The 1,150,776-nt window shown below is 40.3% G+C and overlaps 17 protein-coding genes and 6 non-coding genes across 29 annotated transcripts; 11 read left to right on the plus strand and 12 right to left on the minus strand.

Moving 5' to 3' along the window:
* Nucleotides 1-3,910: 3,910 nt before the first annotated feature.
* Nucleotides 3,911-81,696, minus strand: plcb3 (phospholipase C, beta 3 (phosphatidylinositol-specific)). 2 transcript variants are annotated; one of them, XM_074699302.1, is made up of 34 exons: nt 81,003-81,695; nt 61,984-62,070; nt 34,409-34,477; nt 27,999-28,136; nt 27,596-27,675; nt 27,466-27,519; nt 27,124-27,196; nt 24,581-24,681; nt 24,249-24,415; nt 21,872-22,018; nt 21,629-21,786; nt 20,896-20,978; nt 20,665-20,749; nt 18,790-18,937; nt 18,587-18,688; nt 18,431-18,504; nt 18,249-18,345; nt 17,942-18,026; nt 17,652-17,776; nt 16,429-16,583; nt 16,178-16,339; nt 15,994-16,093; nt 15,704-15,808; nt 14,983-15,077; nt 14,443-14,584; nt 12,950-12,991; nt 12,676-12,785; nt 12,440-12,549; nt 12,006-12,165; nt 11,710-11,786; nt 11,449-11,538; nt 11,240-11,297; nt 10,741-10,827; nt 3,911-9,005 (listed from the first exon to the last, which is right to left on the minus strand). In XM_074699302.1, the coding sequence occupies exons 1-34, from the start codon at nt 81,099-81,101 to the stop codon at nt 8,688-8,690; spliced, it is 3,783 nt and encodes a 1,260-aa protein (XP_074555403.1). In that variant the 5' UTR covers nt 81,102-81,695; the 3' UTR covers nt 3,911-8,687. The 2 variants fall into 2 exon arrangements, with proteins under 2 accessions (XP_074555403.1, XP_074555404.1); XM_074699303.1 differs by lacking the exon at nt 12,950-12,991 and having other exon boundaries at nt 81,003-81,696.
* Nucleotides 81,697-92,072: 10,376 nt separating this feature from the next.
* Nucleotides 92,073-130,366, plus strand: ppp1r14bb (protein phosphatase 1, regulatory (inhibitor) subunit 14Bb). The gene is made up of 4 exons (XM_074661799.1): nt 92,073-92,732; nt 126,992-127,075; nt 127,163-127,195; nt 127,283-130,366. Exons 1-4 carry the CDS (start codon nt 92,532-92,534, stop codon nt 127,349-127,351), a joined length of 387 nt encoding a protein of 128 aa, XP_074517900.1. The 5' UTR covers nt 92,073-92,531; the 3' UTR covers nt 127,352-130,366.
* A 1,257-nt stretch (nt 130,367-131,623) lies between these two features.
* brms1 (BRMS1 transcriptional repressor and anoikis regulator) lies at nt 131,624-141,068 on the plus strand. Its single transcript, XM_074661798.1, has 10 exons — nt 131,624-131,763; nt 134,344-134,575; nt 134,680-134,770; nt 134,852-134,979; nt 138,253-138,332; nt 138,419-138,515; nt 138,896-138,985; nt 140,466-140,530; nt 140,668-140,707; nt 140,788-141,068. Exons 2-10 carry the CDS (start codon nt 134,350-134,352, stop codon nt 140,793-140,795), a joined length of 825 nt encoding a protein of 274 aa, XP_074517899.1. The 5' UTR covers nt 131,624-131,763; nt 134,344-134,349; the 3' UTR covers nt 140,796-141,068.
* Nucleotides 141,069-147,525: 6,457 nt separating this feature from the next.
* Nucleotides 147,526-152,020, minus strand: tmem179ba (transmembrane protein 179Ba). The gene is made up of 5 exons (XM_074662009.1): nt 151,918-152,020; nt 150,776-150,972; nt 149,861-149,998; nt 149,286-149,364; nt 147,526-149,137 (listed from the first exon to the last, which is right to left on the minus strand). Exons 1-5 carry the CDS (start codon nt 152,011-152,013, stop codon nt 148,946-148,948), a joined length of 702 nt encoding a protein of 233 aa, XP_074518110.1. The 5' UTR covers nt 152,014-152,020; the 3' UTR covers nt 147,526-148,945.
* trnas-gcu (transfer RNA serine (anticodon GCU)) lies at nt 148,696-148,777 on the plus strand. The gene has a single exon. It is a non-coding gene; the product is annotated as a tRNA-Ser (tRNA).
* A 3,919-nt stretch (nt 152,021-155,939) lies between the features above and the next one.
* On the plus strand, nt 155,940-156,013 carry trnai-aau (transfer RNA isoleucine (anticodon AAU)). Its single transcript has one exon. It is a non-coding gene; the product is annotated as a tRNA-Ile (tRNA).
* Nucleotides 156,014-158,433: 2,420 nt separating this feature from the next.
* On the minus strand, nt 158,434-175,277 carry prox3 (prospero homeobox 3). Its single transcript, XM_074662209.1, has 7 exons — nt 174,901-175,277; nt 171,608-171,701; nt 166,316-168,160; nt 166,119-166,225; nt 162,435-162,547; nt 162,120-162,225; nt 158,434-160,444 (listed from the first exon to the last, which is right to left on the minus strand). Exons 3-7 carry the CDS (start codon nt 168,156-168,158, stop codon nt 160,271-160,273), a joined length of 2,343 nt encoding a protein of 780 aa, XP_074518310.1. The 5' UTR covers nt 168,159-168,160; nt 171,608-171,701; nt 174,901-175,277; the 3' UTR covers nt 158,434-160,270.
* trnai-aau (transfer RNA isoleucine (anticodon AAU)) lies at nt 163,328-163,401 on the plus strand. The gene has a single exon. It is a non-coding gene; the product is annotated as a tRNA-Ile (tRNA).
* On the plus strand, nt 164,638-164,711 carry trnai-aau (transfer RNA isoleucine (anticodon AAU)). Its single transcript has one exon. It is a non-coding gene; the product is annotated as a tRNA-Ile (tRNA).
* Nucleotides 175,278-185,066: 9,789 nt separating the features above from the next.
* snx15 (sorting nexin 15) lies at nt 185,067-192,183 on the minus strand. The gene is made up of 7 exons (XM_074698902.1): nt 191,938-192,183; nt 191,132-191,288; nt 189,960-190,075; nt 189,591-189,870; nt 189,335-189,508; nt 188,896-189,093; nt 185,067-185,629 (listed from the first exon to the last, which is right to left on the minus strand). Exons 1-7 carry the CDS (start codon nt 192,034-192,036, stop codon nt 185,490-185,492), a joined length of 1,164 nt encoding a protein of 387 aa, XP_074555003.1. The 5' UTR covers nt 192,037-192,183; the 3' UTR covers nt 185,067-185,489.
* trnal-aag (transfer RNA leucine (anticodon AAG)) lies at nt 187,543-187,624 on the minus strand. Its single transcript has one exon. It is a non-coding gene; the product is annotated as a tRNA-Leu (tRNA).
* Nucleotides 188,315-188,396, minus strand: trnal-aag (transfer RNA leucine (anticodon AAG)). Its single transcript has one exon. It is a non-coding gene; the product is annotated as a tRNA-Leu (tRNA).
* A 9,664-nt stretch (nt 192,184-201,847) lies between the features above and the next one.
* LOC141784138 (amino acid transporter heavy chain SLC3A2-like) lies at nt 201,848-207,776 on the plus strand. Its single transcript, XM_074661863.1, has 11 exons — nt 201,848-201,995; nt 203,303-203,507; nt 203,618-203,802; nt 204,738-204,911; nt 205,006-205,103; nt 205,264-205,400; nt 205,958-206,064; nt 206,285-206,475; nt 206,576-206,650; nt 206,739-206,958; nt 207,043-207,776. The coding sequence occupies exons 2-11, from the start codon at nt 203,311-203,313 to the stop codon at nt 207,180-207,182; spliced, it is 1,524 nt and encodes a 507-aa protein (XP_074517964.1). The 5' UTR covers nt 201,848-201,995; nt 203,303-203,310; the 3' UTR covers nt 207,183-207,776.
* A 131-nt stretch (nt 207,777-207,907) lies between these two features.
* LOC141784139 (amino acid transporter heavy chain SLC3A2-like) lies at nt 207,908-214,886 on the plus strand. The gene is made up of 11 exons (XM_074661866.1): nt 207,908-208,104; nt 209,516-209,717; nt 209,823-210,007; nt 212,082-212,255; nt 212,352-212,449; nt 212,560-212,696; nt 213,508-213,614; nt 213,696-213,886; nt 213,972-214,055; nt 214,131-214,350; nt 214,435-214,886. The coding sequence occupies exons 2-11, from the start codon at nt 209,530-209,532 to the stop codon at nt 214,572-214,574; spliced, it is 1,524 nt and encodes a 507-aa protein (XP_074517967.1). The 5' UTR covers nt 207,908-208,104; nt 209,516-209,529; the 3' UTR covers nt 214,575-214,886.
* Nucleotides 214,887-239,992: 25,106 nt separating this feature from the next.
* Nucleotides 239,993-243,825, plus strand: LOC141784497 (transcriptional-regulating factor 1-like). The gene is made up of 7 exons (XM_074662334.1): nt 239,993-240,033; nt 240,212-240,290; nt 240,519-240,579; nt 241,038-241,126; nt 242,582-242,704; nt 243,100-243,200; nt 243,300-243,825. The coding sequence occupies exons 1-7, from the start codon at nt 239,993-239,995 to the stop codon at nt 243,823-243,825; spliced, it is 1,020 nt and encodes a 339-aa protein (XP_074518435.1).
* Nucleotides 243,826-252,251: 8,426 nt separating this feature from the next.
* pcxb (pyruvate carboxylase b) lies at nt 252,252-725,078 on the plus strand. Of its 2 annotated transcripts, none has more exons than XM_074699298.1 (27): nt 252,252-252,752; nt 275,063-275,199; nt 277,459-277,552; nt 279,351-279,441; nt 281,275-281,440; nt 283,612-283,757; nt 289,563-289,680; nt 290,824-290,891; nt 293,241-293,324; nt 349,339-349,457; nt 403,307-403,469; nt 483,600-483,782; nt 625,203-625,347; nt 628,511-628,600; nt 638,992-639,213; nt 653,427-653,583; nt 657,366-657,606; nt 661,253-661,420; nt 663,455-663,536; nt 674,712-674,869; nt 677,185-677,271; nt 692,133-692,312; nt 701,232-701,406; nt 703,914-703,987; nt 721,423-721,563; nt 722,156-722,257; nt 724,174-725,078. In XM_074699298.1, coding segments are annotated over exons 1-27 (3,543 nt in total). In that variant the 5' UTR covers nt 252,252-252,750; the 3' UTR covers nt 724,324-725,078. The 2 variants fall into 2 exon arrangements, with proteins under 2 accessions (XP_074555399.1, XP_074555400.1); XM_074699299.1 differs by lacking the exon at nt 252,252-252,752 and adding an exon at nt 269,636-269,729.
* LOC141784230 (leucine-rich repeat and fibronectin type-III domain-containing protein 4) lies at nt 540,434-593,903 on the minus strand. Its single transcript, XM_074661989.1, has 8 exons — nt 593,303-593,903; nt 591,400-592,243; nt 564,432-565,043; nt 564,153-564,315; nt 561,425-561,595; nt 559,668-559,829; nt 558,124-558,855; nt 540,434-543,125 (listed from the first exon to the last, which is right to left on the minus strand). Exons 3-8 carry the CDS (start codon nt 565,015-565,017, stop codon nt 541,826-541,828), a joined length of 3,114 nt encoding a protein of 1,037 aa, XP_074518090.1. The 5' UTR covers nt 565,018-565,043; nt 591,400-592,243; nt 593,303-593,903; the 3' UTR covers nt 540,434-541,825.
* An 86,951-nt stretch (nt 725,079-812,029) lies between the features above and the next one.
* On the minus strand, nt 812,030-830,854 carry LOC141811071 (transmembrane protein 151B). The gene is made up of 6 exons (XM_074698956.1): nt 830,025-830,854; nt 816,728-817,072; nt 815,804-815,938; nt 813,925-814,064; nt 813,792-813,831; nt 812,030-813,350 (listed from the first exon to the last, which is right to left on the minus strand). Exons 1-6 carry the CDS (start codon nt 830,091-830,093, stop codon nt 812,130-812,132), a joined length of 1,950 nt encoding a protein of 649 aa, XP_074555057.1. The 5' UTR covers nt 830,094-830,854; the 3' UTR covers nt 812,030-812,129.
* A 38-nt stretch (nt 830,855-830,892) lies between these two features.
* Nucleotides 830,893-850,266, minus strand: spag17 (sperm associated antigen 17). Its single transcript, XM_074698957.1, has 49 exons — nt 850,111-850,266; nt 849,348-849,488; nt 848,941-849,000; nt 848,654-848,782; nt 848,233-848,443; nt 847,813-848,013; nt 847,544-847,716; nt 847,194-847,340; nt 846,050-846,080; nt 845,837-845,955; nt 845,504-845,698; nt 844,463-844,567; nt 844,193-844,343; nt 843,786-843,998; nt 843,600-843,637; nt 843,400-843,513; nt 841,784-841,938; nt 841,493-841,602; nt 841,352-841,425; nt 840,922-841,182; nt 840,719-840,833; nt 840,462-840,596; nt 840,203-840,313; nt 840,041-840,111; nt 839,727-839,835; nt 839,459-839,622; nt 839,230-839,353; nt 838,953-839,104; nt 837,876-838,020; nt 837,315-837,739; nt 837,031-837,216; nt 836,718-836,842; nt 836,459-836,589; nt 836,123-836,256; nt 835,843-836,031; nt 834,941-835,054; nt 834,770-834,821; nt 834,397-834,484; nt 834,225-834,275; nt 833,964-834,081; nt 833,769-833,868; nt 833,486-833,525; nt 833,273-833,334; nt 832,703-832,839; nt 832,267-832,445; nt 831,958-832,018; nt 831,625-831,780; nt 831,076-831,205; nt 830,893-830,986 (listed from the first exon to the last, which is right to left on the minus strand). The coding sequence occupies exons 1-49, from the start codon at nt 850,210-850,212 to the stop codon at nt 830,976-830,978; spliced, it is 6,345 nt and encodes a 2,114-aa protein (XP_074555058.1). The 5' UTR covers nt 850,213-850,266; the 3' UTR covers nt 830,893-830,975.
* Nucleotides 850,267-857,779: 7,513 nt separating this feature from the next.
* On the minus strand, nt 857,780-859,777 carry LOC141784109 (DNA damage-inducible transcript 4-like protein). The gene is made up of 3 exons (XM_074661830.1): nt 859,639-859,777; nt 859,268-859,415; nt 857,780-858,714 (listed from the first exon to the last, which is right to left on the minus strand). The coding sequence occupies exons 2-3, from the start codon at nt 859,356-859,358 to the stop codon at nt 858,224-858,226; spliced, it is 582 nt and encodes a 193-aa protein (XP_074517931.1). The 5' UTR covers nt 859,359-859,415; nt 859,639-859,777; the 3' UTR covers nt 857,780-858,223.
* A 20,051-nt stretch (nt 859,778-879,828) lies between these two features.
* On the minus strand, nt 879,829-969,774 carry LOC141784416 (protein phosphatase 3 catalytic subunit alpha). 2 transcript variants are annotated; one of them, XM_074662250.1, is made up of 14 exons: nt 969,483-969,774; nt 931,670-931,870; nt 920,232-920,356; nt 919,521-919,632; nt 918,953-919,098; nt 917,997-918,136; nt 914,063-914,140; nt 912,947-913,041; nt 897,743-897,868; nt 896,342-896,413; nt 892,056-892,140; nt 890,313-890,410; nt 886,837-886,866; nt 879,829-881,695 (listed from the first exon to the last, which is right to left on the minus strand). In XM_074662250.1, the coding sequence occupies exons 1-14, from the start codon at nt 969,541-969,543 to the stop codon at nt 881,493-881,495; spliced, it is 1,572 nt and encodes a 523-aa protein (XP_074518351.1). In that variant the 5' UTR covers nt 969,544-969,774; the 3' UTR covers nt 879,829-881,492. The 2 variants fall into 2 exon arrangements, with proteins under 2 accessions (XP_074518351.1, XP_074518352.1); XM_074662251.1 differs by lacking the exon at nt 886,837-886,866.
* Nucleotides 968,801-1,002,706, plus strand: LOC141784418 (B-cell scaffold protein with ankyrin repeats-like). The gene is made up of 17 exons (XM_074662252.1): nt 968,801-968,817; nt 974,081-974,190; nt 974,448-974,842; nt 979,444-979,584; nt 979,684-979,822; nt 979,930-980,072; nt 981,458-981,572; nt 983,148-983,344; nt 992,694-992,757; nt 993,008-993,226; nt 995,093-995,155; nt 997,495-997,682; nt 1,000,030-1,000,090; nt 1,000,288-1,000,317; nt 1,000,560-1,000,639; nt 1,002,338-1,002,372; nt 1,002,471-1,002,706. The coding sequence occupies exons 2-16, from the start codon at nt 974,178-974,180 to the stop codon at nt 1,002,368-1,002,370; spliced, it is 1,881 nt and encodes a 626-aa protein (XP_074518353.1). The 5' UTR covers nt 968,801-968,817; nt 974,081-974,177; the 3' UTR covers nt 1,002,371-1,002,372; nt 1,002,471-1,002,706.
* Nucleotides 1,002,707-1,063,513: 60,807 nt separating this feature from the next.
* LOC141811268 (nuclear factor 1 B-type-like) lies at nt 1,063,514-1,136,364 on the minus strand. Of its 4 annotated transcripts, none has more exons than XM_074699258.1 (12): nt 1,136,027-1,136,364; nt 1,131,372-1,131,903; nt 1,094,712-1,094,768; nt 1,091,354-1,091,422; nt 1,088,375-1,088,495; nt 1,086,377-1,086,498; nt 1,082,679-1,082,810; nt 1,082,333-1,082,517; nt 1,080,028-1,080,166; nt 1,078,801-1,078,883; nt 1,074,144-1,074,232; nt 1,063,514-1,069,542 (listed from the first exon to the last, which is right to left on the minus strand). In XM_074699258.1, the coding sequence occupies exons 1-12, from the start codon at nt 1,136,042-1,136,044 to the stop codon at nt 1,069,410-1,069,412; spliced, it is 1,680 nt and encodes a 559-aa protein (XP_074555359.1). In that variant the 5' UTR covers nt 1,136,045-1,136,364; the 3' UTR covers nt 1,063,514-1,069,409. The 4 variants fall into 4 exon arrangements, with proteins under 4 accessions (XP_074555359.1, XP_074555358.1, XP_074555360.1 ...); XM_074699257.1 differs by lacking the exon at nt 1,136,027-1,136,364 and adding an exon at nt 1,134,481-1,135,007; XM_074699259.1 differs by lacking the exons at nt 1,094,712-1,094,768; nt 1,136,027-1,136,364 and adding an exon at nt 1,134,481-1,135,011.
* Nucleotides 1,136,365-1,150,776: the final 14,412 nt, after the last annotated feature.

Below are 1,150,776 nucleotides of genomic sequence, written 5' to 3' on the forward strand. Positions count from 1 at the left end.
TTTCACCGTTATATAACCTGAGAAAAAGAACAATGTCATATTTAGAAGTGGCCTGAGGGAAGTGATTGTTAAACCTGGTGCAAACAGTGAGAGGCACAGTCACAGCCAGACACACATGCACCAGGGAACTGATCAGCACCCTTTTTCTGCTTTGTTGGTCAATAAATAGCTCTTCTATTGCTCACTAATTTGATCTTTCGACAAAGCAGACAACAGAGGGTGACTCTGCCTGTTGAAATCCATTAACTTCAGAATAATTCCAAACTTTCACTCACAGGTTTAGAGCAGTTTTGCATGTTTTCACTCCTTTTTCTTTATTCGTTCTTCTTTGTCAGTTTCTGAACAACAACGAAGTGGCAGCTGTTATTCCCACAGCAACTTCACAGCAACCACGACGGCAAGACACGTCTCCATTCTCCGCTGGAGGAGAACGAGACAGAGAGATGAAGAGTAAACACGGCGGTCCTGAGGGAAGAGGAGAGAAGAAGAAGGTAGATACAGACAGACAGACACAAAAAGAAGATGGAGAGTCAAAAGTGTGTGAGGAGGGAGACAAAGAGGAAGGCAGGAGAAGAGCAAGGGTGTGAATTTGAACAAGATGCGAAACAAGCAGACACAGAGCAATAAACAGTATGAAGCATGAGAAAGGAGTGATAGAGTTGATGCTGATGTGGAGCTTTCCTGTGGGAAGAGGAAGAAGACAGGAAGTGACACGCTACATTGATCTCCTCCCTCTGGGGCCCCAGTGTTTGTCTCCATGCTTAAACTGCTTCTGACACTTTTTAGTTAGTTAATTAGCTTTGACTTTTTATAACAAACAACTTCTCATTAACACTTTGCAGACAAAATGTTTTATCCCAAAATAAACAATAGAGTGTCTGAAGTTAGAAACGAGTGCGCTTTTATTTATATTTCTACAGTTAGGGTTAGGGTTGGTAGGATTAGGGTTACAGTCTTCTAAGGGCAAGGGTAGGGGGTTGGCTATGGTTAGACATAGGGTAGGGGATGTGGGTTTGTAAGATTTAAACTCAGGGTTGGGTTAGGGTTGAGGTTCATAAGAGTTAGACTTAGGGTTAAGGTTGGTAAGGGTTAAACTTAGGGTTAAAGTAAGGGTTGGGGTTGGTTAGGGTTAGATTTAGGGTAAGGGGTTAGGGTTGGTGTTGGTAAGGATTAAACTTAGGGTTATGGTTGGGGTTGGCAAGGTAAAACTTTGGGTTAGTATTAGGGTTAGGGTTGGTAAGGTAAGACTTTGGGTTAGTTTTAGGGTTAGGGTTGGTAAGGTAAGACTTTGGGTTAGTGTTAGGGTTGGGGTTGGTAAGGTAAGACTTAGGGTTAGTGTTTGGGTTAGGGTTAGGGTTGGGTTAGGGTTAGGGTTAGGGTTAGGGTTGGGTTAGGGTTAGAGTTAGTGTTAGGGTTAGGGTTAGGGTTAGGGTTAGGGTTGGGTTAGGCTTTGCAGGGCTGACATCAGATTTAGAATCAATATTCCAGTTGCATTAAAAAATCACCTTCAAATTACAACCTTTATTTATCACTCCTTGCTAGGAAACTGAGAAAAAAGCTCTGAAGGTGAAATTGTTCTACCAGGGTCATTTAATAAAGTTGTGAATTTGGTGTTGGATTTAAGAGTTTATTCACACCCCTCTCATGACCAAGGAGAGAGAGGCCTTACATATGCTTAATTTAGGGTACATATAACATACACCTTATAGATAGATGGAGGCTAATAAACCCAAATGTGAAGGATTTTACTTTCTTCCCCCACTGCCATAAAACTGTACAAAGTCACTATCGTTACATGGTTAAAGTTGATTTATAACTAATAAAACCACCACCAAGCATTGTATGCGCGTGTATGCTATCTGCTAACTACTGGTCATGTTTTGTCACGTAGTGTTCAGGCTCAGTCTGCAGTGATCAGTACCCGTTGGCACAGCTTTTCCTTACAAACACTTCAAACAATATGTTGCGGGCTGTAAAGCTGATTATCATAAACACCACTGATGTGTGAAGAGCCAGCAGGCTGCCAGTCAAAGCCACACCCACACAGAGTGAGAGACAAAGTGTGTTCAAACAACAAACTGAGCTGGTTCATGGTTTTCTAAAAGTTGAGGATTCTTCACACTATGTTTTAAAAGTTTTTTGACAAGACTCTTTTAAACCAGATTCACATTTTCCTGACAATCAAAAACATTTATGATTAAGCTTTTGAACTGAAGCTTTTACATCACATTACCTGCAGTGTTTTCAAGCTTAGTTACACTGCTTAGTTTTTCTTAGCTTCCAGAAATCTCTGACAGTGGATCAAATATTTAATATTTATCCAATATTTATTGCCCTCATTAAAAGGGGGGAAAGGAAATTGGAGGAAAGGAAATTGGAGGAAACTCAGCAGCAGACTCAGTGAGAAGAGTGACTAATGCTGGAGAGAGAGATGGAGAATGTCCAGAGCAGTTCAGAGAATTGAGAGGATAAAAGAAAGACTGTGTCAGCGTGGATAGACTGAGAGGACTCAGAAAAATACAGGCTGAAGTGAGGGGATGAGAGGGATAAAACCGAGCAGGGAGAAAAAGACTATTGGAAAAGGGAATAGAGGAATATGTGAGGAAATAAGATTGACAGGCTGCAAGAGGGATGAGGAAAGAGGGGGGAAAGGACTCAGGGATGACAGTGAAATGATGTTTTTTTTTTCTTTGTGGAGCTAAAGCCTGTCATGAGCAAGAGGGAGTGAGAGTTTAGATTAGTAGAAGAAGAGGAAGTTTGTTGTATCTGAAAAAGACAGATGTGGAAAAAGAATGAAGAATAAGAAAAAAAATATGAGTGAGAAAAAGTTAGGGTTTTATGATAGAGAGGAAATCAAGTTGGAACAGATTTCCCAGGTGACACGCCACAATGTTTATGAGGATATAGATGCTTTGAAATGACGCAGGTGGTAATCAGAACACCTCACTGAGCCTGGATAAAATGTCCATAATCTCCCAAACCAATTGCCTCCTCTCAGGCTCTTTTGTGTTGCTGATTACTGAGGATTTGTGACAGGAAATCAGCGATCTGTGAAGGATTATATTCTCAAACTGACCTTCCTGACCCTGATGAGTAGCAGCAAGGGAAGTAGAAATAAAACTGAAAACAAACCATGCACAGCCGCCATGATTTTTTGTCCTTTTATAATTATTCAGGTCCACCTCTTTTGGTAAACTCTCGTTCCTCTTGTTCTTATATTATAATAAATGTTTCAATCCCTGTGAAGAAATGATCTTTTGTGTTCTCAGCAGAGAGGTCAGCTACATCTGCAGACGTTTCAGTGCTGAAAGTGGAAAGATATCACCCCAAAATATATTTTTAAATGCATTTTTTAATACTCTTCAAGCTATCTCTTTGTTTTACTGACGAAATCTTTTAGCTCGGTCTAAATTCTGTAAATATTAATGAAATCATCTCATGAATCCATGTAATAAATTCATACATGTTTGATTTTCAGCATCCAAGCTGCCTTTTCCCCTATACACACAGACTGCTGCACAGTAACAACAGTGTAAGGATGCTGACCTCAGTTCAGTCTCTCCTCTCTCAAAGTGCAGTCTGATTTAGAAAGTGTAGAAAGGGGAAAAGCTGTGCCTCAAAAATAAATCTGCCACCTCTCATAAACTCAAAACACATTACAGAGCAAAAAGTGTCGGATGATAGAAACTTCCTTATCACAGATGGATAGGAGGTAAGTGCCAAGGAAGCCTGAAATGTTGGGGGTAAAAAGTACTTAGCTCAGTCGCATCCATCATGAGGAAACCAGAAGTGAAAAATTTTCACTGATCTAAAGTTTTGAGGAGAAAAAAACTAGAATACATGAGCAGAAACTTCATTTTAACACAAAAATAGAACAAAACAGTGGAGTGTTAGCTTCTTTTAGGTTTATTACTGAATGCTCAATCATATACTTTATATCAATAATGAAGAAACAATAAAATATTACATCTTTCCCTTTATATCTGACAGTCATATACACTACAGTGTCACAACAGTGTCTCATCTAATGTGTACTGCATGCCGTCTGAACTATCACTGCTTAAGTGAACAAACATGGCTGCTGCCTTTAATTATTTAACGAGTCCAAAAATAAAGGATGGTCTCATTATCAGATAAACCAGAGGGAAGGAAATGGGACAGTGTGGTGGAGAGAGGGAGAAAAAGAGAGTAAGAGAAGAAATGACAGCCAGGGGCCTCAGGGTGGGCCTAAGGGAGACTACTCACACCAAATGTCTAATAAGAGTAAAGTCAAGCAGTGTTTCAGTGTGTAAAGATGAGAGGAGCATCCTGTGCTATAGCTTCTGTGTTTGAAGCAAGGTTTGAAACTGTGGGTTTGTTCAGGTACAGGTATTTTTTTAAACACAAACGGATGAAAAATAACAGGTTTAAACTCACCGCTAACAAGCAGCAGCCCCTAGCTGAATCCTGGTGGGGAGAAAACTAGCTAACAGTGCTAGCTTACTGATTGCTTTCTCTGTATTCTAAACGTAAGCATGCTCAAAAGAAAGAGAAAAAATGACAGCTTTTTTTTTTTAGTATTGATAGTCAATAAAGATCTTGATTAAAAAAAAAAAAAAAAAAGTTTTGTTTCTGAAACACTCAATATGCCACATTAAATTTCAACTCTACTGATGCTGATGGAAAGCTCTACATGTACACTGCACGTGCTACGAGCTAAGCTAGTAGTATGCTAAGGTATGTTCTGTTAAGACATGCTAACACTCTACAAAGAGACATGAGTGCTAACAAACCACAGACATCAGTCAGACACAGGAACTTAAGTGTCTCTTTAGAGCTAGCTTAGCTACAACATGTATTCAGTTTTTACTCTAGTTCAGTTAAACTTTATTTTCAGCTACAGCTTTTTCACCTGAGGTCCAGTTGGACCAAATCATTTTCAGTGCCTCAAGTCCTAACAAGTATTTTTCTAGAGCTAATGAATTTTGTCCAATTCTTAAACAAAACATACTACAGCTATCCCAGTGTTAGCCAAATGTGTTGCTAAACAACGCTCCATGCTTGCAGCACAGTTGTCTCTGAACTGTATGGTTACAAAATTTGATGCTGTTGTCATTGTTTCATTTTGTTTATTTTCAATGAACTGCCTCACATTTTAACACTGATCTGTCTGCACATGTGACAATCCATCTCTTGCTCAGCTAGCCCACATTCTGATAGAACTAGCATGTAATGTCAGGTAGACTCGATGTCACAGAGTTATATTGACCAAATGATATTTTAAGGCCTACCTGATTTTGTTGGAGGTTACTTCCTTACTAGGAGGTTTGATGATAATTGTCACCCTATTTCAGCCACTGAGCAGAAAACAATCTCACCTGTTCTGTCCACATGGCTAGCCTAGCTTGCAAGGAGTGTACTAGAAGCTTAGAAAAATATGGAATAAACGTAGAAATTTCAGGCATGGCATTTGTTTTTGATTCCAGGAGGATTTTTTTTTTTCATAACTAATGAAGGAACTCTTTTATCCACAGTTTATTTTTTACTTTACCAAACTTGTCATTTAAGGTTAATATCCCAGAATGCCTAAAATCTGTTGTTGTGAACCCCATATTAAAGTAACTAACAATGAAACTTTCTCTGAACCTTGAGTTTTTATTAATATTAACAGAGGATCATTTAGATTAAATTGATCTTTCTATTGAAGCCAGCACTTTTTGTTTCATGTTGTGATCAAGAGCTGTGTACTATAAGTTTTGAAGAGGAGGTTGCTTGAGGTCTGTGGTATATACAAGCTGTCAGACACAACTGTTGTTATTTTAATTTAAAGTATTTCTGGGTTTTTTTCTGTTTCTCTTCCAGTTGTTTTGTGGCAAATGTGATTGCATTTATACAATGAAAGATACAACTTTTATACTAGTCATTTATAGTTGAAGATGGTTTTTGATTGGTGCAAATTTTAAAGGTTTTCTAAGTTTTCTCTAATATGGTTTAAAGAAGCTATTTCTAATAAATATAGTCTTTAAAAAAGTTAGATTGCCATGTTATCCATGCTTTCTCTCCGTCAGCTACTCTGTGTTAAAATAAACTGCCAGAGATTTGAAAAAAAAAAAGCAAAAATCATTGAAAAGTGGTTGTATTGATGTTCATATCACAGGGACAAAAAGACAAGACATGCAACACAGAGGGTGACAAAAAGTGCATTCAAACATGAAAAGACTTTCAGCTGAAGGGCTCGTATTAATGGAACACTCCACCTCAAGTATGAGAATGTTAAAAACCTCTGAGTACTTGGTTTTTGTACAAATCTTACAAGTGTTACTCTTAAACAATGTTCTTGGACAGTAAGCCTGCAAGGAATGTAACAACACTTCTAGAGAGTAAAACGTTTGATTTGAGACGTGGTGGCACTTACATCTGTATCTCCTTTGAAAAGAAGCTTAAATCTTTAAACTGTTTGCACCAGAAGTGAAAATGACAAGCTGGACATCCAAGGGAAACAAATCAGCACTCTGAATGTTGTCATCATTTACGCTCTTAAATTACTGGGTGAATGGATACACACATAAAATGACCACAAAGGAAAAGGTGATGAAAATTTCATTTAAATAGAGTAACTTTACACAGACGGCATGAGGGGAGCTATCAGACAGACAGGCAGCCAGTGCATGGGAGGGAGGGAAATCCGAGCAGACAAGACAGGAGTCCCTGAATCTCACTCAAAAATATCTTTTCTCTGAGAAAAAGTCAAAAATAAATCACTCCTGTTTCTTCAGCCCTCCTTGCCTTCCCTCGATCCCCGTACCTCTTTAGCACTTTTGGTCAGTAGTAAGAATTCACATCAGCCCAAATACATGAAAAGAAAACAAATACACCGAGTGCTATTATTTACCCCTCAACAAAACAAGGCAGAAAAAACATAAAATCTGCTGAAAAAAATCTCCAGTAATGGATAAAAATAGAGTGAGGCAGCATCGATAGAATTTTACAGAAAATTTCAACTTTTAGTACCGTTCAGTGTGCGCACAACAACCCAAAGAAAAAACTCATAGGTTATTTTATCTCTAATATCAAACTCAAACAAGCTGTTTTTGTGTATTCCAACAATGACACATTTTAAGTATGACATGGGAGACAACTTTCTGAATTTAACTCTTTAAACTCCAATGCATTCAAGAAATGACTTCTAGAGACTTCTTCGGTGGTCACTGTGTCAAACTAAATGAATACTTAGTGTTACAATGAGCAAGGAAATGAACTCACTCCTGTATTGGCTTGACTTGTGGAATCAACTAAAATTTAAATGCAGTTTTACATTAAATGTCAAAGTGCAGCTTATCTGAAGTCCATCTCCTACAGAGGCCCTGATGTTTAAGGCAGACTGTACTATAAGGTGTTCTTCTCCAGGCAGTGAAAGTGGCAAACTACCTGCACCATGGACCCTCACACACTCTTAGCCTACTCATACTAACAGTTGAGTAATCTGCAATAGTGGTCAAATATTGTGGCTCTATCTTGATGTGTGCAGTGTGTGAGTTTAGTTTTCAAACAGGGCCAGAGGTTGAATGCAAAGAGGATTTTAGTCTTTAGCCTTCTAACCGATGAACTGTGACTCTGTGCAAGCGAGTGATTCTCTGTTTATATACAACTTTTAGAAAAGCCCCAGTAGAAAAGACACAGTTGAGAAAAGGAAATCATGAAAACCCTCCCTTCTTTTTCCTTTAACACACACACATACTCTATAAGTTTCTTTGTCATATGGATGTCAGGTTATCACCCCATGTGCACTATCATTGGATTCTGATTGGAGGTCAAAGGTCAGGGTCTTTTTCTTGACCAATGATGTAGCCTATCCTGCAGAAAAAGCTGCATGCTTGTAAAATAGTTAGGCTAGATAAAAAGCTTAAAACACTCATTCAAAAAGAACAGGTGAGGCTGCAGCTCCACCTGCTGGTCAGCTGCTGTCATTACAGTTACATTAGTTCTAAAATTCAGCCCTGCTTCCCTTTAAAATCCTTGTTAATAATCAATCCTGGGAAAACATTTTTTATCCTTGATCCTTTGTTAAAGATAAAGTGGTAAACATGTTGCTGTTGTTGGTTGTGAGCAGTACTCATAAGTACAATTTAGCTGTTAAATCTTTCATATCTGTTTGTAGGACATGAAGCCCTGCTGAAGCAATCTCATTGGTAAGATGTTGCTATAAAGAAAATGTCATCTTATAATCTTAACAAATGACTTAGGTTGCTTAGGTCAACTGTTTCTAAACTCAGGCAGTGGTTTCTTTACTCTGCCATTTCTACGCAAAGCTTTCACAAAGAGTTACGTTTAAAAGCTGAAGCATAAACAGTGTGAACATAAAGCCTGTGTTGTGGAAAAACACAGTAAAGCTTAAAAAAAATCATACAACACTGGAAAATTAGGGGACTGGGTAAAAAAGAATCTGACATTGAAAGCAAAACAAAAACAAAAAAGTAAAAAATAAAAAAAATAAAAAAACGTTTGGTTAGGATTGTTCCAATAAACGACATCTGACGAAAAACAGCAAAATTTAAAAAAAAACAATAAAGCTCTGTAGACAAGAACAAAACATCCGTAATAAAAAAAGGAATAAAATTAGTTAATAATTAATATCATGACTATCCCACAGTATTATCATTATAGACCCCTGTTTAAAGTAATTATATTCCTTTTTACAAGTAATTCCTTTAACTGAACGACATCTCCGCCTCTGACAGGACAGGAGTGGTAGATGAGGAAGTGGAATCAGCCAATGAGGTGATGCTATTGTCCATGCTCCTGTTCCAGGTGCAGCGGTTAGGTGTCGATGGGTAAGAAGGTGTAGAGCAGTTGGAGGGCGGACCTGAACCAGAGCTGGGGCTTGGGCTGCTGTTGTTGGACAGAGATGAGCACAAGGCGTCCTTTCTGAGACCTTTGTTCTGGAGCTCCAAGTTAAGGTGCTGACAGATCTCCTCTGGTAGTTGCTGATACTCCTCATCGAGCTCCCTCTCCAACTGGGACTGCAGCTGGGTGAGAAACAACAGAGAACTGTCAAAAGATGTTCAAGTAACAGGGGAAATGGAAGCAGGTAAAAAGAATCTCAAAGTTATATTCCTGAGTGTTGTTGCTAGCATGATGAGTTTTGAAACATTTGTGCTAACCATTGTAATGTCTGCTACTTCACTGAGCTGGGCTTCTGGCATCCTGACTCTGGAGTACATAACGGTGTAATCTAGCGCTGGGGGGATATATCGTGAAGCTGAATTCAATCAATATTTATTAATGCTTGAGATGGAAAGGGGAACATTGATTTTATACTACTTCAATTTTTTCACGCAAGATTTGGCTACTCCACAAGATTTTAAGACAAAGGGGCAAAGACTCTACCCCTGCCACTGTAGCAAGGGACCAACATGGAGGAGCAGAAAGGGGCTAATACGTCAGAAGAGCTCCAAAAAAGGGCATTACTGGGGAAAGTAGCTTTTACTGTAAATGAGTTCTTGTGTATTGGCAGGTGGATCCATGACCCAACTGTAAATTCTTAAAGGTCCCATATTATGCAAAAATCACTTTATTGAGTCTTTTAGTGAAATTTGTGTGTCTTTGTCTTTCCTCCCAGACCACAAAATGTGATATTTAATGACAAAACCTGTACTTAGTAGTGCTTGTGAATGTTAAATCCTGACCTAAAACGAGCTGTTTGGATTTTAGGGGTTTGCTGATGTCAGTGATTCCCTTTTTTTGACCAATCAGGAGCAAGTCTGACCGGATTGGTCCACCGGAACAGATACCCCCTCACCGCCCAGCCCCTAGAGCGAAATCTCTCCAGCAGCAGGGAGGAGAATATCGAAGTTGAAGAGCCATCACTGCTCTGTTTTAGGCTGTAAACAGCCACATAGTTCCATGCACAAGCTTCTCAACTAGGAAGATGACAAGACTAAGTGGCTAGAGTTTATTTATCAAGGAAATGTGCCAGCTACACTCAATAAAACTGTGCATGTGTGTACTAGTCACTTCACGGCTGACTGCTTTTCCAACTTTGGACAGTACAACAGAGGGCTAGCGAATAGACTGGTCCTGAATCCAGGCGCATTACCAACCATCCTCCAACAAACCTGGGACCCTGGAAATGTGAGTATTTTAAATGCTGTGTGCTGTGGAGCAGATGTAAGAGCTTTTCCTCAGTATCCCCCCTGTCTCTGTGTTAGCTTCAGGATGCTAACTTTAGCTGCGGTTAGCCTGTTGTTTTAGCCTGTAATATTACGGTAAACAAGCTTCGTTGTTTTCCAAACATTGTGCACTCGGAGCTTGTGGTGCCGCTTTCAGTGACGTGGAAGAGCGGGGCGGTATCAGCGGTGTCTCATTTACATATGAAGGCCACGCCCACTAAATCAGAGCGTTCTGAACAGAGGGGCTATGAGAGCCTGGAAACAATGCTGCTGTGCTTGATTTATTGGCTTTTTGGACCAAAACATGTTACTACCATTTCATGAAGACATCAATGATCCATATTAAACTGCAGAAAAGGAGCAAAATATGGTACTGAATCATAACAGATAGTGAGGAGCTGCACAGAGAAATCTGCTTATAGAGATAAATGAACTATGGTCTAATAACCATCAACACATACAACTAGCTGGCATGTGATTGGTCAGCACTAATGAGACTACAAACAAAAAATCAGGATCCCTGAGTAGATTTTTCTACACCTAATGTAGAACCTGAGCTGTAATGTGTGTCATTCAGTGTGCTTTTTCTCACCAGTGGAAATTCCTCGTCTATGTGCTGCAGCACCTCCCGTTGTCTCAGCATTAGTTTGTCCTGTCTCCTGGTCTGAGCCTCCTCCAGCTGTGGGGGCAGAAGAATAGGTCATGAAGATAGACAGGGCAGGGAAGGAAGACAGGAAGTAGAACAAGGGATGAAGAATTGAGAATCAGAAGAAAAGAGGAATGTATGGGGAGTGTGAACAGAAGTACGTAGAGGATACAGGGTGAAAGCAGCAGGTATGTAGAAAGAAATTATCAAGGACAGCAAAAAATGTGTCAAAAAGGATGAGGAGAGGTGAGGCAACATGGATTAGAAAGCAGAGATAAAAAAAGGGAGCAAAGGAAAAGAAGATAGCGTGTAAGAGGAGTGGAGCCAAGATGATGACAGTAGCAGAAAAATGTACAGTAAAGTAAGGCACTGGCACTTCTGAAGGACTGACTGTGATAAGAGAGTTCGAGTGTGTGTGCATGTGTGTGTTCAAGTGAGCACTTACTCCACGGATTAAGGCGACAGAATCTTGAATGTGCTTCCTGTTGATCTCGTTTAGTTCCCTATAGGAGAGTGAACGATGGAGAGCAGCAGCAAGGGAAGTAAGAGGAAAAAGACAAAACCAGAGTTAACCAAAATAAGATCTGACTGAACAAAGAATCATCATCATCATCATGGCTTTAATTAAAATCTGAACAGGTAGAAGTTTATTACGTCTCAGCCTTGTCTTTGTCACGGCTTTTGGCTTCACTGATGCTGTTTTGTCGCTTCCTGTCCAAGATCTTCTGGAGTTCCTTCTTCTCCCTGAAGACACACCAGTATTATTCCAATCAATGCTTTTAAATGAAGTCAGAAACAGCACTGACGTATTACTGTAAAATGACTACATCTAAAGCAGACCGCCAATTTATCAGTGACTTTGGGGTCAACTTATAACTTCACAACGTCAATACAAGGTGAAACAGTTACACTCACTTTTCACACAACTCTCTGAGCTTCTTCAGCTGAGCTGCTTGGCATTCATGAGCCGTCTCCTTTAACTTCTGGAAGGACTAAAAACACACAGCAGCAGACGATAACCTGTCAGAAAATCACTGGGCAGATGTACCAAAGCGCTGAAAGTTTCCCTGAGGTCAGACTATGATGATGTATATTTAATCACTTGGAGGCACAGTGTCCCCTTAAGAATGAGTATCTGAGCAAGTATTGAGAAAGTGGTTTAAAGCTTTTCAAATAGAGGCGCAGCTGTGTGTGTGTGTACATGTTCTTACCTCTTGCAGGTGTGTTTGTTGCTTCTCTCGCTCCGGTGCGTGAAGCTGCTGCCGGAGCTTCAGCAGCTCTTGCATCTGCCATTCCCTCAGCTGGACTGTCTGCTTCTCAATCTCCTGATCCAACGCCGTCAGCTCACGCTGCATCGGCTCCGGAGGCTCACTGAAAAATAAACAAACAAACCGTTACAAACACACCAAGACTAGATTTGGTTAAACTCAACCTCTGAGTTTAAGTTTGGCTGAAGCACAGACCCCTTGTTTCTTTCTTAATCCTTCACAGGGAGAGTGTTAACATGTTTCAATTAGTGTTTTGTTTTCCATTTTGAGATGGAAATGATGATACTGAGCCTTCTGTGTTGAAATCAAAAGATACTTTCTCCTCTGACTCCCACAAGCGACATTTACACTTCCTAAATGTATCCATCCGTTCTTACTTTCTCCTGATGCTGCGTTTGAGGTTTTTCTCCATCTGAGTGCGTTTCCTCTGAGTGTCAGACTGAATCTGACTACTCCGACTCTTCTGCTCTTTACTCAGATTCCACACCTGAATACACAAACAAACAAAAACAAGATCATTCACTGTAAACAAAGTGAATTTTTGTTAAAAATGAAGTTTAAACTGAATGGATTTGAGTGTTTCGTGTCTTCAGGGATCAGAGGTTGTGTTTACCTTTTTGAGGTGTTTCTTACGCAGCTCTTTCAGCTCTTTGCTCTGCTTCTTCAGCAGCTTCAGATAACTCTTCTGCTGCTTCAGCTCTTCTACAGACTGGGCCTGGACTTCTGATTAATGACAGAAAAATAAAACATTTTAGGGCTATCCAGTGGGTATGATTACAATGGACAAAAACGAGTTCACAATTTAAACATTTATGAAGCTCTATGTGAGACACAAATGTGAACTGACTAAAGTCTGAGTGAAAATGATTGTGCTGTAATGAGCTTACCTGTCAGGACATTGGCTATGAGGTCTTCCTTTGGGGATTGTACTACACTCAGAAAGAAAAATACAAGAAGAGGTACACAGACATGAGCGAAATGGATGATGGGAAAATGGGCCATGAACAGCGCAGTGTGCATGGCTATCGTAGACGTTGTGGAACATTCTCAGTGGATAATGCTGGGAGATGATGCAGTTAGCTCACATTTATTGACAAAGTTTAACTTGCAGCAGGCTCATACAAACTTTACTCAACTTTTTAAAGAGTTTTTCAATTTGAGTCTTGATATGTATGGCCTATAGATGAAAAATTGAATCTCTCAATTTAGTTCACAGACTTATTCAGAAACACCTTGAGAGACTGCCAAGCCAGGACATTTGAGTTTCAGGGGAGATTTTTAAGGAGTAGATTGAGGCTGTACATCAAAACTCTCCAAGCATAGATGTCTACAGGACAAGAGGAACAACTTTTAAGTCTAAATCATCATGGATTTCCCTTTAATTAAAAAATGAAGGTCCCAGAGATTGGAGGAGAAGCGAAGAGGCTCAGAATGCTAGATGTTTGAGCTCCAGTGTGAAGGATCTGCAGTCAGGGATAGTTCAGGATGCAGAGTCACCTGCTGTTGTTCATCCTTTGAGTTTGATCAAGTCTATTGTAAACATAACTGTTTACCAGGAGCTTTTACAGCACTTGCAATCTTCTATCTGCTAACACGCTTTATGACCATGCAGCTTTCCTGCTTTCTCAGCAGGACATAGCAACTGCTCACAGTGTCACATATAACCAAAAGGTTTGATCACCAGGATATGATACTGGCCTGTCAGCTCACTTCACCTGAACCCCACAAAGAATCTGTTGTCAAAAAGAAGATGAGATACCAAACCCCAAAACATAGACCAGCAGCTATAAAAACAACCATGACTTCTGCTGTGACACATGCTGGTCTCCCCCAAGCCACACTACACTGATGCTGCAATTCCTGGTTTAGGAGCCCCAACCAGGCACTGAGAGTACACATGGATATATTTTCCAGAAATTGGACATTCCTATATTTTCCAATTCTTTTGTTTTGGATAAACATTGTAATTATTTGAGATGTTGGATTTATGATTTTCTTTAACTACACGCCATAATCACCACAATTAAAATAAAAACTGAACTTGATGCATTTAACTTTACATGTAATCAATGAAAAAAAAAAAATTAAAATATTTTTTCCTTTTTTCTTTTTGTATAAAATTTTGTTTATTTTTTTTTTTTTACACAATATTGAGGTTTTTGTGATGCACCTGTAGAATGGTGGGATGATGTAACTACTGACATGCCACTAATGCATTTCCTGCTGTCATAGACAGTCCATAAGAGTTGGATGGAAATATCAAACAATGATTCACACTTAGCATCATCTGAGTATACCTTGACTGAAGTTCAACTAGTAAATGTTGAATGAGATCATAGAGATAAAAGGAGTATTTGTAAACGTTTGTGGATGTTTCTACCTGGTGCAGGTAACTTGATGATGTCAGGAGTGTCATCGATTGAGCATCCGTGTTGGATGTGGAAGGGGGAGGGGAGCTGACATCCTGGAATGACCTCACTCTCTCTTCTGGTCTCTCCCTCTTTGGGCTGGTTTGGGACGTGCTGACAAACATCAAACAGGCAGACATTCAAGGCTAAATGTCATCAGGCTACAGGTTAAAAACAGATACAGGAACACGTAAAAACACAACTAAAAAAAGGGGATCTTCTAATGAAAAAATGTTTTGATTCTCCTCTACAAAGTGCTGCGTCAGATTCTAATTTAAAACATGTGACTTACCAACCAACTCTATTTGTAAAGCACTTTTAAACAAGCACAGCTGTAAACAAAGTGCTATGCAGGTAGATAAAATAAAACCAGATAAAAACAGATAATAAAAACAGACACACATAAAAAAAAGTGTTAAAAAAAAAGGAAATGCAAATAAGATCAAACAAAGAAATTTGTCTTGCTGAGGTTGAAAGCCGAGAAATCAAAAAAAAAAAAAAAACAGGCTTACCTCACAGTTGTCCTCTATGAGCACCGCCAGCTGTGTCTCCCTCTTGTGCAACTCGCTGATGTGCTTGATGGGGTTTGTCAGAGCTTCTGCATACTCTGAGAATATACACAGAGACAAAGAGTGCCTCAGCATGGTGGATGTCAACAGGTGGCTGTGGCTGCTATTTATTTTCTCTAATGGCAAATCCATGTTTGTGATTTATAGACCTTTGCTGACTGTATTTGAACAAAGTGAACTGATTTGCTGCTACCCATGGAAAAACCATTGCACTTAAAGATTCTCATTGAAATTAAACAAAGCAGAGACCTGGATCTGATGGTAAACATAGTCACAGTGTTTAAAAGTTTAAATAGATTTTAAAAATTTCAATTTCCAAATGGAGAAATAGTTCTGCATGCTTAAAATGTTAATTTTCTCTCTTGCTAACTGTTAACTAATGAAAATCGCCACTAATGTCCAAACCTTGTAGAGAAAGCTAGCTTAAAGCTGTTAGCTTGGCAAAACAACCAACCATTCATGCCAATTTATTACCATGTTAACCAGTAAAAGATGGACTAGTCTATCACTTAGCTTAACCTATCATAAAATCAGTAAAAATAATAAAATAAAATTATGGCAATTAAGAGTTAAAATCGATTCTGAATGAAGCAGTCTCTCCTAAATTGTCGCTAGGTAAATAAACTAGCTCAGATGTCTTGGGTTGTTGATGCTGTGCTCCTACCCTGGTGCTCATTGGGGATGTAGTCCTGAGCCTCAGTATAAACCAGCAGAGAGGGCAGGAGAAGAGGTTGGTTCAGCTCAGTCTTCAGGTTGATGTAGTGATAGCCTGGAGAGTGAAGCACAGTAACACGTGGCAGTTTTTGATTGATAACAGAGAAAAGCTGCAGTAGAATGTCAGTGAATCATGTTTCCACAGAGGGCAGACATTCAGTACATCAGCAGAGAGCTTTGTTTAGGTCAGAGGTATCTCAGTGCTTCACATCTCAAGTGTGTTTGTGTGCATGGACTCACCAGGTCTGATAGCAGACACAGGAAGAATCCGGTGCCCAATAAATTTGCCGTTTTCTTCAAACACTGCTATCCTTAGAGAGGCCAGTGTAGGGAGGACTATCTACAAAGAGGGAGGAGGACTGTCATGGGAGGAGGGTTTTTAAGATGTACCATGTAAAATAAGAAAGTAAAACAAGAAAGTTACCTTATTAAAGACAAACATCTCATCATCCCACACAGGGTCCAGAGAGTTCCCGTTGGATGTTTTGGTTCTGTACTTTCTTTTTGTGTCAGCAGGAAGTCCAAAGATGTCCACCTCCACATACACACCCACTTTCTTATCCGTGAGGAACTGGCCTGAAATCACCTGGTGGAGGTTATAAGGAAACAGCTGTGTTACAGTAACTGTAAATAACCAAACCCCTTCATCTACATGTTAAAAACATTTGCTATTACCTTAATTTTGACGGTATTGGCGACTATACCGTCAACTATGTTTTCAGTGAAAGGGTCAAATTCTTTGTCTGTCCGTCGCATGAACTCAGGCTTCAGCTGGTAACCACTGCGGCCGTTGTACTCAAACACACCCATGTTTAGCTGCATAGGGAGGTCTGGATGAAAGATAAACACAAGGAAAAAAGGTAAGACAAGAGTGGTAAAAGGAGGAAAACAAAGAAGGGGTGGAGTGGGATAAAGACTGTGAGGTTTTAACGTGACCTCTTGCAGTTCTGAAATACTTAGAAGGCCAGCTGGTTAAAAAAGGCAATTTTAATTTTATTTATGTTGGATCAATATCACCATTTAAAAGCCATGAAGAACTAAGTCTCCATTATAAAACTTTTTACACTCTTAAAGGAAATATTGATAAGTTATTCCGTAAATGGAATTATTTTATTGTCATACTCTACAGACCAGGGATAGGCAACCTTTTCCATGACTTGTTATGACTTGCAATGCAGTGAGAAATGCTATGACTTTCTTCCATTGCCTGGTTTTTAACAGTACAGAAAGTTTTGTATGTGCTGCTTTGTTTTGCATACTTTACTAACACTGTTTTGCCCATAATCAAATGCGATTGCAAGCTAGCTGACAGACATCCCAAGAGATTTGTAGTGACGCACTTGGAAGACTTTCAAATTTATCATTTAAAGTTATTTGTTAGATTCTGACATTATACATTTATAGTATGCTCAATTTCTTGTTAAGTGTTAAATAGAAAACAACACAACAGTTTTATTATTTTTTTATTTTTTAAAAATGTATTAATTCCTTTATTTATTTATTTTGTCTTCTGTCTCATTGTAGTTATTCTTTGCGTGCCAACATAAATAGCCTTGCGTACCAGCTCTGACACCCGTGCCTTAGGTTGCCAACCCCTGCTATAGACCTTCAAGCTCTACCAGACAGGTAATTCCTTTTTTTTTCTTATCAGTTAATCATTTTATTTATTTGCTTATTTATTTATTTCTATTACTATTACTACTACTATATTATTTTTGGTCCTCTGTCTAACAGCAATTTAATTCTCCCAGTCTCATTTGTATTTTTTTTCTTTGCTTTTCTAAATTTACAGGGAAAAATGTTTTTAAATGTAATGATTGTCAATGGAAATTCTATTGAATTTTGTTTAAAAAAAAAACACACAACTGCACAAAAATAAATAAAGCATCAGATCTTACCAAGAGTCTGGAAGTTGAGCGCCACCATCTGGCAGCCCACATTCCAGAAGAGCTGAGGCATGTAGTTGGAGCTGTCCACTCTGGTTCCTTTGGGGTAGATTCGGCTCAGCTGATTCTTATTGTACCTGGAGGGGTGCTGTTAAGGACCAAACTACACCTGCTGCATGTTTGCAAAGTGATGGTTTTTAGGTGTTTGTTGCAGAGCAAATATATCAGTGGCATTTTAACTTGATTAAGACTGTAGCTAAAAGACACTTTAGACTCAAGAGATAAAAAGCATTGTGGGATACTTTAAGAAATCCGTGGGTGAACTCTTTAGGAGGTCCATGCCTTTTGTTTCCACAAATGATGACATTTCAAAGAACTTCCTCCTCTCTGGTGGACAAAGACATGAAAATTGATTGAGTATTTTAACAGTGATTAAAAAGGAGACAGAAAAGAATTAGACTGATGTAATAAAAAATCAAAAGCCTGTCTTTCTAATAGGCTACATAAAAAAATTAAGGGGGTTTGTTTGCTTTCTGTTTTTAATCACTTCATATCTTTCCTGAACTCCAGATAAAACGAGCTTTCTTCAGATCTCACACACAGACTTACTGTTTGCCACCTCAAAGCTCTTGAATTTGACAGGTTCGATGTAGTTGACGAGAGTAGACATCTCCTCAGTGGCGTTCACCTCACTGCTGGCTGTACCCTGCGGGAAACAGATACCAATGACCCGTCAGTCAAAGCATCAGACATGCAGACACAGTGTCAGTCATCGTTCCTGGTGGATTTACCTCGTCAGAGTTTGGCTTTTTCAACTCTGTCACAGGTTCATCCTCCTCCTCCTCCTCACTCTCTCCTTCTCCGCCTGCTCAGGTGGAAAAACAAGAAATAAATAACCAGAATGTGACTAATCCTTCAGTAAACATCAAATCAGTCTCTCAACCCACCTATGGATTTACGAGGCTCAGAGTCTTTGACCATCCTCTCAGCCATCTTCTCCTCCCCATTAGAAAGGAGCTGACCGGTCTCACCATCATTTAAAGGACAGTCTGCACAGAGAAAAGAAATAATACGATTTATAGATGTGCAAAACTGTAGATTTCAAATCCTCTGGCAGCTGATAGCAAAGTTTGTAAACATCTGTGCTCACCGTTGTTCAGTGATGACTGTTCCTCTGGCTCTCTGCGTCGTATACTTCCACCACTCGAGGGCCGGTGGTGGTGGTGCTTCTTCTTGTTTTTGATGAGGATCTTTCCCAGCATCTCCTGTGGTGAGGGGAGAAGCTGACCAGGTTCCAGCTAAAACACATGAAGCACAAGGAGTTTAGACAAAGCGGGTATTTAAGAAAAGATCTGATCAAGTGTGACTTATGCACACAATCAGAGTCTAAAACAATCTTCATTCGCGTTCTTATTGTCTATTTACAAGAAGAAAAAAGACCAGATGGCTGATGATCATTGGGCTAAATCCTTGGAAGATGAAAAGAGAAACTTATCAAAGTGAGCATCTGAAATCTGTCAATAAATGTTGGTTACTGAAGCGTCATGCACTTAAATGAAGGTTTGAATGCACTTTAGTCCTACTTTAATGTTATACTCCCTTTCAGCAGACTGTCTGCTACAATTTGGTGTTAGTTGCAGGTTTGTACAATAATTTGTTTCCTGACAGTGTTGAAAATTATGATGACCCAGTACATATTTTATATTCTGGATCTTAGATGTAAAAGTACGATCCAGATCCTGACAATATTCTGGATCTTAGTGTCCAGAATATTGTCAGGATCTGGATCGTACTTTTACATCTGTCAGAAATTATGGTGACCTTGTCTTGTATAGTTTTGCATAGCAATCCGACCATTTATCCTGGAGTTATATACACATGTGGTGAAAACAGCCCTATCATACAATGATAAAGAATTCTTTTTAAAAAATCCTGGATCCAGACGGTGATCAGGATCACCTCAAAAATTTAATCACTTCTTTCTAATCCCATTTTGAACATTTCCTGAAAATTTCATCAAGATCTGTTTGTTACTATTTGAGTTATGTTGTTTACAAACAGACGAACTCTCCCAAAAACATAACCTCCTTGTCGGAGAGAATAACAGCGAGCATTTTAACAGGATACAAATAGGTACAATTGTATCTAACAGAGAAGGGGCTGCCAGTGTCATTGCCACTTAACAAAAAAGTTCTCTGTTTTAAGATTTAAGGAAATGAATTAAAAGTAGAAGGACTTAAAATAGATAACTTTTGTTTACATTTCTTGTTGATGATCCGTATTAGCTGAGCTAGAAACTTGTTTGAAGATGTTAGACTTCACAGACAAGATACATGCACACCCCAAATAAAGGACTGGGTTGTCTTATTCCATTTTGATTGGACAGACAAGGCTGCAAATACCAAAGTATATGTTAAAAAAACTGAGTATGTGTTTTTCCGTTAAAAAAATCAAAAGTTCCAATAGTGGTTGAAGTCACTACCTGGACGCTCATCTTTGTGGCCCTCTAGTGTTACACTAGACACATAAACATGGACCCAGATATTCCGCTTGCATTCAGTTTATTTGCTCAAAGGGAAAGAATTTAACCTTTGTTTACACTTTATTCCGAAAGAAAAGTGCCAATCCGAATGGACATTCAATCGGTTTCACAGGGGTGGAATATTCCTTTCTTCAAACCGATTGAGGTTTCATGAATCCACTCAAATGGAAAGTTGTCAGGGTACATTCTTTCAGTGCATGCTCAGATATGACGTAAGACGCATCTTTGATAAATCACGTGATGTTTATGTATTTCTGCACATGCCTCGTTGACTATTCTGTTTGGTTACAGCGGCGCATGTAGACCAGAGATTGGAATATTCCTTTCCATGTATACTATTGTTTTCAGAAAAGTCATTCAGAAAGATTCCAACTGGAAAGATGAAAAACTCCTCATGTAACCGTGGTTACTGAGTCACCTCTGTGAACCACCTGTCAGCACATGTTTCTGATTCAACTTGAAGTTGTTTAAAATTGGTCTTACCGGGTATTTCTCCAGTGGATCAATGAGCAAGGCATCTCCAAAGATAGTCCTGCAGTATTCTGCCATTTTGGCCTGCTGCTTTGCTCTGACGAAGAAAAAAATTTTTTCAGTAAAATCAATGAATTTTCAACTGGCTGAAATATAGACAGTAAAAAAAATGTTGATCAGCAGACAAAGAAAAAGGGTGGCAAATTATAAAAATTATGATTCGAATCTGACTGTGTGACTCACGAGTCTACGTGGTTTTCAAAAGACAGGATGACAGGGTACGGTGACGTCTTAAAAGCACTCTCTGCTATCGCCTCAATCACCTCCTGCAGTCGTAAAAAGGATGAGAAGAAAACCACAGGTCATTAGACTTTTTCATGTTTCATCAGATTAGAAAACAAAACACAAAACTGAATCACACATTAACTGTGTCCACACAAGCACACAAGACAGGCTACATTTTAAGTTTCATAAAACTCACACAAACTAGTCTGTGAAATAAACTTGCAAAAGGAGTCTAAGTACACTACACAAAAATTTGCTGACGAAACTGTTCAGCAACAAGATTAAAGAGTTCACAAGTTCTCACCACCATTTTTCATCTTTGAACAGCCAGTAAAAGTGAAATACTTTCAGCTTGTCAGAGCTTTATTACGTTTACATAAAAGTCGATGAATCATAATTTACTGTGTGAGCCTCTTAACTTTCCATAATCACGAAGAAGGCAGTTTTTCTTGTGTGAAGCTGTTAAATCCTTCCTGATTTAGTGATTTTATTGAATCGTTTCCATATGACGCTGGCCATGTTCGGACGTTTATGTAAGAGAAAAAACTTACAGGAATGGAATCGTAAATTGTGGTACAGTAAATGCTGCACAAGAGCAATAATTCAACATCATGAATGTGTCTAAATTCAGCTAAAAAAAAATCTGGGAAATTTGTTGGTGATTTAATGGTGAAGAATTGATTGCTACCACCTTAAATGGGATCTCAGTGGTCATGGTGAACCCGTGGGTGATGTAGGGCTCCTCGTCCTGTGGCCGGCCCTTCCAGCAGTCCAGCTCTACGCAGCGACAACCGGTCAGCAGCACTTGTCTGTACATCTCTACCGACGACAGGCCAGTCAGCTGACCAACTGTAGAAAAGAGAGTTTCAGCTTCAAAGTATCAAGAATAGAGCTATACACGTGTCATTAGAGCTGTTCTGAAGGTGTGTCCCACCTGTGAGGTATGTGTTGTGCGAGGAGTTGATGAAGTAATGAGACAGCGGTTGGTTCATATCATCGATAACATCCAGCCTCTCTGGAGGAACGATGCTGTTTTCCTCTCCTCCAAGGTAGCGAGTGAACGCCAGCAAACTTATCTGGTCTGCAACAGAGAGAGTTTACCAACTTACTTCACGTGTTCAAGTTAACAGCATCAGTTTGCTCCTGGTAATCACAGAAATTAGATGAGGCAGCTTGAGGGCACTTAATATCATGTTTTTTAACAGTAAACTGAGCCACAACAGCAGAAACCTCCAGCTGTAGGACAAACAACAGACTTTAAAGCTGCAGGTTAGTCAGGAGCACAGTGGGTGTCACAGTGGATCACCTTTCAGATTCTGGCTCCAGTGTGTTCTCGCAGAGCGGTTTAGTCTCTGCTCTGTTTTTCCTCCCTATTTTGTACAGTTTATCCACAGATAACAACAGCAAAAGGTGAATTCATTCATGGATGACTCCTGCAGATTTATAACTAACTGAGCACAACTGCAGCAGGTAAAGCCTGCTTTAGGAAAAGATAAGATAAAGTCATCAGATGGTAAAATTTACAGAACTTTATGTTAAAAGAATTGAGACTGGAAAAATTATCTTCGGGCAACAAAACACCAAACAAGTTTTACTTCAATTTGGTGGCTTACAGGTTGTCCATAAAGTCTCTTTACAATTTACAAAATATATTACAAAGTCAATTGATGTGATACCTTAATCATATTTGTTTTATGTACTTTGTAGTTATCAAAGTTTTTAATCCTATCCATTATGTATATCATGTATTTTTATGATGGTGTTAAATGAACCAAAAAATGTGTTCTCCTCAAGAAAAGTCACCATGTGTATCGTGGTTTATCGAAACAAAATCAGATGCATAGGATCAGTGAGACTACAGAACTAAGTATGGAAGAGTTCCATGTGACGTCCGTCAGTTCATGCATGGCACAAGAAACTTATAGAGCAAAGGACGGTGTTAGATAAAGAGAGGAGGGGACAACTAAGAAGACAAGCCTTTCAGTTTAGTTAAATTAGTTCTCCTATTAAATTTACACAAAAAAACTTGAATATCTACTCCTTTATTTTGTAAAAAAAAAAATTCCATGTCTTTGCTTGTTTATTTCAGCACAGGCCCTTCTTGAAAACCCTTCAATATGATTGGCCATTTCTGTGTCAGAGGCGGGGCTTGTGTCATGTACATCTGTTTAGGCAAGGCAAGTCAAAGTGCTTTACAGCTAAAATAAAATCAAATCACAATAGGCAAAATAAAATCATTGCATAAAACCATACCATAAAACATTAAAAATGGTTGAATAACTAAAAGAGGAGAGTGCAGATAAAATACTTTCAGTTGTTGTATGTTGAGCGAAACAGAGCTGTTTTCAGCCGGGATTTGAACATTGTCAGAGTTGAGGCCTGTCTTGCATCTTGTGGAGGACTGTTCCAGATTTTGGGGGCATAAAACTGGAATGCTTAGGCTTTATTTGTTATGGCATTCTTTATGCTGAAGTGCAGCATGTTCGTTTTATTGTATGTTGTACTTTGACCTGTGGAGAAAAAAGCTTCACAGTTGTTTGATAAGACAGGTGTGAAGGACGGGGGTCAGTCCACTAAAACTAAAAGCATTCCTTAAAGGATAAGTTCAGTTTATATAGCTTTTACATTGTTTATAGAATGAAGTTGAACAAAATACTCACCCAAAATGTTTTCCTGATCCAAGCAGTGCTTCAGGAGATATTTAGATCCAAAATCGTGCAGCGGACGTCCGTATAATGGGATCCACCAGGGGCATAGACAGTGCCGCTCCTAAAACTGAATGAATCATCCAAAAACTCATGTTTTTGTTTACGATTGCCCCTCAAAGAAAGGAGTCAGCTCTCCAGAAAGGACTGCGCATGCCGAGTACTAAACAAAGTCTTAGTCAGTTCAGAGGTCAGTACAGCCACACAGCGCTGTCTGGAGTGACACAGACTGCAACAGAGGACTAACCCGGAGCGGACCATGATGGAATATTGGTGAAAAACACAAGTTTTTGGACGATTAATGCAGTTTTAGGAGCGGTGCTGTCTATGCCCTGATGGATCCCATTATACGGACGTCCGCTGCACGATTTGGATCTAAATATCTCCCGAAGCACTGCTTGGATCAGGAAAGCCTTCTGGGTGAGTATTTTGTTCTACTTCATTCTATAAACAATGTAAAAGCTGTATAAACCAAACTTATCCTTTAACAGAAAACAAGAAAACGACTCCAGGTGTTAAAGGCCAGGATAAGATGTTGTTCTCTGTGGCTTACTCTGAATAGGACAATATACACAGAGAAATGTATGCACAGAAAAGGCTCCTGACCTCTCTCCAGCTGGCTTGTGTTGGTCTCATATTTCTCCATGGTTTGTCGAACCTGTTCTCTTTTCAGCGGGGGGTACAGCACCTCGTTCAGTCGAGAGTCTCGCTGCTTGCGGTTCATGAAGTCCATCAGCTGGTCCAGAGAGATGAAAGGCTTCCCCTTAGAGCCACTGGAGCACATAAAAATAAAGTTTGCATGTGTTTGCACATCATCAGCATTTCAAGGGATCCTTAAAAGTATAATTTGAGCGTCATTTTTTTAAAGGTTTTGGAGTCAAAGTTTGAATTGTGTTCAGGAAAAACGTTATTCTTCATGGAAGTTATGTGCTGCATACCATTCTTCAAAGATGCTTTGTATCTCAGGGCGCAGACAGAGGGTGGCGAGAAACTTCTGGAAGGCCTCCCACGTGAAATCATCTGGCTTGAGCCCCTCTGACTGAAAGAGAACAGAGGGATTGTGCCATCAACACACTGAAATACACCACAGTCCCTGAGAACACTGGGAAATACATCATAAATCATGTGAATGCTGTAGGCTGAACAGAAACACCCTCGTTTTTCCCACTTTGTGTGCTTTTCCAGCAGGAGGCATCGGAGCACAAAAATTCACAGAGAAATGCTGACTATGCAGTTTGCACTATCTCGTCTCCTGTCGAAAAGAAACGTCTTGTGACTCAACCAGTCTGATTCTTTAAAGAGATTGCAGCAACTTTTCAAACGCAGGATACTTTTTACCACCCAAACCACAATCCTCTGGTACCTCAAAATGCATATTCAAGCAGAATTCTGACACTATCACCAGGAAACGCATGACTCCTGTTATCACTTGCCTTCAGCTCTAAAAGGGACAGCGACAAATAAGGGTTGGCATCAAAAATATGCTTCAAACATGTTATTTTAACATGTTGGATGTCTCAATGTGTAGTTTGCATTTCTGTTGTCAAATGGTGTAACCACAAAAGCACGACAAATATTAAACAATTCACCTTCCTAGAGGTGTACTGGTGAAATAATTTATGTATTATGAAATATTATTTCAAAGTTTATATAATACTTAATCTCTAAACTTGATGATGTGTTTTTTGTTTGTTTAAAATTTCATTTTACAGTGAAGTAGACTGCTAAAATCATATTCATAGTAACTTTTATTGCACAATATCAGATTTTTCAATGGGAAACATTGGTTGTATCAATTGATATTGCTCAGTTGTGAGTCTTTTATCTAAAAGTAGCCTTACTTTAGGTTTCCTGCTTTTGGAAGCCAAAACTTAAATCCTTTTTTTAGCTTATTTTTGATTCGGCTCTACAGAGTTTTGGGCGACTGCATTCAACTGTGCTGTATCAACAGGCCACAAGGTAGCTTGATCAGAGCATTCTGTAACTTTAGCCATGCTAATTCAACCGCTATCATTTCAGCTACTATCAAAATAAAATGTAAAAACATGTTTAGAAAAAAATTTGAATGACCCGATCAGGCTATTTGACTATTTGTAGGAGTTGTTTGAGTCACATTTAAGTCCACTGGATTCTGTGAGAACTCATGTGCAGGGTTCTTGCAACATTCAAATAGTCAAATTTAATGCCTTTTAAGACATTTTTAAGACCAAACAAAATGTAATTTAAGACCCAAAAATGTCATTCTGTCGATGAAAAAAGTAAATTTATTTGCTGTTAAAATAATCACAGTTGGCGTTTTCTCTTTTTTCCACCATTTTTTTTCGATTGTAATGCAGAAAAGAGCCAACATAACATACAAAAGTTGCACTATGGTAAACAACACACTGTATTGCACTTAACCCTTGTATTGTGTTAGAAAGCTGCTGACGTCTTTAGTGTTAGCGGGTCAAATTTGACCCGTGGTTAAACTTAAAAAACAACAGCTATTACCCAATATTGTTTTTCACCTCATAGCCAACTTATGTATTCAAATCCATGTAAACAATGTTTTTAATGTTATATTTTTGGCTCTATACTCTTTCTATCTTACAATATACCACTCGTTTTAAATTAAAAAAAACTGTTTTGAATCACTTTTTATTTCCTATAGTGAAGACCATGGTTAAGCACATTGTGCAAGTCTTAAAGACTGATATTAGAGCACACCTACCAAAAAGTTAGTTGAGTTCTTTGTTTTTAACCCAACATTATTAACAATAGAAAGATCTGTGGTTTTGCTGGTCAAAACTGACCAGTATGGATTTATGTTAGGGGGAAGGCAAAAAAAAAAAATCTTTTTCATTAAACCAACTCTTTTTACTCACAATAGCAAGTTGTATGTGTGTGTGTATATGTATGCGTGTGTGTGTGTGCGTGTGTGTTTGTGGGCAAGGACCATGAACTTAATATTGAAAAGCATCACTGCACCATCATTATTCACACTTCCAGCTAACTCTCCTACTTACTGCAATTTAATTAGTGAAACAAATCGCAACAAATACACACCATTAGAAGTTTTACAGCAGGTCATAGTGCTTTGTCATGGGCATTAAACGCACCGTGCGGAAATTAAATACCTACAGCAAATTTACGGTAAATTTAAGACAATTTAGGAGCTTGATTTCCTGGTTTTTAATTTAAGACATTTTAAGACTTTTTAAGGGCCCGCAGGAACCCTGGTGTATATGAAACAACGACTCCTTACAGAAGGATTGTTATGTATAAAAATGGTCTGAACTTTCAGTGTGTGTCATCTCCCACAACTTTAAATTCTGTGAAGACCTTAATGTCATCTAGTGAGCCCCTGGTCAATGCAAAGGCATTCAGAGAATTCTCCAACACCCCAGGGTGACGGACTGAGTCCTAATTACTATAAAGGACTACAACAGTAACAAGTATCTTAAGTGGATCTGTTGTCAGTGATCGTTGATCGGATGATTACCCTGTTATTTACGAGGCCACACTGCTCCAGCGCCGTCTCCACTCGCTTTTTATCTGAGAACATCTTGAGGATACTGAAAGACAAAGTTTGGAGAGAAAAAAATCTTTCAGAGTTAAAATGTTTTTGTTCTGTGAACAGAGTCTGAAAGGATCAGATTTACATTTGTGGTGTCTGCAACCAAAGAATGAGTCAAATGTCAACAGCCAGCAGAGATAAAGTAAAGTAGAACTGATAGTGAAAGTGGAAGAGAGCCAGAGCAGAGGAAAGGAAAGAAGAAGCAGGAGGCACTGCCTTGTTTTAAACTGTGTATAAAGTTAAACAAGTGGTTCATGTGATTCTCACTTCTTCACAGGAATCTTCCCGTCCTGATTCACCTGCAGCTTCAACTTGGTGTGCCTAAAAGAGAAAAACAGAGAGTTTACAAACCGTCTTCAGCCATCTCAAGTTTAGATGAGACACACTCAGTCCTTACGCTTTGAGGAGGAAGGTGTTCCGCGATGCATTCTGGGAAAGTATGTTAGTCGCCAAAGTGAACAGCTCATCCGTCCAAATCTGGAAATGCAAACACACTAACACGTGAGAGAGATGACAAACCAGGGATGTTTGTTTGTTTGCCTGATGTTTAACTACATGATGCAGTTTTTGTGCACACAAAACAAAACATGAGGAAAAAATCCTGCTGTTTATCTCCTAAACAAGCACACGCATTAGCCGCTATGTCAACATTGTAAAGAAAGTAGTCAGCTTATGGCCTGAGGGGAGAAGGCCAAAAGAAGAAGAGGGGAGGAAGGAGACTGAGGGAAGGAATGAAGGAAATAAGGATAAGTTGTGTTTTTGGCAGTGAGTTTTCAGATGAAGTGTGTAGTTTTAATTACCTTTGCTGTATCTTCCTGCATGGCCTGGAAGTTAAGGAAGGAGGTGTTGACCAGGTCATTGCCGTGAACGATGGTCACCAGCTTCCCTTCAACGTTGTCGCCCTTACCGAAGCCCAGCACCTCCCTCAGCTTTGGATCCTGACACACAAACACACATTTGACTTGATTTCCTTAAAACATCACATAAAACACAACTTTCTAGGACACATCACTGTTTTACGAGGCTGTAGACTGTCCAACCTTCTCACTCCTCATCAATCTCTGCCTCCAGAGAACAGTAAATGTGATGCATGTGGTGCACTCTGATCTAATTAAGCAAACGACTCTTTCCTTGTTTTCAGACCACTCTCTCCTCCAGCAGCTCTCTGCGTGTCTCTCTATCAATTATGCATTCTCTCCATTAGTCCCTCTCTGTCGGCTCTCTCTTTCATTTCAATTAAACAAATTAACTTAGAGGATTGTTTATTGAGAAAAGTTTGGCAAGAGCAGCGCAGAGGATGGAGCTGGAGTTTAAAGGATCCAGGCAGCTGAATTTCCTTTTTTTTCTTCTTCGTTTAAAAAAAAAGAAAAAAGAAAAAAAAGAAACTCCTCGTCTTAGATGATAATGAGCAGACCTTAGTGTCAACAGTTTTATTAGAACAACTGTCGACCAAATAAGTAGCCCTCATAAAACTGATGACACTCTGCTCTTTGGATTTTCCAGGGGAACTCAAACACTGCTCCTGGATATGAGTGATGAACTCCTTCAACCAGCATCAGCGTTAAAAGTCTGCACAGAGTGAATACAAGCGATAAGATTTAATTACAAAGACGGACACAAACAGACAAATTTCATCCTTTTGGAAAAGTCTATGAGAAGTCTCAGGAGGTGATCTCTCATCCAGCATGAGGCGCTGGTTGGCCTCATGTTTTTAGTCTATGCCTCGTATAGGGACTGAAGTCTTTGATGTGATAGTCACTGGTTCAGTTTTGCACAGCAATTTTTTGCTGCACGTCAAAGCCAAACTCTCCAGGCCTCAGATTTCCAGTCTCTGATAACAGAAAAATCACCCCATAGTTTGCACCATTGCTTGTGTTTCTGACACATTTAGTGACGTCTTCCCAGTACACACTAGGGATGCACCAATCCTGATCCTAGTATCATGTATTGGTCTATCTGTGCCCCTCAAAGCTGGATCAGTATCGGTGGGAAAAGGACCAAACGAAGGTGCCGATCCAGGCCTTTTTTTTAAGGGCGCTCTTTGCTACTTGATTTAAATGTTATCTTTGATTCACTTTCTTTTTTCTTTGCTGCATTACCAGCAGGGGCGTATTTAGTGGTTTGGGGGCCCAAGGCAAACCCAGTCAATGGGGCCCTCCATGTCCTTGTAACTCATCTTCCTCAGAGCTCGACTGGCCTTCCTTGGGTCCACTGTCTCTTAATGCAACTAAATGCATTTCCTCAAGTTCTGTACTTTAGTTTGATTTAGAAAAAAGTGAATACATAATTTAGTCCACTTTGTCCTGGATTTGAAATCTTTTATGGTCAACTGACAGTTTATTTGTCCCACAGTGGGGAATTTACAGAGTAACAGTAACAAACAAGAAAGTATGACGTAAAAAACATTACAATAGGTAAATATTGAAAAAAATAATAATTTAGTAAAGAAAAAATATGTAAATATCAAGCACAACATAAAACTGGAAAAAAAATCTACTGAAAGAGGTGATATTTACAGTTACCATACTTTTTGGTACTATTATTTTAAAGTTAATGTATTTTTATTTGACCCCCTGTCCAGTGAGTTATGTATCCAAAAAAGAGATTTTGTACAATAATGTTTATCACCAACTCAAAAAGTTTGATTTTGAGAAAATTATCCTGTTTCCTGGGCTAGATAAAGTCCTTAAAATCCTAAAAGTCTTACATGTTTATCTCAGATCTCAGAGCAACATTGTTTTTACTTCCGACTTGGTTGAAAATAAGAAAAAAATGGGGAAAAAAAGAGTTTTTTTTACCACTTTCTTCCTGAATCAAATTTTCAGATGTGTTGTAACGTGGAATAGCCCATTGAATAAGAATGGAGGAGGTACCCAAAACAATCATTAAAGAGTAAGCCTTTTGATGTATTTTGAAGCATGTGAAGTAAGATTTAGAAAAAAGAAATGCTTTCAATTGAAGAGAACTTCATAAATCAGTTTTTAAGAGATGCTTTGGGGGCCCCTGAGGATCTTGGGGCCCCAGGCAACTGTCTGTGTTTACCTAATTGTAGCTGTGCCCCTTATTACCAGTATACAGGGTATCAAAGTAGAATTTCTGTAAGTTCTAAAGCATTGTTTTTTTTTTTTTTATCAAAATGCTGCTTAATATTTAAACTAGTGCTGTCAGGCGATTAAAAAAATTAATCTAATTAATTACAGGATTTGTAATTAATTAATCTAATTAATCTAATTTTAATCTCATATCTGCTTAAGGTCCCAAAACAAAGAATTTGAATTTCAGGACATTAAAGGACGTGTGAATAAACGTGGACTGTATCACTCTAGCTTCCCCCCCGGTTTATAGCATGTTGCTGACTTCATGTGTGATACATTCAGGGACTGTCGGAAATTTGAAAATCCGACGAGAACACCACTTTTTCTAAGTAGGACAAACGGTTTGTAAATACCAGACATTTGAAAATAAGTGTGTCTTTGAACACCTCGGGGGTTTGGGATCCAGATTAATCTGCGTTAATTTTTATAACACGTTAATTTGCGGTGTAATTAATTTATCTAATTAACGCGTTAAAATGACAGCCCTAATTTAAACATTCAATATATACATTTAATACTAATATTTAATAAATAAATATAAACTTCAGTAATTTGGCCTACTCATGTTTTGTCTTTTACCCAAAACTTTACCAGTCTTATCTCACAGTAGGGAATGCAGGTTATTATTTAACACTGGTATTGGATTGAGATTGGTATCCGTATCAGTATTGGTATCGATCAATACCCAAAGCCGAGGTATCAGTAACGGAACCAGAAAAGTTGGATCGGTCTATCCCTGGTACAGGCCTAAATATTATATAATCATTATTTGTTTTTGTTTTTTCCAAATTGATGATATTATTTATTATTTGTCAGTGTTAACGGACTCATTTTACCTGAACTGCAGCAAGCCAACAGGGGGCCCATTGCAATATTTCCAGTTTTATATTTATGATGCTGTCAATCTATCCATCACTGTCAAATGCAGTGTCAGAGGTTGTGGAGAACATGGACAGGAGAAATGCCTTCTGAATAAGTTTAGAGCTCAGAAAATGTCCCTCTCATAGAGCCTGAGGAAGAAAGTTAATGAAGAAAATCTTTGAAGATGTTCACTGATAAGTATCATAACCAACTGGTGGTTTGTTGATGTCAGATAGTGGAGACGTGTTTCACTGTGAGATGAGTTACTGTGTGAACTGAGCTTAACAGACCACAAGTGAATGCATCACAGTTCAGCTGCCAATGTCTGAGAGTTCACTGATTGGATGGTATTAAGTTGTTGGGATCAAGAGGTGTGTTCATGTGTGTTTCCCACACCTAAGGTTTGGACACATTCAGCCAGGAGCAGTAGAGGGTGAAGTTTATTATTTCTGGCTTTGTTACAGCTGACAGTACCATGTGTACAGTTCTCAAAAAAACCTGCAAAACAGTCTCTGAGTTTAAGACCCAGAGTGTGTTTTGCAGGACGCTACAGTATGTGTTTACAGTGCTGCACCTGTGACACATATGAAACCAAACTGTCCCTGCTGGTAAAGAAGTTATCATTTATCCTCCTAGTGCGCACTGTTCCTCATCAAGCAACCTTTACCTAAATGAAACTTTTGTAAGAACTCATCCAAAGAAAGGAATTTGGTGCTGCATGTGACCTGTGCAAGAGAATACTGGATGCTCTGAATGTCCTGAAATTATCTATGGTTTGGTGTTGTGTTAGGCCAGGCACACTGTGTACAGATTTATCAGAGTAGATTTGTGTTTGCTCACACAGTATTTTCCTTCCCAGCTTGTCTGATAAATGAAACAGGCAGGTAAAAAAGCTGCAGGACGTAAAAGTAAAATGATGATAATGATAAATGATGCAGCACATATGCATCAGAAACCTCTCATGTAACTTGATGTGATTTCATACATCACTCATGGAGAAGTACTGATAAAGCAGCTTTAACAGGATAAGTTGTAGTGAGGTAAAGGTGGAGGCTTTAGATGCTGATGGTTTAGAGAGGTAGTTATGGAGAGAATTTTGTTTCTTTATTATTCAATCAAAAAGAATAGATTTGAAACCAAAAGAGAGATTTGTAATCAAAAGAGAATAAGAGAGAAATGGAAAAAAAAAAACGAGATCAAAATAGAAAAGGTTGCAATTGAAAAAAAAAATGGAGAACATATTTCTTTCCATTTTGCTTGTAAATCAGTCCTCTTTGCATTCAAGTTCTAAAGTTTAGCTTGGTGGCTATTGGTTGGTTTGACCTGGCTATACCGAGTGCGAGCGCCAGCTACCACTTCCCTCTTACACAACGCCTGGAGGTAAGTTGATAGCCTCTGACTACAGTCCGCTGTACATTCACAACAACAACAACAACAATACAATATAATGAATTATAATGCCCTACTGCTGCAAGCACGCTAATTAGCATGGTTGTCTCTGCTAGTTACAGCCTGAGCATAGTAACGTTAGCTAAGTTAGTGAGTAGGGATACCGACCGAATTCTGTCAAAAGTACCGGGTATCGATTCGTGTAGAGTCAAAAGGTACCATGTTTAGGTACCTAAATGCATCCTTGTGACTGTGAGGGAGTGGAAGAGTAGGCGTTTTTCCATGCTAGACATGAACACAGCATTTCAAGGTTATATTTTGAAGAATAAATATGTTAAATTGAAAAAATATATATATTTTATTGTTAAACAAATTAATATTTTTTACCACATAACCACAAAAAAGTGCCGAAAATTGGTACCGTTAAGTACCGGTACCAATTGCTAGGTACCGGGCATCGGTACCGTATCGTTTCAAATGTGTAAGGTACCCATCCCTATTAGTGAGTGATCAAAACATTTTGTTCCACGGTACACGCGGTGTCATGGTTCCTACACAACAGTACAGGGTTTCCCCCAGTGTGTTACAAGCCTGGCAACCATGCTAATTAGCGTGCTTGCAGCAGTAGGGCATTATAATTCATTATATTGTATTGTCGTTGTTGTTGTTGTTGTTGTTGTTGTTGTGAGGCAGACTGTAGTCAGAGGCTATCAACATACCTCCAGGCGTTGTGGAGGAGGGAAGTGGTAGCTGGCGCTCGCACTCAGTAAAGCCAGGTCAAACCAACCAATAGAAACTATTCTCTTATCCACTAGTGTAGGCCCCGCCCATTTAGTGCAGTAGAATTTGAAAGCAAAGAGGACTGATTTATAAGCAAAATGGAAAGAAATATGTTCGCTTTTTTTTCAATTGCAACCTGTTGTATTTTGATCTCAATTTTTTTTCTCATTTCTCTCTTATTCTCTTTGCTCACAAATCTCTTTTTTGGATTCAAATCTATTCTTTTTGATTTAATAATAAAGAAACAAATTATCTCCATAGGCAGTTCACTTATGAGCCTGTATCTTCACGAGGTTTCTGCTTGTCATGAATGATTCTTTGGCATAAAATACTGCCAAGTCATTCAGCAGTCAATTTAAGTAACACCTCTTTAAATAGAACAGCAAAGAATACATAAAGACCTGCTCTTTTTTGTCAAGTAGCCTGAGATAACCTGTGATTAAATCTGGTGCTTCAACAATAAAACTGGTGGCTTATGATTGTGGAATAGATGAGAGGGATTTGTGTAATTTTAATTTGAATCATTCTCACCACACTGCAGCTTTAAGATACAATTTTTGCGCAACTCTGGACTACTGTTACGGATGGCTTAATTTTTACTGCAAAAAGGAGACCTACTCTTTCAAATTGATCTAAAGCAGAATCAAATTGTTTTGTTTTATACTGTCCAACCACATCAAAAAAGACAAACCCCTGGCTCCTTCTATCCACCAGTCTGTCCTTTGATGACACATCTTCATGTTTGAACTGGACAACTAATGCCCTGCTTTTTATCAGCTGCTCTTACACACAGATCAACACGCTTACACAATGACTTCCTTTCCAACAGCCACTGGTTATATCACTTCCTGTCTGATGCCCCATCTTCAGCAGGCTCATTAGCACTCTGTCACATTTTTACCATCCGCTGAGAGGGGAAACACATACATATACACACACATATACACACACACATCTTTCTGTGACAGTTACACTTCAACATCACAAGGACAAAGTTATCAACAGCAGGAGGTGGCAGCTTCTCTGTCTCTAATTTACACACACACACATACACACACACACACACACACAAACCCATGACTAACCTTTGGTTGTTTGGCGTATTTTCCTGTTCTGGTGTCTCTGATAGTGGCCACGTCCAGAATTTCCACCTCCTGAAAAAGAAACCAGTTTGTCAGTTCACTGAAAATTGGCAACATTTCTTTCATAACATTTGGTGAAATATCGACAGCAACTGGAAGTTTGCTGCATCGTTTGGAAACATATTCATGGTTTTTCTGATTTCACTGAGCACTTAAAAGAAAACCATCTGGTTAATCAATCCAACACTGGTATTTGACCAGGCAGTGTTCAGCCATGTTTAAATTAATGTGCTAAATTATGAGTTTTTCTGAAGTGTTTTCCAGTTAGTGGTAATAAATCCGTTTGCATGACTGGAAAAATGACCCCCTTCAGGAGCAACATTGGCTTTTAAGGAAAAGATGCACCATCATATCTGTAAGAGCTCATGGTGCCCTGTTACCCCCTGGATCACTTCACTCTCTGCATCAGTTCTGCTTTTCATTCTTCTTTTTTTTTTTTTTTTTTTGATACACTAGACTTGGACTTAAAATTAGTGTTTGATATTCAGAGCTAGCTTGGACCAATTCTTCGTTAGACTGCTACTCAGAAACTGGCACATTAAAAATATTAGGCCTGCAATAATTATAGGAGAAAACATAATTCAAAAAATAACAAAGGAATCTTAATTAAATTTTCAGGAAATGTTCAAAATGGGGTAAGGAAGAAGTGATTACATTTTGGAGGTGATCTGGATCACTGTCTGGATCCAGGATTCCTTCTAAAGTTTTCTTTATCATTGTGAGATAGGGCTGTTTTCACCATATGTGTTTATAACTCCACCATAAATGGTCAGATTGCTTTGCAAAGCAACACAAGACAAGGTCACCATAATTTCTGACAGATGTAAAAGTACGATCCAGATTCTGGCAATATTCTGGATACTAAGATCTGGAATATGAAATATGTACTGGGTCATCATAATTTTCAACACTGTCAGGAAACAAATTGCTGCTACAACAAATTGTAGCAGACAGTCTGCTGAAAGGGTGTATAACATTAAAGTAGGACTAAAGTGTTTTGTCACAGTCACAATATGCATGGCGGAGGTCTGTGCTCTATGAGTGCTTTTCTCGTTGTTTTTGTTATTGGAAAAGTTAGATACTAGCCAGTAAAAACCATAGACTGTATTAAAAATGGATGTAGTCTCAGTGATAGCACCCATCTGTTCCTGAATAGAGTAATGAAGCTAATGCTGACTCTCGAGGTGGGCTTTGAGTCTCCTCACTAACAGCTACAGGGCACCAGACCTGTCAGTCACATAAGCTGCGTCTCTGATTGTCCAAACTTTTGATCTTAATATTGTGTATTTTTTTATTTTTTCATTTTTATTTAACCTTGATTTAACCAGATAAATACAACAGGAAAAAAAAAAAAACAGGATTTGTTTCGATAGAAAAATCCAAGTTTTGCCTTCAGTTTACGGACCAGGTTAGGATTATGAGCCTGAAATGAGATCTCTTGGTCAAGCAGAAACCCAAGATACTTATAGGTAGAGACCAGCTCTATCTGCTTGCCGTTTAGTGTCGTGATGGCATTTACGGGCTCAGTTGATTCATGTTTGTGAGGAAATACCATGACTTTAGTATTCTCTGCATTTAAAACCAGTTTCAAAGATTGAAGATGAGCCTGAACTGTATCAAAAGCAGTCTGTAAAAATTCTAAAGCCTGTGAAAGTGAGAAAGAGCAGGTATAAATGACTGTATCGTCAGCATAAAAATGATAAAGCGCATTTGACAGGTTGTTGCAAAGATTTTTTATATAAATAGTAAATAAAATTGGTGTAAACTCTCATTTGGTGTAAACCCTCATTCCCTTAGCTGGAAAAAAAATCACCCTGTACAGGCGGTAAATATGTTTTAAATGCTGTAAAAGTTTTTTTGGGGGATGATCTGCGTGTGTGTGGCTCTTGGTCTTTCTGCAGCCAGCCTCAAACAGTCCGTCAGCTCACTGCAACTTTTAGCATTTTTGCAAGGGCTTAAGCAGGCGAGGTACAACAGGGTTTCAAAAAAGAAGGCCATCATGTTTAATTGACCAATTGAAAAAATAAGCAAAAGATTATTCAACTTAAAATATAAGTGTTGAGGCCCTGACATAATTAAATTTCATTTCTACACCACCTGTTTAGCAAGATGTCACAGTTACCCACAGCATCTTTAAATTAGGGTGCGTTAGCAGGCTTCTCCTTCAGAAAGTCAAATTAAAAATGAAACGTTTACAAAAAAGAAAAAAAAATTTGTACATTCAGCTACATCAGTGCTTTTCTTTGTTTCTCTGTTTGCAGCTCATGTAAGGCGCAGCCAGCGGAAACACTGAAGTAACAAATGTGTGTAGGACGCATGGGAACACCGAAGAAATGCCGATGTCAAGATAAATTCCTTAGGCCAAGAGTTTATAGCCTGTCCCAGGTTTCTCCTTCCATTAAAGCCACTTTTATTTATTTTTCTTATCAGACACTCCTGCTTCTCAGGACATAAAACACAGCCAGAGATAAATGAACACTGTGTGAGTGTGTGTGTGTGTGTTTGGGTGAGACAATGGAAAACAGAGGGATGGAGAAAGAGATATTTGGAAGGAACTCTGCTCTCACACACTCATGGATATCTTGGACATATCTTTGGAGCAGATTTGCATGACTGATGCCGTGACACAAATACACACATGTATACATGCATGCACAAGTAAACAGGCAAAACACACACTGACAGGAGATAAGAAAAGAGGCAACAGCAAGGAAAGACAGTGTGGTCTGGAAGCGGAGACGAAGCAAGAGGCAAAAATGGGAGCAGAGCCCATGAGGCGGGGAGTGCAGTCATAAAATCAGCCATAAACAGAGAGGAAGACACACTGTAAATATTTGTTTAGTCCTGCACTCATCCCCCAGGCCGCCTCACTTCATTTCAGTGACTAACACTTTGCTTTTCTGCTCTTCTGTCTCAATCACTGCACGGCTTGTCTCTTAACATCGAGAACATTTTAGGACAGAATTTGCATTTTTCCTCCTCAGATGTTTCATTGATGAAAAACATTTAACACTGATGTCATTCTTTCTCTCTTTGCTGTCTGAATCTGGGACAGTTTGTCAGATCGTTAATTTCTTTCCTTTCATGTGTTCAATCCAGATTTTCTGTTTAAAAATAAAAAACAGAGAGAATCTCATGAAGTCACACTTCTAAACCAAAGTTTTGAAACTCATCTCTTCCACATTCCTCCTGTCATTACTTCACTCCAGCTGTGATGTCATCACCATGCTGTCTCAATGCTCCCCAGGGATTGGCTGCAAGTAAAAAAAGGTCAGAATGTTGAACCAATTGGATACAACTCTGTCTAAAACACTGTCCTCTGATTGGCCTGTGGAGAATAACTGACTTCCTGGGAGATTAAAGCGCTTCTGGGTCTGTGGGACACACACACACACACAGCACCTCTCCCACAGGCCGTGGTTTCATTCTACCATTGCTGTGATGACTCCTTGGAGATCACAGTAATGAGACTACAACTTTATCTGCTGTTTGTGTGTGTGTGTGTGTCTGATATTTTCTTACTTCTTGGTAGAAGTGAGTGCAGATGAATCATTTCACCAACATATTAGCTATGTGTGTGTTCACAATAGCCACATAATACGGTCATGCAGTGTGAAGAAAAAACATATGGTTTGAGCAGGAAAATATATATATTTTTTTAGCCTTTCAATTAAGAAATGTAGCCTATCTACACCAAATCAAATTACTAATACATCTAAATGAGCGATGGAGAGACAAGGAGCAGGAGCGGATTTTGACAATCTGACAGTGCGCGTATAGTTAATATCACATAAGGTGTCAAAATTTGTTTCAATTCGCCTTTTCTGTTTGACCATGCCATCCTCATTTCTGCTGTTTGATGTCTTTATGTAACTGTGTTCTCGTTTTTATGAAGCTATACTTTTGCTAGGTAAGGTGACCTTAAGTGTCATAACAGGCACCAAAAAATACATTTATCATTATTATTATTATTATTATTATTATTATTATTGTTACATTAAACACTTTAAGGGTTACTTGCAGAGGCTTCCATATCTGTGTGTTAATCTTTGTCCTAAATCAAAACAGGCTCTGGGTTTGTTTTTGAGATCTAAGGCTGTATTCAGACCAGAAAAGTCCTTTGGTCCACTTGTTTGGTCCAGACCAGAACGGACTTTATTTTTTTCGTTTGGTGCGGTTTGTATTCAGATTGTACTTTTTGCAAGTGGACTATATTTAGTAAACACATCCATGTGTGTGACAATCAGTGCTCTCATTGGACAGCACTGACTGGAAATGGAGGTAAACATAGAAGTCTTATATGCCACTCTCCTGGTCTGTGTGTTTGTGCTCTTATTAGAGCTGCAAAATCATTTTCAGTTTCAAGAGCAGCTCCTTCAAAGCAGGCTTAACAACGCTACGTTTCAAATTTTGGAACAGCGAAGACAAATGCGCACAGCAAGGAGACGCTATGCTCTGCGTGTCCTGACCCACAACATGCTAGCAACAGCATGGCTAAACAGAAGAGGGAGGATCAGGTATGAACCAAAGACGGTCAGGTTACAGTGGCTTTATAGGCCCAAAAGGCGCATGTATCCTGTAGTTAGTTCGGATGGACCTTGGTTTGTATTCAGACCTGCACTGGAGAACCACAAACCGCACCAGAGTTCATTTGGAAGTGGACCGAGACTACCTCAAAAAGTGGGTCTCGGTCCGGTTGTTTGGTCCGCACCAGGGTTCAATTGTGTCTATTCACACCTGCATGAGAAGTCCGCACCAGCGTGGGAAACGAACCCTGGTCCGTTTAAAGTGGACCAAACAGTCAAGGTCTGAATACCACCTAAGTTTCAATCTTCTGATAGCCCATTTAATTTGTTTTTCACCTCCTCTCCTCGTTAATAAAGAACAAAAACTTTGTGAGAGGGGTCCAGCTGCAGACCTCCACTCTCAGTGGACTCTCTTGGAGGCTCCACCACTTCACCGCCAGAGGGAAGAGACATCATGATGTGAAGTTTTTTTTTTTTTTTTTTAAAGCACTAAGAAAAAACAAAAAGAAGTCATTTTATTGTTGTTTACAATTCAATGTACAAAACTGTTCAGTGGACCTGGATAATTAAAAAAATCTGTCGTGGATGTATTGGTTTGTTTTTACATGGTATGATTGAAGTGGGCCACCTAGTATCTCAAAGTGGTTATAGCGTTTATTTGAGCCATAGCCTGTTTGGGAACATTTACCAGTTAGTTCTCTGACATTTAAAGTTTTAATTATTGTTTACAGAGAGTAACAGTAATATGTTTCTGTGATGAAAGTTTAAATTCTGATTTAAAACCAGAGGTATATCGATGATTGATGCATGCTAAACGTTGGCATTTAGATGCAATTTCTCTTATACATTAGCATCAAGCTAGCATTTTTTTTTTCCAATATGTGTTTTGGTCCATTAGGAGATATATAACATGTTGAATGTATTGAAAAGAAATCAGGAGTGAGAGTATTGTTCGATGCTTTAGGATTGAATGAGCTGCCATAAAACTTGGAACAGTCTTAGCTTAATGCTAAAGTGCTTTAATTTTGTTTTGCTTCCTGCAGAAATTAGCTCTTTTTCTCTTTCTAAGTTGGACCACTTACAAAACTTTACAAAATGCATTGTGCTTGCTCTAGAAATGTCTCTAAACATTACTTTTCATTGATTCACATCTCTGGCAAAAGATTATTATAATATCCCCATTATATAGTTTGGTTGCAGAGGAAAACTTAAATAGTGGGACCTCTGTGCAGGAGCGTATGTCAAAAAGTCTGACTTGATGTGAGAAGAATCACTTGGAGGAAATATTAAATGTCAATATCAATAATTAACACAGAGGAAGAGGGGGACAGAGGAAAATAGGTGAGAGTCTGTTATCATCAAGAATTCAGCTGAACTGAGTGACAAAAGTATCATGATATCATTTTTTCCCATTATAGTTCAGCCCTACTTCTGAGTAATAAAGACACACACTCAAACACACACACACACACACACATACTGGTGGGAGTACAGACAGGCATATCCTCAACATGCAGGTCCTGACTTGTGAAACATCCTGACCCGTTGAGCAAGACAGGGTGTATGCAGGAGTGAGTAGGTGTGTGTATGGAAAAGGCTTGTAAGTCAGAGCACATTGGATGCCTGTGACAGCAGCTGAGTTGATTCCTCAAGTACAAATCTGTCAGCGTGTGATCAGAAAAATGTGCGAGTTTGTCGTTAAAATGTGTGTTTTTTTTGCAAATGACTGTGTATCTGAGAGCACAACCTGGTGAGTGGGTAGGTGTGAAGGTCAGTCATCTCCGAGCACATTCCTAACATATTCTGGCCTTCTGCTCAGTTAGCGTGTGTGTATCTGTGTGTTTCAGTGTGTAATATTTAGCCAGTCATGGCAGCTGTAGCCCTCCATTCATCTGTCAGCGCTAAGCCCAAACACTGCTCGCTCCATTTATCACTCCAGACTCAGCTGCAGGCTCATTATGGTTCCAAATGAGTCTGCATGACAGTTTTCCAGGAGTCCTGTTGTGATGAAGTGCCACAGTTTGCTCTAATTTACTGTGTTTGGTGTGCTGGAGGATTTTCCCTGAGCCTTCCTTAAACTGCCTTAGATACAGATGTCCTACATTTCCCAGAATGCACTCCCTCAACACTTCTTACAAACATTTTGAACTTGTTGAACCCGTTACGAACACTGGATGGTAGCTAAAGGCAGACTTCCTAAAAAGAAGACTTGGGATTTCCTACTAAAACGCATCCTGATAATTAGACAAAAAAGAACAAACTTCTTTTTTGTGAAGATCTTGCGGACAAAGCCAAATTAGCCTCGACATTATCCTAAGCTAACTGGGCTTCCTGTTGCTTTGCATTTGCAAAAGAGATGATTATCTCAGTTTATGGGCTCTACTTAAAGAAACATTAAGATTTCCATTTGTAACCTAATGATCAGCAGGTTTTGGTGTATGTAAGAAATGCAGTCGGTACGGCGAGTAGAAGCAGGTGGAACAGAATACTTAATGTTGACATTAAAGAGTTGTCCAAATCTATACATGAATTGCTGCATGTGGTGCAGCTAACTAACAGTCATGAATACAAATGTTTCAAATTGAGTAGCAAAGTCAACAAATATCAAATTTTATGCATTAAAAAAAAGAAAAAAGATCTGAAACTTTTTTTTTCCTTCTCCTCTTTTGGACAAAGCAGGCGCAAACTGCATTTGTAGATTGTAGAAACATGCATCATGCTGCTGTTTGGAAACTGTTGAAGTAACTATTGCTAGTAAATCACATGTAGGTTGTTTTGTAGTTTAAAGATTTACCTAACATAATCTCTGTGAGGTCACCTATTCAGTTGTAATAAAAGGTTTTGGAGCTGAATGATGGAGGATGACATGTTGGAAATGTTAGATCTTCTTTTCTGTTAAAGGACGTCGACATGGTAAAAACGTGGAGCTGAGGTGGGCTTTATTTAATTCCTCCTGACAAACACCTTCAGACCTGTCCAGCAACTAAACTGGGCCCCTTAACAACACAAATCAGTCACTAATCTCTTAAATGTGTTGCTCAAGAATTACACTTAACTTATCTTTTCAGCCCAAAAACTTCATTTTAATTCACTGAAAAACAGGCTTTTTAGCATTCCTTAGCTATTGCAGCCAGACTTGAGTCGACACTTGAGGTGGTGCAGTTTTTTGCTCCTCTGCATTGACTTGTGGGTGAGATAGTGAAACTAAGGCCCTGTTTACATGATGCCGAAAACGGTCGATTCCGCAAACATTTCGTTTTCAGTGAAAACGCAAACTTTTGAAAACTTCCCAGAGTGGAAAGATCTGAATCCGCTCCTCCATCCAGCTTCGTGTAAACACAGAGCGGAGCGTCTCAGGGTGAAACGCTGACGTCACCGCATGCGCACTCGCAGTTTCAGGTGAAGGCTCCGCGCTCAGCCACATTTCCAGTTGAGCCAGTAGGTGGTGGTAATGCGCGTTATGGTTGGATTGCCGACCGTCTCACACAACAAAACGCCAGAAAAAGAAAGAACAGAAGAAGAGACTTGTCCTCCTGGAGTCGTATGAACGCGGATTGTTTTCACGCCGTCCTCATGTAAACGCGGGTGGCTTTTGAAAACGCAAAGGAAGAATCGTTGCGGGAGTCTCTGAGTAAACGGGGCCTAAAGCTGTGTTTCCACCAAGCAGTCCAGTTAGGTTCAGTACGGTTTGGCACGGTTTGGTGCAGTTAAGCCTGATCCCGTTTGCATTTCCACAGCAAAACTGTGCCCTCTCGTGGTAGGCAGCGTGTGAGCCGGATGCAGAAGCTGTTAAACAATAGCGTGAGGCTGTAGCAGCGTGACACAGTTTACCCACTAATAAATCCAACAAAGAAGAAAAACGCAACACAGTAAACAAAGAGCATAGATGGAGACTTCCACCATTTCATCCTTTCTGTGATTGGCATGTAGCTCTTCACAATCAAATTAGGGATGGGTACCGAATTAGGTACTTTTATAGGTACCAACCGAATTCTGTCAAAGTACCGGGTACCGATTCACGTAAAACCAAAAGGTACCACATTTAGGTACCTAAATGTATCTTTGTGACTGTGAGGGAGTGGAAGAGTAGGTGCTTTTCCATGCTGGACATGAACACAGCATTGCATGGTTATATATTGTAAAATAATTACATTAAATTGAAAATTGAAATATTTTATTATTATCAAACAATTTGATATTTTTTACCACATAAACACAAAAAAGTACCGAAAAGTGGTACCGTTGAGTACCGGGACCGATTGTCAGGTATCAGACATCTGTACCATATCGTTACAAATGAGAAAGGTTACCATCCCTAAATCAAATGCAATCAAGCTTTGCTTCAGAGAAGGCTGTGTGCTGCCAGGAGAAATGCAGCTGTTGATGCACGGTAAGTGACGGTTCTTTCAACCAATCAACGGTCTGCAGTGTGTTGCTCCACCTTCCGAGATCAGATCGGTTCAGTCTGGCACCCATACGAAAGGGTCCCAAAAAGTGGGACGACTCGTCTTGGTTATTTGGGGATCCGTCCTAGGATAGGTCAGTGGAAACGCCACAAAATGTGCGCCGTACCGAGACAAACCGAACCAGTCTGCTTGGTGGAAACGCGGCTTAAGACTCACCATAAATACATAACAGAATATTGCACTTTTGATCTGAACATAGTTGCTTAGGTTGGTCAATAAGTAATGAGTAACTCAGAGGAGGCAGTTTGTAATGTTGTCCAGATATAAGAAGACTTTATGTTTAATTTTAATTCTCCGCAGAAAGATAAATAACTTGATTTATCAAAACAAATATTTACAACAAAGAAAAGCATTTCATGCACCATGAACCAACATGCATCGTCCTCCACACTATGCTGCAGCCGATGCGTTGGTGGCTTTGATAGAACAATAATTATCAGGTCAGTCTATATTTAGAGACAAGCACAGTTAATGTGAATGTGATTTGATTAGGCCCACGTTCACTCACCCCTTTCCTTCCTGCATTTCTTTGATTGACTTTTCACTTCCCCTCCTCCCTCCTACTCAGCTACTGTCCCCCATTCATTTTCTTAAGATTAGAAAAACAAGAAAGGGCAACTCAACAATCAAAAGCCTGCCACTCCTTTCCTGTGACGCGCCCCAGTATGTGTTTGAAAGATCACTGCGGCTAAATATGTCTCGAATGACCAATCATAGCTGCTATCAAATGGCACATGATGACGCCACATAGGAAACTGATCCTCCTGGATACACACACACATACACTCCAACACGGCCTGTCCAGCGTACATCTCCACCCTTTGGTTCAGAGAGGTGAGGAGGGATTTTGAAAGACACTGGAACATCGGAGAGGTAGAACAAAGAGATCTTCAAACTGTTTTATAGCCACAGTGAGAGCTGGCAAGGTGTTTATAGAAAGAGAAGGAGACACTTAATATTCCTGTGAAGCCCAGGACAAGTCCATAACATTGTCTCTGTGTTAGCTTGCATATGTCTCCTGTATGTTGATTACATCACACTCCGTTTTCTGTCCCTCTTCTGCTCCCTCATTACACGTTTATCTCCCTTTGTGCCTTTCCTCTCAACTTTGTATCATGTTTCACCGCTCTGAGAGAGTGAAAATGAACAGAAAGCGAACATTTAGTCACTTAGCTGACAGAGGGATCTGGGGGGATTTGTAATCAGAGAAGTATTGGAAGAAAAAGAGGAAGCCATGGGGAAAAGTTGGACTGATAAAAAGCAGACAAACAAAGATGAAAGAGAAGAAGAAAAAAGCCTTACTTGTGAGAAGACAGTTAGACATCAATACAAAGAACACACACACACACAAACATAAACAGCATAGTCCTCTCAGGCGTTGAGAAAGAAGGGCAGAATTTGACCCAACACACACACACACACACACACACACACACACACACACACACACACACACACACACACACACACACACACACACACACACACACACACACACGCAAATGAAAATAGTTGTAATCACAACTATTCCCCAAATATACAAACACACATAGATCAATGGGACTAAATTTACAACATCCGCAGCCACCCACAGCCCACACACACACACACAAAAACACACACGGAGCATAAAACAAAACATACAAGAACTACATGGAAAGGTGGTGTGTGTCAGTGTTTGGAAGTTAAAGGAAAACTTTAAAACTTTGGAAGAATTACTGAGAAATTTCAAAACAGTTTGCAACAGAAATGAAGCAAGAGCAAGACAGATTAGCTTAGCTTTTCCACTTTAGCACAACTGTTTGTTAAGGGTTTATTTTGGTAGGGATTAAATTCTTCTCTGGAAACATGCTGACATTGTTGCAGCAAAGTCAAATGAAGCAAGAAATGAAAGAAGACAATCTATAAACATGCCGGCAGTTTATCTGGAGTAACAGAGGGAGTGAGTCCAAAAGAATAATGTTACTGATTCTTCAATGTGCAGGACGTCAAGGCTCAACCAGGAAGTTTTTCTGCGAGTATCAAACCTGTGAGGAACCAGCTGCTTTCACTTTTTACCACAGCTGACAAACACATTTCACTAGGAAATTGGCAAAGAACCCTCAAGTTAGAAAAGTGTGCATTTTACTGTCTGAAGTAACTCATTCAAACTACAATTCACATGAAAATGTTAACTTGGCACTGAATCAGAATACTGTTGACTAACAACATCATCATTCACTTTGTTTGCGATCTGCACATCAAGAAACTCCCGTTGAAAGGTTAAGTATCACAGAGGGATGTCGAAACATAACTGGGGAGTTCAAACAAGAGTTTCCTGGTGTGCAAATCTCAATGTTTTTCAATAACCTTGATTATTTCAATGTGTATCTGAACGAGATTTTTGATTCTACAGGTATGACCAATGTCCTGTCCACTAAGATGATTTTAGTCAGCCCACAGTGATCATGGAGACATGACCTAATCCAGGGCTTGTCATAATCAAATATTTGTCCAAATGATCCTTAAGGGTGTGGTGCTACAATACAACTTTTTTTACTGTTCCTTACTTTGCCAGAGACCCCTTGATCTGGTATTGTGAATATCAAACAGAACCCAGGTTCAAAAGGAAAACCGAAAAAGATGGTGCGCTCCATTTTTACTCAGAAATTAGACTTTACGACTTCTGGGTTAGAAATTTCAACTGGAACGCCCCCTGAAGTCGGAATTTCCTTTGGGAAGTCGGAGCATCCTTACCATCCCCGAGTTCCCAGTAGGAAATTCCGACTTCAGGGGTAAACAGCTATTAAGCTCCTGTTATATTCTGTTTATTTTTTATAATTTCTGACTAGTGATAGTCGCAATAAATCAGCCATATACAGTATATATAGTATTATTGAATTTTTATATACAGAAATACTGCTGTTATGGCAAGTTCTTCCAACTTGGCAACTGAAACGCTTATAACTCGGAAAGGATGTCATTTCCACTCTCCACTTCCTACTAAGAGTGCATGGATCACAATTTTCTGGCCGATCATCGATCTATAAAAAACCTGACCTGCCGATACTGATTTGGGCCAATACCAATTTTTATTTATATATATAAATAACAAATAAATAATATATATATATAACTGACAGGGTATACCTTCAATGTTCCAATCTTATTAACACCTGTGAAACAATAAAATCTTTATTTTTCCACTGAAACAACCAATAAAGTATCCTGAGTTTTAGGTCTCAGAGCAAAAAGCAACAATGGCTGGCTGTCAGACCTTCCCAGAGGAAGGATGGGCTGATCACCAATCACCAATTCCCCAAAATTAAGAAAATCGGCATGTCTACTTCTTAGTTCTGATGCAAATGAAATAGCAAGAGCTTGTGGCATTATTTACCCAGATACTTTTCTCATAAATGATCACTGCTGGGAGAAGTCACGTTTGATCATGTGAGCTTCTGTGAGTAGTCCAGTGATCTTATGGAATCACTGAGTCTGTGTGATCCAAAGGTTGTTGTATTAAATCAGTCAAAAGTATCTTTATTTGTGCTGTCCCCCTCAATTTTAAATCAGTCAAAACCTTCAAAGTGGTCTTGTATGTGCCTGGCCTAACATGCAAGAGGCTGGTTTTATGAAGTATTCTGCAACCAGACTGCAGGGGGCGTTCTAAATGTTACAGCTTCACGTTTTGGAAGCTTAGTTTGCTGTAATGGCTAAAACTATGAAAGATAATCAAAATTAACTTAAGCTATTGTTTTCTTCAAAGTTGAATCCCTCAGCCACTCATAAAAACACAAGTCAGTAGTTTCACCAGTGAGCCAGAAAAATGAGTAGGACATGAAGTAGTGTTTAAAGTTTCACACAGAAACACTAAGGAAGCATCTGCTAGGAGGACAGATGTGATACCACAGTTGTCTCAGTTCTTCTATCACTTCAGGACTCATTTTTTTCTCTTTGTGTGTGTGCATGTGTGTGTGTGAGGGTGGTCAGGATGGAAGCTTCTCTGACATGTGCACTAACCGATAATGTCAACAGAAAATAAAACATGTGACCGAGCACAGAGGGGAGGGAGGAAGCTGTCACACACATTTAAGTTGAGTGTGACTGACACGCTCGTTTTCCCTTGCTGCTGACCGCTCACCAAGTGTGTGTGTGTGTCTGTGTGTAATTGTGTGTGTGTGTGTGTGTGTATGTTATGTAAGCCCCTTGTTCCAAGTTAATTCCTAGGGGATATTTGACTTGAGCCATGGAGATAATCTCTATTAGATCTCCACTTATACCTGCCAACAACCGTTCTGCTAAAATTCATCTGGCCCTCACACACACACTCTGAACTACTACAAGCCTGGCATATACCCAGTAATGCCAGTTTAATTATATATGAATGAACAGCTATTAATCTCTTAAAGTTTTATTCCCTTTTTATGTAAACAAGAATTAATAGGCAATTGTAATAAATATGCAAGGATTTCAAGCAGCCAGCAGGAAAAAATGATTAACATTAGCTAACTTCAGCAAAGATTCAAGATGTTTTTTTTGTTTGATGAAATAAAGGATATAACCAGCAAAGATTATGTTACATCTATGATAGAAATACTTCTGCCACTAAAGTATTTGTTGATTGCACTCAGGTAGACCTGAAGATTAATATGACTCTCGTGTCTAAACAATTTATACAGTTAGCCTTAGCTGTTATTTAGACTAGCAGTCAGTGAGTTTGACTCTGACCATTGTTAAGAAATATAAGCACTGAAAATCATTTAGTTGACAGCACTGATAGTTTCTTATGCTAAGCTAACATCTTATATTACATTCAAGCTTACATGCAACTCACATAGTCACATCAAGTGTGGTATCTATCTTCTTAGCTAGCGCTCAGGAAGACAATCGACAGAAAATAAATTTCCACAAACATCATTATGGAGCAGTTAGAACTTACAGAACTTGGGGTTCTGGTGTTAGCCTAGTGGCTAGCCCTTTTCCATACATATTCCTCATGTCCTCATACTTTTATCCCTGTTTCCTGCAAAATTCACTGAAATGTTCTTTCTCAATAAAGACATAAGAAGCCCAACAGCTCCAGCTACTTGACCCAGCCCTGTGCTTGACACAGGTCCTTGGCCCTTTGCTTTACTCGCATCCATCACTCTCTCCTTTAAACAGTTCTCTCATCAGCTATCCTATTTTTGCTAAAGAGTAGCCAAAACAAACATCAGGCAAGAAGATATGTCCTATATGTTTAAAAATCAATCCGAATCTCAGAACAGAAGGGTTATCATCTAAAACAGACATACACCAAGAGAGTGCCAATTTTTGGATGATTTCCGGTATAGCTAACAGTTAGCAAAAAAAAAAAAAAACAATTTGCCATGCCTTTCCTTCGTGTTTCACACTTTGAAATGAGATTATCAGCTGCAATATTACAGATTATAGGTGGTACTGCTTTCTGATCAGGTCGGGCAGGACTGGATTGATTGACGGCACGTCTAAGTCTCTATGAAAACATCATACCAACTGACAAAGTTTAGAAGTGAGAGAATAGATCTGTGTGTTTCTCTGCTAAAAATGATTTCTGTGACTAATTTTGTAGTGATGGTGGATACAGGAGCCAAACTTTCAGACAGAAAAAGGACAGAAGAGAGGAAAAAAGTTAAAGGGGAGTGATACATCTGTTCAAACTTGAGAGTCTATCAATAAAGTGAAGAGTGAAGTTACCTTGGCTCTGCTTGGTAGATGACTGGCAGGTTATGGGGAACCAGGATTCACTAACGTTACACACTGCAGATAATGTTTTAGAGCACCGGACTGCCAGCTGTGCAAAATTTAAACGGCTACAGTGTTTACTGGTTGTCATGTTAGCCTACAGATACGTCAGAGCGCCAGGCTGCTGGTGTAGCTAACATATAGCCAGCTACTACAACAATGTTTGTTTGATGTCACGTTTCAAACCGTAGCGCTACGTAACTGTACTGATAAATACCTTACCTCTGTACGTTGTATCCGGTAAAAAGCTGTCTTGAAATAAGAAAATTCATTTCCATCTGACCTCTATTTTAAAACACAGTTTAAATCAGTCGGCAAATTAATTAATTTATCAAACTGAGGCCTCAAAACCTTTTATCTAAACTTAACACTTAACCTAAACACTATCATCAACAACACACACTTGTTTGAATATTGGACTGAGGAGGTTCAAACCATTCTCACTCCTCCAGTAAAAATGGGGTGACAGATAAATAGCCCCCTTGGGTATTTGTTAAACTCCAGTCACTGGTAATTCCTGACTCACTGGTAGTGTTTGTTTGTGTTTTCTGTGCTTGTCCCACCCCCAATCTAGTCAAGGTATGTGTAATCAATTCCACACAATTACAGGCTAAATTGGAGCTCTCTGAATACTCAATTACATCCCTGGGGGCGAAGGTCTGAAAGGCCAGGTGCTGTTGACGTGACATTTCCGCTTAAAGAAAAAAAGGACAGGAAAGACAGAAGCAAGAAGAGAGAAAGAGAGGAATTTAAGGGAAAATAGAATATGTGGAGGAGGAGAAGGATAGGGGTAAAGGGGGCAACAAAATTCTCCAGAACCCCCGTCTGAGCAACTTCCTGCCCATTTTCCCACGCATAGGGAGAGAATGGCGAAAGATTAGACGTGTTGTTGCAAGAAATTAAAGCGCAATAACTCTGGTAGGAAGGGACAACATGAGAAATGGTGTTGATGACAGGAAAAGGAAGTGAAAGAGGAGGAATTGGGGTAAGATCTAAGATGGAAAAAGGGAAGAAAAATGGATATAGTGAAGGAAGACAAATAGCAAGGAAGGAGGGGGAGCAGAGAGGGAGGAAGTGTCATCCTTCAGTTTACATTAGTGGAGCAGCTTTTGACTGGTCTCTCCGACAGCGACCAGCTGCCCAAGACAAGTTAGATAGATACTGAGGTAAAAGGAAGAAGAGAACGACAAGAGATGGATTAGTGGTGTAGGAGCAGGTTAGACTTCCCTGAACTAAAATCAGCTCTAAATCAGATGAGTGTTGGTCCATTTAAACCATGTTTTAGCTAACAACTCCCCTAGCTGACAAAAACACTGTAAAAAAAATAAATAAATAAATGGAGAAATGGTGAACAGGGAACTAAGGTGCTGTGAATGATATTTGGTATGCTTGGCCCTGCTAGGCTGTGGAGCGGAAACCAGTCTTTACATGAGGTTTAAATCAACACAAATCATCACACCACAATGTTACATCTGCTGTCTGTTCTCTGTAACCAACACATTTACTCCCCAATGAGTGGAAGAGGGAAACGGAAAATTGAATAATGGGGAAAAGCCTGATCCATCTTAAACACAGCTTAATATGCCATTAACTACATGTAAGGCCCAGCATGTGTACAACCCACTGAGTGTGTGGAACATGAATGTGGTCTCAGGGATGTGTCCCCATTGGTTTCTGAAGACGTTACATGATGGCTTAGTACGGTGGGCCAATCTTGGCAGGGCCTTCAGTGGAAATCTTTGACTCAAGCTAACTGAAGCTCAGCCAGACGCTGGCAGAGAGTTGAGCTAAGGCCACAGCCCTGCCGCCTGACAGATCAACATTTACACATAAAACGCATCTAAGTTGTGACAAAATGATTACCAGTTGAGTTGCGAAGAATGAAAGATTAGATGTGGGGAATAAATCTATGGTGGGGGGTTTTGTTATTTTTTTATAAGGCTGTAAAATATTGTAGAGATCAAGCCAATGCTTTGAGCCACTAGAAGCTGCACCTGGATAACAAAATGGTGAGCTGCAAATTACTGCGTCAGACAAAAAAGGACTGAGTCATACTGACCCGTTGAATGCTCAGTCCATTTATTTTTCACACAAAGCTCTGTCAGTGTCCAATGAACCATATATTTCATGACACAACACCAACACTAACTATGGCAGCACCATGTCACTTTAGAGGTCGTGATTGTTTTCCTCTAACAGATGGCAAATCTGACCTTACAAAAACATTCCCTCCTTCTGCAAATCTGACCACTAATCACCTCTTAACCTTAAATACAAAAACACACCACGTAAATCAGCCATAATCTACTCTTGTACACGTTTATTTCTTCAGGAGAAAAAAATAAATGTGGACTGTAACAGGATTTCAACAGGAACTACAGTTTTCCCTCCATTATTCGACTACATAGACAGCTGCTAGCTCCTCAGTTGGCAGCACATGTACAAGTCCATTGAAACAATATTCAGGTTTGTATTATTGGACACCCAAAAGTAATCATTGTTGTGCACAAGCTTAAGTGCATCTTCTTGCCACTAGCTGGGGCTGGAGTGACAGTTAATAGTCACCGCTGTAGTGCTTATATGCGTAACATATGATGGACGGGATTTCATAACACGTTGTGGTTTGGCCGTATTTTGATCTAGAAAAAAGAGCTTTAAGGGGCTGATCGAGAGGGCTGGGGGAGGGGGGGTGTCAAAACTTTTTTTGGAGCACTGGGGGGGGGCATAAGGTTTTTATTTTGGCTTGAGGGGGGGGTCATGCAACTTTAATTTGTTGAGTTTTGTATGCTTTTTTGCTTGTTTTCCATTCATATTTTACTCAAAGGTTTTGGTTTATACTCCCCTATATAAAGTTACCCTGCATGGTCCACAATGGTATTTCACCATAGACTGTATTTCTCACTTGTGCACACGTCACTTTCATATTGGCACGTTTATCCTCGTGTCACCAGGCTTGAATGAAAAACAGTGGCCAATGGACATGCTCTCCAGCACCCCTGGTTTAATGCAATGGTTTAATCCAGGGTGATTTGATTGGTCGTAAAGTACAGTGTGGGTCATACCTAGGTATGACAAGATGGCACGAGCCGGTAGAAACAAGTTTGGAGGAGCAGAACTGTATTTTGTTGCTCATATGACATTGCAGCTATTACCGGTATGTTAAATGCTGAATGGCTCTTTAAAGGACCGCTTTGGAATACTACAAGAGGACACAAAATGGATTTTAGCGGCTACTACGGGTCCATTTGGTTTAAAACACAACACTGTTCTACAGCTGGGAAGGTAGGAGAGAAAAAAACTCTCACCTGACAGTTGATAATGACAGCTTTTATACTCACAACTGTTTATTTTAAATACAAAAAATATAGCTCCCAGTCTTTTATTTTGCAGTGTCAGAATCAAATGGACGATGTTTCCAGATTTAGTTTCACAGTAGCTTTGTGAACTCAATACTGACCCCACCTGGCAGAGTAAGGTTTTGTATAGAAAGAATGGTGAAGTCAAATACGGTGCTATTTATTGATGGAAATCGTCATCATTATTGCCCTCTTTACTGCTGGTGTGATTATACAAAAATGTTGTTTATGGTTGGGGGGAGAGGTCATACATGTGTCTCCAATCCCTCAGGGGGGGGGGGCCACAACGTTTTTTTTGGACGCTAGGGGGTCGCTTTATCACGTCCCATCTATACCCCGGTCCTATTTATATAACGATCAGCCCCTAACTGTTTGAGGTGTGTTGAATTGCAAGTTTTGATTCCTTTTTTCACTTTTTCTACGGATGTTTTATAATGTTCTCCCCCTTTTCTGACCCTAATCCTAATCAAAATCTTGGCCTTTGATAAATTCTTTGCTCAAATCCCAAACCATGGGGACTAACTCGTAGATGTTCCAACCCCCACTTTCTGGAACCATCTTCCATAACCAATAAAACCAGCTGAGTCTTGGGACTACCTGGACTTTCGAGGCTTCCAAAAGCTCATCCCTTGAGACAAGCCTTCAAATAACTCCCCAATCCTGTCTTGTGTTTTGTTTATTTTAGGTTTTCTTAAAGTCGTAGTTTATTTCTCTTCTTTTAAATTTGTTTTGTTAGTGTTTGTGGTTCACTTGGGTTTATAAAACAGCTGGGCAGACCAAGCTTTATTTACTTGTGTACTGTACAGCTATTTTTATCTCTGATGTAGTTTTCTGGTATTTATATACCTCATCTTATTTATAATCTACTAAATTCTCAAGAGGGTTTTAGCAGGTATAGTTAGTTGCATATCTGTACTACTGCTCTGCTGCTGTCACGACATGGGACACTGAAACCACAAAGATCAAGCACTACTACTCTTAAATTGAAAGCTTGGGGATGAAGTAAATAACACAGATAAAGACGTGTTTCAAAGTTAGCAAAAAACAGGCACAGAAAGTGTCAATCCCTGCAAAGATGAGGATAATGTTGCAGAAGTGGTTTCACAAGTTTCTCTGGACATTTTTTGAGGACTCCTGCTCACCACTGGAATCCACATAGCTGCTGTGATTTCAGCTCACTTCAGCTGCTGTCTCCAGAGTGGAACAATCAACAAACTTTCAGTTATCGCATCGAGTCAACTTGTTGATGTGAGTAAGTCAACAGTTCCAGTCAAAAAAAAAAACACATTTTAAAACTTCACCACCATCTGTCAGGGTATGGCTGCCTCAGCCTAAAACATCTAATTTTGATGCTGGTTGCGAATGTAAAGAGGAGGTGCAGGCGGGTTTGGGCCAGAGGACATAAAAAGGACAGGCGCAGCAGGATAAGCAGGAGGGAGCAAGCATATGTTGTAACAGATGTGTGGATCTGGGATGTGCATGTGAATTTTGTGGTACTCTCAGCCACTGGCATGCAGTCTGCATTCAGCTGTTAGATTCAGAATGACTTAACCCTCCAACCTGCATCAATAATGAGAAAATGGTTTCAAATCTTTATACTCTGAGTCTGGGCCCTTAGAAGTCACAAAGGGTCACAACTTAAACTTTATATTAACACAGATGATGAATCTCCAGCTCTTTCTGTTGTATACTGCAGCTACTCAGAAGGAGGAGCTCCAATGTTTTTAGAAAACTGCCACGTAGTCCATCATTTTATACACTCTATTTATAAAGACTGCACAAATCACATGATGCTCACCCATTCACGCCATATTAATGCACTGAAAAGAGAAGTTGCTATCAAGTTATTCCACTTATACACTAACCCGGAAGCCAACAGGGAAGCCAGGGTTAAAATGTCACGCTCTGGACACTTTGGCACACTGACACCAGGATCTGGGCTTGAACCTCCAACCTTGAAATAACTGTGGAATAACTGGGCGTACTTCTGAGCCACAGCTGCCCCTTGAAAATAATACAGCTTGAGAATAATAAAGCGTTTATGTTATGCAAAAATCAGCATTTAGAAAGAACAGCTGTGACACAATGAGGAGACACTTAACCCCAGATCACCCCCTGTAGCAGCCAGCGTCAGGGCCCTTTACATCGCAGCCTCTGCCGTCAATAAATGAATGTGATGTGTTAAAGGGTGAATGTGACATGTTATGAAAAAGGGCTTTGAGTGCTCTTTAAATAGGAGAAAATGGTGTACAGTCCATTAGGACACTTTATATAATAACTTTAATAACATGGTACCCTCTTGCTATAGCTAAGTGTGTTTATTGGTATGAATGTGTTTTCTTATGTAATGTGTTACCTTGTGTTAAACAATGGCACATATTAGACATAACTTTTGCATGTGACAAGTAGCCAACAGGTGTTTTGTATTTTATATTTATTTAAGCAGCAACTTCCAATATAAGAATATGAAGATAGAAGTGTTAAAACTGCAGTTGACTGAAGGCCTGCTCGAGGCTGCAGAAGTGTCTGAAAGGAACCACAACAAATCAAAGAAGTTGATTTTTCCAGGCCGATACCGGTACTGATTATTTGTAGTCAAGGAGGCTGATAACAGATATTTGGAGCTGATATTTATATGCAGTCAAAGTGAAAATATTGGTGTCAAAATTTCAATGTAACCACGATAACTGTAATAACTGCAATGCTGATTGGCTGATACCCAAGCCATGGCTCTGCTTGTAACCAATCAGATGATACTATGGGTGGGACAGTGCTGGGGATTGAGTGGTGACTGCAGACAGTGGGGGGCTGCATCAGAGCTGCAATAACGCAGTTTCAAATTAGTTTCTTATCGGCCGTCAGATTAGAAATAAGGCTTGCACCAATATGCCTCAAAATGCCAAATATCGGCCCGGCTGATAATCAGTCTATCCCTAATTTTTACAGCAAAAACAAACATGTTTTATTTTTTATTTTTTTATTATTATTATTTTTATTTAATTTAATTTAATTTTTTCTTTATTTCATCTATTTTTTTATTTTTTTATTATTATTTATTTACTTTTTTTCTCTCTCTTTTTTTTCCCCTCTCCTTAGACTCTGATTTGGATATGTCATTTGCTGATGTATCGCAGTATTATTCTATCATGGGTTAAAAGGTTATATTCAGGGAGGTTTGAATCCATTCAAAGCTTCTAGAGTTGAATGTGAAACTTGCCCCGTATCACTGTCCTGATTAACCTACATAGATCCTCTTTTGTTATATTTCCTATGCTTTGTTTCTTCATAAAATGGAAAGGGAAAGCACTGTTGTACTTATGTGTAATTGTATTCCTGCCCTTTTCTAAAAATAAAATATAAAAAAACAATAATAACAATAATCATGTTAAAGCCTTATTCTACCAAACAGGCTAGGACTGAATCACCCATCACTCATTCTGCACACACTGACTGTGTGAGGTGACATTTTTCATTATTTATTATTTCTTCACTTATTTAACTTGTGAGTTTTCATGAGTAGAGCTCACTTGACTGACAGGTGGGCTTTGAAGAGGCTTAAGTCCCGCCTTTTTACCTCAGTCAAACCTTAAAGTTAGGCTGAGTTCAGCCTTTTTTAATGTGGCACCAGTAGATCATGGGCTTTAACACAACAATTGTGTAAAGACACAGAGACTACCTCTGTGTCTAAGACGGTCAAGTTTCCACTCTGTTTCTGTTGCAACTCCTTATGTGCTTCAGTCATCTGGAAGTCCAGCTGCACAGGAGAATTTCAAAGTTTGGAAACGGATGAAAAATGTAATGTTTAATTAGAGCTACCGCTTAAAATAACTTGGCGTTGTATAAATATATAAATCAGCAAAGTGGGAGTCCATTTCTCCAAGGTGCTACATCAAGCAGTATCATCTGAGCTACACTAACATTTAGCACAGCCAGTATGTTATCCTGTTGAGGCCTAGTGTCAATGCTTTTAAATATTTTCATAAAAGCCAACCCCTGAGCACCCCCCCCTGATTTATGCCTACAGAGCACCCAAGGAGGAACAGCTCATGTAAATCAGTGTAGCAGCGTCCCGTAATGATAAAGCTAACTTTTCCAGTAAAAATGTGTGACTGGTCATGCTACTGACTTTACTTCTCAATGCAAACACTGCGGTGGTTTGAACAGTCTAGACTTTAAAGACAAACTGACAAACAGTGAGAGAGGGAGAAAGAAAAACAGAGGGGATATGTGCATGGAGGGGTGTGTCTCCTTGTCTCACTGCCAAGCCACTGTGTAACTGTTTGTGTATAAGTGTGTGAGTCTGCCAGCGACAGTTGGTTGTTATCGTGACCAAGGACTGTAGCATTATGGGAAATTTTGGACTCAGGGTACACAAAAACACATCAGAAGTCCAACACGAGGAGCCTCTGCACATAATACAAAGATGGAGGGAGAAAGATAACGAGGAGGAGGAAGGAAGGAGAGGAAAAGAGAGATGTTTTAGATTATTAAGAGACATGGAGGAAGAAGGGTTCAGTCACAGCTGAGCATTCAGGCAGGAAGAGCGTTGTTAGGAAGGAGACAGAGACTAATGAAAGACTGGAAAGTATAGATTTATTTAAATATAATGTTAAACAAAAAGAGGCCTGAGGAGAAGGTGAGACAAAGCAGATGGTGAAGAGTGAAGGGACAGAAAATAGATGGAGGATCAGAGAAAAGGAAGGAACACCAGGAGAAGAGGTGAAAGGTTGCATACTCAGATGGTTGTACAGAAACAGAAACAAGATGGGATAAAGCAGATTTAAGAGGTAATAAAAAATTATATAGAAGTATCAGAAAGTCCTGCACCACAGGTTCAGATGACATGCAGTCGATTAAACCATTGTTTTCAATCACTCACAAACCGATTATAGCCCATTCTCCACTTATCTCCTTAAATCAGTGCTGGCCCCACTATGCTGCTGCAGATGACAAAGCTCTGCCTCCACCATCCCATCCACTTCCTTTCTAATCTAAAAGCCTTATTTTTACTTTTACACAGGATTTTGCGATGCCCTTCCTGGAAAGCCCTCACACACTGATTGGTTGAGCCAGAAAGCCTTTTAAAAAAGCCCAGAGCCCAATATCTCTATTTCCGTTTGGCAATAAATGTTTGAAAGGAGAGTTCCTGACTGAACTTATTTAGCTTTAAAGATGTTTGCAGAGTGTGGCTAGCATCAGGAGAGTTGGAGTCACCAGCTTCCGGTCCTCCCTGCGAATTGTGGATTGACTTACACATTTCTATGCTGTTGTTGAATGAACGTATGCTAAAGTACGAGAAACAGACATACCAATTAATTTCACTTTTAGATCAGGATGTCAGAGTGCCACAAACTCAGGCAATGCCTCCCTCGCCCCATCGTCTTATGTCCATAACCTCAGCATCATTTTTGACTCTCATCTCACTCTGGAACATCACATCAATCAACTCACAAAAAATGTCTTCTTCCATCTGAAAAATATCGCCCGTCTCCGTCTGTCCCTCTCCTTTTCCACCGCTGAAATTCTCATACATGCATTTATCACTTCCAGACTCGATTACCACAATAGCATTTTCTACAGCCTCCCTTCAAAACAACTCAACAAACTGCAATACAGAACTCTGCAAACCAAAACTCACGCACACCCGCTCCCGAGACCACATCACCTCTGTCCTCCAAAACCTTCACTGGCTCCCCATCAATTTTCGAATTCATTTCAAAATCCTCCTCCTCACCTACAAAAACCTCCATAACCAGGCCCCTTCCTATATTACCGACCTGCTCCACCACTACACGCCTCCCCCGTAACCTCCGATCCACTGTTGCCCATCTCCTCTCCCTACCGCCTGACACCGAGGAATGGTGGAATGCTTTACCCCCACACATCCGTAACTGTCCCGACCTCCCCACCTTCAAAACACTAACCAAAACCCACCTTTAAAAAAAGCTTTCAATGTATGATTGCCTTTTGAATGCACTTCATTGTTCTGCTCTGCTTCTTTTCATTCATGTTTTATTATAGTGTGTTGTTTTATACGCTGTTTTTATCCATTGCAAAGCGTCTTTGAGGGTCTAGTAAAGCGCTTTTATAAATAAAATGTATTATTATCATTATTATAAAATGTGCTTGTTTACATCCAGGTAGTCAGGCATTGAGGGAGAAGCCATTAATTGAAGCTTGTTGTTGCACTACACCTACTATGTCAAAGATATCAGTAACTCATTTAACCAGCTAGTACTAAACCCATGCAGATCAGTTGCAGATAAAAAGTTTATCTAGAGTAGCAGAGCTGGCTTCCCATGTAAAAGCAGTACTTAAATTCAACTCCTATTTATAAAGTGTCTTCTTTTTAGTTACTTCTTGTACCAGTGCTGATACTTTCATTAAGTATGTGTGTCAATCAAGACACTCTGTGTGAAACATTTACATAAATATTAATTTGTGATACATGTTTTTGTTACTGATGTTGGCAAGGCAAAAATATTTAAACCAACTTCATGGTCTTTCATCCCAATCCCAAATCTTAGCAAGTGGACCAGGTGCTAAAGATGGTCCTATTTAAACACTTAAGGCCACCATCAAACTGCTGTATTTGACATGTCTAAAATCACATGAAGTTGGAGAGTAGCTTAAAAATACTTTGATTCAAAAACCTAGAACTGACTTATCAGTAATTATTAAAAGTTCAAAGCAGGGGTGACCAACCTGTGGCTTGCAAGCCACATGTGGCTCATTGCCTTTCAGTGTGTGGCTCTGCAATCCATTCATAAAAGTATATATATATAGTTATGAGTAGTGGTGTGCTGTTCAATCGAAACTATATATATATATATATATATATATATATATAGATGCCAGCGTTGAGATCAGTTCAAATTGATACTTAAGTTTCAGTTTCTCTTCTCTAATACCAATTGAAACACACAAACACAGTAGATCTCACTTTGAAAATTGGAAATGTATTGATTTTATTTTATGTCATTTTGTTTATGTGTGAGAGAAAGTGAGTTTGTAATACCACATGTGTGATGTGGCTCTTCAGAGTACCATGGTAATTTTTGTGGCTCTTGGTCTCTGACTGGTTGGCCACCCCTGGTCCAAAGGGGCTTAGCTCCTATGCATTCCAGTATCAGGGGTCATTGAACGCTTTTCTTACACCTCAGCAGAGAAAGTGGTACTTGTCAGGTTTTGGGGCTGGTAGACTTTTGGATGTCATTACATGTACCCGCTGATATTCTAAAAATACATCCACGAAGCAAATTTCATTACCACACACCGATCATTTTCACAAAGAGATTACAATCCATCATCACAATGGAAAGAATCTCCTGATATAAGTCCCGATGCTTTTTGTTTAAAACCCTCTTTTGTTTGACGTATTAAAAGCAGAGCAGCCAAAATAAAAACTGCACCGGAGATCAAATATTTTGGGTACCTCTATTCAGAGAAATGGGTTCCATCCAGAATACCCTTGTCATCTGTGTAAAGGAGTATTAACTGTTCTCATTAATAATAGCTGGATATCTGTGTTGCAGTGTCCTCTTTCTTTGCAGCTCTGGCTGGAAATCTCCTGGGAGGCCACTACATTGAAATAAAGCTTCCCCACAGTCACTCTTCGTTCATGTTAAATAGGACTTCTGTGAAGCCTCAGTCTTTTCTTTAGACATTTGGCTGGATGTGTTTTCAATTTAAGATTGGTTAGAGTTTCACTTGGTTTGAAGGGTGGAAGAGGGTGTTTCTTGTTTTTTTTAGAAGCCTAAGAGTTAGACCTGCATGATTGTTGAAGATGAATACACAGAAAAGTTGAAGAAACAGACGTCATAACACTGACACTTAAACCGTAAAGCGCTCTGTGGGAAAGTATACTTTAAAGGTTCAACAGATATAACTGTAAAAACAGTACAAGAAAAAAACAGAGCTTTCATCACTGACCCTGAATCCTCGTTCATTTCCAAATATCCTCTATTCTGAATAGTCTGGCTGTTATGAGGCATGTTTCATTTTTTGTGACTGTGCCCGAAAGCAAGCAGCTTTCCCGCTACAGCCGTTAGAATAGCTGCCACAATGCAGGCCAGTTGTGCCAAGATTAACAAAGATGAAAAGCTCTGAGTAAGTAAGTAATGAAAGAAAAGACAAACACTGCGGCACATGAGAAAATTAGGTGGCTTTTTTTTTCTAGACTTTCCAGGGAGACTCTGACTTGGGAATTGTTTTAGTTCTCAGATAAAATCTGATGTGGTGTAATGAAAATGAACAATTTGCATGGCTGGATCCAAGAAAGCAAACATGTCAGAGCGAGTTTTTAGACTAATCCTCCCAATTTCAGCCGTCAGTTTTTTAGTTTCTCAAAAGCTTTCTGTCACCTCTGTCACCAAATGATGTAACAGTTAAAAAAAAAGCAACAACAACGTACTCCTGGTTTTTAGTTAGTCCACAAAGTTTGCAGTCATCCTACAGTAGAGCTTTATCATAATGATGAACAGATACAGTGAAAGACAGGGCTGACTCCTTGCTAAATAGTGTCACAGTTACACCTCAGGCGACAAATGGCCTATTATCGCCATACACACACACACACACACACACACACACACACATATTCCCCTTCATGTAACGGGCACAAGGCGTCAAGATAGAATGAGTATTTAAAGCCTCAATCTGTTATGTGAGTGCATTAACACACGCTGACACACGTGAAGGTGCAAAAGATGACATGTACTCTGACCAAGATATGCACACACACATACACACACTTGAAACAGGTCAGAGAGGCACAGCACAGTGATAATATTGGCTATCAACTGGTCATTCCTTACATGCCTTTGGATGAATAGATAGCCAAAAATAAAAACACTGTGTGTGTGTATTCATGTGTGAATGGAGTCATAAAGAAAACAGATGGCAGATTAAGAAAAGAGAGGTTGGGTGAGATAAATGAGCTGCTCTTGAATTTCATTTAATCCAAGACTGAGTGTTTACAGGATTTGTTTATGAAAATGTTGAAGAAAGTTCTGTCACAATTTGAAATTCAAATGCATGCGATATTACAACACATGTGTTAGCTCTGTTACCGTTGACAGCTGTCAGCTGACTGCCCAAAACCCTAAGTTCCACAAAAAGAAGTTTTAAAAACCAAAGAGTATGTGTGGGAATAAAAACCACAGTCAAAACAGGGAGGGAGCAAAACCAGAGCGGAGGCTAACAGGACCGAGACAAATGGATGAAACCCTTTTCAGCTGAACTAATGGACTGGATAAAACCACAATAACAGACAGAAAAATATGCGGAAGAGTTTAAAGTAATAAATTAGAAACATTTTATCCAAATTGGCGCTCATGCTGGTGCATCAAAACTCTATTGTGGTCTGCTTCTAAGTGCCCATTTGTGTCAGATTTTGTTACAAGCCAGCGCTGATGTTTGTGACTCACCAGGTTGGAGCCTCCAGTCCAGTAGAGAAAGAATCCATCTGGATCAACTTTTAGGGTTACCAGGGTGGGGTGTCCACTGTTGGGTTCCTAAATAGCAAAAAAGAGGGATGTTAAGGAGTGCACAACAATAAAGGGACATCAGTTCAGTCAGACAACTCACATTTTAAATAGGAAAGCACTGATTCAACTTTTCTGGTTCCAATACCGATACCTGGGCTTTGAGTATCAACCACAGACTGTATATAGAGTGGACAGCGTGGCTTCACCATTTACCATTGTATGGTTTTGAAGCCAAACTACCTCCTTCTCATGTGCAGCCATTGGTAGCAATTGCAGCCAGAGTCTGCGCAGTAGAGACTGTGAGGGATTCTGGGAGAATCTGAGTGGAGCCAGGTGACAAAAATGATATTTTTGTTTTCTTTCGAGAGTCTAATCATTTCTTGACTCTACCTCCCGACATATATTACGAAAAAAATGCACGAGAACGGCAGCTGTCAATCATCATTAAACGTCACATAAAGCCTTGTTTTTAACCTGAAAATGAAACTCTTCAGAAAAAAGAGGACCTGAATACAAGACATCCAGATGATATCTTCAAATCACCACAACAATCGGACGTGAGAAACATTTCTAAGAGGTGTATCCATTTTTTAAAGTTTAACCACAGCCCATCTGGAATGGCTGGAAAGACAGATTTTCTAACCTATGCTGCAGCCAGCCACCAGGGGGAGCAGTTTTTGTGGAGACCTCACTTCGAGCCGAGCAAGCGGACGTCCATTTTTTTTTACAGTCTATGGCATCGACCAATTCCAGTTTTTAATAGTAACATGCATGCCCTACTGTGAGATAAGACTGGTAATGTTTTAAGTGAAAGTAAAAGAAAATTAGTATGGAGTTACTGAAGTTAATATCTATTTATACTGTAAAATATTTCAATGTTTAACATCAGTTTGGTAAAAACCATGCTTCAGAATGTGCAGAAATTAATATTCAATTGTAATATTTTTACCCTGTAGACTGGCAATTCAGTGAAAAACAAAAAAAGTGCATCAGAGTTACTAGTCCAAATCAAGTATCCAAGAGCACAGGGAAAAAAAAAAAGGGAGAAAGCAGTTTGCCTGGATCAGCACCATGGATCGGCCTTCCCACAGATACCGATCCAGTTTTGAGGGGCACCGATACACTGATACCAGGATCGGTATCAGTGTATCCCTGGATTCAATTCTTATTTTAGCAGCAAATACATTTAATGCGTTTGGCACCAGGCTCCAGCCTCATCACTCCTTGCAGATAAGTTTACATAGAGACAATGACGAGTGATGAGCAAAACTGGACACAAACACAGGCCAAAACAGGAGTACTAAAGAGTAATACTTGAGCCAGTCAGCTTGAAAACTTCTGATTAAACTTCTATTGAGTAGTGAACTCCTCTCTGTTTCATCATCTGGTTAACCATTAGGCAGAAATTCAACCTTTTTCTTGTTCCATCCAACAGACTCCTTCACAGGTCTTAAACAGAGCAGGCCCTGTAATGAATGCTGCTCCAATGTTGCTCTGTCAAAACGTTGTATTTCCTCATGAAAAACACAACTTTTTGACAGCAATTTTATAGCAAAACATAAAGATAGTGTAAATTAAATGGGTCAGTTAAACTAGAAATGGCTGCTATATGGTCTTTTAGCCTCATGGGGTTGTAGACAAACAGGAAAACAGGCAGTCATATTGTTTGTTCTGTCCCGTGTAATTTAGCAGCTGTTTTGATGCTGAAATCCATAAAATTTTGCACAAGAATCCATTCATGTGCAGCGTAAAGACGCCAAAAGAGCCACCGTCAACATATCATTAGCCTCATCTTCAGGGTCAAATGCAAGATACTACGACCGCACACAAAAGCACACACAAAAGCACACACAAACAACAGCTAGTGGATCTGTAATTAGTGGGAAGCACTCGTACTTTGCTCCAGCTGACAAACATTTGGTTCAGAGATTCAGAGGATGATGTTTGTTTGTTTTTACAGTAACAGTGATTCATATATGAATCATCACATCAGCATCATCTTCACTCTCAACCAGGAGGAAGGAAAGATCTGCCAGGCAACCCACAAAAAAACAACTGAAGTTACAGCAGTATACTAATCTCACAAAGCATTATGTATATAGTTACAATTCAGTACATTCAACATTATGCAAACAGACTCAGTGGTTGAATGTTTCCACAGAAGGCTGAATGGATTCAAACCCTGGGTATCAGTGTCCTAAAGCAAGGATAAGTGAATGACACAGTTAATATTGTGTACTTAGCTTGTGCACATACTCACAGTTATCATGCTCGCCTATGGGATCATTGGGCAAATAAAAGAGAAAAATGGGTACAAAAAGAAATTATTTACCACTAAAAAAAATACATTCTGAGTGAATATTGGCTCTTATCATTGCAAGCTAATCAATAACAAAGAGTTACATATACTTAAATAAAAGTTTGATACCTGCTTAACATACCTAATTGTAAAAAAATATATTTTTTACTCAAAGTGATAACTTGCCAACTGCAGGTCAAATGAGCTTAGCTTAAAGGCTGAAATGGGCATAGCCTGGCTCTGTTTGAATACAATAGTACATGCTAACAACACTTAACATCACAACATACGACTGTATCTTGATTGTTGTAATCCTAGCTTAAAATAAGTGAAAGAAAATGTTTGAAAATCACAATAACAAGGGACGGCAGGCACAGAGTCCAAACAAATTAAAGTCCAATTTTTCTTATACCTTCAAAAAGAGCCAGGATAGCAGTTTCTTTTATCACTAGTCATTGTGCTAAAATAAGTTAGCATCATCTAACGGAACACATTAGGCTACACGTCTCTTATGTAAGAGAGAAAAATATGTTATATTTTAACATAAAATAGAACTTAACCTTTAAAAAGTCTTCACAAGCTATTCATCAAATTCCAAACTAAACATACCTTAAGTTTTGGCTCCAAAGTTGGCTAACGGGGAAGGAGTTAGCAAGAAGGGTGTGTGTTTGAATTGGAAAGGGACAGAAGAGGTGAGGTGAAGAAGAAAGGGTTTCAGAAAGGAACAGATGTAAGGAAGAAGAAAAGGAAGAGGATTGGACAAAAGGTTGAAAAGAAAAGAGAAAAGAAATATCAGGACCAAAAAGATAACCACAATAAGCAGTAGAAAACAGTCTCTTTACATCAGGTTGTGAGCCTATGATGATAGGTCAAGTCACTACACTCTATCAGTCAGTCAAACGTCAACATACTCTGAGGGTCTTTCTTCATGTAAATACCTTTTATTGACAGCTTAACTCGATGTTCCTTTAATATTATGAAACTCAGCACTATAAAACTCTTCTCTTGTGACATGCTTGTCCACTGGAACCAGTGACAAACTCCAATTCCACGCTTCGATTGCCATCATAAGGCCGTGACCGTCAAATTCTCTTTCAGCTGGAGATTTGTTGCCGTGAAATGTCAACACAGAAAAAATTCTGGAGCTTCTAGAAATGCCTGAGCCTGAAGCTTTTCTTTGTTTATCTTCTGAACATGAGTAATTGGCAACATTTCCTTCAGAAGAGCCAGATGTTCCCCAGAGACATAACTAAATTCTGGCAGCACAGACAAATGCAAACACGGCAACATATGCCACTTAAAATGTAGTAAAACAACACAAAGTTATAGAAAAAAAATCATTAAAGATAAATTTTCCTTAAATTAGGTTCAGAATGTCATCCTTAGTGGTCTGATTGATTCATTATATGAAAATGGAAAGCGGAATCAGCCCAGTTTGGTTGTAAAATCAGTCAAAATTGAAAGTTAAATGACCTGAAACAGACCTGAAACACTTCCTGTAGATTTTGTTTTTGGGATTTTAGGTCAGATGGATTTATTTCCTAAAGGCTTTCCTTTTCTTTCAGCTTTTTGTTTCCTTTACTGTCAACCGTACAGGTTAAATGTAGACTGGAGACATCCAGATTAAACTAACACCTCTCAGAGGATGGGGATTTCCACTGGGGACAGACACACAAACATGTATGAACGCACTAACCAGTACCCTGAGGAGTGTGATGTAAAGGCTCATATGACCAGTGATATAACAACATCTTCCATAACTTCAGCTGTCATACCACAGGCTGGACACACACAACACACACATACATACAGACAAGTGCAGTTGGATAAATTTGCATGTTATGCAAACTGAGTTTTGCATACCTAGCTGTAGTTCAGAAGCTTTCTAGTGCTGCCTTTCACCATGACACACAAGAATTCCCATACACACAGAATATACCCGTCTATCATTTGTTTGCTCTATCAGCATTGCCATATCTCTTTAGTTCTTTGAATAAATAATCTGGCTCCAGCCAAACAATCATAAAAGTTAAAGAATTTTCTGCTATTTTTGATCCTTGTACAAACTGCTTTCCAAAACATTTCATCTAAAAAGATACCTAAAAATTAAATCTGGTATACTTTCCTACTCCTTGGATATAGCAAATCACTGGCTATATTTACATGCAGTCAATATTTGGGTTAAGGTTGATATTCCAGTTTCTGACGCATTTGGAATAACCCGTTTACATGTGTGAGCAAACAGTAATTGCTGTTTACACGGTATTCTGAGCCAGTGTTTTTCCTAGGTAAACGCTTTTTTTTTTTATTATTTTGGGTGCAGAATAGGCGCTATGGGATGTTAAGATGTTCCTTGTGGTGGTTTTCCCAGCTCTCTGTCCGCTATATAGAATGTGTTTGTCTGTCTGTGTAAATGCTGGCAATTCAAATTGTGCACCACTTCCGCTCCTTTTTCCTGTATCCATAGCAACAGAGTAACAACAGCAGCAGAATAAGATTCTTTGAGAACACATGCGAAGAACACAAATTAATGTTCTTTTCAGTGGGGATATCCTGATATGTGTACACAAATATTTGGGTTAGAAAAGGAGTAACCCAGAGGTAATTTGGCGGTTTTCTAAAGACCAGAATATGAGCATATTCATTTTTTTTTTAAAAGCATCATTGGTGTTTACATGGCTCTGGGTAATCAGATTACTACTAATATTCTGAATATGAAAGGGTTACTGACTGCATGTACATGTAGCCAGTGATCATCATACTCAACTGACAACACAGAGAGATCATTGATCTCTTTCTTTAAAATGTTAAAAGTTAAATAATAAATGTTTTAAATGTCCAGACTAATTCAGGAAATCATTAGTTCATGCCCTCCAAACATATATAACCTGCTTACCATAAACGCGGATGTCTTCTCAGTGTAGGGGCCCAGTGTGTGTGTGTGTGTGGTATGTCTATAATTGGACCTCATCCCACTCCCTAATTAACCACCATATGTAGAGACCTTCTAAAGTCTTTCTTCACTTCCTTCATCAGTCTACTCTGTCTCTTTTTCTCTCCATCAATCATCCCTTCAGCTCAACCCCATCCTAGCACTTGAATCGTGTTTTTCCTTCCTTATTAATGACATCTCCCTGGGCAGACCCCCTCCAGATGCCTTGACCCTCTGACAAACACCTTCATTACCTGACCATAACGTCAAACACACTCAGAGTGGACGGACCACCCTCTGAGGCTGAGGTCTTATATGGACAGACGCCAGCTAATGAGCCCCTCTTCAAAAAAAGGAAAACGAATCCATAAACAGCGTACGCATGTAGAAAGACAAACACTAAGCTGGTCTGTCTCCCTGCCCACACAGTGTCCTCACCACAAATTAATGTGTGTGTACACTGCCAGTCAGGAGAGAGCCATTAGTGAGATACTGATAAAAGTAGCTGCTCCAAATGCACCTTTGCTCAGCCGTACTACATGTGGCTTTGACAAGCTTATGGGAGTGGCGTGAAAACGAGGGTCAGTGCACACAGAGTGAGCGTTTTGCTTTGGCAACATGGCAGAACTTGATGACAGGCGGTAACCTTTGGACTCAAGAGAGAGGAGAGGAAAGAGGAGGGAGTGGGGCCAATGAGAGTAAATGAGCCACAGATTACGGACAGTAAGAAAGAAACCAGCAGCTAGATTGTAGTGTGTTATCAAGACAGTATAAGTTTCCTTAGGTCGAAGATGAATCAGTATTTAAATGGCCTCTTTGGTTGAAATGTGCTTTTCAACATCATCCTTTTTCCCAAGCTGTAAGAAAAATAAAGCTTGGGTAGAGTCCCAGCTTGTAAAAATATGACACAGTAGGTTACGTTTAAGTGTAATTTCTGAATGAGTAACTGGCATGAGTGACCACTAGGTCAAGGATGCTGTGTCTGTATAAGGAGGAACCTGGAAAAGGCCCTAAGCTAAACTAGTGCCCTGTGGGTGCAGTCTGAACACACTGTTGAAGTAGCACTTAAGTATTGTTTCACATTTAGAGGTTAAATCGAGGACAATCTACAGCTGGAAAAACACAGGACTAGGTTTCTTTCTTGGGCATAAACTTACAAATTTCAACTTAAAAAAAAACTATAGCGTTTGAAATTATACTTTTTTTTTTCAGATTAAATTTTTCATACTAGTAAGAGTATTTATGTAACTAGAGTGTGTAAAACTCAAACGAGTGATCTTTTTCCTACACCTTCCCAAGTAGATTTGGTGCCTGTAATCCAACCAAACTTAAAAGATTTACAGTGATAAGCACATCAAAGTGTTCGTATTTATAAGATTTTGAGGCCATTTATTAAGAGGACACCTTAGGAAAGGCATTAAACATAAAGGGCAGACATGTGAAGATGACGGGGGTAAGAATCAAACTCAGGGATAATACAGCACAGTGTAGTCTCTATGTGAAAGATTTACAAATTAACCACAGAACAACATCCAAATCAAGGTGAGTCCAAATGAGCTTTACAAGCCCATGCCCAATCTGTGTTTGGATTGGTCCAGCCCCATGACGATGGTAATTAGTTCTCACCAGGAGAAGCGACTCATAGCACATCCTAGTAATCACACACGTATCGAATTAATCTGCTCTGGTGAGTGCATTACAACACTGACTGTGGTAGAAATGGTAGTTCCAGTTGCCGTTCTGATTTGGCAAACGTCTCAGGCTGGTCTTGAGAATTTGGAGACAGTAATACATTGCACAGTTGAGAGAGAAGCCAGTCAGCCCAAACCGTCTCTGATGGAGAGAAGTGGAGTGAGATCCTGACCTACACTGTTGGAATAACAGCAACAGTGTTCAAAGTTTAGACATTTACGTCACTAGTGTTCAAAGGTGTTTCAACTGCAAAAGTAAATGAGGACAAAAATGTTGTAACAATGTCCCAGCAGAAGTCTTATTCAGCTCATGAAACGTTAATTTCAATCAAAGTGTTAAAGAGTTTTTGTAGCTGTAGATGAAGAATTTCTAAATCAATAAACCCATCCCTAAATCAAATGTTGTTAGTCGAGTATTGAGCATGACAACATAAAGTGAATAGGTGGTTACACTCTTGCTCACCTTGTCAGAGTTTTTTATTGCATAACCACCAACTCTCTTTATGTTTCCCCTTATTTGTCTGCTGAACCTGTAAAATCAAGCAGTACTTGCATATTCATAAGAGACAACTTCCAAACACAAACTGATGCTAAGTGGTCCCTGAAATGTCCTTTTATGGAGCTTGGTGCAAAAAACTGAAGCCCAGTTCATTCTCCTGCATTAACTCTACGCCGGAGTGACTGATGGGGTCATGAGCACAACATGAATTTGTGATGAGCCCTCTGCAACGCTTTGCTAAACTTTGCCAAATGCTTGTGGGAAGTTTGATAGTGTTTCCCAAACCAACAGCATTTCTGTTTGCGTTTTCACAGCCACTCTGAACATATTATGGTAAATTGGAGCTGACACATATTGCAGCTGATTATGCAGCAATTACAAGAAAGAAAAGACTCCAATGTATTCAGGTTTTACTGTTATAGAAGAAATCATAGGCAATTGAAAGAAACACATTTCTCTTCCTCGAATTTGAAATATTTAGAGCATTACTGGGCAGCATGACACTGGCTGAAAGTTCTAGGTTATAATGCTAAGGGATGGAAATTTACAGTAATCCCTCTATTCGATTACTGAAGTACCCTCTATTCAAGTACTTGCAGAGTTTCTTTCTCTTCAACAGTAAACAAACAAAAAAGGGTCCGTTGGATACAAACCCCTCAGACCATGATTATAGACTTCAAATACATCTATTCCACTCGTGCAGCTGTTGTTGGCGGTGGCCTTTACCCCGGCTTAACAAACACCATCAGCTCTCTGAACCCAACATCTTCCACAAAACTCAAAGGGAGCATATCTTCAGTTACTGTTTTGGTTATTAGGCAGGCTAATCTCCTCCACTCTGGTTTTGTCACAACAGCGAGAGCTGTCAGGGCAAGCAAATGATGTGATGTGAGACCGCCTCTTTTTCTGACTCAGCTGTTTTGACTGACATTGTTGTAGGTGTAGCAGTCAGTTCTGTATATGTTGTGCTTTTGTTTTTGGCTTAATATGTTCCTACAGAGTTGCCATAGCTGCTTAAAACAGTTGTTCGTGCTCTGATCTGGCTCGGTGTGATGAAGCCGTACATTTGTATCCCTTGATAATGTTCCTGCTTAGTTTATTCATTTAGGTTAAACAAAAAGCTAGGTCACGCATGTAATACTGTATGAGTTCAAGTTAAGTAACCAAAAGCTGCGCTTTCACTGGTGCATAAGTAACAAAGTGTTACTCAAGTAATGGTGTCACGGTACTCAAGTACTTATCCCCAATAATGATTGAGCAGAATGTAATGATTTTGGTTCTCCAAGTCTGTCGTGGGCAGAGAAATACTTCCCTAGTTTTCCTTAATGAACAATTAAAAAAAGTAAAGAAAAACTTCGGCTTTGGGATCCTTTGCGTAATTATTCTTTATAAATTTATGCGTGTGTTGCTAGGCGCCGCCCTGTTGGCTATGGCTGCCTTTTGTAGCAGCTCTCTCTTCTTTGTCCGTTTCTTGTAATTTTTTCGTCTCTTTTTCATAATCTTTGTATTTAGAGTGGATCATTACTTTGTTTGGCTCATTTGTTGGTCATGGACACCAAACTTTTTGTGGTTTCAGTGATATTTTTACTCTTTTTGCTCCTGTGTTTGTCTGGAGATCCTACATGTAACCATGGCTGCATTGTTTACATGTGAACTCAGCTGTTAGCAGCCTGTAGCATGTCAATGCTAACTGGTGCAAGGCCTGATGTTTTCCCACAAGGTGAGGAGAAGAAGGTGAGGACGATGTGCTAGTTTTCAGGTGTGAGCTAAGAAGTGACGACATGGACCTGTCCTTCCATCCATCGTTATTGGGGACGTAAGATCTATCTCCAATAAGATGGACGAGCTAGTCGTGCTAACCCAGCAACAGAGGGAATACCAGAGGGCAGAGTAGCATCATGCTATTCACAGACATGGCTAACGGAGCTAACATCAGACACCAACGCCACGTTGGAGGAGTTTCACCTGCTGTGAGCAGACAGGATCCAGGAGACAGAGACTGAACAGACTGCTGAAGAAGCTCAGTCCTGGACCCTGTGGAGGTGGAGGCTGGCTGAACTGGAGAATGATGGACAAGCTGTCATCATCTATTTTCTTATGGAGCTTTTTGCACTTTCTATACACTTTCTTACTTTTGTTTTCTTGATTGCTGCTGTGACTTCAATTTCGTTTTACTTGTTACAATGACAATAAATTTCTATTCTATTCTATTCTATTCTAAGAACTGAAGGCCTTTCACTTGACATAAAGGAAGACAGAGGTTACAACAAAAGATGAGATAAAAAGAAAGACAGAGAGGAAACTAAAACAGAAGAGATGAGCGACAAACCAAGACTAATGGAAGGAGGAAGGGAGAGTGACAGAGAGATGACAAAGAATGAATGAGGAAGAGATCCCAGGCACAGATACAGAACCACAGAAATGATAGCTGAGTAATGAATGGAGTGAAATTATGAAGAGGGTGAAAGAGGAGGAGGAGGAAGGCTGGAGCTGTCCAGATGTCAGACCCACACTTCACATGTGGCTGTGGTTGACCCTTCACCTCTCCCCCCTCTCCTCCCCTCTATCTCTCCATCCCTTGTTTCTCACCACTCTGTCAGGATGTCAGCAGTGTTTCTCGGCATGGCGTCAGACCTTCACACAACCATGTGTTCTCTCCTCCTCTTACTCCCGCTCTCATATATTAAATCAAACTGATAATGAAAAACTGTGGCTTGGTTCTTCAATGTATCTGTCTAATGCTGGTCCAAGACAAGCAATCTGTCAAAACACAGGCACCGAGAACAACTGGAATGAAACTGGTTATAGGGTCACAGTGACACGACAGCTCTGCTTACAAAAGAGGTTTGTTTCCAAGGATAGAAACATTTCATTTGATGAATTGTCTGTCAAATCTTAGGTGCACTCTTCCAGCCATTATGCAATCATCTGAACCTATGTGTGGACTTTCAACACATCACATACCCAGCGTGGTGCAGGAAAGCAGCAGTTTGCATGTTCTAAAAACAGCAATCTTTTTTATCTTGTTTGAAGAGAGCAAGGATCATTTAGGGCTGCAAACAGAGGATGATTTTTATCAGTGCAGTGGAGTCATAAAAGCAGACCAGAGCAAAAGAAACATGGCTCTGCCCAACAAGTCCCAACATGCATCAGTGCATTTGAACACTGACTGATCACTGATTTGGACTCTTTGGGACTTTTGATTCGATTCTCTTACAGGTTTATGAGGGGAAAGCAGGATATGCAAGTAGGTAAAGCAGATTTTGCAGAAATGTTGACTGGGATGAATTTTTTCCCAAATCCCAAATCTTTTAGTTTTAATTTTTGGAAACAAGACAACAAAAATAGGTAGTAGAAACCATACAATGTATAATTCATGGATGTCATCTCCCATCTGTGTCTGAAGCAGAGCTGTGAAGTCGATCATCATTGAGTGCCATATGGGAAAAGCTGAACGCATCCTATCTTTGGTAAAGCTAGTGGGAGGTAAAGCGCTAAGCTGAAGCAGGCTTTAGGTCTCTAACAGCTCGACATACCCACCAGTCGGTCAGGTCAGCTGTGCCTCTGATTATGCAAAACTCTTAATCATCACTGAGTTATGATAAAATTCAATCTATATACAGTGTGCTATAAAAATCTGCTCTTTGAATGCTGTTTGTATGTTATGTACCAGCTTCAAGCGGACACTTGAGGAAGTGTAGTATTAGCCAGGGGGCATCATCCGGTTCGTAGAAATGAAGTCTATGCAGAAGTGCTAAAAGTTGCTGTTCATTGAGAATCTGCTTGAGACTGGCTGCAGAAAGACCAGAAGTCACATACACACCGAGCCATAAAAATGGACTTTTGCAGCATTAAAAAGTATATTTAAGCCGGGTAAAGGAAATTTAAAGCCGGGGTCGTATTAAATGTGGTTGCTTCCGCAGATTTGCTTCATTTCACAGTCTCAGGAACAGACGGGTGACGTTGCATAGGCTACGTCCATGTTTTATGCAGTCTATGGTTTTAGCACCTCTGCGCTGGCTTTGGGACAGCCGAAATCTAGACTTCCAGTGTAAAGAGTAAAACATGTCTATTGGCCAAGTCAACATGGCTTGGACTTGTTCTTTGGTTTGCCTCCTTTCTTGCCCGCTGGAAATACATTTTGCAGCATTGGCAGCTCTTTCTATAACTGTGCAGCTCATTGTGTCCACTTGTCTCCCTGGTACTTTGCAGACTGCACCACATGTTTGGTTGAGACCAAGAAATACTCATTCTCCTACTTCCCCTGAAACCCTCTGGGTTCGATATCAACCTCTCATTTGGCCTTTGACAGAGGATTCTTGATTAACAACGTTGAGGACGTTGGCAGTTTTTTTCTTTTGCTTGGTTTCATTTGTTGGTCATACTGAGTTCAGGGTCAATCTGATTTTTCCTCCCTGGTCCCGTCAGTGGACCAGGCTGTGAACACAGATTTCCTCATAAATTGATATTGAGTGGCGAGCCATGAGTTTGAGACCTCTGCACTGAAAGCCTGGTCAATACTTCTGTATTGAATCAATGGACTCTATACGGTGACTCAGGTTAAAGGATGTCAAGCAAGAGTGGCTGTAACCCTCGATTCACACATTCTCTGTGTGTGCCGTAGTTCATCAGTGCCACGGTTTCACTCTGTCAGATGTCAAGACCATTCCCACTGGATCGTCTCTGGAGTGAGGGCCCGACTGTTTCTGTGGGAATTGTAAAACCACACACAACTACATATAAAGAAGTAAAACTGCAGTAGAGTGGCAAGGACTCTTGTGTTGTACGTTGCTTTGGACAAAAGCGTCTGCTAAATGAAATTGTAGAACTGTAGAATTGTAGACTAAAGTGGCACGGAGAAGAGTGGCAGCGAAGTATGGCGTAGACAGATCAGACAGATCAGCCCTGCAGAGATTGACACATGCCTCTGGCAAAAACAGACTCACAGCATAGCAGCAGCAAGCAGAAATGTAGGGCCATGGGACTAGAGTAGGGGTGCACCGATCACAATTTTCTGGCCGATCATTCATCACCGATCTTTGACAAGCCTGACCTGCCGATGCCAATTTGGGCCAATACCATTTTTTTTTTTTTCTGGCAGCACATACCTTCATTGTTCTAATCTTATTTTATTGAAAATCATTGAATAATAACTTTAACAACCAATAAAGTATCCTGAGTTTTAGGTCTCAGAGCAAAAAGCAACAATATCTGGCTGTCAGACCTTCCCGAGGGTTCATAAGATCAGTTTCATATGTAAGGATGACCCGATCACCCATCACCCATCACTGATCACTGATCCCCCAAAATTAAGGAACTCGGCACCCACTGATGGGTGCATGTCTCGAATAGAATGGCAGCAAAGTACAGTGTAGTACATGCCACTCGTGGAGTGTGAAATGGGGGTAAGACGAAAAGTGGCCTTTCCTGTATTTTTTCTTATTTATGGCCCATGACCCCATACGGTCTTATAAAATAAGAAAAGGTAAAAATAAAAGTTATTGTGAAGCTAAATTCTTTTCTTATGTGAAAAAGAAAATGCCATGTGTTTTAATTTTTAATTCTTACCATATAAGATAATCTTGACATGGGTTTAGTATTTTTTAATGATTGTATATCTAGTATATTGTTATTGTTGGCATCTAGGACATTTGACAAGTTATGGGATTTACTTTTGACAAGTTTTCAGTGGCTTGTAAAGCAAATTAAGCTGTGGTTACATAAAAGTAATCAAGCCAACAGGTCATTTTGTATGCCCTTTAATTATCGTGTAATGAGAGTACAACTAGGGTTTAATTTGAAGGTGTCATTTTAGCAAGAGCTTTTATGCTATGTGATGCTTTAAATAGGATACAATAAGAGGAAATAAATCCAAAACTCAAAACTTTCCAAACACTGGTTACGGCTGCTTTAGCATTCAACCCTACACACAAAAAAATGTGGTTCTGCATCTGTTCATCTAAGCTATGAGAGCCATATGTCTGCCTGCTGTATCTGGTGAGAGCCTGCTGATCATCTCTGGTCGCTAACACACCAGTCATGACGCAATCCCAAAACAGGTCAGTCCTTTCAAATGTGGCTTCAGTCTCACTCATCCCTGCTCCACAAGTACTTCCACCCCACAGATTTCCCTCCCTCATCCCCAGTCTGCACTTTCCTGAGGGGGAGGTTGCTCTGAAAGACCTGCTCTCTGCATGGCATGCTGCTCATCTTGCATGGGGTGTATCTTCATAGCAGCCAGAGCTTTCAGCACCAAGTATAAGTCTGTTGGTTTAATCTGTAACGAGAGCTTTCCAGACAGGAATAGGTTTAAATCAAACTAAATTCAACAAAATACAAGCACCTACATGTGCAAAGTGAGCAATTAGACATCTAACATTCTCTTTGAAGCAGATAAGCTTGTGCAAAGAGCAGAATCTAAAGTCAGGATCTTTCAGAAAAGAAGAGCAAGAGTCTGCTCCCAGTTTGGTTTGATGACACGCAAACAGATAAACACAGAGGACAACAGCAGCTGAAAAGAGTCTACGGTGTCCTCAATTGTTCCCATGATTACAGCTCTGAGCTTCTCTAAGTCAACTGCTGTGCTTCCTGCAAGCTCTGAAAAAATAATCCCAACCTTACAACAATAATAAACTCTGAACACAACATTCTGTGGTGCTGCAGGCTTCAGTTGAGTTACAGAAAACTTAAACTGGATCCAACTTTCACAACTCATAACTTCACCTCATTAATGAGCCACAAGGTCCTCCATGAAACTTAACAAGCCCCAGTCTGTTTGTTGCTGTGTGACTCTACAAAAAATGGAGTTGTTGATGTCAAGTGTAAATATGACTTTTTTCACTTCCATGAGTTATATCGAGGCCCTGACAGGAAACCAAGCTGCTCAGTAGTCAAGCTGTCTGTCTCTGTTCTGTTAATTGGTTGTTTGGGAGGAATTTTAACTGAATTCCACTCGGGATTCTTCTAAATTGAATTGCGGCAGGGCTGCAGAGGGCGGAGCAGCAGGCGCTCGGGGAGAGGGAAGGAGGGAGGGTGTAGTAGGGAGGGGAGGAAAATGGTTTGGCTCTGGAGCCTCTCAACAAGCTCCAACAGGAAGTCATTCAACGTGTATCACACAAGTCCAGGACAAAACAACCGCACGCGCACATATGAGCGCACGCTGAAACACAGTGGGGAGACAATCCATGTGGGAAACACACACACACACACACACATGCTGGCCTACCCAGTACCACTCCTTTTTGAATGACACAAAATAAGAGTAAGTCATCTGATGGGCTTACAGCAGATGACAGCAGTGACAGATGAGGAAGGGATTAAGATGTAAAGGGGAAAAAGTTAAAAGAAAAGGAGGACAAAAGATAGAAATGAAGCGTGCAGAGATTAAAAATGGGGTGAGAAGAGAGGGAAGGGGTCAAAAGTGTTGTTTTCAAGCAAACTGCACTGCAGTGCCCCCAGGCATGTCCCATTTCTGCTTTCAGCTTTGTGAAGTCACCAAACGTATGCCCAAGTTTTCAGGGCAAAGCTGATTGGTCCAGGAACAAAGACAGGTTGTCTGTAAACCATGAACCATCACTTCTTAGCCTTGTGTAAATATATCTTTAGTGCGTTATTCCCATTTTTTTCCCAATATGTTCTTAAAAATGTTTTTGGAGCTGTTCAGTTACTCATGAAGAGTAGATTTCTGTTGAATGCTGTAAAAAAGAGCCAGACTGAGTCATGCTCAATTCCAAATGGATGACCACCAGTGTCCCCAGAGTCTGATCACAGCCTATGAGCATAGTCTCTTTACTCTATGCACTCTGGCTTCAGGGTAATTTACTAGAGCTGGGAAACGCTCTTTAAATCAGGCTTCCAAATGCCATATTAGGAAAAAAATTACTGCAGATTTTTAGTTTGACTGTGAGCTTTCTCCCCTGTGCTATTGTTACGTACATCATACAATTTAACTGAAACCATCAAAACAAATGACACCCCTAACATGAATATTGTATTGGTATAAGGAGTGCACCAATCACCAATCTTTAAAAAGCCTGACCTGCCGATACCGATTTTTATTTGTTATTTGTTATAACTGACAGCATATACCTTCAATGTTCCAATCTTATTTTATTGAAAATCATTGGACGATACCTGTAAAACAATAACATCTTTATGTTTTAACTTTGACTAGCAATAAAGTGTCCTGAGCTTTAGGTCTCAGAGCACAAAGCAACAATGGCTGGCTGTCAGACCTTCCCGGAAATATATAAGATCAGCAAAGCCTGTCTCTTAAGAGGGGGTGCATGTTCGTTGGATCCCAGCAATGAAGTTACACAGTGGTGCACAGACATTGGCAAATAACCATAAATAAGGTCAGATGACACAATTTGTAGACCTGACTTCAAAGCAGGGAGGTTTAACACAGAAGGAAACTTTGAAGGCTAACAACAACTATGATGCTTGAGCGTTCTTTAAATATGGTGGCCAAACTAAAGCTGACTGAATGTTTACTCTACAAAATGCCCATTTGTAAAGATAACCATGTTTGTCTAATCTAATCATCTAACTAATCATCCACTCCTTAGTTGGTTAACTAGCTTTTATCGTGCCTATTTCAACACTGGATTACTAGTCTTAAACACTGGGACTAAGTTTGGGTTCCTCCTTAAGGCAGAGGAAGGGGATGACTGTCCTGCAGCAGTCAGAGATTAACAACCTGAAGACAGCTGAAGGGGTGCACTGTTACAGAAGCGTATTGCATTCACTTGAAGAAAAAATAAACAACTCAGGTTTTTCAGAGTAATTTATTCTTTGGTTTGTTTTTGTTATAATTTTTTCTGTTTTTCTGATTAATATTTTTTTATTGGTTTGTTTTTTGTTAAAATAATTATATTGTTTTGGGTTTTTTTTATTTATAATTATTTCTGTTTTATGAGTAATTTTTTTGTGGTAATTAATTTTTTTTTCTGATTAATATTTTTTATTGGTTTGTTTTTTGTTATAATTCTTTCTGTTTTTTAAGGTAATTTTTTCCTCCTGTTTTTAGGAGTAATTTTTTTTCCTGAAGTATCGAGCTACTTCGAAATCCCGCGAGAACCTCCAACCTGCAGACACTCCCGTGGATGTGTGGTGGCTCCTATGTCCCGCACATAGGCTATATGCCTTATCCTTAATTTTCTACCGGTCTGTACCGGGTCAATAAAGGTAAGGTATTAGCCACACACAGGGTATGATACCCTTGTTATGTTTTCGACTTTATCCTTATATTTTATATTTTAAGCCTATCGTTCAATGAAATACTTAAGGAATAGACAAAGAAGTGGCATTAAAAAATGCTTTGCTTCTACACTGGAAAGCCGGTAGAAAGTTAAGGATAAGGCATATATGTGCCGAACAGGATCTCTAATCCGTGCGGGACACAGGAGCCACCACACATCCACAGGAGTCGTCTGCAGGTTGGAGGTTCTCGGGGCATTAGCTCGATACTTCAGGAAAAAATTACTCCTAAAAACAGGAGGAAAAAAATACTCATAAAAACAGAAAAAATATAACAAAAAACAAACCAATAAAAAAAATTTAATCAGAAAAACAAAATTAATTACCACAAAAAAACAAACCAAAGAATAAATTACTCTGAAAAACCTGAGTTGTTTTTTTTTTCTTCAAGTGAATGCAATACGCTTACGTACACTGTTGTTTAATTTGATGGACAATCCAATCAGTTTGTTTGCCTGGTGATGGTGGAAAGGACTCGTGTCGTAGGAAAGCTGGAACCAGTTGATGACTGTCACTGTGTTAAAACCTCAAAAGATGGGTTATATCTCAAAAACTGTTCAATCTCTGTATACTAAGTATGATATTTAGCACTAAGTTTAAGTGCATGACAGATACCACAATCCAAGTGTGTGACTTCATGGGGGGATCTGAGCTCATCCTGTAAACTTTACTGGAGGGATCTGGGCATTACTTTTTTCAGATAAACAGAAAACCTGGAAGTAGGCTCCTTTTCTGCATTAACTTTAAAATACACAGCTCAAAAACACACACAAAAAGAACAGTCTGAATATCATTTCAACAACTCTGTCTTTGGTAATCTGTCATTTTTCTCATCTCACCCACACCCTCTTCTTACTGAATTGAACTCTGCCCCTCTCTCTCCATTTATCCCTTACAGTTCCTTTGTTGATTTTCAGAGGGGAAAAAGCAAATAGAGGAGAAGAGGGGATGAAAGATAGGACAAAGCGTGCACATGTTTTCGAGTGTTCACACACTAAATCATATCCATGAGTATTTCCTGGGAATTCCCTTTGAGAGAAAAAGAGACAGATACAGAGACAGCTAGTGTGTGTGAGACAGAAAGGAAATCAAAGGGACATGGTTTTCTCTGTTTGCGTGACAAGAGCACACACACACACACACACACACACACACACACACACACACACAACAAGCATTCAACTTAAATATGTGTAGAGCTCTGTTGCGCATAATTTAAGTTACTTTAAAACATTCACACTGTGCGTTTTCTTTGCATGTGTTTCTGTGCATGTTGGAACAAGTGGAAACACCACCCCTGACCTGATGGCAGCCACAGTGGAACTATGAACCCGTGCTTGCAAGGTTTTAATGACACACACACGCACACACACACACACACTTGCATGCAATTACACTGTGAATCCGAGACAGTGGTTTTCAAATGAGAGACTCAGACTTGCAGATCAGCCAGCTACTGAGTTAATCATTGATGGCTGCTCAGACACATGGGTACATACACACATCTGGAGACACACGCACATACACACACTCACAAACACATTATTATTGTTGTTGTTAAGGTCAATGACACAGGCAGGCGCATGTCAGGGTTGCCAGACATGCGGCTGCAGAAATAGGCGGAAGGAAAAGTAGTTCGAGGGAAATATGTTTAACCTCAGTTTACCATTTTAAGTACAAACACTGCAAAAGCCCACAAAACAGATTTAGCTAAGAATTGATAAATCCTGTGTGCAATATTATATGTGCTGTAAAATGCACTTGTAATTCTTCAAGAAGAAGCACTCTGCATGTTTGCACCCAGACAGGTGCTTTGTCCTCTGATCCTCTGGGGGAAAGGAAAGAAAGTACAGGAAGAGAAATAAGCAAAATGAATAGAGAAAAGAGGGTGTTAAGACTGAACCTGAGCCCGAGGAAAACCGGCTTGACAAGAATTCAACACAACACACACATTCAAGTACTGCAGCCTGCTGGCAACTATTGAGGGATTGTCTACCCGAGTATCTGATTAACAATCACACACTAACATAGTGTGCTTCAGTGTGTGCCACAGGGTTTGAGGGCTACACACCTGTGGTCACACACATCGCTTCTCTATTTGTCACACACACACATCACTTTACAGCACTGGGCCTACTGTCAAAGCAGGCTGTCAGCTCTCATGTTGTCTCGTCTTACAGAGTTGGTCACATCAGGAGAACTTCATGACACAACAGCGTGATTAACAGCGACACATGTTTCAAAACTCCTGTCAACAAACTGCTAACATGAAATGCTCACCTCGTCCCATTTGATGAATTTACCACCCTTCTTCAAAGCTTCGTGGACGGACACGGGTTTGAGCTGCAGCGCGTGGACTCCCGGCTTGGCCCCGGCCATGGCGAGGGAGTCCCAGCCCGGGTGCCAACGCCTAAACCCCGGCTACGGCGAGCTGGACTCCTCGGAAGGAACAAAAACGCTCTTCCGTCCTTCCTCCACCTCCACCCCCGGAGCTTCTTCGACTTTTCCGGGGAGAGAGGGTTAATTCAAAGGGCACAGAGAGAGGAAGTTTCAGGACACCGACCTTAAAAGTTAGTGAACCTCAGCGAGAGTTTGAAGAACATGAGGAGTAAAATCCAGAGAGGACTGAAGTTCGCTGTTTCAGCGCGCACCGCTGTCTTGTCCGCGTCCACGCAGCAACGCGGTGACGCGCCTTCAACTCCCCTTTTAATTGTAGTCTCTTGATTCATATATTTGTTTATTCATGCAGGATCATTTCACTGAGCCCGCTAAGAGATCCTTTCCTTCCTTCCTCCCATCTACTCGACCCCTCTCCTCTTCTCTCCTCTGCTCCTTGCGCCCTCTCGCTCCTCTACTAACTTTCTCTGCTTCCTCTCTCTCCTGTCGCCTCCGACGCGTTTCTTCTTCTCTCCTCCTCCTCTCCTCCCCGCATGTTTTCTGTGGAAAAAAAGAGAAGATTCAGAGAGGAGTGAGAGGACAGTGTCAGATCGCTTTGGGTGAATGAGACATGAGAGGAGTGGGGAAGTCGGACTTCGTGAAAAAAAAGGGCTGTGTGTTAATCAGTTCTGCTTTCAACTTTCTGTGCATGTTGTTTAGATATCAAATTTTCAACTCAACTTTCTTTCTTTCATTTCTTTTGGGGAGGGATTATTATGATGTTGACATTTCTGTCACGCTTACTTCACCACTCCGCCTCCTCACATGGACTCCAAACTTCCCGCTAAAAATTTAAGAAGCACTTTAGTGATTTTGTTTTGCGCTTATTTGATGCTCAAAAAGTTGTGAGATGTGGCTTTAGAGAAAAGAAATGTCAACATCTCAGTGACTTATAGTGATATTGATTAATTTAGAGATTTTGAGAGTTAATCTATGATTCTGTTAAAGTCATCATGCACGTTTGGTTCTTTTCCAAACACATACTATTCAATTCTAGAAAAAGCTTCTTAAAATATCACTAGAGCTCTCTAATTTGAAGAGCAGCCGCTTGCGAACCAAGCATACAGGTGCACCTTAAACTGATGTTGGGGACTTAACAAAAAGCAGGTAGAGCACCACACACCTGTGGATGGCACCAAATCAAAGAAGTAAACAGTGCTCACCAAGGCCATTAGAGGTGGGCGGATCGATCCATTTTTAAATTTTAAATTTTAAATTTTACCCCTCCAAGTCTAGACTGAGATAACCTACTGATATCTTTCAGTGTATAGTTTTCTTAACTTGAAAAAGAAGGTTCTCTGGAGCCTGAAATGCAGCATACATTTTCACATGTAATCCTTCTTTCTCTTACAATGCAATATTTTGAAACCTATAAGGGGTATTTTGTTCAGCTGTTGAGAAAATATGTCTCAGTAGTGCCAACATAAAACCAGCATCACAAAGCAAGAATTGTATTGTCACATAATGCAACATCTATATCAAAATAGCTTTCTTCAATTATGTATCATCATCAGTGTGTGACAGTGTGCAGGTTGAGACTGTTCCCATGTGCAGGTTGATACCCTGAAAGTCAGCCTCTAACTGTACTGTAAGGGAGCGTGGGTAAAAAAGAATAAATGTGAGTGTTCAATGATGTTGCCTGAGGCTGATGAAGACTAGTGGTCATGTGGTGTTAGATACTCACATGCAGAAATGGCATGAAAAAAAGTGGAGGAAGAGAAAGTCATCTGAATAAGACAGCAGCAATGATTTGGGCAAACATCAAGAATGTGTTTCAGTGCCATTGGGCGATAAGAACAGCTGATAACTTCAGGAAATATGAATGAGCCTGCTGAATGAATGCATCCTTATGATGATAAATCAGCATGCAAAATAATCTTCCTGACAGGATGCTCATATGATCCATTAGTGTGAGGCACTTCAGGGACTTGTGAGGAGTGCTTGAATGGCTTTGCAGGAGTCTCACTTGTATACTAATGCCTTTTCATGACCGCGAGGCAAAATAAGATTAGCAGCAACATGATCGGTCATTTCTTTGAGCTAACACTAAGTTGCTTTATGTTAAGTTGTGTTACATCAAGTTGTGTAACATTACATCACAACATTACAAGTTGTGTTATACAGTTACATTTTTATTAAGGTACATTAAGTTTTACATCAAGATGTGTTAGGTTAAGTTGCGTTTCATTGAGTTGTTTCTTTATGTTACGGTAATTAACTTTGTGCATGAGATCATTGCCATATCACATTACATGACACATCACTTATGTTATGTTTATAATAAATCAAAGTTTACAAAGTTTAGTGTGGTTGTCTTAGATTAGCTTACTTTGTGTTTTTTAGCATTATATTAAAATACACCCATTGGCCACTCTATAAGGTACACCTGTCCAATTGCTCGTTAACGCAACTTTCTAATCAGCCAATCACATGGCGGCAAGTCAATGCATTTAGACATGTAGACGTGGTCAAGAATATGATGAGTCTGGATTTCTGCTCCACAATCGGATGGTAGGGTCAGAATTTAGCGTCAACAACATGAAATCATGGATCCATCCTGCCTTGTATCAATGGTTCAGGCTGCTGGTAGTGTAATGGTGTGGGGGATATTTTCTTGGCTCACTTTGGGCCCCTTAGTACCAACTGAGCATGGTTTAAAGTCCACAGCCTACCTGAGTATTGATGCTGACCATGTCCATCCCTTTATGAGCACAGTGTACCCATCTTCTGATGGCTACTTCCAGCAGGATAACGCTCCATGTCATAAAGCTGGAATCATCTCAGACTGGTTTCTTCAACATGACAATGAGTTCCCTGTACTCAAATGGCCTCCACAGTCACCAGATCTCAATCCAATAGAGCACCTTTGGGATGTGGTGGAACAGGAGATTCTCATCATGGATGTTCAGCCGACAAATCTGCAGCAACTGTGTGATGCTATCATGTCAATATGGACCAAACTCTCTGAGGAATGTTTCCAGTACCTTGTTGAATCTATGCCACCAAGGATAAAGGCAGTTCTGAAGGCAAAAGGGGTCCAACCTGGTACTAGCAAGGTGTACCTAATAAAGTGGCCAGTGAATGTATGTCATAGCATGTCATGTCACCTGCTATTTTTTATTAACTTTTGTTATCTTACATAATAGTAAACAATGATTACCTGCAAGAAGAACTATGTTGCTAGCTCTGCTAATGTTAGCCATGTCTATGCACGGACTTAATTCTCTTGTTAACTGTTTCACTTTTTCATGAAGTATAACACGTATACGTAACAAGTATAACAAAAAGCTTTGTGTGTTCAGTCCAAATTTGAATTCTTGTGTCGTCTCAAATTAAAAGTACAAGTTTTAACTCTAAAACGCAGTAAAGTGGAGGTACTGAATGCAATGAAGTGAAATTCCTCCAGGCACTGTAGAGTGCAGTGGTTGACAGAATCTACTTACTATAGTTATATTCCTCCACAGCTTACTGACTGCCATGCTGTGAGTTGGCTCCTGTTTACTGTTGTTTTCTACAGGGAGCAATGTTTAATTAAAGGGCTGATTTAATCCTCCAAATTACCTTTGCCTTTAATTGCTTTGAATTATTTTCCTCTGTGTTGACAATGACGGATCACTTGTGCAGTCTGTAACTTTATTAAAATCATGAAGGCTTTTATTACAGCCATCGGAAACACTCAGTAATTAGCTTAGAGGTAAGCAAGCTAAAGAAGATGGGTGGCCTGCAGTCAGATTAGGGTAAATGTGCTGATTATTATATACATATAAAAAAAAATTACATGAGCACAACATTAAGTGAAGGATTTGGTGGTGAGGTAATACAAGCCCCAGAAAGTCATCAGATAACTTTCCCCTGCCTCCCACCAGATCAGTTTCAGTGTATCATGTTTAAGACTGTTGGAGCAAAGGAGTCAAGTCCTGCTGCCAAGCAACATTACAACTTGGACTACTCATAAAAAAAACGTTACGGAGCAACAGATTTTTTTGGCAACCCCTGCCATTCTCCAACTCCCTAACTACACACGGCTGGAATGTCTGCTATGCTGCAGCCTGCTGACTTACTGACTAGCTGTGTGTTTTTCCTTGACCAAAACCATCGGGAGGAAGAGGAAATTTAAAGAAAACCTTCAAAAATGAATGAGAAATTCTCCATCATATGAACACAGCTCCATATTTATGTTGAGAAACTCATACTTTCCCTTACACATGATCTTCAGAAGGTGCATACAGGCTGCAGGAGATTCAGTGTTTAACAATTCAGCAGCCAGACAGACAGGCAGGCATTGGGGTGATTGTGTGTGTTTGTTGGTGTGTGAATCCAGGCTGTAACCAAGTCCAGGTAGTCCTGATAAATCTGATCTTGATGCACCACACACACAACCTCTCAAATGACGGCAAACAAAAAAACAAGATGGACACATGCATATCCATTCTTTAAACAGCACAGCACACATGCATAAACAGGGATATTGTGTTTCTCTTCGGCATAATAAATTGCACTCACATGCATGCTATCGCTTCTCTCTCACAGGCACACACACACACACAAGTGAGTATGCTTTTTTGCCAAACAATGAAATGTTGAATGCTGCTTTTGAAGTGCAAGCACCTGTGATGTCAATAGAGCGCCTCCCCCTCCTTTTGGCTCTTCCTCTCTCCTCTCTGTCACATAAAACATTTCCTCACTCCGCTGTGATTTTCCGTATCTCCTGCTCTCCCATTCCAACAAGTGTCCAGCTCCAACTGGCCAGTGAGTTATAGAGTTCATGCCAATCTTCTGAATCAATAGTAAATTTAATTAAAGAAAAAAAAACTTTGCTTTCTGTCAAACAAAAAAATGTAAAAAGGAATGCTGTTTTTCCACATTTCTCAGAATCGTTGATACAATTCTGCTAAGTTGCTCAGATTTCTGTTACTGCTACAGGAAGCAGTTTTTAAGACATGCCAAAAAATAACACCCACCTCTTGTAGGGTGGCTTTGGTTCTGCTCCCTGAAGAAAAATGTCTTCTAAAGTCTGAAGTTTATCACATCCACATGTGTGACTTTTTATGTATTTATGGATGGAGACTTTTTCTTAAAATTTTTGTCTTATTTTGAATTAAAAATGTCCCATAATACCTCATTTGAGCCACAGTCAATGTATCAGTCCAGAAAATTTCTCATATCAAGTTATTTAAAGACAAAAATTAGGTCAAAAAATCCGGCTCTCCAGTCATATCAGATGGGCTGTGGTCAAACTTTGAAAAAACTAATACACCTTGTAGAAATGTTTTTCACATCTGATTGTTGTGGTGATTTGAAGATATCATTTGGCTGTCTTGTATTCAAGTCCTTTTTTAAAAAAAAAAAAAAAAGTTTCATTTTCAGTAGCTGTAAGAGGTTAAAATTAGGTTTTACGTCACGTTTAACGATGATTGAGAGCTGCTGTTCTTGTGTATTTTTTTCGGGGACTGTAAAATATGTCGAGAGGTAGAGTCAAGAAGAGATTAGACTCTTAAAAGAAAAAAATATATATTATTTTTGTCACCCAGCTCCATTCAGATTCTCCCAGAATCCCTCACAGTCTCTACTTCACAGACTCTGGCTGCACAACTGCTACAATGGTGGCGTCTGTGACGGATGAATTTTGGCTTCAAAACCGTACAATGGTAAGTGTCCACTCTATATACAGTCTATGCTTGTAACAAGTAATTTTTTTTCTTGTTACAAGCAGACATTGTAACAAGAAATATTTATTTATTTATTTTGGTTCTGCGCTGAAATAATGCTATGGCCTACACTTTAGGTCCCAACATGTTTCCAATGCAGGACCCTACATAAGTAGCTGTATACACACATCTCCTCCTAAATGTAGCTAAGACAGACTATATGATATAAAGATGTAGTTAGTCTCTGTGATGTTACCCATTTGTTTCTGGTACAGGGTTTTAAGGGCTATCATTGACAGGAGCTTTGGATATAGAAATAAAGAGTTATGAAAACATTTCCCTGGGTACAGTGTGGTCAGAATGTGAATGTGGCTCTAAATATTTGTATTTTAAAAAATTAAAATTGCATTAGAAAAATGAATTGGTGTGTATGTGTTTTACAGTGTGTCTGCAGCCAGCCTCAAGTGGACACATGAAGAAGTACAGGTATTAGCACTTCCTCATAGGCTTCATATTTTGTGGACCAGAGGCGGCTGCTTGGTAACTGGCATTGAAACAACACAGACCACAGGCCTTGTGATTAGTCTGCTTGGCAGCATCAACACAATTCATCTCCTCTTGATGCTTTCTCATAATAATAGCTGTATGATAAACAGCAACATTTATCAGCTCTAATTTCATATAATACACCTGGGAGGGCTCTGAAAAAAGCAGATCTGGTTATCACATAGAAAAGCCTACATGTGTTTTTGTTAAGCATTGCAGAATGATGATGAAACATCCATATCAATAAGCGTTTATGAAGTTATGTGGGGTCATCTCATCTGGTCATTTAGTGAATTTAGATTGCATTCACCATGAGCTGTAATTTGTGTGTCTGTTTGCAAATTTTTGCATTCACAATGTTCAATTAAGATGTGGAGCCTGCCCAACATAACACCCACGAAACATTAGCAAGTGTAGCATACCAGAGCAGCATGTATAGCATTCCACTCACTTGTAGCGGTTTGCATTGTAATCTAAAACAGATCGGGTTTACCCTTAGGGATGAGTGTTTCATGAATTAACATTTCACAGTGTGGATGTTGTCCTCAGGAGTCCTCTTTGTGAGACAAAAAGTGGAAAATGCTGATAGACAGGAAATAATCAAAAGACACCTGAAAGAGAAAAATGAAGCATTGTTTAAAGAAAGGAAGAAAAAGAGTTTGATGTAAGGGTCAAGAAATGGAAACAAAGGGGCTTTTTAGGGAGGGGGAAAATGCGTAGGCTGTTTGGCAGAAAATAATTTTGGTCTGTTAATAAAAGAAGGGTTATGAAAAGGGACAAAAAAGACATCAGGGGTTGAAATGGAACAAAATGAGATTGAAATAGATGGAAAGGATATTTTGGAAAAAGAAAAGTCCTCCAGCCACTGTTCATCTCCCTCTCTTTCTCTTTCTCTCTGTAGTAACAGCCTGAATTTTCTCTCCAGCGCAAAGCCAAGGACTCACAAAGACACATTGTATGAAGACACACAGGCATATTCACTGTCCGTTCACTCACTGCCCCCTCCTTACACACACACACTCACACACACAAACTTTGCAAACATATACGCGTGCACGTTCACAATCACACACACACACTTGAGCATGTACTGTACAAACGCTTCTTTTAATAAGAAAGGCCTGACTCAGTCAACAGTGGCAATAAAAAGCTTGATCAGATTACGCTTCGTAGCCTTGCAGAGGTTCGGGACAAAAGTCACCTGACAGGAGCCTGGGCTCTCCGAAACATTGCAGTTATTGTTAGTGTGTTTTGGAAAATAAGGCTACCATGTGGGCTCTTCAGCAAGTGCTGATTACGGGTTTCCCCTGCAGACTTTTGGAGATAATAAAGATTAACAAAGGACACAAAGTGAAATTTTATTTGATAAAAGTTTGTTTTATTACATCCTCATTTTTCTAAATGTGGCTTAAACAACAGCCTCAAAATAATCCTCAAGAGACACAAAATTTTTAAGAATTGGAGTCTCTTTATAGCTTGAACAAAATCCTACACTGCTATCTAGTGGCTGCATGCGAACACTACCCTCCCTCTTGTACAGCACTGGCTGCATCGTTGTGCAACAGTTAGGAATGAGGATGTGTGAGTTCAGCTCTGCTTCAGTTCCCATCTGCTGGGGGTGTGGTGTCTCTGTTTATACGTACACCTGTCAGTGACAGAAATCTGTGATAGTTTGTTTGCATAGGTGAATCAGGGACAGCCACTGTGTGCATAGCTAAACATAACATTTGTGTAGAGCAGGCCAAAGCAAACTTGAAGAAAAAAATGATTTGGATTCTGTCATGTTGACAACCAGAAAATGGAATGAAACAGTGAAGCACATCCAAAAGTTTACCAAAGTTTAAATCTAATTTTTTAAATCAGAGTTCAATGCTGACCTTGTATGTGCACGTTGTAGTGGGATTTTGCATCTGTATCATGTTAGCACTTGTAAGATTGTTAAAAAAGTAGCCCGGTGAGTCAGGTGCAGTTGCATTGTTGTAGTTTCTTACAAGTTGTGGTGGCTGCAGTGCCCACTTCCATTGTTCCCTACACTTACGTCTGAAAACAGAGCAGAAACAACTCAACAGTTCCCCCTTGTGGACTGATGACTTTTCAAACTCCTAGCTGTATGCAGTCATTAAAGAAAATATCTTTTCACTGGAGCTCATCTTTGAAAGAAGCTCTGGGAGTCCAAGTGAATACAGAAGTAAACTGTAAATAAAAGCCCAGTTTACTATGTAAAGGACCATGAATGTGGTCGCACCAGAAGAGGAAGTAGAAACCAGTAGAGCATTTCAGAATGAGTGTCTTCCACTTGTGTTCTGACTGTAAATGTTCCAGTGGTAGAAACTAACCAAGAGCTTGCTACAGATGACTTTGTAAATTAAGAAGAATGACCATTAATTCCTTGTTAACCAACTAAAAGTGCTCTAAACATATGAATGCAACACTACTAATCATCTTAATGTGTGACACGGCAGATTGTAATAAATGCTCCCCAGTTCTTTGGTTGAACATCTCCAAAAGCTCACATGGGGAGGATCTATCTCTCATTTCAGCATTTATTCTGATCACAAAAAGAGATTTACAGCGCTGGTCCCAAAAGAATGAGCTCTAATATCCAGGAGCAATACAGTTTTATAGCAGTCAATGATAAACCTATACAGAGGTTGAGTTTACCTAAACACCCGAGGTCATCAAATGTGATTGACACCACTGTCTTAACCCACAGCTAGTGTCAGGTTTTAGTAATACATGATATGAGACAAGGCGAAAGCTTAGACAGGGTCAGAGATACCTCACCGTCACAAGCCGCAGACAGGAGCTATCTTTCTGATAAATATACACCAACCCTAAGTGCTTTACAAGGACACAACATTAGACTAAATCAATTGCTGAATTAATTCAATTATTACAAAAATGTAAATTGAGAAAGAGACCATTTTCCACTGATTGTGTTAAAATAGTTATTTAAAAATATATCATCCACCTTTTTGGCATTAAAGGTGACTCTTACATTGATTTTCATACTGAACCAAAATTATCAGAATTCAAACGGTCAAGGCTTGAAACAGTGGGGCTTTTTTCATTTAAATTCACTATTACTTAAAGTGACTGGATGAGTAATATCATTGCTTTTTAAGATGTTCTGGAACGTTCTTTTCAGCCCTACGTCTTGCTCTTGAATGTTAAAGAAATGATTTGAAAAGGAAGCTAAGTCTTAGTCAAGAGCTAATCTGAGTTACATATGGCCTCCCACGGAGCTTTAGCTCAAGGATATTCTCTATAGAATCTAATAACATCCGTTCCAGGGTATTTACAAGCTGGAGGTTCTTAGTGAGATTATTTGAGCTCATGACCCGACATTTTCTCACACGCTATACTGTGTGTACCAGCACTGCACCTTCTCAGTCTCCCCCAAGGCCAGCACTGTTTAATATTATGCAGGAACTTTACTCTAACCTTCCTCTGTGTCTAACATAAAGCAGTAAGACCCAAATATTAGTGACAGGCCGCTTGAGTGCACTAAGGTGGTGTAGTGAAGCAGATGCACTCAGCTAGTTTGCATACACATTTTTCCTTTCACCTGATGACATACTGACTTTGTACCTGCTGCTTTGTGTATTTCTGAGGCTGCTGGGGAATCTGTGTTGCATGGAAAAATCGTTTTATATGCAAGGACACATGAATGTTTAGGTTGCTGTGTGTGTATGTGTGTGCGTGTTGGTCTGTCTGTGCTTACTCAACTGTAAGTTTCAGACATGCCCACTGAATAATTCAGGTTTTTATGTCTTGTTGCTATGGTTGTCTTTGAAATGGCTGCTCGGACCAGCACACACACGCACTAATATGAGTATGCTGACAGATGTGAACACCCCACACACTCCAAAAGAGGGAGAGAGATAGACACTAAGAATCTACCTCTCTGTCCCTCCACCTCCCCCCTCACTTCACACTCCTATTATTATTAAGACTCTTATTAACCAGCCAAGCTGGAGTGTGGGGTTCCCTGCTGTTACAACACAATGGGGAGACTGTGAAAAATGTGACTGGTTTCCTGTTAATGGAACGACGCCAGTGGTCTTATCTCTGTTATAAAAATCAAAACAAATACCAAAGAAGTAACAAAAAGTTTAGAAATCTTTTTTTTTATTTTTCTTCATTAAACTGAGAAATCTAAGTGTAAAATGTTGCCTGCATTTCTCATATGACAGGGGAGACAGTTGGGGAAACAGTACGCCTAAATAGAAACAGTTTGAAAGCAGCGAGAGCCCTGAGCCAACATGAAAAGTGAGTAAATGATGTGTAAGGACAAAGAGCTGCAAAACTCACTATAAGGGTTGCAGTTATTCTTTGCTGTAATGGTTTATCACGAGCAAGGTAATAGGCCACATGAACAAAAAAGTAGACCTAGGCCAGTTTGTCATGTTTTAGTTTCACAAAGTATTCTATAAATATCTCAGTAGGTCACTTAAAAAAGTGGTGATTATTTTAAAAAGGACTGAACCAAGATATCAAAAAGGTATTTTCATCCCTTTGTTTAAAAGAAGTAATTGGCTATATCCTCTTGTAAACTGAGTCAGGCTGTAGTGGGTTTAGGGGGGCCACACGTGGAAGTTAAAGCTGAAAGAGGGTGGGGTTAATGAGGCTCAAAAGAAAGGGGGATGAACTTGTTTTAAAAGTTGAAAAGGAAAATCAACGTCTGTCTTTTTTCCTTTTTTTTCAGTCTCGCTACGTCTGATACGCTCGAGTCCAGTTAGCGCGCGCACGCAGCTCTCGTGGCGACAGGGAGAGAAGGAGAGAGACGTGTGATTTCTCTTTGTACTGAATGAAGAGTTGAGGCCGGCTCTGCTACTGCTGCCTGTCTTTTTTTATAGGCAGAGTGTGCATGCTGTAAATAGCTCAATAAGCCGGTTACACTTAACGTTTCATCGTACCGTCGGTTCCGTTGGTTTTGAGGAAGCGGTCATCAACTGCCAATGTCCCTTTGAGCGAAATTGGACAACAAAAGCATCAGGTCCAACGGTCCAACGTTGTTTCTTCGGGGGCTTTCAAGTCACACATTCATCAGCCGTGGTTTTCAGTGCGGAAAAGCGAACAGTCGCACTTCCAACAGACCGCTTCGCCTGTTTTCCGTCGCCCCTTCACACTTCCACACCTACGGGGGCGAATCTTTTTCTTCCCAAACGGAGCGACCATGGCTGCTGTAACAAGCCCGGAGACGAGCCCTCAACCCCGGGTATATTTTCAGACGCCGGCCGGCACCACAGAGGAGCCGGAGACACCCGTTCGGAAGCAGGGACGAGTAACCGTCAAATACGACCGTAAGGAGCTGAGGAAGAGACTGAACCTGGAGGAGTGGATTATCGACCAGCTAACGGACCTCTACGACTGTGAGGTAAAGACCCAAACAATAACTGGCCACAAAACCAATCGAACATATCGATTAGGCGGCTCGGCTAAGTAATTGGGCTCCACGGTACAGCCCATAAGTCAGTTTATCAAGTCTGCTGCATGTCGGTCTGTCTCGTCCTAAAGCAAACTGTTGATAAAGCAACATTAAAAGGCCCTTTGTCGCTGCTTTTGGCCTAGCCTCGCTTGTTCTATAGCGTATAGTATATGGGCCATATGCAAGTGGATGAGGTAATGTAGGGGGGATTTGGCAGGGATTGTGAACATTTAAAGAAACAAAGACATTTATATTTGGAGCATTTTATGCAATACTGATACAGCTAGATGAATGTGTGTTGTGGTTTCTCACACTCCCACTCACAGGTCGGCTAAATGTAGCTGAAGAAGCTTTATAGCCTCATCATGAAACAGGCAGCATGTGCTCTCTGCTCTGATTGGCTAAAGCAGTTTTAAAGCACACCTGTGAATTAATTGAATCCAATATTATTGGTCGACTAGAATGTACCACTTATGCCATACTAAAAGGGGGTAACCCATTGTAAAGCTGCCTTTGGAGGTCTCTTTGGATGGTTTTTGATAGTTTGACAAAACTTTTAAGACGCTATATAAACTATGAGGTTGGAAATTATTAAAACACCATATAACTAACAGAGTTGAGATGTTTTTGGTGGATCCTCGAAGGGATCCATGTCACATACCCCCCTCTCTTTTTTCATTTCCTTTCAAAGCAAACTTTCAAGGGGAGCTAAATGTTGTTCTGGTGGTGAAGGAGATAAGTCTGCTGTGGGACACAAGATAGATGAGGTGATACTGATGAGTCAAGGTGGGGGGTCTCTACAGCAGTAGTTTTCAGGAGGCCCACTCCCTCTAAACTCTTGTAGCAATGACCTCATACTGCGTAGTTAAACTCAGCAGCCCCTCTGCACCATCACACATCAAACCCTCAGCCATGGTGACACATGGAGATCCATGCAGTCATAATGTTTCCTGACGGCAGCTGTGGTGTAGCTGCTGGCGTCAGTAGTTGGTAAGCTCATGTCGACTCTACTGAGCTGGCATTGACCCACATTCTATTCCTAGCGAGAGGAATACGACGACTTAACAGGTTCAGGGGATTCCTGGTAGGCTAACTGCAAGAGAAAAGTCAGCAGTGCAAGAGGCTGGGGGAGATATCTCACACTTTCACACAGGGTTAGACTGGTCTTCAGAGGATGAAGAGTTTGAGTGCAACTTTATGATGCTGAGTAACACAAAAAAATGGGGTTGTGTTTATTGTCAAAGGCCTGCATTTCCCCAACTTTCCCAAAAGTTTCTGCATCTTTTGCCTGGATGTACCTGTGGCTGCCATGTGGTTACAGAGAGGGTCCAGTGGTCCCAACATTAACACCTTGACATCCAAAATCCATTTTTCATTTTATAAGTAATTACAACAACATGCATTTACCAGTAACAGTCAAACAAAAGTGTAAAAGCTCTCTGGAAAACCTGAAAACTGATACCTCTTGTTGTCTAGTCCAAGGTTGTAATAGTTAACTTAAACGAAACTAAAAAGGAAAACTAAAAGTTAAAATACATTGCAGTTAACTCAAACTTATAAAAACTAGAAAAGAAAACAAAAACTAAAAGTAAACTAAAACTGTATCTTGTGTTCACAAAACTAACTGAAACTAACTAAAATGATAGACAAAATTCCCTTAGTTAAAGTTTTTGACAATATTGATAGCCTTTAGGATTTAAATTAATCCGACACAATTTCTCAACCAATTTTACGACAGTTTTCGGCAGTTGTCAGTGCCGCACAGCACCATCATAGCAGCATATAGGGACGGGCTTGCGATGAAACGTAGTGGAGCAATGAATCAGAGCATCTGTAATAGTTTGAATGTTACAGAGTCCAAGTTTTTATTTATTGAAGCTCATATTATATTGGGGTTTTTTTTATAATTTATGTTTACGATATTTTTATGTAATTTATGTCAACATTATTTTATGTAATTTATGCTTATATTTTTTATACTAAGTTTGTATTATTTTCATGTGTTTAAGGCAGCATCCAACAGTTCAGTACCAGCATTGACTGAGCAGTGAGCACTATGTTGAACTTGAAAATAAACAGAATGACAAAATATTTACTCTGACCTTTTTGAATCCTGCACCTGGTTAATAAGGTATGAAAAAACTAAAACTAAACTGAAACTAAGCCTTGTTGCAAAAATCAAAACTAAATAAAACTTGAATGCCCACTCCAAAACTAATTAAAACTAAACTGTAATGGAAAATAAAATGTCAAAGCTAACTAAAACTAAACTATAATGACAAATCCAAAACTATTATAATCTTGGTCTAGTGAAACCAAACTGAGGAATTTTGATGTAAACTTCTCACTTTGAGATTTTTGTAGCAGGAAATGTAGATGATGCTGATTAAGTCACAGGGATACTCAGCAACAGCATGCCAGCAGAGGTGATTAAATGGCTGAGAGGGGATTTTAAAATCAATGTGCTTTGATTGTCTGCCAATAATTGATTAAATGCATTACTTTAGAGAGCAGTGCAGAGTCAGGAAGTATGAATAAATAAGCTCAGAGGGGCAAACCCTCTCCTGTGTTGTGCTTTGTTTAACCTTTTAGAATTCACATTAGGAAAATGAAAATTTTGGGTAGATCTTTCCAGATCTGTTTGTAATGTGAATACTTTTAAGGTGCAGGACCTGAGCTGTTGATAACAGTTAGCGCTCACCTTCCATGATAACATTTCTCTGTGATTACTCATTGGCTGATCCTGCCATCTAGGGCTGCAGCTATCGAATATTTTAGTATTCGAGTATTCTATCGAAAATCCCATCGATTAATCGAGTAATCGGATAAAATACATTTTTGTTTAGTTAAAGAGCAGTTATTTTTCAAATGAAAATTTTTCTCTTTAAGAAATAGAACTTTCTGATACAGCTTTGGTAGCTCCAAAATTTGTAAACACACTTTGACACATTTTTTGTGCCTTGTACATCTCATCAAATGTTGCGGACCCAAATGGCACCCGTTTCGTAGAATGACCCATTAGTCTCCAAACTCCAGAAAAGAAGCTAGATTTGTTGCTAGTTGCTATTTTTTATAAGAGGTAGTTTGAGGGGTCTAAAAGCTCTCTTAATATGGCCTCAGCTCTATTTGAAATACCACTCTTTGATCTTTTTTTAAAATTAAACGATTCCTCGAGGCAGAGAAAATTACTCGAGTAATTTTTGTAATCGAGTACCTCCAATCATTTGAGGAATCCTTTCAGCTCTACTGCCATCTTTCATTTATTAATCCACTCAGTTTTCTGTCATGCATGGTTGAAAGCACTGATGCTTGATTGTCAGTTCAAGCTGAGCAAACCAGGCCACATACTGTCTGAAAGGCTGTGCTAACAGGTGTCGGGGTTACAATGAGACCTGGATGTTATGATGTACTGTATACTTGTAGGAATGTGGGAAAGTCAGTTTTATCACAACAAGGTATGGAAATTATTAATGCCACATTTTCACCTCACATTTCTTATTAAATGGGAGCGAAAGTGCCTTTTTTGGCAACCATCCACAGTGGTTCCCCCCTTCTCATTGTCCTGATCTCGTCTCTGCCTAGACAACAAAGAGATTAATTTACAGTGGCTTCACTCACGGAGGCACATTGGGCTCATTTAGACGGTAAAATGTGGAGCATGTGCTGCTGTACAGTGTAGCTGTAGCGGCAGCTTTGGTCTGTCAGAGAGAGCAGACTGGGTCTTGGGAAAACCCTGTTTACTGACACAAGACATGAAGCACGTGGCCTTGGATTTAACTCCTGATTCCTCTCATTTTATTCTTCCTTAGCTTCATCGTGTTCTTCTTTCTTGCCATGTGACTCATTTAATAACCACATTTAATAACCTGGGGGGACAGAGCCTTCTCTGTTGCTGCCCCCTCCCTTTGGAACTCACTCCCACACCACCTCCGTGATACTGCTGACCTCACTGCCTTCAAAACAAAACTCAAAACTCACCTGTTTCGCATAGCTTTTAATTTAACAACCACCGGTCACTGAACTTGCTTTTACTCTACACCTTTGAATTGTTTTTGTCTCGTCTTCTTTTCTATACATGTCCTTCTTTTTTCTGTTATCTCATTTTGTTTTTGTATCTGTTTTTAACTTGTTTTTATACTGCTTTTACCTTGTAAAGCGACTTTGAGAACTTGAAAAGCGCTCTATAAATAAAATGCATTATTATTATTATTATTGTTCATAACTCACCCATCATCATTTGCTTTTTTATTTCTCATCAGTCTTGGATGCAATTTTGGACTATTAATAAAACCACATGGAGTTTGTTGAAGAGGGAATTCATAATGAGCTATTTCCCCATTCATATAATCCCTTTAAACATGCTGCAAGCAGTCAGCCAGTCCTTTTTTTTGCCAGCCAGCTTGTCAGATATTCATCCAGCCACTTAGTCAGCCTACCAGTCAGAGTTGCTATGGGTAATAGTAAGGAGCCGAGCCTTAACATGGTTCCATGGCAACAAGGCTTGTTAAATGTTTATGTTGGTTAACCATGCAGTGGAAAAAAAAGAGTGGGTCCATTTAGCAAAATAAAATGTCCATCATTTCCCAGAAGCTCCTGATTTTATTGTCTTTCTGAGACATTAGGATTGGACTGTTTCAGTTATAATAAGGCTTTGGGGAACACCTGCTGCTGATGTTAATGCGCCATTTTCCTCATGAAAGGAACAATCCTCTGTTGGTTTTGTGAAGATACCCAATGAGGCAAGGATTCCTGACTAGGGCACAGCTGCAGCTGATAGGGGAGTATAGGAAATGGAAATTAGGTTGAGTGCTGAAAACAGGAAGTACGGGTATTTTTTTCAAAATACATCTTTGATTTGGTTCAGTATGCAGATGACACTTAAACTGTGTCAGTCAACTGAGAGTGAGAGAAAACCTGTGGACTGTAAAGGAAGGACAACACGCCTACATCTCTGTCTGTTGTGGGATGTGAAACCAAAAGACCATGACCATTGATGCTGACATATTATGTATCTGCAGCCAAGGCATGTGCAGTTGATGTCACCACCAAACAAAGACTTGTATTGAACTTAGAGATATCATAAAGATCCCCTCAGGTGGGTACAGTCCACAGGACAACAGATTTAAAGTAGACACTCATGACTGTGGTTTGTCAACTGACTTTTGAAAGCGCTGAAGTTTACCTCACCGTTCCTCCTCTGGGGCAGAGTGCTGCAGAACTATAGTCGTCCACAGAGCTGTCCATCAATCAGCTTTGTCGTAAAATGATTTCCTGGACATAAATCAGGATAATAAGAGCTTATTCAGAAACCATTTTTGAAAATTGAATTTGATTTGTATTTCAGTTTGATAGTAATGAGGTCTGTGTCAGAACAAAACAGCTTAACATAAGCCAGAAAGTAACTAAAGTCGTAACAAGGCTCTCTGTGTTCTCGATTGTGCTGACTCTAATGAGACCAAGCTCCTTGTAAACAGACACTTCAAGATAATGTAGGCAGGCCATGCATGTACCTTAGGTCTGGTTCATGTTGGAGTTGTGTGACCTGGCTAGGGCTGTGCTTAAGCACGGCACAGTATGGATGACCAATGTGTCCGTGCCCTTATTTAAATTTCAGTCTTATACTGTCATCCTTCCATGTGTGCAACAATAAGTTTGACTGCTGAGGTTGAAAGTTCAGAGTGTCACCTTTACAGGGGAACCAAGCATAGCATGTACTCCACAGAGTTTAACAACAGCTTCTAATATGAGTTGGGGAAACAGTCCATGAACATTGAAAGTGATACTCTGGGATAGGCCTGCACAATATATCGTTTGAACATCGCCATCGCAATATGCTCGTGCGCAATAGTCACATCACGCATGTGATGTGACTATTGCATTTCCCCCATTTACTGGAGAAATGGAAAAAAAGAAACTGAATTTGAAACCTGTTCTATTTTGTACAGACATGGCCTCCTGGATCCCTTTCATATACAGCAATCTTCATCATTCACAGATAAACCCCCTTAGCCTGGATTAAACAGTATTATAGGAATACAATGGTGTCATAGTGAGTCAACCAAATTCTTCCCCAACAGAGCTGTTCAAGTCATCTGGTAAAAATTCTTCTATCTTTAATAATTCACTATATATATCGCAAACCCCCAAAAAATCGCAATATCAGTTTTTTCCAATATCCTGCAGCCCTACTCAGGGATGGAACAAGTTGGGTCCTATCACAAGGTTTAGGGCAGAAATTACCCCTACAGCAGTGTTTTTGTGCAGCAGAAGCCCAGAGCACTCACACCAAACACCCCCTCCCTGCTCCTCTGCTGGTTTCCTCTGCACTCAGACGGGGCCATATTTTACTTGACCAAAAACACAAATAAACGGACTCCCACCGAAAAAATCTGATATTGGTCTGCATTCACGCTTTTTTTAGAGAATTTTCAGCGCGTTACTTTCACACAAAAACACCACTAACTAAGGCTTTAGTTCTCATCGTATCATAAAACGGCGCTACCTCCGCTGCAGAGCCACAGCTGGCTACAAGGCGCTCGCCGCTTAGTGTATCAGTCTGTGCACGCATGGCGTGCCAGATATAAACAAACGCAGGTAGTCTGCCAGGACAAAGAGACACGATGAGAACTAGAGCCTTATTTAGCTGTGTTTCGTGTGAAAGTAACACGTTGAAAATTCTCTTAGTAAAGCGTGAATGCAGACCAATATCAGCTTTTTTCAGTGGGAGTCTGTTTATTTGTGTTTTTGGTCAAGTAAAATATGGCCCCGTCTGAGTGCAGAGGAAACCAGCAGAGGAGCAGGGAGGGGGTGTTTGGTGCGAGCGCTCTGGGCTTCTGCTGCACAAAATCACTGCTGTAGGGGTAATTTCTGCCCTAAACCTTGTGATAGGACCCAACTTGTTCCATCCTGGAGTATTACTTTAAGGCATCAGTTTTGATATACATTCTGAGAAAGCCAGTTAGATTACAAACAAGGACTGTAATAATACGGCGTATACTTTACCAATGGTTAGCTCCAAAAAATGTAAAAATGTCCATTAGTAAAATTTTATATTACTGTTTAAAAGTACCGCCAGTAGTTTGAATTAATTCCTTGAATTAATCCGGTTTCACATCCTACAAGCCCATATTATTCACTGTATGTTTTTATTTCCTCAGTTTTCTCCTTGAAGTCCAACTATCTCCACCTTTCTCATAAAATATATTTCTGTAAGAACAATTTCTCAACTGTTATGGTGTGTGTCTGTTAAGTTGTTCTCAACATCAAATGATCACACTGATCCATGATGTTAGCAAGGGCTTATATCTTTATGTCCACAACTACTTCTATTACAAGTGATACAATTTCTCACCGACCATGAAATCTCCATGGTAACAGTGCTGTTAAATTTTAATTTGTGAGACTTTAAGTGTTTTCACTTGGAACTCCGGCGCTTACCAGCAGCTACAGAGTTAACTGTGGAGCTAGTAGGCGGACCAATCCCCAAACTCCAGGGTCCTACGTGGCCACACACATACACACACCACACACATGTACACACACACAAACACAGTTGGGGATAGGAGCAGAACAGACACAGGATTGGTGAGCGAGAGTGCAATAAACGGGAAGAAAAGGAAAAAACCTACAGGGGATGGCAAGAAGAGAAGGAAAAAGTTGTGGGAGTAGGCAGGGATGTCAGAGTGGGAGAAAGTGTTTTTGTAACATGTGTCCTCTAATATTACTTGCTTTACTCACTTAACTGAGAGATAGCAAGTTATATAATGGGAGTGAAGTCCTTTCTTGTAAACTGCAGTTACACTTCATGAGTCGCTGACAACAATCCACTGACCTCTGACATTTCCTCTTACCTACACATTTATAAATGCATTTCTGTTTGCTCACACTTCATTTTATTGAGTCTACGGTCCTCTCAAATGATACGCTATCACCAAAGTGGTGCTCCATGACAGGTCAACATGCATCCTTGGAGCTTTATGTCTGAATAGTCACCTAGAGGAAAGTGTGTATGGGGAATCGCAGTTATAACAGCTGTACTTTTATTGCTTTGCCGCCTGTGGATAATGTTGGCTTCAATCACTAGCTTTACGTTTTAAAAGGCACAAACACATGTACATAAACACAGGCATAGAGTGTGAAACATGTGCTTCAACCTCCAACTGAAAGGTCTGAATACCAATCAGTATTACCCTGTTTCACTGTGTGTGCGTAAGGAGCTGACTACAAAGAGTGGTTGTTACACAGCGGGAGTGAAAGACTCCAGTGTGTCTTTGTAAACACCCCCATGCCAGCACACACTGAACGCACTTGCACATGGACGCACACACACACACACACACACACACACACACACACACACACACACACACACACACACACACACACACACACACACACACACACACACACACACACACACACACACACACACACTTGGTGTTAATAGGTTTCATGTGGTTGTACATGTTAGACACACAGTCTGTGTGCGCAGGGATGAGTCAGCGCACTGTACCCAGACCTACTGACTGACCATGTGAGGTTTTTTATTAAGTTGAGAATTAATCAGCCGAGTTTGAGATAAAGGCCAAGAATAATTTGAGCAAGTGAGACTGAGCATGTGTTTGGGTCAGTGTGTGAGTAAGAACGGAAGGAAGGAAAGATCACCAAGCACGAGGAGGCATGGATGAAGAAAGATAGGGATGAGAGGGGGGGAGAATGAGGGATGTGAGTCATTCAGGGGAATGTTTATGCGTGCCGCTACAGGAAGTTTATAAGAAACCCAAACAGAAGCAGAAAATGAGCAATATTAAAACACTGTTTTTCCCAAAAGCAAAACTTATGCTCTGCTTGTTGACTTTACAATGACAGGCAATGTGTAACCCTGCTGGTCCTAAAACCATTTTACTTTATTTGATCCATACAGTTAAAACTGGAACCTCCTGAAAGGGATAGTTAGCTCTTTTGAATGTTCAGTGCATCCCTGACAATAACCCTTGACAAATACAACCCCAGTTCAAGAAACGGTCCCTTTAATAACAAAAAATAGTAATCATTATTTTAATTAAAGTAACATTTATTTATGTAGAATTATTCAAATAAGTTTAAAAGGTGCTTCACAAATTAAAAATGAACAATGAAAAAAGAAAGAAAAGACAAGAGACAAGACAAGAATGAAGACCACAAAATTAACAGAAGAAAATACTAAACATAAAAGGCTTAAAAATGATAAATGAAATAAAAAATCAACATCCTCCCTGTGATACTGCCAGAGAGAAAAGTTTTAAGTAAAACAAAATAAAATCAGCATATTGAGGAGAGAAACATGCTCAGCTCAAATCTCCTCTACTCATTGATAACGTGTTTTTATAAGAGATTTAAAAACCTCAGACAGGTTGTTCCAGAGGTTGTCCAGCTGTGACAGAAAAGGCCAAAGGTCACCTTTGTGATGGCGGGCAGAGACTCGGCTGAGGAGCTCAGGATACACAGGCACGTATGGACTGAAGAGATCAGACGTACTTCATGACGCCAAAAGTCAACAATAAAACCTTAAAAGCCAGTGAAGAGAAGCTGAACAGGGGTAATATGCTCTCTCTTTAAAAAAGGGAATCCTCAGTCAGTGGCCAAATATATCAGCTGATATCAGCTAGATATGGAAAAGCAAAGAATAGATGTGAACCATGCCAGATCCCAAGAAGCGTGTTTGAAATGTTTTATATTAACTAATTTAAAAAATGAATGTCAAAAAAAAAAAAAAAGTAAGAAAAAGTTTTGATGTAAAGCCTCATCAGGACCTTTGGGCTCATGAGTGTGTGCATTAACAACTGTGTTGTTATGTGTCACTGTGTCACATGATCAACACCTCCCTACCTCGTCAACCTTTAAGTATTACGTTTCACTTCTAGCCAAGCCTGATGAGCTTGTCATTCCATCCTCTGCCTGACACACACAGTTAGGCTGTCAGTCAGCTTTAAAGGCTTTAAACAAACTCATTCCACCTCAGTGTGTCCATCACCAGTCATCAGGTGTGCAGTTAGTGTCTGATGAGGAAATGCGGATGCTTGCAGCAAACATAACAGCAGACAGTAACTGGTTTAGTGTTGTTAGACGGCTTAAAGAGATGTGTTATCCACTCATACCTGCCTGTTAAACAGGTGTTGGAAGAGGCACCTGGTCAATACTTGAACTCGTAGTATCATTCCTCAAAGTCTGTGATGTGTTTAGGCCTGTCACGATAATCAATAAATCAATTAACTGAACGATAAATAAAAACGTCCTTGGTAAGTTTGCCAGCCTCGATAAACTGACACGTGCATGCATGTTTGTTTTCCTCCTCTCTTTCAACCAAAGAGGCTGAATGAGAAGATGGCTCACTACGTCAATCTTTCCTAACATCGGGGTGCATAGGTTCTATAGCGGATTTAGCGGATTTATAGCGGAGTGAGCATCTGTCAAAAATGCGATCTTTGGGGTGAAGACGGGGCTGCTCACGCGTACACACGGAGAGAGCTGAAGCGAGCGTCCTGAGGGGTAAGGAGGAAACACACGCTAATATGAGGGATGGCACGAAAGATACGGTTCTTAAGCTGCCTGCCACAGTCCCAGTGTGGGAATATTTTGTTTTTTATCAGAATGAACAAAGTGTGAGCTCATGAACACCAACGAGCTGATATGTCGCATTTGTATGAAAATAGTGGCGACGAAAAAGAAGAAGAAGAAGGGGAGGTGCAGCGGAGCCTTGTTCTTTGACAATCCGCTCTTACTGAGGCTTTTGGTCAGCAAAGTAAATAGAAATAAAAGCACCAAATGGTGGGCGCTCAAAGACAGCTACATTGCCAAAGAAATGCAGCCCTTCAATACGGTTGAAAGCCAGAAATGTTAAAAATGTTTGACAGACAGTACCGATTGACTGGGAAAAAGTACATGTTACAAACAATTCAGGAACTGTATAAACTCCCTTTTATTTAGGCTATAGTTTTTATTGTTTTGGTTTATTTTTTTTTGAGTTTTGTTTTTTCTTTAGAGACAGGGTCTATGTTTTATTGTTTTTGATTAGTATTGATTATTTTCATTGACATGTATTTTTTCTAAAAGAAAGTCCATTTCATTTTCATTGTATTTTTTTTCTCTTTCTTGTTTGTTAAATTTATTATATTTTTTGTTTAATTTATTTTATTTAAAAGATCCTGACCTTTTAATTACAGTTAAATACTCTTAAGAAATTAAAGTTTCTTGTTTTTGATATGGTGTACTCACTTTATTATACCATTTATCATAATTACATTAATGAAAAAAAAATAATGATAATAATATTGACAATTATATCATTTATCGGCAATAATATTTTGGAAAATTATCGTCTAGCAAAACGTGTTATCGTGACAGGCCTAATAATAATTGTGTTTTAAATCTGTACATATGCTTTTAATGGCTGTTTTGCAAATGCTTGAGCACCCTGAGGAGGCATTAAAAACAGAATAACAGTTTGGGAATCTGGCCACTGTTATTTTACGTTACTCTTGGCTGTTTTAAAAGAGCATTACTATGGTTATGTGTTCTCCTCAATGCTGAAAACATATTTAAACAATGAAATGGACACAGCTACTGTCCAAAAGTTGCTGCTAGCATTGGCAGCGGCTTGAAGAGAGTGATTATGATCACAAAGTCTCTCTGCAAACCAAAGCCAGGCGCCTGAAGCCTGAGTGAGCTAGCACAGATCCACTCAGGGTATTTTAGTCTCAGGAGGTGCATTAGATGAGCTGTTAGTTAACTGCAGGGGAGAACGTGTGTTTACGGCCTCATTCTCTGGTTTTGTTGAGTGTTTGTGTGTGTGTGACATGTTGCTTGTCGTTTTGTTGGCAGACTGCACAGGCTGAAAAATGCTGTGTATTCAAAGATGTTGATAGATGATGTCAAAGTAGTGACCTTTAATATGAAATATCTGTAGCTTTCAGCAGGAGGTAATACAGTGTGTACAGGAGCAGACTGTTCAGAGCTGTGGCACTGTGTGAGAACTGGCAGTGACCTCATGTCGCTCTCAAGCAGGCAGACGGCCACAGATAAAGAGGTTAGACTACCTGTTGGCTTCACATGTCCTCCATGATGTCATCACTCTGTGACACCTAACTTAAGCTTCCATGGTGTCACAGTGTAGGAGAAGTCCCATGGCAAAGATTCCTGTGTTTCCAGGAGAAATACAATGAGTTAAATGTGTTGATGTTACAGGCCTTCAAATATTGTTCCTCTGGAGAGAAAGGCAGGTTTTCAGTCTTGTTTTATAAATACCTAAAGAAGATCTTCATAAGTGATCTTCAAGACAAAGTTTAATTTTACAGATCAATCCAGTCACTGAACAGGAAGGAACAACCAACCATATTTGGACTGAGGGCGAAGCTGAGTGACAGGAATTTGTGAAGTTACTGATTCATCAGGAAATAAGTCAGTCCCTTTCTCACTCATACTCCCACAATGTCTGAATTATTTTAAGCAATCATTTGAAGATTAAACATTCAAATCACAACTGAATGTTCAGTTTTTCATGTCATGTAAAATCTGGAGAGGATAACAAAGGCAGAGAAAGAAATCTTCATAAACTTCATCTTGGCCGACATTCAAGCCTTCAGACGATTGTTTTTTTTTATGTACAGAAAGATTTTGAATGGATTATGGCTTAATCTACTCAGAGTTGCCATGAAACTCTTTAGAAAGGATTAATCCTGCTTTTGAACAAACACTGGAAAATCAGTGTATGGCTTTAAGAAAGTACATCAATAAGTGACCGTGTGGATAAGTAACCAACTGTTATTTACTTTAGACAAATCTGACACATTAACTTTGACTAGTAGATTGTTATGCTGCGGCTACACCAAACGCGAACTCACGAATTTATTGGCCTGTCACGCACCCCGTGAACACCTGAGTCTCAACGCTGGACTATTTTGACAAGCTGAGGGGCGAACACGCGTTCCTGCGCATGCGGAGTAGAGAGCCTGTCCATTTAAAGACGGAAAGCCCAAAAGAGCAGCTGAAAACAATGAGCTGTGGTTTCAAAAGCATGACAGGAGAGTGTGTGAAAGCTTTGGAGATCACAATCAATGCCTGCTGCCTCTCCCTGGTAATTCACCAGCCCTGCCTGGCTGTTCCCTACGATCTCATCCTCGATCCCCCGAACCTCCAACCCATGCTCGCGCAGGTCTCCCTGGGGATAATAAAGGGGTGGAGGAAAGAGAGGACCGCAGAGAACTTCCACCTTTTTCCTGGCTCTGCCCCTGCCCCGCTCCTCCCTCCTCTCTATCAGGCTCAAAACTCCACTGAGGAAAACGCAGTCGGACTCAGTGATTACCCTAGCAGGCAAATCCAGCTGGAAACTAATGTTTACAGAACTTACCTTCAAAATTTGTCTCCTCAGTCTCTGTAGTATCCACACGTCCTATCATATAACTCTGGATGATGACACACCGCACAGATTATTTTCTCCTCCATCTTCCAGCAGAGTTGGAGCCGTAGGAGGCGGCGGTCCCCCCCCCAACGTCATCAAATCAATGACGTCATGGGGGAATGTCATCGCTGATTGGTGGCCACGGCAAGCCTTCACGCGAATTCGTGTCAAAAGTTCAATGAACTCGAGCTAATTTGCGTCTACCGCCTAAATGTGAGAACGCTCCAAATGCAAAAACGCCCCAAACGCGCCGCCTGAGGCGAATCTGCGTCTTAATGCGTCTTTGCATTGACTTTGTATGTAATCGCGCCGCAAATACGCATTTGGTGTGGCCAAACCATTAGAAAGCACCACCTTCGGGGCTCAAGTGTGTAAGGAAATAGAAACAAGGCAAACCAGTAAAAAAGGTGGATCAATAAACATGAGGTTTGCAACAAAAACAAAGTTTTCCACTATGATATGACTGAGAATGAAAAATAAAAGCTCATTCAGACTACTTTTTTTCATTCAGGATGTCCTGATCCTGAGCTCAAGTATCAAATTGGAACCTGTCTTGGCATTTTCTAATTGATCAATGATCACTGTTTTAGTCGATCTTCTCCTTCAAATATTAATGTTGGCCATCATTGGGCACAATTTGTCACTGAACACGAATGCGTCAGTATAATCAAGCACTCTGAGTTCATCCAACCTGGTAAAGTTGATGATAAAATAATAAAATAAGGTTTGTTCATTGATGATGAACAGTAGCCACATTTAGCTTTATTATAGAACACAAACACAACCAGACACTTTACAGCATTAACATCTGCTATACAGCATCCTATGGTAACTCTCCAGGGACCTACGATTCAAAAAGGCGACAGTCTTTTACCTTAGTCTTAGCAACTTCTTGGCTTTTTATGTCCACAGTGTGAGAAGAGAATAGTCCAACAGCTACTGCACTATGAGGGAGGTAGGTTTGCACCAAAGTCTGACTTTCTCACTCAGTTTTAATTTTGCCGTGATAATCTGCTGAAATCTGTCCCATTGTGTGGTTTTGATCCTAAATCTGACTGTTTGAATAATACCAATCATTTACATGATTAGCCAATATTTTCTGATTGTTTGAAGGCAGGGTTTAGGGGGATGATTGATCTCCATAAAAGACTTGTGATTTCCTCTAATCCCTTTTGAAACCCTCTCTAATTATGTCTCAATACCAGCTAAGTGAGTGAAACGGCGCCACAAATAAGCTTGGAATTCCCCTTCAGAGAGTGAATGGAAAAGTTATTGAGTCGTAACCTGACAGATTCTGAATGATTGCCAAACTCCACTGGTGTGATAGAAAATAGAAATAAACTTCCAGGAAAGTTGTAAGTTATTCAGTGAATGAGAAGAGGAGTGAATGAATGAACGGCTGGACCCTTTGGCTGTTTTAAGAGAACTCGCCAGGAGTGACATAATGCTGATCTGCTCTAATCCTTGTTTGTATGCATTCTGACTGTAATCTGTGCGTAATCTCATCTCTCAGACAAATTGTAGTGGAAGTGACTCTCCATGTGTGTGAGTGATTTAGTGAAAGTGTGAACTTTCTTACTCTTCTTTTTGGTTGAGTTTTTAACTTTTGATCGTTTGCTTTCATGATAATTAGCAATTGATGGGAAAGAGGGAAAAATCAATTGGTTACAACACCACTGGCTGCTAATCCCATGCGCACACACTTGTACATATATCGATATCAGCGTGAGAGTCTGATCCTCTGATCAGTCTTCTGTTCAGGACGCTGTGACGACAGGCTTCAGAAGAAGACATGGCGAGTGGAGGTGTGGGGTGAGAGTGGGCTCTTGAGATGATGTCTGGTTTGTATACTTCACATAGATACAAAGGGGATTTTATTGTTTTATTGATGTAATTAGAGTGGGCTGAGTGGAGGGATTGATATTTAATGTGTGTGAGAGGAGAGAGATATGTGGTGGATTAAGTATTTTTATGCAAATCATTCTAGCTGCATGGAAACGGAAAGCAAAGGTTAAAAGCGAGCAGTCATGTTCTTGTTTTCTTCACTCCCTCCAACCACACGTTTGGTTATCACACATAACGTGTTGGTTCAGACTAAGCCATCATTACACAGGAGACATGAAATGAGTGCTGATAAAAATACAGCTACACTTGGCCCACTGCCTACCCCGCTCCAGCTACTGAGAGGACTGTATATTATTGACTAAACAAAACATTAAGGTGCTGTTAACTCACTCTCTCACTGGTTTCCTGATGAATGGAAACATAACACAGAAGGTGGAAATGTAAAAAAAGGCAAAATACAAAGAATCTGCTCTGTAGTCGCCTGGTGCTGCGTATTGATCTGGATCCATTCCGTTAACTTCCCCTCCTCAGGGTCATTAACAGTGGCTGTATGCAGGAGTGTTTCTGGAGACGACTGGTCAGACCTGCTACTGATCAGAGCAATGCAGTCTGGGACACAAGAACTGGACTTTGACCAAATCTCTAATACCAGACTTTCATCTGGATTGTTTGAGAAGTGCATCATTATTCACATATCCTTAATCAACAGCATTGTGTGTGAACATGCTAAAGTAAAACACATTTATGCTTTGGTTGATAATGAACTGTATGGCTAAATCTTAAAAGTGATCCTCCGGGATGGAACAAGTTGGGTCCTATCACAAGGTTCAGGGGAGAAATTACCCCTACAGCAGTGATTTTGTGCAGCAGAAGCCCAAGGTGCACGCAGCAAACACCCCCTCCCTGCTCCTCTGCTGGTTTCCTCTGCACTTAGACGGGGCCATTTTTTACTTGACCAAAAACACAAATAAACGGACTCCCACCAAAAAAATCTGAAATCGGTCTGCATTCACGCTTTATTTAGAGAATTATCAGCGCGTTACTTTCACTCAAAAACACTGATAAATAAGGCTCTAGTTCGTCCTGGCAGACTACCTGCATTTGTTTATATCTGGCACGCTGCGTGAGCAGACTGATACACTAAGCGGCGAGCGCCTTGTAGCCAGCTGGGGCTCTGCAGCGGAGGTAGCGCCGTTTTACAACACGATGAGAACTAGAGCCTTATGTAGAGGTGTTTTTGTGTGAAAGTAACGCACTGAAAATTCTCTAAATAAAGCGTGAATGCAGACCGATATCAGATTTTTTGGGTGGGAGTCCGTTTATTTGTGTTTTTGGTCAAGTAAAATATGGCCCCATCTGAGTGCAGAGGAAACCAGCAGAGGAGCAGGGAGGGGGTGTTTGGTGCGAGCGCTCTGGGCTTCTGCTGCACAAAAACACAGCTGTAGGGGTAATTTCTGCCCTAAACCTTGTGATAGGACCCAACTTGTTCCATCCCGGAGTATCACTGTAAGGCATTTACTGAGTAACAAGCAATGGCAAAAGTAACTGATTACATGTACTTAACGTTAATTTTTTGTGCACTGTTTTACTCATTTTTAAAACTAGTACATTAACTTCCACTTGAGTTTTTTTTTGGAGGAAAGAATTTCACTTTACTAAGTTCTGTATTGCATCAGTTGCTGAATTAAAAAAGAAAATCTAAATGATTGGAGCTGCTCATTAACAGTGTGCCTGCAGCTGATTGGCTGACATCTCTGGTCCAGTGATCAGGTGAACTGACGTAGAGAGGAGAAGAACATGCTGCTCATGCTGAAATCACAACAAATACTTTCACAAGTTGCTCCTTCCAAGATCAATAATTGCTCAGTGAACCAGAGGTTTTATTCATCCAACACCTCTCTCAAAACACAGTCAGGTCAAATGTGATACAACCTGACATGTATCAGTACAGGACGTCCTGCAGACTCAGTGACTCATAGTGAACTCTTTGCACAGCAGGCTGTGACTCAATGTAGGGACGGTCTCCAAAGTGCAAAATAAAAACAAAGAGAAAAAAAACTTAAACCCAAATATTTTTAAAAAATGCTCTTCTTCTGTTGGTCTTTTGGATCATGGAGAATACTTAACTTTTTGCGTTTGTTTTTTCAGTGTTTCTTTATCCTCAGCCCCTTCACTTGAAGTATGTTTAAACCATCTCACCCACAAAGCAAAGCTCATACTGAGCCCTTTTGCAAAATCTGAGCCTTAAGCCAAACATTTAGACAGTAAATCATAGCAACAAGTGTGTTTCAATTTTGGGGGAGATTTTCTTGGGTTTCAGACTTGGTCTGTATATGAATCTATATTAAAATACAGTTTTCAGTCCAGTAGAAATCAAGAATGGGGGCTTGGAATTGCACATACATGGCTCTACTGAAAAATAATTAAACTGGAAGTGAAAGATGAACCATGAACATGATCTGAGTCTGTGTGAAATTATCTTTGAACTAGCTCACTGGCTAAAGCGCCCAAGCAAATAATTCTCGCAGCACAGAAACATTTTGTATCACTCCACTCCTCTCTGTCTGCACTGTAACAGGAGTGTGTTGTGATACTGCAAAATCCTTCATTAAGGTCCAGTAGAAGCCTCTCTTGATGTACAGGGATGAGTTAATACTATCAAATGCAAATCTAAGCATTTCTCTGTGATTTAATTTCTGGAGCAGTGCTGAGGAATGAAAAATGTAGCTTCTTAGACCAAAACCCTTTTTGTTGCCAGGCTGTAATAAATTTTACTAACACCTGAGAGTGCCACATAAGCATTATTGGTGATTTGACAGAAATCTTTTAAAATGGCTGCATTTTGGTGTCTAAAAATGACTTTTCTGTGTTTTTTTCACTTCCCATCCAGTTTTGTTGCTAATGCTGCTTCTGTCAGTCACAGCAGAACTGAAACGTTGTGTCACTGTTTAAAAAGTTTGTGGAGATGTCACTTCTTTCTTTTGGCTGCCCACGTCCAGCTATGGTAGCAGTTACAGGCTATTCTTCTCTGTCAGTCGATCCTTAGCATGCCTCTGTTTTTGTTTAAACAGGAGTGTTACTCCCAGTGTGTGTGGGGTGTTCTGGGGTATCTCATTGTAACAGATACACAGTACTGTTTGACTGCTCTGTGGAGTTAAAGGGGACATATCATGCTTGTTTCTCCTTTACACTATGCCAGACTAGGATGCCTGTAAAGCATTTCTGCCCTCAGTACAAGTCATTTAGTTCCTTCATTGCCCCACAATAGCGTTCTCAATATCCTCAGTTTAGGCCATTCTGAAGATTTCGTTGAAACGCTCCGTTTGGAGAATGACCTCCAGAAACCTTGCAACGTCACAGCCCTTTGTGCTCTGATTGGTCAGTTCTATCAGAGGGGCGGAGGGGGTAGAGCCAGGGGGCGGTTTTTGCAGCATGGCAGTATTTACAAAATCGCCACATTGAATGGAGCAGACCGAGCGAGTTTGCTGTTTGCCAAAACTTCACTGTAAGGCATTTATAGCACTAATAAAATGGCAGAGTGTAGGATACGTCCTTTTGTATTGGACCCCGAGTCAGACCCGGGTGGTTCTGCAGCTCAGGAGGAAGAAAATCCACCTCGACACAGATCATCTCAGGACGCTTCAGTGTGGTGAGTCAAACCGGTACTGTAACATGTACAGTTTATACATGGAAATATAGGCAGACTTCACCAATAAACTATTTCTATAACAGGGCTCCATCCTGCTCCTTCACTTTTCTCTGTCTGTTTTATCCATCATGCTGAAAGTGTAGTCTAAAGATCGCCTCTACCGTCAGTTCGTCACTATGTTATTACCGCAGCATTATTGTGGTCCAGGTTCACAGTGCATGTCAGAACAAGCATGCAAATATCACAGTCTCACAAGTGTTACGACGTCTGCTAAAACTACAGTGTTTTAACTGCTAATTCACCATGTAAAGCCGAGCTGCTAAGCAGAGCAGAGTCCCTGCATCCAGCATCTGAGGGGGGATACTCGGCTCTTGGTGGGTGTGTCCCTCGGTGGCAGTTGTGTGACTAACTGACATCACAGAGGAGGAGCTGCTTTATCAGATTACTCCAATAAAAAGAAAGGATCCTCGTGACGTCACGATGGTTGAAATCTCGCGGCCAACTGGCAATGACCTATTTTCAGAGGCATCAAATCTCGTTCTAGGATATCAGAAAAAATACAATATCTCATTTTTTGAAAATTCAGGGGGTGAAAGGTCTTGTTTTCAAATTTATTATATTATATGTAAGTATTAAATCAGGGATCAGCATGGTATGTCCCCTTTAAAGAACAGTTAATTTTCTTTCTGATGAACTTTGGTTGGATGTAAAAGGAAAGTGACAGCAGGGTGACATTGGGCAGCAGCTGGGGCTAACTGTTGCCTTCATGCAGCTCATATTAAGCACGAACAAGCGCCTGAGCCCGAGCCCCACCAGCTCCTTGTGGTTGCCAGTCCAAGTCTTCTCGGGGCTGGTTGTGACCCTGGGGAAGCACCGGAGTGTTCTCCCTGAGAGAGGCTGCAGCACAGACATGTCCACACACAGAAACCACCCAACCGTTCAGTCAGACCAAACAAGCCGATGTGTGAGTCACTCAGCCGTGGTCAGGGCTGCTGTGACTGTGGGCAGCTTTTTGGGGGTCAAGGTTGGCTGACCTTCGTTTTAACTTTCCAAATAGATTTTTCAGCTGCATGTTTTTTGGTGTGTGAGTCTCTGAACTGCGTGACCAATCCATATCTGCCAGTTCCTCCAAAAATTTGAATTTGAATTGAATTTATTTATTTAATAGGGACGATGCAGTTTAACATAGTTCCATCACTAAGTATGAATCTGATGTGCTGAACTGTGTTTATAGCAAATGGTAATTTCCAACTCTTGTCCCTAGTTGGGCCTTTAAAAGTCAGAAAATGTACAATATTTAAAAGCATAAAATAATAAAAAAAATTGTTGAAGGTGAACCTAGGCTCTAGTTTTGGGCATATCATTTACAAAAAGACTAAAAAGCAGAGGGCCAAGAATTGACCCTTGGGGGATTCCCATTGTGTTTTTTGAAAAGGATGATGTTTGTCCGTCAACTGTTACACATTGTTCTCTATTTAGAAGGTAAGACTTGAACCAATTAACTGAGTTTTTAGAAAAAATAAAAGATGAAAGCTTGGAAAGTAGAATGTTGTGGTTGACAGTGTCAAATGCCTTTTTTGGGTCAAGAAACACTGCCCCCGCAATATTACCACAGTCAAGAGACTGTTTTATGTTTTCAACAAAACAAGTATTTGCAGTTTCTGTTGAATACTTTTGTCTAAAACCAAACTGTTCAGCTCGTCATTCCAAGATATCACTTTATAAACAGTACTTCAGCTCTGGTAACAGATATGTTTTTGTCCCTTGATTGCAGTGTAAAGCACATCGTAATAACTGCTTGTGCCCTAATTACAGTGATAAATGTTCTCTGGCATCATATAAAGTTATATTCTGTGCACTCGGAGCCTGTTTGCGTTGGCTTCCTCCTGCAATAACTCTGAAACAGCCCACACAGCACTGGGACACAATAGCATGCCCACATCACTAGCAGCACACTCTAGAGGCTCTGCTTCCTTTTACTTTACATGACAGGGCCGTTTGCTTCTTATCTGCACCCAGATAACAGGGAGGTGAAACATATGGAGGCTGTGGAGGGGAATGTTGTTTTTAGGAGGACAGGTCGCCCTGTGACCACAGGGAAGCACACAGAGATGCATCATCTTTCATCATCTTTCTTCATTAGTTGAACGAAAGAAACCAGGAGAGCTTTGGACATTTTAATTGTAACTGAAGATCCAGAGCAGTAAAACAAACATAGCCGATAAAACAACAACAAGATGCGTTGTTTCCTGTCTGTAACCAGAGGACTTCAGTTCAGCAGCTCTGCCTGCAGCGCTTTCTCTCTGTTTTTCATGTTATCCAAAACAGGACATCATTTTCTTCCTGGGAGGAAGTACATCCAACTGATTAGACGTGTAATAGAGATGGAGATCAACCACATACACACATGCACACACACACACAGATTGTGCAGAATTAAATGCACAAGATGCTAAAAGCACATTCCAGACAGGATTAAGACGGTTTTATTAATTATGGATAGTTGTGGATTATGGTTTTGTGAGTGTGTGAGGCCTCATGGTCATACACACATACACATACACATTTATATTTCCCTCTACTGTTTCTGTGTACCTTCTCACAGATATCTTATTAAACTCAGAAACTATCTCCCAGGGTCACATGACCTCACAGGAAGTAGCAGGGTGTGCAGACAATTTAACCCTTTCAGTGTATGTGGGAGTAAACTCCTTTAAGAGGAATTAACCTCAGAGACAGAGGTATCAGAGAGGACGGCCAACAATCTGTGTTACTAAAGGAGCTGCAAATACCTGATAAACATCATGTGAGCCAGCTGGGGGTGAGAGGAGATGGAAAGCAGCAGGCCATGAGGGACACAATGCATCCCCAAACCCTGCACCCATATTGACCTCGTTGCCAGTTCCCAGCCCTCATAAGCGGTGTCATGCCTGCAGCAAGGTGGCCTGAAAGCTCGTAGTGCTCTGTTACAGACACACTGAGGGTGATTTATCAGAGAGCAGCAGAGAGGTAACTCCAACCAGAGAGGAAGGACATCACAGATTAAGAGACACAGAGGGAGAACATGACCGGATGCAGGTCCAAGCCCAGTGTTTTTCCACTCATCACTCTTTTTGTTTGTGTGTTTTGTGTGTTGCTGAGATGAGCGGAGACTTGTGTTGTTCAACCTTGGGGTCACGACTAAGTAGGGTCACCTGAAATGTTAACAACTTGGTTGAAGAACTACTGAAAGAAAAAAAAACACATTTATTATTCTTTTTAAGATTAAACATCCCACACAATCTTTAACAAATGTATTTCTTACTTAGCTTACTCAAATATAAATCTAGCTCATATAAAATGAAGCATATGAAAATATCTGAGCTGGAGCGTCTTGATTAACAGCTGCGATCACAGATAGTAAGGCTGGGATGATATGACATTCTTGCGATTGGATTCTGTTACAATTTTGGGGTAATTCAATTTAAATCGTGATTTTTTTTATATTTACTAGTTTTGAGATTTTTAGTTTGCTTTTTAACACCAGACCATGTCTACAGTCAAGAGCCCGACTGATATGGAATTTTTGGGGCTGATGCTGATACCGACACTGAGGGCAAAAAAAGGCCGATATCCAATATATCGGCCAATATCTGATAAATAGACCTATATCCGATATATTGGCTGATATATATAATAAAATCATTGATATACACAGGATATATACTGTAACACCAATTTGAACACCAATTATTATAATACCCATATGATTCAAGACAGACAGAACTCTATTAAATTAAAACAAGGGATTTCAATTACAAAACTGTTAACATAAGAACTGTAGTGTTAACCAATGATAAACAAGAACAAGCAGTAAACACAATAATAAATAAAGAAATCAAACTTTAAACACACAGTGAGCAACTTACATGACGTTAAAACGCCATATTACAGTCTTACATTACATAATGGTGGACGGAGGGGGCGGGCACTCGGGCAGTGTGCAGCCCAACACACAGACACAGGAACAGGAGTGACAGAATCTCCGCAGAGCAAAATTTTTTTGGCTATATTTTGGCCAATGTTGATTAATCGGTGACAGGCATAATCGGCCCCACCGATTAATCGGTCAGGCTCTACTACAGACTGTAACAGGAGCCACATTTTCCCCATAAAAATGCACATCACATGAGCCAGAGAGAAACATTTTATCCTCCGCTGGAGAAAAGTGGTGACTTTTTCTGATATAGTTTATAAACAAAAACTGAAATGAAGAATTTGAATTTGAAAAAAAAAAAAAAAACATGTATCACACTATTATGTTACTGATGCAGCTGTCGGCATCCAGTCTGAGTCCAACCAATCCCCTGTCTTCCTTGCTTCGCACCATCATGCCCATGGTCCCACCTCGTCCTTCCCCACTACCCCTCTCACGTCAGCTAGCTGCTCAGCTACCGAAGTGTCATAGAGCCAGAGAAGACCGAAACCAGGAAGCTGTTACTGTTACCCGCCACAGGGAAGGGAAGAAAACGAAAAAGTTTCAAGGAAAAGGCTGAAGCAAGGAAGAATTATAAGGGATATTTTCAGCCTTGTAAATAAAGCTTGTATCCTGATCAGGGGAATTGAAACTGTCACTTTGTGCACTAATCCTAAGCCACTCTGTATTTACAACTCAGCTACTAACTTGATCAAAAACTGATTCTGGGGAGGAAAAAAGAAAGAAATTTGTGATGTCAAAATGGGATCACAGACCAAAACAGTTGGGAACAACTTAAGTAGACCCAATGACAAAATCAGTCAGTTATTTTGATGTAGTGTAGAAGAAAAACTCAGAAACAGAATCTCCCAGTCTTTTGTTGGGTGTTGTAATCTGTCTGGCTCATTTAATCTGTTTACTTTTAGCTAACAGGCATGTACATGAAACTGGAGTGGGATTTCAGATCAGAGATAAACTTATCCCTTCGCTGCTGAGTCACTGGGAGCTGCTGTTACCTGTTCAGCTGCTTCTCTTCATCTTCAGTCAAATGTGATTGAGGGAAACTTGACAGGAGCCTGTTTTGTTCTGCCATAGTGAATTTGGGCAATGTGACTTTGTTGGTTGCGTAAGAGTGAACTGTTCATATTAGCTTCTGAGAAAGTATCACAAGAGTAACTGTCAGCTGTTGTGTTCTCTTCTCCTTCCTGTTTTTACCTCGATGTTATCAGACAGTCAACTTTCAACTTCCAGAAATGTAACTGACAAACTAGCTTTTTAACCAGTGTGCTCCTGTCTCCTTTTATTTTTCTTATCCTGTCTTTCAGCACACCTCAGTGAATGAGTCTGTCTTCTGTCTTTGATGCCATGATAAACCTTTAACTGGTCACCAAAGTTGAGCTTTACATGCAAAGTGTGAATGGTTTATAGCTCAGGCCTCTGATCTGATGAGACATTAACATTAAGACTTCTAACATAAGCTAAGACAACCAAAACACACACACACACTCACTGTCAAACCACGTCAGCTATGCGTGTACAGAGCAGTTATGTGAGTCTGCTTCTTTTCTTAGTCATTGCACATATTTTGTACTTGTGTCATTCTGCCAAGTCAACCAGCCTAGGGTAATAGTGTTAATGGAGCCCACTCATAAACACACACGCCACTCTAAAGCAAACTCACACACACACTCACTCATACAAAAACAGCAAATACACTTTCCTGGACTGACCTCAATGCAGAGAAAGGGAAAAGCAGTGAAGCAGTGTGAAATGTGTTTCACGTAACATGCAGATCACATGTCTCCACAACTATTCAGAGAGAAGCAGAGAAGGAGATAAAAGAAGCAGCAGCTGACGTACCAAGGAGAGGACTTTATTCAGTCAAAACAAGCACACAGACACGGAAATTGGAGTGAATGGAGACATTGTTGTGGCCACACGGCCCACTTTTCCTTCTTCTTCTTCCTCTTCCTGCTTCTTCCATCCAGCCTGCTTCAGCCATCACTTCCCTTTGTGTCCAACTTCCTTCTTCCTCCCTGCACACAACCAAGCCAAAACATTGTTTTTGTCTTTGTAGCAAACAGGCAGTGGGCCATCCTAACACTGGACTATTTTTGTCCTGGATCGTTTGTGAAGCAGCTAAAAAGCAAAAGTAGCTTTTTAATCCCCCATCATTCATCATTTGGTTCACATTTCTGTCTTTTTTTATATTTTATACTTTATTTCTCACAAGTTTACACTAACTCACACACACACACTCTTCACACAGATTCTAGCACAGGAGTCAGATGTGTTATGTGTTATCACTAGAGGACATGCTGTGTAGCCCATGTAGGTGGCCTCTGTGACCTACTTTAACATGAAGCATCACACAGCGATGAGGCGCTGGTTAAATCCACCTTATTACCTTCACTACAGACCTGTTATTTCATCAGCCATGTGTCTGAATATTTCATACCCTCATCTGTCTGCTAGCTCGTGGGGATTCCTCTGAGCTAATAGTCCCATCCCTTTTTCATTTTTTTTTACCAACATTATATTTATTGTTTTAACAAGCTTAATGCAAACACATCAATACACGCAACACAACTATGTGCATAAAAACCAAACATCACTCAGGTACACAAACAAGGGTCATAAAGCGTAGTAATAATAACGATATTTGTGTGTAAAATCAAACAAAATAATAAAATAAATAAATAAATAAAATAAAAATTAAAAAAATACTAAAAAAAAATAAATAAATATATAAAAAATGAATTTAAAAAATGTAAGAAGAAAAAGGAAGAAAAAAAAAAAAATATATATATATATAGATCCATGTGGATACACTTACACACTCATATATATTTACATAAATACCCACATACGCATATGCTCACATATATTAGTGAACAAACACATGTATCACATGTTAGTATATGATACAAAGTAGAGCTGAAACGATTCCTCGAATGATTTGAGGTACTCGATTACAAAAAAATACTTGAGTAATTTTCTCCGCCTCGAGGAATCATTTAATTTTAAAAAAGATCAAAGAGTGGTATTTCAAACAGAGCTGAGGCCATATTAAGAGAGTTTTCAGACCCCTCAAACTACCTCTTATACAAAATAGCAACTAGCAACAAATTTAGTTTCTTTTCTGGAGTTTGGAGACGAATGGATCATACTACGAAACGGGTGCCATTTGGGTCCGCAACATTTGATGAGATGTACAAAGCACAAAAAATGTGTCGAAGTGTGTTTACAAATTTTGGAGCTACCAAAGCAAGTGCTCTTATTGACATGCTGTATCAGAAAATTCTATTTCTTAAAGAGAAAAATTTTCATTTGAAAAATAACTGCTCCTTAACTAAACAAAAATGTGTTTTATCGGATTACTCGATTAATTCATGGGATTTTCAGTAGAATACTCGAATACTAAAATATACGATAGCTGCAGCCTTAATAGGAAGTTAAGTTAGACCTCAAATTGTCCTTAGTGTTCTAAATCAAGATAGAGACAGTAATTATAATGATAGTTATGCCTATATAAATACATGTATAAATACATATACATTCAGAAATCAAGCAAATATATGTAATAAAATTAATAAACTGATAAAATAGAAAAAAAAAATTAAACAAATAAATATGTATAGGATAAAAAGATAGTTCCTGTATTTATCAGGTGTTTAAGCAGGGGAGTGATCAAACTGATAGTAAACAAATATCTATTGTGGTAATCACAGAGGGCTAACTATTCTTCCTCAAATGCCTCCAACAGATGTGACATGTTTATGTTCTCTAGATAAATTATGAAGGGGCTCCAGATGTTATTAAAGAGTGACTCCTTCCCCCTCAAAGTCTACGTAATCTTTTCTAAGGCAGAGTTGTGGACAGTTCAGGAAGCCATTTTTTTCAAACTTGGTGTACCAACCTTCTTCCATGAAGTAGCAATCACTCTTTTTGCCAAAACTATAGCCAGTTCCAAAAAAATCTCCCTTTTTCTTTTTATATCTTCAGTCTATCTTCAGTCTATCTTCCACTGTGTGTAGCCTGCTAACTGTGTTATGTGTATCCCAGTAACCACAAGTGAATCACCGTCACAGTGTTGGAAGGTTTCATCAGATTTGAGGTCACTCAGTGTGGTGTGAAATCAAGTCGGCCTGGGATGAAAAGTGTTGAAAACATGCTGAAGTTTTTTTTTTTCTTTCCCTGGAGTTACCCTGACTTCATCACTTCCCTTTCCAAGAGTGTTTACAGTCGCTGTGTTAGCCTTTTTGTTGAGTGCAATGACCTACTTGAGTGTGTTTGTGTGAGAGTGTAGCTTATGATATTCCAGTGAGCGAGATGAGCCCGACATCTGATCGGTCCAAGCCTGCAGTCGCTACGTTTCCCCGCTGTGAGAGTAATAGTACGACGACCTCTGCAAACAAGTATGAGCTGTAATTCGCTCTCATACTGTCACATCTCATTCTGCTCCGCTCTGCAGCTAGCCTCCAGACAGACAGACCAACGCATGGACAGACAGTCGCTCTCTCCCGGTCTCTGTCTCTGAGTGGTGGCATGTGAATCATATTTGCAGGCTTGTCAGGGAGAGTGTAATTAAATTCAAAGCGAGGTCACAGTAAATGGGTTTATTTTCCAGTTTGTAGTTTCAGTCAGAGTTTGAGCTGATGCTGGTGGCTCTGAAAAATAGTCTGCTTTGTCACCAACAGATACTTGTGTAGTTTACTGAAGTGAAAGCTGTTAGAGGCTGAGCTGCCAAAGAGCTTCAGGAAACCCAGAGTTTAGAAAACACACTGTGAAGCTCTGTATCTCTGAAGAATCTCACTTTAAATTGACTTCAAAGAAACAGTTCATTGAAATGATAAGAAAACACTAATTGCATATCCAGCTGCTGATTTAATTATCTTTAATAACACTCTCCACCAGCACCTTCATGTTACATGACATTTTACTTGAAATTTATTGCATTCCTGTTTTACACTTCTCTGCAGTCTCCACTGTTTGGAGGAGAAGGAGGTCCACAGGGGTTTAAAGACTCAGTATTCAGTGCATTGCTCAGCTCTCTGCCTGATTCTTCATTTCAGGCAGTCTGAGAGGGATTTCTGATGCTTGTCTCAGTACACAAACATCTCTGTTTGTTACTTTGAAGCTTCTGATTTAGCTTTAAAGGAATCAGCTCTTCTCTTCCAGAGATCTGGTGAGTCAGTGGTTTGACTTTCACATGTTTTCATCTGATCCGGTTGAGTTAGAGCAACACGATTTGGTAAAATTGTACAATTGCAAACATATGGGACAATATTGTGATGGGAATGTAATTAGATAGTAGTTATGAAATATGTTTTTCCTTATCAAGAGCACACAAATTTCTAATTTAACAGTTTTGAATTTTTATAATATAACTTAAAAAGCTTGTGCAGTACTGATTTTGGCGCACTACAGTACAGTGCATCTTTTTTTTATTTTAAATGCTTCGGTTTAGTTTAGTTTAGTTTGTTCTTTTTCCTAAATGCTGTAGCTAGGGCTGCAGTAGTGCTGCACGATTTGGGGAAAAGGTGCGATTTGCGATTGGGTGGACAATATTGCGATTGCGATTGTGCTTGCGATTTAATAAAAAAAGTTGTGTCATGATGAGTCTACTGACTTGCTTGGTTATCATGGAGAAAAATCTGAATTGCATGTGCTGACATTGCGATTGCGATAACCTCTTTTGCGATTACGTAATTGCATGTGCTGACATTGCGATTGCGATTGCGATTGCGATTGCGATTGCGATAATCGTGCAGCCCTAGGCTGCAGCTATCGAATATTTTAGTATTCGAGTATTCTACTGAAAATCCCATCGATTAATCGAGTAATCGGATAAAATACATACTTGCTTTGGTAGCTCCAAAATTTGTAAACACACTTTGACACATTTTTTGTGCCTTGTACATCTCATCAAATGTTGCGGACCCAAATGGCACCCGTTTCGTAGAATGACCCATTAGTCTCCAAACTCCAGAAAAGAAGCTAGATTTGTTGCTAGTTGCTATTTTGTATAAGAGATAGCTTGAGGGGTCTGAAAACTCTCTTAATATGGCCTCAGCTCTATTTGAAATACCACTCTTTTGATCTTTTTTTTAAATTTAACGATTCCTCAAGGCGGAGAAAATTACTCGAGTATTTTTTGTCATCGAGTACCTCGAATCATTCAAGGAATCATTTCAGCTCTAGCTGTAGCCTATAGATCCTTATTTGTCGTATATAACTGAAACAGTAAATGCTGTTTTTGGAGTGCAGGTTTGAAAACTTCAACCCCCCCCTTGCATAAGTCAGTGGCATGGTTGGGGCACCCCAGTCTGAAATGCCTGGTCACGCCCCTGCTGGAGAGCGTGTACCTCTCCACAGGTATGTCAGGTTATTTGCTTATGAACAACTGAGAGTATAATTTCTGAAGAGCATCATGTAATTTACACTTCTATCACAATATTTCTTCCTGCAGATGAACATAAAGTTGTCTCAGCTTTCTGAATGTTTCAGGAAACAATCTAAAGGAAACTCTATAAAAGTGTCAGATAGAAACCAGAAACAACATTTTCATCCAGTCTAGTTTTGTTGATTTTTGTTCACTGTCATAGCAGCTCTGCACACAAACACACAGGGGGTCAGAGTAGCTGAAAGGCGTCAGAGAGGATGTAACTTACCTTAACACACAGGTCCACTTTTAAATTGAAAATTACATCCTTTTTTATGATTACATTAACGCATGTTCTCAAACTGCAATTGCAATTTGATTCATTGTGCAGCAAAACTTCAAACTCCAAAACCTCCAAAGTGTAAGTCAGAGATATTTTATGATTAATGACTCCATCAGTGGAGCATGTATGTTGTTAAAACTCCACATGCTGTGAGTTTTGACTTATTGATGCTTGTTCATACACCCCCACATAGGCTCTGAGGCTCTGATTGTTAACGCTCTTTGACTGGTTTAATACTTTCAATACATAATCTGCAGATGTTTCCAGGTGTCCAGGAATAAATCCAGGTTCAGCTCAGTGTACCTGCAGACTCCTTGTTATTGTTCCATACTGGCCTGCTTTGTCTAGAGCCCAGCAGTGTGTGCCAGCGTCTTGTATCCACCTCTTAGTCCTGAACACATCTGCAGCCAGCAGTAAACCCCCTCCAGACTCAGACTAGTTCACCAAGTCAGTCTGCTGGATTGTTTTGGAAATCCTCCCTCGTGATTCCCTGCTCTCTTTGTGTCTCTTCTCTGAAGCCTGTCTTCCGGCCTTTTTTTTTTTTTTTTTTTTTGACATCGCTCCCTCCCTCCCTCTGCTCTCCCTCTTTTTCTCTTCCCCTTCTCCCCCTCCCGGGCTTCTCCACTCAGCTGCACCCACTTTTCGATGTGCTCTTTAACCTCTTACCTTCCTTCCTCTTGGCGGTCCCTTCCCCCCTTCACAGATTTGAACAGTTTGTCAAATGGTTCTGGAGGAGGATGAAGAAGTCGATGTTACAGTGTCTTTGTTCAGGTTGATTAACCACAGTCAGTTTTAGACATTAAACATATAAATACAAGATTAAAAGCTGAACTTTGGTAAATAATATCTAATCTATGACTTGATCTAAATTCAGTTTTCTGAATCTCCAATTTTTAAATCTAAGCTGCTGCTGGGATTGAAACATAAAAAGATGTTTTTAAATTTACTCAGATGACTCAGAGTTCAGACCCTAGTTTCTGTTTCCACTCTTTCTTCGTCCTCTCGTCTTTTTCAGGGATTTTCTTTCCCAGCTTTTTTTTTTCCGCAGCATGTAGGAGCACATGGAGCCCACATGTTGTGCCGATCAGTCTTTGTGTCAGGCTGTGTGTGTGTGAATGTGTGTATGACTACTTCAATATGTCTGCAGTGTAAGCATGTGTGTGTTTCAGTGTGTGTGTGTGTGTGAGTCGTGGAGTCTTTGTGTCCCTCCTCTGCCTCATTGTCAGTCTTCAGGCTTTTGTGTGTGTTTCAGTGTTTTAACACTTTCTGTCTGTGCTGCTGCTTACAGCATGTCTGCATGTCAGCTCTTATGTGTGTCTGATGTGTGTGTGTGTGTGTGTGTGTGATTTTCTCTGCTGACAGTAAGTCTGTCTGTCACCTCTAGTCTCTATCTCAAACACACAGGCTGTCCTGCTCAGAATTAAATCCAACACACCCAGTGACACCCCAACATCCACACCACTTACACACACACAGGCTCACTCTTCATCCAGCGCAGACTTTTTAATACCCACATTTTTAAATTCTCTAATCCACATGTGTGTGAGGTGTGTGTGTTTCAAACGGGATGTGTGTGTGAGATTTTGAGGATTTAACACTGTAAAGAAAAACCACCGTTTGGTTAATGTGACACTTTAACATGCACACAGAGCATGCTGTGTGTGTGTGTGTGTGTGTGTGTGTGTGTGTGTGTGTATGTGTGTGTGTGTGTGTGTGTGTGTGTGTGTGTGTGTGTGTGTGTGTGTGTGTGTGTGTGTGTGTGTGTGTGTGTGTGTGTGTGATGGGGGCAGTTGGGCAGGTGCAGAGACAGCTGGTGTGGGCAACTCTGACTGAGGGGGAGGACGAGAGCGAGGGGGAGATTCCTGGAGAATGACATGAATATAGGGTTAGCAACTGAGCAGCAAAAGAGCGGAAACCAGTGTATGTAAGAGTGTGTGTGTGTGATGTTGCCAGTTGTGTGAATCAGTGTGCTTTATTGAAACGGATGGAGAAGCAGAGAAAGACAATGAGTGGATGAAACCACTTGCTATAAAGTGACAGTGAAAATGAAAAGCTGACGACGAGTGAAGGAGAAAGAACTCACAGTCAACTCAGTTTCCCTTCTTCATATTTTAATAAAGCTGAATAACCCACGCTGGAGGAAAACATAATCCTTAAATTCATACAAGGCATCACCCTGTCACTATCAGTGCCTGTGAACATCGGCATGTGCTGCAGCCATTTGTGTTTGAATTTGGTTTAACTTCAGCCATGACACTCGCTGTATTTCTCCAACTAGGCCAGTCACGATAACACATTTTGCTAGACGATAATTTTGCCGATAAACGATATTGTTGTCAATATTATTTTGATTTTTTTTTTCCATTTTTTCATTGATGTAATTTTGATAAATGGGATAAAGTCAGTACACCATATCAAAAGCAAGAAACTTTAATCTCTTAAGAGTATTTAACTGTAATTAAAAGGTCAGGATCTTTTAAATAAAATAAATTAAACAAAAAATATAATAAATTAAACAAACAAGAAAGAGAAAAAAAATACAATGAAAATGAAATGGACTCTCTTTTAGAAAAAATATATGTCAATGAAAATGATTAATACTAATCAAAAACAATAAAACATAGACCCTGTCTCTAAAGAATAATCGAAACTCCCAAAAAAACAACAACAATAAAAACTATAGCCTAAATAAAAGGGAGTTTATACAGTTCCTGAATTGTTTGTAACATGTACTTTTTCCCAGTCAATCCGTACTGTCTGTCAAACATTTTAGCATTTCTGGCTTTCAACCGTATTGAAGGGCTGCATTTCTTTGGCAATGTAGCTGTCTTTGAGCGCCCACCATTTGGTGCTTTTATTTCTATTTACTTTGCAGACCAAAAGCCTCAGTAAGAGCGGATTGTCAAAGAAAAAGGCTCCGCTGCACCTCCCCTTCTTCTTCTTCTTCTTCGTCGCCACTATTTTCAAACAAATGCGACATATCAGCTCGTTGGTGTTCATGAGCTCACACTTTGTTCATTCTGATAAACAACAAATATTCCCACACTGGGACTGTGGCAGGCAAGAACCGTATCTTTCGTGTCATCACTCACATTAGCGTGTGTTTCCTCCTTACCCCTCAGGACACTCGCTTCAGCTCTCTCTGTGTGTACGCGGGAGCAGCCCCGTCTTCACCCCAAAGATCGCATTTTTGACAGATGCTCACTCCGCTATAAATCCGCTATAGAAGCTGTGCACCCCGATGTTGGGAAAGATAGAAGTAGTGAGCCATCTTCTCATTCAGCCTCTTTGGTGGAAAGAGAGGAGGAAAACAAACATGCATGCAGTGTCAGTTTATCGAGGCTTACCGAGGGCGTTTTTATGTATCGTTCAGTTAATCGATTTATTGATTATTGTGACAGGCCTTGCTACAATGTCTCGAGACCAACCAATCAGAAAGTGGTATGGGTGGGACATTAGAAACAGTGGCTGAAAAAGATCCAGAGGGAAAGATGCTAAAGCAAAGAAGTCAGTAAACAGTTAATTTTTCATCCATCCCTGAAACAAATCCACTGATACTGATAATCAATCAAAAGCTGAATATCGTCCCTCAGTCAACCCCTGTTTTTGACATTTACTTCGAGTGAAGTTGGAGTTTGAAGGCAAGCTTTCAGAAACAAACCTGCTGCATGTCAGCGAGTGTCTAACCCAGTACACTGTTGTTTAGGTCTTTGTAAGTGTAATCCATATTTTGCTTTCTCATCTTGACCAATGGGAGGATGCCAACCTCCCATGCCTGTACTGGACTTTTTCAATAAAAACTAATGAAATAACAAAACTGAGAGGTCGGAAAAACATTTTTTAGTAACCTGAAACAAAAATAAGGCTCTACAAAAAGAAGATAACGAATGTATTTAGTTTTCATCCTTCATCCAAAAAGTCGAAATGTTAAAAAAAAAAAAAAAGAATTATGCAGATCCTTGGTGCAAACAGAGCTAAAAATTCTCATTGAGCAGGCCTACATTTGGCTTCAATAGTCAAACACTTCACTTTCTCACCTCTTTAAATACCATTAGTTATGTGAACACATGCCCCAAACATATAAACATGTTTTCACACTTCTAATCTCAAAACAAAAACTCCCACCTTCATTTCAAACCTTATTAGTGAGCCTTGATATGGTTATAACAGGTGGGTTTAGTTGAGCAGCTTTCTTTCTTTCTTTTTAAAAACCTGGTTTAATAAACTGGATCTCATTTTCAATCTTTCTCTTTTTAAAACATCCTCCTATCACCTGTTTCTTTGTCTCTCCTGTCTCTTTCCCGAACACGTGTGATGTAAAGGAGGGACACTGCCCTCTAGTGTTGAGTTGGGACCATTTGTCATGAAATGCACCACGTCATGGAGAGAGACTGATATGTCTCTGTTGGTCTATTTTCAGACAGCCACAAAATATGAGCTCAGGCAGTGACTAAGAATAGAAGAGATGATGAGGGTTTATTTCTATACGACCATGAAGCAGACTTAACACGGTGTGGTGGGATATTCTTCACTTGTAACAACACTTCTTTATTCCTCCTAACGTGCTTTTCTTTCTTCTCCTGTCATGTTCTGTAGGAGGAGGCCATCCCAGAGCTGGAGATAGACGTGGATGAGCTGCTGGATATGCCCAGTGACGTTGAACGGGCAGCCAGGGTGAAGGTAGGACATAAGCATAAACTTAAACTGTGCAGTGTTGGACAAGCTAAAGACAAAACTATGTTCTAACTGTCTGTTTGGTTGTTTCAGGACCTGCTGGTTGACTGTTTTAAACCTACTGAGGTACGAGTTTCCCCATCCTTATTTTCATCCCTTTTATCTTTTGAATGTTTTGGTCTCATGTATTTTGTTCCTCCTGTCTCCCTGTAGGACTTCATCTCAGAGCTGCTCGACAAGATCCGAGGGATGCAGAAGCTCTCCACGCCTCAAAAGAAATGATGACACCCCTTCTTTTTCACCTCCTCTTCTTCTGTCCCAGCATTCTCCCCTTCACCTCAGCCCTCGCGTCTCGTCTTCCTACTGCACTTTCTATTCTTTTCATTTTGAAATCTCTTTTCTTCTCGAGGAACTTCTTCTTATACCCTTTGTTACCAAACCATTTCTTCTTCCTCTCCTCTCCCTGCCTGGATCCAGCCCTATAAATTGTCTCTTTTAGTATCATGGTGAACTTCCTTGTTGTTGTTTTTCTTAACTTTTCTCGTGAAAACTATCAGCAAAGAAGAAAAAGTAAAGTTCAAAACGCTAGAACAACCACATAGCAAATTATTGGTCTCAATCCAGGCACACTCTCTCCTTCTTTGTTTCCCTTCTGTTCCTCCTTCACCCTTTGTTTGGCTTCACTCCTCTTCCTCACCCAGCCTCTCTTCCTCCCACTGCGCTGCGTGCCACTCTCCGTTCTTCTGAGGAGCAGATGAGATGAGCTCTGTAATTACGGAGAGCGGAGCGGCTGGGAGTAGGAAGAGGAACGAGAGAGTTTGCAACAGCAGAAAAAGAAAGAATGGAGGAGGAATCGGCCAATCAGATTGAAGCAGGGCCTAATCATGGCTGATGTCTCACCCAATGAGGCTCCTTTTTGTTGTTACCTGTATATGATCCTGTGACCAACCAGGATTCTTTTGATACTTTCTTATCAGTTTGAGGGCACAGGGACATTTACTTGACTGTAGGTTTTTTTTTTTTTTGTAACTTTTTTGGGGGTCCGTACAGATTTTTTCACATTCTTACCCCCGTAATCAAAGGCATTTGCTACAGTGGTGCATTTACAGACTCTTTCCTTATGTGTGTATCTTTTGAAAACCTGCACTATGTCATTTTGGGAAGAAAATTTGAAGCTCTGACCACAAAGAGTAATGTATGGTGTATCTTTAGTCCAACAAGAGGAAAAGTTGATCCCTTGAAATAGCTGTTGAACCTAGAAAAAGTCGCTGGCTGGCTGTGGTGGTCATAAGATCCTGCTAATTTTAGAGTTAAAAGATTCTCATTTAAGGCTAGAGTAGAAGTAGGTGCTCTTGGTGGGTTTGTTGGAATAGATTTTGAATTCTTGGGGGGAAAACTGTTTTTCTTTCTTCAAATGTGTGATGCAGTTATAAGAGAGGCTCTTGAAAAGCCACTGCTGTCCAGTCTGCACATACAAATGTACGTCTGTGTGTTGCTAAATGATACGTACGTGTGTTGCTACATAATGTACAGCAACATTCATATTAGGAGTGTTTTTCTGGCCTGTATATTCTGCTGTTCTGTACGAAGATTTAGACTTTAGTATAGGACTGGTTCCTGTTTGGTTTTGTCTTTTTTCTTTGTAACACACATCGACAGTCAGACAGGGGGACCCTAACAAAGCTGCCTTGTTTTTTTCTTTGTATCATCCCCCTTTCTCTGTCACTTTCTCACCTTCTCTTCTTGAACCTTCAACATCTATTAGTCCCACAGACCAGCTCAAAACACTCACACACATGGTAACACTGGAAATGTCTTCAGGGCTCCATGTTGGTGCTGTCCTCTCCCTGTCTGCAAACCCACCAGTAAGACGGGAGAAGAGCAAGAGGAAAGCAGCTATCCCACTCTGAAGCTGTCTGGAAGCATTCACCCTTCTTTTCTCCCTCTTGTGTCTCATTCACACACTCACTGGCAGCCCTTGGGGTGGATGAAACGGAAACACATTAGCAAATACAGCTGCCTCTTACACAAATTCGCACACACACACATACACACATTAGCCACTGAAGGAGAGCGACAGAGAGAGGTCTGGAGCTATCACATTTGTGTTTCCCGCTGCAGCTGCCAATCATCTCCAAGAATAAGCCATCTGTCTCTAATCCAGAACCAATCAGGATGGAGACAGAAGTCCACCAGCCAATCAGAGGAGCAGCAACATTTGCTGTGGTTCCTGTGGCACAGAGCGAACACCTGCGGTGACAGCAGACCTCCACCATCCGTCCCTTTCTTCCTCATAGCCATCACACACACACACACACACACACACACACACACACACACACACACACACACACACACACACACACACACACACACACACACACACACACACACACACATGCTCATACACACATTGGCCCTTTTCATTTTGCTGCTCTGTCATTTCTCCCTGACATCTCCCCTCTCTCCCCCTCTTCCTCCCCCTTCCACCCGCATCCATCCTTATCTCAGTCTTCTTCTATCTTTCTCTTCTCTCCTTTCCTTTCCTTTTTTTAAAGAAACAGATGTTGCCTTAGGTATTATTTATGTTACACAAACCAAATAAACGTGAGACATTCATTTTTAAAAGGTAACACAGACTGCGAAAATGTGTGTTACTGAGCAGAATTGCGGCATCCTTGGCCGCCTTTTTTTTCTTTTTGAAAAACAATGAGATTCTCTTGTTTTGTTTTTTTAGAAGTGAGTGTTTAATACTTAGGCCTTGATACAGTGATTTGTTTAGATAATACAATGTTCTTTACATTTACCATTTGAATACTGGTCTGTTTTTATTGTGATCATGACACTTCTTTGATGCTAGGCCTTGGATTCACTTGTAGTCGAGCAAAAATCCATTCAGATACATTTTGGTGCGATTGCTTTTGCCTTCTTGGTGTGGTTTCCAAATCAAGAAAGGTCCGCAGTTTGAGGGGGTGGCATTTTGGTCGTTTGGATTGTTGGCAAGCTCAATCAGTTGCTGCATTTGAGTGGATTTTGATTTCTAAATCCAGGTTTGGATTCTACCTTCTTAGACTGTTATTGAAAAGTCTGTTTTTTTACTGTTGGGGGAAATTGCAAAAATATATATATACACGGATTATCAACATTGAGGTTAATTACAAGAGCTAAACCACACAGATTGGAAGAATGTAGGTGATTTTTGGACAAGGATTAGATGAAACCAACAAACAAATGTAGCAATATCAACAACAGGTCTTGTTTTTGCCCAATTTTGTTACACTTTTATGCAACTTTAATAAAAACATGTAAAATGAATTTATTGTCTTAGTTAATTCTCATCCTCATGGAAAAAAATGGCACTGCATTTCAACTTAATGAGGGATAACTCAGGTGTGCAATATTTCTTACATTGATTTTACATTGTGAAGCTATTACAGAAAAGCTGTATATAAACAAAATGCTGACATAGTTAATATTAATAGCTTGACCTGTGATTATGCTGTCATTGGTGCCAAAATGTCTGCCCTGAGAAGAACCCATTGTCCAAAAGACATGACAGCCAACATCATCATTTGCATGGTTCTCTTTGGCATCACGCATTACTGTGGCGCCACCCTGTGGATTTTTGCAATAGAACCACAAGTGTGAAGAATGACTTGGGAATTCCCCTGCACTGCGTGCAATTACATTTTTCAGTTGTTCTGGTGAGGTTTTATTTATCCAAGATGTAATCCAACCTTGTTATTGCGCATTTTGTTATATGGCATAATGGCTGCACTGTTTGGTTTTATGAGTGAAAGAGCGATTCTCCCATTCAAAATTTCTAGAAGAATAGTGGGAGGAAAATTTGGTTTGTAAATTATCTATTCACAATTTCTTTTTCGTCTTAACAATTTTATACATACCAAAAGTTATACACAATCTTATAAAGTATGAACCTGTAACAGTAAATACAAAGGAACCATTTATTTTTTCATTTAAATCAAGCCTAGGGGCATTCATTTACAATTAACGGAAAACAACCGGCAGCAAAGACGAAACATTCAATAAGGGCCATAAATGATAATAATAATAATAATAATAATAATAATAATAATAATAATAATAATAATAATAAAGAAGTGTTGGGAAAAGTCAGGACTAATGTTTCTAACATTTTTTTTTTTTTTTTAAATATTTAAAATTGTTTATGAACCAGTCATAGGAGGGTTCGGGTTTTCTCCACTTATTGCAATTAATGTGACATTGACACATGGGTTAAAATAAGATTTACCACGTCAGAAATTGATGGGTTTCAATTAACCATATGTAGTAAAATAATGTATTCATCATAACACGGCATTTTACAGTACAACAACTTTAAAATGTGAATTATATCGTTATATTTTGTGTTTACATACATGCGCGGGATTTTAGCAATAGCCTATTGGCCAACTTTCGTGCTTTCCCACAGCAAACTGGATTGTGATTGGTTTGAAAGACCTGCAACAAAATTTTGATTGGATAAACCCGGTATGTTGCTCGTCCTTTCCATTGGTCAGTCTGACCGCAAAACTCGACGCTGATTGGCTCATTTTGCGGTTGTAGAGTCTGGCAAAGTGTCGAACTGAAGACTGAAGTGAAGAGGAAGTACTTTTCTAAATGGATATGTAGGAAGGTTTGATTCAATTTCAACTGGCGAGCCGAGGGAGAAGGTGAGCAGACTTTTTTGTTTTTTTTTCCGTATGAGGGAGTGTTTTATTTACCCACAGCATCGCCTGCCTGCTTGCCTGGACGGATAACGTTACTTGTTAATCCCTGTGCAGTACAAGACAGTAGGAGAGCTACCCCTCAACATGCTTCCTGATGATTCAACCTCTTGTTTTCTTTTCTGTAAAAAGCAAAGGACATTCAAAGAATACGTGCGTCATTTCACTGTCAAATTGTCTGGACGGTGTGATTAACAAAGCCATCACCTCGCTGTGTGGTCTCCAATGTTAGCTAACGTTAGTGTTGCACTTGACTACACAGTGGGATTTTTGCCGTGTATTTGGTATAAGAACAAGACAGCGTCCGTGAGACAATTCTTCTGGGTTGGTAACTAACTAAACTGCTAATATAACACTCTCTGTATGCAGTTGTGATCTTTGTTATACTCCTCATACCGCTACTGTACTCGCAATGTTACCCATCTTACTGTATGACATCACAGAAGCTACCAGTGGTCAAGTTAGCAAAATTACTCAAAAACGACCGGTAAGGAAATGAATCACTAATTTATCAATGAATAAACATTTTATCGTATTTTTTATTTGAAACTAATTTAATTATCTGTTTATACCTCGGGGAGTAAATGCTGCTTTTTATTTTTACTTTGGAATATCGTATTTTTTGCCGTTTAATAAAGTCAAACCATTTCCGGTCTCGTGCCGTGTGTTGCTGTGCTGGTTTGACAGTTGAACTACGCCATAAGGCAGCTTGATGTCCCGCGGGCGTTGCGGTGTTATTCAGCCTTGTTTCTTTTCTTTTAGCGCTGTAAGCTACAGTACACAATAACACCACTTATACCTCTCTGCTTTACCAACAGAACAGCGTACTCTCTCACGTTGTTTGTCTCCCGTACCCTCTTTATGTTGTATCATTACCGGTACCGCAGCTGCGGTGTTGTCGTTAACCATCAGCACCAAAGAGCAAAAAATAGAAACAGAAATTAGTGCAGTGTAACAGGCTGGTCCGTTGTATCTGCACGTAAAAACCTCAATTGCACAGAGTTGGGAGGCTTTGGACCCCTAATAAAACCCATATTTTATTCAGTTTTCGAGACCAGTCAATTAGTTCTGCAACATGTTCTGCAATCTTTGGTCCATTCATCACCATATGTAGCATTAAAAATAAAAACTAGGCCAGCTAAAATGAGAAGAAAACTATGTGCAGTAACAGCTTTAATATTGCCGAAAACAAGAGTCCAGTAAACCAGGAAAAATTATAAAAGCTGATTTGTTTTATCATTTTGACTGTCTCTCTCTGTGTTTACATCATGGACCCCCTGAATACAAATAAATGCATTTTATCTTTACATTTTACCACCAAACAATCTGAGGTCGGATCTGATAGCAGGTGGGTGTAAAAGCTGGGCCTCTGAACACCCAGACATCTTTGCAACAAGTAAAAAATATGCCTTCTGGCTGAGACATCATTCCTGAGTTTTACATCACACCATTTGTTTTGGTGCAATTAATTCTGACTTGTGATGATGTGATACAATTGGGTTTTGAACTCAGTCCTGATAATGACATTTTTATTGAACTATTCAAAACTAGAAAAGCACTCAGAGAGCGCAGACCTACGTCAAGTTTATTGTGATTGTCATGTAAGACTTTAGTCCTACTTTAATGTTATACTCTCTTACAGCAGACTGTCTGCTACAGTTTGGTGTTAGTTGCAGGTTCATATGATAATTTGATACCTTACAGTGTTGAAAATTATGATGACCCAGTACATATTTCATATTCTGGATCTCAGCATCCAGAATATTGCCAGGATCTGGAAAGTACTTTTACATGTGTCAGAGATTATTATTACCTTGTCTTGTATTGTTTTGCAAAGCAATCCGACCATTTACTATGGAGTTATATACACATATGGTGAAAACGGCTCTATCTCATAATGAGAAAGAATCCTTTAAAAAAAAAATCCTGGATCCAGACGGTGATCCGGATCACCTCCATAATGTAATCACTTCTTTCTTATCCCATTTTGAACGTTTCTTGGAAATTTCATCAAGATCCATTTATCAGTTTTTGAGTTATGTTGTTTACAGACAAACAAACAATCTCTCCCCAAACATAACCTCCTTGGTGGAGGTAAAAAAGTTACAGAGTGAGTGACAAACTTTTTAAACAACGTTAAAAGTTAAAATTAAATGTAGAATTAAAGTACAGCAAAAAAATATTTAATACATTTTCATACAAAAACTAAAGTCTCTAGAACTTTTTTAGATGAGATCTAGAGGCAGAGATGGATTTGTACATCAGATGTAAGCCATAAATAAAAAAAAAAGATTTTTGATTGACTGCACCTCTTAACTTCAAAGATCCAGACACATGATGGTTTTTGAAAGTCCTTAACAAACAAGAGTCACCACTATTTCACAAACCCAACACAGATGGAATCACTGTTTATGAAATGACTAATACTCATCAGTAAAACAGCACTGGTTTAATAAGTTTAATGAAGTTGACTTTAAACCTTCATCTTGTCCTGTTGTGATATGAGCTGTGTGTGTTGTTACACAGCCAGCCATGCCTGCGCAGCCTCCTGTCAGGGAGCCGGAGGAGGAGATGGAGGCAGAAGGAGAGTCACAGCTCCCTGAAGCCAACGGTGAGATGGAGCAAATAAGAGATGACGACAAAGGAGGTGGAGGTGGAGGTGGAGAGGAGACTATGGAGGAGAGCACAGAGGAGAGAGACAGTGACCTGGAAGAGACTGAGGAGGAGGAAGAGGAGGAGGAGGAAGAGGAGAGCTCAGGTAAACTCTATATGAACAGTTTTGAGTTGAGTGTGTGTCCATGCTATGGAGGAGGAGTTGCATCTTGGTTCATCTCTTTTTTTCACTGTTGCTTCTCTGTGAAGAAATGGACGATGAAGACTGTGAGCGGAGGAGAGGAGAATGCCTGGATGAGATGTCTGATCTGGAAAAACAGTTTCAGGAGCTGAAAGAGAAGTGAGTTCAAGAAAAGGGGTGATGAAAGTTAACGTTCTGCGTGTGTGTTCAGATCTCCTCAGGGTCACTTTTTGTTCGCAGGTTGTTCCGAGAGCGGCTGAACCAGGTGAAGGTGAAGCTGGACGAGGTGCTGACGGGGAAGGCTGGAGAATACAGAGAACCACTGGCTGCTCTGCAGAACAGCATGCAGATACGCACACAGGTGGCTGGTAAGTACAACACACAGCCCTCTCATGGCATAAAGAGCAAGTGAAGGGACTAGAGTCAGTGTGTGCTTTCATTCATTAAAGGGGACATATCATGCTTGTTTCTCCTTTTCACTATGCCAGACTAGGATGCCTGTAAAGCATTTCTGCCCTCAGTACAAGTCATTTAGTTCCTTCATTGCCCCACAATAGCATTCTCAATATCCTCAGTTTAGGCCATTCTGAAGATCTCGTTGAAACGCTCCGTTGGAGAATGACCTCCAGTAACCTCGCAACATCACAGCCCTTTGTGCTCTGATTGGTCAGTTCTATCAGAGGGGCGGAGGGGGTAGAGCCAGGGGGCGGTTTTTGCAGCATGGCAGTATTTACAAAATCGCCATATTGGATGGGGCAGACTGAGCGAGTTTGCTGTTTGCCAAAACGTCACTGTAAAGCATTGATAGCACTAATAAAATGGCAGAGTGTAGGATACGTCCTTTTGTATTGGACCCCGAGTCAGACCTGGACGGTTCTGCAGCTCAGGAGGAAGAAAATCCACCTCGACACAGATCATCTCAGGACGCTTCAGTGTGGTGAGTCAAACCGGTACTGTAACATGTGTAGTTTATACGTTTATACTCGGCTCTTGGTGGGTGTATCCCGCGGTGGTGGTTGTGTGACTAACTGACATCACAGAGGAGGAGCTGCTTTATCAGATTACTCCAATAAAAAGAAAGGATCCTCGTGTCGTCACGACGGTCGAAATCTCGCGGCCAAATGTCAATGACCTTTTTTCAGAAGCATCAAATCTTGTTCTAGGATATCAGAAAAAATACAATATCTCATTTTTTGAAAATTCAGGGGGTGAAAGGTCTTGTTTTCAAATTTATTATATTATATGTAAGAATTAAATCAGGGATCAGCATGATATGTCCCCTTTAAATCACATGTACTGTGTCTTGTGAAAAAGCTGAGGCTAAAACTGGGTTTTATTTCAGAAACAAGTTGTGATTTACTTTTAATTTAAACAATGGTCTTATTATGTCTTATTATTACTGTACATGCATGCCTCTGCACAGTGTCTCCACATGGTGGATACAGCCTACCATGCCTCCTTGATTTTCAACCTCTGACCCACTATTGTGAGTTTTACTCTCAGGTCGAATGGCCTGCTTTGGCAACCTGGAGGCTCACACATTGGTAGTTCTTGGCCTGCTTCCCCACTATTTATGTGTTTTGTTATGCAGAAAAGTATGTGGTAGTATCCCCTGCATTCTCGGGACCTCATTATGCTCTTTGTCCCAAACACTCGGACTGAAATTGGGGGAAGGGCCTTTGGATACTCTGCGCCCTCATCGTGGCACCAGTTGCAGAATGACTTGTAGCTTAAGGAGCTGGTGTCCTTCATTTATTAAGTCTAAAATGAAAGACATGTAAGCTGGTTATGTTAGATGTCAGGGTTATAGCTCAGTTGTTGGAACACTTTTTTCCTCGAACGTGATTTTAAGCCATTATCTTGTGTTTTATTGACTGTGCTTTGTCTCTTTTGTGCTTCCTGTTTGTAACTTGTAAGAGATTTTTAATCTCAATGGGACCAACCCGGTTAAATAAAGGTTAGATAAATAATTCAGAGACAGTGTGAAAGTGGACAGAGCAGGAAACCAGGAGGGGATGGTTTGACATAGCTCAGGTCGCTCATGCTGCCCGCCGGATGACGATAACCACTTGACATGGGATGTAGAACTTGACCTCTACATCAAACCAGCGCCTTGCTGTAATTATTTCCTGATGAGAGTGAGTCATCTAGCCTTTTTGTGTTGCTGCATAATTCTTAATGCTTGATTACTCAAGTGTCTTAGAGCTGGTTATCACTGTCCGGGTTGTTTAGAAAAAAAAATGTTGATTGTGAATTGCTGGCATCAACAGAAGCCCCTGAAACAGCCTGTTCAAAGTGCTTATTCTGCATCACCTTTCTGTGTCAATGGTTCAGAGGTGAACTCCTGTACTTGAATACCCTAATGCTGTGTGATTGCTCCTGTTGTAGTGGAACCATGTGTAACTTAACACTTTGACAACAACATGAGGGTGTTGTTTGTTAAGTGTAAAAGCCAAAGATAGCATAGCAGTGTTGTTCTGGTGTTGTGACACAATTTCTGTTATAACAAGGCTATGGATCTGTGTGCCACAGGAGGCTGGATTCATTTTATTTAAGACACAAAATATTTTCTTCACCTGTGAGTATCCTTGTAGGTCAGCTGTGACTGGACATTTGTGTTGGATCTTCCCAAGAGGCAACCAAGAGCTTCAGGGAGTTGGACTAAACATGTGAGGCAGTTTGGTCGTGCTTTAACCTGAGTGTTCGCTTGAGGCTGGCTCTGAAAATTCCAGAAACCATATATATATCAAGTTAAAAAGCAGAAATAAACATATTTACAGCCTGGCACTAAAGAGCCAATTTCTGTAACAGCACAGGTGCATTTTTCATTTAACTCTATAATTAGGAAGATATCAAGATGACGAGATCACCACATTAGAGGCGGTCACCCTACAGTCCTTAGGCCCCGTTTACACAACAACGTTTCATCTGAAAACGCTAAAACACAGTGAAAATGCAGAGTAACAAATCTGCGTTTACTCGGAAACGCTGATGGACTGAAAACGCTGTAGTAAGCATGCCAGGCCTGTAGGTGGTGCTCTAACTGTCTTGTCCAGAAGCCGCTTTTGGGAGATCTCCACTTAAGTAGAGTTGAGCCAGTCATCTGGTGTATTGGGGAATACTAAGTTAAAAAGTGGAGCAACAGATACACATTTTGTTGAAAGACAGTCAGCAGATACAGCAGATTGAGCAGCACAAGCACAACATGGTAGTTCGCGACGATCATAACAACGGTACTGTTGTATGCGCACGCGTGAGGCAGAGTGTGGGGTCAGTGTTTCCACTGCAGGCTTACTGTTTACACTGCAACGGTGTCGGGAGGGTTTCAGAAAAATCCCACTCTAAAGGCCGTTTTCAAAAGTTTGCGTTTTAGGTCAGCTGAAACGCCGTGTAAACGCGAGGTTGAAACGCAATAAAACTTTTGCTTTTCACCCTAAAACCGTTGTCGTGTAAACGGCCCTTTAGTGTGGATTTGGTGTGTTGATGGTTTCTGCAACCAGCCTCCAGTGGACACTTGGTGAACTACAGTTTTTCGCACTTCCCCATCTGCTTCATATTGAATGTCAGGATGTTCCCCCTTGATTAAAAACATTTGATCAAAAAGACTCAATCTGTAAACTCCTCTCTGTGTCTTATCACAGGTGTGTACAAAGAGCTGTGTCTGCAGGTGATCAAACACAAACACGAGTGTGAGCTGCAGGGAGCGAAGCAGCACCTGGAGGTAAACCAAAACAAGGATTTTTGTGCTGCAAAAGGATGCTCACACTTTGGATGATGTTCACGTGTGGTCGTGTGTCTTTGTCACAGAGCGAGCGCACGCTGCTGTTTGATGCCATGAAGACAGAGCTGCTGGAAAAGATCAGACGACTGGAGGAGGACAGGCAGAATATTGACCTCACCTCAGGTTTGAACTACAGTTACTGACATGATTGTGTCATGTTAATAGTCGCCTTTAATCAGGAAACAAAAGACCTAATGACCAACAACAACACAACAGAAGAAGCACAGCATGTTTGTGCCGACGGTTTCCTTGAGTATAAAATACGTTACTAGTCAGCAAAAGCAGCCACACACACTCTGAATTATACATGCAGAACAATGCATGGTTTGCAGACTTGAAAAACACACATGTAGGCACAAAATGTGTCACTTTTTGGTATCCTACACGCAACCTTTTTTCAGAGTCTGTAACTGACAGCTGACTTTGCAGCATAGCATTAAAGCTGACATTGTAAGTGAACTGCTAAAGTCTAATTCTGTGAGCTTCATCTTTCTCCTTTTCAGAGTGGAGTGATGAGATAAGAGGCAAGAAATGTAAAAGAAAGAACCAGCTGGGTCGGTCCGAGAGGAAGAAGAAAGTGGCCCTGGTTTCAGGTAAACGATCTCTCAGCTTATCACTCTTTTTTTAACCTTTTGTTAATATTTTAACCATTTAAATGTTTGTGAACTTTACACAAGGCCAGGAAATAAAATAAGAGCTATGTCATGATTTCAAATGGGGTTGATAACAGACAAAGAGACACCTTAAAATCAGATCACTGGCCATTATTTACCAGCTTGGTGTAGAAACTGGTGCAGATTTGGATGCAGAAACCAGCGTAAGACAGGGTTCATATGTGACCTATGAAACCAGTCACACTGACACATGATCAGGTGTTGACAAGTGTGGTAAGGGAAAACATTCCTTATTGAAATGAGACAACTCTAATTATTTACTTGCCAACTGGCCTCACCTACCAAATTTATGAAGGAAGAATGTTTTAGGGTAAAAAAAAAAAAAACCATCTCTGAGGGAAATGAAAATGTGTCCTTGGTATCCAAACTGACCTCCAGCTGAGTTATAAACATTTAGTTCATGAAACATTAATCTATTAGTCTCTCGCTGCGTTTCCATTACACCTAGATTTACGCAAAACCTAAATATCGCAATAAAGAAATGGTAATGGAAACACCACATTTTCGAAAAACCTCTCAAATTTCCATTAAAAGTTTTACGCTCTCATGAGGTGATTTTTTCAGGAATTTTGATACTGAATTGTGTCACAAAAGTGCAATGGAAACACCTTTTCTGCACATTGTCAAAACAACGCTCCCTTACCTCCTTGTACGTGTCCACTGCCAAAACAGTAATATTCATGAATCAGCATCATCATGAGTGCAGCGTCTGGACGGATGTTACGTTTTACTTGACTCAAGTCGTGCGCAATTCTAGTTGTAATCGAAACTTCAAAAATATCGCTTTTATTTTGCGAAAAAGTGTAATGGAAACGCAGCTAGTGACAGCTAAGGTCAGCTTTCATATAGTTATTTATTTTTCTTTAGTTAGTTGGGGGGGGGGGGGTCAAAACACATGCTGTATGTCCCTTTTTTCCCCCTTCTTTTTGCCCCTGTCCTTTGAAAAGTCTGTGCACACCACTGCTACAAGGTGATTTTTGTTTTGAGGGCTTTGAGAATTGATCTCATGGCACAGAACTAAATTGGACACGAGTATCTGAAAAAAAGCTGATCTTATTGGTGTTAGAGATCCCAGTTTTTTAATATGCTTTTTCAATAAAAAAAACATACTTTTACAAGTGTTTCTGAAATTATTCTGCCGATCCCTTGGCTATGGTTCATTAACCCCTGGAAACCCCACTTTGAGAAACACTGCAGTAAATAAGCGTTAGAATTATTGTTTATACCTCCAGACAAGCAGTGTTGTGAATGTTTTTTTTAATTATTTTAAAGTGTTGCATGCTTTAAAATTGTGTCTTTTTGATGACCTGAAGATTAAAACTACAGCCTTTGCTGAAGAAAACTTCAGGCCCCTCTGACATAGAGGTGGATGTTTTACTCTCCCTCCTGTCTCCCTCAGGACCTTTCATTGTCTACATGCTGAGAGACATCGATATCCTTGAAGACTGGACAGCCATCAAGAAGGTCAGAAGTTTGCTCATCTCCTACATTTTTCATTGCTGGTGTTTAAAAAACAACAGGCACTCCAACAAATAAAGACATTCAGAGTGTTATTGTTACTTTTAATTTCTGTGACATTTTCTTTGTTTGCTCTTTTTCAGGCAAAAGCAGCTCTCACACCACTAAAGAAGAAAGTTGAAAGTAAGTCAGTCTAACTTGTACCTGTCTGCACACAAACACACAGTTGTTATGTTTTCCTGAAAGCACTCTTTGTCTTTCAGAGCGGTGATATTAGGAGCGACTCGGTGAAGACCAGTGGCAAAGAAACCAAACCAAACACACACATTCCCAGCTCCTCGCACTAACGGTCCAGGTTTTGTCTCCCTGACTGAAACTCCGCCGACTGATGTGTTGTTTTTATCTGCGCCTTTTACCTCCTGTCACCCCCTGTCCCCTCACTGCTTGTTTGTTATCTATTTCTATTTAAAGAAGTTCTTAATGATATGACAGTCCTGTATTTATAGAATGATTTATAATGATAATTAAAATTTTACTCTTTTGTGACACAAGGTTTTTAAAAGTCTCTGGTTTTATGGGTTTGTTTGTGTGTTTCATTTCCACCAATCACCATGCAACAGTTCTATAAGCGCTAACATTTTATTTGTTGTATCTATTTTGTGTAATCTTTGTGTCAGCTGACTAGAAAAAGTGTGATATTAAGGAAGCTTTAATCAAAGGCATCATGGAAAATATACGCAGCAGGAGTGTAGATCTATCACATCTCAAACTGACCACATTTCTCATAAAAAAAGACACCAGTTGATGGTTTTGATGCACAGTTCATAGATACCTCCTGTGACGTATTATATAAAATAATTTCAGAATAGAAAAAGATTTTTCAAAAAAGAGGCTAGTGTGCTAAGCTGTAACAAAATTCCACCTGAGGTGGGGGAAAGTTTCTGAGGGCTTGAAGGTCCCATATTATGCAAAAATCTCTTTATTGAGTCTTTTAGTGAATTTGTGGGTCTTTGTTTTTCCTCCCAGCCCACAAAATGTGATATTTAATGACAAAACCTGTACTTAGTAGTGCTTGTGAATGTGAAATCCTGACCTAAAACAAGCTGTTTGGATTTTGGGGATTTGCCGAAGTCAGCGATTCCCTTTTTTGACCAATCAGGAGCAAGTCTGACCTGATTGGTCCACCGGAGCAGAAACCCCTGAATCCCCTCCCTTGCCCACTCCCCTCCCCACTGCTGTTACAACAGCCACTGCTTTGTTTTTGGCTGTAAACAGCCACATAGTTCTATGCACAAGCTTCCCATCTCAGAAGAAGACAGACTGAGTGGCTAGAGTTCATTTATCAAGGAAATGTTCCAGCTACACTCAGTAAAACTGTGCATGTGTGTGCTAGTCACTTCACGGCCGACTGCTTTTCCAACTTTGGACAGTCCAACAGAGGACTAGTGAATAGACTGGTCCTGAATCCAGGCGCATTACCAACCATCCACCAACAAACCTCTGACCCTGGAAATGTGAGTATTTTAAATGCTGTGTGCTGTGGAGCAGATGTAAGAGCTTTTCCTCAGTGTCCCCCCTGTCTCTGTGTTAGCTTCAGGATGCTAACTTTAGCTGCGTTAGCTTGTTGTTTTAGCCTGTAATGTTAGGGTAAACAAGCTTCGCTGTTTTCTAAACATTGTGCACTCGGAGCTTGTGGCGCTGCTCTCAGTGACGCGGAAGAGCGGGATGGTATCAGCGGTGGCTCATTTACATATGAAGGTCACGCCCACTAAATCGGAGCGTTCTGAACAGAGGGGATATGAGATCCTGGAAACAATGCTGCTGCTTGATTTACTGGCTTTTTGGACCAAAACATGTTACTACCATTTCATGAAGACATCAATGATCCATATTAAACTGCAGAAAAGGAGCAGAATATGGGACCTTTAAAAAACATAACCCAGACACAAACAGACCACAAGATTATGTCAATCCGATCAAAATTTCAGTGACAAAAAATGAAATTAAAAATACTAAAAACTGTGTGAATTAAACTGGTTGTTAAAGGTGCTGGAGGAAAAACAGGAGACAGGAGTGATTCTGGACAGCTTTTATTCACATAAGGAGGTGGGATCAGGAGAAAGATGCATTTTGTCCATATTTACTGTAGGGGGTAAATGTCAGGGGTCAGGGGCACTGACTCATGCAGGGATGGCATGAAGCCTGTGCACATGTATGTGACTAAGCAGCATTTAGTTATGGAAAAATAACATCTGACTTTTTCTGATGGAACTAATACCAACAATATGTGTGCAGCGTGTTTGAAATACATTGGTTTTCAAAAAACAGATGATTTTTAGATACTACAGGTCCTTCTCAAAAAATTAGCATATTGTGATAAAGTTCATTATTTTCTGTAATGTACTGATAAACATAAAACTTTCATATATTTTAGATTCATTACACACAACTGAAGTAGTTCAAGCCTTTTATAGTTTTCATATTGATGATTTTGACAAAAAAAGTAAAGAAAAACCAAAAATCCCTATCTCAAAATATTAGCATATCATGAAAAGGTACTCTAAATGACCTATTAACCTTATCACCTGAATCAATGAATTAACTCTAAACACCTGCAGCAAAAGATTCCTGAGGCTTTTAAAAACTCCCAGCCTGGTTCATTACTCAAAAACGCGATCATGGGTAAGACTGCTGACCTTACTGCTGTCCAGAAGGCCATCATTGACACCCTCGAGCAAGAGGGTAAGACACAGAAAGAAATTACTGAGCGAATAGGCTGTTCCCAGAGTGCTGTATCAAGGCACCTCAGTGGGAAGTCTGTGGGAAGGAAAAAGTGCAGCAGAAAACGCTGCACAACCAGAAGAGGTGACCTGACCCTGAGGAAGATTGTGGAGAAGGGCCAATTCCAGACCTTGGGGGACCTGCGGAAGCGGTGGACTGAGTCTGGAGTAGAAGCATCCAGAGCCACCGTGCACAGGCGTGTGCAGGAAGTGAGCTACAGGTGCCGCATTCCCCAGGTGAAGCCACTTTTGAACCAGAAACAGCGACAGAAGCGCCTGACCTGGGCTACAGAGAAGCAGCACTGGACTGTTGCTCAGTGGTCCAAAGTATTTTTTTCGGATGAAAGCAAATTTTGCATGTCATTCAGGAATCAAGGTGCCAGAGTCTGGAGGAAGACTGTGGAGAAGGAAATGCCAAAATGCCTGAAGTCCAGTGTCAAGTACCCACAGTCAGTAATGGTCTGGGTGCCATGTCAGCTGCTGGTGGTGGTCCACTGTGTTTTATCAAGGGCAGGGTCGATGCAGCTAGCTATCAGGAGATTTTGGAGCACTTCATGCTTCCATCTGCTGAAAAGCTTTATGGAGATGAAGATTTCATTTTTTAGCACAACCTGGCACCTGCTCACAGTGCCAAAACCACTGGTAAATGGTTTACTGACCATGGTATTACTGTGCTCAATTGGCCTGCCAACTCTCCTGACCTGAACCCCATAGAGAATCTGTGGGATATTGTGAAGAGGAAGTTGAGAGTCACCAGATCCAACACTGTGGATGAGCTTAAGGTCGCTATCGAAGCATCCTGGGCCTCCATAACATCTCAGCAGTGCCACGGGCTGATTGCCTCCATGCCACGCCTCATTGAAGAAGTCATTTCTGCAAAAGTATTCCCGACCAAGTACTGAGTGCATAACTGAACAGAGTTATCTGAAGGTTGACTTTTTTGTATTAAAAACACTTTTCTTTTATTGGTCGGATGTAATATGCTAATATTTTGAGATAGGGATTTTTGGTTTTTCTTTAATTTTTTGCCAAAATCATCAATATGAAAACAATAAAAGGCTTGAACTACTTCAGTTGTGTGTAATGAATCTAAAATATATGAAAGTTTTATGTTTATCAGTTCATTACAGAAAATAATGAACTTTATCACAATATGCTAATTTTTTTAGAAGCACCTGTATATCAAGTTGGTGTTTCATATAGAGTGGTTTTACTTTACTCCGCCCCTTTATCACAGTTCATCTCGTAACTTTTCCTCTTCCTCGTCTCCTCAGAGCTGTTTACTGAGTTTACGCGCCTGCCTCTCCCTGGCTTCGAAAGCGGCTTTGGTATCCATCAGCTCCTCCAGCTGCCGGCGTATCCGGGCCATGTCCAGCTGGGAGGCCTCGCACTGCTCCCTGAGGGCCGCCGACTCCACCCTGAGCTGTGCGGCAGCCATGGAGAGCTGATCGCTGCGGTCTCGGCACTGCATCTGCATCCTTTTGGCATCGTTCAGGAGAGACTCCACGCTCACCACCACCGATTCACACTGATCCTGTGACATCTCCTACAGCACAGACACAGGGGTCAAAGGTTCAAGCTGCACAAACATTAGTCAGAGAAGATGTGAGCAGGAAAACACTTTGGATATATTTTTAGTCTCTGTTTTGTAAGGGCTGTGCCTTGTCCTCTATAGCTCTGTACCACCTGACTGAATCAGAGGCTGTTCTGACAAAAAGGCAGGTAAAGGGAATCAACAGGACAGAGTGAGAAGTGGAGCACAGATCAACAGGTTTAAAAGAGAGCATTTGATCTGTGCAGTGTGAAGTAGCTTAAAGGACTTATCATAGCTTAGCTTGGTCCAGTGTCCACTGCTCTCCACCAGCTGCCTCTTCTGCACCTGTTCCACCACCCTGCTCCTTCTCATTTCACGTTTTCTACTGTGTAACAATTTGGATGTTAAAAATAAGTCTTACCATGGGTTGTAAGGTCAGATCAATCACAAGTCGCGTCTTCTGAGACTCAAGCTGCAGACAGTCCTTGAAGCCCTCCAGAGTGTTTTCTCCTCTTGGTTAACCTTTAAAGACTTCCTGTCTGTGTAAAATTGCAGAGAAAGTCTCCTGGTATCGATCCCACCTGAAGTGAAGAAAGTGGAAACAGCTGAACGTTGACTCACACACTGTTAAGTATTTACTGTTTTTTTTTTTTTGTTTTTTTTTCTTCTGTTTTCTCGGCGTCCCTGCCTTCTCTCTCCTGTTACCTTTAACCGTCTACCTCGGAGCTCAAAGAAGGTCAGGTAATCCACAGAGATTAAGCAGTTGGAGAAAAGGAAAGTGAGTTGTGCTGTAATCGCAGGAGTAAGCTCATTCTGTCTATTTTGATCTATGGTGGAAGTGCAGTTAACTCTTTCAGACATGCCATGCTCATTTTATTTTAATTTTGTTTTATTTTTTATTATTGTAATAATAATTATCTATTTAAATTTTATTTTATTTTATTATTTTTTTCTATTTTATTTTATTTAGAAAAGAATTAAAACAGAAAAAACTGAGGTGAATGGCTCAAAAAAGAAATTTCAAAAATAAAGACCAGGAACAGCAGAAAAAAACAAATAAATCAGTAAAAACAAATCAACACCCAAGGGACCCAAAGTTGCAGTACACAAACCTTGAGTTAGAAAGTGTAGAGTTAGGAGATACAGAGAGCTGGCGATAAACCTCCTGTAACAGCCATTTCCAAAATATTAACCAAAAAACACCTTTCCACATTAATAGCTATATTGAAAATCTGTTTGTCTCTTTTTTTGTTTTTGCACATCCTGGAAATACTGACACAGCTCTCCTTACAGATATCAAATTTACAGTAAGTTTCATGTTTGGTGCATGAACAACCCCTGGGTGGAGCATTTGACAGAGAGACATTCAGGGACTTCTGGTCTGGCAGGATTATAAAATGTATGAAGACATCTTTTCTGAAGAAGCAAGTTCTTGAAACATATAAGAATGATCAAATCAGTCCAAAAGAGGGAGTGAAGCAGGGTTTGAAGACGTGGGAAAATATGATCTGTTTTTTTTTTTTTTTTGGTTGAAGAGTCTGGCAGCAGCATCTTGGGAGGGCTGCCTTTCAGAAACCAAAACTACTTACATGAGGGAATTAAAGCCATTATTTTAAAAGTATTTAAAAAAAATAAGGGTAACTTTTGGTGATGATAAAAAGTGTATTTAGGATCTCTTTGAAATTAACAACATTAAAATCAGAATTTAGAACCACTTTTAGTCTTGTTTCAATTAGTTTGTTCAGACCCCAAGCACAGAATGTAACTTTTATTGCTGCAATGGCTTCCATCGTTTTTGTTTGTTTATTTATTTATTTTTTGTTTTCCTTATTTAACTTTCAAAAGTTTCCTCTAAGTTGTACAAAAACTTCAAAAAGATGTATCAATAGGAATTTAAGTGTATTAGGGTTGTGTGGTGAGACAGTCGTACAACAGAGTGTCATCAGCATAAAGTGATGACTGACATGGTGATGTGAGGTTATTTACATCCAAGAAGAGTAGACAATGAAAACAGAGCAAGTTTAAGGTCACGAGCTTCACCCACTCCCCCCATGTCCTTCCTCTCATCCCGTTTCCTGCTCTATCCACTGTCCTGTCCTCTCTAACTTAAGGCATAAAAAAACCCTTAAAAATGACTTTTAAAGTAAAATAATATAAAATTAAATAGAATAGGAAGACTACCTGCTTGGTTAATACCAGCATCACATCCAAGAATCTCTGAAACATAAGCACCCATGCTGCTGAAAATAATCTGTCTAAAAAAACAAAAGATGTGGTTTAAGAACAACTTTTTTATACTACTACTTTTACAGTGGTCACCATTAGATAACAGTTAACTGACTAGACTAGAGGTTTTTAACAGAGGGTCCTTGGAGGTACTGCAGAGGGTCTGTGACACTGTTGGTTGATAAGGCAATTCTTTATAAATTTGAAACAATCATTGCAAATATTTCAATTTTTACTCATGTTACTGTCTTTGAAAAAACCCCAATAAATAAACACAGGCCAAAGATTTTCTCTTTCAGTCAGAAATGAACACATTCAGCAAACTGCCACAATAATGAACCCTTCAGAAATGAGGCTGTACCCACTCAAGGCCAGCAGAGGGAGACACAGCTCCACATTTCCATCCTGCTGACTCAATAACCTGAAATACAGAAACACTACAGACATCAGCCTGTGTCTCAACTCTTTGGTTTATTGATGTAGAAAACGGCATCACTTGAAACATCCTGACCAAACCTCAAACAAAGGAGGAGATTTAAATGTTTGCTGGGCACCTGTGAGTGAGTGAAGCTGCTCCTGTGAGTGAAGGGTTGTGGTGAGGAGCCAATGATGTAATATCCTGTTGACTAAAGCTTTAACAGGTGTTTGCTAAAGCAGGGCTTTCGTTTATGTTGAAACCAAACCATCCAAAATCAAAACACAAACATTTCAGACAAAAAGAAACAAAATGTGAACAATGTTAAAAGGAAAAACAACATCATAAATACAAAATGAGAACAACTTAAAAAAAGACACAGAACAGCTGATAGCATGTACAAACTCATGATAAACCATTAAAGGGCAGGGAAGTTGAACACAGCAGTAGGATCATTTATCAGTGTCTGAACTTTTAGGAACAGTATAGTTAATCTTTTGGCCTGAAACTGATGGTCTCTGTTTTTTGTTTGTGCTGGGCTTTTTTTAAAAACTTATTTTGTGACTCTTTTTGGACAAACAAAAAGTTTTTCCTCACACTGTATGTAAATATAACAAATGTAAGTGCTCTTCTACTTTGCAGAGTGGGATCCAAATGCTTGGGCTTGGAAAATCTGCGCCTGAAAAGTATTCAAATTGATTCACAATGGGAGTCATTGGACAAAGCAAAACAAGCTTTTGAGAAAGTGGGCAACATGTAGGAAAAACACTGCTGGGAAATGAGATGAGGAACATTTTCAAGAACATGCTAACATTAATACACTGACTTCTGTCTGACGTTAGCTTTTTTGCAGGTTGACTAGTTGAAGTTTTCTTTGTATCTATATAAAAAAGTGACAGTCTGCAATAAGTGGAAAACATTTTACACAGAAAGACCTGCCACTCATATCAAAATGACACAAAAAATAAGTACTGCAATGAAATACAAAATGTGAATGCCAGCAAAAGACACTCTACTGTTTCATGGTTATGTAAACAAAATGTTAAAGGAGCAGAAAGCACATTTTTGAACGACCCAACAGACAGGCTGCAACGATAGCTTTGGTAAATAAATCAGAGAATGTGACAAAAACATAACGGTTGCTTTGGATTATGTGCAGTCTGTACATGTACAATTCAGACGATCTGATTGGCTGGTACAGAGAGTGATGTCATGAGACGAGGTGGCCGAGTGGTTAAGGCGATGGACTGCTAATCCATTGTGCTCTGCACGCGTGGGTTCGAATCCCATCCTCGTCGGCAAGGAGTATTTTGACTGTGTTCATGTGCTGGGTGTGGTTGATATCCTCAGATATAAACTTGACAACATGAAATGTGGTATTAAAAAACATCTGTGAACAGAGAATGCCTTGTCTACCCTTTCCAATGTCACCACGCTGTGTTATTGTGCTGTTGTAACACCCCCTCTCACTGTGGCCGTGCAGGGCGGTTGAAAAATGGCTCCGTCTCTGCAGCCGTCACTCCAGGGTCACCAAAAAGGCCTCCTGCCGGCCCACCAAACCCTCCAGCGATGACCTTTGACCCTAAGTTCTGACGCCTCTGGATGAACACCAGAACCCCGATGATGACCCAGAAGAAGAAGTTGACCCACACTGCCGTCTTAGAGGAAGACAACACGTTACACACAAGGATTTCTGTAGGTCTTTCATTCAGTTTGTCTCATACATGAACAAACACAATCACTTTATCTGTTATACCAAACAGATGATGTAAACGCTATAAGAGAAAAGAACGAAAGTCCACTGACCTCTGCTTTGTAGAGACTGTTGTAGAAGCGTGCCCCTTTGAGCGGACTGACCCACTGCCTGTTCTGGGCCTCCTCACATCTTGACAAACAGAAAAAGATTTCATGTAGGAGAGTTAGAAAAACAGGTGTTTAGTTTCCACCCAACAGCAGTTAGTGAAGTTGATAAACCAGATCGACTCTTCCTTAAAATCATCCAGAGAAATGACTCATGTGGTAACAAAATCACACAAGATTTTAGGAAGTATCACTGATGGATTCTGGATAACATCAAAGACTGTGTTGTTGGTGCTGTAAATAATTCTTGTTCTCCAACTGCAGGTTGCAGTTTAAGTATATTTTTCAGTAAATTTAGTCACACTGTGGTTAAAGCTTTTTCATTTGATACATAACATAAAAAATAAAAGGTAAGCATTCTAAAAGGTGTGACGGAGAAAGAGAAACATAACTATGTAGAGCAAATACTTTTCCTCGGTTGTTTTTAGTTTCGTTTTGGACTGTTGGTGGGTTGTGGGCATGTTTGGGCAAGCCGAGTGTAGAGGATCTCTGATTTGTGTTTGTGCTTTTGTGTGTCCTACCTGGTGATGTTGGGAACAGTGGTTATGACGGAATTGCAGAGCGAGTCGCGTCCGATCTTCAGCATGCACCCTGTGATCAGCAGGAAGAACAGGAAGGCGCCGCACACAATCACGATCATGTTCATCCACATGCGCTCCCTGTGGAGAGCAGAATCAACAGAGAGAGCGTGAGAACGGGAGGAAGGTTTTTATGAAGCAGTGGAAAAGAGAAATTAAAAGAGTACTTTGTTTCCACAACCTGAGGAAATGATGTCCATCTTTGTACGCTCTATTATGATATATTAAGTGGTTTCTGAACAATAAGTTCCACTAATACTGTCAAAATTAATACTGGAAAAGTTGTACTTTTCTGTTCAGGAGGGTTGCTTTACTGACAGTCATTAAATTCAAGTCTTGTGCCAGAAGTACAGTGTTCTCTCTGACTTAGACCTCCAATTCAAATATTCTTTAGGTCGCAAACTCTGAATTAAGATTTGGGTTTGGAAACCTGAAATTGCAGATGCTTCTAGTCCTACTTTAATGTTATACTCCCTTTCAGCATACTGTCTGCTACAATTTGGTTTTAATTGCAGGTTTGTACGATAATTTGTTACCTGACAGTGTTGAAAATTATGATGACCCAGTACATATTTCATATTCATATCCTAGTATCCAGAATATTGCCAGGATCTGGATCATACTTTTACATCTGTCAGAAATTATCATGACCTCGTCTTGTTTTGCAAAACAATCCAATCATATGGTGAAAACGGCCCTATCTCACAATAATGAAGAATCCTTGAAAAAACCTGGACCAAGAAGGTGATTCGGATCACCTCCAAAATTTAATCACTCCTTACTTATCTCATTTTGGACACTTCCTGAAAATTTCATCAAGATTCGTTTGTCACTTTTTGAGTTATGCTGTGTAGTTACCTTCTTATTTCCCCATCAATGCAGAAACTGTAGAGCCAGTACAGAGTTAGCGAGAAGCACACCACTGCCACCATGACTGAGATGGCAGAGACAAAGTAACACAGAGAGGAGGAGCTGGATGACTGGACATCAATGAGGCTCGCTGATCCATTGTAATAGACGAGTCCATAAAGCATACATCGGCCCCCAAAGTTCCCCTGACAGGTAGGAGAGAAGCAGGTTTTAATTTCACTCGGTCATTCTATTTTATGAACTTTTCTTGTCATAGCATCAGAATATAAAACATCAATGAAACTGTAAAGTACACAAATGACATGAAACATCTGACTTTTATAAAACAGAAGAGAGAATAATTGGGCACGAGGGCCATCTGGTCACATGATGGGAACAGTATCTGGACACATGACTCGGTTATTACTCGCACACAGGCGCTCACTTTGTAGCCACACATTATCACTGCTCACTTATTTCCATTTGACTTTAAAAACACACAAAATAACTTATTTTAAATTTAATACAACCTTCTTATTCTTTATATTTTTTATATTAAATTGTCTAAAGCTTAGAATGCCAAAAAAAAAAAAAACTTAGCATGTGGAGCAGAAATGAGTGACCTCTTTTAGGTGCAGATGCAATGGGTCTCGTAGTGAAGACGTTCCCTTTCTTAAAGGGGATACAGGTCTGTTTAATGTCAATAGAAATCGCATGTCACTGAACTGCAACAGCTTTCGAAGTTAAAAGAGAAACCAAAATAAAGTGGGTAAGGGTGTTTTAACGATCAGCGTTTCACAATTAGCCTTGACTCTAATAAGTAGAAAGATAATAAAGCCTTCCACCTGAATTTACAAAATAAGCTCCTATGAGTAGGCGTAACAGATGTTGAAACTAGGTTTGACAAACGGGAGGTTTGGACAATTATTTTAAGTTAGATAACAAATCGAAGGGGGAGTGCAACAGAAATAAAATCATAGAAAATGATTAAATAATTTAGCCCATTTTTTATATATAAAAAAAAAGCTTTAAGATGATGTTTAACTTTTGAGTCGATACACGCGCGCACTCAAAAAGTGAATCTACCCGGAAGAGGTTGTTGATAAAGGGACGAAAAACTCTGATATGTTAGTTATTTTTGATAAAGTCACCTGGACTATTGTGATGGAAGCGGCTGTTACAATCCCACAGACGAAGCAGCTGGCGTACAGACCCAACTCCAGCAACAGCAGTCCCGTAAACGCCATCGTCCAGCGTCCAAGCTCCCTTCTGAAAGAAACCGGCATAAAGACAGCCTCAACGGTTAGCAGAGTTTCCGGTCAAGATTTTCAAAATAAACCACTTTAACGGTTTGCATTATCGACTATATATATTTTTAATATATATAATTTGATATTAAATATATTTTATCAATGTATATATTTAGTTACATTTGGCTATATATACATTTTTACAGTCATGCATGATCAACTGGTAGCTATATTTGGTTCTTTTCGGAAAGATGAAGAAGATTATAACACAGGACAGAATAATGTTGACTAACATTGCAGACTATTCTTTTCTTAGTAACGCCTCTCAGAAAATAAGCTTTAGGACGAATTTGAAACGTAGAACCACTGGGGAAAATTATTTTTTGCGAAGTGCAAAGGTCATTATGTGTGATTTGAAACATGTCATTATTGTTGTTATTATTTTAAATCAACATGTTGATATCAAAAAGTTTGCAGGCAGCACGGGCATTGTAAGACCTGTGTTAGGAATGCTAACACACCTATGATTATATAAAAAAACACATGTATATCATTTCTTAGCATTCCCTGGTAACCTGAAAACAACGAATCCCATATTCTACTTTCTTCTATATTGTGTGTGGTGTGAAACACAAATTATTAGTGTAAATATAAAAATCATTGTGAGGTTTTCCATATGTTGTTACCAGGGCTTGACATTAACACCGGCCAACTGGCCAAATGCAGGTGGATTTCAGCAGTGGCTGGTAACACCGCCGCTCCCACTGGCCACTTTGGCGGGTTGAATTTTATCTCAAACATGGAGCAGAGAGACAAGCAAAAAGATGACTCTGATGATGAAAGCTCTGAGGAAATTAAATTTACCTCTCCTTCATTATCATTCTCATGAAAAAAGAAATGATTTTCTGATTACAATCGTTAATAAATATTTACGCAGACAGTGTCTCTTGCTGAGTTTTCATCAGTTCAATTAATCCCCTTTACCATTTTATTACAAGCAATAACAAACTACTATTTTAATTACTATGTCTTAATAGACTGCATATTTTCATATGAAAGGAGCACAATGTTACACACAACTTTATCAGAGCTGAATACCTGATTAAGGACCTGTGGATTTTAACATTGATGTAGTCTTGTTTTGAGTGTGCATAGGGGTCATTTACATTTAAAGAGGTTGTAAATCTTTTTGAAGTAAACTTTAGCATGTCATCATCGGCTTTAATCATATTGAACATAATTATCCAACAACAAATTGTGGCCAGTGAAAATACTGAGTGGCTAGTAACTCAGGGATACCACTAGCCACAGTGGCAGGTGAGCAAAAAAGTCAATGTCAAGCCCTGGTTGTTACTGTTGAGTGAATGAGGCGTTTGAGGATAAGTTCAAACACTTGCAAGAAACTCTCTTTATTGCTGTCTCTCTAGGGTCTAAGCAACCCTCAAAAGTCAGGCCAGAAAATGGCCCCAGCAAGGCAAACTAAAGAAAAATAAGACCAGAAAGTAAAGTGATGCTGGCCTTGATCTAACTGTGTGTTACAAAATGTACTGTATGTAGAAAGTTAAAAGAAAACAGCTTAAAATATCTACAATTCCAACAACTCACCTAGCTTGACTTTAACCAGGTCACAGGGGGCACGCTTTAATTTTGAAGATCAAAATGTGTGATTTCCGGTGTTATTTTGGCTGGTTTAGTCGATTTCTCTCAGGTTTCAATCATCATCAAGTTCCTCGCAGCAATAATCCTCTCTGTAAGACCTACTCCTGCTCACATAAAAAGATAGAACTTCTTTCAGGTTTCAACCACATATCCGCTTATAAATGTGTGAAAATCGCAGTATTTGTCACGCTGGTGGGTTCAGGAACTTCAACACTGGTTGCTATTCAGCAATTTTTCGCGGGTTTGGAGATGGTTTTGAATACGTAACACAGATAAAAAGCAGCAAGAAAGGACTAATGTGGAATCAGCTTTTTATTTAAAAAATGTTTGAGTAAAGGAACAACTGAATCACAATATTATATGTCATCAGTTATTCATCAGAGTGCATTCACTGACACAGAAAGGAGTTCTTGACATGCTGGATTCATATTCTTAAGTGAGACATCACATGCACAGCGGTGTGTAGCTCCTATTCAGTAGAATATCAGGTGGCAAGACTTAGTCAAAGGTTGAGCTACTTGAGGATTTAAAGGCATGTCATTCTAGTATTAGTGCTGGCTGGTGTGGTGGTGTGTGTAAGTGTGTGTTAGTGATGGCTGCAAGTGGACTCCATTCCCAGAGTTCTTAATCAAACCTTGTGACTTATGTCATATGACCAGGCTATTTTGACATATGTAACAGTTTCAAATCTGATCAACCCACTCTGAGGTAGAAACACTCGTTTGGGGGTGTGTTGCTTCATCCACTTACAAAATGAGTACGAAGACATAGCTTTCACAAACAAAGCATTTCAGCTCACAGGGAGTTTTATCAGTAGGCTAAAAAAAAAAAAAAAGGATAGAGATATGTGTATTTTGAACAGTTTAGTTAGAAACTGTCAAGCTTAAAAACAGGGGCGTAGCTACAACTAGGCAAACACAGGCAGTTGCCTGGGGCCCCAAGATTCCCAGGGGCCCCCAAAGCATCTCTTGAAAACTGATTTATGAAGTTCTCTTCAATTGAAAGCATTTCTTTTTTCTAAATATTACTCCACATGCTTCAAAATACATCAAAAGGCTTAATCTTTAATGATCGTTTTGGGTACTCCCCCTCCATTCTTATTCAATGGGCTATTCACAAACACATATGAAAATTTGATTCAGGAAGAAAGTGGTAAAAAAAACTTTTTTTCCCCATTTTTTTTCTTATTTTCAACCAAGTCAGAAATAAAAACAACTTTGCTCTGAGATCTGAGGTAAACATATAAGACTTTTAGGATTTTAAGGACTTTATCTAGCCCAGGAAACAGGATAATTTTCACAAAATCAAACTTTTTGAGTTGGTGATAAACATTATTGCACGAAATCTCTTTTTTGGAAACATAACTCACTGGACAGGGGGTCAAATAAAAATACATTAACTTTAAGATAATAGTACCAAAAAGTATGGTAACTGTAAATATCACCTCTTTCAGTAGAGTTTTTTCCAGTTTTATGTTGTGCTTGATATTTACATATTTTTTCCTTACTACATTTTTTTTTCAATATTTACCTATTTTAATGTTTTTCACTTCATACTTTCTTGTTTGTTACTGTTACTCTGTAAATTCCCCACTGTGGGACAAATAAGCTGTCAATAGACCATAAAAGATTTCAAATCCAGGACAAAGTGGACTAAATTATGTATTCACTTTTTTCAAAACCAAATTAAAGTACAGAACTTGAGGAAATGCATTTAGTTGCGTTAAGTTACCATGTACAAGTTTAGCACTGTCTCATGCCTTGATTCTGGGAAAGAGACAGTGGACCCAGGGAAGGCCAGTCCAGCTCTGAGGAAGATGAGTTACAAGGACATGGAGGGCCCCATTGATTGCCTTGGGCCCCCAAACCACTAAATACGCCCCTGCTTAAAAAGCACTCTTTGATGTGTGTTATCTACTTTTGTTTAATATGACAAAAAGAACAAAGTCAACCTGTAGACTAAAATTATTAAAAGTTGCACTCAGAGTTTTGGGGCGCATGTGTTAACGCTCGAATATGGAATCCTTGCTGAAAAATTCCGATGGAAATCTCAAAGGGTCTATCTCCTCGAACCCGTGCAAAGAAGATGTGGAGACACGTTTACAGGTTTGTATCACTGCGCATGCGTAGAGTCAATTCAGCGGTTAAGAGCTTCGAGCTTCGAAATCACTGTTCGATAAAACTATCTCTTTGAATATATAATACTTTTCAAAACGTATATCTTCCCAAATCGATCGCATTAAGCCTGTTAAAACCCCGTTTCATGGCCGGTTAGCTCAGTTGGTTAGAGCGTGGTGCTAATAACGCCAAGGTCGCGGGTTCGATCCCCGTACGGGCCACTGTGCTTTTCAGACCCAAGGTACGTCAGATAGAGATTCCACATTATGATCACAATGAAACGTGTATACTGTCACAGTCGATAAACTATATATCCTGTAAATCTCGTGCTTGAAATGCAAAATATCCCATTTACCTAATATAATTCATTTATTTTATTATTATCATTTTATTTGTTTATCTCAAACTTAAAAAACAGAAAACAAAAGGAAATAAAGAAATAACAAACAACAACCAAATCCAACAAGTAATATGAAAACCAAACTACTGCTACAGTACCTTAACAAATAAAGCATGTGAGTGCAAACACATGCACAGCAACCAGTTTGAGAAGGAACAGAAAGAAGCAAAAAAGCTTATCTAGTCCTGCCCCTTCAATACAAATCAGATGCAATACTAAATTATAACTCAGAACCCGCTGTCATTATTCATGGAAACAATGTAAATTCATGGGTAACAGTAACCCCCTTCTACATAACAATCACCACGACAACAAACAAAACATCCTCAATATAAGTTAGCACTTCTGAGAACTCATTATATACAATATATGTCCATATAATAGAAATGCACTTGTTGTTCATACAGTTTTTAAGCCCTTTTAAATGTCAACAATATTTATAAACATCCATCTCATAATACTATCAAATTCCCCATAATGTATCTGTTCAAAACGACATTTTAAGTTACTTACTATAATTACTTACATTTGTCAAGAGTTATCAGTGTTTATGTCCAAGGCCATGTTATTACTAAATTACCTGTATGAGTTTAGTAGTATGTTTTTATAGTGTAGTTTAAATATTTGCTTGTTACTGCACATTTTTAAAGTGACATCCAGTCGGTTCTAGAGTTTGACTCCACAAACAGAAATGCACAAACTTTCAAGAGTTGAGTGAATGACTGGAAAAATGAAATTATGTTCACTCCTTAGATTATAGCTCCCCTCTCTGGTTTTGATGCAGCAGGATACAATGCTGTCTGATACGAGATGGTACAATGCTTAATATAAAAGTGTACAATCTGTTACAGTGCAGTTCCAATGACATGATACAGCACAATGCGGTATGATATGAAGTGAGGAGATAAAAGGAAATTACAAAATTTTACACTTATTTCATACCCTTTGCAAATTTTTAAATCCCGTTGCTGGTTATTTCATTATGCACCATTTAAAAAACATTTGAAAAATGACAAATTGACTATTCTTTCAAAGTGTGAAGGCCGGGAAACTCTATAAACCAAACAACATTCAACTTATTTATTTATTTATTTATTTTACTTTTAATCTTCTTCTGTGCTTTTTTTTTTTTTAACTTTGGAAGGAAACTGACACTTTCGGTTGTCTCAAGCTTAAGCTCTTATTACAAAAGAATTGCCTTCAGTACTACATTAATGCATTCTTATTTCTTTATCATCATCTGTTTAATCCCACTGGAAACAATGGTTGATGCAGTTTTCAATTTTTAACTTCTGGAATATCTTGAAGTGTTTGTTTGACTTTTGGTAGCTAATTTATATTTAAAAATGAAAATTTATGAAAATAATTATGATAATATAAAAATAAAAAAGCATAAATATGATGTACTAGGGAGGTCTATCAAATGTTTTTTCAGGGAAAAATTAGGGCTTAAACTGTTTTTTATTTCACAGTTTGACTCATGATCCATCCGTTAACATGACACAAGCTGAGTTAATGACCAATGCAGCAAGGGAAGCTATAAGTTGCTTAAACTATTGCAACTATTTTAATATACAGTTATTAGCTATTACCCAATATATGTAACATTTGACCATTAACACCACATTCACACACTGATGACAAAGGCTGCCTCAAAAGTGCCTATTAGTTTTATCTAGTTCCACTCACTCACTACTTGTAATGACATCTGAAGTATCTTAGGGTTCAGTGCCTTGCCCAAGGGCACTCTCACATGTGACTGTAGCTGGGATGAGACCCTTGAGCTTCCAATTAAAAGACAACTGACTCAAAAAATGCCCCCAAGACCACAAACAAAGTCAAAAAGATTAGTTACTCAAGAAACTTTGCATTCATGCGTTGAGTGACCAAGAACAGCCTCCTATATCAAAGTGTCTTATTAGAAAGACTGAATATCAACAAGGTTTCAACAGGTTGGCTGTGACACTCTGTAGCTTGTTGGAGAAAGAATGGGAGCATCATCTGAGAGATGGTGTGTGTGTGGAGGGGGGTACTGTCTCAGGTGCCCAGACTTAGTCCTGGGCTGAGCCTCTTATGCAGCCATCATCCAAGTATTAGTGAGAATGTGTGTGGATGTAGCCGTGTTGTTAGATTAAAGGCTTAAAGCGCGATGGTATTAGTGATGGCTACCGGGATCTGAACACCAGGGAGCTTGAGTGTTTTATGTGTGTGTGTTTATTGTGTGTGTGTTAGTCCAGAGATCACATCACAAGCCTGGTATCACTTTAATTCACTGATAAGTTCAAACATCAAAATTCACCAAAGTTTGAATGAGGCACAGATATAAAGAACACAATATGTACAATATAAAAGAAATATAAGTCAAAGCAATGAGAGAATGAGAAGAGATTAGAAAACAGGATGTAAATATAGGAACCATGCACTGAGGAGCACATCACAAAGAGTTTTTACATGTGGGTTCAGACCGTCAGTCTAACCTGGAGCAGTCAACAGACGTTTAATGAACAGAAGCTTCTCTAGAATATTACGGTACAGTAAATATAGTGATTTTAGTTCATTGTGCAACCAGCCTTTGCAGTTTCACATCAGTTCAGAGAAACACAAAGACAGAATTTAATAGTAATCGTACATCAAGGAAAGAACAAAACATAATTCTTATATAGAGTTCTTCTTGGCAGAACTTTAATTACACTTTGAATACATTGTGCCATCGTGTACAAAAAGCTCAATAATAATTTAATATTGGACGGAGAGAATGATATACAAGCAAAATTAAATCCACTGAACTGCCAAATTAATCTACGTAACACAGGAAAGTCTGTCTCAACAGTTCCTTAAATGGTTCCGGTAAATTGTTTAACTTTTTTTTTTTTTTGTACAATTTCCTGTATTTTCTCTAAGATTTTCCACCCTGATCGGATACAAAAACATTCCCAGATAGATGCAAACGTGACAGATCTTTGTTATTGATGCATTTAGGGGAACAAAGCATCCTCGCTCGCTGCCATGTCAAAAGATTTGCCTCTGGAATTTAAAAGCTGCAGGGCACGATGAATGAAAAAGTCCTTCAGAAACTTTGAATACCCCCACAAAGAAGCAACAGTTAATTTCCAGATGACAGAAATCATGTTTGATGTTCTAAAAACCATTGAGTGCAAATCTGTCACAAGATGCTCCTGAGAAAGAAACATGGTGAGTTTTTTTTGGGTATGACTGTAAGAAGCTCTTTGTAAAACATTGATAATAATTAAACAGTAATATAACTGTTCTTTCTTTAAAATTTTTGACCCCAGAGCAGCCATATTTAGTGTGGGAATACTGCTTTCTGTACACAAGATACTCAGAGCAATCAAGTATCACTTGACACTCTCAAAGTTCTCTCACTGTTTTAATTCATTTCATTTTAATCTGTGTTATATATCATCTAAAAGCTTCCTCAGATAGTATTAAGTATTTAGTTCAGTTTGGCTACTGCCTGGTAAAGTGTATTTGATCACTGAGGGGGATGTCAAAATTATTTAATGTATGACTTGTGGGGAAAATGTTCACAGCACATTTCAGACTGCAGCTATCTCAAGACAACACAATACACACAAAGGTGTGTGTACTTCAGCCCAATTCAGCTCTATGTTCATAGCAACTTTTTTTTCATGACAGTTTTTTAAGTAGTCCTCACTGGTCAGCTCTGCGATTTCACAAGTCAACTGACTAGTGAAGAATTTCAGAGAGGAAATTCCACTTTAATTCGATGGTATGGTCACGTTCTTCAATAAGTGCAGTCACAAGACTCTTATCACTGCAAACAAAGTGTGTCAGTCTACTAAAGAGCCTGTGTGTGTGTGTGTCCGCACATTAAAGCAGGAATGTGCCTCTCCCTACACACCATGTCATAGAGAATCCTTCAGTTGCTGTATCCTCTTTTTTAACAGCTATATCATGAATGAAAATAATGCAGAAGTTCCCCACACCAGCATTCACTTAATGACAGCGTAAATAAAATCCCCACTTGCAGTATATTTTTGTTCCTCTGCATGCATTTGTGCATCAGCACATGAACCAGATAAAAATGGCTCCTTTATCAGCCGACGGGGCAGCCAGGCAGTCTAAAGGCATCTGGTACAGGGCTGTCGAGCTTGCAGATAATTTTATAGATCCCTTTCTTCCAGCAGGGGTCACTGTCTCGTCCAGTCCAAATGGCGGAGTAAAACTCCCTCAGAGCCACTTCTGATATCTCGATGAACCTCTCAGGAACCTGAGCACAAAAATCTGAATGTTAGAAAACCTGCAAAAGTTTAAATGTATGAAACTCTGCTTATATTTGGATTAACACTCAGATGTATGTTATGATATATATTTCAGGCTCAAAAGAGGTGTGATCTCTCCACACAGCCCTCTGTCTGCATGTGAGCTGGTCAGTGTGTCACAGCCTCAACCTTTTCATATAATACTTCTATTCTGTTCAATAACTCCTCAAATAGCATACCAGTTCTAAGTTTAACAGAACTTAGATCTGTTCCCCCATGGTGGAAAAGTGTCAGTGTAAATTAAATGGGCAGATTGGTTCTATCTGAAACGCAGTAGGCTTAGTAGTGATCCCCTTAACAGATGCCAAACAGGACAGGACAAGGCAGCAGCAGTAGAGCTGATCATTGATGAAACCAATTCCGCTTCAGAGTAGGGTTAGGACTGGGGATGGGTACCGAATTAGGTACTTTTATAGGTACCGACCGAAATCTGTCAAAAGTACCAGGTACCGATTCACAAAAAAAACAAAAGGTACCATGTTTAGGTACCTAAATGCATCTTTGTGACTATGAGGGAGTCGAAGAGTAGGCGATTTTCCATGCTGGACATGAACACAGCGTTACAAGGTTATATATTAAAGAATATATACGTCAAACTGAAAAACAAAAATAAAAAAATATAATACAAAAAGTATACTATTAAACTTTTTTTTTTTTTTTACCAAATTAGCACAAAAAAGTATCAAAAATTGGTACCGTTGAGTACCGGTACCGATTGCCAGGTACCGGGCATCGGTACCGTATCGTTTTTTTATGTGAAAGGTACCCATTCCTAGTTAGGACCCCCCACTTAATTTAAATAAACACTATTCCTCTGACAAAATTAACACATAAATTAATAACTAAATAGACGGATAAATAAATAAATAATTATAAAAAAGATATATTAATAAATATCAAAATACGGTTAAAAATTATTGATGTATTTTTTTGTGCATTTGTTTATTTGGTCAAGTATTTATTTAATTGTTTGGTCATATATTTCTGCATTTATTTTTCTTTCACTTATGTTTTTATTCCTGATATTGTCACTTTTGGTCCCCCAAAGTATAATGCCCATGGCAATATCATGCAGATTTTGGAAACTAGTGATAGGCTTTAAGTTAATGGCACTTAAGCTCTTTAGCCTGTTAAATATCAGTACATTGGGACTGACAGCCAACAAAGGCATAAAGAATTTTAATTCATTTTGACATTAATGTGATATAAGGCTGGGGCTTTGTGTACAGTAAATATGCAGCGCTACATCCCAAAAGTGGTTACACCTTGCACACAGCTTTTCAAACTGAGTCAGTCTCTCTGATGGAGCTCTATACATTGTCTTGTGGACCCATCAAAGCCTTTCTATAACGGCCACCATTAAATGAAAAGATAGAATATACTACTTTCACAATATTCTATGTGGTACACAAACATACGGCCTTGGAATGCTTTTCATTTCACTGTTCAGACAGGCTGCCATTATAAATATATTAGAGTTTATTAGACTCAAGGTCTCCTGCTGAAGGGAAATTCAAGAATTATGCTCCCCTCACACTATAGGTACACAATCATCCCACCAAGGACTGTATCAAGCTGAATGCTTAGCTGATAATAGGGATGCTCTATGGATAGTGTCCTTACCTGGTAGACATTACTCTTATTGTAGTGCATGTTCAGTATGCGGTAAAGCTCTGTGTCGCGGCCCACTCGCAGCTGATTCTCTCTGCCCAGCCGAGGTGCACCTTCCCTGGGTAATACAGACAGAGAAGCATGCTCCTTCATTTTATAGCTCAGAAAAGAGTTAGCTCTGTTAAACTCAGTTAATTATCTAATTTAACAAACATGTCAGCTTTGGTCAAAACTACTTTAAACATTCTCTTCTCCACAAACCCATTTAACATTTTTAAGTGTTGCAGCAAATGACTTAAACCTGAACCACTGCCAAGTTAAACCAACCGGGTGAGAGCCTCTCGGACAGCCTGTCGAGCAAAGCGCTCCATCTGGATGTAGAAGAACTCTCTGAAGTTGCTGAACCATTTAATCATCTGGGAGGTCACACAGCGGTTAAACTAGATGACAGACAGAAACAGCAGAACAGCAGGTGAGCAGGTGAGGACAGCAAGTGAGGAGCACTTATTAGATTATTTCTTATTGTTAGATTTTCAAAGAACTTGTCATCTAGCAGCTAAAAGAAAGAGAATTTGTTGTGAGCCCTACCCAGGGCTTTTATTGGTCAATAAGAACTCTTTAATATAACACCTACAGTTTCACAATTAAGGTTTAAGACTTTAATGAGATCATCCCTTCACACCTGTTTGATGTGTATTCCATTATGAAAAGATCTGTTTAGTGCTATTTTTTTAATTTACAAGTGGCAAATGATGACACTGTGTTTTTGTAGTTAAGTACTGTCATAAAGTACCATTATATCATCAATGCACAAGTAAACCTGACTATCAGTATTTTTTGAACACACAGTAAATGTCCTCTCTATGTATGTTTTTCTCTCTCCTTGCCTCTCTGGCTGTCTGAGAGAGACAGATGGAGAAGGAAAATAACCATTATTACTTATGGCCTATTAAATGGTATTGTAGTCAAATCAAATCTCATTAAACTGAGCAGGTCATGTGTTATGGAATAAATACTGAATTAAAATGTGCAACAAAAAAAACTTCCCATGAAGGTTAAAATGATAAATGAATAAATAAAAAAATAAATACTTCAAAAAATTTAAAAAAGCAAACTTTGCAGTGCACAGATCTACACGTCTAGGTGCCAGCTCGTTAGTCCTACGAGTCTCGTCGTAGGATCCAGTGGTGTCTTAGCAACACACAGTCTTTGTCAGACAGGGCCGGTTAGCTCAGTTGGTTAGAGCGTGGTGCTAATAACGCCAAGGTCGCGGGTTCGATCCCCGTACGGGCCACGTGCAGTTTTAGATTGACTTCCTGTGTCTGTTTCATGCAAAATTTGTTTCTGAAGGTCAGAAAATGAGTACTTCTAGAGCCGCCCAGTGTGGTGATGTTAGCATGGGATATAATCTGTATCGTACTGATCAATGCAGACACATAAGCATATACCACGAAAAGATCCAACAGTTGATGAATGATTGAAACATCATCCACTTGCTTACGCCTCACAGGGATCTGTTCCACCTTCCACGTTCATGTCCCTCCAGTGCATAGACCGTTTAGAGGGATTATTCATTTATCAACAACGCCGGATGCGCGCGCAACTTGGGTGCAGAAGCACTGCGGAGTATAATGGTTTGTCAACTGACTGGAGGAGTTAACCACCAAAAAATGCAATTTCAAACTAAATATCATCACTTATACTGATAGTAAACGGCTCCCAGGTTTGAGATAGCAGTGAGTGGACAGACGAGATCAGCAAGTGGACAGATATTAGGTGGACAGACAAGAAATCCGGCATGTACCCAGAGAAGAATTCAAACACAAAACTGTCACTCATGACTGCATTATCCGTGGACACTTTCCAGACTGTGAGATAAAAGGACATAAATGTGTGTCAATAAATCAGAAACCCTCCCAGACCAAAAAACCCACACAGACTGCTGTGTCTGAGACCCGGTTCACAATAAAAGAACCAGAAAACTACATCCAGATAACTGCTCCAGATCAGATAAAGATGGCACATTTATTCACCCACAGACATCGCTAGTGTTTCACTGTTAAGTGTGACCCTGTTAACTGGTGACTCTCTGCCGTCACTGAAACTGTCAGCTGAGAGTCACCAGTTAGCAGGGTCGCTATTAACTCCAAAACACCGGTTGCTCTATGACGGTCAATACTCAATAGACGTAGCCTCTCTTGTATAGTATCGTTTCTAAAAACTGACCACAGAACAACCGTACATTTTTATGCTAATAAAAGGCTGAATTTGGTGTTTAGAAACAGCTAACTCATCTGAATGAATGTACTTAAATGCTGTTTCAGCGGTCCAGATGCGTGCGCTTATGATGGCGTAGACTGATAATCCCTCTCTAAAACGTGTGGCCGGGTAACTACCCAAATTGTGACGTCAGTGTAAACACTATTGAAAAAGCAAAGTTCTGTCATGAAGACACAAACGACCTAATATATGTTCCAATGGTCCAATTACAGCTATTTGTTTTAATTCATGCACATAGTTACCTTTTCAAGGCCGGTTAGCTCAGTTGGTTAGAGCGTGGTGCTAATAACGCCAAGGTCGCGGGTTCGATCCCCGTACGGGCCATCAACTGTTTTGAGTTTAGTAGCCTATAAGCTCCTGTTTGATAATTCCAGGTTAACAGCCATTCTTAGTGTTCAGTGACAACAGCTTAATACCATTAGGTTTTTATCCTAATAACTATTGTACTTTTTACCCCCTAGATAAGCAGTGGCTGTGCTGTATCAAAATTGTTTCAAACTCCAAGTTGTCTTCTACACCTTTTCCATACTTGGTCATTAATTCGCCCTTTCTCTCTTCATATATATTTTAGGGCTGTCATTTTAACGCGTTAATTAGATTAATTAATTACACCGCAAATTAATGTGTTATAAAAATTAACGCAGATTACTCTGAATCCCAAACCTGCGGGGCGTTCAAAGAAGCACTTATTTTCAAATGTTTGGCATTTACAAACCGTTTGTCCTACTTGGAAAAAATGGTGTTCTCGTAAGATTTTCATATTTCCGACGGTCCCTGAATGTATCACACTTGACTTCAGCAACATGCTTTAAACGAGGGAGGGAAGCGAGAGTGATTTGTGACTGGCGTCCACATCTTGTTTATTCACGTCCTTTTTGAAAATCTGCAGAAAATCAACCGTTTGCTCTAGCTCAATTCTGTAAAAAACAGATAATTCTACACTCTTTACTGCTTAAAAAAACCCTGAATTATCGATATATGTCCTGTATTTAAATCTAAAGAATTCATTGAAAATTTCCTTCCATCTTCCTGGTGTCATGTTTCAGCTTGAGGCTGCTCTGCACCAATCAGCAACAGTTTGTGTGTTCAGAGCATGTAAAACTGAAAATACTTCACTTTCTTTGATCCAAGACTTGAATTAAGTGTTTTGTACATAGTTCCTCACAGTTTTTAGCCTTTAGCCCTGGTTCTCCTGACCTCATAGAAGTATAGAAGTTCATATTGCAGTGAAAATTGAGTCCACATCCAGTAAAAATGTGATAGAAGCAAAAACCGTCCTAAAAATCAAATCAGCTTATCTTAGGTGCAGGAATGTGTAGATTTTGTAAAGATAGAACCATAAAACTTTTTTCATTTGTTCCTTATGCCTCAGGGTACCTAAAAATGTGTCGTATATGTTCCCACCTTATTTTAAAATGTTTTTTAATGTCTTTTAATGTAATTTCAATGTCCTGGAATTCAAATTCTTTATTTTGGGACCTTAAGCAGATATGAGATTAAAATGCGATTAATTAGATTAATTAATTACAAATCCTGTAATAAATTAGATTAATTTTTTTAATCGCCTGACAGCACTAATATATTTATATAGATAGTTTGGAAAAAAACAAATGTAGTCAAAGAGAAAGTGCCAGATATACATGACTTTCCTTTTTAACAGTAAAATTCAGAATATGTCTTTGAATTATACATTGCTGATGGTGAGACAGCACTATGAAGGGATACACACACCTTGACATCAGGGAAGTAAGTCTTGAGTGTATTGGAGCTGGGATAGCGCGTGTAGAAGAACATGAGCTTGGCTTTTTTAAGGTGGCAGGGAGACAGGCCCTCCTGGGTGTATACATGAAACCAGTTAAGGTAAAAAATGCTACAAGTAAAAACACGCTGTGATCCTCTCTCCCTCTCACACTTTAGTCAAAAGGATATTCCTCCAGCAGTCAGGTACAGCTCTCCATCCATCCCTCCTCCTCCTCTTATCCCTCCGTCTCCCCTCATCCCTCGTTCCCTTTCTCTCCCACCGTGAGCATGACGTGCCAGGGAGGGGTCCAGGTGTCCGAGCAAGGGGAGCGGTGGGAAAGATGGGTGAGATGAAGGGTGAGACGAGAACTCTAAGAAGGGGTCAGCGCTCAAGTAGTCCTTCCGGGACGGGGGGAGGTGGGGGAGCTGAGGGTGGTGGAGGGAGCGGGAGAAGAGCTGCTGCATGGAGTAGTGCAGGAGGGGGAGAGGGAGAGGGTGTGGAGGCGGGGGTGGAGGTGGTGGAGGGAAGGAAGTTGAGGAGGAAGAAGAGGAGGATGAGGATGGGTGGAAAGAAGAGGAAGAACAGGGGTCCTTGGGTTGTGAGGCTGCAGGTAAGAGGGGAGGGTGTGAAAGAGGAGGAGGGCGAGGTAGAGAGGGGTGATGAAGGGAGAGGTTTGGGTGGGACGGGTTTAAATGAGTAGAAAGAGGTGGGCCGAGGAGTGGGTGGGCTTTTCGGATGTCAGGTGACCTCTGCACAGCCAATGGCATCCCCAGATCTGATGGTTCAGAGCAATGTGGAGGCAGAGTGCTCCCATTACTCGTTTTCTGGAGCTGTTTCTCTTTTTCCTCGTCTTGTTCTCCTCTTTTTTCGTCCTTCCCTCTCATTTTGTCCTCCTCTCTGGCTAAGAGTCCCATCCACATCCCCCTCTCCCTTTCTCCTTCATTCCCTGTATCAGACGGCAGGAAAGAAATGGCAGCAGGAGGAGAGGAAGGAGTGATATCTGTCATCTCAGTGTACAGGCGAAGAACTCGATCGATGACTCGAGCCACAGCGCTGCCCAGCTCCAGCTTCAGCGCCTGAGCAAACTTTTGCCCTCCCTCCTCACTCTCCTCTTCCAGTCCTCCTGACCAGTCTCCCCTCACCAGCCCCCCACAGTCCAACCATAACCCCGCTCCCTCCATCACACCCTCCAAGTGCAAACCCCCTCCTCTCCCTCTTTCAATCCTCCTCTCCCTGTCTTTTTGTCTCTCTTCTCTGCGTTTGTGAAAACTGTCAAAAGGTGAAACAGAAAGCAGGGAGAAAGTTTCCTTCTCTATGTCTCCAGTGTCAATATCCTCATCATCATATAACCCCTCTGTGATCTCCTCCTCCCCTAACAACCCCACATCTCCCTCCCTCCCTTCTCCCTCTTTGTACCTGCTCCTCTTTTTCTTCTCCTCCTCTGCCATGTTCTTTTCCCCAAAAGCCCTCCACACCTTCTCCTGCAGGGCCTGCAGTCTCTCTCTTGCTTCCTCAAGCTGTTCTTTCAGTTCTTCCCTCTCTCTCCTCTTCCCTTCCTTTCCTCCCTCACGCCTCCTGCCTCCCTCCTCTGCCTCTCCATCTCTCGGTCGACTCTCCAGCTTCATCCTCTTCATTTTTAAGACGTCTTGCCCCCACTCCGCTGCAAGGGCTACATCACTGTGCCTCTTTTTCACCAGCCTTTCTTCTCCATCTAATACTCCTGCATCTTCTCCTTCTATGTCTCGCCCCACCTGCCCGTCCCCATCTCCCCTGTCTTCCTCTAAGTTTGTGTCCTCCAGGTGTCTGTGTGAGCTCAGGTTAGGGTTTAGCAGCCCTCCGATTCGCCTCGGGGCTCCGCCTGGCTGGAGGAGGTGGTGGATGAGGGGGAAGCCAGGTTGCCTAAAGGCTGGAGGTGGACGACCTGCGCTGGGTTGAGGGTGAACTCCAGGGAGGTCTGTGGAGCTGTGAGTGGGAGCGAATGCACGGATCTGTGGAGTCGACTCGTTGAAAAGATCGGTAGGGGAATCCATCACTGGAGAGAGATACAGACGAAAAGAGATGAAACAGAATCCCTGATGGATGTTTTGCATATTCAACAGGTGGATAAGAGAGGACAGAGCAGGTTCCATGATTTACATTTCATTCCAAACTTCAAGCATTTCCATCTTTCTTAGCAAACATGACTACAAAATTTCTGCTTCCTCTTAAAGCAGCTATGGTAAGAAAACAATGCCACAGCGCTCAGAGCTCAAACTGACCATACATTCAAAAAATGAAAAGCAAAGTGTTCTGTTAAAAAAATAAAAACACCTTAGTTTTGAATAATTTACAGATGAGTGAAAGGCAAGGTCAGTCAGTTAAACTGATTAAAGTCAATCAAAGTAACCAATGTTTTTCATGAAAAATCTGATACTGCACAAAAAGCTCCTACAAATATGATTTCATCAGTCTACTACACTGGAAAGAAATGAATTTTGAAATGACTTTAGACAAACTGACCCAATAATATTTTAAACATACTTTGAGATTTTATTTCAAAATGAATAATTTATTTCACCAGTACACTCTCATAACTTCGGAGGAGGTGAATCATTAAACACTTATCATGCTTTAGTGGTCACACCATTTGACAATTAATTGGAACTAATTTTTTAATTGGTTAAAAATGGTAGAAATTTCACATAAAATACTATTACACCAACCAAAACAAAGACTACACATTTACACAAACATCTAAAATTTTGTTTTAACAAGTTTAAAGCATATTTTTGATACCAACCTTATTTGCCATGGTCCCAGATATTTTAAAATTTACATGAACCAATGAAATAGACCTTGCGAAAACTGATGTTGATGTCATCCTGAAACGATATATACCCCTGAATTGTTGCTGTTCTTTTGAATTAGAAATAAATGTTCTTTTGAACCAAAAATAAATAAATAAATAAATATATATATATATATATATATATATATATATATATATATATATATATATATATATATATATATATATATATATATATATATATGTGTATATATATATATATATATATATATATATATATATGTATTTATATATATTGGAAAATACAGTTTCTTTGATATTTAATTACAAATATAATACTAGGGCTGAACAATAAATCAAATTTAAACCAACATCACAATGTAATAGAATACAATTTTCAAATCGCAAAGGCTGCAATTTAAAACACAAAACAACATTTTTTTTATTATTATTTTATGTGAGATCCATAGACGAGAGGATTCATATTTATTTCTTAATTCATTGTTCATAGCAGGCCTGTTGTTCTGCAGTGCTTTGTTCATTTCTCTGATTTTATTTAAGGTAATTAATGATCATTTTATTACAGGTTTATAAGGCCTAAAGTTAAATCAATCGCTCAATATTCTGCTGTGATTGTAATAGTTAAATAAAGGTATATGTTATATGTAAACATGACATGTAGGTCTGGCAAACAGGAAAAAATTGTTTGAGTGTTACACTATCCTTTGTTGTGTTGGTCATACTATTATTGCTTGTGTTAAGTGAATAATGTAGAAGATTAACATAACCTCCAAAAAAATTGCATGCCAAATTGAAATCGCAATATTGGTAAAAAAAATTGCAATTAGATTATTTTTAACATCGTTCAGTCCTATATAATACGAAGAATTCTGTACATCTTTCTCTATATGTTGCATCACACATATAAAAGGTTATCTATGTACAAATAAACAGAGTTTTTAAAGGGAGTTTACATTTAGATTGCGTCTCCCAGAGATGGGAAAGCAGATGGACTGATTTTCTCTTCTCTTTTTGGGGTAATAAATTCAATCCACATATTCCAGGTGAGATAAAATTTGTTTTACTGAATCCTCAGAATGTAGATCACCTTTTCCATTTCAAGCCCTGGCCTCTTTTTGGTTTTCTGCTAGGAACACGACATACCTAATTAGATACAATAAAGGGAACACTTGTGAAATTTGTTCAGAGGTGTCAGCATTGGTATTTATGTCACTGGCTCAGAGTTATAACTCAAGTATTACTCAAGTGAACAGAAGATGTGGTTGAAGTTGACTTGATGGTTTTGAAGCTTTGTTTCTCCTGTTAAAACTGATGCGCAATACTTTATTCATGCATGATAAGTGCTTTGTTTTATGCTGAGTGACCTCAAAGTAGTAGGGTTTAAAGGGTTAAAGATTTCTGAGATTATTCTGAACCAGTGGTCCCTTGTACGTGGTAGCAGACTGAGCCACTTTTGAGCGATGGACTTCTAACTCCTCTCTTTTCTGGGAACAATGTAACTTAGTCTAAAGACCCTCAAAATTCAGAAGTATTTTCTGTATATTTTAAGTTTTTTTATGTATATCCCCCCCAGAACAAACTCAGTTAGGGGCAGCTCCAGAAGACATCTGCCTCATTTGAACCACACTGTGTCGAACATGTTGGACTTGGATTCTTGTATTTTTTCCTGATAAGTTGTTGTAAGGTATCTAATAATATTTTTTCTAGAATTGCATCCTCCAGTTCACAGAGGTTGTTGAAGAACCATCAGAAGAATTTTTTCCAGTTCAGAGATAGATTTTTTTTTGGCACTGAACTTTACAGGGCTCTCAATATTTTATAGAACTTATATTTTTCTGTTGAAAAACCTGAAAGTTTATACTTCTAATTGAAAAAGTGACGTTACTGTAGATACCTAAAAAAAAAATCCTGTTGTAGGCTATATTTGTTGTTCGGACTTTTAAATTTTTCTGTTTTTTTTTCTTTGCGTAAATAAAGGTAGGTTGTCAGTCCTTTCCCTACCCAGGATTCAAGTTTTTTATCTCTGTTATTCAAGGAAAAATCTGTTTCTTTAAATTTTCTGTCACTTTCAGCGATACGGGATGAGCAGGCGAAGCCTTATGAAGTTTTGGAGCTCTCTTTCAGCTGATGCCAAAAAAAGACTTGATGCTTTGAAGCTCCAGACTCAGCAAACACCTCAGTGACACCTGGCTGCCTGTTTAACTACCTCTGCAGAATGTACAGAGCTTTAGCTCTGTGCAAGTAGCCTATGCACAGTCCATATGTAGTCTGGTGGGATGTTACTGAATATTCTGTTTTGTTTGTGCACTTGACAGAAAATGTGAATGTACACATGATTCATTTCAGTGCCATAATAAATACACTGTGAGATGAAAGCTGGGCGCTGTATAAAGACGGCCCCTGGGCATGACTGGGTGAAGCATTGTCACCTGATGTCATCTTCTTCATAAAGGCTTTGCTTTCTTTTCCTGGAGCTGTGTGCTTCTCTGGAGTAACACAAGCTTTGGTAACATAGTATTCTCTATTGATAGGGGAATCAAATATTCAATTTGCCTTATTTTAATTGTGTTAAAGTGAAGAAAGATGTTTTGGGTTAACATTTGTGACTGCATCATGTTAGAGAATGAACAGATACACATCATGATGTCACCTATAACATGGTCTGCTTACCTGGACAGCAGAACAGTCGACAGATCTGTTACAGGAGCTGAGCCACTCGCACTTTTATAGTAACAAGAACGAACTGCAATGTTGTTGGAAAGAGCTGCAAAAAAGCACATACAGTGACAGAGCTGAAGACAATGAGTTAAGCTAAACCAGGGGTGGGCAAACTTTTTGATTCGTGGCCCACAATGGGTTCTAACATTTGACAAAGGGGCCGGACCAGGAGCAGATGGATGGAGTGCTTTGGTAACTATCAGGGTATCATTCGTTCATTCCATATCCGTTATAGAATCCCCATTCGGAAAACAGATAACGACTTGTTATTTGATTTTTTTGTTTTCAAATCAAAAATCAGAAAACAAGTAACGGTCTATTTTTCGCTGTTTTGATTTTGTTTTGAAATTAAAATAAGAATATGAGAGAATAGAATTATAATGGGATTTTTAACCCGTGTATGGTTCGTTCTTTCGTTATTCTGTTTCAAAACAAAATAATAATAAAAAAAAAAAACAACTAAAAATCGGACTTCTTTTTTTGTTATTCTGTTGTAAAACCAAAACGGAAAAACGGAATTACAGAAAAACATGTTTTTTCTGTCCTGGTTTTAAAAATGAAAAAAACAAAAAATAATAAAAGATTGTGTCAAAATTGTTTGTGTGATATTTTGATATTAAATGTGAACGTCTCTATATCAAAATTAGACAAATAACTCACATTGAAGATTTATAGCTACAGACATGTTCCTAAGCTTTTTTTTTTAATAAGTAACAGATCGCTGACGATCCACTCCATGTTATCCGCACGCATATGCGCACTTCCATGTGTTTCAATGAGTTTTGTTTTGTCCACTTTCCTTTTCTTTGGTCCGTTCATCTTTACAGGAGGGCTAATGGGTCATAGGGTAAAGTGCAAACGTGGAGTAATAGGCCTACGCTTCACCTCAACAAAGCCAATGTCTCTACAGTGCGCCATCTAGTGGGAAAACATCAGAATTGCAGGGAAAATAAAACATTAACAAGGTTTATTCATTTAATTTTTTCAAGTTCGGCGGGCCGGATTAAAACGTTTAATGGGGGCATGTGGCCCCCTGGGCCGTAGTTTGCCCATGCCTGAGCTAAACTATTAGTCTTACAGTGGTAATGAGAGAAAACAGAACACTGCACGGACCAGAACCACAGCAGAGATACAGAGAGACAGAGAGTGAGGGTGTTGATGCAGGCCAACAGATTGGGGACTAGGCTATGTGCTGGTCCTGCAGTAGGTTAACATCTGGCTCATGATCTTTGTCACATATTCGTTTTTCCTGTTCCTTTTAACTGTGTTTGCCGTCTAGGAAGGTGTAAATGCAACAGGAGATGAGTGCATCCTGGCATTGGTTTTGGCATGGAGTCAAATCATAAACCATGGACAGTTTTTCTGAGGAGTTATATGCGTATTAATGGACAGGAGGTCATTTTATTATCACTATCTGGGCAGTGTCTCTACAATACCTGGAAATGCCTGAAAACAAATGATAGCACATGTTTCAAATGCAAATTACAGATGATCTCTTGCTTTTATGAAGACCAAATCATACGTCCCCATGCTTTTTTGTCAGTATGTAATCTCCTCCTGCTCTCGACAACCCTTTCCCCTTTTCCTTCCTCTCTCCTCTTTCATCCTCTCTTCCTCCCCTCTCTCTGTTATCAGTTCAGGCAGCTTGTTAAGCACTGTTTGATCAGAGTGTTTACCGTCAAACACACTCACACACACATACACACACACTTACACAAAAGCGAAAGAGGCTTGAGAGAGGGCTAACAATGGTCAATGGTCCTTGGGGAGCGAAATGGAGTGAGAGTAGCATATACGTATGTGGCTATGTGTGTGTTTCTCTGTGTGTGCATATGCGAGAGTGTGTGAACAGTCGTCCTACTTAGCTTTGATAACACCCCTAATCCACTTCAGATGGATACACTGCCACTCGCTGAACAGAGAGATGGAGGGATGATAAATGGACAGATGAACTGGCAGACTAAAAGAGGTGTGTTAGGTAGACAAAAAGTGTGAGTGCACGTAGTGTTTTAGATTTTTTGTGCTGACAAACTACTTGACTGTCAGAGGAAAGAATGTGAAAAAATCAACAACATCAGATAGATAGATAGATAGATAGATAGATAGATAGATAGATAGATAGATAGATAGATAGATAGATAGATAGATAGATGATATTTAGACCAGTCCATAGGTCTCCTGTGCAACATGAAGAGAATAATCCTACTATAAATAGCTTAATATCAATTATTCAAATGCTCTCTCTTCTCCACTATAATACAGCGCAGATGGCAGGCCAGCCAATGCGCTTATACCAGGGACAGATTAGCTTTTCAAAGCCAGCAGAAAGCTGGACAAAATATGAACACTAAGCAATGAAAATGTAAGCTGTTAACCACTAGATTAGACTTAAGAATGGTACTCTCTGGCTGCTGTAGCTGTCACCGTGGATAAAATTAAAAGAGGGGGAAGTGTACGACTAATAAAGCCCACACGACTCATTGGTTTAACATCATGATTGCCAATGAAACTACAGAAGGTAACCTGGTGTAACCTGGGTGGATACAAAACGTGCATCCAAATAAAAAGAAAAAAATAGGAAAAAAATCAACAAGTTTGCTAGGTATGACATTTTGGCATGGAGCCCCTTTTTGTATTTATGAAATTGGCATCTGATGAAAAAAAAAATGCATTTCAAAATGATAAATCAGTAAATACAGGTGAATGGGGTCAGTGTTGGAAGCCTTTATATTTCTTTTAGCCCATTATTTATTTTTACTAATTATTATTCCAAAAAAAATTTAGAATTTGAGTCATACTAATTGTAATTTTTTTTTTTTTTTTTCACTATTTATAATTTTTCAATATAAAATCTATCTATCTATCTATCTATCTATCTATCTATCTATCTATCTATCTATCTATCTATCTATCTATGTTGAAATACTGTTCATCTAATATATAAATTCAGTCATTAGTAGCTTATGTATGAAGCCGCCGCGAGACAACATCTGCCGGTTCTGCCACGCGAGAGGAATCCGCTTTGCCCACTCTGACGCACGAGCCGTCAGTTTGTGTGTGAGCGCGCGTGCCCGCGGTGCGTCCTGTGACTAATTGGCAGCGGTAGACTAATGTCGCAGTATGAAAAGAAAATAAACACTTGGAGAGACCAGTGGGCTACGGCAGACACTGACCTTCGCTGGATATTTGACAGGAAAGGAAAATTCTGCGACACCGTGTGAGGAAGAAGTTTAAAATAAACTCACTCTCAGTCACAGAGGACAGCTCCAGCGGTGTCTGTTCACCGAAGCTTCCCACTCCAGTGTCCGTCCCTGTGTGCTCCGCCTCGGTCAACAGTGATAAGCTGGCATCGGGAGGGCCTCGGACATCAGTGCGGGTCTGGAGATACCAGCCACCGGCGGGTCTCCGGCTAGTTCCCGTTCACTCTCCTCTATTTTTGTCCTTTGTTCCGAAACTCTCAGTTTTTCTACTCACACTCATCAACCGCCTCCTCTTTACTCTAGTTGTGTCACTGTGCAGGTTTTTTCCCTCCCTCGCCAGTCCATCTATCTCTGGCTGGCATCATCCTCACGCACTGCTCCCGGTGTGGAGTGGCGCGCGGTGGGCGGGCGGGCTCGAGAGCTGGCCACTTGACGGCCCGGTCCCTCCCATGTTGGCATGACCCCCAGTACGTGTACTTAAACACACTCGTAGGCTACACTTGTGCACACAAACACACAAGCACACTCATAGACACACGAGTAAAAGATGCTGGTTTCCGTTTGAAGCACTGGTGAATTCTTTCGCATCAAAGCAATTTGCTGTTTGCCTGTTGATAGCAACAGTTTGTGGGGTGCTACATTATTTGGTACTCAGTGATTCACACAGATAAGCTATATGGGAAAGTGCATTGCCTATAAACAAATTAATTCCCATTTATCTAAAGATATTATTCTCTGTTTAGTGTAGTCAGGTGTTCAGTTTTATCTCACCACTGAAAGATTATCTAAGCTTAGAACAATAGAACTGACTCTTATCATCATGCAGTTTGTCAAAATCTTTTTTTGTATCATTGTTTTCTGTCAAAATGAAATGTAATTTTTGAACAAGGTGAACAGCAATTTACACCTGACATTGTTGCAGAAAATGGGCCATATTTTTCCACAGCAGGGGAAAAATACCTCTTATTTGACAGCATGCCTGGAGCATCAAAGCTTTTTTAGTGAAGTCTCATTGTAATGAACTGTCATGACTGACCTCAAGCCTTGTTATGCTAATCATTTGGAACATCAGTTTCCAGGAAAAGCTGACAGCTAGATGCCTGACCTTGAGCAGCACTTTGTTACCTGTTGCTGGGAATCTTGCCCAGAGTGTCTCACCATCAGACCAAGGCCAGTTTGCACTCCTCACTTTATTCTGGTGCTCTCCTCGTCTCTCTTTTTAAAGACAAATTATTTTCAACCATCCAAAGCATCACCTGTATAACCTCCTTCCCATCCCCTCTCTAACTCTGCCTCATCTCATCTCTGCCTGTCTCTACTTCTGATTAAAAATGGTTAGGCACTGACTGAAAGGTCGCAGTTGTTATGGAAACGAGGCTGGTAACAAAAGCTGGACACACGGGCACAGGGGGAGAGAATAGGGAGGAGAGACGGAGAGAAAAAGAGGGAGATGTGTCTGAATAAACATAAACATGCAGAGAGGAGCAGGGCAGGAAAGAGAAAGGGAGAGAGGTCTGAATAAATAAAAACATGCAGAGGGGGGATGGCGAGAGACATTGAGGTCACAAAATGACGGCTCCATCTGCAATAATAAATAACAAAAGATAATACTGGGTTTTTGTCATTCTAGGAAGGATGTTGAGCCTCAGAGGTGTATGCCTGTGTGTGTGTGTGTGTAAATGTGTGTGTGTATTTGGACCGAGTGGGAGAATGCAATTGATAGATAATACATGGATCTGCTTCACAAGCTGGAGAATACTGAAAAGCACAAATTGTTCACAGAAAAGCCTCCCAAAAAGCCTGAAATTGTGCACGAGTGTGTGTGTGAGTGCGGGAACGTCATCTCTCTGAGGGCTCATATTATGTTAACCACTTAGACCAACATCAAACACTCTCTCGCTCGCTCGCACACACACACACACACACACACACACTCACACTTCAGTACGTGCATGAAGGTGCCAGCCATATAAATAGGGAGTCCCAAAGCGATGGATATAAAGAGAAGGGGACCAATGGAGAGAGAGAGAAAAAGGGAATAGAGATTTAAAATTCAAAGGACAGAGGGAGTGGGGTGACTGAAAAAAAAAGATGAGGGAAAGAGCGGGGTGAAAAAGTGGGAGAGTGCAAGAACAGGAGGGAGTGTGGACAGCTGGATATGGAAGGATCAATAGATGGCGTAAAGTGTATGTTCATTGATTTACTTACAGCGAGAGAGTGATGGGGAGAAAAAATGAGAGGAGAGAAAAGGCAGGGAGAGGAAGAGAGGAAAAAAGGAAATAATAAAATAGAATTGGACAAAGTGAGGGGTTATAAACACAAAACTAATGCTTTATTTTTCAAAACTAGTAACAAAAAGTTAGATAAACCTACAAATAACTACTGGCAATAGCATTTTAGCCACTTTGAGCTGTTTTTATTTTCATTTGTCTGCCAACAAATCCAAAAGACAACTGGTTAATGGGAAAAAAAAAAGTTCTGACAAAGTTAACAAACAAAGCACCAACCAGACTCAATTTAACACTCAAAAAAGCCAATAAGCCGTGAAGCAGAGGCTGCAAGTCCTGCTTCCTTTTCCCAAAAAACTCACAGACCACCAAGCTAACTAGCCCTTTAACAACAGCCCAGACATGTTATGGCCAAAATACACCAGATGCGTCTCCGGTCCGGCTCCACTCCGTCACAGCACCGTGTCATAGTCATTTCTAGTCAATGTGTCAACTCACTAGATCACCCCATTGTGGTTGGCTGTGTTCCTGCTCCGACAGGTCGCAGCATATATATCATAATCCTATTGCTAGAGCTGTGACACGTCAGTTCACCATAGGGCAGATTGAGGAGGACAGAAAGACATGCACAGAAAATATATAATAGCACCCAGTGACTTTCAGTGTCAAAACCAGATCATATTTAGCTCGACTGCAGCAACAAACTGACATAATGAGAAGAGCCAGACCAGGAGTCAACAGGTTTGAGGTTTTACAGCCTAACGTGAATGGAAAGACGTGCATTGAGTGGGAAACATGGAGACTCCTCGGTCTCACGTCTGAACACACAGCAGGTGTGAGATGACGAATGCAGTCAATATCAAACAGAGCTGGGCTGAAGTGGGCACACGTCAGGTGTATTCTTTATGTTACAACTCACATCATACTTGTGACAATATTTTCAAATATTTCTTCACACCTCTCCTTCCCCCTTCATCTCTCTTTCTCTTTATACACATCAACAGTAACATAAATATTGCAGCAGTATTTGAATTAGCACTGCTTATTTAGGTACGCCTTCTTACTCATCATCCTCCAACCTAATGGGAAGAATGCATCTTTTTCTTCTTCTTTTTTTAAAATATTCCATTATAAAAACAATTTATTCCCAGTCATGACCTGCGACTAGTGGTCCACAAACCACAATTTGAGAAAATCTACCTTTAATGGTAGTGATTTGCTGATATTCACTGGCCAAAGTTTTGCAGTTACACAGCTTTTCTGTGGTCTGAAGTCCTTTGTGTTTTGTAGTTTGCATTGCATTGGATTTATGTTGGGTGTATACTTATACAATCACCTCAGGAACTTCAGCATATGGACAACAGGACCTGGGGCTAAACCCTTGAACCTTCCATAGAAAGATGGCTGACTCAACCACTGAGCCATAGACCCCCTAGGTTTTACACGAGGTATCAAATGTATCCATTCACATTCACATTATAACAAATGTTATCTTGAGATGCTGAAAAAGGTCAGGTCTTGATCATACTTTTTGTTTATAATTTTTTTACACAGGATCAATCCCATCTTATTAGGAGACTGTAGTGCACTTTGATTTCTCAGCTGGTGCATTCAAACAAAGTCAAAGACTTTCCAAAAACTGGACACTTCTCAACCCCAATGGTCGCCATCTTGGCTCTGTAGAGGAAGGGGCAGTAACGGATCAAACAATGATCATTGGTTGTAATCTATGAATAGCAGAACACCTGTGAATATGATGCAACAGTGTCAGGATTTTAATGAAATGGTGGGGGGGCAGGGGGGTCTAAGGGGCCATATACACAACAACGGTTTTAGGGTGAAACATACAAGTTCTGTTGCTTTTCAGCCTCGTGTTAACATGGAAACGGCCTTTCAGCCAACCTAAAATGCAAACTTTTGAAAACGGCCTCCAGAGTGGGATTTTTTCTGAAATGCTCCAGAGACTGTTGTAGTGTAGCCTTAACAGTAAGCTGGCGTTTTGAGTGGAAACGCTGGCGTCACACTCCGCTTCGCGTGAACGCATACAACAGGACATAATCAGCTCAACTCTACTTCGATGGAGATCTCCCAAAAGCGGCTTCTGGACAAGACAATTATTGCACCACCTAGAGGCCTGGCATGCTTACTACAGTGTTTTCAGTCCCTCAGTTTACATGTGAACGCAGAATTTTTTCATTGCGTTTAAGCGTTTTTGGATGAAACATTGTCATATAAACAGGGCCTTACTCAGCAGTTTTAAAGATATTAATATGATGAGTTTACCCAATCAGAGGTAGACCTCAGCTGTTGGTGAGGAGGCTCAAAGCTCACCCCATTTCCAGTTTAGTCCCTGTTGACAATTTGCTTCACAGCACTGTTTCAGAAACAGACAGGTGATGTCATGGAGACTACATCCATGTATTTTACGGTCTATGGAGGGAACACACTTGCGCACTCAAAAAGGTAAGTGTTTGTACAGAAGGACACGAATTGGGACTCAGCCTTTGTCTAGTCTTAACCAAGCGGCGACCTCTGGTCTGAGAATATGAGACAATACGGAAGACAATGCTAAAATCTGCTGTTTCTCGAGTGTTCGCTTGAGGCTGGCTCCGGAAGTAGCGGAAGTCACATACACAGCAAGCCAAAAAAAGCAGTTTTCAAAGCAGGAATTAACCTATTTACAGCCTGGTTCAAAAAACGTCTCCTGTCTGAGTCGCTAATTTTTCTACCAGCTCCCACTGTACAGGGGTGAATTTTTTTCTAACCCAGCCGTTTAGAGGATATTAAGATCGCGAGCTCCACCAATAACAGGCACAGCTGGGGGTCACGTGACATCCGGCGCCCTATGGCTGTAGGCAAAGCCCTTGCCACTACCAATATGGCCGCTATAGCCGATGTGCTTCATTTTCTGTTTCAGAAACAGACGGGTGACGTCGGCGAGACTACGTCCATGTTTTATACAGTCTATGGTTTTAACCCTTCGTTTGCAGAGGACTTAGTGAGTTACAGGGGCAAGGAAGGACAAAACTGCAACTGGGAGAAATCCAGAGCAGAACCAGGTTTTATGTTGAAAACCCACAAGCTCCAACGAGGTTAGGATTGTAATGTAGGACAGAGTGAAATGCAGTAAGTCATGGCTTTAACTGAACTCGCTAGAGAGGGTTGGGGTTGGGTCAATTTGTGTAGTGTGAAAGATGTGTGTTTGAAGCATAGACTTTGGATGTTTGCATGATGTAAAGCTGTTTTAAAAATATTAACTTATTGACACCCCTAACCCTCCTGCCTGGGTCGCAATAGATGTTAAAAAGTCACCCATGTACACATGTGGATAGGACAACGTATGAAACTGAACTATGTCAAACAAATTGTGTCTGTAGGTGAAATTAGTCACCATCCTGATAAATGTTCAGATACATTTTTCAGGGTTGGATTTTAGTTTTAATTGGTTAGTTTCTGTAACTTCTAACAAGCACAAGTGTCCATCTCAAACTCAGTTGAGAGGCTGCGATCTGGTTAGCAGAAGGGGGTGGGATGTCAAAGCAGGAGCCGCAAGAGCTGATAGCTACTGTGCAGAGTCTGGCATCAAGTGTGCAAGATGTCAGCTCTTGTTGCAGGGGATTGTGGCTTCATGTTGGTGCAGTGGGAGAAGGTCAAAGCAACAACTTTGTACGCAGCCAACTAATTTTTTTTACAAGCCAATCACAGCAAAACACAACTAGATTAGGCTACAAGGGAAATCACTCAAACAAAGGCCCCAAACCCTTCAGAAAGATCTCTCCAAAGCTGAATATGAAACTATACAGTTATGTTGTAGCATTCTTTATTTAACCTAATGAAAAAATTGTTGAATTGGCCCTTTAATGCTCCAACTGCAGTGGTTAATTAGGTTAAATTTAGTAGTTTTGGAGGCCTCGATGTCACAGTGATGGCAAGAAGAGACAAACCAAATGTGTCTGAGCAGGAAGTGAGGAGCAGGTTAGAACTGAGTGTGTGTGTGAGACAGGCCGACAGATAGAAAGAGGACTGTATTCATATATGTGTGTGTGAAAGTGTGTGTGTGTGTGTGTGTGAGAGAGAGATGGGAGTATGAAAGAGAGAGACAGAAGTGTGTTCAAATAGCTCAGGGCAAGGTGACAGAGAGAAACGAGCGGACAGAGAGGGATAACAAGCTCATGGGGGGGAAGAGTGTGTGTGTGTGTGTGTGTGTGTGTGTGTGTGTGTGTGTGTGTGTGTGTGTGTGTGTGTGTGTGTGTATGTGTTAGAGTGAGGGGAAAAAGGAAGAGACAGAGGGTGGAAGGGTAGAGGGATAGAGGAAGTTTAGAGAACAAAAACAAAAACTATGTGTGTGTGTGTGTGTGTGTGTGTGTGTGTGTGTGTGTGTGCGTGTGTGTGTGTGTGTGTGTGTGTGGACGGCCAAAGGTGTCAGAGTGTGCTGTTTGGCTTAATGATAACCCACTGGGCATGTAGGTCATAACGGTTTGTGTCTCAAAGCTATGACTGTATGCCTGTGTGCATCCATTAGCTGGAATGTGTGTGAGTGAGTGTGTGTGAGTGTGTGTGTGTAAATAGAAACTCAGCAGACACACATGCACATGTAAAGTGGGTCTCTCAGAGAGTGTTTAAGAGTGTGTTTGGTCAGAGGTTGAAGAAGCAGTTTTTCTAGCGTAGGGGACTCTCTTCCTCTCTTTTACACACACACATACACACACACACACACACACACACTGCAAATCCAGATTTTGGCACACACAAACGCACATACACACACCAACAGCTGCCCTTCATGTCATACATGCACATGTGATCCACCATGTATGGCACTAAATTATGCACAAACACACACACATCTCTTCCTTTTTGATCTCTCATGATAACACACACACATTGGCTCTCTCATACACACACACACACACACACACACTGGGGGAAGCTATTATGCTCTCAGGCTGGAGTGTTTTGATGGTATAATTGCAGTGACCAGTGAGGAGAAAGAGACAGAGGGAGGGATGGAGAGAGGGATGGGGATGGAGGCAGAGAAAAAGAGGAGAGTGCTGACACTCTCAGCATGCTAATGTTGTGAGGCTCTACCCCCCACTCCCTGATTTCATCCATCCATCCATCTCTCTCTTTGTCTCTCCATCTTTCCTCTCTGTCTCCCATCCTCTGCGTTTCACAGGTGCAGCACTAGAAAGAGGGAGAGGTGGGGGATGAGAGGAAAAGAGGGATATGTAACAGGACAGAGCAATGCTATCTCTCACTTTCTCTGCCATCCCTCCATCCTCTTCAAGCTCCCCACAATGCTCAAAACAAAGCATGAAAAAAAGAGGTAAGGGGGGATGAAAATAGAGGAAGAGGGAGGGTCAGTATTTCCATCCCTTTATAACAATGGAGGGATGATCTCTGCTTATCCTCTAATCACATTCCTCCTTCTTTCCTCTCCTCTATCCTCTCTGTTATCTCCCGCTCCCCGCAACCCCTCTATTTTCTCATCTGGAGAGAGAAAGGATAGCCTTTTCCTCTTGCCGGCCTCCCTTTTTTGTCAGCTCTCCATCTGTTTGTCCTTCCAGTCCTCCCTCTATCACTCTCTTCTCCCCAGAGAGGGGATTCTGCTGTTTGGAGCTGATTTCATTCCTCTTTTTTTTCTCTCTTTTGCTCCCCATTTCCTCCTCTTTTTTCTCTCTGAGCTGAATCTCTTCCTGTCAGTTGAAAATAAAAAGTTAATGTAGAAAAGAAGCTCTTTTATGTGCATTCAAAACACGCAGAGTGAAACTGCTGCTAAAGAAGACTAGCACAGTATTCGCTGCATCTAGGATTACTGTAAACATGTGTCAGTCAGAGCATTCAACACCAAACCATAATGCAACTTGTGATGAACGTTTAGCAGCCTACATTGGCGCAAGCAAATTTTCTCATTTTTACATATGTAGTTTGAAGGAGTGACTGGCTTCTACACAACATTCTGAATTGCATACAAGCAAAATCAGAGGTTAAAAAATCAGTGTTAGCTTCAGTTTACAAAGAATTCTATCAACATTACAACTTCCAGTTTCCTGGACAGATTCTGCTTTGCTTTGAGAACTGCTCAGCTGACAAAACCAAGCATGAAACTGAACTGATTATTAATTAGTGGTCAACACAGTGATTGACGATTGTCTGCACTTTTTTTAATAACCAACAGTGCCCCCTGGAGGTACTGCTTCGCTACTACAACTATTACTTCTGCACAATACAGAAGTAAAACACTGTAGTGTTTTACCAAAGTGTTAAAGATCCCATATTCTGCTCCTTTTCTGCTGTTTAATATGGATCATTGATGTCTTCATGAAATGGTAGTAACATGTTTTGGTCCAAAAAGCCAGTAAATCAAGCACAGCAGCATTGTTTCCAGGCTCTCATAGCCCCTCTGTTCAGAACACTCTGATTTAGTGGGCGTGGCCTTCATATGTAAATGAGCCACTGCTGATACCACCCCGCTCTTCAGCGTCACTGAGAGCAGCACCACGAGCTCCAAGTGCACAATGTTTAGAAAACGGCAAAGCTCGTTTACCGTAACATTACAAGCTAAAACAACAGGCTAACCGCAGCTAAAGTTAGCATCCTGAAGCTAACTCAGAGACAGGGAGGACACTGAGGAACAGCTCTTACATCTGCTCCACAACACACAGCATTTAAAATACTCACATTTCCAGGGTCTGAGGTTTGTCGGTGGATGGTTGGTAATGCGCCTGGATTCAGGACCAGTCTATTCGCTAGCCCTCTGTTGGACTGTCCAAAGTTGGAAAAGCACACTAGTGTACTAGCACACACATGAACAGTTTTACTGAGTGTAGCTGGCACATTTCCTTGATAAACGAACTCTAGTCACCCAGTCTTGTCTTCTTCCAAGATGGAAAGCTTGTGTATGGAACTATGTGGCTGTCTACAGCCAAAAACAGAGTGGAGCAGTGGGGAGGGGGTTCGGGGGTATCTGCTCCGGTGGACCAATCAGGTCAGACTTCCTCCCGATTGGTCAAAAAAGGGAATCCCTGGCGTCGACAAATGCCCAAACAGCTCGTTTTAGGTCAGGATTTTACATTCACAAGCACTACTAAGTACAGTTTTTATCATTAAATATCACATTTTGTGGGCTGGGAGGAAAGCCAAAGACCCACAAATTTCACTAAAAGACTTAATAAAGTGATTTTTACATAATACAAGACCTTAAAACAATACAAATATCATAATACTTCAGTGGTCCATACATGTAATGACTATTCATTTAATTTGAATAGATAGCATTTATCTTAACTTTATGACATGGTCTAATGAGTCACTACTTCTGGTTGGTGCATAGAAGATAACAAGATACACTTGCAAAGGACAATAAACACATCTTGGCGCGTAATATACAGTGCAGGTGAAGTTCTAGAGTCAAGGTGCCATAGAAGCAATAAATACAAGAGGTACACACTAGTTTCTAAGTCAGAGTCGTCAGTTGCATAGTCAGTAGCAGTTATTATACAGTTTTAATTAGTTGTATTTGTTAAAAGAAATTAAAGATTAACCACCATACCTGAGAGGAATTTTTGTGGAGGGGTTGAAGGTCACAGGCAGCTTCTGATTTACGTTGTTTTTTCATGGGGACCATCATTCAGTGCATGTGCTGCTGTTCTATGTTCTGTGCCAGATTATTTTCTGACTACCAAGTTGACAACCTCTGGATCTCGCCTCGTTAGATGGATTTATCACCTGAAAGCTTGAGCACAGTGGTTGGTGTTATCTGCACACCATAGAATAGAGATGGAGGTGTGACTGTGCCATGAGTGTTAAATGGGATATTCTATTAAACTCTCTGTTGATGCCATAGAAGTGATTGTTCCTATTAAGGCCAACTTATGTGCCCTGGTTGTGTTACTTACTCTACTAATGAATTCAGTTATCGCTTTTAACAAATACACATATCCCATTGTCTTAAATTAAAATCATTTATTACCAAAACATCGTTGTGCAAAATGCAAATTACAGATATACATACACATTACTGTATTGAACAATAAAACATTTAAAAGGAAGGCCAATACTTAATCAGGAGTAAGACATAAGTAAAGATAAAAAGAGGTAAATCATCCATCAATTAAAAAGCTTCAGGTTATTTTCACTTTCCAGTTATTTTAGCTTTGTAAATACTTCGTACCTCAGGAGTGTGTTCACCTCTGACTGTGTGTGTATATGTGCGTGTGTGTGCTTGTTTTGTACCTGAATTAGGATGTGTCTTCACTTTATAGAGCAGTGCCAAAAGACAGTACATGTGTACACATAGTGTGATGTGTAGTGTGGAAGTAAGAGATCCTGTTTCACAGTCCTGAGCGCCTTTGTTTTTGATCTGCTTTCATTTGTGTTAACAGTGAATATCATGACTTAGTGCATCTAAAGATCCTGGGTATGTGTGTGTGTAGGTGTGTGAGTGTGTGTGGGCGAGGAGTGGCTGTCGACCAACATCTCAGTGTGCTTCAGATACTGGGCGGTTCGTCTCATCACGGACTCCTTTCGTTTTGGATCTGGGTCTCCTAGACACAGAGATGGATGCAGGTAGGATAGAGAGCATCAGTGTTAGTTCTCCAAGTATGGTGCCTATATCATTCTTGAAAACTCACCAAACTTGTCACATGCATCAGTCCTGGCAAAAAAAAAGCATGATTCCAGTGCTTTTGTAATGATACATGCCCCACAGACCTAGGGACGGGTATCAAATTAGGTACTTTTATACGTACCGACCGAATTCTGTCAAAAGTACCGGGTACCAATTCATGTAAAACCAAAAGGTACCATGTTTAGGTACCTAAATGCATCCATGAGACTGTGAGGGAGTGGAAGAGTAGGCTGGACAACATAGGATTGCACGGTTATATAATTAAGAATCAATATGTTAAATAAAATGTTTATATTTTATTATTAAACCAATTTATATTTTTTACCACATTAACACAAACAAGTACCCAAAATTGGCAGCGTTGAGTACCGGTACCAATTGGCAGTTATAGGGGCATCGGTATTGTGTTGTGTGGAAAGGTACCCACCCCTACAGAGCGCCCCCTATGACTTAAAACTGCAGCCCCTTCAGCTACTTTCACCGTCATGAATGTTTTTGTGCATACCCATCATGCCAAGTCCTACAAAAATGTCTCTTATCATAATGGTCAGATCTAAACAGGAAGTTCGGACACTCAAGTTCAAAGTTAGATTACTTTGATTCGCAAAAACTTGTCTTCGATAGCAGTTTTTTTATCGGATCAACTCCAAATTGGGTTTGCGTGAACAAAAAACATTGACGATGAAAAGCTACTGAAATATTTTTCCTAACTCAATGAATGGGGCCAGGGAGGATGGCCTGGGTTGACATTTTGTTCAGACTTGCAATTTATTTGCGCATTTAACATGCAAAGACCTACAAAAAGTATAATACTGTCAAGGTGAAATAAGCACAGTAAGTTCGGAAATTTAAGTTGAATGTCAGATTTTGCCGACTCCCAGGAACTCATTCTCAGATTTTTTTGGATCAACTCCAAATTATTGTGTATACTAGACACAATAGGATTTTTTATAACTTAATGAGTGTGGCCTGAACAGGCGACTAAAGTTAACCATTTTTCTGCAGCATGCAAACCTTTGTTGCACAGTGTCAGTGTTGGCTCAGAAGCTAAATGCACACACGCTGAGTGTCGCAGTCCTGATAACAGGAAGTCATATGTCTTACAGTGTGTCGAATTACCCCTACCTTTTTGAACATATAGTTTTCAATTTAGCACAGCAATATTTTTCACACCTTGATGTGGTATCGTTTCTCCGGCCGTGTCCTCTTGTTTAAGAATGCATCTCTGGCACGGCATTAAAATGTAATGTACCGCCAATTGGTCGTTGTAAATCCTTCATGGAAGGTCCAAACTGCTTCCTATTTCATATGAACAATCAAGGTCCTCCTCCTAACACATCTCTAACTTCAGCCTAGCGCCACCCTCAGGAAAGACATAAAACTACCTTTCACGTACATCATCCAATCCTCTCCAAACTATACACATGGCCCAATTCTGTACAATTCTGCACATGTTGTGGTCACCATCTATTGGACACAGCCCCCCCCTCCCCAACATGTTCGTGGACATTTTAAACAGAGATCCTGCTGCACAGCAACTGCAACATGCAGCAACCACAACCCCGACGAGTGCATATATGTGTTTTCAAAAGGCCTTCACAGGTGAGGGCCCTTTATCACTGCTTGCAGCTTTACTAATAACTATATTATTTAATTATTTACTACACATTTTTTCCTCACTTGTTCCTGTTTTCTTCTTCTTTTTGTATTTTAAGACTCTGCCTTTAAATCACCCGTGCATATTCACAGGTTCGGGGCATTTTTCTACTGGTCTTGTATTTTATTCAAGGAGTGAATCAGAACGCATACACAGTGGAAAAAATTGCTCAATGGCAGCGGTGGGATTCGAACCCACGCCCCCGAAGAGACTGGAGCCTTAATCCAGCGCCTTAGACCGCTCGGCCACGCTACCACATAACATCACTGCTAGCACTGTTCAAAAATGACATATTTGTACAGTTTTGAATTACTGACTGATTTTTAAAGTTTTCTTTTGATCCAAAACTTGCTGTAATATTGTGTTAAATGGTTTATTCTTTTCAATCAAACAAAAAAAGTTGTCTAACTTTAATATTTTAATGGTATCACTGGTCTATATTTACTGTATATACAATCTAAATAACCAATTAAATTTTATTAGGTCACACTTCAGACCATTTATCAAAGTGTTACCATGAACTTTCTGAAGCTTTTTTGCTGACAAAGTTGTGCTCTGTCACTTACAAGACCACACAGTTGAGCCATAAATAGGGGACAGAGTTCAGTCTGACAGACAGGTGGATCAATACTGGGAAGGCGGAACTTGACACTAAACACTTGTAACGTATACTTTTTTTTTACAGACAGACTGAAACAAAAGACACACATAACTACACTCACCCTGCAGTCTACACAGTTTTTCCTATGCTTTTTTTCCTTTGCTTTTATTCAGGAAACACTGGCCTCAATAACAGTTTCATGAAAGTATTTTCAATCCATAGTTATATCCAGAGACAACATGATACATTACAGATACATTATTGAGAATCTCTGGCACCAGTTCAACTTTAAACAGAGCACAACAGAGTTGACTGTATTGTTCTTAGTGACCATGAAAACGTCCTGGCAGCGGTGGGATTCGAACCCACGCCCCCGAAGAGACTGGAGCCTTAATCCAGCGCCTTAGACCGCTCGGCCACGCTACCCCTACTCCACCTTCCGGTAATGCCAGAACAGGAAGTTGTTCTAATGAATCATCTATTGGTGACGAAGCAGATTTAAAGCAGTGTAACGCACACTTTATCTTTGCTAAGCAGAACAGTGAACACGGGGACGGCATCGCTGCATGGATTTTCCATGAGGTCACGGCTGACATGGCATGCATGCGCTATTTTGAAGTGTGCACCTCCCTGCATGTTTACATCAGCTGTGTGACATAGAATCAGTGTAGTGAAGTGTGAGCAGCACATTAGTATGCGGTGCAGAGATAACAAGTCAGTGCAGTTAAATGCACAATATAATTTGTGCTGTCACACTGTTTTGCACATGGAGTTTGTCTTTTGCAATGAGCTCATGGTCACTATAGCAACAAAGCTGGCTCTAGTTTGTAGAGTATTGGTCATGTCAGAGTTGATTCAGGTAAAATGCCCTCCCTCCCTCTTGTCCCGTGAACATTTTTCTGAATACCTCCACGTGTTATCTCACCTTGTACTCCAGTGATGAGTATATCCACTGCTGTCCTGTACCCTCGAATGGCAGCACTGAATTCTCCTTTCTTCTCCTGCTCCATGGCAGAGGTGAGCTCAGTGGCAGCTTGGTTCAAGTAGCCCACATCTCCTCCGCCCAGGCTGGATGGTGGCAGCGAGAACAACTCTGAGTAGTCACAGGAGGGATTGGATTCACCTGAAATAGAGAAGAGAAAGAGTAAGCCAGAAGGATTTTCAAGTGAGTGCACACAGCTTATTGGCAAAAACTTCACTTAGTGACGGTAGAAGTTAAACACAGCCTTTGCAGACTGGAGCCTTCAGGTTCACTGAGGAAAATCGTACAAACAGCTTGTGCTTTGAGAGTTTGGGGGAAGCGTCATGTCTTTATGTAATCTTTGTTTATTGTTTTACATGAGGCAGTGGACATTTATTTTCACCTTCTTTATAGCAGGGATCAAAGACAGCCAGGTCATTATCAGACAGTGGAGGTGGACCTTCCTCCTTAGGGGATGGAACCTGCTCCTCTGCCACAGAGTCAAACAGGGAATCAAATTCTTCCTGGGCCTCTTGTGATTGATGATTCCTCACCGGAGAGGAATATGGGGAAGGAACTGTGGGTGCGAACATGTGCCACATTGTAAAAATGATAAAGGTAAATTAAGTGAATTAGTTATGCTGCATCTTCTGTCATACTCATGTCATCCAGCTCTGCATCATCAAGCTCCTGTTGCTCATCTCCTTTAGGGGAGCCGCCCATCTCGCTGTAAGCTTCAGCTGCTACCTCAGGCTCTCCAACTTCTAATCCCACATTGCCACCTAGGTCTTGGGGTAAGGTTGGAGCCTCCCTCCCTTCCTCCTCTTCTGCAGGTTCACAGTCTGAGGCCCTTCGCTTGGGAAGGGGGATAAGAGGTGGAGGCAGAGGCCCCTCAGATGACATGGGGGTGGGATCTAGAGGTCTTGTGACTTCACCGCCCTGAAAGGAGGTAGCGAAACGAGATGAGGATGTAGAGAATTTTTTTAAGTATTCCAGTGATATGAGAATAAAAATGTGAGTTATCTCACTCTAAAGAATTCTTTAAGCTGTGGGCTGTTGTAGAGTGCAGGTATGCTGGTAGTAAACAGGAGCATGGCCTCTGTGGCCTTCCTCCTTTCCTCAATCACAGCTTCATCGAACCTTCCTGAAAAAAAACAGACAAGGAATTATCTACTAAAACGGAAAAAAAATTAAATCAATCAAAATAACTTTCAGGTCATAGTTTGCAGCATAACTGAGCAAATATTCCAGGACATTGTTACTGAGATTCTGATTCCCTAGTAACACAGAACGTAAAAGGAACATTAGCTTTTGGTTGTCTAAAGGTTAGTTAGAACCAAACCAAGATCTAATGCTAAGAGAACGTTTACCCTTGGTTACAGTGAAACCATACAAAGCCTTATGTTCTCTTAACGTTAAGAGAACCAAAACATTCTCCAGTGGTTGCAGTCCTACCTTCACACAACATTGGGTTGGTTGATGTTTGGTTGTTTTTTGGTTAACCGAGAACGATGAGTAACTGTGCTGACAAAAGGATCCTCTTCATTGATATTTTACTTTTAGGCTCCTAATTTGCATGTAGCCTACGTAAAGTGCCTGTTTACGTGACAATGACAGCCTGGGAGTGCTTTTCAAGTCTAGATGGGAAATTCCAGACATTTAAAGTGTTATAAGCCTAAAGTGTGAATGAAGAAACTGGAGGACAAACATTTTCTTTTTGCATCATTATCTATGTGGAAATGATAATTTACACATTGCCACATGAATGCTGTCAGAGTTTGGACCAATGTTTGTTGCTTTTAGGTTTTAATTTCATTTGTTTTTAGTGTTAATGTGCTGAAAATGCACTATATAAAAAAATTGCTTTAATATTTGTTGTAAGCAGGCACAGTGCTGTCAGTACAGCCACTACCTTGTTATAAAACATGACAGCCTGTCCTTAAAACCACTTAAAAACCCTGCAAGACACCAAGAGGAAATGTCATAAGAGTGATGCTGAAATGCTTAAAACAGATCCCCACTCAAAACAGACAGCAGACTAAGATGGGATGATTGCATAAAAAAAAGGTACTTATACATACATCGAGGGCTTTTTCAATCTGAAATTTTCAAACTGTCTGTATTATATTGTGAGGGTTTATTATTTCAGCATGTGTCATGCAAACTCATCTCTCAGCACTTTGTGATTGGCCCACTTTACCAAATACTTGTGCTCGGGGAAATGGCGGAAACTCCTCCTGTCTTCTGAACAGGTTCTTGTGTGTGTAGGCCAGCTCCCCATGGAGCTTCTTGAGCTCTGAGAACCTCCTCCACACAACCACCTCCTTTACATCTTCGGGGTGGCGCTTGGACACAAACTACAATCCAAATAGAAGAAAAAATGTCAATTAATCAAATAAATGCAGGTGGAAAAGTAAGTGTCTGATCAGCTTTAGGACTCATTTGCAAATATTAAAGGAAAGCATGATGATTTTGTGGGCAACATTAGAGTAACATGATAGGTGTAAAATTTAATGCAATGTTGAAAACAACTCTGACAGATCATGAGAAAGTTGTGTGTAAATAAGTTTTCTTAACATAGGAGAGTGTTATGAAAGACTCTGGACTATGAAGATATTATCCTCATGGATTTTGCATGCATGCCACTCTTGACCACGAGATAATCGTCCTGTCACGGGGTGCTGGAGCTCAAGAACTGCATCACAAGTTCTGTCTGCTTTGCTTGAGTTCTCATTTTGCACCACATCTCTACATAAAAGCCACATTGTGTGTTTTTCCATCCGTCAAACCCAGCTGTGGGGCGTTTGTGTCCACACAACCAAAAGTGTGTCCGATGAATGCCACTTATGCTGATAGTGTTCAAGGATACAACACTCTAAACAATATATCTTAACGTATTCTGAAACGTAGTTCAACGAAGGTGTGCTGTCTTAAGAGAGGGATATTAATCATAACAGTATCATAGTTTTATACGCTGCATTAGAAAGATAAATAAGGTATACCAACCCTTGCTGACACTTTGTACTCGGTATGTCCCTTCTCGTGGGTGCGTGGGTCGGTAACGGTGAAAAAGCGGTAGTATTCATCTTTGGCTTTTCGTGACATTTCTGTTTCAGGTAACAACAGAACAGCAGCGTGTTTCGGCGCCAGAGGCTGAGATGTCAACGCTTTATTAGCTCTGTTGTGATTCCTCCTCTTTACACACTTCCTGGTAGGTGACGTTGACAAATGCGTGATTGCGTATGCGGATGCACTTTGTTCGACGTTAAAAGCTGTAGTCAGTTTAACTTTATCAGATTTTTAATGGAAGCGGATGCATTGAATTGTATTCATCAGTTATGAATAATGGCTACTGAAACACTAACTTTTACACGAGAAGGCCATTTATCGTGCTTGTAACAGAAACGCTGTAATTTACACGTAGCAGGCCCCAGAATTGTCCAGTTATACACAGTTAACATCAAATTTTTATGTAAGCTGAAAAATGAGCAGGCACAAAAGTATGTGACACAGATATTCTAAATAAAAAAAAATGTAGGATGTTTCTTTTCTTTTTTTTTTCTTCTCTAAAAACAGTTATCTTTCTCGTATTTAATGTCCTTAAATTATTGCACAAATGCCAAAGCCCAGAAGACCAAAAATGTATGCACAGAATATGAACTGTGAAAAATATATATATTTTATTTTTGTACTTTTTTGTTCTGAACATGAAGTTTGAGCCTCGAGATTTTTTTTTTGTATGTATACATTGTTATATATTTTTTCAATTAAAAATAATAATAATAATATTAAAAACAACAACAACAAAAAACAGTTTTCTTCAAAGTAACATAATTGGATGAGTTATGTTTAATTGTTTTTTTTTATGTTGTTGCAAATTATTTTTATAAGTGTAAATTCCTTAAAAACATGGGATCATTTTGCAAATGACCCAAATGTGCAAGCATGAACTGTATAAACTAAGCCATTGACAAGAGTTTGACTAGCTGCGGTTAAAGTAGTAAAAGGTACAAAAGCTACATTTAAAATCTCCACACAGACATTATATGCATTTCAATGCAGAGAATTCAATTATCCATGCAATGTCTTTTAAATTAAACTAAAAACCACTTTACATAGAAACAGAAATGTAGGAACTAATCAAATACTGCAGAGGGCAGTAGAAGTTCATGTTAAGCACAGTCAGCTGACATGTAAAAAGGACCTGATAGTGAACATGCATTGTATATCTGTAACTTATTTTTCAAACTGTTTTTTTAAATTGAAAAATTATTGATGTTAACACTTATATCTGAATTCAATTTCCTAAAATATAAACAAACTTGTCTGTTTGTACAAAGTGCGACCGTCTGTCACAGAGGCTAAAATTAGAGAGGAACAATAAGGTTCAGGCTTGATCCTGTTTGAGACAATGCAACAAAGAGATCAGCAGCAAACATTCACTGTAATACTGAGAAAGTTCCAGCTGTGTGCCCATGTCATGTAACAATGCTTCATACCTTATTCTCAATATGCTATTTTCAGCTGTTCTTTATAATCACATAGCACTCAAAGAACCTCAAATACTAGGTATATATTTATGTGTTTATTTTTCACAAAACAATTTATTGTTTATAGGCTCACACTGAATTATGGGCATCAAAACAACAGGTTGCTGTAACAAAGTCAGTACTTTCATTGAGCCTTACTGTGTGTTGGAGACTTAAAGGTCACCATGTTAGCCTACACAGTTGCTGTTGACTTTTCTGGTCATTACCTGTTAAATTGAAGGGAAAACGTGTTGCTCACACAAATGAGATAAATGTTTAATTTCAGGTGAACAGTTTTCTTTACTTGTGAATAACTGACAGACCCAGAAACCAGCCAGACAGGCAGCAGTGAGAAACTGCTTAGTGTATTGCAGCTTATGTTGTCACAGAGCGGTGCTTTATCTGTTGGATGGCTCATGCAGCACATAGATCCATGTACCTCAATGAGATGTTTTAATGGTTAAAATAGCAGAGGATGGTTTCGATCCATCGACCTCTGGGTTATGGGCCCAGCACGCTTCCGCTGCGCCACTCTGCTCTCTGTCATTGTGCTGTAGTGGCAATGTATTGTGTGAGTGGAGCTGTTTGTAATTCTACTCACAGAAGTCTGTTACATAACAGCTATTGTGTCCTGCTTTAGAAAAAGGCGTGCTGGTAGGAGGAGCAAAGGGAGCTGAGAGAAGAAAACAGAAGAAAAGTGTTGAAACACATCTCAACTGGTTGAGTGAGCGATGTTTTTGCCAAGATACTCATATTACCATATACTACCAGAAAGATGTGCTGCTCGAATCTGTCTGCTATCTGCTGTCTTGTTTTTCATATATGTAAGTGGTTTGTGTGAGCTTATGTGCTAATGCGGGGTAGCAATTAGTGTTTGCTGTACATAGTGGCTCTCCATTCATGCAGGCAAGGACTAGAGAGGGTGGCTCTGCACACTGAACAGTCTGTCCTTTGTGTGTGAGGGAAAACCAGGCCACAAACAGGAACAAACACACACACACTAAAAAAACAACCCAATACATCACAGACAACAAAGGAAAATTAAGATTAGAATGGACTGAAAATGTAGAACGAGCATGGTGTGAAATGCTTAAGTTCAAATTCAGCCATCCCTACTGAAGCAACTGGTTACATGAACACCTACAGTAAACCAGAGATAACAATGAGAACATAAAGCTATAAAATTACACAATATGGCAAAGTTCATTTGAAGTATGCACACTTTTACTAACATGTTCTCAGACAACTTTCTCCCTGTGAATTATTGCCAAGATATCAGCAGAAAGTCATAAATGGATTAGTCCTTTTTTCTAACTTTTGCCCTTTTACAGGAAACATACTGGACACAACACTTTGACTTCCGTTTCAGGAAAAAACTGCTTCAAAGGCTCGTCAAATCAATGGAAGTACACATAAACAAAATGTTTTATAGATAAAATGAAAGCAGTGTTTCCCTGAACTACTTCGTCTGAAGTGTAGGCCAGCCCCTTTACACCGAGCCTGAAACAATGAGATAAAAGCACAAGACCTCAGCCAAACTGGTCTGAACTGGTCCAGGTCAGCCCTGCTTTTTCTTTTTGTTTTTTTCAAAGCTCACGCTGTCTGACAAAATAAACGCTCTGAGCGGGATCAGACAAGGATTTATAGGGAGGCCCTGTGTGTGTATTCATGTGTGTGTCGCCCTCCAGCCCTGCATACACTTAATGAAAACAATGCAGGGAGCAGGAGGTATCACTACAAGCTTTAGGGATTTCAGAGGAATAGTTTATTAGAGGAAATATTTCTGTTACAGCTGTGAAATTACATTGGTACAATGTTAAACACAGGGGTGTATAGGTGGTCCTTTTGAGATAGAAGCAGAGGCATGCTGGGAGAAAAAGACACCAGCAATGTGTAGCCTCACAGCTAGCAGGGTGGAGCAGCTTTGTGTACAAGTGTGTCTTCACCCTCTCATCACATAATGGAGCTCCCTCCTGTGTCCTCTGTTGTGGAAAGCACTTTTTAAAAACAGGTGTTTTGGCAGAATGCGTTAATCAACTTTACTGACTCCTTTCCCCCTCCAGCAGTTTGAGAAGTTACAAATAGTAATTTCAACATGATCAGTCTTGATGCTGAATGCTGAAGGTCTGGTTTGATTTTGTGTGTCATAAAAAGGTAGCAGTATCAATTTAGGTGTATTTGATGATCAGGTTAGAAAAAACTTCTCTCAAAATACAGAAGTTTGCCATGTTGAAAGTACAAACCTAATCTGAAGACTTCCCCCCTGTTCCTATCCATCAGATGAGTTGATTTTGCTTTTAAAGTCTTGATCTTTTTTTTTTTTACTGTTTTTAAGGTTTTCACAGTTTTTCTACTCTTGGTCCACATTCCCTTGATGTTACAATTGTTCCCCGTTTATTTTTTTTCTTGTTGCAACTCACAAACATTCTTGTTGGGTTTCATCAGACCATCTTTTTTTGTTTGTATCACCTCAGCGTCACTTCTGTGGGGGATTCTTTCACAAAGTGTTTTTTAAGAATGTAGATATGTGAATATCGATGATCACAGTGTTCACGTCACACATCTTGTTTCTTCTGTAGTGTCTTTGTTTTCCAAAAACTGCCACTGAACTACAAATGTCATGTGATATGCTCTAGAGCTCGTCTGTTCCACCTCCTCTGCCTGAGAGAAAAAAAGGCAAAACTATGTGTCAGCTTCAACTTTGCCCTCCTTTCCTCCCTCCCTCTCTCTCCCTCTCTCTGTCGCTCTCACACAGCTTATATATGAGTGTGTTTGTGCACACTTTGTAATAATGACCAATTATCTACAACCAAACATGGTACAGCACTGTTTATTTACAATACAACAGATCTTGGGATGATGTAAACTAGCTACTAGACCTCACATTGACTAGTCTTCCTCAGCTGTTTTAGCCTAGCAGTTAGATAACAGCTTCCCAAGAAAACACTGATTCAGGATTTTTTGTTATACTAAAGAACTGAACACACAAAGAAATATACATTAATCTCTCGCAAGAGATTCCTATTCAATACATTCAACATGGTATAAATCTCCTTGTTTACCAAAAACCGATATAAACAAATTAGTGCTAGCTTGATGTTAACGTATATGGGAAATCAATTGGTATGCTGGCAGTTAGCAGCATACATTGGCTATAACTTGGCTTCAGAACAGATTTTCAACTTTCACCAGAGAAACATATCACATTTAGTCTTTGTAAACAACACTGAGAACTCCAAATATCAAAATACAAACAGACAAATAACAGAAAAGTTACATGCAGGCTCATATCTGCGGCAAGTTTCCACACAACTGAAACATATGCTATAACCACTGTGAGACACTAGATGGCCTTCAGTCGATAGCATAACAAAATTGTGCATAAATGTCATGTGACGTGCGATTTCTATTACTTCTATTTATTCAGATATCCACATCCAGTGACCAATTTCACATTTGTTCACTTATAAATTCAATTAGATGTTGTTGACACAGAAAACCTGTAAAGCTACTTATTGTACAGAGAAAATTCACAGGAGGAATTGATCAAGAATCTGATCAATACACAGAATCGATAAGGGCATAAGTATCAATAAAATCTCATTATCCCTATTTTCTTATGGACCTTTTTGCACTACACACTTTCGTACTTTTGTTTTCTTGTATTGCTGCTGTGACACCTGAATTTCCCCTAGGGGAGAAATAAAGTATATTCTATTCTATTCTATTCTATTCTATTCTATTCTATTCTATTCTATTCTATTCTATGCTATTCTATTCTATTCTGGTAAAGTACACATTTTAATGTCAACTTTTAAAAAAAGGCAAAAAAAAAAAGAAAGAAAATAAATCAATAGATAAATAGAAAACAAATGCACCAATGTTATATGTTAGAAACAATGTAAAATTACTGAATGTGCATCATCATACATTTATACCTTTCTTTTCAATCTAAACTTCTTGTATGTTCTGTGATTTTTCAGTGGTTTTGAACGTGTTATTTTCTGAACATGGTAAATGTGCAAAACGTGAGTCTCACAGAGCTGTTACATAAAAGTTTGATTTGTTTTTCTGTGAGGGTTTGTAATTACAGATGAGGGACTTCGACTCGTGTGGGACAACATGTGGGGAAAGCTTCTGGGAGAGACACAGTTATGCCATGCCTGAGTGCAGTGTTTACATATATACCAAGGGCCGTGTACCATTCCAAATTTTGCAAACCCCCTCAACTCATAAACATGTTTACACACCCCTGCCCACTTCTATCTCTCATTTCCTCTCTCCTTTCGAGCTCCTCCTTTCTGAGCTGCTCCTCCCTACTGTACTCTGGTTTCCTGACTGAACCAGGTCTGTGGCTTTTTCAGTGTCTCTCCAAACACGTTCACTCATTGTCTACAGCCTGTGAAATCAGAAAAGTTGTGCAACATGGATATGAAGGATGAATAGCAGATATTTTCCTATTAGCAATGCTTCCTGGATCCACGGCACGCTGTGTTCGGATCAGTCTGCAGTCAACAGCTCTGTTACAGCCTGACCGTGCCAAACACTCCCATCATCAGCTGGCTGAGATAAAAACAGAAACAGATGGTGTGTGTTTTAGGTGGTCCAAGAGGGTGGCAGACACTATGTTCACACGTGATCGCAAGTTGCCTAGTTTTTATGCAACAGTATCCACAATACAATAGAGGTTTTTAAATGACATTTGATTGTTGTAAGAGGACAATTTAAAGTTTTTTGTTTGAAAAGAAGCTTCATGTTGCTTCACCTTATAAGACTTGGCCTAATTATTATATAGGTTAAATAACTGGGTTAAGGGCAGGTGATGATGTTACAGATCTACAAATAGAGGTGCAGAAGCCTAAATGAGCCTTCTGCACAAAAGGATTTTGACCCAGATCAAATAATATAAAGGCCTGTGTCTAGACATGTTATGATAAATGAATTGATACTTCATTGTCTGTGCTACATGGAGGTGAAAACTTCCTTGAAATTCAGATAAAATAGAACAAAAATATGATTTTTTAACAAGTATGAATCAATATGATTAATGATATGAACAATAATTTGAAGTCTCATTAACTACTTGGATAAAAAAAAACAGTTTTGTGCAACTTTTTTAAAAAGTACTCATGCTAAGAGTTCATTCTCTTAAAAGAATGAATACAAACATACCAGTAAACAAGCACACACATGCAAAGGTAGATTTACATTCAGCTAAGTGGAAGAGCCTGTTCCGTTTGTTAACGGTCCCTGCTTGAAGATGTTTACCTTCTCCTACATGGTATATAGTGACAGAGACAGAGAGAGAACATGTAAAGTAAAGGAAAAGGATGGTACATTACAGTCAAATTACCAGGGGCTTTGAGTTCCAGGTATGCCTCTATCATCCTTTTCCTCGATCTACTAAGCTGAGGTCTGTGTGTAAATGAAGCACCCACTCCTGTTGGCAACATGATAATTTCTTGAAAAGACCAACTTCTCAGACTATTTTAACACCCAAACACATCCCACAAGGAGGAAAAAGAAAACACGTAAAATGGAATCATTGTTTAAGTAGGTACATGGCTTTACTGATCTATCAGGATATATACCACTGTTACTCATAGAGTTCCTCTGAAGGTTTGTTTTTTCTGGAACAAAAGGTCCTCACTGTAGAAAAACAGACTGTGCAAATACTTGAGTGGGGGAGGACAAAGAAGTCCTCCCCAAGAAGAGTTAGCTAAGAAGAAACATAACAGATAAGATAAGAGTCACATGATCAAGGCATTCTACTTTCATCATCATTGTCATCAACATCAATCCCTGCTTTTTTCCCGTGCCAGCAAATTAATGTAAACATGTACTTAAACTGACTTAATAAATGAAGTTGTTGAAGTGTATTTCCACCAAGCCATTCATTTTGTGCAGTTCTGTAAAAGCCTAAACCTGGAACTTTTTTTGGTTGCTGGGCCAAATGTAGCCTTACCTGGTAAGTGGGGGGCTGGAGATAATAATAAAAAAAATGAAAAATGAAAAATAAAATAATAATAATAATAATGATGATGATGATGATGATGATGATGATGATGATGATGATGATGATAATAATAATAATAATAATAATAATAATGATAATGATGATGATGATGATGATGATGATGATGATAATAATAATAATAATAAAAATAATAATAATAATAATTATTATTATTATCATTATTGTCGTTATTATTATTATTATTATTATTATTATTATGAAAAAATAATAATAACAATAACAATAATAATAATATACAATATGTGTGTACAATATAAAAATCACTACTTAAAAGAAAACATTACACATAATTCAGACAAAACAACAGTACAATAACAAATTAAAAGCTAACTTAAGAAGGTGAGTCTGATATTGTTGATGTGTCAGAGCAGTTTTGAATTTGAGTGGGAGTGAGTTCCAGAGGGTGGGGACGGCTATGGAGAAGGCTCTGCCCCCCCCCCCCAAGTCTCATATGTAGCAACGTGACATCATAGTAGAAGACCACAGTGTAATGTGATAGTTAATTTAATGAACAGTGAGAACATGACATGGTTCACAAAAGGCAGTAAATACATCCAGTATTTTGTTTTCTTTCCAACTAGTATTACATTGTTTGCATAATATCATAACAATAAGTATGTTAGCTCAGTTTTGTGTCTGTTATTACTGATGTTGCACAGGAAGTGACAATTCTTTACCAATAAACAGGTTTTAGTGTGTTTACAGTATACCCCTTAGGGTCAGAAAGATATTCTATGCAGCCCAACAGACAAATGTGTAAATGCAACAATTACATGTCACACACCATGAGCTGAACCCAAAAGTTTGTCTTACTGAGATTTACAGCGACCAAATCTCCTGATCTTTACAAAAACATCTATTCTGGTACTTATCCGATCACGTTTGGACATGTCCTGAAAAGTCACCAAAGCACTTAATGTACATGTGATAGAGATTTTATGGGGGCTTTTCCTAGAAGCACTGTAACACTATAAAGGTCAACAACAGCTGAGGAAGGCTGCACCGGGAAACAGACAGAAGGGTACCGCAGCTGGGTTGGCTGATCGCGTGCCCCCTACATCAAGTTACACATCATTATGTAAGTTTTTTAATGTAAGTTTAACTCACGTTTATCCTTGTGCTTAAAAAAAAAAAAAAATATATATATATATATATATATATATATATATATATATATATATATATATATATATATATATATATATATATATATATATATATATATATATATATATATATATATAGAAATACAGAATAGCAACATTACATTTTTGAAGAGGAGTTGACAAGCTGTTGAAGCAACACAAATAGTTTTAAGGCTGTAGATTTTGGTGGGGGAAAAAAACAGCCTGATTGTAAGATTTCAGGGCAAAGCTGAATCTGGACCTGCTTAATGTGAGTGGTTATACTGTTTGTTTGCAAACTTGTATTCCAGTTCTTGCTAACTCAAACCATCAAATACATAAATGTTCTTTGCTAGGCACTGAAAAACCCTCAGTACACAATTAAAACAAGAAGTTTATTTTCATATATCTACCACAGCAACACTGAATATAGATATCTAATAAAAAGCAATGAGTTCAATGCTGCCAATACAGCATTTCTGAAGTCAAACTCTTTGTGTAAGAATGATCATATCAGACTGAATGGATTGCTTTGTGGATTTTACTTTGTTTTGTTTGCTTTCATGTGGAAAAAAAAGGATATAATGCAAATGAAATTCCTATGATAAACTCAAAAGGTTGAGTGCGGGGAGTAGGGGTTAACTAGATCAATGAAGAACAGAGAGACCATTTCTGCTAATCAAAAGATAAAAGGCCTGACCAGGAGCCCACATAGATAGGCAAACCATTCCTCTAATAGGTCATCTTCAGGGCTTAAACAACTGATTGTATTATCTGAAGGGAATGATTGCATAACCAAAACTAATTTGTGAATCGTTTCCAGTATTTTATTGAATAAATGTTTTTCTTAATATACTTTGTTTTCATTTTGCTGGTTGAGGATGGTGGGAAGACTTGTTAGGGTAGCTTTCTACACTCCCCATTTCAGTGGTTTTACCCCTAAATGAAAACACAGGCCCTTGAGTTATTTCATGTGTCTTGTACAAACTGGGGCAAAGGATAAAACCGTCTATAGCCAGACATGACAAACAGGACCTGTACTGGACCTTGCCTAATTGATTCTGAAATCGGTTTGTGGGTTTAAATAACATTTAATCGTTAAATAAGGCTCAAAATGAGCTAAACCCGTTGAATCAAAATTTTCATTTGGGGCATTGTACTAAAGTTAGTCTATTTCTGAGAGGGGGTGGAAAGAGTCAAACCGAGGGAAGGGAGCAGATGAGATTAATGGGTAGTCTCTGTGGGCGGGGTAACCGGGTAACTACAAATACAGACTCAGCCCGTAGCGTTGGTAGATTAGTGTTCACCAAGGGACAAGAGGGATACAAAGACCACGATAAACACGGCGACGGACTACATTTTGCTTTCTAACAGGTAAAACTCACCCTGCTTTGAAGCGTCAAGGGACTAAAACTTGTTACACTCGGCCGAACTGCGTAACAGGCTCGTGAGTGGAAAGTACAGTGCGGCTTACTGCCTCGTGCCCTGAGGATGATGTAGCAGATGGGTTGATTTCATCATCTACACGGAAGACTAATTTACTCAGTTTAAACAGAATTTTCAAAGCTGTAGGTCGTAAATTTTTTTTTTTTCATATACATGTGTTTACTCTCGAACAATTTGAGGAGATAGTTGTGTTGTTTTTGGGGTTGAACGGGTACAGAAGTGTTGACAAACCAGAAACCGGTGTCTGACAACGACCTGTCGCTTTGTCAAAAAGTGTAATGGTGGTGTTCGTCTAACAGGGGCAAAAGCCTCTGTTTAAAAGTTTCAATTGTACATAACTGGTTTTCAAGAAACCTCTAAAACAAGCGGTCAGAATTTTATGATAAAATGCTAAATTGACTTCTTTGTATTCGAATTTGAAGAAGCAACGTGTTTGGTCATCGATGCTTAGTGTTTGATGAGTAGTTAGCAGCCACGCGCATGCGCAGTTCTGCTATGAGTTTTCTGCTAGCATACACTGGTTGCGATATTCGACAATACACCGAAAACTAAATTTCCAGTCAGTTATTATGAAATTTTTTTATATTTGAAAGGCTTTTTAAAAACTGACAATGTAAGAATTTTTGAAGTCACACCAATCAACTACTTGTGCTAGTTTAACTTCATGAGTGGGCATTTCTTTAACGTTACCGTACGTTTCCCAACCGTTTTAAAAGAAAAGGGGGGAAGATATCGATGTACAATGCACATCAGCAATACAGAAAATATTCGCTTTAATTGAACTTCTCTCTTCAGTCAGTCTCTTGAGTGGGCTGTGCGTGAAACTAACAGCAGCAATTTCATCAGACGGCTGAGCACACTGTTCCAAACCAACTTTTACTAGAGGTTTTCGACCTCTTTTAGAGGTTTCTGAGGTGGTAGGGGCTGTAGGTGTTATCTAACCTGAGGGTAGAAAATCATAAAGTTAGGCTTGTCCTGGATTTTCCTCTTTCCTTCCAGATGTTTTCCCCAAAAGTTTCGCCAGAAAATGTTGATTAATATTGTTGGGTAAAATAAATTAAGAACATGAGTGAACTTATTCTGCCTTTGAAAGTAGAAAGCTTTGAAAAGCCTAGCCTTTGTATTGCAGCCCTAAAAGTAGGCATCATATGCAACAGGTGATGAAAACTCCTTGTCTTTTGGGCCCTTTGTTTTCTTGAGCCTACCTAATGTGACCTTCTGTTTCTTTCCCTCAGACTTAACCATGAGTAAGGACACAGAGATTGACATGAAGGAAGTGGAGCTCAATGAGCTGGACCCTGAGAAGCAGCCGATGACGGGCGATGGTCAGGCTGCTGCAGGAGAGAAAAATGGCAGCGTCAAACTGAAGGTTCCTGAGGATGAGGTTACATTTACTGGCCTGTCCAAAGATGAGCTGATGAGGGTTGCAGGCACTCCAGGGTAAGCGGTTCACACTGGATGAGAGTACATGTAGATAGCTTTTTTTTAATAAAATGTTTCAGGATATGACATGTGGTTATAGTGTTTTTTCTTTTGTCCTCTGTGTTTAGATGGGTGAGGACGCGTTGGGTGCTTCTTGTCCTGTTTTGGCTGGGTTGGGTGGGCATGTTGGCGGGAGCCATTGTGATCATCGTCCGGGCCCCTCGCTGCAAACCCATCCCTGACATGAGCTGGTGGAATGAAGGCCCTATGTACCAGATCTCTGATGTTGAGGCCTTCTCTGATGGACTTGACGGTAGGGTACATTGTTAATTTTGAGATAATTAACACCTTTGTATCTCCTTCCTCAGCTTATTATAGAAAAGGTGACACCTTTTCTTTTTGCTGACTGCCTTTCTATGTGGGTCACTTTTTTGTTAGCTAATGCTATTATTCCCAAAATAGGGCTGTGAGATTATCTAGATTAAGATTTGGTTTTATAACTCACCTTTATTCAGAAGGGATAAGTCATGTGACCAGGTCTTGGGTTTCCTCACTCCTGTAACAGCCCAATTCAACCGGCCAGATACCAAACTGCTGACTAGGTGTACTGTATGTGACTCAGGGTCTAAAGGACATGAAACAGCTACGAGTCATGTCTTTCATATCTCTTTTTCTCAGATCTGAGCTAAAGGTTAAACAGTCCAGCAGATTCTTGGAGTGTGCTGATTTGACAGTTCTTAAATCTCATTGTTAAAAAAAGAAACACACTTTGCTCATTTTAAGGCTTCCCCCTGTATGCCAAAAATATGTCAGCCTTTCATCTGTTTTTTTTTTTTTAATTTGTGCTACAGAAGTGTGAAAGTAAGAAGGAAGTGCTTATTGTGCTGTTTTTAAAGGGAGTAACTAGGGAGCACTCAGGTTTCAAGCAGGCCTTTGGCAGTGACAACACGTGAGCTGCACATGAAGGACTTCCTTATGCTCAGACTGCACATGGCCAACAGAGCGGGTGGAGGAGGTGCCTCACATGCTCCTGCTATGAGTCTATATGGAGACAAAGAAGCGGCTGCTTTTTGTTCTTCTCACTAAGCTACCCCCTTATGAAGTAGAAAACTATCTCTGGAGCGCTCAAAGTTTTCCTCCTTACCGTGTGCCCTTGCTACATTTCACACATCAGCTCCCTGTTGTCTGTTCACCCAGTGAGGAATTTGCACTGACATGGCATGTAACCCTCTCTCCTCGTCCCTATAGGCGTTGCAGCAAAGTTGGATGAAATCAATCAGTTGAAGGTGAAGGGCCTGGTTCTCGGCCCATTTCACACGGTCCAGAAAGACCAGCCAGCTACCCTGGATGTGAAAGTGATGAATCCACTCCAAGGGCAAAAGGAAGCCCTCACTGCTGTGCTGGAAAAGGCCCACAAGAAGGGTGAGTTGTTTGGATGTTCTCATTCTGCAAGTCTTATTTTTTTGTCCAGCCCAGAAGTTGAACACTAACTGGTTTCTATTATTTTTTCTTGAAGGTATTTCTGTGGTGCTGGATCTGACACCTAACTACTTGGGTGAGGCTCCCTGGTTCAGCCCTGCTGGTGTTGACAGTGAAGTAATGGAACGAGTCCAGGTGCGACACAAACTAGATTTATGACTCTTCATCTGTTAATTATAAAGCATGTCAAATTTAGGCATGCTGATCTGAATGTTGGCTGAATTTGAAGATTCAAGCCTTAGAGCTGTTTTTGTTGCTGCTGTTGCTAAGCCAAAGTGCTCATGTTGTCTTCCAGGCTGGAGCAGAGCACTGGCTAGATTTCGGTGTTGATGGCATCAAACTACCCGACCTTTCTTTGGCAGCCAAGTCTGCTGAGTGGTCGAAGCTGCAGGCTGCTGTCACGGGAAATCGCACGGCAGACACTAAGAAAAAGTAACTATAGCTGCCTTTTCTGACTCTGTTTGCTCTTAAAGAAAGCTTTTGGGTATCTGTGACTGTTACCTTCTGTAAAGAAACACCAATAATTGCACTGATGAGACATCTGGACTGTTTACTTAAGATTTGCAGGTAGGGGTATTTCAAACATTGAAGATTTGCAGGTCCAGTGTCTTGATACAGTAATCTTTAAAGCAGCAGTAGAATGTCAGCAGTCTGGTTGCCTGAGAAAAGGTTGAGATTAAAGCATTCCACTGCCGTAGGGGACTATGGGGAGGTTGACGGGGGGATAGATCAACAAGGACAGCACCCAGAGGCCTGCAGAATTTTACACACGCATGTGTAAAAGTGACATCTTGTGGACAGTCTGTGGAATGTCTCAGAATTTTAACCTGGACTCCAAAACTTGAAGTTTACTAGACTGAGTCATCTAACTAGAATTTGCAATCAATTTTAATGGTGTAAATCATGACTTTACATCAGGTAACTTTTCCCCCGTCAGCTTTTGCTGGAGAACATGTTTGATCTGACCACACTCTCCTTTTTCCTCTCAGGCTTCTGATGGGTGTGGTTAACAACATCACAGCTACAGAGGTGTCTGTGCTTGCCAACACCACTGGTGCCGATCTTGTACTGTCTGACCTGCTCAGCAAAAATGGAGGTAAGCTGGTGTTGTCTTTTAGTTTCAACATTAGCATATTCAACAAGTTTTTTTTTTTTTTTTTTTTTTACTTAAGAGCATCCCTTTGCTCCCCGCTTAAATTTATTTCTAGTTTACATCAGGGAATAACTGTTTCATTAACACTGATATTTATCATCATAACTACACCTGAATGTGCAAAACAGGAAGTTCTGAAAAAGTTTTCCTCCTCTGTTTGCAGGCAAGCAGCGCATCCAGGCCATGGACACCCTCAGCTCTCAGCAGATGAGTATGGGCTGGGGTCTCGGTGCCGCCCAAAAGACCCATCTGTCGAAATCTACAGATCATATCCGTCTCTACCAGCTCCTCCTGTTAACCATGCCTGGAACCCCAGTGTTTACCTACGGAGATGAGATTGGTCTGAATGCCCAGGTATGCTCATAAAACAAGAAAGGTGTAAAGTGTTTCTATGACCTGACAAGCATTTAAGAGCTTAACCTTTTTAATGTTCCTTCTTTTGTTTCCTAATTAGGGTGAAGGGTCTCCTAAAATGGTTTGGGACACACAGAAAGCCTCTCCTGAAGGAGCTGTCAACGAGACTGCTAAGGTGAGAGTATGTTTACTGTGGGGGTCAAAAGAACTACTAGTATCTGTCACTATTTAAGTGGGATTAACTCATTAATTGTCATAAACAGGCTGAACAAGAGAACCGTGCCGCTGTGAAGAAGTGGTTCAAATCCGTCAGCGAGCTGCGAGTCAAAGAGCGCTCTCTTCTCCACGGGGACTACTACTCGCTCTTCTCCTCCGAATCATCTCTCGCTTTCCTGCGTCTGTGGGACCAGAGCGAAAGATTCATCACAGCTGTCAACTGGGGGTCAACACCTGAGAAGCTCACATTAACTCTCAAACCTCAAGGTGGGTTTGTCTTCAAAGAAATGTCTGTTGAAATACATTTACCTAGTCTTCTTTTTCTAACAGTTTGGCTTTTTGTTCTTACAGAGGGAGTAGAGCTGCCAGAGAAAGCCAAGGTGAAGCTGTCGACTGATGAAAGCCTGAAGGAGGAGTCCAGTGTCAGTCTGAACAGCTTCACTCTAGCACCAGGACAAAGTGTCCTGCTGCAGTTCCCCTATACAGGCTAGAGAGGGCGCCAGACTGCAGGAGAGCTACTCAGAATGAAAGTTGTTAAAAAAGTAGTTTAAGACATGACAACAGTTATATGGTGGTTCTCTTTAATGTAAGGAGTAGGATTTTAAAATTAGGATATTTGTTTTCTGTCAGAACTGACCTGGGTCAAAAGAAATCTGTCATTCTAGAAAATGGCGGCAAGTACAAAATAAGTTTGTTTTGGTAAAGATTTCTCTCTTTTTAATTTACAATTATCATTTTTTTTGGATTTTGTAAAATGCAGCCACCCAGACATGCACTCATTGGCTGAACTTTTTATCCTCATTTTTGACCCTTTGTTTGTTGTGAAAAACGTGAACGACATTCCATTGTTTGTTTCCTGGGCATTCCTTTAGCAGTTTTCTTTTTTTAAATTAGATTTTAAGACCTCTCTCAAAGTGGTAGCTTTTTTTTCATTTGCCCTTTTTCTATAAGAAGACATTTGACACTAAGAAAAAAAAAGTCCTCTTTGGAAGTGTGGGGTGGCTTGGTTTGAGGCTCACAGTGCCCTTGGACAAAAGTTCAAGATGGCATCAATTCTGTCAAGTCAGCTGAATAAACTCAAAGTTCTGCGCCAACTTATGTCTATTTTTCATGTTTTCAGTGTGCAACAACATGTAACGGGCAGTTTGAGCTGCCACCTTTCTTTCGTTTTCAGTTCTGTAAACGTGTGACGCACATTTTAATTCGGACGGACTCTTCCTTCACACATCACATTTTGCATATGGGTCAAAGGAAAAGTGTTAGAAAAAGACATAGGCTACTGTATTCATTTTTAGACTGAAAAACCACATTCCTCTGACTCAGCTTCAGAGGAAAAGTTCAGTAGCTTTGACGTCGACTGAAATGAGGTGAGGACAAAGAGACACCGTCGGCGAAGTCTTTGCTGTCTGTCAGGTAATGAAACAATATTACACAAATTCAAACTGCATCTCTTAACTGGAAAGTACAGTGCTGCCATGCTAAACGTTTTACAAAACTTTAAAATTTGATATTTACTTTAAGGCATTTATAAACCCCGAGTTAGGCTTATATTTTAATTGGGCACATTTACAGAGGTTATTTGCCCGTTAGTGTTATTTGTATGGATATGCGCTGCAACGTAAGCGCGAATGTAATTATTTAATTGTAAAGAAAGCTGTAGGTCACTTTAAATGTAGTAACAACAGGTTGTGTTCAACGGTTATTTTTTCTGCCCCTCGCGTGAAGCTTTTACCGTAACGTCATAAACAGAAACTGATGTAGGTGACCGGAAGTGACTGAACCCTGTGTCGTTTTTTTGTCGTTTCTTGTAATTACAAAAACGTTTCACAGTATGAGAGAACAGGGTTGGTTATCACGTTTAATATACCTAGCCACCCGAGGGCGCTGTCTCCTAAATCATGGTATGGAAATTTATGGAATTAGGATACATCCACCTACGTAGTCTTCTCTGGAGTAAGACAGCTAAATTTGAGGTGAGGGGACTTTTGTGTTTTTCGTGTCAAATTATAAATATTTATCTCCTCAGTATTTTTCTTCTTAGCATTTACACAATAAGTTTATAATAAAACAACTGTTACCCTTAAAAAAGTGTGAAGGGAAAGCTAAAGGCTAGATTGTTATTGGCTAGCTTACTGGTTGTTACACGGTTGTTAGTTTTGATGCTAAAGAAATTCCATTTGGGGTTGGTTGTCACAAACATATACAGTAAGCTGGCTGAAAGATGTGATTCCTGTTCATGTTCCTCAATCATTTTGTGTTAAGATGCATTATCTTACATATTTGTCAACTTGTCAGTGCAATTAAACTTCCAAATTAAGTTCTACCTTACTGCTTTTTTTAATTAAAAAAAAAAATTCGTTCCTATTAAAAGCTCTTGTGAAAAACAACCCCATAATATGTGAAAACCATTTCTGGGATGATGTATCAGATTGTCTTTGATAGTTTATTACTTTATGATTATGATTGTTACAATGAGCTGGAAAACTGAATTAAATCACCTTTCTTTCCCATTCTGCCTAAATGCATTGAGTTGCTGCTATGTGATTGGCTGATTAAAAAATTTGCGTTGAAGAGCAGTTTGACAGGTGTGCCTAATAAAGTGGCCGGTGAGTGTATGTTACAAACAAGCTTCAGATTAATGTAGGAATAACTGTTGAAAGATGTTTTGACGATGAACAATCATGTAAAACGTGTAACAACCAATCCCATTCTCCCCTATTAAATCTTCAGTGCAACAGTATCGTTTTGCAAAGCGCTTGAGTTCTTCTGCCCCTTATTTATTGTCTAAATTATGTTTCTGTTCCTCTGTACCTTGACCTAAAAGACTCATATTGAACCATGAATGCAGACACAGATGAAATGAAGGCAGTGGAGCTCAATGAGCTGGACCCTGAGGAGCAGCCAATGACAGAGGATCATCAGGAAACAGAAGAAGAGAAAAATGGAAGCACCAAGCTGAAGGCTCCTGGAGCTAAATTCACTGGCCTGTCCAAAGAGGAGTTAATAAAGGTTGCTGGCACACCATGGTAGGAGCCACAGTCGGAAAGAGTTTCTTTTAAAATGCAGGTTTAATGGCAAAAAAAAGAAGAAAAATCAGGTAACATTTGTGAAATCTTGTTCCTTGTGATTAGTTGGGTGCGGACGCGTTGCGTGCTTCTCATCCTATTCTGGCTTGGCTGGGTGGGCATGTTGGCGGGAGCCATTGTGGCCTTGGTCCAGGCCCCTCTCTGCAAATCCATCCCTGACATGAGCTGGTGGAATGAAGGACCTCTGTACCAGATCTCTGATGTTGAAGCTTTCTCTGGGGGACTTTACGGTAGGGTGCATTGAAGAAAATATTTTATCTGAATATTGAAACTGTTATTCAAAAAAATTGGGCTGTGACGTTCTTCTGACTTTTTTACTTACACAGGGGATAACTCATGTGACAAGGTCTTGTTTGCTTTAGTTCCAGGTGGCCTTCTTGAGCAGCCAGATACCAAACTGCTGGCAGGGCTGACTGTCAAACATGTGACTTATTCTGAAATACTTCAATACATGGCCTTTGAGTCATGTCTTTCACTTTTACTTCTCTCATTCTGGTTTGAGCTGAAAAGTAGGCAGCCTCGACACTTTTCAGACATTGTGTTAGATCACAAAAGGAAGTGTAAAATTATTTGCTGACTTTAAAACAAATCAAAGGGAAATCTCTGGTCTAAATCAGGCCTTTGGCAGAATTTCTGCTCCTTGAGATATGACAATACTTTTGATTCAATGCAGACAGAGCATGCAAGTGTAAGTATGATGCTGGATTCTTTCACATCATTGGCCTCTGACCCACAGTATCTATGATTTTCTCTTTAAAGACCTTTTTTAAAGTGGGGTTGTATGAGATACTTGTTCATAGTAAATGTATTACCGACACGTGTTAACAGAACTTTACTCCATTATTCAAAAAACATCTGAAGAACCAAAGTGTTAGCTAGGCTATCAGTTCACAGATGGGATTAGCTTGATCTTACAATGCTCATTTTAAGGAACTGTGACCCTCATGCTAATGTTAGTGCGTGTTTATACCATATTTCAAAAGAATTAAGTAGTTAGCTGTGCTATCATTAAGCCCATATGTGTTGACCCTATACACAGACATGACACATACTGCTTGTGTTCCATTTATGATATATGATGTACCGCTCACTGGTATGTTGTGAGACGGCATCACAGTCTGACATAATTTAATTTTAATAGGGATGTCCCGATCCGATTATGTGATCGGAATCATGGCTGATCATATTATTTTTTAAGGATCGGAGATCGGGGGCAACCGGAAAAAGCCTGGGGCCTTAGTTCTTGTTTATAATTAAAATATGTATAATAGCACATCATCATTTTAGAATAGAACTTTATTTGTCATTATAACAACTACAATGAAATCGCAAACAACAAAGTTGCAACCTCTCTCACACATACAAGGTAATCTTGTGGTGCACCTCTGAGAAGCTTTATTTTTATTTTGTTGATCCAATGCTGCACTAAGTGGAGAAAAAAAGCTATACCCATGTTGGATAGAATAATACTTTCATTTAAATAAAATAAAAAAAAAACCTCAAAGGACACGAAAGATCGGATCAGGAAATATCGGGATCAGCAGATACTCAAAATTAAAAAAATGGGAATCAGATCAGGAGCAAAAAAACTTGATCAGGAAATCCCTAAATTTTAACAATCTTTACGACAGAGTCATGTCTATAAAGTTTACTGTATCATTTCTGTGTTCCCATTTAACAGGAAACAGTTTATTTTGATTTGGTTAACAGCATGCAGGTCATGGGTTATGTCACTGTGCAACAAAAAACAGAGCTGAAAACATACTAAAAAGTCACATTTACATTCAGACCTCTGGTTTTCTGGTTTTCTCACACACACCTGCAGAACCAGGTAGCATGGGATCTCAGTTTCTTATTCAATCACTTTTTTTTTCATGATGTATTAAATGTTTTTAACCGGTGACAAATCAGGACTGCAGGCAGGCCAGTTTAGCACCTGGACTCTTCCACTACAGTGTCACACTGTTTTATGGTAGCAAAATGTGGTTAGCATGCTCAAAAACCTACTGTTCAGTATTAGTAGTGCCTCATGTGTAAGTGACCACTGCTAGGGATGATAATCACATCACAATACAATCAGAGATACAGACTTTTGAAATGTGTGCTGATAACATGCTGGATCAAACCCAATCCTCTCCTGTCTCGAGTGTTAGATGCAGAATCCATAATTTCAAAAGAGAATGTAAAACATAAAAATAGATAAACCAAAGGAAGGGACATTGTTCCCATGATTTTGCCTTAAGTCTACACTAAGTAAGCAGATTGTCTTATTGTTATTTGTTCATATGTCAAAATGTGTCATAGGTGTTGCAGGAAGGTTGGATGAGATCAACCAGCTGAAGGTGAAAGGTCTGGTTCTTGGCCCTCTCCACGTTGTACAACAAGATGAGCCACTCACCCTGGACCTGAAGTATGTTCGCCCATTCCATGGCAGTGAGGACGCTGTGATAATTCTGCTGGAAAGAGCCCACAGGAAAGGTGAGAATCTGATATTAAGTGAACTCATTCTCATTCAGTATTACAGGTGTATGTGTTTAGGACTTCTCATGCCAGATGTTATACTCTATCCTGTAGGTATTTCTGTGATTCTGGATCTGACTCCAAACTACCTGGGAGAGCATCCCTGGTTCAGTTCAACTAGTGTAGATGGGGAACTGATGGAGCAAGCCAAGGTAGAGGCCAAATTATATACCGTGATCCTTTTTTTTTCAGCTAGTTAAGAACTGATATGAAACCTTTGAGCTGTATGTGTCTGAGCTGTGGTGCTTGTGTTGTCTTCCAGGCTGCAGCAGAGTTCTGGCTTGATTTGGGCTTTGATGGCATCATGTTACCTGAACCCTCTTTGCTGTCGTGGTCTGATGATTGGTGGAAGCTGAAGGCAGCTATCCAGGGAAACCGCACTGACTACATCAAGAAAAAGTAAAATGTAGCTTTTTTTATTTTAAAGGGAAAGAAATGGCAGAAAACTTGATGGGAAATACGGAGAAAAATAAGCTAAAGTTTTCAACAGGCTTTCTCAGGTTGGACAGTGATTTATTGTCGCTGAAATTTGTCAGTGGTGAACAAAGTGAACCTTAAAACAATGAGACATCAATAAAATTCAAATATGAGCTAAAGATACAGCCATGGGTGTACAGGTGGAGAACAAACCATACGCAAGACTGCAATTTACTGTGTCTGGCACTGGATAAAGTAAAAAGTCATCAGCTGACTTCAGAGCACAAGTAGAGACTGACCAGAACATGAATAAAAGCATGTCTTTCAAATAGAATAGAACAGAACAGAATAGAACTTTATTGTCTGACTGAGCTTCTTCAGGCATTCTCCATCTCTGTCTCCTGGATCCTGTCTGCTCACAGCAGGTGAAGCTCTTCCAATGTGGCGTTGGTGTCTGATGTTAGCTCCGTTAGCCATGTCAGTGGATAGTATGATGCTACTCTGCCCTCTGGTATTCCCTCTGTTGCTAGGTTAGCACAGCTAGCTCGTCTCCTCACCTTATGGGAAGACATCAGGCCTTGCACCAGTTAGCATTGACATGCTACAGGCTTGTAACAGCTGAGTTCACATGTAAACAATGCAGAAATTCTAAAATTGACAGTGGATATAACACCAAATTTGAAATTTCTTTTACTTTAAACGATTATATTTGACACCCCAAAGTATCACAGCACAAGTAAGGTTGACCTTAATTTTTTTCAACAGTTTACTGACCATATTCGCTGCTTTTTAGGGTTCTTATGGGTGTGGTTAACAATGTTTCAGCTGAAGAGGTGTTTCAGCTCATTAACACCACTGGTTTCGATCTTATCCTGTCAGATCTGCTCAGCCAAAATGAAGGTAAGTACAGCTTTATTTCATTTACCTGATAACCTATTAAAGGATATCACTGGTGATGCTCTTGCTTTCAACAATATGCAGGGAGGGAGCGCATCAAGGCTTTGGAAGTCCTCAGCTCTCAGCGGGACAGTGTGGCCTGGGGTCTCGGTGCCAGCCAGAAGAGACATTTGTCTGAATCCACAGATCATACCCGTCTCTACCAGCTCCTCCTGTTAACCATGCCTGGAACCCCAGTGTTTACCTATGGAGATGAGATTGGTTTATCTGCACAGGTGAGCTAGACAGGTTTTATAATGTTATCACAACCTGAAAAGTGTTTTAAAGTGAAGTACTCATCTACTTTTTTTTTATTATCAGGGTTCAGAGCCTCCTGAGATGATTTGGGACACAGAGGAGGAAGAGGTTAAAGGAGTGGCTTTCAATGAGACTGCAGAGAGAAGAGTATGTTCATAGTGAAGTTCTCCATATTATCATTTGAATAACAGTTGTCTTTAATATAGTTTATTGTTCTCACAGGCTGAACAAGAGGAGCGTGCCGCTGTAAAGAAGTGGTTCAAGTCCATCAGTGAGCTACGAGTCAAAGAGCGCTCTCTTCTCCACGGGAACTACTACTCTCTTTACTCCTCTGAATCGTCCCTCGCTTTCCTGCGCCAATGGGAAGAAAGCGCAAGATACATCACAGCTGTCAACTGGGGGTCAACACCTGAGAAGCTCACATTAACTCTCAAACCTCAAGGTGGGTTTGTCTTCAAAGAAATGTCTGATGAAATACATTTACCTAGTCTTCTTTTTCTAACAGTTTGGCTTTTTGTTCTTACAGAGGGAGTAGAGCTGCCAAAGAAAGCCAAGGTGAAGCTGTCGACTGATGAAAGCCTGAAGGAGGAGTCCAGCGTCAGTCTGAACAGCTTCACTCTAGCACCAGGACAAAGTGTCCTGCTGCAGTTCCCCTATACAGGCTAGAGGGGGCGCCAGACTGCAGGAGAGCTACCTGGAATGAAAGTTGTTAAAAAAGTAGTTTAAGACATGACAACAGTTATATATGGTGGTTCTCTTTACTGTAAGGTGTAGGATTTTTAATATTAAGGTTCAGAAAATGGTGGCAAGTGAGAAATCAGTTGAACTGTTTTTGTTTTTGCACAGTTATTACCATATTTATGGCAGAAGTGCACTCATTATCTTAACTTTTTATCCTCACTTTGACTCTGTGTATGTTGTGAAAAATTCAAAGGACATTTCGCTTTGTGTTTCTTCGACATTCCTTTAGCAGTTTTCTTTTAGCAGTTTTCTTTTAGACAACTGAATTCTAAGACCTCTGAGTGGTAGTTTTTGCCTCATTTTGTTAAAGACGTTGGCTCTGAAAGTGTTGGACGACTTGAATAGAAACTTCAGGAGAGCACTGTTCAACAAAATTACTCAGGTTTCATGTTTTCCTCTGCTCAGGTATGGTTCTTCTAAAAGTCTGTTTTTTTGTTTAAGTGAGCTGTTTGTTCTGAAGATGATATCAGATGAGTTGTTTTCTATTTTCAGTGTGAACAGGTGTGTGTAAGTGTGTCACAGATGTGGAGAGAGGAAGCACGTCTCTATATTTTATCACCATCCTCAGTTGGGTTTTATCGGCTTATTACACTTAACGCTGTGCACATACCCACACGTTACTAAATGGGTCAGACAGTGAAAGACTGAAAGTAAATACCCTCGCAGCGCCTGAAGATATTTTCTAAACTGTTGAGAATCTTTCTTTTTTAAATGACACATTTCATAGTAAGACTCTCTTTAGAAAATAAGGCTATCTAAACATTTCCTGATTTATAAACCTCTCAATAAGAGACTGAAAATTAAAATGAATAAATCTATTCTCCCTCTGTTCCCACTGGTGCTTTTTGTATGAAATATAAGCATTTAAAATTAAAAATGAGATGCTAAAAACTGATCATTTTTCTTGTTTCTTTGCTTGCCATAAGAAATGATGGACATCATAGACATCAGGCATCACTAACAACAAAAACAGACATTTTTATGGGCACAGTTTTTTTTTAAATCTGTTTTTGTTATTTATTTTTTGTTACATTTAAACTACACAAACGGAAATCTAGGCAAGGGTTTCTCTTATCATAAAAGACAGAAATGATGTCTGAGTTGCTGGTGAGGAGTGAATGAGAAACTCTGCCAACTCTGCCAGTGTGAAAAGTGGCATTTTTGTCACATAAAATCTTGAATTAAGACCTTTTCGTGGACTTTTCAGGTGAATGTGGCTCGTATTAGGTTTTATAAGACAATTTTTTACTTTGAAAAATAAATGAATAAATAAAAAGCCAAAGGATTTTTTGGGGGGACACAAATGATAGTGAAAGAAGTGATGGGAACTGCTGTCCTACGTCAAAGTGTCTGTTCTTGTTGTTTAAATTGGCCACTGGTCTTCTTAAAACCAAGTAAACCATTTTACTGACAACTTATATACAAAATGTAACTGTGCTTGTTTCCCATAAACCTCTTTTGAACTATAGACCGCTCTTTATGTCGTTCAAGCAACAGGCTTGATAGTAAACAGTTTTGCATTCACACCCCTGAGGAAAGAGCTCATTTTGTTATAAATGTACCATACTTTTAATTTCATGCTTTGCATCACCTGTAGTTTTCACACTGCTAAATCTTTTCAGAGTTTGGTTTAGAAATCCCCCCTCATCACCCTTTTTGACGCTTTCCCTCCATCGTGTGATCCTTTAAAAAGAGCAGATTCCTTGAGAACATCGAAAATGCAGATGAACTCAGAAACATTACTCCAGAAAAAATTTCGAAGACACCTTTAAGTGCCTCTATCAGCCTACATTAATTCATTTATGATGTGTTTTACCATGTTCGTATGTTTTTTTTCATTCCTCGAATAAGTATTACATCCTGAAAATATGCTCTTACCTCTTCAGGTTGAAAGCAAATTTCACTTTACACAACATAATGCGTTATGTAATCAACAAACAAAAAATAACTTTATTTCCTGTACTGAAAATTAAAGTTTGTAATTCCAGTGATGCCATGGAAAGTCGTCTTTTTTTCTCTTCTCAGCTTCAAAAATGTTCATTTCTGACCAGTTTCACTTTCTGCATACAAGATGATTATCAAACCTGCTCATTTTTTTTAATCAAATATCTTTTTGGTGAAATGTCAAACAGCCCCTGAACAGATGAAACTGAGTAAATTCTCAGAGTTGTTACAATTCAGTGCCGTCGTGTTGCTGTGGTATCACAGGGGAGGTTTGAAGTCGCTGATACCGGGAATCAGAGCTCGTCTCAGCACCTCTCTGCTCACCCCTACGCCGCTGTGAAACCCAACCACGGTCTCACCTACCGTCATGTACACTCATGACTGACTCTCAGTCTGACTGCATCATGCTCACACACACACACACACACACACACACACACACACACACACACACACACACACACACACACACACACACACACACACACACACACACACACACACTGTTAGATCATTTTTGCATGATACATGACCTTTAATCAACTTTCAAGGAGAACTGTAAGGAGTCTGATGTTAAACACTGACTTACTTCAGTTTATGCTGACCTGTCTTTTCACCCTTTAACCTTTGAGTAAAGGAAAAATTTATATATGAAAATATTAAAGCAGAGTAATCCATACTTACCATAACTCAAACCTTTAAAGTATAAAGTAAAGTTGGACGTAAAGATGAAGCTACTCAGAGCACTGGGTGCTTGTTTTTAAACTAGGGAGTGCAGGAAGGTTTAAGAGACGTCAGAAAGACGCAACCTCCATAAACTGTCAAAACACACCTTCCTGTGTTGATTGTTGAAGTCTAACCAACAGACGAGTCTCAATGAGAGAATATTTTTTTAGATTTAACACGTTTATGCTGAGGTTCCTGAATATCTATGTTTTTGTTTTGTTAAGAGTCCCCACATTAAGTCACAGCCTAATGTTTAAAGAGTTCCCTATGAAGTGTCCGGTTTGCAGGACGGCTTGTTCTGCTGAAAATCAGGTTGTAGCTGATCTGATTATCAGCCAATCAAGTGCAGGCATGCTGTCGATAGACAGTTTGTATCCTTTCTTCTTTTCATTTTTTATCACTAAATTCATTTCATGTAAAACTTAAGTGCTTCTACATCACATGCATCAATAATCCTCTGAATGACAGCAAATGTATAGTTCAATAAACAGCCTGAGAAAAAGTTAATCAAAAACCCTGTATTTTTTGTGTGTTTGTGCACTGCAAAAAACTGAAATCTTATCAAGTGTTTTTGTCTTTTTTTAAGTAAAAATTGTCTTATTATACTCAATATGAGCCACTTTCAACTTATCAATCCAGAAAAATGTCTTGTTTCAAGTTATCAGAGGACAAAAATTAGGTTTGAATCACTTGTAACCAGTAAAAAAATCTGCCAATGGAACAAGAAAAAATTGCTTGAAAATTTCCTTGAGACTAGAATAATGTCTTAATACAAGTAACTTTTCTCTTGTTCCATTGGCAGATTTTTTTACTGGTTACGAGCAATTCAGACCTCATTTTTGTCCTTAAATAACTTTTAACAAGACCTTTTTCTGGATTGGTCGTGTGAATTTGGCTCATATTGAGTCTAAAAAGGAATTTTTTACTGAAAATAAGACAAAAACACTTGATAAGATTTCAGTTTTTGCAGTGTGGGGGGACTGAGGAAAGCACAAGATGCCTGGTGCTAAGTGAAGACAACAAAGAAACACAAGAAAACACCAAAAACAAGAGACTTAACTGCATCGAGTAATGACTTGGGATACACTACAGTAATCTGTCTGTCCAAAAAGTGGTCTTTTTTTTTGGCCTTATTTGTTTTCTCAGCTTTTGTATCCCAAACCACTAAATCGCTCTCCATTTTCTTTCAGGAACAATCTTCACCTCTTCTGAAGCTGAAGAGATACAGGAAATGTGGGGAGCAGAGTGGGGACAGACATACAGCAAAGGGTCGTGTCTGAGAGTAAAGGTAGCGACACTGCAGTATCCGAGTATGAGGTGTGTTTCAAACCCGCCGATACCTCTTCTTCACGTTCTTTGTTGATTTTGTAACAGTCCCAAGATTTTAAATAACAGATCTTCAGTAAAATCAAACATAACCCCCCAGCTGCCTGTATTATAAATAATACAGAAATGATTAAAGAAGAAAATGGACCATTGCTAAAGAAAAAAATCACAACTGCTCCTCTCCTTTTGAATCTGTTTTCTTTTCTTTTTTCAATAACAATTTTATTGAAACTTTCAAACAATATAACAGTTAAAAGACATATACAGACATAACTAACAGGACTAAAATTAACCATTACAAATCAAAGAAAAAAGGCAAATAGAGTAAGACATAAAACATACAACACCCCATGTCCTCATCATCTGATTTGAATGTTTGTTAACCTGTTATAGTCCAGCACATTTAAATCCAATGGCCAATTCAGGTAAAGGAATCCTCTGGACAATAAGTCAAATCTTTCTGCTAGGATGTAGTCCATGAGTGGTTTCAAAGTGATCAAGAATAACTGTTGATTACTTTTCTGCACTGCGCTAATCCTCTCGTGGGGAAGTACAGAAAAATTATCTTTGTACCACATTGTAACAGTGGGAGGTTCGTCCTTGATCCTTGCCAAAAGTATCAACTTATCTTTGAATCTGTAACAAAACCAACCAGAACAAAATCTTGGGTTTGTTTTGTCTCTTCCTGTCTTCTGTTTTTCAACATCCTCTTAAATCAGACATCTTGATAGCCTGCCAACTCCTTCACTGTCAGCCAGCATTGGAGCCCAAACTTGGGGTACGTCAAGCCAAGAGTTGACATATGAACCACAAAAGGAAGAATTAATGCTAAACCATTCAACATTCTTTATGCAATGTCTTGACTTTTAAAAAAATATTCATTTATTTCTTTTCTTTTCTTTTCTTTTTTTTTCTTTTTTTTTTCTTTTTTTTTCTTTTTATTTATTTATTTATTTCATTTTAGTTTTTTATTTATTTATTTCATTTTAGTTATTTTTTTTTTCTTCAGACAATGCATTAGATTGCCTTCATACTAGGAAAAGTCTTCTTTGGAAATATTCTGTTTGGGTGTTTTCACCTATCTATCTTTGTAGGGTTACCTATGCTAAGCTGCTAGTGTTGTTACATGCTTACTGTACTTCCATGAAGAGGCATTATTCCTCAGAATCATACACCTATGAAGAGTTAAAGAGGCCAATCAAGAGATCAAGATACCTAAAATACATTGTAAATGAAAAAAGGGATCAGCACGAGAAATCCTGTGTGATGGCATCAACGTTTGCCCACAGGTTTAAGGTCAGAGCTCAGAAAAAGAACAATACACGTTTTAAACATGAATAAACCCTTGATAGGGTCTGTTTTGTCTTATATTTGGAGAAAAAATAAATCTGTATAAATGTAAGTTACCCAGGAAAGTATCATGTTCAATTCATCTAAGTACTGCAAAGTGAAATTAGTGACATTTTGGCCCCAAACTGATTATTTTTCCATCCAAAAATAGTGCATTCCTTTTTTTATTTGTAAATGAGGTCTATTAGTCATAAGTTCTTAAAGGAAAGAAATAAGTCATGATAATGGATCAGACCAGGGGTGTCACTCATTTTCACAGAGGGCCACATCAGCATACTGGTTGCCCTCAAAGGGACAGATGTAAGACAGTATAAAATGTAGCTAAATGTAACTAAATGTAAAGTAAATAAATGCAACTACTGCTTCTAAAATGCACCCTCTGAAAAAGACGTTGCTGCGCGGGTAATTTCTTCAGCCACAATAAAGCTAGCTTTTACTGCCGCTTTGTTTTTGGTTGTGGCTTTCTTGAACACATCCTGCTGTGACTGTAGTTTGCATTTAAAATCTGGCTCTATTTGTTGTTTTTCTTGAAGGCTCATTTTGTCGTACTTCGTTCTGTGTTTTGTGTCAAAATGCAGATGAAGCTTGTACCCTTTGACAAACCCCACGGCCTTATAACATAAAAGACAAACTAGTTTTTCTCCTTCAATCACAAACATACATTAGCCATCCCACTTTCTTAGCGCAGCCATCTGCGTCATCTCTTCTCTTCCTGGACTTTTCATGATCAGTGTTTTTTTTTTCTCAATTCCACTAATTTGGAAAATGACACTGGTGCAAAAACGCTGTGATCTAGTGGAAGGCAACTGACACTTCACAGGTAACACAATTGGTAGGTGTTATGGAAAACTTAGTTTATGGTCAATGCAGCCTTTTGACTTGTCCAATATAAGACAACCAGACCTTTTCAGCTCTTGTAGAGAACAAAAAATGGTGTTGTGGGCCACATGTGGGCTGGGGGCCTTGAGTTTGACTTATGTGGATTAGACAGGAGTAAGACTGAAGGTGTAACAAAGACTTCATGACCTTTTTTCACTGTCTGCTTAAAATATCAGTAAAACCAGGTGGGGTCATTTTGACCGCAGAAGACGGAAGGTGTAAGGCGCACGGGAGAACACTGCAAAGGTTAAAACATTTTTATAATTTCAGCTCCCAAAAACATCACAAACTTCAAAATAACATTGCGGAGCGAAAACTTAAGGGTCCCATATTATGCAAAAATCACTTTATTAAGTCTTTTAGTAAAATTTGTGGGTCTTTGGCTTTCCTCCCAGCCCACAAAATGTGATATTTAATGACAAACCTGTACTTAGTAGTGCTTGTAAATGTAAAATCCTCACCTAAAATGAGCTGTTTGGATTTTGGGGATTCTCCAACTTCAGTGATTCCGTTTCTTGACCAATCAGGAGAAAGTCTGATCTGATTGGTCCACTGGAGCAGATACCCTGAGCCTCCTCCCCAAGCCATCACTGCTCTGTTTTTGGCTGTAAACAGCCACATAGTTCCATGGACAAGCTTCACATCTCAGAGGGAGACTAGACTGAGTGGCTAGAGTTCATTTATCAAAGAAATGTGCCAGCTACACTCAGTAAAACTGTGCATGTGTGTGCTAGTCACTTCATGGCCGACTGCTTTTCCAACTTTGGACAGTACAACAGAGGGCTAGCGAATAGACTGGTCCTGAATCCAGGCGCATTACCAACCATCCACCAACAAACCTCAGATCCTGGAAACGTGAGTATTTTAAATGCTGTGTGCTGTGGAGCAGATGTAAGAGCTTTTCCTCAGTGTCCCCCTGTCTTTGTGTTAGCTTCAGGATGCTAACTTTAGCTGCAGTTAGCCTGTTGTTTTAGCCAGTAATGTTACTGTAAACGAGCTTCGCTGTTTTCTAAATATTGTGCACTCGGAGCTTGTGGCGCCGCTCTCTGTGACGCTGAAGAGCGGCGGTATCAGTGGTGGCTCATTTACATATGAAGGCCACGCCCACTAAATCAGAGCGTTCTGAACAGAGGGGCTATGAGAACCTGGAAACAATGCTGCTGTGTTTGATTTATTGGCTTTTTGGACCAAAACATGTAACTACCATTTCATGAAGACATCAATGATCCATATTAAACTGCAGAAAAGGAGCAGAATATGGGACCTTTAAAACTACAAATACCTTCTCTGTTCATGATGCATATTTTTAACATTCAAAAAAAGGTTTTCTGAAGAATTTGTAAGATTATCAGGATCAATTATTAAAAAAACTCCATTGCTTGTAGATTTTCAAATCTCTGAAATATGATTCATGAATTCATTTATTTGTGTATAATTATGCTTCATATCAAATTGTGTGTGTGTGTGTGTGTGTTCATACTGTCAGACAAATGACACTGACAGAAAATGTGGGATGAGGAGAGAAAAAAAAAACACACCCACTCAACTGAAAGTCTGTGTCTATGAGTTCACAAATGTACATGAGGTTGAAGCTGCTCCCTCGGGTATTTTTTTTCCCAAAATCACTATGACACAGCCTGTTACACACACACACACACACACACACACACACACACACACACACACACACACACACACACACACACACACACACACACACACACACACACACACACACTTTGAGTCAGCATGAAAAGGTGGATGAAAGGTTAAAAAGGACCATGAATGGCCAATCATCTTGATGAATTCGCTTTTCTGACACAGTTTCTGTCTCTGTCATCATCTGACTCCTCCCCTTTTTTCACACATGTCTACCTCCCAGGAGACCTTACACACATGCGTTTCACTGCCTCATCTTTGTTGTAATGACAGCTTCGTAACAGGTAAGAAAACCTTTTCTTGGCTTTCTCTTCATTGATAAAATCTTTGATTTAGAAGAATTCTAATGAGATGGCAAAGCTTAAACGTCACGTCTTATACTCCTTCAGAATCGTCCACATAGAGTTTTATGAGTGGCATTACTAAAAGAAAAAAAGACTTGAATCTGAGGTGGCAAGATTTGAGGATTGATTTGGACACAAGCATGTGAATGAAGTTGATTCCAGTACAAATTCAGGTGTGTACCTTGCTTAATTCACAAGTAGTGCTATATAGCTAAACTTTATATTTTCCAACATGTATTTGCTGTACAACAGGTGTAATGAAAAATAATAATAATCCTCATTCCTCTGCCATTTTAAATGACATCTGTCATTTACATAAGCATCTTTTTCTATCTGAGAAAAACGATTTTTATTCAGTTTCAGATTTTGCTGCATGTGCACAAGTCGCTGCAGAATCATGAGTTATGGTCACAGACGAACTCAGCCTTCACTTGTAGCATTCCAGTGTTGTTATCTGCAACATGGCGGTGTCTCCACCAAACACTTTCTCACAAGCAGAGGCACAAACCACAATCTTTGCTGTGTACATTGTGAATGCTTTGTATAGATATCAAGATGAGATAAACCTGAATTCCCCTCCTGACCCAGATTAAATAAGAGATGAGAAGTTTATTCTTTTACAAGTGTTAGTCAGCAGAAGGTCGACTGGGGTTAAATAAAAGACATTAACTGAATTTATGTAATTTTTCTATAAAGGTTCCTGTTTCTTTCCAAATAGAAGAGAGCAGTTCGTTTAGTTGGTGCCATTTTGGTCTTGTTTGATTTTGTGACCTCTTTTGACATCTGCAGACTGAACAGGGGCAACAACCGCTTTCATGTAGAACAGTGAAGACAAACATCAGCAACCGTGCCAACAAAACCAAATATAAAAGCCTAAAAGTTCTATGTTTATTTTCACAGCTCAGTATGAAACTGGAAGTCGTGGACCAAAAATAACGAGTAACTTGGTGTAAGAGTGTTTGAGATATAATGGTTGCACATTATCGGTGTATGTGTGACTTTGTTGATGGCTTCCACAGTCTGCCTGGAAGAAAGGATGAAATGAGGAAGTGAAAGAAGGTTAAGGATAGGAAATTTGTGTAGCTCATTAAAAAATCGTACCGTTTGGTATTATTTCCGTTATTAGGCCTCTGTTATACAACGCCTTAATGTACACCACCGATCTTTATCTCAGACAATCTGAATGTGTCAGAATACAAAGCAATTTCCATCCAAATTAGAAGAGACGGGGATGACAGGCTGAAGTCTTTGTAGATTTAGGTCTGACCCCGTCCTCTCGAGAATCAATAGGCCGGAAATGATCAGCATAGCAAGTTTCGCACTTGTATTGATCATCTGCGGTTCCTTATTCTGACTCAGCCCCTTCATGATACCAATTTTTTTTCTTTAAATCCCCTTAGATGTGACATATGTTTTACACTGTACCAATCCACAGCTTACTGGAACGCTGGGATTTAACAAACTGTGATGGCAACAAAGAGACATTTCAGTTCTATCTAGAGCTTATTTTCTTCTTGGCTTCCCACCAGCTTTTGACAGACTTGTGTTTACAGGTGAAGCACCCAGACGACAGTTGTTGTGTTGAGTGTCTCCCCTCACAAACATAGAAACCCGTTGCTCCCTCAGAGTCGCTGAAGGCCTCGTCTCTTCATCCCTCTCTTCTTCGTTTCTCAAAGACGAGACGGGTAGACATGTGGGAAATTCTCTTGGCCCCAAAATTTGCTAATGCTCGGTAACTTCTGTTCAGTGTGTTTTTAATGCTTCTTGTAAAGTAAGCTTATGCTACTCAAAATTGCATGCCAGGTCTTGCCGTTGACAGTGTCTTAAATTAGCATGCAGCGTCTTGGAAAACAACACAATTCTGATGGATTAGCTGCGTTAAAGAAAAGCAGATGAGACACTCATTCTTTCAATCACTTTGTAATGATTGCTTTGGTTTCTATCTGTGTGACATGACTCACTCAGCCAGGTTACATTAAACATCAAAGCACCAGGCACACGTGTTTGATAATGTTCTTTATTTCTGTAGATTCTGGAGTCACAGCTTGGGCTAATACTACAACAATATGAAAAGTAAGACTTGCACTGGGCAGTAATGCAATAAGAGCAGAGGTGGACAATCAGAGTGATTAAACAAACCGAAAGAAAAATCCTCCAATCTCAAAATATTTTATCTTGTTTAACGTTAAGTCAAATGTAAGGTTTTAGATGCTGTTTTTCAACACGAAATGCAATAAAACTCTGTTTAAATGGGACGATGTCGACCTATGGCCACCAAGATTTGCTCTCATTGTGATTTAAGTGTGGAATTAATACGGTATCTTGCTCTTAGATGCATTTTGGACAGTTGTGGCTCATCAGTAGTCAGGTGTCCCATTATTGGAAAGGTTGCGGTTTCATTTCCAGCTTCTGATATCAGCAGCATAAGTGTCCTTGTGCAAGGCACTGAGCCCTGAACGGCTTACAGAAATATTCTATTGCAAGTGGAACTGATTTTAACTCACATTTGCCTCCCCATAAATCTATTATTTATTTATTTATTTATTTATTTACTGAAGGAATTCTTAGAATCAAACAACATTCTAAACCCTCTTCAGTCAGGTTTTAGGAAACAGCATAGCACCGTTATACTGTACCCTTACAGTTTCTAATGACGTGTTTAAGGCCTTGGACTCAAAAAAGTTTTGTGTTGCATTGTTCCTTGACCTATCAAAAGCATTTGACACTGTGGATCACAGTCTTTTGTTACAAATTCTCTTTAAGATTGGAATTCCTAAACAAGCTGTTGCTTGTTTTGCCGACTATTGAGTAAAAAGGCTGCAATGTGTTCAGATAGCTGGCGTTAGTTCTTCTTTTCTTGAGGTCACAAAAGGCGTGCCACAAGGCTCAGTCTTAGGACCCATTTTGTTTACAATTCATGTAAATGATTTGTGTGCAAACTTGCCAAATGCCTCTTACCACCTTTATGCTGACGACTCTAATCTACTGCTGTTCACATTCAATTGTGCAAGCATTTGAATTCTTGCAATCTGCTTTTGATGTAGCACAGGCTCGTCTGGCAAACTTGAAAAATGGTTAGAAATGCTGATAAATCTAAACTAATGCTTTTTTCAAAGGCATCTGTTCCTCTGGAATAAATCCCCTCAATTAGAACTTTCCTAGGTTGAACTCTAGAGCTTGTCACCAGTTATAAGTTCCTTTGGATTAACTATTGATGGGGATCTTTCTTTCAAAGTGCATGTCAAAAAATTACTTTCTAAACTAAGGGCAAAGCTCAGTTTCCTCTTTAGGAACAGGTCGTGTTTCTCTCTCAGAGCTCAGAAGCTTTTGGTGTCGGCTACTTTTTTGCCTGTTCTTGATTATGGTGATGTTGTGTATTTAATGCAACTTGGAAATAAATGGCCAGCTAGCTATTTAGCTTTATCAGTTCTTCTTTGAAAACCCTTTTCTTAAATGAAAACCCTATTCTTAATTAAAACACACCATACAATTATATATATATATATATATATATATATATATATATATATATATATATATATATATATATATATATATATATATATATATATTTGACAATTTCACATATGGGGAACCGTACTTGTGTGGAAAGTACCCCCAAACAGTCTCAGTCTCTTACTCTCACTCACACATTTAGCAGATCATGAATGGAAAAAAAGAATTTGTGCCGATACAGTTGTTGTCTGCTAGCACTGAACCAACTGTTTTTAAAAATCTGACTCAAAACAAAAAACTGTGATCAGTGCTGCCAGTCAGCGCGCGCAGTTATAGAAAAGTTGTTTTTGTTTAGATGACCTCTGGACAAAGCCGTGACTGTATTCCTGGACCACCCAAGAAATTCACATCCAACCTTGAGTGTACTGACACGTAAAGGCAGGTCATTCAGTTTTCTGGGTAACCGTCAAGTTTAGGAATCCCTTGATGGCTGTAATTGAACCACGGCACTGAAAACAAAGTTTTGTCATACTTATGATCATCATGAACAAAATTCAGCACGGCATACTGAGACTTCATTGCATGGTTCAAAGGAGACTCTTGCTGTCTTAATAAGCGTGTAGCATTGCAGTGAAGTCTCTGAACATTTTGCCTTTGTTTCATGAACCCAAGCTCACAGCTATTTAAGGCTTGCTCGGCATCCTTGTTCTTATAAAGTCACATGTTAACAAAAGACACAGTTGTCAATCTATGGTTAAAAAACATCAAGTGTCTTTAAAGTCAACCATCAGGCGAATCTCTGGGGTTCATGTTTATATGTGGATACCAGCAACATTTAACTACATTTACTGCACCGTTCAAATTTAGGTGTAACCTGAAAACATATTTTTGTTGATTTTCCTGCTTCTGAAATGCTGTCAAGTGTGACCTGTAGTGTATAAAAGGTCAATCAGGGAAATAAAGTTATTCCATCTAACCACCTTAAACGATCTCTAAGGAGCTGGTCGTCGATAAGTTCAGCAGTTCTCATTCTTTGCCGGTGAAATGTGTCGGTTATTCATTCAGTTACTCTGTTCCTGCCGCACATCGGAAGGCGGGTCGGAGCAGAAACTTGAGAGAAAAAGTCCAGAAGCTCGTCTTTCTTTCCCCCTCCTCTGCTCCCGCAGCTCTTTTAGGTGAATTTGAGAGAAAACTAGAGAAACGTCTCCCCGTAAATACTCCTCCGCTCTCAATCGCCTCACATCCTTCCATTCACACAGTTTTCTGGTTCAGCTGTTGTGTGCTTGCACATAGCAGACACAAACCAGCAAGTTGTGTTAGAATTACTAAAAAAGTAGATAAAAAAACACTGAAAAGTGACTAAGCTGTGAAAATTACTACTTTGATTTTTTTCTTTGAGATTTAACTTTAAAAAATATACAGATTCATTCACAGGGTCTGTTTTTTTAAACCTTTCATTTTCTTTCTTTCCTTGCAAATGGTTGTCACAAATGGCACAAACAAGAAAAAACTTATCAGCATATTAAGTTAGCAATGAAATGATTTAAGGATTTGTGTGTATGAAACTGAGCACAGTGCAGCATACGCCTGATGTGCTAACACAAAAGTTAAAAAGTCACAACTTTTCTCTCCTGTGATGCATTTGCTGATACCACTTTTAAGAAACACAAACACGGCGAGTATTTTCTCAAAAAACGAAACTTCTTTTTTTCAAAAAAGTAGAAAATATTTATAGAAAATATTGAACTGTATTTTATGGATAGTTTACTCTTTATTAGTGTGTTGCTCTGAAAACAAAACGGGGGAATCAAACCTTTCTTCGACCAGACAATAACACTATGGATATCTAAAGAGCAGATTGGTGCAAGCACAACACTCTTCTTCTTAGTTCCACCATGAAGATTGTTTATGAATCAGCTTTAATAGTTTTATTTATATGTTTACATCATTGGTGTGAAGAAAGAGTTATGCATTAGCATTAGCTCAGGGCAGGATTTCACAAACTGTTATGGCCATGAACACCTGTCAGGTGATTAGCATCGTGGTCATGATGTGCTGCTATGCAGCTTTGTAGTACTTAGCATTAGGCAACACATACACTTTCCAAGTCATTTATTTAGGAGAAAATGTTGGTTTCAAGGTGTTTTTTGTTGCGAGTTTTTTTTTTCCTTTCATTGCGCACAATGAAGTGAACTAAATTGGGTGGGATTGTTGGAAAAAAGCTGACTTTATTAGTGCAAGAGATCCCAGTTTGTTGGTATACTTTTCAGTGTAATAGCACACTTTAACAATTGTTTTTTAATTATTATATAGACCTCCAAGCTATGGTTTGCGGACCCCTGGGAGTCCTGGGACCCCACTTTGAGAATCACTGGCTTAGGGACCAGTAGCAGTGGGCAATATTGGGAATTTTGGTATCAATCCGATCCAAGTAAATTTAGGGCCAGTATCACCGATACCAATACAGATATTTTAAATATTTAAGGTTGCTGTATCATCAAACCGCTGACCTCTAGGAGTTTTTGTGATGTTTTCTTTTGATTATGTTGTTAAAACCTAGCACAGAATTTGGGCAAAGTTTAAAGGTGACTACAAAATACTCCAGTGTCATGATAAACATTTACATTCAGAAACAATAGAACAGTATCAAAACAAATTTTCCCCAAAACATTGATTATGTGGAATTCTTTTCTCAAGAAAATAGAGTGCAAAAAATTATCTCTTTAAGGTAGAATTAAAACAAAATTGTTTTTGAGGTACAGTTGAAGACTACTACACAAAAAATATTTTCGTATTGTTCCAATCTTTTTAAATAATCAAGTATAAAGAATTATCACACCAAAACCAATGTTTTAAAAATGTCAAACAAACTTCTTTACATCAAAACGCAGTTATAAGTACCTTGGAGGGTGACACAGCGACGCAGACACTGTCAGGTCGCCACTTTTATAAAACCGCAGTGGTCATTGCATGCTGGAGAAAAAAATTAAACTAGAGTATCGATCTTTTTACACTGATATCATTCAATATCAATACCAATGTTTGTATTGATATTATCCATATTTGGATTGATCTGCCCTCCTCTAGGGACCAGCAGTGCTCGTGGTTTTACACACCGCTCCCAGCTGACCTCCAGAAACACCACTCAGGAATTAAACACTGCTAATGTTTTAATGTATGCTAATGTTGAGGTTGTGTATCAGCCAGGCAGTGAAGTCACCACATCATTATTAAAAGTCGATGTTAATGCTGAGGTTTCCAGCTTTGAGAAGATGTTACTGTACAGGTGACCTCAGTATTAACATGATTGCCCACACATGCACAAAATGCACTTTTGCACTTTTTGATGCAACTTCTAAAATGAGAAAACCTTTTAAAGACCATAACACGTCTGAAATAAAAAGTAACATGTTCATGGTGGATTATTTCCAAATGTATTTGAATTATGAGTATTTTGACACACTTTCAACAAACTAAATTAATCAGTGAGCATGCTGGGTCGACTCAGTCAAAGGAGATTGTGAGTGCATTGATCGCCAAAGATTGGTAGTGATACTATGTCAGTCCAAAAGACTCTGTTGCAAGAAGACGCTACAGTTTATTCAGACCACAGAATAAAGATTTCAGGACATGTCAGTGCAGGTTTTTTTTAAAAAATGAAACACTTTTTAAAAAAAAAGCAAGATATCAATGTAGGTCAGTGCTTTTTTAACAGGTCATCATAAGTTTCTAATATGATTTCTGGTTTGATGAGTTTGAGGTAAACTTCCCTTAAACTTAAAGCTGCTGTGAGGAATTTTAACCTAGACATAACACAGATTGAAATGCAGACTGATGACTCTTCATGACGTACACAGGCAAACCCAACAGTGAGACAGAGGACAGATTATTTCTTTACTGCTGTTATTCTCTTGTCACCCCTGACAGGGGGTGGGTGTTAGACAGGGTGATGAACGGCTGATCAAACCCCTTTTTTTGTTTCCTGCACCGAGGTTCATTGTTAGTTGCCTGTTTGACAAATAGAATAAGAAACAGATTGAGAAAAGAAAACAAATACTTTTATGAGAACAGGACAAGTCAGCAAAGAGATAAATTGTTTCATGGGGGCAAAAAAAAAATACTCCTGAAAGTTCTTTACTGGAGCTTTGAAATAATTTTCTTACTTTTCAATTTTTTGATAATTTTTTCATGTGCCTGAGTATTTTTAAAACACTTGTTCCCCTCTGACCACACATGAAAAGCCATATCTCTCATACCAGAATGCCCTCACATAAAGTTTGTGTTAGCTTTCATTGACGATCCTGAGAGTAGTTTTTTCTGTGCCCATTTTGGCATCCCTTGTTAGTGAATCATAACCTCTTATCGCTTTGCCTGAAACAGTACAGTGATTTGACAAAAAGCTCATTCTGCTTACCTAAAATAGCCAAATGTCTCACTTTGAAGAATCTTTGAAAATGTTTAATTGAAGTTTGCATTTCACCGCTGTATCACTGTCCTCTCGACTGTGAATGAAAACAGATTGTTTCCTCAGGTGCACCGGCAATTCTTTCATCTTCTCTTTTCTCGGTTGTTCTTGCAAGCTGTTGTATTTTTCAGGACACTGAGTCTCATAGCAATCAATCAATCAATCTTTATTTGTATAGCGCCAAATTATAACAAAGGTTATCTCAAGACACTTTACAAAAACATTTACAGGTCTAGACCCGTATTGCAGTGTTGAATATGATATTCGTTGAGCACCGAAATTTGCTGCATACACACAAAGCACACAGCTTTCCCATCCATCTCTGAATTAATTCTGCCAGCCAGATTAGACACCCTGGCAGGCCGGTTTCGGCCCACAGGCCTTATGTTTGACATCCCTGATATATAATGTAGACCATAATTTACTTGTTGACAAACTACAGAAATGAGTTAGTGTTACTGATATGGTCTTAAATTGGTTCAAGACTTTTTTGCTCTACAGATGTTTTTGCGTGTTAACAGCTAATTCTCTGTCTTCAATTCCTGTTGTCTTCCATATAATCCGCAAAAATAATGCCAATTTTTGCTTTTAAGCTAATGATCAGACTAACATGGCAACCCTTCACATGTGTCCTGCAGAAATAAAATCATGGCAGACAACTTCTTTTGACTCATGGCAAAATTATTATTATTATTTTTAATCACCGTGAAATGAGCCCTGATCATAAAGACTTGTGTTATGAGCTGTAGGTGAAGTAAGTTGCCTGGTCATTATTCTATCTATATTGCAAAGGTAAAGTCTAAAAGTTTAATAAAAGATATATTTCTTCTTGCCATGACCACTGTAATTCACTGCACACTTGTCTCAATCAGAAATCCCTCCTACACCTTCAGATGGTTCAAAATGCAGCAGCTCGGCTTTTGAGTAGAATCAAGAAATGTGCCCACTACTACCTACTTCTACTATTCAAGCATCTTCACACTGGCCCCCTGTCATGTAATTATACTCTAGGATTTTAAGGTCTGAGGTCAAAGAGTATGAAATACAGGGGGCCTTGCTGTTGTCACTACAAATGCCATTTGAAAACAGTTCATATTTGTTACCTCACCAAGGAGGTTATGTTTTTGGGAGAGTTTGTTTTTTTGTCTGTGAACAATAAACTCAAAAAGTAATGAATGGATCTTGATGAAATGTTCAGGAAATGTTCAAAATGGGATAAGGAAGAAGTGATTAAATTTTGGAGGTGATCTGGATCACCGTCTGGATCCAGGATTTTTTTTTACAGGATTCTTTATCATTGTGAGATAGGGCTGTTTTCACCATTTGTTTATAACTTCACCATAAATGGTCGGATTGCTTTGCAAAATAATACAAGACAAGGTCAACATAATTTCTGACAGATGTAAAAGTACGATCCAGATCCTGGCAGAATTCTGGATACTAAGGTCCAGAATATGAAATATATACATCATCATTTCAACACTGTCGGGTAACAAATTATCGTAAAAACCTGCAACTAACACCAAATTGTAGCAGACAGTCTGCTGAAAGGAAGTATAACATTAAAGTAGGACTAAAGTGTTGCGTGACAATCACAATATTCTTGGTGGATATCTGCGCTCTCTGAGTGCTTTTCTAGTTTAAATTATGTTGATAATCTGTGATAAAGCTCATGGTACATATGCGTGTGTGAGAGAGCGTCCGCATGAGAGGGAAGCACGAGTGTCCTATTTGGTTTCACAGCAGAGTTGTTCTGTGGTCCTGTAGCTGAGTGCAGCTGTGTTTAAAGTGCATACATACATTACTTGATGCTTGAATACTGCATGCTGTGTAAGACTCCAGCATGATACTAGAGCACTAGATGGGGTGGACCCCCAAATGCAGCCCAGTATTTTGCCCACTGGTCCTGGCTTTTGTTGTTAGAGCACCTCGACTCGGAAACGACAGACTTGCAGAATCAGTCTCTCTTTGTTTCTGCTTTCTTATTTCTTATTTTTTATTGTTATGTGAAGCTTATTGTCACCTGTTTAGAAAAGTGCCACACATTAAAGTTAAGACTGATCCTTGAGCAACATTTTCAAGACATCAAAAATTACTGTAAAAAAAAGATTAACCTTGATACTAATTATATATTTTTTGTAAAGTATACAAAGCACTAAAATCCTTTTATTTTCTGTCTGTTTCAAAATCAGCAGAAAAACTTCATAGGAGATTCAAATGCAATTGTGTTCATCTACAGAGAGTTTCACCTGTCTCATCTCTCTGTGTAAGTGTGCCTTTGTGTAACAGTATGTGGCCAGTTATATAAGCGGCTCATCAGTGGTCGTGTTGTGGTCACATATGTGTGTAGGTGCGTGGGTGTAGGTGTTTCTGGGTGGAAAGGGTAGAAAAATTTACATTTTAACCTCCAAAGTTCATACTCTTTATGTTTGCATGTGTGTATGTGTGTGTGTGTGTGTGTGTGGTGGGTGAGTGGGTGGGTGGGTGGGTAGGTGGGGCTGTAAGGTGTTAGGAGGGTTCCCTGAACCTCATGGTTTTGTTGCCGTCTGTCTTCCTGTTTCATTCTTTCTCGCTTCCTGTCAGCTGACTCAGCCAGAGAATCTCGATCCGCCTTTGTAGAGAAATGGTCTCTGTTTTTTACTCACACACACACTAGACACACATCAGACATACACACATACACACACCATGATGGGCAAAATGTACCTGCACACACATAGTTAAGCTCTGGAAAGTGCTTGTGTTTTCTCACCTACAGACACCTGTTAGACATCCCATGCAGTCAGGTGTGTTATTATTGTAACATTATATCCTAAAGGCGTATACAGTTTGAGGAGTAAGAAGAAAATTGATTTAGCTAGAAGTTGAAAGGTGTTCTTAGAGATGAATAGCCTAAGAAATATCTTTCAAATGTATAAAAGAGAGAACCACAAAAACGTCTTATTGCAGCAAAGAGGAGGAAGAAAGAGACAGACAAAACAAAGTTGGGTGTTTGGTGAGACAAAGACAGAGGGATAAAGACAGGCGAAGAGACGGAAAGACAGACAGACAGAGATGGAGGAGGGGGGCAGAGAGAAAGAGAGATAAAGATAGCTGAAAGGAGGGAGATCCGTCAGCGTTTGTTTCCTCAGGATGTGGTTACCACGACGACAAAAAGTCAGAGCGGCAACATCACTACCCGCTGGTCCCCTTATGACACCTGCGAGTGTGTGTATGAGAGTGCGAAAGACTGTGTGTGTGTGTGTGAGTGAGTGTACGTGTGCATCTGTGAGTAAGTGAAAGAATAACTTTGCGCAAAAGTGTGTGTGGGCAGGAAAAGACAGTTTATGTGGTCCGTATACTGTGGTAGTGTTTGTCCGATTTTGCCTTAGGTAGATGCGACAGCGGGACAGTGTGTGTGTGTGTGTGTGTGTGTGTGTGTGTGTGTGTGTGTGTGTGTGTGTGTGTGTGTGTGTGTGTGTGTGTGTGTGTGCGAAAGAGAGAGAGAGAGAGGTGTGTGTGTGTGTGTGTGTGTGTGTGACAGGCAGAAAATGATCGGGGAAATTATCAGATGAGCTCGACACAGTGATGAGAGAGGAGAGCTTTCAGGGAGCTTTTATACTGGAAAATGAAGAAAATGAGAAGAAGAGGAACCAGCACTGGAAAAAAATGAACACAGGATGGACTTACATGAATCCAGGCGCCAAACACTGGTAAAAAAAGAAAAAAAAAAAGAAATGAAAACTCGTCGTCTTTCGTGCTTTCTCTTTCTGACTCACACGTTGTCCTATTTAGATCTACATGTGGTTTCAAGTTAGAAAGACAGAAAAACCTACAAAGACTCAGGAACGTTTTACAGATGTCTACATGAAATGCAAATTTGCTATGAATGTTTTTTCGACGATATCAACTAAGTCTGTTTCTCAGGCTCCTGAACGTAAAAGCTACTATAGCATCGTGCTTCATGGCAAATTTAGTTTTACTGTGGTCCATGTCTTTTTAATATTTACTTCACAAACTCACTGCTGACTTTGGATGTAAAGTCAATATAGACTCTTTTTTCATTTTTATTTTTTATTCATTTATTTATTTTTAAGCTAAACACAAGACCTTTTGACTCGGAACGCTGCTAGCATGAATGCTAACAGACTCTTCCATGCTAATAACTGCCGCTAAAGTGTTCCAGTTAAGTTTTTAAAGATAAAGATAATTTTAAAAAAAATACTGTATTTATTTTTTTACTATTTGCTTGAAGGCATATGTGCTTAAACTTCTGAAGAGCCAAAATAATACCTACAAAAAAAAAAAAGAAAAAAGAAATGTTGATATCAGTGTCAGTGTATCCATTTGGTGTTCTTCCTACATTTTTTTTTCAATGAACAAGAACCATTGCCATAATTTATGACTCAAAAATGTTTATACTGCACTTTGCTGTTGGAACCACAGACTGTAAAGATAAAAAAAATAGACGTCGTTTTGCGTGGCTCAATGTGCTGCTGTACAGGTCAACACCTCTACCTCCTCTCTTCATTTGAAATGGACTGTGCTCAAACTGTAAAAAATAAACAGGCCTAAACCTCCTAGAGATGTTTCTCACATCTGGTGATATGGAGATAATATTGGGCTGCCTTGTGTTCAAGTCCTCTTTTTTTCTGAAAAATTACATTTTTATTTGTCAATTGACTTTAAAAACAGGGTTTTATGTCACGTTTTACTACAACTGACTGAAGCTTTTCATGTGTAGTTCTTTCGTTTCTATCTGCCATGTCTAAATGTTAATTTCTTCTTTTCTTTAAGACCAAAACTAGCACATTTAGCTAACATTTAGTCATCATATTAAGCCTATTTATCATAATACATTAATTAATTTTGACCCTAATAACCACCATCATTACAAATTGGGTGAACAGCAAATGTAGTCTCTGCATTTTGGCTTTGTACAACAGCAGTGGTGTCATACTGTACAAAGCCAAAACGCAGTAAGTGCTGTAACTTTGCTCTGGCTTTGTATCGAAACACTGTAGCTTTCCCGTTGTACAAATCCAGAGCACAGCAACAGCACTCAATGTGGTTTGGCTAGGTTATGTCTGAATTTTGTTCTTACTGCAGATTTGACGACAAAGTTTTTTTTTTTTTTTGTCTGAAATGGGACATAGTTCGGACAGGAACTTAGTCAGATGATAAAATGGATGTCACACAGTACATTTCTAGTCTATAACTAGTTTTGACTGAATGTGTAGATACTTCACTTTGCCTTTGAAGGACAGTATTATCTTTCTTACAGTATGCCCCTGTCTCTTTCTGTTTCCTGTAGGCACTCTAGCTGTATCCAGAAAACCAATATGGATGACCCCTCCTCAGCTCAGTCCTTCCTCCACCACCGCCACTTACCATCCTTTCACCTGGCCTTGCCCAGCCTCCAGAGTCCTGAAGTGGGATATCTGCCCTCTCAACACACCCTGGATCCCTTGGAGCAGTGTGGAGGAAGACACGAAGGATCCAAAACTTTGTTTTTGACTAACAACACCCCCGCTGGTGGAAAAAGGGGGAGCACAGGGGCTGAGAGAAGCTTGCTGAACGCAAGTAGTGGCATTTTGGATGGACAGCCTAACTTAGGAGGGCATTTTGATGATGAGAGCATAAGAGACAGCCCCTTTGCTGACACTTTGTATGAGGTTAGTAAAAAAGAGGAGGTGTGGGAGGAAGGGAAGAGTTGTGAGAGCACCTCAGACAATTTTTATGATAAAGAAGAGGGGTATAGTCACTCAAATGATGATTTTTACCCCTCAAACTGGGGTGAGGCTGACATAGAAAACTATGGAAGCAATGCTAGCTGTGGAACTCACAACAGAGATGCTAGCAATGGCCGATTTGTAAAGCAAACATCTTATGACAAAAGTGCAGCAGGGAGCTTAAGCGATCGGTGTGGGAACTACTGTAGGACTGATTCGATGCTGAATAATGATTATTTAGAAAGAGAGGACTATAGGTCCAGCTGTGGCTCAGGTGAAGATCAGCAACATCCAGCAGAGGTCGAGGGACCTTGGCCAAGTGCCTCTCCTGTAGAAGATCGATGGAGGGGATCGGCAGACACCATCACTTTGGCTGCAGGGTGTCAATCCCAAAAATCCCACATCGGTATCAGCAGCAGTGGGATGCACACTCAGAAACTGGACTCCTTCTCCGAGGCTTTCCTCTCCCAGCATAAGAGGAGATTTCCATTGATTGTCGGCGGAGATTCCTGTCAGCAGATCTGGGAATTCGGAGAAAGAAAAGGCGAAAGACACAGCTGTGCTTTTGATTCAGACTCTCATTTGCCCCCTTCTTCCTCCTCTTCTTCCTCCCCTGCTCACCCTTCTCTCCTATCTTTCCCCTCTCCTCCCACATCTTCTCACCTCATGCCGTCCGTTCTCAGCCCTCCTCCAACTCCTCTACCCCCTCCTTCGCTTTCCCCTTTAAAATTGGACTCTCCAGTTACATTTGGAAGTGCGGGACATTCATTGTCTCAGGTCGGAGAACCAGTCCAGATTTTCGCTCCCCACCTTCAGTCTTTCCCATCTGTCCATTCTTCTGGAATGATATGGAAGTTCCCACTGCTGCCACGCTGCTTCCCACAGTCATGTGTGGACCCAAGCAACAGGGAGGGAGCGCAGAGATCATCTCATGGCAGAGACTACAGCAACACCACAGGTTAGCCGTCATGTGTACATTTTTAATGAAAGAAAATAAATCAATTCAAAAAAGAAAGTGAGATTGCAGGTGTAAATTTGATGAAAGATAGCCAAATTTGTTCAAATTTCCCCTTGAAAACTGTCAAAGTATTTGAAATGAACTTTACTTTCGATGGGCACATGTAAATTTATTCCCCGTAACACGTGGGTTTTAGAAAGTGAGCTCTTGAAATCTGAAATTTCCCTTATACAATGAACCCTCTCTTTTTACTCAACATTTCTGAGATACTTTTCTTTTTGCTGCTTTACACAGTATAAAAACATGAACCGGCAGAACAGCAGAAAATCAAAGATGAATTTGAAATAATTACAGCCAAACAACTCTGTAACACTCTTCTTTTTCTCTATACCCTTTTTTCTTCAGGCTCAAACAACATCCCTCAGTCTCCTGATTCTACATTCCCAGCTTCTTCTTCTACTTCATCATCTGACCGGTCTCCTCATCATCCTGTCAGAACCCTCTGTCCCTCCACTGCTGCATCCCGTCATTCCTCCTTCCCTGTTGCCTCCAGTCCATCTCATCTCACCAGTCAGCTTAATGAGGGCGCAGAGGTGATAACCCTTCACATGACAGACCAGAAAGTGAAGAATGGACCGAGGGGTCTGAACCAATCGCTGGTACAGTACAATGCTTCCTTTATTTTTTACCACAGGAAACAATTTGAAGTGACATTATGAAATATGAGCTGCTTCCTTGTGAATTTCCTCTTTTTCAGTTTATGACTCAATCTATCAACACTCAGGAGGCTTTAACTAAATGCATAGTTCCCACTAGCTAGCTGATGTAATTAAAGACGTACCTGAGTAAAATATAATATTCAGTTTTACTGTCTGAGTGCAGAGGAAACCTGCAGAGGAGCAGGGAGGGGGTGTTTGGTGCGAGCACTCTGGGCTTCTGCTGCACAAAAACACTGCTGTAGGGGTAATTTCTGCCCTAAACCTTGTGATAGGACCCAACTTGATCCATCCCGGAGTATCACTTTAAGTTTTTAAGCATGATCATTTTGGGCATATTAGCATACAAAAGTTAGCATCAAAGTGCCTAATTATGGCCTCAAAGGGCTGTTAGCATGGCTGTCTCCTACCTCTCAATGCTTTATGCTCATTGTGATAGTTTTGCGCCCAAGCTAGCTAGTGACTAGCTCACAGGCAAATGCTAAAAGCTAAAAGTTGTCAAGAAAAAAAGATCTCTTCCTAAAATAAAATGATGTTGAGGGTTTTTGTTGTTGCTTGTTCTGTTTTTAGCTCAATCGTGTTTTGGTACTGTTCACTTCATTTTGAGGAATGTAGTTTTGACAGGAGACTTTTTAAGATTTTGTATGAAAAGACAAAAATTACTGAAACTTTATGTTTGAATCAAAGGTAATCTTTGAATTTAATTAAAAATCTAGTTGAAGCATAAAAAACAACCCACACCTCAAAGTGGCATCGCCAGATTAGCACATTGACGTCACGCTGCCATCAACAAAGCCCATGAAACTGGGGAGTGTGGGGGAAACACTCACTACAGTTGGGGAGGCGGAGGCAGTGGGCGAACACATATGTAGTTGTTTGTCATGAAATTACGTTTGCTCCAACTGCATTACTGCTTCTTTAACCACAGGTTGAGTCCAAGGTTTTATTTTTAGACATGTTGTGTAGGTTTCGGAGTGTAAATGACACAGATTTGGAGATAGGGCGACGTTTTTTTTTTTTTTAACCTTAGACAGACCCGGGGTAAACATGTCATGGACCAGTGTTCGCTATTAAAAAGAGAAAGAAAATAACAGGGAAATAGCTGAAATTTAGATCTCTGTACAGTAAGTTTCAACATAAAAATATTAGGTTTACATTGTTACTTGCATTACTTGTTTGTACGAATTTATTTTTTTATTCTGGTGATTGTTTTGATTGTGCTTTAATTCTAAGAGCACATTGTAATAACCTTATTTGTGCTTTTACAGCAACATGCCCTCCAGACCTACACTGGAACTCCATTTCCCAGTGTCCTTCACTCAAATAGGGGTCAAAAAAGGGCACAATACACTCCTCGGCCCCTGCTCAATCCTGTGCGCACGGGAAAGGGCTTGTTCTCCTGCATTTCGTCTCATCAGCACAGAGAAGAGAAAACAGCGTGTAAAGATGAAGACAAGGATTGTGGTGTGTTGCCGTGAGTAGAACGCTGAGGGGAAGTTTCCCTTTTTTTCTGATTGGTTTATTCATTAGCAGTAACTATTTTTTATAAAAGAGTAAGCTGATGGGCCCAACATGGATTTTTTTCTAACTACATTTTTCTTGTCTAAATGATGTCCCCTTTTGCAATTTATATATTTTCACAAATCTTTGCAAATATTAACTTTCTACGACTCTTTTTTTACTTTTCTGCAGGCATGTCAACATTGGTACAGATTTCCAGGCAGATATTCCTCGGTGTTTTGAAAGTGATGATTCACAGCCGTGGTTGTCAGATGATGAATCTCCAAAAGAAGAGCTGCTTTGGAAACCATGGGGCGAGCTGAAAGAGAACGCCGGCCTGCAAGACCAAGGTATATTTCATGCTGAGCTTTGGAGTCCAGGTAGTATCACCAGTATTATAATAATAACAATCTACAATAATCTGTTTGATTAGTATTTAAGAAATCATTCACCATGCTTACTGCTGGAAATATATTATGTTTTGTGTGTATTTTCATACACAGTGGAGAAGCTCCTTTCCATGTGTAGTTCTAGCTGCTTACCAGGAGGGGGCAGTAACAACGAGCTTGCGCTGCACTGTCTGCACTACTGTCAGGGTGACATAAAGGTAAGTAGTAAGGAGGAATAGCCATGATTTCTTTCTTTTTTCACTCACTCCATTCACCTCCCTTTCATCCACCAGGACTTGCGTGCACTCATCATGACTCAAACACCCTCTTTCTTTTTTCTCTTCCTCTCTTCTCCAGCTCAATCAATCATACCCAGTTTATTCTCTCCAGTGTCTTTGCATGCCTCATCCTCCCATTCTCTGCCTCTATCTCTCTCTTCTGTGCAGGCCACGCTGGAAATGCTGCTGTTCTCACAGCCAATACCACTGAGAGACTACCACTACTCTGGTAACCTTTGACCTCTGACTAGTGGAAACATGTGAATAATACATGTTACACTAAATTAAGTGTTGTGTTTCCCAACAACAGCTGAACGCAGGCTTGTGTATGAGTCAGCAAAGGAGTAACAATTCTCTGTTTGTACAATGGTAGCCTTTGTTGAAGCGTAAACCTCCAGCCCTTTTGATCACATGCCCCCCCTCCACACACCCTCAGCCTCTCTGTCTCTTTCATACATGCACACTCTGTCTCTTTCCTTTGTGAGATTGTGTAATTAAACCCTCATAGAACATGTGAAGTGCACAGTAGTCAGACCTTGAATGTCATGTCTCTTCTGCTCTGACCACCTCCTTCTGAGTTGCAGCCTGACTGTACACATTCCCCACAGGAGTTGCATGACTTGGCATTGCACCAAGTTCAAGTCACTCTTTAGACTCTTTAACCATTGTCCTCCTCTTCCTCTGTAGGCAGTGACATGTGGACAGACAGTGAGAAGAGTCTCTTCAGCGCAGGGCTGCAAACTCATGGAAAAGACTTTTCACGCATACACAAACTGGTAAAACTGTTATTCATGCATTGCTTGTTATTTGCACTGCATTCTTTGAATGATTAGCCTCTCAGTGTTCTCCTTTTCTAATCTGCCTTTGCCTTAAAGAGGAAACACAGCTGTTAACAAGAGATGCAGAAGTTTACCTGCACACATGTAGAAATAGAACTTTCTCTGCGACTATTTATGTTTTATTGAAGTCTCATCAGGTTCATAATCAGAATAACCTTTATTCACCAAGTATGTTCAAGAATACAAGAATTTGACTTTGGTTTAAACTGCACTCTGTCTGTACAATTATTATGAATAAACACTGAGTATAACAAAAATAGACTAAAGAGCTTAAGAAGTAAAAAATAAAATAACAATAATAATAATAATAATAATTATTATTATTATTATTATTATTATAAACAATAATAATATTTTTATTGTTTTAAAATTATTTTTCCTATTATTATTATAAATCATCATCATTATCATCATCATCATCATCATAAAATTTTTATAGCCTGTCCGTACAATTATTGTGAATAAACGTTAAGTACAACAAAAATAGAAAAAAACAGAGCTTAAGAAGTAAGAAATAAAATAAAATAAAATAATAATAATAATAGTTATTATTATTATTTTATTTTATTTTTATTATTATTATTATCATTATTATTATTATTAAAAATAATAAAAATAATATTTTTTATTATTTTTCCTATTATCATAAATAATCATCATCATCATGAAAATTTTATAGAGAAGACTAAAAATATATATATACACATATTTAAGTTAAAAATGCACTGAATAGCATAAAAGCTGCACTAAAGCTCTGCTCTGATAAAAAAATACCGATTTTCAGATGACAGTATCAACACATGCATTACTTAATCAGAATTCAAGCACTCAGATTCATGTCTTCACCAGCAGACTTTTGCCCATTTTGTACTCCTTACCAGTCCAGTATTTTATGATCACGTCACACAGAGGGAGTCGTGTTTCATGAGGTGCAGTGAGTGCTTTGTTTCCCTCCTCACATGCACCTTTGGCTTTTGTTGACTCTCCGTAGACTCAGTGGGAGTGTATTGACACATCTAACAGCACAGATATAAGTGCTGTTTTATCTCAGTAAATACATGCTCCAGCTACCTCTTTTATCCATGTTAGCTTGCATGAATGACCACCTTTCTCTGTCATTACAGTCCCCTGAAAGCAGCTCTTACACTTACTCACTTTTCTCTGTAGTATATAATCTGGGCTGATTTGTCAAAGTGTTATTAAACTCCTCCATCAGATGGCATGGTGAAGCTAATGATATAAAAGGGTAGAGAATACAGAGAAGCTTTTTCAAATATGGTGGTTAATGAATTCAGATTTCAATCAAAAGTCTTCTTATCACAACCACAGGCTGATTTCTAAATAAGAAGTGTTAATTTGTGCATCTGTGTGTTTAAATGTGCAACTGTGCAGGTGAAGACCAAGACCGTGAGCCAATGTGTTGAATTCTACTACCTGAGCAAGAGGCTCCAAGACAAGCAGAAGAAACAGAAAGAGGAAGAGAGCAGGGATGGGATGAATGAGCAGCTAAAAAATGTAAGAAACACCAGAAAAGTAGCTTTTAAAGTCGTGCTTGAATTTTATTCTCTTAGTTCCAGCTGAAGAGGGAACGCTCGCGTCACAGCAATGTGTTTGTGGTTTGCCATCAGCCATTCCCTCTCAGGTCTCATTCTCTTTTTATTTGTCTCTCTTCCTGTTGTTGTCGCTCTCCTGTAGGAAACTGTCTATTCCCTGTGCTCCATTGCGTCAGTAGATCATTGAATAGAGACAAATACGATGGAAACGTGTGCTTGTCGAGTTGAACGAAGAGTATTTGGAGTGTTTGTGTGTTTGTCTGTAATGAGTTAAATGCATTACACTTATCCAGTGTGGAATGCAGCTTAACAAGTCAATCACAGCAAAGCAGCTTACCATTGGTCCTGTGCTCACAGATAACTCCCCTCTGTCAGCCAGTGGCCCGACAGTTCGGGTTGGAGGAGGCGGTTCCTGTGCCCTCATTGGCCAGCTTCTTTCCCTGCAAGCTGTGTGGCAAGTGAGTACAACCAGTCTGGCAAAGTGAGTTAGGCTTCAGGGCAAACAAACAGATGGTTTGGATTTTAAAGTCTGCCTCCTTCCTGTCTCGTTGTTCCAGAATGTTCTATAAAATCAAATCCCGAAACGCTCACATGAAGATCCACCGTCAGCCTCAGGAGGACTGGACCGACAGGCAGCTGCAGCAACAGATCCTCACCCAGCGGCTGGCTCTGGGTCATACTAACAGCCTCATGCCCACCCTGAGCAGCGATCTGCTGCAGTCTCAGGCTCCAGCTCTGACCTTTGACCTATCTGGTCTTCCTGGAGCGTCCAACAACAGCAACAATGCGGAAAATGCCCTCCGCTCTTCAGTCAGCAGCAGCACTGTCACTCTGAGCCATGCTGGTGTCTTAAACCCCAGCACCATTGTAACATACAGCAACGTCAGTGCTTCCAACTCTCATGTTATAACAAACACAGATGAAAGTGACTCAAATCAAAGACAGCCTACCACTGTCTTACCTTTCCACCCATCATGGAGCGCGTATGGACATGGCAACAATCACGCTGCCTTTTACTACAGCTCAGAAGGGAGAGACAGTGCAGAGGCAGTGGAGGGGAAACAACCCGTTACCTGGCAGTAGTGTTTCATCCCCCACGAGCATTACTGCAGCTGAGACTTTCATCTGTCACTCAAACTAAGTTCTGGTTCAAACTTAAGCTTTTTACAAACTTATTTTTGTCAAACTTTTTATTTTTTGCTCTGTACTTTGACTGCTTTTTTGTAAATTGTATACTTTGTAGAATTGCATATTTAATTGCAAATGTATGTGATATCTGAATAAAAGTGGTTCTTTCTAGTGAAGTTTGTATCATTTTTGCCTGTGATGTATTATTTAATTTTTTGGCAAAGCCACACCAGACATTTCCTCCAGAATTAGGATTAACCTCAAGTAACCTCACTGACTCCCAGGCTGTAGATGTATTTTAAAAAGAAAGATATAAGGTGGTTGTCTTTTTCTGAGTGTTTTAAACATTGGAGCTTCCCAGAGGGGTGTGAGTGCTGTCACCTATTTTACTTTCAATCTACACAAATAATAAAACTAGCAACAATAGTCATGCCTCATTTTTTAAATATGCAGATGACAAAGACAGATGTTGCCCACCATATCAGGGAAAAACAACTCCCTGCCTGCATCCCACACACAGGTAAACAGCTCCATGTCCTGGGTTAAAGGGTGTTCTTTAACGGCCCCATATTGTGCTCCTTTTCTGCAGTTTAATATGGATCATTGATGTCTTCATGAAATGGTAGTAACATGTTTTGGTCCAAAAAGCCAATAAATCAAGCACGGCAGCATTGTTTCCAGGCTCTCATAGCCCCTCTGTTCAGAACGCTCTGATTTAGTGGGCGTGACCTTCATATGTAAATGAGCCACCACTGATACTACCCCGCTCTTCAGCGTCACTGAGAGCAGCGCCATGAGCTCCGAGTGCAAAATGTTTAGAAAGCACTACAGGCTAAAACAACAGGCTAACTGCTGCTAAAGTTAGCATCCTGAAGCTAACACAGAGACAGGGGGACACTGAGGAAAAGCTCTTACATCTGCTCCACAGCACACAGCATTTAAAATACTCACATTTCCAGGGTCTGAGGTTTGTTGGTGGATGGTTGGTAATGCGCCTGGATTCAGGACCAGTCTATTCTCTAGCCCTCTGTTGTACTGTCCAAAGTTGGAAAAGCAGTTGGCCGTGAAGTGACTAGCACACACATGCACAATTTTACTGAGTGTAGCTGGCACATTTCCCTCATAAATGAGCTCTAGCCACTTAGTCTTGTCTTCTTCTGAGATGGGAGGCTTTTGCATGGAACTATGTGGCTGTTTACAGCCAAAAACAGAGCAGTGATGACTCTACAATCTCTCCAGCAGCGGGGAGAGGAGTGGGCGGGAGGGGGTTCGGGGGTATCTGCGCTGGAGGACCAATCAGATCAGACTTGCTCCTGATTGGTCAAAAAAGGGAATCGCTGACATCAGCAAACCATGGAAATTCCAAATAGCTCGTTTTAGGTCCGGATTTAACATTCACAAGCACTACTAAGTACAGGTTTTGTCATTAAATATCACATTTTGTGGGCTGGGAGGAAAGCCAAAGACCCACAAATTTTACTAAAAGACTTAATAAAGTGATTTTTGCATAATGTGGGACCTTTAAGGCTGCAATTTACTAAAAGCACATCAGTGCCTCTAACAGCTGTTTACAACTCCCTTTTACTAATTTGCTAATTCAAATTAAAGTTTTCTGACTCTGATTCTTACCTTCAAATAGTTTATATTCAGAACATATGACAACGTTGTGGAAACCTCTAGAAATGGTGAGTATATTTAACTGCAGGAAGAAAGTTGAAGGGACATGTTACAGTATTGATACCACAAAATACAACACACAAGAAAAGGACCCTAATCCCAGGATGTAAGCATTAATGATGAGTTATAAAAACTAACAGGAGATCCAGTGTCACTGAACAGATATGCTTCATACTGGGCGTGTCCAGACTTTCAAAGCTAGAAAGACCCATGTCACGGTCTAGGGAGAGGCCTTATCTCTGTCTTGCTCCTCCTCCTCTCCGCTGCCTGTGTTTCTGTGGTGCAGGTAATGGGGGAGGAGTCTGCCAGACTCATCAGTGTGGCACACCTGAGCAGGCTGAGTACGGAGGGATTTAAGGGAGCTCTGCTCGCTGAGCTCTGTATTCTCCATGGCCGACTGACTCAGACCGCTCCTTTGTTTGTTGATTTGACCCAGTGACTGGCACACACACACTCACACACATCCAACACAGCATGCACACTGACAGCCGTAGTTTAATCATTTCTTGGTATATATCATTATTTGAAACAACATAAAAAATAAGTTTGTAAAGACAATTGTATCTTTGGCCTGAAGCAACACATCCCTCATTTCAAATATTGTTTTCTGCATTCATGACTAATGTTGGTTGCTCCACAAACTCAAAGGGCTCTATTTCAATCTTGTTTTTGAATGTTGTCTTATTTTCATTTTAGGCGACTTTGTGTTATTATTGTAAGAACTGAAGTTTATTTTACATCATGCACTTTTATGTATGTGTTAAATAATGTTATTCTCGCAGAATTTAAAGCTCTGAATAGTTCAATAATGTATCTGTCTGGGGTTGAGGTGCACCGTAAAGGCGGTATTCTTTGGTCTCATATCTCTAAGACTGTTACTACCACCATAACAGTGATAACAGTGATAGTATATAGAGTTAAGCATGTCTGGTTTGTATGTTTATATAATAAGTTATGTGTCCTTTGAGGTGTCCTATAGTTGAAAAATCTTGCAAGTCACAGAAATATAAATGCTAAAAAGGAGTTTAACTGCTCCTGTTTGCATCTCTTTGTATGAATTTTTTTTATAAATCATCAAAAGTGTGTAAAAGTTAGTGACTGTATTCAAAGTGGTCCCTCCCTGGGGCAAAAGTCCAACCTGCCCGGCACAAATAATCTACCCTACTTTGTCTGACTCACAACCGTTTTTCTTGTCTTCCCACTTATGTAATACAGAGTTCTGAGCTGCTTTTATCAAATAAATTTGTTGGAGTTTGGTCACATTGTCACTCATTTGTTTCTGTTGGATTCTTCTTCTCAAGCTCAAACAAACAAGAGCTTTGGTCAGACCATCTGCTGTATTCCAGTAAACAGTATTACATTAATTACATGGGCTTTAAAGTGTTGCAATTTTACCACACTCTGAGTAAGCTTTGAGCATGTTCCTGAACACTTTGTTCTTAAAGTTTGATGGGAAAGTTTCAATCCAGTGCCCAGTAGGGAGAAATCAGAGCAGCAGTCCTGAATGTCGGCCTTCAGAAGAGATAGACTGGGAAAGAAAGAGCACAGGCATGTCGTGTAGAAAAGGGGGGAGATGGAGACTAGACCAATAGGGTGAGGGTAGGGAGGGTTGTGTGGAGGATAACAGAGGACTTACTGAGCTGTGTCCACTCTCTTATTCATGTGGAGCAGCTATTTGCCTGTTGACTGAGCTCATGTGCCCAGCACAGTTCATACCCACTTTCACTTATTTGCCAAGACAGAGGGGTTAGAAGAGGGCAGCAATTTCATTCATGTGATTTGTTGACTATACGTGTAAACCAGATGAATGAAACCCAAAGATTAAGTCGTTAATATAGGCTTAAATGTTACTTTGTGAATCATATACCCAATGCTTTACTGAGTATGACACTCTTAAAATGTTTCACCTGTGATAAAACATAATCACAACAGAAAATCATGTAATAACTTTTTTAGAAAGAGAAAACCTGTACAAAAATGTGATTGATGACACAGGCAAAAAATGATGGATGACACAAAATTTCCCCAAAAGTGAAACTGAACTAGTCAGCATTCCTCTGACTTTGGAAGGTCTTTTACTACCACTCCCTAGTGTTTACAGATGGGACATGTTTCTGTCTTTGAAATAAAAGAAATCAAGGATGTGATTTGTAAATGCAGTTCTTTTTAGGTGTTGATCATCTGTCCTATCTAACAAAGAATAAAATGCCTCAGCTCAAACAAGCAGTTCTCATCATGCCATTGCTTCTTTTGAAGAGTTAGGTTTAGTTATTAGCTGATGCCAAAAATTGAGTTTTAAGCCACAATTGACAGTTCTTTGCTATTTTTTGTTTGTTTAGTTTAGTTTAGTTTAGTTTAGCTTATTGGTTTAAAATACAGAGACAATGCCTGTTAATAAACATTTCTGTAAATATGTTGGTTTAGCCAATTTTCCTAGTTTTCAACCATAGTCTCTGTGGCAGGTGGCATGGGCACTACAATAAATAAAATGTATTTAAAACATTACTTCAAATATATTACAAAATACATTGCAAAAATTATTTGCAAACATACATTTTTTCCTGCTTTCATGCCTTTATTTTTAGCAAAGGACGAGAAGGAACGAAATGGTATTCAGCCTGAGTACCACAGTTTCTGTGCATGAGGTGCAATCCAACACAAAACTCTAGATAGGTGCCTGCTGAATGGAAGCTCTGTTGACAAAAGAAAGCTCCAGGCATAGCTGTGGAAACTAGAGTTGTTGAGTGGTAGAGGAACTGTCACTAATACTGACAGAGAAGTGATGAATATGTCGTTTTAAGGGTGACTTGTGTTTTATTGGTTAGCTAAATGTATCTGTTATTGTAGGCCTATACTGAAGCACTTAGAGTCAATCCCTACTACACAAAGATGTCAGAGACCATCAGTGGAGTGTTGGCTCTCACTTTTGTTCAGCTGGGAGATGTATCGTCCATCTTTATGTACAGATGAAAGTACATGACTGGCAGCTAGCATAACTTTGGTATCTGTCGTTAGCATTATATATCCATTTGCTTTGGTTTGCTCTTACAAGATTTGCATTTTGTTTCCAAAATTGATGACTGGACTGAAAGGGTTAACCATTACACAAATGTACTAAAAGTGGTTGCAGTTGCATCGGCTGAACACAATGTACATTTCCCTGATAATTAACAAATTACAGTAGATGTTTTGACTTGTACAAACAGGAAACCACAGACATGACTCGTGAAATCATGCAGGCTTAGCTCCATTGAACCTGGATTAAAAAAGTTTTCGCCTTTGGAAGAAAGCTGCTAAATTGGCGCTGACTTAATAGATTGTCTCACACTTCGCAGAAATCACTAACTATGATCCTGCATGTGCAACAGTAAAAGTGTCTTCTTTTACTTACAAATCTTAATCTGTCTCTGATGCAACATTATGTAATGTGGGGTCAAAGTGCAAAAAATATACTATTGCTGACCTTGTGAGAAGTATTACATTGCTTTTAACACCTCATGCAATGATTCACTTTTTTGTGCTTTACAGCTCTTGTAAAGCAAACACATTTACCCGTTTACCTGTTTCCTAAAAAAGACAGCTAAAATGGCAGAACTTGTTTTGCAGAACTTGACATTTGATGATGAAATCTTGTTCGATAATGTATATAGGGGTTATGTGCTGTTATTCACACATTTAGAGGTTGGAATCTGTTGTGTAACAGTTGGCACAGTTGAATGTTCAGTTTCATTTTCTGTCCCTCCACTGCTCACATATGATATCATGTCATGGAGAAGGTGATACAACTTGAATCTTATAGCCTCGTAGCTGCTACCAGTGAAAGCATAAATAGCTGGTTAGCCCCTATAGAAGCTTTCAGGCTGACTCATCTACATTCCACCTACACTCAGCACTGATAAAGGTTTTTTTTTTCAACTGTTTTTTACTTTTACTAAGAGGTTTTCTTGTTTGACTCATAGAGAACATACAGGTTTTTTCTAACGAAACTTAATTTGAATGCTCAGAAACAGCTTCATCTGACTCTGCTTCTGCTCCCTGGGAAGGTGAAAGGTTACCTTGATAATAAATATTGGATCCTGCCAAACACACTCTGTAATATTTGTGCACCCTTTGTGTACACAAAGTGACAACAGGGCTAACATTTGGAGTCAGTAACACAGAGAAGGAGTCTCATAAAAATTCTTTAAGCCACTTCCAATGTGGCATAGCTACTCCAGCACTGATGATGTAACACTCTGGCACGCTGTCATTGGCCCACTTGGCATTTCTAAGAGGACCCGCTCTGCTGCAGAGTAGTCAAGTGAGAAACCATGAGAGCGTGATATTAATCACAACCTTTAAACGACTGCCTGAGGACTAACAGAAGGAAAGACAAGGGGTGTAAGACAGAAAGGGGAATAACAGTATGTTTAAAGCTCATTAGCAGAGAAAAAAGCAAAGAAACAACAACAAACAAACAAACAAAAAACAAGTAAACAAAACCTACTTGCAATTATTGGGATTTACAGGCCTTCTGCAAATAACATATCCTTCTAAGAACATCCCTGACACAGACTTTGTTATCTTGAATAGATATGAGAACACACAAAAGTTGAGAAACAATCATAAACACGCCTGTGTCTGATCACTGTGTGCTCTACAACATGTACTGGGTTTAGTCTTTGGGGCGAGGTGGCACACATTTCTCCTTTATTCCTTTAAAAGTCTATTTTTTTTTATCGATACACCACTACAATCGTGAAGGTTCAAGATGGTTTTCCGCCTAATTTAGGGCAGGATCAGGTGTCATGGACTTCAAAATGCATGTAAATTGCAAGGTTCTTGAGGTAAAACCACAGTAGTCTATTGTCCACTTCACAAAGCAGGACGACAAAGCACCATTCACAGACTGTAATCGAATCCTTCCCTTTCCAACTGTTTTCTACACTACACCAGCTTTCTTCCATTCTGTGCACTAAGACATAACTTTCCAGTGCTTTCTTTTTCTTCACATCATACCCCACAGTTTTCATGATGTCCCTATTTTTTTTAAACATTATGTGTATCATATTTGTGTAGTATATGTTTTGCAAATACATTATTGCTACTGAGAAGGTGAAAAAGCTACCCTGGGAAAAAATAAATGTTTGATTTTCAATGATCAAGAACCAGACTATTTGCTAACTTAAGCTTTGTTGTAACTTTGTAAGAGTTGTTAGAAATGAAAAATATTTAAAAGATATTGTCTAAATGTCCCGAATGAATTTTGTGTCCAGCTGATGTGAAATGTATTTGTTGTATTTTGATCTGAACTCTTTTGTACAGCTTTTTTCTCTTTTTGATTTGAATAAAATAACACACCATGCAGTGCTCATACAGGAAGACATGGTTACCCTATGTCATTGAAGTGTGAACTGAGCTCTTTTTCCGGCAGTAAGTAATTTATTACTACCAGAATTTTTTTTTTTCTTTACGGGAAGGCAAAAGGGGAAATACAATTTTGGCTCCATTCACTCAATTTAAGCCGAAGAGATTAAAGGAAGTTGTAACTACAACACAGACACACATTTCAAGTTGTAACAGGGAATCCCTGAACAAACAGTAAATATTTACACATCCAGCAAACATGGATTAATATTAGCATATAGCTAACTGGCAGTTGTGTTTCTCCAGGCAAGTCCAGTATTTACATTTCTTTAAACTGTTTAAGCGCAAGGTTGCAACGAACGGTCAGGGCTGCAGAAAAAAAATCATTAGAGCCCAGCCTGCCCTCCATCCAGGACTTGCACAGGTCCAGAACCAGCTGGTGAAATCTCTGCAGACCCCTCACACCCTGGACAACCACACTGGTTACACTTCAATAATACACAGGAACAGTTTCTTTCCATAGGTTTTCACACTGAAGGACAACTAATCCTGAAAAGCCTGACTCATCAAAAATTAGCCAGAAAAATTGTATTCTTTGGAACTGCAAAGCTTGTTACCCTTAAAAAATACAGAAACATTGCAAAAGTAAGTTTATGATACATTTTGTGTATTTTATTTGATAAATTGGGAACGTCTTAAGTAAAGTTTTTAATACATATGTATTCTGTCAATGCAGAAAATACTTTAAAAATGTTGTGACAAATTAGATGTTATTCTTACAGCAACTTCTTGAAAATAAGAAAAAAAAGACAATTTATCTTGTAAAAAAGAAAGTGTGTGATTGTATGAGAGCAGACATTTAGTAAAGGGACAGAATACAACTTCATATATATATAAATATATATAGCCTGTATATTTATATATTTTTGTACATACGTTTTTTGTACTTGTTTCATCTCTGTTGTAGTTGTGGTTTTTAGTGGTGTTTTTATATCATACAGATTAAAAACAGTAAAATTCCTGGCATTCTTTTGAATGTACTTGACTAACAATGATGATTCTGATTCATATATGTTAATAATGTACACCTTTTGCTTGTACCACGTATCACATTAACATTTGTACAGTTTTGGGTCAATGACGTCCTTACAATGTGAAATAATTCAAAGTTTTAACGGTCAGGGAACTGACTTCCGTAACTTTAACTCGTCACCCCCGTCACGTTCCATGGTTCTCTCCAGTCTCGAGCTCTTTAAATCGTGCCGCTTGCTGCGTGCTGGTATGTCCTCTTCTGTGATTGGTTGAAAGCTGAGGGGGAGCGTCGCGTTGCGTCATGTCAAAGATAGGGATGAAAGCTTATAGAGAGAGAGAAGGGGAGAGAGAGAGATTAACAGGGAGTAGAGGCAGGCGCAGTAGCAGATTCCTATATCCGCCAGACGGGGACGGACGGTGCCAGCTGCTAGCTAAGTTAGCAATAGTTGACAGTTAGCACCTAGCTTCAGAGTCCTAGCGCCTTTATCACATATGAGGGACTGAGCAAGAGTGTGTTTGTGTAAGCGTGCGTGCGTGCGTGAGTGACAGTGTGCGTGTCGACGCTTTGAGCGCCCGCTCGGCCGTCCCTAAGTCACTTCGTGTGTGTAGCCTACCTGTGTGTGCGCGAGAGTTTGTCTACATATAAACCTCCTATCTCCCTCCTCCATCGAGCTGCAGCGTGTCTGTGTGTTGTGTGTGAGGTTAGCAAGCAAAGAAGAAGACACACACGTATAAACACACTCTGATAGTCGACAGTTTACACTCGGTGTCCGGTTACTTGACAGCGGATTTCACTGCATTTACTGTCACCGACACAGCACCAGCATGTGAGTACTGATGGGCAACGTGTGTGCAAACGAGTGGTCTGGTCGTGTATGGGTGCATGTGGCTGTCATTGAGTGCATTTGACCTAAAAGTATTTCCTTTTCCCTGAGCTTTTTTTTTCCTACTAGCTACTTGTGTAACCTCACTTACATGTGTGCTTTCATCGTGGGGTGAACAGATGTTTGAAGTTTGGCGAGTCAGAGTGTCATAGCTGCACAGTTGCTCAAAGAAACTCAGTGGGAAAGTTGTGTAAAAAGTAAATACCGACTTATGCTAACTGTGAGGCTAACCTAACAGAGTTAGTTTTGTCGTGGCTAACTTGACTCTTGACTGAAATGTGCACATGGAAACCGCGACTCCACTCCGCGGTAGTTGTCAAAGTGGGGTCAGAGGGTTTGTCGACGTTGTTGCAAGAAGTCCCCCTCAAGATCGGTTGCTTCTTCAATGGATCCATGACAACACATGCTGCAAAGTCTGCTTTTTTTGTCACAGATTACTTCATGTGTTAGCTTCTCACCGGCGATGTAGATGGTGAGGTGCATTAAATGCCTCCTCTGGTGGATGTTGCTGTTTATTTGTGATCCTGGTGTTTATGCATGTAGTTCCCACTGCGCCTATAGAAGATAATACATGCCTGTTTACATGTTGGAGCATGTAGGTTGCATAAGAGGCATCTTTTTTTATGAGCTGCACATCAAAGGTGTGTGTAATGGCCCCTCATATTTGTCACAGTCTGAGCAGCAGAAGTTTGGTACCTGCCCTTTCACCTTTGAACGTGCATGTTGGATGTATTGTGTCAGATTAACTGGAGTGAACAGTTTGTTCATCCTGAGAGCAACCTTTACACTGCTTTGGCTTTGGACAGTGTCAGATTTGGAACAGCTGTCCCATTCAGGGACTGGAAGTCTTGATCAGAAATGCACTGGCAGAGATTGACACATTTTGGCTATTTTTCGTCTTTGGACTGTAAACTCACTGCAGTGACCTTGTGTGCTTCAGAGACACATACCGTTCTCAGATTCAGCACATCATTTACTGAATAGGCCAGAGACAATAGATAAAGTGTTAAAGACAGCACCTGTTTTAGTTTGATTATGCTAATAGTTATGTCAGGGCTCCTTCTCATGGATGTACACGGAAATCTGTTGATCAGTTAAGAGGATATTTTTAGATAATAATAATAATAATAATAATGATAATAATTAGGGCTGCAGCTATCGCATATTTTAGTATTCAAGTATTCTACTGAATATCCCATCGATTAATCGAGTAATCGGATAAAATACATTTTTGTTTGTTCTAAGATTAGTTTTTTTTTCCGAATGAAAATTTCTCTCTTTAAGAAATAGAATTTTCTGATACAGCATGTCAATAGGAGCACTTGCTTTGGTAGCTCCAAAATTTGTAAACACACTTTGACACTTTTTTTTTTTTTGCCTTGTACATCTCATCAAATGTTGCGGACCCAAATGGCACCCGTTTCGTAGAATGACCCATTAGTCTCCAAACTCCAGAAAAGAAGCTAGATTTGTTGCTAGTTGCTATTTTGTACAAGAGGTAGCTTGAGGGGTCTGAAAACTCTCTTAATATGGCTTCAGCTCTATTTGATTGATTCGATTCCTTGAGGCAGAGAAAATGACTCGAGTATTTTTTGTTTTTGAGTACCTCGACTCATTCGAGGAATCGTTTCAGCTCTAATAATAATAATATTAATAATAATGATAAATCATTGTTGTTGTAATAATAATAATGATACTAATAAATACATTTTAGGAGAGGTGCTCATAATTATCCACTGACGACTTCATGAGTCTGTTGACAGTCTCATCAATGTTCAGAAATGACTGACTGAACTGTGCCTCCAATTTAGCAGTGAGACAGAGGAAGCGTGATATAAAACTATGTAATCTAGTCTGGATTATTATTACACTTATAACAGTCAGTGAGACATGGTGCTTTATCTGTTGATGCTACTTCCAATTTAACCACAGTTGGTTGATTAAAACCGTTCCTGTGTTTTGAGTGTAGCTGCCTTGAAATGGAAAATTGTGAATAAAGTATAAAGATTTTTTGAAGCTGAGCTGCAGCTATGCAAATTTTGAAGTGTGCCTCGAGCAAGATTTTAATCTAGTTTCCCAAAAATCAAGTTTCTATTTACAGTTTTTATTTTACCGGGAGCCTGTCTCCTAGCATACACTCCTGGAAACTTTATAACTCAGGGACCTGGAGTTGTGAATGATATATCTTTCTTGTCTTCACATTATGACCAGGATTCTATTGCTGGATGCTGCAGTTTCTGCTACACACAACATCCACAACTCCAGACCAGCAAACACTTAAAGTGATACTCCGGGATGGAACAAGTTGGGTCCTATCACAAGGTTTAGGGCAGAAATTACCCCTACAGCAGTGTTTTTGTGCAGCAGAAGCCCAGAGCGCTCGCACCAAACACCCCCTCCCTGCTCCTCTGCCAGTTTCCTCTGCACTCAGACGGGGCCATATTTTACTTGACCAAAAACACAAATAAACGGACTCCTACCGAAAAACTCTGATATCAGTCTGCATTCACGCTTTATTTAGAGAATTTTCAGTGCGTTACTTTCAGACAAAAACACCGCTAAATAAGGTGCTAGTTCTCATTGTGTCGTAAAACGGCACTACCTCCACTGCAGTGCTATAGCTGGCTACGAGGTGCTCGCTGCGTAGTGTATCAGTCCGCGCACGTGGTGTGCCAGATATAAACAAACGCAGGTAGTCTGCCAGGACGAAGAGACACGATGAGAACTAGAGTCTTATTTGGCGGTGTTTTTGTGTGAAAGTAACGAGCTAGAAATTCTCTAAATAAAGCGTGAATGCAGACCGATATCAGATTTTTTCGGTGGGAGTCTGTTTATTTGTGTTTTTGGTCAAGTGAAAAATGGCCCCGTCTGAGTGCAGAGGAAACCAGCAGGGGAGCAGGGAGGGGGTGTTTGGTGCGAGCGCTCTGGGCTTCTGCTGCACAAAAACACTGCTGTAGGGGTAATATCTGTCCTAAACCTTGTGATAGGACCCAACTTGTTCAATCCCAGAGTATCACTTTCAGACAGTGGGTGATAGTGCTCTTGGGAAATGAAGTCCTTATCCTGGAAAACAACAAATTCCCTTTAGTCTCCAGAGAGCCTTTAACATTTGAGGAAACAATACCATAGACATGAGATCTCAGATGCCTGCGTGATCAAATGTTCCAGTAAAACAACAAACATGGTGTGTAATCAACATCAAATCTGGGTGAAAGATGCCACAAGTTGGTCTTTTTTTTTAAATAACTTTCCACTTGGCACGTGTCCTTCATGTGTTCATGGCAGTTGTATCTGGCCTCCCAGATGTTCAGCAAAATGATGATTCAATGCTTGGCTTTGATAGGGCCCATCATATGCCTAATACACACCCCATTCCTACTTTCTGAACGTCTCTGATTTTTGACTTTCTCCTTGTAATGTCCCACCCTGCTTTACACTTTGATAAGGAGTCTATCACACCAAGGAGGTGGTTTAAATTAAGGCTCAGAGCATTGAGACTGATGATGTGGTAGTTATGGAGTGATCCACAGCCTCTCTAATGAACGCATGAGAGTAATTAAACCCAGCATGAGCATCTGCAGTGTCAGGAGACTGCTTCTTCTCATGAGGTTAAGAGAGGTCAAAGAGAGTCCAGTACAGTGTGTGATACTCTTCAAGCTCTGACAAGGATGGAGAAGCCGTGCCTTTTGCTTTGATTAATAGATACTAGGGCTGGGGCGATATGCTACTTTTCTTGATTTGATTCTGTCACAATTTTTAGGGAGCTGATTCAATTTAACCTGTTTTTTTGCGATTTTTAGTTTGCTTTTTAACACCAAACAATGTGAAAAAGTTAAATGATGACGATAACGTCTACAGACTATATCAGGAGCCATATTTTCCCACAAAATGCACATCATGCGAGTCAGAGAGAAACATTTTACCCTCTACTGGAGAAAAGCAGTAATTTTCAGCTTATAAACAAAGACTGAAATGAAGAATTAAAAAAACCCTAGTCCTTGCATTTACCACCCTGTTGGCTAGGTGACTCATACTGTTTAACTGGAAGCTCCCTCAACCCCCATCTCACAACAGATGAGTGAAAGAGGTGTTTTTGTCCATTAAGCTTGAAAAGCTCAGGTTTTCCCTCAAGGGTTCCTCAGGACATTTTGAAAAAACTTGGAGACCGCTCCTAAATTATATTGAAGCTTTAACGTCTCTGCCTGATTGTGATGACTGAGCCCCCTCCCCCTTAATTTATTAACTTTTTATTTATTATATATATAGATATAATTTATATATATATATATATATATATATATATATATATATATATATATATATATATATATATATATATATATATATATATATATATATGTATATATATATATATATATACTTTATATATTTTTGTTATAATGGTATGTCAACATTCTTTATTTCACTTGTCTGTCGACCTTGGTTAATAATTATTATTATTTTTTTTTTTACTAATTATTTTTGGGGAAAATGAATCACTGGAAGCCCTCTTGTTTATTTTGTACTGCTTTTTAACTGTGAATTTTCTTCCAATAAAAAAAAAAAAAACTTATAAAAAAAACAAACTAATTTTTTGACAAAAAATCCCAAAATTGGTATTATAAAAAAAAAAATTTTGATATATGGATTTTTGATATTTTCCCCGATCCCTAATAGATACATCTTTGCTTACCTCTTGATTATAAAAACATGGACCCCCCCCCCAAAAAAAATAAAACAAAATAAAATAAAACAAAATAAATAAATAAATAAGTCAATGATAATAATAAAAAAGTAAAAATGTCCCATGTTTCCTTCTTACAAAGTGGAGCTAGCTTTAGAAAACTGAGAGTTTTAATGTGATGGTCCTCTCTCAGCCTCACAACTGTGGCTCTTTATAGCTGCACCTGTTACGAGCAGGTGAGATGATATGCTGCCTGCCTTTGTGAGGAGCAGCTTTTCTTATATCTCATGTCTGCGATGGACCATCACTGTGAGAACTGCTTAAATGATGTCCTGATTTCAATAAAAATGTTGTCCAGTGAGCATTTGATATAGGGCTTTGGACATTATTTAAGTGTTATGTAATGGATCTTGCACCATGCGGCCTGTGGCGGCAGGAGGCTGGAGCATGGTGTTGATGCAGCTGGTGAAGAAGCTAAGGGACAGTGAAAGTCAAGAGCAAAATGCAACAGTTTCATCTGGGAAGGAACAAAGCTCATCACATCATGTGACTCTTTAAGTGGTGATCAACTCATTGGCTACTGCAAATTTTGTTTGAGACTAGTGAAATGGGTTGTTAAAGCAAAGTGAAGTTTTTAGACTCAAAGGGAAGCTGATGTAGTTCGGTGATTTCTACAGGACCTTCTTTCAGATCTTGTGGATTTCTCTTTACATTATGTCTGGACTGCTTGGGAATTCGACCCCATGATCTAGCTTTCCACAGGCTCAGTAAACTGACCTCTAAGCTCCCAGCTCCTACGCCAGTCATTCTCAAGCATTTCTATATTCAGGGCTCAGAAACATTGTTCCTGTGCTCAGAACATGTACCTCCACGTTCCTCTAAGAAGAAGCTGAACCTTTAAGCTGTGACTCTGAATGTGAACCTGTGAGGACACAAGCTGTTTTTAACTTTCTAATTTTAATGCACAGGTTAGGAAACACTGTGTACTTCTGTGTCTTTTTTTCACACAGAGTCATTCATTCCACTGTCGAGTTAGGGACAGGTAAGGCAGAGAAGGACACCGCTGATGTGGAAGGAGGGAGGAAGGAAGGGAGTGTGGATGAATACACACTCTCTTTACATTTTCTGTTGTTGACAAACCACGTCTTCAGTGAACAGGGGGTGCTGAAAAGACCTCTCTCACTTTTCTTCTACGTGAGTCTTTTTCACAACTGCTACAGTTACATGTGTGTCAGTGTGCGGCAACCTTCCTGCTGAAACATGTCGAGGCCTGCAGGATCTCTGTGCTTTAGTGTTCCTCTTCAGACTAACCTTGCCTGACCCACCTCCTAGCCTAAATCACACTCTCTGAACTGCATGAATTTCTTTAACCCTTGGAATTCAATTTACAGTCTCTGGAAGTACAAAATAATCTCAGATAAGCATTTTATGAAATATGAAGAAGTGTTGCATAATTTTATGTGTGAGAACACTCAGATTTTCTTATCAGTGACATTCTAAAAAATAACAGCAATTTGCATTTGAGTGTGTCCGCACCAAACAGTGAAATAAGGGCCACAGTAAAAATGAAAAAAAAAAAAATAGAAAAAAAAACATCACAACAGTGCAGTCCCAGTTGTTAGATAAATAAATAAATAAATAAATGAATAAAAAAGGTAAATGTGTGAGAACAAACTCATTTTAAGACTTATCTCCTGAACTCACAAGATTTAATTTTTAAATTTCCAAGATGACAGCTTGTCCATCATTCTCCAGTTCAGCCAGCCTCCACCTCCACAGGGTCCAGGACTGAGCTTATTCAGTCATGCTCCATCTCTGTCTCCTGGATCCTGTCTGCTCACAGCAGGTGAAGCTCTTCCAATGTGATGTTGGTGTCTGATGTTAGCTCTGTTAGCCATGTCTGTGAATAGCATGATGCTACTCTGCCTTCTGGTATTCCCTCTGTTGCTGGGTTAGCACAGCTAGCTCGTCCATCTTATTGGAGATAGATCTTATGTTCCCAATAACGATGGATGGAAGGACAGGTCCATGTCGTCACTTCTTAGCTCACACCTGAGAACCAGCATGTCGTCCTCACCTCCTTCTCCTCACCTTGTGGGAAGACATCAGGCCTTACACCAGTTAGCATTGACATGCTACAGGCTGCTAACAGCTGATTTCACATGTAAACAATGCAGCCATGGTTACATGTAGGATCTCCACACAAACACAGTAGAAAAAGTAGTAAAAATATCACTGAAGACAAAACCAGTTTGGTGTCCATGACCAACAAATGAGCCATACAAAGTAATGATCCACTCCAAATACAAAGATTACGAAAAAGAGGCAAAAAAAATTACAAGAAACAGACAAAGAAGAGAGAGCTGTCGCAACAGGCAGCCATAGCCAACAGGGCGGCGCCTACTGTAATATGGGACTAATACTGTTGTTGCTGTTAGAGGCAACCTTTATTTTTCTTTCAAGCCTTTTGTTGGACAAGTTTCTGTGATTTCTGTTAAGAAATGCCAAAAATCCCTTAAAACCTCTGTGCGTGGACTTTCATACATTTCGCAGTCCTTTATTCAGGAAGTGTGTAATCTGTTAAGCTCCTCAATCACTTTGAGTGATAGTGTCACATCCAGAAAACCAGTGCTTCCTCCTGTTTGGAGGTCTCTTGAATGGTTTAATAATTATTGAAAAGAATGAAAGGATGGATTTTCTCTTATTGCTCAAGTGTGGTCAGATAGCAGTGTGTGCACATGTGAACTACAGCCGGCCAATTAGGGCAAAGTTAATGCTGGCTTTGTGTGTTTGTGTGTCACTATCTCAGGGTGAGTGCGTCAAAACAGAACTGAACCTTGATCTGGTCAAAGTTAATGTATGAACCAGAAATCTGCTCTTTTAAGTCAAACACATGCACATGTATACACACACATGCACAGTTGTTCCCAGTAGCCTTTGACCTTTGACCCTCTGCTGTGGAGTGTCTGATGTTTGTCGTGATGGAGCTGTCCCCAGACTGATACCCACTGACTGAGGACGCTTTAGGTTATTGATAAACTTTGCTGTTAGGGTTCTTGTGTGTGTGTGTGTGTGCTCGGCGTTTGGAGGGAAACGCCACCAGGCAACAGGAAGAAGGGGTCATAGAGTTCAATCGGCACATTCCATCTTGTTTTTTGATCAATCAATTTTTTATTATTTCTTTAGCATAATTTAGCAATTTTGCATCTGATATAAGCTTTTAAATGGTAAATGGATCAGTACTTGTTCAGCACTTTTATTGTCTCTCCTCTTTGTGGTTGTACTTTTCATAGTGCTTCATTGAGCAGGATCAGAGAAACTTCTCAAATACACCAGATACGTCTACAGTCTGTCTCTGTTCCTTGGCGTGTTGACTGCATTTGTCAACTCACACCAGCTGCGTGTTCAGTCAGACAATCTGCACGACTGACAGACAGCTGGGGTCACAGACTGAGGAGTCCCTGTGCTTCCCATAAGTCTGTCTTCATTCATGCTGGGCTGTAAAACCTCAAACCTGTTGATTCCTGGTCTGGCGCCGCTCATTACATCCATTAATTAATAATTAATAACACTTTTCTCGCAAAATAAAAGCGATATTTCTGAAGTTTTGATAAAGAAAAATTTCGCCTTGCCCATGTTTCCATTATAACCAGAATTGTGCACAACTTGAGTAAAGTAAAACACAATGTCCGTCTGGACGCTGCACTCATGATGATGCAGATTCTTGAACATAAGTGTTTTTATTCGCTGCCCAAACTGTCGGCTGTGATCACACTAACTCTCTGACCCGCTCACAGCCGTCCTGCCAGAGTCCATTTGTGTGGCAGTGGACACGTACAAGAGGTGAGGGAGGTGCGTTGTTATGACAACGTGACGTTTTTGCGTAAAAGGTGTTTCCATTGCACTTTTGCGAGAAACTTCAACATCGAAACTTCTGAAAAACCACCGAATGAGAGCGTTAAAAACAGTTTATCGAAATTTGAGAGGTTTTTCGAAAATGTGGCGTTTCCATTACCAATTTTTTATATTGTGATTTTTACGTTTTGCGCAATTCTAGGTGTAATGGAAACAGCTATAGTCAAGCTAAATAGGATCTGGTTTTGACACGGTTTGTTTTTGTTTTGGTGTTTTGGGGTATTTCCCAGTCACAACTTCCTGTCCCACTGAATCTTCCCTACGCTACATTTATGCATCACAGCTCCGCGTCCGGCAAAAATAGGATGGCTGCGTATTACCTGTGGCTGACGGATCGGACAGATACAGTGTAAGTTAACACACTGATTTGAATAGAAACCTGTCTGCTCCGTGACAGAGCAGAGATGGATCTGGTGTATTTCAGCCATAATGTGATCTGCCTGTAAAGGAGTGTGTAAAGGAGGGATCCAACTATTTGAGGCCAAATTTCAAAACTGATACTGAGACTTTGTGAGTATCTGTCAATGCTTAATAGAAACCTCATGCCAGTGTTGGATTTGCTCACTGGCTGACAGCTTTTTTAAAAGTGTTTTAATCGATCTTTCAAGACACCAAAACTACCGAAAGGGTTGACTTGACCCTCTTCTTTCATCTGAAAAAAAAGTTTCTTTTTATCTCTTTAGCAATCGTCAGTAGAATAGCCCTTGTCTCTGAAGCTCCTTCCTTTGATCCTCTCCTTTGATCTCCGACTGTGTCTCCAAACTATCGCGACATACACTCAGTTTGAGTGTCAGCTGTCTCAATTTATCCAACCTGCAACATGTCGCCATCGTCTTTCTGTTATCTCGCATCTTCTTTTAATATACCTACCACCTACAGTTGTTTACAGGCCTGATGTTGATAGACAAGCTCAGTCAGACCGTCGTCCAGTCTGTCATCAGTTGCCATGGTTATCACACTTTGCTGCGTAGAAGTGCAGTAAACCCTCTTTGACCATGAGCCTTTTGGCCTAATGTTGCTCATGCCTTTTTCTCATGTTGATGGAGGAGTCTGATCACGCGTTTCCTTGATGGCAAATCAAGCCACTGGTGTGTGAGGCATTAAAGTTTGTTGCTTGGAGCACTGCAGCGAAGCAACCTGTTGAACATGACAGCAGGTAAATGCCCGAGCTTCAGATATCTGTGGTAAAGCTGATAGAGGAGCTCACACTTGGTGAAATGAAGGTGTTCAGCTTTTTGATCCTGTGTTTATTATTGTTGAATAAAATGTGCTACTTTTGGCTGTTTGTGTGAAATCTCAGTTTTTATAACTGGGAATGGTTCCTTTAGTTTTTTTTTATTTATTTGTATTTATTTTAGCATAACATTATTTGTGAATCATGTCGCTAACTAATGTGGAATTCAGGTCTTATGCACTTTATTGATGGGTATAAAGTGTAAATTATCTGTCCAACTAGATACTGATGATGACGCACTTTTAAACCTGTCATATCTTGTTCAAACAGTGAGTTTGTCATCAGATGAAGTCTGCCGTCCTGATGACCTTGCTCATTTTAGAAGCTTTTAACATGCGTCAGGTTTCAGACTTAAAACAAACTGTTCAGTTTTACATGTTGTAACACTGCGATCACGTGAGTAAACAAACCTCTGACCTGTTGTTACACAGCCTGGACAAACCACTTGACAAAACTGATCCTGATGGGTGCCTGGTTATCCATCTGAAACGGATTTTTTATCAGAGGTTCTGAGTGAAAAGAAAAGATTATTTACGATGAAGTGTTTTTTTTATGGCACATTTGACGGAAGTACTATTATTATTATTATTATTGTGTGGTAGTGTTGTTCTATGTTGCTGATGTTTTTTGGTGAGTGTTTAGACATATTTCAAGTTACATTCAAATATGGTATTAAAAGAGGTGTCTGTGTTTTAGAAGAGGAGGGCATAGATTAATAAAGAGGCATGAAGGGGGGTGATGAAATCTGCTTAGTCATCAGTTGCATGAAACAGTACCATGAAACAGTTTCTAAGTGTACCTTAAAACTTAGCCTTAGTTGATGCTAGGAACCATCTGCAGTACAATTAAGAACAATGGAAACCAGCACAAGCTAAGTATCTTTCATGCTAACAGGGTAACTATGGTGCTGCACATGAAGGCTGTTTTCTAAGCTGCATACTACAGTGTAGTATGAAGTCAGTGCTACAGACTGCTTTTAAAGGTAGGAGGAGTATGACTATTCTGTTGGCTCTGTTTTGTAGTGTGCTTTGCTGTTTTTGGTTATTGGAAGCAGAGTTAAAGCTTATTAAAAAAATCCTCACTTCACTCATCAAACTGACCATCAAACATTTGAGTTGTGGTAGTATTGTAGTTGTAATGCCAACACATCCCAGTAGGTGGCAGTACTGCTCCTAAAAGTGAGTACGAGCCAAAACAAACAGTAAAACAAGACAAACACGTTAGCACCATATATTGTAGGATACAGTTTGCAAGGTAGAGAAGTCCTTTTCTGACTAAGAGATTTTACTGTGTCTGGATAGCTGGGAAGTTTTTGGCATTTTACAAAGTTTCAAATTCACTTGGCAGATGCTTTTGTCCAAAGCGATGCTTAAGGGCACCTCAAAAGTACTCAGGAAATTATGCTAACCCATTCTTGGTCCATGCTGGGACTTCAACCAGCAACTCTTAGGTTACAAAGCCAGGTCCCTATGGACTGAGCTCCTGCCACAGACTTTTATCTTTTCCACATACTGCTTTTTAAATTTTTGCCCTATCAGTGGGCGCTGCTGGAATGGAGGTTTTAAAAACAACCAACTAGGGGTGCGTCCCAAAGTTCCATCCTTCCTTCCTCCACTTGCATCTTTGTCCCTCCCACCAGAGATGATGGGAGAGACCCGAGGAAATGAAGAGAGGAGAGAGGATGGAGGAGATTTGTTTTTAGAGTAATAGGACATCTTCACCTCCAGAGCGTCACATGAAGCAACGTGTTTCATTGATGACAGCATCAGCTGATCACCTCTGGATCATCTGTCAGTCAGCTCTAACAGCCGTTTGTGCGTCTGGGCATGTGCGCTGTAATAACTCTGATCAAACAGAAACAGTAACAGAGATTTGTCTGTTCCTTTAACCAGTTTATCAAACACATTCACATGAAGAAAACCTGCTCTCTTTTTATTCTGTGTGCTGTTTAGAAGCTCATGGATCACTTTACCGGTAAAATGCGTATTTGTTAGATTATTTAAGAATTATTTAGCCTTTATCTAGAGCCCATCTGATAGTGAACTCTGAAACTTATTGATATAACCAAGTTTATTGTGTTTTGGGAAGACATTATTTATTAGATTTCAGTTTACAGTTTAATCCTCTGTTATATTGATTTGATGATGGTTGTGTTCAGTGTTTTGTGCTTTAAACTCACAACAAACACTTTATTACTCGCTTTATGACACATTTCTGAACGATCCTCTGTGCCTGTTTTCAGCTCGTTTTCTCTCTCATTAAACTCCCTTGTGTTTGTGAAGTTTTATGTAAAGTCTGAGCCGCTTGCAGCGTCCAATCAGAGAGTGATATTCCATATGGGGGCGTGTCTGTCAGTGAAAAGACTTCCGCAAAGCCGGCTCTTGTGTTTCCTCAATCATAGCTCCTCCAATCAGTCTCCTCCATCCTCTCTCCTCTCTCACAATTATCGCTTTGGGACAGTCTTCAAAATGGTGATTAATAAAGTACTCCCGGTGCCGCGGAGGAGGTAGAAAAGAGGAGGCACGAAATTAACGCTTTGAGACACACCCAGTGCCAGCTTGTCTTCTTCTTCTGCAGCGTCATTTTTGCTAACTGGCCTTTGTTGTTGTTGTTTCACTGCCCTATAGTGGAGAGGCATTTACTTTATTTTTTTTTCTCCATACACCACTGGCCTGATTTGCAATATGTACCAGGGTCGTCAGTCAGTGGTAAAACTGCAAGCAAACAATGGTCACAGGAACCTCAACAGGACATGTGTCAGACTGAAAAAAGGGCAATGACATCAGGGGCTTTACATGCAAACCTCTGCATGGTGATATGTTATTTTAACAGTTCCATGCAAAGTGTTGTTCAAGTATGCATTTGCATGCTTTCAGAAATGTATGTAACTGGATGTACCTTAAAGTCTGCATGCTCAGTGCTGTTAATGTCCTGTGGCTGTTGCAAGAAGTTTGTTGCCTTTAATTTTCAGTCAACGTATCTTAATCACATTACAAATGTACAAACATGTCAATGTTAAATAAAAAAATACATTCTGACACACATACACAAACATTACCATACGAATATGCATTACTATAGATACTAATCCTCAGGTTTTGCATCTATTTGTGTTTTTTCCTGCTCTTGTGTTTTACAGTTCTGGTGAAGCAGTACAGTTTATAGTAGAAAGAAACAAAGGCTTTATGATGAAGTATATTTTAATGTAAGTGCAATCTCAAAAATATGAACAATTCCCACAAGACGACCTGTAAAACCATTTTATATACATCCACCATGCTGTTACACGCAGCACATAAACATTTTATGTCACCAGGAGCTCTGTATGTTTTATGCATGATCATTATTTGTGGAATGATCGTAGAGATGAGGAATGGAGGTAGAGGCGAGACAGCATGGCAAGCAAAACTGCTCATGAAATACCCATACCTCAAACTGTCAGGAAGGAGCTGCATCATTTTTCCCTTTTTTCACTTAATTGTGCATCATGATTTAAGTTATTTGCAATGACAACTAGCAGCTGAGAAAGCATATGCATGGGACTCATTACTGTGTGAGCACCATTTCAGTCAGGAAGTGTCCTCTGCTGCAGGCCACAGATCCTGCTGAATTTAATGTTTGGAGATCAAAGAGCATTGCAGATTGCAGACCACGGCTTACATAATCCATTATCAGCTGCTGGATGGAAATATTTAACATCTTTTTCTGTTCATATCATATTTGTTCAAAAAGAATTGAGCCAGTCTTGTGTTTGTTTAGTAGATAATAGTTATCGCTGTTAGTATTTAGTTCTGTCAAACTGTCTGACCATCTACAAGTATCTACATTTCTACTGCAGATGACATGGTGAAGTGATTTCAAGTTGAGATTTTATGGGCTGAGATTTGTGCCACTAGAAGCTGTATTTCAGCCATTATAGTTAATTCAAAAAGCATGATTGTAATTGAGTTTAATGTTCTGAAATTTGATTTGCTCTGATATTTTATTGAACCGACTTAAAAAATCAACTCTCTATATTCACTGTGGCAAGACCAACGTGCCATCTGCGTCCATGAGGAGGAATAATCGAGCACAGATTCACAGAAATGATACTGTCACACATTGAATATTGTATTACATGTTGGTCATTGGCTGGTGTTAATATGTGAAAAATTATAGAATCACTCCACAAAAAATCACTTAAGATCCTTTATAGAAAACCAGCATCATTTCATGTTTGCAGAATTTTAAAAATGTATAACTTCATGAGCTTTGAGAACGTATACATTTCAAATTTACATTTTTATTGTCCAAGGTGCTCCATGGACTTGCTCCACCCCCTATGTCTGACTTTTTCAAAATAAGGGCTCACCGAGCTCATCGAGAGGGGACAGTGAGGTGCCTTACAGAAAAACAGCTTTTGGACAAAACTATATTTCTGTAAAGGACAGTAAGATCTGGAAAAGTCTCCCACTCGCCATAAGGGAGTGCCCCACATTTCAAACCTTTAAAATACATGTTAAGCAGTGGCTGAAAGCAAACCAGTCCTGTAACCGTGAACACCCAAGGTTTTAGAAATGAACTTTGTTGTATTGTGCTCTTATTATGATCTATTGTCCTTTTCTATGTCCTGCTTTTGTGTGTGTGGTGTCTTAGCCATAATGTTTAAGTGTTACCAGCCAAGGGACTACGGACGTTATTTAGCACTGATGCTATAATCTGGCATATTTACATCTATTGTTCTCTGAATAGATGTTTATTTATGTGCGCTGTCCCTATTAGATAAATAAATAAATAAATAAATCCTCTGCACATTGGCAAAGACTTAAGTTTCAAACAAACTGGACGATTCAGTTTCTGGTCTTCAGACATCAGGGAAATGGAGCTACCTCAGTTTGCACAGACTACACCGAAAAGGAGCTCTGTCCCCCTCACAAACCTCGATGATGTGACAATAATGCAACGCTAAACTTCTAAACTTCTAAAACTTCTAAAACTTCTAAAACTTCTAAAACTGAACCGTAATTGTTGAAACTGAAACTGAACTTTGTGCGTTTGGGTTTAAGGCATATGGAGAGTTAAGTTTTCAAGTAGGTTTTCGTACAATTTAATATCGTGCTTTTCAAATTCAATAAAATGATCAAATTTCTGCTTCTTGTGGCACAAATCTCAGCCTGTAAGATTTGCTCAGGATGTGAATAGGATTGGACCAGTTTTTCTTGTCTGCTGTTCCGTTTCTTTGGGTTCTGCTCTCGTCTCTGTTGTTTTCAGGCCTTGGGAAACTGGATCCATTTCATGGTGTGACTGCTGCTTTTGTGTCGCAACAGTGTACTGTTTCAACCTGTGCTAAAACTGCAGACAGGCCTCAGACAGTCTGAAGGCCTTTGGTTGGTTCTTGATTTGCACTTTCTTTCTCTCCTCCTATAAAGACAAAAGTAGCACTTGTTGTTAACGGTAAGAGACAGTTAAAGCCAGTCATTCCCAAAGTCTGGGTCCTGACCCAAAGGTGGGTCACCAGAGATTTTTTATGGGTCACCAAATTAGTTTTCAAAATTTTTACACAAAATTCATGCTTACCTTAACCAGAAGAAGTCTCCCCTCGCCGATGATTGGCTCCTCGTACTGTCATAGCTTGTTATGTTTTCATTTTGAAGGGTCATTGCCACAATGTTTACTGTAACTGAAAACATGTAACTGTTTTTCAAAAGTCTGAAGCTATGCTACTCAAAAGCTACTCAAACAACCAAAGCCAAACCACTGTGTGTTTCCAATGGTTTTATAGCACTCAGAGGAAAACGCTGTCACTGTGTCACCATCACACATATAAAAGAGCTGACCCACTGATTATTGGTTTTGTTAGTTTCCAAAAGAGAGACTTTAAGTCAGATTTAAAACCTCTTTGAGTTCGAAAGTCCAAAGTCACTGCTGGATCTTGGATAGGTACCAGCTGCAGAAGCTGGGCTGTTACAGTTTGTTACAGCTGTTCATACACGCTGACAAAGAGGCAGGGACGGATGCTGTTACCTTTATTTTGGATTAGCATCGCATCTTAATACCTTGTCCTGAATATCACATGACTGGAATACAATTCTGAAAAGCAAGCAGGCTAACCCGTAAAGTAAAAAGGCAAGTATTTTCAGAGTGTAAGCCTAACAAAGCTGTAATGCATTTGTCAAAAATGTTAGGCCTGTTAGCTGGTACAAAAAATATAAGATGATGCAGAAACATGATTAAAGAACCCTTTTCTATCTTTGCACAGTTATTTTGTCAATTGGTTTACAGATTTGACATATTTTGGATTGAGTCGCTGTGGCTTGTTCCCCCCCAAAATTTGAGAAACACTGGTTTAAGCAATGCTTTATGGTATGCTAGCATGCTATCTTGGTGATCTAGTTTCTCTGCAGTCTGTCCACATTTTTGCTGTATTAGGGAACCTTTAAGTAAGTTAACTTCTCAAATTTAAGCCCTTTTTGCAGGATTTATAGTTAATGTCTCAGAAAGTGATAGAAATTTAATAATACTCCTCCTTTCAATTAGTGCTTCATAAACAAAATCAACCAAAAGTAGAAACCTCCTTCACTTAAAGCTAAATTCAAAGGTTAATTTTAGGTGCCATCATCCATACTGTGATTTTATTGTTTACAGCAGTGCAGATTGTTGTCAGTACAGGACATACTGTTTGTGATGATTCATCTCTAGCTTAATGTAAGTGACAACAATATAAAGCTTTGTGAAGATACTTTCCCTCATGGCTACATTTTAAGATTCTGAATTTGCAGTTTAATAACTTTGTGAGTTTCTTGATGTAGCTGACCCCAAATTGTTAATATCTGACTTCAAGTCAGGTTTTTGGGGTGCTGTTCATTCTCACAAATTCTCTGGATTTCTATGAGACAGTTTTCTCCCAGATGTTGTCTCCCCTGACTGCAGTGCAGTTGTTTGACCACAGTGTGGCAGCAGAGCACTGCTACAGAGGTGTGAGCGTGCAGTCAGACCTGAAGAAGAAGCTCCCACCCCTGCAGTCTGAGGCTCACTGGGGAACCTGGCAACATCACTGGTGGGAGCAGTTTGTTCCAGTGAATGAGACACTTACCATCTAGTTTAGGAGGTAGTTGACGACTATTTGTCCCTTAATACATGTTTGTTCGTGCTTCTGTCAGATTGTTGGGAAGTTTGTCTTTGTCTGGTGTAAGGTTGCCTCACTTTTGAAACAATATGTGTTTGGGTCATAATTTTAAAGCAAGGTTGTGTGGATTTAAAGGTTTATAACTTCTTGTGTGTGGTTGAGGAAGTTTGCTGACACAGTGGTTTGTGTCTTTGTGGAAGAAAATCTGTGCTGGTAAAACATAAATACCAATTAGTTTGTTACCTTCCCACTTTAAAAAGCTGTAACTGGATAGTTTTCTGAGGCTTGTGTGTTTCTCAGACTAAAACTTGCTACAAACACACCAGAAGCTCGTTATCCTTAATTAGCCACACCTGTTGCTGATTCTCGGCCTCTAGGAAGAGAAGCAGCTGATTGGCTTTCAAACTCCCAGCTGTTTTTCCATTTACATTCACTTCATCATTTTCTAGTCTTCCCATCAACTTTCATAGTTGGGAGCAGAGGTATCCAATTATTCATACAAAATACAGATTTTGGAATAATCCCAAATTGCTGCTAAATATTAGTACAACACCAATTACAAATTCCTAAGAAAATATTCACAGAGTTGAAAGGCACACATAACCCCAGCAGCAACTTAATAGGCCCTGCCGCTTGAGTAGATTTAATCAATCTAAAAAGGAGTCCCATCTCTTGTTTAATCATTTTCAAACCATTATCATCCTCTTACCATTTTCCTTAGAGCATCTTTTTCATTAGAGAGCTTTAAATCAGAAGACACAGTACATAGCGGCATGGAAGCTTAGCTTTTAAGATCTGGATGACAGAGTTTTTTGGAATTCAAATTAAATGTAATTACTGTTCTGAAAATGATCAATGTACATTACTAAAAGGCTTTTTTTGTTGGTAAAAGTGTGAATTTCCCAAAGGAGAGATAATATGCTAGCTACAGACTCTGAGAGCATATTTTAAACTGTTTGTTAGTCATCGACAGGTGAAGTGAACAAAGGTTATCTCATTTCAGTGTCTCATTTCTCTGAGTTATGTCATTAGAAGGTGTTGTGAAAGCAGGAGAGAATGGGGATTTAATTGCTAAATGGCTATGCATTAGCATTTTTAAAACTGCACCTCCTGTTGGTTGTTCCCAGTCTGCAGTAGTAAGTACCTATCAAAAGATGCCCAAGGAAACCTGGTGAGCCTGTGACAGGCAGCCAAGGTTTATAGATGTGCATGAGGAGGGAAGGCCGGCTGGTGGTGTGGGCCGGTAGAAGAGCCACTGGAGGGCTGCTGCTCTATCATTTCATACTCTTTCTGATAAACAGTTGACAGGACTAATGCTGCATGATTAGTCAAATTACATTCGTGATTTGAGAATGTGCCTTTATGTAATCGCACAAAAGGCTGTGATTTAAATTGCTAGACATGCGCTGTGTGTTTACAAAAGTTTCACAGTCTCATCACCGATCAGCTGCTCAGTGTGCAGCGTGGTTGTGACAGCAACTGTAAACTAACTGTAAACAAAAATTGGAATGACATAAAAAAAATTTTTGTTTCTCTTTGATACTAAGTACTCTAACGGACACACATTCCTCATAGTCCATATCAACAGAGCAAAGAGTTTTATACAAAACGAGCAAATACCAGGGATGAGAATTGGCAAGAACCTCATGATAACATTCGCATCATGATACTTGGGACCGATATGATAATATCACAATATTGTGATATATTGTGATATTTTACACAGTTAACTATTTAATCGAAAACAACTTTCTTATTTTATTGAATTTGAAATAATGAAAGTCAGATGCCGTGTTTCATACGTGTGTCAATTTTTTTATTTAATCTACTGTGACATTAAACTAATGTTACAAACAAAAACGATTACAGTAACCGGTGTTACCCATAAAAATTCTAATATCGGGCAAAACATTATTGTGACAATTATCTTATAAGTCTACTACACTGTGAAAATTAAACTTGAAACGATTTTAAACTAACTGTCCCAAGAAAAGAGAGAAAACATTGATGTTTACGGCACCAAAACCCACATCATCAAGTTTAGGAATAAAATATTTTGAATATATTTTCAGATTATAGGCGACATACAGGGGAGTGGCTCTTCGGCGCCATCCGCCGCAGTGAAGGTGTGGAAGACATATTGTACTTCCAACTCACCTAAAATATGAATTTTTATTTTTGCAAAAAATATTGATATTAAGAGTTGAAAGGGATATTTTAACACATATCAGAGTATTGCAACATAATAATAATAATAATAATAATAATAATAATAATAATAATAATAATAATCGTTATTATTATTATTATTATTAATATTATTATTATTATCAATATTAAAATGACAATAATGATAATTATAATAATGATAATATTTACAATAGTAATTTATTATATATATATATATATATATATATATATATATATATATATATATATATATATATATATATATATATATATATATATATATATATATAAATAACACATATTATTAATAATAATAATAATTATTGTCCATTTTATTTGTGGCCGCCCTTCATGACACTTAAGGTCACCTTACATTACAAAGTAGAAAACGAAAATTACATAAAAACAACAAACAACAGAAGTGAGGATGGCGAGGTCAACCAGAAAAAGCTAGACAAAACAAATGAATTTTAGGCTGGGATTTGAAAGTCAATATATTACCGTATCAACATTTTTTTCTACACCTCTATTCAATTTTCTGTTTCTTGACTGGCCCTTTAAGGTGTTTGTGATCTTTTAAAACATTTATGAAGCGTGGACTCTTCTTGGTTCGCCTGTAGATTATTTACAGTGTGATTGACCCAGCATGTGTATGAAACACTGCTCTTCAATATAATACTCTGACCATTTTCAGATTTTCTCAGAAAAACTGATGTATACTCTGCTGAAGGAAATCCCCTCTTCATTGTGATATAGATGGATCATGCCTTTTGAATACACTCTGTCAAGAGGAAGACTGATTGCTTTAGAGAGCGGCACACTGCAAGGCCATAAATGCTTGAGTAGTTGTTTGATGTTTACCTGGGGAAAAGTTGAGTTGTGTCTTTCTCTGTGTTCCATCACCTGAACCCTCAGTTAAGTATAAATCCATCCGTTAGTAACAGAAAGTAACCTGATTTACCTCCAAATGTGACTCGCCACGCCATTTTCTGTGGCCCATGAGAGCTTAAAAGGTCTGATTGTCTCATAATAGATAAGTCAAATTGGTGCATTGACCATAAATTACGTTTCCCATAATAACTACCAATTATGTTACCTGTGAAGTGACGGCATCCCGCCACTAGATTGCAGCGCTTTCACATCAGTCCCATTTTCTGAACTAGTGGAATTAAGAAATGAAACAAAGATCCCAAAATGTTCAGGAAGAGAAAAGTTGATGCAGAGTGAAGGCTGTTTCAAGAAAGATGGGGAGGCCAATATATGTTTGTGCTTGAGAGAGAAAAAACAGAATTCCTTTTGTGTTATGAGGCTGTGGCGGTTGTCAAAGAGTACAATCTACTTTGGCATTTTGGCACCAAACACAGAGCCAAGTACGCCAAAGTAAGCCTTCAAAAAAACAACAACAAAGAGTGCAAGATTTTAAACACAAACTGCAGTCACAGCGGGATGTGTTCAAGAAAGCCACAACCAAAAACAACATGGCTGTGAAAGCTAGCTTTATTGTGGCAGAGGAAATTGCCCGTGCTGCAGTCTTTTTCAGAGGGTGCATTTTTGAAGCAGTAGTTGCATTTATTTTTCATAACATTTAGTTACAATGAGCTACATTTTATACTGTCTTACAGTTACATATGGCCCTTTAAGGGCAACCAGTATGCAGATGTGGCCCTCTGCGAAAATGAGTTTGACACCCCTGATTGAGAGGCTATGGCATTTAGGAGAAAAAACTGATGAATACTAAACTCAACCAAAGCATCTAATTGAGAAATTCATATTTCACAACTACACTCTTCATGTTATAGCAAAGCATGTTGAGTCATTACTATTCTGATAGTTGTCCCATGTAGTCCCAAATAGAATAGAACAGAATAGAACTTTACTGTCATTATAACAAGTACAATGAAAACAAAAGTAAGAAAGTGTATAGAAAGTGCAAAAAGCTCCATAAGAAAATAGATGATGACAGCTTGTCCATCATTCTCCAGTTCAGCCAGCCTCCACCTCCACAGGGTCCAGGACTGAGCTTCTTCAGTCACGCTCCATCTCTGTCTTCTGGATCCTGTCTGCTCACAGCAGGTGAAGCTCTTCCAATGTGGTAGTGTCTGATGTTAGTTCGGTTAGCCATGTCTGTGAATAGCATGATGCTACTCTGCTCTCTGGTATTCTCTCTGTTGCTGGGTTAGCACAGCTAGCTCGTCCATCTTATTGGAGATAGATCTTACGTTCCCAATAACGACGGATGGAAGAACAGGTCCATGTCGTCACTTCTTAGCTCACACCTGAGAACCAGCACGTCATCCTCACCTCCTTCTCCTCACCTTGTGGGAAGACATCAGGCCTTACACCAGTTAGCATTGACATGCTACAGGCTGCTAACAGCTGAGTTCACATGTAAACAATGCAGCCATGGTTACATGTAGGATCTCCAGACAAACACAGGAGAAAAAGTAGTAAAAATATAACTGACGCCACAAAAAGTTTGGTGTCCATGACCAACAAATGAGCCATACAAAGTAATGATCCACTCCAAATACAAAGATTATGAAAAACAGACTAAAAGATTACAAGAAACGGACAAAGAGGAGAGAGCTGCTGCAAAAGGCAGCCAAAGCACTCGTCAGATTTCACTGTGTATTGCGGTTTGTTGTATATGGAGGAAGGTAGCTGCTGAACCCTGTCTACCACCCAAAGCGCCTTTAATGAGCATGAGAGCAATAGAGCTGGACTACAGAGCAAACCAGGGAAGGTGGCCCTGGGGAACACAGCGAGTTCAGTGTGCTGACTAGGCCTCTGAATTCCCCAGATCTCAGCGCGGTGGAATATCAGCAGGATGAGTTGGCACTAAGTCAGATTCTTCACAGTTAAAAGGATCTGCCTGATGTTTACTGAAAGCTCATGTCTCATGAAGTCAGGGAGGTTGTGGCCTTGACTTGACTGACGGGGGGGTCTGCACAATGCTGGGTGTTTGGTTGTAATGTTATGGCTGATTAGTGATAAAGTGATGCATGACTGTAAAAAATCACCCCTTACAGGATCCATATGTTTGCATCTCCTGCTGATGCTTTAAGCTCTGTTGCCTCCTTCCTTACTTACATGCCTTAACAACATTTTCTGTCTCTTTCTCTCAGGATGTTGAGGTACTCTGTGGTCCGAGGAGGACTCGGCCTGTTGGCCCTGAGGAGATCATGTGTCGTCTCCCGCTTTGCCCACACATCCCCTCAGAGCGAGTATCGACCAATCAAGAAAGTCATGGTGGCCAACAGAGGTAAGATCACATCCAGCACCATTTCACCACAAGAGGAGAGTGAAAGAAATCCAGATAGCTCTCTTAAATTAAACAGTTCAAAGCTGTTTCATTCATTATGAAGGAAAAAGTTATGACACTCATAATCTCCCTCAGGCAAAGAACAGACTCTGAATATTTAATTGCCAACATTAAATTTGCCTTGGCACACACTTATATTCAAACACACATTGTATGTGGGTGATTTTACAAGCTAGCTTTGTTTACTTTGATGTGGGAGCATAAATAGAATTGGATGATTGGAAAAAATAAAAAAAATTATTTATATTTTTATCCAACAACAGGTGTTTACGTCAAGGCTGACATAAATTATCTAGAGTGAGGTAAACATCGCTGAGATTGGGGTCTGGATGTGCTGATAATTATAGAGAAGGCCATACATTCCTAAATAATGATAATTAACAGATATGGTTGTTTCACGCATCATAAACATCCCTGAAATGCTTTGCTAATGCCTCTAATCGCCAGACCCCTTCCTGTTAATGCTAAAGCTGCCCAGAGAGGCAGTCAATGTGCAATTAGAGCGACCCTGTCAGGTGACCTGCAGGATCTGAGTGACAAATAAATACATTCATGCACATTATCTTAATTGCTTTTTAGAGCCCCTCATTATTTTCAGTCCTGCAGACACATTTAATGCTCATCACCTGATTCAGTGTTTCATGATTTCAGGTCGATCGCTGCTTTTAAAATGCCACCGAACGCTGAGCTCATGCAAGTCTCCTCCTGGTGCACATAAGAAGTCTGCACGCATGCATACATTCATGGCCGATTCCTCAGAAAGGCTCTATTTAACCGACTTAATCCATCAAACTGATTCAGATAGATTGTTCTCTGCCGCACGTTCACACACACAGCAGGGCGCTCCGTCAATCTCCTCCCCTCACGTTGGCGTGACTTGATTTGAACACCACATTAGATCACATTCATCACATCAGAGCTCACTGGGCCATGCTTAGGTTCATGGTCTGTGTGTGTCTGTGTGTGTTCATGTGTGTGTGTGTGATGAAGAGAGACCTGGACTATCATATCATATCAGACCGGATTCCACTTGGCCAAGCACATCTCCTCTTTGCCAATGCTTTTCTGCTCTATCACTACTGTTCACCTCTCCTTTTCTTCCCTTTCTGCCCCACCTTCCTCCTCCTTCCTTCCTCTCCTCCCTCTCTGTCTTTTCCAGCACTTGTCAGATTAGATTTTCTGAGCCACTTGCTATCTATCTTCCTCCCCCACGTGTCTTTGCTCCTTTTTACTCTCCTCTTTTCATTCTTTCCTCTTTTCTGTTTCCTCCTCATGTCTCCTCTCACTCTATTTGTCATGTTGTTAAACTTGCCAAACTGAATTTCTTGTGGTACCTCACTTCCTAAACCTCTCTCTCAGCCCCTCTGTTTATGTCCTTTTCTGTTTTGCTCTGAACTCCTCTCTTTCTTAACCTTTTATTCTTCATATTTCTAACCTTAAATCCACAACATTTCATCTTTTTGTGTTATTTTTTTCAGTCCACTTTGCCCTCTCCCATCTGTCCTGTCTGATACTTTTACTTTTTATTCTCCTGCTGTTGTCCTTCAGAATTCACTTTCTTCCTTCCCTGCTATCTCTTTTTTGTAATGTTCTTCAAATATTTGACCGCTGTCCTCCCCTCAAACAAAAACAACACATCTCTCTAGTTTTTAGCTGAAGCACTTTTTTCCCCCTAAAATGTGTGTTGCTTGAAAAACAAGCATTTGGCTCCAGTGACAGCAAGATTAAAGGCAGGCAGTGTTTTAGTTGACTGAAGGCGAGAGTCTTGCGCTGTGAAAAAATGGCAAACTTGTTGCAGCGTCTGTGACTGTTTCGCACCAGTACGATGATGTAAACCAAATAAATTAATCTTGTTTTCATCTCATGTGTGGCACAGAAATGCTTTTTTTTCCTCCCAGTGGAGGCATTCAGTGCAAAATCAGGCCAATGCTACAGGATGTTGATATAATCACATCAAATGTGTGCTTATGAAAAATAGAACACTACAACATCCTACCACATAAAATCTGCACAACTGAGGAAAAATATGAATGTAAATAAGACATAGCCTTAAAGTGAAGGAGAGGAGAAGCATGATTTAACAAGTAAATAAAAAGAAAGAAGCTGCTGTAGAACACTAACAGTGTGGCTGATGAATAAGTGAAAAAGCCTCCTGTAAACAAACACTTCCTCATACACAATATGTCTATTTTTTTTCAGGTGAGATCGCTATTCGTGTGTTCAGAGCCTGCACAGAGCTGGGGATTCGAACCGTTGCTGTGTACTCTGAGCAAGACACTGGACAAATGCACAGGTACCAATTTCTGCTCTGCTCCCATTAAGAGGATCCATTCGTTTCCAAATAAGGGCTGACACAGAGATATCTCACTGCTAACCTCCACAATCAGCACAAACTGAAACTGAATACAACAGGACGTCAGGCGCTATATTTGCTATATTAACAAATCTGGTTGATTTTAAGAAAAAACTCTGCACCCCATGAGTGTCCAGGGTTTAATCCAACCTGTGGCACTTTTCACTTCCTCGTCAATCATCACTCAGCATGGTTGAGGTAGAAAACAGCTGATTCTGTGATTACCACGGGAAATCCTCAGTTTTCTACTGCCAGCTTCCTGAGGGTGATAATCTGTGCTGTGCTCTAACAACAGAGCGGATGTGCGCTCACAGAGCATGAGGCCAAACCCCAACAAAGCAGAGACAAACTGAACACAGATTTGGTGGAAGTGTTTTGTCGTATACAAGTATTTTTTTTATTTAGCATTGACAATTCTCAGCAGACAAATCCTGGCAGTTCGTTATAGCCAGTACACAGAAAAAAACTAAAATCTGATCAAGTGTTTGTGTCATTTCTATCAGAAACATGTGTGTAGACCTAATATGAGCCACATTAACCTGAGAAGTCCAGAGAAATGTTTAAATTAAAAGACAAAAATGATGTCATATTGAGTGAGTAAAAAAGAATCAGTTGCTGAGGTAAGAAAATGTGCTTAACTAGTTTCTTGAAACAAAAGTATATCTTATCAAGAAACTCAACTTAAGGATTGTTTTTGTCATTTAGGACGCAGTCACACTTTCCATCCCTACCATGCCATACTTAAGCACATTTGGCCTTTGACTATGCTGTTGCCCTGCTGGCAACAACACACATTACAACTTTAAACACCTTACCCTTTAATTAATGAAATGCTTCAGATGAATTTGAATCATCAGCTCCCTCCCTGCTGCTCCAATATAAACCAGACTCAAACATGATTGCCTCCTCTGCATACATCATCACCGTGTTATACGACACAAGAATGGCTCGTCTGCGTCATCATGAAGCGTCCAGTAAAAACAAGCGTGGCCTCATCAGACTCAGCACAATGAAGACCACAGAATGAACAGTGAAATCTGGCTCATATCGAGCCTGATAAGATGTCTTTTCTAGAAAAAAAAAAACAGATTTCAGTTTTTCAACCGTCAGTTAGCTCTAACAGCTGTTTGTGTGTCCGCACATGTGCATTTAGCCTTTATCCAGAGCGTGTCTGATCACCAAATTCTTTATTAACTTAATTGACCTAGTTGATAACCTTTGAGGAAGATATCTATTAGATTCCAGTTTTCAGTATTAATCCTCCATTATATTGATTTCACGAGGGTTGTATTTTGTCTTTTATGCTTTAAACTCACAACAAACACTTTCTAATCCCAGATTTACGACCCGTTTCCCAACGATTCTCTGTGCCTGTTTTCAGCTCGTCTTTTCTCTCTCATTAAACTCTGTTGTGTTTGTGAAATTCCATGTAGAGAAGTCAGAGCCACTGCAGCGTCCAATCAGAGAGTGATATTCCATATGGGGGTGTATCTCACTTCAGCAAAGCCAGCTCTGGTGTCTCCTGGATCATAGCTCCACCAATCAGTCTCCTCCATCCTCTCTCCTCTCTCCTCTGAGCACAATTATCGCTTTGGGGCGGTCTTCAAAATGGTGGCTCATAATGTACTCCTTATGCCGCAGAGGGAAGAGGAGAGAGGAGACTGCAGTTTATCGCTTTAAAGTGTGATATGTTTAATTTGTCGCTCTGGTTTTAAATCTTTCACTCTTCTCTCAACAGGCAGAAGGCAGATGAGGCCTACCTGATTGGAAAAGGTCTGCCACCTGTTGCAGCATACCTGCACATTCCTGACATCATCAAAGTAGCGAAGGTAAAGAGACGAGAGAGAAGGACTCTAGCACGAGAAGATGGCTTCTGATGATAAAAAGAGGAGATTTTACATTTCAAAGTTTCATGTACTCTTCGTGGTTAATACTACGGTACTCAGCCTGTGAAAGTGGTTTTAATGCTTAATGACTTCTGCAGCAGTGGAGGAGCTTTCTAAAGTCCCCAGTGATGTCATTAGAGGTTTTACAGCATGGGCGTGAAGATGGCAAATTTCTGTAGGACAGCCAGTGTTGCTGACTGGGGATTTGACATTTAAAGGCTGGAAGAAGAAGGGGAAACTGTACGCCTCACTCTGCTGAGAGGGATACACTGCATCTATCAGTAACTCTAAAGCTTACTTTTCATGATGATGCGCCTCTTTGACATAAAAATCAAGTCAGAATGAAAATTTAAAGGGGGATTCAGCTGCTTTCCTTTCCTTTTTGTTTAGTTTTGCTGGTGTCTGTGGTGTAGTGAGAAAATCAACTCTTTTGCTCCTTTCTGTTCACAACAGGTTTACATTTTAGTTATTTTGATGACAGAGAAAAGATTTCCTTCCTTCTGCCCTTTGCTATCGCACTTTCACTCTCTCCCCTCTGCCACTTATCACAGTGTTAGATCGGACCTGTTCTTGTTACCTCATTTCCCTTCCACACTCACTGCATCCCTCCAGGATGTGCTGCCAGTTGTTCATTATCATTTTTCTGATCAATCTCTCACAGTTTATAATTTTTCTGTGTGGGCCTGTGGTCAGCCAGCCAAGTCCTGGTGTATCCACCATCCAGCTCATTTCTCAGAATCCGTCTGCCTATCTGGGAGCCCAGCCACCCCATGCTAGCAAGGAAGTGTGTGTGTGTGTGTGAGATTTTTTTTTTTTAATGTGTCTCCTCTGCTCCTCGATTTTTAGGCACTTTCAAACGTCTTCCTCATACTGCGTGTCACTCTGTTACTTTGTGACTAAAATAACCAGCCGTCTCTGTCTCAGCACCGTCTGTGTCTGTCTTTCAGACTACTTTGAGTGCATGCTAACAACCCTGAAAACACGAGCGTGTGATCTTAGTTGTATGAGTGTGTGTTAGTCCTAGTGTGAATTATCTGTTCATGTCTTCCTGTTTTCGTGTGTGTGTGTGTGTGTATGAGAGGGAGAGTGGGTGTACCTGCTTGTGTGCATGCACTTGCTGCATTTTATGTGTGTGGCTTCATGCCTCCCTTGGTCTGCCAGAAACAGCTCCCTTAACAACGGGACAGCCCATAATTATAGTCCGCCTTGTATCCAAGAGCAGATGGCACATACTGATCCAGAGATGGCTCTATCTGTCAAGCTCGGCAGATACTGTATCTGTCTGCTACCCCGTGAGTGTGTGTGTGTGTGTTGTCAGCACACCCCCCTGACCCTCAAATTATGCGTGCCTGTCTGCTCACTCAGCCTCCTACTGGTGTCCATCTCGTAGATGATGATTAAAGCAATTGTAACTAAGATAGAATGAGAATAAAATATGCCATCAGCTCTCTGTCTTTTGCTGAAAACGGTACGAATGACGCCTTCCCCTGCCAGCAGACAGCGTGTGTGGTTAAGCGTGCAGGTTGGAGTGTGTGTGATGGCCCTTCATGTTCCTCACCAACAGTCAGCCAAGTGTTAACCGGGGCCCAGCAGTCGATCCCTATTTAACAGATCTCCTGCTGCTTAGCTGGGCTGCATTTCCTTTTTCTGGTTTTTCACAGGCAGGAACAGGAATAAAAATGTGAATAAACGGATCATGTAAAAGCTGTTATGGAAACGACACACAGAATTATGTCAACGGAAATAACCCGTATTCATCTTTCTCACTTTTTACAGGACAATAATGTGGACGCCATCCACCCAGGCTATGGTTTCCTGTCTGAGAGGTCAGACTTTGCACAGGCCTGTGCGGATGCAGGAGTCATGTTTATCGGACCAACCCCAGAAACTGTTCGCAAGATGGGAGACAAGGTGGAGGCTCGCTCTCTGGCCATCAGTGCAGGTATGGGAGAATGTGTCTTGCATAATTGTCAGGGATGGTACTGGATTAGGTACTTTTACAGGTACTGACCAAACTCTATCTGAAGCACCGATTCACGTAAAAACAAAAGATACTATGTTCAGGTTCCTTAACAAAACCTTGTGACTGTGAGAGAGTGGAAGAGTGGGTGATTTTCCATACCGGACATGAACACAGCATTGCAAGGTTATACGCTGAAGAATGAACATGTTAAATAAAAGAACTTTTAAATTTCATTATTAAACAAATTATTCTTTATTATCACATTAACACACAAAGGTACAGAAAATTGCTACTGATGAGTACTGATATGATTGCCAGGTACTGTATCATTTCAAGTTTGAAAGGTACCCATCCCTAACAAGTAGGAAGTGTATTGATTAATTGCATGTGAGTGATTCTTTAATTAAGAACAGAATAGAACTTTATTTGTCATTGCAACAAGTACAATGAAATTGCAAAGTACAACAAAATTGCTAAAGTTAGAGGTACTTTTCGAGTCCATGGGGTCATTCAACCAATTTATGTAGGGTCATTTGAGTGTATTACACTATTATTTAACAGGTTCCATTAATAACTTAGAAAAAATGCAAATGATGTATTTGATTTTGTAGTTTTTGTGCTATCTGATCTCTTAAATATCAAGTTTTAAAAAGTATTTGAATAATTAACATACATAGAATTATTCACTTTGTGTGTGTCAGAAAAATCTGCCTCAACTGTTACCCATCAAAATAAAAAGTCCTATAAATAAGCAAAGGTTTGTTCTTAAGTCTCATGACCCAAATCCCTTGAGGACACGCCCTTTTTGGCAGGAACCTTGAAAACAATGTGGTATGTTTCAACTCCCCCTCACCAGTATTTCATCTTGATGACTGTCTGTACCTGATTCGGGTTAATTGTTCATCAGCTGTCACCATTTCCTTTTTGTACTTACTTTAGATTACCAAAGTCTAAAGGAAATGCATGGAAATATGAAGTCATATGGGAACATGTTCAAGGTCTGAAGTTAGCAAAAGGGCCATTAAATCAGGAAATGTCAACTGTTACCTTTCACAAAAGTTGTTGTTTTAGAGATTAGTTCTTCCCTTTTTTCCTAATCTGTCCTGTCAACTGTCTTATAGTGTTGTCACCTGTGTTACATGTGATTTTTGTGAAATAATTCTTTTGAATTGTGTTTAAATAATGTTGATTAACTCTAATATGTTTGTTAAATAGTCATCTTTGATGGTAGTATCTCATTGAATATCCACAAACCAGCTAATAAATTTTATTTTCCAAGCAGTCAGACAGATAACCACAAAACCCTGGGTTAAAAGAGTGAAAAGCTTGCAAACAATGTTTTATCAAATGCTTCGTACTGCTTTCATGTCTTCCATGACACAACTTTTGTCCTTAACACAGTCACAAAATAACAAACCAGAAGTTTATTTGGATTTAGATATATAAGGGTTCATTAGAGCTTAAGCTCTTGTAGAATCACTTATGTTATCAAGACCAGAGATCAGGCACAAAGGATGCTGAATTGACTAGTTTTTGTCCCTGACAGATTTTGAAAATGGAAGAACCTGTTCCTAAGCAGTTTATAATGTGTCAAGGAGGGGCTGTCTCAAACCTCTCAGCTTATTGTTGGTTTAATTTTTGGTTGATTTTAAATCTTTGTGCGTCACATGCAGGTCAAGAACCTCACCCACAATGCTCTTTCTGTTTGCCTCTGGAAAACAGTGCTTGCGACTTGCGACTGAAGGAATGTCTCATTTATCAATACCTGGAGACGTAAACTAACAAAGCTGATCTTCACAAATGCATTCTTGATTTTTTTTTTCTGAATTGAAGCCATATTGTCAAATAATGTCTGATTCCAGGATTTTAGGTGAAACGTTAGAACTTAATGTGGGGAATAAACACTTTAGATCACTCTGTAGCTATGACACTGACACTCTGAGTGTTGTGTGCTGAGTGCTAACAGCACCAGTCTCATATTTTTAAAGCAGAAAGTACTTCCTGACCTTGAGAGACTCAAAAACTTTGACAAGTTAAAAGACTTCATCTTTTTCTAGTGGTGTGCTATGATGAATGAATCCATCTCGTTTTTAGAGCTCGCTTTTGCCTGTTTCAAGCAGTTATTTATTCAGTTTGGTATCTTTTTCTAGGTGTACCTGTAGTCCCAGGAACAGACGCCCCCATCTCCAGCCTTCAGGAGGCGCAGAAGTTTGCCCAAACATACGGCTTCCCCATCATCTTCAAAGCAGCTTACGGAGGAGGCGGTCGCGGCATGAGGGTGGTCAGAGAGTACGAGGTGAGCCCGTCAAGCAGCGGCTGTACACGAACCGCTTCAGTATGAGCTGTAATTGAACAGCTTGCTCCAACAACATAAATCTTGTCCTGACGTTTTCCCAGCCACGAGAAAACAAACTCGGTATGATGGCCGGCCGGCCTCATGACAGATTTTTGTTTTCATATTCATTAATTTTCTGTTTGTGTTGAATCAAGGTGAAATTTCTTGGAAATTACAACCTGGTCATTTATCTCTTCAGCCGCCAATCACTCTGTGTGTTTGGGTGTGTGTGCTCCAAAATTGCCTCTGTCACCCAGCGGAGCGTGACTGATTACAGAGTGTTTGGAGGCTTGTTCTCCTGCATCAGCAGAGGACATTAAGAAAATAATGACTTTCAATACTGTGGCTGTCCAGGGGTGGAATTTAAAACAAACATCTCAATATAAATATGATGATACAAAAGGCACAGAGTGTTACAACAGTACGGTTTCTTTTTAAAGAAATCGTTGAATTATCAAAGAGCCAAACACACAAAAAATACCTGAATGTATGACTTCATTCTTCTTAATTTTACTATCAACACAGATAAAAAAAACACACTCTCTTTAAAGTCAAAGAAATGGATCCAGCCAAATAAAATTAAAGTGTATTACTTAGTGCAAAGGAAGCCAACAGCTGCCTGCAAACTGTACGAACAGTAAGCAGTGTATTGGGAGATGCTTGTGAAAGAATTCAGAATGGTTAGAGAATTAAAACCACTTATAAAAACACTTTTTACTATAGATTGTTATCTGAAAATGAGGCCATCCAGGGGCAGTAATACCATCCCCTGGCCATGGTTCAGTGAAAGGGTAATAATGTTTTTTATCTGTTGTTTTAGTTATAAAATGGTGTACATTATTAATAGTTAAATAAAAGCAATAGAATTTGTAGGTTTCCCGAAAGACATAAATATCTAAAAGGTTTTTTCCTATCCTTTGAAAAAGATTACATGCAGAATATGTCTTTAAAAGAAAGAAAAAAACCTCTTTGAGGTCTGTCATGTTTTCATTGGGCAGCTGGTTATTGTCCAGTCACGAGGAGGCAGTGGTGAATCAGAGCTGCACAGAGTCATTCCCTCCTCATCCGTCGTGGCTTGTGGCATCAACTGTTGTGTCTGATTTGGCTTTAAAAAGGCAGAAATATGCCCTAAAATATGGTTTTGTAAATGCTTAAAACACACATTGATTTTTAATGTTAGGAAACAAGTTGAGTTTATGGAATATACCGAGTGCGCTCTCTCTTTGATGTTTTGTGAAGTGCAAATCAAGATGCCCTCGGTTAATAACTTCTTCCTCACCGTTTTATCTGTTGGTTGATTAAACAGCTGTCTGTGACCCTCGGTAAACCCTCCACCCAGATAATCACATCACATTAAACTGCACTCTGTGTGGGTCAGCTGCTAAGTTTATATATTGTGCTCTACTGTAGTCACTGAGCCTCACAAGTCTGCACTCCATTGAAAACTGTGACCTTTTTTGAAGTTGTATCCCGGTCTAATTAATTAGTTGTTGACCTTTCTAGTTATTCGGTGGAGTCACAGAGGCCTCAGCAACTCAAGCTGATATGATGTGAGGAAATTATAAAGAGGTTTCTCTTTTCTTCTGGGACCTTGAGCAACAATACGTAGGTTGACATCAAACAGCTCACGGGTCATTAGTATGCTGAATTAACTGAGTGAGTCGAGATATTCTTAACATATTGTTGGATGAGAGGTGTATGTTTACTGATAAGCAGAGGCAGAATTAAAGTGCCAGATTTCCTCTCTGACTTTGACGTGATGTGCTTTCCCAAAGAGTAAGAGAAAAGGAGAGCGGCACGTATCAAAGCTCCTGTGGCTGAAGCTGACAGGCGAACCGAACCTATGTGGAAGGAGTACAAATGGAATACTGCTGACTTTGAGTCTTTTAAAAGTCTTTTCTGTCATTTATGGAGAAGACATTTAAATATGTGGCTGTGTGTGCCACTTAAAGTGATACTCCGGGATGGAACAATTTGGGTCCTATCACAAGGTTTAGGGCAGAAATTACCCCTACAGCAGTGTTTTTGTGCAGCAGAAGCCCAGGGCGCTCACACCAAACACCCCCTCCCTGCTCCTCTGCTGGTTTCCTCTGCACTCAGACGGGGCCATATTTTACTTGACCAAAAACACAAATAAACGGACTCCCACCAAAAAAATCTGATATTGGTCTGCATTCACGCTTTATTTAGAGAATTTTCAGCGCGTTACTTTCACACAAAAACAACGCTAAATAAGGCTCTAGTTCTCATCGTGTCGTAAAACGGCGCTACCTCCGCTGCAGTGCCACAGCTGGCTACGAGGCGCTCGCCACTTAGTGTATCAGTCCGCGCGCGCAGCGTGCCAGATATAAACAAACGCAGGTAGTCTGCCAAGGACAAAGAGACACGATGAGAACTAGAGCCTTATTTAGCTGTGTTTTTGTGTGAAAGTAACGCGCTGAAAATTCTCTAAATAAAGCGTGAATGCAGACCGATATCAGAGTTTTTCGGTGGGAGTCCGTTTATTTGTGTTTTTGGTCAAGTAAAATAAGGCCCCGTCTGAGTGCAGAGGAAATCGGCAGAGGAGCAGGGAGGGGGTGTTTGGTGCGAGCGCTCTGGGCTTCTGCTGCACAAAATCACTGCTGTAGGGGTAATTTCTGCCCTAAACCTTATGATAGGACCCAACTTGTTCCATCCTGGAGTATCACTTTAAAGCTCTTAGATTCTGGTGTAGTTTGTAATTTTTAATAGCTTCCTGCTTCCAGTAATTATATGTTGTATTATTTCAGCTGGCCATTACATCTGAACCTCGGCTGTGTAACAATCACAATACTTAACACCCAGCTGTGTGATATTAGCATTTGTACATACAACATACAGAGGACATAAAGCAGCATGCTATATGCAGCTTGAAGCCTTCAGTTCAGGAATACCAAGAATAAAGAGGACATTTGTCTAACCTGAAGGCAAAAATAGTTACAGTCTCCTTCTTATCGGCGTCATCCATCTTGTCTGATCAGATGTAGGACCTGTGCCGGTATCAGGACCATCTTTCCTCAAGGCCACATGATGACAGTTGGAGATGAGCTAGAGATCCCTCTCTGGAGGCAAAGTGAAGAGGGCATCAGTCTTTCCCCGAGAGATGACACTGGATAGGCTGTCACAAACTGACAAACACAGATTGAGTCGAGACCTTCCGTGTGCTGGGTTTTGACCTCCCACAGCCTGGTCCCAGAGATGTTGAAGGATCTTGCTCCCTATGGGAATATAAACGTTTTATGCTCAAAACATGACAGACTCTGAATAATATAATGACAGCTTGACAAGGATGGAAATAAAAAAAGTCATGCTAAATGAAAAATAGACTACAGGGGCGTTCTAATTTGACTAATTTCCTGGCAAATAAACCATGTGTTTGAATTCTGACCAACTGGCAAGTCTAAATGAGACTTTAATGCATCACATAGCTGCTGATGAAGTCCCAGACTGACCAAAGAGAGTCGGCGCAAAACAAGAACATCCTATTCATGCTGCTGCTGCTATCAGCTGACATCAAACTTGGCAAGTTTACCTGATGACTGAGCCATGAGTAGTGCATTAGAGCAGTGTGGGTGCAGCTATTAACTGGAGCTTCAGATCCTTCATTGTTGGCGGTTGCACGAGTCTGACTCAACATATGTCCAGGTGTCAGGGCCTCCTGGAAAAAAAATGTATTCACCAGTTGAACCAACGAGTCTCTCTGCTGCTGGCTAGCAAGAGTGATAGAATAGATTATTCTTGACTGATTCCCCACTACAGCAGCAGTACAACAAGCCAATAATTGAAAAAGAAATAATGACAAGAAATTTGGAATTAAGAAAATTAGAAAAATGTGGGGCGCAGATGGCCTAGCAGTTTAGGTTGCGCCCCATGAGGTTTGCCTTCAAGCAGGTGGCCTGGGTTTGGGTCCAGCCTGTGGCCTGTTTCCTGCATGTCGCTCCCCACTCTCGCCTCATTTCCTACTCTATCCACTTTCCTCTTCTCTATCATCAGGCATGAAGAGCCCCAAAATAACTTAAAAAATAACTTGAGAGAAAAAATAGAAAAATGTCACCTTGTACACCAGATAAAGATAAGTACAAAAATGACATGCAGTGATGTGCAAATGAGTATTATTTGAGTGCAACTAAATGTGCACATTCTTGATGATATTTATCCAAAACCCTTACTTTAGCCTCTGTTTGAAACGCTTCTGTCCCTTTAAACCTCCCTGCTTCACAAACCCCCATCCCCCTGATTAGCCAGCTCTCTGGAGACAAGTAAGGGGGCAGACCTTGGTGTTTGAGGCCTGTCCCTGCAATGTGTCATGAAGCAGCACCTTATGCAATGATGCAATGACGTCGTCCTTTGAGCAAGTCTCATGAAGATCTTATGAAGATGTAGTTCTATTTTCTAAAACCAATTAATTAATCACTTTATAGCTATCATCATTTTTACTTTATATTCATGTTTAAAACACTGAAGGTGTAATATCCCCTATTTAAGAATAGAAGAGAATAAAATAAAACTTTATTGTCATTGTCACAAGTACAACGAAATTGAAGTCACAGCAGCAATCAAGAAAACTAAAGTAGGGAAGTGTATAGAAAGTGCAAAAAGGTCCATAAGAGAATAGATGCGGACAGCTTGTCCATCATTGTCCAGTTCAGCCAGCCTCCACCTCCACAGGGTCCAGGACTGAGCTTCTTCAGCAGTCTGTTCAGTCTCTGTCTCCTGGATCCTGTCTGCTCACAGCAGGTGAAGCTCTTCCAACATGGCGTTGGTGTCTGATGTTAGCTCCATTAGCCATGTCTGTGAATAGCATGATGCTATTCTGCCTTCTGGTATTCCCTCTGTTGCTGGGTTAGCACAGCTAGTTCGTCCATCTTATTGGAGATAGATCTTACGTTCCCAATAACGATGGATGGAAGAACAGGTCCATGTCGTCACTTCTTAGCTCACACCTGAGAACCAGCACGTCATCCTCACCTCCTTCTCCTCACCTTGTGGGAAGACATCAGGCCTTGCACCAGTTAGCATTGACATGCTACAGGCTGCTAACAGCTGAGTTCACATGTAAACAATGCAGCCATGGTTACATGTAGGATTTCAAGACAAACACAGGAGAAAAAGTAATAAAAATATCACTGTAGCCACAAAAAGTTTGGTGTCCATGACCAACAAATGAGCCATACAAAGTAATGATCCACTCCAAATACAAAGATTACGAAAAAGAGACGAAAAAATTACAAGAAATGGAAAAAGAAGAGAGAGCTGCTGCAAAAGGCAGCCATAGCTTATGGGGCGGCACCTAGCAACTAAATGTGTAGATTTTGACGACAGATTGGGAATGAAGGAATTTTTGTCCTTTTAAGATTCAAAATGTGATCATACCATTTGTCTTTGGTTTTACTCTAAAGATATGCTTGTGAACAAACAGTTGAGTAACACAACACAAAGAACAAGATTTAGTTTAACTCTTTTATCAGGCATGGATCAATGGCTGGGCAGCTGTTTATGGTGCGTTGTATGATCCATATGCAGCCCAGAATAACATCAGCAGTGAAAGCAAAAGAAGAAACAGAAAAATAGTTGGCAAGTTTAGTCAGAAGGTACAGTGTGTGTGTGGGAGGCCACTGGACTTGAAGTGAAGACTGTACAGCACCAAACTCTTTAATAACCGAACCAGTTCAATGCTGTGCTGTGATTCTCCTGCCTCTTGAATCATAGCGCTGACTCAGACTTATAGATTTCTCGTTTGTTTGTCAGGAACTGGAGGAGAATTACCAGCGGGCTTACTCCGAGGCCCTGACGGCTTTTGGGAATGGAGCCCTGTTTGTTGAGAAGTTTATTGAAAAGCCAAGACACATTGAAGTGCAGATCCTGGGTAAGTGCTTTCCACGACCTCCTCTTTGTTAGCTCCTAACTGTGCGGCGTATTTGGTTTATGTGCATTGATCAGAGTTCATTTAGAAAGCTTACAAGTCGTGTCAGAGTGATGGAGGAATGAACGACGAGTGGATGGGCCAGCAGAGGATTCCCAACCATCATTTCTTATTACTCTGAATGAAACTTTACCACCACTCCATATAATAGAAGTGAAATCCAACACTGACAAACCTTCTGCACTCTACACATATACTGTACACTTAATGTGACTGTGTGTGTATTCATACCATGTGCATTACTTTAAGTGCTCGTATGCCTCTGTCTCTGGTTTGACTCTAAATGTGTTTGTGAGTTTACGTCAGTGCATGTTTATCATTCAGCCAAGTGTTCACTGTGATTAATTACTATCTTCAGGGCGTGCTTTGTGAGAGTTTTGAATTACCTGTTAAAAGCCATGTCTTTGCCAGCCTTCTATTTTCCAGCTTTCTTTCTTCCTTACCTCCCTGCATCACTTCCAATTAAATGTTTTCCACTTTCTCTCCTTTCATTTTCTTCCATTCTCTTTGTCCTGCTTCTTCCTCTGCCATTCCTTTCCCTGTCTCCAAGCGTCTTGTTTTTATGTTCAATTTTCCTTTATTCTTGCTTTTTTTATGCCTCTAAACAACATGCAATCATACTTTATAAGATTGGTCCAGTAAAATTTGTGTTCCCAATCTGACTGGGGTTGGAGAATATCATTTCTGTGGCCTGTCAGTATGTGATTCTTATCTGTTGTCAAGTGCAGCAAAAACAACATGGAGGGAGAAGGAAAAACAGGCAGAAGCATGTCATCAAAAGGAATCATGTATCCTCCCCTGCTCTTAGACTCTTAGTCAAAGATGAGGCAAAACACAGTTGTTGGCTCTGAAAATGTTTTTGTATTTGCCAAAAAAGGACTCTCACTTTCCTCCACTTGCTCAGAGCACGCTATGATTCAATTCAAGGTTTTGCATCCACTGGTCCAAAATCCAATATCTAAAATGCTCCCCACTTTTGATCCCATATGTGACCAGTGCAGACAAGCACCAGGCACTGTCTAACACATGTTTTCTGTGTCCCACTGTGATTAATTCATAAATAACACTTTCTTTTTGTCTTTTTAGGTGATAAGTATGGAAATGTCATCCACCTGTACGAGAGAGACTGCTCCATTCAGCGGAGACACCAAAAGGTGAGGTCTCATGTTTAAACCATCCAACCCAAGGTAAAGGAGCTGTGAGGGGTTTGAAAGTGATCTTGAAAAAGTTTCCCTTCTAGATATATGCCTGATCATAATCCACACTTTAAATGAGATTATCAGCAACAATAATGCTGGTTACAGGCTTTTTTAAATTGCTACTTCTTAGCTTCCAATTCAGGTTGACCAGGACCGGATTGATGCAGGGGGCTAAACTGTTAGTGACAGCAGTTATTCTGCAGTGGTCTGTTCAAACTTGAGAGTATATCAATAAAATGAAGAGTGAGGTTACGTTAGCTCTGATTGGTAGATGACTGGCAGGACATAGCTAACCAGGATTTACTAATGTTACACATTATGAACATGTCTTAAAGCACCGGGCTGCCTGCCGCGCTAAATATGAACTGACAGTGTTTACTTGTTGTCACGTTAGCCTACAGAAACGTCAGAGCATCAATCTGACGATGGCACTACATATAGCCAGCTACTGCAACGTTTGCTTGATGTCACGTTTCAAACAACAGCGCTAAGTAACTCAACTGAACTGAACCACTGTGCGTTGTATCCAGTGAAAAGTTGTCACTCAAAGCAAGTTACGACAGTGTGTGGAGACTCCGGGCCACAAGGTGGCGAGGGAGTGCAATTAAAACAGATCCTCCTCATAGCATCTTTTATGTTTGGTTTTGTTCAGGGTTATCTTCATCTGCACGTCTGCTGGTCAACGTAGATCAGCAGAAAGTGGATGGTGAGCTCTTCACCTGGAAGCGCAGCTGTAAACTGGATACATAAAAAGCAACACATTAAGAAATGTGGTGTAACAGACCTGATTATTGCAATGATTATCATGGCACTAATGGCCCTTGGTATCAGAAATGTCCCGCTGCTACAGGGGGTAAGAGGATTATATGCCAATGAGAATTAGCCACTGCTAATGCTGGTTGAATGAGAGTCTTGGCATGAGTTACAGCAGCATCATTTTCTCCTCCATATCAATTTGGACAACAGAGAACAACAGAGCTTTAAGGATATATAGCTTTAAATTAATGCTCATACATTAGTCAGGGCTCGTTTTTCCTCTTTGTTTAAGCTGGGACTCAAAGAAACTGGGTATTTCAGGGTCACCTGATCCTTAGAAGGAAAAAAACGACTGATTGCTGCATTAATTAGAAAATGCCATCTAGTCATCATTCGGTGTAACAATGCTGCATTAGAGGAAACATCATATTTCACTACATGTTGTGGCCTCAAAGCAGTTTCAGTTGTGTGTTTTTATCACTTTCTTCTTTCTCTTTAATCAAATTATGAATTATAATCATATTAGCTGCTTTGTTCATGCTGGAGCTGCAGCTGCTTAATCTGCCTTTGCCCTTAATCTAAGATCTCTTGAATTTTAGAAACAAGAATCAGTGGTTGTTAAAATAGATTTGAGATGGTAGAGCACAGATATATTTTTAGCTCTTCCCTGTGTCTTAGAAATGCTACACACTGGGAGAGGATTTTTTTATGAGTGGAGGCAAGATTAGAAAAAAAAACCTAAAATGAGTTCTTCTGGCTTTTATTTATTCCAATCAGACACGCTTCATTTTGTTTTAAACCTGATTTAATTACCTCTTTTGGATGCGTCGACCTGTTTGACACAGTGCAGTGAAACAGATCATCCTCCAGCATGATGAACCCCAGCCACACAGCAGCTGTTGCGAAGACCAAATCAAAGGCTGAATGTGACTACAAATAATTCTCTCCATCTGTTTAGCTGGAGCCAAAGTGACACTTACTTTATCAGAGGGATGTCCACTGGAGGAGAAACTAGAACAAATGGTTGGAGATACCAAATGTTAAAGTTATTTAAGGTTGTGCTTTTTGGGTTGGTATGGGTCAGTACAGTTGAAGTAACTCAGACTTTGCTAAGCTTGTAGGTTCTTTTGTAGCGATCAGCCAACAGACACTTGGAAGCGTTAAGCATGTCCCTTCTGCTTCACTGGGCATTTGATGTCTTTCAGCTTATTGATGTAGTTTTTATGGTCTAAAACATCATTCTTTTAGCTCACTCTTGGTACTCTCATTAAAATGTACCTACAAAAATCAGTTTTGAATGACTCTCTATTCACTACCTCTGCAGCCCCTGACAGCAGTTGACTTTGTATTTATGCAGTGGAGAAGAAGATTTTGCCGATAAAAAATTGACGCATAAAGTTTGAGATCTATGTACCCAAAGATGTCGATTATTGAGTTGAAGCCAAACTTTCCCTTTGTTTCTTGACATTTCCAGCTTGGTAAATCTCACTCTGTCATTGTCGTAGTCACAGTGGAACTATTGATAATATCTTTTTTGTCCTTTCAAAGGTTGTGGAGATCGCACCGGCTTTCCAGCTGGACCCTCACCTGAGAGACAGGCTTCACTCTGATGCTGTCACCCTCGCCAAAACGGTACGTTCATGTCATGTCTGTTGTACCTGATGAGTAGGCCTGTCACGATAATCAATAAACCGATTAACCGAACAATAATTAAAAACGTCCTCGGTAAAGATACGGTTCCTAAGCTGCCTGCCACAGTCCCAGTGTGGGAATATTTTGTTTTTTATCAGAATGAGCAAAGTGAACGCCAACGAGCTGATATGTCGCATTTGCTTGAAAATAGTGGCGACGAAGAAGAAGAGGGAGGTGCAGTGGAGCCTTGTTCTTTGACAATCCGCTCTTACTGAGGCTTTTGGTCTGCAAAGTAAATAGAAATAAAACCAAAATTTGTTATCGTGACAGGCCTACTGATGAGTGTCGTCATGTTACCTGAAATTTACTTTCTTGCTGACAACAAGTTTAAGTTCATGATACTCAACACTAAACAATAGATGAATCTGAAGCATACTGGTTTGATGTCAGTACATCTTATAGATCAGAAGAAGGATAGCTACAAGGGCCACTCAGGCTTTGATTTTTTGACAATATTTAAACATTATTCACACAAGATGCACATGCACAGCTTTCTGTTAGCGTGCACTGTGCTGCACAGGAAGAGTGTTTAAGCAGCCAGGATCAGAATGAAAAGCAGCGCACTGACAAAGTTGTTGATTTAAGTTCTACTGTGGTCAGCTTGGTTCATGTTTTGTAGCTGTAAACAATTGGACCCATAATCAATGAGTATTTTTTGTCCATATGATTGGATAAACTGGAGTCTGTGTATGGTGTTTATTTTGAAATTGAGTAGATGTTACTTTTCTGGTGCTCGGTGAATCTTCTTGCTAAGGTTGATACAAACTGGGCGCTGGCTTTGTTGAAAACAGACATGGCGTATCTTTAGTACAGGGAGCCATGGAGACGCTCTGGAGCGGGAGCCGAGACATGCCACAACGCTCCCTGGAGCATTGGCTAAAATGGGAACCAGTACTGTGGTGAAAAATTGTGGCTTGTTTTGTCAAAAAAAAGAGCCCATTATCCCTCATCATATTTTAAAGAGGACAAACCAGTCACTGCAGTTTCGGTGGCACTACATAAACAACCCAATTGAATACACATTTTTATTGTGTTTATCCAGGAGCATAACATGGTAGTGTGGCCTGAGCACTGTTTGTGATGCCAGAGTCACCACAGCAGAATTAGCTAGTAACATTAGGAAGTTGCCCAATGCTAATTAGCTATTAACAGATACAATAAGCACAAATATGAGACCCTCAATGGTGGTGTTATATGTTTAGATTTATGGAACTCACATGTTTTGATCAGCTTATCACCGTATTGTAAATCCAGGATGGGTCTCGTTTCTCCAACCTTTATTTTACCAGGAATAATCCCTTAGACATAAAAAAGATAAATTTCTTGAGTTATAGGTGTAACATACATGATGTACCCATGAGACCTCAGATTACAGCCACTGACTGTCCTATGAGTCGGTAAAGAGAACAAATAGGAGAGTAATTACTGAAGAAAAGCCTCATAAAGAAAGATATAGCTGTTTTCCATGTGTCTGTTGTGTAAGGAAGACAGACCGACTCTTTCATACAAATCACAATGATGTATGCGGAAACTCAAGCTAGGGATAAATCTAAAGGCAGAATGAGAAACAGAGTCTGACATTTTCAAAGGAGGATAGAGGAGGTCACATTGCCTGTCTCTTATTTGTAACAAAAGAGAAACAGCGTCTCAATAGAAGAAACCCAACTTTACCCTCTATTTTTAGTGAGACATTCAACATGATGAGTAAAAGACAATTTTTTTTCCAGAGTAAAGCCTAGATATCACCTCATTGTTCACTGTAAAAATTATATAACCATCTTAAACTGACAAGTCTCAATCTACTAAGTCCTCTGAACATCAAAAGCAGCTTGCAGTTCCCCAGCTGCTCTGGCTAAGCATGACGAGAAGTACAAAACACGGTATCATCAGCATCAAAACAAAACTTTGCATTAGTGCTTTTTTCAGATTAATCATTGATATACATGTATGATAAAAAGAATGGACCCAGTATAGATCCCTGTGGGACACCATTTTGAATGTTTAAAAAAGTAGAAGATAAGCTTTCAACTTGGACGATCTGCTTTCAACCATAGACTGTATATAGAGTGGACAGCGTGGCTCTGCCATTTATCATTGTACGGTTTTGAAGCCAAATTACCACCGTCACAGGCGCCACCATTGGTAGCAATTGCAGCCAGAGTCTGTGCAGTAGAGATGATGAGGGATTCTGGGAGAATCTGAGTGGAGCTGGGTGACAAAAATAATATATATTTTTTTTCTTTCAAGAGTCTAATCACTTCTTGACTCTACCTCCCAACATGTTTTACAATCCACAAAAAAATACACGAGAACGGCAGCTGTCAATCATCGTTAAACCTTACACAAAGCCTCGTTTTTAACCTTGTATAATTAATGGAAACAAAACGTGCAAAGAGGACTTGAATACAAGACAGCCAAATTATATCTTCATATCACCACAACAATCGGGGGTGAGAAATATTTCTACGAGGAGTATTCATTTTTTAAAGTTTGATCACAGCCCATCTGAAATGGCTGGAAAGCCTGATTTTTTGACCTATACTGCAGCCAGCCACCAGGGGGAGCAATTTTTGTGGAGACCTCACTTTGAGCCGAGCAAGCCGATGTCCATTTTTTTACAGTTTATGCTTTCAACCATTTAAATGTTTTCAAACCATGTAACTGCTTTAGCAGAGAGCATAATGGAAGTTAACGTCTTAAGAAGAACTGAATGGTCAACTGTATCAGAGGCTTTGGGTAGATCCTTGTAGTACTTGGCTAAAACTGGGAGTTTGAGGTCTGTAATAACTTGGAATTGCTGGATCTTCACCTTCGAGCGCTGTGACTTAAGCTGCCTCCCAGACCTCTGGTATTTGGCCACTTTCTTGCACCGAGTTACAAATGGAAGTTAATAAAAATCATGATAACATGCTACTAATCTACTGATGCTTTGTGCCACTTTCAATGCAATTTAACAGCCCAACATTGTACTGATGGGCTAGCTCACTAGCTATAAGCTGACCTGTTGGGGTTTGTACTCCCTGGAGAGGACTGAGTGTCTGCCATTGAAGTGCTTGGTGGGGTTTGAAGTGTTTTCTCCCTTGGAAGGCCTCGTTTTGCTGCAGCTTTTGCTTCTGAGTTTTGATCAGCCAGTGGGTTTCACCATCGGAGTCGGCTTTGTAGTCAAAGTAGTCCCACAGGAGACTCCGGCAGCTGGTCCTGTTCACCTGCACAGAGTGTAGAGGTATTCTTTCGGAGGACGACTAGCTGTAGTGGACATGTTGAGGCAGAGGCTTTTTTCTCCTTTAATGGAAGCAGAGATTTAGGGAGTGTAAACACAAAGGTGTGCATCCCCCTGAGCAGTGACTGTCTCAGGTGTTGCCTTGTGGAGGCGTAGGTAATAATTAATCTCCTCAGTTTGAGAAATGCTGCTTTCTGTGTCACTTTTGTCAGAGTTGCATTGAATCATCTGACCTTCATGAAGTCCAGAATGCTGGGAAATCACAGTACTGTGGGGTTAAGAATAAAAAGTCTCAAAAAAGTACCAAAATGTTGGGGAAACATGCAACACTACACCTGAACAGCCTCAGAGCTTTTTTGATTTCTCTCTTCCTGGATTCAGGTTAACTAGATCATTTTATAACGTCAGGAAAATACACCTGAGGCAGTGTGTCTTAGCTGTCAGGTCAGGTTGGAGCACGCTGAATGGCCAGTGTTACAGAGTTTTGACCACTTGTGAAAAAGTTGGCAGACCTGCGGAGAAATGGCTCACAGACTGTAAAAAGCTTTGCTGGCAAAGACTCGCCAGCACTGGGTTGAATTTAGGAAGTCTGAGCAAATTCCCAAAGCTATTTATTTTTCAGTCTATAATTGAAACAACTGGATTCTCCCCAAGAATATTAATGTGCAATCTACCTGTTATTTGAATGAGCGGGACATTAGTGCAATGCCAAACAGTGAAAATGAAAGTGCAATTGGAAAATGGGAGGAAATGGATGTCAACAGTGCGGATAGCAAATGCAATTCTGGAAATTAATGTTTGAACAATTTTAGAGTGCATTTCCTGAGAATACTTGTGTGATTACCACAAATTAAATTGTGCTCTCTGATTTTAAAAATGCATTAACACTCACTGCAAACTGCAAACCTGCCTCACATCCAGGCTTTTTACACTCATTCATACCACAGTTGCTTCAGCGGCCTGGCTCTAGTGTTGCCAAAAAGCTGGCTCGTCTCTGACAGCATCGCTTAAAAGTCAAGCCTCATCTCTCAGAGGAGATTTCAAGTAATGGCCTTTCCTGGTAATGGCTCAGTTGAGGAATGGTTGGAAGTAAAAGGGAAGAGCAAGAGAGGTGGATGAAGAGAAGGTTAGTGATTTGCAAAAGCAATGACCTTGATGATGTTGATGGAGAAATGGTTTTATGGGGAGAGAGAAACTTCAAATGAGACTCATGATGTGACCTTGCAGCTCAGGTGAGTTTTTTTTTTCCTCTGTTCTAATGAAATCATAACACGGCCCAGCTTGTCAGCCTCAAGTGACGGCCCTGTAGAGCAGCAGTGTCGATCTCTCGGCCATGATCTTTCCCTGTTTACCATTATATAAAGCATCAGAGCAATGTTGCTTTTCAAAGCACAGCGCGCAGATGACAGGTACCAGCATGCAGCATGTGCAGCATGCATGAAAACTCACCTGCTTACTATTCTTTAGAGGACCTCAATCTACTCAGTACACACACACATCAGCTCCATCACAGGCACCAATGTGACGTGCTGTCTGTGTGGGAACACTCGCTGTCGTCGTTGTTGTTGTTGCTTCAGCTGGAAGATTTCCTCCTGTTCTCCAAACTATGAATTGAAGATTAAGTGAATTATTTGAGAGTCGGGCTCTATTTGCAGTCAGCTTTGAGTGTTTACTTCACTTGTTATATGCACAAACTAAGCCTTCTCCCCACTTGACACAAACCGTATTTTTGTTTAATCCTTATTAGGTGTAAACATGACAAGTTGTGTGTGTTAATAGCGGTTTAAATGCTGGATTTTCTTGTTGGCTTTGAGCGCAGGAACCTCCTCCTGTCTAACCTGGCTGCATCGTGCAAAGTAGCAGATGAGACCAGCTTACATCAGTGGAGTCCAGTACTAAAACAAATTATCCTCACTATCTGCATGGTGACTTCTTTTGACACTGGAGGTACACTGGGAAACACTGAAATCTTATCAAGTGTCTTTGTCTTATTTTTATTAGAAAATGCCTTTTTAGACTTATCATAAGCCACATTCACCTGACCATTCCAGAAAAATGTCTTATTTCAAGTCATATTTAGACAAAAATTAGGTCTGAATTGCTTGTAACAATTAAAAAAATCTGCCAATAGAACAAGAGACTTGTGTTAAAGGTCCCATATTACGCAAAAATCACTTTATTAAGTCTTTTAGTGAAATTTGTGTGTCTTTGTCTTTCCTCCCAGCCCACAAAATGTGATATTTAATGACAAAACCTGTATTTAGTAGTGCTTGTGAATGTAAAATCCTGACCTAAAACTAGCTGTTTGGAATTTCCTTGATTTGCCGACGTCAGCAATTCCCTTTTTTGACCAATCAGGAGCAAGTCTGACCTGATTGGTCCACCGGAGCAGATACCCTGAACCCTCTCCCTGCCCACTCCTCTCCCCTCTGCTGGAGAGAAATCTCTCCGGTAGCGGGGAGGAGAATGCCAAAGTTGAAGAGCCATCACTGCTCTGTTTTTGGCTGTAAACAGCCACATAGTTCCATGCACAAGCTTCCCATCTCTGAAGAAGACAAGACTAAGTGTCTAGAGTTCATTTATCACGGAAATGTGCCAGCTACACTCAGTAAAACTGTGCATGTGTGTGCTAGTCACTTCACGGCCGACTGCTTTTCCAACTTTGGACAGTACAACAGAGGGCTAGCAAATAGACTGGTCCTGAATCCAGGCGCATTACCAACCATCCACCAACAAACCTCTGACCCTGGAAATGTGAGTATTTTAAATGCTGTGTGCTGTGGAGCAGATGTAAGAGCTTTTCCTCAGAGTCCCCCCTATCTCTGTGTTAGCTTCAGGATGCTAACTTTAGCTGCAGATAGCCTGTTGTTTTAGCCTATAATGTTACGGTAAATGAGCTTCGCTGTTTTCTAAACATTGTGCACTCGGAGCTCGTGGCACCGCTCTCAGTGACGCAGAAGAGCGGGGCAGTATCAGTGGTGGCTCATTTACATATGAAGGTCACGCCCACTAAATCGGAGCGTTCTGAACAGAGGGGCTATGAGAGCCTGGAAACAATGCTGCTGTGCTTGATTTATTGGCTTTTTGGACCAAAACATGTTACTACCATTTCATGAAGACATCAATGATCCATATTAAACTGCAGAAAAGGAGCAGAATATGGGACCTTTAAAGACATTATTCTAGTTTTAAGCAAAATTTTCCTCTTTCTTTCTTTTTTTTGGACCGACCAGTTTAATGTGGCTCATACCAAGTATAACAAGACAATTTTTGCTTAAAAGACGTCAAAAACACTCAATAAGATTTCTGTTTTTTGCAATGTAGGGCCAGATCACAGAATTGTATGGTGAAAAACTGACTCATCTTTCAGCCTGTATTTGACCATAACATGTTTTGAACATGTTTGAAATAACAGTATCACACTCTGTGATGAAGACATAGACACATAGCATTGTACATGTTGAATCATAGAGAACAAGGAACATGTTGAACAAATTGAAAGTATAAGATTGGATCAGTTGTGTTCCTGGGCATGTCCTCACAAGTATAGCAACACAGTGTGAAGAAAACATTGTACCTCACACACATTCACTCTCACATGCGTTCACACACAGAGCTGCAGGATCAAACCTGCAGCATTCGCAGATTATCACCAGGGGTCTCACTCTCATTGCCTCATCTCCATATATTTATTGTTCCTCAACGCCCTCTCCTCTCCTCCCTCCTGTGGTTCTGTTTCTCAGCTGCATGTTGTGATTGTATTTCACATTGTGGCCGTCCCCACAGTGAATTCTTCCACTTCACAGCTGAGCACAGCTCCCGCTGCAGGTATTAAGACCTGCTTTCTGAGCAGCGCTGAGGCTGAAGTTTGCTATGTCGTCAGGTACTATAAATGTGGGTATATGTGTGAGGCTGAGGGCGATACATTTTTGAAATGCTGTGCATGCCCTTACAAAACACAGGCGATACATTTGTGCTTCACATTTGAACTGACACCAAACAGTTACTGTGTGTGCACATTACAGAAATGTCATGATTTCTCATGTGACCACTTTTTAAAGCTGTCCTAGTCTAATTTTTGTCCATGGCCTTTTTTAGTCTTACATTTAAAGGAAAAAAAAACATTCATACAGTAAAAACTCATAAGCCACAAGTGTCAATTTTTTTTAAAAAAATATGAAAGATGGATTCACATTGGCAGGTCCAGGAGATGTCTGTCAGAGAGGAAGATTCTTGCTGACATCAGTCCCACGTGGGGATCAAGATCTGCCTTATTCTTGCACCAGTCAAAATGCTCTAGTCCACTGCAGACAACATACAATTTTTAATTTAACTTCTGCTCACTATTTTGAGGAAACAAAGAACAGATTCTCCTAAATTTTCTTTGTCATAATCTCCTTCTGAGATTTGACCTAGATAGTCTGCTCAATTATTCATAAGTGTTTGTTGAGTCATGAGCTCATATTTTCTTTTTTATTTTATTTAACCTCTGTTTTAACAGGAATTTTCACATTGGGATGCAAAAGTCTCTTTTACAAGGGAGTCCCAGCCAAGACAGCAGTACAAAAATCACACAAAAGGGCAAAACAGGACAAAAGACAGAAGAAAATGAACAGTACATTGGTTTATGCATTATGAAATTTATGACACAAACTGTGTTTATACTTAATCCTAGTCTTGAAATTATCCAGTTCTAGATGGCCTTGTAGCTCAGACCTAGATGAAGGTCTGAGCTACAAGGCTTTCCTATGCCAAGGCCCCCCAAACTGCGTTTTCTCCTGGCCCGGGACCCCCTTTGGAAACCAACAGACGTTTCAAAATATGTAAAAAAAAAATGTTAACTTTAAGAATGTATTTTCTTACTTCTATTCACGTTTAAATAAATATTAGAATAGAAAATATTAACAAAAGCCAGTCTCACACAAGTAGGTTGTTACAAAAGGCACAAGGCATTTTACGGCTCTGTATGCCAAGGTGGGATACTCCTTTCTTACACGTAGCCAGTAGTCAGACATGGAAAGAGCCTGTAAGTTCAGTTTAGTTTTTTAGATAGCTTAATAGCAGGCGTAAACTGCCAGGTCAACACAGATCATAACATCGTCATGCTGATGTTGCAGCTATCACACAAAGTGGAGTAAGGTACAATTGTATACTTGAAAATCCAACGATTACTGCACTATACGTGTTAAAAGTTCAGGACAAATGGGTACAAAAACAAAAAATGAAATAAACCTAAAACTAAAAAAAAAAAATTAATTAGATCCTATTTTCCATTCCCTCCAATTTTCTTAGGCCCCCCTGGCGCCCCCCAGGGGGCCTTGGCCCCCACTTTGATAACCATTATGTTAAACAACTAACAAATTATACTTCTGGCTTGTTTTAATGCCAAGAAGCATTTTTCAAACAAAGATTTGATCTACCGCCCAAAGTTCACTTACTTTTGTGCCAAGTTGAGCTTATGACTGAAATTATCACAAGTGAGGGACAGAGATGGACAAGGAGGCTTTAAAATTTCACAGAAAATATTTCACATTGACATTATTCCATGTTTTGACCAGATGCCCTATATGTAATCGATGGAGCAATATCTTTGAGGAGGTTCAAAAAGTGACAGTTCAGTAAGTGAAAAGCTACGTCTGAATTGTGGCTATAACTTACATAAAGTCTAATTAGATCCTTTGTGTTTGAATCCACACTTCATTGGAAAAAAATTCTGATTGTTCCGGACATTTTCTGACCTGTTTGCTGAACAGGGTTCAGATCCTTACGCTTTGACTGGACCTTTACTCCAGACCACACAAGAGGCCCTCCTTTCTTCCAAACACACCTGGGATACAGAAAAAAAGAGTCTGCACAGATGACTAACACACTGTTCCCACACACACACAATCAGTCATATACCTTCCACCCACCCCCCAAACACACACCTGCTATTTCTCGGCTCTTATCTGGTTTTAATGGCGGCTCTATAGTGCCAGCGCCCATCACCCTTCATCCTGCCGTCTGTGCCCATATCCCATCTCCCATTATCTGCAGCCTCCATCTGAGTCTTTCAGAAACAGCGCAGTCTTTGAACTCACCGCAGGCCATAGCATTTCCTGATAGAATGTCCCAGAGAACAAAGTTGCCTGGCAACGCTGACAGCTGCAGGAAGTTACTCCAGCTCTGTGTTAGAAGGGTTTGAGCTCCGAGTGAATACCAAGACAGAGCTCACAGAAAAATCACAGATACTGTCAAATGGCCCGCTATGCTTTTATGTGCTCTCTGCTGCTCCAACAGATGATTTTGTATCCTTGTTTGTAAATGTTTTGTTTTCCTCTCTGCAGCCCTTTGATTGTCTGGCTGCCTTTTCTTTGCTGTGTTGTCTTATTTTATTTCAGAGAAAGGACCAAAGAAATTTCATTTCGAGCTGTTGGGTTATGAAACGGTTATAAAACAGATTGAAATGAACACAGACGGCTCTATGACCTACAAAACAAACCAGACCACAAGCAGAAGGTTTATTTCTGCTCGGTGTCAGTATTCTGAATGTCTCTTTGTGTCTACTCCACCTGCACTGCGGAGATGAGATGCTTCTTAAACAGGGCTAAATTTAATACGATATGCTTTTTATGATTCTCCTTTAAATAGAGAAGGACATACCAATAATAAATGGAAATAAAATCAAAGTTTATATTTTACACATATTTTCAGGGTGAGATTCACAGTGAGGGGTAATGTGTTGACTGATGTCCAGGGCTTGAGCAGGAAAGATGTGTCATGAAGTCCATATAAGGTCATGAAAATCAAAACTTCTCAAAGCAATGTGCAACATCTTAGCCAGTAGGAAAGAGTGCTTTTCACTGACCTCACCATTCATCCAAATGGATCAAAACAACCCAAAAGATGGCAAAAACCTGTATCCTCAAAGCACATCCTCCAAATTGATTATTTCAAACACCTTTTTTAATGATCTTTTTGGCCTTTTCACTCTCTCAAGGATAATTATTTTTCCTTTTGAGGTCCAGAGTTTGTTCCTTTGGTGCTGCAGCTTTTGTCTGATGCTCTGGTAATTGCTCCATCTTCTTTTTTTTATTTTTAGTTTTTAGAAATGATACTGGATTTGTGGAAAATCAGAGTGTCCAAGGCTTTATTTAATAAGAAGAAAGTAAACAGGACATTGCTGTGGAGCGTCAGCCATGGCTTCGACTGGATTGTGAGAGCACACACCACCTGAATCACAGCAGCAAGAAAGGCTTTTTGGCAGTGCAAGGTTGCTCTTCATGTACACTCAGTGATAGCTGATGTGACTGATCAGGGTGAGGTGATCTGTTCAGATGCAGATTCCTGATGAGTTAAAAAAGCTCAGATTGGCTCTGATCAGATAGTTGATGTTGAGGAATTGAAACTTTCGTGATTCATCCATACATTTGCTGCATGTTTTAGTCGTCTGAACCCGCTTCAGTGCTGTGCAGCAGCTCTGTTGAATGTTTTTATCTGCTGCAGGCGAAAAGAGCTTGGACACATCAGTCTGGAGCAGACAGAGCTGCAGGCAGCACTGACCCCCTCAGCTTTGTTTTGCTTTGTGAGCTTCAGTGCTTATGACAGGAAGAGCTGGAGTACCAGCATTTTGGCATTAAGCTCCATGTTGAGCCATCAACAAGTCAAACATGCTGTTTATGAGGCATGCAGCATCTGTGTTCAAATGTGCTGTGCTTAACCTCTCAACACATGCTGCACAATCCTATGATAGAGATCAAGTTCACAGATTTAGAAACCTTCAGATGCTTTGAATAGATTTGACAAATCTTTTTTTTCCATTGACTTCCTAAAGATGAGTCAGAGATGATGTTTCATGCTGACTGCCTGCAGGGTGACTGCATGTTTCATAAGGACGACCTGTTTACTGTGTTGGACAACAGATTAGTCACCACTTCTTTTTGCTTTCCTGCTGGATGACCAAAAAGTTATCCAAGCTCAGGAAGGCATTGGGTCAAAAGCTCCAGCTCATGGCACCGCTCCAACAAGCTCATGTGTGCGTGTCGTAAATAAAGGAAATCAGCAACTACCCACAATGCCCTGGAGCTCCTATCTGAGTGATTAAAGCAATAGCTCAGTGTCATTAAACTGCAGAAACGTGTTATTGGTTTTATCCACTCATGCCTCACATGTTTTCTGGATTCCTTTTTTTTTTTTTTTAGCAACAAGAAGTTGTGTAGCAAACGAGAAAAGACAGAAGTTTGTGACCGGACTAGACTCATAAGTTTTTAACTGTTTGATTTTTAGAGTTTGCTATCATAGCGTAGCCCAGGAGTGGCCAACCAGTCAGAGACCAAGAGCCACAAAAATGACCGTAGTACTACGGAGAGCCACGTCACGCATGTGGTCTTACAAACGCACTTCCTCTCACATATAAACAAAATGACATAAAATGAAAATCAATACATTTCCAATTTTCAAAACGAGATTTACTTTGTGAGTTTAAATTTGTACTAGAGAAGAGAAACTGAAACTTAAGTATCAATCTGTACACCCAAACATTGATCAATACTGATCCCAATGTTGGCATCAATATATCAATGTTTTAGGCTGATCGGCACACGGCTACTCTTAATTATATTTATTTTTTTATGAATGGATCAAAGAGCTGCACACTGAAAGGCAAAGAGCCACATGTGACTTGAAGCTGCAGGTTGGCCACCCCTGGCTTAGCCCCTCAACAGGTAACACAGAGTGTTTTAATAGGTTTACCAAACGATCCAGATCATGGGTTGTTTCATTATGCAATTAAACTATGCGGGAGCTTAAAAGGTGCCTTAAAGAAGCACAATCATTTCATTCCTCTATTCTCCTGGTATAACATCTAAAAGTTGAGAAAAATTGAAAAAAGTCCAGCTCATGATGGCACTACCTTTACACATTTCCTTCCATGTGTTGAGTCTCATCCTTCCTCTGCAAACCCATGTTCATAAAGATGTAGTCGTGTGTCTGCATTAAACAGAATATCATGATTGTTGTCAAAATAACTCTTTTGCATACAGAAGGATACAGATGTGTTGCATCCATGTTCAAGAAAAGGTGTTTTTAATCACAATATGTAGACTTACTGTGTGGAGTTGGTGTGTTCTTCCTGTGTATGGATGCTTCCACTCTTTGTAGTCCAGCTGCCTCCTGCAATGTCAGTGCAAGTGTGTGTGGGACTGGTTGTTTTTCTCTTCACACTAGCTCTGTGATGGACTGACAGCCTGTCGAGGGTGTACCCCCGCCTCTCGCACAATGATAAGTGGGACAGGCTCCAACCCCCCCCCAATTCCACGACCCCGAAGAGGGTAATGGATAGATGGATGTGGCGGTTGACCCTGTCTGCAGTTGATAGCCTAGCTCTGGTACCAGTCTCTCAGCTAGTTTTGCGACAAAGGGGTTGAGATGAGAAAAATTCCCTGTGACTAAAACCCCTGAGACATAAACCACTTCCCCTTTAACCCAGAGCTTTTTGTTATTTAAAGGCTAAGTTATAATGCAGCATTCTTGTCAACGACAGTAGATCACTTAAAGTTCCCATGTTATGCTCCTTTCCTGCAGTTTAACATGTATCACTGATGTCTTCATTAAATGGTAGTAACATGTTTTGGTCCAAAAAGCCAATAAATCAAGCACAGCAGCATTGTTTCCAGGCTCTCATAGCCCCTCTGTTCAGAACGCTCTGATTTAGTGGGCGTGACCTTCATATGTAAATGAGGCACCGCTGATACTGCCCTGCTCTTCCACGTCACTGAGAGCGGCACTGCGAGCTCTGAGTGCACAATGTTTATAAAACAGTGAAGCTCGTTTACCGTAACATTACAGGCTAAAACAACAGGCTAACCGCAGCTAAAGTTAGCATCCTGAAGCTAACACAGAGACAGGGGTACACTGAGGAAAAGCTCTCACACCTGCTCCACAGCACACAGCATTTAAAATACTCACATGTCCAGGGTCTGAGGTTTGTCGGTGGATGGTTGGTAATGTGCCTGGATTCAGGACCAGTCTATTCTCTAGCCCTCTGTTGTACTGTCCAAAGTTGGAAAAACAGTCGACCGTGAAGTGACTAGCACACACATGCACAGTTTTACTGAGTGTAGCTGGAACATTTCCTTGATAAATGAACTCTAGCCACTTAGTCTTGTCTTCTTCTGAGATGGGAAGCTTGAGCATGGAACTATGTGGCTGTTTACAGCCAAAAACAAAGCAGTGATGGCTCTTCAACTTTGGCATTCTCCTCCCCGCTGCTGGAGAGATTCCTCTCCAGCAGCGGGGAGGGGGTTCGGGGGTATCGGCTGCAGTGGACCAATCAGGTCAGACTTGCTCCTGATTGGTTAAAAAAGGGAATTGCTGAAGTCTGCAAATCCCCAAAATCCAAACAGCTCGTTTTAGGTCAGGATTTTACATTCACAAGCACTACTAAGAACAGGTTTTGTCATTAAATATCACATTTCATGGGCTGGGAGGAAAGACAAAGACACACAAATTTCACTAAAAGACTTAATAAAGTGATTTTTGCACAATATGGGACCTTGAAAGTACTGTAGTCATCCGACAAACTGTAAAAAGATGTCAGCTCATGCAGCTTTTAAACTGACAAATAGGTCTGAACACTGTCTGAACTGTTTCTGTGATCAAGATTTAGCCTGAAAGGCTCTTTTGCTGTCAAAAATAAGTTTTATTTCTTAACTGTCCAAACCCGGTCATGATACTCCCTGGCTGCCTTTGGCCATCTAAAAACTTTACATTCTGGTCTGCACTGTGCTGAAATCACTTCCAAACACTGTGGACTTTATCACGCTCTTCCAGCACGTCTTGGTGCTGCCTTTATTTCGCAGTTTGGCACCAACTTCCTGCTCTCTGTTCCAGCCTCTATATCATTACTGGGCTTGGCTGAGATAACTGCTCTGAGGGAGTTTTAGCAAAAAAAAAAAGGAACATGTGAGGCCATGATCCAAAACGGTGAAGCGTTTTGAGCTTAGTTCTTTAAATGTCAGCTGATACTACAGTTTGAACCTGCTTAAACCCACAGGGCACTGCAGAATTATGAAAGCCAAAACATTTTCACACTGGGTGTCAGATTGAAATGAGAGCAGCTCTTAACAGTCCTTGGAATAGTCTCCTGCTGCAGAACAATCCTCCATTGACTTCAGTGTTTGAGTGTGTGCAGAAGCTTACCTGGGATGTCTGTGGGCAAAGAACTATCAGTTTAATTAGCACAACGTTTGACTGTCTGTGTGTGTTTGTGTGAGAGGGAGGAAAAGCAGGTGTGTGTTTACAGGTGACTTTGATGTGGCTAAGGCCTTGCTGTCTACCGTCACAGCACATTGTGAGTTTAACCTAAAGTCAGCAGGAGGCAGAGTCACTGCCAGAGTCTTTGTACAGCTGTAATTAGCGATTTAATTAAAGTGCTGTGTGGGTGAAGAGTGTAGACATTTGGCTTTGTTGCATATTTAATTCTATATGACGTAATCTCACCCACTCAATGTTTTTAGGTAAGAGGTAAACTTTTAGAAGTTACCAAGCAGCATTGAGGCAGAGCCAGAAAATATCTTCAACCTTTTCTTCCTGTGCTCCCATAAAGCGAGAGGAGTCAAAGAGGATGAAAAGTTACGTTTTAAGTTTGAAATACGGATGAAAAATATGTAACAAAGACAGGAAAAATGTGCGAGATGAATCGAAGGGAAGCATCATTTGTGGCTGAGCGTTTCAGAGAACAAGGTAGAAATAATTTGTTGTTTATGTTCAGTGTTTTTCACCTGTCTGTCTTCCTGCTTGTTTTTTTCCCCCTCCACTTATCCCTGGGAGAGCTGATTCTCACAAGCACGTGTTGGCAACTCATCAGCACTCCCAGACAAACAATGGTGTGTATGTCTGTGTGCAGGGTGGATAGACAGTGTTAAAACTGCATAAACAAAGATGCACACATTTTGTAAACAGGCTGCAGCTACTAGTGGTTCTTGGGAGGGATGTTCCTCCGATTTCCCAGTAAATTTGATAGAAAAACATGTCGGCAAATAAGTCAATATCAGTCAGCACAAATTCTTAATGTGATTTTGAAGCCATCAGCAAAAGTACAAGTAATAGACTTAATGATAGCAGGAAAAAAACAGTTAGGTCTAGAAAACCCTCTCAGTATGCACTTTCCTCACGCAGGTTGCAACTTTCAAGCAGATGTTCCACTTCAAAAGGTGACCCTGTTGAAGGGTTGACTTTCAGTTAGTGCGTCTTTAGTTATCGTTATGAAAACAAAAGAACAAAGGAAGACTTGTCATTGATTTCTCTTTGATTAGCTCTGTTTTTTTCCATTATGCCGTAGCTGATGAGCAAATTCTGTATCAGGATTAAAGGGGGCTCTAGTAGAAGAAACCGCAGACTTTTAAGTTGCCAGTTAACAGGGTCACGCTTTCAACCAGAATAATGCATAATTACCTCCACTAAGGAGGTTATGTTTTTTAGAGTCTGTCTGTCTGCCTGCCTGCCTGTCTGTTTGTGAACAACATAACTCAAAAACTAACAACAGATCTTAAAGAAATGTTCAGGAAATGTTCAGAATGATATAAGGAAGAAATGATTAAATCTTGGAGGTGATCTTGATCACTGTCTGGATCCAGGATATTTTTAAAGGATTATTTATCATTGTGAAATAGGACCATTTCCACCATATGTGTATATAACTCAACAAAATATGGTTGTATTGCTTTGCAAAACAATACAAGACAAAGTCACCATAATTTCTGACAGATGTTAAAATACGATCCAGATCCTGGCAACATTCTGGATACTAAGGTCCACAATATGGAATATGTACTGGATCATCATAATTTTCAACACTGTCAGGAAACAAATTATTGTACAAACCTGCAACAAACACCAAATTGTAGCAGACAGTCTGCTGAAAGGAAGTATAACATTAAAGTAGGACTAAAGTGTTGGTGACAATCACAATATGCTTGGTGGAGGTCTGTGCTCTCTGAGTGCTTTTCTAGTTTTGACAAGTGCTGCAGCTTCCCCCTTCCAGCCTTTCTGCTGTTGGCGTTGGGGGACTATTATAATAAAGTAATGATTTGGAAACAAACTTGTAATTCTGGTCTCAATCGTTGAGTTGACTAAATACACTTGTCCCTAGTTCTTGGTGCTTTAACCACTTTTTACTTCTGTTTATGAAAAATACTCTATAGTAAAGATCCAAATGTGAAGTCAGTCTTTGGTGAATGCTGTGATCAATTATTAGTTACTTGCTAAGAAATAAACTTAGATTTTTTTCATATCAACAGAAAAACAGCAAATAGTATATTTTTACAGCAGTGTAGCTTAGCATCATAAAACAGCTCATAACTGACACTATTATACAGCTGCAGAACAAACAGAGGTGAATAAATGCTTTGACATGCTAAATATCATCCTTTGGAGTGGGCTCATGAAAATAATGTCTAAATTTAAAGCTCATACTGAATGGAGCTGTAACAAAGAAAACTTCACACTCTTAGTCCAGTTTCTGCCTCCTTGTTCTCACAGGGAAAACGAAGGCATCAGTTGGGAGCTTAAACAGGTCACTATCACTCCACTGTGGGGAAAAAAAGCTCTGAAGGCACTGGTATAACTTGCATTAAAAGACACTGGTGGCTTTCGTTTCCAAAGATAGGATAATGTCCCATAATCTAGCTAACCTCTCCACCAGGTAGAGCGCCTTTAGCTGGTTGGTTCACAGTGAGACATGCTTGAACGAGCCACTATAGTAGATGAATGTTATATGGACCAAAATTTGTTTTCTTTTACCTATACCTGACTGGAAATAAGAAATAAAAATTAGAAGAAGATGCCTGGGCAGGTTCTCAATTAATTCCATATTGGATTAATTAACATCCTTTTCAAAAAAAGAAAAAGTATTATTTCATGGTTGAGAGGAGTTTCAGGGACAAATAAAGGTGTTTGCTGGCTTTTTCAAGGCTGCGTGTGAAGGGTTGACAGAGTTTGAATAACTGCCCGTCTTCTTGGCAACAGGAAAATGTAAAGCAGTGAAGGGATGGGCTCAGTTGGTCATTTAAAGAGGGGGTATGGTGCTTTTCATAGGCTATACACTGTCCCTCAGATGCCCCCATAGAAGCTTTAAATGACTTACAGCTTAAATCAATCACCATTTTTCACATTGGTGTTTTAGAAAACCTTGCCACAACCTCTGTCTGAAACGCTTTTTTCTAGCTTCTGTCACTGCTCGAAAACCCCTTAGTCTGATTGGTCAGCTCTCTGGAGGCCTGTTAGGGGCAGAGAAATGAGTAGACCAAGACCCGCAACAGACCATTTTGGGCAGTTTACAGACAGATGCATATTTACCATGAACAGCCATCATTGTTACTTTTTATATTTGGAGAATGAGAGGCAGATGACCCCCTCTTTAAGTTTCAGTTAGCCAATAGCATGTGCTTAAGTTTAGAATGAGATAAAACTGAATGAGACAATTTCAAGGAAGAGACATTGACTTTGACTTTGATTTTGGATTTATGGACTGATAGGCTTTTTTTTCTAGACTTACTTGGCCTCCTATTCTTGAGCATGCTCTGTTCATGCGAACACACCATGCAGAAGAGAGGGGCGAGGATAGGTGGAGCTTCTTTGGATTTAAAGAGACATGCACCAAAACTGACTGTTAAGAAGAAGAACTGTTAAGAGCTGGTTTCAAAACCCCCTCTGGTGTTTGATTTATTGAATTTTTAGACAAAAAAATGGAGATGACAATCCAAGAAACCTGTTAATATAACTTTGACACCAAACACTGTCAAATTTAAAAAGTGTTTTAACAAAGTAAGTTAAAAGTTTGAGAACCTGTTTTCAGCATCTGATGGTTTGTTGACTGTCACTGTTCCTGGAAACCATTAGATAGATTTATGCAGCGTTTCAATTCAGACCGTGAACAGGTCTGGCATCATTTTTATTTCTTTATCTGTGTGAAAAGTATCGTTAAATTCAGTGCTTGAATTATAAATAATGTTATCATAGCGCCTTGCTTATATCTCAAAAAGTCCTCCCCTCTGTATTTGTGTGTTTTAGTGTGAAAATGTCTCAGCCTGACATCTCTCAGAATGAAGAATAGTACAGCTGTGTGTATATGTGTGTATGTGACATTACATGGTACTTTGGAGAGTGTATCTGTCCTTGCTGCAGTCTCATGTCACTTGCGCAGCGTTTCAGGCCTCTTGCTCGGTGTCCTCCAAGCTCTGTTTGTATGTACACACACGTCCGTCAACCCACCAAGGCTGTTAAACGTGGAATTAGTTCTGCTGTCAATCACCATGGTGACGATGAGTGAAGAGACGACACGCTCTCGCTCAGACAAGTCATGTCCCTGGCAGACACGCACACACACACACAGGGTGGAGGGTGGAGGGTGGGTGTGTGTGTTTGGGGTCTCATAAAGTCAGATTGACACTTGGTCCCTCGAGGTGGTCAGTGTACTGTAAACATTATTGCTACTTACAGACTCACAAACATGCCGCCTGTCTGTGCGCCTCTCTTTGTGTTCGCCTCCACCCTGACTGAATCTGGGCGTCACTTTTCACAGTGTTGGATTCAAACACTGCAGTAGACTGAGAAGAAATTAGGTACATGCAAAGTATTCCACACTAGCATATTTCCTCCTTGTCCTTTCTGGCTAATTTACTTTTTAATGTTCTGTCTTTTTTTTAAATCATCCTCCCTTTATCTTGACATCTTTTTAAGTATCTTCATCTGTAATCCCTCTTTTTCTCCAGTGGCTTTGTTCAACATCCGTCTGCTTCGTGTTCAATATTCTTACTTTCTAAATTCACAAATTGGCCTCTGTTCTCTTTGTTTTGAATTCTGCTTGAAATTTAGCCGCTTTTGTTTAATCCTTTATTTCTTCACCCCTGGTAATGATTAATAAAAGAAGGTCATCACTGAAAATGGAGAGTTTTTATTTGGCTCTCAAATAACAAAAATGGGAGCAAGTAGCCTTTTTTAAATAAGATTTTAATCTTGGTCGAGCTACAGTTAGACTAGAATAGAACTTTATTGTCATTGTCACAAGTACAACAGAATTGAAGTCACAGCAGCAATCAAGAAAACAAAAGTTAGAAAGTGTATAGTGTTAGCTCTGTTAACCATGTCTGTGAATAGGACAATGCAACTCTGCATCTCTGGTATTCCCTCTGTTGCTGGGTTAGCTAGCTCGTCCACCTTATTGGAGATAGATCTTACGTTCCTAATAACGATGGATGGAAGGACAGGTCAGTGTCGTCACTTCTTAGCTCACACCTGAGAACCAGCACGTCGTCCTCAGCTCCTTCTCCTCACCTCGTGGGAAGACATCAGGCCTTGCACCAGTTAGCATTGACATGCTACAGGCTGCAGACAGCTGAGTTCACATGTAAACAATGCAGCCATGGTTACATGTAGGATCTCCAGACAAACACAGGAGAAAAAGTAGTAAAAATATCACTGAAGCCACAAAAAGTTTGGTGTCCATGACCAACAAATGAGCCATACAAAGTAATGATCCACTCCAAATACAAAGATTACAAAAAAGAGATGAAAAAAAAATGATACAGTTGTATCAATACTAAGTTTAGCATCATGATAAGTTGTACTGAGATAAAACAACACTAGTTTGACGATCAGGATCTGTGACATTTAGATTAATAGCTTATCAACAATGTTTTAATTACTTTTCAAATCTGAATATTGTATTCTCAACAGCATAAACTCATAACAGCAGGGTCAATGGTAAGAAAAATAGCCTAATTAAACTGCCACACAGATTTTTAGATTGTAGGGGAACCGGACACAGGATCACCTTGGTGACCGATTTTTAACATGACACTTCCTGGATCACGCTCTCACACACTGCATGATTCCATGAGACAGCGAGACACTCACTTCATGTTTCGGGCAATGATTTCAGAGACATGAGATCTCACAGAAGCTTGGGTGAATAATCGTGTCAGAAATGTCACGGTGTGTGATCTGTCATACAGCAACAAAAAATAGGAAAAAAATCTGAGTAAATAATACACCAACAAGCTTGTACTCCTTTTTAATTGTATGCTTGTTTTGTTTACATTCACTGCCATGCTCGTGAGCTGTAACATCCGGTTGATGACACTTCCCAGTCTGCTATTCTCATTGGTTGTTGTCGGAATTGTAAATACTGAACAGGTTTCATATTTGTGATTTCAGATCATGGAGGCTCGGTCACAACCTGGAACATTAAAATACTTGTAGTGAGTTTTCACACTTGATTTACCAAACAGTTGGTTACAATGAGGCCCCCCCCACAAACATGTTGACACAAAAAACTGGTTCAAGACATTTTTTTCTTTTTGATTTAAAAATGTGCTACTCAATTCCAGGAAATAATGTCCCTCTGACTACAAGTTTGGTTAATACATGGCCACAGATTGTAATCCCAGCATGTACAACATCAAACTAAAATTGTAGCGTGCTAATTTAATTATCATTTGGCTGAACATAGTTGAGATGAAGAGGACTTCTGAAGGGATATTTCTACTTAATCTGTTATTATACAGATTGAGTCGAGCATTAGCGATTTAGTCAAGGGATTTTTGGCTGTCTGTCTTTGCAGATGATTCCTCTTTGAAAAATAAACAAGTCAAAGATCAACATTTAACTCTTCTGTTATCACTAACTTTAGTGTTTTTTCTTTGTAGTGATCACTAAGGGCCAGTTGTTCAAAGGGAGTCCAATCGGATTTTGGTTATTAGATTGGATTAAATTCTGAAAATGGGTTGTTCAAGAGGGAAAGAAGGATTTCAAAATCAGATTAGATCACGTAATCTAATCCTAATTTTAATCCGGATCAAACCTTCAGTTTGTGTCATTCAGAACTTTTCAGTAGGATCTGGATCACTTTGATCCAAAAATCAGAATTATTATAATATTATAATATAACATACAACATATTATATATTTACATTTGGGGCCTTTTTTTACTTAATTGTTTTAATGTATATTTATTATTCATTTGTTGTGGCTCAGATGAGGGGTCACAAAAGAAATTAAAAATGGAAATGGATGTTTGTTTTTTCTCAAAATAACAAAAACAGCTCCACTGACCCCATGTTGGCTCTTCTACTTGTTGTTCTTTACAGAGAAGGAAGCCCACTTTGTTCCATGTTATCCCATTTAGAGCGCTGGTAATCCAGATTTGGTAATCTTGAAAACTGTGTATCCGGATCAGGGTGATCCAATTCAATATTACTTTGAAAAACCGGCATAAAACTGAGACGGAATACCTGATCCTGGAAAGCAAGAAATGGGATTTCCAAATCCGGATAATTTTGATCATTTTGATCTGGATTAAATTCTCTGAACAACTAATGTTTTCACCTGAAGATCAATAAGCCCAAAGCCTCCCAGAGATTGATTTTGATGCTGTTTTTATACTCTAAGTTTTAAACAATCAGAATGAGGTGTTTAACACTGCTGTGATGAGTAAAAGAGAGGGATAATGAGCTGTAGAGAACAGTCAGCTTCACCCTTTTTTAGAGAAGTTGTCATGAATATTAACACAAAACTTAATGTTTGCATCTGTGAGAAACATGCATCCCAGGCTGTATCACATACTCCAACACTTTTTGTAGATATTTTTATTTCCACTGCTTCACCTTGATGTAAGACAGCCCTGCAGCTCTATTTTTTTGTACATCCGTCCTGTGTTCCTAACCGTGCCGTGCAACGTATTATTCCCCGTGTCAGCTATTTTGGTCTTTCAGTGCTGAGTGTACTCGGGCTGAAAACAAACCGACCATTTCTGAAGACTAAACTTTTTTGTCTTGTCCCTGTCTCAAACACTTCCTTCATGTTCATCATATTTTATTCATTATTTGTTGACTCTTTTATAACCAATGACCTAAAAAGGTTATTGTGTGCTGCATGCATCAGACTACAAAGCCTTGTAGTCACTGAGAGAAAGAGTTTTTGTGTGGATAAGTGGGGAATTTAGAAAGACACTAGACAGCTGTTTTACTTTATCTTTCAGTGGGAAAAGGGGATTATACAAAGTTGCCACGGTTAAGTGAGATGTGTTGGTTTGAAAATAATCAAATTGGGTTATTTGTCGAGTCTTGAATCAAACTGAGGTTACAGATATTGGCTGAGAAGACATTCCTGTTGTTTAAGCTTGAATAAATTTAAGTTTTATTTGTCTCTGCACTGCAGTTGTTCAGTCTATTACTGTCATTATGGAAGCTGCCATAAACACTGATTGCCTCACAAAATAGATTTCACACAGAGCTTGAAAAATACAATGTCCCTGCATTGCCCACTCGATTTGATTGACAAGTGAGTGGTCTGTAAGAAGCACGTCACAGAAACCTCACATCGACTGAATGTAAAGGCTGTCGTAACCGCACAAAGATACATATGAAAGACTGAAATATGAACGTAAACAAACAGTATATCACTATCCTGCTCTAATCATCTCTATTGCTGCACTGTCTGCAGAGTGCACAGACAGATTCTGCTGCGCCATGTGTAATGTGGGATGTATGAAGCAGGAGACTTGGATGTCGGGGTGACATTGGCACTTGTGATCGGTTGGGTGCTATTTTGAGCAGCTGTGGCTTGTGTCCTTGTGCCTGCAGATTCCTCGCGTGTGCCTGCGTGTGCTGCTTTTATTTGTAAATTTAAACCCAGGAATGAGCCTGATATTGAAATGGACAGTGCTTTTTTATTGCTTAATATAAAACAGTCTATGTATATGGAGATTGTGTGTGTGTGTGTGACAGAGAGAGGGTTTTGGAGATGAGCACATCAGGCTTTATGGGAATAGAAACCCTCAGACAGGAAAGGCAGTGAAGTGAGACTGTCTGGAAGGGAGGAAAAGGTGGTGGGAAGAAGGGAGGGTGGTTTCGATGGAAGGAGATTGGAGGAAGACAAAGTGTCAGACAGTAAAAGACAAAATAGAAGAAAATATACAGAGTGAGGAAAAGAGGGGAGAAGTCGCTGCTGTTAATGAAAAGAGGATGTTTTAGAGAAAGCTTGCAGAAACAGAGGGAGGTGGTCTGAGGATGCAGGGACGGAGACAAAAGGAAGCAAGGAAAGACAAAAGAAAGAATGTATTGATTCTCTCTGCCAGCTGGGGGGAAACTCAAGCCAACTGTGCTCTCTGAAATGAGAGCCAGGGGAAAGGTGGAAGGATGAAGTGGAGGACAGAGGAGAAATGTTGGATGCGAGCAGATAGTAAGCGTTGGCTATGTTTGCACAACACTGTGCAGCTTTAACTCTCAACAACAGTGAAAAGTGATTTCTTATGAATATAAATGGTCATGACTCGGTTGGTGCAGAAGCAGGATGGTTTTACTCAGACTGCAACATTAAACAGCTCTCTCTGTTATTTGTGCTCAGAAAATCTTATGATTCTGTGGTTAAGATTTGGAGCGGAGTGATTTCAAACCATGATGAAAGAAACAGCTGCAGGTAATTTATGCAAGTCACATCAGAATGTCTCAACACAAAAGCACACCCAATGCCAAACAAAGGCAGAAAGTATTTGAAAAACACAGTCTAAAAAAAAGAGAACTAACAAAATTTGAAGTGAAAATGGTCCCAAAGGCTCACTTGAATGAAATCATTGTGGTATTGATATAAATCTGCACACTTTTTGATGAAAAAGCTGTGGACTTTTATCCAGGGCTAATCGTGATATGGTTAAGGTTTGAAATGTTTTTTTTTTGTTTTTGTTTTTGCTTTATTCTTAAACTGTGTTGAATTGAATTGAATTTGAATTCATTTCGTCCCCTGTAGGAGAAACTTGTCTTGGAGGACAAGTCCTCCAGCTTGTCTGTCTGCGTCCCTCTAGATGCTTGTTAATTAAACCTATAGCATGTGGGATAAATGAGTTTTAGTAACTGTTTAGTGCACAGAAAGGGGTCCTATACCTCCTTCCTGACTTTAGGAGCTCAAATTGGGAGTGCAGCACATGGGAAGGATCATCTATGATGGTGGTGGCCTGTCGAATAATAGACTGGTCATATTCGTCCTGGAGGGCAGGGGGTGGGGCCCTCCAGGACAAATTGACTTGCTTTGCAAGGGGCGATCCCTTGCAAAGCAAGTCAATTGATTTCTGGGCAGAGAATGTCTGAGTGTATGGAAATGGCTATACACATTGTGATTGGCTGATCATGTTTGAGGGTGGGACTTAGGTAAATGTCAATTGCTTTGTAAATTGTGCAACATTAGAAGAGAATCAAAATGTCAATGAAGTACTTCAAAAATGGGCTACCATCTACCTAGCTTAGCATTCAGGCTCAGCTAATCAGACTGTTTTCAGGAGACAACCCCACCACAAAAGTCACAAATGCACTATTTAGGAGTGTAGGATCATCAAGAAAGTCAAATACATGTTTGTTCTTGAAATATGTAACACATTTTGTGCATGAACTCATACACATTTTTGATGTATAACCATATTATCTGTTAAAAGAAATACTTTCTATAATACCTTAAAGTGTAAGTCATAGAAAAAGCAGATGCCATCACCTACCCCTAACCCTAACTGCTAATTTGGAACAGGTCTGCGTTCAGCTTGTCTCTGCTCCGTCACAGCACCGGAGCTGATAGCTTTCAATTCTAGTCAATGCGTTTACTTCCACTGGATCTTCTTCTTGTTTTCTGGCTCCGCTTCACTTTTGGCAAACAGGAGCTGTCTCCACTAAATTCAGTTGGAGGATGTTGGCAGACAAGGGAGCACAGAGCCAAACCACAACAGATCCAACGATCAAGTTCAGACTGGTGTAACCATGCAGAATTCCTATTAATGATACATGTACAAGTTTAAGTCATGTAGCAGTCTTTTGATTCTCAATTGAGGACACAGATATTGTCATTGTTAATATGGACCTAAATGGTTTTGAAATACACAATAATGGACTGCTTAACCCTCAATTTAGGAAACAAAACCCCAGTTAAAGACCTGAAAGACATTTCATTTGACAGCCCTTTTTTAAACAAAAGCATAAAGTTTATTTTAAAGTTCTCTCTCATAGTCTTGTCTTCCAACACTTAGTTTGACATGACACCCAAAAAGCACAGGTGCAATTAAAAACTGTAATAACACACTCATCAAATGTGCCAGCACCAGGTCCTAAAAAGAAAATGCTGTTTTGCTTGTCAGCTCAAAGTCGTTGTTATTATGAGCTTTACCCGTGCCAACATGAGAACTTATGAGGCATTTTGGAAAAGAGCTACTGTTTACCTTTCATTCAGCAAACAAACGAAAAAGTGATTAATTCCTTTTTGAAAGGTTTTGAAACTGCATGACAGTGATGAAGTACAGACCAGCCCTGCAGACGGAGAAATATTTAGATTACTGTTGAACTCTGCTGGATGAAAAGTAGATGTAGCTTCTTTGAATCTGCAAGCTTCAAATTAGTGAGTGTGAGTTCATCCTGGTAACACCGTTGATGATAAATATACAGATAGTCATCTTGGCTTGTCTGCTTGGCTTTTATGGGTCACACAGAGGCAGCAGTGCTAAGCAGAGACCATTTCACCTCTAATGGACCGTATTCCCACAGCAGCCGTGTTCTTTTGACTACATGCTCAGGATGGGAAGCTTGAAAATTGTGATCATATATTACGAAGATGTTTCAAGGCGTACGCCATATAAATGTTGACAGTTAGATAAATTATACCCATATTATCACACAGATTAATAAGCAGCCACACAGAAAGGGATGGTGAAAATCTGGAGATGTGACAGAAAATATTAAACATCCTATTGGGAAACAACAGAACACAGACACTGTTAGCATGTAGCCACTTGGTAATGCTTATTCTGAAATCTTAAAAAGCAGAAACATTTTAACAAGTGAAACGTTTTATATTATTTTTTAAGTAGACAACAACTTTTATGTCGTCCATTTTTACCTCATGTTTGATTACCAACAATGCAATGTTTAACGCTCCTGTGAGGACTGTAAGGCCAGTTATAAAACAAACTGAAATTCATACTGATGTCTCTTTTTGACCTTTAAAATCAGAATAAAAACTCTCAATTTGAACAATGAACATTTCTAACCTGTCATATAAAAATTCAGATGTCAGACCTGGTGATAGGCTTGTCACGATATTCAATAAATTGATTAACCAAATGATAAATAAAAACATCCTCGGTAAGTTTGCCAACCTCGGTAAACTGACACGTGCATGCATGTTTGTTTTCCTCCTCTCTTTGGACCAAAGAGGCTGAATGAGAAGATGGCTCATTACGTCTATCTTTCGTAACATCAGGGTACATAGGTTTGAGAGCGGATTTAGCGGATTTATAGCAGAGTGAGCATCTGTCAAAAATGCAATCTTTGGCATCTTTTGCGACAGGGCTGCTCGCATGTACACAAGGAGAGAGCTGAAGTGAGTGTCCTGAGGGGTAAGGAGGAAACACACGCTAATATGAGTGATGGCACGAAAGATACGGTTCTTAAGCCGCCTGCCACAGTCCCAGTGTGGGAATATTTTGTTTTTTATTAGAATGAACAAAGTGTGAGCTCATGAACACCAACGAGCTGATATGTCGCATTTGTTTGAAAATAGTGGCGACGAAGAAGAAGAAGAAGAAGAAGGGGAGGTGCAGCGGAGCCTTGTTCTTTGACAATCCGCTCTTACTGAGGCTTTGGTCGGCAAAGTAAATAGAAATAAAAGCACCAAATGGTGGGCGCTCAAAGACAGCTACATTGCCAAAGAAATGCAGCCCTTCAATACGGTTGAAAGCCAGAAATGTTAAAAATGTTTGACAGACAGTACGGATTGACTGGGAAAAAGTACATGTTACAAACAATTCAGGAACTGTATAAACTCCCTTTTATTTAGGCTATAGTTTTATTGTTGCTTTTTTGGAGTTTCGTTTTTTCTTTAGAGACAGGGTCTATGTTTTATTGTTTTTGATTAGTATTAATTATTTTCATTGACATGTATTTTTTTCTAAAAGAGAGTCCATTTCATTTTCATTGTATTTTTTTTCTCTTTCTTGTTTGTTAAATTTATTATATTTTTTGTTTAATTTATTTTATTTAAAATACCCTGACCTTTAATTATAGTTAAATACTCTTAAGAGATTAAAGTTTCTTGCTTTTGATATGGTGTACTCACTTTATTATCCCATTCATCATAATCACATCAATGAAAAAATGGAAAAAAAAATCAAAATAATATTGACAATAATATTTTGGAAAATTATCGTCTAGCAAAATTTGTTATCATGACAGGCCTACCTGGTGATAAACTGTAGTAGCTGATTTTCACTGCTTTTCACATATACCAAAGCAAAGACTCCTGGTCGACATGTTTCACAGTAAAAGAAAACCAGAAAGAGATGTTTTGTTGAACACTGATGACACGTGTTATCAGTGTTCAACAAAACAAGACTCCTTGGTGCAAAGGGGGCGCCATAGTCAACACAAAATGGAAAATGCACAAAGGAGCTTTAAGTGCTGTAAGGGCATATTTCCTTCCATGTCTGAGATATTAGCCTCAATCCATGACTGTATCTTTTTCATTCCTTGTTTTTTTATATATATCTGAAGCAGACTGATGCAAGTAAGGTTTCTCATCTTGCTGCCAAATTTAATCTTCTATCCTTAATAATAGAAGTTACAGGTGTTTCTATTTCAGTCGCTTGTTACCAGAACAACCATAACACTGTGTTCTGCCCTTAAAGAATTTGAGTCGAGTGTGGTGTCACAAAAAGATGGCAGTTGTTGAAATTTGTTATATATTTATAACCATACAGTCACACCAAGAGCGTTTATATTTTTTATAACAGGTTGAGAGTGTGACATCTGCTGTGAGAAGAGGCTTTATTTGTTACTCAGGAATCCAATGGCACTAAACTTCATGCTGGAGGTAGCTTGGCTTGCACTTCTATTGAATCCTTGTTTTTCCTGCTCTTCCGCTGCTGTACTTCAGCCATTGAAGCGTTCATTAGCATTAATTATGTATGGTTGCTGTCCAGATTAACTCTCTTGAGCTAGCCATTCAGCTGCATACTTAGAGTGAATACTCAGTATTTTTCTGCTGCATGAACACATTCTGAGGTCTGTTATTCCAGCACTGTGACCCACAGTTTGACATTAAACTCTGCAGTCAGGAAGTCTCGTCCGTTTTGTTAATTACTAATTAGATTAACGAGTGACAGCGTCTGCCAAAAAGACATTAGTCCCTGAATACTGATGGGCGTGCTGGGCTACTTTTTGGCAGAAGCTTGTAAATTACACTTTAGCTTGTAATGAAATCATCAGCGTCACGTTGGGGTGTTGATTCCCCGTCAGGCCTCATTTTCCAGCACCAACAAGCTTGCACTACATTACTGCTTGTTTAGCATCCTAATGATGCACAATATATCTAAATGGGTTTACTGTAGTGCACAACTGTTCACTTCCTGCCAGCTCTGTCCTCTGAGGACTGGCAGAAGGAATGAGGGGCGAATTTTCTAAACAAATCTGTGGGGGCAGAAGAATTTTAGCCATAATGTGCTGCTGCATGCAGTAAATGTCTGCTGTGGAGAGAGGGAGGAGGAGAAGTTGCCTACGGGGAAATAAAATTGGAAAAAAGAAACACTAAGAATTTCAAATCTTTTGACTCCTCGTGCTTTAAAGACACACTTTCTCTCTGTTCTCTGACGCACAAAGCGAAGCCAGTCACGCAGTTTTTACTCAACCTTTTAAACATTTTGGTCACATGGATGCAGAATGAGGCAGGAAATTGCTGTTTATTTTGCTAAAGAAGAACTGAAGAAGACTTCCTTAACCCCCTATCTCCCTGTCTTCCCTCAGCACTCCTTTTAAGTTGTATCAGAGAGCAGGCATGCTTAATGAAACTGGAGTGGACACACAAACACACATAAGCATGCCCTAACACACTCTCTAGCATCAGCACTTTTTCCTTTTAGAGTAGCTTGCTGATTATGCACCAGGGATAATGTGCACCAGCTTCAGTCAGCTTACCTTCTCTTCTTCTCCCTCCACTTCCTCTCTTTCACCCTATGCTCCTCTACTCTACCTGTTTTTGTCTCCAGTTCACTCGTGCTCTTTCCCTTAAATCCCTCCTCAAGCTCTCTTTCATTATTTCTCCTGCTTGTTGTGTTTCCCACTCTTTACGGCTGATCTGTCTGATGTCACTGTCCTTGTTAAGTGACTGATGATATACACACTAAAATTATAGGCCATAAATAGTCAGTGATCAGAATATGTTATCAGCCTGTGCTCAGTGTCAATGTCAGCAAACTGGCACGTTTACCTTTTAGGTTTTACAGAAGTGGCATTGAAAAAACAAGGTCAGAGATCAGGGGTGTGGTTTACAATCTCCATCCTAAAAATCAGGTCCTGTGGACTTCATGGAAAAGAAAAACTCCCAAAAACCTGCTTGTCATTGTACTTGGAGGAAAAACAATCTTATAGAATAGAAAAGAATAGAAAACACTTTATTTATTCCCGAGGGGAAATTCAGTAGTCACATCAAAGTAAGAAAAAGGTCCATAAGAAAATAGATGATGACAGCTTGTCCATCAATGTGCAGTTCAGCCAGCCTCCACCTCCACAGGGTCCAGGACTGAGCTTCTTCAGTCATGCTCCATCTCTGTGTCCTGGATCCAGTCTGCTCACAGCAGGGGAAGCTCTTCCAATGTGGTGTTGGTGTCTGATGTTTGCTCTGTTAGCCATATCTGTGAAAAGCATGATGCCACTCTGCCCTCTGGTATTCCCTCTGTTGCTGGGTTAGCATGGCTAGCTCGTCCATCTTATTGGAGATAGATCTCATGTTCCCAATAACGATGGATGGAAGGACAGGTCCATGTCGTCACTTCTTAGCTCACACCTGAGAACCAGCACATCGTCCTCACCTCCTTCTCCTCACCTTGTGGGAAGACATCAGGCCATGCACCAGTTAGCAATGACATGCTACAGGCTGCTAACAGCTGATCTTACATGTAAATAATACAGCCACGGTTACACACAGGATCTCCAAACAAACACAGGAGAAAAAATAGTAAAAATATCACTGAAGACAAAACCAGTTTGAAAAAATGACGAGAAATGGACAAAGAAGAGAGAGCTGCTGTAACAGGTAGCCACAAAAGGGCGGAGCTGAGCAACAAATATTGTATACATATATCATTATAAGTATCATATAGATAATATTTTATATTATATCATCAAACATCATTTGGTTATATCATCTGAATGAACCCTGTGCTTTGATGCTAGCACAAAGAAGCTGCTCAGGCAAACCTAAATATGGAACACTTTGTGAAACCACGAGTAGTAAAATCTGTTATTGTGACACCCGGGGCCTGTTTTCTTGCTTAGCTCTACAACTGCTGTGTTAATTTGGCTTTCTCTATGATTCATGTAGAGTTGAGTCACAGGTAACAAAGCAGACAGGCTTGTATCGGGGTGTAACAGAAATATTTTTCAAATCACCATCATCAACTAAAACTTTTATATCAAGTGCAAGAGGCAATAACTTGAGTTGCCTGACTCCCGTGTGCAATTCAGATGAGACAATCGCAGACTTTATGAGAGGAGAGGAAACATTAAATTGTTTCCTTTTTCCCCGTCAAAATAAAACAGCAGCATGGCTCTTATCTAACATGACACAATAAGCTCTGTTTTAGAGGGTTTGTTTCCTTCTCCTGTCATTGTTTAGTTGGCTTTAATGTTGTGTGTTGAGGAAACAAAGGCTTTCAGTTTCAGCAAAGCTTTGCAAAGCCTCTGAAGGTAGATGTGTTGGGGAGCTTAAACTCCTGCATAACTTTAAAAAAAAAAAAAATCAAGATGCTAAGTGATACAGCATTTACTAAATGTGTTGTCCTCTACCCTACTGTGAATTGTAATGAGGCACCTGGGAAGGTCTGTGATAAATATCCTTCTAAAAAAAAATTTATTGTACAAAAAGTCTTTTTGAATCTTTTGAAAAATAAAAAACCAAAGGATGTTATGTTAAATTGACAGATTGTCTTTTATTTCTCTGAGTTTATTGAAGTTAACACAGGAGGCTTCATCAAACTGAATCGAACCATAATTGTTGTTTTGTTGTTGGCTCAAAATGAACTGTTTTACTCTGTTGTTCTGTTGCATTCAATAAGAAGTTTAGAGCACCAAGGTTAGGATTAGGAGTTAAATTTTATGTCTTTCATCTTCATCTCGTCTGGTTTTGATCACAAGTTAGCTTTGTGCAACGAAGAACAGTGAGCACATGCAACCAAAACAGGCACAGTTACAAGGCCTGGCTCTATAGTTTAATGAATGTGTTTATATACAGCATGTGCATGAATGAGAGAGAGTAAATAATGTGATATTGAATGGATGGTAATTGGATACTAAGGATTTATATTAGCTGTGATTAAACTATTTTCATACGCACATATGGTGAAAAAAAAATTAATTCACTGGGTTAAAACAGAAGACATTGTCTTAGAACATCCGTGAAACACGATCTAAATAATGTGTTAGCTCTAATTCAATTACAGTCATTTCTATTCGAAAATTTGAGTTCATCATATTGAACTAATTACTGCACATGTGCTGCTGGGTTTGCAGCTACTTCAATGTGTTCTCATGGAAGTGTAAACATTTTTCCTGGTTAATTGAGAGTCAAAAGCTTTTAACTTTGAGTACAGGTCAGGGAAAATGGACTGTGTGGGATTTTTTGTTTTAAGGGTGAAAAGCGTAGATTTTAAACTACTTGGAACTATTAGGGTTTTGTTTTGTTGTTAGATTTCTTAAGTGCTGATCTGAACCTAACCTTGGTTAAAGTAGTGTGAGAGTTGAGGTGGGCTTTTAGCCTCCTGCTGGACTCACAGAAGTGTTATGGTGGTTCCAGCTCCACTCTGCCTTTTATCTGCCAAATCACACCAGCTGCCTGCACATTGCAGGACCAAGGAGTTAACCCATGCTTCCTGACTCAAAGATGAGGCTCCCCTTGTTCATGTTGGGCTGTGACCTGGCTTAGCTCATTATGTTGGATTTTCCTGGAGTAAGGTTAAATACCATCAGAGTTGGCACACTGACTTTAATTGAAACCTATCAGATCTGGGGCTGTCACCGAGTGGAGATGGACCAGCAATGGATCTGGTATGATTTGGCTGTACAACCTCATCATCTTAAAGGGGCCTGTGAGGAGTTTGAAAGTGATCTTGAAAATTTTTTTCTTCTAGACATATGTCTTATTGTAATCCACACATTAAAAAAGAGATTATCAGCACCAATATTACTGGTTACAGATTATTTTAAATTTCTACCTCTTAGCATCCCGATCGGGTCGAGCAGGGTCTCTATGACAACACCATGCTGGCTGACAAAGTTTAGTAGTGAGAAGAGAGATCTGTGTTCTTCTTTGCTAAAAACGATTCCTATGATTTATTTTGTAGTGATGGTGGACACAGGAGCCTAACTGTCGGACATAAAAAGGACAGAAGAGCAGAGGAAAGCTAAATGGAGAGCGATACAGCCCATGCTAAAGGCTAATTAGCCTTTCAATAACACAGTGGCTAAGCTGTTTGTGCTAATGTCTATTCCAACCCACAGTCAGCAGTTATTCTGCAGTGGTCTGTTCAAACTTGAGTCTATCAATAAAATGAAGAGTGAAGTTACGTTAGCTCTGATTGGTAGATGACTGGCAGGACAAAGCTAACCAGAATTTACTAATGTTACACCTTACGGACATGTCTGTGCTAAATATCAAAGGCTACTAAACTACTTACAAACTGACAGTGTCTACTTGTTGTCACGTTAGCCTACAGATACGTCAGAGCACCGGGTCGCCAATGTCGCTAACACATAGCCGGCTACTAAAACGTTTGCTTGATGTCACGTTTCAGATCGTAGCACCACGTAACCGCAATCTATCCAGTAAAAAGTTGTCTTGAACAAAGAAAATTTGTTTTGATCCCATCTCCACTTAATTCCAAGAAATTTGCATTTGTTTCCAAGAAACAAATGCAAATAATAACATGTGCTCACATGAACAATGGGGGCATGTTTGAACATGTTCCCCTATAGGCAGACAACGACACACACTCAGTGGAGCATACGAATGCAAATGAACACATGGTTTTAGAGTTACACATAACATTAGAAAAACGATACTTGCATGGCTGTGGGTTTACACAAAGCATTCATGCACATTATACATGCATAATTAAGAAAACAGCAAAGCATCTTTCCTCCTTATGTTTTTGTGCCACTCTGTCATTTTTCATTCCCCTATGTCGCCTTCTTTCTCTCGCCTCCCTCTCTCCTGCTCCCTCTGGCTGTGTCAAATGCTGCAGTGTGGGTGTCGTCGCATAGACTACAACCAAATCTTAGTCTGACACACACACACTCACGCACCGAGCACTGTGTGGACACATGCACACAACTGCAGTCTTATGAAGTAGAAAACCCATTTCTGGTCTGACTATGTTTTCAGGGGGAGGAAAAGAGAGCGTGAGCAGGAGTGAGATGGAGGGAGGGAGGCATCAGTGTGAGAAGGCCACGCTGGGAGCATAGGTGGAGGAAAATGACATTTGGCTTTAATTTGGGTCACATGTCAAAATGATGATGTATCTCTGCTGAGAATATTGTAAAATGTGTGTGTTTGTAGGTGAGGATGAATCTTGGTTCTGTGGCTTTGCCTTCTGCTTCTCCTCTTTTGGCATTGATGTTCCCACCTTTGTCCAGCTGTGTATTTAGTGTGCAGCTTTTTGATCATTAAGCATCTGGTTTCACTCCTCATCCTCATCATTTCATAGAAAACAAGCTCATTATGCTTCCATTAACTGGTGACGGAGGGGCTGGTAAGAGAGAACAGACTAAAAGACAGTGGGGACTGAGAGGGGACTGAGAGGGGGGGTGGGTGGAGGAGATGAGGGAGGCATGACTGGCTGACTTACCCAAAAACGAGGAATAATGCCCTATATTAAGAAAGATTAGGGGAAAGGGATGAGCAGAGAATAGGACACATTGAATGAGTTGAAAAGACGGATATAAATATCAGAGAAAGATGAAGCCTTAATGTGTGGCAGGCTATAAGTGAGCTGTGAAGGGAGGGATTTGGAAAAAAAAGGGTGCAGTCAGATGGAGGAGTAATGGGAATTTTTCAAAATAAGACAGTCTTGACATTTTGACCGACAATGTGCATGATAATTTGAATTCGCCACACAGTAATTTTTTAATGGGCAGAAAGGGTCAGCTTTGCAGCGGGTGTCAAAGTCTTTCCATTTTTGTCTTCCTGCACAAAACATCGACTATGATTAGAGGATTTTAATTACTAATTAAAGAAATCACATTATTAATATTCACTGATAAAGATATGTAGAGCTCACTGTCAGAGTCACATGGCTGGCACATTTACTTTTTAGGTTTTTCAGGAGTGGCAATGAGAAAACAGCAAGTTCAGACATCAGGAATGTGATTTACAGTCTACACCACAAACATCAGGTCATGTTGGCGTAATGTGACAGAAAAATTTCCAAAGCCTGCCTGTCTTTGCACTTTGAGAAACAATCATCTGTTGCATCATTTGGTTACATAACTTGATAACTTTCCTTAAATGAAACCTGTGCTATGATGCTAGCTTGAAGAAGCCGTGCAGGCAAACCTGAATATGACACACTTTACGCAACCAGCCTTGTATCAGAGTGTGTTTCTCAAAGTAAGATCATCAGCGAAAACCTTTAATATCAAGTGCAAGAGGAAAAAACTTCTGCAGCCTGACTCCCAGTCATTCCCAATTCAGATGAGACAATAACAGACTTTATAAGAGGAGAGGAAACATTAACTTGTTTCCTTTTTCCCCGTCAAAATAAAACAACATCCTGGCTCTTATCTAACATGACACAATAAGCTCTGTTATACAGGGTCTGTTTCTTTCTCCTGTCATTGTTTGGTTGGCTTTCATGTTGTGTGTTGAGGGAATAAAGGCTTTCAGTGTCAGCAAAGCTTTGCAAAGTCTCTGAAGGTAGATGTGTTGAGGAGCTTAAACTCCTGCATAACTTTCAAGAAAGTTTAAAAAAAAATCAAGCTGCTAAGTGATACAGCATTTACTAAATATGTCCTCCACTCTTTTTCTTGTCATAACGAGACACTTTGGAAGGTTTGTGATAAAGAGCCTTATAAAGTTTATTGAAGTATATTGATGAATGCTGAATTTCATTTTCTAACAGTTTGTACTCCTTTATATATATTTTTTCATTTAACCTTTATTTAACTAGGAAGTCCCATTGAGATTAGAAATATCTTATACTAGATAGACCTAGCCAAGGTAGTAGCCATACAAAGTCTAAAGTGATAGGAAACTGGTACAGATGCATGATACATGGATGAACAATCAAACAGTGAAACATTAAAACAGAGGAACAGCTCTGTCAGGAAAGTAAATGCTTAAGAAAAACAGTGTGACGCCTTCTTTACTGCATTCTCTTAAAATTGTTAAAGGGTAAAAGTGTTTTTAATCTTAGAGATTTTCAGAGGATGTATGTTTGCACTTAAAATAAATCAGACCCCTACTGCAGATTAGGGTTAGTAGATTAATTTTAGGGATACCACTTTGTATGCAGACCGATACCAGTACAAGTACTCCTTCTTGAGTACTCACCAATACCAAGTAGCGATACTACTAGTACTTTTGATACATAAAATTTCAATTAATAGTGACATATCATTTTGATCAAAGACAGCACAGTCACTCTGCCATTAAGTCCAAATAAAACACAAACAACTCTGAGTTCAGAATTTTTTTGATAAATATTTTTAAAAATTTTAAAAGTACACAAAAAACTAGCTGTCAGAGTTTAAGTATTTTTTAAAGTAAACTAAAGCGCAAAATAAAACAGTTTAACTGTTACCTTTCAGTCGTTAACAATAACAAAAACGATCAAGTAAAATTTTAATTGCATGACACAACTTAGGTTTTCTCAGATTTCTATTTTAAAAGTCTCACTTTTGATGACATTTGCAGTTTCACTCAGTTATTCACACCATCATGTCAAGAGTCTTTAGTACTTAGTAAAGCTCACTTTTTGTGAACCTGCTGCAAACTTGATGCATAACAGGCCCCAGCTTCTGCCAGGATCCCTAAGAGACAGAGTCCAATCCTAATGAGGCTGATCCTCCAGTTCACTAAGCTTTCCAAGGATATTCAAATCCATCTTACCCTTCACATTTTGCATGGCAGCCCCAAAGCATTATCAGGCCACCGCCATGCTTCACTGTAAGCGTGTAATGTTTTTTTTTTATTATTCTTTATTCTCCTTCACACAAACCGCTGATCCACAGGTCTTTCAGTGCTCCACATTCATTGAGACCTTCAGGGTTTAGTCTGAGCCTTGTTTTGTAAACCAAACCCTTGGTGCTTGCTGCAACCAAGACCTGATGAAGGTCTTCTCAGTCACTTGAGGGTTTTTGACCACCTACTTAGGACTTATGTAGCAGCAGTTTCTGTTTCTTTCAGCCACAGCAGGTGGTGCAGCCACTCTCTTTTAGACTTAACTTAAATTATTTGTATCTTCAGAGATGGTGTTGTTTTATCTCTTTTCTTTCACTTTCTGAACAACTCTCTTGACCTTGCCATATTTCTAACATGCAGTCAAATGCCTCCTATAAACAGTTCTGTTCAGGGAGTTGACTAACTTTGAGACAATAGCCTTAAAAAGTAACATTAATATAAGAAAACACTTTCAAACCTTAGTTTTGTTGATTCATTTAAATTGTTCTAGTTTGATTTTTCTTTTGCAAATAAAAAAAAGAATCAAAATTTGCTCCAAAAAAAACAAATTTGCAACAGATTTTGAATAATTTGGAAACAACTTAACATAATTCAACCGGATAAAAAAAAATCACCCTTGCGCCATCAAAATACTTGCTCAAAGAGAGAGCACTGAGACGAAAGGGTAAATTGAGGGATAGAGACTGATGGGAGCAGACACAGGGAGAGAAAGCTTGAAAATTCTTTATGAAACATTATGGTTTCATCTAACCTTGAAGTAAGAGATGAAGAAGAAAGTGGAGCAAGGATAAAATGTAAAGAAAGCCGAACAAAGATAAGACTGTAAAAGGCAGTGCTTCAGTTTCTTTTTCAGTGTTGTTTGGTTTTGAATCTTGAAATTGTGTCCGCAGCTTTGACTCACTCAACCAAACCTGTTATTCAGTCGTTGTGCAAGCCAGGACTACAACCTCGAGCCAATTGCACTTCAAGAAAAGAAGGATTTTCACTTGAAACCAGTAAACCTTAGCCAACTTAAGCATGCTTTAGCTGATATGTTACCATATAACAAGCTAACAATGACTCAACATGAATTCAGGCCACTTGGCACAGCAACAAAACAGCTCAAGACCAAGAACTGCAATCACAGACTGTCTAAGAGGGTTTGAGAGTGTCTGCGTAGGCGGCACCATTAAAGGCTTGCTTCTTTGGACAGGTCGAGAGGCGAGAGTGAAAGTAAATTCACTTATAAAACCTGGAAAGATCTCTCCTCTACTCTGTGAACTGCTCCAGGTCAGAGATGAACCACCTCTGACTCTTAACCCTGACCCCCAGCAGCTGTCTGTTGGCAGGCCGTAGCTCACTTCCATCTGTCTTATCGTTCGAGGCTCAAGAAAATCCTGCAATTCATCCGTTTGCTCTGCTAGAGATGTTGCTCTTCTGAAACCATAAACTACGTGGTTTCAAGTCTTGTGGAAGACATGTGGTCAAGGAGCTTTTGTTCTTTTTAAGATGCTGGTGCTTTAGCTTTTGGACTAGTCATTCTGACTGACTTGCATTTCACCTTTAAATTCCTGAAGGAAGTAAAAAACAAACTTTGAGAAGCAATGGTGGAAAAAAGGTGGACGGGTAAAGGTTACAGGGCAAAGGAGGTAAAGTAAAAGTTGAGAAAATAAAACAATATGTGGCCTGAGATGTGAAAACCAACCCCTCTCTCTCAAACACACACACAGGCATACTGCTGCTGTGAAGCGCTTTATTTTTTTGGTGTCATAAAATGTGACAGTCGGGTTGGCTTGCTGACAGAGAATCAGCCCACAGAAACTGTATCTGAACTGTGCGGTGTTATTTCGGGGTGACTCTTCCTCTCTGTTTTTGTCGTTTCAGCACAGCTAAACTTATGGCTGCACTTTCCTCTTTGATGTCTTTTCTTATTTGATTGATAAAAAACATCAGATTTTTATGAAGCTATGACGCTGTGTGGCCACATGTGAACTATAAAGTTGTCCTCTGTGACTGTATTGATTTGAAATCTATTTTGCTTTTCTCTCTTTCGCTTCCTATGTGCCCTTTGTGGCTGTAATGCCCAGACTGTGTTTGACTCTGTTCAATCTGCAGGCTGATACCTTTACAGTACAGTTTCTATTCAGTCTGCAGAAAAAAAATCAACAGGTTGAAATGATAGATTTTTCAGTTTCCACAGATTTGTTGATGCGTCCTGGACGTGAAATTACATTGAAGCAGTGATAAACTTCTGCTTTGCTCGTCGCACAGATAGGGACTGAAAGCAAAGGGATAATGCAGATAGAAAACACAACATTGTGTCATCCCTTTCAGTGCATGAAAAATCCAATTTAGTGGCTATCTTGTGCTGTTTTACAGTGTTTGGTTTGATTAGCTTTGACTTCTACATCTAACACTTTGAACACAGCAACAATCTGATTTATCTGTGAAGGTAGGCGCTACAAATACACAAAATACACTACAAAGTGCCATTATTATTATATTTTTACCCTAGGTTTAATGTATCAAGAAATATTTTTTGTCATGTCAGATTAAAGAGAACAGTCCGCTTCTTATAATGATTTCTATCACAGTCTTTACTCCTATGTTTCCACTCAGTAAATAATACTAATAGCATTGTATTAGTAAATTATAACAGATATGACACTAAATAGATTAAAAGTGAGTAAATGATATAAACTGTTTGGTGGATTTTTTTTGGGTTAGAAAAAAACTCTTGCACTGTCAGGAAGCCTGTTAATTTCTCTTTTAACAGGTGCAAATTTGTAAGGAACATGTTTTTGGGGGATGTGTAGCAGAGCTGAACTCAAAAAGTAACAAACAGATCTTGATGAAATGATCAGGAAATCTTCAAAGTGGGATGAGGAAGAAGTGATTAAATTTTGGAGGTGATCCAGATCACTGTCTGGATCAAGGAACATTTAAAAGTTTTCTTTATCATTATGAGATAGGGTTGTTTAATCATATGTGTTTATAACTCCACAATAAATGGTCAGATTGCTTTGCAAAACAACACAAGACAAGGTCACCATAATTTCTGACAGATGTAAAAGTACGATCCAGATCCTGGCAATATTCTGGATACTAAGATCCAGAATATGAAATATGTAATGGGTCATCATCATTTTCAACACTGTCATGTAACAAATTATTGTACAAACCTGCAACTAACACCAAATTGTAGCAGACAGTCTGCTGAAAGGGAGTATAACATTAAAGTCGGACTAAAGTGTTGGTGACAATCACAATATGCTTGGTGGTCTGCTAAGATTATATGGATCTGTAAAAAATAAAAAAAATAGAGTATGACTTTAAAAAAGAGATTAGTGTTTAAATTAGATAAGTTAGCTTATAGATAGTTAAACTTTCGGCACAATCAAAAGACCATGACCTGGAGCATGAAGTGCTCTCACTGACTCATGATAGAAGCAAATCTGTAAAGTAAGTTTGATATTAGCTACTTTTTATTTAGTTGACAAAGCTGCTTTGGATGATCAGAGATGTTTGATTAATATGTTAATTCCTTTAATTTATTTTTTTCTTAAGTTAATTAAACTACAGGGATGTGATATTTCATACAGCTCTAGTGAAAAAAAAAAACATTAACATGTAGTTTTTTTGAGTGATGAACTGAAATACTTACTTTTCTGTAACAAGCTGCCAACATGTCTGCTCAGTTAAAATAGGCAACATAATAGAGACTCTTCTTTGGCTTTTTGAGTCAGTCTCAGCAGACACTTGAGGACCTGCAGTTTTTGGTACATCTGCTTTCTCTGTATCTAACAGCAGAGATTGTAGCTTGATAGTCCCAGACGCACTGCACTAAATATCTCCTAAGATCTGCGGCTCTATCCACAGAAGTCTTGTCTTCTCTCTTTAAACTTGTAAGAGAAAAACATTACCATAACAGTCAAACATCTTGCACATCTTTTGTCTGCAAAAAGACTTCTGATGCCCCATTCTGTCATCTTTGTGAGCAGTTTTGCGACACAAACGGCATATTCCTCGTACAGTCTTTACCCAGCTTTGAACCTTTCAACAATGCTGCTTCTGCATCTCTCTCATATCACTCTTACATCACTGCTCTCAGTCGTTACTCATCCCCACACCTGTTTCCCACACCCGCACTGACACCGTGTTGGAATCTTTTGCTGTAAATCCACAGGTGCTCTGATTTGCATATCGCGCTACAAGATTATTTGTTCGTTCATTGGTTATTCAGTCTCCCTCTAATTCGCCTTCATCTTGTGTTTGTTTTCCAGCCATCTGCTCCATATATAATCTACCTTCCTGTATTTCTTCCATCCTTTTGTCTGTCCGTGTACCCCATGCATCACTCCTCTGCCATCTGTCCATCTGTGCCTCTCAGCCCTTAGTCTCTCCTGACACCCTCTTTATTTTTTCACATTTTTTATGCATTTTGTAGTTGAAAAGACCCATTTTCCAAAGGCTTGTCAGACATAAAGGGAGAGAAGAGAGTGAAAGTGGAACAAAGAAAATCTGCCACACAGAGAAATGGAGATGGTGGGGAAAAAAGGAACTTTTTTGACTCGTAGCCATGTGGAGGAGGGGGAAAGATAAAGGGAGAAGAGTAGAGTCAAAGATCAGAGAGCAGTGAGCAGGGGGGGCTACAGAGGACATGAACGGCTGTTATTCTGAAAGAGGAGGCATATTTGTCAAATATCAATTTTACCTTTTAACAGTCTCGTAGGGAGTGCTATTTTTACACAGCTGCAGAAGCACTAAGGTTTACAGAAGCGGGTGGAAATGGCAGTCATATACTGAGTGATGGTCTGTCCTGTGATTGAAGGACACTCTTTTACTTGAAGGGTTGTTCTCCCACTATGGGACACTCACTTCCTATAAGCTGGCACCAAATGTTTAGGATCAGAATCAGAATCAGAACCAAGTTTTATTGCCAAGTACATTTGCACATAGAAGGAATTTATTATTGATGTGTTGGTGCAACAATTAGCAAGAAAATAAAACAGAATTAGTAGCTGTATATTCTGTAGAATAGAATATAGAGAAAGTTGAGATAGGTAATACACAAAAATAAAAAAGAACATAAAATTAAAATAAAATAAAAATACAAAATATTTTAGAAAAACATAATAATAATTATAATAATAATAATAATAATAATAATAATAATAATAATAATAATAATAATAATAATAATAATAACAATAATAATAATAATAATAATAATAATAATAATAATAATAATAATAATAATAATAATAATGGGAAAACAGAGGATACAAGGTGCAATGTGGATCTGTGCTTTTGATTTGGAAATGATTTTGATATTAAGGGTTCTGTACCCAGTGGGTCTTTGCTGCTGCTTTTACTCTGGTGGCTTTTTTTCTTAAACACACTTAATAGAGAGAAGAGGTGTGCTCTTCCTACCTTAGGCTTTGACATCCCACTAAGCTGCATAAAAAGGGCAGAGCTCCCAGAAAAGAGTCATACTGCTAATACAACTTTTGCACACAAGTTAACCAAAAACAGTGATACCCAGGGATGCACGATATATCGGTATTGGCCGATGTTGTTCCTTTTTTTTCCATCTGGAACGATCTTTCAAGACCCAAATAATATTGTTTTTATGACTATGTAAACATCAAAACTACCTTGGAAGAGTAGTCAAGGAAAACAAGTTTAAAAAGAATGGGAGATATTGAAAAATTCAGTTTGCATGATTTTCAGTATGTTCACAATTTGATCATCTCAGATAGTTTTTTTTTAACCAGTATTGTTATTGGAAAATATCGGTTACCGGCCATAACAGCAATATTAATATCGGATATTGGTTTCACTAAAATATTTGCATCCATACTTACAAGTGCTCCCACTGACAAGTTTTTTGAAATAAGAGTCGTCTCTCGGACGATTTGTTGCTTTGGATTAAGAGCTAAAATTTGTGTTAAGAGTCAGTGTCAGATAATAACAGTGTCAGTGCAGCGCTGCAACATCTGCTTAGAATCCCATGTATTACTTGTTCCCTTTATCCAATTAAGCATCCTGAAGGGAGGATGAAGCAGACTTCCTTGGACAGGTTTTTTATCAAAAACACCTGAAGATAAAAGTGAGGAAAGTGTGGAAAAAAGGGCAAAAATCAGAGAATAAGATTAGTTATTCAGTCAGCATCCTCAAGTTTATTGCAGTTCATTCAAATATGTTTTTGTTTTGTGCAATATTTTTTATATTAAAATATATTTTTCTTAGTTAAAAAAGTGTAACAAATACAACTGTGGTGTTTTTTGGGGCGGCTGGAATGGATTGATGGCGTTTTAGTTAATTTTGGGGACGGTGTTGATTTGACAATTGATTAATTTGAGTCACAGAGTCTGTCACAGAATTAATTTAACGGGTAAGTGAAGGCAACGCTGTAGTCTGTTATCAGCATGTAGCTTTAAGGTCATGTCAGATGTTACGTCAAGTGGCTCTGAAAGGGGTAAAGGAGGTAACTTAAAACCAATAGGATATGTATTTATTTATTTTTTTTACAAACAAAGGATTTCTCAAAGTGTCTGTAACAAACAATATAAAACAAAAATACTTCAAAGACGGTCTGTAACTGGATGCCCAGCACAGACAGGGTTTATCAGGCTCTCACTCTCAAGTGAAGCTCCAGCCAGCCTTATGTAGCCTGATGCCTCCTGATCACTGATCTTGATTGGTCGGTGGGTCTGAATTATAGGTGTCATGCATTTCATATTTAACATTGAGACAAGATTTTGACTTAAAAAAAAAATTCTGTTAGTCTTAAGTTGTTTAAAATAAAGACTTATTGTGTCAGTCATATTATTACTGTGCTCTGACTTTGTCATAGAGTCTTATATCTTCATTAGCACATGAGCTGGATTTGAGACACTGACAACCGAACCAGCGGGGAGGAAGGCTTAAAATTTAGATATCACACAGCACCTCAGCTGCAAAGCCTTCTTTAGAAAAGTTTGGGTGATCTGATCCAAAATTAGACCTGTTAGGTTTGCACTATGTAAAACCTGGGGGTAATTTTGTGTTGTCCTTACAGAACAGAACCCTACAGTTGTCTCTTCAGCACTAGACCTCTGCTTGTTTAGCCACTGCTTGAAAATCCTTTCCATTTGTCATCACTTATTTGTTAAGCTAAACATGTTGTCCTCTTCATTTTCTACAAATGATGTTGCCTTAAAATGCAGCTGCCAGAGTGGAAATTATGATATGGAGGCTGACCTGAATCTTAATCACAGAGTCGGAGCTGAGCACAGAGTATGTAAGGACATGATTGAAGGCAGAGAGGTGGACTTAAACCCTGCAGGAGAGCTGGAATGAAGGGATGAATACATAAATTGGTATATAGTTGGAGGGATTCCGGTCAAGCTCCTTTCCATTACAGCTGGGATGAATGTGAACGTGTGGGTGCATATGGTGACTGTGTGTATGTTTCTGTGTGTGGGTGTACACATGCTTGTGTTCATTATGATAGCGAGTTTGCTGTGCCTCTGGGCATGTATGTGTTGTGTGTGCAGGTCTTTGTATGTGTGTGCCGGTGTGTATTTTAGGGGTTGTGTACATTGTGTGCTTGGGTGGGTGAACACCCCTGCTTTGGCAGCTCCAGGCAGCGGAGGGATTAGAGAGGTGGCACTGCTGAAATGGAGCTGATCTATTTGCGAGTGAGAGTGTGTGTTTATGTTATTCTGTGGTCGTATCAGCGATGAATCGGGTGAGTCCTGTTTTTCGCGAGCCTGAAAAGAGAATTGGATCAGATTACAGAAAATTTTGGCAGCAGTTAAACTCCAATCCCTACTAGAGAGGAAAGATATGATGGAACGGAAGAAACAAGCTGTGGTTAAGACTAACACAGCGGTTTATGTCTAAGTAGGAGTGAGGAATACTGGCAAAATATATTTCCTGTTTTTTATTTTGAGAGGTTTGGGGGGGTCCTGAGGAGGAACACACAAACTAACACAGAAAATAAATAAAAGCATATTCATTATGTGACTCCATTTGCACTGTCCATTCATTGGAACTTTTGAAAAACTAGTTGTAAAAATTAAATGTAAAAAAGTTAAAATAGTTATTGAACTGGGTTTCAATTGCAATTCATTTAAAAGAAGTAAACATTTTATCCAAATATTGAACTACATTTGATAGATAAATCAGTAAATCAAATTGCAATTTCTACAGATTATTCGACCAATCACTCAAAAACAGAGATTCATTGATTAAACGAACTATTTGTAAATTTTTCGATTATTCTTGAACACTATGGATTCATTGAATTAGCACCATGGGTTTTTTTGATTAACCAATTAAATATCATAGATTCATCGATTAATCGTAAAAAAATATATATATTTATATATTTAACAATTTAGTACTATACAATTACCTTATTTACACCATAGATTAATCGATTAATTAAATATCAATAAGCAGAATAATCGATTAATTTAAAAAAAAAAATCCTAGAACACCACAGATTCATTGATTAAACTCTATAGATTTATTGACTGGATAGAGAAAATTTAAAGTCAGTTAATTTATAGAACTTCCCGCAGATGATTGAACAATCAATCAAAAAATAATAGTTTTAGTGTTAATGGAAGAGAGTTAGTCACTGCAGCAAATACTGAGATCAAACAGCACATTTCTACATAAATCATTTCTACAGGGAGATTAACCTTATAAAATGATGCTTGTTGTTTAATTGATTTGATTATTTTATTTTGTTGACATCAACCTGCCCAAGGAACGAGAGATGGAAATGAGCTGTTGGCTATAACCTTGCATGTTTACATGTATATGTTCACTGATATGTATTGTCCCTATTTTAAGAAAATAAACTTAACAGACCAACAGAAGCTATTTCAAGAGCATTTCAAATTGACATTCTGTCCTGGTGTAAAAATAACATAAACCCAAAGAGAGGAGACACTTAACATGACATGAACAATTACACATGAGCATTGGAATAAACAACTCATAAACACTAAACTCCTCAGCTGGGTTTGCTTTTGGCTGCTGGTTCTGTAGCTGGTCGATTGAGGTGGTGAATCAACTTAGTTATCAGCTGTTTTTAACTTCAATTAAGTGACAGAAGTGAAGAGATAAACATGCACTACAGTTCTTTAATAATGACAGGCTTTGAGTCCCTTAAGTTGTTTTTCTGCAGCATTTTTACACATCTTGTAATTTTATGTAGTGAATTCCTGCCTTCATGTTATCCTCAAAGGAAGAATCAGGCCATACGGAGGTTCTTTATTTCTTGGCAGTAGCACTGTGTCCTCAATGGAGGCCACATTTGATGTGAACCCTCAAACTTGTAATTCTTATTCCCTTCTTTCTCTGACCCTGTACTTTTCGTCTTTGCTTTCCCTTAAAATGAAGATGGGAATTCTGCTTCTAAGTATTTTTTCACTCATTCCAACCAAACTTTAAATCATGTACTAAGGCCTCTAAGTGTGTCAGAATCCAAATGTATGGAGCAGGGTTGATAACGGCCACAGCTTTGATTAAATGTAAGGTTCCAGTTTAATATAAACCCTTGGTGTGACAGTCCACTATTTGTGAATGTCACCCTGCAGTACGCTGACAAGCTGTGATGCACGACACATACACAAAGACACACTACAATACACACTAATGTGACCAGCCACAGCCATTTAACAGGTCAGTGCCATCGATTGTGCGATTGATTTGTTTTGTTCCCTCTGCTTCGTGATGCACACCACACATAAAGCTGAAGAGCATGCACCACATTCCCCTGACTGCCCCCCGGACATTTCATGACCCAGCATGCTCCCTCTGACTGCTAGATGTGGGGCATTGGGGGACATGGCATGGAAGCAGACTAATCGAAAGGCCGTGTGCGTTTGATGTGCAGTGACTCATCAATACTGCTGCTCCTCTCAGGATTTGTTAAGTGACAGTAGTCTGGCAGAAAAATGCCAACAGGAAATACATTCCTCTTTTTTACTGACGAACGGGGTTTGTGTGTGTGCATGGTGGTATTTGAGACAGATTATCATCATTTTGAAAGTAGCTTCACTGTAGACTAGCAAGGTTTGGGGTACTTTATTGCATCCTTTTTATACCACCCTCACTCATCAGCAAGGTTTGTACTGAAAATATGCCCAGCCATTAAAACTGTAAGCAATTTTGATTCAATAAAACAAATGGTGATGCAGAATGACAGGCTAATGTGTTCTAAAGAAGCTATCTCATAAAGCGCTTTCTTAGGTGTTTAGACCCTGTTTCTGGTCATTAAGGTTTTTATGTCTTTTTTTTTATGGTGTGCTTCTAGTTCAGTTAACCTATTGATTTCGTCTGGCTCCATTGATCGGTATAACTGAGTGTGTCTGTAAAAAAGTTGAGTTTTATGAAGTGTTTCCTTGCAAAACTACCCAGAGGGAGCACTTCATAAGACAAAAAGAAGTGGTCCTAGCACTGAACCTTGAGGAACTCCATACCTTTCCTGATTGAATTTCTGGCTCACTTGTTTTCATAGAAATGGGAAGTGCAAGTAAAGATGAGGCCCAATACAAAATGAATTCATTTCTGCAGTCATAGATTCATGCAGACTCCATCAGAGCATACAGGATCCAGTATTTTGCTGGCAAGAGCAGCACACTTGTCTTTCACACTTGGTAAAATATAGGAAACCTAGGAACTCCTTACTGGCTCACTGTCTTACTTGCTTACTTGCTAAACAGTGGCAGAAAGATGTTTCAAAGAAGTAAGAATTGAAAATTGCCAGTTAATACATGACGAGGCAGTCATCACAGCTGTAAATGTAAAAGTGCACGGTACTCAGTTACTGTCATGGACCCATGCAGAACAATCAGAATTTGCTGAATCAAACACACTTTAGCTCCAATAAGCAAAGGAGATCACAACAGTAATATTTCCAAGAAAATCCTGGGCATCACTTTGCTTGGGCTAAAGATTAGAGAATGTGGTGTGGCAGCAGGAAACGTGACTATGCACAATCAAAGTCCTCCTGCAAACAAAAGAATAGTAGAAAGCTGCCATCCTGAATCAGAAGAGAAATTTAAACCAAAGAAGCCTTCAGCTATGAACTTATTGCACAAACACTTGGAGACTCAGATGCCCTCTGTCCCTCTCATTCTTTTCACATTTACTGTGTAGAAGATGTGCTTCTGCTTTGACTGCCAACATTAGAATAACAGGAAGATAAGCAAAATGTTCAAAGATTAGATTTTGAACTTAGAATGTAAATACTACAGATGAGCATGTAAATTAACAAAGGGAGATGTGAAACAGCCGAAAGCAGAAATATTTTAAACTGACATATGCTTCAACATTTTTACTATCCCTGTTCCTTTGGAAACGCTGAACTTCCCGGACTGCCAAAGGTTTTCTCTTGCACTGTGTTATGACAGATCTTGGAACCCACTGGTTTCTGTCTGATGAAAACACACTCCTGGGTTTGATAGAAAACTTCTCTGAGTTTCCAGTGAAGTCAGTGAAAGAATAAAATAGAATAGAATACAAAATACTTTATTTATCCCCAAGGGGAAATTCAGGAGTTACAGCAGCAACCAAGAAAACAAAAGTAAGAAAGTGTATAGAAAGTAAAAAAAGGTCCATAAGAAAATAGATGATGACAGCTTGTCCATCATTGTCCAGTTCAGCCAGCCTCCACCTCCACAGGGTCCAGGACTGAGCTTCTTCAGTCATACTCCATCTCTGTCTCCTGGGTCCTGTCTGCTCACAGCAGGTGAAGCTCTTCCACTGTGGTGTTAGTGTCTGATGTTAGCTCTGTTGCCATGTCTATGAATAGCATGATGCTACTCTGCCTTCTGGTATTCCCTCTGTTGCTGGGTTAGCATTGCTAGCTTGTCCATCTTATTGGAGATAGATCTTACGTTCCCAATAGCAATGGATGGAAGGACAGGTCCATGTCATCACTTCTTAGCTCACACCTGAGAACCAGCACGTCATCCTCACCTCCTTCTCTTCACCTTGTGGGGAAACATCAGGCCTTGCACCAGTTAGCATTGACATGCTACAGGCTGCTAACACAGGAGCACAAATAGTAAAAATATCACTGAACACAAAACCAGTTTGGTATCCATGACCAGCAAATGAATCCCACATAGTGATGACCCACTCCAAATACAAAGATGACGAAAAAGAGACGGAAAAATTACAGGAAACGGACAAAGAGAGAGCTGCCGCAACAGAAAGCCACTTTGGCGGCACTTAGCAACAAGAGGATATATTATGAATAATGATATGTAATAAGTGACAACTTCCAGCCACAATCTCCTTTTTCCATGTGCTGCATTGTTTTCATGATTTTTTCATCAAAGTTAATGCCCCTCTTGGCTTATCACATCCCCCAGAAAAGTGTCCACTTGTTTCTCCGAAGTCTCAGTTTCACTGTAAATGGAAACAACAGATGACAGACTTTTCTTGTGACTTACTGGTTTTACTGATTCAGGTCATATTACTGTCATCATGATGCAGTTTTAACATCTCTAAAAATACATCATTGAATCGATGTGAGATATGACACAAATGGATATGTGACCTTGTTTCACAGCACAGAGATGCTGCACTAATGGCTACACTGAAACACCATCACAATCGCACATGACAACTTTAGAACAGAATGATATATTTCCTTTACTATATTTTATCCCACCCTCAGAGATGAACAAATCATTGTCAGATTACTGTGACGGGAGCTGGGATGTCATTGTGTCACCTGTCCTGTACAGACTGTTTATCCTTCTTACACCAAAACACCAAAAACTGCTGCTACTCCAACTTCAAACACACGACAAACTGACACCAAGCACTTCACACACCAAAGTCTTGTCCTGGCTGTACAGATTCTACATTTTTATGAAGGATCTGTCGACAGGGATTACTCACAGACTTAATGGAATTTTGTACATAAAAAGAAGGCCACAAATGCCACTCTGTGCCTCATATCAGGGACAGACAGTTGTACGATCCTCCTCAGAGGGGGCTCAGACTGTGTAGGCCACTGGGGTAAAGCAAAGCAGCTGAGTCATCCAGAGACTCTGCTTGCCTTGTGATAATTATTCTCCTGGAAATAATTATTTGACAAGTGCACGGCCATGAAGTATGCCGTGGTCAGCAGGAGCACGTCTGGTCTTAAAATATTCCAAGGAAATAACCAAACGTCGTCTTACTGCCAGCACAGTCCTCTTCTAAGAGGCCGTAAGGACACATTGATTTAAGGCGGGCTCAGGTCTGACCTTGCCATCGGCAACAACAGGGACTACAGAGGGATTTGTAAGATCAAGCAGTATTCTCTTGTCTTTGTTCCTGCAGAAGCTTCACCTTGTACGGACAGGAGTCTCCAGTGAAGTCTTCTCTGTTCTTCTGTGCACTTGCTGAGCATGACATTGAATTGTTTGTCCCAAGATGCTTGTACTTGATGTGGACTGCTGCTGTACTAACCTGTTCCTGCCACGCTTCCAAGTCTGCCTTTTAACATCAACACATTTTCGCCTCCTCTTCAGACAACAACAAGATGTCTCAGCCTCACATCAGTCTGGTACACAGCTGTGTAAGCCCAAGGAGGAAAACTGAAAAGAAAAAATCACTCTGAGCAATTTGGGTCTCCATGTCACCTCTACTCTGCCACTCCTTTGTGCGGATAAATGATTTCACTCAACATTTTCCATCCATGTGAACACTTATAGGAATTGTCTTGCACAGCCAGGTGCTGTGGAGCAAAAAATGGTATTGAATTTGAAACTTTGAAATGCTGTAATGATGCTGCATGCAACTCTCTTCTAGCTGAAGTGCTTTAAGAAAGAAAGGGAAAGACTAGAAGAGTGACAGCCTCTCTGTTGTTCATGGTTACCCAAAGAGATCCCTCTTCTCTTTCTCTTTGTCCTCGGCTGCACACTTTCATTCCATCCATCAAGCTTTCTTTTAACTCCCTCCCTTCCTTCAACCATACACTTACCCATTGTCCTCCTATTACTCAAGACTTCTTCTTAATGCATTTTGTTTCACTCTCTTGCGCTTTCTGTGCCGTACAGTACCAGCGATCTGTCTCTGTCACTTCCTATTCAAAGCGATACACCAGTGTACATTCATCAGTGCTCGGATCGTTTAAGCACTTGCACACTCACACCCACACAAACACACTGTTTGGCCTCACACATGTGAGTTTTTTAAAAATGAATTCATGCAAGAGTGTTAGTATGCATGTGTGCATGCCAACAACACCCCGAGTGACCTCTCCCTTTTGCTAGTACAGCCCATTGACTTTGCTGTCAGACCTTATAAAGCAGTGACCACTCAATCTGTTACACTGGCTGCTACTCCACTCACTGACTCACTGTGTGTGAGAGCAATATAGAGTGTGAAAGTATTGGTGTGTGTGTGTGTGTGAATGTGTGTGTGCGAACGTTTTGCACAAAAGTCTATAAAGTTGTGCGCGCGTTTGTGTCCTTGTGTGTGTGAAGGCTGGAGTGTGTCTTCCTCCACTTTATAAATGAGGCCTTGGGCTAGCTACGAGTATTCTTCATCACAGGCTACACACACACACACACACACACACACACACACACACACACACACACACATAGGAGTACAATGAAACACAAGACTGCACAGGAAGAAGGTTAAGAGAAAGGTGACTCAGCCTGATAATTAGCATTTTGTGTGATTGTGTGAGTAATTGTGTGTGTGTGTGTGTGTGTGTGTGTGAACAGAGGAGTAGTCCTGCTTTTAGCATACAATTACTGCAGGGTATATATGGGGGTTCACTTTGTGTTCTTGTGTTTTCCAATTCCTGACTAATTTCTCTTGGGGTCACAGAGTTCTGTATTAATCATCCCAACAGCTGGCTAATAAGACCTCCACACACACACACGCGCACACACACACACACACACACACACAAACTGAAAAATACTGAAAAGCTCTTCAGCTTGTGTTGATTTTGTCCTCTGCATTGTTGATTTTTTGTTTCCTTGGATGTAAATCAGCTCATACAGTTTTCTTTCTGAGTGCTGTACGTGTGTTCCAGTGTGTGTGATATGTGTGTTTATGTGTGATCACTTTAATGAGTCTCAACGGTGCAACCTGCGAGGAGCTATCGTTGTCATTAATGGGACTAATTTCTCTCTGCAGAATAAGCTCAGACTGGTGTGAATATCTTCACACGTCTGACGTCTACAGTTAAAGCTGATACATGTGCGGGTGTTGGTGTTTGCTCCTGATGTGGGTCTAGTTTTCTCTTGAGGTCAGTCTTCTTTACAGGAGATTTAATTATAGTAGTTATGGGCTTAATGAGACAGTGAAGAGCTCTGAGCAGGTGGAGTTATACTCAGGTGAGAAATGTGTTTTCATACCGTGGAATCATCCATGTCCATCAGATCAGCTGAAGCGGTTTTATCTGCCTTCTGTCTTACATTTTGCTTTCATGCGTCTCTTTTTTATGCTAATTGGTTTATTTGTGTGTATGATGCACTTTTGGTGTAAGCACTTTGCATTTTTAGCATTGCTTTATAAATTTAGCTTTACTTCCTTGTGTACTAACTTATGCATGATGGAGTCTTCTTTGTACATGCATCCTCAAAATAGCTTTGAGTTTTTTTTTTGTTTGTTTTGTCTGAGTCATCAGGTTCTAAAAGCTACAGTTTTGTCCTACGGCCATCTTTGTTTGTAAAATCCACTCCTCTCCTTCCTTCCCCTGCCTGTTTGTCAGACTTTTTTCTTGCCAAAATCAAACAATCCTGGGAAGCCACTGAAACTGTCACACAGTTAAAAACCAAACATGATTTTCTCAGTTGGAAGACTGAAGTGATGGGATTGATCTGGATCAGTCATTCATTTCCAATTTGTTCACCCAAGCTGCATAATGCAGAACACATGAGAAAGATAAAAAAGAATCCCATAACTGTAGTCATCAGTCAGCATAGATGTTTTCACAAGTAGGTGGCGCTGTTGCTCTGAGCTTTTTGGAGTGATTCGGTTTGCTCTGCAGCAGCTTGTTGTTTTGGACATCTGACTGCACACAGTCATCTTTTTTTTTTCAGTCTGATGTTCAGATTTTACTTTCCTGCAATATTTCCTTCCCTCAAAATGGGGTTTATAGCATAATGGTTTTGATTATAGGCATAATCAGTGATGTGGCTGACTGATCGGAACCCAAATAAGCTGTGATTGGTGAAAATGTTGGGAACACCAGTCAGACTGCTTTGCTTGAATCATCTGGGTAATTTGTGTAAACCTGCGTAGCCTCAAATTATAACGATTATAACAATAATAAACTTTTTATGTAACATTTATGTTGCAATTACACTCTGCTTGCAGCTCCCACAGGGGGAGATTAAAGTGGAGCTGTAACGACCCAAAGTGGAGGTTTGAAGGATCAGTATGGAAGGTGCTGGTGTTGCTATGCCAATATGCAAATTTCATATAAAATGAGCGCATTGTAGAGGTATGATCAACTTCTAGGAAAAAAACCCTGAGTACTCCAAGCTGTATAAAGAAAGTTTGAGAAAAACATTTTAATTAGTCCAGATGATTATATGTTGAAATATTCTGTACTCAGTTTAAAGTAATGACAGTTATACACTGCAGCTGCACGCTGCATCACATTTTTGTTTGAGGAAATTCATCCGTTCTTTCACTTTATAGAGAGAAGAAATGATGAAATATTAATGAAAAATCAACCACTGAAACAACCATAATTAAAAGTTAAAATGGGCATTTAAACCTAAATGGAAATGCCCAGTCATCAGTACATGATGAACATGTATAATTAAAAGTGAAAGCCATAAAGTGAGTTGCAAAAACGCCATGACTGGAGAGATGACCAGAGATTGGATTATGCTTTTTCATTGTCGAATAAATGGACGATTAAGCTAGCCTTTGGATTGTTTCAAAGAGTATAAAGAGCAGCACAGTGTGTCTTTAAACGCTCCATTTCCAAACCACAGCGCTGATTAACTATGGAAAATTTCTGCTCAAAGACAAGATGAACATCTTTTCATCAGACAAAAATGAAGTCTTTTATCAAAGATGAGTTTTATTCTCTTTTTGAAGCTTTGTGTTACAGACTCAGGCACGAGGCTCATTACTGCCAAGTCATGATATTTAGTCTAAAGATGACTCCAAGAGATAATAGGATCTTTCTTGTGTGTTCAAGAGCTTTTCAATCTCAGTGTGTTAACCTTTTTTTGATAACAGCAATACATCCACTGTTGCCTCAGTTAATCAGACGCATTAAGCAATTTAACAACTCTGATTCCTAAAGAGTTGAGATGCTTATACAGCCTAGTGTTTCAGGTTACGTACCCAATGAAGCTTGCTATTGAGCATGGGCCTTTGTCACTTCTTCTCTAGACCTGCTCCCTGCTCGATTTACCGTCCTGTCCTCTCTGAGCAAAGGCATAAAAAGCCCAAAAATAACAGAAATAAATCTATTTAAAATGGTTCAATCCATCAGCATCATTAGCCTTTTTCTTAACTTCTTCTTTAACAACATCACAAGAACCTCGGGCATTCCCACAGCCTCTCCCTCCCCTCAAGTGGCTGCACATGAGGATAAAAAACTAAAAGACAAACTGAAAGTATTGGGGAAAAAAGTTCAGCCCCTCATTTACACGTACAGTAAAAATAAGACACGACACATTGTTCTACAAATGTTGGCACACAATACAAGCCTCAAATCATGAGTTAAAAGAAGACTTTATATACCGTTTTAAAACCGCATAAATAGATGCACCACAGCAGGGTACTCTGTTCTACAATGGTTACTACCAGTGGTGATTGCTCAAAGACTGAAAGAGAAGCTCAGCTTCCCCTAAAATGTCCCCCAAAAAATGGTGTTATGTTCTGCTGTATATACATTTCATTTACAAAATATGAGCTAGAGTTCCTCCATCTTTTGTTCAGAATCAGCTACCTATCACAGGTAACTGGCTCGACCTCCTTCTCATTCATCTCTGCAGCGTCTCAGAGCTTCAACACAGTCAGACGCTCAGCGTCTTCTGACTTCATTGGGGAAGCGTAGAGTGGGTTGTTCCACTGTGGAAACTGGACAGTCATTGGATAAACACTGGGCTTTGTCCCGCCCATCGGACGCTCAGCGTCTCTGGGGTTCTATGAGGCAGTGGGCTGGCCTGGATGCTGGACTTCTGCATGATGATTGGTTGATCTGTCTGAAGCCGAATCCCTGTTTGATCGACAGTGAAATGAGCCAGTCAGGGATCTTGAAGTATAACCCTCCACTGGAGCATCTTCTGAGTTGTTCTGGACTGATCTGGAGGCTTTATCGATCCCCAGCGAGTTTACCTTTATTAAAAACAATGAGCGTGAGAAGAACACTGGTAAAATCCCTTGAAAAAAACACCTGGTTACGACAGGGTCACAGATCATTTTCTTGAAAAAGGAACGGAGGGTAGAATTTATGTTTAAATAAATAAAATTTATGATGTAGGCCAGAAAAAATGAGCTTCCCCTCCTTGACTGACCAGCAGCTGCCACTGGTTACTACACATTTTAAACAATGAATCAGAAGCTCTTGAGTCTTCAAACCATGTGGAAATGTCAGTGAAGGTTTTATAATCCAATAAAATCTTCTTTTTGGCGTTTTTGGTCGACTTGGCCTAGTGTCTCTGTTTACTTTCATCCGGCTGCTCCTCGCTCTGTGTGTATTCACAGACTTCTTTCAGCGCCGGGGTGAAATAACCATAACAACCACATACTGGCTGAAAGAGCAACATTTTAGCTTTCAAAAAGCGTTAGAATTTTTCCAATTGTGCAAATTTTTCTGAAATGATTACAGCTTTGATTCTTCTTATTATTTTTGTCATTTATTTAGTATTAAAGACAAATGTAACCATAACCCAGATTTACTTGGGTATTGGTTACGACTGCAACATGTGGAGCCCTGATATAAGATAGATCTGACAGGTAGCTGAGCAGCTAAGACACATTTTCTTCTTCTATCCATTAATGAAATATAAATCCTACAGCCTCATTTGTATGTAAATTAGTTGTGCGTCAATCTTACTTATAGGTGGCGGGTTCACTGTCCGTCATTGTCTTCCTTGTACCGTGTTTGAACTGTTACAGCATGGTTTAAAGGGACAAGCTAATGCCTCTAAAGCAATAACGCCAATTTAAATGTCAGTGTATTTGTTGTCTCTGCTAGTTGGGTTGTGGCTAAAAGGTAAGGTGAAACTATCTGTGTGGTGATGAGCCTTTAATAATCTCACTTTGATTAATGGTGTTGATATTGCATTACAGGGAAATTGTGAAAGATGCTTTCCTCTGTCTAAATAAAACATAAGCTTATTCTTTGCTCATTTTGTGTAGTCAAATTATAATAGAGAGAGGACAGGTGTTATTTGTTCTCTGGGTTTCATGCCTCATTAGCATGACTGAGTGCTTCTTTTTTGAGTGTTTACACAACCAAGATGATTACTACTTATGAAGTTCACAGCTACAAAATTGCCTTCTCTCTGTTCCCTGCTGCAGGTGGGCTACGAGAACGCCGGCACGGTGGAGTTCCTTGTGGACAAACACGGCAAGCACTACTTCATCGAAGTCAACTCCAGACTCCAAGTCGAGCACACAGTGACTGAAGAAATTACTGAGTGAGTACCAGATGTTTACACGTGAGCAGGGGTGAAGGCATGTGGGCATTTTGTGTGTTCCAGCTGTCCACAAACAAGGGTGCAGCTCGGAGGTAATGGTTTCCACTCTGTGTCTGAAGCTGCTGGAGTACACACAGCAGAATCAAAAGGAGTGAAGGCGGCTCAAAAGTTCTGTGAGACAAGGGGAAAAATAGACTTTAAAGAAGAAATGTGAAGAAAAATACAGCGTGGAGGAGAAGGGAAAAGAAAGGACTGACAGAGAGCTGACAAGTACAAAAAGAGGAGCGTAGAGGAAGAGAGGAGCCAGAACAGGTGGAGTCAGTGAAGAGAGAAACTGTGAGATGAGGTTAGAGAGAAGCAGCAGCAAAGAAGGAGAGAAAGAAAGAGAGGATAATAAAAGAAATAAATAGCATTCCGCTTCACTGATGACCTGTGAGATTTGCTCGTCTGCAACATCACAGATGGGTCTCAAAGTAACACACACCAGAGACAAACACTAACAACACACAGGTACAGGTGTAACTGCCTTTTCGTCACGCCCGACCCATGAATCTGTGCTCCACATGGGTGTGAACACGCACAGGAAAACTCCAATTACACTAATTCACATCAGATTTCCTGCATAATAAGCCCAATTAATAAATTAAGCTGACAGATGAGCAAAACAGTGAACACTTGCAGGAAGTTGTCGGCAGGAGGGAGATCCGCGGGAACTAAATGATTCCACCTGTTCCCATGGAAACCACACATGACTGACAAGGTTGTTAGTGGCATACTCTCGCTGTCGTGATCAGTCTCTCGTTTGGCTCCTCTGATCTCGTCTGTCTTTTAGTTTATTCCTCTTTTTTATGCGCTGCAGCTCTTTGTTCATCTTGCTTTGTTTGCATTGTGCTGAACTTACCCAGCTCTGGCTTAGTAGATAAAAAAGCTATCAGTAAACATTGAAGAGGAGGCAGTGATTTTGTCTAACCACCAGTTCTTACAAAAGAGTTGGTTTGTTTTCTCACACCTTTGATTAGTGTTATTGGAGTCGAGTTTGGAAAGTTGTGCGTATTCTTTCAGTGAAGGTCTTCACTATAAATTCTTGCAGTGAATAATCTCACCTAATATCAATCTGAAAAAACAAATGATACAGCTTGCTTCAATTTGTTTTTTGACATCAGTTCAGTTTTCTTCCTGGCTATAATTTCAAACTTAAACAAATAACGCCTCATTTTAAAAATGGGTGAACCCTCCGCCGTGCTTTGTGTGGACTCAGGGGAGCCTCAGTGTGCTCTGGGATGAACTCAGAAGGAGAAGTGGTTATTAACAAAATAAATGGTGGTTATGGCTCTTGGCACTCTTATGGCATCCACACAGGTACTTTTCATTTTGAAGATGAGCTAAGTGGTCATGTAGATTTTATATACCAATTTCATTAACTATTCAACTTCTTTTTTTCACCTGTTGGTAGATTTGTTTGGCTGTAAGGTCCAGTTATCCAGTTTTCACATCCAACTGATCTGTGGCTAAGCCATACACCCCCCCCCCCCCCCCCCCCCCCCCCCGCCTCCACCCACTCGGATAAACCATGAACATTCAGTGACAGGTGCTATTGCAGGTGTCAGTCTTACTCATAGGTGGCAGATTCACTGTTCGCCATTGTCTTCCTTGTACCGTGATTGAACTGTGACAACATGGTTTAGAGCAGGGATCTCCAACTCCTACCCTGGAGGGCTTAGAGCCTGCAGGTTTTCTGTCCAACCAAAAACTCCACCAGCTGATTTCACTGATTAGTCCCTGCTCTCTGCTTGGAGGTGAGGTAATCAGTGAAATCAGCTGGTGGAGTTTTTGGTTGGACAAAAAACCTGCAGCCTCTCGGCCCTCCAGAGCAGGAGTTGGAGATCCCTGGTTTAGAGGGATAAGCTAATGCCCCTAAAGCAATAATGCCAATTTAAATGTCAGTATATTTATTTGGTGGGGGCCATTGAAGATCACATATCATCTAGAAGTCACCAAAAGGGTCTGACTACACATTGGAGGGACATATGTAACGTTTGCCAACCTTCTTTATCTCGGCTATTACAGATAAGTTAATGAAGCTAAGCTCCAGAAGCTAACCTTAGTTTAACTAGAGCAGCAACAGTTAAAATGATGAACAATAAACAATAAACAAAGAACAAAAAGTAAAACAAATCAGGCAAATGAACTCCCAACAAAGTGACATGATGAACGATGTAGATAGGAGCTTACCTTAGGCTAACATAAGCGAACACTAGAGATTTTGAAGATAACTTTATATTTCTTTTCAAAGTGCAAACATGCTGCATTAAATATGATGTTGACTTACCTGAGAACAGACGGGGACATCCTTCTTAATTTTATTCAGGTTATTCAAATGATCTTGTGGTCAAAACTTAATCCAAAGAAGACACTTTTCTCTGTTGAGATGTAGCTTTGGAAAGGGTAAAACTTACACCCATAGACTGTAAAAAAAAAAAGAAAATGCACGTCATCTTGCTTGGCTTGAAGTGAGGTCTCCACAAAAACTGCTCCCCCTGGTGGCTGGCTGCAGTACAGGTCAGAAAAATCTGTCTCACCAGTCATTCCAGATGGGCTGTGGTCAAACTTTAAAAAATGAGTACACCTCATTGAAATGTTTCTCATGTCCGGTTGTTGTAGTGATTTGAAGATTATTTTGCCCACCTTGTATTCAGGTCCTCTTTTTTCTTAAAAGTTTTGTTTTCAGTAGTTTAACAATTATTGACAGCTGAAGTTCTTGTGTATTTTTTTCGGGGATTGTAAAACATGTCGGGAGGTAGAGTCAAGAAGTGATTAGACTCTTGAAAGAAAAAAAAAATATTATTTTTGTCACCCGGCCCCACTCAGATTCTCCCAGAATCCCTCACAGTCTCTACTGCACAGACTCTGGCTGCACAACTGCCACCAATGGCTGCGCCTGTGACGGGGGTATTTTGGCTTCAAAACCGCACAATGGTAAAAGGCGGAGCCACACTGTCCACTCTATATACAGTCTATGCTTACACCCTGTCCCCCAGCCTCTCTGGATACTTTATGTCAGTGTTCATGGAGTGTACCCCATTAACACTGTTTGACCATTTTTAAACCCCAAGTCTCTGAAAAACCTCATAAAACCAGACAAAAACTGACTTGCAATGATTTTCAATGGATGATATATGGGCAGAGAATTTCTAAGTGTATTGGAATAGCTGCACACACATTGGCATTAAAGTTGAATCTGGCTGTTAAAGTGTTTTTTATATGAAGTAAATGTAAACACATACTTACTCCTGTGCAAAAGCATCAGCTTCCATGTTAACTTTAGCATGAGAGTGGTCTGTTTTTTAACTAATAGTACTGAACACCTGTTGACATGCAGAGTGGCGTGACTGGAAAGATCATCTTTTTTCATTTATTTGTCACTTTGTCTAAATAAATAAAAATCTTTACATTGTATTGTGTGAAAAAAATGACAGTCCACTGTAATGTTTTTAAGGGAGTGTTATCTGGAGAGAAAATGGGATATTTATCTGCCCTAAATTCTCTATTTATTTTGCGCAGGGCTGATAAATCTTAATATACCCTTTCAAAATTGCTTTTCTTCTCCGTTAGTGTTGATAAATGCAGATTCAAATGCAGTATATGTAAAGATGAAAAGAGACTTAAAGGAATGATATGGAACATTTAAGAGCAAAAGTAGTGCTGTGCTGTTTCCAGCTAGTTTTTGCTTATTAAAAGTGTTTTAATACATTATTTGAGAAAGCAGGTGTTGTACACAAATCAATGTTTTTGTATCCTGCTATTGTGTCACCTTTACCTCAGCCAAGCCAAGTCTGCTTCTGTACTATATTACTGTGTATCTACTTCTCATGTCTTAATGCACAAGTCTTTCAGTCAAATGCACATTAATGTATCTGTAGGGACTTAAATACCTTCAGTGCTTCATCCCCTCAGTGTGAGTGTGAAACCTTCTTATGTATTACAGACAGTGAAGTCCTGATCTTCGTTTGGCCCCTCATCTTGATCCAATTTCTCTTTTTTGTGTTATCTGTCTCCTGATAGTCTGACAGTTTGTTTTCACTCAACTAACTAAACAGATTAACTAAAAGATCCCTCAGAATGGCGTAACTGCTTAGTTTAATCTAATAATACAGCACAGCTTCACTGCTGCAGTCTTACAAAGAAAAAAAAAACACAAAGAAAATATAATTCTTTGATCTACGGATATGGGACCCACCAAACTAGCAAGCATGCAACACTGAACACTAAACTTCAGAAGTGGAGCAATCAATCCAAGGTGCAGTGAGCTTCTGCAACAACATGGGACAAACGTCAGGGCTCCAAAGGTCTGTTCAAAAAACTCACAGCAGACATCATGTTGTACGTGGTCATGAACTCTGCTGTACGGCTTTTGTAAGGTGATACCTGAAATGTAGTGTGACTGGCAGGGAGTACCGTGGATGCAGAAACTCCACAGGGGGCTTCACGTTCCTCACTGAGAGATGGACTGCTTTCCCAAACCTGTCTCTCTGTTGCTGATAAGTTACTTGACTGTTTGCTTTCTGACACAAGCTGTGCCCAGTTTACAACAGCTGATGTAGATAATCAGGGTGAAGTGAGGTTTTGCTTTGATTCGGTGGTTGAGATCCTGTACCTAATTACATATTCTCTCCACTCCAGTCGTGCACCAGTTTGTCACATTGTCTTTGTCCTGCAGAGAGAACTTCATATCACAGAGGAAATTTGACGTTTGGGGGAATTGGGGTCATTAGAATTGGCAGGAGTGCAGTAATTACTTGAATCTGGGCAGAGCCCTGCATGAAATGGCACATGTGGAAAGTTTCAGCTGTCACAAGCAACACTTTTCATTTGCACAGCTTTCATTTCAGGCTGAGCTCGAGCTGCAAGTGGCCACAGCTGGAAATATGTGACGGCTGGAGAGAGAACAGGATTTCAATGTGAATTCATCTCAGTTGTCAGGGAAATGTACCCTTTTCAAGTACTGCTCTTTAGTGTGAATAACAAGTATTGTATCTGAGTGCCAGGGACTAAGGAACTGGGTTGTGGTTTAATCTGATCCAAACATTATGTCCATTAGTCTTTCAGCTTTCCCTGTTTCACTCTGCTGCTCTCCTGCTCTCCCTGAGGTGTGTGAGCTCATTCATTCTTGTTTTTGTGTGTTTGAAACCCACTGTGTTACTAATAGACTTGTCAGCAAGGTATTTTTCATACTGAGTTGTGAAACTCGCCTTTAAACTTACCGTTCATTCCTAAATCCCCCCCACTGCAACACCGTCTTTCATCACTTTCAACTCTGCTGCCTAATTCTTTTTTTTTCATCCATCATTTCCCTTATTCCCTATTCAGTTTGTTAACTTTCTCTATTTCCAACCTGGCTGCAGTTTAGCCGCGGCTCATCCGTCTTTTATCTTCATTCTCTCTGCATTTGTCATTTTTTACCTCCTCCTTTCTGTGCAGAACAAATTCCCAAATTCACAAAGGTTTTTCTTAAGTTGCTCCACTGGCTGAGTAGCTGAATTTTCAGGAAACCACTCAGCCTCTCAAAGTCTCAACTTCTCCCTTCATTTGCTTTAGAGCACTCATTAACTTTTTTTTCTCCTTGATTCTTGATTTCTGTATTGATATATAAAGTGTTTTCTTTCTTATAACAACATCAGTTGTCAAAAACATCTGCATCGCAGCCCAGGTATCACCTAAGGTGTCACCAGTGGCACCATAACACCACTGGGTTTCTCCTGACACTTCATGCTTTGTGACATGAATAAAAACACGTCAATCTAACAGGCTCTTCCTCTGATGGATAAGCTGTGAAAGAAGGTGAGACAGAGATGCAAAATAAAAAAAAGGTAGAAACTGAATTCCAAGACAGAATCACAATGGGAATTCGATTTAGGAGTTAAAATGACCTACGCAGATGGGGAAAACATTTGGCGTGATGACTGACTTCCAAATCAGTCAGAGGTAGAGTGATACAATTGAAAATCCTTCAGCGAGCTTATATTACTCCCTCTAGACTAAATAAAATAGACCCAAGCGTTTCAAACCTATGTTGGCATGAATGTGGACAAGTTGGGAACTTGATTCATATGTTGTGGTTCTGCCCGACAGTCAAGTTATTTTGGACTGAAGTCTGTAAAATAATTTCATTGATCATTAATGTAAATATCGCCCCATGTCCATCTGTGTGTCTGTTGGGTCACAGGCCTGAACAATTAAAAACAAGACAAGAAAGTAAGACAGTTGGTTTAGCCTTCTTGGCTGCCAAAAGAATGACTCTGTCAAACTGGAAAATTCAAAAACCAAAATGTTTCTCTATAGAAACATGGATATCTGAATTTTTCAATCTTTTAGATATGGAGCAAATAACAGATACTCTAAATAACACTAAGTTTAGGTCTGACACCATCTGGAAGCAGGTGTGGGGGCATATATCATCATCTCCTAAGATGATTTAACTGAATTTGATTGGATGGACTGTTAATGGATTGTTAAATCAAGTTAATAAAAAAAGTGCTGTTGTTTCTTGTTCATGAAACCAGAGGTATGGCAATGAAGTGAATGGCATATTTAAGTATGAGTATGCACTAATTTCCTTAATATGTTGTGTTTTTTGTAAAGCTGTGGGGTTTTTTTTTTGTCTGTGTCTGTTTGGGTCTTGACTTGTGGGTATTGTTATGTGTATACAATAAATACTAGAAAATATGAATTAAAAAAAAAAAAAGGTAGAAACTAAAGATAGACCAGTATGAATTTTTTGGAGGCAGATAACCGATATTTGAAGCCGATACTCATTTGTAGTCAAAAGTGAATATATTGGTGCAAAAACTGGACAGAATTGAGTTTGTTCTGCCTTTTACTGTCATGTAATGCAGGTGAATTAATTTTCTGTTTCGTTTTACATCACTGATTTCAACTGACCATCCAGGGCTTCCATAGTGTAGACAGGGAGAAATTCTGTGCAGAGAAGCATCAACAAGCAGCTCCTGAATGTCTGCAGTTTAAGACATTTCTTATCATTTTTTAAGAGGCAGGAAAGAAGTGAGTGCAGACAGTGGCATGGCTGCATCAGAGCCAAAACAACACAGTTTTGAACTGGTTTCATATCAGACGTCAGATTTTAAAAAAAGGCTAAGATATCCAAAATGCCAAAATATCAGCCTGATAATTGGCCAGGCTGATAATTTGTCTATCCCTAGTAGAAGCTAGTGTTTGTGTGTTGGTTGAACTACTTCACTTGTCAGTTAGTGTGAATTTTAAATGCTCGTTAAAAGGAACAGGTAATGAGGGACTTCAGAACATCACTAATAGAGCCAACAGATCCAATGTGAGGAAAATTAAGATGAGCATAAATGCAAAAGATTGTGGTCAGATATCCTGATAGAGTGATCACATGTTTGTAGCACCTGTAAATGGGCTCTAAGCCTTGTTTGACCCTCATTTAGCTGCTCTCGAGAACAGATTTCCTCACTTTGATATCTGTGAGTGAGTCTGCTGGGTGTGCAGTTTGATCTAAGTGTTACTAATGGGATGCCATCTGTAGTGAGGGTCAAGGTAACGCACACGCTCAGGTATCACATTGAAGTAGCCACTTCTCTTTCCTGCTCCTTCATCTATCCCCCCTTTCTGCCCCACCCATCCATCTGATCCTTCATTCCTCCCTCAGGCTCTCCCCTTCATCTGTCTGTCCTCCTGATTTCCATTCCCCCCTTCCCTTCTTTTCCTCTTCCCCTCTCACACCATTGCCTCCTGCTCTGTCTCCCTCTTTCCCTCCGTTGTCATTTTGGCCCTGTCAGTTTCTCCCTCTGCATGTCTCCCTCTCACTCCGTCACTCTCATCACTCCATTTCACCCCCTCGTCTGGCTCTCCCTTTCCTCCATCTCATCTTTGTCACTCTCTCCTCTCATTCACATTCATCCTATCTCCTCCCCTTTCCCCCTCCTTGACATCTGTCTGTACATTCATCTCTCCCCCTCTGCTGCTTCTGTCCTTAACCTCACCTTTGCCTCACCCACTCTGCAACAACCCCCATTCTTTTTTCTTTGTCCCGTCATAAACTTATCCTCCTCTACCTGCCCTCTCTTACTCTGCCGTTTTGTCCCTCTTTACCTCTGTCTTGTTTTCAGCCTTTTATGTATCCGACAGGCGGAAGACTAAAAGAAAACAGAAGAACTTTGAAGTAATTAAATCAGATTTGCAAAGGCAGCTACACAGGCAAGCCATTAAGTGAAATCCTTGGTGTATTTACTTTTAATTAACACTGGAGTCAAAAACAAGGAGGGCATTTTGCAAATATGATGACATATTCCAAATACAGCCTGACCAATATTGAATTACAGCACAGGGCTTCAAAAAGCCTGACAAACATCCAACCTTGCATTTTTGTTTCGTGGTGAAACATAAAATAAGCAGGTTCATTTCAGGCATGAAGGTATTTAAACCTTTAAGTCTTGTAATTGATTTTAGCTGGGACATATCCCCAGACTGGTGCTACCAACTGGCGTTATAGAGTTGTCAGTAAAATAAAAGCTGAATCCTCAGACAGGCCTTAATGCCTAATACCTAACTCACACCCTGCTTATATTCAACACAGATAAGTTATAAAATAATTTCAGACTCCAGAAAACTAAAGTGTGCAAAATTCAACTTCCAGGACCAAGCACGACACCGCTGGCCCCACCCTGTGGAGCACCCTCCCTCCATACATTTACTATTCAGGCTCACTCCCATCATTCAAAAGTCAACTCAAAGCCCACTTTTTCAAAACAGCCTCATCATAATCTCCCATTTCTGTTTTTGTTTCATGTCTCATGAAAAGCGTCCTTCACCACCTATAAAAACATTTTTTTTTAAGTAGGGTCTGCAGGAATTTTAGTTTCTTGCTAGCAAACATAACATTCAAACTGAGCTCCTCCTCCTTGGCTCAGTGCCAGCTGTAGCCCACACCCACAGCCTCCAACCGAAGCTACGTGAACACGCTCTCTAGCCCAGAAACCACCTCCAGAATCGTGTCTCTACATGGTAGAGCCTCGAGAGCTGTGCATGAGTCTTGGCATGCTAGCACAAGCTAAATACTGTTATTTCACACACACCTGGTTAGCAGAAAGCCAACTTTTGTCGCTCTGCATCCTGAGCTGCTCTCCAAGAGCTTGATATTAAGAGACGGTTGAGCCAAGCTTAATTCTCATTTAAGAAAAAGCCTGATCTGTTTGGTGTTTTGTTTCACTTCGGTTGTGTTTTTCTTCCTACTTGCTGCAATTGGCAGACATGACCAGCATCAACATACAGGCTGAGGAGGGGGTCGAGGCAGACACAGACACTGACACTCTTGTATCAAGGCCTATAAGAGATGATTGGGCAGGATTATTCCATAAGATGACATTCTGTTTTTAGAAAGATCCTGTAAATAATAAATCTGATTTATGGATTAAGTTTTATGCAGTGTCATGCAGTGTAGTATAGCAAAGATGGAAAGAATGCATTGCACAGTATTATCAGTCACTCAGCTCAAAATATAACAACTAGTGCTGTCAGGGAATTAAAAAAAAAATCTTATTAATTACAGGATTTGTAATTAATTAATCTAATTAATCACATTTTAATCTCATATCTGCTAAAGGTCCCAAAATAAAGAATTTGAATTCCAGGACATTAAAATAACATTAAATGACATTAAAAAATAATAATAATAAGGTGTGAATATATACAACACATTTTTAGGTACCCAGAGGCATAAAGAACACATGAAAAAAGTTTTATGGTTCTATCTTTACAAAATCTACACAGTCCTGCACCTAAGGTAAGCTGATTTGATTTTTAGGATGGTTTTTGCTTCAGTCACATTTTTACTTGATGTGGACTCAATTTTCACTGTAATATGAACTTCTATACTTCTATGAGGTCAGGAGAACCAGGGCTAAAGGTTAAAAACTGTGAGGAACTATGTACAAAACACTTTTTTCAAGTCTTGGATCAAAGAAAGTGAAGTATTTTCAGTTTTACATGCTCTGAACACACAAACTGTTGCTGATTGGTGCAGAGCAGTCCCAAGCTGAAACATGACACCAGGAAGATGAAAGCAAATTTTCAAAGAATTCTTTAGATTTAGATACAGGACAAATATCGATCATTTAGGGTTTGTTCAATGCAGTAAAGAGTGAAAAATTATCTGTTTTTTACAGAATTGAGCTAGAGCAAACAGTTGATTTTCTGTAGATTTTCAAAAAGGACGTGTGAATAAACGAGATGTGGACGGCAGTCCCCCAAAAATCACTCTTGCTTCCCCCCGATTTAAAGCATGTTGCTGACGTCAAGTGTGACACATTCAGGGACCGTCAGAAATTTGAGAATCAGACGAGAACACCTCTTTTTCCAAGCAGGACAAACGGTTTGTAAATACCAGATGTTTGAAAATAAGTGCGTCTTTGAACGCCCCACGGGTTTGGGATCCAGAATAATCTGCGCTAATTTTTATAACCCGTTAATTTGCGGTGTAATTAATTAATCTAATTAACGCGTTAAAATGACAGCCCTAATAACAACAGATTGGGTTCATCATTAGCTCATACATTGGCCTATGCTGAATATCCCAAAATGCCATTTATCGGACAATTAATTATCTGGTCAATCCCTAATATTAAAAGCTAACAACAAATTGTGAGCACAAACATTTGGATAACAGCCTTTATCAGGAAACAAGGTACATATAGTTTATTCACATTTCTCTCTAGTAGAGATTTAAGCACACCAGTTTTAGTGAGTTGAAACCTTTTTACTCTTTCCTATATCCTTCCACCTTTCCTCCTTTTCCTCTGCCACTCTTCCTTATATCCTTTATGATGACGCTGTTTCCTCCTCCTCTTCCTCCACCTTCTCACATTATCACTTTGATGCTGTGTCCCGTCCCTCCCTTGTTGGCTGCTCTAGCAGCTTGACAGGGTGGTATTCCTTTTGACTACCAAGACATCTTCTAACTTCTGTCTGCATCCTTTGCTTCTCTGTCTCAGCTGAGGTAATGGGTGCATACACTAGTGTCAGTGAGGAGGCGGAATACTTCTATCTATAATCAGAATAAAGGCACGCACACACTCACTCACTATCTCATTCACAGCTGCATCAAAAAGCAACCCTGTATTCACAAATGTTGCTCTCCAAAGGCATCGAGGAAGATACATACACATTGGCAGGAGGAGACAACATTGCAGAGGACCATTATATGAATATCTATTCATCTGTCTTCCAGCATTACTGAATTCCTGCACAAAAGAGGCTTTTCTGTCTGTTGCCTCTGAGTGTTTATGCAACACAAAAATGTAAGAAACATCTAAGATATATTTTGTCTGGGAGGCATAGACTGTGTGTAAGAGGGAGCTGCTTGTGTATGAGCCGCTTGTCTGTCTGAAAAGCGAAAGCGTGAGTGTTTTCTGAGACCGGGAGACTGCCTCTGCATTCGACTGCAGCTCTGCCTTTGAACTTCTCCTCTCTCAAGGTTCAATTTGTCCATAATTTAGCTGTAAACGATCTTTCCTTTGTGTGTGAAGTGTGTGCTTCTCGGTGGCAGTGTGCAATCTGCAGGTGTGTGTGTGCATGTGCTTGTAGCCAACAAGGGACATTGCACATTTAGTAAGATTGGTGGACAGGACTCCTTTAGATCCTAAATTGATGTAATTATACCCCCAGGCTCATTGTGTGTGTGTGTGTGTGTGTGTGTGTGTGTGTGTGTGTGTGTGTGTGTGTGTGTGTGTGTGTGTGTGTGTGTGTGTGTGTGTGTGCGCTAAAGTGACAGCGAGGGATTATGTGCCTATTTGGATGACACGGCACAAGGAGGAAGTGTTTGGCCTTTAATGTGGGACCATCTGTGAGTGTGCAAATGCGAGGGACAAATGTCGAGAGGGAAGGAGTTTGAAAAGTTGAAGTGTGTTCTCAGTCTCAACTTTTAGATGTGGTAACCCAGGAAAGTACAATGTCAGCCCCAAAATCCACCGTTCCCCAGATAATTTGCTGGGCTTACAAGATTTGAACACAATATTTTTCAAACTCACGGTACAAAGGACAACAAATAAGTTCTACATTATGTTCTGTTTTCCCTACAGGCTGTATTTTTCTTTCACACCGGGGGTTTTACTTTGGCCCATGAGCACTATCATTTCAAACACAGAAAACAAAGTCAAAACTTTCTGACCTGAACCTTTTCTATTCTCTTTGATGCAATCCTTTAGGAACTCAGGTAGCACCTGCAGTGGACAAAATGTCTCTTAACCATACCTGCCAACATCAGACTTTGATAGACCTGGAGCCACCCACATGCATTAACATGTATTTTCACCTCTGTATTTTACACTGTAATCTGCAGAGGGTTATAGATTCCAAATGGGCATACACTGTATTTATGAACAAGCCTTTAATTAGTTTTACAGCATCTGCAAAAGAGACCCTAAGACTTCATCCACATTTTGATGTTAACAGGTTCATTTGACTATTTAGTAGGGCTGAACAATTAATCAAATTTAAACTGACGTTGCAATGTAACCGAGTGCAACTTTCAAATCGCAGAGTCTGCAATTTATAAAAATCAAATGTAAGAAAAGTTTCATGTAACAAATTTGGAGGGGATATAGTAACTCGCGCTCCTTCTTCCTTAAAACCAGCAAAAGTCAAAATGCTGTTTTTCTTGCAAAAATATTACATGTCTACGGCTTGAAGTTAAATCAATCAGTCAATATTCTTCTGTGATTGTAATAGTTAAAGATATATCATTCGTATCAATTCATGCTTCAGTCTATTTCATTTCAGCATAACATGTAGGCCTGGCCTTCATACTAAAGAATGATATAGAATGATTTTATTAGTTGTTTTAGTAAATAGTGCAAAAGATACCCCCCCCCAAAAAAAATAAATGAATAAATAAATAAAGAATTACACAAATAAATAAATAAATAAATAAATGAATAAATAAATAAATAACTAAATAAATAAAATCGCAAGATTGGTCCAAAAAAATCGCAATTAAATTATTTTCCAAAATCATTCCGTCCTACTATTTAGTACCAGTTACTGTTGACCGTAACAACAAAAAAGCAGCACTTGGCCCTGTGAGATTTGATCCTCGAGTGCTTCCCACAACTCTCTCAGAAAACACACAACACAGAGACGTTCCCTGCTGAACTGCTTATGGCGAATGATGCATTCACTGAGCCTTGTAATTCTCATTTTTCACTATCCAGTCTGTTACAGTATCAACGTGAAAACTTTGAAAAAAATCCAAATTGGGAAGAAAGGGTTCAAAAATGGGAGACTCTTATACATGTCTTACTGCTGTACAGAAGCTGTACCCATCAGCTGCTCTTGGTGAATTGCATTATGCATTGCATGGCAGGTTTATTGTTCACAGCATTCACTGATGATTGCATTCTTGACAATGCAGTGAACAAAACAGATCCTACCTAAGCTCTTTTTTTCAAGGTCAAAACTGACCTCTTGGATTCCACATTGTGAGCTTATAGGTCTGTTAAATGGGTCCAACCCTCACAATGTTGTCTTTCACATGTTTTTTTTTTTCTTTAAGCATAACTTCTAGCAGACTTACCTTGAACCATAACAAGCTGTTTACAATCATTCTGCAGATAAGGAATTTCTGATTCAGAAAAGAAGTTGTTGAAATGACATCGACCGCATAAAAGAATGAAAATGGCTTAAAGTCTCAGAATAACACAGGTAACAGAATAACACTTTAGTGCTTGCTTCAATTAAAGTTTTTTACTATATTAGGTAACATTTCCAAAATAGAGAACTAACAGTGGCATGACAAGTCTTTATACAAAATATTTTTGTGCTCCTGGTCAGCATTACTACCAGATTTTTTACCTCATGAAGCCTGTCTCTTCAAATACATTAATTAGGACATAGCCCACTCTAGAAAATTAAGTTTTATCAAAATACAATATTTGTAATGAGAATTTCAGATGCAGTCAAAAATATTCAAATCCATGTAAAAATAGGTTTCTTTGCAAAATTTTCGAACTTCTAGCTTCAATAAACATTCAAACATGAACTAGTACATAGCTGGACAACTAATAATTTTGGATGATGATACAATAAAACAAAACATGAACTTGTTTGGCTGATCCATCAGCAGTGTTTTTGTTGGAAGATGTATGAACCATGTGTTAAAAATAACACTTGCATACTCCAAAGCATGATGACATGGTGATGCTCTTGTGCTGTTCTACTTCTTCTGCCACCAGAAACCTGCAACATGTCGTGTGAAAGATGGATTCAATAATGTTTTAGGAAATCCTTGGAGAAAATGTCATGCCATCTGTTGGGTAGCTGAAGATTGGGTGTTGTTAGACCTTCTGGCGTTAAGTGGGGTTTAAAGAATAGCCCAAAGATCTTAGTAAACAGGGGGTCATTGCCATTAAGAAATAGGCTAAGATTCTGACTTAAACTGCCTAACAATGGTATCTTGCTATGCATCATGTTTGCAGCATTGTCACAACAGCAAAAGTAGTCTTTCGTTTTGAGGCTGCAGTTGTCATTAATTAAGGCATATTGTGGGAAAACTGGAGAAACAATATCATGTAGTTTTTTTTTGAGCTATTTAAAAAGCTCTTGTTTCATTTTTTTATCATGATTGAAAATCTTTAACGACAAACCTTGCAACTTTCTACAACCAAGCTACTGTATATTGGCCTACTAGAAAAAAAACAGCAATAAGGTAAAAGAAAGCAGAAAATATAAGCTGGAAGCCAGGTCAAGCCTTCAGTAGAACATTGATCACAAGTCCCAAGGTTGCCTAATCTTAAAACAGAAATTCAAATGGAAACATTTATACAAAAAGCAGACATTGAAGGATATACTGTTTTCTTAAAAACAGACAGTAAAGAGCATATGGACCTGTAATTAAAAAGTCAGCAGTTCAACCCCTGGTTCTTTCAGTCTATGAGTCAAAGTATCTTTGGTCTAGACCAGGGGTGGCCAACAAGTCAGAGACCAAGAGACACAAAAACTACCGTTGGACCACAAAGAGCCACATCATGGAATGAAAATCAATACATTTCCAATTTTCAAAGCCAGATTTATTTATCTCAAACCCAACCGCATACCCAAAGATAGAGAAACACACACTCATCCTCTCTCATACTGGAATTTTATATGCTTTAACAGATTTGTAGTGTTGCCAGAGTATCTTGTTTGTTTTCTGAAAACATTGCAGCTTGTAGTAAAAAAAACAAATAAAGTTCCTCTCTGCCATCATGCAGCTGCACTGGTGAGTGATGTGACTGTGCAGCAACACTCTCAGTAGAGCAGGGTCGGTGGCGAAGTGCGCATGAGCGAAGTGAGTATGAGCACACAGAAAGAAACTGAAACTTAAGTATTGACCTCATCAAACAAGTATTGATCTTTACCAATACCAGCGTTGGTATTACTATATCAATATTTGAGATCAGTCTGTACGTCAGTACTCATAACAATGGAATGATTTTTTTTAGTGAATGGAATGCAAAGAGCCGCATGCGGCTCACGAGCCACGAGATCTACACTGATATGAGATGAGTAAAATTCTGTTGGGAAACCAGGACCTTTCAGCCTCTACTCCCACTGAATCTGTTTTACCCTCACTCATTCACATTCATACAGTGAATGAGAAAAACAAGTGTGAGCACGTTGCAAAGCTCAAATCTAGTTTTGATGCTTGGCTGAATGTTGAAATAATCAAAGAGAGGCTTTTCCAGAAAATTCCTCCAAAACATGACTTGCAAAAATAACCAACTCTGGGTCCACTTCTCAAATCCCAGCCTGCATCTGTGAACAGCCAAATACACAGGCAGTTCACAGGAGGAGTGTAACCTTGGCAGGCTAGCATGGGTTCGTGCTCCATGTAAAAAATTCCATTTAGAGAATCCATTGTTGTTAGACGACTTGTTTATTTCCAGGACATGCATGACCTTGGTGCCCGCATCAATGGTTATGGACATTCTGTTTGACTGTCTCACCAGCTTTACTCTCACAACAGCAGCAAAAATACTCTGCTGGTGAAAACTTCAAGCAGGGCTGCCTGCTGGAAAGGTAAGAGAGGGAAAGCAAGTCTATGTGGTTGATGGCACTTTAAAAAAAAAAGGTAGATGTTAGGCTTTCTAACACCACCCTGAATTTCAAAAATTTTTTGTCACAAATTTTAAAAGCAGCTCAGGCGGTCGGTCATTTGGCTGTACTGAGCTTCAAAGACTCCTCCAACTGTGTTGACAATCATTCGAATGTCCAGTCAAAGGCTCTGCCAGCTGTCTGCCCATTCCAATAATCTGACTTGACTTCTGGTGTTGATCAGAATCCATGTCTACCAGCTGGCCAAAAAAGTGTTCCTTTAATCAACCACACACACTTAACAGAGCTCAGTGTGGATGTGTTTGCAGTTTTATACAAGAAGTCGGACATGCCAATATGTTTTTAAGGCATCTTTAAGCTGATGTGATTGTTTTTGAACTGTTTTTTAAAGATTTACAAGTTTACAGTCACACATTTTTATTATCTTTGAGGTAAAACAGGGCCACTTTAACCAAGCTATGAGAGATAGAAAGCAGATTTTAAATGCCTTCAACCGGATTGAAAACTCCAGGAAACTTTCCATGGAAATTTTCAGAAATTTATATTTACTGTATTTGCCTGGTCATACACGTTTGAATATTGTACTTTTCATTTTTCTTTGTAAGCAGGCATACATGCAAACGTGGCTTATGCAATACTTTTAATGCCATTCTAAATTAAATTTCAGGGGATTTTCCCTAACAGTGTCAAACTCTCACAAATACAAGCATAAATATCTGTCATAAGCAAACATTTACAATTATGCCTTGTGCAAAATGTTTAATTGAAACTGATTAGTTTTTAGAAATGTGGAATTCTAATTGTGTCGTCTATCTCAACTCCCCAAACTATTTCATCCCATACCTTCTCCTTTCTGTTGGCGTCCTTATAAAAAGGATGTGTTATTGAATAAAATTCTGACGTTTTCCACCCCCAAGATCAACTTTTCCTTGCCCATGGTTTCTGATTACCTCTGGGTCTTTCTGACCTGCTGATAAATTCCTGTCCTGTGGCACTGATAGCTACACATTTTTGATATACAAGGATGTGATTCAGAAGTAGGAGCCAGAAGATCTTGCTTTATTTTGAAAAGACTGGATTCTCTATTGGTAGTGTGTGGCCTTGCTAAATCCCTGTGTGTATGGAGTATGTGTGTCTTGGAGGTACTGCAAAAATAGAGGATTAGCCAAACAAGCATTCCACTATCCACTATTTTATGGATAAATTAACAGAAGAGAAGATGAAAGCTGGTAGTCAGAAACCAAGCTAGCTAGCTTGTAGCATAGGCTTTGTATTTAACTAAATATCAGGAACTGACAATATTTTTTTTCCTAGCTAGTTAAGTTAGGGGAGCCAGCATAATTTATTGCAAGTTTCACAAAGTAAAGTTAGCCAGCTATCACTACAGTTCATTAATTAACCAATATTAGCTCATTACAATGAAATTACTGTCAGTTAGTGGTCTAATGTGGCTAAGCTAATAGTAAGCCATCTAGCCAACTTGCTAGCTAGCATCCAAAACTAATTCACATTTTGATAAGTATTTGTTAGTTTAACTGAAATGTGTCTTTTTCTTAAAGTTAAACCATACCATCAGATATATTTAGCTTAGCACTATCATCAAAACTTACTTTGACAGGACTTCTAGACTCCAAATCCAGAACTGCGGTCTCAGTGGAAAGGCTGTAGGCTAGGGAAGTAGTGATAGATGATCAGATTTGCTTGGAACTGTTAGCTTGTGTGATTAATGGTGCACAGTTAAATTGCATTGAACCATACTAGGAAAGGAAACAGGATAAGGCTTTTTTCCCCCTTTTACTGAAAAATACTTAAAGATGTTCAGGACAAGACCAGGATTGGAAGAAACCGAATTTTATCACAGGAGCATTCTATCATAGCTTATGATGTTTTGTGCTGAATCTGTAGTTTAGTGTTATGTTGCCTTTTTAGGGTCCTCGGCCTGAGCAAAGGGCACCTTCTAGCTCTGCTGCCGAATCCGAGGCCCTAGCAGCCACTCGAAATGTCCTACAGAGATCAAACCAACATCAAAATGTTCTTCTGATTGAGACGAAAAAATTATATGCTGACTACCCTCACCTATCACCAGCAGGAAGCTGGTAATTTGCCTTTCAGAATAAAATTTCAGTTTTCAGCTTGTCCCAGGCTGCCACATTTGGGCCTCTAGACTAAAAAGTAATAGTTGCACAGCTTTAAAAATTACATGGTTGGATTACTGAAAAATTTTTTACACAAATTATGGTATTTTTTACACAGAATAGGTCAAGATTCTGGCCTATATGTAGAGTAGTTTCTCTCTGCTGTAATGATGTCACACACTAATTAGGAGTTTTGTGCAGCTGGTCATGTGACTAAGCAGAGGAAATAATGACTCCCTCCTCCACTTTATCTCTTATTAGACCCCCTGAACATGCTCAAAAACGTACCCAAATTGACAGACAGATTAAGAGGGACAAAATCTTCCATATGATACCAAACAAACCCCCAACCAGCATCCCATAATATGCTCTCAAGTACCACCTAGACACACTAAAACGGCCATAGCGGCCAGTAGGAATGTCCTAGAGTGATGAAACCGACGCCAAAATGCTTGTCTCATTGAGATGCAAGGTATGACCGACTGGCAAAAAGGACCCATCTAACGCTGCTTGCAGCTTTAATTATTTTTATTCTTGGTTGGGAAAAGAAAAACCTTTTAGTGCAGCTTCAACTCACAGTAACACACTATATTACCTTTTCTTTAGCACCAGAATAATAAATGACATGTTCCCATGACAGTTAGTGTTGTATTGAAAACCAAATCTCTGAGGTCATTAACCAAAATGCATCAAATCCATCATGGAGATGCTACCCGTGACTGGTCGATGCTCAATTAGAAAAAAAATTCCAATAGATTTCAGTTAAATTATTGACAAACTGAAGACAGACAGTCAGCCCTTTAAAGGATGAGATATTAATGAACAGGCTCACGCTGGCCTGTGATTACATGTCACATTTGTATCATTTCCATTTATGACTGTGGCATAGACAGCCTGTATTGATCACTTTAACTGCGTGTTATTGATTGTCTGAAAAAGAATATTGTTAAATAAACAGCACAACATCCATCATGAAGTGAAAGGGCAATAACTCTATATGAGTCATATGAATGTTTTCCACAGTGAACATTTGTTTGGGCCTCATACATTGGGAGGACACATTGCTGCTGGTTGTTTTGAATAAAAATGAAAGTGATATCATCAGTCACATTAAAGTTTCTAAAGACGATGCACATCAAGCTAACTTTGTTTCATTCTTTATGTTCAGTACTTGAATTTTGATGATTGTGAGGAAATAGCTTTTGTTGCATGCGTCAATGTCAGCCTTTGAGAGACATCTTTAATGCATTTAGCTTTAACCACAGCAGCTAGAAAAGCAGCTGAAGAGGCTGTTATCAAGTATTCTGTTTTTTAGGAACAGCATTCAAGTTGTGATTGTGTGTAAAAGAGGAAACAAAAGAAACTGGAGTATTATTTTGCCTTTATTGCCTTTTTTTGTATAGATTTTTGCAGAAAAAGAGCGTGTGCGTCTGGAAATACATTTTGATTCACGTCAAAGAAACAGAATTAGCATTGTTCTGGGCTTTATTGCTTTCGATGTGTGCATCCATGTGTGCTTGAGAGGAGTGCAACACCCCTTCTTTTGCATCTTCAGTGTGTGAATGCTGGTCTGTGCGGATGTTTGTGTGCACAAATTAGTATAGCTGTGCTTGAGGGGAAATGTTTGTGCTGCACCTGGTTATTTGTCTGTTTAGGCTAGCTAATTAGTCTTAAATGACCACCCTCCATCTTCATCAAGCTGAGAGAGTGACAGAGAGGGAGCGGGAGGGAGAAAGACAGAAAGAAACAATGCCTCGCATTAATTGACAGAGGGTCTGACAAACGAGGGGTGCAAATGGAGAGAGGGAAGAGTCATGAGGAGAATTAAAAAGAGACTCGAGCGACCCTGAGCAGCTGAAAGAATACGCCACAGCAGCCCGCTGGACCAAAGTTCCAGGCCTGCGTTGCTTAGATAGGCTTCATTCTGCATTAATACATATCACTGTGGAACTATTTTACTTGGAGCATTGTAACAATGTTTCTCCAGCTTTCAGTTTGTCACAGAGCCTCCTTTTCTTCCCTTTCCTGCATGTCTTGCTGTTTCCATGTCCTTTTGTTCTCTGCTGTCTTTCTTTCTTTATCTTCACTCTCCCTTTTGTTCCTTCACGTCTGAATGTCGAACGTACGAGCCGGCATCTCCTCTCCAGCTCTCCAGCTCTCCAGCTCTCCTGCTCTCGCTTCTCTTGGCTTGAATTCCCTCATGAACGTGGGAGTTGGAGGAGTAGGTGCCACATCAGCAATTATCCCTCCTGCTCCCCCTTCTATGCTCCCAGCCCTCTCTGGCTCCTTCGGGCTTCTTTGCACAGTTTAACATAAAGATATATTCAAGAAAAGGTCAACTCTGTATCATTATGCACTTTTAACATGCTAAATCTAGTTACATGCTGGTTTAAATTACATCCATTTTCTCACATGTGAAACTCCTTCATTTTACTGCACCTGGAACCTCCTCCTTTATCACTTTCTCCTCGCGACCTCTGTCTCTCCTCTGTGCTCCTCCGGCATTTTTCCCACCTTATATTTTATTTATTTATTTCCTCATGGATGATTGAATCGGATATCCCACTTGCTCCTCTACCACCTCCTCTTTTTTGTGTGTGCTCCTGGCCACTTCTGTCATCCTCAACGCCACACACACACACACACACACAGAGCAGTCAACAGTCCATAAGTTCTCCTCTGGCCACGTAGAGAAGCTGTGTCTTTGTGTGCTCATGAAGAAACCATTCACAGGGAAATAGTGCTGAGATGCTTCTCTTACATGCCTGGACGCTTTGTAATAAGCTTATTAATTGTTATAATAACAGTCAGGGTGTGTGTTTGGGTAAATTGTGTATGGAATAGTGATTACCTGACTCAGCCTCTACATTTTAATATGCTTTCCTGTAAAACCTAAAAAAAAGTGCATCTTCTTCTTCTTCAAGCTCTGCAGCGAACTACTGAACCCAGCTTTTGCTCTCGAAGTTTGCGTGTTCCAGTGTACGCCCAAGCGTTCGTGTTTGTGTGCGTGCCTGCACCAAGGAGTTTTGTTTGGTTTTGTGAGCACGTCATAAAATAATTTTAAGGTGATTATAATTGTGCAGTGGAGCGTACAGTGAGTGATTGAGAAGCAAGCTGATGAATGAGAATGAGGGGTGTTGATGTGTGTGTGAGTGTGTGTGAGTCCTGACACTGTGGGGGAAGGTAATTTATGGCTGTTTGTGAGTAGGGGAGAGAGTATGGAGGCTATTTATGATAATACGAAGGATGCTTATCGTGATTGTAATCACAGTCGCTGTAGGTTTTGCTTGTATGAAATGTTTTGCCTGCTCACAGTGGAAGTTGACTCATATCTATTCTTGATGTTTAGAGGATGTTAACTGCACTCCACATGAAGACCCTGCAGACACAGATAAAGATAATTACTCACCATTTCTGAATGGTCAAAATAATTGTTGGCAGCAGTGTAAAGACATGCAAAGAGGAGCTAAATGAAGCTGGAAAACAATTTCACTGGTTTCTCTTCAGACACTGGGCTAGAGAGTAGTAGTAGAAGAGAGTAGAACTTTATTGTCATTGTAACAAGTCCAACGAAATTGAAGCCAGAGCAGCAATCAAGAAAACAAAAGCAAGAAAGTGTATAGAAAATGCAAAAAGGTCCATAAGAAAATAGATGATGACAGCTTGTCCATCATTGTCCAGTTCAGCCAGCCTCCACCTCCACAGGGTCCAGGACTGAGCTTCTTCAGTCATGCTCCATCTCTGTCTCCTGGATCCTGTCTGCTCACAGCAGGTGAAGCTCTTCCAATGTGGCGTTGGTGTCTGATGTTAGCACAGTTAGCCATGTCTGTGAATAGCATGATGCTACTCTGTCTTCTGGTATTCCCTCTGTTGCTGGGTTAGCACAGCTAGCTCGTCCATCTTATTGGAGATAGATCTTATGTTCCCAATAATGATGGATGGAAGTACAGGTCCATGTCGTCACTTCTGAGCTCACATCTGAGAACAAGCACGTCATCCTCACCTCCTTCTCCTCACCTTGTGGGAAGACATCGGGCCTTACGCCAGTTAGCATTGACATGCTACAGGCTGCTAACAGCTGAGTTCACATGTAAACATTGCAGCCATGGTTACATGTAGGATCTCCAGACAAACACAGGAGAAAAAGTAGTAAAAATATCACTGAAGCCACAAAAAGTTTGGTGTTCATGACCAACAAATGAGCCAAACAAAGTAATGATCCACTCCAAATACAAAGATGACGAAAAAGAGACAAAAAAATGACAAGAAACGGACAAAGAAGAGAGAGTTGCCGCAAAAGGCAGCTATAGCCAACAGGGTGGCACCTAGCAACAGTCTCTACATTCTGCTTCATTTTCTGTGAAAGAAACACAGTGTTTTAGTACTATGGTCACTCAGCTTCCAGTTTTCCATCCAATTTCGACGAAGGAGTATTGAGAAGCAGGAGTTACAGCTGTCCCTTCAGATTTCTGAGCAAAATGCCAACATCAGCAGGATAACGTGATCATACTGACGAGGCAAACGTGTGGAAGTTAAGCAGTTTCAATTTCTTATCGAGTTCCCAGCGCATAGGAAGAAGTAGAGCGGAGGCTGATTAGAATGCCATTAATTTTACAGATATGTTATCTCACATACTTAATAATATCATAACCCTATTACCCTTTGGGACTTAAGCTGTTTTATAGAAGCTTAAGTGTTTGATAGATAAAAAGTGTGACCTGATAGAAGCCCAAGATCAAAGGTTTACAGTTCACAAAGGTTATTGAAACTCATTTTAAGAGAAGTATCTGGAAAGTTCAGTCAAAGTCGTGTCTGTTTTATTTTTCTTTATTTAAAGAACAGCTGGCCAGTGGGTAGGGCTGACAATTTGCTATTCTCCTAACTCGATTCTATTACTATTTTTGGGGTGCCAATAAAATTTAAATTGCGATTCCTGGTGTTGTCGATTTTTGTGATTTTTAGTTTGCTTTTTTTAACACCAGACCACTTGAAAAGTTAAATGATGATGATAATGTCTACAGACTATATAAGGAGCCATATTTTCCCATTAAATGCACATCATGTGAGTCAGAGGGAAACATTTCACCCCCTTTTTTCCAAATTCAGTTTATGAACAAAGACTGAAATGAAGAATTTGAATTTGAGCCAGCTCCAACTATAAACTTTGACCAAATAGTAAAGTTTAAAGTCAACTCTTAAAAGCGGAGAGGATTTCTTCCTCTTTGATCTTGACTGGTCGATGAATCCAAAGAAGAGCAGTTTGATAACATGAAGTTCGACCTTCAGAGTTGTAATGTATTAAATGTAGACCTGTATGATGGGAGCATGCTGTAACCACTTGCAGGTTATTCTATTTATCAGATACTGAATAGCACAGCTACACAGCTGCAGTGACTGTAATCTCACCTTAGTTGACATAAAAGTTCTTAATTAAAACCATCACTTTGTTAAAGTTTAAAAAAAACCTGTCTCACCCCAAGGTTTGGGTTAACAAGTGTTATTGTCACTGAATTGATATGAAAAGAAATTGTTGCACTGTTAAGCAGCAGGAAAAAGAAAAAATGAGAAGATAGAAAGAAAAGATTAAGTGTTCCAGGGGAAATGTTTTCGAGGAAAATCAAACAGCTCGGCTGAAAATTGTGGCTAGCCGATTGAATGCCACAATTAAGGTTTAAAGGAGAGACATCACCAATCACCAATGTGCTCCCATGATAAACAAAAGCAGTCTTTGTCTTCACAGAATCATCTTCTGACTGTTGAAGTTTCAAGTTCCCTGCTTCCATTTCTCCTAGTTTTGTTTACCTGTCACTTCATGGCTGCTGTCTCAGAAGATATTGCAAAGATGCAAGGTGGTTCACCCCCCAGCAAGTCAGCTCAAGAAAACAATGTGATTCCAAGAAAAGCTTATACCATGACATAATTGACAGAGATTTTGGGGGCTGAGAGTGGGAATGACTGCACCGAATCATGCAAAGACCAGGAATTTATCCCAAGACAAGGGAGATGAGGACTGTAACCTCCATGCTGGAGTGGGTCTCTTTCTGTGGAGGCCGCCTTCTTGAACTTCTATATTTCTACTGTAGATCAGAATGGATAAACTATTTATGTATAGGTTATACAAGAGATTAGTTATATGAATAAAAACTTATATTAATTGATGTTTTTGGTTGTAAACACTTGATGAATTGGGGTTTAAATCTATCACACACCACTGTAGCTTCTTGTCCTTAAAGGCCACCGTCCCTTCACTGATGAAAGGGTGAGCAAGGGAGCATTCTGTCCCAGAATCTTTCTGCCAGTTATCACTTTATATTCCCATTCCTAAACACTGTGCCTTTAAATATTGTCATATCTGTGATGATGGATACCAGAGATAGTGGAATCCTTTGAGGTCTGCATGTTCAGATTTGAATGAGTTATGGCTTCACTTCTTTTTTATTAGTCTCAACTGAGGGTTGAATATTTTCAGTGTGAAGTTTTGTCACAGTAGCAGCTAGAGCTGAAACGATTCCTCGAATGATTCGAGGTACTCGATTACAAAAAATACTCGAGTAATTTTCTCTGCCTCGAGGAATCGTTTAATTTTAAAAAGATCAAAGAGTGGTATTTCAAATAGAGCTGAGGCCATATTAAGAGAGTTTTCAGACCCCTCAAGCTACCTTTTATACAAAATAGCAACTAGCAACAAATCTAGCTTCTTTTCTGGAGTTTGGAGACTAATGGGTCATTCTACCAAACGGGTGCCATTTGGGTCCGCAACATTTGATGAGATGTACAAGGCACAAAAAATGTGTCAAAGTGTGTTAACAAATTTTGGAGCTACCAAAGCAAGTGCTCTTATTGACATGCTGAATCAGAAAATTATATTTCTTAAAGAGAAAAATTTTCATTTGATAAATAACTGCTCTTTAACTAAACAAAAATGTACTTTATCCGATTACTTGATTAATCGATGGGATAGTCAGTAGAATACTCGAATACTAAAATATTCGATAGCTGCAGCCCTAGTAGCAGCAATACCTTTTAAACGTCAGCTTACATTCTGATTATGTTTTGTTTTATCCGTACCCAGCTTAAGGCGGTATTATGAATATTACAGAATGGAAGTGACCTTTTCTGTGGAGGTGTTATATGAACCCCTGCTTGTTGTGTCACTGCTCTGTCCTCCTGCATGACCACGACTAAGACAGTGCTCCCCTGGAAGAGCAACACCATTTAAACCCAAGGCTGGAATTAATGAAATCCTCATTTGCATGAATTACCATGACCCAAATGATAAATTAAACTGTAATTTCCATACGTTCCGTCCATTAATCCCCTTTGGATTTCTCCTAAGCCTTTTTCCTCAGGCTCAGGCTTCTGTGCCAAGATGTATCAAAGTCTTGTTGGAAACTGAAGGATTCAGCATCAAAAGGTGGAGGACCACAGGAAAGGCCCTGGGACAGAAAAGCTTTTGGGGATAGCAATGGAGGAGGGAGGGGGTCATTAGAAAATGGAAGAAGCTTCTCTGTGTGTTTTCTTCTTTGAATATTTGGCCTGTGTCTATTAAAAAAGAGAAGAAAAGCTGCCGGGTTGCAGCTGAAGACCCACTAATGAAGACGTCAGTTTCACTTCTGACTTGATTGTTGAGTCGTAAACCGAAAGGGATTTGTCAAGCACTGATCCACTTTACATGACATACAGTACATTCGACCCACTGAAGCCTTGGAAAACCTGCTCGAGCATTCCGTGTTCAAACCGACCAATCACACGTTGTTTGTCAATATTGTTAGGCTGTCACTCCCCACGCACCAACTAGCTGACTGGATACAGACGCTGCTGCTTGCATTCAAATGATTCAGCAGCCTGTTAGTCAGAGGGCTGTGAGTGGAATATAATGGGGTGAAATGACAGCTGAGATCCCTCCCAGCTAGACAAAAGATGCTTTGCAGCTTTTTTCCAGACTTTCTTGCACACAGTGAGCTTACCTTTCTGTGTATCACACTGAGATCCCTATTAAGAGGATCATTTCATTTAAAAAGCATGCACATAAATTGTCTAGCTCCCCTCTATCTGCCTGTTTAGGGAGGCTTTTCCACATGCCAGCACAAGTACGTATACATTCAGCCATCAAAGTGTGCTCAGAGCACAGGCTTTAATTAGCACAATATCCTGCTGGGCTTTGATATATGGAGAGGGAGACCCCGCGACTCCACCCCTGCTGCACTCTCATACAGTTATGTTCTATAGTTCACTCCTCCAGAACCTGCTAATGAAATTTCCAGCAGTGAGGAAAGCTGAAAGTACTGTGGCTGCATACTCAAATTCATTAGCTTCTGCTTTTGTACGGCAAGCAGGATGAATCTTTTCTGTTGCAGTGCAGTTCGAGGTCTCAGCTTTGGAAGTGGGGTCCATGGTTCTAACAGTGCATTCATTATTCTTTGGCTGTTGAATTAGACGAGCACTGCTGCAGAAAATGACTGTTTTCCTTCCATTTAAGGTCCAGGTTTAATGATTTTCATGTGCAATCAAAAAATCTATTATTGCCAAAATTACTTTGACTGAAAGCTCTGGAAAGGACTTTGACCCTTGCTTGACTCAAGTTGATATTTACTTAAAGGGGCTGTGAGGAGTCGAAAGTGATCTTGAAAGTCTTTCTTCTAGATATATGCCCGATTATACTCCACACTTTAAAATGACATTATCAGCGGCAAAATAAACTGTTTCAAAATGCTACTTAGTAGCTTCCAAAGCTGACAAAGATTAGAGGTGAGAAGAGAGATCTGTGTTTTTCTTTGCTGAAAATGATTTCTGTGATTAATTTTGTAGTGATGGTGGACACAGGAGCCTAACTGTCAGACAAAAAAAGGACAGAAGAGCAGGAGAAAGCTGAAGGGGAGAGTGATACAGCCTACGCTAAAGGCTAACATAGGGGCTGAGCTGTTTGTGATAATGTTCATTCCAACCCACATTCAGCAGTTATTCTGCAGTGGTCTGTTCAAACTTGAGAGTCTATCAATAAAATGAGAAGTGAGGTTACGTTAGCTCTGATTGGTAGATGACTGGCAGGACATAGCTACCAGGATTCACTAACGTTACACTGCACTGGGCTGTCAGTAGAACTACTTATGGGCAGCTACTAAACTACAGTACAAACTGACAGTTTGCTTGTTGTCACGTTAGCCTACAGATACAGTGTAGCACCAGGCTGCTAGTAGCACTATGTTTAGCCGGCCACTGATGTATGGTGCAAACTCACAACGTTTGCTTGTTGTCATGTTTCAAACGACAGCGCTACGTAACTGTACTGATAAATACCTTACCTTGTTGTATGTATCTGGAAAAAAGTTGAACAAAAAAAATCTATTCCAAAACAAACACGCCTGATTGAAAGTTACATCTTTACAACAGTGTGCGTGAGACTCAAAGGCCAGAAAGTGGCCTTTGAGAACTAATTCGGCATCTTTAACCATTGACCTACCGACGCAAAAACTAGCTTGAAGGAGATGGTACAAGAAACATGGAAAATGAAGCAAAGACATTCCTCTTCAGGACCTAGATCAGGGGTTTGATCCCAAGGTCCTCCTTTCTACGAGCCATAGTGTCGTTACGCAAGACACTTAACCCCAAACTGCCCCCACCTCTGTGCCAACGCTGCATGTATGGGATGTTGAAAGTGGTGTGAATGGGAGAATGCGACATGTGGTCTGGGTGTTCCAAAGACAAGAGAAAAAGCGCTAAACAGTCCATTTACCGTTTAACCATCAGTCCTTGAATTTGCACTCCAATCTCTTTGCTTTGATGTGACATCTTGCTTTAAATGTAATGGTATGCATTCTGTTTTCCCCGCTCTGTGAAGACAAAAATCTCAGAAAGGCTTGGACAAAATATGAGGAGCTTAAGCTAGAATACTCACCCAGACTCAAAGAAACGAATTAAGTTTGGTATTCAAAGGTCAAAGTTACAGTAATCCTTATCATATCATCATTTTTCGTTATGTCCAAATAATCTGAAAAGCTAAATTCGTGAAATATGACTCAACTTTACACTGCTATGAAGGAGGAAGTGATGATTGCATTCTTGATCCAAAAAGTCAAAGATTGATTTTTTTGTGAATTCATAATGTTCCAACAAGACACTTGTCTATCCATTTTTCCTGTACCTTTTTTTTCTTGTGAAAAGTGAACCTCAAAAATGTCTGTAAGGAACATCTTAAGACTTGACTTGGACTCTGGAATGAACAAACATAATTTTAGTGCTACCTGTTCAGGTCACTGTGACTTTCCATCCGTCTCCATGTCGTGAATGTAATAACTGGTTCAATTTTATTTCTTCAATCCATCTAAAAGATCAGGGTCCTCTGTGGTTGTTTGGAAGAGTGTCAAACTGTCGCATACTCTGCAATGAAACTCAGAATTGGGGAGAGGCTAGCTCGACCTCTGTGAAATGTGCATCTGAAATATGTTTGTGCCGTTGATCTGTTTTGAGGGGAGTCGTTTCCTCCATTTAGACAACACAATGTGATGCAGCACTGAGTCCCCACCAAGTCATCTGCAGCACATCACTGGGACTTGTTACAATATGTATTACTCCGCCTTAACCAGCCAATCAGAATACAGTAAATTAGCATCACAACAGTTAGTGTTTCTCATTCATATCTCTGATTCTGAGGCAGGCTCTTGTTTCACTACTTGAACGAGAAAATCAAACTGATAAATGGACACCAGACAAACAAAACAGTGGGACTAGTGTTTGGGTTGCTCTGCAACCGCCCAGTTTTAGCTAAGGCTGGCCAACCACCAGACGATATAAGGCCAGTTTTAGGACCCAAAATTCTTCCCCTAGTGATCATGAGGGCATGACCTGCTTTGGGGCTCATCACTACCAACTATTGTCCTAATAACCCTCAAGTGTGAAGTGTCACACAAGTATTTTACTGCTCCTGTCTGTATCTGTTGTAAATATTAAAATTTTTTAAAACTGACATTTCCTGGTCAGACTGCCTTGGATGGAATACATACAATGACCATTGAGAAAAAAAAATACAAAAATGAAAAAATGCAGCTTGGGAAATTATTTTCTCTTATTCCTTCATCTTTTTTATGTTGCTGCTTGATGGAACTAGGGATGGGTACTTTTCACATTTGAAACAATACGGTACTGATGCCCGGTACCTGGCAATCAGTATTGGTACTCAATGGCACCAATTTTCGGTAAGTTTTTGTTAAATGTGATGAAAAATATCTATTTTTTTAATAATATATATATTTTTTAATTTAGTATATTTGTTCTTCACTGTATAACGTTATAATGCTGTGTTCATGTCCACCATGGAAAATTGCCTACTCTTCCACTCTCCGACAGTCACAAGGATATATTTAGGTACCTTAACGTGGTACCTTTTGATTTTTTGTAATCGGTACCCATCCCAAGGTGGAACACACGCCAGGTCAGCTGGCTTACAAAGTCAATCCTCCTCTGTATTTGCTTATCTTCTGAAGTCATGTTTGATCATGCAAGCTTCTTTGAGATCTCGTGTCTGTCACCATCATTGTGAAATGTATGGTGTAGTGTAGGGTCACAATTTTCTGGCCGATCACGGTCTTTTAAAAGCCCGACCTACCGATACTGATTTGGGCCGAAACAGTTTTTTTTTTTTTTAATAACTGACAGCATATACCTTCAATGGTCCAATCTTATTTTATTGAAAATCATTGAACAATACCTGTGAAACAATAGTATCTTCATGTTTTAACTCACTCAACCAACAAAGTGTCCTGAGTTTTAGGTCTCAGAGAAAAAAGCAACAAGGGCTGGCTGTCAGACCTTCCTGGAAGAATATCAGATCAGTTTTATATCAAAAGATGGGCTGATCACCAATCACCAATCACCCAAAATTAAGGAAATGTCAAGTGTAGTAGTCTTGAAGATTTGTAGTGTGTTTGGCCCAAAGGGAAAAAAAATAACTTGGGGAAAAAGCTGCCTTTAATAAAGCATCTGTGGTGGATGTAATGCATTCTGCTTGCTTGAGGTGTAACTTTAAAATCAAATCATCTTTATTTATAGAGCACTTCTAACACTGCACAGTTGATCCAAACACTTTACAGCAGAGACAGGAAAACATTAATCACAAGAAAAAACAAAAACAAATAGAGGAAGAAAAAAAATCTGATGACAAAACAAAGAAATGGCAGTGAAACCAGCAACAATAATAAGAACAATAGTAACGACTACAATGATGATGATGAAGTCGTTGTACTACTCATACTTCTCATAAAATAAAGCCTCTGTGTTTTTGTAGAGAGCTAGTGTTTGTCTTCAGTATGGTGGGGGTGAGGATTTATCCTCTAGCTTCAGTCCTTCGTTGCTTGATCACATAAGATCACTGTACATCGTGGCTTTATGTTCAGTGATCCATGGGATCTCTTGAGCTCTCATGCTGTCAGAGGTAAGTGCGGCTGTGAATGCTTCCTTTAAGATCTGTTTACTTCACATTTTCTCATATTTCTCACATTCCCTTACTCGTAGTTTTTTGCAGTGTGGAGTCTGCGTATTGTTTTTTTTTTTCCTGTTTGAAATGCTTTGACACGTCAGACTTAAAAGCTGTGGGAGCTTCCACATTTCAAAACAGTCTCTATGTCCCTTGCCACTAACACCAGTGTGTGCCTTTTTAACTGTGGTACATCTGAGACAGTCAGCAAAGGAGGATGGTTGGAACAGAACAATTTAGAACAGAACTTTATTGTCATTGTAACAAGAACAACGAAATTGAAGTCACAGCAGCTATCAAGAAAAGAAAAGTAAGAAAGTGTCCATCATTGTCCAGTTCAGCCAGCCTCCACCTCCACAGGGTCCAGGACTGAGCTTCTTCAGCAGTCTGTTCAGTCTCTGTCTCCTGGATCCTGTCTGCTCACAGCAGGTGAAGCTCTTCCAATGTGGCGTTGGTGTCTGATGTTAGCTCTGTTAGCCATGTCTGTGAATAACATGATGCTACTCTGCCCTCTGGTATTCTCTCTGTTGCTGAGTTAGCACAGCTAGCTCGTCCATCTTATCTGAGATAGATCTTACGTTCTCAATAACGATGGATGGAAGGACAGGTCCATGTCGTCACTTCTTAGCTCACGCCTGAGAACCACGTCATCCTCACCTCCTTCTCCTCACCTTGTGGGAAGACATCAGGCCTTACACCAGTTAGCATTGACATGCTACAGTCTGCTAACAGCCGAGTTCACATGTAAACAATGCAGCCATGGTTACATGTAGTATCTCCAGACAAACACAGGAGAAAAAGTAGTAAAAATATCACTGAAGCCACAAAAAGTTTGGTGTCCATGACCAACAAATGAAAAAGTGACCAACTTGTTATATCCTACAGACTGTGCTGTTGGCCCCACTCAAGACGTGATATTGAGTATTTCTTAGTTAACGACCAGTCGCCTGTTGGATTTGACCCACAGTTTATTGGCTGATACAGCTACGAGCAGTGTTTTTATTTCCCTGACTTGAGTTCACTGTTTTGCTTTTATTTTTCAAGAGCTACCTTCTCGTCACTGACACTGCTCACACACTTAACAGAATCCTCTCTAGTCATTTACAGCAAGGCTGAGCTCAGTTGTTTTTGCGTCACACAGTTTCTGTCTGTGAGCTCATGTACAAAATCTCCCTTCAGCATTGCATGTTCTATTCATTTCAGGCAGTTCTTCTCTCTTCTTTTGTTACCTGCATTTTATCCTTCACAGCTCACATAAATTAACACCGTTGTACACTCAGCAGGATGTCTGACTCATGAGCTTGTTTCTCATAGATCTGAGTGTGCTGTGTGAATCTGACGACAGGAAATGTTTTTTTTTTATCATCTAACACGTGGATGTTTACCTTTCTGTGTGCTGCATGTACAGTATGCTACTCATGCAGTTTGACTACACATGTTCCAACATGTGTGTAAACACTGAAATTTGTGAGTGTGTGATCACTTATTTATCAAGATTCCCTTCCTCTCTCTATTTGTGACTTCCACTGTGCAATTTTCCGAGTGAGAGAACTTGAATTGCATTTTATCAAACCCATTCGGGCTTCTGCATTTTTTTCCCTGAGTGTCTGTGGATGTGTGTCTCCCTGTATTTGGGTTTGTGTGCTTATTGTACTGGTTGTATATTGACCTCCTGGCAGATTTGCGCTCCACAAAAAGGTTGCAGTCCTGAAATCAACATCTCCATTTCAGCTGTCAAATCTTGTGAGTGAGCTTTGGTGAACCTGATTTTTTGGGCCACTGAACAAATGCTCATTTAGAAGTGACATTCTTCTTGATTACTGCGGTTTATTTCATAACCTTTACTCAATGTGTCCCTGAATTTGAGGGAGCTGTGCAGCTTTTAATCTTCTTTTTAGAGAACTGCCAATCCCTCACTTCAATAGATTTTGTTTCCTTTTCCTGATCATTCATTGGAAACTTTCAGATTTCTCATTCACACTTTGATTATTGAGGATAAATACTGTGTAGGTAAAAACTTTTCTGCTTCTTAATGATGAATAGTAACTACAACTAGGATGTATTGTTTAAGCCTGCACATCAAACTATTGATCAAATGTCAAGGTTAAAGCAATAACAACAACACATGTGTGCAGCTGTATGGTTGTATTAGCACAAAGATAGAGGTAGCCCGCCTGGAAGATGTTGATAAGAGTGTTACATGTTCATATGTTGAGTAGGTGGGTTAGCTACTATTCATGCATCTTGTGGACTTGTGATTTAATGTTTAGCCTCGTGGTCTTGTTTTTTGAAGCAGTTCAAAGCCAGATCCCTGATCAGAGAAAACACTTGATAGTCTCATTGCCATGTTTTATCTCACAGCAGATTCAGGTCAGATTTCCACTTTTATTCACTCACCACTGTGTGTGTCCAGAAAGATACACAGAAATGCTGTTTTCGTCGGTGAAGGACTGTAATCAGTTGAGTTAAAGGGTGTGTGGTAGGGGTTGATTTTAAATCAGACTCTGATGCAGACATACCAAGACACTGGAGTCAGTATGGTGAGGCAGACATCAGGTCAATATCTAAGTTTAATCAACCAGTATGTCTCTGAACCCACCCCAGCACGTCAATATTTATACATCAATCCAAACTATATGAAGGAGAGCACTCTGATATTGTTGCTGAGGGAGGTTGGGACTAACAGGGGTGAAATGCAAAGACAGAAGTTGAAACTAGGAATGTATGTATATACTCACTTAAAAGTTTTATTTTTTGGCCATGTCATTAAATAGGATTAAATTTTGTTGTTAGCCAAAGTTAGAACCAGAGGGGCTAGCTCCCAAAACAAGTTCTCACTTTCCACTTTGTCACAGAATAGTTTTTTCTGGTGGAGCAACAAAACAAACCAGGAACTTGGGTCTGGGGGAGGACGAATGAAGCATTAAAAAGACCACATGTGCAGTGAAGCATGGTGGTGACATGGTGCTGCTCTGGGGCTGCCTTACTTTGCTTTGTTGGCACTGGATACCTGTGATGTGTGGAGAGCAAGATGAATTCTGATGAAAACTGAAGCTTGGATGTTGTGGATCTTCCAACAAGAAAGTGATCCAAAGCTTACCTTAAAGTCCACTAAGACTTGGCTTCAGAAGAAGTTTTGAATATTCTAGAGTGGTCATCACATACCCCTTTTCCACCAAGCTGGTTCAGGGCTGGTGCTAAAGCCAGCTCACATTTGGTTCAAGTGCAAACCAGTTAAGAACCGTTTGCTTTTCCACAAACAGGTGCTGGCCTAAACTTATCTTCTTCTTCTGTTGCTTTTTAAAAAAAATGGCGCTCTTCCGTGTTTTTACTCTGCTTTGGTTGGTCAATAATCCCGCCCCACCACCTGACATAAGCCCGTAGCCCCGACATAACATGGTTCTTTCTGCTGGCCCAAGCAGCAACCTCCGGACTAAGAATATGAGAAGAAGTGCAGAAGTGCTAAAATCTGCTGTTTCTTGAGTGTTCGCTTGAGGCTGGCTCTGAAAGTACCGGAAGTCACATACACACCAAGCCAAAAAAAGCCATTTTCAATGCAGATATCAACATATTTTCAGCCTGGTTCAAAAAACGTCTCCTGTCTGAGTCGCAAAATTTACTACCAGCACCCACTGTATGGGGGGTGAATTTTTTTGTAACTGGGCCGTTCAGAGAATATTAAGATTGCCAGCTCCCCCAATAAGAGGCACAGCTGAGGGTCACCTGACCGACAGGCGCCCTATGGCTGTCGGCTAAGCCCGTGCCACTACCAATATGGCCGCTATAGCTGATCTGCTTCATTTTCCGTTTCAGAAACAGACGGGTGACGTTGGGGAGACTACGTCCATGTTTTATACAGTCTATGTGCTGGCCCAGCAAAGAGTTGGTGCTTGCCAAGCATCGGTTTTGAGAGCCAGCAACTGGTGCTTAGTCTGTGGAAAACCAAAGAACTGGTGCCAAGTCTGGCTCTAGCTCTGAACCAGCCCTGGAACCATCTTGGTGGAAAAGGGGTAACAGTCACATGACTTAAACCCCCTTGTGGTTAGGGGCTTTCATTGTTAGTTTTATAATATGTAACGTTTATATCTTATTTAATTCTACTGATATTGAGCAAATTATTATACAAAATTAAAGTAATTGTCTGATTGTCCACCTCACCTCACCTCCCTTGAACCCACATAACATGAAATCTCATACTTGGGCTAATTGCTGAAGATAACCTTTGAATAACATTAGGAGTTACGATGCTTCGTTGAACCACAGAGAATCTTATCTATGAAATGATGTGCTCAAACTGCTGGAGTGGGTTCAAGCCTCTTAGCGATTCTTACATTTGTTGATGGTAATCATGTGCCACACATGACATCACACTGACTTCATGATATTTAAATGGCACATGTAACCATATGTTTTTATTTTCACAAAACTTGTTGGGACCTTCATTGTTTCCTTTTTATAGCTTGTAATTAACGTTTGTGTGACGCCTCACACCTACATATCATCAGAAACCCTTTTTTTCCCCACTGTGCCTTGCTGCGTATTCTTATTGAATTTCTCCTTCTATCCGTTCCCTTTTTCCCTCCTCTCTCTCCTCCCTCCTCCTCTTATCTGCATGCACTGTCTCCTTTCGGCCTCTCTCATCTCGTTCTTCGCTGCCTTCTGGACGCCAGTTATTTTGCATTCCTCTCCTCACTGTTCCATCTGCTTCATAACAAGGAGAGCAGGAATTAATTAATAGGCTGATAGAGAGGCCCGCGCAAATAGGGGAGAAAAGGAGCTGAAAGGGAGAGGAAATCTCATCAGATAGGATCCTGTTTTGTATGTGGGTGTCTGCAGGGGTTATGTGTGCGTGTGTCGTCCATATTTTTCATCCTCCACCTTCCCTTGTCCTCCTCTGCTTGTGTCTCCAACTTTTACTCCTTTAAACATTTCATCATCTTCTTCCTCTCCTCAACTTTTCATCTGTTCATCTCCTAAAAAAGAAACCTGATTAATATTTCTCCCCCTCTTCAAGCCCTCCTCCTCCCCCTCTTTCTGGCTCCAGCCATGTTCTGTTTGCATTTGCGTATCGAACACACTGCATAGTTTTGTGGCTTCCAGCTAAATTGATGTCAAAATGCCATCCTCATGCCACAATGATTCAAATTTCTTATTTCCAGCCTTCTCTCATGCAGACAGGCCATCTCTCTGTCTGTCTCTCTGTTTCTCACCGCCCCTCGCCCAGCTTTCTCTCCCTGCTCTCTTCTGTTTGCTGTCTAAAACCGTCTAATGAAATTCATACGAAACAAGATGGCAGACCCCATGCCTTTCTCTTCCTGTTTTCTGCTCCTTACATGTTTGTTTTTCCTTCACATTCTCTCCTGCTCCATTTACCCATCCTTATTGTCCTCTCCATCTGTCCTTCATACTTCCCTTCTTCTTCCTTTGTCCTCTTTATTTCTCTGTGGGCCTGTTTTTCTTCTGTTTTGTCTGTTTTATTAATTGCGTTTATCCTTCCTTCCTTTTCCCTCTCTATCCAGTGCTTCAGCTCCTTCTGTTGGAGTCAGAAATCTGTTGAAAGCCTTTGGAAATACTTTCTCATTTATCAGGGAAGAGATTGTTTGCGTGTGTGGCATGTGTGCGCACATTTTTGTCGACAAGAGCCTGCATTAGTTTTACCAAAATGAGAAACGCGTTTCTGTTTTGCTCTTTACCACTTTACCCTGAAGCCATCGTGAAAAATATATTTACCGGAGACGAGGTTCGAGCGAACATTAGCAAATCTGCACACAGAATGAAAACACACACTCATACACACACACACACACACACACACACACACACACACACACACACACACACACACACACACACACACACACACACACACGCAGACTAACACCCGTTGTAATAATGAAGTTATAATATTGAGCACTGACTTCAAAAGGAGTAAATGTTTTGCATTTTTGAGGCCTTGTGTGTGGGGAGGAGGAGCTGAAGACACAGGGAGATGAAAGGGCGAGTCGCAGGAGGAGACGAATGAATGAGGGAGAAATAAAAGAGGTTTGGAAAAGAGAGGAAGAGAGTGGATTCATATCATTCTTTTGAATTCACTGGTTCTCTGAGCCCTTCATTTCCTCTCTTTCTCTCTTCAATACTTCATTTTTGTTTTGCCCTTTCTTCTTTCCCTTCTTACTCCTTCTATATTAGGCTGTTTTGGTTTTCAGGCTAAACTTTGCCAGCCTGGGTTGCAATTTCTGTCCAACACTTCACCCGTTTGCTTTCAATTCCACTTTTTGTTGCATTCTCAAAGACAAACCAGAGTGCATGATCAACAACAAGGCATCAGATCGTAAATATGAAACAAGTTAAAGGCTGTGTGGGGACTTCATTAGTGGTCTTGGCATCGTCTCACTTTTATAGATTTGCTTGCTTATCATCATGATTCAGCTAAGCTAACTAACTGGTAAAGTTTAGCAGTGAGAAGTGAGTTGACCAAGGACATGCTGTCTAAGGCTGAACAATTAATCAAATTAAAACCAACTTTGCAATAAAATAGAATGCAATTTTTAAATCGCACAGGCTGCAATTTAAAAAGTGCAATCCACTCATGTTTCCATATTTCAGTGGCTGAGCCACAATGATTTTTTCATAGTTCTGCATTTTAGCTTGTGTTTGGTTACTGATGAGAGATCAGTGAGATTTTTATACATTTAATATTATTGTTAACCGTGTTTCTTTTTCATTTTAAAAAAAAGTACAAAAAAAAAAAAAAAATGCTGAAAAGTCTTTGCATCCAGCATATTTTGTTTTGTCTCTTGTTTTAAAGCATTGTGATGCATATCGGTTTAAAATGAATTGTTAGTTTCTCTTAAATTTGTGATGTATGGAGTAGCCATCTATATGTTTTAAAAACTGTGTAATTTGTGTTGGCGGCGGGTAAAATAAGCTTCAGCTTCAGCCTGCTCCTTTTCAGACTACCATGTTGTTTTGTTGCTATTTCTTGCTCAGTAAATAAGTTTGTCTGAATAAACTTAAACCTAAACCTAAACATATTTCAGTGGTTGAGCCAGAGATTTGGTCTTATTTACATTTCTGCTCTTTATCTAGTGTAAGAGTCATTTTTTTTCATATTATTGTTGACACCAGGCCTGTTCTGCAGTGCTTTATATCTTTCTCTGATTGTATTAAAGGTAATTAATGATAATATTATTACACGTCTATAAGGCTTGACGTTAAATCAATCAGTCCATATTCTAATTTGATTGTAACAGTTAAATAAAGACATGTTATTCGTTTCAATTCATGCATCAATTCATCTCATTTTATCATAACATGTAGACCTGGCCTACAGGAAAGAATTGTTTATATGTTACAGTATTCTTTGTCGTGTTGTTGATACTATAGAATGATTTATTGCTTGTGTTTTGTGAATAATGCAAAAGGCAAAAAACCTCGCATGCTAAATCACAATCGGAGTATTGGTCTAAAAAACACGCAATTAGATTATTTTCCAAAATTGTTCAGTACTAACGCGATCACACTGGCACAAGCACACGACATGAGGTATGATTCATGACATATGATTGCCGATCCACTCCTTTCAACAATCAATTTGAACAATAATAGAGGAGTTAGAGGGCCGTGTTGGACCAAAACAATTTAACACAACCAAAAGGTCTTTAAAGTTGTAGCAGTTGTTCTCTGTGTCTCATTAGCTGCGTTTCCACCAAGCAGACCGGTTCAGTTCGTCTCGGTACGGTGCGCATTTTGTGGCGTTTCCACTGACTTATCCTGGGACAGATCCCCAAATAGATGTTGTTCTTCTTCATTGGATTTATTAGCGGGGTAGACTGTGTCGCGCTACCAAACCATGCCAAACCGTACTGAACCGAACCGGACTGCTTGGTGGAAACGTGGCTATTACGCTGATTCTGATGAGATCATGCTACATGTAAACAGACGCTTCACGATTACGTAGGAGAGCCATACGTGTGCCTAAAGTCTGGTTCATAATGGAGTTGTGTGAACGCTGGCCTCTCTTTACCTGGGGAACAGCGCTGCGGGGTGGGACACGTGCTTGAGTACAGCATGGTTCGAATGGCTATTGTGACTGTACCCCAAGTGAGGTGCACATTTGGCTTTTTGTTTTTGCAAACCATAATTTTTAAGTTTATTTTGAAGTACTGTTGGACTGTGGAACTGCCCTGTCAAAAAGAAAAGGGACATAAGAGAAGAAGAAAGAAAAACAACTGTTTGTGATAATGTCCATTCCAACCCACAGTCAGCACTTATTCTGCAGTGGTCTGTTCAAACTTGAGAGTCTATCAATAAAATGAAGAGTGAGGTTATGTTTACGTTGAATTACAGAGAGCATGGTTTCTTAGTTCATCCCAGTTTTGGATGTATGATGCATCACTGAACAACATTTGGCTGTTTCTTCATATCCAGGGGACAAACATTATTAGTTGAAGCTGTCATTCAGGATCCAAATTCTAAAAGAAGAACCTTCCATTCTTCCTCACTCCTCTTCCTCATTATCTCCATCACCAATTTGACACCCCCCTCCTCAAGTTGACTCATTTCTGCTTCTTGTCTCCCACATCCACTCAGCACAGTCACCCTCAATCCATCCCTCTTCCATTCTTCTTCCTGTCTTTCTCCCAAACTCCTGCTTCCTCTCGACTGTGTTTTCCACCATATCTTCCACCCTCGCTTTGCCTCTGCCATCCTTCCTTTTGTCCTTAAAAGCAACACCAAATCCAATCTCTTCCACACTCCCACTTTTCCCACTAGCTTTTTCAGCTTTGGCATCCAGCTTCCTCTCTTCCTCTGTACTCCCACTCACTCTGCTTCCTCTCACATCACTATTTTGCGTTGAGCTGCAAATGTATGGCTGTCATCTCGTCTCTTTCTTATTTATCTCCTTCATCTGAGAGGATCTGGAGTCTGGAGTAGACCAGCTTCTTTACCTCCATGCCTGTTTGTCATATTTACTTCACTACTCCTTCATCTTTTATGGCAAAAACAAGCCCCATTCCTCTCCTTGTTTTAATTTTTCTTTCTCCTTCTTTCCATCTTTCTCTCCATTTTTGGTCCGGGCGCACAGCCACCCCCTTCTCCCTTGCTAACGAGCTCGGAGTGAAACAACTGAAAATGATATGCAATTAGCACTCAGCCTTCATGGTTTCTGTGTGTGTGTGTGTGTGTGTGTGCACATGTGTCAGATGAGCTGGAGCCTGTGTGTGCTCTCAGCTGTATGTGAAGGTATATGCAGTGCTGGACTTCCAGATCGCGTGCGTGTCTGGATTCTCATGAGTACCAGACTAATGTGCTTTTCATGTACTATGATAATGTGCAGACGTGTCCAGAGAGGATTGGCTCTTTTTGTCCGTACATGCACACCTTTGGAAGCCCCTGGTATCACGAGCGCTTTCTTCTGTATTTGTCTATTCATGTATGTTAATACTTTTTGAGCTTAAGAAAGATTAAATGGAATGGAAGAGAAAGTATAAGAGGGTGTGTGTGTAGGTGCTCACCTTTCTGTCACAGGTCAGCACATTATACATCCTCTGCTCTGATCTTCCCGACCCAGCAACCCAACCCCATGCATAACTCAAGGCAGACAAGATAATTCATTTTAATAGAATTATATTTTAATGAAACCTTCATTGCACTCTTGAACTTGCAGAGGACCTGCAGTAAAGTGATGATCGTCTGTTAAAGGCCAAAGTAAGTGTTTGCTTTGAAACACTTCCTTTTAATGTTTCCATAATGAAGCATACTGCCTGCCTTCTTTTGATCATTCCCTGCCCAAAAAATAAAAACTCAAAATGAGGCCAATTTTAGTGGGTTGAACAAGCTGGGCCAAAAGTAGTACAGTAGTAAACAACTGAGGTTAAACTGAAATCAAAGGCTCACTTAAGATAAACGACTCCATGTTTTATTCACTCCAGTGGTGGTAGTAGGTGAAGCAGTTTGTGTCTTAAGGGCAAGGCACGGGCACCCTAAAGTTGTTCTCAGTAATATTTATAATGTCAAACATTAGCCAAAAAATAAAATAAATGAAGCAAAGCAGGTACAGAAGTCCTCCAGTTTAAGCCAGAATAATAACTCAGCTGGTGTAAGGCTGGGTTCATACTCTTATAGAAAGGTCACAAGCCAGAGCATATTTTGTTGACCTCAAACACCTGTTAATGGAGCAGAAGAATTTGTTGAAAGCCAAAAGATATTTCCCCTTCAGAAGCACTGCTGCAAAACCTTTATACATATTTTACTGTTGAAACTGTAGTTATGGATGAGTCATGCCTTTAATTCATTTAAGTGGTAGCCAATGTATCAAAAAAAAGATATGCTCATGCCTCAATTGTCTTACTGCTGATTAATAACCAAAGAAGAAGAAAACAATAATGTAAGGTTCCAGGAAAACAATTTTGGATCTGTAAGATTAAAGGTCCCATATTCTGCTCCTTTTCTGCAGTTTAATATTTTAATATGAATCATTGATGTCTTCATGAAATGGTAGTAACATGTTTCGGTCCAAAAAGCCAATAAATCAAGCACAGCAGCATTGTTTCCAGGCTCTCATAGCCCCTCTGATTTAGTGGGCGTGACCTTCATATGTAAATGAGCCACCGCTGATACCGCCCCGCTCTTCCACGTCACTGAGAGCGGCGCCACGAGCTCCGAGTGCACAATGTTTAGAAAACAGCAAAGCTTGTTTACCGTAACATTACAGGCTGAAACAACAGGCTAACCGCAGCTAAAGTTAGCATCCTGAAGCTAACACAGAGACAGGGGAGACACTGAGGAAAAGCTCTTACATCTGCTCCACAGCACACAGCATTTAAAATACTCACATTTCAGGGTCCCAGGTTTGTTGGTGGATGGTTGGTAATGCGCCTGGATTCAGGACCAGTCTATTCGCTAGCCCTCTGTTGTACTGTCCGAAGATCTCTGTGAAGTGACTAGCACGCACATGCACAGTTTTACTGAGTGTAGCTGGCACATTTCCCTCATAAATGAACTCTAGCCACTTAGTCTTGTCTTCTTCTGCGATGGGAAGCTTGTGCATAGAACTATATGGCTGTTTACAGCCAAAAACAGAGCAGTGATGGCTCTTCAGCGTTCAGCATTGTCCTCCTCGCTGCTGGAGAGATTTCTCTCCGGCAGCAGGGAGGGGAGTGGGCAGGGGAGGGGGCTCGGGGGTATCTGCTCAGGTGGACCAATCAGGTCAGACTTGCTCCTGATTGGTCAAAGAAGGGAATCGTTGACGTTGGCAAAGCCCCAAAATCCAAACAGCTCGTTTTAGGTCAGGTTTTTACATTCAAGAGCACTACTAAGTACAGGTTTTGTCATTAAATATCACATTTTGTGGGCTGGGAGGAAAGCCAAAGACCCAAAAGTTTCACTAAAAGACTTAATAAAGTGAAATATAGAACACCTTGTTCTATATTGTCTTGTTGGCTGTTGTTATTACTGCAAAAATGTATAACCACGATGTAAACAAACCAGACACATACTGTGCTGGTATTCAAGCAAGGAATTCAGTTCCTTTATTTTATTCTCAACCAAATTAAAAAGGGAAGCAACTACTATGGTCGAAGCTAACTGTAAAACCTTTACTTGCTACTTTACAAGGAAACTTTAAGTTTGATGTTTCACCTGGCAAGTTACCTGCTCAGCTACCAAGATGAAGGTTAAGCAGCACAAGTTTTTCAAAAGCTTGTTTCAAATGTAGCCTCAATGAATGTAAAGGTTAAAATTAAAACTTCTTCATAGTTAGACAACATGAACTCCCATCCTACTCCTGATGATTCCAGTCCTGTAAAAGTTTGAAGAGAAACAGATTGTATCCATATAGACTCCTTCAGATCTACAAAGGCGGTATTCTCTGCTTAAGCTGTCTGTGATCTGTTTTACCATGTGATAGCTAAATTTGGATCCTTCTTCTTCAGGCAAACAACCTTAGCTTAATGCCCCCAGTGATGGGAATTTTGGCTCCTTTTAGTGATCCAGATTAATCGGCTCTGCAAGAACCTGAAATTACTCCACTCCCAAATGGCTCGTCATTGTGCCAGTTTGGCTCGTATGAGCTGGTTCTCAGAGCTGAATTCTTTATGACAATAAAACCAACCGAAGCACTGCAGTGAGGCAGTCTGGTTAAAATGGTGGTGTAAAAGAAAAATCCCTGATTGACTTTCATGTTAGAGCTGCAGCCTCACAGCAAGAAGGTCACCGGTTCAATTCCCAGCTTTGACCGGTGGGCCTTTCTGTGTGGAGTTTGTATGCTCTCCCGTGCATGGGTGGATTCTCTTCGGGTACCCCAGCTTCCTCCTTAAGTCCAAAAAATGCTCACCACACCCGCGACCTTGGACAGGATAAGTGGTTTAGAAAATGGATGGATGGATGGACTTTCATGTTAAAACTTGAAGTAAAAAGTATTGCCAAAAGTTTCCAAAAAACAAGATTACAGGCATTGTGCAGTCAGAGTCATCAGTGTTGCAGTCAAATTCATCTCTTGGGGCGGTCTTGAGTCTTTGGGTGCTTCCCAATGCGTTAATTTCGTGCCTCCTCTTTCCTATCTCTTCCGCGGCACCAGAAGTACTTTATTAGTCGCCATTTTGAAGACTGTCCCAAAGCGATAATTGTGCTCGGAGGAGAGAGGATGGAGGAGACTGATCGGAGGAGCTATGATCGAGGAAACACAAGAGCCGGCTTTGCGGAAGTCTTTTCACTGACAGACACACTCCAATATGGAACATCACTCTCTGATTGGACGCTGCAGTGGCTCAGACTTTACATGTAACTTCACAAACGTAACAGAGTTTAATGACAGAAAAGACAAGCTGAAAACAGGCACTGAGGATCGTACAGAAACTGATCATAAAGCTAGTAATAAAGTAAGTAATAAAGTAATAAATGGAAATCTAATAAACAATATCTTCCTGAAACACAAGAAACTAGGTTATATTAATAAGTTTCCGAGTTCACAATCAGATGAGCGTTAGATTAAAGCCAAATAATTCATAAATAATCGATTACGCATTTTACCGGTAAAGTGACAGTACACAGAAAAAACAGAGCAGGTTTTCTTCATGGTAACGTGTTTGTTAAACAGGTTAAAAGAACAGACAGAGCCCTGTCTATGTTTTATCAGAGTTATTACAGCGCACGTGCAGACACACAAACAGCTGTTACCATTGCTCTAAAAACAAATCTCCTCCATCCTCTCTTCATTTCCTCGCGTCTCTCCCATCATCTCTGGCGGAGAGGCAAGTGAACGATGCAAGTGGAGGAAGGAAGGATGGAATTTTGGAGCTTTGAGAGGCACACCTAGTCCTTGACTCAAGTAAAACAATGATATTATGAAAGTAGCAAAAATGAACAACGATTACTGTAAACCTGTTAATCTCCTAATTTAATTTCAGTGACACTCCATCCTCTAACAAACTTCAGGACATAAATCAAACCTAAATTATTCTTATTCTCCACTCAAATACTTGCAGGTTTTTCTGGTTTCATTTAGTGTTTCTTCCAGCTCCGCTCACAGCTGCTGTGTTAAAAGCCTGTTTAAAAAGAGAGAGCAGGTTCTGATGCCTTTGATGGTAATAATGTCTCACACTATCGAACATGGCATGTGTATAATTGGATGTTTAAGTTGACCCAGTTAATGTGATGTTCTAAAACGCTTTAACAAAATGCTCTGTCAGGTTTGAGTATGTTAGACCGCTCACACTCAGTTTGGCTCTGTTAAAACATTTGCATTGTAGAATAAACAATGTGTGCCTGGCGATGACCTGGGTTTAAGATGAAAGGCTTTTTCCTCGCCTTTGAAGTTTCTTGGAGGGGAACCTGTTAAATTCAATAAGAGTTTTGACTTGTGCCAAGACCAGGAGTCCTGATTTGACTTGTTGTTTTGAGATGATGCTTAAGGCCATAAATGATAAATGTGGAGACTTATACTGCAGTCTTATAGGGTGAATATCTTTTCAGGTTCCCACAGAATGTATTTATCTGTAAAAGCTGAAATAAAAGTGTTTTCAGCTCTCTGCAGTATCTATGGTGAGATGTTTTATGTCAAGTGTTTTACTTGAGCATGGATTGATGGATTCAAATAGACGTTTTGCTTGTTGTTACAAAATCAGGCTAAACAGAATCTGTGCTGAAGAAGTCCCCAAGAGCTCCTGCAGTAACACAAATATGACTTTTCCCATGTATTTTGATTTCATCTGAGAGAAAATGTAAGATATTTACAAGCATATTTTGAGCCCGAAGCAAGGTTGATGCATGGAAAAAGGGAGTAAACGTGAAAAAATGCATTTGGCTTTGAGGGGAAGGTACTGAAGGAGTTACACGGTGCAGATTCTGTGAGAAGACATGAGGCGTATGGCTCTTGTGGGGGTTTTAACTTTCCTTTTAGATTTTCTGAGATCAAATATAAACTTGGCAGCTCTAGAAGCCTGGCAGAGATGCCAAGAAGAAAAACCAACATGCAATATAAGGGTTGACATCTCAGAAGATGGATGTATTCTTTAGCAATGTCAGAGATAAAGAATAAGTTCACAGCATTAACATGAGAGAACTTTAAGAGGCAAGACAGTGCACTAGTGGATGTGAAAAGTTGAAGGCACAGAGTGTAAGACTATTATTTGTCTCTGTTCTGTGGATTGTGTTAATGTACGAGGCAGAAAACAAAAAGAAAGTCACAAAACATTATCCTAACTCAATGTTTTGTTGAAACACATCTGTATCTTGGGTTTATAAGCCATAAAAATCCAGTCACATCTTTACTGTGTTCCATTTGACTGGCTTTGATGTGATGTGCAGTTGATTTGTAAAACTGAACCAGTAAACCAAAGTCAACTTTACCAGTCAACTAAAATGACAAAATCCTGGAGGCAGGTCGGCATTTTTACCAAATGATTTTCCAAGTCTGTAGTTTGGCCTTGAGATGACATCTAGTTTTAAGTCCTCATTATTTAGTTGATATTGTGATTGCCTGCTGCATATTGCAAGAAACTTCCTCCTAATCAAATTATGCCAACTAATTGACACCAAGCCAACCTTGAACCAGGTAGTGTTGCAGCTCACAGTACCTCTTGGTTCCTGGAGCTCTGGGCACAATGTAATTAAACTGCCATGTTTTGTCTCTGTGTACAGTGCTTCAGTGGTTCCTACACGACAGGGTTCATACTCAGTATGGAGAGAGCTGCTGTTTCAAAATCCAATTTACCTGAAATGATTGTGTTTTTCAACATTTTGGTGCAAACAGAAAAAAAGTATTAGAGCATGCACAGTAACAGGCATTTTGTTACATTTGCAGATGATACAGTGATCGTGAGTCTCTTTGATAAGGATGAGTCTGAACACGGTCCTGTCATTCATGATTTTATTACTTGGTGCAAAGATTTTTGCCTGCAGATCAACATTTCAAAAACCAAAGACATGATTGTTGATTTTAGAAAGTCACAGCCCAGTGTCAGTTGAACTGTCATTAATGACATGGATGTTGAGATTATTTCTCATTACAAGAAGGGGGGGGGGGGGGGGGGGGGGGGGGGGGGGGGAGCCGTGTAAACCTGGATGAGGGACCCCAGGTAGGCAGGAGCCATTAAGGTGTGTAAGGTTCTCATGTCTCTTTTCTATCAGTGCTTTATAGAAAGTGCTCTCACATACTGCATGGTTGCTTGGTTCGGTTGTCTTGCTTTGTTTAGTAAAAACAGACTTCTGAATCTAGTCAAAATAACGAGCAAAGTGCAGTAGTGCAGTAATCTCAGCTGCAGGATATCTACAGCAGACGTATTCTTAGCAGAGCCCAAAAATACTGAACTGCCCTGATCACCCTCTGTTTGCTGAATTTGATCGTCTCCCTTCTGGACGACGTTACCAAATGCCCAGAACCAAAAGTAGGCGAGCCAGGACTTCTTTTATTCCAGTTGCCATTGAAACCTTAATTCATTGGCCTGACCAGTTTTTCTTTCTAGTGCTTAATGCTTCTTGCGGATAGAATTGATCGTTTAATTTCAGACTGTAATCCTATGTATTGACTTTTGTTGAATCTCTTTTATCTGCTTACAGCACAGCACTTTGATGACTGAACGTACTTTCTGAGTTATGCCTAAATCTAAATCTTTGGCATTTTGTGGTCTAAGTGCAGTCCTTTTTTTCACTTGAGTTCAGATTTTTCCTGATTTTGTAATACCCGTATGATTTATGTGTTATCGTGTAGTTGTGAACTGATGCCTGCTGCTGAAAAACAATTTTCCTACTGGACTAAAATAAAGTTGAAGTTAAAGTTGAAGTTGAAGTTAGTACAACAATGAGAAAGAGAGCCTGAAAAAGACGCACTCTTCAGGTTTCTTGTTCACCAAGTAGCCGTATAGCATGGCAACGTTCTGAATATTGTCCAGGCCACCTCTCATCAAGAACAGAACTGTATGACTTAATGAGACATGAGTTTCCACTAGACCTGGGAGGGTGTGCTGTCATATCTGGCTCAAAGACATCACCAGCAAATCTTTTGTGGATTCACTTCAACACCTTGAACTTGTTGCTGTGCTCACCATCTTCCATCTTCTTATAGTCCAGCTCTGTGGCATGCAGGCCTGAGCATACACAACCTTTTGGGTTTTCTTGAGCTCCAGTTGCTCCTCTGTTGAAATGCTCCCAACATACATTGCTGACCCTGTCACCAGTTCACCAATTTTCCTTTCACTTTTGTCTGGGTCTGTTTCACAAGAGCTGTAGTTTCAGAGATGCTCTGATTCAGTCATTTAGCCATCACTGTTTGGCCCCTGTTAGTGTCCCACTTGTACAGTTTCTCTGAACAAAATGTTCACTCCACTGCCTTAAATTTCCTTCTCACTGACAGGTGCCATTTCACTAAATGATTGGTGTTTTTCACTTCAACTGTCAGTGGTTATAATGGGTCTGCAACCTGTGGCTCTGGAGCCTCATGTGGCTCTTTGACTCATTTGCAGAGGCACCCTTGTAGCTTTAAAAATATTATAAATAGGTTTTTTTTGTAATATTTCCTAAAGAGGGTATTAATGAACGACACATACACTAAACATAATCACAGTTTAACACTTTTTTGTACTAAATATGTATAACGTCTTGCAAAAAAGCTTTTACCTACTTTTTTTAAATTTGGGAAATATTTTTAATTTCAATGTTTAACATTTTTTTTCTAATTTAGAAAAAGGGGAGATTTTGCAAATTTTTGAAGTTTTAATTTAAATCATATTTTGAAACTTATTTTGCAATTTTTTGATTTTTTTTTATTATTTATTTTAAAAATCAAGCAAAATTTTGAAATTGCATAATTTAGGTTCAGCAACATTTTTGAAATATCAAACATTTTTGCAAGTTTTGTTGCACATTTTTTAATTTATTTTATTTAAAGATTTTTTTTTCAAATCGTGTTTAGACAACTATTCACAAGAATTTTACTTTGTTAAGAATTTTAAACATTTTTTGTCTTTATTGCGAAGATGACGTATGTTTTGCGGCTCTTGAAAGTTTTTCATCCAGGTGAGCTGAGGCAAAATGACTCTTTTGATAGAGTTGCAGACCCCTCCTAAAGCAGATCAGTGTGAAGGTTTTTAAGACTTTCTTTAATTTGGTGGCACTAAATCTCATGGCTCGGTGAGCTTGATTAATTCTGTGGCTTCAAAGGTAGGGTCTGCAGGAATTTTCATTGCTTGTAAGTTTGTTTGTAAACACAGCATTCAAACTGGGCTCCTCCTCCTTGGCTCAGTGCTATCAGCCCTTGACCATGACACATGAGCACACTCACTAGCCCATCAACCACCAGGTTTCTCCATCGGAAAGACTCGAGAGCCGTGCACCTGACTTGGTATTCGTCCTCAGCTGCTCTCCAGGTGTTTGAAAGTGAGTGAAAGTTGAGCCAAGCACTACCATCGTTTAGTAAAAAGCTTTACCTGTTTGGCGTTTCGTTTCACTTTGGTTGTGTTTTTCTTTCTCCCCACTACGTGCACAGCCATAGCCACTCGAGATAGCCTCTTACACTTACGCTAATCAACACGCTGAGTCACGTTTTCACTAGGCGTGCTGTGATTGGCTGAGGTAATCATGCTTACTCTCCACCCAGAAATGTTAAGAAACAACCAAAACATCAACATACAGGCTGAGGAGGGGGCTCGAGGCAGACAGAGACACTGTATTGTAGCCCAGAGGTGACAATTCAGCAGGATTATTCCTTTAAATGTTGATATTTTATTTTTGAAGGAAAATCTCACACCCTTTACCTTAAAAAATCTTAAGCTTGTACCTCACATTTGGAGATACAACTCTGGAAAGAATTGAGAGTCGACTAAAAATGTTAAGTTTTTCTGAGCTTTCTTTTTGTAGGTTTGTGTTTGATTAAAATAAACATTTGTGTTTTATTCCATAAACTGTTCACTACATTTTTCCTAAATTCTAAATAAAATATTCTCATAAAGAGCCTTTATTTGGAGAAAATGAAAAATGGGAGATGAATACAAGGGAGTCCTAAAATATCCTAGAGTGACCATCATGGTCACCTTAATTGAACTACATCTTTGAGAAGGGATATGAAGAAGGTTGTTGAATCATACCAACCCAAAGTGCACTGAGGGCTATCTCCCATGAGGAATAATAGAGCAGATTCTGAAGTGTGCTGTCAGTTATGTATACCACTGAAGATAACACTTAGCAGCATATTGTCTCAGAGTCAAGCTGCCACCCTCACTTGTTGCATTACCACTTGTCTGTACCTCAGTGCAGATGTTTCCAGCCAGACACCCCCTCTCTCCGTTTGTCCTCTGTGTTCCCTTGCAGTTTTCCCGACCAGCAGTATTCATTGTCGTCACAGGCTTGATGAGGATTTGCATTTCCTGTGCTGTTTTTCTAACTCCCACTTCGCTGAAGGCGCATCACCCTCATCCTCATCCCCAATGAAGTTGGGCCTCATTGTGGGACTTGCTAATGATACAAGAGACTTTTATTCTGTAACTGGCTGTACTGAGGGACAGATGTTGCTTCAGGCTCTTTAATTTGTCAGAGTCAAATTAGTATACAATGAATTTCATAAACCCTGAGGGGACTCATTCAATCAGTGGAGCCTTATGTTTTCAAAAGAGAAGAATTATGTGAGGAAAAAGAACTAGGGCAAACATGATTTATATTTATAGTCTAAGCAGGGATGCCAAGTGTTTGACTCTCGACTCTGGAAATGTTCAAATGGGTTGCTTTCCACAAATGCGTGTATTTGCATAATAGTACAGGACTTATCATAAGTTGGTATTTTAATTCCTTTAAATGCTGTTTTTGGTTTGGCCAACTTTTCATAAATATGCAAATGCTCTGAGAAATGATCAGGTTAAGAAGTACACATCCGACACAGCAGAATAATGAGCAAATGGACACCTCTGCATCAATTCAGCTTTGATATTTTTTATTGTAGCTGTTGAGTTAATTAACAAATCAAAACTGGTGTCAAAGCATTAGAGCGAATGTATGAGGGAGTAACTAAGCTGAAATTTAACGCAGGGTGGTGTTATCCTTTAAAATTCAACTGTTATCAGTTAATTTTAGTATGTTTCTGTTCATTCAGCCCAGCAGAACCAACCCTACAAAGACTAGTAATCAAAGTCTGCAAACAGACCAGTATCCTAATTAAAGAATCAAGTGCAGGGAAACCAAGAGTCGTTTTCATTAATACTGTGTGGGGCGTTACTAAAAAGTGACCCTCTTAATCTTTTTCTTCCATTATGTGAAAACAGGAGCAGAAAAGTCTGATTTAAAAAAAAATAAAACCAACATATTCAAGAAAGCAAAACAAAAACACATCAGTGCCTGTCCAAGATATCAAGAGTGGATTTGCTTTTTACGCCAACACATTTCACACCAGACTTCTGAATAATTGTCCGTCTGTTTGGCCAGACTGTGGTTACTAGAATGTGGCTACCAGCTAATTGAGACGTTGAGGAAAGGAAGCCAAGGTAGAGTCCAAAAGCGGAGCTTATTTGCTAATGCCTGTGTGTATGTGTGTGTGTGTGTATGTGTGTTCCTCTCTCAGATTCACCCTTCAGGCGGAGAGGTTCCCCAGATGTCTGAGTGTGTTTTTGTTTGGCAGTGGGCTGAGCAGAAGGGACAGAGCTATTTAAAAGTAATGTGTCCTGACCCTTTGTGTCCATCCTCTGCTGCATTTACATTTGAGCCAAAAAAAAGAAACAAAGAAGTCAAAAGACCTTTATACATTTCCAATATGCATTTTCAGACTGTGGAAGGTCATAGAGCTTAACCCAGCAAGTCTCATTTGAGCTTTACATTTAAATAAATGAGTCCATGAAAACTTGTGTCCCTCTCGGATTTAAAATACGTTTTTTATGGAGCTACTCCTGAATAAAATTAGCATAATTTACTCTAGTTTCTGTGTGTGTGTGCCAGGGCTGCATGATACATATTTTTTAACCCTCCCCATTGCAATGTGGTCATATCACAGCGAGGTCTTTTATACTCAAGAATTTTATGAGTTTCTCTCATCTGTGCAAACCTGTGTAGGTCACGGGTTAATGCTGGGGTTATACACACAGTCATATACAGTGTGGATGTGCAGCCGAGTGTTTAATGTCAAAGCCTGCAGGGAACACACAGTGGCTGCTTCTCAAAGCTCTTAAACTGCATCCGAGCATGCTTTACTTGCATCCTTCACTAGGGTTTAAGTCCCTCCTAGTTGGGATGCATAGACAGATGCAGAAAATAGGGGAGAAGTGAGAATATATGTTTAAGGAAAATCATAAAGTAACACAGCTTCAGGGTGTTGCTTTTCACACAGCTTTGAAGTTATGGACCTTTGGTTGCTAGGCGCCGCCCTGTTGGCTATGACTGCCTTTTGCAGCAGCTCTCTCTTCTTTGTCCGTGTCTTGTAATTTTTTCGTCTCTTTTTCATAATCTTTGTATTTGGAGTGGATCGTTACTTCGTGTGGCTCATTTGTTGGTCATGGACACCAAACTTTTTGTGGCTTCAGTAATATTTTTACTACTTTTTCTCCTGTGTTTGTCTGGAGATCCTACATGTAACCAGAGCTGCATTGTTTACATGTGAACTCAGCTGTTAGCGGCCTGTAGCATGTCAATGCTAACTGGTGCAAGGCCTGATGTTTCCCCACAAGGTGAGGAGAAGGAGGTGAGGACGACGTGCTGGTTCTCAGGTGTGAGCTAAGAAGTGACGACATGGACCTGTCCTTCCATCCATCGTTATTGGGAACGTAAGATCTATCTCCAATAAGATGGACGAGCTAGCCGTGCTAACCCAGCAACAGAGGGAATACCAGAGAGCAGAGTAGCATCATGCTATTCACAGACATGGCTAACAGTGCTAACATCAGACACTAACGCCACATTGGAAGAGCTTCACCTGCTGTGAGCAGACAGGATCCAGGAGACAGAGACTGAACAGACTGCTGAAGAAGCTCAGTCCTGGACCCTGTGGAGGTGGAGGCTGGCTGAACTGGACAATGATGGACAAGCTGTCATCATCTATTTTTTAATGGACCTTTTTGCACTTTCTATGCACTTTATTACTTTTGTTTTCTTGATTGCTGCTGTGACTTCAATTTCGTTGTACTTGTTACAATGACAATAAAGTTCTATTCTATTCTATTCTACTCTATTCTATTCTATTCTATTCTATTCTATGCTATTCTATCCAGCCAGCCATTGTGACATTTTTTTTTACTGTTTTAATGTTACTCACGTGTTGTGGTTCAGAGCCTTCATGGAAAGTCTTTGTAGATGGAACAGCCCCAGGTTTCAGCATGGCAGCTAGCACAGACCTCTGCTTACGAATGAGTCATCAGTAAAGTGGTGAGCAGGAACCGGCTAGTTGTGACATTTATCTCAAAATAATTATTCCAGCGTTTTCTGGTGACCTCATCTTTTTGAAAGAGAAAATACCTGTGATTTTTATTTCACAATCCAAATAACACTTATGACTCCAGATGTACTGACTCAACAAAGTGCAGAGCAGAGGAAAAGCTGGATAGGGCTGTGAGCTTGTCTATTAAAAAGTGGGTAACATCAGGTTTATCTCTCATGACGTCCTCAAAACCAGCAGTTCAAAGTACCTGAAAAAAAACCTGAGGATTTATGATCATCTGGCTTCGTCAGATTTTTTATATCGAACTCCAACAGCGGAGTTGTAGGAGCAGTTATTATCACCACATTAGCTCCTACAGAAACTGCTTTCTGTAATCCAGGGGTTGTTGTGATACCTCACAGCATGATTTACCATCTGCATCAGTCAAAGGAGTCATCACACATTCACAAATAAAATTACAGCAATTTTCAGACTTCATACCTATTGCAAAAAAAAAATTGTAAAAGTGAACTGTGAATCACAGGCACTGATGAAAAAATTAGTGCAAAAAAATGTGTTAAGACCCTAATCTTGTGAGTGACACAGGTGACGACCAATGCCGTTCAGTAAACACAACATTTTTATCTAGTGGTAGCAGTCTTTGTGTCACTCTCTCTTACACTTTTCATGTATTATCGTACAGTATCCTCTCAGTTTTTCATCCGTCACAAACTCTGACTACAGTTTCGTTATGAGGCTGTGGCATTTATCCATGTCACCAGATATTCACTTTTTAACCATAATTGAACTGCACCTCTTTGAAATAAAACTGAATTAGCTTTCATCGAGATCATACCAAATGCAAAAACAAAAATCTTGAATAAGTAGTTGTTTTTTTTAGGTAAGAGCTGGAGCAAAAACTGGATATGCCATATTCTGCCTGTTTCCCTGGAGACACTGTTTTAAGTGTGATACATTCAACTTGAACATGTGCACAGTTTGTATCAGAAGGTGTTTTTTTTTAATGCAAAAATATTCACACACTGAGGCCAGGAATATCTTTGGATGTGTAAATTGAAAAAAAAAAATGCTTAAGATGTGTGAATAGTCAGAAGAATAGTCAGAGATGCTTCTTTTGTTTCTGTTAAACACTCTCCAGTCTTTTATCTTTTGTTTTGGCTCTAACAACATCCTCCATAGCAACACTGATGGAACTTTAGGGCTATTCAGACAATGTTCAGGGCTCCAATAAAATTTCTCACCTCATCACCTCTTTCTCTTTCTCTCTCTTTAACAGCGTGGACCTGGTGCATGCCCAGCTGCATGTGTGTGAGGGCCGCAGCCTGCCAGAGCTAAATCTCAAGCAAGACAAAATCAGGGTCAATGGCTGTGCCATCCAGTGCAGAGTGACCACTGAGGACCCGGCCAGAGGCTTCCAACCAGACACAGGAAGGATCGAGGTAGGCGTCTTCCTAAAGTAAACTTGAGGGCCTTTGCTGAACTGGTCGAAGATCATATGAAGTTAGAGAGGCTCTCCCTGCCCTTCAGTTTTTTAGGTTGGAGAAAGTCTGAAAGTTGGGATGATTTAATGACAGTTATAATATTTCTATTTTGAAGACAAATATGTATGTGAGGCACACAATTCACAGTGAAACAAGCCAGAGGTACACATTTATCATTTTAGATATTTGCACAGATGTTCGGCAGACTCACACATTTCATAATGAATGTAACACTAGTTAAGAACACAACAGGTAGCACATCCATTCATTCATCCATCCATTATTTTTCAATCCTTATGCTGTTAATTTACCGGGTTTATTATTTGAACAAACACATTTCAGTTCTGTTTTTTAAACTAAGCAGTACTTTAAGGATAATTATGTTTCGACCAGAATAGGGCATTGCCAAGAAACCCATTCGATTCGATTCAATTCGATTCAATTCGATTCAATTCGATTTGATTCGATTTGATTCAAATCAATTTAATTCAATTTGATTTGATACAATTCGATGTGAATTGATTTGAATCAATTTGATTTGATTTGATTCGATTCGATTCGATTCGATTCGATTCGATTCGATTCGATTCGATTTGATTTGATTTGATTTGATTTGATTCGATTCGATTCAATTCGATTCAGTTCGATTCAATTCGATATCACTTTGATCCGATTGGATTGATTGATTTGAATCCATTCCATTCCATTTAATTTGAATGGATCCGATTTGATTTAATTTCATTGGATTTGATTCGATATTGATTTAAATGCTTTGATTATTGATTTTTATGCCCAATGTGAACATTGTGGTGTGGTGGCATATGAACATGCCACCACACGTTTTGGAGCAATAAAACCCAAACGTCAGACTTCAAAGCTGAAGGATCTGGCTTTATGCTGCTGCTGCTGCTTTGGCTGCCATTGTTTTGTTGTTTGGTCTCTGGTGGCCCTTGTCCATACAACGCAAATAACACAGCCAGGGGTGAATAGATTCAGAGAATTTGCTGAATCGATATCGAATTGTGTACGCATGGTCTGAAGAGGCAGTATTTAATGCATCGACTCATCAATACATTTACCCACCCCTAGACCAAAACAAGTTACATATTAGTACAACACCGCAGAAAAAAAAGATGCCTCTTCAAATATTTCTTTAACTTAGCAGCCAGGAATCTTTTGTACAGGAGTGTCTGTTGAGTTTAAACACAGGCAAACCTCATGGCACTTTTTGAGACATCAAATAAGCTGAGTTGCTTTAATTTTGTGGCAAAATGTGCTCATGTGGTGATTTCCACTACAGAGTCATGTGGAGAACATGTTCTAATAATACAATGGTTGTCATTACAGTTTTGTAATAAGAAATGCAATAAAAATGTCACAAACATTGCATACGCACTTCATTCTCACCACATTGCAGATAACTATATGTAAATGGTTAAACTGCACCGTGTCTTCTCCCTCGCTGGATGCACTTTTAACCTGTCTTTACTTGACCACATTTATACGCTGATGTAAGAGGCTGCTGTGTGTGTACCTGACTGTATTCCTTGTATGCATAGCTTAGTTGAGATATAGGTTATGTATGGCTTCGAGCGTGAGAATCCAGCACATCATCAGCTGTTAAAAATCATGAGATTCAAACCAGCGAACAGGAGCATCAAAAGTCCAAGCTGCATGGAGCTGCAGGGTGTAGATCCTCTGTGGAATCTGCAGTTCAAGCATCTCCATCTGCATCACATACAGGATAGTTGATATATTCAGTGTTGATGTAAAAAAATGCTGCTTAGTGGAGCGCCATGGTAATGACGGATAATTAAAGTCACCATTCTATGTGTTTTTCATATGTGTGAACATGTGCACACAGTCAGCAGCTGCAGAGATTTTCCAGGGCTGGAATTATGGCTCTGTCACATTGATTCATACACTGTAGTAGCTTTAGCCTTACAATTATAAATGTATGTTGACATGTGTGGACTGTGAGTGGGATGACTTGATTTCCCTGTGTGCGTGTGTGTTTCTGCCTGACTGAACGTGACTTCCTCTCTTTGTCAGAGACGGATCGGTTCTACTTTCAGTTGTTGAGCGATCTTCTATATATTTACACATCTGTATCCCTGTGTGTTCAGTATTTTTGGTGAATCTTGGTGTGACAGGAATATTTAAAACGTGGGTTCATTTGCATTTTGTGTGTGAAGGCCAGCGATACATTTTGACAGTGTTCACACATGAGCAGACACAGAGGTCACCATGTGAGTGCTCTGTTTCCAGGCACACGCACATGTCCTGCTTTTCCACCAGATGCCATTTCTCATAGTGTCTCTATAAATCTCACCCCCACTGATGAGGTCTGATCCCCGGATGCTTTTTGCTGTCAGGTCCTTTTGCCCTTCAACCCGGACCAAACACCCACCAACTCTTTATCTTATCTCCGATTCCTCCCTAACATCCTCCATCCTCTGTCTTTCTTTCTCCAAAGCGCTCTTGTTTTTGCTGATTCTCTACCAGCTTTATAGGCCCTAACTGTGTCACAAAGTGTTTTACAAATAATTAAATGGTAATGAAAGCCACTTTGAATCAATAAAAATGGCCAGTTGGAATTAAAGCAAGGTTTAATAAGAATAAAAGAGCCGTTTATCAGAATAAAACAAATTGAAGCTCGTGTTAAAGATAATGACAAGAGATAACAGCGCTTTTGACCTCAGCACTGCCTTGTGCTTACAAAGCCTTGGGGGCTCTGTCGGCTATGGCATGGTTGCTTGGTTTGCAGCCTAGACTCTGCACAACATGGCAGGATTCTGTCTGAGGGGAGTAAGAGTTATATTAATTTTTAAACAGTGCAAAAACACTCAAAAACAAGCCAAATGATGTGGTAGAGACTGTTTTTCAGCATCACTCAGAAACCCTGCAATCTACTGCAACCAGCGCCCATAAGCAGACACATGATGCTGATCAATGCTGTGATATTATTGTGTGAATGTCAAATTTACTGCAGTAGGGAACTATAAATTCATAGGGACCCTCTGGACCCATAGAGTTTCCCCCCTCTGTCAGTATATCATCACTGCTGTGAATGAAATAAAGATATTGCTGCTTGGTGACTTAACACTGTGATTTTTTGACTCCTGGGATGTGATTGAATTCGATGTGCTCTGGTGGCTTTCCAATCAAACAAATCATCCCTCTCTCCTGGTTCTGAGGGAAGTGGAGACTGAATGGTTGTGTTGAGCACACAGATTTATTTCAATTGGATCTAAGGCCATTAATTTATCACCCAGGGGGCTGGCTGGATTACTTTATAAGCAGATTATGTTGCTCAATGATAGGGCTGTTTTATTTTTTTCAGAAATAAACCTGGATAAATCAGCACAATATATGTAACAATTACCAGCAAATGTTGCCTCTAAATAAATCTGAGTATCTTCTCAAATCTCATTCTCGTTTGAACTGTGTGTATCAATGTTTAAAGTACAAATTTTGGATAAATAGATAAAATATTTTTTGAATTTGTTCTTACACTGCGAACAAAAATAGAACATTTTCAGACCATGTGTACACAGACATGAAAAAGGCTTTTAATAGACTTCAATAATAAAAACTAATAAAAAACGACCTGTTTTCCCCCCTCACCTTACTTTGAATATTAAATCCTTTTTATGATGAGTTGAGAGCTCTTCTGATGAATGAAATGTACATTAAAAGTCCTAATTTATTTTGGGGTGCTGATGATGACAGATTTAAATGGTTCTTTAGTTATTATATTTACAAATTGGCCTCCTTTGAATCCAGAGCCTAGAAAAACCCTCAGGATAGTTTATTTTTGCGGGATTATAAATATATTTTTTTCTTTGTAAACATCTACAATGATCCCTGAACTTGACGACTGAATAATGGTATCTTGTAGGCCTGTTGGGCTGGGCATATTGTATATGCATGACACAATAATAAAAATCAAATCAAGCAATCAAAAAAAAAAAAAAACAATAAAAAATCTTAAATTAAAAAAACTAAGTTTATGGTTAAAAATATGTCAACATAGGGCTGGCTGTCCCAGGAGAGCCTGTCTTTTAAAACATGAATGATCGTCACAATAGACATTTACGTAACGGAAAAGATTACAGAATGTGTTAACTTGAAACTATTTATTCAAGCTGGGAAAACTGGGTGAACAAAACCCTTTCAAGCCAGACTGATTTTTTTCTAAATTTTTAAAATTTCTTAAAAAAAAACAAAAACATTTTTAACTTTTTTTTTAAATTATTATTGTTATTATTATTATTATTATTATTATTATTATTATTATTATTATTATTATTATTATTATTATTATTATTATTATTTACAAAACTAAGAAAGATAAATGAAAAATATCAAAAAGAGTACACAAGACAAACAAATACATATGTATATGTTCACTGAACCCAAATATATCCCACGTATTAAAATAAAATCTCAAACAAAAAGGAAGAAAAATAAATAAATACAGTACAGAGAAAATAGAAAAAATCCCGTCAAAGACCTCATCTTTCCCCACCTTTTGTTTCCTTTGTTCACTCTATTGTTCATGTGTCCTTTAAGTTTTTAAAAAAGAAAAAAATAATAATAATGTGCCATTTAAGACAAGTAAATAGGTGAAGTTTATAAGTGTTTCTCACAAGCTTCTATAAAAAAAATGTATCAAAAAATATGAAAACATGCAAATTAAAATGTCCCATTTTTGGTTTTGATTAACTTATCAACCACTCCCGACAACAGTGGCATGAATTAACACATCTGTTGCCCAAACCAGTTGATTGATTGGAGCCTTTTGAAAGGCATGCAGGAAACAAAGTTTTTTACAGTTTATGTCCAAGAAAGTAAAAATGGCAGATCTAGTGCTCTCATCTTGATGCATCATACAGGTTTCCCTATATATAGAAAGATGGTTTGGGGTGTGGTAGTATGCTGATTGCAGGTAGTGGACACATGCCTGTCAATTTAGAATTATTCTGATTCACTGATATATACAAGGTGGTCTGGACATTTTGCTGGTAATCACTTGTCATGAACTCAATGGTGATTTTGCCTGCACATTTATTTTATGCCCAGAGTAAGAGCATTTCTACACATTTATCAGTGAATGAGGCCACTCAGCTCTCTCAAAGTGACCACACACCTCCATTTTCAGGCTTCATACAGTTAAATAAGGAGAGTGCTACTAAAGTTGATGAAATAAAGAAGACAAAATGGAGAAAGAAGCTGCAGAGAATCAAACTGATTTTATTTCTTGCCAGGCTGTAATCATGTTTATTTATGCTGTAAAAATGGGCATTTTGCATGAGGCTGCATCAACTCCGTTTTTCCACACCAGAGGCTGCTGCTTTTCACTACAAACAGTGAAAATGTCTACTACCCCTGTACAGATAGTGCTCTCCTCAGCAAGTTATCAAAGTGGAACATGTGACCTTCTCACCTCAAGGACTTTCTTTTTTCCCTCTTTATTTTCTCTTTTCCTCCTACATCGCTCTATTCTTCCTTCCCTCCTAGTGTTCCTCTTAAAATAATGTGCAACTGCCCCCCCCCCCTGAACCACTCCTCCTCTTTTCTCAATCTCCTTTCCCAGATTTGCTTCTTGCTCTTTCCTCTGCTTTCCTGCAGCATTTAGCCACACAGAGGAGCCACGAAACACGTCAACAGCGCGTCAACCCCCCACCATTACCATGCAATATAAATGAAGCAAACACAATCAGCTCAGGACAGCCTGGATGCTGGAATGCTGCGTTTGAGGGACAGATGAATAAATTATTACTGAAGGCCTGTGACAGGGTCAGAGTCTGAGTGACGCAGTGAAAGGTGGAGAGCAGAAGGGTGAGATTATTGTCACGCTATGGGCTTTTGGTCTCCCGAGGTCCCCAAAAACTTGCATAATCATATTCGATGAGTTGTTTCTGCGACATTTTCCTTGAAGTTTTCAGACGAGATGGCCAAAGAAATGGTATTCAGCTTTGAGCTGTGGTTTGCTGATGAGGTGTAGTGGGTGAAGGTGTCTCCTTTTAAGAACAAAAACATCCTAACCTGTACATGGCACTGAAATACTCACTTCTTTCACTTTTTTTAAAGGCTTAAAGATGACAGCAGGAGAGAATGAGAGACATGAAGTGGAAGAAAGATTAAATAGAGAGAAATGGAGAGCTAAAAAAGACCATTTTACTCTGCATATGTTGAAAGACTGATGGATGTTTGTGAACAAAGCAGAAGCAAAGCACCACCAGGTCAAATCAGTAATGGATCCACCCGTTTTTTACATACCTTTGAGACCATTTTCCCCAGAGAGACATTAGATAAAGGAAGAGAGACATGTGAGTACTTTTGATGATGTTCTCTCATCTCCTTTTAGAGGAGCTTTTAGAGCAGGTGAAGGGAACAGGTGAGGAGATCAACAGAAGTAAAATAACAAAGAGGATTCATGAGGGCATTAGACGTGAACAAATGGGAAAGAGAAGTAGAATTTTCCAAAATCAAGCATTGCACAGTATTGGTTTAAAAATCTGACCCTCAACTTCCAGGATCGTAAAAATATCTGCTGCTACAATTTATACTGCAGGCAGTTCCCAGTGTATTTTAAACTTAACACTTTAAGTTTTATTCTTCCTAAAGTTGTAAATCAAAGTTCAACTGAGTGGGTGAGTGAATTCAGTTTGATGATCAGTTGACAGGATGACTCATTTTATAGTCAGCATATGTGTTGTTTTGCTTTTGTCCTCATCTGAAACTAGAGTTAAATACATTTTAACCAAATGTTAAAGATAAAGCACATGATGAATGGTGTTAAAGCTCAGGCCCTCCTTAGTCAGTCCCAACAGACCCCAAATCTGTCCCTGATTTACTGCAGAAATGTGCAGCCATGACATTATGACCACTGAGAGCTGAAGTGAATCACCTTAACCATGTCTTTACACTGGTTTTCGTCACTGAGGCTTGTAAGGTAGAGTTGAGTTCACAGTTGATCTACTGGGAGCAGGACGAATAGGCAGTTGTAGGAATGTTAGCCACCAAGGGCCAAGTTATGACGGTCAGACATCCAGTTCAGAGCATCTCCAAACTGTAGCTTTTTCTTGGGTTGTTCGCGGTTTGTAGTGGTCAGTAGAAGAGAGGAAATCAGGGGAACGTGCAATAAGCTCTCACAGCTCTGATTTTTCTAAGAAGTTGCTGCTGTTCTTGATACAAAGCTGCCAGTCTGTTGCATACAGAGCTCCATAACTGCAAACAAGTCAGGGGGTCTAAGCTGATGTTGACGGCCTCTGCACCCCATTGATCTCAACTAGGGATGCACCAAATATTCGGTAGCCGAATAAATTGGTCTGCATATTGCAAAAAAAGCCACATTCAGCCTTTGGTTGAGTGAGTTTAAAGCAAGGCTGAATAATAGTGTGTACCTAAATGGTGACCTCTCACCTTCAGAAAAATGTCGGCGGGATGGAGATATTATAAAGTGTTGGAGGGTTTAAACAAGAAGGTGGACTCCCGCACCCGCAACGTTTCGGTCTCAGACCTTCGTCAGGCAAACTGTTTGTTCAAAAGGGCCACACGTCTTAAACACAAAGTGGAGATTGCACCTGTGGCCAATCACCATCATGGCGTAACACCTACACCAGAAGAATAAACACACAGGAAAACAAACACACATTGACTTCCTAACTAAGATAGTCATCATGATGAAAATCTATTCAAAGCCTACAAATAAGGTTCAAAATAAGAGCATCAATCACAAAACGTGCAGTTTAGGGGACATTAAAGGTCTATAAGACAAGTAACATGAGAAACATTACATTAAACTTTACGTTGACACAGTCTATTGATGATTAAATTACCCATTCAATGGCAATAAAATGCAGAGTGGAGATGTCATGTTGTACATCATTGAAGTGCACAGCCACAGGATAGTCCAAGTCATTTCTGCGTAAATAACTTTTATGTTCACTGATTCTTTGTTTTAATTTCCTGCTTATTTTGCCAATGTGCCAAAGTGTTGGAGGGTAAAAAAAAGAAATGCAGTTTGCAAAGAGTGTTCAACAAAACTATCTAGAGCAGGGGTCTCAAACTCGTGCCATGGAGGGCCAAGAGGCTGCAGGTTTTCTTTCCAACCAGAAACTCCACCAGCTGATTTCACTGATTAGTCCCTGCTCTCTGCTTGAAGGTGAGGTAGTTCCTCTGTAAAGACTTTTAACACTAATGCTTAAATTTGCCATTTAAAAGCCAAATACCCTCAACAGAATGCTGAGTACAACAGAGAGAGACGGGTGCATTAGCTTCAAGGAGAGCGTCTTGTCTTAGCATACCCACTCTGTTCGTGGTCGATGTCTTTGAGGAGGAAAATTTTGCAAGAAAGTCACAGAGTTCATGGCTTTGGATGATCAACAGTTGAGTGTTGTGGAGGGAACTGGCTTATAGATGCTTGTGGAGCACATTGAGCCCCATTAAACTTAGCATCCCCATTCAACATTCGCTATTTGGCCAAACATTTATACTTCATTCGGCTTCGGCCACAAATTTTCATTTCTATGCAACCCTAATCTCAACCCAATCAGGCTTCTGTTTGGTGTACTGGTCAACCAAGCCCAATCCATTGAGATCTCATACAGGATTTCCCAAAGTTTTCATCCGGCGATGCCTAAAATAGCAACAACGACAACAAAGCCACTTCAACTCGAAGTATAAAAGGCCTGAGATACTTAACTAAGCTGATTGGTAGAAAATTAGCCTTCCTATGTGCAAGTATTGCTGTGTTTCCTAAAATAATCTGCTTCCACTAATACTGTCGTTGTCTAAGCCTAATTGAGTTTGTTTGCTTGGTTTTATATTAAAACACTACCGTTAAGGATGCATTGCAATTGCAAACAGTTTTTGATTTTAAAAGGCATTTTGCAACCCCTGGTTTGGCAACCTGGACTCCATGGTTTGTCAGGTTAGCCTGCTCTTGATCCTCCTGATGGAGAAGGGGGTCTAGAAAATGTGAGTCACAGTGTTGTGGCTGATGGAGGCACATGTTTACAGCCTGCAACAATGCGACAGGTTTGGTCTCACTTATCATGTCCTAATAGATGAGAATGTAAAGCGGTTGATGTCAAATAGCTCAGCTGTTTAAATTATATTTTACATCTCACATCACGTTGCCTGTTTGAGCCTTCAAATCACTCTTGTTGACTCCACAAAGGGGCTTCTTCTACCCCTCATATGCTGTACATTCTCCAGCGAATAGGATGGTAATGATAATGTGACTCAATTCTGCTTCCTGACAGTATTTCATCTCCACATCAGTACCTGAATGCATCCCTGCCTACGCAGTCGCTTTAACGTCTTTCTCTGAACTGAACCCCTGGTGAGCTGGTACCACATGCTGTTGACAGATCTGGTTGCTGATGAATTATGGATTGTGGGATTATGTTAGACTTTGCATGAAAATATGACCACCACAAGAATCATTTTTGCATTTTCACCCCAAAGGATGATTTGATCTTCCAGGCAACAGTAGATATAACTCTTTATTCTTTAATTTAGACCTTTCAGGGTTTGTTTTTCTACACTCTTCACTTTTGAAGAAACGCACAGGATTAAAAGATGAACATGAATCACAATAAGTCATTTCTGATTCTTCAAGTGTTTTTCTGAGTCTTGCAATGCTGAATACCAGAAAGAAAGACAAGTTTTTAATTGACAGCTCTGAGATTGAGGGAGTTCTGGGATAAAGAGTCAGGTGAAGCACTCAGGGAAAGACCTGCTTATACTTTAAATCAAATTGGAGATCTCATGGAAAAACTGACATGAAGCATTTCACTACAACAGGGAAAAAGCTGCATTACAAACTTAAAAACAGAACAAAAGAAAAAACAAAAAGAGAACAGTAAGTTGTGAGATAAGTGCGAGGGGATGAGAAATGATGGATGTCACAGCACGCAGGAAGCGGCAGCCCCGTCAGCTGACTGACAGGGAGGGATGGACTACATGCTTCAGGATCAAGCAACCAGGGAGGGAAGGAGGGTATTAAAGCACCACCTTGACATTTTGTATTTCAATCTATATTTTCTTGAGCAGACACTCTTCACAACCAATGTCCCAGCCAACCTTTTGACACATAAGCTCTGTGATCACTTCAGCTGTGCCAGATTCGAAGCTGTTTCTAAGAAGCATGATCAGAAAAGCCTTCACTTTATCGTCCGATAAGTGGATGATGAAGACAATTTTCAAAGCTGAGAATCACGTTACTCCTGAAAAGTAAAGAGTTGGAAAAAATAGATCTTCCTTGTACACTGCAGAGAAAAACAGAAAGTGTATGTTGGACAAAAGAAAAGTAGTGGTTGAGTGGGTTGTGTGTGAAATTCCTCCTCCTCCATCTGATTCAAACAAGGGAGCAGTGACAGTACCTCCCTTGCCTTCAAATCTACCTGCTGATCTGTCCATCAATCTCTTTTCCTAGATCCCCTTATTTATCTGTTGTGAACCACTCCACACACCCGACTGTTTTTCCCATCCTGTGTTCTCCTTTTCCCTTGTTCCTTCCCTGCTTCTTTCTGTCTCTGGTTGGTAATATTTCCCTCTCCTGTCATCCCTCACCTTATTGTAGCACTCCCACAGTATCTTCTTTTCTCTCCTGCCTTTATTTCCCCTCTCCCCCTCTAACCTGTGGCCCACCTTCTCTGTTGGTGCTAAAAAAACAAGCAGCACAGCTGAATCCTGCTGTTCCTCGCTCCTCCATGTTCCCATTATCCACTTCTTCCTGTAACTCAGCACCTCATTTCAGTTCTCCCATTCCCCCCCACTTCGCGCTTCTCTTTTCCACCCTGTGTCATGTGCGATTTAATGTGTGAAAGCAGTGGTTACATGTAGCTACGCAGGCAGAAAGGAGCTACCAGACTTTTTTTACCCCACCCTCTTCATTGTCCTTCTTTTCTTATCAGTCTGGACTTGAATGTCGGGGAGACATTTAAGCGCCATCCCATAATTTCTCCAATAAATCAGTTGTCGTCTATCCCCAATGCGTCATCCAGCATTACTCACATCTGCTTCCCTTCCCTTCCTACATGCAACCTTCTCCGGTTTGTTTCTTTTATTGGAATGCATTTGCATGTGTCACACCATGTGTTAATAATACGTTTTACAGCAAAGGTGTGTGCGTCTGTGTGCAAGTAAGCTTGATTGTCTCTGTGTGCATCATCTACAGAACACCTTAAAGTTAGGAAGAAAAGGGGATGAGCCCTGATTATACGTCACTGCAGATATTTTTGTTAGCGCAACAAAAACTTGGTGCTCCCCAAGTCTTCTGCCTCTGCCACTGTCATGATTTTTTTCCATTATCTTCACTTTTGTCAAGACTGTTTCTTATCCGACTTATATAATTGGTTGACAATGAGCTTGAATTGTTTTATGCTTGTTCGACAAAAAGTTACAGAATCTACGGCTAAATCTTTAATTTTCCTTGTCAATTTAACTTAAATGAAGCCAAAACAGTTCATTAACGCTCAGTTGCAGTGTTGTCAGTATATTTATTACATGTTTTTCAAGGATAGAACAACATTTAATTCTTCTTCAGACAGTGAAATGTTAATGCTGGGCTCTCTAACTGTTGGAGATTTAAGCCAGCATGTACAGTTGTACTTAAGATTATTCAGCTCCTACTGTATTAGAGATGAGGTTTGTTAGCCTTAAGAAAAGAGATCATTCAGCAAGGAAATGGATACAAAAGGATTTCAAAGGCCCTGGATGTTTCTAGCTATACAGTTAGAAGGTAAAAAGAACAGTGGCTACAGCACCTGGACACTGCAGAGACATGGATCATGACATTGTCATGTCGAAGTTGCAGCTGTCACATGAGGTGCAGCTGGGTACAACCGGAAACTTCAGAATCCAATGATTATGGCTTCGACGTGTTACATGTTCAGGACAAATTGTTATTAAAAAAAATCAGTTGCTGTTTTTTCCTTTCCCTCCTATTTTCTGACCCCCCCGCCCCACTTCCATGACATGAAAGTCGTCAGCTGGTGGTTTCTGAGATTTTAAGGGGATGAGGCTAATTCAGGGTTCCCAACCTTTTTTGGGCTGTTACCCCATTTTTACATCACAAGTTTCTGGCGACCCCAGACACCTAAAACAATTAATTAATTGCTGGAAATTCCAGGTGACCCCATTTGAATTCCAAGCGACCCCACGGTTGAAAAATACTGGGCTAATTATTCCTCCAAAGGACATGCATACAAGCCAAAAAAGAACTGCTGGCAACAAGATACCTTTCAAATTTCCTTTGCCATGACCGAGCAAACCAGGAAAAAGGTGTGACATCACACGATAGCCTGTGTCGCACACACATGCAGTGAAAGGACAAGGGCCACGCATGCCATTCACACACCACCTTGTTAACTCTGGTAACATCTTAGACCCCTGACCAGGTGTCCCAACCCTCGAAACACAAACCTGCTGGAGGACAAACCAGCAGCACCACAGGGACAGATCCACACACACAGCCACACAGGGTGTAATTTCCAAAGCAACCACCTTTGACTTTGAGAAGGTCATGCGTGGAGAGCCCCAACGTGAGCTGACTTTCTCCTGCGGTGTGTCCGTGTCTGTGTGTGTGTGTCACTGTGTGTGTGAGAGAGAAGGAATTCGTAGTTCATGTCTTTTTATCTGTGTGACCATCCTTTTGTTGTATTCACATTATCTCTGGTCAAAATCTTGTCTAATTTTGAGCAATACAACGTTCGCCCCTCCCTGCTCCATTTCTGCCACTCATCACCATGGTAATTATGGGCTCAAATTAGCCCACTATTTTATGGAGTGACATTTCTCCCTTTCCCTCCATTAGCTGCACCTCCACTCAATTCTCTGCTCATGCATTAGGTGGTTTTGTCAAATTGCTGTCTCCCATTCTTTTCCCTGCTCTGCCTCCCTCATGCCTCTCCATCCCTTCCATTTTCTCTCTACATTGTCCCATCATTTGTAATTTAATTTATCAAAATAGCCAGACAGAAATCATTACTAATAATATACAGCCTGCTCTGAAATCATTACTAATAATATGAAGTCTGAGACATTTTAATCACCAGCAATTCCAACAGTTGAAAAGGTTTGAGGAAAGCTTGGGGTTGGAAGTTTTGGCCCCTTATTTCATAGTCTTTTTTAATTGCATCGCACATGTGAGTGTGTATGTGGGTTTTTCTTGTTCCACCTGTTCCTGCAGCTCATCTAGAGGATTTTTAAGTGCTGCACACAAAAATCCATAGTCATCCAAAGACCAAGGCTTATTGAAAATTGGGGAAACATGCGTGGCTGCACTCTCTGACATGCTTGGTCACACTCTCAATTTTCAGTGTAACAGCTCCTGGTTCCACACATCGTAAAGGAAATCCTAACTATTACAAGCAATCAATGGAATTGACGTTTAGGGATCGTTGCTGTGACTCTGACTTCCTTTACTGATGTAGAAATCTTTCTGAGGAGGGGGGCTGATGAGTCCCGGTTTCAATTTGTGGAATATTTGAAGTCATGGAAGTGAAATAATCCACGGAGATGAATTGCTCTTTTGCTGCAGGATTCACAAAAAGATGCATTTCACTGAGGAGCAAATTACCCTCATGACACTGTTTTCAAGCAGGAATCCAAACATTTATACATCATTTAGAGGAAAAATAAATTAGAAAATGAAGCGCAAATTACTTAAAGTGATTACTTTTGGTGCAGAGAAGCAGGAGGGGATTGGCTGCCAGCTCTGGCCGTAAAGCAGAGATGCACACCCTGCTCAATCGGTGTGATGTTATTCTGTACTGGTTGGATATTAAAAATGTGAGGTCATTCAAGTAGTTTGGAGTCGAAGTGACTCTGACATGCAGTTTGATGATTGACTGACAGCTAACTGTGATCACAAAGATTTCCTCACCTTTCAGTTAAAAAAATACCAAAACACAAACAATAGGGGGAAAAAATGGTTTGGTTAATCTAAAAAAAGATTATTACTTCATATAGATAAGCATATCACTTTAGCAATAACTTGTCACTGTTGGTGGCCAGACGATATATAAAGCTCATGTTAGAAGATTTTAGCTCTTTATCAATGAAAGTAAAATGTAGACTGATTTGTCTTTCATGAGTTAACATGAAAGGTTGGAACATTGGGGGTTGGTGTCAGAATAATGCCAGTGTCTGGTCTTAACTTGTCCTCTAAGCTGTAATAAACAACAGAAATTAGGGATCATTATGTGTCATTCCAATCCAGAATCAAAAAATGAGATTGGATACCTGTGACTAAAGCCTGAGGCCTGGACCACACGCATTGGGATATTTTTTTGACCCGATATCTTTGTCCTTGTTTAAAATAAAAAAAAATCTCTGTCCACACCACAGAAACATCTCTGTTCATACAAAGAGGGAAAACTGAAAACGATCACCTCTGAAACCTGCAATGCCATGCCTGGGCGATAAGTGGCAGGTTACCAAAATGTGAAAACCATAGAAGAAGAATGTTATGAGCATGCGCAGTCAAAAACAGGAACATCAACAACATCATCATCATCAATAACATTACATTCATTTGTTGAGCTGTAATGAGGGCAAAAAGTGCAAAAAACACAGAAATAGCGCAGTTAATGTTGGTCATCGTTCTTGTTGTTGGAAACTGTTGCTACAGTGACTTGTTGCTGGACGCTTGATGTCATCGCATCAGCACCAGCTCCGTTTAACACAGCTACACGGATCCACTCAACCAGATATTTTTTCAATCTCTTCACTTTTTTATCCGTTTATGTGTGTAAAATCGCCATGTTCATGTGTATGAGAGGCCAAATTGGACAGGAAAATGTGCGTTTAAGAATATAACAATCTTTGTGTTGTCCAGGCCTGAGCTATTAGCACACAGTTTTATATAGAATAGAATAGAATAGAATAGAATAGAATAGAATAGAATAGAATAGAATAGAATATTTTTTTATTGTCCACCAAAGTGGAAAATTGGCTTTGGCTCACCAGCACAAGAGACAGCACTAAAAAACAAAAATGCTAGGCATGTTCTAGTCTTAGTCATGTTCAAAATGATGGTAGTGTTTGGTATAGAATATTTTTTTAAAAGACCTTTGGCCACAGGAACTCAGTAGACCTCAGCAGCTGAAACTGACAGGACAGAGGACCATTATTCATCTATTCAAAGTTTAGTCCATGTCATGATTGCATTGGTTCTGAGATTGCACCAGTAATGCAAACCAGTTGTTGCACATTTAGAAGATAGATGGTTTCAGCATCAAGAGGAGTAAAAGTGTCAATGATGATTATACAATCTGACCACAGCTGGGAATTTCCACTCAATAAGAAACCATTTTCAGTTATAGAATAATATCATGTTGCATATTTTGTCATGTAATCTTCCTCTCACTTTGCATCCAACCCCATGCTCCTTCTTCTGCTGTGGGCATACTAGGCACTTTTTAAAATCAAAATTACTTTGGATTTTGGATTTTTTACCTGGTAACACAACCAAGCCATTGTACCACCTGAATGCCTTTCCTGAAACACACTAGAAATTCATAACTCATGAAGGTATGTAATCCTGCTGTTCTTTTAAAAATAGGTTAGGAGATATATTCCAGTACGCCCTCTCATTCCCCATCTGCACTCTCAATCAATGGTTTGCAGTCTCAAGCGACTCACTTAGGGGTCAGATAAAGCTGATTAATACCTTAGTGGGGGAAAAAAAGCATTGTTCTGGTGGAAATACAGCTACTATGTGAATATTTGCTGTGGAAAAAAATGAAAAGATGGTCTTGTTTACTATTATTCAGATATTTCAAAGCCACTTGAAAACTCTTCACTAAGGTTTTCAATGATTTCCAACAAGGACTCTTTATATCAGGGGTGGCCAACCATATGGCTCTTTTCCTTTTGGTGTGCGACTCTTCGATCCATTCATAAAAGATATATATATGGTTATGAGTAGTGGTGTGCCGATCAATCCAAACTATATATATATAGATACCAACATTGGAATCAGTTGGGATTGATACTTAAGTTTCAGTTTCTCTTCTCTACGAATTGGAACATACAAACACAGTAAATCTTGCTTTGAAAATTGGAAATGTATTGATTTTTATTTTATGACATTTCATTTATGTGTGAGCGGAAGTGCATTTGTAAGACCATGTGTGTGACGTGGCTCTCTGTAGTACCACGGTAATTTTTGTGGCTCTTGGTCTCTGACTGGTTGGCCACCCCTGCTTTATATCTTGGTAAAATAAGAACGAAGGGGATCCTTTTACCCATTTTTGGGTCTTTTGACCTTCTCTGTGGATCTATTCTTATCACACATGGTTTCCTTCTGTGTGTGTTTCTCACGAGATACCAGCCACAAAGATGAATTTTGTTCCTGTGCGGTATCATGTTCTTATAGGAATAAATTGGACCCAACATCTCAGCCATGGCATGTCATTTTCATAAAGCACACCTGCACCGTATTTTATCTCCTAGTATAACTCCATATGCAGTAATGGTTGTCCTATTCTCTTCTATCTCCCTCCAACACACCCTATCTTTCCCCCTATTATCCCTCTCCACATTTTTTCTGGAGCTATTTCTATTTGCCCTCCTCACTTCCTGCTGTCACCATCAATTTCCTCCTGTTCTCTGTGAATGTGTTTATATATGTGGGCCATACATTATTTACAGGTGTCTGGATGCATACAGGTGTGCTTGTGTGCCTGTAATTGAATGTCCCCCACCGTCACAAGCCTTTTCCAGGACTCGTATACCTGTCGTTGATGTTGTTTTTCCAGCCCATCCGCTCTCCTTCCTCCCTTCTTGCTAACTCCTCTCATTTATCATTCCTCGTCTGTTTTCACTTTCTATCTGTTCATTCGCAGTACCCCTCCCACCTCTCCTCTTCTATTTCATATTTTCCTCTGCGCTAGTTTTCTTTCTAGTTATTATTCGCCTTTTCTCCCTCCGTCGTTTCTCATCTCTCCCCGGTGTACCTTTGTCTCGTTCCATCTCTCCCTCTGCTCTGTTAGTTGATTTGTTTTTGCAGCTTCATATTTCTCTCCGTGTTGTCTTTCACCCCATTTTCACATTGTTGTCTCCTGTCTTTTGTTGGCCCCATCTCTCTCTCTCTCCTCCTTTTTTCCACCTCATCTTTTCCCCCCTCTCCTCAGCCCTCCCTTCTGTCGCTGATTTGTTTTTGCAGGTCTCCCTTCGCTTTTGCTTTTGTTGTTCATTTTTATGCTTTGTTCCGTCATTTGCTTTCTCAATCTGTCTCACATCCTGTCCCGTTCTCTCACTCCCCTCCTTTGCACTCTGTGGAAATCTTCTCCTTATTTGTCACCTCTTAGTCCCTCATTCCTCCATCCTCCATGCCCCTCCCTCACTCGTTTATTCCTAAATCGGATTCCTTCTTTCTGTTCCTCCTCCTTTTTATACACACCTGATCCCCCTTTTTCTCTTTTCACAATATACCCTCCTATTTTTATGCCTAACACTGCCCTATTTGTCATTCTCTCCCATTTGCTGCTTTGCATACCTGGATGCCATTTCCTCTGATTTTGCACCCATCTGCCTCACTCTTTCTCTCTTTCTCTCCATCTTTTCCTCTCTCTTTTTATCTGCACCGTCCTCATATCTTCAGGGCCCATGTCTGCATTTTCAAGTTGTCTCACGGACACACTCACTTCTGCTCTGTAATTATTTTCCTCTCCAGTCTCTCAGTTGGTTGTTTACCAATCTCACATTTATTATGCCTGCATGTGTGTGTGCATGTGTGTGTTGGAGGAATACATGCGTCTCTATGCTCAGATAGCTATACTGTATGCTTAAACCAGTGACTTGTCACGTCTGCTCGGTGTCATCTTTAATCAGCTCGGTTTTTACATAAGTGAAGGCTTACCTCTTTGTGACTCAGCGTTTTCTTTGTGCGTCCGTGCACGACGATTTAATTTGGAACAATTCTCAGGTGTTTGTATTAGAGAGCGAGCTCGTGTACCCCATTAACTGTGTGTTTTATTCAGCAGGAGTGATATGAGGTAGCTGGCTGCAGGGAGACAGTTCTAAGAAATGCTTTTCTTTGAAAGTGTTTTCTTAGTTATCTGAATAACAAATTCAACAGCCCATCATTTTCCAGCCCCAGAGCATCCAGGACATGTTAGAGGAAAACTTCAGGTATTGAGGATTTTCATGGGGGAACTTACAGATCAGACAAAAACAAGAAAAAATTGTTGTTAAAACTAGGGATGGTTGCCGAATTCCATCTGTAGTATTGGTTCATGTTTAGGTACCTGAATGCATCCTTGAGACTTTGAGAGTGTTGAAGAGTTTTTCCATGCCGGACTTGAACGCAGCATTGCAGGGTTTTGTATTAAAGAAAAAATATGTTAAATTGAAAAACTGTGAGATTATATTATTAAACATATTAATATTTTTTTACCAGATAAACACACAAAAGTGCCAAAAATTGGTACCCTGGAGTACTGATACTGATTGCCAGGTACTGGGCATTGTTACCGTATCATTTCAGATGTGAGTTACCCATCACTAGTTAAAACTGATTCAGATTTGAAGAAATGTGATACCCACTCTACTAAAAAGGGTGTTACCATAGACTGTATAAAACATGGATGTAGTCTGGCTGACGTCACCCGTCTGTTTCTGAAACAGAAAACGAAGCACATCAGCTATAGCGGCCATATTGGTAGTGGCAAGGGCTTCGCCTACAGCCACAGGGCACCTGTCGGTCACGTGACCCTCAGCTGTGCCTCTTATCGGGGGAACTCGTGATCTTAACATCCTCTGAACGGCCAAGTTAGAAAAAAATTCACCCTCAGTACAGTGAGTGCCGATAGTAAAATTAGCGACTCAGACAGGAGACATTTTTTGAACCAGGCTGTAAATAGGTTAATTTCTGCTTTGAAAACAGCTTTTTTTTGGCTTGGTGTGTGTGTGACTTCTGGTACTTCTAGAGCCAGCCTCAAGCAAACACTTGAGAAACAGCAGATTTTAGCACTTCTGCATTGTCTCATATTCTTAGACCAGAGGTTGCCGCTTTACATTACTAATGTTACATTAATGTTTGAATATCAGATATTAATATGGATTTAAAGAAAGTCGGCTCTAGAAATTTGAAATCATAGGACGAAAATATTAATAAGGTTTTTGAATTTGATGAAGTCAACAGAGAAAATATGGCCAGTTATTATCAACAGAGTTTTTAAAGTGTCATTAAAAATAACAGTGTTATTAACACAGTTTTCTAGTGACAGGTAATCTAATTAGACACCATTCCAAACGTTACAAATCTGTTAATGTTCTAGAAAGTGAAATGTGGCGCTTTATTATGCACTGATGTCTAACAGCTACTATCAAACCTGTCTCCATCAGCCAGGCACAGAATAGCAGAGAGTTATTATGAAATGCAATGAAATGTTTTATTTTTTTTTTCTCCTGATTGTCCTTTTAAGGTGATAGGGGAGGGGTGACACCAGAGTCCTGCACTGGGTACTCGCAAAAACAGCTGATTTCCAGGTGGTTTTTAAAAACTTTTTTTTCCCGGGTTCGTATCTGGGTGGAAAAAATGACATGCGGATCGGGTTGCGGGTTTTAGTTTGACACATCAAAATTAATATAAAATAATAATAGATACAATAAAATAAAAATGTAAGTTGTAAGCTGGTTGTAAGGCTGTGACCGCATAGACTGTAAAAAAACATGGACCTCATGTGGCAGTACAGAGTGATCTGTTGAGTTAAAACTGGTGTTTTCAGGATGGACAGGCACTACGTCAGCATAGATGTAAGAGACAAGAAGAAAAATGAACATTATGCCCCTATGAGCAAAACTCGCTCAGAAATATGAATTATACTACATATTTGAAGGTTTTTCAAAAATGAATACTATACTTAATTTCCCTGGTAACTCATACGGTTGATGAAAGAGTTCGTTGGGTCTGAGCCAGTGTTCTCAGTATTCTTTTATATCAGCTCTAAATATGCATATAAGACATAAATATCCAGGTCATTCTTTAGAAAACCTTATGTTATTGTTCATTTTGTGAAGCTACATCATTTTGCAGTCCGCTACTTCAGCTTTAGCCACAGGTTGCAAAACCTCAGCATGGTGTTGGCTCAAATAGTTTCATTATATTGTTGCAGGTTTCAATTCAGAGAGCTAACGCACGACATGACTTCTCTCAACTCCTTTTCTTTCAGCTTTTATTATTGTAAGGCCTGACTTGCCTCGATTTGCCGCTATTATTGCCACTTCTTTTTTCTTGACACTAATTGTGTAGTCAAGAAGGGTCTGGATTCAACTTAAATCACAATACAGCGTCTCCCACAGAGCCCCCACAGAGCCCCCACAGGAACTAGGCTTTGGGACCAATCAATTCCTGGATACACTAAATTCATACTGGATTGGAAATCTGTATTTAACAATGCATTCATGAATTGTTTTGGATGTTGATTGAAATGAAATTATTTCCAGTTGGGAAGCAAACTGACCAAAGAAGGAGGCACAATAAATGCAGCAATGGTAACAACAGCAAATAGGAAGCATACACTAAAGATAGTCAGGATTAAGAAATGGTAGACCAAATCAGACTGAGATGAAAAGAAGAGTTGGGCAAGATTGGTATAGCAACGGACAGCAGTTGTTACTCTGATATGTGCTGTTAGTATTCCCATTACGCTTCACGCTAAGGGATTAAATTTGTCTTAAGTGTAACATCTGGGATTTAAGATGACTTCCATTATGGGCTAGAAATGACAGAGCTGAGAGGTAGAGAGGTAGAGCTCTAACTGGTCAACAGAAAAATTTAATTTTAAAAGAAATGAAGTATTCAATGACTAATTCTTACATTTAGAAATAGTTTTGTTTAAAAAAATGGGTTACAAATGCCAAAGGACAGCTTTAAATGAGATACAGCATATCCTGTCAAATCTGGCTCAATCTCACCAAGCCATCCAGCTCTCTTGGGGTCAGTTGTCAGACTCTATGACCCTCAGTTGCTGTGGCGGCACAGGGAAGAGCCAGGCTAATCACAACATGAATCTGACCTCATTTTCCCAGGCAAAGTCACAACTTTTAATTGGTATTAGCGACAGCAGCCACGCGTTTCCTCTGAGAGCGCGGCTACTCAGTCGGACTGGCAGACGAGTGATTCTCTGCATGTTAATGGAAAACAGGATGAGTGGAGGAGGCCTCCTGGATTACGTTCAGTGGCTGCTATTGTAAGAGACCCCTGTGTCCTCCAGCGGCCTTGCATTAGTATAACAGGAGCCACAGCAGAGGCCTTTGTTCCTCCATTTTGAAACGAGCGGAGTATAATAATGCAGAGATATTGAGCCTGTGTATGTGCTGGATTTCACTCCAGTCAGCGCTCTTTACTGGTCCTCAAAAGGAGAATTAGAGTGAACTCAATGAATCACTTTAACCAAGACTTCTTATGTTGGTCCAGTAAGACAGGAATATGGCTCAGTCTGGTCAACAAATCCCTAAGACACATGACAAGCTAACTCTACTGGGCTTAATTATGGAGATGAGTGTGTCATTAAGGGTTGGATGGGTGTAACGAGTCTCAGAGAAGGAGAGCCAAAGCAGGAACCCGCTCAGAATGGATGCCATTGTTGCATCAAGATTGTTGAAGTTCCATTTCCATTTTGGTTCTGAGACTTTTTGTCTCCAATAATTGTTTTTTCGCCAAAGCTCTGCGTCATGTTCCAACATGCTGACCAACCCTCAACTCACCCATTTCATCTCTTCCCCTCATCTCTGCATAATCTTTCCTCCAGGCTTTTTGTGTCAGTCCCTCCCTCCTTTCACTCCCTCCCTACGTCTTTATCACCCGCCCTTCTTCCCTCCTTCCATCTCTTCTACATCTTTTCACACCCCACTGTTCTTCAACATTTTCCCCACTCATCTTTATTCCAGCTCTCATCTAGTTAATTTGGCACTTTTTTGCATTCCCTTTCATCTCTCTTTTTTTTGGCCTTTGCTGTCTTTCCCTCCCTCTTAACATGTAGTATTTGTCTAAAGGCTGATTTATGCTTAACGCGTCTGCAGGGTCCGAGCGACTTGAAAATTTCTAACCTGCCGGACAGACCAGCACGTACAAGATGGCAGAAGAACGGGATCTTGTAGTGGTCTAAGTGCAGAAATACAGGCATCTGTATTAAACATGCACCGATCGATTGGTGCTGATTTCCATAAAGGGATAGTTCAGTTTTTTTGAGGTGGGGTTGTATGAGCTCTATGTGACCACTAAGGACATTAGATACAGTAGAAAGTTGTCTCCTCTCCCTCAGTAAGACACAGACTTTAATCGATGGTGATGAGGAAATATACGCTAACAGGGAGAGACGGTACCAAATTCAAAGGCTATTTTCTCTGCCTACAAGAACTAAAATCAAAAAGTAATACCACAGTTTAAGAGTACGCTACATAAAATATTTTTTAAGTGCATTAAGTCTTCGGAAATATAAACATTTATCCGGACCTAACTAACTGGTCATTTATTCTTCCGCGCAGCGCTAGTGTGCTCCGTACCCCCTCCTCCTTTCAGCTGTAGGGAATGTAAACAAGCTTTGCTTCGGCGCCGGTTGTAGCCTCGTGTAAGTTTGATCAAGTATCGTAATTCTTTTGTTTGTACTCTAAGGATTGTGAGGCAGCGTAGGAAATTCAAAATGAGTGACTATGACAGCGACGATGAAGTTCCATTCACTTTGGAACCAAAAGCATACCTGTATGAACCGGAGCACACAGAAGAAGAGCTGCTACAGATGGCGACTGAAAGGAATACAGAGGAAACATCCCCGGACACTGGACATCAAGATAGAGTCAGAAATACTCAGTGGTGTAAATGTCTGAGCTGTGACTCAATGCCCACGGATGCTGAGTGTTACTGCTGTCACGAGTGGAACTTGGTTACAGACACTCTTCAGGATTTGTCTGAGTTAGAGGACACTGCTGGCTGTCAAGCCGTCTGTATAACTCATCACACAAATTTCCCTGCTCTTCTAAATTCTGGAGTGTCCTGTAACAGCAACAACAACAACAGTCGTGGCAGCAGTAACACTCAGCATCTTGATGTCCAGTGTCCGCGGATGGAGACAACTTTCTACTGTATCTAATGTCCTTAGTGGTCACATAGAGCTCATACAACCCCACTTCAAAATAACTGAACTATCCCTTTAATTTTGAGGGATTGATGATATGAAACTAATCCCCCTGGAAGATCTGACAGTCAGCCTTTTATTGCTTTTTGCTCTGCGACCTAAAACTCAGAGCACTTTCTTGTCTGTTTAAGTTAAAACATAAAGACTTTATTGTTTCACAGGTATTGTTCAATGATTTTCAATTTAAAAAAGACCAGAAAATTGAAGGTACATGCTGTTAGTTATAAAAAATGAAAAATAAAAATTGGTATCGGCAGGTCAGGATTTTTAAAGATCAGTGATCGTTGCACCCCTATTCTGTATGGCTCTTCGCACAGAGATTACCGTGTTAACTGAGTCGTAAATAATTCATGGCGTGAAATTGCGGCCACTCTCGGTAGGGAAGAGAAATTGGATAAATGAACCTGAAAAAATCTCTGGGACAGATTTGTCATGTTGTAAACAAAGGCAAACTTCTTCGACCCTTGTTCAGTACTCTGGTAGACCTACGTTTGTGATACACCGCCCCCTGCAGTTTAGAAACAGACATCATAGACTGTACATAGAGTGGACAGTGTGGCTTCGCCATTTACCATTGTACGGTTTTGAGGCCAAAATATCCCGTCACAGGCACCGCCTTTGGCAGACATTGGCAGCCATTGTGCAGCCAGAGTCTGCGTAGTAGAGGCTATGATGGGCTCCAAGAGAATCTGAGTGGAGCCAAGCGACAAAAATATATATGTATTTTTTTTTTACGAGAGTCTCTCTTCTTGACTCTCCCTCCTAACATATTTTACCATCCCCCAAAAAATGTACAATATCGGCAGCTGTGAATTGTCGTCAAACGGGACGTAAAACGGGACGTAAAACCTAGTTTCTAACCTCTTGTAACTACTGAAAACGAATCTTTCCAGAAAAAAAGGACTTTAGTACAAGGCAGCCAAATGATATCTTCAAATCACCACAACAACCGGACGTGAGGAACATTTCTACGAGGTGTATTAATTTTTCAAAGTTTGACCACAGCCCATCTGGAATGACTGGGGAGACAGATTTTTTTTAACCTATTTTGCAGCTAGCCACCAGGGGGAGCAGTTTTTGTGGTGACCTTACTTCAAGCCGAGTAAGATGATGTCCATTTTTGTTACAGTCTGTGATGGACACCAACGGACACCGTGGGGTGTTAAAAAAGCATAAAAGCCTCACGCGTTCTCTTGTGCGTCTCATTTCTGCGCATCACGTTCACGTGGAAAGCATAACACAGCCTTTAGATGTTTCAGCGCATGTGTCCCACATAACCATGTCTTGCTACAGATGGAGGTGTGTGTCTTTATGCGCCTAATGCTGTCTTCACACTTTTTTTTCCCACTGAGTGTTCAGCGGAGTGTGTCCACGGTGCTTGGATTGTGCGTGCGTTTACAGGTTTAGTGACGCATCCACATCTCTGTATGCATTTGTCAGCTTGTTTCTGCATCTGTATGTATGTTGGTGTCTGGAAGCCTCTGTGTGTGTGAGTGTGTTTGTTTGCGTGTGTGTAAGAGAGGGTGGTTTTATCAGCTCTTGCAGATGGCCCCAGCCTCTCATCCATCGTTCCAGTGAAATGAAGAGCCCTCTGAAGAGTGAAGGCAGAGAAGAAAGGAATGGACAGACTGACATGGGAAAAAAGAGAGGAAGAGAGGGTGAGAGAAAGGAAAAAAAGAGAGGGAGTGAGTGAGGGGGCGATGAAGCAGAGAGGAAGGGAGGAGGTGAAAGGGAGAGGAAGAAAGATGGAGGCATGGGGAGAGACAGCGAGAGGTGGAAAAGAGAAGAGGCCATCATGAAAGGAGTGATGGGTAGAGGGAGACCACCGGAAGGGTCTGTTTACATGAAACACAGTGGGGTGGTTGAAGTGTTTATCTGAGAGTGTGTATTGGTGTGTGTGGGGGGGCTGGTTACATGAGTGCTTCAGACCTTTCAGCTTACATGTTTTTAACTCAGTGTTTGATTCTTGCACCAATAAATGTATCAGTGATGTCAGCTTTAAGCAACAAACTGTGTGTGTGTGTTTGTAAGTATATATGTTCCTCAGCAAGTGGGCATTTCTGCCCCTGTACAGTTTGCTGTAAAGATTTGGTCACATAGCTTGAGGTGTGTGTATGTGTGTGACGGTTGGCTTGCATTAAAAAGAGGCTTTGTAAAATTGCCGTGGGTTAGGCAGTCTTTATGATGCAGCGGCGGCGGCAGGAGGAAAAAACAAACAGAAGAAAAGAAATGGAGAGCAAGGAATAAACAGAGCGCAAGCATTCAAAATGCACTCAGGGAGGAGGTGAAGGAAAGGGGCGTGCGCCACATCGGAAAGAAGTGCAGGACACGGTCAGAAAGGTGAAAGAGAGGCAAAAGTGTTACCCTGAAATCAAACTTTAAACAGCCAGAAAGGAGCGATAGCACACTCAGAAGGCAAGAGGAGGGGAAATGCAGCACAGAGGGAAAGGAAAAGAGAGGAGGGGTGCTGACAGGTCGAGCAAAGAAAAAGTAGAAGGAGAGAAAGGTGACCCCAGGAGGGGAGAGGGTTTCACAGAGTGCTTAAAGATGCAGCAGAGAAAACAGGGAGGTGGAAAAAAAAAGAGCTCTGTGTTAGCATTTTGTCCTTTTTGATTATTTCTCTCTTTTGGGCTGGGAAATGTCACTTCCTGCAGGCTTCCTTTTGAACTAGGAATAAAGACAGCAGCATGCAGGAATGGAAGAAAAGATAAATCAGGGGAGAACACAGAAAATTACCACACAGGCTCTCTCACCTGTTTGTTTTTAACACTCTTAATTTTAAGCGGCCATTTTTCAAACTTCTGTTATTGTGAAAATCATCACAGTAGGAACAATACAATAGGCTGACAATCACACAGCAGCTTTCAGCAGCATTCATCTCTTTTTTCAGGGTTTGCTAAAGGCAGGCGTTAAATAAATGCTAATGGATGTTGTTAGATGGAAACAATTAGTATTTTTTCACAGTTGAAATGAAACTCTTTGCTCACTTATTTGACAGAAAATGATAGTTTGGTCTGTGGATTCATGGACTACAGTGGATATGATCTCTGCCATTTTCAGCTCATCTAAAAACTAGTGCTGCCAGGCAATTAAAAAAATAATCAATTACAGGAATTTTAATTAGTTAATCTAATTAATTGCATTTCAATATCTTATCTGCTCAAGGTCCCTAACCAAAGCATCTGAATTTTAGGACATTACAAAAATGTGGTGCATGACTAATCAAATGAATACACGAAGACGAGCAGATTTGTAAATCCACATTTTTTTTCAATTTGATTGCAAACGTTAACTGCGTTTACAGAAGTGTCAATCAAAATCATGCTCGTAAACTGCTGTGGGTGAGAGCGGTGTGCTCTTTGGATGAGAGCTCAGCATGGATATGAGGAGAAGATGTAGGATGATAGAGACATAGCGAGACGTTGGAGATCATAAAGAGTATCAAAGGATGGGGCACCCGAGACTAAAGTGATCAGAAAAAATATATGTTTTGTCTGTTTTTTGGATCAAAAACAGAAAGAGACATGAAATTGGAGAGTTCACTCTTTTTAAGGTAGTTTTTGTGATTACATAGTCATAGAACACAACATTATTTGGATTTTGACAGATTGTTCAAGATGCTGGCAGCCAATGAGTTTGTCGCTTTAATTTAATAAAGCGATAATTTGCGGTGTAATCAATTAATCTAATTAACACGTTAAAGTGACAGCCCTACTAAAAATGTTTCACAGACATTTGTAGTTTAAACTGGGTTAGGTTTTTGATAGAAGACGCTGCACTAACTTTGATTGTGGCCTCATTGACAGCAGCTAGTACACATTCTCTCTCTTAGTCAGCAAATGGCCACTTTGTCTTTTTCAACGACACGACCATAGACTTTAAAAAAAATGGACGTCCGCTTGCTCGGCTCGAAGTGAGGTCTCCACAAAAACTGCTCCCCCTGGTGGCTGGCTGCAATATAGGTCAAAAAACTCAAGCTCTCCAGTCATTCCAGATGGGCTGTGGTCAAACTTTAAAAAATTAACACACCTCGTAGAAATGTTTCTCACGTCCGATTGTTGTGGTGATTTGAAGATATTATTTGGCTGTCTTGTATTCAAGTCCTCTCTTTTTCTGAAAAATTTTGTTTTCATTAGTTATACGAGGTTAAAATCGAGGTTTTACATAACGTTTAATGATGATTGACAGCTGCCGTTCTCGTGCATTTTTTGCGGGGATTGTAAAATATGTTGGGAGGTAGAGTCAGGAAGAGATTAGACTCTCGAAAGAAAATAATAATTATTTTTGACACCCAGCTCCACTCAGATTCTCCCAGAATCCCTCGTTGTCTACTGCGCAGACTCTGGCTGCAAACTGCTACCAATGGCTGTGCCTGTGACAGGGGTATTTTGGCTTCAAAACCGTACAATTATAAATGGCGGTGCCACGCTGTCCACTCTATATACAGTCTATGGTCATGACACACACAGATGGTAACTGCCATGGCCCTCTGTTGGCTGTGCAGGACTGCACCAGGGTTACGTCTGCTTTTGTAAGCCGTGCGTTTCTGTGTGCCAAGTTGTCAGTACATCAATAAATACTCAGATAAAAATAAGATAGGAAAGAAGTCGGACGACTTCATTCCAAGCTACTTCCTGCACACTGTACGTGCTGTTCAATTATTTTTACAGGTTTTATGATTCATGTATGCAGGCCGGTTTGGGGCCACTCAGAGGTTGCCTGCAGGCAAGACCAAGCCGCCGGGGATGCCAATTAAATAACCCAGCTTTATATGATTTGTCCACGAGGAATAGGTGAGGGTGATCCGTTGGAAGAAGTACACCAGGATAATGGTTTTCATGACTCTGCCCATAAAACACAAACATAAAAAATGTTTTTCACTGAATGAAAAATAAAGTTAACTGGTATAAATCTAAATGGTTTACTTAAAGTTAATAGGAAAACTAGGAACGTAGAAACTAACAGGCTTAAGAAGAGACCGAAAAGGCTCAGATGGAAAAGTTTGTCTTATCCTTTAAGCAAAGAAGGCAAGTTATTAATGTAGTGTAACATTCTGAGTCTGAACAGCAAGGTGACTTTTGGTGCCTTTTATAAAAGATCAAAAGTCGTCGGTGCATCATAAATTTAGTTGAGTGGTGTTAATAAACTGCCAGCATTGACTCAGAGCAACCTTTAGGATTTTCGATTGTGCATTGACTTTTGCTGCTCTGTTGAAACACCGTCTGTCTTCTCTCATCACCAAACCTTCTATGCATGCATACATAATACAAATCTTACTGCTCTATTTAACTTGCAAACAGAGGTTTTAATGTAAGTCTTTAAAAAAAGCCTTTGTATATAGAAGGAATCAAGCACTGTTAAATGTCTTAAAAAAGGATAGGAGCAGACTTGGATGTTTCCTTGAAGCTCTCCTGGCAGGAGATGCAAAGACTCAGACTGCTGCCATGTGAGGGCTGCTTTTTCATGTTAAGTTTTAACCCTGCAGGGGAACAGTCAGTTAAGTGGTGTCTTGGCAAAGACCTGTACAACATGTAAAAGCAGCAGCCTAGGACTTCAGGAAGGCAAGTGGTACATAAAGATTCTTCAAGGTCAGTGGAAGTGTGAGTTTAGCCATGCTGTGCCTTGAAAAACTTCTGGAGTTCTTAAAAACAAAGAAAGCAACAGGTCATTGCACTGCAGAAACTTTGATTTTGAATGAACCTACTTTGAATAACCTTTAACACATGCTGATAGTTGTCTAGGTTCACTAGTTAGTGACCTCGCTGTGGTGTGGTGATCTGTCAATCACAGCAAGGACGCAGTGACAAGAGATGAGAAATGGAGCGACAGAGTAATTGTCCAGAGCAAAGTGGACCAAAGGTTTGGCAAGTTAACGCACAACTGAGGCAGAGTTATGTGCTGATTTCAAGATAATGATGGTCAACACAGCAGTGACATTAAACAACTAACTGGCAGCCAAAACTGTTCTGGAGTGTAATGTTGAAAATTGTGCATCTATAAAGACCGCCAGTAAAATGCAAACTGTAAAAGAAAAGCTTGTCGTGGTCCTCAAAGCTGCCGTTAAAGAGATAGATGGGAGTGTGTTTGAGTTTGTTACTGAGAAACAAAACTAAGGCGTGCCCATTACCAGAGCTGTCATCAGGATTACATTGAAAATACAGATCATACTGATTTATTTAAAGCCAACAATGAAAGCAGTATCTAACTATTATTTCAATGAGTGTCTTAGAATTTCAATGAAAAATGGTTACAAAGTACATTTTGGTTGTCAGTCTTTTTCCAAAAATTGGTCTAGAAGAGAGGGTCATCCTATAATTAGGGTCGTCCTATATTCAGGTCAATATGATAAGTACCAAAAAGGTCCTGAACTGATAGACTCAAATTGTCAGACTCAGATTATTTTCAGATTGGTCCCAGTGTAACAAACCCCAGTTCCTAAAAAAGAAGAAAATGGGAGTTGATTTGACTTTATCCATTTGCACTTCTGAAATGTTTTATCTAGTTTACTGTTGTGATTTTTCTCTCTTTGCCCAGGTTAGTTTGAACCTTGACAAACAGTCATCACCACTATAACAACATGTATTTATTAACATGCGATAAGTTGTTTGACAGTCTGACCAGGAGCTCCATGCATTTTCATATGAAAAGGCCTGAGGTGGGGAGAGCACATCCCCATTCTATTTCATGTGCATGCAAGAAAAAGCCAAGGCAGGGAGAGCAGCAGCAAAGACCACCAGAGGTACAGGACAGAGTGGGAATCTTTGACAATGTGGCTGATTTCTATAGTAAGTTTAAAGATAGTTTAAATAAAATGCACATTGTGATGTGTACTTACAACCATTTCAGCTGTCAGCTACCATCATGCTGAATTTCTGGATGCAGAGATAAACTGCTCACACACAATGGTTTTTGAAAATTGGCCCATTATCTGTTTTTAACGCAGTGCTGCTTGGGAGAAATTTCGTATAGGTCTGAAAAGAAATGCTAACCATCAGAAATGTATTTTTGACTTCACACTAGTGTGTCCCAAATAGAGGTGGGGGATATATTTGATATACTTGATATATTGCAGATTATTGGACATGAGATATATGAAATTACGATATCACGACCACAGAGTTCAAATTGTTACGTTAATTTTTTTCAAAACCTCAGTATGTAATTCTCTTTCAAGTGCTTCTCTCACACTCCTCCACCCTCTGGAAAACTCTCCTAAAGAATGCGTGTTTTTGTATTAAAAGAGGAAGGAAAAAAGTTCTTTGCACATCTCATTAGTCGCAAGTGTGGGATCTGCAAATGTAAATTTTGAAAATCCCACTGCAGTGTCTGCTTGAATCGTTGAACTGGTGTCATTTTATGCATCAAAGGGTTAAATTTAAGATTTATACCGTGATTTAGAGGAGAAATCAGATGCTCAAGTAAGGCTGCGTGCGCGCCCCTCTGTGGCTGAGCAGTGACATTTGTTCAAGTCTTCGAGTTTTTGTCTTTTGTTATGATGCTTATATGCTGAGGTGTTTTTTTTCTTGATCTCAAACTACGCCCCCTGCTGGGGAATAGTCTGGAATTGACATATTTTTCCCCTCTCTTCTCCAAATGTTGTTATTTCATACCTACCGCAAAGGGGCACCGGTAGCTGGCTGCTCCTAAATCAGTACTGTTTTCCCATGTCTGAGTTTGTCTTCTCATATGTCTTGGAAGGGATGTAACTGAAATGAAATTTCCCTTCAGGGATCAATAAAGTAAGTATTCCTTATTCTATTCTATTCTTATGTTGTGTATTGCGATAAATCTTAAAAATGTCGAGATGTTGGTTCAAGCCCTAGTCCCAATTTGTCTGGAATTCCAATTGTGAATCTGAATCAATGGTCCAGTTATTAAGAGACATACATATAATCAATTTGATTTGCCAGGAGATGTGGACAGAGCCAGAGCAAAGAGAAGATAAAGGAAAATGAGGAGTGAGTAAAGTACTACATGTTGTTAGGGAAAGGGGGAATAGAAGCTGATGAAACTTCCCTCAAATAAATCATGTCTTATCTTCTTCACGAGTGATTGTCTGAAACAGTCAGGCCAAATGACCACGCTGGGGTGAATACAGTCACTTCACTCATATCTCTGCATTAAAGCTGGTAAAGATCCAGTCAATTAAAACAAAATTAGGAGGAACATTAGCAACATGAGGAAGAATTAGATTTTGACAGGGCCACTTATCTAGTCCATATGTTGAGTATGAAGCCAGCCGTGTTGGTGTGTTGTGTATTTCAGTAAGAGAACCAGCAGAGCAGGCTATAGCCAGAGTCCATCACTTTCTTCTCTGCCTTGAGCAGCTTTTAAATGCGCACTCATCAATCATGTGACATCCCTGCTCTCAGAGCGACCTTATGTTTTTGTTTACGCCCTGTGTTAACGGTGGAATCCCTCCTTCACATTAAGAATCACTTCTCTTCCCTCTGGTCTCTAGCAAACAAGCGTTTTAAATGTCAGAGAGATAATGAACTCTACCTGTTGACAACAGATGGAAAACAATTAGCTCTTCTGTCAACTGTTGGTGGACAAAATAATGTTCTCACCAAACACAGGTTTAGATAGCTACTACTACTACACACACACACACACACTCACACACTCACACATACATAATTTATCAGTGTTTTGGTGTTTTTTTTTCGTGGAGTTTTCAAAGCCGGGGAATGTCATGATCAATTCAAAAGTCTTAAAGTTACAAGTCCCCCTGCTGAGACAGGAATCCAACCACCTACAGCAAATCCATAGCGAAGAGATAGCTGGAGGATTTGGCTCCAGCCCTGCAGCAGCACCATTTGTTTTCAATCTCCATATTATCCCCATTAGCTCCTATTCACATTCTTGTCTCTTCCTCCTCCTGTCTGCCTGGCCTGTATAATGTTCTCGCTTCAGGCCCACAGGTTGCTGAGTATCTTTTCCCTGTCACACAAATCTTTTACCACAGACTCACTGGCATGCTATGGAGACATTCTGACTCCACATTTTGTTTTCTCGGTTGAAATATGTGCCTTTTTCTGATGTAATGTGTGAGCTGGAAGAGAATTCATGACCCATGGATTCCAACTCCCCAAAAACAGCTTAACAATGTCTTCCTGAATTCCTGAAAAGCTGTTTGAGTTATATTGTTTTCCCGGAGCAGAAACTGAATATTAAGGCCGGCCAGTGTCTGCTGCCCTGCTGTAAGGTCATGTTGAAGTCAGCCGAGGCCTGTGCAGCTGAGCGTTATGGACCATGTATAATAATAGCTCAGCTGTATTGAGATGTGTGGGAGTAATGTGGCCGACGCTGTCTGAGATGAAGTCATTAAACTGACAATATCTTAACATTCCACACATGACGGATTATCGACTGTTGAGCCAAGAAATGTCACACTAAGCCTAGTGTCCTCATTTAATAACTTATTTTCCACTTTGCCAAATCCAATTGGGAAAAAAAAATGCGGCAGGCTAAATGTCAAACAGCTTTTTGAGGTTAGGGTAAGCGTGTTTCCAGTACAATGTGCTTCAATCTCTATGGATTATTGTGTTATGTAACTCAAATAGATTAATTAATCTAAACCTACGTACGTTCTGGAAGGCAATAAACAACTGAAAACATCACAGAGAAAGAAAGAAAGAAAGAAAGAAAGAAAGAAAGAAAGAAAGAAAGAAAGAAAGAAAGAAAGAAAGAAAAAGAAAGAAAGAGGAAAGTTACAGCTCAAATGTTTGCAGCTCAAAGCTGGAGTAGGTAGATGATAGAAAATGACGGCACTGAAAGCTGGATTTGAACACCGAGGCCAGTGCACCACCTCTGCCAGTGCTTCAAGGGGGGCTGAAGAATAAGCAACCACAGGAAGGAGTTCAGAAATCAGTGTGCACTCACCACCCTGAAGCCAAGTTCCTGTCAGGAGTATGAAGTCCAAATCCGCCAAGTGAAGAATTCATTCAGTATTTAGTAAAGCCATGCAAAGATTGAGCTCCTCAGTAGCTGTTGACACTACGATGGCTCGAAAATACAATTTCGAAAAAATTAAACTTTTCGAGATAAAAACTAGAAATTTTAGAGTTTGTAAAGTCACGTGTGTACGACTTATTGAACTCAAAAACCTATAAATATATAAAGTCGCAATTTTACAACTGTTCAGACCAGTAAATTCCGATTCCTCAAAGATTTATATGTGGCTTCGAATGTGTAGGTTGTTCTGTACTTCACTGCAAGATGGACTGAATTGACAGCCTCATCAGATTGTACTTTGAGTTGGTCTCAGCAATAAGGAGATACTACTGGTTTTAGCCCAGAGTCATCACATTCTTATAAGCAGTCTGACTCTGAAAAGACGTTGTTGTGCCATGGGGCTGTTCAGAAGAAAGCAGCACACTGAACTTGAGGAGGTGTTTGCATTTATCCAACTAGAAGTTCAACGCAGCGGGCAGATGCAGGGATATAGATGGTTACATCTCCGAGCTATACCGATGAGGTTTGTGGTTCAACAGGACACCAACGAAAGAGCGAGTTGTGGAACTTTCCTCCTCAGGAGAATTTAAAAGAAGGAATGAAAAAAAGTAAACGGGGGATCTTGCACTTCTGGAGACCAGAGCAATCGATTACAGTTTACAGTCCACTCAGACTTCTTAGTAGATCACAGATGAACAAATAGATTGTAGAAAAACACATGAAAACATCTGATATCTCCCATATCTGTCACAAAACAACCTTCAAATTTACTTTATTTTTTTTTCACTTAAGCTTTTGTCAGCTTATCACATCTGCATCTCTCAAGCGTGGCATCCCATGAGCATGAACTAACATCCGGGACTTGTGACTTCATAAACCAGCAAATTTACTAGTTTATTAAGTCGTAAATTTTCCACTTTATGAACTTGCAAATCTTTGAGTTTCTTAAGTCGTAAATTCGACTTTAGAAACTCAAAGATTTTGATTTTTTTGTCTCGAAAATGTATTTATTTAATTTCTTGAGTGGCCCTAATACGCAGTCGTAGTGGCACAGTGTGTTTCAATAAGAGGTGGAAAGTTGTGTGTTTGTTGTTGCCAGATGCCAACCCAGCAGGACTCCTCTTTTTTCTAATCTTAAAATACTCTAAAAAAGTTTAAGCATCTTCAGTCCTGGTATTCGAATGTGTACACATCCACATTGGTGGATTGCACGAGTTATCTCCACATCAAGATCAGCTGGCTCGAGATATGACTCGAGCCAGCTGTCACTCACAACTACTCTGTGAAGAGGGATGAAAGATGGAGAGACACATGCTAATCTGGTAGATAATGACTCAAAAGTAGACCCAGTAATTCAGCTACTGTTAAGATTTAAGGTTGAGTTTAAGATAATGGTGACATGGAGCCACAAAACACTGTATCACAAAGGCGGCAAATCCAATAACCGTCATTGAAATAGCATCAGTCGTAGGTATGTTACTGGAAATTTTATAGATTGTGCTCATTGCCAGAGCCATCACCCAGCTGAAAGCCTTGGAGATGACGTTGGAGGCCCTGTATGGTTGTTGTTTGACTGAAACAGATGGCACAGTTACTAAAATCCACAAAATGTGTTGATAATGTTAAATATTGGTACCATTATATGTTGATAGGCGTGTTATTACATTTTAATTTGATTTATTTTGTACAAAAATCTATCAATCTGTCCGTCCTTCCTTCCTTGCTTCCTTCTTACCTCCTCTCCCTCCTCATAATTCAAACAGGGTGGCAGTAGGGCTTCATCCTTCCAATGCCTTTGGGCAAAAGGCCAGGTACATATTGGACAGGTTATCAGGGGACCATGTAGAGACATACCTCTGCTCACTATCAAAGTACAACTCCCTCATGCACAGGGATAACATACAAACCCCACACAGAAACACCTCTAAGGATTATAATAACCACTCACAATGGGTCTGTGACACACACAAGACCACATAGCAGAACCTAAAATCCCATGTGAGAGGCAGGAATCAAAACATATCGTGAATCATAACAAAGGTTTCACCCCAGGATATGTATTTCCAACCTCAGGGCATGCTCTAGCATCCAGGGAGCATCGCAGTAACAAGAGGGGTTTCCATATCACAGTCACTCGTGTACCTCCCCCCTGCTCCTCTCCCCTCTCTATTGCATCTCTGAAAGTAGCTCAGCGGGGTGGGAGCACCTCAGCAGTGGCATTATACTTCAATGAAATTTCTCTGACCTTTCATTTTTATAATAAAGCAAAATTTCAACACACCTCGGTTCACCCAGTGCCATGTTAGCCTGCAGCCAAAGTGAAGTCAGCTGGGTGTCTCTGTACTGCGCCGTGACACACAATCACTGGCTTTAGCCGGCCTGAATGCTGGTGAAACATCTGACCGTGGAGGAAAGGATTTGGCCTTTCTTTTCACAAAGCTAAGACAAATCTCCAGTGTCCACTTCAATAGGGAATGAGGTTTTGCTTGAATGTGCTGCATTTTCTATTCTAACCCATAGGATGCTTTTAGTCTTGTTTAAACCAAAGGTACCTGAACTGCACTCTTTTCCAAATCCTGCAGTGCAGCGTGGCTCCTCTCTGGTTTTACATCTAAATGGCAACATTTTGTCTTATTTTATGTCTAACTGACAGAGTGCAGTTGAGGGTGACTCAGGCCTAATACAATTCATTGTTCCCTTGGGTTCTATTACCATCATTATCCCGCTCAGCTTGGACACTTCATAGGTGCAGAGAGAGCAGCAGGGTTGTGAGTGTAAAAGAGAGAAATAAGTAGAGTGTATGTTTGAAAAATGGTAAATAGCACACATTTAATCTCTGCATGTTTTGAAGTTCCCATATTCTGCTCCTTTTCTGCAGTTTAATATGGATCATTGATGTCTTCATGAAATGGTGGTAACATGTTTTGGTCCAAAAAGCCAATAAATCAAGCACAGCAGCATTGTTTCCAGGCTCTCATAGCCCCTCTGTTCAGAACGCTCTGATTTAGTGGGCGTGACCTTCATATGTAAATGAGCCACTGCTGATACCGTCCCGCTCTTCCGCGTCACTGAGAACAGCGCCACAAGCTCCAAGTGCACAATGTTTAGAAAACAGCGAAGCTTGTTTACCGTAACATTACAGGCTGAAACGACAGGCTAACCGCAGCTAAAGTTAGCATCCTGAAGCTAAAGCTCTTACATCTGCTTCATAGCACACAGCATTTAAAATACTCACATTTCCAGCGTCCGAGGTTTGTTGGCGGATGGTTGGTAATGCACCTGGATTCAGGACCAGTCTATTCGCTAGCCCTCTGTTGTACTGTCAAAATTTGGAAAAGCAGTCGGCCGTGAAGTGACTAGCACACACATGCACAGTTTTACTGAGTGTAGCTGGCACATTTCCTTGATAAATGAACTCTAGCCACTTAGACTTGTCTTCTTCTGAGATGGGAAGCTTGTGCATGGAACTATGTGGCTGTTTACAGCCAAAAACAGAGCAGTGATGGCAGTGATGGCTGCTGGAGCAGCAGCCGGGAGGGGAGTGGGCGGGGAGGGGGTTTAGGGGTTTCTGCTCCGGTGGACCAATCAGGTCAGACTTGCTCCTGATTTGTCAAAAAAGGGAATCGCTGACGTCGGCATATCTCCGAAATCCAAACAGCTCGTTTTAGGTCAGGATTTTACATTCACAAGCACTACTGAGTACAAGTTTTGTCCTTAAACATCACATTTTGTGGGCTGGGAGGAAAGCCAAAGACCCACAAGTTTCACTAAAAGACTTAATAAAGTGATTTTTGCACAATATGGGACCTTCAATGTTTTGTACATGTTAGTGTTGTGTGGGTCGACCCAATTGGAAAGTACATAATTGCTTGTAAGCACCGGTTTGTTGAATGATTCCATGAAAGACGTTTAAAAAAGACTGAATGACATTAATGCGGGTCTTGTAGACATCTTGCCTGGACAGTAAGTCTCTAAAAGCCACTCGTAAATCTGGCATACTACAGAGGGAGAGAGCAGTAAGGGTCAGCAGAGACCAGTGGGGAGAAAGGGGATGAAAGAGAATGTGAAAGAGAGGGAAAAGGCTCGACGGATGCTGAGAGACGGAGAGGACAGCTTTCCTCTTCTCCCCGTCTCTCCCCAGCGTGGCCATCTGCACAGAGTGCGATTAATCATCCTGTATCCCCAGACAAGCCAATGCTGTGACACTCAAAGCCTGTGCGTGCTTGTGTGAAAATCGCACTTGTGAATGTGTTTGTGTGCCTTTGTTTGGGTGTGCATTTTAATCCTCCAGCCAAGTATTTGCCTGTGTGCATGTTCGTGTGTGTGTGTGTCTGCTGTTTCTTCAACCATGTGTTAGCTTGTGCTTCTGTGCTTGTGTGTGTGTGTGTGTTGGAGGAGGACACAGACAACATGTGTGCACAAGTGTTGGCATTTATGACACATTCTATTTGTTTACCGTTGTGCCGCCGGTGGTTATGGCCAGTCCCCGTGGCAACAAGGCATTGTTGATGGTGTTAATTAGCGACATGTCCCAAACGGTCTGCTTGACTGGAGAGTACAGAGGGAGGGAGATAAATCTGCTCGAGGTGTGCATGGGAGAGCATTTGGAAAGAGAGAAATGGAGGAAAGGAGACACAACCTTCTACCCTTGAAACTGTGCGCATACACAAATAATTTGCATATGCAATTAAGTTTTGCAGGTAATGTTACACTGCAATAACAGTTCTTATGAAGATAGGGAAACACTTATTTTAAAGGTATTGGAAAACATTCTCTCTCATGGATTTCATTAGTTTTTTTGCAGACTTCCTCCTCCTGGCAGCTACAGCCTGAATATTGTGCTGGTGTATTAAGGCGGCTTGTGTTTAACTCTTGGTGAAGATTAGAAAAAGATTGTGGTCTTAATTAAATATTGAAAAAACAAATAGTACTTCAAGCATGAGATAGGAAGCATTGACTTCTCCAGTATTTACAGACACCATAATCCCTCTTTTCTCAACACTAAACAAGTGTTTTAGTAGCCTCAGTGCAACAACATTTAAGTTCCACTTCAGCCTGTGCTTCTAATGGATATCAGTTGCAGGCTCTTTGTAACAGAGAGGGGGATTGCTTAATAGTCTGACATAATCAATTACAAAGGCAACAGATTGCTAATCGGGCATACAGGCCCTCTAACATAAATTAGGTGGAGAAATTACGGCAAGATTTCGCTCCTGGAACCCTTGGGCCTGCAATGCTTGCTATTCAGCAACACTGGAGTCTGACTTTAAGGAACTGCAGCAAACCACCTCAGTACTGTATTCCCCGTTGTGACTCTGGCCTACATCTGTCCTAGTCAGACTGTTAAAGTGGGAAGTTCCTGTGACTCCATTTTTGCCTGCGCAGCTCTTTGCTATCTCTGAAGCTGCCCCCTACCAGCTTTCCTCACAGGGTCCCCCTTGCCCCAGGCTAGAAACCTCCTTTCGGTACTCCCAAAGCTCCTGTGCAGCATTATTAACACTAACACTCCCTCAGTGCTCCGAGCTTCCAGTCTGGGCTGTAGCAGAGATTACAAGCTAAGAGCAAGATGTAAACAATCTGTCCACCAGGAAATCACTAAGCAGCTGAACCTCAGACAGTCTGAGGGGAATCTGTTTGATGCACTAAATATGACCTCAGTTACACTATCAGTGGAAAAAGTAAGTGTTGAGTGCCTGTAAGCCTAAACCAAAGAACGACTGTGTTTGGATTTAGGGACTTTGATCCAGGACATGACAGTTTAAAAGCTCATAACCAGGGGATGACTTACAGATATGTGCAGGTTTAGGGCACAATCTCACTGGCCAAGCAAGCTTCAACCTTTAAGTCCAGCACATTTGGCCAGTATGACCGCAAGTGTACCATGCACAAGCACCTATATGCAGCGAGGACATGATGCATAATCACCACAACTGCCCCTCTTAAAAGCATTTTAGACAATGGTAGGTCTGGTTCATATAGGAGTTGTGTGACCACAGGCTGGACAGGCCAGCTGGGGGACGGCACTGTGGTCGATGACTCTGGTTTTCAGTTTTGGAAAATAGAGCTACAACACAACACACAACACTACAACAACACAAACTTTGGTAAGATCTCGCCATTTTAGTTATTTTGTTTACCATATCATAGCAGATTTACCATATTTGATTTTTAAGCTTACGCCAAAAGTTATACCCTTTACCGAAAATGAATCTGGAAGGGATTTTTACTTTTACAGCTGATGGGAAAAATCTCTTCCATACAATCTACATATGGTTTAAAAAACTGAATTAGGGATTTTTGGCTCACGAGCCACATGTGGTTCTTTGCCTTTCATTGTGTGACTCTTCGACCTATTTATAAAAATATATTTAAAGCTATCAGTAGCGGTGTCCCGATCAATCTAAAATATTGATAGACTGATGCCAATGTTGGGTTCAGTATTGATCAATGTTTGGGTGTACAGGTTGATACTTAAGTTTCAGTTTCTCTTCTCTAGTACGAAATTTAAACACACCAAAAACACAGTAAATCTAGTTTTGAAAAATTGGAAATGTTTTGATTTTCATTTTATTTCATTTGGTTTATGCGCGAGAGGAAGTGTGTTTGTAAGACTACGGGTGTGATGTGGCTCTCTGTAGTACCACTGTCATTTTTGAGGCTCTTGGTCTCTAACTGGTTGGCCACCCCTGGTCTAACGTTAGTGTTGTTGTGTTGTGGTTATAATACCAGTAGATGGTGGTGAATTACTAAAACCTGCCACCCGCATGAACAAACAGTGTCAGTGCCATGCATTGTGGGAAACAGTATGCCAGGTAGACTGGTCTGTTGCATACTGAGAAATTTCCGACATCTGGTGATTTTTGCTATACTGCAGATTTTGCAAGTTTTCGCATACTTCTTAGTACATACTGAATTTCAACCAAAATAGTTGGCACTGCTAGTGTAGAAGGCGGTTTGGAAAAGAGGGAATGTTTCTAAGCTTTAGCATAGATGCTAGCTCCAGTTAATGATGGCTACCATTAAGACAGCTGTAAACAATACAGGTAACATGATGGCGTCTAGTCCACGAATCGTCAATGATAGGTTGGCATTGCTTGGAGTAGCGACGCTTTGCAAACTTTTTAGCATCATTTACCTGCAGACTGTGATACTGTGTCTAACAGTTAAAAATGTAACTAAGGTTTAACATTTTAGATATTTTTAGCAGCAGTTTGACTTCCATGAATTATGGAATTATGAATTATTCCCCAAATTGTTGGAATGAGTCGCATTGTGAACACAGATAGATGAAATTTCCACCATCTGACTTTTTCATACAAGGCCCGTTGCTAAGTTTTTGCATGGGGTCAGTGAAGGCCAGCGTGAGAGCTGGCAGGCAGGAGTGATGATGTTTATATCATGTGATTGGTGTGAGGCTTGAAAGCCACACAGTAAAGGAGATGAATAAAACATCTGAGGTTTAGAGAAAGAGGATGATTTTCAGGGCTGGATCAGTAGAGATGTTGCATTGATATAAATGAGGACTGTCTTTGTAATGGATCTGCTGCTTTTTCTGCCATCATGCTGTAATCATTACAGTGTGACTTTGGCAGCATATTTTTAATATCATCCCCTGCCTCCCAAGACTCACCCCAAACCTGTCACCCAAAATCTAAGATTTTATGTTGATGGGACATGTGCAAACAAGCAACTCTAAAAACCTTTAGAAGCCAAGCGCCTGAAAATATGTAAACAGTTTCAGGACTGCGAGAGGCCATTGGGGTTTTTCACTGCTCACCGTTCCCTCGTCTCTGCAAGTCTCTGCAAAATATGATAAGCCTGGAAATGCCAAAATTCACTACAGTGTGACTTCAAGACATCGGTCCTAACACATTCTTCAAACTTGTATGCATGCCAGAATGTTCCTCTGACCTTTTCCCTGTAACTTGTGGGCAGAACAAAGATGGTCTTCCCTTCCAGCCCAGCAAAATAAGAGTTTATAAATGTATATTACTGGAGACAGGGGAAAGGGTGAAAAGAGAGAGGGTAGAAAATATAGTTTGAGCTTTATTGGAAGATTTTGCAAATGTCTGATTAGTATGCAGGATGGGAATTTAGGCTAGACACAGGAAGACATTGGAGATAGTTCTCCAAAGGTAAATGACCAATGAGTTCAAAAAGGGGTAGGATAGAATAGAATAGAACTTTATTGTCATTGTAACAAGTACAACAAAATTGAAGTCACAGCAGCAATCAAGAAAAGAAAAGTAAGAAAGTGTATAGAAAGTGCAAAAAGGTCCATAAGAAAATAGATGCTGACAGCTTGTCCATCATTGTCCAGTTCAGCCAGCCTCCACCTCCACAGGGTCCAGGACTGAGCTTCTTCAGCAGTCTGTTCAGTCTCTGTGTCCTGGATCCTGTCTGCTCACAGCAGGTGAAGCTCTTCCAATGTGGCGTTGGTGTCTGATGTTAGCTTCGTTAGCCATGTCTGTGAATAGCATGATGCTACTCTGCCCTCTGGTATTCCCTCTGTTGCTGGATTAGCACAGCTAGCTCGTCCATCTTATTGGATATAGATCTTACGTTTCTAATAATGATAGACGGAAGGACAGGTCCATGTCGTCACTTCTTAGCTCACACCTGAGAACCAGCACGTCGTCCTCACCTTCTTCTCCTCACCTTGTGGGGAAACATCAGGCCTTGCACCAGTTAGCATTGACATGCTACAGGCTGCTAACAGCTGAGTTCACATGTAAACAATGCAGCCATGGTTACATGTAGGATCTCCAGACAAACACGGAAAAAAGTAGTAAAAATATCACTGAAGCCACAAAAAGTTTGGTGTCCATGACCAACAAATGATCCATACAAAGTAATGATCCACTCCAAATACAAAGACTACGAAAAAAGAGATGAAAAATTACAAAAAACGGACCAAGAAGAGAGAGCTGCTGCAAAAGGCAGCCATAGCCGACAGGGCGGCGCCTAGCAATGACAAATAGACACATGTTTTTCTGATAGAGAAATTATAAGCACAGTGGGAGACGATTCAGGGATTCAAAATCTTTCTGATGTTTCAGCCTTTCAATTTGAGGCACGTCTCATCTCATTAACGTTAACAAAACAAACTTCATAGTTTTAATGTTTTTTGTCTCGTCCTCACCTTGTCTTCTTTTTTTCGTTATATTTTCAAAACTCATTATTTATGCTCATGGAATTAACATAGCACGGGAATGAGAGCCCACATTAATTGGACAGAACAAGTGTAAGGAAGGTACTGCTGAATCTGAGGTGACTAGAGGTCAAATGAGAGTTTAATGAAAGCTAAAACTAATCTCCCTCATTTGGGAACTTCAAAGAGGTTGTTTTCTCTCTAAAGAAGTTTGAAACCTCCCAAATAATCCTAATCAAACAGCATGAAATGAATAAAAGAAGGAAATGATCACACTTTGCGCTCAAAAACCACCCAGCAATGTCTGTCATTTATTTCCTGCGTCTGTCCTTCTATCAAAGTTGACTTTGATTTCTCACTCTCTATTTTCTCATACCGTTAGAGGAGAAGTGACAGACTGCAGATTGGAAAGGAAAAAGCAGTGAGAGGTCAAGTGAACATCAAGTGTTCAATTTTAGGTTCTGAAGCCAAATTCTTTCACTGGCCGATCACTGCAGACTACAGAGTCAGCTACAAAAGTAATTTAGCTGTTCTAAAGACAGTTATTTGGGTCTTTGGTCAGTGATGATCGTGACATAACGCTTTCTCTTCATGAGACATCAAGGTTCTTATTGGGCAGTTCAGACCATATTTGTAGATGTAACACTTGGACAGAAGATTAAGAGAATGGTTTGATGCTGATAATTTCATGCATTAGTTTAATGATCAGCCAAAATATCAAAGTGCGGCAACATTAAAAGAGAAAATATAAGTGTTTGATGTTCACACTAGTCCACAAGCATAAGTAATGTATTGTAATTGTATAAGCAGGACTGGCCAAGGACGCTGTGTCCAAATGGTTCAATTTATTCTTATCTTCCTGAAGAGGATGAAATTAGTGTTGCCAGTGAAACTTTCTCATTAAGTGAAACTAAGATGCAAAGGATTTCTGTTAGGGATTGTAATCAAAGGAAAAGGTGAAAAGGGTAGAAGGATTAGCAGATTAAAAATGATAAGAACACAGAAAAAAGGCAGCTATCAGAAGCCAAGAAAAGTATCAAGAGAAACTAGGAAGAAAGGAGCTGCGTTGAGGTAAAGAGGAAACCAAACCCTTCTGTGGATGCTTGTAACAGCAAAGCGCTTGCGATGAAGCAGAGGTGGATGTAAGACGAACACCAGAGGGGCGATGAAAACTGAGGAGATATTTTAGGGGAGAGCAGGGAATAGAAAGACAAAGACAAGGGCGGGTGAAAAGTTTGTCCAAATGTCACAATAACACCATCGGGAGAAGGAAAAAAAGGACAAGAGATTGAAAAAAAGTATTGGAAAAGTGGAAGAGAGAAAAATAAAAACAGGGATGATCACCAGTATTAAAACTGATCAGGTCAGTGGAGTTTGGAGGAGAAGAGAGGAGCCTCAACGTGGATTGAACAGCTTCTATTTGTGATGGACTGGAATATAAAATTAAAAAAGCAAGGAGGGAGCAAGTTGAAGGAAGATGAGAGAAATGAGGATGGAGTGAGCAGGGAAAGCTTAAATCGAGGACAGCTGAGCTGATGTCAGAATTGCTACCCAGAGTAGTATGAACCAGACTTGAGAATAAGGACAGGGTTTGGTGCTTCCTGGCAAAGCTGTCGTCGTCTTCGAGGAAGTTAATTATAATCAGTGTAGAGCAAGCTGCTTGGAAAAGTTTGGGCTGGGATACTAGTTACTCTGCATCACATTAGGCTTCACTACACTGCAGCTACCCTCCAGAGACGCACAGCCAGCTGAGCTACAGCAACGCAGAGAAAGTAGGTTGATGCATCAAAGCAGTTTCTTTCCATTGAACCAGTTAGAGGGAAGTCAGTGTGGTTTCTGTAGGTCTAACTGGAATCTTTTGAACACAGTTGTGATAAATTTACAGAGATTTCAGGCTTAACAGACAAAAATCTGAATATATAAGAGATCATTCCAGTTGGAATGATTATAAAGGGTGCAGAGGGTTTTTATCTGCATCTGATTCTACCTCTTCATCGTTGTGTCGTTTCATTTCTGGTCATGAAAAGAAATGTGTAAACACAACAGTAGTAAACCCACTGAGGCAGACTTTTGAACTATTTTTTTTTCATGTCAAGGGTGACTTTACCTCCCCAGATATTTTTTCAGAAGACAACTACGGTTACATGCTCAGTATTTCTTACATGATACCTCGCAATAATTACCTTCACTCTGTTTGTAATGTCACAACAGCAAATATTAACTGGTGGTTAAAAGCTGGCTGGTGTTTGCAGTCTGACCAAGTGATGGTTAATTGAGGAATAAGCTTGGTTGTCTTTCTGTGAGAAAAACTCATACGTACCCTTGTACTGTGGTGTGTTATTTTTAGTGTTGGGCAAATTACTTTTAAAAAGTTATTAGTTATATTTACTCGTTACTTTCCCAAATAAGTAGTTGAATTAGTAACAGAAGTAGTCCTTCATAAATGTAATCAGTTACTAGAGATAGACTGATATGGATTTTTTGAGGCCGATAACTGATATTTGAAGCCGATATTCATTTGCAGTGAAAGTGAAACATTGGCGTAAAAAATTTGAACAATACAAACTCCAACACTTAACTGAATTCACATACCTTTAAGCATGAGTTTATTAAGCGGCTGCCAGGCTCAGCAGCATGTTTTATGAAGCTAAATGAAAACTTAAAATAATAAATAGCTAAAGTTTTATACAGTAAATAAAGTTTCCCAAAATTTCTATGTAACTGCGATAAAACTGGACAGAATTGAGTTTGTGCTGCCTTTTACAGGTATGTAATGCAGTTGAATTAATTTCCTGTTTGGTTTTACATGACTGATTTTAAATGACCATCCAGGGCTTCCATAGTGTAGACAGGGAGAAATTCTGTACAGAGAAGCATCAGAGTCAAAGCAACACAGTTTTGTTGGTTTCAGAATGGGTTTCATATTGGCCGTCGGATTAAAGAATAATGGGCCCGGCCGTTAATCAGTATATCCCTATTAGTTACTAAGAAAAGTATTTCTTGAGTTACTTTTTTTTGAAAAACCTTCAATTTTGCAAAAGAATTCAGTTTTTAAACAGGTTTTTCTTTGGGGTACAATGTAAACATGTATGTTGTTGTCTTTTACATCTGTGACGTTAGAGTAGCATCTGAATATTTTCATCCTGAAAAGGATGTTAATGTAATGCCAGTCCTGAAAACGTTTGTTTTAACCCCACAGACCGCTCCAGACTCACGCATATTAAATCTGCAGCTCCGGTCCTGTGTCTGGCGTGACAGACCTGCCAACACTCCTGGTTTAGGAGGGGTTCTCCCGCTTTTCATCTCTGTCTCGCACTCCACTCCCGACTTGTAATTTCTCCTGATTACCCCCTTATTTTAGGTATGGTCCTTTCATCTCTAATGTTGTTTTAAGTCAAAACAAGTTGGCTACTTGATCCTCACATTCAAATCTCAAAAAGCGTCCACCCCTCTCCCCCTACTTGGTTTGAGCCAGAGATGCTGTTGGTGCAGAAGGTTCTCTCACACAGGTTGCTGCGTGATTGCTCATGAGTTGACTTTAGCATCAACTCTTTGTTAAAAAACGTGGCAACATGCACAAATCATTACTCATAAGTCTGCCACTTTTTATTTGCAGTTCATCTCTTGTGCCTGGCTGAGCGAACCAGGTCATATAAACAGTGACACAACACATTTCGCTGCCGTTAACGGTAACATCGTAATGAATTTACCCGTTAATTGAAAAAGTAACAGCATTAGGAACAGCATTAGTCTTAACCACTACACTACTAAAGCAGCTAAGCTACTGAAACAACCAACTCTGATATTTGTAGCATTGTTACCTCCCAACACTCATTACAAGATGGAGTCATCAAGTGTTAACTTAAAGGCAGCTGAACACTTAATAATAGCAACAGAAGTGTCACCATGGGTGTCATGTTTTGTCTAATGACTTGAACAGTCACAGAGTGAGACAGAGCTTTGGACAGTGATTGAGATAGGAGGAAACGGATGATAGGAATAGATGGATTAGAAATTGCTTGGCAGTTAGAAGGATGCTGTTTAGGACGCGTGGGTGATGACGTGATGAGAGATGGAAGCGTTTACAATGTCAGGACAGACACGTAGAAGAGCTGTGGCACCATCTTCCCCCCCTCTGGCTGAGAGAGACAAGAAAAAGAGGGGGAGAGGATGGTAATGAGGATGATCTGGAAGCCAGAGAGAATGTTTGTCATAATGTCTGGCTTATTCACGTGTCAACAGGCAAACACTTTGGATGCTGGGCTGAGGATGAGGAGAAGGGAACTGCAGGCAGACGTTTTAAAAGGATCTAGGGCCTGTTTATGCTGGTGCCCCACATAATAATACTAATATGTTTTAATCAGTCTGAGCCCTGGGGTGAAAGAGAATACATTTGCTCAGTTTGGGTCCCAATATAAGAGCACTACTAATATATTTTAAAGATCAAAAGCCTCAGGGTGGCGAGACTGGGTTGACTCAATTTGGGTGCTAACTTAATACCCATTTATTCCAAAGGAGACTCCAGACTTTAACTAAATTAAAGAGTGACTTAAACGTTGCAACACGCTGACATCATACATTTTAAATAATGCATCCTGAGCAGGCACACACTCCATCACCACGATTACTGTTTCACAGAGCAACTAAACACAGTTAGATACCAGCTGGGAGTAGCAGGGGTCATATTTTTATAACTCAAGTATTTCCAAGCTCAGTTGCATGTGCTCAGTACTTCATGGTTTTTGCATCTACAGTGCTCAATAGTTGGTGTTGCCTGAAATTGTTGGGGCAGAGTGTCATGGTCATGTTGATTTTTCACAGCACTATAAACCCACATGATGTATTGCAGCAAACACAAAAAGATGGTTTATGTGGAGCAACATTTTATGTGTTTATTTATGAGTTTTTGTCGTCGTTGTCCTGGTATAACTGCTCTCACACTACAGGACTCTTAGATAACAAAGGAATATTTCAGTAGTATTTCAAGGGGCTCCCCTCCTTCAGGTCATTTTGAATTGCTACTTTACTTTCTGTGATTAATTTTGTAGTGATGGTGGACACTGGAGCCTAACTGTCAGACAGAAAAAGGACAGAAGAGCAGAAGAAAGATAAATGGAAGAGAGATACAGCCCAAGCTAAAGGCTAACACAGGGGCTAAACCAGGGGTGGCCAACCTGCGTCTCCCGAGCCAAATGCGGCTTTTTGCCTTTTGGTGTGCGGCTCTTTGATCCATTCATTATTGTTATGAGTAGTGGTGTACCAATCAATCTAAATTATTGATATATTGATGTTGTGATCTGTATTGATCAATACTTGGGTGATGAGAATGATACTTAAGTTTCAGTTTCTTTTCTCGACTTGCTCATGTGCTCATAGCTATCTAGATAGATAGATTGATGGAACTTTGTCTCCTTTGCAGTAAACACAGAAACTTGTCTTAGACAAGGAATTGTATTGATTTTCATCTTATGTCCTTTCGTTAATGTGCAAGAGGAAGTGTGTTTTTGATGTGGCTCTTTGCAGTACCACGGTAATTTTGTGGCTCTTGGTCTATGACTGGTAGGCCACCCCTGAGCTAAACTGTTTGTGATAATGTTCATTCCAACCCACATACGGAAGTTATTCAGCAGTGGTCTGTTCAAACTTGAGTCTATCAATAAAATGAAGAGTGAGGTTACGTTAGCTCTGCTACGTAGATGACTAGCAGGACATAGCTAACCAAGATTTACTAACATTACAAATAGCAGACTTGTCTTAGAGCACCAGGTCACCAGCTGCGCCAAATATAAACTGCTACTAAGCTACATACAAACTGACGGTGTTTACTTGTTGTTACGATAGCCTGATACGCCAGAGCACCAGGCTGCTGAGATTGCTAAAATATAGCCGGCTGCTGCAACGTTTGCTTGATGTCGCGTTTCAAACCAAAGCGCTATGTAACTGTACTGATAAATACCTTACCTCAGTGCGTTGTATCTAGTAAAAAGTTGTCTTGAAATAAGAAAATTTGTTTTGATCCAATCTCCATTTAATTCCAAAACAAACACACACCTTGCTAAAAGTAATTTATGACAGTGTGTGGAGACTGCGGGCCACAAGGTGGCGAAGCAGTGCAATTAAAACAGATCCTCCTCATAGCATCTTTAAGTGGGCTTTTATGAATGAAGTGTCACTCGTAATTGTATTAGCCACAACAATTACCGGTCAATTTAGCCTTGAAGTGGTCCCCCATTTAAAGTTGGTCGTCTGGAGTGTGGCTGGCCTCAGCAGGAGGAGTTCATCACCTACTCCAGTGGCTTCACAAACCAAACTGTTTCTGTGCATACTTTGGCTTCACTACCCTAATATTTCAGCACCCATTAAGGCAGTATTTTGGCTCACATCTTCTAAACTTTAGTAAAATATCATACCTTGCATTAAAAATCTGTAGAGCCAAGTGCTTAAATGGAGAGAAACCCCACAGCCAGTTTATTAGTCAAACAAGTGGAAGTGTCAGACTCTTCTGCCTTGGCAAATGTTTCCAACTTGTTCCCTCCATTCGATTTGTTCCATTTAAGTTGTGCCAGAAGCTGTCACAAACTATAAAGACTCAGTCTGAGTTTGAATAAGATGCAGACATTGATATTTTTAACAACATAAATGACTAATGACTACTAACTTCAGGCATTCAGACATGTACCCACCTTAGATCCCCACATGACGAAGATTTGTGTGTTTTAAGAGTCAGCCCCTGGTTGAGAGTTAAAATTCACTCTCATAGGGTGTTCATGTAGGAGCTGTAGCGTAAAAGCAGCTGGCTCTCGGGGTTCCAGCGGCTTGCCGTGTTTAGTTTGGGTCCCCGTGTAACATGGGTATTATGCTTTAATGAGCCTGGGCTCCAGGGTGAGACAGATTCTATTTACTCTGTTTGGCCAGTCAGCTGATTTAAAACATGCTTTCAGAATAGAAGCACTTGCAGGGATTTTAAGCTAAAAACAACAGATTTTGAAATTCAAAGCAACACTTGTGGCAACAACAACCACCAGAGTCGCTGGCAGTAGATGGGGGAGAGACACGAGAGAGACAGATGAATAATGGATGGCATTCAGGGAGGTAGGGGTAATGAGGACAACTGTGTGGTAGGGTTTAAAATCCACACATGATTCTGGATTAACAGTAATACTCCTGGCAGTAAAAATCTCATCTCAGATAAAGTAATGCAGGGTGTAATGGACTAGGACAAAGATTAAGTAAAAAGTCTAGAAGAAGTTAAGGGGAGCTAATGGTGTCAGGGCTCTGCATGAGGCACATAAAGCTTCACTGCTAACAAGAGGGACACGAAAAGAAGATGGAGAAATGTGAAGATAATGAGGGCACTCGTGTGTGGAGTGAATTGGAGCCAAATTGTTAAAAAAGAAGTCAAATTTGAAATATGCACACACCAACAATCACCACCTTTGTTTCTGATCTTCTTTCTGCTGGTGTCCAGTGGTTAAGTAATGGTCTGATGCCTTCCTGAAAGACCAAATCAAATTGTTGGCTACACAGCCGATGTTAAATTACATACAATTTCCCCTGAAAACTAACATGTCATTATCAACAGTCCTGTCCATCCTGACCGCAAACGCCTGTGAAACATTTTTAAACCAAACTTAGCCGTACTTGACTTACAGGGTCTTTTTTAAAGTACTGGCAACTCTGAGCTCAGACCTCTGACCATGCACAGTAAAGCTTATTTTTTGATCAGGATAAGGCAGTCAGGCTGCTCTTTGATGTGGAAGTGCTCCGCAGACAGACCTGCACCTGTCTGAGTTTACCTGGAGGCGAGGGAACAGAGAGATAGATTGCTCTTACATTTTTGATTTTCACTGCAAACACTTTGGTGTGTTGTCAGTACAGAAATAATATATATTTTTTGTTTTTTTAATTAATGATTTGACTAAAATAATATTTTTTTTGTTTTATATTTATAATATATATTAATATAATAATAATAATAATATTATATAAAAATCTATATATATACACGCACATATATATGTATAGTTTAATTGTCAAGGATGGATATATATATATATATATATATATATATATATATATATATATATATATATATATATATATATATATATATATATATATATATATATATATGTATATATATATATATATATGTATATATATATATATATATATATATATATTTAATTGTGAAGGATGAATTCCCGAAAATTACTTACTGAGTTGCAACTTGCATGGCATATACAGCATAATCACATGGTTTATCGTGCTTTCCATTCCACATATCCTTTTAATTGATTTTTTTTCAAGCATATTTCAAATGCTGGGAGATAAAGAATATAAAGCCTTACATCACTGACAACAAACAACAAAAGAAAATGTCTGACAGTAACTAAAACCTACTGTTGGGCATTTTTTGTCAACAAAATTTGTGCCTGAAAAGGAAGCAATCTAAGTACTTGATGTTATTACAAATATTCTTTAAGTAAAAAGAAGTTCACAAAATGATCCAGTTCCACCCTTCTCCTAGCAGGAGGCTGACGTATTTTGATATCCTCCTTTATATTTCAGCAGTCATTTTGAATAGCCTGTAATAATGCCATTTTTTCCTAGAAATTGCACCTTATTCCTCTTAGTATTACAACTTTGATCTTTTTTTTTTTTATTAAAAAAAAAATACTTCCTGTATTCCTGTTCTGTGGCTCTACACTGGAGCACTTTTTGGTTTCTGTACCTCATGATAAAAAGGGGAGGCAAAACATGAGTGACATAAAGACATAGATTCAACACACATAAGAAAATGGCATGAATGAAGAGAAGAAGGAGAAGATGGTACGAGAGATGTCTGTGATGCATGATACATTACAGCAGTGGTAGATCAAGGCCTCAGCGCAATGATCAAAGATCTTTTGTCCTTGTTAGAAAATAAAGAGACATGCACACACACCACTCATGCACAAGGACATCCCCGCACAGGCGGATACATTTACATAGCTGCAGACGCACAGAGAGCCAAGCCTTTGCTCACACACTCACACACGCACACAAACACACTTATCCATCGCATCATCCATATCCACTTTCCTATTATCCCTCACAGGCTAATTCATTAGTTTCGCTGATAAAAATGTAGCTCATTAATTTCATGTCTTTGTAGTGTGTGTGAGCGTATTTGTGAGATCAGGGGAGAGGGACAGAGGGGTCATGAGTAAAATCAGACAGTTTGGAAATTAATTTTGGAGAGTGCCCATGCATGCATATGATGGTGTGCCCAATGTGTATATTTGAAAGAGGAGAGAAAAAGGTTGAGATGCTTCAAGAACAGGGGTAGAGAAAAACTCTGAAGGATGCTGGATGTAGTGAAGGGAAACGGTATTTATAGTGATGGTAGACATAAAGAAGGTACATCATACATACTGTTTGTGTTTGAGTCAGGGAAAGTGGAAAAACAGAGTGAAATGTCATTCAAGAGCTCCAAGAAAGAGACAGAATAAAAACTGTAAAGAATGTCAAAGTTATGGAGACATAGGAAGGGCAAGTTGGAAGTAAAATCAAGGAAAATATCAAAGAGAAAGCGAGAACTCATCTGAAGGTGCTGAGTGAGATATATTGTGAGAAAAAGCTTTAGATGAGAAAGGATCAAGAGGGATGAGGGTACTACCTGAGGAGATTGGAGCAAAGTCAAGAAATGTAGTGCAAAATGGCAGAAAAAGGAAAGCTTGGAGGCTGCTGAAGATTAAAACCTTATACACAAAATGTTCAGCCCTAACTTTGACACTGCGAGATTGTATACTAAAACATGTTCACAGTGCAGGTTTAAATACCTGTTAATCAACATATCAGAAATTACTGCTTACTTGAATTTTTGTATCACAGCAACGTGGTTTAAACAGTGAGATCAAAGAATGAATATGTTAAATCCTGATCGCGCAACTGTCAAAAGAGATATCATAGATTGGTGAAAGTGATTGGTGATACCCTAAAAAGGATTTTTGAAGATTTTAATATTGTTTACAACACACAAGAGAACAAATATGTTTGCTTTGTGCTTCCCCTGATACCCAAGAAGCCTTGGCATTTGTATTTGGATGCATTTTAAGCTAATTTGAGTGTTAGGAAGTTAAAGATGCTCTGAGGACAAACTGTGTTTGGAATTCAATGGTGATTGGATTGAAAGTAATTTTTAGTGTATACAAGGCGTATTTATCAGTACAGATATGTGGTGCTAGGGTTTGAAATGCGACATCAACAAACGTTGTAGCAGCTGGCTATATGTAGTGCTATCGGCAGCCCAGTACTCTGACGTTTCTGTAGGCTAACGTGACAACAAGTTAACTCTGTCAGGTTGTAAGTAGTTAAGTAGTTGTTTATATTTAGCTCAGCTGGCAGCCCGGTGCTCTAAGACATGTCTGTAATGTGCAACATTAGTGAATCCTGGTTAGCTATGTCCTGCCAGTCATCTACCAATCAGAGCTAACGTAACCTCACTCTTCATTTTATTGATTGAACAGACCACTGCTGAATAACTGCTGCATGTGGGTTGGAATGGACATTAGCACAAACAGCTTAGCCACTGTGTTAGCCTTTAGCTCTTCTGTCCTTTTTCTGTCTGACAGTTTGGCTCCTGTGTTCACCATCACTACAAAATTAATCACAGAAATTGTTTTCAGCAGAGAAAAACACAGATATATCTTCTTCTACTTCTAAACTTTGTAAGATTTGACTTGACTTGTAAATCAATCCTGTCCACCTCGACCCAACCTGAAAGCTGAGAATTAGCAATTTAAAACAACATGTAACCAGCAATATTGGGGCTGATAATCTCATTTTAAAGTGTGGATTACGATCAGGCGTATATCTACAAAGGGGACTCTTTCAAGATCACTGAGAAACTCCTCACAGCTCCTTTAAATAGATCCCAATCCAGTGTATAAAATCTATTTTACTGTAAAACAAACATCTCTTTCTCACCAAAATGTGAACGTAACATGATTTAAACACACGGCAATGGCTTTGCCTTTGCCTCATTTTCAGCCTGACCCTGAACACATCCTTATTGGGATAGATGGCCTCGTGCATCCCACTTTCTCAGTCCAGCTAAGAATGGAGTGAGCTCTGCTCAAGGTTTCTACATTTCAAAGCAAGATTTTCCTCGCCACTGTTGACAAGTGCTAGCTTGTGAATTATGATGGGTTTGTGGACTTAACATTTCAAAGATTAAACTCCAGGCTGACCTTAGATGTGCATACAAAAGTTTTCACGAGATATCTTCTGGTGATAATCATTTGACATAGATTTTTGTTACGCTGCATCCATGGGAACAGATAAAAAGAAATCCATCTCACTGTGGTGACACAGTAAGGGAACAACCAACCACGTAATGATTTTTGAATGATCGCTGCAGAATAACAAACAAACCAAAGACACTGTGACGTACATTTCAGGCCCCTTGTTTAAGGTGATAAGCTTAAAGCCTGAACAACAAACAAAGCTTCCTCTCCATTTATCCCCATCTCACCTGTAATTGCTGGCACTACAGCACATACTCAGCATTTCACATGGGTATCACATGCATGCTTTGAAGAGTTTTGCACATTTGCTCTTCTCTGCTGGAGAACACCTTATTTTTATCCAGCCTCCTCTAGTCATTTCTGTCAGCTGTCACAATCTGCCTGCCTCATTTCTATGGTTCTTTCTGAATTCCACGACACACCCTAGATCGAAACTCAAACGTGTGTGAGAAAGCAGTCTTGATAAAAATAGATTGTGTGGCTTATATTTTATCTGAAAGCCCCAGATAACTCTTAGTTGAGGCAGGGTAGGAGCAGTTTCCTGCCTCTGAACTTTGCTCTGTCTCTCTGCTTTTCCCACTTGCTTCGTCCCATTGGGTGCTCTGATTTAATGAAGGGGAGGGAAAGCTTTTACACCGCTTGTAAGAACATTTCCCCAAAATATTACACGAATGTGCACCACACTGCACCAGCCGAGCCCATTCCTCACCACTCCCAGCTACCGTTTTCCTGTCAGGTTTAGTTTATTTCACATCTTTAAGTTCTTTTTTCCTGACCTTTACTTTTCCTACCTGACTTTACTTTTTGTAATTTGCATTTTCTGTGCTTACATTCTCCTCAGTCTCTGCTCCTCCCTTCTTTTTGTCTCAGTCTCACTCCATTTTCATCAACTAGCGCAACTTCAGCTCCTGCTACTTGTGTTTGATGCTGCAACAGTGCTCTCTGTATCTGTCTCCTCTGTCAGTCCCCCTCACACCAATACCCCCCACCCCCCTAGCTTACCTCTATTGTTTTGTCTGTCTGTTGTGTGTTTTAATGCCTTTGAGACATGCGAGACTCTGCTGGTGCAGCTCGCTTTGACAGTGGAACAATTGAACTTGGCATGTTTGGTGAGGGAGTGAAGAGGAGGCAAACGATGAGGGCAAAATGATAAGGTGACTTTTGGGGGAATAAGAGGCCTTATTTCAGATGGGATGTGTTTGAGGAGCATGTCTGAAACAAACGAGAGAGATAGAGAAAAGGGGAAACTCAAACAGGACATGGAAACATCACAGTTGGGGGGAAATCTGGCTGTTGACTTCAGTCCAAACTGAAACTGATGAGCTTTCAGGGCCATGGGTGAAGCAGCAACACAAAACCTTTCCACACTTCTTTATCATAGACTGTAAAAAAAAAAAAAAAAAAAAAAAGGTGCTCATATTGCTCAGTTCAAAGTGAGGTTGCCTTTGTTCACGTGTACATAGTTATTGAATTATAAGAGTGATGTTAAATATGTGGATGTCATATGGAGATTTACATTTAAAATGTAAACAGGAACAACGATTGTGTACAATGGTTTATATTTGAAAAGCAACAAAAGAAGATGCACAAAATTCTACAAACTGTGTTTTTCGCCCTATAAGGTGCACCTAAAAGCCTTCAGTTTTCTCAAAAGCCGACAGTGCGCCTTATAATCCATCTGATGGCCTTATTTATATACCCCTACCATAGTCAGGGGGCGTCGCTGGAGTAACCACGGGAAAGCAGTAAGAACCAGTCAAGAGGAATTCTGCTAAGTGCTAACATTAGCTCACAGGCTGGCCCGGGCTTCTTCTCTTGTTCATTGTTAGAGCCATACAGCGCCCCCCCCAAAGGTCTGGCATGTGAACTGATCTCTGGAAACTGCTTTTGTGGATGGCAGAAACGGCTTCATCTTTACAGCGCACTTTTTTTGAAAACGGCACAGAAAATAGTAGGATAGGAAAATGTGCGGCTTCATGTGGATGTAGCCTGAGTTTGATTGACTTATCTGACTGTTTTGTTGACATTCCCTAAAGCCCAGCTCCAACGCAACACCAGCCACTACTGTAGCTTCTACTCTATGTGCCTTATAATGCGGTGCGCCCTTTGTATGAAAACAGTTTTCAAATAGGCCAGTCATTGAAGGTGCGCCCTATACTCTGAAGCACCTTGTAGTGCGGAAAATACGGTATGTGTAAATGTAAAAGAATGAAAAAGGACTTTGCATAAGAAATGCTTGATTATATGTTTATGAAAAGTCTTTACCAACAAAAAACAAAGAATTATTTAAAAAAAAAAAAAAGACACTTTAATTTCAAAGTTGTCCTGCACTTAATTGCACAGATTCAGAGCGGCTGATGAGTTGTAGAGGTTGTAATGTTTGTAAACACACAGGCACACATTTAGCCATTTAAGTTGCAGCCCAGATAATTGCATGTCCTTGAATTGGGATTGCCATTCAATTACTTGTGCAGCACTATTCTAGACCAGAGGTGTCTAAACTTTTCAGCCTGCAACCTAAAAAATACTGGGACTGGAGATCAACAACCCCCTGCTGTGGGAAAACATGAACAGGTCAATCCAAAAACAGATGAACACACAACAGAAATAGACCAAGATACTCTCTTTACCTTAGAGGAAGGGAATTAGACGACTATATGAACACATTTCTGTGTTTCCTGATTTGATCCACAGTGATTTGGTTACCTCATCGGTCTTGTGGCAACAAATCAAATGTTCTCTCTCTACCTTCATTTTGAAATGTATTTTAGACCATAAGCTTTTTGCCACTTACCCAGAGACTCATATCCAACCCACCATGAGCAGTAGAAACCTTCAATAGAAAGACAAAACTAAGCGTTTGTGAACAGACAGGCTGCTTTGAAGGTGGCATAGAGGGAGGAGAGACAGATTGAGAGACAAACAGAGCGACACAAACAACAGATGATGCAGACTGTTGGCTGCAATCCTAGTTACAATAAAAGTAATTCAAATATGTCTGACATTAACAATGACAACAACAGTAATGATAAATTAAGTACAGCTTTACAGCCGTTTAGCATATAGCAATCGCTACAAGAGCCATGTAAGAGGAGAGAAATTAGTCCTTGCAGTTGGAGCGTCTTACCCTCAGCTGCACACTCGATACCTCCAACAATCATAACAGCTGAGAAGTCTGTTCTTTTCCATCCAGGGTCGTTTTAAATGTTAAAGAGACTCTTGTGTGCACACAGTAAGAGCAGCACAGCACTGGCAATCAAGAGCACAGATTTGTCCTTACAGGGTTCAAGCTTTTATAACATAGATTGTTTTTATGCAAAATTAAATATACATAATGCAAGAACAATATCCTAACACAGTGTTTATTCAGGTCGTAAAGGTTAGAAACTCAAAAAAGCTTTACTCATTTTTGTTTCCTTCGTGAAAGCACCGTGTTTTCTCAGCTGGTTTGTTGCTTCATAAAATGTGAATAATGGTAATGATAATGGAATGTGTAATGAGCAAAAGTGGAGGGAGAAGAGGCTGGCAGTGATATGAAATGAGAATAAAGATGGTGCAAAGAAAGAAGGGAAGACAGACTGGGAGAGGAGGAGTGGTGGAGGTGTGGTGACCTACTTAGCGAGAGACGGATGCTGTGCTTCGTATATACGGTACAGAAGGAGGGGAAGATGCATGGTGAGTGAAAGCAAGATGGTGAGTGGCAAGAGGAGGGACGCAAAGAGCCAGAAAGAGAGAAATGTTTGGCAGTCGGCCACTTTGGATTGCTTAGAGGAGACATTTGATAGTGTTGTGTTGATATTTGCACACACGTGAGCAGAAACATGAAAACCCTGGCTGCTCATAAGCAAAATCAAGCATCCTCTCAGATCTCTGACTCTTTTTCTGCATGTCATTTCCACGGCTTGCCTTCAGAGAGTATTTTTGGTCTTCATCTCCATTCCTCGCTGTCGCTCTGTCTGCTTCGTTAGCTTCTCACTAACCCTCCCCTGTCACCTCTTTCTCTAATTGTATCACACTGACATTACTTCCGCCTGCTTGGGCTAACGGCAACATGAGTGTAGTCCCTGAGGCCAAGACTGACAGGTGTGCACTTCCCTGACCACATGTCACCTCAGCTCTCTGAGTGTTATTGTTGCTTAGCACTCCTGTGTGAGTGAAAGAGAGAATATGGCAGCAGGTAATCTCAGGTGAAACACTTCCATATGTCTCGTAAAAGTTGACTTTAAAATGATTAATGTGCAGGGTTCTCAAACAACCCTGAGTTCAACAGATCATGCAGCAGCGTTCAGTTGTCACTGCCACTTTATTCTGGACCGTGTTGATTACTTTTTCAACGTAACTCTTCCCCAACACATCTGAGAAAGAGATTGTCCTCTTCTCTTATCTGCAGAAACACTGACTTTTGGAAAAAAAAAGTACACAAGCTGCACACTGTTTCTTTCTTCTCTCTGCACTTCTGAAAAGTTTTTAAACTCAGCGTCTACCCGAACTTTTTGTTCAAGCAGTATATAATTTATTGTAGTTTAGTTTAAGAGTGATTTGCAGTCCATCACTCTATAATCAAAGAAAAAGTGACAAGCCGCTTATGTCTCCTGCTGTCGCTAGTGCTGAAATATTGGAACTCTACTTGCAGAAACATTTTTCAAGCTGCTAGTTTTTTTATTTTCACAGAACACATAACAAATGTAGATGAGAAATAGTTTTGTGATGAAATTCATTAAGAATACACTTCTTACAACCAGTATTTCTGCACCCATAGTCTATATTGTACTCAATTATTGTCCTGATGAACATTTTATCCAGTTGACAGTTGATTGACACCATCATGATTAAGATATGTGATGCCTTTTAGCATTAAATGGTGTATTCAGATGATTTTTTTAGTGTTTAAACAAGGAGTAATGTAATGCTAAGTTTAAGTTGTCAAAATTTAATCACAATTTAGTCTTACATCAAAATTAAACATAGACCAGTGGCGGCAGCTGGTCAGTCATTTCTTTCCGGCCTACATCATAAATTAGTTTATTCATTTAAACGTAAATTCTACCCTCTGTTCCTTTTCAAGATAATGATCTGTGACCCTCTCGTACCAATCAGGTGTTTTTTTCCTGGGATTTTACCAGTGTTCTCTCAATGGCCAGCAGAGCTAGACTGCTTAAACAGCCTTGGCCCATTGTGTTGCGGGCGTAAGAGTTGAGCCGCTCTCAACAGGAGAAGCTCCTCTCTACAGAAGATGCTCCAGTGGAGGGTTATACTTCAATATCGCTGACTGGCTCATTTCACTGTCAATCAAAAAGGGATTCAGCCTCAGACAGATCATCCAATCATCATGCAGAAGCCCAGCGTCCAGGCCAGCCCACTGCCTCATAGACCCCCAGAGACGCTGAGCGTCAGATGAGCGGGACAAAGCCCAGCGTTTATCCAATGACCGTCCAGTTTCCACAGTGGAACAACCCACTCTACGCTTCCCCGCTGAAGTCAGAAGACGCTCAGCGTCCGACTGTGTTAAAGCGCAGAGACGCTGTGGGGATGAATGAGAAGGAGGTGGAGCCAGTTACCTGTGATAGGAGCTGATTCTGAACAAAGATGAAGGAAGTCAAGCGCATATTTTGTTAATGAAATGTACACACAGCAGAACATATCACCACTTTTTGGGGACATTTTAGGAGAAGCTGAGCTTCCCTTGCAGTCTTAGAGCAATCGCCACTGACATAGATGTTGTGTAAGTGTAAGCTATTATTTAACCCAGGTCCACTGCAGCTTTACTCATAGTGTCTTCTATATGTTATCGAATTATGCAGGACATGAAGGAGACGCTGTTCTCCAGAGCAGCTTGTTGTGTTTGAATTATCAAGATGTGGACGCAACATTTTGTTCCAACAACAGAGAGAAAACGTTCATTTTAAATCTGAATGAAATAAAAAGCACTTCATGGATGCACAGAAGAGTTGGTGTTACTTCAAGAAATGTTTTGCCGATGAAAGCAAGGAAGATTCGGAGTAACTTGGCAGGACTGATGAAAGTTGAAAGATGGTTTGAACTTTCAGGTCAGCCAGAAGGGAGAAAGGGGAGTTGAGAGGAGCCGGAGCAGTGGCCAAGACTTTTGCTGCAGGGCAGGACATGCCAGATGCAGAAAAAAACAGTTTGTCAAATTTGCCTTCCCTTAATACTACACTGGCAGCAAAAAGTGAGGCAGGCTGCAAGAAAATTCATGAGACACTGTCGCTGTCTACTGATGAAGATGATCGAAATAAAATGACTCATTCATTCATTCATTTCCTATAAAGTGCTTTCAGAAAATCTTGAGGGTGAGTGAGGCTTAAATTAAAGGGGAACGTAGGAACACAAGACCTAATTTTGAAAATGTCCTAGAAATTTTTTGAACATAGGGCTTACCCCTTTGGAACTTCAGGCCTCAGTAGATGCTGTTTTGTGCTGTTTATTCCTGCAGTTTCTGATTGAAAAGGATAAACTGCATCCACTGTGGTTAATACAATAATTAGTGCCATGTGACTCATACAACTGAAAGAAAAAAAAGTCCAAGGCAGTGAAAAACCAGATTAGCACAGATATTATCAATCGTAAAAGTCAGACACACACAAGATCTTTTTTTTTTCCTTAAATACCTACAGAGTAGTTTTCATCTTTTTTATCTGTTAAATGGTAAATCTGTGAGTCAAATCTGAGTTTGAAAGCAGATGCAGAATCTGTAAAACACACAATAAAAGCAAAGTTACAAAGGCTATGCTAATCAGACATGAAATAACAGTCGGGGTATTTTTTTCTCCATGAGAAGACAAACAATCATACTTTGTTTAAATATTAAAACCTAAAACTCAACAGTTTCCCAAAGATCATGAAAGTTTTATTCCAAATCTTCCTGGATGAGGTGTTGGCATGGTCGAGTATATTCTCTCATGATTCAAGCAATGCTGATTGTAGACTGTAGAGACTTCGCTGGTTATGTTCTGAGCCCTGTAGGCGAGTAGGTTCAGAACATGAGCACGTTTTCATGCTGTCACGAATGCAGACCTTTGTCTTTAACTTTCTCAGCACGAAATGTGTATGAACTGAGATAACTCTCAAAGTAGTGTATTATTTATAAAATGACTCTTTCATTAAGCTCTAAAAGTCAGAAAAAAGAAAGTGAAACTACTTTAAAATACATTAACCAATTAAGGCTTTGTTATCCAATTTGAAAATTAAACTTCCCTCTAAATATATAATCCAACTTGAAAGACAACAGCTTCAAGAATTCCTGAACTTCAGATTTAAAAATGGCAACTGAATGTGTGACAGCTTAGTGACAGCTGGTAGAGGAGGTGCTGTTCATATGAACAATTCCTGTTCCTGACATGATGTGTTGCGTGTCATCATTACCCCCTCAACACATTTCTAGTCTCTTTCTAGTCTAGGATAGCCACACTTGCTGGCGTCCTGGAAAACCACTTTTTCTTGCCTTTGGCTGTATTTTGGGACTTTCTTAGCATGTTGCTCTTTCTTGGTACATTTCTGTTTGTCTGTTTTTGTGTGATGCAGTTGGCCCAACTGACAGTCCACAGAGTGGGACTCAAATAATTTGGACTGCAACGATTTGTCAACAAATCAATTAGAATTTCTGCATTTGGTTATTAACTACTTTGTATTTTAGATAAGTGACAATAATTGATAAAATGATCATGTTGGTGCTGTTGGACCACCTTGATTGATTCTTAATACAACACTATTTTCAGTCATTATTTAGGATATAACTTACTGAGTCATCTGGTTAGGGATTTGACATAGAAAATAAGGAGAAATGATGGATTGAGTTACACAGGTTGAATTTTACAGGTGCGTACTCTTTAGCTGCTGAGGTCGTCAACATCAAAAATAATTGATGGATAATACGGCTGGGTACTGCCAGGAACCTCACGATTCAATTCGATTCTTTAGGTTGAAATTTGATTTGATATTGATTACATTCGATATTGATTTAAATGCTTCGATTTTTGATTTTCATGCCCCATGTGAACTTTTGTTGTATGTCACCTCACCTTTTGGAGCAATAAAACCTAAACGTCAGACTTAAAGGCTGAAGGATCTGGCTTTATGCTTCTGCTGCTGCTTTGGCTGCCATTTTTTTGTTGTTTGGTCTCTGGTGGCCCTCGTCCTCACAATGGGAATAACACACACACCACCCCCATTTGCCAGGAGATGAATTGGTTCAGAACCAATTTGAATTGGGCGAGGCAATATTTCGATGCGTTGATTAATTATTTTTACCCACCCCTAATGGATAAGTCAACTCAATTAATAATGTTTAGTTGCAGCCCCCAGAACTATACACAACGATGAGGTGACATCACATTCTCTCCTGTACTCCCTGACCGACACAAACGTAATGTGTGTATACAGTGATGAAAGCATGAAAATCTGAAAATAACAGTTTAAGTTAGTTGTTGTGCATTTTTTCATCAATGGTGCAAGCTTAGTTACCCCTCTGTCTTTAGATCACTGCTGCTGTCTTTCTCTTTCTCACCCAAGGAACTTGGTAAGGTCAAACCATAGTGGTCCAAGCATTGAACTTTGTGGAACTCCTTAGATTTTAAGGGCAGCTAATGACAGTTGTCTGTGTCAGCTTGAAACTGTCATGTTTGATAAATTAGTTAAGAGCCAATTGAGAGGAAAACATGGGGGAAAAATATTGTTTCCACATTTAACTCAGAAACAGTGATCACAGTTGCTGTCCATCCAAATCTGGACAGCTCTTGTATCAGATGTGTGAGTTCATGTGTGCGTGTGGCCACCCACCCCACCTCCAGAGCCCCAAACAGCTTGTAGCGTAGTCATGGACATCTGGTTGCCACTGGCTCTGATGGTTGCACTGATGTTTGATACTGCAAGAGAGACAAGTGGTGACTTTGTGTGTGTGTGTGTATAGGTGGCAGGCATCTGTGCTTGTGTATTTGTTCCCCAGGTGTGTGGTGTTACTCTGCGTATGCGTCTGAGTCTCTACTCCGTGTGTGTAAAACTAAACACAGACATTTTGAGGCTGACTTCTTGTAGCAGCTGGGCACTTACAGCTGTGTTTTTTACCCTCTTTTAAATTATGAAGATCAGGGAGGGGAGGCAAGAGGAGTGACATGTAAGGAGGAAATTAGAAGGGAATGTATAATGAGAGCATATGGAATGGGAGGGGGAGAAAACAAGGGAAGAAAAGGGAAAGAAAAGAGGACTCAAGCTGAGGAGGTAGCAGGTGAAGAAATAGGAGATGAGGGGATGAGAGAAAGAGAGGAGAAATGAAAGGAGAAGAGAGGCGAGGAAAATTTGAACACTGAGAGAAATTAGAGTGTTCTGAGGAGAAGTGGAGGCACGACAGAATGTGCAATAATTGATGGAAAATCCAGACAGCGAGAAACAGGGAGAAAATGAAAAGGAGGAAAAACGGAGAGCAGCGGAGATACTCTACTGCTCATTAGGGTCATTATGCTTCTGTCTGGAGCACACACACACACACACACACACACACACACACACACTTTACACGAGCTGAGAGCACTGAAAGGAGGAATAAATTCAGTCTTGGTCTCAAGAAATCTTCCTTTTCATGAAGAATGATGCTCTTATAGTGCGTCCAATTAGAAAGTGCCTGGTTACAAATATGGTTTAGGTATGAAGGATTTACTCATATACAAACGTGGATCTTTGCTTGTAATTTTTCTTCTGGCAGTCAGAGTGCTGAAACATGATAATAAGGTCGATGCAAACAGAACGAGAGAGAAACACTAACTCAGAGGACAGCTAGAAGAAGAAGAAGAAGAAGGCGTTTTAAACGTAAGAACCAAAGGATAAATAAAGCCAGGCATGCCCCAGGGATTCAGCCACATAGCGGGAGGAAGAAAGGAGGGAGAGGAGGATAATGGTTTTGTGGGATGGAAAAAAAAAATAGGGCCAGTATAGAGACAGGAAATGAAGGTGAAATTGAAAGGATGGAAGGAAAATTGAAATAGAAGGAGAGGGATGAAGCGGTCGTATTGTGGGATGAAGCATGCGAGAGACATTGTGGTCTGCCAATCAAGCTTCAAACAAGCACATGTCAAGTACAGCGACGGGTAACAAAAAGTGAGCCAAACCTGGAAGTTGGTGGATATAGGGGCCAATTGTGAAGTCACATTTTCTAGAAATATACTGTTTTATATCTTAAAGTCAGTGTTTTTGAAGCTGTTTTTCTTTTTCATGGTAAAACAAAAGAGAAGAAAAAGAATGAGTGAATGTAATTTAGTTTAAAGTGCAGGTGTCCTCACATGCATCTCAAAGGCTTAAATCCCCACTAATGAAGCAGGATTGATCACTCTCCACTTGTTTTTAGCTTGGGGAATGACATGCTGAAGGTTGGAGAGGGTAGCGAATGACTATTAATTAAAGCTGGACCAATCAGCCTCACTGTCATTATAATGGTCACCGGTCAGAACGGCTGCAGATATTTGCCTCTAGGTTTCTGCAGCTGCCTATTCACAGGGGAGGTCTCAGTAATGATCCAAAACAAAGAGGAACTGCTCAGTGTCTTTTCTTTTGTATGTAAAAGTGACCGTGGGAGGAGTCTCTGAAATGACCCACATGAGACATCCATTTTACCATCAATAGAATTTGTGTTCGATATGAAACAGATCGATGTAAGACTCCCCTTGATAACCGTGAGTAGAATCAACTGGGTGACCTTTGGATGTCTTTAAAGATCCAATTGAAACGAACTGATGAAGCATGCATGCCTAAATAACTGACGTCCATTCAGTTTATCATGGCTCCTGAAGGTGATCAATCCTCCAAATGAAAGAGCTTGAGCAGACGTGTTAAATGCTCTAACACTATTCCACCAACATTAGGTAATTCTTTTTCACTGTTTACCTTCTAAAGATAGACAGACACAAGCAGATGCAATCAGATGTTTTCTTTAGGAAGAGTGAGATAGTCCTTAAGAGTTGGAAATAAACCTGATGTGAACTGACTCCTATCATGAGATCCCTTTAGAGATGAACTGACACAAAAAGTGACATTTTAAAAATGGAAAAAACACCAAGAGACTACTCAAGAGCTGGTGATATAATGCTAAGATTCCTTACATCTGTGAAAGAGTCAATTTTCCCTCTTACAAAATAAAACCAGAAAGCCAAGAAGGGAACAAAGGCACACCAAATAACATCTGATTCAATTCTTAAAAGCTTTGACATAAACTTTTCTCTAGACTATAATAGTTTTTTCAGGGTTTTTCATGTTTTTGATAAAAAAGGACTATTGATCGGACCTACAGTATACTTAAAATCAGCTGATTTTCTTTGAGTGGCAACATTTGTCGGATGACAATGTATCTCCTGCTGACTATGGAAAGAGAAGGCAGCAATGGTCATTTTGTGATTCTGTGACCAATGGAAGTTTCTTGTAGCAGTACCACAAAACTACAAGTTGATATATGTGTGTTTCAGTTGTACTTATTTAATTATGTATAAAAATGCGAAGAGTTTTTGGATAAAAAAACAGTCATTGTACTGACAATTGCACTCTGAAGACTGGTCTACACTTCTACATTGAACCAATGCTTTTATTACAGTCTCCCAAATGTGATATTCGCTGCACATTGGAATGACGGCGACCACAAGGCCTTTGATTGGGTTGCTGCGTGGTGTTGTATCCGCCAGGATTTTAGGCTTGGGTGGGCCAAACAAATTTTGGCTGGGCCTTAAACTACAGTAGTTAGTGGATCACTTATTGAATGAATAAAATGACTGATCGATATACTACTGTTACTATTTGTGGTTTTCAAACAAATTTGGTTGCTTTTCGCACCTTTAATGTTTGATAGTTGGTATTTTTATTTGTGAAAGAGCAGGGACTTTTTTTCAGTCTTTCCCAAAACAATTCTCTAGTTTTGTCTATTTAATGTGTCATTACTTTTTTTTACAATTTTATTTAATTATATATATATATATATATATATATATATATATATATATATATATATATATAGATAGATAGATAGATAGATAGATAGATAGATAGATAGATATAGATATATATAGATATATATAGATATATTTATATATATATATAGATATATATATAGATATAGATATATAATATTTTTTTCTTTTTTTTTTTCTCAAATGTGCCATTACTATGTTTTTTCCATTTTTCTTGCAGGCTAAAATGATTGCCAAACCTTCCACAATTTACAAAGACAGGTCATCTAACACTAACAGAGAAATGTAACGTACGATACATTTAAAAAAAAAATCAACAGTGCTTCTTTGAATCAGTTTAAAGAAAGAAAGAAAGAAAGAAAGAAAGAAAGAAAGAAAGAAAGAAAGAAAGAAAGAAAGAAAGAAAGAAAGAAAAAGAAAGGTAACACTTTACTTTAGAGGTCTGCAAATTTTTATCACACTTAGGTAATAATTAGACAAAGTTTTTACTTATTTCTTTGAAATTAGCACATAACTTCTTCAAAATAATGTCCAAATTTATTGTCGCATGTCACAATTGGTAGGTTACTGTTTTTCCCAATAAGCAGTTGGTAGTTAGCTATTCGTTATTTAATGTCACCAAGTTCTTTAGTACCCAGTTTGTTGATATGCATAATTGCGATCACATGCAAAACGATCTACCTCTATGATTGGGCCTATAATTTTTTACATGATACAACTGGAGGCTTCAGATGTGATTGTGGGGGTCATTTCAAGGAAATAAGAAAAAACTTTGTCTAGTTATTACCTGAGTGCAGTGGAATTTGTGGACCTCTAAAGTAAAGTGTTACCAAAAGAAGTTCAAAGAAAAGTTTTGGGTAGGCCTGTTATAAAGTGGCTGGGCCTGCGATCTCTGGGCCCACCCATAACGTCGCCTCTGCTTGGAAGAGAATGAAATAAAGCTTGAGAAATACACACAGAGAGTTCCTCTGCATGTGGAATATTGTAACGGAGTTTCTTGGCTGGAACATAGTTTGCACCAAGAAGTGGTGGAGCCAAATTGGAGAGTGAAAAAGCAAAGAACTGATCTTTTTCTCGTACCTTATCTTCTTTGTATATGCCAGTTGTTATCTGGATTCCACTGTTATTTCAGTTGTTAAGTTAAAATAAAAAAAAGACAGATTCGGGCACAGGAATTTAGAGCTTGTGTTGTTTTCTGGTGGTTTTCTCCCCATGCATTTGGGAAGGCTTTCATCTGCACAGTGTGTATTCATTTCACACAAAGTTCTGCTAAAAAATTATTCCATTGTTGGCAAGGATCAAGGTTTTACTTTCAGTTATATTCTTGAAAATTTGAAAATGGTGCCTGTTTTCACTAACTGTGAGGAACTGTGTGAAGAATGTTGTTCTTCTGAGACATCATCAATTAGTCATTTCCACGGCTGGCTCAGATTTATGTACTCCCAGTACTGCATTCAGAAATCCTTTCCTTTTTTCTCTGCACACTTTGAAAAAATAAAAAAATCCCTCTGACCCTCGGTACTATTAGATTTCTATCCCACTGACAGGAAGAATGTCTCAGTTTGCCAGAAAAAACTGCAATTAAAAACTTTGGAGAGGTTTTCAGACCTAAGGAAAGAAATTCATATGGCAAGATGATATTAAATGATATGAAATATGGGGCTCTAATAAATTAAAAGATAATGAATGTCAGTCCTATTAAGCTCAGAGTATCTGCACGGTGTCAAAATGACCTTTTGAATTCAAGCTAATGCAAAGTAGAAAATCTGTTTCCTAATTACATTTGCGATGAACTTTCTGGCTCAAACAGCCTGCGACATTACACGGAAAACCAGATCTTAATTCAGCACGTTGTGAACACATGACACAGACATGTATCAACTGAGACAGCAAAGCGCCCAGTTTTGGAGGGCACGAGTAGAGTGCATGTGATTTTTCCATGGCTTCACATAAACTGTGACAAAATTCCTTGGGAGTCAACCCACTTCCCTATTTAGACATCGAACGAAAAGTAGGAAGATGCTTCTGAGACTGGGCTCTGGATAACTACTGACCAGAGTTGTGAAGTTTGCAGAAGTTTCTGTGTCAAATCATCGGAAGTGGGTTTTTATTTCTGTTTGTCTTTGAGGTCTCCCTGCTGGTGATACTTGGAGCCCCTGTGAAAAGAAAGTTTTCATGCTCGAGCAATTCTTCAGCACTATTTCTGAAGCATCAGATTCTGCTTTTCTGAAAACATTTACCAGTAAACAAACTGTTTTTTTTCCTCCTTCTCTTCCATCCTCCCTGACTGGCTTCTCGTCCCTCACCTCTCTCCTCACCTACAACCCCTCCTCCAGCCTCCATTCACACAGCTCGACTTCAAACATCACCGTGGCACTTATATTCCCTTCTTTTCTCATCTCTGTGTGTTATCCTGTCTCTCACTTTATTACGCTCTTTACCTCTCTGTGCCGCTGCCTCTCTGTCTGCTGCTCTCCCTCTCTAATTGGTACGCTATCAGTTGGAGCTCAGATACCGCTGTCACTTACTGTCTTTGTGCTTTCTACAGGCAGCGCTTGTTTTCTCACTGTTTTTCCTCCTTATATTGGCTTCGAATGCACGTTACAATCTGTCAGCTCCATACATAAACACATCCTTTCACAGGATACTTAACCAGGCAGCAGCAACAGCACTGAGACTCAGGTGAAAGTCACAAAGAGGTGAAAAGGTAAAGAAGGTTAGAGTGGAAGTAAATGAGCTTCGTTGGAGGACTTTTAACATGGGGATAATGAGCAGAGCGGAAAGGAGAAATTAACAAGGTGGGAAAAAGCTCAGAGGGTCCTGGAAGATTTTCAGTGTAATACAAAGGCAAGCAATTGTGAAATCTAGTCTTGGGCCCACTTAAGGTGCCTGAGGATTTGAGCCATTACCGTGTTAGAGCTCCTAAATGGGATTAGTGAGTAACAAGAAACTTGTTCAGTCATTGGTGGAACCCACCTAAGACCTATGATACAGGTTGTTTTCCCCTTCATTACTCCATGTCACATTGTCGGCCCTCTTAATAAGTAAGCAGCAATATTCCATTTAAGATCAGCAAAAAATCAAAACAAACACCCCTCCCAAAAAAGATGAATAAATAAATAAATGAAATAAAACAAAATAAAAGAGAGACAGAAAATACTAACAAGAAAAATGAATTGATCTTCCCACATGAACTGAAACAAATCAGAACAAATCATCAAATCAGGTCAGAGTCAGTGTTAGCTCTGTTAGCCATGTCTGTGAATAGCATGATGCTACTCTGCCCTCTGGTATTCCCTCTGTTGCTGGGTTAGCATGGCTAGCTCGTCCATCTTATTGGAGATAGATTTTACATTCCCAATAACGATGGATGGAAGTACAGGTCCATGTCGTCACTTCTTAGCTCACACCTGAGAACCAGCACGTCATCCTCACCTCCTTCTCCTCACCTTGTGGGAAGACATCAGGCCTTACACCAGTTAGCATCGACATGCTACAGGCTGCTAACAGCTGAGTTCACATGTAAACAATGCAGCCATGGTTACATGTAGGATCTCCAGACAAACATAGGAGAAAAAGTAGTAAAAATATCACTGAAGACACAAAAAGTTTGGTCTCCACGACCAACAAATGAGCCATACAAAGTAATGACCCACTCCAAATACAAAGATCACGAAAAAGAGATGAAAACATTACAAGAAACAAAAGGCAGCCATAGCCTACAGGGCTGACCTACTCATGCCTTCAGGGCCACTGGCTTTAGTACTGACTGTTTCTATATGGTTTTCCATAGTTTGATTCTCAATTACTGTTATTTTTCTTTTTATTGATGGGAAAGCTGAAGAGAGACACGAAATGTGCAGTAAGGACAGGGATAAGACTAACAGCAAATAGTCCCAGCTGGGAATTCAACCCCCAAGATGAGTTGCATTTGACTTTATGTGAAACCGTGGTTTCACACATACATGAAGTATGTGAAGAAGAGAAAAACAAACTGGAGCTCCTACAAATTGAAATGATGTTACCCCGAATGTCACTGAGAGATGAATATCAAGTATTATCCTTGAAAAATAAACATGAAATAATCAATCATCAGTCAATCATTATTAGGTAGTCCTTGAAACTCACCACTTGCATGTGCATAAAAACAATGAGAGGATTTGTCCACAGGGAGAAACCTAAAACTGACACAATCAAAACACTCCTCCCAAGAGCTTTAAGAGAGATATTTCCCTCAGGACAGGTGGGGACAAGAAAAAAAAAAAAAGCAGAGCTGGAATAAAAGCAAACATGAAACTGATTAAGTATGTCAGAAAACATCACATGGTTTATACCTCGGGGAGTGAAGGACCACTTTTTGGTCTTGTGATGTTTCCTGCCTCTGTTTGTGGCTGAAACTGTGATAACTACATGCTGCACATGGTTTACAACCAGATAAGTAAAGAGATAAAATAACAGGTCAGCTGAAGATGATAAGAAGATGATATGTCAAACCCTAATTTAAAAAAAACAAAAAAAAAAACAAAAAAAACTGTCATTAAAAAGATAGTCAATAACCTTTAAGGCTATGGAAAGTGTGTCAACCCTCTTTTTTTCTAAAGCATGAAACAGTCCATAGGTTTTATTTGCTCTGTTTACACACTGAATCTGTAAACAGACTTAAGGTATTTCCAGTTTCACTGAAGTTGCATAGAGGACACTGTTTGAAGTATCCTGAGCTGTGAACATCAAAAGTGAAAGTCAAAAGACGTTATGAGTGATACCAGGCCAATTTCTTGAGTTGAGCTTTTAGAATGAAATAAAAAAAAAAATCCAGTTCTTCTGTTTTTGCTGAAGAGAGGCATTTCTCCTTATCATAAAAACTCCACATTGTTGGCTGTGATATTTATCTGTGTGATGAATAGCACGGCACTGTGACAAATCCCCTTTGAAGAATGCACACACATTTTTCCTCACTGCGGTTCACAGGTCGAATTATCTTTCCTGTCGTTGGGCAAAACCCATTTAGTCAGACCCCTGACGGCAAAGTGTCCAAAATGTGTGAACATCAAAACAACAACAGGTTCTCTAACCTAAAATAAATGTTTAAAGACATCTGCGGGGCACCATCACTTTTTAAACAAATGCTCTCTTGCTTTATTACCATTGTAGGGCAACTTATCAGCATGCTCAGGTGAAACTTACAACTGTTTTCAGTGCCCGTGGCTTTTCTGTTTTTGTTTCAGTTTTTTTCACATCCAAACTTAGTAACTTAAATGATTCAAGCTACTGGAACCCATCCAAACAGCCATTTCCAAATCCTTAAATTTGCATGGGCATCGCTTGGGAGATCTGCTGGAGAAGTCAGTTTTCTTTTCACAAATTTGAGGTATTGTCATCGAACAGTGAGTGTTTGTAATGTGCCTATTTAAGACCAGTATCCTGCTAGATAATGTCAGTTTGGTATTGCTCAGAGGAAAAGAGGTGGTGACAATGAATCAGCAAACTTGGCAACCTTGCAGAATGAATGCATGACAGAAAATTAACCCAACATGCCATATCTACACAAACAATGAGGTCCTTCTCATACTGAGTTTGGAAATAAAAAAGAGCCTTTTGAATCAGCTGGTCAACAGAGGTGTAAATCATTTCTTATAATATGCTATGTAGATAAATTCATGGCTTGTGTCCTAAGGTTTGAACACTTTCACAATCTGTAGAGAGTGAGACAATGAAAGGTAACAGAAACAGAGAAGATGACACAGATGAGGTGAAAAGTAAGGTTTTCTTGTTGTACAGTGCCCCAGGCTTAGAGAAGCTCTCACCTCACCTTTAATTATTAACTCAACCCTTTGCTTTTCATTCGCTTCTACCTTTACAGAATCTCTTTGTCTCTTCGTTCTCTGTAGCTACAAGTCTACACTCTATGGGTTTAAGTCCTTGTTGGGTGTAAGATAAGGTCCTCTCTCATCTCTGTGGGGTGCAGCTGTCGCGCTATTCATCTCTTATCTATATGGCCTGAAGCCTAAATTAATGTACTTAAAATTCAAAAGGGGGCCAACAAAAATCCAAAGCATGAAAGTGCATTATCACTCATTAGCACTTAGTAGCGATCAAATAGTAGGCAATAATTAGTATGGGAATGCTTCCACACATGGATAATGAGCAAACTGTTTTGTTTATTAGGAATATACTATATGAAAATCTTTCTCCACTTTCATACCAGTTACAGCCCTGAAGCCATGCAACGCACTGAAAGCCCTCTGGAAATATATTTCATTTTCATTTCTGATTTATTCTGCCCTCCAAAACAGCCCCCACTCGAGTCTCAATAACTGCTGGTTTACTGCTGGTTCCAGTCCAACTACATATCCCAGATATATATTTGTGCAGTAAAGTGTAACGGCAAACATCTGTCTTGCTCCACGTTTGATTAGTCTCCTGACACCTAGGAGACACAATCTTATCCAGTTAGGGATTCAATTTAGGATCATATTAGTCTCAGAATGTTTTCTGTCTGGGTGTCTGTATGTGAACATGTATTTACGCTTACCCACTGCTCCCCTATTTACTGTTCTTTCAAACATTTTTTTTCTTGCTCTGGGTCTTATTTACTGAACAATCATCCACAAAGATGTCAGAAAGGACATTTAGGAACGCTCATCCTGGGCCTTTTTACACCTAATTTTTAAGATCTTTATGAGGTCTGTTTTACACCTAAGATATTGAAGCAGCTCTTTTTTATTTTATTTTTTCTTTTTCTTTTGCTTGAAATGAAATATACTGGATACAAAACACTTATTGAAAAGAAGCAACTTTTTTTTTTTTTTTATCTTTTTGTTTTGAATCGTTTTAAATATAGAGGCAGGACTTTGTATCTTATTGCACACAATGCTAGGAGATCTTCTTCATTTTATAACACTACCTTCCATGAAACATATATTTTTTTGTGAAATAGAGGTATCTAAAAATTTTGACTGTATGGAAAGCAACAACCTTTGTGCATGAGTGATAAAGCAATTACAGTAATTTATTTATTTTTATTTTATTTATTTTATTTGTATGGCACTTTTCATGCTTGTGCAACACAAAGTGCCTCACAGAGGATAAAAACAAAAGGCAAGACCAAACAAACAAAAAAACAAAAACAAAGGAATACCATTAAAACCCCAAACCTCCCACCCCCACAAATATACCCATTGCAACACAGTAACACCCACGCACATACATAGACATGCATACCGGCACACACAAACATACACGCACGCACGCACACACAACACACACACACATACACACACACACACACACACACACACACACACACACACACACACACACACACACACACACACACACACACACACACACACACACACACACACACACACACACACAGTAATACTAGAAAAACGCCATTCCTTGAGTGTCTGTTTGAGGCTGGCTCTTGAAGAAACAGAAACCACACCCATTCAAAAAAGCAAAAATGAAACCTATCAAAAACCTGGTACTTCATGGTTTCAGTCTGAAGAGGTCATTTTTATTGGCACACACTGTACATGAACTCCAATGGAAATGACTTCTGACAACAACTAGCTTCAAAACTCTGCTTGAGAAACAGATGAGTGACATCACAGAGACTACGCCCATGTATTGTACTTTCTCTGTTTAAGCAATATGGCAACCATAGAGGATGAGAAGTTTCCAGAATTCTTCACTCAACTTTTTGTCTGCTTTGAGTGCACCAGCTGACAAATCAAAGAGCTCTACATTTTTTTTCCCATACTGTTAATGTAGATGCACTTAATTAACTGAATTAAAAAACTTTATTTATCTCCAAGGGACAGTTAACAGCACATAGAGCAGTCAGTAAAATGAGAACAGACAGACTGTATTGCACATTAAATTTTAAAGTCTACTGGTTAAAAAGCTAAAAAGAGCCAAAAGATGCTCAGATAATAAAATACTATAAAATGAGATTTTAAATTATTCAAGTGCTAATTAAATACTAACAAAAAAAACCCTGAGTATCGGAGGACAACAATCGTGTGTAAAGTAGCGTGACATAAAGGAGTATTAAATGCCACAGAGGTTGGTATATGACAAGCGCTAATGGCATTCATACGTGAGGAAGGGGACAGTGAGGAGTGGATTATGGATGTTTTGAATTGAGGAGCAACACAGCTCTGGGCACAAAGGTGGTCGTTCTCCTTTGAGTTTTGCAGGATGGGCAGCAAATCCAGCAGCCCTGATCATTTGTGTGCTTGAAATAGCGAGTGTGAGTGCAGCGGTACGCAATTTGGGCCACAGCCATAGTCAATTCCCGATGATAGCTAAGTAACAACAGAATAAAGAATTTATTGCAATGTTTTGGTCGTTGACCTTTTTCTAATAAATGTTTGTGCTGACAAAAGGTGCCATCTTCAATAGGAGTGGTCACGTGGCTACAAGAAATCACTTTTCCACATATCTCACACAAAAGTATAAATATCAAAACATTATCAGGACAGCATCAGAACTCATGGATAAAATCCAAAGGTTCAAAAAAGTGTCCCAAACCTCTAGGATACTTGAAAGCCCTTCTCTTCTGCATGTTTTCATAGTTATCACTGAGCAGCCTCAGCTCTCTGATTTGATAACACGTCTCGCACTCACACCTGGTCAAAATGCCAACAAGGAAATAACAGCAATTACCCACTTCACAAACCATCTGGCCTTACCACAGGAAGACAAACATGCAATTGTCAAACTAAAAGCCCTCTGTCATGTCTTTGTTGCAGTTAAAGCGGTACATGAGAAGCAGTGTGAAATTCAGCTGTTTTAAATCTAATCCTGACACCCTGAGCTCTCGGTGGATTTACACAATTCTGACATGCCCATTAAATAGTCCCCATGTTGCCTTTTATTTGTAGACTGCTAGTTTGTAGCATGTAATCACACAACATACTGACAGCATCCCACGCCCAACCACCCTGTTGGGTTTCACAGAAATCGTCCAAGGACCCCCTGTCAGGTCAGTTTTAATGAGTTTGAGCCATTACACATCAGCAGCCAATCACTGGACATTTCTTGTTGGTATTCCCACACGTGAATCTCTACAAGAGGCTGTTTCAAGAAATTCAACTCCAGGTTAACAGCTATAGGAGGGGATATCAGGGAGCAGACATGCCTTTGAGATAGTTACTGATACTTCTTTGTCCCCTTTTATCACTTCAAGTGGTTTTGTGTTAGCCAAAGGCAAGGACTGTAAGATTTGAAGCAGGATGCTGTTGAAAATAGCCTCGATGCTCAGTCAGCTGCAGTGAATGTATAGGCTGAGTACGTCAAAGCTAAGAGATGCAGAGGTTTCACAGTGAGCAATATTTGTTCTGTTTATTGTATGCTCACAACAGGAAAAGGAGCCCAAGGCAGCCCTTTGACAGCCAGTAAGTTAGTTGAACACAGCAGGCTGCTTTTACAGCTGCATCACTCTTGTGTTGTATGCTTGGCCTGCTATGTTAAGGGTTGAAATGGAACAATCTGGAAATATGGTTTCTTCACGGTAAGGAAATATTAATGAACAGTGGGAAAAGTAAACAGTGTAGTTTTTCCCAGGGGTATTTGCTCAGAGGAAGGTTGGCAACTGCCTCAAGACTACTGAGAAAACAAAGTGCCCCACAGCCTGCAAAATGTGGCTCAGCCAAAGCACTTGTAAATGTTCCTTTCATGGAGTCCTAGTTTACAAAACACTTATGAGCAACAAAGAAAAACCCAGGAAGGAGAAATGGAACGGTTCTCTGTGACTGTACGTTGGCAAAAATGTTTCGTCATAGTTGTTTTTTTAATATGGCAGGATCATGATCACAACTTTATTACTCGTCTTTTCCAACTCTGGGATTCCAAACTAAATACTGGTTTGGTGAAGTGTTGAAGACTTTTGATGTCGCATTTCTTGATTAATCAAAAAGTGAACATTGGTTTGGAGCTTTACAACACTCTGGTAAAGTGTAATTCTGCTACATTGCTGCCTTTTTATCAAACCTTCTCTTTGGTTGTGTTTTCTTTCTGCCTGTCACGTCCACTATCGTAGCTGATCAGGGTAGCATCTTCCACTTGCTATTAACAGCACACAAAGTCATTTGCGCACTGGGTGCTCTGTGATTGGCTGAAGTAACCATGTCAACTCTGCCCAGAAACATCTTGATTTAAGGAAAAAATCAACATTCAGGCTGAGAAGGGGGTTGAGGCAGACACAAACACACATGTCAAGAGTCCCATAGTTGACATTTTATTTTTCCAACTTATTTTAAATTGCCACAATTTAAAAACTAGAATTTTAAATTGTTCTCTTTTCTGTATTTCTGAGTTTGCACTTGGTACATTACCATTTGTTTCAATCATAAATATCAGGTTATTCTTTCATGAACTTTACTTTCTGGTAATATGAAAAGTCACATGACACACATGAAAATCTCATGATATGTGTTTACTTTTGGTAAGTGATGCCAGGCTTGAGCAAGTCCCACTATTTTTGTTTAAATAACCCAGAAAACTACGTACTTGTCCATTAATATCAATATATAAAGCACATTTTTAAACAGGTCAACTTGGAGGCTCAATGTTCTCCAGGTTACTTTAAGCCTCAGTTTGGTGTTATTAAGGTTGGACTTATTTACCCTTAAATAAAAGAGGACTATCCAGAGTTTAACAAAAGGAAGGCTTGTGCAGCAGCTACTAATTTTAAAAAAGTAGAAGGTAGCCTGACTCAAACTTAAAAGACAAAGACAAAAATAAAACAATTTGCCAAACCTAATCTCAAACTTCTATATCATACAGTACCCATGCAGGATGAAACTGTTGTAGTATGAGATCATTATTTTATAAGCAAAATTCCTTTCCTGAAAAAAAGAATTAAAAATACAATTTTTGTTACAAGCAACAAACAGGAGTTGGTAAGATTTCAGCATGTGAACATTTTCAACAATACTTTGGTCAGATACACGCTCCATCCAAAACCCTGAGATCTCACAGGAAAACTTCAAATTCAGCTTGTGCAGTTTTATAATGCAGTGGATTCATTTATGTGGTGGAAAGCCTTAGTTTAACCTGCAGTCTGCATCAGTGCATTTGGTCTCAACAACAACAAGAAAGAGTTTCCATGTATGTTCATCATCCCTCTGGCTACATATACCATACCTCAGTTAGGTATTACATTTAATCAACACTACATCATCTCTTCTAGGAAATGTTTTCTTATCCACATCCTGTCTCTGTTTTAATTTGACTATTATAGTCTATTCACAACTCTGTCAATTTTCCATTATTCTGAAAGTTATGGGTCGCTCATTCAGAAGAAATCTAGTTTTTATTCCATCTTCAACTCTTCTATTTTTGTCCCCACCTCAACTGTATCACTCAGTTTTACTCAAACATCTTTCTGTCCTCATTAAATCTAGCAAGCAAATGAAGCTTATAAAATGCAATATAAACCATCATTTTTACATCTGCATCTCGCCTAAAATTTCCAGAGGGAATCTGTTTTTATCATGTCCTGTGAGTTAAAACCTTTCCCTTGAATTTCAGAACTCATGTATTCCATGCAGAGTAGCTTTCAGAGTCATTCACATGCACATCATTAAGGCTGAGATCTACTTCAGTGACACTTGAAGTGTTGATGACCAGCCTTGAGCCTTTGAAATCAACGAGGAGTGCTGGGCTTCGTGAAAATCTCAACCTGGAAATTGAGGCGTTGAGCCTTGAAATCCCTGCTGCCCAGGTGTTGAGAATGTGTGTGTGTGTGTGTGGGCAGCAGTACTCATGATGATTTCCTTTTGCTTTAATATATTTTACATTTAAAAGCTTTATGGAGGGCTGTCACTTTCAACTTTGTCTCCATTTAATGTAAAAAAAAACAAAGCACACATTCTTGGTGGTGGGCTAAATCTGTGAACCTGAACCAAACTTTGAAATATTAAACCTCAGTTAAAAACACTTTGATGTCCAATCATGTAGTATTCCGCTTGATACAGGTTCAACAGCACTCTGTTATGTTCTCACTCACAGTGGCATTTTTTGTCTTCTGTTTAAAGGCTGCATCTGCAGGAATTTCCGTTACTTGTAATTGAACACAAATTCAAACTGGGCTCCTCCTCCTTGGCTCAGTGCCAGCAGCAGCACACACCCACAGCCTCATGAACACACTCGCTAGCCCAGCAACCACCTGCAGCATCGCATTTCTCGAGGAGCCATGCACCTAACTTGGTACATTAGCACGAGCTAATCATGGTTATTTGACACATACCTGCACAGTAGAAAGTCAACTCGCGTTGTTCTTTGTCCCATGCTGCGCCTTAAATGCTGTTAGCGAGTGAAAGTCGAGCCAAGCTCCCCCTTGTTTAGGAAAAAGCATTATCTTTTTTTGCGTTTGATTTCTTTTTGGTTGTGTTTTCTTTCTGCCTGTCACGTCCACTATCGTAGCCGCTCAGGGTAGCGTCTTCCACTTGCTATTAACAGCACACAAAGTCATTTGCGCACTGGGTGCTCTCTGATTGGCTGAAGTAACCATGTCAACTCTGCCCAGAATAGGAATGGGTAACAAGTTAGGTACTTCTATAGGTACCGACCGAATTCTGACAAAAGTACTGGGTACCGATTCATGTAAAGTCAAAAGGTACCTTGTTTAGGTACCTAAATGCATCCTTGTGACTTTGAAGGAGTGGAGGAGTAGGCAATTTTCCATGCTGGACGTGAACACAGAATTGCAAGTTTATATATTAAAGAATAAATATGTTAAATTGAAAAAATATATATATTTCATTATTAAACAAATTTATATTTTTTTGCCACATTAACACACAAAAGTACCGAAAATTGGTACCGTTGAGTACCGGTATTGATTGCCAGGTACCCGGCATCGGTACCGTATCGTTTCAAATGTGAAAGGTACCCATTCCTAGCCCAGAAACATCTTGATTTAATGAAAAAAATCAACATTCAGGCTGAAAAAAGGGGTTGAGGCAGACTCAGACACCCATGTAAAGAGTCCCATGGTTGACATTTTATTTTTATGAAAATCCAGCAGATCCTACCTTTCTCTCATCTTGTCTACTGCTCACTTGTCTGGTTGGGGGTAAACTTCAAATAGCACAAAATATGGCTGCAAGACTTGCTTACTGCAATAAATAGATACTGATACTTTTTAAATTAAATTATGTATATCTTGATGTGTTTATTGTTTTATGTATTTTGTGTATATTCTATGTTGTATGTTTTCTGTATGGGGACCTAAGGAAGAGTAGATGCTGCACTGGTAGCCGCTAATGGGGATCTGATGAAAAAAAATAAATAAAGCGTAGTTTACTTAAAAACATGTGCTGTTCACTTACATATCCTCTGGTTTTATACTAGCCTGGTTATGGATGGCCCACTTTTTGACTGCTTTACTGTTAACAGTTTCTCTCACCACAGTACCATCATAGCACATTATGCTAATAAGCTTTATGGTGGAAATGAAACAATACTTTGATCATTTCCTGTGACTGGAGATGAATGGCTCTAAAGAATGGGGTAAAATGACTCCAGATACAACGGTTGGAGCTGTAAAGAGCAAAAGCATAATGGAAAAAATACTGTTGGTCATAAATGTTGGCAGCTCTGTAGATCTACATTGTCTGGAAATATTACCAGCGTATCATCAGAGCAGCACAACATTGTTATAATTATAATTTCTGCTCGTCCTTTCCTCCCAGCCCTCGAGGGTCTCCATATGTTGCAGGGTTGGACTGTCCTCTCCCTCTCTCCCTCTTCATATCTCTCCTCCCTCTCTGCTCTCCTGCCAAGTTGTTCGCAGCAGTCCAGGCTGACTATTTCTAACTCATCTCATGCTTCTTTTCCCCCTCTCATCTCCAAATTATACTCTTCCAGTTTATCCATATGCAATCACCCTTTAAGTGCAGGTTAATTTACTGTACAGGAGCCTTACAGTTATGATGCTTTGCATTTCTGCCTCTTTATAATTGAATCTCACGAGCAAGCCTTAAACACATGCTGTGAGTGTTGCTAAGATATAAGGACTGTGAAACCCTGCAGCTCTGCTCTAAATTCACTATTTTGCTGTGTAAACTACCTACTACTACTACTAACTCTCAAGACGAAAGCAAAGCCAGAATTTGAATGATCTTCATTGACAGTTGGAAAAAACCCAATGCATTCCTAAAGAAATATCTGGAAGATAACTCACATCCACTCAGATTAGCAGCCCGCATCATCTGTGATATCAATACGCCTAAATAACAACACAAAATGTCTGATCAAAACTTACGTAAATGTTTTTTAATTTGCCACCAGTATCAAATTTCACCTTCATAAATCCTCAGGAACGCTGCCTACATGCTTTATTTTTCCCCTGCTCTGCCTCCAAATTACATTCACTTGGTGTTAATGGACAATTATTCATTGCAATTTGCAGACTCTCCCTTCAGAATGTTAAGTAAGACAAAGTAAACTCCAAATTTGTTTGTCCGTTGCAGTCATCTAATGTTTGAAGTTTAATGTATCGACAGTGAATCGGTTGCAGTCCTTCATCCTCTCCTCTCATGTTCTCCTCCTGCCAGGTGTTCCGCAGTGGTGAAGGCATGGGCATCCGTCTGGACAGTGCCTCGGCCTTCCAGGGTGCTGTCATCTCACCACACTATGACTCCCTCCTGGTGAAAGTCATCGCCAGCGGGAAGGATCTGCCAACAGCCGCCTCCAAGATGAGCCGAGCGCTGGCCGAGTTCAGAGTGCGCGGTGTCAAGGTAGGAAACCCCCGGCCTCTTGTCCCTGACTGGGACGCTGCTTTGTGTTTAGATCCTCTGCTCGGACCTGCTTTGACTCCTATCATCCACTCATATGGATGAGGAAGTTATGTCTAACATTGAAGGAGATTGATGAGGGGCATTTTCTGTCATTGAACAGAAGGCGATTGCGATGCTGAGTGTTTGATGGAGAAACATTCCTTATTGCTGAGCTGTAATGTAATCGTCTTCTTTGAATTGGCCTGATGTAAATGGCTTGGTAAGATGGGAATCCTTTTCAAGCAGTTAATTCAAGCCAGTCCTGCATGGCTGAATTAACTGAAAGAGAGAGAAACAGCTTTAAAGGTCTTTGTTCAGTTAATCAGATGCAGAGGTAAAACAAGTCATTATGATTTTAAGTGCTTTGCTGTTTTCAGATCTCTTCATGGCCCGTCTTGCTCATCACATGCTTTCTCTTGCTCTGAAGTTCTTTTTTTCCTCCGCATTAAATCATTACCTGCCTGTGTCTTAAGCTGATGGATGTATCCCCACTGAAACACCAAGGCCTTTAGTAGCAGAGAGGTTGTGCTAAACACTGTCAGCAGGTGCACGCGGTGTTGACAGACAGCAGCAGGTAATTAAAAATAATGAGCTGCCTCTGTTGTTCAGGTTGCAGTCATATAACTGAATGATGTCATTAGCATCATCAGAAACCTTCAACACCTTTAACAGAGATTATTTATATTGTTTTCTTTCCAGATTGGCTCGTTCATCAAACTCAGGTGTGAATTTATAGCTGCAGTATTTACGCCAACAATCCTGATTTTTTTTTTTTTTTTTTTTAATTATTTTGTACTGTCTTCAGTAAGTGGTTAAACAGCCTAGACTAGAGAAATTTGAAGATGTATACAGTTTTTTTTTTCATGATGTGGACTTGTTGAAATATATCTGTAATAAACCCAGCAGTGCAGAAGGAGAGTTTTAAAGTTGTGCTCAGACAGATGGCTGACATTTTGTTAAAGCCAGTCATTCGTTGAGGTATGAGATACAGGGGCATGCGGTACGGTAATTAATTTCCTGCTTTAATTACTTCGCACACCTAGTTTTCACATGTGTAGCTTCAGTTTTCAACCTGTTATTAACTCATTGGCTGCCAGATGTTTTAAGAGCATAGAGCCCTATACCACCAGCTGCTGTGGAGCATCTTTACTGATCTTTCAAGCACTACAGAATACTGTTTGCTATGACTATGTAAAAACCAAACTACAAAAAGAAAGAGTAGTGTCTCCCTTGTTGTCAGGAAAAAAACGTTTCTGTGTACATTTTTCCGTTTTTTAGTAACTGTCAGCAGGGCGTGGGCTGTTTTTTCTGAAAAACAATAAAATGAAATAAATTTTTAAAAAATAGCCAAAAACAGAAAAAAAAAACTTTGATTCGTTTTTAGCGGTCATCTCCAACGCGCCATCCTTTACTTCTAATCTCAACTGAGAAGTAATTGCATTTATGAAAAAAAAAAAATTGTTACTTATTCAATGAAATGTAACAATAACATTTTTTTCAAATAGTTTGCCCAACACTACTGATTAACAAAGATCTTTTTTAACACTTAACTAATTATTTACTTGATAAATACAATAACTAGACCATATAAATATTCAATTAATGCCCACAATTATTATAAGATCAGAATCAAGTTTTATTGCCAAGTACATTTGCGCATACAAGGAATTTGACTTGGTGTGTTGGTGCATTAACAAGAAAAGAATGAAAATGCAGATAGAATATAGAAAATGTTTAGATATAAGATATACAAATATGCAAAAATATATAGAGAAAATAATAAAGTATAATTAAAAAGTAAAAATAAAAAAATATATATAGAGATGATTATAGAATTAATAATATATATATATATGTATATATATATATATATATATATATATATATATATATATATATATATATATATGTATATATATATATATATATATATATATATATATATATATATATATATATATATATATATATATATATATATATATATATATATATATATATATATATATATATATATATATATATATATATATATATATATATATATATATATATATGTGTATATATATATATATATATATATATATATATATATATATATATATATATATATATATATATATATATATATATATATATATATATATATATATATATATATATATATATATATATAAATTAATAGTTAAATATTTTTGCTAGTTGTATCAAGGAAAAATTTAAATCAAAACAAATCACTTGGATGGTACAAATAAACAGTTCAAGTTTGAAACTACAAATACCAGTTTTTAAGGAAACAATACCCTTCTTTAATGTTCATCAAGAAAGAAGCAGGATGGGGTCTTCTATAGCTCTGAGTAATCCCAGTAAATACACTCTTAAGCAATGAGTGGGGTAGAAAGTGTGTGTGGGGGGACTTAGTTCAAATCAAAGGTTTCATCCAGTCTGGATTCCTCAGGTAGCTCACCATATAAGCTTGAGCAAAGTAAACTGATGCACCAGAATGGAAGAGCACCAAAAGTTCCTGACAGCAGCTTTAAGTTCATTCTTTAGGTTCATTCAAAAGAGAGTTTAGTCGGTGTGACTGAAGTGATGAATTCTAGGAATCAAGAGCGGGTTATGCTGATGAAAGAGTTGTCGTTTTCAAAGGTTGTTTTTTGTAAATCAGGAGGCAGAGTGTAAGAAAATGAGCACTTACTCTTAATGTTCGCACAGCCACAATTAATTAAAGCGCTTCATTTGTTGTTGTGCTTCAACAGACTGAATGTCAGGGGTGGTTAGTGTAAATTAATTGAATGGGTGACCTTGCATCCAGCAGAAACCGTAACAATTTAGACACTTGATCGTTTGTTTTGTGCTCTCAGTGGCTATAGTCCAGTTAATGAAGAGATCTGGTGTGTGCCCTCACGTACAGTTTGGATGATTTGATTAAAACTGTGAGTATTTGCTTTGAAGTATATCACACAGGCTGTTGTACATGCAGTGGGATACAGCCAGAGCCATGGAAATAAAGGGATTACTGCGGTGGGTGGAACTCTAAATTCTATCAGCCCAATCACAGTAATTCCTCGCTCTGTTTTGAATTAGTCATGATGAGGTGAAATTGCAAGTCAGATTGGTCTTCTCAACTCTAATTTCTCATTTAACTTTGAGTGCACTTTACAAACTGTCAGCAGATTTAATAGATCAATTTTCCCCTCTGATTGAGTCAAAGTGTTTGCGGTTGGCTGAGACTTGATGGGCTCATGGACACTTCCTTTAGTCCCCATAGCTGTGGATTGTGTAAACAGGCACTCCGGAAAGTCAACCTGACATGGCTTTGGTCGAGTCGTTGCAACTGAAGTTACTGTGCAGGACAGCAGCTATTTACCAGTTGAAAAATAGGATTTATTTATTAATTTCAAGGACAAGTAGCTATATAAAAATCGTCTACAGATTTTACATAATTAAGTATCTATTCTTTGAAACTAAACAAGTACTAATGCCGAGTACTGATGCCAGGAACACCTTATAACTTTGACAAGGTCTTGAATTAAACAAAACTCTCTTAGAAAGCCAGTGACAGCTCTTTTAGACAATTCTTTAAAGAAACTAAAGCAAAACAAGCCTCAGAAATCCAAGTCTGCTAGTTGTTCAGAGTGGGCTGTATGGATTTAACGTCCCAGAGTTGAATAAATCCAAGTACCTGTGTCCTTGCCAACAAATTCTCTCACAGACACAGCCGTTCTCATCAGATAGCTGCTTTGTTTTCGCTGCATTGATGTAGATTCTCTGCTTTACTTTGCTTGTGTCACTGATTAATGCACAGCTGATCCCATCGTTTTTTTTATGTTTAGAAGCTGAATAGCCTGAGGTATTGGACTTCAAAGAATCCTTTAGATCACTCCCTGAGGATGCACAAATCACCAGCATCCTCAGCTGGTAAATAAACTCTTCAACCATCCTCTGTCCTTCTTTTTTCATGATTTATGATATATCATCCTCTTTAAAAAAAACCAAACAAATAAAAATAGATGTTCAGTATGTTGCTTATATTAGGTGCTCTGGTTTTTGTGCTTTGTATACCTTAAAACTGTCATGTGTGTTCATGATTTACAATGTTAATCCTTTCAACTGTCAAACATGCAGTCATAATACAAGGTTTTTAGCTTTGTGCAAAGTGTTGTTTGCTTTTGTAGCTTGTCTGAAGTCTGAGCAGTATTGACCAGTAGTTTGTCATAAGTCTTTGATGTGTGCAGGAAACACAATGTGTGTGGAGAGCAAAAGCAGGCGTAACATACATTGTTGTAATGACATCCCAACTCTCATTAGTGGTGAGCTGATGATAATTTATTCAACTCTGCTCAGATGTAAGAAAAATGGAAAACTTGTCTGCCTTATACTGTGCTGTTGAAGCCAACAAGCATTTATATCTCCCAACATCTCGACTGCATCAGAAGTTATCGATGATCAGAATTCTCAGGTAATTTTTCATGAATCTACATCATGTGTTTCTTAATACAGTAAACTTGAGACCCATAAAACCTGAGTTGAATCACAAGAAAACCATTAAGTTATTTCCCCATGTCAGGCTATGTGTTACGGAGAACCATTTTCAGTTTGCAGCCTTTGCACCTTTTTATCATAGTGCTTTAGAAATGCTGTTCATATATTGCATTTCAGCTACAGTGAAGTCCATAGTCAGTGGACATGGAAGTGGATATGACAGTAACCTTAAAGGCTCTCCCACCTGGATATAAATGAGGGATAGTAGATCACTTTGTGAAGCGTAGCTCTGGAAAATTCCTACTTGATAAGTAAGAAGTAAGGCTGAGTGCAGCCTCTGTGTAATTTACTGTCTATTGCTAATTTGAGACACTACTTGAAATAAATGGGACTTTAGAGGGCTAACATACTAAGAGATGACTAGCAGTGGAAATCCTGCAAGGAACGGGAAGTTTCTTCACTATGAATTATCAAAATAATGGCGTCCGTTCCAAAAGTCCTCTCAGGCACATTATTGTTCGCTGATGATCGACGATAACTGCTAATGGGTTGTGGCAGCAGTAACACTCAGCATCTTGATGTCTAGTGTCTGTGGATGTTTCCTCTGTATTTCTTTCAGTCGCCATCTGTAGCAGCTCTTCTTCTGTGTGCTCCGGTTCATACAGGTATCCTTTTGGTTCCAAAGTGAATGGAACTTCACTGTCGCTGTCATAGTCACTCATTTTGAATCTCCTACGCTGCCTCACAATCCTTAGAGTACAAACAAAAGAATAACGATACTTGATCAAACTTACACGAGGCTACAACCGGCGCTGAAGCATAGCTTGTTTACATTCCCTACAGCTGAAAGGAGGAGGGGGGACGGAGCGCACTAGCGCTGTGCGGAAGGATACATGACCAGTTAGTTAGGTCCGGATAAATGTTTATATTTCCGAAGACTTAATGCACTTAAAAAATATTTTATGTAGCGTACTCTTAAACTGTGGTATTACTTTTTGATTTGAGTTCTTGTAGGCAGAGAAAATAGCCTTTGAATTTGGTACCGTCTCTCCCTGTTGGCGCCTATTTCCTCATCACCATCGATTACAGTCTGTGTCTTACTGAGGGAGAGGAGACAACTTTCTACTGTATCTAATGTCCTTAGTGGTCACATAGAGCTCATAGAACCCCACTTCAAAAAAACTGAACTATCCCTTTAAGTAAAAGTCAACACATAGCCAGCTACATTAAATCTTAAAGACCGGGGGCATGAGAGATCTTTTGACCTATAAGATTGTGCACATGTAACAAATGTGTCAAGAAAATGTTGCCCCGAAGAAGAATTGTCGTTCAGTGTGTCCTTGTTTGTGAGCAGTAGCCTCAGGGTCTGTTGTTACTGCTGTGTTGGAACGTCACCAGAAGGAAGCCAGAGTGTTGGCAACAACTCCAAGTCCTGTTAATGCTTTAGCCTGCTCCCAGAGATATGACACTGCAGGCTGACATCCTCGTAACTCCAAGTTTCTTCTGTTTGTTTTCCTCCTGATGAAGAAAGTGTTGCTACAGTAAATCTAAGGAATACAACACTGCCGTCTGAGGTCAGGCTGTGGCTTTGGTGCCCTCTTTGGTTGTTGTAGCGCCCCAGCGTGTTAAGTGTAGTGTAACCTTTAAATTCAGGTAAAACAGGAATTTGTCAACCAAAGTCTGAGTCGCTCAGTTGACACTTGACGACATGCTGCTCTCCTTTGTTGTGTGGAATTATGTTTGGCATTTCAGAAGGCCGTCTTCATCTCTTCCTTCTGTGTATGTGTGCATATGTGTGTGTGTTGCATACCACGGTTTTTGTGCATGTGCGGACATTTGGGAGTGTGTTAGGAAGTAAAATGTCAATGCTTCCAGCAGCCAAAGTAGAAAAAAAGGGGAAAGTGATGGACAGGCAGGCGGATATAGATAAAAAAAAGGAGCATGGGTTTTGAGGGGGCAGCAAAAGGGCAATCAAGATGTGGCAAGTGTAACAAAAAATGACAAGAAAGACAGTATGTCCTTGGAGGCAGCTACACCTGTGGCTATCGTGTTTTGACTGCAATGCAAGTGGCTGGATAAACCTTTAAAGTTTAAGGACTGAATGATGTTTCCTGTCTTCAAGGAATAGTCTTTAGAGTCAAAACCCATATTTTTTTTTCATCAAAATAGGTTCTTAAGGTCTGTGACTACCCAGGCTCTGCTTACATTAGCTGACTTTTGGCTTAATTTATCTCCTAAACAGTCAGCAACTGTGGCAGGGTATGTTGTGAAGGAATAGCATATTGTGATTGTCGAGCAACACTTTAGTCCTACTTTAATGTTATACTTCCTTTCAGCAGACTGTCTGCTACAATTTGGTGTTAGTCGCAGGTTTGCACAATAATTTGTTTCCTGACAGTGTTGAAAACTATGATGACCCGGTACATATTTCATATTCCAGATCTTAGTATCCAGAATATTGCCAGGATTTGGATCGTACCTTTACATCTGTCAGAAATTATGGTGACGTTCTCTTGTTTTCTCTTGTATATCTCTTGTCATCGTGGAGTTAAAATAGAATAGAATAGAATAGAATAGAATTGAACTTTATTGTCATTGTAACAAGTACAACGAAATTGAAGACACAGCAGCAATCAAGAAAACAAAAGTAAGAAAGTTTAAAGAAAGTGCAAAAAGGTCCATAAGAAAATAGATGATGACAGCTTGTCCATCATTGTCCAGTTCAGCCAGCCTCCACCTCCACAGGGTCCAGGACTGAGCTTCTTCAGTCATGCTCCATCTCTGTCTCCTGGATCCTGTCTGCTCACAGCAGATGAAGCTCTTCCAATGTGGCGTTGGTGTCTGGTGTTAGCTCTGTTAGCCATGTCTGTGAATAGCATGATGCTACTCTGCCCTCTGGTATTCCTTCTGTTGCTGGGTTAGCACAGCTAGCTCGTCCATCTTATTGGAGATAGATCTTACGTTCCCAATAACGATGGATGGAAGAACAGGTCCATGTCGTCACTTCTTAGCTCACACCTGAGAACCAGCACATCGTCTTTACCTCCTTCTCCTCACCTTGTGGGAAGATATCAGGCCTTGCACCAGTTAGCATTGACATGCTACAGGTTGCTAACAGCTGAGTTTACATGTAAACAATGAAGCCATGGCTATATGTAGGATCTCCAGACAAACACAGGAGAAAAAGTAGTAAAAATATCGCTGAACCCACAAAAAAGTTGGTGTCAATGACCAACAAATGAACCACACAAGGTAATGATCCACTCCAAATACAAAGATCACGAAAAAGAGACTAAAAAATTACAAGAAACAGACAAAGAAGAGAGAGCTACTGCAAAAGGCAGCCATAGCCAACAGGGTGGCGCCTAGCAACTTAAGTTATATACACATATGGTGAAAATGGCCCTATCTCACAATGATAAGAATCCTCACCTCCAAAATTTAACCACGTCTTCCTTCTCATTTTGAACATTTTTTGAGTTATGTTGTTTACGGAAAAACAGACAAACTCTTCCAAAAGCATAACCTCCTTGGCGGAGGTAACCAGTTTGTTGGGTCCTTCCAAACTGTAACTGTAAGCATGTCCTGGTAGCTTTTCTGCTTGTGTTTTGGTACTATATCGACTCTGCAGCCCCATAGGACCATGTCTATCATTATTATGTTTCAAACTACCAAAGCTTCAGAAAACCAACAGATTTACCATCACATTTTCAACCCAAAGTTGTCTCAAGCAGAAGAAAGGGAGTAGCTGTGATACTGATGAATACAAAGGAGAGAAATGGAATGTTACAAATTGATTTTTTTCACAGCATTTTAACCCAGAAGTAGTGATTAACACGTCCTCACCTCTGCACAAAGATGCCGGAAGAAGCTGGGTTTTGTTTGTTATCCTGTGCATCAGATTTCACATTCCTCTTCTCACCATCACACCTGTCAGTGTATATAAACATCCTGTAAAGTTGTCATAGCATCTCTTACAGGTGCACGAGTTCACAAGTTTTATGTTTGAGGTTGTGGCAGACTGGCAGAGTGCAGAAGGGAGAGCGATGCCATCAGATCAATGTGTTTTCTCTAAGTCCTGACCTGCAGAATGCTGGCTGTTAGCTCCACAGTACAGTGATCAAAAACACAGTAACTTGATGAAAATCGAAGACAGAGTTGAGAGTATCTGCAGATAAATGCCCTACCAAACACTTGAAGCCACTGTGATGAGGAAACTGAAAGTGATGTCTCCTTCACCTGCAAAAAGAAACAACATTGTAAATGGTGAGATTGATTAGTTCTATTTGCTGTTATGTATCATGCCTGTAACCACTGTCAGGGGGTAGGCTACAGCTGAGGAAAGAGCTTTTTTTGTGTTTCTACGCCAAACAAGCTCCCAAGTGATAATACCGTTAATATAAGGGGTGTGAAAATAACCCCAGACAGGAGGTTTCTTACAGGAGCTTTAAACTGGACAAAATGTTATCATTGAATTTAGATTTTAACATATTTTAAACTTGTGACACTACTTCACCACACACTTAACGTTTGGGGCAATGATTCCATACACATGAGAACTCACAGAAGCTCAGTAGATCAAACGTGACTTAAGAAGATAGAACGGAGGGCAAATAACCAGGGCCCTTTAAACAAACGGGAACATTAGTCCTTAAGTGATGTTATGGAACGGCCTGTTTGGCTGCAGCGTTAGCCGGACTTGGAAATCAGTGTGACTAACAGTAGATCAAGAAAAAACATTTTTCAGAGGAAGAAATTGACATTTTATTACAAGAATTCACAAACAGCTGCTATCAGCCAGTCAATCAGGTTAACAAAGAGAAAGAGAAAGTTTGGTCGATCTTCATCAGAGTAAATGTGTGTGGTGTTTCCAAACACACAGTAGAAAAGCTCAGCAAGCTGCTTTGCTGAACAAGCGCTGAAGCAATGCCCCAGTCCCTCAATGAATAACTCTTATGAATGCCAACATTTCACCACACGCATCTTAAAGGACCAAGACACATAAAAGCGAAGAGTGAATACTTACTTACATACTTGTAAAACTGACCGCAGTGAGCCTATCAAGTTTGAGACTTTGATTGCCTTCCTTATCTCATCTGTAACTGAAAAATGTTGTGTCTCCTGAATCTAGATTTGCTGTATGGCTACACATCACCAACTTTCCATAGGATTGCCCACCGTCTTTGCATATTTTTGCGTCAAACACATTGCGCAATGTCCGCCTTTAAACAGCCAAACAGGCACTGTAATGCTGCTGTTAGCTCCTGTAATGGTGGGAATTTAACACCCTTTTCGCCTGTTAACCTAGCTCATGCATACCGCTAATCAGTTGTTTTTTGGCAGTTTGTAAAATTGGTCAGTTTTCCGCGAATTGCTAGACATGCATACAGGCCAACGGTCATTTTAGTTTTGTAATCCAGCAACAACAAACAAGGAAAAGAATATGGGTAAATAATGGCACAAGTTGCTTTTCTTTTTCAGTTTTCCACTTGGCTGTGGGTAAAGTTATGTTTCTGTGTGCTCCCATGCTCATGACTAGTATCCACGATTCCAAAGCGGAGAGGCTCTGATGCAGTTGAGAGCAGTAAAGAAGTCGTAATAACACCGCACACTTAAGGATCATGTGGAAAAGTGATCCTTCAAGATCATGATCGAGAGTGTGGCTTGAATTGGTTGGCCTATTTTTTGGATCAAAGCAGTGTGCACATTGCAAATTGAAACCCTGAGAATAACCAAACTGCAGGTGTCAGGAGTTATTTTTCTGTTGCTGTGATATTAAAACAGGTGCTGATAGTGTTTGATTTTCTCAAGCATTGTATCAAAGTTCAAATACTATTAATTTGTCTATGAACAAAAACATTGTGCTCATTTACAAAAGCTTTGTTATTCTGGCACATTAAGACGTCAATGAGAGAATTTATTTTTATCTGCACATGGGGTTTATCAACGAGGTAGCGAGAGTTGACGAAATGGTGAGAAACAGTTTTGGATGAATGACTGTTGCAGGCCAGAAATGAATTACCAAAACACAAAAACACAAGAAGCTGTCATCAAAGCAGAATCCAAGTGTTTCAAGTGGTTAATCCACCCCAGGAGGAAAGTGTCACTTCTCAATTAGACATATTAGGCCCCTTTGTCTGTTTTGTACAAAAGCAACTCACGGAATGGTGAGGTGCATTGTTGCAACTTCAGAAACATCTGTGCAAGACAAATTGCTCTTCACACAGGCTGATGGTTTGTCATGTACAACCAATTAATGACTGAATAACTAACAAGCTCAGGAAAAACACCAACTCCCTGAAGAATGTCAAAACACACCCAAACACATGGTCACAGCAGCAAGCCGATTGGGCTCTTGAGACACATAGTGTGGAGAAAAAAAGGGAAAATCTCCAAATCAGAGACCTGGGTTGACAAAATAAAAGATACAGGAAACATGTGGAAGTTAGGAAATCACAGGATTTCCCCAAGGTAAATTCTTCTCTCTCCCTTTGGGAGGAGACATCTGCTGGTGTAAGACTACACATATCAAGAGCGCCATAGCCTGAACAGAAGAGGTAGAGTTTCACAACCTAGTGTGGAAAATAGCGCATTTATTCTATGTATTGAGTTAAAGTAAATGATGGCTAAATCACACTCACCTCATTAATACCTACAGAGCTGCATTTTTAATGGCCACAATATGTATCTTTAACTTAAAGGGATAGTTCAGTTTTTTTGAAGTGGGGTTGTATGAGCTCTATGTGACCACTAAGGACATTAGATACAGTAGAAAGTTGTCTCCTCTCACTTAGTATGACACAAACTGTAATCGATGGTGACGAGGAAAAGGGTGCTAACAGGGAGAGACCGTACCAAATTCAAAGGCTATTTTCTCTGCCTACAATGTTTGGATGTTTGGATGTTTCCTCTATATTCCTTTCAGTCGCCATCTGTAGCAGCTCCTCTTCTGTGTACTCCGGTTCATACAGGTATCCTTTTGGTTCCAAAGTGAATGGAACTTCTTCGTCGCTGTCATAGTCACTCATTTTGAATTTCCTACGCTGCCTCACAATCCTTAGAGTACAAACAAAAGAATTACGATACTTGATCAAACTTACATGAGGCTACAACCGGCGCCCGAAGCATAGCTTGTTTACATTCCCTACAGCTGAAAGGAGGAGGGGGGACGGAGCGCACTAGCGCTGTGTGGAAGGACACATGACCAGTTAGTTAGGTCCGGATAAATGTTTATAATTCTGAAGACTTAATGCACTTAAAAAATATTTTATGTAGTGTACTCTTAAACTGTGGTATTACTTTTTGATTGTAGTTCTTGTAGGCAGAGAAAATAGCCTTTGAATCCGGTACTGTCTGTCCCTGTTAGTGTCTATTTCCTCGTCACCATCAATTACAGTCTGTGTCTTACTGAGGGAGAGGAGACAACTTTCTACTGTATCTAATGTCCTTAGTGGTCACATAGAGCTCATACAACCCCACTTCAAAAAAACTGAACTATCCCTTTAAGTTATCTTTCTTTATTTGCGGGCTTTTCTGAACAGAAGACAGACAAATAAACACATATGCTGCTTTGGATTTGATTGTGCGTCTTCTTTGTAGTGTTCATCTTGCCCAGTCACTGTCCTCTGAATAGGGATGGGTACCTTTCACATTTGAAACGATACGGTACAGATGCCAAGTACCTGGCAATTGGTACCGGTACTCAACAGTACCAATTTTCTGAACTTTTTCTGTGTTTATGTGGTAAAAAATATCAGTTTGTTTATTCTTCTTTTTTTTTTTTTTCAATTTAACATATGTATTTTTCAGTATATAGCCTTGCAATGCTGTGTTCATGTCCAGCATGAAAAATCACTGCTACCTATAAAAGTACCTAATGTAGTACCCATCCCTACCTCTGATGTCACCACATTGGTTGTGATGCTTTGTGAGGTACCACCATCTACTCTGTCATGTCTGTCAGTAAAGTCATGACTCACATCTCTGGCTCTGTGATTGCCCAGTCTGACCGTGTCCATCGCAACAGACAAAAAGTCATGTAGTCTGACCTCAGCATCAAACAAATTACAACATTTGGATGTGTGAGGGTGTGCAGGTGTGTGTGTGAGAGAGTCTTTGAGTGCACGTTTCTTTAGAAGTCATTTTTGTAACACTAGGGGCTTTGCTGTAGGCACTGTGGTATCATCTCTTCTCACTTTTACATCATCTGTGTGAGTCAGAAAATCTGGAGGTTACCTGAGGTTGTTGCACCCACCTGTGTGTGTGTCTGTGTGTGTGTGCATGTTTTTGGGTCTGTGTGATGATTCTCATCAGAAGAGTCTCTTTGAAGAATGGTGGTGATGTTGAGCCTTATCGGAGCTGACCAGATCACAGGCCAGGTCCCATTTCAAGATCATGTCACACTTGTCCATCTGCTTCTTATCTTAATTCACTGGTGGAAAAAAAACATAATATCTCAATCTTTGTTTTTTGATCACTGTGTGGTAGGGATAACTCACAGGGCACACAGGTCTTGGTCCATGTTATAAAGCAGATAGCCATCTCTCTGACCCTGAGGAGTTAAGTTGAACAGAGAAACTAGTTTTACTGTACTGTCTTTGCTTCCTGCAAAAAGATAAAATCTTTATTCAAAAAGTTCTTTAATTAATTTTTTAAAGGTGTTTTGAACTATAACTGAGTAACTGACACAGCTGGGATTCATCATTAAGAATCTCTTCTTTAAAATGCAGGAATCCTTTGTTAGGTATTCTTTTCTCTCTCATTGTGTGACAGTTAGTGGACCTCAAGCCCACCTTGAGGTGAAAGTGTAACTTCCAGGTTAGGGCTACCTGAGAATGAAAGTGTGGAAAATAATTTTCAGTTTTAGTTTGATGAAATGTTTTAATAAATACACTACGGTGACTTCTGGAGTCATCTTTGCAAGTTGTATCTTCCGTGTTCACAGATGACATCCAGATATGCGTCAGGGACTATCGAAAATTTTCCAGTCGAAAAAAAAGAATTGGAACTGGATGAGATTAGCAAAAGTTGAGGAGCAATGGGACCCAGCAGAATTGGTGCAGATATCTTGGTGAGTGACCAGTTTAAGCTAACCATATCTTGAACAGACTTTTCCTGTCGCAGGTTGTTGGTTTGTAATAATTCAGTCTAGGTACAGATGATTCATAGAGGGGTCAAATAGATGAAACAGGTCGTTTGTCTTTGTAGCTGTCTGTCATGCTTTGTATCCTCCTTGCCATCTGTCCTGTATGTCTTAACTTTCTTGGAATCTACTTTTGGAAAAACTTGTGTCAGTGTTTTAAAAAGTAAAACTTGCAAGTTGCACTTAGTGTTTTGTCGCTGCAGAAACTTTTGTTTACCTTGTCTCCTGTGTGTCTGTTTGCGCCTGTGCTTCCTTGGTGTTGTGAATATGTCTTGTCTGGCAGAGAGCCTCATTTCCCATCGCCTGCACTGTCATGTCTAATTCTCTTATCATACACAAGCCTTTTCATTTCTATCTCCACCTGTCAAGTAAACAAGTCTCCCACTCTTTTTATCTCCTGTCATGCTCCTCCAACTCTCCATCAGTTTGACCTCTGTCTCCCTCTATGAGGAAAGTTGTCCTCTGATTGTCTCCTGTGTATCTCTTTTTTTCACCTCCTTGATCCTGCTGTTAATGGTTCGATGATTTCATTACATGTGATTCTTAAGGTCTATTTTTCTGTAACTGCAGTTCTTATTTATTTTTTAACAGTCACAAAGTCAAGTTTTATGATTCAGAATTTGTTTACCCATCCATTATCCAGTCACTGTATATACCTTGTTTCCATATCTAGGTCAAGGGTAACTGTCATTTGGCAAGAGGAAGGTAAACCCTTGAAAAATTGTCACCCTTTCACAGCCAAGACTATTACTCCACTTGTCAGCCCATCAGTTTTCAAAACACATACACTCAAAATTACATCCTGCACTAAAGAGAAGAGGGACCTCCTGGCTTGTCGTCAGCCCACAATTAAAAAGCCAGCATATGTGATTGTTTATGGATGTGCCCTTGTTGTAATTAGGCACCATTATTGTTGATAATTTATGTACAGGCTTTGAAGCAACTCCTGCTTTAGTCCAGACAATGCCCTTTCCAAGCAAACCACGAAACAAAATATATGACAAAGGATACACCCAAGTGTTGGGCAACTTTACTCTTTCAGATCTACACATACTGATCCTTTTGGTTCCCAAATGTTGAGAGTGTTGCTTTTTAAAGCCAATTGAAAGCATGTTTATGTAATGAATTAACTTGATGTAAACCCTACGACCAACAGAAGAGTTGGTCGTAGGGTTACTGCTGCATTATTAAAGCAAAACACCATCAATGCATCACCTCTTCTAACTAGGGCTGCAACTACCGAGTATTTTAGTAATCGATTACTCTGACGATTATATTTACGATTAATGGATGAATCGGAAAAAAAGGATGAGAATATGCATGATAGTAAAATTTGCAAAACCAACTTTGCGTTGTTCTTTTAGTTGATTACTATTGTTTCCTCAATGATATAAACAAAGAAACAACAAATTTGAACATAGTTAAACTGACCAGATGCTTTGTGTATAAAGTATAAAAGTGATATAAATGTTTTGCCACTTAAAGAATCAACAGTATGGGCAAAATAACAGAAAATATATCATGTCATCAGATTAAGACTTAGTGGGCCAAAAAGGCAAATAAATAAAAATGTGTTCAAGAGAACACCCCTCTGCCCTACCACTATCTGTAGCAGCTAACGCTAATGCTAATGCTAATGCTATTGCTGGTTTTAGTGAACTCCTTGTGATTTTTTAATCGGGTTGACGATTTCATAAAAAGACAATACAAGACCTAAAACACATACCATGCATTTCACCACATATAAAAGGAATGTATGTGGGATTTTGTAGCTACTCAGCTCGCTGTTGGGCTCCCCAGCTCGTCATGGATGAGCCCAACATGTTTACATTTTAAGTGCTAGATCATTGCAGACGTACTGCCGCACCATGCAAGGTCATTTTTGTCAATTACACACTGTGTACTTTACTCAGCGTGAAATACGCCCAAACTCTGGATTTTTTGGACTAACGTCTTTCTCCAGCTCTGCTATTATTGGCGTGTTCACCAGTGTCCCTCACCTGCCAGCTTCCCCTCCAGCACGCTGATCTGTTTACATGTGATGCATACAGCCCTGCAGCCCAGGTAATCTACACTCCAGTCAAGTAGGTGGCAGAAATACACCTTCACCTAGTTGCCAACCACTAAATAGTCCAACAAAAAGGAAGAAGACAAATAAACTTAAGAGAAACTAATACAGTGATGACGCAGCACAGTGCATCGATAATGGAAAACGTTGTTGACGCTTTACTAATAGATTTTTATCGATTCATTGTTGCAGCCCTACTCTTGATCATCACTCATGTTGAGACTAACCTCAGTTTGGAGAAAGTCCACTCATAAGGACACGGTACGACTATTTACAACACAGGTACATGATACAAGAAATGCATAGCACATCAGATAGAAAGTTAAGCTGGCTGTGGTGCCAAGTGTAAATAGTGTAATTCGTCATTACTTCAGCCAAAGAATGCTTTGGTTTTATCCAAATGTGGCTTAAATTGTCAATGACTTGATTGATCACAAGAGAAGTAAATCAATGGCTTGGTTAATATTTAATGATTCAAAGTTTCCTCACCGACTCTGTTGTAAAAAAGAGGTTTTTTGTGCTGTGGTCAATTTATCTAAAAGCAAAACTTCCCTTCACCTCACTACAAATCTCGTCAAGGATTTTCCAAGCTACAGTCATAGCTTTGCCTCTATTTCAGATCCTGTACTATTGATTGGCTTTATATTATCTGAAACAGCAACCCACAAAATAGAAAACTAAAAAGCCCTGATTGGACCAGAATCTGGCTCTCACTGGAAATCATGATAGTGCCTGATGAGGATAGTCACCTCATTTGTTAACAGAGCAGTTTGTGGACTCAGAGCAGCACAGGGATTGATAAACAGAAGGGGTACAAAAAAGTGCAGGCTGCCACCACAGGAGCAATCCACAAACATGGCAGAGACTAAAGAGCTATCCGTGTCTATTTCGTGGTTTGCCTCACTTTGTTTTTGTCTTCTCACCAGTCCCTTCACTCTCCTCTCAGCATGGTAAGAGCTCACCGCGTAACAGGATGAACTCTTCTCCCTTCTGATCTGAAGTTAGCCTCGTATGACCCTCTGCATCATTTTCCACAGCGGATGTCTGCAGAATGCTGATCCTAGATCATTATCTCATAATTTGCAAATAAAAACGGAAAGACAGAAAATCTATCTCATCTTTTACTTATCTGTAAGAGGAAAAAGAGGTTCTTACACATTCTTATATTCCACACATACACAATAACAGACACTGCTTTTGTCTCATAAAACCATCTACACACACTGTCGAAAAAAAAAGACACTTAACACCAACTGTGTCTCTGGAGGCTGGATTATCAATCTGTCTCTTCCTCATTTCACACCTCCAAAACCACTCCCACAGCACTTAATCACACAAACTGTCTGCTGATAATCTATGTGTGCGGAAAGATGCATGCAATACTCTGATTGCCATTATGTGCACATGCATGCTGAAGTAGAAGCCCTAGAATGAGTAGAAGACCAGAGACCCAGAGTATGCTAAATTAATGAGCAGAGGAGCGAGTGAAGAGGCAGTGTTGTTGAGACAAGTTTGATGTGAGGTTAAAAAGGGAGAATCCAGAGAATGAGACGTACACAAAGTAATGTGAGACAGGGAAAAGCTGACGCTGTTGTACAGTAGAGAGAAAAACAAAGCAGTGACAGGCTCACACGTTTACCATTTTTAATGGTGTGGAAAGTGACTCAGGCCAACTCTCTAAAACACTCAGGACAACTTTACGTGACATAAATCACCCAAATTTAAGGCCTTAAGGGCTTCAAGTCACTTATTTTGTGCTGACAAGTTTATGTCCTGGACAGCTGCTCTCATCTCAACGAAGAAAAGATGCGCTGAAGTTGAAACTGTGAAAAGTGTTTTATAAATTTTAACGAGCTATTTTCTGTCCCTGCACATTAAACAACCAGTAGTCCTTCTCTTCACTGCTTTGAGCAGCCTAAAAGTGTATCTTATCTCCTGTGTGTCTGGAAAAGTGTTAATGCCGTGTATGGTTAGAGATAAAGGATGTTCCAAAGCATCTAATTTTGTAGTTGTTTCCCAGAAGTGTAATTTGTAATTATTTGACTTTTCTAAAGAAAAACACAAAACAAAACAAAACAAAACAAAACAGAAAACAGACAAAATTGATTTATTAGATTTGGAACCACAGTGTCTGATTAGGTTGGGGCAAAAGCAATTTAACAAGTAAAAACCATCAACTTTTTAAAACATGGACACAATCTCTGTGATGTCATCCATTGGTTTCTGAAGCAGAGTTCTGAATCCTATTGATGATGGTTGCCACATTGGAAACACTGACTCAACCGAACTTTTGGTGAACCTAATGCAATGCAGAGAGGTAGAAATGAGCCCCAAGTGGATACTTGAGGAACTGCGTTTGTTTTTGTCTGTCTGCATCAGCTTAATTTATCAGGGGGTCAGAGGTTGAAGGTGTCTGTCCTTTTGTTTCCATATCAAAAGTGTATTAGAAATCTTATTTTCTGAATGGATAAAAAAGGACAAAACTTTTACTGACACTACACATTTATGATTTTCCGCCTGTTGGTGGATGTTGTCATCGGCAGAATTGTGAGAGCTAGCTTGTTAACAGACACACAGACAACTTCACTGTGACAAGAAAGTTATGACTCTTATATACTCAGTCTGTTTTTTTTTTTCATCTGAAATTGATACACATTAAGAAATTCAATCCTATATGCCAGTGATGTTTGCACACTGATGCTAATGCTAAACCTTTTTTTTCAGAGCAGGTTTGTTTATCTGCATTTTTGTTCAAGTTCAAGTAGTAGAAAAACCACAGAATCATTATCACTGCTTGATTAATCCATCATTCATATATGGTGAGACTAGAAATGTATACATTGGTAAATAAATCAAAATATTTAAAAGTTGAGCTGGAGAGTTTGCATTTTGTTGTGGTTGAAGGATAACATAGCTTTATGACTGTAGCACAGATCCCCTCAAGACTTAAATTCATACAGCAAAAAGAGATAAAATACAAAAAAAAAAAAAATAGATGTACAAAATTGAAGAAAACAGCCTTTTCATCCATGTTTCAACTGAGCAACTGCAAAACGATGGAGTTCACCAAAGAGTGGCTTTTATATCCACGGGATGAAAGGTTGTGGCAGGTGAAAGGAGGAGAAAGAGGCCAGAGGAGATAACTCTGAAAGGGGTTGAGCCGCTGAGTCGTTACGATGACAAAGAGCAGAGAGCGTGCTACCTCACAGCCACCGAGCTGTTTATTTCAACACACAGACACTAAATGCTCAAACAATCACTCAGGAGCAACAGCTGCTTTATGGGGGAAACAGCATCACATATGTTAGAGCTTCTACACAAACATGACTTACCGACTCAAACTGCCACTCCAGCTTAAGACTGTGCTATCACACAGCGCACATGCACACTTCCTAAAACAAGGTGCTGACTCAAACACACTGTCTGCAGGCTAATCAAAGGACTCGCACAAGGCAGATGTGTTTGTAGTCACACCTACTATCACGCTGCAAAGCGCACACATACACACCATTTGTAAGTTCCAGCTGGATTGTGTCAACTGGGATGTTGAAGGAATAATCAGGATTAAAGGGCTCAATTTCAGCTGTGACAAAGGAGAGGGGAGGGGAGGAGGGAGGCAGAGCGGTAAGGGGGAAAGAGGAAGAGAGAAATGGAGGAGAGAAGTTCAATGAGTGATGCTGGAAGAGAATTTGCCACATAATGAAGAGTGTTTACTCTGAGTTTACTTGGGTGGTACTCAAAAGAGTGAGAAAATGTTGCTGGAATTTGGACATACAGTCTAAGTTTGATCTTCCTCTTCTGATAGAAAAAATAGCTTCTATTCCAAAAAGTATCTTAGCACAGATTCTTTCGCCATCAGTCTCAGAGATAAAACACCCACATGGAGCCTCGATGGCTCTCACAGCTGAAAGACGGCCCTGGTAATGGCCCTGGCATACCTTTGATATGTTCTTCAGTGACATACACACTCCACTGCCCATCCTTTGGAAGGGTAACTCTAAGGACCACAGTAATATTACCTCTGACTGCTTGGGTTTTTGGAACGGTCTTTTTTGGGCTCACCATCTTAAGAGATTAAACTCTGTGAAACCACATTTCTTGGCTTCTTGGGAGAGCACTGACCCATATCCATTTCTTAAAATCTGCACCATTAGCTTGATGGCTTGAATAACTTGGTGCTAATTATTAGGCACTTTTTTGTAATATTGAGATAATTAAGATGTAATTTAATGCAAACAAATGTTTAAGGTCCATATAACAACCTGCTGTTGCCCAGACTTAAATTGGGATTTTGGAGCATCTTGTGAAGTTATACTTTAATGTGAATTACATTTAAAACATGGATGCTTTATTTAAATCAGAACCAAGGTGTCATAAGTATCAGGACTGTGAATCAATTGTGCTGCAAACTGAGCCTGTAATAAAGACAGGCAGGCTGTGCTCACTTCTACAGTTAATCCTCTGCTGTTAAATTTAATCTGACAAGACGATCCATGTTTTGGAGCAGGAGGCTGGTTAATGTTTCGATATCCTCTTTTGTGATACTTTAAGCATTCATGTAGACTAGCCATAGCCTGCAATTTAGATACCTTTTTGATAAAATTAAAATCAAAGTTATTTGATTTTGGCCTTAGTTTTGTAACTTTGAGTTTTTAACTTTGATCTCAAACATTACAGAATTTTTCAACTTTTCTCTTGTAAATTACAATTAAAATGTGACGTTAAGACAGGACAAGAACTTTATTTGGCATTTATTTTTTTTAACTTAATTTAGAACAGGGGTGGCCAACCTGCGGCTCGTGAGCTGCACGTGGCTCTTTGCCTTAAGGTGTGTGGCTCTTTGATCCATACATAAAAAAATATATAGATGTGTATACTATTATAAGTAGTGGTGTACTAATCAATATAAACAATTGATATATTGATGTCAATGTTGGGATCAGTATTGATCAATACTTGGGTGATTAGATTGATACTTAAGTTTCAGTTTCTCTTCACTATATGCGCTTCTCTCAGTCACTCACTTAGATAGATAGATAGATAGATAGATAGATAGATAGATAGATAGATAGATAGATAGATAGATAGATAGATAGATAGATAGATAGATAGATAGAACTTTGCCTCTTCTGCAGTAGAAACAGAAATCTGTCTTTGACACGGCTTCAAGTACAAATTCAAACACACAAACACAATAAATCTCACTTTGAAAATGGGAAATGTATTGATTTTCATTTTGTTATTTCGCTTATGTGTGACAGGAAGTGTGTTTGTAGACCTCGTGATATTTTAGTGGGATGAGGGGGCTCTATTATCCTTTGTCGAAACAAGCTTTTTTTGTTGATATATAATTCAGGGTAACAAATTTTCTAATGTTCAGGTAAAAACAATACTCAAAATATTTAAAAACATCATCGTTTTTTAAAATCCCCTTATGGACTGCTTTGTGTGCTTTGTGTGCTCTGAGCCATGAGCAAACTTTAAAGCCCTCTCCTTATACACACTGATTCCACTCCATCCTCTTTAGGGATGGGTATTGATAAGATTTTATTAATACCAATGCTCTCATCAATTCTGCTTATGGTTTCAATTCGTTATCAATTCCTCTTGTGAATGTTCTCTGTAAAAAAAAAAAAGTAGCTTTACAGGTTTTCTAGGTCAACAACAGTAAATTGAGTTAATTTGAAGTCGGCCATCTAGTATCTCGAAGTGGTTAATACACTATTTTAAGTTGTTTGGAACCTTGCCGTAGTTATGAAGCCAGCCATGAGCCTGCACACAACTTTTCTTTTGTTTTCCTTTGAGTATTTTGACCTTTGGTGTTTTCAGTATTTCTTACAAAGAGTAACTGTGATATGTCTGTGCTGAAAGTTGAAATTCTATTCTGAAGCCAAAGTTATGCCAATGTATGCTAACCGCTAGCATATCAGTGCAGTTTTCTATATATGCTAGCATCAAGCTAGCGCCATTTTGTTTACTGGAGATTTATAACATGTTGACTGTAGTGAATAGGAATCTCCTGTGAGAGAGAAATGTATATTTCTTTGTGAGTTCAGTTCTTTAGTAAAACTTCAAAATTAAAATCCTGAATCAGAGTTTTATTGGTAAAGTATTATCATCTGCTGAGCTAAGATAGCCGCGGCAGACTAGACTGCTCTGCATAGTGTAAAGAATTGATAAGGGAATCTTTAAGCACAAAGGCTAATTATATCAATGGACTGAACCACTTCTCATCGATTCTTAACAGGAATTGATTTTCGATTCCCATTCCTAATCCTCTTATGGTTTAAATTTGTCAAAACTTTCTCAAACCTTCCTGCCTCCATTCATCTTGCTTGTCTCTCTTCCACACTTTTTATTTTCTGCCTCATTCTTCACTTCCTATCTGTCATCTTGTCTTCCGCATCACCACAGCTAAAGTTCACCCATTTGCCCGTACAAAAACAAAAGCATCCAGGCCCCGAGCCTCCCCGGTAGCAATCTGGACGTCTGTTTTTATGTTTATTTGTGATCGGAGTGTGCTCTTGAAGCACAGAAGGTGGAGGTGTAGCTGTTGAGGAGAAGGCGATGACCCTTAAAGGTGTGAAATCTGATTAGCTGGGTGAGTAATGTATCTTCCTGGGGGACCTGCTATCCGTCGCAGCGTCTGCGGTGTGGGTCAGCCACAGTTCACTTCCTCTCACTTCACAGCAGAAGGGGATTTGCTGGCATAAGTGCTCGGTTTATTCAAATGATAAAACAGAGAAACACTTATGAATTTGTGCTTAGCTGTAGGCGGGGAATGAATATTAGTGTGCAGGCTGCTGCTGAATAGTTTTGAAATATATCACACCTTGAGTGGCTTTGAAAGAAGTCGTGTCTGAGTAAAATGAGAAATTACATCGTGTTAGTGTGGGCAGTGAGTACACATGAAAACCAAAGAGAGCAATAAAAGGCTTTGATTGAGAGAAGAGAGATATTACTGGTTATGTTTTTATTCGTAAGCTTCAACCCTGAACTTACTGAGACATTACTGAGAGGGACTTTGCAGTATGTGAGAACATAAGTAACCTTATATTGGAGTTATACATACACTACCTTTTCATTTCCCTGGTGCAAAGTCTCTTCAGTGTCCACGGCCTGTATGTCAGCAGAGCAGAGAGCTTTTTATCTGCTAATGATTCAGGATTTTATATCTGCTGTGGTACCAGAAAAGATCAGTGCAGCCTTTTCTCATGCCAGATTTTTCTTACATATATGTAAATAAATATAATATTGGGAAGCCAAGTCTGGGCCTAAAATTAGAGGAGGATTATGAAAACATGCTACATTTTTATTTCTCATGTCATGTACCTCTCATTTAGTGGTCTCGCTTCTTAAGTTTTCTAAAAGGATTTCAAATGCAACTGACTGAAATAAAACTGACTGGCAGTCGTAATGTTCAGTGATGATCCAAAGTGACAGGTGAAGAGAAACTTTAAGCCGCCCCTTCGATGCATGAGGTGTATCTCCTGAGTCTCTAACTGTGCATTGCTTTTCTCTGTTTCCCTCAAGATCAGTCCTAAGACACGACGCTTTGATGAAAACAAAAACATGTTATTGCAAATCATCCACATACGTCATCAGAGGTTTTTAAAGTGGTTCATGAGGGAGTTATGAAAGTGCTGAAATGTGTATGAATGCTGACCTTGAAAGTCTGACTCTTGAAATGTTTCTGCCTTTATGCTAAATGGGCTAATTGTTTGCAGATGGTAAAATGTCTCACTTTAAACATCTATCAGTGTCCTGTTGTGAATGAAATAGGAGTCGCATTCTGTTTTTATTTACATTTCACACAATGTCCCAACTTTTGCTTCCTTGGGGTCGAACATCTAAGACATGTTTTCATCAGTGCTTTCAAACAACTTTTGATTGTTTAATTTGATAACATTTTTGTAAACAGCTAGCTAATGATTAATCAAAATAAATCATGTTTTCTATCTCTTATTTTGTTTACCCAAAAGCAGGGGTCATCAGCTCCGTTTGTCCAAAGTATTTTTCAGCAGACTCTATGAGGGCCGGATGCTTTCGTGGAAAAATAAAATCGATAGGAAATATATTATTAGTTACTTTATCAATTTTCATTCAAAATTGATGGCATTGTTTAGTATTTGTGAGTGTTAACAGACTCATATTATCTTGACTGCAGCAAGCCACCAGGGGGCGAGTGCAATATTTCAGGTTTCATATTTGTGAAGCTGCTGTGCTGTCCATCACTGTCAGATGCAGTGTCATAGGTTGTGGAGAACAGCAGCAGGGAGGGATTCTGGGAGAATCTGGGTGGAGCCGGGTGACAAAAATAGAAATTATTTTTTTTCTTTCCAGAGTCTAATCACTTCTTAACTCTGCCTCCCGACATATTTTACAATCCCTGAAAAAAATACACAAGAACATCAGCTGTCAATCATCGTTAAACGTTGCGTAAAGCCTTGTTTTTTACCTCGTAAAACTAATGAAAACAAACTTTTTAGAAAAAAAAGAGGACTTGAATACAAGACAGCCAAATTATATCTTCAATTCACCACAACAATCAGACGTGAGAAACATTTCTACGAGGTGAATTAATTTTTTAAAGTTTGACCACAGCCCATCTGGAATGACTGGAGAGACAGATTTTTTGACCTATACTGCAGCCAGCCACCAGGGGGAGTAGTTTTTGTGGCGACCTCACTTTGAATTGAGCAAGATGACATCAAATTTCTTCCACAGTCTATGGCCTGAAGCAGGAAGTTGATGCAGAAGCACTGTATTGTTAAATATCATAACAGACTGGCTGGATTGTGTCTTCTTCTGTGTGATGAGTTACTGTGAGCTTAAGTGAAGGCATTACAATTCAGCAGGCAATGTCTTAAGTTTTGTGGGGATGGGTTTTGCTGACTGGATGGGAGTAAGTTGTGTTCATGTTGGGAAATAGGATCGAGAGGTTGGTTTGTGTGTGTATATAGAGGTCAGTGGGACACATTCATCTGGAAGCTTTTGGGACTTAAATTTCTTATTTTTGGCACTGGTTTCGGCCCACGGTTCCGTGTGTACAGTTCTCAATGAACTTGATGTCAGACTGTGACACAAGCTACTTTTCAGAGGGTTGATTTAAAAAATCAGTGAATCGTCACTGAATTTGTTCTCCTCACTAGGGTATTTTTCAGTAACATTCTGGAGGCTGGATGGAAAGCTCTGGCAGGCTACCAGCTGACGTTCACTGCATTCAGTGGATATTTTAAGTTTTTAATACTCTTCTTGCTTTTTTATTTAATTCATCATCAAATTATATCTCAGTATTTCTCGAGGACTGCAGATGAGTGAGGCCCATTGTTGTTGGTCAAAGCATCCACTGCTAACTCTACCAAGGCAACTTTACTTTGATGGAATATTTTCAAAAGTAGAATACATGTCTGATAAAAACAATCGCCTCTTTGCTTGACAAATGAATAGGTGACTAAAAAGATAAAACAGCCTTGGCAGTCTGCTCTGGTGTGTTGCTTTGAAACACAATTTGATTGAACATCTGCACCTTTATGAATTAAGAAACCTTCATAACCAGTCAAACTTTCATGCGAGACGTTAACTGCAGGCTCACCAAGGTGAAGGATTTCTTTGGATTTTATAACACAAAGAGCAGGCTGTATTAATTTAGCTATACCTTCAGCTTGCTGTCACATCCTGATGCAGAGAAGCTCCAAAGATAGCAGCTGAAACTGTTTATTACCCTGTTTTTTTTCTTCAAATCACAGCAGGATGTGTGGGTAAAAAGTGAAAATAAAAGTTAAAAGTGGCTTTGAGCATGAGATGTGAAGATGCCATGCGTAGTCATGAATATTGAGACGCAGCTGCAGCGCTGTCATGAATACAAATGCACTCGTCCCTCCACACAAACATTCACCCAGGAGTATGGTCCAAGGGGTGATGGGAGTTTTAATTAAGGTGGGTATACACACTGATTAATTGATATGTTCTAATAACCTCTCTCTCTCACACACACACAAACTCTCAAAGGTCTTAGAGCTTCATCATCTATTACACACCCACACATGCACACACACGCATAAAAACATTTAACCTAAAGAACTCAAGCTCAAACATGCTATTTCTCTTTGATGAGGTTAAAGGTCCCACATTATGCAAAAATCACTTTATTAAGTCTTTTAGAGAAATTTGTGGGTCTTTGGTTTTCCTCCCAGCCCACAAAATGTGATATTTAATGACAAAACCTGTACTTAGTGGTGCTTGTGAATGTAAAATCCTGACCTAAAACAAGCTGTTTGGATGTTCGGGATTTGTCGACATCAGCATTTCCCTTTTTTGACCAATCAGGAGCAAGTCTGACCTGATTGGTCCACCGGGGCAGCACAAGGCACCCCCTCCCCGCCCACTCCCCATCACTGCTTTGTTTTAGGCTGTAAACAGCCACATAGTTCCATGCACAAGCTCCCCATCTTGGAAGAAGACAAGACTGAGCGGCTAGAGTTCATTTATCAAGGAAATGTGCCAGCTACACTCAGTAAAACTGTGCATGTGTGTGCTGGTCCGACTGCTTTTTCAACTTTGGACGGTACAACAGAGGGCTAGCAAATAGACTGGTCCTGAATCCAGGCGCATTACCAACCATCCGCCAACAAACCTCAGACCCTGGAAATGTGAGTATTTTAAATGCTGTGTGCTGTGGAGCAGATGTAAGAGCTTTTCCTCAGTGTCCCCCCTGTCTCTGTGTTAGCTTCAGGATGCTAACTTTATCTGCAGTTAGCCTTTTGTTTTAGCCTGTAATGTTACGGTAAACGAGCTTCGCTGTTTTCTCTAAATATTGTGCACTCGGAGCTCGTGGCGCCGCTCTCAGTGACGCTGAAGAGCGGGGCGGTATCAGCGGTGTCTCATTTACATATGAAGGCCACGCCCACTAAATCAGAGTGTTCTGAACAGAGGGGCTATGAGAGCCTGGAAACAATGCTGCTGTGCTTGATTTATTGGCTTTTTAGACCAAAACATGTTACTACCATTTCATTAAGACATCAATGATCCATATTAAACTGCAGAAAAGAAACATAACATGGGATCTTTAAACAACAAACAGAATATTGAGTTACTGCACCATGAAGGGGGAAAAGTCAACATATTTTTTAGGATTTAACTGCTGTTAATTTCATTTTATTTTCATAAATTGAAATAGGTTTGGCACTTATAATGGATGAATCTGTTTTCTTAAGTCAAAGAATCTAGATGATTCTTAAATAAAAGTTTTTATTTAGAACAGTGGAGCTCTGACTTGACCTTATATTTAAGGAGAAACATGGCACTCAGACCTAACTCACCAACCAGTTTCCCCAGATGCTCCAGGTAGCATTTTAATTGTGTAGCTCACCGTCTGAACACGAGCTCAGACTTCTTAGTAGCAGAAGCACCTGTGTTGCACAATAAGAACTGTCGTGGCCATGCATCTGTCTTCCAATCCTTCTCCCAGGGGCCTCTGTTCCTTCCCCCAGAGATATCCAAGTCTAATTGAAGCGGCGTAATGGAACACAGAACTCGATTTCCCTCAACTTCCTGCTCGCCAGATAATTCAAGCAGGAAGAGAGAAAAGCTTCCCAAACAGTTCATCTTCAGGGCAGTGTTAAATGCAGCTCTTCTTTATTGTAACGTGCCATAAAATGTGATGACCACACCTGGGAATGCATATGCTTTTTTTAACGTCGTAAACTGTGTGAAAGCCTTGGAGGTGGTTCAAATCTGTCAGAGCTGCCAATCCAGCTCATTAAAGCAAAGTGTTGTTTTTTTCCCCTAGCAGGAACACTGAAGCTATCTGTCTTTTATTTTTAACACTAAAAGCCATCATGCATCCTTATGAGTTTTGTTAGTTTTCTGACAGCTGGCTTTGCTTGTTTCAGTTGCAACATCTGGCAACCCAGTAGCACTGACAGTTTTACTGTTATTTTTTTTTTCCTCGCCAGACTGAGCCTGAGGTATACCTGCTCTCACTGTGCTCTCCCTAATAAAAAATTCTATTACAAGGCTGCACACTCCTGCGTCTGAAAGTGTGTGTTTAGCTCGTGAGGCTAAATGATGTATGCTTTGCTAACTTCTGAGCACAGTTCATCAGTGCGTTCTCTAAAATCTCTCACTTTCCTCTCCAAACACACGCTTCTCTCTTTAACTCCTCTCCTGACAGTGCTGCGGCACTACTACCCTCCCTCCTAACTGCTGCATAGATAAGCGTGTAAGCACACACTGTTAGAATTACAGGGTTGTCCAGCCAAACTCTACAATGACAAACAAGCTGGATAGAAAAAGAGCAAAGTGAAGCTGAGGTACACCTGATTGTAATTTTTGAGCCAAAGTAGCGTGTAATGTTCTTGTTGGCTGTAAAACCAGCCCTGCCCTTAACAGCCCTCCAGTTGAGACATTTACAAAGGCCTTGTTGAGGCCGTGCACAGCCAGGAGGCTGGCAGAGGTGACATGTTTACAGCTGTTTTGGACAAAGCCTTTCAGAGTGGCATTTCATCACCGAGTCTAGACTGCCTGCAGATCGATATGGAGGAAGATGGAAAGAAAAAAACAAATCTGAAAAGGCAAAAACACCTTGTTACAGTTGCTCCAGGCTGCATTGATAACAGATCTTACAGTGGAGAGTTGTTGTTGAACACACACTACAGGTAAAGTGTGGGAAAGTAATGTGTGGCACACATTGTCTGGTTCTAATCTGGTGTACAGATTTTTTTTGCACTTTTTTTGCACAAATTTCTTGACCCAGTTTTTCCTGTTGCAGGAAATGAAAGCTTGACTTAAAACACGAGTAACCCTCCACAAGAAAAAATCAATACCTACAGTGTTTTCTGCTGAGGTCCTGATTTGATCTTATCAGACTCTGTGACAAAAGGAAAATACCGTTTCATTTTACAGAGAGTTTAGAATATCTGTTTCTTCTTGAAGACAAATGTTGACAGAGCGGTATCATGAGTTCTATTTTCAAACAGCACACATCATATGCTTTTTTTTTTTCACAGCACTGAGCAGCAATGTAGCAATGTACAGATAACCTTCACAAATGAGCTTTTTTTCTCTTGCCTATCACCCCTGTTTCTCTGCGATTTTATCAACAAGCCCCCCTCCCCCGTTAGTCTAAATATGAGCCACATTTACTTGACCAGTCCAGAAAAGTATCTTATTTCAAGTTATTTAAAGACAAAAATGAGGTCTGAATTGCTTGAAACAAGTTTAAAAAAATCTGCCAACAGGGGTAAGAGAAATGTGCTTGTCAAGACTAGAATAATCTCTTAAAGGTCCCATATTATGCTCCATTTCTGCAGTTTAATGTTTTGGTAATGTTACATTTACCGTAACATTGCAGGATAAAACAACAGGCCAACTGCAGCTAAAGTTAGCATCCTGAAGCTAACACAGAGACGGGGGGGACACTGAGGAAAAGCTCTTACATCTGCTCCACAGCACACAGCATTTAAAATACTCACATTTCCAGGGTCAGAGGTTTGTTGGAGGATGGTTGGTAATGCGCCTGGATTCAGGACCAGTATATTAGCTAGCCCTCTGTTGTACTGTCCAAAGTTGGAAAAGCAGTCGGCCGTGGAGTGACTAGCACACACATGCACAGTTTTACTGAGTGTAGCTGGCACATTTCCCTCATAAATGAACTCTAGCCACTTAGTCTTGTCTTCTTCTGAGATGGGAAGCTTGTGTATGGAACTATGGGGCTGTTTACAGCCAAAAACAGAGCAGTGATGGCTCTTCAACTTTGGCATTCTCTCTCCGGCAGCGGGGAGGGGGGTGGGCGGGGAGTGGGTTCGGGGGTATCTGTCCCATTGGACCAATCAGGTCAGACTTGCTCCTGATTGGTCAAAAAAGGGAATTGCTGACGTCGGCAAATCCCCAAAATCCAAACAACTCGTTTTAGGTCAGGATTTTACATTCACAAGCACTACTGTACAGTACAGGTTTTGTCATTAAATATCACATTTTGTGGGCTGGGAGGAAAGCCAAAGACCCACAAATTTCACTAAAAGACTTAATAGAGTGATTTTTGCACAACATGGGACCTTTAATACAAATACTTTTTTCTTACCCTAATTGCAGTTTTTTTTTTTACTCATTGCCAGCAATTATTTTTTTTGTCTTTAAACATCTTGAGATAACTCACTTTTATGGACTGGTAAAGAAAATGTGGTTCATATTTAGTTTTAAAAGACATTCTTACTGAAAAAAAGACACACTTGAGATGTCAGTGATGAATGTGATCTTCTGGATTGACACATGATTTTTTTCTCCACTTTAATAACTCCCTGGAACAAGCACAGCTGATTTACTTATTTATAAACAAACTAAGCCTTCATCATGTTAGTTAATACAACAATTAGCATCCTGTCAGAATGCTGTAAAAAGTTCATGGTTAGTATCTTTCACATATTCTGACTACAGACTACACAACAGCCATGCTTAAAGCTGCTCTGCCACTTCTGTTGCCAATATGCACACATGTGGTTTTCTTTCCTAGCAACAAAAAAGAGGTGTTTTTTTTCTTTTTTTTCCGCTATCCTGTTAAAAAACATTATTTGTGACATTATTTTTCACTGCCCTGAGTACAGTTTTTTCTCTGTAATTTCGTGCTGCCTGCTGAGTGAACTTGCTGTTCTAAGTTGGAGGAATGAAACAGTCTGCTCTCAACTCAGCAGCTCCTTGATCAAAGAATTTATCTGCTGGGGTGTAATTCCTTACACGCAGCTAATGTTAAAGGAAATGAGACTTTGTAATACAGATTTTGGGATGGGAGTTTTTGGAGAGATGGATTTCAAGATGATTACTTTTCTTGTACACACTGGCTGCTTTTGGGCCACGTGAGTCAGCAGGAAGAAGTGGACTGATTTTCTCCTGGTTACAGAGGTAGTGCTATTCCCCATTTGCACTTATAAGCTTCAAACTCATTCCCTCAAAAAGTGCCTTCATCACAATCTCTCCTTGAAACATTTTCTCTGTCCTCATCTTCTACCTCAGCTCACTGTAAATGCTTTTAACGTGAAAAAAAAAGATCTCCCTCCCTCCTCCATTTTTCATTTTATGGTAGTAATGTTGGTGATTTAGAAACTAAAGCTTATTCTACCATTGCCTCCCCACCAAAGTAGCTCAGGATAAGAGCATCTTTCTCCTTTTTTTATTTATTTAAGAAGCTGTCATGTCTGTCAAAGCACTCAAATCATCCTTGAAGAGATAATTGGGTAAGTTTTTGGCTCTAATGTCGGCACACTGGAAGAAATATCATTTAAATGAAGTGATATGATCTAATTAAATCACAGTGAATCTGCTCATAATGCTGGACTTCGTATCTGAAACGGCTGTGTGTTCATTTTGCCGAGCAGCAGTTTGGGGAAATATAGAGTGTACCTTGTGCTTTCATCAGAGATCAGTCTTCCTGCGTGACAGATTTCTCTGACAGACACTTCAGAAAATCCCAGTGTCGCATATGGGTAGTTCAATAATTTCATATTAACCTGATGCATGCTACAGAAGTCAGCTTTGGGGGGAGGGAAATAAAATGAAGGATTTGATAAGACAGTGGTGGAGATAAAGGCTAACAAAGACAGAGAGCTATTAAAAGGGTTGGCTCATGGTTTGAAAGTGCCAGTGGGATGGAGTGGGAGAGAAAAAGAGGAATTACTCTGGGAGATTGCCTCATGTTTTGGCTGCTTGAATGACTGATTGAGAACAAAAGTCTCTTTTCTAATTCTAATGAGTTTAATTATGGCTCGCTCTTAGCCAGGTGTTTGGATCAGCTAATGTGCAGATTCATTAATTGTCAATTAAAGCAGAATCAGGTGCAGCCTCCTAATCTCATCGCCCTCTCACCACTAACATTAAAAAGTGGAATAACTGTTTGTTGTGTTTGTTCCTTTTAACGACAGCCCCCCAAAGCACGATGAGTCCTGGAGGTAAACTTCTGATAGGGCATAAAGATGGATTAAGGATATGCCTCTCTTAAGGCAAAATGCCATTTTCTTATCTGTGTTTTTCTGCAGTGAGATAGGATTTGCACTTTGGATTTCCATCCCCTTATTTTGCTTCAGCCATTCAAGAAAATGGAGCGGAGGAGGGGCTGTGAAAGAAAGCCGGAGTGAAAGAGAGGATGCATAAATATTTCCCGATCGATAGAGGAGTCAGGGAGGATTGTTTAGAGAATCCAGACTTTTTATTCTCCGAGATTTAAGTAATAAGGTGTGTGTTTCCAGCCCTTTGTTCCCGCATGTGTGTGAGAAAGTGTGTGTTCTGGTAAGAGAATAAAGGGATTTGTCTCATTTTAAGTAGACGATGAATTTGGGCTTAATGCTCAGAGCTGCTGCTGAGAAAACAAACGCTTTCAACTCCGGAGAGCAGTGAGGGAGACGGTGGGGAGGTGACAGTGAGGACGAGAACGAGAGATGAGTGTTAACTATAACCTTTACTTTGTTTCAGCTGTTTTTCCTAACTTACCTTCCTTCCCTGTCTCCTATTTCCCTCTCCTCTGTTGCTACCCGTTCCATTTTTACCCAGACTGTATGGGTGCTATCATTGTGTCGGCATAATTCTTACATAATTTTAGTGGATGATGAAATGATGCCACAAACATATGAATAATATTCAATCATTGCAGAAGGTTCTAATGTCCCAATCCAGAAAATCAATTCAAACTGAACCACCCCTGCTTCGTCACCAAACACACGCCACCCATTGTTAAATATGAAAGGCATTTATTCCCTCAGGTCTGCGATCTTATTCTAACACTAGAGGAAATAGTTTATTCTCTTCTTAATATTTTTCTCTGCGTGCTGGATATTTACATGATTTCACTGTGAAGCAGACAGCTGAATTGTTCCAGTAAGGCCCCAGTGTGATTGTTACTCTTTAATGAGCAATCTGATGACAGCCTTGAACTGCAGCGTCTCAGTGGAAACCATATAAAGTTAATTCATCAGTCCTACTCAATGTGATTTCGTTAGCGGTGCATGATCACAATTTTCTGGTCGATCACCGATCACAGATCTTTAAAAAGCCTGACTTACTGTTACCGATTTGGGCTGATTTTTATTTTTTATAACTGACAGCATACACCTTCAATGTTGCAATCTTATTTTATTGAAAATCATTAAACAATACCTGTGATACTTAAAATCTTCATGTTTTAACCTAAACAACCAATAAAGTGTCCTGAGTTTTAGGTCTCACAGCAAAAAGCAACAAAGGCTGGCTGTCAGACCTTCCGGAAGGTATAAAAGATCAGTTTCATATGTAAGGATGGGCCAATCATCGATCAAAATTAAGGACATCAGCACCAATCGGTGACTGTTAGCAAACCACTCGGCTACTTCCTGCTTGTGCCTTGTGTTGAGTGTACTGACCAATAAGGCTGGGACGATAAGCTATTCTTGCAATTCCATTCTACTAAGATTTTTTGGGTGCCTATACGATTTCAATTGCAATACTTTTGTTCTATTCTTCTATTTACAGTTTTTGCAATTTTTAGTGTGTTTTTTTGATACAAGACTACGTCAAGATTTAAAATGATGATGATTATGTCTACAGTCCACATAAGGAGCCATTTTTCCCATAAAATGCAGATCACGTGAGTCAGAGAGAAACATTTTCACCCCCTGCAGGAGAAAAGCGGTAACTTTTTTCCAGTCCAGTTTATAAACAAAAATTGAAATGAAGATCATGAATTAGAAAAAAAAAAAAAAAGTTTTATTTTTTTTTGACAAAGAATCCTGATTTTGATATTACCAAACAAAAAATCCTGATATATTGTATAAGGATTTTTTTTTTCCTCCACCCCTACTGACCAATCAGAGGCAAGGTTCCAAACTGTCCACCTACCAGGTGGATATGAAATACAAATATGAGTCACTGCTAATATTAAAGAGTGTAAGCACAGTTGGATCCCAGATCGTAACATGTAAAGTTCACTTTACAAACTTAGGTTTGAATCGACTTTTACACACTTATGCATCTTCACACTGAGCTTAATGTGAGGTAATGTCAGAAGACAACCAGTTACCCATCATATGGTGGCTTTCACTAGAACATTTGTCCAGAGACTGAAAAGAGCCCCAACATAGTCCCAAACCCTGTTGACATGTATTTGGGTTTGTTTTTTGTTTTGTTTTTTACATATGTTTTTTCTCTTTTTGGCATTGTGCTGACATGTATGTGTACATACAAAGTTGAGCTACACTTCATTGCACATTAAGGTTGATTATGCTAATCAAGGCATTGCTAATTTGCTGTTACACAAATAGGGAGATCCAGGTGACATACAGTTTCTCACAACTTTTCAGATCATTTGACACACACGCTGTAGGGAAGCCAGGGAGTGTTCACGCAATTTGCACCCAACAGGAATTTGCATCTGCTTGCATCTTTAGGTTGACTGTACATGCAGTTCACTAGCACAACTGATTTTGTTTGCTTTTGGGGTGAAGATTGGTTCATTCTCCTGTACATTGTGTGCAAATACAGAAACAAGCAGATCAGAGTGAGTCAGCATGTGTTACAGGCTCTGATCATGTTTCATTTGTTTTGAAAGTAGGCATTTTAACGGAGATGTTCATGGGATTATTTGGCTTCCAGAGCCAGCTTTAGGCTCTAAAATTGCATTTATCAGGTTATGCTGCAGTGTTACTTTGGTGACCCTGTACTCTCCCTTTGTACAGAACATAACATACAACATAATACAATAATAAAACCAAACATAGCTAAAAACCTGGCTTTACTTTAAGACACGTTACAATATGCAGGTCTTAGATCTGAAAGTTAATAACAGCATTGATTTAACACCTAGTTCTGAAGTAGGAGAGACTAACCTGACAAAAATGGTTTCTGTTCTTTTCGTTTTTGGCCCACGCTCCATAGTTAGTGCATTACAATCTTATGTTCCCCCACTCACAGACCATTAGTTCCCAGCGTCTGTGTATAAGTTGTGAGTTAATGGGCAGTAAATTATTAGTCCGAATCGACCACACGGCCAGAGCAGCCGTGTGGCCTGTGAAGTTTGAGAGGAGGCGAGATATTGTAGACACGGTTAAATGTTCTCAGTACAAATGTTCTCTTTTTGTTCGCTCCTTTGAGACTCTTTAAGGGGAAAATTATGTTCAGCCAGGACTTCTCAGGCTACAATGGGCGCCCCAGCATAGTGCTGGGCTGTGTAATGAAATTGGTCAAGCGGTGATATTTGGGTGGTTTGCAGAGCTCTGTAGGAGATACTGTTGGGGGTTTATTCTATTTAAAATACACTTCAACCACCATAATGGTGACTGTGTGTGTCAGAGATAAAAGGAATCTTTCACAATGCTGTTCATCTTTGCTCCTACGGTTTTATTGTTCTGTCGGTTAAGGTTTTTTTTTCACCAGATTTCTCTAAGTATTGTTTTGTTCCTTTGTGTGTCTTTCTTCCCATTCTTATTCTCAGTATGATACTATTCCTTTTTTGTGATGTCTCTCCTGTAGCCGCCAAGGTTTGCTTGTTATATTAATGTCTGTCCACCTCCAACTGTGTGTGAGCGTGGGTGTGCAACGGAGATGTGGGGGAGTCGAGCAGGACTGACCTTTGACCTGTTTGACATGAAAGTGACATGAAAATCTGTCGTATCCACATGCTGCACCTTTTTATTTGCATGCAAGGTTTTTACATGCGTCTATTTGTGTGAGGCTGTACTTCTCTGAATGATTGATTCCTTATGCAGCACATCTGCCTCTGAGCCTTTGTGTGGTTGGAGGGTTCAATTATATTCAGTATGCCTCAGTAAAGCCGGTGTTTGAATCCGGCAGGAGCAAACCCCGCGTACACAGAAGGGACAGGGTCAGCGCTTCTGTGGGCGTACAGCATCCCTTGTGAGGTCACAAAGGTGAAGTGTGTGTGTGGACGTTTGTTTCTGTCCTTTTGCAGAACAGAACACCCTGCAGATGTGTGATGACCTGAAGTTTGATGCAGTCTGTACTTTTCACCATTAACTATGAGATTACTCGCAGTAAACCCACAAGGTAGTGACATCTTAGAGCTGAATCCTGCTGTTTTACTTTCAAACAAAGTCTCATCTTTCACTGACAGACTTGACTGGAGTGTGTGTAGGTGGGAAAGGCAGTGTGGTTGTCTCTTTAATGACAATGCACAGCATTGGAGGTGGGATTAAGTGAAGTTTTTGTTTGTTGTTCCTTCTGCAGCACAAATACTGCTTTGTTTAAGAGTTTTATTCCGTCTGGGGCCACCCATTCAAAATCTCTGAGTCTCTAAGATGTTTCGTGTAAATATCCACCAACTGTCTTTGCTTAAGTTGGAAATACAGAAGCCTTCGCTCTCCTTAAAGGGCGAGCGTCTCAGTCTGAAGGGGAAGGCATTGTTAAGTCGATAGAGCCTTGTCGCCCAGTCTGAAGCAAACTGTGACACCTGTTTCCAGTTGGAGAACAAACATTTTATTGTTCATACCTTGCATAAGCAATGACAGACAATAGGGCACTGATTAAACCTCACCTTTCATTGAACCGTGCACACATTCAGAGAGGGCGATCAATTTGAGTCAATGTAGATGGCTGACCTTAACTCTGGGTGGCAAAAACGATGTTCATCAAATGCACATCAGACTGTTGGAAATAACCAAGTGCACATAAGGTCACTGCAAATTGACTTTATGATTCATTACTTCTTTGCTTGATAACCGGAGCCAAGTCACTGCTGACAAATCGTTGTCTAAGGCTGGTGCCATTTTCTCCAAAATAAAACCAGTGATCTGAGAATGTTTTTAATGATTTAAGAGCACAGTCAAGAAGTGATAGATGATTTTTTTAAATGCCAACTTTTTTTAAAAAAAACAGCAGCTCTCCATAGAGAAAGTGTTTGGTTAAGGAAGTTGTTTTGCATTTTTTAATTCAGAGCAGTGCTATGAATACTGATCTCTGTGTCTTTGTTGTGATAACTAGTGGTGTGTCAAGGAACTTTCTAACAGCTCAAATAAACCATATGCATCTCTGATCAGACCCCATTCTGTACTGTGTTGACTGCAGACGTGGACTTGTATCATTTTTTAAGGGACAATCCAAGAAGCTCTTATAGCAGTCAGCAGGCTAAAAACTTAGGAACGTCTATCAGTTTAAACTTAGCTGCCAGTTGTCCCTCCAGCCCTCAGCTTTGGGGTAGGAGTAAACAGAATCATGAATAACAGAACAACAAATGACAGACATTGCTTTCACTGTCTTCAAGAGTACAGGGGATAAAGCTGGACACTGCCCAATGGATGAGCTTGCTGGATGTTGTAATGTTGCTGTTTACATCAATAAGACCTTAAAGGATCTCTGGATTCTCAGTAACATTCTTACATTTTAAAATCTCCTCTTTCTGACAAATGACGACATGATCACGTCCCGCCAGCCCCCCTCCTGAAGTGTCAGCTGACATTCAGGTCCAAGGCCAGCTATGACAGAAATAACACAGAAACATCTGAGGACACTGAACCTGAACCTACCCCAATTCAAGGTGCAACAGGAGTTTTTATTATGAACTCCAAACTGACTACCGATGCACCTCTTCCAAATGTGGACACAAGAAGGACAGCTTCTGTTGCTCAGAGAATAACAGCCAATCAACATGTCGCACTGAGTAAAGGAATGTCTTGCAGATTATCTGGAAAGCCCAACACCAGGATATAAAGGAAGCTGCTCCTGTCTCTCAAGAGGTCCTTAGGGGGGTTTTTTTAGGGTCTGTCAAGGGTCTGTAATGTTTTTTTGAAGACCTAGGGACCTCGCTTTGTTCAAGACGGCTTGTTTTGAATAAAGTTTTTTGGATACAAGCTGACTGAACTCCTTGGCTGATTGGACTCCACGTCTTCTTCCTCGATAGTCTAATATCAAGGTATTAGAAAATTTAGGCAGAGGAATTCGGGGCCCATCCCGACAAGGCCATCAGGAGGCCCGAAGCACCAGAAAAAGTTACTTCAGACTCATTCTGGCTCTGTGTAAAGTCCACGAAGCCCCATGACCCCATTACTGTCAGACTCTCAAGAAAGAGGAGTTCCTGCGCTTCCCACGTTGGACTGTAAAACCTCCAACCTCTTGCCTCCTGGCCTGGCTCCACTCGTTATGTTGGTTTGTTGATATAGTCAAGCTAAATATGTTTTTTCGGTTTGTTGTATTTTGAAAGTCTAAGTCCAACCTGCAGTGATTAATGTGTCATAACTCAAGCAAATGGCAAAAACAGGATGCTGCTTTGACCTGATGCTGCTGGACAGATCCAGTGTAAGTTGACACATTGACAACAGCACACATCAACTGCCAATGACTGCATCAATCAAAAGACTCAGCAGTTGAGGTTATGTCCATCTCAGCCCAGGAGCGTCGGTAGCAGAAGAGCTACATTCAGTTAAAATTTTATACAACTACTCAAAATTGAAGGTTTGATGGAAACCATCAAAGCTATGGCTGTAAGGATGCTGTGTCGAAACAACCAACTTTGAACTCAAAAAGGAAAATAAATATTTTAGACAGAGAAACAGACAAAAAAATTTAGGAGCATGTAGCTAAATCCATGGCTAGAAAATGGCACGGAGAATACTGATTTTTGAGGACTTTTCTATCCAGGTGTGTCCCAGACCCTTAAGTAGAGCTTGTCATACTCATTGTTGGACTGATTTCAGGAGATCTTCATTCTTCTTGTGTAACTGGTTCCAAGTTGTGATATTCTTCCGTAAAGTATCAGAAAAGAAAAAAAAAAGTAACAAGCAGTGTACTTTTTAAAGAAAGTGCCACGAGCGCTGCTGAGCAATGTGCCCAAGTTTGACATCTCTGAATGCAGCTACACTCTGAATTTTTCATGGAAATGAAACATTTTCTTCAGTGTCTTTGTGCTGCTGCTGGCAAGCAATGGGACATTGTTAAGGCTTCTGTGTCCCCCTTGTAGTGTCAGTGCTCCGGATGTATGACAGCACTTTGATCTTAAACAACCACAAGCTAAGCTGCGGCTTAAGATGCAGCAGCTGACAATATGCAGCCCACATAGCTGCAGATACTGTGTACACAGCCCTCACCTCCAGAGATGGGAATGACAGCGCATTGTGTCAACAGATAGGACCTTAAAACGCGTCTTCATTGGTTTCCCTCTGAAGCATGGGGGTGAAAAACATTGAATTTGCTCTTTATGACAAGTTTTTCCTCCAAACATCTGTAAAGTTGCTCTGCTGTAGAATTTCTAGATGGATGCTTTTGGTTTGTTTTCAGAGATACTGAACTCTGTGAATTTTAGATGACTCAATTCCACCCTGTGTTTGCAGATGAGAGTTTAGTTCAAATCTACTTTCTGCCAGCTTTCTAAGACATTATCTTTTCACTACGCACTTTTAGTGTATCGTCATCCATTTGTCAGAGTAGTCGTATACTTTTTACATTCTCAATTCCACCAGAAATGTTTCTCACATTATCTTTTACAATACTGACACTATAGGCAGAAAAGGAAGGGTTTGGGTTCATATATTGATGTTTAAATGGGTGAAAAGGAAAGCTGAAATTGCACTGTGCATTTCTCCAGTTGGAATTATCATACATTTCATTAGTGATTTCTCTCTTGGGGAGGGCCATGACCCCTAAGGGCACCCAGAGTTATTGGGAGGGGCCGAAGCCAAATGAAACCAATGAAAACATAAATTAGTTTTATTGGTTCATCAACGTTTAGAGTGCTGTTTAATATCCAGATTTTAGATTAACTTCCTTTGCTGTTTTCTGCAGTTCACACCCTCCCTACTCAGCAGCATGGCTGCCAGCATTGATAAAAAGTTGGTCTTAAAAAATGCAAAGGTTTGCAGCCTTGTTAGTTGTTCTGAACAGGTTTAGTTTTGTGGTATCTGACCCTGGACCACTTGCGGGTCCACAGCAAAGTTTGCAGCACCCCAAACAGATGCATGCAGCTGATTGGGAAAAATGTGTCTCACTACGAGATGTTCTAACCCAAGGGTCTGCAACCTGCAGCTCTGGAGCCTCACGTGGATCTTTGACTCCTTTGCAGTGGCTCCTTGTAGGGTGAGAAAAATATTTTTGAAATAAAGATTTTTTATTTTTCTTATAGAGGATGTTGATTATGTAAGATTTTGATGCTGAATAAAACCATGCTTTAAAACATTTTTAGTGTACTTAATATGCACCTCTTGCAAAAAGGCTTTCAAATTCTTTTGAGATTTTTGCACATTTTTCACATTTTTTCAAATTTAGAAAAAAGGTAGCCTATTTTTGACATTTTTGAAATATTACAATTTTTTTAATTTCTGCATATTTTTTTTCTGATTATTTAATTTCAAACAAAATGGCATTTTTTTAACATTAAGTATATTTTTGAAAAATACGATTTTAATTCTTTGCAAATTTATCAAATTTTGAGATTTCAAACTTTTTGCATTTTTACAAATTGCGCACATTTTTAAAAAATTTCTTTCTTTCTGTTTTTCAAATTTTTGATTATTTTTAATTTGCAACTTATGTTAATTTCATGCATTTTGAAAATTTATGAAATTTATGACATTACACGTTTTTCTTTTTTTTTTTACCTTTGCAAATTCATCAAAGATAAAAATTAAGACATCATATGCACAATTTAACAAAAAAAAATCTTGTTTGGATAATTATTTAATAGGCTTTTTCTATGTAAAGAATTTCATATATTTTTGTATTTATTGTGAAGATAGAGTAGATTTTGTGGCTCTGGAATGACTTTAATCCAGGTGAGCTGAGGTAAATTGGCTCCTATGGAAGTAAAGGTTGCAGACCCCAGCTCTAACCCCTTACAGCCCTCAAACTCCCACTGAAGGAAGCCAACATTAGCCTGGTCATTTTCCCATAGATTCAAGTATGACAAGAAAGGAACGTAGTGGAAAGCTATTACTGACGCAGTCACACTAAGTACGGCTAAATATAGAAAGAAGAAATGCCTTCGAAGAAAATAACACCAGTCGTGAGTGTTTTCCTAGAGCTGCCCTGCTCCGTCTGTGTAATTGTTGTAGCAATGTTTGAAGCTGGAAGTCTAGCTGTCAGGGTTTCTCTCAGTGGTTAGTTCTGCCATCTTGTTTTCAGGCACATTTCTGGTGCTTGTGCCTCAGGAGCCCGAGAGATTATATTGTTTTGATTAATGATGATGGAAGAATTCTACGTTAATGTTTTGTTAAATCCCTCAGTGTCGATAAAAATGACTCCCCCTCTCATGAGGTTACTTAGGGCACTTTAAAGTTTACAGCTGGCACTTAAACCCCAGGGGAGTAGTTGAGTAGTTTTTATGTCGTTAGAGAAAAAAGGTTAACTCAAAAATGGTGCAAGTTCAGATTGAACATTATTTTTGCAGCTTTGTGATTGCATTGTAGAGATACAGAACTTTTCTTTTTTTTATCAAAGCACATCTTGCTCATTTTGCATGTATGCTAGTGTACACAGGTGTAAGTGTCTGTGTGTGGTGAGGTCTGGGAGTTTGAAAATAATTCTTTGGTATTTTTTCAAGTTTTCTGATCGCTTGGAATAATTTTACATTACACAACATCCAAACATTGACACCTCAGTCATACACTGTTGGCAGAGGCTGCTGTGTATCATTAGCACACCGCTGGCACAGCCACTTGGGGCAATTTGGCGCTAAGTGCCTTGCCCAGGGACACTCCAAGACTTGGGATTTACTGACTCTGAGCCACAACTTCCTCCTTAACGGATAATTAACACATACTCTCTTGTCTATTAAACAAACACTATGACACAATTTCTCTGTTTCTCTGTGTGACTCTGTCTGCTACATTCGTCCCAGTTAAACCAAACTTTCAATCGAGTCAGTTCAGCAGCACCGCAGCACAGAGGTCCAAAATATCCACCAGCAGCAAAACACACTGAATATTTCATGGTAATAATGTCCCCCAGTATTTGGCCTTTAGGCATGGCTTGATAAGGAGCAAGGTTAAATTGCTTACTGGCAGTTGCCGACAACTGAAAAGCTAAAGGACCTTTTCCCAGCAGTCAGTCCCAATTATAGCACAGCTGAGATTCCCGGTGGCTGAAAAGCTGGATGTGTTTGTGAAGCCAAGCGCTGGAATCCAAGTTGCAGTGTCTTGAGGAACATGTTACTGCAGCTGGGAAATAGCAGGATTATGACTGCTGTTAAATGCGGTTTGACAACAGTTTTTCTCTTCCACATGGAGCCAACTGATGGTAGCATTGAGAGAATTGTTGAAACATTAGTGTGGGCGTCCGTAAAGCTAATTGGGCGTAGGTACTAGGAAATTTGCATACAACTCTCCGAGGCTTTGAGTGATTGTTTATAGTGTTGGTTCAGAGAAAGCAGTGGATTTGCAGGGTTATCTGCTCTAATTGAGCAGACACACAAGGCAAACGTGATCCAGTTGGTTGAAACTCTGTTTATTAGCATGGTTCATAGTCAGCAGGTATGTGATCAGGGTTCCTGCGGATCCTTGAAAAGTCTTAAAAGGCATTGAATTCATAATTCTAAAAATAATACCTGAATTGGCATTAAAAATTCTTAAATCCAAATTTCAAAAGTCTTAAAAATTTGAACACATTGGTAAGATTTATGTTAGTTTGAAGTAAAAGAAATATTGAGTAACGTTTCTCTTTTTTTCTAAATAATTTCCTGATTTACTCTTGTGGCAACATCACGTAATCACAATAGCGGAACTAACAAAACGGTGATCTGGTTGCACCAGAAGCTTTTAAAACAGACGCATGTCTTGGTTCCACCTAGGGTGCCTGAAGAGAGGAAAAAATGAGGAAAAATTGGCAAAAAAAATCCAAAAGTGGCTTAGGGAAATTGATTATGGCAGCAAAATTGAGAATTAAATTTGAAATTAAATTTCAAAAACCATGTAAAATTTTCAAAAGTGGTTGTGTCAGTGGCCAAAAGAGATGAATTGGGGCAAAATAGGCATAAAGTTGTAAAAATGGGGTTAAAAAAAAAAGGAAAAAAGTGATATTGTATGTAAAATAAACATTGGGTCAAAGTTGCCTCTGACCAAGGTAATTCATGTGGTGTTTTTGTTTGTTAGTTTTGTTTGTTTCAATTGTGGTTCGTTGTCAACTTGTTTTTAAATTTGATTTCCAACATCATTAAAAAAGTCTTAAAAAGTCTCAAATTTAACTTGCCTTGAGCTGTAGGAACTCTGGTGATGCTGTAATTTAGCCAGTAGCAGTAAATATAACAGAAAATTGTTTATTTAGGAAAGCAGAAGGGTTTAAATTCTCATACTTCATCAAAGTTGGCCACATTAAGCTCGACATGAAATATAGATGATTGAAGCACTCTGTCATTGCTGGTTTCTCAACATCCTCTGCTTTCTGACTCCATATTATTTCTTTTCCTCGTGCTTGCTCTTAAAAATAAAACAACCAGAAAGCCAGAAAGTAGACTTCCCACTGCTGCACCTCTCCGTCTCTCTTTACTGTGACTTCCTCACATCTACAAGCGCAAACCAAAACCTCACAACCCTTCAGAGACAAACCCGGCAAGATCACAAGAAGAGAAGAGCTACGAAATTTGCCTCCTTCCTTCTGATCAGGAGTCTGAAGGGAGCCTGCTGGGGTTGATGTGTCGAAGGAGTGGGTGGTTCGCATCGCCACACGGAGGACAAAAAGAGACTGAAGAGTGGAAAATGATGAAAAGAGGGCAGGAAGTGCTTGTGTCATCCCTCGTTCCAGGGGAAAAGAGCAGAGGAGAAGAAGAGATGGGCAGTGGGCGGGATGTTGAGAGCGGTAATGATGAAGCCCTGCGGTGAAGAAAGAGAAGGACAGAAAAGACAAAATCACATCTGGAGCAAAATGTGAGAGCCGAGGAAATGTAGGTAACAAAATGTGCGAGGGGAAACAAAATGGGAAGTACCACAGCAGGGGAGGACTGAGAGTTCGAGGGGTGAACGGAGAAGACTTCAGGGAGAGGCAGGGAATAAAAGTTGCCCGGGTCTTTTAAGGGAACCTGTCAGTGAGGCGAGGTGCTCCCCAGACTGCAGCACAAGACACGAGTTAAACGAGCCAAGTTGTCAGAGGGAGGAAAGATCGAGGAGCAGAGTGAGAGGAAAGTAGTGCAAACAATCATGGGAACCACAGAGAGTGAGTGCTGAGAGAGCAAAACTGGGGACAGAAATTGGAGAAACGTTGAGATGGACAGAGGTTAATATTCGAGGAGAGTGACCGAGAGAGGCCAGCCAATCATAGAATGAGCATGTGAGTGCCTCTTTAGTGCTGCTCAGATTTCAACTTTGCGCTAATCACAGAGAAAAGATTGACCTGCTGTACACTTTGTGAAGGAAATGGTTTCTGAGACGGTGATTTAATTGGCTCAAATGAATGCTTAATTCTTTCATTCTTCTCTCAATTCAACTTGATTATGAATAGAATTTCCTTTGATTGGATAAGTCATTATCAACAAACTGAGACAAACTTGACATCTTTCATCTGTATGTGTGTGCCTGTGTGTGTTTGTGTGTGTGCAAATTAATGTGTGATTGTTACTTGCATGAAAATATGGATTTTCCGTCTTTGTCTATAATATGGATATAGACACATTCAATGAACGAAAAATGACTTAATGTTCCCCTGAAATTTTTGTAAGCATCGATACTTGCCCCTATACATGTTTGTTTTTTTGTTTTTTGTTTTTTTTAAATAATATGCCGGCAGGGGCAGTTTTAATATTTTTATTTATTAACTAATTTATTTATTTATATAGTAACTTTTTATTCAATTTTATTTTCATATTTATTTATATATTTGTATTTATGTATATATTCATATTTATTTATTTATAGTTATTTATTTTTATTTAACTTTGTTTATAGGTATATTTATTTATAAATATTTATTTTTATTTATTTATTTATTTATTTTGCATATCATAAAAAAAAAGAAAAAAACAGGCCAAATTCTTTTTTTTTTTTAAGTTCAAAGTAGGCGTTATTGCATTACATTTTGAATAGTTGAACATTCATCTTAACTGAAAAATATAAGGCCATGAAACATTTAATTTTCTGTGATAGCCACAAGGAATTGATACTGAATAAGGTACCTTCAGAGGTACTGACCAAATTTTGTTTGTATTACTAAGTACTGATTCACATAAAATCAAAAGGTACCATTTTCAGGTACTCAAGTGCATCCTTGTGACTGTGAGGGTGTGGAAGAGAGGGTGACTTTCCATGCTTGACATGAACACAGCATTGCAAGTTTAAATATTAAGAAATAAATATGTTAAATTGAAAAACTTTGAGATTTACTATTAAACAAATTTATAATTATTACCACATAAAAACACAGAAGTACCAAAAATCCGGGTAGTTGAGTACTGATACCAATTGCCATGCCATGCAATCGCTACTTGTTAAAGGTATCCGTCTCAAATGGCCACACCTGAGATGTTGGAGATGGCGTCATTAAGTTTCAGGACCATGGATAAAGGCCGATACAGCAAACATCGCAGAGGATTTAAGCTGAGCGGATAACTCAGTCAGACTGTGCTGAACACAAAACCTAAGATTAAGATTTCACATCATGTCAAAGTAATTCAGTAAATTACACTGAGTGAACAGTTTGCTCTGATGTCAGGCTTTATGTGCCCTTTTCCTGTTTACGCACCATCTGCAGCATTTCACCCTGCTTTTATCCACATCTCTGCAAACTTCTGAGCAGGGACCGAACGCACGTCTGGCCCATTAACAGCGAAGAGGAGGAGGCTGTTCAATGTTGACATGTTCAGTCTGTTGCGCTCATCAGTGGGGCTGTGATTTATGGCACTAAATCCACGTTTGCACTCTGCTATAGACACAGGGAGTGTGGAGACAGCCAACAGTTTGGCACAGGTGAATGTTAGTGCTAGCAATGTGAGCTATAGGTGTAAGAAAACACTGTCACAATCTGCGTTATTTCAACTGGCTTTCTCTTAACCATTGATGGGGTAAAAAGTATATATACAGGAGTGATATTTGCATCTGTGGCAGACTGACTGACTGACTGACTGAAAGCAGATGAGAGAGAACACTGTCATCTAGTCCCTTAGTTTTCTTTTAATCTCCATCCAGGCTCCTAACTTCACACCACCGTGCAACGACATGGCAACTGTCCAGATCACATGGGGTAGCCTGCAGACACAACACCACACAAGCCCAATGGATCATAGATGCTAAGTGAGGTTTAATGGTTGAAAAATGCTTTATACTCTGTTCTTGGGAAAACTCTCCTCATTAAGCTCTTTGTTCTGCTAAAAGTATTTCAAATGAGCTGCTCAGGTATTTTCCCTGCATCAGCACAGTGTATAGGCGGCTAATTAGGCCAAGAGAGCTTACAATTTGTTACCCAGGATTTGCATTTTTTTGTTGCTCCTGTATCAAAAGAGGCATCTATTATACAAAATATGAATCAAATAGTTTTGGCAAAGAGCATGTGTATCATGAAATTCATTGTCTGCCTGTGCATAATGTTGGGTTTCATATTGCGAGGCAAAAACCAAACACTCCTGAATTTCATGGTGTTGCAATGCATGCAAATTGCAGTTTTTCCTGCTGTTGTCTTGATAGAAAAGCTCATGAAGGCGAAGGATTTCTTTAAATCCCATAAAGGATGTCAGTTTTTAATTTGTGAGACAGTGATTCACTTTGCTGCAGTCAGGAAAGTGAAGATAGAAGTGGTTTTGAGCCCATGCAGTGCTTTCCACTACAGAGTCAAGTTGCAGTGCTGCCTGAGAGCCTGTAAGATCACAACCAATTAGCAATGTTTTTGTCTCGCAGGTGAGAAAGTCTCCAATTTCTTGGGCAATTTTACTCAACAGAAAAAATACTCAGAGATTCTTCAACTTGATTTCCACATGAAGTCTCTCAGAGATTTGTGAGCCTCTCTGCATCTTAACTTCCATTCCCTCTGTAATGCTTTATTAATACCCAATCATGTCACTAGCCTGATGCAAGTTAACTGAAGTATTTGAGACAAGCATCTTTTTTTGTATTTTACAAATTTAGAATGAAAGTTTTTAGGTTAGTTTTTTTTTCCTCGTTTTTTCTCAGTTCAGTGAGACTGTACCAGGGGTGGCCAACCTGTGGCTCACAAGCCTCATGTGGCTCTTTGCCTTTGATCCATTCCTCCAACGTTGGGATCAGTATTGATTAATATTTGGGTGATGAGATTGATACTTAAGTTTCAGTTTCATTTCTCTACATGTGATCCTCTTGATCGCTCTTTTGCTCATAACTATCTAGCTATCCAGATAGATAGATAGATAGATAGATAGATAGATAGATAGATAGATAGATAGATAGATAGATAGATAGATAGATAGATAGATACATAGATACATAGATAGATAGATAGATACATAGATACATAGATACATAGATGACCAGACAATACATCTTGGTTTGAAAATTGGAAATGCATTGATTTTCATTTTATGACATTTCAAGACCACATGCTTGATGTGGCTCTTTGAAGTACTACGGTAATTTTTGTGGCTCTCGGTCTCTGACTGGTTGGCCACCCTGGGACTATACTATTTTTTTCTTTTTTTTTTTTTAATAATAATCAAACTGTGGAACTTTGTTGAACCTACATTATACATAACCATCATCTTTCAAATGATTGCGTAAACTGAGTTTTAAAATCAGTCACAGGTAGAGAAAGAATGTTAAACTGATTATAAAAGGGGGGATGTTGCTGAGGTAATTGAAATTCAAAATACTTAAATATTCATCTTCGAGTCAAATGCTTTCTTTACAGTTGGATAAAGAACAGGATATAGAGGGAAAATGGAGAGAAACACACGTAAGTAGTGAGGACAGCAGTGAAGGAGAGAAGTGCTGAAAGGAAGAGATCTTATTTTTATTCTGCATGATAACAAAACGTATTTTACCTAGGTCCACTCCTCTCCATTCTGATTTGTTTTGGAGTTGAGCTTAAATTAAAGCATTGTCATAAACTAACTATGTCTCCCTGAACTCCTTTATAAATACAGTAAAGCCAAATCATCACGAACACATCCCAGAAAGGTGTTGATCTGGCCTCTTTTAATGCAGCTGCCAAGAAGAGAAATGTAAGTGTAAGATTCAGTAAGTCGATGCAAATGTGGGAGGAACAGAATAAAATGCATTGGGACAAGGACAAAAAGGCAAAGATGAAATGTCAGAATTCATCTCTGTGAAATAACATAGAACCAGAGGGGAATATTGAAATAAAGCGTGGAGTCAGAAGGAAAGGCGGGTACTCGTACTGTAACTAAAAGTGGGAGTGGCAGTATTGATAGAGGAAAAGTAGCTGAACGGAGGCGAAGAGGGAAGATTAATAGTTGTCTATTCAGAAGACACTTTCCTGCAGTCAGGAGAGCAAAATCACTGACAAAGAGCTACAAACAATGAGAAACGTGAGCAAATGAGCAGGAGAGTGCAGGCAGGTCAGAAAGAAGTGGAGATTAGGAGCGAAAGCAGTGAACAAAGGATTGAATGAGGAGTCAGCAGAGGTGAAGGAGAGAGCGAATGAGATAGGAGGCTAAATTAAAGATAGTGGAGAGAGGCAGAGAAAAGAAAAGGCGAGGAAATGATGCATGAAGGGTAAAAGCTGTGTAGGACTTCGTATATTCTCTAGTTTGAACAGTTTCTCCTCCCTCCTGTGTTTCTTTCTATCATCCTTTCAGATATTTTCTTTCAGAGTGCTCAGTGTGGCATGTCATTATCCAGTAAATGCTCCTATCTTGGCATTATTAAAAACACTACCCCTAAAGCTGTTGAGGATACCACTTTTGCAAAGTTGCTTCCTGTTCTTGGAGCCACTAGAAGTAGATTAAGCAAAGCAGCAGTTTGTCTGTATCATGTATTTAGATAAGGCCAATGATCTCCTTCCTTTCCTGCTACTGCGGTACTCGACTTCTCTTCCTCGCTTCCTCCATCGATCTCCCCCTCTGCAGCTACTCCCATCTCGCTCCTCTGTGCTCTTCTATATCCAATCAATCTTTTTATCTCTCTTCTGCTATCTCTCGACTGCTATCTCCTCATCTTTCAATCCTCTTTCCTGACTCATCCTTTCGGTGCTATGCTGAGTTGCTGTGGATCGACACGTTGAATTCAGGAGTAACTGACAGCGTATGATGGAGCGGTGTGTAGTTTGTCTTTACTTCCAGCTCGATGCATACATGCGACATCTTCTCAGTGCTTTGAATTATCAAACAAATGTCCTTATCTCCCTCCAGATTTGACATCAGGTAATATCTCATTGTAATGCATATCAGATAAACGCATTCTGTAGCCATCAACCTTCATCAGTAGCTCTTCTGACAATCGACAGTCATCATTCAAGCCTCATTTCCCCCGGGTCTTGTTAGCCATGATTGCAAACAGAAAAATATTATTAAACAAGCGACACAAACAGTGATTAGTGCCTACGTGGTAATGGATTTTTTCTATGTTTAATGTTCAAAATATGCATCTAATTTGAAACATCCTGTCAAAATGGAAATGCATTACCTTCATTACTTTGAACATCAAACAATAGAAGTGAATGATGGGTCATTAGTTAAAATCGGAGCTGTCAGCTCTAAAGAGCAGCACTGTTGGAAATGGTTGAGACATTTTGCAGCAGGGGAAATTGAAAAGGAACCTCTGAGTTTACTGTTAAGCTTTCTGCCCTGTTCCTGAATTTAAAGTGACAGTTTAAGTAGCATAATCACAACGCACTCATAACCAGATGACATAAAATGACATTTTTAAAAACCACCATGTACTGTTACGTTTTTCTCCACTTGGATATGTTTTATAAAACTGAGATATTTTTAGCCCTTACAATAAAATGATAAGCCATTTCTGTTTGGGTGTTTTTTGCTATAAACATAGCCATGCTTATCTCACTCTGATGCTCCGTCACTTTAACTTAATATTGTTGACAATTTCAGTTCAAGTGACTAATTAGATGTGAAGCACGTTGTGATTTCTGCTGCCATGTCAGCCTCTGACGGGCTGTAATCATTTCTAATTGTGTTACATGTTTTGAGTGAGTGCTTTAGTAAAATGATGATTCAAGACATTTCTTGATAATTAGACCCTGTCTCAATTAGATAACCCATCTTTATAAAGTTAAAAGAACATGATCAAGTCAGACTTTACTTCTTAACAGATACACTAAGTAGATAGAGAGGTCGTAGGATTACATCATAGCCACCACTTGATGTATGACATGAAAGGTCCTCAAAAGTGAAAGGAATACATTAGGGCTTCCTGTGGTGATTTGTTGCTGCAAAGGTCATGAAGCCTCCCTCCTCAGAAAAAGGACAGAGGAGCAGAAGCAGCTAAGTAGGAGAGTGATAGAGCACAGGTTAAAGGCTAAACGTTGTTAGTGATAATGTTCATTCCAACCCACAGTCAGCAGTTTTTCTGCAGTGGTCTGTTCAAACTAGAGAGTCTATCAATAAAATGAAGAGTGAGGTTACGTTAGCTCTGTTTGGTGAGGTTATAGTTTGTGTATATATAGTTGGTTGTCACAGTTCAGATTTTATTAAAAGAGGTTGAGACTTAAAGCTGTGGTCTACGATCTGAAACCCAGTTTGGCTGATGAGACACATTTGAAAAACGCAGCCTCACTCACCCTCCCCTCTGTGTTCCAAGATCCCGCCCCCTCATATCGCCCTTCTTCGCCTCCTAACAACACGCCCCCTCCCCCTCCAACAGAGCAAGAAGCCGGCCGGCAGAAAATGTAACAAACACACAGTCGTAGCTTTTTCAATTGGACCGGCGCAATCAAAACCATGAATTAGCCGGCGAAGCAGGTCTGGCGTTGCCACTGCCAGCTGATCAGAGCAGAGCCGACTGTGGGCGAGGCTTTACCTTTCTCAGCGTGTCTTCACCAGCTCAGTTTACAATGCTAAAGATGTGTGGCTAACTTATGCTTAGCTGTCTTGGCGTCAGTCTTTAGTCCCAAATTCCTCTGCAGCTTTTTCCACCAGTCGTACATTTCTCCAATATCCAGTCTCTGTTGGCACCTGTATCGCTCATAATTCTTCCTTGCTTCAGCCTTTTCCTTGAAACTTTTTCGTTTTCTTCCCTTTGCTGTGGAGGGTAACAGTAACAGCTTCCTGGTTTCGGTCTTCTCTGGCTCCATGACGCTTCGGTACCTGAGCAGCTAGCTGACGTGAGAGGGGTAGGGGGGAAGGACGAGGTGGGACCATGGGCATGACGGTGCAGAGCAGGGGAGACAGGGGATTGGATGGACTAACGCACGAATCCGAAATGAGGGAAAGGGCGGTTCACATTGGTCAATTATTAAGCTGTTTTGCAGCTGCTGTACTGAATGGATTTTTTTCATTCATTTTGGTTTTTATATTCCGTAGATCAGACCATAACAGCCTCAAAACGGTGTCAATAATAATTACCTAGCTTCAAATTGTAGACCATAGCTTTAACGGAAAAACAAAGGGGTTTCACACCAGTAATCCAAAAAAAGGGTGTCCTCTGAGTCTGCTTTGTCTTGGCGTCGTAGTCCAGTCCAGTGCATCAAATCCTTTTTCACAGCTGGAGCCACTTCTCTAGATGACCTTGACGTCTTAAAGGGAACTGAGCCCCCGCTCCAGGAATGATGCATTTGAAGACTTAGAGCAACACAGTGACTCTTCATTACTTATCCAAACACCTTATTTCTGTTATGAAACCAGTCCTAAAAGATTCACTACATAGAAACGAAATAGAAAAATGAAAAAGGAGAAACACTTGGATAACTATTGTCTTCTATCAGCATCCTGAAAGAGTCGTCTTGAACAAAAAAGGAATTGTCAAAAAGACAATCAGATCTCCATCCATTAGCTCCCAAAACAAATGTACGTCTTGGCAGGAGTCACATCGCTACTGCAGTGAGTGAAAGTATTCATGGGAAATGGAGTCATTGTCCTGGAGAAAAAAAAAAAACTTGTTAATCCTAATAGTGCCTTTAAATGTCAATATTTATTACATTGGATAGCACCTCTGTGAAGTGAGTGTATCATTCGTGACTGACACCAGTCATCACTCACTGCTACGTAACCAGACATAACCATTCACGTAGCTGCCATATTTTGGCTCCTTTGTTTTTTAAATGATAATGGAAGGTGAATGAAACCTCTTTATTAAGATTACCTCAGTGATTTTTTGGTAGAAGTTTGTCCCAGCAAGTTATGATGCTTTCACTTAGATAAGATTTGTTCCCCAGTCTGGTTTCATAAGGTTGACTTGTGTGTTGAGGTGACCCTGGGCTGATCTCTCAGAGCTGAAGTCTGTTCTGCTGCTTTTGCATTTCTCATCCAGTGCATTGCTTCAAGGATTTTCTTTGACAAATAAAAAAACCAACCAATCATTGGACAATTTGCAGTTGCCATGGAGCTGGTTGTGCAGATTTCTTCTCTGTTACTATCGCAGCAGAGTTTAGCATCAGGCAAAACTGGTTCAACTGGTTTCTGGGGCAGGAGGTGCTGAGTGCTGATGCATTCTGAGTCAGCAGTTAATCAGCACACTGCAGGGAAATGCATCAAACCTTGATCATAACTGCAAATGTCAGGAGAAGTTTGGCTATAGGCATGCACGGCCTTTCAAGACACTTGGATTTAAATCATGAGCATGCACAAAATACTAAACACAACTTCCAGAATGTTGCCTTGTAGTGCTTGTATATGCACGTGTTGGAAGGTGGTTTTATGAGTTTGCATATTACTCAGCATCTTTTTAATTAGTCAAAATGGGCCAGGATTCTGCCTTTGGCAAAGGAAGCAGAGGGAGGGCTGGTGTTCTGAGCCGTGTTGTTCTGGCACGTTGCACATAAACGATCACGCACATAGACAGATAAACACTCACAAACACACCTACTGACTGTATTTCTCATACAGGACTGCAGAAAAAGACTCATTCCTGTGATTAATGTGTCCACTTAACGGTTTCAAGTCAAAATGCCCTCTAACCCACTCTGCACAGACACACACACACACACACACACATACATGGACATGTTTTTCCCCTCTCCCTCTTTGCTGTCTCTCCTTTCTCCCCTGATGATGGTTTCAAATTTAGACACAGTCTACCACTCAGGAGGTGTCTGGTGTCTAGAGCTCAAGAGGCAAAGAGAACATATTAACCCTTTTCACACATACACTAAACACACACACACACACAAACCCACAAAACAGTTACTCCAATGCTACCTGATCCTTTTTGTGGTTGGAGGATCTTTCACCTTCCTGTTTAATTTAATGTGACAAATGACTTGTGTGAAGAAAAAAAGACCCTCACACTCTAAAACCACACGTCAGAAAATGAGCAGATTCCGGTGTGAATGAATGCAGAGGCATTTACAGACATTTACACGCACTGACGCTCAGATCTGAAGCACAACACATGACCTTACCCTTTACTCCCTTCTCCCCTTTCCTCCTTTGCTCATCATCATTTATTTCTGTGTGTGTGTGTGTGTGTGTGTGTGTGTCAGCAGTTTCACATTCCCCTTCCTCCACATCTTTCACGTGGCATTCTGTAGGCATTCAGCTCTAAGCGGTGCATGTAAAGGTCCATGTGTCTGTGATGTACAGCTTCCTGCCAAAGGACCGCAGAGACAATTACACTCACCGGCCACTTTATTAGGTTCATCTTGCCCTTTTGCCTTCAGAGCTGCCTTAATCCTTGGTGGCATAGATTCAACAATGTTCTGGAAACATTCCTCAGAGAGTTTGGTCCATATTAACATGATAGCATCACACAGTTGCTGCAGATTTGTCGACTGAACATCCATGATGAGAATCTCCTGTTCCACCACATCCCAAAGGTGCTCTATTGGATTGAGATCTGGGGACTGTGGAGGCCATTTGAGTGCAGGGAACTCATTGTTTAAGAAACCAGTCTGAGATGATTCCAGCTTTATGACATGGAGCGTTATCCTGCTGGAAGTAGCCATCAGAAGATGGGTACACTGTGTTCATAAAGGGATGGACATGGTCAGCAACAATACTCAGGTAGGCTGTGGACTTTAAACCATGCTCAGTTGGTACTAAGGGGCCCAAAGTGAGCCAAGAAAATATCCCCCTCACCATTACACCACCAGCAGCCTGAACCGTTGATACAAGGCAGGATGGATCCACGCTTTCATGTTGTTGACGCCAAATTCTGACCCTACCATCTGAATGTGGAGCAGAAATCCAGACTCATCAGACCAGGCAACGTTTTTCCAATCTTCTATTGTCCAGTTTTGGTGTTGCTGTGTGAATTGTAGCCTCAGTTTCCTGTTCTTAGCTGACAGGAGGGTCACCCGGTGTGGTCTTCTGCTGCTGTAGCCCATCTGCCTCAAGGTTGGACGTGCTGTGTGTTCAGAGATGCTCTTCTGCAGACCTCGGTTGTAACCAGTGGTTACTTGAGTTACTGTTGCCTTTCTATCAGCTCCAACCAGTCCGTCCATTCTCCTCTGACCTCTGGCATCAACAAGGCATTTAGTACCACAGACCTGCCGCTCACTGGATATTTTCTCTTTTTGGGACCATTCTCTGTAAACCCTAGAGATGGTTGTGCGTGAAAATCCCAGTAGATCAGCAGTTTCTGAAATACTCAGACCAACAACCATGGCACATTCAAAGTCACTTAAATCACCTTTCTTCCCCATTCTGATGCTCGGTTTGAACTGCAGCAGATTGTCTTGACCATGTCTACATGCCTAAATGCATTGAGTTGCTGTCATGTGATTGGCTGATATGAAATTTGCATCATCAAGCAGTTGGACAGGTGTGCCTAACAAAGTGGCCAGTGAGTGTATATCCTCCACTTTCTTTTTGTATTGTTGTGAGGTTGCTATAACTGCAGGTCTAACTGAGAACTTTTTGCTCTATTTTTCACTTCCTCACTCAAAGAGCCTTCCCGATGTGTTATTTTGGATGCATCCAATGGGATTAGAGCCAGATGAACACAGAGCACGATGGTCGGATTACATTTCCCATCTAGCCTTGGAAAGCCTTGGATCCCCAACGGAGATAGATGTTGTGGTTTGGGAGATAAGTTGAGCTTCCCCTTTTTAACCAGACGCCATCAGGAGCCAGATAAAGAAAATGGAAGTTTGATTTGTAATTTTCTGCTGAGATTGCCACCAGCTTTTGTTTTTGCAAATCTGCTGAAATGTGTCCCCAGCTGCAGGTGGCTGTGAAATGGTTTTGTAATGGTTGCTCCTCTGAAACCAGCAGATATTGTTGATAACAACAAGGCGTCAGAATAATGATCTGTTTGTTTGACAGTTTCAAGTCCTTCTGCTTTCACTTTCTGTTTGTTTTCACTTCAGCTTGTTTTCTTCTTTTGGCTGTCAGATAAAATCTGCTCTGTTCAGTCTTTTGATTAGTCACATCCCTCTGTCTTTCTACATTTCACATTGGACTATTGATCTCCCTCTTTATCAGCCTGCTTCTTTTTCATTCTTCATCCCACATTTACTCTAGTATAGTGTTTGTAATTACCTCAAGAAGGGTTACTTTAGTCTAACCTTTAACTCTAGTAAGTGATTAGTAAACAGCTCAATTTCTTCTCCAAATAAATGCATGCACTGAATGTTTTCAAAAGAACATCATCTTTTTTTCAAATTCAAAGTGAACTGAATAGCCTTCTTCATCTTATGCATCCATTTCTTTCGGACTTCCAACAGATCTATGAACCAGTTTGTGTCTGCTTGACTGCAGTATGCTCCCTCTTCCATAAACACCCACAGGCTGCATTTTCTGAGCGCAGCACGGGGCAGCGATACCAGACAGCTGCAGTCCCAAAACCAAGGGCTTCCTCAGGCAATTATTAAATCAGAGGTTAACCAATTCCATGATGATCTCCTCTGAAATGCAGTCATCAGTGGCCTCTACAAACCTCTGGCCTACTGACCAGCTGACTCCAGGCCTAGTTTTTCTTATTATGAAAGTTTTTTTCTTTTATTTAAGTGAAACACAATTTGACATTCAGACCAACTGGATGCTTTAAATTGTTCCGACTTCCACTTGATCTACCCTGTGCCAACTGATGTGCCTTGCTCCAACATCAAAAAAAAATAAAATAGGAGCCTTACATATCTGCTGTTGAAGCACACTGCATAATGAGCATGCAAATAACATTAGTAGAAACACACACCTCACTCCGCTCTGTGAATGAACCCACCTCTTTTCCATACATGTAATTTTTATTATTTATATCAAGTCCAGAGAACAATATTGACTTTGGCAAATGAAATCAAAACAGAAAGGAAACAACAGTAATGGTAAAAGTCATTATCCATGTCGTTGGCTCTGTTTTATAGGCATCTGTTTGTGTGTTTTGGATTCTGTGCTTGCCAGTTTGTGTGTTTGTGCTGTATGTGCTTCTTTTTTCTGCCTACTTGTTGTTGTTGGCATTTTTCTGTTCTAATCATGACGATCTTTTGTCTAAAACAAAAAATCACACATTTTTTAATATTTTGTCTTTGATCCTAACATCATTCCCCAGAAAACTTTGAAAAACAGTAACACATGGTGCAACAAGTAACATCATTTTATATTTATATATATATATACTATATATATATGTACTTTCAAGTTTTCTCTTTTCATTTTTTTCTCTTTGACAGAAGTTTTTAAGAGTCTCTGGTCACTGCCAGTGGGACATTAGTCCCATCTTTAGTTGTACAAAGTCATCGAAGAGTTAATGTCAGTTGCCTCCTTAATGGAACTGTCATTTTTTTTAACTGCTTCCTTCCTGAAAACATTCACTGTTTGGATTTAAAGTGAATCCATGTGGCACAAAAGAGTCTGAAGTCACAAAAAGTAAAAGTGGAATAATGAGTTTCCTTTAAAGGCTGCTGCTGCTTTCTGACCATGGAAATAGCTGAAAGAGTGGTTTACTCTTGTTCTGTTTTGTGTTGATGTTTCCAATCAAATCCCTTATTTAACCTCCAGTGGACCCGCGACCACCACTTTGCGTACATTTTGAGATTTTTTTTTTTCTTCATTTTCAGCATGTCCAGAAAGCGCCAAAACACAAATGGGGTCATGTTGACAGGATTGCTTCTCACAGACATTCATATACATGTGAACACACATAAACACACACACACACACACACACACACACACAAACTTTCACACATCCTGTTCCTGATCCATCAATGCATGCACACTTGTGCAGCCATTAGCGTTGTTCACTTGTTAAGTCCATTATCATTCGACATCCAATATGATCTCGTCCTTCAGAAATGCACAAGCGTACATGTTCACGGCTGTCTCCTCCATTCTGTAATCCATATCGACTCCTTTGTAATCCCAGTGTCTTTCTTTTAATAATGTCTATGCTCCACTCGCTCTTTCCAGCCCGTATCGATTGATCATGTCCAATGCACCCGGCTCTGTATTTATGCTCCCATAATCCGCAGGCAGGCCGAGCCAAAATCATTGTCCTGCCGCAGAGGACACATAAAAGTCACATTCATTGTGTTTTGGAAAAAGAGTTTCAAAATGGTCATCGCTATTGGAGTCAAGAAACAGGATAACAAAGCGGGATTTTGTCATCCAAATCTATTTCTCATTGCATTCCTGTCAGTGGAGAGTGTCTCTCCAGTCTTACGGGCTGTGTTGTTATTTTTGATCCAGTGTAAACCCCTCTGTTGTTGTGGGGGCTGAGGCCCTGGAGACTTGAAGTGTTAGCAAGAGTCTGGTTCCATTAATGTAAAGGCTTTACTGAGATCCACACTGAGCTCACACCATCTCTGTATCCTTTGTTCTGCTCCTTGATGTTTTCTCACTTTGATTATGTCTTTCCCTCTATGACTATAAATATCACTCATGTTGTCTCTTGTTACAACTGTCACTCTGTTTTTTTTTCCGAGTTTTGTTTTTGTGTTGCTACTTTGTTTTCTACCTTCCTTCACCCATTTTTGACTGATATCGCCCCAGCGCAGCCTTGAGTATTTAATGGCCATTTTAAAACTGTCACCAGTTATGTTTCTCCCTCTCTGTCCCTCCCCTCTTATATTACGCCTATCACTCTTCAGGTCAGCTATAAAGAGCCTCTTAAAAATCTTCACCTCGCTTTTAGGTTCACTTCCCTCCCTCCTCTCCATTTTTCTTGACTTCTCCCGTGGCATATCAAGGAGCTGCACAAGAGAGACTCAAGTCAGTTTTACCTTCCTCCCATTCTCTGAACTCACAACCTTCTCCTCCTCCTCAGCAATCACTTCATCTTCTGTCCCCTGCGCCCTACGTGTCCTCCCAGTCCACCTCTTCACCCTTCTCAATTCAAGACCCCGTTCTTTCCATCCACTCACACAACCCGTCATTCCATCCCCCCGTCCTCTACACAACACTTTCCTCCAGTTCCTCAGCACCCCTCCCATCCTTCCCCTTTTCCCTTCCCTTCTCTTTCACACTGCTGGCTTTCCCAGTGATCCCAGTGTTAGAGTTAGAGTTGGTGGTGTTATAAGCATGGATGTATCCCCGTTGGAACCCAAAGCCCCCAATACTCTCCGCCTCGTCGCTGGTTGTTGAAGACGCCGTGCTCGTCGTCGAAGCGCACTGCACTAGCATTCCGTGAAGTGACTGGCTCCGCCTTGTCCAAATCACACTCAGCCGCTTGGCGTAATTGACAGCGCCGTAGCGCTTGGCAACAGAGGCTGCCGCATCAGTTGCTAGGGCCACAGAGGAGCCCATATCCAGCGAGTGCCGCCTTTTGCTAACAGTCCCACACGCGGGGCTTAGAGGGGATACAGGGCTCAGATAAGCCTGTGAGGATTTCCATTTGTCCCTGCCACGAGACGAGATCCTCCAGTCCAGCATGTCCGAGTCTCTCAGAGGGGCAGCCAGAGAGAAACTGGCCCGATTGGTCAGTTCTCGCTCCAGTCGGGGGTTAGGGCGGGAGTGTGACTGACGGGGCAGGGTGGAAGGAGGGGAAGGGGAGTAGTAAAGGGGAGTTCTGTCACTTTCTAGAGAGTATGGCGGCACCTTGTCGAGCTTCCTTTGCCTCACCACCAATGCCATCTCACTTCCTGCCCCTGTCGTCGTAGAAACCACGCCCCCAGCTGACAGGAACTGCTCCAGGTTAACTTTAGGCTTGGGACGGGGTTTGGGAGGGAGTTTCGGAGGCAGTGAGGATGCTGAATCAGTCGCCTCTTTCTCCTTCTCCTTGTCCTTCTCTGCTCCTCTTTTAGAAGGCACACCATTGGGCAGGACCACCATCATCATGTCCCCTGATCCGTTAGATTGGTAGCACCCAGTGCCATTCCCCCCTTTGTCCCCTCCTACACCTCCACCCTGACAGCAGGCCCCGCCCCCTGCCTCAGTGTTGCCGCTGTGACATATCATATGGTCCCCATGGTTGCAGACACGGTGGCGCACCATGAGCGCCACCGTGAACACGAGAAGAGTGACAACAACAACACCTCCAACCAATATGGTGAGAGTGCCTCCCAGAAAATGGGCTTGGAGAGAGCGGCATGCTGGGTAAACATCCTTGGTGGAGAAGGTGGTGCAGCCCAGAACTTTTGTAGCTGCTAGAGATGTGATTGTGTCATCAAAGATGGCCAAGACACACAGATTATAGTCCACACCGGCGACCAAGTTCTTCAGCAGGAAGCGGTCGCTGGTTGATGGGAGGATTCTAAATGTGAAAAGAAGAAAAAGTAGACGTTAGATGAATAAACAACCATGCTGTGCACTGGGGGTGTGCGGAGCAATATGAAATATCATGCTTGGATATTCTGCTTTTGCAGAGCTGTGAAGAAATGAGTGAATATTGGAAAAGAGGCAAAGAAAAGGGGGTAAAAGGGAGGCTAGAAACAGTGTTAGAGAGGATACTGCAGTGTGGGGAGTGAGGGAAAATGAGGCTATTGATGGAGAGCGCGCCCAGGGAACATGAAAAGAGAACTCTGTCTGCTCATTTGGAGTGCAGGGGCGTGTGTGTGTGTGTGTGTGCATGAGCTCGTACTTGAATCCCCGGGAGAAGCAAATGCCAAGCCATTTTGTGGGACCTCGCATTTAAAAAGAGGCCATGTTAGGTGCAGCAGTCAGGGCCGGGGTGACGGTGGAGCCGATGCGTCTGATTTGTTTTGATTAGAGATGATAGGAAACGAATGCGTCCATGTTTTGTCGTGATGAGTAAAGGTGTGTTTTGTTGTATTTTGATTGGGAATGTGTTCCTGCATGTGTCTGCAAGGGATGAGTGCCTGCGTGGGATAATAATGAGAGAAGTGCTTTGAATGTGTCCTCGTTTAAAGTGTTCGAGCAGCTGTTAGAGCCAACAAACGGGGGAGAGGTGAAAAAACAGAGACGGTGAGAGGGGAGAAACAATGAAACGAGGTGATGAAAAGAATAGAGGGGCGCAGGCTTTACATAAGTTTGGAGATTGCCTCTGTGTGCTTGTGTTCATGGCTGTTTCTCTGACATGCTGGAATAAAAATCAGTGTGTGTTTCTCATGGCAGTGGGTTTGTGTATGTGACACACCAGGGTAGAGTTTGCATGTGTTTGTGTGTGTGTGTGTGGGAGATGTAGCACAACTCAAGTGTCTGTCGCTGATGGGTATGACTTTGCCCTCTGCCGTCCAACCCTGCTGTGTGGGCAGTGTTCATGTATTTTTGTGTTGATACCATGCATATTTTGCCAGTGATTTCTTTTTTTTTTCTTCCTCTCTTGCATTCAGTATCTCTAACTCCCTCTTTTTGCCCCCTCCCTTTCCTCACTGCGTCAAAGGGCTTATTTGTATCGTCTGTTGCTAACCATTCCAGCTCCCTTCAGACATGAGCCACATCCTATAAATGCCATCTAGTGTGACTCAGACTCCAGGGGAGCATCTGCAGAAGGCCCCTAACATTAGCCTGTTTCACATGGATCCAAAATAAAGAGAGCAAGGGCTGCAACAACCTGATATGCTGCACTTGTTTGTTTTAGCATTGAATTGTGGGTAATTTTGAAAGTGTTTCAAAAAAAAAGAAAAGAAAAAATAAATAAAAAGCACTGTTCAGTGTCAAAAGCATGCTTAACTAGTAAACTGAAGACGTAAAGTTTTAATCATTGTACTTTTTTAATTTTGTTGACTCAGGTTCTGTTGATCAATTCCAGTTCTTATTGATTCATGATTCTGAGTCTTGTAGTTCCGGGGAGCAAAAGCTAATAGGTGTAAAAGAAAAAAAGTGGACCTGCCTTTGCTGTTCTCTTTTTTTCTCAAGTTAATATCACACTGTTTCATTGGTACTGAGCATGTAAAATTACAAAGATTATTTGAATTTAAATTTTAAAAAAAGTCTCCTCAAATCCCAGCAGTGATGGAGTTTGTGTAAAAATTGGAAGTGAGGCTAATTCTAGCTAACCATTGTTTGCCACAGTCTTTCCTGATTGACTTTGTTGAAAGGCTGCGTCACATGTAAAGAAATCTCTTTCATTCTAAAAGATTTACATCATGTTACTTTCAGAAACCCTGTTGTTAATCTCTCTTCACTGGCTTCCAGTGGCAGCTTCAAAGCTCTTCTTCTGGCGTACGAAACATTGACAAGAATGGCTCCTTCCTACCTGGGATTCCTCTTCCAGGTCTACACTCCTTCTCACGCTGTGCTTGTGAAAGACACCTGGTGCTCTCAGCCCAGCGCGGCTCCAAATCACTAGCCAGACTCTTCTCCTCTGTTGTGTCCATATGGTGGAATGAGTTACCTAATTCTATACGATCCACAGAGTCACTTTCTACTTTTAAGACATGTCTGAAAACTTATCTGTTCAGGGAACACTGAGATACTCAATCTGACCCTGCTCCTCTTTGTCCTCTAGGGGTAGAATGAGTCAGAAGGTCTCAGACCCAGCTCTCAGTGAATTTTCAACACTAATTACTGAATCTTGTTGAAGGTTAAAGTATATTGTTGCAGCAATCAATTGTAGATAGTTGGCTAGATTATTCTACATTATTCAGCGGTTCCAGGAACATATTTAAGAAAAAGAAAAAAAAATGTCAAAATGACCTTTAACGGATATGAAAATGAGAATAGCCAAGTGTGTATCATCCAAAATTGTCAAGACTGAAGAATGCTGAAACGTAAATATGTGGGTTTGTTTGGTCTGTGAGACAGCAGAAAGGACAAAATGTTCCAAAACAATGACTGTGAATGAAGTGATGTTGTAAGACAAGTGATGGACATTAACAATCAAATATGGACACTAAAAGACAATCAAGAATTATATCATACATCTGTAAATGGAATCAAAATTCATAATAATCTGATGATATGTGAAAAAAAGGAGACTAAATATTGAGGAAATGGGGACGGGACTAGATAAGCTCTGCTTCTCCCGTCTTCCCTTTCGGACATGTACAATATGATCTATTGAAAATGTGTGATATTGTTTAAGTGTGCTGACATGACCGAAATAAATCAAATCATCATCATCATCATCATCATTCCAAAAAAAGATGAAAAAATATCCCGTACTTAATGGCAGCACCTGCAGCCAAATAACTTGTAGCACTTTGTCGCACTAACTTGGTTTTTCCTTCTATCTAAATTCTTGCTTGTGTTGTACGTTGCTTTGGATAAAAGCGAAATGAAAATGTAGAACTGTAGAAAAAGCAAAACTGCCTTGACGAATCCACATCTCTTAGTGCCCAAGTCTCCTGATAGTCATCGCCTGTTAAGGTTTCCAAAGTGAACCAATACCCAGCACTTCGCCTTTTGCACAGTTATAACTCAGGGTGAAAACTTTCTGCAGACTCTGTGAGAGTGCCTTAGCACATCTCCTCCAGCGATTTGAATAGAAAGCACCTCCACAAAAATACCTCCATCCAGCAGAGGCTGTACAGTGAATTGATTCCACCTCATCTACCACTACAATCTATGGACACCTGGGGCATTATCATTAAAACTCACTCTCATGCAGTGGTCATTATGTCCCCATAGATTGCTTTCTGACTTTGTCACAGATTCACCAATTAACTCATTCTGTGCACTGGAGTGACTTTGGAACCAGGTGTGTTACCATGGCAAAGACTCATTATTTGGCTCATGAGTGCAGTTCTTCTTGTGAAAGCGTCTCTTCATGCCCACATTAAACACTTTATTTTCGTGACCAGCCAACTTCCCTGGCTCCATTTACCTCCACACGAGTTATCTCTTTGTTCTGAAGAGGCACACACTGACACAAATTTGGCTCGTTTGATCACAACAGATTTCAAACAAGATTACAAATTTTAAAAAAAACTGCAAACAGCTAACAGACTTAAAAGGTGTCAAGCCTTTTTTTGGAAGCATTGTACTACAACAGAAAACGCTGGTTCTTAGGTTAGTTGAGTTAAATGATGCACAAAATATCAGAGTTTTAATCAAGATCACGAACAAAAGCAAGAAAATAAAAGTACATTTGTATCCAGTGAAGACATGTGACTCTAAGAAGAGCAGTCAAGCCAGAATATTGGAACTAAACATGATGAAAACCCAAAATGAAAGCAAAAGTGGAGGCCCATGAATCACCTCTGTGAAGTCCATGAGTAAAGACAGCAGGTTCTCCATCACATTTCCCACATGAAATATGCAAGAAGCAGCTCTCATAACACTGCTGCTGCCTCTGTTTCTAAAAGAAAAAAGCCTTGGTCATAAAACAGACTTATAAAACACTCTCAGAAATACTAGAACGTTGTCAGTTCCTCCATCCAACATTGACGCGTCTCTGTATAATTGATAGATGCCTCTGGGCAGAGATTTGACCGTCACTGTGGGGAGTCGTGTACTCTGCTCAGGGGGCTGGGTCTTTGTAACAAAGGTTATATTTTAATGAGCTTTCTCTGAACTTTGATAAACTGGGTCCTCCTCCTTCTTTTCCCACGTCTCTTAATGTCTCTCTGATTAATACTGCTGTTGAACAGTCGCATGCTTCATTGGATTCATGCAGAGTAAGAATCTGTATCACCAAAGGCTCCTTATGAGCACCTTTCTTCCTTTACTGCATGTAGTTGCATTATGAATTATACTGCACCAGATTAATTTTTAATATGTGGGTTATAACAATGCCACCAGTGTATTCTAAAGCGCAGTATGTATAACAGACCGGGACACAGCATCAAGCTGTCAAGGCTGTGTGACCATGACACACATCCTGCACGCATAGCTTGACTGAATCCTTGAATCATCTTTTCCAATCCTGCCATTCAATGTCCCTGCCTTTATTCCTCTATCCTTCTTTATCAGTCCTCCCTTCAGTCTCTTCTTTTTTCCGTCATCTTTTAAGAACAGATTTCCTTCTTTCACTTGATCAGTCCCTGTCTCTTTTCACTCCATATCATCTGCCCTTTCCCCCTTTTTGAAATCACCCCTCCTTTCTTTCCATTTCCCTTAATCTGCAGCGGTGCGTTCTTTTTTCCCCCGTGTCTGACCTCTTTCTACCATTTGACTTACATTTTCAGTTCTGCTGATTCCCTCTGCACATCTCCTTTTTTTGCCTCTCTCTGTCTTTATTCCGCCTCCCTATTTCGACAGCCAATCAGCTGTGATCGCTGCAAATCCCTCTGCAATCCTCACCGGGTTCCTCCTGACCTCTCCCTCTATCTTTCCTTCCACTCTCACTGTACTATGTCTCTATTAGCCACAGCTATGACCATGTACCATTATTTAGCATCCAAGGTCACTTTCTTTCTCCTCCTCTTCCTTCTATAAGCTTCTGCTCCTCTCTTTTTTTTCAGCACTCTTCTCTGCCTTTGCTCTGCTGCTTTTTCCATTTGCCCTCATCTTATATTTCTCCGGCCCTCCCCAACCCCTCATCCCCCACTATATCACTGCTCTTCTCCTCCATCCATCCATCGCTTCCTCCTTTTATGAGATCGTGCATCACCTCTCTAGTTGTTTTTGCTACATTGACTGGGAAGAAATGGGCAAGCAGAACCACTGAAATATACATGCACGACCCGAACGCAATGGCATGCATCTTTGAAACGCTGATGTGCTGCAAATCACTGCATTATGTATGTTTAACCATATTTCCCTGTCTATTGTTAGATGAACATGCGACTGAGCAGCTCTGCATTGTGTGTAAACATCATGAACACATTGAATTATATTCTATGAATCCTTGGTGCTTGAGACAATGTATGTCCATGAATATAAAGTGGACCTCTTATGACTGGGACTGCTGCTCTGGTATAAAATGAACTGATTGATAGAACCGGTTATGTCCCAGAGCTCCTGGTGGTGTTCTCATTAACTGAACCTGTGTTTGCAGAAATTTGCATTGTGTAAAAAAAAAAAGGGGAAAAAAAACGTACACGTCTGTATCTGTGCTACTAATTATGGTTAAACCCTGCAAAGTCACACGCACACACACGCAGATGCAGGGAGAAAGTGAAAGAGACAAGGGAGCGCTTTGTTCAAGCTGGTGACACAGAAACGAGTAATTATTAGAACCCGGGAGGAGGCAAGAGAGGGAACGAAAAGAGTGATAGAAAGAGGATAAACGAGTGGTGCAGTCTTGTCCCCCTCTTTCTCCTCCTTCTCAACCTCACCCTTCCTCCTCTTTTCTTGTTTCTCTCACTGCTCTAGCACTTCTCCCTTCTCCGTCCATCTGCATTACCATGTTCGGTGGTCTGACACCCGACAAGATTGGGCACAGAGATCAGGAGAGACGGAGAAAAGAGAAGGAAAGCAAGACAGGAAGGAACAACAAAGCAATTATCTCCTCCTCCAGCTGACATCTATACTGCCCTCGTTTCCTTTTTTTCAGCTATGTCATGTCCTTTGTTCCTTTATTCTTTCCCCCATTTTTTTCAAAGTCTTGATTCGTTGGAGTGTTTACTGTCTTGTTGTCTGTCTCCTTCAGTTTCGTTTGATCTCTTTCGCTGTTTTCCTTGATCTGTCTCTCTGTCATTCTCCATTTACACCCTCCCTTTTGGATTTCACTGCAGCTCTCCTCCTTAATCCATCCTTCTCACTCAGCTTTCCTTCAATTAGCCTCATTTTCCCACACAGTTGCTTTTACTCTCACTGCTTCTAAAACGACTCTCAGATCCACTCATATTTATTTATCATCATTTTTTCTTCATGAAGAGCAGCATGCAGCTCCTTCCTTCTTTCCCCTCTTCTCTCATTTGCCCTCTTCCTTCCTTTGACCCTGCTGAATAATACGTGCTGACATATGTATTGAATGCTGACCCTTTTCTTTATCCTTCCTTCCTCTGCCTCTGATGTGAGCTGACACGTGTATTGACACAGCCGTTTAACACTTAATCACATCTGCCCCTGGGGTAAAACTCTCCTCATCTCTCTCTTTTCCCTCCATCCAAGCACTTTCTCTTCTCCTCATTCTCTCTTTATCTCCATCTTTGTTTTCATTCCTCTCTCCTGACAACATTTAGATTCCTCCTTAAACCCTATCACTCACTGTCTCTGCAGAAGCCATTATCCTGTTTCTTGTAAGATGTCTTGTACGAGGTTCCAGACTCATGCTGGCGCACTGGTCTATTTTTAGCTGGTTTTAAATCAGCTCAGTACTCTCTGTCAAATATTAGTCAAATGTGCAGCATAGTTAGCGGCAGCAAGTGAGTGGTCCTGTCATGCATTTAATTTTCAGGTTCCATTTGTTCAGTCCTTTCATCTTCTTCTCTTTTTGTGACTCATTACCCATGGTCTCGTCTGTCTGTCTCAGCCTGTCTCAGCCTTCCTATGGCTGTCATGCGTCACCCCCTCCCATTTCAGCAGTGCCTCCTTGCCTTGACACTCTTAATTCCATTTTTACCATGATTCCCTAAACTATGCATGGTCCTTCCTCCAGCTTCCTCCTCACTTTGTTGCTATGATCGTTTCCTTTAAACTGTGTGTCAAACTGAGCCCTTATAGTGCCCAGCAGGAAGGATGATACTGTTGAGACTTGGGAGAAAGTCAGTCCTTACACTTTCACTAAGACTTCTTCCAAGCTGAATAAAATTACTCTGACAGATACAAGTATCATGCAGATTCCCCAGCTGACATACGGTGAGTAGCTGATTCCCTCATCATTCATTAAGTATTAAAAAATCTCCATCCCGAAAAGATAGTCTTTAAAAAGACAAAGCTACATCCAACTTTTTAAATAACTCCAGCTGCACAAGAGAAAGTTACAAACTGCCTCGTGTATAATTCAGAGATATTGAATAATGTATTGCAGTCTGAGTGTACACACAGAGGTTGGGCTCAATGACACCTGTACTGTTCAATTTAATGCAATTCCTGTGAAGTGGTCCTGTGGTTTTTAATGGTGTTATTTGCTGTTTGCCTCAGCTCAGCTCTGCTGCAATTCCACGGCTGTATTTCATCTTGTTGTCTACCATCTGCTTGTACATGGGGTGGAGACACAGACAGGAACACTTTTCTGGATATTTCAATAGCAAACTTTAACAGATTCAAAATGTTTCTGACACAGCCTCCACAGAAAACCCCTCACACTAACAGCTCCTGGATGATGCAATGGTTTGTAAGGTGCACGGGCTTTTAGACTGTGTCCACCCATGTTTACAATTGAAGTTTTTCTCTCAGCCGTAATGCATGGCCTTGTCATGAGAAAAAATGTCGAACATTTTTTCTTTTTTTTTCCAAATCCCAACTCATTGTCATTGGGGGCACTCTTTCAGCTAGTCTCAGTCCTTCAGGTGGGATGCGATAAAGAAAGTCATGTCAGATCTGATTCAACCTGGAACCTCGTGGTTTTTCTTGATCTGACACTTTCCTATCATCTCATGCACTTTACTTTTTCTGTGATCAAATTAGCGCTGATGGCATTACAGTTAAACTATGAGAGGGTTCAAGTCAGAAATTAACGCATTATTGTTCTTTTCCCTTTTGGGAAACAGTACTAAAGCTGTAGCTTAGCTAACGTTTCCTCAGCTTTTGAATGTAGTTTTTTAACCCCAAGACAGTTCACCTGTCAAGCCTTTGTGGTAATGTATTGGTTAAAGTTTCAAGTCAATATGTAAGAATTTTAAAATATTTCTTCAATCATGAATGCTACTGGTTATCAATATTTTATTGAACATTTTTCATGTTGTACTTCGGAATGGGTACCTTCCACATTTGGAACTATATGGTACCAATGCTGGTACCTGGCAATTGGTACCGGTACCAAGTTTTGGCACTTTTTTGTTTTTATGTGGTAAAAAGTATCAAATTTTTTTGTCATTTCAATAATGAAATATATATATATTTTTAAATTAAAAAAATTATTCTTCAATATATAACCTTACAATGCTGAGTTCATGTCCAGCATGGAAAATCAGCCACTCTTCAGCTCCCTCACAGTCACAAGGATGCAATTAGATACCAAAACATGGTACCTTTTGGTTTTACGTGAATGGATACCCGGTACTTTTGACAGAATTTGGTCGGTACCCACTAAAGTACCTAATTCAGTACCCATCCTTAGTTGTACTAATGAAATGTCTGTTTTTTGATGGATTGATAAGAAATAACCAATGTGAAAAAATATATTAATTCTGTTCAATTTTTAGTAAGATTAACTTTTCCAAATTTATCATTTTTTTTTAGCAAGATACCTGTATCTGGAGATGCTTCAGGTATGAGGAACTGTGAGACTGACATTTGTTTGTCCTCATGTTGCAGTTTTGTTGCTCTCTAGCAGCATGTTGTTATATGTCTGACAGGCAATGATGTAGCACATCTGATTTCCTGTGACTTTCTCTCACCCAATCAATGATGAGCACTTATTCCACGCTTAAAATCAACCAACCAACTGCTTGTTTCCAGTGGGCGGACGCTAACGCATTTGGAATTCAGGCAGTAGTGCTGTGTTCAAGGCAAACTGGAAATACGGGACAAATTGCGTCCTGTATTGATTTAAAACGGGACACAATGTTTAAGTGCGAAATACGGGACAATTACGTATCATACAGGACAGGTGGGAACCTTAATCACAGGACACATCAGAGCTATCATGGAATAATAGCTCATTACAATTACCCTAATTGGAAATTGTTGTCCCAAATTGAAGTACTTTGTGAAAATGACTTTACATTGTTATTACAGACAGAAAACTGTATTTTAATGCAGAAAAGTCCAATTTCAAAGATGTGATTAAAAGGGCAGTTAATAGGGGTTATTTGGAGTGAAATTCTTTTTTTAAAAAAGTATGGCTTCTTGGCCTCAGATCGAATTTAAGTGGGAAACTCTATGATGCAAGAGGTTGGAGGCTCAGGAGGCGATCTCAGGGGAACTAAGGTAGACAAGGTGAACGGTCCTCAGCTGACGTCAAGTCCACCTGGCACCCTCACAGACACCATCAGAACAAGACATGCCTCTGCAAAGTCGAGGCAGGTGTCGTCAAGCATTCAACTGACCTCCAAAGAAGGTTACATCTGCAGCTTTTCTCTGCACTATACCTTCATTTGTGGTTTATGTGTCTGTCAGACTACGTCTCACTTTTTTTTTAAATTCAGAGACAATAATTTATTTTTTTCTGCCTTTCGTTCCAAAGTCGCTCTTCCCCTTTCCTTTTCTGTCCGTCTTCCCTTCCTCTTGCTCAGCCACGCGGCTGTTTGCCAAAAGCACACGAACCACAACAGCAGAATACAAACACAAATCCCGGATAGAAAGCATGAAATCTCTCTCGTCCATTCTTTCTTTCTGAATCCATGAGCCAGACTCCCTTTGGCTGACTCCTCTCTTCACAGGCTTGTCTTGCTGGTGTGATATCGCACCTGGCACTCGCATATTGATAGCATGATAAAAATCCATACCGGAAATCCCTTCTGCATTGTAGGTATGCTTCTTTTCAGATTCTGCCCCCTTCCATTTCCTCTTTATCTCTCCTCCGAGACCGATTTCCCTGCATCCTACCTTGGAGCCCTCAGACTCTGTGTCTCCTCTTTCAACTTCCCTCTTCTCTTTTTCCAATCCAGTGGAGCTTCTATCTCAATTTCACCTTCAAGATAGCCACTATATCCCTATCCACCCTTAGAGACAGTTATCCCCTCCCCTGTTTTGTTGGCAGGGATATTTGTTTGGAGTTTACTCAAACTTTAGATCGCTTACTGCCTCCTTGCTGAGTTTCATCATCTCTCCTGTGAGTCGTTCCAGCTTATCTCTCCTCTGTTTTGCTTGTGTGAGAGTTTCTTTGAGTCTATCGGCGTTTTCTTGTCTCAAGCTGCACAGCTGAGGCTTCACCTGTGCTGATACTGCTGCTCCATTATTTCTTTGTGTTTGCTCCCTCCGAGAAGGACATTCTACCTGTATCGCTCTTTGTTCAGCCAGGGCAGCAGGGGATTGAAGCAAGACCGACACAATACTAAAAACCTTCAACATAAACTATCAATATCGAGCTGAATGTTCAGTTTAGTTGCAGACTCTCATATTCCTTTAATGCCTGTTCATTCTCTGAATTCCTTTGCTTGTGTTTCCTGGGACAGTCTGCTAAAACTCAATAACATTAGACCAGCTCCACTGCTGTTAGAGTATTTTACCGTAGAGGTATTAACAGAAGATCTCATTCACTTCATTCAATTCGATCAGATAATTAGTTCTCTGTGTGTAATTCCACAGATGTGTCATGAGACTGTGTGCAGACTATGCTCATCTGTTTTGATGTGGCATTTAAGCAAGACACCTCCAGCACAGACAGAGTTTCGATGCAAAAGTTTTGCTGCTTTTCGACACAGCCTCATCTCTATTTTTCTGACTTCGGCATATTGATTGGTTTTATTACCACTCCCATAAAAAAGGAGTCTATGAGCGTCTTCTCCTCTGACTTTCTTGTCTCTAAGTCAGTCTTCCAATCCAGGTGAATTCCTGTTTCCTCTCCACAGTAGCCACGGTTACGAGGGGTTTTTCCGAATGGAATCTTTTGAATGACTTTTCTGAAAACAATAGTATACATGAAAAGGAATATTCCAGTCTCTGGTCTACACTGTATTTTATCATCGCCACTTATTTTTTTATTATTTTGTAATTTTATCATCATTGTTCATGTCATCTTTGTATATTTTCTGACCTGATTTCTTATTTCTTCCTTTTTTTTTTCTTTTTTTTTGATTGTGTTTCCTATTCTTGCTGATTTTATGCTTTTCATGTTTGGTCCTCATGGTCTCTTTTAAGGCTGCATGGTTCTTGTATTGTCTGGGTTCCTATAAAGTACTATAAATTATAGAAAGGACCTTTTCACCTCATGTCTTTTTACATTCTCTCTCTGTTAGTCTTGATTTAAGCAGTGCTTTTTGTTTTTTTCTTTATTGTGCTCATTGTTTGTTTGTGTTTTATTTTGTGCTGAATGTTTGCCAAAGCACTTTGTAAACTATGTTTTTAAAAGTGCTTTACAAATAATTAAATAAATAATAATAATAAAACGGGGGCATGCGCAGAAAAACGTAAACATCACCTGATTTATCAAAGTTGCATCTTACGTCATATCTGAGCATGCGCTGAAAGAACGCACCCTGACAACTTTCCATCTGAGTGGATACATGATACCTGGATCGGTTTAGGAAAAGGAATATTCCACTCTGTGAAACCAATTAAATGTCCATTCAGATTGGCACTTTTCTTTCAGAATGAGGTGTATACAAAGGTTAAATTCTTTCTGTTTGAGCAAATAAACCGAATGCAAGCGGAATATTTGGGTCCATATATACGTAGATGCCACTCCTTACCTCCACCCGTGTGTCTTTGGGCTCTCCTCCTCCTCGTATAGCCTGTCATTCTCTCCCTTTTCACCATCCTTCTTTCATCTCAATCTCTCCCAGGGTGATTTGGGTAAAGCCCATCTCCTATCTTCTCCTTTTTTTCACCTCTTCCTGAAGTCTCTAAGGCACCATCCCTATCTTAGAATTCACTCGTTCCCTTCCGGCTCTATCTATCACTCAAATTCCCCCTTTTTTTTTTTTTTCTTCTGTCCATCTTTTTTTACTCACTCCCCGTTGGCTTCCATCGTCTCTACTTTCCCTAAACCCATGTGATTATACATATCAACAATTTTTCATATTTCCAATCATCTCTGGATCAGTTTTTCTCCCTGTTTGCTTACTTACATGAGATAAGCTTCCTTAAACCTTGTCTCTGTGCCACTCACAGCTCAGAACCATCTCATCTATCCAGGACTTATCCAACTCCAACATGAAAAGCAAACAACAATAATAATATGAACAATACCATGATGAAAGTCCTGTGTCCTTGCTCTTCTCTTTAACTCTTATATGGTCTGTAAAAGCCTCCGTGTTGCTGCGGCAACAAGCACACAACATAAAATGTTTCATTACGTTATGGTTGTAAATATAATGGCAGTAAACCTAGAGTAAATGTCAGCATAATTTATGAGCAGCGAAACAGTTGGAGAAACACAATTAAGCCGAGGAACGCTGTCATCTCAAAGACAAGACCATGAATGCATCCATTCATCTATTTGTGTAGCTTTTCACATATAATATGAAAATATAGAATAACAAAGGAGCTTTACAGTCCACGCAGCACACGACTTTGACGTCCAGCTCAGATAAATACAAGAAAAGGGTTTGTTTCATATTCACTCCTCCCTTTGATTCATTCCTCCTTCATATCTGTTGGCTTTTCTCTCACGTTGCAAGTGTCTGCAGTGGTACTCCTCCTCCTTTGTTTTTTGCAAGGCCCACAGGTACTGTATACAAATTGGTTCACAGCAGCATATGAAAACAGTTACCAAGGATTGGCAGCTTTGCAAAGCATAATTTTGGGCTTGCACAAATTCTCTTTCACCTCATCTGTTTCCTTTCCCCTCTGAAACTGTCCTTACACCCTCAAAGGAAGGATGTTGCTGTGATTTCTTTAAAAAATGATCACAGGGAAACATCACGGTCTACACCCTCAAACTGGTAGTTATAAATGTTTGATCATCTTTCTATGTCTTTCTTTGGGTTATCTCGCTAGATTTCCCTGTACTGTGAGGTACGCCAAGAGTGATTAATTTAAAACCTAAACATCAAACATGTTCAGAGTTTACAACCAGAAATATACGGTGGCTGATAGGTGTCAGGCGGAATGCAAAAGCCACAACACAACAGAAGTACAGCCACAATGGAAGTTAAGAGGACAGTTATCCTGATGGACACAGAAAAATGTGAAAGACAGTTAATGATTGTTTTCTTTTATAACTTCAGCTATGATAAATATAGCTCTAATGCTAACGTAAATAAAGAAATACAAATACTATGAAGGATATCACAAAGTGACATCCCTACAGCTACATTTATCATTCACTTACTTTTACAACTTTTATGCGTGTTTGGAAAAGTTAACTCTTTCAACTTCCGTTGTGGCTGTACTTCCGTTGGGTTGTGGTTTTTGCATTTGAGTTGTGACATTTGTGGCTTTTGCATTTGTCTTGTAGCTTTTGCAAAACGATTGACACCCACTGGCCACCGTAGATATAGATGCAGAGCGAGGTGTGCAGCTCAAACACTCTGTAGTTTGAAAAGTTCTTTGCACACCAGATGTGTATTTTTTGCGTAAATATTTTGCACATAATTTTTTTTCAAACCTTCTGTTTTTTCAATGCAAGCTTTCACACTGGCAACGTTCTTTTGCAGAGCAAAATTTTGGCTTTTAATTTTTTCTGACCAAGGTTTATTTTCCCAAAGTATTGTTTGTGACGAGTACACATCCGACCAATCAAAACTCTCAAGTCACATACCAGAATATTCAACACTGACTGTGTTTGTATCACAGCACCCGGTTCTATGCGACAAAAGATGTACCAAAACTACAAAGGCGTTGATTACAAAGACATTGTTTGGAGGACAATAGCTGCAAAGACTGATTATGACAATTCCGTATGTTTCACAGTCAATAAATAACCTAATAAAGTGATTTTAGCTTGACTGGGGAAGGGAGCACAGGAAACGCAGCCATGGCGAAAGCATGTACTTGAACGGATGTCAAAAATAGAGGACTAGCTTGTTGACAACACCACAAGTGTTTACACAATGAGTACTTTACAACATAACCTACCAACAAGGAAAGGAGTTAGGAGAACACTTGCTCTAAAGAGGATGCACCAAGTGGTAAAACAGCTACAGATATTAACAACCATGGAGTCACCCAACATGTTTGTTGAACCCCATGTCAAAGCACAAATCACCTCACTTAGGTTTGAATGTAACTGCATTTCTCCACAAGAGCCTGTTTTCTTCATTTTTACTGGGACTAGCCCTTTACATAACTTTCTGTGACCAGTCAGACAACATACATGTCTATGGATGTCCTCATGTTGCACTCACAATTTTCTTGAAAGCACCCATCCCTTGAGCTCCCCTTTATTCCTTTCACATTCACCCACTAATCTTCCCACTGGACTCTCATCTTCATGCACCGACTGTCTACCTGTGGGTTTTAGTGTCATACAGTGATGGAGATGAATTATTAACTGCCTTCGCCCCTCTATCCCCTTCATCTGTCTCCCCATTCATCCTTCCCTTGAGCTAGCCAACCATCCATGTACAAGGTGAACTGTTGCACTACTAAGGTGTCGTGCTGTAATGGATAAATATTTAAGGAGTTTGCATGAAAACAGGATATCAGTGTTTTGTGGGGGAAAGGTGCAGACGATCAAGTTGTGGTAGCAGAGAGAGGAGAATCAAAGCATTTAATTTTACATGCTGTGAAATTCAAAGTAGACTTGAACTGACCTGTAGATGAGGGTTTCATCGGCGGTGCAGTTGTATTGTATCTGATACATCCAGACAACATAAGCTGCAGACAAACGCCCCAAATCCCATCGGACTTGTGCAGATGTTGAAGTAACTCCTTGTACCCCAACCATCCTCCCTTGCTCCTCCTCTGCCTCCTCATCATCCTCCATACTCCCTCCATCGGCCCCCTCTGGGACCCTGCTACCGTCGCCCTCCGTGTCCTCGCCTCCACCTCTTCTACCATCCTCCACCTCTCCTCCTCGTCCTGCTCCGTTGTTAATCCCTCCATTTTTACCCGTGGTGATATCCGAAGAGCCTGGATCTGTCCGTAAAATCCCATTTGTCACGTTCCTGTTGTTTTTGGTGTTCACGTTGTTATTCCCTGTGTTTCCACCTGTTCCGCCCCGGTGTGGCAAGGGGATTATTTTCAGATCTACGGTGGCAGTTGCTTCACCCGCTGCATTTATTGCAATACATGTGTAAGCTCCATCATCCCGAGCGACTGTAACTAACATATCCAAGGTCCCGTTGCTGAAGGAGCTTATCCGGGATGAATTTGCAATGATTCGGTCATCTGGTGAAACCCAGTGGACCACTGGCTCAGGGTCCCCGATGGCACGGCATTTAAGCGTCGCTCGCTGGCCCTCCAGCACCCACAGCTTGTGAGTGTGGCGGGTGATGAGAGGAGGTTCACAAGTGAACTCCTCCTCAGGGATTGACCAGAAATACCTGAGAGAGAGGTGAAGAAAAATGAAGCTCATTCAAGAATCAAACAGAAGCATCTTTTTGGCAAAGTGCAGGAGTTTGTCTTGCTGTATTCTGTCGAACGTGTGGAGATTAATGTAGAACATTAAGCTAAAGATCTAAGTGCTTATGTCGATCAATGTGAGGGTAAAGTTCAGAAAAGCAGCACTTCTATTGCTACTCTGCAGAAAATTGGACAAAGCAGAGAGTAATTAACGGTGACAGCAGTGACAACAGATGCTCATTTTCCTCCTCAATCCTTTGTTTTTCCTTTTGACTCAGGCCCAAAGTGGAGATTCTTGCAGGGAATTGCGAGGTGTAGAAAAGCGGAGTCATCGAAATGAGTCCAACTGTATCCCCTCGGCCTGCCTTAAGGCTTTCACTTGCTGTGAAGTTTTGCCCTACTTCTACTCTAAGACATGAGGATCCATTTAAGTCTTTGTGAGTGTGAGACGTGTCATTAGATATCTGCTTAAACAGGTCGAGAGTAGAAACTCTGTGACATTGACCTTTAAGAAGACCAGGAGAAGCAGCATATCCAAATACACTCCAAACATAATACAACCTTGAAAAAATAAGTTATAAATTAGAGTTGGGAGGACACATGACTCATTTATTAAGCTAACGACCAGTTGAAGAAGTTGTTTTTCAATGATAAGAGAGCAAAACAGTCGGTGGCTGACGTATGATGCTAAAATCAAGTTGTTTCCTCTGATGAAACGCAAGAGATTAACAATAATATCTGATATTCCATAGTTTGGTTTTTGGAGCATGCATCATTTTTCTCCATGGTTTACCTTCCAGCTAGGTGAGCAGGTGTGGCACAAGTTTCCATGTCATCTCCGCGAATTAGCCGTCGCAACCAGAGCAGCTCACAGTTGCAGTGAAGTGGATTCCCTCCAAAATTCAAGCTTATGACAGCGTTGTAAGGGGTGGGACTTATTGCACCTGTTTGGGACCTGAAATGGAAAAATAAATGATTCACCCATTAGTTGCTCATACTGGTAATCCTGAAAGAGCACAACATGCGAAATCTTCTAGGTGTCCTTTTGTAGTTTAAATAAAACTGTAAAATAATTATCCTATTAAATAAGCCTTCGCAGCATTACTTGTAATGCCTCAAATACACCCGATATGTCTGCAAAAAGGGTGGACTGGCCTACGGGGATACCGGGGATTTCCCCGGTGGGCCGATGGGCTGGTGGGACAGCAACAACATGAGAGAGAGGGAGCGGGGCGGATCAGGCTGTGGCAGAGTCTTCTGTCAATCACGCTGCTCAAACGGGGGACAGTGCCAGACAGCGCTGTTGGAGGATTTGAAGAATTTGTAATCTGCCGGGGCAGGTCTTTTCCAGACCCTAACCGGCCAGTGGTCGGAGTGTTTTTTTTTTTTTTTAATCAATGACGTCAAGGGTGGACTGATCATCTTGATGTTCTGGGGAATACCAGAACGGCCGGTACTGTTGGGGGCGGGGGGCTGCCGGTATACCAATGTCCCGTTGTTGTGGGCCGGGCCGAGTCAAAGTCCCGGGCTGTTTTTCAGTCCCAGTCCGCCATTGGTCCGCAGTCTGAGTTGGGTGTTGACTGTGTTTGTTAACTCACTCTAACTAAGTGTTCAACAAGCTGCATGACTGACGGACAGCTGGAGTCACAGATCGATTGGTCTTGATAAGTCTCTCTTCATTCATGTTGGGATGTAAAACCTCAAACCTGTAGACTCCTGGTCTGGCTCTACTCATCATGTCCATTCATCATTGTAGTCAAGCTAAATATGAACTAATTTTGACACGGTTTGTTTTATTTTGAAAGGCACTGGGTGGTACTTTTCGGTCATGACTTCCTGTACTGCTTGATTTTCCTTCCACTGAATCTATGCGTCACAGCTCGGGCACAAATTGGATGGCTGTGTATTACCTGCAACATGACAAACCAGCCACGCAGAGTGACTGTAACATAACAGATCCAGTTAATGGAAATCTATCTGATCTGTTGCTGTGACAGAGCTGAGACGGACTCAAGACACATCTGGTGTATTTCAGCCATAAGTTCTTGCTGCATTAAGTGAGTTCATTTTGACAGAGATTCAAAACAGCCAGTTTCACTAATATGTCGGAATAAATAAAAAGGCTCTGATCTGAGCACCTTACACCCAGCCTGAGTGAAAAACACAACTGGGATGTTCTGCATACATCAAGCAATTTAGTAGGACTCAAAATCCTAAGTCCAGTTTAGAGATGGTTCCTGGAGGATAAGGCTTTAATACCACTTTCTGTATATGAACTGGGTCACAGCAGAAATATAATACAGCAAACACCCACACAGCATTCTCTGTGAATGCTAATATTCTGGAGAAAAAAAATAAACCTCTCTCTTTGTAACACGTGATGATAAGATCGCAAAATAGATAGTGAACAGGATGACACTAACAATGTCTCCCTGCATTTCAAAGGCCTCCTGTTTTAAAAAGAAACACTTTAGTGTCTCTGTGTTGCTGCAGAACATTTCCACTGAGCCGCTTCTTAGAGTAACATAAAAGACAAGGCTTAAGTGCTACCTTGCAAAGAGGGGATCAGGAGGCAGGGTTCTCAGTCTGTTGGAGGTCATATCCAGCCTTGCAAGCTTATACAGCTCCCCGAAGACTCCTTCTGCTATATGGTCTATCAAGTTATGGTCCAGGTTTAGTGTGTGCAGACTGGCCATGTTCTGTATGGACTCCCATGGTACCCTGTAGCAAAAAAGTAGAAACATTTTGAAAGATTACTGTGAAGTTTGAAAAATTTATGACTCCTCAGGATAAATCTTTTTGTGCCTGGTTTAAAAGAAAAGGAAGCAGTGAAGAGGATTTAACTTTTTGATCATTTGTGTCCCTCAAGACACTGAACAAGAAATTAAGCTGTGAGTACTCAACGCTGCTCAATGACAGTCAAAGTTTGCTCCTAATGTTCTGAGCATTTTCTTCTTACGCTGCAGAAAAACATGAATAAGCAAAGACTAATTATTTGTGACGGCAATGACAGACAACAACAACAGATGCTCATTTTCCTTCTCAATCCGTCTCCTTCTCTGGGTTTCATCAGTCCCATCTGCGACCCATTGGTGTTGTCATTTAGTATTCATTATGTGCTGACGTTCTTTTAAGAAATCTTTTGGAGTCACAAGTGAGCCAAAACAGCTGACAGAGAACTAGAAGACAGAATAAATGCGAGTAGAATCAAGTGAAACATATACATAAATAATACGATTCAATGCTTTTTCACAGCAGGGCAGTGACAGAGATGAAGGATTCATGATTCAATGAGTCATGTGTTTGTTTTACAGTAGATCACTGCAGCATCAGGAGGCCTCTTTCAAGAGACTTGGTTTATTTCTCAGAAATTCAGTTAATCTCACTGACAATCATCGCAGTAATGAAATGTAGATACAGGACGAGCAGGAAGTCATCTAGTGCGTCCCAAATCGCATACTTCCATACTCAAATACTCAAAATTTTGAGTATACTGCGTCAAATGAAAAACAGCATGCATAGTATGCGAAAAATTAGTATGCAAAAGTACCAGGATGATGTACACAAATCCTCCCGGATTTTGAGTATGCAGCTGTGGACACTCGACGCACTCATTTCCTCCTCTGGCAGCAATGTATAAATGTATGTTATTGATGTTGTTTTTTACACGTGTTGTTTCCACCAAGCACCATCAGCTGTTGACGTTGTGTATGTGGAGTAACTTGTTTTTGTTTGTTTTGTTCCGCGAATGATAGGCTATGCCACTGGGCTATGCTAATGCTAGTTGAGCTAACAGCTATCCGGAATGCTAAAGCTCGTTGGGCTAACAGTTACCGGGGCCCTAGCATTACCCGGTGAACCAGGCAAATATAATAACAAGCGGGTTAGACCATGCACAGTGAGTACATGACCAGATGCACCACTCAGACATTTAATTTGTGGATGTATTTTAACTGCCGCAGCGCCCCGCGTAGCTCTCTCGGTGGCTTCAGTCAGCTGCACCGACCCCCATTAATAAACTCTACACCGCTGATCGTGTTACTAGCTATGATAATATACTACTGAAAAGGCTTTGGCGGAAACGCGATGGAAGCCAGTCACAATTAGATGTAGAAGAAGAAGAGGTCGACATCATGTCGTCATTCCCGGTAGTATGCGATTTGAGACAGCACTACACCCTCAAAATTCACACACTAAGCCAGTGAGTATGTAGTATGCTTAGTACACTCAATTAAAAAATTTTGAGTACACAGTATGGAAGTATGCGATTTGGGACACACTAATCATGTGTGTTTTCTTTTTAAAGAGGTAAGACCGTAGTCATGATTTCCCTTCCTGCTGCATTGCTTAACGCTAGCGTCCCTGAAGATTCGCCATGTGAGATGAGTTCAGCTTCCAGGGCTGCTCTGCAAAACTCTGCTAAAAGCTGCATTGGAACAAATCAAAGCTGCGGGAGGCACCAGGTGTTCTCAGTTTCCTCCCTAATTAAATTACACAGGTGGGCCTCCCCACCTGGATAATCTCCTCCTCTGCCTCGACCAGGAAAAAGTTCCTCTATGGTATGATCTGTTCCACTTTTTCATATTTTATACTTAAATAAGAAAGAATCAGTGATGCAAGCTCACTCTGACTCTCATTTCCAAAGACTCCTATCCATAACCCAGATAAAGTGTGAACAGCAGCTGCTAATGTAGGCATTGTTAAAACTCTGAGCACTATGCCTATGAGAGGCCATGAGCTCGTGGAGAGGAGACAAATGAAACACCTTTATCAGAACTGACAGGCGGTAGCTGCCGGATTCATCAACCCAGTGGGACGCTTAAAGGAGTACTAAAAGAGACAAAGAATATCATCAGTGTTCTGACTTATTTACTCATAAAGTGTAAGGTTTGATTTCAAAAGAGTCTAGAGAGCTGCCACTATAGAAAAGCTTTAGCGATGCAGTTATTCACAGTGGACAGGTTTAGGAGCATACTCATCAGATCTTTACGAAATCAAAGTCAAAAAAAATTTAGGACATCATCAAAACTGATTCACTCTCAATGTCCTGAGCTTTTTACTCCTCTCTCTTTTCAATTTAAGCAGTTTGAGCTGGTTTCTCTACATTGTGTTTGCTGACGCTTGCACTCTGCCTTCAAATTTAAGGAAGCTGAGCAGCGGCACTCACAAGAGACAGAGTCGTGAGCACATCGCACTCCAGAGTATTACAGTGTTTCTACTTAACAAAGCAGAACAGATGCTTATCGCAAAGTGTTTTCAAAGGAGACGGGAGTGTTACCTCCTGAGGTTATTGTAGGACATGTCCAGGTCTTCCAGTGTGAGCAAGAAGTCATCGAAGGCCTGGACAGAGACTTTGACCAGCTGGTTGTTGTTCACAATCAGATGTTGCAGATTGACCAAACCTGCAAGGTCCCTGGGTCCAAGTGTTGTGAGGCGATTACCTGAAATCAAAACATATCTATACAGTCTTTCCAAGAATCTGGATTATGAGTTAAAGTTTCAAGCCTGTTAGCAGTATTGCAGTATTCCTAGGAGTAGGGATATTCCTTTGGCTTACCATCAAGATGAAGTGATCGCAAACTCTCCAGATCAGCAAAGGCCATCGGTTTGATCAGGTGGATGGTATTCCTGGACAAAGTCAAATCAACCAACCCCGTCATGTTGACAAAGTCAATCCCACTGACTTCCGTGATGAAGTTGTCCGCCAGCCGAAGCTCCACAGTGCGTCGGTCAACGTGCGGGGGGACAAACAGGAGGCCCTTGTCGGCGCAGAGCGTACTGAGCGACTCCGAGAGATTCCGACACACGCAGTGGAAGGGACAGGCCGAGACCACGCCCCACGTCTCCCCTGCGCAGATCAGAGACGGCAGCAGGCAGCATGTGACCAGAGTCAGCCAGTGAAACGCTGGGAAAGCACCAGAGTCGGGGAGGGTCCTTTTGGTAGCTCTGGGGCAGGCGCAGTGGAAAAGATGGGATGAGGAGGAGAGAGATGAGATGAGAGAAGGGGGGAGAAGAGAGAGAAAGAGGATGGATGGAGGGGAGAGGGAGGGGGTGGTGGAACTTTCTGCCCGTTGTTCAGTATGGAGGTGTGCGTGGGGCAGGTGTTTTTGTCTGCGGGGATTGAGGGGTGGGGGGACAGGCATGGTAGAAGGCCTGGCGATCCACAGACCTGGAGGAAGAAGAAGAAGAAGAAAGGGCTTTAGACTTGATCCCTGCTCAGACAAAGTTTAATGGAGTTCTGTGGAGTGTGTGTGTTTGTGTCTGGTTTCCTGTCTTCCTCCTACTCTGACTAGACAGAGCTGAAACAAGAGCCTGCTCTACACACATGCTCTCTTGTGTGGGCTACGGCCTTCTCTTAAATGATTACCTGTCTGCACTTATGCCCACTTGGTGTTTCAAAGCATAAAAAATCTATATTAAAATTGGTTGACGGCTTTGCTACATTTACTTTCCTGTTGCACCTCAAACATGTACAAGCACACAGATCTGTGTAACTCTTCACCAGTACGGCTTATTGCCTAGCAACAACATCCCAGAGGACCGAGCACAGCCAGTCACCATAGAAACAGTTACCTCGAAACCTATAACAACAGATTAGTGAAGTGTTAAATCATCAGACTTATTCTCCCGACTGTGGGTCGGGGAATCAAACTGGGTCACAAACTTATCAGTCTGGATTACGCAGCAAGAACACAATATTATACTACAGAGGACACCTACAAGAAGTGCGCCTGTCAGCGTGGACATGCAGAGCATCTCTCAAACACAGCACTGAAGGTATAGAGATGAGTCACTGCCGCTGATTGGCATGCACAATAGTTTGCAAAGCAACTGCAACCAAGATACAGAGAGAGTGACAGTGAGTGTTGATAACAGTTACAGCTACAGTAGCCAGAGAGGAGACAAGAGGATGAGGTGGTGACTCAGACACACACTCACAGAAGCCAACACCACAGAAGAAGAGATGTATTTTCATGCAGAGCAATCTGGGAGCTTGTTCGCTGGAGTAGAGCGTGGTGATAACGGTGATATATAATGTCTGCAACCTTATCCTTTGAGTAACGAGCAGACATAACTGTTCATCATGCTGACTACACAGGCTGACGCAAATTGTCAGCTCAATATTTTCCATTAGGCGCTAACTTTGCTCTTTTAGGGTGAAAGTAGAAGAGGCTGAACCATTTAGCTCGATATCAAAGCACACGGGGGGGGGGGTGTTCCAACTGCATTTTTCATTCTCCTCCCTACTACTTGCTTTGCTTTGGTCTGCTTCCAAAGTGTGAGCTCTATTAGCTCCATTAGACAGGCTCCAGTGTCCTATTTTGGAAACCTTCAGTCTACATCAAAAAGATGAAGAAAGCTTGTGCTTAAAATAATGATACGTTTTATCCCACGCTCCTAAAGCAAACCAGAGGGGAAGGGAAGAAGCAGTACACCTCTTAGATGATGGGGATAGATCACATATGGATTACCTCAGGCTCCTCTGAATGGTATCATTACTACCTTAATGTCATGCATTTCCTTTTCAAACAGGATGTTAGGGCGGTACATTATACTGATGGGCAATTAGTTAAGGAGAGAAATGCAGTTTAATTTGAAAGGACGTGCACAAAGACAGGTTTGCTCCCATTCATGCGACCTCTAATGGGCTGCAAATCCAGTAGTGTTAAAAACACAGCTTCTATTGTCGGCTTTTGCTTTTAAGTTCTTAACGTTAAATACCAAAGTGGCTCTTGGCAGCGCTAAAGGGCTGTAATGACTACCAGGACCTCTACCCCCTTTCTCAAGCCAAATCTAAAAATAAAACCTCCACACACACTCAGGCTTCTCAGTGGCACCACAGATAGTTATTTCCTTATGTCTGGTGTCATCAGTTTCAAGATGGGAAAAAAGGGACTCGCAGAGACAGTGTGTGTATGTGTGGGGGGGACAAAGTCACGAATGCCTGCAGTGACAGCCAGTCCCCAGGGGCTGTCGGTGTGGGGAGCCGACTGCTCCTGAGCTCCTGCAGAGGCTTGCATAGTAAAATGTGAGACTGCTACTGAAAACTGCCGCTTCAACACTGTGCGAGCTCTGCAGCCGCCCGTGAGAAGCCCAAACGTCAGGAGGTGTTGTGGAGCGAGCAGGGTTCTTCTGTCCCAGCTGGACCAGCTTTTGCTAATGCTGGATCCAAAGATAGCTTACTTTCCCAGATGCTCGCTGAATATCAATTTAATCACGCTCTCCCCTGTTGTGCGGTCCGTCTCTCAACTCCTGAGTTTGACCTTTATCTTTCCTTCACCCCCTTGTTTCCCTCGTCTCAGCTCTACAGTGCACTCTGTTTGCACTCGAGTAATAACTTACTCCTACTTTTTCTTCTGCTTTCTCCTGCTCTCTTTCAATTCTCACCTCTTCTCACTCTTTATGAAAGCCTTCACATCTTTCCTTGTGTCATGCCTCTTTTACCAACCTCTCGTCTCTTTCCCTCCGACTCACAGGGATCCTTCTTTGTTTCCTTGCCATCTATCATCCAACATTTATCTCTCTACATTGTCTTCTTCCATCCCGTCTCTCCATCCTTGCTCACCTCCCATCTTATGAGTGTCTCCGCCTCTGGCTGCTCTGTAAATTTCCACATTTTCTTTCTTTATGTCTCATTCCCACTCTTTCTTTCTCTCCGTCTTGTCTGCCCTTGAGGCAACCTGAGTACGACAATGTTATCAGTCACAGCTTTACCTCGCCACCTTCGCCCCTCTTACCCCCCTCCTCCTCTGCTGTAGTCTTTTTCTCTTGTCTCCATCGCATGCTGATTCTACTGCCCTCCATGTCTCCTTGCCTCTTCTGCTCATACTTCCAGTTAAAACCTATTCACACACACACACACACACACACACACACCTTTCGTGCCACACATGCACATCATAGTGCACTCCTTGCATAGAAACACAATCTTTCCCCACTCGCCTTCTTCTCTGACATCTCTCTTCTTCCACCTCTTCCCTATTAGGGAGCAGATCTCATTTGCAACTGGAGCAGTGCAGTCGTGAAGCTTTCTGACACACACACACACACACACAGAAGTTGGGTGTAACCGATCCATCCACTCAGTGATCGATCTGACCCAGTGAGATGGATAGCACCTTGTCCCGTTCGTTTACATTCCTCCACCTGCTCTCTACATCTCTCTCAGTCCTTTCTTCTCCACTCTCTGTCCTCGTTGTCCTTTATCTCTCCCTCTTAAAGATCTACTCATGTGAATAATTGATTTTAAGCAGGTTTGTAGAGTGTTGTTAGAGGCCTCACTTTGAAGAGTGATGCTCTGTGTCTGTATTTACTTTTTGAGAAATAGTGCACAGCTACTTGAAAGGTTTCTCATAAACTTGAAGTGGGAAATGAAAGAAACACAACATAAAATATTAAGTGAAAATCCATCTCTATCAGGCTTTATTAATTTTCTTCGATATAGCAATTTCCACCCCAGTAAAGCCAATCTACTTGTCAATATATCGTGTTTTTTTAAACTTCTATGCTGTTTTCATGAGCAAATAGAAAATGTACACACAGATTAAAATGGAAGGGTGGCTTTTCAAACAGAGAATTATTTCTTCATTTACATAGATTATAAAATAATGTATTATAAATTTAGTTCAATGACCTTCTTTATTTTTTGCTGTTTTTGATTAGAAAAAATAAATTGTACAGAGGCCCCAATTTCACATAATATGTTAACATTCATCTCGTGCTTACAAGTTATTAACCTTTGTGAATTCAGTAATGGCAACATTTCCAGTAGCCATCAATTACCATTATTTGCCTTTTAATGCCTTTATTCCCTGGTAATGTGCTTTCCATTTGAATAATGTATTTTTCACAAGAGGTCAATTAGGATTGGTATTTTGTGTGTAGGATGTGATTTAAAATAAGCTTAGCTAAAATACTTCATGTCTATTATTTGGGGTGAAGGGGCAAATCATTCACGTGGTGTTGGCATTTGAGGCACACCATGTTTTCTTTTGCCATTGTATTGCTGGTAAATGGACATTTCATGATCTGGTTACTCAACTTCTCAGTTGGGAGAAGAGTTGAAAACGAGCAACTGCTATAAGATTGTCTGCAGCAAATCAGATTCATGCTTTGTTATGAAACTATGTAAAACTGCATCGTCCCTATCAAATGAATAAATGCATGTTATTATTTCTCAAAGATAACTAAATCTCTGACAGTTGTTAAACTTATTTTGCACTTTTGCTAATTCATGTAAAACAAACCATAAACCCAAAGAGAGTTGTTTGAACTTTATTTTGAACTTAATGGCAGAGTGCTGCCTTTGCTCACGATAATCTGTCCCTGATAATTAAAACTGTATATACCAAAATTTTGAGTGATGTTGGTAAGGGATAGACAGACTATCGGCTGGGCCAATTATCGAGGCCAATATTTGGCATTTTGGGGCATATCGGCCAATGTAAAACCCATTCAAAACTGTGTTGTTTTGACTCTGATGCTTCTCTGCACAGAATTTCTCTCTGTCTACACTATGGAAGCCCTGGATGGTCATTTAAAACCAGTCATGCAAAACCAAACAGGAAATTAATTCAACTGCATTATATGCCTGTAAAAAGCAGCACAAACTCAAATCTGTCAAAACATTTGCTTGAAGGCATTTGAATGCAGTTAAGTGTTGGAATTTGTATGGTTCAAGATTTTTTACGCCGATATTTTCAGCTTGACTGCAAATGAATATCGGCTTCAAATATCGGTTATCAGCCACCATGCCAACTAATAATCAGTATCAGCCCCAAAAAATCCATATCAGTCTATCGCTAATATTGGTACTCATACAGGTATCAGTCTGAAAAAAAGTGGGATTAAAAAATCCATTGAAAAAAGACAACTCAGAAGGAAAACACAAGTTATCTCTCCTGGATAAGGTTATTATCTTGTGAAATCAAACGATTTACAGTCATGGATTGTTTCTCATATGAACAAGAAAAGAACCTGTGTGCACAGCATGGTTTAAAGTCCTAATGATATGAGATTAAAAAAAAACATAATTTTATGACACTAAAGTCACAATGTTACTGGGTTTTAAGCCATTATGTTACAAGACTGATGCCACAATGATGCAAAAAAAAACATAATGTTAAAAAAAAAAAAAAGTGTTATGAGAAAAGAGTCTTAATGCTAAAGAAAAAAGCCTGATGTCACCAAAAAAACAGCCTTTAGGTTATGAGTTTAAACAGTTGAATCTATGTTCACATTGCCCAAAGCTTTATAACTGTGAATATATTTATAACAGTACTTCACCCATTATCTTTAACCCTCTGGTCTGTTTCGTTCTCTCCTGCAGTCCTTGAATTTCCTCTTGAGATCAATAAAAGCTGAGCTCACACATTGTGTTTGAATTTCAGTACTGGTCTAAGTGAAAAGTCACAACTGTTGGCTGAAATCCTTGCTTCATGTGTATTCTCATAGATGTTGACGCCACCTGGCCACTCCTGTGATTGTGTGTCGCTATGTGCAACTCAACGTGAAATTTCTTTGCACTTAGCAAGCTTTCACTGGCTCTTTAGGGGTTGCTGCTGAACTTGCAGTAAGAAAGGAACACACAGATGTGAGCGTGCACTCACACACATAGCCTGTCACGTATTTACTCACACACACTTACACACAGGAAGCAGCAGGCGGAAAAACCTTTTACATTAACCCTGTTTGGTACTTCTAAGGGAAGAAAGAATGAAGGGAGTCAGTCAATAAAAGACGGAGGGTATTGAGATGAAAGGATTCGTGGAAGAAAATAGCTGAAAATGGATCAAACAACAATTCAAAGAAACTTAAACAATATCCTTTGTGAGGAGGGTGGCTTTACATGAAATCACATGTGCACTTGGCAGGGTGTGAGTGTTTTGGAGAGGGTGTGTGTGCTCATAGGCAATTGTACAACATGTGCATCCTAAGCTCTTTTGTTTTTTTGCTTTTTTTTCTATTTTGGGAAATATCTCTGGCAACACTACCCTGCGTGAACCCTCCACCCTCCAGAGAGCAAGAAAACAGTCGAGGTGGAGAGAGCAGGAAAGGCTGCGCGAACGGTCAGGAACACTAGCTAAAAGCGTCAGTGGAAGGAACCACTTGGCACCCCCACTGCTGGAGCACGACTCAGAACTGTGAGGCTGAGCCTGAGCTCACCCGAACTTTCAAAAAGTTTCTGTTTAAACACCCACCGCAGCCCTGGGAGGATGCAGCCAAACCCACATGAATATGAAGCCGCTAATAGCTTTATAACCATAAATTTCCATTAAGAGTGTATTTCAGTGATACTTCTGAACCCCGACCTAAACCCCTGCAATTAAAAGAGGCTGGAGGCTTGATTTAAAGCTCTTAATGTTTCTTTTTGGGAGTATCTCTGTTGTTTCACATTTAAGACCTATTGCACTAAGAGGCCTTATTACATTTCTGCTCCCCGTCTTTAACTCTCTGTGGACTTTTATAAATGTCAGGCCTTCGTACATGCACACCATACTTAAAAATGCTGATACACTCTCTTGTGGTTGTGTGTATTTGCATGCAGATTACCAAATTTTCCTTATGCTCTATGTGTTTGTGCATCCTCCCTGGCAGGCACAAATGCCATTAGCCTGTAATCGACTTAGGGAATGTTGCAGTGTTTACAAACAAGGGGATTTGTATTAGCTCTCAAAAGCCACTTATCACAAGCACAGTAATCCACAGATCTGATTGGAGTGTGAACAGGATGGTTTCAGTCAGAATCAGTGACAACCAGCCACCACGGCACGTTAGAAGGTGAATGTTTGACGACTGAAAGCCGACGATGGGAGTAACTGCAACAACAGTGGCATCTTTTAGCTGAATGCTTAGCGCTAACAAGCTGTGTCAGATGGTTAGAGAAGAAAAAAATACACACTAGCTCTACCGGCACGCATCCAACAATGGAAAGCAGCAGCCCTTCACACAGAAACCATTTTAATCACACTAAGACTTCCAAGCATGCACTCTTACTCATAATCCAGGCCCCTGATATTAGGTGAGTGCTAGCATGGAGAAACAACCGTGAGCATACCAAAACAGTCTTCCCACACAGTCATAATTATAGGGAGGCTGACACACACACACACACTCTCTCTCTCTTTCTCTAAGCAGGGAACAAAAGAACGCCCACAGAGCCTCTTCGTGCGGCAGTCGTGTGTACTGCAAGCCCACTCATCCTTTTGATACTATCACTCCTCTGTCGTTCCCCTGTCGTATTCTGTCCTCTTTAGCTGTCCAGAAATGTGTAGAAAGCACAGGGAGACGGTGTCAATATTGTATCTGGAAATGAAAAAAAAAACAAAAAAAAAAAAAACAGTGGGACGCAGAGAGAGGCTAACCGCTCTGATCCAGCATGGGGTGAGATACAGAAAGAGGAGGAAATGAGAGAGGAGCGCACAAGATCGTGGGAGCGCGGAGGAGAATGAAACCCACTAGCATGAAGATGCTAGAATGGAGTAGGAGCTTGAAGAAGATGAGGATGAAGAGTCAGCGTGTATGAATATGTGTCGTTAAGCGGTTGGGCAGAGAAATATGTAAAGGCGATAAACGGGTGAAGGCCGCCATCCGTCTCTGTCACAGAGAGGGATGAGGGAGGGGAGAGTGGATTTGATTAGGGAAAGGGAGAGATGTGGGGAAAATGAGTTTGTGAGGCAACACTGTCATCATGGTGGTGGGAGAAGGAAAACAGAGGGAGGAAGAGGGAGGCTAGGCTTAAGGATGGAGCAGGATGTGATGAAGCTTTCAAAGAAGAAAAGTATAGAGGTTGGTGGTCAAGAGGTCAAGCTTTAAAAGCATGACAAGAAACTGTGTTATAATGGAAGCTGTGGGTGCTATTGCATAGAAACAAATGTGTATAATTATATGCTAATTTTTCCCTTTCTACACAACATAGTTAAGCTGTCACAGTGTCTTCCTGCTTTTCTGTAGTACCATGATGGGAAATTACTCCACTCACATGGCCTCAGAGCCCAGTCTATAACAAAGTTCTGAATTGTTATTTAAAAAGAAACAAACAACAAAAAAAAAATGAAAATATAAAAACTAGTCTATTATGTAATGTTACATTGGGGAAAGTAGTTTTAACTCAAGTTTTTTAAGTTTTTGTCTCAGCACCGTGTTACAAATTGTATCAGTTATTACATTTTGTTTTTTTTTTACATTTTTTAACACATTTTGGATTCAGTATTGTGTTACATTATTGATCAGTTTTTACGTTTTTGGTTTTAATTGATCTTTTTTGTTAGTTTTTTTGTTTGTTTTTGTTTCTTTTTTTAATTTTATCTTATTACATTTCAAGTCATTGTTACAAATCAGGCTCTAATATGGCTGAGTGAACAAGTCAATAGTAATATGATTAAAAAAAAAAAAAGAAGATAAATAAACAAAACTGAACTATCACTGAAGTTTTTTTGAGTTTGAGCTGCCAACTCCAAATTCAGCGTCCAGGACCTCATCGAGAATTTTTTTCATTATTTGGGCCAAAGCTTCTTTAACATTTTGAATATTTGGTTAAAATTGTAATTGACCGCAACTAAAATTCAGCCATTATTTGTGATACATACAAATATCAAAGTAGTCTGCTCATTGTTGTGTACTACCAACTATCTCAACAAATAAAGGCTGGACTGAAAGTAGTTCTTAAGTTTTTGGCTAAGCACCTTGTTACAAATTTCGGGTTTTGTTACGTTTTTTTAATCACATTTTGGGTTCAGTACTGTGTTGTATTATTGACAAGTTTTACGTTTTTGGTTTTAATTCACCTTTTTTGTTCTTTTTTTTGTTTCTTTTGTTTGTTTTTGTTTCTTTTTTTTTGATTTAATTACATTTTGGGTCATTATTACATATCAGGCTCTAATATGGCTCAGTAAACAAGTCAATAGTAATATGATTTTAAAAAAAAAAAAAGATAAATAAATGGAACTCAACTATCTCTGAAGTTTTTTTGAGTTTGAGCTGCCAACTTTAAATTCAGTGTACAGGACCTCATGGAGAATTTTTTTCATTATTTGGATCAAAGCTTCTTTAACATTTTAATGGTTAAAATTTTAATTAACCACAATTAAAATTCAGCCATTATTTGTGATACATACAAATATCAAATAAGTCTGTTCATTGTTGCGTTCTACCAACTATCTCAACAAATGAAGGCTGGACTGTATAACACCTTACATGTGTAGTATTTTGAATCTTTTTTGAACTAGATTGAGACCTTTTTGCATCCTCTGTTTCAAAAACTAGAAAAAAAAGAGACTAAGAATCCTGTAGATTTGAAATGCAGTCCACAAAACTTTTATTTGTTTTGACTCTGATAAACAGTGAGTGGTGAATAAATGTAGCTCTGTTCAGGTCAGTACCTGTCTGAGAGCCCATCAGCTATCACCCAGTGACCATATATGACTCCCAGAGCAGTGAATTGCCTTCCCGCTGGGACTGTCTTTCACTACTGGCAACATGAGTAGCTAGAGTTTGTTTGGAGAGGCATGCTTGAGAGCGTATTGGCAGAGACTTGAACTTAAGCTGCATCCTTTCTCCATGTTTGCTGTGGATTGTATCACAGCAGGTTGTCCTGCCCTTTTTCATTCTTCACCGGTTTTTCTGTGTCCAGCCAAAGCTAGCTGAAGCACTACTGAATGATTCCACTTTCATAATATGTTGTAGGATATTCAGACTTATAACATCTGTTACCTATTTTGATTTAACATGCAACACCAAGCTATCAGATCAGCAGATCTGTATTATGTTCCAAAACAGGCTTAACTCCAGCACTACAGGATGACATAAAGTGAACAGAAACAGAAGCTCTAAGCCTTTGGTCTGTTTTGAGTCTGTGGGTGTAGTTGAGTCTTAAGAAGCTTTTTGGTCTATGGTAGCACCAAAAGATGTCAGTCATTAAATGCTTCATGTGCAGTTCCTTTTGAATCTTGTAGAGTCATCTTTTTTCAGCTGCATTGAGCGGGGGTACCGTAGAAAAAAAAAGCTCACAGAACCCCAGAGCTATAAAAGCAGGATTGAGAGAGAAGAATGGAGAATCGGTGAAAAGAACTGAAGTGTATTCACTTTAAAATAAAAAGACTGCAGTCTCCTCACAGTGGGGCTTCAAAATAATACAGTTCTTCTGAAATAACCCACTCAACTAATTCCTCCCAAACCGCTGTGTTGTTTTCGAGTGAGAGAAGAAAAAACAGAAATGGCTTGTGTGTGTTGTGTGTGTGTGAAGACAGCAAGTGTCTGTATCGGAGTGTGTACACATCTGCACGCACGACCCTCTCCGTCTTAATCCTTTTGGAATCCATCCTATTTGGGAGATTTTGATAATTGTTTCTATTCCTGGAACACTGAACAGTCAGGTTTTAAAAATGTTTTGTTTTGCTTGTTTTCACACTTAAAAAAAACTCTCCTTCTGCATCAGTTTAGGAATTTAAACGCTTATTGAAAAAACTCATTTGCATCTGACTTATGCACATTTCACTGCTCTTGCCTGAAAGTGATTAAACCTCATGTTTCTGTTGCTGTTACAGCAGCCTGAAAATCAAACTTCTCACTCCTTATGTCCGGGAAAAACTGACTTCTAGAGCCATGATCATCACAGGAGCTGAGTGAAACTACAGCTGTGGGCTTTTGCCTCCTGCAAATCGTCTTGAGCTGCTCTTTAAAGTATCTATAATCATTTGACATGGCAACACTTCAGAGAAATTAGGCCACTAAACAGTCTGGAGTAAACATAATGAAGTTGGTGAAGGCTTTGAAGTTGGCTTTGTAAAGGCTGTCACACTTAGCATCTAATTCACCGAGATAAGCAAGCCCGTCTGAAATAAACTAAGAAAGCTTTCCAAAAAAAAAAGAGTTTAAAAAGTCAAAAAGAGTTGAGTAACCAGTGTCAGCTCAGGTTTTTAAGAACCACTGCAAATGTGAAAGCTTAAGAAGTGGATGCTGTGGTTGAAAACTAGGAGGCAGAGTTAACCCAGCGCTCCAATTTACCACAGGCTGTGAAGTGGTCAACTGTGAAGACTTGTGCAATGAATCTGAGTCAGTGAACAATAGCATTGACTGGCCCTTGCTTTCTTTTGGCTCGTGAGTGTGCTACACTTGCACTTGGTGTCAGCCCCTCCTCATCTTTGCCCTCTTGTTTGAAATTTTGCCGCCTGGTTGCCACCTCTGTCAGTATCCTGCATGGGGGCTTTTTCGGTCACTTGTGCTGAAGCTTAATCCTATTAAAAGAAGTTGTGCTGAGAAGTTAGTTTCTCTTTCTGAAACAGTCGTATTTATCAAATCTCAAATCAAAAAGTTGATGGGTTTTCTTGTTTTTGAACAGTCATGACGTGATGTAACAGGATGGTTATCCTCAGGAAACTGACGTTCTAACAAAACGCTATGACTCTTCTGTGACCGGATGTACAAAACCTTAAAACTTAGTGAGGAAATGAACCTTTTTATGCAGTTTGGAAGCACATTTCACTAGAGCTGAAACGATTCCTCGAATGATTCGAGGTACTCGATTACAAAAATTACTCGAGTAATTTTCCCTGCCTCGAGGAATTGTTTAATTTTAAAAAAGATCAAAGAGTGGTATTTCAAATAGATCTGAGGCCATATTGAGAGAGTTTTCAGACCCCTCGAGCCACCTCTTACACAAAATAGCAACTAGCAACAAATCTAGCTTCTTTTCTGGAGTTTGGAGACTAATGGGTCATTCTACAAAACGGGTGCCATTTGGGTCCGCAACATTTGATGAGATGTACAAGGCACAAAAAAATGTGTCAAAGTGTCTTAACAAATTTTGGCGCTACCAAAGCAAGTGCTCTTATTGACATGCTGTATCAGAAAATTCTATTTCTTAAAGAGAAAAATTTTCATTAGAAAAATAACTGCTCTTTAACTAAACAGAAATGTATTTTATCGGATTACTCGATTAATCGATGGGATTTTCAGTAGAATACTCGAATACTAAATACGATAGCTGCAGCCCTACATTCCACTAGTAATCTGACCAAACAGCTCTGAAAGTTTTCCCTGCAATTCAGTAACAGAATTGGGTTATATCTGTGGCATCCAATCTCCTGCTCCTTGCTGAGCTTTTGTAATTTTGTTTCCTCACATTGGAAAGCCCACACGGCTGCACAGCTTGGGGATTATATTTTCTGGGAGGTAAATTGAATTGGCAAACAACAGGGGGGTGAGGATGATTTTCTTTGGCACTTCATTGGCACAGCTCGTGCCAAGAGGCAATCTCTACATGCTCTGTTATGAGGCACTCATTTTAAATTTTAAGTGTTATCCCCTATCTAGTGCCTCGACATCAGTATGTGTCCGCTTTTATGGCAAAGAAGGGGAACAGGCTTTTGTGTATGTGCTTTTTCATTCACCAGGTTGGTTTGTGTGTGCCGATATTGCTACAGTCTCACTCTGAGTCTGGAGAGGGATCTCTGTGTTATCAGTTTGGAAGTTCCTCTGTAAACTGTAGCTGCAGGTTTCATTCCATACATCCATAACTGTCATCCAGGCCAATCCAGTTGAGCAGCCAAAATGACAGGAACAGCTGAGCAAATGAGAGACATAAAGTGCTGAAAACAGCTCTGGCAGCTCCGTTCCACTGCTATACCAGGGTGCCTTTTTACTTGGAGAGGAATCATTTTTCATTGGTGGATAGCTGTCATACTGGTGCCAGAGAGGCGGCTCGATGCTGCTCTGTTTTGATGCTCTCCTACTCCAGATGGCAATAGCACAGTTGCATGTGATTACATTGCAGTGCAACATTGTTTAAGAGGAGGGCCAATAAAGGCCTGTAATTAATAGCTGACAGTCTTGGTTTATGCCACACATTCATCTTTCCCTGCAGATTACATGATTGAGAGTGTGATGGAATAAATCTTTACATGGCTTTAGTAGTTTTCAAAGATGCTGGAGGTATAAAGATCTTTCTCAAATTGGAAGAACTTGTGAGTTCACTGTTTTGATTTCTTACACTGCTGATTGTGGAGAAAAAAAAGTGCATTTTCCTCCTGGTGCGAACATTGTGTGGCCAGAAGGGATGGAACCATTCACAAAATCTACGGCTCAGTTCATATTACAGTTTTGGTTCGGTTTGGTGTACATTGTTGTTGTTTTTAACACCCCTGATTACCATACACCCTAATAACCCACTATTAGCAGATTATTTGTAATCAATTCTGTCATGTTTAGTCATGAAAAACCTGAAAGAATGAGGCTGTTTCCCATTTCAAACATCTTTAAAGCTGAGTAAAACATTGCTAGTTTCAACAAGCCAGCTCCTCAGTAAGGAAAGTCACTATTGGCCATCTAAAAGTCACTAAATGGCACTGCTGTCTAATTTGCAAAATAATCCATTTGCATGTAATTGTCATGGACTCCGTAGGAGAGAAATAATGTGGGAGACACAAAGCAGGTGAAACACAACATCATAAATATGTTTGGAACTAAAATTAACTTTCCCCTGTCCTTTTTTTAAATTTTTTATGTCAAAATATGATGATCTGATCTGCTGCGAGTGAGGATTGTCTCTGTTTTGGATAGGGGAGGGGCTGACGATAGCACACACTGCCTATTGAGGAGATCAAAACACGCTTCAACCTCAGACTCTCCAAACTCCAGAAAAGTCGAAAGAGTTGTGTATAAAAAACTCACCAGAGGGGTCTAAAAAGTCATTACATGTAGCAAGAAAGTCTCTAAGTTGGCAACACTCAGTTGTGGTTTTTAACCTACACTTTCTTACCGCCGTCATCAGCGCTCATACTGTATGACAAATGCTACGGGACAGCAGAACGACTCAACGCCACAGGTACACCCTCAAACAGCACACGCGCCTCCCTAAACAACTGTTCCGCGCGCGGTGCTCTTTCGCCTCGGTTTGCGCATGCGTATAATTAGAACTACACACTAGCTTCAAACTGAGCTGTTAAACGAACAAAAAAAAGACAAACATCAACCGAACGAAGCACACGCGCCCCGAACCGAGTGAGTAAAACCAAACGATTTGGACTTTTTCATAAACCATCTAGCGCCCTGTATCTGTGAATCATAAGTATTTCATTCTTTAATGCTGATAAAGATACTAGAGGGTTTTACTCACTCTCCACAGCGTACATTTATTGTAAAACTGACTTCAGTATGTCAAACAGAAAACCTTTGTATCATCCAGGGCTTGAAGACCTCCGGCATAGTGCCGGAAATCCGGCGTAGACAAACCTGCCAGATTGTGAAATCCTGCAGGTCGGTCTGGCTGCCCTCCGTTGATTTCGCTCGATCGAGTTCCGACTGAACCAGTCAGGAAAGAGAGGCGGGAGCTGCAGAGAGCAGCTCCCGCCTCTCTTTCACAAACAAGCAGCAGCGGCCCAAATCCGCTACGTCATACCGTGGCTTGATGCGTATTGGTCTATGATGAGTGTGACTGGCAGAACGATCGTCCAATATGGCACTGTCCGTCTAATTTGTCAGAAAAATGTGCTTCGTGAAGAAAGTAATTAATGACGGAGGCGGAGAGCAGAAGCGGAGTAGCAACCCCTTATAATGAAGCAGTGATATTGAGAGATGTTTTTGGACAACAAAGAAGCTTGGCTTCAGAGAGCAAGTTTACCACGTAATCGGGATACCCGCTCGAAAACTGCGCCGCCAGCGAGTCTGTAATCACGCAATCGGGCGCGCATGGATGTATTTTTCATCCATGCGAATTTCAGTAAAACCGTCACTCCTACTAGCGACTTCGGCGGGTTGAATTATTTAATTGTAGTTTTCTGAAACGGCATCTGAAATACTAAACCCATTGCAGTATGAGACTACGACACCACAACTCCCACGAGCACTGCCTGCACACAGTGTTTGCTCATTGGTCCCTTCGCAAAGTCTTCTACTGACAGGCGCCCCAGACGCGCTGGTCTTCAGCCTTCGTCTCGGACACTGTGACAGCTCCCGGTGTTTAGCGCCTGATAACGTGTTTTAAAACTTCCTCGCGTCTTGTTTGCTCTCTATGGTAAACGGATTCCGGGATTTAAGTCACAATCTAGCGCCACATATTCCGTAACTTGTTAAAAGTGAGGACATTTATCAGATGGAGCTCATTTAAGCTCACAGTGCACCGTTCTCACCAGCAACACTCACCTTGAGCAGGGGAGGAGGAGAAGACAGGAGGACACGTAGAGAAGTGAAACTGATCATAGATATGAGAAGCCGTAGGAACAGTATTTAAACCTCCTAATAAACAAACATTTTAAAAGTTATATGTAAAAAGTCCACTCTGGAAATAGTGTAAACAAACCAAATCATTCTAAATAAATGAAACTTATGGTCCAGTGTGACTTATGTAGGCCTACGTTATTTTCGTCTTCATGACGCATTTTTTTGACTGATACGACCTCAAAAAATGTATGATAGTACTACGAAGTGACTTGTAGTCCAGAAAGTATGGTACTAGTTTATTAGTGAAAAATTGCTGTTGTAAATACATATTAAAGTTGACAGTGTTTCTAGAAAGCTTTTTCAGTTTAGTTTTTATTTTTTCAATTAATCTTCAACCTTCACAACTTTCATTGAATGCAATATTATGCTCCTCCTTTAATTACTTTGTTTCAATAGTCTGCATATTTTCATATTTCGTACTTCCATGACCACGACCCCCCCTCCATCATCAGTTAGCCCAGAACTGCTTGTCAACCACTTCAACAGTGCTCTCTCCACCTGCCTCAATAACCTAGCCCCCTTAAAAACCAGAACAGTTACTTTTACTCACTCAGCCCCTTGGTTTACCCCTGACCTTCACCCCCTTAAAGCGAAAAAACGTAGGCTTGAAAGACTCTACAAGAAAACCAGACTCACAGTACATGTTCAAGCATACACGGAACATCTACAACTGTACAAATCTGCCCTTATCCATGCCCGCTCCACCTACTATTCAAACCTAATCCGCACCAGTTCTGATAACCAAAAGGCTCTCTTTTCCACCTTTAGCAAACTCATCAACCCCATTGATAACACTTCTCACTCCTTTACCTCAGAAAAATGCAACTCATTCCTCTCATTCTTCCAGTCAAAAATTGACTCCATCTACCACTCCTTATCAACACCACCCCCTGCTTATGTCTCCTCCATTCCCTCCTTTCCTCTTGTCACCTCACCTCTCTCCAAATTCTCATCCATCTCCCAAACAGAGCTGTCAAAAATGGTCTCTTCCATGAAATCATCCACCTGCATCTTAGACCCTATCCCATCGTCCCTCATTAAACAATGCCTCCCTACAATCTCCCCCTTCATCACTTCAATTGTCAACGCCTCACTTACCTCCTCCACTGTCCCTCCGTCTCTTAAACTTGCTGCCATCACTCCGATCCTCAAGAAACCTGGTCTGAATCCTGACGATCCCAATAACTTTCGCCCCATATCTAACCTGCCCTTTCTCACCAAGATCCTTGAACGTACCGTTGCTGCACAAATCAAGACCCACCTTACCAACAACATCCTCTACGAACAGTTTCAATCTGGATTCCGCACTCACCACAGCACTGAAACTGCCCTCCTTAAAGTCACAAATGACCTCCTCCTCTCCTCTGACTCTGGCCTTCTATCCATCCTCATTCTCCTGGACCTCACCGCCGCTTTTGACACAATCAACCATTCCATCCTGCTTTCCCGCCTTAAATCTCTCCTCCACATCACAGACGACGCCCTCTCTTGGCTAACTTCGTACCTCAGTGACCGGAAACAATTCATATTCATCAACAACTGCTCCTCTTCTACTGCCCCCCTATCCCAAGGTGTCCCTCAGGGTTCGGTGCTCGGTCCCCTCCTTTTCATCCTTTACCTCCTTCCCCTTGGTCAGATTATCCAACGTCATGGTCTCCGCTTTCATTGTTATGCCGACGACATTCAACTTTACATATCCGCCGAATCAATAACCTCTCTGACCCAGTCCGCCCTCTCCACCTGCCTCTCCGACATCAGCTCCTGGCTACAAAGTAATTTTCTCAAACTCAACCTCTCAAAATCTAATATTCTTTTAATTGGTCCAAAATCCCTTACTTCTACAGCCAATAACTTCCACCTCACCGTTCAAAACTCCATCCTCTTACCTTCTTCCCATTGCCGTAACCTCGGAGTCATATTCGACAACAACCTCACCTTCTCTCATCACATCAAAGCAATTACAAAAACAGCCTTCTTCCATCTTAAGAACATCGCCCGCCTTCGCCCCTCTCTTTCCTTCTCTGCTGCTGAAACCTTCATCCACGCCTTCATCACATCACGAATCGATTACTGCAATAGCATTCCTTTTGGCACAACCAACAACCACCTCAACAAACTCCAGTATATCCAAAACTCTGCCGCCCGCCTCCTCACCCGTACCCGTTCCCGTGAACACATAACTCCCATTCTTCAAGATCTCCACTGGCTTCCCGTCCGTTACCGTATCCAGTTTAAAATCCTCCTTCTCACTCACAAAGCACTCCATAACCAGGCCCCTCCATACCTTACTGACATGCTCCACCCCTACACCCCTTCCTGCACCCTCCGTTCTTCAGTAGCAAACCTCCTCACCGTCCCTAGGACCAAGCACCGAACCTGGGGGGACAGAGCCTTCTCTGTTGCTGCCCCCTCCCTTTGGAACTCACTCCCACACCACCTCCGTGATACTGCTGACCTCACTGCCTTCAAAACAAAACTCAAAACTCACCTGTTTCGCATAGCTTTTAATTTAACAACCACCGGTAACTGAACTTGCTTTTACTCTACACCTTTGAATTGTTTTTGTCTCGTCTTCTTTTCTATACATGTCCTTCTTTTTTCTGTTATCTCATTTTGTTTTTGTATCTGTTTTTAACTTGTTTTTACTGCTTTTACCTTGTAAAGCGACTTTGAGAACTTGAAAAGCGCTCTATAAATAAAATGCATTATTATTATTATTATTATTTAAGGAGCACAACCATTTCAGAGCTGAATACCTGATTTAGGTAGTCTTTATTTGAGTGTGCACAGGGGTCATTTATATTTAAAAAGGTTTTAAATCTATTTCAGGTAAACTTTAGCATTTCATCATCCGCCATGATCATTTCAAACATAATTATCCAACAACAAAATTGTGGACCCTACCAGAAGCGATGGCCACAGGTACTTATGCTGTATCGCTGACTGACCGTTTGTGTGAACAAAAAATTAGTGTTACTGTGTTAAATGTTGTTTTTATTATTATTATTATTATTATTATTATTATTATTATTAATAAAAACAATATTAAACGCAGTAACCCCCCCCCCTGCTTTCAGGCACAGGATTTTTTCCTGCTTCAAGCCCTGATCATCTTTCACACGTCTCCTTTGTGCCCTTTCTGTAGTCTTCTTTGTACTCAGACTGTCCTTTTCTTCTAACACTATGGAGACGTGTGAGGTCTGATTAACCTTAATGTGTACTGCCTGCTTAAAGCTCTGCTTGGGATGGTATTTTCTACTGATGTTGGTGACCTTTTGCAGCAAAAATAGGTTCCTAAAAACACTGCAAATCCCAGGTATTGAACAAATTATTCCCTAGTTAGTGTGGATTGGTTGCCTTACTAGGTAGTGAAGGATAAAATTGAACTGTTAAAATTCAAACTATTAATCAGAGTCTGAAATGAAAGATCAAGTTGATGCATCACTGACCTAAGCTAGTCTCTGTGAACTGAGTGCTTGTTCAACCAAAAAGGTGAAAATACGTTGATGTGTCTAAAACTTGTTTTTACTGACTTCCAGTGGCCAAAAAATATTTTTTTGAATACAGCTGAATATATGCCATGAAATGTTGGCCCAGAGTAATTAATCAAGTTGTTTAGTAGCCTTGGATGACCGTACAACTTGTTTACAGAGTTGGGGGTATTAGTTATAAGGAGGGGACTTGGTACTTTGTGTAACATCATGGAACGACTTGAAAATGTCTGACATACATTCTAGCTTCAGGCTCTGTTTTCATGTTTTCGTTGAACCTTCATTTTACTGTTTTAGCCTTCAGCTTTTTAGAGTTGCTGTTACCACTCCAGCCAGACTTAAGAAGGGAACTTCTGTGGACCTGTTCCCATTTTTGACAGTCCCACCTGAAAGAGTTTGGAGTCTGTCCCACTGCCTGCACCGGCCTGCTTCAGACCGAGTCTGATTAGAAAATGAATGCTCTTTAAAATGAGTAATTATGTCCCTGTCCTGCTACATTAGATAGTGCAGTAGCCTGCAGTCTGGGACCTTTTCCAAACCTTTGGAGGATGAAACTTCTTTATACATTTGAGTCCACTTTCACTAAACACTGTTCTGGAGTTTGAAGCTTAAGGATGTGTGTGAGTCTTGTATTCTTTGTAGGTGGTTGTGTGCGTGTGTGTGTGTGTGTTGGTGCTGGCTGGCAGTCATTGACGGGTCAGCCAAGAGAAGCTCTTCACTTTCTAATCCACATTTTCTGCACATGAAAAATGCACATTCTCACCCTCACATACCTACAGATGTACAAAAGCTTAAATGCAGTTTGCTTACACCCACAAATGTGCCTGCGCAGTGACACAAAGTATCACGAGTGTTGCAAAATAACTGACCTGCCACTCACCCTGAACATAATGCGCTTGCAGTTTTCAGTCCCTCTCCTCCTCCTCCTCCTCCTCGGTTTATCCCTTCTGTTTCTCGCATCCCTTCATTATCATACTCCCTCTGTCTCATGAGCTTAGCCGTTTTGTCCCCATGCATACATAGTCTTTGTTATTCCTCTCACCAGATCATCTACCTCCACTTAGGTCCTCTCAACTCCCTCTCATCAGCATCTACAACCCTGCAGTTTTCTCTGTGGGTAAATGTGTGTAATGTATATGCTTACAAGATACTGGGCTAATCAGCAAAATACTGCAGAACCACCACAAACAAGCAAGCCTGAGCAACATCTCCCACCCAATCAGACACCCTGCAGCTGCAGTAAGACAGCCTCTGATTGGCTGACATGACAGAAAAGTGTCTGCATGTGTATGTTTGTGTTGTATAAGGTAATTTCATGAACCAGCAGGGTCCTAGCTGTCTGTTGAGGCATCTCGGGTAAGAGAACAATTACCCAATCAGCTCCCTGCACACATCTCTGTAGGTCAAGGAAAAGCCAACAAGGCCACTGTGTTACAGAGATGGATGTATCGATTAGTTGTACACACATGAACCAAGCCGGCTCTATATGTTTCTTCCATCTTCTGCTTCCTTGGTTTTCCCCCTCATGTTGTTTCTTCTGAGTGAATGAAAGTACAGATGTGTGAATGGCTCAAAAAGCCTGGAGATACATGTGGCACGGGGATCAAAACAATATCAATGATTACTTGTTTGAGGCCTGTTTGATCACAGAGGCGGCTCTGAGCTGTAATGAATCCCTCTCTGCACTGTAACTCACCACAAAGAGCTTTTCTCCCCTGATATGAGACACTAATAAAGGAGAAACAAGGCAGCGCTGCAATGAGCCTGCAGGGGAAACTGGTCTCCCTTGAGTTTGTTGATTACATCGTCTCATATTCTAATGCACAACATTGTTGATACTGGCTGAAACCCTCTGCGACTCGCAGTCGGACTACGACTGTACGTGTTGTTGACTGAGAAGAAGCCAGTTTTCTTCTGAGAGCCGTTACCCTCGCTTGACTCTGCACCATGATTCACTTGAGCATCCACTGTCGATTGCATCTGCTGAGCATAGAAAAGCAGGATAACACCTGAGAGTTTGCAGATTAGTAGTAGTGTTTGTTTGCATGCTGCTTTACAGCTGTCAAGCGGTGATTCTCAGACACTCCCAGCTGAGGGATTTAGATCACGTCAGGGTCAAACAGAACACTGGTATCTGAAGTTTTCACTACTTTAAGGTAGGGATGCACGATATTGGATTTTTGCCAATATCCGATATGCCGATATATCGAAACCCCTTTTGGCTAATAGCCCTTAATAGCGATAAACACAAGTTTGTTTGTTTTTTTTCACTTTAAAGAAAGCTATGTCTATCCTGTACTGGAATTTATATGTTACTCTTATTGTGACGGTCTTATTTGTTTAAGAAACACACATAAAACAAGACAAAAACCATTTGATTTTACCATAAATAAGAAATGTATCATTTTTTCAAACTCAAGACATTCAGTATTGAAATACAGAAAAATAATTTCTTTAGATCACATGAACTTTAAATGTACAATGCATTTTTAAACATAACCAAGTTGCATTTGATTATTTTAGAGCTACTGTAACAACCTGGTAACAGACACAGAGCTCTGCAGTGCAAATAAATGAAGTGCTACATTTTATTTAAGGAGCTTATTCTTCAGATGGAAAATAATAATAATCCTAACTGAATAGCACCTTATCGGCTGTGCTTATCGGCAGAAATTTTCATATCTGCGGATACCGATAAACGTGTTTTTAAGCTTTTATCAGCCCATACCGATATTGTGCCGATAATATCGTGCATCCCTACTTTAAGGGTTGTTATATTGCTCAGTCATAAAGGCATAGATCTGACACAATATCAATGAAAGGATTTTTTTCTTGATCTACCATTGTAAAATCAGGGCAGCGAAAAAGTGTATTAAACTGCAATTCCTCAATTGTCCACTTGAGGCTGGCTCAAAAGGAGAGGAATTGTGATTAACCTCCATGTTAAAGAATCCAGTTTAACAACAAGGGCGTAGCTAAGGTCTCAGTATTGGAGATCATAATTATTTGGCTTAAGAGCCCCCTTTTCAAAGCAACAAGGATGCTTACAAACTATATCTTCGTTAGTCAACTGTATAGCTTAAACATAGACACTGATACAGTTACTCATATATTTAATTGATGCTTCTTAAAGTTAATAAATAATCTACATTTCTTGGGTGAAAAATTGTTGTTTAAGGTGTTGTCTTGGTCATATTTTATGACGTTGACCTTTAGGTGATTAGACATTTAGTTACTTTATCAGAAGAAAAAATAATCAACATAAAAATGACTAATCAGTTGTTGCATCCCTAGTTTGATGAATGTCAGCCAACTTCTACTCTTTGAAGTTTTAGATTTGGCAGATACAAGCTTTAGTTTTAGCTTGAATGGGACATGAGACACTTCCCTGATGGCACTGGACACATCAAAGTTTTGTAGAAGTGTGCTCTCCGTCCTTCCAGAGGGGGAAGGATTAGCAAAGTTAGCCAGATAACTTCTAAAAGCTGCTTTGGTTTCTCAGTCTGCAGGGCTGAATCTTATTACTTAAACCTTTATTTAAATGGAGTCTGCTCCGTTTCATTGATTCATATCGCTCCTATGAAGGCTTTGGATTCATCTCTTTGTTTGTAGTTTCCTCATCCTCACGAGTTGAGGTGTATCAGTCTCCGGTATTTGTCAAATCTGCAGATTCTTTGATACACCTCTTGTGTCCATCTCCTTTACTCTAATTCTCCAGCCACTTCACACACTTCCAAATTTGCCATACTTTCTCACACTCCTCCCAAAATATCTCCCCCCTGTCTGTCTGCCTGTCTGTCTGCCTGTAGCGGTTGCTCTGGTTACCGTTTGCTCTGCTCATCAGGCACCTGCCGTGCCTAAACAGACTGTCAACAGTTTAATTACTCATCCTCTCATCCCTCCATCCCTCCTTAGTTCTGAACTGCTCTTTTACTTGTTGCCTCCACCTCTGACTGCTGAGCCTCTTAGTCACTCCTCCACTCTAACGTAACTTTTTGTTTTGCATCCTTTCATCATTTTTCTACTCTACTTTGCTGCTTCCCTCTTTGTTCACTCATCATTCCTCCCTTTTTCTTGTCATCCCTTTTTTTTCTACCCTGACTGACTGCAAACAATCTAATCACTCATCTTTTGACTTTCAATCATATCAGTTCTGTGTCATTAGTTCATCCCCCTCTCCATCTCTCCATCCTCCCATCTCAACCCTTGTGCTTTATTAGTGTAGTTTTTCTATCCTGACATTGTTATTCCTCTATTCCCTTATCCCCTCTCCCTCTTATCATCCACCTCTCAAGTGTCATCACCCGCCTTTTCCTTCTTCATTACTCTCTCTTTCTATCCTGCGAGTGTTCCTCCCTATCTTAAACAGTCAGTCTGGTAATTACTGCTCTTCGTCATGCTATCGTTCTATACCTCTTCGTCCATCATCTACTGCTCGATGCTGAAGCTGTTGACAGCAGCCTGATGTCTGCTCCTTTTGATCCTCCATTCTCTTCTTTAACAACCCTTACTCTTCTCCCACCATTAGTCATTCATTCATCCATCCTGTAATACATCAAGTGCCACCGTCTTGACATGGGCGGCATCTTTCTTGTTCTAGGGTTTCAAATCGAACACCTTTCTCCTTGATTGAGAGCTGGTTGTATCAGAAAGGTGTGGGACATCTTTCATCTATCACGCCTCATCATTGTTAATGTCTTTTTATGTGTCTGTCTTCATCTGTTTCATGTGTTTATCCTCAATTGGCGAACACATGAGCCAGAGAATTTGATTGGTTACAAATTTTTTAACTCTTCATTGAACCAAATTGACTATCTTCCAAGGTTATAATAGTTTTGGATTTTAGTTAGTTTTGACATTTTTTTCCCATTATAGTTTAGTTTTAATTAGTTTTGGAGTGGGCATTCTAGTTTTTATTTAATTTTAATTTTTGCAACAAGGCTTAGTGTTAGTTTAGTTTTAGTTAAGTTTTAGTTTTTTCATACCTTATTAACCAGGTGCAGGATTCAAAAAGGTCAGAGTAAATATTTTGTCATACTGTTTATTTTCCAGTTCAACATAGTGCTCACTGCTCAGTCAATGCTGATACTGAACTGTTGGCTGCTGCCTTAAACACATGAAAATAATATAAACTCAGTATAAAAATATAAACATAAATTATATAAAATAATAGTTAACATGAATTAAATAAAAATAATAAAAACATAAATTATATAAAACAATATAATATGAGCTTTAATAATTAGAAACTTGGACTCTGTAACAATAAAGTCAGACTCACATGAAATTAAACTATTACAGATGCTCTGATTCATTGCTCCACTACGTTTCATCACAGCACAGCGCACAGCCAATCAGTGAAGGAAACAAGCACGTCCCAGTACGTCACTATGATGGTGCTGGCAACTGTAGAAAACTGTCGGAAAATTGGTTGGGAAAATGTGTTGGATTAATTCAAATCCTAAAAGCTATTAATATTGTCAAAAACTATAACTAAGGACATTTTGTCTTTAATTTTAGTTAGTTTCAGTTAGTTTTGTGAACACAAGATACAGTTTTAGTTCACTTATCGTTTTTGTTTTCTTTTCTAGTTTTTATTAGTTTGAGTTAACTGCAATGTATTTTAAATTTTAGTTTTCCTTTTTAGTTTTGTTTTAGTTAACTATTATAACCTTGCTATCTTCATCCCCATGCTCTGTATTCTTTGAGTGATACCTTACATTTATACTTTAGCCCCTCCCTCTCATCCCCCAGCTACCAGCCAATCAAAGCTCAGCAGTTGTAACCAGGCAAGGTAGGTCCAGGAAGATTTCCCCTAGTACGTGTGATGTTTAGTCTTTTTTAACCCCTCAAATGCTAAAACTGGCAGATGCTAAATGGGGAACTGATTGATCTGCATTTTTTAACTCTTTCTCACTGGGTGGTCCATTCCCTGCCCTCTTTCTTCATTTCTCCTTCATCCACTTGCCAATCTGTTCTCTTTGGCAAGGCCTCTTCTCTTAAACAGTGAGTGTCCCATCTGTTCATGTGCCTCTCTTGAACGCAGCCTCAGAATGACACACACCCTCTGGAACAAAGAGTCGCACGAAGCACTAACGAGATAATTCTGAACGTCTTCTTTTGTTTTTGCTTTTTTGTCCGGTTTGAACCACAGGACGCTTTTCTGCTCTGCATTCTTCTGCACTGACATTAGCAGGAGAGCGAAACCAATGATAGAATGAAGATTTGGTCTTTTTGTTTCACTTTAAAACAACTCAATCATTAGTTTTTCTTCAGAATTGATGCTGCCCTGTTCAAAGTGGAGTCAAAACAGCTGTTAATGATCAACGGAGCAAATAATGAGCCCTCCCTTGTTCATGAAAATAGTTCCACACGTGGTGCATTGTTTTCAACCAGGATCTCTTAAAGGCAGAGTCTCATTTTTCCCTCAAGTTTGTGCCTCCAAACTATCAACTCTTTCCTTTTTGAAGTGGTAAAGCCCTATGGTGCAACACACTCCCCTTGTAGCTCTTTTTCTCTAAATAGCTCATTACTGGTGTTATCGGTCTTTCCTAGACTTATTGGGGTCATTTCAGACTAATTGTAGCCAATGGTAGAAAGTAGAAAGCTACACAATGACGACCATCTGTCATTCCTAATTATCACTTCCTCATCTTTCTTCCTATTTTAACCCTCCTTAATCCGTCATTGTTGCTCAAATGTGCCTCTCTCATGAATCTTTTTTCTGTTTTAACCCTTTTATCCCATCCCATCTCTATATCTCTACCCTTATACCTTCCTCTGCTGCTGTAAACCCTTGATATTTCACTCTTCTTTGCTAATCTATCATTCTGTTTCCCTATCCTCTGTCACCAAAGAGTCGTTCACTGCTTTTCCCTCCCCTGCTATAATCCTCCATCTGACCTCTTACTCTTCAATGCCCATCACTTTGTTCAGTCTCACCCCTCCCTCCTCCTTTTCCCCCCTCATGCACTTCTCCCTCTCCTACCGTCTCCATTTCTTTCCCATCACCCTCCAATCCTCCCATATACCCACTCAGTCGCTCTGATCTCCTGTGTCAGTGTGCCAAATCTGTCCGTGTGTGTGCGTGCTCTGACACAGCTTACGTAAAAAAAAAAAAAGAGAAAAAAAAAAAGAGGATGGAAGTGTTGTGTGCCGCTGCTGCCACCACACACACGCTCACAGCGTTGCATCCACACTCTCATAATGACACACAAACACACACACACACACACACACACGCCAGGTGAGATTACATAAAAGCGAGGTGATGAAAGCCAAGCTCAGACGCACCTATGAGTAATCTGATACAGGACAGCTGGCTGACACACACACACACGCACACAGAGAGAGAGAGAGAAAGCAGGACTCTCTGTGTGGCTATGTAGAGCGATGAAAAAACAGAGGAGGTGTGGAAGAGCGCGACTAGAAGGAAAAGAAAAGAAAAGCAAACACTTCTCTGCGCCATGTGGGGGATTGGTGTGTGTTATTCTTCTGTGTGTACTCTGACATTTGCCTCTTGTGTTTTGGTTGTTATGAACGCACATCTGTTCATTATTTATAAGCCTGGGTGAAGATATGTGTGTGCGTTTGAGAGAACACAGAGTTCCCAGTCCAGCATTGATGCACTCAGTGATTCAGCAGGAGAGAGCTAACCATGCAAACGTGGATCCACCTTTTACTCGCCACTTTATGACAAGAGTGTGTGTGTGTGTGTGTGTGTGTGTGTGTGTGTGTGTGTGTGTGTGTGTGTGTGTGTGTGTGTGTGTGTGTGTGTGTGTGTGTGTGTGTGTGTGTTTGAAGCTGCATGGACGTTACCTTTTCCGTCTGTGCGGCTCTATAATCCGAATCAGCTCCACATGTTATCCAGGTTTGTGTGTGTTTGTGTGTGTGTGTGTGTTTAGCACTGATCTCGCCCCAGGTGTGTCTCCTTGTGTTGGGGCCAGCAGGGTTAGGTGTGTGTGAGAGTATGTGTAAAAGGAAGGGGGTTGTTGTGTGTATGTGTCAAAACCTGTCCTACTCCCCTTCACACACTCTGGCCCCCCACACACATCAGAAGCGAGAGGATGTAGGTCAGAGTCAGAGAATAAAAAAAAAAGCAGAGTCACAGAAAAACTCCAATCCCACAATATCCTCTTAGAGCTCTATAGATGAAGAAAACCTGGAAAATCCAGAATTACTCGCTCAATCCTGGTGAGGTATTCCAAAATAGAGACCTAAGTTTGAGGAGAAATCCACGGATCCACTCTGCTTGAAATCCTATTTATGGCGTCATGATATGATTTCCTCATGGCAGCATTCAACTTCTCTGTGCAGCTGAATTGATAAAAAACACAAATCCTGGAGATGGTGAGGGGTCTTCACCTCTCCTCCCACCTTTCCCTCGTCTTTTCTCTCCTTTCTTCCCTCCTCCCTCGCTCATACAGCCCAGTCTCTTGTCTTCTTAATTATTCATCCAGCTCTGTGACTTCTTCTCCTTCAGCTTTGCTCCTTCACACCCTCAGTTTTCCTTCCTCATCCTTCACTTTCTGTAGTGACTTCCAGGGTGTCCTCCTTGGGTTCCTTTTCACGTCTCCCACACTGAATTGGTTGCTCATTTATGACCTTGGAGGGAGGTGCAGGAGAGGAGGTTTGGGAGTAAGATGAAGGGATGGCTTGAAGCCTGCGAAAGAGGAGAAACATGAAGAGTGAGTGTACATGTGGTCCATTATTGCTCACACATAAATCAAGTAAACAAAGAAGTGAGTGCATTATCACTTTTTGTCTCATCCTCCTTTCCCCCAGGATATCTCCATCCATCCATCCCTCCTTTTACTTGTCCATCAATCACTCCTCCCTTATGGCCCCTTACAGCCCCCCTCCCCATCTTGGCACCCCTCATTTTTTTGTCCTCCCTCCCTCCCTCCCTCTCACCTGTCTGTCAGAGAGAATCGATAGCTCTGAGACCCTCTTAACGCCTCTCAGCAGGTAGCTTTTGCTCACTCACAAACACACACACACGCACAATTAGGAGCCTCCACGCACACACCCAGTCGTGCAGCACATTCAGGCATGCTTCCCCACACACACACACACATACACACACTCCTCCAACATCGTCGCCACCACGCACAAACACACACGCATCCGCCAAGTAGTCATGCAGTGATACTCTCCAGCAAGCACACACAGCCTCTGCATCCCTCACTCTCCTCCAGTCACACACACACACACACACACACACACACACACACACAGCCTAATGAAACAACACAGCTATTGATCAGTGCCATGAATGTCAGACAGTTCAGAAGTCAACCCCCTCCTCCTGCCCGCCTCACCGCTCCACGGCCTGTCAATCAAACTCCAAAAGCCGACACCTTTAAGGAGACAATCTCATTATCTGGCTCTAAAGCTGTGGACTCACTCTGCGTTTGTGTGTGTGTGTTTTTCTAGAGTGTGTGTGTGTACATTAGTGCAGCAGTTTCATATGTGCAGCCTCTCTCTACCTGATTTTCTGCCTTCCTGAGTTCAGCTGAAAAAGCCCTGATTCATTTCTTTTCACTCCTGTTTATCTGCTTCTCTTGCTCCGGTATTCACTTTGCCACTTCAAAAGCACAATACAGCCACTCTCCTCTTTTTATCCCTTTTTCAAGTCCCCCTCTGCTCCTTTCATCCTTATCTCACACGTCTTTTCCTCTTTTTTTTGCTCTCCCCTGGATAAAAAGGTGGAATTACTAACCTGGTTTTCCGGATCATTCCACCACGACCCGTGGAAGCCGTCACATCTCCACCGTCTCCGCAGCTCGCTCTCTGTCTCAGCTCCGTGGAAAAACACCCATCCCTCTCTCTCCCTCTCTATCTCTCGCTGTCTATCCCCACCTCTCTCTTTCTCTCCTCCTGCTGGTCGTCCCCTCGCTCGGTCTCGACAGCTGCAGCGCTCTGTCTGCCTCCTCTGTCGCTCTCCCGTCAGGCTGAGGGCTGATTGAATTTTAAGTCATGTTAATCCCACGGTACAGGTGCAGAATGAAGGAGTGGACGCAGCAGAAGAGAAGCACAAGAAAGACAGAGAGAGGAAGTCGTAGAAAGAGCCGGCTTGTATTTTTATTTTTAAATCTCTTCTTTCCTTCAGGGAGGTTTCAAATCTTTGCTTCTTCTCTTGCCCCTTCTTTACTCAGTCACTTCTCCTCTCCTCATTTATCCATTCATCTGCATCTCTCTCCTCTGGCTCTTCCTTGATCTTTTTTTGGCTTACTTTGTCCTCGTCTCTCGTGGTGGAGGAGAGGGAGTGTGTGATTCCTGGCGAGGAGCAGAGGAGAGGACTGTGATCTGTCTCCGGCAGAATCCAGCATCGGTGTGAGAGAGAGGGAGGGAGTGCATGAGAGGGAGGAATGAGGATGAAGAGCGGGAGATACTGAGGGTGAGTGAGTGGATAGGTGTAAGGAAAGAGGATGGAAATTAATGAGAGTAGGTGAAGAAATAAAGGAAGGGAAAGAGGGACAATGAACAAAGGGCTTTAAAATAATCTAGTTTCCTGGGTATTTCTGTATTAATACCCCTACATCCACATATGTGGACTTTAAATTTCTGCCTCTCAGACCCATGATACTTCATTTTTTAAAACTTTGACCCTTTACCCACATTTAGAGACACTGGCCACATCATTATTGGTGAAATTACAAAATACACCCATTTTAGTGAAAAACAAAACAAAACAATGTATTGAGGTATAATAACACTAACAACAAACAACTAATAGAAAACTCATAACATAAATAATCAAACTTCCTGTACAAAGACCAATTTTGATAATTATACTTATTAGGTCTGACTTTCATTATTATCATTATTAATATTATTATTATTATTATTATTTAATTATTATTATTATTATTATTATTATTATTTAATTATTATTATTATTATTATTATTATTGTTATTATTATTATTATTATTATTGATGATGATAATAATAATAATAATAAGAAGAAGAAGTTATTCTTTTTCTGATTATTTATTATGATTATTATGATTATTTTTATTATTGATAATAATAATAATTATTATTATTATAAAAATAATCATAAAAGTAAATCAATTAATAAAAACAATAAAATAAATTAAAACTGCAAAAGATAAGAATTATTTAAGATCCTGGCCATGTACTGTGAAAGAAAAAAGTTAAAATGTAACAAGGTGAATTAATTATTGCACACCAGACAAAAGCTCTGGTCTAGATTAAATCTGACTATGTCTTAAATTCGACATCTGAAGTAAGTCGTTAGCTGTCAGATTAAGAATTTGCAAACACAATTCAGCCATTAAGATTTTTCTATACATTTATATTTCACAACTATGACCAGGAAATTTAAAGGAATACTTAAGTTTTTAAAGTGATGTATGAGTCACATTTCACTGGCAACTGAAGTACCCACAACAGATGCTGGTCAGTTCAACCACATTAAAGCGAAACTGCCAGGAGAAATAAGATCCAGGAACACACCTCAGTGTAAGTGTATGCCTTACTAAGATTATTTTCAACACCATACTTCACCACCAGAAAGCCTTTTTCCTTTTTCATTATTTGCAAATGCAACATAGACATACTGCGTGTAACACATTTATCTTGATCACACTTGGGGCATTGAGTTTCTTTTACTTCTGTAAACTTTATCTCAAAGTCCAAGCATGCCCACTGCATTCTGCATTTCATGGGTGCTATAAAGTGCTGCAAACATTCTTAGGGCACACATAAATCTAGCCAGATGCTTTGGTCATAATATGTTGAATTACCTAGCAGACATGGCTTCAGTTTTGGCTAATTAAAACTCAGAGTGACAAGTAGCCATATATAACAACATATCTTTTAAGTAAGATGTTTTTGAATGTCAAAATTGGTAAAAACAGACCAATACCCACAATAAACTCTTCTCTCTTAACATGTACTGCCCTTGTTGGCAAATCCTGGCACATAATATTATATTCCTATGAACTACTGACCTCCAAGACTGGTTGCTAATTGATAAAGTAGCTCAAGCATTTTCTTGTGTTACTTGTTCTTTAATTACACACAACCTTGGGTCTTAGATTTGTTTTACATTTTTCCCCAAAAAGATTTTTCTGGGCTGTTAGTATTCACCAGTGTGGTGAATTATAGAGCAGATGTTGTGCCTGAATGTCTTATATCAGAATGTGTGGTCAACCATTATTATCTTCAATTTTCTTACAACAGTGAAATGCAGTATGTGGCTGTCACTGAATCAATCTCAAACAATAAAATCCCCTGTTTGTGTTGGAATTCAACTGGAACAGTTTAAAAAACCACCTTGAAAAAACACAAGAAGTTGACTTGCTGGAAAAGAAAAAAATATATAAAAGCCATTCATGTGCTGAGGTTATCAGCTGGCACCAAGGACTTGCTTCTCATATATACACACTAGGAGCGACAGAAAGAGCAAGGTTGATCACAGTATACATAGCTGGCTGTTCTTTTCACAGCCATGAAAATGCATTTCTTGCATATCATTTGGAGGCCTGTATACACACTTTTAAATTTGTGCAAGATTTTCTTGCGTTATTAGTGGCAGCCTTGTGGGAATTGCTGTGTGAGGATGATGAAACGGTAGCCGTTAGCGTTCTTATCTGTCTAAATGATGGACAGCCTTCTGAATTTTCTCATTGCTCCAAAATATTCCATCAGACTTGAAATATTTGGTTAGCATCACCCGCTGGGGAGGTTATACATTGCTGAAAACTAATGACAGGAAGATTGATTGATGTTATTTTTTCGGGACTCAAAATTTTCAACCCCCATCAGAAAAATGTAAAAATTGAACTAAAACAATTTCAATAGCTTGACAAAACTAAAATTGCACTTGGTTTTTCAGATTTTAACTTATTCTTATGACTATTGCAGTCTCAATATTATTTAAACCCGTGTTTAGTACCTTTTGCTGTTTTGACCTGCTGCAAACATGATCCATTTCCAGACACCAGCTTCTGGCAGCTTCCCTGAGGAATCTTAGCCCATTCCTCATGGACAATGGTCTCCAGTTCACCAATATTCTTGGGTTTATATTTTGTGACACGTACTTCAACCTATACTCATATTTTCGAAGCATTTCAAGGCAATTGGGATGGAAGTGGAAACATGTTGCGGGTTTCCAGTGTTAGAGGAAGCAAAGCTGCCCCAGAGCATTAACCTGCCACCGCCATGCTTCACTGTGCGCAGGGTGTTTTTTTTCAGGGTAATGGCTGAAACGCAAAACCTCCTATCTGCAAAATTCACTTTTTTGAGAAAACTAAAAAAAAAACATGTTTTCTTGCAGACTTTTATTCGTTAAGGATACTTAATGCATGACACACTGATTTTAGACTATGTTATGATATTAATGGCAGACTTAACGTGAGCAGCATTCCTTCTTCTCATCATCCAGAGTGAAATCGGCAAATCTTCATTCTTCCTCCTTCAGACGTATCGCTGATCCAGGGGACCAGAAAGTTCCAGTTTTGTTTTTATCATTCCAAAAAGCTCCTGTGGCAAGTGCAAGTCTTTTGCATTCACTAGAGTGTTTTTGACCACCTGCCTCCTCAAAAATCCAGTGGCCGGAGTTGATAACTTCCTCTTCTTGTTCTTGTTTGATTTATTCCCTGCAGCAGAAAGTTTGTAAAATTTGCCAATAAACCTAACTTGTAATGAGGGTGAGTAATTTTGTCAAATAAATCCCTGATGCTCGTAGTGCTTTTACATTTATGAAGGGATATTTATGTAAGAAATTGTTGTAAAAAAAAAAAAAAAAGCAGAAGAAAGTCTTTTCATTCTTTCTTAGTCTGCACAATAATCCAGTCAACTATTCTGCTTCTTCAAGTCACGACCATCCCGACAAGGTCAGACGTGCTTTGAATAAGCTCATATTCTTTAACATGAGCAATAAGTGATTACACTCTGATGAACAGTATTTTAAAACAGAAGCTTTACTTCTTTGTCTTACACCAATGATCTGAGGACCTCTCCCACCACTGATAGAGTGACAGAGGGGATAGAAAAAGTAGGTCTGAGATAAAAGTTGTCCTGCATGATGAGTGGAAGTGAAGCTCTGAGCGCCTGGAGCTGCTCTGGGTTAGACTGGGATGACAGGGGGGAGCAAAGGAGGATGATTAAGAAGGGGTGAGCACAGGATGGGCTGTATTGAGGGAAGAGAGGAAAGGCTGAGGATCTCTGGGGGCATCAGGGAGATAAGTGAGGAAGAGAGGGGGTTAGTGAAGGATAGACGAGAGGAGAGGAAGGAGTGATAACACGGTGATAGGAACAAGTGTAGCTGATACGACTTCAAACGGGGGTCGAGTGCTTGATTTCCCCACCAAGCCGATAGCTGCTGGAAGTAGCTGTTTAATGGAAATGGTCTGTGAGTTTGAGGGTGTGGAGGTGTATGTCCCTCTGTTCAGGCAGAACATATAGTACCAGAGGTTAGGACAGGATATTGGAAATAAATTATTCCCAAACATTTACAACTCTGTCAACAGAGTTACACACAGGAGATGAAACACAGAAAGATGGGAATGACAGATAATAAAAAAGAATGTGAGGAGATTTGGTTGTGCTCTCGGGAAATTGGTTTTTCATGTCCTCTAATTTCCACCAAAGAGTCCATTTTGTCCTTCATTCACTTCCCCATCTTCTAAAGCTTTCTATTTCTGCCCTCCTACTTATTTATCCCATCTCAATTTCTCTTTCTTGAAGTTATTTTCAACCCTCTTAACTGTCATTCCATATTCCCCCTCCCATCACATGGTGTATTTTTAACCCAGCAATGCCAGGACTCCCTTGTAGCAAGGTCCAGCAAGGAGACATTTGATATATATCATTTCACCAAATCGTACCACGTTTACAGCGCTCGGCCCCATGGCTCGTTGATTCACAATTAATCAAACCTCGAGTGGTTTGGCACCCGCTCTCCTCGCCAGGGAGAGTGACCTTGCTGAATGAAATAAACTAGCACGACCTACTGCTGAGTGATGGATGAAGCGGGTTCACCAGTCAGAAGAAAATCTCGTTACTGATTGACTTTCGGTTAAAATACAGCGACTGTATCCAACTCTTCAAGTCAAGAGACTCGTGATCTGTTTACCTATGGATAGAATTAATTTATCAACCCAGTACACTAAATCTATAGGTCAAAGGTCAAAGTCTTTGTGTTCTACAACATTTGCTGCGATCACAGATCAATTGACCTTATTTATGTGGGGGTTGTTTCCTACTGGCCTCAAGGTCAAAGTGGGGAAGTTGGATGCTTCTTATAAGTTGAACCATTCTTCCAGGTTGTACATCTCTTAGATTTAGGGTAAGAAGTATAGCCCATTACTTTTTCACTTACTTTTACATTTACTTTCAAGAAAGTACATTATCAAGTCGAAAAAAGGAGCAAGGAAGGTGAAGGAAAGCAACCTGTCATCCCTTTGTCTGGCATCTAAGACTATTGGGAACTGCAGTAGCTTCTGGCCCGGTGAATCAATGGCGATTGCTCTAAGACTGCAAGGGAAGCTCAGCTTCCCCTAAAATGTCCCCAAAAAAAGTGGTGATATGTTCTGCTGTGTGTACATATCATTGACAAAGTATGCGCTAGAATTCCTTCATCTTGTGTTCAGAATCAGCTCCTATCACAGGCAACTGGCTCCACCTCCTCCTCATTAATCCCCGCAGCGTCTCAGCGCTTTAACATAGTCGGACGCTGAGTGTCTTCTGACTTCAGCGGGGAAGCGTAGAGTGGGTTGTTCCACTGTGGAAACTGGACGGTCATTGGATAAACGCTGGGCTTTGTCCCGCCCATCGGACGCTGAGCGTCTCTGGAGGTCTATGAGGCAGTGGGCTGGCCTGGACACTGGGCTTCTGCATGATGATTGGATGATCTGTCTGAGGCCGAATCAGTGAAATGAGCCAATCAGCGATCTTGAGTATAACCCTCCACCGGAGCATCTTCTGAGTTCTACATTTACTTGTTCTGGACTGATCTGGAGGCTCTATCGATCCCCAGCGAGTTTACCTTTCTTAAAAATGACAAGCGTTGAGAGAACACTGGTAAAATCCCTGGAAAAAAACACCTAGTTGGTACAACAGGGTCACAGATCATTTTCTTGAAAAGGAACAGAGGGTAGAATTTATGTTTCAATAAACATATAAATTTATGATGTGGGTCGGAAAAAAATGAGCTTCCCCCTCTTGACTGACCAACAGCCGCCACTACTTTCTATCTATCTATCTATCTATCTATCTATCTATCTATCTATCTATCTATCTATCTATCTATCTATGGTGCATATTGTAAATACAATCTTCATACACTGCTTGAATATGGGAACCGTTTTAGTCAGATGTTTGCTAACAGTAGCATTTTTCTGCTAACTGGTTAGCATTGCTGGCTTGAAAGTGACACAGTGTTACAAAATACAGGAGGAGAGGTGTAATTTGATAATACACAGTAAGTTATTCTACTTGATGTAAAGCTTCAGCTAAAAATCAGTTGAAAGAAAGTTTAAGCTGTTCTCAGATGTTAGCTAAGTGGCTATCAATTTTTGCTTTTATTTTGAAACATGTCCAAATGTGCCTACAGAGTTTCACGTCAATCATTTTTTCATCAACCACTCAGTTTTTAATGATAATATGGCCAGGTGCTCTTTATATAAATATTCCACTCATAACCTTGAAGAGAAGAGACATCAGAACATTTTAGCCTCCCACCCTGAGTGGGATGCCACAGGAAAATGGTTGCTTTGTGAATGTTGTGAATTGCGAAGAATGAATCACTCTTTTGAGAGTCTTTTTCTCTCTAGGACTTTGAGTGAAGCAGTGAGATTGGCAGGATCCTCTTTAGTTCTTTCTAAGTGATGCTGCAGTTAATCAGAGAGGGGGCACACCAGCCCTGCTGCGGTCAGGCCAAATTAGCCCTCAAAGTGAAGACAGTCGCAAGGAAGTCAGCCCACTGACCCCAGGCTGAATTAGACTTAAGACGTTTTTTTCTCTATCAACTTACAAGTGTTGTCACCACATGGGAAACAAATCAAAGTGAAGTGTTACAGTTTTTCTCAGTTGCATTGGTACATTTCTTGAATTGTCCTCGCCATTTTCAAAACAGTAAGTGCATTTCTCAAAATAGCTCATACAAATAGCAAAACACCATGGATTACCTGCAAAAGCTAGTCTCCTGCTCAAAACCCTTAGTTCATTCCTTAAAAATAAATTTCTGTGTCAGTGAGCATGTCAGTGCATCAGAATGACGAGTCCTTAGTCATGTTTTCAGTATATTAGTTTACTCTGGGTGAACATAGATCAGTCTCTTTAGTGAAAACTGTTCATGCAGTACTGTGGGAATTACATAGCAGTGCAGTCTTCCTACACCTCCTTAAGTTCCTGTATACTGGGCCACAAATTCTCATCCACACCGCAACAAAGATCTTCTCTGAAAACAAAAAACCTGAATGATTGAGGACACAGTTGTTTTCCCAACTTTTGGCTGCATCCTTCAACCAACTTCGGCCACTGTAAGCTTATGATTGAGAACATGGTCTGTATGTGTAATAGATCTTTATTGTCCTTTACGGAAATTTGTTGCCACTGTCTGTACAGAGGAAAGTACACATACATATCTACCAGTTGATGCACCTTTGAACTGTTTCAGAAAACTGGTTGATCTGATGCTTCACACATTTCCATTTTTTAGAGAAAGTCAGGACTGACCAGGAAGCAATTTACCAATCCAGCAGATTAAGAGAAAAAAGACATATTATGATAACTTGTTCAACCTTTTTGCATGTAAAGACTTAGGCAATGGACTAATAACTAATTGTCGTTGTAGGTGAGACTATTCAACAGAGACCCATGATAATCCATTTTGATCAACATGACATAAGCAGCTCATGATGTAGGAAACAGCAGAGAATTGCACATAACCATTTGCATGTACAGACCAAAGCATTTACAACTTGTTCAAAAAAATTTAAAACTCCTTTTTTGAGATTGAACAAGTAGTTTTGAGAATTTCATTTCTGATCTGAGAATTGAACCAAAGCAATTGAGAAAAACTGTAATACAAACACCTCAGCTGCTGACACATGCTTCAAATAACTGAATGTTTTTGAAGATGAAGTGAAATGAATTCTCTGAAGTTTTTATAATCATTTAGTCAGACTTTTGTCCTAGATGGTCTATTTTTTCTCTGCAGGCTACTGGATTCATGATAAAACAATAGCAGTAAGATTTTGACCGAGTAGGTGGGAAATAAGCTGAAGACCATGAGACCTTGAAAATCTCTTTTCCAGCTCAAGTCTTCAAATTTAATAAAAACCTAAGTTGTTTTGACTCAGTGATGAAATGAACATGTGCTTCAGCCCTTTTTTTTTTTTTTTACTTTTTGGTATGATGCATTTGCACTAGCTCAAGCTTGAGCTGCATAGTGAATTGCAAATTCATCATTATTGTAACATAAGTATCCATGAGAACACACATCTTAGAAGTTTGTGTTAATGTCACTTAATAAGAAAGACACTATTTTTCCCACAGTATCTGTACATTATGTTTTCTCAATCAGGTGTTTGAGTAAAATTGGATTGTCAGGAAACACCTGAGTGCACCATCAGCTATCATCTTAACAATTTCAGACACATTGGTGGCAGGGAAAAAAGAGCTTTATTTTGGATTTAGAAAAGGCCTGTTTCAGAGCTCTGTTGCCCTCATGGTTAAGGTGTGAGCCCTATCTACAGAGGCTGTGGCTCTCGGTGCAGTGGTCAGCTGTTTGCCACTCAGCCTCGACCCTTTAATGCATGTCTCTCTCCGCTTTCTGCTCCTCATTCTCTGTCTCTCTGTGCTACAGTTGAGGCATGTTGCAAGCAAAAGGTGTTTTTGTAAAACATTAGAAAAATGAGCCATATACCTCAGGTTACACTCTCTTTTTATCTCGTTTTATGCAATGTTGGACAACATAATCACACACTGCAGATTTTTCTCACTTGTCTGCTGATTACAGAATACAGAGAGCCAATAGTTCGACAGAATTCCCCTGATCCACAGCTGGTATAGCTGTGCAAGCAAAGAAAAAAGGGCTGCTTGCCAGTGTGCATGAGTGTTGAAAAAAATGCAGTTTATAAAGTTCTTTAGTAGAATTAAGCTTATATCCTTCTGAGGAGGGAAAGTTCAACTCATTTTTAGACTTTAAGGATCTAATGGAAAAGTTTCACTGAGTAAAACTCAACTCCATTTTTGTTCAGAAACAATGCCACAGGGCACCTTTAACCTCAGTCTTTGCTTCATTATCATCCAACGCAGTAAAATATACAGAAACAGCTGTGTTGTTTCAGATATAAATGTTATTTTCTTCCCTTACGGTGGTATTGCAGAGCAGACAACTTGGCTATGTTAAAAAAGACTGGATGAAAGAAGTAAAAGCATTATTTTTTTTAAAATGCTTGTTTCACAGTCTGTTTGTTACCAAGCATTGGAAAACAGAAGGCTAATAGAAAGTGCTGCTTAAACAGAAGTTGGAACAGTGTGTCCATTCTAACAACAATGTAATCTAATTTGTACTTTTGTCATAAACAGGAAGAAAAGAGCAGCTAAATGAACAAAGTCTACACCTCTCTTCCACTTATGTTTATCTGTCATTTGGCCAGTTTGTCACCAAGTGAGAACAAATTTGTTGTGTGTGTGTATGTGTGTGTGTAAATGAGTCACAGTGCATTGGAGAGACACAGCAGCTAAATATAGGCAACACTGGAACACAACAACAAATGCACTGAGTGAACGCCTATGCACACAAACATGTCACACATAATCACCAGTGTGTCAAATGCTTCCATTCACACACACACCTACATACACACTTCAACTTCACACATGGAGCATGCGTTTTACACAGTCTATCAGCTGCTAACACACAACACACACACACACATGGAGAGGGAGCATGAGAGCACACACACTCAATACTCAGTGATTGGCATGATCGGATGATTGCACACACAAACGCGCAATGATGTCACACAAATCAGGACATGACCAGCACACCCTGCAGTGAGACACACACATTTTAAAGAGCTAAATGAACCATGCACACACACACACATACGCACATGCTCGTTCAAACACATGCTGGGTTGTGATGTCAGGGGTAAATGGTGTGGAGGTTTAGATCGAAGGGCAGATCCCCCTCTATTTGTCTCAATCCAGGGATAATGAGAGACAAGGGCAGACTCACACAATCACACACACACACACACACACAACAGCGTCACACGACTTCACTTTGTGGTTTTTTGCTCTCTGAGCCCTTTACATGTCATTGGGCTTTTATTTATTTCCTCTGCATTAGTAATAGTGTTTCCAAATGATTTCCCAACTACTGCTGCCAGACTGTTTTACCAGCCATGGGCATCAGTCAATGAAGTACGAGGAAAACATGCTGGGCCCCATTTGTCTGTGTTGCTTTAAGTGTAAAACCTTGACAAATACACCCTGACTTAAAGGCACAGGGCAGAAATTACTTCAGGGCTGTGTTGTTTCTAGGAAAAGAATTTAATATGCAGGCAAAATGTTTCAAAGAGCGAGTTGCTTTAGTGCATTACGGGCTGCTGGAATATCGTGAGGAAACAACATTAATGAATAAGAGCCGACTAATGAAACGCTCTGTGTGTGGCCTTATAAATAAACAAAATCTTTAAGGAACCAAGCAAGCTGTCAGAAAAGGCTGTTTAACACTGAAATATAGAGTTAGGAAGTGCAGATTGGAGGTTTTTAAGTTGATTGTTTTTTTTCAAAATAGGCCGTAATTTCTTGGTGTTCATTGTAGAAATGAATGGTTGTGGCCTGAGTGCATTACACAAGAGAGTAGCACTACTAACATTATGGTCTCATATATTTTTTGCATTAATACCGTTTCAGCTGAATATCTAAACTGCCTGTGTCTTTCTCCTTTCATAATAAAACAAGGACACCTCTCAGTCTATGAAAAGCTCAAACTCTGACCATATCCTGGTACCAACAACGTTAGCTCCGGGGCAGCTCTGGCTAAGTGCTAGATTTGACTGTCTTTTAAAGGTCCCTGATACTGCTCCTTTTCCACAGTTTGCTATGGATCATTGATGTCTTCATGAAATGGTAGTAACATGTTTTGGTCTAAAAAGCCAATAAATCAAACACAGCAGCATTGTTTCCAGGCTCTCATAGCCCCTCTGTTCAGAACGGTCTGATTTAGTGGGCGTGGCCTTCATATGTAAATGAGCCACTGCTGATACCGCCCCGCTCTTCCGCGTCACTGAGAGCGGCGCCACGAGCTCCGAGTGCAAAATGTTTAGAAAACAGCGAAGCTCGTTTACCATAATATTACAGGCTAAAACAACAGGCTAACAGCAGCTAAAGTTAGCATCCTGAAGCTAACACAGAGACAGGGGGACACTGAGGTAAAGCTCTTACATCTGCTCCACAGCACACAGCATTTAAAATACTCACATTTCCAGGGTCTGAGGTTTGTTGGTGGATGGTTGGTAATGCACCTGGATTCAGGACCGGTCTATTCGCTAGCCCTCTGTTGTACTGTCCAAAGTTGGGACCCCAAGCCCCCAAATTTGGGGATCTTAAGATTCAAAGGGTTAATAGTGACTATTCTTTTATAATATGCCTAAAATGTAACATTTTTATCCATTTCCTCTGCTCTAATGCACAGCTTTTTTTTCTGTCACCATACCACTACAGTTTGCCCTTGTGGCAGGCTCGCTGTGCCTGAACAGTGCAATAAAACTCTGCTTTTAGTATTGTCGAGCATGTTCAGAGATGTTGTCCCCAAAGAAAAGAGTGCCACTTTCTAAATTGCACTTAAAGCACAGAAAGTTTGTTTGGTAGCCTAGAGAGCGCTCGTCAACACAATGAAGACCGGCGTGTCTCTGTGTTTGACATCTTTGGCATGTGTCATCGAACGGTTTGAGTGAATGTGCTGCAAAATGCTGTTAAGACCCCAGTAGAGAGTCATAGCTGGATTAAGGTGTTTACGAGTCTGAAATGCTTTTTAATAATGTCAGAAAAATTACACGTCTTACTGGGATTAGGTTTTTTCTGGTTATGAGAATAGCTGCAATAACAGGGACAGTTTATTTACTTTTACCTGCGTTAATCGCATTATAATTGGATTATGTGGAGCTAAACACCTTTCTCACTGTGAGACATTTTGACTTGTTAAATGCAGGTGTAACTCTAGCATTAACAAACAGCTGTCCCACTCTAAAAGTGCCAGAGCCCTGGTGCTGCTCACGCTGACTCACCGGCTGGACTTATTGGCACGACTAAATGAAAGGTTGCCATGTTTCACCTATGTTGTTAAGGTCTGTAACTTGTCTGAGTTTCCTTTGCCAGACAGCTATTTCAGCACCACGGACAGCGCTCATGAAACGAGCCGAAACACAGAGAGGCAGCAGCAGGAGGGGGATCAGGGGCTTTAATCAAACAGCGTCAATGTGAAAACCTATAAATACAAACTGGAAAATCTCAAGCTACCAAAATTAAGCTGTAAAAACATTGACATAAATAATGCATGATGTTCTGTGCTGAGAAAATCCAGACAGTTATAGCACATTTGGTAAATAAGAGGCAGCTATTAGTCATGTGGTGTCCTGGGCTCCCCTACTCCCTGAAAATAGAGACCACGGTTGTTCTGGGATTAAAGACATCCTGCTGAGCCATAGATGGAAAAAAAGGATTAAACATGGTCGTGTTGGTTGAGTCAACATTTCTATTTTGGTTGGCTTTTTAAACAGAGGTCCAGCTATCTTTGCTCAATATTTATTACTGCAGATGCATGGATGAATCATCTCTTTACCGCTGACAGTGCTCATTGATACAGAGAGCCTACTGGTTGAGACTGAGGCCATTATCTAGATGGTAAATTGAAATTGTTTGAACAGAATTTTTCAAAGACATCTTTTAAAGAATGATAAGGAAGACGCTGTTTACTTTGATCTATCTGAAGCAGCAGCAGACTGTGAATAACTTTCTCTCCTGCCCTTGTTTTCCCTCACCCAAACTAACCTTAAAGTGTTAAAGCTTATATAACACACTTTTGATGTGTTTTGATATTAGAATTAACCATGTACACTCACCAGCCACTTTATTAGGCACACCTGTCCAACTGATTAACGCAATTTTCGAATCAGCCAATCACATAATAGCAACTCAATGCATTTAGGCATGTAGACATGGTCAAGAGATTTTTGATCTACTGGGATCTTAACCAACAACCATCTCCAGGGTTTACAGTGAATGGTCCCAAAAAGAGAAAATATTCAGTGAGCGGCAGTTCTGTGGGACAAAATGTCTTGTTGATGCCAGAGGTCAGAGGAGAATGGACAGACTGGTTGGAGCTGATAGAAAGACAACAGTAACTCAAATAACCACTGGTTACAACCGAGGTCTGCAGAAGAGCATCTCTGAACACACAACACGTCCAACCTTGAGGCAGATGGGCTACAGCAGCAGAAGACCACACCGGGTGACCTTCCTGTCAGCTAAGAACAGGAAACTGAGGCTACAATTCACACAGCAACACCAAAACTGGACAATAGAAGATTGGAAAAACGTTGCCTGGTCTGATGAGTCTGGATTTCTGCTCCACATTCAGATGGTAGGGTCAGAATTTGGTGTCAACAACATGAAAGCATGGATCCATCCTGCCTTGTATCAACGGTTCAGGCTGCTGCTGCTGCTGGTGTAATGGTGTGGGGGATATTTTCTTGGCTCACTTTGGGCCCCTTAGTACCAACTGAGCATGGTTTAAAGTCCACAGCCTACCTGAGTATTGTTGCTGACCATGTCCATCCCTTTATGAGCACAGTGTACCCATCTTCGGATGGCTACTTCCAGCAGGATAACGCTCCATGTCATAAAGCTGGAATCATCTCAGACTGGTTTTTCAACATGACAATGAGTTCCCTGTACTCAAATGGCCTCCACAGTCCCCAGATCTCAATCCAATAGAGAACCTTTGGGATGTGGTGGAACGGGAGATTCTCATCATGGATGTTCAGCCGACAAATCTGCAGCAACTGTGTGATGCTATCATGTCAATATGGAGAAAACTCTCTGAGGAATGTTTCCAGTACCTTGTTGAATCTATGCCACCAAGGATTAAGGCAGCTCTGAAGGCAAAAGGGGATCCAACCCAGTACTAGCAAGGTGTACCTGATAAAGTGGCCCGTGAGTGTATATGGCTTCGTAAAACAATGATTTTACCTTCTCATAAAGAATTCAAGGGGGTACTTTTGAATTGTATCCTACTTAAGTTGTCTCTAATTATAATAACAAGCCAAGTCTTTGACTTCTTGCTCTTGTGATAGAAAACCTTTAACATCTCAAGAACATTTTGTAATTTACAAACTAAAGTTGTCACAATACCAGAATTTCCCCTTCTAATAATTGTGGCCAAAAAAAATCTTCACCCTCAGTGTTTATGTTTTCTTTGGAAAAATACTTAGTTACAATAATTGTTTTAAAATTGGATGAAAAAGAACAAGCACGCTGATAACAAAAAAGAAGAGGCAACCAAATAAACTGGAAATAAAACTTCTACAAAGCACAACATCTGACAGCTAAATCTAAATCGCAGAGTGGTGCATAATATGAAGCCAAAGATATGTAACTACCCTGATATCTTTGGCTTCATGTCCACCACTCTCATCTTTCACGTTCTTTCTCTCCCTGACTGCTGTTTTACATTTCCTGAGTGAGGCTCTTAACAGAGATATCTCCTCATCCCTTCTAACTAGCTCAGAATCCCATAATGGACAATACTAAGTGTAATTTTGATTTGGCAGTGCATGCAATGGATTAAAATGGTTTAACAAAGACTCTCAGTATGACAATATTCTTCAAGAGTAGCGTGGATATGGAGCTTCTGTTTATGGATCTTGGTTTGCTGTAAGTGAGAAGTGATGGTAATTCTCCCCAACCTTGTAGCTCAAGTAATAATCACCCTGAGCTGCAGCAGCGATTCCCGTACATACATAAAAATGCATGACACCATTCTCATCACCGGCAATGTAGAGGCATCATAAAGCATCTATTATTGCTGAAGCATTAATATTCACTTCACCTAAAGCAGCTGTTAGGAGCTTTGGTGTTGTGTGTAGTCCTGCAGCCCCAGGTGCACAGACTGCTGCTTCTCATCCCTTGAGGAGCTCTACTTGTACACGCATGTGCAGTAATTTCCACCAAGGAAAATTTCTACCTTGTCTAACATCCCAGCAGAGCTTAAACACTAAAAATAGAAACAAAGGCTCCATGTGTCAAAGTTTGCAAATCACTTAGTTTCTCCGCACAGTGACAGCGCTGACAAGTGTTTCAAAATCGTAATAATGAAAGAGTAAATCTTCCGTCAGGTTCCTTTTTTTTTCCTCTGTCAATAAAGTCTTTTTCATAACCAGGCATGAATTTAACACTGTCACATGACATGACGCATTGACTATAAAAACATACCAGTAACCATGTTTGTGATCAAGGGCATGAAGAAGACACCATTTGACTATTATCCATTAGAAACCAAAACTGAGATTGAGGCCATGTCCACACGTAGCCGGGCATTTGGGAAACAGCATATATTCTAATACATTTACGGCTGTTGTCCACACGAAGCCGCAGTTTTACATCACTCATTTCTGAGAACTCTGGCCACTCTGGTTTCATGGTTTCATGCAGAAAAGTAAACAGTTTTCGGTTCTTAAACCTCACATCTGAATGACGAGGGATCATTCTGATTGGCTGGCACAGGTTTTAGTATAGAATTGAACAGAACTTTATTGTCATTGTAACAAGTACAACGAATTTGAAGTCACAGTAGCAATCAAGAAAACAAAAGTAAAAAATTGTAAAGAAAGCGCAAAAAGCTCCATAAGAAAATAGATGATGACAGCTTGTCCATCATTGTCCAGTTCAGCCAGCCTCCACCTCCACAGGGTCCAGGACTGAGCTTCTTCAGTCATGCTCCATCTCTGTCTCCTGGATCCTGTCTGCTCACAGCAGGTGAAGCTCTTCCAATGTGGTGTTGGTGTCTGATGTTAGCTCCGTTAGCCATGTCTGTGAATAGCATGATGCTACTCCGCCCTCTGGTATTCCCTCTGTTGCTGGGTTAGCACAGTTAGCTCGTCCATCTTATTAGAGATAGATCTTACGTTACCAATAACGATGGATGGAAGGACAGGTCTATGTCGTCAGTTTTTAGCTCACACCTGAGAACCAGCACGTCATCCTCACCTCCTTCTATTCACCTTGTGGGAAGACATTGGGCTTTACACCAGTTAGCATTGACATGCTACAGACTGCTAACAGCTGAGTTCACATATGTCAAAGAACACTGCCAAATATGGGTTTGAAATGCCTGGAGTCACACTTATCGGTGGATGTACCCACTGCATTGGTGTGCTTATTAAAAAAAAACGTGGAGGGGATATTTATTTTTAAAAATACCCAGCTATGTGTGTAAAAGGCCTAAATGTACCCAGGACCCAATATAATGAATAGTTATAACAAAAAGTGTTAGTACTTAATACAAGTTGACACTTTATGAATTAACTTGTTTATTTTACAACTTTGCAATTTTTTGACTATTTGACTAAAATTAAATGATAAAGTTTCAGTTTAAAGCTACTGTATAAAAACTTTTGAACATAGAACTGACTGAAACTGATTTGCATGCCTCCATATGACCTAGATAAGCAACAAGGCCAACTGTATAGAGACTGACTACATGATAGCTGATGGAGTTTTTTGTTTGTTTTTTCTTGTCCAAAAAGCTATTGAAGGGTAACTGTCACATAAATTTCCCACATCAAACTGTCTAAATAAGTGTTTCAATGAATTTCAGAGGCAGGAGGGGATTTTTTTTACTTCTAATTTACAGAAAAAGTCAGCATAAAGAAGAGTAGGTACTGTTTTATCCACAAAGGAGCTTTATTTGGCATTTGTTTTAACATCTGCTTCAGTTCAGTCAACTGTTTCTGGTAATTAGGGAAAATGAAGCCTTTTTATTGATAGCCAACCATCACTCTGCACACACTTCATGGTGTCTGAGCAATGTGATGATTTACATCTTTCATTTCATAGTCAAAAACATTTTCCAAACCTTTAATCTCTTCAGCGGTCTCTGGGTTCTCTCATCGCAGAAACACTGGAGAAGCTTGTAGGTGAATTAGGATTCACAGCACACCGATAAAACCTGCTGTGGAGCTGCTTGAGGAAGAGATATTAAGCTATACATCAACCCTTTAACTGAAATTATCTCTCACGTTTGACAGGTCAACAAGTATTCATTGACATGAGCAAGAGTCCACCAAAAGAACCGCTATTACAACTTTCTTTCATCAAACTCTCCGCCTGAAGCTGATCTACTGACAGCAACCTTAAAAAAGTGGAGGAAAATGATCCAGCGTACATACACAAATTAAATTTATCATACTGCCAAAAGCTGGAGAGGACTGTTCTTGCTCTTCAAATACTAAACTGTATAACAGGCCCTGTTTTTGTGAAGATCACTTTATCCTTTGATTTAAGCTCAAATAGTTTTCATTTCTGCCTCTCTCGTGTATCCTTGTGATTGGGGCAGTAATAGGGTTTATTGAGCTGATATCCTAGAGTGAAGCCATGAATTCCTAATGTGCTCCCTAGGTCTTAAAAGGTTGGAGACCTCCTGCTGTCTCAAAGCCGTCTGAGGTGGCCCAAGTTCAGTGGAAAGGGGATAGAGGCTGATTCTCACCAAAATAAACTTAACAGTGAAAGCTCTGTTTTTTTATTGGGACAATTAAGCATGAGAATTCAGAAAATCTGAAACCTGAGAAGGAAAATTCATCGAATTCATTCATTCATTACAAGACCTCATACGATCTTATCATGGATAGTGATTTGTTTTTACTTTTTGCAACAAACTCAGAGATGATCTTTCACAAGTTCAAGTTAATTTAGCACAGAAGACCAAATAGCTTCTAACAGAGACTGAGGCAGTACACTCTGGATTTAAAGCACATCACAAACCTGTTTTATGCGTCACAGGCCCACTGCTTAAGGATTCCCAAAATACCACTAAGTAGCTATCTGTTTTAATAAGCCTGCATCCCAGTGTCCCAGAGAGAGTCTGAGAAGGCCTCCCTTTTGCTAGTTCAACGCCCCATTTGTTGATTGCACATAAGTCTGAGTCACAGTGTTTCAGAGAACACATCTCAGGTTGGTTGTCTGTCCTGGTGCTATAATCCCCCAGGATGTAAAGGGTTGAGAGTATTTTAAAAAACACAGGATTATTTTGTCTCTGCTGTGAGAAGCTGCCTCATCATCTCATCCCCTACTTCAGCTTTTAATTTCTGATAAATCCAGGAATTCCCTTTTGCAGACTCAAGGGAGCAGTATGAACTTCAGCAACCCTTGTAAATAGTCTGGCATTGACATGAAAGTGGTTTCAACTATAGCAGTTGAAGAAAACTGTCAGTCTCTTTAACCGAGAACACAATATATTTTGTTGCAACAAAGCATTTGCTTGAAACTGACAACCTTCTGTTACAGCTTCACTAAATAGGTTTTCTGTGACTTGTTGAACACATTGGGTTTCATGAAAGGGATTCTCACTTGGGTGCCAGAAGTTTCTTGTGTTATTTCTTTTTCAATCTCAAACATGTTGTTTTATATTTGACACTGAGTGATGGAGATAACTGGGTGATGTTGCAGTTAGGGATTGGTACTGAATTAGGTACTTTTATATAGGGATGTCCCGATCACGTTTTTTTGCTCCTGATCTGATTCCAATTTTTTTATTTTGAGTATCTGCTGATCCCGATATTTCCAGATCCGATCTTTCAGCAATGCATTAAGAAAAAAGAAAAGAAAAAAAACTCCTACAAGTTGTCCTTTGAGTTTTTTTTTATTTATTTAAATGAAGGTATCATTATATCCAACATGGATATAGCTTTTTTTCCCTCCACTTAGTGCAGCATTGGATCAACAAAATAAAAATTAAGCTTCTCAGTGGTGCACCACAAGATTACCTTGTATGTGTGTGACAATAAATTGGAATTTCTTGTTTGCGATTTTGTTGTACTTGTTATAATGACAAATAAAGTTCTATTCTAAAATGAATGATGATGTGCTGTAATACACATTTTAATTAAAAACAAGAACTAATACCCCAGGCTTTTTCTGATTCCCCTTCCCCCGATCTCCAATCGTTAAAAAATGAAGTGATCAGCTCCAATCCCGATCACGAGATCGAATCGGGACATCCCTACTTTTATAGGTACCGACTGAATTCAGTCAAAAGTACAGGGTACCATGTTTAGGAACCTAAATGCATCCTTGTGACTGTGAAAGAGAGGAAGAGTAGGTGATTTTCCATGCTGGACATGAACACAGCATTGCAAGTCATATGTTGAAGAATAAATATGTTAATTCGAATGATTTTTATATTTTATTATGAAACAAATTGATATTTTTTAACCACATAAACAGATGATTGGTACCCTTGAGTACCGGTACCAATCAAATGTGAGAGGTACCCACCCCACTTTGCAGTGGCTGTTGCTTTCCTGCAGTGACATCCTTCATCTTAGTGGGCTGTGGAGTTCAGCACCAAGGACAGTGTCCTAAACCACTCATGCATCACACAAATGCATCTGAAACAAGTTTGGGAAGTCCTCTCAGTCACTCTTTGCTGTAAAGTCTTTGACTTTTTTCTTCTCCATTCACATTTCAGTACTTTTTCAAAGCCCTTCAGAGAAACTGTGCCACCAAAGCTGGATTTAAAATGGGCTGTGACTCATAAAACCTGACGTACACAGAGGTATGAAGAGACATGCGCATAAAACTTGTTGTTAATGTATTTATTCATATTTTTGCTTTTTTTTCCCCTCACATTGTGAGCCCATTTATGGTGAAAATATTCCTGAACCCTGCTCCCCTGATGAACTGTAAGGTGAGAATTGCTTTACCGCACAGCAGTGATAGGAGTCATTACTGGAAAGATCACCGAACACATTTTTTATGTCAGTGGGGGAAAAGGCCCTGTGGCAAATGTCAAACACTGAATTCAAATGTAATTTTTAGGCACAGCCATGAAATAGTCATGCACAGATCTGTTATCTCTGTAATGGGCCTGGTCATAAGACAGGGATGAGGAATATATCCACATCCACTCTTGCTTTTCCTTTTGGCACTAGAAACGTTAACCAGTATATTCCAAGGCTGATGATAAATAGTTATCTGTGTTTTAAAGCAAAAAGAAAAAACGTAAGAAACCATAAGAAAACTGGAAAACAAGTGGAGAATCAGGGCCAGGACCTTAGTATGGATGAAGAAGCCCAAAGGATGAGGTGGTCACTGTTATCTGCCACGTCAAAACAGAAGATGATCATCAGCGCTGTGGCCTTGACCTCCTCATTCTTTCTCTGGACTCATGAAGGGACGCCATTAGGGTCATAAAAGACACAAAAGACAAACTAGCCCTCTGACTGAAATGAATCACTGGACTTCAGCTAAAAGCCAACTGAGACCCACTTGTGGGTTCGTTTTTTCTTTTGGCTGCTGTGTATTTCTGTCCACGTATACGTTTTATTTCAAGCCTCAGGTTCCTGAGACTCTCCATCATAAATATTTGCTTAAGTTTGTTGGTTGGCTGCTGCTTTTTGTTCGCTCTAAAAGAAAAAGAATGTGTGTTTATTTTTGGTATTTCTTGCCTGCTTGAGTAAATTTGCAGCAGATATGAGTGTGAGGTGTCCACCACGTCTGTGTGTGTGTGTGTGTGTGTGTGTATATGCTCAGTCCCAGGGCTGTGCATGTGCTTGTGTGTGTGATGATCTTGTTTACGTGTCCACGCCAGTGGTTAAGGCGTGACGGATGGGGATAGGGGAGACGGAGGAGGAGAGGAGAGAAAAGACGAATGACCTGACAGCTCCCCTATTCAACTCCTAATCACTGAGGGAGCGTGGAGGCTGTGTGTGACAGAGAGAGCCAGTGTTTGTGTTGGGGGGAAGACGGTGTGTGATGTGCATTTGTGCGTCACACTGTGCGCTGTGTGAAAGGTTTAAAATCCAGACTCAAAATCTCCTCCTGCTCTGTCTCTGATACTGTTTGTGAACCCAGTGTTGTGTACAGTAACTCAATATTTAAGTATCAGACAGACTTTTGCAGTTCACAGCTGCACGCGAGCACATTCTCCTGTGTTTTAACCACACTGTAGTTGTTTCTGTGATTTCTGACTGTGATCAGTTTGGTGGTGCTTTGTATGCAGGTGATCAACCTTACAAGAAAGCCAAAAGCTAGAGGAAATCAGGGAGGCACTCCTGCTGCAGTGGGAACAGCAGATCTCCTTGTTGTTCCAATTAGCCACACTTGTTCTTTCCCCACCTGTTGGTAATGTGACCTGTGAGATCCTCACTTCGATCTTTGGCCTTCTCCTTTTGAGGTATCTGCTTGTTCAGTTAATAGATTTGAGGTATGTTTTTGATGTCTTTCTAACAAGTGGTCAGTCAGCCTGAATCAGCTTTAGTATAACCCTATAATGTCAAACATATCATATTTGATACATGGGTTTCAAAGACTTCTATCTAATCGACATGACACATTGTCAGAGTTGTATTTTGGCCCTTTTCTAAATGGCTGCTCTCGCGACATCATTCCCACACTTTTGACATGATATCATCTGGAGTGGGAGAAAAAAATCAATATATTGGTTTTTATTTTTATTTTTTGGCAATATCAGAATTGGGATTTTTTGATTTAAAAAAAAAAAAAAAGATTTTTTTTTCAAAATCTTCATTTCAGTCTTTGTTTATAAACTGGATTAGAAAAAAAAGTTACCACTTTTCTCCAGCAGAGGGTGAAATGTTCCTCTCTGACTCGTATTTTATGGGAAATTATGGCTCCTGGTGTCGTCTGTGGCAGCATTGTCATCATCAATTAGTGTTTTTTTTTTACATGGGCTGGTGTTAAAAAACAAACTAAAAATCGAAAATGTAGAAGATTTTCGATTTAAATTGGGGACAACATTCGTCATCGTTTGCCGATTTTATCATGACAGCATCAGAGGTCGGAGAAAAAATCAATATATTGGGATTTTTTGTTTGGCAATATTAGAATTGTGAATTATTTTGTCAAGGAAATAGATTTTTTTTTTCAAATTCAAATTATTTATTTCCGTCTTTGTTTATAAACTGAATAGGAAAAAAGTTACCACTTTTCTCCAGCAGAGGGTGAAATGTTTCTCTCTGACTCACATGATGTGCATTTTATGGGAAATAATGGCTCCTGATATAGTCTGTAACAGCACCATCATCATCATCATTTAACTTTATCACTTGGTCTGGTGTTAAAAAAACAAACTAAAAATTGTGAATATTGAAGAATTGTGATTCAAATCAAATCGGCACCCCAAAAATCATCATAGAATCTAACTGCGAGAATATTATATTGTCCCAGCTCTAAAAATCATTGCTAATTTTCAAGAAGTAGCAATCTGAATTGTTGTTAATTTTTTAAAACAAGTCCAAAACTTTACAACAGTTGCCAGAGCTGCCCACTTTATTAAATTTATAGAAAATATAAACAAAAGGATTTGGCTATATTTTGTGTATGTGGATTTTATTTAAAAGGGTAATAAACATCTCAGTTCTAAAAACTGGATTTTTATTTTCTTTTATTGCTCTGGCTCTGGGTCGTTAACAATTGGGGTTAAGTAGTTAAAGCCTCTTAAAATAATCTCTAAAAAACCAAACAACTTCTCAGACAGATTTTTTTTCTCTGTCTTCTGATGTCCTGTTTTTCCCGTCTGTCCTACTGTTGTGTTGTGTTTACACCAACCCACAATACTCGCATACACAAATGCCAGAATGCTTTGTAGTGATTTACTTAATGTGCATGATTAACTCATTTCATTCAAAAGTGTCTCTTCAAATGTCACTCCAGTCCCTCTATCCGTTATCCTTACCACCTTTTTATTTTGGGTCGCTGGGGACAGGAGCCTATCCCAGCTGTCATTAGGCGAGAGTCAGGGTAAACCATCAGCCCGTCACAGGGCTAACATGTAGAGACAGACAACCACTCACACACTGTAGGAGAGAGCCCACACATGCATGAGGAGCATGCCAACTCCACACAGAGTTGCTGTCCAGCAAGTTATTTGAGATTCTGTCTCCATAACAAACAGGTTGTGTAACGGAGATTGGGGAAGCCACACAATGATACCATAATTTGTCTAATTTTCCAGAAAAACTAACCTCTGCTGATCAGTTCAGTCATATGTCATGAGGAATCCCCATACTTAGTGGTTATCAGAGCGCAATGATTGGATAATTTGCATCCACTCGCATCTTTGCATTTACTTTATGTGAAATTCACTCATGCAAACAATTTTATTAAGGTTTGGTGTGAACACATTACTGTTCTATTGTGCTGTCTATTTTGTTATGCTACATTTTCTGTAAGGCATTGTGTAAATTTGTTCAGAAAAAGGCTGTGTCAAGGTATTTATTAACTCCGCCAAAGAGGTTATGTTCTTGGGAGAGTTTGTCTATCTGTGAGCATCATAACTCAAAAACTAACAAACAGATCTTGATGAAATTTTCAGGAAATGTTCAAAATCGGGTAAGGAAGAAGTGATTAAATTTTGGTGGTGATCTGGATCGCAGTCTGGATCCAGGATTTTTTTAAAGGATTCTTTATCATTGTGAGACAGGGCCGTTTTCACCATATGTTTATATTACTCCACCATAAATGGTTGGATTGCTTTGCAAAACAATACAAGACAAGGTCAGCATAATTTCTGACACATGTAAAAGTGTGATCCAGATCCTGGTAATATTCTGGACACTAAGACCCAGAATATGAAATATGTACTGGGTCATCATAATTTTCAAACACTACACCAAATTGTAGCAGACAGTCTGCTGAAAGGGAGTATAACATTAAAGTAGGACTGAAGTGTTGGTGACAATCACAATATACAGAAATAAGACTGTTGCTATGTTGTAATTGACCAATCAGAATCAAGCACAATAAACAGATTGGTAGTTATTATTTATCAACACCAGGATTCTTTTAGCTGTGAACTTCACTACACAGGATCCTCAAAATATAAGCCCTCTAACTTTTCCTCTGCCCTTTTCGAGTTCAGTACTGAGTGCCTGATTGTACCTTTGACACAATGATGCTTTCCACTTGACCCTTTCCTTGACCCTGTCCCTGACCCTGACTTCATTTTAACTTTGACATCCAGGGTAAGCGCAAAGAATCCTGAGGCAACTCTTCTGCGTGGAAAAAAAAGGACAATGTAAAATTGCGGATGTGTGGGAGGATGATGAGTTGCAATTTGTGTTGTCCCTAATGTTTTCCTCCTGTACCTCAGGTTGTTGTTCTTACAATAATTTGGTGCACATCATTGCAGCAGAAAAGAGGATTACACAACAGAAAGTGTTGGGGTCCAGATTAGTGTCAGTGCAGGAAATGACTTTAACTCAGGCATGATTTTGAAGCAGAACTTTGTTTTTTTTAGAGGTGTTCTCAAAGCAAGAGGGAAATAAGATGATTTGTGAGATACTTTACATCTATCAGTAAAAAAACATAACCCATGAGAATGCATGTATTTCATTCTGATCGGTGAAACACTTTACATTGAATTTCAAGTTCAGCCTGGTGGAAACATCCTCTTGGTCCTAACACTGAGTAAGCATGCAGCGCAGAGCATGACTCAGCTTTTGTTCCCCCTCTACTTTAGAGTTATAAAGTTGTGTATACATAGGAAAACTGGGACAAGTCTGGATGTTAGCACCTGTCTGTTTTTTGTCTGTCTGCCTACTCGCCTGATTTGTTGAGTGAAAAATGACTTCTAACCTCAGCGCTGACAGATTGTAGACAACGAGAATACATAAAATAGCAGGTGATGTTCTGCCCAACAGCCTGTCCAAAGAGATATCCAGACTGCATTTTACTGTCAGGTGTAAATTCTGTGTATATCACACACACACTGAGGCAAAACATATGCTCTAAAATATCAATTTTATTCCTCACATAGATTGGTTTCTCTTTAACTTAAACTAACTCCTCTCTTAATCATAAGGTTGAGCTGTGTTGTGCTACCTTGTGTTAGCAGTCAAGCCACCAGCTGGAACATCAATACTCGCCTCAACATGTTGCACTGGCAATCACCAGTAAAGCTGATTGAGGCAAGAGTGATAACAACCAGCTGTGAGCAGAGTAGTAATAAGCTGACTGTCTAGGTGATGGACCAAAACGCAGTGAGAATAAAAGTGGTGGAAGTCAGAATCCAACAAAAACTGTAAAATGTGATTTCTGCAGTGACAAAACGTGGCACTGACTTCTGATACGAAGCCCCGTGCGAGTAGGTAAAATTGTGTGTGGGTGTGTGTAAACGAGAGCCTGTTCAAGCACTAATTCAAATTCAGACATGTTTACTTTCCTGCTAAACTAATACATCTCACAGGGGTGTGTGTGTGTGTGTGCGTGTATATGTGTTGTTTGCTAACTCAGAAGCATTTGGAAGCAGGAGACAAGATCATTGCTGGCGAGAAAGTATCTAAGCATGTGTGTGTTTTGCATGCTGCGTGCATAGCTGCAAGAGCTGTAGCCAAGCGCTTGTTACAGGGCATTCAAATCAGGGAAGGGCCTCTGCTGAATATTTGTCTGTGTGTGTGTGTGTGAGACAGAGACATCAGCAGCTGCATGATGCATGATTAAAAATGCAGGAAAGATTGTGAGCAGTGCAAAAGGATGGACCAAAGTGTGTGTTCATGTCATTAGGGTAAATGAGGAGGAAGAGTAAAGAGACTTGGTGTTAGTCTGTTTGTGTGAATGTGTGTGTGTGTTGTAGCCACAGGCACGCAGATAATGAACACACTGATCGGATACAGCAGAGATGAAAGAGACAAACCTCCACGTATGAAAGCTGTCTGTCATTCCTCTGTGTTTATCTCCTTTAGCATTATTTGTCTCATCTTCACTGTGTCTGCATTTAATCACATCTTTATTACTCACCAGCTGTTTTTGCTTTTCTTTACAGTTACTTGTTTACACATGTAAATCACATATAAAGATGATGATCAGAAGTGAGCGTGAGGCTTTAAAAACATACAAGAAAGGACTGTCGTCACTCTTTTCTGGGCTCACACCGGAAGTGTGTTGGTTTTTTACAGCACAGATGAGCCCCTCCTCTCCCATGTTGTCTTCATTGGCTTCTAAAAACCCTCATATGTTGACTCCAGGCCTGACTCCCCTCAATATAACAATTTGTTGATGTAGTTAAGAAAAATACGATCTGGCTTCACCACAGAGAGGTTTATTCTGGATATCTACCGGATGTTTGGATGCTGTTTCGGTGCCTGATTTCCTCTCCCACTCATTCAGCTCTGTGTAAATTTGTGTGTCATGCTCCTGCATCCAGCAAAAATAGAAGTCTCATCTCCAGAGAGCTCAGAAACCAGAACACAACAGAGTGGAGCCAGTGGATGGCCAAATTTGAAACCTGTCAGATCCAGTGCTGTGATGGAGCAGAGACGAACAAGACAGGAATCTGGTAGAATTATTGCTTTAAGTTTTATCTGAGACGGTTATTTATTTTTTTTTTATTTAGTCAGATAGCATAAATCATGTTTGATTCAGGTAAGCTGTTTTATTACATAAACTAGAAAAGCAACACTTCAGTCCTACTTTAATGTTATACTTCCTTTCAGCAGACTGTCTGCTACAATTTGGTGTTAGTTGCAGGTTTTTACAATAATTTGTTTCCTGACAGTGTTGAAAATTATGATGACCCAGTACATATTTGATATTTCCAGATCTTAGTGTCCAGAATATTCTCAGGATCTGGATCATACTTTTACATCTGTCAGAAATTATGGTGACCTTGTCTTGTATTGTTTTGCAAAGCAATCTGACCACTTATGGTGGAGTTATATACACATATGATGAAAACAGCCCTATCTCATAATGATAAAGAATCCTTTAAAAGATCCTGGGTCCAGACGGTGATCCAGATCACCTCCAAAATTAAATCACTTCTTCCTTATCCCATTCTGAACATTTTCTGAAAATTTTATTGAGATCCAATTTTTACTTTTTGATTTATGTTGTTCACAGACAAACAAACTCTCCCAAATACAAAACCTCCTTGGCGGAGGTAATTAGTCACAGGAAGTAACACCTGTCCTGGGGTCTTGGTGTACAAATTAAAAAAAAACAAAAAACAACAACTTCCGCTATAGTAAATGTTTTACAATTTTGACCTGGAACCAGTGTCACTTGATATGAAGTGGTGTTTGTAAAATGATTATCATTTTACTGGTCAGATCCTATTAATGATCTTCCAGTGCCTTCTCCTCTTCTCTCCACCTGCCTCCCTGTGTGCACACAGTGCCTGAGTGTAAATCAAAGAACTGTTTTACATGTTAATCTGATCATTTTCCAAAAGCCTAACCCTTGAAGCACTCCTGTATAGGTATGACAAACAGCATTTTACGTGAAGGGTGATTAGCATAAATGATTCATTTACGCGGTTACATTATAGTTTATGGTAGCTCATAGGTGTCTTCCTTTTCTTGCAAGAAATCTATTATCTTCAAACGATAAAAGTCACCAGAATGGATAGTTTTAGTCACAGATATCTTATGGTCTCATTTTGGCTTATGAGATTAGACAGGAGCCAACATAAAGTCAACACACAAGTGCTGTCTGTACAGTTCAATAGCTGAGCCTAGGTTAACCTAGTGAAGTATGGACACAGAAGAACTACAGGCCTACAATGTGACAAGATTTCCCCATAGCACTTCACTCTTGGTATTTAAACAAATTAAACAACACATTAATACATAATGCGTTAATTAGAAAGCTGATTTTGTTGCCTTTGGACATGAAGACTAGCTAACAAATCATGTTCCCAGCTTTTGCTGCTGGCTGTAGCATCACATTACATGTACAGGCATGAGTCATTAATGGATAGTCACTAATGTTCAGAAAAAAAAATAATAAGAGCAAAAACGTTAAGTAATGAGCTTTAGAAGTGCCGGGAGACGGGCACCATTTGTCTTTGTCTATAAGCAATCACCACAGCAACAGTGACTGCAGCCTTGTTGCTGGGTCTGCTGTGACTCCTGGCCTCAATCATTTGCTGCATGCCCCCCTCTCTTCTGCCTACATTTTGGTACATTGGTGGGGCCTTGAGCAAGACACAGAACCCCAAATTGCTCCCACTGTTGTTTCAATGGTGTGTGGATGGGTATGAATGTGTTAGCTAAAAAACTGATGGCTCCCTACAATAGAAGTCTCTGCTATCAGTGTGTGAATGAGGTGTGGATGGGTGAAAGAGACTAGAAGTGTAAGAGTGTGGTCACACTGGTCATCTGTACGGTGCCCATGCATGCTTCAACCCTGAATGCCAGTTTGTTTGACAAGTATGACTGAAAGTGTACTGTTCTCTGCGACTGCTCCTCTTCACAAACATTGTAAACCACGATGGGGGTGTTAGAGGGCTGTATCAGACCTAAATTACTTTTCATAAGCCAAAAAGTAACGAAAGATTAGGGATAGACCTGATTGGTTATCGGCAGGGCCAATATTTTGCATTTTGAAGCATATCAGCTTCCGCCTTTTTTTAAAAATCTGACGGACGCTAAGAAACAAATTTAAAATTGCCTTGTTGTGGCTCTGATGCAGCTGCTCCGCTGTCTGCAGTCACCTCTCAGTCCCCAGCACTGTCCCAACCACAGCACTATCTGATTGGTTACAAGCAGAGCCATGGCTTGGGAAACGGCCAATCAGCAGTGCAGTTATTACAGTTATTGCACTTACATTGAAATTTTGGAAAACTTTATTCACTGTAGAAAACTTTAGCTTTTTATTTTTTAAGTTTTCATTTAACTCTATAAAACATGCTGGTGATGAGCCTGGGAGCTGTTTAATAAACTCATGCTTGAAGGCATTTGAATGAAGTTAAGTGTTAGAGTTTGTATTGCTCAAAATTTTGGCACCAATATTTGCACTTATGGGCTTCAAATATCGGTCATCGGCCTCTTTGTCTACAAATAATCGGTATCGGTATCGGCCCTGAAAAATCCATATCGGTCTATCTATACTAAAGATGTAGCCATGTTCTCTGTGTTCCCCATTGTTCTGACTCTGATGAGACCATGCTACTTGTAATGTGATGATGTAGACGGGCCATGCATGTGTCATAAGCCTGGTTCATATAGGAGTAGTCTGACCACGCGCCTTACTGGCTTGTACTACAGTGCTACAGTGGCCAGTTGTACTTGGTCGCAATACAATATGAATGACTGGTGTGACCGCACCCTAAAAGCGCTTTGAGTACTGGTCCATTTACCATTTTCTGTCTCCTCAAAACTGTCCTATTCCAAAAAATAATGAAACAAGAAGTGTTATGGGGCAGGTTTTGCTTGGCTAGTTTTGTTTGTGCTAAGCTATTAAACAGTTGCAAATACATTCATGTCAAAAGCTTGCTCTCTTCTGTTAGTTCTCATTATTGCTGTAGTTGCTTTTATAGACAGTAAGGTTGTACATAAAATGGGAAGTCAACAATGATTGTGTTGTTAAAATAGCTAGTATTCATGAAGTGGTATTTTATTTATTTGATAGTACAGGATGTTTAGTAGGACTATATCTAATCTTATATGTCTGGCTGTATTTTAAAACCTTTACATTTGCAGATACTCTAAAAGGAAGAAATAAGATGTCCACAGGTTTTCGTAGTCATACTGCAGTTACAGCGCTGGGCAGGAATGCCTCTCTGTTTTTCTCCACAGCCTGTAGCCCAGGGCTTGGCAGTGCAGTGCAGCACAGCTACGTGAATCCCTTCAGCTCTCCTCTTTCTCCTCTTCAGCTCTCCTCTCTGTGGCAGGAGGCTGAGAATATAGTGTCATTTTTTTCCCGCGTTTGCCTCCCCAGAAGATGAAATCCTCTATACTTGCTGGGAATGCAAATGCCTGGAAAGAAGTACATAGTTTTGCCTCTCAATTTCAATCTCACACTGTGCATCGCACTTTATTGCTTCTATACATTGACAAACAGGCTCAACTTGAAGATTTATTGTCATATGAATTATACATACCGGGCTTGGCTGCTGCCTCTTTCCCTCTCCGTATTCCTCCCTTCTCTGTGTTCTGTATAAAATAATACAAATATACAGACGTCCCTCCCCCTACCCTGTTTCATTATTACTACATCTCACTCTGCCTCTATTAACATGACCAATATGTCCTTTATTTGAATGATCACATTGATATTTCTTCTGTATCTCTTTCTCATTCACTGCTGGTAATGAGGTGTGTGTCTGAGTGGTTTGTTTATTGCTGAACTCCTTCATCTCAGAGACAGGCTTCCTCAGTGATTGTGCTCAACAATTATTTGAAGATGCTCTCGGTTCAACTGTCAGCTAAATGCTCAAATTATGGTAGTAAATTCTGACCGTCTGCGAGGGTTAAACTTGCATGTGTGTGGACTGAAAACAGTATCCTTACTCCACCTTTCAACAGAGAGATCTATTTCAGGTCTTCCTCACAGATAGTGACGGTGATGGTACATTTCTGGGCTTAGCGAGAGCTCTTTTATATCCCATACCCATGAGGTCTCCTGGGGTTTTGTTTCTGTTTTAGCACCGAGCTCCCGTTGTGTGCGTCTGTGCATATTTATGAATAAAAGGGATACTTGGATGCTTGGTCATGAGTGGCAGAGGTTTTCTTCTTTTTAAATGCCACTTAAGACTCTTTCCCTGACATTTAGGGTCTTACGCAAAGACAGACTTTGAGAAATAATCTTTTCACGCTGTTTACATTCATTCACTTTCTGTCTTCCCTTTGGGACATTAAGCGGTGATAAATACATCCAGAGCTCCTCTAAGAATACATTAAATGTCCTACTTTCTCTCATTTCTCCTGCCTTCCATTCTTATAATCTCTCTTCCTTCTCCTGTCAGTCTTTTCGCTCTTTATTTCACTCTCACTGCCTCTTGTGGTAATACAAAGCTGTCTTCGGCATTGTTAAGAACGGCTTACAAGAGTGAAAAAAATCAGCAACAAATCAAGTATTGAAATTAACTCCAGCAATTACATCTTTCCTCTGTGTTCTTCCTCTCTCCCTGTCTTTGTTAATTTACTGAGCTTAATTGGCGTGATAATACTTCTGAGTCAAACAAACAACAAAATAGAAAAAGAAAGTAATTACTTTTAACTGTTGACATTCTCCTTCTCGCCTCCATGTGTGTGTTTGCCGACTGAAGCTAAGATTATGCAGTGTTTAGAATACTCAGTTATTTGCATTTGTGATACCATCATTTGTGTGTTTGGCGACGAGTTGGTAAGCTTTGTGTGCACTTCCACAGAATACTATTTAACACCAAGCTTAAGTGAAATGTTTTCTGCACAAGAGATGCCTCCTTGTCTTTCAAGTGATTCACTCGCGGCAGAGTGATTACTGTGCTCATCTTTTCTTCTCTTCACTTTGCATTTCCCCTTGCTTGCCTCGTTGTGCAAACAGGTATTATGAGGTTCAAAAGATGTCGCATCTTTAATTTTTTTGTTAAAGGGGTGACTTAAAAGTTTCTTTTCTGTTTTCCTTCTCCAGACCAACATCCCATTCCTCCAGAATGTGTTCTCCAACCACCAATTCCTCCACTCCACCGTGGACACGCAGTTCATCGACGAGAACCCAGATCTGTTCAACCTCAAACCAACTCAAAACCGAGCACAGAAACTCCTACATTACCTGGGTCAGTGTACAAATAGCACACACACACACACACACACACACACACACACACACACACACACACACACAATCACTCAGATAACAGGGGTAAAACTAAGTGGAGTAGTTTTGTATGAATTCACGCTCATTCCACTATCCACTATTCCAGGGGTGGCCAACCAGTCAGAAACAAAGAGCCACAAAAATGACTGTGGTACTCTGAAGAGCCACATCACACATGTGGTCTTACAAACACACTTCCTCTCACACATAAATGAAATGTCATAAAATGAAAATCAATACATTTCCAATTTTCAAAGCGAGGTTTATTGTGTTTGTGTTTCAATCCGTACTAGAGAAGAGAAATTGAAACTTAAGTATCAATCCCAACTTATCCCAACATTGGCATCCGTATATAGTTTAGATTGATCAGCATACCACTACTTATAACTATATATATGTTTTTATGAATAGATTGAAGAGCCACACACCAAAAGGCATAGAGCCACATGCTGCTCGCGAGCCACAGGTTGGCCACCCCTGCACTATTCTCTGAACAGTCAGTTGAAAGCAGTGGACTGTAAAGTGAGCTACCTGCTGTCTCAAATGTGATGATTTGCTAGCGTACCTATAAAAGAGTAGCTAAAAAGAGCATGAATCTAAATGATGAAGTTGGTGTTTTTTTAATGTACCAAAAAAGAGAACATAAAAGTTTTATGTATTCAGACTTTGGTGGCCTTACATCATCTTGAGCCATTTATCTTCAAACCACAATGCATGATGGGCTAAATTGCTTGGGTACTGACTATTGGATTCACATAAATTTCCCAGTGCATTGTGGGGAACAATGAATCCACTCCATGGGGTATAATAGTTCTCACATATAATACAGTCAGCTCTGGGAAACGTCACATTCCCTGAGTGTTGTGCACTGTACAGTGAGCAGATGTGATTTTAGACACAGCCAATGATCTTTATAGTCTGGGTCAGATGGGATTAAAGGATCAATAGTCAAACAAACACTCATCTACCATTGATTCATAATTGTTTTCTGCTTTCCCTGAACGGTTGAACAGAAAAGAACATACTTAATGAAACAAATGTATTAAACTCAACAATTTCATAGAGTGTAGGTCAGATTTCACATGAAAGATTTGTGAGGTAAAGCTATGAAATAACATCTTTAAAGGGACTGTTAGTGCTGACCTAAAGAAGATCATTTAAGCAGAAAAATGTCACAATTTGCACTTAAGTTTAAACTTTGGCCGTCAAAAAACAAGAAGAAACTTGCAAGAATGAAGGAGTTTGAGCCCTAAGCATTCATCAGTGTTTATTGCAGATGCTGAATTTTTTTCTCTTTAAATTTTAAGAAAGGTCTGATGTGACCTCTAAAGCATTTATGTATCTTGGGGCACCCCTCGCAGCGCTGTTCCCCAGCTGGAGAGTAAGGCCAGCGGTCACACTACTCCAATATGAACCAGACTTTAACGGGTAGCATACACGCGCATGATCTGTCTACATCATCGTGAAGCGTCTGTTTACATGGAGCGCGATCTCATCAGAGTCAAAACAATGAGACACAGAGAGAACTGCTACAACTCAAGAGACTTTTGGACTTATGGTAAGTCGTTTTAGCCCGACACATCCCTCTAACACCCTGCTTTATTTAAATATTTCTCGAGGGATGTGCTCGCGGTGATCATACGTCACGGATCACACGCGCTGTCCGCGTGCTTGTGCTCGTGCACGAAGTAAACGGTGCCGAAGCCCACCTCTCCGAAGCGTGCCGATGCACGGAGGTGAATCGTTGCGGTCATTCAAAACATGCTTTAGGGCTGAAGCACAGGCAAGTGCCAGTGATACTTAAAAGTGTAGTTTGCATATTGTTATGAGAATAGCATGAGGTCTAAATAATGGACCAGAGTCCTTCCCTAGTATATACCTTTCTAAAAACTGAGATATGTGGGGCACAAGTATGGACTAGCTGGTAAGCTACATTAGCACGCAAGCTCAAATGCCCCATGAGACTCAACTCAGATGACCCAGGTTTGAACATAGTTATAAAATATAAATTAAGCATTTAAGGTTCAGGTTCCTTCATTGTAGATGGATTGAGAGACAACCTTCCTTACCATTGAACCACATACATCCAATCTGCCTGAAAAAGTGGTTTAGGTCTAATAAAAAACAAATCATACATGTTCATCATCCAGACTGAAAGATCTTTGTGGAATTAGAGAGAAATCTAATAACATTTTAGATATGATAATTTGATAAATATGTATGGGCTTGTGGTAAATCTTTTGTCACTGACTGTGAGTGATGGAGATCACACCCTAAAGGGTAGGTAGGTTATGAAGTAGCAGCAGAATGAAAGTCCAAACCGGGGTTTCAAATGTGAAATTCACAAAATAATACAAGAAACAAAACAAAACAAACAAAAAAAGTCAGTCATTAAATCAGCCTACCTTCTGGAGTTCTTCTGGTTATTGACTTCAGCCTTCAAAATTTCCCAACTGAAAACACTTTTAGACACTTAAGACTAATATAGCTCCTGCAAATCTATACTCCTTTAATGCAGCAACTTTGAGGTTACTTGGGGCACAGGTGGCCTGGCAGTGCAGGTCTTACCCCATGAGGTTTGCCCCCGAGTTGGTGGCCCAGGTACACATCCAGCCTGTGGCCTGTGTCCTTCATGTCATTCCCTACTCTCACCCTGTTTCCTGCTCTATTCACTGTCCTGTCCTCAGTAATTAAAGGCATTAAAGCCCCCAAAATAACTTTAGAAAAACAAAACAAACAAAAAAGACAACTTTAAGGTTACCTATAAGATTTGATTTGTCAAAACCTTAGGACTCCTGATCAAATGCTTTGAGAATTTTACTGAGGATGTAAAACCAGGGTCATCTCTGTCCTTCACAGTGGAAAAGCAAAGTGAGCTTTTCACTTGATATGAAAAGGAATTTTCAAACTGAAAATAAGAAGCACAACATTTATGATTGTAGCTTCTTTCTGTCAGTTTGACTTGGTAAAAAAACTTCAAATTCACCAATTCACGACTCAGAGAGAAAAAATACTTTGCTTCAGCTATGTGTTTCTGATCCTGATTAGCCTCAGGGATGTTTTCTTTTTTTTTTTTACCATCATTGACTGCATCTGACTTTTCTTCTCTATTTTTACACCAGGTCATGTGATGGTGAATGGACCAACCACCCCCATCCCAGTAAAGGCTAAACCCTCCTCCACTGACCCCGTCATTCCTTCTGTCACCATGGGTAAGTCGATCAAACAGACCAGCGTAGTTCACACACATTCAAACACGTCTTTTACTCAGTTATGACTTGGAACAACTGCTTTATTAAAAAATCAGGGCAATTAAGGCTGATCTTCAGTGGGTGAGGTCACTGCCTGTAGGGTAAAGTTTCATAATAACCACCTGATAATAATCCTTAATAATACCTTAAAAAAGGGTTGTACCCCCACTAAATCTGACAGACTTTTGTCTGTATAATTATGTAATACATCATTCCTCCTGTGGTTATTACATTTGGACTAATTTAGCAAGATGCTTCCACTACAAGGGTTAGCAGTTCCATATCCCTGAGGCACCCATGCTAAAAATGTAAACACTTGTGGATCCTGAGGGCACTTTGGATAAAAGCAGCGGCGAATGACAAATGGGCTGTCGAACAGTCTGATAGCTGTAGGCGGAGAGGCCTTCCTAAATGGCTCAGTTTGGCTCTCGGGGAGGAGAGGGGTTTTGGGCCAGAGTGCTCTGCTGAGCTGTGAGTACAGTGAAGAGAGGGTGCAGTTCATTGTTTGTGAAGGCAGATGCTCTGTGCTGCTCTGCACCAGCACCCCTGGAGTCTTGCAGGAAAGGCCAACGGCCAAACCAGGCTCTTTGATGAGCTTGTTGAGCCAGTTAGAGTCTCTAGAGTGGAGCTGTCTGGGATTTTGTTGTTCTACACACTAACTAGAGGGTTTCAGTGAATTCTGAATGATTCGACTGAGGATTAAATATTGAAGACATGCTCACTTGTAAAATTAATTAGCTATGTTCAGTTAAAAAATGTAATACGTTGTTGAAAGTATAAAAGTGTCCAGGAAATGGTTTGGTTTCACATCCTGTCCCTTGCAGCTTTACAAGAGTGAATTTTTCACCTTTTTCAACTCCTTCACAGATTTTTTTTTCTTTGTAGCATGAATTTATTCAACTGCTCTTTTTGACAACAGCAAAAAAAGTCAGAGCTGTTTCAAACTGAGAGGTTTTTCAGCCCTGTGCACTGTAAGTTTAGATCTATAGTGAATAATTTTAATTCAACAGGCACAGCTAATCAAATCTGACATCTTAAAGCCATGCACTGTGTCAGAGCCGAACAGAACGGTAAATATTCATCTGCACTGTTTGTGTTGCTGGTATTACCCACCACTTCACTTCTTATGCAAATCCTGCATTGAAAGCTATCAAGCTGCCTCTCCTGTTTCAAAAAAGCAAACACACGTGCTTTCACACCTGAGTCACACACTTCTGCACAACCTGGTTGGATTCTGAGCAGGCACCATCTCTGTGTACAGACCCCAACGCACGTAGTGTATGCAGCGGGTGAGGTAGTTGTATGCAGCACGGGCACGCACAGAAGCATACCTAAAGCCTAGTAATGAGATTTGTAATGTGCTTATATCCGTTCTCTCATTCAGCGGAGGGATTGAGAGAAGAGAGGGATTAGGCCTGTATTATCACACTCTGTGGAGGGAGGGACCGGAGCGTAGAAGGAGAAAGGGGTCATGAAAGAGGCAGAGAGAGAGTTTGGGAGGTGTATAATCCCTAAATGTAGATAAAAGAGTCAGAGCGACAAAAAGATAGGAGAAGACAAATTGATAGAGATATATGTGAGGGAAGAGAGGGGGTTAGAAAGAGCAGGAGGAGTATTATCTTGTTACACCCACAGGAAGATCAAAATGACATTGTAATGTATGAAAATCTCAAATGTGTAGATAAGGATTAAAGAATATATTCCTCGATAGCAAGTGTTCCTAAAAGCTTGGCTGCAGACGTCCTGACAGAACCTGTTAGCTACTCAAAGACTATTATTTTCTAATTAGAGTTCGTAGTCTGAAACATTCACTTATGAAGCTGATTGCAGCAGGTTCATTGATGTGTAGAAGTACACCTTGTTCCAATTATTATCTGGATTTACTTAATGGAGGACATCTGGAGGTTAATCACCAGATGCCTGTGAGCTATCTTAAGGAGGAATGCCTCATAAAAATGACAGACTGTTCTCCCTCCCTACACCCATGTAAGCCGTCTTCCTATTTTCAGCATTAGAATAGAAAAATATGAAGGTTTCTGGCACAATATGCAAAGCCTGTGCACAAATGTACTTTATTCTCTACTCTATATGCTTTTCTCCCCTGCCTGCTTCTAGTTTTGATGATTTCATTAACCATCCTCAAACAGAAAGGACCACTTTGTTTTGTTTTATACCTTTGTTTTGGGCCATAGCTTTAAAGAAAGTCGTAAAGAGTAGTACATTTGGCTTTCTGAAACCTGGAGATACTTTGGATTTCCCCTGGTGTGTGCACTGCAAAGTTATTTTTTCTGTCCTTACTTGGTCTTCCTTTGCTCTACAAACATTTTCTTTCACACCTCCCATACAACCATGGAGGAAAAACAAATCCTGCTCTTAAACAGCTCTGCCAGTCAAATGTTGGCAGGCTGAATTTTAGCAGTTATTTTTAAAAGAGACATTATGAAATGCAAATATAACTTAAATTTCTCTGTATGTATATATTTTTTTTAGAATAACTCAGCTTTAACTGTATGACTGTACGACCAGTGCCAGAGCTTGGTCCGCATTGCTGGCAGTAAGTCGGACTCGTTTCCAGTGAGGGTTGGACTCCACCAGGGCTGCTCTTTGTCACCGATTCTGTTCATAACTTTGATTTTTTTGGAACTTAATTTTTATTTGACACCTATATTCACATACACAAATATCATTTAGGAGATGCTTTCACACTTAACAGCAATAATACAGACAATACACAAAATCATTTCTACATTTTCCATATTATTCCTTAGTTTTTTTTTCCAGAAGTTCATCTTACAGTTCATAACTTTGATGGACAGAATTTCTAGGCGCAGCCAGGGTGTCGAGGGGGTCCGGTTTGGTGACCTCAGGATTGGATCACTGCTTTTTGCAGACGATGTGGTCCTGTTGGCTTCATCAAGCCGTGACCTTCAACTCTCTCTTGATCGGTTTGCAGCCCAGTGTGAAGCAGCTGGGATGAGAATCAGCACCTCCAAATCTGAGTCCATGGTCCTCAGCCGGAAAAGGGTGGAGTGCCCCCTCTAAGTCGAGGATGAGATCCTGCCCCAAGTGGAGGAGTTTAAGTATCTTGGGGCGAGAGATCGACAGGCGTATCAGTGCAACGTCTGCAGTAATGCGGACTCTGCACAGGTCTGTCGTGGTGAAGAGGGAGCTGAGCCGGAAGGCAAAGCTCTCTGTTTACCAGTCAACCTTCGTTCCCACCCTCACCTATGGTCATGAGCTTTGGGTAGTGACCGAATGAACAAGATTGTGGGTACAAGCGGCTGAAATGAGCTTCTTCCGTAGGGTGGCCGGGCTCTCCCTTAGAGATAGAGTGAGAAGCTCGGCTATCCGGCAGAAGCTCGGAGTAGAGCTGCTGCTCCTCCGGGTTGAGAGGAGCCAGATGAGGTGGCTTGGGCATCTGATACGGATGCCTCCCAGAGGCCTCCCTGGTGAGGTGTTCAGGGCATGTCCCACCGGTAGGAGACCCAGGACACGTCTCTTGGCTGGCCTGGGAACATCTGGGGACCCCCCAGGGAAGAGCTGGACCAAGTAGCTAGGGAGAGGGAAGTCTGGGCTTCCCTGCTTAGGCTACCCTCCCCCCCCCGACGCAACCCGCACCCAAATAAGCGGTAGAAATGGATGGACTCAGCTTTAAGAGAGGAGTTGGCACCTGAAGGAGCTTACACACTTAATTGATTAACAGTTACAGCACACCTGACTTTAATGAAATACTAATTAGCAGTCCCACCAGGATCTGCCAATTAAACGGCTCCTAAACAGGGAGATACAGAGCTGCTAAGAGTCGTCTGTGGAAGGAGGCGTCAGCTCAGGACAGAGACAAGGAAAGCAGTCATTACTCTGAGATTATCGCCTACACAAATTACAAATAAAGGAAATTCCTCTGAGCAGTGCAGCTCACCCTGTTAAGTCATACAGTATCTGCTGAAGAGTGGGGGCACACAGGTGAGGAATGTCAAGGAAGGAGGTATGAAGTGATACCAGCCTGGGAGAAGGAGGAGTGAAGTGAGTGAAAGAAGCCGGGGAGTGGGACAGAGGTGCTTTCAAAGCAAAGGAAAGAGTGTGTTTGCATGTAAGTGGGTCAATTGTCAAGCACAGCAACTGCTTACCGCTAGGGACTTGTATCTCTTTACTACTTATAGTGTCTTCTCGGCACGATACGATGGCGCACAATCTACTCGAACACTGACTGCCCTACTCGAGGAAACAGTCACACATGGGCTATTGTATAGTCAGTGAAGTCTCAGCTGGGGTGCTCTCATTCCCTCTTTACTGTGCCAAAAACAGGGCAACTGGTAAAGTACAGAAAGCTTGTACAACACCTGCACGGGAATAAGAAAGAGTATAAAGAATGATTTTCTGTTTGTTTTTCCTGTGTGTGTATGACATGCTCCTCAGTATTATCTCACAGATCTTAATAAGTTCAACATGTCTGTATCTATTTGCTGCCACAGTGTGATGTGACACAGCTCATTTAGCCTATGTGAGCTCACTTTGCGGTCTCACACATGTGGACCTATATATCTACATCAGTGTGTGTGTGTGTGTGTGTGTGTGTGTGTGTGGAGTTAATTTTCCTCCTGCCTTGAAGACAATTAAGGCAGAGATCGTTTGTTTTCGGGGATGTGGCACAACAATAAAAGGTTAAGAGCGAATACTCAACTACACAGAGTGAGGAAGGGGTTGAGTGTGATCGGGGCAGGCAAGCAGGGAGATAGTAGCTTGTTAACTAGTCTAATTGATTGATGATTGTGCTCAGTTTCTGCAAAAAAAATAAATCCCAAATCCGCTTCCAATATTTTGATGCCTCTGGTTGTTCTGGTATTTAATTACCAGGCTTGCAGAGGAAAGAGAGCAGAGCTATGGGAGGAAGACAACAATGCAAGGCAGAGTGAGGTCTCTGTAGGGCTAACTTGTATGTTTTGAGGACTGTTTAGCTGTTGTCAACTGGAAATGTCAGTGTTTCTCTTGGGAGTTCCTCAGGGAATGTTTGGATCCATCCCAGTGAGGACTCGTAATAGGGGCAGTATGTTTTGAGAGTGTGTATGCCATTACAGTTTTGTAAGCCAACCAGAGACATCCGTGTAATGCCAGCATGTCCTCAGTCTTCATCCCTGCTTCCTTGGGGAGTGTAGCCGGCCAGGTTTGAACACATTTACTGGATGTTACTCATCTGATTTACCTGATTGTACTACATCTGTTAGGCCTCATTCATCTGTTTTTTAGTGCAACTAATGGCGTGGATCCAAGGGTGCATTGGTTTTCTCCCAACTTTGTAATGAAATACCCCACACCAATTATGTCTATGGTACCATGAACTAATTAACTGAAGATTTTCATATCATCAAGAAAAAGAATCTTATTGATCTTGGTGATCTCCTGAGATTGACTGTGGTGCCAGCAGCAGGTCAAAAACTCTAGGCTCCCATGGGATTTTTAGCTGGCTGTGAAACTAAGTAAAATGAATAATGGTGCCTCTCAGTGACCTACAAAAGCAAACAAAACCACCAGTGGAAGAGAGAAGATTATGTAAGAGATAATAAAGAATAGGGTGGTGATATTATATGAATTGAGATCCTGACGTGGTAAAGACAAGCCTCAAAGTGGATTGTTTTTGGTATTACCATCGGCTAACAACAAATGTCTAACTCCAGAGTTAAGTTATGCTTTGTTTTACACTTCACTTCTTCTTTCTGGTGGCTGGTTAGCCTTTAACTAACAATCTAAAGTTTTGTGCTCTCAGAATAACTTAGAGCAGTGCCCAAAGTCTCATCCATTTTGACAGATTTTCAAAGGAAAGTTGAAATCATGATTAGTACACTATATGTGCTGTAAGGCCTGTGTATAGATAGATTTGATTTATGTTTTCAGGCTTTACTTTGCATCAGCTTTATTAACCAATCTTGAGTTGTTTTCACTGATCGGAACCAAGTATTTAATACCACTCAGTGGTAAGTTAGAAAGCTAACGAATAACCTTTTGTGTTATTTTTAAAGTCCTGGTTCTCTGTAGGTATCAGAGGATGTGTTTATGAGGCAACTGCTAAAACAGCCTTTGTTTATAAGTTTCCCTGGGAAAATTCTTCATTGGGGAAACATGTTAAAAACATGTTAAGATTTTTTATTTAAAATGACTTCTGTCAAATGTACACATTGATATCATCAGACTGTTAAATTATCTTGGGAACTGAAGCATATCCCTTAATATATGGCAGACTCTGATCAGTACTGATGGCTGCTAATGTCTCCTACCATCAAACATCAACGTCAAATAACAAGGGGTATGATTTTTTGAATTTTATCATAAAATTGAATGAACTCTTAATTATATCCTTGTTGCACTTTTTGGCAGTATTATTATTATTATTATAATTATTATTATTATTATAAGTTGAATTTTGTTTCTTTTTTTTAACTACAAAATGAAGACAGGCCCTTACTGAGGCACAGTCGTACTCCAAGAACCACTAACATGGCTTAGGACTCAAGATTTTTGGGTCAACCCATACCTGGTCTTTCCTTCCCACCTGTCCGAGGAGAGTTCTGGTTTTGGACAGTTACACACCCCTCCTTTGTTGAGGTCAGAGCATGTGAGCAGAGTGGAGCGGCGAGACTTTGCACTCCCCACTACCCGAGGTGCCCGCCTTCGCCGCTCCCCACTCCAAGTCCCACCATGCTGCTCCTCCCATTACTGCTCAGCGCTCAACGGAGATTGCATTTCCATTTCACACTTACTCTGAGCTCACTCCAAAAAATGTGGATGCATATTTTACTTATCTGTAATTAAAGCCTTACACCCCAGGTGGGAGATAATGAATTAGTTGTATTCAGATACTGTACTTTGATAGATTTTGGCACAGATTTGGGCATGCATCAGACTCTTGTTGTGAGCAGAAAATGAGTGAAAATTGTGCAGGACAGCACCCTGCTCCACACCCCTATTCAGAGAAAAATCCTGCTTTGTGCTCCTTTCAAAATTTGGCCACCCCGCTCCCTGCTTGCTCACGCTCTGCTCCACTTACATGCTCTGGTTGAGGTACAGTCTGAAAACTGGATCTTTGGAAATCAACTTCATTTGACCTGTAGTACCTGAGCAGAAGGCATTAATAACCACAACATTTACAATTTACAAACTACTCAGAAGCATTTCCCAGCAGATTCATCAAGAACCAGGCACTCCTCTAGCTGCTATTCAGCACAACATGCTCTTTCTGAAGGTGTTGGATCAAACCAGATACTCTACCTCCAGCAGAGGCAGAAGATGCTCTCTATTCTCTGTGCTTGTCTTCAACCATAAGACTGCAGAGCATGTTTTTAAACCCCAGGGACTATTGATGGATGGAAGGAGTTCATGGTTATAAGCTGGGTCTAACTCTTGATTTCATGGCTCTTGAGGTTCACTAGCAGTAATTGGAATGAAGATTGCAGAATACTGCAGCAACCAGCGGTGCAGCTGCAAGAGGAACAGTGTCTATTCTATCTCGACATGGGGAAGCTGTCAGAACAATGTAAAGACCGGTATTTGTGATGAAGTGGAGTCTGGAGAAGACTGAAATAAGAGGAGTGGTTTCGGTTCAAAACATGCTTGAAAGTAATGCAGAATCCTGGGATCCTTGTGTTTGCCCCCCTTACGAGCTTTTTAAAGCAAGAGGTACACATTTTCACATTACAAGACACCTCTATGAACACATTGGTGAGAAAATCTTTTGGTAAGGAGTTTATCCCCAGATCTTGGCGATAATCCCTGACTTTTTGTTGAGCACCAAAGTTAGGCCCAGATCAAGCACTGAGAGGGCTTTGGAAATGTGCTCTTAAATCCTTCTGAGTGGTTGCAGACTCTTAGGAACAGCACCAACAATTCACAACCTGTCTCAGTGTTAAGATTTAAATCTGAATCTTAATGTCAACCAAGCATAAGCACAACAGGCCTTGAGCCTGAGGGAAGCTATCATACTTCTCTTCACATGTATTAAAATTGGAAGTTAAAATGTTATTTTGACATCTTACTTTAGAAAAACGGACCTTTTGACTGCCTCTTGCCAACTATTTTCACATCTAGACTGCATTTTAGCCCCCTGGTCTTGTTTTGGCTCTCTACCAAGCTAGCAATCTGTTGCACTAAACCACTTGGGGTTTTTTTAACAAATCTGCTTTCTCAAGAGATTTCCACTTTCCATCTAGGTATCAAGTGTATTTCTCTCTCTGGAAAATTTATTTATTTATTTATTTGAATGGCACAGTGCACATTGATGAACATGCTAAAACATGTAAAAATGCCGGATTGTAGCTTGACGCTAATTTCCATCCATAGTCCCATTTTCAGAGGGAAATATTCTCAATGTTTTTTTTTTGTTTTTTTTTAGGAGTGATTGAAAATCTTCTCAGTATTTTGTATTCCTTAGCTTAGTTTTGGTTTTGGATTTTTTTTGGTTAGGGTCTTTCATGCCACTGGGCAATCACATGTCTGTCTCAGGATTCTGATTCAGGACTGAAATTAAAAATGGATGCATATACATCTAACAAGGATTAAAAAAGCTTATTGAGTTAACTAGGGGCGCGGTCACTCTGGCTATCACAATCGTTCAATACTCAAGCATGATTGCCCCTGGCAGCACCCCTCTTGAGGTTACAGCCAGCAGTCACACTTCTCCAGTATGAGCCAAACTTTAGCAAGTATCACACTCATATGACCCGCCTACGTCATCATAAAGCAGCTGTTTACACAAAGTGCAACCTCCCTAAAGTCGGCACAGTGAGACACAGAAAGCACTTCTAGAGACTTTTTTTGGCTTATGTTACGTTGATTCACTCCGACACAGCCTTCTGACACCCCTGCTTTTCTTCAAAATGTTTGCCAAGAGAAACTGGGCTTTATGGTTGAGCATGCTACTGTTTGCTAGTGTGACCCATAGACTGTAAAAAAAAAATGGGCTGTAAATAAAGTTGCCACAAAAACTGCCCCCCCCCCCCCCCCCAGTGGCTGGCTGCAGTATAGGTAAAAAAAAAAATCTGGCTCTCCAGTCATTCCAGATGGGCTGTGGTCAAACTTTAAGATGAACACACCTCGTAGAAATGTTTCTAACATCTGATTGTTGTGGCGATTTGAAGATTACTATCAGGCTGTCTTGTATTCAAGTCCTCTTTTTCTGAAAAGTTTGGTTTTCATTAGTTATACAAGGTTAAAAATGAGTTTTTTGTCACGTTTGACGACAATTGACAGCTGCCATTCTTGTGTATTTTTTGGGGGATTGCAAAATATGTTTGACGGTAGAGTCAAAAAGAGATTAGACTCTTGAAAGAAAAAAAATGATCCTTTTTGTCAGCTGGCTCCACTCAGAGTCTCCCTGAATCCCTCACTGTCTTTGCTGGCTACACAACTGCTATCAGTGGCGGGGGTATTTTGGTTTGAAACCGTACAATGATAAATGGCGGAGCCAGGCTGTCCACTCTATGTACAGTGTATGGTGTGACCATGTCCCTAGTTTGTATGGAGATGTTCGCACCTTTTTGACAACATACTATCGGTGCCATGTGTCTTTTCAGAACAGCATTAAACTCCTTTCACTGCTATCTTTTAAAACTTCCGGACCTTAACCCAGAATCTGATCGTCCTCAGAAAATAGTTGCACTATCAGCCATTTTGTAACCAATTCCCCCTCAGGTGGAAGCCATTCAGAACCAAGCTCCATCACTTGGTTTTCTTGTTTCAGCGAACTCTGGCTGCTTACTTTATATAGAAATCATGGCCATATGAGTCACTGTCAGCAGAAGAAATCCATTTTCACAAATCGGTGGGTGGTGTGTCTAATAAGCCAGCTGCTGCAGAGCTTATTCCTTTTACAGCAGATCGAGCTGAGCTGAAGGCGATCGGAGCAGCAATGAGAAGAGATGGCGACCACCTCATTAGCAGAAGTTATGACATGCCCTGGACTTGTTAACAGCACAACTTGAAAGTGGACGCTGTGTAAATAACATCACTTCACTTTCTTGCTTGGCATGTTGTTATGCTGCTGGAATAAATTTCTTGCCAGACACTTGAGTCTAAAGTCAATAAACCACTTATGATTGGATAAATGAAGAGCTTCTCACATTTCATATCCACTTACTCCAACTAATTGGTACAACTTCATTAGAGCCCATTTAAAGGTTATTAACTTACTATCAGTGAGTGCAGGTTTGGTAGAACATTTTTAAACTTTCCTCCAGCATCTAATATTGATTTTCCTCAAATTGCCTAAATCTATGAATAACAACAAACCTGTTTCTCTTTCATTACCCATGTGCATCTTTCTCCACATTAACTTCTTCCTTCCTCCTCTTTTCTTTACTCCGTAGGCGATCCTCCTGTTGGTTTCCGTGATGTTCTGCTGCGTGACGGTCCTGAGGGGTTTGCTAAGGCTGTCCGGGCCCACCAAGGCCTGTTGCTGATGGATACCACCTTCAGAGACGCCCACCAGTCCCTCCTGGCCACAAGGGTTCGCACTCATGACCTGAAGAAGATCTCACCATTCGTTAGCCACAACTTCAGTAACCTTTTCAGCCTGGAGAACTGGGGAGGTGAGTGTCACGAATAAGACTTGATTTTTTTTAACACCATGAAATATTTTAACTAGGGCAGTGACTTTAACGCGTTAATTACATTAATTAATTACACCGCACATCAACGCGTTATCAAAATCAACGCAAGATTAACTCATCGGCTGCCAGCCATTTTCAGAGCATCTTGAATGATCTTTTAAGACCCAAATAATAATGTTTTCTATGACTATGTAAACACCAAAGTTACTTAAGAAGAGTGGACTCTCTTCTTTTATGTCTCTGTTCCTGTTTTTGGTCCAAAAAAAAGACAAATTAAACTTTTTTGATCGCATTCATCTCAGGCGCTCCATCCTTTGATCCTCTCCATGATCTCCATCATATTTTCTCACGATGGCGCCGCTCTTTCTATCTGAACTACCACAGCACATCCTCAGTTGGAGTGTGAGCTGCTTGAACTTTTCTGACTCGCAGCATCTCGCTATGCCTCTGTTATCTCACATTTCTCCTCATATCCATGCTGAGCTCTCATCCAAAGAGCGCACCGCTTTCACCCACAGTAGTTTACGAGCAGGATTTTGATTGACAAGCTCCACCAGACCCCGCCTCCCTCCGCTGAAAAATATAATTTACTTCTATAGACGCAGTAAACAGTAATCGAATGGCAGGGAACATGGACATTTTAATTAGTTTTGTCCAGTGAAAAAAAAAAAGGATTTACAAATCTTCTCTTTTTCGTGTATTCATTCGATTAGTCATGCACTATAATTTTGTAATGTCCTAGAATTCAAATTCTATATGTGGGGACATTAAGCAGATATAAGATTAAAATGTGATTAATATGTTCAATTAATTACAAATCCTGTTATTAATTAGATTATTTTTTAAATCTCCTGACAGCACTATTTACCACATAACGGCTGATGAATGTACTTGAAAGTAGTGTCCACATAAAAAAACATCTTCTGAACAAAATAAACAGGATTTTGTTGTTTAAACTTGTGTATGTACTTGTGTGTGTATGAAAATATTCAATGATTTAGTCTTGTACCTAAAATCTGTTTGAATTGAAAAGTGTTGCTTCTGATGTTGAATATTGATGTAATTAAAATGCGATTAATTACGATTAATTAATTACAAATGGCATAATTAATTTGATTTTTTTTTTTTAATCAAGTCCCACCACTAATTTGAACATGGAACTCCTTTTAAAATCACATCAATTATTGTAACCAATGAACAATAGATACACATTAGAGAGGGCTCGCCTTAGCTATCTCCTTGCAGTAGCATTTTTCATGCTATTATTGTTAGAAATAAATCTGCTGCTGCACTCTAACATCCAAAGAATCGTTATTATAGGTGACTTCATGAAAGCACTCGTGTAAAAAACAGAATGAATCCCCCTTTCTGATGGCTATCACTTTAATTAAATCCTTTGTGTTTGTGCCTCTCTGTTTTAATTCGTCTGAACAACCATGCCTGTACTTTCTATTCTCTTACCTCTCTCAGGATTGATCTGTTTCATGTTTGGTTGATGACAGTGATTGTGCATCTTTGTATTTCTCGTTCGAGCCGTGAAAATCAGGTGCCATTGAGCACATATCTCATGCCTCTATCTCTTCTCCCAGAAGTCAGCCGGCAGCAAGTTCCCTCAGTAGACAAAGGCAGTACCTTTCTCCTGCTCCTCAGTGAATAGAGAAAATTATGCATTATTGAAACTTCTTGGTGCATGAACAGCCAAATAGTGTCCCTGCATAATTTGTAATTACTCTGAAATTGTCCAGAGAATGAAAATATGCGCGTCATGTTTGAACAGTTGAAGACAAGACCAATTATCAACATTTCTTGATAAAGGTCCTATGTGAAGTGCAATTGTTATGGACTGCTTTCAAAGAGAAAATTCATTGTTCCCATTTAAACAATCAAACACTCAAGACACATTTGTGGAAGGGACGTGTCCAGTGAACCTCTGTGGCTTGAAACATTTAATTTAACGCTCAATTATAGCAAACGTCCCAGAGCTTTAGCTGCAAGTTCCAGTGCTTTGAGTAGTTAACGAGAACTAAGAAACAGGCTTTGTGTTTCAGACAGTGCTGTCATGCTTGAACAAAGTGAGGGAAAAATAAAACACAAGAGGCTGTCCAGTGAAGCCTCTCCGGTGCTGTAAACTCTTTCTGAGATTAAATCTCTTGTAGTAGCTGATCACAGTGCACCAGTTAGGGAGAGCAATATATTTCATTACTCTGGGAGAGAACTCAGATCAGGTCTCACATTAAGCAACTGTCTACTCATCTCATGTTTGAACAGATAAAGAAGGGTTATGGCAGAAGTAAATCAGTGAGGAGGGATTTCAATAGAAAAGATTTAAACACTGTCAGGCCTCTGCTCGGAGTATATCAAGATTTTATTATGAGGCTGACCAGAGGAACATGATTTGATTTCAGCTTATTCATGTATGAGCAGTTGCAGTAAAATCTTATTTTAACCCAGTTTTTGCTTTGGAAGAAGTTGCTGAGTAAGCACTTACAGTAGGGAAAATAAGTTGAACATGTCAACTTTTTTCTCATCACATTTGTTTCCAAAGATGCAATCAAACAAAATTTCTACCAGACATTCTTTAAAGGGATAGTTCAGGTTTTTTGACATGAACCTATATGGCATCCTCACCAGTAGTTACGTATATCAGCGCTGACTTACCCCTGACAGTGTCCTGTGACCCGAGATCTGGTGCGGTTTTGGTCCAGACGAAAGTAGTCCGGCAACATAGCTGGGGTCACGAAAATAAAGCGTTTTTCCTCTCAAAACAAATTGTGTTCAAGAGAGTGATAAATTTGCATCACAAAACTGCAAACTGGAAAAAAAGTCAGACTCCGTTATCACTTGGCACTACTTTCTGGTGCGTATCACTGCGCCGCACGGTGCATCCGATGCTGTATGACTTCACACCCTCTCTTTCATGGCTCCAGCTGTGGCTCCAGGAGCGACATGACTCTCTCTCTCTACCCGTTCTAACTCCACCTGACGAATTTCAGCATCACTATATTTTGGTTCATAAAGATATCCCCTTGGTTCTGTGCTAAATGTAATGTCATCTTCATCAGGGTCGTAATCAGACATGTTATCGTTAACTTTTTAAGTTGAAATGACGGTGACAACGTTCGCCGGTCAGCTGGATGCTCCGCCCGGCGCAGTGATACACACTAGAAAGTAGTGCCAAGCGATAACGAGTTTGGCTTTTTTCCGGTTTGCAGTTTTGTGATGCAAAGTTATCACTCTCTTGAACACAAATTGTTTTGAGAGGAAAAACGCTTTATTTTCATGACCCCAGCCATGTTGCCGGACTACTTTCGTCCGGACCAAAACCGCACCAGATCTCGGGTCACAGGATGCTGACAGGGGTAAGTCAGCGCTGATGCACGTAACTACAGATGAGGATGCCATACAGGTTCATGTCAAAAAACCCAAACCATCCCTTTAATTCAAATAATCCACACATGAAAAGAAATCACAATGAGGTAGATGAGGTCTGTAGCAGTAGATGAGTTAGCGTGTTTAATACTTTTTCCCTGTGTTATGGTACTTCATTCCACACGATCATTATTTATGGACTTGAATGTCATGATTTCTTTTCATGTGTGGATTATTTGAGTTAATACCAATGTCTGGTAGAAATTTTGTTTGAATTGCAGCTTTGGAAATAAATGTAATGAGAAAAAAGTTGACACGTTCAATACTTATTTTCCCCACTGTAAGTAGTGGTATACTGTTTAAACTATCTCTAAAAGGAGAAAGAGCTTGAATAAAAGGAACAAAAGCTTCTTGCCATTTTGGAACAAGTTCAAATATAATCCTGTTCACCATCATGTATAATGATGCATAACACAACCCCAGGGATGGCTGTCTTTCTGAGAATCCCACCCCTCTGCATCTGCGTCTCGCTGGGTTTATACCAAACTGCAGCCTCCAGTGTTGACACATGAAGCTAATGTGCTGGTGTTGAAACCTGTTGTTCCTTGACAACGAGAGTTCACTTGAGGCTGGTTTTGAAAGTTTTGAAAGTTGCATTAATAACCCTCCTTCAATTCCTTTTTTAATAGTAAAATCAAACATTTTTGATATGAATAGCTCAGTAATGCTGCACAAAAGATGATTTAGTTTGAGAAAAGAGATATGCATTGATTTGCATAGTAAGAGAGACGGTTGAGGGCATGATGTTTGCCAGGTGGTTTGATTCGCCTCAACTCCACCGCTGTGACTGTGCCAGGATGAGCCAGTAATACCAATGTGTCAAACGTTTGGCTTCAATGAATACTGAAACTGAGAGTATATCTATGTTTCATACAGCCAGTGGTTCATACACCATCTATTATGACAGTGTGTTAACACAAACCATTCAAGATGTGAATAATAGCCTTATCAAGTTAAAAATGCTACAAATTGTGGCAGCTAAGCACAATCACAGCCGTCAATTTTTTCCAGGTCAATTTAACAAATTATTGCAATGAAAGCTTTTCAAAATGAAATCAATTCGTGTGACGAAAAAGGCTTTTGATTTGGACAAACATTTGGTCTTCTATTAAGTTCTACTAATTTATTTGGCCTTAACTACAGAATTGTCTGAAAGATAGCCCAATAAAATCACACATGGGAAACTTAAGTGATTCATAATTAACTGTATTAATTTACTTAGAGTTTGTCTTAATCACAGGGATTACACATGGAATTTGAAAGTTTTAACATGGCCACATTTAAGCGAAGAAGAAGAAGAAGAAGAAGACTTTAATTAGTCTTAGTACCATCGATTCAGACTGCTTATCATAAAGATTAGGCTGAAAGGTAAAATTAGCACTTTCTTTCTACATCCTCTACCAGAAAAAATTTCAGTACAGTATAATTGCTCCAAAACTTAAGACACTTAAATTGGGCGCTTGCTGCAGCAGAAATCTCTGAGTAAACACAGTAAATTAAACTGGTCTCTGAGCTGAATGCATGATAAAACAGCAATAGAAAAGCAGATACATCTTCCTTTGTGTCTTCCCGCTAAACTCTCTCATAAAGCGCTAATGTTTGAACTGCAGCAGGAACCAGCTCTGAAATCATCTGTCAATGGAAGCGCCTGGAGTTGGACCCATTCTCTGTCTTCATAATGTCAGAGGAAGTGAATATATGCTTGTCTGGCTGCCGTTTAAATAATCACAGCAAGGGTATATCACTGAAATCAAATGTAAAGCAGGAGTCAGAGAAGTTTCAGTGTCTACTGAAATAAGGATTGAGAGCTGAGAAACGTGAGATTATCAGTCTGAGTTCCAGGAAGTTGTGGAGGGCGTACGAATCATCAAAAAGAAATGGAATAAGTTTGGGGATCCTCTTGTGGCGTTGGTAGTTCTTGTACAATTTGATTATGAATAACAAAACAGAATAGTACTTTCTCATAATTACTGAAACACCTTAAGGCAGAATGAGTTCTTAAAAGTGATAAGCTCTCAAAATAGTGTTTTACTGTTTGATAATCTTCTTGCTTTGCATATTAACATTTTGATTTTCTTTTGGCTGATTAAAAGCAGAAACAAAGGATTTTAAAACAGTGTTGAAACTGCCATCCAGCGTTTTGACGCAGCATGAATGTTTCCCTTATTTAGCCATTTAAACTTTTCTTGCACGTAGAAAGGGTCAGTCTTTAGTCTTGTGCACTATATTACCAAAATGATTTGCTCACCCATCCAAATGATCAGAATCAGGTGTCCTAATCACTTGGCCTGACCACAGGTGTATAAAATCAAGCACCTAGGCATGCAGACTGTTTTTACAAACATTTGGGAAAGAATGGACCGCTCCCTGGAGCTCAGTGAATTCCAGCGTGGAACTGTCATTAGACGCCACCTGTACAACAAATCCAGCAGTGAAATTTCCACACTCCTAAATATTCCACAGTCAACTGTCAGCTTTATTATAAGAAAATGGAAGAGTTTGGGAACAACAGCAGCTCAGCCATGAAGTGGTAGGCCATGTAAACTGACTGTGAGGGGTCAGCGGATGAGGCGCATAGTGCAAAGAGGTTACCGACTTTCTGCACAATCAATTGCTACAGAGCTACAGACTTCATGTGGCCTTTAGATTAGCCCTAGTACAGTACACAAAGAGCTTCATGAAATGGGTTTCCATCAATGGCGATTGCTCTAAGACTGCAAGAGAAGCTCAGCTTCCCCTAAAATCTCCCCCAAAAAAGTGGTGATATGTTCTGCTGTGTTTACATTTCATTGACAAAATCTGAGCTAGAATTCCTTCATCTTTTGTTCAGAATCAGCTTCCTATCACAGGTAACTGGCTCCACCTCCTTCTCATCGCAGCGTCTCATTGGATAAACGCTGGGCTTTGTCCCGCCCATCGGATGCTCAGTGTCTCTGGGGGTCTATGAGGCAGTGGGCTGGCCTGGACGCTGGGCTTCTGCATGATGATTGGATGATCTGTCTGAGGCTGAATCCCTTTTTGTTTGACAGTGAAATGAGCCAGTCAGCGATATTGAAGTATAACCCTCCACCGGAGCATCTTTAACTTGAACATTAAGTTGTTCCGAACTGATCCGGAGGCTTTATCGATCCCCAGCGAGTTTACCTTTCTTAAAAACGACGAGCGTTGTGTTCGAAGATTTTCTCTCTTTTCACCAATAAGCAGCTACAGCTACAGCTGCAGAGCTTCTCCCCCTGTCACTCACACTTACAGCCTGTCGTAGTCTCATGTAGCAGCTCCAGCTGCCAACAAGCTGACATGGAGGGTAGAATTTACGTTTAGATAAATAAACAAATTTATGATGTAGGCCGCAAAAAAATGAGCTCCCCCTCCTTGACTGACCAGCAGCCGCCACTGGATTCCATGGCTGAGCAGCTGCATCCAAACCGTACATTACCAAGTGCAAAGCAAAGCATCGGATGCAGTGGTGTAAAGCATGCCGCCACTGGACTCTGGAGCAGTGGAGACGCGTTCTCTGAAGTGATGAATCATGCTTTTCCATCTGGCAATCTGATGGACGAGTGGGTTTGGACGTTGCCAGGAGAACAGTACATTTTGGACTGCAATGTGCCAAGTGTGAAATTTGTTGGAGGAGGAATTATGGTGTGGGGTTGTTTCTCAGGAGCTTGGCTTGACCCCTCAGTTCCAGTTAAAGGATCCTTGAATGCTTCAGGATGCCAAAACATTTTGGACAATTCCATACTCCCAACCTTGTGGGAACAGTTTGGAGCGGGCCCCTTCCTCTTCCAACATGGCTGTGCACCAGTGCACAAAGCGAGGTCCATAAAGACATGGATGACAGAGTCTAGTGTGGATGAACTTGACTGGCCTGCACAGAGTCCTGACCTGAACCTGACAGAACACCTTTGGGATGAATTAGAGCAGAGACTGAGAGCCAGGCCTTCTGGACCAACATCAGCGTGTGACCTCACCAATGCACTTTTGGAAGAATGGTCAAAAATTCCTACAAACACACTCCTCAACCGTGTGGACAGCCTCCCCAGAAGAGTTGAAGCTGTAATAGCTGCAAAAGGTGGACCGTCATCATATTAAACCCTATAGGTTAGGAATGGGATGGCTCTTAAGTTCATATGTGAGTCAAGGCAGGTGAGCCAATACTTTTGGTAATTTAGTGTATATACAGTATGTGCATGAGGCAACAGCAAACGTAGCTTAAAATCCCCATGGTGATGCATTTGCTTAACTTCTGCGACTGACCTGTACTCTTTTTTTGAATATGATTAAAATATTCACTTTTGTTAAACAGAGGAAAAAGCCAAACCAGTGTAAATCTTAAAAACAGAAAGTTTTTCTTGGCTTGATTTTCAAAAAAAATAAAAAAGGACTTTGAACAGACCTCACATTGAGCAACTGCCCACTCATCTTATGGTGAAACACACCAAAAGTTGTCAACAGAAGTGAGCCACTGAGGAGGTATCTGGTTTTAAATGACCCTCCCAGCCTCCATCTCTGTGATCATATCATGATGGTGTTATGAAGCTAATCATAGAGCGATAACCTGAATTAGATCCGTTGTGTTTGAGCCGTCACACTGAAAATGAATTCTCAAAGTGTGAAAACTGGCAATGAACTGGATCTGTCACTTCAGGGGAAAGGGTTGAAAAGGTGCTGGAGAAGTCTCTTGTCCCTGGAAGTCTCATTAACAGTTTGAACCAGGACTCAAAGAGGACAGTTTTTTAATTAACAGACATAAACGCCCTTTTAACATTTAATTGTCTTTTTTGAAGGCAACCTCACTGATAGTTCCTCTTTTTTTTTCCTGCAGCCTCGCTGGGTTTATACCTGTAAAGGGCCAATTGACTCACAAACATTGATAAATTCTCTTTCAGGGCTGTACACACAAAAAATGCTTTCTTTTTTCTGAAAACTATTTCCTCTTTCTCTGCCAGCTCCCTTATTGCCTTCTAAAATGTGCGAGGAGCCCTCTGTGACCTCGGTTTTGCAAAGAGCAGTGTGATCAAAGTTTCTTTGCTGAAGGAGAAAAAATGCTCAATGCCAAAGGCTAATATCAACACTTTAGTTTATTTGTGTGTGAGTTTACCTTAATTTTCTAATCTCACAACTCAGTAAACTGCTTCTGATGTCCAGAGGGGTTCACAACTAAGCCAGCTCAACATGCAAAGGCTTTCTTTGGGCAGGATGGTTCAACAAAAGCTGTGGATTAACAGGTTTATTTATTCTTCTGCGTTGACTTTACGTCTTAGTAGCAGACTTGGTCAGCCAGTCAGATTGTGTCCCATTGAATTTTCTGCTAGCTTTTTCAGAGCACTCTGAGCACATTGTGTTACGTCGCAGCTGGCACGTTGCATTCGGTCATACAGTGATAATTACAATGAAACATAGAGATGGGGTGGTAGAGGAGACAGAATATTTGGCCAATGAACAGTGATTTCAAAAATGTAGTAAATATAGGAAGCACAAGGCTTCCTGTCCATGTTTTGTTCTCATGTAGATTTATTTGTGAAGTTGTTCACATCAGGTTAAGCGTTTAGGCTTCTGTATTGATTTGACGCAGACATGTAAAGCAGACTTCTCAGAAACTGGCTGTATCAGTGTATCATTTGTTCATTCCATATCCGTTTCAGAATCCAAAACCAGAAAATGGATAACGACTTTATATTTCATTTCTCGTTTTCAAATCAAAAATCGGAAAACAAAAAACGGCCTTTTTTTGCTGTTTTGATTTCGTTTTGAAATTTAAAATAGAATATGAGATAATGGAATTATCATGGGAATTTTTGATGTATTCGTTTTTGTTTTGTGACCCAGAAGTTGTTGACTTTTTTCTCAAGGAGGCCAGTCTTTAACCCCGCAGATCTTGAAACCTGTTCACAGAGATAGAGAAGGTGATATATAGTGAGTGACATATAAATAGACCGCTATGGCCGAACTAGAACGGTATGCTGATGTTATTAAGCAGTTGTTCGAAGCTGGTAAGACCCACACAGACATTTCAGAGGCGTTGTAGGAGATGGGTGTCCGGAGATGCTCTGCAATGAGTGTCAGACGTTTCTGCATCCAACACAACCTCAGGCGGACACGTCATGTTACTGATGCGGAACTGAAGAGGGCTGTGGTCAAACCAAAAACGAATAGAACAAAAAATCCCGTGATAATTCCATTCTCTCATGTTCTATTTTTACTTTCAAAACAAAATCAAAACAGTGAAAAGTAGGCCGTTATTTGTTTTCTGATTTTTGATTTGAAAACGAGAAATGAACTAACGAGTAGTTTTCCATTTTCCAATTTTGGATTCTAAAACAGATATGAAATAAACAAATGATACACTAATATGGCTTAAACTCCTCTTTTAGTTGATGTTTGTGCTGTAATGCAGTAATGTGTTACTACCTGTATGAAAGCAAGCACAGTTTGGCCTTAATTTGGCAGTTTGTCCCTATTTTTATCCCCAAAACAGAGGTTAAAGTTGTGTGTTATCTGTGTCCAGTTAAACTGCTGAATAACCATACCTCTGTAGAGCAATGCAAAACAAGCGCAAGCATAAGGATATAAGGGTGGTGGTTTGATTTTTGCTTTGGCACACTACTCTCAGCAAACCAGTTTGAGCCAAAATGTTGAGGATGTGGCTTTTGATCAAGTGAACTCACTTTTAAGTTAACTCGCGGTTTCTCAACTCTGAACTAGATGATTGGTAGGGATATAAATTTGTGTCGAGGTAATTAGTTGTTAGAGATCCTGAGTTTTCAGTCCATATAGGCCTCTCTTTAGAATTATTAATGTATTTTTACTGCAGATTAAAGTGATCTTGGCAGGAAAAAAGCTGTACAGAACAAAGAACTAACAGTGGACTGGGAGAAGTCAACACTAACTGAAGGCATGTAGCCTTTAGTGACCTGATGTATGCAATATGAAACTGTACATGCAAGACTTCACTGTTTCTTTTACAACATAAACTGTATGTCTAGTCTGTGTGTTTTCACTGGTTCAGCCGTAGATGGCTGAATATTTTGTCAGGTGAAAGATTTCATTTTCTCCTACACTAAAATTTTTAGATTACACTGCTAAACCAGTATGGAACGGAACGGGACCATTTGTTTGTCAACAGAGTTCATGATAAATCATCTCTTTGAATTCAGATCACTTATTTAAATTAGATATGTTTTTCATTTTTTCTTTTCATTTAGTCATGTCAACACCAAATATTGCACACAATATTGACATTTCACAAAAAATAGCAGAATCAAGAGTCATGTGTTGAATAATGACTGAAAGGGATAGGCAGAAGCAGACTGCTTATAAAGGCCTATCCTGTGTTATCAACTTTGTAGACTACCAACCTCCAGAAAAGCAAAGAAACAACAACACATACAATTAGACAAACTTATAAGCTTCAAAAATAGCTTTACAAACCATTTTCTTAAAAAAAAAAAAAAAAAAAAAAAAAAGCCTTTGTATTGAGTCAGGGAGCATTTTTAAATTTGCTCTGAACATAAATTGCATTATTTTAAAATAAAACAGATCAGAAAATTTCATATCATGAGAATTTAGAAACAATGGCTCTGTGTGAGCATAATTGTCAGCCTTATTGTATGTTATAAGTTAGAAAAATGAATATTTTAAAAAATAATATAATTTTATTATGTAATTTAAAATTATATTATTCGATTAAAAAAAATAATTTTTTTTTTAATATTTTAAAAGCATGAAAAAGATCGACTGATGGCAGAAACCATATTTAGGAAAAAAAAATTGGTTGTATAGTTCATTTTATATTTTAACTAGTATAACAAAGGCAGGGTTTACGGCTTGTACTGATGCCAGTCAGTAGAGGGAGCTCTATATATTTTGGCCTCACTGCTAGTAAACACCCATGGCCTCCGTTTAAATGCGCAGTCTATGGCAGGGTTCTCCAACTCCTACCCTGGAGGGCCGAGAGGCTGCAGGTTTTCTTTCCAACCAAAAACTCCACCAGCAGATTTCACTGATTACCTCACCTTTAAGCAGAGAGCAGGGGCTAATCAGTGAAATCATGATCTATGGTCTGGCTTTGTGGCTTTATCAACAGTAGTTTGCTTCATGAAGTCACAGACAAACGCAACTCTTCTTCAAATTTTTCTCACTGTTTTTATGGTTGTCCTACCTCCCTCACAGGAGATAAGGTTTTGTTAGTGATATCAGATCTCAAAATGAGTGATACCCTGAGGTGATGATAGCATCGTCAAAACCAGATGCACATGTAAGACCATCAAGAACCACCAGCATGATTCCTGTGTTTTAAGTCAAAACAGAGATTTTTCAAAATGAAAAAGATTTAAAGCCAAACAAACACAACAGCAAGATTAAATTGCTGAGCCTGTTTCTGTTTCTACCACAGTTGACATCATACAACTGCCTTAACAGGGCCGCTACTTGTCTTAAAGAGGATACTTAAAGTGAAAATCATTGAAGTGCCTCTTTAATGAACGCATATTAGAGTGTTTTTCAATCTCATGATGATGTGTGGTATCATATGGTTTGTTCTTATCCCCACAATTACAATCCTTCTGTCACTCAGCGTCCAATACCCAAAGTTCCTTGATTCACTACATGCCAGCTATGCTCTCGCCTCATATTGATTTAAGCTGCAAAACACAAATTAGACCAGCATGCTGCAGTAAAAAGTTCAGCTGCGGCACACACTGCCCCAGTGTGTGCTCATAACTATACCTTTAAACAGTTCCTCATAAATCACTTCATGACCAGAGCAGGAATAACCACTGTGCCTTTTTTGATAGGTCCCCATACAATGCTTTTACTGCAATGTGATCAGAGACGGAGAATTTTACACTCTGCTGAGCTTAAATCACTCAGCACCAAATAAATCACTGAAGGGAGATGACCGCTTGAGTATTGAACGGTGTTACGCGAACACATTGTCCCTATGCGGGGATTCTTTTTTTACACAGCCGGATCTAAGATAGGGAATATTGCTTTCACATGTTTCAGCTGCTTAGAGGCAGAATGAATCATGAAGAGATTAAGCCTGTGAAGGCCTTTGAGGATTAAGTCCCTTCCTGATATAGCGTTCCCCCTTACACCATGGGAGATACAGTGATTTGAAATGGGTCGCATAAAGTATCTATATGGTTCCTTCTATCTGTTACACAAGGAGAACATTATCAGATGGTAAAGCAGCAGATTGTTAATTGCAGTACACGCTCGTTCTGGTGTAAGCGCTTTGTTCTGCCTGGCAGTTCTGTAATCATTGTTTCAGAGAACTTCTCGCATGTTTTAAAGAGCTGTGCTGTTTGTCAGTGCAGGCAGCACACACAACACTCACACACACAAAAGCATCAAAGTCTGGCCAGCAGACGCAAATCAACCAGCCGTGAGCGGCAGAGTGCACCGCAGATGACATAAAAATTGATCGCGCAGGATAAACTGTCTGATGCATCAGAGCCATAATTGCACACTTAAGCAAAAAACGCTGATAACTGCTGAAATATGCGTGTGTTTCTGTAACTCGATGATTCAAATTATAGATATGAATCATTTTTATTCATCATGGGCTTTCCTTTATTGGCTCTAAAGCATGAGATAGAAATTTATTTTATGAAACTTTATTTAAGCACCAGGGGAAAAGTGGATGGAGTAAAGAGTTTGCCGATATGAGACCGTACAAACTGCTTTATTATTGAGTTTTGGATAAAAGCTACTTTTACATAACATATTTACAGAAAATATTACAGTCCTATATTTTCCCACAACACCTATTTCAGGAGACAGTTTCCCCCACAATAAGTCTTTTTTTCTCTCTGTCTTTAAACATTACACGGTGTGTTGAATACATTGCCGGCAATTCGTGGGCGTTGCGTAAAAGGCTTGTTTCCATCTTTCCTTCTGATTTAATTTAGCTCAGCTTCATGACAGATTGGAGCCTGCCTTTCTTCCCAAACAGAGGCAGTGAATACTGCAGTGTCTATTTCAAATGTTCAGATATTTGGGGCCAGCTGTCAGCCTTCATCCCGGTCATCAAATTGTTAAAGAAAATTTTGCCAGATCAGATGAGTTCCTCCCTTTGCATCCCCGTCTTCCATCTCCGGCTATAAATCATTAATACTAATATGTTAAACACCAGATAGGATTGCTTGAAGTCTTCTCCACTCTCACCAGCAAGAAAAGCTGACAGCGGCAAAAATTGAAACCAGTGGGGAATAAAATATTGATAAAAGGCAGTGTTTTTCCGGGGCTTTCCTACTCCTCCAAGAGCAGGGAACAAGCAGCTGTGCTTTGTATTCTCCCCGTGTCCAAATGTACGAGTGCTCCGAGAATGAGATTTAATGATGGCACTGTTGGATCAGCAGAAAACCACTGGAGGCTTCAATATTTCTGGCTGATATGATAAACGGGTATGAGATCCGCTAATCTACTCCCCCCAGAAAGGGAAATGAGAGATTGCCATCTCTTTTTTTACCTCCTCCACCAAAACATTTCTTAGATTTTAAAGTGACTTTAGAATGAGACGATGAAAGTGTTCGACGAACAATGAATGTGCAAGTATCGTAAGATTCTATTTGAGCGTCCATTAGTGTGTTTTATACTGTGTGTGTGTGTGTAACCCGTGTCGGTTGTGTAATGGGATAAGTTTGAAATATATGAGTCTGTGTCTAAAATTGAGATCAAAGTCTGGATGACGGATGACTCTTGAGATGACAGCAGAAATAAACCACCATCCTTCTTTCTGTGTGTGTGTGTGTGTGTAGGTGCTACCTTTGATGTGGCCATGCGCTTCCTGTCAGAGTGTCCATGGAAGAGGCTCCAGGAGCTCAGAGCTTTGATCCCAAACGTCCCCTTCCAGATGCTGCTGAGAGGGGCAAACGCTGTGGGCTACACAAACTACCCTGACAACGCCGTCTTTAAGTGAGTCACTCACTGCAAACACACTTTACACAACATCATCCTCACATTTTTCATCATTTATTTCAGTGCCAATGTCCTATAAGATTAAAAATTATGTCAAATGTTTATCAGTATTTTCCTCTAAAAAAAAAAACCTACACTGGAATAAAAATATCACGACCAATCAAAGCTACAAACTGCAGTTATATCTCGAGCTTGAAATGCTTGATTGATTGCTGTTGAATCTTGCAAATAATGGTGTAAGATACAGTCAGTGCTTCTTTTTTTTAACCGAACTCATCAGTTCGAATCAGATTTCCTTGAAGCCGGCTGCTGCTGCCCCCACTTCATCAATCATATCAACTGTCTTTTGAAATGGTTGTTTCCATAGGAACATGTGTGACCATCACACACAGGTTTTTTATTTCAATACGCTAATCATAGTTAGGCCTTCAGCTTAATTTGAATTTAAAATGAAAGAGAGAATGATTGCCATCTGTGGATAACAACATGCAAAATCTCAGCAAGGTAATAAAAATTGGACTACACACCTCCATCTCCTCCCATTAGCCAAAATAAAATTTTTTAGAGAAATTACTGCTCCAGTGGTTGCAGATATTTTGGCATTCACAGAAGCAATCTAATTGATAGAGCTGCAGAATTTGTGCTATGCCTCCTACACTAACCTAAATGCACATTTGACTCACAGATGAAAAGTCAAAGATCTCAAGGTCAACACAACACAAAACAAAACAGAGTCTTGTTGCAAGTTTAGTGACTTAAATTCAGGAAGGATTGCTGAGAGAGTAGCATTTGTCCATCAAGCTGTCAGTCAATACATCACAACACCTGTCTTGCATCAAATGACTTCTTTTTTTTTAAATAAAGATGAAAAACCAAAATTTGCACATAAATAAGCAACATCAGGACTAATTTTGATGACAGAAACCAAGTTTGAGAAAATCAGTTTGTTCAAATTTGGATTTTCTGGTCGAACCTTTGTCCCATGTGATACAACGTAGAGGGCAGTTTCATGACCTAACAAGCAACCAGTCAGTAGGTAATCTTAATGCTTTTGCTCCACTTTTACCATTTTGATACAGACCATAATAACAGAACAGAAAGAAGGTTGCCTTATAATTATTCAATTAAATGTTTTAATAATGGTTTAGAGTCATTTATTAGTTTACGGAGCATTTGAATAAGGACATTTTTCCTATGTCAAAAAGAAACATGGCTTTTCTGATAGCATCCAGTGTGCGCCTGGATTCAGGACCAGTCTATTCGCTAGCCCTCTGTTGTACTGTCCAAAGTTGGAAAAGCAGTGAGCCATGAAGTGACTAGCACACACATGCACAGTTTTACTGAGCGTAGCTGGCACATTTCCTTGATAAATGAACTCTAGACACTTAGTCCGTCTTCTCCCGAGATGGGAAGCTTGTGCATGGAGCTATGTGGCTGTTTACAGCCAAAAACAGAGCAGTGATGGCTCTTCGACTTCGGCATTCTCCTCCCCGCTGCTGGAGAGAAATTTCTTTAGTTGTGGGGAGGGCAGTGGGCGGGGAAGGTTTTTTACCAAAAATAAACAATTTATATTAATTAGCCCTGGTCTGTATCATAGAATAAATGCCATTAACTTCATGTTATTAAACTCTGGCTCTCATTCAAGTGCAGGAGTTGATTCAGGCTCTACCCTTTTGCCACACAGATATATATTTTTGGTATTGCTTTATATTAAGATCCTGTAATAAGCATTAATAAGACCTTTGTAAGCACTTATAAGACACTTATTCACATTATTATTTGTTTATAAAACTATATAACTGCTTAATAAGTGTTTAATAAGGTCGTTGTAGGGGTTAAGCCCCACAGGTTAGGTTTAGGCAGGGGGCCCTGAATGGTTAGGTTTAGGGGAAGGGCTGGGGTAGGGCTCATGAGAGACAAAAGCAGAAGACAAAAAACAAAGAGGGTTAGGGTTATGTTCCATATAGCTTATAGATTAAGTTTTCTTGTAGTAACTATTACAATGACCTTATTAAACACTTATTAAGCAGTTATATAGTCTTATAAACAAATAATGTTAATAACTATCTTATAAGTACTTACAAAGGTCTTATTAATGCTTATCACAGGACCTTAATATAAAGCGTTACCATATTTTTAACAGGATGCTGAGAACAGGGAAACATTGCACACTCTGTTTTTACTATCATTTTATAATTTGTTCCATTTTGAAATGTAGCTAATGTGTCCACAAACAGCCGCTTCCTCTCTAAATATATCTAAATGATTCACTGTACAGTCGCTAGCTGTGACCCCACACCTGACACGCACATTAAATCAGGTCGATTTGGTGGACGCTCAGCCAGCTACACACGATTGACACGCAGCGCAGAGACGGATTCAACCAGTAATGTATTTCAGGTCATAAACACACCTGTGCCTCCACACATGCATACACACGCCTCAAACACTTTTCCAAACGGCCTCACAAGTTACAGCGATGTGCGTGACTCATGCGTTCAAAAACATAGGCATACACACACACACACACACACTCATGCAGAGTATAATTCCTCTCACCTCAGATGAATTAGTTGTGGCTTTATGACTAATGCAGCTGTCCCCTCCTCCCAACCTCTTTTGAATAACACACACACACACACACACACAAATACACACACACAGACCTCCACTACCCTTCCTGTTCCTGTGCTCCCCCTCTCCTATCATAGTATCATTATTTATCCCCACCCTTATGACTCCACTTTTCACACCTCCATTCATCTCTCTCCATTACACACTCCTCCTCCCCTCTTTTTAACTCCCTTTCTCCAGCCCGAGTGCTCTTCATCTCCCTCTCCTCCCTCTCGCTCTTAGAGCCCCGCAGGGACAACGCCATCGAACTCAATCATGATTAATGGCTTTGATCTGTTTTCCAGGGTCTCTCGGTTCCTTTCCCCCATCACTCTTTCATCTGTGATATTTTCGTAGCCACACCCAAAGTTCAAGTAACCTGAGCGTCTTGATTAACAAATTCAAATCAAAGCTGAATTAAATTTAAAAATTGCAGTGACTGGGATCTAAATGTGATGACTTCTCTAACGCCCGGCAGATTTAAACAGGTTTGATTTCTGGATCTTGTGGAAAAATATTGGACAGTCCAGTGTTTTCAGATTTGGTGCCCGACTGCGTCTACCAGACAGCCCTTGCAGCGCTAAATAAATAGTGGACACAGTTGTTTGACTAGTAATCCTCTCATGGCACAAACATTAAGTGTGTCTGTTTATTTCCCAAACAAAAGCTGTGTATGTGTAAATATCACATCCACAGTAACACAACAACAGTAAGCACTCACCCCAGTTCTGCAAAACCTGATTAAGAAACGGAGGCCAAGGCAATAATAGGAGGGATTTACCACTAGCAGCTTGGATAATGAGGCGGGTATACATTCCTCTGTGGTTATTGTAGGCTCCTGCGGGCTGTGTAAGCTCACTTATCACGGAAATACTGAGAATATTGTATTTGCTCAGGTATGATGATATTTATGACTGGCGATAGCGAGATGGATATAAACAGCTTATCCCAACCTGGATGTGCTCTATTATCCGGGATACACTGTGCATGAAGACGAACTCATTATATTTGTGCAAGTGATTGTGTGATCATCCTGCGGTGCCCGGTGCTGCAGCGTAAGCCATGACAGCCTCTAACCTATTTCTGTCTCTGATTTGAATGTGGATTTAAAAAATGTATGCAGAGGAGGGTACACGCTGCCGGCTAAAAACATCTTCCTCCCCCAGGTTCTGCGAGGTGGCAAAGGAGAATGGCATGGACATCTTCCGTGTGTTTGACTCCCTGAACTACGTGCCCAACATGCTGCTGGGCATGGAGGCTGCAGGAGCAGCAGGTGGAGTAGTGGAGGCCGCCATCTCGTACACCGGCGACGTCTCAGACCCTATGAGGCAGAAGTACTCGTTGGACTACTATCTGAAACTGGCAGATGAGCTCGTCAAAGCCGGGACGCACATCCTGTGTATTAAGGTGATTAAATATGAACTGGATCAAATGTTTTGAAGTGTTTGCTGCTCAGAGTTTTGGAAGAGGCCAACGTTTTCTTTCCCTGAGATAATCTAAAGATTCTGGCGCTCACTGTTTGCTTCTGTGCGCAAATCCCTGCCCATCTGCCATAGGAATAACATAAAGCCAGTGAAAGAATCCGTGAAAGCACTTTTTGCTCCCTGGTTTGTTTGCACACTTGAGTACACACACCATCACTTGTCTGCATGCATGTCATCATAATAAGGGTCTGCTCTAACCAGGAGCTAATTGTTTTGGCTGTAGAGCTTTCAGATATCATTTATTTTGTATTGATTTGATTTTACCTGAGCTAAGTATCATTGGCAGGTGAGGTCTGGCTCAGATCACAGCAGTTATGAGCCTATTTACATCCCACTTCACAACACAGAGAAGAATCTGGTTTATGACGATGTGAAAGACTTACAGACTATTTATTTAGCCTGCTCATAGTTATGTCCTTATAGTAAAATATAATCTTTAAAGGGAAATAAAAATATGACAGAGTTTCTGGCTGTTTTCCAGTTGCAGGAAATATTTTGTAGGAAGGTGGTTGTGCAAATTAAAATCCAAACTGATATCTTACCAAGTGTTTTTGTCTTATTTCAGTGAAAAATGTCTTTTTAGACTTAATATCAGCCACATTCACTTGACCAGTCCAGAAAAGTGTCTTATTTTAAGTTATTTAAAGACAAAAAGGAGGTGTGAATTGCTTGAAACAAGTAAAAAAGAATCTGCCAGAGGGGTATGATAAATCTCTCTCTTAATACAAGTACATTTCTCTTACCCCACTGGCAAGTTTTTGTTTTACTCATTACAAGCATTTCAGACCTCATTTTTGTCTTTAAATAACTTGAAATAAGATTTTTTTCTAGACTGGTCAAGTAGATGTGGCTCATATTTAGTCTAAAAAGACATTTTTCACTGAAAGTAAGACAGGACCTCAAGGGAAAAGTCTTTTCTCACCCTGAAGAGAATCTAATCTGCCCACTATACATTATCCTGCTCATTGACCTAGCCATAAACTGAAGTTACAAAACAGAAAACTCATTCTAAATGTTTCTACCTAAACTGTTGGAAGAGAGGAACAGTGTTTTGATTTTCCTAGTGCAAAGAGAAAATTGATCTCTGAATCTTGAAATCACCTGGGACTGGATTTTCCCTCATTGTTTTTATCCAATCAGAGTTGGCTGGGTCCCAATGGCTCCTCAGGCAGCTCCCACATGTGTGCTGCTGCTCTGTACCTGTCGTTATATCCCCACTCTCAAGAACAGACTGAGACAGAAACTCATGCTTTTGCCAGTGTTAATTTGCAGTGGGGAAATGTGCCTGAAACTTATGTCGAGGCCACACCAAACGCAAATTCACCTGAGTCTCGACGCTTATGACAGGAGAGTGTGTGAAAGCCTTGGAGATCACAATCAAGGCCTGCAGCCTCTCCCTGGTAATCCACCGCTGTTCCCTGTGACCTCATCCTCGACCCCCTGACCCATGTTCCTGGAGGTCTCCCTGGGGATAATGAAGGAGTCAAGGAAAGAGAGGAGCACAGAGAACTTCCATCTTTTCCCTGGCTCTGACTCTGCCCCTGCCCCGCTCCTTCCTCCTCTCTATCAGGCTCAAAACTCCACTGAGGAAAACACAGTCGGGCTCAGTGATGACCCGTGCAGGCTGGGAACGAATGTTTTCAGAACTTACATTCAAAACCTGTCTCCTCAGAGACTTTAACCCAAGCCTGCTGCTTTTTTTCCGGTCTCTGTAGAGTACACACGTCGTATCGTATAACTCTGGATAATGACACAGCCCACAGATTATTCTCTCCTCCATCCTCCAGCGGGGTTGGAGTCAGAGCAGGTGGCGGTTCCCCCCCAACGTCTTCAAATCAGTGACGTCATGGGGGAATGTCATCACTGATTGGCTGCCGCGACACAGCCTCACTCGAATTAGCTTCGAAATTTCAATATTTTCAACTTGAGCGTAGAGGCGTCTGATGCCCAAACGCGCTGACGCTCCTATTCATTGACTTTGTATGTAATCTTGACGCAAATTCGCTTTGGGTGTGGCCGTACCATTGGACTGGTATGATAAATGTGTGTGAGATCAGGTTGTCAAATGTTGTTGTATTTTCTTTTGAGATTGACACAGCTGATCTGGGGGGTTGAGTCTCTGTTTATCTCACAAAGCTGGAGTTAGTGTCTTTGAGATCGCCACTGCTCATTTTAGATTAGATGAGCTGATAGGCTGCTCTCACTGCCTGTAAATAATGATTACTCTCTTGTACTGAGGTGTGAATTTTCTCATTGAGCTTGTTTCCTACTCTTGTTGAAAAATTGATGAGTGCATCAAAAACTCTGCGGCTTAAGTTGAGTCAAGGAGTTCAGATCACACAGGAGTCTTAATGTGTTTGACATTTTTATTATTTACTGCTTTAAGTATGCAGCTTCTACCACTGCTCCATCTGCCTCTAAACACTAGCTGCCAGTTAGATGCCGGCATGTAAAGTGATGTTCATGTGAGAAAAAGATGATGAGTCTTTTTCTTTGCCCATAAAGCAGAAAACCTGTCCTCTAATCAGCATTTAAATTAATTAAAAAGGAGCTACGACATGTGAACTGTTGAACACAGCAGAAGTTTTTCCACTTGCTCTCATTGAAACAGCTTGTATACTCAGGCGTCTTATCTAAATGAATGGGCTGATAGGCTCACATTGAATTAATATCTTTATTCAAGCGTGACAGAGTATTTTCAAACGTGGATTGATAAATTCCTGCTCGACCCCAGTGTGAAGCAGCACATGCTGCAATTTCATAAAAGGCTTGCTCAGCTAATGAGGTTAACTTTAAGAGAGGAAATGAGCATCCTTATAACTTCCTGCTGTGCAGTCATCACCAAGGAGAACTTAACTTCACATCTCAGACCCATCTGTGAAAACCTGTTAATATGTGATTTATTCACAATAATCACAGCAATCCTCAAACCTCAAACGCATGGGTCTGTGTGAGGTCTAAAATTAAATTTCATCCTGTTATATTTTTAAAATTCTGACCTTGAATTAACTTTCAGAAACACTTGAATCATTCCAAATTTGACTTTGCTCAAATCAAATATCAATATGGCAGTTTGAACTTCAGTTAATTGCTCTTTTCTCAAAGAAAAAAACATTAAATTCTAAAAGAATCCTGGTGTAGTTTTTGTGACCATACTCTTTTGGCTGTTTTCAACTCATCCAGTTCCACCAAAGAATCAGCACATAGTGTTCTTTTCAGCATTCATGAGCCGCCTGGGGCCAGTGCTGTGTTCACAGTCTCACTAATGAAAACTAAGACAGGTGGTTGGAATCAATCTTATTTAACTTGGTCCAGGACTCTGTACCTAACTTTTAATGTGTTGGAAAAACCCACTTAAATCAGGATTAGGACAGGAAGAGTAAGGTCTACCTCTGCGTTAAATAAACTCAGCTAAGATCCGGGGCCAGAGAGTTTCAGGACAATTTAAATAATGTAGACGCAGCAGTACTTTCCAATGTTTATGTTACATCTTGGAATAAAAAGTTCAGTAAAACAAGAATTCACTAAAGCTTCCAATTTTCATTAACTCAATCACTTTTCATTACCAGGATATGGCTGGGCTGCTGAAACCAGAGGCCAGCAAGCTTCTCATTGGCGCCCTGAGAGACCGTTTCCCAGATGTACCCATCCATGTGCACACACACGACACAGCTGGAGCCGGTGTGGCAGCCATGCTGGCCTGCGCAGAGGCTGGAGCCGACGTTGTGGATGTGGCTGTGAGTATCGATCATTTTCAAACTGAAGATTTCCCACAAAGCCAACCGAGAAGATGTGTTAGGAATTCTTCAAAGGCCAAACACTGACTGAAATTACCTTTGAATTTTTCCAAACTACATCAGAGTCTAAAAAAACCTGCAATGGACACTTGGAGTTATTCAACAATCGTTGAAAATTATGTTTAGTAGCAAACTTTACAAACCTTCTGCTGGTTGCCACAAACCAGACAAAGGAGAACAAATTAATAGCTCAACACTACAGATATTCCCATAACCCCAGGCCACTACTAGTGACTACTGCAACCAAGGTTATAATAGTTTTGGATTTGTCATTATAGTTTAGTATTAGTTTTTTCCCTTACAGTTTAGTTTTAATTAGTTTTAGTGCAGGCATTCTAGTTTTTATTTAGTTTTGATTTTTGCAACAAGGCTTAGTTTTAGTTTAGTTTTAGTTTAGTTTTAGTTTAGTTTTAGTTTAGTTTTAGTTTAGTTTTGGTTTAGTATTGGTTTTTTCATACCTTATTAACCAGGTGCAGGATTCAAAAAGGTCAGAGTAAATATTTTGTCATACTGTTTATTTTCAAGTTCAACATAGTGCTCACTGCTCAGTCAATGCTGATACTGAAATGTTGGCTGCTGCCTTAAACACATGAAAATAATATTAACTTAATATAAAAAATATAAACATAAATTAAATTTAAAAAAAATAACAAATTACATAAAAATAATATAAACATAAATTATATAAAACAATGTAATATGAGCTTCAATAATTAGAAACTTGGACTCTGTAACAAAAAAGGCAGACTTAAATACATTGAAACTATTACAGATGCTCTGGTTCATTGCTCCACTATGATGGTGCTGTACGGCACTGACAACTGCTGAAAACTGTCCTAAAATTGGTTGGGAAAATGTGTCAGATTAATTTAAATCCTAAAGGCTATTAATATTGTCAAAAACGACAACTAAGGAAATTTTGTCTTTAATTTTGGTTAGTTTCAGTTAGTTTTGTGAACAAAAGATACAGTTTTAGTTCACTTATCGTATTTGTTTTCTTTTCTAGTTTGTATTAGCTTGAGTTAACTGCAATGTATTTTAGATTTTAGTTTTCCTTTTTGGTTTCGTTTTAGATAACTATTATAACCTTGACAGCAACACCCAAATTTATTTACAAGTTTATTTAACAGTATGTCAGGAAGATAATGAATCACATTTTGGGAAGACACCCTGCCTATGCATGGCAGTGGCTCTATGATGCTCTGGGGCTGTTTTGCTTTTTCTTGGCATTGGAAACCAGCAAAGTGTGGGGTGCAAGATGGACTTAATTAAGAATCAGTACCTCACAGAAAATCTGTGATAAGATTTAAAGAAGCACAAAAATTTAATAATGTTGGTGAACTGGAGAATCATTACCCAAGAGGACATAACAACCAAAGGGAATTTACAAAATGCAAAATATGCTAGACAATAAGGAGTTGAATAATTTTGAGACAAAATAGTCATTAAATGTGACATTTTTTTTAAATTGAAAAAAAAAATGCTCGCGAGTATTGGTGTCAAGCTATTGAAGTTGTTCTAACTTGATCTTTTGGTAGCAAACAGCTGAAAGTTTGTTCATTTTGCTGCTATTCTAATTTGCAGTGGAGCTTGAAGTGGTCTTAACACTCAGTTTTTCTGCCAGTTGCTGCAGTATATTGAATTCTCACTGGCACTTGTGTTAAGCCAGGAGTTTTTCCCCCTTACCGTGTTCACTGATGCATGCTGCCAGTACGGGCACTTTCATTAGAGCAGTTGGCTGCAAGTGTGCAGTTCTGGCTTGATCAGCTGAGCAGGTCGTCCTACACTTGGGGGAAAAAGAAGCTGATTATCCACGAGGAATAGAAAACCCCTGGTAAAAAAAAAAAAAAAAAAATGGTCAGATTGGTGTAAATGTATGATTTGGCCAGACTCAGACAAAGACATACAGTCATTGCAACAGAGCTGCACTTTGATTAATAAAATAACCACAGCTTCTGTGTTTTGTTCCTCTAGGTGGACTCCATGGCAGGTATGACCTCTCAGCCCAGCATGGGAGCCATCGTGGCCTGCGCTAAAGGGACCAAGCTCGACACCGGTAAGTGACAGTGGAAAATCACTGAGATATATAACATTTTATTACATTATTATCCTTTCAAGTGAAATCAAACTCTGGGAACTAGTTAGAAAGAAAATGAAAGAACAAACACGTTCCATTATCCACTTAAATATTTTATTGCAGTTTGAGTTTTTAATGAGACAGAAAATCTCTTAGATCACCAATCCTTCTCTGAGATTATTACCATCTTTCTCTCCAAGCCTCCCGATTCTCTTGAGGCGGAGAGATCAATTAAGAGATCAATAAATGACAAAGTGCATCACTAATTACTGCCGTAAGTCAGAAAGGCCGGTGCATCCTGCTCAGATCACAGCCGATAGTCAAGAGGACGGAGATTCACAGACTGGCTGGAAGAAAATGATGGAGGGGGAATCTGTGCTTGAGTTTTTCTTCAGAGAAACATAATTTATCAAAATGAAAGTCAAGAAAAATGAATAATGAATGCGTGCAATGTCGGTGATTCAACACATAGATGGATGTGCAGGATATTTGCAGTGCAAAGATTTATTATGTGCTCTGCATTCATGTGGTTTAGAAATGTTTAGTAAAAATGTGTTTCTAAACGAGCTGTTTTATGCGAAATACACTGATAATGTTGGTAACACTTTACTTAAGAGGTCCACAAATTTCATCGCACATGAGTAATAATTAGACAAAGTTTTTCTTATTTCTTTGAAACTACCCCCGAAATTTTATTAGAATTTGGTGAGAATTAGCACATAACTTCTGGCTAGATTCTGTTTTGCAGTGCGCCTGTACTCACAGTGTCTATCACAATCAGGTAAGGCCAATTTACAACCCCACCCTTGGTGAACATTATAGGTTGTATCATAAAGGTTTATCATTTTGCATGTAATCTCAATTATGCATATCAACAAACTGGGTACATAAGAACTTGGTGAAATTAAATAACGAATAGCTAACTATCAACTGCTTATTGGGAAATGTAATTATTCACTGAACATTTCAAAGGTAATTATCAGAGGAAACAATGAACCTAACCTTTGTGTTCAAGAATTAAGCAGCTATTTATCACCTGCTTCTCTGGAAATAGCAGAAATGTTGGGGTACCTCTAAAACATTTTGTGGTGGGTTGTGATTTAATTTCAAATAAATTATTTGCTAATCGTTACCTTCTTACCTTGAAATTTGGAGTAAATTTCAAAGAAACTGGAAAAAAACAGTTAACTAACAATTGTGACTTGCAAAAATAAATTCTGGCATTACTCTAAAGAAGTTATGTGCTAATTTTAAAAAAGTTATGTGCAAGTTTCAAAGAAATAAGAAAAAACTTCGTCTAATCATTACCTAAGTGTGATGATATTTGCTGACCTCTAAAGTAAAGTATTATCAAAATATGATTAATGGAGTTAACAAACTTAATGTTCAAACGTAGGGTCTGTAGGAATTTTAGTCACTTGTTAGTAAACACTACACTTCAACAGTGCTCCTCCTCCTTGGCTCAGTGCCAGCTGCAGCACACACCCACAGCCTCCGACCAAAGCTACATAAACACACTCACTAGCCCAGCAGCAGCCTGGTCGTTGTAATTCTACGTGGGAGAGAATGAGAAGCTGTGCACTAAACTTAGCATGTTAGCACAAGCTAATCATGGGTATTTGACACATACCTGTTCGGCAAAAAGCTAACTTGTGTCACTCTTTGCCCTGTGCTGCTCTCCAAGTGCCTGAAAGTGAGTGAAATTTGAGTCAAGCTACACCAAGCTTTGTCTGTTTGTCATTTTCACTCAGTAGTTTTGGTTTGATAGGCAGGACAGGAGGACGGCATTAAGAAAAGAATAGGATGATGATATGAGGACAGGAAGATAAGATAAGACGGTATAGAAAGTGGCGTATGGCTGGGAAAAAGTGGCACTGCCAGCTCAGTTTGCACTGCCAGCTTTCCCTTCATGCCTTCAGCAGCAAATAAGCAGCGTCCAGTACACAATGAATAGGAACCATTTTTCTTGTGCAAGTTCGATCTCTGTGAGTTCTTCCCATGGGCTGCATTGACATTTTTTGGTTAATCTTTCCTTTCTCAGCCCTGGTCTACCTCCTGGAGGACTTCCTCTGCTGTTTTCTGTCTTCACAGGAGGTTAGCCCATGAGCAGAGGGATGGATTTATAAGACGTACCTCCCTTATGGGGTTTGCTGTCGTCCCTTGTGTAATGCTTAATATAATTTTCATTGCCTGTAAATAAAAACCTCAAGCTCCCCCTTCCTTGGTATCGGAGCAGACCCAGTGACCCCTGCCTCCCACAGCGATGGATACAGAGTGTAAAATAAATTAAAGCAGTCAGCTGAAAAGTGCTGTTTAAAAATTGAAAGTACATGAGACAGACTTAAGGAATTAGAACTGATGTGAAGTTTGCTGCTTAGTTATGTAGAGAAATGCTGCTGGGAAAACCAGCTCGACTCTACTAACTGGATGTGAAAGCTCATTTCCATAACTCAGAACCAGCAAACGGCTGCTAATTTTGTTTACACTATATTCAAAGTACACAGCTAATATAGCAGCTACTGCCTTAACAGGATAACTTTAACATCAAAAGATGCTTTTAGCTTTAGTAAAATGTACTGCAAATGATTTTTTTAATATATAATTACGTTTTTGATTGTTTTCTGCTCTTATGTAGATACAGATAGTATTTTTTAAATCATTGTTGTAGATTCAGCTCCTTATTAATGCCTTTGTGCCCTACGGTTAGATGAAAAAAGTTATGTGTTGACATTTTTTATGTTGTAGTTTTTTTTTATTTTACACCCTATTCCTCTAATTGCTCTGCTCTGTATTATGCTGCGCAGACTCACAACAGTTTTCTATAGGTGTCAGATGCAAGCTATAAAACAAAGTTAGTGTTCCAGTCAGTGTATAGATTTACTGTCATTCATGTCATCGTTACACAGCTGTGGATTTCTGCACTGGATTGAAATGTAAACACAGTACAAGCAGCACTGAGAGCTCTTTGTATGCAGAGATAACTTTCCAAGATTTTGTAAAAACCGTCACCCAGTAAGCCATTTAAAGAGCAATGCTGCACCTATCAGGACAGACAGCACTGAATAAAGAATGAAACAACTTCCCAAACCGCCAAAGAAGTTTCACCCTCCCTCTCTCTGTCAGCCTGTCTCCAACTGCAGAAGTTAGTCTTCAGTGTGTGCTGCTCCGATACATCCTCTCTTCTTCAGCTTGAACAGTGTTGTGTAAAAGCTGTCAAGAGACCATCTACAGAATGGACAGTGTGGCTCTGCCTTTTACCATTGTAATATTTTGATGCCAAAATTTGTTTGAGGATCCACTGTGGAGTATCTGTGTTTAGCCAGGGTGACAAAAAAGTCTAATTTATTTCTTTCAAAAGTCTAATCTCGTCTTGGCTCTCCCTCGGACTCCACTTAATATCCCCAAGAGAACTACACAAAAAGAAAATAAGAAAAAAAACTTTTCAGAAAAAAGAGGACTTGAACACAATGCAGCCCAATAATAATTTAACATCACCACAGCATACAAATGTGAGAATACAGATGTATATTTATTTTTTAAAGTTTGACTACAGCCCCATTCAAATGAATGTGGGTGACAGATTTTTTTTACGTGTACTGCAGCCAGCCACTAGGGGGAGCAGTTTTTTTTTCTTTGACAACCTCACTCTGAGCCAGGCCAGATGACACATTTTTTATTTTATTTTATTTTATTTTTTGTTACCGCTGTCAAGGAGGTTATGTTTTTGGGAGAGTTTGTCTGTGAACAACATAACTCAAAACTAACCAATGGATCTTGATGAAATGTTGTGGAAATGTTCAAAATAGGATAAGGAAGAATTGATTTAATTTTAGAGGTGATCTGGATCACCGTCTGGATCCAGGATTGTTTTAAAGGATTCTTTAATATTGTGAGATAGGGCTGTTTTCACCATATGGATAAATAGTCGGATTGCTTTGTAATACAATACAAGACAAGGTCACCATAATTCCTGACAGATGTAAAAGTATGATCCAGATCCTGGAAATATTCTGGATACTAAGATCTGGAATATGAAATATGTACTGGGTCCTCATAATTTTCTACACTGACCAAATTGTAGCAGACAGTCTGCTGAAAGGAAGTATAACATTAAAGTAAGACTAAAGTGTTGCTTGACAATCACAATATGCTTGATGGAGGTCTGCGCTCTCTGAGTGTTTTTCTGGTTTGTTTTGTTTTGTTTTGTTTTTTCAGTCTATGTAGTTGTCATGGATATAAAGAAACCCCAAACAGTTGATCTGCAGCGTGTCACAGTGTGAAACATGCAGAGGCTGAGCTTTAGAAAAAACAGGCTTTCAAACAGCAAGGGTGCTGTCATATGTGTGACATTGGGAGAGTTGGCTTGATCATCAGGCCTTAGTAGTAGATGAGAAACTAGCATCAGAGTGGCTCAAAGGCTAATGTTGGCCTTCTTCTTCATCTATTTTTTTTCTTCAGAGATTCTGGGATCAACTTAAACATGAACAGAGTCAGCAACTGGTTTAGTTATAGTTTGAGTATGAGTATGCCCTTCTCATCACTTTTTCCAAGCAGGTCCTATACCTTAATGTAGTGGTCCCCAACCCCCAGGCCGCAGACCAGTGCCAGTCCATGGGTCAATTGGTACCAGGCCGCGCGTAAAAAATACTCAACTTACATTATTTCAGTTTGATTTATTGTCTGATTCTGAACAATGTTTTATTTTAAAAAATGACTGGATTCTCTCTCTTTTATATCTGTCTATAACTCATTCTTGATGCCAAACCCCCCAAGCTAGCAAAATGGACAAAAAAACGAACATCTTCGGAAAGTTTCTTTAGGCAGAGTAAAAGAGCCAGTGTGGAGACAGGAGAATAGCCGTAACATTACAAGCTAAAACAACAGGCCAACCGCAGCTACAGTTAGCATCCTGAAGCTAACACAGAGACAGGGGGGACACTGAGGAAAAGCTCTTACATCTGCTCCACAGCACACAACATTTAGAATAATTACATTTCCAGGGTCCGAGAATATTGTCTGACATTAAACTGGTACGTGGTGCAAAAAAGGTTGGGGACCGCTGCCTTAATGTTGCACTGTCAGCTTTCTTGACTTATTAGAGACACTGTGCAACAGAGCAGTGGAAGCCTCTGTAATTTATGTGCTGACTCACAACATCACAAACTGCTTTATTTTTGTCGGCAGTGTCCAACATTTGACAAATATGCTCATCTGCCCAAATGCTAATAAGACATTTGACCTCCTCGCTACGCCAAGACATCCCCAACTGCTTTAGTTGGCAGGTTAACGCTTCACCATTCTATGTTCAGTGCATCAGTAGCCAAACAGACACCACAGTGTCTCATTAATATTCTGAGTGAAGCTACAGTACCTGTAAAGTTGAGGATGACAGTAAACATTAGGTATTGTGGCTGTTGGTCCCTCTGGGCATCCTTCAGAGTGAATGTGTTTCTTTTCTGAGCACGCTGATCCTGCAGCAACTGCTAACAACAACTCAGAGGAGAAATGTGTCATGGAAAAGGAAGCAAATTCTCTAATAACCCATTTAGCAACACAGCAACAGAGCCATCAAGACATGCTGTGTCTCAAGTGTAATGAGTGAGTCGTACTTTGGAAGGAAAAGCTCCAGCTAAATGAATCTGCAGAGGCATGCAACAAGTCCACATCTGCTCTGTGGAGCTGAAGGGTACAAAAAACATGACACATCAAAGTATCCCAGGGCGGGAGGCTCATTTAGACACTGTCCAGTTCAGTGACACTATCGATTAATGAGCATACAGTACCCTGAAAAAAAGTAGAAAGGAAGACAAAGACAAGGTTGTAACTCGACAGCGAGAGGTTCAACGTGTCAGCTTATTCGCTGAATTACAATTTTTCACCTGAGACAGCGATTTAGATGCGAGATGTGTCCCCCACACATGAGCATGCTTATCCTGGTGTGACCCTTCTGCATGCATTTTGCACGCACATGCTGACGAACCCCTTCTCACGTCTTGATTTTTTTACATCTGTCACCTTACTCATCATTTCTTTTCATCTCTGCCTCTCTTTGTGATTCCCCTGTTTCCATCTCCATTTGCCTATCGCACCTCTTTGTAATCAAGCTCCCCTACTCCCGTACCTTCCTGACCTCACTCTGTTTACTGCTTCACTCCCTCTCCTCTGTCTCCCATCTGTGTTACAAAGCAGTAATCAGCGCTGTGCAGTGTGCTCTGCCTCCGTTATCTCCCTCCCTCTCTCTGCTTTCATGCTTTCCCTATCACCCCTGCTTCTTTTACGTCGTCTCAGTCCTCCCCCTCTTCTTCCCTCCCTCTCACACACCGACAAAGCAATTAAAAGCACTTTACATGCTTATTTCACTCCCTCAAAGCCCCCCCTTCTCGTCTCACTCTCCCTTACCCTCCCTCGGCATCTCCCACATTATCTCTTCGTCCTGGAGAAAGAGCGAAAGCAGCACTTCTTTGGTTAACTCATTCATTTTGAAGCTGTCGGTTTACTCCCTCAGTCAGCTGCCATGTGCAAACCTATGCATCTTAATGTCAGACATATTTCACACACTCACACATTTGAATAATGGCATCCTTTAAAGTGGGCCTTGTGTTTATTTGACACAGCATTTACCCCTCATCCATCATGACGCGTGGGAATTTATTACTAAGAAGGCGTAACAAAGCAGCTGTGTGAGGTTAGGTCATCGTCAAAGGTAACGGCACACATACCACATACATATTACACAAAAAGTCACAGTTGCAAAACCCAGAGAAGGAGCCAGGTGAGCTAACACGTTTAGCTTCTTGTTAACCTCCCTTGGCTCTGCCTTTCTTCATCCATCTCCGTTCAATTTTCCCTCCTTTCTCCTGAATCTTCTCGAGTCTCATTTGTCTTCATCTGTGCTTTTTTGCTTAGCTCTCATTGTCTCATCAGCCACAAACTGTACGTGAGTGTGTGTGTGTGCGTGAGCGGCTGTCTATTCATTGCGGTTTTCATCTGTGCCGCAATAAAGAATGTGTATTTATAGATGCAAATATGCGTGTTTGTTTCCTGGTTCCTGAGTGAGTTTGAGCTCGTAATGAGTTGCGTATTGATGGTACTTTGTCACTGCCAAGAAGCTATCTAAGTGACTGATATATGTACGTGCATGTGCTTCACAGCCTGCGTTTGTGTGATAGACACACACACATGGTAAAGCGGTACAGAGATTGATGATGTTGTGGAGTTTAACCAGCCATCCAGAATAAACAAAGCTGTATTTATCTCCAGACGACTGAATCACAACACATGTGGCTCTCCTCTGTATTCAAAGATGACAGGGTTAGGTCAGCCTGTGAGTCCTGCACAGCATCACAGGAGCAGAATGTAATGCAGAAACAACTCAATATATTTACATTCACAGCGTAATTGCGACAGAGGTTCTGGTCATTAGTTCCATCAAAGTTAAAATCTTGTAAGTGTTTTGCCAATTAGCTTCCTCTTTAGTAAACTGTCAGCCTGAGGAAAGGGGACTTTCTTTGTTGGCAGATGTTGTTACTTAACTGCATCCTTACCATAATGTGTCTTTCACAAACTTTCCTTCTGAGTAAGGGTGTGTGATTTGTTCTTATTGTTTGGTGAAACTATTTAGAACTTGGGTTGCGAAATTCTGGAAGTTTTCAAAGTTGGAGACTTTTCATGGGAATTTTTACAGAATTAACAGAAATTTTCTTGAATTTATATTTACCATATTTACCTGGTCATATACATAAAGAAATATTTAAAGGTCCCATATTATGTTTCTTTTCTGCAGTTTAATATGGATCATTGATGTCTTCATGAAATGGTAGTAACATGTTTTGGTCAAAAAGCCAATAAATCAAGCACAGCAGCATTGTTTCCAGGCTCTCATAGCCCCTCTGTTCAGAACGCTCTGATTTAGTGGGCGTGGCCTTCATATGTAAATGAGCCACCGCTGATACCGCCCCGCTCTTCAGCGTCACTGATAGCGTCACTGATAGCGCCACTGACAGCGGCGCCATCTAACCATGACTACTGAGCTCAGAGTGCACAATGTTAAGAACAATGTCCTAAGTTGGAAAAGCAGTTGGCTGTGAAGTGACTAGCACACACAAGCACAGTTTTACTGAGTGTAGCTGGAACATTACATCGATAAATGAACTCTAGCCACTTAGTCTTGTCTTCTTCAGAGATGGGAAGCTTGTGCATGGAACTATGTGGCTGTTTTACAAAGAGTTGATGTGATATGTTTCTGTGATGAAAGTTGAAATTCTATTCTGAAGCTGAAGTTTTGCTATTGTATGCTAACTGCTAGCAAATCAACGCAGTTTCCCATAAACATTAGCATCAAGCTTGCACTATTTTGTTATTTTGGTAAATAAGGTGATTTATACCATTTTGAATGTACTGAATATGAATCTACTGAGAGAGAGTGATGGACATTTCTTTATGAAGTCAGTTCTTCAGTAAAACTTCAAGCTGAAAATCCTGAATCAGAGTTTTCTTGGGAAACGTTATCTAACTGCTAAGCTAAGATAGCTGCAGCAGACTAGTCGACGTAAGGCCTGGTGGCTCTGGCACAATGTAAAGAATTGATAAGGGAATTGTTAAGCGCAAAGGCTAAAGATATCGATGGACTGAAACATTTCTTATCGATTCTACCGGTTTTCGTTTCCCATCCCTATCAGTTACAGTTGGCCACTTCTTCAAATTGATGCTGGTGTATGATGTGAGCTTGGGGCCTTGAAGTGTTTGGGGATTAATGGAGATGGGATTGCCTGAATTTGTTTTGTGTTTGCCTCAAGAAAGATCAGTTGTGGAAAAAATACTCAGGGCCTTGACCTCGATAATGTAAAAAATGTTGAGTATACAGTGAATCAAGCTCAGAGTCTGAGTGACGTGAGAGTGGAGATGTTTTATACCAAAGATGTTAGGCTCTTGAAAGTAGAAATAAACTTTCTGCATTAAAAAAAACAACTTTTGATGATTCATGTGGTTAGTTTTAAGGGCTTTATATACAGTACGAGTTTAATGGTGTGCATTTTAAACAGAGTGCTTAACAAAATTCAAGCAACAAAAATAAGCACTTTTTATGTCCTTGGGCTTCAAACAGTTTTATACACAAACTCTGTCAGAGAAGTTTGAAAAGGGAATCTTGCTGAAAACTATTTGAAGTATGATATGGAGCCTCACCTTGCTCCACTTGCTCCCATATGAATCAATCTCACGCATTACAGTCACCAAAATTAGAGGCCTCTCATCCCAAAACTCTCAGCCCTCAACATCAGAGCCATTACACTGAGAGAGCATACATCTGACCCCAGACATCCCATCATCCCACACTGCTTCCATCTGGTCAAAGATGAAGATACTCGGGCTGGAAGCAGCTCTTTAAAGCAAGAGTTCTCTCCCCTCTGCAGTCACTTAAAAACTGTCAGTTACAGTATGTTGATAGGTGTGTGTGCAAAAACAGACACTGTTTCTATGTTTTATGACTTGGTTTTTATGTGGTAAATAATTTGTTCTAAAAATTACATTTTTTTAATGTTAGGCAAGAACTTTGGAGGGAGATTTTTCACAAAAGACAATGAAAACTCCTTTTTGTCTTCCTAATGAAAAGTCTTCCTAACCTAAAAGTTTCATGAGCAGGTTTATTTTGAAATGATGTCATATAAACTTAAACTTCTTTTATTTAATTTTGTTTTTTTTAAGTAACAAAACACATCAGAAATAAACTTAAATAAACATATTTAGAAAAATAAGTATACAAAGTTTGGGAAAGTTTTGATAACTTTCTTGTCAAGAGTTTAAAGAGAAGACTCACACCAGTCTGCATCTTCAAGTGCAATACAAAGCCAGCACTCAATTAGCTGTGATTTGCAGATTTGCTTGCAATTAAAGTAAAATTCATCAAAAAACATGCCCTCTTGCCTCTCTGTGCCAATCTGATGCGTTTTTCTGTTCACTGCTGCACATCCAGCAACACTTGATGTTAAATTGAGACATTTCCAGCACAGCTGCAGTGAAGTAAAATGGTTTGTTGTGAATTTCTTTTACACCTGCAGCAGCTTTGGTGCTAGAAAAGATTGTGATGCTGTCATAGTTATATAAAAAGGAAGGACACTTTGTTTCTTCAGCGTGGAGGCCTCAGTCAGTACCACCTCATTTGTCACAAATCTGGAGACATTCCTTTACCACTTCCTCAAGTACGGGGTGTGAAGCTTGTACTAAATCTGATCAACAGTGTCTGTCCTGGTGCTAAACATGCTGTCACTCCTTCCTTTAGACTAAGACTGTGATTTTACAATGGCAACACCAAATTAAAGCTACGCTAATGATGCTCTCAAACAGACAAGGAAATGGACCTAATTACCGAGTTGCTTGGCAGGCAGCTGAATTTGAAGAGCATCCACATGCACATTAATTTCACATTAATTTCACAGTAGCTCACTTTCCCCGCCAAGATCACAGTGGAGGCACACAAACACTTTTTGGATTTGCGTTTGAATCTTAAAAATATCCAAGCTTGTCCCTGAGTATTTGAGATATTACGGGCTAAGTTTGTCTCATTAAAATGGCTGTTTTTTTTGACATCATTAGCTGGAAAATCAGTCTTCTGCTATTTCTGTGGAGCATGAAAACAGATCTTTCTCTTTCGTTATCTGCCTAAACACACCTTTGCTGGCTGCAGCAGAATATCACGAACAGGAGGAACAAATGTCTTTTTTTAAGGATCACAAAATATCACAGATTTAATGAAGACTCTGGTGCAGGGAATGCAGAGTGGATTATGAGCGCACGAGTACTCTGCCTATACTGCATCAAGCCTCTCTGGCCTGTGACCCATTTAAAGTCCCAAATTTGAATGACTTAATGTGATTTGTTAGAGTTTTTGGAAAAAGAGCTTGAGGCAGATGATATAGCTGAAAATGTTTCTGCTGACACCCAGAATTCTCCTGCTGTCTGTTTAAAGATGAAGACCCCAATAAAGACTTGATGCCTCACCTATCCTCTATACTCTCTAGGCTGTAGATTCACACCCTGGAAATAAAGTATTTCTAATATGACTTTGCTTTTATGTTGAGCCTTAATGCTTTTTTGGACAGACAGATACCCTGCATGTCGACCATTTATTTTATACTAAATTGATCTGCTGTGTTGCAGGCATCGCTCTGGAGAAGGTGTTTGACTACAGTGAATACTGGGAGGTAGCCAGAGGCCTGTACGCTCCATTCGACTGCACGGCCACCATGAAATCTGGCAATGCTGATGTCTATGAGAACGAGATACCCGGAGGACAGTACACCAACCTTCACTTCCAGGTACACTGAGTTATTCTGGTCTCTGTTTACTGTGTTCTGTCTAACTGATCGATTTCAAAGCTAAACAGGTGAAATGCACTCGAGAAAGTGCTTCACCAGAGGGGGTCAGTGCATGTGGAAAGACGTACATCTTGAGAAGATTATCACAGAAACAGCTCAGTGGAAAACTGCTTTTGTATCCAAGGTTGTTGCGTGAAAATTGTTCTCTATGCATCTATAAAGGGTTTGTGTACTTATTCTTACAGATGTACTAAGGGACTCTTGACTCAGACAGTATATTTTATTTCACTTTTTACATTTTCTGTAGTGAAATATTTTTGTGACAGGTTCGTGTGGGTCTTCAAATCTACTGTAAAGGCACTGATTCAAATTACAGTGGGGAAAATAAGTATTAAACGCATCAACTTTTTTCTCATTACATTTATTTCCAAAGCTGCAATTCAAACAAAATTTCTACCAGACATTGGTATTAACTCAAATAATCCACACATGAAAAGAAATCATGACATTCAAGTCCATAAATAATGATTATGTGGAATTAAGTACGATAACGCAGGAAAAAAGTATTGAACACACCATGGAAAGGCTGTATACTTTGGCAAGGAAATGCACCATTACACCTGAAATCTGTCAGTAATTATTACTTGAACTCCCAATTAGTGCAAACAAACATCAGCTGGGCTAGAGCAAATTGATGGTCCTATAAGAAAGGTTGTTTTTTCACCAAGCAGTTAAATACCACACACCTCATGATGGGTAAAGGCAAAGAGGTCTCTGAAGACATTCACAACCTGATTGTTGCTCAGCATCAGAATGGAACTGGTTACAGACTTATATCAACGCACCTGAATATTCCAGTCATCACGGTTGGGGCCATTATTCGCAAGTGGAAGAAGCACCACCTTATCATCAACAGGCCACGCACAAGAGCTCCTTGCAAGATTTCTGACCAGGGAGTCAGAAAGATAGTCAGAAGAGTACTCAACAAGCCGAGGACCACCCTGAAAGTGCTCCAGACAGACTTGGAGGCAGCAGGTACAATTGTTACAGAGAAAACAATAGGCAATGCACTCCAGTGCCATGGCCTCTATGGACGCTCAGTCCGCAAGACTCCATTCCTCAAGAAAAGGCATGTTAAAGCTTTTTTAAAGTTTGCTTGAACAGCATCTTGACAAGCCTGTAGAATACTGGGAGAATGTTGTCTGGTCAGGTGAGACCAAAATGGAACTTGGCTGTCACACTATATACCATGTTTGGAGGAGAAATGGCTCTGCACATCACCCAAAAAACACCATACCAACAGTGAAGTTTGGAGGTGGAAGCATCATGGCATGGGGTTGTTTCTCATCTCATGGTATTGGCAAACTTCATATAATTGACGGAGCAATGAATGGAGCCATGTATGGGGAAATTCTTGATATGAATCTGCTGCCATCCACCAGGATGATGAAGATGAGACATGGCTGGACCTTCCAGCAGGACAACGATCCAAAGCACATGGCAAAGTTGACTCAAATAGTTTCAAAAAAAGAAAATCAATCTGTTAGAATGGCCTAGTCAATCACCTGACTTAAATCCAACTGAACATTTGTGGAAAGAACTAAAGAAAAGGGCCATTAGTTCAAACATACAAGAAGCGTCTGGAAGCTGTCATTGCAAACAAAGGCTTCTCCACTAAGTGTTAGATGAGTCTCAGTTAGCGTGTTCAATACTTTTTTCCTGTGTTATCGCACTTAATTCCACATAATCATTATTTATGGACCTGAACGTTGTGATTTCTTTTCATGCGTGAATCATTTGAGTTAATACCAATGTCTGGTAGAAATTTTGTTTGAATTGCATCTTTGAAAAGAAAAAAGTTGACGTGTTCAATACTGATTTTCCCCACTGTAGAAGCAAATATGTAGTTGGACAAGCTCACTTTACCATCAGCTAATGCTATGTTACATGAAGTGCAACCACAGGTCTATGGAGTGCAGAGAAACTCTCTGATAAAGCTCACAGACGATTTGAAAGTGACTGAGTTTTCATCTTGGACCCAGTTGTGGCCCATTTTCACAAACTGGTGCAAAACAAATGCACTTCATATAAAACTTCAGCTCACAGACGGGATTCACAGTGGCCCAGCTGGCCTTTACTAGACAAGCTCCTTTGCTATAAATTTAAAAGCTCTGGATGTCACAACACAAATTATAGTCTTAAATCACTTGATGACACTGAATTACCCAGAATTTTTTGACTAAAGAAGTAATCAAGAGATTAATTCCACACTCCTCGTTTCATGCTGTTATTTGTTTCACTGTGGTTCGTTGCAGGCTCACAGCATGGGTCTGGGAAATAAGTTCAAGGAGGTGAAGAAGGCCTACACTGAAGCCAACAAACTGCTGGGAGACCTCATTAAGGTGAGCGTGTGCATTCTCAGGAGTCTACCCCTGCTGCCTGCATAAGAAAGCTTTTCGTTAGGTGTACAGCAGGAACCACAGAGCGTACTGAATCTGGCATGTGTTGGTGTATTCCTCCATTAGCTGCCTGTTCCTGTCAGGCTGCCTCTCTTTCTGTGCTTGACTGGGCCAAACAATCCCAGATTAAGCTCGGTGAATCCACTGTTCTGTGCAGTCTGGATTCACTTTCAGCCTCACAGTCTGGTTGACCTTCCCTGGCCTCTTTCGGCCTCTGTGGAGAGATTCTTCTTCTTTCACTCTACCCAACATTTTATAGATGTGCCCTTTTATTAACATGAGAGTTTTGCTGTAACCTGGCAGATTCTATCTTCTCTTAACAAGCTGATACTCTAAACTTGCCACTAAGGAAGTCTTAACCCATTTCAGTCTTTAACTTCAGCAGGAAAGTTGAAGTTAGTTAGTTTTATGGAGCGTTTTCTGCTGTTTGTGTGAATTTGGGTAAAAACTCCAGTGAGCTAGTTTTGGGTTGATTTCCTGCGGGGCACATTATTTCCAGGCACAAAGAGGGAGCCCTGTTGCCAGCTCTGCAGTCAACACTTTCAATCTGGAAGTTCACCTCCATCCTGCCTTTTTCTTTTTTTCATTATCTTTCATTAATTCCTTTGTTTTCTCCCTTCATTATTTACCATCACAGCTCAGTAATAGATTCATCCCTCTTTCACCGTCTTCACTCTGGCCCTGTAATTATTTTGTTCTCTGTTTTGCATTCCTTTATCAAGCCGCCATGTCGCTTTTCTTTTTTTCCCCTTCTCTCCTCTCACTCCATCGCTGCGTTCCTCACATTTATTCTCCAGACATCTCTCTTATTTAGTCCTCTCTGTCATGGCAGGCATGCGCCTATGGATTCCCCATCACTCTATCTATTCCTTCTCTCTTTTTTTGTCCCCTTCCTCCCCCCCCACCCTGATTTCTTTTCTGTCTCTGTTTTCTTCATCAATTCCTCTCCCTCTCTCCTCTCCCCAAACTCTCTATCAATTCAATTAAGACTTGGTGGGCTTCAGTGAACAAGCCAATGTTAGTTTAATGTGCCTGCAGGTTCTGCTATGCCCTCCGTTGTATCCTGTTAGCTCGACAATGGCTGTGTCTCTCACACCACTGGCGCGTCGATAAGGCAGAGGGGGAGTGCTAGTCAGATATAGACATAAAGTCCACACACCACACACTGCGCTGACAGTAAGCAGGGAAAGCAGGGTCTATACAATGAGCATGTCTCTCCCACACACAGCAGCATAAAGACCACATCTCCACAGCTCAGAGCAGTGGGTGAAGGATTGTGCTTTTTAGGGTTCTTAATTTACAAGCACTTAAAGCCAATGCTTTCAAAAATTAATGATATTAACTGAATTGTTTTTTATAAGTTAATGCAGCTTACCACCCACAAAAAGACAATCACTTCTAATTGTGACTTAAAGGAAAAAAAACGTCTTTAATAATCATCCGAACAGAGAACTATGCATTCAAGACATGAGCTCAGGAGTCTCAGGACTCAGAGCTAAATCGTAAATTAAGAAATCAAGATGTTTGTACGAGATGTCTCCAAAATGACAGAACTGCGTGATGTGAAATGAAAGAAAACCCCAGACTAACAGCCTCATTAACTTCCATTTAATTCCAGCTGACATCAAAAGCGACTCAGGAGACTTATTAAAATTTATTCCATAAAATGTTCATAAGCTTCACTGTTTTAGAGCTTCATATTAATGTCTCATGTGCAGCTGAGTAAAATCATTACACTGCCTGTTGAGCAACCAGGACAAATTCAACAAATCTGCTGGAATCAGCAGACTTCATTCACAATTAGAAGATCCCCTTTGAAGTGCTTTTAACTGATTATGAAACTCACAGAGATTTATATTAATACCTATGTTTGACTTATGAAAGAAATGAAATCATCACATTAAGATTGATCACTCCCATACAGCTGTGCCTGGCTCTGCCACAGGGTCACCTTCAAACCAGATAACCGACAACAAACTGAGGAAAACAGCCTTTTGTTTGTTTTTAGAGTAAGTAATAATGGGATAAGTGACTGCTAAAAGAAAACAAATGAAGACTTTTTTTGTCAGAATCACTACTTGTGCATGTTGAGGACAAGATGTGGAAGAAGATGTGGCGTACCGCTTTGATAAAAGACCAGAAAACTGTCTTTTATGCCTCTCATCCCTCCTACTGACACATCCTGGCTTTCGTTGTCTTTCTTTTTATTGTCTGGTGAAGTTGTTTGTTGCCTGTAATGAATTGCTCTACAATTACAGTGTTATTGTAACTCTTTAAAACAGGACCAATATTCAGTTTGCAACCAGACTTCTTATTATCACCAGGATTACATCTTTTAGAAGAGTAAAAAAACAGCTGTTTATCATTGGCTGGGGCTGTTTACTTTCATTTTGGTCTGGATGCTCCAGTATGCACCTGACAATGCTTGTTTCTTTCTCTGTGTATGATGACCTGGTTGAAAGGGGCTGTCTTTGTTAATTTAATGTGAAGTTGGTTGAGGACAGATCAGCTTTCTTCCTGCAAGAAACTGCACATTTAAAGTTTTAGAAGAAGAAAATAACATGTCATGTTGCTGGGCTTGAAGTGAGGTCCCCATGAAAACTGCTCCCCCTGGTGACTGGCTGCAGTATGGGTCAAAAAATCCAGCTCTCCAGTCATTCCAGATGGGCTGTAGTCAAACTTAAAAAAATTAATACACCTCGTAGAAATGTTTCTCACATATGATTGTTGTGGTGATTTGAAGATATCATTTGGCTGTCTTGTATTCAAGAAGTCCTCTGTTTTCTGAAAATTTTTGTTTTCATTAGTTATTCAAGGTTAAAAATGAGGTTTTACCTCGTGTTTAATGATGATTGACAGCTGGCGTTTTCATGTATTTTTTTCAGTGATTGAAAAATACGTCGGGAGGTAGAGTCAAGAAGTGATTAGACTCTCGAAAGAAAAAATAGTTATCATTTTTGTCATGCGGCTCCACTCAGATTCTCCCAGAATCCCTCATCGCTTCTACTGCGCAGAATCTGGCTGCACAACTGCTTCAATGGCTGCGCCTGTGACGGGGTATTTTGGCTTCAAAATCGTATAATGGTAACTGGTGGAGCCACACTGTTCACTCTGGGACTGAGGTTAAATCATTAACTGATATAAAGTCGTATCTTTTGGTCATACAGAGATACAACTGTTATAACAGTCTCTGGAAATGTTTGAGAGCGACAACATTTACAAATACTCCAACACACTGGCTCATTAGCATAGAAAGGAGTATGCTTTGCTCAGAAGGAATCAACAGTGGGTCATTTAAATAAATGCAAACAACAGTAGCACACACAGGCTCTAATTGCTCTGCAGTGCAGTTTGTGGAGCATTTTACTCTTTGCACAATTTCTTTTTGGCTGGTTTAGTGGAACCAAGAGCAGGGCATTCCTTTTATGAACTAGGCCAACAATCTGTACTACAATCAAAATATAGAATAAATACTGACCTGCTTTTAATAGAAGCCTGGTTCATATAAAGGCCTGATACTTTCTGCACTAAAAGCTAATCAATGCCAGGTTTATATGTGGGGAGCTATTAGATAAAAGGCCAATGGGGCAAATTAAATTAGAGTAAATATTTCATCAGTAAAGAAGCTGAGAAAAGGTGATGTGAACTCTACAGAACGTGGCTCATATAATGTATGCATTGACATATATATATAAGGCTATTTATCTTCTCGGGTATATTCCAAAGGAAACGTATCATTTATTGGTCTGAGAGCTTATAGATTAAGTTAAGCAAAAGTTTAGGATTGTCCACATGTGGACAGATCTGTGAGCATCTCTGTGAAATCCAAACAGGATTCAAATCAGTGTATCATCCTCTGTTGTTTTGCGTTTGGAGCTTTTATTGAATGGCTAACATATTGAAGATGACTTAATTTCTCAGCTAACTCATGAAGCTAAATTGAAAACGGCTTCTTTATTTTGTGAGGTGTTTTAAATTTTAAATTGAAGCTTCTTTTTCGAAAGAGGCAGTAGCTACACCTGCCAATTTGATTTTCAGTGCTTTTAAAGATTGAATATTAGCTCCCTTATTCTCATCCTGAATATTTTATTGTGTTATTAGGCTTACAGCGTACTTTTTCCATCAGAGATGTCTATTTAAAATGAATGAGTGTGGTGAAATAGGGTTCTGCTTGTCCTTTTGCCTAATCATTCCCCTGTTCACGTAGTGCAGCTCCATCACAAACCACAGCCGAGTATTATCACTTGAAAAGAAGCCAAAGCTGATAACTCCAGTCAGTTGTTATTCATATACAGTAGTGCCAAATCATAGCATGGGTTGGCTGAGGACACTCACAGCAGGTTGGACTAATACTCTTAAGAGAGACTCAAGAATCCCATCAGCAGGCAAAATCCTCTTTGCAGGGAGTTAATAATGATACATAATGTCTTCTAGTTCTGAAGCTAATTCTAATTGTTGTTGCTGGAGGGCGTATTTGCTGAAGCAACAGAAAAATCAGACAAAATATACATGAGCAGACACCTCGAGGCACTGATTTAATCATGTAATCTCTGAAAATCCTAAACCACAGCCTATAGGTGACTTGTCTGCTGTTTATGTCTGTATGTATGTGTTGCATTTTATATCAAAAACTATCAATTTCACCAAAGGAGAGTATGAAAGCTTGACAAACGTTTCAGTTTGGCAAGGAAAAATATCCTGCAAGTTTTGCTCTTAAAGGTCCCATATTCTGCTCCTTTTCTGCAGTTTGATATGGATCATTGATGTCTTCATGAACAGCTAAAACAACAGGCTAACCGCAGCTAAAGTTAGCATCCTGAAGCTAACACAGAGACAGGGGGGACACTGAGGAAAAGCTCTTACATCTGCTCCACAGCACACAGCATTTAAAATACACACATTTCCAGCGTCCCAGGTTTGTTGGCGGATGGTTGGTAATGTGCCTGGATTCAGGACCAGTCTATCACTAGCCCTCTGTTGTACTGTCCAAAGTTGGAAAAGCAGTCGGCCGTGAAGTGACTAGCATACACATGCACAGTTTTAATGAGTCTAGCTGGCACATTTCCTTGATAAATGAACTCTAGCTGTCTTCTTCCGAGATGGGAAGCTTGTGCATGGAACTATGTGGCTGTTTACAGCCAAAAACAGAGCAGTGATGGCTCTTCAACTTTGGCATTCTCCCCCCCGCTGCTGGAGAGATTTCCCTCCCTCTTTCTTTCTTTCTTTCTTTCTTGCTTTCTTTTTTTGTCTTTCTTTTTTCTCTTTCTTTCTTTTTTCTTTCTTTCTTTTTTCAGTCTTTCTTTCTTTATCTTTTACATTATATTATGTTTTAAATATATATTTTTACTTTATTTACATAAGCTAATTTTCAGTATCGTCATTTTATTATAATTATTATTGTCATTATTTTTATTATTATTATTATTATTATTATTATTATTATTATTATTATTATTGTTATTATTATTGTTATTATTATTATTGGTAAATTATTTATACGCTATTTTTCATTTTTTTTAGCCTTTTACTCATATTTTTCATTTATTTATTTTTAAATGTCTTTTTTTTTTTATTTCCACTATATATACATATGTATGCCTTTAAATTTAAAGCAAAAATTTAAATAAAAAAATGTTGGGAAAAAAAATCCCATAAACACTCTCTTAAACCTTGTGGAAAGCTTTCCCAGAAGAGTTAAAGCTGTCATAGCTGCAAAAGGTGGGCCAACTCTGTATAAAGCCTACAGATTTGGGATGTCGTTAAAGTTTATGTGCGTGTAAAGGCAGATGCCGTGATACTTTTGGAAATTTAGTGCATCTCTCCTGTTCTTTCTTTCTGCCTCTGCATTCAAACCCTCCTTTTTCTTCCTGCTAAGCTACACCTGTGGTAACATGAGTCTGACAGTTTAAGGAGTTGTGTCTGTATTTCTGTTAGATGTCTTTCCCCTGTAGCCAACTAACTCAGTTACTTTTCTTTTGCAATTACAGGCACGTATTTACTCACCCCTACACCCTAAATCACACACACACACACACAGATACGGACGCACACAGACTTAGGAGAAGCACCTCCTTGTATTGCCTGTGGGGCTGCAGATGTCTATTGCACTTGTCTGTTTGCCTCTGTCTCCCCTCCCCTCGCTTCATTTGTCCATCTCTTCCTTTCTCCCTCCCCGACTCCTCCTGTCACTCTCTTCATCTTCCTCGCTGCAGCTTTTTTTCTTCCTCTCCACTTTCATTTCATCACATCTCTTCCTTCATTGCTTCCTCCCACCTCACATTTCGATTAGACTTCCTTCATGTATCCCTAATCTTTCTGTTGCGTCTCAGTCCACCCCATACCCCCCCTCCTCTCCCAGTCTCTCGTTATCGCTCCTCACTCCTGTCTCTTCCTCTTCTGACAGGTACCATTCTTCATTCTGCTCTTGGCTCTGTTGGCCAGTGTTATATTGTGTGTACGGTGTTGTGTGTCTGACACACACACAAATGTTCGCAAATGTTCCTGATGTTATGATCCTTTGCCTATTAGGGGAGTTTAGATTTGGATAGAGTAGCATATAAATAAAAAATGTTTAAAATACAATGGCACATTACACACACAGGCACGCTTAAATAACTACCATGCTTCTCTCTCTTACACAAACACACACACTCACACACACTCCATTGTACCAGATTGCTGCCGCCTGTAGTGTGAAGACTCACGCATGACCACTTAGAGGAGTACATTAGTGAAGAGGAGAAAGATGGACAGAAGGCATTAGAGGAGGAGGGGGAGAAGGGGGAGTAGCTGAAATAGAGTCAGTGAGGATGGAGAGCTGGAGGTGGTCCAGGATGGAACAGGTCTTGTGTGTCAGTTCAAGTCTAAAAGAGCGCCCACATTGGGTGACAGACAGGTTGAAGAGTGCTGAGTGCCTGGGCACGCTCACTGAATGCTGAGAGAGGGATTGGGATGTTTCTGCCCACTTATTCATGTATGAATTAGTGTCACATTAGATTAGTAAAGCTGAGCTCAACAGAGGATCTGCACAGAATCTGGAATGTAGTCTTTCTCAAACATGATGTATGCATTAATTTGTGCTAAAATGCATTTATGAGACAGATGATTACACCGGATAGTTCGGTTTATTCATCAAAGTCAAAGGCGCCTTCCCTTTTTCTACAGGGTTGCTTAAATGCCCATCTGGCAGATTTGAGTGTGATTATTTACAGCTGTACCTTCACCGTGCTTGCTGTGCTGATAGCTGGGGACATACAGAATGCTGTCAGTGGGATTCGTTTGGTATCCTTGAGATGGCAGTGTTGGCTGGTCAGTCTGCCACTTTGGTCTATACTAAAAACTCTCTACAAAAGAAAGATTATCACTCAGGACTTATACTTCAAATGCTTTCGAGGCTCATCGGATCACATCTTGTGCCAGATAAAATTTTCTCTGTTAGAGACTGGATCATAGCTGCTCATTGATCTATTAAGTGCGTTAAGAAACAGTTTTCTTATTCAGCTTTTCTCACATAAGACAGGCGTCCTTTGTTCCTGCCACACATCCTTGAATTTTTCTTTAACTTACACACAAAAGAGACACTTCAGATTCCTCACAAACTGAAGTACAAGGGATCACAGTTAATCTGTGTTCTGCATGAATCAACCCTCCTGGTTCAGTGAATCTGATCTGCAGATTGATAGAAATATACAGTATTATGGTGTAAAAATAAATGTACTGCTCACCAAATTCTGAGAGGAGTCAGAGTGAGCAGAGCTAAGATCATGTTTTGTCACTCTGCAGGTTGATTACAGGTATTAACACAATGAGAGTGGAGGCACAAAGAAACATTCAATAAAATGGATCTTACAACTCTGTGAAAGCAGCTTTTAGATTTTTCTACCAGAAAAATGTTGTGATTTTGCAATCTATTTTTGGAAAACTTTAGGAGTTAATATTTAAATCTGTGTGGCTACCTTTCATTAAAAAAAATACTTTGACTGTTCTCCTCATATTCACAATGACTACATCTTTCTTACTTGTATCACTGTAAAACTAGAAAAGCATTCAGAGTGCAGACCTCCACCAAGCATATTGTGATTGTCACCAACACTTTAGTCCTACTTTAATGTTACACCCCCTTTCAGCAGACTGTCTGCTACAATTTGGTGTTAGTTGCAGGTTTGTACAATAATTTTTTTCCTGACAGTGTTGAAAATGATGATGACCCAGTACATATTTCATATTCCAGATCTTAGTATCTAGAATATTGTCAGGATCTGGATCATACTTTTACATCTGTCAGAAACTATGGTGATCTTGTCTTGCATTGTTTTGCAAAGCTATCCGATCATTTATGGTGGAGTTACATACACATATGGGAAAACGTCCCTATCTCACAATGATAAAGAATCCTTTAAAAAACAGTCCTAGATCCAGACGGCGATCCGAATCACCACCAAAATTTAATCACATCTTCCTTATCCCATTTTGAAGATTTCCTGATAATTTCATCAAGATCTGCTCTTTACTTCTTGTGTTATGTTGTTCACAGACATAAAAACAGACAGACTCTCCCAAACACATAACAACTTGGTGGAGGTAAAAATTGAAATAGTCTCTAGATGTAAATTTTGCCACTTGCGAAAAATTGTGTTAACTTGGCAATAACTTCTAAGCATACACCACCTGTTTGTAGTTTTTCTAACTTTACTCATAAGCAGTCAAAAAACTATTCTGATTTATGTGCGTCATGTAGATCAGTGTTTCAAAAGTCATGCAAGAAAACTTGATCTTATGTCCGAGGATAGACTTTTAATTTACTGCAAAAGGCAGTAGGGAGTCAATACTTGACAACATCAGGGGAGGTCTAAACAGCCTTGTTAGAGCCTGAAATAAAAGACATTTCTGAGCCTGTTTTTATTGTTATCTCATATTAAAATTTGTTTGGTAATCTGAAACATTTAAGTGTGAAAAACGAGTAAAAATTGTGAACTCTGTAAAAGGGCAAACACTTTTTCACATCACTGTAGTTGAAGCACAAACAAAGGACAAGCTTGGCCTATTTTACACTATGTGTGTAAGAAAAAACTCCAGACACCAAACATCATGAGCAAAAAAAGAAAATAGTAAAATGGTGCCACGTTATGTCCTCTTTTAGGGTTAAACTGCAGAGAGATCTCAGGAAGACGCTGTGCTGATCTGGAATCATGTTTGTGCTATCTGTCTGAAAACTAAACAAACCTTTTCCAACTAAATGTTTTAATAACTTCACAAGCTGTCACCTAAAGTAGTAAAATGTCGTCACACATGAATAAAAACCGTTTCTGACAGGTTGCTGACACCATCCTCTGGCAAATTCTCACAGTCAGTTGAGCATGACAGCTGAGGATCAAAAACAGACCTTTCACACTGTTGTATGTGTGAGAGGCTAATTAAAGCCTGACAGAGATTTTAAAACATTTCCCAATGTTTGCTGACTTCAGATGAAACAACTCTTTGCCTTTTCTGTGGTCTGTGTTCTGTTCAGAAATTCAAGCTGCCATCAGTCAAACTGATGGCAGCAGAGCAAAGCGAGGCTTTAATTGTGCTGCTCCAGAAATTACAAACATGGTTGGTAATGGAAAAGCAAACACAAGTGTGATTTAAAAACACAGATTTCTTCTGAAATGTGCTCACATCAAGCTGTTGAGCTGGTTCTGTACTTAAAATAAAAAAGTACACACTTAACTCCAGGATCTTATCAGAGAGACTGAGAGGGGTCAGCAGTGAAGAGTGCTGAGCTGCACTTCACACAGGAGCACAGGAAATCAGATATTTTCCAACTCTGCACAACCAGGATGAGATTTACTTCACTCCTCGTCTAAAAATATAGAAAAGCTCACACATCATGTGTGGCTCACACACAGTGGGAATAAGATTTACTTCCCCTCTGTCTTTGGCAGCTAGCGCGTTGGAGCTGGGTGATTCATCGACGGAGATTGATAATGAGAGTAACACTTTTGATGTTCCTGAGGATCAAGAAAAAAGAAATATTTGGCAGAAGTGATGGGGGGGAAAGAGGGATGAGACTCAGAGGTGATTCATGAGGGAGACTTTAAATTTTGGCTTTTAGTTTGAAGATAGAGGATGGTACTTAAGTGTCTTGGGGGGAGGGATGGAGTGCGAAAGAGGGTTCATGAACACAGATAATAAAGAGACCAGAAGCAATTCTGAACTAGGAGCAGAAGAAAAACAACAAATGGACCCCAGAAAAGATAATAAACTAGAGGAAACAATAAAGAAAGAGAGACAGGCTGAAGGCAGACGAGGGATGCTCAGCCATGAAGCTGTCTTGAGTTGAAGATGGATGTGGAGTTACCCAGCAGTGAGCTTTTGTTCTACAGCTATACTGACTCGATGGCCTCTCTGGGGGTTTCAGCAGCTCATTCAAATCCCTCTAGCTTCCCTGTAAACAGTCATTCTGTCACAGCAATGTATCATTATCACCTCTATTCACAAACACAATCAAACTGAGTCTAAGGTGGTGCGGTGGCAGGGAAGCGTCAAAGAGAAAAGTGCACTTGTTTCAATCAGCAGGAAGCGTTTCTTTCTTGCGCCTTGCTGGGGAAGCTCTGATTTGCTTGCAAAGTTCCTCTGAAAATGTGCCGAGTGATAGGGGACTTTTACACGCATCCTTTTAAAAGATGTAGCTCATCGCTGGGAAATTAATTGCAGTGACACAGTTTTTGAATTAACTAATGCTGTAACAGTCAGAGCATCAGGCCCCTGCGTATCAGGAGGAGCAGAGTCAGGTACCTCGAGTTTCAGGAGTATAACTTCCAAGCTACAGAGATGGACAGCTGAAACCAGTGTGCTCTGAATCTGGGTCAAGTTTGGAATAAGTGCATTAAATTATTTTCTTCATACTGCTGTCACCCTGTGAAGGGCTCCTTCTCACAGCAGTTCCACGAAGGCAGTGGTGAAAAAGAAAATGTTGACCCATGAAAACACTTCAGGAACCTGGGAGGGATACTTAATTCATTTTAACATGCAACAATTTCTCATGACAAAACACACATACAATGTCCTTTTGGGTTCAGGTTGGAGTGCTTGAATCTCTGAAAAATATAATCTGTGTATTGTACAATGCAAGCAAGAATTTAGACAGAAGGAAAAACACCTAGTTAGTGCAACAGAAGTGCTACAAGTTATTTGGCTGCAGGTCCTGCCTTTAAGTAGAGGATTTTTTATAATGTAGAATATTTAGCCAACTAACCACAATTATTTGCTGCAACAATATACTTCAAGCTTCAACAACAATCAGTACTTAGTGCTGAAAATACCCCAAGGGCTGGGTCTGAGACCTTCTGACTCATTCTACCCCTGAGGACAAAGAAGATAAGGGTCAGCTTAAGTGCCTAAGTCAGGGGTGGCCAACGAGTCATTCACCAAGAGCCACAAAAATTACCATGGTACTACAAAGAGCCACAAAAAAAAACTTGGTCTTACAAACGCACTTCCTCTTCCACAAAAACAAAATGTCATAAAATGAAAACCAATACATTTCCAATTTTCAAACCGAGATTTATTGTGAGTAAGTGCATTTAAATTTGTACTCAAAGCCCTGTCAAAGATAAATTTCTGTTTCTACTGCAGAAGAGACAAAGTTCCATCTATCTATCTATCTATCTATCTATCTATCTATCTATCTATCTATCTATCTATCTATCTATCTATCTATCTATCTATCTATCTATCTATCTATCTATCTATCTATCTATCTTTCTATCTATGAGTCTATGAGCACATGAACGATTGAGAGGAGCACATGTAGAGAAAAGAAACTGAAACTTAAGTATCAGCTCATCACCCAAGTATTGGTCAGTACTGATCCCAACATTGGCATCAATTTATCAGTTTTATGAATGGATCGAAGAGTCGCACACCGAAAGGCAAAGAGCCATATGCGGCTCACGAGCCACAGGTTGGCCACCCCTGGCCTAAGTGCTTAAGTGTTCCATGAACAGATGAGTTTGTAGACATCTCTTAAAAGTAGAGAGGGACACTGTGGATCATATAGAGTTGGGTAAATCATTCCACCATTTGGGCACAACAGAGGAGAAGAATCTGGCTAGAGATTTAGAGCCACGCTGGGCTGGGAGCACCAGATGTCATACACAAGCAGAGCGTAGTGGGCCAGAAGGAGAAAAGACCTGGATGAGGTCTCTTTTTATTAATTTTTTTTAATGGTCAAGGTCAAAACTCTGTCTCTTGTGAGTTTGAGGTCAATCATTGGTAGAAACCAGCACCCTTAACCACCTTGTACAGGTGTTCAACATGAAATCAGATCGACAACCACAAAGTCATCCAACCTATCAGTTGGATCAGTAGTTAATTAAGATCTTGACTCATGGCCGCACACGTCCATGAATAAACAAAGGTTTTACTATTGTGGCATTTAGAAAACTCGATGCAGCAGCTTTCGAGTAGGAAAATAATAAAGTCAGATTGAGAGAGCACCAGGCAAGTTATTGAGCAATCGAATATCACTTTTGTTAAATGTTGGATTCAAAAAGCTACAGTTGTCAGAGTAAGAAAATATGTCTACCTTATAAACCAAAAGGTTTTTGCACCTGAACTATTAAAATATGCAAATATAAGTAAGTCTTTTCTTATCCCTCTGAACACTGGCTTTGAACGGATTAAAAAAATGTTATTGAGATTAAGATAAGAGTCTCAATTGATTTTCGAAATCTGGACCCATTAGTTGTAAATTTTTAGTAATGATGTTTATATTGCATATTTAACATTCCAATTTTGGGTGTTTTGGAGAAGCTTTCAAATCCATGTTATCAGTTTAAAACAATTCTTATCAGTGTCCTGATTTGGGATTCAAATGAATGCTTTAAGCGTTTTGATTTTGACTTTTAGAATCAGGACAGTGGCGGACTGGGACTGAAAATCAGCCCTGGACTTTAACTCGGTCCAGCCCATAACAACGGGACGCGTAACACCCAGTCATTCATAGATCCACAGCAACCCACCCCCCCACCCCCCCGTCGTCGTCGTCGTTGGACAGAACGTGTGCTGTCGGGGGGGGGGGGGGGGGGGGGGGGGGGGGGGGGGGGGGGGGGGGTTGGTGCTGTTGATCTATGAACGACTGAACGATCGGTTCAGCCCGACGACAGCAGGTGCTGCAGGTCTGTATGTCAACGGATGTTTCTGCCCGACGACGGCCGCCGCTGTCGGGGGGGGGGGGGGGCACCGGTCGTACCGGCCCACTGAGGCAGCGGCCCACCGGGAAACCTCCCGGTGCTCCCGATGGCCAGTCCGCCCTTGAATCAGGATTCTAATAAAGCTTTCATGATTCACCAATGTGGTGTGAAACAACAACTTAGAGGTAGGACACTGATTCAGAGTTTTTATTCTGCAAAACATAATGTGTATTTTGAAATTTTTTTAAAAGACAACACTGTTACATGATAAAAAATTTTGCACTGGAGTGTTTAGTACATAGTGTACAGTCAGTGTCTTGATTACTCATCGATATCCAGGGATCCCTGGGGGTTGTGGTAATCCCAGAGCAGCATTTGCGCATGGGTGCATACATATGTGCTTCATGTCTTACTCCAGATAATTTGGCATCACAACTCTTTGAAATGGGTGTCAAGTTCTTTCTCGTGGAATTCATTTGGGAACATCAGTTTGATCTAGACTTCACCCTTGTTGCCTTTCCCCCTCTGTCATGGTATCCACTGAGCACACTAATTGCCACAAAAATAGGCTTCTCGTACAGACGCGACCCTCTCTTTGTTCTTTCTACTCCTTCAGCTGTCGATGTTTGAGTGTAACGCTGCTTCAAACCAGAAGCAGGGCTGAAGAGGAACGAGGCTGTGGTCTTGTTTTAATTTTGAATGAGCCTTTGGCTGAAACTCAACTTTTCTGTCTCTACTGACACCTTAAACCTCCTTTGTCTCATAAACCTCCAGCAGAAAGTACAAATATGAGGTGGAAAGTAACCCGAGGCTGTTTTTCCAGAGATTATTTTTCTGTTTGTGGGTCAGATTAATTGCCCTCTTTTTCTCCATAATGGTCCAAACTCTCCAGGAAGCCTTGAATCTGTGTCTCCTTTAATGGTGACTGCTAAGTGATGTGTGCGGTCGATATTTGCATCAGTGTCCTGTGCACATTAAAAAAGACGCCACTTATCACCATTATGCTAACAAGGCTTGTTATTAGCATAGAGCATGCTATTATAAATAATGAAAGAATGAATATATGTGACCTTAATGATGATTTTTTTTCATGCCCCCTCCTCCTTTCTCTTGGTTTTCAGGTCAGTTCTGTTTTTAAAGACCTGTGTGTGTAGTTTAGATCATGGCTGTTGCATCAGATGATTAGAGGGACCCTATAGATGTTAACATCTTTTCATTTCTCATTCCATTTCCTGGCTTGCTCTCCTCTCTGGGTCACTCAGTGTTTAATCTTGACAGACAGCGTCTTCATTAGAGCAAAGACTGTTGCTTGTTTTCTTTTTGGTGGAATCGTTGTGGGTGTGTTTCTGCTGCACACCGCTAACAGCAAACAAAAAACACAGCCAGACTTCACAGAGCAGAACTGCAAATTCCAAAACTAAATGTGAGATAAGACGTTGGAAAACTGTATTATCCTGATTGATTTACTGTAAGTTCTCTGATGTTTGTCAGATGAACAGTCCAGTAGAGAAGAAAAAGCACCACACACTGTCTGTGGTGAAAAAGAAATACCCAAGTGAGGGCTAAGCCGAGCTAATATTAGCTCTTCTTCAACAATGGTTTTAACACTTCTTTCTTTGTCTGTCCCAGGTGACCCCCTCCTCTAAGATCGTGGGTGACTTGGCCCAGTTCATGGTGCAGAACGATCTGACCAGAGCCGAAGTGGAGGAGAGAGCAGATGAGCTGTCTTTCCCCCTGTCTGTGGTCGAGTTCCTGCAGGGATACATCGGGATACCACATGGAGGTTTCCCAGAGCCCTTCAGATCTAAGGTACACACGCTTGTCCCAATTGCATTCTTTACATAACACAAACCTCTCTTATTTGATACAGTAATTTATAGGAATGAAACAGCTCACAAAACAACAGATCAGATCTAATCACATTTTTGTGGTCATTGTTTTTCATTAGGTCACATTGTTTTTATTTTTAACACCCTGGAATACAATATATCCCAATAATCCAACGTTGAAAAAATATTTTTTAATCAACCATCTAAAGCCATTCCAAACCTGAAAATGAAGCATTTTGCCATTTGAAACATCATTAAAGCTATGTGAACCATTGTTAGTTTCAACATGCCTCAGTAAGGAAAGTCGCCATTGGATGCCCCAGAGGTCGCTAAGAGTCTGTAAATGACGCCATCGCCTAGTTTGCATAATAATCCATTTGGACCCTGTAGGAGAGAGGAATAACGTGGGAGAGACAGAAAGTGTGTTTAAAAAAAACACCACAAACATGTTTTGAAATACAAATGGACTTTCTTTTGTTGATTTTTGCTTTTTTTCATAAGTTATTTTTTAGGGCTTTTATGCCTTTATTGGATAGTAAAGAGGACAGTGGTTAGATCAGGAAACAGGGCACGAGTGAGAAGTAACATGCAGGAAAGAGGCCACAGGCTGGATTCGAACCTGGGCCACATGTGCAAGGGCGAACCTCATGGAGCACAACCTAAACTAACGCCCCGTTTACACAGAGACTCCCGCAAAGAACCATGATGCGCATTACTGCCACCTACTGGACCGGAATGGCTCAACTGGAAATGTGGCTGAGCGCGGAGCCTTCACCTGAAACTGCGAGTGCGCATGCGGTGACGTCAGCATTTCACCCTGAAACGCTCTGCTCTGTGTTTACACGAGGCTGGATGGAGGAGCGGATTCAAATCTTTCCACTCTGGGGAGCGTTTTCAAAAGATTGCGTTTTCACTGAAAACGGAACGTGGTTTCATCTAAACGGAAGGCCAAAACGCAACGAAATGTTTGCGGAATTGACCTTTTTTGGCGTCATGTTAACGGGGCCTAAAACGATCAACCTTCCTCCTGTATCCGGGGTTGGGACTCGCAAAAGTGACCCGAAAGAGACAAGCACATTATAGCAGGTTTTCTTCATGGTAACGTGTTTGTTAAACAGGTTAAAGAAACAGACAAAGCTCTGTTACTGCTCATGTTTTATTAAAGTTATTACAGCGCACATGTGCAGACACACAAACAGCTGTTAGAGCTGACTGACAGATGATCCAGAGGTGATCAGCTGATGCCGTCATCACTGAAACACGTCGCTTCATGTGACGCTCTGAAAGGAGAGGATGTCCTATTGCTCTAAAAACGAATCTCCTCCATCCTCTCTCCTCTCTTCATTTCCTTGCGTCTCTCCCATCATCTCTGGTGGGAGGGACTAAGACGCAAGTGAACAACGCAAGTGGAGGAGGGAAGGATGGAACTTTTAGACACACTCCATGTCCACAACACACACGCCTCCCTCCACATCTGTCTTGCTCTTTACCCTCATGCATGCACATCATTGAGACCACACACACACACACTCACACTCCAAACTCGGAAGTAAAACAAAGTAAAAACATGCAAATGTCACATTCCGAACCGAGTTGGGCAAACCAAATGGTTGGGATATACTTCATAAACTATTCCATCCCTGGTCATTTCTTTTTAGGTTTCTTTATCCAATTCTTGGCCAGCATTGACCTTCTAGGATCCCTTTTCTTCCCCTCCACTCGCACACTCTCAAACAGCAGGTTTTTTAAGGACACGTGTATGTACAAGTGTTCTCACACACAAGTTCTGTCACATGCTTGGTTACATCTGACAGCTGCAAAAGGTGAAGAAAAGCGTGGTATTGCCCCGTCCTCTCATCTCCTCGCTGCTTCTTTACCTCTGTCTACCTTTCTTGTCTCTTCTCCTCACCCCTGCAAACAGAGACTTTCATGCGCATCAGAGGCCAACAGCCTGAAGTCTCCGTGGGAGGGCCTCACGAACGCACACGCATGAATAAAGGCACATTTGTCATCTTCTCCCAAAGACCTGCTGACATATTGGCATAGTTGACATTTCTCCAAAAAGCCAGACTGTATTTTTTGTTCTCTGAGGAAGACAAAATAGTGGATGTTTTATTCTCCAGTTCCATCCACAGTCGACGAGTCTTTCATAACGTATTATCAGCGAGCTGGCTGGGGCCCAGAATGTGAAATATTTGGTTTGAGACATCGTCTGGCTTTTTCCACAGGACGCTCATTGTGCCTTCATGTGTTGCTGAGATTTCTGCAGAGCATTATTAAACTTTCTGACCAGCTCTGAGCGATATGTGGAAGAAAACTCATCCAAGCACGTCTTTACTTTAAGCCTAGCACTAATTCCATACAACCATACGTTTCTACGAGCTCTGATTTCTGTTCTTGTTTCCACGTAACCTTTCTCTTCCTCACATCCTTCCTTGTGGTTGTTCACCTCTCTACATAACTAACACCTGTCCTCGTCTTACCCTCACCTCAAAATTGTCCCAGTCTACTCTGTCCCACCACACTGCTGTTCTTTTTTCTGAGGCTGAATGATCAGATATTTGTCATTTAGCTTCCTGGACAGTCCCGCCCTGCACAATCACAGTGATTTTTCAGTTTTGACACCCACCATGCAGCCCTGTGTCTGCTACCTCTCTATTAGTGTCTCTCACAGTCTGGTGTTTGGGTGCAGACAGATGAAACTGGTGGACAGTTTCATACTCCTGACAGAGGTTGTCGTGCATCTTTTCTCTCGTCTTTGCGCTGCATCCCTTTGAACATTACAAAAAGCAGTATTTGCATTCCAGCTCTTTGGTGTCGTGTGATGTTTTTTCAATGAGGTCCAGCCAGCTCAGCCGTTCATTAAGCATGATAACAACGTGCCGAGGCTGTAGCCTGTCTTACAGTTTCTGAACACATGTTGATCTGCTGCCAGAGAAGTCCAAATCTCCCCCACAGACACATTCAAGAGAGACCCTGGTTTTTTGAAGGCACAAACACCAGGAGGCTTTTTTGCACACAGCTGTCCGAAGGACTCGTCTCTCCATGCCCCTGATTCAGTTTGATTCAGAATTCAGCTTTAGTACAAATCAAGTCTTTCTTTTCTGTGCACAGTCTGTGGGCGTTGTTTTACAGTGTTTTCGTTTGGTTGTCCAGAACATAGACTGTTTGATATATGGATGTAGACTCCTTGATGTCACCCATATGTTCCTGAATAGAGAAAAGTAAAGAAAGTTGGAAAAAACAATTGTAATTGTCCCATGACTTAGTCCCGCCCTCGAACGTGATGAGCCAATCACAGTGTGCACAGCCTTCCCATACACTCAGACATCGGGCCTCATTCACAAACAGTTCATACGCCCAAATTTGTGCCTAAATCATGGGTACGAACATTCTGTGATTCATTGATATTTTCTTACTTGACTTTGTTCTTACTCTGCAAACAGATGTAGAACCTCCTCAGACCATGTGTTCGCACAAGTGATGATGCCCAGCTCTCTCAGAAAATGTAAACACAAACACTTCTAACTAATTGCATGACATGTTTAAACTACTTTCAGTAAAAGAAAAAAGACTTCGATAGAATTAAGAAAAAAAACAAACTGTGAACAAAGTGGATTAAATAGCTATGAAATTGACGCAACCCTTGTTATACAAATAGTATTGAATCCAGTGGCAGCTGCTGGTCAGTCAAGGAGGGGAAGCTCATTTTTTTCCGGCCTACATCATAAATTTATTTATTTAAACGTAAATTCTACCCTCCGTGTCAGCTTGCTAGCAGCTGGAGCTGCTACATGAGACTACGACAGGCTGTAAGTGTGAGTGACAGGGGGAGAAGCTCCACAGCTGCAGCTGAAACTGCTTATTGGTGAAAAGAGAGAGAATCTTAAAACACAACGCTCCCCGTTTTTAAGAAAAATAAACTCGCTGGGATCGATAAAGCCTCAGCATCAGTTCAGAACAGGCATGGGCAAACTACGGCCCGGGGGCCACATGCAGCCAGTTAAACGTTGTAATCTGGCCCGCCGAACTTGAAAAAATTAAATGAATAAACCTTGTTAATGTTTTATTTTCCCTGCAATTCTGATATTTTCCCACTAGATGGCGTACTGTAGAGACATTGGCTTTGTTGAGGTGAAGCGTAGGCCTATTATTCCATGTTTGCACTTTACCCTCTGACCCATCAACCCTTCTGTAAAGATGAACGGACCTAAGAAAAGAGATGGAGTGGATCGTCAGCGATCTGTTAATTATAAAACAAGAAAGCTCAGGAACATGTCTGTAGTTATAAACGTTCAATGTGAGTTATTTGTCTAATTTTGATATGGAGACGTTCACATTTAATATCAAAATATCACACAAACAATTTTGACACAATCTTTTATTATTTTTTGTTTTTTCATTTTTTAAAACCAGGACAGAAAAACCACGTTTTTCTGTTTTTCTGTAATTCTGTTTTTCCGTGGTTTCAAAAACAGAAAAACAAAAAAAGAAGTCAATTTTTTTTTTTTTTTTTTTTTTTTTTTTTTTTTTTTTTAAACAGAATAACGTAAGAACGAACCATACACGGATTAAAAATTATAATTCCATTCTGTCATATTCTTATTTCAATTTCAAAACAAAATCAAAACAGCTAAAAATAGACTGTTATTTGTTTCTGATTTTTGATTTGAAAACGAAAAATTGAATAACAAGTCATTATCCGTTTTCCGATTTGTGATTCTATAACGGATATGGAATGAATGAACGAATGATACCCTGATAGTTACCAAAGCACTCCATCCATCTGCTCCTGGTCCGGCCCCTTTGTCAAATGTTAGAACCCATTGTGGCCCACCAATCAAAAAGTTTGCTCACCCCTGGTTCAGAACAACTGACTATACAGCTCAGAAGATGCTCCGGTGGAGGTTTATACTTCAAGATCTCTGACTGGCTCATTTCACTGTCGATCAAAAAGGGATTCAGCCTCGGATTCGGACAGATTATCCAATCATCATGCAGAAGCCCAGCGTCCAGGCCAGCCCACTGCCTCATAGACCCCCCTGAGACGCTGAGCGTCTGATGGGCGGGACAAAGCCCAGCGTTTATCCAATGACCATCTAGTTTCCACAATGGAACAACCCACTCTACGCTTCCCCGCTGAAGTCAGAAGACGCTCAGCGTCCGACTGTGTTACAGCGCTGAGACGCTGCGGGGATGAATGAGAAGGAGGTGGAGCCAGTTACCTGTGATAGGTAGCTGATTCTGAACAAAAGATGAAGGAATTCTAGCTCATATTTTGTCAATGATGTATCATATTTCCATGTAAAATCTTTGAATCTAGATGAGTCCTGTTGAAGTGTGAGGGTGATCATGGCTTGTAATCCAAGTCGTTGTCTGATTAGCTTATCAGTTAGCAAACATGAATTATGTTGTTTGAGTTTGCATGTAAGCAGAGACATTACCAGCTCATTAAAGAGTCGCATGCTACAGAGGCAGATATCTGCATCCCTGTGTGCTGTAGCTGAAGGTTATTTTTATGCTGGCAGCATAGAAGAAGTGATGTTTCTTTAATGGAGCTTTGGTGGCATTAATTAGTCAGCAAGCAGTCATTCCAGCACTATATCACAGAGAGTCCCTCATGCACACAAGTTGTTTGCATGCACGAGGAAAACTTTTGACGACACAAAGTGGTAATTGAGGCATTTCCTGCCTTAGCTGTGTCACGCACGGCTCATTTGCAGCGTGGGCGGAAGGAGAAAATGGACGAGGGGGAAACGAGAAAGACGGGAGGGCAAAAGGGAGAGGACGGAGGGAGACAGTGGGAGGATTGATGCAAATATGGGAAGATAGAGGGAATAAATATGGAGGCTGTGAGGAAGAAAATGAATTCAAGAAATGAGATTGAAATACATCACATCCCTCAGAGCAAAGCACCGGAGAATACAGAACGAGAGAGAAACAGTGACAGTAAAAAGGAGGAATAGGAGTGGGTTGAGTGGATTTAAGAGAAATGAGGAGAAAAAGAAAATAACCTTGAATGGAGGGTTTATGTTTTTTCCCATTGCTCATGCAGAAGCTTTTTTTTTTCAGTACAAAAACTCACACGCAGTCGCTATCTGTCCGTGTCTCACACTTAAACAATCAAACAGTCTAGGTGTGAGACATCCTCAGAGGACACAATGTTAATGAGCAGGGACTCCAATGAGGCTGCCATCTTTGAAGTGTCTCTCACACACACTCACACACACACACACAAATGAGCCTGCTATCTTTGAACTGTTAGCTCTGTGACTAATAGCGTTGCACTGGGCCCTTTTGTCGGGAGATTTCCGGAAGGCAGGCAAAAACGCTCCCGTAAATGCACCGATATGTTACGCACACACAAAGAGGAGAGGAGATGTGGAAATCACAGAGTGGAGCTCAGGACTGCGCACATACATATGTAACAACACAACCCTTCTCGAGTCGGTGCTAAAACACTCAAGGAAGGGGGACTTTAAGGAAACTGAGAAATTCTGAGAAGGCCCTTAAAAAGTATTAAAAAATCTTAATTGTGGTTTTATGAGGTATTAAGTGTCATAGGTATTCAAGCTTTGACCCAAAAAATATCCATGAATATTTATTTTCCTCCTTGCAACTGTCCCCTGATTGGGACGTTAAACATTCAGCCGATAAAGTTCTAAAATAGAATAAAATAGAAAAGAATAGAGTTACTTTATTGATCCCAAACTGGAAAATTGTTGTGTTAACAGCAGAAATCAATGGAGTCAGTAGAAAAATACAAAAAGAAAAAAGAATAAGATTAAAAAAAATACATAAAGACTCTAGTTACAATAAAAAACAACAATAAGGATTGTGAGCGGTGTAAACACCAGCTATAAATTAACGTCATTTCTAGTTTCATAAAGAGAAATTAAATACAACATTAAAGCAAATCACACAATCTCCAGCACATGTCCTCAATTTAAAAAATGATTAAATAATTTCTCATTTTCTTCAGCAAGTTGGCCTTGAATAACTGCTGTTTCTTGTTGTGAGAGTGTCAACAAACCTGCCTTTAGTTTCATTTGTTCTTTCAAGCTTTATTCCTCCTTAGCTTACATCATCTCTGTAAAAATGTAAACTACAACTGTTAAAAAGTGGATGCCAACAACAACTGAAAGTTGCGATAAAGTCTTAAAACTTTTTTAAAGGTTTTTGAAAAAGTCTTAAAAAGGTATTGAAATCAACCTCAGGATTTTAGCATATACCCTGTGTAAAATTCCCCGCTTGTCCTTTTAAATTGTCTTTCCCGCAGTTTTTAGTCCACTTGCCCACAACGAAAGCAGCAGTAAGCAGCAACTCTCTAAGCCCTGAAAGTTAATCCACACAGGAACAAAAAACCCCAAACCCAAAAAACGTTATCGATCAACCAAAAAACACTGGTATACCAGGGAAAGTGCAAAATAAAAACGATCTCACTGCACTTGGAACAACTTAAATCCATAGAAACGTCTTTCCTTTCCTAGCGCTTTCTTGGTCCCAGGAAGTGATAATCCAAGGGGTTCTGTAGGGATGTTGGATCAGCACCAGTAACTACCCTCCAGGTCGTTTATTTTTAGTTTATTGCAACTTAGTCCGGACAGCTTATTACTTTTTCTTGTTTCCCAGACCCTTTCCACAGGCACGCCTGTTCCATTGTCTTTTTCCCTCGCGATCTCCTCTCCTCCTCCACGTCCTCCTTTTATAATTTCATCCTTTATTTTCTTTTCTTCTTAACCATAACCAACTCAGGAAACATTGTAGCAGGTACCCCATCCTATCTTACATTTTTCTAACAGGGATTTATTTTCATCATACTGAAAACCTCTCATTAATTTAATTAATCGCACTTTGAATCATTTCATTCCCCATAATACTTCCCTCTTTTAATCGAATTTCCGTTTTTGGTGACACTGTCTCAAATACACAAACATTACATGGATGTCTGCACACAGATGTGTCAGACGGTGTACACCTCACAAATACAGAGTTAGCATGCTAGCATAGGTGATTATTAATTTAACATCACGTGCAGGTTGGGAACACATAAAGCCTTTGAAGTAGCTTTCTCTGATTTCTTGAAACTCAGGGTCTTAAATCAAACTAAAGAGGTGTTTTAATCGAGAGTTTTGCAGCTGTCTCTTCATTCCCCTGAACGCACTAAACTGTATCATCAAGAGCTAAAGAAATCAAAACACAAAAAACAAAAACAGCTGTCATTAGGCACAGTTCCCGTGTCCCGACATAATCTCTTCACTGGGTGTTATTAGCAGCCTCACATCGATTGTCTCTACAACTTGTGTCAGATATCAGCAACTGTGGGGGAAGATAACGTGTCCGATCATTAGTCTCAGAGCAGCCTCCACTTTCCACAATTATCCCCCTCCTTTCTGTCTTTCATCCATCTGTTTTGTCCCTCTTTCAAAGGAGGGGAGAGGATGATGTGTCACACACGACAACAAATGCTGTGGTTTGTAATAGGATGATGGTACTTGAGTGGAGAGAGGGATGAATTGAAAGAAAGGGAGAGATGGTGGCGACTATCAGTGCAGATCCGCCGCTTTATGCAAATAAAGAATAAGTTGTATCAAGTGTTATATTTGCTTCAATTCAAGTGTTCCTCTCCATCTCTTCTTCCATCCTTCAAAACAGCCCCCCCAACGTCTCCCCATCTTCCTCCGCCTCTTATCCCAAGTGTCTCTGTCACTTCACTGTTTTTTGTCAGGGCGCAGCTTTGATGTCGACGTGTTGTTGTGAAGTTCACTGCGAAGGATTTACCGGGGCTTTGTTCATCCCACATGCTTCACAGTCTTGTGGGGATATCATGAGCGAGTAAACACTCAGAAAACAATGCATGTATGACTCACTTATATCCACTTTTTACCTCTCGTTCCAGGTGCTGAAGTCCCTCGCACGTATTGAGGGTCGTCCTGGTGCCTCTCTGCCGCCGATGGATTTCAAGGCCCTGGAGGAGGGGCTAAGAGCTGCTCACGGGGAGGACATCACCCCTGAGGACGTGATGTCAGCGGCTATGTATCCCAAAGTTTTCCAGGAGTTCAAGGACTTCACTTGTAAGTCGCAGACTTGATAATACATCTTTGTATTCAGATAACTATTCTGGATAATTGTTTTAATTTAGGGTTTAATTACTGAAATGTGCTGTTAATAGAATTGGGTCTGTCGGTTCATGGGATTTTGACTTATTTTAAAGTCACTCTCATTCTCATTTGTGTTATTACTGGGGCTTGAAATTAGCAGACAACCCTAAGTCAGACACCGTCATTAAGAAGTTCAGATTATTTTGTTGTAATGTGTTTGATTGTTGTTTTTGGTTGTTCACGAGTCTTACACAGGGTCTTAAAAAGTATTAAAAGTTGATAAATCAGTTGTGGGAAAATTAAGGCCCTTAAAAAGTATTAAAAAGTCTTAATTTTGATGTAATGAGATATTATATTTTGTTGGTATTCTTACTTTGACTCCAAACATACCCATGAATATTCAGTTTCCTTCTTGCGACTGTTACAAACTAACCTGGCACGCCAGACAGACAGCTCCATATATCCGCCACGGAAAAAGTACATCTGGTTCGAAAATGTTTTCAGGGTCTGAACCTTCAAAAAAAAACACATCTGGTGATTGGACAATCATTCAGCCCGTCAAAATCATCACAGTCCATTGTATGTTTGTTTTGGAACAAATTTTCTGTGTTCAAATCAGCTCTTTACTGGATACAATGCAACAAAATAAGTTATTTGTTAATACAGTTACGTAGCGCTGTAGTTTGAAACATGACAACAAGCAAAGTTGTGATTTTGTGAGGCGTGGGCTATACGTAGCGCTAGCAGCCCAACATATCCATAGGCTAATGTGACGACAAACTCAGTTCGTGCAGTAGTTTAGTTGCCGTCCATATGTAGCGCTGATAGAAAGGAAATCACACAATCTCAAGCGCATGTCCTAAATTTTGATAATGATGAAATAAATTCTTGTTTTTTTTCTGCAAGTTGGCCTTGAATAACCACTGTTACTTTTTGTGAGAATGTTAATGTCAGTTAACCTGCCTTTAGTTTTATTTATCCTATCAAGCTTTATTCCTTCTCAGTTTACCTAATTTACGTTAAAATGCAAACTACAACTGTCAAAGATCAGTTGCTAACAACAGCTTAAAATCGCAATAAGGTCTTAAGACCTTTTGAAAGGTTTTATAAAAAAGTCTTAAAAAGGTATTGAATTTAACCTCAGGATTTCAGCATAAACTCTGTAACATCCTAGAGGACAATCCAAGGCTTTGAAATCAGGAAGAGAGCAGCTGAAACACAAAAGATGAGCAACACATAATCACCGCATGTCACTCTAGAGTAGGAAATGTCTGCAGTGAGGAGCGGGCAAGAGGGGACTGATGTTGGGAAGCTAGTATGATATTTTCTTGAGGAGTCAGTTGACTTGGAGTTGTTTAAAGCAGAAACAGAGCTAACTGGATTAACACAATCTTAATTGCTGCTTTGAGGACTGCAGAAGTGTTTGCATGAAACTGGAGGGGCTTTAATAAGCTGTCGTCTCTTCACTAATTTAGCTAAAGGCTGAACATCCTCCCAAACACAAACTTAACCCTTGGTCTCATCTAATTATATTCATGATTTCAAATTCCTACAAAGGAAAGTAGCTCTGTATCCACTAGTTTTCTCCATTTATTCAGATGTTAAGGTCCTGTTGGTTGTAATTAGCAGCATTTAGCAGAATAGACCTGGTGGAAAGGAAATATACATTTGTTAGTAGGTTTACACTTGCATATTATGACTTAATGTAAAAAACTTCTCAGCATTTGCCTTTTTTTTTCTTCACTGCCGGTCAAAAGCTTGGAACACCACAATTTTTTTAATCAAAATTTGAGTCCAAAAAAAGCTTGAAATGATACAAAGTTAAGTTGTGAACTACTAGAGGTCGAGGAAAAAGAGTAAGTTTTACCAAAACTGAAAAATAATGGACATTTCATAATTAGAAGGCTCTTTTCCGGGGAACAAGGAATGAGGTGATAGCTTAAAGCTAATTCCTTCAGGTGTCCCAAATCGTTTCACTTACTTACAACCTCCTATGTAAAAGTAATGCTGGAACACACGGTGGTACCATACCCTTGTGAGTATTCTTGAACAGTATTGTACTGCAGATGTGTGTTGCTGTAAAGATGATGGGGAAAAGGCACTTATTAAAAAAGACAAGGACCATCATAATACGCAAAGATTTAGGTCTTTCTTGCAGAGAAATTGCAAAGGCTCTGAGGAACTGGGGTAAACTGATATGAAGAGGCCTGGTGGAACTAAATCCACAACTGAATCTGAAAACAGGTTTCTAAGAGTCAAGCTTCAAGCACAGATTAAAAGAGGTTTAGCTGTTTTAAACAGCTATATCTCAACAGCCACTTCTTCTGAATTTGTGCCTTTTGTGGTTGAATAACATACTGTCTAAAAATCAATGATCGACTTATTCTACAGCCATTATCAGCAGATGTTAAGTGTTAATTTACAAAGAAATTTAATCTGCAATACACCCTTTAACCTCATGTCTGTTTCTCTCTACCCAGCTAACTTCGGTCCAGTGGATTGTCTCAGCACCAGACTGTTCCTGGATGGACCCAAGATCGCAGAGGAGTTTGAGGTACACAATTTACACCAGATCAGAAGAGAGAACATAATTGATGATTTATGATGTACTGAAAGTCTAAGTTTGGAAAAAACCTAGATTGAAAGAAAAGGAAGTTTTCTCTAAAAAGTGATGTGTTCTGGGAAGTGTGGGATCTAGTGTTTGGGTTCTCTGCCTGGAATTTATTGGCTTCAAGCCAAAATATTCCAATAAAAGGTAAAAGGTTAGGAGGTTCCAATACAATGTTGAATTTAGGGATGTCCCAATCAGCATTTTTTGCCCCCGATCCAGATTATTCAGTAGTGAGTAATGGCCGATACCAAGTCCCGATCCTATTTTGGGGTTTGGAGATAAACTTTGCTGAAGAAGTTTGAAAGTGAAGCAGCACGTTTTTTTGTGTTAACAATACTGAATAGTACAAAAATATAGTTAAAGCTTATGAAGTCCATTCAACTTAGTCCAGATGGTTTTGAAGGTAAAATCCTCTGGATCCCAAACACTTTTTTTTAATGACTGGCATTTACAAGCCATTTGCCCAATCCAAAAACAAAAAACACTGGGGTAATTGTCAGGTTCTCAAGTTTACGATGGTACATGAATGTATCACATAAGAATCTGGAAACATGTCTTAACATGATGCAAAAATAAGGGACAATTTCATCAACATCGCTTTGAATTTCATTTGCAGATAATGACCGGTTTGCTTGCTAAATTTAGTCAAAAAAAAATCTACGCTTCCCACGGCTTTCAGCAAACCCTGAATGGTGGAAAACTTGTATGCATGTAATACAATCTATGCTACCAAAGTTTGCCAGCGTAGATTTGAACCTTTTCTAATTTCTGTTTGAATTAGGTGTCCAAATGACCCCTACATAAAAGCCCTCGATAAAATCACTGAAAGCTTTCCCTAAAGTTTACTTATCCTAGCCTAAAAGTTGAAAGCTGATTTAAAGCTTGAAATGCTTTTAAAACGACTTAAATCCTGCTACAATAGGCAGTTGTTTCATTTGTAGACACCGTGTGATAAAAGCTGTGTTATCATTCAATTATCCTCACTAATTCTACGATAACACATTTAATTTTCATTTAAGTTGTGAACCACTTTGCTTCTTAATTAATTTCAGTGTAATAGCAGTTCCATGTAGACAAGACTTTATCAGCAGGAAGTGATTTTTCCATCAGTGCAGACAGCGAGGTGTGATACAGTGTGCCGCAGAGTCACAGTGAATTGCTGATAACACAGCAGGGAGGACGGAGATATTAACACTTTATCAGGGGAGCAACAAACTGCATTTCTGATCCCACCGGCCATCACATTGGCCTTCCAGCACTGAAATAACAGATTAATTTTGTTCTATGGTGTTTGGGAGCAGCCGGGTGAAAGACGCTGAGGGCCAATATCTCAGACCAAAATATATCAGTTAGAGTTCTGAGGCTTGTTTTGTCCGTTTATTCTCCATCAGGGAGGCAGACGAAGAAGCAGCAAAGTAACAAAACAAACGTGTTGGATTATTTTCCATGCAAATTTATAAGTGGGCCTGGGAATTTATCACTCTTTTGGATATAATAACTGGCTGTCACTTATGACTGCAAAGACACAGAATCTGAGACTGAAATGTTCCCGGGGAATATTCTTCTAAGTCATAATTTCCTGTCGGCTCCAAAATGCTACAAAGCAGAATCAGCAGGCTGCCAATTGGTTTTAACGCTGGTGAATAAACAGTCAGGAGAAATATTTCAGGATGCCCGAGGAGCTGATTGAAAGATAGTCTCAGAACAGGAGACAGCAGGTTTGAAGACGCCGGTTTTATCTCGAAAGTTCGGCACAAACAGAGAAGATTTGAGGCGAATGACAGCAGTTACCGCTTTGATGAGCAAAACTCAAGCGCAAGTGATTGTTCAAGTCCAGATTTGAAGAGTGAATTCCAAAGAGAGTGTAGAGACATCCTACCGTAACCTTGGCGACAGATGTCAGAATCAGACGTCAGTTCAAAGACAAAGTTTGCTCTTACTTCTGAGGGAGCTGTCACTCAGGATGTCATCAGGTAAAGAAAACTGTTTCTCGGTTGGAGATTTCAAAACTTGAGAGTTTTTTTTTCTCAAAGCTGTGGAAAAATCTACTTCTTCCTGACTTTTAAATCAGCTTAGAGAGGATCAATTTTCAGACCAAAAAACACAGAATTAAGGGAAGGATCTTTTTCTTCAACACTCATTAGACAATAAAGAATGATGAAGACTTATTAGTGATTCCCACCAGGCTCATAGCGTTTGCTTTGAGAGCAGAGCAGCAGTTCTGTGTAATGTAATGTTGGGTGGTGAAGCCGTTTGGGGAACACCGTTGAGACAATGAACAATCGAGCAGATGGCGCCGGTATGAAACAGGTGACACAGGTCAGAGATGATGGTTGTGACATGTTATGACTGCAGCTCTGCTGTGACCTTGTCTGGGTTTTAGTCTGTGTGTTTCTGAAAGATGGAAGGTCATGACTTTGGGGAAATGTTCCTCTGAACAGCAATATGTGAGGGCTACAGTGATGCAAGGAGACGAGACACGCTGTGAAAGTGATCTTCTAAAAGCGTGTTCAGGAGAATTCTAATTTTCTGATATTCTTAAAGAAAGAAAGAAAAAACAATTGTTGCTATGGAAAATTAGATCTACAGTCTTATTTTTAACCCTGAGCTGCCGCAAATATAAAAAAGAAAGCATGGATGTGAGTCACATGAAGTGGAGATGAAGATAGTAAGACAAAGCTGTGAAAGAGATTCATGAGATGTTATTCCTTGATTGTTTCACAGCTGTTGTGCTGTGTAATGAACTTACACCACATCTTCACACAGCCCTGAAGGTAGAGGCTGGATTTAACAAAGTGACATTTCACCTTCTTCAATTCTGGAAATGCATACGCCTCTATTATACTCAACCTTAACCCATGGTTGAGTATGTGAAATATGAGTTTTATGCAGGTTTGGAAAAGAGAACTGTTGAGTCAGACATATACTTCATTTTCCTGCATGGACAAGGCTCTGTTCTGTAAATTTAGTTTAAAGAAAATATGTCTGTTCTTCTTTTTATACAAATCATCTCTGTTTGTATTCATGCACTCCACGCTATCCAAAGGACAGGCTATATACATTTTCATTTGCCCAGTCTTTAAACACACAAGCACCGCGCTGGATTTTAACCAATTAAGGGAAAAAATAAAATTGTCCACTGTGCCAAAGAGTCGTTTTTTAGCTGTCTATCTACACTTTTTAATAAACGACTTTATCCACAAAATTAAATCTTTGTTTATCTTTACAGTGGCCATATTTATTTTGTCGTGGATATGGTATTTCACAGCTGCTATCTTAAAGATGATTGCACTCCCTCGCCCCCTTGTGGTCCAGAGTCTCCACACACTGTCGTAAATTACTTTTAGCGAGGCGTGTGTTTGTTTTGTAATTAAATGGAGATCTGATGGAAACAAATTTTCTTTGTTTGAGACTAATTTTTACTGAATGAAACGTGCTGAGGTAAGGTATTTATCAGTACAGTTACGTAGCGCCATGGTTTGAAACGTGACATCAAGCAAACGTTGTTGTAGCAGCCAGCTATATGTTAGCGTCATCAGCAGCCTGGTGCTCCGAGGTATCTATAGGCTAACGTGACAACAAGTAAACACTGTCAGTTTGTAAGTACTTTAGTAGCTGTTTATAGACATGTCCGTAATGTGTAACGTTTGTAAATCCTGGTTAGCCATGTCCTGTCAGTCATCTACCAATCAGAGCTAACATAACCTCATTCTTCATTTTATTGATAGACTCTCAAGTTTGAACAGACCACTGCAGAATAAGTGCTGACTGTGGGTTGGAATGAACATTATCACTAACAGTTTAGCCCCTGTGTTATAGAGTGATACAGCTCAAGCTAAAGGCTAATTAGGCTTTATCACTGTATTACTCTCCTGAACTGGAAGCTAAGAAGTAGCAATTCGAAATAAGCTGTAACCAGCACTATTGGTGCTGATAGTCTCATTTTAAAGTGTGGATTACAATCAGGCATGTATCAAGAAAGGAAACTTTTTCAAGATAACTTTCAAACTCCTCACAGCCCCTTTAAAGCTGCACTGAGCAAAATTTTATTATATCATATCAATTCTAATTGCAGGATATTATGTATTGTTAGGTTTAATCACAATCTCCCAAAGGTTGTAATCATAACGACTAGTTTCACTGTTGATCGTGTTGGTGAGTTATATGAGTAATGAAGCTGCAGCTGCAATGAGCTGCAATCAAAAAGTCATGTGACTGAAACCCATGAATAGTTAGAAAAGGCAACCAGTACATCCATATCAAAGTGAAATCCAGAGCTCATGTTATTGATTTATACATCTTTTAAAGTTTTTTGTTTCTGTAAGTTTTTCAGCAAAAAGTGAGGATGAAGGTCAGAATCAAAGTCTTTCTGACTTAAAGCGATGAGTCAGAGTTTCCTTGACTTGGCTAAATCTTTGATCAGAATAAGGTTGAAGGATAGATTTAGAAAACTTCTGTAGAAGTCAACCAAATTATGTCACATAAAATGTGAAAATGCAGGCCGGATTTTTTATGGGGATTATTGCTGGTTAAAATAGCTGATTTTTAGCCAGCTTTTTTCAGAAATGCAAAATTTTTATATGTGTTGTTGCAATTAAATGTTAGTGATGAGCAAAGTTGCTGTTAACGCTGTAGGCAGTGTTTCAAACACAGGGTCCAGGACTGAGCTTCTCCAGCAGTCTGTTCAGTCTCTGTCTCCTGGATCCTGTCTGCTCACAGCAGGTGAAGCTCTTCCAATGTGGTGTTGGTGTCTGATGTTATCTCCGTTAGCCATGTCTGTGAATAGCATGATGCTACTCTGCCCTCTGGTATTCCCTCTGTTGCTGGGTTAGCACAGCTAGCTTGTCCATCTTATTGGAGATAGATCTTACGTTCCCAATAACGATGGATGGAAGGACAGGTCCATGTCGTCACTTCATAGTTCACACCTGAGAACCAGCACGTCGTCCTCACCTCCTTCTCCTCACCTTATGGGAAGACATCAGGCCTTGCACCACTTAGCATTGACATGCTACAGGCTGCTAACAGCTGAGTTCACATGTAAACAATGCAGCCATGGTTACATGTAGGATCTCCAGACAAACACAGGAGAAAAAGTAGTAAAAATATCCCTGAAGCCACAAAAAGTTTGGTGTCCATGACCAACAAATGAACCGTACAAAGTAATGATCCACTCCAAATACAAAGATTACGAAAAAGAGATGAAACAACAAAGCAACTTCTTGGAAGGACTGAAAATAAATATTTATGTTGCACTTTGACAATGATTCAAACTCTTTTTAAAGGATATTTATATTTTATGAAATGGAATTTTGGAAAAAATGACATGCAGCTACATAAGCCACAGGTGACTCATTAAATCTTGTCTTTAATGTTGTGTTGAGTGGTTGATGACAAAGGATCTCTCCAGGAACACATTTTTGTATGAATGACATAAAAAATTATCACAACATTCAAGGGGAGAGGCTTAAGCTAACTTTAAGCTTTCATCATTTTATCAAGGTTCCATAGCAACACACTGCATCATTCTCCCCCTCTATTAGACTCCATTCTAATGCTGGTAAAGCCCTGACACACACCATTCACAAGACTTTATTCTTTTTCATGTCTGTCTTTTCACTTTTTCCTTTTGATTCTCTTATTATCAGTTACACACACACATTGAACTGACAGAGATTCAGAGCGGCCAAAGGCAGCCATGTTTAATTACTGCTTCATTTCACTGCAACAAAATGCTTTCAGGCAGCTCTTAATTGATTTTTTTTTAATCCAAGGGACATGGGGAGCCTTGCTGCTCTACTGTGGTACTATCAAAGAATCAGGAGCTGCATTGAATCAGCTGACTAAAAAGATGTGCCGACCCCCCACCCTTCCTCTCTTGTTAATCACCCCGGGGTGTGCATGCTTCAGTGCTATCGCTAGAAATCTGGCAAGAAACCCACAGTCCGACCTCCAACCACTCAGTAGACTAAATCCTTACAATATTTTCATTAAGACTCTTGGCAGCTTCTTTGTTTTTTGTATCTTTATCTCTTTTTTTCCAAATTTATCCAAATTCATACAAAACACTGAGTGGCTGGCTTAAATTTCCATACAAGATAAATGGATTTGTAACTAGCAAACACTCTGAAAGCTGCAGCTGTGGAGCAGGATTTATGGAGCGGTGCCTTTTATGCTAAATCAAATCTAAAAGCTCCTTTATTTGGAATGAGAAACCTTGAGTTTAACCTGTTTTAGCTTTCATTTACTCTGTTTATTCACCACAAGTGGAAAACTTGTCATTCAAACATTTCCCAGAAGCGCTGTGTTCTTTTTTTTTTTTTTTTTTTTTGTGTCTACCTAGAGTTCACCTCCCCCTGCTGCTGTTTCTTTAATCTCTGGTCCGTCACAGCTGTTGTATTTTTAGAACTTTCACACACTCTGTGCTCTGCATCATCCATCACCAAAAAAAAAACTTCTCCTCCCGTTGTCTTGACAATGGGTATTCCCACTAGATCAGGTCCGATTAGCAGCTCCACGTCAGACATGGAATGAAAACATGTCAAAAAAGTGACCTGTCACATGCATCGAATGGTGTCTGTCGGTTGTTTTCTCTCTTTGACTGAGCAGAATTACTCAAGGGAGGGAAAAAGCTTCTGTAACAGATCTCACTGTTGTCAGTTTCAATCAAAGTCATTCTCACTGGTCACATTTGTAAATAAACATTTGCCTTAAACTTTGTTCTTGTTAAGGAGATGCGTCATTGTGCAGGAACAGGGGGCAGAAAAATGTGTTAGCGGCTCTGTTTCTGTCCTGATGCATGTTTGTTTCTTATGTGCCATAAGCTCAGCTTTTTGACCATCTAGAAATAATTAATCGAATAAAAAAAAAATGCACTGATGTGATAGAATATTGGAAAAAGATGGTGATCATCATCACTCAAGGAAACTAAGTTGATCCAATCGCTGACATGTTAGGTCCTCAGTGACGGGAGCTTTGTAAATGTTTGACACATTCACACTCTTGTTTGAGAAATGTCAGACATGAGTTGACTCCAGGCCAAGTGAAAGGCAGCTGCTTCAATCTTTAACATCAAACCATAAGAAAACAGCTGATGTCAAATGCACAGACAGGAAGTGTGGGCGCTCTGTGAGTGGACAGAAACGGAAGCTTAGTGCTTCAAAGAAACACTCTTATGGTGCATGCTCATGCACGACAGCGTTTATGTTGCTGATTCGGTTGAAAAAAATGACAGTTGTGATTTTTAATGCAAAGCAGAGGCCTTAGGCGAGTGAATAGCACAGTGATTAGCATTTCAGAGTCAGAGTAGGCTTAGTGGTGGAGTTAGACTTCTTTCAGTTTGTATGCTGCTGGTTATGATAACTGGTCTCGTAGTCCACATGCCAAAGTGTCCTTGGGTAAAACATCAAACCCTGATTGTCTTCGGTGGCTGTGCAAGCAGTGTGTGGAAAGAAGACTATGCATCCAACTCTGAAAACATAAAGCTCATGTATTAACAGTTAAATTCCAAGCAGCTAAAACTGAAGCACAGTTCTTTTGTTCTCACAGTTTTCCAAGTTGCATCCTTTATTTACCAAAGAGTCAAGGCTTGAAATGCAACACCCTGATTGCTAATGAGTGTGACTTCTTTTGCACCTGAGCAAACTCAGTTGGAAGCACACTTCAGTCAGGTGTCAGAGTGTATAAGAGGCCCTGGAGTGTCTCACACAGACGTTTGGCAAGAAGATGGAGCAGAAACACCCCAGATGATGTTGGAGACCAGGTTTAGAGGTGTGATCAGAGTGGCAGCAGTGTGCACACACTCTCTGAAGAGAAAAGAAATAAAAGGCACATATGTTCCTCCCCGACACCACTGCTGAGCGATCAGTTGTATTGCAACCATCACTTTTTTGTCAGCTGAGCATTTTGTATTGGAGTATGAGTACACAATACATTTTAATGTCACTTTTTTATAGGTCCCGTATTCTGCTCCTTTTCTACAGTTTGATATTGATCATTGATGTCTTCATGAAATGGTAGTAACATGTTTTGGTCCCAAAAGCCAATAAATCAAGCACAGCAGCATTGTGTCCAGGCTCTCATAGCCCCTCTGTTCAGAACGCTCTGATTTAGTGGGCGTGACCTTCATATGTAAATGAGCCACCGCTGATACCGCCCCGCTCTTCTGCGTCACTGAGAGCGGCACCACAAGCTCCACGTGCACAATGTTTAGAAAACAGCGAAGCTTGTTTACTATAACATTACAGGCTAAAACAACATGCTAACCACAGCTAAAGTTAGCATCCTGAAGCTAACAGGGGGACAGAGGGGACACTGAGGAAAAGCTCTTACATCTGCTCCACAGCACACAGCATTTAAAATACTCACATTTCCAGGGTCTGAGGTTTGTTAGCGGATGGTTGGTAATGCGCCTGGATTCAGGACTAGTCTATTCGCTAGCCCTCTGTTGTACTGTCCAAAGTTGGAAAAGCAGTCAGCCGTGACGTGACTAGCACACACATGCACAGTTTTACTGAGTGTAGCTGGCACATTTCCTTGATAAATGAACTCTAGACACTTAGTCTTGTCTTCTTCCAAGATGGGAAGCTTGTGCAAGGAACTATGTGGCTGTTTACAGCCAAAAACAGAGCACTGATGGCTCTTCAACTTTGGCATTCTCCTACCCGCTACTGGAGAGAAATCTCTCCAGTAGCAAGGAGAGGAGTGGGAGGGGAGGGGGTTCGAAGGTATCTGCTCCGGTGGACCAATCAGGTCAGACTTGCTCCTGATTGGTCAAATAGGGAATCGCTGACGTCAGCAAAGCCCCAAAATCCAAACAGCTCGTTTTAGGTCAGGATTTTACATTCACAAGCACTACTAAATACAGGTTTTGTCATTAAATATCACATTTTGTGGGCTGGGAGGAAAGACAAATACCCGTACGTTTCACTTAAAGACTTAATAAAGTGATTTTTGCATATGGGACTTTAAAAAAAAAAGAAAGCATTATAATGTTTTCCCTTGTACTTAAACAGGTGAAACTGCTAAGTTTTATTTTATTATTATTATTATTATTATTATTATTATTATTATTATTATTATATTTTATTCATCTATTTTATTTATTTATTTATTTATCTAGAATTGGAGTCACAGTTTCTGGACTGTAATACTGATGAGGGCTTTACATAGAAGCCAGTGCCATCTGTGTATGAATGCAGTGTGAATGAGATGTGATGTGAAAGAGCTTTAAGGGTTTCACACAATCCATTTATATTTATTACCCCAGCATGCCAACCCAGCCTTTGGTTTGCAGCACAAAGTTTTGATTAAACTTTTATTGTTAGTTTGTAATAGTATGTGTCTGCAGCTCTCCTGTAAAAGCCACTGCATAAAAAAAGCAAACCTCTAAATAACATAAAGAAAAAACAACTGCTTACATGTTTTAACAAAAGATTAATGTGAGAGATTCAAACACAAAGAGCAGTTGTAAAATATTTCACCTAAAAGGTGAGCTCCTTTTTCTGCTTAATGATGTGTCTTCTAAAATAGATGATCTTTGGATGATAAGTGAGAAGAAAAAAGCCTTTGAGCTTTGCGAGTCTTTGTGGGAGTTTGTGATAAATCCACAGTGACAGCAGCAAATGCAGTAACTGTCCTTTACTGATGACCTTTGCAGCTCAACCACACTATTACCTGTATATTTTTAACAAAAGCTGTGTGTGAGCTCAGCGAATGTGCAAGGCACACAGCATGAATCCTGATCAAAACACATTCAAGCATCAAATCTTACGGAGCGCTGAGCCTGACCTCAAGCCCCGAGTTGCTGCTGCTGCTGTGGGAAGTCGACAAAGGTTTTCGCAGTAATCAGCTGGTATTGTTTAGCACTTCATTTTGAAGCGGGTTGGTAATCTGGTTTGAGAGTGCTATCAGCTGAAGAGTGAGAAGGGAGCCCAGAAGATTTCCCTTTGTGTTGTGAATGCAGTGGGAGGACTCGACCACTTTATTTTTTCCCCTTATGTTAGTTTTTGTCCTCATTATTCTGTCAAGATTCAGATTTGTGTCAACATTCCCGTTTTGAGCCTTTTTCAGACTAACTTGAGTCCTGTTAAGTTGGTCAGAGCACGCTTAGATCTGTGTCACTGAAGTTGTTTTGTTCAGGGCTGTAGCCAGTTCATTAAAAACCACATTACAAGCCCATTAAGAGCGCATTACTGAACACAAACACACACCTACACATGGGTGACAGCTCTGGCCAACGCTGTCATTCACCCACACATTCACGCTGCAGACCTATCTGGCTGAGGCTGATGACTCAAATTGGTATTAATCATGTTTGATGGAAATATAAGCACGGATTTTCACAAACATGGACCCAGTCATACACACTCTGTCATAGCAAATGTTCACCGGGACAAACACATGGAGCTCTGGTTACCGCGGTGATCTCATTACTCTCTTGCAGGCTACACAAGTCATTCACAAAGTTGTATCAAAGCCGTGATGTGAGGCAGACAGTTTGAGTCAGAGGTACTGTAGCAGCAGCAGGGGGAGTATTTAAAATTGGACAGAAAGGGTTTTGTGCTTTATGATAGTCCCTGTAAACATGCAGGCAGCCTGTGAGGGTCTTGTTGTGGAAAAGGCACAACATTGCACTATTCTGGTAACAGGAACCAGAACAGCAGTGAATGGGCGGTCATTTTTGTATGAAAAAAATTACTTTACTTTCAACATATTTTAGTCATGTGTGTGTCTGTGTTTAATAATACTGAGTTAATTCAATTCATCGCCTCATCTAGTGATAAACTGATAGCACAAGCAAGTGGAAGCAGCCCCCCACCCTTCATTTTCAAAACTCGTTTCTCTACTCTGACTTGATGTTTTTGTGGATAAATGTTTATCCAAGCAGCCTGCAGTCCCTTACTTCACTGAGAGTAGTTTGCCACAAACTCTGCTGTCAGATCTGTTGACTTGAGGGATGTACACACTCTCAGTGGAATATTCAAACACTGCCATGTTCAGTCAGCATCGTAAACAACTGCAGCTTAGTCCAGACCTCTGCCACAAACCAATTCCAAGCAGGCTTTCAGAAAGTAGTGTGCATGCATCTGAAGAGTATTCAACTGTAATGAATTTAAAACACCTTTATACTTGTGATGTTTCATATTCTCTGCAGTACATAAGGGAACAGAGGTGTTTTGAATCCGCTTTCCTGTTTGTTGTTGATGAGAAGTTTAAATTTAGACCAACCAGCAAGTCTAAAGGCAGAAAAACATTTGGACAAACCAACAAAAAAAAGCTAAATCAATTTCGTGTGGTTGAATGTGGTGTAAGCAACGTGAAATTGGTTGGCTAGGTATGGCTAGCATTACCAGAGCTAACACCCCCAGTTACACTTGCGCTGGTTGAGTGCCAGCTCAACCTGGCACAGCTTCATACAACTGTATCTCAGTCTTCTGATTTAACATACTGACATGCCAGATGTGATCTGTGATTATTCACTTTCAGATAGCGTTAATCACAATTCATTCTCCCTTTCCGGACGAAAATGTATCCGTTTGCTCACATAGCTCTGCGCGTGGCATTGTTGCTAACCACCAAAAAAAAAGGGAAAAAGAAAGAAAAAAGGAAAAAAATGGGGAAAAAAAGAAAAAAAAAACAATACGTCCACCAAAAAAGGGGAAAAAGAAAGAAAAAAGAAGAAGAAAAAAACAATACGTCCACCAGGGGGCAGCCAGGAGTCTAAAGATTATGACAACAACAAACTTAAAAACAAACTTTGCAACTGTTGAAGAGGTTTGCTTATGTGTCGCTTGCATAAAAGACAAAAACGGAGGCAGAGTCGTATGAGGCAGTTAGGTACAATGCGAAAGTTCTGCCTTTTGGTATTTCCCTTTTGCATCTTGCTAAAGCTTCGTATTGGGGAAGAACTGCTACACTGCCCGTACGGTTTAGTGTTCCAGTTGTACTGTTACATTTCGTCCCTATCCTTGAGCTTTGTGGTAACTTGCAGAAATACAAACGAAATGAACACAGAGCAGGGACAGAGACCTCCGTCCGTATCCGGATCCGTATATAGCGTCAGGCATGAATTAGCCTTTATGGCACCAGTAGTAGGATTCCTCAGGAGATATGTCAGAGACTTGTTACAAGCTACAACAAACAACTGCATGCTGTTATCCAGCAAAGAGGATGCACTAGGGACTATTAGCATCAGGGGGGCTAATGAGTTTGATCCTGTTAGTGGTTTGTTTGTTTTGTTGTGTTTTTTTGTTTAGTTTTGTTTCTGTGTGCAAAGTTAAACAATGTAATCATCAGGATAAATCCATGATGTTTGGAAAAGCTGTGATAAAAAATTAATCAATCCCTCCACCGGCACTTAGGATTTTTTTATTTTTTTTAAAGAACACATAACATTTTATATAACGGTGATATTACCATTATATAATAGTTTGACCTTAACTGTATGTTGTGCTGTATAGGTTGGAACAAAGATGTGATAATATGAAACGGGGAAAAGGCTTTGCTCTCCTTCTGTAGCAGTTTTTAAAGCTGTATTTTCTTTTAATCTTGATGTCCTTACATCCTCATACAAACTTCTTTAGCTGAATAACTGCTGTAATGCTTTAGAACCAGGAGCTTAATGAGCCCTCATTCTTAACCTGGAAGTAGATCAAATGTAAGCGATAAACTGAAGAGAACCAAAAGGAAGATGAGAGGATTGGTGCTTTAGGTAACAGAAGGTTCCAGTAAGAGCTAAATTTATGAACCTGTCAGAACAAATGAGCAGCACCATGCTGTGATATTTAAGATATGAAAACTGAAGTTGTCTTTGTAGCGCTTAATAAAACTTGCATGCTTACACGAGATGACAAAGAGACTAACGCTGTATTTTTTATGGGAACAGTTGTGAGTAGATGTATTGAAGCCACATGGTTGCAAAAAGGAGATACTGTTGTGTTTGTATTTTTTCAAAGAGCTGCAGGAAGTTGATAAAACAGCACAAGCTGAAGAGAGGTTCAGTGTAAAGCTGGGGGGAGGAGAAGGAGCTGTGAGATACAAATTGAGTACCACAGAGAAAAAAAAGGATGCAAAGAAAGGTTTTGTTACCAGAGAGAGGGAAAAAGACGAAGAGCCGGAGCACCCCCAGATAGACAGAGAGTGAAATTGAGATCAATACATACCTGCTGCAGCGTGTATTTTCGTCTTTGTTCTGAGACTAAGTTTAGAATATCAATGGAGACACAGCAGCCGAGGTGGTGATGTTAGAAACAAAAAGGATGAGTGTGAAGGGTTGGGGAAAAGAGGTGGAGAGACTTGACAGAGGAAAAACGGAGAAGCAAAGAAGCAGATGAGTGAAATTAACAACTGTGTAGGAGACAAAGGGGGGTCAGGAATAGGTGACAAAATAACAACTCGAAATGGAAGAGTGTGGCACATGGGAGGACTTGACAGAGAGATCGAAAACCTGACACAGGAAGTTGGACAAATGGAAAGATGGCAAAAACTAGTTTCCGAACAGCGAGATGAGAGATTGCAGAAGAGGCGCGAGACAAATGGAGAAGTACAGTGGCTAGTGTCAGGGGAGAGGGTAGCTAGACCGAGCACAGAAATGACCAGAATTGAGATGAGACAGCAACGTCTGCCTGGTGGTGGTGCACAGAGAGAGAAATGTCTTTGTCTCCAAACAACACTTTTACAGGTGTCAGGTAAAGTCAAACTGTTTACAGCCCTGCTAAAGGCTGGAAATGTTTTTATATCATCTAGTCTGCCATCTTATCACTTTTTTCGCCAGGTCTGTCTCCGTCTTTATCTCTCAGGTTGTCATTCTGTCTTTAGCACTTCTCTCTTTGGTGTCAGAGTTGATGTGTCTGCTGGAAAGCTTGTACAGTCAGTGTTTATCCAAACTCTCTACACAGACTCCCGTTTAACCTCTGTTTTCATCGTTTCCCTTTAAAACATTTTCAGTCAATAACTCGTCCAAATCGAGTTCAAACAACCACTTAGGCGACCCAAACCGAACCCCAGCCGTGTCTTGAAAAATTTGAAGCTGTTGTTTGTTAAAATCTGTCGATTGCTCTCACCTCTAAGCTGCTTGGTGTGGTTCGAAACACTCTGGTGTATGTGTTAGTCTGTGAAGCTGGGTTTGTGTGGAAGCTGTCACAGGAAGTTTGGTGCAGACTAGACCTGATGAGACGTCTATGGTTTCTGTTTGTTAATGGTTTTTAGATAAAAACAGACAATTCAAAGACTCAATTAAAAGTAGAAGCATGCCTCTGTACCAGTGTTTTAATATTAATACTCATTAAGTATTTCATTATCAGTATTAAATGTGGTCCTTTGATTATATGCCCTTCAAGCTTTCCGTTATCAATGTTTTAGTGTTGGTACTTGTGGTATTTTTGTCTTTGTTAGATTGTGTGCTGTTCAATGTTTGTATGTTATCTTGTTGAATATAAAAGAGAAAGAAAACATGGGGAGTGTATGAAGGTATTTTGGGCGCAAAATGTTTGAGCACCTGTAACATTAAATTTGTATGTGTATCAGTAAATCTGGTTTCCCACACTCTTTGAGTTGTGTACTTGTAAAATAATTTCTAGTATGTGTCATTTTTTTTTTCTTCCCACAAATAAAACAAAAAAATACACATTTACAAAATCGTAATTCCAGGTGCACACATCTCATTTACAGGTGCACAAACCCTTTTCTACAAGTCACATATTTCAACACTGGCACGCTCATATTTTCCTCCTTTTGTTGCAGCGCACTAGGTGCACAACATACTTGTGCCCCCTTCCACAAAGGGCTACTGTCCAGTCCTACCTTAGCAACTGTACCTTAGCAACATGCCGAAACGGTAATGTGGTGAATGTAGTTCTCAAAAAGCATATTAAAGACCCTTCTGTCTGCTTCTCTCTGATATTGCTGTATAATATGTCCAGAAATTTGCACATATCTCCTGAGAAGTATCACTCAAAGATACTGCTAAATACTCCATATTTCATTCTAAGAGGGAAAGCTTGCCAGGCGTAGCCACAGTAACCAAGGTGGGCGGGGCTTAGCTTTAGTCAATTGGCTGTGGGACGAAAACAACAGACCTCGGATTGAATAAAAACCTCTGATTGGCTCTGCGGTTTCTCGGTTTCTCTCTGACTGGCCAAAAAGTCTGTCAATCTCAGAGCAGGACGGATTGTTTTGTAGTTTTGCACCAAATATCTCAGCGGAACCGGAAGTACAATTTCTGATTTGCACTTGTAGAAAACAGAGACTGGTGACTGGTGGGGAGGATTCGAGTGGTTGTAATTCGCAATTTGTGTTTGTGTTTTTGAGGACACAGCTATTTTCGTGATTAATTATTTCACATACTTATTGCACAAGTTCACATTCAGATTTGCACATATTCAAATTCTCACTGCAACTTCACTTCATAAGATACAAAATGTGAGCTTGTCAGTGTTGAAATGTGACTTGTAGAAAATGATTTGTGCACCTCTAAATATGATTTGTGCACCTGGAATTACAATTTTGCGAATGTGTATTTTTTGTTGTATTTGTGGGAAGAAAAAAAATCAACAAATACATGAAATTATTTTACAAGTTTCCAACTCATAGAGTGTGGGAAATCAGATTTACTGATTCACATACAAATTCAATGTACACAACTACAAATTCAATGTTACATGTGCTCAAACATTTTGTACCTGAAATACCTTCATAGGAGTAGGATGACCTGCAGTAAAGGGTCAGGGTAGGACCAGCAACCCCTGCTTCGAGGGCCAAGGAAGACACTTGTACTGCTGGGCAAAAATGGTGCCCCCTTCAGGCTTTTTATATTGTGGGCAATTTGTCTTGTTAGAGCAGATAATGTTCAAATTTAGTCAGTTAAATAAAGGTCAGCTGTTTTGTGATGGTTTTGTATCTATGTCATGTCTCTTATTTTCAAAAAAAAAAAAAATCGGATCAGTTTGTTTTTAATAATGTGCAATATTTTATTTATTTATTGACTTATCTATTTAATTTTTTTATGCAAACTAAAACCCACAGATCTAGTCTCATGTTCTCACTTACAGTATTTTTATTACCCCTGAACAAACTCATTGCTCAGTCTTCTGTTAATGATATGGGCTCATGTGCACATCCAGCCATTAGGGATGAAAATGGACCGTTTGTACTAATGATGAAAAAAATCATTTAGCATTATGAATGAGCCAGGTTAACGCCCCAACAGAGCATTACATTTAATGGCAGTTGACCCTATCATTACAGGGGCACCTGTTTGGCTGTTTAAAGGCAGACACATGTGACGAGAGTAGATAGTAGAGTATCGATCGAGTCATTCGGTAAAGTGCGACGAAGTGGAGGGATACAGCAAATTTAGATTTAAGAGAAGCTACATTTTCAGTGACCAGATGAGATAATGGAGGCAAGGCTCACTACGGTCAGTTTTGCAAGTTTGTTTTTCGCTTTTATGCGTCTGGGTCCTTCCAAGATGTGAGAGGTAAAATGTTGGAGTTCATCAAACGATTGCTTCTAGAGACAATGTCCATTTCTTCCACTGAAAAGTTTCTTCTTGATCTCAGTCACACCATCACTGCTCACTGTGTTTATTGCTGTTTATGTGTAGTATGCATACACAATTTGAAAATGTAGGATAGGGGTTTTCCAGGAGGTTCCCTGGAGGCAGACGCTTGTGCCTTCATGATGCACTGAGTTAACTGGCCACTTCCGTAACATCGCATTAAGACTAATGGTCCCATTTGTGTAATGACTGGATGTGCTGGTTATGTACAGCTTGCTTGAATGTATGTCTTTCCTTTGTGTGTTATCTGTACAGTAACATGTGAAACCATGTCACCTCTAATGTTGTTTTCTGATCTGGTCAGAAGAGATCTTCTGTGAATGGGCCCATAAAGGAGCTCCACCTTCCCCGTATAGAGCATTAAAGTCCCATACGATAAACTTGATTTACAGTTAAACACAAACCCGCAGACAGTCGCTGAGTTAATACAGCGCAATAAAAGGACACAAGATGCTGCATTATTTGATTTATTTAATAAGCAGCTGAATTGCAGTGAGGCCAAATGAGCATGTTCCTCTGCTCTCCACCAAATGCATGCAGGGAAGTGTTCCAGCTGAGCCTGAGGGCAGAAAAAATTAGAAGGGGAAGGAAACATTGTGTTTGTCTCACTCCAATACCTTTCCGTTTTTAATTTCACTCAGCTCTGCAGTCTCTTTTTATTGCTTTAGCTGGACTTGTGAGCTAGGCACCCATGTATTAATTTCAATTTTCTAACTAAATCTAATTCCTGTCTCTACCTCCTTCACACTCTCATTCCTCTTCCAATTTCTCTCTCCTGCCCTCCTCACTTGCTCTGTTCCTCTCTTTTATTTCATGTCAGGTGGAGCTGGAGAGAGGGAAGACGCTGCACATCAAGGCGCTGGCCCTGGGTGACCTGAACAAGGCCGGCCAGAGAGAGGTCTTCTTTGAGCTCAATGGACAGCTGAGATCTGTGCTGGTTAAAGACACAGTGGCTATGAAGGTAAAAAGAAGGCGGTTGACTTCCTTTGTGTTGCACATTTTATATAATGTAGCAGAAAAGGCAGGTCAACAATATGTCTATAATATATTAAAGATTTTAATTCACGGCAGAACAATACAGAAAGATAAATGTTTCCGTGAAACTCTGAGGTAAAAAGATTCTGAGGTTTGATATAGTAGATTTAGATTCAGCACGACAGAGACTGTGGAGCTGCTGTTTATGGTATTTGTGGGGTATAAGCTAAGGCTGTCTCTCTGCTTTGTCTAAATCTGACTTAAAGAAAAATCATGAGCTTCAGTCTCAGAGGATCAAAAAGATATTTCAGGTAAATACTGTGCATCTGCCAGGAAATAGTGGATGGACTATGAAAGAAGACAGAAAGAAACTAGTTTTGTACATAAGTAAAAGAACTTTAGTGACATTACACTTTGTAACAAATGGTTGTGAGATGATCCCAGCTATGACGAATGATACACACGGATGGATCGTTGGTGAGGTGAGAGGAGACCTGGAGGCAGGTGTGTGGATGCATGACTTGGATGGATGAGTGGCAGCACAGATTAAAGTGAATCTGTTTGTCCCACCCCTCCAGGAAATGAAGTTCCATCCCAAGGCTCAGAAGTCCATCAAGGGACAGGTGGGAGCACCCATGCCTGGAAAAGTCCTGGAAGTCAAAGTGGAAGTGGGATCTAAGGTGAGTCTTTTGATATCCTGCTTTTTTTTTTGACTCTAGATTTTAGAATTTGTCAGATTGGTTTGTATATTTTAAAGGTCCTGTTCACTTTTTTTTTTTAACAGATTGAACTTAAATGTCCTACCCTTAATACTCACATACTGCTTGTGAATTTTCATTTGGAGTGAATGAACATAAAACATTAAACTGCATTACTGATATTGTATTACAAAACGGATGAGCCTGCCTGATATTTGCTGTGGTTTAAGGTCCCATATTCTGCTCCTTTCCTGCAGTTTAACATGGATCATTGATGTCTTCATGAAATGGTAGTAACATGTTTTGGTCCAAAAAGCCAATAAATCAAGCACAGCAGCATTGTTTCCAGGCTCTCATAGCCCCTCTGTTCAGAACGCTCTGATTTAGTGGGCGTGGCCTTCATATGTAAATGAGCCACCGCTGATAACGCCCCGCTTTTCAGCGTCACTGAGAGCGGCGCCACAAGCTCCAAGTGCACAATGTTTAGAAAACAGCGAAGCTTGTTTACTATAACATTACAGGCTAAAACAACAGGCTAACTGCAGCTAAAGTTAGCATCCTGAAGCTAACACAGAGACAGGGGGGACACTGAGGAAAAGCTCTTGCATCTGCTCCACAGCACACAGCATTTAAAATACTCACATTTCCAGGGTCCGAGGTTTGTTGGTTGGTAATGCGCCTGGATTCAGGACCAGTCTATTTGCTAGCCCTCTGTTGTACTGTCCAAAGCTGGAAAAGCAGTTGGCCGTGGAGTGACTAGCACACACATGCACAGTTTTACTGAGTGTAGCTGGCACATTTTCTTTATAAATGAACTCTAGACACTTAGTCTTGTCTTCTTCCGAGATGGGAAGCTTGTGCATGCCGAAATCCAAACAGCTCGTTTTGGTCAGGATTTTAAATCCACAAGCACTACTAAGTACAGGTTTTGTAATTAAATATCACATTTTGTGGGCTGGGAGGAAAGCCAAAGACCCACAAATTTCACTAAAAGACTTAATAAAGTGAATTTTGCACAATATGGGACCTTTAAGAGATATGAATTGAAACCCGGCGCTTTAAGTGTTGAGTTGTATTCAGATTTCCAGCGTTAGCTCCATTATGTGTTATGAAACACCTTGCATCAAATTAATTTTACAAAATAAAACAACAATGATATTTAACAAGGCAGACTTGGACATTTGATGATACAGTAAGTTTTCTTTTTAAATGATGCTGTCTGCACTAGTTTTCTGAATACATGGAAAAACTGTTTGTGTGTTACCAATGGAGACAGTTTTATTAAGTCGGACCAACAGTTTGTTTTTACAGTGCAGTGTAGTTAAAGTCCAATACTTTGAGCATTGAAGTTGAACCTACTTAAATCTTTTATTTTTTAATGATGACTTAGATCATTTAAGTGAAATTGCTCGCCTCAATTTCCAAACAGTACAGTTCTTGGCAAAAACCTCGGTTTCATTTTGATTGAATTAAAAGTTATGAACAGCCTTCTCTTAGTTTTCAATTAAACTCTACTGAGAAAGTTTGCCTACACTTCTGTGTTAACAGTGCAGATGAAAGGACAGTTAAATGTAAAACACTCAATTATCGTAACCATGAGTGAGGAGTGTTTAAAGTAACACTGCGAGGTGTTAAATTCTATCAACACTGCAAAGTAACTCCCACAGTAGCATAGAGTTCGATGCTACAGAAGAACACCACCTATTTAACACTTTACTCTGAAGAGGCTTGACACTGGAATTTCTGTGAGTTAACACCTTGTAATAGTTGGTGCAAGAAAATGAGTCTTATTGCATGCTTCCTGTTGATTTATGTTGTTAACCTTTGACTGTTCAGTGATCTATGCAGTCGGCTTGTGTTTTAAATGCTCCATGAACTGTGCTCCATGATCATGACAGGTGGAGAAGGGTCAGCCCCTGTGTGTCCTCTCAGCCATGAAGATGGAGACGGTGGTCAACTCTCCTTTGTCTGGAACCGTTAAGGCAGTCCATGTGGCGACTGACGCCTCCCTGGAGGGAGACGACCTGATCCTGGAAATCGAGGAGTAGAGCCAGAGGGGGCAGAGGGAGGGCGGGTAATGAGGAGTAGTAGTGACAATCTGATTCTGGACACGTTGCGGTGGAGGAACAGGGGGGTTGAAAATCAGGAATCTCTTTCTTAAAGGTGAATCTCAGCTGTGGCAGTGCTGTGTGGAAATTTTGCTCTGGTTTGTACTCAGTGTTTGATTACACTGAGGACACAAAATGAAGAGCAGATGATATCAAAATCCAGAGTAAATGATTAATCTGATAGGAATTATAGAAGTGTTCGACTAATGAAGCTCCATTTAACCATCTTGTGAACATTATAAACTGTAGGTGTGACAATGAGGTTAAAGCTGGTTCATTCAGTGCGTCTTTAAATGTCCTGAAGATAGTTAGAAAAACATTATTTCTGATCTGTGGTTCATTCCATTTTCAGCCACTTAGTCTTAATGTGATGTACTAGAAAATGAGCTAATCCTGTACAACACTAACAGGGCTCTAACATTTACTCGCAATATAACGCCACAATTTCTATTTCTATGCTGTTGATGTTGCCTAATATATTCAAATGAGTAGTTGAAACTTTATATTGTCTTTGTAAACATGGAGGTTAGACAGGAGAATTCATTTACAGGTGTTTCACTGAATGTGTTGGGTTCTTTCTTGCAGAAACTTCTTTTCATTTCTTTGCCTGCCTTAGCAATACATGATCAGTCTGACAGAAGTCACAGAGGGCTCTCAGAAGGCGTCACTGGTTTGACTAGGGATCACTTTTTTTTTCTTTAAATCACAGTGATCAGATCAGGATGGAAAAAATAAATTCACAACATACCCACCCGGATTATATTTGTTTTATTAAGATATTTCCACAAAAAGATGAAGCACAACAAAGCAAGTAGCACCATTTTGGGTTGATTGGGACGCCTGCCAGAAATGTCCGGGTTGCACCAAAATGAAAATGTTTTCTCTTACTGTATCAGTAACAAGAGATGGTTTATTTTTTGAAAGGTCTGTTCTGGTGTTCAAATGTTTTTCATTCACACCTGCCTTTATAATCCCAAAGCTTACGCTCCCTGAAGAGAAATTGTTGAAATGAAGCTGTAGGCCATGTTGGAAACGCCCAGAGAAGGGGATTAAAGATGTGTTTTTAAAGAGTATCTCTGTTACACTTAGTTTAAATGCAGCTCTCTTAATCCAAAGCTTGCTGTAGGGCGGCCCACTTTTATCTGATGTACCAGTTGCAAATTATAAAATGCTTTTTTAATGTCACCTTTCAAAGTGCGGTGTTGGAAAGTTGTCAGGAGAGCAGCGCTAGTCTGTCTTTTCAGCACCAGGCACAGATCTGGGTGCTTGGTCCTCTGTCTGCACGGGGATTTTAGTGCTAGGTGTAAATGGGATTACATGGTGGTGTAATGGGGGCATGTGGTGTTATTTTCTGAGGCTCAGCTGATTAATTTATGAATTAATTCTCTGTCAAATGATGTGAAATTAGCCGGACTAATAAGAGACTCTGGAGACTCCCGGTAGCAGCACTCGGCTTTATATTTCAAATGTGTGTGCGTGATTTTGCATAAATGAGCCTAAACGACTGGGAGTGTGTGTGTGCAAGCAAATTCTGAGACAGTTAGCCAGGCGCTATAATGTTGCACCTCTAAAGCCCAAAAAAAAAAAGTAAAAAAAATTGAATTATTCATACACACATGCAGCCATGCAAACTGTTCATGCAAACACTCCCAGCCTTCGAGTGCAGCATGGATCAAAACCAACCACACACGCCACGCATGTCTCCATGCTAACACTGTCTAAAAAAATCTGAAACAGCCAGGCAATGTGGCTAAATACTGAAAAAGCTTCAAGATCTGCTTTTGTTTTAACTCAGCTGAGCTTTACTGTCAGCAGCTGCCTTACTGAATGTTCAACACCCTGACCAGTGAAAGTAGACAGCAGAGCAAAGTCTGATGGGAAGGTGTCACAGTCTGCTGGTACGACAGTAAAGCATGCAAAGGGACATTGATCCAAAACTGACTTTACACTAGTTTACAACATGTTTGAAGCATCAGCTTACACTTGACCAAATTCCTTCCTGCAGTTTTTGTCTCATGACCTTTTGAGCTCTGCACTGATGTAAGAATTCTTCCATGTAAATCTCAAACCCCCTCTCCTGGATTATCTTCTTCCCCTGCTCCATCTATCCATCCATCCATCCAACCACCTTTTTTTTTTATTATTATGTTTTCCTCTCCAGTCCCCTCTCCTTTCTCCTAAAGGTGCAAATTTGCACATGATGGCATCAAACCATGCATATTATAAAGTGATGCAGTATTTCTCCATGTCTTCGCCAGCGGTGATTCTAACAGCAGTGCTTTGGAAAAATGTATAACTGTTCAGTGTCTGTGGAAAAATAAATTGGATAAAAAAACAGCTGAAAAATGTTATTTGTCCCAGAAAGGGGGATGTATTACTTTGACCTTATTCTGCAGCTCATGCTATCAAACAATAGACTGGTTTTTTTTTTCGGAGTATGAAAATAGTCGCTGACATTTTCTGTTTTCTTCCTCTTGCATATCATTGACTGAGCCTGTCATGCCACTCTTTCTTTGTCTTATTTCACCACCAGAATTGAGGGATTTACATTGCAAAGTCTGGCTGACTTTTCTTCTGTCTAGATAACTCTTTGTTAAGTCTACATTTACATGTCAACTCTGCTAATCTACTGAAATAGTTTACATTTACTCAAGGCTCTAATCATGCTTTAGTGCTAGGATCAACTGTGAGCTGGAGCGCACAAAAAGGGAAGCAAATAGTATCAAGCAATGCGATTAATTGTTCCTGCTCTGTCTGTGCTTATAAATAAAGTTGACTAACTGAATCTGTCATGTGTTGGTGTGGGTGCATATTTTACACCAGACCCCTGACACCGCAGGGTGAAGGAGCAATATAAAATCAATAAAGGCCAGACTTTTGTTAAACGATCTTAAGAACTGTTCCTGTTATCTGATGCTTTCATTATCCTCTCTGAAGAGGACTCACTATGAAGACTGATCAGTTGGACGCTGGCTGCGGTGTGATAAATATGTATAACATCTGTGGAGCTTGAGTGCTGTGTTTTATTATAAACTATCAAATCAGCTCCCTCAAAATAAACTGTGGTTTGAGTAATAAAAGCTGAAGTGGAAGACTTGAATGAGTCAAGACTTTCCCTGATCAATAACTCTACATTATGTATAACCATGGATTGTTAAAGCTACACAATCTTTGTGTTATTTTTCATAAGCACGGTTATTTAGTCGTCTCTAAAGCAAAATGCGCTTCTTCTTCTTCTTGGTGTTTAACGGCGGTTGGCCACTTTTAAACAGGCTGCCACCTTCTGGCCCGGGTGTGGGCCAGGCTCCAATAACCCTACCTGTCAATTCCTTGACCTCAGTAAATAAATTAAAAAAAAAATATATATATATATATATATATATATATATATATATATATATATATATATATATATATATATATATATATATATATATATATATATACATACATATATATATATATATATATACATACATATATATATATATATATATATATATATATATATATATATATAGCTGTAGCTGTAGCTGCTTATTGGTGAAAAGAGAGAAGATCTTTAAACACAACGCTCGTTGTTTTTAAGAAAAGTAAACTTGCTGGGGATCGATAAAGCCTCCAGAACAAGTGTAGAACTCAGAAGATGCTCCTGTGGAGGGTTATACTTCAAGATCACTGACTGGCTCATTTCACTGTCGATCAAAAAGGGATTCAGCCTCAGACAGATCATCCAATCATCATGCAGAAGCTCAGCGTCCAGGCCAGCCTACTGCCTCATAGACCCCCAGAGACGCTGAGAGTCCAATGGGCGGGACAAAGCCCAGCGCTTATCCAATGACCGTCCAGTTTCCACAATGGAACAACCCACTCTACGCTGCCCCGCTGAAGTCAGAAGACGCTCAGCGTCCGACTGTGTTAAAGCGTTGAGACACTGCGAGGATGAATAAGAAGGAGGTTGAGCCAGTTACCTGTGATAGGAGCGGATTCTGAACAAAAGACGAAGGAATTCTAGCTCATATTTTGTCAATGAAATGTTCACACAGCAGAACATATCAACACTTTTTTGGGGGACATTTTAGGGGAAGCTGAGCTTCCCTAGCAGTCTTAGAGAAATCGCCACTGATAATACATATATATATATATATATATATATATATATATATATATATATATATATATATATATATATATATATATATATATATATATATATATATATATATATGTGTGTATGTATACATTTTCAAAATAAATAGATGAATAAACAACTAAATAACCAAAATAATCTAAATAGATAAACAACTAAATAATAATAATAATTAAATGAAACAAACAGTGAAATTTCTTATAATCTGCCATATATCCCAATGCTCTTTAGGAACTCCACCACTATCTTTATTGTAGCTCCACCATCTTCACCAAGTATATCCTTCAGTTCAAATCCTAGAATCCCCACACTTCTCATCTTGTCCTTTAACTTTCTCCTATGTTCTTCATACTCCCTGTACCAAAAGCAGCATATTGTCTGTCTTTAGATGCAAAGAAGGATTCTCTCTGTTTGGAGCTTTCCCAAACAACTAATCCCCGTGTGGCTGGATGTGGATCTACCCTGACACCACGCTGTCTGCAAACCAGCTCTAAAGATCTGATTAAGTACTGATTAACCACACTGAATCAATCAAGCCCGTCACGCTGCTGGCGTTATCGATCAGCAGCCGCTTCCACCGCGGGCTGCATGATGGGCTGGTTGGATTGATCACGCAGACAGCAGGCAGGTGTTGACATTTTCTGGCTCATATGGATTGAGTGAAGTAGCACTAACCTATGCGTTTTTCAGCTTGTCTCCACTTTGGAAACTGGGTTGACTGAGTGTGTTTGGGAAAGGGAGATGTTGCTATGGAGGAGATGAAAGAAAAGCTTGATACCTAATTGTCATCAGATGAAATCACAGGGGCAAACGTGGAGCACGGAGGATGTTCTGACCCACTTGTTGGCTGACTTGAGTGACAGGTTTGATTAATAACAACATAATCAAATTTGCATATGTGAATAGAGAAGTGGAAGATAACAACGTGCCTGCTATGACCTTGATTAGTTTGTTTCTTTAATTGTAAAGAAATCTATCTCACTGAATTTACTTGAGAGTGAATTTTATTCAAGTAAAACCTGAATTTAAAATAACTTTCTCAAGGAGGCTTTCAAGGGCATTTCCACAAATCACTCCCTCCTGTTTTCTCGACTGCAGAATCCTTGAATGTTAAACTTTCAATGAAGACAGCAAATGTCACAGAGCACCTTGTCGCGACAAAGCTGAAACTTTCCAAGAGCTGAACCAGAAAATGTTCAAGATAAATCTTTACACACCCGTCACATTAATTCTTTTCATACAAAAATAACTGATTCTTTTTTGTCTTTGCGCACAGAACACCAGTCAAGTGAAGTATTACCTTCAAGCACACGTCTCTTAAAGGCTTCCTGTGGCTTTCACATGCTGTCACGCTGTGTGCAGGATGCAGGCCATCAATGATTGGTGTGCATTTAACACGCGGTTACAACAACAAAAGAGTCCAAATTTAGTCTTAATGAGGCCCCTGGTGGCGTCATGTGGTCAAATAATTTGTCTCTCAGATGAAAATGTATGCAGCAATAATGATCCTTTTAAAAGAAGGCCTGATCTACAAAAACAGAATATTCTGTTCCCACGTGGAAAAGACAAAATTGGATCATTGTGAACAAGTGGGATGAAACTTCAAAGTCAATGACAATAAATAACAAACACAAATTAAGACTGGCTTTGAAAAATAAGGCTTGGCTGTTTGGTTTGGTATCTGGGTGTCAGTAATCAGTTTTTGTTACACATTACAGGCTGCTGAGCGGCCTAATGACAGAGCCTGCTCCTGTTAAAGACACCGTGTGGAGCCCTTACCCTGAACAAACTGCTTCTATTTCAACATGTGCAACACTTTGTGTATCCTGAAGGACTAACAAGAGCAAGAACACCTTTTCAATCCCCAAATTAATGACTGTTTTAATTATTGTTATTGTGACAACTTATACAATGTGTCTGAAAGTAAAAATAGCTGCGACAGTTTCATGCAGGCAAAAGTTGCATTCGTTTTTTCTGCTACTTTTCTCAGTTGACATGGAGTTAGATCAGTCTCAGTATTCACAAATGGATTCATTTATGTCCTTCTATAACCAAGATACACAAACTCATTTCTCATTTAAATACAAATAATTGCCCTCAACATTGTAAACATCTAAATTCTTATTAAATGAGCTTTATAACATGATTGCCAGAGTGAAAAAAAAATCAAATTAAATAAATAAGTTAAAAATGAAAATGTAGATTTTATATATATATATATATATATATATATATATATATATATATATATATATATATATATATATATATATATATATATATATATATAAAGGTATTAAAAATAGTAAATAATAAAATTGTGTTTTTTTCGTTATGAAAACTTTGAAAAATGACAGAGAAAAATGGTGTTAGGCTTATTATCTGTGGAGTTTTGAGACTTCTTTGACGTGGCTGGATTAAAAAAAAACTTTTTTATTCAGCAGGTAAATGTCTGTAGCCAACCCGCTGTCTTTTTTCTATTTAGCTAACCACAATACCATTGATATGAGGGTATGTTTTAATTGGATCACTTGAGTGTTGCATCTGTACAACATTTTTGTCATTCAGGGTTCAAAAGGGCAGTTCAAAAAATAAATAAATACTAGAAACTAGAAAGATACATATTTGTGTGTGGAATGAATGAAGTACATTTGTGAATCTTTCTGTGTGCTTTGAATTAATTTGGTAACTCAAGCAAACTCATGGCAGCTCAACTGAAGCTTGTGTGAAAGATGAATCAACTTCTCTCAGCATTTCTTTTGCATCACTTCAGCGTTAAACGTAATGTGTTTTTGCTTCCATGAAGGATGTTTGTGCCGTGTTACCTTCTATTCTACACTATCTTCTACAGTAACTTTTTATGTTGTGGTTCAAGTTTAACCTTGACTTTGAAATGAAAAGTAGAGATTATTTATCAGAATTTCCTTCCAAGTGAGGAAAAAATAAAGGATGTTTAACAAACTCATAGGTACAACGGCGTATTAGGGCCACTCAAAGTAGTTAAAAACAAATTTTCAAAAATAGTAAACTCAAAATTTTTAAGATAAAAACTAAAAATTTTCGAGTTTGTGAAGTCACAAGTTTACGACTTATTGAACTCAAAAACTTACTAGTATATATTGTTGCAATTTTACAACTTAAAAGACCAGTTGAATCAAAGATTTATATGTGGCTTTGAATGTGTAGGTTGTTATGTACTTCACTGCAAGATGGACAGCCTCGTCAGATTGTACTTTGAGTTGGTCTCAGCAATAAGGAGATACTACTGGTTTGAGCCCAGAGTCATCGGATTCTTATAAGCAGTCAGTCTCTGAAAAGACGTTGTCGTGCCATGGGGCTGTTCAGAAGAAAGCAGCACACTGAACTTGAGGAGGTGTTTGCATTTATCCAACGGGAAGTTTGACACAGCGGGCAGATGCAGGGATATAGATGGTGACGTCCCCAAGCTATGCAGATGAAGTATGTAGTTCAACGGGACATGAAAGAAAGAGCGAGTCGTTGAACTTCCCTCCTCAGGAGAATTTAATAGAAGGAATGAAAAAAAGGAAACAGGGGATCTTGCGCTTCTGCAGCAGAGACCAGAGCAATCGATTAGTTTACAGTCCACTCAGACTTCTTAGTAGATCACAGATGAACAAATAGATCATAGAAAGACACATGAAAACATCTGATATCTCCCATATCTGCCACAAAACAAGCTTCAATTTTACATTTTTTTTTCTTTATTCAACTTTAGCTTTTTTCAGCTTATCACATCTGCATCTCTAAATTAACTAGTTTATTAAGTCATAAATTTTCCACTTTATGAACTTGCACATTTTTGAGTTTCTAGTCGTATTCAACCACATCTTTACATCTTTAAATTCAACTTGAGAGGCTCAAAAATTTGGAGATTTTTTTTTCTCAAAAATGTATTTATTTATTTAATTTCTTTAGTGGCCCTAATACGCCATCGTACATGGGCATGTTCACAAAACTAATAAACTAAAAAAAAACAGCAGATGTCATCCAAGAAAATGAGCAAACATCTGGAAACTTTCCAACTTTGGGAGTGAATGAGAATTTCTATTACCTGCATTTCTCTGGTTACATGTATAACTATTATACAGACATGCAAACATGCTAAACCCACTATTTAAAACACAACTATAAATTAATTTTGAGTGAAATTTCAGGATTTTTTTTGAGTCTAACAGCGATGAACACAGTCAATTATACGCATTTTGATGAGCATTTGTTGGTTTAACTTAAATATGTCAATTACTTTAAGGTAAAACTACAACATCAAATATATTTAGCTCAGCACTTGCATCAAAACCCACCTTAACAGGACTCCTAGACTCCAAATCCATGAATGTGGTCTCAATGGGCTCGTGTGTGATGATGAAGGCTGGTGAAGCAGTGACTGGAAACCTCCACAGCGCTTTGGCAGGACACAGTATCTGGAATATGGTAATTTTTAACATGAATACTTCCTGTCATATTAAAGTCATGTTGAGATCACAGTAAAAAAAAAAAAAAACAGCGAGCCGTTATCTGTCCTCTACAACATCTAACTCCAACTCCTCTGTAGCTCCAGCCTCTTTCAAATGATGCTGTGCTTCAAAGTGTGTCAGGGCCTGCGCTGATGGGGTCTCCACATCACTGGGAAGCAAACATTTTCATTTCCCTGGGTCACGAGGCCACAAACTAAGTTTCTCATTGTGAGCCCGGACTGGAACTGTTTGATAAGTCCCACGTCTAATCTTTAAATGAGTACCAAAGTTCACACCCCCACTGTGTCTTGTTCTTCCTTTATCCCTTTGTCTGCTTTGCTACTGTACAAATGAGCAGCAAATACACATTTGGGGGAGTTATGAAGTCTGGGCGGCTCTGAGAAAACTGTGGCTGAGCTGTGCTGCAGCTGGCCGAGGAGCACACTCCCTAACCCGAACATGAGTCTCTTACATGGGCCACAGGGGTCCGCTGCTCTGTTGAGGTGCAACTTTCCCCTTCTAATCCCTTTGCTGCTTCTCGCTAATCCCTTCAGTGCTTGCTTTGCTGCTTTCTTTTCTGTAATCCTCCTCCCTGAATAAAGAGAGAATAGTGTGGAGGACGGGGCTGCACAGTGTCTCAGACGGACGGGATGGACGGATCTGTCAGCTTTTTAAGCCGCCTGTCAATCAACCCAACCAGGATCTGATCCAGTCAGACACAGACGCTGCCCATTTGCTGCCTTTCCTGGGCTCGCTGTGAAGAGTCCTTTAGATATCAAACTGATAGATTTTAATCACTAAAAAGAAGCCAGGGAGTGGATGCTAAAAAGCACCCATGCTGCAATCAGATGTGTAAAAAGCAGAGATAAAAAGTGATAATCATGGCAGGAAAGGAAGGTCAAACCGCAGCATCAAACACTTTCATTACAGGATTTTGAGCACTCCTCTGGCAGGTGTGGTCCGCTGCAGTCTCCATCCCTTTTCCATTACTTCCTGATCAAAGATTGCTCGTGGGGACAATTTTCCACCTGTCTGAGAACCAGCAGCCAGGGGCTTGCAGAGCCGTGAAGCCTCCCACCCTTCATGTCTGCGCACAAACTTTCCTGACGGCGTGCTGTGTAACACCTACATTTGGCTCTGCTCAATTTCCTGATGTGATGATCTCATAATTCGTTAGGGCAGGTGCCTCAAGAGTTTGAGGAGAAGCAGCAGAACCAAGTTAAGTGGCAAGAGGCAGGAAACAGCAAGCCGAGTGAGCTCAGAGACTCAGCTACACAAGCCATGAGCCATGGGCAACCTTACGAGTGATGACTTAACTATCACACATCAATAAAGCCGACAGATCAATGCTGCGTGAGATCATACTGACAATGCCATTTACAATGAATGCATCAAATGAGGGCCAGCAGCAGCAGAAAAGGACATGGATCATTTCCCATCAACCCTCTCGTGTCAATCTCTGTCAAGCCCTTTTGATGCTCCAGCTCCTGACAGGAGAGAAACACAGTTAATGTTTGGTGTTTGTATACGTGCGATGAGACTCCTCATTAAGTATTAACACGGCTCCGCAGCGCTGCTTTAGCCTCAGGTGTCAGAGAGGGCACAAACACACATGTACACACGCAGCCGCTGCAATTTGCTGTTTCTTTTAACAGGAGTATATGTGTGTGTGTGTGTGTGTGTTCCTGTGTGTGTGTGTGTGTGTCTGAAAGGGTGACCTCTCGTTGCCACTGAGAGCTTAAAGCGTTCCGGCTGGAATCAAAGCACTGCAGCAAATATAAGAGCGGAAGCTGAAGAGCAGAAACAGAGACACACACACACGCGCGCGCAGAGTCAGACGGGGTGGATTCAATGCGACAAGAGGCAGAGCGAGCTCGTAGAGAAGAGAGGGAAGCGGCTCAGACTGCGACACACAGCCCAGACAGGAATTAAGGAATTAGAAAGCAAAGAGGAGCGAGAGGATCAAAGAGAGAAAGCCGAAGCGCTCATTTTTTTATTCACCTTACGTCACACACACTGTGCCAATCATCATCATCTCTTTGTTGGCTACATCCTTCAACCTTGGCTTCAGAATATGGCTGTGTTACCTTGGCAACAGGCGTGTTCAGGGCTAAAAAAAAAAAACATTGTTCCAAAAGAACAAACAGTCCAAAAGAAGCCACTTTATCTGTCATCTTCTCTAATCCACTCAAACACCCTGTGTCTGAGAGGGAAGCAGGTCTGTGTGCGGGGCTCATTGTGTTCATGACTGCTGAAGTTGTCAGAGCACAGATTTTGTCTTTAAATGTGTCAGAAAAAAAGTGATGCATGGCAGCTTCCAGTCACACCTAGTTATCCAGGCCGAGCGAGTGAGAAATCACATGCTGACAGGCTGAGAACTCAACCTGAGGCAGGGATCAGCTCCTACAATCACAGGATCCCCAAGATCACGCTGAAGGCCAAGAAGCTGCACCTGAAAACACTGCTCCACTGTGCCCACTGAGCCGGTTTGACACACACACTGAAGTATCTCTGCTGGGCAAAAAGACCTGTACAAGCCCACCTCCTCTCTCTTGCTTCTTCTGTATACGTTGTTCCTTCCTCTGCCTCCTAGAGTCATTATTCAAAAACAGCATTCCCTCATTTTACGCTCTTGACAGTGACAGCCTGCTCTTCACGGTCATATGATACTGAATGACTTTTGGACAACACAAGCAACAAGCAGAAACTTCCAGTCCTTTCTTCTATTTAGTCAAGGTTTTGCAGGGTAAACAAAACGTCCAGTAAACAGAACTTTCCTTTAGAAAACATGCGTTAAATATTAGCCACAACTTTTGGCTAGGTTCACACAGCAAAGACTAAATGACTGAAATACACCAGATATGTCTGCAGACTGTATTATTTTGAAAGGGGGAGTTTTTTTTTTTTTTTTAGCTATTTTTGGATAGTAGAGAGGACAGTGAATAAAGCAGGAAACAGGGCAAGCGTGGGAGGTGACATGAAGGAAAGAGACCACAGGCTGGATTTGAACCTGGGCCACCTGCACAAGGACAAACCTCATGGAGCACAACCCAAAGCACGAGGCCATCTACGCTGGGTGGTTTTTTTTTTTTTTTTTTTTTCTTTTTTTAAGGAGTTAAGTAGTATATATATATATATATATATATATATATATATATATATATATATATATATATATATATATATATATACATACATATATATACTTATACATATACATATATATACATATAATACATATATATACATATACATACATATATATACATATACATATATATACATACATATATATACATATACATATACATATATATACATATATATATACATATACATATACACACGTTGGAGTCTAAAAATGGTATAATAGAGGTCTAAAAATGAAAGATTTTTAGATATCTAAATTTAGACCACACCTCTTATAGACATCTAATGAACGTCTAAGTCCATACCTGGGTTTATATTTGGTATAAACATGAACGTAAGATAAATATCTAAAATTTAAGCATCTAAATTTAGACGTCTATTGTATGTGGCGTAAACATCTGAGAGTCTAAATGAAGACATTCATTAGATGTCTAATAGACATCTAGTCTACATTTAGACCTCTAAAAAACTTTCACTTTTAGACTTCTGGTAGACCAATTTTAGACTTGACGTCTAAGGAACATTTAGACCTCTTTTAGATGCCTTTTAGACCAAAAAATGCTCAGTGGGTAGTTTATTACTGAAAATTACTATTGTAAATAAAAATCTAAGCAGACAGTGTTTCTAGTTAGATTTTTTCAGTTTAGTTTTTTATCCTTTCAATTAATCTCTCAATTAAACTTTCATTAAATGCAATAATAAACTCCTCCTTTTATAACTTTGTCTCAACAGTTTGCATATTTTCATATTAAAGGAGCACAACCTGATCAGAGCTGAATACCTGATTATGACCTGTGGCCTTAAACATGTATGTAGTCTTGAGTTGAGCGTACACAGGGGTCATTACATTAAAAAAGGTTGTAAATCTAGTTCAAGTAAACTTTAGCATGTCATCATCAGCTTTAATCATATTAAACATAATTATCCAACAACAAAATTTTGGTTACTGTTAATGCGATAGATAGATAGATAGATAGATAGATAGATAGATAGATAGATAGATAGATCCCAGATTGCTTTATAAGTTTTAGTTAAAACCACTTTCAGTTAATTATTTTTTTTCCTTGGTGTAAAAATGGCACCACCCATTTAGATATCTCTATGTAGAGACTTATAATCCCTATTCTTTAGTAAAGTTTACCCTAAGTTTTAAGTCTGAGACTCACCTTTGCTGGTTTACTAATGCTTGCTGCAATGTGATATGTGATGACAGCAGTTGTGTTTCTAAATATTACCCTTGAAAAATATCACCAAAAGTCTGTTTTGAAAGCACAGTGTGATGGAGAAATCTATGCAAATACATTCTGACACTTTTACAATACAATAAAACTCCTGTGGTCAACCTTGTATTTTTCTTTTCCATTTTTCTTGCTGGTATGGATGTCTCCTTCTACTGCATAACTCTCCTTCTATTGACAGCACACTACGTCCACATAACCAGCTCAGGATGTGTTTGTCATACCAGCTGAGGAAGACATCAGCTGTAAATGTCAGTGCCTCACAATAACAGCCCAAGGTGTGCTTTTCAACATTTCTCTTATTATATAGACACTCAATAACAGAGGCCTTGAATGCACAGGGATGTAAAGCAGCCATGCCATGCTGTGTGGTAAGTGCTGCAACATTTTTTTTTTTGGCTCTGCTATCACTGTGCTATTCATACACAGCTGGATATTACACCACTGCCTTCCCTCTGAGAGCAGATCAGAAGTCATCTCAAGAAATCAACAGCCTAAGTAGAAGCAGGTGAGGCTGAAGTGGGTTTAAAAATAATTTTAAAAAAACAAACTTGAAATTACAAAACTGATACAAGCGCCAAGGTGGTAATATTATTACACACAGTTCTTGTTATAGATTTGAACCATCTATTGCCAAATGTTAGCCAAGCAGCCTGCTCAAGCTTTCCAGGGAGGGCATAGCAAAACCCCAATACGTGCATACAGATTACATAGGATACACACAGATCGATAGGAAACATACGTTGAGTCTCAATAGGAGGAGGCTGGGCTGGAGGAGGAATTATCAAGACAGCAGCAGCAGGTAGCAAAGAGGTAGCAGGGATAAGAGAGTGAAGACATGAATTAATACATCACCTTATGGTTGGACGCACTCTACATAAAGAAAAGTTATACATTTACATGTTTATTGTAATTATATTAATCATGCCCTAAAGGTGTGAACTTATAATCTTTAATATCCACAGCAGGAAGAAAACAGTAACCAAACACATAAAGCCCCTTTGAGTATTTTTTTTTGGTTGTGATGCCGCTTGAAATCAATTCTCTCTTTGACCTACAAAAGTTGACGGATCATCAGCTACAAGACTGAATTTCTCTACTGCCGTTAGACCAGAAAACCAACAACATTCTGACAAAACAGCTTTTTCCAAACTTCAGTTCCAAATATTCACAATACCTGACACATCTGACTGTTGTCAGAACACAGAATGGGTATTTTGTGAAAAACATCCCACATTGACTTTTACAGTACAAAACAAACAAAGTGATAATAAGATGCATGAGTAAGCAATAAGCCCAAAGCAAAAAGTTTCCCACAGTAGTTAAACTGTGTATTTGATTGTTAGGAAGCCGGCATATCTGTTAATATTTAAGGAGGGAGTTCAATTGACCTATGGCTAAGCCACTCAAACTTCAGTTAAAGCCAAAATGTACAGGTCCCAGGGCAAACATGAAAAACCACATCTTGTTCCCATCACTTTCATAACTAAAGTAGGGCTGCAACTAACTTTTATTTTACTAATCGATTACTCTGACGATTATATTCACGAATAATCAATGAATCTGAGAAAAAAAAGGATGAGAATACATAATCTGCAAAACCAAACATGTTGTTATTTCAGTTGATGACTATTGTTTTCTTAATGATATAAACAAAGAAACAAAATATTTGAAAGTTATTAAATTGACCAGATGGGTAAATTTATGAAGTATAAAAAGTGATTTGAATGTATTACCACTTAAGGTATCAACAGTATGGGCAAAATAACAGAAAACATATTATTATGTCATCAGATTAAGAACTTGGTGGGCCAAAAAGGCAAATAAATAAAAATGTGTCCTCAATCTTTTCACCTGTAGGTCAAACAGTTCACCTGTGCCCTACCACTATCTGTAGTAGCTAACGCTAATGCTAATATTGGTTTAATGAACTCCTCGAGGTTTTCAAACCAAGTGATGATTTAATAAAAGAGACTAACAAGTCCTAAAAGACATACCATGCATGTCACAACATATGAAAGGAGTGTATGTGGGATTTTGTAGCTCCTCACCTCACTATTGAGCTCCCTGGATCGCCATCAATGAGCCCAACATGTTTGCATTTTAAGTGGATCATTGCAGTCATCCTGCCGTGCCATCGGAGGTCATTTTTGTCAATTAACATGCTGTGTGCTTTTACTCAGCGTAAAATACTCCCAAACTCTAGATTTTTTGGATGAACAGCTTCTTCAACTCTGCTTTTATTCGCATGTTTACTTGTTTCCCTCACCTGCTGGCTCAGCTTCTCCTCCAGCACGCTGATCTGTTTACATGTGACACATACAGCTCCGCAGCACAGGTAATCTACAGTCCAGTCAATTGGGTGGCGATATTGCACCTTCAGCTAGATGCTAACTACTAAATAATCCAAGAAAAAGGAAGGAGACTAATAAACTGAAGAGAAACGAATACAGTAATGATGCAGCACAGTGCATCGATTATGGAAAAACGCTTTTACTAATCAATTTTTGAGATTCATCATTGCAGATTGAAGTTAAGGTTTTTGGCTCAGAATATAAGAAAAAAACAAAAAGGCCTTACAACAATCTTTATCAAGACTGTTTCTTTGTTAGTTTGGTGCGATGGTATTTACATTGAATCAATCAGCACAACCAACAAACAAAGCAACATAGTGACCAGCGCAGCTGATATCCAACAGCTGTCGTCCAACCTGGCATGGGACAGTAGCTGTGGAATCTTTTTTTAGTTTTATTTAATATATTTATTTTAAATTTATTTTAAAGGCCCTAAAGAAGCAGGTGAGTTTGGACTATTTATCTCCAGTTTATTGTGACAGAGCCATGAGAAGCTAGATTTTCAGTCAGTTATTTTTTATTTTTATTTTTTGCCCTCCCATGCTCTGACCTAGCCTTGTTACGTAATGCATATTCTTCCTCGTAAAGGCAGATTTCTCAGATGTTTATTGGAATAACATAATGTTGAACGCTGAGGAATGTGGTTTTATGATCAATTTCAATCTCAATCTGTGTCATCATGTCATGTTCTTCCTTCACTCTAATTTTACAGAGAACAGATTCACAGTGATCTCTGAGTTTTCAGCCTCTCTAAGGAGAAAATGACTGTTCAGTGACTGCTTAAATGTAAATTTGCTCTTTTAATGTTTTTTATCAGATGTGTGTAAAGGGACAGTATGGCCCTCTTGTTTGTGGTTAGAATACATGTGCTCAAACCATCTGGATTTCTGATAATGAAAACATGAACATAAGGAGGATGTATCCAAAATAACAACCCCTTCATGTAATATGCTTGAGCTTTAAAATAAATGCATGTCTCCAAAGGATCTAATCTTTCACTCTTCAGAACTAAATTCAGCACATTTCTGAGTGAATAAAAGCTGTGTGCGTAGCTTGTAGTGATATGAATACTTTAATTTATCTTCAGCCTCTTCAGAACGACTGTCAAATTATTCTTCTCAGGTTGGATCATCGTCTAAGCTCTTGGATTTGCCTCTCTGTTGTACGTCCAAACAAAAATGTATTCAAGAAAATTTTCCGTTGCTAACTCAAAGGGATTCACTGAACTTTATAAAACAGCTTGAGGTGGTGGAGAACAAGATTTTGATCAAGTTTCCCTCACAGTGGTTCTCTTTACAATTATTACAACAGCTTGTGTCAATAAATGTGATAAAGAGCATATGAAAAAGGGCGCAAATGGCCTAATGGTTTAGTTTGAGCCCATCAAGGTTCAAGTCCAGCCTATGGCCTGCATCTCACTCTCACCCCATTCCTACTCTTTCCACTGTCCTCTCCTCTATCATTAAAGGCATGAAAAGCTCAAAAAAGGAGGTACAAAAAAGCATCCGAGATGAAGTCCAAAAGGTTCAACAAATTTTAAAGAAAGCCATCGTTGATAGGTTGTCCAGGATGCCTGAAGGGGAAAGGTTGCTGCTAAAAATATGAAAGGAATAAGTGTGTGATTGGACCAGCTTCCTGATTCTCCAGACATCAAGAGTAAAAACACTTAACTTCTTTTTATCAGACACTGCTGGTGTCAAACAGTTATCACCTAGAGGTGGGTCACAGCATGGTGTAAGATCTGAGGAAACATAATGAACTACAGGGTGGGCCAGAAAGATTCACCCATCGTATACCTCTATTTTGTTTGCTTAGCTTTTGTCTTAAAAACTTAAAAATTTAGATAGTTTCTCTTAAAAAGCAGAGCTTTTGATGGACCTGAGTTCATTTGTTTACTCCTGATGATTGTCAAGTATGGCATCGAAGGGTAAGCGCGACCAGATTGTGGCCTTGAAGGAGGCTGGTTACAACAATGCAAATCATGAAAAAGGTGAATGTTTGTCGTAAGACTGTCTACAATGTCATAAAACGATACAAGGAGACTGGTAATACCACCAAAAAGCCAATCCCTGGAAGAAAACATTCAGTCCGGACCAAAAGGGTTGTTGAGATGGTGAGGAAGAGGGTCCAAAGGAATCCTCAAAGGAGCATGAGGGCAACAGCAAAGGAAGTGAACATCTCAAGAACTTCACTGAGAAGAATCGTCAAAACACTTAAAATGCAACACAGACAACCGATTTCAGCCACTTCTAAGAAAAAACTGCCTGACAAGGGGAAAATGATGCTGCAGGAGATCCAGAGTGCCACAGACAAAGTCCTGGTTTGGTCTGATGAGAAGATCTTCACCGTTCAGGCAGTGGTCAGTTCCCAAAATGACAGGGTTTATACACATAGTGCACAGAAGCCAGCTGGAGTCATGGTGTGGGCTGCTGCTGTATCTGATGGCTCAAAGTCTCCTTTGGTCTTCATTCAGGAGGGTGTGAAAGTGAACAGCCAGGTGTACCTTCAAATGCTTGAAGAAAAAGTGTTGCCTTGGTGTACCAACAAGTTTGGAAACCAGTTTGTCTTCACACAAGATGGTGACCAGCTCACACATCCAATGTCACACAGGCCTGGTGCAAGCAGCACTTTCCTGGCTTCTGGGACAAGAACATGTGGCCTCCGTCAAGTCCGGACATCAATCCAATGGACTTTGTGATCTGGTCTATCGTAAAGAGGGAGGTCTCAAGAGTATCTCACAGTAGTGTTACCACTTTGCAGACAGCTCTGATGAAGTCATGGTCAAAACTTGATGCAGAGACAGTGCGGTGCTCATGCTAGGCAGTGCCAGGTCGTCTCCAGGGTATGATAAAGGCAAAGGGCGGCCATATTGAGATGTAAGTCTTTTAGGTGACAGAGAATAAAGTACAGAAACTGTGTTCAATGTTTGTTATGTTTGTCTACAAGCATTTTTGGATAGTGCGGAAAAAAATGATGGGTAGATCTTTCTGGCGCACCCTGTAGATAAAGACACACTCCTGGCTCACCTGTAAAGCTTTCAACAGTTGTTTTGAGGTGTAAAATTATCATATCTCAGTTAAATCCTGTTTAATAAACATTCAGTATGAAAGCTTTGAACTGCAAACCAGTCAAGTTAAAATGAGACAAGCCTCAGAGTCTGATCGATTTTTGTGATTTCTGTCAGAGAATAAAAAAAATGAATACCTCAAACAAGATCAAAGTGGTGAAATATCCGTGTATCAGCAGACTAATGATGCAACTTATGAAGCAGAAAGGATAAAAAAAAAAAATGTTTTTATCTGTTTCATGGGCGCAGGATTTACAGGAGAGTCAGAAAGCCTGGGCTGCTTGGACATCTTGTTCCTTTCACAGCACCATTGACTCAAATGGTCTCCTCTAGTTCTCAGTCTGGATCAGAAATAAGTTCTCTGCTCAAAGACCTCAGGGTGCAGTCTGACTCAGAGAGAGTTACAAGGAAACTAGACCATGGGCCGAGCTGGAAAGTACTCAAAGATATTCTAAATTTTTCTATCACTGACAACTTACGGGGAGTGAGTGTGAGAAGATCAGACACCAAACAACCTGAGCTGCTGCACTACCATCAAGGACGGGTTATAGCTACTGGGTAAAACCTGAGCATACAAATGATTTGATTTTCTAGACAGCAGTACTGTACACACCTTGAGCTCAAAAACTTCAAAAAACTTGGAACAACAGAAAAAAAGCTTCAGGCCATAGTGTAGGAAACCTTCAAAGAGAGTTAAGCTGCCAATGTCAAAGTACCTCTGTGACATCTGTCGGGAATTTTCAATGTATTTAACCTGTTTCTTTATTCCTGCTCTTCCTTGACAAGCTAGAATAAATTCAGAGCTGCTGCTGCTGAAGAGCACCGCAGAAAAGACCCAAGTCAGTCTCCACTGAGACACCAGAATCTGCAGAAATATAAATACAAATGTTACCTGTTCAGACCTCATTCAGTGCATACAAATCAACATAAACTAAGTAGTAGACTATGTTTTGTGTAAGCTGGGGCTCCCTAGAGAGTCGTGTAGGAGGAGGTGGGAGCTCTAGAGGACAGAGCTGTGGGCAGGACCAAACCTTTCGGATCAAGTTGCCCAGGATTTTGCTCTCACCTGGAGCAGTGCTGGTGGTAGGAGAGATCAAAGTTGATATTTCAAACTTTTGAAGTTCATGCCTTTGCTGCTCAATTCTTTGATCTGTCGGGTGACCTTAATCCATGTAACGAGAGAAAGCCTTCCACCCAGTCCACCCTCCTGCACAACCAACCTAAACATAAAGGTAAAGTGTATAGTTGGGGTGCTTTCATCTAATTGTTCATACTTACTCTACCATGTTGCTTTTATGGAAAAGTCAGAGGTCATTAATACCACCACAACAGTTGCATGCTGCATTCTTAACTTTTGAAAATCTAAAACCTTTCAGAAAATAAACGTGGCAGAAATAAAAAAATAAGAAATATTCTTTCATCTGCTCCTGTAAACTATTCCTTCACCACCATCCACCACCATCAGATCTGCCTTCTGTGTACAGCACATAGCTGTCTACATTAGATAGTTTTCATGTAAACTCTTTGATAGCATTTTTTTCACACACAAAGTTGATTCATCCAGACATTCTGACCCATGTTATTAGTCTCCTTTTTAAATATTTTCACACTGTCATTCTTGCTAAATGCTTTTGAGTGTTAAATGTTGAAATGTTTGACCACTAGTCAGGAATCTAAAAAGATGAATTTGTCTTCAGTTTGAGACCTTGGCAGATTGCAGGTACATTAGTCTCTCAGGAGTTGGCTTTGGGTCTGGTGTGTGTTGAAATTTGGAGAGCAGGACTGGAACATTTCTCTAACCTGCTGAATGTGAAGAAACCATCTGATCAGGTTCCCCCAGAGGAAATTTGATCATCAGTCCCTGCTCTCCTCATGAGCCCAAGATGGGTTTGAATGCCAATAATCTCCAAGCGTCTCTACTCTGCTCAGCTACACACAAAACACACACAGCACTACATACACATGGCACAGGCTTCTGTGTTCAATTACTGGAAACAGCCCATAATACCCGTGAAAGGCTGTAGGCTAGTATCGACAGGTAAATTAACGACCCTCATTAGGATATCCTGAGCCTGTGTGTAGAGAGCTGGTTATTAGGTCATGTTATGCACGTGCAAGTGTGTGTGTTTGTGTGTGAACCATGTTGTGCAGTCCATGTACAGTCTTGTGAAAGCAAAACAAACTCAAATGGTTATCAATCTCCAAAAAGTAATGATTTTGAGATTTAAAAATAAATGACATATTTTTGCTCAATGTAAAGAGACCTTTTGGAGTCAACCCAGTGAGGAGTAACATTCGAAGAGTCTCTTGATTAACAGTAAACAATCTGTGGTATTTATCCACAGCAAAGAGCCCGTCTACAAATCGATTTCTTGAATTATTCATCAGGATGTGGCAGAAACTTCAGAGTAAGAAGTAAATTATGAAAACTTAAGTCATACACAAAGAACTTAATTTAAGGACTGCTTCTCTTTGAGGTTTGAGTCTTTTCGCCACCCACACATTCAAACGTTACTTAACACAGCTCCAAGCAAAGTATTTAGAACGCAGTGACAGCCCTCTTTCTGTGTCAAACACTTATAGTGTTCCCTGTTTTTAAGGAAAGGAAGGCAGCCGAGGGGGACAAAGGTTCTCAACATTTAATGAAGAGTTGGTAGACGAATGCTGTTAATGGGAAAGTACTGTGTTTAGTTCTTGTTCATGTCTTTTAAACCTCCAGTGAGGATGTACAATATCAAAATAACTGATAATGTCAAGAGCTGTTTTCACAACTATTCATTGAACATGTCGAAAAGATATGTCTGCTGAATTAGATTTATTCAGGATTAACATTATGACCACCTGCTTGCCCTAATATTGGGATGTCCCCCTTTTGCTGCCAATACAGCCCTGACCCATCGAGGCATGGACTCGCAAAGAATAATTACAATGAGACAAAAGACAAAATAAATAAATATATAAATAAAATAGATAATAAAACTTTTGTGTTGTATTATATTTAACACTTAACTAGAAATTGAGCACACTATAAATGTACTATGTCAAAATTTAACAAATAACTTTAAATAATAAATCTTAAAGTCTTCCAAGTGCGTCACTGCATATCTCTTGGGACATCTGTCTGCTAGCTTGCAATCACATGTATTTAGCGGCAAAACAGTGTTAGCAAAGTATGCAAAACAAAGCAGCACATACAAAACTTTGTACTGTTAAAAACCGGGCAACAGAAGAAAGTCGTAGCCTTTCTCACTGCAAAGCTAAGCATGGAAAACCCTTTAAGAAGACTTTCTAATCAACTGTCCATGATTTTATGAAAGAAGTAAGTCTTGGCACATTGGGCATGAGTGTATTTTTTAGTGGAACAGAAAAGGTCACCTATCTCTGATCTAGCACATTCCACAGATTCTCAGTTGGATTGAGATCTGGGGAATCTGGGGGTGAAATCACCACCTTACAGACCCCTTTTTGCTTTGTGGCAGGGCACATCATCCTGCTGAAAGATACTGCAGCCATCAGGGAATACCGTTTCCATGACAGGATGTACGCGGTTGGCAACAATGCTTTGGTAGGTGGTATGCATGAAAGTAACATCCGCACTGATGGCAGGACCTAATGTGTCCCACCAGAATTTTTCCGGCTTGCCTTCTTCTAGTCGTGAATCCTGGTGCCATGTGTTCCCCGGGAAGCAACGCACATGCACCTGACCATCCATGTGATGTAAATTCATCAGACCAAGCAACCTTCTTCCATGGTCCAGTTCTGACACTGACATGTCCATTGTTGGGGCTTTTGGTGGTGGATAAGGGCGCCCATGCTGGTGAGGTCACCAGCATGGGCGCCTTGACTGGTCAGCAGCAATGTAGCCTCATACACAGAAAGCTGTGTGTTCTGACTTCTTTCTATCAGAACCAGTTTTAACTTCTTTGGAAATTTGAGCTCCAGTAGCCAGTCTGTTGCATTGGAGCACACTCTCCATGTGCACCAATGAGATTTGACCACCCATGACCCTGTCACCTGTGCACTACTGGTCCTTCCTTGGACCACTTCTGATCAACACTGACAACTGCAGACTGGAAACACCAAATAAGAGCTAGAGTTTTAGAAAAGTTAGAGAAGTTAGTCTAGCCATCACATTTTGGCCCTTTTTCAAACCCCCTAAAATCCCGCCACTTCCCCATTACCCATTCCTGCTTCTAACACATTAATTTTGAGTACAAGATATTCCGTTGCTGCTGAATATATCCCACCTACTTACAATGATGAAACGATAATCAGTTTTACAGTTCATGTCAGTGGTCATGATGTTTTCGCCTGACTTGACATTACTGTACATTTAGTTAAGTTCCTTTCAAGTCCCCTTTCTTATTAAAAATGAGCACCTTTAATTTTATTACTTATATTTTAACACTATTATTAATCCATTAACTCATTTACATTAAACATAGTTCATTCCTTTAAGCACACACATTAAAATTACCTGCTGGAAAATAATCCTCAAGATGACAATATGGATCGATGGTACATCCGAGCATTAATGGTGAATCAATGTATAAATCAATAACAATTTATGTTTACAACCCTCCTATAACCTGCCTGTGGTGTACAGTCCACATCATTTGTGAAAGAAGCAGCAGTGTGTGAATGTTTGCAGGCAGCTGATACAAAAGCTCTGCATGGAGAGTTCTTTTTGTGCTCAGGTAAAAAGAAAACCAGGACAATGCTTCAGGAAAACTGTGTCCTGGTTGTCAGACGGTAAAATAAAAAAAGCATCATTGTTCAGTTATTGTGTTTGACATGAAGTCCTGAGCACATAGCTTCTCGTTGTGATAGAATATGTGGCCCTGCTGACCTCTCTGTTGGTTACAAAATAACCCATGACCTGGTATGAATTTGATAAATGCACACATTTGAGTGGATTAGCTTCATTTTTGATTATTCTTGTGTATTTGGAGAATTCTTTAAAACCAGTTTCGTTATACTTGAGATTCAGACTTCTATCATTGGGACAAAAAAGACTTTGGCACTCACACAGCTGGTTGCGCATTTGCAGAGAATAAGAAAGATTGAAAACTCTGGTTCAAATGAAACTTTCTCGATTGTTTGGGGGGTTTAGTGCAGTTTTAAGCCCTTTTAGTTGTTTAACAGAGCAAATCTACAGCATGAAAGTTATGCCCAAAGCTTTCTGGTCTAATTTTGTGAGCTGTAACCCAACAGTAGACTTTCGTTGTCATGTACTATAAATTCTGCAAGAACCCTCCATTTCTCTGTCCCTGTGATCAAGAGAATCACATGTCACGCAAATTGAGACGATGTCTCGCATTTGATCGGCTCTTGCTCTCCAAAGAGCGGCAGTCTCCTTTCTGAAAGTATGACTTTCATCCAACAGCTGAAAGAGGACGATCACCATTACCTGTGTCTGCTGTCATTTAAGATAAATATACACGTGGCGTCAGGAGTTCATCAACCCATCACCTGCGTCCTCTTTTACCTCTGCCCACTGACACGATAAAAACAGGTTAAAACCTCAGACCCCAAAATGCAGATTTTGGTTAAAAAAAACATGAAGCTCCTAAAAAATGAGGGAGCTAGGAATGTGTTTCTTTTGCAGGGTGATTCACAGCGAGTGTTTTGGGAACTTGATCCAGTATTTCTTCACTGTGCATGGAGGTGAGTATGATGAAAGTGAAACACGGCCTGATGTAAAACCTTCAAGAAATGTCTTGCGCATAAAGTTAAAATGTTGTCACTCATGCCTTCTGTTTTATTGCGCACATATTAGTTGACCTTTTAAAGCTGAAAACACACACACTGAACCTATAACGTAGCAACGTGTCCAACATTGTTCCTCACAAATACACTCCTTGTCCCACATGTGGCTTGTAAGCACCTAGTCACCCAAGGATCACACTGTGTGCTGTCCTCACGACACGTGACTATGTGAAGCTAGACAGCCAGCGAACTGATAAAGAAACCCCGTACACACGGCGTTTTTTTCTTGCTTTTATGGAGGTCTCTTGTAGTAGATAAATTAATGTAACTGAAAGATACAGAAAAAATATACATTACCCTGTGCACTATGCGCCATTGTACAAAATACAGGTAGCTAGCTTATTTATGCTTAACACAACATAGGTAGCTGTATCAACAATCACCCGTTTACATTGAGCTTTCAAATAAAATATAATTGTGACCTCAAACTAATTTCTCTGAACATACAAATACTTACAAGACGAAAGTTTCCCAAGGTTCAAACGTTTAGACCACATTCAGCGTGCTTATGAGTCATCCTCAGACCTAAAGTTTACAGTTCTCCTAGCTTAACGTTTTACCAGAGATACATCAAAGATCCTCTATATACGTACAGAGCACTCACTCTGCATGGAAACCGAACGATCCTCACAGGTGAAGAGGTGTCACTCTGACAGTTTTACTCAAAACATTTTAACACATTACACCATGAAATAAACATATTTCTAACCTTTTAACTAACTTATTAATCTTATGAAATATACAAATATTTTAACCCAAAGACATGACACACTGTAATGTGTGTGTGTGGTTTTTTTCACAAAAACTATTTTTTGCTTGTCAAAGTATTTTTTTTTACAATTCAGTTATAACGACTGTGAAAGCAAATTTATCCAGGGCTAAAAATGTATTTCAATGTTTGTATTATACTGTGTGAACCATTTAGCTAAAGATAAGCCTTAATTGCTAAGGTAGGTCATATATTTTTTCTGAAATCTCTCAGAAACAACACAGGGTTTATGGCTAGCGTATAGGGGTGCACCAATCACAATTTTCTGGCTGAGCACCAATCACGGATCTTTAAAAAGCCTGACCTGCGGATGCTGAATTGGGCCGATACTTTTTTTTTTACATATATATATATATATATCACTGACAGCATATACCTTCAATGTTCCAATCTTATTATTTTTTTTTTTTTTTTTGGGGGGGGGGGGGGGGGGGGGGGGATCATTGAACAACACCTGTGAAACAACAAAATCCTTATGTTTTAACTTAAACAATCAATAAAGTGTCCAGAGTTTTAGGTCTCAGAGAAAAAAGCAACAATGGCCGGCTGTCAGACATTACCGGAGGTATTTAGGATCAGTTTCATATGCAAGGATGGGCTGATCACAGATCACCCAACACTGATCACCATTCATCGATCTCCCAAAATTAAGGAAATCATCATGTCTACTTGCGTATGAGACATAAGAGCATAAGACAAAGTCAAAATGAGTGGGACTAATCAGACTGGTGGATCCTGTAAAGACTCAGCACACACCTTTTAAAGCCAGAACCTTTTAAAGTCAGCACCTTCTCAAAGAACGATGTAAGCTGCACCAATCAAGCTTCACAAGTAACACTATTAAAAAGGCACACAGTTTGGTAAATACGCTTTTAATGCGTTATACAAAAGCATTTATAGAACTAGTCTGACCTCCATCATTTGAAAGCTTTACAAGTATTTACTATCTAATAGATGTAGCCATGAGAGCACTAACTTAGCCATTGCCCTCGAACCAAAGGCTTTTCTCAAAAGCTCATGAGATAAACAGCAAATTTCTCAGTTCAATGCAGGATGTGTCAGAACAAGATGATTGCATTGCAAGAGGCCACAAACTTTACAAAACCAAGTGAGTCATATAAATCTGTCAGGAATATCTTATTCAAGGCCTATGTTTGGAAATCTAAAATTTAAATGCAAGTGCACACGGATGTGCTCAGTCAAACAACCCAAGGAAAAGACTGAAAATAAATAGTTGATAAAAAGGAAATCAGACACAACCATAACTAGCCACATGATGTTAGACCTGTCCATTAACAGCAGTTATTTTGAAACAAACAGAAATAACTTTAATGTTACTTTCCAACTTCTGCTTTTTGATTTTTTAGCTCATTGTATGCTCTTTTTTCTTTTCTTTTTTTTTTTAAACCTTAGTCTATCCTTCCACTTTGTTCACCTTTGTCAGACCCGTCTTTAAACAACAGCTCATGTTTCTGTGTTAGACACCAGACAAGAGGAGACAAAGAAACTGTGAGTGCTAGCGGCTTCACAGAAAAGGACGAGCAACCCAAGGCTCAGGGGGTGCGATGGACAGAAAGGTGAGAGTGAGAATACAACAAGAAAAGTGGGAAGTGAAGGATGGAGTGTGTGATTGATGAGAGGCATGAAGAGGAGAGTTGATGAGGGCAGCTTGTGTGTCTGGGTGCTGAAATACAGGGGATTGAAAAACAAAAGGAGAGGCAGAGATCTCAGATCTCCCTCGTCCAGCAGGTTTTGCCTTTTTTTCTGTCGTAAAAACACAGACAAACACACCATCACTAACGTTAAACTGCAGTCATAAATGTTGTCTGTATCCTTAAAACACACAGACAAAAAAACAGAGATGCACACATATTTCTCACTGTTTGCTTTTCATATCCAGTTGTTCCTTGGCAACTAGCAAGGCCACACAAGTACACTGGGTCTACATCTCTAACAAACACCTGGACACACAAACACGTGGACCAACACACACACACACACACACACACACACACACACACACACACACACACACACACACACACACACACACACACACACACACACAGCCTTCTTATAGCCAGATGTCCATTCCCATAAGAAATGCAGAAATGTGTGTGTAAGCTCTGAGTGGGAGTGTGTTTGAGAGCGGAAGCATCGTGAAAATAATTTAAGGAAATGGGTTGTTACAAGATAATAAATATTATTCATGAATATCATAAAGCAAGGAGCTCTGTGCTTTATGCTCCCAGCATAATCCTGCTCTGACAATAATTTATTTTCATTTTCATTCATGGCTAACATGGATTTTTTCCTCACCTGCCTCATATTATTAACAATAAAGCAGTGCAGCTGTAAATGTCAGCAGAAAACAGTCTACAAATAAGACAGCACTGTACTGTGGGATTTGTGGTTTTCAATATAAAGTCTTGGGACAGTCGTAAGATTTTTAGCTAGCAGAAGTGAATCATCCAGCTGTTGAGGTTTAACCAAGAAGAACTCAACTGAAAAACTTGCTCTCTACCTAAACTAGCTGTCCTTTATTATGCAGCATATTGTTCTCCTGTGACTTTATTATGTTGAAATGCTGACTCAGCATTTCAACATATTGTTCTTCTACTTTTTTAATCTTCTTCATCAATATTCTTCCGTACGTTGTTTGGCTCTTTTCACAGCCTTTAGATTTTCACCGATTTTCACCGTTCAACGTTTTAACTATTCAGCTTGTTTAGGAATAGTGTGCTAAATCTTTTCACTTTTCTAACTATTAAACTTTTTGATTTATTCAGCTTTTTCTGAAAAAAATTCTCCGTCTAAAATGCATTGGAAACTTCAGCTCCTCTCTCTAAAGTCTACTTCAACGTTAACAAGCTCTAACTTCAGCTTACTTCTACTTACAGACTTAATTTTTGCTTTTAAATGTTCACTTATCTTTCCACTAGTGATATCTGTGATAACTTTTTTAATATCTTCAACTACTTTTGAGATTTTACTGTTTCAGCGACACCAACTTTTCACTCTTTTCACTTCTTCAGCTCTCATGGTGCGGCCACACCAAACGCGAATTTGCGGCGCGATTACATACAAAGTCAATGCACAGACACATTTAGCCGCTGATTTGCCTCAGGCGGCGCGTTTGGGGCGTTTGGGTGGTAGATGCGAATTCGCTCGAGTTCAAAATATTGAACTCTTGACGCGAATTCGCGTGAAGGCTTGCCGTGGCCGCCAATCAGCGATGACATTCCCCCACGACGTCATTGATTTGATGACGTTGGGGGGCAACCGCCGCCTGCTACAGCTCCAACTCCACTGGAGGATGGAGGAGAAAACAATCTGTGCGGTGTGTCATCATCCAGAGTTATACGATACGACGTGTGTACTAGGGCTGCAACGATTAGTCGACATAATCGACTACGTCGACGAAAAAAATTCATCGACGCAAATTTTAATAGTCGACGCGTCGTATTATTGTTTTTATTGTTGTTGTCACATGGTGAAATCAAATACCAGGGGGTAATACTCATTTGTAACTTCAGTTCACACCATGAGGTGCTGTGTTATTGGATACTTTTATGGGAAAAGATCACTAAGTTCATACGTGAGGAATATTGATGAGGAAAAATCTCCACTTCCAGAGAGCGCTGTGCGCTGACGGAGGCTCTGACGGAGCCTGACAGCTCCTGGAGTTTAGCGTCTGATAACGTGATCTAGAGAGTCTCCTTCACTCTCTGTTACAGACAATTTTTCAGGATCTAAGCGACAAACTAGTGTCAAAACTCCCCTAACTTTAGAAAAGAGAGGACATTTATCACTCTCAAGCTCACACTGCAGCGGTAACACTCAGCGGGGAGGAGGAGGGGCGGAGTGTGCATGAGCGAAGTGGAAGTAGCGCATGTAGAGAAACGAAACTTAACGCGCTGTTATGGAGAGTTGGGGGAGAGTCAGACGGGATCATACAGAGAGCAAAGCAAGCCCCAATGAGCAAATAAACATTAGAAAACGCGCCCAAAGTCACTAATAAGCGGTCTGTCCAACACTGCGTACAACAACTTAATTTCCCTGTTACCTGCTTTATTCAGTTTGAGATTTAGCCTATTTATTTTTTGTATAGCCTTGTACTTATATTTTTTCACGTCATCATGAATGAAATAAAGACAAACAAACAAACAAACGTGACACAGGGCTGACCAATCAGAGGTGAGAACCTAACTCTGGGTAAATGCAGTAAAAATGCAAAACACAGGTTGAATTATAAAGGTCTGCACCTTTTAAAGGCCAAATTAGGTTGAAACTCAAAATAATCGTGATTAATCGACTAATCGAAAAAATGATTGATAGATTAGTCGACACTAAAAATAATCGTTAGTTGCAGCCCTAGTGTGTACTCTACAGAGAACGGGAAAAAAAGGAGCAGGCTTGGTTGGAAGTCTCTGAAGAGACAGGTTTTGAATGTAAGTTCTGTAAACGTTCCCAGCTGGATCTGCCTGCACGGGCTATCGCCGAGTCCGACTGTGTTTTCCTCAGTGGAGTTTTGAGCCTGATAGAGAGGAGGAAAGAGCGGGGCAGGGGCAGAGCCAGGGAAAAGATGAAAGTTCTCTGCGGTCCTCTCTTTCCTCCACCCCTTCATTATCCCCAGGGAGACCTCCGGGAACATGGGTCGGGGGTTTGGGGGGTCGAGGATGAGATCGCAGGGAACAGCCAGGCAGGGCTGGTGGAGATGGATTACCAGGGAGAGGCAGCAGGCATTGATTGTGATCTCCAAAGCTTTCACACACTCTCCTGTCATGCTTTTGAAACCACAGCTCATTGTTTTTCAGATGCTCTTTTGGGCTTTCGGTCTTCAAATGAACGGGCTCTCTACTCCGCATGCGCAGTACCGCGCTAACGCGCGTTCGCCCCTCAGCTTGTCAAAAAAGTCCAGCGGTGAGACCCGGGCGTTCACGCGGTGCGTTACAGGCAATCCACGCGAATAAATTCGCGTGTTCGCGTTTGGTGTGGCCGCGGCATCAGAGTGTGGAACATCTTCACTTAGGCCTGAATCACACAGATGGAAATTTTTTTTGATTGGATATGGTTGTCCTCGTTTGAAAAAAAATCTCCGTCCACACCACAGAAATATCTCTGTCCATACTAAGAGGCCAAACTGAAAACGATTGCCTCTAAAGCCTACAATGCCTGTTTTTGCTCCTATGTAATCTAATGGAACTTTGGTCGAACATTTCTGGTCAGAACCATGTTGAGGCCCTTTTGGAAATCGCCCCCCTGCTCTCACTTTTAGGTCTACCTGTACAAAAACCAAATTGACATATTCCTCAAAGCTTTGGCTTTCACAGGGTGTTCTCACTTTTTACAAATCTCACTCTGTTACTAAACTGTGACTGCAGATTCAGAGGGTGTCTCAGCAGAAATCCCAAAGCTGCTGAAGCAGGGTTCCAACAGCAGTTACTCTGTAATGATTTAAATAATGATAACCTGATCTCAGCTGGGTGTCACGGAACATGGAGATACAGTCTAACACACACACACACACACACACACACACACACACACACACACACACACAGGACACACACATGTTCACACTGTTTGGGCATTTTAAAGACTTTGGCACCATTTCCAAAGTCCTCCATCAATCTTCTCACCCCTGTATGGATCCAGAGCTCCTTTTTACTACACTTCTCAAAAAATAACACTAAATCAACACATCCTAGATCTGAATAAATGAAATATTCTTATGAAATTCTTTGTTCTTTACATTATTGAATGTGCTGACAACAGAATCACATAAAAATTATCAGTGGAAATCAAATTTTTTAACCCAAAATGAAAGTGGAAAAACACACTACAGGCTGATCCACCTTTGATGTACTGTCCTTCAAACAAGTCAAAATGAGGCTCAGTAATGTGTGTGGCCTCCACGTGCCTGTATGACCTCCCTACAACGCCTGGGTGTGCTCCTGAAGAGGTGGCGGATGGTCCCCTGAGGGATCTCCTCCCAGACCTGGACTAAAGCATCTGCCAACTCCTGGACAGTCTGTGGTGCAGTCTGTGGTGGATGGAGCGAGACATGATTTCCCAGATGTGCTCAGTTGGATTCAGGTCTGGGGAATGGGCAGGCTGGTCCATAGCAATACGTTGCACGCTACATTATTTAGACTAAGTGACTTTTAATAATTGCGTTTCTGTTCAAAAACTGTTCAAAAATTTGCACCAGTGATCGGGTGGTAAAGAAATGCCTTACAAAAACTTTTGCACCCAAACTCAGACAAAGACAGATATATATGGTTTGATTTTTTTTTATTTGATATTTTAAATTTGTAACAGATTCATTATTTTGCTATTCAAAATACACATACACTTCAAGAGGCAAACACAAACAGATATGGGGGTGAATTATATATATATATTTTTGTTTAGTTGTCTTTTTTTGTTTTAGTGTCTTTTTTTTGTTTTTAGATTGTGGGGAAGCCGGATCATCCGGAGAGAACCCACACATGCACAGGGAGAACATGCACACTCCGCACAGGAAGATCCACCAACCAAGTTGGGAATTGGACCGGTGACCTTCTTACTGTGAGGCTGCACTTACCGTCATCCCATCTTGCAGCTGTTGTTGTTTTTCCTTCTCTTCTTGTCCTTTGAGAGCTATCAGTTCTCTCTTTTTTGCTTTGAGGTGTCTTCTGAGTGTCTGTTCCTCCTCCGTCTCTCTTTTGAAAATCTTACACCACAAGCTTCTCTTGTTTTTGGTGATAATCTGAACCAGCTCGGTCTTCTCCTCCTCCAGCTTTTGGATTTGGGCATCGAGGGTCATTTCTTTCTCGATCATCTCCTTTTGTTCCTCCTCAGCTTCTGCGGCTTTGGTGGTTAAAGTGGTCACAAGCTCAGATGCACTGGTGTATTGCATCTCTAGCTCCTGGAGTCTGCTGTTTGTGGATTTGCTGACATCTTCCATTTCTTTGACTTCGTTGACCAGACTCTGGTTCCTTCCCTCCAGGTCTATGATAGTCTCTTCCAGCTCTCTAGTTTTGGCCATCAGGGTCTCATTTTTCTCAACAATTTCCTCTTTTTCCACCTTTGCTACTTGGGCTTTGATGGTTAAAGAGTTCGATAAATCACACAGTCTGAGGTTTTGCTTCTTTAGCTCCTGGATTCTGGTCTCCATAGAGCTGATCTTCTCCTCAGACTGAGTGACCTTGTTGGTCAAAATCTTAATATTCTCCTTCAGGACTCTCTTCTGCTCCATCTTTTTTACCCGAGAAGTAAACTTTTTTTGCTTCTCCTCCATCTCTTGAGAGAGCTGTTCTATGGTCTGGGAGAGATCCTGAGAAAGACCATCTTTCTCACTTTTGAGGTTTTGGCTGTCCCTCTGGTGAAGTTGTTGTTCTACCTTCTCTTTTTCCACCTTGGCTACTTGAGCTTCAGTGGTTAAATCGGTCACTAAATCACACAGTCTGAGGTTTTGCTTCCTCAGCACCTGGATCTTGATTTCCATTGAGCTGACCTTCTCCTCAGACTGAGTGACTTTGTTGGCCAAAGTCTCAATATTTCCCTCCAGACTCCTCTTCTCCTGCTCCATCTTGTTTACCTCAGAGGTAAACTTTTCTTGCTTCTCCTCCATCTCTTGAGAGAGCTGTGCTATGGCCATTTCCACGTTTTTATGCTGAGAAGCAGTTCTCTGGCTCTCTAGAGACGCCTTGAACATCTCATCTCTGAGCTCAGAGACTTTCTGCTTCTCAGCCTGTAGCTGAGCAGAAATCCTGTCCATCTGCTCTTTGTTGCGGCGCTGGGCAGCCTCCATTTGCTCCTCCTTGAGCTTGAGGTAATTTTTTAGGAGGGTGATCTCAGCCTCCTGTTGCGAGATGATTTCGATGTGTTGCTGGAGTTCATCTGTGAACCCATTTTCTCTTGGGTCCACGAGTCCCTCCAGCGGGTTCACCTCGTAATTGTGGATCCGGTAGGTCATCCTCAGCTTCTCGCTTTGCTGTCCTTGAGCTCCCTTGCTCTGCCACCCTTCGGCCCCCTCTGCCTGCTCTGGCTGAGGGCTTCGGGTTGTACTTGTGGCTCCATTCATGGGTTGAGTTGGCTCTTCAGTGTGGGCTGATGCAGCACCACATCTAGCACAACTTCTCTGTGTGTTTGAGCTCATTTTTCTTTATATCCTCGATTGTTATTGTGCGAGGGGTCCTCTGAATTAGATCTGAGTGGAATGAAGTGATGAGTGTAAGGTTAGGGTAGGTATATAGACTTCAGAACCACCGTGACATCACAGGGATTCCATGACCATCATCAAGATCAGTGGACAACAGCAGATTCCGGAACTCCCTCCAACTTGTTTACTTTTAAAATCTGACTTTCAAAATGGCAGAGAAGTAGACAGGAACAAGACAGATAAGTGTGGCAAGTGTGGAAAACAGGAAGATGGAGGTAAAAAAGAGACAAGAAAGGCCGGTAGAGAGGAGGACAGAAGCACCTCTTCAAAGTAAAAGCTTCTCTTTAAACTTGAAAGTGCGCCTCCTGGAACACCAGACGTAGCAGTTCAACAAAGCTATCTCCAAGTCCTATCAGAAGGAAGTGATCACTGATGCTTGAGATGACATCCTTGAAATGATATGGATAGAGACCTAACCATGGCTGTTCTCTTTCAAACCTCCCTCTGGCCTGACCGACATTTCAGAGGGAGGTGGAAAAAAGTGTGACGTTCACATAAAGCACTTCACTTGGTTTTTCAGTAAAAAAACACGCTGTTGCCAGGTTCATTCATAAAGCCGAGGGTACAGCGAACACAAAACAAAAAGGAAAATCAAGAAGTGCAGGGTAGTCTGCGTCCCCCAGAGGGCGCAGCTGGTCCAATGTTAGGCTTAAGGCCCCCAGGTCGTCTCGCTCTCTACACAGAGAAGCGCCGCGCATGCTCAGTCAACCCCTGGCTGTTAACAACAGTTACCAGGGGTTACAGGCTGCAGTTTGCAATGAAGCTGTGTTAATGTCAGAAGCTATGGGGGAAGCCGCAGAGGCTTTAAAGAGCAAAATATCTTCTCTATCAAGCCTAGGGGCAAGTCGCATTGTACCAGTGAGAGAGAGTGAAATCAGGGTTTTTATTCCCGGTATTTCCTCATTCCAAAGAAAGGAGGTTCTTTATGTCCGATCCTAGATCTACATTGCCTCAACCTACTCCTCTGAAAGTATAAATTCAAAATGCTCACACACAATGTTCTACTCCGATCCATTCGACCAGGCGACTGGTTCACTTCAGTGGATCTCCAGGATGCTTATTTTCATGTAAACATTTAGCATCAGGCTTCAGAGTGTTCCTGTATCTCGACGATATTCTCCTGTGTGCTCCCAGCAGAGAGGACGCAGAGATAGCTACGCAGAGACTGATGGACAGGCCATACAGCTTGGGCTTCAGTTTGAACCTCTCAAAGAGCTTTTTGTCTCCTACTCAGAGGAACGAGTATTTGGGCCCCGAAATAAACTCTGCTTCATTTCGGGGTTTCTGTCTCAGGCAAATGTGAGTATTGTCAATGCTGTGTGTTGTGGAGCAGATGTAAGAGCTTTTCCTCAGTGTCCCCCCTGTCTCTGCGTTAGCTTTAGGATGCTAACTTTAGCTGCAGTTAGCCTGTTGTTTTAGCCTGTAATGTTACGGTAAATGAGCTTCGCTGTTTTCTAAACATTGTACACTTGGAGCTTGTGGTGCCGTTCTCAGTGACGCTGAAGAGCGGGGCGGTATCAGCGGTGGCTCATTTACATATGAAGGCCATGCCCACTAAATCAGAGCGTTCTGAACAGAGGGGCTATGAGAGCCTGGAAACAATGCTGCTGTGCTTGATTTATTGGCTTTTTGGACCAAAACATGTTACTACCATTTCATGAAGACATCAATGATTCATATTAAACTGCAGAAAAGGAGCAGAATATGGGACCTTTATGATTTAGGACTGTTGTTCCTAAACCACTTCTCTCTGGTCTGCTCTCAAACCTCAGCCACAGACACAGTTTAGGATTTTCCTGCCAGAAGTGCCACACGAGAGAAGTTATCCTGTTTCCCAGTGCCAGGGAAGCTCAGTGGAGCACAGATAAGTGGTATCAATGCTGAATTACACCCAGGTGGAAAACAAACACAACATGAGCCTCTTGTCAACCACAAAGAGAAGACAAGAATAGCAGAGAGGATGAGAGATAAACCTAAGCAAATCCTACAGAAACCATGCTGGTTGTATCAATGAGTGCGGCCCACTGATGCAGAATATATCAGGTAAGAATGGAAGTGTGCATTAGACCCTGATCTGCCACTGGAGTGGAAGTGATTCCAAAGCTACAATTAAAGAGTCAGTGTGAGATTGTTCCTTGGTATGGATACCTAAATGTTTGATGACCCAGATTCTTAAACCAGTGACCTGAAGTGTTCACAGATTCAGTAGACCACACTGCTGCTGTAGGCCTGTTTTCTTCTCCTTAGTTTCTACTAATGGCAGCTTAAAAAGCACAAACTGTTGCGTGAGAAGATTTATTCTTGCCGACAGTTTCTGTCAATCGGTGTCAGAATTGATTACAATCAAGTTTGGAACGAGAAGTGTCTGATCTACAATCTCAAATACCATGCTTTGGCTCAAGGTCTCAGTATGGATTGGGTGACTGATTATGCCAAAGAAACATTTATTTCTGCCTGTCAGTCTCGTTGAAAAGGAATGAGAGAACCTTTTCCCCACATGCTGCTATCCTTTGTATCAGGGCCTGTTTGAACAGCTTTTCCCTGATGTGCAGGTCTTTTGGCAGCCATGTGCAGCAAAAAGAGATGAATACATAAAACTGAACAGCAGAATGACAACAGGATTAGCCTGTGTACTGTCGGAATGAAAATTAAGCCTTACACTCAACGTGCAAAACATTGAGGTAACTTACTTTTTCAGAGGCAGAAATCATCTGCTATAGGCACCTTTTGTCTTGATAGATGTGTGAGGAGACAAGGATTAGAGAAAGCAGGAGAGTGAAGGGAGATTTTTTTTCTCACTAGAACAAAAAGGAGAAAGGCAATTCAGAAGATACACACCTGATCAAAATTTTAAGGCGAGTTGAAAAATTGCAAGACTTTACGTTTTTGCACTGTTGGATCTTGATTAAATTTGAAGTAGAGTTTCAAAATAAAAAAGAAGAAATTAGAGTGAGGGGAAAAATATTGAGGTAGCAGTTTATTGCAAACAAGTAAACTAAAAAAGGCTGTTCATCATCAAAAGTTTAAGACAACAGTGCGAAGAAACCAGAAAAATCCCTAAAACAGAAATAAAAAGTTTAAAGACTCAGTAATGAGAAGCTCCACAGTGTTTTTTTTTATCGCTTCAAAATTTGTTTCACCACACTTGATGAAAGTTTTATCTGTTTGATTTTATCTTCTTTTTTACTTCACCGCTTCTATCAGCTTTTTAATTCTGTATCTTAAAATTTTAGTTTTACGTCATTTTCATTTCTACTGCTTTAGTCTTTAATATTTCATTATCTAAATTCTTTCTTTTAATTTTTTTTTTTTAATTTTAATTTCTTATCTTGAGTTTAACATCTTGCTTAACCTTCTGTGTTTCCTCATTAGGGTCTCCATATAGCATCTCCACAGTTCCTTGGTTCATCTGTACAGATTTTAGTTATGTTGTGTTAGGGTGTGGGTTGTTGTGTTGAGGTGGAGGATGGAGGGTTGTATGTTGATGTGTGCATTTTTGGGGTTGTTGTTGGGTCACTGGTTTTTTTTTTTTTTTGTGTGTGTGGTTTTTTTTTGCCATTATTATTATTATTATTATTATTATTATTATTATTATTATTATTAATCAATTAATTAATTTTATTTTATTTTTAAATTCTTATTTTTAATTTGTCAAGCACTTTGTGTTACCACGCCTGTGTATCAACAGTGCTTTATAAATACAGTCTGATTAATTGATTGATTCATTGAGTGACTGGTTGATTCAGTGACTGACCGACATGTTTTCAGGAGGCTAGCAGGAACATTGCTCCAAGTGGTAAAGAGGACTTCATGGAGGGTATCCACTGTCTGGAACTGATGTCCCATTTGTTCCCTTTCCATCCAACCCCTAGATGTTCATAATGTGATTTAGATCAGGAAAACACACAGAATAGTCCCAAAGAGTGAGGCTAACCCTTAGTGTGAACTGCAGAATTGTTGAAAAACCCTGTCAGTACCACACAGACCAGGGCCCTCAGTCATGAAGGAGGCCCCCTGCAATATCTTACCTGACCAATCTGTGGCTCCATAGAGCCAAAGAAGAAAAATGCTCCCCAGTTCATGATGGCGCTCCTCCACTGTGCTGGATAGAAAACATCTCCAGTGGGATCTCTTTGTCATGTCAGTAACACTGGAAGCCATCAGGACCATCAAAGTTACATTTTTTCTCATCAGAGAGTAACTTTCTTCCACCTTTCAATGTCCTGTGTTTGGTGCTCTCTGAAAAAGTCCTAACAGGCAGATTTGTGGCATCAAAAGAGACAAGAGTTGCAGTCTGATGGTTATTGGGCTGGATTTGGCACCAGCAAACAGCCTTCATTTGGGTCGAGGATCGTACCAACAGCCAACTGGCTCAGCACTGGTGAAATTTTTTGGGGTCTTTACTTTTTTGTTCCATAACTCTCTGGAACTTAAAGAAATTCAAGATGACTGTTTTACTGTGTCCAAACTCAGAAGTGATGGCCCAATGTGAGCTCTTTTTCACCTTTGCCGTCAGGAGGTTTTGACAAAAAATGACTTTGAATCACCATTTTTGTGCAGATTTGGGCTTTTAAGGGCTGTGGTCTTACATTTGTGATCAGCTGAAGTTTTCAGCTTAATTTTTAAATTACATATTCTTTTTTTTCTTGTCTTTCTTCCATTTATTTTTTTTGCATTTTGAAACTCTACTCAAAACCTTCTTAAGATCCAACAGAGCACAATGTAAATTCTTGCAGTTGTTAAACTAATCCCAAAATTTTCATCAGGTGTATATTTGAAAGCATTGTCTTGGTTATAATAGTCAAGAGCATTGACAAATTTTATACTTTGAATTATGCTGAATGGGTTTGAGACCAATGATCATTTGTTATAATCTGTCATCCATTTTTTTATTTTTGTTTGGGGTGTAAATTGATCACTTGTCTGTGTTTTCACATTCAGTCCAGCCTCCTCTCTGTGTGTACCCTTCTTTTGGATCTGGCTATTAAAAGAGAGACCCCTCAGCCCATCATAAATGAGATGCAGCTAGGTGATTTAAGGCAGCCATAACTCTCCTGACAGCCTGCTTGTTATAGTTGTCAGCTAGCTGAGGTAGTTTGACACCTGTAATCTCAGTTGCTACAGTTTTGCAGCCAATTTCCGCTGGCAGGGCTCATACTGCCCAGCCAAGCAAGAAGGAAAAAAAGTGACAACTGACTTGACCGCTGAGTTGTGTAAAAGTGGTATCATCAACCTAATACACACCCTGAAGGAGTTTTAACGCCTGGAAATAACACATCCGTCTGTCAGCTGAAGACAACATTATCAGCTCAGTTATTAGCAGCTTTTTAGACAATTTTTGGTTTTGTTAGTTTGATTTCACTAAGTCTCCAGGACGGATGCTGTTAAAAACCTGTCGGGTCTACTTTGAGAAATTAATGTGAGAGACTTTTACAAATGCAATAAGAGGTGACAGCTCGAAAAATTAATGCTAACTCAAAATGACCACTCTCTGTGTCACTGATTGACATTTTCACATACTGCCTTTCCACAACAGATGTAATGGAATTAGTTTTTTAACAGGAGAGGCTCAAATGGAGAAAAAGCAAACATCCAATGCCCTCGTAGTGTGTCTGGTCTGCTGTGTTATGGCTGCTTGTTATGGCTGCTTGTGGTTGGCCGGCAGATTGTGCCTCGAGTTTGGACTCAGCGGTGCATGTAGTGTGTTTCATTTGTTGAGGCCTTTGCCGGGCAGTGGAGTGCACTTAATGTAGTTAAGTTAAAGCCAGCGGTGCTTGTCCTGCTTTATACTGGATGTCAGAAAAACTGAGGGAGGAGCTACCCATCTAATTTGAGCGGGCAATAATACGGGGAATTAATATTCAAACAGAAGAGTCTCAGCATCACTCTTATGTCCGTGTTCATTTCTGTCTATTTGTGTGTTTGCACAGCCAATGATAAATAAATAAATCTCCCTCCTCTGCAAATAATCCAGAAATATTGTGGACATGCCTTAGTACACATTTTGTTCCACCCATTTGAGCTCTGAGCCTGTGTGTGTGTGCGCTCATATGTACGTGTAGCATTAATAAGCGCTGTAATGAAAGGGGACTGTTCTCTGTTGCTGTGGTAATGAAGCAGTGGAGCGATGCTTTGCACGCCAACAATGATAGAACATAACTGTATTAGCGTACCGTCTTGGAAACACAAACAGCAGACAGGGAGGTAGACACAGACGGATGGATGGAGTGATGGGTAGAAATAAATAAAAAGAGAGGAACAAGATGTAAAAGACAGCTACATAAGACAGGTGGAGGGATGTAGCAGAGAACACCTTTGCATGTCTTAACTGAAGTGAGTGAGTGTGTGTGTGCTGGAGAGAGTGATAGAATGTCATGTCTGTGCAGCCAGAGGTGTACAAGGAGGACAGGGGGGAGAAAGCTGTATGTTTCAGGGAGGGGGACATGGATGGCTTGATGTGATCGATTTGACTGCACACATGTCCCCTGAAGAGAGAGGGACTCAGATGGATGGATAGACAGAGGGATGCAGCAGAGGAAGGGTCGACTTGACAGACAGATAGATCAAGGGAGAGAGTGAGGCGCTAAAGAGCGGCAGAAGGACGGTGGGACAGCAAGATAAATACAGAGGTAGATTGTCAAATAATATGAGTGAAGAGAGGTCAAAGTGGTTCGATGAAGAACGATGCAGAAGCTTGGAGGTTCAATGTTGATGTTTCTGTGGGAAAAAAAGGGAGAAGGGCACTGATTTCTTTTTTTTATTTTATTTTTATTTTATTTTTAATGAACTGAGTCTCTCCTAAAAGCCAGAAACAGTTCAGCTGTCTGTTCTTGACCATGTGCTGTTGTTCTGAACTGTCAGTCACTGTGGGTAGAAAAGACAGAGGGTCACATTTCAGAGTTCAGATGTGTTTGCACTTCAGAGGAGGAGAAATCTTTTGGTGTAAACACTCAAAGGGCAAAGAACAGCAGAGCAGAGTTATAGCTACATCTTCTTTATCACAAGTCTTCCTAAGGGAAAGATCACAACGTTTCACAACTGTGATGTTCATTTCAAGACTTTCCCCTTTTATTCATTACAAAATAAACCCCTGTTGTGCTTTTGATAATGTAGTGGTAATGTAATCAGATATTAAATTGTTAACTCAGAGTAAATTTTATAAATGAATCAAAGATTAGTGAAAGATAAACAGAAAAATAATAATTCTGATTATCAAGTATCCAAAGCAGTTTTTCAGCAAGTTGAAACTGTAATTGGCCTAATTTTCTTTCTTCTTAGCGCCATTAATCCAAACAAAAGACTGGCAGTCTCATTTCCTTAATATTCAACCTCTGAAAAGGATAAACTGCCTGTATTCACACAAATTGTGAGAAATGAAAGAAAAATAACCAGTAACCAGAGGTGCTACATGCCAACAGGCAGGGCAGGCAAGTGCTTGGAGTCCCAGACCAGGAGGGGCCCCTAGTGAGCTCACAGACTTGGAAAAAACAAAGCAGTAATGATTAAGAGCAGGGATGCAAACAATTAATTGATTCTCAATTAATTGTTGATAAGAAATTACTTGATTAGAATAAATTAATATGAATTTATCATTTTACCCGTAATTCCCCTCCAGCCTGCATGAGGGCGCACTTTGTGGCAGACATCCTTGACGCAAAGTGCGGGAACGCAAGAGAAGCAGACCTCTGACAACAACAATAACAAATGAAAGCATTTCTGACTCCCCTGAGTGAGTGTGTTTTCTGCAGCTGGCCTAACTGTGATCAGGCTGCGCACAAGGATCACTCCTGACCAGAGTTTCCCTTACCACTGTATAAGGGGCAGCCTGTCCTCCCAACAGAGGCACCTGCTCCACCTGAAAGCTGAGTTAATTTTACCTTCTATAAAGCAGCAGATCACAGCAGAAGTGATTCAGTGATTCATAAATAAGGTCTTGCTTTTTTTTAATTTGACAGACTAAATGGCCATATCCATGATGATGATGTAATTTGTACTTCATCGTGTTCACATTTCTCATCGCGCTGTCTCGCGCACAGCAAAGCTCTGCCCCCAACGCGTTGACAGACATACAAACACGTACGTACATTTACACACACAGACAGGATCGTTCCAGGTAGTAAAACCAACACAAGAGACATCTGCCAGCACCTCCTCTGTGAAGATCTTAGACTGTTTAAAACATGGACGTAGACTCGCCGACATCACCCGTCTGTTTCTGAAACGGAAAATGGAGCACATCGGCTATAGCGGCCATATTTGTAGTGGCAATGGCCTACAGCCATTGGGCGCTGGCCCTCACGTGACCCTCAGCTGTGCCTCTGAACGGCCGTGTTGGAAAAGGATTCACCCCCCCTACAGTGGGTGCTGATTAGTAAAATTAGCGACTCAGACAGGAGACGTTTTTTGAACCAGGCTGTAAATAGGTTAATTTCTGCTTTGAAAATGGCTTTTTTTGGCTTGGTGTGTATGTGACTTCTGCTACTTTTGGAGCCAGCCAAGTGCTGAACACTCCAGAAACAGCAGAGTTCCACATTGTCTCATATTCTCAGACCGGAGGTTGCCGCTTGGTGAAGATGCAACACCTGCCCCCAGCTGTTGACGATGTCTTCCTCCCATGGCTGTACATTGCCACATTCACATTTCTCCTCACACTATTTGCGCATGGCAAAGTTCTGCCCAATCCTGTTCACAGACACACTAACACGTGTGCGCATTTACACACACAGACATGTAAAGTTGCAACACTTGCTCTCCTGACAGTGCACTTATTTATTTTCATGTTTCAAGTAGCCTTAAAGAAGCCTTGTTGTTGCATTGTTCTATTTGTGAATGTGCTGTTCCATGCTTTTAAGAATAGTTATTCTATTAATGAATATGATTTGCATTTTCTCTTTCAAAAGAAAAATAGCATTTTTGTAGAAAGGAATCTATTGATACAGAGGGAAATTTAGCTCCTCATTAAAATATACAATTAATCAATCAATCAGATCGATAAGATGAAACAATTATCAATTAATAAATTACTCGATAATTTGCATCCTAATTAGGAGACATAACAATGGCGCCTTCAGTAATGCACACGACTCCCTTGAGGGAAATTTTACCCTCACCTCTAATTCTGCAGCACGTACCGTCTTACCAAAACAAGGGAGGTGGTCATTCATATGAAGAGAACTTATCCATCTGGCAGTGAGAAATGAAAGAAAAACAAACAGGAAGAGCAAAAAAACATCAAGAAAGTGGTAAGCAGGATAGATAAAAGGCTACAGAGGCTAATTTAGTTTGGAACAGCTCAGTCAGTCCTGCTCCTGTTGAGGCTTGCATTTAAGGACACCTGCAATTAACTTGTTTACAGAGCTAGCAGGCTGAAAATAAAAAACAGCTCACTTGGACAACACGTTTTCTTTAGCTATCAAATGAAAGCTCTGTCTAGCTAAAATTACTGTCAAGATAAGAATGTTAAGTTACACAATTCTTCTATTAACTCTTTGCTTAGGGCCCCAAAGAACTCCAGAACCAGCTCTGCCAGTAACCCTTGATGATGGCCAAGCTAAGCTATAAATGCTGCTCGCAAAAGTAGCCATATCAAAAGGTTGCACACTGATTAAGTTTAGAAAACAATGGATTTTTATGCTTATTATTAAAATTAAGCACTGACTCCATTTTAAAATGATTACTTGACAGCCTTAAAACTGATGGTCTTGCCCACAGATCAAATACAACCCAAGTTATACTTTATTGCACTGTTATTTATTTCATAGCCATTTGGAACATTTTGTAATGTACTTGTAAAAAGAAAATTTGAATGGTAATTAATGCAGCAGAAGGCTACGGAAAGCTGATTTTAGGGGCAGCAGATGATGAATTGTTGTTGCTTTAATTCAAATAACACGATGATGCTTCAAACAAAATATTAAATAAGAGCTTAAACATTTCTTTCCATTTACATATCTGAAATGATTTGTGGAGTAGTTTTTTTTATTATTATTTGTTGAGTCATGCCTGCAATTTAGCTTGTGGGCATGAATCATCTTCATTTCCTGCATGATGGCAGGTTGTTGTAAAAGTCACACTCAGCAGCCAACAGAGGATTAGATGTGAGATGCATTGAGCCTGGTGAAGTGTCTTCCAAGAGATTAGCAGAAGGCTGTCATCCCCTTCTTTGTCTCGACCGGCATGTTGTAAGACAAATCTGCGTTTGGGACAGAAGGGAGAAAGGGTCTTCTCCTCTGTGGACTCTGGGTTGTGGTTCTGGGAGCCAGAAGGTATAGTAGTTAATAGTAGACATTGTGGGATCTTCCCTTCATCATCCTCAGAGGCCAACCCATCAGTTTCCACACAAGATCAGTCATTTAATTTTTTGTTTAACCTTTATTTAACCAGAAACAGAGCCCATTGAGATCAGGTTCTCTTTTTGGTGGGTGACCTGGCCGAGAGGTCGGCACTACATCCCATAAGAACAGTCATAGGCGTGGTAGTTGGGGGAAAAGTGGACCTGACTACCCAGGGCCCGAGTAGGGAGAGGGGCCCATGAAAATCCTGATTGTTTTTTTTTTTTTCCCCCGAATGAATTGGGCCCTCCAATTAATTGGTGTCATGCTTTGTTTCATATATTGATAACATCAGCTGAGAGAATGAACTTCATGTCACAGTCCTCCTCTTGGAGGCACAAAATGGTTTAGTAACAAGTAACAAGTAACAAGTGTAACGTCAGTGAACCCACATTGAATTGGCATCATGCTGCCCAAAAAGCAGAAATCGGGCAATTGCAAGAAGAAAGAGAGAGAAGAAAAACAAAGAAGGCAGAATGAGGGGAGGCAGCTGTTGACTACTTTCTTTCCCAAAGGTGAAGCAAGTTTGCTTGTTATGCAAAGTCCAACTAAAGTTAACGTAGTCCACTCCAGACAGCTGCTGCTGATGTCTGTATGCTCACATCAAGTCTTTAGCTTAGCTAGTTGGCAACCAGGCTGCTTGCGGCTGTAGTATAAAGACAGTTATGGGCCAGCTAACGTTAGCTAAGATGAGGCTGAGATAATAGATGAGCAAAGACAAGGCAAGATCGTTGTTCAAGTTTTCAAGGGCGAGTTCCCCCGACTACCCCTTACGGTGGTATGATGGTTTGCGCGCACGAGAGAGGGAGAGAGAGAGAGAGAGCTGCTGACTGGTAGATCGCTGCCTAAATGCGAGTTATTTACCTTAAGTTTAAAGTCATCCTTGTAGTACTTTTTTAGTACACAAACCAGTAGCCTAACATGTAGCCTAACGTTTTAGCACAAGTAGGCCAAATGCATCAATTCAGGTAGTGAATGAAAAGACTACTCATCAATATAGTCTTATCTGATTGTAGCTTAAAACCGTATTTATGCTTTTCTATTTTAAATAAATACCCCTTTTTTTTTACCCTTTTTCTTTTTTTTTTCTTTTTTTTTTTTTTTTTTTGCTCGTGCGCATCATGCACTGGCATGGATAGGGGCCCACTGACATTGAGAGTGTACAGAGCCCAGGATTTGGTGCTACGCCCCTGAGAACAGTTAACAGGAACCAACAGTATAGACAAACAGTGTGTCAAATAAGAAAGTAAGGGAGCTGTGACCCAACAATCAAACATCATATTAAGATTTTAAGATTTTAAAACCACAGGCACTGTTCAATGGTCTCACACTGTCTCTCCCTCAGGATAAAACCTCTGAGTGAGATGAGTTCAGGGAGTTTGGGTTCAGTCTGTAGACTATTTCATGCTGGGGGCAGCAAAGCTAAAAGCTCTTTTTCTTAATTCAGTCCTTACCTGAGGGTCAGAAGAAGTGTAAAACAAGCACACAAGACAAAGTGACTGCTTGTTCTCTAGAATACATAACACAAATATAGATGAATCCTTCCCAAAAGAACCTTGTAAAACAGGATCAGCCAATGTACGACTCTGCATATTCTCAAAGAAGGCAAGTTGGATTTTTATAAACAATTCACAGTACAGGGTCAGTGCCAGATGAAAAACAGTGACTAAGAACTGGAGACATTTGGAGGACACACTCCCTGTCCTTCAGAAGCATATCCCCATATCCCAGACTGGGCAAGAAGGTCACTGTCACTGATTTCTTTCTGACCCTGAGAGAGAAGCAAGCTCAGAAAAAGTGAAGTGAGCAGGGCCCGTAAGCACGTCCAGCCATTAAACAAACTGGACCACTAGTCCTGATGTTCTGTTATGGAGCGGCCTGTTTGGCTGCAGCGTTAGCCGCATGCACAACTGCAAATAATCGGCCAGTTGACTAATAACATCATGAAAGAGACGCAGGTAAAGATTGTGTCATAATTCAGGGGAACCTCTTGGAAAAACCCCATCAAACAAACTCGAACTGCATGTCTACCACTCATAAATAGTAAAAAACCTGGAGAGCAGTAATGGTGTGACTGAGAGAAGATCAAGAAAACATTTTTTATTTCTAGAAATGGAGATTTTATTACAAGTATACACAAACAGCTGTTACCAGTGAGTCGATCAGGTGAACAAAGAGAAAGAGAAAGTTTGGAGCGAATCAAACTTGTAACTGCTGGCAGTGAGCCTCGATGGTTTAAGACTTCCTTTGTCTCACTTATCTCACCTGTTGACTGAAAATTTTAGTGTCTCCTAAATCTAAATTCACTGTATGGCTACACATCATCACCTTTCCAAAGGATTGTCCATTGTCTTTGTATATTTCATCTAGAATTATAACACATTGAGCGATGTCCTACAGCGCCTGCAATGGTGGGTTTACCTAACCTGGCTTTTGCATATATAATTTCTTTTTTTCGCCGTTTGTACCAACAGTCTGTTTTCCTTGCAAATGGCTTGTCATGCGTACAGGCCCAGATTATCAACATGAGCTTTAAATGAAAGCGCTTGGTCCAGGATAAAACCTTAGTACTTCTCATTTAAAAGATGCTCTACAGGTTTTCTTTTAGATGTTACGATATTTGTGATGTCCTGCAGTAGCACCATATAAACAAAATAAAAAACAGATTTCTGTAATTCTAATGATGATAATGTTCCCATCTGTAAAACGCACTTTCTGTAGATAAAACCTTTCATTTGACACAAAATAAGACTTAAAGAGAGATTTTATAGCATAAAATGTAATGTAGAGCAGTCACTGGGTTAGTTCATATGCCATTTACTTAAACTGTTGAATAACTATTATTTTATTTTACCCATTAGTCATTGAGTGTGGAGCATATCTGAAATGTCACCTCGTATTTCACCACTCAGGATATCACTGTCATTTTGATGATTTTAACACAACTACTTTTCTTCATCCTGTACGCAAGAGACCAAGGAGGCTGCATGCAGAGTAAGTTTATCATAGAGATGTAAGGCAGACACCTGGACAGCTTCTCATATCAGCATCACCAAAAGAAGTAAAACTGTCACTGAGGTGTCACGACTTTCCGGTGGCTGCAGACACTTTGAGATGTATTCGATGACACTTCATTTTAATGAACACGCTAAAGAAACCTTTGAGAACAGCCACGTGAAATATGCTCAGCTCTAACATGAATAGATTGGTTTCTAACCTAAGATAGACCATCATTTCTTTTATTCCCAGAACAGCAGGCCTGAGTTCTTTTTCCTCACAAACTCTTTAACTCTTACATTTAACGTGAGTGACAAATGCAGATTTTTGTTACGTGAATTAGGAAAAATGTAAGGGTCGCAAATTAACACTGTTCACTAATTTTATCAGGGTCTATGGTTGAGTTAAATATGATTATTTGTTCCTCGTAAAACTCAAAATCCCCTTATCTTTGGATGCCTGCCTTCCTGCCTGTGGAGGGACCGAAGGAGAATACACAGCCATACTACACAATATTCATCATTCATCTTCATAAGCTCTGTAACACAAGCTAAGACAGCACTGATCAGTCAGCATCAAGGCATCCTTCAGAGAAAAGAAAGTTTCAAGATGAAATTTCAACATGTTTACCAATATATTCTCACTGTGTTTCAGCCGCCTGGTCCTACCAAAGAGAGCCAGTGAGCCAAAGTCCAACATATGAAACATGTAAGGACCAAGGCTTTCGACTCATTGGCATGTGCAGTACTGCACTGAATGCTACAGGGCATGTACTGATGTGTGTGTGCAAAACATATTAGCTATGAATGTCTGTGTGAGAATATTAAAGTGAGAGATAGCTGTGCTTGTACTGTAAATGTGTTTACACAACTGAAGAACTCTGTGCTGAGGCTTGTGTTTGTGTGTGTAGCATCACTTATCTTTTAGATGTGTTAGCTGTATGCCCTGTGTTTAGCTTCAATCTTCAATCTTTAATGAAAGTAGCTGACTGCATCTTTGTCTTTGAGTTTTAGTTTACATTTGGCTAAGTACAGGATGGTTTTGTTCATTTCCACCAGCTGTGCAACTACAAAAGGTAGAGCCACAGGACTGATGTTATTGCTTTTATGCTAACCAAACTCAACTTTAACCAACAAAACATCAAAAACTATCACGTAGAAACAACCACAGCAAAACAGATTCTTTTGTTGATCTGAAGCAAACACACAGTGGTTGGTTGTTGTGGTTTGGGATGCTTTGAACCAAAATTACAACATTGAAGAAGAATCTCTTGTTTTCAGAAATGCAAGGATGAAGATATTGTACTTTTTCTTAAAGAAGGTTCATTATATAAGTTACAAACTGACAGCGTTGATGTGATGTGCAGCATATATACATTTTAAAAGATAATCTTTAAGAGCAGCTAAGGGTGCCGGTAAAGCTAAGGGTGACAGCAGGTTGGACAGGATCAAAATTTTGCTAGCTTAATCTCAACCTTAAAAATAAAATATTAAAATAAGTTTTGTCCCAGGCCTCTTTACGGCCAGAATAGTGGGATAAGCTATCTTGTGCGACCCGCACATTGTTGTTATGCTATTTGTAAATGTGTGAAGAATTGTGTGTCTGACCCAAAGACTTTATAAGTTCTGGTCTGAACCAATGAACAATTCTTGCCTAAACGGTAAACACAACAATAGCTGGAGCAAACCAGATAGCTTAGGAACCAGCAGGGCAATAACAATGGCTGCTATCTTAGCAACACAGTTGTGTTAGCTTCTTCCACTTAAGCCCCGTTTTCACCAAGCGGTTGACCACTGACAAAGCCTTGGACAGATCCTCAAAGAACCGAGATGGTCAATCCCACTTTTTGGCACCCCTCCATATGGGGTGCCAGACTAAACTGATCTGATCCCAGAATGTGGAGCTACAACACTGAAAGAAAGAATTGTCACTTACCGTGTGACAGTGGCTGCTGTGTTTCTCCTGGTGGCAAACAGTCTTCTTGGATACAAAGCTTGACCGCACCTTGTAACAAAGAGCCACATGGTAATCACAAAGCTGACACAGCTATCGGCATCAGGCTTGTACGCAGTCTGTGCCACAAAGGTGCACAGTTGGCTGTGGCAACGCAAACAGGACCAGGCTTAACCAATCCAACCTGTACCAAACTTTTTACTGATCAAGACTGGACTGCTCGGTGGAAACAGGATTTTACTATCATCCAAGTCACATGGGCACACTGGGATTGTCTGGGGTAACCAAACCTACTCTTCTTTCAGAAATGTCCAGAGACAACCAATACATTGATATTAGGGTAGAGCAGGGGGTTGAGGCTGACAGAGACACCGACACACATAACTACAGGCCTGTAGGATTATTCCTGTAAAAATTAATGTTTTTACTTTTAGGGCAACTTCTACAAACCCTACGTTTGAGATGGATTTCTACAGAATCATTTTACAAAGAAACTTCCTTCTAACCTGACTATTGGTCACTTTATGGAGCGTTTAAAAATATTTGGGATCTGTTCTTTGGAAACATCGAAATGTAGCGATCGCCCATATGGCTTCACACTTGTCTGCTCCTCTGGCACTATAAAAACAGCTTTTTTTTACATGCACACTTTCAGGTGCCAGACATCTCCCACTCTGTCCCTTTTCACCCTGCTCAGCCTTCTGGGACAGACAAGCCAACGATAACACCAATCGACAGAAAAAATCTTTCAAAGTCCACTCTTTGCTGACATAGTAAAGCTGAGTGCCTGACTCTACTCCTCAACTTACCAAAAATATCTCGTGCTCCAGACAGATTCTGACTGAATCAGGAATTGTTGACAGGAAGTGGACAAACAGACAGTAGAGATAAAATAAAAAGAATTGCTCTGCATTGTGTCCACGCTCAACAGGCCTCCTGACAAATTGCTGTTTGTTTTGGTCTGTTTGGTTTCTTCCTGCAGCACTTGCTCTCAGCTCGGTCTTTCACATGCTGGTTTGAAATAAAAATATAGCCTAACAATGTACTCACCCACACATCCAGCAACTTGGTCAAAGTCAAGTTTTTAGAAAAACCTTTCCTGTTTTGAACTGTGCCGCTGAGGCTTTGCTTTCTTTCATACAGGTGATCACCGCCTAAGAAGAAAGGATTTATTTGAAACCTGAGAGGAGGTGCTGCCTTAAGGTGCCAGCTCAAGGTACCAGGTTGTAAATCTTTTGATCAAGCTTGCTGTGAGGTTGACCAGAGCATCTTGAAAGCACAGGTAGGTTTAGTGAAATACTTTGAATTAAATCCTTCACTAAGGTTTGGGTAACATTTGGTTGTTTTTCATGTTTTCCAAAAAATATTTCTGTAGCTCTTTTGTTTACTGCATATTAAAAAGAATAAATGAGTTCAGTCCTTATTAAACTAATATTATCTTTATCATCGCAATGTTAAGAAGACAGAAGTGTGACTAAACTTTGATTTATAATATAAAATCATTCAACTTTTGGATTACATTAAAAGTGGTCCATTTGTATCACTAACTATATAATTAAACAGATGGAAACTGTTTTGCAGAACATGCTTCTATGAAGCTTGTTCAGGACTATTAGTCTGTCTAATGGCAAATATAACAGTAATGACTTTTTCAACAAGCTGAAGAGGATGCAACAAATCCCTGCTTCGCAATTCAAAACATTTTTCACTTTTCCAAACACCCCGGTATAATATAAGAATTTACAAAAATGTCTGCCAGTGCAGTGCCTCCCAGACAGAGACACAGACATGTGGGGGAGCGGTGTACTCTCACAGGAGAGAACAGGTGGTTGTAATTGTCTGAATCATGAACCCGTTACCCACACTCTGGCACACATTGTCCCAGGCTGGCACACATTAGGGGAGCATTTGCAAACGGTTTCCTACACTGAAGACACACGTATATAGGAAGTTGATTTTCTTTGACCTGAAATAAATGTTGGTTTATTTCTTGCTGGTTTGGTGCAGCAGTGAAAATAATGAAACATCTATTCTCAACAGCTGCTTTCAAGCTTGTCTTACAGCTGCTATCTGCTCCACTCTTTGCAAAGCACTGCTCGAGTGGCTGCTCGTTGCAAAAGCTCTCTTTTAGTTGCTACTTTTTCCCCCTTTTCTTTTTATATTTTTAGTCCTCTCCATACTTTGAGCTTCACATTAGCCATGGTTACATGAGGAGTTTTTCATCTTTCCAAATGGAATCTTTCTGAATGACTTTTCCGAAAACAGAAAGTATACATTGATAGGAATATTCTAATCTGTGGTCTACATGCACCACTGTAATCAAACAGAATAGTCAATGGGGCATGTGCAGAAAAACGTAAACATCACGTGATTTATCAAAGATGGAGGACGACAGTTTTTTTTTTTTTTTTGCTAGTTTCTCATCCGTCCAGTCTTGAAATTATGTTCAGTTCTTTTAAAGTTTGTATCAAAAACAAACTTTCCGCAGCAGTCCAAGTGCTGACGGCTTGCCGCCATTTTTAAAATTGAGGAACATCTCTAGTTGCATCTTATGTCATATCTGAGCATGTGCTGAAAGAACGCACCCTGACAACTTTCCATTTGAGTGGATACATGATACCTTAATCGGTTTGGGGTAAAGAGTATTCCACCCCTGTGAAACCGATTAAATGTCCATTTAGATTGGCACTTTTCTTTTAGAACAAGGTGTATACAAAGGTTAAATTCTTTCTGTTTGAGCAAATAAAGCGAATGCAAGCGGAATATTTGGGTCCATGTGCACGTGGCTAATGATAGTTATAGCTGATTTGTTGGCCTGCAGTTGTGTTTTTACTTTTTGTTCCTGTGTGTCCGGTGATCTTATCTGTAACCTTGGTTGCTTTGTTCACACCTGAGATCAGCTATTAGCAGCCTGTAGCATGTTGATGTTAACCGGTGTTAGGCCTGATGTTCCCCGAGCTGAAGAGAAGAAGGTGACAACAATGTGCTGGTGCCGCGGTGAGCGCTAAGAAGAGACAATATCAACCTGTCCTTCCAGCCATCGATATGGGGAATGTAAGCTTTAGTTCCAATAAGAGGGTTAAGCTAGCGGGGCTAGCCCAGCAGCAGGAATGCAGATAGAGTAGCATCATGCTAACGGAGCTAACACCCAGCATGAAAGCCTGTTGAGAGCGGACTGGATACAGTAGAGCAAGACTGAACAAATGGTATGAAGAAGCCCATTCAGTCCTGGACCTTGTGGTGGTGGTGGCTGACAGGAGAGTCACGGCCAAGCGGGCGTCACTGATGGACATTACATGTATCTTATTCCATTTATATATCCTACAACTTTAACTTTTTAAATTTCCCCATCGGGGAATGAATAAATGGTCCCTTATCTTATCTAAAAGATAAAGAAAAAGTTGTACTTTGATTGTACGGAGCAACATTACTCCTACAATGGAAAAAGTCTATCAGAGAAATCTAAATTCACTCACTCTACTGTTACTGATCTTACATCCACAAGCATGTTATTTTAGCTACTAAGGTTGTTTTTGTAGCTTTTTCAGTGCAAAAAGATGTTTCTGTACAACAGACTAAATCAAAAGGAACTAGGACAATTGACACAGTTAAATTGGAAATCACTCACGATTTCTCGAGTAATCTTGTTTGTAATTTTATTGTTACGTCTTCATTTGATAGAAGGTGTAGTTTCCGCTGATTTTAAAGAACTAAGAACTCCCTCTTTGAAAAATATCCTTCTCATGGCCACACCATCATAAAGAGAAGGGGGTCACCAACCTTTCTGAGACCGAGGGCTACCTCACGGGAAATGAGTGGCATGAAGGGCTACTTGTTTGATATAAACTTCCAAAACAAAATTGCAAAGATCATTTTTTTGATAACTTTGATCATGGTAGAAGTGATAATACTAAGTGAAGAGACCGCTCACTGGTTAATGTTAATTATTTCACTATTATTACTGATGATTTACAGAACAATGATGGTAGTAAGGAGCTCCATTGTGACCAGTGCTGTGTTTTGGAACAGGCACCATGTTGGTGACCCCGATCTAGAGAATTTCAGCAAATTCCACCCTGCTTTAACAATTTAGGAAAACTGTTTGAAGGAGAAAGTAATGAAATAAGCGGGACAGAGCGTGGGAGTTTCTGTCTCCTACTTTTACTGAGAGAAATACAGAGTGATTCCTGGGTTACATTAGCATTGTTTGAGTCTTCATTAATCAGCTTCACTAGCCCTCGCTGCCTCTAAAGGGGTTATACTGATGAAATCAGAGGAAAAAGAGAAAGATAATGTCTTGCTCCAATAATTACCCTTAATATAGTCAGTCTATTTTCTAAAATCCCAAAGTGTCAGTATCTAAGTCATATCAGAGTGGATAAAGACAGCCATGACATAAAGACCCACAGAAGCTTAGAGAGAATATAAGTGGCCATGTACCAGAACATGTCTGTACTAGAGACTGTGCTGGCACTCTTCAAGCATCTATTAACACTACACCGCCTGTGCAGTAAGAGTCTATCAGCAAGGTGAGGTAATCTCCTCCACTTCAATGTTACATCATGTTGCACCATCTTGATTAAATATTGCTGCAAGGTCAATTATTCATTAAGGGCTTTTGTTGTTTTTCCTCTCTTGCTGCACCTCATTTTCACAAAGCATGCTTAATCTCTAATGTATCAGCTACAAAGATAACTAGAAGTTAAATAAAAGCCACAGGAGCTCGGAATTGTGCAGAGGCATACTGTATATAAGAGCAGACACAATACAGAGAAGTTCTTCATTCTGTGTGTTTTATTTTGTCAGATCATTTTCAGAGGCTGATAGTTTTTGATAGATATTTTTTTAAAGGAGCAAGTTCCTTATTATGAAGAGAGAAAAAACTTCAAAACTTTAAATGATTATATATATAGGATAAAAAGGGATCTAATCTCAACTGTATCAGCAGTGCAGCTCATCAAAAGGAAGGAAAGTGCTGAACTTTCAACACTAGCCTTTGAAGCAGCATGGTGTAACCTGAATGCAGAGGGGTGCCTGTCTGCTGGATTTAGCGTGAAAAAGAAACACGTGTGGCACTCCGGTGCTGATGTCTCTACTTGAATTTATGGACTGCAGTATCAGAAAATGAAGGAATTAAAGCACAGACGAAGAAGTTTTTCTTCTTGGCGAGGTTTTCTAGGTCACTTAAGGCAGTTATACTTTAAGCTCTCCTAAATCACTAAGACAGAGGGTCTGTGATCAGGTCTAGAACAGCTCTGTTGGCAGCAGGACTCCCTTTTGTTAGAGAGCCTGAGGCTGGGGCGGACAGAAGGAGAGACATGCTTCTTCTTACTGATGAATTTATTTTTACTGTTTTAAATGTTTGGAGCATTTGGTTTTATCCCTGCTCCTCCTGTCTCATTTTGTGTGTCTCTTCACCTCTTAGAGCCATCCTTGAAAACCCAGCCTCCTCCCGAGCTCCTCTTTCTGCTCATCCTCTCACTTCTTTTCAGCAGAAGCAGCGTCAAATTTCATATATTTCTTTCGCTTTCCCTCTACCCCTCAGGTGCAGATGTAGCTCGTTTAGTTAATTACTGTCATTTCCGCTTGGTTAGTGCTCACAGAGCTCAAGCAAACACACACACACCTCACACAAACACACAGTAATGGATGCAGCAGCTACACATACTTCATAATAACATATACTGCTCACATTTATACACAAAAACACATAATCTGATATTTATGCTCACGAAAAATGAAATGCCTATTTAAAGCCATAAAATGAGAACATAAATGTTACATGGTCCCACCATGCTCAGTGAAAATACATAAAACAAACACACACACCTTTCCAGAAAGTACCTAATATATTATAAATCATGAAGAAATGTCTAATAAGCCAATCACATGGCAGCAACTCAATGCATTTAGGCATGTAGACATGGTCAAGACAATCTGCTGCAGTTCAAACGGAGCATCAGAATGAGGAAAAAAGGTGATTTAAGTGACTTTGAATGTGCCATGGTTGTTGGTCTGAGTATTTCAGAAACTGCTGATCTACTGGGATTTTAACCCACAACCATCTCTAGGGTTTACAGAGAATGGTCCCAAAAAGAGAAAATATCCAGTGAGCAGCAGTTCTGTGGGACAAAATGCCTTGTTGATGCCAGAGGTCAGAGGAGAATGGACAGACTGGTTGGAGCTGATAGAAAGGCAACAGTAACTCAAATAACCACTGGTTACAACCGAGGTCTGCAGAAGAGCATCTCTGAACACACAACACGTCCAACCTTGAGGCAGATGGGCTACAGCAGCAGAAGACCACACCGGGTGACCCTCCTGTCAGCTAAGAACAGGAAACTGAGGCTACAATTCACACAGCAACACCAAAACTGGACAATAGAAGATTGGTTTCCTGGTCTGATGAGTCTGGATTTCTGCTCCACATTCAGATGGTAGGGTCAGAATTTGGCGTCAACAACATGAAAGCATGGATCCATCCTGCCTTGTATCAACGGTTTAGGCTGATGCTGGTGGTGTAATGGTGTGGGGGATATTTTCTTGGCTCACTTTGGGCCCCTTAGTACCAACAGAGCATGGTTTAAAGTCCACAGCCTACCTGAGTATTGTTGCTGACCATGTCCATCCCTTTATGAGCACAGTGTACCCATCTTCTGATGGCTACTTCCAGCAGGATAACGCTCCATGTCATAAAGCTGGAATCATCTCAGACTGGTTTCTTCAACATGACAATGAGTTCCCTGTACTCAAATGTCCTCCACAGTCCCCAGATCTCAATCCAATAGAGCTCCTTTGGGATGTGGTGGAACGGGAGATTCTCATCGTGGCTGTTCAGCCGACAAATCTGCAGCAACTGTGTGATGCTATCATGTCAATATGGACCAAACTCTCTGAGGAATGTTTCCAGTACCTTGTTGAATCTACCTAATAAAGTGACTGGTCAGTGTATATATTTGTGTGCGTGTGTGTATTTTTGTTAAACTATTTCCAATGCTTACTAACACGCCATTATGAACTGTTTTTTAAAGTGATTCATGTTAAAGACTTCTTGTATGATACTAACAGAAAACAAAATGCATACAATCTCCTTGTTCATATCAAATACAGAAAATAAACTTGCATGTTCGTTTTGTCTTCCGTAAAGTGAGTGAAGTTCTCCACAGGGCATAAGTCAGGTATTTCAAATGCAAATCCAGTCTGTGTGGGAGGGTCGGTGCTGTTATGGAATAAAAATGGGGAGAAACAGAGGAGGAGAAGCCTCTGCAGACACACGGCAGGGCAGGAAAGAAGATAAACATGGGCATGAGAAGCAGGACTGAAACAAGACTAAAAATGCAAGTGCAGTCAGGGTCATGTATCATTTTAACACATACCAAGCTTTAAAATCAAAATCACCTACAACCGACTTCTTTTTCACCCATTTTACCCCATTAATGCACTCATTACTCCCCACGATAACAAGTACACAGTGAGCCAAGAGGACTAAATGTGCTGTGTAATCTAATAAATGCTCAGAGTGACACATGGACCATGTTACTCTCACAAGTTCTGCTTTTTTTGTAATCTTGTCCTCTTTCCTATCATCTTACTCTCTTTCTGCCTTTTGTCACACCTTTGGAGCATTTCATTCATCTTTTTCTGCTTTACTCTTCGTTGTAGCTGGGTGAGATTCAAAAGACGAGTTAGGTTTGTTCAGGATGTATTAGGTTATATCTTAAAGGGATAATCCATTAGGATACATTCATAAAGGATTCTAAACAAAGCTTAAAAAAGGAACATTTCACATTAAGGAGCAAGAAAGGAGCTGTATTTTGTTGCATCATTCTCTTTGATAAAGTTTCCCCCATCCCTGGATCAACATTAGAGGATCTTTTGAATTCAACACAGCACAATCATTTGCATTTGTGTAATCTTAGAACTTGAACATTTACATTAGCACAAATCAAATATATAAACATGCACCAGATAGCATCTATCACTTGATTGGCTACATCAGCAAATGTAAATATGATACATTTGCACACTTACTGCAGCTGCATCAATGCAAATGCCTTTCCAGACCCCTTTCAATTACTCTCACCCCGAAACAATGTCAATATTTTCTCCCGACATCTTCTGTAGGCATCGAAGTGAATGATGCAACTGTTTTGAGCAAGAAAGGCAGAATTTTCAACCATTACTCTTCTCTGAAAAGTGAGATAAACAGACAGGAAATAAACAGATGAAAACTCTGAGGATGTGTAGTAAATGTTTTGTACTGTTCTTTGTTTTCGTGTTTGTTCTTCTATTCCTATGAGGATGAAGCAAGTCAGGGAATGATATTCATCTGCTGCTACAGAGGATTTCTAAATCTCCCAAAAGCATCAGAGGATTGAGACAGACTGGATCAAATACTCTCCCTGGCTTCGACTTAAATTTTATTATGATTAAATTAATCATCACCATCAGGCACCTGGATGTATAATCCAGATGACTAATATGAGCAGCTGTCACACTATAAAAGGCTAGGTAACACCAATAAAAAAATAACATGTGTTATTTAGGCTTGTTTTGATTGCCAAAGAGCTATTAAATAACTTATCTATGAGTCTTTAAAAAGCAATGTGTTGACTAAATTCTGAACACTTGTAAGCAAGTTCAGTTGAATGATACCAAACAGTGAGAAATGAGGTTTAATCACTCAGTCATATTTTCAAAAAAAAAAAAAAAATTGTGTGTACTGGTCACATGATGCAGTTTTTTTTAGTTGCTTTTGACTTTAAAGAATTAATTTAACTCCAATCAAGCAATATAAGCCAATCAAGATGATAGCTGACTCAGCTGACTGACCGAAGAGGAAGTAATGAATCTATCTGTAATACTTGTAATGACTTGACTCATCATCAACTCGCACTGTTATGCATACTAGCCATACCTTGCTATTGCCGCAACTTTTTCCATAATTGTTTTTCATTTTTGGGATTTTTCTTTTCTGAAATTTAAGAGGCTGAAAACAACAATCCTAATATTGTTGTTTGTATTGTTGAATACTGTTAAACTTAGCGAAAAATAAAACATCAGCTGAAGTCTAAATGATCTTGACTCTGTTTTTTAAAACTAGAGTCAATCAGAGAGCAAGGGCCATGCTTGTTGCTAGGCGCTGTCCTGTTGGCTATGGCTGCCTTTTGCAGCAGCGCTCTCTTCTTTGTCCATTTCTTGTAATTTTTTTTCGTCTCTTTTTCGTAATCTTTGTATTTGGAGTGGATCATTACCTTGGCTCATTTGTTGGTCATGGACACCAAATTTTTTGTGGCTTCAGTGATATTTTCTACTTTTTCTCCTGTGTTTGTCCGGAGATCCTACATGTGAAATCAGCTGTTAGCAGCCTGCAGCATGTCAATGCTAACTGGTGCAAGGCCTGATGTCTTCCCACAAGGTGAGGAGAAGGAGGTGAGGATGACGTGCTGGTTCTCAGGTGTGAGCTAAGAAGTGACGACATGGACCTGTCCTTCCATCCATCGTTATTGGGAACGTAAGATCTATCTCCAATAAGAGGGATGAGCTAGCTGTGCTAACCCAGCAACAGAGGGAATACCAGAGGGCAGAGTAGCATCATGCTATTCACAGACATGGCTAACGGAGCTAACATCAGACACCAACGCCACATTGGAAGAGCTTCACCTGCTGGGAGCAGACAGGATCCAGGAGACAGAGGTGGAGCATGACTGAAGGAGCTCAGTCCTGGACCCTGTGGAGTTGGAGGCTGGCTGAACTGGACAATGATGGACAAGCTGTCAGCACCTATTTTCTTATGGACCTTTTTGCACTTTCTATACACTTTCTTACTTTTGTTTTCTTGATTGTTGCTGTGACTTCAATTTAGTTGTACAATAATAGTTCTATTCTATTCTATTCTATTCATTCTGTAACACCTCCTCCATCCTCTACACTCTGAGTTCCAGCTTCTCCCATCTAGGAGAAGGTTTACTTTTATCTGCAAGGCCAAATCAAATAGATACCTGAAATCATTCGTCCCTGTGGCCTTCAGTTTTTTAAACAGGTTGCTGGTGAGCTAGATTAAAATTGACGCACCATTGAGACGTGGTGACTTTGTATTTATTTGTTTATTGTACAACACTTGTTTCCTCTTTTAATTCTTTTAATGCTTTTTTATTATGTTTGAGTTGTATGAATGTATGTTTTTAACTCCTGTTGCAAATCAAATTGCTCTTATGCAACATTAAAGATTTTTCAATTTTTTAATTGGATATGCCTTCTTTCCTTAGACTGTCATGTTTGTCACGTTTTACTACACCAGATTTGGAATATTAAGCATAGAGAAGCTGATACTCTGCTGAAGAATTGATGAGTGTGTTGTGTCCTCCAGAGTGCACACCACACACTTTAAGATCATAAGAGAGAGATCTGTGTGATCTGTTTTTGTTATTAAGTGTGTGGTCTCTAAATGTGTGAAAGTTTGAAGAATCCTGTAATGTGTCCCAGCCTTTACACATGCCTGGACCACACTGTGTATTATCTACTTTACAGAGTCTAACAATGTTGTCAAATTAGCAAACACTTGTGTTATGCTGTGTTACTTTCAAATGACAGTTTCAGTGACAGTGTGGTGTTTTTTATAGCATCATTGCTTGATTAAACCTGACAAGTCCTTCATATTTGTTAAGCATGAACACTGGTGCATTCAGAGCAGATAAACAAGTGTCAAACTCTTCAAACAGCAGAAAAATTGTGGTGATTACTCTGAAAATCAGTTCGTGGGTAAAAAAAAAACCTCTGCAAAAACCCAACTAATCATTCCAAAGTAAATGATTGCCTGTCTTTATTTCAGTTTTTCGTTTACTGACTTACCCTAAAGGCCCAGGAATAGCTATATTCTATTACAATATGCTGAACTTAATCCAAATATTCATCCACATTAAGAGTAGGTATAGTTTTCATATTCAGATCTGAGGTAAAGTGTAATAAACCTACATCCTCAGCAGCCTTCTAGCTCAAACATAAAAGCTGATAAAATACTAATGGATGTGTCATTTTCTCTCTATCTGTCATAAAGCCCAACGCTTTCTTCAAGGATTCAAAAACTATTATTTTTTCCTACTCACCTTCATAATTAAAGTGTCAACCCGTCCGAACAAACCCAGGTAGATAATCAGTAATCCTGCATAGAAATGGAGTTTTATGACTAAAGACATTTTAAAAAAGTCTCAGTATTTCCTGAGGCTATACTTTTATTCTTCAATCTTTCACGGTTGAGTGCCTGTAGTGTTTAAACATCTCTTTAACTTTAATAATATTCTTTCCTTTAACTGGATTTTTTACATGACCAAACTCCAGCTGGCCCAAGAGCTGTTGAGTTCTGACATCTGACTCACAACAACAACAACACTCTATATTGTGCAAAACATAAACATTACCAACCCATTTACTTTCCATGTCATAATCATTAAGAGCTAACTGTTGTATAGCAGTCGCAATATATCCCAAAATCCAGACATTAAGGCCTGGTTTCACAGACAAAGCTTACATTAAGCCAGGAGTAGGCCTAAGTCAGACTAGTAGAGCTGGGTCGTTTAAGTAGCTTGCATGAGCACAGCTTACATTTGTTTTAGTTAGTTCCAGACTATGAAGTCCTGGAGTAATCTTCAGTGACAACACCTGCATCAACTCTCATTAGCCTAAGTGTTAGCACAGCCCATTAGCGTAACAGTGGTTATAAAAACCTGGAATGGAATTTGAGGGCAGCTTTGCTGGAGGGTATTTTAGCCGCGTTTCCACCAAGCAGACAGGTTCGGTTTGTCTCGGTATGGCGCGCAATTTGTGGCATTTCCACTGACTTATCCTGGGACACATCCCCAAAAACTGAGACGAGCTTTTTTGGGACTAGGGATGCACGATATTGGATTTTTGCCGATATCCGATATGCCGATATATCGAAACCCCTTTTGGCCGATACCGATACCGATAATCACAAGTTTGTTTGTTTTTTTCACTGTAAAGAAAGCTAAGTCTATCCTGTACTGGAGCACCTTATCGGCTGTGCATATCGGCAGAAATTTTCATATCTGCCGATACAGATAAACGTGTTTTTAAGCTTTTATCAGCCAATACCGATATTGTGCCGATAATATCGTGCATCCCTATTTGGGACCCTTCCATATGGGTGCTAGACTGAACCGATGCGCTCTTGAAAGGTGGAGCAACACACTGCAGACCGTTGATTGGTCAAAAGAATCATCACTTAGCCCGACAGTGGCTGCATTTCTCCTGGCGGCACACAGACTTCTCTGAAACAAAGCTTGATTGCACTTTGTATCAAAGAGCTACATGCCAATCACAGAGAGGACAAAATGCTGCATGTCTTCCATCTGTGTTCTTTGTTTACTGTGTCGGGTTTTTCTTCTTCATTGGATTTATTAGCGGGGTACACTGTGTCACGCTGCTACGGCGTCACACTTTTGTTTACGAGCTGGGACTTGCAGCATTCAGCTTGCACGCCGCCTACCACGAGAGGGCACAGTTTGGTGTGGAAACGCAAACGGGATCAGGCTTAACTGTACCAAACTAAGCCAAACCGTTCTGAACCGACCTGGACTGCTAGGTGGAAACGTAGCTTTTGACACCAAACATGAGTGAAGCCAGAAGAATGCGTTAAAAGAACTTCACTTGACTTTGAAAAAACTACTTCAAAAAAATGTGGGAAATCATGCTGTCATTGAAAGTAAAGGCCATACAGCTTCCATTGAACACAAGAAGAGGAGCGCTTAGGATACCAAGAACCTCAAAGTGATCCGAACTTAAAAAGAACTGGGTACAGGCCTTCCTCTTTGAGACTTGGAGGAAACAAAGTGATTATCTCCAATACGTCTTCTTTGGGCATACAAAAGTGATCTCGGAAAGTCATTTCATCAAACCGATTCAATGGATTACTCCAATCCACAAGTTTTGTCTGGCTGGCCTCTGCAGTGAATATTGGTCTTCATTTAGATATTCCAAATACTCCTTGCTCCCAAACCATTTGTGTGCTCCCTTTCACAAACTAAAGGAACTAAGGGCACTAAGATGAAGTTAACCTGCCTCTTTGCAGGATTAATATAAACTTCTAATCTACCCTCTTGCAATTGGCTTTGCTTAATCCAGAACAGACAAAATCTATGACTATTTTAAGATTAATCTGTGCAAGTGACTTAAAGTTAAGCTAGCTTAAACTGCATTTTAGTCTTGGATTGGGCTTAAGTCTTGTCTGTGAAACCGGGCCAAAAAGTTTGTTTAAAAAAATAAACCTCTACACAGTTTGAAATGCATATCATGCAGCTCTGGAACAACAGAGCAGATTTTCATCCATGCATTGACCTGAAATGGTGAAAAAAAAAAAAATCACTCACAGAGAAGGTGTAGAAGACCCTTGGCGAGACTCCAGACATACAAAAAGTAGTTCGCTGAAGTTCCTTTTAGCCCTCACTTTTCTCCCAGCAGTGTCTGATCTGGGCGTCTTTTATTTCGGGCCTTTACAGCATCCCACTTTGTCATCTCGCTTCTTCCAGCTTGAAAAAACATTTTGAGGGTAAACTGGCCGTGTCCTTTGGAAAATGAAAAGTCTGTTTGACAGGTGAAAGGCACCAGGCCTTTTACCTAAAAGAAAAAAATAAACAGCTTTTATGAAAATCATGACCACTCCTCAGTACTTTTATGGACTTATTTTCATGGCTGTAATCTCCTATGAGAAAGCTAAAGAACTGGGGATAATTAAATATCAAACAGGACTGCAAACACTACAAAGACAAAGGATTGTTTAATCTGTCTCCGTTCCAATTAGGCATTCACTCTCAGGCCAATCAATATTTCGCAGTGCCTCATGCTGCCTAGCTTAGATGTCTTATTTGTCAGACTGTGAAGAGAGATACAAGCCTCATGCTTTCTGACTTTTCTTCATACTATCTTTCCACGCTCAGACACAAACTATTCAAATGCTTTGGTCTCTCTTCTGACAAAATTTACGTTTCTGGAGAAAAAAAAAAAACATGGATATAAAGCGTATGCTTTCAAAGAAAGACAGACAGTCATATAAAGTCTAGACTTGGGTTGTATTAAACCAGCAATAACCAGAGATGGACCGTCATTGTCTGTGCAGATGAAGAAATTGAAAAAGCCTTGCATGCATCTGTGAAGACTCAACAGCTCTAACTTACTAATTCAGCTCATAAGAAGGAATATGTAAGAGTTAAGAGATTTGTTTATATAATGGTAGGTTAGGCCTTCACAGCTGCGTAAGTGGACAACTGGTACCAACCCACATCTCTGCGTTTGAGCAGAAGCATTTTTCTGAAAAAAAAACAAAACAAAAAAACAACTGTCTGAGCATAAATGCATTATTTTAAGAAAATCAGTTAGAGCATCCATGTTTTTGGTTGCATCATTAAAAGTTATCCATAAAAAAACTTTACCTCTGACAAAATGAGTCTTACTAACTACCTTTAAGTGACCAGTGAGCAGGAAATTATCACCTTCGCACTGTTCAGAATCAGGATCGAGTTTTATTGCCAAGTAGATTTGCACATACAAGGAATTTTACTGTTGGTGTAACAATTAACAAGAAAATAATACAGAATTACTAGCTGTACATTCTGTACAATTGAATATGGAGAAAGTTAAGATATAGAATATACAAATATACAACAAAATATGTAGAAAAATAAAATACAAATAAAGAATAGAAAAATGAAATAATAATAATGAGAAAACAGAGGATACAAGGTGCAATGTGGAGCTGTGCAGTTTGAAGTTCAGTGGGCGTTAAAGGGGACGTATCATGCTTGTTTCTCCTTTTCACTATGCCAGACCAGGATGCCTGTAAAGCATTTCTGCCCTCAGTACAAGTCATTTAGTTCCTTCATTGCCCCACAATAGCGTTCTCAATATCCTCATTTTAGGCCATTCTGAAGATCTCGTTGAAACGCTCCGTTTCCAGAATGACCTCCAGTAACCTCGCAACGTCACAGCCCTTTGTGCTCTGATTGGTCAGTTCTATCAGAGGGGTGGAGGGGGTAGAGCCAGGGGGCGGTTTTTGCAGCATGGCAGTATTTTCAAAATTGCCATATTGGATGGGGCAGACCGAGCGAGTTTGCTGTTTGCCAAAACTTTTCCGTAAGGCATTGATAGCACTAATAAAATGGCAGAGTGTAGGATACGTCCTTTTGTATTGGACCCCGAGTCAGACCCAGACGGTTCTGCAGGAAGAAAATCCACTTCGACACAGACCATCTCAGGACGCTTCAGTGTGGTGAGTCAAACTGGTACTGTAACATGTATAGTTTATACGTTTATACTCGGCTCTTGGTGGGTGTATCCCTCGGTGGCGGTTGTGTGACTAACTGACATCACAGAGGAGGAGCTGCTTTATCAGTATATATCTCATATATATATAAATCTCAATTTTTGAAAATTCAGGGGGTGAAAGGTCTTGTTTTCAAATTTATAGGTAATGAACATGTTTAATATTTGCGACTAAAAATCCTGAAGTGTTTGGGGCCGAAAACAAACACCTTTGCTTTTTCTCATACATCAGTCATGTTTGTTTACACTGAAGTCACGTTTTCACTATGCAAGATTTGGAATATTGAGCGTCAAGAAGCTGAAGCTCTGCTGAAGAATCTGTTAGTGTGTGGTGTCCTCGGAGTGCAGACCACACATTGTAAGATCAGGAGAGAGAAATCTTGTGCGATCTGTCTTTTGTTATCATCAAGTGTGTGCTCTCTAAATGTGTGAAGTTTTGGAGAATCCTGTGATGTGTACCAGCCTTTAGTTGTATCCACTGTGATACAGACTGAGCCTAAAGGATTGAAAACAACGTCTGACATATCATAGTATATCTGTCTGTATCCATAAAGGACTCAACCACTCACCCTTTCAAAAACATATTCATACACGCAGAGGCTAAAAAATGCCAGGCTCATGGTTAGTACAAGCTAAACCACATTCACACTGAGGTCTATGCCTTTGAAAGGGATGAGGGCTCAGCGCCAAAGGACACATGGACAAGTGGGCATATGGAGCTGGGACCACCAACCTACTAATTGGTGCCAAATTGCTCCACCACTAAGCCACAGCTACATCTTCAACATAATTTGGAGAACCAAAGAGGGAGCATGTAACACACGTTTTAAAAGTGTTGGGTGTCCTTGGTGAGTTTTTCTCATGAATTGAATAAAATGTGAACATAGTTTTAATGACATCACCAATTAGTTTCTAAAGCAAGACAATGGCAGTCACTGTATTAGAAATGCTGGTTCAACCTAACTCTCATTCAGCTGAAGAAGTAGACAGAGGTGGTGTGAGCCTCAAGCCTCCTGACAGAGAGCCAAAATGTGCACACCTGTCAATCTGCAGCTGTGCCCCTGATTATGCAAAACCCCGGTGTCCACAGACTTTTTGAAGAGCAGGGGCGAAAAGAACAAAAGGAACACAGTGCGTTCTTGCTACTTTGAAGGGCACTTTAAAGTTTATTTGATCCCTAGGAGGGCAGTTGTATTCTGCACTTTATCATGTTTTAACCAGCCAAGGGAGCCATTTAGTGTGTTTTACCAACTAGGTGGGCACTTTATCTTGCATTTAGGCTCCCAAGACTGCGCTTTAGTGTGTGTTTGGGGTCCAAAGACGGCACTTTGAGCCCTTCTTTAGCTCATTCACTACTTGTGCAGAGGTCACAGATGAAGACAAGTCTAAACCTTTTTTTACTGATACTCTGATCTTTGTGGGTTTGATAACACTTGCAGAAAAAAAATATAAGGACCCTTTGAAATTACCTGGATTTCTGCATAAACTGACTGAAAAACATTTTCAGATCTTCATCCAAGTCACAACAAAGGATAAACACTAGGGCTGCAGCTATCAAATATTTTAGTATTCGAGTATTCTACTGAAAATCCCATCGATTAATCGAGTAATCGGATAAAACACATTTTTGTTTAGTTAAAGAGCAGTTATTTTTCTAATGAAATTTTTTCTCTTTAAGAAATAGAATTTTCTGATACAGCATGTCAATAAGAGCACTTGCTTTGGTAGCTCCAAAATTTGTAAACACACTTTGACACATTTTTTGTGCCTTGTACATCTCATCAAATGTTGCGGACCCAAATGGCACCCGTTTCGTAGAATGAGCCATTAGTCTCCAAACTCCAGAAAAGAAGCTAGATTTGTTGCTAGTTGCTATTTTGTATCAGAGGTAGCTTGAGGGGTCTGAAAACTCTCTGAATATGGCTTCAGCTCTATTTGAAATACCACTCTTTGATCTTTTTTGAAATTAAACGATTCCTCGAGGCGGAGAAAATTACTTGAGTATTTTTTGTAATCGAGTACCCCGAATCATTCGAGGAATCGTTTCAGCTCTAATAAGCACTATCTGCTAAAACCAATACCCCACAGTTACATATATGTTTTCATGCTTTTATAGAACACACTGGGGCCTGGACCACATGCTCTTCTTGCGATACAATTCTATTACAATTTTTGGGATGCTGATTCGATTTAAATTGCCATTCTTCAATGTTTATGATTTTTGCAATTTTTAGTTTGCTTCTTTAACACCAGACCATGTGAAAAGTTGAATGATGATGATAATTTTTACAGACTATATCAGGAGCCATCTTTTCCAATAAAACGCTCATTATGTGAATCAGAGAAAAACATTTCTCCCTCTGCTGGAGAAAAGTGGTAACTTTTTTCCAATCCAGTTTATAAACAAAATTTGAAAAAAAAAAACAATATTTTGACAGACTCCCAATTTTGATACTTTTTGATATAATTTTTTTTTCTTCCATCTCTAGAACATTCCATGTAAACATTCATAGTGCAGAGTGGAAAAACATTGTGACCTCTTGGATTCAATAACTGTTTGACCCTCCTTCGGAAGCAATAACCTCAACCTTAATGTTTACTGTAGTTGTATGGAAGAGTATTTAAGACATAATTTAAATGAAAATGCAAATATAAAAATGAAAATGCAATAAAGGGGAAAACATTTTCAAATTACATTTCAAACATCAAATTATCTCTTTCATTATCATCTTAAAGACTGGTGAACATGTGACATTATTCAAACTCAGATCATACCTCTGATTTCGATATCCATGACTGAGTGACATTAATCATTGAAAAATTGGCAGGATACTCTGCAGTCACTGATTCTGATGTCAACTTGGTTGTGTTAGGGAAACTGTTTGCTGTTGTTATAGGTTTGCATACTTTTTCTTGCAACTGTACACTGAACAAATCGGAATTTTAACATTGTTTACTGAAGTGTTTTCATGACTTTTTGGGCCAGCTACATCTGTACACCAGTGGAGCTGCAGCTGATCTGTGTTTAAATTAATCTCAACACAGACTTTTTAACTGGTTGCTAAACAAGTTCAACAGGCAAATGCATTTATTTCCCCCACACCTCAATTCCCATGGTAACTCTGTATTCCAATGCAAACAGTGATCAGAAGCTAATCCATCACTAATTAACTCTGAAAAGGGTACACAGCACAATAAATTACTATTAACTAACTTGACCATATTATCTGACGCAAATACAGCCTCCATGCAGAAGAATACACCAATCAACTGATTAATGACAACCAATTAGAAGCAAGGGGGTTATACAAAACAAGTGGAAGTCAACACAGCTATCATAACTACACACTGCATTGCTGGCATTGTTCAATAAACACTTAATACCCTTTGGACAAAGACAAAGAGTTGTAAAGTTTGAGACATGGTTCTTGTGCTGCCCTCATCACTCCCTGCAAGAACACACAGCAGAGCACAGAACTGAAAATAATACCCTCTACCCTCCAGGAAGCTTGACTTTATCCTGCAGGAGGATGCACAGAGCCTACAGGTGTGTGGTGAGGTGAAATTTCATAAGCCTACTAAGGTTTAAAGTGAGCAGTGAAGCAGTGGAGCACTTGCCTTAGGGGTCTGCATGTTACTTTTGGCACATGTTGTCTGTATGAACAAGGTCAAAGCGTGTCAAGCAGAAAATTCCCTGATAGTATAACTGACTCAGCCACTTAAGCTTGTCTGTCTCCGCGAGGACACATCAGAAGATGACAATCTCATCTCTGAAGCACCTGATATGTGAACAGAGGTTGTATCAAAACAAAGCAAGACCTGAACTGAATTCATAATAAATATAAATGCAGTTTTGTGTTAGTCAACAAATTGCTTTAACGTGAGAGATAAAGTAGACTAATTTCAATTAAAACGAAAGATGAATGTTAAGACACAAAGATGTCTTTAAGTCCAACCATGTTGGTGAAACTCTGCCTTCAAAGTCCAGAAACGTGGTCTTGAAATGATATATGAACACAGACAAAAGCTTTCTTCACAAGAAAAAATGTAAAAAATAAATACTTTTCAACTATTAAAAGTCAAATTACATCTTGCATCTTCAAATTTTCCATGTTACATCAACTTCTCTTTTGGAATACATTGAGCTGCATGCTAAGGAGCAGTAATTGGTCTTACATACCTGGTACAAGCGCAGTCAATTCACGGCGACCACTTAATGAAAAGGCATCGTTACTGGATGTGAGTCCATGGTTAGTACAGAGTGTGTGTGTGTGTGTGTGTGTGTGTGTGTGTGTGTGTGTGTGTGTGTGTGTGTGTGTGTGTGTGCGTGTGTGTGTGCGTGCTGATCATAGAAAGTGTATCTGCCTGTATGTTGCTCATTATGAGAGGTTATGAAAACCAAATAGCCTGTTCCATGTTCAAGATTAGAGTTAATGATCACCTCCATACATGTATTTTATAGCTCATGTTCTCATGTTCAGGGACAGCATGGGATAGAGTGTACTTGTTCATGAAATGAAGCTATTCAAGTTTGATCTAATGAATAAAACCTTGCAAAAAATATTCTGGTTTCCTAAATCAGGGTCAGCACCACTGTGCATATCCATATGAAGCATAAATTTTTAACACTGGGTTGTTGGCAGCATCAGGACTGAATTAAAGATTAACTTGGCATCTCCTCATTCTGTTAATTTCAAAGGTTATATTGAGTTCAGTCTGTGTTGGTTAATTCATGCATGTCTGCTATTTCACTGTTTAACCTGCATTAAATTGTCTTTGACATCATAGAAATAGAATTTCAAGAATAATAAAAAGGGAGCCACCAAAATAAATCTTTAACAATAGTTACCAGACAATCGCAGAGTTTTAACAAACTGTGACAAAGGTCCTTCATATTGGGTCACTGTGTTTGGTTCCAGGATCACAAGCTATGACTGACATCTACCAATATATTTGTAGAGACAACAGAGGACTAAAAGATTAAAACACAGGAGATTTATGTGGTGCAGTCTGTGGATTTCCTTTTTTAACAAATAAATATATAGGGAAACAAACAGGAGTACAACATGTATGAGACACCTTATGAATAACAGCTGCTGTGAATACTTGATTGTGATTGGCTGTTACACTGCAGCATTATATAGTGACTGCGTGCTATCCCTTGAAAGCATACCACGTGAATGAATAATACACAGCTGTTCAAAATTTTAAGACCAGCTGAAAAGTTGCTCACATTTGCATTTTGCATTGTTGAATCGTAAAAATAAAGAGACTAGAGTTACAAAATGCTGGAAAAAGAAATGGAAGTAAAACAAACAAAAAAAAAGGATGAGAATTTTGGAAAGCAGAAATAGCCTGTTTATCAGCTGTCGGGTATTTATACTGTCATGACCTTAAAGTGATACTCCTGGATGGAACAAGTTGGGTGCTATCACAAGGTTTAGGGCAGAAATTACCCCTACAGCAGTGTTTTTGTGCAGCAGAAGCCCAGGGCGCATGCACCAAACACCCCCTCCCTGCTCCTCTGCAGGTTTCCTCTGCACTCAGACAGGGCCAGTTTTTACTTGACCAAAAACACAAATAAACGGACTCCCACTGAAAAAATCTGATATCAGTCTGCATTCACGCTTTATTTAGATAATTTTCAGCGCGTTACTTTCACACAAAAACACCGCTAAATAAGGCTCTAGTTCTCATCGTGTCGTAAAACGGCGCTACCTCCACTGCAGAGCCACAGCTGGCTACGAGGCGCTCGCCGCTTAGTGTATCAGTCCGCGCACAACGTGCCAGATATAAACAAACACACGTAGTCTGCCAGGACGAAGAGACACGATGAGAACTAGAGCCTTATTTAGCGGTGTTTTAGTGTGAAAGTAACGCACTGGAAATTCTCTAAATAAAGCGTGAATGCAGACTGATATCAGACTTTTTCGGTGGGAGTCTGTTTATTTGTGTTTCTGGTCAAGTAAAAATTGGCCCCGTCTGAGTGCAGAGGAAACCGGCAGAGGAGCAGGGAGGGGGTGTTTAGTGCGAGCGCTCTGGGCTTCTGCTGCACAAAAACACTGCTGTAGGGGTAATTTCTGCCCTAAACCTTGTGATAGGACCCAACTTGTTCCATCCCGGAGTATCACTTTAAGGACCCGAGCAGTGTTGTGTGTAAACAAGTAACATGGACGGTGAACTGAACCGCTCAGTTTATCACTCATGAACGGAAACATGAGCGAAGTTCACTCCTGGGGCAGCGAGCAGTCGCTCCCTATCCAAGAGGCACCGAAAGGTGTCGAAAGGTGACAGGAGGTGCAGAGTACTGTGATACGCAGCATTAGAACTCAGATATACCACAGCATTCTGTGCATTTAGCGTTACTCATCCTGCAGACAGTTCACACAATACAGTTACATTTTTTCTGTCTATGATGCTATAATATCAAACAGGGATTCATATATTTGGAGAATTAGCTTGAGGGGTATGGATTTAGCATTGATGGCATTACTAAAAAAGAGAACTCATTTATTAGTTGGTGTGTTTTTGCAAATTCGCTTATTAGGGTTCAAATGCAGTGTAACAGCCCACTCAACATGCGTTATTCCTGACTTAATATTTGAATTACACGTATTTAAGACAGAATTGATAAGACATAGCGATTTATATAAATATTGACAGTGAATGACTTGATTCCTACATACAGGCCACCCCTGTTAAAGGAGACTAGGCACACTCCTGTCTGCCTGATGTTATTACGCTGCGTCTCACTTTTGTCACAGTGCATCTGTGCCTTTGTAGGGGCTCATCTGTCTACTCTGGGTCTAATTGTGTGAAAAGTGTGACATCCAGCCTCTCCCTCTGATCCTGCTCTGTTCTTTCATATTCTACTTGTGTGCAATAATGAGGTTCACACGGTAACATTGACAATTTAACCAGAAAGTGTCTCTGCTTTCATCTGTGTCTCTTCCTGTGTGTGTGTGTGTGTGTCTGTGTGTGTGTGTACAGGAGGCGGTGGAAGTTGGGAGAAACTGGTCACAGGTAAGAAGAACAAAGAGACATTTGTGCCCTAGGCTCTTACACTTAGTCATACCAACTTGTGCGTATCTATGTGTGCATTTGTGTGTATTAATGTGTGTGTATTTTTTATTTTCAGGGTTGTGTGATACAAGCGAGGGTTGCAATGTAAAGATGACATTTCACAAACAAACAACTAGAGATGGGAGTTAAGGTGAATGTGCATTCATGCTCTGCACACACACACACACACACACACACACACACACACACACACACACACACACACACACACACACACAATGCAGAATGCACACATCAGCAGATACATGCATGGACAGAAATACAGCTCATACAAAAATATAATGAGACAGGCTTGCACAGTTTGAGAGGGAAAAAGAGAGACAGCAAAATAACAGGGAGAAAGGAGGAGAAAGGAGACCGGCTGCACTGTACACACTCCTGCGGGAGAAAGGGATGGGGGGCTCTCACACAGGGTGGAGGTGTGTGTGCATCAACAGGAAGGAAAAGTGAGAGAGAGGAATCAGTCTGGAGTTGGGGACTCCGTACTTGCACGTCTTTGTAAAACAGGAGAGGGAACAGAGGAGAGAGGGAGTGGATGAAGGAGCGAAAGAGGGAAAGGAGGAGTGTGAGAGCTGAAGAAGACAACCACATGCTCACGCTGAGAAAACTGAGGAGAGGAGAATACGGACATGACTGAAAATGAAGAGACAGGTGGGACAGCTGAGACAAAGATCATATGGAGAGACAACAGGGAAGGAGGGATGTGAGGGAGGGAGGTGAGAAAGACAGCACAGTAACTGCAGGAGTGAAAGGGGGAGAGGCAGGAGGGAGAGGGGAGTGCAGAGCTGCTGTGAGTGAGACAGACTGCATACTCATAACACATTATGGCTATTATTAGACAGGGAGGAGAGCTAGACCAGGGGGGGCTGCAGGAGGAGCAGAGAGATGGAGGGAGGGAGGGGGAGAGAAGGAGGAGAGGAGGGGGGTGGTACCTCAACCAAACGAGGAGGAGAACAAACATCTGCTTTGATATACCCTATGTGAAAAAAACAACAGGATAGATAGATAGATAGATAGATAGATAGATAGATAGATAGATAGATAGATAGATAGATAGATAGATAGATAGATAGATAGATAGATAGATAGATAGATAGATTGGTAAGATGGATAGATAAATAGATAGAAAAATAGTGAGGGGAGTCAATGAAAAGAAAGGGGAATGAATGGGACAAACAAGTGAGAAGGTAAGGAAAGAAAAGGAAAGGCAAAGCAAGAAAAGGAAAGAAAGGAAAGGAAAGGAAAGGAAAGGAAACGAAAGGAAAGGAAAGGAAAGGAAAGGAAACGAAACGAAACGAAAGGAAAGGAAAGGAAAGGAAAGGAAAGGGAGGGAAAGGAAAGGAAAGGAAAGGCAAGAAAAGGAAAGGAAAGGAAAGGAAAGGAAAGGAAAGGAAAGGAAAGGAAAGGAAAGGAAAGGAAAGGAAAGGAAAGAGAAAAGGCAAAGCAAGGAAAGGAAAGGAAAGGAAAGGAAAGAAAAGGAAAGGAAAGGCAAGGTAAGGAAATAAAATGAAAGGAAAGGAAAGGCAAGGAAAGGAAAGAAAAGGAAATGCAAGGGAAGGTAAGGTAAGGAAATAAAATGAAAGGAAAGGAAAGGAAAGGAAAGGATAGAAAGGAAAGGAAGGTGCCATCAAAAGAAGGCAGAGGTCAGTGTCTTACTGTGGACTGAGACAAAGAATGGTCAGTTTTGTCATCTCAGATTTGTTATTTGTAATCCTCTTTGTTTACACCCTTACTCCTTCTGTTCCCGTCTTTTCTTCATTCCTTCCCTCCTTTATTCCCTTCTACCTCCTGATCCTTTGCTCCACTGACTTCAGCCCCACTCAGCAAGAGACTCTACAGCAGGCTGCTGCTGCCAGTGTGTGTGTGTGTGTGTGTGTGTGTGTGTATGTGTGTGTGTGTGTGTATGTGTGTGTGTGTGTCCCTCCTCTCTGCCTCTTTCCTCAGCTGGACAGTTGAAAAAATTATGTGTCAGACAGCAGGTTTACAGTCACTGTAAACACTGAATCAAATGATAAAACTCATCTACTGTTTTTACTGGAGTTTAAGTGCCCCCTCTAAAACTAGAAGTCCACTCTTAAAACCTTTAGTGTTCTGCTTAACATTAACATTCTCCATAGGAAGATTATACACAATTAAATCCTATTTGGATCTCAGACCTCCTCCCACATGCTGCGGTAGAAATACTTCACATATTCGACTCCCTGCTTCTAAATTCAGTAATTTACTTTATTCACAGAGGAAACAGCAGGTGAGATTAACATATACATATTCAACCACTCGAGTTTCCCCTCCTCGCTGAGTACTGTTACGGATCCAGGCCGGTTTAAACCAAGCTTAATTTTTACCAATTAGAAGCACTCTTTTTTCTTCAAATGTCTGTTAATCCAGTCTGTCTTTTGGGTATTTCTCAGAAATCGAGAGCTGCAGTCTTAATGTTCAGCTTTTCTTCTTTTTGTTTTAGGTTTTAATCGAGTAAAGAAGCTTTTGTTTTAAGCTGTGTAACAGCTGCGCCACCAAGTGGTTAGGTGAAGAAGGCCATCATGCAAAAATCCTACTCAGTCACTTGTGAATATTGGAAATGTGTTACTGTATGAGTGCTAATTATAGAGTTAATGCACAGCCATTACTTATGAGTAACAATTTGAGAGAAGCTACAAATGTTGGTGATTTAATAAGTTTTAGATTCTGCCGTGAAACTGATGCTTCTCTTCTCATGTTTACTCTTTTTTTTTTCACGTCCAGAAGTCTTTACCTCCACCTGCCACCAACAGTCAACATGTTTCTCCATCTCCTCCTACCCCAACCCACCCACAGTCCCCCAGTCCAGGAAAAGATTGCTGGGCAAACAGCCGCAGGTGCAGCAGAGAGCCCTGCGATGCTCAGACAACAAAGGCAGATCTGTGGAGGAACATCAAGCATCAGGACGACTGTCAACACTGGCAGCCGGTAGGAGGGGGGGGCGAAGCAGACGTCTGCAAACAGACACAGATATCAGAGCCAGCACAGAGAGGGACGAGTGGCGGCACATGAGCCTGTTTGTAAGGCTGCCATAGTGGATGGCAGGAAGACGCTGCTGCTGCTGTTAACCAATCAGGAAGCCTGCTGTGGGGTAATCAGCACAAATGAACTAATTAATACTAATCTAACAGCTGACACCAGGAATAACACAGACAGCAGCCTTAATTCAAACACTTATATGTAAGATCCATGTGGAGAAACCGAGTTTAATTATGGGAAAATGGACTTGTACTTCTACACACCTAATCAAAATTTAAAGACCAGTTGAAAAATTGCACAAATTTACATTTTGCACAGTTGGATCAGAGGAAGGTGGTAAGAAAAGCTTCAAAATGTAAAAAGAAGACAGACATCCACACCATCAGAGAGCATCAGCGAGAGAAGATTTTTAAGAACAAAAAATGTCCTCAAAGGCCTCGTCTCCTTCAGCACAACAAAACTACCTGTTTTTCAGGGAGCACCAAACATGGGACATTGAAAAGTAGAAGACAGTTTTACTCTCAGATGAGAATAATTTGAACCTGATGGTCCTGATGGCTTCCAGTGTTACTGTCATCAAGAGCCCTGTTTCCACCAAGCGGTTCAGTTTGGTTCGTCTCGCATGAGCTACAACACTGCAGACCGTTTATTGGTCAAAAGAATCGTCACCTACCCCGACAGCGGCTGAATTTCTCCTGGCGACACACAGACTTCTCTGAAACAAAGCTTGATAGCACTTTGTATCAAAGAGCTACATGTTAATCACAGAGAGGACGAAATGCTGCATGTCTTCCAACGTGCTCTTTGTTTACTGTGTCGCGTTTTTCTTCTTCGTTGGATTTATTACCGGGGTACACTGTGTCGCACTATTATGTTACTGATGTGGCTGTCGGCGTCCAGCTTACACGCTGCTAACCACGAGGAGGCACAGTTGGCTAAGGAAACACCCGTACCAAACCGTACTGATCTAAACCAGACTGCTTGGCGTAAACGGGGCTAAGGAGACCCCACTGAAGATTTTTTCTATGCCTCACAGAGGAGGGGGCGCCATCATGATCTGGGGGCTTTTTCCTTCAATAATATAACAATGGAGCTACAGGTTGGTGAGGGGTGCCAAACAGCGGCCAAACAGCTTCATGACTGAGAGCCCTGGTCTGTGTGGTACTGACTGGGTTTTTCAACAACTCTGCAGTTCACACTGAGGGTTAACCTCACTCTTTGGGACTGTTCTGTGTGTTTCCCTGATCCAAGGCCCTCCTCACACGTATCGTCTTGGCGTCAGCATCAAAACGTATCGCTGTTTACACATCGTATTGTACAACACTACAGTTCACACACCTGACAGAGGAATAAGCGCACTCTTTGAAACCATCCTGTGTGTCCCATAGACTGTGAAAAAAATGGACGTCCGCTTGCTCGGCTCGAAGTGAGGTCTCCACAAAAACTGCTCCTCCTGGTGGCTGGCTGCAGTATAGGTTAAAAAATCCGGCTTTACAGCCATTCCAGATGGGCTGTGGTCAAACTTTAAAAAATTAATTAGGGATGTCCCGATATTACATTTTCACTTCCGATACTATACTGATACTGCAGCAGTGAGTATTGGCCGATACCGATATTAATCCGATACGATATCAGCATTAAACATGCACACTTTCATTACTTATTTTGTAGTATGTCTGTCATGTTAGAAAAGGCTTGATTAAGTGATATTATTCAAACAAAGAACAGTAGTCAGCAACAGTAGGTATGAGGAAAAACTGACCCATTTATTATTAACCAATGGGTAACAGAAATGTTAACGTTAAACAAAAGAATATACTAGTAATTGAATAAAATAAAGAATAAATTAATAGACCCAGAAAATAACCTAAATAAATCAAATAAAAACAGCAGAAGCGGGGTCTGGAATGGACTGCTTATATCAGAGATTTTAGATACATTCCGATAAGATACCGATATTTGTTTTTTTGCTGATATCGGACCGATATCCGATATCAATATCGGACTGGGACACCTCTAAAATTAATACTCGTCGTAGAAATGTTTCTCACGTCCGATTGTTGTGATGATTTAAAGATATCATTTGGCTGCCTTGTATTCAAGTTCTCTTTTTCGGAAAAGTTTGATGATATATGATGATTGATAGCTGCCGTTTTCGTGAATTTTTTTCAGGGATTGATGTCAGGAGGTAGAGTCAAGAAGTGATTAGACTCTCGAAAGAAAAGAAATAATATTTATTTTTGTCACCCAGCTCCACTCTGATTTTCCCAAAATCCCTCATCGTTTCTACTGCGCAGACTCTGGCTGCACAACTGTAGAACGGCTGCACCTGTGACGGGGGAATTTTGGCTTCAAAACCGTACAATGGTAAATGGCGGGGCCACACTGTCCACTCTATTAACAGTCTATGGTGTGTACCCCTGATCTAATCACATTGAAACATCTGGGCATGGATGGCAAGGGAAGTTTACAAAATTGGACATCAATTCCAGACCGTGGATACCCTCCATGAAGCCATCTTCACCAGTAACGTTTTCCCTTTTTTGTCTCACTCCCATTTCTTCTCCATGCATTTTGAAACTCTTCTTAGATACTTTTTTGGTATCAAACAGTGGGAAATGTAAAATCTTGCAATTTTTCAACTTGTCCTAAAATCGTGATCATTCAAAGCACTTCACACTGCTGGTCTCAATCACATCACATTCACACACTGATTGCAGAGGCTGCTATAACACGGGACCATCAGTTTTAGCTAATCGTATTCATGCACATGAACACACCACTGGAGTAGTTTGTGACTCGGTGTGGGCATGAGGCTGCAGGATCGAACAAACCGTCAACCCTCTGTTTGAGAGGCCACCCGTTCTACCACTGAGCCCCAGCTGCCTGTGCTATAACCTTCAAATACTTTGATCCAACAAAAGGTTTAAAACTACATCAAAGTTCCCCTCCAGACACTTTTTAAAGCCTAAATTTACTACTCTGTGAATCCTAAACAGTCTCATATTTAGCACCAAATTGAAGCTTTACTGATACTTAGACATCTTTAAAGCACATCATCTTTTTCTTCTTATTTTAGTGTCCATATTATGCAAATGGGCTTCAATTCAAGTATTGAAATGCTAAATGTTTCCGACTGGAGTGAAAAGCTTATCCTCGGCTTTTTTTGACGAGGGAGTTTCAGGTTTCCACATCATGATTGTGTTAAGTTGCAATTTCAAACCAGCTTTAGAATAACAAAATTATTTCCAGCCTACGCCTGCTGAATGCTCAAACAGAGAAACTTTTGCTCCTTTGTGGAATTCTGAAAACTTCCGCTCATGCACATGAATTATTCAGCACAACTCTGGGAGAAATATTCTATTAAAGTAACAAAGGTGAATCTTTAAATGGAGGTTAGACTTTAAAGTTCTGCTGGTACTCTGAACATCCAGGTAAGTGTTGTGATTCCCTGCTGTCCCCTAGTGTCCAACATACTAACCTGCATCATGATGCCGGCGTTTATCATAGTAACCATCCGACAGCAGAATCTCCTGACGATAGCAAACATGAAAGAGACTAAACGAATCTAAACGAAAAAGCAGATGAAAAGAGACGAGTGTAGATTGTAGTCAGTCCCACGGGATGAGCTGAATCTACCTCCTGACTTCCCACAGAACAGAGTGACACATACTTCCATAGAAGCTATTCTGTTGTCACTATCTATATATATAATACAAGTCATATCAAATGCATGAGGAAAAGTGAGATGTACAGTACAGATAAACAGATACTTTAAATGCATCAGAAAGCCGCCATGAACTCCTCACCCTCCTCAGCGAAGGTTCCCTGAAGTGTGAGTGTTTCCACGCGAATGATAAAGGGCACAAAACAAATACAGAGAAGCCTGTGAGCGTGTGACGATACACTCCGTGTCAAACCAGTTTAACGTGATAGAAGAGCTCCCAAAACACACATATACACGACAAAGCTCATCCAGAGAAACTCACACAGACATGCTGCTTCATAAACATGAAGAGCGTAGATAGTATATCTCATAGCCTGCCACAGTCAGGCAGTGAGTAATGAAGAAGACGTAATAACCCTTTATGAATAATGGATGTGCAGGCGCACCAAGACTGATGCGTGAAAATAAAAGAATGAATTCATGGATAAACTACACCTCCCATGATGCACTTCTTAATAAATGTCTATTGTTGTTATGTGAAATGACCAATAATCAAAACAAGTGGATCATCATTATCCTGTTTCCAGTTTTTCTGATCATCTTAATAATTTCTAAACATCTCAAATTTATCATAATTAAATAAGAATATTGTTTGTGCTTTTTGCATATGAAGCACTTGAGTTTCAGGGGTTGATATTTTCAAAATGACACCGGTGGTGACAGCAGGGGGCAGGAGAGGAAGTGTTGCATCTTCTTTCTACAGAGAAGGCCCCGAGAGTTGACCCTTGTGGTGGTTTTCTCAGCTCTCTGTCCACTACACAGAGTACGCTTGTCCATGTGTGAATGCGCGTAGGGATGGGTAGTAATTTAGGTTTTTTTATAGGTAATGACCAAATTCCATCTGCAAAACCGAGGACCGAGTACCAATTTACATAAAATCAAACGTTACCATGTTTCAGTACCTAAACACATCCTTGTGACTGTGAGGGAGTGGTAGAGTAAGCGATTTTTCATGCTTAACATAAACGCAGCATTGCAAGTTTATATATTGAAGAATGGATATGTTACCTTGAAAAACTTTGAGATGAAAAAATCAATATTGATTACTACATAAACACGTATAAGTCCTGAAAAGTGGTACGATTGATTAACAATACTGACTTTGATTGCAAGATACTGGGCATCAGTACTGCATCATTTCAAATATATATGCGTGCACGTGTTTGTGTAATTGTGAACACACTAGGGTGGTATTTCGCTGTGCGCGAGAAAGCACGAAGAGAAATGTGAACGTGACAATGTCCCATCATAACAAGTTATGGATCTGATTTACGAAAGAGGCAACTCTAAATTACTTCTGTTGTGATCTGGCATCATATGGAAAATAAAATTAACTTGACTTCCAGGGGGCCTGGGTGCCGTTGTTGGGGGGGGCAGGCAGCATCCCCTTTATAATTGTAGGGGAAACACTGATTAATTTGAAAAGGTATTTTATAAAATGCTTTAATGGCTTTGGTGGAAACTTAACAAACAGGGAACCATTGACCAAGTGGGACAAGTGTGTCCTGTGTTAGGGGGCTTAAGCTGGAGGTTGCCAGCTTTGCCCCAGCTTAGACCATTTCCTTTACGTCTTATTTGATTCTCTACTCAAGTCCACTACGGTCAATCGAGATCCTTTTTCATTTAGATTCTGCAAAAATACATCCACACATTGTAAAATGGTAGGCCTTGCCCAAGGCTTTGCTGATGGGTATTATTGCCTTTAGACCGGACAGCTAAGGACAGACAGGAAACGTGAGGAGTAGATATTAGGGGAAGACGTGTAATGAAGGGTTGAACCGACAAAAACAACTCTACCCTCAGTCTACACAACATCCCTTTAACTGCTGAGCCAACCACCAGCGCGCCAATTTTGCCTCATCATCCACAGAGACACACATGAATCCACCATAGATCCACCATGAATAACCGAAAGAGAGAAAGACAGGAAATGTGGGGAACAGACACCAACTCTTTTTGCACATGTTGATGGGCATTCCTCGCAGCTGCTTGGCGTGTGGATAGTTATAACTTGTTGTACATGACCTTTTCATTAATTTAGGACCTAAAGTGCTTGTCACTGGCAAACGAAAACCTCCAGCTGCAAAATATGAGGACAATGCAAAAATGCCAAAATTTGCGGTTTGTCTGGGTTAGGCTTCAGCCACCTGCGACTAGGGATGGGTACTGAATTAGGTACTTTAATTGGTACCGACCGAGTTCTGTCAAAAGTACCTAGTACCGATTCATGTAAAATCAAAAGGTACCATGTTTAGGTACCTGAATGCATCCTTATGACTGTGAGGGAGTGGAAGAGCAGGTGATTTTCTGTGCTGGACATGAACACAACAATAAAAGGTTATATACTGAAGAATAAATATGTTAAATGGAAAAGAATTTACATTTTATTATTTAACATACTGATATCAGAAAAATGGTCTCCAAATTTATCTTTGAAAACTATAAGTGTTGATCATGTAATGATGTCGTTAATGTTGATTCTTTATCTTTGGTTATTTATTTATTTATTTATTTTTTGGTAGCTTATCTTTGTTTAAATATATGGGCTAGGCTCAGATAAGCATTTTGCTTCTGCCTATGCCTTTTCAGTCACTAATTATTATAAGAATTTTGGTTTGGTTAAAATGTCTATTTTGTGACAAATGTTGTAAAATGTATGTTGACTGAATAAGAAATCCTACTAAAAAATCCTACCACTAAATATTTTTTACCACATCAACACACAAAAGTACAGAAAATTGGTACCGTCGGGTACCGATACTGATTGCCAGGTACCGGGAATCGGTACTGTATCATTTCAAATGTTTAAGGTACCCATCCCTACCTGCGACCCTGAACAGGAAAACGAATGAAACAAACCCCAAACAAAAATTTCCTGTTCAGGGTCGCAGGCTAAAAACCATCTATCAACAAGTTAGCTAACTAATAAGACTCTAAATTACAGCTTTCCCTCCACACCTTTAAAGGATTACAATTATTTTGTCATGAAACTCATTGTGTAAAAGCCAAGAAGAAAAACAGAGGAGCTGTATGTTGATAATTCAATATGAAAAACTGTCTAACTCAAGAGAAAACAATGTAGGTGAACTTTTCTCCTTATTCCATACCACAATATAAGAGACAGGTGGTGCACCTGACTTAGCATGTTAGCACGAGCTAATTATGGGTATTTGTCACATACCTGATTAGCAGAAAGCTAACTTCCGTCGCTCTTCGTCCCCAGCTGCTCTCAAAGCGCCTGGAAGCAGTAACAGTCGAGCCAAGATTCACTCTCGTTTAGTAAAAGCTTTATCTGCCTGGCTATTCGTTTTACTTTGGTTGTGTTTTTCTTTTTACGTACTCACTACTTTCAACTTTCGCGCGCTGTGATTGGCAGAGGTAGCCACGTGCCTACTCTCCGCCCAGAAACGTCCAGAAACAACCATAACATACAGTCATAGGAGCGGTTTAAGGCACACAATCATGTATAGAGGCCCATAGGAGAGGATTGAACTGGATTATTCCTGTAAATCTGACGTTTTATTTAAAAAAAAAAAAATCATGCAGACGCTACCTATAAGTTTTTCACAACTACTTTTGTGTGTACAACAAGAGGAATGTTCCTTTAATACAATCCAAAAAGCATTTTAAAAAATTAATAACTCCAATCAAGTGAAACTGATTATTCTGTCAAAAGGAAACCACTAATGAATGTTTACATCATATTCTGAAGTCGATTTTCATTTTTTAAGCCTATTATCCATCTTGTTTCCCAAAATGTGTACAAACATAATTTACTGCTTCAGTGAACAATAGATATCACAAATTAAATGGTTAACCACAATTACACAATTGCTGCAGAGGAAAAAGCATCTGTTGTAAGAATTATTAATGTGTCAACGTGAAAAAAAATATCCCACAGACCAACCCTGGTTTACCAAGCAGATTGACTTTATTCGTATCTTCCACAATAATTAATTGTCATCATCATCATTGCCAGGATGGCATCAGTTAACAGTGTTATTGCCACCAGCTCCATTACCTTCCCCGTCACCCTCCATTCAAATGAAATAATTACATTATCTTTAACAGGCCAGTGACAACAGCTAGAATCTGGTGTGATATTGACAGTCTGGTTATCAGTTACATATTAATTAGCTTAAATACTGAGGACATTTTGCTTGACGGTGCTTGAACAGAAAGCCCATTCCCGGCTTTACACATCACTGTGTAAGACAATAATGCATTGTACGTGACATTATTGTTTGAGCTCCATAGAGGCTGCATGTACATAACAACTACATTGCGGTAACAACTCAATTTGCTTGACAGATCACAGGTAATCCAGCAGCAGAAAAGAAGAATCTGAACATGACTTTGTCTTCTGAGGTTTAAGGTGAGAGTGTGAGGTCTCCTGTTGCATTGATGTGTTTGGATTATAGCTTTGTTTTCTCATGTTGATACCCGCCAAACAATCAAGTAGCACAGTGCATAATGAAGACAGGGTTCACCCCTGTCTCCAGATTACTTACCATCATCATTTGGAAGTTATTTTCTTTTGTGTGGTGTGTGTAAAAAAAAGGTAACATGTTGCATTAAGATCATGCAACAACGTGTCAGAGCTGCCTGTTGTTCAGTGCTAAAACAAATTACTGCTGCACAGAAATATAAGAATTGGTACAGGTAGAAAAACAGTAATATCTGATTAAAGCTAGTATTGAATTGCAGCTGCTTTTTGCACCTAGTGAGAAAAATTCATGCTAACAAATTCATATTTACCCATGTGTAACTACATCTGATTATAGTACATTTTTTTGCTAGCTAAGTATTAGTCCTGGAACTCAGTTTGTCTTTATTTTAACTGTAGTGTTAATATGGGACAAAATCTATGTCTAAAAGTATTGCTATTTCTATTACTAAGAGTGCTTTTGAGCATCAACATTTATAAGAAACTTGTGTTTGTGGGACAAATGACATTTTTAAATGCAGCTGGACTTCCTGGTGTTTCGTGTCAAACCAAATGTCGACATGTTTTTTTACAGTGTTGGACAAACTCGTTATGACGACTCAACTCCTCCCATGACCACAAGAGAAACAGCAACAGTATTGACAACAATACATCGGTCATAATCACTAGAGCATTTTATAAGATAGTCAAGTGATGATGTCGATAAAAATGTGGAAAGAAGAGCAAGATTTCTGTGCTCACGCAAAACAAAGAAACTGGTCATTGGCTACCTTTGGGCACGAGAAGAACACATGAAGTTGAGGGTTTTTTCAAAATAAGTTGATCAAAATCAAACCACCTTCCTGATATTTTATTCATAGTCTGTGTCATTGAACGTTTCATAGGCAGACAATGACTCCAGCAGTGGGAATGCAGGCTCAGTGCAGTCATCCCTATGAGTGAAGCTCCCGTTGCTTGTGGTTATGAGTTCAGAAAGCTGCAAAGCAATGTATACAAGTCAACAATGCAGGATGATGAGCAACGCTGCTCCGCATCACATTCAGTCGTGTTGAAAGGAAAATAATAACAGCTGTGAGGAGATAATGCACAATCACATGGTGCTGCTCTGCTCTAAGCAGGTTCGTTGTCGCACATCTGCTTAGTTTTCTCAAAATATTGTCACGGCAGGCGTGAAATCACTGGTTCAAGTGGGTGCAGTTGTAATCTAAATCTGAGTTTTATCCAGAAGAGAGCAGCACAGCTATTTTCTACCCTGTCAGATACACTGTTGGTTTACAAACTATGGTACAATACATCTCTGTATAAGGCTTTGCTGCCACCTAGTGGACAAAAAAACATTGTTCCCAATTTTAACTTCCAATTTTTGTCACATTCTGACTGGATTAACACAAGATCCACCTTGCAATGCCAATGCACTAAATAAATAAATAAATTTGTCACCCACAAAATTGTGCATTTACCTACTATTTTTGCTTCAGAGTAAACACACCCTTTTGTCACCTCAGGTTAATTTCAGTGCATCTGTTGTGCAGCCACATACCCCCTGCTAATATCTATGTGCATGTGTGTAAGCACGGCAATCCACCTGTGATCCTATCTTCATCTTTTTCTATTTTTTTGCTTTGGCATGTTAATGGGACCCTATGAAAGGGAGCTTGTGTTGACACAGGAGTGCAGTATTAACTGAAATCTGAAATCCTGAGCGTTAAGAGTTGGCAACGTAGGACACAAAGGCAACATAGCAGGACGGCTCCATGCTTGCAGTGTGTGAGTGTGCACGTTTGTGTTAAGACTCTGCATGTGCGGGGCTGTTATGGGTATGGGAATAATGTGGCTATAGTCTAAAATAAGCTGTTACAATGACTGCTTTACTTTACTGCTGTGGCTCAACATGCAAGCGAGCATGAATGTGTGTGTAAGACATCATGGGCACAAAGTTCTCTTGGCACACCTGAAGTGACTCACTTCTGACACACTCTGAGTTAACAATACACCATATAAATATCCAGCCACAAACACATATGAGTGAAATACACTTATCTGTTAGAAATAAATAAAAACAGACATGAAAAAATAGCAAAACTTGCAAACAGATATAAATAAGTTCAGGCACATTTCTAAAGTCTGAACCAGAGGTTTTCAAACCCAGAGCAATGTCTGTTTTACAAAAATAAAAAAAGAAATAACAAACAGCTTAAGCGTACAAAGGCAATTGGATTTTAGACATCACTTAAATAATCTGAAACAATGTCCACTCAAGTATGCAAAGGATATAAAAGTAGCAAATTACAGACTGAATTAAATTTTCCTGTTTTGGTGGCAAATGTAAAAGCTGTCAGGTGTTAAACTGGAGCTCACACCTTGTAACTTCCAGTTTAAGCTGCCGACTCTCTCCACGGTGGCTAATGCACACAAACAGAAGCTTTAAAGCCATTTTAGTACAACTGAACAAATAAACTGAGTGCTCTTACGCGACTGAAAGCCACATTTTGAAATTAATTCAAACCAATACAGAAGTGTGGTCAGTGCTTTTTTAGTGCTTCTTTTGGGACATTTAATGAAGACATTTTTATCCACAAGTCCACAAGAGACTGAGATAATGATAAATAGCTGTAAAAATAATTGTCTTTTAATCTCACATTTTCACTCATCTCCTTCCAAATCAAGTCCACCTCTCCAGTCATGTAGAAACACTCGTCCGTCCCCGCTGTTTGTTTTCAGTTTTTTCCTCCATGAGTTACTTTGTCCATTAGCTTCTGTGTGCCCAGTTCAGCTGGATGTCCCCCAGAGCTACAGAAATTCTTGAGCTGGAATCTGTGTGAGTGTGTGTGTGTGGGTGTGTGTGTCGTGTGTGTGCAGTTCTTCCTCACATCAAACCAGGTCACCGCTCGTGCTCTACTTTATCTTCCAGAAAGTTTCATTGAAAAAAGGTTCCCTGCTGTCTCTGCTGAATCCAAGCTCTTGTTCAAGTGTCTGTATTTGTGTGCATATGTCCTCTTACATGTCCATTATCTCTATTTATGAAATCTAACAAGCTTCTGAATTTTTCTGTTTTCAGGAAAACACCCTTTAGTAAGAGATGCCTCTTCTTTTTTCATGTGCTTTTCAGTGTCGTGTCCGAGTAAGCTGATAGAGGGAAGGGGAGGCTTCCACCATCACATAGTGGCTGAAGTGAGCGTTACAGGACGCTATATAGAGAAGGGTTAAGAAATGTTATCTACTCCAACTGTAGCAGGTTTAGTGTGCTTTGTTTTTTGCATCAAAGCACTAATGGTTGTGTTTTCTGTGCCAGTTGGCTCTCCTTGGACTGATTTCCTGCAGAAACACACTCAGGAAGTAGGACAAATTAATCCCTGTGGATCTCAGTCCCTGCTCGTCTACATAAGTGTGAAATATCTGTTTATGTTTAGATCACCGTGTTGTTTTGGCACTGCGTTTTTGCAACGGCAGACATATTCGCTGCAAAGCTATTAGTAGCTCCTGCACACTAGCTGTTATTTAGTGACATGCATCTCTATGTCGGCGATTGTTTTTACACAGTGAGGAGTTGTTTTGGAGAGTATTGTTTAACTTGTAGCTTTTTTCAAGAGGAGGAGGAAGCAGCATGGCAGATTCTGGCCAAAAGTCCCACAAAACAGGGCGTTTTTAATCAAGTGTAAATTGTTATCAGGAAATGTTGTCTGCACTTTAAAATACGCAGCAAATGTCTGATGTTTCTTTTATTTTGCTGGCTGAGAATGGCAGATTGAGTTTATCTTCTCATGCAGGCCAATATTACAGACACAAGTGAGATACAGAGGAGGTCTTCATGCCTTAACACATATAGTAGATTAATATATGTATACTGTAAGAAGGTTTACTGTAAATTCTTCTTTTTTGGGGGTACAAATGTTAAAGTTAGAGCAGATCATACTAAGTGGAGAACTGGTGTAATAATTTCCCTTAATGTGAAGGAATATCACACACCGCTATCTTTAAAGGCCAATTATTTCAATTTCTTCCTCCCTCGATACAATATTTGTTCAAATCTCACTTTACACCTGAAAATGTGCAGACACTAGCTCAGATGGGGAGTGTCTGGTTTATAGAATCTGATCCTAGACGAAAAATCTCTGCCTTGAGGAGAGGTGATATGTGGAGTTAGCCGGGATGAAATCTGATCCAAGCATTTCCAGGAGAGGTGTATCGCACAGCCAACCACTTAAAAAATGAGGAGAGGGAGGAGCAGTGAAGATGGCAGAGGCAAAGAGGAGGGGAAGTTAACAATGGATGCTGTGGAACTATTTTAGAGCAGCATCACTAACAACGTGTGCTTATTGCACTAAAAAAAACAGATGCACCCGAAAAAGAGAGATCTGTTGCTCAGGATTACATCTCTGCTCCTCTAACGTACCCAGTGTAAAAAAAGGCTGACAAAATAAAGACAGAAGAAGGAGGTGAAACATCAAAGGGAGTAGAGGAGAGGAGCAGGGTGAAGATGGGAGGTAGAGGAAGCAATCACTCAATCTGTTTATGGAGCTTTTTTTCTGTCAGCTGCATACCAGTAATGGACAGAGAGTGGTGGGGAAGCTAATGGGAAGGTGAGGAGTAAGACAGGATGAGGAGACAGGGAGGAAATCAATGGTTCTCCTCTTTGATCTACTGTTACATTTCCAGCTAGACGCTGCTAGAAGTTGGATTGTAAACCTTTCAAGACTCGAAAAAGATTTCATTAACGGCAAGAATCTGTTTCACAAAGTCACTTTAGGGATTATTTAAGATTTCCTGGTTAGATTCCTCTGCCTCATGCTGCTCTCTGTGTGTTCGCTCCTCCTCCTGAGCTGATCTTTTAAATTATTTGTGTTTTTCTCAGTGCATGAATTATGAATTCTAATTTTCTATCTATTGTTTCTACGCTGCAGTTTAATCCTTCCAGATCGTCCAAAAACCCTGTTACTGTTTCTCCTTATTGACTTCTCTGCAGTGCATTGTCATCTCGTGTTTAGGGACTTCATCTTTTTCCTGCTTCCTTCTTTAATTGAGACGTGTTTTCATTTCCCTCTTTGTATCATCAATGTAGCACAACTGAAGCTTCAGGCCTTTTGCAACTCCTCCACTTCTGTCTTTTCTAAAAAACATACCCACCATCACTCAGCTGGTTTGGAGTCTCTCCGCTGCTCTCCAACCTGCTATTTTTAGACGTGGTACTCCTCCCACTCCTGCTCTTGCATAGATATATCTGGAAATAGACATTCCTAAGTTTTCATCCTTGCAGAGTACCCAATCGCTCTCCCTCACTTCGTCCCTGTCTACAGTTTCCTTGCCCTTGCTTTGACTCCAGGCTCCATTTTATCTTCCGATCAGCTTTCCTGATTCAGTGAGTGCGCTGCTTTTTACAGCATACACTGCGTCTGTTCATATCCAACACTTCGCTGGCTCCTCCTTCCTTACAGTGTTGGTGTTTTCCCCTTTTCCTTTATATTTCTTTCACTCTGCTTTTTTTTACCTCTTTGCTTTGATGGGACTTTTTCTGTGATTATTTTGCAGACATCACACTCATTTCTCTCAACCTCGTTTTCGTCTTTCATCTCATTCCCCCTCGTGTCTTCTGCTCAGTGCTTTCTTTCTTTCTTTCTTTCTTTCTTTCTTTCTTTCTTTCTTTCTTTCTTTCTCTCCCCCGGACTCTCTTGCTCTCCCCGCGTGTCATTTTTCTGACCGTCACATGTCGTCTCTGGCGTGGCAGCTCTCCTCTCCGTGAATAATGAGGACAGGGAAGAAAAAAGCATCCTGGTAGGACGGAGGACGTTCTCTCCCTCCCCCGTTGCCCTCCCTCTCCTCGCCTCCCCCTCCGCTGTCTTGCTCTGCGTCTGCTTCCCTCTCTCTCCCCCTGTCTTCCCTCATCCTCACCTCCTCCTCCTGCTCCTCTTCCTCGTCCTCATCTGCTTCGCCCTCGAGCACTCCTCTTGTCTCCTCATTGTCCTGCCTCGAACCTAGCCCGAGGAATCCTCCACCTCCGCCTCCACCTACTCCTCCTCCTCCTCCTCCACCTCCTCCCCCTCCATCTTCTCTGCTTCCTCCCAGGCCTCCTCCCATGCTTCGTGAGTGAAACAAGCTGTTGTGGCGACCGCCTCCGAGTCTCCCGAGAGAGAATCCGCTTCGACTGAGCACCAACCTGCCTCCTATACCTGCACCTCCTGCATTCCTGATTCCTGCCACTGTAGCATTGAGGAGGGCTGTGGTTCCCATGGGGGCCCGCAGCCTGGAGGGAAGACTGGAACTTGACGTGGTCCTCCTGCACCGGGGGCAGCTCTGGAGCAGGTAAGCAGAGTTGAACACCACAGGCAGAGCAAGAGGAGGTGGGTTGTTCCCCTGGTTTGGGGTGGTGCAGGGGGGCCCAGATATGGGCGTAGAGGCGGTATTGTTTGTCCCACCACTTGTGTCTAAGTCCATAAGGAGAGCCTCAGAGTAGCTGGGGACCATCTGTTGGTTACAGCGAATGTGCCACTCCAACTCTGTCATGTCCACCGTGTTAACCCGAGAGATGGCTCTGTAACTTGTCCCGTTCAGACCGATTCCAATCCCGATCCCTCCTGGGTGGATCCCATTCTCAGTCACCCCTGGAAGGCCATCCCCTCTTCCACCTGGCCCTCCTCCACCACCCAATCCCCCTCCTCCGCCACCGTCCTCATCCTCCCCGAACAGCTTTTCCACATGGTAGTGGACATATGCTGTGCGATACTCTGACACGACCCGCAGTGGCCATGACAGGAGGAACGCTGAAGCCAGCCAGAAGACCCTGTGGCGAGAAAACCACGGCTGATGAGCAGGGTCTGGGAAGGCCAGGATGTGCTCTCGGAAATCCACGTTCTTCAGATGCATTCCCTCCCTGGCCTCCATGTAGTCATCCAGCCCCTCGTTCTCTCCAAAGAAGCGTGCTCGCTTTGGGTAAAGAAAAAACAGAGAACTTCAGAGAAATCTGCACAGAAACAGATGACAGAGTAATCTGATGATCTACATAACTGGGACTGGACGGCAAGAGCTGTTTCTGGAAGTCAACCGCTCAAAGTCAGTAATTCCAGCTTGATTAGGAACTTTCAGAAATCTCTTTCCAAAACCAAGGACAATTTGTTAAAATAAATGAGAAATTTGAGTGGTGAGTCTGCTTTTTTATCAGTGTAACTTCACATATTTTGTCTTGCCAGGATGCTTTGTAGCAGCTGTCAGCATGGGTGGTGAGTGTGAGCAAAAGATGAATTGAAAAATGTGTCTTTGCACTTCTGATTTAACATTCATCTGTTTTCAAATTGAATCAGTAAATAAAGAGGTTGATCTGGTGGGTTTAACATCAAATTACAAATCAGGTTTTTAAACACGTCTTACTTGGGTGAGGTAGGCAGCTTCAGCACGTGCACTTGAAAAGCTAAAGAGCAGAAAAAACAATGTTTACAACATTTCTTCACCTCTAAATTTTGTATCACCTTTCCTGTCAGGTCTTTAGAGTTTGGTGTCTGACCTGAAACACTTGGTGAAACGCAGGCGAACAGCAGGGTGCAGCTGCAGGTCCAGCAGCTCCTTTGACACATCTTTGACTCCATAGCGGGCGTAGTCAAACTCAGAGCTGGAGGCGTGAGTGTTGACCCTCTCATGGTAGACCTGAGGAAGGACAGGGCAGGGGACATATGATGAAGGAAAATACTCAATTTCTTCTTATACCGCTAAAAACAACATCAACCTGATTCAAATTTTAAGAGCAGTTCTTAATCAAGACTCGAGAAGGTTCTGACTAGAGTTTCAAAACGCAAAAAGACAAAATGAGGCCGCCTGCATCATCCTCACATAGCCAGCCGTCGATGCCCCTACACAACCTGAAGCTCCATTGTTACATAAAAGGAAAAAGCCCCCCAGTTCATGATGGTGCCCCCTCCACTGTGCCGTGTGGAAAACATCTCCAGTGGGGTCTCCTTGTCATGCCATCAGAGAATCAAACCTTCTACCACCTTTTAATGTCCCATGTTTGATGTTCCCTTGCAAAGTCTAAACGGACAAATTTGAAGCCCTAGAAGACGTTTTTTGTTCTTAAAGTGACACTCCGGGATGGAACAAGTTGGGTCCTATCACAAGGTTTAGGGCAGAAATTACCCCTACAGCAGTGATTTTGTGCAGCAGAAGCCCAGAGCGCTCGCACCAAACACCCCCTCCCTGCTCCTCTGCCAGTTTCCTCTGCACTCAGACGGGGCCATATCTAACTTGACCTAAAACACAAATAAACAGACTCCCACAGAAAAAATCTGATATCGGTCTGCACTGCATGCAGGGCATGCACGCTTTATTTAGAGAATTTTCAGCGCGCTTTCACACAAAAACAACGCTAAATAAGGCTCTAGTTCTCATCGTGTCGTAAAACGGCGCTACCTCCGCTGCAGAGCCACAGCTGGCTACGAGGCGCTCGCCGCTTAGTGTAACAGTCCACGCGCGGCGTGCTAGATATAAACAAACGCAGGCAGTCTGCCAGGACGAAATATGCAATAACAACGTAAAGAGTGAAGAAGACCTGCCATTCACTTTGAATGAAGCGTGAATGCAGACCGATATCACACTTTTTCGGTGGGAGTTCATTTATTTGTGTTTTAGGTCAAGTAAAATATGGCCCCGTCTGAGTGCAGAGGAAACCGGCAGAGGAGCAGGGAGGGGGTGTTTGGTGCGAGCGCTCTGGGCTTCTGCTGCACAAAAACACTGCTGTAGGGGTAATTTCTGCCCTAAACCTTGTGATAGGACCCAACTTGTTCCATCCCGGAGTATCACTTTAAGCACCAGTAATGGCCTTGGTTTGGGTTGAGGATCATCCTGCGTCTTGACAAACAGCCGATTGGATCCTCCTGCTCAGCACCAGTGAATTTTTTGGGGTCTACCACTTAGCTTTTTTTCCATACCCCTCAGGATCTTTGAAAAAATACTAAATGATTGTCTTACTGTGTAGCAGTGTCGAGTCATTGTGAGAGGCCTTGCTTATGCAACTCAACAATCCGACCACATTCAGAGATTGACAACTTTTTAGCTTTTGTCTCCAGGTCATTACAGAGTGAATACCTGACAGAAAAATGACATTGAACCTGCATTTCTGTCCAGATTTTAGCTTTTAAATGCTGTGGTCTGTATGTTTTGATCTGATGATGAAAAAGCAAATTTTGGGTTAATTGTTCTTACTGATTTTTTATATCACTTTCATTCCTCCCTTTTGCATTTTGGAGCTCTACTTCAAACCTGCCCAAGATCCAACGGTGCAAAATGTACACTGTGCATTCTTCAACTGGTCTTTAAATGTTGATCAGGTGTGTATACAGAAAGATGTAATCATTATGGAAGTTTTTGTGTTTTGGAACAGCTCCCCTCACCTGTGTAGTTGTGTACGCATCTCCGTTGCGGTATCTCGTCACCTGTCTGGTCCTCCTTACATAGTGATAGCTAATGGCCTTCCACCAAATACAGGGAGTTGCTTGTTGAAGTCTTTGCACACGCTCAAACACCTCCTGTGTCAAGGTATCAAGAAATGTTCAAATCAGTAAATTAAAGTCACATTTAAACGTGACTCCCTTCAAAACAACCAGTGGAACAAGCAGAAACAAATAAATAAGTTATTTTTTTTTACGTATGAATTAGTAAAGCTGTGCAATCTGCTGCAACTCAGGCTCGGCCATGTTTTGTTTATGACAATATTTGTTTTCTTTTTTTAAAATTCTCTATTTAAAGCCATTTTAATCACTGAATATGTCTCCTGAGGCTTTTTACGAACGTAAAACATATTCTGTTTTTGGCAGCAGCAGATGGTTAAAATGATCAGTGGGCAATGTGCTTCTGGAACGCCTGATAATAGACAGAACAGACCAGAATAGACAAAAGACAGACTGATGCCCCCAGGTCAGCTCATCTCCATGTGAGTGGGTAAGTATTCATCTTCCCTACATTCAAGTAGGAAAATGGGAGTGAAATAGAGTTCTCTGCTCCTAAAATTTCAGACTACATGGCATCATTTATGGACTGTTGAGGCTTGTGATTGTCCTGTAGTTCTCCAGAGCAGTAACTGTCATGCACACGTTTACTACAGCATTATTTAAAGCATTTCATTTTGCTGACACCAGCTGGAAGAGCAGGATTCAGTGAGTAAACAGATTTAGCTTTGTAGCTCAAGGTCACAGACTAAGTGCTTGACTCCCACTGCAGCATCAGACTCCACAGGCAGAAAGGTTTAGGTGATTTTTCTACCTCATAATACCTCGGTCAAAACTTAAAGTGGTATTAAAACAAGATTTTGCACATACCTGGAACTCAGCATGTGCCAGCATTGCTGTCTTAGAGAAGCAGTGCCAACACTCCACCAGGTAGACTACATACAGCATAGCCAGGAAGGCCAGGGGGATGTACACATAGCCACTGGAGCATGGACTCTCCAAGTGCGGGATGTCATGATAGTACGCTGCAGCCGGCGATGTGGCCTTGTCGTCACCACCGATAGGTATGGAGGAGGAGCCGAGAACGGGCACACGACAGACAGCGCACCAGGCTAGCGTGGCGAAGCAGCCGTACATGAGGAGGGTCAGGAGGAGGCACTTCCAGTGGGACTCCCTACACAGGGAGGAGGCCAGAGACTGCTGGACTGGCCTTTGCTGTTGAGGACACAAGGAAAAAGAAGAAGGAATGCAATTAATGAAAATATTAGCCATTAGGCCTCAAGATGCACCTATCATTGTTTGAGCACATATGCCAAACAACTGTATTGTAGGATCAGTTATTTGCCTGCTGATTTAAATGCCTGGACAAATTCACCATTTTTACCTTACACATTGTGGTTTGACTCGGTGGGTCAATACACCTTTAGGTCAGGACACCACTGTCTCTACAACCATTAGATGGATTGGCATTGATTTTTTCTACCTACATTCATTGCCCAAATGGCTTTAGTGAGACCATGACTTTCCTTTTGTGTTTTGACCTTTTTGTGCAATAATTGTTTCCATCAGATGGTTTGCCATGAATTTAGGCAAAATCCCAAACCCCACAGAGTAGATCTGTTTGATATCAGACACACACCCCTAAAGCTATTCACACACCATCTTTTTCCCATCTCCCATAAATGTCAGTGCAAATGTTAGTATAAATGCTAGCATGCTAACAAGCCAAATGAAAATGTTATAACTTTGATCTCAACCCTTTACCCAAGTTGCATGTAAGTGTTGTAAATCTGAAATGCTAATGCAATGGTAAATATCTCCTTCAGTCAAATTTTGAGAAAAATGTATCCGTTGTAAGAGCTAGCGTATCCTGTAGTAGAACCCATAAGTAGACTCAAATGCAAAAATAAGACAGCATAATTAACAGAGCTGTGATTTATATCTAAATTAGATCAGATGAAAAATGAAAATCAAATATTTTCCCAAGTATTACACAACCTGTGTAGCACCAGAGCTTGTACCTAGAGTAAAGAACTGGACCAAACCTAGTTTGATAACATATGCTAACCTTAGCATGGCTGACTGCTTGAAACAATTTTACCCCATCTGTTTACTTTAGTTGGTTATATTATTAAAACTGAAGAAAAAAATTTGAAAAAAGAAATTTGATTCTACTTGATTCTATGTGAAATGCTAGTTGCTTTTATTTTGCTAGCTCTCACTGCACTCCCTCTGCTAACACAAGTAGTGAATATGATTGGTAGGGATGGGTCCCGAATTAGGTATTTTTATTGGTACCGACCGAATTCCGTCACAAGTACCGGGTACCAATTCACGTAAAATCAAAAGGTACCATGTGAAGGCACCTAACTGCATCCTTGTGACTGTGAGTGAGTAGAAGAGTGGGCAGTTTTCCATGCTGGACATGAACTCAGAACTACAAGGTTATATATTAAAGAATAAATTTGATTTTTTGTTCTTCATTCCCCCCTCCCAAAAAATATATTTTTTTACCATATCAACAAAAAAAAGTACACACAATTGGTTCCGTTGAGTACCGGTACCGATTGCCAGGTACGAGTCATAGGTACTGTATTGTTTCAAATGTGAAAGGTACCCATCCCTAGTGATTGGTCAAAAAAACAACAAAACATCACCCTCACTGGTCAGCACTGGAGAAACTTTTCTTTCAAAGTAATCATTCATGTTTTTTTCTCATTTTTCATCTAGGATATGGCAAAGTGGATTAAGGTGGTCTCACATAAAACTGGTATTCAGTAGTTAGTATAGTAGAGGCTATGATGGACTCTTCTTGGCCCCCCCCTCCCGACATATTTTACAATCCTCGGAAAAATACACAAGAACGGCAGCTGTCAATCATTGATAAACATGACGATAAGCCTAGTTTTAATCTGTTATAACTAATGGAAATGAAAATTCTCAGAAATAGGAAGGCCTGAGTACAAGGCAGCCAAACGATATCTTCAAACCACCACAACAATCAGACGTGAGAAACATTTCTACCAGTTGTATTAATTTTTTAAAATTTGACCACAGCCCATCTTGAATGACTGGAAAGACAGATTTTTTGACCCATACTGCAGGCAGCCACCAGGGGGAGCAGTTTTGTGGCGACCTCACTTCGAGCCGAACGAGATGACATCCACTTTATTTACAGTCTATGGTTACCTGTCAGTAACATGTCACAGAGAGACAGACAACCTTTTCAGTGCACACTTACAACTACAGGTGGTATTTGACTGGGGACCTTCTTGCCGTGAGGTAACAGGGCTAACTACTGCGCTCTTTGACAGACCATCTATGGCTATTTACAAAAGTGTGACTGGTGAAAAACAGCGGCTTTGGTGAAAACGGTCAACATTGAAAACAAGTTCATGTACTTGATTACCTCAAGTCATGATCATCCTGTTTGGTAAACAGTATTGTATTTCAGAGTGACTGTGTAAGTCGAGGTCTTGACCAAAGAGGACCATTACACCAACCCTTACCCATCGTAGGGTAAGTGCTGCATATTAGGCTACACACACACACACACACACACACACACACACACACACACACACACACACACACACACACACACACACACTGTCTTTTCCTCTCTAAGTGCTCACTTTGACACGGCCTTACTTGCACTGTGGAGACATCATATTACAGTGCACTCAAACACACACATATACATCAGATACACAGACATAGACGGTCTAATGTGTTTCTCTTCTCTCTCCACATCTCTCTATCTCTGCCATGCACGTTCTCAGCCTTGTAATGCAGCCAACGGAGGGAATGTGAATAATTTAGATGAGAACGAAGCTTCTAGACTATTCTCTAGCTAGCTGACTCTACTCTGAGAGGGTGAATGAGGGAAGGGGTTTGTGCCAGAAAGAATAAAGCCAAGTGTTTCAGGTATGTTTTTACGTTAGGGGAACATAAAAAAGAGAGGAAAGCACGGTTAACACACACCTGAGCTGTGTCGTGTGTTTTTACTGTAACATGGGGCCTCTCCATGTTGTTATCCCTGCCTCGTGCTGCATGTGACAATGCAAAAAAAGCAACAAAGCAGATAACAAAAAAAATGGAATGACACCAACGTCCTCTCCGTCTCTCGGCCAAGTCCCCCTGTCCTGTCAGCACACACCCCCACCCTTATCTCTCACTCCCTCAGCAGCTACAATTTGCTATCCACTAGCATATTTGGCTTGCTGCAACACACACTCACTCGAACACACAGTCGTGCTCTCGTTTTTTACGACTGTACGTCAAGGGCAAGCAGTGAAAGGCAGAGCGGAGGGCACCTACACTCCACCATCCATCATCTCACTGCAGAACTCCCCGAAAACATCCGACGGCACATTTAGGGAAAAAGAAATGAGCAACACTTTTAAAAAGACATGAGTGTGAATTTAATATCATGTTGTTTGCTTTCTGTCTGCTTTTTCTCCACATCCTCCTTCTTTTTTCACCACCAGCCCTTTCTGAATCAGCCCTTCCATCTCCTATGCATATACTCACTCTCCCCTCCTCTTCATCCCCCCTCATGTCTCCTCTTTACATCCTCTCTGGAAGTCTGTCTCTAAGCACATTGATTGAGCTGAATGTGTTGGGTAAAGACTAAAGAGAGAGGGTATGAGGAGTGTGAGAGACATGCAAGCGGTCATGAACTTTTAATGAAAGCAAGTATGAACAGTTTCAAAGACGAAACAAGGGAGGGGGAGGGGCTGGAAAAGATGGCAGCGGTGTTTGTGACAGACTGCACCACTCTCCAGGGAACTCCGCTGCCAAAATCCATCTCTCTCTTTCTCTCCCTGCCCTCCCCCTCCATCTACTTCATTTTGTCAATTCTCTCCTGTCCTGTTCCTCTCACCTCCAGATGAATGTTTCCCAATAAAAAAAAAAAATACCCAAGAAATTCAAGCAAATAAAAAAAGGAAAGGCTGAATGGGTCTTGACAGTTTCATCAAGTTTTTGCAGCTGGTGTAAGCTCAGTGAGAGGAAAATATCCCCAAGACAGGAGTCAAATTATTCCTGTATGCACTTGTGCCAATCACTATTAGTCAGCATAAGCATGTCTATTTCCAACTGAGCCCGGAGATACTCTGACATCTAACAGGGATCTAGTGGTATGAGGTCATTCAATCTGATATCAATGTCAATACACTCAGCTATGTTTCTCTACTATCATTCTGCAGACATTGCTGGGTGTGTTTTAAACGGTGGACTTATCCACCAGACGAACACGTGATGATAGTGTTTTAAAATAAGCTAAAATGTAGTTTTCTGTATCATAAGATCAGACACTGGAAACATTGGGAAAACATACGCTGTTCAGCCATGACACTATGATCACCTGAACTAGTAAGACTAAGACCCAGTGAGACCTCAAGGTGTGCTGAGGTGTCTGGCAACCAAGACATTTGCAGCCTTTGAGTCCTAACAACAAGGTGGAGCCTCCATGTTTTTGTAGTACATCCAACAGATGCTCAATGATGGATTAACATCTGGGGAATTTGGAGACTAAAGTCATTACTTTGAATGTGTCTTTGTGTTCCCTTCATACCACCTTCTTCCATTGCTCAGCGGCCAAGTTATGACCTTTTGGTGGTGAGCAGGAGTTAGCATGGGCACCACAGCTCTGAGGCTACCCAGTCCCAAACAACAAGCAGAAATGCACTCTGAACTCTTACATCCTTTAATCGGAGCCAGCATGAACATTTTCAAGCTCTAGAAGCTCTTTTGTTGAATCACAACACAAGGGGCAGCTTTTGCCTCCCATGTGCATCAATCCACCAAAGCCACCAATAATAGTTTTTCTTCCTAAAATCACTTATGGCGACACATGTTTACTTTCTGCCCATGTCCTTCTAATAACAGTTCCAATTGCCAATAAGTATTGATTCAAAGACTTCCGTCATCTAACTCACCAACCAACGCCAAACAACAGTCAACGATAGAATAAGCTGTTTGGCATTGGCAAATATTTCATGAGCACAACCCACATACTTGGCTCCGCTGCTCATCCCACAGAAACATGTTTCTTAAAAATATGATAATGTTTAAAGAGAAATACACAAGATTTCCAGTGGTAAAATTCATTGCCCGAAAGTATTGTTACAACAAAGCACAAAAACACTAATTTTCTTACTCTTTGTATTAAGTTTAAATTAGCTTGGTTTATAACTTGACAGATTAAAAGATGGATAAAAAAAAAAGTTTTACACCGCTTCTTTGGAACTTCACTCAAACCTCATATTAAGTACAGTTTTAAATGGCTGTTTACATCACTATTGTGTTAAAAAAGGGGGCAATTTTAAAAACTAAATAGTAGTCAACAGAATGTCCCATTCCATTTTCATGAACAAATTACCCAAATCAAATATGTCAATCAAATGATTTCATAGAGAGGGGTACTGAATTAGGTACTTTTATAGGTGTCGACTGAACTCTGTCTGCACTACCAAGCGCTGATTCATGTAAAGTCCAGGTACCATGCACAGTACCATGTTAAGGTACCTACTCGCATCTTTGTGACTGTGAGAAGGTGGAATAGAAACTGATTTTCCATGATGGACATGAACACACATTGCAAGTTTAAATACTGGGAAATAAATATGTTAAACTGAAAAACTTTGAGATTTTATGACTGAAAAAAATAATATTATTACCACATAAACAAATACAAAAGTACAGAAAACTGGCTGAGTTCCAATACTGAATGCCAGGTACCAGGTATTGGTACCATATCATTTCAAATGTGTAAGGTACCCATCCCTACAGTTTAGTACAGTATGAAACTGATTCTCCATACTCAAGCAGAAGCCCCTAGGAACAAAAAACAAGCTCCCACTAATTTGCAATTTTTTACAAAAGTATTGGTAGAACTTTTTCCTTCACAGTTTCAATTCTACATTGTAAACTCAGGTTGTCCTCCAGTACCAAGCAGAGATCTGATTAACATGAAGGTCTTTCAACAAATTTCAAACACACGTCTTACTGTGTAAATTATAGAGCTGAGGATAAGTTACCTCAGTTTTACATTTGGCAGCAGTGGAAATGCACTTTAGAACCAAAAAGGTTTAAGGTGGACAGAATGCCTCCTGGTGCTGAACTCTGCAGCTTTTTGGTTATGTCATGATCCTTTTTCTATCCGAGCTGCCTCTGGTGAGTCTTGGCTCTTGTGTCAGCCTGGAACAGATCAAAGCCAGAGCTCACTCTCCTTGAAATCACTCTGAAAAGGATATAGCCTAGACTGAAAGAGTGTCAGCTTTCATTTTTTTCATGATGAAAGCTCGGACCACCCTTCTCGAAAACTCTTTTAATGAAAGCTGATGCAGAGGGGTAAGAGCCATGACAAATTTTCCATAAATGTTTAATCCATGACGTAAATTCAGGGCTTTGATTTGCATCAAACAAATGTCACAATTTTACAAAAATTGCTGGACAGTGTCAGTGTCACATTTTAGAGGTCATGATATTATTTTGGTCATCACTATCATGCTCCTGGAGTTTGGAGGCACATTTAGGGTAAGTCAGTTTGCAAGCAGAGAGTCTGTACCTCAAAGCCTTTAAAGCTACCATCGGATAAGCCCATACTATGTTGGGCTGCAAAACCCACATGGTGAAAACCGACAGTACTAGAAAGAGCTACACAGCTGCACAGAAACTGTACAGTATGGACTTGTCTGAAAGCATTTCAGACTTTGTTTCCCTCTGAGGTACCTCAAAGTACAGTAGCTTATCTACCATTTCTATCTGTATTCTGAATTTGTTGTGAGGACTATCCAGAAAAGCAGGTGTTTTTTCACAGGATGAGCAATGTGACTCTTACCAAGGTCTGCATTTTATTGGAAGCAAATGAATGGAGAGCAGATCCTTACAACACATACTTCTTTGTTCAAGACAACTTTTTGCAGTATACAAAATGACAAAGCAATGAATTTATTTTTAATAACACAGCACTTCTTTTATAACATTACGGAACCTTGGTTATGTCCTTCTGTTCATTATATACCAATGTCAATATTCACAACACAAAAACTCAACAGAGGAGGATTTAATTCTACAATGAGTTATAAATAGGTCATATAAAGCTCAGAGACCTCTCATGTTGCACTATCATAGGATGCCACCCTTGCTACTAGTCAGTTTCATGAATTGCTGCCCTACTGGATCAGGCCCAGTCAACTGTACTTGATATTATTGTGAAGTGAAATCCCAAGGGGCTTACAAAACATGAGACATGAAGTGGTAGACGAAACAAGCGCACAGAGCAGGTTTTACTGTAGAAAACTTTAGCTGTTTATTTTTTTATGTTTTCATTTAACTTTATAAAACATGCTGGTGATGAGCCTGGGAGCTGTTTAATAAACTCATGCTTTAAGGTATTTGAATGAAGTTAAGTGTTGGAGTTTGTATTTTTCAAAACTTTGACACCAATATTTGCACTCTGACAGCAAATTAATATCGGCTTCAAATATCGGTTATCAACCTCCTTGACTACAAATTGTCGGTATCGGCCCGGAAAAATCCATATCAGTCTATCTCTAGTAAATACATTTTGGAAAATGGTCCTGCCTGCTTCTATCTTTATGGACTGCCCTCTGCTGTTTCAGAATGACTGTGCTCCACAAAACTAGGTCCATACAGACACAGTTAGAGGAATTGGATTGGTCTACACAGAGCACTGACCTCAACCCCACTGACACCTTTGGGAGGATTCAGAGTGCCTAGTGGGAGCGAGGCCTTCTCGCTTAACATCAGTGCCTGACCTCACAAATGCTCTCTCAGCTGCTCGGGCACAAACTGCCACACACACTCTCCAAAATCTCACAGAAAGCCCTCCCAGAAGGGTGGTGACTGTTCTTGTAAAATGAGAGCTCAGCGTTATAATAATAACAATGGTTTAAGAATGGAGTGTACAACAATGTCATAAAGGTGTGATGTTTGAGAGCCCACGGACTTTAAGACAGAGTGTATTTATACTTTTCAGCATCCACAGTCACTGGAGACAGCTGTCTGAAGACAAGCCCAGATCCCTGACAAAAAAAACCTAGACCTCAAGCTGTTTGTGTGGTTTTTGGACACCTTTAACAGACTTTTCTTTGCAAAGAAACACTTCAGGGCATTCGGTTCTGAAAATCTTGTACATACTGTACTGTGGCTGTTTCTTGCCTAAACTGAAACTACATTCGACAGAGCTTTTTCATTAATACGATTTGCCTGAGCCAGTAAATGACTCTAAATTCAATCGTTCTGTAATCTGGGCTCGTAAAATGGTGCAGTAACTGCATTTCTGTCACATATTTAGTTACTGTCTCACTGCTCTTTGGTGTGCACAGGTCAAACTTAAACCTCAGACCTATTAGACGCTTACATCACTCAACTGAGGATCACAACATTGTGCTTCAAGAGGTAGGGCTTGGTAAGGCTATGCTTTTTGACACCTCTACCCAATTAAAGCAACATTTTGTTGAACAAGTGTCATCTTTAACATTCAAGGTCTTGCACTACACTGCAAAAGACTAAATAAATGAGATGCATTTCTTTCTTATCTATACTAATTGGCATGAGAGATATGTTATGTACAGACTTCCCAAAAAGGCACGCTGATGACTCTTGATGATGACTCTGATGATGGCTTCTATCGTCAGCATATCAGGGTCATCTTACAGCTCTGAGCGCTCACTACATTACATCAAAAACACATGTTATTAAAATTCTACAGTGGAGCACATGACACTTTTTATTATTCCTCTTTGTGTTAAGGTGTTTAGTAGCAAACCTGTGTTGCTCTCCCTCCCTCCCGTCTTTGCTCAGACTGATTCAGCTGGTTAGGTGTGACTGGAGCAGCTATAATTAGCAATCCTAGCAAGTGGGTGGCAAACGAAGTGAGGAAGTGAGAGAGTGAGGACAGGAAAAAGTGCTGTTGATGCCTGCAGTACACTGATAAAAACAGCAATGGAAGGCGCTCTTTGAGATGTTTTGGTCTTTATTTTACTGCAAACTCAAACAATTTCCATCAATATTCGGTGTGATGAAAAATAATTGTGTCATCATATGCTCATCATATTGAAACATTATTCTCCTATTGCAAATCCTTTTAACTGGGTGTGTGTAGAGGAGATGAATTATCCATAACAACAATCAGCAGGTAAGATGTAGGTCACCTATTTTTAAACGATATATCAATAAGCAGCAGTCATTAGCCTACACATCAGCTTTTAATAATAGAATAAAAATATATATTATAGAAGCAGTCATTTTATTGGCTTTGACTGACAAAAAAAAAGAATATCAAGTCGTTAGGAGTATTTCTGAAGCTAGCATTGCTGTGCTGAATTGTAAATGTTAAAACTAATGAAACTGTGGTTTTATTGTTTGTTTTACTGTCGTATATTTATGCATTTAAAAACAGTAGAAAACTGCTAACTTAAGTCTTATGAGTGAAATCAAATGTAATTAACCCAGAACATATTTTCAGTAGAGTGATATTCACGAGGTGTTACCACACTAGTTTGTATCAACACATGTGAAACATCCTCAGTTACAGGATAAGTTTGGTTCATACAGCTTTTACATTGTTTGTAAGGACGTCCGTATAATGGGATCCATCAGCGCCGCTCCTAAATTCATGTTTTTCACCAATGTTCCATCATGGTCCGCTCCAGGTTAGTCCTCTGCTGCAGTCTGTGTCACTCCAGACAGCGCTGTGTGGCTGTCCTGACCTCTGAACTGACGAAGACTTAGTTTACAATTGCCCCTCCATGCGCAGTGCGGCTCATTGTTTCAGGGGAAGACGGCAGGCTATATGACGACGCTCGGAGGGGCAAACGTAAACTAAGTCTTCGTCAGTTCAGAGGTCAGTACAGCCACACAGCGCTGTCTGGAGTGACACAGACTGCAGCAGAGGACTAACCCGGAGCGGACCATGATGGAATATTGGTGAAAAACACGAGTTTTGGACGATTAATGCAGTTTTAGGAGCAGCGCGATCCCATTATACGGACGTCCGCTGCACAATTTTGGATCTAAATATCTCCCGAAGCACTGCTTGGATCAGGAAAGCCTTCTGGGTGAGTATTTTGTTCTACTTTATTCTATAAACAACGTAAAAGCTGTATAAACCAAACTTATCCTTTAAGGAATGTGCACACAGAGAAACAGTGAACTTTAATTTTAGACTTGTCTTTTTAATATAAAATGAACTTTTTTGGCATATTCTCCTCAGGAAACCTGTGGTTTGTGTAACACACCTTTTTCTCCTTCTGCGCCTTATTCAAGCTTTTTCTCTTCCGAGACTGCACCCTATTCAATCTCATGGAGCATAAACTCTGAGCATCCTGTTTCCCATATTTTAGGCCAACTTCAAGACATCAGATGACCTTCTGTTGTTTACAGCTCTCTTTCTATGGTTTCTTGCTGATGCTGCTATGATGATCCAAACTGAGTGTTCACACTTCTGTGGATGCCAGTTTGTTGTTACTGTTGGTGTGTTGTGCTGTACTATCAAACACAGAGTCTGACTTTATTTTATTCTTGATCTTTATGAAACACTAAATTTGTTTTATGCATCCAAGAAACACGTGACTGCTCCCAAAAAATGCTTTTGTTAGAGATAGACTGATTTGGATTTTTCCAGGCCAATACCGATACCGATTATTTGTAGTCAAGGAGGCCTATAACTGATATTTGGAGCTGATATTTATATGCAGTCAAAGTGCATATATTGGTGTCACAATTTTGAACAATACAAACTCCAACACTTAACTTCATTCAAATACCTTAAAGCACGAGTTTATTAAAAAGCTCCCAGGCTTAGCAGCATGTTTTATAAAGTTAAATGAAAACATTAAAAAATAAACAGCTTAAGTTTTCTACAGTAAATAAAGTTTTCCAAAATTTCAATGCAACTGCAATAACTATAATAACTGCCCTGCTGATTGGCTGTTTCCCAAGCCATGGCTCTGCTTGTAACCAATCAGATGGTACTGTGGGTGGGACAGTGCTGCAGACTGAGTAGTGACTGCAGACAGCAGAGCAGCTGCATCAGAGCTGCAACAACGCAGTTTTAAATTTGTTTCTTATCGGCTGTCAGATTAAAAACAAGGCAGATGCCGATATGCTTCAAAATGCCAAATATCGGCCCAGCCGATAATCGGTCTACCCTTTGTTTTTGTGCAATCTGGCAATTTTAACTTCTAATTCAGCGGGACTTCCTCCTCTGTGACACTTTATTTTGATCACTTTACTCATGGCTTAAGACATGTTGAATCTGCGTTCCTTCCCCTTTGGAGCTTGTCACATATTGACAATAGGGGATCATTTGCTAAAAGACATGTACCCTATTGGAATCTGATAACTAGACAAAAAACAAGTAGAAACTGAAACGAAAATTTTCCAAAATGTGGTTGTCTCTTAAACATTGAGGCACATCTTACTCTGTGCTCATGTTGAAGTGGGTGTGCGTGCATACCCATGTTCACCAGAGAGTGAATGGAGCTAAGTGAGGTAATGTTTGAGTGAAGGGGGGTAGAGGGATGTGGCTGCTTTGTACTTTATAACAGGCATGTCTACAGGAAGGAGACAGAGAGGGGAAGATGACAGGGAGAGCGTAATGGAGGCAGAGAGCAGATGATTTGTTACTTAACATCTTTGCATGCCTGCAGATAGAGATAAGGAGAGGTGGGATGAAACGCAGACTTAACAGACATGGTTATGCTGCATATAATTAGCTTCCGGCTGTAATTAACATTAAACATTTCAAAATGCTTCATTTTATCTAGGTGCTTTTTGACCGGCTCATTAGCTATTCCTTGAAATAAGTTAAAGAGGGAAACTGTGTTTCGTAACGCTTAAACTCAGTCAGGCTCAAACGAAAAATTAATTAATCAACAGTTTGATCTGTGAGGATGAAATGTGAAGATTTGCTGCTTTTACAGATCATTTTTTGACACTTTGACAGTCAGAAAGTCATATAATACTTTAAAAATGCTGGTTTGGAGCAACCATTTGTGCCAAAAAACATTAATTTTTGAAATCTTATAGTGAAACAATGAAAGTACACTGATTAAAACCATAAACTCAGTCATTTCCTCCTCAGCCTAGTATAGCTTACCATTACACTAAATGCATACACAGCTCTGCTCATCCTCTGCTGGCCATCATCATGTTAAGTAGCTGCTCCTGGGAATGGTGGTGAGAATAAAGCCTGGCCACATCCTTATTTATCCACAGGTATTTGTTCCTGGCAGCTGCTGTGTTAATGTTTTGTTATGATCATATGAAGCTGTTTTCCGAGTATTGGAAAAAGTTGCTAGCTGCTTCAAAAAAGGGGGGCACAGATTCATGGCTTCATATCAGATCAGTTAACGAGAACTTTAAGCAGATGCCATTCCTTTAACAGTGTGAGATCTACATGAGCGAAATGCAGGGGGTGTGACAGTCAAGAGGGAAGGAAACTTGTGCTATACTGTGAAGTAGTTTAAGAAATATCAACAAGAACAATACAGTGATGGCACATTTTACCTGTGAAAGTCTTAAAAAATGAATATGAATTGTTTGGATGTGTTATTGGCCTCTACACCGTGTCACATTATTTTGGCAGACAGATGGGTGTGTGGCTAAACTGTGATGTCACCCTCTAGTGTATTTCAGAGGTGTCAGCTGCTCGATGGATACTCACTACTATACTGAAAAAGACTAACCCATCCTTCAGGAACACAACACAAACAACGCTGTCAGACATGTCACATTGAGAGTGGCTTTCTTTTTAGACAGGCATTTAGATTCCCCTGCCCTTTCTATGTTCCATAGTCCCATTCATATTAAAGCCAAGGTCCTGCACTGTGTCCTTGCTCTTTTACGAGCCATGAAGGACTCTAAAGCGAAACGTGACTTTTTTGCACTAAACAGTAAAGACATTCGGTGAATGAGAGTCCCCCAGTCCACATACCACACACTGTACATTACATGATGGATATGTGCCTGGTTGTCAAGAACAACCAGCAATGACATACAAACACAAGGTGTTTTCTTTTGGAGGTAAAATGCGGAACTTTACACTAAAATTATCTTCTGTTGCAGCACAAACAACAGCGTGCTCATAGAGAAATGTTCGAGAAATAAAGATATGAAGAATGTCCTTCCCCACCTGCTCTCGTCCTGACCCTTCCTCCAAAATGGGCTCTTCAGCGGTTGCCGTCTCCTCCTCCGTCTGCATTTTCCCTCTTGCCACTCCTTCCTCCTTAGAACCGGGAACAGGCAGCTCCCACCCCGGTGCCGTCCGAAGGAAGGGACCTCCCCGGCGGAGCAGCGAGCTCGGTCACCCCATCCGCCGCAAGTCGGTATCCAATTTCACGATGGAGGGGCCTGCGGCAAACAAGCATCGTCTGCTCCGGATGTCAGTAACCCCCTGCTTTCCTCCAGTATCTCCTCCTTCTACCGTCGCCTCAATGTTTTTCCTCCACCTGCTCCATGCATTGCCCTTGGGTCAAAGCAAATTGTGACTAAGCATCCAAAGTCAAAGCCTGCCGCCCCCCCGCGCGCCTGTCAGACCGTTTTCGCTGCCGCTGCTTCTCTCTCGTGATGCTCATCAGCTGCGAATGTGCGTTTGTGCACGTGTGCGCGCGTGACCGACAGCGCAGGAACAACCAACCGGAGCCAAGAAGCTCACGAGCTGCAGATGCTCAACTGAAGAACGAGTCTCAGAAGCAGCTCACACATCAAGAGTGAGCGATAAAGTACGAGGCGATGAAACTGAAGACTGACAGCATGGTTGTCATTTCTTTTAACTTTATTTAGTCAAGGATGCATCTTGCTTTGGGTCCCCGCTGACGTCATATCCCCACCCCCATCTTTTCACCTGAGCGCGCGAGGCTCTCCTGTGAACGGTTGCAAAGACTAGAAGACACACTCCTACTTAAACCATAATGGACTTTAAAATTTAATTTAAAGGAATGTATCGAGGTATCCTATCATTGTCGTAAAACACATTCAAAATTCTTGTTTATTTAAAAGAACAGATAGATTTTATTCAAAAGAGAAAATGCAGTAATAATGAAAATATAGAATATGACTTGCAGTTTTTCATTTTTTCTTCATACTAGTGGTGTCCTGAAATGAAAAAAAAATAAAAATTAAGGATTGACACTTCATCTTGCTGTGTTACATCTATGTTTTCTCATTTAAAACAATCTACTTACCCTTGCTCACTGGAGGCTTGGTTAGGACAGAACTGGACCCACGTCCAGCTGATTTGCTTGAGGATTCCTGAAGGCCCTTGAAGCCTTTCTTGTTGTGGTCTTTGAGCCAAGCATTGTATAACCTCCCAGGAAGGATATGTGAAATTTTATAAGGACTAGCATCACCGTGGGATTCCTGAATTCACATCTTGCTGAGCAACTCTGGCTAGTTGTATTTGTGGAAATATGACAAACTGCATTTACCTCAGACATCAATCCATTAGCTGTCTCCTTCCTCTGAGAAGATTTAATTATCTCTATTAATTTGATCAGATTTTAGCCTGTAAGAGGTTTTAATCTGTACCATTTGTCAATTCTGTGCAAGCTGATATAAATAATAAGTGGTGTCTAAATGAGTAACACTGATTTGTTTTCATCAAGTACATACATGGACCTTATGGCTAAATGCCAGCTGATTTGACCCTTACCCTTGAAAATGGATATCAGAGACACAATACTTACAGAGAGAAAAATCTAAAGAAATATTTTTATCATTCCTTGACTTAATAAAAGGATATGAGCAGTGACAGGCAGGTAGAGGATGTCCACCTCGGTGTTGATGACTATATCATAAGTGATGCATTTTTTCAGCTCTTCTTCTCCTGCTTGGACCGCACACATGGCAAAGAGCTGCACCTGAAGCTCAACATGCAAACCTGCAGCCACCTAAACAAACACATAGTTTACTACATGCATGGTTGCTACTTCTATCCTAATAGCTTATATATGAAAAAACAACATATATGGGAGATTATAACAAAATACAAAAACGTATTAACAGAAATGGTCGCACTGCCTTTGTATGACTTACAGGGACCTGAATACCGTGGTTGCTATACTTACAGGTCCATGGTTGTAGATGACCCGCAGGCCTGTAGCAGGAGGAGGCTGTTTCACATGGAATCTGGTAGAAGCACACCATAAATAGTTTCAGGTCAGACTTTTCCCTTTGGACCTGAAGGTGACCCACAAACAGTCCACATCTCTCCACAGTACCCAGTTTTTCTGTCATACTACAGGATGCTTTAAACCAATTTTGGGGTTGCAGTAACGGTAGCATATCTTTTGAATATGTTCCTCACTGTGAAGCTTTTATTTGCCCCTGGATATTTTCAGCCAAGCTTCCGTTTAACTGTAATTTGCGGTTTTTACCTGCAGGTGTCAACACCCACATTCTTCATCACCACGGTAATGGTTGCAGAGGTTCCCTCCTGCAGTGTGCCAAAGTCGACTCTGGAGGGAAGGAGCTGGAATCCCCTCACTATGACATCTGGATTCATCAGAGAGACAGTTTTACATTTCTTCCTCACTGGCTCTTCCACTGAGAGGAACTGAAGAAGGGGAAATATTAAACACAAAGCATGAATTAGGAGCTTATATTTTTCAAAAAAAGGTCATTGTATTTTTCCAGGACAAAATAGGTCACCCTACTGATCCTTTGCTTAGCAGTAATTTAAAAAAAAAACATCTGGTGAAAAACAAGGTGAATGGCACTACTAGGCTGTAGCTACTCAAACACATGGAGTTTAATGACATGAATATTTTTATGCACACAGTTAAAACCATTATAATTTCAGTGTTTGAATACCTGTTGATTTGGTACACTGCTGGGTTTGGAGCTCAGGATAGAGGTTGGTAGCCTGACTTTAGTCTTCCTAGGCTTTCCAGTCACATCCATTTGGACAGCCTTCATTTGCCTGGATGATTCTCTCGGACTGCTTTGACCTGTCATAGACACGTGCACAGAGACACACAAATATACAAACATCAAATGTTTCCTGTAAGTTCAGTGTTCAATTTACTAAAACCTGCAGAACAAAAAGTGTAAAAATGAATTCGCTTAAACGTCATTTATTTGTGCATTTTTGAGAAGGCATTGCTTCCATTTTTTGTATTTTCACATTTGAACAGAAAATAATACAGGTCCTCGTTCTGTCTTGACTGATGACGACTTATTTCAAATTCAAACGATGCCCCAAAAAAGTCCAAATTAAACCTGGTGTTATTCCTGATCTACTGCTGCATTCAGTGACCCTCAGCCTCTTGCTCTTCTGGAGTTTTTAACTTAAGTTTTGACACAAATTTTGACAAAATATCAGTGGGATCCCCAATTAGATCATTTACTTAAAAACACAGGAGAGGATGATGGGGTACAGACCAGTGTGGTGCTCTGAGTTGGCTTGTCCTTTTTTAACCATCCTTCCACTTGCTGCAGCATGACTGTGAAAAGACAAGAGAGTTAAAAATGAGTCACAACAGCAAATTTGAACATAATTTAGCAATTCAAAAGTAATTTATGAAATATCAACAATCTAATATTTGATATGCACTAAATATATGTTAAAAGTGCAAACCACATCCACTTAACTACCTTGCAGACTTCGAGGGTGTTGGATTTAGAGGTCGTGGAGCTGCAGGTGCAAGAACAAAAATATATGAACTTTTTCCACAGTAAACAATTTTATGTTGCTGCTTTAAAATTCAAACTTTTAGTAGATTTTTATAATGTAACACAAAAAATACAGCCATTTGGTAACAGTGACCGACACTGATATGAAAATAAAGATATAAAACAGGGTAAAAACAATAGCATTGCGTGGTATAAAATATATCTTTTGCATCGCCTCTTAAACACTGACTGTATAAAAACTCACTGTTTTCTTGAGGGGCATCTTTTAGGTCAGCCTCAGCACTCTCTGACCTTGGAATCGGAGGAAGCGCCATAGAAAGAGTCCTCATGTCCGGTCTTTGGTGCTGTTAAAGATCAGTAGCATACCTGTGTCTCTGGCTGTGCCTCATGTTTTTTATTTCATGTTAAAAACTGTAAAAGGAGGTATTCCTCTACTTACTGTTAAGGTGGAAATTAACAGCTCCTGGTGTAGCGAATTGTTTTCCGGGTGGAAATAAGGGACAATGTTCTTCTTCCTCAGAGCTTCTCTACACGCTGTCTCCTCAGATATTTCCTGTCTGTTGTACATGTAGAGAAAAATACCTGTCAGTTAATAGCTCCCATTGCAAACATGATATTCTCTTGTTTTTGTATGGTACAAGTGGTTCATAATTCTTCATTGAGAATCCCAAAATTTCATGGACAATAAAACAACATTCACCTGTGCTGTGCAAGTCTTCCAGCCCATTTCGACTCCTTTTCACTTGTAAAACTTAACAGAGGAGAGAGTTTAACAGAATATTATTGTGGTTTCTGAACCAAAGTACACAGAACTATCACTTTGAGTAGGTCATCAACTGCATGGTCATGCATCTCAATTTGATTTTCTCAACCTGTCACTGGATAGTGTGGCTGAATCTTCTGAAATATCCAGCTCAGCTGGGGCTTCGACAGCTTGGCTATACAGATTGGCTATATCCTCTGTAAAAAATGTGGAAGGAATGAGAAGAAAATAAATAAATGACTGAATATGTGTGAGAGGATGATAATAATGTATGATGACTGACTGCGAAACAGATATTTCTCACAATCTTTTCATCTTGTTACAATATCCAACATTATTGTAGGCACATCGTTAGAAACTGATTAAAAATCTATTTCACTCTTTCTAAAAAAAAATTTAACTCATTGAGTGAATGATGTTATTTGATGCGAAAAGGGAAATATTTTCCAACTGTCTATAAAAAAGTAAAATCAGTCATCTACCCGATGTCCTCTCCTCAAGGGATTGACGAGCCTCTTCATCTTCTGCAAAAGACTGTTAAATGTACAATTCATGATTAACAAAAATGATATAACATATTACCATATCACATGTTATTACCTCAGAAAAAAACTGATTGTGTATCATTAATGTTTGCATGTGTGTGAACTGACCAGGACTAAGTTGAGCAGATCACTTGCATGAACGACCTCCTCCTTAGTGCGAGGGTCTTTAATTTTCATATCCTCTGAGCGTTGCTCCTTCTCCATCACACTTTCAATGTATTCCTACAATCAGAGAAATGTTTCAATATTTCCAGGATGGTGCTTCAAGTTGTTGTAAGAACTATCCAGAATCTTTACTGTTTTCTGGGTTAAAGACTCCATTTCCCATGACCACTATCACTTACTATTGTAAGGATGTGAGTCCTGCCCAGACATGCATTCATTAAAGAAGCAAATGCAAGGAGACTGGATTGTCTTTTAAACACTTCTTTTCTGTATTCAAGACAACTTTTTGCAGAGGATGCAAAGTGACGAAGTAATGTATTCATTCATAGCTGTGCAGCACTATTGTTTGAAGCAACTCCAACCTCACCAAGCAGAGCTAACGTAACCTCACTCTTCATTAGACTCTCAAGTTTGAGAAGACCACCGCAGTATAAATGCTGCAAGTGTTTAGGTTTTATCTAGATTCCAAATAGTCATCTATCAGAAAAAAGAACCGATCTTGCTTCTCACTGCTAAATGTAGCCAGCCAGCATAGTGTTGTCACGTAGATTTCCAGTCTTAGTGCCCTAAATCGAATCTTTGGTCAGGTTGACCGCGAATACTGAGAAAGAAATAATTAGAAATAACCAATTTTGGCACTGATAAGTAATCCTAAATCTTGGATCCAGGCAAATATAAAAAGAGTCAGACTATTTCAAGATCCCTCATGAAGTCTTCACAGAGCCTTTAAAGCCCAACAAGCAGCAAAACACTTCATCAGGTCAGAATTAGTGGTGCAACTACAGTATATCATTCAACTTTGTTAAACTGACATATACATGACATCAGAGATGTGTTTGTTTTACCCTCAATCGAGTGTCAACGGTATTTTTAAGTGAAGCAGTGATTGGTCGGTGCTGATACAGTTCCCTGATCTCCAGCACTTTGGGGCAGTCCCTTATAGGTTGATGCTGTTCAGCTGAACCGTGCCATGTCTCTCTCAGAGTCAAACCTTTTCCCAGGTTTGTACCAAACGAAGGCCCTGGAACCCGAACCTGGATCGGAGAGAAAGGCAGAGTGAAAGACATGTCACTGTTAGGCCATTTAGTTTATACACAAAACATGTACATATTCATGAACCTGTACCTCTGTCCTAGGGAAGTCATGCCAGGTTCGGTTTCTGAGGTTGGGAGGAGTAATGTCTGGATTCTGTTTCCTTAACAACCACTGGGACCACACACTCTGCTGGCTGGGCTTGAGAATGGTTATGCCAAACTCATCTGAAACAGTGTTCAAAATAAATCTGCATTTTATTCCCCCTGGTACCTCTACTTCTGCAGAGGTAATGAAGAGATCAAAGTGCACTCAAAGACAATGAGTTTACTGAACAGGTTGGCTACACCAAGTAATAAAGCTGCAGAAACTGAATCAGCCTTGCTCATATTTGTATTGTGTGTCTGTCTTGAGGATAATAAAGTGCACCTTGTGTGTCTGGCAGTGGTTCCTTCAGCACTGCTATGGTAGGGTCAGAGTACGCCTGGTAGAGCAGATCCTCCACAGTTTGAGAGCTCAGCAGTTCAGTGCCAGAGCCGTCCTCATGCACCACAAACAGTCTGAAAAACAAGCGTTTGAATCCAGTAAAGTGAGTGTTAAAGTGGTGTTGGCTCACATGTGCTGCAAGTAAATGTCAGGAGAAAGTGGGATATGACGCTAGGGTTTAACCAAGTGTACATTTTCTGACCTGGGACAGTGCTCTCTCCTTGCCATTTCCCTCTCCTCCTCTTCTTCAGGCTCCCCTTCATTTTGTGTCATTGTGCTTGGATCTGGACTGAAGTTCAGCACAGATAACTGCCCATCTTCCATCACCTGCCACACACAGTCACAGCTTTTAAACTGTTCTAAAATATAATTTCTGTGACGTTTTTTACATATATGTATATTTGTTGGATAACTTATTGTATTTAGTTAGTTATCTTTGCTTGGTTTAATCACACTATCTGTAATTTTTCACAGATTTCTCATGTTTAGTTCTTCATCTCATCCTTGAAACTGACCTGGAAGTGGTTCCCATCCATATCTGTAACATCACAGGCCACTTTATCTATGTGACTCATGGTGTAGCTTCCTGGTTGGTTTGTGAGAGTACCACCATTAGGACTTGGGGTTACAGGAGGGTCAGAGGTGTACACACACACCCCATCAGCTTGGATCTGCAAGAGTCCCACTTTGGATGGGAACACCTGGGTAAGAGGAGAACACAAAAACAAAAACCATGTAGGCCAACAAAAATATGACCTCACATGAACAATAGTTGAGATCTTTGCTGTTAATCGCTCACCTGATAGGCTCCTCGGTTGTTTCCAGTGATGACAGTCCCGTCGGCTAAGAAGACGTGAGCCATGTGTCGTTCTGGGTACATCACTACAGTGGCACAGCCCTCCTTCTCAACTAACACCAGCTGCTCTTTTGTAGCCAAACTCCCCTTCTCTCTATCACATGAGTTCTTAGGACCATTCTCTCCTGCAGACATGCTCTCTTCCCCATCTTTATACGCTCTACCTTCCATTTCACTACACCTGTGCTCACACTCAGCTTGTCCAGAACTTTCTTTCCCAGCGCAACCTATTGTTTCTTCTTCATTCATGTCCTGGCTCTGTATTTTCTCATTGACAGTAGCAGTACAGGGTGTATCACACACACATTCAATGCAGCCACATGCAAAATCAGATGACGGTCTGAGGGTCACACTCCCACGCTGCTCCCCTACAAAGTTAACACATGCAGGACCTCCCATCAGATAAACTCACTTATGAAAGATGATTATAGGCATTTTAGAAGCATGCAGTTGTTGTGCGAGCAGAGTCTTGAGGATGCTGTGTATGCGCTGAATGCTGGTCACCTGGGTGTAGATGTAGGTGGTGCAGTGTGTTTGGGGGTCGGTCTTGATAGATACTGGTAATTCTGGTTCCATCTGCATGGTCCGCACATCGAGATCCCTCAGGGCTCTGGACAGAAATCACTAGATCCTCTCTGTTCAGCATCACCTGGCACAAATACATGAAACTTATTCCTAAAAATTATGAGATATTTTCACAAAGATGTTTAAAAATTGTTGAAGTGTTTTATTTTTGCTTTGGTACAAGATATAACATTATGAAACCACTGTCCAGGCAAACGTTGCTAGGCGCCACCCTGTTGGCTAGGGCTGCTTTTTGCAGCAGCTCTCTCTTCTCTGTCCGTTTCTTGTAATTTTCTCGTCTCTTTTTCGTCATCTTTGTATTTGGAGTGGATCATAACTTTGTATGGCTCATTTGTTGGTCATGGACACCAAACTTTTTGTGGCTTCAGTGATATTTTTACTACTTTTTCTTCTGTGTTTGTCTAGAGATCCTGCATGTAACCATGGCTGCATTGTTTACATGTGAACTCAGCTGTTAGCAGCCTGTAGCATGTCGATGCTAACTGGTGTAAGGCCTGATGTCTACCCACAAGGTGAGGAGAAGGAGGTGAGGACGACGTGCTGGTTCTCAGGTGTGAGTTAAGAAGTGACATAAGATGGACGAGCTAGCTGTGCTAACCCAGCAACTGAGGGAATACCAGAAGGCAGAGTAGCATCATGCTATTCACAGACATGGCTAACGGAGATAACATCAGACACCAACACACTTGGAAGAGCTTCACCTGCTGTGAGCAGACAGGATCTAGAAGACAGAGATGGAGCATGACTGAAGAAGCTCAGTCCTGGATCCTGTGGAGGTGGAGGCTGGCTGAACTGGACAATGATGGACAAGCTGTCATCATCTATTTTCTTTTGGACCTTTTTGCACTTTCTATACACTTTCTTACTTTTGTTTTCTTGATTGCTGCTGTGACTTCAATTTTGTTGTACTTGTTACAATGACAATAAAGTTCTTTTCTATTCTATTCTATTCTAAATGCTGATCCCTATGAACCTGAGGTCACACTGTGCTCTTACCTCATGTGTGATGGGATCAGTAGACTTGAAGACAAGCAGAGGCGTGGTTGGTATGTGTTGGTGTGTGGTGCCCACAGTGTGGATGCGAGTTCCTGATGGAGTCGTGGTCAACCAAAACCCTCTTTGAGAGTCAGCCTCTTTCTCTGTTTTCTCTGTTGCGTCAAATTCAAAAGATACAAAGACAAAATGAGACTTTAACGGCTCCTTACAACAGCAGTCATGTTAGTTTGAAAGCTAGCGAAAAAGCAGCTTTTCATCTATGAGTGTAAATTCTTACTTGTCTGGCTGGTCATTGTGTCCTCAACTTCCTGAGGGTTGTTTTCCTCCACAAGATCAGAGTCTGGAACCCACACTGGACCAGAATCTTGGCCCACACTGACCGTGCCATCTGCAAACAGAACCTGCACATGTGATTAGGTTACGTGTGTCAGGAAGCTGTGGTGATACCAGACAAACCAGTCCACCTGACTTGTCAGCATAAATGCTCATGTGATCAGTAATATCACCTGGGTAGACCCATCTCGCATGTATCGGATTACAGCTCCCTGGCTGGTGATGATTCGGGAATATTCTTTGCAAAGAGAAGAGTCCTGAAGCTGTCCTGCCACTCCTCTTCCATGGAGAGGAAAACCCTGTTTAACCAAAATACCCTGCTCCTCTTCAGACACGCCTGAATACATAAAGACACAGACATATAAAACTGAACATGCTTTCAAAGAGGCAAGTTTAAGCCAGACAAACTTCATCATTTGTAGATGAATGTGCATTGCTGACCTTTTGAATCCTCTTTAAGGAATTGCAGCACCAGGCCATTAGGAAGGGAGATGTTAAGGCTATTGAATGGAGTTGATGTCAGTGCTGGCTGGCCTTCACACACCATGGACTGCACAGAATCACACAAAAATTAGCTTAAATACGCTACAAATAATACACTGATAACAGCAACAATTGCCAAAAAAGTCTGTTCTGTTTTACGTTATAAGAGCCATGACTTCATTTTAGGGTTACTTATCAGCTAAGGGCCCAAGGAGTTTGGCATTACTGCATTTTATGTGCATCTTTGTGGAAATTCAAACCAGATAAGTCACCTCTGAGTGTTGTGGAGAGGGGGAGAGAGGATGAGGGGGGAAGGTTGAGGTCTCTGATTCCAGGGTGCTCACTGTAACATCACCAAATGAGGACACATTCAACCAGTCAGTAACTTCAATTCAATCATTGGGGTTTTAGTATTATGTGTTAAATAGTAACACCTCTGTGTTCTCCTGTTGGGCCGTAGTAACTATATGAAAGGCGGATTCCATTGTTTAAAACTGCTGAGAAGGAGCCCTGCTTCACTCGTTTCTTCTCCACAGGCTCAGACTCTGAAAGGATACAGAAACACAAACTGATCATTTTTATTTCTTAGCAGTATTATCTGCTGATTTTTTTTTTCTTAAATTTATTCAAGGGAAGGATAAAATCAACCATCGTATCACATTGAATTGTCTGTAGAAAAATCTGCACCTTCACCTTTGATATCTTTAACATTGGATTCCTGGTTTTGGGGCTGAAATTGAGGTTTGACTTGATCAACAACAACGTGGTTGATGTGTGTAAAGAAATTATGGCCATCCTTATTTACTGCCACTTTCATCAAGCTGGAACCTGAACAGAAAAAAGATTACAATAAATGTGCAGGTGTAAAAAAAAGGCACCTGTAAAGAAAAGCTGAATCTCCCAACAGTTCATTTGATGCATATACTGAACGTCAAATTTGATCTCAGTACCTTCCACATAGCTGATATTCTCCACAGTGATTCGTCCTCCATCTGTAGGGAACAGAGACTGAAGACAACCTGACACATGGATCAACTTTCCATCCATGCTGTAGCCTGTGAACACCTGCTCATCGCAGAAACACAGTTAATCGCTTATACACATAGATTGTTTAGGTGCTTAGGGGTAAAAAATTCATTTTGTGTCCCCTCACATTGAGCACTTCCTCTGGTGGATGCTGTTCCTTGTTTCCCCCAACAGAGGGCGCTGTGGCAGTCACAGGCTCTCTTGAGGTCTTGTTTGAGCTGTTTGCCGTCTCTGCTCTGCCTTTTTTGCCACTTGTCAAAGCTTTGCTCTTCTTGTCATCCGTCGGCTTAGCCTCATCCTTCTGCTGCTTGGATTTAAGGGAATTGTCCTTCTTGGATTTTTTGGAAGTCTCCTCCTCCTTTAGCTGCTCCTGCTCCAACTTCCAGGCCTGTAACATTATGTACACAGAAAAACAAACCAATCCCAGAGATTAAAAATGACGTGACAGGTTGTTCAAACAGCCTTTGTGAGGAGATTTCAGTGGATGGTCCAAAGAGTATGTGCAATAATGATGCAATACAGTGAAAGCGAATATTATGCGGTCAGTGTTTTCTTACTTTGAGTGAATCTTTTCTGATAAATGGATTCAGAGTGTCCTCTTCCCCTTCTACCTTTTCATCTTGCCCTTTAACTAAAACAAATATACATGTATTAAAGCTGTACACATGTGTATAACTGTGGTTAAAAAATCCCTGTACCTTCAGGTGACTTGACAGGGCTACGACTTCTGCACGATATCTCTTCTCTCTTCAGCTCCTCTTCTTTTGTCCAATCTGAAATAGTTTTGGCTACATGCTCCAGGTACTTCCTATCAAAATAAGAACAAAAGCAGTGTCACTAATTACACAGACTTTATTTCATATTGGCCAAACGCTGGTAAGAAGGAGAAGAAAGTGTATTCTTTTGCTCTCTCACACAGCAGTAAAAATCCCATATCATGTCTGCACTGTGAGTGCAACATTGGGATGTATATCAACTTCTATCCTGACCTGAACTTGACATCAGTGTGAAGAGCAACATCCCAGAATTCATTGCACTGGAAATTAGGGCTCACTGGATTGTGACAAAAAATGTACAGGACGTTTTTCAGACTTCCTCTGAAGGTGTCCAGGCAACGGTATTCTTCTGAGGCTAGATGGAGGACCTATGAAGGTATGAAGAAAGTTAAAATGATAGGCAAGCAAAGTCATATGACAGGAAGTAAAACAAAGGTTTGAGACCTACAATTAAGATTTGTGTGTCCTTTCTCTTTAAATTGAATCATGTATGCAACATTGTAAGGTATTTTTTAAGTCAAATCCATAAGGTTAGAGTATTTTGTTTTCTTAAAGATGCTATGAGGAGGATCTGTTTTAATTGCACTCTCTCGCCACCTTCTGGCCAGGAGTCTCCGCACACTATTGTGAATTACTTTGAGCGAGGCGTGTGTTTGTTTTGGAATTAAATGGAGATCGGATCAAACAAATTTCCTTTGATTCGAGCATTTTAACAAATCATTTTAATATCATTTTTATATCTTGTCTTTAATTTTGCACTGCAAATTTTATCTTAAAATCTGTTTTAATCTTAAAATCTGTTCTTCAAATCTGTTTTAAAATCTGTTTTAAAATCTATTTTAACCTTTTTTTGTTTGTTTGTTTTTTGTTGTTTGTTTTAATCTCATTTTTAATTGAATTTTAATTGTTTTCTATGATTTGTTTTGCCTGTAAAGCACTTTGAATTGCATTGCTGAAATGTGCTATAGAAATAAACTTGTCTTGCCTTCCCTTGCCCTTGCCTTGGATACAATGGTACAATACAAGGTAAGGTATTTATCAATACAGTTACGTAGCGCTGTTGTTGAAACATGTCATCAAGCAGACATTGTAGTAGCCTGCTATATGTAGCGCTATCGGCAGCCCGGTGCTCCAGCATATCTGTAGGCCAATGTGACAACAAGTAAACACTGTCAGTTTGTGAGTAGATTAGTTGCCATTTATACTTAGCGATACAACCTAAGCTAAAGGCTAATTAGCCTTTAGCTTAGACTGTACCACTCTCCCCTTCAGCTTTCTTCTGCTCTTCTGTCCTTGTTCTGTCAGACAGTCTAGGCTCCTGTGTGTCCACCATCACTACAAAATTAATCACAGAAATCATTTTTAGCAGAGAAAAACACAGATCTTTGTGTTTTATCTCTCCTCACCACCAAACTTGATCAGCTGGTGTGGTGTTGTCACAAAGACCTAGACCTGTCCTGGTCAAGCGACCTGGGAGCTAAGAAGTAGCAATTTAAAATAACCTGTAACCAGCAATATTGGCGCTGATAATCTCATTTTAAAGTGTGGATTACGATCAGGCATATATCTAGAATTGAGACTTTTTCAAGATCACTTTCAAACTCCTCACAGCCCCTTTAAATTGCTGCTCACATTACACCTCCATTACACTGCTTTTTCACATTTTAAAGCTGAATACAAGCTTTTCATGTGAAGTAGCAGCTGAATGCATTACACTGAACCCAGTGTGCTTTGGATAACAATGAATGCTGGAATACACTCAGCAGGTACAGTGGTTACCTGGTACTGACAGTGTATAAAAACCCCAGGAGACATCAAAAAAGGGTCACCTGTAGGAAGATGGAGGCGCTGTGGTGTTCAGCATAGTGCCAGTCACACAAAGATCTCAGCCTACAGGTTTGGATGTCTGAGAGGTCCAGCTGGCAGCTCACTCGCCCACTGATCTGGTGGAGAAAACAGCATGTAGCAGTAAAGAGAGAAAGCACACTCCAAATGATCTGTGACGTTAAAAATATGACAGGAAGGTTACCTCTGCATCACTGGGATCTTCTGTTAGAAATGTCAGACCTATAATAAAAAACAGTTTTGATGCCAATGATGCTGATGGTATTTAGAAAATGTTACAGTGATCAAAGTCTGTGTTCAGTGTTTTCTCTGCACAAACCACATGGCAAACAAAGTCAAATTCGTCACCAACTAAATGACACAAACAGACCTTTAGTTCTTCGATCTTTTAGCTTCTGTTTGCCGTAAGAGGGTGGGTTATCCCAGGGAATTATCCCCTCTTTATGCTGCGGTGCTTGTTCCCCTGATCCCATTGGTCCAGCAGCAGTTAACAGTAAACCTTTTTGGTCTGGTTTGTTCAGGGGCATGCTTTCAAATACACTGAGCTGGAACAAACGCTCCACCTCTGGCCATGAGACAATGTCTGTGAATGATATAAATTTGAAAATCAACATTATGATAAAATAAAGAACAAAATAATAATAATAATAATAATAATAATAATAATAATAATAAGAGTAAAAACACGATAGGAAAAGAAGCCAAACAATCTGAGATAGAGCTACGTCGAAGTGAGAGCTGCTTTAGATACACAGCAACACGGAACAGGTGTCGTACCATCTGTGCAGTGGTGCTGTAGCTGCTGTTTGATGGCCATCCAACAGGAGTTAGTGTTGCTCTGCTGAGCCACAGAATGAATCAGCTCACAGACAGGAGAAAGCCTCATCATGGAGGACTCCACTTCTACTGGATCGAAACCCTTCAGCCCCTGTAAAAATCACACATGTATAAAACAGTTATTGAGTGAACTGATATCAAGGAAAGTCAGTATGAATTATTAATAAGAATAAATATCCACATTTTCAAACAGGAACAAACTCTACTTGCATTGATATCCCTGAAACGCAGCGCTGTCTCATCATGCTGCCTGATAATCTGCGGTTGCTCAGACTTGTTAGGGGGTGTCTCTGTTCCAAACATTTTCAGAAGCTTCTAAAAATCAGAAATAATAGAAACAAATGAGCTAATTATATTATGTCTGCAATCACGTCAGAATCATGTCTAAACTTATTTATTTTGTGTGCAACTTCTGTGCTGCAGTAGGAATGAGCTGCTCTTTACTACGTCTATAGCTCCATCTGCTGGACATCTGTTATATTGTATGCTTCTGACTTCTATTCCCATTTAATAAATAGTCTTGACCAATACTAAAAAAAATGTGTTATGAAAATATCTGAACTTGTAATTAATGTGATTAATGGACCCTTTTCTCATTAACATCAAAAGCACTTCAAATCTATATGTTTTTAAAGCGTTGTGATGAAATACTCTTTTTATCTGTTTTATTTATTAAGCGCTGTTACAAAGATTAGAGCTGTTTAATTTTGTACAGACAATTTTCTAAGTTTCTACTGAGTCTCTGCCTGCATTTGACAGGTTAATATAATATCTGCTTGTTTTATTACAGCTTTTTGTCCAGTAAATGAAAGAAAATGAAGTTCCTACACACACACTACACACTCTATCCCCGTTTCAGCGGTGCAGTGTACCCTTCCCCCGCTGTAACACAACAAAGCCAAGCCCACAGCATTTGCTCAGGGGCAACAACTCTCTAACCACGACAGTCTCTCTAAGCACAACAGTCTCCCGGGTGGAGATCGGTGTTTCTACTCTGAATGACTGTTAATATCCCTGATGGGGAATAACGCGTCTCTCGGAGGTTTCACAAATCCCACAGTCTCTTCCTGAGCAAAAGGGGAAGCTGCATTGGCCGGGAATCGAACCCGGGCCTCCCGCGTGGCAGGCGAGAATTCTACCACTGAACCACCAATGCTGCAGATATAAGTTCTTGGATGTCCAAACATTTTGTAATTATTGTGTGTATTGTATTTCACGGTGTAATAGTGCATTTGTGCATGTGCACTTTACCTCTCTGTCTTCCTCATTCTGCGCTTTCGACAGCACTTTGTTAAGCAGCCGGCTCTTCTCCTCTTTTGTCTGTAACAGAGGCAGGAAGCTCTCAAGCATGAAGCTGAGCAGCACAGGGTCTAACGCTGGACTATTGTTAGGCTTGGGCTCCTTGTTTGCTGGGGAAGGGGTGGACGGTTCTTCTGAAATCACAACCTAGACACGCAGAACAACACGCAGAAGGAGAATGAGTAAAGCTATAATACACTGATTAAATCCACCTAACCACAGATTCCTAAAAAATACTATGTTTGTTTGACCACATCAGATTTGGAAGGGAACATGACCACAGACCTGTTCCAACATAGAGTGTAAGATTAGCGGCACAGAGCAGGCTTCAGGGGGAACTAGGTGAAGTAGGTCGTTGTAGTAACGCATGTCCACATCTGAGGAGAGAAGAGGCTGCTCTGTCCCTGTCCATGAAGAGGACAGAAACAAGAGGATGGCTCAAGGTAACCATAGACAGTCTTATTTCAAAAGAAGAGAAATTAAAAACAAAGGCTGTACCTTGTACTGAATGTCCCTCTCGTTTTGACTTCTTCACAAGAAAGCACAAAGAAAGAGTAGATTATGTTTTGATAAGTAAAAAATATATAACTCTCACATTTAGCAACATAATAACCTTCACAAAGCACAAATATTAATCACTATTGGCAAAGCAAACTGAAAAGAACTGCAGTGTTATCTGTCAGCCAGCAGTAGTGTTGAGACACAGGCCGAGTGCAAGCTATAGAAAGGGATGTGAAGTATGTCAGGAATGTGCAGCAGAGTGGCGCAGCGGAAGCGTGCTGGGCCCATAACCCAGAGGTCGATGGATCGAAACCATCCTCTGCTAAGCATCCCTTTTTCACAGCCAGGCTGTGTGGCTGAGGTTTGAATATAACTCAGAATGCTTTAATTTAACAAAATCATCAACAAAAGTTACCCCAGACTCAAATGATTATTGTCAAAAGAAGCAATCAAATTTAACCTGTCGTTCCATTCGCAATACAAAATTATGTTTGCTGCTCTGTTGTGTAGTGACATACATGTGTGTAAATTAGGGATGCAAGATATTATCGGCACAATATCGTTATCGGCTGATAAAAGCTTAAAAACACGTTTATCGGTATCGGCAGATATAAAAATTTCTGCCGATAGTCACAGCCGATAAGGTGCTATTCAGTTAGGATTATTATTATTTTCCATCTGAAAAATAAGCTCCTTAAATAAAATGTAGCACTTCACTTATTTACACTGCAGAGCTCTGTGTCTGTCACCAGGTTGTTACAGTAGCTCTAAAATAATCAAATGCAACTTGTTTATGTTTAAAAATGCATTGTACATTTAAAGTTCATGTGATCTAAAGAAATTATTTTTCTGTATTTCAATACTGAATGTCTTGAGTTTGAAAAAATAATACATTTCTTATTTATGGTAAAATCAAATGTTTTCTGTCTTGTTTTATGTGTGTTTCTTAAACAAATAAGACCGTCACAATTAGAGTAACATATAAATGCCAGTACAGGATAGACTTAGCTTTCTTTACAGTGAAAAAAAACAAACAAACTTGTGATTATCAGTATCGGTCAAAAGGGGTTTCGATATATTGGCATATCGGATATCGGCAAAAATCCAATATCGTGCATCCCTAGTGTAAATATATTTGTACCTCTACAGGCTGTGGATCCAACCCATTAACAGTCGGCACACTGATGAGTTTCACATTGTCCACATAGTGCTGATGTTGTCTGCGCCAGTCCAGAGAGTCATAAATGAGATTAGCCACACCTTCAAAGATCTGGCTGCCCATCTCCAGCTGGACACACAGATAATGAATACATTAGTGGGCATGCAGTGTATAAAATAGCAAAACAAGACAAGTAGTTCAAAATGTGGTAAAGCAGGACAGTAAAGGTGAATGAAACATATTGACAACAGAGGAAAAGAAGACACAAGAGATATAAGAAAATGGGCAATAAATACACATCCTGGATTCAGAAATCTGCAGGATCAACTTACCTTAGCTTCAGGGTCTTCTTTGGAGAAAGGAGGCACCCAATCCTGGACAGTGTAGCTAAGCTGAACAACATCATGGAGCCTGGACTCAGGAGGCCCTCTGTCCAAAACTGGTCTCAAACTTGACCAAAACAGATCAAACTTCCTAGCCTCAGTTGCTTTAATAGACTCTGCTTCTGCCACAGAGAAGCGGAAAAAAAGGTTTGAACACATGTTGAAATCTTATAAACATTATTTACTTCTGATGCAGTTTTGTATTCAAGGCCTCATACCTGGATCGAGTCTCATACTCTCCTCCTGGCGGTCACATGTGTCTTTTTCCTGGAGCTCCTCAGAAGTTTGTGCATGATCAGAACACAGTTTGATGACATTGGCTATGTGTACGTTTATGAAATCAAGTTCTTTGATCAGATGTGGCTGGTGAAAACCCAGAACCAGAATGTAATGCTGGGGACCATCTTCTGGCTCATCATCTATGCAGAAAAATATACACAGTTATTAAGTTAACATATAAAAACACTAAAAAAGGAAGAAATAATTAAATTTTTCCTGCTATCTTGTACAACAAAGACATATAACCACTGTATACACAAAAAAGGTGGTTGTGCTGGATGTCCCGTTTAGTTCCTAACAGTATTTCCTCATATATCTAACTTAATGACTCTCTAACACAAAGAAAAGGTTTCTTTTACCAATAAATGTAGGTGATTCCACATCATCTCTGCGTTTGAGTTGAGTCTTCTTCTCTATGGTAGGTTCCAAAGGTGTGGGTGCACTCCCTCCCTTCTTAGAGGCCTTGGCGCCTCCTTTATCCTTGGCAGAGGGTGGCGCGGCCTTGGCCCCTCCTTTATCCTTGGCTGAGGGTGGCGCGGCCTTGGCCTTTTCCTCCTCAGGCTTTGAGAGCTGGCAACAAAAAGTGAACACAAAACACTTCATAGACATCTTATCAAGTCTGTTCCTCTTATGTTAATGACAAAGGCTGTGTTTTGTATACTGACAAAGAATTTTATCAGGGTTTCAAGGATCAAGCATCTGACCTAAGTGAAATCCTCATCAGCTAAATGCAGCAACTAAATCATACTAATCAGGGCATGTTAATGAACAAAGACTTACCTGCTCTCTATCCCTCCTCTGTTGATCACAAGTTTTGATTTGCAGAAGCTGGAACTTCAGTATTTTTGCCATCAGGTCACAGGGAATCTCCTGCCCTGCATCCAGCAGAACCTTAGCCGGCTCTGTTACCTGCAGAAAACACATGATGCAGCTTCACTCCATAGATATAAACAAAAACAAAGTTCTTCTTCAGACAATTACATTCAGAGATGAGTTTCACACCAACATAAGTTATTATTCTTTATAGCTTAGTGTCAATAAGCTCATGTCCAACATCCCCATCTTACCTCATAAAACATGGGGACATCATCAGGTTTTTTGGATTTAGGATTTCCCAACTCTTGGATCTGCAATACAGATGGACAAAAAAGTGCAGAGAACACACAAAAAAACATCAACAAAAAGATATTAAACAATAGTGAGGAAGTTGGTGAGCTAATGAGGATCAAGATTACTGGAGGGGTTGGGTGACTGAAAATGATGCTGGACCACTCTTCTGAAGATGACCAAATAATCAACCTGGATTTATCTTTAATTCATAACATGACACAAGTTTCAAAAATGTTAAAGCTAAATTTAGCTTTAAGGGCCCACGTGAGTTGGGAAAAACTCTAAGAGATCGTGAGAAATAAGAAATAATATAGAAGATACTGTGAACAGGCTATAGCAACTTTAAAAAATAAATAAACCATACCTTTGCAAGTGTGCTGTCCAATGTCAGCAGACTGAAAAGTCGACGTAAAGGTGTCTGTGCAGCCTGAGCCAAGGCCTGGATGAGTTCTTCATCCTCTGGACTTCGTCCAACCACAAAAGAGACACAAGCTCTCCATGAATCCTGGAAAATTAAAATACAAAGATTTGATCACATTTCTGTTTCATGCCGAAGAACGTCAACCACAAGCCACAACAAGTAGTACACTACACATTTTACACCTCCATCTATTTACTTTACAGTTCAAAGATATGTGGTTAAACGTCGAAACAAACGCTGAGGGCATTAATAATAATAATAAAAAAAGCCTTATTTATACTTACATACACCGTGCAAATTATCGTAGCTTAAACAGCTAAATCTCAACAGTTTGCCACCAAGTTTGAGATAAGTGCGCAAAGCTAACAAACGTGATAGACAACGCCATTTCCGTTTTATGGGTTTAGTTGTCAAAATATAACACCGAAAAAATAAAAGCGCCCTTTTCTTTTCATGCTCCCTACGATCTTGATACTGTCCTAAAACTTACCAAAACTGGTTCCTAATATGGGATATATTCCTAATATATAGCTGATTTACTATCATATCACTATCACTTCCGGTATCGTGCAACGTTAAGTTTGTAGGAAATCTACCGTTGCTAGCTAAAATGTTTTCTACTTAATTCCGAGGCGTGTAGTCAGCTATCATGACGCTGTGCTTAACTTGAAAAAGAAATTCAAAGATTATTTACAATCCCACAAACCTCTTCCAGCTGTGCTTTAACGAGACCAGCTTCCCAGTTCTTGTTAACTGCAGGTTTGGCACTGGACTTTTCTGAGCCCTTTTTAGCTTGCTTCGGTGGCATTTGTACTCAAAGATGATACCCTATATTATAAAAGCTATGAATCCAACACTGACTGGTTTTTCAAAGCCAAAAGAGTTCGTGAAAACTGCAAACCAAAGATATCCCTGCCTGTCAGCGTCAGCTCGTGCTTGTGTTGTCCCTAGCAACCGAGACAGCAGCAAGTTAACAGAGTGACAATTGAATTTCCGGGACACCTTCAAAATAAAAGCACACAAATAACACCTCAAAGTTGTTTCTTCTTTTCGCCACTGGATGGCAGTAGAATCAAGAAATTGTGAGGTTAGGTGCTCAAGCCCCTTCTTAACAGTATTTCAACAATTAAAAAATAACAAACACTCTCTAGACTCTGTCTAGTACACTGTAACCATATAATAATCTTGCATTCAAAACTAAATTTACAAGAAATTCACACAATGTACAAGACCCCCTTTAAAAAGTGCTGCTTTATTTATTAGTTTAATTTTCATAGGAGATTTCATACAGAAAATGGTGGAAACAGCTAATTTTTCATAAAGCATAAACACTACAAGGATGGAAAGGGTTCACTATACCAATATCAAAAGAGAATTGGACTCATTTTTAATTAACTGGAGATTTAGGATATATTATTTTCTTACTGTCAGACCATAATTCTGCAAGTTTCATGCTAGAGCAGAAATCATCTTGCAACACTCAAATCTTGATGGTTTTTGCAAAATATATTTGACACAAACACTCTCTGCATGTTCCCAATTATAAAGGAAGATCAGCTGGACTGTTTGGAGGTGTAAAGCTCAGATGGTGTATAAACAAGAATATATGCAAATTTCAGCCAATAATAGCTCAAAACAATCCAAATACTCAGCACTGGTTTGGCACAGGTTTCAATCAGTTCCATGGGAGTACTTTTATTATTTAGGCAGGGTCATGACGCTGATTTCACCAAGGCAACAACCCACTTCCAGCAGCTCCCCATAAAAGGTCAAAAGAGAGACAACGCCCACTTGTCAGATGCCAGAGAAATCCATGTCTGAATCTGAAGCCAGCACCATGGAGGAGTTGTCAGCTCCAAACCTTCCACGGGCAGAGTTCTAAATGAAGGTCACGCTCTAGCCAGATAAACACTGTAGTGAAACTCATATATCACTCCACCCGTGCTGCTTTGAATAGCATAGCAACAACTTAAAATATCCTGATTTCTTATAGAATTACTCTGCTGTTGATGTTGCTCATGTTGAGGCTATTTGAAGTTTTTGTAGGGCAGTTTAAATAGCTTATCTAAGATTTTTTAAGGTTTCCTTGCCTTGCTACCCAGTGACTCCAGCAAAGTGTTGCTTATATACAAAAAGAGTAACCTGAGTAGTCTTTGACATCATAGGTAATTGCAGAACTGGAAGTTATAAAACACTTGAGCTGTTAAAATGGCAAAAATAAAATTAGATACTGAATGCTTGGGGAGGAACTGCTTGTCCTTAACACTGTGTCACACTCAGGATCTGAAAGTATCTATGACCACACACAGCAATCAGTTTAAATCATGTGCTAGCAAACATTTTAATGCTGTATTTAGAAAGGCAACAGGCGACCGGCTGGCTGGTTTCAAATATACAGGTGATGAACACATTATAAAGCATCATTTCACATTACTCATTATTTGAAAACGGTGTTATATGGAAGCCCATTTTGGTCATAGTCCACACATTTTATTTTATTCTTTCTTAGGACATCAAAACTGCTTTTATCCATCATGACACTTTTAAAAATTTCTCTGAACTTATTTCTGAGGTTTGTACCTCTGGGGATACATGTTATGAAGATATTATTTCAACGGCTGTTTCACAGAAACTGGACTGTAGACAGGTCACAAAAATAAAGACAGACAAAAAATAAAGAAAAAGTAGTGATTGAACAAAGGACAAAGTTCTTCATGGGTTTTGAAGAAGTGACAATGGCCAAGGGTAAAAAAAAAAATCCATAAATACATAAATAAAAAATAAAAATTTCAATTGCAAATGGTAGAGCCATAAACTCCAGTTCCTCAAGTGTCTACTTAGGGCTGGCCCCAGTTACCCAGAAAGTCTCATCTGTACTTATGTTAATTTGTTAAATTTGTAGGGACAAATGTCTTTTTTCACATACACTGTACAGAGGATTAACGTTTTAATACAACTCACCCATTTTACAAATATTTAGTGGGTATGTTGTAGCTATTAGCTAAAAGGCTGAGGGCCTGCCTGAACTAATTTCCAGCCTCTTGCTTGATCAACTAAAAGATAGATTGAGCCAGTAATCTAACCCCACTGACCACCTTTTTTTTGGTGTCACTGAGACTATTATACATCCATGCCTTACACAGAGTATGACGTGAACCCAGGGAACACAGTGTGGTGAAACTAAAAACTTACCTTGATTTATTGTGTGAAGAAACTGTCTGGGGTGCCAAACAACATGAAGTGACACCTCTTTTTCTTCATCACATCAAAGCCATTCATTAAAGGAAATAACTGATTTTCCGCTAAATAAAAATCATAATAAAAACTTCTATTGGAAGTGCACATATTTGAAAGATTCCTTGAGCAACACCTGAAGCTGCAGATGGTGCCCTCTGGTGGTTCTGGGGAGCTCTGATCACCCAAGGTCTGGTCAAAATGTTGATAAAATTACTGAAATGGACTTGTTTAAACATGGAATTGAACCAAAGTCATTGTATTGATGCATGTCTACTAAGATAGTTCCTAAAATGAAAGAGATAACATTCCAAGCTCTATTTATTTGAGTAGATTTTGATTGTAATGTCATTGAAGCATTTTTTGTTTTTGTTTTGGGCTACTTTAGGGAGCAGAGCTACTAATATGTGTTAGCAGGTGGCATAACATGACAGAGTGTGTTAACATCTGTTATCAAATGAAATAATGGTGTGGTTTGACTAGAGATGTGTCATGCACTATTCTTGTGTGATAAGCATAAAACAAATCAAATCATGAGTCTGTATGCCAGCAAGCCCTACCAGTACTGTCACTTTGAGCAAAATGCTAATTTTAGCATGTAGCGTCCCCATGACAATGCTAATGTGCTTATATAACATCTTAAGGACATTTCCGCCGTTCACCTTCCCTGTGTTGCATGTAGATATCCTAAAAGAAAAATAGGCACAGAAACTACTTTTTTTTTTTTTTTTTTTTTTTATTTTACCACTATCATTTTTATTTTTATTCTGTTCCTGTGTTGGATCAAACACAACACTTTGTTCTTATGTAAGAGAACCCTTGGTGTTAAAGTGTTTAAAGTGATACTTGGCAGTGGAAAGAACATTTAAAATTCCAATCACCAACATTGGATGCTGCCAGCTCCAAAAGCAGTGAGAGACAAGTGTTTGAATGATTTGAATTTCAATACCCAAGAAATCATGTGATATAGTCTCAGTGGAGTGCTAAAAGTAAGCACATGTTTACCAAACAGACACTTTAAGCAGTCTGTGTTTCTGGACTAAAACCTTTTCTTCTGTTGGGGTTTCAGTGTTTTGTTGTGATTGGTCACAGAAGCTATAGTCTCCATTCCCAACAAAATATTACATTTTAAAAACAAGGTTGGTTCCTGATAATTGTAGCACACACTTCTTGATTAGATAATAACAGGGTTTCTCTACCAGGTTCAGTTATCTAAATATCATATGTCTCCTGTTTTGATCTCTTGTATGAACTGTTTCCTTTGCATTCCTTCACAAATAAAGCCATGGCCAATCAGTAATCACACCTTGTTTACAACTTGTTTACAACTTAGTTAAAGCTAAATCTAAAAAATAAAAGAGTCAGCAAGGATCTCTTAAAAGAGAGCTTCTCATACTTATCCACCCAAAATACAAAAGTCAGATATTCTTGCCAGGTTATGGCAATAACATACCAAATGTGTTGTTTGCCTAAATTGCATTCAAGGAATCAGAAGACCAAGAAACTTGTGGATCATCAAGTGGCCACGGTGTGACATGCTTGCTGTCCTGATCCATGTTCATCAGGTATCCACCTTCCCAGAAAGAGAAGGTGCTGTGGATCAGAAGAAAACATGGATGAAACCCAGCTCCAAGTGAGGAACAAACGGCCTACACAGGGAATCTGACACCCTGCTGAAATGCAGATGTGGCTCAAAGCCACTTCACGTCTGTCAGCTGTCAATAATCCCATACGCACTGTGTGTGGTGTGCATGTACATCAGTCTGCATGCTGTGATCGACTCTGCAGCTGTGGTATGGAAAGACCCAATTCAAAATATGGCACTGTCATTGACACTGACACTGTGTGTCATGTCGACCCCAAGAATCTCAAGTACCATGAGTAGCCACAGCAAGTGAGCTGCCAAGTCAGTGGAGTGCGGCTCAGGGGCTTCCAGTACTTTTCCATGGGTTAGAATTATGATGCTGGAGAGTCTCATGACAGAAACATTTGATTCCTCTGCCTTTCTTTTCAGCTTATGCAGCTTAAACCAAGGAGGTAAATACTGCATTTTGAAATTGTTTGTTTGTAAAGATCCATACAAATACAAATACAAATACAAAGAAATTAGGACTGTCAAATTCAGCTGCTGTCAGGAGGTTAAGTGTAGGTGTCAGCGGAACTTCAGTATTCTATATCCACTAGATGCAGTTACTGTACCTCCAAAACCAGGTTTAACACCGAAGCACTGTTTTGAAAGAGCAGGAAAATGAGTATGACACCCTCTTATTTCCCTTTTTTATGAAGGTACATGAAGCTATTTTTGTCTGCTTTAGTCTTTACTCTTATCCAGCATGAGCTAGGCTAAATTAGACCAAGCTAGGCTAGCTAGCCTCCCTTTGTGGCCAAGTTGTTTGAAAACAAACCTTAAAGTGCCCTCCTTGGAGCCAAAAAGTGTGCTAAAATGCCCTCTTGGGTGCCAAAATGTGCTCAACACTGGAGAACTGTTTTGAAAGAGCAGGAAAAGGAGAATGACACCCTCTTATTACCCTTTTTTATGAGGGTACATAAAGCTATTTTTGTCTGCTTTAGTCTTTACTCTTATCCAGCTTGAGCTAGGCTAAATTAGACCAAGCTAGGCTAGCTAGCCTGCTTTCGTGGCCCAGTTGTTAGAAAACAAACATTGAAGTGCCCTCCTTGGAGCCAAAAAGTGTGCTAAAATGCCCCCTTGGAACCCAAAAAAGGCACTAAATTGTCCTCTTGGGCGCCAAAATGTGGCCAAAAGCATGCTAGAATGCCCTCCTAGTTGGCAACTAGAAAGTAGGGCTGAACAGTTCATAGATTTTAAACTGACATCGCAATGAAATAGAATGCAATTTTCAAATTGCAAAGGCTGCATTTAGAAAAAAAAAATTAATGTACACAGACCTGGAGGGAATAAAGTAACTTGTACTTGTTCTCCCTTAAAACCAGCAAAAGTCAAAATGCCGGGGGGGGGGGGGGGGGGGGGGGGGGGGGGTTTCCTGGCAAAAAAAAAACCGTGTGGGCTACAAAGATCCATCTAGTAGATCGTAGAGCCTTACCCCTTGGTCACTTTTTTTCTGTATGGTTTGTTACTTTTACAGACAACTGGAGGTCAGTCAAATTTCACAGTGTTCCCTTTTTTTCAATTAAGAAATGCAAAAAAAGACTTGTTTAAATGCTAACAGTAGCTTTTGTTTGTTAGTCATACTATAAAATGACTTAGAACTTGTGTTAAGTGAACAATGCAGAAGATTCCCCCCAAAATAAATAAATAAATAAATAAATAAATAAATAAATAAATAAATAAATAAATAAATAAATAATAACAACAATAATAATAATAATAATAATAATAATAATAATAATAATAATATGCTAAATCGCAATCACAATATTGGTCTAAAAATATCACAATTAGATTATTTTCCAAAATCGTTCAGCCCTCCTAGAAAGGCATTCTGCTCCTTTGGGTAGAAAAAAAACCCCACACTGAACTGCCTCCTTTTCTGGTTAAAACATGATAAAGTGCCCTCTTGGGAAGGAAAAATGTGTGTTCATGTGCCGTCCTGGTTGGCAAAATATAACTACCCACTTCAGTGTTTTCTTTCTTTTCACCCCTGCCCTTCAAAAAGTCTGTGCATGCCACTGATCAAAAGTAATATCAAGCTAAGAGGGAAAGTTCCTTTTGCACCTGTCACAATCACTTGATGGTAAGCTGAACTAAACATGGCAAACATGTTTTCTAAATCTGTGCATGATTTAAAACCTAAAAGCACAGTCTGCTCATCTCTTGGCATAAAATGAATTAAATCATGTTTTAAACAAATTTTAAACACATTTTAAATCATATTTAGGACAGCATATTTTCTGGCTATTCTAATCAATGAATCTCTGTTGGCAGATATCCAAAGCATTCTGTTTCTGGACTTAATGATGCAACTTTGTATGCTGACCTACATTGGCCCAGCAAGAGTAAGGACCCAGGCGTGTGACACTGAGTAAATGATCACTGGTGCTTTGTCCACTCACAATGACCGTGATGCATCTTTCACGAGATCATGTGCTGTTGTCATTAACCTACTGTAAGCCAGGCAGTCCCTCTTTGTTTGGGCCTTAATGACGTGGCAGCATGATTGGTCAAACTCTTATGTAATTCTCATGTTGTACATAGTCAGGTCAACAACTCGCCTAATTAAGCCTCATACTTTGCGCTTGAAAAAATGAGAGGCAGAGCTGGAGTAAAAGAGGTCAGCGGAGCAAACAGTGCTACTACATTTGTCTCACACAAGTGTGACAGTTTGAAGTTCATATGATTCTCATTTGTGTATTTCAAATTTCACACAGTCCCTGAAAATCACTATGGAGAGGCCTCTATCAAAGAGGGTGAGAAATGCCTCACACTCCCTGCAGGTTCACTCAGCAGGCAGCTGCTGTGCCGTTATAAACAGCAACAGAAGAGAAAGTATTGACCTTGTTTGTGGTATGCAGTGGAGGGGGTGAAAATTAAAAATATGAAATAGAGTCAGGACGCACAATAACGCAATTTGAAAAGGTTTCACAGAAAGAAGCCACACAGTTTTTTTGTTGCTCTGACAAGAATGTCCTGTGACCAAGTAGGAAGAGTGAAAATTAAGACTTCAAACATTGTTTGAGGTTTAAACTTTTAATTGTCTAACCAACAAGATTTTTAGTTCCAACAACAGGAAGCTCAAAGGCATATCAAAAGCTTTGAGTAATCCAAAAATAGAAAAAAAAAAAAAACACATATTACCAAGTGGGCCTCCGGAAGTTTCTTCTCATACCAATAAACAAATAACATTGAAAACAGTTAACTTTTAAATTTGGATGAACCATCCTTTAAATATCCAAAAAGGCTTAGGGGGGCTTAAGAATTATTACATATTTAAAACATTCACACATACAGACACATCTTTCTGTGATCCAAGTGAAAAAACTGACATTTCTGTGACATTTAAGGCATCCACAAGTCATGACGTGAGAAGTCCACACCATGACAGCAGCATCATCACAACAACACATTCACTTCTAAAAAAATCTGCAGCCCTGAAAACATTGCACAACTCGCTACATATGGCCCCATAGACTAGATTGCGGTGTCCTATTCAAGCCTAGGTGTGTTTACTGTGGCCGAACACATTCAGTGAATCTGGAAACACGCAGCTGCATCAACAAAGTGGCGAGTGTCTTTAACAAAGTGTACCCACAATATGTCCCTCTCCATCACGGTTTTACATTCATCTGCCTCACGAACAGTTTGAAATAGTGTTTGAGCACAATTTGCTCCAGTTAGAAAAACACTCAGAATATTACAATTTCGCTGATAAAAAATGCACTTTACAAACGCTGAAGGCAAACCCAAAACTACCAGGCTCATAAATGCAAAAGCTTTTAACCTTTAACATCCCACATCCCAAAATGAACTGGCTACAAAGAGCTGAACTTACCAACTATTGTACAAAAACACTGTAGAAAGTATGACACCACTGGAGTGCCTTTAACATTTGGGCAGAAGTGCATATACCCATGAGGAAACAAATACCCTTCTTAATCCCTCCCATAGTTCAGCACCCCTCTACCACGGTGCCAGCCGCAGAGGAGTACAGTTTCTTCTTAACAAGCCGGAAACCTGGACTTAGTTTAAGTACATGCCTAAAAGTTGGGGCAAAGCATGTCCCCAGAAAGAGGAAGTCTCGTAGGCTGGGCCAGGCAGTGCTATCTTGCTTGAACACAAGTGTCAGCTCAAATGTGGGCACCACTGTGGCATCATAAACAATGCGCTCCAGCCGCTTGCAGCCCTTCTCCAGCTCTAGGTGGATGTAAAGGACACAGCCGCGCAGGCCGCAGGGCTCGCAGGATGCCAGCCGCAGGACTTCACGAGCTATCCTCCTTGTGAGCTTCTCTGGTACCAGAACAGAGGAGCAGTGCAATGTTGTCTTCTTGGCCCGTGAGAGGCAGTTTTCAAACATCTTGGCCAGCTGTTGACAGGTTCGGTCCTCTGTGACATCTGCATTCCTCTGGGGTTCAGCCAAGCAGTGATCCCAGAAGTCCAGTTCTAGGAAAACAACTTAAGTTGATTATTTTGAGACCAATGGCAGCTTTCTTGTCTCACACAAACTAAATTCACAACCTTAGATAAATATATGCAAAATTTTAAGACTTCTATGTATTTGTGATTACTTATTGATCATAAGTAAAGCGTTGATGGAGTGGGGTTTTTTGCATTCGCATCCCTTTGTGTGGCAATGTTTCAATAAGGCTAAGATCTGACACAGGCCATAGATGTAGACCAGCAAAACTGCGCAAGCATTTGAGATCAGGATAAAACATTATAAGGAACACACACTTATTTAGCGTAAAAAGGAAAAAAACAAAGCTAGAGCTTGGCTCTAACACTTGTTGGTGTCCTGCTGTTTTGCAGACAGGCTAGAGAGGGATGACTTCATCCTCTGTTGACTTCTCTCCCCTCCTCCCTCTCTTCCCCTCCCTCTACTGCTGCAGCTATGCACCAACACCGGGGATAAACAAGCACACAATTGGAAATAACCAGCAGCTCGCAGGTTATCCATACAGACAGACAAAGATGCAGAAATATCCAGTTCAGTTACCTTTCTCTATGCACGCCTGCTCATATCTTCTGTCAGCCAAGTCTGAGATGCATTCGCTGCTTTTGGTCTTTAAAGTGCTTGTAGCAACCATGGTGGCAGTCTCGATTCCTTTAGAAGTGAATTGTGTTTATCCTGTGTTTCAGCAAAGCTGCATGAAGAAAATAGGACAAAGCGAGGTCAGAGCACCGGGTGAGGCGTGCTGTTTAAGCTAAACGAGAGGCAGGTGTCTCATTAAGGAAACGCCGGCAACGTTAGATGAAGCTGTACACAATTTAAACAGGCACAGTTCCCTTAAAACTAAACAGAAGTCTTATACCTTAGCTGTTCATTCTTAGCTTACACTAATCTTCATTGTTTGTGAAATAACTTACCTTTTATATTGAAGTAAATAAATTCACACGCGCATATCGTTTATTCTCACACACCGACAAACACACAGACATACAGACACAGTGCAGCGACGAGCAAAAGTTCTGTGGATCATTTATACATTCCTCCTTATCAGCTGACTCAAAGGTTCGACCAATCAGAGCAGACCTCGCGACGCAAAGCGAAGTCCGTCTCTGATTGGTTCGGGAATCGAGTTCGAATCAAATAATCGACCAATAATTGTGGAGATGGATTATGTTGCTATGTCGAGGAGGCTCATTGCTAGCTCGTAGCTTTCACTAGTGAAGTACAGCTAGGCACTGTTTTTAGGAAAAGGAGAAAGTTCAGGGATTTATCTTCAGCAGCCCTGCTTTTTATTTGCCCACAGAGAGAACAGTCATGTATCTGTTTGACAGGATGAGCGCTATGTTGCACATTTATGATGTTGACACACATTAAGTCGACAAAAAACTTAATTAAAAATGTCAAACAGAAAGGTCAGTTCAGGTTCAAGCTGTTCCTGTACTGAAAATATCTGAGTAAGTGGATATTTATTTATGATTAAATTCATTTTGAGTCACTGTTCAGTGCAAGTATTCAAAGTAGTCTCTTTACACAAGTTTAATTTATTAAAAGGAAAGTCATATTTAAATCTCTCCAGACTTTTTTTCAGCGCTCAGGCCACAAAAGTTCTTTATCTTGGGTCTCTGTACCTATTGTACGATTCAGGTCAATCATATGAAATATTGAGATAATAAAAGTAAGCTTAGTATTTTTTGACACAAATATATATGTATACATATCCTTTTAGAAAATATATAGAAGTTGACACTGTACCTTCCTCTCTAATTGGACAATTTTTTTTTTTTTTACAATTTTATACTTATTGCAATCTGATGAGGGCAGCTCTACCATGTGATTTGGCTCATAGTCATAAATTTAGGGCTGCAGCTATCAAATATTTTAGTATTCGAGTATTCTACTGAAAATCCCATCGATTAATTGAGTAATCGGATAAAACACATTTTTGTTTAGTTAAAGAGCAGTTATTTTTCAAATGAAACTTTTTCTCTTTAAGAAATAAAATTTTCTGATACAGCATGTCAATAAGAGCACTTGCTTTGGTAGCTCCAAAATTTGTAAACACACTTTGACACATTTTTTGTGCTTTGTACATCTCATCAAATGTTGCGGACCCAAATGGCACCGTTTCGTAGAATGACCCATTAGTTTCCAAACTCCAGAAAAGAAGCTAGATTTGTTGCTAGTTGCTATTTTGTATAAGAGGTAGCTTGAGGGGTCTGAAAACTCTCTTAATATGGCCTCAGCTCTATTTGAAATACCACTCTTTGATCTTTTTAAAAAAATTAAACGATTCCTCGAGGCGGAGAAAATTACTCGAGTAATTTTTGCAATCGAGTACCTCGAATCATTCGAGGAATCGTTTCAGCTCTAAATTCCATGTTTATTGCTGCTCACTCCAAGAGTTTTTGAGGGACTTCATGATTTCCAGTGCTATGCTAACCAAAAACCACACAACTCAAGAAGCTTCAAACTAGCCATTGTAGCGTAACGTTGGTTTAACCTCTTCAAGACCTGCAATGGAAAGCAAGCAACACGTTTTCTCAGAGTGATCGAAACAGACACCTTTGGCCTACAATTCCAGACCAGAGGAACTTTTGAAACGGGGCATATTTATTGAGCCAAAGTGTCTCATCTTACTGTATTTTTGTGTGTGTATGAGTGTGTGTGTACTTTTGGCAGGTATAACACTGAGCACAGCTGTTCAGCTGCTCAGCAGTTTATCACTCATCATACACTGTCTCAACAGGATTCTACTCCCAGTAACTGGATCTGCCCTCTTTCACCCTGGACAGCCCTGCTGGCTAAAGGGTAATGGAATCTGGTGGATGAGGAAGAGGGAGAGCGCCCCCCACCCTCCTCAAGTCACATGCAAAGAACTAGATATACTTCAGAAATAAGTCACATGCTTTATCTAGTATTACTGCCTTTGTGGGTGCAGGTTTATACTGTGTAAAAAGGGCACATAAGTACAGAGAGTTGAGATATTAGCAGGGGATAAATTAGAAATACAGGCTGGATTTTTATAATGTAGGTCAATGTGATGATTTATATGTGCATAAAAACAGAAGTACTAAAACATGATTACAATTACTGTTGCCATGAAATGAAGAATTTGGGCTTCAGATTTGATTTGCTTGAGCTAGAAGAACACTGAATAGCATTATATGTGCTGCAGTCATTATTCCACACTAATTTATGCAAGTATATCAAGTACAAAATAATTTTCTAAAGCAGGTTTTGTGATCATGCTTCAACACCAAAAGCTGACATTGCATGCTCGTGCACCAGTGTCATGATTATAATCACATTTTAAAGAAACTATACAGTTTATTTCAGAAATTTGCTTTGATTTTTTTGATTCTTCTTTGTTGGGGCAGAACATGATAAAATACTAATTTTCAAATTAAGATGCAATGAGGACCAGAAACCTGGATACTGTCTTTGTCAGGTGCACAGGGTTTTTACATCATGTTCTGATTAAGATCAAACCAGGACAAGGCCTCCAATGTGGATCGTTAACATGCAAAGACTCAGTCAGAGACAGTTTAGGTTTTAACAAGGCTTTGACCTAAATATGTGTTGTTTCTACATTTGCTGAGAGGGCAGAAGCCCACATTTTACACTGCATCATAAAAAATTAACAAGCAGAGGCAGATCCATGCAGGTCATCTCAGACGGATAAAAATAAAGTGAGACGTAATATTCTTAATGACAAGACAACAGCTTCACCTCCACAGTGTGCTCTGCAGCAGATACAATGAATGAAATCCTTTTCTGTCTTCCCTTTTTGCAGATGCTTTCATTGCTTGAATCAATGTGGGTTAACTGAGAAAGTGGAGATAGACTGCGTAAGGTCGAGATAGTAAACTCATGGCAATAAAATGACCATAAGAAGCTGTGAGAGCATTTTCAACAAGTGAAATACTACATGCATGTTTCAGAAAATCATTAGAGGACCGTTCACCACGCTATCTCAAGACAAAGACAAAGTGACTTTTATCTACACTGCAAGCCTTCCTGAGACGCAATCACCCCAACACAAAAGTGATGAGTGTGCACAATGAAAAGGACAATGTACATAAGATAATTGACATTTTGGAGCCCGTCTTCGTTTGAGATGCGAAACTACACCATTTCTCCGTCTGCAAATAAGTATTCACAGAGTTGGAAAAAAAAGGCTGTTCAAACTTGATCTCGTGCATAGGAGAAAAATCTGCAGCTAGAAGCTAAAACTAAACACCCCTGTGTTTGTCCCTGCTGCTAAGGCAAGCCAGCCAAAATCTGCCCCTGCGTTTCTGCCATGAACCAACTCCTGTTTCCCTGGAAGGGGCAAAAGATAAAAGGTGTTGTGTTTCAGGTCACCAAGCCATGGCAGCTCAGCTGGGCCTTCTGTTGAGACCCCTGGTATGCTTAGTCTGGCACCGCTCTACTCCCAGAGAAACGTGCCTTTAGTCACCCCCCCTTCTCTCCCCCACCATGAAATTTAGCAGTGGGAGGCTTTTTGCTGAGTTGTGTTTCTGTATCTCAGCTGGTGATAACTGGTTGCTCTTCTTTCACTGCTATTTCACACAGCTGATATGTGCCAAGATGTCTTGGTTAAAAGAAAGGTCAAGTTAACTTATTAATTAGGGCCCGACATTTCCTATTTGGACACTTTAAATGCAGTTTTATTAATCACTCTCTCATTCCAGTTTGTCCTAACAGGTGGTGTTAATTTTTTTTTTTTTTTAACTGTCATTGCAAGATAAATAATAAATTCAGGATGAACCACAAGTTAAATCCCCTAACAGTCATGGGGAAATTGAATATGAACTGTGAATACAACCATCTGCTGTTCATTCATTCAACAGCACCAAACACTAAAGACAGAGGACAGTGCTCAAAGAGTGGGAGGACACACAGCGATCTACAATGAGGTCGAAAGCCTCTGCATATGTGGCGTGAAGTATATATAATCCAACTGGTGGGAAATGTGTTGCAAAAATGTTGCACCTTAGATTTTTTTAACAATTTATCTTTAATCATCTATATACACGTTGACTCTCGTACATATTTAATGACTAAAAAAGTAAAGAGGTAAACAAACTAATTAGAATTAAAATGATAGTGCATGTTCATGGTGGTCATGGTGATGTGAGCATCTTTAAAGCGTTATTACCACAGTTACAAAGGTTTATTCAATTCATTATTTTAGCTTAATGCCCATAGCTATCTGTTGTTTCACTTTTTTGCCATGTACCTTAAAAATTATATTTTATTATTTGCAACTCACACATCGCTCTGTTCATTAGTCATCTGTTAGTCTGACCATGGTCCATTTATAGTTCTCTTATATTATTTCATATATTATTTTATTTTGTATTTTAAGTCAAGTTTAAGCTTTGAATTTTATATTTTAGATTGGAAATGTTACAGCTTTCTACAATGTTGTTGATTTACTGCTCTGTTCCTTGTTAAGCTATGAGGAGGATCTGTTATGACTGCACTCCCTCGCCACCTTGTGGCCTGGAGTCTCAAGCACACTGTAAATGATTTTAGCCATGCGTGTGTTTGTTTTAGAATTAAATAGACATCGAATCGAAACAATTTTTCTTTGTTCAAGACATTTTTTACTGGATACATTGCACCAAAGTAAGGTATTTATCAGCAAGTCACGAAACCTTTAGCTTGGGCTGTACCACTCCCCTGTTTAGCTTTCTTTTGCTCTTCTGTCCTTTTTCTGTCTGACAGTTAGACTCCTGTGTCCAACATCACTACAAACTTAATCATTTTAGCAGAGAAAAACACAGGTCTCTGTGTTTTATCCTTATCTCTTATCTCTACTAAACGTTATCCTGCTCAATCCGACCTAGAAGCAAAGAAGTAGCAATTCAAAACAGCCTGTAACCAGCAGTATCAATGCTGATAATTTCATTTCAAAGTGTAGATTAAGATCAGGCATATATCTAGAAGGGAGACTTTTTCAAGATTACTAATAAACTTCTCACAGCCCCTTTAAATAAAGTGATTCATTGGCATTTTTTAAACTGAATTGAGACTCCCCAACTTCTTAAAGCTAACTCAGCTCATGCTATGTGTGCAGCTGCTGGTGCTTTAATCTTGCATCTTAAATCCCTCATATGTTTCAGGACTTTGCTGAAAATAAATAAAAGTGGGTCATTTTAAAATGCTTGCATGTGTTCTGCTTCATGCCATAACAAAGTCTGTATGGTGTCTAAAAGTCTCATCTACCAAACTGTGCGGTTACTGTTAAAAAATGTAAAACTCTGTGTTTGGGTGTTAATTCACCCTTCAACAGGCAACATTAACTCTCCTCAGAAACACTCCCCTGGGAGCAATAACACAGTGCTGGAATGTAATATTTTACTGCCGAGCTGCAGACATTACAGATTTAATATGCTGAAATAACCTCCCTCAGTTCTCTGAAACGAACAGTAGCTTTCAATCAATGACACTGCCGCAGTGCAAATACGAAACACAGCAAGGTTTAATTTTGTAACACTAGACAGAAAATCCCACAGGTAACATTTGCATTGATTTTTACTGCCAGAGACTGAGATTTGTTTCAAACATGGGAGTGAAAATGGGCAAAAGAGAAAGACTAAAGAGTGTCAGCCACAGGGTGAAGCTGAGGAGAAGGGCCTGGGATTAAACCCTGAGTGTAACTCAGCCCATGCCACAGCTGCTGAGGCATTAATGGTGTGTGATGGGCTTCCTGCCAATCTGCTCATTGTCTCTGAGAGGGAAATGTGCCCACAGTCGAAGCTGTTACCCAGCAGTCTCAGCTTACAAAGGCCACAGATAGCACCAGTCTTTTTAATACATTTAAAATAAAGGTCATGGCATAAAACTGGCGTGAAGTCCACATTTTAATTGTTCTATAAAAGAAACCAGTGAATAAAGACTTTTTAGGATGAGTTTTAAAAGTAATCAACTGGACTCTATGAAGACTGTGTAATGCAGACAAAGACCTGAAACACAGAGAGGGTTTCACACTGGTAGTCTAAAAGTGATCCCCTTTCAATCACCTTATGAAACCTTGCTGTCATAAATAACACCACAATAAAGAAGAAGATGACACTGTGGTTGCTTTCTGTAAACTGTGTTGTCTCCCTCTGGTGGTGAAGTCCTAGCATGACATGGCAAATGGTAAAAGCTTGGTAATATATTTTCTGGTATGGTGCACCCCAAGTAATGGCAGAAAGGAATGCATCACTAAACTCAATCTGAAAAAAACATTAAAAAAAATATGAGTTGCTTTAAATCTACGATTCACTATTAACTGCAGGGATTTTATTACCTCAGATATCCAGAAAAATAAGCACTTCAGTGCAATTGAAATAAATGTTAGCAAATACCATAAAAGCTTAAAAAAAAATTGTACGCAATGACCTTTTTATGCCACTAACATAGTGCATCCCCTGTACAAGCTTACCAAAGATAAAGTCACAAACAAACAGGATAAAGCAGAGGTAAACAACACCATTTTCCAGTGATTTATTGAGGAAACTGAGGTGCAGAACAACAAATTCAAGACAAAATACTTCCAGTGTCTTTTAAATACAACCCTCTGCATCTGCAATGACCTATTTCCTGTTTTTTTTTTGTATGGCAGTACTTGCTTATTTTAAAAATCTTAACCCCTTCATCACAGTATAACAGCATATTAACACTGGTTGTGAATTCAGCGAGTGAATGCAAAAGAATCTCAGCTTTAAAACATCAAGCAAGTATTTTTACAATGTCGCTTCAAGAAATTGGTCAATGACATACAAAAACAAGTGTCATAATGGTTTAAAACTAGAAAATGATGGTTTACAACAGAACTCAAGGATAATTATAAAAGCATGAAATGAACAGTAATTAATTACAACAAAATATGTGCAGGATTTGAGGTCAGTGCAATGTACAGAAAATTGTTCTTGTCAAACATATACACAGAAAATATCTACTCAGATGTTATTTTTTGTTCATCCTTACAATATTATCCTGAAAAGTACGATTTTTTTATTTTAGCCAATATTCGATGGATGATCTTGCTAACAGTATTCTGCGATAATTTCAGAAAAGACCCAAACGAAATGCAGGTGAAATGAATGAACTGTATCAAGATTTGTTCTGAAAGTCACACACCCAGCTTTACAAAACTGCATTCAGTATAAAAAAAAAACATACATCAACATCAAACACTTTCTTAACTCCATAAAGTAAAATGAACATCATCTATCTTTTCCTCCAGACCGTCAGTGTGTGGGTGACTGCTGAGACTCATCCACTGGCCATCCTCGGTGCTGCTGCCCTTCTTTTTATCTCGCAGCAGCTGGAACACACACAGAAAAACAGAGACAGCGAATTAAACCACAAGAAAACCAAGCCAAATAGGTATGACTAAACACTCAGAGAAATAATAACAAAAATGTGCTCAATCTGTTCAACCTTTTTTTTTATTTTTATTTTATTTCTCTTTGGGCAAATGCAAGCAGCAGAGCACCATTTTTCTTTTGAAACTCAGTTTTCATCCTTACAGTGGCAAAATGACACCTGTTTGACATCAAGACAGGCCTAAAAAAATACATATGAAACAAGAGGCTTCATTCAGTGCCAACTCAAGCGAAGCATTAACCCCTTGTCTGGAGAAATGAAGCCAGTGCAAATGTGTTAAAACTGCAGTTCATCGAGTGTCCACTTGAGGCTGGTGCCAAAAAGCACTGGAAGCCACATACACACCCATTATAAAAAGCTGATCTTGACAGAAAAAATAAACATATTTCTTAGTGGTTTAAAAAAATGTATTAAAAGGTTTTTTTTTTTTTCTTATTGACACACTACACTATAATTTAAGATTTCCAGTAGGGCTGCACGATTATCGCAATCGCAATCGCAATCGCAATGTCAGCACATGCAATTCAGATTTTTCTCCATGATAACCAAGCAAGTCTGTAGACTCATCATGACACAACTTTTTTTATTAAATCGCGAGCACAATCGCAATCGCAATATTGTCCACCTAATCGCAAATCGCACCTTTTCCCCAAATCGTGCAGCTCTAATTTCCAGATTTGCATTATTAGAGGTGTGGCTGATTTGACCAACAGGCTGGTACGCAGTAGCTGTGAACAAGAAGACTAAAGACATCAACTTCACCTCTTTACCTTTTGTTAGGGTGATTGAAAAGTCAGTATTTCTAGTATAATGTCCATCATCTAACGGCTGTAAAACTCTTGCTAATGAAACCCATTGGTGATGTCACTGAGACCATATCCATGTCAAATTTGGTAAAACAACTTAAACTTTGTGTTCACACCAAATGCAATTTAAATCATTCCTGGAAGCAAATTTCATGTGAAGTCAATGTTAAGTCAGGAGAACAAACTTTAACACAAAAAAGAAAAGTTACTTAGACTTAAAAGTTGATATTTTCATTTCTAGTTTTGAAACCCAAAGTATAAAGTAAGAGGACTCTAAAGGTGTGAATGTTAACAAAAAGTGTTCCCTGAGCCAAAGGTTATTGGAAACAAGTTCTCCAGAACATGAGCTTTTGATGCTCATGAGGTCTGCTAAAGAAGTTTTAGTTTGGGAGCACAGCATTATGGGTAACTGTCAGAGTAGAGGTCAATAGGTTTCACCTGCTGTATAGTCTGATAAGAATTTATGAAGCTGAATCCAGTGGTCTGTAACAACATAAACACATTCTTCCTCAGCAGAATTCCTAAAGAGTGACTCCATTTCCCTCTGATGCTTACAGCCAAGTCATCCAAGCCTGATTGTATAAGGAAAGGAAGGTAGGACATTTACTGCCCAGGGAGATTTTTCTTGGGTGAGGTCAAGGGGTGCAGTCTGTGTACAAACCATGTGTGACATAGGCACACCCAGTGGATGTGCACATTCATGAAACCCCTGTAAACACGTACACACCTGTAGTGTCTCGGCCACACTGACATTTAGCGGCTGCACAATAGCCCTCCTCCAAAATAATCTGTGTTTATGTTGGGAAGTCCCTATCTTTCAAGCCCTGCTGCTTGTTTGAGGGCGGGGGCGCGAAATCACAGGAAACACCTTCTGTTGGCCAGCAAAGCCCCACAAGCCCGTGCAGCACAATGAGATATTAAAAGCCCGTTACTTCCCTGGAATAATTGAAAAACTGTTTCTGGAGAAACAGCTCGAGCAAGTGATGGAAGAATGCACGAACAGAAAGAACATGGAAGGAACTCCAGGAGGAAATAGACGGAAAGGCAGCTCACCGTTTTCTTCTCCACCTGATGACTTCACTCCGAGGAGCATGACACCGTCTTTAGTGCTCTCAGGTCTGCTCTGGAAAGAAGCGCTGTAGAACCAGAGAAAAATCATTAAGAGCTCCAGTTGTTTACACATGTTAGAAAACAAAAGAGAGTCAACTTACTTCTCAGTTCCAGTGTCAATGGTTTCTGACATATAGAAGACAACAGAACAGATTAGTGTCTCATATCAAAACAGAGTCCCACCCACACAAATGCAGCAACTTTACACGCTACATGCTAGCTCAAAACACTGTATGCTAATTCATTATGCATCCCATCTGTCGTACCTGTGTGATCGTGGACCTTCTTGCATTTGAACTTGAGCACAATGGCTGCAGCAGCCGCGACCAGCAAGGCAGGCAACAGAATCCACCACAGCCTTTTGTCTAGCGAGACAATATGAAGAGACAGTTGTTATCCTAACAAGGTTGTCAAAGTGGCCCAGTGATTACAAGGTTGAATGGCCACAAAGACAACCCTTCAGTTAAAAGTGAATAAGGGCAAACACTGTACTTGTAGCTGTCATCCTAACGGGTTTGATATTGAGGTTATTGGAATCAACCAACCATATGCTGCATTAGCTTGATCTGACTTTAAAAGATAAGAAGTTTACTTAATAAGTTATGTCTGTGCAGCTTTTTTTCTGATACTGAATGGTCGTCTGTTCGACGGAGGGCCAGATATTCTGTGTCATCTTACAGAGCACTCAGAAGTTTGTTTTGTGATTGTAAACTGTTGAAAGCATGGAGTTTCAATCTAAAAACTATTCTTCTATGACTGTGACCACGATATAGACTCTAAGGGTAATGAACAGCTTTCTGGGGCTTCTTGTCAAGCCAGCAGTTAGCTTCAAGTACCTCTGGACAAGGCTCCCTTTTCTGTGTACTTTGTTGTTTACGGTGACTTCTGCAAGCAGTATGCTTCGGATACCAAAATCAGAATCAACACAAAAACAGGTCCATCAAAGTACACTTTAGACCAGGGGTGGCCAACCAGTCAGAGACCAAGAGCCACAAAAATCACCATGGTACTACAAAGAGCCACATCACACACGTGGTCTTACAAACGCACTTCCCGTCACGCACAAACAAAATGACATGAGATTAAAATCAATACCTTTCCAATTTTCAAAGCGAGACTTATTGTGTTATTGTGTATCTGTCTATCTATCTATCTATCTATCTATCTATCTATCTATCTATCTATCTATCTATCTATCTATCTATCTATCTATCTATCTATCTATAAGCACACAAGCAATTGAGAGGAGCACATGTAGAGAACAGAAACTGAAACTTAAGTATCAATCTAATCACCCAAGTATTGATCAGTGCTAATCTCAACGTTGGCATCAATATATTAATATTTTAGATTGATTAGCACACTGCTACTCATAACAATATTTATATATATTCTTATGAATGGATCAAGGAGTCGCACACCAAAGGCAAAGATCCACAAGCTGCACTTTGGCCGCCCCTGCTTTAGACCATTACCTGATTTAGAAGAATCTTTGTCACCACTGCCAGTCTGAGGACCTTTCAGAATAATACACAGAATAAATTGTTATTAGCATCATTAGAAATAGCTTCATATTCTTCATACATTCAAGGGGTTACTATCTGCAATTTTTTTTTCTGTAACCTACCAGTTCCTTGATCTTTGGCATTGCCTGTCTCAGTTTGAGGAGCCCCTGGGATTGAACTGGTTTCATGTGATGCTGAAGATGATGAAATGATCAATACAAACTCAACAAGCCATTAACTCATCTTAACATTAAAAAAGCAACAAAACATAATGTTCTCAAATATTAAACGGTACCTGGGACTGGAGTTACATCTGCAGAAAACAGAGAGAAGTCAAATGATTAATGATTAATAAGTTTTGAGTGCAGTTTATGTTGACACCCTGTTTGTAAATTAACGGTTTTGAGATAAAAATGATGTCTTTGAACTTACCCTTTCCTGTTTTGGGTGTTTCATTAGTTTCCACACCACCTGCAAAAATGAGAATAATTAATACCTGGTGCAAAATCCCTACCTGTTCATTATGCTGACTGCCTCAGCTGTCTGTCTCTTACCCTGAGGCTTATCTCCCTCTCTTGGAGTTTCTGAATGGTTTCCTGGGGGAGATCTTGGCTGCATAGCGCCACCTGCAGCTAAAAAAAAAAAAGAATAGAAATAATGAATCATAAAAAAGACAAAAAAATCTCTTTTTCTGGTCTGCATTTTTTTTTCGTATATGGAAGCTTCCATTCTCTCTCATGCTTGCTGGATTTAACATGCAGCTGTAAAAGTAGCTGCTGGTGTATGGATCCATAGATGTGTAAAATTGATGAATACAAAAATCCTGCTTGTTTTTTGTAGAATCAAATCTAAAGTTTACAGAAATTAAGGTAAAATTTTTAAAAAGAACCTGTAGTGTCATTTTCCTGTGGGGCAACAACAGCAGGCATAACAGTCTCATTTTGGTGGTCTGTTCCAATGGTTGTCGGTGATGCAGTCTTCGCAGTTACTGGAGCGTTCTGCTCAGAGTTCGCTGGAAAGAAAGATAAAGTAAAGACATGTTTCAGAAGTTAGCTGGATTTCCATTTGTAGAAATGCTTTCATGTAAGTCAAAAGCTTACTCACTGCTTGTAATGAGGGTGCTGGTGGGACCCAGAGAAGACTTCAGAGTTGCTTCAGTGGTTGCTGGTGCTCCTGCAGAGACTGAAGGTGAAGGGCTTTGTGTAGGGTTTGATGTTGCTGTTGCTGTTGCTGTTGCCTGTGCTGTGAAAAACAGAAAAAATGACATAAAATACCATAGTAGCTGTTGATAATACATGTACTCAACTCTTGTGTAGAAAAAGGAAAAAGTTTAATCTCAGAGAATAAACTGAATTCAGGGCTCAATGTATTCACAGCTAAAATGCAAGTTAGCTTCTTTGCTGTAATGAGAGAGAGAGCAGCTAACATCACTTCATGAAAAGCTAAAAAAAAAAATCTGCCTGATCTCTAAAATTAACATCAAATGGTTGAATTTATTGGCTGTCAATTTTATTCAAAAGGTGTGGTCATGTAAACATGGTAAATTTAAAGTTTCACTGTGGGAATGTATCCCTTTGAAATGTTAGCATGTAGCCAGTAAACAGGAAACTGGTGTACTCACAGTGAAGTACATCATTTAGCCTAATATGCTAACTATGCTACCTATGGTGGTATCGGTAAACAGATTTTACATCTTTAGACTGTTAAAAGATGTCTGTTTCCCTGTGTGCAGTAGTCATGCTAGCTAGGCTAAATGACAGCTGTATGTTGCACTGATAAAACAGAAGCAATTATCGCTAATTAAGACTGTTTTCCTCAAAAGGACAGAACTGTTACTCTTGTTGGCTGTCCAGGCTTAAAGGTACAGCTGAATGATTAAACCTTTTAGTAAAAACAGTTAGCATTAGCACCCAGCCACTTGCTTCTAGCTAATATTCCTGTTAGCTTGCTAGTGGCTGAATTCTTACTATATCTTGAGTGTTATACTTTCTGATAGAAGCTAACATCAAATGCTAAATACCAATTCTACCTTTATGTTTTAGGAGTGGAACTTGGGGTACAGTCTAATCGTGCTCTTTTTGTAAAACATCTTTAGACAATGTTTGAACTGGCGCTAAATAAAGACTGATAGTTTTAATAAATTTACACCTCTCCCATCTTGTTAGCTAGCTAACTTCTTGGCACTGTTAGCCAACTGTTGTGTAAGCTAGTTGAGCCATATTGCTAACATGTAGTCAAGAAGAAGCTTTCATATCACTTTCAATATTTTAAAAGATTAATAAATGTATAAGACTCAAAAAATGAAACCTGGGACATTATGATAGCATACAAGCTTCCTATCCTGAGTTTCAGACAAAAACAGACACCTTATAAACAAATATGGCAGGTGATGTGTACATACCTGTTGGTGCTTTGGCTTCCAGTGTTGGCTGAACTGTTTGTGGTTTTGTGTCTTGGGGTGTGTCATCTGCTGCAGCTGAAACACATACATGTCAATTTTAGAATCTGGGACTCTTGACAGGAGAGGTCAGAAAATTTTATAAGTGGTAAATTTTCTCACATTTGAATAAAAAACAAATTAAATGCTGTTGGCTGGAGTGTCACAGTGAATAAAATGAATGTGTTGTCCAGGAATCCCATCAAACGTAATGGAAACAGCAGCATAAGTTCATCTATGTAAAACATTTCCTCTGACAGATTCTCTATTTTGAGTTCACAGTTGCATATTTTCATCATTCCTGTTTGGCACAGCTTTAAAGCCCAGAGTCTGAGACAAAGACATGCCCTGGCCCCGAGTGTCAGACTGGGGATGAGAATGTGAGATAGTTGAGGTGGATTTCCTCTGTTCCAAGTGCTGCAGCAGTGTGAAGCTGCATCCTGTCCCAGACTCACTATTGTCGTCCCCTGACCCTTGTAGCCAGGCATCCTGTCTTCATAGCTGTCAGCCATGATGACATTTTAACATAACGACTGAGACGATGCCGAGCAGCTGAACCGCACGTTTTGGGAAAGAGCTCATGCTGTTATGTCTGGTGTCATGGGCCTCAACAGGAAGAAAGTCCAGCGTTTAACTTTCACAGGGACTGGGTGTGAGTTAAAAACAGTCCTGGGCAGGTTTAGATAGTTTAGATAGATGCACAATACAGATCCAAGTTAGGACTCTGTTAAATCGTTTTAAAGGAATATGGATCAGTCTTTGAGTACTTTGGGTTCAGTGGCGGCTGCTGGTCAGTCAAGGAGGGGAAGCTCATTTTTTTCCGGCCTACATCATATATTTGTTTATTCATTTAAAATTCTACCCTCTGTGCCAGCTTGTTAGCAGCAGGAGCTGCTATGTGAGACTACGACAGGCTGTAAGTGTGAGTGACGGGGGGAGAAGCTCCACAGCTGTAGCTGTAGCTGCTTATTGGTGAAAAGAGAGGGAATCTTTAAACACAACGCTTGTCGTTTGAAAGAAAAGTAAACTCGCTGGGGATCAATAAAGCCTCCAGATCAGTCCAGAACAACTGAGAAGATGGTCCGGTCGAGGGTTATACTTCAAGATCGCTAACTGGCTCATTTCACTGTCAATCAAAATGAGATTCGGCCTGAGACAGATCATCCAATCATCATGCAGAAGCCCAGCGTCCAGGCCAGCCCACTGCCTCATAGACCCCCAGAGACGCTGAGCGTCTGATGGGCGGGACAAAGCCCAGCATTTATCCAATGACCTTCCAGTTTCCACAGTGGAACAACCCACTCTATGCTTCTGACTGTGTTAAAGCGCTGAGACGCTGCATGAATGAGAAGGAGGTGGAGCCAGTTACCTGTGATAGGTAGCTGATTCTGAACAAAAGATGAAGGAATTCTAGCAACTATTTTGTAAATGAAATGTACACACAGCAGAACATATCACCACTTTTTGGGGGGAGATTTTAGGGGAAGCTGAGCTTCCCTTGCAGTCGTAGAGCAATCGCCACTGTTTGGGTTAGAGTTAAGGAAATGCAACTAATAATTTAGAACAAGCTCTAAAAGTGTTGAATATTTTATTGCTGTTCGAGCTATTAAAGTCTTCCAAGCACAGAAGATCAGGCTTTTGTTAACTTGGAAAAAGTCTGTACTCAGATCTCTTGTTCATTAATTTAATCAAGTCCAAAGTCAAGACCTAAGTATTTGTGATTGTTTGCTAACCACGTCTCAAGTCGATTCAAGAAACCAGGCAAGTCCAAGACCACCCATAAGAGATGTTCAGCAAGTCCCAACTCAAGTTCCCTTTCACTTGGTCAGCCAAAGCAGGGCATGTCATAGATTCAATGCAAGAGCAGGGTCAGGTCCCAAGTTTTTAAAGTTCTGTTGGAAAACAAGTCAAACCACCAGGGTGAATCTAGTGACGAGTGTCAATTACTTTGAGTCAAGTCAAATATTTCAGAGCAGGTCTCAATCCATGATACAAGTCAATCAGTCTTAACTTCTAAAAGGAATTTTGAGACAAAAGCTGGGGGTACTTGTGATTAGGTCACAAATATTGTTCCAAAACCTGGGAGGGCCAAGTCTCTGCTGGTTTCGTCATTTCACTGAAGAACAAGCCTTCGCACTGACGGTAAACTCACGCTCAGCTGGGTGAGCTGCTCTGAGGGCGAGGGTGTTTCCTCCAGATGTTTACTGCCAGGGCTGGAAGCAGATTTGCTGCCAGTTGGGACGTTAAAGTCTCAGGACAATGATCTGTTGTCTCTGTGAGAGCGAGGGCAGTTCGGTTCCCACTGGCTATCTGCTGTGAGATCACCTATCTGCCCGCTGCAGAATGGTTAAAAGTTCTTTTGGCTCAGAGTAAAGAAAACAAACAAATGGAGAGCCACCCTCTTTTTCCTCTCCTTCAGCCAGGAGAAACTCCTCTGCCTGCTTATCACAAGAATTTTTTATCTCTGAGGTGCTGATTTATACATGATCTCTAACAGCTTTGCCAAAAAAATAACTCTTCACTTCTGCTTCTTATGGTGAAATAACAAACTTATTGCAATCTTCGTCAGACACGGAGAGATTATCTCAGTCTGATTGAGCGGAAATTCACTATGAGTGGATGTCTCTGAGGAACTGTTCAAAGTGTGAGTGTGTTTTCAACAACACTGTGATTTTTATCTTTGTGCTTACCAAAACAAAACTACAAATGACAAAGAAAAGGAAGAAAAAGTAAATGGAATTAAAGAAAAACAAAAGAAATCAGAAGAAACACTTGATTTGTTTTTTTATCTTTTTTTTTGGCTGATTTTGTTCTGGGATAAACACAATGAGTTCGATGATTTAATTTTCCTTTAAAGTTCAGAAAACACACTTTTTTCTACTCCCCATTTCACTTAAACTAGTGATTTCAGCAAATGAGAGCTGATAATGTTTTTAGGCCCCTGAGCAATCACTCCATCAAATCATAAGACACATTACTCAGCACCAAAAAGTTTCCTTACCTGGAGTGAGAATGTGAGCAGTTGTAAGCAGAAGCAGGACTAAAACCCTGATGGTCTTCATGGTGATTCTGCAGCCCTGAACTCCTCCGACTTCTTCCTCAGACTCCAGCCCAGCGACCAGTGGAAAAGGTGTCCGAGCTCGCCCGCTCTGCTCCGCTCCTGATGCTTATTTTGGCACTTCCTTTAGATAAAGAACAGGAGGAAATACACTGGCTTCCCTTCCTGACGTAAAGTGGGTGGCTGCAGGGAGACCAGCACAAGGCAGTCGGTGGGTGCAAACCTCAGCCCATGTAAAAAGGATCTTGGTTTTATGGAGTTGAATGTGTTGCCAACTCCCAGAACTTATTTTTTCCTGCTCTGGCACAACTTGACCAGACGGGAGGACTCAAAAAAAAAAGGATCCCAAAGGATGATCACTGAAAATGAAATAAACAAGACTTTTCAGTTGTCAGGTAAACAAAAATGTGAAGTACTGTGGAATAAGTAGCTCTGGCTCTCACGGTGGAAAAAACCCCAAACCTCTCATGTCTTATTCCAGATTCATACTGAACATGCACACATGATAACAAACAAATAAAAATGGACTGGAATTACAACACAGATTGTTTTGGTCAATGATTGTTGGAACAGATGACACAGAGCCAAGTCTTGATTACTCAGGGGAGCAGTTTGAATTCCAGTCACTACATTTGACTATTCTTTGTTTATGTAACACTGCCTCCATTAAGCGTGACTATGACCTGAAATGAGTCACCATGCAGACTCTTGAGACCACTTATTACCTTCTAGTTTTGACTTCTTGAGTAAACTTATTCACAACATTTTGAAGCAAAAAACACCCTTTCACTCTTTCTTCCAAATTTTTTGAGTCAGAGATTAAAAACAAAAGAGATTAGCTCCACACGCCTGTGATTGCTCATTTCTGCGTGATATCAAACTTTCTTGGTCTTCGTATTGTTCCTCTGAGACTCCAGAATCGAGCTCCTGTTTTTTGGCCCTCCCAAAAAAACAGGATGCGAGCGTTTACTTCCTTTAGTTTGAGCATTGTGTTTGACCAAAGAAAGACACTTCAGAACAAGGAACAAGAAATGCTGGCTGCTTTTTTGATTTTTTTTTTTTTTTTAAGTCATATGATAGCTTTTTACTGAAGGTTCCTGTTTAGGAGATTTTATGAAACAAAAACTCACACTGCTGCCTCTTAATGTGCAATAAAGCATTGTTATCGATAAGACTCTTGTTTAAGAAATTTGGCTGTTAAAGAGATGAGATACACACCTGATCAAAACTATTAGACCAACTGACAAAATTTTGGGATATTAAGAAGCTTCTAAGTAGAGTTTAAAGATGGCGAAAGAATCAATGGGAGTGAGACCAAAAAAGAGTGAGCAATTCAATGAAAATAACAGAGTGACATCGTCAAAAGTTTAAGACCACAGCACTGAAAAGAGGACAAGGAGATCCCGATGGAGATATCTGATGTTTGTATGAAGCAGGGGGCCTCCTTCATGACTGAGGGCCTTGGTCTGTGTGATACTGACTGAGTTTTTCAACAGGACAACGCTGCATTTCACAATGTCCTCCTGACAAAGGATTTCTTCCAGAGGAACAATTTCCCTCTTTGGGACCTTTTCGCATGTTCCCCTGATCTAATACACACTGAGAACATTTGAGGGTGGATGGAGAAGAAAGTTTACAAAAATGGACATCATTTCACCATTTGAAACGTTTCCACTAGCCTTCTGGAAACTAGGTATGGGTACCATTCACATTTGAAACAATCCGGTACTGGTACCCAGTACCTGGCAATTGGTACTGGTACTCAACGGTACCAATTTTCCATAATTTTTTGTGTTTATGTGGTAAAAAATATCAAGTTGTTTAGTAATATAATGTAAATTCTTTTCAATTTAACATATTCTTTGTCCAATGTATAACCTTGCAATGCTGTGTTCATGTCCAGTATGGAAAAACGCCTACTCTTCCACCCCCTCACAGTCACAAGAGCTGCATTTCCACCAAGCAGTCCAGTTTTGGTTCAGTACGGTTTGGCTCGGTTTTGTGTTGTTAAGCCTGATGCGTTTCCACAGCAAACTGTGCCCTCTCCTGGTAGGGGGCGTGTGAGCCAGATGCCGAAAGCCGTAGCTGTTAAACAATAGTGTGACGCCGTCAGTTTACCCCCCTATTAAATCCAACAAAGAAGAAAAACGCGACACAGTAAACAAAGAGCACGGATGGAAGACATGCAGCATTTCATCCTCTCTGTGATTGACATGTAGCTCTTTGATACAAAGTGCAATCAAGCTTCGTTTCAGAGAAGTCTGTGTGCTGCCAGGAGAAATGCAGCCGCTGTCGGGGTAAGTGATGATTCCTCTGACCAATCAACGGTCTGCACTGTTGTAGCTCCACCTTCTGGGAGCAGATCCATTCAGTCTGGCACCCATACAGAGGGGTCCCAAAAAAGTAGGCCGGCTTGACTCGGTTTTTGGGGATCTGTCCCGGGATAAGTCAGTGGAAACGCCACAAAATGCGCGCTGTACCGAGACGAACCGAACCGGTCTGCTTGGTAGAAACACGGCTAAGGATGCATTTAGGTACCTAAACATGGTACCTTTTAGTTTCAAGTGAATCGGTCCCCGGTACTCTTGACAGAGCTCGGTCGGTACCTATAAAAGTATCTAATTGGGTACCCATCCCTACCACCATGGGTTGTTAATATTATTTTTCAAGCTCACAGCCTTGCCTGGAGTGATGTAAATAAGGGTACAGTTTAACTTATGGAGGATACAACTGTCCACATTGTCCCCATTGCAGGCTTTTTTAGAGTGTCTGGACTGAGGTGACAATGGATCTACTACCTGGACATTGAACTGTAAGCTGTGGGCCTCCAACCATATTTCTTATAGAGACCATATTCTGAAAACCCCATGGTATTACTATTGTTTTCTGAAAACATGGTACCTTTTGGTTTTATGTGAATTGGTACCCAGTCCTATTGACAGAATTCGTTTGGTACCTATAAAAAATACCTAATTTGGTACACATCCCTACTGGAAACACTTGCATCAAGAGTGATAAACAGCCCATTTCAGTTGAATTGATGTGTGCAATAAGTTGCTCACTTAAATTTTTTGTCTCACTCCCGTTTCTTCTTTTTGCATTTTGAAACTCTGCTTTGAACCTTTTAAAGATCAAACAGTGCAACTACTCCTATAATTGTGATCAGGAGTGTATTAGAACATGACCTAAATGAAAAATCAGCCCAAAGTAAAAGTATCTCCTTGTCTACAGGGGGCACCATAGTCAACACAAACCAAAAGTCTTTGTGGGAGCTATAAGTATGAACAACTCTCTGCCTTTAAAATGAATAAAATATATGAATCAAGGAAAAAAGTTCCCAAAGAAGAGCTGTTTTGGAATTAGTCATCTAAGCACTGCAATCAACTTTTCAATCAGATGGGAGCGTGGAGTTTTGTCTGCAACTCACAAAAGTATGCTTACAAAATCTTGGCTTCGTCTTCGAGGTTAAATCAAAGGAGTTACCGAGGTTCACTCGGAGGAAACACCTTTGTTGCAAAACTGCCAAGAAACTAACTTCCTACCACAACACTGGCCAAGTCAATGCCACACTTTTTTCTTGTTGTTGACTTTCCAGATCACTTTGGAGACACAAAGAGAGTCAGGAGGACTGCTCCACAGCCCCCCGTGAACTCAGAGGGGTGACTAAACTGCTCTCACTCTCATGTTTATCTCTGATGTTCCTGCAGGTTTGACTTTTGTGTGACGGGAGTGTTTCCTGAAAACATCACGCAGCTCTCTGGTACAGCTTTGTTCAGTCGCAGAGCAAAAAACGCCCAAAGGACTATGTGTATTATGTATTAGACTTTATTTTACATGGTTGCATATTCATTGGCGGAGGACTAGGGGACAGCCTGAGTCACACACGCACACACATACAGGAGAAGCGGCTTCATTTCAAGTTGAAATTCATGCACATTTTTATTGAACAGTTATATAAAATACTTTTCATAGTTGCAAGTGCATGCCTCAATCTGCCAACAGTTTTGAAGTTAAATTACAAAAGCAAGGCTTCATGTCGTGTAGTGAATTACTTGGGCACTTAAGCAGTTCTTAAAAAAGATCGAAGTATTTTTTTTTCGTTTCATCTTAAAGTATTGAGCAGTATCAAACCTGTAACTGATATACAAAGCAGAGTTCCAAATAATAATAGTAATAATAATCAAATTACACTTTCTGTGGCACATTTACAAAACAGAACAAAACCAATTTTACCTGTTATATGACACAAACAGCTAATCATGCATTTTTGAGTTACACATGTAACCACACACCTCACAAGAATTGTCAAACATGCTTAATTGGACTGTGTGCACTTACAAGCGCAGGTTAAAAATATGATTTCTCATCCATCAGTAAATGCTTCAATTACAAAAGAAGTTGAAGGCATAGAGCATCATGGTGTTAATTGAAAGTATGCAGGTATATCCAGTATATGTTCACTAAAGCGCAATATATTTCAAAACAGGCCTCCACAGCCAAAGGTATTCAGATTTTCTATTTCTTTCTTTAATTTTTATAAAACATGCATAGGCAGACACTTTATGTTTATTGTATTCTTTTTTTTACACAATATAGGTTCTCTATTTTTACTTTGTTCGCAATACTTAAAAAGAGAAAAATTAACACTCAATTCCAGCAAGCCACGATAAATCTACCCCCCTCCCTTCCAAAAGAGACAAAAAATAAACATATTTGCAAATGATAGATAGGTAAATGTAAATTCCAGTTATGAAACTCAAGAAAATAGGTATTCATTACCGAGTTATTTAGCCATTATACAGAAAAATCAGGTCAAAGCACACACCAAAAGAACCTGAGGTAAGCATAATATGTACAAAACCATAAAACGTTCCATTATTTGGCATTTCGACAACATTGCAACATTCTTTTTAAGACTGCCTAATTAATTTTCAGAGCTATTTTAAAAGAGTAGCAAAAAAAAGTTATCAATAAATAGTCCTTATTTAGTTTGTACACCCTTATATGTTAAAAACATTATCTCATGTTCTGTCCTTTTTAGTGCTGTATTTTTGTAAACGTACGATAGTTAGTAAGAAGTACACGACTTTCCGTTTCGGTGTAAATGAGCAAGGGTCGTTCAAGAAATTAAAGAAAATAAAACGGCTTTAAGATCTCTCAATCCGTCCATCCATCCCTCCCTCTTTCTCTCTGACATACTGTGGTGTGTGGTGATCAAGCACGTTAAAGGCCTGACCAATCAGAAATGTGAACCGACAATAACTTAGCAGATTTGACTATGAACTAATTTTTAGAAGGCATATCCAAAGACTAGCAAGTGAGATGTCCCCCCAGTGTGAGCCATACATGCCTCCCCCCTTTTCCACTCTCTTATCACTCCTCCACCCTCTGCCCCTTTTCGGTATTGGCGGGCCATGATGAGGCTGGGGGCGGGGCGACCCCGTCGGCCGAGCTGGCGCCCTGTTGTGGGCCTTCACTGGATGTTGCCGCCGCTGCTGGTGCTTCCCTTGGTGTCCGTGCCGTTGGTCTCTGAGGACAGGGCCTTGTTGAGCGAGTTCAGGCTGGCGTCGGAGGGCAGGGCATCTCGCCGCGGTGGCATCCGCTCGTTGATGCGATCCAGACCCTTGGCCTCCTCAAAGCTGGTGATCTTGTGCTGGGGCGAGAAGCCTTTGATGGCTGTTAAAGGAGGGGAAAAAAAGGAAAAAGAGGGTAAAATATTAGATTTGAGATTTGAGGGGAGGGATTGGGTGATAAAAAGAATGGAGTCACATTTGCTCACTTTCACACATCATCAGACTTTGATTAGCTTTAGTTTGGGCGTGGTTTATGGTGTCGTTCTTTTTCCTCAACAAAACAAAAGTTCCAACAAGATAAAGATCTGAGGTACTCTGGCTGACTCGACTGAAGGACAACCATCAAAAAATAGATTAAAAAACCTGTTTACACTAATAATACCTGATTATAAGGATCCCTTAAAAAGACAAAAATAGTTCAACCCTGATTCCAAAAAAGTCTGGACACTGTGTTAAGCATTGATAAAACAGATTCTTGTGTTCTGAAAATTTTTGAAACCCTACAGTTCATGGAATACGTAGCAGAGACAACTTATCAGATATTGGAAATTAAAGTTAATTGTTAGGAAGATGTTGTCTCACTTTCTCACTTCTAAAAAGTTTTGCGAGCGACATAAAACCACTGAATGATGTTTGTTTTTCAAGAGATAAGAAAAATTGCAGGGTTTTAAAAAGATGAGCATCACAAGTAAAGTAAAGTAAAGATGGCAGAAGAGGTTAACCATTCTGTGAGAGACTGCGTGAACCAATTGTTGAACACTTTCAGAATAATGTTCCACAACAAGAATATGTATTTTGGATTTTTTCATCTTAAGTTCATACTATCATCAACTTTTCAGACAATCTAGTGAAATCTCTGTACGCTATGAGCTATTGACTGTAAACTTTAGGTGGAACTTCACTAAGCACAAACATGACTCTGTAGTGGAAACCACTGCATAAACTCAAATCTTCTCTAAAAGTCTTTCTGTAGTTGAGAGTAAAACTGTGCCCAAAGCACAGAAACACCTGAGAAGGCAACATAAATGCTAACCCAAGGTTTTAAGAGCCATAAACTGCATGTTCTGTGCATAATACAACTGCATGGCTCTGCTATTATTTCTGTCGTGATGTTTACAGTGGAGGTGAAGCAACATGATCCCTTTAACATCTTTATTTTCTTTTTCCAGTTTCAATATTTGATAAGTTGTCTCTGCGCTGTTCAGGGTTGAAGTGATTTGCAAACCACAGATGTGGTTTTATTTCGCCTTTTACACAGACTCCAACTTTTCTGGAATTGGGGTTGTGACAGAACAGTGAACAATCAGCTGGAGTGAATGTGTCGAGGATCATAAAATCTGCCTGCAGACACTTCAGAATCTCTAACTTAGCTTGGATCATTATTGTTGGAGTCCTACAAAATGTAACTGTAGTCACAGTAAGTGATGTTTAGTAACTGAAAACCTAAGATAAAGCTAACTAGTCGATTTTGCTTTGTGTATAAATCAGGCAGATACAGAAGTCATGAATTCCTGTTTCTGGCCATACGTCCGTGTGCAAGGATCACTGCGTCTTTAAATCTCTGGAGTTCAACAGCCTTTGATTTAAGCAGATATATGCTTTGCTCCTGTTTTTTCAGACGTCTCGTAGGATAGTTAGAAACTCAGGCTGACTTCATGATAATCTAAGAATAAAACTGTGAAATAATGTTAAATGAATCCATACTCCTTTAGACTTTGAACTAAACTATTCATATAAATATCAAATATGTTGGAGGGACAAGAGCATAAAACATCATGTTTACATATTAATCACTTTGAATGAACAGACAACAGATAATAAATATAAACTCTAGAGCTTGTTTTTATGATAGGACAACACATTAACACCATTTATCAGAGTTTGAAAATTATAGAACTGCACAAACAAAAGGATTAAATAATCCTTCTAAATCTAAAGTGGGAACATCTGGCATCAGGGTCTACAGGTTTTCAATGTGCCATCAATCCATCGTTCATAATCTCTGCTCACACCCCTGAAACTGATCCATCTGCGCCACGCTGGACCACTAATTTCCTAATTTTTCACCATTGTACCCTGTCTACAAGGATTGTGAAAACATGATTTATTCAGGCACATTCACGAACACCTGAGGACCCCGAAAAATCCAGATCGCCACATCACGTCACAGATTGGAAAAATAATAACAGACAAAAAGAGGAGAAGGAGAATGGTCAGAGAGACAAAAAGAAAAAGGGCAGGGAAATCAAAAAGAAAGAAGAAAACACTGGAGTGGAGCCCACTGAGACATTCACTTCCACAGAATAGAACCACGTTGAGACTGAGCTCACGTACAAAGACACTACAGAGGTACTTGGGGTGCTAACGACTTGTTTAGTCTGCTTGGAGCATGCAGCAATTAAAGGGTTAACCAGACATTATGAGGGGCGGAGGTCACAAGACGGTTTGGAGAGGAGGTAAAAATGGAATCACTGGAGACGCTTGCTTGTTGAAAAATCACTGGAATGAATCAAATCAAGGCGTTGAAGACTAACTTTATCATATTCACTGACTTTAAATTAGTTCAGTTTTATTGATTTCCTTTTAAATTCTAATATTCAGCTTGATTTGATTCGTTTCAGCCCATTTCCCACAAGAAGTTGAATTTTTGTCACCTCCACCTTTCATAAAGGCTGATAAAACTATGATTGCAAATAAGATGACCCTTTTCTACAATGAGGGAGGGGGCATCATTTCTTTGAAGACGAATTTGGGGGGAATGTGGGTAGGGGCTTGATGGGTAGCATAGTTGTGTTGCTGCATAGCACAGGTCAGACACAGGTTATTAGCAGCTCACAGGAAAGAACACGACACAGCAGGGCCACAGAGGATCCACATGGAGAGAGAAGCAGAGAAGTGTCTCGACACTACAACGGACTGTCCTCTGTGGGGCTAAAGAGGAAGTTCTGGACAATTCCAACGTAAATAGCAGCTGGCAGACTACTATTTAGCTTGCAGTTGAGGTTGTTCTTGCGCCAAAGGCTGTGTTAATAAAAAAAGGTTTTAGGGAGGATCCAATTTGGATTTCAAAGCCTCCTGTGGAGCATTTCTCTCTTCTGATTTGGATTCAACTCTAAAGAAAACGGTTATTGTCGTATTTCTACGACAGCAACAACAATGCACAACTGCTTCAGCCGTTTCAAAGGGGAAATACCATTTTTATCTTTCATAGCAAGATTTCAGTGGATTGTGTGAGGGCAGAGCAAGAGGAGCCTGTCTGATGTGGTAACAAACCTCTGTGTGATTAAAACCATGTGTCCTGTAAAGCTTCATGACAAAATATAGCTCAATGGATACTACCTTCATTACAAAAGTCTGATACAGGTGTGTAAATTCATAAAATTTAAAGAAATACATAAGAAACAGTTGAGTGTTTAGAGAAAAATGGCCACACACAACACTAATCAGGATTTAGGGCTTGATTAGCCTCCCTAAATAATCGGTGGGACAGGACATGAATGGGGCTCCTAGATACCAAGTATTTGTCTAAATAATCCTCAGATGTATGGGGTTAATAGGGATGGGTACCTTTCACATTTGAAATGATATGGTACCGATACCCAGTACCTGGCAATTGGTACCGGTACTCAACGGTACTAACTTTTGGTACTTTTTTGTGTTGATATGGTAAAAAATATCAACTTGTTTAATAATTAAGTATAAAAGTTTTTCAATGTAACATATTTATTCTTTAATATGTAACCTTGTAATGCTGTGTTCATGTCTAGCATGGAAAATTGCCTACTCTTCCACTCCCTCACAGACACAAGGATGTGTTTAGGTACCTAAACATGGTACCTTTCCATTTTATGTGAATTAGTACTTGGTACTTTTGACAGAATTCGGTACCTATACAAGTACCTTATTCGGTACCCATCCCTAGGGGTTTCTGCTCAATTTATGGTGCTGGAGCCTCCCTGACTGAGAATTGTAAACATCAAACATGTTAATGCTTTACTAACTTAAGCTTTGTCATTTACTGCACAGAAAATTAACCCCTAACATGTAAGGTTCCTCTGCGCTGTGCATCTTCTATAAAGCCTCTTTAGCTAGCACCACAGAGACTGAACAGTTGATTATGTGCGATTTGGTTGTTCTTAAGTGCAGTCTTTGTCATATGCCTCCATACCAGGGGTGGGTATTGGTAAGAATCTCGCGATACTTGGGTCTCGATACGATATTGTGATAATCTACACAGTTAACTATTTGATTGATAACAACTTTTCTATCTTATTGTATTTGAAGTAATGAAAGTCATATGCCGTGTTTCAAACATAAACTTTACCTAAAGTTTGACACTTAAAATACTGTGACATTAAACTAATGTTGCCAAAAAACTATAGGGTAAAGACGTGGTCATTTAGTGAAACTGATAAATGTCACTTGGTGAAACCAGTGTTACTCATAAAAAAATCTAACATTGCACAAAACATGACTATGATTATTACTTTATCAGTCTACTACACTGAAAAAGTCAACCTAAAAAAGATTTTAACCTAACTGACCCAAGAATAGAGAGAAAACATTGACGTTAATGGCTTCAAAACCGACATAATCAAGTGTAGGAATAAAATATTTTGATTATACTACGCTCTTCAGCGCCCTCTACTGCAGTGGAGGCATAGGAGACGTATTGTACTTCCAACTCACCTAAAATATAAATTTTCATTTTAACAAAAATATTGGTATTAAAAGTTAAAATATCAATAATTTACCACAAGTCGAAGTAACGCTCTTTATTGCCGTATCATTATTTTTTCACACCTCTACTCCATACTCATCAAGATAGATTTTTATGTTAAAAACAGTTTCACAACTTAATGTCAAACAGTAAAATGATAATTCTTAAACAATACTAAAGGATGTTTAAAAAGGAATTAAAGTGAAATCATAACTTTTTGCCAGTAGTAACTGTCAGTTTAAAAATGATGAATGAAGTATTTGCTTTGCACTCACTCAAAATCACAGTTTGATTTCTGTGATTTTGAAATCTGTGCTATGAAATCAATTCCCCTTTAAAACATGTGTGACCACAGGATTCCCTAGTTACTTACTTTTTTCCCTCCGTTAATACTAAGCCACATTTTGTTAGCCCAAACACCCAACACACTCTATTCAAGCACCAGCGAGATGGATGAAAACCCAGCAGACCCCCCTGTCTATTGCCATGAAAAGCAACAGAAGAGGGCAGCCAGACCCATTTACCTTCGTCAGCCTCAATAGCTTCAATAGTAGCTGAAGAGAAGAAGAGGGGGGTTGCAAAACGAATGAGAGAAGTGAGCAGAGGAGTTCATTTTGTCCCAGGAACAAGTCAATGAGCAGCAAAGACAGCCAATGCCGACAACAAAGGTTAACTTCAACTCCACATTTTATGACAAAGGACTCATGGATGTTAGCAAAAAAGGGAGGAAAAGAGGAAGAAAAGGGGGGAGGGGGAGGAGAGGGATGAGCCTTAGCTTTTTGGTGAGTTCCAGATCTGTAAAGGGAAGGTGACGAACGTTGTGGCAGTGAACGACCTCACAAAGAAGAGGACTGCATCTTTGAAGTACTTTCAAAAAGTCTGACAAGGTCTGACAAAGATATCGATGTGGTGATAGAAGTAATGAATACTGCAAGCTGCAAAGCTGCAAATGTATTAGTCCTGAACTGTGAAGCACACATACATGAAGAGAGAGGAGTTAAAAGAATGGAAAACAAGGAGAAGGTTAAAGTGCGACTAACATTTTATAGCTTTATTTCTAACGTCAAATCGAAGCGTTTTGGACATATGGAGCAGTCGTGTTGTGTGCAGCATGAAGCAGAATCTGGAACTGCAATTAACAGCTTTTGATATGTTAAATATCAAAAGTGCTGGCTTACGTTTGTTTGGTGTGAGGGGGAGCAGGAGAAAACCTTTGATATTTTAACCACTTACCAATTCTTTTACAGTCACCCTGAGTTCAAAAATCAACATACAGAACAACTGTGTAAATCAGCTCTACACACAGAAAGGGATGAGGGAGGAGGTGACGGCAAAGTAACAGCTAAACAGTACTACAGACTACGCAGCACACTGTCATGATGATGTGAAAGTTACGAAAAGGTGCAAGATTACTGAAGTGTAAAACAGAATGGTTTGATGGAGTCAGCATTGCAGTAGAAGCACAGTGTCGTCTGCGTAAAGGCGGACACAATGTGATTCTACTAATGCTGAAGCAGTAATCTCTGAACATCACTCCACCTTCACAGAAGTTCTCTTTGTACCAGCTGCTTACAAATAGCTTTAAAACAGTTGTGTGCTTCAAAATTTAAGAAATATTTATCCTGAACTAGGGCTGTCACTTTTATTCGAAGTTTGAAGATTGGTTCCAACATGAGGTGAAAAGTTCATGTTCGAACTTTAATAACCTGCTCGAAACGCCGGCTGCAGTCTATACAGATGAATCAGACAACTTGACGTTGTTTTCCTTGTTATCCAACAGATGGCGCTCTAAGAATTCACTACCATGTTAACACACGCCCAGCTGATCTATCACTAAACAAAGCTACACGAGTGTACAAGAGTGGGGGAAAAGGCAGCAACTGCCCAGGGGTTGTTTGGGGACTTGGGCCATGATAGCTTCCTGGAGATGCAAGCTTACATGAAGGAGACAGCTCTGTCTGCCGACAGCAACCCGCTGCTTTGGTGGAGTGACAGAGGTTGCAACAAGTACCTGCAACTCTCAAAGCTGGCCCGTAAATACCTGAGTGTGCCAGGAACGTCTGTGTGCTCTTTTCGTGGTTCTGTCGGCAGGTAGTATCGTAAACAAAACAAAGAGCCGCTCTTGATCCTGATCGGGTTAATGCTTGTGTTTCTGGCAAATAATCCAAGAAATTCAGATGGTATTTAAGATACTTTGGCTCTATTATCAGTTACCTTGTTATGTTTTAATTTAGAGTAGTCAGAGCTCCTTCCGTTAGACGGTTTGTTGAGTTAATCAAGAAACAGAAACAATGAGATTGTGCTGTGGTGTTCAAGCCGAGCAGGTGGATTTTTTGAAGGGGGTCGGACAGTTTGAATTTATTTAAATGAAAAAGGGGTCATTTGCAATTTGTTTGAAATTGTTTTTTAGAAAAAGTGACAGCCCTGTCCTGGACTCAATACATATTCAGATAGTTAGCTGAAAGCCCCCATAAAACCTTGTAAAAAGAGGTCATATTAAGCTTTAGCCGACATATTGGTATTGTTTTATTAAATATGCGTCATTTTTTCACCCGACATATTTTTTCTACTTTGCAAATGAGAAAAATATTTAACACGCTCCAGTCATGTCGACCTAAATCAGCAGGGCTGGTACCTAGCAAAGTGTCTTATTCACACATGCTGCAGATTTTCCAAATTTTTCCAGGACAATTATTCCTGATTTACGAACCTTGACCCCCATTTAAAGTAGAAGAATAAACAAACTTAAAGGCAGGATCTGCAGGATTTTCCTAAAAAATATGAAAATTCCATTTACTTGAAGTGATTAATTGTTGCTATGAAATCTGGTAGCTTTGGGTTATGGTAGCAGGATAAGAAGTTAATTTATCATAAATATCACATTTCCACACGTAAACAGTGGAATGCAGTGTTGATGCAGTTTCGTTGTAACAGAATAGTCCCAGAAGTATGAGTTAAACATACTCCTGCATATTTACTTAAAAAGTTTCAGCCTCCCTTAGTGTGGTGTGATCTGAAAGTTTAGAAGCTGATTTAATGAGAGAACTTGTGAGAGAGAGAAGTTGTCTGGATTTCTGCTTTCCTTTGTGAATGACAGGGCTGACATCAGCTATAAAACCCTGTCATTCACAGCTGGTTGTGTCAATTCCAATTCATCCTTTGAATCACAGAGGACCTCGTCTCTATTCTGACAGAGCACCGCTGAGATCCACAGCTAGTGCTAAAATGGACAATGAAGCGTCCATTTCTGTCAGGAGTACAAGCACATTTCAAGTGTTTGTAAAAGCGTTTCCATAAAATCTTAACATCCTCGCTGCAGACTTATTTAGGGAGTGTTTGGAATTCAACGAAGGAGGGTGAACTGAACTTCTAAACTTGTCTCACAAAAACGAAAAAGGAAAAAAAAAACACAACAGAATACTTGCACAACCGATTATACCTGCAGTTTCTAGGGAGAAAGGAGAAAGAAAAAGATACAGGTAATATTTAAGATAAAACCAGTGGAATACAGAGAGAGACGGGGACAGGGAGACGGGTATCAATGTGAGACATCAGGAGGGAGACATCAGAGAAGACAAGGGATGGAGAAAATCTGCAAATCGTATCTGGCATTGTCCTGAAGAATGAGGCTATGTGTAAGACAAATAACATGGGGTCTAATAACAGTCATCTATCCTGGGATGCATTACTTTGCTGACACACAATACAGTAATGAAAAGCTACAGAGTGCAGCTGTTATTATCGAGAAGCATTTAATAAATGAAGGGCCACTGGCTGGAGCTGCCAAACTCATTTCACTGCACTCAACAGTTTTACTTTGAGGCAGCAGCTTTAAATTCAAGGACCATACTGAAAGTAAAATGAAGTCCATGTTTACAGTGTTCTAAACACTGAGCTAGCGCTTTATTCAGGGTATCGCTGCGTGAGGGGCAGTTATGTGTGAGAGAACCCAGTCTGGGGGACACAGCAGGGGTCTTGGGGTACTTTGTGACAGTCTTACCATTCTGCAGCTTCTCTTTGCCACCGGACAGCACTCCACTTGGTAGCATGCCTGTTGGGGTCAGTCCCTTCAGCGTCAACACGCTCTCACTCTCCTCTCTGGAATGACCACAGAGATACATACACATCATTTAAACATGCTCTTCGTATGTGTTTCAGACATCATACAACACAATTTACATCACAGTTCAAGCCTTTAGAAGACAGCCAGTCATGCTTTCTGACCTCATTGAGTAAGAATATTTTTGGCCACTTGGGGGCAGTAGAGCAAACTAAAAGGAACTTGTCAACAAAAAGTTTCTCACAGATAGGTATCCAGTAGTTTTGCTGCAAGAGTATAATTTATATGAATATTGAAGATTATTATTTGAGCACTACTTTGGTCTCCACCATAGATTGTAATAGACCATAGCCCTGTTTCCACCAAGCAGTCTGGTTTGGTTCAGTACAGTGTGGCACGGTTTGGTACGGTTAAGCCTGATTCCGTTTACATTTCCACAGCAAACTGTGCCAGATGCCAAAAGCTGAGTCTGTTAAATAACTGCATGACCCCATAGCAGCGCGACACAGTGTACCCCGCTAATAAATCCAATGAAGAAGAAAAAAGTGACACAGTAAACAAAGAGCAATGATGGAAGACATCCAGCATTTCGTTCTCTGTGATTGGCATGTAGCTCTTGGATACCAAGTTCAATCAAGCCGCTGTCACATGGTAAATGACGATTCTACCGACCAATCAACGGTCTGCTGTGTTGTAGCTCCCCCTTCCGAGAGCGGATCCGCTCAGTCTGGCACCCATACAAAAGAGTCCCAAAAAGTGGATCATCTTGGTTATTTGGGGATCTCTCCTGGTGTAAGTCAGAGGTGGTTAGCCACAAAATATGCGCCGTACCGAGATGAACCGAACCAGACTTCTTGGTGGAAACGCGGCTTATAATAAAAGGATATAGACTCAACAACGTCACCTTTCTGTTTCTGGTACAGAGTAGAGACGCCAACCTTTAGAAACGAGGCAGGCTTTGAGCCTCCTTACTAACAGCTAAAGGATGCAAGACAAAAGCTGTGCCTCTGATTGGACAAACTCGCAATCTTAATATCTTCTAAACTGCTGAGTTAGATAAAAAACACCCCTTACAGTGAGTGCCATTAGAAAAATTAGTGATTTTTTGTACCAGACTGTAAGTAGATTTTTTTTAATGCCGTGAAAGTCTGTTTTTTTTTGTTGTTTTTTTTGCTTGGTGTGTATGTGGTTTCAGGTCTTGCTGCAGCTAGCCTCAAGTGGACACTCGAAGAACTGCAACTTAAAGAGCTTTTGAAAAGGCTTCATTTTTTAAAACCAGAAGTTGCCTCTTGGTCTTCACCAGCCTCTGAGAAAAATCAAACTCTTCAGCCAGGAAGTCTAGCTGGCTAATTTTAAAAAAATCTGTCCTTGGCAAAGTGTTCAAGTGAGTTTATTTAGCCCCTTTGTCTGCGCCAAAAGACTACAGCACCAACACTTTAGTTTTTTTGACTGACACCTCATTTGACCAATGGGTAGGTACTCCCCATCTCTTAAACTCCTATACAAGTTTTGGTTTGACACTGTCATACTTCCACATGCACTACTTAGAGAAAACAAAACTAAACTAAACTACTTATTTATTGTTCAGTGTAGCTTTCGATATTTGATTCAGTGGTTAGTTAAAGTTTGATCAGCCTACTGTAACCGTAGAACAAACACAAATGAGATTTTCTGTCATCATACCTCAGCACAGAAAATACCCTGGCCATCTTGCCAATGGCTCGGATCTTGTTGCGGATGACCTCCTTGCGAGCAGAAGCTGTGGCACCTGGAAGGGTCAAAGGTCAGAAAGTCATACAAGCTGTGACTCACACGAGCTCAACCACATCCTGTCGGCATTTAAAGACATCTGCACTGATTGTGTTTATTTTTTGTTCAGTTACATCACTGTGTGCCTTTTCTTTTCAAGTTTTTATATGAGTCCTGAGACGGGCCTGAGATTTCTTTATTATTAGTTTTTTCAGGGAATGCATCAGATCAACACAATGCAAACACAATGTTGTTATTGAAAACTAAAATTTCAGATCAAACTAAATAGTTTCATCCACCCACACGTCACGACAACTGAGGAACTTCTAGCATTCAGTGCATTCATGCTGCTTCTTTGTGGTGTACCAATGTTGAAGTCCCTCTGACACCTACATGCTTTATCGCCATGTCACACTTTTCAAACTGTGTTACATCATCTGTAAATGACCTGGTCTCTGTCCAAACATGTTGGTGCGAACACTATATGGATTTTCCTGTTCTGTGTTTTGGTTGAAGAGATTCAGCTGGAGTTTTCCACGACTGGAAAACAAAACTTTGTTTAAAGGGACTCTTGTGCGGGATAACAGTTTCATGGCCCTGGGGGGCCAGCTTGGAAATTCATGAGAATGAAGGATGGAAATGGAGCTGATGTGTGGTGAAAAGCTGGGGAAAGGAAAGGGCTGATGTCTGGTGCCTAGTGTGAAAGTTTCTCTAATTCTCAGTCAATTAAACCCTTATGTTATACTGCTTATTCTCATGTTTGTATGGAATAAAAACAAAGGCTGAAGGGAGATTTTAACTGACACATCTTTGTAATAAACATAAAAATAAGACAAAAGCTACATTAGTATTGTTAGAAATTGGGTTAAACAGTGGCGTCAGTTAACAGACTGAAATCCAGAGAGCAAGCAAAAGTCTTTCTACCTCTGCAAACACCGTGCAGCTGGCATTTGTACCTTTTTTGGGGGGATATATTAGCTGTCCTTCTCATGTAACACCCCCAGAAGTGAAGACAAAAGAGAAAAAGGACAGAGAGATGAGTGGATGGCTGTAGAATGAAAGGCGAGGCGGCAGAAAGGGGGCGGATGGTGAAGTAAGAAGCAAGAAAGAAGCACAACAAGTGAAAAGAAAAGCGATGCCTTCAAAAACAAAACTCTGGAAAACAGAAAAAAAGGAAATTAGATGAAGTAAACAGAGGTAGTGACACAACTCAGCATGAATGATAAAAAGAGCAAGAGAGACAGGGAGAAGAAAGAACTGAATTGAAAGTCTGAAAAACATCACACAAACTGAAAACCATGGAGACTATAGCTGATATAGAGCAGGGCAACCAAAAGGATTATAAATGATGTGAACATGGAGGTAAAGAGAAATCCAACTGTCAACAAAGTGAAAAACAGAAAAATAAGTATGAAAAATGAATGAACTTATAAGAGAACAAAAAATGACAGCAAGGCAAGAAATTAAAGAAAAGCTCTGAATGAATGAGGAGGAGCTGAGTGAAGAGACGTTAGTGGAAAATGTGTTATATGAGGGGAAGAAGTTTGTGCCACCGTCTGATCAATGGGATAATTCTCTAAGATAAAATGATGATGAAAAAATCATCCAGCACTTCCTGTAATCTACAAAAAAACTACATGACATGAACTCAAAGCTGTGGACACATCAGTACCTATTTTGTCTTTGCTAATCATGTTTTAGTGATACTTTCTGCTGAATAAAAAAGCTTGTTTTGCTGTTTCTTAATAGTCAGTTGAGTGATTCTATAATTAGGGAAACATTTCAGGTAGGGATGGGTACCTCTCACATTTGAAGCAATATGGTACCGACGCCAGGTACCTGGCAATTGGTATCGGTACTCTACGGTACCAATTTTCACTACTTTTGTGAATGTTTATATGGTATGAAATATTATTTTTTTAATAGAATAGCTCAATCAATTTAATATATTTATTCTTTAATATATTAACTTGCAATGCTGTGTTCATGTCTGTCACGAAAAATCCCCTACTCTTCCACTCCACTCCAGTCACAAGAATGCGTTTATGTACCTAAACATGGTACCTTTTGATTTTATGTGAACTGGTACTCGGTACTACAGATAGAATTTGGTCGGTACCCATAAAAGTACCTAATTTGGAACCCATTCCTAATTTCAGGTATACAAAAAACAAACAAAAAGTGCTTTTTTTGTTTTATATTGTATTTTATTGCAAATTAAACACCTGGAATGGACTTAATTCATTAGTTAGCAAGCTTAAGCGCCAATAAACTCTTAAATATTTAAGTAACAAAAACAATTTCAGAGCATAATTTTGTCAAGTGTGTAATGGACAAAAGTTGTGACTATTATTCTGAATTTAGAGTTATTCAACATTTCTATATCGGACTACACTCCCTAGAAATGTCTCTCATCATTTTGTTTCGTTTCATCACAGTTTGGCCAAAATTGAAAAGAATTATGGCACAAAAATCACATGTATCACAGTTGACATTTTCTCCATTTTTTGTCTCTTGTGCTTACTGCAGACCTTGAACATGGCACCACCTGACCTCCATCACCTCATATTTCTGTGCTTTTTCTTCACAGTTTTTTTTTTAACATTTATAGTCAGAGCACCAGAAAAATATCGGTAATAGTTGACGAACAATTAAAGCGCACCATGTACAGACAATCATTTTAATGAAATATTGTTAAGGAGGAGTTGAAGTATGAAACAGTTTCTTAATCAAAAAGGATGTGACTTAAATTGATTTGAGTCATGTGACTTTGGAACAAACTGTTGCTGATCTACAGGCTTTTTTTTTCAATGGGTAACACGGTTGATGCAGATTTCTCGGACGCACACAAAATGAATTATTTTATCCATATAAATTATTAAAATGTTCAAATGATTGTTTTAAACAATAAATACAGAAAATAATATTCACAAACGTATTCTAGTGTTAATTTTGAAGAAAAAACTAGACATTTGAGAAATCAGACAGCACAAAAACTGCAAATTCCAAAACATGATTTGCATTTTTAGCTAAAAAAATGATGAAACCTGTTTGCTTTCTTTATCAAATAAAAGTGACATATCATCCAAATGACCCACTGTAAAATTGGCCATTGCTTAAAATTAATACTTAGTAAAATTTATAAATATATCCTATGGACATGAAATGCTCCCTCAATAATAGAATCACTCAGTTGGATCTCCTACAGCAGTGCTGTGCAGTGAAAAATATGAACAAAATTGTTTTCTGCAGCCTGCAGTAACTTGACTTTTTTTGACACCTACCACATTGTGGTGGATGTAGGTATAAAAATAATGCAGAAATGAAAAAAAAATTGTCAGTGATGGTGTTTTCTTTTTTTACATTTAAAAAAATAATCTAAATCAATTTGGTCATGGTTCAACAAACACAAGTTTTAATGAGTCTGATTTCTCCTCTTTTTCTCCTGCATGTTCACTCCCTGGTTTTATTCTGTTTCAGAAGAATTCATATCTTTTGAGGGAATTTGGTTACACTCTGGTGATATCCTGACACTCCACCCCTGGGTGCTGTTTACAGAGTTTAAGCTACGTGCGTCAGTAAACACAAAGAGAGTGCGAAGCCGGAGGGGGAGCTGGTGAGATCATTTCCTGTTTGGCAGTAAGGGGTGGGGCAGGCGCAGGGGAAACCAGTCATCTCATTGTAGATAAGCTGTGACCCAGGATCAAGCAGACAACTTGAACTTGATACTATTTCACCATGATAAAAGGATCTATCCTGTGTGACTAAGGCGTTTGAACCCAGGAGGATGTGCACCACAGAGCTGCGCAGTAAAACAAAACATTTACAACAATTGTTTTTACGTCATCCTAACACTTGATGGCGACGAGATGGAGGTGTTTAGATTTCTTTCCAGATTTATGAAGAGTGGCTGATATTTTGGTGCTTTAAAGTCAGATTTTTTTCAAGCTGTAAAGGAAAACAAATGTACTACTGATGATACTGATTCCACTCTTCCACCGGAAGATGTTGTTTCTTCATGATGTCTTTAAAGAACGCTTCGTAAAAGTGAACAAAATGTAAACTTTAATTTGCATTAAAGATTCCCCTAAAAAATATGTGTGTGCGCGTCAGTGTATGAGATTTGGCCTAAGTGTGGCTCTGATACTCCCACTAGCAGGGGGCACCCTCTAGTGGAGCCAAGGCAAACTGCATTGAGAAACACTTCTTGTTTTGCTTACCATCCAGCTCCTCATCAGTCGTCAGCTCATCGTTGGAGCAGATGCTCAGCACGTTCACAAGCATCTCAGTCACTGCAGAGAAACAAAAGAGACAGAACTTTCAATGCCTAAAATACCAAAACATTAAATGTATTCACCTTCTAACAGTCTTTTTATTTGTTTGTGTCAAAAAAAAGATTCCATTTAGACTTTTTTTGATTGAAAATAAAGATGATTTGTCCATCAAACAATATTGTGAAGTCTCTGTATTCGGATAAAAAGTTCTTTATGGGTAACCAAAATGTATATTTTTTAAAAACATACTCAACATAACTGCTTGTATATCACTCCTCTCAGAACAAAACATCTGAATTATCAATGGTGCAGCCCCCTGGTTTTAAAATTTGCTCTAGTAGTTAGAAATAAAGATCACAAGACTTATGTGAAAGGGTTTTAATGTATTTTAAAATATACTGAACTTGACTTAAATGTGAGGATATCTGTGCAAACACCTGAAGCTGCCTGCCCTGGTCCTAACAACAGAGCTGGAGCAGCACAATAGGATAAAATTCACTGTCAGGAAGCAGAAAGCTTACTGCTCTATCCAGACATGTTGATTTAGCGTTAGTCAGATTTTACATTAAAATAATTTGAAAACTAAAAAAATTTGCTTCTGGTTTGACATCAAAAGGTTTTTAAAATGCTGTGATCACTTTTTATTCCAGTTTCTGTTATTTTAATTCACATGTCAACAAATTGGGAAAAGCTTCTCAGAAGATCTGAGCTGTTATCTGTCACTCCAAACCCAGAGCCTTATATCTGTAAATGTATGTCACTTTATGTCTTTCCTACCCTGTCATAACAAATCATCTTGTTCTAGTTAGACAGAAAAAGATGCACCACAGTGAACCCTCGGCACACGCCCTGTGAGTTGTGTCCATCAAGAACCTTACAACATAACGAGGAATTGCCCTGTGAGGAAGGGTCACGCCCAAAAAAGGCTTCCTTGTCGAAGTGCGTCAGTGATAGCTATGTGTGATTAACTGACACAGATGTGTCACAGTTTTAAGAGGAGGGGGTCACTGAACTCTAAACCAAGATTTAATCTTTGAGGTAGTCAGAGAGTACAAACCTCAGTAAACAACCCCTTTAAAAGCAACATGTCAAAATAATTCATCATCTCTGCATGTTTGCAGGGTCTTGTTTAATAAATCATGTGAATAGATATTGTTTATATAAACTATAACTGACTACTCTCCTCTGAGGGCATGACTGTGCTACATTTCTTGAGGCAGAGCCATTTTCATCACCGACTCAGGAAACTTTATTACATCTCACTGGAGCAAACAACACCTGGTGAAACTGCTTGTACTCAATGTCGCATTTTGTGTTTCTCCTCTGAGGGTATTTGTAAAGGCTCACCCTTCTCTCCGACAAACGGCAGAGACCAGGTGAAAACGTCCATAAAGTTGGGCAGCCAGTAAGGATGAGGTGAGCAGTTGAACTGTCGGATGTTCATCACGTTGTTCTCGTATTTCAGCACCGCCGCTGGGGAGGGAGAAAAAAAGAGACAGAGAGGCAGGTGTTTGTCACAATATGTCCAAATGTGCAAGGATTGATAAAATGAAATTGTTTTCTCTCAGGTCTCTGGACACACACGATAAATAATGGTGCAAACGTCTCGCAAACAACTTCAGTTTCAGAGATTTGTCTGTCAACATCCACAACTCCCACTGAAGAGTCATGAAAGAGGAAAGCATTACACTGCCAAAGCCTTTTGTATCACAGCTAAGGGACTGAGCGAAGTACAAATGTTACAACAAATAACATGCAGCCTTTTGAATGTGTTCAGTGATCCTGCAAACTGCTACATGTGTTCAGAATATATAAAACAATAAATGCTCAAATTATGACACGTTTGCCACTTTTCTCCAGCAGTCTGAAAAAAAGAATTTGGGCTCATACTTCAACAGGCAGGAAAAAACATGAGACCTGATTGAGGTCCAGGTCCATTACCGGCCTCCATCCTGTTCCCAACCACCACTTAGAAACTGTGTGGCTTCAGGAGCCAGCACCAGAGTCCAACAAGCTATCAGCCTGAGAAGAGTAACCCACAAAGTACTCAGCCTGAAGTATCAAGAACCAAGAAAGACTGATGGATGGAAACATAATGGGGCCTAGAGGATACGTATTAAAGACAGTTATCAAAAGACTGGTCGGATGGAGCGTTTCAGAAATATCCACTGAAAGATAAGTTGACTCATTAATGATTTATCACATCCTGTGCTATAGCTAGCTTTTTAAAACGTGTTGTCCCAAAGTGTCAAACAGAAAAACACCCAAATGAATAAAACTTTGTGTTTCTTTGGTTGTTTTTCTGTCCTGGTTAATGATTCATTTGCCGCAGGTGTTGTTCAGACTTGTGACAAAAATTGCCAGTAGCTTCAGAACTCCATTTGGCTGATGAACAATCGAGATAATAAAAGACGCCAAATGGCTGTAACAAAAACACAGACACTGAACTGTAGCCTGGATCTTACATAAGATTTTGTCAGGTGCTGTCAGTCAACCTCTGGTTTATGACACCTAATATGAAAATCTGGCTAAACTACCTACACAGGCTGATGTATTACCACAGAATCTGTCAATCTCTGGATCTGACAGGAGGGCTAATTAAAATGCAGATTTTCAAACTGCTCTACAAACGAAGGTAGCGAGGGTTTGGTAGGGAGGAAAAAAATCAATGTCCCTTCTCTCCTCTCTGGATTATTTCCTCTGCATATTGATTACCTCCCCCACTGGGTGAAACATGTCTGTCATCACAGAAACACATGGCTCAGCATTTGGGCTCCATGTGGCTGGGCAATTTTCATTAGTTAACAGAAACCCACCAATTTCTGGTGAGGAGTAGGAGAGAGGAGCCAGAGGCAGGAAGCTAAGGAAATGATAGTCATGAACGCTGGATGAGGATCATTTTGTGGTGATTTGACATGAAACCAAATGAAACAACTGCTTATTCCTACTGACTTTTTATGAAAGTGTTTTTTTTTGTGCTGCTTTAAAGACTCAAGTGTACGAGTCTTTTCTTGACAACTATCAAAGAGTACACTTTAAATAGTGAGGTATATGTTGCAGGAGATTAGCTTTCTTGCAAAGGGTTGAATGATGTTGCCAGTTAGCTTAGCATACAGACCAGACAGCTAGAAGTGACCATAGATCAGGGGGTCACCAACCTTTTTGAGACCGAAGGCTACCTCAAGAGAAGTGGTACGAAGGGCTACTTGTCTGATACAACCTTCCAGAACAAAATTGCTTGGATCACTTTTTAATAACAATAATAATAGTAGTAGAAGTAATACTGTGTGAGGAGACTGTTTAAATAACAATTTTAGTTATTCCACAATTATTATTAATGATTTACACAACAATAGTGGTAGAAATCACATTTTAATTTCTGGAAGGAGCTTCATTGTAAGCCGTGCTGTCTTTTGGAACATGCCTCTTGGGCACCTTAAGTGGCTCTTGTGGGTGCCTAGGTGCTTGTGGGCACCGTGTTGGTGACCCCTGCCATCGATATGAATGTGGAGCCACAGAACAGTATGAGCTATACTGACAGGCTGCAGCACAGCTCAAATAGCTACCTCCTTCATGTTTACATATAACATAAAAAGTCGAATACACAAATGTCCATTCTATTGAGTTCTCATGCTGATTTGCAACCCCATTTTCAAAACAGCTGTGGTGGCGTGACGTTACAAAACAAATGACAATTCATTCTTTAAATTTTGGCGCTACCCCTTTAAGGCCAGGTCCACACGTAGCTGGGTATTTGGGATACGTACATATTTCTCAGTTTTACATCACATCATGTTGGAAGACTCCAGTTTCGTCATTTTGTATAGACGCTGAGAGTTTTTGGTCCTCAAGCGTCACAGCTGAATAACAGGGAATCATCCTGATTGGATGGCACAGGTTTCAGGCCTGAAAAACACGGCCAAATATGTGTTTGGCATGCTTCAAATTGCACTTACTGGTAGATCTGCCTGGTGCATGTGGACAAAAGTTTTTTTAAAACGAATGAGGGGGGATACTCGTTTTTGAAAATACCCATGTGTGTGCAAGGCCTAAAATGAGCATAAAGTTTTCTTTGACAATATATTCCTTTTTAGCTCAATATTTGATATGTTAATGACTTGTAACCCATTAAGCTATTTTATTACCATTTCATGCAGCTTCCTGACTTAGTTCAGAATTTGGAATGCATTTGTACTTCAACAAGAGGGGTATATTAATACCATGACCGCTCTGTTGACAAACCTGGCTCCTATAGTGCTGTAGACCAAAGTAACAATAATAATAATAATAATATATTTTATTTAAAAGTGCCTTTCTAATTTACAGAAAATATTGCCACGTGGGAGTAGATATAAAATGAATTTCCTGAGGGAACCCTCCCAAAGGATTAATAAAGTTCCTATCTAATCTAATCTAATCTAAGAGGAGGGGCCCCAGGACGGACTCCTGAGGTTCACCTGAAGTGACGGGGGAGGGCTGTAAGGTGAAGGATTTGGATTGGTCTAAGCATAGTAATAATGAACAGGGGAAAAAAAGTAATGAGAACTAGCTCATGATTCACTGAAGTTTGAGGGTGACGATCACTCCAAATGCCCATTACGTTAGCATCCATTGTGAGAAGTATTTGGCTTCATATTAGTGAAAGATGGAGCTGTATGAGCCACAGTTATACACAACCAATGGTTTTATCTTGCATGACACAAGCCCTCAGTATGACAGCAAAACTCCATGAAACAGTCTGGTAGGTAACCTCCTTTAAATAATTCAAGCAGTTTTATTAATCATGCAGAGGAGGAGAGTGTAGTGGGTGATGTTGTGCTGTGGTGCATATAGAGGAGTGGATGTGTAGGCAGAATAACAAATGTGACTTGATTTACAGACCTAATCAGTCTTTTACTGTACATACAGCTTTTCCAGCCTTCAGGCAGCTTTGACAGTATTTGTTTTTCTGCCGTAATATTTCTAAATGAATGTCTTATCATAATCATAATACCTCTGTGAAGCCCCTGACACAGAAACCAGCTCTTAAACACTAACCACAGAATGCACCATGTGACCTCTCCCATGATTAAGGGACTGAGTGGGTGCTGAGAAAAACATGAGAGCTGCCAAACATAAATATATCTATGCTGTATATAGACGCCCAGGCCCCCTCATCAGCCAGTCTGGTGGCCCAGATCTTGGGTAAGCGGACACCTGGGCTGGGTCACCACAGGGGGACTTTCCTGCCGCAGACTCTCCTGGGGGTCAGGAATAGCAAGTCATCAAATCTGGCATCCCGAGAAGCTCTGACTGCGGTGGCGACACAAATGGGGGTCAAAAAACATTGAGCTAGGCCGGGGTTTGCCTCAGTGTGTGCGGGTGTGAGGAATCACAGGGGTGTGGAAATGTATAGAGTGCAGTAACTGTGCAGTCAAAGTGCTCCCTAAAGTATTGCAAAGCATTACATTCCACTGCTGTCACCTCTTTGTCCCAGGGTGCACATATACACACATTTACCACCTCCACACTGACAGAGGAGATCCCTACACAGTATAATAACTGTGGTATTATTATCAATACGACAAAACACTGCTACCTAGTCCAGTAGGAGAAGCACTGCATTGCTCTGACACACTCCACTCAGACAAGGCTGTGGGTGTTTGTGTGTGTGGGTGTGCATGAAAGCAGTCGCACGCGTGGGCAGGCTTTGCATAAACATCACATACTGCATAAACATGGCTGAGGCACTTGATTGAATGCAGCCATGGAGTCCCGGAGGGAAAAAGGCAGAGCGGGGGAGAAGGTCAGCTCCCCTGCTGTCGCTCCTTCAAATCAGATTCCCTTTAAAGGAACAGAGACACCCGACAACCTCCCCTGTGCGAAACAAAACACAACACGAGCGCTGTGTTCTGGGTGCGAGCAGGTCAAGGCCTGCTCTCTGTTTTTGGATGTTCCATTTAACACGCAGATAAGACTTTCAAGAGCATCATTTACTTCCCTAATATGAGAACACACATTACTACTGTATGAATGCACAATTTTATGCAAAGTTATTCCTCATGCAGCAGGAGGGCACAGCTCTTATGGTGACCAGCTGTGAGATCTGTAATAAACTCTTCTGCTCATCCTAACACTGCATGGCAGCCACTAGATGTCTCTGCGGCTCTGGTGCTGCTCAACAGAGTAGCCAAAGCCAAACCTGCTGCCACGGTAACACAGATATTGTGAGGCTACGCCCGCTAATTAAATATTCATAAGGGAGTGCCTTGAGCTGGTTTCCCCGGTAACGAGGGTTGTTAAATCTGCTCTGAGATCAGAGGGGAGATTCCCACTGTCCTGCCCTGTTGCTTAATGCTGACTGCATTTCTGTCTCTGAGGCCTCCTGTATCAAGTTCCACTGGATCAGTATTCAATTTCAGCCGTTCAGACCTCCGCGCCTATTACGCGCAGCCCTCGACTTCCATTAGATGTCAAACCAGTGGATGGCAGGGACTGAATGTACTTCTACACTGGGACAATGCTTGAATGGTTTCTCATTCATTGTTGAATAAGAAATTAATGGGAGCATCTAACAGTTCTTCATGTCTCCCATGATCACTCAAGGACTGAGTGAGGACAAAACAGCTGTTCATGTATGACTAATGACTGTTCAGTCAGCCTGACATCAGCTGGAAACAGGTGGTTTTTAACCAAACTTTAAATAATGTCTAAAGAGGTCCTCACAGTCCTCTCAAGGGATTTTTCTGAGGCAAACAACTACCTGTAACATTCATCCTCATTAAAGGGCTAAAATGTTTTTTTGCAACCAATTTATTTGTTGTTGTGGGAAAACTTCACTTCCTAGCAACTGGTATTAAAAAAAATGGTTCAAAACGAAAATAATCTTCTTGTTCGGATTAATTTTAAGGCTATTAAACCCCTCTTTGAAGAAGGCAGTGGATACAGTCGGAAACCAGGGGGTCACAGAGGGAAATATAATGCCGAACAGGGCTGCAGTTCAGGGTCAAACCCAGGGAATCCATTTCAAGGAACTATTCTTTGGTCTTACAAAACCCCAGAAAAACTCATTGCAATTTGACATGTGGATAAAAAAATATGTCCTGTCACAAGCACCATCATTGTTTTCCTTTTCTACAACTTTAATTATATTTCATGGTTTTCTTTGATGGTTAGAGGAGGCCACGTTTTGGAAAAATGGTTTGGAAGAAAAATATCTGGAGGGTTGTCTTTAACTTCAGATTAAGATTAAAGCTGCAAGCAGCAATGAGCGTGAATCTCACGTTTACGTGCAAGCTGGATGTAGTAAGATGAGTACAGAACAGAGCACTGTGTGTCTTCGCAACAGAAAAACTGTGTATTTAAAAGAGCCCAACCGATTAATCGGGCGGGCCGATTAATCGGTCAATTATAGCCTGTCACCGATTAATCAACATCGGCTAAAATGTAGCCGATTCTAAAAATTTTTGCTCAGCTGAGATTCTGTCGCTCCTGCTCCTGTGTGTTAAGGCTACTACCCAGCATCTCACTTCATAATGCCAAGCAGGATTAACCTGGGCTTATAAATTCACAAGTTATTGTCTTCATTGAAATAATTTTTGAAAATGTTTTAATGTATTTTGTTACAATTGTATAAATAGCATGTTTTGAAAGCAGCTACATTGTTACTTAAAATCTACTTTAGCCCATGCATTGAATGTAAGATGGAACTTTTCAATAGTTAGTAATAATGTGTGTTCATATACAGTATTTATCCTGTGTTTATCAATGAATTTATTATACATATCATCCAATACAATCGGATATCAGTCGATATATGGGATATCGGCTTCTTTTTCCCCCCAGTATCGGTATCGGCATCAGCCCCAAAAATCCCATATCGGTTGGTCTCTCGTATTTAATACAAAATAATGAGTGAGGACACTTGCCCTGCATCCCAAAGCTTTTAAATAATATTACCTTAGTTTTTGGGGAAATCAGTTGTAGTTTAGGTCATCTATCGCAAAGCTTCTCAAATTTCTTAATGCTGCTAAGGGGGAAGAGGAACACAAAGAGAAGAGGAGAACTGGAGGAGCAAGATTCCATGATACATAGATAAATATGAACAAGTTAATGCTCATATTAACTTTTTCATAATTCATAGTTTTGTTTATTACTAAGTTCACAATCCAAAACAAAAAAACTAACGAAATATCAGTTTGAAACACATTCGTCAATAATGTGCATTCAGTCCGTCCCATCAATCACCACAGAAGAACACTGGGTGCCTGCATGTGAGCATCTTCTTGGGAGAGTGGTTATCATACAAAGTTTGCTAAAGCTGCATAATGAATGATGAATTGAAAACTGCTTAGTTTGACGTATATTTATTCTCTTCTGCTCTGTGATACAGTGATGAGGAGCATCCAGTTTTACTTGTAAACATGCAACAAAACCAAATACAAAGCAGACGTACTCCACTGGCTCGCCAACAACTCGCTCTTGATTTTTGTTGTTCACACGAATGCTCACTAAACTGTTTTTCAAATTTCAACCATGGAGGGCGTTTCTGAAAACCTCTCACTGACCTGGAACTCAGTTTGAGTGTGGCCAAGACACACAGAAACAGCTGTGTAGTAAAAAGTATCTATATATAACAGAATCAGTTTGATTTTAGCCTCTCTGTTGTGTAAGCTGCTCAGGAGACTGAGGGTGAATAAAACACCAACAAACAACAAAGACTAATCACTCTCTGTCCTCATAAAGCTCCCCCTTCATAAAACTATACACTTCTGACCAATTACTTATTTTTCCCATTGGAATCTGTATTGATTCCCTAAAACCTCCTGTGAATTTTAATAGGAGCTGGCTTTAGCAGCAACACTAGATGCATTTTCCAAATTGCTAGCAGGATTAGCAACACTGGGTGCAGCAAGTCCAACTTTGACAGCTTTGAAACAGTGCTCAGCATCTCAAAACCTCTGCCAAAGTGATTTGATCTCTGTCTCTACAGTGAACCAAAATTGTGTTCTGTATAGTGTGCACACACAGCACCAACAGAAGAAGCTGAATCAAAAGCTAAATAATTTGGAAGTTGACACATCAATGCTGTCCATGGCTTCAAAAGATTTGTTGAACTAATGCATCAAGGAGCGTTGCTGGCATTGAAAGCCAATATATCAGGAGTTTCTGTTTGACAATATCAAAATCAGGATTCTTTGTAATAAAGTTGATTTTTTTTTCAAATTTAGATTCTTCATTTCAGTCTTTGTTTACAAACTGGATTGAAAAGAGTTACCACTTTTCTCCAGCAGAGGGTGAAATGTTTCTCTCTAAATCCCATGATGTGCATTTTATGGGAAAATATAGCCCTTGGTATGGTTTGTAGACATTATTATCATCATTTAACTTTTTACATTGTCTGGTGTTAGAAAGCAAACTAAAAATAAAATAAATTGTAAATATGGAAGAATCGCAATTTAAATGGAATTGGCACCCCCAAAATCAGAATGGAATTGTATCGCGAAAATAGCATTTCGTCCCAGCCTTATTAAAATTACATAACCAATCATCATTGGGGATGAGTACTGATGTGTTTTTATTTATACCAATGTCATTACCCATTCTGCTTATCCATCCTTTCTTGATTCCTCCTGTGAATATTTTCTGTACAAAGTCGGCTTTACATGTTTTCTGTGCCAAAAACATTTTATTGAGTTTGTAAGTAAATAATCATGACATGATACTCTTTGTATTTAAGACTGTGCATCAACAAATGTTTTGAATGAGGTGTAGCACATCAAGTAATGTCGACTAAGGTGCGGCCGGCATAATAGAAAGAATCAACAAGGGAGCTGTTAAGTATAAAGGCTAATAATGTCAACAGATCAAACCATTTCTAATCGATTCTTAACAGAAACTGGTTATCCATACCTATCCGTTAAGGTGGGTACACACTACAGGATAATCAGGCTGATTTTTGTCCCGATCTCCCCCTTACGATCAAAGCCAGTAAAGGCCTGATTGTCAGATGACATTGTGTGATTTTCCTGTGGAGTGGGGTGTGTTAAGAGTGACCTCTTCTGGTTAAAGCCACTCGAAAGGCCTCCGATACAGTGATCGTAGATAATGAAAATGTTTAATATTTGCAACTAAAAATCCTTTAGTGTGTGGGGCCCAAAATTCTAGAGTCTGAAAACAATCATCCTTGTTTTTTTCCATTTGTCCGCCATGTTTGTTAACACCAAAGTCACGTTTTACTATGCAAGATTTGGAATATTGAGCGTGAAGAAGCTGAACCTCTGCTGAAGAATCTGTTAGTGTGTGGTGTCCTCGGAGTGCAGATGACACACTGTAAGATCAGCAGAGAGAAATCTTGTGCGATCTGTCTTTTATTATTACAAAGTGTGTGGTCTCTAAATGTGTGAAGTCTTGGAGGATACTGCAATGTGTAACCAGCCTTAACCATCATACCAATAAAAATGAGGGGTTCAATCAAGCAAAAAGGTAGAAGTGCATCAGCAGAAACTTGCCACAAGAAGATCAATAAGAAGAATTCAAATCTCGCCTTCTGTAATGAGCTCTATGAAACAGACGAGGGTATCCAGTAGAACACTTCACTGCTCATTTTTCACGTTTGATGCATCTTGTGAAGTTTTGTCATTCAGTAACGTGTGCAGAAAAGCGAAGGGAAGCCCAGCAATGACCACAGTGGTAACAGATGGGTGGGCATCTGCAGCCGGGGAAACGCTTCTCACTGACACTCACGACAAGAGAGGGGAAAATGAATTCCCTGCTGCGTTGGCGTCATCGCTGCCCCAGCTTCCATCCTGCTATTTATTCCAGTGGCAGGGCCAGGAGCCAATCATACCACTGTATTTCCCCTCCTCTTAAAATTTGTACTACACACAAATCACATGACCACAGGCAGGATATGGCGTTAAAGGAAAGTGAACCATGTCCAGTTTGACCTGAAAATGAACCAGAGTGATGTCCTGTCTTTTTCTCCTGGCAACAATTTATTCCTTTTAAAATCAACTTCAAGTTTCCACTCCATCCTGTTTCCACATCGTCATACAGAGAGGAGGACGACAGTTATATGGTTATATAAGGTTTAGCAGGTGTGAGATGGATCAAACCACCTGGATCCTTCACTGTCTCGGGGGTGTACTAAAAAAATCAGCGTCAAAAGCGTTGGAAGATACCTGTCATTTAGCTTTGATTCTATCCAAGCTCCACAACAATCAGGATTCAGTTGTTGGTTTTCAAGAGCAGTCAATAATGATGCAGCAGAAAACATTACATTAGTACAAAACTGCAGTCCCTGAAGTGCACAACTGCCAGCTCCACCGCCCTCCTCTCCATCTCCATCTCCATCTCCATCTCCATCTCTCCACTGCGGAATCTAACTGTGAGTGCTCAAAAGTGCTAAATCACCGCTGCTGTGTTTTCATTTACCGCAGCCCCACTGTCAGCCCAGGGGTGCAGGGGTCAGAGCTGCAGAGCAGATGACGGACAGCTGGTCAGCGCCCGACACTTATTGCAAAGCCAACAGTTTAACTTGTAAGGAGAGTGATGGACGGCATCTTAAGGCTGGGTTTTTATCTCTTTAGAATCACATCCTGAGCATCTTTCTTGTTGATTATCCTGACTCAGCTGCGACGAGTCTAATTTACTTCTGGCGGAGGAGTTTTCTGGTACCTCATAGATATCCTCCACCTCTTCCTTTCTGACGGGGAAGTGTGCTTCTCTCTACTGTTTCCCCCCACGTTGGAGAGACCTCATTGGTTAATCTGGCCGGCTTCCAGCGCTGTATTGATGGGAGCTGCTGATGCCCCCCCCCCCAAGATTTATGTGCTCGCTCGATTGGCCATCAATCACAGAACATGCACAGTGGGCTCCCAGCTCTGACAAGAAAGCAAAGAGCAGACCAATTCATTACAGAGACTTTGGTTCTCCCGGTGAACCCCTCCCACATGACTGATTAGGAGAGCATCAACAGGACTGATGGGGCTTCATTGGTTAGCTGTGCCTGGGTCATGGATTGGTGGAGCTGAGAGTATATCGAGTAGAGCTCAGTAGACCGTTGATAAAGTGGAATGAGCAATTACATAACCACAAGTGAAAAGTTTTAAAAGCTCTACATAAAATCTCTGGCAAGACCTTTAGCTTGAGGGGTGTTGATTTGCTTAGTTATTTGTGTCTTAAGCGAAAAATCTGTCTGGTGATAGATTTTCCTGGAGAAAGAAAAAAGGTGCGTCTCATTATTAAGCAGACAGTGAGTGATGGGAGGAGTAAAGAACACACCATCCTGCGTGGTAAGATATATCTGTGTCCCTAAATGAAGTCTGTTCCAAAAACAAACAGAGTAATCTTTTGTTTCAGATAACCACTCCTGCTCACCAGGGTGTTTTATCAACAGAAGGTCAGCCAGTTTTAGCAAGGATGGGTGTGTGGACCGATTCATTTAAGATACTTTGACTGCTACATATTGAGCTCATGAGGTGAAAATGATTTGCTGGGCAATTGCTTGCCAAAACTAAAAAAAAGACACAAACAAAACAGGCTCTTGACATCACTTTGTTTGCTTGTTTGTTTGTATTGTGTTGCGTGGACTGTGAGCTCTGGGAAGATTAGTTGGCATGGCACAAATGGGGTCCTAATAATAAACAACACACCAGACATGCAAGCTGTCATGCTGGTTTTTAGCCGTCCTTACTGTGCAGGAAGGAAGGAGCTCAGGGGGAAAAGAGCAAACAAAAGCAACCTAATATCTAAGATCAAGGAAACACACCTGAAAACAAAGAGAGCAGCCGCAGCTCCCCGGTGTAATACACTCACACCAGCAGCACTGCAGAACAAAGCTCTGTTATGGCATTTCATCACGAGAGGAATTACAAAACAGCGCGCACCAGCACCATCGCTCTTTCCTTCCCATTTCCATTTCCTGTGGTTTGCCCATCACCGCCCTCATCCAAACATGCCCCCACAGCCAAGTCAGATACTGTCTGTTCTCCGGGGAAAAAGTGCTGACTCACAGCACAAAGGCAAGCCTATGTTGCTGCGTGGGCACCGTAGCGCCGCACAGGGTGCCACTAGGTGCCAAGTGAATCGGCACCGGGCCATTTCATATCACACCAGCTACAGAGCGGAATTGACCCAACTAAAGCCAGCGTGACAGATTTGGTCGAACAAGTTCAAACTATGAGCAACATTTAGAAAGGAAAACACACATGCACTGTGAAAGCTTAGTGTGAGACTTCCAACACCCTCGTAATACCATATAATTTAAACAAAACCCAACAATAAAAATACAACAGCAATGTTTGCACTTTTTAAAGAACAGAAATTAAGAAAAAAAAATTAACTGGGCACGTAACTCAAACATTTTCAGGAGCTTTTTACCCTAAATTTTCCAAAGTTTCTTTTTCACACACATCCATAAAAGCATGAAGTGTTCCCTGTTTGAGGAGGGGGTGGGACATGACATCAAAGCAAGTTGTGGGAGCCACAGTGTAATGATTACAAAGGGATATTGGGCGTGTTGACAGACACACACACAGTCACACACGACACTGCTTTGCTTGCTTTGCTATCTGTGACGCCTCTGTTTTAACTCTGATGCTGGCATACATCACTTTCTCTGAGGGACTACACTAACATGCATTTTGTGTTTTTAACTGGTGGAAGAAAAAATGATTTATGGCCACAGTTTTTACATTTATATCAACAATTTAGATATATGGCCCTTCTTTTTTCAGTATCCTTAAAATGACTGGACGTTAACCTGTTACATGTTACTTTTCCAGTTTTACTGCTCTCTGTATTCCGAAATATTTCCTTCAGTGTTCTCACACCAGCTTATCCTGACTTCACACAGGAATATAACTGTACGTGACTGACAGGAAAAAAGTCCTTCTGAAAAATTTTGTTGAATTTTTTTGGTATCTGCAGCCCTCCCAGGAGTTTTGTCCATATCTGAATACAACTATGAGATTAAAGAAGCCAAATGTTTTCTCTTCATCCTTTGAACTCTGTGCATCACTGAAACAAAGTTCAGGGGAAGGTTTTAAGGGCATTTTAAAGCTCAATTATCTAATATTCTTTGATGTAGCTCAAGAGTTCAGCTCTTCTGAAATACATTATGAAATACAAAGAAATAGGTTGCAGGTCATTTAAGTTCAAAGCCCCATCTCACTGGAACAATCTTCCTTCTCCATTGAAATCAACAACTTCCTTCAATAGTTTCGGATCACAATTAATCTCCCATCTACAAACTAGCTGTTCCTGTTTTTGATGGGGGGAATTAATTAATTAATTTTATTTCATTTTCTATTAATTTTTGTGTTCTATTTATTTATTTATTTATCATTATTATTATTATTATTATTACTATTGTTATTATTATTATTAATCCATTGCTGCAATTCTATGTCTATGCTCTCTGGTGGTACAAAGTTCTTATAACCTTACTATTCTGTTATTTATGTATTTACTTATTATGATCATGCTTGAGTGCTGGGCGGGGATGGGGGTATGTCGGGCTGTTTATGTATATCTTATGAAGAGCAGTTTGTATGGTCTGTCTGTCTTGTACGTTTTCATTTTATATTGTGTACTGCAATTGTTTTGTTGAAATATCTGTTTTGTGTCGGGACCCCCTTGAAAACAAGATGCTGCATCTCAAGGGGTTATCCTAAATAAATTCAAATTTACATTATGTAGTACTGATGTAGTAAATTTTAATCTCAATCTCATCAAGACATACTTGATTTAGGACCCAGTCAGGTGATAGTGGTGATGGAGGTGGAGATCATTAGGGATGCATGATATATAGGTATCAATATCAGTATCGGCTGATGTTGGTCATTTTTTTTTAACATATTGGTATCAGCCGATGTGTAAAAGTGGGCCAGTATTTACTCACTACCTGCCGGCCATTTTCAGAGCATCTTTAATGATCTTTCGAGACCCAAATAATATTCTTCTTGGATTATGTAAACACCAAAACTACCTGAGAAGAGTGGACTCTCTTCTTCATGTCACTCTTCCTGTTTTTGATCCAAAAAAACAGACAAAACATACTTTGTTGATTGTATTCGTTTTGAGCGCTACATCCCTTGATCCTCTCCATAATTGTCTTTTCTCAAGATTGTGCCACTCTTTCTTTCTAAACTACCACAACATATCATCTCAGGTTTTTTTCCATTTATTTATCTTTTTTTTTTACTAATATTGATATCAGTAAATATCAGTTATCTGTAGGGCTGAATGATTTTGGAAATTAATCAAATTGTGATTTTTTTTTTACCTATATTGCGATTGCGATTTAGCATACGATTGTTTACTTAACACAAGTTTTAAGTCATTTTATAGTATGACTAACCAACAAAAGATACTGTTAGCATTTAAACAAGTCTTTTTTGCATTTCTTAAATGAAAAAGAAAAAGGAACACTGGAAAAATTTACCAACCTGCTGTTGTCAGTAAGACAAACCATACAGAAAAAGGTGATCAAGGGGTATGGGCTCTACGATCTACTGGATGGATCTTTGTAGCCCACAGGTTTTTTTGCCCGAAAAAACCCCCCAGCATATTGACTTTTGCTGGTTTTAAGGGAGAACAAGTTCAAGTTACTGTATTCACTCCAGGTTTGTGTACATGAAACTTTTTTTTTTCTAATTGCAGCCTTTGCGATTTGAAAAATGCATTCTGTTACATTGCGATGTCGGTCTATAATTGATTAATTGTTCAGCCCTAGTTAATGGCCATAACAGCAATATCAATATCGGTATCTGCCAAAATTTTCATATTGGTGTATCCCTACGGATATTCAAATGTATTTAACATGTTTGATAATACCAATTTAAAAACAGACTGCCCCTAAGACTACCTGAACAAAACCAATAAGAGAAGCTGACTAGCAAACTGGACGTCTCATCAAACTTAGACACAAGAACAGAATCCTTTGAACCGTTCAGAGGATTTGATTTTGAAAAATCTGTCTGAACTGTTCACATGTGTGTGGTCTCTTGTGGTTTTTAATTTGATAAAGATCTAAAAGTCACCTGGCGAGTAGCAGGGCTTCAAAGCAACATTCCAGTTTTCTAGCTCTGAGCTGCTTCAGTCACTGTCAGCTTATCATTTTATTTCTTTGTTACACTTGTTGGTTTGATTCGTTCTCTGAAAATCCCAGATTAGAAAGTCGTGATGGAGAACTCCAACAACAAACCGTGGTGTAAACATCTTGCTCACTGCAAAATAGCAAAGAGCTGAAGTCAACTCGTGACTCAGAGTCAGAGAAGTAGATGTCCTGGACATTTTCTGCAGGGGAAAGTTGACTAAACAAGAGGATAAAGAGGTGGAGGACTGTGTGTGCTCTCACCTGATGTTTGTATACATTGATTGTGGGAACACACAATGTTTTTTATCGACATCGTTCAGACTGTGTTCTATTTAAGTGCCCAACTCTTCAAGGAAACAAAGCCACTCATAGTTATTGACTAAAGCTGAGGTTTATAATAACCAGAGAACTGTGGAGTATCAAGATGCTGCTATTCATCAATGAAAGATTGAAACAGTTCCTCTCCTTACCTTTGTTGTTGTAGACATCTAGATAGTTGGGTGCTGAGAAGATGGTGATAAGAGATGGGAAGCCAGTGGTCTGACTCTTTCTGTACATGCGATATCTGGTAAAGATCCAAAAAAGGTGTGAGCATGAGTAAACAATACAACATTTCATTCACACATTAATCCCTGGTGTTCGCCCTGGGGATATGATTAGCAGTGACAGTTTTTACGGCCTCTTGTTTTCACGGTGGCTGCGTGTTTGTCTTGGGAGCTGATTCATAAGAGAAGGTGGGGGAGGCACCTCTGCCTCGCCTCAGGAGAGTAAATCCTTGTGTTACAGGTGAAACGTGCCCTCAAGAGTCATCGCACTGAACCAACTCAGCAGTCAAATTAAACCAGTGTGATCCCAGCGAACGGCTGTGCTGTGTTTGGTGGTTTGGATGCTTGGAATGAAACAGAGCTTTGGGTAAACAGTCCTGACTCAGATGATTTATTTGCTGCACCACACCTTGCAGCAACTATTTACAGAGATTAGAAAAAAAAAAGGAAAGGAAACAGAAAAAACTCTGAGACATTATTGCATGTGTGGTTTATGGCAGCTCAGGGCAGCCACCTCAGGTGTCCCATGTGACCACGCTGTGGGAGTATAATGGTAAACAACTATGTGTTATGCATCCCACCGGCTTAACCTCCCTTTGGTGATCAGCCTGACAAATCCACCCACCTGGCTCTTAAAAAAATGGATTTCAAAGGAGCTTTCAGTGCCTGAAAACAGAAATAACTGTCTGTTCCTGATGAAGACCAGCTGGGTTTGGTGGTTTTAAACCACTCAAAAAAAAAGTGAAGTAAACAATAAAAAGTGACAAATTTTACACTGTAATAACATTTGACTTGATCTGCACAAATCAAACGTGTCAAATCACATCTGGCTAACTCACTCCTCATACTGGATTCATTTTCATTTCTCAGATTAACCTGGCTTCCCTCAAAGTTCAAACCGCGTCGAACCTGCTCTCCAGACAGGCTCGAGCGAAAGCCAAAAGGTGCACCGGGGGAGGGCTTTTCATCTAATATCCTTGGTCTGAATCACCGTGCCGTGTGACAGTGTGATGGGAGGAGACGAAATGCCACAACACTCACCCAGCATCCTGCGCTTCATGGGCCCGGATGATAGATAATAAGTTATTGTGTTGTAGAAAGTCACAGACTGCAGGGTAGCTGTTGGATGAAAGAGACAAACATTGGTTTAGGCACACATGGTGATAAAACTCTGTAAAACTAAGAAGAGCGATCAATAGAAATAACTAAATAAGTCATGGCTGTTATTGAGTGTTCAGAGAAAGAGTGCGTCTATCATGGTGAAACTGCCTCTTAATGAAGGATGCTGTTGAAAAGTTTGGCTGTGAAAGAAGTCTCTTTCTACATTATCCCTAAAATGTAAAACAGGCCCTTCAGTGTCTAAAAAGCCGACAAAGATATGATGACTCATTCTCCACATAATAACCCATAATATGCTCAGCTTTTAACCAAGCTTTCATACCATAAGAGGAGTAGGTGTGATCCTTCTCAAGTGCTGGATGTTTTTAGAATGAAACTCAAAAAAAAAAGGCAAGTATGACACATGATTCACAGCAGACTGTTTCTTCAAGAAGGAAAAAAAAAGGCGATCACTGGGGAGTGCTGGAGTGTGTTTTATGCTCATGCTGATCTGTTCAGTCTGCAAGCACAACGGTGTCAGAGTTTTCCAGACTCAACCTTAAACTCATCAGAACCGGCTTTTACGGGAAAAATCTGTTGCTCAAGAAAAATGGGGAAAGCTATGGGGAAACATTTTTTTTAACTCTGTTTTCAAACAAGATGCTAAAAAGAGCAGCATTGCTAACAGGCACAGTTGACGCAGTTTTACCATTCACCCTAAGGGGCTGTTAACACGACAACGGTTTTAGGCTGAATGCAAAAGTTTTGTTGCGTTTCAGTTCTTTTTTACACGAAAACGGCGTTTCAGCCGACCTAAAACGCAAAAATTTTGAAAACGACCTCCAGAGTGGGATTTTTCCCTGAAACACCGCCGACACCGTTGCTGTGTAAACAGTAAGCTAGTTTTCAGTGGGAGCGCTGACGTCACACTCCGCTTCGCGCGAGCGCATACAACAGGACAACAGTACCGTTCTAACGGTCGTCGCAAACTACCGTGTCGTGCTTGTGCTGCTCAATCTGCCGACTGTCTTACAACAAAATGTGCATCTTTTGCTCCACTTTTTAACTTAGTATTCCCCAATACACCAGATAATCAGCTCAACTCTACTTCGATGGAGATCTCCCAGAAGCTGCTTCTGGACAAGACAGTTATAGCGCCACCTATAGGCCTGGCATGCTTTCCATGGCGTTTTCAGTCCCTCTGCGTTTTCGTATAAACGCATTTTTTAAACAGCGTTTTCACTGTGTTTTAGCGTTCTCAGATGAAACGTTGTCACGTAAACGGGTCTGAACATCTGAAACACTGAGAAGAGCATTTTTCTTTTACAAATGTGGCTTTACTGAATGATTTTCATATGCAAAATATTAGACTCTTTGGGTTTTCCGGACCAAGGTTGAAATTCTTGGGTGACTTAAAAGCAGTTATTGAATCAAACGAGGGTTTACAGGTCAAACTTTTGTCAGAGTGATAGGTTTAATCAGTGGAAATATTTTTTCTGTTATATTATCCAGTAAACAAACAAAAACAAAAGCCAATCAGTGCAATCAGAGTCTATAAACAAACACTAACTACAAAGAAACCAACAAAACTGTTGTGATCTGATGGAGAAGTGAACCGTGCTAATGCAAAGTACGGGTTATGGTAAGGTACTCAGTTCTGTAAGTCAACGCCTCTGCAGAAATCAGAGCACAGCAATAAAACAACACCCACATGCAGCAATCAAAACCAAACTTGCTTTCTGGCCCCTGACATTTTAAGAAACATGCAGTGATTTTTCTTTTTCATGCAAATTCTGCACAATAAGAGCAGCTGTTTTCAAATCTCTTTTGCCGTAATTCTTTCTGTATAATAAAAATAAAACCCCTGTTGAGGCTTCAGGATGGCTGTGCCAAGACGATGAGGAGTTCAGGTCAAGATTGATACAGAGAACACTCGTATGGCAGCTTTATTGCCTCTCTAAATGTAAAGCGCCTCGGGGAAAGCCTGTAATAAAGTCTTATATAAGCAAATTAACTGGGCTTGTTTCTGTATGCGGGCTTATCAGAGAGTCGGGTTGCTGCAGAGCTAAATCATCTTAAATTCAAGTCGTGTGAAAAGCCATCATGGAAGACTGAAATTGAAGAAGCCGGAAGAGGTTCATTAAGTATCCTGGTTTGGCGAAGACATGACAACACATGCGTCCCTGACAGTCACAACAAACATCTGCTGGGAAGGATGTGAGCAGTTGCCGAGAGGGAATTAAAAATTCGATGTTTTTTTTTTACTTTAGTTGGGGGTTTAAATGAGGAGTAGATGTTTTATTTCTCACTTGATTTCCAGCAGCAGATGCAGACACACGCCATATGGAGCCTGAGATATATTTTGGCCTAGTTTGTTTTTTGGGAAATTTAGCATTATCAAGTTTGTGCATCTCCCATCTGTGCGACTAGAGGGCGGATATGTTAATGAGCTCCTTGGACAACATGGGAGAAATGACTCCATCATGTGTGATCTAAGCTTTGCATGTCAAAAAATCCAGCTTTTAGAGTTAGCATCAATAGTTTGGATTTCCCCCGATGAAAGACAGATGTTAAGAAAATCACTTTCAGGCAGAAGCAGCCGTGGTGCTGAGTAGGGGTGAAAATGAACACGACTATTCAAACATGTGCAATTTCATGCCTGACTTGCGTTTGTAAAAGTGTTACAAGCGTGCCCGCGGCGCTAGAGGGGAAATTATTGGTTGCTTCAAGACAGAAGCAACAAAGAAGCTGATGTTTTTAAGGGAGGGGTGTTGAGGAATGGCTCTCTCAGTCTCATAAATCCTGAATGCCAGTGTGATGCCAATTAGCGAGCATCCCCGCGGGCAGACGACGTGGAGGACACTGATGAAAACAAGACTCTGGAGGAATTTGGACCAAATGACAGAAGGTTAAGCAGGATGCTGGTGTGGAGCAAACACAACAGTCAAACCACTTGTTTGAGGTAATGATGAAGTCACATTACAAGCATTTCACATTTCTGCAAGCGTTCTTTCAATGCAGAGTAAAATGTCAACCTGCAGAGTAACAGAATTAAACTCTGAAAAGATGATTGAGCAAACTCTGCCTTCACTGATCCACACCACGGCACTGCTGGGAGTTTATTTCCAAGCACAGCCATTAAAACACGATTAAGTCAGTAGTTATGAAACACCTGTTAGTAAAGACAGAAAATGCACATCAAGAGACTCGGGACATTTCTGACTATTTCTGCTGGCTCGCCCCAGGCACGCCGGGGCCAAGCGAGCGTCTCTTAGGCCGTAATGAGAGGAGGGAGCGCCGAACGCTCACAGAGACAGGACTGTGCCTGGCGGTAATGTGCCACTTCATTACATTTTGTGACAGTGCGAGCTGCCTGCTCCGAGCACTTCCTCCGTTTGTTCAGTTACTCAGCTCAATCGAAGGCAATGAGGGTTACATAAATACTGGCGATGGGCTAAGGAGGAGACTTTTGGACTACTTTGAGGCACGCTATGTTCTAACAACACTTGATCTTCCAGTCACAGCGGAGGAATCACAGGGCTGAGAAAATGAAGGGATAAGAAATGGAAATTTGGCAGAGAGGTTTCTGAATTAATCAACGTTTTGCTCCATTATTCTCTTAAAACATTTGTTTATCATTACTGAAAAACCACCAGTCTTTTTTATTTTTTAGAAAGAACAGTCATACTAATCAGCAGACACTTTATTTTTCCTACAGGCAGTCAATATGACAAAAAGGAAACATGCACTATAAAAGACAGCTCCTCTAATATTCTGCTTCCACTTTCACTGAATGTAAAACACATTGATTCAAAAGCAATATCTGGATAAAGACACAAACAAGAACTCTCTGAGACAAAAAGTGTGTAACGCTCACCTGTAGAAGTAGGAACAGCCTCGCACTGTGTTGTGTGTGAAATGCTCTTGGCTCTTCTCGTTCCCAAAGTCCTCCAGGGGGTCGGACCACAGCAGATCGCACATTGGTCCGTACGCTGGAGGCTCTTTGAATCTGTCTAGCTGTGGAAGCGGAAAGAAAAGTAGGACTCTTGTCAGCCTGATTGAGTGGGGAAAAAGCACTTAAAGTTTTAGAACTATTACAGAAAAAAATATATTTCTACCTCTGTGTCAGAGGCTGAAGCTGCTAGGATTGTAATTAAATTGTTACAGCGGCTTACATTCTCACTGAAGTGGTTTTAAATATTCATAGCTGAAAAGATATACAGTGTAGAAATCAAAGGAAGCACCACTTTTCCCAGAACATGGAAGGGGATTTTTTTTCAAACATGTGAAAACTCAGGTAGCCATTCTTCGGGAGCATTGAACATAAATGACTTCGCTTTCAGCCAAGTATAGCGGCTTCTTGAACAAAAGCTTGTGGATTACTGGACGGGTTGCATGATAGACACTTCAATAGAGCTGGTTCTATTATGCATGCCCTCTGATTGCAGCCACAAAACCCATTTGGAGTTATTGAATTAGTTTGAAAGCAGGATCCAACTCTCAACATTTTTTAATCAGAGCGCAGACCAGACCTGGCGCTCGCAGTCCCTTGTGTCCAAGTCCTGAGGATCTTTTTGAGACATCCGGAAGAACTGCTTCATGCAATACCAACTACGACTGTTGTGTTCACAGCACATCATGCTAAAATGAACAATCTTTTCCTCATTAACATTAAATGAATTCAAAAAATACATGAAGCAGACAGGAAGCTCCACTTTTTAACAAAAACGTTGTTTTTTTACAGCCATCACCGGCACCTGGTGTTACATAAACACACATAAGCTGTAGCTGTATGAAATTATTGAGAAAAATAGTCTCAAATCAGACACATACTTTCCTGATGTCGTCAAGATTTGTGATTTCTGGAGACAGTCCTCCGTGTACACACAGGAACTGCTGGTTCATAAGTGCAGCCAGGGGAAGGCAGTCGAAGGCGTCCATACATGCGTCATACACCCTCTCTGAATACTTAATTCTACCTGTCATGGGGGGAAACAGGGCAGGGAAAATGAGAGCACGCCAAGTCAAACACCACAGCTTTCAGACATTGGGGCAGTGTGCTAGACAGGGATGGAAAAGGCAGGAATAAGTGCCAAAAAACTTCCCAAACACATTTTAAAAAAAGCACAATTTCACAGGGCTTTTGTGTTTTTTTCCACTACTCTGTCTGAGTCCAACAGAAATAGTTCTGACATGTGTAAATATCAAGAAGAGCAAAAGAGAAATCTGACTGATTCCAGTGCCAGGCCAGAGGGCACTTCTAAGTGAGCGTTTGAGGTTGGTGGCATAATAAACAGCTTTCAGAAAGAATAACTGGCTCTGTACAGAGACTCACAAACCAGACTGCTTACACTCAAATTAGATCAAAGGTAAGAAAATGAGGTGCTGAAGCGTTACTTACATTCCTGCTTAAATGTGAAATACTCTGTTAAATGTCTACATTCATGATTCCCACGCAGCAAAAACAGTGTTTTGGGGTAAAGGATCTTTAAGGCCCACAAGTACAGCACACACTGAAACAAAGAAGAACACAAGAAAGCAGTGGAGAACGGTTAGCGTGTCATCTTTAAAAAAAAGAAAAAAACACACCAAACACAAACCATCGAAGCAGACTTTGTCAATTTCACAGAGTGGAATAATACACGCAGCGCTGCTTATAATGAAACATTTATGTGCTACATTTTGTGGCACATTTCAGGCTCGCTGGAAGAGATGACAAACCTTCAGAGGAGCCATCAGCAGACAGGCACGGCACATTCCATTAAAATATGTTTTATTAATAAAAGTATAATGTTCTAGACGATGAGATGGCAGGAAATATATATCTAAATAAATTCCGACCAACGTCCTAGATTAAAAACGTATTTTGCTTCATATTAAAAATCTCTCTCTACATAACCCTGAGCTACACGGTGACATTTGAAGTTATTACAAAAGCCTATTACAGCTCCGATATCAGCAGCCTGATTTGATCTACGCTCAAAGAAAGCTATTAATAAACACAGCTTCTGTTTGGCACATGGTGTGTGTCACACTTGATTAGGCCCTTGTGAAGACGAAATAAAAAAATAAAAAAATAAAAAATAAAAAAATAAATAATACACAGACTCACTTCAATACTGAAATACCCTCTGTCAACGTAGTCCCCCAGGAAAAGATAGCGCGTGGATGCTGGTGATCCTCCTACTTCAAACAGCTTCATCAGGTCAAAGAACTGCCCATGGATGTCTCCGCACACTGCAACAAGGCAGAGAGAGGAACAAAAGCACGTCAGGAAAACAGCTATTTTTAGAGCTGAGAAACATCAGATGATACCTTTATGACACTCTGAGACGATGTTTGCTTATTTCCATACTGACTATTAATTCTGAAGTATGACGGCCCAGTGCATCTTCAATGTTCGACCACGTTTGCAGCACGATATTAATATTATTACAAAGTAAAGCTAACTCAAATAAGCTGATTTGTTTGTGGCTAAAATTGGCTGATTTATGGACAACTGATCCTTGTCAGCTCTGCAGCCCACGCTCATTGCAGAAAATTAAGCAAACTAATGAAAAAAGCAACAGTTGAATAAAGCCATTTAGCACAACAAAGGCTGAAGTGTCCCTGATAAAGATGAGGAAATAACTGGATGAAACACAGAAAAACTATAACATTTGTCATTGTTAAGATCACACGTCAAACTGTTAATACTTCAATGCACACCATCTTCTTTGTGAAACAGATGTCTAGAATGGAAAGGCATGAACAAAAACTGGCTCCAGCTTGCGTTCTTATGCTTCGCTTTTCCAGCACATCCTCTTTCAGCCTCTTTATGACCTTGAGGTGTTTCTACTGGCTAGTAAGGCTTAATTTGAACAGCTCTCCCTCTGCCAAACACACTAAAAGTTCATTGGCTGAAACCACTAAACAGCTCTCGGTTGTACGCCTTTCTAAACATGCCCCGTTAGCTCTGATGCAAATCCGGCTTGTTGTGGCAATTACAAACAGATAATTGCTGAGAGCATGTGCGCTTCATCCTAATAGTACTGACAGTCTGTTTCTCCCAGGAATCCCAGCGCTGTCAGCACTGTTAAAGCCACTCTACTGCTTGACTTGTTTCAATCTAGTGTCATATCAGTTCTGTGAAGATACTAACAACACGGCAGCCAGCTGTTAAAAGGCGTCAGGGGAGAGTTCGGAGACAAACCCTGCTTCTCATTACAAGAAAAGAACCGCAAATCACTTGACATGGATTGCTTTCCCATCACCCAACATGACCCTTTCCTGTATTAGTCTCTGGGGGGACGAGGGGAGCACAGGCCAAAGGAGATTTGCTGCTCAGCCGCCACTGACATGCTGACAGGATGCATGTGGGGGCGTCAAATTCAAAAGCGTTTTGTCACTTTGTAGATTCTCTAAAGGTTGGTTCAAAGGGTTAGCTATGTCATCTATTATTAAAAAACCACCTCGTTGGTCTTTGCCAATGGTGGATTCTTTTTTTTGAGTATAAAGCCATTGTGAGAGCTTTCATCATGAAAGAAATCTTATCTGCATATTTTTGAGAAATAAAAAGTAAGACATTCAGAGTCAGTCTCTGGGATTATAAGCGAATTGTCTTTAAAGCTGGAGTCCGTTTACAGGGTGATACAGAGAGTAAAAAGCATTTATGTTAATGCTTTATCAGCATTGTAAGGTTTTTGAGTTCATAGTAACTGAAGCCAGTCCATTTGTTTCTATTTATAGTCTCTAGCACACTGGTGCACACTCCGCGTGTAAATATGCAAATAAAATCTTGGATGAAGAGATGGGAGCAGATTTTGGGAAGAACATTCTCCGGTGTTCTGTCTTTCTCAGAGAAGCTATCTTACTGAAAAATAGGTTTGTAAACAAGATTTTGCAGTTTGGTGTTGAAAGCAACGATTAAGCTCCCATGAGGAGTTCTGAACTAGTCATAAGTCTGAGGATGATACTGATGCTTCTTTGTGACACAGAAAACAAACATGATCATTAATGATGAGACTGACTGTTGCTTGGAGTTATTCTTCATGTCTAAAATCACTGTAGCAGGGTTGGTGTCGTGTGAAGTGATGAACGGTGAAAGGCAAGCTGCCAAAACAGCCTCTTTTCTGCAGTAAAGATTTTCAGTGAGTGATGAATCTGACTGCTAGGAAGTAGCAGTATGAGATTTTTCACACAAAAAAAAACACACAACTCAGACACTCACAGGACTGAAAAAAAGAAACAACAGCTACTGCTTTGTCCACAAGGGGCACAATAACTTAAAGTTCCTCCCAGGAGCTTTTATTCCCTCAATTCAAGAGGACGTTGACTGTCTATCATTATGATGTTTGTTGCTGTATGAACTGTATGTAGCAGAAGGAATTACAATAAGATCCTGTGAAAAAGTCTTTCAGGGAGAAACCAATTAGTGGGAGCTGGAGGACAGCGTTGGAGAGCAATTATCTCAAGTTACGAGCCTCATGAGACAGCTCTGAGAATCAGCTCTCCTTGACTGTATCGTAAACCTCCACTTTACCATTTGTCTTTTATTAAACCCACACTGTGTAACTGTATAAACCCACAGTGGGGACCAACTTCAAAAAGGAGTTTTGCTATTTGTGTCCAATTTCTAAAAGATCCCTCTACTCCCCTGATGTAGTCGAGCCAGCACTACAAACATGTAGTGATGGTTTATTTTGGGTTCATTGTGAGGCTCCTAAAATGGATTTATGTGGAGAAAAATGTGCTTAAACAAGAAGCTATTTTTCATGTTTATTGTCCTTTACTGGTATTGTTTTCTACTGAATGTATTATACAGAAGATGATTTAAATCTTGTTGTGTTGGACAGTTTGTCAAACCAATTCTAAAAAACCCCTGTGCCCATAATTTACTATGTAGTGCAAAACCAGTCTCTTGTTTTCAAGTGACGGTAAAATACCTTGGGATAGAAGCCACAATCGTACAGCATACATGTCATATTTCTCATCAAAAGGCACTGGATTTACCTCTGCTGTCAGTCATTTGCATATAAAGTCTCATTTGAAACCAGATAAGGTAGATCAATCATTCATTTTGCATGTACAATTTGAAGTCACATTTTCATATTGTGTTTTAAACTTGTCCCAGACTGCTGTTTTCTTCCACTAATGTGTTTTCAGAAGCCAGTATAAAGCGTGAATGACCAAAACATCACAATCCAAAGCGCAGTTGACTCTTCCTACAATAAATACACGTCATCATGTTTCACATTTACCTTTACAAGATTTGGCAAAGATAATTCTGTACTAAGAAGAATATGGGTATTTTTTTATTTTTATTTTTTACATATTTTTTTGTTTTATTTCTTAGCAATTTAGTTAGTCAGCTTGGACACAAATCTATACATTTTATTTAAGTTTGGGATACAAAGGTTACATTGACATATAAAAAAAGTTTCAAAGAAAAGAAATAACAGAGAGAGAGAGATTTCTCCAGCAGAGGGGAGGAGAATGCTTAAGTTGAAGAGCCATCACTGCTCTGTTTTTGGCTGTAAACAGCCACATAGTTCCATGCACAAGCTTCCCATCTCAGAAGGAGACAAGACTAAGTGGCTCGAGTTCATTTATCAAGGAAATGTTCCAGCTACACTCAGTGAAACTGTGCCTGTGTGTGCTCGTCACTTCACGGCCGACTGCTTTTCCAACTTTGGACAGTACAACAGAGGGCTAGCGAATAGACTGGTCCTGAATCCAGCCGCATTACCATCCATCCGCCAACAAACCTGAGACCCTGGAAATGTGAGTATTCTAAATGCTGTGTGCTGTGGAGCAGATGTAAGAGCTTTTCCTCAGTGTCCCCCCTGTCTCTGTGTTAGCTTCAGGATGCTAACTTTACCTGCGGTTAGCCTGTTGTTTTAGCCTGTAATGTTACGGTAAATGAGCTTCGCCGTTTTCTAAACATTGTGCACTTAGAGCTCGTGGCGCCGCTCTCAGTGACGCTGAAGAGCGGGGCGGTATCAGCGGTGGCTCATTTACATATGAAGGCCACGCCCACTAAATCAGAGCGTTCTGAACAGAGGGGCTATGAGAGCCTGGAAACAATGCTTCTGTGCTTGATTTATTGGCTTTTTGGACCAAAACATGTTGGGTAGAACAACATGGTTTGGTTCCCCCCCCCCCCCCCCCCCCCCCCCAAAAATAAAAAAATAAAAAAAAACAGAAGAAAAAAGAACAAAAGTAAATAAAAAAAAAAAAAAGACAACTCATCTAGCCAGTCCAAGTCATTCATTTTCCTTAATCCAGCAGAGTGATAGATGCTAAGCCTCGTCATGGAAACATTCTTTCAACAGAAGCAGCATCTATCACTGAGATAGACAACAAAACAAATCCAAGCTGCTGCCGGCCTGATAAAGGACCTTATGGGAGTATCACCAATGGCAACTACTTAATGTACCCAGTGTGTAGACACAAACAGATGGATACAACAGGGCGAGTTTCTCCTCTGTAAAGCAGTTTTTCTACCGATAATATTGAACTGTAAAATCTGACAGGATGGACCCCAAGAGAGCAATTATTGTCTAAATCTATGCATGGCCTGTATTGGTACCCCCGTTGTGAATTTAATGCCTCAAAGTGCTCACAGTAGAATAAACTATACTTTCATGTTTTTAGAGGCCAGCGCTGCAGGAGGGGGTCCAGTGAGGGAGTAAGTGGCTGCGATTTTACCTGAAGCGCCTGTCAAACACACTGTGTGTGGGAGGACTGCACCTCCAGCTGACCTTTTGGAAAGCTGTCACTGGCTGGCAGCAAGAACAGCAGGGTGACAAGACGACGGCGAGAGTTTAATCTCTGGCTAATGCAATGGTCACTGGGAATTGTGCTCAATGTTTGTGGTAGAGACTGGATAACACCAGTCAACGCATGTTTAACACAAACATTCGAACAGCTCTTTGCTACAGCTCGGGGCTCAGCTTCATCACAGCGAGAGCAAAATCCACCCATCGCTCTGCTCCAGCACACCTACAGACGGGCTTTGTTTCCCTCCCTCTTGTCACACAACACACAAAAATGAGGTGAGAAGCAGAGCCCACATAAGAAGAGCAGGTGGGAGTACATTATCTGGAGTGAGAAACAATTCGTTCTGGCCATCTCCAGCCTGTGCGCAAAAGTGATCTCCCTGAGTAGCAGCATATCAGCGGGCAGCAGCTACCGAGTGGGTGGTGGGCATTACACAACCTGGCTTCAGAACCTACACAGGCCACTCCAAAGGCCAGGCTCATTGAGCGAGAGAAATGCACGGCAAGGCAGACTGCAGATCATGTTTTGATTGAGACTGGTTGATAATAATCCCCTCCTCGTTTTATGATAGCGCCGACTCTCTGCAAGCGTACATCCTGCAGAGCGTGCATTTATGCAAAGGCGAAGGTGGAGTTTGCAATCTGTCATGACCATCAAACTATTTGTGATGTTTAAAAAGCTGCTCTCGCTGGTGCAGCGGAGGCAATAAATGTCTTCGACTTGACTTGAAATTACTGTGCTGGTGAAAGCCATTGGTTTTTGAATTGTGACCCTTCACATAATAAAAGCAAGGGCTCATGACTCATTTGACAGCTTTCATGCTGCGTCTCTGAGCACTGTGCAGTTTTTCTACTGGGCCACATCTTTCTAACAGGCATTAAGGATGTCTATTGTAGTTTATACTAAGAGCAAGAAAAAAAAGAAGGCACAGACATCAACAACTGATACAGGGATGTTAAACTCAGAAAATGTTACACTTAAAGCAGAGTGTATTCAACACACTTTCAGTATTGTCCAATACAAAGTTGTAGCATAGGCTATTTAATGGTGGGTACTAAATATATAAAAAACTCACCGAAAAACACCTCATTAAGTGGTTGTGTGGTTAGCCCTGACAGATAAAGTGTCTTGCTCTACAAAAATCTCCAAAAAACACCTGTTAACAAGATAATAATATGCTAACTAAAAACAAGCTAGCTGAAACTGACAGTATCTGCTTATTTACTGTCTTTTATGTTGAACACAATTTTCTTACTTGCAACTTTCCCCTCAAAAATAGGGCAGACATGCAGTCCTAACTCTTAGGACTCTTCACTCTTCACAAGTGCTCTTTAAATTACCATTACTCCTTAACCGTTTGAAGAAGTTGTTCTCAGCACTGTGACTCTTTAATCATGTGGGCTTGTGAAAAAATCATAGATTGTATAAAATATGGATGTAGTCTCGCTGATGTCACCCGTCTGTTTCTGAAACGGAAAATGAAGCACATCGGCTATAGCAGCCATATTGGTAGTGGCAAGGGCTTCGCCTACAGCCATAGGACGCCGATTGGTCACGTGACCCTCAGTTGTGCCTCTTATTGGGGGAGCTCACGATCTTCATATCCTCTGAACGGCCGAGTTACAAAAAAATCCCCCCCGTACAGTGGGTGTCGTTAGTAAAATTAGCGACTCAGACAGGAGACGTTTTTGAACCAGGCTGTAAATAGGTTAATTTCTGTTGAAAATGGCTTTTTTTTGGCTCAGTGTGTATGTGACTTCTGGTACTTCCACAGCCAGCCTCAAGTGAACACTCAAGAAACAGCAGATTTTACACTTCTGTAGTGTCTCACATTCTTAGACTGAAGGTTTCCGCTTTGAAAAAAATTCTAATGGTTCCTGGGAGAAGAGGAGATGAGCTTTGCAGACTTTGTCTGACTCTTTTGGGGCCAAAATAACCACAAAAAACACATTTCACAATTTTAATAAGCAGACGCTTTTGTCCAAAACAATGTACAACACTGAGCAGGACATGTGCAATGTACAACAGTGCTCAGGAAATTATGCTAACAAAATGCCAAAATCGTGCAGCGGACGTCTGTATAATGAGATCCATCGGGGCATAGACAGCGCCGCTACTAAAACTGCATTAATCGTCCAAAAACTTGTGTTTTTAACCAATATTCCATCATGGTCCGCTCCAGGTTAGTCCTCTGTTGCAGTCTGTGTCACTCCAGACAGCGCTGTGTGGCTGTAATGACCTCTGAACTGACAAAGACTTTGTTTACGATTGCCCCTCTACGCGTCGTCGTGTAGCCTGCCGTCTTCCCCTGAAACAATGAGCCGCACTGCTCATGCGTGGAGGGGCAAATGTAAACAAAATCTTCGTCAGTTCAGAGGTCAGTGCAGCCACACAGCGCCGTCTGGAGTGACACAGACTGCAGCAGAGGACTAACCCAGAGCGGACCATGATGGAATATTGGTGAAAAACATGAGTTTTTGGAAGATTAATGCAGTTTTAGGAGCGGCGCTGTCTATGCCCCGATGGATCCCATTATACTGACGTCCGCTGCACGATTTTGGATCTAAATATCTCCCGAAGCACTGCTTGGATCAGGAAAGCCTTCTGGGTTAGTATTTTGTTCTACTTCATTCTATAAACAATGCAAAAGCTGTATAAACCAAACTTATCCTTTAAAGTGAAGTGACTCATCTAAAAGTCACTGAAAGCTAGCTTTATCTAGCTGCATCAGAATCATGAAAGGGGATGAACATCATACCAAGCCTCTGTACGATAGGTAAAATGTAAACATGCTAAGTGACATACACACTTAGTCAACACTTGTACACTTTGTTAGTGGTGAATCTTCATATTGCTTTAAAAAAGAGAAGAATAATTCCACATAAGTGCATAAAAAAAAATCAGAATTACAGAGATGAATAAAGCATGCTCTCTGTAGCCGTTATTATCTGTTTAATTTGGATGGTACCTTGTGAATCTCACTCCCCTCAGGCAGAGGTTTTAATACTTGTAGAGGAAAAAACATTTCCTTTCATTTGATTTTTAGAAAAAATCCTAACTACCTTTTATTCTCCACAAGAGTTGTTCAAAAGAAATTTTCTTGTCATTTTTCTCTCCCTGATATTTCTGTGTCCAATTTATCTGCCTACTCATTGTAAGGCTGTTGCATAACAACCTAGTGGAAAGGTTTAATGGCCCTGAATGCTGCACAGAGAAAACACACTTTATAATAAACTTATAAAAGTGCTTTTCAAATCAAGGTCCTGGTAAGACCTTTAGAAGATTTACACAAGATATTCCACATTCAAGGTTTTATCATTTCCTGATAAAGATTACATCACAGTGTCATGGAAGGATACTGAATATGCTGAAATGCAGCGGCTGAAAAGACCAAATCTCTGAGGTGCTTCAGAGATCAGCTTAACATGATGTATTGTATGTTGGTATGTTATAGTCAGGAGTCTGCCTGGGTTGAACCCTGACTGTTGCTGGGTGATGCGACTGTAGAAGCTCTACTGATGGGAGACTTGTGCAAAGGCCATAGGAGCAGCTTGTACTCAGTGGCCTAAACCTGCTCCATTTGTCTCACACACAAACACACACACACACACACACAGGCGCGCGCACACATCCCTCTCTCCACGTAAACCCCACCAGCCATCTGGCCCAACCAGGAAGTGACTGTGTGACTGTGACAAGCAGAAAGAAAGAGACAGAGAGATAGCCGACACGTCACGGCGCTTTACATCCATGATAAATATTTACTTACTGATTCGCTGACAAGGTGCCATGTTGGGAATCAGAGGTGTGCTAACAGGGGGGGAGGGAAAGAGAGGGATGTCACAGATGGATGAAAAAAACATGGCAGACAGGGAGGGAGAGGAGTGTTGGGAGAAACAAAGAAATGTTGGTGTGTGAGTCCAGCGGCACGCATGAGAGGCAGACACAGCAGGATCACGGGCGGAGAAATCCTTGTTGAAAAGGGCTAGTGAGTGGGAGAGGGGTTGAGACAGGGGTGTTGAGTGGGAGGGAAAGATGTGCTTCATTGCCACGCGGGCACACACACGCACAGACACACACAGCTCCTCAGGATCCACGGCTGCTCACAGAACAGGAGCTGTCCACTGTTTCTATGTTACCCAAAGAAGGGAGGATGTTTACTGGCAGATTCAGCGCTCCAAATGTAGTAAAATCTGCAACTGAGCCCTGCTGACTTGTGACAGGGCTTCTAAGAATTTCTATGACAACCCGGGCGCAAGGAAAGGTCAGGGACAGAGCATGTTTACACATAAGAAACCAGATTGTGATCAGATCCAGGCTGGAAACCCCAAACAATTTCACATCTTCCTTCAAATCATTATCAGATGTTAGAATCCCCCTCCTACACAACCATATCTCAAACCAATGTGAGCATATTTTGATGAGGATTATAATTAGCGATGCATTGAAAATGATGCTGTCGTTTTCAAGGATTTTTGTCGGTTTCCTTTTGCACAGCAGGACGACAGTTTCTGAGAAGGATCACAGCTTTTCCTTGTCATGCATTCCTGTTTAAGTTTGACAAACAGCTCACTGTTTCTCTGCGGGAATGAACTCATTTAGCCTTGTTTGGTTTAACCTGGAAAATCGATTCGATTTGGTCAAGATCGAGACTGACTGAGATTATAATTTGTTTGGACTGTCTTGTGAACACAGCATCCACTGGGGCTCTTTGTCATGCACATGAATCATTTAAACAGCTTCAGTAAAACCAGTTTTGTGTAAACACGGCTAAATAACCGAAAATCTACCTATGTTTAACTGGATTACACTTAATCCCCTGGTTGTGTGCCTGCAAACACAAAGACAGGCAGCAAATAAAGCTCATGATAGTCCAACCTGTTTATATCCTCCTAGCGAGACTTCAATCATTCAAATATAACAGAAGATATTCTCCTATTACAATTTCCTCTACGAGACACACTTCTGTTGAAAAAAGAGCCGTGCATTCATGAATTTAAGTAACCACGCCAGCCGAGCCACTCAGCGCCATACTATGAGAACGATCTCCTATTAGTAGAAATGATGGGTTGCCATAGATGCTTTGAGTAGGCCTCTGCCTCTGATTGCACAAACATCAAAGACGCCTCATCAGAAAGTCTAATAGAGGAACAGGGCACTTGACCAGGAAGAAAGACAACAATAGATGCTCTGGATCCGTGCATATGCATCAGTGAGCCTCCCGCTACAGAGTGTTCTCTCACAGAGGCAGCAATGAATGAGCCCGACTTCAGCTCCGGGGCGCTTTTCACATAGTATAAGTAGTCAGCTGTAAAAATTAGCATCTGCAAACAATAGGCAGAAAACACATCAGCTTTTAATGTCTCCTTTCATGAAGCTTTACCCTCATGGTTAGTAACTGTAATAAAAAAAGACAAAATTAGTCTGATTACCTTTCCTTTTTATTATCAGCTGCGTATGATCACAGCATGAAGCAGCCATCTGAGTGTCATTATGCTTCTTAATATTCACAAATTGGATGACATAAACCTGTTTTTCAAAAAAGGTAGAACGCACCGCCACGGCTTGTTTCATGGCCAACATGTAACCTGGGGACACTGTGACTCACTTAATTAACGAAATTAATTTGTCACATGGCTGAAACATTGCAGCTCGCTCTTGGAAGACAGCAGAGTGAGTGTTTCCAATCCAACAGCAAATCTAACACCTTTGTGTGTCTGCAAGTTGTCAATTCCAGTGACAGTCACGAAAATGACTGTTTAGAAAAACATGGTGACAAACAAGGTGGAGAAAAATAAGACTGCGAGGACTATAAGATGGATCCAAGCTCTGTTTCTTTTTTTTTCCACTCTGAGAGGATTGTCATCTTTTATTTATTGAGGTATAACCAAGCCCATTCCTTTCAAGCGTAGTTGAGGGGTCTTTATTTTTAATACTTCCAATTCAAGGCATAAGACCCAAAAGAAGGGCAAAGAGAAAGAAACTAAAAACTTGCTTAGAACATTTAAAACAGCTTTCTGTCTGTTGTCTCACCACCTGGTTTAGAACTAGAGCCCGACCGATTAATCGGGCCGATTACGCCTGTCACCGATTAATCGACATCGGCCAAGATGTAGCCAATTATAAAAATGTTTGCTCCACGGAGATTCTGTCGCTCCTTCTCCTGTGTCTGTGTGTTGGGCTGCACACTGCCTGAGTGCCTGCCCCCTCCGTACACCATTATGAAATGTAAGACTATAGAACGACGTTTTAACATCGTGTAAGATGCTTTTTTTGTGAAATAAACAGAGATAAATGCTACTGTTATTTCACACGTCCACCATTATCTGATATAAGACTATAATACGGCGTTTTAATGTCGTGTAAGTTGCTCATTGTGTGTTTACAGTTTGACTTTTTTTTTATACTTACTGTGTTTAAAGTTTGACTTATCTATTTAAGGTGTTTACAGCTCGTTCTTATTTATCATTGGTTTACACTACAGTTCTTATGTTGAGAGTTTTATAATTAAAGTTTCTTGTTTTAATTTAATAGCGTTCTGTCTCTGTCTTGAATCATATGGGTATTATAATGATTTGTGATTATATACAGTATATATCCTGTGTATATCAATGAATTTATTATATATATATCAGCCGATATATCGAATATCAGTGGATATATCGGATATCAGCTGATATATTGGATATCGTTTTTTTTTTGCCCCCAGTATCGGTATCGGCATCGGCCCCAAAAATCCCATATCGGTCGGGCTCTATTTAGAACTGTGTGCAACATGTGACTCCTAACCTGTCACAGGGGCCTCGATGTCCAGCAGGTTCTTCTCTGCACGCAGGATAGCCGCGCCCTCTCCTATGAGCCTCAGTGCCACCGTTTCCTCCACGCGTCCCTCCTTGGTTAGGTGAGCTTTCAGCACGTCCACTTTGGGCTTCCCGTCAGTGTCGAACACCTCTTTAGCCGTCAGCCGGTGACTGGGGGGAAACGGGACAGCTGCAAGGGTAAACAAAGAGCATCATTAGAGCTGTTATTCTTTCATCGCACAGGATATTTAAAGTGCTTTAATACACCTTTCACTGCCAAAAACAGCTTATGAGGAAATGCAGTTAATTCCACATCGAACTTTGTGAGTAGAGGGTACTTTGTTCGACTCCCACAGGGCAGGGAGTAACTGTTCACTCCCTTGCTTGGAGCCCACCCTCTGATATAACTTAGCAAATTGCTGCTATAATCTGTGAGTCATTTAATTTTCAATATTTAAAACAGAGTCTAACAGTTTCTAGTTTGATTACACTCCAAAAATGACGCATAAAACTGAGATAAAGCTGTTTCTTTAACTGGTGATATAAGTACGAGTCCACATGATGAGAGAACATAACGCAGCAATGTGTCACATGTTGTGCAAGTATGAAAATTTGAATCATATTATAACATGATCTGTTTTATCAGATACATCATTTCAGGTCTTGTTTTAGCTCATTTGTCAGTCACGATTATATCAAAGGGTAAATTATGTTTTCTTGCCTCCTGGTCTTGAAGGCATCATGGAAATTAGACTAAACAAATCCACAACAAATCTCTGTTACTGTCAATTTCCATAATTAGTGGCCTAATAAGCGTAGCTTTTCACAGCAATTCAATGTCTAATTTGGGATACAACAGATGCATTGAAAAGGCTGAATCCTGTTTGCATGTATTTTCATCTAAAATGGTGAACTTTCCAGTCTTATCACCACAGAAAAAAAAGAGACAAAGTACATTTTTTATGCATAGACCAACGAGTCCTTGGACAGAATGTAAATGAAAAGCCTTTTCTTTTACAAAAGAATAGAAACCCCAGGAAATTGTTCTCTAAAACGGACCTCATGTCATTAAGCAGCTGACATCAAACAGGTAAAAGAAACTTAATGTTTTTAAATTAAACTCCCATTAAAATGTACCTCTAGTAGCCTTCACTGAAAAGGAGCCCAGTGTGTTAAAAGTTTCTTTTCATAACCCCCATAATGGGTGGATTTTATTCTGACAGCAAGTTACAGAAAGGACATAATTAAAGACGACATCCTGTGGACTTTCAATTCAGCAGCTGTTCAGCGTTTAGAATAATAAAAGCTTTTGATTAACGTTCGTTTGCAGACTTTGGACATAGCATAGAAGAGTGACTTATGCAACAAGCTGAAAGTAAATACTGACAAGTTGGTGGCCATTTGCATGTGTGTGTGTGAGACAACCCTTCCCAAAGGTGACATCACTTGTAATTAGATCTGCACTTTAACTGGTCACACAGCACTGGACTGACAGATGATCTGAAGTCTGTATCTCAATATCTGCAGCCTCTAAACAGGTGAACTGAAAAAGTGCAGGTTTTCCAAAACTGATTTCCTGCAAATCACCGAGCAGTAAGTCGCTGACTAGCTTACTGATAAGAAGATTCTGACTGATCCACTTAGATAACACTCAAACATCAGCTAAGCTAGTTAGGTGATTAAATCTGAACCACATTTTACCAACAAAGCACTTCTTAACGTCAACACTGTGATTCTTGATTGTCACACAGACACAACATTTTTTCTGCAAGGCGAATTATTTGGTCTTTAAAAATATTTTGACTTTTATTTTAGTGTGAAGTCTCTTTATAGCATCACTCTTTCCAAAACAGATCCAATTATGTGTCTTTAAATAAACTTAAAAAATAACAATTTTAAGTATCTAGGCCAGTCAGAACTCCCCATCTGAGATAGAATTACGAAGGACCCCAAGTCGGCCTCCTCTGAGCACCTGCTGTGTAACTCTGGCTAAAGGCCAGGGCCTTGGGGCTTTGACTTAAACAGCGACACAACTCTGGACCCCGGTACGGTTTGAGAATAAGAGCTTGAACAATCGTGTGAACTACTCTCAACTTGTTTTGGGGTCTTTTTCCACTTGATCAGGAAGGGGGGGTCGACTGTGATTCAAATGCTTCATCCAGGTCAAGAGTCATAATGTGGTTATGTCACCATGGATTCCTCAGACGGCTGAGGGTATGACAGACTTAATGCGGGGTGTGCTGACTTTAGTTATCTTTTATCCACATCAGAAACAGCAAATGTTTTAGTAAACTATATTCATTTTTTTTGACGAAAATGTTCCCCAGTTAATCCTGACTGAACTGTACAATAACCATCTGAAACACAAACCTGATAAAACTGAATCAAGTTCTCAAAACAAAAACATTCTTTGAAATTGATCGTTGGCACAAGGACTTGTCATTATCAAACATTTATTCATTCATATTCACACTCTAAAATACTTTTTAGCCAAGCATCATCTTCCATCTACAAAAAAGATTTTGTTGGAAAGTAAAGTGCTGTGCCATCAGTGTTAGAGTTACATAACCACAACCTTGTTACTAATACACACTTCATGATGTGCATCAGAGTAATGCAGTTGTTATCTAATTCCTATTCCTAGTACAAGATGAAATGGAGAGGCTGTATTATTATTATTATTATAATCACACACAGCATATCAATGTTTTATAAAATAAAACATTGTATAACACATATGGTAATATATTTTGCTCAGAAGATCATGTACATTGCACAGTATATGCTGTAGAGCAAAAGTAGAAGTGCATAAAGTATATTGCATGAGAAATATCAGAAAGAACAGTAAAAATTATAGTTATCATGAATGTGGTCATTAATATTTCAAAGAAAAGCAGTTCTCTGTAGAGTTAAGATGAAAATAAATTTTGTGCAGGAGGTTGTGAATGTCAAAAGGTAATAAAGGCAAAGTGAAAGAATATCTTTTTTTCATCGAGATCATTAAAACAGCAAAGAAAAATGATAACATGGAAGATGATGTGTATTGCATAATGAAAGTGTATACTGCACAATTTATAGTGTACAGTATATAACACAGGAGATAATTTTCTTACTTTTTTATATTTCTAGGTAGGTAATGTGTATTCTATGGGAGTTAATGCATTACACATGTAAGTCAAAATGTAAACGTGATTGTTCAATATATATGTATATATATTAGTGGTGGGACTTGATTAAAAAAAATAATCGAATTAATTATGCCATTTGTAATTAATTAATCGTAATTAATCGCATTATAATCACATCAATATTCAACATCAGAAGCAACACTTTTCAATTCAAACAGATTTTGGTAGAAGACTAAATCATTGAATATTCTCATACACAAGTTTAAACCACAAAATCCTGTTTTATTTTGTTCAGAAGATGTTTTTTTTGTGGACACTACTTTCAAGTACATTCATCAGCCATTATGTGGTAAATAGTGCTGTCAGGAGATTAAAAATAATCCAATTATTTCCAGGATTTGTAATTAATTGATCTAATTAATCACATTTTAATCTTATATCTGCTGAGGGTCCCCATATAAAGAATTTTAATTCTTGGGCATCACAAAATTATAGTGCATGACTAATCGAATGAATACACGAAAAATAGAAGATTTGTAAAAGTTTGAAATTTCTATTTTTTGGACCAAAAACAGGAAGAGAGACATAAAAGAAGAGAGCCCACTCTTCTTAAGTAACTTTGGTGTTTACATGGTCATAGAAAACATTATTATTTGGGTCTTAAAAGATCGTTCAAGATGCTCTGGAAATGTCTGGCAGCCAATAAGTTAATCTTGCGTTGATTTTTATAACGCGTTAATGTGCAGTGCAATTAATTAATCTAATTAACGCGTTAAAGTCAGGGTTAGAGTTAGGGTTATATTTATATATATATATATATATATATATATATATATATATATATATATATATGTATATGCTTTAAACTGAGCTTGAAATTTTAATTTGTGTATTTTTGAACTGCGTTATTGTTTTGTTTCTCCCTTTATTTTTTAGGTATTCATTTGCAGGCTGTTCTGTTGAAGTCATTAATCAATAGGGCCAGTCCTGTACAGCCAGAATCAAAATAAACAACAGAGAAAACATTGCCAAAAATAAGTAATGTAAGGAAAGAAATCTTAGAAACAACGTGAATGACAGTGCAGTCCAAGAAGCCACTGAGCTCATCGGCCAAACCGCTGGAGATTCCTGCAGAACTCGGGATATTTAAGACGCACAGGGGCTGCAGATGAGGCAAAAACTGTGAGGGGCAATACGGCGGAGGCTTTTGGAGAGGAAATATAAGCCGTGTCTCCCCTCTTTCATTATGGGCAACATGAGATCTCTGGTAAATAAGATATATGAGCTTACAGGACGAGCCAGGAGTCAGACGGAGTTTGGGGCATGCAGTATGGTGTGACTTATGTAGACGAGGCTGTATTAGGATATTCCTGGCGACACCTCCTAGACTGCCTGAGCTGGGCGGGATTGCACCGAGATCAAGTGACATCAGTGCTTTTATACATAGCTCATTCTTTCTATCCTGTGCCAATCAATTATTTTATTCCACTTAATTTTATTTATTTGTACTTTCTATTTTTACCCCAGGATAGAAGAAGTTTTTCTGATTTTGATGTTTGTTCCAGTAAAACCCACTCTCAAAAATAACAGTCACCCAAACAGCAATGAAAATTTAAATCTGCAAGCACTGGATTCAGTCTGAAGCATTGCTGCAGATTGGTGCTTCCACAAACATACAAAGCAGCTGCTTCCACCAGAGCAGGCACAGAGGTGGACTGAGCCACATCTGCTCCTCGAAAAGTGACAAAACATAACACATCCTTCAAACCCAAACGCTTGAAGAATAACATTACTCTTTAAAAGAAACAACCCAGACTAAATCTGTGGTTGTTGGCAGATTGGCGACCTTTCGACACATCCCCCTTCAATTTCCTACAGTCCTCCTGACAATGGAAACAAGTGAGCTGTTAAAAATTCCATAAGAGGAAAGTTCAAACAGCACCTCTTATTAGCAGGACTAACACCCAACCCTGCCAAAATATCACATAGCACATTGTAATAGCAGGTTCTACATCGCAAGGGAGAGGCCCCTCTTGACAAAAATGAAAAATCCAGAGCACAGCATGGATTAAAAGCTCAGCAAAGAGAGAGAAATCAGTTTGTATGTGAACAAGTAAAAAAATCTAGGGAGGTCAACTGCTGCTGTCCTTGCATTAATTAAATATTCTCTGCTGACTGTCAAAGCAGAAAAACAGAACACTCTCCACCCTTTTTCTGCCAAGCAACAGTACCAGAGCATTCCCACACAGTAATGGCGGGTTGTTGCAAACAACCCTGTGCATCCATCCTTTCATACGCTGCTTCATAACTGCGAGAGCACAAGCTGACCCGAGGCGATTCTGCCTGAAACCCAAAGTGTGACTCAAAAACACAGTCTCCATTAGCCGCCTGCTTTTGCCTTCATTAGTTTTACCATTTCTCTGTTCCCTTCTGTTATGTAACGGCAAAATTGCACTGCAGCCTCGAATCAAGCATGAGAGAGAGAGAGAAATGATGAGAGGGAAAGAGGGACGGGGAGGATGAAGGGAAAAAAGTCCAGGGTCTGATTTAACTTGGCCTGGTAATTTGTCTCAAATTAGCATTGTAATTTCCAACATACAAATGAAAGCCATCCATCAGCCATTAGGTTTAAAGGACTAAGAGGTAGCTAATCCTGTGGATGTCTGCAGGGCATGCTTAACGAAGTTTAAAGTTTATTTAATACTGTCTCATGTTGGTCAACCAGGTTTTATAGCAACATTAAACCGTTTCTGTCTTTTTGGAGAAGCTCCAGCAAACAGTTCCCCTCATGCAACTTTTGAATTTCATCCCTGAATACGGGGAAACTTTCAGGTGTTATTCTCCACAAATCTGCACCACTGAGCGCGGTGCATCTGCAACCGCTGAGAAACAGCGGGGAAACAGGCAGCTTGAAATGTTCAGGTTGGTGTAGTTCAGAGCTAATGCGATCCCTCTGAGGAAGGAGACAGCGGGAGGTGTGCAGTCATATGGTGCTGGACAGATCAGCTTAATTGGAGAAAGTGAGACAGACTGTTGCAGAGCTCAGCGAACGAAACTTCTGGCTTCATTTAGCGAAGAACACCGAGTGCAAGCGTAGTTTCTGGCCTGAACTGGCAGCAAATACGTCTCCAGTTGCTGTAAATCACCTGTCCTCCTGGCCCTGTCAGCTGTGTGAGATGGTGTGAATGTTGTGTGACTGTGAATTACACCTTACACTGGAAGAATGAAACCAACAGTTCAGCCACTTGAAGTGAAACTTGGGAGAGATTTCTTGGATTCAAAAATTGAACACGACTAAAAATTAATTCCAAAAGATGACTACTTCAAAGGTAGAGTCTGCAGGATTTTCCTGAAACATAAAATGTCACTTTTTACAGGAATAATCCTGCTCAAATGTCACTTCTAGGCCTCTTTACATGTGTCAGTGTCTGTGTCTGCCTGGAACCCTCTCCTCTGCCTGTTGATGTTTTGGTTGTTTTTGGACGTATCTGGAGGAAAAGCAAATGTGGTTACAGTAGCCAATCACAGCAAGCCCAGTGCACAAGTGACTTTGCCTGTTAATGTTCGCGAGTGGAATCTAATCAGAGCAGTTTTGCTAGTGGACGTAGCACAACCCATGATTAGCTTGTGCTAATATGCTAAGTCTGGTGCATGGCTCTTGAGCCTCTCCCACGTAAAAACAGGATGCTACGGGTGATTTCTTGGCTAGTGACTGTATTTTAAGTAGTCCTGGTCAGATGCAATGGGTGTGTGCTGCCGCTGGCACTGATCCAAGGAGGAGGAGCCTATTTTCAATTTGTGTTTACTAAGGAGTAACGAAAACTCCTGCAGACCCTACCTTTAGAACATTGAAGCTCCAGATACAGAAGAAGTGTTTTTTTGATATCCCAGAGCTCCTCTCACGCAATTTAGACATTCAATCAGTATCTAAAGAGTGCCACAGCTGGCGTTCCAGTATATTTTCAAGCACTCCACTTTAAACCCACAGAAAATATTTCCCCTTTCTTTTTCAGACTCTAATTGAAAGTGAGCTCTCTGTTAACAACTCCCTAATATCACAAAGACTACTCTCTAAACCTTCTCCATATGAAAAGTGCCCCAAGATGACGTCTGTTGTTATTTTGGCTCAATATGAATGAAAGTGAGTTGACATGACTGAGTCTGAAGTCGAACCTGAGCTGGGTTGGGACTCTGGCCAATGAGTGGGCATTGATGAATCAAATGAATTCCTTTAGAATCGTACAGGTAGACGAGACAGCTTGGCAAGAAAAGCAACAACTTCAGATCAATTCTTACGATTCCATGGCCAGAAATCAAAACCTTCGATGAAAAGCATCTTCCTCTGAGCTGCCAAACAGTTACAAGAAAAAGCAGCGACGGCACATGATGCAGTGTGGGTAAGACTTGGGTTGTCACTGCCTACGTCCGCCCAGACAAACCACTTCAGCAGCTTTTTTTGCCACCCTAAGTCTCAGCATGACCAGTGGAAATCTCAGCATGACCAACAAAGAACTGAGGCAGAACAAAGACTTCACAGCTATGTGCGGGTGCAACAAAGGTTGGTTCATTCAAAGCATAGAATACCAGAGGTAATTTGACTGTGTTCAGATGTTTTCATGCAAAAGTAGAGTATGATACTGATCTGTAACACTGCTTCCTTACTACAGCCGATACGCATTTGTCTTTTGAAGGGTGCTGCTGCTTTTTTTCATCCCCATGTGAGGCAAGTGGTCGACAGTGAGAGCAAGATGTTTGCGTAATTATTAAAGTGCAAACTCGCTACCTGATCACACGGGTTCCAAAGCCAGGTGAGAATGCAGGGACAGAATGAGACACTTAACACAGACATGTCAAAAGCCTCTCCAACAATGCCAAGCCATTTAATAGGCACCAAACCTTCATAGATCTGCACTTTTTGTTCATCTTTCCTTTTTTTTTTTGCTTTTTTTTAGTTCGTCTGGCAATGAAATAAGGTGACAAATCACTGTCCAAGTGTTTGTAAAGCATAAAACTGATAGATAATGAAAAGCTAGATGTTGGAGATAAAAATCGATGTATCATAATGTCTGGGTTTTTTGTCAAACAATTTTAAATTGTGTTTTTTTTTGTTCAAAAGTATTTTTTTCCCCCAAATTAAGTCCTTTGTTTCAGTCTTTGCTAATCAAGTGGGTGGGAAAAACGTTGAGATGTCAGATATGATGGTGTTGCTAGGCGCCACCCTGTTGGCTATGGCTGCCTTTTGGAGCAGCTCTCTCTTCTTTGTCTGTTTCCTGTAATTTTTTTGTCTCTTTTTGATCATCTTTGTATTTGGAGTGGATCATTACTTTGTATGGCTCATTTGTTGGTCATGAACACCAAACTTTTTGTGGCTTCAGTGATATTTTTACTACTTTTTCTCCTGTGTTTGTCTGGAGATCCTACATGTGACCATAGCTGCATTGTTTACATATGAAATCAGCTGTTAGCAGCCTGTAGCATGTCAATGCTAACTGGTGTAAGGCCGGATGTCTTCCCACAAGGTGAGGAGAAGGAGGTTATTGGGAACGTAAGATCTGTCTCCAATAAGATGGATGAGCTAGCGGTGCTTACCCAGCAACAGAGGGAATACCAGAGGGCAGGGTAGCATCATGCTATTCACAGACATGGCTAACAGAGCTAACATCAGACACCAACGCCACATTGGAAGAGCTTCACCTGCTGTGGGCAGACAGGATCCAGGAGACAGAGACTGAACAGACTGCTGAAGAAGCTCAGTCCTGGACCCTGTGGAGGTGGAGGCTGGCTGAACTGGACAATGATGGACAAGCTGTCAATATCTATTTTTTTATGGACCTTTTTGCACTTTCTATACACTTTCTTACTTTTGTTTTCTTGATTTTTACTGTGACTTTAATTTCGTTGTACTTGTTTCAATGACAATAAAGTTCTATTCTATTCTATATAGGTCTTAAAACCTGACATACTTGATGATACGCATATTTTGGAAATATGGAAAAGTCCTGATATAGTCTGTAGTACAGGAGAGAATTAGAGCCACTGAAAAAAGCATACAAATTCCTGAGAAGAAAGTCAGAATTCTGTCATTTTTCTCTGAAAGAATAGTTTGTTTTTTTTAGTGGTTCATATCCTCTTCTGTACTGCAGACATCATTCAACTTATTCACTTGGCCTGGTGTAGAAAAAGAAACTAATTATTGTAAAATTCAGAAATATCCAAGAATCGCAATTGAAATCAAATCAGAACCACAAAAATCGTAAAAGAATTGAATCAGGAGAAAAGCATATTGTCCCAGCCCTATCAAAAGCACAGACAAAAAAAGAATCAACTGAAATCAGAGAAAGTGCTTCTCATTCACAGCCTAATTTAGTTGCACTGTATGCATGAGATAAATCTTCGATTGACTGAGCAGAATCAGAAAAAAAAAGTTCAATCACACTCAAGTCTTTTTCCCAGTTGGAAGCTTTTTAGTGATGATGCATCCACTGTGTGCAGTGAATGCACAGAGGAGGACTGCCAAGTGCTGAATAGTGCACCAAGAGTGTGCAAGTCACTCTACTGATAGCCAGGATCTGTTAATTAGATCACAGAACAACAATCAATTAGAAGGAGATATGTTTAGGAGTCCAGGATGAACAGAATGCATGCACGTCAGTGGGCGGAGGGAAACAAAGGAACACACTGTACATCAGAAAGCACCTCGACTTCAAATGTCATCTGGCAGCTATTCCATCGCTTCATTATTACACTACCACACAGTCCATTCAAATCTGATTACCTGACATGCATAATGTAGGAGACGTGGCCATCTCTTCTGACAACAATGAGCTGCAGCTGAGCCGCACCGTGCATTATTTTCACCAGGCGATAATTGCAATATTGTCAACCACACACTGCGGATACATCAGCGAGATGTCTATATGTCAGGACTCAAACTGGCGTCTTGGTTTTTCAGCGTCTCCACCTCCCTTTCAAGCCATCATGTAAGCTTACAATACTGTCAAACAATTACTCATTGTTTAGTGCTTAATTGAAATAATGCACACGTTACATTCAGTTTGTACAATATGAACTGAGTGTTGTTGTTTACAGTCTATTTTGAAAGATGTATCATATATAAGCTAAAGATTTCAAACACTTTGTGGAAATGTAGCTTTCAGCTTGAAGAAAAATAATCATAAATGACACTTTTTGGGGGGGTCAACTCTGGAAAAAAAATGTTTTGTAGCATAAAATGTAACATTCTGAACTTGACTCAAAATTAAAAGCAGTGCAGAAAAAAGGTGAAGGAACTTTTTGGTCTCTCTTTCAAATACACTTCCTAAAAGCTAAAGACATTTTGGAGGCTCCGCTTCAAGAAATTGTACAAAGGAGTTTGTTTATTCACACCTCTTCAAATGTGAAGCCTTTCTGTTTGAGAGAGGGGTCAAAAGAAAGTAAGATTTGACATGCTACTGCACAATGTGAACAAAATGAAAATAATTCATGCCATTATGACTCATGACTCATGTGTGACATCTTGGCTGGTTTTGAGTCTTCTCCAGCAGCCTTTTTCTCATCCTGATGATGAGGCTCTTCCTGGTTTGCCCCATTGCATCACGTCATTATTTAAATTTATGGCAAAAATCATGTTTTCATGACCCACAAAAGAACATGCACCACTCTGATGAAAAAATGTGTTTCTGTTAGAGCCCAACCGATTAATCAGGGGCTGATTAATCGGGCCGATTATGCCTGTCACCGATTAATCAACATCGGCCAAAATGTAGCCGATTAACAACGTGTAAGTTGCTCATTGTATGTTTACATTTTGACTTTTTTTTTCTACTTTCTGTGTTTAAAGTTTGACTTATTTATTTATTATTGTGTTTACAGCTTGTTCTTATTTATCATTGGTTTACACTAAAGTTCTTGTGTTGACAGTTTTATAATCAAAATTCCTTATTTCAATTTAATAGTGTTCCGTCTCTGTCTTGAATCATATGGGTGTTATAATAATTTGTGTTCATATACAGTATATATCCTGTGTATATCAATGAATTTATTATATATATCTGCTGATATATTGGATATCATTTTTTTTTTTGCCCCCAGAATCGGTATCGACATCGGCCCAAAAATCTCATATTGGTCGGGCTCTAGTTTCTATACAAAGAAGCAAACTTTGGGAAAGAAAAAGGAGAAAATGGGATGAGGGGACAGAAAACGAGGAAGGAGGAAATAAAAACAGATTCCACACGGCGTAAAGGCAGAATCCAACCTGGGAGTTAATTCAGCAGCACAGCTGAACAGCTACACCTGCTATTTGCAGCAAAGAGGATGACTCCTGTTTTCCAATATTACATCATATGATGTGAAAATGTATTAAAATGGAAATCTGCCTATAGAACATATACAGTAATGCCTGCCATCTGGACGAAGAGAACGGTCCACAGATTCAAAAAAGAAAAAAAAAAAAACAGCAGGCTTTAGGGCTAACGGTGAAAAGGTCACTCAGAAATTGGCGTGAACCTCTTTACCATGCATTAGCAGGGATGGGAGCCAGCCCTGAATGAAAACGCTTAGCGGAGCTTAGCTTTGAAGCTCAGTGCTTTTGAGTCAGCCTATCTGTGCGCAGTGTGGAAATGGAGTGGTTACTTCTGTGGCTGACGCAGGAAAAGATGAGTGGAGCCAACAACACTCACCTCCCCAGTTACAGACAGACAAAAAGAGAGGGAATAAAAAAAAAGAAAGAAAGAAAAGGAAAGAGAGGAAATAAAAATGCTAAAAGGAGACGGAGCAGAACTGTCAACAAAGACTCAGGGGACCTGTATCAAAGATGCTCTGCTGTGAGACAAGTGATGCAGCTGAGCCCTGCAGGTATAAAAGAGAGCTTATTTAATCACACCTGCACACAAATGGCTCCTTATCAAGAAATAATAATTTGCAATAGTACAATAACTTGTACTGCTCAATTTACTCCCTACAATTAATAATTCAAGCCCAAAAATTATGAAAGTCAGAGCCTTAAATTAACAGCGAGCCAGTTCAATTTACTGTAGTAGCAGAAATGAAGGTTGATGTAATGATTTATGACATCCTGCATGAAGAATGACACCCATACTGTTTCAGTTCTGACAATCCGTCACATTAAAGATCTTTTCCCTTTGTATTCATCAGACTCTCATTGATTCTGTTGCTCTGTTGTCATGTGCTGATGACATTACTGGTTGTAGACTGGGACGATGATTAAATGCTACCAAGAGACTATTCCATGCACTTAACAGATACTGACCATTGTCTGCTGCAGTGATATAAGCTTTAACATGGCATCAACAAACAGGAGCGATATTAGATAAAAGTGAGTAAAAGGCGTTGCCAGGGAAACAGAGCTGTAGAGTCTCAGTCTTAATCTCTCATCCATCAAAATATTGGCTTTAAAAATGAGTCGCCAGCAGCATGTTTCACTCTGCACCGATATGATCCAAGGCTGCAAAATCTGACTTTCGATACAGATCTCACTCTTACATGCTTACAAAATAACCCGTAAGACGATGTGATGAACACCAACAAGAGGAGTGTGATGGTGCATCTGACAGCTGCTCGCTGCAACAACATGCATGGCTGTCTGCACACATGTTCCTGTCATTGACAGCTATCCGGGGGTTCTCATTATTAAGACAGACAGGTTGTGTACTAAACAAGCCAACAATACACCCAAGACGTGTGTTCATGCTGGCATGGCTGTCAGGGTTATCAAAGACCATCGAGCGCTGACAGAAAATAGCCCACAGCGGTGTTTCAGAGGTCCGGGCGACAGCACTGTGAGAGTGAGTGACAGGAAAACGTTAATCCCGCTGCTGGCTCAACAGATTCGAGATGAGAAATGTGGAAAGCGTTAGCAGCAGCAGGTGATCAAAATGCACCGCTGCTCAGACAGCACTCTGACTAAGTCTCTGATTAATTAGCGAGGTGAGGGCTGCAGCGTAGGAGGCTGGCGTGGGTGAACAGAGCATCGGATGCATGGACGTAAAGATGGATGGATGAGGGAGGCGGCAGATGCTGTGTTGTAGAGAGAGCAAACGGACATTTTCAAAGGGATGTCCCTGAATTCTCCTGGTTTAGTTTGGGCATGTGGAGAGTCATTAATGTAGCAACCCGATCAATGGCAGAGCGAGGGGTCACCAGGGATGGGAACCACAGCCGGCAAATGGCAGCTGAATTTGGAGTGGGGGAAGTGCATGAGCCCAGGGAGAGTGAGATCAGTCAATAAAATAAAAAAGTACCAAAAGTGAAGATTAAAAAATGTGCTGGGGAAAGGGCAGCTGTCAATCTCAATCAAAAACAATCCAGGCTCTGAGTCAGAGTCTGCAGATAGTGTGTCAACCCATATCATCTCTACAAACAACTTGTAGTCCATAGCAAGTGTGCTTCAAAGACTTCAGGCGGTTTAAATAAAGACGTTATTATGTCTTCTCAAAGAAATATGGAGCAGTGATAGTTCTAACATTTTTGGATCATCTGAATTAAGTACACACATTCAATTCAGTTATCCAAATAAGTTTGGGTGAACTAAACTTATGAATGGACAAACACAGACAAACTCTAGACACATCAATCAGCAAGATACACATGTGCAGATGAATTAAGCTTTAACCTCCATACTTTGTGTGCCATTTATGTTCACCAGCAGTCAACAGGAATCAGTTCATCAAAGGCGATACTGATGCAGATAATTAGACAGTGGGTCTACAAATAGTGTTACATAATACAGAAATCATTATGACTTTTTTTCATTTTAAGTATAACAGTCTAATAATTATAACATCTTTTATTCCATGCTGGTAAAATCTTATATTTGGGACACTTTACTGGTAACTTTTTTCAACATATTGTAAAATAAAAATTAGATTGGGATACATATTTCAGAACATAAGACTGATTTGATGTGCTATAATTTAGAAAGGGAAAATGAGTTATCGGGTTTAAGCCTGATAACCAGACTAGCTGTTTGTTTTCCAATATGTACTTTTGAGGAAGATGGTGATTTGAAAAATGTTCCTATCAAACTTTTTGCCATAAAGCTCTTCCTTAAATATTGTCTTAAGTACTCAGATCATACATTAAGGGACAGTTTGTAAATGACACCCTAACCCCAGCTACTAGTGAGTGATGGAAAAAACGCTTTAGAAGTTTTTTCTCTAGTTTAGGTGATAAAAGCAATAGGGCTACAGCTATCGAATATTTTAGTGTTCGAGTATTCTACTGAAAAATCCCGAGTAATCGAGTAATCAGATAAAATACTTTTTTTTTTAGTTAAAGAGCAGTTATTTTTCAAATGAAAATTTTTCTCTTTAAGAATAGGAATTTTCTGATACAGCATGTCAATAAGAGCACTTGCTTTGGTAGCTCCAAAATTTGTAAACACACTTCGACACATTTTTTGTGCCTTTGTACATCTCATCAGATGTTGGCACCAGTTTCGTAGAATGACCCATTAGTCTCCAAACTCCAGAAAAGAAGCTAGATTTGTTGCTAGTTGCTATTTTGTATAAGAGGTAGCTTGAGGGGTCTGAAAACTCTCTTAATATGGCCTCAGCTCTATTTGAAATACCACTCTTTGATATTTTTTAAAATTAAAGGATTCCTCGAGGCAGAGAAAATTCCTCGAGTAATTTTTGTAATCGAGTACCTCGAATCATTTGAGGAATCGTTTCAGCTTTAAAAAGCAAACTCTTGAACCTTGGGCCTTAGTCTAAACTATCTTGGTGTGGGTAAAACTAGCAAGCTATGATTGCTGACTGAGCAGACCATAGCAAGGCCCAACTGATAACCAAATATTAGTATTATGAATTGAATAAACTAACTTCTCTTTTGGTCCCTTAATGCTTACAACAAAGATACGAATTACAGGCAGAATATTTCACTGTTTTTCAACACTAAGTCCTGTAGTATTGGTTCAACTTTACAACAGTGGAGTAATTTTCAAGCACAAAAACGTGTAAAAAAGCCTTAAACCAAACAACTCATAGCAATGCTTTGCCATCTCCCTCTTTCTGCCACTCAGTGGGCGTAACCGCAGCGACTCCCTTGCCGTGACATCACGTGCATACCCTCTATAATTACGAGAAATCAATAAAGGCAGTTACAGGTTTGCGCAGAAATGTTTGAAAGGTGTAAAAAAACAAAAATCCAGAACCCTAAATGTTCAAGCTATGTAAAACACCTCGCAGATTTCCAGGATTGTGGAGACGTTAACACTCTCTGGCATTTCCTCTGAAAGCCACCCTGACAGGCCCTGAAGAAGACATTCCCTGCTAGCTTTGCCGTGCTGAGGCTTGCCCCCCTCCTCCTCCTCTACAATGCCGTGACACAGGATTAGCTTTCATTAGAGAAGGCGCTGTAATCAGCTTTGGAGCATAGCGGAGACGGAACAATGGAGGAGGCTGAAAGGATCTGGAAGACGGGGTGCTTTGGGAGCATGCTCTGCTGCATGCGAACCATTGCAACAAATAAAACCTGTGGCATATAACAGCCGAGCAGTTACACAGCCATATCTAACTGAATCATCCCTGGTGCTCTGAAGTACACCTCAAGCCCTGCCAGCATGACAACCACAATTTAGATGCAACAAGCTAATTGCTTTAGTTGTCATCTTAAGGCCCTGAAAAAAAATGCATGGAGTTAAAACTAACCAGCCTCTACAAAAAAAAGGAAAACATTCAACAATTTCAAATCCAGAGAAAATGAACACAATTCTCAATCATAACTCATAAACCAAATTCAAGTCTCCCGTGCTACTTAAAAGGTCTGCTATCAATTGTCTGTTCTTTGTCAAAATGACGCATCCCTCCACAGGAATTCAAGACTACTATTTCAACATTTTCCTCACATGTTAAACAGAAAAGGTCAGGCAGCTAAAGGGGGGACTGCAGGGGCGTGTTTGGACAAAAAAACCTGGCCCTGCACATGCACAGAACCACCTTTGTGTGAGTCCTTCGCCGCTCTCCATCATGCTGTCAACTGGCGCTTGGATGAGGGAAGGTCTGACGACACAGGTCTATCGAGAACATATGTCCCCACTAACCCTGGAGGGCTTCACCAACACAGGCAGACACTCAACAAAGCGTGTCTGTTGGTGGCTTGTTCTGTGAGTGAGTAGTGACATGTGGATGAGTGGTTGGGGGAGATAGAGGCTGGCTGTGTGCAGCTCAGATGGGGCTTCAAACCAAAAGTTTGACTTCAAAGGCTTAATGTCCGATGTAAAACTCAAGAATGCAATGATGACATGTCAATATTGGATAATTAAATTTGTTGGGATTATTGCAAACACTGGTAGATTATTTCTTATAAATGCAACAAGGATTCAAGGAACAAGTGGAGACAAATGGGAAAAGTAGTTCTTGAGCCGTTTCAAGGGAAACTGTACTTCTGAGACATAATACGGTCATTCAACGCAGTGTAACACGGGATCACTGGGACTGTTTGTGAAACTAACAGCTAACAGCCCCACTCTCCTTCAGTCTTCCTTAGGGATGGGTACTGAATTGGGTACTTTATAGGTACCGACCGAATTCTGTCAAAAGTACCAGGTACCGATTCACGTAAAACCAAAAGGTACCACATTTAGGTACCTAAATGCATCTTTGTGACTGTGAGGGAGTGGAAGAGTAGGTGCTTTTCCATTCTGGACATGAACACAGCATTGCAAGGTTACGTATTGTAGAATAATTATATTAAATTGAAAAATGAAATATTTTATTATTAAAAAAAATTGTATTTTTTACCACACAGACACAAAAAAGTAGCGAAAAGTGGTACCGTTGAGTACCGGGACCGATTGCCAGGTATCAGGCATCAGTACCGTATCGTTTCAAATGTGAAAGGTACCCATCCCTAGTCTTCTTAGCAGGTCAAAGCCCTCATGAGTTAAATGGACAAAAAAATAAATGAAAAAAAAACTGTGCTCTACAACAACCAACCATGACGAAAAAAACACTCGATAGACTTTCAAAATCAAGCATTTTGGGTTTTAGACAGCTTTACACTGGAATACAAGGTCTCCATGTAAGCAATGTCTATTTGGTTTGCGGAATGTTGCTAAAGTTAGCAGAGCTAGCACCACCAGCCTCCAGTACTCTTTGAATGTCAGCTTAATGGGCTTATTGCTCTGGTTGAGTGTTTTTATGATAGTTTATAAACTAGTTTGAGGGATGGGAGAAAAAACTTATTCTCACAAGTATCAGGATTTTTCATTTTACGAGATTGAAATTGTGATTCTCATTGAAAATGTTTTTTTTTCTGCCATATTTCAACCCTTAATTTCAGTCTTGAAGTTGCCACTTTTCTCTAGCAGAGGGCAAATTGTAGCTCCCTGACTTGAGTGATGTGCGTTTTGGGGGGAAAATATGGCTCCTGATACAGTCTGTTGACATTACCATCTTAATTTAACTTTTTCAAACTAATAATCGCAAGAATTGGAAGTATCAAAGAATCACAATTTAAATCGAATAGGCACCCCAAATCGTGAAAGAATCAAATCACAAGAAGTTTCTCTTATTTTCATAAATTACAATACTTCTTAACTGTTTTGTGCTATGAAATGCCATCTATGCTTGTTTACTCTGAAGATAGTAGCATTATGGCTATGACCAATAATGGGAGCTACAGCCCCAGCTAGTAGTGGATTTGCTGTATTTGACTAGCACTCTCAGGACCAACAATTTTACATTACTATCACATGGTTTAACTGACTAGATGTTCTGGCACCAACTAGTGAGAGCGAAGACATGTAATCAGTCCATTAGTGGACTTGCCCCTAGGGACGGGCTAAAGGCGAAACAAATTTTCTCTGGTAGTAAATCAGTCATCCACTACAGGGCACTGGTAGAGCTGTCCAATGGCAGCAACATCACACTGTTAGGTGTGCTGTCGTACAAAAAAATCGGCACTGCAGCCGTTGTCTTCATATGACTGAATCAGTGCTGATGTTCCATACAATAGCACTCCCTCTTGCATGATATTCCCGTCATACTGCTTGCAACATCCAACTATCAAGAGGCATCTTGGCAGAGAACAGGCAAAAGGAATTTCAGCTGTCAGAGCACACTGATCAAGTCAAGTGATATCTTATTTATGGAGCGTAACAAAAATAATCCAAAATGGCATTTAAATGTGAATGTTATGAATTAAATGCAGACTACTCTCTGAGAGACTATTACCAAAGGAGGTCAAGGCCTGGCTCAAGAGCATGACCAAACCTTACATCACAAATTAGAAATTGGAAATGCGGGTGAATGATGACAACAAGACTCCAAACAGAGTATTAGCTGGTGCTTTACAATATGTTAATGTAAGCCAAAAGACAAATGTTATGTTCCAGAAACTCCGGCTGACTTCAGTGTTTTCTGCACTCATTCACAGCTTGCTTCTGAGATAATATGCCTCAACAGGCGTGATCGCACCTCCCAAGGAGGGCTCATTGGCAGCAGAGACGTCGGCATTTCTAGAATGCAATTACTAGACGCATACAGAGGGGATGAGGCAGGTCTATATTTGCAACCTCAGCCGGTAAAAGGGGGATACAAGACTTGACCCAAATAAAACACTGACTGAACTGTGGATAGCATTTCCCATTAATTAGCTCCCCACCCCCCCCTGCCATCCACCCCGCCACACCTCTCAGCTGTGAGTTACCTGCTGGTCTGAAAAGTGAATACTGCCGCGTGATGTCGCAGTGATCTGTGGACTGGGGCAAGCCCTTCCAACCGTACGAGAATAGCCTCATCACATATGTCAAAAGGCATTCCTCCGTGTTGTGTCTAAAGGATGGGTAGAGGGGCATAAATGATGCAAAAGTGACATGTTTTAAAGGTGAAAACAGGTAAATTAGGCTTAAGTATTTAACTCCTATGAAGTGTTGAGGACAATGGGTAATAATACACATCTAATAGCACATCAAGCATCTTTCTGGCTTCATGACTTTGTGATCCCTGGTTGAGCTTCTCTGGCAGGCTGACTGCGATTTTTCTGGGGACAGGTGGTGAGGCAATGGGACAGCGCAGCCAGCCACCTCCTCCCTACTCCTGCCAAGACAACAAGGCCCCTAAGAGTCCCCTTCCTTGTGCCATTGCTTCCTTTTCTCCCCTTGCCCACGCCCACTTCTCATGCACTATCTGTATCTAGGCCATGACAGCGCGGGCGTGGTGGGTTCTCCTGCCAGCAGGGGCACCTGACTGCCAAGAATAAAAAGCAAAAAGATAAAAAAAAGGGCTGTGTTAGGAGGAAGCGAGGCCAACAAAGGAATTACTTCTGTAAAGACCAAAGGAATTCTGAGTCAGCAAAGGATATAACTCCTCACCAACCTCACACACTCGCTCTTCGTCTAGCCATGCCAAGCCCCCTGGAGAAGCGCTATATATCAGGAGAAGCTGTGATGGAACCCCTGAAGTAGCTGCTATTATGCAACCCTTCTGGGCTAAAAGTGACTGTAAAGTAAATCATCCCTCTCTGCAGCCAGCCTGACCTCCATATCGCAGAGAAAGCACTTTCAAAAAATTCACTAGTGGAGTATTATGCTGAAGGCACCATCTGTGCAGGCTTTACTAGCAGCCGTCAGATTAAAGGCAGTTAAAGCATAACATACAAAAGCCATCTCTGCCATCAGCGTCCAATCAAAGAGGAGAAGTATAAGCCAAGGCCAAGGCCTCGGAATATATGTAGGTGCTGGAGGTCAAGCAGTCATCACCCTGATCCCTGATCTGCCAAACAGGCGGGCTACAAAGGTCATGCATCCTTGAGAAGCAGGTCAGTGAATATGTTCAGGACTCAGAAAGGGACACTTGACAGCTTGACTGCCCGGGGGAGGCTTGACTCGTGTACGCTCCTCTCCTCCTGTGGTAAAAGGCCTCTGTCCCTGTACATACATTTCTCTAAGCATGCATGGACCAGATGCTGCGGTTCAGCTTTTCCACATTCTTCTGTGAGCATTCAGATTTGGTATGTTCCCCTGCAGAGCGGTCCTCAGCCACAGTCTGTGCCTCTCATTTATTACCATTACATTGGAGTCCCACGGATAAGCGTGTTTTTTTTTTTTTTTTGTAAGATAAATAAGCCATTATCAGAAGAGATTTTAGGAGGTTGTTGAACACGTTTGCTGCTCTTCTGGAGCCTCTTCTTACCATCTGGGTGGTAGATTGTTCCATCCAAAGTGAAATAAAAGGGTTTTTAACAAATTTCTCTGGTTGTGGCACTAATTCATAATCCAAATAAAGATGGCAGCTGTGTAGAGTAGGACTACGTGCTCTTTTGTTGGTTTTATTGTTGGTATTTTTTCTTTTTACAAAATGAGAAATATGTTAGAAATTTATGGATAAGACTTTTACTTTTTGGTCAGTTGTTCACTAAAAGGGGAAAACCTGCCTCTTCGACCCTAATTTTAACACAGAATGGAGATAAATTGTGCTAAGCTAACTAATAGTGGTGCAACGGATCATCATTGATCCGTGATCGGATCAACGTAATCGGTTTGGCACACATGTGACCCACGGATTGATTTCTGAAAAAAGCTGTGTGCTCGTCCACACACATCTTTTGACGACCAGAGAATTGAGGTGTGCAGACATGGCAAGCTGAGGAGAGGAGGAGCTTGAACACCCCGCGACACACTGGCCATACACACCGTGCCGTGCCTAAAGTGATGGAACAAGTTGGGTCCTATCACAAGGTTTAGGGCAGAAATGACCCCTACAGCAGTGTTTTTGTGCAGCAGAAGCCCAGAGCGCTCGCACCAAACACCCCCTCCCTGCTCCTCTGCCGGTTTCCTCTGCACTCAGACGGCGCCATTTTTACTTGACCAAAAACACAAATAAACAGACTCCCACCGAAAAAAATCTGATATCAGTCTGCATTCACGCTTTATTTAGAGAATTTTCAGCACGTTACTTTCACACAAAAACACCACTAAATAAGGCTCTAGTTCTCATCGTGTCGTAAAACGGCGCTACCTCCACTGCAGAGCCACAGCTGGCTACGAGGCGCTCGCCACTTAGTGTATCAGTCCGCGCGCAGCGTGCCAGATATAAACAAACGCAGGTAGTCTGCCAGGACGAAATATGCAATAACAAAGTAAAGATGAGTGATTATGAGAGCGAGGACAACCTGCCGTTCACTTTGCATTCCATTCCCATATTGTTTATATATGTTTGTTTATATCTGGCTTGTCTTTTTGAGAAAAAATCTGAAATTATAAGCCCAGGTTCTTTCACTCTCCTTTTTTCAAGGAAGATGTCTTCTAATGTTTACCTTTGAGTTCTATTTTATTAATAGTCTTTCAACCAATATTACAAGGAGATATGCCTTTTTATGTTGCTGTTGCACTTGTTTTTCATTAATAACTATGTTATAAAGAAGATATGCCTTGTGCACTACTTTTATATATTTAATCTAATAATGAAAGTGTTTAATAAACTGACAAAACTTGTTTATTTATTTTTATTTTTATTTGTTTGCTTTTTGCTGATCCCAAAAATTATCTGATCCGTGACTCTTGTTCTGAGGAACGATCCGATCTGTGAGTTTTGTGTTCCGTTGCACCACTACTAACTAAACTCCAAACAAGACTGAACATGCAGAACGTGATTTACTGAACAGCTGTATTTCATCTCAAGCCACAAAATTTTTACAACCATTTCCCTCACAGAGACAGAAACATATGCTGCAATATATCATGGCAGATTTCTGATCCAACACACTCTTTATTTTCTTTCATAAAAGGGAACTGGCTTCATAAAGACATCACATGCAGTGCTGCAGTCTAAAACTGTGGAACCGCATAGCTCCTTACTGTATACACCATCTGTTAGACCGAGGAGAAGTCCCTGCCCTCTTAACTGCTGGCTACAAAACAGACAGCGACCGTTTTACGCGGCTTACATCTATTGTCTGCCAACTTCGCTTTCATAAAGAGTCTAAAAGTGATGAAAAAAAAACGGAATTCAGTTTAGTGGAGGAGGAATGCTAAATTGATTTCGCTCTGCCAAATGCTGCTGGCTTAAAATCACTTTGAGATACACTATCTGCCTGCAGACCGGCTGATTTGTACCTCGATTTGGCCATCCCCAAGGCCAGCCACATTCTTCCAAGAGGGTCAGATTACATTCTATACAGGGAGACAGGCCTGAAGCATTATGGGTGTTTCAGTCTTACGACATAGGTCTGACACAGTTGAGCAGCAGCATGAGCAAGCGAGTGCGCGAAATGGGAAAAAAAAAGAAATGTGGAATGAATGGCAGATGGCGTACTAGAGGACATGTTGTAGTCAAGGATGGTCGAACCACATTTGAAACTCAGCAGAAGAAGACAAGAAATCTGCTGTGGGAGGGTGGCTGGGAAACATGACACAGAGACAGAAAATAGTCGAGCCAGTGAGAAAGAAAATACTCTGCCTGGTGGAGTTCGTCTCCCATTTTTACAGGACAGAAAAGAAGGCAGTGTGGACCAAAGTGAGTGTGGAGCCTGGGAAGAAAAGCTGTCAACTCTTTAGTCTTCTTGAGACAGTGTGTCATGAAGGGGACATACCCAAACTTGAGTTCACAGCACACACAGTGTGTGCCAGTGAGCGTCTGTGTCACTCATCAACCTGGCCAGTTCCTGCAGGGGGCTGGGCCAATATTAAAGGCCTGCATGATATAGCAAAACAATGCACAAGCTGCCAAAGAGCTGACAGCCAGTGTGTGAGTGTGTGTGCCTGTGTGTGTGTAGGACTGGGGTGTGACAACAGATTTAACTACCAACAATGGGCCCACATTTTGTGCTCAAAGTTCAAACAGTCTCAAGATTAGTTGATTGTAACAACAAGCCTCACACGAGCTTACCATTCAGCTTTCCCAAAGTTTAACGTAAACAAAAAGTAAGTCTGGGGAATTGGACGCTGCTTTACTTCCTTGAGTTTGACATTCTTCAGAGCCAGACAAATATGAAAACACGCAAGTATGGACACGCACAACAACGACAGCTAGCTTAGGAGCTCATCAACCACACTCTACTGAAAAACAGGATCTTTCTTTTGTATGCAATCAATAAAACAAAACAGTGTTAATAAGCAGCAGGTAGGGATGACAGTAGAAAGATACAGTCCTGGAGTCCTCCTAATGGTCCGATGGGGGGGCAGGGCGGCATTAAAGCTCAAATGATTGGTCACTGTAATGTATGGCTCCCTGGTGGTGTTTGGACAGGCACAAAATCAATCGGAGCCATGGGACACACTAACCTCTCCACAATCTGGCTAACGGAGGCACACAGGGAGCTCAGGCTGACAGGAGATGAGTTTGCATGACTGTATGATGGAGCTCGCCTCGGCCGGGCAACTGCAGAGGCCAGCTCTGAGTCCAGGTGGGCTGTCTGCTCCTCTGTGGGCTGCTGGACAAACAGGAGTGTAAATTAAATCAAACTTTAAAGAGACAAATTGACCTTTCAGACTATTCCCGGGGAAAATTCATCGCCAAGAGCCAACTGGCTTTCACCTGGAGTCCTTTTTGAGTTGATCCTGGAGCCTGATTCAACAGTGAGGGCATGCTAACAAATACACCTCTACAGTTCTTCTACCCCGTACTTCTACACACACAAACACACTCATACACACCTCAGTCACGACTCTGGCTCTGCTTAGCCTCTGCAGAGTGTGTTTTGAGTGAGTGGGCCAGTCAGCCGTCCTCCGCCCTCTTCTCTCCACGTGGGTAGGAGTGACTGAGAGGCCTGCCATCATCAGCTCCAGGGCAAACTTAACCCTTGTTTGCCTGGGCGTCCCATGACACATTTCTATAGATATATGCAGGCAGGTTGGAGTTGTGGCAGGGGGGAGGTTCATGCAGAATCCAGCTCTAAAAGAGCGGCATGAGCTTAACAGCTTGAACAGAGAAAATTAAATCTAAAGGAGTCGTGAATTCTCTATTTCTGAAGAAGGTGATAAATAAATGATGCGAAAGTGGAGGGAGTTGACATCGTGCCTTGTCACACAACTGCCAATCAAACAGCATCCTGTCAAGTCAAGTATAGCACAAGCTGATATCCAATGAGGGATTCTTCTCCCCCTATGGTGGACTTAGATAAGCAGACACCAATTTTCGCCACGTGGAATAAGCGGGTTCATTTTCAGCCAGGTGGTCTATAATTAACACGTGTAAATAAACCTTGAGGCCTTGACTCACCTCCAGCTGTATTTGTATAGCTGGAGTTTCTCACTCGTCCACACGCTGGGTGCTTTAGCTAGCTGGCTAACAACACCTGAAAGAAAAGGGAAAGTCTCCAGGGTTGTCTTTTCACACAGCAGGGTAAACAGTGAAGGGCTGAGAAAAACAACTCTGCACATAGGACTTTATTTACCTTTTTGGAATCAGGGTTTTTCTCACTGAGGCTAATTTTTGTTCATTTGCTCAATGGAGCGGAGAAATAACAGTTCTCACTGGTAAAAGAAAGAAAAAAAGCCTCATGCAGAACCTGAGAACAGCACAGTAGTTGTGCTCCAACTCTTGCACCCTCTGTGACTCCAGACTTTAATAAAGTATATCCATAACACTTGATTAAAAGTATCGATTGGTCCGTTAATTAAAAAAAGACCTGCGAACAGAACATGATCTCCCAACTTGTCTGATAAAATCTGCCCAGCAGTAGATCCGTTTCTCGAGCCGTGGTAAACAAGAAGGTGAGGGAGTGGGGTTAACTCTCCACTGCATTCTCTCATAGTGCAGCAAACGGCTGGCAAAGCCGAGCACACATGACATTCACTCTGACTCCCCCACACATAACTTCACTTCAAAAGGTCTTCTGGTTTATAGTCAAGGGCTACCCGTGCTGAAAATGCCCCCCAAAAATGTCAAACTGCATTTCAAGGCCTGCAGCCTGCAACTGGCCAGAAATCGTCAGGCAGCTTGACTGAACGCACGGCGCAGATGCCATGTTGGCTGATGCTGCTCTGTGTGCCTAATGCTCCAGTAATCATCCAAATCCAAGTCCCGCCAGAATAAACCTGCAGTGGAATGTCATGCTACAACCCAAGGATAGGTCTGAAACCAAAGAGAGTCCTGTTCTGCTCTGATGTGTGTGATACAATTAGATTTACATAAATTTGTTGATGGCAGATATCAATATCTTACCAACAACACTAACCAATCTCCTTCATAGTTACCTGCTGTGTCACTGCAGCACAGTAGTTCTCATGATACCAATGAGTTAATCAAAAGCATGGATGGTTTTGAAGCCAAAATTCCCCTGTCACGGGCGCAGCCATTGGTAGCAGTTGAACAGCCAGTCTGCGCAATAGAGACTGTGAGGGATTCTGGGAGAATCTGAGTGGAGCAAGGTGACAAAAATAATAGTTATTTTTTTCTTTCGAGAGTCTAATCTCCTCTTGACTCTACCAACCGACATATTTTACCATCCCCGAAAAAAATACACACTAACAGCAGCTGTCAATCATCGTCAAACAGGACATAAAACCTTGTTTTTAACATCTTATAACTAACAAAAAAGAAACTTTTCAGGAAAAAGAGGACTTGAATACAAGGCAGCCAAATGATATCTTCAAATCACCACAACAATTGGATGTAAGAAACCGTTCTGCGAGGTGTATTAATTTTTTTAAGTTTGACCACAGCCCATCTGGAATGACTGGAGAGACAGATTTTTTGACCTAAACTGCAGCCAGTCACCAGGGGGAGCAGTTTTTGTGGCAACCTCACTTCGAGCCAAGTAAGACAACTTCAATTTTTTTTTATAGTCTATGATCAAAAGTTAAGAGGCTGAGAGCAAAGAATAGAATATGACGGAGACGGAATAATGTCTTCAAACTCAGGAAGTAGTCACAGAAATGAACACTCATTCTGTTGACAATGAGTGGGAAATGTATTTCTACGCTCTCTAAACTGGTGTCATACATGAGACTTAAACACCATGACTGCGTAGGAAGGACTGATAATGACTTCCCATGATTCTTGACTCAATGAAAATGACTGTCTCTGTTGAATTTACAGTAACGTAGAACAACACAGATCGAGAGTTTAAGGATAATATGTGCTTTTAATACAGTTTTAAGGCCTTTCAAGCTCTGAAACATTTCTTTTTTTTTAAAGATCTTTTTTACCCCATTTATTTTGAAGTTTAAATACTTGTACATTGTTTGTTTGGAATCTGTTGAAAAAAATATCCTAAGGGTAGTAACTAAAAAAAAAACAAAACACACAACTGCTTTTTCCTTTTTTGTAGACATTTTGTTTCATTAAAAATAACGCTATGTATGATTAAATAATTTTTTTAATACGCAACTGAACCAAAATCTTTCCAATGTGCTATTATCAACATTATACAGCAAGTATTTTACAGTAATATTTTGTTGTACTCAAACGTAGGGATGGGTACCTTTCACACCTGAAACGATACCAAAGCCCAGTACCTGGCAATCAGTACTGGTACTCAACGGTACCAATTTTCTGTTCTTTCTTGTGTTTTTGTGGTAGAGAATATCAATTTGTTTACTTGTAATGAAATATAAAAAAATAATGACATTTTTTTAAAATTTAATTTAACATATTTATTTTTAGATATATAACCTTGCAATGGTGTGTTCATGCCCAGCGTGGAAAATTGCCTACTCTTCTATTACCTTCTGGTTACCTTTTGGTTTTACCTGAGTCGATACTCGGTGCTTTTGACAGAACCTATAAAAGTACCTTATTCGGCAAAAAAAAAAAAAATCTAAACTGTATGTCATGTAAGGTAATGCATCATATTGTATTATATGTAATATAATACACTGTATAATGAAGTAACGCAAAGTAATTTTACATAACATCTTGTAATTCCCGTACACACTTAATGTTAATGCCAAGCAATACTACGTATAATATTGTAATGTCAATACCAGTATCATGTCACATGATGCAACATAATGTAACATAAGGTAAACTATTGTATCATTTAGGGAGATAACGGAAAGTGACAACATATTGTGCATCAAACCGTACATCATAGGGTCACACTCTGACCAAGTACCAATGGTGATTCCTTCGTCATTGAATTCATATTTTCTGACACCTCTCTTAATGATTGGATGGTGAGGTTTATACGAAGATGGTGTCCACTATGACCTCAATGCTCCCAAACATTGATTTTCAGGCATCTATGTTTTTTTTTTTTTTATCTTGTAGTCTTTCATTACAGCAGTGTCACTGTTTGTGTTTGGGGTCTGTTGACATGAGACCGTACAGTCAGTTCATCAAAAAAGCTCTCTCAAAGCCAGAGTATGACTTTATCTCTCCATGTTGTGCACAGTGTACAGGTTGTTCACTTCTGGCATGCTCCCTGACAAACAAGCTCAAGCACCGGGAATGAAAAAATCAGCATATTCATCAGTTCTTTATGGGAACAGGTTGCATTTGCATCAGCCTCAGTGTGTGTGTGTATATGTGGGTGTCAACAAGTACCGATGCCTACATGATAGCAGAGAAGAAGCAATCTCGACTAGACTGTTACCATGAGATACCGTGCACCCTGCCCATGTCAACCCCCAATTGCGCACCGAGGCGATGAGCCAACACAAGAGTTACAACATCCCTCCCCCTGCGGTGACTTTTCCCTGCTTACTAATCTGCCGTTTACAGGCAGTCCGCAGATGGCTTTACTCATTTTAACCATATTTAAATACAAACGACCGCCTGGAACAACACAGGAGTGTGTGTCAGTGTTTGCATCTGTCACCCAGCAGCGTGCAGGAGCTTGTCTCAATCCACCATGGTAGTCTCCCATTTAGCGTACAGGTATGCTTTTAACAAGGATCCTCCCCTTTTTAATGGAGACAAGTATGACAGATAAACTGCAGCCAGAGTACTGTGTGTGTTCAAACAGAAGAGGTTTGTCCCAGATAAAAACGTGAGTGTGCAGGGCTTTTAGTTAGAGACATAAGCCATTTTTCAGTGGTGCTAAAACAGTTTCTCATTTAGGATGCGGTTTGAGGTGGCTCTGTGTGCATACCTGTGGGCTGGGCTGGATAAATATTTATGCAATTCAAAATATAAACAGACTGTGACTCTTTGGCTAATGATAAAGCAAAAGGTGCAGGGATTTTTGCATGAGCTATCACTGATGCACTGATTTCTTTATTATAAAGATTTTCCTGCATCAATGTGTGAAAACAAAACAATGTATTGATGGCTTTAGATGATGCTTTTACTGTCTAACTCAGAGGTCTGCAACCTTTACTTTCTAAAGAACCATTTTCCCTCAGCTCACCCTAATGAAAGTCATTCGAAAGCCACAAAATCTACTTTATCCTTACATGTAGACAAAAAAGTGCATAATCTAGTAAATAATTATCTACATGAGAAAATTTGTGTTTATAAAATTGTAGATGTGATTTCTTGTTTTTTTATTTTTAATTAAATTTGCAAATTTAAGAAAAAAAATAAATTTGTAATGTCATAGATTTTAAAAATATGTAAAATTTATGAAATTTCAATAATTTTGAAATTTAAGTTGGTGAAATATCATACATTTTGAAGAAAAAAAACTAAATAATGCAATTTCAAAATTTTGCTTAATTTCCAAAAAGTTGTTCAAAAAACGGGGGGTGGGGGGGTGATTTATATAAAAAAAAGGAAAATTTGCTAAATCTTTAAAAAATGTGAAATTATTTTTCTTAATTTGCAATAATGTCAAAAAAGGAAATAAAAAATGGCAAAAAATTAACAGCTTTATTTGAAGAGTTGATGCATTTTTAGTGCAAAATGTTATATTGTGATTTTACTTAGTGTCTGTGCCGTTATCAATACTATCCTCTGTTAGAAAAAAAAAAAAACTTTTTTCAATAATATATTTTTAAGCTGCAAGAAGCAACTGCAAAGGAGTCAAAGAGCCTGAGGCATGAGGCTCCAGAGCCGCAGGTTGCAGACCCCTGGTATAACTGAATTATTGTTGCAAAGCAACAGAGGAGCTGATCTTTTTTTTTTCTTCAGACGACAATGCAGATTAATGATATTGCTGAATTTTGTACATCTATTTCAAATCTTGTCAGAAATTCTGAGAATGGAATGTTAAACAAATTATTAAAATATTTTTTATTTTGAGCCCAAACATCTGGCCACCTGTTGTGTCTAAGCTGCAATGCAGCCAACCTCCACTAGCTGGGGCTGTAGATCAAGATAATGGTTACTGCCATTATGCTGCAATACTCTACTACCTGGATGTAAACCAGCACAGATGACAGACAAAACTACAGAGATAAAACTGTGCAAAGGTCTTGTCTGATTAAATGGGGGGTATACATTCAACCATGATGTTGGTGACCAGCACAGGTACATGCAAACATTAACTAAACTTAACTTGAAGCTGGTGGTGCTAGCTTTGCTAACTTTTGCATGATGCTGCATGATTTAACTTCATGATACAGTATGCTTTCTTGTGCGACATTGCGTTATGTGACATTTACAACGTCCCATCACAGACTCTCAATGATGTAATTTTATGACATTTTATATCTTGACTTGAGTTAGTTCATCAAAATTAATTTCTGAATCAGTAACAATTTTCATACTTCAAGAAGTTTAACAGAAGATGACTTGTATGAAATGTACAACAGAAATTTCTCTGGCCAATCAAACAACTTTTCAACAAGTTAAAAAATAAATAAAACCCATCAGTTGTTCCGAACAATCTCTCTGTTATCTAAAAAGGGCAATTCTGCCACCTCTCTCTAATTCACCCAAAGACATTTTGGACCAAGAAAGGAAATACAATTCTCCTGGCTGCATTTTGCAACGCCAGTTGATGCTGAAATGTACAAAATCCTGAGTTAAGTGGAGGACTGAAATGTTGACTAAACTGTGTTTCTGCTAAGCGGTTTATTCATAGCACATGACAAAGCATTTGCTCACATATTTGCTAAACAGCATTTGGCAACGCTCCAATGACAGATGGGTTTCTATATCTGATTTCTTTAAAAATAATCTGCTTCTTCATTCAGAGTAATTAAAAGTGACCCATATTGTGTTTTATGTTCATGAAAGTAAATGCAAGTGTGACACTACGCAACCAAATCCAGCCCTCTCCACAGCCTGTCCACTCTCTGCCCCCTCTGAGCAGGACCTGAGGTGAGAAGGCAGATTTACTACTCTACCGGCCTCTAATGTAACCCAGCAACCCAGTTGCTCCCAGTTCACTGGGTTAGCCTCTCCTCCCCCACTCACTGTTCGGCCTGCCCAATATGTAGCCACATGTGTTGTAGACAGCGTATTGATTGATTTGTGAGTGTGCTGCGACCAACCTCCGAGAGTGATCTGATGACACACAACTCCAGTCTCTGTTCCAAAATGGCTTTTGTGCTCCTCTGTGGCTGACAAAGGGATCATGTGTTTGTGTCTGCCAGCCATGAAATGGGAACTGCTGAGGGCGTGTTTGTGCAGCGGCTGATTTTTCACCAAATACAATAGTGCGACATTAGGGCGTATGGCTTTTGGATAAGAGCTGAGGATACAGGCAATGAACAGCGTTTTTTTCTCTTTAGGTCTCATGAAATGTTTCTTTGGTGGTCCAAAATGGAAGTTCAAAGCATGCATGACACAGTTTCCTTCGGGATTAATAAAGTGAATCTTATCTTATCTTTTGACACCGTTCAAGGAGCCACACTGTGATACCAAACTGTGCAGGATCTGATGTTTCAACAGTAAGTTCAAAGGTCAACAAATCCTCAAATGTGCATGTAAGCTTGGCAACAATCTTATAATGCCAAGGTAGGTAAACAGTATTATCCACCTATTGCTTTATCAAGACCCAACATCCATTTGTTCGCATGAATTAGCAAGAGCAGCAGCTAATGCATGGAGTCAGATTACAACATCTGAGTAGAGCCGCCTTTATCCCCCTATATGGAGCTTAATCTGCCCAAATCCGCCGCTTTGCTGTGCCCTAAATCCACAACAGAGCCTAATTCCTTTCTAATCTAATGAGCGGTAAAGGTGCACTTACTCAGGTTCAGGATACCGCAGACTGTGTATCTGAGCATCACTTAACAACAGAAGTAGCGCGGGTCTTTCTTTCCTGTACCATGATGCAATTCCTTGTTACCAAAAAGCACAAAAAGAATCTTCAGCAGACGAAGCGAGCGGATACACGACAGGCTTTGATCACGTGTTTGCCTATCGTCTCGTCACTTGCAGATTCTGCTGAAGGCGACATTTCCAGGTCGCGCTGTGCGATTGGACCACAGTCATACCTTGCAAACACAGCCTTGATTTCTCTGCATGCAGTTAACATGGCAGCAAATGAGTTAGGCATCCTCGAAGCTGAATAAACCCAGATTACTGAAACAGTGGGAAAAGTTTTTATATTGAAAAGTACCAGAAGCAGCCCTGAAGATCATTCAAATCTTAGAAAGTGTATTATTGAACTGCTGGAGTCTGAAATCTATTGAGTCCATCTGCTGAAAGCTTGACCATTCAGCAAACTGTATTGAGTGCTTAAGATAATGGCACAAGACGGCACGATTAATAATAACTGTCTGCATGATTTCCGCAAATATTTCAACTTGATTAGGTTTTATATTGACAGTATGCTCTTTAAGCACCAACTCTGGTGCTGCGGATCAAGCGCTTCTTGCTCACAGGTCAACTGTCTGACCAATCAGAGGCTCCAATTAACTACAGCTCGGCTAAAACACAGAGGCAGCTGCCAGGGAGATAATCATTACACTTTCACCTGTGATGTTAGTGCATGCACACGGGCACTCTGCAGCTTTGTGTTGTAATATTTACAATGAAAACCACATATGTACTTTTTTAATCTGGGCAACGGGCAAATGAATGAAGGGAGTAAGCAAAATCAAGAGGTATAAACTACCTCTCTGCTTTTTAAATCATACATTTATAAATCTTTGATGTCTTTAAATAAGCTATTGAAATATTTTCTTACATTCATATGCGGTATTTTAATAACAGTTACACTACAAAATCTTTTTTCCTTTGCCATGTTAAATAATTAAGTCTTTGCTCTTGTTGTCTGAAGTGCTGCATCTCTTTCCCAGAGAGCAACAAGCATGTACCATTATATGCTTGATTATAAGTGTGGGTGTCCACAAGAAGTAAAGAATAAAAATATGAGAAGGTGGAGGGAACACTGCACTTGGATTGGTCATACTGCAGCTGGGAAGTGTATATAGTTGAAATTAAGAGCAAGTCAAACACATTAATTCAAGTGTCTCCTGGTTTTTCACTTAAAAGGCTGACTCACAGGATGTAGAGTGTGCATACAAGCCTGATAAAACTACTAGAATAAAGCTTTTCACTTGTTATTTCTGCAATTTGCACATTACTTTATCAAGGCACTGCCCCAAAAAAAGGGGCTGAGAACTCCATTATATGATGATGGCAGAGGATTAAGGCCTGAGTGTGCTCTGCCTCTGACACGTGGGACTGGGTCATCTATCACAAGTTTACAGATAACTGTCTGTGGGCTTCTTTTTCATGCACCTGTGTGTTAGTAGGCCTGTCACGATAACAAATTTTGCTAGACGATAATTTTCCAAAATATTGCTGATAAACGATATTATTGTGGATATTAATTTGATTTTTTTTTTCAATTTTTTCATTGATGTAATTAAGATAAATGGTATAATAAAGTGAGTACACCATATCAAAAGCAAGAAACTTTAATTTCTTAAGAGTATTTAACTGAAATTAAAAGGTCAGGATCTTTTAAATAAAATAAATTAAACAAAAAATATAATAAATTTAACAAACAAGAAAGAGAAAAAAAATACAATGACAATGAAATGGACTCTTTTAGAAAAAAATACATGTCAATGAAAATAATTAATACTAATCAAAAACAATAAAACATAGACCCTGTCTCTTAAGAAAAAACGAAACTCCAAAAAAACAAAAAAACAAAAAAACTATAGCCTAAATAAAAGTGAGTTTATACAGTTCCTGAATTGTTTGTAACATGTACTTTTTCCCAGTCAATCCGTACTGTCTGTCAAACATTTTTAACATTTCTGGCTTTCAACTGTATTGAAAGGCTGCATTTCTTTGGCAATGTAGCTGTCTTTGAGCGCCCACCATTTGGTGCTTTTATTTCTATTTACTTTGCCGACCAAAAGCCTCAGTAAGAGCGGATTGTCAAAGAACAAGGCTCCGCTGCACCTCCCCTTCTTCTTCTTCTTCGCCACTATTTTCAAACAAATGCGACATATCAGCTCGTTGGTGTTCATGAGCTCACACTTTGTTCATTCTGATAAAAAACAAAATATTCCCACACTGGGACTGTGGCAGGTGGCTTAAGAACCGTACCTTTCGTGCCATCACTCATATCAGCGTGTTTCCTCCTTACCCCTCAGGACACTCACTTCAGCTCTCCCCGTGTGTACGCGCGCGAGCAGCCCCGTTGAAAAAGATGCCAAAGATCGCATTTTTGAAAGATGCTCACTCCGCTATAAATCCGCTAAATCCGCTATAGTGCCTATCCACCCCGATGTTAGGACAGATAGACGTAGTGAGCCATCTTCTCATTCAGCCTCTTTGGTCGAAAGAGAGGAGGAAAACAAACATGCATGCACATGTCAGTTTATCGAGGCTGGCAAACTTACCGAGGACGTTTTTATTTATCGTTCGGTTAATTGATTTATTGATTATCATGACAGGCCTATGTGTTAGTTACCAATTATTAGTTATCTTTTGAAAAGGTGCCACTATAGCTCCGCTGCTGGCGTGTCTTTCCCAACTCAACCCACTGTCTTGCCCAAACAGCAACCCCTGTTCTAAAAAATATGAGGCAGAAGAGCTTAAATCTGCAGTTTCTCAAGTGTCCGCTTCAGCCTGGCTCGCTAAGTACAAGAAACCACATACACACCAAGCCCCCTAAAACACACAGCACAGAAATACACATGTCTACAGCCTGGTACAAAAAATGCCTCCTGTTTGAATAGCTGATTTCCTTTACGGTACACACTGTACTGGGTGATTGTTTATCTAACTTTGCAGTTTAGAAGATATTGAGTTCCTCCAATCAGAGGCAGAGCTCAAATGATTGACAGGTGGGTGCTCTATGGCTGTAAGTGTGGAGACTCAGAGCCAACCTCATTTCCAGTATGGCCCCTACTGAACATCTGCTTCAAAACTCTGTATCAGAAACGAACAGGTGATGTCATGGAGATAATATAGTCTAGTTTTAACATAGTCACATAATTCTGTCAGAATTCTAAACTTAGAAAGTTTTTCATTTCTGCTGCCTAAACATCCACCATCATCGATTTGAACTCGTAATAACTGGTATTGGTACCAGCTCAGAAAAAAACAACCGTAGGTCTGAAAAGTGTGATTTACCAGGAATTACTCAAACTTTCTCCATTAGCACTAACTTTACAAACGACAAGTTTCAAATCACAAACAGCCACAGCAGTCATTATAAATCACTTAACTCTCACTGTGTAAACATTTTGTCACGCAAAAAAATACTAACAGTGGTTACTGCATGCTAATGAGGAAATATGACTGAGAATAACAGCACCCTGAGGCCAGATCCTGATAGATGGTTATTTTTATGTCTCTGTATTAGACTGTGTTTGTGCCTGATTACACAGAAACGCCACAACATGACACACATGTCACACGACGTACAGTACATGAGGCAGAGATGTATGCAGGTGATCACATGTAAGGCAAGGATCAAGTATGTGGCATTACTTAATGTTCTGTTCTATAAATGACTCGGCTATCCAGCTGGGATCAGTGGCTGGCATTGCGCCGCTGTCACCACCGCCATCTCCAACCTACGCATGTCTGAGCACGGGGGCCTCTCCTCAAAAGTCAAATGTCAGATGTTATCCATCCCCACTCGCAGAGAAGGACCTGGGCTGCGTCAGGAGCTTGGAGGCCCTGCTTCTGAGCTGGTGACGGAAAAACACCATTACTGAGCTGGCTTTGCTTTGGAGCACGACTGTTGTCACGATTGCACCATGACGACCATATTAACAAGTGTTTATTTATTTCATATCTGACTGGGGGCAAGTTATCATCCAGTATTTCACTATAGAGCATGATACTTCTCATACATTCAGTCATAGGACCATTTTTTAGACTGTGGAGGATGCAAACATTAAATATACAGATTAAAAACACAAAATCTGTATTCCCATCTGCAAAACAATGGCTGATAAATAAGCCATGGAAACTGAAAAAGCTACTGCTTGTGTCATATAACCACTTCATGAGCAGGGGTGCAGATTTTTAAGCCTTTACTAATATTTTGTCGCACTAGATATACTATTTGACCTGAGAAGTGGGTGTAAACTCATGCCGTGCAAAGTTTCTGAGCATTTATTGTGACATTTAAAGCAGAGCAGATGATTTAAAATAATGAGATGAAGTAAAACAGTAGCTAATGAGAGTAACAAAAACACCTTACCCAAAAATCTGCCAAAAAATCAGCTTAACCATTCCAGTCACAACCGAATCCTTATTGAAATGCTGCATAAGCAGGTAGGCCTTTCAAAATCAATGCAAAACAGCTGCAACCGTCAGTCAATGGGCATGATTCAACAACAAAACGCACAGCTGACTAACACACAACTGATGGAGTTCATTAAATCTAACGGCTGCATTCAGGAAATTGCTCATTTATTCCAGTTTCTTTCTGTCGGGGATAAAAACATGATGAAAATTATGCAACTTCTCCTGCCTCAGCTGATTAAACTCCTATGAGTAATTACTATGCGGCAGCAGCATTCAGGAGCATTATGATAATGCATTTTGAAAACAGGTGGATGCAAAGCACTTATGATAAGTTGGACTGACACCTTGTAGCAGGGCACACCAGACGGCTGAAAACAAATTACTTCACACCTATAGCCTGCAGATATTTTGAAGAGGTGCTTTGTACACAGCCAGCGTCCATGTTGTCATAATACTAATGCATTACCAAAACACGGACTTCTTGAAACTTGATGAATGAATAATGGCTTCAATTACTTTGTTGATCCCCACATCAGGTTTTAGGAGCGAGCCCTAGAAACGGGGTTCTCAGATTCCCATACGCATAGCCTCTCTAATGACTAATCAATATGTCTTAACCTGATTAGGACCACAGCAGACTGTCACTTTGCAGACAAAGAGGAAGCTAGAGAAAATGCAGGATTGAGACGTGCAATACCATAGCATCTCTCGTTTCAGATCCATACACCACAACTGGCCAAGTCCCCCAGTGATATTGTTAAATCTCTTCAAAACCCATACTTGTCATATCTATTTTTCATTACCCTTCAAGTTGGTGGAGACTGTAGGGGGATGATCTCTTGAAATATTTATCACAGACGCACCAATGACATGGTGTGACTCTCTTATAACATTCAACCCTGTTTCAGAGCAGGATGTAGCCCTAACACTGCTGGTTATCTCTGCAGAAAGAAATTGTTGCAGTTATCATTTGGTTTCACATTTTTCAAATGGCACGGGCTAAGCCTGAGAAAGCAGTGGAGTGGAACTGTGTTTGTGATATAGCAAACAGGAGCTTTTATATAGTAAATGATTCGAGTCATGGTCGTCTGAGCACTTTATAACGCTGCCTTTTCCCAACTAAAGCCTAATGTTTAATGGTCACTGGTGATCTAATCATTTCAACCAGTTGAACCCCAGCAACTAAGCCTGAATAAAATCACTCAGCAATTCCCTCTTGTGTGCTTGTGTGCACACTGGGATCGCTGCACATGCCTGTTGGGATGTACTCAGGCTGGAGGGGATAATGGTTGCAACTAGTGCTGGAACAAAACCACACAGGACAGATAAACACATTCTGTCATCTTGCATCTGAGGAAAAAGCAGCAAATTGGGTCTCAAACATGAGCGATTTCACTTGGAATGACAAAGTGCTCATGTTTTGAGGCAGAAATGGGCTTTTATGCTGCAACTTAAGTGAAGCAATGCCTTCAAGTCAACATGAAATGTCAACTGACATGAAACCGGGCAGGCTACATTCGCTCCTTCTCCTTGTTAAAGGGGTAGGTCGTCTCGATTATGATCTTTATTGCGTTCTTATGGTAGACTGCAAAGGTGGAATGCCAGACCTGTAAACACAGTAGGCAGGAAGAGCCAGCCCATATGGCAAAGAGCACACGATGAACCAAATGTTGGATTACAAAACATAGGCGACATCAAGTAGTATTATGCAATGGTGTAAAAAAACAAAGCTTGATGAAAGTATGCTTACTGATGCATGCAAAATAAGGGAAAATCGCCCTCGGGTTGCAAGGGTTGTGCAATATCTGCATGCATACTGTAAGCTGTGTGCACATTGTGAACCAAAATGACCACGCATCTGTCATACTATTCGCTGCTAATAAAAACAGTGCACATACAGACAAGCGGCAGTACAACACGCCCCACAGGCAGAATGCCACAAATGTCGAGAAAAATCTTGCTCGGGTCTACTAAGTGGAGTTACCCTCACTTCCTAGTTTACAGCTGCTGTCATAGCTCGGCTAACACCCTTCTTCCTCCATAGCCAGCAAACAAATTTCGACTACATTTACTGCTCCTGCTGTTGCTGCTGCTGCTATGACTGCGCTTCCTTCGAGTCTGTTTCTGCTGCTTAGAGAGAGAGAGAGAGAGAGAGAGAGCTGTGGTAGCCTCTGGTTTCAGTGAGGCATTAAAAACATACACTTACATTTCACCACCCTGTCCGTCGTAGATAACTTCGGTTCATCATTCGGCTTGTTTTCGGACATTTCCAGTGTGATAAAATATTGAGATATAGCAGAAATGAGACTGAAAACGGTCCCTGCGTTGCTCTTGCCGAACAACTCTTGAGTCTATCCGAGAAAAGAGACCGCAGTGATCTCACTCGGTCCTATCAGCGGCCAAAAATACTTGCAACAGGGTTACAATTTCAGTGCTGGAGCTGGAGGAGCTGCTCTGTCTGATTTACTGTTACTCTGGATCAAGTTGTCTGAGCGCAGTGCGCAGTCTAACCTGCTAACCCTGAAGACCCGCCCCCAACACCCACTCACTCTTTCTATTGGTGGACAGCGACAGGCCGCTACTCTCTCTGTACATTCACTTTTATCAAAGGATTTCTTCTGTGTCAATCTGACCCATGAATGTAATCTGGTATGAATAATTTATAACGCGCTCGTGATTCATTTTCATAATACGAAAAGAATATGATATGAACATCTAGACTACCTCCTAGAAGGGTATGCACAGTATATGCAAGTAAAACAGAAAGGGTTTACATATTATGCTAGACATTAAAGCTGCACAGGAGCAACTTAAACAAGATGGAGTTGTTTTTTTTTTTACTCAAAGTTTAAATGTCGGACATAAAAATAGAGGATTACATGTTTCTGTTATTTCTGTTAACATTTTTATAAAGGATTATAAATCTACGTCATTATAAGGATGCGCACGCATCTTGGCCGCAGACGCAGCGTTTAGCTCCGTTTATTCAATCGAGTTAGCAGGTTTTTAAACACTAAATTTAACCTGTTATAGCATAACATTTACGATTTTTCTGTGGTCAGTTTTTAGAAACGATAATTTAAAACAGAGACAACGTCTATCAAGTTTTCATCGTCACAGAGCAACCGGTCTTTTAGCAACCATGCTAACTGTTGACCCTCAGCCGACAGTATCAGTGAGTAACGGCCGAGAGTCACCAGTTGACAGGGTCACACTTTACACTGAAACGCCAGGGACGTCTGCGGGTGAATAATTAACTCTGGACGTAGTTGTCTGGTTCTTTTATTATGAACCGGGTCTCAGACACAGCAGTCTGTGTGCTTTTTTTTTTGGTCTGGGAGGGTTTCTGATTTATTGACACATGTTTACGCCGTGGTACGTCACAGTCTGGTAAGTGTCCACTAATAATGCAGTCATAAGCATTAAGTAACAGTTGTGTCTTTGAATTGCTCCCTGGGTACACGCAGGATTTCTCCGCAAAAAAAACATCTGTCCAACTAATATCTGTCCACTTGCTGAACTCTTCTGCCTACTCACTACTAAGCCAGGGGGCCGTTTACCACCCGTAAAAGTGATGATATTTAGCTTAAAAATGCGCATTTTGGTGGTTAGCTCCTCCACATCAGTTGACATACCTTCTCCGCAGTGCTTCTGCATCCAAGTTTCGCGCGCATCTGGCGTTGTTGATAAACAAATAATGCCTCCAAAGGTAATATTGAGCATGAAGGATACTTTATGGTATAAGTGAAACAAATTGGATTGGGAGCTTATTCTGGAGGACCTATTAAACCTTTAATTAGCTGCAGACTACTTCAAGAGTCAGTTGGGAATTCACTGAGAGTATTCCCCCTGTTACTTCTCAATCACTGTCTAATGCATAGCGAGACATTTGATTTACTTGAATTACGTATTGAGGATCCTCTTAAAAGATCAACAAGGTAGACCTACCAAATTATCAAAATCCCATTTCATTCTTCATTCTGAGAGAATTTGTCAACCCTTTTCTTTATAAGGCCAGAAACCAGCACCAGTCTTTAAGGTCTTGTTTCCATCCTGGCCATTTAATCATTTCTACCACACACATGCACACTTTTATATTTTCCTAATATGCCTTAAACATCTTTAAGATTCTTTCAAAAAGGAAAGAGATAGATAGATAGATAGATAGATAGATAGATAGATAGATAGATAGATAGATAGATAGATAGATAGATAGATAGATAGATGGATAGGTAAGGCAGTCAGTAAACATTTAAGTATGTAAAAAAAATGTCAATACCTATGTTAGTTTGTGTATGACACTTGGTTTTTAAATATGTTAGAGTCAGTACATAAAAACATAAGTAAGCAAGTGAGTTGTATACAAGGTAGTAAAATGATATATGAGTAAGATAAGTAAATAATGCTGTAAGTATGTATGAAAGGAAAGAAAGAAGTTTGTAGAAATAGTGTAGGTAAGAGTAAGTTGGTAAATTAGTAAGTAATTTGGCAGCTTGGTATATTTTAGTAAGTATGGAAAAAAAAGGAGTAAGTAGGCTAGGAAGAAAGGAAGTAACTATGAGAGTTAGTTAGGGAAAAAAGACACAATTTTAAAACCCTAAGAGTAGGTTGTAAGCAGTATGTGGAAAAAAAAAATACAGTGTGCCAAAAACACCCAAGTGTCATACTGATCCTGGAAAAATTCCAAGTGGGCAATGCAATGACTAGTCCACCTCGCATACTGTTCCCCACAATACACAGCAATTATGTCGTTGATGGTGGGTGGTACTCAGTTTTAGCTGCAAACTTCTCTGTGTTGAGTTATCAGTACAAAAATTTGACTCTGTAATTGTAATGGTCCGTTACTAATCATTACAGTTTTGTCAAACCACAAGTTTATACTATGGACATAGTTCTGCAATCAGCTGTTCTTCTGCTTTCCAAAACCTAAACTAACGCTACAAAACAGAAGTATTATGTAGAAGGCAATTTTGGTGTAAGTGAGTAAGTTCATGAGCAATTAGGTGAAAGAGCAGGTCAGATTTTTGGTACCTAAGTGAGTTGAAAAGTAGGCTAGGATATCAATATAGAAGTAAGTGAGCAAGGAAAACAGGAAGATAATAAGCAGTAAGTTGGTAATTAGGATTTTCTTATAACATAAAAGGTGGAAATGGAATGTTTCATTCATTCTTTTACCATGATTTAGAATGTGGTGACTTATTTGTATAAAAACCCCATTTATCATTTATGTTATATAACAGTCAGAAATTAATACTAATTCATTCTCTTTCATTTATCAGGCAAATAAAAAGGACCCTAACTTGCTACATTTGTTCTCCACATTAGAAACAACAATATTTATTCCAGATATTTTCAATCAGTTTGTTTCAAGGGTCAGTCCTAAACATTTTAGTCACCACTTTCTCTCTCGTTTTTCTTTACGAACAGTTTCTTGAAAGTGACAGAGCTACTTGTACATGCCAAACCAAATGATATATCTCAGACTAATCTAACAGGGCAGATTTTCACATCTGCCTTCTATATTCTTGCGCTCATGAGGATCAGCCATGTTGGTTTAATACCGTCCCTTGTACCACCAGCAGGAGGGAGTGTCAACACTGTTAACAATTTAGTTCACTTTATGATTTCAAACGACATATTTTTATAACACATGCAAAAATGCTACCATATACTTTAATGGTGTTTCACTGGGGTCACAGTTCAGCTGTCATTTTATTTGCCATCGTGTCACAGGTGATGTAAAATTGCTTTATGATGTGTGAAGTGAAGTTTTGTTCAGAAGAAGTCATCACAGATCCAGAAGAAATTTTCATGCCATGTCTTCATGGTAAGATCAAAAAGGGAACAAGTTTAATTTGTGGCTCTTCATGCTTTGGAATAGAACAATATCCAGTGAGTCACCAAGTACACAGCATCCAAAATCTGCATGAAGGAGACCGCAGTGTTCACCTGCTCATTTTCTCAACAGTTGAGCTTTTCAGTCACCCCAGGGCTGCACAAAAGGAATAAATGGTGGCAAACTGCTATTAGTGAGACAGTGGTGTGGTATGAGTCAGTTGTTTGGCAGGTGGGGGCAGTTAATGAAGCCCTGAGTTTTTTTTTCATTCCTCTCAATGAGGTACTGTGCCAGCAGGTCAGAACATCCCAGCTTTTTTATGTCCGCCTGTAGTGGAGACATTTACGGCACATCATTAGTTTTAACACGCCTCAGGCTCTAGTGGCCTGCTTTGCATGCACACCTCTGCAGACTTAATCAAGCTACGGTTGAGTCTGTGACTTTCTGGTCACCTGTTGTCTGCATTATGACGACCTTTGTGTTTATTATTATTTGCTGTGCGTGTGTGTACCTCGTCTCTCTGGTTTTTGGTGGCTTATTACAGAATTATTCTTTATTACTTGTTATTGTATTCACTCATTTTCATTTCCTGTGGCGGCTGTGGTATTTGTTTTTTATTAAAAACATATACATATACATGTACACATATAATTAGAAAATAAATCTGACTTTTCAAATCCTTATTTACATAAAGTGTTGTTTCTTTCTTTCACCATGCTGCCTTCCTATTCTTCTACTTTGGATATCATCTCTGCTATTCCCTGTAACCTCTGCATGCTAAGACGATATGTTTATAATAACAAAACCACAAAATCAAAAGTAGAAAGTTTGATCTTACATCTTAAAAACTGCCACAGATGCTTGAAATTGCTGGCTTTAACTAAGTCCAATTTATTTCACTTCCAAGCTCTTTTCTTGTCATCAGAGCAGGTAGAAAATAAAGATCCTTTCTTTTGTATTTACCATAGCAGGAAACTCCCACTTATCTGAGCTCCACCTGACGATATCAGCACTGTTTTCCATGCCAGTGTGGAGTGAGACCTGCAGACTAACAGCACTGCAGCCATGAGCCAGACAGGTAAGCAGTTCCTTTTGCATTATTTATTCTTTAATTAATCTCTGCCTACATTTTTTACTAGGGTACTGAAAATAATCAATTGTGTTGATGTATGACTCAGGCCTCTCTTTCTGCGATAAATATTTACTCTGCAGCCTGAGGGGTGTGCTTTAGTCATAAGTATGAGTTTTTTCCTAATCATGTCCTAAATAATGAAGCTTTCTAACTTATTATGCATTTTTAGAAAATTATAACTGAAATATGCCATTTCATTGTAGTTAAGGAGCTGTTAATCATCTATGAGACAGAAGCAGAGCAATGGGCAACCTACCTGCACTCAATCTTCACCGGTCCAATCTCAGAGGCTGGGATCTGCTGCTTTGATGTTGCCAAGGCTTCCAGCTGGCAAGATGACTTCCTCGACCTGGCCCAGTACACCTGCAAGCTCCTGATCCTCTCCAAAGGTATGCTAGAGGACCTTTGTAAGATGCAGCGCTTCTTCCTGGCACGTGTTTTGAGTCCAGCAACTCATGTGGTGGTGCTGCTGTGCGGAGTGGAGAGCCTGACCCCACTGCTGGACATGGTACCTCTGGATGGAGACAAGTGTCTGCAGATGTCTAGTGAACAAGATGCTCAAGAGTACTTGTTGGCTGTCACCGAGGTTGTGAAAAAAGGTATGATATTAACAAAAATGTTTGCATTTTGACCTTTTGGGCTTAAAAAGATCACAGACCACCTGTTGATAAAGCTAATAAATCTTTGATTTTATCTGCAGAACAAGAAGTCATGATAATACAGAAACCAATGAGGTATAGACTCCACCTTAGTTTCCCACCAACTTTACCACCTGATATTTTAAGCTCATATCTTTGTATGTTTTAAACACATGAAACTCCAATAAAATGCCAATTAAAACAAAAATCCTTCTAAAAATACTGAACTGTAGTCTTTTGAAGTCATATGGCTCTTACTGATCGATATCTTATATTTATTTAAGACAAAATATAGTGTATTCGTTTCAACCTCCTCTTGCAAACCCAGAGTCCAATCACTTTCTTTTACAAAGACCTCCTTCAGGAAAAATGTGATATGACCTAGCTGTTCTTCTGTTATAAGTTTGAGGAGAAAAGAATGCTCATTATTTGTGAGGATCCCTGAACAGCTGGTTGGAAACCTGTTAACTAACTTTTTTTATCCAGAGAAAAAACTGCCCTAGTGATTGACGCTGAATATTTTTTTAGCAGCAGGGACCACAGCTACATTTGCAGTGCAACTGTTATACATTTAGCATGTCCTCATCTGCCCCTCTAATTATCCTCTGCCTCCTTCCCTGCTTTTCCTAATTACACTGTTTGTATAAGATCATACAGCAGAAGAGGGGGTTTGTATTTAAACAGGTGTGCGTGCAGGAACATCTCATGCAAATTGCAGTGCAGTCTTTCCCCTCTCGCCACCTCTGACTACTCTCCGCAAGCCATGCAAATTCAAGTGCACTCTGCGTTACTTCATAGCACTGATACAGTGGAGTGGTTAAGACCAGAATCCCACAAACAGTTGCATTTAAAACCAGAAGTACCCTTCCCTATTCATTCAGGATGAAGCTGTTTGTTAGCTCGTGCAACAGACATGTGGGTGTTTGATGAGTTTTAGTGTTCACAGGGAGTAAAAGGGCACTTCATGACTGAGTGGGCAACCGCTGATGTAAAAGAAATAAAAGACTTTGTAGCTTGAAGATAAATTATTCTGAAGTAACTGGATATGGGAGGTTGGAGATATGGATCACTTGGGGCCACATTTAAAAACTTTGTGGCAGAGGCTGCTTTGGGTTGTGGCTTGAAAGCTGTTGATGCCCGTCATGCCGGTTACTTTCAAACTTGCTGGCGGACATCAGCACTAAAGGAGGTCATCAGACTGAAGGAGGTCTTTCGTGTTTGCTAGTCCAGAGGTCTCTGGGGCAGTTATAAGGTACCGGTGGCAAGGAAGGCTGTGGACTTATGGTTTGCCAAAAAGAAGCCCTAGCAAACTGTTGGGAAGCTCAGTACAGCTGATCCAGGCTTGGTATAGGGGAGAAGCAGCATAAGAGTCTCTAGAATCTGACTGAAACAGGAGATATAGTCTAAACTTCAATGGTAGGGCCTTGTCTTACTCCTTAACAAAAATACTAATTTACTTTTTCAAGTTGATGGGCTTATTTTTATTTTAAAAATTCTTCAGTTTAAAGATAGAGTCTGTTGGATTTTCTTGACAAAATGATTAAGTAGTAGTCAAAACTTTTATACGAATAATCCTGTTCAATTGTCACTCCTGGGCTTCTATATAAGTGTGTCAGTGTCTTAGTGTGCCTCAAACCCCCTCCTCTGTATGTATGCTGATGTTTTGGTTTTATGGGGACCATGAACCGTTTAAAAAAACGAAATTGTCTGTTTTCCACTCTAAAAGGGCCTACTTTTTTGGTCAAAATTCAGTATGTAGTAGGTAGTATGCAAAAACGTGCAAAATCTGCAGTATGCCAACAAATTCCCCATGTTCAACTGATCCAGGAAAATTTTTCAGTATGGAATGGACCAGTCTACTGGTTTCTATTTCCCACAATGCATGGGGCTTAGCGCTGTTTGTCAATGTAGATGGCCGGTTTTGGTAGATTACCACCATATGCTGGAATGAGTCAGCAGTATAACTACAGAACAACAAAACTAACGTTAGTGATGCGAAAGAAACACTGGTAAATCTTGTCACTTCTAGTTGTAAAAGAGGTGTTTACTTCAACAAATTAATTTAAGCCCATATAAACCACTAATTCACTTTTTGTAAACCATATGTGGATTATATGGAAGAGATTTTTCCTTTGGCTGCAAGAATAAAAAGTCTGCCCCTTCCAGATTTATTTTTAACAATCAATATGACTTTAGGCATAAAGTCAAATATGATTCTTCTGTGATATGATTAACAAAATAACTAAAATATTAAGATCTACCCATAGTTTGTTCGGTACTTTAAAGGCATAAAGGCAAAAAGGAAAAAAAAAAGACAGAAAATCCATGATCGGGACATTTCTGGGCAGAAAGTAAGTCTGGTTACATCAGCCAATCACAGTACGTCCAGTGCGCATGTGACTTTGTGTGTTGATTAGCGAGAAGCTGTCCTGGGCAGCTGCGATAGTGGACGTAGCATTAGGTAAGAAAGACACCATCAAAGAGAAATAAAACGCCAAACAGATAAAGCTTTTTTACTAACCGAGGGTGAAGCTTGGCTTGACTTTCACATGCTTTCGGGCACTTGGAGAGCAGCACGGGACGAAGAGCGACGAGGGTGGCTTTCTGCTAACCAGGTATGTGTCAAATACCCGCGATTAGCTTGTGCTAACATGCCAAGTCTGGTGCATGCTCTCAAGTCTCTCCCACGTAGAAACGCGATGCTACAGGTGGTTGCTTGGCTCGTGAATAGTTGTGTCCCACTTCTGGGGCTGCAGCCTACTAAGGCTGAATTTGAAGACCAATTGCGTCACACCGGTGCATCGAAGGCTGTCCTGTTTCAAAGGCTCCTCCAAAATGCGGCCGACAAATCTGGCCGCCTTTTAGGGTGCCGCAAAGGATGAATTTGATTAATCCTTGGCTTCACGTATGCCAAGATTCATTGCCCGCGAACGCCGAAGAAGATGGACACGGCCGAACTCCAGAAGGAGTCTTGTGTTATCCAGTTGCAAAGGATTCATGGCAACAACTGTGTGACTGTGTTTTTTAAACATTGAAGAATATTTTGTTTTACTGCGGAAAAATGTGTTGTTTGGGCTTTTTTTTAAGTAGTAGACTGAGGAAAAACACTTCTTTATAAATCTTCTCATTATGGAAAAATTCTTAAATCTATAGTAAAAAAAAAACATCCTGTTTTACGAGTTTGAAGAAATAATTTAAGTCTGACGCGTGAGGGTGGCCCTGTGTGATGTCGAGAGTGAAAACAGGAAATAGTACGTAGACCAGACCGCCTCAATTCAGGACGCGGTCACACTGGCCAATCGTGCCGTCCCTAAGCACGCGTCAGCCGTAAAGCACGTTTGGAAAGGCCAGTGTGACCGCAACTGTGCCGTGCTCAAGCACGATTCCCTTCCGTGCTTCGGCACGCTTCGATCCATTACGTATAATCACCGCGAGCGCATCTCTCGACGGTCATTTTAAACGAAGCGGGGTGTTAGAGGGCTGTGTCGGGCGAAAACGACTTACTATAAGTCCAAAAGTCTCTGGAGTTGTTGCAGCGCTCTCTGTGTCTCATTGTGCTGACTCTGATGAGATCGAGCTTCATGTAAACAGACGCTTCACGATGACAAAGGCGGGCTGTGCGCGTGTGTGATATCCGCTTAAGTCTTGTTCATATTGGGGTAGTGTGACCACTGGCCGTACTCTCCAGCTGGGGAACAACGTTGCAGGGGGGCAATCGTGCTTAGGCACGGCATAGTTTGGATGGCCAGTGTGACCGCACTTAGTTTGGCCATTGCAGTCTATGCAGGTTACGAAAGCTGGGTCCTCCAAAGGCTGCAGCCTTCATGGGCTGGGACACAGCCAATGTGTTCACATTGTAATGGTCAGGGGCTGTGGGTGTGTGCTGCCGCTGGCATTAAGCCAAGGAGGAGGAGCCAAGTTGGAATTTGTGCTTTTTTACAAGTGACGAAAATTCCTGCAGACTCTAGTTTTAAACATGTTAAAAATAGTATGCAGTGGACCAATTCATGGGGCAGTGTCCTATGCACTTTTGTCTCCAAAAAGGGATCCTCCACTTTCATGATGAAATATGCCACTGATTCCCCATACTATCTGTCTAGAAAATATCTCAGGGAACTATATTTCAAATAAAAAATGTTTAATAAGTTAAAGGCAGCGTGTAATAACAAAACAAGTGTTTTTTTGTCTCAGGGCAATGGCACGCCATAGAGGGCTGACATGCTCTTATCACTGCATACCTTTCAAGGTTTTATGTGACTACAGTTTATTAACATTATTACCATTTTTTTTTTACTTTTTTTCTCATGCTAAGCCTTGCTAACTTGCATGAAACAAAAAAGAACAATTGGAACATGAGCCATTAGTCATGCATGTAAACAACAACACACATCAAGTTGCTTGTAGCAACTGTTGTAATATTTTGCTTGCAACCAAAATCAGAACCACTAAGTCAGTGTATATATGTGTGACATATATGACAAAAGAAAGCAGAGATGTGTTTTATAGTATGTAAAACACTGATTCTGAACCTAGTTTGATGATCAATGTCCCATCTTTTGTTGGCATGTCGGCATCAGCAGCAAACGTCAACCCTCTGACTCGTAAATCATCAAGATCCGATCAAAACACAGAACAAGTGCAGTCGAATGGAGCCCACAGTGTCAGATCCAGCATTGTGGTTCCTTCCAGAGTTTCATGCGGGGTGAGACACTCATCTCGCCAGTCGTAAGCCATTTCTTTCTTCCATAAAGCATCCACAGCATTGATTACACTGCAGTTCACTTTGCTGAATTCTTGGCAGAGCTCCATGGAAGTGTTCATTCTTTTGAAAAATGATGCGGCTGGCAGCGACGCTGAGGTTGAGTTCAGTGGTGAGAATCAGACAGTGAGAGTGAAGCCAACCCGCTGGAATGAGCAGATACTGTGCATCAATGCACCAGGTGAATGAAACAGTAAGACACCATAAATGTATCGTTAAAAAAAGATGTAACTATTCAAAATTTCAGCCTTACTATTTCGTACTATTTCTTTATGTTTTTTATTGTAGATTTTCCAGCAGGAAATGTAGAAGTTACTGTGTATAGCAATGGACTGGCCTTGAGCAAGACACATATGCAGTACTACACCACCATGGAGGAAATAACTCGTCTTTTGGCAAGAGCAGCAGACCCTGTCGATTTTATGTGCCAGGTAAGACCCGCATCAATAACAATGTTTTGTTATGAGATTAAAGTCCCAATACTATGATTATGAAGAAACTTGTTCGCTGTTGCCATATTGAAAATGGGGGGGGGGGGGGGGGGGGGGGTTTGAGCCTCCACACTAATAGCTATAGGGTGACCACCTGTCAATCATCTGAGCTGTGCCTCCGATCGGGTGAAAATCTTTTCTGACAAGTTAGAGGATAAAACTTACCTCCCCTGTACAGTGTAAGCAGAGAAATCAGCAGTCAGTCACAGGGCTGACTCACACAGATGGACAACCTTACACACACACACACACACACACACACACACACCAGCACCTGATATGAAACTTTTTTTTCAACCTTTCTGTTTTATTGTGGTGATAAATTCATCTCATAATACTATGACTTTATTCCCAAAATCTTGGTTGAATTTCTTCACTGTGGCTCTATTATTTTATTCTGCTGAAATGACCATCTTGGGCACTCGAGGCAAAAGTTTAAAAAATGAGGAGCGTTGCGTGTATTTACCAGACTGGATGTCTCATGACTGTATTTGGACCATTTATCCTTTGATCTATTCATTATAACTTACAGGGAAGTAGTGGGGGTTTTATTTAATTTCTTCTGAATAGAAATGATGATCACAAGATTAGCTGGTAATGCGGCTAAGCTTTTGCACACCAATGACATAACCATGTTAATTAAATTTTGTAATTTTTTTGTGAGGGTGAGGAGTTCCTCAGAGAGAAAAAAGAGATGATGCTTTAAACTCTGACTTTGTGGATGCATTTTAATGTATAAAAATAATGTTATCCTTAACTGCCCTAGAGATGAACACAGCACATTTAATTTTCCTCTCGTTTCTCAATTAAAGCAACTCATCTTAAAAATACTCTAAGCTACTTTTAGTGACTCAATGTTATGTAACTCAGTTATAGAAATTAGTCAGCGGCTGTCCAAAAACACTGCTTGTAATCAATCCATTTTTTAAGGAGGCAGGGAAACAGAAAATAAATTGAGTCAGCATCTCTCTAATGTTTATGTGCGCCTCTGTTTACAGCCCCCTCTCTGGGACTGGAGAGATGGCAGCCTTCTCTCAGTCGTGAACGCTTGATTAGATTAGGTCTCTTTTGCTGAAGAGGCAAACTTGAGTGAGGCCAAAAGAAGAATTTGCCAAGTGAATTTCAAACTTTGTCTAAGCTAGCTCCGCTGCACATAATATGTGGTTAGACCCAAGCAGGAGTCTTGTTTGTGCATTGAGAAGTTGGACTCATAAGAAAAATAAACTCACTCTTTAAAAGGCTGCTTTTGTCTATCGTAGGAAATCTTTTTCTCCTGTTAAATTAATTTTCTTTCCTAGTAATCTGTCTTCTTCTCTGGGTTTCAGGCTTTTGAAGAGTCGTCTGTAGAGAGGCTGGATCAAAAGTTGGCCTCCATGCTGATAGAGGGAATGCCTACTGGAGGCTTTCAGGGACTCCAATGTAGAAAAATGCCCGAAAGAGGTAAAATGAAGCTGAATTCCTTCCTCAGGACTAAAAGTTAAGTTATATGGCTCCCACATACACAAATTGTTAAAAAATTGTACAAATTTACATTTTGCACTGTTGGATCTTAAAAAGGTTTTTATTAGAGTTTCAAAATACAAAAGAAATGGGAGTGAGATGGAAATAAAAAGGGGATAAGCAATTTATTAAAAACAAGTCAACTGAAATAAGCATTTCAAAACTTTAAGAACACAGCTTTAAAACAAAACAAAACCTACTTAAAAGATAAGTTCGGTTTATACAGCTTTTACATTGTTTATAGAATGAAGTAGATTAAAATACCCACCCAGAAGGCTTTCCTGATCCAAGCAGTGCCTCGGGAGATATTTAGATCCAAAATCGTGCAGCGGACATCCGTATAATGGGATCCATCGGGGCATAAACAGAGCAGCTCCTAAAACTGCATTAATCGTCCAAAAACTCATGTTTTTCACCCATATTCCATCATGGTCCGCTCCGGGTGAGTCCTCTGCTGCAGTCTGTCACTCCAGACAGCGCTGTGTGGCTGTAATGACCTCTGAACTGACTTTGTTTACCTTTGCCCCTTCGTACACACACAGTACTCTGGAGAGCCGATTCCACTTTCTCCTTTCTTTGAGGGGCAATCGTAAACAAAGTCTTTGTCAGTTCAGAGGTCAGTACAGCCATACAGCGCTGTCTGGAGTGACACAGCCTGCAGCAGAGGACTAACCCGGAGCGGACCATGATGGAATATTGGTGAAAAACATGAGTTTTTGGACGATTAATGCAGTTTTAGGAGCGGCGCTGTCTATCCCCCAATGGATCCCATTATGCAGACGTCCGCTGCACGAATTTGGATCTAAATATCTCCCAAAGCACTGCTTGGATCAGGAAAGCCTTCTGGGTGAGTATTTTGTTCTACTTCATTCTATAAACAATGTAAAAGCTGTATAAACCGAACTTATCCTTTAAGTATAAATAAAAGTTTTTTAAAAAGACAATAATGAGTAGTTTCACAGTTCTTATTGATCAAATCAAAAATAAGTTTTAGCAGTCAAGCTGTAAGTGTTTCCAGGAGGCTAGCGGGAAGGTTGCAATTGTCTAATTGGTCCCAAAATATATGATCAGATGTTTTTATGAAAAACACTTTCCTATCACACAGTTACTACAGATTTTCATCCACCTATTTCCATCTAAGCATGTGTTAGAAGGGCGTTCCTGTATCCACCATGAAAAGGAAAGCTTTCCTTTTTGCTGGGCTCATTATGTGGCAGATTGATGGCTTCATCATCTCCTGAGACTGATCCTTAGCTCTGCTAAAAAGGGCACAGGGAAATGTCTCCATGATAAACAAGTCAATAAGCACCTCCAAGGTGCTTTTCTTCGACACTTGTGATTGTGTTAAAGTGCAGCAGGTCAGCTTTAAGTTGTCACCTGTAGAGGGAGTGATGTAAGTGGTGTTATCATGGCTGTCAAATGCTCTACTGTTCATTTTCAGGCACTACTGCACAAACTGTTTTTAAAGATATATTCACCCCCAACCTAATCAAAAGTCCCAAATGTCCCCATTAGAGCTCCACCAGGCTGATGCGCCATCACTTCTCCACTTCGCTGCCCAGTATGGCCTCAAAAGCGTCTCCAGCCTCCTCCTGCAGTGTCCAGGCGCTGAGCGAGCCCTGCACACAGCCAACCACCATGGACTGACTCCAGCTGAGATCGCCAAGAGTCACGGCCATGCAGAGCTGCACGTCTTATTGAAGGAAACACTGGTAACTACTTCCTTGTGGACTATTTGTGACTCATACCCAATCCAGAGTAGTGTTTCTTTATTGGCTTTGCTCCAGTTGGCGTCAGTTGTTGCTGAAAAAATCTTTCTGCTTTATTGATCCCCCATTCGATCAAGGCTTTCCTCAGTTTGCCAATTTCTGATGACAGCTCTCATGTTGGGTGATTTGTGAGCTAATCAGCACAACCCTAATGACATTATTTGTCCAGCTGGATGATATCTCATTTGAAGTAAATTTGATGGTTTTCGGTTTGCCACTGACAGCTGAGAGAAACAACACAATGCACCTTTGCTTGTGAGATTTTACAGCTGGGCGAAGCAGTGCAGCACTCAGCAGTGCTATAACAAACACCATTACAGCGTCAGGACCCTGAGTGAGTGCTGCTTTATCAATAATGAACAGAACGGAGAGGACGGAAAGGTGGAGAGAGGCAGAGCGACCTGTATGTCAGGGGCAACCTCTAGACCAGAGTCTTTTCATCCAGCTCATGTCACAGCTGGTGGATTGATGCTGACCCTCCCTCGCCTCATATTCAAAATGTGTTTGGCCAGTGAGGTTTCTATTGGAGAACCCCTTCAGGGACAAGAAAGGCTGTGTTTGTTCATGCATGTGCAATGGCTCACAGCACTGGGTCGTCTGCATACATTCAGACGATTAACGCAGCCACTAATGTTGAGATGTTCTTGCGTAATGGCTGCCATTTTCTCATGTGAATATGAAGAGCCTCTTTCCTCTGAAGCCCTTACTTTACAGTGTGGATACAGGAACAAAAGCCCCTTTGCATGCATGTGCATTCATTTATTGGATGAATCTGAAGGACACTCATGTTATAGTGCTTTTTCATCGATGCTTATTTCATTATGCGGCGAGGACATTAACATTGTAAGAATGTCTTGATGTATCCACACCAAGAGACGGAAAAGGCCTCAGTATTTCTGCTGTATCTTGTGAATAATTACCCAAACACATAAACACAAAGATTTCCATTTTGCCTTGGCTTGATCTTGTTTGTGTACAGCAGACACATACTTAGTTTTTCTGTGTGTGTTTGTTCCATGTAAACTGAAAGATGGGTAAATAGAACATTGTTTACCATTGTTAAAAAGTATGTCTTGTGTTAGCTGGGCGTGACTTCTTTCAGTTGTTTTTGTAACAGCCAAAAGCCTACTTTGCTATTTAGGCCTTTATTATTGTTCAGGGGTGTCAAACTCATTTTTGCTCTTGAGTTTATCTCAAGTGGGTGAGACCAGTAAAACCAGAGTGAGGATGTGGAGTCATGTCAGCCCTGCGATTGACTAGCGACCAGTCCAGGGTGAACCCCCCCTCTCGCCCAATGATAGCTGGGAAAGGATCCAGCCACCCGCGACCCTGAACAGGATAAGCGGTATAGAAAATAGATGGATGGATGGTTTTACCTGACTGATTTTAAATGTTTTGACCATCTAGGGCTTCCACAGTGTAGACAGGGAGAAACTCTGTGCAGAAAAGCATCAACACGCAGCTCCTGAGGGTCTGCAGTTTAAAACATTTCTTAACATTTTTTAAGGAGCAGAAAAACGTATACCTGCAGGTATTGATAAGAGGAGTGATTTTTGTGTCCATTGAAGTTAAAATAAGTTCATAGACCATAAGATAGTCACGATGCTAATTGCGTTAGCCTGTCAATGGGATTTTCCATTGACATTAGCATTGTCAACTTTTGGATTAAAAATAAAGGACGATGCTGATATGACCCAAAATGCCAAATATCTGCCCCAAAAATCGGCCTATTCCTAATAATTACCCATAAATAACAACAAGTCCAAAGTTTTCACCTTGTTTTGGTGCAAAGAAATACAAATGTATCATAAACATCTTTATATTTATTGAACCATTCTTCTGCAAAAGATTTCAAAAAAAGTGTAATTTCAACACAACACAGATTTAAAATAATTGAACTAGTACCTCTCTAATACTGAGTATTTTTTTGACCTAAATTGACCATATTTTCTTGTCACTAGGCTTTGTTTGCTAAGATTAAAAGTAGAAATAGAAAGGAAAAAAAGATCTTTGCTTATATTTAATGAATTTCATTGTTATTAAACTTCAGGAGTTTTTTTTAAGTATTTTAATCTCAAATGAGCATTTTATCCTTGTTTTAAAACTTCTCAAGGCCCATTTATTTCTGGATTTAAAATTCATTTTTAGCTTCTAGTCAAAGACAATCGTGCTGCACAGATAGATAATTTCACCAGTGTCAGTGTTTTTTGTTTTTTCCCCTTATGTTTAGGCTCCATTTTTAGCAGTGTACAGGATACCATCTGCCACTGCTGCTGGTACACACCTGGACTGTAACCAATGTAACCATAATTTCAAACCTACAATAGTAATAATTTTAATAATTAAACCATTTTGTTTAGTTGCATTACTATGCTGCTGGAAAGGAACAATATGCAATTTAAAGTGAAAATTAACACCAAAGTGGTCGCACTTTTTTGGGGTGTGCTTAGGGGGCAACATCCAATTAGCAAAAATGAAGCCTATGCGGAAGTGCTTAAAGTTGCTGTTCATCGAAAAATCAGCTTGATGCTGGCCGCAGAAAGACTGGAAGTCACATACACACCCAGCCATAAAAACTTTTACAACATTAAAAAGCATATTTACAGCCTGGTTCAAAAAACGGCTTGGATCTAAAACGTTGGCGTCACTATAGACGCACACTCTATGGTCAGGGAATTTTTTTCTAACTGCAGTTTTGCAGTTACTGGCGCAACCGGCATCATATCAAATGTGGCTGCATCCACAGATTGGCTTCATTTTAAGGTATCAGGAACAGACGGCTACATCCATTTTTAATACAGTCTGTGGGTGTGCTGCATTATCGGCAAGAGAAGTTGGGTGAAGTTTAGAGTAGCTGGAAATTTGTTGTGATGTATCAGGGCATTTCTAAGGGATCTCATATTATTTCATCCTGTTTATTTGGAAGTAATGATCATATGTCCTGCGTGTACATTTAAACCTCTGCAGCAGTACGTCTGGTCTTTAACCAGCCCAAAACAGCACACGTCACCTAGCTGTTAATCTCACTTCAATGGCTTCCAGTAGCAGCTCAAATCAAATTCGAAGCTCTTCTTCTGGCTTACAAAAAAATGACAAGAATGGCTCCTGCCTATCTGGGGTCCCTCATACAGGTTTACACCCCTCTTGCCCACTACGCTCTGCTTGTGAAAGACGCCTGGTGCTCCAAATCACTAGCCAGACTCTTCTTCTCTGTTGTGCCCAAATGGTGGCATGAATTACCTAACTCTATACAATCCACAGAGTCCCTTTCTACTTTTAAGAGATGTCTGAAAACTCATCTGTTCTGGGAACACTTGTGCACTTAATCTGACCCTTCTCCTCTTTGTCCTCAGGGGTAGAATGAGTCTATAGGTCTAAGACTCAGCTCTTGTGATTTTTTAGCACTACTACTGAATTATGTTAAAGATTGAGGTACTGTTGCAGCAATTAACTGTGATTTGTTGGCTTGCTGGTGATCGTACCCCCCCCCCCCCCCCCCAAAAAAAAAAAAAAAAAGAAAGAAAAGAAAAGAAAAGAAAAAACTTGCACTTAATGGCAGCACCTGCAGCGGAATAACTTGTAGCACTGTTGTCACACTAACTAGGTTTTCCTTCAGTCGAAATTCTTGCTTGTGTTGTACGTCGCTGTGGACAAAAGCGTCTGCTAAATGAAACTGTAAACTGTATATGAGGCTTTAATCTTCTGTTGAATTTCTTCTCTTATGTCAGTTTGTCACCCATAGAAAACTGCTTGTTCATTCACATGGGAATCTCTGCTCTTGTCTCCCATCTTCACTCACATTGCCGTCAACATCTTACTTTCCCTGAAGGCCTGGATCGACATATAGAGAATTCCCCCCTCGAGGGAAACTCAGACACTCCAACAGCTGTTGCAAATGTATTAATCCCCCCCTAGCAGCAGTGCTAATTGAGAGTGGCTGCAGATGTAGCAAAGGTTTGATCAGATCGCTCTTGTGAATCAAAGTGCTCGCTGTGAGAGTCTGAGCCAAAAGACGAGCAGCCGAGTCAAGCAGAGGTCTCCCCACAGGGACGTCTACAAGCCTATAGTCGTAACAAAACAGACAGCTCCGACGTCGACATTTCTTTGCGGGTTTTCTTGAAGGGTAATTAAAATCTAACCTGACAGCTCAAACCATAGACATTGTGCTCTTTGTGTGGTGCAAAGAGGAAGTGGAAGAGTCAGCATTATGGCACAGGGTTTATATCTTAGCTTTTTCAATCATTTCATTAACTCATCTGCAGCATTTCCCCCCTACCTCCAATTAATCAACCCATGATGCATCAGTGATTTGGATGTCAGGGTAGCAGCACTCTGTCAATAAGTCCTAGATGGATTGGTCCCTTGCTTCGTACACAAGCTGAATCACTCACAGGGCCTGCGTCAGATCCACTAGTCTGCCCCGGCACAGCACTTCTTTGTTAATTAGCCGTGAACTGCTCCAGAGGAGAAGACTGAATAATTCAGGGAGAGCAAAACAAGAACAGAAATATAGAAAATACTCCCCAGTTATCTGCCATGTTTACGTCCTCACACAGTAATGTTGGGTTTACTTGTAATGACTACAAACACATTATTCTTATTTTATTAGATATTTTCTTCTCCTAGAGCATGGCTTTCACAGTATACGGATTTCTTTGTTTCTTTGTGCACTCTCAGATGTAAAAACAAGAAAACCATATCAGTGACATCCTATACTCTTGCCCAGGGAGTCACTGATTCCACTGTCCTTATTTTGCATGTCCAGTTTGCATGGGCTGTGAATGCACATTCATTATCAACAAACTGTACGGATTTGGTTGTCATTTGAATGATACAGTCATGAACACAGGGACAAAGAAACTGTTTCTATCCCTCAGGCCAGAAGTAGCATTTGTCAGGATGGCAGCTATGTTAGCTTGAGTTATCCAGATTAAAGCTAAGTCCCATCCATATTCTTCTTCAACAGGTGTCTGTGCTTCAGCCTCAGTCTGAAATACTTAATTCAAGCTGCTGTCTTTTTGGCTCTTGCCTCTCATTGGTCAGGCCTCTGAAGGCAGAACTTGGTGTTCAAGACCACGGTCCCTCAACTTGTCATGAACTAGTGAGGAGATCCTTATGAGATAACATCATCATTTCAGCAAGTCTTGTGAAGGTCTTGCATTTTATTTATTTATTTTTATTTTTTTTAGAAAATTAAGTTCTGAACAGAACAGAAAAAGATATAAATATTTAGAATAATAAATATAATATTATTAATTATTATTATTATATATTAATATTAAAAAAAAATATTCCTGAATTTCCCCTCTGGGATAAATAAAGTATTTTTCTGTTCTGTTCTGTTCTGAGCAACTCATAGACAGATTCAGGGATTTCATGTAAGTATGTAGCTTTATGAAAATTCATGACAAATTTTCACATTTGTTTTACCGTGGAAATCCAGCATTTTTGCCTTATATCCATGTTTATGATATGGGAAAAAATACAGCCCTCAAACATTTTTATATTTATTATAGCTGGAAGTAAAACAAGAAAACAATGTTTTGTAAACTTTTACAACTTTTCTGTGTCCAATGGGATAAATGTCTGTTAGAAAACTGTTAAAATTGGCCTCTTTTAACTTTGGTTTTGGCTGTACTTCCATCATGTTGCAGGATTTGCCTTCATGTTTTTTATTAGTGTAGTTGTGTTTTTGTGAAGCACTTTAACCAAGGAGCAACATCCAGGTTGAAAAAATAAAGTCAATGCAGAAGGGCTAACATTTGAAGTTTGTTGACAGTCTGCTTGAGACTGGCTACAGAAAAAATAGACCTTTACAGCATTAAAAAATATAAAGCCCCGTTAAGAACGGCTTGGGTCTAAATCCCTTATTTCATGCTCGACACACAGTATGAGGTGTATTTTTTTCTAACTCAGCATTTGGGAAGATATGAAGATCTTGGGTTTGTACATTCAGACATTCAGAGGTGCAGCTGATGTGACTGACAGGTCCGCATTTTTTTGATTTGTTTTGTTTTCAGATTGTCTGATACCTACCAGCCACCGTATAAAAGCCTCATCAATGTGTGTTTGGTTTCAAAAAAACTGTTAAATCTCCTGACATGTTTGAAAGCCAAACAGAACTGAGAGGTGCGTTTTTACCTGCTGCTGAGCTGATGTGTTTTCTTATGCCAAAAGGTAAGTTAGACAGGTTTTTTTTTTATCTGAACTTAAGTGATGGATTCAGTGCTACCCTTAACAATCTGCAAAGCATCAAACCCTCTTATCATGAGACATCTATGTCAAAATACCGCCAGCATGCTGACACCCAGAGCCCAGGCTGTCCAGTCTGTGGACTAATCATTTCAGCTGCTGAAAACAGACTTGCGCTCCTTATCCTTCACCAGATTTGCTTGAGATTTGTTCTCCCTCTAACACAATCATGCCTGCTGTTTAGTCTGAAGCACTGCTGCTTGGATTGCAGCAGTGAAGCTGAATTTGTCTGGAACGCCTGGGGCTCCTGCAGTTTCAGACATCTGTAAAAATGATTTAGCTTTTGCGGTTAGTAAATAAATACCCTTCCCAGTCCTGAAATACCTAAAAAAAATACCACACCAGGCTTAAGCACAGCATCCAACTATTATATTTCAATGTTCAAGCTGTGTTGGTAATTAACCCGTCCTTTCTACCTGTTGGGCCTGTTAGGAACCTCCACTGTTTAGTAATGGATTCATGGCAGCCAATAAGTAATTTGCAGAGCGGGAACAGTGCAATATTGTAATTGAGTCATGAGTAGCAGTGTTGCTTGGAAACTGCAAACAGAGTGAGATAGGTTATATGGAGAATAGTCTGATCAAAGGGAGATGTATCTCACATATTTGGCAAAGATTTATGTTTCAGAGTGGGACACAATGCTGCAATAGGACGCTGTCAGAAAACTTGAAAATATGAAATATTCTGCATCAAAAGTTTGTACATTACAAAAAAACTGAAATCTTATCAAATGTTTTTGTCGTTTCTTAAGTAAAAACTGTCTTATTGTACTCAATATGGGCCACATTAAACTTATCAGTCCAGGAAAATGTCTTGTTTCAAGTTATTTAAAGACAAAAATGAGAAATTGATTTGCTTGTAACAAGTAAAAAAAATCTGCCAATGGAAAATTTAAAAAATGCTTGAAAATTTGTTTGAAACAAGAATAATGTCTTAATGCAAGGGAATTTTTTCTTGTTCCATTGGCATATTTTTTAACTTAATACAAGCAATTCAGACCTTTCTTATAGACTGGTCAGTTGAATGGGGCTCAAATCAAGTCCAAAAAGACATTTTCTACTGAAAATAAGACAAAATCACTTGATAAGATTTCAGTTTTTTTAAGTGTAGAATGTTTCATCTTGAAGATTAAGCCTCAGTTTTATTTTACAGTAAAATGAATAAATAAATAAATAAAACTCACTTTAGTTAGGGAAAATCTGAGTCATATTAAATTGAGGTGGCTCCTTGAGTCATCACATCCTGATCAGGAGTTGAACTATAACAGAAAACAAATATCCATCCCTCAGTCTGATAGAGGATGCAGTCCAGATATCACGCTGAGGGCCTTGAATTAAATGATATGTTTGGACTGAAAGGGGAAGATTTTCTGATTTAATAATTACCCTGATCATACCCCTGTCTGTCCCTCAGCATGCCATTAGCAAATAGGGCGGGCTCGGTGGCAGCTTTGCTGTCAGAGGAAAAGCTTCTCTCTGTTAGCCAGTGGGCAGGGTTACAGCACACCTCTCTAATGCCTGTTAGCGCTCTGAAATTACTTTCCCTCAACTGAAGTCAGAGCAGATGCAGTGGCAATTAATAATGTGAACTTTTCACACCGGACATAAAGACGCTTAATATCACAGCCTGACGCAGAGGAAGGTATCAACCTGTAGTGTTTGAAAGTGGTTAGAGGATCACTGAGCTGGCTTCATGTGTCCTCATTAGCACTGGAAGGAGGATACAGGTGGAAGAAAGAGATGACAGGGATGGAGTCAGGCAGCCAAGGAGCAATTTGCTTTCTAAAAAAAAAAAAAACATCAGGATTTGTCAAAATATACTGCACATGTGTACTGAGAAAAAAAGAGTTAATTATCTCTGCAATATTTAATCCAGTGTGTTTAAGGTCTAAGATAGATGGGGTTTTTTTTTGTTGTTGTTTTTTAGAGTGCATGCTGTTTTTTCAAGTCAAAGTGATATGCAGTATGTGACATCAAATATTCCAAATCACACAGGGTCTGAGCTTCTGCCTATGAGCTAAACACCTACGAGCACCGATCAAAATAACTTATGGTGACTATAGTTTATTTTCTCTAACTCAGCAATTAAGAAGATATAGGATAGGATCACAAGTTTGTCCAATCAGACAGACTCGTCTGTCCCTGATGCAGAGTGATGAAGCCCGTCGTTGGTGGAGGCCATATTGGAAATTCTGACTCAGGAGGCGGGCGTTGGGTCTCCTGACTAACAGCTGTAGGGCGCCTGTCCATCACATGAGCTGAGCTACACCTTTGATTGGACAAACTTATGATCTTTGAATCAGCCTTTAAGCGGAAACTCAACCAACTGCGGGCATTTGCACTTCAACTTGGTGTTCGTTTTTCTGGATTTTACCCTTTGTTCAAAACTCTGTTCAGAAACAGACAGGCGACACAACAGAGATTACGTGTGTTTATGGTGCAGTCTGTCATGCAAGCAATATTAACTGTTGCGTCGCACACTTTAGATATTTCCTGATGGGAAACAGCTGCTTCTTCACAAAGCTGTCTGTCATTTCATCTGACATCTGACTGACAGTGGACACAGGTGCTAAAAATTCAGATTTGTAAAGATATTAAGCCTTTTTGACCAACTTGAGATGTACAGGGATGTTACTGTCAATACATCACATGTTTCATAAGCTTCTAAAACTCCTTATAGGAGCTTTAAAAGTCAAAGGTATCCCACCCTGAGAATCTCTACCATGGGAAATGAAGGGATGGGCACTTTTTGTAAGGTGCTTTAAATCGTTCTGTCTGACAAGCTGCCCTGCAGCAGCAGTTTGAGGCATAAAAAGAACTATATAGAAATTGTTGATCTTGTCCCCGATGGTTCTGATTGCTTTTGTAGGTCATAAAGAGGCATAAGTATTGATTTCAATGTGTTTCATATCCAGACAAAAAACCCTCACAGGAGTTTTACACAACATATTGGACATGTCTTTCCAAAGTTACTTCTTTGGAGCAGTGTCTATGATTTTGACAAGCCATTAAAACTACTTCTTTATGCTCTCTTGTTGCAGAATATGTTCGGCCCAGCCGAGGACAATGGCGATGCCAGTGTGTATGAAATGATGAGCACTGCAGGTGAGATAAAGAACTGATGGGATGTGGAAGTGGGCCAAAGAGGAGCTGGTAATGGAATTGTTTTTAGTTTCCATCACATCATTATGCCAGAGTTTGCTGTTCATTTCTGACTACTGAATATTTTTCCCCTCGCTGATGTGAGCACCATGTGGTGCTGGTTCCGATTAGCTGTGAAATGAAAACCAAAAATAAACGAAAAAAAAGAGGCACGGCTTGTGGGATGTAGTGCAGTAAACATTCTGTGCTCTAGGAACCCCCTCCACGGCAGATGTACAGAAAGAGCGAGGAGGAGAGGAGGGAGAAAAGCAGAGGGAGGAGGACATCTACGCTCCGCTGGGGGTGAATGATGAATATGACACAATCCTGAATTCGACAAAAGCTGTTGCTATAGCCAATCGCCCACCAGCACCCACTCCTCGGCCTGAGAGCACCCAGGTGAAGGAGGACAGCACCCCTTACATTGCTAAAGGTGACTCAAAAGCTCTTATTTCTCTTTGTTACCCCTGTTTTAAAACTGCAGTCATGATGAAGCTGATTTGGTGAAGAAACAACACAAAGTTATGCACAGTATGTGAAGGGGAGTAGGGGAGATCATGTGGGAGGGAGGAAGTGCCTGGAATGTGCATTGCCATTGTGGAGTGGAGTGCTGCTGAATAGAGCAGGAGAGGCTTTTTTTTCTTTCCCTTTTTTTTTTTTTTTTTTTGGTGATGCAGTTTGTTTTGATCCCATAAACCACAAGAACACGGCCGCGCCGCGCTGCAAAACAAACAAAAGCGAGGAGAGGGAGAGAAAAGAGCCATTTGCCTGCATCAAGAGCCCACAGCCTCTAACTGTTCAATTTCAGCAGCGTGAATATTTCATGAAGATGAAACATCCAAAAGTGACTGGTATTATTAAGGCTCATAAATCATTAAGAGGGCTGCGACTTCTCCTTTCCAGAGCTAATGCAAACATGCATCCACAATATAGCTATTAACACTGATAATGTTACACTTGTGCATTCAAAAGCACACATTCAGATTGAAACAGTGCAACAGGCTCCCCCCTCTCTCCCCACAATGCAGCATTTTATTGAGCTCACTCACATCCAGCGAGCCAACTCTCCGTCCAATGGGACTTACAAAGCAAAACAGAAATTGAGTGCACCACTGAACTCTCCACAGCTCTCCCAACCAGAGAGGGAACTACCGGGTTGCCATCTGCAACCAATCTTGGCCAAAACCAAGGCCAAGTCAGCCAGAATAAGTCATTACACATGTTTTCCATCGTCCTTGTCCCCAGAGCGCACGAGAGAAAGAAGCAGAGGGATTTTGAGGTTTCCATCTATTGAGACAGTGAAGCTTCAAACCACACAAGGATCACTTTTTTTTTCTATTTGTTGCTCTTCACTCCCTCTGCCGCAGTAAGAGAGATGTGAGAGGAGAGATGAGGCTTGCTGGAGGATTAGGAGAGGAGCCAGTTATTGGAAACCACTGCACAAAGTGGAAATAATGAGGAGTTTTCTTTTGTTAGCGGCGACGTCTTGAGCTCGATGAGACTGAAACGCTGAAATGTGAATGAAATCCAATCCAGCAGAGTGGAATTACCTGGCATGGAGAGCAATGTACACACTCCACAATGCAATGCAAAGTAATAGCTCCAGTCATGTGACACATCTGCAGCAGTACTCCACTGACTGTTTCATCTGAATCAAGCCTGACTTGTGTTATGAACAGGCAAAGAGAGAAGTTTTGTTTGAACAAGAAGTGGAAAAGAGAGATGTTGTCATGGAGGAAGAAGTCAAAGGCAGGATTATCTTGCAGGGTGTGGATGTTAAATTCTAATCCAGCACTGGTCACATAGCCGCAGATCCACTGCCTCTGACAGCTAAACAGTGTAGCCTTTCATTCTGACAGCTCACTTCCAAACCAAAAGCATCATTCAGAGCGGCTAATTCAATCCAGAGCTGACTATGTGTATGTGTGTGTTTTTCTCTGAAAGGAACAGACTTAAGCTTTACAATAACAATCTGAGTCCTCGCTGCTTCAATTGAATAAGATTTGTTTTTGTTTTGCAGCATGAAAAAGACAGATTATTCTTTTTTATGTTTACATGTTAACAGTAAATGTGTGGTTTGAAAGTTTAGGGTGTGATGCCATCTGGTGGAAGAGTGATGAAAATGCATGAGCAGATCCCTTTTTGGTACATCTGTAGCATCTATCACAGGCCTGCAACAGCTATTAAAAGTTGTCAAAGAAAACAATGTGCCATGCGTAAAAAAAATGTAAGAGTAAAAAGCTTACTGACTATATGCTATGGAGTTACATGAAGTTTAAGTCTCTCTTTGTGTGTGCAGTGTTCCAGAAGAAGAAGACACCACAGGGTGAAGCTGATCTGTATTCACTTCCTACTAAGCAAGGTCAGAGTCATGTGACTTACAATACTCATTCAACCTTCACTTTGTTTGCAAGGGGATGGGGTGTTTAGCCCAGATCCTACACCCCATGAGGCTAAGTGCATGTTAAGTTGTCCTGGGTCCACGATGTCACACCTCCCTTTTGTTCTGTTTCCTGCTCTATCCTCTATTTTTCCTTTCTGAATAAAGGAATAAAAGCTTTATAAATTAATTCAGTAAGAACATACAATAAATACATGATAGAATTTTTTAAAAAATAACGACAGACAACTTAACAGTTTCCCAAAAGTGAAGCCTAAACATGCAACTCCATCCACTGACTGGTAGTTGGGGAAAAAAAATGAAAACAGAACAATTAAAAAAAATAAAGAAATAGTCTCTTCAGGCCCAAACTGTTTATGCAACAGGCTAAAATGCTTCTGTGAAAAAAATGGGCATTTCAATAATGCTTTTTTTATTTTAAGTGTAAGTGTAGTCTCCTGGATTTTCAGAGTCAGCATTTTACTGGATTCTCAAGGTGATGGTATTAATAAAACTTATATTTTAACTTTTACTGACCACTTGGAACCACATGGTTACTTTGATGTCACCTGCTACAGTAAACGACAGAGGTAGCGGTGTTAACATTAAACTAGCATGCCTTTCAGATCATAGCTAACATTCAAAGTGTACTTGGCAGCCATAACAGTAGCAGAAAGGAGAGAAAATATCACCTAATAAAAGATGCTAGGAGGAATATCCAATGTGGATGATAGTCCTTCATTCAAACTAACTTCTAGTAAGTGGTCATCAGTATGATAGTAAGCTTTGTTAGTGCTGAAGAAGTAGTGTATTGTGATATTTACTCACCGGCCACTTTATCAGGTACACCTTGCTAGTACCAGGTTGGACCCCCTTTTGCCTTCAGAACTGCCTTAATCCATCATGACATAGATTCAACAAGGTACTGGAAACATTCCTCGGAGAGTTTGGTCCATATTGACATGATAGCATCACACAGTTGCTGCAGATTTGTCGGCTGAACATCCATGATGAGAATCTCCCGTTCCACCACATCCCAAAGGTGCTCTATTGGGTTGAGATCTGGGGACTGTGGAGGGTATTGAGTACAGTGAACTCATTGTCATGTTGAAAAACCAGTCTGAGATGATTTCAGCTTTATGACATGGAGTGTTATCCTGCTGGAAGTAGCCATCAGAAGATGGGTACACTGTGCTCATAAAGGGATGGACATGGTCAGCAACAATACTCAGGTAGGATGTGGACTTTAAACCAAGCTCAATTGGTGCTAAGGGGCCCAAAGTGAGCCAAGAAAATATCCCCCACACCATTACACCACCAGCAGCAGCCTGAACCGTTGATACAAGGCAGGATGGATCCATGCTTTCATGTTGTTGACGCCAAATTCTGACCCTACCATCTGAATGTGGAGCAGAAATCCCGACTCATCAGACCAGGCAACGTTTTTCCAATCTTCTATTGTCCAGTTTTGGTGTTGCTGTATGAATTGTAGCCTCAGTTTCCTGTTCTGAGCTGACAGGAGGGTCACCCGGTGTGGTCTTCTTCCCCATTCTGATGCTCAGTTTGAACTGCAGCAGATCATCTTGACCATGTCTACATGCCTAAATGCATTGAGTTGCTGCCATGTGATTGGCTGATCAGAACTTAGCAAGCAGTTGGACAGGAGGTGTGCCTAATAAAGTGGCTGGTGAGTGTTAGTAGTAGCTATCACCCTGATGAGTCTCAGCCCATTATTCATGCTTTAAAAGAAAGTTCCTTCAATGTTGAACAGACCAAAAACATAAGAAACAACTGGAAGTTTCCGTTTGTATCTGTCTGAACTTCCTTCTAAAGCCTGCTTTTATCTCACTCTGTGCAGAAATACTATGAGTTCAGTGAGATCTGTTCATTGTTATATTTTTACTCCTAACAGCAGGACTTTTATTGTGCCAGTTATTTTGTCCTGACTCCCCCCTCATGATTACCTGTTGAAACTATCTGCTGTGTTGTGTTAGTTAATGTATGTTTTAATGGGTCGTTTTGGTGAATCACCGTGGGGAAGTTGGTGATTGAAGCAGTAATGAGCATGTTGGCTATAAAAAGAGCTATAAAAGAGCAGGTGAGACATCTGAACATGTGTGGCTGCCAGGATGATCAGAAGATGAAAGTGTGAAAGAAGAAAAAGAGCAGACATTTTGATCAGTGACAAATACACAGAGTATTTTTATACTTTTTGTATCAAGTGAAGGATCCAAACATCGGGGGGGGGGCTGCTGTATTTTTTCTGTTTTAAAAAGTTTTCTTTGATTCTTGTGTTTTAATTGAGTTGTCGTCTACTGCAGCACGCGGGCGAGAGGACAGCATCTCCTCCACATATGACACCTTTGTGCCGAACCAGAGGAACGGGTTTCAGCAGCTCATTGAGTTCCAGCAGAGGGTGAAGGCAGGTTCACTCTCCGTGGACGGAAACCTGGTGGAGCGCTCCAGTGACCTGCAGCGGGGCCAGAAGGGGATAGATAGCATCCAGAAGGTAGAAATGTCACACACGGTGATCTCTCACACACACACTCACACACAAGGGGTTAGGAATAAGAGACATCTGGGGCTTAAGTAATACTCTCATAAAACTAGGAGCATCTGTTGCTGATGCCATTCCAATATGCAAGACAATCTTCCTAAAATAGAACATAGAGAAGGATTAGTTATTAAAATAATGTTAATGCCAAGTTTCACAGTCGTGTATAATAGCTGCATTTTTAATCCTGCTCTATTTTTATTTCATTAAAAAATCAGAAAAATATGTCTGACTTTATGCTGATGTTTGTGTGTGTGTGTGTGTGTGTGTGTGTGTGTGTGTGTGTGTGTGTGTGTGTGTGTGTGTGTGTGTGTGTGTGTGTGTAAAAGAAAATAGTTGAATAAGCACACCAATGTTTTTAAGGTTTAAACAGGTACAAGTAAAACGTCATAAACAAAGTGTGTTCAGTGGATTATAAATGTAGGAAGTGCTTTATGGAACTAAGACCTTAAAGATAGAAACACAATGCTTTATACGTTCAGGTATATGACACCAGTTTGGATGACAGAAAAAAAAAGCTTAGACATCTAGTCCAGGGGACTGCAACCTGTGGCTCTGGAGCTTTATGTGGCTCTTTGACTCCTTTGCAGTGGCTCCTTGAACCTTAAAAAAATATTGTTAAAACCAAGAATTTTGATTTTCCTTAACTGTTGACATGCAGGCTTGATATACATGCTAGATATGTGACAAGATATGAGTAAACGACAAAATTGATAAGTAACTAATTATTATCTATAAGTTAAAAATAAAAGTTTTCCTGAAAAAAAACAACAAAAAAAGTAATTTTTGCAATTACTGATTTTTTTTTAATTTTGCAAATTATTATTACATTTTTAGAAATTGTTTGAATTCCAACTTTTTTTTAAGTTTTTGCAATTTTTGAGATTGACATTGTTTTAGGTGTTGGATGTTAAACTTTTTGATATTTCAAAAAAAATTGAGGTTCTTAGATTTATTGATTAATTGTTTAGATATAGTGTTCTTTAATTTTTGCAAAATTTTGAAATTTCCGTTTTTTACTTTTTGCAAATTTTTGAGAAATTCCGTTTTTTGGGGGAAAGCTTTGCAAGTTTTTTATGTTTATTTATTTATTGATTGATTGATTTGGTATGATTTCAATTTTTGATTTGGTACGGTTTCAATTTTTGAAATATTTGAAAATTTCATTTTTTTGCAAAATTTCTTGACAATTTTGCAGATTTAAAAGATATAAAAAACTGAGACATCACATGTACAATTTCATTTATTTGAAAAAAGCTTCTTGTTCAGATAATTATTCACTAGATTTGAGGTAAGTTTAGAGTTTTATCCACTTAACAGTCTTTATTTTGTGGCTCTGGAATGACTTTAATCCAGGTGAGCTGAGGCAAAATTCCTCCTATGACAGTTAAGGCTGCAGACCCCTGATTGAGTCTATTCTCTACATCCAGTTAACTGGGAAGTGGACTCAAGGGTATTTAGAAAATGGAGGACACTTGGAGGACACCTGCTGGACATAGAGGGAATTACAGAAGTACCAGGAACAGACGTGGCAAACCGCAGATATCAAGGTGCAAAATAAACTGTGCTGTCACCATGACAATAGACCAAAACGAATATTATTTACACCAAAGCCCTGAGCCTCCAGCTGTCTCAAGAGGCTTTCTTGTCATACAGCACATGTTAAAACATCACAGTAGAAGGAAAACACAGGTGTAAGTCATAAAACTGATGATGGCTGAATTCCATTTTGCTGCTTCATTGTTAATGTTATTAGTAACACCTGTGCTGCTCTGCTGACTCGTCAAAACTGCAACTGGGGAAGAGTTTTTAAAGGTTATGAGTTGTAAAAGATGTTGAATAATGCACCTAAAAGCACAACTAAGAACATACATTTAGACAACAGATGGTTTCATTCAAAATCCACAACTGGGTAATGTTGGGAAATCGGACAGGCTAACAAAGAAAGGTTTATTTAATGTGATACAAAAGGTACAAGTCAAAACTACAGACATACTGAGCATGAGAAACATGAATGATGTCAGAAACAAATGAGTAGATTTTACCTCCAAAGAGACACAAAAGTGTTTTGCATTTTACATCTGGTAAACAAAACAAAGTTTGATTCTAGGAAGACTTTCTCCTGTATAGATTCTAATTGAATAAAATCTAGAAAAGGAGTAACCCAGGGGTGAGTAAAAAGTATACGCTTGTCTTCATTTCCCATTTCGTTAATGTTTTGTAACAGGAAACGACCCATAGGGGTCTAACTATTAGTAAATAAATAAGTAGTTTACTGAAAGGCAAATCTTTGTCTCTACAGGAGAAGTCAAGTCAGCCAAGAGCCAACACCGTCAACAGCAGAGAGGATAACAGTGTCTACGGTAAATACTCTCCGTCCTGGATATGCAGGTTGAACTTTGCTGTCATCACAGAGAAGCTCCACAGAGCTCAGTTTTCCAGGAACTCAAATAAATAGTATCCATGCAGTAAAAGTTACAGAGGAACAAGTAGCTGCCTCCCAAATGACTTCATTAAACTGTGTACTGTAACTGTCTTAAAATTCCCTCCTCCCACACAGATAAAATCAACATCGTCCATCAAACGCCAAGTGAGTCCATAAAAACTTATCTCAGTGTGCACAGAGGAAACCTGTGTTTGCATGCCTTTGTAGTTTCTCCACTTGTGGTTGCAGTGGTGGGGAATTAATCCCTGGGAAAGTGTTGCTTAACCAAATCCCCCACTGCCATGTTTTGATCTTGTGAGTTTCAATTGCACTAAATGGAAGTCTTTTATTTTCTTTTAGTGAAAGCCTTTCTGTAAAGCCGTGCATGTTGGGTAATTTCTCTGCAGGTGTTGCAGTGAGTGGAGGTCGAAGGGGCAGCAAAGCAATGGAGGGTGATTTTTACAGCAAGCCTCTTAAAGGACAGCATGTGAGTAGACCTGTGGTTGGATTTTTTATATGTAGCATGTCTTTTAGTGATATCATGGTTTTAACATGTGCCTGTTGTGATAAGATAACATCAAGTGAAAGATTTAAAACCAGAGTTATGTTATAAGGGAATCTTTTCCAAATTCACTCCTGATGAGTTAAGTAAAAAAGATCAGACACAAAAAGAAAGAAATGATAGGAGGAGGGGGCAGGGCATGCCGCTGCGTTGGTATGTTTGTGTCAATACAAGTGAAAGAAAGCTGGGTAAGAAAATTAAGGAGGTAAGTGACCAAATATTTTAAATGTATAACATAGAAATTACATAGATACATAAAGTGGCCAAATAACCAACAAGCCAACACACCATAATTAATTGCTGCAACAGTCAATACGTCAATCTTCCTCTTAAAAGTAGAAAGGGACTCTGTGGATCGTTTAGAGTTGGGTCATTCATTCCACCATTTGGGCACAACAGAAGAGAAGAGTCTGGCTAGTGATTTGGAGCCACGCTGGGCTAGGACCACTAGGCGTCTTTCACAAGCAGAGCGTGGTGGGCGAGAAGGAGTGTAAACCTGGATTAGGGACCCCAGGTAGACGGGAGCCATTCTTGTCAATGTTTTTTAAGCCAGAAGAAGAGCTTTGAATTTGATTCAATCTGCTACTGGAAGCCAGTGAAGCGAGATTAACAGCTGGGTGACGTGTGCATTTAAAGAAATTCCACAAAAATATTGCTGTACCATTTTGTTTTTATTATCTTGTATCATATTTGACAAATTGGGCAGCTTTTGGTAACTTTTTAGTAAATATGCACTCTTTTGATGCAGAAAATACTTATTCTTAAGACTGAGTAACAATTAAGATTTTAAATTTATCACAACTTTTTGAAAATTAGCAATGATTTTCCTGAAAAAAAAGTGTGTGGTTAAACTCAAGAGAGCAGCCATTTGGAAAAGGGACAAAATACAACGTCAGCTGCTTGTAATGGAGGAGAATATATTTTTAACAAGTTTCTAAACAAACTTTTTATGTTGATGAGATTGAGGTCTTTGAAGCTCATATATCAAATATGTTTTGTTTGGTGTTAAATGGGGAGTAAATGTAAGCAAACTACTTTAGTTTGGGCTACCACCTAAAGGCCAAGTGAATATCCACAAAAAGTAAACTGTGCGAGCCAACTGGGTGGCAAGTATCTGGGGATAAGTCGACACAGTGAAAGACTCAGGTGAAAGGAATCCCCTGGTGTTGTCAGGTTGTGCCTTTGACAGACAGTAACCACACAGGAACCACTGTCCTGTTGGCCTCAGATATCTGCTCGTGATCAACATTATCTGAATAACCGCACACTGTTTAACACTGAATGAAGTGCAGCATTTGAATATCTCTTTGTCAAGATCAAAAAGCACATAATCATGTATTGTTCAATTTCACTAAGACGCTACTAAGAATCACTTTGTGTTGTTAAGTTTTAATTGAAAACTGTTAATGCAAAGAGTTAGATTATTGAACATGCAATTAAATATTCATCTAATTGCAAATAACAATTAAAATTTTCAAGATAAAAAGCCATACAATTTCATCATTCAACCTTCACCACGTCCATGGTCACATGTTTAGCCGTGTCAGTCTGTGGGAACCACTGAAAACAGAAACCCAGTCAAAGAGCAGCTTTATAACAAGACTCCCTCTGACTGTTTTGCAGTTACATTTCTTTTCTAAAGCTGACAAGCGATAAAGGTAAGAATAAAAGTAATCAAATATTAATTCATTTATACCTCATTTTTCAGAGGACTTATACCACCTGATTAAATGTGTCATATTTTCTACATTAACAGGCTCTTGACTCGTCGGTGAAACACTGCTTCCCACAGTTTCATCAGTCTAATACATGACAAAGTTTTGCACTTTAAATTAAAAAAGATAAATGTATTTTATGCACTTTCTTCTGCTTGTTTTAATTTAAATGCTTTTTAAAGAGTCTATGGTAGTTCCTGGTTTTAAGAAGTCTTATGTGTTTAATCTGTGTTAGATTTGTGCTAAAAAGTTTGATTTGATTTTGCTCAATCTGTCATGTAAATGTTTGAATTGTGACAACTACCTTGTGAATTACAAATAAATACTGTTCATTTATTTCCAAATAACTGACATTTAATTTTATTATATGTTTGTGTATTTATTTTGGTCCTGACTCTTTTAAACACAGTAAATCAAAAATAATAATAATAATAAAAAGAAATCTAAATTGTTGCCTTTTTCAGTAGTTTTGAATGGGGCTGTCTTCAAAAAGAGAGAAATCGATCTCCCAGCAAGTCTTGGCCTGAATAATCTTCCCAGCTTGTGCCTCTAGAGGGCGCCCTTTAGTTAATTTTATCATCTACACTCTTGGTTAAATGCAACCACAGACATCTGGTGAGCCTGGAAGCACCTGCTGACCTCCTAATGGGTGGAAGGCGTGCTGTGAAAAAAAGTATCCCTATATGTTTATGTATGTAAACTGAGCGTAAAAACTCTCTTGCAGCAGGTGAGTACATCAGTGAAGTGGTTTGTGCTGAGCCTGGGTGTAACTGGGGAAAACAGGTATGGTGTTTAATCTTAGAATGAATCCACCTGGCCAGCAAGAAACACTTTACAAATGATGGACAATTTAAATGAATTGTTGGCGAAAGAACTATCAGCCTGTGGGTCAAAGGAAAAAATGTCCATTCCTCTGAAACTCACACTGAAAGCTGCCACAGTGCAGGAATCTGTGTGCAAAACAGAGAAAGGTGATGGTATTTTATATACACCTCCAGACGTTTTCAGATGACACCCTCCGAATATCTGGATTACAGATACTTCCTTGATATACTTGTCAAAAATCTGAATTTGCTGTGATGTACAGAACTATTCAGAAATTGGCACAGATGCACACGCTCTTTCTCACACACACAGATAGCAGTTTGTTGGTTCAGCCCGGCCTTCGCCTGAATGAATGAATAAGAGCTGCATGGGGAATTCAGTGAATGCACGGCTAAATCCGAGCCCAGTCTTGAAACCCGGGCAGAGGCTGAGCCGTGTGCCAACAAAGCAGCTGGGTACACGCTGGGCACATTTTTCTGTTCAATCATGCTCTTTGTGAATAATATGTACTAATGCCGTCCCTACTTAGACCTGCCAGTTAGCCTTTGGAGATGATCCGGCTTCAGGACCCCATGGCATTTGAGGCATATGTTTGCCTGTCACCTGCTGGGTATATTTCAGTCCGTGCGTCAGGCGTGGCCACAGAGATAGGCCTTGATTCTTTATGTATGCAAATATCCAAGCAGTGCCACGAGGAATAATTCCCTATGCAGTTTAAGATAGATGAGCAGAGTGGGAACCACTCTGGTATGTCTCTCACAAACACATACCTTTATATGAAGAAACAACAACATAACAGCTCTTCAAGGGAATAAAAAAACAAATGTGTCGATAAAGCATAAAAAACCTAACTCTGAATGCTTGCAGCTTCTTGAGCTGTGCAGGACAAGCTGTTATTTTTCAGTATTTATTTTTAAATATGTTCTCCTCAGACCTTAAAATATATCTCCTCCTGACAAATACCTTATTTTCATCAATGTATAATGACTCATAAATGAAGTCACAGATGCTGAGAGGATGCGTTACACAGTTATCTTTTGACTTGGGCCGCTTACTGTTATGTACACAGGTTTATCCTAAACATCTCAGTGTTTGAGCTTTTCTTATGAAGCTTGCATTTCCAAATAAGTCCAGAGCAAAGGATAAGATGTATTTAATAGAACTTTGCATGAATATGCGTTTGCTGTTGGAGCTGGCAGATTTCAAAATGTTGTGCAGCGGGCCTACAACTTTACATTTGTGTAGAGAAAAATCATAAAGATGCTTTGAAAACTACCATGATTCCACCTTGTGGAAAAGCTAAATATATCCATATTCATATGGATATATTTTGCTTTTTTGTGTGAGTGGGATTTTCAAGCTGGTATTGTTAATAGTAATAACCTTATCTTGATAGTCCAAACCAGTATGATTAGAGCTAATTTCTATATTTTTCATGCACTCCTGTGCATGCAACAATTTTTTGCGGGAGTCTTTTGCTCAAACTTTCAACATTAGAAGTGATCCCTCTAGCATTGCCTTCTCCCTCTTGAAAGGTAGAGATCATAAAGTGCAGTGCATACATGGATTTTATCCTGATTCCTTTTACTTAAGGTTTGTCTCTGGTAAACTTTCTCCAAAGCATGTTGAATCTACCAACTGGCTTTTTTTGTACTAATGCTAGCTGTGGCTCCTGCTGCTTCCAATTTCATCTTCCTTGTGGCATTTTTTTTTCCAGGTGACTTAAAAGATTCATTCCGTCAAAACTTCTGGACTCTTTTTTTCTGTTCTCAGAATTATTTGGGCACAACTACAACTATTTTGTTCTTCTCAGGTAATAAAAAACACCATATTTCCTCTATTTATATCTCATTTCTCCATTTCAGCTGCCAAATTTTGCATTTTGATAGAACATTTCTCATATATTTACATATTTGTTTTATATACATTTGATATATAAATTTATTTCTTATATATTTATCTTATAAACATTGGATATATAAATTTATACATTTATTTCTTATATATTTATCTTTTATACATTGGATATATAAATGTATATATTTATTTTATATATAGTGTATATATTTTTATATATGTATTTTTTTCCCCGTTTGCTTTCCTCTCCTATATACTAAAATATTTAGTTGATTCAATTTTCAAAGTAAGTTGGCTTTATCTGCATTTTTCCCTACATGACCCTGATACAAAACACATTGTCATTGAATGTAATGCTAAAGTTATATTAGAAGGTGAGCAGCTTTACTGAAGTTTTCCTTTGGTATGTGACAGTTTCATGTATTTACTATGATACAGAATCTTTAAAATTTTCTATAATCTTGACAAAGTTCCCAGCGTGATCTCCTCCTCCTTCTCTCTATTCCAGCTGCATGCTTGTTCAGACAGAGGAGTGTCAGGATTATACACTCAATGCATCACTGATATTGTTATGACGCAGCTCTAAACTAGTCATCTGCTGAACCCTCGTCCTGCATCCAAGTGACACCGCTGGTTCCACACTGCTGCAGAAACACTCATGAGAGCACAGACAGTGGGATAACTTATCAGGGATAACACGTCTGCTGCGGGAGCGTGCATAAACACAACCATTTAGACCTCCTTCATTATGCACTTTTCCATGTCTGGAACAGACACAGTGAGGGAAAGGACACATGTACACACACCTCCCCTGCTTCCTGTGTCCTCTCCCTCTCCGGCCGCAGGATTAGGGCAGAGGATTGTGCACAGCTGCTCCCCAACATCCCTCGATAAAAATCAGGCAATTTCACAGTCAGTGGCATTCTTTCATCCCCTAATCCACACCCCGCATACAGTATGGATGAACCTGACTGTGATGAGAGCACGCTGCTCTGAGCTGACCCCCCTCTCTGAGGTCGATGTGTACACCTTCGATTGAGTATAGAGACATTGAGTGGTTGAGCTGTAGGGTGCAGGAGTAAGACAGAAGTGTCTGGTTCGATGCTGCACATTGACCTTTACTTCTTTGTCTGCTAAACAACTGACTCTGAGAAAGCAGCAATCAGCAATGAGGTTCATTACTGGATAAAACTTCTAACCAAGTGTTTCGATGAGTTTTGCAGGTGTGTGGTATCAGTTTCTTTGTTGAACTGCTTTTTTTTTTTTACATGTCCTACTTTATGTTTTTTTACAAGTATCCATAGATGGCCCTAAAGTCTAATATAACTTTTTTTCTGGCTTTAAAAACCTGTAGAATGTAGAAATATGACTATTTACCTGTGTTGCTCTAACAATAAAGTTCTGGTGGACATCAAAGATCAGAAGCTGCAATGATGCATCATAAATGTCATTCTCCATCAATACAAAGCATTTTACGATTTTACGGATCCACACCTTGTAAAAATATAAAAGGCTTATTCCAAATGATACTGAAAATGGTAGTATTTTTTGATGCAGGTGCTTATTCAAATATGAATAAAATATATAGTTTCTACAACTTCTGCTAAATTACACAAACAGCACCTTATGTGAATTTTAGGCAGACAGCAATCTCCAGCGTCGGACAATAAAGCTAATGTGGGAATTAAAAAAATGTGCTGTTCCCCCAAAAATTCCACTTCAGTTTAACGTCAAAAAAAAAAAAACTGGAAGTCTTAACTGTCTTAAAATTGGTTGGGAAAATGTGTTGGATTGATTTAAATTCTAAAGGCTATCAATATTGTCGGAAACTATAACTAAGGGAATTTTGTCTATCATTTTAGTTAGTTTGAGTTAGTTTTATGAACACAAGATACAGTTTTAGTTTACTCATCGTTTTTGTTGTCTTTTCTAGTTTTTATTGGTTTGAGTTAACTGCAATGTATTTCAAATTTTATCTTTTTTCGTTTTTAGTTTCGTTTTAGTTAACTATTATAACCTTGGCTAGGAGTTGAACCAGCAACTTCTGTAACCTAGATTAGAGCCTCTGAATACAGGGCACACACTTAATCCACAAGCCATATTGTGCCATAACATTAGCTTCATTGTTTCTTTTTTAATCACATCAAGTTGCTTCTGAAAGAATGAATGTCCTCGTAAAAAACATAAAAAGCCTTTTTTGTTTCTTAAAGCTTGTTCAATTGTGACAACTGCTGCGTCATGGTTTCATGACCTTGCTGTCGCCTGTACCTCCTTGGCTTGATTCAGTTTAGAGTGATGCATGATCACACATGATTTGAATGGGTGTGATGTTGCTGTTTGCTGGATGTTGTTTTTCTATGATGGGACTCGCCATCTTTGGGCTTCATAACTCCTCTATGGCAACAAATGAATGATGTCATCAAGGATAACTCCATGTTTAATATCTTTGATTGGAGGATCTTTATGCATTATGAACATTTGTGCTATTTTGCTCCAAGTATCCAACAGTAAGACTTGTTATGAAAAACTAATGCGGAAAAACAGGATTTTTGTGGTATGATTTGAAAAGAACAGACAGTATCATGCTATTTCCCTGTAAAACAAAGATAATTCTATTAGTGAGAACATTTGCACATCTTAACAAATTTACAGCTTCTTTATGACAGGCCTTGATTTTTCATGCACCTTTATAAAGAGCCATCTCCGCCTGGACGGGGTGTCATCACTTTTAAAGACTGAAGTCAGTGCATTTCCTCACTCACTGCATGCCATTACTCTTTATAGCTCCCCCCAGTTTGAAGTCTCTTACTTCACCCATTTAGTGCGACCCTGACCTCCATTTGCAGAACGATTCTTCACCAAAGTTCAAACGGGGGACAAAAAGGTACTTCACAGAAAAAAAGGGAAAGAAAAAAAAAGTATGAATCAAAAGGAAAGGAAATGGAATTCACTGTACAAACGTCGGGAGAATTTCAATGTCCGCTGAGGCACAGTGGAGCTCTGTTCAGTCCTCGCAGGCTGTGGGGTGAAAAGAGCAGCAGCCACAGCAGGGCACATCTATTCTGACAGGTTCTTACACACAGTGAAAAGCTTGGGCAAGGTCTGTTTGTTTAAGCAGCAACGGAGCCAGAGGAAGGATGCTGGAGCTTTAACGTGATAACGGGACAATTTTATGCTTTTGCTTTTAGAAATGGAGGTATTCAGGTAAGATGAAATGTTTCCTGTTTGCTGTTTGAGCAGTTACAGTCCAGGAAACTAGATTTTAATTTGTTCAGATTAAAAAAAACTCTTGCGTCAAAACAAATCAAACACTTGATATTATTCAGTGAGAGATTAAGATGATTAAAAAAAAACTTGAGTGAGGACAGGCGGGCTCGTAAAGGATGGGGGCAGCCCTCGATTAACATCCTGGGAGTGAAAGATCAAAAGAAGTGAGAAGTACAGTTATCTATTGATGAATTACGTGAGAACACAGAGTTGCAGTCGTCTCCCCTCCTTTTAATTCTGATTTATGCAGAAAGTCCAGAAATTTCTCTCAAAGAGGGCATCACCTTGCCTATATTTCCAACTCCTCTCCTCACACATTGCTTTGAAATGGTGGATAATATTAACAATGGGGTTCCTTTTTGATCTCTGAGCAGATATTCTGGTTTCCCTAAACCGCCTCCACAAAGGTCAAAGGTCACGGTTGCATTGGAAAAAAAACTGCACGACTGGGAAACTGACTGCTAAAAACAAAAACTTTTTAGCAATCTGAACATTGTTGTTGTTCTGCAGATGAGTACTAAGTTAAGTATTGATAACAATAAAGGGATAACTTTAAACTTCTCTGCTTTCAGTGCTTTTTTGTATAAGTCACATTAAACTAATTGTGATCCCTGTGATGGTCTTGCCTGGATGACAGGGCAAGATTCTGCATCACTTTTCAGACATGGCTGGATGAAGTAGCTCTTGAGACCACTCTTTTATCTGTGCCTGGCAAATGTCACAAAACCTCAAGCTCACACTGACACAGACACTAATGTTTTTGTAATTATGTTAACATGTTTAGATTGGCAACGGGATCCATATTTTTTTGCCACAGTGTCAACAAGCATAGGATATAGAGCATGGGTCAGAAACTTGTACTATCAAAGAAGCCATTTTGCTTCATCTAACTTGGAGACACAAAATCTGCTTTGTCTTCCCCAAAAACCACAGGAGTAAAAGATTTCAAACCTAGTTAAAATAAATGGACTAATAATCGGAACAAGTTTTCTGTTGTTGTAGAATTGAAGAAATACAAAAAGAAGACTTGAATTTGCAAACATAAACTTTAATGATAATTTTGCTCCACTCGTTATTTCTTATTGTCTGTTAATTTCTAAATATATTCAAAATCTGTATTTCTTTCCAGGTTTGTCTTTTTGTTTATTCACTTATCTTAACAGGGTTGTAATATTTGAGGTAAGCCACAGGCACAAGGAAAGGCTGTTGATGTTGCAAGAAAACAAAAGAAGCGAGCAGCTTTTTTGCAGGATACAATGCATATTTAGTTCAAAAAATGATAAATTATGATATTATTTAGTGTGAGACTTAAGGTTTAAGGGTTGGTGTGTTTTAAGGTAATGGTTGGAGTAAGGTTTAGGGTTGGTGTGTGTTAGGGTAAGTGTTAGGGTAAGGGTAAGGGTTTGTGTGTTTTAGGGTTATGGTTAGAGTTCGGGTTAGGGATGGTGTGTTTTAGGGTTATGGTGAGGGTTAGGGTTTGTGTGTTTTAGGGTTAGGGTAAGGGTTAGGGTTTGTGTGTTTTAGGGTTATGGTTAGGGTTAGGGTTAGGGTTTGTGTGTTTTAGGGTTATGGTTAGGGTTAGGGTTAGGGTTTGTGTGTTTTAGGGTTATGGTGAGGGTTAGGGTTTGTGTGTTTTAGGGTTAGGGTAAGGGTTAGGGTTTGTGTGTTTTAGGGTTATGGTTAGGGTTAGGGTTAGGGTTTGTGTGTTTTAGGGTTATGGTTAGTGTTACAGTTAGGGTTTGTGTGTTTTAGGGTTATGGTTATGGTTAGATTTACGGTTTGTGTGTTCGAGGGTTATAGTTAGGGTTAGGGTTAGGGTTTGTGTGTTTTAGGGTTATGGTTACAGTTAGGGTTTGTGTCTTTTAGGGTTATGGTTATGGTTAGATTTACGGTTTGTGTGTTCGAGGGTTATGGTTAGGGTTAGGGTTAGCGTTTGTGTGTTTTAGGGGTATGGTTAGGGTTAGGGTTAGCGTTTGTGTGTTTTAGGGTTATGGTTAGGGTTAGGGTTAGGGTTAGGGTTTGTGTGTTTTAGGGTTATGGTTATGGTTAGGGTTAGGGTTTGTGTGTTTTAGGGTTATGGTTAGATTTAGGGATTGTGTGTTTTAGGGTTATGGTTATGGTTAGGGTTAGGGTTTGTGTGTTTTAGGGTTATGGTTAGATTTAGGGATTGTGTGTTTTAGGGTTATGGTTAGGGTTAGGGTTGGTGTGTTTTAGGGTTATGGTTAGGGTTAGGGTTTTTGTGTTTTAGGGTTATAGTTAGGGTTAGGGTTTGTGTGTTTGAGGGTTATGGTTAGGGTTAGGGTTTGTTTGTGTTTTAGGGTTATGGTTATGGTTAGATTTAGGGTTTGTGTGTTTTAGGGTTATGGTTATGGTTAGGGTTTGTGTCTTTTAGGGTTATGGTTATGGTTAGATTTACGTTTTGTGTGTTTGAGGGTTATGGTTAGGGTTAGGGTTAGGGTTTGTGTGTTTTAGGGTTATGGTTAGGGTTAGGGTTAGTGTTTGTGTGTTTTAGGGTTATGGTTAGGGTTAGGGTTAGCGTTTGTGTGTTTTAAGGTTATGGTTAGGGTTAGGGTTAGGGTTAGGGTTTGTGTGTTTTAGGGTTATGGTTATGGTTAGGGTTAGGGTTGGTGTGTTTTAGGGTTATGGTTAGATTTAGGGATTGTGTGTTTTAGGGTTAGGGTTATGGTTAGGGTTAGGGTTTGTGTGTTTTAGGGTTATGGTTAGGGTTAGGGTTTTTGTGTTTTAGGGTTTTAGTTAGGGTTAGGGTTTGTGTGTTTTAGGGTTAGGGTAAGGGTTAGGGTTAGGGTTCGTTTGTGTTTTAGGGTTATGGTTATGGTTAGGGTAAGGGTTTGTGTGTTTTAGGGTTATGGTTAGGGTTAGGGTTTGTGTGTTTTAGGGTTATGGTTAGGGTTAGGGTTAGGGTTTGTGTGTTTTAGGGTTATGGTTAGGGTTAGGATTTGTGTGTTTTAAGGTTATGGTTAGGGTTAGGGTTAGGGTTAGGGTGTTTTAGGGTTATGGTTAGGGTAAGGGATAAGGGTTTGTGTGTTTAGGGTTATGGTTAGGGTTAGGGTTAGGGTTTGTGTGTTTTAGGGTTATGGTTAGGGTTAGGGTTTGTGTGTTTTAGGGTTATGGTTAGGGTTAGGGTTTGTGTGTTTTATGGTTATGGTTAGGGTTAGGGTTAGGGTTTGTGTGTTTTAGGGTTATGGTTAGGGTTAGGGTTTGTGTGTTTTAAGGTTATGGTTAGGGTTAGGGTTAGGGTGTTTTAGGGTTATGGTTAGGGTAAGGGATAAGGGTTTGTGTGTTTAGGGTTATGGTTAGGGTTAGGGTTAGGGTATGTGTGTTTTAGGGTTATGGTTAGGGTTAGGGTTTGTGTGTTTTAGGGTTAGGGTTAGGGATAGGGTTTGTGTGTTTTAGGGTTATGGTTATGGTTTGTGTGTTTTAGGGTAATGGTTAGGGTTAGGGGTAGGGTTTGTGTCTTTCAAGGTTATGGTTAGGGTTAGGGTTAGGGTTTGTGTGTTTTAGGGTTATGGTTAGGGTTAGGGTTAGGGTTTTTGTGTTGTAGGGTAATGGTTATGGTTAGGGTTAGGATTAGGGTTTGTGTGTTTTAGGGTTATGGTTAGGGTTATGGTTAGGGTTAGGATTTGTGTGTTTTAGGGTTATGGTAAGGGTTAGGGTTTGTGTGTTTTAGGGTTATGGTTAGGGTTAGGGTTAGGGTTTGTGTGTTTTAGAGTTGTGGTTAGGGTTAGGGTTAGGGTTTTTGTGTTGTAGGGTAATGGTTATGGTTAGGGTTAGGATTAGGGTTTGTGTGTTTTAGGGTTATGGTTAGGGTTATGGTTAGGGTTAGGATTTGTGTGTTTTAGGGTTATGGTAAGGGTTAGGGTTTGTGTGTTTTAGGGTTATGGTTAGGGTTAGGGTTAGGGTTTGTGTGTTTTAGAGTTGTGGTTAGGGTTAGGGTTTGTGTGTTTCAGGGTTATGGTAAGGTTTAGGGTTTGTTTGTTTTAGGGTAAGGGTTATGGTTAGGGTTAGGGTTGGTGTGTTTTAGGGTTATGGTTAGGGTTAGGGTTTTTGTGTTTTAGGGTTATAGTTAGGGTTAGGGTTTGTGTGTTTTAGGGTTATGGTGAGGGTTAGGGTTAGGGTTTGTGTGTTTTAGGGTTATGGTTAGATTTAGAGATTGTGTGTTTAAGGGTTAGGGTTATGGTTAGGGTTAGGGTTGGTGTGTTTTAGGGTTATGGTTAGGGTTAGGGTTGTGTGTTTGAGGGTTATGGTTAGGGTTAGGGTTAGGGTTAGGGTTTGTTTGTGTTTTAGGGTTATGGTTATGGTTAGATTTAGGGTTTGTGTGTTTTAGGGTTATGGTTATGGTTAGGGTTTGTGTCTTTTAGGGTTATGGTTATGGTTAGATTTACGGTTTGTGTGTTTGAGGGTTATGGTTAGGGTTAGGGTTAGGGTTTGTGTGTTTTAGGGTTATGGTTAGGGTTAGGGTTAGCGTTTGTGTGTTTTAGGGTTATGGTTAGGGTTAGGGTTAGCGTTTGTGTGTTTTAGGGTTTTGGTTAGGGTTAGGGTTTGTGTGTTTTAGGGTTAGGGTTATGGTTAGGGTTAGGGTTTGTGTGTTTTAGGGTTATGGTTAGATTTAGGGATTGTGTGTTTTAGGGTTAGGGTTATGGTTAGGGTTAGGGTTTGTGTGTTTTAGGGTTATGGTTAGGGTTAGGGTTTTTGTGTTTTAGGGTTATAGTTAGGGTTAGGGTTTGTGTGTTTTAGGGTTATGGTAAGGGTTAGGGTTAGGGTTCGTTTGTGTTTTAGGGTTATGGTTATGGTTAGGGTAAGGGTTTGTGTGTTTTAGGGTTATGGTTAGGGTTAGGGTTTGTGTGTTTTAGGGTTATGGTTAGGGTTAGGGTTAGGGTTTGTGTGTTTTAGGGTTATGGTTAGGGTTAGGGTTTGTGTGTTTTAAGGTTATGGTTAGGGTTAGGGTTAGGGTGTTTTAGGGTTATGGTTAGGGTAAGGGATAAGGGTTTGTGTGTTTAGGGTTATGGTTAGGGTTAGGGTTAGGGTTTGTGTGTTTTAGGGTTAGGGTTAGGGATAGGGTTTGTGTGTTTTAGGGTTATGGTTAGGGTTAGGGGTAGGGTTTGTGTCTTTCAAGGTTATGGTTAGGGTTAGGGTTAGGGTTTGTGTGTTTTAGGGTTATGGTTAGGGTTAGGGTTAGGGTTTTTGTGTTGTAGGGTAATGGTTATGGTTAGGGTTAGGATTAGGGTTTGTGTGTTTTAGGGTTATGGTTAGGGTTATGGTTAGGGTTAGGATTTGTGTGTTTTAGGGTTATGGTAAGGGTAAGGGTTTGTGTGTTTTAGGGTTAGGGTTAGGGTTAGGGTTTGTTTGTGTTTTAGGGTTATGGTTATGGTTAGATTTAGGGTTTGTGTGTTTTAGGGTTATGGTTAGGGTTAGGGTTTGTGTCTTTTAGGGTTATGGTTATGGTTAGATTTACGGTTTGTGTGTTTGAGGGTTATGGTTAGGGTTAGGGTTAGGGTTTGTGTGTTTTAGGGTTATGGTTAGGGTTAGGGTTAGCGTTTGTGTGTTTTAGGGTTATGGTTAGGGTTAGGGTTAGCGTTTGTGTGTTTTAGGGTTATGGTTAGGGTTAGGGTTAGGGTTAGGGTTTGTGTGTTTTAGGGTTATGGTTATGGTTAGGGTTAGGGTTTGTGTGTTTTAGGGTTATGGTTAGATTTAGGGATTGTGTGTTTTAGGGTTAGGGTTATGGTTAGTGTTAGGGTTTGTGTGTTTTAGGGTTATGGTTAGGGTTAGGGTTTTTGTGTTTTAGGGTTATAGTTAGGGTTAGGGTTTGTGTGTTTTAGGGTTATGGTAAGGGTTAGGGTTAGGGTTCGTTTGTGTTTTAGGGTTATGGTTAAGGTTAGGGTAAGGGTTTGTGTGTTTTAGGGTTATGGTTAGGGTTAGGGTTTGTGTGTTTTAGGGTTATGGTTAGGGTTAGGGTTAGGGTTTGTGTGTTTTAGGGTTATGGTTAGGGTTAGGGTTAGGGTTTTTGTGTTGTAGGGTAATGGTTATGGTTAGGGTTAGGATTAGGGTTTGTGTGTTTTAGGGTTATGGTTAGGGTTATGGTTAGGGTTAGGATTTGTGTGTTTTAGGGTTATGGTAAGGGTTAGGGTTTGTGTGTTTTAGGGTTAGGGTTAGGGTTAGGGTTTGTTTGTGTTTTAGGGTTATGGTTATGGTTAGATTTAGGGTTTGTGTGTTTTAGGGTTATGGTTAGGGTTAGGGTTTGTGTCTTTTAGGGTTATGGTTATGGTTAGATTTACGGTTTGTGTGTTTGAGGGTTATGGTTAGGGTTAGGGTTAGGGTTTGTGTGTTTTAGGGTTATGGTTAGGGTTAGGGTTAGCGTTTGTGTGTTTTAGGGTTATGGTTAGGGTTAGGGTTAGCGTTTGTGTGTTTTAGGGTTATGGTTAGGGTTAGGGTTAGGGTTAGGGTTTGTGTGTTTTAGGGTTATGGTTATGGTTAGGGTTAGGGTTTGTGTGTTTTAGGGTTATGGTTAGATTTAGGGATTGTGTGTTTTAGGGTTAGGGTTATGGTTAGGGTTAGGGTTTGTGTGTTTTAGGGTTATGGTTAGGGTTAGGGTTTTTGTGTTTTAGGGTTATAGTTAGGGTTAGGGTTTGTGTGTTTTAGGGTTATGGTAAGGGTTAGGGTTAGGGTTCGTTTGTGTTTTAGGGTTATGGTTAAGGTTAGGGTAAGGGTTTGTGTGTTTTAGGGTTATGGTTAGGGTTAGGGTTTGTGTGTTTTAGGGTTATGGTTAGGGTTAGGGTTAGGGTTTGTGTGTTTTAGGGTTATGGTTAGGGTTAGGGTTTGTGTGTTTTAAGGTTATGGTTAGGGTTAGGGTTAGGGTGTTTTAGGGTTATGGTTAGGGTAAGGGATAAGGGTTTGTGTGTTTAGGGTTATGGTTAGGGTTAGGGTTAGGGTTTGTGTGTTTTAGGGTTAGGGTTAGGGATAGGGTTTGTGTGTTTTAGGGTTATGGTTAGGGTTAGGGGTAGGGTTTGTGTCTTTCAAGGTTATGGTTAGGGTTAGGGTAAGGGTTTGTGTGTTTTAGGGTTATGGTTAGGGTTAGGGTTAAGGTTTTTGTGTTGTAGGGTAATGGTTATGGTTAGGGTTAGGATTAGGGTTTGTGTGTTTTAGGGTTATGGTTAGGGTTATGGTTAGGGTTAGGATTTGTGTGTTTTAGGGTTATGGTAAGGGTTAGGGTTTGTGTGTTTTAGGGTTATGGTTAGGGTAAGGGTTAGGGTTTGTGTGTTTTAGAGTTGTGGTTAGGGTTAGGGTTTGTGTGTTTCAGGGTTATGGTAAGGTTTAGGGTTTGTATGTTTTAGGGTAATGGTTAGGGTTAGGGTTTGTGTGTTTTAGGGTTATGGTTAGGGTTAGGGTTAGGGTTTGTGTGTTTTAAGGTTATGGTTAGGGTTAGGGTAAGGGTGTTTTAGGGTTATGGTTAGGGTTAGGGTTTTTGTGTTTTAGGGTTTTAGTTAGGGTTAGGGTTTGTGTGTTTTAGGGTTAGGGTAAGGGTTAGGGTTAGGGTTCGTTTGTGTTTTAGGGTTATGGTTATGGTTAGGGTAAGGGTTTGTGTGTTTTAGGGTTATGGTTAGGGTTAGGGTTTGTGTGTTTTAGGGTTATGGTTAGGGTTAGGGTTAGGGTTTGTGTGTTTTAGGGTTATGGTTAGGGTTAGGATTTGTGTGTTTTAAGGTTATGGTTAGGGTTAGGGTTAGGGTTAGGGTGTTTTAGGGTTATGGTTAGGGTAAGGGATAAGGGTTTGTGTGTTTAGGGTTATGGTTAGGGTTAGGGTTAGGGTTTGTGTGTTTTAGGGTTATGGTTAGGGTTAGGGTTTGTGTGTTTTAGGGTTATGGTTAGGGTTAGGGTTTGTGTGTTTTATGGTTATGGTTAGGGTTAGGGTTAGGGTTTGTGTGTTTTAGGGTTATGGTTAGGGTTAGGGTTTGTGTGTTTTAAGGTTATGGTTAGGGTTAGGGTTAGGGTGTTTTAGGGTTATGGTTAGGGTAAGGGATAAGGGTTTGTGTGTTTAGGGTTATGGTTAGGGTTAGGGTTAGGGTATGTGTGTTTTAGGGTTATGGTTAGGGTTAGGGTTTGTGTGTTTTAGGGTTAGGGTTAGGGATAGGGTTTGTGTGTTTTAGGGTTATGGTTATGGTTTGTGTGTTTTAGGGTAATGGTTAGGGTTAGGGGTAGGGTTTGTGTCTTTCAAGGTTATGGTTAGGGTTAGGGTTAGGGTTTGTGTGTTTTAGGGTTATGGTTAGGGTTAGGGTTAGGGTTTTTGTGTTGTAGGGTAATGGTTATGGTTAGGGTTAGGATTAGGGTTTGTGTGTTTTAGGGTTATGGTTAGGGTTATGGTTAGGGTTAGGATTTGTGTGTTTTAGGGTTATGGTAAGGGTTAGGGTTTGTGTGTTTTAGGGTTATGGTTAGGGTTAGGGTTAGGGTTTGTGTGTTTTAGAGTTGTGGTTAGGGTTAGGGTTAGGGTTTTTGTGTTGTAGGGTAATGGTTATGGTTAGGGTTAGGATTAGGGTTTGTGTGTTTTAGGGTTATGGTTAGGGTTATGGTTAGGGTTAGGATTTGTGTGTTTTAGGGTTATGGTAAGGGTTAGGGTTTGTGTGTTTTAGGGTTATGGTTAGGGTTAGGGTTAGGGTTTGTGTGTTTTAGAGTTGTGGTTAGGGTTAGGGTTTGTGTGTTTCAGGGTTATGGTAAGGTTTAGGGTTTGTTTGTTTTAGGGTAAGGGTTATGGTTAGGGTTAGGGTTGGTGTGTTTTAGGGTTATGGTTAGGGTTAGGGTTTTTGTGTTTTAGGGTTATAGTTAGGGTTAGGGTTTGTGTGTTTTAGGGTTATGGTGAGGGTTAGGGTTAGGGTTTGTGTGTTTTAGGGTTATGGTTAGATTTAGAGATTGTGTGTTTAAGGGTTAGGGTTATGGTTAGGGTTAGGGTTGGTGTGTTTTAGGGTTATGGTTAGGGTTAGGGTTGTGTGTTTGAGGGTTATGGTTAGGGTTAGGGTTAGGGTTAGGGTTTGTTTGTGTTTTAGGGTTATGGTTATGGTTAGATTTAGGGTTTGTGTGTTTTAGGGTTATGGTTATGGTTAGGGTTTGTGTCTTTTAGGGTTATGGTTATGGTTAGATTTACGGTTTGTGTGTTTGAGGGTTATGGTTAGGGTTAGGGTTAGGGTTTGTGTGTTTTAGGGTTATGGTTAGGGTTAGGGTTAGCGTTTGTGTGTTTTAGGGTTATGGTTAGGGTTAGGGTTAGCGTTTGTGTGTTTTAGGGTTTTGGTTAGGGTTAGGGTTTGTGTGTTTTAGGGTTAGGGTTATGGTTAGGGTTAGGGTTTGTGTGTTTTAGGGTTATGGTTAGATTTAGGGATTGTGTGTTTTAGGGTTAGGGTTATGGTTAGGGTTAGGGTTTGTGTGTTTTAGGGTTATGGTTAGGGTTAGGGTTTTTGTGTTTTAGGGTTATAGTTAGGGTTAGGGTTTGTGTGTTTTAGGGTTATGGTAAGGGTTAGGGTTAGGGTTCGTTTGTGTTTTAGGGTTATGGTTATGGTTAGGGTAAGGGTTTGTGTGTTTTAGGGTTATGGTTAGGGTTAGGGTTTGTGTGTTTTAGGGTTATGGTTAGGGTTAGGGTTAGGGTTTGTGTGTTTTAGGGTTATGGTTAGGGTTAGGGTTTGTGTGTTTTAAGGTTATGGTTAGGGTTAGGGTTAGGGTGTTTTAGGGTTATGGTTAGGGTAAGGGATAAGGGTTTGTGTGTTTAGGGTTATGGTTAGGGTTAGGGTTAGGGTTTGTGTGTTTTAGGGTTAGGGTTAGGGATAGGGTTTGTGTGTTTTAGGGTTATGGTTAGGGTTAGGGGTAGGGTTTGTGTCTTTCAAGGTTATGGTTAGGGTTAGGGTTAGGGTTTGTGTGTTTTAGGGTTATGGTTAGGGTTAGGGTTAGGGTTTTTGTGTTGTAGGGTAATGGTTATGGTTAGGGTTAGGATTAGGGTTTGTGTGTTTTAGGGTTATGGTTAGGGTTATGGTTAGGGTTAGGATTTGTGTGTTTTAGGGTTATGGTAAGGGTAAGGGTTTGTGTGTTTTAGGGTTAGGGTTAGGGTTAGGGTTTGTTTGTGTTTTAGGGTTATGGTTATGGTTAGATTTAGGGTTTGTGTGTTTTAGGGTTATGGTTAGGGTTAGGGTTTGTGTCTTTTAGGGTTATGGTTATGGTTAGATTTACGGTTTGTGTGTTTGAGGGTTATGGTTAGGGTTAGGGTTAGGGTTTGTGTGTTTTAGGGTTATGGTTAGGGTTAGGGTTAGCGTTTGTGTGTTTTAGGGTTATGGTTATGGTTAGGGTTAGGGTTTGTGTGTTTTAGGGTTATGGTTAGATTTAGGGATTGTGTGTTTTAGGGTTAGGGTTATGGTTAGTGTTAGGGTTTGTGTGTTTTAGGGTTATGGTTAGGGTTAGGGTTTTTGTGTTTTAGGGTTATAGTTAGGGTTAGGGTTTGTGTGTTTTAGGGTTATGGTAAGGGTTAGGGTTAGGGTTCGTTTGTGTTTTAGGGTTATGGTTAAGGTTAGGGTAAGGGTTTGTGTGTTTTAGGGTTATGGTTAGGGTTAGGGTTTGTGTGTTTTAGGGTTATGGTTAGGGTTAGGGTTAGGGTTTGTGTGTTTTAGGGTTATGGTTAGGGTTAGGGTTAGGGTTTTTGTGTTGTAGGGTAATGGTTATGGTTAGGGTTAGGATTAGGGTTTGTGTGTTTTAGGGTTATGGTTAGGGTTATGGTTAGGGTTAGGATTTGTGTGTTTTAGGGTTATGGTAAGGGTTAGGGTTTGTGTGTTTTAGGGTTAGGGTTAGGGTTAGGGTTTGTTTGTGTTTTAGGGTTATGGTTATGGTTAGATTTAGGGTTTGTGTGTTTTAGGGTTATGGTTAGGGTTAGGGTTTGTGTCTTTTAGGGTTATGGTTATGGTTAGATTTACGGTTTGTGTGTTTGAGGGTTATGGTTAGGGTTAGGGTTAGGGTTTGTGTGTTTTAGGGTTATGGTTAGGGTTAGGGTTAGCGTTTGTGTGTTTTAGGGTTATGGTTAGGGTTAGGGTTAGCGTTTGTGTGTTTTAGGGTTATGGTTAGGGTTAGGGTTAGGGTTAGGGTTTGTGTGTTTTAGGGTTATGGTTATGGTTAGGGTTAGGGTTTGTGTGTTTTAGGGTTATGGTTAGATTTAGGGATTGTGTGTTTTAGGGTTAGGGTTATGGTTAGGGTTAGGGTTTGTGTGTTTTAGGGTTATGGTTAGGGTTAGGGTTTTTGTGTTTTAGGGTTATAGTTAGGGTTAGGGTTTGTGTGTTTTAGGGTTATGGTAAGGGTTAGGGTTAGGGTTCGTTTGTGTTTTAGGGTTATGGTTAAGGTTAGGGTAAGGGTTTGTGTGTTTTAGGGTTATGGTTAGGGTTAGGGTTTGTGTGTTTTAGGGTTATGGTTAGGGTTAGGGTTAGGGTTTGTGTGTTTTAGGGTTATGGTTAGGGTTAGGGTTTGTGTGTTTTAAGGTTATGGTTAGGGTTAGGGTTAGGGTGTTTTAGGGTTATGGTTAGGGTAAGGGATAAGGGTTTGTGTGTTTAGGGTTATGGTTAGGGTTAGGGTTAGGGTTTGTGTGTTTTAGGGTTAGGGTTAGGGATAGGGTTTGTGTGTTTTAGGGTTATGGTTAGGGTTAGGGGTAGGGTTTGTGTCTTTCAAGGTTATGGTTAGGGTTAGGGTAAGGGTTTGTGTGTTTTAGGGTTATGGTTAGGGTTAGGGTTAAGGTTTTTGTGTTGTAGGGTAATGGTTATGGTTAGGGTTAGGATTAGGGTTTGTGTGTTTTAGGGTTATGGTTAGGGTTATGGTTAGGGTTAGGATTTGTGTGTTTTAGGGTTATGGTAAGGGTTAGGGTTTGTGTGTTTTAGGGTTATGGTTAGGGTAAGGGTTAGGGTTTGTGTGTTTTAGAGTTGTGGTTAGGGTTAGGGTTTGTGTGTTTCAGGGTTATGGTAAGGTTTAGGGTTTGTATGTTTTAGGGTAATGGTTAGGGTTAGGGTTTGTGTGTTTTAGGGTTATGGTTAGGGTTAGGGTTAGGGTTTGTGTGTTTTAAGGTTATGGTTAGGGTTAGGGTAAGGGTGTTTTAGGGTTATGGTTAGGGTAAGGGATAAGGGTTTGTGTGTTTTAGGGTTATGGTTAGGGTTAGGGTTAGGGTTTGTGTCTTTAAGGGTTATGGTCAAGTTTAGGGTTTGTGTGTTTTAGGGTTATGGTTAGGGTTAGGGTTTGTGTGTTTAGGGTTATGGTTAGGGTTAGGGTTAGGGTTTGTGTGTTTTAGGGTTAGGGTTAGGGATAGGGTTTGTGTGTTTTAGGGTTATGGTTAGGGTTAGGGGTAGGGTTTGTGTCTTTCAAGGTTATGGTTAGGGTTAGGGTTAGGGTTTGTGTGTTTTAGGGTTATGGTTAGGGTTAGGGTTAGGGTTTTTGTGTTGTAGGGTAATGGTTATGGTTAGGGTTAGGATTAGGGTTTGTGTGTTTTAGGGTTATGGTTAGGGTTATGGTTAGGGTTAGGATTTGTGTGTTTTAGGGTTATGGTAAGGGTAAGGGTTTGTGTGTTTTAGGGTTAGGGTTAGGGTTAGGGTTTGTTTGTGTTTTAGGGTTATGGTTATGGTTAGATTTAGGGTTTGTGTGTTTTAGGGTTATGGTTAGGGTTAGGGTTTGTGTCTTTTAGGGTTATGGTTATGGTTAGATTTACGGTTTGTGTGTTTGAGGGTTATGGTTAGGGTTAGGGTTAGGGTTTGTGTGTTTTAGGGTTATGGTTAGGGTTAGGGTTAGCGTTTGTGTGTTTTAGGGTTATGGTTAGGGTTAGGGTTAGCGTTTGTGTGTTTTAGGGTTATGGTTAGGGTTAGGGTTAGGGTTAGGGTTTGTGTGTTTTAGGGTTATGGTTATGGTTAGGGTTAGGGTTTGTGTGTTTTAGGGTTATGGTTAGATTTAGGGATTGTGTGTTTTAGGGTTAGGGTTATGGTTAGTGTTAGGGTTTGTGTGTTTTAGGGTTATGGTTAGGGTTAGGGTTTTTGTGTTTTAGGGTTATAGTTAGGGTTAGGGTTTGTGTGTTTTAGGGTTATGGTAAGGGTTAGGGTTAGGGTTCGTTTGTGTTTTAGGGTTATGGTTAAGGTTAGGGTAAGGGTTTGTGTGTTTTAGGGTTATGGTTAGGGTTAGGGTTTGTGTGTTTTAGGGTTATGGTTAGGGTTAGGGTTAGGGTTTGTGTGTTTTAGGGTTATGGTTAGGGTTAGGGTTAGGGTTTTTGTGTTGTAGGGTAATGGTTATGGTTAGGGTTAGGATTAGGGTTTGTGTGTTTTAGGGTTATGGTTAGGGTTATGGTTAGGGTTAGGATTTGTGTGTTTTAGGGTTATGGTAAGGGTTAGGGTTTGTGTGTTTTAGGGTTAGGGTTAGGGTTAGGGTTTGTTTGTGTTTTAGGGTTATGGTTATGGTTAGATTTAGGGTTTGTGTGTTTTAGGGTTATGGTTAGGGTTAGGGTTTGTGTCTTTTAGGGTTATGGTTATGGTTAGATTTACGGTTTGTGTGTTTGAGGGTTATGGTTAGGGTTAGGGTTAGGGTTTGTGTGTTTTAGGGTTATGGTTAGGGTTAGGGTTAGCGTTTGTGTGTTTTAGGGTTATGGTTAGGGTTAGGGTTAGCGTTTGTGTGTTTTAGGGTTATGGTTAGGGTTAGGGTTAGGGTTAGGGTTTGTGTGTTTTAGGGTTATGGTTATGGTTAGGGTTAGGGTTTGTGTGTTTTAGGGTTATGGTTAGATTTAGGGATTGTGTGTTTTAGGGTTAGGGTTATGGTTAGGGTTAGGGTTTGTGTGTTTTAGGGTTATGGTTAGGGTTAGGGTTTTTGTGTTTTAGGGTTATAGTTAGGGTTAGGGTTTGTGTGTTTTAGGGTTATGGTAAGGGTTAGGGTTAGGGTTCGTTTGTGTTTTAGGGTTATGGTTAAGGTTAGGGTAAGGGTTTGTGTGTTTTAGGGTTATGGTTAGGGTTAGGGTTTGTGTGTTTTAGGGTTATGGTTAGGGTTAGGGTTAGGGTTTGTGTGTTTTAGGGTTATGGTTAGGGTTAGGGTTTGTGTGTTTTAAGGTTATGGTTAGGGTTAGGGTTAGGGTGTTTTAGGGTTATGGTTAGGGTAAGGGATAAGGGTTTGTGTGTTTAGGGTTATGGTTAGGGTTAGGGTTAGGGTTTGTGTGTTTTAGGGTTAGGGTTAGGGATAGGGTTTGTGTGTTTTAGGGTTATGGTTAGGGTTAGGGGTAGGGTTTGTGTCTTTCAAGGTTATGGTTAGGGTTAGGGTAAGGGTTTGTGTGTTTTAGGGTTATGGTTAGGGTTAGGGTTAAGGTTTTTGTGTTGTAGGGTAATGGTTATGGTTAGGGTTAGGATTAGGGTTTGTGTGTTTTAGGGTTATGGTTAGGGTTATGGTTAGGGTTAGGATTTGTGTGTTTTAGGGTTATGGTAAGGGTTAGGGTTTGTGTGTTTTAGGGTTATGGTTAGGGTAAGGGTTAGGGTTTGTGTGTTTTAGAGTTGTGGTTAGGGTTAGGGTTTGTGTGTTTCAGGGTTATGGTAAGGTTTAGGGTTTGTATGTTTTAGGGTAATGGTTAGGGTTAGGGTTTGTGTGTTTTAGGGTTATGGTTAGGGTTAGGGTTAGGGTTTGTGTGTTTTAAGGTTATGGTTAGGGTTAGGGTAAGGGTGTTTTAGGGTTATGGTTAGGGTTAGGGTTTTTGTGTTTTAGGGTTTTAGTTAGGGTTAGGGTTTGTGTGTTTTAGGGTTAGGGTAAGGGTTAGGGTTAGGGTTCGTTTGTGTTTTAGGGTTATGGTTATGGTTAGGGTAAGGGTTTGTGTGTTTTAGGGTTATGGTTAGGGTTAGGGTTTGTGTGTTTTAGGGTTATGGTTAGGGTTAGGGTTAGGGTTTGTGTGTTTTAGGGTTATGGTTAGGGTTAGGATTTGTGTGTTTTAAGGTTATGGTTAGGGTTAGGGTTAGGGTTAGGGTGTTTTAGGGTTATGGTTAGGGTAAGGGATAAGGGTTTGTGTGTTTAGGGTTATGGTTAGGGTTAGGGTTAGGGTTTGTGTGTTTTAGGGTTATGGTTAGGGTTAGGGTTTGTGTGTTTTAGGGTTATGGTTAGGGTTAGGGTTTGTGTGTTTTATGGTTATGGTTAGGGTTAGGGTTAGGGTTTGTGTGTTTTAGGGTTATGGTTAGGGTTAGGGTTTGTGTGTTTTAAGGTTATGGTTAGGGTTAGGGTTAGGGTGTTTTAGGGTTATGGTTAGGGTAAGGGATAAGGGTTTGTGTGTTTAGGGTTATGGTTAGGGTTAGGGTTAGGGTATGTGTGTTTTAGGGTTATGGTTAGGGTTAGGGTTTGTGTGTTTTAGGGTTAGGGTTAGGGATAGGGTTTGTGTGTTTTAGGGTTATGGTTATGGTTTGTGTGTTTTAGGGTAATGGTTAGGGTTAGGGGTAGGGTTTGTGTCTTTCAAGGTTATGGTTAGGGTTAGGGTTAGGGTTTGTGTGTTTTAGGGTTATGGTTAGGGTTAGGGTTAGGGTTTTTGTGTTGTAGGGTAATGGTTATGGTTAGGGTTAGGATTAGGGTTTGTGTGTTTTAGGGTTATGGTTAGGGTTATGGTTAGGGTTAGGATTTGTGTGTTTTAGGGTTATGGTAAGGGTTAGGGTTTGTGTGTTTTAGGGTTATGGTTAGGGTTAGGGTTAGGGTTTGTGTGTTTTAGAGTTGTGGTTAGGGTTAGGGTTAGGGTTTTTGTGTTGTAGGGTAATGGTTATGGTTAGGGTTAGGATTAGGGTTTGTGTGTTTTAGGGTTATGGTTAGGGTTATGGTTAGGGTTAGGATTTGTGTGTTTTAGGGTTATGGTAAGGGTTAGGGTTTGTGTGTTTTAGGGTTATGGTTAGGGTTAGGGTTAGGGTTTGTGTGTTTTAGAGTTGTGGTTAGGGTTAGGGTTTGTGTGTTTCAGGGTTATGGTAAGGTTTAGGGTTTGTTTGTTTTAGGGTAAGGGTTATGGTTAGGGTTAGGGTTGGTGTGTTTTAGGGTTATGGTTAGGGTTAGGGTTTTTGTGTTTTAGGGTTATAGTTAGGGTTAGGGTTTGTGTGTTTTAGGGTTATGGTGAGGGTTAGGGTTAGGGTTTGTGTGTTTTAGGGTTATGGTTAGATTTAGAGATTGTGTGTTTAAGGGTTAGGGTTATGGTTAGGGTTAGGGTTGGTGTGTTTTAGGGTTATGGTTAGGGTTAGGGTTGTGTGTTTGAGGGTTATGGTTAGGGTTAGGGTTAGGGTTAGGGTTTGTTTGTGTTTTAGGGTTATGGTTATGGTTAGATTTAGGGTTTGTGTGTTTTAGGGTTATGGTTATGGTTAGGGTTTGTGTCTTTTAGGGTTATGGTTATGGTTAGATTTACGGTTTGTGTGTTTGAGGGTTATGGTTAGGGTTAGGGTTAGGGTTTGTGTGTTTTAGGGTTATGGTTAGGGTTAGGGTTAGCGTTTGTGTGTTTTAGGGTTATGGTTAGGGTTAGGGTTAGCGTTTGTGTGTTTTAGGGTTTTGGTTAGGGTTAGGGTTTGTGTGTTTTAGGGTTAGGGTTATGGTTAGGGTTAGGGTTTGTGTGTTTTAGGGTTATGGTTAGATTTAGGGATTGTGTGTTTTAGGGTTAGGGTTATGGTTAGGGTTAGGGTTTGTGTGTTTTAGGGTTATGGTTAGGGTTAGGGTTTTTGTGTTTTAGGGTTATAGTTAGGGTTAGGGTTTGTGTGTTTTAGGGTTATGGTAAGGGTTAGGGTTAGGGTTCGTTTGTGTTTTAGGGTTATGGTTATGGTTAGGGTAAGGGTTTGTGTGTTTTAGGGTTATGGTTAGGGTTAGGGTTTGTGTGTTTTAGGGTTATGGTTAGGGTTAGGGTTAGGGTTTGTGTGTTTTAGGGTTATGGTTAGGGTTAGGGTTTGTGTGTTTTAAGGTTATGGTTAGGGTTAGGGTTAGGGTGTTTTAGGGTTATGGTTAGGGTAAGGGATAAGGGTTTGTGTGTTTAGGGTTATGGTTAGGGTTAGGGTTAGGGTTTGTGTGTTTTAGGGTTAGGGTTAGGGATAGGGTTTGTGTGTTTTAGGGTTATGGTTAGGGTTAGGGGTAGGGTTTGTGTCTTTCAAGGTTATGGTTAGGGTTAGGGTTAGGGTTTGTGTGTTTTAGGGTTATGGTTAGGGTTAGGGTTAGGGTTTTTGTGTTGTAGGGTAATGGTTATGGTTAGGGTTAGGATTAGGGTTTGTGTGTTTTAGGGTTATGGTTAGGGTTATGGTTAGGGTTAGGATTTGTGTGTTTTAGGGTTATGGTAAGGGTAAGGGTTTGTGTGTTTTAGGGTTAGGGTTAGGGTTAGGGTTTGTTTGTGTTTTAGGGTTATGGTTATGGTTAGATTTAGGGTTTGTGTGTTTTAGGGTTATGGTTAGGGTTAGGGTTTGTGTCTTTTAGGGTTATGGTTATGGTTAGATTTACGGTTTGTGTGTTTGAGGGTTATGGTTAGGGTTAGGGTTAGGGTTTGTGTGTTTTAGGGTTATGGTTAGGGTTAGGGTTAGCGTTTGTGTGTTTTAGGGTTATGGTTATGGTTAGGGTTAGGGTTTGTGTGTTTTAGGGTTATGGTTAGATTTAGGGATTGTGTGTTTTAGGGTTAGGGTTATGGTTAGTGTTAGGGTTTGTGTGTTTTAGGGTTATGGTTAGGGTTAGGGTTTTTGTGTTTTAGGGTTATAGTTAGGGTTAGGGTTTGTGTGTTTTAGGGTTATGGTAAGGGTTAGGGTTAGGGTTCGTTTGTGTTTTAGGGTTATGGTTAAGGTTAGGGTAAGGGTTTGTGTGTTTTAGGGTTATGGTTAGGGTTAGGGTTTGTGTGTTTTAGGGTTATGGTTAGGGTTAGGGTTAGGGTTTGTGTGTTTTAGGGTTATGGTTAGGGTTAGGGTTAGGGTTTTTGTGTTGTAGGGTAATGGTTATGGTTAGGGTTAGGATTAGGGTTTGTGTGTTTTAGGGTTATGGTTAGGGTTATGGTTAGGGTTAGGATTTGTGTGTTTTAGGGTTATGGTAAGGGTTAGGGTTTGTGTGTTTTAGGGTTAGGGTTAGGGTTAGGGTTTGTTTGTGTTTTAGGGTTATGGTTATGGTTAGATTTAGGGTTTGTGTGTTTTAGGGTTATGGTTAGGGTTAGGGTTTGTGTCTTTTAGGGTTATGGTTATGGTTAGATTTACGGTTTGTGTGTTTGAGGGTTATGGTTAGGGTTAGGGTTAGGGTTTGTGTGTTTTAGGGTTATGGTTAGGGTTAGGGTTAGCGTTTGTGTGTTTTAGGGTTATGGTTAGGGTTAGGGTTAGCGTTTGTGTGTTTTAGGGTTATGGTTAGGGTTAGGGTTAGGGTTAGGGTTTGTGTGTTTTAGGGTTATGGTTATGGTTAGGGTTAGGGTTTGTGTGTTTTAGGGTTATGGTTAGATTTAGGGATTGTGTGTTTTAGGGTTAGGGTTATGGTTAGGGTTAGGGTTTGTGTGTTTTAGGGTTATGGTTAGGGTTAGGGTTTTTGTGTTTTAGGGTTATAGTTAGGGTTAGGGTTTGTGTGTTTTAGGGTTATGGTAAGGGTTAGGGTTAGGGTTCGTTTGTGTTTTAGGGTTATGGTTAAGGTTAGGGTAAGGGTTTGTGTGTTTTAGGGTTATGGTTAGGGTTAGGGTTTGTGTGTTTTAGGGTTATGGTTAGGGTTAGGGTTAGGGTTTGTGTGTTTTAGGGTTATGGTTAGGGTTAGGGTTTGTGTGTTTTAAGGTTATGGTTAGGGTTAGGGTTAGGGTGTTTTAGGGTTATGGTTAGGGTAAGGGATAAGGGTTTGTGTGTTTAGGGTTATGGTTAGGGTTAGGGTTAGGGTTTGTGTGTTTTAGGGTTAGGGTTAGGGATAGGGTTTGTGTGTTTTAGGGTTATGGTTAGGGTTAGGGGTAGGGTTTGTGTCTTTCAAGGTTATGGTTAGGGTTAGGGTAAGGGTTTGTGTGTTTTAGGGTTATGGTTAGGGTTAGGGTTAAGGTTTTTGTGTTGTAGGGTAATGGTTATGGTTAGGGTTAGGATTAGGGTTTGTGTGTTTTAGGGTTATGGTTAGGGTTATGGTTAGGGTTAGGATTTGTGTGTTTTAGGGTTATGGTAAGGGTTAGGGTTTGTGTGTTTTAGGGTTATGGTTAGGGTAAGGGTTAGGGTTTGTGTGTTTTAGAGTTGTGGTTAGGGTTAGGGTTTGTGTGTTTCAGGGTTATGGTAAGGTTTAGGGTTTGTATGTTTTAGGGTAATGGTTAGGGTTAGGGTTTGTGTGTTTTAGGGTTATGGTTAGGGTTAGGGTTAGGGTTTGTGTGTTTTAAGGTTATGGTTAGGGTTAGGGTAAGGGTGTTTTAGGGTTATGGTTAGGGTAAGGGATAAGGGTTTGTGTGTTTTAGGGTTATGGTTAGGGTTAGGGTTAGGGTTTGTGTCTTTAAGGGTTATGGTCAAGTTTAGGGTTTGTGTGTTTTAGGGTTATGGTTAGGGTTAGGGTTTGTGTGTTTTAGGGTTATGGTTAGGGTTAGGGTTTGTGTGTTTTAGGGCTATAGTTAGGGTTAGGGTAAGGGTTCGTGTGTTTTAGGGTTAAAGTTAGTGTTAGGGTTAGGGTTTGTGTGTTTTAGGGTTTTGGTTAGGATTAAGGTAAGGGTTTGTGTGTTTATGGTTGTGGTTAGGGTTAGGGTTATGGTCAGGGTTATGGTTAGGTTTAGGGTTACGGTTTGTGAGTTTTAGGGTTATGGTTAGGGTTAGGGTTTGTGTGTTTTAGGGTTATGGTTAGGGTTTGTGTGTTTTAGTGTTATGGTGAGGGTTATGGTTTTTGTGTTTTAGGGTTATGGTTAGGGTTACAGTTAGGGTTTGTGTGTTTTAGGGTTATTTTTAGGGTTAGGGTTTGTGTCTTTTAGGGTTATGGTTAGGGTTAGGGTTTGTGTGTCTTAGGGTTATGGTTAGGGTTAAGGTTTGTGTGTTTTAGGGTTATGGTAAGGGTTAGGGTTAGGGTTTGTGTGTTTTAGGGTTAGGGTTAGGGTTTGTGTGTTTTAGGGTTATGGTTAGGGCTTGTGTTTTTTAGGGTTATGGTTGGGGTTATGGTTACGGTTTGTGTGTTTAAGGGTTATGGTTAGGGTTAGGGTTTGCGTGTTTTAGGTTTATGGTTAGGGTTAGGGTTAGGGTTTGTGTGTTTTAGGGTTATGGTTAGGGTTAGAGTTGGTGTGTTTTAGGGTTATGGTTAGGGTTTGTGTGTTTTAGGGTTTTGGTTAAGGTTAGGGTTTGTGTGTTTTAGGGTTATGGTTAGAGTAAGGGTTAGGGTTTGTGTGTTTTAGGGTTATGGTTAGGGTTTGTGTGTTTTAGGGTTATGGTTAGGGTTAGGGTTCATATGTTTTAGGGATAGGGTTAGGGTTTGCTTGTACTTGGGTTAGCGTTGATGTAGTATGTTTTAGGGTTAAGGTTAGGGTTAGGGCTTTGTGTTTTAGGTTTGAAGTAGTCATTGAAAGCTAGAATCATACGTTGCAGACCCCTTGAACAGAGTGCATCAGGCTTTTCATAGCAATGCTTTTGTTGTTGAAATATTATCACCTGTTTTATCAGTTTTATTAGTATTATTACTTATTCTTGTGATGAATGAGAATGCAAAAATTATTTGACTTCTTCAGGCTGACATGTAAAATGTTTCTTGACCTGTTTTTTGTGATCTTGAGACATCAAAGAAATTGTTAACCATAATTTTTACATCATGACCTGATAATATAACCTTTTAGTGCCTCTACTGAATCCAATCCTCAGACATTTTGATAAAAGCTTTTCTCTACTGTGAACATATAAATGAAGACTGTTTAAATTGATCAAAAACACTTTAAGATATTAATATAAAGAGGCTGCTTTTTGTTTACCACAACAGATACATTAATGATTAAATGCTGTGTTTTGCTTGCCAATTAGTTTTCCCAAACAAAATCCAACGAGAGACAAAAAAAAAACAAACAAGCCTGTTCTGCTTCAAAATTTACTTAGAACATAAGCAAACAAAGCCCTAACACCCACAATGCATCGTGTTATGCTGTCAGGTGTTACCCCTGTGTGTATCAAGGGATCAAACTGGTGGTGGAAATATGTCTGTACATGATAATTTAAACAACAAAGAAAGCAGCCAACGCAAAAAAAGTGGTGCCACAGGTGATGCCAGTTCACTCGCGCTCCACGTTGCGCCGGAACACCAGAGAGGAAAGCCGCAGAGCCTCCAGTTTCCCTTCAATCCATCTCCTCTTTAATGATGGAGAAACCGCAGCTACATCCTCCTGATTGATGTGAGAGGAGGCCAGCGGCACCAGGATGATCCTCTTCACCTCTCCCCGGAGCACGCCTCAGCCTGGCATCTGCTAAAGGGCACAGGTACACGGTCCTGTGCCCTTGTCCCGCCCCCTTCTATTTGATCGGGGGCCAAGAGTGACCCCGCTGAGCCTGCCAAGAACCCCTGTCTGTGGGGCCCCAGGCAGCGGACTCAGGGGCCCGCACAGGCTCCTCTGCTTTTTGAGGCTTTGGGAAGATTAATAGGCCTCCTCCGCAGAGCGCCTTTGTGAGGCAGCGCCCAGGCGTGTTCAAGCTGTTGGGTTTGCAGGAGACGAAAGGAGCAGCGGCTAATTCCTCTGCAGGTCAGTTTGTCTGTTGCTACTCTGCATTTTCAATGACTCCGAAAGGTCACATCCGCACTGGATGAGCCGTGCAAGGGCCCCACAAACAGCCTCAGCTTGTATAGCGATCAGATGACTCCATACTTTATCTGATAAAGCCTGCTTCATGTTGAATTCATCTTTATCTACACGGCAATCCCAACCCAGAGCTTTCTGGTAGCACAAATTAACCCAGAAGATGATCCCACAACCACAGCTGAACAATCAAACACATCCACACAATGCTGTTTACTAGCAGTTTAATTTGGATTATGGATTAATGGTCAACACGCATGCAAATGTACATATCATATTTACACAGCCGTTTTCGACAGAGGGCACTAATCATACACAAATACATGGGTCACCACGGCTTTGTCTCACGCAAACTCAAGCCCTGCAGGTTTTCAGCGGGGAGATTTTATTTCCTCACAAACCTTCAGCAAACACCAAAACCCCAGCCAAGAAATTCCTCAAATGTACTTTGAACTTTGAATTTAACACCCGGAGAAAATGTTTTTTGTGCTAAAAGTTTCTGGATTTTATGCAAAGGCTTTTGGCCTGAAACCATTTTAATGATTTTTCTTCTCACTTGGTTGCAGGTGAGGGCCTTTGATTCTCGTCATGTCACGCCTCCAATAGTGCAGCCACCAATAACACTCTCTCTTACCCACTCCCTCTCCCTCTTTCTCACCCACACACACATATGAACACATGCACTTCTGGCTGCTCCAGGTGCCAGGGTGTGAAGGGATCAGCCAATCCCAGCTCTCGTCTGAAGCTGGATGGAGGCCATCGTGTTATTAAAAGCTACGGGTGAGCTTTGCTGCTCGCTTCTCCTCTGCACTCCAAATGCTTTATGAAAAAAAAATAACTTATGAAGGAAAAACAGCTTGGGTAGTGGGTAAGCTTCCCAGAGGGAGAAAATAAATGCGAGTTTTCTGTGAGTTGTTTAATAAGCCAACGCACTGAATCACTCTCAGCATCCATTTGCACAAGCTGATAAGGAATCAATTTATGGGTCATCATCGAATGATTGATGTCTCCATCTCGCTGCTCTCCGTGTCCAATGATAATCTTCAGTGATATTATTTCCATAAACATCATTATCAGACAGAGGCGTACTGTGTCCTCACTCAGGACTACTGGGAGAGCTGAAGTGCCTTTGATGAGATGAGATCACATTTTAGAGGGAGCTGCCTGCTCTTTGCCTGTAGCCAAAAACAGCCTAATTGTGTTTTGTCCCATATGTGAATTATTATTAACGACGATTCATTTACTACACTTCCTTTGCCAATTTCCTAAATTAAAAAAATACCATGTTGAGATTTACAGCACGCACCCCCATTTTCAGCGCCGGCTTACGGTGTCACCATGGCAACTCCCAATCAGCAAGGATGGCGGAGCCTGCCGGCCGTGTGTTTGGCGCGAGGCTCTGAGAGGCGCAGGTGGAGCACATATGGAACAATGGCCCAGTGAAAAAAAAAAAAGAGAAACACTCTGCCCGCCTGCATGTGCCAGCAGTGCCCATTTTAATCCCACCGTTACCTTCTAGTGCTCTCTGATGGAGACGTTCTGCGGCAATCACAGCCTCAGACTGCTGCTGGGCCCATGCCAGCCTTTGCTTGACAAAGCCAGACCCGGTGTGCTTTTGTAAAACAATGTCTCCAAGAGTCGTGGATGTACCATCTCTTGATCACTTAGAGTAATTCTTCCTTGCTGTCCTTTCCTGGAACATCTCTGACCTTGATGCTGGGAGATTTTTCTTCCTGATAGCACTTTTGGCATGCTGCATCTGGTTTTTGTCTCATGCTACTCATCCTACTCATTCTTTGACTGTTTTTCCCTGCATTTACACTCTTACATATATCGACTTTCTGTTAATGACTTTTGTGCCTCATATGGCTCGTAATTGGGATAGTAATGTTATGGAAATCACTAACATGTGCAGTAAATAAATCAATCATCCAAGGGGCCTTATCTATCACTGCACATTTAGGCAGTCAGCTCCTATGTAGGTTAATTAAAGCACAATGGACAAGAAGAGGACCTGGCACCCGTCCTGCTTCTGTTTAAGTCTTCTCCAGGCCCGCTGGGCTGCAGCTTTCTACAACCAGATGAAATTTGCCCATTTTTATCCACCCCCATCCCCAGCTGAATACATAAATCATCTGTAAGGGCCTCAGCTTCGACCCTAAATTCCACAAACAATAGCGTTTGTCCACAAATGCCACGCATAATTGCTGGAGAGTCTTCAAAGCAGAAATCATGTTTCTTTGCACTTATCTGGGGGCATATAGCGCAGATTTTAGTGACTTACTTCATCTGGATTTGGAACAAATCAATTAAGATTCTGTGCCACATCCAGCATGGATATTTGTAAAGTGTGCCACCAGTGATTAGCTTTTATGTTTGGTCTGAGCCTTTAGATAAGAGTGAATGGCATCTGTTTGTAGGGGGGAGGGTGGCTGGGACCAGCAATGTCAAAGTTCAAACAAAGTAGGTCTCCCAGAAGATTGACTTCATTCAGCACAATGAAGATTGAACAAAATAAAGTTTGAACACCAGTAATAACATCACAGTAGCATCTCCACCAGGGCTATATAATAAAAAATTTGGTCAGGCTGGATTTTCAGACCAAGGACACGAACTGGGACATGAGTTGAGAAGCTGTGATCCTCTACTGAGCCATGCAAGTCTGCTTTACTATAGTACAGCTCCTAAACAGAATTTTTAGTGTCCCCCTCATGAGATCCAACCGGAAAGTTTGTCCAAAACGCAGCATGTTTTCAGTGTGGTGACTTCTGACATTAAAATCTTTCAGCAGAGAAAACACACTGGTTTGGTTTTTGAACCTGGTGGTAAAATAAATAAATACTTTTCAGTCCATCCAGGATTAAACTGACAGTTATCCTTGCTGATTTTCATTTTAGATTACAGGGACATTCTATTTCTACCTGTGTAGGACTGCTAATGTTAACTTCTTAAACACACCTGCTCGATGACACAATGCATCAGGCTAGTTGCTAGGTTACGCTAGGTGTTGCAGTCAATATTTCTTAATGATGTTGGAATTTTTGTAAGAACTTGTCAGTGTTAGTAAAAGATGTTTTTTTCATCAGAACAAATTTCAATCACTTGGCAGTTGTATTCGGGCCACTCAAGAGATGCTTTCAGGCCGTATGTGGTCCACAGGCCACTAATTGAATAGCACTGATCTACATAGAAAACTTTAACAGTCAGCTTTGGGGAGGTGGTTTGCTATGAATTTATTCAAAATTGACTCTTTGTCAAGGTAGCCCAGCAACTTTAGGAGCTTTAGAGCCCCTGCCTCTGTCTTGGGGTGGCAGTGTCTCAATCCCCAGAGGCTTGGTTTGGTGATCAGAGGGTCCCTGGTTCAAGCCCAGGCGCAGACCAAGATTGGGAACAAGGCTGATAGCTGGGGAGGTGTTGGTTTACATTCCTGGGCACTGTTTGGTGCCCTTGAGCAAGGCATCAATAACTGCTCAGGTGTGCACCAAGAGTGCAGCACCATCACTCTGACCTCTCTAATCATTACAAGTTTCTGTGCAAAAAGTGCTGTTTATATGCTCCATACATAGAATGATTCAGAGTGTATAAACAGAATATTCCCCAAGGGGATTAATAAAGTATATCTTCTTCTTCTTCTCTAAGTTAGGCAGCCTGCAAAAAAATCCTTCAGCCTTCTGTTCATCTTTGTCTTGCGTTCTTAAGTTGTGTTTGCACTGACATCACCGTTTAGGTAGTAACCCTGATATGCAGCCATATTGGAGACACCCAATTGTAAACTTTTGCCTTTCATATCTTATCCAGATATTGCTGAATACCTCAATTTTACTCCTAGCCCATAACTAACTCTCCCTCCTCATGCACTTAAAGTGTACAAGACTGTGCCCTGTGGCGCAGAACCAACCAGTAGTTTGTAGTGTTACGGTGCTTATATGAAGACCATTTTTCTGCTCTGGCTCTATCTATAAAACCTCGAAACAATCAACAATAACAACACATTTCTCACTCAAGTGTTTTTTGAATTGCATTAGTGCCTGAGGCAAGAAATGCTGTAAACAGGCTTGAACATTGCTTATTGCCTTGGAAATCATGGTGAAGCTTGGCCACAATCCCCTCTATTCTTTGGACCACTGGCAGTTGAATGCATCTAAGATGTTCATCTCGCTCTGACTTATTAGCGTAACCAAAAACACATCAATAATTTACCATTTTGTGTGACAATAATCCTAAATACTCGCCAGCTCAGTTCAGTTCAGCTGTGACTGTGCCTCCAACATGGCCGCCTTCTGAGTTGAAAGTTGAGGGCTGATATCAACCAATCTAAAGTTAAGGATATCAAGCTAATGTTTGATTGGTTAGGTGAGTTTTGCTTGGTAAGAAATCCCTAAAGTTAAAACATTGCACTTGACTGTGTCAATGCGTGAGCAACAGTTTTACAGAAACATAGATTTTTAAAAAATGATGACGTCGCAACTATCATTTTTACAAATACTGTCAAAATATCGTGAGGATGAACATCTGATGTATTGGGAGCATAGTTTTGGGCGCTTGTCTGTTTCACTGAAATTACCTAACTGTCGGTTTAAGCTGATTTAAGTGCCATCATGATCTTCTCCTCACCTGGGAGGATCAGAATGGAGACACCAGGCCAAATCAACTCCTTCAGGCCCTTGGCTGTCACTGATAGCAACTGTATCTCATTATCCTCCTCGTTTGGGCCACAGAGGTAGAGGCGACCGTAAACACCACCCTCCCATCCTGCCACAATGGGCCGTTCGCAGACAAAAGACACCCTCGAAAGCTTGAACCCAAGCCAACAGCTCTATTCATGTTGCCATGTATGGCAGATGTCTTTGCGAGTCTATGCTAGATTTCCCATCTATGTTGCTAAGACTGACATCAGCAAAGCACAGAGCTGTCCTGAGGCATCTGCCGTGTGTGAGGAGTTCAGGTATTTTATAATTCAATCAACAAATACAACTTTTAAGGGTCTTAATACGTCTACTTTGTCGTGCCTGTTACTTGGCACACCAAACTTTCTATTTTGGTTGGTGATTGATTTAAGATGAATTAAGATCTCAGAGTCTTTGATCGCATTTTCACCTCTCGTGTTGTCCTCTAGGGTCATTTTGACTCCAAATGAAATCCTTTGTCGTCACAAAAAACAGAATATTCATTTTTATAAGCAAGGTCTAAATCTTTTTAAAAAAAGGAAAAAACATGTTATTGTTTTTGATTGAAGTAAGACTAAAAGTTTAGCACAAATTTGAGGACAAAAATAACAGCAAAACCAGGTAGGGTCATTTTGACCCCAGAGGACTAAAGGTGTATGGCACACAGGAGGACACACTTGGATCAATAATTAATAATAAACCATCGATGACAGTATTTTAATGGCCATTTTAGTTGTTTAATTGCCAAATACACTTTATATATGCATGCTTTGGGCTCTCTAATTAGAAGTCTTTTTATTTCTATGTCTGCTAATCTTTTAGGATACATATTTGTTGTTTTTTTCTGGAGGTCAGAGTAACAAAGAATCGACAGATGGGCTCCAACAAATAGTGATCGGTATTTTTGGGTGTGTTGTAGGTGGTAGGAAGAGAGCTTGATGTCATTCCAGACCCCTGCTGTCCGTATGTTTTTAGAGTTATTCAGTTTCAGCAGCAAAATGTTATTTTTCCTTTTTGCTATACATAGAAAATGACATTTTTCTTTATCATTTTTTGCCTAGTATAATTAGGGTTCAATAAATCTAGAGGATGAATAAACTATTCTAACATTTGTTCATATTTTTCAGACATTCCTCCAGACCAAACAGCTAATTAACGGCACAATAGTTTCTTATGCAGTATATTAAACCAAAAAATCAAACAAAGAGCAAAGCAAAAAAGAGATCAAAATTGAAACTTGCAAACTTTGTATTTCTGCCGATAAGTGGCTGTTTTGTCCTCCCTGAAGCTTGTGACTCTGAAAAATAACAACAGACCTTTTCATCACAGTTGGGACATTCATATTAAGTAGTAGCCTGGTATGAAAATTAGAAAACAATGGGTTCATAATTAGCACACAGTGAAACATCTCCATCAACAACCTGAGCCATTATCCAAGGCACACAAATCAATCATTACTGAGTGTGGCACTCCTGCTTTCATTAGAAAATCATATAGATTAAATGTTAATCATAGCTAACTCTATACCAGCAGAGCTCTGCCAACGTGACAGATGGACCATTAATGAGAATAACGAGGAGATCTTAGTCTATACACGGATATGGAGATGCAACGACAAGCATAACACCACATTTGGCGTCCAAAAAACTGTGATTTGGACAGAAATAGAGGAAGGTAATCAGTATGCATATGAAGGATAGCTCCTCCTTCCTGAAGTCAAGGACAGGCTTATGTGTTGGAAATGTGTGATACCCCCATGATGTGGAGGCAGGCCTGCGTGTTTTAAGATGTTTTCATAGTGGGCGCTGCCACAGGAGACTGAGGGAAATTGGTGGTAACACCTGTCACACACATTCAGCATCAGACATTAGAATCCGTCTATTTTGCTGGTCTGTGAGCGATGAATAATTACTCTTGTTTAAAAATCTGCCTATTAGCGCTAACCAGGTTATATTGGACATCTGTCTCAGGAAGCTGACTGATATAATTGGCTGCCATCATTTTCATTCATTCTATAGCAGAGCACACTGGCATGACAGGCGTCGAGAGCGCCGCTCGCTCTGGGTTGGTGACGTAGCTTCCCACATGTCAGTTTCACATGCAAGTCAAATGAAATTGTACAAGATGAAAGTTGCGGTGAAAACAGAACACATATGTCCATGCGTGGCGCTCAGTGGCATGTTATTGGCACAGTGTTTTCATCAGGTCTGATAACATATGTCTAGAACTCAGGAGGCTTTGGGCAGGAGGGAATAGAGCGGCGTTTGAAGTCAAGCGCCACATTAAGCAGAGAAGCAGCACAGTTGTGCGGAGATGCTCTCTTGTTCAAAGGGATGGAAGGAACCGCTCCGGGGAGCGTCCAACATCAAGAGCTGACCCCGGCACTGTTTCCCGCTACCTTCTGCCATGCGTCCCGCCGCCGTATGCTGTGATTCCCAAAGACCGGCAGGCCTGTGCCATCTGGCCTCACTTCGGATTCCCCGGACACATATTGGGAATCCAAACTATGCCACCTCCCTACCTCTCCCTTCCCTCTGCGCTCTCTCCCTCTGAGCCGTCTCTGCGCCTCCACTTCATCCCTGCTTGAGTGTTGGCTCAAGTGGAAGGGGTCTGCGCTCCAAGTGATCCCAGTTGCCCTTTTCCTCTTTAATCCCCTTGTGATGGGATCCAGTAGGAGTCCTTTAAATACAGAGGGAAACAGTCGATAGTTTTTAAGATGAAGGAAAATCCCCCAAGGGTTATCCACTGAGTGCAGTCTGTCTGCTGTGAGGTGCTTGGTTCGGAACATGACCTTCAGATTGCTTTTTTTCGGACCTGACTGCTCTTTGAGAGAGCCTAAAATTTCACTCCTTTTCAGCCAAAAAGTCACGATTCACACAAGCCAACACCTAAAAATACAAACTAAACACTACACACTGGTGTGCTGCCACAAATCTTGACCAACCTTCCAGTTTTAAAGCACTACAGAGACACACAAAGACAGGGAGGCCCCAGGAAGCGAGCAGAAGTGGGCAGTACAGTATGTTCTGTAGCACTGCCACAGATTTCACACTCTTTTTGTGTGTCTCTTTCCCTTCCTCTCCTCTGGGCATGGCCTCAGTGGGGAATTCGATTCCCTAATAACTGGGGAATCAAAGTTGGACAGCACCACTGCTGAGAATCATAAAGGAAGCAGTGGAGTGGCTGGCCATTCATTCATCCAGGCCCATTACAACGTAGACCAGATGGACACTGCACGTCACGGGGTGACATCTCAAGACAGCCGCGGCCGCCTGCCTGCCCAGCTTGGAAAAGATGAAAGTTAGGAGGGAGACGGGAGGCAGGTTGCGTCAAACAGAGACAGATCTGATCAACAACTGCACCGAGATGAAATCAAAGTGGTTGAAGCATGTGGCGTGAGGCATCTGGTATTCAAGCAAACAGAAGCTAACATAGCTGCCAACGCTTTCAGGGAGAGTAGCCTCCCCCGCTCGGCGGCCTCAAGCCAGTGGAAATGCTACCAGCTTGTGTTGTAAATCCACAAGGAGGGTATTGTTCGGTGGCGTGGTTTGAGTTGAAATTTGTTTTTGAGGATGGGTGAGTTTTCTTCAGGTAGACACCAGACAGAAATGTGACAAGAGTCCTGAGCTGGATGTTAACAAAGCAGACACACTTTAGACCTCCACTTTGACAGGAAGACCCCTGCAGTAGTTTCTAACACATCAAATCCAAACAGTAGCTTTTTAGCTCAAAGTGAATTAATAGCAAAGGTGACATTAGGGATTTGTGCTTATTGGAAAAACGCCAGTACGCCTTCTTAAATCCTGCACCATGCAACAACCGCCATTATCTGATAACAGGTTTTAAAGAACGGTCCTGTGATTTGTTTTACATCAGCAAATATTGCATTTTCATGTGACACTGAATTCATACAAAAAGTAATCACAAAATTCCTGCAAATTAAAGCAAAGATGATGTAATGTGGGTTAAAACGCTGTATAACAACCTTATTTATGGTCTATCTGCGTACATCTGGACGTCAGTGTAAAGACCCTGTCAAGCCCTCCTGGCATTGATTTTACATTTCATACTACTTCCTGCATAGAGCACCGTGAGCATCTGATCCCCTAATCTCAGAATGCCAGCTTTCACTCAATGTCATCTGCCAATGAGCTGCAACCAGGCGCCCATCCTGCCTCTGGCACCAGAACTGCACCCATCCAGCTTGTGTGCGCTAATACCCACCGTTGCTAGGCTACGACGAGAGGAATCAAATTTAGGTGGCTTCCACAGCTGCGCTGTGCTGTTGTGCACCAAGGGATATACATGGCAGCGTTCCCAGTATGCACCTGGATGGAATGAAACAGGAAGAAGTGGAGAAGTCTAATCTACTAGGTACAGTAGTGGCTGTCTGCTCTGCGTTTGCCCTGAAAGTACGCCGGAAACAAGAGGAAATCACATTTCACATTATGGATTTTTTTTTTTTTTTTTAAGAAAAAACCCTTGTTGTGTTAGCCAGGTCACTGTATGCTATGTGTTTCAGTGACAGCAGGAAGGTCAGCAAGGAGCCTCAAAGTGTCTGCTCAAAATAAAAACAGCTTCTTATCTGGAAACTGTTAGCTTCTTGTCTTAGCACTTTCTAAAATGGGGCTGTGAGGTGTCTTAGCAGGCCAAGCCATAAACAGAAACATGTGTGAATTAGCAAAAGTTGGAGGAGTCTTGTGAAAACACAAATCTAAAACAGTCTGCTTCTCTCTTGGTAATGCTGCCACTTTTAAGCTTTGACCTGCCGGGCTTTACAAGTGCTGTAATCTCCTCCTCTTTTAATCACTTCATTGGATCACTGAACGCCCTTTGCTCAAATGTGTGAAACTACAAAGTTTTCAACAATAGACTGAAAACAGTTCCCCCAACATGCCAAAAACCATAAAGGGCTTCTCCACAGCTGACTTCCTGCATCTTAGTTTGAATGGAGTCAGTGAGCCACGCTGCTCAAACATTGTTAATTCACAGGATTCACGCAACTGTAACAACATCTTCACAATCATGTTTGGAAAGAGCTGTGTGCCAACGGCTGAATTATTAGATCTTGAAAACATGCCAAGCTGACATTAGTGGGACACTCGTGAAAATAGTCAAAGGTGCCTTAGTTAAAGGAGACAGTTGTAAATGTCACTTTTGAAGGTCTTTGGTGAGTATTAAGGCCTATAAAAGCTTTAATATTTCAAGCATGACAAAAATTGGCTGCATCTTTAATATACTATTCATCTGAAACTCTGCTGCTTACTTATTCTAATATCTCTTTAAGGCACTTGTCAGAAGAAATTTGCATTTTCTCAGCAAAATTATGAGCAAAAACTATTTGTAACAGGTAAAAGATTTAAGTGAATTGCTTACACACTCAACAGAAAAGTTAAATCCAAAAAAAAAAAATGTATCACAAAGGTTAACATTATGGATGCATGTATATATCGGTTTAATTGGGGTTAAGCTAATCATCTGTTTCATCATCTAACTGACCTATGGCTAAGTCCCGCCCTCAAACATAATGAGCCAATCACAGTGCATGTAGCCATTCCCATACACTGGGACATTCTCTGCCCTGACAGCTATTGAAATGCATTGCAGGACGTCAGTTTTCATTCGGTTTTATGAGGTTTTTTTTCCTGAGATTTTAAGTTTAAAGATGGTCAAACAGAGTTTATGGGGTACACAAAACTCTGACACAAAGTATCCTGAGAGGCTGAGTGAGGGGGTGTTTTCTACCCTTTCCAAAGACACATCTCAACAGAGAAAAGTGTCTTCTTTGGATAAAGTTGTGCAGTAGACCACAAGGATGTCTCCATCTAATCTAGAGTAAGCTGACATCATATCTGAGGCGACATGTTGTGACTTTGCAGGAAATAAATGTTAAGCTATCTTTCTGTCTAATGCTATCTAGTGTCAGGTAATGTTAGCCTAACGTTAGCCTAACGTTAGCTCCTAGCTGCATTGTTCATCATGTCACTCTGCTTGTTGGGAGCTCATTGGCATGTTTTGTTGTAGTTTTTCTACTTTTGTGATTGTTTATCATCATCATTAGCTGTTGTCCAAAGGGCTCTAATTAAACTAATGTTAGCTTCCAAACCTTGGGTTTGTTGAATTATCTGTGAGAGCTGAGATAAGAAAGGCTTGCAAACATTATGCTGGATGCTTCAATAAAAATACTGTAACACCAAACTAACAGAGAGACTCTCTTGGTAAAGATGGTAAAAGCACTGATCTTTTATTTTGTTGTCTGAGATGGTGATGGCAATGAGATACAGGCTATCACTTTTGCGCTGGGACCTGTAAATTTTGGCTTTTAAATGAAGCTTTTTGTTGATTTTCCCAACAGTTAAATGATTCATCCCTCCAATGTGTAGTTTAGACCCATTTGGTGACTTCTAGATGTTATCGTGCATAGGGATGGGTACCGAAGTAGGTACTTTTACAGGTACCGACTGAATTCTGTCAAAAGTACCGGGTACCAATTCACATAAAATCAAAAGGTAACATGTTTAGGTACCTAGATGCGTCTTTGTGACTATGGAGGAGAGGAGAGGAGAGTAGGTGATTTTCCATGCTGGGCATGAACACAGCATTACAAGGTTATACACTGAAGAAAAAAAGTGTTAAATTAAAAAAAATACATTTTATTATTAAACAAATTGATATTTTTTTTACCACATAAACACACGAAAGTACTGAAAATTGCCGGGTACCGCATCAAATGTGAAAGGTACCCACCCCTATATGAGATCTTTCTGTCCCCAAAACTCATCAATGGCCTCTCAAAGAAATGTCTCTTACACACTTACTGTGACACCTGCCATAGGGCCGTCACTGAATGTGAGCGAAACACTCGGGGTCTTACAGTTGATTCTGTAGATTGTTGTCCCTCAAGATCTTAATTTCACTATCTTTCTTTTCAGACAACACATTGAATATGATTTAAAACTGGAGCTTTAGAAACACAAAATTTGTCAATATTGGACAGCTTTTGGTTAGCTGCCCCTTCAGTCATTATGCAATGCTGTCCTAAACTGACCAGCCACTGATAAAGTTATATTTACATAAAGGACATGGAAGTGGTGTAACTCGTCTGATACAATCTAAGACATGGATGCAAATGAATGTGTATTTCTCAATATGTCAAACTATTTAATCACAAAATGGACCGTGTTAAATTAAATCCTTTGAGATGCAAGCCTCCCAGCTTAAGAAGTAAATCCTGATTGAATGGTATACAGACAGACGTACGCTGTGTACATACCTTAAACTAATTTCCATTGAATATCTCTTTAAAACCAACATCACTCAAGTCCCTCATTTAACTCAGAGAAAGTTTGAAAGTGAATCCAATCAGTGAGAGTGTATTTTTGCTCTTACACAGACTTTGCAAACATCCGTAATCCTTTCACGTGAAACTTCAAAGCCGGATTTTAGCAGTGGGTGGAGAGCTGTCGTTTTACACAGGCTGTTAATGCACGCTAATAAATGCACAAATACACTTTCATTTGAAAAAGGGCCAAGTTTGTGGACTTCTGCATCCACCCCCTCTTCCACAGAGGTGCAGCTTCCCTACTGCTGTCACTGCACCCAGATATTTAAGAAACTACAAGCTTCAGTCCAGATCTGAACGATCACTAACAAAGGTAGAACTAACTTTGTGCTCTTCTCCTAACACATAGCTTTTAGTTTTTCATCAGACCAGCATTTTTTACATTTATTCCAAAAGTGCACACTAAATCTTCCCCCTCCGCTGACACCTCCTTGCCACCGTGAGCCAGAAACAGATGCTGGTGCCACCATGATGCCAGCTTTCCCAATGGCAGAGAAGATGACAAGAGCTGCCAAAATACTAAGTCTCCTTCAGTGGAGGAGGCTCAAGTGATGTTCAAGTGCATCCTCTGAAGGAAACTGCGATCTGTGGAAAAGTGAGTGTATTAATACACATTTTGGCATCATCAAATACAGTCCTTCATTTGAAAGAGGAAGCAGATATAGGATTAATTTCCTGTCCCGTTCTTTCAGCTTTTTCTTAGAAGAAGGATTGTTGTCCACGAGGAATTAAATAAGAAATTCTTTTTCAAGCCTACACGTGACCTTTCTTCCCATGTGTTCTTGGTAAGTAGGAGGGTTATTTGAACGCAATAGGTGAAATAAGAAGGTGAAGAAGGGATGGAAGAGGGAGGCAGTGGGCTGAGGTTTAGCTATTTAAATGTAAAAATGTGGCTCCTCACGGTGTTATAAAAACAGTTATGTAAAACTGTAGTTCAACCGTAGTTCTAAAAATGTTGGTGAGGCCATTATCACGTCCTTCTTTGTAACATTCAATCAAGAGAGAAACCTGTACACACACATCGTATCAAATCAACCAGCAGAGAGGAGCTGGCACAGTTCACCTCTGCCTGTTGACAATGTGACAAAATACAAGCTTCTGTTCATATTTTAATTTAGTGAAATGTGTGATTAAATGTTGTTGGTTTTTACCCCAGGCTGGTCTTGAGATAGAGAAATAAGTGAACTTTAAGAGTTAGCAGGCACAGGAGTGAGTGGGCCTCACCCATGTCTGTTAGGGAAAAGTGGAGCAAGACCCTGCCCTGCAATCCAGACAAAGCTGTGTGTGTATATTTCTGCATTTCCAATTGCAGGGTTTTTGTTTTTTTTTTTCCTGTCCTGCTGGGGTCTGCTTTTATCGTCAAACAGTTGAGCTAAAACTTCTGCTTTATTTAAGTTGTAACAAAAAAAGCAAGCAATTTTGAATCAAGATTCTTTAATGAATTTGTCTTGGCTGTTAAGAGTCTGTAGCCGTGATCCTGTCTTTGTGGATAAGTGATTTTTAAATCAATAAAATTACATTCAACAGATTAAATTTTCTATCAAGCCGTTGTGGCTGTAGTTGGGAGCCAGGGGATGACAGGTGGTTGCATAAATCCTTTTTTATGATTATATTAAACTCAATCATAATTCATCCACCAGAGAACATAAAATGACTTAGAATTAGGTTGGTAAACTTAAGTCAGATGCATCAGGTCTGTCTAATTAAATGTAACTGTTAAAGATTTTTTTTTATTTAACTACACTGACGACATATTGGCATATACTTTTTTTAAATTCATAAAATCAGCCTAATATTTTGAATAAAACAAATTAAAAAAAAGAAAAAATATGAATCATTTCAATTTGGCTTTATTTATAAATAAGATCGCAAAATTCGAGGAATTTTCAAAGTTGAAAACTTTGCACAGGATTTTTTAAAAAAATGAATTGAATTCATACTAACTGCATTTATCTGGTCATAAGCATGTATGATTATTTTTTATTTTTTTTCCTTTTTGTTATAAGCAGAAATGTTTGCAAACATGTCCAATGTAACATTTTTAAATGCCAATATAAATAATATGATAATTATAGGTACTGGCATAGCTACATTTGTTGCTGCTAGCCTCTTTTAAAATTGTACAAATTTTGATGAGCCTTTGTTTAAATTCAGTGTGACCATCACATTAGCTTAAACCGCATAGAATATATTTACCTCAAGTTGAGCAAAACTTACCTGAACAGGTAATCTAGACTCCAAATCCAGAAGTTTCCTGGGATAAGAGAAATTCTTTCAAGTTGACAACAACTAAACCATGACATTTTCTTATATTCCCAAGCTAAAATTTTCAGGAAACTTTTCTGAAATTTACTGGAAATTTTCCACCCCTTTAAAGACACTGTTTAAAAGAGCTGTTAACTGAATTGCTGCTCCATCATTTATCATATCTGATGTTTATCATATCTGATATCTGATATCTGATGTTTATTGCCTCCAATTCCTTGCACTTTGAGTTGAACAGAAGTTGAATCGTTACTTTTGATTGATTGTTGAAATGAATTCAAATGATATTTAAGTCAGATGAGCAATAGAAATTAAGAAAACCTAATTAAATAAACAAGGTGTGGATGGCTGAATAAAAACAGATTAGTATCTATTTTATAAATGTGTCCCATGATGATAATTAAGCAGTTAAAACATAATCAAATCTGAAAGTTTACCAAACCAGCCTAACTGCTGTCTGAAGGATGGAGACGTCTCTAACACACAATGACTGCTAATGGAGTGCTTATGAAATCAAATAGCTGCATATTGCCTGTGGGAACTGAAATATCTGAAGACCTACAAGCTCTCTTTCTCAAGCACACGCACACTGTTGTCACACGCCCCATGTGAACACTCGTCCTTAACGAGGGGAGAGCTGAAACCATGCGTGATTGTTTTAGAGAGGCTGCCCTAAAGGCACGTTATCACTCAGTGTGGGACTGCTTTCCCCGGCTCTACGTCCTCTCTTGTTGATTGTGCAGCGTGGATCAGCAGCAACAAAGGCATCATTAGTGGGGCTTTGGTCCCCACCAGGCCCAGGCTAATTATGAATGGGGGGCCCGCTAATAATTCAAGGGCCCATCGCTGCAGCTTGAAACTGAAGAGAGAACTTTGCTAATTCAGCGGTGGCGTGCTCGTCCCATCTGCCTCCATTTCCCAGCCACCTGCCTGAAGATCTGACCGACGTCAGCCGCGAGGATGGAGCACCATTCCACATAAGAGAGAGGCAGAGGAAACATATGGGATTTATACATGGCTTTAATGAATGATTTGCAGCGGTCGTAAAAAGCTCTGGACAATTACCTGGTTACAGCAGGATGGCCTGCCTGGTAAATCGTCAAACAAATGTTAATTTTGCATTTAGTTAGCCGCCACAAGAATGATAAATGTCAGGGAGCACAAATTAAGAGGTTGCATATATGTGCTTTAAAATGCTAATTCTATCACTGCAGAAAAAAAGCACAATAAGTGGATCTTTTTTAAATAATTGTGAGTTATGGTGCATTTACGAATAACAAAATGTCCAAAGAAGATACAAGTTTTTAATTTTTGTTCACTGCCTTGCTCTTATTGCTGCTGTAATGGTGTAATTTTCATAGATCCATAGAAAAGTGCTCATTGTTTCCACCAGAAGAGGGCAGTATCCATTTTCTTAATCACTTCTCAAGTGATTTCCCCCTTGGCCAAAGCAAGCACAAACATTGCTCCAAATCCAAACCACACAAAAGAGGGAATTTGAAAGTAAACAAATGAGCCCGATGGGATGATCAGCATTCTCAGATGCGCAGCATATAAACTCTTTTCCCATGGAGCTGGCTCATTATTTCAACACAGGCCTCGGATTTATCTCTCAGAGCTCGATTCATTCGGTGACGAAGCTTCTCTACTGCTTTCAGATTTGACATCTTTTATTTTTAAAAACCAAGAGGCGACAGGGTGGGATTAAAGTGAAATTTAGGGAGCGGCTGCGGTCCTTGAAGGAGCATCACTTCATATTATTTATAGATGCTGAGAGTGTGTGTTGTATCATTTTACACAGTGAAAGTGTGGTCGTTTAAGTGGGAGTCAATCAGGCAACTGAAGTTTCTGTTAAATAATAATAATAATAATATTAATAATAATAATAATAATAATAATAATAATAACAATTATTATTATTATTATTATTATTATTATTGTTATTATTATTATTGTTGTTGTTGTTATTATTGTTATTATTATTATTATTATTATTATTATTATTATTATGGAGTTTATTTATAACACACTTTACATTCGTGATCAAATCTCAAAGTGCACAATAAAAAGAAAAAGAAAGAAAAAGAAAAAAGGAAAAAAAAGAAAAAAGAAAAGAAAAAGGGGAAAAAGGGAAAAAAGAAAAAGGAAAAAAAGAAAAAAAAGAAAAAAGAAAAGAAAAAGGAAAAAAATGAATAAAGAAAAAAAGAAAAAGGAAAAAAAGAAAAAAAGAAAACCAAAAAAGAAAAGAAAAAAAGGAAAAGAAAAAAAGGAAAAGAAAAAAAAGGAAAAGAAAAAAGGAAAAGAATGGAAAAGAAAAAGAACAGATAAAGAAAAAGAAAAAAAGAATAAGAAAAAAAGAAATAAGGAAAAAAAATAAGAAAAAAAGAAATAAGAATAAAGAATAAGAAAAAAGAAATAAGGAAAAAGAATAAGAAAAAAGAAATAAGGAAAAAGAATAAAGAATAAGAAATAAGGAAAAAGAATAAAGAAAAAGAAAATCAAGAGGTGTGGTGAAAAGTAGGGTCACTGGAATGAAAATCAAAAGTAAGGTTCTTCTTCCAGATGATGCATCTGTGCAGATGTGTAGGTCAGTCCCCAAATGCTGAAATAAGACCTTAAAAAGTCAAAATGCTAAAATCTACGTTAGCTAAATCTTGTTGCTGAAAGCATGATTGAAAAGCGTCCTTCTCAGTTTTCACCAATCGAACATTAGTATGTGGGTATAACCAGTCGCGAGGTCGCTCATTAATATGCAAACTCTAATTTGGGCCTCCACATATAGAAGTCTCTTCTGAATGGAGCAACTAATTTGAAAATAATCCAGAGTGGCACACAGCTTTTGTCAGCAATGACATCATCATGTGGATTATTCACGCGGCTCGCAGAGAAAGTTTCCCAGCGATGGGTTCACTATTCGTTGTAAGTGCTGCCTTGGGGCAACGAGTCTTTTCTCTTTTGTTTTCCTTCTTCCCTTTCTCCCTCCCTGAAAAACTTACTCTAAACCACATGGTCGAACGCAACATTTTACAAGAACAAGTGACAGAATATTGTAGTAAAAGTTTAAGAGCTGAACGCACACTGTTAGGATGTCATGTTTTATTCTACTCTCAGCCTCAAGAGAGCTGGTCATATTTGCGGTTCTTTTATGCAGAGCTGCGGCGAGGGTTTGTCTTCCCTTTCACTTCCAGGAGCTGTAAGGGACTGATTGAGACGGAGAAAAAAAGGGAAGCTGAACACTGAGTCACAAAAACACAGGGCTGGTTTTGATCTGGATTCAATGGCCTGGAATAACTGGCCCCTGAAGAGCCCTTGTGTCAAATGGTATCTGTGACAGGGAACAGAGAAAGGGGATAAACATGCTGCATTTAACATGTGGACATAACACCTCCCCCTCACACCATCTGGAGGAAACAACCTCATCTTCTGCCACTAAAAAGATCCTGTTTGGTTGTATTTCATAAAGTTAGACTGGTCAGAGATTCTGCACTGATCTGATTCAGAGATTGTAAGAAAAGCTGAAGCAACAAAACGAGCATTGTGAAGGCACATCGACGAGTTGGCTGACTCCGCTCTCTTTGAATCGTCCTCTGCTTTGTAATGTGAGGGTGTTTGGAGGCAGGTCAAAAGGCCCTTTCAACCCAAGTCCTCACCTACTTCCTAATGAATTCCCAGGGTCCATCAACCTGCAGGCGCTCCCATACAAGCTAACCAATGATTACACCTTGAGGGGGAGAGGGGGCGGTGGAGGTGCAAGAGGAGGAGGAGGAGGAGGAGGAGAGGCTGGTGGGATGCAGCATCCTCAGTACGCTCACATATACACGCAAATACAAACCCAACACACAACCACCAGCACCACTACCATCACCCCCCAGATTGGAGGCAGGTGCAGCAGCAAATCAAGCCTCATTAGCTGCACCTTCTGCTAGCGTATACCGTGGACAGATGGAAGCTCGCCCTCACATGTTACCTCACATCAGATGGCAGTTGGAGGAGGGTGGCTAGGGGGTAACAGGGAGGTACTCTCGCCCTCTTTCTGCCTGCACCGCTTCCTCCGAGCTACAAGATGCCCCTAAGTGCAGATCCAGCACCAGAATGCTCCTTAACCTCAATCCTGCTGGCAACAACTAGTTTCCAGAGAATATCTGACATCGGATCAGTTGTAACCGATTCTCCGTCAGGCCTGGCCTTGGTTAGAAAGGTGCATTCCTGGCCTAAGGAGGAGTCTTCAACCCACAGAGGCTCCCGTGGCTACGTTTCTGCCGAATCCATGTAAAAAGAGCTGGGGGTGCGTGTGCGTTAGCGTGTGCAGGCATACGATATGCTAAGACACACTATGGGGCCACCAGGTAAGCGACAGAGCCTTGACTGCAGGGTATCACATCACTCCCTTGTCCTCGTGGCTCTGTCATAAGATCCTGAGCAGCTAATTGAGGCAACAGTGCAATTCATTGGTGCCAGGCCTGGTGTCAACACCTTCCTCAAGGTAGCAGTGGATTAAACTGCACCCACGAGGGATGGGGGGGGTCGTCGCGTGTAAATTGAGGCTGTCTGTGATGAGAAATATTGCACAAATGGAATTTCCTTTCTGGCCCCTGGTGGTGTCATGGATCCAAATCAGTCGTTCAGCTGCAAAGAAGCATGCCCATCTGAAGACGTGTTAAAAAAAGGTGGAAAGAATCAAAACAAAACAAAACAAAACATGGAAAATAGTTCATCAACTGAAACTCAAGGAGAAAAAGTCATATGTCTGGACACATTGATTGGAAAGCTAAGTGCATTAACACTTCTCCACATAATGAGGTCAGGGAAAATGTATGATTATGAGAAGTGGTGTTTTGGCAGATCATTATGCACAATCAATCAGACCTATACATCCGCAAAATGTGATGTGCATCCGTATAGCTCATTCTGGGTTAGGATAGACGAATCCTAAAAGAGCAGTGCAGGCGGAAGAATAAGGGCAGAGGTACAATGGATACTCTGTCTGGACTAAGTCACCAGAGGAAGGAGGCGTTAGTGCAGCGGGAAGGAGCTGCAGCATTAAGGGAAGAACTTAAAGACACTGACTCTGAAACAGTCTCACTGATGTTTCTCATGACCCGCACATTAAAAATGACATACTCAGTCTGTACACCTGGTTATATTTTGTAAGTACACAAATGATAATAAGCCAGACAGCTTTATGTAGCTAAAAATAAATGCATTACCTCATCACTCTGCATTCTGGAAAAAGCAGTCCAGTACCTGTGGGTTCTTGCAATGCTGCGTGTCATTAAAGGATCTGATTCATCACACTGTCATTCATGATTCTTGCATTTTAGCAACCCGTAAATTAAACGGAAGAAATTTCCCTGACATTTGGTGCAAGGTAATCAGACAATTTGCTAAAGCAACAACACATCACATGTTAAAAGAGGTTGTTTTTCCCAAGGGACACATAAAAGTAGTAGAAGAAATTCAACTTCCAAGGGGAATTAACCTTCATGGTACTTATATTCTTATAATATTTACCGTTATGTGTCATCTTAAATTAAGCTTTAAGAATCAGTCATGCCATAACATTGGCGCAGTAGTTATATTCATCAAAGCTGAAATAAAAAAAACAGAAAGAAGTTTTATTTTCTTTGACAACTTTTTTGTTTCCTTTGGGATGACTGTATGTCGGCGTCGCCATGTTGGCTATGGCTGCCTTTTGCTGCAGCTCTCTCTTTTTTGTCCTTTTCTTGGAATTTTTTTCGTCTCTTTTTGGTAATCTTTGTATTTGGAGTGGATCATTACTTTGTATGGCTCATTTGTTGGTCATGGACACCAAACTTTTTGTGGCTTCAGTGATATTTTTACTACTTTTTCTCCTGTGTTTGTCTGGAGATCCTACATGTTACCATGGCTGCATTGTTTACATGTGAACTCAGCTGTTTGCAGCCTGTAGCATGTCAATGCTAATTGGTGTAAGGCCTGATGTCTTCCCACAAGGTGAGGAGAAGGAGGTGAGGATGACGTGCTGGTTCTCAGGTGTGAGCTAAGAAGTGACGACATGGACCTGTCCTTCCATCCATTGTTATTGGAAATGTAAGATCTATGTCCAATAAGATGGACGAGCTAGCTGTGCTAACCCAGCAACAGAGGGAATACCAGAGGGCAGAGTAGCATCATGCTAGTCACAGACATGGCTAACGGAGCTAACATCAGACACCAAGGCCACATTGGAAGAGCTTCACCTGGTGTGAGCAGACAGGATCCAGGAGGCAGAGATGGAGCATGACTGAAGAAGCTCAGTCCTGGACCCTGTGGAGGTGGAGACTGGCTGAACTGGACAATGATGGACAAGCTGTCATCATCTATTTTCTTATGGACCTTTTTGCACTTTCTATACACTTTTTTACTTTTGTTTTCTTGATTGCTGCTGTGAATTCAATTTCATTGTACTTGTTACAACGACAATAAAGTTCTATTCATTTCTATTCTATTCATTGAGGCTTTTGAACTTACCTGACCCTTACCAGCTACCATAGTCCAGAACAAAAAGTAATAATAAAAAGATGACCTGTTTTCGATTCATTTGCTACAATAGCAAATACGTACCTTAAGAGCCACATCTTTATCAAAGTGGGTGATGGTGCTCATGGGAAACGCAGTCTTTGATTCTTGGCTCGCCATAAAAAACAACAACACAAAAGTCCTTCTCAGAATTTTCCATCACAGCTCTTTACCCTGTCAACTTCCCAAGCACTGTCAATGACTGATTCTGTCCCCTCGTTATGGAGGGGTTGGGTAGTCCAAAGAGGACCTAGGCTCGTTGCTTGGAAGGTATAAAAACCAGACCCCAGGGTGGATTGGGGGGCTCCCTCTCTCTCGCCTCAACATTGAAAATTGCATTGTTTGTTTCTGCTATGGTTGTGGGTGTGTTGTTCAAATAAACCAAGGTTACCTCAATTAAAGTTTTTCCTTCTTATATTTGTCATGACAAACTGAGGGCTTGTCTGCCTTTTTTTCTTACAGTGACTTTAGTAAGAAGCTCTGATTTGTATTTGGTAAATGGTGCTTGGTTGATTTGTTCATCTAATGGTTTGTTTAGATCATTGTGGTAGAGCTTTTGTCAGCTTGTGCATGAGCAGGAGTTTGTTTGTTGGAAAGGACAGCTTATGAACAGAGCAGGGTAAGTTAAGCTTTGTGAATTGTTTGTTCTTACCTTGACAATAAAACAGAGTTTGTTTGTCAGCTGCTTGTTGTTGTGGCTTCTGGTTGGCATTGACAGCTTCCTGTGCATAACTGGTTATATATTGTGGTGTTTTCCTCTGGTAGGCTGAAGTGAGGTTCCTCGAATGTAAGGTCAGAAAAAGTTAGCCTAGCTTCTGAAGACAGAGTAGCTTTAAGCTTAAAGAAGCAAGCTTGGTGTGCTGCCCCAAGTGGTCAAAAAGAGCCACAAGTTGAATAATAAGGAACATTAAAATTGATTTTTTGTTTTGTTTTCTTTCCATCCACCTGCCTTGTGCACGTTCTCAGGGTCGTGTCAGGCTCACTCTATAAGTCACAAAACCTCAATATGTCTGAAAGCCATGTTGTTCAACCGGTCTTTACAACTTCCTTTGTGAAAGGCTAGTTCAACTCACTAATTAAGTCTGAACAACATCACAGTGTAAGTGTCTTAAATATCTTTTAGAGGTAATGTCAGAGTCTCAGGGAACGTTCCTGTTTGTGATGTCAAGTCTGTGTGTAAATGAACTGCATCCGTCTTGACATTTTAAACAACATTAATTTCAATCAAGCTGCTGAGAAGGTACTTCTGTTTGCCTGGGAGCTAATGAAGAGAAACAGACACACATATGGGACTCTTTTTTTTTTTTTTTTCTTTTTGTGTCTTTTTTTTTTTTTTTGCCTCATCCTTCGATCTACACCCAGATCCATATGCCATATGGGCGAGTGTGGATGAGAAGATCCTAGAGCTCAGCGCTTGTTCAGTCCCTCTCCAAACGCAGCGGAAGGAATCAAAAAGTCCCCCTCTCTCCCATGTCTCCTCGCTCCCATGGGCACATGAAAGTGAAGGTTACACTGTCAGCCCTTTTAATGACGGTCCTCTTTTTGTGGGGTTGTGTTTCATTTAGAGCAAATCTTCATTGTTAGTTGGTTGCCTGTTGCCAGGTTTGAACACGCTGTGCCATATGTTGTATTCTGCCTCACTACCTTACTTCTAAACCAAGGATTTCAAATTTGTCATTTTGATACGCCTCACAGCCCGTCTGTGTCAGGGCTGATGGGCTTTATTGATGCTAAGTTGCAAACAGCAGCAGAGCTAATACATTTCAACTAAGACATATCGCAGACAATGGTTTGGCATTGGATGTGCTGCTTTAATCTATGCAGTGGAAGCTTTTAAAAGGTGTAAACCAAGAGGAGTCAAAATGTATCAGACTTACACTGAACATACAAATGAATGCAGAAGTCAGCCACAGTTTCCAGCTTCTGAGGCGAATTCTCTCTGCGTCACATCGACGTGCCTCGGCCAAGATGAAGTCTGGAAGCTATTAACAGAGAGTGGAGCAGAGCTTCGGCAGAATGTACAGTAAATGTTAAGCAGGTGAGGGATTCGAAAGCTATAATGATGTGAGTTTTGCTCATCAATCATCGGCAGACGATGCTGGAAAAAGATTTTGAGAAGTCTGCAACTTTATTTTCAGGCTGGGTGCAAAGTGTTTTTTCGATCTCACACATTGGAAAACAGGTTTTATCACACTTCAGACTGCGCTGCAGCGCCATGTAGCGCAGAATACATACAATATGTTACCCACACAGTACCTCCCCCAACATAAACAGTTATTCCAGCTAGAATTTTCACAGGTGGGAGTGCAATATTATTGTGCCAGATTCTATACATCGCACCATTCATCACATAATTAGATTTTCATGAAGTAGATTGGCTCCTTATTGGCTGTCACTTTGACTTATATCCTGTCAATGAGAGAAACCCCTTTTGTGGTCCATTCTACCAACCCCATCTTTACTTTGCATACCTGCCAGCACGGTTTCAAAGAAGTGAACCTAATCATCATGTCAATTAACGTTGATAATTATTGACAGTGCCACACAATGAAAGAATGATAGACCAGAGAATTGATTTTGTTGCTGCCAATTTCCTTGATAAAGAGCCGTTTCCGCTGTCGAAAAATTCAAGCAATCATTCCGCGCAGAGCGAGGTAAAGCAGCCAGGTTGATGTCATATACTTACTAATGTAGAGTGCCATCCGGTAACAGCAGGTGACCACCCCCCCCTCCGCACACATAAACACACTCACACAAACACTCCCGCAATGCCCCCCACCCCCACTTCTCCTCTGTGTTTGCCAGGAGTGCACCTGCAGCTTATTATCCAAGCCTTTAGCTTTATAATGTAGCGCAGGTGCCAAAGTGCCAAAGTGCCATTGTAACACTTGCATACACACATAAACACACACAGGCGCACACACCCACACACACAAGTCAACAGACATTACAGGCAGTGAAATGGGCATACACACTTACAGATGTGCAATGATTAATTAATACTATGGTGGGTAAACCCTGAACATTGTTCCCCCCTGGTGTTGGGAAACACAGGGAGCACATGTGGGGAGAGTCAGATAAAAGGGGAATATCACTTTGAAAAAAAAAATTACCATGTGATGCAGGGTTTCAGGTATTTCTTCTCAAATGTGTTTTTTTTTCTACCATGTCTAATAGCTGGGAGTTTAAAATGGTGCTACATCATCAAAGCCGTGCTAGTTTTCGAATCTGTTTTAGTTTGTCGGGAAAAATCATAGAGGTGCTTTAAAGCTTCAATTTTTGAATTCTGCACAGGATGCCATAAAATTCTCAGACTCTTAGTATGGGAGCATACCAATATTCCCACAACCTTATGTTCCCACATTTCAAAGATTTTTCTGGTTTATTTTGTCCGACTTAAGGAAATAAAGTCAAGGGTTCAGCATTGAGAAGCTTTTTGATCAGCCTGTTTTCTTTTCTCTTACAATGATTGTGAATGCGATGATTTCTACGGCTGCAGATTAAAATAAAATCACTCATTCATTTATTCATTCATTCATACGTTTATCGAAAAAAAAATTGTGGGAGGACAGGATTTATATTAAAGGGGAAAAAAAAGCATGCATCCCTAAATGAACGAAACGTGTCATTGCAACTGAAGAGTGGGAACAGCTGTTACTTTTTGTCATTTTTGTCTCTAACTTTAAGCTCTTTTAACCCAGTGTATTCAAACTGCTGAACAAACCAGCTACAAGGGTCTGCTAATAAAGGACCTAGACCAGGGGTTCACAAACTTTTCTATGACAAGGCCCAAAAAACAGCATTTGCTCCCGGCCGGGAACCCCCTTTGGAAACTAACAGACGTTTCAAAATATGTAAAGAAACGTCAACTTTGAGAATGTGTTTTCTTACGTTTATTCACTTCATCATCATGCCGAAGGTGCAGTTAAGTACAATCAGAAACTTGAGAATCTGATGATTACAGCACTTTACCTGTTGTATGTTTTGGATAAACGGTTAAAAAATGAATTGAAAAATAAAATAATAAGCTCCAATTTTTCCCTTTCCTCCATTTTTCTGAGGCCCCCTCTGTGCCCCCTGGCAGCCCCCTGTTTGAAAACCACTGGCCAAGAGAATATTTGTTCAATACAAACAGAAGATGCATGGCTTAATCTTAAATACAAGGAGAGAAATGTTGCACTTGACCCCATAATCTGGGTCAGTTATAAACAAAGACAACATCCGGTTTAGAAAAATGAAGCCTTTGCAGAAATGCAAAAAAGGAAAAAAAGAAAAAAAACAAAAAACTTTTAAGATTATAAGTTTGTCCAATCAGGTGTGAAAAGGGATGGGTACCTTTCACATTTGAAACAATATGGTACCAATTTTCTGTACTTTTTTGTGTTTATCTGGTAAAAAATATCATTTTTTTTAACAATAGAATATAAAAAAATCAATTTAACACATTTTTCTTCAGTATATAACCTTGCAATGCTCTGTCCATGTCCAGCATGGAAAATCACCTTCTCTTCCAGCCCCTCCCAGTCACAACGATGCATTTAGGTACCCAAACATGGTACCTTTTGATTTTACGTTAATCAGTACCCGGTACTTTTGACAGAATTTGGTTGGTACCAACAAAAGTACCTAATTTGGCACCCATCCCTGGATGTGAAGCTTAGCCCACATGACTGACGGGCGCCTTAAAGCCCGCCTCTTGGGTCGGCAGTTTTAATGTGGCCCCTGCCGACGATCAGCTTCATTATTCAGCATCAGGAGCAGAGGACTGACACAGACTACGTCTGTATTATACAGTCTATGGTCGTAACATACATTGGTGTAAAATGCAACAAAATAAGGGCTATTAAATGACTTAAGACATTGAAAGCTTTTTATTCAAACCTGTTTGATAAGACTGCAATGGTTCTGCAGAGTACTGGATGTAAACTGACATCTGAACACTTATACATGACAAAATGCTGCATGATACATGAATTATACTGTAATTTACAGCAGGTTGAAAGTCAGACTCTAAATTAGAATGTTAATAATGAACAAATACAATTCTTGCCTGAACTACACAACAACCACTTATGAGTGAATTCTCAAAACTGTAGTTACAACTTAAAACCACAGTTATAAAGAAACTTCATGCTAGGTTTCAGTTCCAGTGACTGTATGTTTGTGGTGTTTCTTCAGTTAAGACTTTAATGTTATACCTGCTTTCAGCATACTGTCTGCTACAATTTGGTGTTAGTTGCAGGTTTGTACGATAATTTGTTAGTGTGTGTTGAAAATTATGATGACCCAGTACATATTTCATATTCAGGATCTTAGTGTCCAGAATATTGCCAGGATCTGGATCATACTTTAACATTTGTCAGAAATAATGGTGACCTTGTCTTGTATTGTTTTGCAAAGCAATCCGACCATTTATGGTGGAGTTATATAAACATATGGTGAAAACAGCCCTATCTCACAGTGATAAAGAATCCTTTAAAAAAGTCCTGGATCTTGATGGTGATCCAGATCACCTCCAAAATTTAATCACTTTTTCCTTATCCCACTTTGAACATTTCCTGAAAATTTCATCAAGATCCATTCGTTATTTTTCGAGTTATGTTGTTCACAGACAGACAAACTCCCAAAAACATAACTTCCTTGGTGGAGGTAACAAATATGTAAAAGTGATGTGTAGTTACGACCCATGCGCTCACTTAGACTTGTAACAGTGCAAACTGCAAATTTTATGTAACTGGTTAAAAATAAATAAAAATCATTACATTCAGTGTCTGTAACAGTTTAACACCTGAAGCACGTTCCTTCTTTAATAAGGACTAGAAAGTAACATGAAGTGCTTTATTAACCAAAAAGCAAAGGATGAGTTGAAGCCGAAAAAGTTTCTTGATGAAGAATTTGCACAGTCATCATCGCTTGTGTCACCAAAACAACAATCGGCACATTGAAATCCAGACCACATATATCTTTTATTTTCATTAATATAGACTGGATTGATGTTGCTGCATGCATGCTCAGCCTCCAGCATGATGGAAACTGTAACGTATACGTGCAAATAAATAGGAACGTACAGCAAAACTTCATATCTTTGTATCGGTACCCACTTTGTTTTGGTGATGACTCCGCGTGCTGAATTGATGGGAAACCACAGGGAGCTGCAGGCGGGCTGAGACACTGACCACAGGCACCCCGATCCAGACTCGGTGACAGACCTTGTGGTGACATCTGCTTTTACTCAGGAAGAGCACTTCAGCACTTAATAAAGCATGTAATCACACTGTTGTAACTTGGGAGAAGACAAAGCAATGCAGGCACCCAGTGAGTGCCTCATATACTCACTTTTCTTATTCACAAATGTCTGTTTTCACTTATCTGATTTTACTTTATCAGCGATTCTACATTAAGACCCAAATGGAGACCAACAACTACTTAAAGCCTCTATGATTGATTATAGGTCATTATTGCACATGCAAGAAAGTAATTTACAGCAAAAAACTACTGTACCGTTGTTATTTCCTTCATACACCTGCATGCAATTTTCTGCATGTGAGCAGACAGGAAAAGGCAAGGAGTTGCACTTAACGTTTTTAATCCTGATGTAATTTAGGAGGGTGAAAGTAGCATGTCACTAGCAACAAAAGAGGTTTTGTGGGCCTCATGACAGCTGGGTAACAGTTCTTCTTGTTGTTATCACCCAACAGGACATGCTGATGAAGCAGACAGACTGTACCACATTGCTGAAATACTTCACCATCTAAAGAAAGAAAGAAAGAAAAAAAAACTCTGAGTCGTCTCTCAGGTTTTGCACAGACAAGACTGTACTGTAGTGCTAGCTTCGCAGAGCTAAACTGGAGCTCACTTAGACTGTGTTCTCTGCATCTCTTCTCATATTTCAGCTAAACTGCCTCCTCGCCAGGGCCAAGGAATGCATCAAGCACCATAAATCAGGGGCTTGATAGGAACTTGGCGGCCGGACAGCAGTGCAGAGAGCTGTGTTATGTAGCCACAGTACAGTAAAGATGTTTTAAGGTGAACATTACCATCTTGGAGGAAGAGAAAAACGAGGGAGGAGGAGACTATGATTCAGGGGAGTTTTGTCCAAATGACAGAGCTATGAAAGCCCTTCTCACCTCCTTCAGGCCTTTGCTTTCCTGCACTTGTGAATCACTATGATCACCAGCAGGAATACAGGCCTCAAACCCTCAGTCTGGCACTGCCTTTAATTTTATTTATGGTTTGGACTCAGGAAACAGGTCATTTATGCTGAAAAGAGGGCCCAGGTGGGTTTTCCTCTGCTCTATCTTCTGTGTCTTTCTTGTCATGGCGAGAAAAGAGGGAAAGAGTTCATGTGAAGGAGGCAGCCGGCGCTGTGTGTGCCAGGTTTGTTTGTCACATCTCCGCCTGTCTGCGCCTTATGCAAATGGGCAAGGGGCTGGGAGGGACGGCTCCATGGGAAACTGCTGGTGCTAATCCAGCATGTTGAACAGGGGAGGAGAGGAGTACGTTTCAATAAAGCACCCCCACCCCTCTGTCAAGTCATACACTCTCACAAATACACACATGTATACACACATGCACATACGAACAGCGTGTTCTCATAGTGCGTGCGCGTGCGCCTTCAGAACAAACATCACGGAGTCTGCACAAAGATGCACACATGCTCCCTCTTTCACGCGCACACAAACACTGAACACCTGTTTCTTTTCTGCACATCCAAACAGACATGCTTTAATATGTGAACAAATCCCACGATCTTAAGACCCACTCTCTATCCGCTGGGTGTACTACCAGGGTGCTTTCAATGAGATAACAACAAGCCTCAGTGTGATCGCCTGTTCTACCACCTAAAGATAGACTAATAACACGCTCCAGCCACAGTCCATGACTTAGACTATGAAATTTATGCAAATTTGTGTGGGAATACACAGAGCTGAGAGTACTATTTAGGAGTTAGTGCATTTTCAGACAGGCCTCTTTTATCCCCCAAGCTCTCTTTAACTGCATTTTTGCGGCCTGATGTAGGGCGGCTGTCTGAGATCTTGAGTTCACTTCATGAAGTAAAGTTCCTCATAGAAAGAGATGCTTTTTTTTGTGAAATTACATTCCCATGAGATGCCTCCAAATATCTTCTTGTTGAGTGCGGCTTTTCATCATATTACTGGTTTCAGTGGTTTGACATTCAGGGAGTTATGTTTGTTTAACTTTCTGCAGAGAGTGCGATGAAAAGATTGATAACACTTTTATGTTTATGTGTTGGTGATGACGCTTTGAGATGGGTACTGCTCAGAACAAAAACTGGGATCATGCAAGAGGCTGAAAAACGTAGAAAAATGTGATATTTGATTTCATAAGACAGATTTTGAAATGTGAAATAGATCATATACACAAATCAAAAATTGTGTGACATTTTTAAAAATGTGCCTATTCAAGATTTGGCAGGTCACAAGACAGAGGGGTTGATACCAACCTCCTTTTTGCCCTTTCAGGATAATGTAGCTGCTAGCTTAGCACAAAAACTGGAAGCAATGCAATGAACATGACAAAAAAATAACACAACCAGAATTACTGTATAGTAAATTAGATGTAGCTAACTATAGCAAAATTAGGTTGGGATGCTAACAGTGATGTGCTAACTACAACACAACTGGGAATTAAGTAATTACTTTTCTATTTTTCTTTTTGTTTATGATTTTGAGGCTTTTTTTTTGTTGTATTTTTGCACATGAGATTTTTTTTTTTTTGAGCGATGGGCTACCTCTCTTTTTCTTTTTACTTTAGCATGTTTTGAGGCATTCTTTATGTTTACATTCAAGAAAACTTTCACTTGAAACAGAAAAGGAATGATTTAAACTAATGTATGCTTTTTAAAGCTACATGTCGTTGAGTGTCTTTGGGTATTTTTGCAGCAGCTACAAGAGAATATAGTCATCCTCGACATGAGTTTTAACAAGAATAGATGTCCTAAAAGGTTTACAAAATTTTTGTTTCTTTTGGTAGCTTTTAAGCAGCCAAGCTAGCCGTTTTTCCTTAAGTCATTATGCTAAGCTAAGCACCCCATCCTATGAGAGTGAGGATAGATGAGGAGATTGAACACTTTAACCCATATTTGGGTGTTAGCTATAATGCTAAAGCTCAACGAGGGTTAGCTAATATCTGTTTTATGTTCTCCAGTCTCCATGTTTTTATGCTAAAGCTAAGCCTAAGCTAAGCTAACAGTTTACAGGCTGTTATGCCACATTAGCATACAGACACAAAAGTAACATTGAAATTCTCTTGTATTGTAAGATTGAGTGTTTTCTAAAGTGCTGAGTGTTTTTATTTATTTTTTAAGTGGAGTTTGTGTCACTGAAATGTAACACCATGTAAAACAACTTTCAAAGAGACAAATTTGATCTATTTGTTTCCTTTCTGTGTGAAATCATGAGCGCCACATTATCCACAAGAAAAACTAACAACATAAATCTCTCCCCTTGTCATGGACCAATAAAAAAATCTTCCTTAATGACTTCCTGCTACATAAAATGCATTACGCTAATACTTTGATGCCAAAAGACAAAAGGATCAGATTAATTCATTACCTGATTCCAGCAGCACACAAGATGAATATTATATCGCTCCAATAAAACTTTGGGATGTGACAGTTCTTTGTGCTGGCATTGGCTCCGGTCCAACAGTCCGGCCTCTGCGCTCACAGGGTTGTGTGAGAGAACTCGCTGTGCTTTCCTCGCTTCTCGCCATCCTCTCTTTGGTACACAGACAGACGCTCGTTGAAAAACCACAAGGCATAGTTACCTCTCCTGGATCCATTAGGGCAGAGGAAGGAGAAAAAAGAAAGTGGACATACACAAAGGCAATCAACAAATCCCCTTTGCTTGAGCCCTGAGAAACATAATAGGGCCAAATCATCATCTATTTAGCTTCGTCAAATCACTGACAGCAGGCCTTGATAAAAGAGAGTGGAAAATATGTAGGGTACAAGACGCTGCCAAGACCCTCACCGACTAGAGCCCCCTATTGAAGCCAGATGTTGACTCAACTGGCCAATTTTGATAAATGGCATGATGATTACCATTATAGATTGGGTAATTTTATATCAGCCTGCCACATTGTTGGTCCTCTTTAATGATAGCCAAATGAACTCTGGTTTGTGCCCGAGGCCAGGTGGGCTTTCTCCTGTCATTGCAGTGCCTCAACCCGCCATTAGGAGGGCGCCCCTGCCGCGGACAGAGCACCAGGTCTTATGAGCACTGCTGATGGTGCCTGTTGTTGTCATCAAATGTCCAGCTGAGCCCTGAGCCCATCACAGAGGCCAGTAATGAGACTTAATTGGCGCTTTAGCCTGACTTTTGCTTCCTTCAATGTCCTCAATCCCATTAGTAAGGCTTACTAGATCAGAGCTTCACGTACTTGACACAGTGACCCAGATGGATGTTACCTCGAATGACCCTCTGAGGTCCCGGTAGACTGATTTTGCTGTGGTCCAAACACTCCAGTCAGTCTCCCATTCCTTGGGGATTGGGGTATTACAGTAGATTAGCTGGAGTAATACCACGATGGAGCACGGGTATGTTGGGTCATGGGATCGCTCCAGGACATGAAAACTAATGTTTGCTTTCAGGGGGAAACTGTCACAGACACACTTCTGAGAATCAGCTAGATCCAATTAGTTAAATACTTCACGTCAAACAGTCGTCTTCACATGGACACTGTCCTTACTTTACCTCTGCAGCAGCAAACCTTGTTTGGCTCTCTCAGGCAGCTTATAGAAACTTTTCTGTGTGAGGTGATCCTGAACGCTGCCGGATTTCCTCTGCAGTGTTTAACAGAAATAAGGCACATAACATTGATAGGCTGAGTCCAAACAGAAAAAAGCAAGACGCTCCCCTAAAACTATCTTCTAACACTCCCCCCTTCTAAAGTAATGTGCTCTGTGCTGAGTTTAATCTGAACATTGAGTAAAATAGCTTCTTGACTTTTCACATTGATAGAAACATTGAATCCATAATTAACTGTATTAGATTATATGGTGATATAGGCTGTACAGTTGAATCAGTTACTCCATGATTAAATTACATTGACAAGCATGTTGGAGTTGTTTTTTTCCAGGGCAACTCCCAGGATGTACAGCTTCAACCAATGTTATAGTACTTAAAGCCTTAGACATTTACTGATGACTTGCTTCCATTCAGCCCTGAGAATTGACTGCATCAGGTCAAGAAAAAGCAAGGAGATGACTCAGCCTATCAAACAAAGTGATAGTTTCAGAAAACCATTCTGTGGTAGTTTTGGCACTGCAGGCAGGTCCCAAGTCCTCCTAAAGTGGGAAATCAGCATCTTCTTGTCGACAGGTGTGAGTGCTGAAACATTTTCTAATAGCAAAAAGTGGAGCAAAACCTGTTGTGGTGGGCGTATCACTTCTGTGGTATTTATATGTCAATACTCACATGATACTCATTTGAAGATCTAAAAGTCTAATAAAGGATTGATTTTAAATCTACTAATGCAAAATAAAAGCACATCTTCTAAACCTAATGGGGTAACTTGCTCCGAGGTTTTCTTTTGAACTACTCCATCCATGTCATGTGACATGTGTGGCGACTTCACTTAGCTGTTTTTAGCAACAGTTCAGTCTGTGGCTGAGTGAGTCTGGACATAAGCATGGCTGAGTCAAAGGAGCATGGTGTGGGCCTACTTTTCACCCAAGGATACAACTATGGCAAGTGTAGTTTATGTAGTAAAAATGTATAAAACTGCATCAACACAAACTTTTTAAACTTTTTTTCCGTTTCAGTTGCATATGTTTTTTCAGTTTGATTAAAAAACTTTAATTGCCCCTGGGAACAGTCCATGAGCTATCTCCTATTTATTTCTTATTTTTAATTCATATTTATACAATTATTTTCTGTATATTTAAACTAACGTTTTTTTTTTTTTTAATTTATTTATTTATTTATTTTTTTGCAGTCTTTTAAGTGAAATGTTTAAAAAAATATGTCAAAAAGTGAATTGGTATTACATCGAATGATCTTCATAGCACATCAAACACCTCAGATTCTGTGCCTCTCCACTCTCCATTTAAACTCTGAGGCCATGAGTTCTAAATAAAAACCTATTTTGATCGAATCAAACAATGAAATAAATCTATTAACAGACCTGCTTGGACTCTTGACAATGTTACTGTTATCTTCAATAGCTAATGCTAATCAGTAAGGTGATGCTACTTGACTTGGACCCAGTGCAGAAGATTCCAGACCTGGCTCTTTCACTATCAAGACCAAAACCATCATATGTGACTTTGTTTACTTCTTTTGTATTCTTCCAGTAAAAAATAAAAGGATTAATCTGGGATTTTAGAGTGTGCAAAACATCACCTGCTCTCTCAGAACAATCAAATCCTGCCTTCACCCTCTCCAGCCTGATCATTAGCACACAGCCTCTAAACTCTGAGAACATTTCAGTGTGGTTATTTTATTCCAGCCAAGAAGCTTGAGGCAGTTTACCTTTTCATCAAACAGACTGGATACGGTGTCAAACCTCAAACAGGAACTCTTCCATATTTAGATCTTGCATTGCAATCATCCAAAGCTAAATATGATACAATAAACACAAGAAAAAGACATAACAAATAAGTCATTTTTGAAGCATAGCTCATTTTATTGTTTAAACAGTTTTGCATAGGAAATATATCCACTTCCAGTAATTGACTGCAGTAAAAACAGCTGCTAGCAGTATAGGCTGGATATAACAGTAACAATCACAAAAAGTTGAGCCTTTATTTACACTGATTTTAATCTTGTGGCAATTTTAGCCCCTGCACCAAATGTAACCAGCTTGAAGGCATCGCCTTATGCTTGGCGTTCTAAAATCAATAAAAGAAGGGATATCAAGGCCTTCGCTATACAGTTCACAACAGACACCTGTGGCTCCTAAACTGTCAATGAAAAGATAAAAAACAAAAAGGTTTTCAAAAAGTCCTCTAAAACGTACATTCAGATACATACATAGACCTTTGCACACACTTGCAGTGTAACTACGATCACTACTGGAGACTGTTTACATATTGTTTTTGTTGGTGTTGTTGTTGTTGTTTGTTTCATATAACTCCACTAATATTCATGAAGTAGAAATGTGCGCGCAGAGGGAAGTAAAAGTGCCACAAGACCCAAAAAAATACATCAGCCCTGCAGAGACTGGCAACCAATCTAAAAAACTGACAATTTTCCATCATTTCACTGCGTTTAATGTAGCACTGACCCCCCCGCCCCACTCCCTCTCCAAAAAAGAAACATAAAAAAAAAAAATTAAATTAAAAAAACTTCCCCTTAATTTTGAACAAGCTTGATGTGGGCATTGTATGAAGCGAACTGAAAATGAAGACACCCCTCCAAAATCTCCTGCAAACATCAAAAAGGTCAAAAGGAGCATATTTCAGATGAGTTAGCCACATTCGGTTCTGTGTGAAGGTGTTTTTTTCTTGTCACGTATGAAAGTAAGTCCATCACATTTTACAATTATATACAACAGACACTTGGACAGCTTGAACAGGCACTGCATTGCTATCTTTTTGTCTTCTATATGTGAATGTTACATCCTGTAAAAATGCTGGTTTTCACTTTTAATAACAACCTGATGCTAAGTGACTAGCAGCTAGCCAACATGTGGAAGGTGTGTATTGCTTATGTAAAATGAAAATGAAGTTCTAATGTTTCCTCTACGTGTGTGTGTGTGTGTATTTGCCTCTCTTTGTCCTCCACAGAGTGTGACATTCATTTGACAGGAAAATAACACATATTGCATGAGTGCCACAGGTCCTCCTTGCATAAAGTCGCCCTGTTTTGCAATGATTGCAGTGATCAATGATATAATACTTTCTAAAACGATGTTGTGAGTGTTAGAATCTGCCTTGAAGCTGCTGATGGGTGGATCACTGATTCTAATTCACACATTTTTGGGAGCATTTTAAGCGGCTTTGCTGTATTGTTCGTAATATTCAGTTTAACCACTGAAACTCGTAACCTTACCGGACATGCCTAATATAAAGTGGAAGGCGCAGTGCTTCAAACTGGAGCACCTGCAGTTAATTCTGTACTCTTTTTGTAGTGTCAACAAAGGGGTTTCCACATCACATCAGTCATAGACAGCATGTGGAATGTGCAAAAGATGTCGTAATGCTTTCTTCAATGATAAACCAGCGCATCGTCTGCATATCTGCAAAGTCGACCGCTCAACATAGGCAAGTTTTCAAAGGATGTTGAAATGTAGCACCAATTTCTTGCATCAATCCTCTGAAAACAATTTAAGTTCACCAAATCAAAAGAAAATTAATAACAAAAAAGAAATTAAAGATTGAGGACGTTAGTCACTGCAGATTTTACCCTGCTTCTCGCGTAAGGTCAGGTGCAATCTGGGGCCTTTTTTTTTTTTTTTTTTTACTGGTTAAGCGACATCACCTCCCAGCTGCTACAAGGAACAAACTCACACCACCAACTTGTTGGACAAGAATTCACACCCATTTTAAAAAGAAACAGTAAAACAAAATGAAAAAAAAAAAAAAAGATCAATCACATCACACTCACTATGGCCACACTAATGAAAGACCAACATTTCAAATAGTCATGAAGTGTTTCCCAAAATGGAAATATTTAAGCACAAACCAAGATCAGAAATAAAATTATTTTTAAAAAAGCCTTCATTGTTGTTGTTTTTATATTTTTATGGATCCATTTAGAATATTCCCCACCCCAGTTTGACTTTACAAAACAAGAATTTCACAACGTGAAGAAAAACACTTTAGATTCTATCCATCTGGAGAGTTCTAACTCAAATCCAGTCTCCAAATACACAACACCAATTTAATTTTCCTAAAAATTGGAATCAACATGATTTTTCCCAGAATTGAAAAATTTACAAATAAGGGTTTTTAGAGAAGAACTTAAGTTTACAGTGTACAAACTCCTGTCCTGTGGCAGGCTTAATTTATTCAATTTTTAATAAAAAGACCCTCATCCTCTCTCATTGTGTAGTGTCAGAGGCACTCCATCACTCATCCAGCTCACGAGTTACACACACACACACACACACACTCGCGCGCATGCACACAAACAACCAAGCTGCCAAAGCAGAGTTCCACCCCACAGACTACTCAGGATATTTACCTTTATGTACAGTCTCTTATTCAAATAAACACCAACAGCACAGTGACCCTGACACATTTTTATCCACACACACACACACAGCCGTTCACAAACACACTCGGGGACAATGCACTTCAGTGGGGTCTCCAATGGCCAAAGGCTGCAAAGCACTTATAGATTTTCTTTAAAAGAATCAAACAAAAAGACAGAACAGTGCACATAGAACGGGGTGACTTTTTCATTTTTTTCTGCATAAGAAATCTGGGTGAAGACGGAGAGATGAAGCTTGACTTGAGGATTCTTTTTTCCCAAAAAAAGAAAAAAAAGGGAGAAAAAAAAAAAACACGTTTTCTGCTTCTTAGCCCTCTGCTTGGTCGTACCTCTCTGAGGGGAACATTTCTTCCACGATTGTAGGGGAAAGAGTGCAAAAGGTGTCAGAGCGGCAACACAGCTGCTGCTCAGTCTGGGTGAGAAAAGTTTTTTCTTTTTTACAATAAAAATGGAAAAAAACGATTGTTATAAATAATGCCCTGTATTACTCCTGAGAGATTTATTTAAGACCAGGTTCAGAACGCTGTACGGGGAGAAGACGATTGCCTATGTGCTATTTAAGTGCTATATTTTTCTTCTAGTGGATTCTATTTAAGCTTCTACTGGGTGAGACAACATCACACTTCTGTGGTCCAATTTTTACATCAGCTCATTCTACCGGGGCTTTGCTGGGGAGGATCTCAGGAATTGACATATGTGCATATTCTATATACATTTATACAAATCTTCTACTTATAAAATACTTTCTAAAGGCTTGCTTGAGCCTGTCTGCATCTGATTTGGACAGGTCTCTGTAGCATTAGTCGGTGTGTGATTGTTGCGCAGGTCACAGGCCACTTCTATGATATGTTTAAGGCATCTACATGGGAATTGCATTCGTTACGTTACGTCTACAATAATGCGGCGTAGGATTCATTAGCAACAGGATACGAACTCCGTTGCAGCTTCAAGGGATCTACGACAAAAGTGGGAATTCTAATGATTTCTTAAAAATGATTGTCACGCTCAAGTCAAGCCGTCTCTCCTGTGAAAAATGAGCTCCAAGGTCACATGCTAGCACCCCAGGTGGAAAGTGAAAAGAGTCACAGTAGACCAATCAGTGACTTTGCAGCCGGAGAAAGACCAAGGGTGCATTTTTTATAAGTACTTCTAGAAAAATACCGCCCTCCCCCTAAAACTCTCGAATTAAAAATACACTGGAACACGTCTCGCCGTCATTCGGTAGGCCTATATGTTAAAGAAAGAAAGAAAGAAAGACCTTGTCATACACTGCATAGAAAGCAGTCCCCACTTTGGTCAATAAAAAAGGAAAACACCCACAACAACAACAACATCATCAACAACAACAACGACAAACAACGATATCAACAAAATAAATGCATTACAATATGTCTATCTCCAAACTAGCCTCTAATAATTGACGCATCTATAAGCACTACCTACATAGGCAAAACTTGGTATTGCATAATTTTATAATTCTGAATTCCACCCTCCACAATAGTAACTGGAAGATGAACAACAAATGAGCAATTGAAAAATAAGGAAAACAAAAGATGACAGGTTATTAGAAAAACCACCAAAATACTGAGAAAAAAAAAATGCTGGTTGATTACAAACTTTAAAACGGCAACTATACACAGCCTTGATATGCAATGTAACTGTGAGATAGAGTAGTACATGAAGTTAAAAATCAACAATTTCATTCAGAGTACAAAACAATTCTTATCATAAAAATGTTAATTTTTTTCTATAATGATAAATGCAGCAAAAACAAGTGTAGTGATGTCTCTATATTCAAAGGCAAGGCACGTAATGTGGACTATATGTCATCGTGCAAATTAAGAGTACTGGAGATCTTCCTCATATAAATATGTCTGGACTGGAGAGGCAATGGCTGTGAACATGCCGTGCACATTTCGAGATTTCAGGGATTTGCCACCACCTGGATTCATCATTTCAGTTCTTAGCCTCTTCCACTGTAGAGTGAACCTTGCACAAACTGTAGCTTAACACACAAGCCGACTGTACATTTCCATGATTTAATACTTAGCATTCCACTTTTTGTAAACATAAGCTTTAGAAGCTGATGGCCAAATGCTCGTGATCTTATCCTGAACATTTAAAAAAAATGAAATGCCATTTTTACACACTATGTGTGTCCCATTCCTTGCTTATGTTCAGTTCTTTTTTTCCCCCAAAATAAATAAAAAAAATCTCCCCATAATGATGGGGAGGGCTCAAAAGAAGTGCTGGTTTTGCTCAGCGCTGCACAGGTAGCTTCATGCTTGCCTTCAACTGCCTTTCACGCTTGATGTTTTTCTCATGTGAGGAGACGGATATGTGACTGAAATTTATTTCAAATGTTTTCTTAAACATTTTACCCATAAATCCATTTAATATTAATCCCCCTTCCTTTAGAGTCTTAGGGTCAACAGACTGATAGCTTCCCTTCAAAAATTCAATTGCACTTGCCTCTAATGAGATTTTCTTACACTCCGTTTTTTTAAACCCTTTTGTAAAGGAGTAGCAAATTCTTTAATGAGGGGTCTCAAACCTAATGTTTAGTGTTTTTTGAAAACCGCACGGAGAGTTCTTAACTCTCACCGCAAGTGTTTGTGTTAATTCTTGAAGTAGCAGTAAAGAATAAGCAAAGTCAACACATTTTCTGAACGAGTTGTATCACAGTAAACTGAAATCAAACAGAAGAAGAAACACTCTGAATTCACAATTTTTTTGTTCCTATGGTGCACACAGTGAATCGTTTGACGTGGGAAAGCCTCTTTTGAAGAGGCCGAGCTGGAGAGCTTAGAGTCTCAGAGCCGTCCACCAGGCAGAGGTTGTCGATGCACAGACCTCTTCACTCTGTGTGTGTGTTTGTGTAAGAGTGTGTGTGTGTGTAAAGATTTTACATCCTCTCCCAACATGGAAAAATAGTAGGAATCGCCGCTAAGAGACTAGAGTGTCATGCAATTAAACATTAAGGCATCTATACATCACAGTATTTGAATGGATTGAAAAGTTCTGCAAACGAAACAACTGACTGGTGGCTGGTGGATGTGTGGGCGGGACGTGGGTGAGGAGACAGCAGACCTGAAGCGTTTTCTTTTTTGACTTTCCTCTGAAGCGCCTCCCTCGTCCTCACTTCACGGCCAGTGCCCTTCACAGGGAGGGACGGGAGCTAGGGCAGGGCTGAGATCGGTGTTGGGGGGAGGGGGGTTAGGTTCGGGGGACGATTGCGCAGCTCGTGCTGCTTTGCTGGTTTCATCCATGGCTGCGGACACCTGGAGTGCGAGCTCTGCACCACCTCATCCACCCTGTGGGGTCATCCGGCCTCCGTGAGTTCAGTTCCCTGTCTCAGCGGGGACCAGGGGCTCACCAATGATGTTTATGCTGTAGTTCTGGTGGACATTTGTTGGCAGAATCGGAGTCCCGTTCGACACTTGGAATGGAACTAAGCTCGCCCAGGTACCAGGACTGCAAAGACAGAGGGAGGAAACAAAAACAGAAAGAGAAAGAGAAGGAGATTAGTCACATGCCTTAAAACTGTTTGTGCAGCATCCAGTCAAAATCAGATTCTGTCTTTCAATTATCCTAAACAGTACTCCTTTAATGACCAGCATGACTGCTCTGCTGACAGTCATCAAGGCTCAGGATCTTATTTTTGCCTCATCCAGACAGAAAGAGGTAAAGAAAAAGAAAAACAGCAGCACCAGCTCGTTAATCTACGCTGAGGTGATTCCACTTGATTCCCAGTGAAGGACATCATGTGACGCAGGCCCTCGCCTCTGCATTGATGGCAGTATAGAAAGAGCATGAGGGGGGAGATTGTGATTGGTGTAGGGGGAAGTGGAGGGAGGCTGAGGGGGAGTGGGGTGGAGGGGGTCCCTACACAAAGCTGTCCCATCCCTATTCATCTCACGCTAATGGCAAAACAACACAGTGATTGTTCCTGGGGAGCAACGGTGCTAACTGAAAACGCGAGTGGGAACAAACAGCATGTTGTTCCCGTGGGGTGCTGCGCTACGTAGATGTCAGATAATTAGCCCCCTCCCTCCTCCCTTCTCCCCCCAAAGGCCCCCAGTGTGCACTCATCTGACTCCCTCCCACCTCTCGCATCAACCCCACCAAGTCTGAGGGTACCTGTGCTGCACATTTCCTCCCAAACTTACCACAACGTGCTGAAGTTGATAAGTGAAAATGAGCTGGAAAAAGGCCAACTGTTGAAGACAGGTTGGAAAGTGCACATACAGAGATCTTTAGGTGTAAATTTGATGAAAAGACCCCAAAAACAGCTAAATATTTAAAGTGTGAGGATTCTTGTTTGCAGATTTGGAACGAAGACCTGATTCTTTGTCAGTCTTCATGACTGGACAACGACATGAAAGCTGCTGAGCAACCAGTGTCTGCTTTATAAAAATGACATGTCTTTCATTTCAAGTTATTTTTCAGGCAAAATGAGGTCTGAATTCCTTGTAATGGAACTAAAAGTTACAGTATTAAGAATTATTCTTGTCTTAAACACATTTTTCTTGCTCCATTGGCAGATTTTTTAACTTTTTACAAGAAATTCAGACCTCATTTCGTCTTTAAAAGCTTGGAACAAAACATTTTTCTCAACTGGTCAGTTAAAAGTGGCTCATATCGCGTATAACAAGACTTTCTGACTTAAAATGAGACAAAAACACTTGATAAGATTTCTGTTTTTCGCAGTGCTACTTCCTCTTTCAAAAATGAAAATGCTAATTAAAATACGCCCCGTGGCCTCAAAGAGTCCGACGTTTTAAAACAGTGACACAAAGAGAACAGAGGATGTATCGAATGAAAAACAAACTTCCTCTAAGTTTCTTCGTCTTTGAGAGCACGAAGAGTTAAAACAACCTCAAGGCTAATCCTCTCAGACGGTTTTCTCCCTGTCCAACTCGTCCTCATGTTCTCCTCTCTCCTGCTCTCCTCCCTCCCCTCCTTCTCTCTTTCCTCCTGCCAAAAATCATCGGACAGGAAAGGGGGGATTAAGTTTTTCCTACCTTGTTGAACAAAGAGCGCACAGAGTGGCCAAGGACTGCAGCTTTCTCTTTTTCCCCCCATTTATTTCTCCCTCCCGTCTTCCTCCTCCGTGTTTCTCCTTCCTTACCAAACTCCTCTCAGGTAATGGCTTACATTAGGGGGACCACACAGCTACAGAAGTGGGCTCGCGGGTCTTTGTGTGCTTTAAATCGGTAATAATCTTGTTAAAATCGACGGCTGTCAGGATGTATCTGCGTCCTGAAGCATAATGCTGAACTGGATAACATTTTGATGTAAAAACTCATCCTCTATCAGTCCGGATTACAAAGCAGAAGGGGCTGAAGCCTCCTGTCACTGCTAATTAAAACTTTCAGCTTTACCTTACTGAAATGACTTCACCTGAATACAAACTGAGTCCTGAAAAGTTCTTTCCAAAGACAGTAAGACCCTCTGGTGGTTTTCCTTCTTTAAATCAATCAGTATTTTCTCATTACACACAGTCCGTGTTGGAGATGTATTGTTTTGATGCTAAGTTAAAGGATAATTGGTGGGGGTGATTGAAAATCGATATATTGGGATTTTTTTGTTTGACAATATCAAAATTAGAGCTGAATCGATTCCTTGAATGATTCGAGGTACTCGATTACAAAAAATACTCGAGTAATTTTCTCTGCCTCGAGGAATTGTTTAATTTTTTAAAAGATCAGAGAGTGGTGTTTCAAATAGAGCTGAGGCCATATTAAGAGAGTTTTCAGACCCCTCAAGCTACCTCTTATACAAAATAGCAACTACCAACAAATCTAGCTTCTTTTCTGGAGTTTGGAGACTAATGGGTCATTCTACGAAACGGGTGCCATTTGGGTCCGCAACATTTGATGAGATGTACAAGGCACAAAAATGTGTCAAAGTGTGTTAACAAATTTTGGAGCTACCAAAGCAAGTGCTCTTATCAGTATATCTGTATCAGAAAATTCTATTTCTTAAAGAGAAAAAAATTTCATTTGAAAAATAACTGCTGTATTGTATTTTATCTGATTACTCGATTAATCGATGGGATATTCAGTAGAATACTCGAATACTAAAATATTCGATATTCGATCGTGATTTTTTGTCAAAATTTCTTTTTTTTCAGATTTGAATTCTAAATTTCAGTCTTTGTTTCTGAACTGGATTGGAAAAAAAGGTACCGCTTTTCTCCAGCAGAGGGTGATGTGCATTTTATGGGAAAACATGTCTCCTTATAGTCTGTAGACATTATCGTCATCGTTTAACTTTTTCACATGGTCTGGTGTTAACAAAAACTAAAAATCGCAAAAATCGTAAATATCCAAGAATTGCAATTTAAATCGAATTTGCACCCCAAAAATTGTGATAGACTCGAATCGAGAGAATATCACATCACCCCAACTCTAATAACTGGGTATTGTTGTCCTATTTCCTCACACAGTAACCTCCTCCAGCCCTGCAAAGATGGTAACATCTGATAGGACATTTCTCTGTTTCTCTCTCACGATGCAAACTTGTTGCACTTTCTTTCTGCAAATGAAATCTAAACTCAGCTGCTGCATTTCCTCAGATAACCTTCAAGATGGCCTCCCCTTGCCCCGTCCGAGCTCCCAAACCTCGCTAATTCTGCTCCCTGCAAGCACAGCCTGGGCCTACAGCGTGCTTCGTTTAAGGATTAGCTCCCTAAATTAGATTATCTAATGGCATCTTAATGGATTGCTGACCCATTTCCTGCACAATGGCAACATGCGAGTCGGGCAGCGTTTTAATTTGGGGGACAGCGCTGAAGAGGCACTGAGGAGCGCTGCGTTTAAAGGGCAAGAAATCTGATGTGTTCCATCTATATCTAAACAGTGAATAATCCAGCAAGGAGGAGGAAAAAAGAATTACCATCCCAGCTTTGTAACAAAATGAGCTGAATTCAGATGGGATCTATTTTATCTAAGCTCATTACTGTACGCTTACATGAAGCAGAGAGAGGAGGAGTCAGCTGGTGTGTGAGTAAAGTAAAGAGACCTCGAGCTGCTGCGGGGGACATTTTTCTCTGCTACCTCCACTGGCCTATTAGGAGGCCTATTGCAGGGGGTTCTGCAGTGTGCATGTGTGTTTACAAAAAAAAAAAAAAAAGGTTGTGACTGCACAAAATGAGCTGCACACACACGCTCACTTACACACACACACAGATGCCTGACACTTCCAGGGAAAAGGGGAAAAGGGAGACGTAACAGGAAAGGGCTGAGCTCAGCTTGGTTCAGGTTTTCCCCCCCAGGGAGAGGAGAGGGACGTGTACAGTATAAAGCAGGAGGGGGAGGTAAAGGAGGGGAAGTTCTGTAGCTTTAAGTTAAAGATAGCAAGCATGACTTCAGCCTTAAGTCCAACAGAGCTTAGCCTGTTGAAACGTGGAAAGTAAAACATCCTCACGTGGCTGAAAAGCTGACCTGAAGTGACTTCTTTTATTCAACGTGAGTTCGAAAAACACCTCCATCCAGGTTTGTGCTATGAAATCAGAATGTTTTGTTTTCCCTGAGTTGAGAGCCTGAAAGGAAAGCTGCGTCAAAAATGTGAATCGTAGAGAAAAACTAATTTCTCTTAAAAAATAACTTGGTGAGAAAGCATAACCATGTGAAATTTGAGAGAAAAAGAGCTACTTCACTAAATAACTTGTGAAAAATGAAGTTGTTTCTTTCCACAGGCTTGGTTTTAGTGATTTATGGTGCATATAAGTCATCACAGAAAAACCACAGAGGAAGATCTAAACAAGAGAAAAATCTAACCAAGTTATAACACGACTCATACAAGTGGAAAACAACACAAGGGTGAAAACAGATGAGTGGGTAACAAGAGAAACACAAGGATAATCTCACTATCATCTGAAAAGAATGACCTCCTGCCAGAAGTCAAAAGAGTTAACACTTAGAGCCACATTCCAGATATTTATATGTGAGAGTATCTGTTTAGTTTCAAGGAGTAAGAAAATCAGGAGTAATCATAAATGGAGTTATTCATTGTTATTGTGTGTGTTGGTGTGGTGTGTGAGAGAGGGCATGAAAGAATGAAAAGGTTACCTTTGCCAAGTAATCCCCAAAGTGTCGTCAGTGGCACTGGGGCCATAATGCCTGCCGTTTTGAGTCACGCTCCAGTCACACTTCCTCAGCTGTCAATTGAAATCTAGCGGTCAGATCACTGGGCCAAGACAACTTCCAACTTCAGATTACAACTACAACTCACACTGTATACACAAAATGCATGCAGGAGAAAGTGAGGTGGGGGGTGGGGGCTACATTAATGAATAAATAAAAAACTCCAAAATGGTCCCAACTGTTACTAACAAAGCAAAAAAAAGGGAATGAGATCAGTGTTGTCATTAGATGTTGGGGAGAATAACAGAACAATCAAAGCTACGGATAAAACAGACATAAAGAAAAACATGCAGTCACAGTTAGTGGGAGAAGCTAACCTGGAATAAAAGATGAGTTAGTTTTAAATAAGAGTGAAATCATAGTGGTGTTTATCTCTGCCTGGTTACTTCTGTTAGCCCGTGAAGCCATGCACGCCGTCCCTAATCACTACCTTCAATGTGAGTGCACTTTAAGACTCAGGAACGAGCACAAGCCCCCGAGCATGCAGACTTTTTTTTCATTAGCTAACTGTTTTTATTGATTAGGGGTCAAAATTACAATGAAGTTAACCTGCACACACACTTACACACACATGCACACACGCTAACCCCCATTCCCCTCTCTTAAGACATGCCAACCTGACATACAGATTACAAATTACTGCAACAAAAAAAAGCCACACACAAACTGTGTCTCCTTTGCATGCATTATGCGAGTGCACGTGTCGGCAATCCAGCTGAGAGCTATCTCTGCCAATACCAACCTAACCTTGCCCTGTGGTCAACGCATTCATTTAGTAATGCATCGGGCTAAAACTGCACTGTTAGCACTCTGCAGGCAGTGGCAGACGTTCTGCAGAGGCTCTTAAGAGGGATTTAATCAGATATATACGCATACGCTGAATATTCAAAGCCATTTGTGGCGGTGGAGAAATGTGCTCTTTCTCCTCAGAGCACCTGGGCGAACACATCAGGAGGGATGATGGGTTCCTACTTAAGCCATACTTGAAAACATCGATGTGTTTTTGTGAAGAAGAGACGGAGAGTATGCACGGCAAACCCTCAAAGAATTTACGTTTCTTGATCAGAAGCTGTTTCGTGAAACTGAACAGAAAACAATGCATCATGTTCCATCCAGCGTGTTGAAGGTTGGGAGACTAAGCCCCCCCCCCCACGCCGCTCCCGCACTCTCCAGCCTCACAAAAGCTTGGAGAGAATGTGCGGGTTGGGCCAGACGCTCGGTGCCACTGCTCCTCGAGGGGCTCGCCATCTGTCCGCTGGCACCGGCACATCAGAGTGGCACAGGCAGGCAGCGGGGGGAAAAAAGGGGGACGGAGCCGGGGAACGTTAGCAAACAGATGCGGGCAGATTGTGGATTAGGATCCTTCCTTAGATAATACCAAATGACATCTGATCACGGATCTTTCCCTGCGGAATGCTAGATGGTGGCATTCCCTCGAGGGGTTAACCAAGGCGAGAGATGAATGGAGGGTTTTCACACATTCGCTGCCTGGGAATCGTAGAGCAGGTGTGGGAGCGTGTGGTGGTGTTGTTTTGTTTTGTTTTCTTTCATTTAGGAAGCCTACTGAGTTCCTGAGTGTGTGTGTGTGTGTGTGTGTGTGTGTGTGTGTGTGTGTGTGTGTGTGTGTGTGTGTGTTTGATTACAGCTTGTATTTTAATGGTGCCACCACTTGGTGTAGGGACTGCTCAGAAAAGTAGGCATTTTTGAGCTTTAGAGACAGCTTCTCATCATCATTTTCCATTTTTTGAGAGTCTTGAAGTGATCTAGGGCTGCAGCAATCGAATATTTTAGTATTCAAGTATTCTACTGAAAATCCCATCAATTAATCGAGTAATCGGATAAAACACATTTTTGTTTAGTTAAAGAGCAGTTATTTTTCAAATGAAATTTTTCTCTTTAAGAAATGGAATTTTCTGATACAGCATGTCTATAAGAGCACTTCCTTTGGTAGCTCCAAAATTTGTAAACACACTTTGACACATTTTTTGTGCCTTGTACATCTCATCAAATGTTGCGGACCCAAATGGCACCCGTTTGGTAGAATGACCCATTAGTCTCCAAACTCCAGAAAAGAAGCTAGATTTGTTGCTAGTTGCTATTTTGTATAAGAGGTAGCTTAAGGGGTCTGAAAACTTTCTTATTATGGCCTCAGCTCTATTTGAAATACCACTCTTTGATCTTTTTTAAAATTAAACGATTCCTCGAGGCGGAGAAAATTAGTCGAGTATTTTTTGTAATCGAGTACCTCGAATTATTCGAGGAATCGTTTCAGCTCTAAAGTGATCACGTTAGCTTTTTCTTGCTTGGAAATAACAATGAAGCTTTAGTCTTAAAAAGAATTAAGGATATTTGTTTCTGCACTATTGGAAATAATGATTTCACTATTCCTAATTTTCCCTGTGATGCATCTGTTTTCTCTCCGTTTAAAATAAAAAAATCAAAGGGAGCTTTGAAGGCAGCAGTAAAGGTCATGGCCTCTATCCATCATACAGACAGTCAGACAAAGAACACACCTCCATGGTCCAGCCCCACATTCAGCTGACCATACTTAAAAACTGGAGACAAATGGACGTGACGTGTTTCCCTTTCCTCCCAAGCCTGGTGACAAACGGCTGCAAGCTAAACAACTTAGAGAGTTAGTAAGCCTCTCGCATCCCGCACAATAAACATCCCAACGCCAGATGAAGACAATGACAGAGCACTGGGTGAAAATGTTTAGTCCTGAGGGACTTGGCTCGGTGTCGGCCCGCTCCGCTAGGCCAGATCCCAGGCTGTTAAATCATAGCGCACAAAACAAAAACAACTGTGACAAGCAGAAGCATGATGAATCAATATGAAGACTGTTAAGAGTTCCCTGAGTCGACAAGAACATTTATTCATGTGGTTATAGAATTAAATATCCCCGAGAAGATGTCACTTTCGTGTTTACGAATCTTTCACTTTTTAAGCCTCTGTCTTTCTGATTTCACTCTTTACAAAGAGAACATCCAAAAAAGCTGTCTTTCTTTGTCTAAAACAAATTGTTTGGTTTTGTTAGTACAAAGAATCAAGAAGATGTATCTCTCAATTACAAGTAACAGAAAACAAACTATGGCATCTTTTAAATAGCACCATTTGTTGAGCTGTTTATACGTATGGCTAAATTTAACTGCAAATTTAGAAAGAAAAACTATGTGCAGCTCAAGCAGACTGCTGCTGTCTTTATAGTCACTCTGTGCCCTGCTGCGAGAGGTAGCAGGGCAACCAGAAAATGTGGAAGACAAACTGTGCAACATCAGCCAAGTGAATCCTCCCTCTCCTCCCCTTTCTCCCCCTGAGTGAAATAAAAGCATCCTCCGACTGCTGACAAATATACATTGGCTGTTTTTTTTCTTTGCCTTCAGTGATTTAAGGATAAAATGGGGAGAAAAGGGGGAAAGAAAGACTCAGAGAGGAGAGAGGAAACAGAGGCCAGCTTTGTCATTTTACTTAACATTTTAAAAAAGAGGAAAAAAATCAAGCTGAGGAGAAAAAAATCAAGCTGAGGAGAAACCCAGCCATCATTATGTAGCCGCGTGCAGATGCATTCAATTAGTTGTGGTTGGAAAAGCCTTGGCCTGAGACCAGCGCTCTCAATAAGACAGGGTAGGAGGGGGAGGACTCTCTCCTGGTCCGACAACACCGCAACACTTCTAACCTCGCAGACGCACACAAACACACCCACACACAGACACACACGAGGTCGCCACATCTGTCCGAGGGACCGCTGCTGGGGCAACCGCGTGACGCCAACGCTAAATATCCAGGCTGTGTGCTGTAAATGAGGGAGTGTACCGACTTCCATGTGGTGTGTGTGTGTGTGTGAGTGTTCTTTAAGTTATGTGTGAAGGAAATAGAGCTGAGCACATTATGCTCTCAAAGACACCCACATGTCCCATCCATCTTGTGAGAAGTGGCTTCACGATGACAGTGCATTTCCTGACACTTTCATTTCTTAACCTTTAATGTCACCCTGGAAACGAAACGCTCCTCCTAAAGACGCACCAACACACACTCACACTCACGCTCAAAGTTATCAGTATAGACTTCTAATTCATGGAAAAAAGGAAGCTGTCTAAAGGGTTTGTTTTCTGATAAATGTGTTTTATGTACTCAAATGAGGAGATAAATGTCAGCCAATTTGGGCTGTTTCATGGCTCCTTAAAATTTTTCACGTGTTTATTACACAAAGACTTCTGCTTGCAACAAAAAATAAATTAGGGGACCATATTAAAGTAATTAAAGCAAAAGAATGATCTGCTTTTTTTAGCATGCTAAACTTCAACCATTAACAGCTCAGAAAATGATGATACATAGTGGAAATATTTTAACACATACATACCAAAAGCCAATGCTAAGCTTAACCTCAGCTATAAGTGCTCTCATTTAACAAGACGCTTTAATGCTGCCTTCAAATCATATTCAGAGTGTGGCAGGCTTTAGCAGAAGGCAGGGATTTCTCATCTGATATGCAGAGGGAGACATGGGGGGACAGATAATGACAGGATAAAAGGAGCAGGTGAGCTGAGTGCTGGAGGGAAGAGGAGGGGGGGGTTTATCTCACCTGTTGCTGGTGGAGGAAGGCGGGATCTCTCGTGCTCAGGCCTACAAAACGATTAGCCGTCGGGGTGCCAGGGGCTGAGTAGCCTGGGTGACACGGCAGCGTAAAAAAAAACAAATACATGCTTGCATTATGATTAGCATTTCAGGAATTTAAGAGTTACTTTTGTGTAGACTGAGTCATAGTCATGGGGTCAAACAATGCACAGCAGAAGGTGCGTACGGAGTCCCACAGGGTTCAATTTAAGGCCCGTGAAATTCTACGTTTTTGTCTATGAGCAGGATGTGGTTTTGAAAAAATACATTTTGATGCAACTGCAATCTTTTCGTAATTACAAAAATGAAAAAAGATGCTCAACAGATTTACTTTTAGAAAGGAGATGGTTTACTTTTTATCTAGCAGCAAATTAGCTCACCACCAATGAAATCCACTGTAATTTTTAACATTTAAGTATGATACAGATTTTATATTCCTGTACACAGGGGTAGCACCTATGAATTGCCAATCAGATTTCAGGGTTGGACACCCACTGGAAGTATTAGCTAGGGATAGACTTATTATCGGCCGGGCCGACTATCGAAGACGATATTTGGCATTTTGAAGCATATCGGCATCCGCCTTTTTTTTTAATACAGCGGTCGATTAGAAACAAATTTAAAACTGTGTTGTTGCAGCTCTGATGCAGCTGCTCCTCTGTTTGCAGTCACTACTCAGTCCCCAGCACTGTCCCACCCACAGTGTCATCTGATTGGTTACAAGCAGAGCCATGGCTTGGGTAACAGCCAATCAGCAGTGCAGTTATTACAGTTACACTGAAATTTTGGAAAATTTTATTTACTGTAGAGAACTTTAGCTTTTTATTTTTTTATGTTTTCATTTAACTTTATAAAACATGCTGTTAAGCCTGGGAGCTGTTTAATAAACTTATGCTCAAAGGTATTTGAATCAAGTTAAGTGTTGGGTTAAGTGTTGGAGTTTGTATTGTTCAAAATTTTGACACCAATATTTTCACTTTGACTGCAAATTAATATCGGCATCAAATATCGTCTATCGGCCTCCTTGACTACAAATCATCGGTATTGGCCTATCATCGGTATACTATCTCTAGTATTAGCACATGGTGTAGTCCTTGACGATTACAGATTAGTTTAATTACAAAGCATGGCGCTGTCCACACACTTTGATTTATGAACAAATGGGAAAAGTCTCTTCTGGTTAGGGTGGACTCACCTTCTGTGGATGTGGTGATAGGCTTAGTGTCAGGCATGGAGAGTGAGACGGGTCGCACAGCGCCGTGGTGTGGGGAAGGAGCCAGGACCGGGGTGAAGTGGCCTGGAACCTTTCCTACCACTTGACCGCTGCTGTTAGGCTGCAGGCGGGGTCACAGAAAACCACATCAGTCAAACAGATACAAGTTAAGACATTAATTTAAAGCTGGTTATCAACAAGAAGGATTCAAAGTTAGTTATTTACCTTCTTTAGCAAAATGCTGACAACAACTAGTGTCTCAATAAAGATAAGAAAGCGGCTCCTTACAAATGTGTATCTTCTGTTGACATGTGTCTCAAAAATGAAGACAACACTTTGTTGAAGAAACCACAACCTGCCTTTATTTCCTTTCTGTCTGCTCCTCATACTCAATGTGAGCTCTATTCAGCTACACATTTTACAACCTTTTCTTCACTTGTTATTGTGCACTTTGGCAGATCTTAATGAGCCAATACAAACATATAACAAACTGTTCTTTGCTAAAATTTCAGCACTTGAAAAGGTAAAAAGTGCTATTTCAATTTCTGGAGGATTCAATTCATGTAAGCTGCTCTTTTTCCTGCACAGACCAATGAAATGAAATCAGCAACACAAGGTGACTGTAATGCTCACTGCTACATTTAATGCTCTGTGTGAAGAAAAGATTTCGGTACTCTAAGTCTCTTTGTTGTCACAGTTATTACTAAAAACTCTGGGGGGCAGGAGCAACAATAGATCCTCCGTCACCGCCGATGGATTTCCTACATGATTTTACACAATGATTTTAATGGCGGCCATAAATGGAATTTAGGAGGACTGGGGCGTGAAAAGACAGATAGAGCTGCGGACTGACCTGTTACAATGGCGTGAATGCCCGAGTATAGAGAGCGAGGCAGAGGGACTATATATATAAAGAAGGAAATAAAGGGAGCAAGTGGGAGCTGCTCTTTCAGACGGCTGGAGACTGTCTGGGGCGTTCATTTCAGGGCCGCCCCAAGTTCAAAACTCAAACAGGCCTTTTTGGAAAAGAATTGTGTCCACAGGGTTCCCTCCCATGTGAATAGAATGTTTAATTAGAGTGTAATATAATCTGCGTTAAAGCAAGCATAAAAACATTCTGGCACTCGTCCATGGGATTATAAGCGCTGTGTTATTTGCCGAACACCCCTCCCCTTCCATCCTCCCTCTTCCCCCAAGTGGTCTTCGAGCGCTCTCGCTTCCCTACCGGACCCAACATCGCCAGGCCTACACCAGTACCCCCTCCCTACCCTCCTCTCTTCTTCTCCAGCACCCCAGCAGAGGGCCAGTTAATTCTGCACAAGAGCCGGGCCCCGGCAACGGCAAATATTTACAACCTTTATCATTCCCCGCGGTTTTTCTCTAGAGTAACAGCCAGCGCCCCCCCTGCACCCACACTACACCACCCCCCAGCCCTAACCCCAACCCGCTCCCTGCTCTGGAGTCGGAGCCGTCTACGAGGCCTTTGTTTACAGTGAGAACAGCGGGGATATAAAACTCACATAAATATCACACGGCTCTCTCATCTATACAGACGCCTGCTCTTGCTCCGTCCGACACACTGGCCGCTGTGTCTATCCAGAAAGTACAAAAGCTCTCTGCTTCCTGATTTACTGCCACGTCTTGATACAGTTTTGTAAGTCACGTGTGGCTGCAAGTGCAATAGTTGGGTTGACTTTTTTATAGACACTGAGTTTTCTTTCTGGCATTTTTCTGGGACTGAACTGTAACCTTTGCTTTTAGAATTAAATCAAACTGAAAATATATACCGGCACATCAAACGGTCTGTTAAGTTCAGTCTGGGGCACATTGAAAGGGGATTCATTTGACTGTGATACCAATCCCTGTAAATTGTTCTTGTTAATACTCCAAACAATGGCTCATATGATTACAGACTTTTCTACGACCAGTTTTATGTCCCTATATACCAGCTAATTCAACAGATGTGTTCATTTAGAGATTTTAGGGCGGAATTCAAATCAAACTCGTTTATCCAGACTTGATAAAACCCATAAATTTTAAAATAAATACTGCTTTTTTTTCGCAGATATAGCTACAACTGCATCCATGAGGCAGCGGTGAAATAATGACAAATGCATTCTGTTTGTCTTATCTGTAATCTGGAGGTCAGATGGGATAACACTGGATGGGAAGCTAACAAACAAAGAACAACTCCAGGCCATGAAAGTCCTGCCAAACCAGCCTCTGACTCTTGGCTGACAAAGTGGATGCTTGGGAAAAAAAAAAGAAAAAGAAGAAGGAGACTGACCTGGCTGCTCTGTGGGCTGGACGGGTCGTACGACGGCACGTAGCTCTTCAGGGGATCAGTTGGGTTGAGATGGGGCGGGTAGCGGATGGTGGTGTGCGAGAAATAAGGTGACGGCGCCGGGGGCAAGATGGCCGAGGCGGAGAACTGGAGGGGCGAGTGCGGAGGGGGGCTCCTCGTCGATATAACTGCAAAGGAGACCGACAGAAAAGCAAGTGGAGTGAGTCTGGGTTCACATAAAGTGATCAACATTGATCCCAGAGGGGAAATGAACTATCTGCATAGATTTTTCAGCTACATTTATGGGGAAAAAGTCGATCAGAGCTTCTTAGAGTCACCAGCCACTCACCACTGTGTCCTACACCTGTTAGGCCGGGGTGGTGAGGCTGAGGGAAAGTGCTGAGTCGTGGTGAGGAGTCCTGCGGGGAGGTGGGGCTGAACAGAGCCTTCTCTGGCTTCTTCATGGTGGGAGAGGACATATCTGGAGAGGAAAAAACAAAGGATGAAGGGGCCGTTTACACGTCAACGGTTTTAGGGTGAAACGCAAAAGTTTTGTTGCGTTTCAGCCTCGTGTTTACACGGATATGGCGTTTCGGCTGACCTAAAACGGAAACGTTTGAAAACGGCCTCCGGAGTGGGATTTTCCTGAAACGCTGTCGACACCGTTGCCGTGTTAACAGTTAGCCGGCGACGTCACACTCCGACTCGCGCGCGCATACAACAGGGCAACCGTTGTTACGATCGTAGCGAGCTACCGTGTTGTGCTTGTGCTGCTCAATCTGCTGACTATCTTATAACAAAATGAGCATCTGTTGCTCCACTTTTTAACTTAGTATTCCCCAACACACCAGATGACCGACTCAACTCTACTTCGGTGGAGATCTCCCAAAAGCAGCTTCTGGACACGACAGTTAGAGCACCACCTACAGGCCTGGCATGCTTACCAGTGTTTTCAGTCCATCAGCGTTTCCGAGTAAACGCAGATTTTTTTCACTGCGTTTTAGCGTTTTCAGTTGAAACGTTGTTGGCCTTAAATTCACACTCAGGCTCAGAAGAATTTGGGTTTCATTAAAACTTAAGCTTTTTTTTCCTACACTTTTTTAAAAATCCAGAATTGTCCCAATTTCACTTTTTCAGTGTTATGAATACAAAATACTGAAAGGATATCTTTTTAAAGTAGAACATGAGTTGTGGTGCTCTTGCAAAAAAAACTTCCCGCAGCTTCTGCTAATGCTTCCATTTCTCATGCATGACAGGAATTAAGTGCCAAAAATGAAATATGTTTGAAATCAAGCAGAATTTGATCTGCCTGGGATTAGTATCACCAAGGGCCTCATGTCTTTGGCAAAAGCAGCAGTCGAGGGAAAATGTTCTATTTCAATAGCAGACATCACAAAGGGTCAGAGTCACTTGTAATCTCTGGAATCGTTACAAATCACCGGACGTCCCCGGGAAACACGAGTCCTGTGAAGAATTTGACTTTTGTCATGTCTGAGGGAGACAATTAAATCCAGTGAACTGATGCTCGGGTGTAAAGCAGCCGGTCGCTCAAATAGGATTTAAGAATTTCAAAACCCTCACGCAATCTTAAATAGAACATTACACTGTAACATCTGCTCGCCTGGGCCTTACACAGTGTCTGACAAGCTCCTGTAATTCCCCATGAATAATCCAAACGGCTCCGCAGAACAACTTGTTTTTGTTGAAAAATTGCTGTAGTTCTATAAACTGGAAGTATGTGCACAAACTCTACAAGTCGCTCATTACTGCGGCTCTACACTTTCATGAGCAATGTTCTGCTGTCACGGATGTGCGGTTTTCAATTTTCCATGGTGAGACGCAGTGTCTGAAGGGAACGTGATAACAACGAGATGCGAGGGGCAATGGCCTATGTCTGCACGTGCTTCTTCTATGAACATCCATCAAGTGCTTTTCTGGGCGGCCACAGATTTGTGGGGTGTATAACTTTCAAACCATCCATCTCTTTCCCCTAAAAGATGTCATAAAAACCCTGGTTTTGAAGCATACCCATAGTACCACCCGTCCTTTCCTCACTGAGAAGGATGCACCCGAGTTACAGGAAGAATCACTCGGCTCTGGAGAAGAAGAGTGACAAAGGTGGCTGGAATTTAGGGGGATTTCCCACTCTGAGGTTGCAAGAGGATACAGGCTTAAGTGCTTTCATTTTGGTGTCGGAGGGAGAAATACCTTTGGGAAGACTGATATCACAGCTTAATGTTCCCATGTAAGAAAAGGGACATTTCTGCTGTGGAGGTTTTCAGCTTTTCCTGTTCTCTGTTAATTAAATCCATCACAGAAGGCACCTCGGGAAATCAAACTGGACAATTAATTACCAGAAATAAACATTTTAAACACATTCATTCTTGTGTTTTTTGCATTTTACACTCATTTCGTAGAGATATTTAACTGGGGTGAAAATGTACTCACAAATCTCTGTAGAGAAACTATTTCTTCCTCTAACGCCTGAGGTTTAGTCGAATGATAACCATGTGCGAGAAATGACCACTTGGCACTTGGTCGGCCTCATATGGGTTTAATATTGCCCCACTTCTCATTTATTCTCCCCTGACAGAATAATGGCTGTCTTTGGAGAGTTTCCTACCCACTGCTTTCCCTTTCCCCTCGCCCCAAAGTGTCTAAGTTTACGCAGAGCGATACTCCCAAGCCTCATACACAGGCACGGGCTGAAATTTCATGCACCCACATTGGGCTGTGGTTGAATCCCACCACTGCTGTGTCTCTTGTGTATCATCCCGTGTTGTCCTCTCTCAGCCTCTCGTCCGACTGAATCCAAAAAGAGGACTAAAGGTGGAAATGGAGGTGTTTGACAGTTAAATCGCACCATTTGTTGCTTATTTCCAATCATGTTGTTGAAGCCGTCTGACGAAATGTTTCCTAACGTCTTTGTCTGAGGATCGCAGAGGCAGCGCAGGCAGCCGAGTGTGGAAAGAAGTCATCAGAGAGCGAGAATGATCCGGAAACACGGGACAGTGAGGCCTTAATTAAAAGGTTGATGGGCTCTGCTCTGCACCAGGAGACAACGTAATGAGACATGCGAGTTGTCCCGTGAGGATCTCGCCTCCTCTCACATGCAGAGGCATTCAACACAGACCCTTCCTTTCTTCTTCTGGATAAGCCTATAGGTACGAGCTTATGAGGTGAGCTTTATATCTTAATTCCATTCTTAAGTAGTTATGTGCTGTAAACTTGGCACATGGTTATGAAAACTCGAAGGATAGAGCTTCCTCTCAAGTTCAGCCAAGATGTATAAGCTTGTTTCCTGATGAGGAGTCAAATGACACGTTCACCCCAAGGGTGTGTTAGCTACAAGTGAAGTTTATAAACAGGAATTTCTGGACAACTGAAACTAACAAGGCGCTTCAGTTTGTGTCTGAAGATAAAGACACACCCGACTTTTCAAACTCACTTGTTGTATAAAAGTAAAATGCGTTTTAGAGTTTAGAGAAAGAAGCAGAGGGTCGTTATTTTTCAGATCCCAGGCTGTGAATCACAGCTGGAACAGTTTGTTCTCGTAACGGATGCACTCAGGAATCCAATATTTCCTTTGTGTAAACGACAGGTGCAAGAGAATTTACATTCACACAGCGGCTCACGGCTTTAAACATTTATATGAGTGGCGATGCCTGCGGCTATCTCTGTCATGGTATGTATTTTAGAAGGGTTGAACAGGTTCATGTGCAGAGGAACCAGATGGAGCTCATCCGCGACGAAACGCTCTGACGTACAGTAGCCGAGCGTTAGAGGGAGTTCAGCTGCTGTTGAAAAACAATGTGTAGGCTTCACTTTGATCAGATCTATTTGCATGGGGATGGAATTAGTAATCCTCTTTTCCTTCATTAAAGTCTGTCAACACGCTGTCGAGCAGTGTCAGGCTGAGCGGGGCTGACTCTGGATGTTTGTGTGACTTTATGAATGCCAGGGAGGGTGTTACTGACAGGGTGCATCCATGCCTGACGAACCTCGAGTGGGTAAATAAAGGTGGTCAAATAAGACCAGGAAAATCACCTCCGTCTCTGTCGTGCCAGTTCGCCCGGGTGCTGGCTGGCGAGCTGGGTGACGAGTAGAAGTCTGGTCCTGTTGGGCTGGTGTCCATGTTTTCATCCATGTTGACAGTTTTGGGCCTTTTGCTGTGGGATGGAGAGAAGTTTGAGACTTGATTAAGCCATCTTTTTCTGGTGACATTTCTGAAGGCTGTGATATGGCACCCGTAAGGATTAGCAGCAGATGGAGAAGGTGTTTGGCATGGATTAACTTGCATTGTGTGATGCTTGGAAAGTTCACAAAGTCTCTCAAAACTAATTTGAAAGAAAGATAAAAACTGACACAAATCTTTTCTTTTATGAATGATATAACACTGAAAATGGCTATCAAAGCTTGTCCGCAAAAAAAAAATCACTTTTCACTTCTTTTGACTAACGAATAAAATTCATTAAAGCTCCTGTAAGGATTCTTTGGTTTGTGTTAAATGCCTCTTTTGCTGAAAGTAATACCTTGCAGTCTCTAAAGTGGCAATCTCTATCAAACGTAGCACACTGTCCGTCACTTAGTCTGACACCCATCCTGCACCAACATGTTTTTGCACAAGAAATTTCTGTATATAAACACAGCTTAGCTAAATTTCATGCCCATGATGTTTTGTGCTCTTTTGTAGCTCAGACAAAGCCCAGCAGCAAAGATCACACTAGGGCTGCAACAAACGATTATTTTCATAATCGACTAATCGGGCGATTATTTAAATGATTAATCGATGAATTGGATAATGACACATTTTTGCACTTTCCTTTACAATGTAGCTTTAAATTGTTTTAGGTATTTTCTAAACAGCAATAAAGACAATAAAAAGCATTTTTTCCTTCAGTAATATTTTATTATGGCTCTCTCTTTCTTGGAGATAGTGCTGAATCTGCAAATATAATTGGCCACTGACTCATTTTCAGTGCATGCCCACCTCTTTCAGTAGCCTACGGCAAGAGAGCGGGCTCATCTCCGAACTAACATACTGTAAGCTACAGTTTCATGCACCAAAATACCCGCGATTAGTTGCCAGCGAAAATCGATTATTAAACTAGTTTCCAACTAATTTAATAATCGATCTTAATCGATTTAATCGATTAATCGGTGCAGCCCTAGATCACACTACATCACAGTACATGTCAGCATGGCCACTGACCAATCAGCATCGACTTGGAACACATCCAACACCAAAGCTAACATGAAAGGTCTGTTTCTAAAACTGCAGACTGTTAAAATTCTCTGCTCACAGTTTTCAACCAGAATGTTCTGAAATAAATGATACTTTCAGCTTATATGTGTTTTTCTTTTATGTGCTTATATGTGGAAATTCTTCACCACTAATGGGACAGAACCAGAAATGGTAACTCCATTGACTCTATTCTTTACATGAAAATGAAATGTTGTGAAAAGTCACTGAAGTCTCGCTGTTAGACGTGCACCGATCGACAAATTTCCTTAATTTTGGGGGATCTGTGATCGGCCCATCCTTACATATGAAACTAATCTTATATACTTCTGGGAAAGTCTGAGAGCCAGCCATTGTTGCTTTTTGCTCTGAGAACTAAAACTCAGGAAACTTTTTTGGTTGTTTGAGTTAAAACATGAAGATTTTATTGTTTCACAGCTATTGTTAAATGATTTTCAATAAATTAAGAGTGAAACATTGAAGGTATATGCTGTCAGTTATAAAAAAATACAAAACATTGGTGATCATTGATCAGCCAGAAAATTGTGATCAGTGCACCCCTACTTGTTATGTTCTACAACAAAAATCAAGGTTGAAAATTTAAATTGAAAGTGTTTCAATTAGTGTGCTATAAAGGGTTAATGAACTTCTGCATGTAAATTAGATTTTTGATCAAATGTCAAATACCTTTGAAAATTTACACTAATTACCCACACATTGGTAAAATTTTGTAAACATCCCAGAGTGTTGAGGCTGAGCCGTTTCAATGAAAATAAAACTTTTTTGCTGTGTTTTCCACTGACCTGCCGGGTGGAGAGGATAGGGAACGATGCAGACCCACGCTGGAGTTCAGGTCGTGATAGTAGGGTTGGCTGGGCATGTCGGCCATGGAGAAGTTTACCGCCGCGCCGTGGGTGATGGGCACTGCAGAGGACACAGGGAAAACAAAGAGAGACAGTTAAACTGTAATCACCGCAGACGGAGGACTTCGATGTCAGCAGTGCTGTCAGGACGGGTACTTAGTCTTTCCCCAGCCTTGCATCCGGAGACGCACAATTAATTGCACGATAGCTTGACTGACTGTTATTGACGCTTTGTGTTTAGAGGCGCTCTGTATCAAATTAAGCGCTCCCTTTTCTCAGGTTAACTGTCTGACCATCACAGCGTTTCTGCTGAGCTCTTGGATTAACAAGTTAGAGCTTCCCAAAGTAGCAGTGGCTGCAGGTAAGCACTTTCTCACAGGCTGAGTTTAGTTTGTTTGTTGGATGGAGATTATAATTATCTTTATTAGAGCCAGTGTTGAACTTTTTCCAGTGATAGGAAATAATTTAATTGTCATGAATATGTAAACAAACAGTGACAAAAACCAGAGATTGAACAATTTATTGAATGTTTTCTCCAGCAACAAACACTATATATAATACAAACAGTTGTACGAGTTGAATCTTCTCTTTTCTAGCACCTATAATAAAAGCAGCATCTCCTCTCAGAGTGATTTACAGTGGAAAAGGTGTTGTTTTTCTGGCTGTGGTCAAGGTGAGGTATATTGTTTCCAAAGAGGCCGGGCCGGTGTTTACGGAACAAAAGGAGTTCGCCACCCATCCTCACTCTCTCCCCCTCTCCCTCCTCTGTCTCTCGATGTCTCTCCCCCTCCAGTGTGTGGCCCGCTAGGCAGCCTGCAGCTCGAGCGGTGGCTTGGTTTGGAGTCGATGAGAGGATGGAGTGTGTGGCGCCGTCTGTTGTGGTCTGAGGTTCACCACTGGCACGATCCCTCCGCCAGCCTCCGCCCTGGCAGCTTGCTGTGGCCCTGGCAGCGTCCCCTACCCGCTGCTACCCACACCGAGCTGTCTGTGGAGGAATGCATCCGGCCTGAGGACGCTGAATACAAGACCATTGTTTTGTTTTTTTCTTTTTTTCATTCATAGCTGAGGATACCCCCGACCATGTCTCTCTGTGCTTGGTTCTCTCTTTCTCTTTTCTTGGCTCGGTTCAATATTTGTGATGCCGCTTGGCTGCCCAGCCAGTCATCTAATTTAATAATCTGGGCTTTGACTTTTAAGCTTAAAAAGCAGCCAAAGAAACAATAATGCTGCTAATCATTCGCCACACAGTGCTTCTTTTAGCAGATTACTGTACGAGGGGGGAGGGGGACAAAAAGTACACTATTGGATCAGCATTGTCTTTGCCTGCACATGCCCACATTGCTGTTGACAAAATATTTGTTGCACTTGTAGCTGAGGCTCCTGTTGCATTAATGAGTGTCCTCCTTCAAATGCTGGTTTGCAAGTCGGCCTTGAACTCCGCAGCTCCCTTTGATGGACTTCAAAGAATGTCTCAACAGGCTGAGAGTTGGGAGAGAAGCGCGATGACGGACGAGCGGCTGCTTAGATATCTTCCCGGGGAGTGACCGGCTGAGTGAGTGACAATTCCTGTGTGTCCATCGACCTTTTTAAAATTCCAGCTCGACTTCAGTCGGCTTTAGTGAAACAGGGCTCGGTCACATGAGAGCAAACACGCTGGCGCAGCGGCCATCTGGTCAGGGGGCAAATTAAACACTAAACAAAAACACCGGCTTTCAGAGTGGAGTCAGCCTGAGAGTGATGAAAAAAGGCTTCTGCATCTCGTACGAAGAGACTGTTCGTAGAAACAGTCGAATATAGAAGGTAAACAGAAACAACATCAGCTTAAAGCTAATTTCAATCTATCGTTCTTGGATGCTTCACAAACTATCAGACAAAAGGCCTGCCGTGAGAGCTTTTACATTTACATACGTTTGATTTGGATAAAAAGAAATTAAAACATCTGCTTGTTGTTTTCTTGGCTGATTTTAGGTGTGGAGCTGCTGAAAAATGGAGAGTCCTGCTTTCACAGAACACAGATGGCATCTTGAGATCAGTTGTTTGCTCGAACCAACTGTCCAAAACAAAGATATTCAGCTTACGATCCCAAACAAGAGAAAAAGTTCTTACTTTTGAAAAGTGAGGGATGTCAATTTTATTTGATTGTTTTCACCCTGTGTTAAATCATAGTGCTTACTGAGACGCAGATGCAGCCCAGCACAGGTATGTCTCTTTAAACACAGGTTGCTGGGGGTAACCATAGTCGTCCTCCACCTCAGGCGCGTTCCAAAGCTACAGCTCAGAGGCAAAGCAGGTAAACGGCGCCTCAGGGTGCTCACCTACTAAAGGCAAGAGCGCTCAAATCTGGAAGAACAACCGTCAACGGCTTCTCGGAGGGCAGACATGTCTCTACAGATGCACACAGGCTCATGCAGCCGTCTGCAGTCGTGTGTTCCTTTTGTACAGAGCAGACTGGACAAACTTGATTTACTACAGTACAGTTGTACAGTGGATTTCAGTTCATCAACGGAGGCCCTGTGTCTTAGAAAAACTAAACGTTTCATGCTGTGTGAGGAACCAGTCGTGTTGTTTACGTGAGAGCAGATCCTCCTTTAAGGACATAGTTAAAGTCCCCACATGCTGAGATGTCTCAGTTATCTGATCAGACTTCCTCCTCAGGCTGTGTGGGCACATACACACTGTGATTGATTGACATCTCCCTGACTCTCAGATTAACTGGGTTGCACCTGTTAGGGCAGAGAAACTTACACCTTCAACATTCTTGTACGTACAACGACTTTGGTGTCCTCATTTGATTCCTCGCTTCGCTCCGCCCAGCTTCAGCCTGAGCAGAGGTTTAACCAGTGATGGGTGAAGGAATTAGGGAGGAGGGGTGTGTATTTACAGGGATGGTTAAAAGTACAAATAATAATGTGTACTTACTTCTGGATACTCGCACCAGTTCTGTAACACTGAAGACTCCTGATTTGATGAAGCTGTCTTCCAAGTAGACTGTGGGACAAAGACATGGAGAAAATCAAAAACAATGTTCCCAATTTTCTGTGTGTTTTCTGTAAAGTCAACACTGAAAAAAAGTGAAATCTTATCAAATCTTTTTGTTTTGTTTTCAGTAGAAAATGTCTTTTTAGACTTATGAGCCACATTCACCTGAGCAGTCGAGAAAAACGTCTAGTTTCAAGTTATTTAAAGGCAAAAATGAGGTCTGAATTGCTTTTAACAAGTAAAAAAAAATCTCTCTGTTGCTGGTATTAAGACATTATTCTAGCTTCAAGCTAATTTTTGTTGTTATATACAGATTTTACAAGATATTTAGACCTAAATTTTGTCTTTAAATATCTTAAGACCAGACATTTTTTTGGCTGATCAGTTGAATGTGGCTCATATCAAGTATGACAAGTCTTTTTTTTACTAAAAATAAGACAAAAACACTTAATAAGATTTCATTTTTTGCAGTGATTAAAGCATTATCTAAAGTAACTGAATCCTAATGTCTGGTTTTAAGGCTTTAAATCAATTCTTCATGTACTTTAATTTAATAACTCTCTATTTATAGAAACTGGCCATCATCCTAAATGTATAAATGCAGTTATTTAAAAGCTGATGAACCTCTTTGACTCCAGCTTTTTCATGTTTGTCCTTCCGTAGTTGAAGTAATCATCATTTTATTCGGTTTAAACATGCACTTAAGAATCAGTGTATCGAAGCGTCCTCAGTTAAAATGTTACAGCACCCAAAGATTGTGTGTGAGCAGCAAAGAGTGACAGGACAGGTGTGAGGAAGAAGAGGAGGGAGTGACATTTAGTCTCCTGCTGCTGCTGCTGCAAGTGCAACCAGTGAGCCTGAGGCGCTGCCCATTTGAGTAAACACACAAGCAAACCTTAATATGTGTCAATATTGACCGTGACAATACTGCTACGATACAGTAGAACAATGGGACAGCTCAAAGAGTCACTCCCGGCTGTATTTAAAGTTCAGATTATTTTAAAATTGTGAGGTTGCTCAAGTCTTCCCAGTGTAAATAAACCTCTTATAATCAATGTGGATTGTATCAACAGCGCCAGATTTTCCTCTGTTTTCTGAAAATTATTTAAAGACTCCACAATGTTGTTTATTTTGCGTTTGTTGTGTTTTGTATGATCTGCATCTGAGCAACAGTAATCAGAGGCTGTCAGTCAAGTAAAACAGCCAGACAAGTTATTGACACCCAAATGACTCTGGCTCAGCTTTGATGCCATGCCAGCAGCACTCGCTCCATGCCAGACAGATAGGCGGGCGGCTCGATTGGCACCTACAAAGCCCTAATGCCTCCAGTGAGCCAACGGCTTTTGTGGGGAACTGTGCCGCTGCTGAGGGCCTCCGAGGCCTGAGTCACTGGCTCACTAGCATGTTTTCCTTGGCACTTGTAACGGCAGAACCTGCTCTGGAGGTAGAAAACTAATTACACTTCTCCAACTATTTTCATTCCAGCATTGTGACGACACAGCACGGGTCAGTCCGGGGGAAACGGCGGCGCTGTCAGTGTGGAGTCTCTCCTTGACACAGTCAGGTTCCAGCCAAAGGTGCAAAAGCATTTTCACTACAGATCTGGAGAGCCGCTCTGATCACATTTCTCTGCGTTTGTTTTGCCACAGGAGTGATGTCAATTAAAAATTCATGTTCCTGTTAAATTTTATTCCTCAATGAACAAAGTTAAAAACTCTGGCCTTCACCAAAGGGTGTCATAGAGAGGGCAGAAAATGACTGCTGCTATTCACAGAAGTCATTGAAGTTATCTTTTTAAGTCTAATTGGGCCCTTTTTAAATTCCCTCTCAGGAAATATCATGTTTCTATTAGATATTGGATTTTTGGCGATATCTGATATGCTGATATATAGAAACCCCTTTTGGCCAATGACGATACCGATAATTACAAGTTTGTTTTTTCCACTGTAAAGAAAGCTAAGTCTATCCTGTACTGGAATTTATATGTTACTCTTATTGTGACGGTCTTATTTGTTTAAGAAACACACATAAAACAAGACAAAAAACATTTGATTTTACCATAAATAAGAAATGTATTATTTTTTTCAAACTCAAGACATTCAGTATTGGAATACAGAAAAATAATTTCTTTAGATCACATGAACTTTAAATGTACAATGCATTTTTAAACATAACCAAGTTGCATTTGATTATTTTAGAGCTACTGTAACAACCTGGTGACAGACACAGAGCTCTGCAGTGCAAATAAATGAAGTGCTACATTTTATTTAAGGAGCTTATTTTTCAGATGGAAAATAATAATAATCCTAACTGAATAGCACCTTATCGGCTGTGCATACCGGCAGAAATTTTCATATCTGCCGATACTGATAAACGTGTTTTTAAGCTTTTATCAGCCGATACCAATATTGTGCTGATAATATCGTGCATCCCTAACTATTTCTCATTTTGGTTAAATAAAACCAACACTCAATCTTATAAAAAAAGGTTTCTCAGACATATTGCATGCCTGTTAAGGCTGAACAATTAATCAAATTCTAATCGACATCGCAATTTAATACAATGCAATTTTCAAATCGCAAAGGCTGAAATTTAAAAGAAAAAAATAGAGAAGAGTTTTAAAGTACATTTAAAAAGTGCAATCCACAAGCATACATATATCACTGGTTGTGCCAAAACTTTTTTTTTATTTACATTTCTGCACTTTATTTAGTGTGAGATTCATAGAAGAGAAGATTCCTGTTGGTTTTTTTCTCTGATTTTATTTAAGGAAGTTAATGATAGTTTTATTACACGTCTACAAGGCTTAAAGTTAAACCAATCAGTCAATATTCTGCTGTGTTTGTAATAGTTAAAGATACATTATTCATATCCATTCATCTCATTTCATCATAACATGTAGGCCTGGCCTACAGGAAAGACTTGTTTATAAGTTGACAATATCCTTTGTTGCATTGGTCATACAACAGAATGTTGTATCGCTTGTGTTAAGTGAGTAAGGTAGAAGACATACATCCCTCCTAAAAATCCCATGCTAAATTGCAATCGCAATATTGGTCCAAAAAAATCACAATTAGATTATTATCCAAAATCGCTCAGCCCTAATGCACTTAAGGCTGCAACACCGCTGTTGTTTTTTTTCCAGCTAAGGCTTTCCTCTTTTCCTCTGAGTCACTGAGTTCACAGCAGATCAACACTATTTAAACTAGGTAAGTTATGGTGTACACAGGCAACTGTGCAGAGGAACAATAGAGTGATGACAGGAGGGAGGAGGGAGGATGACTGGTACTGTACATACCTGGAAGAGGGTTCTTGCCTGGCTCATTGTTACTGGGACTTCCTGACTGCTGTGAGTCTGCAAACACACAGAGAAATGGGAGGGAGGGAGGGAGGGAGGGGGTTACAACATGCCATCTTACTGAAACACGGTGTTCTTGTCAGCATTGATTATTTCCAGCAAAGATAACCAAGCTGCTGGGTCAAAAGGCTGCTTTAAGGTGTTGTAAGAAATATGGAATTCAGCTGTTTTTATAGTGTTTCCGCGGGATTTTATGCCTAAAAACTCAGTGAGGTCATTGCTTTACTTGATGAATCAATAATGAAGTAACTCCTGTGAAGACTTAAAGCAAGAAAAAGTGCATTTTGTTACTAATTTACCAAAAAGAGAAGAAATGTATCCAGTGAAGATAATAAAAAGACAGGTCTGCTGAAACAGCGAGAAAGGGGAGGGTGAGAAGGCTCAGTGTCTGACACGGGACAGTTCATAAGTTTTGTACCAGCAGACGTCGGGGTAATTTTTCAAAGGGGCTGTAGGAGTGTAAAGGAAGGGATACAGAATGTGTTCGGTCCTGCTGTGCGAGGTACGAGCACAGAACAAAACGCTGAGAGAAGACAGGAGGGGCGGGGAAACACAAGGAAACATGTGTGGAATTCTTTCCACGGGCTACGGTGCGCAGGAGCTGGTATGAGATGGCCCGGACTGACGTCTTTTCGCTTGATGCCTCTCTGAGAGGGGAACCAATCATGGGAGGGAACCTCCTGACACAGACAGGCACAGGTGGCTTTCTCTTTCTACAGGATAAGTTCTAAAACATGACAATGAAATGGACAAAGATTTTGATCTACGTTGCTTTTAAAACTGGAAAATCATTTTAGCGAGGCCTTACAGCAACACGTGATTAACACTGGGGAAAATAAGGGACAGCAGCATCTGAGTGGACCCCCGTGATGTTTCAAAGTGGCCCAAACATCCACATGCTCAGAGTCAGAGAGGCCCAAAAGAGAGATTATCATCTCTGCTTTTAACAAGAAGCGGGAGACAGTGAACTCAGATACCCTCGCCTTGCAACAACACCCCTTTTCCTGCTGCAGCTCCCATGAGCTGTGTTACGGAGGCAGCGGAGGGAGAAGGAAAAAGAAGGAGGGGGCGGGGGGGTGGACGAGGAGGAAGAAAAAAAAAGTTAAAAGATTTATCCCTTTCTTGTTCTCCCTATGTGTCTCTCTGCTTCTCTCTCTTGTTCCCTCTCTCCTAAATTTGACTATTAAACGGCGCTGCAAAAACAGAATGTTCTTGGCCGAGGCTCAACAATGACAAAGTAGGGAGGGAACAGGACCATACGTTAAGGAGACAAAAAATCCCCTCTTTTCAGTGTGCTAAAACCCCCCCACCAAAAAAAAAAGAACAAGTAACGTACATGTTGTGGTCTTAAAGTGGATTCTGCTTTTTAACATCTTCAAACATGAGCTTGACTCGTGTTGTGTCATCATGTAGTCCTACAGGTATCAAAGGATCTCTCTTAAATCTCTCAGGTATGCATGGAAATGAGACTGAAAGAAGTTTTGGCAGAAATAATGATTCAATTGTTGATTGTTTGCATCGAAAAGTTGCAAATAACTTTTTTTTCTGATTAACAATTTAACTCCAAAAAATCATATTAAAAGGTTGCAAAAAAGAGACACTAATGTGAAAAGCTGTAACAGCCTGAGCTCTGCAACAACTCTCTGATTTGTAAGTTACACGCTTGTAAACAAGCTCAAGTCATTGTGTGACATCAGCAAAATGCAAAGTTTCCTCTGTCTTCATCCACTAAGCAATGAGTCCCTGAAGTTGCCCCCCATGAGCGCACACACACACACACACACACAGTGTGTAGAGGTCTTTGTGTGCAGGAAAGTTTGTGTCCATTTGGCACAGCACATGTCCATAAAGTGATTGCAGGGAGCTCAGCGGCCTTGTCTCCCTGCCTCCCCCTGCCTCCTCCCCCTCAGTGCCACTTTCAGAGTCATCCATCAGTCTACTTACGACTGCCAACTCGGCACTCGCACCCCGAGAACTGCTGAGAGGGAAAGAAACAGGCAAGGGGAGAGAAAAGGGCACAGTAGGGTAGAGAGGAGGTAAACGCTGAGAGGAAAAGAAAAAAGGAGCGTGGAGGCTGAGGTGCAGGCGGGAGAGGTGTTACGGTGCATTCGGATGGGATCAGAGTTTGTGGGTTTTTTTGTTTCCTCTTTCAGTTCTTCGAGGCCTGAACAGGCAACCATGACAAAAAGAGCAGATGGTGATGGCAATTAGAGATCCCAGGCAGCTTCTTCCAGCATGAGGCCCCACTGTAGCACCAGGAGAGACCACCTGGATGACTCAAGGTGGGATGCGAGCATATGGCGCATCTGCCAGGCCTGCACCGGAGCAGGAAACACCTCCCCCTGTTGCATTACATTCTACCTTTGACCCAAGAAGGGCAGCCTCGTGCTTCTTCGTTTTCTTCAGGCTGGTGACGGTGGTTAGAGCTTTGCTTGCACATTTGTCAGGCGAGAATGTGATGATTAAACCTGCTCAGCGCTTATTATGCCTCTAATCACCTTTGTCACTCAACAGGTATTTAAATAAAGCCCCAATTTAAACTCTTAGGCAGGCTGGGAAAAGAGATCCCTGGATGGAAACTGAGATAAGTGGATGGTGATTTCAGAAAACGCAGTCGATAAAGTGGTGTAGCTCAGCTGAAGGAGTGGGAGATGAGGAGAGCTGAGGTCTGGTATCTGTAACTAAAAGGTGTCCTGTGCAGAATCCAGGCCAATCCGATAGTCTTCAAATAAACAGTAGTGAAACCTGTAAATAAACAGTTGCGGTCGAGGAGGCTGGGCTTTGCCCTGAGAGCTTGGCAGGGCTCGATCACAGGGCCAGACAACACACACACACACACACACACACATAAACACTGCTGCACACACGGTCCTTTTCCAAAAACAACATTTCTTGGCACCCTCCGTCCCGGCCACTTGTTTAAATAAACAAACCGGTTCATGAAGGAAGTGAAAAAACAGATCCATGTATGATTCAGATTATCTGCTGTTACTCAGCAGGAAAAAAAAGCGAGGGGGGAAAAAGCAGCTGAGGGGGCTTGTGGGTATTTTGGATGTGTCCACGAGTTCTTACACCTTCTTGTCCGGTGGGATACTTATCATACCACTGTAACGATTAGGGCAATTAGGGGTAATGGCAACAGAAATCTGGCTCGGCAAGAAAGTTTCTCAGTGCTTGTGAGGTTTCTCCACGCCCATGTGTGTAACTCGCCTGGATTTTATAATCACTAAAACACTCACACACACACACTCTCCTCAACCCACCCGCTCATTTTTTGGCATGGTACCCATTCTGTTCCCACTTAATCGCAGAACACACATGCATATGCACACACTGTGTGGATTAAATTAGCCACATAGTTTGGGAAAGTTTCTTTTTTTTGACAGCGGTGGTGCACGTTCCTTGGCCGCAAACACTTGCAGACACGTACAGATATCCTCCACAAAAAAACAGTGCGCACGCGCGACACGCACACCCTGCAGATGCATACCGCTGTCGACATTTCAGGAGGAGAAGCCTGTCTGGCAGCCATTTTATGCCGAGCGGGGTTCTGTGCACATGTATAGCACTCTGGCTGCCAGAGGCATGGGTCCTGAGCCAAGACGCATTTCAGCAGCCTGGGGAGGCGAGGGGAGGGGAGCATGGAGGAGAGGTGGAGAGGTGGAGAGGGGTGGACTCCCAGAGAAGTAGGGAAACAGAGAGCGAGAGGGGCAGAAAATATCGACCTAATTACCGAGCAGCTCTGATGCGTAATGTTTCGACAATACAGCTGCTCCTGAGTAAATATTTGATGTGGCCGAGCAGACTTTCTGCTCAGTGTCCTCCTGCTTTGCTTTCCTGTTCCGCTGCAGGAGGCTTCACTCTGTCCTTTCTTGGATGTGCACAATCACAAATGTGTGTGTGTGTGTGTGTGTGTGTGTGTGTGACCACAGGGTCATGCAAGCCTTTACTGTATGCATAAATGACTACATGAGCTGGTATGGAATGTGTGCATGTATGTGCGTGTGTGTGTGTGTGTGTACTTTGTCCCGTGTCCTCCTCTGCTCCTGGTTTCTATCATTCACAGCTTCGCCGATGACCTCACACTGCTCGGGCTGGCTTCCAACAGCCGGCAGAACCTGCTCTCTCCTCCAAATCTCTTTCTTTCTCCTCCTCACTATCTGTCCATCGCTGTCCCTGCGCCTGCAACAGTATCCGCTCTCCATTGTATGTTTTCATACCAGCCTGTGTGTAAATCTGCTCTTCAGTTTGTATCAGTGAAGATATCGTCTCACGGCTGATAAGCATACACTATATCTTTCTTCAGATTTCTTGATTCTCTCTTTCATCACACCTATCCCTTTTTTTTACTTTAATGTCCCCATCTGTGTCGGTGCCCCCTCCTCCTCCTTACCGCCTTTTTTAATGCTCCCCTTCTCTCTGTTTCTTTCTCTTTGTTTCTCTATCTCTCTCTTCTCCCTCCCTCACGCTTTGTTGTCTAAACAAAGTGGCCTTTATCAGGATGAGCCGCAACCCAAACAAGCCAAACAAAAGATATGGGCGAGGAAATCTGCCCGTAGAAGAGGGAGGATCTTATCGTGCCAGCCATTGTGTGCCAGCCTGCCAACTGGCGATGCCCCCCACTGACGACCCCTCCCCACGAACACACACACATGCACACACACCAAATTTTGGTGTCTCTGCCCCCCTCTTCAATCATGCGTGGTGTTTTTTGAAAGCGCTGGCACCTGACCCACAGAAGAGAAGGGATACTGACACTGAGAGTGAAGGGAGGATGAACACTGGGCGCCATTTTGGATTTCACACAAGAAGATGAGCTCAAACCGAATCCAAAAACTTCCTTTCTTTCTTCGTTAACCACAACACTTTCTTCGCTATGACCTCGTCGGCGCACTCTGCTGTACTCATTATCAGCGCTACCTTCACACAGACAGAAATGGAGAGTATAGAATTCCCTTTGACAAACTATGACGATGTTCCCCTGGCGCTGTCCTTACACTCTGTGACACTGTAATGATTATCTCATAATTGGAACAAGGCGAGTGTTTCTTATTGGCTTAGAGGAGCACCTGGTAATCCGTATAGCTGCCCTATCAAATGACTGCCACTGACGGGGAATGCAGGTACAGTAGGATGGGTTACACACACAAACACACACACTTTCACACACACACACTCAGGGCATTAAAAAGACAAGGGCATGGAGGAAAAGGAGAGGGGCAAAGTTGAAACGTCTGCGAGAACAATGACATTTTGCCGTCTTTTCTGCGAGCCAGACACCACAGACCTCTTCAATAGAGCAGGAGGGGACACACACACACACACACACACACACACTCACACACACACACACACACACACAGTAGGACTGTCAGAGTTTCAAGACTTATGGAATCAAGTGGGATCCCAGCCCAGACATGAACAATGAGAAGCCATACAGTGTGTGTGTGTGTGTGTGTGTATGTGTGTGTGTGACGCTCACTTCTATCTCCGACTGCATTTGTCCACACACATGACTGCTGCCACCTCCGTGTGTGTGTGTGTGTGTGTGTGTGCATCAGTGTGTTTGTTTCTAATTATTAACGCTGATGAAGAGCGAGCCTCCTCTCTCAGCGAACAGTCCCTGCGCCTTCTCCTCGGTAAACTCTCACGGCAGTGAAAAGAGGGGAGCGTTTTAACCGGGCCTGGAGGACAACAGGCTCCTCATTGAGGTCACCAAACAGTGCGGACGGGGAGGGAGCGCATTCACTGGCGAGTGGGCCTTAAACAAGGGAGTGAAAGGCCTGACGGATCATTAGCCACACCGGCCCAGGAGAGGAGAAGGAAGAACCGGGCGAGCACAAAGGGATAACAGGCACAAAACCAGGGATGCAGATGAGGGTTAACCCACGTAAATTCAACTTCCCCACCTTTTAATTTGAGAAATCAAGTTTAGCCACCTTAACACAAACGCATACCTCAAAGGCATGAATATACCGCAGCAAAAGCATGCGAAGCAGCTCCAGTTGCACACCACACAACCCCGCTGAGAGCTGATCTGTGCCGTACATGTGCGGCGGAGTCGGCGGCCGAGCGGCAGACGAACTACACAACACAGTGGCTCATCTGTCCCATGAAAAATGAGCAGGCTGGCCTCCAGTCAGCACACTGCGCCCCACATAATGTTTCCACCTCCTCCTACTCTCGCTGTTTGTCCTTTTTCTCACAATGTGGCTTTTCCTTTCGCTTTATTTATTACACTTTATTCTGTCTTTTCCTCTTTCTGTGTCCTTTTGTTGCTTTCTTTTCTGTCACTTTCCTCTTCGCTGGGTTCCCAAACTTTTTTTTATCTCCTTTACTGCACCTGGCAGCTTCTGTCACATTAAGGGATGGAGATTAGAGCCCGACCGATTAATCGGGCCGGTGATTAATCGGGCCAACCGATTAATCGGGCCGGCGATTAATCGGGCTGGCCAATTATAGCCTGTCACCGATTAATCAACATCAGCCAAAATGTAGCCGATTATAAAAATTTTTGCTCCGCAGAGATTCTGTCGCTCCTGCTTTCGTGTGTTAACCAATATACGGCTACTACACAGCGTCTCACTTCATAACGCATAATGCAGGATTAACCTGGGCTTATAAATTCACCAGTTATTGTTTTGGTTGAAATAATTTTTGAAAATGTTTCAATGTATTTTATTGTAATTGTGTTTATTACATGTTTTTAAAAGCAGCTACATTGTTACTTAAAATCTAGTTTAGCCCCATGCATTAAGATGGAACTTTTCAATAGCTAGTCATAATTTGTGTTCATAAACAGTATTTATCCTGTGTATATCAATGAATTTATTACATATGTCAGTGGATATATCGGATATCAGCCGATATATCGAATATCGGCCTATGTATCAGATATCGGCTTCTTTTTGCCCCCAATATCGGTATCGACATTGGCCCCAAAAATCCCATATCGGTCGGGCTCTAATGGAGATAAATCTATATGAAATAATGGAATTGTCAGTTTTAAAGCAGTAAGTCAAAGTGATATGCAAAATCCCCAATGTGAATCTGAGTTTTTACCTTCATAGTTAAGTACGAGAGAATTTAATTTTTAATTTACTTCGCAAATAACTTTCTGGATCCACTCACATGTTATTCTCAGATGTGACAGTTAAAGTCTGTATATCTAAAATAACGACATGGATTATCCGCTTTTTTCAAAGTGTAGTCTCATCATTCACAAGTTTAATCAGCGTCAAGTCTAGCCTGTGAGAAAGAAAGAACTTTGCATCTGTGTTGAAACAATGGGCCCATCAATGGCCAACCTCGGCATCTTTTTGGTATGCACCAAACAAACAATTAGCTTTGTCGCGGCGTAATTGACTGGCAGGACTGGGTGGCATTTACATTCGCCCGCTGTTGCCACCCTGCCATTCGATGAGCTGGTGTGAAAGAGAATAGGTCCATACGAGGGTGGAAGGTTGGCCACATCTCTGTGGTTCGAAGACACTGCTTTTTTTTTCTAAGGTGGCAAACTTCCAAGTAGGAGCGTTTTTTTTTTAATGCATGGCCGTGGAGGAAGGAGGGAAGGGCGGGTGGAGTGAGGACGAGACTATAGATTTAATTATGCATGCGTGTTTTCTCATTCATTGTAGTGGTGGGAAGGGGAGAAGGAGAGGGTAAGGGGTGTGCGGTGGGAGGGTGTGTGTGGGGGGGGGGCAGACCAATGACATTCCGTCGTTGTAGTCCTCCTCCCACACACACACACACATACAAACACACACAAGGAGCAGTCTGGGAGCGAGCCGCTATAGGCTAATGAGGTGACACTCACCGTCTGGAGACTAGCCAAAACAGTCCATTAACTCCTAGCCAGTAGTTAAGAGGAGAAGAAGGAGAAAGGTGGCGGTGGGGAGGGCTGAGGGGAGAAAAGAGGAGGCGGATGGGGATGGGGGGGGGCTAGCCGATGGGTTGGTGGGCGGAGCGTGTGAGGGGGGAGAAAAAAAGTAGAGAGTCTGAAGTCTTTCAGGATGTGAGGGTGGGGGGTATTCTGCAGTTTTGTAGTTGTGAATGAAGCAGCGGGGTGGCTGGTAGAAAAAGGGAGGGGGGTGTGTGCACGAGCGTTCACTGTCGGCGATTATGCTCTATGGAGGCAGCTCTTGAGGAAAGTAAGTCTGTGTGTGATGGAGAAGAGGTGGTGGGGCGGGTGAGTGGAGAGAGAAAGAGAGGACAAGGGAGATAGATCCAAAACCCCCCAGTCGGGCAGACAGACCTTTGACAGAGGAGCTCTGTGATTCGCCTCTTTCATCTTCAGAACCCCCCCATCCAGTCGGATAATTATGAGACAAATGCACAGGACCCCTGCTGCTTGAGTGGCAATGGGCATGGGAGGCCAGAAACACAGAGACAGGGTTCAAACCTGCACGTCTCGACTGGTTCGGAGGGGCGGAGGGGGGAACGGGAGATGGCGGGGGCATTTAGGGCTCTGGGAAATTCCCCACTCTCCCGAGAGAGAGGCAAGTTGGCCCACAGATCAGAGTTCAGGGACAGCCTGGTGGTGATACTAGCGCGGCTTAACTGGTTTTAGCTGCCAACTTCCTTTCAACTTCCACACACACAAACACATCAAGTTAAGATCTGATGTATTATTATTTTCAAACGTACCTGAATAAACATCTGAAAGTGGCAGCTGGCGGAGTTTGCGCCTCAACCGGTTCTCGATGTGTTGTTTTATTAATGTATTTGATGAAGCTCTGGTGTGCACTGATAAGGGAGCACAGTGAGGAACTGCAGTGGCACCTACGAGTTTATCTGGCAGCAGCCACACTTCTACCCTGAAAGCCTCACCTTCTGAAGCAAACGCGCAGGAAAAGTTCAATTATACTTGACATGAAATTCAATTTAGAAATCTGTAAAGAAATTTAAAACTGATTAAAGTGAGAGTTCTGTCATTTGGAAAGGAAAGAGCAGACAGTAGTAAATACTCCTTCTCCATAATGTCGCTTTTTTGGAGCTAAATATCTTCAGATGAAGATTCCTGTGCTCTCTTTCAGAGGCAGAGTCACTTAATTTTGACTCAGGCCTGTGTAATGTTGTTTCTCCAAGGCCTGTGCCAGTGATGTGTCAGTGATTGTCAACGCTTACGACGGCGTCAGACCTCAGCCAAGAGGAGTTCCCGCTGGCGAGAGCAGTAGGCCGAGCCAGGGCGACTGGGTGCTCCCTCACAGGGCAAATGGCTCTCCTCCAGCTGGGCGAGAGGCCACCGAGGATCCCTGCCACCCATTGCCACTGTTTGCACTCCCCGAGCCCTGCCAAGCGAGCAGCGGTAAAAACGCACACAAACACACACGACTGCACACACACCTTAAACCGAGGACGTGGAGGGAATTATCCGATCATAGAATGCCACCACATCTAAGACCAGATCTTGGCCCAAAACAGACAAAGAAAACAAAGCGTGCACTCATTCAGACGATTTTGCTGGCACTGCTCCCCTGGAACGGGACATTGAGTGGAGAAGGGGGGAGAATCAACCACAGAGTTTAATGTGTCATTACAAGCTTAAAAACAGACTACTGACATTGCCAACAGATGTCGAGCCAGTTTATTTTTGCCATTAAAACTCCAGTAGGGAATGAAGCAGCAGGTGCAAATGTCTTGTCACAGTCTTGTAGCTTTCCTTTTTACTATCATGGCTACTGTGCTGCTGCTTCATCATTTCTGCTAAATGAATAACTTCTCTGTTATTCATCAAAGCATCATGGAGTCTGAGCTGTGTATCCAAACAGTACTCAGACAATGTCAGGATCTGGTACCATCAAAAATTTGCAGCATGTGCATGAATGGGACATAAAATAAAAAAAAATCGACTTGTTTTTTTCTCATAGCATAGACACCAACGATATATGTCATGGCTGCCGTTAAGGATTACTGCTTTGAAAGCACTCATAATCCACTGACCACTTAAAAAACAAGAAGAAAGTAAGAGGTGTATCATTGCATTAAAGTCTTAGTACATGGATTAGCCCTGAAATTATTGTTACTGAGACATGTTGCATTATGATATCATGTAATATTGTATTGTAAGGTAATGAATCCTGTGGTGTTGTGTTGTACTCTATCTAGTAATCATATTGCTTCCAATCTTATCAAATATTTATGCTTGTATTGTGTCGTATGGCAACTAGTATTTTTTCTCCTGTGTTTGTCTGGAGATCCTACATGTAACCATGGCTGCTTTGTTTACATGTGAACTCAGGTGTTTTCTGCCTGTAGCATGTCAATGCTAACTTATGCAAGGCCTGATGTCTTCCCACGAGGTGAGGAGAAGGAGGTGAGGACGAAGTGCTGGTTCTCAGGTGTGAGTTAAGAAGTGACGACATGGACCTGTCCTTCCATCCATCGTTATTGGAAATGTAAGATCTATCTCCAATAAGATGGACAAGCTAACTGTGCTAACCCAGCAACAGAGGGAATATGAGAGTGCAGAGTAGCATCATGGTATTCACAGACATGGCTAACAGAGCTAACATCAGACACCAACGCCACATTGGAAGAGCTTCACCTGCTGTGAGCAGACAGGATCCAGGAGACAGAGATTGAGCACGGCTGAAGAAGCTCAGTCCTGGACCCTGTGGAGGTGGATGCTGGCTGAACTGGACAATGATGGACAAGCTGTCATCATCTATTTTCTTGTGAAGCTTTTTGCACTTTCTATACACTTTCTTACTTTTGTTTTCTTGATTGCTGCTGTGACTTCAATTTTGTTGTACTTGTTACAATGACAATAAAGTTCTATTCTATTCTATTTTATCATTACATATCATTACATATAATAGCATATCATTACATATAATAGCATATTAAATCCTAGCATATCATATTGTATCAGATCGTATCTTATTGTACCATATCATAACATCACATAAATGAACATATCGTATCGTAGCATACCGCAAAGTATTGTACCACTTTGTCACATACTGTATATATATATATATTGTGACATAGCTTGAAGATTGAACAGAACTCTTGTCTATCTTTAATCATTTTGGGAAGTTTAAAAAATTGGCGTCAGGATAGCTCAAATATCAAACCTATATCTGGGATTGTCACTGTCTGTTCATTGAAGAGTCCTGAAACCTGTTATTTGCTTTAAGTTGACATTGATAGTTGTAGTAAACGATGTATAAAGTATTGTGCCATTTTGGTAGGATGCGACCCTTGATCTGAAAAATGCCCACACCTTTTTTTGACTTCCTACTCCCAGTGGTGCAGTAATGATGGAAAGATGTTTTAATTCTTCAGGGGGAATGTGCTCAGCTTCAGCAGGCCAATAGAGGAGCTTGTTGTTGCTTCAACTGCCGGCTGTCGGCTGCATGGCCAGTAAAACCCCTCCTTCCCTCTTAATGAGCCTGGAGTCTGACTTTTGGGGGCCCCCAGTCAGAGCCGGCCCGAATCAAAGCATCCGTGGGGATCGGGGCTAGGGGGTAAGAGAGTTTGTTGAGGGAGCGGGTTTCTGGTGTCTCCACTGGCACAAGACCAGGGAGCGAGGCTTTAAGGGCAAGCAACGAGGGAAATTATGGGAGTAATTTCACGAAAACCGCTGCCCTTATAAAGGAAAATGTGTGTGGTTCTGGTGGAATCACAGCATCAGGTAAGTGCTCATTTGGTGAACCGTAGTCGTATGCAGAGCAGTGGTTTCAAAACCAGCTTCATAAAACAGGTTCTCACATAACTCAAGAGGGAGTGACAGCGCCTGTGCCCGCCACAAGGTCACAGAGTTGGCAGTCATCCAGACAGAAGAGCTCCTCTGCTCCTCATGGACCCTCTAACTGTCTGGAGATCTCTGAATAACAGCAGCTAAGGTGCAAACCATCTTTGTGGTAGTTAAGTCCCAGATGCACAACTCAAACGCACATATTGAGGGGCTCAACAGCCCGTCACTTGCCACAACAAAGCATCACATAATCAACAAACCTCGGTATTGCAGGAGAGCCTAACGCAAATCTAATCTTGCAGGTTTAAGGGAGTATTGCCTTTGCCACACCACAAGCGTATGATTTATAAATCGCACTTAAGTGCATGCTAAGCAAGTATTCACAGCCAGAGAGTGAGAGAGAGCTCGATTCCACATTCCTGGCAAAAACACAGAGAGCAAATCTGTTCAGTGCTACTAAGGCCTGCTGGGGCAGCCCCCTCTGCCACTGCAGCAATAACAACATGTGGTTTGGCTGCACAGCGCCAGTTTACAGAGGGAAGAGGAGAGGCGCTAAATTAATTTCATATTCTGTTGTTTGGGAGTAATAAACAATGTCACAGCAAAGCGTGGCATTCAGAGAGGCAGACGCAGTGTTTGGTCACATGGTTGGAGCACATTACATCAGAAGCTTCTCAGGGTTTGGGGAATAAATCGTCGCACACCAGAAGTGTTGAACTATTTCAAATCAAATCTACACAGCGGACTGCGTAACGTGAAGGCATCACGTCAAACAGAGGTGTGTAGCAGGCAGGCATGCACGCTGTGTCCTCAGGCATGGCAAGCCTGGTCCCACCTTGCTATTTAGGACGAGAATGAGAAGGGCCTTTGTTTCCAAATTATTACTGGGTTGAAGCCAACATGCGAGGATGATATGCAGAACAAAGACACATGTCAACAGGCTTCACCTGGCAGGTTTCTGTTTATATGCTGGTACCTTGAGTTTGTGGTTTTCTCTTTCTATGATACAGTCAAGAAAGGATGCTTCCTCTTTGAACAAATTTCAGTCAGGCTGTCCTCTCCACCGCTTCAGCCTTTCCCACGAGGCTCTCAAACCATAATCTCTTGAAATATTTGCACAGATGACGGCAGCACTCGGCTGTTTTGACATCGAGCGGCATGAGCGAGATCTTACAGTCACTTTTTCCATCACTTTTCAGTTCAGGAACAGGAATTCCCCTTTTGCCACTTTTCCTTGTAACCCACCCCCCCTGCACGCCTCCCACCAACCCATATAACCCCCCCACCACCACCACTACCACCACCGCCTCCCAGCACTCCTTCCTCCACTTCCTCAGCCTGCTAGGATTTGTCCACTCAGGGCCACGCCACGGGAGCCTTTACACCCGCCTCACCGCCAGCTCCCACAGACCTTGCTTTCCACTCGCCCGAGCATGTTGTTTTCACTTTATCTGGGATGCCAAAAGTTCATTCACAGAGATCAGGGGGTGGGTGGGAGGGCACGCAGGGTTGGGCTGAAGAGCGAGGTAGCTTCTGGTCTGCTATAGCCTGCCTCTTGGGTCCTTGTCCTCTCCCTTGCGCCTGCCCCCCCCCTTCATGACTCGGTTTTAAGCAATGCAAAACAAGTGCAGTTCAACCATGGCACTGATTTCCTTTCCTGCTTTCTCAGCGGAGCCTCCCTGCAGTCAAATGTTTACAGAAATATTATGTTGTCATTATTTGCACTGATTGCTCCTGTGTTTCTTTTCCATTGCCTTAGTCCTCCACCAAAAGTGTTCCAGCTTTTCCATGAGCCCCTGATGTTGTATTCAGTCGCATTTTGGAGTTTTTTATTTCATCTTTAATTCTAAAACTATCAGCAGGGCTGACACAAATGATAAAATATTGCAAAACATGTAAAGATAAGTTTCCTAGTTGCTTCATTTCAGAGCTGTAAAACTTTACCTTCTGAAGCTACCTGCAGTGCTGCATCATGGGAACGCAGGAAATTCAAAGGGCAACTACAGCAGCTGGCAAACATCTTCATATACACACCCTCCATGTGTACGTTTTTTCATCCTGAGGGCTTACTTGAATGTTATAAGAAAGCACTATCTCTCAGCTGACACTGACGGTACGGCAGGACCTGCTTGTTGTAATCGCAGCTCTCGTAAAGGTTGGCAGCCCTGCAGAAACACTTCCCATTTTGCGGTGCGGGGCTTGGTCCAAGCCACTTGAACTTGGCAGGGCTTACCTGGAACAGCCTACCAGTAGGACTGCCACAGACTCTCCCCCACAGCCAAGACGGGAGGCCTCACAGTGAGTTACAACAGCTGATGTCAGCCACACCTCCAGAGAAGTGGATACAACCTACTTCCAGGTATTTGTCAAGGAAAAGGGAAGTGATAAGTTTTATCAGCTTGTCCCTTTTGAGCTGGTTGATTCGCCACTTTTTATCAATGAGGACAGTAAAGTCAAGTGCAAGAACTTCCTTTAAATATTGATTTTGTTTAATGTAATATTATTCTCAAAGAACCTGTTTGCATCTGGTCTGACAGAAGAGTTGGCCACATGTTAAAAGAAGTACATACAGTCCTAAGCTCCTTCACAAAGGACAGAATTGTTCATACAAGGTGACTTTTTTTATCAATTGAGGGAGAATTACACAGATCGTATGACACCATATGGAATTCTTTTTACACATAATGTATTTCCTTTGCAGGCACTGTGAAAGGCGAGGCCTACAGGGAGTCCTCTTTAGGAGGAGGGGAGGGGGAAAAAAAGCTGTATGTATGGTGAGGAGGGAGGGGGGGGTGGGGGGTCGAGGGGTTTAGTGGGGCGGTCCAAGCACGCTCAGCGAAAATATGCCTCATGCACTCGTTGAACTTGGGGCCTGCGCGGGCTTCTCTCAAGGTTACAGGAGAGGCCTGTGCGGAGAGGAACAGGAGAAAGAAACCGTGCAGCAGCAGCAGCAGCAGTCCACACGCAACAAGGTTTCCACTGGACTCACTTTGTGCAACGCGTTCACTTTGGAAACACTTTATTTTTAGATTTAATAAATGTTTAAACATGTGTAATAATTAAAAAAGTGTGACATAACATGTTGTACATCTGGGTAAAAGTTCCTCCAGTCACTGAGCCGTACTGAGAGTCTACTGCCCAGATAACAGAAGCAGCAAGCGATCGCCTTTGACACCACGTTTCCTTCCCTCCTCGGAGCCTGCCGGGACCTGGGCCATGTATCCGCTGCCGCACCCCTGAGCCCTCGACCACACAAAGGTAGGAAGCGGCGGCCGGAGCAGTGCGCATTGTGACGAGGCCCCTAAATCACCTCTCGTTTTATCCGCCGCTATTTACGCACGTTTTGCCAGAGGAAACCATAAAGACAACAAGGCCTAGTAAATACATGTGAAGAGGTAGCTGGAAAAAAAAAGGAGGACGGGCTATGAGCTAATTGAATGATACGGATAGTTAGCTTTTGATATGATACAGATACACATGAAGCCTGAACACAAAATCATTGAATGTAGTACATTAGAACAACTCACCTGGTAAATATTTAGATGTGACTGGATGTGCTTTGTGCAAAGCCAGAGTTTGGTGTGACATAAACATTAAACACATAATGAGGCTTGTTGTTATCCTCTTACCACTGTAAAACACCTAATACAGCTTAGAGAAAACAGCTGGTTCTCATTTTTTAAACCAACGGCAGATCTTCTGTAGATCTCATGATTACGTTTCCACCTTATTCATCAAATGATAAAGAAGATAACCGTTAGCCACTGTACTGCATGGTGATTGTGAGACTCTACACAAACAGCTTTGAGGACTGTGAATCGGCTTGCTAGAAGACAATGTAAACAGACCTCGAGGTGCAGGAACAACAACTTGGATTTGACTTAGCCTTGACAGAGAGGGGTCAAAGGGCAATGGGTAGTAAACACTCAGCTTAAGGAATTGGTCACTTTGCCTTTCACCAAGAACTAGCAGGCCATTAGCACCTCGTAAAAAGGCCACTTCTGCACTTTACAACAGATTAGTTCAGCTTTCATACAAACAGAAAAGCAGAGCTACGGGAAAGAGTGGTTAAAGTATGTGAGGAGAGAAAAGGCCACAGAGGAATTATGTGAACACAGCCGGCTTCAATGCACAGATATTACTTTGGTATAAGCTCATAAAAAGAAGCAAAACATTTCTTCACACTCAATCCCAGCTAGTTTCTCTGAAAAACAAATTAACACAAGATGAAGTGGGTCATTCTCATGTCTTGATTAAAGTAGGCCTCAGCTTTGCCCAAGTGGCCGCGCAGCAGACTGCAAGTTCAGCCCGGCAAAGTGAAAGCCTTATCGTGGCTCTTTCGTAAACAAGAGGAGGAGGGGAAATAACAGCCCCATGGAACTTAATATAAAGAGCATCAAAGCGACTATAGAGGAGAATCAGTGGGAGTATTAGAAGTCACTTGGGGTTGTCAACGTGATGGCTTAGATGTCGCTGGAGAACATCTTCGTGGACGTGAAGCGGGCAAACAAATTAAGAGGGATGAGCTCACACTTGGTGGATTAGTTTCAGATTTAGGGAGTCAACTCGGAGAAGATGCAGAGCAGAGACGCAAACAAGTCAGACAAAGCTGTGAAGATGTCTGAATAGTTACAGTAGCAAATGTTACGCATGTCTATTGATGAAGTACTGAAGTTTAAGAGTTTTTGACCGTGAAGTTGTTCGAGCAGAGAATCTGAGGTACATTACAAACAGGGTCAACTTAACGACACTCTTCTCATTAATAAAGATTGCAACCTCATTTTCCCTCAGTTAACCTTGGCAACTGTAGTACAGTCTGTTCTGGGAGCTCAACTGTAAGAGTGTGACAGCGTGTGTGTGATGTGTATCCTGATAGCAGGTTATGTATACTGAACAGCAGCCCTACGGCAAGCCCCCGCTCTCATCAGCACTTCATAAAATAAGGGTGTGGTGCAGGTGCTATGTGAAGAGTGTGGAGGAACCTATAGGCACGACTCCAACTGTAAAGGCCGTGGAGTGTGTTAATGTCAGTGAGGGACAATTTCAAAACGTTTGAACTGAATAGGAGGAAGTGCAAATCCGACTCTCAGAACATTTCAACACCAGGTCCAAAGCAGCTAAAGACACTCAGTCCATCCTAAAGTGAGACGACAGGAAATGCATATACGCAGGTATTTTTAGGCCGGTGCAATTTTCTGTGTGACACATTTACTGCCGAGGACCTCAAGGGTGATAACATGCACAAACTGCAGTGTGCAGGAAGAGAGTGACAGCAATACTTAGAGCCACAGGAGAGCAGTAATGCTGAGACGTCCTGAGAGTGCAGCACACGGTGTAATCCCACAACCTACTTTCTGGGGGATGCTCCCCTCTTTTTCTGCTCTGTTCATTAATCACATTTCATATCAAAGGCCTGTCCCTTGACACAAATATTCACTCCCAAAGCGCAGAGCTAAGTGTGTCAGATACTGATTTTTACAACTTTCCACAGTGAGTTATCAAAAGACGGGTGTGTAAATGCGTGATTTTAGAAAAATGACCAAAAATCTGATGTCCTGACTAGAGCTGAAACGATTCCTCGAATGATTCGAGGTACTCGATCACAAAAAATACTCGAGTAATTTTCTCTGCCTCGAGGAATCGTTTAATTTTAAAAAAGATCAAAGAGTGGTATTTCAAATAGAGCTGAGGTCAAATTAAGAGAGTTTTCAGACCCCTCAAGCTACCTCTTATACAAAATAGCAACTAGCAACAAATCTAGCTTCTTTTCTGGAGTTTGGAGACTAATGGGTCATTCTACGAAACGGGTGCCATTTGGGTCCGCAACATTTGATGAGATGTACAAGGCACAAAAAATGTGTCAAAGTGTGTTTACAAATTTTGGAGCTACCAAAGCAAGTGCTCTCATTGACATGCTGTATCAGAAAATTCTATTTCTTAAAGAGAAAAATTTTCATTGGAAAAACAACTGCTCTTTAAACAAAAATGTGTTTTATCCGATTACTCGATTTATCGATGGGATTTTTCAGTAGAATACTCAAATACTAAAATATTCGATAGCTGCAGCCCTAGTCCTGACCTCCTCTCTCTGCCCTGACATGAAAAAGGATAAAAACGCACAAGATCATCTTGTCAAAAAAAGGAAAGGTGGTTCGAACTTCTATTCCACAAATGCTTCTTAAAGTCAAGCTCTCAGAATTCTCGTTTAGCACGCAGAACTGGCACTTGAGACATGAAAGGGCAGCTGCGACGTTTGGTTTACATTATATCTTAGTGGTTTCCACATTGTGGCCACGGGATAAGCATCAGGAGAGGTTTATCTCTGTCACAGTGCTCTATGGAATATGTAAACACTATGTGTAATCAGTGCTGCAGTGAAATGGAGTGCAGGGGTGTGTGGGAAAGAGAAGTGCTCTATGAATATGCTGCCAGCTAAAAGAACAAACTTGGAAAAAAAACTGAGCTTTATATGTGTGTTTTTCTGATGTCAAACTTAATATTTTAGTTAAAAAGATGAAAAACCTTTGCGCACTGTGCCACAGCGCTATACAGACGCTATTGTTTGTTACTTAGGTGCTAACTTTCACTCTGCTAAAGAATGCCACTCTCATCTGTCCTCATCTTATTCATCTCCAGGCTTAGCTCTGTCAGAGTTTCTTTGTCTCTATCATCCACCCTGTGAGGCAGCGCCGCTCCTTTTCTGAGGACGACGGGTACTCGTTTTAGACGAAGAGCCTCTCTCCCATCTCAAGCCCAAGTTTTAATATGGTGTCCAATCAAAAGTGATTAAGCATCGCAGAGCACAAACAATGCTGGCCCTTAAATCTCTGTGAACCCTCTTTCACTGGAGCGAATGAAAGAGCACTCTGTCTGCCGCAGCAGATGACAGACGCGCGCTTGAAGATAAGTCTCCTACATGAGCCCTTATCCGTCCAACACCCACCACCCGCCGTCAGACCTAATGAAGAAGAAAATAAATAGATTACAAAATACAGTAGAATGGGATCCCACCTTGAAGGCATCAATATGAAAATGAGGGGTATATTTGTCCTGTAAATGTTCCCTTTAGACAAAGTGGCTCGAGAGTACAGCCAAAAGCAGCAACGCCACACAGTCCAAGTTGAGTGAGTGAGTGAGCCTTCATGCAATCTCTGCCTGAAGGATTTAAGTTAATAATGGAACACAAATGTATAAGTTAACAAAAGCCTGTTGATGTACATGAATGCAACGTCTGCATTTCAACAAGCTGCGTTTGGTATCTTTCACATGAGAAAGATTTACTTTTAAAAACTTGGAAATATTTCCCACAAATCATTACGTCTCACACATAAATTTCAAACAATCACAGAACATGGTGTATGCTGCATGTAACACAATACCCTGTACTAATGCATTAGATGCATAGTACTGCTCCTGCGGGGACGTACAGCAGCATGAAAGATTTGCAGAGAGCTGTATACAGAGGGCAGCTAGCTAACACCATGAAGATACTGATCATACTGTTCCCCCTTAAACATGCCGGGAGCAAGAGTAGTGTTGCAGCGCAGAATGTTGTGGTGGTTGGACGAATGATTCATCATTAATATACTATGAACATGAGACGGGGATGCCTAAGTACATGTTTTCAGCACATGTAATGCAATCTTTCTGGTAAAGCTTCCATTTGTAGCAGAACTGACTGGAAACGTTGGCAGGGTAGGGTCAGTTTTTGGTTTAACAGGTAATCCTTCAAGAGGGAGAGCACTTCTCATTAAATAAATATATACTCCAAATATGATGTCAGAAGACCAAGTAATTAAACAAAAACAAAGGCCAGAGTTTTCAGGCATCCATTAGGAGGATTCAGTTATCACATACACATGCATTCACATTTGCAAACTTGAAACAGAGAAGAAAACGTCACCACTGGGAGGTCATAAGAGGGAGGAGCTGGCACCATGACAACAAGACATCAGCCGTCTGCAGCCTGCTGCCGTCAACAAGTCAGCATGAGCACTACCATCTGACTGGGCTTTCCCAACACTGCCCCAACACACTCAGCCAAAACTAGCTATTGCTGCTGCTGTTACTGGCTCCTGCTTTCAATTTCACTCGAGTCGGCCAAGTAATGGCTTCAGCATTTTGTGGTCTGCCGACACATATGGTCCGTGTAGCGATCTGGTCCTGTCCCCTGTTTGTTGGTTGTAGGACGTGGAGGGAAATGTGGGCAGAGGGAGACACACACAGCCCCGGGGGCCGGCCACAGTTACTGGGAGGAGTGTTTGGGTCTTGTTATGGCTGCCATGAGATTTGGGCTCCGTCAGGCTACTGCAGTGATCAGGGGGAAAGAGCCAAATAGCACTTGTTCATTCAAATGAGAAAGGTTCAGACCTTTGAGGAATAAAACTTACAGAGGGTTCTAAAACTCTTTTATTCAAGCACTTTATTTTACATTAACTAGTTTCAACATGATACCTTTAAAGTTACAACCAGAGTCCTCTAACCAATGAAATGCTAAATCCTTATATTCTTAGCTTCTCATATTCACACTCCAGTTATTTTATTTGAAGTCAGGATTAAGATGGAAAGCTTATGTCTCTCTTTATTTCTTTCTTGCGTGCTACACTGTTGCTCTTAAAATGTTTTTTTTTTTAAATTTAAGTTAAAAACACTGTGTGTCAATTGCTAACTTTAGCATGCAACTGTCTTTGTAAGCCAGGAGGCAGTCAAATGCTAACATTAGCTGACTTCAACATTTGCTTATTAGTAGTCACGGTTAAAAATTAATTTTTCAGAGTTTTCCAAATTTTTATTCACTGACCAATCAGGATTCTGTATTCCACAATTCTTTGCTAATTTAGATGAGCTAGCAGATAACTTCTCAATTTTAGATATAAGAATTATATATAACCACTAAAAACACTGTGTGATAACAACTCAGCCATGGAGAGCTCACTTGCTAACCTTAGCAACCAACTGTCTGTCTACCAAACCATTAAGTTATCTTTCTTACATCACTACTAGCTAGCGACGTTAAAACTGAAATGTACGCCACGAGGTAGTCAAATGCTAGCATTAGCTGACTTCAACTTCAGCTGCTTATTAGTAGTCACGGTTAAAATTTTATTTCATTATTTCATTTACTGACCAATAAGGATTCAATATTCCACAATTCTTTGCTAATTCAGATGAGCTAGCAGATAACCTCTACACTTTTAGATATAAGTTGTACATAACAAGCTACATAAGAATTCAAAAAGACAAAGGTCATACGATTTCAAAACATCTTTCAAATGAGTGGTGATAAAGTTAGATGTAACTAGCTATTTTAGCGACTTAGCTAGCCAGCTAACTGTTGCTAGATAACAGAGGGAGCACAAAGTGATGAAAGCCGAAGCAGCTGTCGCCGCTCATAGGTAATCCTCAGTATACCATCTCACTTCCACCAAGACCAGGTCCTTGGAAAGCTGGATTTTTTGGGTAATCCCAACCCTGAATGGGACTGAGCCATAGGCTAGCCTTTACTTAAGCCTTACAGTTTTTAAAGCATAAAAAAAACTTTTTAACCAGTCCAAGGAGTGACCACACAGGTTAACTATTCTACCATGGCTGCGTCTGTGGCTGCTGCTCCTGCTGGCCCTATCTAGCTTCATGACCTAGATTAGAGGTTATTTGCTTGGAGGCTCCCTCGACTCGCCCTTGTTGGGTTTCCTTATCTGGGTTTGTCTGGACAAATCTTGGACACAAAGCGCCCATTTTGTGCTCCTCTCTAGAGATCCTGTTACAATGTTCCAGACACGACGCGCTGCGCCAGCAGTGCCTCTGGGAGCATGGCGTTGGGCGTGGAAGCGCAATGAGGTGCTTGCTCGACTTCGATGATATGATACATGTTTTCTTCTCTTACGTCTCTGAGCTGGCTTTTGTGCTGTGATACTGTAAAAGGAGCATCGAGGGGGGTCGAGTGATGTCATGCTGCGAGAATTCAGAAAAAGCGAGCCCTCAACCCTAAACCAAGTAAAGAAAACATACAAGTGGATCCAACAGCACCTCGGGATCCTCCAAAGTCAGTGCTCTGACAGATGTAATGATTGCATTACTGCACACTTTCTACCTGCTACTCCCCAAGGTACACCTGGTTATGTTTTTGCAGCTTGAAATTTTATCAAAGCATGTTGAAAATGTTCCCAAATCTGCACATAAACACAATCAATAACACCCAATTATCAGTTTGTTGTTCCTCAGGTGTCACTGCCTCAAGCAGCAAAGCCTCACAACCTCACAACATGTGCAGTGACTGTAGGAATACTGATGGCTCGAAGTTGATCCAGTGGCCTTGTTTCTCCTGCGAGTTCCAAGGACAAAGTACAGCTAAGGCAGTCAGCGAGAGGCGGAGAGAAGGAGGGAAAACGAGAGAGAAAAGAGTAGTGTTCGCTGACCTCATTCTGACAACAAGCCTGCGAAGAGTCTTTCCCTGGAACCGTTTCGCAATAGCACTTTTGTTTATACAGGTGGTGGGTGAGCTGAGCGAGATATGCAAGGAGTATGCATTTTGCAACACCTCATTATGACTACTAACACAAGCAGCCTATCAAATCACACACACACACACGCACACACATGCACAGATGAGTGTTTTATTCTTAAGTTTTCTTTCAGATGTGACATTTGTAGGGGAGTGGGACACTTTTGTAGGCTTTGGACAATTTATCCGACTCTGTTTGAATTTCAAAGTGAGGTTCCTCTACATGTTCCAAGTGCTGTCAAACACCACTATCCTCGGGTATCGTCCAGTGAGTACTCGCCTCCTGGAACGGAGGCCTCTGGTTGGCTCATGCGTTTGGCTGCGGGGCTGTCTCCTGCAACAACATCCACTTGGCCAGAGTTCAACCCACGTGGAAGGCTACAATAGCCCAAAGGTGGCTGCCCAGACCATTGTTTATGCAACAGCACACTAGTGCCAGGTTAAAAGGAAAAGAGCAAGACGGTGGATAAATATGCAGCGTAACAACAACAAAGAGTTAAGCTCTCTATGAATCTTCAATGTGCAAATACAGCTTGGTGACACATTTTATCCCACTCACTCATACGTTTAACGTTTTTGTTTTCATTGTTGTTACCATCACAAAAACATCTTTAATTCACTGCTTTATTGCCTGTTAGAAAACTTGTTGTTCCTTAGCAAGGCGCCTGCGATTACACTTTCATTGAACATGTGGCTGTGCAAGAATAATGTGATTTTGAAAAAATTCTATTGGAGTTAATGACTTGCTCTTTTAGATTCTTGCACACTGGTTTAGTAAACAAAACAGGAATCTGAAACCCTGACCAAAGTTATTAAACTTTAATAGAAATTTTACCCAAACTAAATAGATTTTCACGCTATAACAGCTGAAGCCTGACTACAAACCCATGCATAAGTTAATGTAGCGCCTATCTTCTTTTCACACTAACCAGCAAGGTGAGCCAAATCCATTACATCCTGAAAAAAAAGGAACCACACAACAGCTGTTTGGTAAACATACCAAAGTAATTGTTCCAAATGCCTTACTTTAACAGAGATTAAATGCAATTAGAGTCTGTTTATCTAACCACAACAAGTCTCTCTGCCAAAAGAAAAACCTCTGTCATTGTTTCTCCCTGTTCTGCTTGGAGGGAGTACAGCTGGGAATAGTATTACTTTTTTTTTTTTTTTTTCAAAAGTAGCTTCCTTATGTACAGGAAGGGACTTTTATATACAAACAAAGCATATGCTTACTGCATAGGAAGACCAAAGGGATGAAAAAAAATGGTTGGTTGGATAAGGCAAGGGTCCTCTGAGGTGAATATGAAGAATTTGGGTCAGTGCAGCCGAGACATTTAACCAGCTCAAGCCGCTGCAGCCTGGTGGAAATAGCACGAGAGGCCAGGGAGAGGGAAACCAGTGCGTCACAGCTCCCGGCCCGATTCCAGCCTCCCCCCTAACGCAAACAAGAGCCATAACTTCCCTAATGATCCCAGATCATGTATGCCTCGGACGTGCTCCGCCAATAGGGAGCGCTTCCTTTTCACCTTTGACCTCAAAGTGGGTGTGCCTACCTTTGACTCTGCATGGAGCTCAGAGCATGTACCCAGGGTGCAAATGTGACGGAAAAAAAGAAGAAGCATTAAAAAAAAAAATCAGGTTTGAAACTCCCAATTAAAATCTTAAACCAGAGTATTTACAAAATCTCACTACAACACTCCACAACTCTGGAAAATCCCAATTTAAGACCCAACAAATCTCTTAATATCTTCAATATTTGCCAAATGTTGACAATCTGATTCTCTCCTTTCATTCTTCTTGTCACACACAAACTTGCCGTGAGTCAGAAATCCAACGCCACACACACTCACACACGCACACACACATTGTAAACAGCCTTTATTGAGACGTGAGTGCTTGTATAAACATAGCCGAGCCCTATTGAGGGTCCGGGGCTGGGTCGAACAATAAGAGGGGGAAAGTTGCTGGACGTTCCTCACAGACGGTGTGTACAAAATCCAATTATCAGAGCCACGGCATTAACATTCCAGCAGTCTGGCAGGTGACGGCTCCGTCTTTTCAGCCCCCCCAGCTCCTACCCCACCAGCATGGGATGGAGTCGCCCGGCAGCACCTCGACAATACACACACACAGCCTTCTTCAGCTCGCCCCCACCCCACTTTGTAGGATCCCCAAAGTATTGAGACATATATAGAGGGAAGAAGGCAAAGAGAGGGGAGGCAGATGGGAGGGGGGAGTCTGGGGTCCACCAGCGACACTGGTCTTTTCTTCAGGAGATCAGCGAGACCGGCCTAGCTGGCAGTATCAGTCAATGGGGCATTCTTCTCCTCTCTGTCTCTGGGTGAGAATATGTTGATCATTGATAACATTGCTTTGATTGCCATAATGGGGAAACCACTTTTTGTTTCATGCATTTGCCTCCAAACAGAGTGCGCTTTGTCAGCGCGGGATGACGTCCGCGGCATACAAGATGCCGATTAAAAAAAGGTTTAACGGTAAAACAAAAACAATGTTGTTCTCGGGTACAGGGGCAAATTGATAACGGATTAAACTAAAGTCTGTGTCTGGAGGGTGAAAAGAAGCAGTGCAAAGAAGCCACTGCATTCATTTTAACCGACAAAGTAATTAAGACAAACTTATTTAATTTCACCCTCTGACTTTTCAAAATTAGATCCTGCACATCCCGTCAGCATTAAACCCTCTGCTGTAGTGAAGCGCACCATCATGCATCGTTGGCGGTTGTTCTTTTCTTTGCTTTACATACAGTACATTTAGTCCTTATCACTACGGGATGTGGTGTACGTGATAGGGTGCATGTGATATGCAACGCCTCTGCCTGGTGTCCTGCCTTGTACCCTTGTCAGGTCCTATATATAAATGTACATCTGGCCCCCATTCGACTCTTTCCATCATGTCATCCTGCAGAGAAGGCTGGAGAAGATACGCACTGTACAGTGCATGCAGAGTGAAAAAGTGTAAAATGTGTCATGACTACTAAAAGACTCATAAAATCATCCAAATTATTTTACAACTGCTTCTTTGTAGCTAAATTTTACAGTCTTTACTTTTCTTTTCTTTTCACCTGTCATTTTTACAGCTTCACTCACAAAGACTTCCTCCCAGACCCCAAATAAAGCTCCTTTTTTGTTTTCCCTCCGTACGTCTCACTGTACTCCTCTGCTGTGTAATGTTAGTCGAGTGTCTTGTGGTTTTCTCCACCCCCACCAGAAGAAGGCTTGCGCGCGGTTAATTATTCTTGGAAGGAGGATGAAAAAAGTAAGTTCTTTCTTTCTGTCGTTTTTTTTTTTTTTTTTCATTAGCTCAGCAGCGGTTTCCCATTCATAACAGTTGGCAAAAGGTTTTGCGCTGCCTGCCAGAGATCACACCCCGGCCATTTTCATTTTCCTTCATCCATTTGTTTCATTCATGTCATAGATTTGGCAGGGGCCGGCATCGCTTTCCTGATGGCCGTCGACCCTTCAACACCCCTCTTTTGAGTCTCAAGCTCCCGTTTGTGGCTTTGTTTTGTATCAGAGGGAAGAAAATGAGGAAACAACAACTCATGCTGGTTTTTATCCAAGTGACTTTTCTCAAAGTTGGAGTGATTCAATTTTGGAATTTCTAAACAGAAGCAGAGATACTTCAGCTAAGCTGTGTCGGCTCTGCTGTTGTTCCCTTGGATGCAGTGAAAAGCTTAATGTATTGAAACTTTTCCAGTGAAGGAGGATGGATATTATTGGATTTGTATATGTGAGTAGCAGGGTTGGAAAAAATCCAAAATTTGAGAAAGAAAAAACACTCTGAGTGAGGAGTGTGTGGGCTACATCCCCCTGAGTTTTTACTATACTATCATTTAAGTTTGCAGAGGTTAGTGAATGCACTCTGTAAAGCACTCTCCCCACCGCACTTTAAGTGCATTACACAGTGCATTCAGCTATCTGAGGCCCCAAGAAACAGCAGTTTATCATCATACAACTACTGGAACGATGCCCACTGACAGCAGAGCTATATCACACATACACACACACGGCTACACACACTGCTCCCACCCACAGGATCAGCCACCACTTTGCTAAATCTATCGACTGCAGCTGCTTGCATGTGCTTTAATGCATGCATACAAGCTGAATACACGTGAGTTCATGTGTACGTGTGAGCATCCGAGTTCAAACATGCAAATATACCGTACTTATAGCCTGCAGATGCAGTTTGTTCTTTCAGGGCTGAAACTTAATCCAAGAGAACTCTTAAGTGTCAAATAAAACCAGGGCTCTTCAGCATCGGGAACCAGGATTCCCAGCATGGAAACAAACAAGATGGCTACCGTGTGATGTTCTCTGACTCCCATCTGAATGAAGTTAGAGGCTGGCTAACCGGAGTGCAGAGGAAAAGGGTCTCCTGGGGCTGTTGGCTCAGCGAGCGGGACCAGAGGATGGCTGCACTGTGGATTAGGGCCCCACAGTGGTCCATTGTTAATTGGGCGCCATGTGTGAAAGCTACAGAGAGATTAGTTTGTACAGCTGCTGCCATTTGTCATAACTGCCCTTAACAAGACACACATGGCAACGCAAGTTACAGCCAGAGGTTTCACATCGAGCGGGGAGAAAAAAAAATTCTGGTGAGCAGTTAATAGTTTGTGAAATACATAAGCAGATGAAGATGTTCAGGAGAAACACCAAACAGACTCAGCTGGAGTCCCATATGAGATGATGTGTTTGAGCATTACTCATTTAGCCATCTGTGGGTCAACTTGGGTCATTGTTACAGCCGATCTAAAAGCTATGTGGGAATCCCAGACTACAGGTTGCAAACAAGCTGTGTAAACAGTTTTAAAAAATCTGCTCTTACATCACAGCTTTCTAATTAGAAGGACTGCGTTTTATTAGACAGATGACAGACGGATACTTCGGGGATAAAAAGTGAACAACTCTTTTAGCCTAATGCCAGCCTATAAGCCACACATCCTCTGTAATGTAGGCTACGACATGAGGTTTATACGAGCGATGCTGAGAAGAGTTATTTTTTGGTAGGAATCCGCACTGCAATTGTGGGTTGCTGGTCTGTGCACATGTTGGAGGCCTAATTACAATCTTGACTTGGTAAATCCGGAACAAGCCTTTTAAGAGCTCTCACTTTCAGTTTTTGCCCGACAGATGCTAGAGCATCGTTGTTAGTGTGAAGCTGCGGCTCACTGAATCTAAATGCAGTCGACCGAGCTGAAGAGCAGGTGAGCAATAATCTGATTTGTGCATGAAGAGTTCATAGTGTTCTGAATGCACATGTATAAAGACGTATGTGTTCAAACGTGTCCACGTGTACGAAGAGTTGGATCTATGTGGAACAGATAATATGGATGTTAAGGATCACTAAAATAAAACTAGAAAAGCACTCAGAGATCACAGACCTCTGTGATTCTGACGCAACATTTTAGTCCTACTTTAATGTTATACTCCCTTTCAGCAGACTGTCTGCTACAATTTGGTGTTAGTTGCAGGTTTGTACGATAATTTGTTGCCTGACAGTGTTGAAAATTATAATGACCCAGTACATATTTCATATTCAGGATCTTAGTATCCAGAATATTACTTTTACATCTGTCAGAAATTATGGTGACCTTGTCTTGTATTGTTTTGCAAAGCAATCCTTTATGGTGGAGTTATATACACATATGGTGAAAATGGCCCTATCTCACAATGATAAAGAATCCTTTAAAAAACACACCTGGATCCAGACGGTGATCCAGATCACCTCCAAAATTTAATCATTTCTTCTTTATCACATTTTGAACATTTCCTGAAAATTTCATCAAGATCTGTTTATTACTTTTTGAGTTATCTAACTCAAGTAGACTCTGAATCAAAATTTCAATCTGCATTCGCTATAGATGTGGACTGATTTTGGAGGTCTGTCCTCAGTCTGCTGTAAACAGTGAAGCTTTGATCTCACCTGCCAGAAACCAATTCACGTCACACGATGTGTCAAATCTGTCTCCTCATTCCAAAACAAAAAACAACCCACAAGATGTATTCACTAAAAAAATAAGCATTTTCTCCCACAAAGCATGAATATGATCTCACGAGAAAAGCTGGCAAGGCTATCGTTGCCTGATCATGTATCCCTGGATGCTTTGCAGCATACATGACAGGAAGCGGATGCATGTTACTGAAATTTTGCCAATATCTAATTCACAGGTATTTATTACCTGGCTTACACACATTTTTTACATTATAGAGAGTAAAATAAAAATATTTATAACTGGGTATATGCTGAAATCCTGAGGTTAAATTCAATATTTTGAGACTTTTTTAGAAACCTTTTAAAAAGTCTTAAGACCTTACCGCGACTTTAAGCTGCTGTTAGCAACCAATCTTTGATGATTGTAGTTTTCATTTTAACATAAATTAGGTAAGCTGAGAAGGAATAAAGCTTGAAAGTATAAATGAAACTAAAGGCAGGTTAATTGACATTCCCATTACCACAACTTATAACAGTCATTTAAGGCCAACTTGCATAAAATACATACGGATGGCTACTAAACTACTGTACAAACTGAGTTTGTTGTCACATTAGCCTACGGATATGTTAGGCTGCTAGCAATACATATAGCCGGTGCCTCGCAAAATTGCAACTTTGCTTGTTGTCACGTCTCAAACAACAGCGCTACGTAACTGTATTGATAAATACCTTATCTCATAGTGTTGTATCCAGTAAAAAGGTGATTTGAACAAAGAAAATTTGTTCCAAAACAACTGAGATCAGGGGAAGCTTTCTCTAAATCGTAAGAACCCAAAATCCCAGGTCATCAAAAGTTTGAGAAATTTTCTCAGGAGGCTTGAGAGACTCTTGTGATCTAGAGTGAAATATTTTGAGATGCTAAAGCTTTTTCCAGATTCTCACGCTGGTCTGTGATGAGTGTGACGAGCAAAATGATCGTCCAATCACCAGGTGTGGTTATTTTTGAAGGTTCAGACCCTGAAAACATTTTCTAACCAGGTGGACTATTTCTGTGGCAGATATATGGAGCTGTCTGTCTGGCGTGTCAGATTAGTTTGTAACAGTCACAAGGAGGAAAATGAATATCCATGGATACTTTTGGAGTCAAAGCTTGAATACCAATAAAATTTAATACCTCATAACATTAGGGTTAAGACTTTTTAATACTTTTTAAGGGCCTTAATTTTCCCACAATTGATTTGTCAACTTTTAATACTTTTTAAGACCTGTTAAAGAACTTAATCTGAACCTTCTCCTCTTTTCCTCAGGGGTTGAATAAGTCAGACGGTCTAAGACCCATATCTTAGTTAATTTTCAACACTAAATACTGAATGTTGTTAAAGGTTGAAGTATATAGTTGCAGCAATTAATTGTGGTTTGTTGGCTCGGTAATTCTACATTAAAAACATCTTATTGCACTTAAAGGCAGCACCTGCAGCCAAATAACTTGTAGCACTTTGTCGCACTAACTAGGTTTTTCCTTCTGTCTAAATTCTTGCTCATGTCGTGCTTCTGCTAAATGAAACTGTAGGAATGTAGGACTTAAGGCACACATGCTATTCTTTTCTAAGATACCTCCACACACAATACCTCCACTTAAAGCCCAGAGCCTTCACCTTAGGCAACATTTACAAACATATTCTTGAGGAAATCTGTAAAAACTGTGTAGGAAAAATGCATTTTCGTCCTTACAGTGTACAGTATCAGTCTGCTTTTTAATTGACAGGGTGTTTAGATGCAGTGTGAAAGCCAGATCTGTCAAAACATAGGACGCGTCTCTGAAGAAAATCTGCAACACCTTCTGTTTGTTGATGTTGAGACATGAGATTCTTCAGTTGTTCTATCAAAGGTGTCCATATTTCCTCTCCTCCTGTCCCTCCCTCTATATGGCTTACTTTAATCACACACAGCTCGTGGTCTGCGTGTTAAACTGAGGCCCTTTCTTCCTGCTCTTCAGGTATTTCTGACTGTTCTTGCTGTATGTGACCATAAAAATAAACAAGCACACAAGGGGGTTGAACTGTACAGCATATGGCATCTACTACTGATCAAGAGCTGGTTTCTAAATTTTGCAGCTTTCAGAGAAGTCAACCTGACATATGTGAGGGAGGAGTTGAAGCTCTTTGGCTGGCCTTGACAACTCAATGGGGCGCTGATGAATCCGTCCCAAGCAGGCCATTCCCAAGCCCCAGACACCATATCCCCTCTCTGACCCGCTGCACCGGCATTAGAAAGAAATCCTCTGGGGATTCGCTCCCCACCTCAAACAGCAACATGCCCACCCAAAAGAAGATTTTGCACTGCGCTGTGATGGCGGGGTGATTTTTTTTTTCTCCTGTCCTGCTCAGGTCTTGTCGAGCCGTCACAGTGATGGGCCGTACTGTACAGCCAGACAAAAGAAGAGACAACCATCACTCTGGGCCACTGATCGGCCCTGTCTGGGCTGAAAAGACTTTGATGGGGTGAGGCAGGGAGGGGGTGAGCTGCACAGAGAAGTTAGTGTCTCCTGGGCAACCACTCTGATTGTCTGTCCCTGCCTGAAGTTCCCCATCACACCCCACCTACTACGCTTCCCGTTTTTTTCCTCTCGTTCAAAAGACTCCTTCCTGGGCAAAGGGGACTGGCTTTTTTATAAAAGTCTGGTACTTGAGGATTCTTTTCTCCTGGCTGACTTAAAAAATGCAAAGACAAAACACATTGTTACCTGAATTCCTTATGCCTGGCTGTGATTTCTCCTCTTTGAGAGTTCTTTATACGACCGACCCTGAAGTCTAACATGACCAGGCAGATGGGAGAAGAAGTTCTTCAGCTGCTGCACTTGTAGGATGGCAAAGAAGAGATGGGCAGCCATCACAGGGCACAGGGAGGGTCTGCTTTGTAAGGCAGGACAGTGAGGTACAGTGTAGTGCCTGGGACAGGGGTGAATGTACCCATTTGTCTTCATTTGGGAGGACCGGCAGACAGGGTGGGGGTGGGGAATCTATCCGGGAGGAGTGGGAGGTGCCGGTCCTCCAGTCAAGTGGCCTCGGGGGGATTTGAAATGCATTTGGGGTCCTCCCCGAAAGCCTGGGAAAGTGTGGGGAAGCTGAGGTCTTAACCATAGACTAATGACACAAACTGTGGTCCTTAACCAAGCAAAGCCACAAACGCAAATCTGAGCAGAGGTAGACAAAAAAGGACTTTAAATTGCCTGAAAATGCCAAAAGAAAGGCCTGGCCCCTTTTCTGAAGGCTACAACTGCATAAACTGTGACTCAAGCAAATTAAACACGCTGTAAAAGAGGAAAAGAGGGAGTTGTAAATTTTGTTGAGAAAGAAGGCATCCACATTTCTCAGTGGCCTCTGCTCTAAGTTGCCTTGTTTCCATGGAGATTTATGTACACATGGCACACAAAAGAGGGCTAAGGAGGTAACATGGCCTGTTTAAGCCTTGAGGTATTTGCTCGAGCAAAACCCTGCTGCTAATAACACAAGCTTCATACTGAGCCAGGCAACCTGGCTGCACCGCACACCGGTGTGTGTTTGAGAAGGAGCAGAGGGGGAAAGAGGCAGAGGACACTCAGATGGAGATCACAAACATGCAAAGATCCTGGAGAGAGGGAGACGAAGTGAAGGAAGAGAGAAAAAGAAAAGAAGGAGAGCAAGAAAGAGGAAAGACAGAGGGAGAGAAAGAGAGGAGGAAGGAACACTGCAAACATAAATAGCTCCAGGGTTAAGAGAAAAAGGATCGGGAAGACATTTAGTGGGAAGCGGAAATCAATAAGGCAAGCGGTGAAGCTGGGAGGGAGTTCTAAGTGGATTAGATTGAGAGAATGTGTTCGATAGGTTATGGCTCTGAGAGAGAGGTAGCCAGACACCGCAGGCTCTATTGCATACTAATAAGGAAGCCAGAATGGAAGCTAAGCACAGGGTTGTACGGTTCAATCTGAAGAGTTTTTCTATATGGCTCTGGAGTCAACGGTTAGGGTTTTTCCCAGGGTTTTTATTTTACGATCTTACTGATTTTGTTCTCTGTTAAAATTCATGTCTAAAAATAAAATCTTGCTCCACTTCCAAAAGACCCATTCCTGGCTCTTTTTTCAAAATCATCTCCTCGCAGAAGGAAGCTGAACGTCTTGTACGTCTGAATATCTGATTAGATCAAAGAAGGAAGACAAGCAGTAGTGTCCTTAACGCTGTCTGCTTGCAACAACTTTTGTTTCACACTTCTGGCATAAACCCAGCCACCCCTTCTCTGGCCGAGTGCCTGGGCCTGGGACAGCTGTCATGGTTGGAGTCTCAGGCTTGAGGCAAAGCCAGGGAGCGAGGGAAAGAAAAAGAGACTGGGAGAGAAGGAGTGAGGGAGACGTTTGGCTGGGTAGCGTGCCGCAGGGGTGATTCCTGATGGCAGAGGAGGATAAGGGGACGAGGAGGAGGGAGGGATGGATGTTGTGCTTAGTCACAGACCTCCACTGTGACCCACAAGGTCAGGCCTCCGCACTGGCCGCCTGACCAAAGCCTCGGAAGCAGCCGGGCGTAAAACAAGATGCAAACAGCAAGCAAACGCAGCATGGCTGAGGCTGCTCTAAAAGACGGGACTAGACCAGGGGTATCAGGGAAAGGGGGAGCTGAAGATGTAGGGAGTCAGTGGTACCTACTCCCCCTCACTTAAACCAGTGAACCAAAGGACCACCAGACCAGAAGCAGTGGCGGGGGAGTGGAGACAAACAGTTGCCAAGAGACCACCAGTGATCCGCAACCGCCGCAGTTTGACCCCGATTGAAAAGGTCAACAAGGGGGGCTCCCAATCAGCTCTCCCGCCTTTTCCCCTGACCACAACCCCCCAGGCAAAAAGCCTTCCTCCTCCACGTGCCTGGAGCCTTACAAACGACGCGTTTTCACTGATCTGTTTTGCTCAATTAAACTTCAGAGGACACCCTGCCACATCCCGTAGCAAAGGTCCTGACCCCGGGGCAGAGGTTAAGTCAGGCGCTCGTAAAACAAGGTCTCCACTAGCACGGCAGCACGCACTCAGAGGTAATCCATCCATTTCCACAACCTATCATGACATTGTGAAAAAAATGGGTTACTGAAAGGAGGGGGAAAGTCAAGGTAATGATGTTTTATGGTTGTGTTAACTTCCAGCTCCGGAGTAATGGGAAAACTAGTTGACCCTGACTCCTGAGCCAGTTGGAATGCTCCAGAAATCCTTCTCTGTCATTTGTGAGGAGGGGATATACGAACAGCTTTCTAAACGCTCTTTGCGGATATTTCGAATTTTAATTAACATTTCAGTCATTAAACTTTACCTCCAAATACAATGAGGTGGTTTTTCAGAGCATCTACAACAGAAAGTTTTCATAGAAGTGTCCAAGGTTTCTCTGAAATGTTAAACTTATTTAAACGTACATCCTTCAGAGTATTTTCAACACCCTATTCATTTTATAAACGTCATTCAACAACAAGGCACGTAAACAAGCAGAGCCCTGAACTCTCAACGAACACAATGGTAATGAGCTGCTTAACAAAACCTTATACAAACGAGGCCTCGAGTATTCCAACATGTCCCGACATGACGATCATCTGCATGCCTTGTTACAACTATTCCATCAAGCTGTCAAACTGGATATGCAAAATGTGGATTGTTGAGGGGAAGAGGCAATGATTTAAAGAAAGAAATAAAGATGCACTTCTTGTCTGATCAGATAAGGATAAAACAGGGCAATGGAGTAAAACAACAACAGCAGCGTGTGAGTGTGAGAAGCCGGGGCCTGCATTGAGCACGGCCTGCCAGTTGGCACAATGGATGCCACAACCCCCACTCCCAGCCCCCAGCCTACTTCCCAGCGGGCATTCATCTGGGCATGCACATGGGTGCTACAGCCCTGCCTGGCTAAACGCGTCTGTGCCCCAGAACAAGGGGGCTGAGTGCCCTCTCTAAATTCACCCAGCCCACTCGCTGCCAACCCGTCGACCTTTCTCAGGCAGGAGCGCACCACTATCACAAACAAATGCTCTGAACTTATTGATTTTTGCCTCCGAAAATACCGAAACAATCCTGTAGAGATACAGTTACAACATATTTTATGTTATCTGGTTACACAACACAGCAGAAGCAAGCCACAGCCAGGTATCAGGGCGCAGGGAACACTTTTAAAGCCGGTCCGCACTGCTTTTTTTTTTTTTTTTTTTTTAGCAGTATGCACAAAAACAAGGTTTTGTTTCAGACTGAGCCGTTTGCTAGTTTCTTTGTGTTTGATTGTATGTTTGTTTGTTTCGTGCAGTTGCAGCAGAACAAAGGCAGCGGCTTCCATTCTGCCACTGTCAAAAAACTTTCCAATGTGCCCACTGCATTGCGGATGCCAACCAACGAATCAAAGGCATGCTGCAAAGCAGACAAAGAGGGTTTGATGCCAACCTCCAAACCTCTAACAACCATTACTGGTGATTTGCCTGCCTCCCTGGCACCCAGCAAAACAAAATGGCGGCGCACCACACGCTACCACAATATGGCTGCATTGTCTGGGAGTGGGCACTGCTCGGTAACTTGAAGAAAAGGGAAAAAAAGGTGCTTAAGCTTGCAAAAGCAAGAAAGGAGGGAAAAAAGCACGGCCGTCTCTGTGATCCGGTAGAAGAATGCCATTTTCAACTTGCCAAAGTTTCAACTCACTGAAATTTGAGAACAACGGTAAATAATCGCTCTGATCTGCAATGTGTATGCATTCAGTGAATGCACGTCTTCTTGCGAAAACAGGACATCATGTTCAAAATAGTTTCAAACACTAAAGTTGATGCTCTTGCCAAAAATGTGCTATCCTCTAAAGCGGCACATTTTCCCTAAATACAAGCTAGTCGATTCGCTCCATAATGTACAATACCGGCTTTAACGAATCATCTAAATGTTGCAGATCTCTAAAAAAAAAGCACTAAAAAGCCATTCTCAAGTTGGTGCTGAACAGTTAAAACTGCAGCAGATGCAAACTAGAGAAGCGGTGGCATCCTACAAAAGACACAAAAGAGGGTCTGATGCCAACCCCGGTGCCAGTGGCAACCATTATTGTCTGTGTGCTGTGCCTTCTGCTTTCCCTGGCACTTATCAGACACAAAATGGCGCTCAGGGTTTGATGATAATGAGCTAGCTATAGCACCGTTTCTCCCTCAGTGGCAAAGTATTGGTGGGTATTCAGTGGTGCTGCAGTAGGTTTCATACAGGGGAATTTATAGGGTGGATTCCTGTGGTGTCAACGGCCAAAGAGAGCAGGTCCAGAACTGAGGAATCATAAAGTCTAACAATCTAAAGCCTGATGGAGAAAAAATATCTGCAACAGACTTTCAAGTTTGACTTAAATTCTGCCAAAAATATTTAAATAGTCCTGATAAACAGGGTGTCATCACTCCAATTGATATTGTGCTGCTCAGTTTATACATAGTGTAAAGGGGAAGCATCTTAACCAATCCAATTCTATTTATAAGTAAATCTCACTTTTGGTCATTTAGGAGCAAATTTAAAAACATGTTTAAAACTGAAAAAGAAACGTGTGTGTTTACAGCTTGTGCAGGCACATTGTAACATGTTTATTCTGTTAATTCAGCCTTGAACTGATTCAGTCACTAAACATGTTACATTAACGGGAAAACCAGATTTTTTTTTAAATATGTGAAGGGAAAAGTTTCTATTTGGCACAACAGGATCAAACACCCAAGATTTATTAAAAACGCCTTAATTTGCCAGTTATCTCTGAATTTAGCAGTCAATATTTTCTACTTCAGGAATAATTTTTTTTGTGTGACTTTTTAATTTTGCAGTAATATTTTATACAGCGCAGTAAGAAAAAATAGGATTCTTTTTTTCTTTCATAATGAGAACATGTGTTTTTATATTAAACTAGCTGTTAATTTACACCAGAACTATAAAAACAAGAGCTCTGAATAAATTATTCTTCAGTGTCCGTAGAATAAATTTATCAGTATACGTTCCAATTACGCCAACATGCATCTTTCCCTGAATGTTTCTCCTAAAAATACAGATCAAAAGAAAAGGTGAACATTCTGTGATAAAGAGCAATCCCTGAGTGTGTATGAACATAACATGTTCACGTACGTAATAAGTGTTAAATATCTGGACATGAGTGAAAGCTTGAAGTGACTCAGAGAAAAGGAACGTATATTTTGTAAGCAGTGCTGTTTGTTTGTTTAGCTATAAACTTTTCCTGATCCATATAAAAATGTGCGCAGCTTATATACGCTCCTCATGACTGTATATGTTGTGTTTATTTTCTGGCAAATGTAGTGGTGATTTCAGCCAGTCTCAGCAAAGACTGCCAAAAACTAACACATGTGACCCCTGACCCTACAAAGACATCATACACACACGTTAGCTCACACACAAAGTGTAATAAACACACACACTGTGAGCTGAAACCTACCTTGGTCCTGGACATAGTATGCTAGAAACAAGTCCAGCTCCTTGACCGATACTGTAATGTGGTGCGGCTGGACACAAAGTACTGGGTTGCTGCAAATAGGAGACTTGACGAGGCGTTCCCCGTCTGTACTTTCCAGAGGGATGCCTTTGAAGAGGATGACCATCACCAGGTCCAGACGCCAGACTTTGTCGGCCTGCCGCAAACAGTCGATCCGGCGCATCTTGCCCTTCTGGTCTGGGTTGGAGAGCACACAGCACGGGTGCTTTTTCCCCGTCACGCTGAGGACAAAGTCCTCTCGGTACTCCTGCCGAATGTCCTTACGCAGCTTGGCCAGCAGCCTGGATGCCCATTTCTGTTTCACCTCAGGCTTCTCACTTAGAAGCTCATCCTTCACCGCGCGCTCTTCATCCTTGGACATCCGTTTCTCATGCTTCTTGAAGTACTTGCGCTTTCTGGCCTGGAGGTTGAACCACGTGTAGGCGATGGCACGGACATGAGGAAGAAGTGCCTCGATGAAGGGATGAAATTCATCCTGGAGCAGCCGAGGAACACAGAGGAGAAGGAAGAGAGGGAAAATAAGAGAAATGTAAGCAGAAACTCATGTCACCAAGCATGGGAAAGAAATATGGGTTTAGTCAGCTACTAATCTGAGGCAGAAGGGAAGTCAGACTACAAATAAACAATTCCTCATAATCAGACAAACAACATCTGATTGGAACTTTCAACAGCTTAGATTTAAGACCTTTCTCTTCTCATGGCAACACTAGTTTTACCATTTTAGATACATCTGTGTATACTGCAGGTATGACAAGGACATTCCACTGTTTATACCGACTGCCAGCACAACAATAGCAGTGAGCACAGTGACTGAAAGCACTCGCGTCTCTGCTCTCTTTTCCCGAGCATGCTCTGAGCGGGACGCCGGTGCTGCTGCTGCTGCTGCTACAGAGAGTGTGTGTCCCCCACAGTTACATCTCTCTTATCAAACCATTCAAAATCCAATGTTAACCTCTTCTATGTTCACAAAGGATGGAGGACAGGTAGAAAAAATCCAGAGCCAAGTCATTAAGAAAGGACGCCAAGGAGATTTTGGTGCTCTGGGTTTGTAAAAACGGCCTCTCGTTCAGGCCGTGATGTGTTAAAAACAAATCTTTTGGAGGAAAAAAAAAACAGCGCAGAATGCTTACTGAACAAAAAACTAACTTGAAGGTGTTTGAAAAGGTTGAATAAGGACTCCTTTCAATGTTCATGCCAAATGATTGTCAAGTGTTGAGGTTAACTCGCTCAGCTTCATTCCGAAAAACTGAGATGAGTCAGAGATGTTCAAAACCTGACACACTTTCTGTGAAATAAAAATAAAATAAAATAAAGCCTTTTTATGACAATTAATTAAAAACTTTGATTAATTTTAAGAGGTATATTTTTAAAAATAGTTTTGTGTTTTGTTGGGTTCATTTGTTCTTTTCTGTTCTTATGCCGCATTACATGAGGTTAAATATAAAGTTAAAAGGAAAATTCACAAATATGAGTCAAAAATTAGAACTTTTTTCTACCAAATTTTGCTGATTATTCTGATCCCAGATTCAAAAATCAAAAAACTAAAATTTCTGACCCAATCATTCATTTATGGGCCTACAGGAGAATAATATAAATCTCTTAGTACTTGTTCTCTGGAGGTGAAGGAATGTAAAGGACGGCGCAGATGATTTAGGAGACATCAAGAATTACAGCAGCAGCGAGTGACAAATGGAAACATTAACCTATCTTTTTTTCAGCTTTAAAAATGTCAAATTTAATAAGCATAGGCAGACCCCTCTTCCAGCAGGGCTTTTGAAGAGTTAAACCACATATTGTGCTTTTCGGAGGCAGCGGGGCAGGCGGGCTGTAGGAAACCACAGAAATCCACTCCCTATCTGAGCCTGCCGCTGAGAAGCCACATTTCTGGTCTGCACTTTCAGGCCAATAAAACCCAGCTCCAGTACAGTAATGTCAAAAGAAAATCATGCATTATACGGCATGAATTATCCTGTACTCTCTGCGGATTAAATTTTTTTAAATAGATTGTATTTAAGACTTTACCTAGCTGTATTTTTAAGAGTTGGAAGCAATCATTTAGAGCTCCTTTAAATGTCATCTCCTCACTAAAATGAAGCCAATCAAACTGACAAAAGTGAGCAATAAATGCAAGTAAGTATACACGACAGCGAGTGTTTCTAAAATCCTTTTCACTTCATGTATGCTGTTCAAAAACACCTTAAATATTTTGTTAATTTTTCCAAGCAGACTTAAGCCAAATGCTGTAAAGATAAATGACTTGGCTGGAGCCTTTGCTGTGCACTTCAGCTGGGGCCATAAAAGCACAATCCTCTTAAGTACAAACTAAACCACATCTCAGTCAATCACTTACTTATGCCAAGTAAAATATAAACAGTAAAACTGAGTCAGCCAAAACAGTCAGCTACTCTGTCCAACCACTGAATCAGCCTTATCATGCGTTTGATCTTCTAACAGTGAAAGTTGCTTTATCTTCGTCCAACTTTTTAGCCACAAACTATAGGGGTTTAACCTGATGTTTAAAAAAAATACACACGTGGAAAAAAAATGCAAATACAGCTCAAGCAAAGCTGGGAAGAGTGTGTGAGAGAGTTTGCAGAAGGACGCAAATAACTTAATTAAACCTAAGGGAAAATGCGCATACCTGCTTCGAATACACAGGAGGGGAACGATCTTGGGGGCTTTCTTAAAATTCATCTTTACGCACACAAAAAAACGCGTAAAAATGGGCACTTCATGTACTTTTAAAGTGGCTGAAGATCATTAGATGTTTTGTCGTGAAGACTTTCGTTTTCTCTTAAATCTCGACGTAAAGAAAAATCAGCAAAATTATGGCACAAGCAATTTAAACTTAAATTTTGGACACTTCTAAGGCTATTTTCTTTCTTGCAAAGCAAAACTCTTTGGCTGTTATTAATTGAGAAAGCGATCCAAAAGTAGACCTGAAACTGCACGCACAGAACTTTCATTCCCTGGCCATGCACTATTGTAACAGTTTCATGCAAAATATGCAAATTTAGGTAATCAAATGTAAATTTTTAAAAGGCACAAATACCTGAGTAAGACAAATCGGAGAATACATGACGAGACGGCTACAAAGAGATCGAATGTACTTGGATTGATTCCTCTGATCACTTTATCGCGCCATTCCTGGACCGATGTGCACCATGCAAGACTGTGGAGCAGCTATCCGCGTAAAGCAACGACAGATTATCCAAGAACATCCATGGATTTTTTGCGATCCAACGATTGTCGTCTCCGCAGAGAAAGGAAGGTAATGAGCAGATTTGTTTTCGAAGTTGACATGCACAGCGAGCACTTGCAGATTGTACTCGTGGAGCCGGTGCAAAACGGGGCTGCTGCTGCTGCTGCGTCCGCCTCTCCAACAAGGGCTCTCTGAGCGTCTCGGTGTGCTGTGAAATCTCGTTCATAAAAGCATTGTGGGAAGCTTCAGAGGGCGCCGACTGTGTGATGTTCACCACTGCTTTCGCCAAAGTTGATATGAAATCGACCGGCGCACCTTCGGTCCTGCGCTGATTCCAGCAAATCAGACCCAACTTTTTCTTTTTTTCACCCACGTAATTACACAGTCACACTCCTCCTCCTCCACTCACACACACACACACACGCACTGCCCCTATCAACAATCCAACACCTTCTTCTCCTCGGCTATCTGAAAACACAGCGAACAATTCATTTCTCCATCAATCGAGCTGATTTTTTTATTAGCTAAGGGGGGACTTTGAAGCAAAGCCTGGAGCGGATTGAGGCATGGAAAAGGAGTATTTCCCTCCGCAGACCTGGCACCCTTCACCCCCGCGAGCTCCATGTCAACAGCACGCGCTCACTGCTTCTAACAGTTCATACAGTCCCACGTACATTACACACCAGCTTTCGCATTATTTTTCGGCTTTTCATTCACATTTTGACAAGATATCCAAATTTGCCAGCCTTTTTTTTTTCCCGAAACGTCCTTCAAATTGGTCGTGATAAGATGTTATCAGAGATAAAGATAAGGCATGTTACAATTTAATGGTTTGCTTCATGTCTTTGGAAGTCCCCCGGCTAAAATTAATTGGCTGATTGACTAATTAACTGTTTACTGTAGAATTAGCCCAAGAGAGCTAGCTTGAAACTTAGGCACTTAACTATTGATGCAAGAAGAGTGTATGCTATATTTTTCATATAATGCGTTGAATAACTGCTTTACTTGAATTCTCCTGCTTTGATTTTTGTGTTGTTATTGTCAATACTCAGAGATACGCTGTGTGTATGCATTGGCATGATAACACCATTCCAGAGAGGACTTAATGTTTAACATTGTGACTTTACAGTGCGTACTTGTGTGAGTTCTGCGGTGCTGTCAACAGTCCACAGAGTTCATATGCCAAATGAAGGGGAATGGGAAGTTAACATAGGCTGCCTGAGAACATGTGCCAAGTTCTGTACAGTTTTGGCCCGACCGTGCCAATGTTGTGGTCCATGTTAACTTAACCCACTTCTCCACATTTCTTAATTATCGCGAGGACAGGACACAATCACAAGGAAATGTAAAGTATGATCACAACATTTAAAAGGAATAATAATCCACGTTCACGTACCATTGCACTGTACTGCATGGATTAATAGGGAATCCTGGAGCCTGGCTGGAAAAAAAAACAAGCCGGTAGCTTCACATTTCTCACGTTCAACTTTGTGCTTTGGAGGGTTTTCTCTTGCAGTGCTCGCAAAAAAAAGTCAACACCGGAAGACAATTCTTTGCAGATAGCGGTGAACAGAAGTTTGGAGCACCTCGCGTTTTTTCTCTTTTTTTCTTGTCTTCCTTCCTCTTCAAGTTTTACTTTTTTGGATCGGTTTTTGGGGTTGTTCAGTGAAGTTGAACGTGATCCAGAAAAGGCTGAGTTTTCGACTCTGGGTTGGTCTCCGCCTCCACTTTCACTGTCTGACTGACTGCCGCCCTCCGGCTCAGAGCAACCACCGTCAAGCCCCACACGGTGTGAACGGAAGCACTTCCGGTACTAATTTTCAAAATAAGACAAGCGCTGACATGAAATTCAAAACCTGTTAACGTTAATAAAAATATGTACAGCAACTGGCTAAAAACATGAACACATTATCACTATTTAACCCCTATCATATGACCTATGAAGATATTCTGAAGAGAAGTGGCGTTTCAAGAATGTCAAAAATACCTGACGGGTACATGTTTTAGTATTGTAATTGTTTGAGATAACTTTAAAAAAGTTGAAGTGTTTACAATGTACGACTGGAAACACATGAATGGCCTTCGTTTTCATTCTTTTAGCAATTATCTTTCAAAGTAAACTTGCTCTTGAGTAAGTTATTTTCTGGTGTTTACAAAAAATGTGGCAATTAGTTTGCACAAGGCCTCTGCTGAGATGAGCGCATAAGGATTCTCCTGTTTTAACCCTTGGAAAATGTGACCCCTCCCCATCCAAAACAAGTAAAATTAAAAAAAAAAAAATTGCACCACGCCGTCTTTTATTTCAGGAGCAAAGCTAGAACTTATTTTGTGATGGTCTGGTTTGCATGAATGTAGCTTGACAGAGCTCAGTTTTGTAATAGTGTGTGTATTCTAGCCTCTCATTGGCCAGCAACAGTGGCCCCGGGGACTGTCGACCCTGGGCCCCCCACTTCCGCTCCTCTGACGTAGTGTTAGGGGCTTGACAGAGCCGGTGCTGAGCAGACGGGATATAAAGCGATGTGGTCAGTGAGTGATAACTGAAATTACCAAACTGCTGTGATAACTGCTTCAAAACACGCAATAGAGGGAAAAATTATCATTATTATTATAATTATTATTTTTATTATTATTATTATTATTATTATTATTATTATTATTATTATTATTATTATTGGCAAACACTGCAAAAAAAGTTGACTAATTTGCATATTAGGAGACACAATACCGTTTACCATGCAAAAAATTTCATAAATTTCCCCCATTATTAAAAAACACACCCATTTTACAATTTCGACACATTATTTGACTCTTAATTCAAGATTTTGGGACTACACGTATAGTAATATAGTAAAAGTAATAAACTCTCAAGTCCCCATGTTTGACGATGTAAATAAACCAAAGCACTTCCAGTGTAGTATAATGTTATGATAATATCAACTGTTGGTACTGTTGTGGTAAAGGTGTGGTATGGCCCTGGCCGTTATAAAGTCTAACCTTGTCCTGGTGAATCATTCACTGGATACACAATATTGTACAGCAGAATAGTCACAGTGTGCGCCGATGACAGTGTCACTGAATGATACAAGCAGTGTGCTGGTAGGTTGTACTGCTCTCTTATCATTGTCTTGTGACATTAACACGCCTTCCAGTGTTGTCTTAAAAGCCTAGGTTGTACCCCACACACACCCAGTGGTCACATGTGAGTCACTTCTGAAAATCATTAAACCCAGAGCATGCAGTTGTTGCAGGTTTGGTTATAAATTGCTGATCAATGATAATTTGCCAGGTTTAGTTTCATGCAGTTTAAGCAGAGCTCCTGTCCTTTTATTCATTATGCACTTTGGAATCTCCTTTTTAACCCTGCTGAAAAGAAAATTTAGAAGTCTTAAATCTTGCAGTATATTGTAAGGATTTTTTACTCCATATTTAAATTTACCTGTTAATTTCTCTTATTTGGAAAGGCTCTATGAAAGGTTACATCTGTGCTTCTAGCTAAAAGCAAGCATACTGAGAAACTGGGCCTTCATTCATCACAGTCTTTTGCTTTTGAACATACTTCACTGCTGGTGTTTATGGCATGGCATAAACAGAATAGACTCTCTAAATAGGAGAACAGCGCCCTCGTGTGGCCGTTAGTCCAACTGTTAGCTGGACTTGAGTGTTCTGGAACTGGAGAAATGAAGGTGGGTTCTTGTATTTTGTTCCTTAGCTTGTATTTTTGTAGAGATTTGGGGATTTATCACATAAATTGAGCAGTAACCTTAAGAATTTAAGAGAAACAAAATTATTTGTCAAGCCAGATTTTATATTTAAATATAGTGACTCCATGTTTTAATGAGTTAATGTCAGGCATTAACTCATTTCAACGTGGAAAATTAAACAGTTATATCATATAGCCAGTACAGTCTATGTATGGTGTTAAGGCTTGAAAACTAAGCCCAACTAAAGATATAAGCCTTTGCTTATAAAGGTGGTTCACTAGACAAAGTTAGTCATGACAGGTAATAACTATACACTGAATAGTAACAGATAATTCCAGGTCAGGAATTAGAGGGCAATGAATGGCAAAAACCCATTGGTTACAGATTAAATATGCACTCTGTATGTCTGTATTACATTAGACCTGTGTAATTTGTCGACAATTAAACCATCATGTCTTTTGATAGGTACAGCATGTTGTACCTTTATCTCATGTTTGTGCGCTTCAAATGTAGTTGTGACTAGAACACATTCCTCAATAATGAGCAGGTTTACTTGAATAAACTTAAACTTAAAAAGGAAAAACACTAAAAAACATTTAGGTTTAAATGAAACATTGAATAGGGGCCAGAATGCACAATATCAGTGACATTTTTACACCAGTAGGAGGCAATGTGCAGTTGCTTGGACTGTAACTTCTTGTCTCATCCATAAGTAAATGCTTCTTTGGCATTAACATTTCACTGTTTTTTTTTCTTTATTTTATTTTTTATTTTGTTTATTTTATTTTATTTTTTCATTTTGGTGGTGGTGGTGGTGGTGGGGGTATCTAGCACCTACATAAAACAATAAAATTCAAACAGAAAATGCTTCCAAAATGCAGAAAAATAGATGACTTTGTCAGCAGAATCTGTATTGGAACTTCACATTGTGACAGGGTTATACTTGTGTCATTTCCTCTTAATTGCTCCATTTCCTCTGTGTCTTGCAACAGCTGTAGTTTGGTTTCCATGGCAAGATCATTACTTCAGCAGGTTTCTGATAAATCCTATGATATTCTTACTTGTAGTGCTGTGTAGCTTTATTGTGGTGCTTTACTAACATCAGGTGTTTTAGTTTTTTAACCCTCATTTCACTACAAATACCACTGAGATTAAAAAAAATCTTTTACAAGTAAGTTCTGGCCAAACTGCACTACATCATGTCAGCCAATGATGAACAAGACAATCACTTCATTTTTCAGCCCATCTTTCATCAAAACACATACATGCAGCACTTAAGTGAGCCTTAAATATGTTTTTAAATGAATCAAACTAATAAACTGATCCAGCTCAAAGCGATCCTGGAGGTCCAACCAAGATGGTGGAGGAAAAACAATAAAAGCATTTAGCATTGAGAGATAACATACGATGTAACCATGAGACCTCAGATTACAGTCAAGAGCATAAACAGGAGGTTTAGTAAAGAGCATAAACAGGAGGTTACTTCATGAAGAATAGCCTCATAAAAAAGATGTCCAGTGCTCCATGTGTGTAACCAAGAAACACCAACTCTATGTACAAGGCTCAGTGATGTGCTGAAACCCAAACCAGAGACGAATCTCACAGCAGAATCAAACTGAGTCTGACATTTTCAAAGAAGAGGAGGTCGCAGCATAAAAATAATATCACCATAGTCGATCATGGACTTGTAAAGTTCACACTTTTTGAAAGTCACTCTTGAAATCTTTGCATACTCTGTATATAACCTGTGCTGGAACTGAATAAAAACATCTCGGTGCTAGTAATAATATTTTCTAAATTGTTGTGGAAATATTTTACTAGAACACAAAAAGGCAAAGGCAAATAAAATGATCTTTTAAAGAAGAAAATTAATACTATCTATAAATTTATCAACAATGGGACATGCAAATGACATCAGGAAAGTCTCTTAGATAAAAGTGTTTTGGAGGGAAAGATTAAAGTCCGATCATGAACTTACTCCAGAGCATCGAAGCTTTGACGATAGGCCTGTCACAATAATCAATAAATCGATTAACCGAACGATAAATAAAAACGTCCTCGGTAAGTTTGCCAGCCTCGATAAACTTTATAGCGGATTTATAGCATCTGTCAGAAATGCAATCTTTGGCATCTTTTGCGACAGGGCTGCTCGGCGTACACACGGAGAGAGCTGAAGTGAGCGTCCTGAGGGGTAAGGAGGAAACACTAATATGAGTGATGGCACGAAAGATACGGTTCTTAAGCCGCCTGCCACAGTCCCAGTGTGGAAAATTTTGTTTTTTATTAGAATGAACAAAGTGTGAGCTCATGAACACCAACGAGCTGATATGTCACATTTATTTGAAAATAGTGGCGACGAAGAAGAAGAAGGGGAGGTGCAGCGGAGCCTTGTTCTTTGACAATCCGCTCTTACTGAGGCTATTGGTCTGCAAAGTAAAAAGAAATAAAAGCGCCAAATGGTGGGGGCTCAAAGACGGCTACATTACCAAAGAAATGCAGCCCTTCAATACGGTTGAAAGCCAAAAATGTTAAAAATGTTTGACAGACAGTACGGATTGACTGGGAAAAAGTACATGTTACAAACAATTCAGGAACTGTATGAACTCCCCTTTATTTAGGCTATAGTTTTATTGTTGTGGTTTTTTTTGGAGTTTCGTTTTTTCTTTAGAGACAGGGTCTATGTTTTATTGTTTTTGATTAGTATTAATTATTTTCATTGACATGTATTTCTTTCTAGAAGAGAGTCCATTTCATTTTCATTGTATTTTTTTCTCTTTCTTGTTTATTAAGTTTATTATATTTTTTGTTTAATTTATTTCATTTATAAGATCCTGACCTTTTAATTACAGTTAAATACTCTTAAGAAATTAAAGTTTCTTGCTTTTGATATGGTGTACTCACTTTATTATCCCATTTATCATAATTACATCGATGAAAAAATTGAAAAAAACAAACAAAATGATATTGACAATAATATCGTTTATTGGCAATAATATTTTGGAAAATTATCGTCTAGCAAAATTTGTTATCGTGGCAGGCCTATTTGACGATAAATAACAACTCTTGTCTACAGCCATGTATTAAGATGAGGTAATGTGCTCAACTTGAAAGTTTGCATATGGACTGGTATGTGTTGTGTTACAGTTTCATTTTGCAGAGCCCTTAGGTCTGTTTACTATCTTGTTGAACTCACTATCATAGACCAGTCCTAAAGTTAATCTTGTTGCACCAAAAGCAAACATTACCTCTGTTTTTCCCTTATTTTAAAGATTGTTGAATGCCCTGATCAAATTTCCAATTTTGTTCGAATTCACACATTTTTTATGCCCATGCTGCCAGAAACTAGTGTAAAAACATTCAGAAGTGAAGCTTCAAGCAACACCAGCTGCATGTCCTGAGCAGGAAAGGTCAGCCCTCTCAGTTTATCAGCATTGACACAGACAAACAAACCTCAACTTAAACCCTGGTGACGGCACACAATAAAAGCTCGCCTGTAGTCAGACGAGTGTATAAATATATTCAGAGAGAAATGTCAGCCTGCGTTTCTTCTTCTGCATGGGAAAGGCGCGGGCTGGACAAGGGCTCTTTGTCTTACAATATCAAATTAACACAGCACAGAGAGGTGCACTTGAGGAACGCTCTTTCTCTTGAAGAAGGCTAAAAACTTCCTTTAGCTTTTCAGCTTTCAATTGCGTTTTCTCCAAGAAGCCCATTCTGATGAATCTTTACCATCCAAATCCTTTATTCTCCGCAATCATGTTGGGTCTGAAACAGTGAAGTGATTAAGAGCTACAACTTCTGGCCTTGAGGGAAACAACAAGTCAGATTGTGTGAGTGCCAAAGACGCTTTTAGAAACACTTCTTAATTAAAAGCAGTAAAACAAGATTTTTAAAGGCTCTGAGGAGGCTAACCAGAAAAAGTGACAATGAACGTTAAGTGCTGGAGTCAAAAGGCTCATCCACAATAGACAGACACAAACAGACATGACTTCAAAAGCAGAACAAAGTGCAGGTTTAATTCTAAGAAAAGCAGAATATAATTTCCAGGAGGTCACTCAGTGGTGCAGCTGAAGGTTAGACTTAGATTTTTAGTCTATATTTCATCGATGCCAGGACTACGCAACTCCTAAGTGGCTTCAAAATGTTTCAGACTCAAGCAGAGAAAATCTTCATGATTGTTGAGTTGCCTTAAGGACATATTCTTAAAAACATTTCAATCTAAAAAGATCCCCACTTACCATCCACCACGTCCTGGCCGACACATCATAACAAAGCTGCCATTTAATGCTCCTCTCTGTGAGTTTCCCAGCCATCTCTGTGCTCCCGGAGGAAGATAAAGACACCTAATCACAGGGGCATCAGAAGGGGCATGCTGTGCCACATGTAGGCCAATGTTGCATCATGGGAAAGAAAAAAAATCAGCAACATCTTGACCAGTGACTTGAACCTGACTGTGGTAATTACCAGATTCATGACCCTGTAACCCCCCCTCCTGCACAAACCTCCACCCCTCCCTACCCTCCTCCCCTCTGTTACAACTGCTCTTCAAAGTGACAAGTTCAAACATTTAACAACCTCTCCAACAAAAATGCTTGATGGGTAAAATGTAAGTCAAAACAGAATTTGATGGCTGAAAAATCATTTAAACTTTCTATTAAATTGAAAATAGTGCATAGACAGGGTAGATGCTGAAAATTGTGTCTGATGCTCGCACTATGTCTGAAAAGTTGTGTAATTTAACGAAGCACCTGGATTTAGTGAGGGACAATTGGGTATGAAAAGGGCTTTCCAGAGAGGCAAAGTCACTTAAAAATAATAAAGAGACATTTTTTGTGCGGCATAATTTCTTCTGCACACAACATTTTGTAAAAGTTTGAGAGACAAAGGAGACGTGTTTCTGGGATTCTTAGAGTGAAATGTCAGCTCAACAGTCTGTAGTCTCTTTATTGAAGTTTTAGTTTGAACGGGAAACAAATCAAAAGTGCAAGAAGGATAAACTACTACTGGGCCATGCAGCTGTAGGTCTCAATTGAAAGAAAGGATGGAAAGCAGCAAATGTTTCTTTAAAACTTGGATGTATTGTGCAGAATTAATGTTATCTTCCCAGATATTTAAGTTGCTTTTTAGTGTCTTGTGGTTTTCATGATATCCAAATAGAATGCCATATTCTGATTTGTCTGACAGTGAGGGAAGGTATTCTCAAACTGTGAGAAATTTGCTCACAGTCTCTCAAAAAGCCAGGTCATGTTCTCTGCCCATCTTAAAATTACACTATCGCAAAAGGAAATATATTATGATACAGTACAACTTTGATGAAAAGGTAATTCAAGGCAATAAATAGCACATAAGTAATACTCAGTGGCTTTTTAAAAGTGAGCCTCTTCCAAAAGAACATCAATTATTTTGTGGACCTCCTCTTCCATGAACATTATAGTAGGAAAATCTTTGTTTTCATACCTTTGGGTAGATGATGATAAGGATGCTAACTCCTCGTGTGGGTCTCTCCCGCTTATTAGGCGTAATTTTTCACAATAGTTGTCTTTTTTGCTGGCTGAGTCCCTCACAAAAAGTTTTACTGCGTTTTTCCACACTTGTTGGCGGATAAAACATCTTAAAATCATAGTGTATCGCGCACTTCTACCTTCGTCCATTCCGTAATTACGTTCCTGTGCCTCCAATGCACATCCGGGTAACTGCCCAAAACGTGACGTCAGTACAAACACTCCTCGTTAGCAGAAAGCTAACTTGCGCACCTCTTTGTCCCAAGTTGCTCTCCAAGTTCCCGAAAGGGAGTGAAAATCGAGCCAAGCTTCACCCTCGTTTAGGAAAAAGATTTAAGTGTTTGGCGTTTTGTTTCATAATGTTTATTTAATAGCTTCAACCACACGCGACTCAACACGCAAAGTCATTTGCGCACTAGTTATGCTGTGATTGGCTAATGTAGCCAGCTTACTCATTAACAAACGGATAGAGAGGCTTCCACAGAGGCACACAAGACACTGACAAACATGTACTGAGTCCCATGGGAGACAATTGAGCAGGATTATTCCGGTAAAAGTTAACATTTTATTTTTAACGGAAAATCCAGCTGAATCTACCTTTAAGGCTGGGCTACTATCATGCTGCAAAGGGCCTTATATTGTTCACCATAATGTTCCAGTAGATGTCAAGTTCATGAGAGTAAAAAATATGGTGGTTGCTTTGCAAAAGTACCATCAAATGTCAGTAAAAATAATTGCTCCCTTTCAAAAATGGCACATTGTGTTTTCTCATAATGTGATCACTAACATCAAAATAACCTGTAGCTTTAAAGTCTCCCTCAGTGTCAGAGCTTAATGTGACTGATTGTGTTTGTGATCCATGAATTAAGTTGTTTGGCATGTCCATGTAAATGTTATCCAAAAGCTGTCTGAAAGGACCTTTTCTCTCCTGCTACATTCCAATCCTCCTCACAGAGGCCGCTCGATTGCGGCTGGATTTCCCCACAGGGACAGTGGGTGGACTCAGCAACAGTTACTTAGCATTAGTTACAACAAATAGTGAAAATAGTGGAATAAAATCAAGGCTCAAAATGGAAATGAAGACAAGGATTTGTGTATGTTGTTGCTCCAGGCACGTATACACAGAAGTCAGGGGGTTAATAAACAACAAATATGAGTACTAATGAGGTTCAATTTCACTACAAAAGAGAAAATTAATCGAAATTATTCTGAGAATTAGAAATATAATAAAAATTCAGTGCAAGTTAAACTCTAATGAGACACAGACAGTACACCAATTTGCTGTTTGTTTGTCATACAGCTGCTTTAATAAGTACCTGCTTGTTGTTGACCTTTCAGCACACCTGACTCTAATGAAGCACTAATTAGGAGCCTAATTAGAAGCTGGTCTATTTAATTAGTGCTCATACACAAAGAACAATAAGTTAATTTGATGACATCATGAAGGCAAATGTCAGCTCCTGAAAAGACAACAAAAGTTGAATGGATAGAACAATGAGAGATAAAAGACGACAACTGTACAGTCTGATTAAACACTTGCGATTGAATCATGAAAAAAATACTTAGGGGGAAAAAGGTAAACAAAGGCAAGATGACTATTTTGTATCTTGTGATGCTTTTTAACAAGTGCTCTGTGCTGCTTTGTCTTTACCCTTATTGATGCTTAACAAACTCTGGGAAATTAATTATTTTAGACTGATTTTAGAACAATGCACTAAAGATTCACAAATACACTATTAAACCACACAGAAAGTCAGAAAAAACAAACTTAATTTCTAATGTTATTCATCAAACTCACAAGCTTAACAGAAAATTCATTTTATACTTTAATTGAATTTCTTCTGTCACAGCAGCAGCAAGAAAAACAAAGTGAAAATGCAGTAATAAGATAAGAAACAGTAATAAAAAACTCGAAATTTAGATATTCACACTGTTCATCCCTTTTGAACAAACTGAGTAAAGAATAAACAATGAATATGGAGAGGAAGTGCAAAAGGAATAATGGTGTGAGTCCATTTGTTATGTTATTTTGTAGAGTCATATTGCAAATAGCGTTAAGCTCATATTGCTAATGGTAATAGAGAGTCTGTATATAACAGGTTTAAAGAAAATAAAAAAGTGCATTTGGTTACATCATAGACCCAACTATAAGTACACAGCAGTGGAGTCAGTGAGAGCCATTTAGAGAAAGGAAAACCATGAAGGCCGAGCTCACGCTTGCGCCGCGTGCACCTTATTGATTTTGAGGGTAAAATCGATACATTTCATCGTCTTGATTGGATTAACTGTTTCAGTTTCAAGTTCAACTTTTAATTGGATTTCTACTTTCTACAATGAGAGCGTATTTGGAAAATCAATAGGCCAATCAATACCTCCATGTTCAGGAAGTTCAGCTGTGGAGCTGAAAATGGAGGAACATAGCAGACACCTGCTACTGGATACCCACTCAGATGATGGGCTGAGGTCTAAAAAAACTAATTATATCTTAAAAATTGAAAAATAAACCTTTAATGCTTAGAGAGGAATCAGAGAGCCAGTGATAGATATGATTTTTGATGTGACATTTCATGGCATGTCATTTAGAATTCTTAACAGAAATGAAATGAAATATTTATTTCTGAATCATAAAAAAAGACAGAAAAGCAGAACTGATCTCATGGACGGCTCTGTAAACCAGGTCATATATGATATAGGGTCCATATGGATAGAAATAAAAATCATCATTCTCCTCATAATTAGTAATCGGATAATAAATTCTGTCTTCTTTCTCTGAGACTTAATCCTTGTCTGAGCTTGGCAAAAAGGCCACAGAACACGCCAAGCCACTAACTCCAATCCTAGACAGGTAAACAGCCTCATATCTGAGAGATAACTGTTCCAAGCATAGTTTATGTTTATCAAGCATGCGGCTAATTATTTCTTTTGTTCAGCCAGATGTCATAGACTGTAAAAGTAGCAGGTGGCCACTTATTTAATTAGTGCAGTTGACCAACCATTACCAGAGATTAAGAGCACATTTAACCCGGGCTGCTGCATACTGCTATTATCTACACTGGACTCCTTGTATTTTACTCTGACGATACCAAAAGTGACATGTTAATTTCACCACAGGCTCATGAAAGAAGACTGTACATAGGTTTGGGTTGCAATTCTAATAAAGCAGTATGAGTTGAAGTTACCGGTCTTTGCAAATTTATATCTACTGAAGACATTTCAAGCGACCCCTTCATCAGAAAGCAGTAGCCATAAAAATGAAAACGAGGAGTAGGTTAATGAGGACAGACATTTTTTGGTTGATTGTAAATTGAAGGCATAGTTTAAAAAAAGTACCAACAATAAGAGTATGGATTTACAAATCACCATGTACGCTTATTGATACTGGCGATCGAGATCTCCATTTTTCAGTTAGCTTTAACTCAACTAATATTACTGTGAAAATAAATACATAAATAAAACACGTCAACATGTCTTTTTAATCTATGCTTGTGTTGGTTTGAAACATGCAACCATTCTAGACAACACACACAGCTAATGTTCATGGATCATGCACACATTACACATGCCTCAGTGACACTTAACAACTAGACAGGACAATCACCATTTGGCTGGGGATGACTGAGCTGCTGCTTGTGCTTTACTCTGAAACATATGTAAAGCCATTCATGCTGTCTTATTTTGTTGCTTCATAGTGTAGATTTATAACAAGATCAGGGGAAAACTCCTATTAAAAGAAGTGTAGTATTAAAGTAAACTGTATAAACTATGCACTTACCAGAGCAGTGCACGAAATCTCACAGGGCAGTCTTGTCCCAAATCAAACACTACTGCTCTGCACTTACCAGAAATTATGATCACATTTCTCAACTGTTCACAGATGCTACTTTGTTGTTCATTCATCACAATTGTCAACAATTGTTTGATTTATTCCCGTCCCTTCCTTTACTTAGCCAGTGGTTACCGTTGAGCATAGATTGTATAAAACATGGACGTAGTCTCGCTGATGTCACCCGTCTGTTTCTGAAACAGAAAATGAAGCACATCGGCTATAGCGGCCATATTGGAAGTGGCAAGGGCTTAGCCTACAGCCATAGGGCACCTGTCGGTCACGTGACCCTCAGCTGTGCCTCTTATAGGGGGAGCTCGTGATCTTAATATCCTCTGAACAGCTGAGTTCAAAAAAATTCACCCCCCATACAGTGGGTAAAATCAGCGACTCAGACAGGAGACGTTTTTTGAACCAGGCTGTAAATAGGTTAATTTCTGCTTTGAAAATGGCTTTTATTGGCTTGGTGTGTATGTGACTTCCGGTACTTTCGGAGCCAGCCTCAAGCGAACACTCGAGAAACAGCAGATTTTAGCACTTCATCATCGTCTCATATTCTTAGAGCTGAGGTTGCCACTTGAGTGTGAGTGGTGTCCACTGTTCCAGGCTTAATGACCGCTTTAAGTGCGCTAACTAAGAAATTAAAGTGTTAACGCATTTTGCACTTTAGTGTCAGTGCAGAAGAACAAGATTTGGGACACAGCCTACATATTTCTGAGTCTCACTATTCTGAGTGCATGAGTGTGTTCACACTGACCGTATGGAAGAACACAGTGAACTTTGATTTCTCAGATGGTGCAAAAAGTTGGGTTTGGAATGGTGGGCATTTCTTACCCTCAGAGGTAAGAGAATGGATTAAGCGATGGTTGATGGATGTAATCAGTAAAAAGCTGAAGAACATCTGTGAACAGATGAGAACTGTGATCGTAGCTGCAGTGTTTGGTTTGGGACAACACTATAAGATTTAGTGCACTGTTCTCGTAAGTGCAGAGTGTATGCCGGCCACTTCATGTAAGTTTACAGATAAACACTTTTGAGGGCAAAGCATAGGTCTTAGGAAGTGTAATTGTTTGTTTTTTTATAATATTCTTTAAAACTTTGTGTCCCTAAAAAGCATTTTTTTCATTTTGATTAAAAACAGCTAAAAGAATGTAAAAGTATCGAGTATCCACACCTGCTGTTCTTTTATGACCTACCATCAGATCTGTTTTTTGTGTGTCTGATATTCTGTGTCTCGGGGTCAAACTTCATCTTTTTGTGTTTTGTTCCATAAATTTGATAAATTGAACTTTTTTCCCCTGATTTGGGTCAGCTTGTCATTAAGGGGTGATGGTGGGTCCCAAAGCAAAACCAGATAAAAACCACTGCCCTTAAGTACACCAACACAAGCAGGTGAATCTTAACAAATCTATATTGTTTCACTCTGAATTTTTAACCCATGACTTACAGATGAGATATGCAGTCATCATTTTATTTTAAAGAATGGTGAATAAAAAACATAAATGTTTGGGCTATCGCACCTTCCAAGCTTTCCCTGTGATGAATGCTGATAATGATAACACAGCTATCATTTGCTATGCTAGCTTTTTTGATTGAAAAAGTAGAAAAGAACCAGGTTAACATATCCAGAATCTAATTTATTGGAGTATGAATACCTATACGATATATATTTTTTCTATAACCACCATAAATACAGTTTTTCAAAACAACAGATTGGCAATTATTCATAGACTTTCTTTGACATAAAATAAAAGACAATATATTCATGGATTGCTCATTTAAAACATAATAAAATTAAATGGTCCAGTGTTTGGGGTCTGAATAATAAAAAATCTGCAAACATACCCAAAAACAGCAAATGTACAATGTCAACAAAACTGTAGAGGTCCAAACTCAGTGCCTTGGGGAACACCAGATGAGTAAAAAGAGGCAAAGTGAGTGAGCACAAGTCTTGGAAATGTTTACTGCTTTAGTCTTTTGCAGATCTTGATTGCATGTTAAGAGTGAAGCCTTCTGTAATACAGTTTCCAGCAAACATAAAGAGGCTGTATGTCACTTCAAAATATTGTAAACCATATAGAGCAGCTGTGAACTGTTAACCTACACTCATCCATTCAAGCCATATACTTGACTAAAGCATCACCTTAGAAACTATAGAGATGCCTCTACTGACACACAATGGTTATTGCTTTCAAAATGTAATTGTAAACAAAAGTAACTTGGATCTATCAGTACCTGTCTTTTTTTTTTATCAATCACACAAATGTTCCCACTCAAATATAATTTAAACAAAACTCCATTAAACCTGAACTTGAGTTACAAAAACCACTGAGCAAATTTACCAACACACACTCATGCAAATACAAACATTTTGATCAAAGATATGGTTAAAACCAAAATTCACGAAAATTAAATAAGGGTAAACACGTTCTCTCAATAGTACATCAATGCAGTGAGACAGACTGTGTTGTGAATATCAGTGCATAATATTGAACCGCTACCTTTAAAAATTTGGTGACACATGCAATTACTGAATGCTTGCTGACTATTGCAACAATCCCCCAGGTCTTTGGCTTCATGGAGACCAACATAATGATAACATACCATGGAAATAAAATGGAGACCTAGAAAAGGCACTTAAAACTTCTTGGATATGGTAATATTTCCGTATACAGCAAGCTTTGTTCAACTACAAGTGTAGCTATGGGATTGTCTCTTGTTTTAGACAACAACCACCACTATTCTATGCCAGTATTATTATGCACTGAAACCTCGTCTCCTGTGATGGAATTCAAAAGAAACATCAGAACCACAGGATTACAGCCAAAACCACCAGAAATAACTTATCAGTGTTGGGACAGGGTCATCTAGCTTTGTTGTCACAAGTGAATTAATTCTACCTTTGGGTACAGATAAACATTTATGAAACCACTTATCCAGCAACACTTAAATCAAAATAAACTCTAAAAGAATTCTGTCACAAAAACTAAAATTAGATGTTTGTCTACACACAAGTGCTGTTTGACAGGGCAGACTTAAGCTGAACAGACCAGTTTAAAAGATCTTTTAGGAGATACACTTGCACTTATTCAACTTTGAGAAGATAAATCACAATTCCTTA

Source organism: Halichoeres trimaculatus, unplaced genomic scaffold (assembly GCF_033239565.1).
Source record: "Halichoeres trimaculatus isolate MK-OKI-2021-1 unplaced genomic scaffold, fHalTri1.1 fHalTri1_scaffold_22, whole genome shotgun sequence".
Classification (NCBI taxonomy): domain Eukaryota; kingdom Metazoa; phylum Chordata; class Actinopteri; order Labriformes; family Labridae; genus Halichoeres; species Halichoeres trimaculatus.

What these genes read in the sequence shown, in the direction of transcription:
- plcb3 (XM_074699302.1), bottom strand. Translation starts at nt 81,101, where the DNA reads ATGGCCGGGGCCAAGCCGGGAGTCCACGCGCTGCAGCTCAAACCCGTG. An exon ending in GCTCAACTTCCAGACTCTTG is followed by an intron (nt 16,584 to 17,651) that starts GTAAGATCTGAT and finishes TCTTTCATCCAG; the next exon opens with ACCTCCCTATGCAGCTAAAC. An exon ending in CCAATACCGTCAAAATTAAG is followed by an intron (nt 16,340 to 16,428) that starts GTAATAGCAAAT and finishes AACCTCCACCAG; the next exon opens with GTGATTTCAGGCCAGTTCCT.
- ppp1r14bb (XM_074661799.1), top strand. Translation starts at nt 92,532, where the DNA reads ATGGCTGCTGTAACAAGCCCGGAGACGAGCCCTCAACCCCGGGTATAT. An exon ending in AACGGGCAGCCAGGGTGAAG is followed by an intron (nt 127,076 to 127,162) that starts GTAGGACATAAG and finishes TGGTTGTTTCAG; the next exon opens with GACCTGCTGGTTGACTGTTT. An exon ending in ACTGTTTTAAACCTACTGAG is followed by an intron (nt 127,196 to 127,282) that starts GTACGAGTTTCC and finishes GTCTCCCTGTAG; the next exon opens with GACTTCATCTCAGAGCTGCT.
- brms1 (XM_074661798.1), top strand. Translation starts at nt 134,350, where the DNA reads ATGCCTGCGCAGCCTCCTGTCAGGGAGCCGGAGGAGGAGATGGAGGCA. An exon ending in GGAGGAAGAGGAGAGCTCAG is followed by an intron (nt 134,576 to 134,679) that starts GTAAACTCTATA and finishes TTCTCTGTGAAG; the next exon opens with AAATGGACGATGAAGACTGT. An exon ending in GATACGCACACAGGTGGCTG is followed by an intron (nt 134,980 to 138,252) that starts GTAAGTACAACA and finishes GTCTTATCACAG; the next exon opens with GTGTGTACAAAGAGCTGTGT.
- tmem179ba (XM_074662009.1), bottom strand. Translation starts at nt 152,013, where the DNA reads ATGGCGTTTACGGGACTGCTGTTGCTGGAGTTGGGTCTGTACGCCAGC. An exon ending in CTTCCATCACAATAGTCCAG is followed by an intron (nt 150,973 to 151,917) that starts GTGACTTTATCA and finishes CCTACCTGTCAG; the next exon opens with GGGAACTTTGGGGGCCGATG. An exon ending in ATTGATGGGGAAATAAGAAG is followed by an intron (nt 149,999 to 150,775) that starts GTAACTACACAG and finishes TGCTCTCCACAG; the next exon opens with GGAGCGCATGTGGATGAACA.
- prox3 (XM_074662209.1), bottom strand. Translation starts at nt 168,158, where the DNA reads ATGGATTCCCCTACCGATCTTTTCAACGAGTCGACTCCACAGATCCGT. An exon ending in CTTACTTCCCTGATGTCAAG is followed by an intron (nt 162,548 to 166,118) that starts GTGTGTGTATCC and finishes TCTGTCATCTAG; the next exon opens with TTTAACCGCTGTGTGACCTC. An exon ending in GTCCGAGAGGCTCTCACCCG is followed by an intron (nt 162,226 to 162,434) that starts GTTGGTTTAACT and finishes TGTATTACCCAG; the next exon opens with GGAAGGTGCACCTCGGCTGG.
- snx15 (XM_074698902.1), bottom strand. Translation starts at nt 192,036, where the DNA reads ATGTCACGAAAAGCCAAAGATGAATACTACCGCTTTTTCACCGTTACC. An exon ending in AGCTTAAAGAATTCTTTAGA is followed by an intron (nt 189,871 to 189,959) that starts GTGAGATAACTC and finishes ACCTCCTTTCAG; the next exon opens with GGCGGTGAAGTCACAAGACC. An exon ending in ACTCATCACTGGAGTACAAG is followed by an intron (nt 185,630 to 188,895) that starts GTGAGATAACAC and finishes CTCTGTGTCTAG; the next exon opens with GAGACCCAGATCCAAAACGA.
- LOC141784138 (XM_074661863.1), top strand. Translation starts at nt 203,311, where the DNA reads ATGAGTAAGGACACAGAGATTGACATGAAGGAAGTGGAGCTCAATGAG. An exon ending in CTTCTCTGATGGACTTGACG is followed by an intron (nt 203,803 to 204,737) that starts GTAGGGTACATT and finishes TCGTCCCTATAG; the next exon opens with GCGTTGCAGCAAAGTTGGAT. An exon ending in CTGTCAACGAGACTGCTAAG is followed by an intron (nt 206,651 to 206,738) that starts GTGAGAGTATGT and finishes TGTCATAAACAG; the next exon opens with GCTGAACAAGAGAACCGTGC.
- LOC141784139 (XM_074661866.1), top strand. Translation starts at nt 209,530, where the DNA reads ATGAATGCAGACACAGATGAAATGAAGGCAGTGGAGCTCAATGAGCTG. An exon ending in ACTGACTACATCAAGAAAAA is followed by an intron (nt 212,697 to 213,507) that starts GTAAAATGTAGC and finishes GCTGCTTTTTAG; the next exon opens with GGTTCTTATGGGTGTGGTTA. An exon ending in TCTGCTCAGCCAAAATGAAG is followed by an intron (nt 213,615 to 213,695) that starts GTAAGTACAGCT and finishes AACAATATGCAG; the next exon opens with GGAGGGAGCGCATCAAGGCT.
- LOC141784497 (XM_074662334.1), top strand. Translation starts at nt 239,993, where the DNA reads ATGGGGCGAGCTGAAAGAGAACGCCGGCCTGCAAGACCAAG. An exon ending in GAGAGACTACCACTACTCTG is followed by an intron (nt 240,580 to 241,037) that starts GTAACCTTTGAC and finishes CTTCCTCTGTAG; the next exon opens with GCAGTGACATGTGGACAGAC. An exon ending in CCCTGCAAGCTGTGTGGCAA is followed by an intron (nt 243,201 to 243,299) that starts GTGAGTACAACC and finishes TCGTTGTTCCAG; the next exon opens with AATGTTCTATAAAATCAAAT.
- pcxb (XM_074699298.1), top strand. An exon ending in AGTCATGGTGGCCAACAGAG is followed by an intron (nt 275,200 to 277,458) that starts GTAAGATCACAT and finishes ATTTTTTTTCAG; the next exon opens with GTGAGATCGCTATTCGTGTG. An exon ending in GGGTGGTCAGAGAGTACGAG is followed by an intron (nt 283,758 to 289,562) that starts GTGAGCCCGTCA and finishes TTTGTTTGTCAG; the next exon opens with GAACTGGAGGAGAATTACCA.
- LOC141784230 (XM_074661989.1), bottom strand. Translation starts at nt 565,017, where the DNA reads ATGCCTGTCCCCCCACCCCTCAATCCCCGCAGACAAAAACACCTGCCC. An exon ending in GCGATCACTTCATCTTGATG is followed by an intron (nt 564,316 to 564,431) that starts GTAAGCCAAAGG and finishes TTTTGATTTCAG; the next exon opens with GTAATCGCCTCACAACACTT. An exon ending in TCCTACAATAACCTCAGGAG is followed by an intron (nt 561,596 to 564,152) that starts GTAACACTCCCG and finishes TTTTTGCTACAG; the next exon opens with GGTACCATGGGAGTCCATAC.
- LOC141811071 (XM_074698956.1), bottom strand. Translation starts at nt 830,093, where the DNA reads ATGCAGACGGAGGAGGAGACGGCAACCGCTGAAGAGCCCATTTTGGAG. An exon ending in AAGGGTCAGGACGAGAGCAG is followed by an intron (nt 817,073 to 830,024) that starts GTGGGGAAGGAC and finishes TGTCCTCAACAG; the next exon opens with CAAAGGCCAGTCCAGCAGTC. An exon ending in ATGCGTACACAACTACACAG is followed by an intron (nt 814,065 to 815,803) that starts GTGAGGGGAGCT and finishes GTCCTTCCTCAG; the next exon opens with GTCTACCATGAGAGGGTCAA.
- spag17 (XM_074698957.1), bottom strand. Translation starts at nt 850,212, where the DNA reads ATGCCACCGAAGCAAGCTAAAAAGGGCTCAGAAAAGTCCAGTGCCAAA. An exon ending in TGGATCCACAGCCTGTAGAG is followed by an intron (nt 846,081 to 847,193) that starts GTACAAATATAT and finishes TTTCTTGTGAAG; the next exon opens with AAGTCAAAACGAGAGGGACA. An exon ending in CCTTAAAGAGGATTCAAAAG is followed by an intron (nt 839,623 to 839,726) that starts GTCAGCAATGCA and finishes TTATGTATTCAG; the next exon opens with GCGTGTCTGAAGAGGAGCAG.
- LOC141784109 (XM_074661830.1), bottom strand. Translation starts at nt 859,358, where the DNA reads ATGGTTGCTACAAGCACTTTAAAGACCAAAAGCAGCGAATGCATCTCA. An exon ending in GCAGGCGTGCATAGAGAAAG is followed by an intron (nt 858,715 to 859,267) that starts GTAACTGAACTG and finishes TTGTTTTCCTAG; the next exon opens with AACTGGACTTCTGGGATCAC.
- LOC141784416 (XM_074662250.1), bottom strand. Translation starts at nt 969,543, where the DNA reads ATGTCCGAAAACAAGCCGAATGATGAACCGAAGTTATCTACGACGGAC. An exon ending in CATCGAGGCCCCTGTGACAG is followed by an intron (nt 920,357 to 931,669) that starts GTTAGGAGTCAC and finishes GCCTTGTTGCAG; the next exon opens with TGTGCGGAGACATCCATGGG. An exon ending in GGCTGTTCCTACTTCTACAG is followed by an intron (nt 914,141 to 917,996) that starts GTGAGCGTTACA and finishes TTCATCCAACAG; the next exon opens with CTACCCTGCAGTCTGTGACT.
- LOC141784418 (XM_074662252.1), top strand. An exon ending in TCACCGAGGTTGTGAAAAAA is followed by an intron (nt 974,843 to 979,443) that starts GGTATGATATTA and finishes CCATCTTTTGTT; the next exon opens with GGCATGTCGGCATCAGCAGC. An exon ending in CTGTCGATTTTATGTGCCAG is followed by an intron (nt 980,073 to 981,457) that starts GTAAGACCCGCA and finishes TCTGGGTTTCAG; the next exon opens with GCTTTTGAAGAGTCGTCTGT.
- LOC141811268 (XM_074699257.1), bottom strand. Translation starts at nt 1,134,507, where the DNA reads ATGTATTCTCCGATTTGTCTTACTCAG. An exon ending in CTGGCACGACAGAGACGGAG is followed by an intron (nt 1,082,811 to 1,086,376) that starts GTGATTTTCCTG and finishes TTTCCTCTCCAG; the next exon opens with ATATGTCCTCTCCCACCATG. An exon ending in AACAGGTGTAGGACACAGTG is followed by an intron (nt 1,082,518 to 1,082,678) that starts GTGAGTGGCTGG and finishes TCTCCTTTGCAG; the next exon opens with TTATATCGACGAGGAGCCCC.